The sequence below is a fragment of the Triturus cristatus genome, chromosome 5_1, assembly GCF_964204655.1.
Source record: "Triturus cristatus chromosome 5_1, aTriCri1.1, whole genome shotgun sequence".
In the NCBI taxonomy this organism is placed as follows: Eukaryota; Metazoa; Chordata; class Amphibia; order Caudata; family Salamandridae; genus Triturus; species Triturus cristatus.
Window position 1 is genome coordinate 93188547 of NC_140587.1, and position 935636 is coordinate 94124182.

Genomic DNA, 935636 nt, shown 5'->3' on the forward strand with positions numbered 1-935636 from the left:
ACTGTTAAAAAGGGCCATGAAAAGGGCATGGTGGACCCCTCGAGAAGTCCTACTTGAAAAGAAGAAAAAAACAGCTCTGGAAAGAATTGTTTGTGTTTCAACATTCTGTCCAAATTCTAATGTGTTGAAGAAAGTCATCAATCAAAATTGGCATTTGGTAAAAAACTTAGACCATTCCTTAAACATCAATCCGCATTTTGCTTTTAAAAAAGATCGCAGCATTGCTAATCAAATAGTACGAGCAGCAATGCCACCAACAAAACAGATTTCTGTAAGGCACTTTGTAGGCCTTCCGCCAGTATCTGGCCATCATAAATGTGGAACCTGCATTTGTTGTGCTTCCACAGAAGAGGGTGTGTTGTTTACACACAATTCGATTCATTGGAAACACGAGTCGTTCACCAACTGTAAAACAAAAATGTGATCTATGGGATACGTTGCCCATGTAATTTGTTTTATATTGGAACAACGAACCAAGAGATTAGAATAAGAGTTTCTCAATATAAATCTAGAATCAATAAGAACGTCCAAACTGCGCCATTAGTCAATCATTGGAAATTGAACAACCATTCCGTAAAAGATTTGAAATGGACAGTAATTTCGAAAGTGGAACAAGATGCGAGAGGTGGCGATCTAGAGTTAAAATTATCCAGGAGAAAAGCAATGTTGATAGTGAAATTCAACACACCGATAAATGGGCTAAATGAATTGTCAGAAATGTATAAACTGGGATAAGCCGACTTTCTGAATCAACATAGGACAGGAGCCTGCACAGTTTATCCGTCATAATATTTGAATACAAGAAGCAGAGATGCGACTTTGGCTTTCATTTTAGAGACATTATACATCAACTATGCAATAAAGTTTGATTCATTTTGACAGTGATAAAAAAAAGTCATGCTAGTACATCGATCCTGAAAACACTGACACATCCTAGAAGCGCTGATTTAATACACCAATTATTCTTGGACGATTTCGCTTTCTATCAAAAGAAATAACAGCACTGATGCAGGTTGTTTCATTTAGACGATTACAATGAAAGAAACTACAATTCCTTTTACAAACTACATTTCCCATGCATACGTGAAATCAGGAAATGCGTGGCGTTAAGTCTACGCGCTGGGCAGCGTAATCACAGCCTGAGGTAATCACAGCACGAGACCGCCAAACGAGACTGAGCGGAATTCAAAATCCGTTGGACATGGAGATAAGGTACGATTATACATAAGCGCAATGAGAGGGAAAAGAAAGCGCTAATTTTCTGTGTATACTAATTAGTTCAAGTTGAATTTTATTTCATTGTTACCGCTGGTGAAATGAAAAATTAACGTCCTCCAACAAAAAAACGGTCCCCCAAACAAACTATGAGACATGAACGGAGATCACACCCATGATGTGTTCAAGTGAGTCAGTTGTCACTTTCATGTATTTTTTCAAAAAACCCTGCAAACTAGGTTTTGAATGTAGTAATAATACCAAGGTGTTTCCGGTCTCTTTAGGAATTGGAGTACTGGACACATCATTAAATTAGAAAAAAAAAGCCAGATAACTTACAAAGTAAGCGAGATGCGAATGTGTTGATTCAATGTCGTTTGATGATATGACTATGAATTGGTATTGATTTTGGTCCCTTTTTGATTGTTGTCTCCTCATATAGATTTGTTCCTTACTCTAGATCGGCTGATCTAGTTTTTGACAGAGGTAAGCCAAATCGTGAACAGAGGTTTAGTATGCATAAAGAGGTCGTTGGGCATTTATTTTCACTAAAAAAGTTCTCTGTTTTTAGCTTACAGGTCCTGATGAGAACCCCAGGATGGAGGGGGTTTGAAACGCGTAGACCTATTCTATTTGGGCCATAAGAATTGTAAACTAATTGAATTATTAGATTCAGTATATACTTTGTCTAGCATACTTCTATGGCTTGTATAGATTAAATTTTTAGCGATTGCAAACAATGTACTTTAGATGGGAGAGGATGTATGATTGAGCTTATGGATGATGGTGCTAGTGAATGAGAATGTTTGGATATGTATGATGAGAGTGATTTGGGTGTGAAAAGAGTGTCAGATTATTCTATTGAAGTAGGAGGTAGTAGTAGTGTTGTATACAGGCTTTTGAATAACAAAAAACGATTGGTAATGGATTGTGTAAAATAAATAAAAGAAATTCATTGATTAATCAGACGGAAAAAGAGGTCTATGGTCCATGTTGTTTTGTTCAATGTGCTCCCTCGTAATTAAATGCGAGTAAAATAAGTATCAGTATTGGCATTATTGTTGTTATTTGGTCTAATGGAGGCTTGGCCCTACTGATCTGAGCCCAAACCCAGTTTTAGTATTGGTTAGTAGTAATCCCAGCACATTGAACATATGTGGGGGCAGAAGGTAGCAGTCTGTGCACCAACGCTGCTGGCATAGAAGAGGGTGTCTGAGCGATTTCATGAACTGGGGTCTTGAAAAGAGCGCAGCAGAGTGGTAGAGTGGCATTGCAGCTGAACACCACCACCATATGACCTCGTTACCACTCGTTCGGTTCCTACTTGTTTGAGGCAATGCTAAGCCTCACAGTATGATGACACTGTACTTTCTTTATGTCCTCTATAAACTACATGCAGTCCACTTTCTGGGGAGAGCTAAAGTTTGCCCATGTCAGGAAATGCTCTTCCTCTCTGTGGCTCTCTTCCATCTCCTTTTATTGTTGATGTGCTGTGTGTGCCTTTAGTGACTGTTACTGTAATATGACATAGGCATAGACCGACAGGTGCTAAACTTGTGGGTGGAACTGTCTCTTCGGTGGAAGGCAGCAGGCACAGTTAACTATAGTCAGCTGGTAGCAATAGTGAAGCACAACATAGAGGCAGATTTAGAGGTTACATATGAGGAGTCTATTTACATTAGCTCTGGGGTGAGGATGGGTAAACAGGTCATGGTTGAGACTTCTCGGTGTACAGTAGGATATATGCCTTACCAGCTTCCGAGGACCCCGTGCCATGCTAAGAAAGTACACGACGATCGGGGCTATTATTCTCATCAATGAATGGTGGTCAATGAATGTAATGCTTGCCCTTGGTGAAATATTTATCATTATAAAATACAATAAAACCTGCAATCCACTTCTATGTGATGGGAATGAGAGATGTGGAGTGGTGCCCAACATTCCAAACTTCTTTACCAAATGCCATGGTAGATCTTTAACAGTCTGTTCTTTTATGGGATCCTGGAAGCAATAAAAATAATTAATAAAGGTGGTGTTTGCTGACCTTGAAAGAGCACCTTCTCGCTAAGAGGAGCATGCCTTGCATTTAACAAGCATTTGCAATGCAATAGGTCTCGCATTAATAAAAGTTTTATCTATTGGCGTTGCACATTATAATGCAAGGCCAATACCTCAAGCTTTCAGTAATGCGAGACCTATTGCATTGCAAATGCTTGTTTTTCATCTGACTTTGACCCAGAACAAGAGGGAAAATTGCAGGAAGGGGAGAAAGAATAAGGAAAATAAAGGTGGGAAATAAGTGACAGAAAAAAGTTGAAAAGGAACTTGCAAGAATCAGGTGGTGTAGGGTGCTGGAAGAAAGAGGCATGTTGTGGTATCAAGACTACACAGACCTGGTGCTCTTGAGACAAAGAGGCAGTAAGGTTCGGGTAAGGGCAGAAGGAGGCATGAGGTGGAATCTGGACCAGGCAGCCTGCGGATTCATGAGATAAAGAGACTGTAAGTGAGGGTGAGAGAAGAAAGAGTCCTGAGGAAGAATCAGAACCAGGCAGCCTGGGGATTCGGCAACAACCATCAAAAGCTTCTTAGAAAAAGAAACTTGACTCCCAGACCCCAATTGATTTTTCAACAAACTAAGCACTGGTTAAGACACAATCAACTGGATGACCCTTAGAAGGGGTACATGTGCATTTTTAAGTGATACGAATGTGTGTGTCTGCCTTGGTTACAACTGTTTAGTACCTGGCTGTGCTGCGACCAGGGCCGGACAGGCCGTAGCGGTCACCAGGCGTTTTCCCCGTGGGCCGCCAGGATGAGGGTCGGTTTTGGGCCCCTGTGGGCCGTTTTTGTTACTGAGGGCCGGCAATATTGGCCCCCTATCACAAAATCATCCGAAACCGGCCATAGCAAACAGCTCGGCCACACCCCCGTCATCTCCTCGGGGGGAAGCTGGTCGAGCACTTTGCCAGGGCTGGTTTCGGTTCCCAGTCCGGCCCTGGCTGCTGCGATTGTCACTGACATTACCCTAATAACATAGCATGTATCTGTACAGTACACATTCACTCAAGGGTATCTTGACACTGAATAACAGATCTTTATTGTCCCCCAACTCAATGGTACTCATTTTATCGACCTCAGAAGGAAGAAAAACTGAGTGGACCTGCCAGGATTTGAATCTGTGACCATGAGGTCAAACACAGGCGCCTACAGTGGACCCTTAAGTCCACTAAGCCACAAGACCCGGTTAATAGCTTTGAAACTAAACTGCATTTCTGGTTTACTTTACTAATAAAAGACTGCATTTCAAGAGAGCTTTGAAGGTTAATGCTCCTTATGCTGGGATCTATGGCCTCATTTATGAAAAGTGTTGTGTGGCTGTGTGAAAACAGCGATGCAACACTTTTTAGGGCACCCTCCTTGCGATACCATGGATGTGCCATATTTACTGTACGGTGCTCCATATTGCAAGGACTTACAGATACGTCAGTATTCCTGACGTATCTGTAGGTGCAAAAGTGGCGCATCGCTGGGGTGTGTCTGAAAACAGATGCAACTCCAGCAATGTGTCCTTTCTCAAGCCTCATGTGAAAGGACCTGCATCAGTCTTACGCCTGCTATGAGGCAGGCGTAAGATTTTGATGCAGTGGCGTCCTAGCGCTATCGCAGTGAAACCTGATAGAATTCACTGCGCCACTTCTACAAGGCTTTTTTGTGGGGGAATGCCCACCCTGCATACATTATTCCTGTCACAGATATAATGTAGCGCAGGGCTTTACAAAGTGACGCATCTGCTTAGATACCGCATTTTGTAAATATGGCACAATGTGGTGCATTTTTTAAGCCGCCGCAACATCACAAAAAGTGATGCAACGGCAGTGCAAAGAGCTCATAAATAAGCCCCTACATGTTTGCAGGAAGTCTACGTTTATAATAATACTAAGATAGCTCAGTCGGTTGATGCATTGATGGTAGATAATGCATATAATTTGCTAGTCACTGGTTCAAAACAGCATCATAAAAGCTTAGATGGTTAAAGCACGTGTGAGAGCTGGATGCCTGCTGCTTTCAGCTGCGGGGCACAGAGGAGGAACAGACAGGACAGCAGCTCACCTGCTGCAGCAGGGGCATCGTGACTCCCCCCCTCCCCTGCCCGCTTTTGCAGTTTAAGCAGGGGTGGAGTTCCCAATGGGCCTCTTCTGTCTGCAGCTCGTCAGACAAACGCTCTTAAATAATGTGAAAGGAGATTGATTGGTTGTGTGAGTGAAAGGCCTGATGGATAGGTGTTTGAGTGAAAGGGTGGGTTGATGAATGAGTGAAGAGATGGATGTAAGGATGGATGAGTGAAAAAAATGAAAGGATAAGTGAGTAAATGTGGATGAATGGATGCACGTGTGAATAGCTGGATGAGTGAAAGAATGGGAATGAAAGGGTGGATGGATACATGAATGAAAGGGAGGATGGACAGATGGACGGAGTGAAAGGGTAGATGGATGAATGGAGTGAAAGGGTGGATGGATGAGCGAAAAGGTTGATGGGTGAGCGAAAGGACTGATGGATGAGTGAAAGGACTGATGGATGAGTGAAAGGACTGATGTATGAGAGAAAGAATGGATGGGTGAGTGAAGGAGAGGGTGGATAGATGAAAGGGTGGATGAGTGAAAGAATTGATGAGTGGAAGGGAGTGTGGATGAATGAAATGGTAGGTGGATGGATGAGTGGAAGCATGTATGAATGAGTGAGTGGGTGGATGTGTGAGTGATAGGGTAAATGGATGGACCAGTGGTTAGGTGGAAGAATGAGTAAAAGGATGGATAATTGGATGGCTGAGTGAAAGGATGGATGAATGAGTGAAAGGGAGGATGGGTGGCGTTGACAGAAGTGTAGGGAGTTTTACTTGACCCCCTATCTTTTAAGTGACTGTTTTATGTATTTTGCTTAAATGCTTTCTATAGGTTGAACTAGGCCCGGGGGTTAGGAACACTCAGCTGAGCTGGGCCCAGTCCAGAGGCTGGGGGCTCCCAGATTTAGAGCCCCCCAGGGGGCTGCACAGCTGCAGCGGGGATTACTTTGGAGGTGGGGTGGGGGGGGGGGGTACGTGCCGGAGGAAGCCGAGAGGGGACATAAATCTGGCGCGTTTCGTTACCTTTTTAATGGCGGGAGGGGGCGGGTAGCTGGCAGTGCAAAGAGGCTACTGGAAAAATAACAGCATCCCGCGTACTTAACTGCTCGGAACAGCGCCGGGCCAGGGGGTTTCGTTACTGCTGGGAGCCGGGCCAGGCGGGGGGAGGGGCACGGGGGCTGCTGAGGACAAAATAGGAGCCGCGGCCAGAAACGGTGGAAAAACTGCTCTGAGTGACTCCTGGAAGGATGTGGGTCTGAGCAGCTTTCATCTCACGCGGCACTTCGGGATCATTACACGAATAACCACGAGGACTCTCTGTGTAGAGCTCCTCGGTGCAAAGTAGCGGGGGGAGGGGGAGGGGGCGCCCTTATACACTGCACGACATCCCTCACTGCTGCCCCAGGAGAACACGTTTAGGGAAGAATCTAGCATTTTTTAGCTGCCCCCCCCCCCCCCCCCCCACTATACCCGTGAAAGAAGGTGTAAATCACGTGTCAGGCAAGGTGCACTCGGGGCTCAATAAGTCACGTGCCAGGCGAACCTGGGAAAGGTAAATTACGGGGTAAATCACGTGTCAAACCAGGTGAACTTCGGAAAGAGTAAATCATGTGATAGGCTAGGCGAACCTGCGGCGGAGTAAACCATATGTCACGCGTCGCTAGGTGAACTGTCAGACTAGGTGAACCTGGGCAGAGTAATTTACATGTCAGGTCAGGTGAACCTGGGCAGAGTAAATTACATGTCAGGCCAGGCGAACCTGAGCAGAGTAAATTACATGTCAGGTCAGGAGAACCTGGGCCGAGTAAATTACATGTCAGACCAGGTAAACCTGGGCCGAGTAAATTACATGTCAGACCAGGTAAACCTGGGTAGAGTAAATCACGTCAGGCCAGGTGAGCCTGGGCAGAGTAAATTACGTCAGGCCAGGTGAACCAAGATAGAGTAAATTACATGTCAGACCAGGTGAACCTGGGAAGAGTAAATTACATGTCAGACCAGGTAAACCTGGGTAGAGTAAATCACGTCAGGCCAGGTGAACCTGCGCAGAGTAAATTACGTGTCAGGCCAGATGAACCTAGGCAGAGTACATTTAAATTACACGTCAGGCCAAGTGAACCTGGGCAGACTAAATCACTGTCAGGCCAGGCAACTCTGCAACGGAGTAAATCAGTCACTGGTAGTTACACGGGGCTACATCCTAAGCCAGCGTAATTTTGAACACCATGCCATCTCAGTTTGAACCCAGCCATATGCTAATCAGCCTTGACCCTGCTCTTCATGGGAAGAGTCCAGTCTGAACTGCCCGGCCCGGTCCTCTCTGAAGCAGAACACAAGCAACCCAGGACCAGTTTCGCCCTAGTTATGAGTTCATCAGCCTGGTACAGCTTAGCTCCAGTGACACAGTGTGCACGGGACCCACGTCTGGGCATACTCATCCCAATTAAGGTGACATAATACGTATACAAAAAAAGTGATGGATAGAATGCTTGAATGAATCTCAGTCACTGGTAATTACTCAAGGCCGCATTACAGTCCATCGTTATTTTGCCCACCATGCCACCTTAATTTGGACCCAGCCATATGCAAATCAGTCTTGACCCTGCTCCAATGAGAAAATGACTTTTTTGTATACTGGAGCAAGCCACGTGTCAGGCTAGGGAAATCTGGCCAGAGTAAGGCACATGTCAGCATATCCACCCCTATGCGGAGTAAATTACATTTCAGGCTAGGTGAACCTCGGACAGAGCAAACCTCAGGTCTGGTTAGGCAAACATTGGCAGAGTAAGTCATGTGTTAGGATAGCCAAACCTAGGCAGAGTAAGGCATGTGTTAGGATAGCCAAACCTAGGCAGAGTAAGTCATGTGTTAGTTAGGGTAGGTGAACCTGAGCGGACTAATTACGTGTCAGGCTAGGCAAAACTGCAGTGGAGTAAATCATGTGTCAGGCTAAGCAAAACTGGGTCGAGAAAATCCTGTGTCACACTAGGTGAGCCTGGGCAGAGTAACTCTGGTTAGGAAACCTGTGCCACTTATATCATGTGTTAGGATAGATGAACCTGGGCAGAATAAGTAACTTTTCTGGTTAAGCAAACCTGGGCAGAATGCGACAGAGTAAATCACATGTCAGGCTAAATGAACCTGCAGTGTAGTAAGTCATGCGTCAGGCTACGTGAACCCAGAGAGAGTAAATCACAAGTCTAGTAAAAACGAACCTAGGCCGAGTAAATCACGTCAGGATAGCCAAACTTGGCAGGGTAAATTACGTGTCTGGCTCAGTGAACCGGGGCAGAGTAAATTACGTGTCTGATGTGAAGTAGAGTAAATTGCATCTCTTCTTAGATGTACCCGGGGCAGAGTAAATCATGTGTCACGCTAGGCTAGCCTGCGACAGATTAAATCCCCCGTCATGCTAAGTGTACCAGCAGTATCCCCACCTGCCCCTACATCCTTTTGTGTCCCCAGTTATTCTCCCACACACACCTTTACTCACTTCCCTCCTATTTCCAAGGATAACTTTCTCTCACTCCTACACAACGTCTCTTCTGGCTCTCCCAGCGATTGTTGCCTCCCCTCGGTCCTTCGAGAAGTTTTTACCGCCTGTCCTGACCCCCCCCTTGCCCTCTTGAACAACTCTCTAGCCATAGGGGAGGTTCCGGGACCCTTCAAACAGGCCGAGGTGGTTGCCATCCTCAAAAAACCTTCGGCAGACCCTTCCATCATGAGCAACTTTCGCCCTATCTCTCTTCTTCCCTATCTTAGCAAAGTTCTAGAGTCGCACGCCACTCACGCTCTCAGCTCCTTTGTGGAAGAATCTGGTGTACTGGACCCCCAGCAGGCTGGATTCAGACCTGCGCACTCAACAGAAGCCGTCATCCTTTCTGTTATGGAGGAACTGCGCAGGGGCGCGGACGTGAACATCTGCCAGGCCTTGGTCCTCCTGGACTTGTCGGCCGCCTTTGACACGGTCGACCATCAAATTTTGGTCGATCGTGTCAGGGAGGCAGGCATCCAGGGCACCGCTCTGGCCTGGGTCCGATCCTTTCTGACCCAACGCCATCAAGCTGTCAGACTATCCCAGTTTACTGCCTCCCAGGTCAAACTGTCCTGTGGTGTCCCACAAGGCTCTTCCCTCTCCCCCCTCCTTTTTAATTTGTATCTTTCCCCACTTATCCGCGCCCTCCGTCAGTTCAATGTCACAGCATTCAATTATGCTGATGACATACAACTAATTTTTAACATCAACTCCTCTGCTGACTCTATTGCCACCTTTCAAAATACCCTGTGCTTTATCAGCAACTGGATGAGCTCAAACCATCTGAAGCTCAACCCCGACAAGACCGAACTCGTTCTTGTCGGGGGTCCCCTCAACCCTTGGGATTCTTCTTTTTGGCCTCTCAGCCTTGGCAGTCCACCTAGCCCCGCCAACTGTGTTAAAAGTCTGGGAGTCGTCATCAGTAGTAATCTCTCCATGACGCCCCAGATTAGCGCGGTAGTCTCCTCCAGCCATTTCCAATTAAGGAAAATTAAGAAAATCTCCCGGCTACTTACTTCCGAGGCTCTTACCTTGGCCCTGATGGCGCTTGTAATATCGAGGTTAGACTACGCCAACGCGCTCTATGTAGGCATCCCAGCCTACCAACTCAGGCGGCTTCAGCTGATCCAGAATCAGGCTGCCCGCCTGATCCACTGCCTCCCTAGAGATCATCATGTCCGTCCCCTCCTAAAGAGCCTTCATTGGCTCCCTGTAGCCGCCCGCTGTAAGTTCAAGCTGGGTTGTATCATTTACAAATCTCTAGCCGGCCAGGGCCCCCTCTTTATTTCTTCCCTTCTTCAATCCTACGTCCCTTCCCGCACTCTCCGGTCTTCCCAAATGGTCTTGCTTTCCATCCCTAGATATAAGAGGAAGAAACACGGCGGGCTCAAGTTCTCCTTCCTGGCTCCCACTTTTTGGAACTCCCTCCCCTTGTCCCTGAGATTGACCACTTCGTACCCCAGCTTCAGATCTGCCCTTAAAACTTTTCTTTTCACAGAATCTTATCAATAAACGGCCTTTGCGCTATCTTCTGCTCTCTTTACTTTGGCGCCAAGAAACCTAATGGTGTTAGTTGCGCCCCTATAAATTTATTTAACATAACATAACATCAGGCTAGGTGATCCTGGACAGTGTAAAATCACGTCTGGTTAACCGAACATGGGCCGAGTAAATTACATATTAGGTGAGCAAACCTGGGCAGAATAAATTACATGTCAAGCTAGGTGAATGTGTAACAGAGTAAATTGCATGCTTGGTTAGGCAAACCGCAGCAAGGTAAATCATGTGTCAGGTGAGCCAAACTGGAGCGAAGTAAATCGAGTCGGGGTAGGTGAACCTGGGCAGAGTAAATTACGTGTCAAGCTAGGTGAACCTGGGCAGAATGAATCACATATCAGGTTAGGAAAAAGCGCAACAGAGTAAATTGTGCTAGGCTAAGCATACCTGGGTTGAGTAAATCATGTGTAGGTCATCGGTCTCCAACAAGTAGCGTGGGAGCTACTATTAGTTTGCCAACACCCTTGGAGTAGCTCTCCAAAGTGAAGCGCAGACCTGTACAGCATTCAGATGGTTTATGCCTTTAAAGAAGACAGTGCTGCTCATCCAAAGACCATCCTAGTGGCAGTCAGACAAAGCAATGACAGGGCCTCGCGCTAACCCACAGACTCACACCGAGCTTGTCTAGGAGGCCCTCAACGTGGCCACCTGTGCAGACTCTCAATCTCTCAGACACATGGAGATAGGACATGTTGTAGGCCCACTCTCAGTCACTCTATGTGTGTGAACAATGAGCCAGGACAGAAGAGTACCAGCAGTGCCCAGAGCAGGAGCCACAGTGAAGTCACTAAACTGTGGACCGGCCGGAGCCAGAGAGTGAGTGTGTGAGTGGGGTGCATAAGGAGCCCAAGAGCTGCGCAGAGCAGAGGCTACATCCAGAGTGGAGATCCACTCCCGAGCCCCTCTGTGCATACATCTTTGCGTGTGTATTCACGTGTGCATATTTATGTGTGTGTCTACCTTCGTGAGTGTTTGGCATCGCGTGTCTCCCTGACAAACATATAGTTCCCTGGAAGCCATTCTTGGTATCAAGGACAACAATAAGTATGTGTCCAACATCATACAGGTTCATCTCTGGCACAATTGTGTCTGTTCCGGGCATAATAATGGCCCTTGCATAATAATTATGGCTCCCTGTTTTCATTTTTTACTGATGTTTACAGATAAATACAGACAGAAACCCATCCTGTCTGTATTTATTTTTCAATGTGAATAAAAACAGAACTTGGGTTGTTTTTTGAGTGATTCTAAATGCTGTCATTCATGGCTGGCAAACATATAGCTGTGTGGACTGACAGGCAAGGGTGCTAAAAAAAGAAGAATTTTAATAAAGTTGCTAAAACAGCAGCAGATATGCACAAGATTGATACTGATATGCATATGTTTTCATATAAGTGCATTGATTTATTGTCGCTGGGTTTTGATACCATCGAAATCTCTCAGGCATTTAAGCATGAGTGAACATTTATCGGAAATATACTAGTTACAGCTCATTTTTTTCACAAAACCCAACATAAATATGGATAAATACAGATAAAATTAGCAAAAAAATAAATATGGATAAATGCAGACGAAAAAGGCAAAAAAATAAATACCATAAAACCGGGAGCCCTAATTATAATTGCCACCCTAGGCATATTAAAACATTCTTGGTCTAGTTGTTCATACTGGCAGCCGTTACTGACATACTGTGAGTATCCTGGCCATTACGGAGCCCAGCCTTGGCACAGTGGTGCCACTGGTATAAGGGTGAGCATTGTTGTCATACTGGAGGCATCCATGGCAAGCGCCCAAAGTGTGTGATCGTAAAGCATGTAAATTTGAAGCGGATTCTCTGTGAATCATTTGTACGTGCGAGTACGTGACGAAAATGTCTAGTTGATGTTTGAAGATTGCGTATTTATAAAATATGAAAACTGGTAATTTGAAGGGAAAAAAATAAGTTTCTTTCAGACAAGAAATGTAGGGAAATTGAGTCTGTTTGCCCGTAATGGAAGAAGTATCTGATATAAAAATATGATTATTTTCAGAAACTGATATGCTCATGAAGACAAAATAGTTACATTTCCAAAACAAATTTTAAACAGATAAGTAAATGGTAATTCAAGCTGAGTTGGGAAGACTAACTGCTGTGGGTATGTTCTTTGTGCCAGAGGGTGCATGCTCGGCGTGGCCACGGGTAGAAATGGATGAGTGTGACCCTCTAACTTGTATTCATATCACCAGCAATAATATTACAGGAAGTGACATCACAGTCTTATGGATGACCTAATGAAAGATGCAGCGGAAACGCCAATAGGTCTGGTCTTTGGGGTTACTGGCTTTGCCAATTACTGCTGATGGTGCAGTTCAGCGCTGGCACGCTGTACAGCACCAAAAAAGTGCTGCACTTTTTTTTTTTAAATATCGCAATTACGGTTGCGTCATGCCACTGATGTGTGCATGCATTGCAGGCACCATTAGCTCAAATTTTTTATTTACTCATCCAAGGTGGCAGAAGTAATTTGGATCATTAAATACAGATTTTTTTTGTGTGCAAAAGCACCAGTTAAAACCCAAAGGACCGTGGGTATTGGAGGCATGGAGGGTAATGGAGGGGCGGGCTGGGGCAGGAACTGGAAAAGCAACACACAAAGGGCAGGGGGAGAAGCACACGAGGGAGAGAACATCAGAGGGGTGGGAAGAGAAGCACATGGACGAGAGAGAGCAGCGCATGGGGAATGAAAGATCATGGATGACAGAGTAACACAGAGCAGGAGGGGGAAGAAAAGCAAACGAGGGAGACTTCTGGAACCCACATGCACGTGTGTAGTGGTTGAGCAAAAAGAAACGGGAGAAAAGCACCCGAAGGAGAGAGAGCAACACAGGGGGAGAGCAAGGCACAAAGAAGACAGCTGGAAAAGACAGGCAGAAAAAAAGTGGTTCTGTAAAAGTAAGCAGTGGAAGGATGCAAGTAAAGAGAGTATGTGCCAGGCGTAGGATGAAAACAAGATGGACAAGGCAAGCTATTGGATAAGAAGCAAGAAAAAAAGAATGATAATGAAGCCAACCAATGCTGAGCATTGGGCGGGGTTTAGGCTCACCGTAAGCTCTTGTAAGACAATAGGTCTATTGCACCCATTGTCTTCTACTCTTGCAACCACACCGCTCAGGCATGACCTAAGAGGAGCCCTGGATGGAGGGCCAATCACTGCCCTCATTGCCTGGGGCCATTGATAATGGTGGAGACGCGTTTGACTCTTCACGGCGTCCAGATAGTGGCGCTGCAGCCCCCCCATAAAACGAGGAAGAGGCTAGCTAAAGAATAAGCGACAAATTGGCTTTAAAATATTTATCTTCTGGCAGAATTTGCAGTTTTTTTCATGGGCAGGCTGCTCACTTATACCCCATGCCTCTAGGGAGGGGATGTTATTAGCCAGCATTCGACTGTACTAACTGAGCCTCAATGCGTCCAGATGGAGAGCGCGGTAAGTTAGAGACCAAATCACAAGTCACGAGGGAAGTGAAGTGGCCACTGACCGGCAGGTGATCAGATCCATAACCTTGGCCCCCCTGTGCCCAACAGATCCAGTATCTCGCTCACCGCTTCCCCACCAGACTGTGGTTACCAACCGCCATGTTGAGGGCACAGTAGGTCACCCCGGATAAGCTGGGAGAGGTGATAATGATGGATGCAAACACTTGTTACTTGTTGCTCGGAAAAACACCCTAAATGTCCACCCAGAGCTTCCTTAGTTTGGAAAAAGCCAGGTCTTTACTTGCTTCTTGAAATTCAGTTGGTCTTGAATGAATGTTTGTGGTATTTGCTGGGAGTGATATGCACAGTTTACCACTTGCACAGTGGACGTGCACTCCTCGTTTTCTTCTTTTTGTAGGAGTGGGTCGGTGGGTGTGCGAGGTGCTGGTTTTAGAGCGGGGTTCTTTATTCTGTGAGGCTCTTTGGAATTTCACTTGAGTGAACAAATTAGCTTTACCATGGATGGCCGTGTGGACGATGTATAGTGCCATTAAGGCAGTGTCCCTGGCATCAGGGAGCCAATGTAGTGCCTGGAGCACTGGTGTTGTACAGTGTTGCGGACCTCTTGCAGTGTACACAGTGTGGCAAGACACACCCTTAGAAACAAACCATTTGCATACTCTACACAGACCATAACAAGGGTCGCAATGCCTGTAGTTTTGGGAGATATCCCAGGGGAAGAGTGAAACATCTCTTTGTTCCCGTTGTCTAGAAGGCACTTCTTGTGATGTGATTCACTTGAGGGACCAGTGAGAGGTTAGAATCCATAATCAATCCGAGGATTCTTACGTCCCTTGATGTCAACAGTGGGTACTCTAGTTCCTTGGTCCTTGGACACTGGTCCCATCTTCAAGATTCTGGGTCGACCAGCTTTTCCACCTGTAGAATAATCTCAGTGTAATTTGCGTGGTCGTAGAAAGTTAGGTTGTACGAACTGATCAGCTGCAGTGGTGGAGTTAGGTAGAGGTTGGATAGGAGCGCAGAGATTATCTAACACTGGGGAACTTAAGGTAGCAAGACAATGCTGTGCCTCCCTTGTAGGTAGTTGATGCGGCTCCAGTCTCAGTTGTAGAGTCTGGCAGTGAAGAGTGACAACAGCAGATGATAGTTCCTACAATAGTAGTGCTGCCCTTCCGTGTCTGTCCTCCTTCATTTTCAGGTCATTCCAAAGATGGAGGTAGATTCAGCGCCTCTGCCTGATGGAAACATGTTTTGTGGTCAGAGAGAAGGCTGCCCCCATCTATGAAGACGGCTATCTGGGTGAACTTAGGTTTCCTAGGAATGGGCCACTGGAGATCAGTCACTACTCACACGGGTTTGATGGCTCGAGATTCAGTTTTTTTGATGAACAGCCTGATGAAAGAGGCCATGAGTTCCCAGGGTAATGTTCTTGTCATTAGGGAGTTGTTGAGGATGCATCTTGCCGCCACTGATGTGTTATGTAGGATGTCTTTGGAGATGCCAGGCAGGAGTGTGGCCAAAATCCAGATGACCATCTTATATTGAGCAGTGTTTTGAGTTCTGCTTCTGACAGCTCTTTGAAAGAAGTGATAGACGACTATCTGTAGATCTGTTTGCTGTCGCTATTTGCTCCTCTTTTGTCATTGCGGTCCTCCAGGTTCATCAACGTCTAGTGGAGCTCGCAGCCTGTTGCGTGCATTAGAACCAAATAGAAAAATTGTCCCAGCGACTGTAAATCAAATCATTTTATATCCTTGGCCTGCTCCTTTTACACTCTTAGGTGGACCCATTGACGCAAGAGACATGATTGTAGGAAGCTGGCTCTGTGTATACTATACCAAAATGAGGTATAGTGTGCACAGGGTCCAGGGGATCCCAAAGGTAGGCAGAGGTAAAAGTAGATAGCACCTTACTCTCTATTTGTGGTAGTGTGGCCGAGCAGCAAGGCTTTATCAGAGGGTAGTGTTAAAGCATTTGTTGTACACACTCAGGCAGCAAATGATGTCACACACTCAAAGACTGAACTCAGAGCAATTTGTTTTTCTAACAAATATTAAGTTATTTTATTTCTTAGAACCAAGCCAGGCCTGGTGCAGGTAAGTGAAATAAATACTTTGCAAAATCTTATGCAATGTTTTACAATTGAATGCAGGTTCAAATGCAGTTGATTGAATTACAGGTAAGTCAATGTTTCGAAATTACTTTTCAGTTACTTTTCAGATTACTATGTACGTTGCTTTTTAGATTACTTTTCAGATTACTTTTGCTAATCAGTGTGATATGCCAAGATATCACACTGGGACATTTCCTAGACAAAAGGTAGGTAATTCACTTTTAATACATAGGCAGTTTTTCAATGTTCCATACAAACCAACTCCACACAGAACAATTTTCAAGGAAAAACATTCAATGTATTCCTATAGAGACAAAATGAAGTTAACAGTTTGCAGGTAAGTACCAGTTTGTGGGAGTTGGTATTCTGGGGTTAGAACCAGGGTTCCCCCAGGGTCAAGGATGCACTCTCAAAGCATTAGGGCGGCCGGGTGCAGAGTACTGAGGCCCAATGTTATCCAATGGGGGATAGCGGGCCTCCGGTTCTTGGCTGCTCACCAGCAGGTCACAAGGATGTGGGAGCAAAGCTCCTGGTGTTAGGCTCAGGACAAAGGGGGATCTGAGTTAGCACCCAAGGTACACCCACAGCGGCACATGGGCGGATGGGTGCAATGTGCTCTTTTGGCGTCGGGTGCCCTGTTGTTTTCAATGGGGATTCTCCAGTTGCAACAAAGACTGCAGGCTCAAGTACGAAGATCTTCTGGAGGTGACCACTGGTTGGAGAAGTAAGTTGGGATGCCTGGGGATACAGGGACATTGTCAGTTGGGCCACCCAAGCCGTGGGACGTTGGGTGCAGGGGTGTCTTTAGGCGTCGGGTTTTCTTACCAGCTCTGGTTGCGATCTGGGGGATCCTCCAGAAAGGGGCTGCAGGCTTTGCTTGGAGATTCAAGGCAGGGCAGAGATCACCATATCTTAGGTCAGGATCGCTGGGGAGACCTCCTCGTGGTGTTAGGCAACTCGAACTCGGGCCGTAGGTGTCGGGTGCAGACTCACGGTTTTGGCTGGGGCCAGAGTCTGTGGGTGAGTAAATCCGGTGCTCACGGGAGACAAAGTCTTGGGTTTGGAAGGCAGGGCAGGTCCCTCGAGGTCTTGAGGCTGCTGGCTGTAGGACACACCGGGATTTCACTGGAGCAGGTGGGAGGTGGGAACAGGCCGATAGGGCTGAGGCCAAGTCAGAGGGCGTCCTCCTCTTCTTAGTTTCAGCACAGCTTTTTTGGTCCTTCTTCTTTTCTTCTGGTCGGTTCTTGTCTGAGGACGGAAGGTTCATGGGTGCTTGTAAATACTAGATTTAGGGGCGTTACAGATGGGTAAAGGTTGAGACCAATGGTTCCCTTCCTTGGGGAGGGTACACCCTCTGTTATGCCACCCTCCAGTGGGAGGGGGGCATATTCCTCAATGTGGTTAGCTGGGCCCCCCATCTTCAAAATGACACGTACTGGGAGTTGTGTTTCACCTCGCCTCTCCCACCTGAGGGGTGGGGTTGGCAGAGGTGGGCACACCTTCCTTCCTCACTTGGTTTTCCTGCTGATTCTCCCACCAAAAGTGGTGGTCAGAACCGGTGGGGGCCAGTTGCTGGAAGCAGCAAATGCCTGGGGTAGCTCACAAAGGCGGCATGCCTTTGAAGCTTCCCCTTCGTGGACCCTGCCCATCCTGAGGGAGGAGACTTGGCACCTCGTCCCGGATGTGCATTGTTCCAGACCCCCAAGAGCAGCAGGCTTTCGACCCAGGGGTCCAGAAACATGTCTAGTGGTGGCAGCTGGTGAGCAGTCACTTAGCCTGGACACTAGTGTTAGGTTGTTTTTCAGGGGGCATCTCTAAGAAGTCCTCTGTGTGCATTTTTCATTAAATTATATACTGGCATCAGTGTGGGTTTAATGTGCTGAGAAGTTTGATACCAAACTTCCCAGTCTTCAGTAAAGTCATTATGGTGCTGTGGAGTTCGTAATGACAAACTCCTAGTACCATGTACTCTTAATGGCATTACTGCACTTATAATGTCTCAGAATTGACTTAGACACTGTAGGGATACAGGGCCCATGCACCTGTTCCCTCACCACTGGTATAGTGCACCAGCTAGAAGGGTGGCTGACCTATGCCAGGATAGTGGGTTGTAGGCATGGCACACAGGGATGTGTGCTATGTCGACTTCACTTTGTTCTGCACCAAAACACACAACCTGCAATGGCAGTGTGTGTGTGTAAAGGTACAAGACCTCTAAGGGTGGCACAATAAGTACTGCAGCCCTTAGAGGCTTTCCCTGGCCACTGTACCCTTGGTACCTATGGTACCATTTACAAGGGACTGACCTGTGGCCAATGAGTGCCACTTGGGTTTTGTTTTCAATGCAGTTTAGTGAAAGAACATAGGCCCTGTCTACCTGTTTAGCAGGAACCCAGGGCACAATCAGTCAAAGTATATCAGCAGTTTGGCAAAAAGTGGGGGCAATCATGCAAGAAGAGGGCAGTTTCTTACACAGCTGCAACAAGAACAGGACACGTTTTTCCTACAGTGACTGATGCAACAACAAGAACAGGACACGTATCTCCTACAGTGACTGATGCAACAAGAACAGGACACGTATCTCCTACAGTGACCAGTGTTCCAAGAACAGGACACGTGTCGCCTACAGTGACCAGTGTCGGCTCCTCCGCTAAGGCGGAGGAGCATTGCCCCACTGCTTTGAGAGCAGTGAAGAGGAAAAATAAAATGATAATAACTGAACGTTATTATCATTTTATTTTTCCATTCTTGGGTGCCGGAAGGGGCGGGGCTGGCCAGAGCAGGGGCCAGGGGGAGGAGTGGTTTACACTCACAAAGTGCCATTAACTGTTGGGCCGGCCAAACAGTCATGCACACTTTGCATCTTACCCACCAGGCTGTAATGCACAGCCTGGTGAGGAACATGCACAGGCTCCCTGTCACAATCTGAGCATCGAACCACAGCGCTCAGACTAATCACAACGCTGCTTGCAGCGTTGTGATTGGCTTAGGAGAGCCCAGGTGCTTCTTGAGACAGAGGAGAGGCGGCGCTACGAAGCGACCACAGGTAAGTTTCCTTTCTTTTTTCTTTTTAACCCCCACATACCACCACCCCCATTCCCTATCAGCCGCCACTGACCGTGACCGATGCTTCAAGAACAGGATATGTATTTCCTACACTGATCGATGAAGCAAGAATAGGACACATATCTGATACAGTGACCGATACAGCTAGAACAGAGCACGTATCTCCTGTCTAGCAATAGTAACACTGGATCCCTGCGACGGCCAAACTTGAAATTAATTCTTTCAAAGCTAACAATGTGCAAAACTCTCTCTTTATAAAATACACAAGCTTCTTTTCAAAATCTTCCTACCTTCGTAAATTTCTGTGGAAGTTGAAAAGTTTAGTTTGCGGGAAATAAACCTGAAAAGTAGGTTTTGCAGGGGGGAAAAACTCTTCAAAAAACAACTTTCAGTATTAAGAATATATTGCAAGAAAAGCTTAACTAGGACAAACTTCTCAAAACTTTGTCTGCGGTTGAAAATTCCTGCAAAAAAGAGTTTAGTGAAATACTAAACTCTTTTTTGCAGGAATTTTCAACCGCAGACAAAGTTTTGAGAAGTTTGTCAACTTTAGAAAACGTTGGGGGGAAATGTAAGTTTGCACACAGGTGTACAGGCCCTGCGCGGTGAAGGGAGTTTATGTAGGAGCAGAGCTGTCCTCACAACCTCAGGTCAGTGCTTGAAGGACGAGAGTCGCCCGACCCACAAAGAACACACAGCATTACAGCTTTCTTCCTCCCTGGACCATTGAGTAGGGTCACAACATACACCTGTTATTCAGTGCTTTACAAAGACACTTTGTTTCCAACGCTCACATCGAAACTAGTCTTAAACCTAATCCTCACAGACTCCAACCCTAAACAATATCCTAACCATAAATGTAACTCTTACTCACCCCCTCATTTATCTCCCAGCCATTAACTTCAATCGTACAATGGGTACATCCCTAACCATACCTTGTCATTTAACCATAACACAACAGCTAATTTTAACCCATACCCTGATCCTTACCCTAACCATACCTTTCATGCACTGTCATCTAAACTCCAATCTTGGCCCTTCCCTTACCTGTAATGCCAACCATAACTTAAATATTAGACACTATCCATATCCCAACCTTAACTGAAACCCAACCCTAACCACTACTGGAACAATCCAGATTGTAACACTTAGATTTACAGTTCCATCAACACTAACATTAAACCCTCCCAATAACACACATTTACTATCACTATTATTGTCGGCATCTATCTTTCTGATTCCCAACCCTTAAATTTCCATCCGTGCGAATTTCTGCATTAAAAATTCTTCATAACCACAAAAAACACGACTTAAACAACGAACAAGCCATGTGAATAATAACTCTTTAACTTACATCCGTTTGTCGTCCTGTCTCCAAAAGACCAGGTGCAGCTCCCTAGGCACATCAATGGACCGAAACGTTTGGCGTTGTGAACATACCCGCATGCTCCTGGTTTTCTTATGACTCGAGTCATGACTCTGCTCCCAAGTACTCCATGTGATTTGGCATGCAGGTCACCCACAGGGCAGGCATCTTACCATATATGTGACTCCTTTTCACATGGGTAGTTTACATCCCCCTGACCAAGCAATACCAAAACTCACGGTGGGCAGAGACTAATCCATCCTTGTAGTGGGTTACAGGCCTTTTCAGCTCCTCTATAGTGTGGAGACTGCCTACCGGCTCATCTTTGCAAGTCTGTGCAGTGTGTCATGACTGGGACTCCATGCATGAGCAAGCCTGGGTACCTGAGACGTAGAGTACCTGTAGGCGTGGGTCACCACTGTGTGCATGTATCCCCTGGGAGTGTGGGGTCCTTCGAGGAGCACAGCTGTAGTAATGGCTTCTGTGTTCTTGTCTTTGTAAAGCCAGCGCAACTGTATAATGGGTCCATAAATCTTATTAAGGATTAATGACAGCGTATCACTGTCATTAAGTAAAGCCATATACCTAAAGTAAAGCCACATACCTTTTCTCTTAAAACAAATATCAATGCTTGGCTATTATATTTATTGTGAGTGATACTTGTGCTACCTGAACTAGACCTTCAACCCCACACCACTCTTCAAGAGTGGACTTTGAGTGTTTGAACTGGTCCCCCTGAAAGTCAAACCGAGCCAGAGTATTGGTAACTCAGCGAGCTTGCAGCAGTGCGTGGTTCCTGTGCTTCCGAGAACAGAGGGAATATGTTCTACTAGGATTGACCACTTCACTCAAGTCACACAGGCCGGGAGGGGAGGCTCAATGGACACTGTCCATCCATGCCTTCTATCTCAGGCAAAGAGCTGCCAGTGTGATGCTGATACAGGTACATCCTGAGTCCATGGCAGGGGCTAGATAAGCAGGTCTACGTGCAGGAAAGGAGTCAAAGCTCCCAGACCAAGGGTTCAGCAAGTAGTTCTTGGGTATAGAAATAAGAAGGACAAGATGGGCACCATGAGTTAAGCGGCTAACGAGGAGGGATTGAAACATAAGAGCATTATGAGGACGGTGCACTTACGGCAGGAGTATACATCTCTGAGGATCAGCCGACAGAATACAACCGGGGGCAGTAAAGCTCGGGAGACTAAGACACAAGAGTGGCCTCACCTCCCAATGATGCCGCCACACAAATGACTGTGGGCTCGCATAATCTTATTGAAAGCAGGTGTAATTACCCTCTCCCGCATAATCCTCAATTTCTGAGGGTTCCTATCTCCTACCACACTGACCCTATATAAATGCAAAAAGAACAGAGGTTGGGTGGAATGCTGAATAAATCAAACATTCACCCCCAGTCACACATCTGGGTTAAATCCATTGTTTCTTTGCATGCCACGCCATTCAGTTTAGACCCAGCCATTTTCAAATCAGTTCTGACCCTGCTCCCCATGGGAACAGTCCAGCGTGAACTGACTGGCCAGGTCCACCCTGGACCAGAAACCAGCATTCTGGGACTGGTTTTGGGGTTTCAACCCTCATCAGCTAGGCTAGCTCTGATCTAGTGCATAGTGAGCACAGGAGCCACGTCTGGGCATGCTCTTCCCACTTAGGGCAAAACATGCTCTGTTTTATCCTCCTCCTATTTCACTTCATGTCCAGTCGTCGAGGCAGGAAGTGGTTTCCATAGTCCTGGCTGTGCCTGTGGGAGTATCCAGTCCTGCTGGGTCCTGCTCAAAGGGTTCTTCTTGCGGCATGACGTCTAGTGGTGAGGGTAAGAATGCAGAAAGAGATGGTCCGCGACTGAGACGCGGCTGCATGGCTGGGCTGAGGCTATCCACTGAAGCTTGTACCCGAAAGAGGAGAAGTTGGCGCTGCTTTGGAAGGCTGCAGTGGGAGGCTGACCTAAGAAACGCACAGTGGTTACAGCAGCCAGAGGACCATGGTTCCATAAGAGTACAAAGGGATAATGGAATTCACAGGCAAGGCTACAGAGTTTAGGATTTCGGATTACAAAGGCGCAGAGGTAAAGAGAACGTTCCGGGACCCGTGGTCCTTGAGGAAGGAACGGAAGCTGGAATGGAAGTCGGAGCAACCTTCTGGGGGAGTTCTTGGAACTGACTTGGGACACAGGCCCATCAGCTGCCAAACATCTGCTAAATCACTACCCTCTGAATTAATGTGAGCCCCTAGTGAGAGGCGAGATCCTTCGCTGCCCCCGTAACAGGAAATCTACTTAGAGGTATTAGCTCATTGACTGCAGAGGTCACAACCTCAAAAAGACATTGTTCTAAGGAGGGTGAGACAACTCCTCGTCAGCTTCTCCAACTCTACTTTCAACTCTATATGGCCATTCCCCCTGAGACCAAAACCCAGGATACATGGACTACTAATGTCCCCATCAGCCATGTTGAGTCTTCTCAAGGTGCAGTCCATGCATCTGAGGGGTGCACGCCAGTCCAATGTATTTGCAGAACTCCCTCTGACCGCCTCTGCATAGGTTTTTTCACATGTGCCGTGGCACAGAATGGCATCCCTGAGCTGGGGCATGTTAGGATAGAGCTCTGCTTTACTCGGAGTAGAAGTCCAGGGGCTGTTGACCTGCATTTGCCCAGCTCTTTGGGCTTCAATTACATTCTGGGTTATGGCCAACCCCGTTGGCTGCTGCGGACCTGCATATAGAGCCACACATTCAAAGATACACACGACAAAGACCTCAGTAACCTTTCCAGCCCATAGTGGAGCCAGAGTGACTTCTCAACACCCCAAGTAGACACCACCAAGCCACTCTCTGCTGTCTTTTTTGCAGTGCTGGATAAAAGTCTGAGACTTCTGTTGTGCACCAAACACCATTGTCACCTGGAAGATTGTAGGGTAAGGTTATTTCTGAAACCACTTCAACCCTCCTAGACCACCACGATCTCCCGCCATGTCACCATGGTCTCCCACAATCATGCCATGCAAGGGACACAGGAGAAGATACTCCCATCGCACCGCAGCTCTAGAAACCTCGAAGCAGCCACCCCTTCCCATCAACGTTCGGCCAAGATCTGCCCCAAACCCAATGACCCCTTAGGGCAAGCCTCCCCACCCCAACTCTTCCAGGCCAACCCCCAACAAGCAAAGATAATTGTTTTACCATTAGCATTGCATCCAATGCAGAGCCCTCGAACACCGACCTTTACGGTAACCTTGGGTGGTCATGTGCGAGCAGTGATGGGTAAGTACTATGCAGTGCACAACTCAAGGAAAAATAGAAATATGTATCATTAGAAATCAGTATGCAATTTGAGTAAACAAAGTAGAAATTACTTTAGAATGATATGGATTTTTAATACGTTGTTCCATCGCTAAAGTTCTGTGGTAATCCACTCCAATCTGCTTCCATCCTCTGAAGGAAACGAAACTGGGGTACGGCCTTCACCTAGCTGGACAGACAGACGGCTCCAGCTTCTGGAAGGAGAAGCCAAGCCAAGTTTTTATCAGGGTTTGCTTGACGTGAGGTTTCAGAGGGAGTAACACAGCTGGCTGTACGTTGTCACTGTGGGCAGATTTATCATTCGTTCCCGTAGCGCAACGCAGTATGCCACCGTACTGCGCTGTGTGAAAGGGAAAGGGCAGGAAGTGCCGTATTTAGCATTACACGGCGCATTCCTGTCCTTTCGTTGCACTGGCACACTTTTGGCTGCCTAGCGCCAACGCAGGCACCCTTGCGTCAAGGTGCACGCGTTTTTATGCACAAAGGCACACCTTCCTGCACAAAAACAATCCTGAGAGGCAGTTTCTTCCTATGTGTGCTGCAGAATGCAGCACACAGACGTGAGGCGATGCGAGGGGCTCTTTCTTTGGAGGTTTCTTAGTAGGTGAGGTGCTCTAGCGAGGGCTTAGAAGGAATTGTTGGGGGGACAGTCTTGGCAAAAGGTGCAGTACTTTTTGAATATGGTTAGAGGTTTTTGGCATTAGTTGTGGTTGATTATTGATAGTTTGTAGAAAGCCTTCAATCCCCTTCGTAGAAATTCTTGAGCCGTATCTTTCTACATCATCTTTATCTGTAGCCCCGTCTTCCCCCTGTTCCACGTCTCTTGCTATACTTTTCACTTTACGTCTCAGTCTCCTAAACTGTGCCCATCCCATTGCACTTATTCTACTCAGCAGGGCCCCAGGTGAGTGTCTGGTTAGATAAGTGCACACACATAAGAGGAGAATAAGGACAAGGCCAGAAGATTGTTTGAAAAAATTATTGGATTCTAATCAATGGGATGGTGAAAATCTTCAGAACAGTGCTCTGATTTTCAGTGTTTCAGTAAGAGCACCGGAAGTGAAGTGGGGTGCACTTATGATTACAAATATTCAGTAACGAAACCTATAATTTAAAGCACTATGTGAATGTGCCTTATTTTAACATTATGCACAAGTTCACTAAACATCTGACAAGTCACACTCAGCATATTTCTTCCTACAATGAGAGGAACAAGCTGGCTAGATACTGAGAGCCCGATTCACAAAGAGCCTCCACACTTGTGGCAGGGGCCCCGCAGTGGTGGTGGGGGCCCGCACTCATGGCAGGGCCTCCGCATTTCAACTTCTCGATGCGGAGGTACTGCAAGAGGTTCAGGCCCCATGAGTGCGCACACCAGCAGCCCCAATAGGTCGGGCATGCACTAGTGAGCGCACCATCAGCCCCAGTAGGTTGGACATGCACTAGTGAGTGCACTAGCAGCACCTGCAGGTCGGGCATGCACTGGTGAGCGCACCAGCAGTCCCTGCCGGCCAGGCATGTACTAGTGAGAGCACCATCAGCCCCAGTAGGTCGGGCATGCACTAGTTAGCACAGCGGCAGCCCCAGTAGGTCAGGCATGCACTAGTGAGCGCACCAGCAGCCCCAATAGGTCGGGCATGCACTAGTGAGCGCACCATCAGCCCCAGTAGGTCAGGCATGCACTAGTGAGCGCACCAGCAGCCCCAGTAGGTTGGACATGCACTAGTGAGCGCACCAGCAGCCTCTGCAGGTCGGGCATGCACTAGTGAGCGCACCAGCAGCCCCTGCAGGTCGGGCATGCACTAGTGAGCGCACCATCAGCCCCAGTAGGTTGGACATGCACTAGTGAGCGCACCAGCAGCCTCTGCAGGTCGGGCATGCACTAGTGAGCGCACCAGCAGCCCCTGCAGGTCGGGCATGCACTAGTGAGCGCACCAGCATCCCCTGCAGGTCGGGCATGCACTAGTGAGTGCACCAGCATCCCCTGCAGGTCGGGCATGCACTAGTGAGCGCACCAGCAGCCCGTTCAGATCAGGCATGCACTTGTGAGCGCCAGGCCTGGTTCTAAAGGATGGGCCAGGTGGGCCAGGCCCACCCAAGACAGACCCTGGCCCACCCAAGGCCATCCAGAAATGGAAAAGCATTACCACATACGTGGGCCAACTTTCCTTCTGGCGCACGACCCGAAAGGCTGCTACAGCTTTGCAGTGACTCTCAGCAAGTCACAGAGCCAGGCCGGTCCTTTCTCATGGGCAGAATGACGATGGGGCAGCAGAAGAGGCACAGCACGGTGCATCTCCTCCCATCCCAGGCCTCAGGAGAGGACGCAGAGTCCTTGGGGAGCTGCTGGTGCTGGAGCAGCACCATTAACAAGACTTAGGCGGGGGACGTTCCCTTTGGCTTGCAGCAGACCGCAACAATCGGGTAGTCAAGCTACGGGATGGAGGGAAGCTTTCTTGGGTTAAAAACGGTGCAGTGACACTGCACACCAGATGAAGGTTGAAGTTTCATCCTGTGCACAACGAAGAGTGCTGGAACTTCAGAAATAAAACAATAAGGACTGAAATAACGTTACCTATGACTAGAAATTGGTAAAAGGAACATTTGATTTTGACAAAGTTGCACAAGTGGCAAAGATACAGTGAAAAAAGAATGCACCCTCTATGTTGGGGCAAAAGGAGAGATGAGAGTAGTGCAGAGATAAAGAGAGAGACAGAGTCAACAGAACAGAAGAGACAAAAAGAGGGGGAGAAGAAAGACGCTAGAGGAGAGGGAAATAATTATAGATAAGCACATCGAGGGAGTGAGACAGGGAGAAAGGAGAGAGGGAAACAGCCATGGAAACGATGAAGTGAGGACAGACTAGGTGGGGAGAAGAGTAGAACAAGAGATTGATAGAAAGAAGGAAGGGTAGACACAAAAGTGGGGAGAAGGGTGATGGAAAGCAATAAAAAAAAACAGTGAATGACAGAGTGAAGGCTGGATGTGGAAGAGGATGTTAGTAGTTTCCTGCCCAGTAATAAAAAAAGATGGACACAGCCTCACACACACTTCTTAGTTCTGACGCCCAGCAGGCCACTGCTTGATTTAGAGATTGGCGGTACCTAGAGGAAGTGCCATACATGGAGTGCACCCCAAGAAAGGCATAGTATGGTCAAAGAAATGCCACCTGTGCATTCTCCCCCGTTTCTAACAATTACTCCAGAAATAGGTGGATTTTCCCTTACTACTCAACAATAAAACCCACTTGTGGTCTAATATCGACTAAAGGTAGAACAAGCCCTCCACTGTCCTGAAACACATTTGGGAGAGGCAGACCTGAAAGCACTCACAAGGACAGGAATCTGTGTAATGCCTCCAGAGAATGGTCTTCTGCAAACGCCCAGGGTTGATAAAGCAGGTGGCTACTGACAGCAGCAACTCAGTAAAGTGGACACAGCGAAATATAACATTAGGTGTAGGACACAAACACGCTCATGGGCACAGGGAAAGGAAGGGAATTGGCATGAGGAAACACAATAGAAGAAAGGGAGGATTTGTAAGACAGGAAAAAGAACTGAAGTAAAAATCAAAGAGGCGATGTTGAGAGAATGGGGAATAAGGACATGGGAGAAAGAAAAGAATGAAGAAGAGAGTGTATGTGGGAGAAAGAGGAGTGAGAAAGAGGGGAGTTTACAGATGAAGAGAGAGGGAGGGAAATGGTGCAGGAGCGATGGAATTGGGCAAAATCAGGGCTACTATGGAGAGAGAGACAGGAAAAATAGATGGAAAACAAGAGAGGCAGAATAATAGGAGGGAGAATGATATAGGAGGGGATTAAAATAGAGGGATTTGTAGAATGAGAGAGAGACAGAGAGGGAGGGAGACCGAATGAAAAGTTGGTATGACATATGGACAAACATACAGAAACCTAGAAAATCCAATAGATGTGGTATGTGAGAACATGAGAGGGCTGTTGAAATGAGAGGGTAAAGAAAAGGAAGCGAGGGATAACAACTAGAAGGAGGAGTAAAGGGCTGTTCATACGTGTGGGGGAGCGAAAGAGAGAGCAAGGCCACAGGTAATGTATAGAAAATGAAAAGAACATCTGTAGTTGAAGGGATTTCCTCCAGCATGTCAAGCAGAGTCAGATCATGTCTCTTCCCACAGTATCAATGTCCCCAAGTACCAGGCTGAGTTACGCCCCCTAAGACATCACACTCGGAGAGACTTCTGTGCGGAAATCAAAAAGGTCCATGAAAGACTTGGATGTGTGCAGCCACTGAAGCCTGGAGCTTAGCAGTGAGTTTTCTGAGATATCAGAAGACCTCAGGGTGACCAGGAAAGTCAGTGATCTGAAGGGAAACAATATCTTCTGCTATGTGAAATTGAGAAGCAGGCACAGCAACTTGAGGACGCCATGTGCCCCAGGGGCCTAAGGTGGACCGAAGCTCCAATCATTAATGTCCCTGAGAAGGAACCTCTGGGCACTTGAGCGTGGCCAGGAGCCACAGGTAAATGACACTGAGCAGGAGCCTCAGCGCCCCCATGGTGAGAAGGGGACAAGCAGGAGCCTTGAAAACCTTGGAGTGAGCAGGATTTCGGGCAACTTGGGGTGAGCATAAACCTCAGGACACTGACAGTGAGCTTGAGGCACATGGACCTGAACTGAGCAATGCCCCTAAGGTATGTGTTCACTCCCAATGCCCACTGTGAGGATTGAGGGTGAGCAGGAGCTTCAGCGGTCTGGCGGTGACAGCGCACCTCATGCCCGTAGGGTGAGCAAAACATCAAGGAAGCTATTCAGCTATGTAAGGTTTGCGGAATCTCATGGTAAACCAGGGAAATGAGGACGTCCCAGAGCTTTCAGGTAAAAGTGAATAAGAGCTACAGGGTCTGATGGTGAAGAGGAAAATCAGGCGACCAGATGATGAGCTGGAATCCAAAGGCACCTGAGAGGGAGCTGGAACCTTAGGTATCTGAGCAGGACTCTCAGGGGACCAGATGATGAGCCGGAATCCAAAGGCACCTGAGAGGGAGCTGGAACCTTAGGTATCTGAGCAGAAGTCTCAGGGGACCAGATGATGAGCTGGAATCCAAAGGCACCTGAGAGGGAGCTGGAACCTTAGGTATCTGAGCAGGACTCTCAGAGGACCAGATGATGAGCTGGAATCCAAAGGCACCTGAGAGGGAGCTGGAACCTTAGGTATCTGAGCAGGACTCTCAGAGGACCGGATGATGAGCTGGAATCCAAAGGCACCTGAGAGGGAGCTGGAACCTTAGGTATCTGAGCAGAAGTCTCAGGGGACCAGATGATGAGCTGGAATCCAAAGGCACCTGAGAGGGAGCTGGAACCTTAGGTATCTGAGCAGGACTCTCAGAGGACCAGATGATGAGCTGGAATCCAAAGGCACCTGAGAGGGAGCTGGAACCTTAGGTATCTGAGCAGGACTCTCAGAGGACCGGATGATGAGCTGGAATCCAAAGGCACCTGAGAGGGAGCTGGAACCTTAGGTATCTGAGCAGGACTCTCAGAGGACCAGATGATGAGCTGGAATCCAAAGGCACCTGAGAGGGAGCTGGAACCTTAGGTATCTGAGCAGGACTCTCAGAGGACCAGATGATGAGCTGGAATCCAAAGGCACCTGAGAGGGAGCTGGAACCTTAGGTATCTGAGCAGGAGTCTCAGGGGACCGGATGATGAGCTGGAATCCAAAGGCACCTGAGAGTGAGCTGGAACCTTAGGTATCTGAGCAGGAGTCTCAGGGGACCAGATGATGAGCTGGAATCCAAAGGCACCTGAGAGGGAGCTGGAACCTTAGGTATTTGAGCAGGAGTCTCAGGGGACCAGATGATGAGCTGGAATCCAAAGGCACCTGAGAGGGAGCTGGAACCTTAGGTATCTGAGCAGGACTCTCAGGGGACCAGATGATGAGCTGGAATCCAAAGGCACCTGAGAGGGAGCTGGAACCTTAGGTATCTGAGCAGGACTCTCAGGGGACCAGATGATGAGCCGGAATCCAAAGGCACCTGAGAGGGAGCTGGAACCTTAGGTATCTGAGCAGGAGTCTCAGGGGACCAGATGATGAGCTGGAATCCAAAGGCACCTGAGAGGGAGCTGGAACCTTAGGTATCTGAGCAGGACTCTCAGAGGACCAGATGATGAGCTGGAATCCAAAGGCACCTGAGAGGGAGCTGGAACCTTAGGTATCTGAGCAGGACTCTCAGAGGACCGGATGATGAGCTGGAATCCAAAGGCACCTGAGAGGGAGCTGGAACCTTAGGTATCTGAGCAGGACTCTCAGAGGACCAGATGATGAGCTGGAATCCAAAGGCACCTGAGAGGGAGCTGGAACCTTAGGTATCTGAGCAGGAGTCTCAGGGGACCGGATGATGAGCTGGAATCCAAAGGCACCTGAGAGTGAGCTGGAACCTTAGGTATCTGAGCAGGAGTCTCAGGGGACCAGATGATGAGCTGGAATCCAAAGGCACCTGAGAGGGAGCTGGAACCTTAGGTATCTGAGCAGGAGTCTCAGGGGACCAGATGATGAGCTGGAATCCAAAGGCACCTGAGAGGGAGCTGGAACCTTAGGTATCTGAGCAGGACTCTCAGAGGACCAGATGATGAGCTGGAATCCAAAGGCACCTGAGAGGGAGCTGGAACCTTAGGTATCTGAGCAGGAGTCTCAGGGACCAGATGATGAGCTGGAATCCAAAGGCACCTGAGAGGGAGCTGGAACCTTAGGTATCTGAGCAGGAGTCTCAGGGGACCGGATGATGAGCTGGAATCCAAAGGCACCTGAGAGGGAGCTGGAACCTTAGGTATCTGAGCAGGAGTCTCAGGGGACCAGATGATGAGCTGGAATCCAAAGGCACCTGAGAGGGAGCTGGAACCTTAGGTATCTGAGCAGGAGTCTCAGGGGACCGGATGATGAGCTGGAATCCAAAGGCACCTGAGAGGGAGCTGGAACCTTAGGTATCTGAGCAGGACTCTCAGAGGACCGGATGATGAGCTGGAATCCAAAGGCACCTGAGAGGGAGCTGGAACCTTAGGTATCTGAGCAGGAGTCTCAGGGGACCAGATGATGAGCTGGAATCCAAAGGCACCTGAGAGGGAGCTGGAACCTTAGGTATCTGAGCAGGACTCTCAGAGGACCGGAGGGTGGAAATTAGCTTTGGGTTCCTTCTAATAAGTGGATGGTTAGGAGACCAACTGATGGTGAACAAGAGTCTGGATGCCTTAGGATGAGCGGCACCCATAGAATAATTAGTATGAATAGAATCCTACAGACAAGAGGGTACGCATGGGCTTCTGGGGTCATGTTGGGCAGGGCCAGGCAAGAATCCATAAGAATGACAGGAGTTTTAGGGCCTGATTGCCGAGAGAGGATTCAGAGATTGGAGGGTGAGTAGGGGCTTAGAAGATCAAGGAGTGAGCAACTGATTCAGGAACATATTCGTTGGAAGACGTTCGAGTGTGCTGCCGAGCAATAATAGTGTTTCCAGCATTAGATAATGTTAATGGTCCTAGGACATTTGAAAAATTTAATTTATCACAAATACCTCCCCAAATGAGTTCCCTTATACTAACCAAGCAATGTTTCATGAACGATTATGATCTACAAAGGTGGGCCACTTGCTTTTGGGTGCCTGGGCCAATTTTTGGCCCTGATTCACCCCTGGACATAGGCTATGTTCAGGCCTGGGGTGTGGTGTTAGCAGGGATGGTGGCTGCTGCATGTGAAATGAACAGCACAGATATCCTGAAAACTCTTACTCATTTTTACAGATGAGGCAGAGGTTCCAATTTCATCGATTTGGCATCACAGCACTATGATTGTTTTCCAAAGCCCCTTTCCTGATGTGCTTCAGGGCCTTACAGAGAGGTGTCTTAAGGTTCATAGTGCACAGCCTTAACTACTGTGGACGTCTTTTGTATTACATGAGTGGCTAAGCAGAGGTCTGTAGTGCGCAGTATAGTGTCGTCTATTCTGAGCAGGTTTGTTTAGTATCGGGCACTGCAGTAGTGGTATCCTGAGTAAAGCTTATTTTATTACTTGTTACACGTGAATGACCATTTACACATCCAAAACCAATACACGCTACAAACAACCCGACCACTCAATGCCGGCACTCCAAGATGTTACTTCTTCCATTAAGGGGGGGATGTGAATGCTGGAAGTATGATCATAACAGGGAAGACTTCTGGAGGGCACAAGGGGCAAAAAAGCAACATCTAAAAAAAAACTTGTATGGGACCGAACCAAATGGGAGAAGGACCCGGGCCCCGTTGAGTTGGTTTTGCACGTTTGTCAAACACCATGACACAGTCTTAACTGTGTATTTGTGTAATGAGCGCGCGCATAGACAGGGATGGTGAAGTCCGCATTATTGTATAGGTAGGGGTGTGCGACGTTGTCGGAGGGCTTCCTGCGCCATGTTTTTAAACTTCAATGCTTTACGAGATGCAAAGCGATAGGTGGCAGCAGGAAGGTTTCTGCGCATGACCAGGACAGGCTGCAGTCCATCTGCAGACTGCATCTCTCCCTTTCAACACAGGAGGAAAGTAGGTACCTCGGTGATTGGTTGTTATGGTGCTTATGTCAAAGGTCGACAGTGTCTGTACCTAAATTATCAGATCTCTGCAATACTCTTTACCACTGCCCATTCTCATCTTTGCGGCTCACCCAATCTTGTTCATGGGCCTCCCTGAGCAAGAATCCTAGAGCCGGGCCTGGTGAGCGCACCAGCAGCCCCTGCAAGTCGCGCATGCACTAGTGAATGCACCAGCAGCCCCAGTCCGTCAGGCTTGCACTAGTGAGAGCGCCAGCAGCCCCAGTAGGGCAGGCATGCACTAGTGAGCGTCCCAGAAGCCTTGTATGTCGGGCATGCACTGGTGAGCACACCAGCAGCCACAGTAGGTTGGGCCTGTAGTAGTGAGTGCACCAGCAGCCACAATAGGTCGGGCATGCAGTGGGGAGCGCACCAGCAGCCCCAGTCCGTCAGGCATGCACTAGTGAGAGCGCCAGCAGCCCCAGTAGGGCAGGCATGCACTAGTGAGCGTACCAGAAGCCTTGTATGTCGGGCATGCACTGGTGAGAGCACCAGCAGCCCCTGCAGGTTGGGCCTGTAGTAGTGAGTGCACCAGCAGCCACAATAGGTCGGGCATACAGTGGGGAGCGCACCAGCAGCCTCTGCAGGTTGGGCATGCACTAGTGAGTGCACCATCAGCCCCTGCAGGTCGGGCATGCACTAGTGAGCATACCAGAAGCCTTGTATGTCGGGCATGCACTGGTGAGCACACCATCAGCCACAGTAGGTTGGGCATGCACTATTGAGCGCACCAGCAGCGCCTGCAAGTCAGGCATGCACTAGTGAGCGCACCAGCAGCCCCTGTAGATCAGGCATGCACCAGTGAGCACACCGGCAGCCCCTGCAAGTCGGACATGCCCTAGTGAGTGCACCAGTAGCCCCAGTAGGTCAGACATGCACTAGTGAGCGCACGGGCAGCCTCTGCAGGTCGGGCATGCACTAGTGAGCGTACCAGCAGCCCCTGCAGGTCGAGCATGCACTAGTGAGCGCACCAGCAGCTCCTGTAGGTCGGACATGCACTAGTGAGTGCAGCAGCAGCCCTGCAGGTCGGGAATGCACCAGTGAGCGTACCAGAAGTCTTGTATGTTGGGCACGCACTGGTGAGCGCACCGGCAGCCTCAGTAGGTCGGACATGCACTAGTGAGAGCACCAGCAGCCCCTTCAGGTCAGGCATGCACTAGTGAGCGCACCAGCAGCTCCTGTAGGTCGGGCATGCACTAGTGAGTGCACCAGCAGCCCTGCAGCTTGGGCGTGCACTAGTGAGTGCACCAGAGGCCCCAGCAGGTCGGGCATGCCCTAGTGAGCACATCAGCAGCCCCAGTAGGTCGGACATGCAGTAGTGAGCGCACCAGCAGCCCCTGCATGTCGTGCATGCACAAATTAGTGCACCAGAAGCCCCTGCAGGTCGGGCCTGTACTAGTGAGTGCACCAGCAGCCACAATAGGTCAGGCATGCAGTGGGGAGCGCACCAGCAGCTCCTGCAGGTCGGGCATGCACTAGTGAGAGCACCAGCAGCCCCTGCATGTCGGGCATGCACAAGTGAGTGCACCAGCAGACCCTGCAAGTTGGGCATGAAGTAGTGAGCGCACCAGTCCAGCAGCCCCTGCATGTCGGGCACGCACTAGTGAGCGCACCACCAGCCCCAGTAGGTCGGGCATGCAGTAGTGAGCGCTCCAGCAGCTCCTGCATGTCGAAGACGCACGAGTGAGTGCACCAGCAGCCCCAGTAGGTCGGGCATGGAGGAGTGACCGCACCAGCAGCCCCTGCATGTCGGACAGACACTAGTGAGTACACCAGCAGTCCCTGCAGGTCGGGCACGCACTAGTGAGTACACCAGCAGCCCCTGCAGGTCGGGCATGCATTAGTGAGTGCACCAGCCCCTGCAGGCCGAGCATACACCAGTCCTTTCAGGTCGGTCGTTTACTAGTGAGTGCACCAGCGGCCCCTGCAGGTCGGCCATGCACTAGTGAGTGCACCAGCCCCTGCAGGCCGAGTATACACCAGTCCCTTCAGGTCGGTCGTTTACTAGTGAGTGCACCAGCAGCCCCTGCAGGTCGGCCATGCACTAGTGAGTGCACCAGCCCCTGCAGGCCGAGTATACACCAGTCCCTTCAGGTTGGTCGTTTACTAGTGAGTGCACCAGCAGCCCCTGTAGGTCGGGCATGCACTAGTGAGCGCACCAGCCCCTGCAGGCCGAGTGTACACCAGTCCTTTCAGGTCGGTCGTTTACTAGTGAGTGCACCAGCAGGCCCTGTAGGTCGGGCATGCACTGGTGAGCGCACCAGCCCCTGCAGGCCGAGCATACACCAGTTCCCTTCAGGTCGGTCGTTTACTAGTGAGCGCACCAGCCCCTGCAGGCCGAGCATACACCAGTCCCTTCAGGTTGGTCGTTTACTAGTGAGTGCACCAGCGGCCCCTGCAGGTCGGCCATGCACTAGTGAGCGCACCAGCCCCTGCAGGCCGAGCATACACCAGTCCCTTCAGGTTGGTCGTTTACTAGTGAGTACACCAGCAGCCCCTGTAGGTCGGGCATGCACTAGTGAGCGCACCAGCCCCTGCAGGCCGAGCATACACCAGTCCTTTCAGGTTGGTCGTTTACTAGTGAGTGCACCAGCGGCCCCTGCAGGTCGGCCATGCACTAGTGAGTGCACCAGCCCCTGCAGGCCGAGTATACACCAGTCCCTTCAGGTTGGTCGTTTACTAGTGAGTGCACCAGCAGCCCCTGTAGGTCGGGCATGCACTAGTGAGCGCACCAGCCCCTGCAGGCCGAGTGTACACCAGTCCTTTCAGGTCGGTCGTTTACTAGTGAGTGCACCAGCAGGCCCTGTAGGTCGGGCATGCACTGGTGAGCGCACCAGCCCCTGCAGGCCGAGCATACACCAGTTCCCTTCAGGTCGGTCGTTTACTAGTGAGCGCACCAGCCCCTGCAGGCCGAGCATACACCAGTCCCTTCAGGTTGGTCGTTTACTAGTGAGTGCACCAGCGGCCCCTGCAGGTCGGCCATGCACTAGTGAGCGCACCAGCCCCTGCAGGCCGAGCATACACCAGTCCCTTCAGGTTGGTCGTTTACTAGTGAGTACACCAGCAGCCCCTGTAGGTCGGGCATACACTAGTGAGCGCACCAGCCCCTGCAGGCCGAGCATACACCAGTCCTTTCAGGTTGGTCGTTTACTAGTGAGTGCACCAGCGGCCCCTGCAGGTCGGCCATGCACTAGTGAGTGCACCAGCCCCTGCAGGCCGAGTATACACCAGTCCCTTCAGGTTGGTCGTTTACTAGTGAGTGCACCAGCAGCCCCTGTAGGTCGGGCATGCACTAGTGAGCGCACCAGCCCCTGCAGGCCGAGTGTACACCAGTCCTTTCAGGTCGGTCGTTTACTAGTGAGTGCACCAGCAGGCCCTGTAGGTCGGGCATGCACTGGTGAGCGCACCAGCCCCTGCAGGCCGAGCATACACCAGTCCTTTCAGGTTGGTCGTTTACTAGTGAGTGCACCAGCGGCCCCTGCAGGTCGGCCATGCACTAGTGAGTGCACCAGCCCCTGCAGGCCGAGTATACACCAGTCCCTTCAGGTTGGTCGTTTACTAGTGAGTGCACCAGCAGCCCCTGTAGGTCGGGCATGCACTAGTGAGCGCACCAGCCCCTGCAGGCCGAGTGTACACCAGTCCTTTCAGGTCGGTCGTTTACTAGTGAGTGCACCAGCAGGCCCTGTAGGTCGGGCATGCACTGGTGAGCGCACCAGCCCCTGCAGGCCGAGCATACACCAGTTCCCTTCAGGTCGGTCGTTTACTAGTGAGCGCACCAGCCCCTGCAGGCCGAGCATACACCAGTCCCTTCAGGTTGGTCGTTTACTAGTGAGTGCACCAGCGGCCCCTGCAGGTCGGCCATGCACTAGTGAGCGCACCAGCCCCTGCAGGCCGAGCATACACCAGTCCCTTCAGGTTGGTCGTTTACTAGTGAGTACACCAGCAGCCCCTGTAGGTCGGGCATGCACTAGTGAGCGCACCAGCCCCTGCAGGCCGAGCATACACCAGTCCTTTCAGGTTGGTCGTTTACTAGTGAGTGCACCAGCGGCCCCTGCAGGTCGGCCATGCACTAGTGAGTGCACCAGCCCCTGCAGGCCGAGTATACACCAGTCCCTTCAGGTTGGTCGTTTACTAGTGAGTGCACCAGCAGCCCCTGTAGGTCGGGCATGCACTAGTGAGCGCACCAGCCCCTGCAGGCCGAGTGTACACCAGTCCTTTCAGGTCGGTCGTTTACTAGTGAGTGCACCAGCGGCGCCTGCAGGTTGCTCTTCCAGAACCCGGTTCCCTCCTCCCACTCACGGAAGAGCCGGCTCTGCTTTTCCCATTAAAGAGCGGAAAGTGCAGCTTAACTCGGGGAAGGAGGTGGGCAGGAGTCAGAGCACCCCCCCCCCCCCCCCCACCCCCACCCCCAAACCACAGCCCCCAATCAAAGGCTGCAGGTGCAGAGAGAGCCTGCACAGGAAGGAAGCCGGAGAGAAGAAGGGGGAGAAGAGGGGAGAGGGGACCACAAGAGAAGAAGGCAGAGGGAACTAAGAGAGCAAGAAATGAGAGACGGCAAGAGCATGGAAGAAGCAAGTGAGCATGGGTGGAAGAGAGGAAGCCAAATGTAAATCAAAGTAGAAGCGCCGAGGAGAAGGAGGGGAGGGGAGAAGGGAATGGAAGAAAATAAAAAGAGAGAGTGCAATAAAAGGGTTGAGGAGAGAGGACTGGCAAGAGAATAAAGGAGAAGAGGAGAGAGACACTGGAAGGATGACAGACGAAAGGGTGAAAAGTGACAAAGACAATAGAATAAGAGGAGAACATAAAATACTAGATTAAGGGGACAATAAAAGAGCATCGATTAAGGGGAGAAAATATGGAGATAAGAACAGAAGAGGACAGATCAATGGGGGAGAAGAACGGTATACAATAAAGGGAGAATAAAAGAAGATGGACTAAGGAAAGGAACAGGTTAAAAGCAGAATACAAGAGGACTGATTAAGGGGAGAATAGAACAGAATAGATTAGGAAGGAATAGCAAATTATAGATTCAGGGGAGACTGGACGAGAATAGATCCAAAGGAGAAGAGACGAAGATTCAAGGACAACAGAGGACGCTTGGTTAATAGGAGAATGGAAGAGGATAGAGTAGGTGGAGAATGAAGTAAGAGGAGGATAGATTGAGATAAATACAAAAGAAGATAGGTTAAGGGTTGAATAGCTAAAGAGGAGGACTGAAGGTTGTACAAAATAGAATAAGGTGAGAATAGATAAAAGAAGAGAGTGAATGAAGAGGAGAATAGAAGATAATAAATGGGAGGGCAGAAGGGGAGAGAATAAGGGTTGAATAAATTGGTAGTCGAATGTTAAAGGGAAAACACATAAATACAGATTATAAAGAGAATAAAATAGAACTAATTAAAGAGAGAATTGGAGAAGATAGATTAAGAGGAGAATAGAAATGGTTCGGTTTAGGGAAGCATGGAAGACGTTAAAGGGGAAAATAGATTAAGATTTGAAAAGATTAAGAGAAGAATACAAATAATAGATTAATGGGAGATTAGAGGATACATTTAGAGGAAAGTAGAATAATGTAGATTAAGTGAAGAATAGAAGAGGATAGATGAAGCGGAGACTAGTGTAAGAGGAACATAGAAGATTATAGATTAAGGGGAGAAATAGTAAAAGTAGAATAGAAAAGGGTAGAACAGGGGAAAATCAGGGGATGATAGATTAAGGAGAGAATAAAAATGATAAATGTGGAGAAGAATAGATTAAGGGGAGATATGAGGCTAGAAGAAGGGGATAATAAAGACGATAGATTGAGATAAAAAATTGGAAAGAATAGAATATGATGGAAAAGAAGGAATTGCAAATGTTAAAAGAGGAGAAAGTAAAGAATAAAAACGAAGGAATTGACAACGGAATGGGGCCACTCGTATCTCATGATCAGGGTTGGTATACAGCATCAGAAATGGATTGTCTGGTTACTGTTTGTCCCTTTGACTCTTCAGGGGCATCAAAAGCGAGCAGGTGGTAGTACTGTGTAAGTAATTAAAAACTCACGGGCTGTTCAAAAACGTAATTTACTCTTGTCGGTAATTTACACGTGTAGTTTACTCTTAACACTTTTCAGTAACTTTGCTTCTTTTGCTATTCGCTAAATTCATGTTTAAAGTTACTCAAAAGTGTAGACTTTCACACCTCCACCCCCTCAAAAATGGGATGGAGTCAAATTTACGAGTGTAAGTTACTACTGGCAAAAAAAAATAACAGTAGTAAGACCAACCCAGCACACACATGGCCCACCACAGACACTTCAACACCCTCCCATTCCATAGAAAATAATAAAGTTAGGGGCTAAAATAAAACCGCAAAGGAAATTATCTTAACTTAAATTAAATTATTTTAAATAGTTAATGCTAATATACATATATTTAACATTTATTATTTCATTATAATATATTTAACAACCTTGTTTGAATTTGAAAACTAACGCATCGTTAATTTTGTTAAAATATAATTCACTCACTTTTGATTCGTTCTGTACATCAGTTTGAATAATTAATCGTTCTGTTAGATAATTGACGTCTCTCATCCCCTTTTTATTTATTTATTTTCCTTTCGTTAGTTGTGGTTCAAATGTTGTAAGCAAAGATATCTTGTAATGCATTGAGATGGTAACTGTTTATCGCCCATGCACCAACGTTTACTGTGATTTTAAAGCAGCATTACGTATAAAGAGGTAGATGGACCCTGCCCCCCTGATAGAAGGTGACAGTCCGAATGAGATGCAGACTCCCACACCAACCGGTACATTTATGTTGACTCTTGCGCCACAGACACTAAATGTGCCATGGCTGTTAGATGGCAAATGCTCGGAACAGTATTAATAATGGCATAGCGAAAATGATTCTGTTACAGAATAAAGAAAAGAGGGGGAAAAAAAAACAGCGGTAAAAAGTGGAAAATGTAACACTGTTTAGCTTGGCTGTATTAGGAAAATTGAAAAATGTAATAAAGATATTTAAAAAAAAAAACAGTTTGAATAATTAATTATTAACGCATGATAAAAATGTTTACTATAGGTGGGAATTTATTTATTAATTTAAACTTCAGAAATATAATTGTAATGTGTTTAACATGTTTAAATTAGTTAAATATTTAATTCAATATTAAGGGAATAGCGCAGCAGGATTTGTTTGTCTTTTGTTCTACATGTATAACATCAAATCATTTTAATTGCTTTTTCCAAATGTGATAAACTTTACCTTTTCACTATACTTTACCATAAGGAGATCCCAACGGCAGAGTCTCCCTATGGGAAGTATAGGGAAAAGGGCCCCCATTGAGCACTTACCAAGGTTGAAGCCCCTTCATGACTTGACATTCAGTTACTGGATTGTTGTGCTGCACTGTGCCTAACTCTTTTCACCCTGTGAAATCCTTTTCATACATGCTTAAAGTATTATCAAAGCCTTTACAATATTGCACATTACCACACATTTTAAATGTGCCGCCATCTTGTATTTTGGTGTTGTACACTGCACATTTACTCTGGCTGCTAGGGAAAACGTCGCCTTGTTTTTAAGCTGGCAGAGACAAGCGGAAAACTGCATGTGTTACTTGCCCAAGGCATCCTCCCATTCTTCCCACAAGAGGCCGGCGCCTGCTCGGTCAGAGGGCGTCGTGAGTTCTGCACTGCACTGCGCGTTCTATCGTCTGCAAGCTGTACTATAAAGAAGTGCAAAATAGAGTCAAAAGTAAAGTGAATTTAGCATTGTTCGCTCTAAAGGTCAGATGGCGACACTGGTCTGTTGAAATTGTGAATTCGCGCGTACAGTATTTTTGCTGCTTGCTGTGTTGTTGCATTAAACATGCATTAGATTTCAGTGAGCTCTCAGGCTGTTTTGTTTTCTCCGCACCCCCTTGATTAAGCCTTAGACTGCTCTGCCTCTTTACCACTGAGAGGGGAGCACTTGATAATTCAGTCCGGTGTCCGAGAGTACTGTGGGCTCAGGACACCGGGGCTCAGCAACTCGAATTGTCACAAATTGAGCCCAGTAATTCCTGATAGTTGTGGGAGTCACAGAAACCAGATCTAAGAGGTTTACTGCAGACTTTGTTTTCTATTGTCAGTGTCTCAGAAGTGCCATTCAAGATTCTGCAAAGGACCTAGTTGGCCATGGTACGTGTCCATGACCCACCACCTGAAATGATCAAGGGTTCATACAATCACTAGGTGCTGCATTATAGGGTCAAAAACCGAAGGAAATGATGGACGGAGTGTTGAACATTGCAAGCACTCACCCCCAGTCAACTGATCTGGGTTTAATCCATCACCGTTCTTTAGCCCACTCTGCCACCCCAGTTCAGACATGGCCATATGCAAATCAGTCTGACCCTGTGCCTCATGGGAACAGTCCAGCCCGAACTGCCAAGCCATGTCTTCCCTGGACCGGAAACAAGCTACCTAGGACAGGTTTCTGGCATTTCAGCCGTCTTCAGCCAGGCTTGCTTGAATCCAGTGGCAAAGTGAGCAAGGGACTCACGTCTGAGCATACCCTGCCAACTTATGGCGAACAAAGCAAAAACCAAAGGAAATGATGGACGGAGTGTTGAACATTGCAAGCACTCACCCCCAGTCAACTGATCTGGGTTTAATCCATCACCGTTCTTTAGCCCACTCTGCCACCCCAGTTCAGACATGACCATATGCAAATCAGTCTGACCCTGTGCCTCATGGGAACAGTCCAGCCCGAACTGCCATGCCATGTCTTACCTGGACCGGAACCAAGCTACCTAGCACCGGTTTCTGGCATTTCAGCCGTCTTCAGCCAGGCTTGCTTGAATCCAGTGGCAAAGTGAGCAAGGGACTCACGTCTGAGCATACCCTGCCAACTTATGGCGAACAAAGCAAAAACCAAAGGAAATGATGGACGGAGTGTTGAACATTGCAAGCACTCACCCCCAGTCAACTGATCTGGGTTTAATCCATCACCGTTCTTTAGCCCACTCTGCCACCCCAGTTCAGACATGACCATATGCAAATCAGTCTGACCCTGTGCCTCATGGGAACAGTCCAGCCCGAACTGCCATGCCATGTCTTACCTGGACCGGAACCAAGCTACCTAGCACCGGTTTCTGGCATTTCAGCCGTCTTCAGCCAGGCTTGCTTGAATCCAGTGGCAAAGTGAGCAAGGGACTCACGTCTGAGCATACCCTGCCAACTTATGGCGAACAAAGCAAAAACCAAAGGAAATGATGGACAGAGTGTTGAACATTGCAAGCACTCACCCCCAGTCAACTGATCTGGGTTTAATCCATCACTGTTCTTTAGCCCACTCTGCCACCCCAGTTCAGACATGGCCATATGCAAATCAGTCTGACCCTGTGCCTCATGGGAACAGTCCAGCCCGAACTGCCATGCCATGTCTTACCTGGACCGGAACCAAGCTACCTAGCACCGGTTTCTGGCATTTCAGCCGTCTTCAGCCAGGCTTGCTTGAATCCAGTGGCAAAGTGAGCAAGGGACTCACGTCTGAGCATAACCTGCCAACTTATGGCGAACAAAGCAAAAACCAAAGGAAATGATGGACAGAGTGTTGAACATTGCAAGCACTCACCCCCAGTCAACTGATCTGGGTTTAATCCATCACCGTTCTTTAGCCCACTCTGCCACCCTAGTTCAGACATGGCCATATGCAAATCAGTCTGACCCTGTGCCTCATGGGAACAGTCCAGCCCGAACTGCCAAGCCATGTCTTCCCTGGACCGGAAACAAGCTACCTAGCAACATATAGTACTGTTATTGGCCTAGTACTCATAATAGACCCCTCATGGGTTCAAGAATCTTCAAGTTCCCATATGACGATGGACAGTCCTGTATTTGTTTCAATGTATGATAACTTCAGGGTCATACAGGCCAAACAGATAATTCCGAAGATTCTGGGATCCTTAAAATCCGCCTCAGCCAATGTCACACTCTTTATGTTCTAAGGTTAAGAGGAAAATGCTCCTAATGGGTTGGAAGAGAACAAGTGCAGGTTCAGACATCAAGGATGGAACAGCTAAGAGTGGGTGATGAAACGTTGGCACACTTGCAGCCCTGCAAGGTTCTCTGCATGACCCCAGCCTCCTGATAGTTCAAGCAGTATGTTGGTACAGCTTTGGCTAACTGGACTGCAAGATCCTAGAGGTTCCTAGGCAGCTCACTTCTTCAAAATGACCCCCAGACAGGATTCTGTCTTTTGAGTCCAGTTATTCGTCCTTCTGGGTAGGGGACTGCCCCTCTCCACACAGTGGGCAGTACGACGTATGCTTCTTTCTAAGACAGATGACAGCAGCAGGGCTTCTCACAGACTCCAAACTGGCCCGAACCCTACTCTTTGTAAGAATTGAAGTCACTGAAAGGAACCTTTTTTCAAAGCATGCCGTGAATAGGTTGGCTAGCTGGGGAGCGGAAGCACACCCCATCGCCGCTCTCTTAATTTGTAGACAGAAGTGAAAAAGATTGTAGAGAGGGTGATATAGGTTAAATGGATTGGGAAGTCTGTAGGGATGTTTTGCATGTATTTCCTATTCTGCAGGGATTCCCATGTGTCCTCCAATGCCTTGTGTTGAGCAATATTAGTGTATAGAGTTTCCACATTTTCATGACATTTCAAATGCTTGTCACTAACAGCTTGATTATTGGCTTCCCTACCATATGAGTGTGTAGTACAATCATAAGTGTTCACCACTTAAATGGTAATATGTCCTCCCCAATAAGTTTGCGTAAATATCATCATCATCAAAGTTACTTTATTTCGAATTTAGAATGTAAATTCATAAAAAGTCACAAACAGGCACAGGTTTAAATACACATCCAAGATAAAAAGATCAAGTCCCATCGATATATTTAACAATCCATGTCCATTCTGGATTTCAAGGTAGATTTTAAAAAACGTAATATGCGTAAATATCTTTTTAGATCACAGATATGAAAGAGTATGTACACATTTCGTCCTCATAAGGCCTTTTTTTGCGGTTTTCAGGCCAAAACGTGTTGACACATTTGGGAGGTTCACTCACCATAATAATGTGGGTTAAATTTATGGACTTGCCCTATGGTGGGATTAAAGCTTAGACAAATCATTCTATCCCATGGAACCCCTAGCTTCACCTCATCAAATCAGCTCTAACAAAGAGCATGGGCTTTTTTGAAAGACTACTTCAATTCTCTTCTTCTCTTTCACTAGTCATTTTTTTAATTAATCAATGTACAACGATATGTACCATTTTCTTCTCATGTAGTTTTGTTTAAATAAATTGACATAGATGTATGAGTCATGTGACATATTTCATCTATGATGTGCTGTATACTTAACTCATGAATTCATTTCTTTCTTGTGATTTCTTCTCCCTCTGTATTGTCACTAACAAACCATCCACCGTCAAATACCCTTAGTATTTCCCCGTGGCTGGTGGGTTGGCTCCGAACAGGTAGAAAGGAGTCTCCATCAGACAGCATTACTTTGGCAAAGTAAAGAGCAGGAAAGAACCAGGGACACCGTTCTAGGAGAGGTTGCAGGGCGGAGAAATGAAGGGGCCACAAATTGCAATATTTCTTACCTGTTAGGAAGGCAGAGACCTGACCAGGAAGTCATAACACCAATCACTCCACTGGGAAAAGGCCAGCAACTCTGTGACTCTGCCAGAAGGAAGGTCCATGGGTTTTATAGGGGGTGGAGCTTAGGGATTCAGGACCCTTTAAGAACAAAGAGAGGAGGCAAGGAGGTGAGCAGGGGCTATGGTGACAAACGGATACCTGGAAAGAGGAAATGGGGAAGAAGGGGGAGAGACAATTCCTATAAAAGCCAACGAGGCCTCAGTTATAATTCTTACCCGGGAAACCACTGTGTTTCAAGTGAAGAGATTCCCTGTCCACTTCGAGCGAAGGAGAGACCAAGAGTAACAACTGGGTGTAAATGAACTAATGGAAAGACAGACCAGAGACTTAAATGGGGAGCATGAACCCTTGGAGGCTGGTGATATAACCCTTAAGGACTGGAACAACCTTTGCGACCGGACTCTATTTTCAATACGTAGACTTTAATAGTGAACCCCTTTCTCAGTGTTGGCTTACTCCGAGATGAGAGTTGGATTGATATCACTTGACTTATAGAAAAAATAAAATTCAAGCTGAAAAGACATTGTGCACCGCATGATTCCTTACATTAACATTAATGAAGAAATCGTGGTCCTGTTAGCTAAATTCGAATGTTGTTACAGTTGGCGTTCTGGTTCATGTGCCACCACACTTCTCACTGAACACAGGCCTTGTTGCTTGTGCTAAGCTTCCACACAAACCTGTTTTTACTTCCAGATGTTAGAAGGTTTGAATTGTGTTGGAGCTCAGTCATAGGTCATTTCAAGCCTCGCTCTCCCATATTCTAACAATCCAGCTTTAGGCCCCTTGCTGTGCCACTGAGTGCACTGGTCTGGGAGCATTGAATAGAGCTGCAACTGTACAAGCCTGAAAGCATGCGGAGGCTGGCATCAAACCAGTGTATGCTGCTGGTGTGAGACCGGCCTCGTGGCGTGGGCCCTCCCGACCAGCAAGCCACCCTGCAACCGCACCGATCCCCGATGTCACAGACTTCCGGCCACCATGGCCCAACATCCCGATGGCCGGCCAGACCCCAACACGCATGCCCGGCCGAGGGAGAGAGAAACCCCCCAAGCCAGACCGGGAGGCGCCGTCCCTGTCACACCTCTGGTCTCTTCCCCAAGGAAGGTTCGATCGGCCACCAGGCCCCCGGTGAGCGGGCGCCTCGCCTGCTGGGTGTCTGGAGTCCCTCCCGGACCCACCTGAACAGATCAAAGGGCCGAGCGACAGGAAGTCTAGACACACCGCCCCCAGGCACCAAGACCCCTCTCGGCGAGGACTCCGGACTTCAAAGAGGAGGGGGAGTATAACAAGGGGTGCTGAAGGGACGGGAGGCAGAGAAGACCTGGACTGATGAGAGCCTGCTGACCTGGTCGAGGCTCGATCGCTCCCCGAACCGAAGAACGCTCCCCGAACTCTGAACCATCTGAGCCCTGCTAACGCTGTCGTGGCTCCCCGAACTCTGAACCATCTGAGCCCTGCTGACACTGTCGCGGCACCCCGAACTCTGAACCATCTGAGCCCTGCGGACGCTGTCGCGGCTCCCCGAACTTTGAACCATCTGAGCCCTGCTGACGCTGTCGCGGCTCCCCGAACTCTGAACCATCTGAGCCCTGCTGACGCTGTCGCGGCTCCCCGAACTCCGAACCACCTGTGCCTGCTGAGTGACTCGCGGCACTCTCCTCCAAGGGAATCGGCAGAGATTGCCGAGAGAAGCAACATCCCCCCAGCTCGAGGATTGAGAGCTGTGCGCAGGCTACTCCGCAGAGACACTGACTCAAAAGACTGTCCCGCTACCCCCATACCCCCATCACGAGATCGCCGCTGATTGTGGCACTGTACCTACATTTCGGATCATAAAGATCCCTTACATCTACGATAAAGTATACGGTCTTACGAAGAACTGCTGTGTGGTGTCCCTCTGTCAGAGAGTGCAAGCGCAGTGTGTGCGATCCTAGGTACGAAACCCTTCCAGAAAGGGCCTCCCCGCCCTTGCTCGGCCTAACTCTGGGAGAGGTGGGTCAAAGGGTGGTCAGGAACGTATTCCGAAGCCCCCCGGAGAACGCCTTTCCAACATTTGGTGGCAGACGACAGGATCCGAGCCGACACCTAGAGATCGTGCAGTAAACAACTAACGCACTACCGGAAAGAAATGGAAGGAGAAACCTCCCTAGGTGCCGCAGGTACCAACACAAGCATGACATTCCGAGAGGACCAGTTGGAATATTATACGCAGCGAGAACTAAAACAATTCTGCAAAGACCTTGGAATCGCTACCACTGGATTAAGCACGAAAGAGGATTTCCAGGGAGCCTTGAAGACCTGGGTCGAGGCCGGAGCTTCCCGAGCACAAACAGAAGGAGAGCCGCCAAACGAACCACGAAGCATCCCGGGGAGGAGCAGCGCCCCAGAGGGGGGCCTATCCCCGGAGGAGCTAGCGGACCGAGAAAGGGGCCGCAACCACGAACTAGAGCTGGCAAAACTGAAAATCGAGGGAGAACTAAAACTGGCCGAGAAGAAACTGGCAGTAGAACAATTACGCCTACAAGGAGAACTCGAGGAGAAGAAGCGACAGAGAGAGCACGAAGAAAGGAAACTCCAACTAGAACACGAACGCAGCCTGAAGGAGATCGAGCTCAAGGCTAAAAGTGAGGAGGCCAGATCCTCGGGAACTCAACCCCTCTCCTCCGTCGTGGAAACAAAGGTCCACATCCCCAAGGATGTGGTGAAAGAATATTACAAGAACGACGACATCCAGCAATGGTTCAAGGCCTACGAAGTTGCCATGACCTCCCACCGAGTCCCGCAGAAAGACTGGGGGGCTGGGTTGTGGGGCCGGTTCCTGAGCGAGGGGAGAGATACCCTGCTAGACCTGCCCTCCACGGTACTGAACTCCTACAGTCACATGAAAGAGGCCCTAGTAGCCAGATATGGGCTCACCCCCGAAATGTACCGGCAACGGTTTCGAGACTGCAAAAAGATACCCGGTACCACATGGGTGGAGTACGTGAACTTTTACAGCCGGGCCTTCGACGGGTGGATCAAGGGCAGCAAGGTCTCCACCTTTGAGGAGCTGTTCGACCTAATCGCGTGGGAACACTTGTCCGCCAATTGCTTTGTGGAGTTACGCCAGCACCTCCTGGACAGCAAGCTCACTGACCCTCGAAAACTGGCCGTCGAGGCTGACCGATGGGTGAACACCCGGGCCTCACGGGGTCCCGTGGGAGACTACGGTCGCAACAGTCAGGGACCCCCCCGCCAGAGGGGCGGAGGGTATCAAGGCCGACCAAGAGAATTCCCGGGGGGCTCCCAGCACAGTCCCCCCAGAGGACAACCTCCGCACTTTCCAGCCCCACCTCCGACCAGCACCGGGCCACCGGGGAGGTCGGGGCCCCGAGTGAGGATCACCTGTTTCTGCTGCCAACAGACCGGACACTATGCCAGTGACCCTCAGTGTCCCATGTACCAACGACCCGCCACGACAACCTCTCCGGCCCGACAAATGGCCTCCGTAGCCCTGGGAGAAGAGATGGAAGACCCCGAAGAATGGGAGCCAGCCGCCATGGCCCTGGTCTCCCTAGGGGACCGGGAGATGGTCCCCGGAACACCCCTGCCCGCCAACACGAAGAAGTACCGACAGCAGGTGACGGTCAACGGTCACCGCGTCGAGGGCCTCCGCGACACTGGGGCGAGTGTCACAGCGGTCCACTGCCACCTGGTCTCCAAAGACCAGATCCTGCCCGACGCCTTTTGTCCAGTCATATCGTCGGACAATTCCGAGAGCCTATGCCGGATGGCCCTGGTCCCCTTCGAATGGGGGGGGAGTCACCGGCAAGTTGAGGGTGGCAGTCCGAACCTCCCAGCCCGTAGACTGCCTCCTGGGCAACGACCTTGAGAGTTCCCCGTGGGGACAAGTGGAACGAAGAGCCCATCTAGAAATGTTGGGCCTACCCGAATGGCCCAACATATGACTCTCAGATTGCCTTCCTCCGAGGGAGGTGAGGCCATCCCGCTGAACACAGTCGCCGTCCCCGAGGTCCGGGACGCACTACCCGAGCCCGACGACCCTCTTCCGGAAGAAGCAACCATTCCCGATGACGGGTCGGTGCATCCAGATCCCGAACCACTGACCGAGCTCGGGGACCTGCCCGAGATGGCCCAGTGGCACTGCGAGGGAGGTCCCTCCTGAGAAGAATTCTGCCAGGAACAAGCCACCTGCCCTTCCCTCATTGGACCCTGACAGCAGGCCGAGGCCCAAGCAGCAGGCGACCAGTCCGGAACCCACTGGGTATACTGGGAAAACGGCCTCCTGTACAGCGAACAGAAGTCGGCCGAGTTGGGATCGGCCCGAGTACTGGTGGTACCCCTGCGCTTCCGAAGTCTCCTCCTGGGCCTGGCCCATGATGTACCCCTGGCCGGACACTTAGGCCAAGATAAGACCTACCAGCGACTCGTTACCCACTTCTATTGGCCCAAGATGCGAGCAAATGTGGAGGCCCACTGCAAGTCATGCCTCACGTGCCAGGCCAGCGGAAAGAGTGGGGGGAAGCGCAAGGCTCCGCTACAACCCTTCCCCGTTGTTAGTACCCCTTTTGAGCGGGTGGGAATCGACATCGTGGGACCCCTGGATCCCAAGACCGCCCAGGGCCACCGGTTCATCTTCGTCCTGGTGGACCATGCCACCCGCTACCCCGGAGCCATTCCCCTCCGCACCGTGACGGCCCCCGTGGTAGGCCGGGCCTTGATGGGGATCTTCTCCCGCGTGGGGTTCCCTCGCGAAGTCGTGAGTGATCGTGGCACGAACTTCATCTCCAAATCCATGAGGTCCCTATGGCAGCAGTGCGGGGTATCATACAAGTTCACCACCCCCTACCACCCCCAAGGGAATGGCCTAGTCGAGCGATTTAACAGGACCCTGAAAGGGATGATCATGGGCCTCAAAGAACCCCTACGCCGGAGATGGGACGTCCTCCTCCCTTGCCTCCTGTTCACCTACCGAGAGGTTCCCCAAAAATCTCCGGGGTTCAGCCCGTTCGAACTACTGTACGGACACCCCGTCCGGGGACCCCTGAGCCTGGTCAAGGAGGGTTGGGAAACGACTCTCCAGGGGACCCCTCTTGATGTGTTCCGATACATCCTGGCGCTCCGCAACCAGACCCGGAAATTCCGAGAACTCGCAGAGACAAACCTCGAGGCTAGCCAGGAAGAGATGAAGCGCTGGTATGACCAGAATGCCACGCTGGTCGAGTTTCAGCCGGGCCAACAAGTCTGGGTCATGGCCCCGGTAAACCCTGCGCCCTCCAAGACAAATGGACTGGTCCCTTCAAGGTGGTCGAGCGGAAGAGCCAAGTCACCTATCTAGTCGATGTGCAGTCCCCGCCGAACCCCCTCCGGGTCCTCCACGTGAACAGCCTCAAACCCCACTTTGTGAGGACGGAGTTGAGTCTGCTCCTGGTTACCGACGATGGGACTGAAGAAGAAACCGAGCCCCTTCCAGACCCCCTGGGTGCTAAAGAGACCGATGGCTCCGTGGAGGGGGTGAGACTGTCAACCACCCTCACCTCCCAACAGTCCGACGACTGCCGCCGGCTACTAAGGCAGTTCACGGACCTCTTCTCCCTAACCCCTGGGGTCACCGACTGGTGTGTCCACGACGTAAACACCGGCGACAGCCCGCCAGTGAGACACCGAGCCTACCGGGTCCCTGATCGGGTCCGAACCTGCATCCAGACCGAGGTAGCTAAGATGTTGGCCCTCGGGGTGATTGAAACCTCCGACAGCCCCTGGTCCAGCCCGGTAGTCCTGGTCCCGAAAGCGGTGGCCCCTGGTGTCGCCCACGAGCTGAGATTTTGTGTGGACTACCGAGGACTCAATGCGGTCACCCGAGCGGACGCTCACCCTATCCCCCGCGCCGACGAGCTCATCGACCGCCTCGGGGCCGCTCGCTACCTCAGCACCTTCGACCTAACCTGCGGATACTGGCAGATTGTACTCACTGAGGGAGCCAAGGAGCGCTCCGCCTTCTCCACCCCGGATGGGCACTACCGCTTTAGGGTGATGCCGTTTGGAATGAAGAATGCCCCGGCCACCTTCCAGCGACTGGTGAACAGGGTCCTGTCCGGACTAGAGTGGTTCAGCGCAGCGTACCTCGACGATATAGCAGTATTCAGCTCCCAATGGACCGAGCACCTCCAGCACCTCCGACAAGTCCTGCTGGCTCTGCGCCAGGCCGGCCTCACCATCAAAGCCAGCAAATGTCAAATTGGACAAGGCTCCATAATCTATCTGGGGCACCAGGTGGGAAGCGGGCAGGTCGCCCCCCTCCAGCCGAAGATCGACGCCATCCTGTCCTGGGAACCCCCAACGACCCAAACGGAAGTCCGGGCCTTCCTGGGCCTCACCGGTTACTACCGGAGGTTTATTAAGAACTATGGCAGCATCGCAGGCCCCCTCACAGAGCTAACCTCCAAGAAACACCCGAAGAAAATACAATGGACTCCCCCATGCCAAGAAGCGTTCGACGCCTTGAAAGCCGCTATATGTACTGCTCCGGTACTCAAGGCCCCCGACTACTCTCAGGAGTTTGTGGTCCAGACGGACGCCTCGGAACACGGCATCGGGGCAGTCCTCTCACAGTTCAACGACAAGGGCGTAGATCAGCCCATAGCCTTCATCAGCCGAAGGTTGGTACCTCGAGAACAGCGGTGGAGCACCATTGAAAGAGAGACCTTCGCAGTAGTCTGGGCCCTCAAAAAGCTACGGCCCTACTTGTTCGGAACACACTTCCGAGTTCAAACAGTCACCGACCCTTGCGGTGGTTGATGCAGATGCGAGGAGAAAACCCCAAGCTGCTACGCTGGTCAATCTCCCTCCAGGGGATGGATTTCACTGTGGAGCATCGCCCCGGGACGGACCACGCCAACGCGGACGGCCTGTCCCGATTCTTCCGCTTCAGCGGGGAGAACCCCCAAGTGGATGGGTAGTTCTCCCCGCCTTTCAGCTGGGGGGGCATGTGTGAGACCGGCCTCGTGGCGTGGGCCCTCCCGACCAGCAAGCCACCCTGCAACCGCACCGATCCCCGATGTCACAGACTTCCGGCCACCATGGCCCAACATCCCGATGGCCGGCCAGACCCCAACACGCATGCCCGGCCGAGGGAGAGAGAAACCCCCCAAGCCAGACCGGGAGGCGCCGTCCCTGTCACACCTCTGGTCTCTTCCCCAAGGAAGGTTCGATCGGCCACCAGGCCCCCGGTGAGCGGGCGCCTCACCTGCTGGGTGTCTGGAGTCCCTCCCGGACCCACCTGAACAGATCAAAGGGCTGAGCGACAGGAAGTCCCGACACACCGCCCCCAAGCACCAAGACCCCTCTCGGCGAGGACTCCGGACTTCAAAGAGGAGGGGGAGTATAACAAGGGGTGCTGAAGGGACGGGAGGCAGAGAAGACCTGGACTGACGAGAGCCTGCTGACCTGGTCGCGGCTCGATCGCTCCCCGAACCGAAGAACGCTTCCCGAACTCTGAACCATCTGAGCCCTGCTGACGCTGTCGCGGCTCCCCGAACTCTGAACCATCTGAGCCCTGCTGACGCTGTCGCGGCTCCCGAACTCTGAACCATCTGAGCCCTGCTGACGCTGTCGCGGCTCCCCGAACTCTGAACCATCTGAGCCCTGCTGACGCTGTCGCGGCTCCCCGAACTCCGAACCACCTGTGCCTGCTGAGTGACTCGCGGCACTCTCCTCCAGGGGAATCGGCAGAGATTGCCGAGAGAAGCAACATCCCCCCAGCTCGAGGATTGAGAGCTGTGCGCAGGCTACTCTGCAGAGACACTGACTCAAAAGACTGTACCGCTAACCCCATACCCCCATCACGAGATCGCCGCTGATTGTGGCACTGTACCTACATTTCGGATCATAAAGATCCCTTACGTCTACGATAAAGTATACGGTCTTACGAAGAACTACTGTGTGGTGTCCCTCTGTCAGAGAGTGCAAGCGCAGTGTGTGCGATCCTAGGTACGAGACCCTTCCAGGAAGGGCCACCCCGCCCTTGCTCGGCCTAACTCTGGGAGAGGTGGGTCAAAGGGTGGTCAGGAACGTATTCCGAAGCCCCCCGGAGAACGCCTTTCCAACAGCTGGTTTTCCCTCCCTGGTGCAGGGACACAGACCCCCTTCCTTGCACGTTTGCCAACCCAAGAGCAGTCTTGGATGAAATATGGTAAATCAGGGGACAGGCCTTCGATGACTGTAGTTTATACTAGCCTGTGCAATGAGTAGTGGAAGCCGGCTCTCCTGCGTCTCGTGGCGGGTGAGGCCCTATCACTGTAAGTTCATTAAGCAGATTTGAATTTGGGTTTGCACACCCCGGGATGTATCAACATTAATCAAATTTGAAATTGTTTTCTAAAATACAGATTGATTGTAATGTTGTAGAACATTTTATTATTTGCTTTTTTCTGGAAACAATCTTGAGGTGGAATTATACACATTTAAGCCAGCAAGTGTTTCACCCTATACGGCGTGCCTGCTTAGAGCTTCCCCAAGGCTAAAAGTACCACAGTATGCAGGGTGAATACACGAGCAATGTAAATGTACTCTAGATAACAAGGGCGAGCAGAACAAAACCATGCAGGGAAAACTGTAGCCTGTGCATAAAAAGAGCAGTGTCTCAAAAATGATTTTTTGTGTAGGTTATGTATTAGTACCATTGATCCAAGCTGTAAGGGCTGTCATCTCTAAACACACAACCCCCAATGTCCGCAAATGTTTAAAATTGCCACTTGTTCAGGTCTATCTGGCACCAGGCTTGTGAAGGAGTGCAAGGCTAGAGCTAGTGTCCTGTTACTGCTGGGCAGTAAGGGGAGAGGGTCTATGCAGGTTCAAAGTTCAACGAGAATTGCGATCATCCTTGAAAAACCTCATGGACATCTTCAATAAATTACAAAACATCACATGGCAAGAAGAATGTGCCTCAGCCACAGCTGACGTGGTTAACCTGTACACCACAATCAAGAACAAAGAAAGCTTGGTAGCCATAGGGAGGACCCTGGCGATTAGATCAGCGCAATGGCTAATCAAATCATCCAGGAAAGTGTCACCACGCTATCGATGAAGGCCACTGCAGAAACCACAAACAAGACCCATCAGGCAAGTGTCACCGCACTATCAATGGAGGCCACTGCAGAAACCACGAACAGGAACCATCAGGCAAGTGTCACCGCACTATCAATGGAGGAGCCTGCAGAAACCACAAACAGGAACCATCAGGCATGTGTCACCGCACTATCAATGGAGGCCACTGCAGAAACCACAAACAGGACCCATCAGACAAGTGTCACTGCACTATCAATGGAGGCCACTGCAGAAACCACAAACAGGAACCATGGAAGGAGGTCACTACAGAAACCATAAACAGGACCCATCAGGCAAGTGTCACCGCACTATCAATGGAGGCCACTGCCGAAACCACAAACAGGAACCACCAGGCAAGTGTCACCGCACTATCAATGGAGGCCACTGCAGAAACCACAAACAGGAACCATCAGGCATGTGTCACCGCACTATCAATGGAGGCCACTGCAGAAACCACAAACAGGAACCATTAGGCAAGTGTCACCGCACTATCAATGGAGGCCGCTGCAGAAACCACAAACAGGAACCATCGAAGGAGGTAACTACAGAAACCATAAACAGGACCCATCAGGCAAGTGTCACCGCACTATCAATGGAGGCCACTGCCGAAACCACAAACAGGAACCACCAGGCAAGTGTCACCGCACTATCAATGGAGGCCACTGCAGAAACCACAAACAGGAACCATCGAAGGAGGTCACTACAGAAATCATAAACAGGACCCATCAGGCAAGTGTCACCGCACTATCAATGGAGGCCACTGCAGAAACCACAAACAGGAACCATCAGGCAAGTGTCACCGCAATATCAATGGAGGTCACTGCAGAAACCACAAACAGGAACCATCAGGCAAGTGTCACCACACTATCAATGGAGATCACTGCAGAAACCACAAACAGGAACCATCAGGCAAGTGTCACCGCAATATAAATGGAGGCCACTGCAGAAACCACAAACAGGAACCATCAGGCAAGTCACCACACTATCAATGGAGGTCACTGCAGAAACCACAAACAGGAACCATCAGGCAAGTGTCACCGCACTATCAATGGAGGCCACTGCCGAAACCACAAACAGGAACCACCAGGCAAGTGTCACCGCACTATCAATGGAGGCCACTGCAGAAACCACAAACAGGAACCATCGAAGGAGGTCACTACAGAAATCATAAACAGGACCCATCAGGCAAGTGTCACCGCACTATCAATGGAGGCCACTGCAGAAACCACAAACAGGAACCATCAGGCAAGTGTCACTGCACTAACAATGGAGGTCACTGCAGAAACCACAAACAGGAACCATCAGGCAAGTGTCACCGCAATATCAATGGAGGCCACTGCAGAAACCACAAACAGGAACCATCAGGCAAGTGTCACCACACTATCAATGGAGGTCACTGCAGAAACCACAAACAGGAACCATCAGGCAAGTGTCACCGCAATATCAATGGAGGCCACTGCAGAAACCACAAACAGGAACCATCAGGCAAGTGTCACCGCAATATCAATGGAGGCCACTGCAGGAACCACAAACCGGAACCATCAGGCAAGTGTCACCACACTATCAATGGAGGCCACTGCAGAAACCACAAACAGGAACCAACAGGCAAGTGTCACCGCACTATCAATGGAGGCTACTGCAGAAACCACAAACAGGAACCATCAGGCAAGGGTCACCCCGCTATCGATGGAGGCCACTGCAGAAACCATAAACACGAACCATTTAAGGAGGTCACTACAGAAACCATAAACAGGACCTATCAGGCAAGTGTCACCGCACTATAAATTGTGGTCACTGCAGAAACCACAAACAAGACCCAACAACCAAGTGTCACCGCACTATCAATGGAGGTCGCTGCAGAAACCGTAAACAGGAACCATCAGGCAAGTGTCCCTGCACAATCAATGGAGGTCAATGCAGAAATCACAAACAGGAACCATTGAAGGAGGTCACTACAGAAATCATAAACAGGACCCATCAGGCAAGTGTCCCTGCACTATCAATTGAGGTCACTGCGGAAGCCACAAATAGGACCCATCAGACAAGTGTCATCCCGCTATCGATAGAGGCCACTGCAGAAACCACAAACAGGAACCATCAGGCAAGTGTCACCGCACTATCGAAGGAGGTCACTACAGAAACCATAAACAGGACCCATCAGACAAGTGTCAGTGAACTATCGAAGGAGGCCACTGCAGAAACCACAAAAAGGACCCATCAGACAAGTTTCACCGCACTATCAATGGAGGTCACTGCAGAAACCACAAACAGGACCCATCAGACAAGTGTCACCGAACTATCAAAGGAGGCCACTGCTGAAACCACAAACAAGACCCATCAGGCAAGTGTCACCGCACTATCGAAGACCACCACTGCAGAAACCACAAACAAGACCCTTCATGCAAGTGTTACTGCACTATCGAAGGAGGCCACTGCAGAAACCACAAACCAGACCCGTGAAGCAAATGTCACTGCACTATCAATGGAGGCCACTGCAGAAACTACAAACAGGAACCATCAGGCAAGTGTCATCGTGCTATCAAAGGAGGCCACTCCAGAAACCCAAAACAGTACCCATCAGGCAAGTGTTACCGCGCTATCAATGAAGGCCACTGCAGAAGCTACATCCAAGACCCATCAGACAAGTGTCACCGCGTGTTAGACCTGGTCTCTTTTGGCGTGTTTCCCCCAATCTTTTTGCTTTCTGACCTCTCGGTTTTGACTCCGATTATGCTGGTTTTAGGTCTCTACGCATTTTCTCACTGCTGTTCAGTGTTAAAGTGCAAGTGCTCCTGTTGTAAATTATGTTATGGATTGGTGTTTCCATGATAGAGATATTTGTTCACTAGTAAGTCCCTAGTAAAGTGCACTAGGAGTGCCAGGGCCTGTAATTCAAATGATGCTAGTGGGCATGCAGCACTGATTGTGTCACCCACCCAAGCAGCCCTGAAAAGGGGCCGCAGACCTGCCACTGCAATGTCTGCATGCGGTTTTTATCGCCTTGTTGACTTGGCAAGTGCACCCATTTGGTAGGCCCTAATTTTCCTTTTCTTACTTGCAAGTCACCCCTAAGGTAGGCCCAAGGTACCACTGTGGGCAGGCTGCTGTGGATGGTGAAGGTAGGAAATGTACTGGTGTGTGTGAGATGTCCTGGTGGTGAATTACAGTGCATTTTGTTTTTCACCACTGCACGGCTATCTGTCCCATAGTAAAGAATGGGAGTTTTTCTTATAACATCTTATAAGCATAACTTCCCATTGGTACAAGATAGGGAAATTGAGTTTAAAGTATGCCTGATGTCTGTCTGTGTCTGCCTGGCTTGGGCTGGGGTTGTGCATTCTCTTCAGACAGCCACTGGTGGGGCGGTCGAGGTGTGTCCTGCCTTTCTTCCCTGGATAAGTCAGGCTGGGCGGGCTGAATTGACCTGGGCTGCATTTAGAGAAGTGGGAGAAGACTCCCTTGCACCTGAATGGGCCTGGTGTGCTTTAGACAATGCTGTCTCCACCTCCTGCTTGGATGCTGGGCCAGAGAGGAACAAACTGGTTTGGACTAAGCACAGACACTGAGGTTCTGGACTTTTAAGAGTCCAGAGGTGTCAGGGAAACAACACCCGAAGACCCCTGAGTTCCCCCTGTCCCGGTGCACAAATAAACAGAGACACGGGCTTCTCGATGGCGGCGTCAAAGACCAAGGTTTATTTACTGCAGGGACACAGAAATCATAGGAACCACACAGAGGCAGAATCTAGGAGACTGTTCGAATTGCATTAAGTGGGTTGTTTCTTAAATACAAGAAAAATGTCTTGGGGCAACATTACACGAATATTTCTCATGCCCAACCCGGTATCCCAAACAGATAATAAATAAATATCAAACAACGATTAGTTGTAGGTTTTCGGTATTCGATCAGGCTCTCTTGTCAGTTCTTCATTCTCTACTTGATCCTCCCCGTCATAAAAATCGTAACCTCCCCATTGTAAAAGCCCAGAAAGAAAAGAGCAGAGCCAGGTGCAAAGGATTGAAATGTATGATAAGAGGTGTTTATGGATCATAAACGGGCAGGGCAATCGTCTTCGGCCTTTCAGTCAGGACAACGGACACGAGAACCAGTATAGCAGGACTGGCCTCAGGCAAGGGAGGCAGCTTGATTCTGCCTAGTCATGTAGCGTCAGCCTTTCTCGGGGCTCGAGCTTACGTGTCCTTAACAAGGTGATCCTGCCGGGGTCATCGTCCGTTCATTGACTATGTGAGGGCAAGAAACAAAATGGATGCCGTAACTAAAATGGGTGCCATGACTTTAGTGACAGAATGCCCTATTTTCCAGTGAATTCATGCTAGTTGTGCAGCGAAAACACTGTCATGTATATAATGGATCATTTGCGGTTCATTGGTACCAAAATCGTGTCAGTACTACGATACCGAATTCACGGGTTCGGATCGCTACAGAACCTCAGACCGTCCTTTTGCCCTTACATAGGCAATAACTCACTCTATGTCAGAGTCCATTTCTATGTTCATTAGGTCACTGATATGTTGTTGTAGCATTACTTTATCTCGTGGTGCATCTCCGAAAACAGGTGGTCTTCTTATGCACGATGAAACACAAACGCTACATAAGGCAGGGCCACACTGAATAATGAGACAGCACGAAAATAAAAATACCAACGTAACACCAATGACCATTAGAACCTTCCACCCCCATGCAGATAACAGATTCCAGAACCATCCCATTAGTGACCAGTCACCTTCCTCTACGTGAATGGAGTCGGAGATTTTGTGTAACTTAGAGATGGCCTTGTATACTGTTGGCGCATTATCTGGGATAAAACCGCAGCAACTTGATTGGATCATCTTGCATACCCCACCTCGATCTGCAAGTAACACGTCAAGAGCCATACGGTTCTGTAACGTCATGAGGCGATCCGCTTGAAGCTCAGCTGTCAGGTTACTAAGGGCACCTGTAGTTTCGATAATGGTGGATTCAACTACTCGTGTTAGTTGACGCAGGTTTCTACTGTTGACCATAGGCCCCCAGAACGGGAGGAAACCTTTGAAAAAGTCTCCTGCTTCTTGGCCAGCAGTATCCTCTTTACTGAATACACCTCTCACAACTCTCGTTTTGTGATAGTCCGGTGCAGCAGTGTATGTCGGAGGTAACAGTTGAGCGATATAACATGAGCCTGAGAAGTCAGCGGGCAGCCATGTATATGCTCTGTCTTGACAAACAAAATAGGTACCCTTAGCGGCTAAGAATGCAGGGGAAGATTGTGACGGGAACACGTATGTTTCAATACAGTCACTCTTCCCTAGTCGAGCTTTCGGATTCCTCCCATTTCCTTGCAAACAGACCTGACCTTGGTGGGGTACGACCCAGATCGGAGTTGAGCTCTTACGTTTGTTCTCACCCAGAGTAATGCTGTATTCTGTAATATTCCAACCCATGTAAACTCGCAACTCATCCTTGGGAATGTACGGAGTATTATTGACATCTCTCACCATATCAGTGATTCCTTTTACCAAGGCTCTATTAGCAGAGTTATACCGGGTGGAACGCGGAGGTCGTGGAGGGTAGGTCTCTAGAGCATAGGCGAACATGGTCTGAAATGCCCAGAATGATCCATTATAACTGAAAGGCAGAACCAAATAAGGGATGCCCTTGTCCATGGTATGTGGTATCAGGCCACATACCCAGCAGTTTGTTGTGTTAACCACTAGTTGATGTTGGTGCAAGAGCTGAATGAAGGTGTTATTTATAAACTCAGAGCGTCGAGCTTGCTCGTGGGCAGGAAAAGGATGAAAAGAATGAATAGAACCAATAGTCGGAGAAACAGAAATATGGGGAGATACTGTAGACGTAACAGGTGCAAAGATCAATTGAATACCAAAAATAATTCCGCCTACCAGAGTTATAAAAACAATCAGAAGTGTCAGGGCACATTGCATTAGGAAACATTTACTATACAATATGTCATATAATTTTGTCTTGTGCACATTTATGACTTTAACCCGTCGTAATTCAGGAAGCTCCATCTTCTACAACCGTTCGCAACGGATGGTTTGTACCTGTTAAAAAACTTACCTCTGTTTATTCCTGGGAGTTCCCAAGACAAACAGAAGAAACCGACCTAATGTCTGATTCCCTGTAAATTAAAACAAGGCACACGTTACGACCCTACGGTAACCCAGACGGCAAGGTAAGAGGATAGCAAAAATAAAAGCAAACTTCCTGACTGTACGGGATGCAATACGATCAAAACAGTTTTACAGTTATCAAACAGAAATGTAATAATGCAATGTCATCAGTTCATCACATGAGAACGTAGATTATATCTGTGCTTTCCAGGTCTTGTTTGGTCTTGAAATAGCTGGTCCACAGGTGCAGAAATGTTCGATTCCACAGGCGACAAGTGTTCACTTTGTACAATACTCGGTTCAGGATTTAAAGGAGCTGTTTCTGCTGAGGTGTCAAAGTTCTGCGTTTTAGTTCGTGGATGGTCCGTTAGGTACTCTGCATCACTGAAAGGGATGTGCCTAGGAACAGGTTCTGTCTCGGGTACACCAATTCCCTGTCTAACCCAGTTGTCATAGGGGAGTGGGAGAGGGACACGCTTCGTGTGGCTGGCGTGCACCCAATTTTTCCTGCCAGCTAGGCGTACTGCAGTTCTGGTTACGAGGAGGACCTGGAACGGGCCCACAAATCTTGGCTGAAGGTTTCGAGTACGTTCAAAGTTCCGCACTACAACCTGGTCGCCGGGTTTCAACGTATGACCTGGACTCTCCGGCAGTTTAGGCAAGGATTCGAATACCTGTTGATGAATAAGGCTCAGTTTAGCAGTCAGATCATGAAGGTAATCAATCAACATTGGGTATTCTATCTGTTTGAATTCCTTTGGCCTAGGGACTCCCCAAACATTAGCAGGGCGGCCGAACACAATCTCATATGGGCTAATCCCTACTCGAGAGTGTACAGTCGCTCTGGTGGACAGTAAAGCTAGGGGCAGTGCGTCTGGCCAAGAGAGACCAGTGGAAGCTTGAATTTTCGCAAGCTTCAGCTTCAGGGTGCCATTGTACCCTTCCACCAAACCTGCTGACTGTGGATGATTCGCACTGTGGAATTTTTGTACGATTCCTAGACCTGCACACACACTCTTCATAACTTTCCCTACAAACTCACTTCCGTTGTCTGACCAAACAATCCGTGGCATACCATACCTAGGGAAGTATTCTTTGAGGAGGATTTTGGCAGTGGACATGGCAGTGTTATCCTTTAATGGGTATGCCTCAATCCATCTTGAAAATGCACATACTACCACTAGGACATACTTAAGATTGTTACACCTGTCCATGTGGATATAATCCAATTGAATCACTTCAAAGGGACAAGAAGGGGGAGCAAAATGACCGGTTGGGGTTCCCTTGCCAGGATTATGCATCAGGCATACCATGCAGTTTTTCACCACTCTTTCCGCACACTTAGTAATTCCATCATTCTTCCATACTGGAGCTAACATTTTACAGATCCCTTTCGAACTGATGTGCGCCGCTCCATGCGCCATCGTGACTACGGCAAGTACATACGCATCAGGTAACATCCAACGTTGCTGCTCAGACAGATCAATCCAACATCCACTTGGATCCATTTTACCCGTTTTCTCCTTCCATTCATTCTTCTCATTTTCAGTTGCCTCATTTTGGATTGCTTTCACACTGTCAATCGTATTCTCACACATTCCTGATTCAGCAATCCATCTTGCAGACGTTGCAACATACATTCGGCTCGTCATGTTCTTGGCCGTTTCTTTAGCGACCTCATCAGCAAACGCATTCCCTCGGCCAACATCATCCGTAATCTTTCGATGTTTACTACACTTCACAATCGCAACTTCATTTGGTAGGGTCAGGGATTCTAATAGATCGTTGACTAACTGTCCATGTTGGATCTTAGTTCCATGGGACGTGAGAAAACCTCTTTCTTTCCAGAGACGCCCAAAATTGTGTGCGACGCCAAAGGCGTACTGGCTATCAGTAAACACATTCACTCTCTTTCCCTCAGCTAAAACACACGCTCTTGTCAATGCAATTAATTCTGCTGCTTGGGCAGAATTCTGACTCACTCTTGCAGTCTCAACAATCGTACTCAAAGTCGTAACTGCATACGCGGCCGTCACATCACCATTCTGTAGTTTAAAACAGGACCCATCGACATATAACGTGCCGTCTGGGTCTGATAACGGAGTATCTTTTAAATCAATTCTACCTTTTGTCTCTTCCTCAGTTCTGAAACAACAATCATGGGGCTCTGAATCACTCGACTCCTGAGTAGTCGGCAACAGTGTTGCTGGATTCAATATGTTACATCGCTTGATCTGAATGTGACTTGCCAAAAGCGTCAGCTCATAGCCTGATAATCTAGCACTGGTGAGGTGCTGAGTTTTCGTTCGATTCATGAGTGTATCCACAGCATGTGGAACCATGACTACTAACATGTTGTTCATGACTAGTCCAGCAGACTGTCGAATAGACACTGCGGCTGCTGCCGTGGCTCTTAAACAACTTGGCAATGCTCTGGCTACCGGATCTAATGTGGATGAAAAGTACGCACAAGGCCGCTGTTTGTCGCCAAATTGTTGTGTTAATACACTTAATGCACAACCTTCTCTTTCATGGACATATAGTGTAAACGGCTTACTGTAGTCAGGAGTACCCAACACAGGAGCTGAACACAGCGCATCACGTAAGTCGGAGAAGCTCTGTTGACATTCATCAGACCATGGCAAAGGGCTCGGAACACCTTTTCCAGTCAGGGCTACCAATGGTTTCGCCATGAGAGAAAAATTTGGGATCCATTGCCTGCAGTATGACGTAATACCCAAAAACGCACGCACTTCTCTTTGTGGGCTTGGTACAGTCATCTGTGAAATTGCTTTGATTCTCTCTGGGGTCAACCTTCTTCCCTCCTTTGACAAAAGATGACCTAAGTAGGTCACTTCTTGGCAACAATATTGCAGTTTAGAAGGTGACACCTTGTGATGTAAGTCTGACAAAGGACGCAATAAAGAAATTGTAGCTGCTTTGCAAGTTTCCTTGTCATCAGCAGCCAGTAAAAGATCGTCTACGTATTGGATCAGAGCAACACCATGAGGAAGTACAAGAGCGTCTAATTGACTTTTTAATGCTTGGCTATAAATTGAAGGGCTTTCACAATAACCTTGTGGAGCGCGTTTGAATCTGAAACTGCGTCCTCCTAAGGAGAAACCAAAAATGTCTACTTTCTTCTGCTATGGGAATGCTGAAAAATGCATTTTTCAAGTCGATCACCGTAAACCATGATGCCGATGCAGGAATCAACGTCAATAATGCAGTGATATCTGGTACCACTGGGAACTGTGGAATCACAATTTTATTTACCTCTCTGAGGTCAATCACAAATCTGTAAATTGGAGGTTTGGAAGGGTCAGTACGTTTCAGTATCGGCAGAACAGGACTATTGCAGACGTTTCCTCTAGTTTCCTCTATCACATCTTTCTGTATCAAGTCTTTTACAATCAGCAAGAGTGCTTGTTCACCTTCGTTTGAAATCCGATACTGTGGGATTCGTGGAAATTTAACATTCGCTTTTAGACTTACCACGTAAGGGGGAATTTCCAAGAGGCCTACATCGTTGGGACCAGTTGCCCAAAGAGTATCAGGGAGAGAACGCAGCTCCGGTGGGAGCTTGTCCATCGACATGTACATCGGGGAGATGACTCCTTTACCTAATGTGAGCTGTACTCCCGAAGGAGAACAGTACAACGTCGCATGCAGGCGTTTCAACAGGTCTAAACCAAGCAGATTCTCATTACAACCGGTTGTTAAAATGAGGGGTGCTTCTAGCTCGCATGGCCCAACAGTGATAGATAAAGGACTGGACACAGGATTGTGAACAGGGGTGCCTGAGAAACCTACTGAAGTGTTCGTTAAGCCGGACAAAGGTGCGCCAGGGAGTTTTGCGCGCATGATTGAACTTTTTGCCGCACCAGTATCCAACAGAAACGGTTCGACCACGCCTGAGGTAACTACTGTGACATAAGGTCCACTCTGATCAACTGGAACTGATACTACTCCCTCACTCTGCCTGCGGCTGTCCTATTGTTCGCTTCTTTGAATCTCTTCATTCTGATCATAGTAATCTTCAACATGATACTGTGGAGATCTACCTGGCTGCGTAGGTTGTATATTTCGCTGGTCGAAATAATTCGATTGGCGATCAGCCTGTGGTGTCATCGTACCACGCCCTCTACCTCTAGGAGCTTGCATAAATCCAACATTACCTCTCTAAGCTGGGACACCACTAGTTTGTGGGTGCAGTACTGGACACTCATTCTTATAATGACCCTCCTTTTTACAATAGGCACACTGATTCCATGCTAACTGTTGTCGGGGAAAACTATAATTAAATCTCTGGGCCGTCCCTTGCTGGAATTGTGGCTGCTGCTGAAACTGGGGTCGCTGCTGTGAATCTGACTGATTCGAACGAGGCGGATATGCCTGTTGCAAAAGAACTTTGGTTTTTAAATCTTTTGTTTTCTTTTCTGACTTTTCCTTCTCTTCTTTCTCTCTATTCTCGTAATACTGAGCAGTTGCAAGTATCTGTGCTGTCGTCGACACTGCCCATGCACTTTCAGAATCCTTTAACTTGTTACTAAGCTCAGGTAGTAAATTAAACACAAACTTATCAACAAACAATCTCTGACCTCCCTCGGTACTCATATCTTGCCCACTGTGATCTACGAAGGTCTCTTCAAATCTAGTGAAGAAGTCAGAGACGCTTTCGTCCTTCTTTTGTTTGCATGCTGATAGTTTATCCCAATTTACTCGTAACGCTGGCATCAGCGTTTTCATCAGATTAATTATTCTGCCAGGTAAGTCAGCAATCAGAGGTTCAGGTTTAGCTCCACCAACCTGCTGTGCGTCTGCCGCTACGATAGCTGGCCAATCACCTCCTAAGGCGACTGGGTGGTTCTCTTGCTGAATCTTGGCCCATATAGGCTGTGGCACTACATTACCAAATAGCATTTCAATGTCTGCCAAATTCATAATACACGCTTGGACTGTCTGTGTTAATTCTTTGTAATAACCAGCAGGATTTTTACGAGGGTCTGGTAATGCTTGTTTTACTGCTAATTCTTCAGCCCGTTTCCAAGGAATGTGTATCCACACTCTCTGGAATTGTGCTGGAGCAGCTGCAATACCCAAGTTCCCATCAGCGGCAACTGCTTCGCGCCATATTGGCGGAACTTCTCTCATCGGATACTGACCTCGTCTTTTCCTAGTTATCGGTGTACCATCAGGGTCTCTTGTCGCCCGAAAAGGGGACTCATCCCTATAAGCTAAAATTAATTCTATCGCTCTCCCTACTTCTGAACCTATCACCATTCCTGCGGCAAATTTCTGCTGAATATTTATTAAATCAGAGGGGACGGAATCTAAGTCATCATCTTCCCATTCCTCACGCACAAGAGAACACATCACGTCAAAAACATAACGTTGAGTTGGTTCATTCCACTGCATAAATGTGTCTAACACTCTTCGTGCATCATACTTCGCAGCTTTCGACATCCACCTAAGAGCTGTCGAATCTAACGTCTCTCGTTCCTCGGGACCAGGAAGCTGGCTACGTCTCTGTATAGAGTCAGAAACGGGGGTCCCAATTAAGGACCTGTAAAGAGGGGTTAAGATATTAGTTACAGAGTCGGTTATTTTCTGACGAACGGAAAGCGGAGTCAGAATGACAGGGCTTGGGGACAGGGCAGCTGGAGCAGATGATATAGTAAGGGTAGGAGTAGTAGGTAAAGCAGTTTGCGAAACGACAGGCAAAGGCGGAATAGGCGACCCAGGAAGAGGGGGTGCCGTAGGATCATTGATCACGGGAAAGACAGGAGCTGGATTCAAAGGAAGTGGAGCACCTATCCCAGGCTGACCAGCAGCTGGCTGTACAACAGGTGGTAACTGTGGTACTGTAATACCCTGTGCATACGGTGGAGGTGAACTCAACAGGTAAGACAACAGAGGATCCTTTTCATGATCCTCCATCGGCTTAGCAGGACAAGATGGCAATACAGGGTAACATTTATCAATTGCCAAATTATATTTTCTATTCGCCATCTCCATTGCTTTCTCGGTCTCGTTGACATGCAGCTGCCTAGCAGACTCCATTAAAGTCAACCCTTTCTCTTTCTGTTCTTTCTTTGTCTTCCTAATTTCTCTCTGTTTGGCTTCTTTGCGCCATACGCGAAAAGAATCAAACATCGCCGGCCGGGCTTTTCTCTTAAACAACTTCATTTCTAAATTATCTAGGATTTCCGTTTCGAAACTACCATGCGGTGGCCAACTAAGGACACCATCTTTCTTGGTATAACGGACCCATACTTCATTATACGTAATAGGACCCACACCATGTTTACAATAGAGCTCATATGTAGGAGTCCCAATCGGAGGAACCGAACACGAATCCTCCAACCGTGAATCCCCGTTGCAACGTAACCAGGACAAAAAACAATTGTTACCCTTAGTCATGACAACAAAGACAAATTCCAACCAAAATGCGCAGAGAACTTAGGCCTACCAAAATGAACCAATACCAAATACAAAGATTATCTTAACAAGAGCAACCAATGATAATCTACAGATCCAAAACAAACGTATCCAAATAACCAAACTGAGCACAACCCACTTAATACTTAACTGAAATGTGGAAGACGTCACCAAGGAGAACCCGTCTACGTCTCGCCGTACTAAGGTCTGCACCTCGGGTCCAAGACAAGGCGACAGTCAAGGCAGCGGTCCTCTGTAGCCGTCTGGGAACGGGAACCCTCGTGGAAGAGATCGTCGGGCCACTTTTACGACATGCAGGGATCGATGAAGCGGGGTACCTCCCTCCGGAATCTTCACACGAAACTTCTCGAACTTTTCAGGCTTTGGACCGGTACCGGATGACGTCGCCCCACATTGGGCGCCAATTTGAGGTTCTGGACTTTTAAGAGTCCAGAGGTGTCAGGGAAACAACACCCGAAGACCCCTGAGTTCCCCCTGTCCCGGTGCACAAATAAACAGAGACACAGGCTTCTCGATGGCGGCGTCAAAGACCTAGGTTTATTTACTGCAGGGACACAGAAATCATAGGAACCACACAGAGGCAGAATCTAGGAGACTGTTCAAATTGCATTAAGTGGGTTGTTTCTTAAATACAAGAAAAATGTCTTGGGGCAACATTACACGAATATTTCTCATGCCCAACCCGGTATCCCAAACAGATAATAAATAAATATCAAACAATGATTAGTTGTAGGTTTTCGGTATTCGATCAGGCTCTCTTGTCAGTTCTTCATTCTCTACTTGATCCTCCCCGTCATAAAAATCGGAACCTCCCCATTGTAAAAGCCCAGAAAGAAAAGAGCAGAGCCAGGTGCAAAGGATTGAAATGCAGGATAAGAGGTGTTTATGGATCATAAACGTGCAGGGCAATCGTCTTCGGCCTTTCAGTCAGGACAACGGACACGAGAACCAGTATAGCAGGACTGGCCTCAGGCAAGGGAGGCAGCTTGATTCTGCCTAGTCATGTAGCGTCAGCCTTTCTCGGGGCTCGAGCTTACGTGTCCTTAACAAGGTGATCCTGCCGGGGTCATCGTCCGTTCATTGACTATGTGAGGGCAAGAAACAAAATGGATGCCGTAACTAAAATGGGTGCCATGACTTCCAGTGAATTCATGCTAGTTGCGCAGCGAAAACACTGTCATGTATATAATGGATCATTTGCGGTTCATTGGTACCAAAATCGTGTCAGTACTACGATACCGAATTCACGGGTTCGGATCGCTACAGAACCTCAACACTCTCTGCCTAAGAGAACAAAGACATTTTGAGAAGAAATATTAGGGCCCAGACCCCAGGACTTTAGAACTCGCTGGAATCAAGGAAGCTGCCAAGACAAAGAGCTGGAAGAACTGCCAGGAGGAGTATTGCCCCTTTGCTGTGTCGTTGCTTTGCTGGGTTGGGCTGCAGTTGCTGCTTCTGCCTTGTGCAGTGAAAGGACTGGACTGAACTTGCTTTACTTTTGCTGAGGATCTCCAAGGGCTTGAAGTAGAGACTGCTTCCTGTTCTGAAGTCTCAGGGACCGCAAAGACTTCACCGACCTCTGGGTACCGCCTCTGGAACCTTGGTTTCAATTGCCACAGAGGGCAAAAAGCAAGCGACTGTCGCTGGCTCTCTGTCCTGAAGGCACCGCAGATGGCACCGTCTGCATCTCGCACCGCAACCCTGGACTCACCGACGACGACAACTGATGCTGCTGCCACTGAGCCACTGCTTGCACCATGACCTGTGGGCACCACACTCCGCATTGCCTCCCTTCACTTCGCCATCCTGGATTCACCGACACCATCGCTGCACACTGACCACGACTTCCGTGACCACATCATGGATTGGGGACATTGTTTGTAAGTCTCACGACGCACCGCCCAGTCACACACCGCAGTCCAGACTGACCGACGCCAGCTCCCCGCAACCGAATCGGTCGCCTGCACCGTGAACTAGCACTGCCTTCTCTCCGCACCGCAGCCCTGGCCTCACTGAGGCAGTTGGATGACCGTCACCAAGCCACCGCCTGCACTACGACTTGAGGGCACTGCACCGCTATATTTCACATCGCAACCGCGACGGTTTCCACGACTGGCCCTCACCGACGTGTCGGCCGCAACACAAAAGATGCTGTTTACAAATCTTTCAACACCCCTGACCAACGTGGTCAGACGGAACTATTGGATACTGTTGTTTACAGCACCGGACGGAGCTACCGACTTCAAGGAACTGTGTTTTTAAAGTATTCTTGCAAAGTGCATATTTTGTAAAGTATTGTATGTTGGATTTTTGTTGTTTTGATCTTGTTTTGGATATATCAAATTTTGATATTTTTCTAAACTGGTGTGGTGTCCTTTTGTAGTGTTTTCACTGTATTACTGTTGGTTATATGCAAATGCTTTACACACTGCCTCCGAGATAAGCCTGACTACTCGTGCCAAGCTACCAAGGGGGTGAGCAGGGGTTATTTCAGTAGTGTATCCCCCTTATCCTGACTAGACCCTACTTGGACAAAGGTGCAAACCATTGCCAACTAGAGACCCCCATTTCTAACACCACGCTATCGATGGAGGTCACTTGAGAAACCACAAACAGGACCCGTCAGGCAAATGTCACACACTGTCATCAACGGATAACACTGCAGAAACCACAAACAGACCCAGCAGGCAAGCATAAGCTTCGCTATCAATGGAGGCCACTGCAGAAACTACAAACCAGACCCATCATGCAAATGTTACGCATTGTCACTGAAGGTCAGTGCAGAAATCAGAAACAAGACTCACCAGGCACGTGTCACTGCGCTTTCAAAGGAAGCCACTGCAGAAGCTACAAACAGGACCCGTCAGGCAAGTGTCATTGCACTATCAATGAAGGCACCAGCAGAAACCACAAACAACCTCATAACAAGCTTCACCACAACATCAACTGAGAACTCGGCAGAAACCACAAATGACCCACCAGGTTAATGTGACCACACCATTGAGAAAGTACAAAACAGAAACCACAAACAAGATCAAACATGTAAGTGTCACTGCATTGTTAATGGAGGCATTGCAAAACCACAAAGAAAACCCACCAAGTTAGCATCCCAATCAAAACAGGCCACTGATGAAACCACAAAAAAGACATGCCAGATAATCATCACTGGACTGGCAACGGAGGCTAATGAAACAGGCATTGGCAAAATCAATAACTCTTTTGTATGCAAGAACTATTGGCTTTGCCAAAGTGTTTTAGCCATGTTGTACACTAGTGTGACTGCTGTTAAGCATGGCTAACAGGGGTGTAGCGAAAGTGGCTTGGAGTGGAGTGTCCTAGAGTGGCGTGGTGAAGAGTGGAGTAGTGTGGAGAAGAGTGGAGGCGCATAGAGAGAAGTGTTGTAAAGTGGAGTAGCATAGAGTGGTGTACAATACAGTGGCATACTGTGAGGAAAGTGGCAGAAAGTAGAGTGAAGTAAAGTGGAGTGATGTGGTATTGAATGGAGTGGTGATGAGTAAAGTGTTGCAGAGTGGAGGGGCATCGAGCGTAAAGCCATAGAGTGGAGTGTCAGAGTGGATGTCAGAGTGGAGTAAAGTGGCATACATGGAACTGAGTGGAGTACAGTGGAGTAGAGTGGCATACAGTGGAGTGGAGTGTTGTAGAGTGGAGAGGCGAACAGTGGAGTGGCATAGAGTGGAGTGGCATACTTTGGAATTGCAGAGTAGTGTAGAGGGTTGTACAATGTAGTGCAGTGTCGTAGAGATGAGTGTCAAAGAGTGGAGGGGCGCAGAGTGAAGGGTCGCAGAGTGAAGGATCGTAGAGTGGAGGGTCGTAGAGTAGGGTGACCAACCGTCCATAAATTTCACGGACCGTTCGTAAATTGGACCTCACGTCCGTTGTCCATGACGATCCCTTTTACGGACGCCTTTTGGCCGTAATTTTGACCTTGCAGGGAGCAGAGCTGTTCCCCTGCGAGAGGCATCAGCTCCCTGAAGTGGCCACCTCGCACTTATGCTCCAGCACAAGATCGTCCCACCCCGCCCATTGTCATTCTGTATGGGGCTGATTGACACATATAGAATGACAATGGGCCAGTTTGGGCTGCTAACATAGCCTTCCATTCCTGCTGAGTTCAAAGCTGTCCGCAGGATTTTAAAGTCCACCAATGTCTTCTTATTATCATGAAAGTTAAACAGAGAGTGGGGCTGCTGGCCCATTTGAAGCATTTAGAAACAAACAAACATAGGCATTTGCACTTCTGAAAAGGCCGTGAGTGGGCTTGAGGGCTCTCCTGCCCCTCCCACTCTTCGAACTCGGCCTACTTATGAACATGAGAAATCAGGGGTTTTCAAAAGCGCTTTTAAACCGTTAAGTAAATGAAACCCAGGAGTGCTCAATTGTAAAATAAAACCAAAAAAAACAGTTCCAGTGCTCTCTTCAGGAGGCGTCTGCAGCTTACACCCCCACATTCCCACCCCCCCCCCCCCTCCCAGCGCCTTGAGACCCTTGATGGGTGAGTAGCGCGCTTTATAAATGCGATTGATTGATTGATTGATTGATTGCCCCTGCCATGCTGCCGCTGATAATAACAACGCATCTACTACCCATCACACTTATACAACTGAGAATTTGAATATTTTAAGCCCCCAAAGTTACAAGAATGACTTGAGCTGCAGGTAATGGCCGTTTTTAATGTATATTGAATTAATAATTGACTGTTGAGGTAATCTCCAGATTAACCAGACAGCACCACCTTGTGGTAGACTGACACAAAGCGCTGGTGTTGACAAGTGCAGCGCCCAGCACTGACTGGAAACCACAGGATCAAATTAAGCACTACGTCAAGTACACTGACGGTTTCTTTAATAATCAATAATAGTGTTCCTGTTGCAGATACTTGGTCCAAAGTAGCACTGGTTTAGAGGGTTAGGGTAGTTCATCAATCTCTCAAGATTCGCTGTGAGACCCCAATCCAAACAAGGAGACCTCCACCCCTTTACAACCCTTTTAGGGGGGAAGTGCATTGAGCACATTGGGCCTGATAACAAATCACTCAGAGAGTTATCGTGGGGGTTTGGAGGGAGGGATTGTCATTGCCCAATCACCAGCTATGTCTTATATTAAAGCTTCAGCGGTTCACCGGAGACCCTGAATGTGCTAGAAGAAGTTTATCACTACCTGGACACAGGGAACACGTCTTCTTCTTCTGAGCCTCTTTTCGTTCTTCGATCCGATCATTTTGCATTGATGTGTTGACATGGAGGTTTCATATTGATATAGTATTATTGATTGTTTTCTAGTCTATACCAACTGGTGAGAATGGATGCATCTAAATAATTTCACTCAATATGACCTTTTATGTACCCCAATTTTCGATCCTATCTGTAATTCTTGTTATTTGATGTTGTTTCAAATTTCAGGACCTTATCCCTGACAAATGCTGTAAGCTTTTTCATTGTATGTATAGATCAGACCCTGCACCACCATTTTGTATCGAAGGTGTGGTTGAGGGTGGTAAGTTATAGTCCGTCTGGAGGCTAGAAGCAAATGGGTGATGAGCTTTCCGCCCAGTGAGGTCAAAGGGTATTCAGAATAGGGTGACCAATCGTCCGTAAATTTCACGGACCGTCCGTAATTTGGACCTCACATCCGTTGTCCATGAAGATCCCACCCCACCCATTGTCATTCTGTCTGTGGCTGATTGCCCCATACAGAATGACAATGGGACAGTCTGGGCTCTTACAGCATGTGGTGGGCCTCCTCCTGCCTCGGTCTAGGGCAGGACATTCTGTCAGATAGAAGAAATGTACAAAACAAATGTACAAAAACGCCCATGCTGCTATGTGCCAGTTCATGAAAAGAAGCTGGAGAAAGAAGTTAAAGAAGAGGTTGTAGTTCTTACACAGTCTCATCATTTCAGAGCTGAAGCATTTTTAATATTATATACAACGAAGCCATAGTTGCTGCTTTTTTGTTTCTTTTATGCAACTAACACCCATTGACAAAGCCAATAGTCGTGGCTTGTTGTAGGTCTATTATTAGTGGATGCAATGATATAAACAGCAAAATACCAGTCGCGCGTCACCTTATGCTCAGCACATATTTTTAGCTTGGGTGTTTTAAGCCACGCTCCTAATTACATCAGACACGCCCCTTGGAGAGACCCCAGTTTTTTCATCCCACTTAAAGCACTGGAAACAACCCCATGTCACAGTCGCCTCACGTCCTGACACTGTGCCTCATGCATGACTCATGAGTTCCAAGTTTTCAGATTGCTTATGTGCAGGGGCATAGTGAACCCACCCACTCCAATCCCACCGCACCTCTTGCTTTGGGAACTACTGCAGGGGTGACGTTCTTGATGGGCCTCTTCTGTCTTCAACTCTGCAGACAAAGGCACAGCTCATAATTAATGTGAAAAGGTGGGTGAGTAAGTGAAGGAATTGGTAAATGGCTAGATTGATTAGTGAAATGAGTGAAAGGGAGAATGGATGGATAATGAGAGAGGATGGGTGGATGAGTGAGTGGGAGGATGGGGGTAAATAGATGGATGTATGGGTGGAAGGGTAGATGGATGGTTAAAAGGATGGATGGATGAGTGAAAGGATGTATAATGGGTGAGTGGATGGTTGAGAGAAATGATGGATGGATTGATGAATTGATCAATCAATCACCAAAATTTGTATAGCGCGCTACTCACCCGTGAGGGTCTCAAGGCGCTGAGGGGGGGGGGGGGGGGGATCGCTACTGCTCGAACAGCCAGGTCTTGAGTTGTTTCCTGAAGGATAGATGGTCCTGGGTCAGTCGTAGGTGAGTGGGGAGGGAGTTCCATGTCTTGGCTGCCAGGTAGAAGGATCTTCCTCTGACGGTGGATTTCCGAAATCGTGGGACGGAGGCGAGGGTGAGGCTGGCGGATCGGAGCTGGCGGGTGGGTGTGTGGAAAGTGAGGCGGCTGTTGAGGTACTTCGGACCCATGTCGTGGAGAGCCTTGTGTGCATGGGTGAGGAGTCTGAACGTGATCCTCTTGTTGACGGGGAGCCAGTGAAGGTCTTTCAGGTGGGCAGAGATGTGGCTGCGGCGAGGGATGCCCAGGATGAGTCGTGCTGAGGCGTTCTGAATGTGCTGGAGTCTTTTCTGGAGTTTGGCTGTGGTTCCAGCGTAGAGGGTGGTTACAGCGTAGAGTGTGTTTCCGTAGTCCAGACGGCTGGTGACGAGGGCCTGGGTGACCGTCTTCCTGGTTCCGGTAGGGATCCATCGGAAGATCTTTCGGAGCATGTGCAGGGTGTTGAAACAGGATGATGAGACGGCGTTCACTTGCTTGGTCATCGTGAGGGAGGAGTCCAGGATGAAGCCCAGGTTGCGTGCGTGGTCCGTTGGTTTGGGTGCGATGCCCAGGGCGGGGGGCCACCAGGAGTCATCCCAGGCGGAGGGAGATGGTCCGAGGATGAGGACTTCCGTCTTGTCTGAGTTCAGTTTCAGATGGCTGATCTTCATCCATTCTGCGACGTCTCTCATTCCTTCCTGGAGGTTGGCTTTGGCGGTGGCAGGGTCGTTGGTGAGGGAAAGGATCAGCTGGGTGTCGTCGGAGATGATGTTGAGGTTGTGTTGGCGGGCGATGGCTGCGAGAGGGCTCATGTAGATGTTGAAGAGGGTGGGGCTGAGTGAGGATCCTTGCGGGACGCCGCAGATGACTTCGGTGGCCGCGGATCGGAACGGGGGGAGGCGGACTCTCTGGGTTCTTCCGGAGAGGAACGAGATGATCCACTCCAGTGCCACTCCTTGGATTCCGGTGTTGCTGAGGCGTTGTATCAGGGTGCGGTGGCATACGGTGTCGAAGGCTGCTGAGAGGTCCAGGAGGATGAGGGCAGCTGTTTCCCCGTTGTCGAGCAGGGTCCTGATGTCTCGGTGGCTGCGATGAGGGCGGTCTCGGTGGTGTGGTTTGCTCGGAAGCCGGACTGTGAGGGGGTCGAGGGATCCGTTGGTCTCGAGGAAGGCGGAGAGTTGTCTGTTGACGGTCTTCTCGATGACTTTGGCTGGAAAGGGGAGGAGCGAGATGGGGCGGAAGTTCTTGGGATCCGTGGGGTCCACGGTCGGTTTCTTCAGGAGGGCGCTCAGCTTGGCATGTTTCCAGCTCTCTGGGAAGGTGGCGGATGCGAAGGAGCTGTTGATGATGTTCCGGAGTTGGGGTGCGATGATGGAGTCGGCTTTGTTGAAGATGTGGTGTGGGCAGGGGTCGGTAGGGGAGCCGGAGTGGATGGTGTTCATCATGCGGGTGGTGTTTTCGGTGCTGATAGGGGTCCAGGTGCAGAGGGTGGTGGTGGGGGGCGCTGGTTCGGTGGTTGGGTGCATGGTCGGCGCGCCGAAGCTGTTGTGTATGTCGGCGATCTTGCGGTGGAAGAACGAGGCGAGAGAGTCGCAGAGGTCTTGCGAGGGGGTGATGTCAGTGTTGCAGGCACTGGGGTTGGAGAGCTCTTTAACGATGCTGAAAAGCTCCTTGCTGTTGTGGGTGTTGTTGTCCAGTCGTTCTTTGAATGCTGTCTTCTTGGTGGTGCGGATCAGCTGGTGGTGTTTGCGGGTGGCGTTCTTGAGGGCGGTCATGCGCTCTGCTGTCTGGTCGTGGCGCCAGGCTTTCTCGAGGGTGCGGCAGGTTTTCTTGGAGTTTTTGAGATCGTTGGTAAACCACGAGGCTTTCCTGCTGCCGGGTCTGTTGGGAGGGTTCTTCAGTGTGTGAGGTTGCTGGCTGCTTCGTCAGGGTCCGTCGTGTTGGTGGGCGGGTTCTGGCTGAGGGAGGTGGTGAGCTGGTGCTCGGCTTGGCGGGTACCGGGCAGGTCCTGAGGCAGGTGAATTGGCAGGCTTGGCAGGTGAAGGGTCCGTGTGTGCGCCTCGGGTGGCTTGGTAGCAGGCGGTGTTTCAGCCGGCGTTGAGTGTGTGGAGGGTGGCAGTGTCGTAAGTTCATCAGGTGCGCTGGCATCGTCTTGGACCAGGGGTCCTGGCGCTGGGCGCGGTCCAGGCGCGGACGGGCGTAGACGGGCTTGATAAGTGAAAGGATGGTTGGATGGATGAGTGAAGGGTGGATATAAGGATGGATGAGTGAGTAAAAGGGAGGGTAGATGGACACAAGGATGGATAGATGATTGAAAGGGTGGATGGATGAGAGAAAGGATGGATGGATGAGTGATGGGGTCAATGGATGGATTCATGAGTGGATGAATAAATGAAAGTGTGTGGATGGGTGAAGGGTGGATGGAAGGATGGGTGGCTAAGTGAAAAGGGAATGGAGAGAGAATGGGAGAATGGATGGATGGATGGATGGATGAGTAAATTCATTGGTGAATGATTGGGAGAATGGATGGGGGAATGGGTGCATGGATGAGTGAAAAGCAGAAAGTAAAGATGGAAGAGTGAAAGAATGCACACATGATGGAAAGGGAGGGTGAAGAGCTTAAAGAAAGGATGGATGAGTGACTGCGTGGATGGATGAGAAAGTGAAAGGATGACTGAATGGATGAAAGGGTAAATGGTTGGATGGATGAGTGAATGGATGGATGGGTGGAAGAGTGGATGGATGAGTGAAAGGATGGCTTGGGTGAAAGGGTAAATGGCTGGATGGATGAGTGAATGGATGGATGCTTCGAAGAGTGGATGGATGAGTGAAAGGATGGATTCTGTGAAAGGGTGGATGGATGATGGATGGATGGATGAGTGAAGGGGTGGATATAGGGACCGATGAGTGAAATGATGGATGGAAGGATAGATGATGGATAGGTTTGCAAATGGTTGAAAAGGTTTGATATGGATGGGCACACAGACGGAAGGACAGAATAGAGACTGAATGATGGATGAAAGAATTAATAGATGACAGAATGTACATTTGAAATGGTGGATATCAAGGGTTTGATGGAAGGATGAATGGCTAGATCCTTGGACAGGAGAGCTCTTCTGGGGAGGGTTGCTTTCTTGGTGCCGTAAGAGCTTTATTTCAAAGTGGGAGGTATTTACATTTTCTGGCTAATCCCTTTCCTATGTATTCCTATTCTGGATTTGCTGTGTGCTTACTTGTGGGATCTATACATCATGCATATGACATTTTGAGTGGCACCCAACTGCTACCTGAATGTTACACTCGTAATTGTAAATGTTTGCATGTTTTGTTTTAGGTGTAAGGTTTTAGAGAGAGCCTCATAGTGCCATGAGCTGTGCTTCAGATGTATATTGTGTTTGTAGCAATGGGCAAGGCGTCAAAAATAAACTATGTGATAGTGTATTGTAGGAGAGTGGCATCGACTGCATAGTTGCCCCCAACTTTTTGCTGATGTTTTGACTGTTTTTATGACTTTAGCCAGGCTGTGGCCCTGCTATCCAGGACCCCAGCCTATCTGCTTCCTCTGTTAAATGATGTGAGTACCCTAGGTACAAACCAATTGGATGCTGAGGGTGCCCTGACAGTCCCTTGTAGATGGTACCCTAGGTACCCAGGGCATGGGTCCCTCAGTAGGCCTACCAGGGCTGCAGCACTTATTGTGCCACCCTGGGACAGCCATACAAACTGACACCACCAGACCACTACTTTAGTCTGGGTAAGGTGGTGCTAGCACCCCTTACAGGGATATAGGTACCCTATATCCCACCCCATTACAACACATGTACTCTCATAGGTCACCCCTATAGCAGGCCTTGCTAATCCTACAGGGCAGGGTGCTGAGATATGTGTGAGGGGGGACCCATACCTGAGTAGGGCCTCTCTGCAACCCTCGTAAAATCATTGCTGGGTTGTTTGTAGTGTAGCCATACCATATACTCTTAACCGCATTATAAATCTATCGCGATAGCGTGATAACTTGAGAATGGCTACACAGAACCATATCGTGTTTGGTGTCAAACATGTAGGAATCCTACCCCCAGTCCAGCCATGGGCATGAGGGCACGATTCCCCCCTGCTAGAGGGGCGATATGGGAAAAGCGGCGGAATTCGGACACCAATTTAAAAGTGCACATGTAGTACAAAATGGCTACTACCCGCCACCCACACGACTCTGGCTGGCAGTTGCTGTGAAAAACCCCAGCCTCGCCAGCTGGACAATAGGGCTCCTGTGGCAGGGAGGTGCTAGCATCTCCCCAGACAGGATATGTGGATTGGAACGGGGTGGGTGCACCAAAGATGCCTTTCAGAGTTGCACGTAGGCAGCTACAGCGCCTACATTCTGCATACACCGCCTGGAACCGGTTAAGGGGCATCCTTCCCATCGCCCAGGCGGGAAACACACAAAGGGGAGAGGGTGTAGCCAGCCTTTCCCGCCTCACCTCTCATTGGTGGACACTACTCTGGACACTCCCCTAATCTTGGGGATAAAGGTGAATAACGTGGCCCCAGAGCCTCAGATTAATCTTGGACTTTACAGACTTGACCTTCGACAAGCTGCTGCCCAGCAGACTGAAGAAATCTCCCTTGGGATAAAGGCGTTATCCCCCTGCTTGGCAGGCACCTGAAACACTGCAAGTGACCCGGTTGGAACTTTGCTGCTCTCACAAACTTTGTCGACTTCCAGCACCCTTAAAGTGGGTTTCCTAAACATCCCAGAGGCCAGTGAGTGTGCCCAGCAAACCTGAGCACCGTGGATTGCGTGGGTGCCGAGATTCCCAATACCCCAGGACACCGGACACCTCTTGCGTAGCACACGACCCTGACCAGTGGGGAAGTTGTGCTTTGGTCCATTTTTGAGCCAATCACCAAGCAGCATTTGTGCCAAAGATCAGCGCCCTAGCCCCCTCCGGTGGCCCGTGGACTCCCTTTTACGCACTCCATTTTGCTGCCTTCCGTGGTCCTTTGTCTCTCGACTTGTGGGCCCGAGCGGAGGACAATCTCGACATCTAAGTGTTCCTCTGGTTGCTCCAGGCCTGCTCTACAGTCTCTCCAAAGGAGACCTCTCACAGACTTCGTGGGTCTGCACCAGTAGCTGATTTGTTTATCTTGCATGGGTTGCGGTTGCCAAGGCTTAGTGGATCCAATCCGGACAATAATACCGTAGCAACCCTCATCCAATGTGGTGCAGTCGCCCTCCTGAAGCTGGCCTTTCTTGAAGCCTCCCGGAGCCCGTGGCTGCAGATCCAAGCTACACCTCTTTCCACTTGAAGCACCCAACATTGAAGGGCTCTTTGCTTTGAGCTCCCTGGACACTGTGCCGTGACCCAGACTCTATCCCCTCTGCTTTCAGGTTCTTCTCTACAAGATCTACAACTTCAATCTTCACGGCATCATCAACGCTTTTGGCTAGCAGCACTTTTGAACATTTTCCCAAAGAAAATCAGCCGGCGACCCGACTTCGAAAACGACCTATGCACCCGGCTTTCCTGGGGCAGGTAACAGTGGTACCTCGGTACTCTCTTGGTAGTGGGCTCTTCAAAAGCTTAACTCTAAAGTTTTAACTTTGTACTCCTGCTAGAAGTGACTTTAATCTGTTTAAATCAAACCGCGACATTCTCCATAGGCTTTAATAGAGATCCCGATAGCAGCTATTTCCACTGCATGCGCCTCCCGTGGGTCCCCTTCCTCATAACCTGGGGTGGACTCTTAAGGGGCCAGCGATCCAAAATGCCCTAGGCATTGTCTGTAGAATTGTCGTGGTTCTTATACCACTTTTTTAATATATGGTTTGGTCCCCCCCTGGGGCCCTATGATTCCAGTGCTATTTTATCGTATCTATCAATGCTTGTTTGAACTGTAACTTTGCCTCAGCCTCATAAAGAGACTTGTGGGATTCTGTTTAGAATAAATACATATATTTTATATATATATACCTGTGTGGGCTACTCTTTCATTTGGTCATTCAAGAGGTTATCTATGGTAAAACAATAAGCTTAACACTCCTTCAAGACTTAGCCTGAAGGCTGCTCTCCACAGCTACCACTAGGATAGCTTTCTTTAAAGGTTGTCTTAAACCTATCATCAATAGGAGTCGAATTGGACTGGTGCAAGGTGTCCACTATAACTAGGAGACAGCATATGCCAGGCCAACTTCTCACATGTATCGACAGCACCTTCTTTAAGAAAGCTGCAGGTAAAAGCACTTTTGTGACATCCGTCAGCTAGTGCAACTCTCTGCAAATCTCCCATAAGCAAAATCAGATTCCATATTTTAAGTTCCTCTTGCTAAAACACCCATAATGCGTTCCCTATAGTGGGTTCATCACAGCAATCCTCCCTTTAGTTCACCTATGCAAGCCGCTTTACATCAAACAAAGGCAGGCAGATATGAGATGCTAGTAACAAAGTCCATCCGAGCAGATCTTCCTGACCGCTTCTCTCACCAAAGATGCCTGCGTAGGACCAGGAATTGTAAACAAAATATCAAACTGGACAACCCAGTGCAGTAACCATAGAAATAGATTAATATCATATGAAATACCCCAAAAAGACCTGCACAGTTGCTCAAAACTGCCCACATACCAAAAACCCAGGAAGTGCCCTATTGTCTCAACTTAATATAATCTTTTTTTGACGTGTACTTAAGTGGTTGTCTATTTACACACTTTTATACTATCGTGCAACTTCCTCTGTCTGTAAAGCTTGTCTTTTGTCCCGAAGTTTTGTTCTGAATTTTGAACTTCTGTCCTGAATTTTTGTCCTGAATTTTGACCCTTTGTCCTGAATTTTTACACTTACCGTCCTGAATTTGTACCCATGCCAGTTGGTCACCCTATCATAGAGTGGAGGGGCATAGAGTGGAGGGTCATAGAGTGGAAGGGCGCAGAGAGGAGGGGTGCAGGGAGGAGGGGTGCAGGGAGGAGGGGCGCAGAGAGGAGGGGGCGCAGAGAGGAGGGGCGCAGAGTGGAGGGGGCGCGGAGTGGAGGGGTGCAGAGCGGAGGGGTGCAGAGCGGAGGGGTGCAGAGCGGAGTGGCACAGTGTGGAGGGGCACAGAGTTGAATGTGTGTTTTAGTGTGGAGTGGCAGAGAGTGTCATAGGGTGGAGTACAGTGTTGTATTGCAGAGTTGCATAGAGTGTGGAGTAGTTGATTAAAGTGGAGTAGATTGTTGTAGAGTTAGGTGGCATGGACTGGAGTAGAGTGTTGTGGAGTGTGGTAGAGTGGAGTGGTATAGAGTGGAGTGGTATAGAGTGGCATGGAGTGGCATCGAGCGAATAGAGTGGAGTGGAGTGGAGCAGAGTGTTGCAGAGTGGACTGGCGAAGAGTAGAGTAGTTTCGTGGAGTAGAGTGGAGTTAAAAGGAGGGACATAGGATGAAGGGGAGTAGTGTGGAGTAAAGTGAGTAGAGTGTCGTAGAATGAAGTAGCATAGAGAGGTATACAGTAGAGTGGCATAGAATGGAGTAGAGTGTCGTAGTGTGGAGTGGCATAGTGTGGAGTGGCATAGAGTGGCGTGGCATAGAGTGGTGGGGCAAAGAGTGAAATGGAGTGTCATTGATTGGAGTTGAATAAAGTGGGGTGGTATAAAGTAGAGTGGTGTAGAGTGTAGTAAAGTGATGTAGAGTGGAGAGGCATAGAGTGAGTATCAGAGTGGAGTACAATGGAGTGGCGTGGAGTGGCGTAAAGTGGCGTGGAGTGAGGCATAAGGAATTGAGTGAAGTAGAGTGTTGTAGAGTGAAGAGGTGCAGAGTTAGGTGCAGGGTTGTGTGTAATGTGCTTGAGTGGAGGGGCTTAGAGTGTCAGAGTGTCCTACAGTGGAGTAGGGCATAGAGTGGTGTAGAGTAGAATAGAGTGTTGTAGAGTGGAGTGGTGTAGAGTAAAGTGGCATGGATTGGGATAGATTGAATTGAGTAGAGTTTCTCAGAGAAGAGTTGTGTAGAGTGGAGTGCCATAGAATGTCATTGAGTGGAGGGTCATAGAGTGGAAAGACGCAGAGCAGCACAGAGTGTTATAGAGTGAGGTATTGTGTAGTGTAGGGCTGAGTTAAGTGTAGTGGAGTGGCATAGAGTAGAGTAAGGTTGCGTAGAGTAGAGAGTCAGAGTGGAGTGTTGTTGAGTTGAGTGGAGTGGCGTCGAGTGGTGTAGAGTGGCGCGGAGGGGTTCAGAGTGGCCTAGAGTGAAGTGGCATACAGTGCCATAGAGAGGCGTAGAGAGACATAAATTGGAGTTGAGAGGCATAGAGTGGAATGACATATATTTGGGTAGAATGGAGTGTTGCAGCGTCAAGTGTTGTTTGGTGGCATAGAGCGGAGTAGAGTCAGAGTGGAGCGGCGTAGAGTAGCCGATGGAGGAGTGTCATAGAGTGGAGGGAAAACAGTCTTTACAACGCAGACTTTACAACAAAATGCCTTTACCAGAAATAGTAAGTATATACAAGGGGAGTGGGGGGGGGGGGGGGGGTGTGTGTGTGTATATTTATTTTTATATATATATATATAAAGGGTGGATAAGGGTATTGAGGATAAGTGAGTTTGTAAGGTTAGAGGTTGGTAGTGGTATAAGTAGTAAGGGTGTTTTTAGGGTTATCGGTTGGGTAAGGATATTGGGTGGAAAGTGTGTTTTACCAGTTTGGGGGTGGGTAAGAGTATAGAGCTGTAAGGGTGTTTTGGGGGTTTAGGAGTGGGCAAGGGTATTGGGTGGTAAGGGTGTTTCTCGGGTTTGGGGGTTAGTAGGGGTATAGGGTGGTAATGATGTTTTTAGGGGTGGGTATGGGTGCAGTTTGATAAGGGTGTTTTAGCGTTTAGGGTCAGGTAATGATATTGTGTGGTAACGGTGCTTTTAGGGATTTAGGGGGGAAGGGTGTTTTTAGGTTTTTGGGATGGGTAAGGGTATACGGTGGTAAGGGTGTTTGGGGGTTTCAGTGTAGGTAAGGGAATAGGTTGGTAAGGTTACAAAAAAGGTGGGGTGGGGTGGAGTGGGGGGTTTCGGCCTGAAAAAAAAAAACTTATTTTCAGAATAATTTTTTTAATTGGGGAGGGCGGCTGTGATGGGTGTGCCTCAATAACAAAAATAATATATAACAATATTTACAGATGGCAGTGGTGGTCTAGTTGGTAGCACATCTATTCTTAAAGTGCATTCAATCTATTTGTCCAAATAATGGTGCCCATCGAGGTTCAGCTAGCTGCACCCCACTACCAAAGGTGTAAAAACACTGAAGCCCCACCGGACCCAGTGTGGATATGAAATCAATATGTCAACCTCTGCACTCTAGTACAATTATATTATCAATTCATATGATTCTTAAAATTCTAAAAAATATTTTCCCCATATTGGGGTTTCTCTCTATATACACTTTAAACAGCTTTTTCCTGTTTCCGTTTGGATTTAGATGATCATTAGATATGAACAATGAAAACTGTGTCTTTTCCTTTCTTATGGCATCATTTGTAGCCTTGAAAAAGTTTCCAAGAAACGAAACACGTGTCGGCTGCCTTTTCAACGTTCAAAAGAGAAGAACTGTCAAATGAAGCTGTCTATTACTAACCAAATTGATATTGTGTTTTATATTCAAAATTTGTGATTTACAAACTGGTGATATATTCCTAATAAATTGGTGCCGTAAGAACTGAATCTTTGTCCTGCTGATACTTGGAATGTGCTTATGCTTTAAGAATCATATGAATTGATAATATAATTGTACTAGAGTGCCGAGGTTGACATATTGAATATATATATATATATATATATATATATATATATATATATATATATATATATTCCACCAGAAAACACGTACTGTTTGGTAACGTAATGCAGGCCACACCGACAGTGCTTCATGAAGTTGTTTTATTTTCAGGCAAACAGAAGGCATAACGCGTTTCAACTCATGCGAGTCTTTGTCAAATGCACACAATCATTGGGTCAGTTCATTGGTTTCTTTTAAATATTCAACAGCTGTGGACATTGAGAAGGGACTAATCGCCCACACATAATTTAAAGCAGCAGTGGATTAATTTTGTGATTATATTTCAAATAACTTAGGCATAGATGGAAAGTGTTCACAGTTTATAAGTTCATGCTTTGTAAATATAGTATTCATAATTTACCATCCTTGTGTGCCTCACATTTTATGATTTTGCAGTCACCTCGACTACATGTCCCATAATGCTCTATTCCTGCTGCTCGTACTTGTTCATAGTTCTCAATTACAAAAGTAAGCTCGTTTTCAGATCGTGCCTTACGATTTCATCGAATATTCATGGATTCAATTCCAAATACAGGCTGAACCGCTCCAACTCAGATCTTTCCATATTCATACTCGCCTTAAAAATAATGTTCCTGGAAGCGCTGCGTGCAACTGGCTTTCCGAAATACTGGCCGATAAATTGTCCACCTTTCAAAATAGAAGCGAGCCTCCTCTCAGTGGCCCTGCCGTCAATATTTTGTCACTGTTCAAATTTCCAGCCAGCACACAGGAGTTCAGTCGCAAACCCTTGGCCAGGGTTTGCGTTCTGAGTTGGAGCGGTTCAGCCTGTATTTGGAATCGAATCCATGAATATTCGATGAAATCGTAAGGCACGATCTGAAAACGAGCTTACTTTTGTAATTGAGAACTATGAACAAGTACGAGCAGCAGGAATAGAGCATTATGGGACATGTAGTCGAGGTGACTGCAAAATCATAAAATGTGAGGCACACAAGGATGGTAAATTATGAATACTATATTTACAAAGCATGAACTTATAAACTGCGAACACTTTCCATCTATGCCTAAGTTATTTGAAATATAATCACAAAATTAATCCACTGCTGCTTTAAATTATGTGTGGGCGATTAGTCCCTTCTCAATGTCCATAGCTGTTGAATATTAAAAAGAAACCAATGAACTGACCCAATGATTGTGTGCATTTGACAAAGACTCGCATGAGTTGAAACGCGTTATGCCTTCTGTTTGCCTGAAAATAAAACAACTTCATGAAGCACTGTCGGTGTGGCCTGCATCACGTTACCAAACAGTACGTGTTTTCTGGTGGAATTTTCAAAGGTGTCTGGCGCACCCTGACAGGCCCCGACCCGAGAGGCTGTGGCGCTCCTTTCGTCAGGAGTTTGTTTGGAATATATATATATATATATATATATATATATATATATATATATAAAAAAACTGACCTACTGGCAGCCACCAGTAGGTACTTATGGTTAGGATGCAGTTTCCACAGGAAGGGCATTTTCTGATTTAGTAATAACTTTGACGAATCTTCGCAAAATTTTCAAAGCTATTGGGGCAGTCACTTCAGCTGCTGTCTTGATAATTTCAGGGTGCTCTGTCAAGTGGGGGTGAAGAAAAAGGGGGGTCCCAAAATGCTTTTTCTCCATGTTAATTTCCACGGCTACAGCCCGAACTGCTGAACGGAATGACACCAAATTTTGCAGAAAGCTAGCTCTTGTTCCAGAAATCACTCTTTTAATTAAATGAGTGACAGAAACATTGTTCAGTAGTTTCTGAGCAAAGTAAAGATTTCTGAGATATACAACTGTGGCCGCAATGGATCCGCGACCCCTCTCAATCTCGTATCTGGGATGTGATTGGCCGCCAACACTTCTTTAAACCGAGTCACAAGAAAAAAGTTTTAAGACAAGGGGCAGGTCAGAAACACTCTGACCCCACCCCCCCCACCCCGCAGGCCTGTTCAGGGACCCCCAGGGCCAAAAAAAGCATTAAAAAAAAAAAAGAATTCTGTGAGAGTTGCAGTGGATCCGCGAATCCGGCTGAAAGTTTTTTTTAAAATGAAGCGGGGGCTCCCATGATTCGTTCAATTTATGCCCTCAGGTGGACCAAGTCCCCGGGGCAATAACATATAATGATGGGGCCCCATGCAGGCCCCCGCAGCCCCTGGGACCACCACCTCCCTGGGGCTATTTTAAAACATAATGCAGGGGTGGTTTCAACCCCCCATGTAGCCCCAGAGACTAATTCACTTAAATGCAGGAGGCCGCTTGGCTGCCACCTCCCCATGGCTATATTTATGAATAATGCATGGGGGCTCCAGCCCCCCCACGCACCCCTAGGGACCACCACATCCCCGGCGCAACTGTATCTTAACATAGACACGTGGCCACGCAGCCCCCGCAGCCCCGGGGTTCACCACCTCCCCGGGCTTTTTTTTGTTGAATTAAGACACGCATCCCCCCTTGTGGAGCCATAAATGGACCTGGGGACGCCCCTCCCTGGGGGCCGGCTCCAGCAATGCCCACCCCCGGTACATTGCAGTTTGCTACTGCTTGGCAGGAGCACTGCTCCCGCCAAGCAATAGCAAACTCTGCTCCGGATCATGGAAGCGAGAGCAGTAAAAATGCTCTCGCTTCTATGAAGCGGAGCAGAATTGCTTTTTGACAGAGAGAGCTGCATGTGTGCAGATCCCTTTGTGCAAAAGCAATGCTGGCTCCCGCAGGAGGCAGGGAGTTGGCAGGGACTGCGGGGGCCTTGATGCTTCCCCACGGTCCCCAATGAGCTGGCCATGCCAAGGGTATGGAGTCCCTGAAATAATATCGGCCCCGGGAGGGAGGCCGCACTGGCCCCCTTCCCAATTAAAAAAAAAAGATTAAGGCCTGGCCCCAGGAGATGGGGTCCCCAGGGCCAGTAAAGGCCTACGGTGGGGTCCGCGCAGACCCCCTCCCATTAAAAATTTAAATATAGGCAGGCCCCAGGAATGGGGTCCCCGGGGCGAAAATTGGCATAGGGAAGGTGGGCCACGCAGTCCCCCTTCCTATATGTTTACATTTTTTTTATAAAAAAGTTAAAAGCCATCCCCAGGGGTGGCACCGGGAGATGGGGTCTCCGGGGCCGAAATCGTCAGAGGGGAGGGGGGCTACGCAGCCCCCCTTCCCTAAAAATAAATGTTTCATATAAAAAACCTTCTGCAAGGTGCCGGAGGCCACGCCCCCTTCACAACCACCCTGCAAACGCGCCTCCTAGTGCAATGGTGGTTGGGGAATTAAATCCCCTTCAATGCCGAGGGACTTTGGTGCTCAGCAAGCCCTCTTGTTACCTCCAGTAAGTCCCAGAGAGGGGGACTGATGAGAGGACTTAAAGGTACGCCCCCTTTCTCCACCACTCTGTAAACGCACCTCCTGGCGCACTTCAGGTTGGGAAGTTAATTCCCCTTTACTCCTGAGAGCCTCAGGACTGAAATGGACTACTTCCCCCACCCAGTAGTGCATCCAGAGGTGCGTTTGGAGAGTGGTGGAGAAAGGGGGCATGGCCTCTGACAACCACTCAGCAACCCAGCTTTGTGGGAGTTACTAGAAGCCGCAGGAGCAGTAGTTGGCCCCCAAGGACCCTCAAGAGCTAAGGGGACTTCATCTACCAACTAGTAGCGCAACAGGAGGTGAGTTTGCAGAGTGGTGGAGAAAGAGGGATGTGGCTTTGGACGACCTCTTAGCAATCACTCTGTGTGGGACTTACTGGAGTTAACAGGAGGGTAGTTGTCCCCAAGGGTCCTCTGAAGCCAAGGGGACTTCATCCCCATACTAATAGTGTGCCAGAAACCATGTTTGCACAGTGGTGGAGAAAGGGAGTGAGGCCTCCAACAACTTCTCAGGAACCCTGCTGTGTGGGATTTACTGGAGGTAACAGGAGGGGTAGTTGACCCCCAAGGACGTTTTTGAGGGCCAACTACCCCTCATGTTACCTCCAGTAAGTCCAACACAGCAGACTTGCTAAGAGGTGTTTGGAGGCCACGCTCCCTTTCTCCACCACTCTGTAAACGCGGCTCCGCTCGTGCCGTCCGCTTTACTCATGAGGGACCTTAGGGGCCAAGAAGCCCTCCTACTACATCCTGTCAGTCCTACTCAGTGGGATTCCTGAGAGCTGGTCGGAGGCCCAGCCCCCTTTCTTCACCACTCTGCAAATGTGATTACTAGTTTAAAAAACCATAGAAATTCACTGGGAAAAAACCAAGGTTACAGGGAAGTTATAGTTAGGAATTAGCTTTTAAAAAACCTTAGAAATTCACTGAAGAAACTAAAGGTTACATGGACGTTATAGTTAGGGTCAGATTTCATTCATACAAAACCAGAGAAATTTAGCAGTTATAGTTAGCTGAGCTAACTATAACTTACGCCCCCGCAATGCACTACTTGTGACTTCACATATTACATCACTCATGACATGGTCAGTCACATCACTAATGACATCTCAAATGATATCACTGATGCCATCACTGATGACATCATCCTCAAAACCACTCGCCCACCTACACACCCCCATAAATATCACTAAATTATGCAAAAAAGTAGCAGAGAACTCAGGGTAGTTCTCAAGTTCAGGTGGAAGGCAGCTCCTGCAAAGAGCACCCTCAACACCAGCGACACTCTAGATCTGCTCACCTCAAATGTCTACTTTTCTATCAAAGTCTTTAAGCATAGGACTAGAACAGTGCTGTCCATGCCGAGCTGCAAAATGACAAAAGCCATTTACCACTCCAGGCACAGTATTGCAGCTTTGAATTTGTTAAATACCAATGAAGCCAACCTGGAATGAGTAAAAGCAACCCCTGACACAGTGTTTCACTCTCATTAGACTTATACTGGGTGCTCCCTTGTGTCTGTACAAAGCTATACCCCACTGAAGAGCTCTAATGTCCCATATTAAGAGGCGATCATGCTATTTGTCATATTATACAATTATAGATCTCCTCACTATGTCCCATTTGGGACTTCAGCATCTATGTTAACATTTCCTGGAGTTCTTCATGAGTCCTCCTATTAACTGTATAATAGTGAAGATATCACAATAGGGCTACTTAAAACCAGTACCTCCTTTCACATGTCTTTTTCTTTATTTGTAACACATATTATTTTCTCTTTCATGTGACTTAGCACTTTATCCTTACAAAGTGTACCATTAATTACATTGATTATTCTTATGTATATGTGAGCTGTACGTATGAGGATGTTACGCATTGATAATTAATTTGTAATTTTGAAATTATTCAACTCTAATGCATATCGTGCCATAAAATAGAATGAGGTCAGTGATTTTAGTGGTACCATTAGCATCACGGGAAATAGGCAATCGAATGTGGAGAGAGACGTATTCCTGCATCTTGCATATTAATTTTGTACGCACTTGCCATAGATTCTGTGTGTTATACAACACGTTTTCGAAGTTTTATAGATTATTCCTTGCAGGATACATTATGTAGATTGTATTTTTGTTAGAGACATGTTTATCAAACAGAAACGATCATAACTTCATTTAAATTATTATTTTCATGGTTCTTCGTTAATTTTGCATATTATCAATCATGTGTACAATTCTTAAAATTTGCGTACTTGTATTGTGTATTACAGCACTGAGAATATTAACGATAAACTTTGCTTGCCTGTGTAACTTTCTATTTCCATGAATATGTACGCCGTAGGACGGGCAGCTTAGATCGTATCCCGGCAAGTTTTGAATAGAATTAATTATATTTAATGTTCTCGTTTTCTAATTTGTCTCCAACGCATTTTAAAGAATGCCAATTATTTATTATGAAATTGAAATATACCTTGTTGCTTCGCTACGTATCCATGCACGTATGTGCATAGTAACTCTTCTATGTCTATTATGACGTATAATGTTTACAAATATCTGCCTGGTAACACTTTGGCAACTTGACAAAGGCCGTCTCACAGCTGAAACGCGTTGTTGGTGAGCGATTAAACAAACACCTATATCACCAGGACGGTGTGCCGCCTCATTCCTGTGGGTTTGAACTTTCTTCATATATTGTGGTTACCAGTACCACGGCAGGCACCGGCATCTTGGGCAGGAGTGCGGCGTTCAGCGGACACTTCTTTGGGAATATACATATCTCTATATATTTATATTTTAGCAGGTATTTCACTTGCCTTACACATACTTACCTTCTGTTGTAAAGTCATGGGGCAAAAGGTACAAAGGTATCACAGGGTAAAGGCAATGTGCGATAAAGATATTGCATGGTAAAGGCATGCATTGTAAACACATTCATTGAAATGTCATACAACCAAGTGGAGTGCTATTGAGTGGCATAAAGTGGAGTAGAATGTTGTAGAGTGGAGTAGTGTCAGAGTTGAGCGGCGTAGAGTGTAGTGGCGTAGTGTTTAGTGTTGTAGGGTTGAGTGGCGTAGCATAGAGTGTCATAGAGAGGAGTAGGGTGTAGTACTGTAGAGTGAAGGAAAGTGTCCTAGAGTGTAGTGGCATAGTGAAAAGTGGTGCGTATAAGCAACAGACTACAACAGAAAAGAGATCAGTCAAAACCAGGAGGGGAGGGAGGAGGTCAAAGGGGAGGTACAAAAGGAGGGATAACCGGCAAGGCAAATGTGGGGACGAGGTCCAAAAAGGTCTAAATAACATGATATGTGATGTTAATAATCCCAATGTTTTGCTAAATGATAATCATGATTTGAAAATTGTCAACTTGTTGAATAAAATTCTTGATGATGAAGAAATCAAACTGTTAAGCATGGGTTTAAATTTCTGCCCCACACAAAGTGGGGATTTCACAAATATACATGTAGATCTTTATAAGTTTACAAGAGCACTTGAACTTAAGGACTATTTTTCAAATAGGGTTTTGGAGCCGAGGGGAGCCCCTGTTATCAAGAGTACTGTAACACATACTTTTGCTGATGTTTGTAATGTACAGCGTTTGTTGTCATTAAGTGAGGAGGGGGTGTACGACATTACATCCTTATTGAAAGATTTTAACATCCCCCAGGACTGGATACTGACAGTGGACTTCGACCAAAGTCTAAATTTGTTCAAAGCAGTGCCTTCCATCATAATATCGATGTCTTCTACAATAAGGTATCGGAAGATCTTTATAAACTGGAAACACCTAGTAAGTTCGCACCCAGGATCCACCAGAACATCTCACCCTCTGAGAGACAGGCCCTTAACAGACTCAGTAGAGATCCTAGTATTGTGATCAGAGAGGCAGATAAGGGCGGAAACGTTGTGAAAATGAACCATCAAGACTATATGCGAGAAATCAATCGACAACTGAGTAATGATCTCTGTTACAGGGAGATTGTTGGCAATCCCATTCTCAGCTTCGCAAGTATGATCAACGCGAGGCTGAATGAATGGAAGGATACATGTTTACTTACTGAGGATGAATTCAGATACCTGCGGGTGGACTGCCCCACTTTCCCTTGTACATATATTTTACCAAAAATTCACAAGGGTGGGCCGTTCCCCCCAGGTAGACCTTTAATCTCAGAGGTGGGCTCACCCACTGAAAAACTATCCTAATTTGTGGACCTTAGATTACTGAAACATGTCCATTAGTTCTTCTGACCACTTTCAGTGGTCAGAAGAACTAATGTTTCTCAGCTTCGATGTAGAGAGCCTATACACTTGTATTGAGAAAAAGTATGGGCTCGTGGCTGTGCAATCCTTCCTGGATAGGGAGGTTGTGGAGTTATATGAGTATAACAAGATGGTTGTTGAGATGATGGACATCATCATTTTGACAAATAATTACTTCCTCTACGACAACCGTTGGTTCCAACAAATACAGGGGACCGCGATGGGCTCCAGGTTTGCTCCCTTTTATGCCTGCCTCTTTATGGGGTGGTATGAGAGGGAGCATGCCTGGAGCAAAGGTGCCTCCCCCTGGACGGAATTTATTGTGTTCTGGGGAGGTACAGAGACAATGTCATTTGTCTATCGTCGGGCTCCGAGGAACAGCTGCAACAATACTTCTCTTTCCTAAATAACAATGCCTTTAATGTCAAACTCACTATGTCCTGTCACAAGGAGAACATCAACTTTCTAGATATCCAATTTTACATAAAGCATGGTACTATACATAGTATATTGTATAGAAAGGAGACAGTGTGCAATGGAGTTTTGCATGCTTCCAGTGCCCATTCCAGCTCAGTCATTAATAACATTGTGTTTGGAGAGATGACACGCATCAGGCGAAATTGTAGTGAGGAAGGTAATTTTCAGTCTAACATCCTTGAGTCAAAGAGAAGATTCCTAAAAAGAGGCTATGATCGTAAGATCTTGGATAAAGCGGAATCCAGAATATCTCAGGCTGAAAGGGAAGACACACTCAGGGACAAACCTAGAACCAAGAGGGATGTGATAGCTAGTGGTAAACTCAGGTGTGTCACTCAATATACCATGCACAGCAATAGGATTTTCAATATCTTCAGAAAAAATGGCACCTCCTTACAGAAATCCCTGGCCTGAAGAATTGTATTAATAACAAACCAGCGATTACATACAGGAGGGGGGTATCACTGAGGAATCACTATGCTCGAGCTATGTTATTACGCACACGAGCAGGAAAACCTGGTTGCTGCCCAAACCGAAAGTTTTTTTCACTTGTACATGCAATGTTTGCCCATGGAGTAGGAATAAAACAAAGACCTTTTCACATAACTCACTAAAGCAATACATGGTTGGACACTTCATAAATTGTAATATCACCTATGCAGTGTACATACTCGGATGCAAATGTGGAATTATATACATACGCATCACAATTCGCTTCATTAAATCTCTTATACAGGAGCATCGCAGGGCACTAAAGAATACGGATGACAGATACCCCATGACTAGCCATTATAACAGTCAACATCCTGATGATGTTACCTTCTGGTTCCATGGAATTGACCATGTCCCTATAAATAAAAGAAGAGGTAATAGTGAGCTATGACTACGGCAAACAGAGTCAAAATTGATCTGTCGTTTGAAGGCTACGCTTTTGGGCATAATACTGATGGGGAAATGCATTCTTTTGTGTAAGAAAACTAATATGTAATTTGATTAGGTTACCTTCTGGATTGCTATTATATGCAATCTTACAGTACATGGGTACTTAGATCATGAAGAGGTTGGTGTTTCTGTATCTCATTTCTTTCTATCCTTTCACCACTCATTCCCTGTTTATTTTATGATTCCCATGATGAGGTTATGTACAACCTCTGTTACTCAATCCACTTACGACATTCTCTTTGCAAGGGTTATTGGCACCTCAAATGCCAGTGGGGTGCCCTGGTCATTCCCTATATACTTTCTAGCCTGGAACTATGGATTCTATTATCGGTATAGATGTAATTTGGATGTCAGTATATGAACTCTTTGGTACAGCTACTCCTCTGTACAGGGACTTACAGATGGGGCACTGACTGACATATTATGTTGGTTCTATTATTTTGGTGATTCCCTTTCCTCCTTTTTTTAACCAGTTGCCCCTTTTACATTTTGGGCTTGGAAATTGTGTGCTAATATCTCTAGCCACGGACAGCATGGTATATTTTTTTTCTATGGCCCTTACATGACCACTAGTCAGTTGTGTTTACAGAATGGCCCTTGGGGGTTTATCACATTTACATAATATTTTAGGATTCTCACAATCTTGTATTGCCTCATCGTGTAATGTATTTAGAACTGTCTCTTGGAGGCTTATCACACATACATGATGCTTTGGGATGCTTACATTTTTGTATCCTATTTCGCTGCGTATGTTTTGGAGCTGTCACTTTGAGCACCCTTCGAACACCCTTGTTAAACATAATTTGCGGGACTGTGATTATATTGTATTCTCCTATGGCACTGTGGCCGTATTATGGAATGCTACCGCCACACAACAGGTTAGAGACTGGTACTTATTCTTATTGGTCTTGTCATATGATTGATATGCATTCGCATTGTGTAACACGGGTGACTCTATATTTAAATATGGCGGCTATTCATGCGCAAGTGACTCAGGTAATAGAGAAGAGTGCGCACAATGACTTATATCATGATGCTGATTGCAATTTACGCCGTAAATGTTTTATATGCATTTCGGCATTGGGTGTTACCTTATGTTTTCAATGCATTTATTCTTTAGGGCTTGGGTGTGACTATAACTATGATGGTCATCCATGCGCTAACATCTACAATGGTAGGGAATGTCGGGTTGACTCCTCGAACCTCAAGACGCGGTATTCCATAAAGTGGACAACATTTCAAATGCATAATGGCATTTGGTTTTATCTCATGCTTGAACTATCTTTATATCATATGGCATGGATGGTCTAGCAGTTTAAATATGGCGGTCATCCGCGTGTCAGTATTTCAGATATTAGGGAACGCTCTTACAAGCAGTAATGTCATTACGTCAAATTTTGTCACGCCATATCAATTAAACATTTGTACATACCCGTGAGGGTCTCAAGGCGCTGGGAGGGGGGGGGGCGCTAATGATCGAACAGCCAGGTCTTGAGTAGCCTCCTGAAGGTCAGCAGGTCTTGGGTCTGTCGTAGGCTCAGTGGGAGGGTGTTCCAGGTCTTGGCGGCGAGGTGGGAGAAGGATCTTCCACCAGTGGTTGTTCTTCGGATGCGTGGGACGGTGGCAAGTGTGAGGTAGGCGGAGCGGAGCTGGCGCTTGGGGATGTAGAAGGAAAGTCGTCTGTTGAGGTAGGCTGGGCCGGTCTTGTGGAGTGCCTTGTGTGCGTGGATGAGGAGCTTGAAGGATATCCTCTTGTTGACGGGGAGCCAGTGCAGGTTTCTCAGGTGGGGGGGTGATGTGGCCGTGGTACGTCGAGGATCAGTCGTGCCGAGGCGTTTTGGATGCGTTGCAGTTGTTTGATGAGCTTGGTCGGGGCTCCCGCGTAGAGGGCGTTTCCGTAGTCGAGTCTGCTGCTGACGAGGGCCTGGGTGACTGTTCTTCTTGTATCTGTCGGGGTCCACCTGTAGCTCTTGCGGAGCATGCGGAGGGTGTTGAAGCAGGAGGAGGAGACGGCATTGACTTGCTTGGTCATGAAGAGCGTTGAGTCGAGGATGATTCCCAGGTTGCGTGCATGGTCGGTGGGTGTCAGGGCTGCCCCCAGTGCCGTCGGCCACCAGGAGTCGTACCAGGCTGAAGGGTTGGAGCCGAGGATGAGGACCTCCATTTTGTCCGTGTTCAGCTTCAGTCGGCTGATCTTCATCCAGTCGGCGACAGCCTTCATTTCTTCGTGGAAGTTGGCTTTGGCGGTGATGGGGTCCTTGGTGAGGGAGAGGATCAGTTGAGTGTCGTCGGCGTAGGAGATTATGTTGAGGTTGTGCTGTCAGGCGACGTGTGCGAGCGGGGCCATGTAAATGTTGAACAGTGTCGGGCTGAGAGAAGATACCTGGGGTACGCCGCAGATGATCTCGGAGGCTTCGGATTGGAATGGGGGGAGGCAGATGCTCTGGGTTCTGCCGGAGAGGAAGGAGGTGGTCCATTCCAGAGCCTGGTCTCGGATCCCTACGGCATGGAGGCGTGCGCGTAGTGTGCGGTGGCAGACGGTGTCGAATGTCGGCGGAGATGTCCAGGAGGATGAGGGCTGCGGTCTCACCGTTGTCCAGCAGGGTCCTGATGTCGTCGGTGGTGGCGATGAGGGCGGTCTCGGTGCTGTGGTTGCTGCAGAACCCTGACTGGGAGGGGTCCAGGATTCTGTCTCCTTAAATGCGTACTGGCTTGGCGCGTGGTTTAAATCCTGAATTCAGACCTACTTGTGTGTATACATCTTATCAATGTGAGGATATTGGCCATATAGTTACGTTGTGTTCTGTTGACATTTGTCAGTGTAATATTACCTCTCAGAGCGCTCTGCCATGGCGGGTTCCCTATATACAATATGTGGTGTATTTTTATTACATCAACCTTATACGATTGAACCTCTATTGCGGTTTATATACCGTGTCGAGTACTTTGGGGGTTACTTGACTCGGATACGGCACATGGCATCTATGAGTTACAGGGTGCACTATATAGATGTCACATTTTAAGCTACTAAGCTCTTATATGGGGCCTGGTATTTAACTCCCACCTGGCGCTTCTTACATATGTTAATCTATTGAGCTTCCACATGGGGCACTGTACGAACACCGTTTCTGGTGAATGCATAAGCAAGTTTTTTGGGGGGAACTTTGTTTTTACCTTTACTGAGGTATGCTCATATTCTTAACCTGGCGTGCTGTGTTGTGCATGAGATACACGTTTTTATCAAGTCTGGCACAAGACTTTATATTGAGCATATAAGAATGATGTATTTGATATGTATCAGTCTATCTCTTTCTTTATGTTGGATAATATGGTGGTTTGTCTTCATATTGCAAGATTATACGGGATACTGTTAATCCTTATTGTGGGGGACTCTCCCATTTCGCTACGTGTGTGTGCAGAGACATACCCATTTACCTGATATTTGAAATTGAGAATTGACCTATAGTCCTATGATGATTCTGTACGATGGGACTTTTCCGCGCATTATTTTCTCAATTTATTATGGTTGTGCTATTAATGCTTGTTCATGTTACTCTTGCGATGGATTCCTTTGTCCAACCTGGCACATTTATTAAGGTTCCTCTAATGAGCTGTATAGGATGGCAACACTTGACATGTACTTTTCCATCATCTCACTCACCTATCATGGCTGATATGGTGCTATTCATTTATATTAGGAGACTGGACGGGATACTGTTGACCCTCACTGAGGGTTTTTCTCCAGAGTTACTTCATATGATTGCAAATACGTAATCCTTCACCTGATAATTGATGGTGAGATCTGACCTACAGCCTTCTGATGATTCCCTGTGTTGGGACGACTTGGTCCCTTATTCTCTTAATATATGGCTTTTTGCTTCTCCCTTTTCTTTCTCTTTCTCTTTCTGTTTCTTCTCTACTTTGTCTTAACACTCATTTTTAGGTCTCGCGCCTAGTGTTGCAGTGCGTACCACTGCTCGCGCAGCGTGAGACCCCCTGTACGGGCTTCACAAAGCTGACCACACGCGTGTGATTTTTTTCTGTAGACTGCAATTGGCTTGTGCGTTTTTTTTTTTACAAAAGACAGCACGCAATTGGGCAAAGGCGGGCGCATATCCCGCCTTTGCCCCGCCCATTCCCGCCGGTGTCTAGCATGCGCATCAGCACGGCTCAGCGACAGGCTCCCTCGCCCCAGCTCCTCTGTGGTGCGCGCGCACCACTGGTTTCGATTCCCGCTCCTCTGTGGTGCGCGCGCACCACTGGGTTCGATTCCGTGCCTTACACCATGGCAGCTTCAGGTGAAATCTCGAACCGCAAGGGCACCTGGATTCCATCCCTGTGAGTTTCAGGAAGGAATGTCCTTTGGCGCCGACAATCAGTTCATTGCCCGTACAGATGCTGCTCTGTAGACTACCTGTAAATGTGTTTGCTCATCCGTACCATTTGCTTATAGTTAATTGACCGCCTTTCTTATAACTCCATACAAAGCAAGTTTGCAAAAGAAAGTTCCGTCATATATGAACAGGCGGGTGACTGCGGAGTTTACGCAAGGCAGGAGAGGCGCAAGACGTGAATCAGAAAGAACCGTCCATACTAATGTATTTTGGTGCCAGTGTGAGGTCTATGCGGATGTGCCGAATAGATGCAGAAGAAAGGCCACGTGCGCACAAGCCCCCTGCGCAGAACAATAAAAACAAACGACATCAAGGCAGGTTTGAACCAAGAGGCTAGGGCCATAAATCGATAATTCTACTTCACTATCAGTGAGGTTGGAGTCCTCTACAAACATCAATCACCCTGCTATGTCTGGTTGCAGGAAACGTCACAATGGCCCTTTCTTTGAAAACAGTGAATGATAAAGATGTTGAACCTATTCCGCGATGCAGGGCCTCCCAGCTCCCACCCTGTTTTGATTTCGGTGTTTACTGCTCATGCAAATGAGGCAGAGTGTCCAGTGATCTTCATTGGGCATACACCACCTATCTACATCACAGAGGCATCTGGCAGCTGTTACCAGCAATGAATGCACTGACTAAGACAATAAGATGCTCCCTGCCTCCGAGGACTGAATGCGCCACTCCCGAGTCTTCTTTTTACAAATCATTGTTTGCTGGTGTGAACTTGCAATTAGTTATTTGCTCGCGAACTAAGACATCAACTTCCAGAATGCATTTGGTATTTGAAGACCCTGTGACATAAAGTGCTGTCTCGGAACATCTACTAATGCAACACTACGTGCAGGACATAAGTGATTGTGACGTCGCACATAGGGGCCTGCGTCCCCTGTGCGCTGTCACTTGCGGGTCTTTCCAGACCAGGGAGGTAGAGGAAGAGGTTGCCGCCCGTGCGGCTGCCCAGGTATTTTCTTAATATGCTATTATGGCTGACACATCAGGACAGCTCCCCGAGCTCTTGCCTGGCTTGTCCAGGGCAGTGAGGCTGGTGAGTGAGGTGAAGAGAGCCATTTACAACAACAAAAAAGTCCCGCAGTAAGTCTCCCACCCGCACCCACCTCTCCCCAGTAGCCTGGTGAAGTGAAGTCTAGATTCGCATGGTCAGTGACTGGCTACCGCCCCCCCCCCCCCCTTTATGACCTCACCACCCAGGAGACAAGAACATAAGCATGGTATCTTTGGAAGGCGGGAGGTCGCAAGACCCCCCGGCCGTATTTATTAAGTTATAAAACAATAAAATGTTTATAATTGCATGATAAACCGTTATACAAAAATCAGCAGGACATTAGATACATTATTGTCAACAAGTGTGAATGACTATCCTTAAAGACTCTAATACAGATTGTTTCCTAACCGAGTCTAACATCCTCCTCTGCATTTTTGTATACTAACATTTCTGGGCCAAATGGCAAGGTCGCTAACCGGTGTCAGGTCCTACTAGCTGCGCCTCAGATGTGCGCATGCGCAGCCCGGCCGGTAATTACCCGGTCCACGCCGTGAACTTCATTTACCCACTAAAGGAGGGCCCTTACTCTGCGCCATCCGGTGACGTCATGAGTATGCGCGCGCGGGGTGGCTACCAGCCTAAGGAAAGCGTGACTCCCCAACCCGCGCCCCTTTGAAGCACCAGTTACCTTGCCCCTGAAGTTCTAGGAGGGGCCAATGGCCCCTCCCCCTGGGCGGGAACCTCCATAGGATGATGCCCGCCCCCTCAGACCTTAAAATAGTTGCTCACCGGTCATGACCTTACCGCATGCCCCATACCTAATAAATACGACGACCTATGGGAAAAAATTCTAAAGTACAACTACACTGACTAAAACAAAAACATACATCATGTATAACACCGTAGGGCTACAAGGGAAAAAAGGGCCTAGACACAATTGTACCAGTGACACATAATACACTACCATTCACTACATTGGGAGAAAAAAGGCCTACGAGAAAGCATCATCAGCAACATATCTTCGCAATACAATATTGATCACTACAATGGGAGAGAAAGTCCTAAAAGAAAAACCTCATCAGAAAACCAACATTTCATACCCAGTTTACCGTGCCTGAGAAAGTAAGTTAACCACAACCTAGCAATTTACACCCTGATCGGACTAGTAACGCAATTAACCGCGTCCTACAGGGATGGTGGGTGGGAAAATCACGAGGCCCCGAGCGCGGGGCACGTCCGGTGTGGGGGAGCGTCCAGGCAACAAGGGGGTCACCTGGGCGCTCCCCGCCTCTTTATCTCCCAGCGGCCCACCCCCCCCTTACCCCCCCGACCCGGATGTCGATTAACGCCATCCGGGTCAAGGGTGGAGTGGAAACCAATCGGTGGCAGGGCGCGCCCCAGTGGACACGCCCCACCACCGAGAGGTCCAGAGGGCAAGGGGAGGGGTCGCCGCACCGCCATGCGGGCGGGGGGGCCAAGAGCCCCCCCTTTTCAATTTCGTTGTTCTTGACGCCCCTGGGGACCACTTAGCAGAAAATAACTCCTTTGTTTATTATATTTTCCAGATACCGTTGTGTGTTCTCCTCCCACCTGACAGGTGCTGAGTAGGGATATCTTAAGTATTGTTGGTGCCCTGGGCCAAACGTATTTTGGGGCCCCTGTTCGGATCAGTTTTCAGTTTATGATCTATTTTCAACTCTCGTGCCCTCTTTGACCAGGTCACTGACAGTGCACGTGCACACTCATCCACATTCTAAATGTGTTTACATTTTATATTCAGGGATAGTGACGTGTGTTTTCAATATTGTAACACGACAGCAGCTCACTAATATTGCTGCAAATAATCTCCGAGACACCCTCCCATTTCTCATATGCGAGGTGCTGTTTTGATGTAAAAGAAACTTTTTTAAAAATAGATTTTGCGTGAAACAAGCAAAACATTTTTCTGCAAAATGTTAGTAGTAGACTCTCACCGTGGCTACGCGCTATTACATTGGGTTGCTATGGCAACATCTTCACACAATCTACGTGCAGCTTGGGAGTAAAGTAAGGGGGAAGAAAAAGCGAAAGCGCACATACGGGACATACCAGTGCCAATACCTACACAGCAACCTACGGGTCTCGTCGTTTCTTTTTTTATATATATTCCTTTTCGTTACAGATGCTGTTTCAACCTTTCCACACCTTGCAGTTGTCCTATTTGGAGTGTTACTGGTTCAATATTTATAGCATTTACATTTCTCCGCATCCCGTCCAATGACTTGGACAGGGGCTGTTAGATCTCATGCCACTTTTAATTTTGCGATATGCAGCGGTTTAGTTTGCCTTTGTGTCTCCCTAATGTAAGTTTCTACTTTGCCATACCACATTTACTAAGCAAGCTGCGGCGTTGCGTTGCTAATATAGGAGTTCTTAACTTTAAACATTTTTCTGTTACCAGACTGTAGCGTCTCTATAGCACAAGCATTAGATTTTTATTCTTTTATATGTGCCTTCAATATTTGTGTGCAAGCCTTGGCGTTTCATTTTTAACCATAATCCTTCTTAGATGTAAATGTTGTTTTCCATTTCACACACCTTGTAATTCAATTCTTTAATATATTGCTTCTTCAATATTTGTGATACTTGCAGTTTACCTCATTTCCCCCAATAGCTTTTTAGTGGCAGGCTGTTGCATTTTATGCCGCTTTTACTTTGCCAACTCATAAGAACATTACAGTTCGCAATCACACTACAATACATGTAACTATTTATATATACAAAAATTCACTACACTGCAAACACAGTCGTACAGCTCACATAATTTTTACAATGCCAATAACTCAAACTCTAACAAATGCGAGACCTATTGCATTGCAAATGCTTGTTACATTTTTGGCTTGCAGTCTAGCCATGTTTATTGACAATGATTGGGTATACTTTTATAGATACGAGGCCTTTCCCACCCTTGTATCGTCGATGGAAGTGATGGAAAAAACAGAAACAAGATCCCCATTAAAGTGCATCCGCACCGTCGGTGGAAGTGATGGAAAAAATAGATACTAGATACCCCAGGTAAGTAAAGCACACCATCGATGGAAATTATGGGTAAAATAGAAACAAGAACCCCAGCTAAGTGCAACCTCACCATCGATGGAAGTGATGGAAAAAATAGAAACTAGATACCCCGGGAAAGTTATCTGCACCATCGATGGAAATTATGGGTAAAATAGAAACAAGAACCCCAGCTAAGTGCAACCTCACCATCGATGGAAGTGATGGAAAAAATAGAAACTAGATACCCCGGGTAAGTTTATCTGCACCATTGATGGAAGTGATGGAAAAAATAGAAACTAGATACCCCGGGTAAGTTTACCTGCACCATCGATGGAAGTGATGGAAAAAATAGAAACTAGATACCCCGGGTAAGTTTATCTGCACCATCGATGGAAGTGATGGAAAAAATAGAAACTAGATACCCCGGGTAAGTTTATATGCACCATCGATGGAAATTATGGGTAAAATAGAAACAAAACCCCAGCTAAGTGCAACCTCACCATCGATGGAAGTGATGGAAAAAATAGAAACTAGATACCCCGGGTAAGTTTATCTGCACCATCGATGGAAATTATGGGTAAAATAGAAACAAGAACCCCAGCTAAGTGCAACCTCACCATCGATGGAAGTGATGGAAAAAATAGAAACTAGATACCCCGGGAAAGTTATCTGCACCATCGATGGAAATTATGGGTAAAATAGAAACAAGAACCCCAGCTAAGTGCAACCTCACCATCGATGGAAGTGATGGAAAAAATAGAAACTAGATACCCCGGGTAAGTTTATCTGCACCATCGATGGAAATTATGGGTAAAATAGAAACAAGAACCCCAGCTAAGTGCAACCTCACCATCGATGGAAGTGATGGAAAAAATAGAAACTAGATACCCCGGGTAAGTTTATCTGCACCATCGATGGAAATTATGGGTAAAATAGAAACAAGAACCCCAGCTAAGTGCAACCTCACCATCGATGGAAGTGATGGAAAAAATAGAAACTAGATACCCCGGGTAAGTTTATCTGCACCATCGATGGAAATTATGGGTAAAATAGAAACAAGAACCCCAGCTAAGTGCAACCTCACCATCGATGGAAGTGATGGAAAAAATAGAAACTAGATACCCCGGGTAAGTTTATCTGCACCATCGATGGAAGTGATGGAAAAAATAGAAACTAGATACCCCGGGTAAGTTTATCTGCACCATTGATGGAAGTGATGGAAAAAATAGAAACTAGATACCCCGGGTAAGTTTATCTGCACCATCGATGGAAGTGATGGAAAAAATAGAAACTAGATACCCCGGGTAAGTTTATCTGCACCATCGATGGAAGTGATGGAAAAAATAGAAACTAGATACCCCGGGTAAGTTTATCTGCACCATTGATGGAAGTGATGGAAAAAATAGAAACTAGATACCCCGGGTAAGTTTATCTGCACCATCGATGGAAGTGATGGAAAAAATAGAAACTAGATACCCCGGGTAAGTTTATCTGCACCGTCGGTGGAAGTGATGGAAAAAATAGATACTAGATACCCCAGGTAAGTAAAGCACACCATCGATGGAAATTATGGGTAAAATAGAAACAAGAACCCCAGCTAAGTGCAACCTCACCATCGATGGAAGTGATGGAAAAAATAGAAACTAGATACCCCGGGTAAGTAAAGCACACCATCGATGGAAATTATGGGTAAAATAGAAACAAGAACCCCAGCTAAGTGCAACCTCACCATCGATGGAAGTGATGGAAAAAATAGAAACTAGATACCCCGGGAAAGTTATCTGCACCATCGATGGAAATTATGGGTAAAATAGAAACAAGAACCCCAGCTAAGTGCAACCTCACCATCGATGGAAGTGATGGAAAAAATAGAAACTAGATACCCCGGGTAAGTTTATCTGCACCATCGATGGAAATTATGGGTAAAATAGAAACAAGAACCCCAGCTAAGTGCAACCTCACCATCGATGGAAGTGATGGAAAAAATAGAAACTAGATACCCCGGGTAAGTTTATCTGCACCATCGATGGAAATTATGGGTAAAATAGAAACAAGAACCCCAGCTAAGTGCAACCTCACCATCGATGGAAGTGATGGAAAAAATAGAAACTAGATACCCCGGGTAAGTTTATCTGCACCATCGATGGAAATTATGGGTAAAATAGAAACAAGAACCCCAGCTAAGTGCAACCTCACCATCGATGGAAGTGATGGAAAAAATAGAAACTAGATACCCCGGGTAAGTTTATCTGCACCATCGATGGAAGTGATGGAAAAAATAGAAACTAGATACCCCGGGTAAGTTTATCTGCACCATTGATGGAAGTGATGGAAAAAATAGAAACTAGATACCCCGGGTAAGTTTATCTGCACCATCGATGGAAGTGATGGAAAAAATAGAAACTAGATACCCCGGGTAAGTTTATCTGCACCATCGATGGAAGTGATGGAAAAAATAGAAACTAGATACCCCGGGTAAGTTTATCTGCACCATTGATGGAAGTGATGGAAAAAATAGAAACTAGATACCCCGGGTAAGTTTATCTGCACCATCGATGGAAGTGATGGAAAAAATAGAAACTAGATACCCCGGGTAAGTAATCTGCACCATCGATGGAAGTGATGGAAAAAATAGAAACTAGATACCCCGGGTAAGTTTATCTGCACCGTCGGTGGAAGTGATGGAAAAAATAGATACTAGATACCCCAGGTAAGTAAAGCACACCATCGATGGAAATTATGGGTAAAATAGAAACAAGAACCCCAGCTAAGTGCAACCTCACCATCGATGGAAGTGATGGAAAAAATAGAAACTAGATACCCCGGGTAAGTAAAGCACACCATCGATGGAAATTATGGGTAAAATAGAAACAAGAACCCCAGCTAAGTGCAACCTCACCATCGATGGAAGTGATGGAAAAAATAGAAACTAGATACCCCGGGTAAGTTTATCTGCACCATCGATGGAAATTATGGGTAAAATAGAAACAAGAACCCCAGCTAAGTGCAACCTCACCATCGATGGAAGTGATGGAAAAAATAGAAACTAGATACCCCGGGTAAGTTTATCTGCACCATCGATGGAAATTATGGGTAAAATAGAAACAAGAACCCCAGCTAAGTGCAACCTCACCATCGATGGAAGTGATGGAAAAAATAGAAACTAGATACCCCGGGTAAGTTTATCTGCACCATCGATGGAAATTATGGGTAAAATAGAAACAAGAACCCCAGCTAAGTGCAACCTCACCATCGATGGAAGTGATGGAAAAAATAGAAACTAGATACCCCGGGTAAGTTTATCTGCACCATCGATGGAAATTATGGGTAAAATAGAAACAAGAACCCCAGCTAAGTGCAACCTCACCATCGATGGAAGTGATGGAAAAAATAGAAACTAGATACCCCGGGTAAGTTTATCTGCACCATCGATGGAAGTGATGGAAAAAATAGAAACTAGATACCCCGGGTAAGTTTATCTGCACCATTGATGGAAGTGATGGAAAAAATAGAAACTAGATACCCCGGGTAAGTTTACCTGCACCATCGATGGAAGTGATGGAAAAAATAGAAACTAGATACCCCGGGTAAGTTTATCTGCACCATCGATGGAAGTGATGGAAAAAATAGAAACTAGATACCCCGGGTAAGTTTATCTGCACCATCGATGGAAGTGATGGAAAAAATAGAAACTAGATACCCCGGGTAAGTTTATCTGCACCATCGATGGAAGTGATGGAAAAAATAGAAACTAGATACCCCGGGTAAGTTTATCTGCACCATCGATGGAAGTGATGGAAAAAATAGAAACTAGATACCCCGGGTAAGTTTATCTGCACCATCGATGGAAGTGATGGAAACAATAGAAACTAGATACCCCGGGTAAGTTTATCTGCACCATCGATGGAAGTGATGGAAAAAATAGAAACTAGATACCCCGGGTAAGTTTATCTGCACCATCGATGGAAGTGATGGAAAAAATAGAAACTAGATACCCCGGGTACGTTTATCTGCACCATTGATGGAAGTGATGGAAAAAATAGAAACAAGATCCCCAGGTAAGTGCATCCGCACCATCGATGGAAGAGATGGAAAAGATAGAAAGAAGATCCCCAGGTAAGTGCATCCGCACCATCGATGGAAGAGATGGAAAAGATAGAAAGAAGATCCCCAGGTAAGTGCATCCGCACCATCGATGGAAGAGATGGAAAAAATAGAAACTAGATACCCCAGGTAAGTGCATCTGCACCATCGATGGAAGAGATGGAAAAGATAGAAAGAAGATCCCCAGGTAAGTGCATCCGCACCATCGATGGAAGTGATGGAAAAAGAAGAAACTAGATCCACCAGGTAAGCTTCACCGTACAATCAACTGTGGCAGGAACCACAAAAGATCCACCAGGTGCCACCTTACTACTGTGGAAACCATGGAGAAAACCACAAACAAGAGCTACCGGTAAGTGGACTAACCCACAGACCTGGATGGAGATTCTAGAGGCAGGAGAGCAAGATTCACCCACCTTTGAGGCCAAAGAGAAACGGGGCCGGCAGGATTCTCAGATTCTCTGCATGTAGTGATAGGAACTCTGGGACTACGAAGCACAGGATTCTTGCAGACCTCCACCGAACACCACTGCGTGTCCCAGGATGGACAAGGGCTGCTCCAGTGTTGGGAAGCTCCCAAACACCCCACTGGTAGACCCGCTCCCCCAGAAGTAGAGGACTACTGCATCCGAGAGGAGGAGACTGGTCTCTGCATCACGAAGCCCCCCATCGTTCTCGCGCCCCCTGTGCATTGGAGTAGGGCCCGGTCTCCCATCCTCCGCCTCTTGCCCCCTGTGCACTGGAGTAGAGTCAGGTCTCTTGGCCTCTACCTCTCGCCCCCAGTGCACTGGAGTAGGGTCAGGTCTCCTGGCCTCTACCTGTCGCCCCCTGTGCACTGGAGTAGGGGCAGGTCTCCTGGCCTCTACCTGTCGCCCCCTGTGCACTGGAGTAGGGTCAGGTCTCTTGCCCCCTGTGCACTGGAGTAGTGTCAGGTCTCCTGGCCTCTACCTCTCGCCCCCTGTGCATTGGAGTAGGGTCAGGTCTCCTGGCCTCTACCTGTCACCCCCTGTGCACTGGAGTAGGGTCAGGTCTACTGGCCTCTACTTCTTGCCCCCTTTGCACTGGAGTAGGGTCAGGTCTCCTGGCCTCTACCTCTCACCCCCTGTGCATTGGAGTAGGGTCCACTCTCCCATCCTCCGCCTCTTACACCCTGTGCACTGGAGTAGGGTCAGGTCTCCCATCCTCTGCCTCTTACACCCTGTGTACTGGAGTAGGGTCAGGTCTCCCATCCTCTACCTCTATCCCCCTGTACACTGGAGTAGGGTCAGGTCTCCTGGCCTCTACCTCTCGCCCCCTGTGCACTGGAGTAGGGTCAGGTCTCCTGGCCTCTACCTCTCGCCCCCTGTGCACTGGAGTAGGGTCAGGTCTCCTGGCCTCTACCTGTCACCCCCTGTGCACTGGAGTAGGGTCAGGTCTACTGGCCTCTACATCTTGCCCCCTTTGCACTGGAGTAGGGTCAGGTCTCCTGGCCTCTACCTCTCACCCCCTGTGCATTGGAGTAGGGTCCACTCTCCCATCCTCCGCCTCTTACACCCTGTGCACTGGAGTAGGGTCAGGTTTCCCATCCTCTGCCTCTTACACCCTGTGTACTGGAGTAGGGTCAGGTCTCCCATCCTCTACCTCTATCCCCCTGTACACTGGAGTAGGGTCAGGTCTCCTGGCCTCTACCTCTTGCCCCCTGTGCACTGGAGTAGGGTCAGGTCTCCTGGCCTCTACCTCTTGCCCCCTGTTCATTGGAGTAAGGTCAGCTCTCCCATCCTCCGCCTCTTACACCCTGTGCACTGGAGTAGGGTCAGACCTCCCATCCTCCGCCTCTTACACCCTGTGCACTGGAGTAGGGTCACGTCTCCCATCCTCTACCTCTCTCCCCCTGTGCACTGGAGTAAGGCCCGGTCTCCCATCCTCCGCCTCTTACACCCTGCGCACTGGAGTAGGGTCACATCTCACATCCTCTACCTCTCTCCCCCTGTGCATTGGAGTAGGGTCAGGTCTCCCATCCTCCGCCTCTTAGACCCTGTGCATTGGAATAGGGGCACGTCTCCCATCCTCTACCTCTCTCCCCCTGTGCACTGGAGTAGGGGGAGAGAGGTCTCCTGGCCTCTACCTCTCGCCCCCTGTGCACTGGCGTAGGGTCAGTTCTGCTGGCCTCTACCTCTCGCCCCCTATGCATTGGAGTAAGGTCAGCTCTCCCACCCTCTGCCTCTTACACCCTGTGCACTGGAGTAGGGTCAGACCTCCCATCCTCCGCCTCTTACACCCTGTGCACTGGAGTAGGGTCACGTCTCCCATCCTCTACCTCTCTCCCCCTGTGCTTTGCAGTACGGTCAGGTCTCCTGGTCTCTACCTCTCGCCCCCAGTGTATTGGAGTAGGGCGCGGTCTCCCATCCTCCGCCTCTTAGACCCTGTGCATTGGAGTAGGGTCACGTCTCCCATCCTCCGCCTCTTACACCCTGTGCACGGGAGTAGGGTCAAGTCTCCCATCCGCTACCACTCGCCCCCTGTGCATTGGAGTAGGGTCAGGTCTCCCATCCTCCGCCTCTTACACCCTGTTCACTGGAGTAGGGTCACGTCTCCCATCCTCTACCTCTCTCCCCCTGTGCACTGGAGTAGGGTCTGGTCTCCTGGCCTCTACGTCTCGCCCCCTGTGCATTGGAGTAGGGCCCAGTCTCCCATCATCCGCCTCTTACACCCTGTGCATTGGAGTAGGGTCATGTCTCCCATCCTCCGCCTCTTACACCCTGTGCACTGGAGTAGGGTCAGGTCTACTGGCCTCTACCTCTCGCCCCCTGTGCACTGGAGTAGGGTCAGGTCTCCTGGCCTCTACCTCTTGCCTCCTGTGCATTGGAGTAAGGTCAGACCTCCCATCCTCCGCCTCTTACACCCTGTGCATTGGAGTAGGGTCAGGTCTTCTGGCCTCTACCTCTCGCCCCCTGTGCACTGGAGTAGGGTCAGGTCTTCTGGCCTCTACCTCTCGCCCCGTGTGCATTGGAGTAGGGCCCGGTCTCCCATCCTCCGCCTCTTACACCCGGTGCACTGGAGTAGGGCCTGGTCTCCCATCCTCCGCCTCTTACACCCTTTGCACTGGAGTAGGGTCACATCTCCCATCCTCTACCTCTCTCCCCCTGTACACTGGAGTAGGGTCAGGTCTCCTGGCCTCTACCTCTCACCCCCTGTACACTGTAGTTGGGTCAGGTCTATTGGCCTCTACCTCTCGCCCCTTGTGCACTAGAGTAGGGTCAGGTCTCCTGGCCTCTACCTCTTGCCCCCTGTTCATTGGAGTAAGGTCAGCTCTCCCATCCTCCACCTCTTACACCCTGTGCACTGGAGTAGGGTCAGACCTCCCATCCTCCGCCTCTTACACCCTGTGCACTGGAGTAGGATCACATCTCCCATCCTCTACCTCTCTCCCCCTGTGCACTGGAGTTGGGTCAGGTCTGCTGGCCTCTACCTCTCGCCCCCGGTGCACCGGAGTGAGGCCCGGTCTCCCATCCTCCACCTCTCTCACCGTGTGCATTGGAGTAGGGTCAGGTCTGCTGGCCTCTACCTCTCGCCCCCTGTGCATTGGAGTAGGGTCAGGTCTGCTGGCCTCTACCTCTCGCCCCCAGTGTATTGGAGTAGGGTCAGGTCTGCTGGCCTCTACCTCTCGCCCCCTGTGCACTGGAGTAGGGTCAGGTCTGCTGGCCTCTACCTCTCTCCCCCTGTGCATTGGAGTAGGGTCAGGTCTTCTGGCCTCTACCTCTCGCCCCCTGTGCACTGGAGAAGGGTCAGGTGTCCTGGCCTCTACCTCTTGCCCCCTGTGCATTGGAGTAAGGTCAGACCTCCCATCCTCCGCCTCTTACACCCTGTGCATTGGAGTAGGGTCAGGTCTTCTGGCCTCTACCTCTCGCCCCCTGTGCACTGGAGTAGGGTCAGGTCTCCTGGCCTCTACCTCTTGCCCCCTGTGCATTGGAGTAAGGTCAGACCTCCCATCCTCCGCCTCTTACACCCTGTGCATTGGAGTAGGGTCAGGTCTTCTGGCCTCTACCTCTCGCCCCCTGTGCACTGGAGTAGGGTCAGGTCTTCTGGCCTCTACCTCTCGCCCCGTGTGCATTGGAGTAGGGCCCGGTCTCCCATCCTCCGCCTCTTACACCCTGTGCACTGGAGTAGGGCCTGGTCTCCCATCCTCCGCCTCTTACACCCTGTGCACTGGAGTAGGGTCACATCTCCCATCCTCTACCTCTCTCCCCCTGTACACTGGAGTAGGGTCAGGTCTCCTGGCCTCTACCTCTCGCCCCCTGTACACTGTAGTTGGGTCAGGTCTATTGGCCTCTACCTCTCGCCCCTTGTGCACTAGAGTAGGGTCAGGTCTCCTGGCCTCTACCTCTTGCCCCCTGTGCACTGGAGTAGGGTCAGGTCTCCTGGCCTCTACCTCTTGCCCCCTGTTCATTGGAGTAAGGTCAGCTCTCCCATCCTCCGCCTCTTACACCCTGTGCACTGGAGTAGGGTCAGACCTCCCATCCTCCGCCTCTTACACCCTGTGCACTGGAGTAGGGTCACATCTCCCATCCTCTACCTCTCTCCCCCTGTGCACTGGAGTTGGGTCAGGTCTGCTGGCCTCTACCTCTCTCCCCCTGTGCATTGGAGTAGGGTCAGGTCTGCTGGCCTCTACCTCTCGCCCCCGGTGCACCGGAGTGAGGCCCGGTCTCCCATCCTCCACCTCTCTCACCGTGTGCATTGGAGTAGGGTCAGGTCTGCTGGCCTCTACCTCTCGCCCCCTGTGCATTGGAGTAGGGTCAGGTCTGCTGACCTCTACCTCTCGCCCCCTGTGCACTGGAGTAGGGTCAGGTCTGCTGGCCTCTACCTCTCTACCCCTGTGCATTGGAGTAGGGTCAGTTCTGCTGGCCTCTACCTCTTGCCCCCTGTTCATTGGAGTAAGGTCAGCTCTCCCATCCTCCGCCTCTTACACCCTGTGCACTGGAGTAGGGTCAGACCTCCCATCCTCCGCCTCTTACACCCTATGCACTGGAGTAGGGTCACATCTCCCATTCTCTACCTCTCTCCCCCTGTGCACTGGAGTTGGGTCAGGTCTGCTGGCCTCTACCTCTCTCCCCCGGTGCACCGGAGTGAGGCCCGGTCTCCCATCCTCCACCTCTCTCACCGTGTGCATTGGAGTAGGGTCAGGTCTTCTGGCCTCTACCTCTCTCCCCCTGTGCATTGGAGTAGAGTCAGGTCTGCTGGCCTCTACCTCTCTCCCCCGGTGCACCGGAGTGAGGCCCGGTCTCCCATCCTCCACCTCTCTCACTGTGTGCATTGGAGTAGGGTCAGGTCTGCTGGCCTCTACCTCTCTCCCCCTGTGCACTGGAGTAGGGTCAGGTCTGCTGGCCTCTACCTCTCTCCCCCTGTGCATTGGAGGAGGGTCAGGTCTTCTGGCCTCTACCTCTCTCCCCCTGTGCATTGGAGTAGGGTCAGGTCTTCTGGCCTCTACCTCTCTCCCCCTGTGCATTGGAGTAGGGTCAGGTCTCCTGGCCTCTACCTCTCTCCCCTGTGCATTGGAGTAGGGTCAGGTCTGCTGGCCTCTACCTCTCTCCCCCTGTGCATTGGAGTAGGGTCAGGTCTTCTGGCCTCTACCTCTCTCCCCCTGTGCATTGGAGTAGGGTCAGGTCTCCTGGCCTCTACCTCTCTCCCCTGTGCATTGGAGTAGGGTCAGGTCTGCTGGCCCCTACCTCTCGCCCCCGGTGCATCGGAGTAGAGCCAGTTCCCCCCTCCTCCACTTGTTCTCAGTAGCCTGGTACTATATCAAGGCCTGCTCGCGAGAGGATGTGTACACATCAGCAAATGAGGGAGGAAATGGGCTGCATTAAACCTGCACACATTATCCCAACACATCGTAAAGATGCCCGGAGAACAGATTCCTGCTTACAGTAAATATATGCGCCCCAAGAGAGGCCAGAAATGCTAAGAAATTCAGAATTAAGGGTATAATAATACCTCTCGCGTTATATTTATGAGCCTTGTTTTCTTGTAAAAGCCACCCAGATTGCAGCAGCTACAAGGTAAAAGGAGAACTCCCCCCCCCAAAATCCCCCACCTTTGCCTGACGCTCCACTGTTTTGTAGTTGGGTTATTGCTGTGTACATGCCTTTACACACATGTATCCATACTTGCATTCACACAGACATGCATGCATACACACGCCTTCTCTACATGCACATACACACATGCATATACACCGGCATACACACAAGTATATACACATGCATATATATACACATATGCACATTTATTACCTACTGGCGGTCGCCAGTAGGTAGTTATAGTTAGGACCACGTTTCCATAGGAAATCCACAACATTCTATTTTGAATAACTTTGGTGCCGGTCGATGAATCCTCGCGAATTTCTCAAAATAGGTGGGGCGCTACGCTCCGCTCCTACCCTGAAAGTCTCGGGAGGATTCGTCAAGCGGGGGCTGAGATAAAAGGGGGGTCCCAAAACGCGTTTTTCCCATGCATTTTTCCATAGGACCTTTAGAACGAGCTACAGCCCGAACGGCTGAACAGAATTACTCAAAATTTGGCAGAGAGGTAGTCCCTAGGTCAAGGAAGTGCCTTTTGTAGGTTTGGTGTAAATCTGTTCAGTAGATTCTGAGAAAATAGCGTTTAAATCAATATATATATCTGAGCCCGCTTACGGTACGCTTACCGTACGCTTACCGTAAGCGTACGGTGGCGTGCGCGAGCGCGATTCTGATTGGCTCTTAGATCTTAGTAAACATTCGAATCGGCCGAAACCAGGAAGCGGCGGCCGCCATTTTCTGTGTTTCACTCTGAAAAAAAAAGAGTGAAAACAAGAAAAGGGGGCAAGGAGGAGAGTTACAGACCCCCTAACATTTGTAAGGGGGTCAAAGAAGGACAGAAAAGTACAAAAAAAACATTTATTGATTTTTTAAAAAATCACGGGGTACGCGTACGGTAAGCTTACGGTAAGCGTACGGTTAAAAAAAATAAAAATGAATAAATCGTTGTAGTTACTTTATTCGATATATTAAAAACATATCATAAAAGTTTGGTACAATAAATATAAAAACAGTTTTAAAAACCCACTACAACTATATGCTTTGAACCTTATACAATTAAAAGCAATAAAAGATAGCAATAAATATGCATGTACAGTGTAAACAAAGACCCCCATTTGTCAGTACCTTTGGCAATGATATTCTTTATGGGCAACAGGGATAAGTTTATATCTTAAATTTATTGCACCTTAAGGAATGAATAAATGAAATGACGAATTAAGAGTTTAGAAATTAGGGAGCTCTAAAAAGAGCTGTTGTGTTTATGAAGTCATTTTTTTAGTGGTACCTACAAGTAAGTACCGATGCAGAGTCTAAGGTTCAAGAGGAAGACTCTGTTCCCTTCATCATTGAAGTGCACACCATCTCCTCTATAAATGTCTTGCATGTCATAACGCAAGTTGTTGTGGTAAATGGCACCCATACCATAGTCACGGAGGAAAGCAGAAACAGATTTGTTGACGTGCTTTCTTGCTTTGTCAATCTGCGGACAGAAATGATTGGACCAGTTCCATTTTTGCCTTTGGCATATGTTGGAAAACACAAAGGCAGTTTTAGGGAAAAGTGTAAACAGTTGTGCAAAGGTGTCCTTCATAAGCATTTCCAGACCTACCCCAGTCAAAGTGCCTAGGTCATTGCCACCACAGTGCACTATTATGAGGTCAGGGTGTTGGATTTGAATGAAGGATTTCACCAATGGCATCAATTGGTGCCACTTTAACCCTCTCTGACCAATCCATTTAATGTCTACATTTGGCAAAGCAAGGTCTCTCACCATACCTGTTTTCTCTGCAAACTTTTCACTCCAGAAGACATAGCTGTGCCCTACAATCCACACTGTGAACATCTTCAAAGGAGAACTGGATGCACTCAGGAGGTGTCTTTCAGTAGAATGGCAATATGAAAAGAAAGACAGTTTGGAAATGGAGGCATACATATTTTTAACAAAACAAAAAGAACTGATTTGCTGTTTCATACCATTCTAGAAAAAAACTAGGCTGTATGTGTAAATTAATAGAAGCATGTTTTGTATTGGTACAAAAAAATGTGTAACCAAAGAACAGTACTATGGATTTGCTGTAAGGTTTGAAAAGTCAAGCACTCTTGCTCTGTGGAATTGAAACATTGTGTGGCGAACTTCTGACCTAACTCAACACAGCAGTGTTCCATGAGCTGTTGCTATGGTAGCAGGCAGAAGTCAAGTTGGGGGAAGGGTACTAGGCAGAAGTCAAGTTGGGGGAAGGGTACTTTTGGAAAAGGGTTGGTTTTCAACCAATAGAAATGTGTGATTACATTTGAAAAAAAGGGGGAAGCACTGAGATTTGAAACTTACAAGTATATGTGTGGAAAAATAGAGGGAAAGTTTGCCATTATCTGGTTCTGCTGAGAGGAGAGAGATCCTGGCTCTGATAATCTGCTGTTTGAGTGCCACATTTCTTTCACAACTAACTAATTTTAAAGGTGAGGTTAGAGTTGTAAAATGATGAATGCAATTGCTTTCACAATTTATAGTGAAATGCAATATATTCTGAAAACAGCAAAAATAAGGCAAAAATATTTTTTGGGAAAAAATGTAAATATGTGTACTGTATTATAAAAAGTTTTTTAAATATTAATACTTTTTCCTTTTTTTCCAGATAGATATAGAAAATTTACGAAAACTACAAACATTTTTAAAACTATTTTTTTTAAAAAGAAATGAATAAATATTTTTTCAGTGAGTATGGTAAGTCAATAATAATAATTGTAGTCTCTCAAGGTCAATGTAATGTCATAAATGATTTTTAGTGTTTTTTTTTAAAAATATAAAAAAAAGGTACGCGCACCGTACGCGTACGGTAAAAAAAAAAAAAAAAAGTTTTAAAAAACATATGTAAAAAAAAGATGAAAGATAAGGTTGGCTCTTAAAAGAACCGTTGTGTTCATGCAGGGACAGAGGAAAGAAAGATTGGGAATATTAGACGGTACGACAACTGTGCTGATCTATTTTACTGTTCACCAGGGAAACACTGGTCTCCCTATAAGTAATTAGATCGTGACAAGTGGCGCACCGTACTTCAACCCTCGCAAACCGAGGGTTAATTTCCAGAGGGCCAGCAAAAGGAGATTCTCCCCCCACAGATGAAGGGCTCACCTGACCTGCAGAAGAAGGAGTCAGCCCTGCAGATGATGGTCCAGGCTGAGCTGCTGTGGATGTACTGGCTCGTCTTTCTGAAGAGTTACCTCCAAAAAGATGACCATGTGTCCTTCTGTGTACATCCTGGAGGTGTCTCTTCATGGTGTGATTCCCAAAGGAATACTTCCTGTCAGGATTACCTCTAGAAAGTACACGCTGACACAGCCTGCAAGTAACTAAGGGTGCATTCACCTTTTGCTGGCCTTCAGGAAAAGTAAAATAATCCCAAACATAAGAAGGCTTTTGTTTCCTCGCTCTCTGCCTCAAGACAGTGCTGCTGGTGCTAGCCTCACTCTCAGAAGGGCTCTGCTGTTCTGCCATCGTATCCCAAAGACAAACCAGCTCCTTCTCCCAAGGGATCACAAGCAGAAATGAGGGGAATGGGTGTGGTGTAGGAGAGTTCTAGAACTGAAAGTAGTTTCAACCAATCAAAAGTTGTGTTTCATGATCACATGACCTACCGTACGCTTACGGTACGCTTACGGTACGCTTACGGCAAAAAGTACGCATGCGCGTAAAAAAGACACGCGCTTGCGCGCATGCGCATAACAGTCACTCCCCGACACTTCCGCGTAACGTGCGCGCGTGGCGTAAGCGCGCACGCGTCCCACGCGCAGTACGCGCGGCTACGCAAAGTGCGTAACTATACGCAAGCAGCGTAGAAAGATTACGGACGTTGCGTAAACCGTACGCTTACCGTGAGCTTACGGTACGCGTACTAAAAAAAATAAAAAAATAAAAAAAAACTGGAAATAAATTTTACATGTTTATTTTAAAAAATATATAAAAAAAACATATTAAAGAATTTTAAAAATTTAAGCATAGTCTTTATAAAAGGTAAGAAAATTAAATTAAAAATATGTTAGAAAAAATTGAAGAATAAAAAAAAAAATTAGCATTTTAAAAACCTTGCAAATTCACTGAAAAAACCATGGGTTTCAAACACGTTATAGTTAGGAATTAGCATTTAAAAAACCGTACAAATTCACTGAAAAAACCATGGGTTTCACACACGTTATAGTTAGGAATTAGCATTTAAAAAACCTTAGAAATTCAGTGAAAAAACCATAGGTTTCACACATGTTATAGTTAGCTGGACATTTTACTCGTAAAAAACCAATGAAATTGCCCCGTTATAGTTAGTTCAGCTAACTATAACTCGCGCGCCCGCAATGCACTGCTGATGACGTCACATATTACATCACTCATGACATGGTCAGTGACATCACTCATGACATCACTGATGACATCTCAAATGACATCACTGATGACCTCACTGATGACATCATCCTTGTGATAGAGTGGCAGACCTCCTCTCACCCTAATATAACCTTTGATACACACATTCAAAAATAGAGACTAAAATTTTCAAAACAATGGACATACCAATACCAGTTACAACAACCTATTCAGTAATTCTAAGATCCACATAAACATCCACTCATTCACCAACAGTCCAATACAGTCACTCATACATGTACTCACTCATCATATGTACTCATACACCTATACATCCTGTTACACAATGCCACTCATCCACAGAGTTACTCACACACATAGTCACTCATGCTAATAAAGAATCAAACATACATTTACTAGCATATACAGTTATACACACACCACCACACTTACTTCTACAGAAACTTACACATACTTAGTCTTTTAAACAATCACTTATAGAAACACATACTTATTCATACAGGAACTCTTTCAATCTCTCACATATACTCACATATATACACCAATAGTCACATATACTAGTTTTAAACATATGTAGTTACTCATAAAGACACTATTGAGACAGTCATTCACTCACTAACACACCCATACACACACTCATCCACCCATACAGTCCTGCACACATGCTGTGTTCAACACACACAAAGAGTGAATCATTCATTCATGCACCTATGCACTACATAATACCCCCCACCGAACCATACAGACACTCAGACTGATACTCAAAAAACAACTAATAACCTATATAGACACCCATGTAGCTACTCACCAACCCATGCAACCACTTATACACAAAGTGAGAGACTGATACAGATATTTTCATATTTAAACATTACACAGTAAGCCATGTATTCACTATGATACACTTAATCAGTCAGTTACACAATAAATTTTTCAAAAACAAAGCATCCATTTAGACACTTATATACCGATTTATTCTTCCATTGACCTTGAGATATACATATATAAAACATATTTAATTTTCAGAAAAACACACATTCACTGGATGATGTCATCAGTGAGGTCATCAGTGATGTCATTTGAGATGTCATCAGTGATGTCATGAGTGATGTCACTGACCATGTCATGAGTGATGTAATATGTGACGTCATCAGCAGTGCATTGCGGGCGCGCGAGTTATAGTTAGCTGAACTAACTATAACGGGGCAATTTCATTGGTTTTTTACGAGTAAAATGTCCAGCTAACTATAACATGTGTGAAACCTATGGTTTTTTCACTGAATTTCTAAGGTTTTTTAAATGCTAATTCCTAACTATAACGTGTGTGAAACCCATGGTTTTTTCAGTGAATATATATATACATACATACATTACCTTCAAGCTCCTCACCCACGCTCACAAGGCACTCCACGACACCGGACCAGCATACCTCAACAGACGACTCACCTTCCACACCCCGAACCACCAGCTCTGCTCTGCCAACCGCGCCCTGGCTACCATCCCGCGCATCCGAAGAGCGACCACCTGCGGCAGATCTTTCTCCTTCTCGCTGCCAAAACCTGGAACACCCTCCTGCGTCAGGACCTGGCTCTTCGAGCAGTAGCAGCCAGGGCCGGACTGGCCGTAGCGGGCACCGGGCAATCCCCCGGTGGGTCGCACGGGCTGGGCCGTTTTTGTTACAGAGCCGTTTTTGTAGCATAACTGCATAATCGGCCCTGTAACAAAATCGGCCGAAAACCGGCCCTGGCAAAGAGCTCGGCCGCACCCCCAACCCCCGAGGTGGGGGAGGCCGGCCGAGCACTTTGCCAGGGCCGGTTTTGGTTCCCAGTCCGGCCCTGGTAGCAGCCCCCCCCCTCCCCCCCAGCAACTTGAGACCCTCACGGGTGAGTAGCGCGCTCTACAAATGTATTGATTGATTGCTTTACATACAAACATGCTTATACACACATGCATGCATACATACAAACACGTGTGTGTGTGTATGTATGTGTGTGTGTGTGTGTGTGTGTATATGTATACATGCATGCATGCATAAGAGCGCCTTAAGATGTTCTGTCCTCTTTTAGGTATCTCTAAGCTTACAAACTCACAAGGACTGGCACTACTTTTCCACTATACTTATTTTTATCAGCCTTGTACCCATAGCAGCACAAAAGAGCAGAAAAGGAAGAAAGGAGGAGGGAGACAGAGATAGTGAAACAGTGAAAAAGAGATGGCAGGGATGAAAATGAACCTGCAAGAGTGAAGTAGAGAGATGAAGCGTAGGGTGGTGGAAGAAAGGCGTGAGGTGGAACCAAGACCAGACAGGCTTTGTATTCATGAGATGAAGAGACAGGAAGCATAGGGATGGTGGAAGAAAGACATGAGGTGGAACCAAGACCAGAAAGGCTTTGTATTCATGAGATGAAGCGTAAAGGAGTGGAAGAAAGGCATAAGGTGGAACCAAGACCAGACAGGCTTTGTATTCATGAGATAAAGAGACATGATGCGTAGGGTTGTGGAAGAAAGGCATGAGTTGGAACCAAGACCAGGTAGGCTGTGTATTCATGAGATGAAGAGACAGGAAGCATAGGGTGGTGGAAGAAAGGCATTAGGTGGAACCAACACCAGACAGGTTTTGTATTCATGAAATGAAGCGTAGGGTGGTGGAAGAAAGGCATGAGGTGGAACCAAGACCAAGCAGGATTTGTATTCATGAGATGAAGCGTGGGGTGGTGGAAGAAAGGCATGAGGTGGAACTAAGACCAGGCAGGCTTTGTACTCATGAGATGAAGTGTAGGGTGGTGGAAGAAAGGCATGAGGTGTAACCAAGACCAGACAGGCTTTGTATTCATCATATAAAGAGGCAGGGAGCACGGCGTAGTGGAAGAAAGGCATGAGGTGGAACCAAGAACAAGCAGGCTGCGTATTCATGAGAATAAGAGACAGGAAGCTTAAGGTCCTGGAAGAAAGGCATGAGGTGGAACCAAGGCCAGGCAGGCTGTGTAGTCATGAGATGAAGAGACAGGAAGCGTAGGGTGGTGGAAGAAAGGTATGAGGTGGAACCAAGGCAAGGCAGGCTTTGTTTTCATCATATAAAGAGGCAGGAAGCGTAGGGTGGTGAAAGAAAGGCATGAGGTGGAACCAAGGCCAGGCAGGCTGTGTAGTCATGAGATGAAGAGACAGGAAGCGTGGGGTGGTAGAAGAAAGGCATGAGGTGGAACCAAGACCAGTCAGGCTTTGTACTCATGAGATGAAGTGTAGGGTGGTAGAAGAAAGGCATGAGGTGGAACCAAGACCAGACATGCTTTGTACTCATGAGATGAAGCGTAGGGTGGTGGAAGAAAGGCATGAGATATAACCACGACCTGGCAGGCTGTGTATTCACCATATAAATAGGCAGGAAGCGTAGCGTTGTGGAAGAAAGACAAGAGGTGGGACCAAGACCAGGCAGGCTGTGTAATCATGAGATGAAGAGACAGGAAGCGTAGGGTGGTGGAAGAAAAGCATGAGGTGGCACCAAGGCCAGGCAGGCTGTGTATTCATGAGATGAAGAGACAGGAAGTGTAGGTTGGTGGAAGAAAGAGGCACAAGGTGGAATCAAAGCTAGGCCTTGGGATTCATGAGATAAAGAGACAGGAAGGTGGTGGAAAAAAGGCATGGGATGAAAACAAGTCTAGACATCCATGGAATTCGTGAACTAGGACATGCAGGGTACTGGAAGAAAGAGGCAATTGGTGGTATCAAGACTAGACAGTCTTGGATTCACGAGAGAAAGAAACACAAAGCACAAGGTGGATGGAGCAAGTGGCGTGGGATTCAATCAAGACTGGGCAGCACTGGTGCGCATGAGATGAAGAGCCAGGAAGTGTAAGGTGGTGGGAGAAAGAGGCATGAGAAGGTGCAACAAAGACCAGGCAGCCCTGGTGCTCCTGGGATGAAGAGCCGGGAAGTATAAGGTGGTAAGAGAAAGAGACATGAGGAAATGGAACAAAGACCAGGCAGCCCTGGTGCTCATGAGATGAAGAGCCAGGATGTGTAAGGTGGCGGGAGAAAGAGACATGAGGAGGTGGAACAAAGACCAGGCAGCCCTGGTGCTCATGAGATGAAGAGCCAGGAAGTGTAAGGTGATGGGAGAAAGAGGCAAGAGGAGGTGGAACAAAGACCAAGCAGGCCTGGTGCTCCTGGTATGAAGTGCCAGGAAGTGTAAGGTGGCGGGAGAAAGAGGCATGAGTAGGTGAAACAAAGACCAGGCAGCCCTGGTGCTCCCGGGATGAAGAGCCAGGAAGTTTAAGGTGGTAATAGAAAGACATGATGAGATGGAACAATGACCAGGCAGCCCTGGTGCTCCTGGGATGAAGAGCCAGAAAGTATAGGGTGGTAAGAGAAAGAGATATGAGGAGATGGAACAAAGACCAGGCAGCCCTGGTGCTCCTGGGATGAAGAGCCAGGATGTGTAAGGTGGTAAGAGAAAGAGACAAGAGGAGATGGAACAAAGACCAGGCAGCCCTGGTGCTCCTGGGATGAAGAGCCAGGAAATGTAAGGTGGCGGGAGAAAGAGGCATGAGGAGGTGGAACAAAGACCAGGCAGCCCTGGTGCTCATGAGATGAAGAGCCAGGAAGTGTAAGATGGTGGGAGAAAGAGGCATGGGGAGATGGAACAAAGACCAGGCAGCCCTGGTGCTCCTGGGATGAAGAGCCAGGAAATGTAAGGTGGCGGGAGAAAGAGGCATGAGGAGATGGAACAAAGACCAGGCAGCCCTGGTGCTCATGAGATGAAGAGCCAGGACGTGTAAGGTAGCGGGAGAAAGAGGTATGAGGAGGTGGAACAAAGACCAGGCAGCCCTGCTGCTCATGAGATGAAGAGTCAGGAAGTGTAAGGTGGCGGGAGAAAGAGGCATGAGGAGGTGGAACAAGGACCAGGCAGCCCTGGTGCTCATGAGATGAAGAGCCAGGACGTGTAAGGTGGTGGGAGAAAGAGGCATGAGGAGGTGGAACAAAGACCAGGCAGCCCTGGTGCTCCTGGGATGAAGAGCCAGGAAGTATAGGGTGGTAAGAGAAAGAGATATGAGGAAATGGAACAAAGACCAGGCAGCCCTGGTGCTCCTGGGATGAAGAGCCAGGATGTGTAAGGTGGTAAGAGAAAGAGACAAGAGGAGATGGAACAAAGACCAGGCAGCCCTGGTGCTCCTGGGATGAAGAGCCAGGAAATGTAAGGTGGCGGGAGAAAGAGGCATGAGGAGGTGGAACAAAGACCAGGCAGCCCTGGTGCTCATGAGATGAAGAGCCAGGAAGTGTAAGGTGGTGGGAGAAAGAGGCATGGGGAGATGGAACAAAGACCAGGCAGCCCTGGTGCTCCTGGGATGAAGAGCCAGGAAATGTAAGGTGGCGGGAGAAAGAGGCATGAGGAGATGGAACAAAGACCAGGCAGCCCTGGTGCTCATGAGATGAAGAGCCAGGACGTGTAAGGTAGCGGGAGAAAGAGGTATGAGGAGGTGGAACAAAGACCAGGCAGCCCTGCTGCTCATGAGATGAAGAGTCAGGAAGTGTACGGTGGTGGGAGAAAGAGACATGAGGAGGTGGAACAAAGACCAGGCAGCCCTGGTGCTCCTGGGATGAAGAGCCAGGAAGTGTAAGGTGGTGGGAGAAAGAGACATGAGGAGGTGGAACAAAGACCAGGCAGCCCTGGTGCTCATGAGATGAAGAGCCAGGAAGTGTAAGGTGGTGGGAGAAAGAGGCATGAGGAGATGGAACAAAGACCAGGCAGCCCTGGTGCTACTGGGATGAAGAGCCAGGAAGTGTAAGGTGGCGGGAGAAAGAGGCAAGAGGAGATGGAACAAAGACCAGGCAGCCCTGGTGCTCCTGGGATGAAGAGCCAGGAAGTGTAAGGTGGCGGGAGAAAGAGGCATGAGGAGTAGGAACAAAGACCAGGCAGCCCTGGTGCTTCTGGGATGAAGAGACAGAAAGTGTAAGGTGGTAAGAGAAAGAGACATGAGGAGATGGAACAAAGACCAGGCAGCCCTGGTGCTCCTGGGATGAAGAGCCAGGAAGTGTAAGGTGGTAAGAGAAAGAGACTTGAGGAGATGGAACAAAGACCAGGCAGCCCTGGTGCTCCTGGGATGAAGAGCCAGGAAGTATAGGGTGGTAAGAGAAAGAGACATGAGGAGATGGAACAAAGACCAGGCAGCCCTGGTGCTCCTGGGATGAAGAGCCAGGAAGTGTAAGGTGGCGGGAGAAAGAAGCATGAGGAGGTGGAACAAAGACCAGGCAGCCCTGGTGCTCATGAGATGAAGAGCCAGGAGGTGTAAGGTGGCGGGAGAAAGAGGCATGAGGAGGTGGAACAAAGACCAGGCATCCCTGGTGCTCCTGGGATGAAGAGCCAGGAAGTGTAAGGTGGTGGGAGAAAGAGACATGAGGAGGAGGAACAAAGACCAGGCAGCCCTGGTGCTCCTGGGATGAAGAGCCAGGAAGTGTAAGGTGGCGGGAGAAAGAGGCATGAGGAAGAGGAACAAAGACAAGGCAGCCCTGGTGCTCCTGAGATAAAGAGCCAGGAAGTGTAAGGTGGTAAGAGAAAGAGACATGAGGAGATGGAACAAAGACCAGGCAGCCCTGGTGCTCCTGGGATGAAGAGCCAGGAAGTGTAAGGTGGTGGGAGAAAGAGACATGAGGAGGTGGAACAAAGACCAGGCAGCCCTGGTGCTCATGGGATGAAGAGCCAGGAAGTGTAAGGTGGTGGGAGAAAGAGGCATGGGGAGATGGAACAAAGACCAGGCAGCCCTGGTGCTCCTGGGATGAAGAGCCAGGAAATGTAAGGTGGTGGGAGAAAGAGGCATGAGGAGATGGAACAAAGACCAGGCAGCCCTGGTGCTCCTGGGATGAAGAGCCAGGAAGTATAGGGTGGTAAGAGAAAGAGACATGAGGAGATGGAACAAAGACCAGGCAGCCCTGGTGCTCCTGGGATGAAGAGCCAGGAAGTGTACGGTGGCGGGAGAAAGAGGCATGAGGAGGTGGAACAAAGACCAGGCATCCCTGGTGCTCATGAGATGAAGAGCCAGGAGGTGTGAGGTGGCGGGAGAAAGAGGCAAGAGGAGGTGGAACAAAGACCAGGCAGCCCTGGTGCTCCTGGGATGAAGAGCCAGGAAGTGTAAGGTGGCGGGAGAAAGAGGCATGAGGAGTAGGAACAAAGACCAGGCAGCCCTGGTTCTTCTGGGATGAAGAGCCAGAAAGTGTAAGGTGTAAGAGAAAGAGACTTGAGGAGATGGAACAAAGACTAGGCAGCCCTGGTGCTCCTGGGATGAAGAGCCAGGAAGTATAGGGTGGTAAGAGAAAGAGACATGAGGATGGAACAAAGACCAGGCAGCCCTGGTGCTCCTGGGATGAAGAGCCAGGAAGTGTAAGGTGGCGGGAGAAAGAGGCATGAGGAGGAGGAACAAAGACCATGCAGCCCTGGTGCTCATGAGATGAAGAGCCAGGAGGTGTGAGGTGGCGGGAGAAAGAGGCAAGAGGAGGTGGAACAAAGACCAGGCAGCCCTGGTGCTCCTGGGATGAAGAGCCAGGAAGTGTACGGTGGTGGGAGAAAGAGACATGAGGAGGTGGAACAAAGACCAGGCAGCCCTGGTGCTCATGAGATGAAGAGCCAGGAAGGGTAAGGTGGTGGGAGAAAGAGGCATGAGGAGATGGAACAAATACCAGGCAGCCCTGGTGCTCCTGGGATGAAGAGCCAGGAAGTGTAAGGTGGTGGGAGAAAGAGACTCGAGGAGATGGAACAAAGACCAGGCAGCCCTGGTGCTCCTGGGATGAAGATCCAGGAAGTGTAAGGTGGTAAGAGAAAGAGACTTGAGGAGATGGAACAAAGACTAGGCAGCCCTGGTGCTCCTGGGATGAAGAGCCAGGAAGTATAGGGTGGTAAGAGAAAGAGACATGAGGATGGAACAAAGACCAGGCAGCCCTGGTGCTCCTGGGATGAAGAGCCAGGAAGTGTAAGGTGGCGGGAGAAAGAGGCATGAGGAGGAGGAACAAAGACCATGCAGCCCTGGTGCTCCTGGGATGAAGAGCCAGAAAGTGTAAGGTGGTAAGAGAAAGAGACATGAGGAGATGGAACAAAGACCAGGCAGCCCTTGTGCTCCTGGGATGAAGAGCCAAGAAGTGTAAGGTGGTGGAAGAAAGAGGCATGAGGAGATGGAACAAAGACCAGGCAGCCCTGGTGCTACTGGGATGAAGAGCCAGGAAGTGTAAGGTGGTGGGAGAAAGAGACACAAGGAGGTGGAACAAAGACCAGGCAGCCCTGGTGCTCATGAGATGAAGAGCCAGGAAGTGTAAGGTGGTGGGAGAAAGAGGCATGGGGAGATGGAACAAAGACCAGGCAGCCCTGGTGCTCCTGGGATGAAGAGCCAGGAAATGTAAGGTGGTGGGAGAAAGAGGCAAGAGGAGATGGAACAAAGACCAGGCAGCCCTGGTGCTCCTGGGATGAAGAGCCAGGAAGTATAGGGTGGTAAGAGAAAGAGACATGAGGAGATGGAACAAAGACCAGGCAGCCCTGGTGCTCCTGGGTTGAAGAGCCAGGAAGTGTACGGTGGCGGGAGAAAGAGGCATGAGGAGGTGGAACAAAGACAAGGCAGCCCTGGTGCTCATGAGATGAAGAGCCAGGAGGTGTAAGGTGGCGGGAGAAAGAGGCAAGAGGAGATGGAACAAAGACCAGGCAGCCCTGGTGCTCCTGGGATGAAGAGCCAGGAAGTGTAAGGTGGCGGGAGAAAGAGGCATGAGGAGTAGGAACAAAGACCAGGCAGCCCTGGTGCTTCTGGGATGAAGAGCCAGAAAGTGTAAGGTGGTAAGAGAAAGAGACATGAGGAGATGGAACACAGACCAGGCCGCCCTTGTGCTCCTGGGATGAAGAGCCAGGAAGTGTACGGTGGTGGGAGAAAGAGACATGAGGAGGTGGAACAAAGACCAGGCAGCCCTGGTGCTCATGAGATGAAGAGCCAGGAAGGGTAAGGTGGTGGGAGAAAGAGACATGAGGACATGGAACAAAGACCAGGCAGCCCTGGTGCTCTTGGGTTGAAGAGCCAGGAAGTGTACGGTGGTGGGAGAAAGAGGCATGAGGAGATGGAACAAAGACAAGGCAGCCCTGGTGCTCATGAGATGAAGAGCCAGGAGGTGTAAGGTGGCGGGAGAGAGAGGCAAGAGGAGATGGAACAAAGACCAGGCAGCCCTGGTGCTCCTGGGATGAAGAGCCAGGAAGTGTAAGGTGGCGGGAGAAAGAGGCATGAGGAGTAGGAACAAAGACCAGGCAGCCCTGGTGCTTCTGGGATGAAGAGCCAGAAAGTGTAAGGTGGTAAGAGAAAGAGACATGAGGAGATGGAACACAGACCAGGCCGCCCTTGTGCTCCTGGGTTGAAGAGCCAGGAAGTGTACGGTGGTGGGAGAAAGAGACATGAGGAGGTGGAACAAAGACCAGGCAGCCCTGGTGCTCATGAGATGAAGAGCCAGGAAGGGTAAGGTGGTGGGAGAAAGAGACATGAGGAGATGGAACAAAGACCAGGCCGCCCTTGTGGTCCTGGGATGAAGAGCCAGGAAGTGTACGGTGGTGGGAGAAAGAGACATGAGGAGGTGGAACAAAGACCAGGCAGCCCTGGTGCTCCTGGGATGAAGAGCCAGGAAGTGTAAGGTGGTGGGAGAAAGAGACATGAGGAGGTGGAACAAAGACCAGGCAGTCCTGGTGCTCATGAGATGAAGAGCCAGGAAGTGTAAGGTGGTGGGAGAAAGAGGCATGAGGAGATGGAACAAAGACCAGGCAGCCCGGGTGCTACTGGGATGAAGAGCCAGGAAGTGTAAGGTGGTGGGAGAAAGAGACACAAGGAGGTGGAACAAAGACCAGGCAGCCCTGGTGCTCATGAGATGAAGAGCCAAGAAGTGTAAGGTGGTGGGAGAAAGAGGCATGGGGAGATGGAACAAAGACCATGCAGCCCTGGTGCTTCTGGGATGAAGAGCCAGAAAGTGTAAGGTGGTAAGAGAAAGAGACATGAGGAGATGGAACAAAGACCAGGCCGCCCTGGTGCTCCTGGGATGAAGAGCCAGGAAGTGTAAGGTGGTAAGAGAAAGAGACTTGAGGAGATGGAACAAAGACCAGGCAGCCCTGGTGCTCCTGGGATGAAGAGCCAGGAAGTATAGGGTGGTAAGAGAAAGAGACATGAGGAGATGGAACAAAGACCAGGCAGCCCTGGTGCTCCTGGGATGAAGAGCCAGGAAGAGTAAGGTGGCGGGAGAAAGAGGCATGAGGAGGAGGAACAAAGACCATGCAGCCCTGGTGCTCCTGTGATGAAGAGCCAGAAAGTGTAAGGTGGTAAGAGAAAGAGGCATGAGGAGGTGGAACAAAGACCAGGCAGCCCTGGTGCTCCTGGGATGAAGAGCCAGGAGGTGTAAGGTGGCGGGAGAAAGAGGCATGAGGAGGTGGAACAAAGACCAGGCAGCCCTGGTGCTACTGGGATGAAGAGCCAGGAAGTGTAAGGTGGCGGGAGAAAGAGGCATGAGGAGGAGGAACAAAGACCAGGCAGCCCTGGTGCTCCTGGGATGAAGAGCCAGAAAGTGTAAGGTGCTAAGAGAAAGACACGAGGAGATGGAACAAAGACCAGGCAGCCCTGGTGCTCCTGGGATGAAGAGCCAGGAAGTGTAAGGTGGCGGGAGAAAGAGGCATGAGGAGGAGGAACAAAGTGTGTAAAGAGGTTGAGCAGTTCCTAATTAGCTAAGACTAAGGGGGAAGGGGAGGAAGGATAAGGGGAAGACAGGTCTTTCTTCGTAATGCCCTCACACACCCCAAGGGATGTCATGCTTCATCATTTGGGCATTTGCCCCTCGTCAAGCCGGCGCTGCAATGCCTGACGGGCTCCCGGAACCGGGGCTCTTTGTCGGGGATCTTTTGAAGAAGCCGTAGGGTGCGTGCGGGTGTGAGGGCTGGGTAGTGCACAAGGCGTCAGGTGAATAAAATAGGTATAGAGCAGTCCTAATTAGGTCAAGTGTTTATTATTGAGGTAGCACTAGCCTAGTTTAAAAACTGTGTAGAAGCCTTTGTTTTGGAGTGATGTTCCTAAAGGGCTAATGTAGTGAAAGTGGTCAACATGTTTCGTGCCCAGACTGCCCCCAAGGGGTCAATGGCACTTCGTCAGGACTGATGAGATAATTGTGTATTGAGTGCACTACCGTCTAGCTCAATGAAGTTAAATGTGCTAGCGACGGTAGGGAGTATACTAAGGGACTGGTACTGGGGTATACTATAGACCTGTGGGAGAAGGGAGAGATAAAAACAAGGGACAAACAACCAAGAGTTAAACCAACGAAAAGACATATGAATAATGCACTGAGCTTATTAAGTGCAGATCGTGTGAACACACGTGTTGTAGTTAGTGCCTTCACTGGGGGTGAACTAACCCTCAATTTTGGAGAATGAACAATCAACGAAACACAAAGAAAGTTATTGCAGGTTAATTGCGTTAATGGTAATACATATTGCAATGTAAACATACAGTTGTTACATGTACGTAGTGAATAAATAAACGTGAGGGTGCCTTGAGAATTGTGTAACACCAACAACCCGTAAACAAAGTGCTGGTGGTCGCACTAGATCTCAACACCAACTGGGACTCGCCAACTCCCGTGAGCTTTATCATGAAGTGTGCTAACATCGCTCTCACAGAAAACTTCTTTCAGTTTGAGGATCAGTTGTTTCATCAGACACAGGGTGTTACCCGGGCCGCGTCACTCCTAGTAACGGTGATTCTCGTACATACGAATAGTTCTCGCATGTAATTTTTCAAAGAGATCTACTTGCTCTCATCCGTTAAGGCTTCACTGGAGTTCACCAAGACTCGACTCCTGAGTCATGAGATCTAGCGCGACCACCAGCACTTTGTTTAGGGGTTGTTGGTGTTACACAATTCTCAAGGCACCCTCACGTTTATTTATTCACTACGTACATGTAACAACTGTATGTTTACATTGCAATATGTATTACCGTTAACGCAATTAACCTGCAATAACTTTGTTTGTGTTTCGTTGATTGTTCATGCTCCAAAATTGAGGGTTAGTTCACCCCCAGTGAAGGCACTAAATACAACACGTGTGTTCACACGATCTGCACTTAATAAGCTCAGTGCATTATTCATACGTCTTTTCGTTGGTTTAACTCTTGGTTGTTTTTCCATTGTTTTTATCTCTCCCTTCTCCCACAGGTCTATAGTATACCCCGGTACCAGTCCCTTAGTATACTCCCTACCGTCGCTAGCACATTTGACTTCATTGAGCTAGACGGTAGTGCACTCAATACACAATTATCTCATCGGTCCTGACGAAGTGCCATTGACCCCTTGGGGGCAGTCTGGGCACAAAACATGTTGACCACATTCACTACATTAGCCCTTTAGGAACATCACTCCAAAACAAAGGCTTCTACACAGTTTTTAAACTAGGCTAGAGCTACCTCAATAATAAACACTTGACCTAAGTAGGACTGCTCTATACCTATTTTATTCACCTGACGCCTTGTGCACTACCCAGCCCTCACACCCGCACGCACCCTACGGCTTCTTCAAAAGATCCCCGACAAAGAGCCCCGGTTCCGGGAGCCCGTCAGGCATTGCAGCGCCGGCTTGATGAGGGGCAAATGCCCAAATGATGAAGCATGACATCCCTTGGGGTGTGTGAGGGCATTACGAAGAAAGACCTGTCTTCCCCTTTCCCTTCCTCCCCTTCCCCCTTAGTCTTAGCTAATTAGGAACTGCTCAACCTCTTTACACAGATCTCCCTTTGGAGCCTGTGAGCAGGACCTCATAAACTCGGCTCTGTGTCCCTCCTTTGTTTATAAAGAGGAGGAACAAAGACCAGGCAGCCCTGGTGCACCTGAGATAAAGAGCCAGGAAGTGTAAGGTGGTAAGAGAAAGAGACATGAGGAGATGGAACAAAGACCAGGCAGCCCTTGTGCTCCTGGGATGAAGAGCTAGGAAGTGTAAGGTGGTGGGAGAAAGAGACATGAGGAGGTGGAACAAAGACCAGGCAGCCCTGGTGCTCATGAGATGAAGAGCCAGGAAGTGTAAGGTGGTAAGAGAAAGAGACATGAGGAGATGGAACAAAGACCAGGCAGCCCTGGTGCTCCTGGGATGAAGAGCCAGGAAGTGTAAGGTGGTAAGAGAAAGAGACTTGAGGAGATGGAACAAAGACCAGGCAGCCCTGGTGCTCCTGGGATGAAGAGCCAGGAAGTATAGGGTGGTAAGAGAAAGAGACATGAGGAGATAGAACAAAGACCAGGCAGGCCTGGTGCTCCTGGGATGAAGAGCCAGGAAGTGTAAGGTGGCGGGAGAAAGAGGCATGAGGAGGTGGAACAAAGACCAGGCAGCCCTGGTGCTCATGAGATGAAGAGACAGGAGGTGTAAGGTGGCGGGAGAAAGAGGCATGAGGAGGAGGAACAAAGACCAGGCAGCCCTGGTGCTCATGAGATGAAGAGCCAGGAGGTGTAAGGTGGTGGGAGAAAGAGGCATGAGGAGGTGGAACAAAGACCAGACAGCCCTGGTACTCCTGGGATGAAGAGCCAGGAGGTGTAAGGTGGCGGGAGAAAGAGGCATGAGGAGGTGGAACAAAGATGAGGCAGCCCTGGTGCTCCTGGGATGAAGAGCCAGGAAGTGTAAGGGTGTGGGAGAAAGAGACATGAGGAGGAGGAACAAAGACCAGGCAGCCCTGGTGCACATGAGATGAAGAGCCAGGAAGTGTAAGGTGATAAGAGAAAGAGACTTGAGGAGATGGAACAAAGACCAGGCAGCCCTGGTGCTCCTGGGATGAAGAGCCAGGAAGTATAGGGTGGTAAGAGAAAGAGACATGAGGAGATGGAACAAAGACCAGGCAGCCCTGGTGCTCCTGGGATGAAGAGCCAGGAAGTGTACGGTGGCGGGAGAAAGAGGCATGAGGAGGTGGAACCAAGACAAGGCAGCCCTGGTGCTCATGAGATGAAGAGCCAGGAGGTGTAAGGTGGTGGGAGAAAGAGGCATGAGGAGGTGGAACAAAGACCAGGCAGCCCTGGTACTCCTGGGATGAACAACCAGGAGGTGTAAGGTGGCGGGAGAAAGAGGAATGAGGAGGTGGAACAAAGACCAGGCAGCCCTGGTGCTCCTGGGATGAAGAGCCAGGAAGTGTAAGGTGGCGGGAGAAAGAGGCATGAGGAGGAGGAACAAAGACCATGCAGCCCTGGTGCTCCTGGGATGAAGAGCCAGAAAGAGTAAGGTGGTAAGAGAAAGAGACATGAGGAGATGGAACAAAGACCAGGCAGCCCTTGTGCTCCTGGGATGAAGAGCCAGGAAGTGTAAGGTGGTGGGAGAAAGAGACATGAGAAGGTGGAACAAAGACCAGGCAGCCCTGGTGCTCATGAGATGAAGAGCCAGGAAGTGTAAGGTGGTGGGAGAAAGAGGCATGAGGAGATGGAACAAAGACCAGGCAGCCCTGGTGCTACTGGGATGAAGAGCCAGGAAGTGTAAGGTGGTGGGAGAAAGAGACACAAGGAGGTGGAACAAAGACCAGGCAGCCCTGGTGCTCATGAGATGAAGAGCCAGGAAGTGTAAGGTGGTGGGAGAAAGAGGCATGGGGAGATGGAACAAAGACCAGGCAGCCCTGGTGCTCCTGGGATGAAGAGCCAGGAAATGTAAGGTGGTGGGAGAAAGAGGCATGAGGAGATGGAACAAAGACCAGCCAGCCCTGGTGCTCCTGGGATGAAGAGCCAGGAAGTATAGGGTGGTAAGAGAAAGAGACATGAGGAGATGGAACAAAGACCAGGCAGCCCTGGTGCTCCTGGGTTGAAGAGCCAGGAAGTGTACGGTGGCGGGAGAAAGAGGCATGAGGAGGTGGAACAAAGACAAGGCAGCCCTGGTGCTCATGAGATGAAGAGCCAGGAGGTGTAAGGTGGCGGGAGAAAGAGGCAAGAGGAGATGGAACAAAGACCAGGCAGCCCTGGTGCTCCTGGGATGAAGAGCCAGGAAGTGTAAGGTGGCGGGAGAAAAAGGCATGAGGAGTAGGAACAAAGACCAGGCAGCCCTGGTGCTTCTGGGATGAAGAGCCAGAAAGTGTAAGGTGGTAAGAGAAAGAGACATGAGGAGATGGAACAAAGACCAGGCCGCCCTTGTGCTCCTGGGATGAAGAGCCAGGAAGTGTACGGTGGTGGGAGAAAGAGACATGAGGAGGTGGAACAAAGACCAGGCAGCCCTGGTGCTCATGAGATGAAGAGCCAGGAAGTGTAAGGTGGTGGGAGAAAGAGGCATGAGGAGATGGAACAAAGACCAGGCAGCTCTGGTGCTACTGGGATGAAGAGCCAGGAAGTGTAAGGTGGTGGGAGAAAGAGACACAAGGAGGTGGAACAAAGACCAGGCAGCCCTGGTGCTCATGAGATGAAGAGCCAGGAAGTGTAAGGTGGTGGGAGAAAGAGGCATGGGGAGATGGAACAAAGACCAGGCAGCCCTGGTGCTCCTGGGATGAAGAGCCAGGAAATGTAAGGTGGTGGGAGAAAGAGGCATGAGGAGATGGAACAAAGACCAGGCAGCCCTTGTGCTCCTGGGATGAAGAGCCAGGAAGTATAGGGTGGTAAGAGAAAGAGACATGAGGAGATGGAACAAAGACCAGGCAGCCCTGGTGCTCCTGGGTTGAAGAGCCAGGAAGTGTACGGTGGCGGGAGAAAGAGGCATGAGGAGGTGGAACAAAGACAAGGCAGCCCTGGTGCTCATGAGATGAAGAGCCAGGAGGTGTAAGGTGGCGGGAGAAAGAGGCAAGAGGAGATGGAACAAAGACCAGGCAGCCCTGGTGCTCCTGGGATGAAGAGCCAGGAAGTGTAAGGTGGCGGGAGAAAGAGGCATGAGGAGTAGGAACAAAGACCAGGCAGCCCTGGTGCTTCTGGGATGAAGAGCCAGAAAGTGTAAGGTGGTAAGAGAAAGAGACATGAGGAGATGGAACAAAGACCAGGCCGCCCTTGTGCTCCTGGGATGAAGAGCCAGGAAGTGTACGGTGGTGGGAGAAAGAGACATGAGGAGGTGGAACAAAGACCAGGCAGCCCTGGTGCTCCTGGGATGAAGAGCCAGGAAGTGTAAGGTGGTGGGAGAAAGAGACATGAGAAGGTGGAACAAAGACCAGGCAGCCCTGGTGCTCATGAGATGAAGAGCCAGGAAGTGTAAGGTGGTGGGAGAAAGAGGCATGAGGAGATGGAACAAAGACCAGGCAGCCCTGGTGCTACTGGGATGAAGAGCCAGGAAGTGTAAGGTATTGGGAGAAAGAGACACAAGGAGGTGGAACAAAGACCAGGCAGCCCTGCTGCTCATGAGATGAAGAGCCAGGAAGTGTAAGGTGGTGGGAGAAAGAGGCATGGGGAGATGGAACAAAGACCAGGCAGCCCTGGTGCTTCTGGGATGAAGAGCCAGGAAGTGTAAGGTGGTAAGAGAAAGAGACATGAGGAGATGGAACAAAGACCAGGCAGCCCTGGTGCTCCTGGGATGAAGAGCCAGGAAGTATAGGGTGGTAAGAGAAAGAGACATGAGGAGATAGAACAAAGACCAGGCAGGCCTGGTGCTCCTGGGATGAAGAGCCAGGAAGTGTAAGGTGGCGGGAGAAAGAGGCATGAGGAGGTGGAACAAAGACCAGGCAGCCCTGGTGCTCATGAGATGAAGAGACAGGAGGTGTAAGGTGGCGGGAGAAAGAGGCATGAGGAGGAGGAACAAAGACCAGGCAGCCCTGGTGCTCATGAGATGAAGAGCCAGGAGGTGTAAGGTGGTGGGAGAAAGAGGCATGAGGAGGTGGAACAAAGACCAGAACCAGACAGCCCTGGTACTCCTGGGATGAAGAGCCAGGAGGTGTAAGGTGGCGGGAGAAAGAGGCATGAGGAGGTGGAATAAAGATGAGGCAACCCTGGTGCTCCTGGGATGAAGAGCCAGGAAGTGTAAGGTGGTGGGAGAAAGAGACATGAGGAGGAGGAACAAAGACCAGGCAGCCCTGGTGCACATGAGATGAAGAGCCAGGAAGTGTAAGGTGATAAGAGAAAGAGACTTGAGGAGATGGAACAAAGACCAGGCAGCCCTGGTGCTCCAGGGATGAAGAGCCAGGAAGTATAGGGTGGTAAGAGAAAGAGACATGAGGAGATGGAACAAAGACGAGCCAGCCCTGGTGCTCCTGGGATGAAGAGCCAGGAAGTGTACGGTGGCGGGAGAAAGAGGCATGAGGAGGTGGAACCAAGACAAGGCAGCCCTGGTGCTCATGAGATGAAGAGCCAGGAGGTGTAAGGTGGTGGGAGAAAGAGGCATGAGGAGGTGGAACAAAGACCAGGCAGCCCTGGTACTCCTGGGATGAACAACCAGGAGGTGTAAGGTGGCGGGAGAAAGAGGAATGAGGAGGTGGAACAAAGACCAGGCAGCCCTGGTGCTCCTGGGATGAAGAGTCAGGAAGTGTAAGGTGGCGGGAGAAAGAGGCATGAGGAGGAGGAACAAAGACCATGCAGCCCTGGTGCTCCTGGGATGAAGAGCCAGAAAGAGTAAGGTGGTAAGAGAAAGAGACATGAGGAGATGGAACAAAGACCAGGCAGCCCTTGTGCTCCTGGGATGAAGAGCCAGGAAGTGTAAGGTGGTGGGAGAAAGAGACATGAGAAGGTGGAACAAAGACCAGGCAGCCCTGGTGCTCATGAGATGAAGAGCCAGGAAGTGTAAGGTGGTGGGAGAAAGAGGCATGAGGAGATGGAACAAAGACCAGGCAGCCCTGGTGCTACTGGGATGAAGAGCCAGGAAGTGTAAGGTGGTGGGAGAAAGAGACACAAGGAGGTGGAACAAAGACCAGGCAGCCCTGGTGCTCATGAGATGAAGAGCCAGGAAGTGTAAGGTGGTGGGAGAAAGAGGCATGGGGAGATGGAACAAAGACCAGGCAGCCCTGGTGCTCCTGGGATGAAGAGCCAGGAAATGTAAGGTGGTGGGAGAAAGAGGCATGAGGAGATGGAACAAAGACCAGGCAGCCCTGGTGCTCCTGGGATGAAGAGCCAGGAAGTATAGGGTGGTAAGAGAAAGAGACATGAGGAGATGGAACAAAGACCAGGCAGCCCTGGTGCTCCTGGGTTGAAGAGCCAGGAAGTGTACGGTGGTGGGAGAAAGAGGCATGAGGAGGTGGAACAAAGACAAGGCAGCCCTGGTGCTCATGAGATGAAGAGCCAGGAGGTGTAAGGTGGCGGGAGAAAGAGGCAAGAGGAGATGGAACAAAGACCAGGCAGCCCTGGTGCTCCTGGGATGAAGAGCCAGGAAGTGTAAGGTGGCGGGAGAAAGAGGCATGAGGAGTAGGAACAAAGACCAGGCAGCCCTGGTGCTTCTGGGATGAAGAGCCAGAAAGTGTAAGGTGGTAAGAGAAAGAGACATGAGGAGATGGAACAAAGACCAGGCCGCCCTTGTGCTCCTGGGATGAAGAGCCAGGAAGTGTACGGTGGTGGGAGAAAGAGACATGAGGAGGTGGAACAAAGACCAGGCAGCCCTGGTGCTCCTGGGATGAAGAGCCAGGAAGTGTAAGGTGGTGGGAGAAAGAGACACAAGGAGGTGGAACAAAGACCAGGCAGCCCTGCTGCTCATGAGATGAAGAGCTAGGAAGTGTAAGGTGGTGGGAGAAAGAGGCATGGGGAGATGGAACAAAGACCAGGCAGCCCTGGTGCTTCTGGGATGAAGAGCCAGGAAGTGTAAGGTGGTAAGAGAAAGAGACATGAGGAGATGGAACAAAGACCAGGCAGCCCTGGTGCTCCTGGGATGAAGAGCCAGGAAGTGTAAGGTGGCGGGAGAAAGAGGCATGAGGAGGTGGAACAAAGACCAGGCAGCCCTGGTGCTCATGAGATGAAGAGACAGGAGGTGTAAGGTGGCGGGAGAAAGAGGCATGAGGAGGAGGAACAAAGACCAGGCAGCCCTGGTGCTCCTGGGATGAAGAGCCAGGAAGTGTAAGGTGGTAAGAGAAAGAGACTTGAGGAGATGGAACAAAGACCAGGCAGCCCTGGTGCTCCTGGGATGAAGAGCCAGGAAGTATAGGGTGGTAAGAGAAAGAGACATGAGGAGATGGAACAAAGACCAGGCAGCCCTGGTGCTCCTGGGATGAAGAGCCAGGAAGTGTAAGGTGGCGGGAGAAAGAAGCATGAGGAGGTGGAACAAAGACCAGACAGCCCTGGTACTCCTGGGATGAAGAGCCAGGAGGTGTAAGGTGGCGGGAGAAAGAGGCATGAGGAGGTGGAACAAAGATGAGGCAGCCCTGGTGCTCCTGGGATGAAGAGCCAGGAAGTGTAAGGTGGTGGGAGAAAGAGACATGAGGAGGAGGAACAAAGACCAGGCAGCCCTGGTGCACATGAGATGAAGAGCCAGGAAGTGTAAGGTGATAAGAGAAAGAGACTTGAGGAGATGGAACAAAGACCAGGCAGCCCTGGTGCTCCTGGGATGAAGAGCCAGGAAGTATAGGGTGGTAAGAGAAAGAGACATGAGGAGATGGAACAAAGACCAGGCAGCCCTGGTGCTCCTGGGATGAAGAGCCAGGAAGTGTACGGTGGCGGGAGAAAGAGGAGTGAGGAGGTGGAACCAAGACAAGGCAGCCCTGGTGCTCATGAGATGAAGAGCCAGGAGGTGTAAGGTGGTGGGAGAAAGAGGCATGAGGAGGTGGAACAAAGACCAGGCAGCCCTGGTACTCCTGGGATGAACAACCAGGAGGTGTAAGGTGGCGGGAGAAAGAGGAATGAGGAGGTGGAACAAAGACCAGGCAGCCCTGGTGCTCCTGGGATGAAGAGCCAGGAAGTGTAAGGTGGCGGGAGAAAGAGGCATGAGGAGGAGGAACAAAGACCATGCAGCCCTGGTGCTCCTGAGATGAAGAGCCAGAAAGAGTAAGGTGGTAAGAGAAAGAGACATGAGGAGATGGAACAAAGACCAGGCAGCCCTTGTGCTCCTGGGATGAAGAGCCAGGAAGTGTAAGGTGGTGGGAGAAAGAGACATGAGAAGGTGGAACAAAGACCAGGCAGCCCTGGTGCTCATGAGATGAAGAGCCAGGAAGTGTAAGGTGGTGGGAGAAAGAGGCATGAGGAGATGGAACGAAGACCAGGCAGCCCTGGTGCTACTGGGATGAAGAGCCAGGAAGTGTAAGGTGGTGGGAGAAAGAGACACAAGGAGGTGGAACAAAGACCAGGCAGCCCTGGTGCTCATGAGATGAAGAGCCAGGAAGTGTAAGGTGGTGGGAGAAAGAGGCATGGGGAGATGGAAGAAAGACCAGGCAGCCCTGGTGCTCCTGGGATGAAGAGCCAGGAAATGTAAGGTGGTGGGAGAAAGAGGCATGAGGAGATGGAACAAAGACCAGGCAGCCCTGGTGCTCCTGGGATGAAGAGCCAGGAAGTATAGGGTGGTAAGAGAAAGAGACATGAGGAGATGGAACAAAGACCAGGCAGCCCTGGTGCTCCTGGGTTGAAGAGCCAGGAAGTGTACGGTGGCGGGAGAAAGAGGCATGAGGAGGTGGAACAAAGACAAGGCAGCCCTGGTGCTCATGAGATGAAGAGCCAGGAGGTGTAAGGTGGCGGGAGAAAGAGGCAAGAGGAGATGGAACAAAGACCAGGCAGCCCTGGTGCTCCTGGGATGAAGAGCCAGGAAGTGTAAGGTGGCGGGAGAAAGAGGCATGAGGAGTAGGAACAAAGACCAGGCAGCCCTGGTGCTTCTGGGATGAAGAGCCAGAAAGTGTAAGGTGGTAAGAGAAAGAGACATGAGGAGATGGAACAAAGACCAGGCCGCCCTTGTGCTCCTGGGATGAAGAGCCAGGAAGTGTACGGTGGTGGGAGAAAGAGACATGAGGAGGTGGAACAAAGACCAGGCAGCCCTGGTGCTCATGAGATGAAGAGCCAGGAAGTGTAAGGTGGTGGGAGAAAGAGGCATGAGGAGATGGAACAAAGACCAGGCAGCCCTGGTGCTACTGGGATGAAGAGCCAGGAAGTGTAAGGTGGTGGGAGAAAGAGACACAAGGAGGTGGAACAAAGACCAGGCAGCCCTGGTGCTCATGAGATGAAGAGCCAGGAAGTGTAAGGTGGTGGGAGAAAGAGGCATGGGGAGATGGAACAAAGACCAGGCAGCCCTGGTGCTCCTGGGATGAAGAGCCAGGAAATGTAAGGTGGTGGGAGAAAGAGGCATGAGGAGATGGAACAAAGACCAGGCAGCCCTGGTGCTCCTGGGATGAAGAGCCAGGAAGTGTAAGGTGGTGGGAGAAAGAGACACAAGGAGGTGGAACAAAGACCAGGCAGCCCTGCTGCTCATGAGATGAAGAGCCAGGAAGTGTAAGGTGGTGGGAGAAAGAGGCATGGGGAGATGGAACAAAGACCAGGCAGCCCTGGTGCTTCTGGGATGAAGAGCCAGGAAGTGTAAGGTGGTAAGAGAAAGAGACATGAGGAGATGGAACAAAGACCAGGCAGCCCTGGTGCTCCTGGGATGAAGAGCCAGGAAGTGTAAGGTGGCGGGAGAAAGAGGCATGAGGAGGTGGAACAAAGACCAGGCAGCCCTGGTGCTCATGAGATGAAGAGACAGGAGGTGTAAGGTGGCGGGAGAAAGAGGCATGAGGAGGAGGAACAAAGACCAGGCTGCCCTGGTGCTCCTGGGATGAAGAGCCAGGAAGTGTAAGGTGGTAAGAGAAAGAGACTTGAGGAGATGGAACAAAGACCAGGCAGCCCTGGTGCTCCTGGGATGAAGAGCCAGGAAGTATAGGGTGGTAAGAGAAAGAGACATGAGGAGAAGGAACAAAGACCAGGCAGCCCTGGTGCTCCTGGGATGAAGAGCCAGGAAGTGTAAGGTGGCGGGAGAAAGAAGCATGAGGAGGTGGAACAAAGACCAGACAGCCCTGGTACTCCTGGGATGAAGAGCCAGGAGGTGTAAGGTGGCGGGAGAAAGAGGCATGAGGAGGTGGAACAAAGATGAGGCAGCCCTGGTGCTCCTGGGATGAAGAGCCAGGAAGTGTAAGGTGGTGGGAGAAAGAGACATGAGGAGGAGGAACAAAGACCAGGCAGCCCTGGTGCACATGAGATGAAGAGCCAGGAAGTGTAAGGTGATAAGAGAAAGAGACTTGAGGAGATGGAACAAAGACCAGGCAGCCCTGGTGCTCCTGGGATGAAGAGCCAGGAAGTATAGGGTGGTAAGAGAAAGAGACATGAGGAGATGGAACAAAGACCAGGCAGCCCTGGTGCTCCTGGGATGAAGAGCCAGGAAGTGTACGGTGGCGGGAGAAAGAGGCATGAGGAGGTGGAACCAAGACAAGGCAGCCCTGGTGCTCATGAGATGAAGAGCCAGGAGGTGTAAGGTGGTGGGAGAAAGAGGCATGAGGAGGTGGAACAAAGACCAGGCAGCCCTGGTACTCCTGGGATGAACAACCAGGAGGTGTAAGGTGGCGGGAGAAAGAGGAATGAGGAGGTGGAACAAAGACCAGGCAGCCCTGGTGCTCCTGGGATGAAGAGCCAGGAAGTGTAAGGTGGCGGGAGAAAGAGGCATGAGGAGGAGGAACAAAGACCATGCAGCCCTGGTGCTCCTGGGATGAAGAGCCAGAAAGAGTAAGGTGGTAAGAGAAAGAGACATGAGGAGATGGAACAAAGACCAGGCAGCCCTTGTGCTCCTGGGATGAAGAGCCAGGAAGTGTAAGGTGGTGGGAGAAAGAGACATGAGAAGGTGGAACAAAGACCAGGCAGACATGGATGAGATGAAGAGCCAGGAAGTGTAAGGTGGTGGGAGAAAGAGGCATGAGGAGATGGAACAAAGACCAGGCAGCCCTGGTGCTACTGGGATGAAGAGCCAGGAAGTGTAAGGTGGTGGGAGAAAGAGACACAAGGAGGTGGAACAAAGACCAGGCAGCCCTGGTGCTCATGAAATGAAGAGCCAGGAAGTGTAAGGTGGTGGGAGAAAGAGGCATGGGGAGATGGAACAAAGACCAGGCAGCCCTGGTGCTCCTGGGATGAAGAGCCAGGAAATGTAAGGTGGTGGGAGAAAGAGGCATGAGGAGATGGAACAAAGACCAGGCAGCCCTGGTGCTCCTGGGATGAAGAGCCAGGAAGTATAGGGTGGTAAGAGAAAGAGACATGAGGAGATGGAACAAAGACCAGGCAGCCCTGGTGCTCCTGGGTTGAAGAGCCAGGAAGTGTACGGTGGCGGGAGAAAGAGGCATGAGGAGGTGGAACAAAGACAAGGCAGCCCTGGTGCTCATGAGATGAAGAGCCAGGAGGTGTAAGGTGGCGGGAGAAAGAGGCAAGAGGAGATGGAACAAAGACCAGGCAGCCCTGGTGCTCCTGGGATGAAGAGCCAGGAAGTGTAAGGTGGCGGGAGAAAGAGGCATGAGGAGTAGGAACAAAGACCAGGCAGCCCTGGTGCTTCTGGGATGAAGAGCCAGAAAGTGTAAGGTGGTAAGAGAAAGAGACATGAGGAGATGGAACAAAGACCAGGCCGCCCTTGTGCTCCTGGGATGAAGAGCCAGGAAGTGTACGGTGGTGGGAGAAAGAGACATGAGGAGGTGGAACAAAGACCAGGCAGCCCTGGTGCTTCTGGGATGAAGAGCCAGGAAGTGTAAGGTGGTAAGAGAAAGAGACATGAGGAGATGGAACAAAGACCAGGCAGCCCTGGTGCTACTGGGATGAAGAGCCAGGAAGTGTAAGGTGGCGGGAGAAAGAGGCATGAGGAGGTGGAACAAAGACCAGGCAGCCCTGGTGCTCATGAGATGAAGAGACAGGAGGTGTAAGGTGGCGGGAGAAAGAGGCATGAGGAGGAGGAACAAAGACCAGGCAGCCCTGGTGCTCCTGGGATGAAGAGCCAGGAAGTGTAAGGTGGTAAGAGAAAGAGACTTGAGGAGATGGAACAAAGACCAGGCAGCCCTGGTGCTCCTGGGATGAAGAGCCAGGAAGTATAGGGTGGTAAGAGAAAGAGACATGAGGAGATGGAACAAAGACCAGGCAGCCCTGGTGCTCCTGGGATGAAGAGCCAGGAAGTGTAAGGTGGCGGGAGAAAGAAGCATGAGGAGGTGGAACAAAGACCAGGCAGCCCTGGTGCTCATGAGATGAAGAGCCAGGAGGTGTAAGGTGGCGGGAGAAAGAGGCATGAGGAGGTGGAACAAAGACCAGGCATCCCTGGTGCTCCTGGGATGAAGAGCCAGGAAGTGTAAGGTGGTGGGAGAAAGAGACATGAGGAGGAGGAACAAAGACCAGGCAGCCCTGGTGCTCCTGGGATGAAGAGCCAGGAAGTGTAAGGTGGCGGGAGAAAGAGGCATGAGGAAGAGGAACAAAGACAAGGCAGCCCTGGTGCTCCTGAGATAAAGAGCCAGGAAGTGTAAGGTGGTAAGAGAAAGAGACATGAGGAGATGGAACAAAGACCAGGCAGCCCTGGTGCTCCTGGGATGAAGAGCCAGGAAGTGTAAGGTGGTGGGAGAAAGAGACATGAGGAGGTGGAACAAAGACCAGGCAGCCCTGGTGCTCATGGGATGAAGAGCCAGGAAGTGTAAGGTGGTGGGAGAAAGAGGCATGGGGAGATGGAACAAAGACCAGGCAGCCCTGGTGCTCCTGGGATGAAGAGCCAGGAAATGTAAGGTGGTGGGAGAAAGAGGCATGAGGAGATGGAACAAAGACCAGGCAGCCCTGGTGCTCCTGGGATGAAGAGCCAGGAAGTATAGGGTGGTAAGAGAAAGAGACATGAGGAGATGGAACAAAGACCAGGCAGCCCTGGTGCTCCTGGGATGAAGAGCCAGGAAGTGTACGGTGGCGGGAGAAAGAGGCATGAGGAGGTGGAACAAAGACCAGGCAGCCCTGGTGCTCATGAGATGAAGAGCCAGGAGGTGTGAGGTGGCGGGAGAAAGAGGCAAGAGGAGGTGGAACAAAGACCAGGCAGCCCTGGTGCTCCTGGGATGAAGAGCCAGGAAGTGTAAGGTGGCGGGAGAAAGAGGCATGAGGAGTAGGAACAAAGACCAGGCAGCCCTGGTTCTTCTGGGATGAAGAGCCAGAAAGTGTAAGGTGGTAAGAGAAAGACATGAGGAGATGGAACAAAGACCAGGCCGCCCTTGTGCTCCTGGGATGAAGAGCCAGGAAGTGTACGGTGGTGGGAGAAAGAGACACAAGGAGGTGGAACAAAGACCAGGCAGCCCTGGTGCTCATGAGATGAAGAGACAGGAGGTGTAAGGTGGCGGGAGAAAGAGGCATGAGGAGGAGGAACAAAGACCAGGCAGCCCTGGTGCTCATTAGATGAAGAGACAGGAGGTGTAAGGTGGCGGGAGAAAGAGGCATGAGGAGGAGGAACAAAGACCAGGCAGCCCTGGTGCTCATGAGATGAAGAGCCAGGAGGTGTAAGGTGGTGGGAGAAAGAGACATGAGGAGGTGGAACAAAGACCAGGCAGCCCTGGTGCTCATGAGATGAAGAGCCAGGAAGGGTAAGGTGGTGGGAGAAAGAGGCATGAGGAGATGGAACAAATACCAGGCAGCCCTGGTGCTCCTGGGATGAAGAGCCAGGAAGTGTAAGGTGGTGGGAGAAAGAGACTCGAGGAGATGGAACAAAGACCAGGCAGCCCTGGTGCTCCTGGGATGAAGATCCAGGAAGTGTAAGGTGGTAAGAGAAAGAGACTTGAGGAGATGGAACAAAGACTAGGCAGCCCTGGTGCTCCTGGGATGAAGAGCCAGGAAGTATAGGGTGGTAAGAGAAAGAGACATGAGGATGGAACAAAGACCAGGCAGCCCTGGTGCTCCTGGGATGAAGAGCCAGGAAGTGTAAGGTGGCGGGAGAAAGAGGCATGAGGAGGAGGAACAAAGACCATGCAGCCCTGGTGCTCCTGGGATGAAGAGCCAGAAAGTGTAAGGTGGTAAGAGAAAGAGACATGAGGAGATGGAACAAAGACCAGGCAGCCCTTGTGCTCCTGGGATGAAGAGCCAAGAAGTGTAAGGTGGTGGAAGAAAGAGGCATGAGGAGATGGAACAAAGACCAGGCAGCCCTGGTGCTACTGGGATGAATGGCCAGGAAGTGTAAGGTGGTGGGAGAAAGAGACACAAGGAGGTGGAACACAGACCAGGCAGCCCTGGTGCTCATGAGATGAAGAGCCAGGAAGTGTAAGGTGGTGGGAGAAAGAGGCATGGGGAGATGGAACAAAGACCAGGCAGCCCTGGTGCTCCTGGGATGAAGAGCCAGGAAATGTAAGGTGGTGGGAGAAAGAGGCAGGAGGAGATGGAACAAAGACCAGGCAGCCCTGGTGCTCCTGGGATGAAGAGCCAGGAAGTATAGGGTGGTAAGAGAAAGAGACATGAGGAGATGGAACAAAGACCAGGCAGCCCTGGTGCTCCTGGGTTGAAGAGCCAGGAAGTGTACGGTGGCGGGAGAAAGAGGCATGAGGAGGTGGAACAAAGACAAGGCAGCCCTGGTGCTCATGAGATGAAGAGCCAGGAGGTGTAAGGTGGCGGGAGAAAGAGGCAAGAGGAGATGGAACAAAGACCAGGCAGCCCTGGTGCTCCTGGGATGAAGAGCCAGGAAGTGTAAGGTGGCGGGAGAAAGAGGCATGAGGAGTAGGAACAAAGACCAGGCAGCCCTGGTGCTTCTGGGATGAAGAGCCAGAAAGTGTAAGGTGGTAAGAGAAAGAGACATGAGGAGATGGAACACAGACCAGGCCGCCCTTGTGCTCCTGGGATGAAGAGCCAGGAAGTGTACGGTGGTGGGAGAAAGAGACATGAGGAGGTGGAACAAAGACCAGGCAGCCCTGGTGCTCATGAGATGAAGAGCCAGGAAGGGTAAGGTGGTGGGAGAAAGAGACATGAGGAGATGGAACAAAGACCAGGCAGCCCTGGTGCTCTTGGGTTGAAGAGCCAGGAAGTGTACGGTGGTGGGAGAAAGAGGCATGAGGAGATGGAACAAAGACAAGGCAGCCCTGGTGCTCATGAGATGAAGAGCCAGGAGGTGTAAGGTGGCGGGAGAAAGAGGCAAGAGGAGATGGAACAAAGACCAGGCAGCCCTGGTGCTCCTGGGATGAAGAGCCAGGAAGTGTAAGGTGGCGGGAGAAAGAGGCATGAGGAGTAGGAACAAAGACCAGGCAGCCCTGGTGCTTCTGGGATGAAGAGCCAGAAAGTGTAAGGTGGTAAGAGAAAGAGACATGAGGAGATGGAACACAGACCAGGCCGCCCTTGTGCTCCTGGGTTGAAGAGCCAGGAAGTGTACGGTGGTGGGAGAAAGAGACATGAGGAGGTGGAACAAAGACCAGGCAGCCCTGGTGCTCATGAGATGAAGAGCCAGGAAGGGTAAGGTGGTGGGAGAAAGAGACATGAGGAGATGGAACAAAGACCAGGCCGCCCTTGTGCTCCTGGGATGAAGAGCCAGGAAGTGTACGGTGGTGGGAGAAAGAGACATTAGGAGGTGGAACAAAGACCAGGCAGCCCTGGTGCTCCTGGGATGAAGAGCCAGGAAGTGTAAGGTGGTGGGAGAAAGAGACATGAGGAGGTGGAACAAAGACCAGGCAGCCCTGGTGCTCATGAGATGAAGAGCCAGGAAGTGTAAGGTGGTGGGAGAAAGAGGCATGAGGAGTTGGAACAAAGACCAGGCAGCCCGGGTGCTACTGGGATGAAGAGCCAGGAAGTGTAAGGTGGTGGGAGAAAGAGACACAAGGAGGTGGAACAAAGACCAGGCAGCCCTGGTGCTCATGAGATGAAGAGCCAAGAAGTGTAAGGTGGTGGGAGAAAGAGGCATGGGGAGATGGAACAAAGACCATGCAGCCCTGGTGCTTCTGGGATGAAGAGCCAGAAAGTGTAAGGTGGTAAGAGAAAGAGACATGAGGAGATGGAACAAAGACCAGGCCGCCCTGGTGCTCCTGGGATGAAGAGCCAGGAAGTGTAAGGTGGTAAGAGAAAGAGACTTGAGGAGATGGAACAAAGACCAGGCAGCCCTGGTGCTCCTGGGATGAAGAGCCAGGAAGTATAGGGTGGTAAGAGAAAGAGACATGAGGAGATGGAACAAAGACCAGGCAGCCCTGGTGCTCCTGGGATGAAGAGCCAGGAGGTGTAAGGTGGCGGGAGAAAGAGGCATGAGGAGGTGGAACAAAGACCAGGCAGCCCTGGTGCTACTGGGATGAAGAGCCAGGAAGTGTAAGGTGGCGGGAGAAAGAGGCATGAGGAGGAGGAACAAAGACCAGGCAGCCCTGGTGCTCCTGGGATGAAGAGCCAGAAAGTGTAAGGTGCTAAGAGAAAGACACGAGGAGATGGAACAAAGACCAGGCAGCCCTGGTGCTCCTGGGATGAAGAGCCAGGAAGTGTAAGGTGGCGGGAGAAAGAGGCATGAGGAGGAGGAACAAAGTGTGTAAAGAGGTTGAGCAGTTCCTAATTAGCTAAGACTAAGGGGGAAGGGGAGGAAGGATAAGGGGAAGACAGGTCTTTCTTCGTAATGCCCTCACACACCCCAAGGGATGTCATGCTTCATCATTTGGGCATTTGCCCCTCGTCAAGCCGGCGCTGCAATGCCTGACGGGCTCCCGGAACCGGGGCTTTTTGTCGGGGATCTTTTGAAGAAGCCGTAGGGTGCGTGCGGGTGTGAGGGCTGGGTAGTGCACAAGGCGTCAGGTGAATAAAATAGGTATAGAGCAGTCCTAATTAGGTCAAGTGTTTATTATTGAGGTAGCACTAGCCTAGTTTAAAAACTGTGTAGAAGCCTTTGTTTTGGAGTGATGTTCCTAAAGGGCTAATGTAGTGAAAGTGGTCAACATGTTTCGTGCCCAGACTGCCCCAAAGGGGTCAATGGCACTTCGTCAGGACCGATGAGATAATTGTGTATTGAGTGCACTACCGTCTAGCTCAATGAAGTTAAATGTGCTAGCGACGGTAGGGAGTATACTAAGGGACTGGTACTGGGGTATACTATAGACCTGTGGGAGAAGGGAGAGATAAAAACAAGGGACAAACAACCAAGAGTTAAACCAACGAAGACATATGAATAATGCACTGAGCTTATTAAGTGCAGATCGTGTGAACACACGTGTTGTATTTAGTGCCTTCACTGGGGGTGAACTAACCCTCAATTTTGGAGAATGAACAATCAACGAAACACAAAGAAAGTTATTGCAGGTTAATTGCGTTAATGGGAATACATATTGCAATGTAAACATACAGTTGTTACATGTACGTAGTGAATAAATAAACGTGAGGGTGCCTTGAGAATTGTGTAACACCAACAACCCGTAAACAAAGTGCTGGTGGTCGCACTAGATCTCAACACCAACTGGGACTCGCCAACTCCCGTGAGCTTTATCATGGAGTGTGCTAACATCGCTCTCACAGAAAACTTCTTTCAGTTTGAGGATCAGTTGTTTCATCAGACACAGGGTGTTACCCGGGCCGCGTCACTCCTAGTAACGGTGATTCTCGTACATACGAATAGTTCTCGCATGTAATTTTTCAAAGAGATCTACTTGCTCTCATCCGTTAAGGCTTCACTGGAGTTCACCAAGACTCGACTCCTGAGTCATGAGATCTAGCGCGACCACCAGCACTTTGTTTAGGGGTTGTTGGTGTTACACAATTCTCAAGGCACCCTCACGTTTATTTATTCACTACGTACATGTAACAACTGTATGTTTACATTGCAATATGTATTACCGTTAACGCAATTAACCTGCAATAACTTTGTTTGTGTTTCGTTGATTGTTCATGCTCCAAAATTGAGGGTTAGTTCACCCCCAGTGAAGGCACTAAATACAACACGTGTGTTCACACGATCTGCACTTAATAAGCTCAGTGCATTATTCATACGTCTTTTCGTTGGTTTAACTCTTGGTTGTTTGTCCATTGTTTTTATCTCTCCCTTCTCCCACAGGTCTATAGTATACCCCGGTACCAGTCCCTTAGTATACTCCCTACCGTCGCTAGCACATTTGACTTCATTGAGCTAGACGGTAGTGCACTCAATACACAATTATCTCATCGGTCCTGACGAAGTGCCATTGACCCCTTGGGGGCAGTCTGGGCACAAAACATGTTGACCACATTCACTACATTAGCCCTTTAGGAACATCACTCCAAAACAAAGGCTTCTACACAGTTTTTAAACTAGGCTAGAGCTACCTCAATAATAAACACTTGACCTAAGTAGGACTGCTCTATACCTATTTTATTCACCTGACGCCTTGTGCACTACCCAGCCCTCACACCCGCACGCACCCTACGGCTTCTTCAAAAGATCCCCGACAAAGAGCCCCGGTTCCGGGAGCCCGTCAGGCATTGCAGCGCCGGCATGATGAGGGGCAAATGCCCAAATGATGAAGCATGACATCCCTTGGGGTGTGTGAGGGCATTACGAAGAAAGACCTGTCTTCCCCTTTCCCTTCCTCCCCTTCCCCCTTAGTCTTAGCTAATTAGGAACTGCTCAACCTCTTTACACAGATCTCCCTTTGGAGCCTGTGAGCAGGACCTCATAAACTCGGCTCTGTGTCCCTCCTTTGTTTATAAAGAGGAGGAACAAAGACCAGGCAGCCCTGGTGCACCTGAGATAAAGAGCCAGGAAGTGTAAGGTGGTAAGAGAAAGAGACATGAGGAGATGGAACAAAGACCAGGCAGCCCTTGTGCTCCTGGGATGAAGAGCTAGGAAGTGTAAGGTGGTGGGAGAAAGAGACATGAGGAGGTGGAACAAAGACCAGGCAGCCCTGGTGCTCATGAGATGAAGAGCCAGGAAGTGTAAGGTGGTAAGAGAAAGAGACATGAGGAGATGGAACAAAGACCAGGCAGCCCTGGTGCTCCTGGGATGAAGAGCCAGGAAGTGTAAGGTGGTAAGAGAAAGAGACTTGAGGAGATGGAACAAAGACCAGGCAGCCCTGGTGCTCCTGGGATGAAGAGCCAGGAAGTATAGGGTGGTAAGAGAAAGAGACATGAGGAGATAGAACAAAGACCAGGCAGGCCTGGTGCTCCTGGGATGAAGAGCCAGGAAGTGTAAGGTGGCGGGAGAAAGAGGCATGAGGAGGTGGAACAAAGACCAGGCAGCCCTGGTGCTCATGAGATGAAGAGACAGGAGGTGTAAGGTGGCGGGAGAAAGAGGCATGAGGAGGAGGAACAAAGACCAGGCAGCCCTGGTGCTCATGAGATGAAGAGCCAGGAGGTGTAAGGTGGTGGGAGAAAGAGGCATGAGGAGGTGGAACAAAGACCAGACAGCCCTGGTACTCCTGGGATGAAGAGCCAGGAGGTGTAAGGTGGCGGGAGAAAGAGGCATGAGGAGGTGGAACAAAGATGAGGCAGCCCTGGTGCTCCTGGGATGAAGAGCCAGGAAGTGTAAGGTGGTGGGAGAAAGAGACATGAGGAGGAGGAACAAAGACCAGGCAGCCCTGGTGCACATGAGATGAAGAGCCAGGAAGTGTAAGGTGATAAGAGAAAGAGACTTGAGGAGATGGAACAAAGACCAGGCAGCCCTGGTGCTCCTGGGATGAAGAGCCAGGAAGTATAGGGTGGTAAGAGAAAGAGACATGAGGAGATGGAACAAAGACCAGGCAGCCCTGGTGCTCCTGGGATGAAGAGCCAGGAAGTGTACGGTGGCGGGAGAAAGAGGCATGAGGAGGTGGAACCAAGACAAGGCAGCCCTGGTGCTCATGAGATGAAGAGCCAGGAGGTGTAAGGTGGTGGGAGAAAGAGGCATGAGGAGGTGGAACAAAGACCAGGCAGCCCTGGTACTCCTGGGATGAACAACCAGGAGGTGTAAGGTGGCGGGAGAAAGAGGAATGAGGAGGTGGAACAAAGACCAGGCAGCCCTGGTGCTCCTGGGATGAAGAGCCAGGAAGTGTAAGGTGGCGGGAGAAAGAGGCATGAGGAGGAGGAACAAAGACCATGCAGCCCTGGTGCTCCTGGGATGAAGAGCCAGAAAGAGTAAGGTGGTAAGAGAAAGAGACATGAGGAGATGGAACAAAGACCAGGCAGCCCTTGTGCTCCTGGGATGAAGAGCCAGGAAGTGTAAGGTGGTGGGAGAAAGAGACATGAGAAGGTGGAACAAAGACCAGGCAGCCCTGGTGCTCCTAGGATGAAGAGCCAGGAAGTGTAAGGTGGTGGGAGAAAGAGGCATGAGGAGATGGAACAAAGACCAGGCAGCCCTGGTGCTACTGGGATGAAGAGCCAGGAAGTGTAAGGTGGTGGGAGAAAGAGACACAAGGAGGTGGAACAAAGACCAGGCAGCCCTGGTGCTCATGAGATGAAGAGCCAGGAAGTGTAAGGTGGTGGGAGAAAGAGGCATGGGGAGATGGAACAAAGACCAGGCAGCCCTGGTGCTCCTGGGATGAAGAGCCAGGAAATGTAAGGTGGTGGGAGAAAGAGGCATGAGGAGATGGAACAAAGACCAGGCAGCCCTGGTGCTCCTGTGATGAAGAGCCAGGAAGTATAGGGTGGTAAGAGAAAGAGACATGAGGAGATGGAACAAAGACCAGGCAGCCCTGGTGCTCCTGGGTTGAAGAGCCAGGAAGTGTACGGTGGCGGGAGAAAGAGGCATGAGGAGGTGGAACAAAGACAAGGCAGCCCTGGTGCTCATGAGATGAAGAGCCAGGAGGTGTAAGGTGGCGGGAGAAAGAGGCAAGAGGAGATGGAACAAAGACCAGGCAGCCCTGGTGCTCCTGGGATGAAGAGCCAGGAAGTGTAAGGTGGCGGGAGAAAGAGGCATGAGGAGTAGGAACAAAGACCAGGCAGCCCTGGTGCTTCTGGGATGAAGAGCCAGAAAGTGTAAGGTGGTAAGAGAAAGAGACATGAGGAGATGGAACAAAGACCAGGCCGCCCTTGTGCTCCTGGGATGAAGAGCCAGGAAGTGTACGGTGGTGGGAGAAAGAGACATGAGGAGGTGGAACAAAGACCAGGCAGCCCTGGTGCTCCTGGGAGGAAGAGCCAGGAAGTGTAAGGTGGTGGGAGAAAGAGACATGAGGAGGTGGAACAAAGACCAGGCAGCCCTGGTGCTCATGAGATGAAGAGCCCGGAAGTGTAAGGTGGTGGGAGAAAGAGGCATGAGGAGATGGAACAAAGACCAGGCAGCCCTGGTGCTACTGGGATGAAGAGCCAGGAAGTGTAAGGTATTGGGAGAAAGAGACACAAGGAGGTGGAACAAAGACCAGGCAGCCCTGCTGCTCATGAGATGAAGAGCCAGGAAGTGTAAGGTGGTAAGAGAAAGAGACTTGAGGAGATGGAACAAAGACCAGGCAGCCCTGGTGCTCCTGGGATGAAGAGCCAGAAAGTGTAAGGTGGTAAGAGAAAGACATGAGGAGATGGAACAAAGACCAGGCCGCCCTTGTGCTCCTGGGATGAAGAGCCAGGAAGTGTACGGTGGTGGGAGAAAGAGACATGAGGAGGTGGAACAAAGACCAGGCAGCCCTGGTGCTCATGAGATGAAGAGCCAGGAAGGGTAAGGTGGTGGGAGAAAGAGGCATGAGGAGATGGAACAAATACCAGGCAGCCCTGGTGCTCCTGGGATGAAGAGCCAGGAAGTGTAAGGTGGTGGGAGAAAGAGACTCGAGGAGATGGAACAAAGACCAGGCAGCCCTGGTGCTCCTGGGATGAAGATCCAGGAAGTGTAAGGTGGTAAGAGAAAGAGACTTGAGGAGATGGAACAAAGACTAGGCAGCCCTGGTGCTCCTGGGATGAAGAGCCAGGAAGTATAGGGTGGTAAGAGAAAGAGACATGAGGATGGAACAAAGACCAGGCAGCCCTGGTGCTCCTGGGATGAAGAGCCAGGAAGTGTAAGGTGGCGGGAGAAAGAGGCATGAGGAGGAGGAACAAAGACCATGCAGCCCTGGTGCTCCTGGGATGAAGAGCCAGAAAGTGTAAGGTGGTAAGAGAAAGAGACATGAGGAGATGGAACAAAGACCAGGCAGCCCTTGTGCTCCTGGGATGAAGAGCCAAGAAGTGTAAGGTGGTGGAAGAAAGAGGCATGAGGAGATGGAACAAAGACCAGGCAGCCCTGGTGCTACTGGGATGAAGAGCCAGGAAGTGTAAGGTGGTGGGAGAAAGAGACACAAGGAGGTGGAACACAGACCAGGCAGCCCTGGTGCTCATGAGATGAAGAGCCAGGAAGTGTAAGGTGGTGGGAGAAAGAGGCATGGGGAGATGGAACAAAGACCAGGCAGCCCTGGTGCTCCTGGGATGAAGAGCCAGGAAATGTAAGGTGGTGGGAGAAAGAGGCAAGAGGAGATGGAACAAAGACCAGGCAGCCCTGGTGCTCCTGGGATGAAGAGCCAGGAAGTATAGGGTGGTAAGAGAAAGAGATATGAGGAGATGGAACAAAGACCAGGCAGCCCTGGTGCTCCTGGGTTGAAGAGCCAGGAAGTGTACGGTGGCGGGAGAAAGAGGCATGAGGAGGTGGAACAAAGACAAGGCAGCCCTGGTGCTCATGAGATAAAGAGCCAGGAGGTGTAAGGTGGCAGGAGAAAGAGGCAAGAGGAGATGGAACAAAGACCAGGCAGCCCTGGTGCTCCTGGGATGAAGAGCCAGGAAGTGTAAGGTGGCGGGAGAAAGAGGCATGAGGAGTAGGAACAAAGACCAGGCAGCCCTGGTGCTTCTGGGATGAAGAGCCAGAAAGTGTAAGGTGGTAAGAGAAAGAGACATGAGGAGATGGAACACAGACCAGGCCGCCCTTGTGCTCCTGGGATGAAGAGCCAGGAAGTGTACGGTGGTGGGAGAAAGAGACATGAGGAGGTGGAACAAAGACCAGGCAGCCCTGGTGCTCATGAGATGAAGAGCCAGGAAGGGTAAGGTGGTGGGAGAAAGAGACATGAGGAGATGGAACAAAGACCAGGCAGCCCTGGTGCTCCTGGGATGAAGAGCCAGGAAGTGTACGGTGGTGGGAGAAAGAGACATTAGGAGGTGGAACAAAGACCAGGCAGCCCTGGTGCTCCTGGGATGAAGAGCCAGGAAGTGTAAGGTGGTGGGAGAAAGAGACATGAGGAGGTGGAACAAAGACCAGGCAGCCCTGGTGCTCATGAGATGAAGAGCCAGGAAGTGTAAGGTGGTGGGAGAAAGAGGCATGAGGAGATGGAACAAAGACCAGGCAGCCCGGGTGCTACTGGGATGAAGAGCCAGGAAGTGTAAGGTGGTGGGAGAAAGAGACACAAGGAGGTGGAACAAAGACCAGGCAGCCCTGGTGCTCATGAGATGAAGAGCCAAGAAGTGTAAGGTGGTGGGAGAAAGAGGCATGGGGAGATGGAACAAAGGCATGATAAACCAGCCCCTCAACCAACAGGGAGAAAACAATGGTTTAGACCAACACCCCAGAACTGGACGTTCAGCTCTGGAGAGGAAAGAAGTGACAGTAGCGGCGATGAGGGCCAAGGACCACAATTCCGGAAACCTATGGGCTATCACCATCCGATGATGCAGGGTCCACAACCTCAACCTCCACCCTTCGGGTTTTGGCCACAACCATTTTACCAACCAGGATTTGGTTTTCCACATGGCCAACCGCCTTTTTTGTTCCAGGGCCGTGGCAGAGGGAGAGGGCGCCAAAAACGAAGAAATACGAGGGTCCAGTGGGAAGACCAACCAGAGCCACAGCGTGGTGTAGTAACCAGGAGCAGAGGGAGAGGAGAGATGCCCTCGACGAGCAGGGAGTAACCAACATAGTGAATATCAGTAAATACACACTCTCACAAGACGAAACAACCGTCCTTTCTAAAGGGCTGGGATTCGTTCCCACACCCCGAAATGACCCCTTTGCTCTTCACACGGAATTGGCCCAATTCTTCAGGAAAATCAAACTCCGCGATTATTTCGGAGATGCTGAAGATACTACAGACGAGAATGGGAAGAAATCCACAGGGCTAAGGAGGAAATCCACCTTCCAACCCCCGAACCAGAACATTTCATGTAACATACTTGCTTTCGAACAGGCCGTACTAAAAGATATTGAGAAGATTGACTTCCAGAATACTCGCGGGTTTGATAACCTTACGGGAAAGGAGCGCACGGCCCTCGCGAAACTGAGCAATAATAAAAACCTAACAATAAAACCAGCTGACAAAGGGGGCGCCATTGTGGTCATGGATAGTGATATGTACAGAGAAGAATGCTTGAGACTTCTCTCTGACTCAAACAGCTACACCATACACAGGACTGACCCTACTGGTCCTTTGACGACCAAGATTAAGATCATGGTCACAGAAGCACTCGGCAATGATTGGATAACCAAACAAGAGGCAGACTTCCTCGTGAATGAAGAACCAAGAATGCCTAAATTTTACACACTCCCGAAAATCCACAAAAACAGGACGCCTCCTCCTGGGAGACCAATTGTATCCGGGATAGGGTCAGTATTAGAACCACTGTCACAATTCTGTGACTGGTTCCTTCGTCCTATCGTCCAAAAATCTGCATCCTACCTCAGAGATACGAAGGACGTCCTGTGCCTCCTCAGAGACCTCACGGTAGATTCGACCAACGACTGTAACACTGTAACACCAACAACCCGTAAACAAAGTGCTGGTGGTCGCACTAGATCTCAACACCAACTGGGACTCCCCAACTCCCGTGAGCTTTATCATGGAGTGTGCTAACATCGCTCTCACAGAAAACTTCTTTCAGTTTGAGGATCAGTTGTTTCATCAGACACAGGGTGTTACCCGGGCCGCGTCACTCCTAGTAACGGTGATTCTCGTACATACGAATAGTTCTCGCATGTAATTTTTCAAAGAGATCTACTTGCTCTCATCCGTTAAGGCTTCACTGGAGTTCACCAAGACTCGACTCCTGAGTCATGAGATCTAGCGCGACCACCAGCACTTTGTTTAGGGGTTGTTGGTGTTACACAATTCTCAAGGCACCCTCACGTTTATTTATTCACTACGTACATGTAACAACTGTATGTTTACATTGCAATATGTATTACCGTTAACGCAATTAACCTGCAATAACTTTGTTTGTGTTTCGTTGATTGTTCATGCTCCAAAATTGAGGGTTAGTTCACCCCCAGTGAAGGCACTAAATACAACACGTGTGTTCACACGATCTGCACTTAATAAGCTCAGTGCATTATTCATACGTCTTTTCGTTGGTTTAACTCTTGGTTGTTTGTCCATTGTTTTAATCTCTCCCTTCTCCCACAGGTCTATAGTATACCCCAGTACCAGTCCCTTAGTATACTCCCTACCGTCGCTAGCACATTTGACTTCATTGAGCTAGACGGTAGTGCACTCAATACACAATTATCTCATCGGTCCTGACGAAGTGCCATTGACCCCTTGGGGGCAGTCTGGGCACAAAACATGTTGACCACATTCACTACATTAGCCCTTTAGGAACATCACTCCAAAACAAAGGCTTCTACACAGTTTTTAAACTAGGCTAGAGCTACCTCAATAATAAACACTTGACCTAAGTAGGACTGCTCTATACCTATTTTATTCACCTGACGCCTTGTGCACTACCCAGCCCTCACACCCGCACGCACCCTACGGCTTCTTCAAAAGATCCCCGACAAACAGCCCCGGTTCCGGGAGCCCGTCAGGCATTGCAGCACCGGCTTGATGAGGGGCAAATGCCCAAATGATGAAGCATGACATCCCTTGGGGTGTGTGAGGGCATTACGAAGAAAGACCTGTCTTCCCCTTTCCCTTCCTCCCCTTCCCCCTTAGTCTTAGCTAATTAGGAACTGCTCAACCTCTTTACACAGATCTCCCTTTGGAGCCTGTGAGCAGGACCTCATAAACTCGGCTCTGTGTCCCTCCTTTGTTTATAAAGAGGAGGAACAAAGACCAGGCAGCCCTGGTGCACCTGAGATAAAGAGCCAGGAAGTGTAAGGTGGTAAGAGAAAGAGACATGAGGAGATGGAACAAAGACCAGGCAGCCCTTGTGCTCCTGGGATGAAGAGCTAGGAAGTGTAAGGTGGTGGGAGAAAGAGACATGAGGAGGTGGAACAAAGACCAGGCAGCCCTGGTGCTCATGAGATGAAGAGCCAGGAAGTGTAAGGTGGTAAGAGAAAGAGACATGAGGAGATGGAACAAAGACCAGGCAGCCCTGGTGCTCCTGGGATGAAGAGCCAGGAAGTGTAAGGTGGTAAGAGAAAGAGACTTGAGGAGATGGAACAAAGACCAGGCAGCCCTGGTGCTCCTGGGATGAAGAGCCAGGAAGTATAGGGTGGTAAGAGAAAGAGACATGAGGAGATAGAACAAAGACCAGGCAGGCCTGGTGCTCCTGGGATGAAGAGCCAGGAAGTGTAAGGTGGCGGGAGAAAGAGGCATGAGGAGGTGGAACAAAGACCAGGCAGCCCTGGTGCTCATGAGATGAAGAGACAGGAGGTGTAAGGTGGCGGGAGAAAGAGGCATGAGGAGGAGGAACAAAGACCAGGCAGCCCTGGTGCTCATGAGATGAAGAGCCAGGAGGTGTAAGGTGGTGGGAGAAAGAGGCATGAGGAGGTGGAACAAAGACCAGACAGCCCTGGTACTCCTGGTATGAAGAGCCAGGAGGTGTAAGGTGCCGGGAGAAAGAGGCATGAGGAGGTGGAACAAAGATGAGGCAGCCCTGGTGCTCCTGGGATGAAGAGCCAGGAAGTGTAAGGTGGTGGGAGAAAGAGACATGAGGAGGAGGAACAAAGACCAGGCAGCCCTGGTGCACATGAGATGAAGAGCCAGGAAGTGTAAGGTGATAAGAGAAAGAGACTTGAGGAGATGGAACAAAGACCAGGCAGCCCTGGTGCTCCTGGGATGAAGAGCCAGGAAGTATAGGGTGGTAAGAGAAAGAGACATGAGGAGATGGAACAAAGACCAGGCAGCCCTGGTGCTCCTGGGATGAAGAGCCAGGAAGTGTACGGTGGCGGGAGAAAGAGGCATGAGGAGGTGGAACCAAGACAAGGCAGCCCTGGTGCTCATGAGATGAAGAGCCAGGAGGTGTAAGGTGGTGGGAGAAAGAGGCATGAGGAGGTGGAACAAAGACCAGGCAGCCCTGGTACTCCTGGGATGAACAACCAGGAGGTGTAAGGTGGCGGGAGAAAGAGGAATGAGGAGGTGGAACAAAGACCAGGCAGCCCTGGTGCTCCTGGGATGAAGAGCCAGGAAGTGTAAGGTGGCGGGAGAAAGAGGCATGAGGAGGAGGAACAAAGACCATGCAGCCCTGGTGCTCCTGGGATGAAGAGCCAGAAAGAGTAAGGTGGTAAGAGAAAGAGACATGAGGAGGAGGAACAAAGACCAGGCAGCCCTTGTGCTCCTGGGATGAAGAGCCAGGAAGTGTAAGGTGGTGGGAGAAAGAGACATGAGAAGGTGGAACAAAGACCAGGCAGCCCTGGTGCTCATGAGATGAAGAGCCAGGAAGTGTAAGGTGGTGGGAGAAAGAGGCATGAGGAGATGGAACAAAGACCAGGCAGCCCTGGTGCTACTGGGATGAAGAGCCAGGAAGTGTAAGGTGGTGGGAGAAAGAGACACAAGGAGGTGGAACAAAGACCAGGCAGCCCTGGTGCTCATGAGATGAAGAGCCAGGAAGTGTAAGGTGGTGGGAGAAAGAGGCATGGGGAGATGGAACAAAGACCAGGCAGCCTTGTTGCTCCTGGGATGAAGAGCCAGGAAATGTAAGGTGGTGGGAGAAAGAGGCATGAGGAGATGGAACAAAGACCAGGCAGCCCTGGTGCTCCTGGGATGAAGAGCCAGGAAGTATAGGGTGGTAAGAGAAAGAGACATGAGGAGATGGAACAAAGACCAGGCAGCCCTGGTGCTCCTGGGTTGAAGAGCCAGGAAGTGTACGGTGGCGGGAGAAAGAGGCATGAGGAGGTGGAACAAAGACAAGGCAGCCCTGGTGCTCATGAGATGAAGAGCCAGGAGGTGTAAGGTGGCGGGAGAAAGAGGCAAGAGGAGATGGAACAAAGACCAGGCAGCCCTGGTGCTCCTGGGATGAAGAGCCAGGAAGTGTAAGGTGGCGGGAGAAAGAGGCATGAGGAGTAGGAACAAAGACCAGGCAGCCCTGGTGCTTCTGGGATGAAGAGCCAGAAAGTGTAAGGTGGTAAGAGAAAGAGACATGAGGAGATGGAACAAAGACCAGGCCGCCCTTGTGCTCCTGGGATGAAGAGCCAGGAAGTGTACGGTGGTGGGAGAAAGAGACATGAGGAGGTGGAACAAAGACCAGGCAGCCCTGGTGCTCATGAGATGAAGAGCCAGGAAGTGTAAGGTGGTGGGAGAAAGAGGCATGAGGAGATGGAACAAAGACCAGGCAGCCCTGGTGCTACTGGGATGAAGAGCCAGGAAGTGTAAGGTGGTGGGAGAAAGAGACACAAGGAGGTGGAACAAAGACCAGGCAGCCCTGGTGCTCATGAGATGAAGAGCCAGGAAGTGTAAGGTGGTGGGAGAAAGAGGCATGGGGAGATGGAACAAAGACCAGGCAGCCCTGGTGCTCCTGGGATGAAGAGCCAGGAAATGTAAGGTGGTGGGAGAAAGAGGCATGAGGAGATGGAACAAAGACCAGGCAGCCCTGGTGCTCCTGGGATGAAGAGCCAGGAAGTATAGGGTGGTAAGAGAAAGAGACATGAGGAGATGGAACAAAGACCAGGCAGCCCTGGTGCTCCTGGGTTGAAGAGCCAGGAAGTGTACGGTGGCGGGAGAAAGAGGCATGAGGAGGTGGAACAAAGACAAGGCAGCCCTGGTGCTCATGAGATGAAGAGCCAGGAGGTGTAAGGTGGCGGGAGAAAGAGGCAAGAGGAGATGGAACAAAGACCAGGCAGCCCTGGTGCTCCTGGGATGAAGAGCCAGGAAGTGTAAGGTGGCGGGAGAAAGAGGCATGAGGAGTAGGAACAAAGACCAGGCAGCCCTGGTGCTTCTGGGATGAAGAGCCAGAAAGTGTAAGGTGGTAAGAGAAAGAGACATGAGGAGATGGAACAAAGACCAGGCCGCCCTTGTGCTCCTGGGATGAAGAGCCAGGAAGTGTACGGTGGTGGGAGAAAGAGACATGAGGAGGTGGAACAAAGACCAGGCAGCCCTGGTGCTCCTGGGATGAAGAGCCAGGAAGTGTAAGGTGGTGGGAGAAAGAGACATGAGAAGGTGGAACAAAGACCAGGCAGCCCTGGTGCTCATGAGATGAAGAGCCAGGAAGTGTAAGGTGGTGGGAGAAAGAGGCATGAGGAGATGGAACAAAGACCAGGCAGCCCTGGTGCTACTGGGATGAAGAGCCAGGAAGTGTAAGGTATTGGGAGAAAGAGACACAAGGAGGTGGAACAAAGACCAGGCAGCCCTGCTGCTCATGAGATGAAGAGCCAGGAAGTGTAAGGTGGTGGGAGAAAGAGGCATGGGGAGATGGAACAAAGACCAGGCAGCCCTGGTGCTTCTGGGATGAAGAGCCAGGAAGTGTAAGGTGGTAAGAGAAAGAGACATGAGGAGATGGAACAAAGACCAGGCAGCCCTGGTGCTCCTGGGATGAAGAGCCAGGAAGTATAGGGTGGTAAGAGAAAGAGACATGAGGAGATAGAACAAAGACCAGGCAGGCCTGGTGCTCCTGGGATGAAGAGCCAGGAAGTGTAAGGTGGCGGGAGAAAGAGGCATGAGGAGGTGGAACAAAGACCAGGCAGCCCTGGTGCTCATGAGATGAAGAGACAGGAGGTGTAAGGTGGCGGGAGAAAGAGGCATGAGGAGGAGGAACAAAGACCAGGCAGCCCTGGTGCTCATGAGATGAAGAGCCAGGAGGTGTAAGGTGGTGGGAGAAAGAGGCATGAGGAGGTGGAACAAAGACCAGACAGCCCTGGTACTCCTGGGATGAAGAGCCAGGAGGTGTAAGGTGGCGAGAGAAAGAGGCATGAGGAGGTGGAATAAAGATGAGGCAACCCTGGTGCTCCTGGGATGAAGAGCCAGGAAATGTAAGGTGGTGGGAGAAAGAGACATGAGGAGGAGGAACAAAGACCAGGCAGCCCTGGTGCACATGAGATGAAGAGCCAGGAAGTGTAAGGTGATAAGAGAAAGAGACTTGAGGAGATGGAACAAAGACCAGGCAGCCCTGGTGCTCCTGGGATGAAGAGCCAGGAAGTATAGGGTGGTAAGAGAAAGAGACATGAGGAGATGGAACAAAGACCAGGCAGCCCTGGTGCTCCTGGGATGAAGAGCCAGGAAGTGTACGGTGGCGGGAGAAAGAGGCATGAGGAGGTGGAACCAAGACAAGGCAGCCCTGGTGCTCATGAGATGAAGAGCCAGGAGGTGTAAGGTGGTGGGAGAAAGAGGCATGAGGAGGTGGAACAAAGACCAGGCAGCCCTGGTACTCCTGGGATGAACAACCAGGAGGTGTAAGGTAGCGGGAGAAAGAGGAATGAGGAGGTGGAACAAAGACCAGGCAGCCCTGGTGCTCCTGGGATGAAGAGTCAGGAATTGTAAGGTGGTGGGAGAAAGAGGCATGAGGAGATGGAACAAAGACCAGGCAGCCCTGGTGCTCCTGGGATGAAGAGCCAGGAAGTATAGGGTGGTAAGAGAAAGAGACATGAGGAGATGGAACAAAGACCAGGCAGCCCTGGTGCTCCTGGGTTGAAGAGCCAGGAAGTGTACGGTGGCGGGAGAAAGAGGCATGAGGAGGTGGAACAAAGACAAGGCAGCCCTGGTGCTCATGAGATGAAGAGCCAGGAGGTGTAAGGTGGCGGGAGAAAGAGGCAAGAGGAGATGGAACAAAGACCAGGCAGCCCTGGTGCTCCTGGGATGAAGAGCCAGGAAGTGTAAGGTGGCGGGAGAAAGAGGCATGAGGAGTAGGAACAAAGACCAGGCAGCCCTGGTGCTTCTGGGATGAAAAGCCAGAAAGTGTAAGGTGGTAAGAGAAAGAGACATGAGGAGATGGAACAAAGACCAGGCCGCCCTTGTGCTCCTGGGATGAAGAGCCAGGAAGTGTACGGTGGTGGGAGAAAGAGACATGAGGAGGTGGAACAAAGACCAGGCAGCCCTGGTGCTCCTGGGATGAAGAGCCAGGAAGTGTAAGGTGGTGGGAGAAAGAGACATGAGGAGGTGGAACAAAGACCAGGCAGCCCTGGTGCTCATGAGATGAAGAGCCCGGAAGTGTAAGGTGGTGGGAGAAAGAGGCATGAGGAGATGGAACAAAGACCAGGCAGCCCTGGTGCTACTGGGATGAAGAGCCAGGAAGTGTAAGGTATTGGGAGAAAGAGACACAAGGAGGTGGAACAAAGACCAGGCAGCCCTGCTGCTCATGAGATGAAGAGCCAGGAAGTGTAAGGTGGTGGGAGAAAGAGGCATGGGGAGATGGAACAAAGACCAGGCAGCCCTGGTGCTTCTGGGATGAAGAGCCAGGAAGTGTAAGGTGGTAAGAGAAAGAGACATGAGGAGATGGAACAAAGACCAGGCAGCCCTGGTGTTCCTGGGATGAAGAGCCAGGAAGTGCAAGGTGGCGGGAGAAAGAGGCATGAGGAGGAGGAACAAAGACCATGCAGCCCTGGTGCTCCTGTGATGAAGAGCTAGAAAGTGTAAGGTGGTAAGAGAAAGAGGCATGAGGAGGTGGAACAAAGACCAGGCAGCCCTGGTGCTCCTGGGATGAAGAGCCAGGAGGTGTAAGGTGGCGGGAGAAAGAGGCATGAGGAGGTGGAACAAAGACCAGGAAGCCCTGGTGCTCCTGGGATGAAGAGCCAGGAAGTGTAAGGTGGAGGGAGAAAGAGGCATGAGGAGGAGGAACAAAGACCAGGCAGCCCTGGTGCTCCTGGGATGAAGAGCCAGAAAGTGAAAGGTGCTAAGAGAAAGACATGAGGAGATGGAACAAAGACCAGGCAGCCCTGGTGCTCCTGGGATGAAGAGCCAGGAAGTGTAAGGTGGCGGGAGAAAGAGGCATGAGGAGGAGGAACAAAGTGTGTAAAGAGGTTGAGCAGTTCCTAATTAGCTAAGACTAAGGGGGAAGGGGAGGAAGGGAAAGGGGGAAGACAGGTCTTTCTTCGTAATGCCCTCACACACCCCAAGGGATGTCATGCTTCATCATTTGGGCATTTGCCCCTCGTCAAGCCGGCGCTGCAATGCCTGACGGGCTCCCGGAACCGGGGCTCTTTGTCGGGGATCTTTTGAAGAAGCCGTAGGGTGCGTGCGGGTGTGAGGGCTGGGTAGTGCACAAGGCGTCAGGTGAATAAAATAGGTATAGAGCAGTCCTACTTAGGTCAAGTGTTTATTATTGAGGTAGCTCTAGCCTAGTTTAAAAACTGTGTAGAAGCCTTTGTTTTGGAGTGATGTTCCTAAAGGGCTAATGTAGTGAAAGTGGTCAACATGTTTCGTGCCCAGACTGCCCCCAAGGGGTCAATGGCACTTCGTCAGGACCGATGAGATAATTGTGTATTGAGTGCACTACCGTCTAGCTCAATGAAGTCAAATGTGCTAGCGACGGTAGGGAGTATACTAAGGGACTGGTACTGGGGTATACTATAGACCTGTGGGAGAAGGGAGAGATAAAAACAAGGGACAAACAACCAAGAATTAAACCAACGAAAAGACGTATGAATAATGCACTGAGCTTATTAAGTGCAGATCGTGTGAACACACGTGTTGTATTTAGTGCCTTCACTGGGGGTGAACTAACCCTCAATTTTGGAGAATGAACAATCAACAAAACACAAACAAAGTTATTGCAGGTTAATTGCGTTAATGGTAATACATATTGCAATGTAAACATAAAGTTGTTACATGTACGTAGTGAATAAATAAACGTGAGGGACCACCAGCACTTTGTTTACGGGTTGTTGGTGTTACACAATTCTCAAGGCACCCTCACGTTTATTTATTCACTACGTACATGTAACAACTGTATGTTTACATTGCAATATGTATTACTATTAACCCCTTCGACGCTTGTGACGGAACGGTTCCGTCATGCACGTCGGTTGGGCTGTGCTTATGACGGAACCGTTCCGTCATGGCCCCGCCCGCGCTCAGATCCTTCAGCACTGCGCGGGAATCCGCGCAGCGCTGAAGGGGTTAACGCAATTAACCTGCAATAACTTTGTTTGTGTTTCGTTGATTGTTCATGCTCCAAAATTGAGGGTTAGTTCACCCCCAGTGAAGGCACTAAATACAACACGTGTGTTCACACGGTCTGCACTTAATAAGCTCAGTGCATTATTCATACGTCTTTTCGTTGGTTTAACTCTTGGTTGTTTGTCCATTGTTTTTATGTCTCCCTTCTCCCACAGGTCTATAGTATACCCCGGTACCAGTCCCTTAGTATACTCCCTACCGTCGCTAGCACATTTGACTTCATTGAGCTAGACGGTAGTGCACTCAATACACAATTATCTCGTCGGTCCTGACGAAGTGCCATTGACCCCTTGGGGGCAGTCTGGGCACAAAATGTTGACCACATTCACTACATTAGCCCTTTAGGAACATCACTCCAAAACAAAGGCTTCTACACAGTTTTTAAACTAGGCTAGAGCTACCTCAATAATAAACACTTGACCTAAGTAGGACTGCTCTATACCTATTTTATTCACCTGACGCCTTGTGCACTACCCAGCCCTCACACCCGCACGCACCCTACGGCTTCTTCAAAAGATCCCCGACAAAGAGCCCCGGTTCTGGGAGCCCGTCAGGCATTGCAGCGCCGGCTTGATGAGGGGCAAATGCCCAAATGATGAAGCATGACATCCCTTGGGGTGTGTGAGGGAATTACGAAGAAAGACCTGTCTTCCCCTTTCCCTTCCTCCCCTTCCCCCTTAGTCTTAGCTAATTAGGAACTGCTCAACCTCTTTACACAGATCTCCCTTTGGAGCCTGTGAGCAGGACCTCATAAACTCGGCTCTGTGTCCCTCCTTTGTTTATAAAGAGGAGGAACAAAGACCAGGCAGCCCTGGTGCACCTGAGATAAAGAGCCAGGAAGTGTAAGGTGGTAAGAGAAAGAGACATGAGGAGATGGAACAAAGACCAGGCCGCCCTTGTGCTCCTGGGATGAAGAGCTAGGAAGTGTAAGGTGGTGGGAGAAAGAGACATGAGGAGGTGGAACAAAGACCAGGCAGCCCTGGTGCTCATGAGATGAAGAGCCAGGAAGTGTAAGGTGGTAAGAGAAAGAGACATGAGGAGATGGAACAAAGACCAGGCAGCCCTGGTGCTCCTGGGATGAAGAGCCAGGAAGTGTAAGGTGGTAAGAGAAAGAGACTTGAGGAGATGGAACAAAGACCAGGCAGCCCTGGTGCTCCTGGGATGAAGAGCCAGGAAGTATAGGGTGGTAAGAGAAAGAGACATGAGGAGATAGAACAAAGACCAGGCAGGCCTGGTGCTCCTGGGATGAAGAGCCAGGAAGTGTAAGGTGGCGGGAGAAAGAGGCATGAGGAGGTGGAACAAAGACCAGGCAGCCCTGGTGCTCATGAGATGAAGAGACAGGAGGTGTAAGGTGGCGGGAGAAAGAGGCATGAGGACGAGGAACAAAGACCAGGCAGCCCTGGTGCTCATGAGATGAAGAGCCAGGAAGTGTAAGGTGGTGGGAGAAAGAGACACAAGGAGGTCGAACAAAGACCAGGCAGCCCTGGTGCTCCTGGGATGAAGAGCCAGGAAGTGTAAGGTGGCGGGAGAAAGAGGCATGAGGAGGTGGAACAAAGATGAGGCAGCCCTGGTGCTCCTGGGATGAAGAGCCAGGAAGTGTAAGGTGGTGGGAGAAAGAGACATGAGGAGGAGGAACAAAGACCAGGCAGCCCTGGTGCTCATGAGATGAAGAGCCAGGAAGTGTAAGGTGGTAAGAGAAAGAGACTTGAGGAGATGGAACAAAGACCAGGCAGCCCTGGTGCTCCTGGGACGAAGAGCCAGGAAGTATAGGGTGGTAAGAGAAAGAGACATGAGGAGATGGAACAAAGACCAGGCAGCCCTGGTGCTCCTGGGATGAAAAGCCAGGAAGTGTACGGTGGCGGGAGAAAGAGGCATGAGGAGGTGGAACCAAGACAAGGCAGCCCTGGTGCTCATGAGATGAAGAGCCAGGAGGTGTAAGGTGGTGGGAGAAAGAGGCATGAGGAGGTGGAACCAAGACCAGGCAGCCCTGGTACTCCTGGGATGAAGAACCAGGAGGTGTAAGGTGGCGGGAGAAAGAGGAATGAGGAGGTGGAACAAAGACCAGGCAGCCCTGGTGCTCCTGGGATGAAGAGCCAGGAAGTGTAAGGTGGTAAGAGAAAGAGACTTGAGGAGATGGAACAAAGACCAGGCAGCCCTGGTGCTCCTGGGATGAAGAGGCAGGAAGTATAGGGTGGGAAGAGAAAGAGACATGAGGAGATGGAACAAATACCAGGGAGCCCTGGTGCTATTGGGATGAAGAGCCAGGAAGTGTAAGGTGGTGGGAGAAAAAGACACAATGAGGTCGAACAAAGACCAGGCAGCCCTGGTGCTCCTGGGATGAAGAGCCAGGAAGTGTAAGGTGGTAAGAGAAAGAGACTTGAGGAGATGGAACAAAGACCAGGCAGCCCTGGTGCTCCTGGGATGAAGAGGCAGGAAGTATAGGGTGGGAAGAGAAAGAGACATGAGGAGATGGAACAAAGACCAGGCAGCCCTGGTGCTCCTGGGATGAAGAGCCAGGAAGTGTAAGGTGGCGGGAGAAAGAAGCATGAGGAGGTGGAACAAAGACCAGGCAGCCCTGGTGCTCATGAGATGAAGAGCCAGGAGGTGTAAGGTGGCGGGAGAAAGAGGCATGAGGAGGTGGAACAAAGACCAGGCATCCCTGGTGCTCCTGGGATGAAGAGCCAGGAAGTGTAAGGTGGTGGGAGAAAGAAACATGAGGAGAAGGAACAAAGACCAGGCAGCACTGGTGCTCCTGGGATGAAGAGCCAGGAAGTGTAAGGTGGTGGGAGAAAGAGACATGAGGAGGTGGAACAAAGACCATGCAGCCCTGGTGCTCCTGGGATGAAGAGCCAGAAAGTGTAAGGTGGTAAGAGAAAGAGACATGAGGAGATGGAACAAAGACCAGGCAGCCCTTGTGCTCCTGGGATGAAGAGCCAGGAAGTGTAAGGTGGTGGGAGAAAGAGACATGAGGAGGTGGAACAAAGACCAGGCAGCCCTGGTGCTCATGAGATGAAGATCCAGGAAGTGTAAGGTGGTGGGAGAACGAGGCATGAGGAGATGGAACAAAGACCAGGCAGCCCTGGTGATACTGGGATGAAGAGCCAGGAAGTGTAAGGTGGTGGGAGAAAGAGACACAAGGAGGTGGAACAAAGACCAGGCAGCCCTGGTGCTCCTGGGATGAAGAGCCAGGAAATGTAAGGTGGTGGGAGAAAGAGGCATGAGGAGATGGAACAAAGACCAGGCAGCCCTGGCGCTCCTGGGATGAAGAGCCAGGAAGTATAGGGTGGTAAGAGAAAGTGACATGAGGTGATGGAACAAAGACCAGGCAGCCCTGGTGCTCCTGGGATAAAGAGCCAGGAAGTGTATGGTGGTGGGAGAAAGAGGCATGAGGAGGTGGAACAAAGACCAGGCAGCCCTGGTGCTCATGAGATGAAGAGCCAGGAGGTGTAAGGTGGCGGGAGAAAGAGGCAAGAGGAGATGGAACAAAGACCAGGCAGCCCTGGTGCTCCTGGGATGAAAAGCCAGGAAGTGTAAGGTGGCGGGAGAACGAGGCATGAGGAGTAGGAACAAAGACCAGGAAGCACTGGTGCTTCTGAGATGGAGAGCCAGGAAGTGTAAGGTGGTAAGAGAAAGAGACATGAGGAGATGGAACAAAGACCAGGCAGCCCTGGTGCTCCTGGGATGAAGAGCCAGGAAGTGTAAGATGGTAAGAGAAAGAGACTTGAGGAGAGGGAACAAAGACCAGGCAGCCCTGGTACTCCTGGGATGAAGAGCCAGGAAGTGTAAGATGGTAAGAGAAAGAGACTTGAGGAGGTGGAACAAAGACCAGGCAGCCCTGGTGCTCATGAGATGAAGAGACAGGAGGTGTAAGGTGGCGGGAGAAAGAGGCATGAGGAGGAGGAACAAAGACCAGCCAGCCCTGGTGCTCATGAGATGAAGAGCCAGGAGGTGTAAGGTGGTGGGAGAAAGAGGCATGAGGAGGTGGAACAAAGACCAGACAGCCCTGGTACTCCTGGGATGAAGAGCCAGGAGGTGTAAGGTGGCGGGAGAAAGAGGCATGAGGAGGTGGAACAAAGATGAGGCAGCCCTGGTGCTCCTGGGATGACGAGCCAGGAAGTGTAAGGTGGTGGGAGAAAGAGACATGAGGAGGAGGAACAAAGACCAGGCAGCCCTGGTGCTCATGAGATGAAGAGCCAGGAAGTGTAAGGTGGTAAGAGAAAGAGACTTGAGGAGATGGAACAAAGACCAGGCAGCCCTGGTGCTCCTGGGATGAAGAGCCAGGAAGTATAGGGTGGTAAGAGAAAGAGACATGAGGAGATGGAACAAAGACCAGGCAGCCCTGGTGCTCCTGGGATGAAGAGCCAGAAAGTGTACGGTGGCGGGAGAAAGAGGCATGAGGAGGTGGAACCAAGACAAGGCAGCCCTGGTGCTCATGAGATGAAGAGCCAAAATGTGTAAGGTGGTGGGAGAAAGAGGCATGAGGAGGTGGAACAAAGACCAGGCAGCCCTGGTACTCCTGGGATGAAGAACCAGGAGGTGTAAAGTGGCGGGAGAAAGAGGAATGAGGAGGTGGAACAAAGACCAGGCAGCCCTGGTGCTCCTGGGATGAAGAGCCAGGAAGTGTAAGGTGGCGGGAGAAAGAGGCATGAGGAGGAGGAACAAAGACCATGCAGCCCTGGTGCTCCTGGGATGAAGAGCCAGAAAGTGTAAGGTGGTAAGAGAAAGAGACATGAGGAGATGGAACAAAAACCAGGCAGCCCTTGTGCTCCTGGGATGAAGAGCCAGGAAGTGTAAGGTGGTGGGAGAAAGAGACATGAGGAGGTGGAACAAAGACCAGGCAGCCCTGGTGCTCATGAGATGAAGAGCCAGGAAGTGTAAGGTGGTGGGAGAAAGAGACATGAGGAGGAGGAGGAACAAATACCAGGCAGCCCTGGTGCTCATGAGATGACGAGCCAGGAAGTGTAAGGTGGTGGGAGAAAGAGACATGAGGAGATGGAACAAAGACCAGGCAGCCCTGGTGCTCCTGGGATGAAGAGCCAGGAAGTGTAAGGTGGTAAGAGAAAGAGACTTGAGGAGATGGAACAAAGACCAGGCAGCCCTGGTGCTCCTGGGATGAAGAGCCAGGAAGTATAGGGTGGTAAGAGAAAGAGACATGAGGAGATGGAACAAAGACCAGGCAGCCCTGGTGCTCCTGGGATGAAGAGCCAGGAAGTGTAAGGTGGCGGGAGAGAGAGGCATGAGGAGGAGGAACAAAGACCATGCAGCCCTGGTGCTCCTGGGATAAAGAGCCAGGAAGTGTAAGGTGGTGGGAGAAAGAGGCATGAGGAGATGGAACAAAGACCAGGCAGCCCTGGTGATACTGGGATGAAGAGCCAGGAAGTGTAGGGTGGTAAGAGAAAGAGACATGAGGAGATGGAACAAAGATCAGGCAGCCCTTGTGCTCCTGGGATGAAGAGCCAGGAAGTGTAAGGTGGTGGGAGAAAGAGACATGAGAAGGTGGAACAAAGACCAGGCAGCCCTGGTGCTCATGAGATGCAGAGCCAGGAAGTGTAAGGTGGTGGGAGAAAGAGGCATGAGGAGATGGAACAAAGACCAGGCAGCCCTGGTGCTCCTGGGATGAAGAGCCAGGAAATGTAAGGTGGTGGGAGAAAGAGGCATGAGGAGATGGAACAAAGACCAGGCAGCCCTGGTGCTCCTGGGATGAAGAGCCAGGAAGTATAGGGTGGTAAGAGAAAGAGACATGAGGAGATGGAACAAAGACCAGGCAGCCCTGGTGCTCCTGGGATGAAGAGCCAGGAAGTGTACGGCGGCAGGAGAAAGAGGCATGAGGAGGTGGAACAAAGTCCAGGCAGCCCTGGTGCTCATGAGATGAAGAGCCAGGAAGTGTAAGGTGGTGGGAGAAAGAGGCATGGGGAGATGGAACAAAGACCAGGCAGCCCTGGTCTCCTGGGATGAAGAGCCAGGAAATGTAAGGTGGTGGGAGAAAGAGGCATGAGGAGACGGCACAAAGACCAGGCAGCCCTGGTGCTCCTGGGATGAAGAGCCAGGAAGTATAGGGTGGTAAGAGAAAGAGACATGAGGAGATGGAACAAAGACCAGGCAGCCCTGGTGCTCCTGGGATGAAGAGCCAGGAAGTGTACGGTGGCAGGAGAAAGAGGCATGAGGAGGTGGAACAAAGACCAGGCAGCCCTGGTGCTCATGAGATGAAGAGCCAGGAGGTGTAAGGTGGCGGGAGAAAGAGGCAAGAGGAGATGGAACAAAGACCAGGCAGCCCTGGTGCTCCTGGGATGAAGAGCCAGGAAGTGTAAGGTGGCGGGAGAAAGAGGCATGAGGAGTAGGAACAAAGACCAGGCAGCCCTGGTGCTTCTGGGATGAAGAGCCAGAAAGTGTAAGGTGGTAAGAGAAAGAGACATGAGGAGATGGAACAAAGACCAGGCCGCGCTTGTGCTCCTGGGATGAAGAGCCAGGAAGTGTACGGTGGTGGGAGAAAGAGACATGAGGAGGTGGAACAAAGACCAGGCAGCCCTGGTGCTCATGAGATGAAGAGCCAGGAAGGGTAAGGTGGTGGGACAAAGAGGCATGAGGAGATGGAACAAATACCAGGCAGCCCTGGTGCTCCTGGGATGAAGAGCCAGGAAGTGTAAGGTGGTGGGAGAAAGAGACATGAGGAGGTGGATCAAAGACCAGGCAGCCCTGGTGCTCATGAGATAAAGAGCCAGGAAGTGTAAGGTGGTGGGAGAAAGAGGCATGAGGAGTTGGAACAAAGACCAGGCGCCCTGGTGCTACTGGGATGAAGAGCCAGGAAGTGTAAGGTGGTGGGAGAAAGAGACACAAGGAGGTGGAACAAAGACCAGGCAGCCCTGGTGCTCATGAGATGAAGAGCCAGGAAGTGTAAGGTGGTGGGAGAAAGAGGCATGAGGAGATGGAACAAATACCAGGCAGCCCTGGTGCTCATGAGATGAAGAGCCAGGAAGTGTAAGGTGGTGGGAGAAAGAGGCATGGGGAGATGGAACAAAGACCAGGCAGCCCTGGTGCTTCTGGGATGAAGAGCCAGAAAGTGTAAGGTGGTAAGAGAAAGAGACATGAGGAGATGGAACAAAGACCAGGCCGCCCTGGTGCTCCTGGGATGAAGAGCCAGGAAGTGTAAGGTGGTAAGAGAAAGACTTTAGGAGATGGAACAAAGACCAGGCAGCCCTGGTGCTCCTGGGATGAAGAGCCAGGAAGTATAGGGTGGTAAGAGAAAGAGACATGAGGAGATGGAACAAAGACCAGGCAGCCCTGGTGCTCCTGGGATGAAGAGCCAGGAAGTGTAAGGTGGCGGGAGAAAGAGGCATGAGGAGGAGGAACAAAGACCATGCAGCCCTGGTGCTCCTGTGATGAAGAGCCAGAAAGTGTAAGGTGGTAAGAGAAAGAGACATGAGGAGATGAAACAAAGACCAGGCAGCCCTTGTGCTCCTGGGATGAAGAGCCAGGAAGTGTAAGGTGGTGGGAGAAAGAGACATGAGGAGGTGGAACAAAGACCAGGCAGCTCTGGTGCTCATGAGATGAAGAGCCAGGAAGTGTAAGGTGGTGGTAGAAAGAGGCATGAGGAGATGGAACAAAGACCAGGCAGCCCTGGTGCTACTGGGATGAAGAGCCAGGAAGTGTAAGGTGGTGGGAGAAAGAGACACAAGGAGGTGGAACAAAGACCAGGCAGCCCTGGTGCTCCTGGGATGAACAGCCAGGAAGTGTAAGGTGGTAAGAGAAAGAGACATGAGGAGATGGAACAAAGACCAGGCAGCCCTGGTGCTCCTGGGATGAAGAGCCAGGAAGTGTAAGGTGGTAAGAGAAAGAGACTTGAGGAGATGGAACAAAGACCAGGCAGCCCTGGTGCTCCTGGGATGAAGAGCCAGGAAGTATAGGGTGGTAAGAGAAAGAGACATGAGGAGATGGAACAAAGACCAGGCAGCCCTGGTGCTCATGAGATGAAGAGCCAGGAGGTGTAAGGTGGCGGGAGAAAGAGGCATGAGGAGGTGGAACAAAGACCAGGCAGCCCTGGTGCTACTGGGATGAAGAGCCAGGAAGTGTAAGGTGGCGGGAGAAAGAGGCATGAGGAGGAGGAACAAAGACCAGGCAGCCCTGGTGCTCCTGGGATGAAGAGCCAGAAAGTGTAAGGTGCTAAGAGAAAGACACGAGGAGATGGAACAAAGACCAGGCAGCCCTGGTGCTCCTGGGATGAAGAGCCAGGAAGTGTAAGGTGGCGGGAGAAAGAGGCATGAGGAGGAGGAACAAAGTGTGTAAAGAGGTTGAGCAGTTCCTAATTAGCTAAGACTAAGGGGGAAGGGGAGGAAGGATAAGGGGAAGACAGGTCTTTCTTCGTAATGCCCTCACACACCCCAAGGGATGTCATGCTTCATCATTTGGGCATTTGCCCCTCGTCAAGCCGGCGCTGCAATGCCTGACGGGCTCCCGGAACCGGGGCTTTTTGTCGGGGATCTTTTGAAGAAGCCGTAGGGTGCGTGCGGGTGTGAGGGCTGGGTAGTGCACAAGGCGTCAGGTGAATAAAATAGGTATAGAGCAGTCCTAATTAGGTCAAGTGTTTATTATTGAGGTAGCACTAGCCTAGTTTAAAAACTGTGTAGAAGCCTTTGTTTTGGAGTGATGTTCCTAAAGGGCTAATGTAGTGAAAGTGGTCAACATGTTTCGTGCCCAGACTGCCCCAAAGGGGTCAATGGCACTTCGTCAGGACCGATGAGATAATTGTGTATTGAGTGCACTACCGTCTAGCTCAATGAAGTTAAATGTGCTAGCGACGGTAGGGAGTATACTAAGGGACTGGTACTGGGGTATACTATAGACCTGTGGGAGAAGGGAGAGATAAAAACAAGGGACAAACAACCAAGAGTTAAACCAACGAAAAGACATATGAATAATGCACTGAGCTTATTAAGTGCAGATCGTGTGAACACACGTGTTGTATTTAGTGCCTTCACTGGGGGTGAACTAACCCTCAATTTTGGAGAATGAACAATCAACGAAACACAAAGAAAGTTATTGCAGGTTAATTGCGTTAATGGTAATACATATTGCAATGTAAACATACAGTTGTTACATGTACGTAGTGAATAAATAAACGTGAGGGTGCCTTGAGAATTGTGTAACACCAACAACCCGTAAACAAAGTGCTGGTGGTCGCACTAGATCTCAACACCAACTGGGACTCGCCAACTCCCGTGAGCTTTATCATGGAGTGTGCTAACATCGCTCTCACAGAAAACTTCTTTCAGTTTGAGGATCAGTTGTTTCATCAGACACAGGGTGTTACCCGGGCCGCGTCACTCCTAGTAACGGTGATTCTCGTACATACGAATAGTTCTCGCATGTAATTTTTCAAAGAGATCTACTTGCTCTCATCCGTTAAGGCTTCACTGGAGTTCACCAAGACTCGACTCCTGAGTCATGAGATCTAGCGCGACCACCAGCACTTTGTTTAGGGGTTGTTGGTGTTACACAATTCTCAAGGCACCCTCACGTTTATTTATTCACTACGTACATGTAACAACTGTATGTTTACATTGCAATATGTATTACCGTTAACGCAATTAACCTGCAATAACTTTGTTTGTGTTTCGTTGATTGTTCATGCTCCAAAATTGAGGGTTAGTTCACCCCCAGTGAAGGCACTAAATACAACACGTGTGTTCACACGATCTGCACTTAATAAGCTCAGTGCATTATTCATACGTCTTTTCGTTGGTTTAACTCTTGGTTGTTTGTCCATTGTTTTTATCTCTCCCTTCTCCCACAGGTCTATAGTATACCCCGGTACCAGTCCCTTAGTATACTCCCTACCGTCGCTAGCACATTTGACTTCATTGAGCTAGACGGTAGTGCACTCAATACACAATTATCTCATCGGTCCTGACGAAGTGCCATTGACCCCTTGGGGGCAGTCTGGGCACAAAACATGTTGACCACATTCACTACATTAGCCCTTTAGGAACATCACTCCAAAACAAAGGCTTCTACACAGTTTTTAAACTAGGCTAGAGCTACCTCAATAATAAACACTTGACCTAAGTAGGACTGCTCTATACCTATTTTATTCACCTGACGCCTTGTGCACTACCCAGCCCTCACACCCGCACGCACCCTACGGCTTCTTCAAAAGATCCCCGACAAAGAGCCCCGGTTCCGGGAGCCCGTCAGGCATTGCAGCGCCGGCATGATGAGGGGCAAATGCCCAAATGATGAAGCATGACATCCCTTGGGGTGTGTGAGGGCATTACGAAGAAAGACCTGTCTTCCCCTTTCCCTTCCTCCCCTTCCCCCTTAGTCTTAGCTAATTAGGAACTGCTCAACCTCTTTACACAGATCTCCCTTTGGAGCCTGTGAGCAGGACCTCATAAACTCGGCTCTGTGTCCCTCCTTTGTTTATAAAGAGGAGGAACAAAGACCAGGCAGCCCTGGTGCACCTGAGATAAAGAGCCAGGAAGTGTAAGGTGGTAAGAGAAAGAGACATGAGGAGATGGAACAAAGACCAGGCAGCCCTTGTGCTCCTGGGATGAAGAGCTAGGAAGTGTAAGGTGGTGGGAGAAAGAGACATGAGGAGGTGGAACAAAGACCAGGCAGCCCTGGTGCTCATGAGATGAAGAGCCAGGAAGTGTAAGGTGGTAAGAGAAAGAGACATGAGGAGATGGAACAAAGACCAGGCAGCCCTGGTGCTCCTGGGATGAAGAGCCAGGAAGTGTAAGGTGGTAAGAGAAAGAGACTTGAGGAGATGGAACAAAGACCAGGCAGCCCTGGTGCTCCTGGGATGAAGAGCCAGGAAGTATAGGGTGGTAAGAGAAAGAGACATGAGGAGATAGAACAAAGACCAGGCAGGCCTGGTGCTCCTGGGATGAAGAGCCAGGAAGTGTAAGGTGGCGGGAGAAAGAGGCATGAGGAGGTGGAACAAAGACCAGGCAGCCCTGGTGCTCATGAGATGAAGAGACAGGAGGTGTAAGGTGGCGGGAGAAAGAGGCATGAGGAGGAGGAACAAAGACCAGGCAGCCCTGGTGCTCATGAGATGAAGAGCCAGGAGGTGTAAGGTGGTGGGAGAAAGAGGCATGAGGAGGTGGAACAAAGACCAGACAGCCCTGGTACTCCTGGGATGAAGAGCCAGGAGGTGTAAGGTGGCGGGAGAAAGAGGCATGAGGAGGTGGAACAAAGATGAGGCAGCCCTGGTGCTCCTGGGATGAAGAGCCAGGAAGTGTAAGGTGGTGGGAGAAAGAGACATGAGGAGGAGGAACAAAGACCAGGCAGCCCTGGTGCACATGAGATGAAGAGCCAGGAAGTGTAAGGTGATAAGAGAAAGAGACTTGAGGAGATGGAACAAAGACCAGGCAGCCCTGGTGCTCCTGGGATGAAGAGCCAGGAAGTATAGGGTGGTAAGAGAAAGAGACATGAGGAGATGGAACAAAGACCAGGCAGCCCTGGTGCTCCTGGGATGAAGAGCCAGGAAGTGTACGGTGGCGGGAGAAAGAGGCATGAGGAGGTGGAACCAAGACAAGGCAGCCCTGGTGCTCATGAGATGAAGAGCCAGGAGGTGTAAGGTGGTGGGAGAAAGAGGCATGAGGAGGTGGAACAAAGACCAGGCAGCCCTGGTACTCCTGGGATGAACAACCAGGAGGTGTAAGGTGGCGGGAGAAAGAGGAATGAGGAGGTGGAACAAAGACCAGGCAGCCCTGGTGCTCCTGGGATGAAGAGCCAGGAAGTGTAAGGTGGCGGGAGAAAGAGGCATGAGGAGGAGGAACAAAGACCATGCAGCCCTGGTGCTCCTGGGATGAAGAGCCAGAAAGAGTAAGGTGGTAAGAGAAAGAGACATGAGGAGATGGAACAAAGACCAGGCAGCTCTTGTGCTCCTGGGATGAAGAGCCAGGAAGTGTAAGGTGGTGGGAGAAAGAGACATGAGAAGGTGGAACAAAGACCAGGCAGCCCTGGTGCTCCTAGGATGAAGAGCCAGGAAGTGTAAGGTGGTGGGAGAAAGAGGCATGAGGAGATGGAACAAAGACCAGGCAGCCCTGGTGCTACTGGGATGAAGAGCCAGGAAGTGTAAGGTGGTGGGAGAAAGAGACACAAGGAGGTGGAACAAAGACCAGGCAGCCCTGGTGCTCATGAGATGAAGAGCCAGGAAGTGTAAGGTGGTGGGAGAAAGAGGCATGGGGAGATGGAACAAAGACCAGGCAGCCCTGGTGCTCCTGGGATGAAGAGCCAGGAAATGTAAGGTGGTGGGAGAAAGAGGCATGAGGAGATGGAACAAAGACCAGGCAGCCCTGGTGCTCCTGGGATGAAGAGCCAGGAAGTATAGGGTGGTAAGAGAAAGAGACATGAGGAGATGGAACAAAGACCAGGCAGCCCTGGTGCTCCTGGGTTGAAGAGCCAGGAAGTGTACGGTGGCGGGAGAAAGAGGCATGAGGAGGTGGAACAAAGACAAGGCAGCCCTGGTGCTCATGAGATGAAGAGCCAGGAGGTGTAAGGTGGCGGGAGAAAGAGGCAAGAGGAGATGGAACAAAGACCAGGCAGCCCTGGTGCTCCTGGGATGAAGAGCCAGGAAGTGTAAGGTGGCGGGAGAAAGAGGCATGAGGAGTAGGAACAAAGACCAGGCAGCCCTGGTGCTTCTGGGATGAAGAGCCAGAAAGTGTAAGGTGGTAAGAGAAAGAGACATGAGGAGATGGAACAAAAACCAGGCCGCCCTTGTGCTCCTGGGATGAAGAGCCAGGAAGTGTACGGTGGTGGGAGAAAGAGACATGAGGAGGTGGAACAAAGACCAGGCAGCCCTGGTGCTCCTGGGAGGAAGAGCCAGGAAGTGTAAGGTGGTGGGAGAAAGAGACATGAGGAGGTGGAACAAAGACCAGGCAGCCCTGGTGCTCATGAGATGAAGAGCCCGGAAGTGTAAGGTGGTGGGAGAAAGAGGCATGAGGAGATGGAACAAAGACCAGGCAGCCCTGGTGCTACTGGGATGAAGAGCCAGGAAGTGTAAGGTATTGGGAGAAAGAGACACAAGGAGGTGGAACAAAGACCAGGCAGCCCTGCTGCTCATGAGATGAAGAGCCAGGAAGTGTAAGGTGGTAAGAGAAAGAGACTTGAGGAGATGGAACAAAGACCAGGCAGCCCTGGTGCTCCTGGGATGAAGAGCCAGAAAGTGTAAGGTGGTAAGAGAAAGACATGAGGAGATGGAACAAAGACCAGGCCGCCCTTGTGCTCCTGGGATGAAGAGCCAGGAAGTGTACGGTGGTGGGAGAAAGAGACATGAGGAGGTGGAACAAAGACCAGGCAGCCCTGGTGCTCATGAGATGAAGAGCCAGGAAGGGTAAGGTGGTGGGAGAAAGAGGCATGAGGAGATGGAACAAATACCAGGCAGCCCTGGTGCTCCTGGGATGAAGAGCCAGGAAGTGTAAGGTGGTGGGAGAAAGAGACTCGAGGAGATGGAACAAAGACCAGGCAGCCCTGGTGCTCCTGGGATGAAGATCCAGGAAGTGTAAGGTGGTAAGAGAAAGAGACTTGAGGAGATGGAACAAAGACTAGGCAGCCCTGGTGCTCCTGGGATGAAGAGCCAGGAAGTATAGGGTGGTAAGAGAAAGAGACATGAGGATGGAACAAAGACCAGGCAGCCCTGGTGCTCCTGGGATGAAGAGCCAGGAAGTGTAAGGTGGCGGGAGAAAGAGGCATGAGGAGGAGGAACAAAGACCATGCAGCCCTGGTGCTCCTGGGATGAAGAGCCAGAAAGTGTAAGGTGGTAAGAGAAAGAGACATGAGGAGATGGAACAAAGACCAGGCAGCCCTTGTGCTCCTGGGATGAAGAGCCAAGAAGTGTAAGGTGGTGGAAGAAAGAGGCATGAGGAGATGGAACAAAGACCAGGCAGCCCTGGTGCTACTGGGATGAAGAGCCAGGAAGTGTAAGGTGGTGGGAGAAAGAGACACAAGGAGGTGGAACACAGACCAGGCAGCCCTGGTGCTCATGAGATGAAGAGCCAGGAAGTGTAAGGTGGTGGGAGAAAGAGGCATGGGGAGATGGAACAAAGACCAGGCAGCCCTGGTGCTCCTGGGATGAAGAGCCAGGAAATGTAAGGTGGTGGGAGAAAGAGGCAAGAGGAGATGGAACAAAGACCAGGCAGCCCTGGTGCTCCTGGGATGAAGAGCCAGGAAGTATAGGGTGGTAAGAGAAAGAGACATGAGGAGATGGAACAAAGACCAGGCAGCCCTGGTGCTCCTGGGTTGAAGAGCCAGGAAGTGTACGGTGGCGGGAGAAAGAGGCATGAGGAGGTGGAACAAAGACAAGGCAGCCCTGGTGCTCATGAGATAAAGAGCCAGGAGGTGTAAGGTGGCAGGAGAAAGAGGCAAGAGGAGATGGAACAAAGACCAGGCAGCCCTGGTGCTCCTGGGATGAAGAGCCAGGAAGTGTAAGGTGGCGGGAGAAAGAGGCATGAGGAGTAGGAACAAAGACCAGGCAGCCCTGGTGCTTCTGGGATGAAGAGCCAGAAAGTGTAAGGTGGTAAGAGAAAGAGACATGAGGAGATGGAACACAGACCAGGCCGCCCTTGTGCTCCTGGGATGAAGAGCCAGGAAGTGTACGGTGGTGGGAGAAAGAGACATGAGGAGGTGGAACAAAGACCAGGCAGCCCTGGTGCTCATGAGATGAAGAGCCAGGAAGGGTAAGGTGGTGGGAGAAAGAGACATGAGGAGATGGAACAAAGACCAGGCAGCCCTGGTGCTCTTGGGTTGAAGAGCCAGGAAGTGTACGGTGGTGGGAGAAAGAGGCATGAGGAGATGGAACAAAGACAAGGCAGCCCTGGTGCTCATGAGATGAAGAGCCAGGAGGTGTAAGGTGGCGGGAGAAAGAGGCAAGAGGAGATGGAACAAAGACCAGGCAGCCCTGGTGCTCCTGGGATGAAGAGCCAGGAAGTGTAAGGTGGCGGGAGAAAGAGGCATGAGGAGTAGGAACAAAGACCAGGCAGCCCTGGTGCTTCTGGGATGAAGAGCCAGAAAGTGTAAGGTGGTAAGAGAAAGAGACATGAGGAGATGGAACACAGACCAGGCCGCCCTTGTGCTCCTGGGTTGAAGAGCCAGGAAGTGTACGGTGGTGGGAGAAAGAGACATGAGGAGGTGGAACAAAGACCAGGCAGCCCTGGTGCTCATGAGATGAAGAGCCAGGAAGGGTAAGGTGGTGGGAGAAAGAGACATGAGGAGATGGAACAAAGACCAGGCCGCCCTTGTGCTCCTGGGATGAAGAGCCAGGAAGTGTACGGTGGTGGGAGAAAGAGACATTAGGAGGTGGAACAAAGACCAGGCAGCCCTGGTGCTCCTGGGATGAAGAGCCAGGAAGTGTAAGGTGGTGGGAGAAAGAGACATGAGGAGGTGGAACAAAGACCAGGCAGCCCTGGTGCTCATGAGATGAAGAGCCAGGAAGTGTAAGGTGGTGGGAGAAAGAGGCATGAGGAGATGGAACAAAGACCAGGCAGCCCGGGTGCTACTGGGATGAAGAGCCAGGAAGTGTAAGGTGGTGGGAGAAAGAGACACAAGGAGGTGGAACAAAGACCAGGCAGCCCTGGTGCTCATGAGATGAAGAGCCAAGAAGTGTAAGGTGGTGGGAGAAAGAGGCATGGGGAGATGGAACAAAGACCATGCAGCCCTGGTGCTTCTGGGATGAAGAGCCAGAAAGTGTAAGGTGGTAAGAGAAAGAGACATGAGGAGATGGAACAAAGACCAGGCAGCCCTGGTGCTCCTGGGATGAAGAGCCAGGAAGTATAGGGTGGTAAGAGAAAGAGACATGAGGAGATGGAACAAAGACCAGGCAGCCCTGGTGCTCCTGGGATGAAGAGCCAGGAGGTGTAAGGTGGCGGGAGAAAGAGGCATGAGGAGGTGGAACAAAGACCAGGCAGCCCTGGTGCTACTGGGATGAAGAGCCAGGAAGTGTAAGGTGGCGGGAGAAAGAGGCATGAGGAGGAGGAACAAAGACCAGGCAGCCCTGGTGCTCCTGGGATGAAGAGCCAGAAAGTGTAAGGTGCTAAGAGAAAGACACGAGGAGATGGAACAAAGACCAGGCAGCCCTGGTGCTCCTGGGATGAAGAGCCAGGAAGTGTAAGGTGGCGGGAGAAAGAGGCATGAGGAACAAAGTGTGTAAAGAGGTTGAGCAGTTCCTAATTAGCTAAGACTAAGGGGGAAGGGGAGGAAGGATAAGGGGAAGACAGGTCTTTCTTCGTAATGCCCTCACACACCCCAAGGGATGTCATGCTTCATCATTTGGGCATTTGCCCCTCGTCAAGCCGGCGCTGCAATGCCTGACGGGCTCCCGGAACCGGGGCTCTTTGTCGGGGATCTTTTGAAGAAGCCGTAGGGTGCGTGCGGGTGTGAGGGCTGGGTAGTGCACAAGGCGTCAGGTGAATAAAATAGGTATAGAGCAGTCCTAATTAGGTCAAGTGTTTATTATTGAGGTAGCACTAGCCTAGTTTAAAAACTGTGTAGAAGCCTTTGTTTTGGAGTGATGTTCCTAAAGGGCTAATGTAGTGAAAGTGGTCAACATGTTTCGTGCCCAGACTGCCCCAAAGGGGTCAATGGCACTTCGTCAGGACCGATGAGATAATTGTGTATTGAGTGCACTACCGTCTAGCTCAATGAAGTTAAATGTGCTAGCGACGGTAGGGAGTATACTAAGGGACTGGTACTGGGGTATACTATAGACCTGTGGGAGAAGGGAGAGATAAAAACAAGGGACAAACAACCAAGAGTTAAACCAACGAAAAGACATATGAATAATGCACTGAGCTTATTAAGTGCAGATCGTGTGAACACACGTGTTGTATTTAGTGCCTTCACTGGGGGTGAACTAACCCTCAATTTTGGAGAATGAACAATCAACGAAACACAAAGAAAGTTATTGCAGGTTAATTGCGTTAATGGTAATACATATTGCAATGTAAACATACAGTTGTTACATGTACGTAGTGAATAAATAAACGTGAGGGTGCCTTGAGAATTGTGTAACACCAACAACCCGTAAACAAAGTGCTGGTGGTCGCACTAGATCTCAACACCAACTGGGACTCGCCAACTCCCGTGAGCTTTATCATGGAGTGTGCTAACATCGCTCTCACAGAAAACTTCTTTCAGTTTGAGGATCAGTTGTTTCATCAGACACAGGGTGTTACCCGGGCCGCGTCACTCCTAGTAACGGTGATTCTCGTACATACGAATAGTTCTCGCATGTAATTTTTCAAAGAGATCTACTTGCTCTCATCCGTTAAGGCTTCACTGGAGTTCACCAAGACTCGACTCCTGAGTCATGAGATCTAGCGCGACCACCAGCACTTTGTTTAGGGGTTGTTGGTGTTACACAATTCTCAAGGCACCCTCACGTTTATTTATTCACTACGTACATGTAACAACTGTATGTTTACATTGCAATATGTATTACCGTTAACGCAATTAACCTGCAATAACTTTGTTTGTGTTTCGTTGATTGTTCATGCTCCAAAATTGAGGGTTAGTTCACCCCCAGTGAAGGCACTAAATACAACACGTGTGTTCACACGATCTGCACTTAATAAGCTCAGTGCATTATTCATACGTCTTTTCGTTGGTTTAACTCTTGGTTGTTTGTCCATTGTTTTTATCTCTCCCTTCTCCCACAGGTCTATAGTATACCCCGGTACCAGTCCCTTAGTATACTCCCTACCGTCGCTAGCACATTTGACTTCATTGAGCTAGACGGTAGTGCACTCAATACACAATTATCTCATCGGTCCTGACGAAGTGCCATTGACCCCTTGGGGGCAGTCTGGGCACAAAACATGTTGACCACATTCACTACATTAGCCCTTTAGGAACATCACTCCAAAACAAAGGCTTCTACACAGTTTTTAAACTAGGCTAGAGCTACCTCAATAATAAACACTTGACCTAAGTAGGACTGCTCTATACCTATTTTATTCACCTGACGCCTTGTGCACTACCCAGCCCTCACACCCGCACGCACCCTACGGCTTCTTCAACAGATCCCCGACAAACAGCCCCGGTTCCGGGAGCCCGTCAGGCATTGCAGCACCGGCTTGATGAGGGGCAAATGCCCAAATGATGAAGCATGACATCCCTTGGGGTGTGTGAGGGCATTACGAAGAAAGACCTGTCTTCCCCTTTCCCTTCCTCCCCTTCCCCCTTAGTCTTAGCTAATTAGGAACTGCTCAACCTCTTTACACAGATCTCCCTTTGGAGCCTGTGAGCAGGACCTCATAAACTCGGCTCTGTGTCCCTCCTTTGTTTATAAAGAGGAGGAACAAAGACCAGGCAGCCCTGGTGCACCTGAGATAAAGAGCCAGGAAGTGTAAGGTGGTAAGAGAAAGAGACATGAGGAGATGGAACAAAGACCAGGCAGCCCTTGTGCTCCTGGGATGAAGAGCTAGGAAGTGTAAGGTGGTGGGAGAAAGAGACATGAGGAGGTGGAACAAAGACCAGGCAGCCCTGGTGCTCATGAGATGAAGAGCCAGGAAGTGTAAGGTGGTAAGAGAAAGAGACATGAGGAGATGGAACAAAGACCAGGCAGCCCTGGTGCTCCTGGGATGAAGAGCCAGGAAGTGTAAGGTGGTAAGAGAAAGAGACTTGAGGAGATGGAACAAAGACCAGGCAGCCCTGGTGCTCCTGGGATGAAGAGCCAGGAAGTATAGGGTGGTAAGAGAAAGAGACATGAGGAGATAGAACAAAGACCAGGCAGGCCTGGTGCTCCTGGGATGAAGAGCCAGGAAGTGTAAGGTGGCGGGAGAAAGAGGCATGAGGAGGTGGAACAAAGACCAGGCAGCCCTGGTGCTCATGAGATGAAGAGACAGGAGGTGTAAGGTGGCGGGAGAAAGAGGCATGAGGAGGAGGAACAAAGACCAGGCAGCCCTGGTGCTCATGAGATGAAGAGCCAGGAGGTGTAAGGTGGTGGGAGAAAGAGGCATGAGGAGGTGGAACAAAGACCAGACAGCCCTGGTACTCCTGGTATGAAGAGCCAGGAGGTGTAAGGTGCCGGGAGAAAGAGGCATGAGGAGGTGGAACAAAGATGAGGCAGCCCTGGTGCTCCTGGGATGAAGAGCCAGGAAGTGTAAGGTGGTGGGAGAAAGAGACATGAGGAGGAGGAACAAAGACCAGGCAGCCCTGGTGCACATGAGATGAAGAGCCAGGAAGTGTAAGGTGATAAGAGAAAGAGACTTGAGGAGATGGAACAAAGACCAGGCAGCCCTGGTGCTCCTGGGATGAAGAGCCAGGAAGTATAGGGTGGTAAGAGAAAGAGACATGAGGAGATGGAACAAAGACCAGGCAGCCCTGGTGCTCCTGGGATGAAGAGCCAGGAAGTGTACGGTGGCGGGAGAAAGAGGCATGAGGAGGTGGAACCAAGACAAGGCAGCCCTGGTGCTCATGAGATGAAGAGGCAGGAGGTGTAAGGTGGTGGGAGAAAGAGGCATGAGGAGGTGGAACAAAGACCAGGCAGCCCTGGTACTCCTGGGATGAACAACCAGGAGGTGTAAGGTGGCGGGAGAAAGAGGAATGAGGAGGTGGAACAAAGACCAGGCAGCCCTGGTGCTCCTGGGATGAAGAGCCAGGAAGTGTAAGGTGGCGGGAGAAAGAGGCATGAGGAGGAGGAACAAAGACCATGCAGCCCTGGTGCTCCTGGGATGAAGAGCCAGAAAGAGTAAGGTGGTAAGAGAAAGAGACATGAGGAGGAGGAACAAAGACCAGGCAGCCCTTGTGCTCCTGGGATGAAGAGCCAGGAAGTGTAAGGTGGTGGGAGAAAGAGGCATGAGGAGATGGAACAAAGACCAGGCAGCCCTGGTGCTACTGGGATGAAGAGCCAGGAAGTGTAAGGTGGTGGGAGAAAGAGACACAAGGAGGTGGAACAAAGACCAGGCAGCCCTGGTGCTCATGAGATGAAGAGCCAGGAAGTGTAAGGTGGTGGGAGAAAGAGGCATGGGGAGATGGAACAAAGACCAGGCAGCCTTGTTGCTCCTGGGATGAAGAGCCAGGAAATGTAAGGTGGTGGGAGAAAGAGGCATGAGGAGATGGAACAAAGACCAGGCAGCCCTGGTGCTCCTGGGATGAAGAGCCAGGAAGTATAGGGTGGTAAGAGAAAGAGACATGAGGAGATGGAACAAAGACCAGGCAGCCCTGGTGCTCCTGGGTTGAAGAGCCAGGAAGTGTACGGTGGCGGGAGAAAGAGGCATGAGGAGGTGGAACAAAGACAAGGCAGCCCTGGTGCTCATGAGATGAAGAGCCAGGAGGTGTAAGGTGGCGGGAGAAAGAGGCAAGAGGAGATGGAACAAAGACCAGGCAGCCCTGGTGCTCCTGGGATGAAGAGCCAGGAAGTGTAAGGTGGCGGGAGAAAGAGGCATGAGGAGTAGGAACAAAGACCAGGCAGCCCTGGTGCTTCTGGGATGAAGAGCCAGAAAGTGTAAGGTGGTAAGAGAAAGAGACATGAGGAGATGGAACAAAGACCAGGCCGCCCTTGTGCTCCTGGGATGAAGAGCCAGGAAGTGTATGGTGGTGGGAGAAAGAGACATGAGGAGGTGGAACAAAGACCAGGCAGCCCTGGTGCTCATGAGATGAAGAGCCAGGAAGTGTAAGGTGGTGGGAGAAAGAGGCATGAGGAGATGGAACAAAGACCAGGCAGCCCTGGTGCTACTGGGATGAAGAGCCAGGAAGTGTAAGGTGGTGGGAGAAAGAGACACAAGGAGGTGGAACAAAGACCAGGCAGCCCTGGTGCTCATGAGATGAAGAGCCAGGAAGTGTAAGGTGGTGGGAGAAAGAGGCATGGGGAGATGGAACAAAGACCAGGCAGCCCTGGTGCTCCTGGGATGAAGAGCCAGGAAATGTAAGGTGGTGGGAGAAAGAGGCATGAGGAGATGGAACAAAGACCAGGCAGCCCTGGTGCTCCTGGGATGAAGAGCCAGGAAGTATAGGGTGGTAAGAGAAAGAGACATGAGGAGATGGAACAAAGACCAGGCAGCCCTGGTGCTCCTGGGTTGAAGAGCCAGGAAGTGTACGGTGGCGGGAGAAAGAGGCATGAGGAGGTGGAACAAAGACAAGGCAGCCCTGGTGCTCATGAGATGAAGAGCCAGGAGGTGTAAGGTGGCGGGAGAAAGAGGCAAGAGGAGATGGAACAAAGACCAGGCAGCCCTGGTGCTCCTGGGATGAAGAGCCAGGAAGTGTAAGGTGGCGGGAGAAAGAGGCATGAGGAGTAGGAACAAAGACCAGGCAGCCCTGGTGCTTCTGGGATGAAGAGCCAGAAAGTGTAAGGTGGTAAGAGAAAGAGACATGAGGAGATGGAACAAAGACCAGGCCGCCCTTGTGCTCCTGGGATGAAGAGCCAGGAAGTGTACGGTGGTGGGAGAAAGAGACATGAGGAGGTGGAACAAAGACCAGGCAGCCCTGGTGCTCCTGGGATGAAGAGCCAGGAAGTGTAAGGTGGTGGGAGAAAGAGACATGAGAAGGTGGAACAAAGACCAGGCAGCCCTGGTGCTCATGAGATGAAGAGCCAGGAAGTGTAAGGTGGTGGGAGAAAGAGGCATGAGGAGATGGAACAAAGACCAGGCAGCCCTGGTGCTACTGGGATGAAGAGCCAGGAAGTGTAAGGTATTGGGAGAAAGAGACACAAGGAGGTGGAACAAAGACCAGGCAGCCCTGCTGCTCATGAGATGAAGAGCCAGGAAGTGTAAGGTGGTGGGAGAAAGAGGCATGGGGAGATGGAACAAAGACCAGGCAGCCCTGGTGCTTCTGGGATGAAGAGCCAGGAAGTGTAAGGTGGTAAGAGAAAGAGACATGAGGAGATGGAACAAAGACCAGGCAGCCCTGGTGCTCCTGGGATGAAGAGCCAGGAAGTATAGGGTGGTAAGAGAAAGAGACATGAGGAGATAGAACAAAGACCAGGCAGGCCTGGTGCTCCTGGGATGAAGAGCCAGGAAGTGTAAGGTGGCGGGAGAAAGAGGCATGAGGAGGTGGAACAAAGACCAGGCAGCCCTGGTGCTCATGAGATGAAGAGACAGGAGGTGTAAGGTGGCGGGAGAAAGAGGCATGAGGAGGAGGAACAAAGACCAGGCAGCCCTGGTGCTCATGAGATGAAGAGCCAGGAGGTGTAAGGTGGTGGGAGAAAGAGGCATGAGGAGGTGGAACAAAGACCAGACAGCCCTGGTACTCCTGGGATGAAGAGCCAGGAGGTGTAAGGTGGCGGGAGAAAGAGGCATGAGGAGGTGGAATAAAGATGAGGCAACCCTGGTGCTCCTGGGATGAAGAGCCAGGAAGTGTAAGGTGGTGGGAGAAAGAGACATGAGGAGGAGGAACAAAGACCAGGCAGCCCTGGTGCACATGAGATGAAGAGCCAGGAAGTGTAAGGTGATAAGAGAAAGAGACTTGAGGAGATGGAACAAAGACCAGGCAGCCCTGGTGCTCCTGGGATGAAGAGCCAGGAAGTATAGGGTGGTAAGAGAAAGAGACATGAGGAGATGGAACAAAGACCAGGCAGCCCTGGTGCTCCTGGGATGAAGAGCCAGGAAGTGTACGGTGGCGGGAGAAAGAGGCATGAGGAGGTGGAACCAAGACAAGGCAGCCCTGGTGCTCATGAGATGAAGAGCCAGGAGGTGTAAGGTGGTGGGAGAAAGAGGCATGAGGAGGTGGAACAAAGACCAGGCAGCCCTGGTACTCCTGGGATGAACAACCAGGAGGTGTAAGGTGGCGGGAGAAAGAGGAATGAGGAGGTGGAACAAAGACCAGGCAGCCCTGGTGCTCCTGGGATGAAGAGTCAGGAATTGTAAGGTGGTGGGAGAAAGAGGCATGAGGAGATGGAACAAAGACCAGGCAGCCCTGGTGCTCCTGGGATGAAGAGCCAGGAAGTATAGGGTGGTAAGAGAAAGAGACATGAGGAGATGGAACAAAGACCAGGCAGCCCTGGTGCTCCTGGGTTGAAGAGCCAGGAAGTGTACGGTGGCGGGAGAAAGAGGCATGAGGAGGTGGAACAAAGACAAGGCAGCCCTGGTGCTCATGAGATGAAGAGCCAGGAGGTGTAAGGTGGCGGGAGAAAGAGGCAAGAGGAGATGGAACAAAGACCAGGCAGCCCTGGTGCTCCTGGGATGAAGAGCCAGGAAGTGTAAGGTGGCGGGAGAAAGAGGCATGAGGAGTAGGAACAAAGACCAGGCAGCCCTGGTGCTTCTGGGATGAAGAGCCAGAAAGTGTAAGGTGGTAAGAGAAAGAGACATGAGGAGATGGAACAAAGACCAGGCCGCCCTTGTGCTCCTGGGATGAAGAGCCAGGAAGTGTACGGTGGTGGGAGAAAGAGACATGAGGAGGTGGAACAAAGACCAGGCAGCCCTGGTGCTCCTGGGATGAAGAGCCAGGAAGTGTAAGGTGGTGGGAGAAAGAGACATGAGGAGGTGGAACAAAGACCAGGCAGCCCTGGTGCTCATGAGATGAAGAGCCCGGAAGTGTAAGGTGGTGGGAGAAAGAGGCATGAGGAGATGGAACAAAGACCAGGCAGCCCTGGTGCTACTGGGATGAAGAGCCAGGAAGTGTAAGGTATTGGGAGAAAGAGACACAAGGAGGTGGAACAAAGACCAGGCAGCCCTGCTGCTCATGAGATGAAGAGCCAGGAAGTGTAAGGTGGTGGGAGAAAGAGGCATGGGGAGATGGAACAAAGACCAGGCAGCCCTGGTGCTTCTGGGATGAAGAGCCAGGAAGTGTAAGGTGGTAAGAGAAAGAGACATGAGGAGATGGAACAAAGACCAGGCAGCCCTGGTGTTCCTGGGATGAAGAGCCAGGAAGTGTAAGGTGGCGGGAGAAATAGGCATGAGGAGGAGGAACAAAGACCATGCAGCCCTGGTGCTCCTGTGATGAAGAGCTAGAAAGTGTAAGGTGGTAAGAGAAAGAGGCATGAGGAGGTGGAACAAAGACCAGGCAGCCCTGGTGCTCCTGGGATGAAGAGCCAGGAGGTGTAAGGTGGCGGGAGAAAGAGGCATGGGGAGATGGAACAAAGACCAGGCAGCCCTGGTGCTTCTGGGATGAAGAGACAGGAAGTGTAAGGTGGAGGGAGAAAGAGGCATGAGGAGGAGGAACAAAGACCAGGCAGCCCTGGTGCTCCTGGGATGAAGAGCCAGAAAGTGAAAGGTGCTAAGAGAAAGACATGAGGAGATGGAACAAAGACCAGGCAGCCCTGGTGCTCCTGGGATGAAGAGCCAGGAAGTGTAAGGTGGCGGGAGAAAGAGGCATGAGGAGGAGGAACAAAGTGTGTAAAGAGGTTGAGCAGTTCCTAATTAGCTAAGACTAAGGGGGAAGGGGAGGAAGGGAAAGGGGGAAGACAGGTCTTTCTTCGTAATGCCCTCACACACCCCAAGGGATGTCATGCTTCATCATTTGGGCATTTGCCCCTCGTCAAGCCGGCGCTGCAATGCCTGACGGGCTCCCGGAACCGGGGCTCTTTGTCGGGGATCTTTTGAAGAAGCCGTAGGGTGCGTGCGGGTGTGAGGGCTGGGTAGTGCACAAGGCGTCAGGTGAATAAAATAGGTATAGAGCAGTCCTACTTAGGTCAAGTGTTTATTATTGAGGTAGCTCTAGCCTAGTTTAAAAACTGTGTAGAAGCCTTTGTTTTGGAGTGATGTTCCTAAAGGGCTAATGTAGTGAAAGTGGTCAACATGTTTCGTGCCCAGACTGCCCCCAAGGGGTCAATGGCACTTCGTCAGGACCGATGAGATAATTGTGTATTGAGTGCACTACCGTCTAGCTCAATGAAGTCAAATGTGCTAGCGACGGTAGGGAGTATACTAAGGGACTGGTACTGGGGTATACTATAGACCTGTGGGAGAAGAGAGAGATAAAAACAAGGGACAAACAACCAAGAATTAAACCAACGAAAAGACGTATGAATAATGCACTGAGCTTATTAAGTGCAGATCATGTGAACACACGTGTTGTATTTAGTGCCTTCACTGGGGGTGAACTAACCCTCAATTTTGGAGAATGAACAATCAACAAAACACAAACAAAGTTATTGCAGGTTAATTGCGTTAATGGTAATACATATTGCAATGTAAACATAAAGTTGTTACATGTACGTAGTGAATAAATAAACGTGAGGGTGCCTTGAGAATTGTGTAACACCAACAACCCGTAAACAAAGTGCCGGTGGTCGCGCTAGATCTCAACACCAACTGGGACTCACCAACTCCCGTGAGCTTTATCATGGAGTGTGCTAACATCTCTCTCACAGAAAACTTCTTTCAGTTTGAGGATCAGTTGTTTCATCAGACACATGGTGTTACCCGGGCCGCTTCACTCCTAGTAACGGTGATTCTCGTACATACGAATAGTTCTCGCATGTAATTTTTCAAAGAGATCTACTTGCTCTCATCCGTTAAGGCTTCGCTGGAGTTCACCACGACTCGACTCCTCAGTCATGAGATCTAGCGCGACCACCAGCACTTTGTTTACGGGTTGTTGGTGTTACACAATTCTCAAGGCACCCTCACGTTTATTTATTCACTACGTACATGTAACAACTGTATGTTTACATTGCAATATGTATTACTATTAACCCCTTCGACGCTTGTGACGGAACGGTTCCGTCATGCACGTCGGTTGGGCTGTGCTTATGACGGAACCGTTCCGTCATGGCCCCGCCCGCGCTCAGATCCTTCAGCACTGCGCGGGAATCCGCGCAGCGCTGAAGGGGTTAACGCAATTAACCTGCAATAACTTTGTTTGTGTTTCGTTGATTGTTCATGCTCCAAAATTGAGGGTTAGTTCACCCCCAGTGAAGGCACTAAATACAACACGTGTGTTCACACGGTCTGCACTTAATAAGCTCAGTGCATTATTCATACGTCTTTTCGTTGGTTTAACTCTTGGTTGTTTGTCCATTGTTTTTATGTCTCCCTTCTCCCACAGGTCTATAGTATACCCCGGTACCAGTCCCTTAGTATACTCCCTACCGTCGCTAGCACATTTGACTTCATTGAGCTAGACGGTAGTGCACTCAATACACAATTATCTCGTCGGTCCTGACGAAGTGCCATTGACCCCTTGGGGGCAGTCTGGGCACAAAACATGTTGACCACATTCACTACATTAGCCCTTTAGGAACATCACTCCAAAACAAAGGCTTCTACACAGTTTTTAAACTAGGCTAGAGCTACCTCAATAATAAACACTTGACCTAAGTAGGACTGCTCTATACCTATTTTATTCACCTGACGCCTTGTGCACTACCCAGCCCTCACACCCGCACGCACCCTACGGCTTCTTCAAAAGATGCCCGACAAAGAGCCCCGGTTCTGGGAGCCCGTCAGGCATTGCAGCGCCGGCTTGATGAGGGGCAAATGCCCAAATGATGAAGCATGACATCCCTTGGGGTGTGTGAGGGAATTACGAAGAAAGACCTGTCTTCCCCTTTCCCTTCCTCCCCTTCCCCCTTAGTCTTAGCTAATTAGGAACTGCTCAACCTCTTTACACAGATCTCCCTTTGGAGCCTGTGAGCAGGACCTCATAAACTCGGCTCTGTGTCCCTCCTTTGTTTATAAAGAGGAGGAACAAAGACCAGGCAGCCCTGGTGCACCTGAGATAAAGAGCCAGGAAGTGTAAGGTGGTAAGAGAAAGAGACATGAGGAGATGGAACAAAGACCAGGCCGCCCTTGTGCTCCTGGGATGAAGAGCTAGGAAGTGTAAGGTGGTGGGAGAAAGAGACATGAGGAGGTGGAACAAAGACCAGGCAGCCCTGGTGCTCATGAGATGAAGAGCCAGGAAGTGTAAGGTGGTAAGAGAAAGAGACATGAGGAGATGGAACAAAGACCAGGCAGCCCTGGTGCTCCTGGGATGAAGAGCCAGGAAGTGTAAGGTGGTAAGAGAAAGAGACTTGAGGAGATGGAACAAAGACCAGGCAGCCCTGGTGCTCCTGGGATGAAGAGCCAGGAAGTATAGGGTGGTAAGAGAAAGAGACATGAGGAGATAGAACAAAGACCAGGCAGGCCTGGTGCTCCTGGGATGAAGAGCCAGGAAGTGTAAGGTGGCGGGAGAAAGAGGCATGAGGAGGTGGAACAAAGACCAGGCAGCCCTGGTGCTCATGAGATGAAGAGACAGGAGGTGTAAGGTGGCGGGAGAAAGAGGCATGAGGACGAGGAACAAAGACCAGGCAGCCCTGGTGCTCATGAGATGAAGAGCCAGGAAGTGTAAGGTGGTGGGAGAAAGAGACACAAGGAGGTCGAACAAAGACCAGGCAGCCCTGGTGCTCCTGGGATGAAGAGCCAGGAAGTGTAAGGTGGCGGGAGAAAGAGGCATGAGGAGGTGGAACAAAGATGAGGCAGCCCTGGTGCTCCTGGGATGAAGAGCCAGGAAGTGTAAGGTGGTGGGAGAAAGAGACATGAGGAGGAGGAACAAAGACCAGGCAGCCCTGGTGCTCATGAGATGAAGAGCCAGGAAGTGTAAGGTGGTAAGAGAAAGAGACTTGAGGAGATGGAACAAAGACCAGGCAGCCCTGGTGCTCCTGGGACGAAGAGCCAGGAAGTATAGGGTGGTAAGAGAAAGAGACATGAGGAGATGGAACAAAGACCAGGCAGCCCTGGTGCTCCTGGTATGAAAAGCCAGGAAGTGTACGGTGGCGGGAGAAAGAGGCATGAGGAGGTGGAACCAAGACAAGGCAGCCCTGGTGCTCATGAGATGAAGAGCCAGGAGGTGTAAGGTGGTGGGAGAAAGAGGCATGAGGAGGTGGAACCAAGACCAGGCAGCCCTGGTACTCCTGGGATGAAGAACCAGGAGGTGTAAGGTGGCGGGAGAAAGAGGAATGAGGAGGTGGAACAAAGACCAGGCAGCCCTGGTGCTCCTGGGATGAAGAGCCAGGAAGTGTAAGGTGGTAAGAGAAAGAGACTTGAGGAGATGGAACAAAGACCAGGCAGCCCTGGTGCTCCTGGGATGAAGAGGCAGGAAGTATAGGGTGGGAAGAGAAAGAGACATGAGGAGATGGAACAAATACCAGGGAGCCCTGGTGCTATTGGGATGAAGAGCCAGGAAGTGTAAGGTGGTGGGAGAAAAAGACACAATGAGGTCGAACAAAGACCAGGCAGCCCTGGTGCTCCTGGGATGAAGAGCCAGGAAGTGTAAGGTGGTAAGAGAAAGAGACTTGAGGAGATGGAACAAAGACCAGGCAGCCCTGGTGCTCCTGGGATGAAGAGGCAGGAAGTATAGGGTGGGAAGAGAAAGAGACATGAGGAGATGGAACAAAGACCAGGCAGCCCTGGTGCTCCTGGGATGAAGAGCCAGGAAGTGTAAGGTGGCGGGAGAAAGAAGCATGAGGAGGTGGAACAAAGACCAGGCAGCCCTGGTGCTCATGAGATGAAGAGCCAGGAGGTGTAAGGTGGCGGGAGAAAGAGGCATGAGGAGGTGGAACAAAGACCAGGCATCCCTGGTGCTCCTGGGATGAAGAGCCAGGAAGTGTAAGGTGGTGGGAGAAAGAAACATGAGGAGAAGGAACAAAGACCAGGCAGCACTGGTGCTCCTGGGATGAAGAGCCAGGAAGTGTAAGGTGGTGGGAGAAAGAGACATGAGGAGGTGGAACAAAGACCATGCAGCCCTGGTGCTCCTGGGATGAAGAGCCAGAAAGTGTAAGGTGGTAAGAGAAAGAGACATGAGGAGATGGAACAAAGACCAGGCAGCCCTTGTGCTCCTGGGATGAAGAGCCAGGAAGTGTAAGGTGGTGGGAGAAAGAGACATGAGGAGGTGGAACAAAGACCAGGCAGCCCTGGTGCTCATGAGATGAAGATCCAGGAAGTGTAAGGTGGTGGGAGAACGAGGCATGAGGAGATGGAACAAAGACCAGGCAGCCCTGGTGATACTGGGATGAAGAGCCAGGAAGTGTAAGGTGGTGGGAGAAAGAGACACAAGGAGGTGGAACAAAGACCAGGCAGTCCTGGTGCTCCTGGGATGAAGAGCCAGGAAATGTAAGGTGGTGGGAGAAAGAGGCATGAGGAGATGGAACAAAGACCAGGCAGCCCTGGCGCTCCTGGGATGAAGAGCCAGGAAGTATAGGGTGGTAAGAGAAAGTGACATGAGGTGATGGAACAAAGACCAGGCAGCCCTGGTGCTCCTGGGATAAAGAGCCAGGAGGTGTAAGGTGGCGGGAGAAAGAGGCAAGAGGAGATGGAACAAAGACCAGGCAGCCCTGGTGCTCCTGGGATGAAAAGCCAGGAAGTGTAAGGTGGCGGGAGAACGAGGCATGAGGAGTAGGAACAAAGACCAGGCAGCACTGGTGCTTCTGAGATGGAGAGCCAGGAAGTGTAAGGTGGTAAGAGAAAGAGACATGAGGAGATGGAACAAAGACCAGGCAGCCCTGGTGCTCCTGGGATGAAGAGCCAGGAAGTGTAAGATGGTAAGAGAAAGAGACTTGAGGAGAGGGAACAAAGACCAGGCAGCCCTGGTACTCCTGGGATGAAGAGCCAGGAAGTGTAAGATGGTAAGAGAAAGAGACTTGAGGAGGTGGAACAAAGACCAGGCAGCCCTGGTGCTCATGAGATGAAGAGACAGGAGGTGTAAGGTGGCGGGAGAAAGAGGCATGAGGAGGAGGAACAAAGACCAGCCAGCCCTGGTGCTCATGAGATGAAGAGCCAGGAGGTGTAAGGTGGTGGGAGAAAGAGGCATGAGGAGGTGGAACAAAGACCAGACAGCCCTGGTACTCCTGGGATGAAGAGCCAGGAGGTGTAAGGTGGCGGGAGAAAGAGGCATGAGGAGGTGGAACAAAGATGAGGCAGCCCTGGTGCTCCTGGGATGACGAGCCAGGAAGTGTAAGGTGGTGGGAGAAAGAGACATGAGGAGGAGGAACAAAGACCAGGCAGCCCTGGTGCTCATGAGATGAAGAGCCAGGAAGTGTAAGGTGGTAAGAGAAAGAGACTTGAGGAGATGGAACAAAGACCAGGCAGCCCTGGTGCTCCTGGGATGAAGAGCCAGGAAGTATAGGGTGGTAAGAGAAAGAGACATGAGGAGATGGAACAAAGACCAGGCAGCCCTGGTGCTCCTGGGATGAAGAGCCAGAAAGTGTACGGTGGCGGGAGAAAGAGGCATGAGGAGGTGGAACCAAGACAAGGCAGCCCTGGTGCTCATGAGATGAAGAGCCAAAATGTGTAAGGTGGTGGGAGAAAGAGGCATGAGGAGGTGGAACAAAGACCAGGCAGCCCTGGTACTCCTGGGATGAAGAACCAGGAGGTGTAAAGTGGCGGGAGAAAGAGGAATGAGGAGGTGGAACAAAGACCAGGCAGCCCTGGTGCTCCTGGGATGAAGAGCCAGGAAGTGTAAGGTGGCGGGAGAAAGAGGCATGAGGAGGAGGAACAAAGACCATGCAGCCCTGGTGCTCCTGGGATGAAGAGCCAGAAAGTGTAAGGTGGTAAGAGAAAGAGACATGAGGAGATGGAACAAAGACCAGGCAGCCCTGGTGCTCCTGGGATGAAGAGCCAGGAAGTGTAAGGTGGTAGGAGAAAGAGACATGAGGAGGTGGAACAAAGACCAGGCAGCCCTGGTGCTCATGAGATGAAGAGCCAGGAAGTGTAAGGTGGTGGGAGAAAGAGACATGAGGAGGAGGAGGAACAAATACCAGGCAGCCCTGGTGCTCATGAGATGACGAGCCAGGAAGTGTAAGGTGGTGGGAGAAAGAGACATGAGGAGATGGAACAAAGACCAGGCAGCCCTGGTGCTCCTGGGATGAAGAGCCAGGAACTGTAAGGTGGTAAGAGAAAGAGACTTGAGGAGATGGAACAAAGACCAGGCAGCCCTGGTGCTCCTGGGATGAAGAGCCAGGAAGTATAGGGTGGTAAGAGAAAGAGACATGAGGAGATGGAACAAAGACCAGGCAGCCCTGGTGCTCCTGGGATGAAGAGCCAGGAAGTGTAAGGTGGCGGGAGAGAGAGGCATGAGGAGGAGGAACAAAGACCATGCAGCCCTGGTGCTCCTGGGATAAAGAGCCAGGAAGTGTAAGGTGGTGGGAGAAAGAGGCATGAGGAGATGGAACAAAGACCAGGCAGCCCTGGTGATACTGGGATGAAGAGCCAGGAAGTGTAGGGTGGTAAGAGAAAGAGACATGAGGAGATGGAACAAAGATCAGGCAGCCCTTGTGCTCCTGGGATGAAGAGCCAGGAAGTGTAAGGTGGTGGGAGAAAGAGACATGAGAAGGTGGAACAAAGACCAGGCAGCCCTGGTGCTCATGAGATGCAGAGCCAGGAAGTGTAAGGTGGTGGGAGAAAGAGGCATGAGGAGATGGAACAAAGACCAGGCAGCCCTGGTGCTCATGAGATGAAGAGCCAGGAAGTGTAAGGTGGTGGGAGAAAGAGGCATGGGGAGATGGAACAAAGACCAGGCAGCCCTGGTGCTCCTGGGATGAAGAGCCAGGAAATGTAAGGTGGTGGGAGAAAGAGGCATGAGGAGATGGAACAAAGACCAGGCAGCCCTGGTGCTCCTGGGATGAAGAGCCAGGAAGTATAGGGTGGTAAGAGAAAGAGACATGAGGAGATGGAACAAAGACCAGGCAGCCCTGGTGCTCCTGGGATGAAGAGCCAGGAAGTGTACGGCGGCAGGAGAAAGAGGCATGAGGAGGTGGAACAAAGACCAGGCAGCCCTGGTGCTCATGAGATGAAGAGCCAGGAAGTGTAAGGTGGTGGGAGAAAGAGGCATGGGGAGATGGAACAAAGACCAGGCAGCCCTGGTCTCCTGGGATGAAGAGCCAGGAAATGTAAGGTGGTGGGAGAAAGAGGCATGAAGAGACGGCACAAAGACCAGGCAGCCCTGGTGCTCCTGGGATGAAGAGCCAGGAAGTATAGGGTGGTAAGAGAAAGAGACATGAGGAGATGGAACAAAGACCAGGCAGCCCTGGTGCTCCTGGGATGAAGAGCCAGGAAGTGTACGGTGGCAGGAGAAAGAGGCATGAGGAGGTGGAACAAAGACCAGGCAGCCCTGGTGCTCATGAGATGAAGAGCCAGGAGGTGTAAGGTGGCGGGAGAAAGAGGCAAGAGGAGATGGAACAAAGACCAGGCAGCCCTGGTGCTCCTGGGATGAAGAGCCAGGAAGTGTAAGGTGGCGGGAGAAAGAGGCATGAGGAGTAGGAACAAAGACCAGGCAGCCCTGGTGCTTCTGGGATGAAGAGCCAGAAAGTGTAAGGTGGTAAGAGAAAGAGACATGAGGAGATGGAACAAAGACCAGGCCGCGCTTGTGCTCCTGGGATGAAGAGCCAGGAAGTGTACGGTGGTGGGAGAAAGAGACATGAGGAGGTGGAACAAAGACCAGGCAGCCCTGGTGCTCATGAGATGAAGAGCCAGGAAGGGTAAGGTGGTGGGACAAAGAGGCATGAGGAGATGGAACAAATACCAGGCAGCCCTGGTGCTCCTGGGATGAAGAGCCAGGAAGTGTAAGGTGGTGGGAGAAAGAGACATGAGGAGGTGGATCAAAGACCAGGCAGCCCTGGTGCTCATGAGATAAAGAGCCAGGAAGTGTAAGGTGGTGGGAGAAAGAGGCATGAGGAGATGGAACAAAGACCAGGCAGCCCTGGTGCTACTGGGATGAAGAGCCAGGAAGTGTAAGGTGGTGGGAGAAAGAGACACAAGGAGGTGGAACAAAGACCAGGCAGCCCTGGTGCTCATGAGATGAAGAGCCAGGAAGTGTAAGGTGGTGGGAGAAAGAGGCATGAGGAGATGGAACAAATACCAGGCAGCCCTGGTGCTCATGAGATGAAGAGCCAGGAAGTGTAAGGTGGTGGGAGAAAGAGGCATGGGGAGATGGAACAAAGACCAGGCAGCCCTGGTGCTTCTGGGATGAAGAGCCAGAAAGTGTAAGGTGGTAAGAGAAAGAGACATGAGGAGATGGAACAAAGACCAGGCCGCCCTGGTGCTCCTGGGATGAAGAGCCAGGAAGTGTAAGGTGGTAAGAGAAAGACTTTAGGAGATGGAACAAAGACCAGGCAGCCCTGGTGCTCCTGGGATGAAGAGCCAGGAAGTATAGGGTGGTAAGAGAAAGAGACATGAGGAGATGGAACAAAGACCAGGCAGCCCTGGTGCTCCTGGGATGAAGAGCCAGGAAGTGTAAGGTGGCGGGAGAAAGAGGCATGAGGAGGAGGAACAAAGACCATGCAGCCCTGGTGCTCCTGTGATGAAGAGCCAGAAAGTGTAAGGTGGTAAGAGAAAGAGACATGAGGAGATGGAACAAAGACCAGGCAGCCCTTGTGCTCCTGGGATGAAGAGCCAGGAAGTGTAAGGTGGTGGGAGAAAGAGACATGAGGAGGTGGAACAAAGACCAGGCAGCCCTGGTGCTCATGAGATGAAGAGCCAGGAAGTGTAAGGTGGTGGTAGAAAGAGGCATGAGGAGATGGAACAAAGACCAGGCAGCCCTGGTGCTACTGGGATGAAGAGCCAGGAAGTGTAAGGTGGTGGGAGAAAGAGACACAAGGAGGTGGAACAAAGACCAGGCAGCCCTGGTGCTCCTGGGATGAACAGCCAGGAAGTGTAAGGTGGTAAGAGAAAGAGACATGAGGAGATGGAACAAAGACCAGGCAGCCCTGGTGCTCCTGGGATGAAGAGCCAGGAAGTGTAAGGTGGTAAGAGAAAGAGACTTGAGGAGATGGAACAAAGACCAGGCAGCCCTGGTGCTCCTGGGATGAAGAGCCAGGAAGTATAGGGTGGTAAGAGAAAGAGACATGAGGAGATGGAACAAAGACCAGGCAGCCCTGGTGCTCATGAGATGAAGAGCCAGGAGGTGTAAGGTGGCGGGGGAAAGAGGCGTGAGGAGGTGGAACAAAGACCAGGCATCCCTGGTGCTCCTGAGATGAAGAGCCAGGAAGTGTAAGGTGGTGGGAGAAAGAGACATGAGGAGGAGGAACAGAGACCAGGCAGCCCTGGTGCTACTGGGATGAAGAGCCAGGAAGTGTAAGGTGGCGGGAGAAAGAGGCATGAGGAGGAGGAACAAAGACCAGGCAGCCCTGGTGCTCCTGAGATAAAGAGCCAGGAAGTGTAAGGTGGTAAGAGAAAGAGACATGAGGAGGTGGAACAAAGACCAGGCAGCCCTGGTACTCCTGGGATGAAGAGCCAGGAAGTGTACGGTGGCGGGAGAAAGAGGCATGAGGAGGTGGAACAAAGACCAGGCAGCCCTGGTGCTCATGAGATGAAGAGCCAGGAGGTGTAAGGTGGCGGGAGAAAGAGGCAAGAGGAGATGGAACAAAGACCAGGCAGCCCTGGTGCTCCTGGGATGAAGAACCAGGAAGTGTAAGGTGGCGGGAGAAAGAGGCATGAGGAGTAGGAACAAAGACCAGGCAGCCCTGGTGCTTCTGGGATGAAGAGCCAGAAAGTGTAAGGTGGTAAGAGAAAGAGACATGAGGAGATGGAACAAAGACCAGGCCGCCCTTGTGCTCCTGGGATGAAGAGCCAGGAAGTGTACGGTGGTGGGAGAAAGAGACATGAGGAGGTGGAACAAAGACCAGGCAGCCCTGGTGCTCCTGGGATGAAGAGCCAGGAAGTGTAAGGTGGTAAGAGAAAGAGACACGAGGAGATTGAACAAAGACCAGGCAGCCCTGGTGCTCCTAGGATGAAGAGCCAGGAAGTGTAAGGTGGTGGGAGAAAGAGGCATGAGGAGGAGGAACAAAGACCAGGCAGCCCTGGTGCTCCTGGGATGAAGAGCCAGGAAGTTTAAGGTGGTAAGAGAAAGAGACATGAGGAGATGGAACAAAGACCAGGCAGCCCTGGTGCTCATGAGATGAAGAGCCAGGAGGTGTAAGGTGGCGGGAGAAAGAGGCATGAGGAGGAGGAACAAAGACCAGGCAGCCCTGGTGCTCCTGGGATGAAGAGCCAGGAAGTTTAAGGTGGTAAGAGAAAGACATGAGGAGATGGAACAAAGACCAGGCAGCCCTGGTGCTCATGAGATGAAGAGCCAGGAGGTGTAAGGTGGCGGGAGAAAGAGGCATGAGGAGGAGGAACAAAGACCAGGCAGCCCTGGTGCTCCTGGGATGAAGAGCCAGGAAGTTTAAGGTGGTAAGAGAAAGACATGAGGAGATGGAACAAAGACCAGGCAGCCCTAGTGCTCATGAGATGAAGAGCCAGGAGGTGTAAGGTGGCGGGAGAAAGAGGCAAGAGGAGATGGAACAAAGACCAGGCAGCCCTGGTGCTCCTGGGATGAAGAGCCAGGAAGTGTAAGGTGGCGGGAGAAAGAGGCATGAGGAGTAGGAACAAAGACCAGGCAGCCCTGGTGCTTCTGGGATGAAGAGCCAGAAAGTGTAAGGTGGTAAGAGAAAGAGACATGAGGAGATGGAACAAAGACCAGGCCGCGCTTGTGCTCCTGGGATGAAGAGCCAGGAAGTGTACGGTGGTGGGAGAAAGAGACATGAGGAGGTGGAACAAAGACCAGGCAGCCCTGGTGCTCATGAGATGAAGAGCCAGGAAGGGTAAGGTGGTGGGACAAAGAGGCATGAGGAGATGGAACAAATACCAGGCAGCCCTGGTGCTCCTGGGATGAAGAGCCAGGAAGTGTAAGGTGGTGGGAGAAAGAGACATGAGGAGGTGGATCAAAGACCAGGCAGCCCTGGTGCTCATGAGATAAAGAGCCAGGAAGTGTAAGGTGGTGGGAGAAAGAGGCATGAGGAGATGGAACAAAGACCAGGCAGCCCTGGTGCTACTGGGATGAAGAGCCAGGAAGTGTAAGGTGGTGGGAGAAAGAGACACAAGGAGGTGGAACAAAGACCAGGCAGCCCTGGTGCTCATGAGATGAAGAGCCAGGAAGTGTAAGGTGGTGGGAGAAAGAGGCATGAGGAGATGGAACAAATACCAGGCAGCCCTGGTGCTCATGAGATGAAGAGCCAGGAAGTGTAAGGTGGTGGGAGAAAGAGGCATGGGGAGATGGAACAAAGACCAGGCAGCCCTGGTGCTTCTGGGATGAAGAGCCAGAAAGTGTAAGGTGGTAAGAGAAAGAGACATGAGGAGATGGAACAAAGACCAGGCCGCCCTGGTGCTCCTGGGATGAAGAGCCAGGAAGTGTAAGGTGGTAAGAGAAAGACTTTAGGAGATGGAACAAAGACCAGGCAGCCCTGGTGCTCCTGGGATGAAGAGCCAGGAAGTATAGGGTGGTAAGAGAAAGAGACATGGGGAGATGGAACAAAGACCAGGCAGCCCTGGTGCTCCTGGGATGAAGAGCCAGGAAGTGTAAGGTGGCGGGAGAAAGAGGCATGAGGAGGAGGAACAAAGACCATGCAGCCCTGGTGCTCCTGTGATGAAGAGCCAGAAAGTGTAAGGTGGTAAGAGAAAGAGACATGAGGAGATGGAACAAAGACCAGGCAGCCCTTGTGCTCCTGGGATGAAGAGCCAGGAAGTGTAAGGTGGTGGGAGAAAGAGACATGAGGAGGTGGAACAAAGACCAGGCAGCCCTGGTGCTACTGGGATGAAGAGCCAGGAAGTGTAAGGTGGTGGGAGAAAGAGACACAAGGAGGTGGAACAAAGACCAGGCAGCCCTGGTGCTCCTGGGATGAACAGCCAGGAAGTGTAAGGTGGTAAGAGAAAGAGACATGAGGAGATGGAACAAAGACCAGGCAGCCCTGGTGCTCCTGGGATGAAGAGCCAGGAAGTGTAAGGTGGTAAGAGAAAGAGACTTGAGGAGATGGAACAAAGACCAGGCAGCCCTGGTGCTCCTGGGATGAAGAGCCAGGAAGTATAGGGTGGTAAGAGAAAGAGACATGAGGAGATGGAACAAAGACCAGGCAGCCCTGGTGCTCATGAGATGAAGAGCCAGGAGGTGTAAGGTGGCGGGGGAAAGAGGCGTGAGGAGGTGGAACAAAGACCAGGCATCCCTGGTGCTCCTGGGATGAAGAGCCAGGAAGTGTAAGGTGGTGGGAGAAAGAGACATGAGGAGGAGGAACAGAGACCAGGCAGCCCTGGTGCTACTGGGATGAAGAGCCAGGAAGTGTAAGGTGGCGGGAGAAAGAGGCATGAGGAGGAGGAACAAAGACCAGGCAGCCCTGGTGCTCCTGAGATAAAGAGCCAGGAAGTGTAAGGTGGTAAGAGAAAGAGACATGAGGAGGTGGAACAAAGACCAGGCAGCCCTGGTACTCCTGGGATGAAGAGCCAGGAAGTGTACGGTGGCGGGAGAAAGAGGCATGAGGAGGTGGAACAAAGACCAGGCAGCCCTGGTGCTCATGAGATGAAGAGCCAGGAGGTGTAAGGTGGCGGGAGAAAGAGGCAAGAGGAGATGGAACAAAGACCAGGCAGCCCTGGTGCTCCTGGGATGAAGAACCAGGAAGTGTAAGGTGGCGGGAGAAAGAGGCATGAGGAGTAGGAACAAAGACCAGGCAGCCCTGGTGCTTCTGGGATGAAGAGCCAGAAAGTGTAAGGTGGTAAGAGAAAGAGACATGAGGAGATGGAACAAAGACCAGGCCGCCCTTGTGCTCCTGGGATGAAGAGCCAGGAAGTGTACGGTGGTGGGAGAAAGAGACATGAGGAGGTGGAACAAAGACCAGGCAGCCCTGGTGCTCCTGGGATGAAGAGCCAGGAAGTGTAAGGTGGTAAGAGAAAGAGACACGAGGAGATTGAACAAAGACCAGGCAGCCCTGGTGCTCCTAGGATGAAGAGCCAGGAAGTGTAAGGTGGTGGGAGAAAGAGGCATGAGGAGGAGGAACAAAGACCAGGCAGCCCTGGTGCTCCTGGGATGAAGAGCCAGGAAGTTTAAGGTGGTAAGAGAAAGAGACATGAGGAGATGGAACAAAGACCAGGCAGCCCTGGTGCTCATGAGATGAAGAGCCAGGAGGTGTAAGGTGGCGGGAGAAAGAGGCATGAGGAGGAGGAACAAAGACCAGGCAGCCCTGGTGCTCCTGGGATGAAGAGCCAGGAAGTTTAAGGTGGTAAGAGAAAGACATGAGGAGATGGAACAAAGACCAGGCAGCCCTGGTGCTCATGAGATGAAGAGCCAGGAGGTGTAAGGTGGCGGGAGAAAGAGGCATGAGGAGGAGGAACAAAGACCAGGCAGCCCTGGTGCTCCTGGGATGAAGAGCCAGGAAGTTTAAGGTGGTAAGAGAAAGACATGAGGAGATGGAACAAAGACCAGGCAGCCCTAGTGCTCATGAGATGAAGAGCCAGGAGGTGTAAGGTGGTGGGAGAAAGAGACATGAGGAGGTGGAACAAAGACCAGGCAGCCCTGGTGCTCATGAGATGAAGAGCCAGGAAGTATAGGGTGGTAAGAGAAAGAGACATGACTAGATGGAACAAAGACCAGGCAGCCCTGGTGCTCCTGGGATGAAGAGCCAGGAAGTGTACGGTGGCGGGAGAAAGAGGCATGAGGTGGTGGAACAAAGACCAGGCAGCCCTGGTGCTCATGAGATGAAGAGCCAGGAGGTGTAAGGTGGCGGGAGAAAGAGGCAAGAGGAGATGGAACAAAGACCAGGCAGCCCTGGTGCTCCTGGGATGAAGAACCAGGAAGTGTAAGGTGGCGGGAGAAAGAGGCATGAGGAGTAGGAACAAAGACCAGGCAGCCCTGGTGCTTCTGGGATGAAGAGCCAGAAAGTGTAAGGTGGTAAGAGAAAGAGACATGAGGAGATGGAACAAAGACCAGGCCGCCCTTGAGCTCCTGGGATGAAGAGCCAGGAAGTGTATGGTGGTGGGAGAAAGAGACATGAGGAGGTGGAACAAAGACCAGGCAGCCCTGGTGCTCATGAGATGAAGAGCCAGGAAGGGTAAGGTGGTGGGAGAAAGAGGCATGAGGAGATGGAAAAAATACCAGGCAGCCCTGGTGCTCCTGGGATGAAGAGCCAGGAAGTGTAAGGTGGTGGGAGAAAGAGACATGAGGAGATGGAGCAAAGACCAGGCAGCCCTGGTGCTCCTGGGATGAAGAGCCAGGAAGTGTAAGGTGGTAAGAGAAAGAGGCATGAGGAGATGGAACAAAGACCAGGCAGCCCTGGTGCTCCTAGGATGAAGAGCCAGGAAGTGTAAGGTGGTGGGAGAAAGAGGCATGAGGAGGAGGAACAAAGACCAGGCAGCCCTGGTGCTCCTGGGATGAAGAGCCAGGAAGTTTAAGGTGGTAAGAGAAAGACATGAGGAGATGGAACAAAGACCAGGCAGCCCTGGTGCTCATGAGATGAAGAGCCAGGAGGTGTAAGGTGGTGGGAGAAAGAGGCATGAGGAGGTGGAACAAAAACTAGGCATCCCTGGTGCTCCTGGGATGAAGAGCCAGGAAGTGTAAGGTGGTGGGAGAAAGAGACATGAGGAGGAGGAACAAAGACCAGGCAGCCCTGGTGCCTCTGGGATGAAGAGCCAGGAAGTGTAAGGTGGCGGGAGAAAGAGGCATGAGGAGGAGGAACAAAGACCAGGCAGCCCTGGTGCTCCTGAGATAAAGAGCCAGGAAGTGTAAGGTGGTAAGAGAAAGCGACATGAGGAGATGGAACAAAGACCAGGCAGCCCTGGTGCTCCTGGGATGAAGAGCCAGGAAGTATAGGGTGGTAAGAGAAAGAGACATGAGGTGATGGAACAAAGACCAGGCAGCCCTGGTGCTCCTGGGATGAAGAGCCAGGAAGTGTAAGGTGGTAAGAGAAAGAGACTTGAGGAGATGGAACAAAGACCAGGCAGCCGTGGTGCTCCTGGGATGAAGAGCCAGGAAGTGTAAGGTGGTGGGAGAAAGAGACATGAGGAGGTGGAACAAAGACCAGGCAGCCCTGGTGCTCATGAGATGAAGAGCCAGGAAGTGTAAGGTGGTGGGAGAAAGAGACATGAGGAGGTGGAACAAAGACCAGGCAGCCCTGGTGCTCATGAGATGAAGAGCCAGGAAGTATAGGGTGGTAAGAGAAAGAGACATGACTAGATGGAACAAAGACCAGGCAGCCCTGATACTCCTGGGATGAAGAGCCAGGAAGTGTACGGTGGCGGGAGAAAGAGGCATGAGGAGGTGGAACAAAGACCAGGCAGCCCTGGTGCTCATGAGATGAAGAGCCAGGAGGTGTAAGGTGGCGGGAGAAAGAGGCAAGAGGAGATGGAACAAAGACCAGGCAGCCCTGGTGCTCCTGGGATGAAGAACCAGGAAGTGTAAGGCGGCGGGAGAAAGAGGCATGAGGAGTAGGAACAAAGACCAGGCAGCCCTGGTGCTTCTGGGATGAAGAGCCAGAAAGTGTAAGGTGGTAAGAGAAAGAGACATGAGGAGATGGAACAAAGACCAGGCAGCCCTGGTGCTCCTGGGATGAAGAGCCAGGAAGTGTACGGTGGTGGGAGAAAGAGACATGAGGAGATGGAACAAAGACCAGGCAGCCCTGGTGCTCCTGGGATGAAGAGCCAGGAAGTGTAAGGTGGTAAGAGAAAGAGACATGAGGAGATGGAACAAAGACCAGGCAGCCCTGGTGCTCCTAGGATGAAGAGCCAGGAAGTGTAAGGTGGTGGGAGAAAGAGGCATGAGGAGGAGGAACAAAGACCAGGCAGCCCTGGTGCTCCTGGGATGAAGAGCCAGGAAGTTTAAGGTGGTAAGAGAAAGAGACATGAGGAGATGGAACAAAGACCAGGCAGCCCTGGTGCTCATGAGATGAAGAGCCAGGAGGTGTAAGGTGGCGGGAGAAAGAGGCATGAGGAGGAGGAACAAAGACCAGGCAGCCCTGGTGCTCCTGGGATGAAGAGCCAGGAAGTTTAAGGTGGTAAGAGAAAGACATGAGGAGATGTAACAAAGACCAGGCAGCCCTGGTGCTCATGAGATGAAGAGCCAGGAGGTGTAAGGTGGCGGGAGAAAGAGGCATGAGGAGGAGGAACAAAGACCAGGCAGCCCTGGTGCTCCTGGGATGAAGAGCCAGGAAGTTTAAGGTGGTAAGAGAAAGACATGAGAAGATGGAACAAAGACCAGGCAGCCCTAGTGCTCATGAGATGAAGAGCCAGGAGGTGTAAGGTGGTGGGAGAAAGAGGCATGAGGAGGTGGAACAAAAACTAGGCATCCCTGGTGCTCCTGCGATGAAGAGCCAGGAAGTGTAAGGTGGTGGGAGAGAGAGACATGAGGAGTAGGAACAAAGACCAGGCAGCCCTGGTGCTTCTGGGATGAAGAGCCAGAAAGTGTAAGGTGGTAAGAGAAAGAGACATGAGGAGATGGAACAAAGACTAGGCCGCCCTTGTGCTCCTGGGATGAAGAGCCAGGAAGTGTACGGTGGTGGGAGAAAGAGACATGAGGAGGTGGAACAAAGACCAGGCAGCCCTGGTGCTCATGAGATGAAGAGCCAGGAAGGGTAAGGTGGTGGGAGAAAGAGGCATGAGGAGATGGAACAAATACCAGGCAGCCCTGGTGCTTCTGGGATGAAGAGCCAGGAAGTATAGGGTGGTAAGAGAAAGAGACATGAGGTGATGGAACAAAGACCAGGCAGCCCTGGTGCTCCTGGGATGAAGAGCCAGGAAGTGTAAGGTGGTAAGAGAAAGAGACTTGAGGAGATGGAACAAAGACCAGGCAGCCCTGGTGCTCCTGGGATGAAGAGCCAGGAAGTGTAAGGTGGTGGGAGAAAGAGACATGAGGAGGTGGAACAAAGACCAGGCAGCCCTGGTGCTCATGAGATGAAGAGCCAGGAAGTGTAAGGTGGTGGGAGAAAGAGACATGAGGAGGTGGAACAAAGACCAGGCAGCCCTGGTGCTCATGAGATGAAGAGCCAGGAAGTATAGGGTGGTAAGAGAAAGAGACATGACTAGATGGAACAAAGACCAGGCAGCCCTGGTGCTCCTGGGATGAAGAGCCAGGAAGTGTACGGTGGCGGGAGAAAGAGGCATGAGGAGGTGGAACAAAGACCAGGCAGCCCTGGTGCTCATGAGATGAAGAGCCAGGAGGTGTAAGGTGGCGGGAGAAAGAGGCAAGAGGAGATGGAACAAAGACCAGGCAGCCCTGGTGCTCCTGGGATGAAGAACCAGGAAGTGTAAGGTGGCGGGAGAAAGAGGCATGAGGAGTAGGAACAAAGACCAGGCAGCCCTGGTGCTTCTGGGATGAAGAGCCAGAAAGTGTAAGGTGGTAAGAGAAAGAGACATGAGGAGATGGAACAAAGACCAGGCAGCCCTGGTGCTCCTGGGATGAAGAGCCAGGAAGTGTAAGGTGGTAAGAGAAAGAGACATGAGGAGATGGAACAAAGACCAGGCAGCCCTGGTGCTCCTAGGATGAAGAGCCAGGAAGTGTAAGGTGGTGGGAGAAAGAGGCATGAGGAGGAGGAACAAAGACCAGGCAGCCCTGGTGCTCCTGGGATGAAGAGCCAGGAAGTTTAAGGTGGTAAGAGAAAGAGACATGAGGAGATGGAACAAAGACCAGGCAGCCCTGGTGCTCATGAGATGAAGAGCCAGGAGGTGTAATGTGGCGGGAGAAAGAGGCATGAGGAGGAGGAACAAAGACCAGGCAGCCCTGGTGCTCCTGGGATGAAGAGCCAGGAAGTTTAAGGTGGTAAGAGAAAGACAGGAGGAGATGGAACAAAGACCAAGCAGCCCTGGTGCTCATGAGATGAAGAGCCAGGAGGTGTAATGTGGCGGGAGAAAGAGGCATGAGGAGGAGGAACAAAGACCAGGCAGCCCTGGTGCTCCTGGGATGAAGAGCCAGGAAGTTTAAGGTGGTAAGAGAAAGACAGGAGGAGATGGAACAAAGACCAGGCAGCCCTGGTGCTCCTAGGATGAAGAGCCAGGAAGTGTAAGGTGGTGGGAGAAAGAGGCATGAGGAGGAGGAACAAAGACCAGGCAGCCCTGGTGCTCCTGGGATGAAGAGCCAGGAAGTTTAAGGTGGTAAGAGAAAGAGACATGAGGAGATGGAACAAAGACCAGGCAGCCCTGGTGCTCATGAGATGAAGAGCCAGGAAGGGTAAGGTGGTGGGAGAAAGAGGCAGGAGGAGATGGAACAAAGACCAGGCAGCCCTGGTGCTCCTGGGATGAAGAGCCAGGAAGTGTAAGGTGGTGGGAGAAAGAGACATGAGGAGGAGGAACAAAGACCAGGCAGCCCTGGTGCTCCTGGGATGAAGAGCCAGGAAGTGTAAGGTGGCGGGAGAAAGAGGCATGAGGAGGAGGAACAAAGACCAGGCAGCCCTGGTGCTCCTGAGATAAAGAGTCAGGAAGTGTAAGGTGGTAAGAGAAAGAGACATGAGGAGATGGAACAAAGACCAGGCAGCCCTGGTGCTCCTGGGATGAAGAGCCAGGAAGTATAGGGTGGTAAGAGAAAGAGACATGAGGAGATGTAACAAAGACCAGGCAGCCCTGGTGCTCCTGGGATGAAGAGCCAGCAAGTGTAAGGTGGTGGGAGAAAGAGACATGAGGAGGTGGAACAAAGACCAGGCAGTCTTGGTATTCTTTAACCTGAATTGTTTTTTATTTTTTTATTTGCAAATTGCACCAGGAAGGATGCCTGTGTCTGCCTCACACTCGTGTGTCAGTTGTATGCACTTATCAATACAGACACGGTTTCCTGAAGGAAAGGTAAAAATACTTCTTTACGTTTAAGGATAACACTTTTTTTTTCATTTTATGTTTTGCAGTTTTATACAGCGTGAACTGGGCTCAAGTTTTACAAGAGAACCGGATAGCTTTACACGTGATATTTTTAAGGCACTAGGGGATAAGTGGTTTGCCCAAGATCACAGGATGTCAGCTGCTCTACCTGTTACGCCTCATCTCCTCCACAAGATACAGAAATGTCATTCTACTCTAGAGAAAAATAAAAGCAGCACATAGTTATTCTCTGCCCTTCTGCCCATGCGAGTAAACACTAGTGTAATGTGCACAGAGACCTGCTAACTCACAAGGTGCACCGTGTGTCACACGATTTCTACTCCCTCCAGGCGGTCAACCGGCGAGGAGCCAAAATCACACAGTGGCAAGCAACGATAGAGGTGGGCGAGCCATTGAAAGATCGAGCCAGGCTCGAGCCTCAAGCCTGGCTCACCTCGAAGTCCTTTTGCAACCTCGTGCCCATAACGAGCCGAGCTTTCATGCGGCATTTCCAGACCCTCGCACCGCACCCATCAGCTTTCCAACAACAGCTCTTGGGTGCCGCTTCTTGGCGCTTTATGACCCGCCCTGCCCACGGATTCTCAGACTTTGGCGCTCCTCGAAGGAGATTGGGAAGAGGATGACGAGTGTTGAAAGGAACCTTGTGGTGGGATTGGTCTCCCCCAAAATGCGAGCACATCACGGGCCGGAAGAGTAGTGCATTGTGGGTAAGGTGTCCTTATCACTGTGCACGGCAGAGAGGGTGCGGACGAGGCGAGAGGGGAAGGGCAAGAGCGAACAGCAGGCTGAAGCCGGCAGTGCCTGGCCGGCTGAGGCTGAGCCTCGGTGTGTAATGGCCGCTGCTGGTCTTGTGGGAGTTGTCTGTGCACAAGGTGGTTGTTCTGTTGCCATCTGTGGCCACCTGCCCATACACACAAACACACACAGCTGCTGGTCCTGCTCCTTTGAAGCCGTGTCTGGGCACAGGAGGGCCACGCATCGGAGGCTGTGTGCCAGCCTTCCAGACCAGAACTGGGCCTGGGCACCTGAGTCTATGACCATTGCATATGTCCCATGATGGCTGTCTTGGTGGCATGTCAAGGCAGGGCCTAGTAAATATTAGTCTGACCCTTGTTCTGGGTTTTTGTTTGCGCGATTGTCACTCTCCGTGATGACATCACTGTTAAAGGTGGTTGGCGTCATTTCATTTCGCTGCATGGAGGCGCCATCACCCGGGGCGGTGACTACAAGAGAGTCCTGATCTGTTACTTCAGCATCAAGGGTGTACCAAAATATTCCATGATTCATGACCTACTATGTCCAACAACTGCAGAACACACCTAAAATCTTTGACTACACTTCATCAGGTGCCGGTTGTAATGAACACATTTTTTCACTTTTGTATAGATTCAAGCAGAGAGGCTTACCTCATCCTGCAGAAGGCCACTGACACCTCCGAGGGTTGTATAGGCAGAAACAGGTCGACCTCCATTGGCAGGTAGAATTACCACCCACTTTTCTTTTGCCCATCACTGGGGACTCAATGAAATGCAATAAGTCCACCCAGGTGGTAGTTTCAACTACACAAGATTCCCCTCTGCATATTTCCCTCATGCCTACATTGATCAATGAGTGGCACAGCCAACAGTCCCCCAAAAATAACACCTTCATAAGTTCCCCAATAATTCAGTGGGTAGTAGCTTGCACACTGATCTCCTGGATCAGTGCCACAAGGGGCCCGAGGATGAAGCATGCCACCCATAAGGTGGGTGAGGAACCTCTACGTCCTGTATGTCTTCCTACAAAGAGAGGCAGTCAGTTCTACTGTGATTTCATGATTATCGCACTGACTGTTCCTACAAAGACTCCTCACATATGTGATCATTTCATGTGATGTCATCAAGGTAAAAGATCACGTGATACCACTTCCTATGTTGTCATCAGAAGGTCCAAGGAGGTGGGCAGTCATGCAGGTACACTGGAATTATGCGATTCTTTGGCATTTTAAGCACAAGATCTGCTGCAATTGCCACATAATACATTACTTGCCGCATAATCTGCAGATTATAACAAAAGAAATGTGTTATTATCTCAAAAAGCTCAAAAGTTTGTAAAAACGCAGCTACACCTCTCAGTTGCTTATTGCTCTATTTGGATGTTGAACTAGTAGTAAGTAGGTGAAACATTTGCTCGGACAGCATTAAAATGTCAGAATGACCAAATAATAATGGAATAAAGTGTGCTGCATTACTCCACATAATTTGCCTTTTCTTGACGCATAAATTAACTAATTATTTGGTCCAACCCTGCCACATAACTCCAGTGGCCCTGCACGTAGACCACCTCAACTCAATTTTGGAGATCTGGTGTGAGAGGCTGGCTTAGTATAGGGTGCTCACTTATGTAAGTGGGCACCCTGCACTAATCCAGACAACCCTTGTGGTGACTTTAGTGGTCTTAGACAACCATAGAAAGTTCTCTAAGTGGAAGCTGCGGAGAGCAGCCTTCAGGGTTAGTCCAGAAGGAGTGTAAAGCAGCTTGTTTTACCAGAACTTAATCTTATAGTATAGGTTAAGTGAAAAAGAATCACACAGTGTAGTTAAAAAAATGTATTTTATTACAAACACTCACTAACACATTTGTACTATCTCCTACCCGGACATATAAGCGCAATACACACAATACTTAGGACATAGAGCACGTAAGTAGCACAAATACACAGTGGTCTCCAGGGGGAGACCAAACCATATACTAAAATAGTGGAATGCGAACCACGACTCAAGTCATGAAACAGAGGGATGTTGGTGGGGAAAGCAACAAAGGCAGTGAAGGGAATGGGCGCAGGGTAAATGGACACTAAGCAGCAGCTGTGGAGGGAGGGAGGGTAGGTATGTAGAATCTTCAGGAAGGGAGAGGGGTGAAAGAGCACACTGGCGAGAGAAATGAACGTCGAGTGTGGAGTGGGAAGCCGATGGAGGATAAAGCAACAAGGTGGGAGGGTGGGGGAGAGGACCTCAGGCGAGGGACAACAATGTTTAGTACACAAGGGGATAGCAGAACACGGAAGAGGAAATAACTAAGGTGAGAAGAGAAGAGCACAAAGGAGACAGCTGGGAAACACATGCACATTCATGAACTGCGTCAACATAACAGAATAAATTGTTGCTAAAAAGCAGATACTGGTGGAAGTACAGAAGAAGCCAATCAGAGAGAGGCTCCATGGGAGGGATAAGCACAAGTTGGATGAGCTTAAATAAATAAAGCCAGTGAACAGAAAGCAAGCAAATGTGAGCGACAAAACACAGAGCCAATGGTAAGCAACGACGGGAGGTACTCCCAGGTAAGCTTTCGGTGTGTCTACAATCCGCCTTTGTAACCAGACAGCTGCCCTGACTGGTAGGTTTGGTCTTAATTAGAATGATCATTTTGGCCCTTTCATTGTGGAATGTGGTGGCAGGCAAGTTTCAAAGTAGGATGAGACAACAATCCAACACACGTGTGTTTTACCCTTGTGTGCATGCATGGCTGAAGCCGCTCTGCTTTATTAATAGGCCGCTCTGACAAGCTCCTTTTTATAATCAAGATTGACACATTCTATTTAAGAATATTGGATCAAATGAACCACATTTTTGCAACAAAAAAAAGTAATGTCTACCATCTCATCCGCCTCCTTCCCTCCCACAAACACATATTCCCCGTGTAATGCTTTTTGCCCATTTACTGTACGCGCGCGGTCAGTAACACGTAACACCAGGATTTTCTAGGACCCCTATCATTTTATTGAGTTGATGCCTCTGGCCAGCCCCCCCCCCAGTCAGAAAACTGTTCCAGCCCCACTGCGGCTGAGTGGTGGTGAAGCAACGAGAAGGGGTGTAGGGGGGGGGGGGGGGGAGGTGATGAAAGGGGGAGGAAGGTCTGAGAGTACGAGGAAGGAAAAAGCCGAAGGGTTGAGGATGGTAATACAACTACACTTTTATATAGCGCGGAAAAACGCCATTTTCAAAGCAAAGACTGACTGAACGGAATTGTTGATGATGGGGACGACAGGATGAAGTACTGTGCGCGAAATACGAGGCTCAGAGCCAAGGGTTAATACCCACATCACCCCAACGACGGGTTAAGAGCAGAAAGACTGTGCAGTCCCGTGGGTGGACGCCAGGTGGGGCCAGTGTGATTAAAGGTAGAATGACGGCGCAATCCCGGGGGTGCAAACCAGGTGGTGCCAATGGGATTAAGGGCAGAAAGACGAGGCAGTCGCGGAGGTGGACGCCAGGTAGGGCCAGTGTGATTAAGGGCATAAAGACGGTGAAGTCCCGGGGGTAGACGCCAGATGGGGCCAGTGTGATTAAAGGCTGAAAGACGGTGCAGTCCCGGGGGTGGACGCAAGGTGGGGCCGGTGTGATTAAAGGCAGTAAAACGGTGCAGTCCCGGGGGTGGACGCAAGGTGGGGCCGGTGAGATTAAAGGCAGAAAGACGATGCAGTCCCGGGGGTGGACGCCAGGTGGGACCGGTGTGATTAAAGGCAGAAAGACGGTGCAGTTCCGGGGGTGGACGCCAGGTGGGGCCAGTGTGATTAAAAGTAGAATGACGGCGCAATCCGGGGGTGGAAGCCAGGTGGTGCCAGTGGGATTAAAGGCAGAAAGACGGTGTAGTCCCGGGGGTGGACGCCAGGTGGGGCCGGTGTGATTAAAGGCAGAAAGACGGTGCAGTTCCGGGGGTGGACGCCAGGTGGGGCCAGTGTGACTGCCTAATAGAAATTAGACACAAGAAGCCGCCTGGCCTCAGGAGGACCATGTCTGGTGGAACCAGTGTATTTTCCACATAATTCAGCACACCTGCATGCATTTTCCACAGTAATCGGTTCGCTTGGATATGGAATAAATCTATCGTACTCTGAGATTTAAGGAAATGTGTCCATTCCTATGAGATTACGGTTTTAATTATTTCACTTTAAATAAGTGCACATTTATTCAGTTTCACCAACGCCACTTTCTTTTTTGTCACTTACCTTTGATCTCCTGCTTAAATGTAATTTATTAGAAAGCGTCAGATAGTGTGTAAGGTCACATCCAGTGATGTCACCATCAATATTACCAGCTGCGATTCTGTATCCAAGGCTTGCCACCCTGCCTGTATCGAGCCTTTCCAGACACAAATTAAGCAAGGGTGAAAAAGATTACATGTACATAATTTCAATTACTCATCCGCTCCACAGAAATAATTGTATTCCCAACATTTAAATGAACAGTGAAGCAAAATGCACTAAGTGGATCATTAAATTACGGGAATATACGGATTTAATCATTCATTTGGTGTTTTTGGGCATACAAATGATGATGATGATCAGTTTAGCAGCGGGTACCCAGACTCATGATCTGTCCTGTTCCCGCTCAAAGTCAGATGATATATACAGGGACTTCTATCACTGCTTGACAGCGCGTGCTAAAGGGATCAAAACAAGCAATGGGGTTGCTTTTTGTGGCGTGGACAGTATCTCACCTCTAGAAAGTTAAAGCGTCTCTAGAAAGACTGGTAAACTTTCGATTTTTGCATCCCATGTTTATTTTGAAAGCCCCTCACCTTCCCTTCTACCTTCTGTATGCCTTGTGCCTAGCACCCTACTCTGCATCACATGCCTGTCTTAATCCCTGGAACCCTATCCCTGCAACCGAACAATATCTATTTATAACACATGGGATTCTGTAATATCTTTATAAATGGCAGTCACTCATTTCTTTATAATCGGAGACTTGTGACGCACCCGGCCCCCAGAAAAGATGGCAGAGCTCGACTATTATAAACTATTACAGCCCAGTTCTGACGTCACAATGATGGCTGCCAGACCCAGCAGCCCTGGGGAAAAGCAGGTCAGGACACGGAGCAGAATTTAAAAAAAATATTTACAGCAACGAAAACAGAACTTGATTTTCTTTCTCCTGCTCCATTTTGATAGCTTACAACGACAAGCAGAGAGAATATGGTTATTTTTTTCTTTCCTTAGATAGAGAAAATCGATAATCTTTCTGCATCTCTCCACACATTCTGATTTACTGCAGCTTTTTTATTTAAAAAAACAGACTTGCATTGAACTGTTTCTAATATCCCTTTGCAAAGAAGAAGATCAAACATATTTTTGATATGTTTCCTTTTGCACTAGGTTTTATTTTTGTTCAATCAATCAGGGTTTGTATAGCGCGCTACTCATCCGTGAGGGTCTCAAGGTGTGGGGGGGGGGCGGGACTGCTCCAGATCAGTCGAAAAGCCATGTCTTGAGGTCCTTCCTGAACGCGTGCCGGGTCGGGGAGCGTCTGATGTTCACAGGGAACTCGTTCCAGGTCTTGGCTGCGATGTAGGAGAAGGCTCACCCACCTGTTTTGTTTCTGCGGATGCGGGGGACCTCCGCCAGAGCGAGGCCGGCGGAGTGGAGGTTCCTCTTGGGTATGTGGAAGGATACTCTCTTGTTGAGGTATTTGGGTCTGATGCTGTTGAGAGATTTGTAAGCATGGGTGAGGAGTTTGTAAGTGACCCTCTTCTCGACGGGGAGCCAGTGAAGGCTTCGTATGTGTTGGGTCATGTGTTCGTGACATGGTGTCCAGAGGACGAGTCTGGCTGCGGCGTTCTGGATGGTTTGGAGTTTGCGTAGGAGTTCTGTTGATTCAGGCGTAGAGGGCGTTGCCATAGTCCAGTCTGCTGGTTATGAGCACATGGGTGATGGTCCTACTGCAGTCAGGGAGCATCCATTTGAAGGTCTTACGAAGGATGCGCAGGCAGTTGAAACTGGTGGAGGCGACAGCGTTGATCTGGCGGTTCATAGAGAGGGAGGAGTAAAGGATGATACCAAGGTTTTGTGCTTGGTCTGTAGGGGTGGGTGGGTTCTCAAGGGCAGGGGGCCACCAGTTGTTGTCCCAGGCGGAGGTGCAGGGTCCGAGGATGAGGACCTCGGTCTTCTCGGAGTTGAGCTTCAAGCAGCTATCTTTCATCCAGGCTGCCAAATTCCTCATTCCTTCCTGGAAGCAGAGTCTGGTGTCTTTAGGGTTCTTCATGAGTGAGAGGATAAGCTGGGTGTCGTCGGCGTAGGATACAATGCTGAGCCCGTGCTGTCTGACGATGGCGGCGAGGGGGGCCATGTAGATGTTGAAGAGCGTGGTGCTGAGTGATGATCCTTGGGGTACTCGGCAGTTGATATTGGTGGGTTCGGAGAGGAAAGGAGGGAGTCTGATCCTCTGGGTTCTGCCAGAGAGGAAGGATTGGATCCAGTCGAGGGTGGCTCCCTGTATCCCCGCGTCTTGAAGTCTGGCTGCGAGTGTGCGATGTGAGACTGTCGAAGGCTGCAGAGAGGTCTAGAAGGATGAGGTCTGCAGTGTCTCCTTGGTCGAGTAGCATGCGGATGTCGTCAGTGGCGGCGAGGAGGGCGGTCTTGGTGCTGTGGTTGCTGCGGAATCCAGATTTAAGCGTCCAGGATGGAGTTTTCTTCGATGAAGGCGGTTAGCTGGGCGTATACGAGTCTCTCGGTGACTTTGGCCGGAAGAGGAGGAGAGAGATGGATCAGTAGTTTTTCAGGTCCATTGGGTCAGCAGTTGGTTTCTTGAGTAGAGGTTTAACCACCGCCCTCTTCCAGTCGTCTGGGAAGGTTCCGGATCTAAAGGAGGCATTGATGGTCTGTCCTAGTTCGGGTGCAATGGTGACAGCGGCCCTGTCGAATATGTGCGGTGGGCAGGGGTCCGTTGGGGCCCCTGAGTGGGTTTTCTTCATGGTCGTGGTGATGTGTTAGACGGTGGCGGAATCCCAGGTCCTGATGGTTGGCTTATCGGGGGCAGTGGTTGGGGAGGTGGTGTCCAGTGCTGGTTCCCAGAGGTTGTGGTAGAAGACCTTGATCTTCAGATGGAAGTAGGAGCTGATTTTGTCGCAGAGTTTCTGAGAAGGTGTGACGTCTGTGGCTTCACTGGTGGGTTTTGCGAACTGCTGTAGGACGTTGAACAGTTCGTTGTGTTGGTCGTGTTGGTCTGCACTAGGTCTCTTATGAAGGTCCGTTTGATGTCTCTAATGTGCTGGTGGTATTCCTTCAGGGCGTTCCTGTAGTCGTTCTGTGCTTCCGTGGTTTCCTGATTTCGCCAGGTTTTGTCTAGGTGTCTGCAGGATCGTCTGGCTTCTTGTAATTCTCTGGTGAACCAGGCGGCCTTCAGAGAGCGTTGTTTGGCGGAGTGGAGGAGGGGAGCAAGCTTGTCGGTGCAGCAGGAGATCCAGCGGTGAAATTCTGTGGTTGCGGTGTTGGTGTCCGTAGTGGCACTGGGGTGGGTTTGGAGGAGGGTGGCGTTGAGGTGTTGCTCTGTGACCTTGCTCCAGATTTGTGGTGGCGGGCGATGGGTAGGCTTGGGTGCGGTGGTGGTGTTGAAGGTGAAATGGATGCAGTGGTGGTCTGTCCAGAGGGGCTCAGTGGTATGGCTGAAGCGGATGTTTGTCTCTCCTGTGAAAATGGGGTCGAGTGTGTGTCCAGCTCTGTGGGTGGGCGTGTTGACAAGCTGCTTCAGTCTGAGGTTAGCGAGGTTTTCGAGGAGAGTGGTGGAATCAGGGTCGTTGATGTTGCCGAGGTGGAAGTTCAGGTCTCAGAGTAGAATGTAGTCCGTGGGGGTGATGGCGTGGGGTGAGACGAGCTCGGCAATGGTAGTTACGGGCTGGGTGCGAGGTCCTGGCGGTCTGTAGATGAGGGTGCCGCGTAGCATGGTCCTGGGGCTAGTCAGGATCTGGAAGTGGAGGTGCTCAGTGTTGGAGTGTGGGTCACTTGTGCTGGACGTTGAGAGTCTGAGGGCGTCTTGTGTGCGATTGAGAGTCCTCCTCCTGGGCGGTTGGGGCGGTCCTTTCTCTGGATCTTGTAGCCGTCGGGGATGGCAGTGGCGATTTCAGGGCCGGAGGAGGAGTTGGGCCAGGTTTCCGTGAAGGCGGCGATGTCGGGCGTGAGGGTCTCGATCAGGTCCCAGATTTCTATGGCATGTCGATGCAGGGAGCACACATTGAGGAGGATGCAAGTCAGGGTTTCAGCGGTGCATGCATCAGGCGTGCCCTCGCTGGTTGTGGGAACTTTGTCGATGGTGGAGGATCTGCGGCAGGGTCTGCACGAGAACTGTCCATGGGTGGTGTTCGGCGAGGATCTTGCGCAGTTGGCGTGTCTCCCGGGATTGAGTGTGTGGAGGGTGGTTGAGTCGTAGCGGTGGGGTCTAGCAGAATCAGGGTTCCTGGCGCTGGTCCGGTCGCAGACGGGCGCAGAAGGGATTGCCTTAGGTGTGCCCACTGCGCAGCGGTCACCATTAAGTAGGGGATGGGGGCGGGAGCAGAGGTAGGGAGGCGGGAGCAGGGCTGAGTCAGGGGCGGGGCCGTAGGGCAGCAGCGGCGAGAAGAATATGACCAAGTACAGCAGGGAAAACACAGTAAATAAGTACACAGAAGCAACAAGGAAAAGCAATTAAGGAGCGAAAACAAGGGGGAAATACGACTTAAGCGTAAACGGACTGCAGGCAAAAGGTGAACCTGATGTGCAGAAACGGGCTGCCGGCTCGAACCCTGCTAGGAGAAGGGCCTAGTACAGCGGGGAAAAACACAGTACAGCGGGTACAACACAGTAAAAACGTACACAGAAGCAACAATGAGGAAGCAATTAAGGAGTGAAAACAAAGGGGAAATAGGGCTTGAAACAGAAACGGACTGCAGGCAAAAGGTGAACCTGATGTGTAGGGACGGGCTGCCGGCTCGAACCCTGCTGGGAGAAGGGCTCAGTGCTGAAGTGTTGCGGCTGTAAGGCGGAGCTGCTGGGCAGAGTGCTGGCCTTGGACCAGAGGTCAAGGTTTCAAGGTTGTTCTGCAACTTTGCAAACTACGACTTTTCATATGAAAGAGCTACGTCTGCAGCAGGCGGTAGTCAATACCCCTCAGCTCTAGTTACTGCTCAGGTCTTTGCAGGAGTGCATTCTGCAGCAGGCAGGAGTCATTACCCCTCAGCTCTAGATCCAGTCCTGCTCAGGCCTTGGAAGGAGTGCAGTCTGCAGCAGGCGGGAGTCATTACCCCTCAGCTCTAGTTACTGCTCAGTCCTTGGGAGGAGTGCAGTCTGCAGCAGGCGGGAGTCATTACCCCTCAGCTCTAGTTACTGCTCAGTCCTTGGGAGGAGTGCAGTCTGCAGCAGGCAGGAGTCATTACCCCTCAACTCTAGCTCTAGTTACTGCTGAGGCCTTGGGAGGAGTGCAGTCTGCAGCAGGCAGGAGTCATTACCCCTCATCTATAGCTACTGCTCAGGCCGTGGAGGCATGCAGTCTGCAGCAGGTGGGAGTCATTACCACTCATCTCTAGCTCCTGCTCAGGCCTTGGGAGCAGTGCAGTCTACAGCAGGCGGGAGTCAATAACCCTCAGCTCTAGATCTAGTTACTGCTCAGGCCGTGGGAAGCATGCAGTCTGCAGCAGGCGGGAGTCATGACCCCTCAGCGCTAGATGTAGTCACTACTCAGGCCTTGGAAGGAGTGCAGTCCACAGAAGGCGGGAGTCATGACCCCTCAGCGCTAGATGTAGTCACTACTCAGGCCTTGGAAGGAGTGCAGTCCGCAGAAGGTGGAAGTCGTTACCCCTCAGCTCTAATTACTGCTCAGGCCTTGGGAGGAGTGCAGTCTGCAGCAGGCAGGAGTCATTACCCCTCCGCTCTAGTTACTGCTCCGGCCTTGGGAGGAGTGCAGTCTGCAGCAGGCAGCAGTCATTACCCCTGAGCTCTATTTACTGCTCAGACCTTGGGAGGAGTGCAGTCTGCAGCAGGCGGGAGTCATTACCCCTCAGCTCTAGTTACTGCTCAGTCCTTGGGAGGAGTGCAGTCTGCAGCAGGCAGGAGTCATTACCCCTCAACTCTAGCTCTAGTTACTGCTGAGGCCTTGGGAGGAGTGCAGTCTGCAGCAGGCAGGAGTCATTACCCCTCATCTATAGCTACTGCTCAGGCCGTGGAGGCATGCAGTCTGCAGCAGGTGGGAGTCATTACCACTCATCTCTAGCTCCTGCTCAGGCCTTGGGAGCAGTGCAGTCTACAGCAGGCGGGAGTCAATAACCCTCAGCTCTAGATCTAGTTACTGCTCAGGCCGTGGGAAGCATGCAGTCTGCAGCAGGCGGGAGTCATGACCCCTCAGCGCTAGATGTAGTCACTACTCAGGCCTTGGAAGGAGTGCAGTCCACAGAAGGCGGGAGTCATGACCCCTCAGCGCTAGATGTAGTCACTACTCAGGCCTTGGAAGGAGTGCAGTCCGCAGAAGGTGGAAGTCGTTACCCCTCAGCTCTAATTACTGCTCAGGCCTTGGGAGGAGTGCAGTCTGCAGCAGGCAGGAGTCATTACCCCTCCGCTCTAGTTACTGCTCCGGCCTTGGGAGGAGTGCAGTCTGCAGCAGGCAGCAGTCATTACCCCTCCGCTCTAGTTACTGCTCAGGCCTTGGGAGGAGTGCAGTCTGCAGCAGGCAGGAGTCATTACCCCTCCGCTCTAGTTACTGCTCCGGCCTTGGGAGGAGTGCAGTCTGCAGCAGGCAGCAGTCATTACCCCTCCGCTCTAGTTACTGCTCAGGCCGTGGGAAGCATGCAGTCTGCAGCAGGCGGGAGTCATTACCACTCATCTCCAGCTCTAGTTCCTGCTCCGGCCTTGGGAGGAGTGCAGTCTGCAGCAGGCAGGAGTCATTACCCCTGAGCTCTATTTACTGCTCAGACCTTGGGAGGAGTGCAATCTGCAGCAGGTGGGAGTCAATAGCCCTCAGCTCTAGCTCTAGTTACTGCTCAGGCCTTGGAAGGAGTGCAGTCCACTGACGCCCTGTGTGGCCCACAAAAGGTGAGCAGAAGGGCCGACTGGATATCAGCCATTGTTTTCTTCCTCATCTTGTTTTTCCATGTTTATTGAATGGTTGGGCCCCGGAGGTTTGGGATCGCCATCGGCGTAAATCCTGAGTAAACCCTGGAAATCGAGCCTATCTAACAAAGCTACTTGCTTCATATTGCTAAAATATGATATAATATAATTTCTCCCCCACAGACTATTGTTTTGGGATTTTATCTTTTGCTTTTTGAGGTTTGTGTTTGTTTACCTATCTAATTTGCTCCAATTTTACGCTGTAATCTGTTTCGCTACCTAATCTGCTCTTGATTTTTAATTCCTCCCTTGTTTATCCTACTCCCCTATTCTATCGCGTTTGTTTACCTATTTAATGTGATCCATATTAGCACTGGAATCTGCTTTTACTATCTTATCTGCGCCTGACTGTATTTCCTCGCTTATTTGCCCCCTTGCTTGATTCATCATATCTACCGTGCTTGTTTTACCTTTTCTACCCTACTGAACATCAGTGATTTAATTTGTTTTGCTATCGAATCTGCTCCTGATTTTATTCCTCTCTTGCTTAACACTACCTCCTTATCTTGCCCCCAATTTTTCTATCCCACACTCTCCCAGCACCCCCCTCTCCTCTCCTACCCCAATCTCCTTTAACTTCCTTCTCTTTTCTCGGTCTCCCTCTCACGTCCACCCAACATGCCCCTTCACAGCACTGACCATCACCCTCAGGACCATACCCTCTCTAAACACGGCCCCAACTCCTGGACCATTCTCTACCCCCCAAATCTTTCCAAACACGCACGGGAAAATTTCAAACAAACTCCTCATCCGCAACCCTGAAACACTCATTGTTGATAACTACCTCAGCCTCACCTCCCCCATTATTACCAACTACATCTTCTACTCCAAACGCCCTTCCAAATGGAAGAGCATCTTCCTCCAACACCTCCCTATCTCTAAATCAACCAATATCCCATATGGATTTAAAATATCCACCGCTCCCTGCCCAGCCTTTCATGGTGATATTGATATCTCAATCTTCAAAACAGGTAACATCCTCATACAAGCCTCGCCTTCCCACCTCTCTATCTTTGAACACCACTTTAGCACCATGTCTCTCCTCCTTAACCACTCAGCGCCTAACACTCCTCCTCCCCAAACAAACAGAGCCCCTCAAACCTCTTCCTCCCCCCACTCTACATCCACTCTCAACTTCCAAAAATTGTCCTCACCATCTCCCTCCCTGGACCCCCCCTATTGATAACGACTACCCTCATCCCCAATTACCTACTTCTCTTCCCCCCCACTTATCTCCCTATCTCCCCCTAACCCCCTTAACCCTTACTCCTCTGACCCCTCCTTGAATAACGGTAGCCCCAAACTCCTGTCACCTACTTATCATTCCCTTCCCATGACCCGCCCTCCCCCTGTCCCCCAAACCTCCCTCCCCCTGACCCAACCACTCACTTACCCCACCGTCTTTTCCCCACAACCACCTATCACAACTCCTCACCCCCTACTCCTACCAATCCCATACACACTCTGCTCCTCCCCTTCCTCTCTACCCGCCCCCCTCAGGCTCTACCTACCCAACCCCGCACCTCAACCCCCAATAAACACCCATCTTCCTCACACCCCCTGACCCCAACCCTCAATAATTACACATCCCCATCACACCAATATATTCATTTCTCACTCGCTTCATGCCCTTTTATCCTCTCTGACCACATCACCTGAAGATTTCTGCCCCTTGTATAACCTTACCCCTCCACTCTCACTTAACAGCTCCGCCAGCCATCACTCCATACCTATTACCCTATCTCCCCCTCACACAGTAGGCCTCCATCCGCAACTAATCACGACCACTCCCTATCCCCAGACCATTCTCCTCCTACCTCCTACGCCCCGTCATTCCTTCCCTGTACCCGGAATACCCCGAGCCTACACAACACTGTACTCATCCTACCTACTTTAACTTCCGAACCCCTCACTCCTCCCAGCCCTGTCACTGCTCACCCCACACCATCTACCACATCTCCCCCCTCACACATTAGTCCACCCTCTGCAAATAATTCAGACCACGCACTCCCGATACCTCCCCTCTCCTCAATTGCCCAGATCCTACACAACATTGAATGTGACCTATCTAATTTAACTACTGAATTTGCCCGACTCAGAAAAGACTTCTTCGTCCACAGCACCAGATCCCTCCCTCACCATAAAACCACCATCCTCCCTCCCTCAAACATCCCCAATAACAAACACAACCTTTGGAGATCACTCCCTCTCCGATGCCGTAAGCATAGACCTCTCCGCACCTCGAACCATCTCTCCCCATCCGACCTCGCCGACCTTTGTAACTCCTACCTTCCTAATCTGCCAACCCTCCACTCCCTTATGCCCCCATCCCTGTTGTCATAGGGACAAATCGAACCCCCTTCTCCCCCGCTTCCCCCAGACCACCACCCCAAGTTTCACTGATCCACTCTTGCCCACCCTCCATACCCAACCCCATACCACTGAAATGCATGCTAGGTAACTGTCGCTCCGCGGTCCTACACGCCACGGAAATCTCGGAAACCATCCTGAGTGAATCCATTGATATTGCATTCCTCACTGAAACATGGCTAAATGACCATTCAACAAGCATACTTGACCTTCTCTTCCCCGGGATACTCTATTCTTAGAAAAGACAGACCTAACAGAGTTGGGGGAGGGCTAGCCATTATCTTCAAAAAGGAACTTCAGATTTCCCTTATCACTAACCCAGGCTACTCCTCATGCGAATACCTGGAAGCAGAAATGTTAACTCAAAACTCCCTCCCAATTCGTCTACACAACATCTATCGCCCCCCGTGACCACCACAGCCTTTCATTGAGGACTTATCTGATCTACTGGCGCAATCAGCATTATCCAACTCAAAAAATCTCTTTCTTGGGGATCTCAACCTCCATTGGAATGATACCAATGACCCCACCATCTCCCTCCTCACTACACTTCTTGAAATCAACGAACTCAAACAACTCTGCCAATCTCCAACTCACACTAAAGGATCCATACTTGACGTCATTCTGTCCAACGATGATCTGACCTCCGTTACCAATATCATCCCCACTGACTGGTCCTACCATCACCTTATACTGTTCACCATTGCTACCTCAGCAAACGTCCCCGCCCCTAAAACTACCAGACCTAAGAAATTGACCAGAAACCTAAAAGGCATCCCCCCAGGAGTTCTACAATCGAAACTCCAAGCTCAACTTCTTCTCATTCCCCCCTCCCAAAATGAGAATGAGCTCACTGAACTATTTAACAATACTGTTACAGATATTCTTGACCAACTAGCCCCGCCTAAACTCAAAAACCAAAGAAACACCCCCTCAAACTCTTGGTTTAATACAGAGATAAATAATGTGAGACAGGCACTCAGACCGTCGGAAAGAACCTGGAGACACCATCCCTCACCCTCCCATCTTGCACTTCTCAGATATGCCAGATCCACTTACAAAAAACACATCCTCAAGGAAAAGGCATCCTTCTTCCTCACTCAACTTGACCGTGCCAAAAACAGACCCAGGGAACTCTTCAAAATCATCCGAAACCAAACTTCCCCGCACCTCCTAATATGACAGCCTCATCAGACAGATGTGAAGAAATTGCCCATTTCTTCTCGGAAAAAATTGCCAAAATTGACCAATCCTTCCTTCCCACACAACTATCCTCCAACTTCCAATCCAATCTTGTCCTCACCTCTAATGCCTACTCCACATCCCCCCCTTCCAGACGACACTCTCTCTCCTTTGCCCTCTATCCTACCGTTCCCCAGCGAGCCTCCTCACCCACCCATTTCCATACCCCCCCACCACTCTACATGCCTCTCACCTTCCACATCTCCAGTAACCAACTCCCCTAAATCTCAACCTAAGAACAATGCCTCCTTGCTCAACTTTCTCCCCGTCACTGAGCTTGAAGTCCTCAATATAATTGGCAATCTAAAACCGTCCTCCCACACAGAAGACCCAATACCCTCCAACCTTGTCCCTGCCCTTAAGCACATCATCACCCCATTCTGGACCAAAATCATCAACACCTCTCTCTCCACGGGCTGTGTCCCCTCCTCCCTTCAGCTTGGTCAAATCTCGCCCATAATCAAAAACCCCAATGCTGACCCCAATGACCTAAATAATCTCGGCCCCATCACTAACCTCCCCCTTATCTCAAAGGTACTTGAAAAATGTGTCCTAGTACAACTAGACAAACACATAGAAAATATCAACCTTCTCGACCCCTTTCAATCTGGCTTCAGAAAAGGCTGCAGCACCGAAACAGCAATGCTCAATGTCATAGATGACATCCATCAATCACTTGACAATGGCGAGACCTGCCTTCTTATACTTCTTGATCTCTCCGCAGCATTCGATACAGTCAACCATTCAGCCCTACTTAATGTGCTTAGGACCCGTTTCGGCCTTAATGGCACCGCATACAAATGGTTCATCTCTTATCTACAACAGCGTACTCAGCAAATCAAAATTAAAAACTGTCTCTCTACCCCCACTCCTGTCTCCCTTGGAGTCCCCCAAGGATCTATTCTCTCTCCCTCCCTCTTTAACATCTTTATGGAACCCCTCACCCTCATTCTTAACCAAGCAGGCATAAATTACCACCTCTACGCCGATGACACCCAAATCTTTTATAAGATTAAAACTCATGCTGACGTCTTACACCTGAACAACACTCTTACCAAGATCCAAACCTGGTTCCATTCCAATCATCTCAAACTCAACCCTAACAAAACCGAAATCATTCTCTTCTCCCCCAAAAATAACCCTCTACCCATTCAATCATGGATCCCTGACCTCAATGCACTCAATTGCTCACTCACCCTGTCCAACTCCGTCAAATCTCTTGGCATCACTTTCGACAACACCCTAACCCTTAATGTTCACATCAAAAACTCTGCCAAAGGAGCCCTCTTCACTCTCCGTCACCTCAAGAAAATCAAACCATTCATACCCACCGATGATTTCAAACTCGTAGTACAGTCGCTTGTTCTGTCACATATTGATTATGGTAACGCCATCCTTAATGGAATCCCCAAGGTACACCTAGCTCCAATCAAAGCTGTGCTCAACCTTGCTGCCAGGCTCATCACGGCCTGCAAATGCTTCGATCATATATCCCCGGCTCTCAAATCTCTTAAATGGCTCCCTATCGAAGGCAAATCTGCCTACAAAACCGCCTGCATTACTCATAAAGTCCTCCACCAAAACACTCCGCATTACCTCTCAAAGAAACTCCACACCGAGGCCTCCACTCGACCTCTGAGAAGCACCAACACCCTACTCCTAATCCCACCTCTGCATAAAAAGAAATCTACACAGTCTCGCTCCTTCTCTGGCAGTGTCCCTATTATCTGGAATGCCCTCCCAAAAAACCTGCACTGTAATCCCTCCTATTCTAGTTTAAAAAAGACCTCAAAACCCACCTCCTCAATTATTATTGGGGTTCCTAACCTGTGTCATACTCATGATTTCTTATCTATCATACTATATTTGTTCAGTAATCATCTACCCTGTTCTCCTGTTCACCATTTACCTAAATACTTAAATTTATAGCTCCTGCACCTGTTTATTTATCTGGTTTTGTATAATGCTCATGTTGTTTGTACTTTGTATATTTCAAATTTCTGTTGCACTACCTTTCATATGCTTTTATACCCTATGTGCCTTATACTATCCTTATCTTGTAAAGCGCTCTGATACCTCTGTGTCCTGCCAGCGCTATATAAAACCTTAAAAATGAAAAATAAATAAATTACCCCTCAGTGCTAGATCTAGTTACTGCTCAGGCCTTGGGAGGAGTGCAGTCTGCAGCAGGGGGAGTCATTACCCCTCAGCGCTAGATGTAGTCACTGCTCAGGCCTTGGAAGGAATGCAGTCCACAGAAGGCGGGAGTCAATACCCCTCAGCTCTAGTTACTGCTCAGGCCTTGGAAGGAGGGCAGTCTGCAGCAGGTGGGAGTCAATACCCTTCATCTCTAGCTCTAGTTACTGCTCAGGCCTTGGAAGGAGGGCAGTCTGCAGCAGGTGGGAGTCAATACCCTTCATCTCTAGCTCTAGTTACTGCTCAGGCCTTGGGAGGAGTGCAGTCTGCAGCAGGCGGGAGTCAATACCCCTCATCTCTAGCTCTAGTTACTGCTCAGGCCTTGGGAGGAGTGCAGTCTGCAGCAGGCAGGAGTCATTACCACTCATCTCTAGCTCTAGTTCCTGCTGAGGCCTTGGGAGGAGTACAGTCTGCAGCAGGCGGGAGTCATGACCCCTCAGCTCTAGTTACTGCTCAGGCCTTGGGAGGAGTGCAGTCTGCAGCAGGGGGGAATCAATACTCCTCCGCTCTAGATCTAGTTACTGCTCAGGACCTAAGAGGAGTGCAGTCTGCAGCAGGTGTGAGTCATTACCACTCATCTCTAGATCTAGTTCCTGCTCAGGCTTTGGGAGGAGTAAAGTCCGGAGCAGGCAGGCATTCATACGCCTCTGCTACAGCTTTAGTTACTGTTCAGACCTTGGGAGGAGTGCAGTCTGTAGCAGGCGGGAGTCAATACCCCTCAGCTCTAGGTCTAGTTCCTGCTAAGGCTTTGGGAGGAGTACAGTCCTGAGCCGGCAGGCATTAATACCCCTCAGCTCCAGCTCTAGTTACTGCTCAGTCCTTAGGAGGAGGGCAGTCTGCAGCAGGCGGGAGTCAATACCCCTCAGCTCTAGATCTAGTTACTGCTCAGGCCTTGGAAGAAGTGCAGTCCACAGCAGGCAGGAGTCATTAACCCTCATCTCTAGTTACTGCTCATGCCTTGAAAGAAGTGCAGTCTGCAGCAGGTGGGAGTCAATACCCCTCAACTCTAGGTCTAGTTCCTGCTCAGGCTTTGGGAGCAGTGCAGTCCGGAGCAGGTAGGCATTAATATGCCTCTGCTATAGCTCTTTTTACTGCTCAGGCCTTGGGAGGAGTGCAGTCTGCAGCAGGCAGGAGTCAATACCCCTCAGCTCTAGGTCTACTTCCTGCTCAGGCTTTGGGAGGAGTACAGTCCGGAGCCCGTAAGCATTAATACCAGTTAGAACTGGGGGTCTCTAGTTGGCAGAGGTAGGTACCTTTGACCAAATAGGGACCCTTACTTCTAGTCAGGGTAAGGGGCTACACTTCTAAAATAACCCCTGCTCACCACCTTGGTAGCTTGGCACGAGCAGACATGCTTATCTCAGAGGCAGTGTGTAAAGCATTTGTGAACACATACAGTAATACAGTGAAAACAAAACAAATGGACACTACACCACTTTAGAAAAATAAGTAATCTTTACTAGATTTAACACAAGACCAAACAACAAAAATCCACAATACTGTAATCAAAAATAGACTTTAAAATGGTAGAAAATAGTTTAGTTCAATGAAGATGGTAAATGCAACACTTTGCTCTCAAAGTACCTAGGATGCGTCACACAATACAAACAAAAGGGTTGTAGGGAAGTTGATGCGCCGTTCCTTACACTCAGGGGAGTGGATGCATCGGTTTCTTACTGCTGCGTAGGGGAGTTGAGGCTCGCTTCCTTACTGTGTGGGGAGTTGATGCGTCGTTTCTTACTGCGGCACGGTGACAATGCGACAAGATGGCACCTCAAGGCGATGTGACGATCCGGTGCGATGCGACAAAATGGCGTCTTTGATGCGATGCAACAACGTGGATGTTATGCGTGCACGCCCGATGGCCGTGCTGCGAACTCGGTAACTTCTGAGCCACGGCAGGTCCTGCGACACGCTTCTCTGGTGATGAGATGGCAACCTCTGTGGCGGCGACACGTTTCTCCGATGATGCGACGTGCTTTGTCGATGATGCGACGGCAAACAGCTGCGGCGGCAACAAGCTTTTCATTGTGTCGCACTTCCAGCAACACACAGTCTTCTCAGAGGACCCAAACAACAGTAGGCACCTCTCTGCAAGTAGAATTCCCAGCAAGGAAATTCAGGGGCAGCTGGTGGTGAAGTCTGTGTCCCTGAGACTTCAGAACAGGAGGCAAGCTTAGCTTCAAGCCCTTGGAGATCTTCCTCAAGATAGTAAAAACACACACAAAGTTCCCTTTCTCCTTTCCTTGGCAATAAAGTAACCACTGCAGGCCTACCCCAACAGCACAGCACAGGGGCAGTCTCCTCCTTCAGTTTCCTTGGTTCTTCTCCTTGGCAAAGGTTTGTCTTGATTCCCAGAAGTGATCTAAAGTTCTGGGGTCTGGGCCCCCCTTTTTATACACACAAATCCTTTGTCTCTGAAGGCATAGTGTCTTTACCTTATCCAAACCAGTTCTGGGTGCATTCTGCCAGTGCACAACTTCTTCCTTTGTCAGTGTAGGCCAGGGTCATCAGATGCACCACAGGAGGTGAAGCCAGCATTGTGGAAAGCAGGCACAGCCCTATTCAGGCCCAGGTGCCACTCCTCCCACCACTCCCAATGCAGATAGCCTAGTGCTGACTCACCTAGTCTCCTGGAGCCACCCCAGCCCCTGTCACTCACAAACCAGACATGCAATACACAACCTATCAGCGGCAGGCTGGATGGTTAGGTAAGAAAATACCTACTTTCTAAAAGTGGTATTTTCAAACACAGAATGTTAAAACAAAATTCACTAAAATATGTATTTTATCATTCAGGCATACTAAACTTGAATTTCTACCTTGTTCCCTGGGTCAGTTAGGATTATAAGATGTTATAATCAAACTACCCATTTTGGCCCATGGGAGCAGGTAGCCTTGCAATAGTGAAAAACGAAATTGGCTGTAATTCACTATCAGGACATGCCATACAGATCAGGGCATGTCCTACCTTTTACTTTCAATGCACCCTGCCCATGGGGGTACCTTGGGCCTAATTTAGGGGTGACTAACATGTAGAAAAGGGAAGGTTTAGGGACTGACAAGTGGGTGCACTTGTCAAGCCGACATGGCAGTCACAGACTGCACACAGGCTCTGCAATGGCAGGCCTGAGACACACTTTACAAGCTGCTTCTGTGGGTGGCACAACCAGTGCTGCAAGTCCACCAGCAGCATTTGATATATAGGCCCTGGGCACACATGGTGCACTGTACTAGGGTCTGAGAAGTAAATCAAATAAGTCGATCATGGAGTCACTAATCCATTACAATAATTTACAATAGGGAGCACTTGCACTTTGGTACTGAATAGCAATGGCAAAGTGCACAAAGCATCTAGACCAGCAAAACACATAGCAAAAATACAGGATGCAAAAGAAATGGAAGGGAGATCCACGCCAATGGTGCCAGGTCTAACAATACCCCTCAGCTCTAGTTACTGCCCAGGCCTTGGGAGGAGTGCAGTCTCCAGCAGGCAGGAGTCATTACCCCTATTCTCTAGGTACTGCTCAGGCCTTGGGAGGAGTGCAGTCCACAGCAGGCAGGAGTCATTACCCCTCAGCTCTAGCTCTACATACTGCTCAGGCCTTGGAAGGAGTGTAGTCTGCAGCAGGCGGGAGTCGATACCCCTCAGCTCTAGTTTCTGCTCAGGCCTTGGGAGGAGTGCAGTCTGCAGCAGGCGGGAGTCAATACCCCTCATCTCTAGCTCTAGTTACTGCTCAGGCCTTGGGAGGAGTACAGCCCGGAGCCGGCAGGCATTAATACCCCTCAGCTCTAGTTCCTGCTCAGGCCTTGAGAAAAGCGCAGTCTGGAGTCAATACCCCTCAGCTCTAGGTCTAGTTCCTGCTCAGGCTTTGGGAGGAGTACAGCCCGGAGCAGGCAGGCATTAATACGCCTCTGCTATAGCTCTAGTTACTGCTCAGACTATGGAAGCAGTGCAGTCTGTAGCAGGCGGGAGTCCATACCCCTCAGCTCTAGATCTAGTTACTGCTGAGGCCTTGGGAGGTGTGCAGTCTGCAGCAGGCGGGAGTCATTACCCCTCAGCTCTAGCTCTACATACTGCTCAGGCCTTGGAAGGAGTGTAGTCTGCAGCAGGCGGGAGTCGATACCCCTCAGCTCTAGTTTCTGCTCAGGCCTTGGGAGGAGTGCAGTCTGCAGCAGGCGGGAGTCAATACCCCTCATCTCTAGCTCTACATACTGCTCAGGCCTTGGAAGGAGTGTAGTCTGCAGCAGGCGGGAGTCGATACCCCTCAGCTCTAGTTTCTGCTCAGGCCTTGGGAGGAGTGCAGTCTGCAGCAGGCGGGAGTCAATACCCCTCATCTCTAGCTCTAGTTACTGCTCAGGCCTTGGGAGGAGTACAGCCCGGAGCCGGCAGGCATTAATACCCCTCAGCTCTAGTTCCTGCTCAGGCCTTGAGAAAAGCGCAGTCTGGAGTCAATACCCCTCAGCTCTAGGTCTAGTTCCTGCTCAGGCTTTGGGAGGAGTACAGCCCGGAGCAGGCAGGCATTAATACGCCTCTGCTATAGCTCTAGTTACTGCTCAGACTATGGAAGCAGTGCAGTCTGTAGCAGGCGGGAGTCCATACCCCTCAGCTCTAGATCTAGTTACTGCTGAGGCCTTGGGAGGTGTGCAGTCTGCAGCAGGCGGGAGTCATTACCCCTCATCTCTAGTTACTGCTCAGGCCTTGGAAGGAGTGCAGTCCACAGCAGGCGATAGTCAATACCCCTCAGCTCTAGGTCTAGTTTCTGCTCAGGCTTTGTGAAGAGTGCAGTACCTAGCCGGCAGGCATTAATACCCCTCAGCTACAGCACTAGTTACTGCTCAGCCTTGGGAGGAGTGCAGTCTGCAGCAGGCAGGAGTCATTACCCGTCAGCTCTAGCTCTAGTTACTGCTCAGGTCTTTGCAGGAGTGCAGTCTGGAGGAGGCGGGAGTCATTACCCCTCAGCTCTAGGTCTAGTTCCTGCTCAGGTCTTTGCAGGAGTGCAGTCTGGAACAGGTGGACCTTGAAACCACTCGGGCGCCTGCATGGGAAGTGGAGTTTTGAAAACGCAGGCTTGGTTACCCTCAGGTCTAGGTCTTGCGACCTCTCAGGATCAAGGGCAGGAGATCAGTCCGGGGCGTGCGGCCCTTTATACTACTCACAGGTCCATGGATATGCAGTGTAAGGTGGAGCAGGCAGGCCTTTTTATGGATCAGGGCCAGAGATCATCCTTTGGGATACGAAGCTGAAGCAGACATGTCTTGTCAGTACTCCAGTCTAGACCTTGTTGCCGCTTAAGACCAGGGATGAATGTTGCAGACATGTGTAGACCTGCCTCATAAACTCTAAGGTCTTGGACCCGTTACCACCCAAGCCCAGGGATGAGGGTTGCAGTACCGAAGAGTGATGCCTCGTTACCCCTCACATCCAGATTAATTTGTGCTGAAGCGCAGGGTTGAGGGTTGCAGTCTAAATTAGGCATACAGTGTAACTTATCTGGTATATGCCGCAGTAGAGCCCAAGCGCAGGCCAATGGTTGTAGTCTAGAACAGGTCAGTGTTACCACAAAGGAGAGGGTAAGGGAAGTGCTGTCAGGAGCAAAGGGTCTGGTTGGCACTCGTGGGCAATGGGTTGAGCGTGCAGTCTGGATCAAGCAGACCTCAGTTTTACTCATGCCCATGTGCGCCTGGAGCAGGCAGGCCAGGTTAGGGCTCATAGGCCAAGAGATCTGGACTACAATCTGTAGTAGACAGGACTTGTTATGGCTCAGTCGGGCACAGAAACCCAGGTAGGCAGGCAGGGTTAGGGCTTGTAAGCCACGGGAAGTAAAGAACAGCATGATTCTATCAGGAGTGGTTACGTCCTAGGCCAAGGGTGGAGAAGATCAGTCTGGAGCAAAAGTGGGCGAGCTACTGAAAGCTCGAGTCTGATGAGGTCGAGGACCTCTTGGATCCTCGAGCCGAGCTTTCACAGGAAGTGATGCGTACTAGTGGTTACAAATGATGGCCATGTAACATGGGGAGCCAGGTTCGAATCGCAGCTGCTGCTCAGCAACCTGTAAATCCCAGCAAATCTTTTTGTGATGGAAAAATAAACTTGCATTGTAGTTTGTCTCTGCTGTGAAGCACTCCTATACTATAGTGTTGCTTTAAGTATTGTCAACATATAGGGTAAACATGCTGTGGCATAGCCAGTGCGTCATGGGCCCTAGTGAAGGAAGGAAAAATGTGAATAGTCAGTGTTCAGTGGGGCGTAAGGCCTCTATGCCCCAGTGCGACTGCACCTCCTGCACCGGTGGTAGCCACCCCACTGTACACATGACAAAGAACGATGCTCTTACGTCACTAATCGCACTGTCATCACAGCAGGGCAGGAGTGTTTCTCAGTTTCTGTTTAACAACTATCACTTTTTGTAACGAATTCTCAATGCAGGGATATAATCTGATGTACTAAGGTGAAACGCTTCCTGCTTTTGTGGACTTTGAAGCAGTCACGTTATTATATGATTTACAAGCAAGATGTGTTAGGGCTCGGCTGGTGCCGGGCTCTTGGAGCCAGAACCGACTCGCGGCTCGGTGCTCCCTGTTAAGTTGTTGGCTCGCCCACCTCTGGTCTGCAGTGGACACTTCTTGCTACCACTCATGGTCAGGGTTGGTGCATTGCCGCCTACAGCCAGCAGGCCTCTTTACCGTTCAGGCCGAACGCAATCCTAGCTAGACAAGTCTGCCTGGTTACCTCCGAGGGCCAGTGCTGTGCAGTGCACTTTGTCCCAGGAAGATATGGCTGCAGCTCACAGGCCCATGCCTGAGGAATGAGAATTAAGCAAGCAGCCTTGTTCCTGCTCCCACTCAGCAGCTGGTGTGGCTCATTCGACTATGGTTGCGGAGGTCAGCCTAGAGCAGGCAGGCTATGTTAATCCTCACTATCACAGGCATGGGAAGCTGGGAAATACAGTCTGGAGCAGGCACAGTCAAGCATAAGGAGTGCAGTATGGAGCAGGAAGGTCCTGGTGCCACTAGGGCCCATCGGTTCAGCCTGAGCGGGCAGGTAACACATGGGACTGCTCATAGACCCGGAGATGAGCTATGAAGCCTTGAGCAAGTGGCTTCTAACCGTAGAAACACAGGAACTGGAGGCGCTTACAACCTCGGGAAGGTTGTGAGCAGACAGGCCTAGTTACCACCCCCTGTCCCAGAGCTGGGGGGTGCAGTCTGAAGTGGGCGGCGTCCTTACTATGCAGTCAGCCATGGCTGGGGAGCTCTGCCTATGATAAAGAGGCCTCATTCCCACTCACACATCTAGTAGCCATGGTGTGCAGTCTGGAGCAGCCATGAAGACCTTGTTCGCGTTCACGCCCGGATTTGAGGAGTGTAGCCTGAGGTAAGCTTAGGCATTGGCAATGGCCACTCAGACCCACAGCTAGGAAGGTCTGCCTCTGGCAGGCAGGCCTACCACCGCTCAGTCATAAGCCAAGGAGGCCCGGTGTAGCCTGGAGCAGGCATGGTTCAGGACTCGTTAGCACTCATGCAGCAGGCAGGCCTACCACGCTGAGTCATAAGCCATCCGAGAGAGCAGCTTGGAGTAGGCATGGCTCAGACCTCTTTAACGCTCAGACAGCAGGCAGGCCTACCACTGCCCAGTCATCAGAGTCATAAACCAAGTAGCCCAGTGCTGCACGAAGCAGGCATGGTTCAGACCTCGTTGGCACTCATGCACCCCTAATCCGCTCAGTCATCAGTGTAATAAGCCAAGAAACCCCAGTGCAGCTTGCAGCAGGCATGGCTCAGGCCACGTTAGCGCTTAGGCAGCAGGCAGGCCTAAACCGCTCAGTCATAAGCCAAGGAGCCGCAGTGCAGTCTGGAGCAGGCATGGCTCAGACCTAGGTAGCGCTCAGGCAGCAGTCAGGCCTTCCACAGCTCAGTTATAAGCCAAAGAGTCCCAGTGTAGCCTGGAGCAGGTGTGGTTCACATCTCGTTAGCACTCAGGCAGCAAGCAGGCCTAAACCGCTCAGTCATAAGCCAAGGAGCCCCACTGCAGCCTGGAGTAGGCATGGCTCAGACCTTGTTAGCGCCAGGGCTTTAAGGGTGTTGGGTCTCACCGGCAGTGTTTTTTAAAGGGGGCCTTGAAACGGGTCTCTATCTGGCTCTGTATTGTGCCCTGGCACAGGTGGTCCATTTTTTCCAGACAGCAGTAGGCACATCGATGCGCCCATGCTCATAGTGCCAATATCGGCAAAACTCCCCACCCCTCCCACAGCAATCACTTTGAGAAATAATCAGACAAGACACATTCTTAGTGGAGAAAATTGCTGCAGGTTTATTTGCATAACAGATATACCAACATGGTGGGTTATCTTACGGTCGATCCCAGGCCAGGCAGCCCCTCGCTGCCTGCCCACCTGATGAGCCAAAATACACCGTGGCCCTTGCCAACCGGTGTTTGTTAGATTTGGGGGAGGGGATAGCCCCTCCCACCGGTGGACAACCAGTCCACCCCCTTACTCACGCCCCCCCAGCTAAGGGGGGCGGAGCGTTGCAGGAAACCCCCGGTTGCTCAGGTCCACAACCGCCCGTAGGACTAACGGGGCGCCGTCGCTCCTCCAGGGTCCAACGCGAGGACCTCCCTGAGGATATTTGGCTTTAGCACCCTTACTGTGCTCCTGCAGAGGGTACCCTTCTCTACCTTACAGCCTCTGGATCGCCCTGTAACTCCGCCACAGCACTGGGTGTGGCCACCGTCACCCCAGGGCCCCCCACCAAGGAAGGCATCTTTACCTCTATCCTCCAGATTCCCAGGCCTCTTCCCGGTACAAGGTCCCTGTTCACCCTGAACAGGTGAACCCCTCATAATCAAAACGCACTGTGTAGCTGGCCTGCTAAAATCCATGCCTGATAAAGCTAAACCACATCTGTTCAGTGAAATTTACGCACAGCACTGTTAACTTCATGCACAAGGATTCCTGGACTTCCCTGGCCGGGCTCCTCGCCATACTAAACGAGGGGTTATCCCTGGCCCCTAAAACCCATACGCTCCCCAATTAGCTGCTCATCTTACGCATGGAGGACTTCACATCTTCCAGCAGTGCCTTTCTACCCATTAAAGTCAACTCATGCCTCCCCTATTGTAGGACCAAACTGATGGGAAGGGCGAACACCCACCCCCCCAGACTGTCGCAGCTTCTACTGCAAGATGTTCCAACGCATGCCTGGGACCCCCGCCAAATTATCTCAGTAGTGTGCTGCAGCTTCTACCCCAAGCTGTGCTCGCGCATGCCTGGCCCCCCCAACCCAGTTAAGTAAGTGGTGGAAAAACGCATGCCTCCATTTATTGGATTCCGCCCGTTGCGCCACACACTGGACACATGGCCAGCCCTAGCCCAGACCTTAGATCCTGGCAAAATAAAGAAATGCTTAGTTGCTAGCATCCTATAATGAGCACTGCACACCATATTATACAACTAATCCAGCTTGCACCTAGTTGCACAATAACACTGCACCCCATCACCTCATTCCCCTGCACTGTCACTCCGGCCACTCCCCTGCGTGGCCACTGACAGCTGTACTTATAAAACCTTGGGATTCCCATCATCCCACCTGCATGGTGCGCTCTGCTGCCAGGCCCGCCCAGAACGCTGTGTCTGCTGCCCCTGCTAAAGAAATGACTGCAAAAGCACATGTCAGGGCCCGCACTGGCTGCCATAATAATCATGCCAGGATTACCCGTTCAGCCTGAAACTAGTAAGGGCATGCTGTCCACATGAACCAGAGAGTACCCCTCTCCCGAAGGGCCAGGTAAGCGGCGACCCGACCCACTGGGCCATACAACTATCTTCCAGATGGGTGTAGCAGAATTCCCTTCACCAAACCTGGTTTGCATGTGCCCTTCTCCCTGCTCCTTGTAAGGGGGGCACCACACCCGCCGTCCTCCTAAGCCAAAATTGGGACATTAGTACCCTTGTTGGCTGACCACTCCCAAGGAAATATTGCTTAACAGAAGCAACCAGTATCATGCTGCTGTGGATTGGAGGACCTGGAGTAAACCTATGGTCAGTGTACCTATGCCCTCTGTGGGAGCCGGCCTCGTGGCGTGGTCCTGTTTCCCCGCGCTAAGCCGCACGAGGTCCCATGCACCTCGGGGCTCCTCCATTTTGGACTATACGTCACTCCACGTGACCACCTGCGTGACCCCGCTTCACCCGGCCTCTGTCCCAGCGAGGCCCGACATCGAGGCGCCAACCCCTGGCCCGGGGGATACCACGTGAACCCTTCCCCCTCCCGGTGGAGGGCAGTATCGATGGGACCCCCAACCGTCCTTCCACACCTAGGTGCCATCGCCCCACAGCTCTCTGGGGCCTGGCGCCTCTCCTGCTGGGCGTCTGGCCGCTCCCTACCCGGCTTCTCCGCCCCTCCGGGCGCAAGGGTCCGGACATCAAAGGGCTCCAGTCCTATATCTGGGGCGACCCGACAACAGGACAGTAGTTGTATCCTAGAGTCAAGAGCCCTGCTGATCGGATCGCGGCTGACCCTACGGAGGAAGACTCTGCCTGAAACTACCTGCTGAGCCCTGCTGACGACGTCGCGGCTCCATCGTACTTACAAGACCTTCACGAACCTTTGGGGCCCTGCTGACGCCGTCGCGGCCCGACCTTGTGAACTTGCCATCAGAGCCCAGCTGACCTCGTCGCGGCTCGACCGAAGCGGACCTACCACCGGAGCCCTGCTGACTGTGTCGCGGCTCGACCCAAGCGGAACTACCACCCGAGCCCTGCTGATGCCGTCGCGGCTCTCCACGTCCAAGCCGCTCTGAGACAGCATCCAAGGTCTGGCACAGAGCCCCCTCCCCCGTACCTGGTTGGTACTGAGACTGTCCCGCTACCCTATTCCTTTCGAGACATTGAGACTCTTACTGGATCCCTCGATCCCACTGTAAATATTGAACGTACTACTTTTTGATAAAGAACCAAGTCAAGCAACCGATATTGAGTCCTGTGTGGTGGTGTTACTGGGCCTAGTACGATCATAGGAGAAGGACCTCCCTGCAGGGGCTTCTCAGCGGCGCTCGGCTATACTTGTGCGGTAGGAAGGTGCCCCGGAATAGTCTCCCCGACTCCCCGGTGGTCCTCCCTCCAACATTTGGTGGCCAGCGACGGGATCCGAGCCAGACGCAATCGTACAGGCAAGTAACGCACCCACTACCTGACCAGACGGAAAAAGAAAAAGGGAACCATGGACGGCCAAGAAGCAACCGTGGCCGCAATCTTCCAGCTGTTAAAACTGGAAGAGTACACCCACAAAGAACTCAAACAATTCTGTAAAGACAAAGGGATCGCAACCACAGGATTGGGCACCAAGGAAGAGATGCAGAAAGCCCTGAAAGCCTGGACAGAACCCGAGACCACTCCACCCCGAGCCGAAGGGACCTCGGCCCGGGACGGAAACCTGCCGACCCCAACCCCGACAGATGGGGGGCGAGCCGACCCAGAAACCAGCCTTTCCCCCGAAGAAATGCGAGAACGGGAGAGGGTCCGGACACACGAAATGGACCTCGCCCGACTCCGGCTGGACGGTGAGCTCCTACTGGCGGAGAAGAAGATAGCCTTGGAGCAACTACAGCTGCAAGAGGAAATCGAGGAAAAGAAACGGCATCGGGAACTAGAGGAGAGACGGCTAACCCTCGAGCACGAGAGGAGCCTTAAGGAACTTGAACTCAAAGCTAAAACGGGGGAGACCAGCAACCCCGGAACCCGGGACGCTCTGCCCCTGACCGAGCCAAAGGTTGACATGCCTAAGGATGTCGTCAAAGAGTACTATAAAAATGACGACATCCAGCAATGGTTCCGAGCGTACGAAGTAGCCATGACCTCCCATCGGGTACCCCGGAAGGACTGGGGTGCCGGCCTATGGGGGAGGTTCCTCAGCGAAGGCCGGGATACCCTGCTGCAACTCCCCGACGCGGTGATGACCTCATACGACCACATGAAGGAAGCCCTACTCACACGCTACGGACTATCAGCCGAGATGTACCTGCTGCGCTTCCGGGACTGCAAGAAGCTCCCCGGTACCACATGGGTCGAATACGTGGACTTCTTCAGCCGAGCGTTGGAAGGTTGGATAAAAGGAAGCAAGGTCACCTCATACAATGAACTGTTCGACCTCATTGTCTGGGAGCACCTCGCCAGTAACTGCTTTGTTGAACTAAGGCAACACCTCCTGGACAGTAAACTGACCGAGCCCCGGAAGCTCGCCGCCGAAGCAGACCGATGGGTCAACACCCGGGTCCCCCGGAACCCAGTGGGGGACTATCCACGGAGTACCACGGGACCTCCCCGCCAGCGAGGCGGAGGAGGGGGGTCCCACCGCAGTCGAGAATTCCCGGCCGGGCCGCACAGAAGCCCGCCACGAGGTCAAGCCACCAACCACACTTCCCCGACCCAGGGCCGAAGGGGGACCCCTATCGCACGGCCTGGACCACGACCGACAGTGACCTGCTTCGGCTGTCAGCAGACCGGCCACTATGCGAGCGACCCGGCCTGCCCCGTGAACCGACGGAACGGGACCACTGGGCCCCCTCCCCGACAAATAGCCGCCGCAGCCCTGGGGGAGGGAGAAGACGAGGAGGAAAACCACGACGACGGGTCCCCGAGTGGAAATCAGCTGCCATGTTGCTTGTATGCCTGGGCTCCCGAGAAATGGTGCCCCGAGCCGCCATCCCAGGCAACACCCAGAAGTACCAACAGTGGGTCACCATCAATGGACGACGGGCCGAGGCCCTCCGGGACACTGGGGCCAGTGTGACCGCTGTCCGCTGCCACCTGGTGACCCCCGAACAAATCCTGCCGCATGTCCTCTGCCCTGTCCAGACCGCGGACAACACCAAGAGCATGTGCCGGATGGCCAGGATCCCCTTCGAGTGGGGAGGAGTGTCAGGCACCCTAAAAGTGACTGTCCGCGACGACGCCCCAGTGGACTGCCTCCTGGGGCATGACCTAGAGAGCTCACCCTGGGCCCAGGTAGAACGCCGAGAGCATCTGGGGATGCTAGGACTGCCCGAGTGGGCCTGCGCCACCACCCGGTCCATGACCGCCCAACCAGCCGCTGCCACGGCCCCCGACAAGCCGACGGGCCCCGAACTATCACCCTCCTCCGGCACGGAGGAACCGGACGAGGAGGCCGGGCCATCCGAACTTTCTCCCGACGAGGCCGCCTCCCTCAGCGAGATCCCCGAGCTGGCCCAGTGGCGCCACGACAGGGGCCCCACCCGCGAACAATTCCAGCAAGAGCAGAAGGCCTGCCCGTCCCTCGAGGGCCCGACAGAAGCGGCCGCCCAGGCTGCGGGGGACCCCACGGGAACCCACTGGGTCTATTGGGACAATGACTTATTGTATAGCGAGCAGAAAGTCGCCGAACTAGGGGCCGGCCGGGTGCTGGTGGTCCCCCTCCGATTTCGAGAGTTCCTCCTGAACCTGGCACATGACGTGCCTCTCGCCGGACACCTCGGGCGGGACAAAACTTACAGCCGCTTAGTGACCCATTTCTATTGGCCCCGAATGAGAAGGGACGTGGACCATCACTGCCGGTCCTGCCCGACCTGCCAAGCTAGCGGGAAGACTGGGGGGCGAGTGAAAGCCCCCCTCCAACCATTTCCAGCCGTCCACACCCCGTTCGAACGAGTGGGAATCGACATCGTGGGGCCCCTCGACCCCCGAACCGCCCTGGGGCACCGCTTCATCCTGGTACTGGTCGACCACGCCACCCGATACCCCGAGGCCATCCCACTCCGCACCGTGACAGCTCCAGTGGTGGGCCGGGCCCTGATGGGCATCTTCTCCAGGGTGGGGTTCCCCCGAGAAGTGGTGAGCGACAGGGGTACGAACTTTATTTCGAAGTACATGAGATCCCTCTGGCAACAATGTGGGGTCACCTATAAATTCACTATCCCTTACCACCCCCAGGGGAACGGACTGGTCGAGCGGTTCAACAGAACCCTGAAGGGGATGATCAAGGGCCTGGAAGAGCCCCTGAGGAGGAGATGGGATGTCCTGCTGCCCTGCCTCTTGTTTGCCTATCGGGAGGTACCACAGAAATCCCTGGGCTTCAGCCCCTTCGAACTGTTGTATGGGCACCCCGTCCGAGGGCCCCTCAGCCTGGTCAAGGAGGGCTGGGAGGCGGCCGTCCAAGATGCCCCCCCCGACGTCTACCGGTACCTCCTGACCCTGCGGAACCAGACTCGGAAGTTCCGGGCCCTGGCAGAAGCCAACCTCGAAGCCAGCCAAGAAGACATGAAACGCTGGTATGACGAAAATGCCTCAGCCATCAAGTTCGAGCCGGGCCAGCAAGTCTGGGTCATGTCACCCGTGGACCCCTGCGCCCTGCAGGACAAGTGGACCGGGCCCTTCAAGGTAGTTGAGAGGAAGAGCCCCGTCACATACCTGGTCGACATGGAGTCCCCGAGGAACCCCCTCCGGGTCCTGCACGCCAACCGGCTCAAGCCCCACTTTGCCCGAACTGAACTAAGCCTACTGCTGGCTACCGACGATGGGGGCGAAAGTGACTCCGAGCCCCTACCAGACCTCCTGGGGTCCTCGGGCCAAGACGGCTCGGTGGAGGGCGTCCGCCTCTCCGCCACCCTGACACCAGAACAGCGCCATGACTGCCAGAAGCTGCTGCAACCCTTCGCTGCCCTCTTCTCTCTCACGCCCGGGGTGACCCCCTGGTGCGTCCACGATGTGAACACAGGAGACAGCCCCCCTGTACGACACCGCGCTTACAGAGTACCTGACCGAGTCCGAACCTGCATACAGACCGAGGTCGCCAAGATGCTCGCCCTCGGAGTCATCGAGTCATCGAGCCTTCCGACAGCCCGTGGGCCAGCCCGGTAGTCTTGGTGCCGAAGGCCGCCGCCCCCGGCACGGCCCCCGAACTCAGATTTTGTGTCGACTACCGGGGCCTGAACGCAGTCACCAAGACCGATGCCCACCCCTTGCCACGAGCCGACGAGCTGATCGATCGCCTAGGGGCCGCCCGCTACCTAAGCACCTTTGATCTCACCGCTGGGTACTGGCAGATCAAGCTCACTCCCGGCGCCCAGGAACGATCCGCCTTTTCCACCCCCGATGGGCACTACCACTTTCGGGTCATGCCCTTCGGTATGAAGAACGCCCCAGCGACCTTTCAGAGGCTAGTAAACAAGGTCCTGGCCGGACGAGAAGCCTTCAGCGCGGCCTACCTCGACGACATTGCCGTCTTCAGCGACCACTGGGCCGCGCACTTAGGACACCTTGGGGAAGTCCTGGCCGCTCTCCAAAGAGCCGGGCTCACCATTAAGGCCAGTAAATGCCAGATCGGTCAAGGATCTGTGACCTATCTGGGCCACCAGGTGGGGAGTGGCCAGGTGGCGCCCCTCCAGTTAAAAGTCGACGCCATCCAGGCGTGGGAGCCCCCCGCAACCCAAACCGCTGTCCGGGCCTTCCTAGGCCTCACAGGCTACTACCGACGATTCATCAAGGATTATGGCAGCATTGTGGGCCCCCTTACGGAGCTCACTTCAAAGAAACAGCCCAAGGCGGTGCATTGGACGCCCCGCTGTCAGACCGCTTTTGATGCTCTCAAGGCGGCCATGTGCGCTGCCCCTGTGCTACAGGCCCCTGACTACAGCAAGGAATGTGTAGTCCAGACCGATGCCTCGGAGTACGGAATCGGGGCGGTCCTCTCCCAGGTGGACACCAAGGGCCTCGACCGACCTGTGGCCTTTATCAGCCGCCGACTGCTGCCGCGAGAACAGAGGTGGAGCACCATCGAGCGGGAGGCTTTCGCCGTGGTATGGGCTCTCAAGAAGCTCCGGCCCTACCTGTTCGGCACCCACTTCAAGGTCCAAACTGACCACCGGCCATTGCGGTGGCTCATGCAAATGCGGGGCGAGAACCCCAAGCTGTTGCGCTGGTCCATCTCGCTGCAAGGGATGGACTTCACTGTGGAACACCGGCCCGGCGACGACCACGCCAATGCTGACGGCCTGTCCCGATTCTTCCGCCTCAGCGAGGAGAACCCCCAAGGAGATGGGTGACTCTCCCTGCCTTCAGCTGGGGGGGGGACAAATGTGGGAGCCAGCCTCGTGGCGTGGTCCTGTTTCCCCGCGCTAAGCCGCACGAGGTCCCATGCACCTCGGGGCTCCTCCATTTTGGACTATACGTCACTCCACGTGACCACCTGCGTGACCCCGCTTCACCCGGCCTCTGTCCCAGCGAGGCCCGACATTGAGGCGCCAACCCCTGGCCTGGGGGATACCACGTGAACCCTTCCCACTCCCGGCGGAGGGCAGTATCGATGGGACCCCCAACCGTCCTTCCACACCTAGATGCCATCGTCCCACAGCTCTCTGGGGCCTGGCGCCTCTCCTGCTGGGCGTCTGGCCGCTCCCTACCCGGCTTCTCCGCCCCTCCGGGCGCAAGGGTCCAGACATCAAAGGGCTCCAGTCCTATATCTGGGGCGACCCGACAACAGGACAGTAGTTGTATCCTGGAGTCAAGAGCCCTGCTGATCGGATCGCGGCTGACCCTACGGAGGAAGACTCTGCCTGAAACTACCTGCTGAGCCCTGCTGACGACGTCGTGGCTCCATCGTACTTACAAGACCTTCACGAACCTTTGGGGCCCTGCTGACGCCGTCGCAGCCCGACCTTGTGAACTTGCCATCAGAGCCCAGCTGACCTCATCGCGGCTCGACCGAAGCGGACCTACCACCGGAGCCCTGCTGACTGTGTCGCGGCTCGACCCAAGCGGAACTACCACCCGAGCCCTGCTGACGCCGTCGCGGCTCTCCACGTCCAAGCCGCTCTGAGACAGCATCCAAGGTCTGGCACAGAGCCCCCTCCCCCGTACCTGGTTGGTACTGAGACTGTCCCGCTACCCTATTCCTTTCGAGACATTGAGACTCTTACTGGATCCCTCGATCCCACTGTAAATATTGAACGTACTACTTTTTGATAAAGAACCAAGTCAAGCAACCAATATTGAGTCCTGTGTGGTGGTGTTACTGGGCCTAGTACGATCATAGGAGAAGGACCTCCCTGCAGGGGCTTCTCAGCGGCCCTCGGCTATACTTGTGCGGTAGGAAGGTGCCCCGGAATAGTCTCCCCGACTCCCCGGTGGTCCTCCCTCCAACACCCTCTATACTTAAAAAGGCAAAATGAGCTCTGATAGTAGTCCGACGTTGTGATCCTAACCCTCTATCCCCACCAATTGGGAATGGCGTACTCATACCCCAGCTGACAGGATAGAGCCTATTCGTACCCGGTCAAAAAAGATCCGACCGACACCTCAAACCCTGACAAGAATGAAGCCTGCTAACCTGCCCCCACTCTGTGGAAACAACAACCTGTGCAATATTCGGGAAGGTTGCCACCCAGAAAACCCTCCCCGGCACCCGTGGGTCATGCAGTCGCTCCTTGGCCTGAAATTAACCATGTTCATATATGGATAGACAATGGCTTCCATTGAAACGGCGGTGGCAACAAACCTCCAAGCACCGAAGGCGGTACATCGGAGTACATCTCTAGACTAACCGATGCCCCTTGCATCAGATGTGAAACGTACCACACCTGGCTGAAAGCTGCTCTGTGCTTGAGATGCATCGTCCCTCACTGACCCCCAGCCAGCTCACCCTGATAAAAACAGCTTGTGACTGGGACTTACCAGTGTGCTGGAAGCACAAGACACACTAGCCCGACGTGAACTTCAACCAGGCTCCACCACAAGAGCCCTTCACAAGCTACGTGGCCTCAAACATTCCTCCTATTGGGCAGTTGCAAACGGACTGCAAACAACTCCTAGGCATTCTCTAACCATGTTATAAGTGGAGTTTTCTAGGTAGCTAGGCCGAGCCTTAGGGCTCATCACAGGCAGTGTAAATATAATGTGCCAACACACACCCACCGTAGTAAACTAGGCACACAACAGAGGAGACTGAATACCCCTCTCACCTGGTTACCATCTGTCACAGAAAGCCACCACCATGCCTGCTGGCACCAGTCCTCAGCCTGTCTTCAGCCCATGTTGCGCCTCTCACAGACATGAAGGGACAAGATAATCAAGTAATCAACGTTTCTTCCCGCAATTTATATAACGTAGTTTTAGTCAGGTAACCTTGATGCTGGGTTTAGCAGGTTACGACAGGAGGCCCACGACCCAATGAAGGACAAGGGCCCGTCACAACTTAAGGCCCAAGGGGCCATCCCATCCCAAAACTCACCGCGACAGACACCCCTCATTCGAGACCCCCAGCCCAAACCAGAAACGCGTGCCATGATTTGCCCACGTCGTAAAGGTTTGAAAAAAACCTCAGTCACACTTTTACCAAGTTGCAGTTAACGCCCCATCCCTGAAGGAGCAGCACTGCTCCCTTCCTGCAGGACAAGCCACAATACGCAATCTGCCCGAAAGACAATAAAAGCCCATCTGACCACGGCACCCGCCTCTGCCCGCCTCCAGGACCCCGTCATACGCCCTACCGCAGCCGGGGTAACCAGTCGAACACTGCAAAATCCGACCTCCGCACAACACGAAGCAAGGGCTGGGGGAGGGGAGAACCCCGAGGGGCGCTCACCTCGCCACCCCCCACACTGCAACCACAAGCTAAAAGAACTGCCCTGACTTACTGCACCAAACCAGACTGCGACCTGGAACACGATACAATCCGGCCCCGGAGCCGACCTATACACCGTCGCGACAGCGTGACTAGGAGAACCAAACAGCGTCCAGGCAGAATAAGAAAGTGGGTGATCAGTGGGCGGGAGAGGTATAAGTACTTCTCCCCCCACCCCCTCCTGCCCGGAAGGGACGTGGGCATGGGGGACTCTCGAGGGTCCCAGACACTGGGAGGCCGACTTGTCGTGTGCCATCCTGTGGCACTAAGGGGGGCCGCCCGCTTAGGAGGGCCCCCTGTATGAGCCTGGGGCAGCCCTGCATACTACTCACTTCTCAGTAGTGTAGTAGTTACGGCATGACGTTATACCAGAGCGTTGTAGGGGAAGGGAATTCCTTTAAAGAGTCATTTTCTCTCTGGAATTCCCTTCTCTTTAAGAAACTCTGGAGCAGCAACATTGTCGTGGTGTCACCAGGGTTGAAAGTGGAAGCTTTTTCAATATTAAATACAAACGATAGTTGCTGCTTATTTATCTTATGCAACTAACAACCACTGACAAAGCAAATAGCTCTGACTTGTCGGTATGGTGTTACTTGTTGTATCATATATCTGCATGCAATGACAGAAACAGCAAACTACAAGTCGGGCGGCACACTGTGCTAAACTAGGGTGACCAACCGTCCGTAAATTTCACGGACAGTCCGTAATTTCAGCCGTCTGTACGTTGTCCGTGAAGGATTCTTTAACTGACGCCATTTGTCCGTAATTTTAACCGGGCACCGGTCGCACCACCCTAAAGCCGGCACAGCTTCCAGCCACCTCCCTGCTGGACTCCGATGCTGTTGAGGTCGGGTGTAACAGACACCGATGCAGTACCAAAGCTCAGATACCCAGCAGCATTGGAGAGGCACAGCGGGGTGGCGACCCTCACACCTTCCGCCCTTGATGAGCTGGGAAGAGGTGCTTGAAGGTGACAGAGAGAGGGGGGCTGCAGCTTCAGGAGCAGGGGCATCTATTCAGATGCAAACAGCCCTGAATGAGTCATGTCTCTGCAATTTAGAGGGGCCTCACACATTCCCTTTCTGCCCAGGGCCCCAAAAATCGTAGAACCGGCCATGATTACACCGAGGCAGCACGTGGTTCTCTTCACAGAGCTTAATTACTGTTACTAAATTGTAAGCAAACCTCGGTTCTTCAAACATGACATAATGTAATAAAATAAAGAAATGGCACAATCGCACCCACACTGATTAACAAAGTATGGAGGCCAATCAGTTAAATCAGTTCTCTTGGAGTATCTCCTTCAAGTACTGTACATCACAGTGCGGGATGGCAAAACTAACATTTTAGAAAGAGAGCCTGTTGCCTTGTCCAGGAGGGGGCGAGGAGCCCTACCCCACCCTGGAAGAGACCAAGATGATACTAGAATACTGCATGCCCACCCTGGTGGATCCTGTCTCCCCCCTGGGTGGCTTCTGTCCCAGTCCTGGAATGGCTCCTGCAGCGAGGGTGAAGTTCTTGATGGGCCTCTTCTCAAAAAGCCTCAGCTCAAAATTACTATGAAAAGGTGAGCGAGTAAGTGAAGGGATGGGTGGATGGCTGGATGAATTAGTGAAAGGGTGAATGGATTAATGACAGATTGAATAGATGGATAATGAGAGGATAGATGGATTGATGAGTGAGTGGAAGGATGGATGGATGAGAGAAGGTAAATAGCTGGATGTATGGGTGGAAGGGTAGCTGGATGGGTAAAAGGGTGGATGGATGAGTGAAAGGATGGATGAGTGAAAAGGTGGATGGATGGATAAGTGCAAGGGTGAATGGATGGACGGATGAGTGAAAGGGTGGATGTAAGGATTGATGAGTGAGTGAACGGGAGGGTAGGTGGACAAAAGGATGAATAGGTGAGTGAAGGAGTGAAAGGATAAATGGATGAGAAAGGATGGATGAGTGATAGGGTCAATGGATGGATTCATGAGTGAATGAGTAGATGGGTGGGTGGAAAGAAGGATGGCTAAGTGAAAGGGTTGATGGAGAGAGAAAGGGAGGATGGATGGATGACTGAAAGGGTGGATGGGTAAAAGGTTGAGTGGATGGATGAGTAAGTGAAAGGATGGGTGAAAGGGTAAATGGCTGGATGGATAGAAGAGTGGAAGGATGAGTGTACAGATGGATAGGGTGTATGGATGGATGAGTGAAAGGATGGATGAAGGGATGGAGGAGTGAAATGATAGATGGAAGGATACATGATGTATAGGTTTGCAAATGGTTGAATGTTTAGATATGGCTGGGCTTACTTATACTATTGCGCGACCTCCTCTGATGTGTCTGTAAAACTTACCTATTGTCCTGAAGTTTTGCCCTGAATTTTGACCTCCTGTTCTGAATTTTGACCCTTTGTCCTGAATTTTTACACTCACCGTCCTGAATTTGCACCAATGCCAGTTGGTCACCCTATGCTAAACACAGATGTTTAGCTTACTTGTTTTCAAGCCACGCCCTTAATTACATTGGCAACGCCCCTTTGAGAGACCCTCCCCCCCCAGTTTTTTTTCCCACTAAAAGCCCTGGTTAGCGCTTAGGCAGCCACAGCAGCCTTGGCTCCAGGCCCGGCCCGGCCGCTGGCGCGGCTCTGTCTCACATTTTCAGCATTTGATGAAGGCCCTGTGAGTTATGCGCCGTTTCCGGGTTCACAACCTGTCGCACCTTGTCACGGGGCCGAGACTCCCCAGGCCTCGCTCAGCAGCTAATCAAAACCAAACGGAGGGCGAGGGCCCCGCAGAGAGCAGGCCGGGGGCGGGGGCACCGTCCATGTATGCCCACAGCTGCAGACTCAGCGGGGGCGGTGCAGGTGGCTGGGGCCGTGTGAGGGAGGGGGGGCTCCCACTCAGACACAGACCAAGGACCTTCCCTGAGGTTGCCCAAATACGAGCTCTCTGCCGTCTAGAGTGGGACTCTGCAGGTGGGTCTGGGCCGCCAGTGCCGTCTAGTTGGCACTTTCCACGGAAATTTGAGCCGCGTTTCTCATTTTTCGCTCTACAAATTGGATATTTCTCATTTCATGTCAAAATGCAATACAAGACCAGAAGCGTCACCCAGACATGACTGGCTCAACGCCAGGGCCTTCCTGTGCGGCCTAGAGAGCCCATGCCTGGGCTTGGCCTGATGGCGCCATTTTGGATGCCTATGTGCTTGGGCGCTGCTGGGCCATGGCAGAGCGGGTCAGCTAGCAGCAGCAGTCCTTTCTGAGCAGCGTTGGTTCAATGTCATTTGCTTCGTATTGTCTGGTGATGGCTAAAGAGAGCGTACCTGGCCTGTGCCCACTGGATACATTTTGGAAGTCTGCGGGTGACGAGCCCGCTGCACTTCAGTTGTAGCCGGCTGGTTATCAGACTATTCCTTCCTGAGCCTTAAACCCCTCCTCACTCCTGTCCGATAACATGCGCTACTGCAATAAACAGCAAGGCCACCTTCAGACAGTGGAATAAACAACTCTAAAAGTTTATAACTAACTTTCTGAGGGCTTCGATAGATGCTTCATTCGCTACCATACCATTGACCTATGACCATCTGGCTTAATGAAGACATAGAAAATAAACTGAGCTCCCTGCGTTCCTATGTGTTGGGAAGACATTTAAGAAACACCAGAGCAAAACTCACCTTCAATCGGATCTCCATGGACAAATGCCACACCGAGGAACTTCACAGGCTCCTCAAGGAGTTCAGAAAGCCGGAGTACACCATCCCCAAGAGCCCCCACCTCAAGAGTACAGTAATGCCTTTGTAGACCACCTCATTTCAAAAGCAAAGATGCTGGAACACCGCCTCGGGACCAATGTGACCGCTCTCAGGCCCACTTAGACTGAGACGAAGAAGACTACACTAACAGGCTTTAGACCAGGGCTTCGTCAATCAGCTCTCGAAACCCAGTTCAAGGGATTGGTCAGTGCACATGATCCAACAGGCTCTCTATAAGATCCCTCTCTCATTTAAATGTGCAAGGACATCCTCTTCTCGATGATTGTTGGGACCTCTACAAGGGCTCTCTTCAGCAACGTATTACTTCAGACAGAGAAAAAAAGACCCTCAAAGAGAACGACCAATAAAGAAATTGTAAGACCAAGAAATAGAGGCCCAGAGAGCAGTCGTGGCAGTAGCGGGGAGGAGGTGAATTGGAGGGGAGGGGAAGGGAGGAAAAGAAAAAAAAAGGATCTCTTGCCAGCCGCCACTTTCCAGCTGCTGCCTTTCTTCCGTCCTCTTCCAACAAAGATACTGAGACCCACACTTATTAGAATTTTGCTTGGGCACGTGACCGATGCAAAAGAGAGCGTAAACTGTGTTGGGTCGTGGAAGTGCAAACTTTAGTAAATGTGGGCCTCAGTTCAATGGACAAAGCAATAGTGCTTATGGGCATCAGAGATTTGCATTTGAAAATCAAGTTAATGTTTCAGTAGAGATACCTGAAGCATTTGATCAACAGGTAGGCATGAGAGTAAAAGAAAACATAAAAGGGAACAAGAGAAGGCTGGCAGGAGCATTGGGTGGAATTGGGAATGACTGAATTATAACTAGTTATACTAGGCAGATTAGAGAGGCACCCATTGGGCAGGAGACTGCATGCCCACAACTGAAGAGGGAGGGAGAGACAGCAAAAGTGGGAAGCAGGAAACCTTATCCGAGGATAGACCACATCTTTAACAAAGGCTTAGTGGGTGTGGCTAGAAGAGAGTTCAGTTAGCTGATGAGGGGTGTTACCCCGAAACCGGTCCCAGAATGCTGGTTTCTGGTCCAGGGAAGACCTGGCTTGACAGTGAAGGCTGGACTGTTCCCGTGAGGCACAGGGTCAGACTGATTTGCCTATGGCGGAGTCTGAACTGGGGTGGCGAAGTGAGCTAAAGAACGATGATGGATTCAACCCAGATCTGTGACTGGGGGTGAGTGTCTGAGAAAGTTTCAGTGCTCCGTCCATAATCTCCTTGTGTTTGCCAGTTAGCAGGGATACCAGTGCTTGAAATGTACATACTAAGTGGAAGTATTTCTGGACATGGAGTACCTGCTTCCTGCTGAGTGGAGCCAGTACATTAGCACTGAAAATTAAATGAGGTTGGGAATACGATTGTCAAGCCTTCAATTTTGCATGTTTACCTTCTTGCTGCAAACCGTGGACTCTATGCCCAACTTTCACTCACCCTTACCCTCACACAGTTCCTCGCATTTGTCCAAAACATTTTTTAATTCAATTTCTGATTTAACCCACCCATTCCTGCTTGTAGCCAGTTTCATGCATTTACCTTTCTTTCTACGCAGTTTGTTGTGCGTCTACCGAGCATTCCCTCAAGATAACATAGTCTGACCCCATGCCTGACACAAGCATTCCACGGAAATACACTTATGGCATCTGCACGAATTCCAGACTTACATTTTAACTGAATTGTTCTTCATACACTGTTGCCAAATACTTGCAAAAAGAGCATTGCTATGTAATATTCTGCTGCTACCAATGCTCAAGGGTATGGTGCAGGTTTGGGCATTGATTGGGTCTTGTGTGGCACCTTGGATGATCCTTTGTGCTCAGCTACTGCACACCGTATGTGTTTCTACAGTAGACGTGCGTGTGCTGGCAGAGTGTGCGATTGAAAACTGCACACCCTGGTACAGTATAGAAAAGCTTTGGTGACGAACAGTTGCCAAAGACTGTGTGTTCTAAATGCATGTGAAGAGTTGTGGCGCAGCGGCCAGAGCAGCTTACTCCGGAGCCTGGGGTTCACAGTTCGATCCTGGCGCCGGCTCAGCTCAGCATGGTGTGACTAAATCTCCCCGATGGCCCACAGCGCCTTGAAACCCTTAAGGGAAGGATATGTTTGCGCTTTACAAATACAAATTATTATTATTTATTTACTTGTAGTGGTACAATGCATAGAGGTAAGAGTGCTGGACAATAAGTGTGCTGTGGATGTACACTGAGCAAGTGTGCCTGCAAGGGTGCATTATATGGAGTACCCGAAGGTCCATTTTGGGTAGCCCACATCTGCCTGGCAAAGGCATAAGGGGGAGAGGAATCCCCCAGACAGATGTGTATTGCTGCATTACTGTGAGCTGGGAGTGACACACACTGGAGGAAAGGAGGAAGCGACTCCCTTTACACTTCAAAACACGGCACTATGATTCAGCGATAGATCACAAGAAAGGGGCCTGGACGCATCTCAAGAAAGGAGATGTGGCTGATAAGGGAATCTAGGAGTAAGGCTGGGAGCCTGGTATTATCCTTTTGATGCACATATCACTCTGGCTGGCATCCAGATGTGAACTCTAGCCACTCCCATGAATTGTGTAGTGGGACAATCGGCTTCAGAGTCATGCCTGCTGTGACAGACGGCTGTTCATAAAGAAAGAAGAAAAAGAGAAGTGTCCTCTTCAAATAGAAGCAGAACCCCCACAGAAAGGTGGAGTCCCCAAACATTGTCATTTGCCAAGCAGCAGGATAGTCAGCATGAGATGGGGAAGCTCTGCAAGACTTCTGCCCATGACCAGGACTGGGGCCACGGCCTGCTTGTATCCCGGATTGGTGAGGAGATATCACCTGCCCTGGAGCATGGAGCACCACCCTCTGCCTGCTTGCCAAAACGAGTGTGTCCTGTGTGAAAGAGGAGAGCGCTGGAGGGAGCCAAGTCCAGTGGGGAGGCCTATGGAGAAGACTCCCTGAAAGAGGTGTGAGGATGGCTGCACACTGATCAGATGTTTGCCCGTGTGCAGGAACTCTTCTGGAACCGCTATATGCCAAGAGAATGCCGCTGGGATCTCAGTCATGTGAACAGCACCATGCGGGAAGTGCCAGACCCACAATGCCATGCCGACCCTGTATACCGGGGGGTGGGGGTTGGGGGGGGGGGCGTCATGAAACCTATTTGGGCCAAGAGTTGGAGACTTGTGTCCACCAAGATCAGCGATTGCACCAGAAGGACCAGGAAGAGCTACCGGTGCTCCTGTGGCAAGTGTTCAGGTCGTTGTCCAAACGACGACCCTACTGCTATCGGGTAAAGCCCACCAAGTGTGCCTGACTGCTTCCCCGAGGATCACAGGACACCTCCTAAGACGTCGCACCCTGGTCTGAGCTTCAGTCAGGAGGCAGAAAATCTCACCCAGTTACTGGAAGAGTGCCTTACATAGTGTTGGGCAAATGGGAGCAGCTCTGATCGCTGGACGAGCCGGCAGGGCGGCTCGGAGACAGCCTGCCGGATGCAGCCGAGTGAACTGCACGTGGCCTGTCTTCACCAAACAGGATCTAGTCTCAGTAGCTCGCACCGAGGGCACTCGCTGCACCCTTCCTTACTGACGGAGAAGGTAGGACTGGAACTGGGATGTGGGGCCCGGGGAACTCCCTGCTAACTGCTGAGGCACCATAGGCTTTTTTGACTAATAAGTATAGACTCAAAGGGGAACTCTTGAGTATGGCCTACTAGTACGCATTCTCCGATGTGGACACTACTGAATGGGGGATATCCCTGAACATGTTACAAAGGGGGTGGGACAGGGATTTGCATGACAACTACTAGAGCCCTTTCATCAAGGGAAGTGTGCTATTGCAGAAGTATCATTATTTCTTTGCACGTGTAAATTTAGAAATAATAGAGGAGTTGGCCTAACGGCTAGGGTGCTCTACCTCGAACCTGAGGAACTGGGTTTGAGTCTCGGTAAAGACGCTGAACATCCTGTGATTCTGGGCAAATCACTTAATCTCCCCATGCCTAACAAAAACAAGCATTTGCAATGCAACAGGTCTCGCATTTACATGAGTTTGAGCTATTGGCATTGTAAATGACAAAGCCTTTTATTTATGTTTTGGTTTTTGAAACATAAATAAAACGCATTTTCATTTACAATGTCAATAGTTTAAACTCGCGTAAATGTGAGACCTATTGCATTGCAAATGCTTGTTTTATCTCCCAGTATCCCTGTCTGTTTGTGCCCCTGTCTGCTGCTCACACATTCTGTATCCCCTGTTTCAGTGACTCTGTATGTGTCTTTCTACTTCCATGTTTTCCTTTGTGGGTATGTCCTGCAGTGGATACATCTTTTCATTAGGTTTCTCCTTCTGTCCTTGCCTCCCAGTGGCTTCTCAAGATAATGTCTCCCCTTGGCCTTGTTTCTCAAGGTTTGTCTTCTGTTAGCCATTTCTTTCAGGGTTTTATCATGAGGTGTTTTTGTCTTCTGGAATCCTATCACCAGCTAAATTTCATTGTTTCTTGGCATGAGTTTCTTCCTGTGTGTGTGTGTCTGACTGTGTCCATGCTTACCCAGGTTTGAATTGTCCTGTGTCACTGTGGCTTTTTGTCAGACATTTTCCAAGTCTGTGTCCTTCTGCCCAGGTGCCATGCCTCCGCAATCACAGCTCTTCCCAAGTCTGTGTATAGAAGTCTCCATTTCTGCCTAGAAGCCAGATATTCAAGCTACAGATTACAGGCCAGATCCCAGACACTACCCATATTTAAATCCTTTCACTGTTGATAAAATGAGTGTTGCTGAGTAGGATACCGGCAAAAATCCGTTATGTACTGCACTATAAAAGTGAGAGTGGTAGCAAGAGCTATGTACAAAGCAAGGTATCAGTATTTAAATACAATATCAGGTCATTTGGCATGTGGTATGTATGCTGTCTGGTGATGTCACGTTTGAGGTCTACCTTCGTTTGTACTCCTTCCTACCAATGTGTAGGGTGGCCCTTGTGGACCATTGTAGTGGCTCAGGGATTGTTTTTAGCCTGGACAAGTTGTCTATTTGCAAGATATGAGGTCATTTTTACTCTTTGGAGGCCATATTGCTTGGGAGCAATTCGAAGATGGCCACTATAAATCTTTCCCATCACCATTAAGATGACCAAAACACATTCTCTATCATTTTTTAAACATTACTGGTACCAACCTATGAATCATACCCTTCATGTGAGGTGGTTTCAGGTGCACATATGAAAGACAGTTTAATGCCTATTTGAGCTTTGTAATGCTTCCCGTTTGCTGCATGTAGCTGGTGACTCTTGGCTTTATTTATTTTTTCCTACTCCACTTCAGCTGAATTACAGAATTGATTAGGCCCTCCTTCTGACTGCATTAAATATTCCAATGCAGTCATTTTGCTCCAAATATTACTGATACAATGGTGATAAGTAATTTCTGAATGCAAGTGCCAGAAGTACCCTGCTCAGAATGGAGAACTAGCTGGGAAATCAATGTTAACATACCAGTTATCGTAGGTCATTTCCTATTAGTGTGCCATTCTGAGTGGAAATATTTTGCCAGGATATACGTGACTAAAATGCCTGAGTATTTGTATCGCTCATTCGTGAAGGGATTTTGTTCACCTTTGGTCTTACCCACGCCCTGCCATCTCCTACATCTGCTCAGAACAAACACAGAAAAAGTATCAAAACAGGAAGGTGCTTGCCACTTATTTGATTCCACTCTGCCAAAATTTGTTTTGCATGTTTTCATCGCAATGGGGAGTGCAAAAAACGTAGTGTTCTATTTTCTTTAAGGCTCTGATTTCGGAATTTACGGGATAATTCCTGGCTTCATTGATGAATTAATAAGTGCCAGGGCCCAGAGGTTGGCACAGAAATCTGCCGCCAACGCTGTCTAGTGTCAGTGTGGCGACTACCAAGGCTCTGTAGACTTGATTTTCTCCTTATGCCTTTTTAATAAACCCCCAAATACTCTCTGCCCCTTTAGCTCATTCATGCAAGTTCTTTTTCATCCCTACTTTCTCCCTTTGTCACGTTTTCCCCCCCCTTTCTCTTTCTCTCCTCGTGTGTTTTTCTCTCTCTCGGCCAAAATCTGAAGAGGTTAAAATAAGTGCCAGTCCCCAAACATGAGTACCGCCGGTCCGCACCTGCAACTACCGGCTCAAATTAAGCACTGGATCCTTCAGATCCCTGTACAAACAGGAGTTTTGAGTTGTGACTTTGGTCGGGCCCGATGAGATGCCATAAGGACCGTTTCACCCATTACCCGTGCTAATGATTGCCTAGGTCTGGCGGCCCTTGCTGATAACACATGTTTTGGCGCTGAGATTTGGGCCTATGTAAACTCACTACTTGGAAGGTGAGGTCTTCCCAGGCCGAGGCGCCTTAAGGGCTTTTGCCCACCTCTCCCAATCTTGTAGGACTCTTGAGAGAAGGACAATTCTCAGGCCATCACTCAGGGCGCTGTCACATGCCGCTTAATTGCCGCTCGCCCATCAAACACTTGTCCTCCGTGCTCTGTATGCAATGCAGGTGAACCAACAAAGCAGCCGATAGGTGACAAACAACCCCGCGACACTATTGCATCTCGTTGTAGGTCAGAGCCAAGTGGATTTAGATTAACTGTGTATTTAGTTTGCCTGAGTTTGTGGCTGCATATTGATTTCTCCTTCGCTTGCAGCCGTCCAACTTGACCTCCATCCCAGACCTTGTAGTTTAAGCCTATAAATGGTATCTTTACGTCTGTATAAAGCGGCCAGAATGCTCTAAAAGCCTTTTTATTAGTGCATCTCTGCCTTTATCCCTGTTTTGATGTCACCAACAGAAACCATGTTTAGTGGCCCCGAGATGAGAGGCGGCTGAACATCAGGCTGTGGGTGTCGGAGCGGTTCGATCAATAAAATCAGTGAATAATATTTCGGTCTGCATTATTTGCTAAAGCATGCAGGTGAGCCAGGAAAAAATTATATTTGGTGACATTTATGATTGCGAGTCAGGCAATAGCCAGCACCCGCTTTATCACTACGTAGGGTACTTCGGCACTTTAAACAGCATCATTATGGCATCTTGGGAGGCGCCATGATAGCTTTAGGCAAATGTAACCATAACAAGCGGCAGGGAAAGCGTTCGCTTTCACTTCCGCTTGAAAAAAAACAGAAGCCCGTGAGTGGTGCACGCGCGCGCACCACTGCGAGCCATGGCCTATTGGTGTCTATTACGCGCACCAAGCGCGTAATAGACACCAATAGGCCATGGGCGGAGCAATGCGCTCGCCTTTGGCCAATTGCGTGCAGTCTTTTATAAAAAGACACACGCAAAGGCCAATCGCGTAGCACAAAAGGAATCGCACAGGCACGAACGTGTGCGATTCCAGGGTCCATTTCTGAACCCCGGACTAAAGGACTCTCGCCTGCGCGAGGACTGCTGCGCAGTGCAACGCAGGTCACGAGACCTAAAAATGAATGTGTGTCCTCATGTAAGGTAACTGGTGCTATGTAAAGCGCTCTGATACCTGATTGGATTCAGGTCAAGTTTGCGCTATATAAAACTCTGCAAACACATTTAAATTTTTTTTATTTTTCATAGAAAAAGTATTTGACTGAACATTGATTTATTGTTTGGTCTGTGTGCACTGTGAGCAATGAGTCATGATCACTTACCTGTAGCCACACTACCCCCTTATCGAGGAAGCCTCTGACTGCTCGTCCACAGCTAACACTGAAAGTCAAGTGAAGAAGAGGTACTTCGCCTAGCTGCTCAGGATCCATAGTAGGTCAGGATCCGGGACATCAGGAGTCTCAACCACCACGACTGGGCCCAGTAGCCTCCTGCATGCTCTATGGCCCTCTGAAAGGGGTTTCGACACATGGTAATTGGACTGCACGTATATACCGCCAATTTCTAAGGCCGTTGTGACACAGCTAGTTCAAGAGACACTGGGCGGTTTACCGTTATGCACAGCCCAGTAATTGCACACAGTTAGCCTGGTGCACAAGGGACTCTTTAGAGATAGATGTTGACCTGGGTTAGGGCTTAATGTTAGCGGGCACTCATAGATTTGTTCAGTAGGGTTTAATGGATTATTTGCAGTGTAATTGTATTAAACACATAGGGGGGAAATCTTCCTTAAAACTGCAATTTTTTTTCATGTAGGCCCATATAGCCCAATGCACAGTGTTTGAATATGCAGGTCCCAAGAACCTACATGCACACGTTGAGGTCTCCCAACACAAAAACAAGCCATTAACAGTGCTTCACTCAGCTCCTGAGGAGGGAGGGCTCAGGAGGATAATCTGCATTTAGTAATTAGGTGTCACACTACGGGCCTGGGCTGCCCCAACCCTGGCAATGAACAAGGAGGGAGCCCAGGCAACTGGAGCCAACACTGGAGGGGCTCACCCTTTGATGTTTTGGTAGGAAAGTCCATGGCAGGGATGTTAGCTAGGGGTGGAGCTGAGAATTCTAGAGAAGATGTGCACACAGACCACATGACAGCACCATATTGAATGTCCCAGCATGCTGTGCAAGAGGGTTGGGAGAGTGGTGGAGGGCGATGTGGCATCCCAGGATTAGTCACGGGTGCCTGGCATTTACAACTTTCCACTCACACTTATAAACTCTTGCACAATGGAGAGATGGAGAGTTATATCCTAGACGTGGATGGCAGCACCACCATGGACAGCTAGAAGTACAAGTCCCCTGATGGACAAAGGACCAGGTCTGCAGCTCGGTGTCAATGGACTGCAGGCTGTGGTGTCCTTGCCTTCAACCTGGCATGGGGACAGTGATGCTCCACAGGAGTAACCTATAAAATTAACCCCATGTCTCCCAGATCAAAGGATGCATGGCCTAGGGATGCATTGCCTTTACTTCAAGCGTTCCTAAGGCTGGAACCTGTGTTTTACAGCCTGGGAATGCAGCGATGTCTGCTGGTTGGTCAAATGGCTGCATTGTTTTGTGGCCTAAAGTTGTTAAAGACAGACACAGACATGTTATGTGGACTTTAAATACTTTAACGCCATCAGTGATTCTGATGAACATGCAATGCTTTTTATTAACAAATATGAATGCAATTTAACATGGTTTCTGGGTTCCGTGACAAGATGGTTATTGTTAACATGTGGCTATTGCTCTTTTCATGTGGTGACCCTGACAAAGCCAATAAGCTTGCCTGAAACACTGGTCTGGCGACCCCATGACAAAGTCAATAGGTCTGTGTTTTGAGAGTGACACCTTTATATTGAGATTGGTTTCTGGTATGGGAGTGGGAGGTATTCTGATTTTTGGGGGTTATGACCCATTAGGGCTCAAATTGCAGAATGTTACCGAAGGTATTTCCACCTACATTACATATATATTTCTAAATGTGTGAGTAGTATTTAGCAGTAGTGTGTAATAAATGTACTTTTTCCAAAGAAAAAGCACCAACTAAACAATCATTTATTGAGTTATTATTGCGTGCCAGCGAATTAGGAACACTAGCCCACACCACCTGCCCTGGCTAGGCCTTGGACTGTTCTGCTTCTTTACCATGAGAGAGTGTTAAACGATTCAAGTGCGTGCTTTGTACCCAGTGAGGGGATAATTGTGGACCTATTACTTGTGCAGGTTTCACACTCTGCACAACGAATATCCCAATTTCCTTCAGTGATGGCCCAAACAGATGACCACTGAGAATAGCCAATAGGAATTGAAACTCAGATTTACTATGTACAACCATGTAGCATGTTTTAGGGAGTTTAGACAGGAGTCACCCCAGCCTGACTGCAAAACCATCTTCTGTACTAACATTTCATTTTCAGCTACCACAGTTGTATTATGTGCTCATAAATGTAGTGAGTACAGAACACTCACCAAATAAATGTGCTTGGACACCAACATGTTGTGTCTTGTTATGCCATGACCAATGGTCGTTTGTGTTTCAAAACACAACATGTCACACTTTTTCTAGAAAATTGACATTCCACACTAGGCATTGTTATTGCAATGTAAGTAATTCTGACTAAGCTCAGAAAAAGGTTCTGCATACACTCTTTGAAGTGTTAGCCCCCGCCCCCACCCACCCAGGTTTGGTTCTAGTGGTCTCCTGCTGAAAGGTGTATATATCTTCTGTAATAAAAGTATACCCTTCAAAGACCCTTGTGTGCAAGCACTACTTTAAGAGGAGAGTACCTTCCTTCGAGGTAACACTCATCGATGGCCCATGAGGTGAACAGGAGTACCTTGAGGCAAGCAGAGATTCAGTAGTTAATCGGTGACCCCACCAACTCCTCGTGCCGCTCAAGGAAGAAGCAGGTGTGACTCAAGGTGCATTTCTATTCTTGAGGCCTTGCACCAATAATCATCTCTGTTGGCAGAGTCAGACAGGACTGAAGGACACACCATGAGGCAGAAGCGAAAGACCCGCAGCATCACATGGAACCTGTATGGATGACAGGGGGCAAGCGAGGAAAGCAACATGGCGCATCCCTCAACGGTGTCTTCCCTCAACACGTGATCAGGAACTGCAATGATGACAGGGGCAGGCAAGGCAAGCAACATGACGCATCCCTCAACGGTGTCTTCATCACGTGATCCGGCACTGCAAGGATGACGGGAGCAAGCAACATGGCGCATCACTCAACAGTGACTTACTTCATCACGTGACCCTGTACTGCAAGGATGACAGGGAGAAGGCGTGGCAAGCCACATGACTTTCTTCAGCACATGATCCAGTCGGTGCGTGCCATTTTGAGGACCTGGGGTCTATAGCGCAGGCCTGATAAGTAGCACGTTATAGTCATGCTGGCATGCAGTGCAAGAAACCGGGTGTGCGCCATTTCTGGCCTTAGTTATGAGGTGCAGAGACTGTTTAATGAAGGACCACGGATTTACCAACAAGAGAGGCAGTTGCGCGCCTCGAAGGATTGAAGTAAAATGGACTATGCACAGCTGTAAGTAAAGGTTCAGTCCATTTTCTTAGATAAAATCATCTGCAGAAAGGGTAAACAAGAACAAATGCCCCAGCCACCCACCTCTTTGTATACAAAACTTACCGTCTGGAACACTTCCATGTATTGTAACATACATTTCCTTGGCACTACCCTCACAGCACAAGAGCGTAAACTCAAAAACTAAATGACAAAGCATGTGCCCACCTTCCACCATGAGAGACGGTTTGCCACTGACACAGTTTTCCCATCTCTACCGATCCAGTCGGTTCCTGAACAGCACAGAGACTTTGATAGCCCCTCCTTGAGACCTTGAACTTTCAGACGGCTACAAACATGCATACTCGCACACGGAGGGGATCAGGCAGAGTGCTTGGCTAATTCTAGGTTAAATTCATTGAACAGCTACTCAGATTTCATTACAAGACCAGAGGCTACCATTATGCATTATTATTCCTTTAATTCCGCTCCACACAGCGCTTTAAAGACCTTTTACATCATAAAGAAAACATTCTAGAACAGAACATCCATTACGAATAAGTCCATGCACAGAACAATCTGCCTCTTTTAAATGCTACTCCGAGCAGACAAGTACCTTCATTTGAATTTGTGGTATATTTACTTGTACTATTTCATGTTTATATGATTAAGATCATGTTTATGTAGGTCTGCTGCAGTGTCCAATTTTTGGTACCCAACTGTGTTGTTTAGCTTACATTTAGTTTGTTAGCAGTTGGTTTTATGATCATACTGGGGTAACGCCAGCCTACTTGCAGGTGTAATCAGCCCTGCACCGGTTATCGGTTCCTTCTTTGGAGCAGGCCGACTGCTGCACTGTTCTCGCTTCGTGGGACCCGGAAAACCAAGACTGCCTCCGGGTGCTTCTGGCTACCCCATGGCTGCAGTATGTGTGCTGGCAAACCCGTGCTGTGTCTTTGCTGGCACCCCTGAGTTCACAGAGCTCCTCAGCTCCCCTGGAGCTGCCGCAGAAGCTGCGTTCACCGACACGTCCCCGGGCAACGACGCATCGAGTTGAGATTAAAGGAAAGTTCTGGGCAATGGCCCAGCGCACAGCGTGCCACCATCAGGCGGTTACCAGGGTGAGTACAACTATTTCACCTTCTTTCCAGGTAAGAGTGAGAGGTCGCCTCAGACTTTGTACCCAGGCCTAGGAAGCAATTACACAGGATACTTGGGTGCTAGAGACCGTCCAGGGTTTCAAGATAGATTTCCTGATGAAACCCTTCCAAGCAGTTACTCCAACAGATCTGACCACAGATAAGCAGAGAGTGGTGGAGGAAGAAGTCACATGCATGTTGCAGAAGGGTGCCAACACAGACGTTACCTTAGACCACAAGATTTTCATAAGTATACTCGTGCTGAAGGGCTGTGATAAACCTACGAGATCTGAGCAGGTTCCTTGTATACAAGCATTTTAAGATGGAAGGAATCCATTTCTTAAGGGATATGTTGTGAGACAAAGATTGTCTCGTAAAACTCGACCTGAAAGATGCCTACTTCCAATGGCCAGGAAGTGTCAGAGCCATCTTCAGTTCATCTGACAGGGCTGTCTTTACCAATTCTGAACGCTTCTCTTTGGTCTCTCGTTGGCACTATGGTGCTTTTCCAACGCAATGAGAGCTGTAGCAGACTACCTCAGGGAGCGAGGTGTGCGTATGAATGTCTACTTGGATGATATCCTTATCATGTCCCAATGTCAAACACAGGTTTTGAAGGACTTGGATATGGTCATGTCCCTTCTAGAGAGTTTAATGTTTCATAATAAACAGGGAGAAGTCTATTCTTACTCCCTTCACGTCTCTAGAGTTCTTCGGCTTCACAACAGACACAGTGAATGTGGTTCTACTTCTGCCCTTAAAGACGATCAACAAAATTCAAAAAGCGATAAGGTATATGCTGAAACAGGAGTCTTTAACTCTTAGGAAACTAGCAGACTTTTGGGTCTTCTGTCTTCTACCATTCAGGCAATCTTTTCAGGACCCTTATATTACTGTGCCTCGCAGAGGATAAAAGTGAAAGCTCTTCGGGCAGGATTGTGATACGGAGACAAGGGAACTGTAGATCAGGAAGCAAAGTGGGAGTTGAATTGGTGGCTGTACAATTTGGATGCCTGGAATGGCAGGGTGATCTTTGGATGCTCCTCAGAATTCATTCTGGAGTTCGATGAGAGTTTACACAGTTGGGGTGCACTGGACACCAGGGCATTGTGGTTGCACACTGGCTGTTTTGCTTGGAGCACAAAATAAGCTTGAAGGCAGAGTATTCACCTGGAAAGGCAAATATGTCTGCATACTGGAATTCAAGGCTTTTAAGGGATTTCAGCAACTGGAAATTGAGCGGGCCTATTTCACAAAACTGTATCAGATTGGGGCGCAATAGATTTAGACCTGTTTCAGAGTTGGCGGACATTTGAACTGAAGAGGTACTACAGTTGGATGGCAGACCCGGGTGCTCTAGCAGTGAATGCCATCCTTCAAACCTGGAAGAGGACCAGTGCTTATGCATTCCAGCCGTTCATGATGATTCAGAGAGTTCCGAAGGTGAGGCAGGAGAGATGTTCTCATGTACTGATAACTCCTTGGGTATCACACGTGGGGTTTCCAATGAAATTGGAGCAAGCTTGCGACATTCCCTTTTTACTTCCTGCCATTGAGGGTCTATTGAGAGACCTAGATGGAGAGGAACATCCTCTGTTTCGGACAGTGACTTCGAGCATTCTTGCTTGGAGAATATCAGGAGATCTAGAGAACTGTCAGCCCTTTCAGAAAGAACTGAGGAACTCCCCGAGGAGTCCTGGGCTTCAGGTACATGCTATAGGTATAAAGGAATATTGAAAACGTGGGCACGTTGGTGCTTGGAAAGGGATTTGGATACCATGGAGGCGCCTATCGTTGTGTTGGTCAATTTTCTGGTGAAACAGTTTGATAGGGACCATACCTACAGGACCATACCTACAGGATAATAAACTGCTGTCGGTCCACAGTTTCTGCAGGACACAATCTAGTCAATGGCAGGAGCCTGGGAATTTTATTTCTGCTCTGTAGAGTTCTTAAGAGTATCAGGTTGAGGAGATTGCCCCCCTCCCCCCAGAACTAGGTATGAGACCTGATGGGATTTAAATTTAGTGCTAAGTAGGTTTTCCTCTTGGCCTGGTAATAGATATTTAGACCTGAAAAAACATTCTTTGTAGCGGGCCTCCTTACTTTGCCTAATATCCTGTCGCACATTGTCGTATGCTAAAGCTTTGGAGGTAACAGAATATACAATGCCTTTGGGGAAACTTTTGAGATTAGAAGAACGAAAACAATGTGACACCATATTTTACCAAAAATTTGATTCTTCAAGAAAATGGTGTGGTTTTAATTGCATGAAGGAATATGAATCCAGGGTGAGTGGGTTTCATCCTGATGGTACTGACCAACTTCTGAAGCGGTTATCAGTGCAACTACATTACCCCCTGAGCACAAGAGCACAAACTCAAAGACCAAATGACAAAGCACGTGCCCACCTTCCACCACTGAGACACACTGTGCCACTGCCATGGTCCTCCCATCTCTACAGAACAGTTGGATCCTGAACAGCGCAGAGTCTTTCAACCCTCTCCTGGAGACCTTGAACTTTCAGACGACAACAAACATGCACAAGTAGGGATCAGGCAAAGCGCTTGGCTGACCCTAGGTTATATTCATAGAACTGCAAATCTGATTCCCTGCAAGCATCTCTCATCCACCTGGCACATAAGGTGGTGGGAATGTCTTGAGAAAAATCCCAAGTAACTGTATACTGTACAACTTATTACAGCTACTGTATAGCTTTACTTAATATAGCTAGTTATATTCCTTTTCCTAAAAAGAACACTGCTCAGATATTTTATTGGGACACTTGGATCTCTGAATTAGGTGCTATACCCCCACACTACTCTCCAAGGGTAAGTCGTGACTCTTCCACCCAGCTACCCAACTGAAAATCATTACCTAAAATGGAGGCCCTTGGTATATCAGTGCACCTTAAATACTTTGCCAAACTCTTACACGTTTCACTAAGTCTGTCATCAGCCATGGGGCAGACTTCAGAGGACCTGGGAACAGACAGGAAGGAAGCACGGAGAAGAACAACATTGTAGGACAGAAATGAAAAGAAAGTTTGTTGGTGACAGAACTGTGAGAAGAGATTTCTCACAAAAGAAAGCCGGAAAGAGATCTTGCAGAGAGGTTTGCTGGTGGCAAAGCTGGAAACAGAAAGGTCTTACAAGAGAGCGCCATGGGAGTTAACAGACTGCATAGGGGCGAGAGCTGGAAGAACAGCTGGATTGAATGAAACAGAGAAAGCTGGTGACAGTTGACTTGTAAGTGTGAGAGAGGTGGAAAGAAAGAGGTCTTACAGGAGCACAAAGTTGGAGAGGAGAGAGTCGATAGGATAGATTGCAAGAATGTGTGCAGAAAAAAAGAGAATGCTGGAAGCAGTGGGGCCTACAGGATGAAGAGCTGGAAAGAAGAGGGGGGCTTAGAGGAAACACAGATGCACCAAGAGAAATCCAGATATACAGATAGAATATTCTTTTCCCAGAAAAAGCTGCCCAGGAAAGCAAAACGCTCTAGTACGTGAAGTTGAAATAAATAAGATTTCACGTAAAACAGAGTTTTATTAAAAAATATAAAGCGAGAGTCCTGGTTTACAAAGATTGTTCTGCTTGAAAGTGTGGAGCCAGCGAGAAATCTGGCACATTGTGCCACAAACTACAATCTCAGCTCTTGGTGATGATCCAGTCACAAAAGTTCCACATCTCAGGATCAACATGCATTTGAGGCGCTGCACCCCTCTCTGGGAGCAGGGTATGGGGGTTGGGGATCACGTCACCGGCCGCAGGATCAGGTGAAGAGCCGGATAGTTGCATCAGCACCCGAAGAGAAGAGCCAGGGCTGGGTGGGATGGAAGGTTACGTCGAGAACCCCCAGGTCACGCGTGATCTCGTGCCCCTTCAATACCTTCACAGGAACGATGAGTGGGTTCTGGAGCAGGTCACTGTAAGACAAGACAGAACGAGAAGAGCATTATACATGTGCAGTGTGCTGTTCTAGGCATTAACAACATAGTATAATTAGGCAGAAAAATATATTTCTCTTTCCAGCTTTGATATACGGAAGAGGATAGGTGACAAATCCACCGTTTCTGCCATTTGCCTCCACAGACACAAAGCTATGGTGGAATCTTGGCATTTCAGCTCGCCTGACCCATCAAAGAGTGCACAGTTCAGGATTGAGCACAGACATCAGCTCTGGCTGGCTGTCAAGCGGTCAATGAATACTTCTAAAACAACCTGTTTAACTGCCCGACTACAACTGTACAGTGCACACTGCCTCCAGGGTCCCTAATGCTTACAAATAGGACTCCTGAAACAGTCAAGTCTTTCACTTTCCTCTAAAGCTTGTCAGTCAGGGAGATGGAGAGTTTGGTATCTGATGGTCATGACCTCCAGAGTAGGGAATTGCACAGAGAAGGAATATGCTACTTACCAGTATGCATCTGTTCTTGGCATGTAGAGCTGCAGATCTACACACTTTTGCATAGATCGCCATCTGGTGTTGGGCCTGGATGTTTGCAGTTTGTTTTTCTTCTTGGAAAGTCTTTGGAAGTCACGAGGTCGGTTACTCCTCCTTTGGATGGTATTGCTCATGGGCTTCGGCTCCATCCTCAGATTGTTTTTCGCCAGCAGGGAAAGATGGAGCGTAGTAATAACAGTGAAGAAACCCATGTGTGTATCTAAATAAGATAAACTGGAACCGATACAGGTAGCCGGGGAGGCGGGTGGGTGTGTCTACATGTCAAGAACAGATGCATACTGGTAAGTAGCATATTCCGTTCGAGGCATATGAGCTGCAGATTACACACTTTTGCATAGACTATATAGCAGTTCAGTACAGCCTGGCCCACACTAGCTTGTTGCTTAGTTTGCGCATCTACACAATAGTGTTTGGTGAAAGTGTGCGGTGTTGACCATGTAGCTGCTTTGCAGATATCATCTAATGGGATGTTCCCTAAAAATGCCGTGGAAGCCCCTATTTTTCGTGTAGAATGGGCTTTAGGGGGGAACCGATAGCGTTCGTTTTGCTTTGTGGTAATCTGAATGCATTTTACAATGCACCTAGCTATCCCTGATTTTGAGATGGGGTTGCCCTTATGTGGTGGAGAGAAAGAGACAAACATTTGTTTGGTCTTGCGGAAAGGTTGTGTTCTCTCGATGTAGTAGAGTAAGGCTCGTTTGACATCTAGCGTGTGCAGAGCCCTTTCTGCAACGGTCTGTGGTTGCGAGAAAAATACTGATAGTTCTACAGATTGGTTTAGGGAAGAATTTTGGGTTGGTACGGAGAACAACCTTGTTATGGTGCATTTGAAGAAAAGGTTCTTGTATGTTAAGTGCTTGTATCTCACTGACCCTTCAAAGGGAAGTGATGGCTACAAGGAAAGCTGTTTTCCATGTTAGGAATTGTAGTCCGCATTTGTGCAAAGGTTCGAAGGGAGGCCCCATTAGCCTTGTGAGAACGATATTCAAGTTCCACACAGGTGAGGGTGGTACTCTGGGGGGAATTATTCTTTTTAGGCCTTCCAGGAAGGCTTTAATGGCAGGTACTCTAAAGAGTGATAGATGTTGCCTGTTTTGTAAGTAAGCTGCAATTGCTGCGAATTGTAGTTGAATGGACGTATAGGCTAGATTACACCTTTGTAGGTGGAGTAAGTAGCCTATGATGTGTTGAATGGACACGTCCAGGGGATTAATGGTGTTGTTATGGCAATAAACAACAAATCGTTTCCACTTGGCAGCGTAGCACGCTCTAGTGGTAGGTCGTCTAGCTTCTCTGATGACGTTCATACAGTCAGGGGGAAGATTTAGGTACCCAAATTCTAGGATTTCAGGAGCCAAATCGCAAGGTTGAGCTGAGCTGGGTCCGGGTGTCTGATCTCTCCATGGTTCTGGGTTAGGAGGCATGGTGAGAGGTAGTTTTTGGTGTGGTACTACAGAGAGTTCCAGCAGCGTGGTGTACCACGGTTGTCTGGCCCACGTTGGAGCTACTAGGATTAGTGTGAGGGAGTGTTGTTGTAGTTTGCGCACCACTAATGGAATGAGTGGGAGTGGCGGAAAAGCGTACGCAAATTTGCCTGACCAGTTCATCCATATCGCATTTCCTTTGGACAATGGGTGTGGGTATCTGGCGGCGAAGCTTGGATATTTTGTGTTGTCGTGGGTGGCGAATAGGTCTATGTGTGGATGCCCCCACATTTGAAAGAACGGGTGAAGAACCTGTGGGTGAAGTTCCCATTCGTGAATCTGTTGCGTTTGTCTGCTGAGCAGATCTGCCACGGTGTTTTGGACTCCTGGGACATGTTGAGCTAGGAGAAACATTTTGTGGGGAATTGCCCATCTCCCTAGGCTCTGTGCTAATTGAGAGAGCTGTGGAGAGTGTGTGCCGCCTTGTTTTTGTATACAATACATGGCCGTCATGTTGTCTGTGCGAACGAGGACTGCCTTGCCTGAAATCTGTGTTTGAAAAGATTTTAGGGCTAAAAAGATTGCTAGTAACTCCAGATGGTTGATATGGAGTAACTTTTGTTGAGGCGTCCATGTGCCCTGCACGGTGAGATGTAATGGGTGAGCTCCCCAGCCGGAGAGCGATGCGTCCATTGTTAGTATTATCTGGGGAACCGGGTCAAGGAACGGTCGACCTTTGGAAAGGTTTGTGGTGTTCCACCACTGCAGAGAGCGATGGGTGCGACCGTCTACCAACACCAGATCTGTCAGTTGACCTTGGGCCTGGTTCCACTGGTGCGCTAAGCACTCTTGGAGGGGACGCATCTGGAGTCTTGCGTGGGGCACTATGAAAATGCAAGAGGCCATCATCCCTATTAGTTGCATGAACACTCGTGCTGGAAGGGAGTGTCGAGTTATGAATTTTTGTCATAAAGCCTGAATGCTTGCAATCCTGGCCGGATTGGGGTAGGCTATTGCTTTTGAGGTGTCTATGGTGGCACCGAGGTATTGTTTTATGTGGGATGGTTGTAGCTGGGACTTTTGGTGGTTCACCGCGAAACCTAGTTGAAGTAGTTGGATTGTGGTGGAGATGTGTTGTACACACTGATTGTATGAAGTGGCTTTTATCAGCCAATCGTCTAGGATTGGGAAGACGTGAATGTGCGGTCTTCTCAAGTGTGCCGCCACCACCGCTAGGCACTTGGTGAATACCTGTGGTGCTGTTGTGACTCCGAACGGGAGCACTTTGAATTGGTAGTGTTGGCCGTCCACTACAAATCTGAGGTACTTTGTGAGCATGGTGCACTGGAATGTGGAAGTATGCGTCTTTCAAGTCCAGAGTGGTGAGGAAGTCGTTTTGGGAGAAGAGCGGAAGTACCTGCTGAAGCGTTACCATATTAGGGGCCGGAGATCTAGAATAGGTCGTAGAGTCTCATCCCTTTTTGGTATGAGAAAATATAGGGAGTAGACCCCCATATTTTGTTGATTGACAGGAACGTGTTCTATTGCCTGTTTTTGTAGGAGGGAGATTACCTCCTGCTTTAGTAATTTTAAATGTTCTTGTGACATTGGGCGTTGCCTGGGTGGAATGTTTGGGGGGAGGGGGTAGATGTTAGTTCCAGGCAGTAGCCTGACCGAATTATTTGGGTCACCCATTTGTCTGAGGTGATGGACGCCCAGACATGAAGGAAATTTTGGAGTCTGCCCCCGACCGGAGTGGAATGGAATGGTCTGGGGGAGCGGGGAGAAGTCATTGCGTAGGAGGTGTGGCAGAACGGGCGTTGTTTGTTTTGCCTCTGCCCTTGTTGTTGTTACCCCTGTAGCCGCCTCTTTGGTAACCTTTTGTAAAGGTGATCTGAGTAGGGGATTTATATGATGTGGACGCTGTGTCTGAGGAGTAGCCTCTGGATGTACTCCGAAAGGAGGAGCGACGTAAGGAGCGTCTGGGCGGGTGTGACTGTAAGGCCCCCATGGATTTTGCGGTATCCGTGTCTTTTTTCATTTTTTCTAAGGCCTCATCCACCTTTGGCCCAAATAGATGTTCCTGGTCAAAGTGATGGTTAAGGATGGAGGCTTGTACTTCTGGTTTAAAACCAGATACCCTTAGCCAAGCATGGCGACGGAGAAGGACGCTGGTGTTGATGGCCCTGGAGGCTGTGTCTGCTGCATCTAGGGCACAACGTATGGAGGTATTTGTGATTGTTTTACCCTCTTAAATTAACTTGTTGGCCCTAGCTTTATATTTTTCAGGGAGATGGTGCATTATGCTTTCTAACTCGTCATAATGAGCCCTGTCATATCTGGCCAGTAGTGCCGGAGTGTTTGCTATACTTCATATGTTGGCCGCCTGGGATGCTGTGCGTTTGCCTGATGCATCCAGTAGTTTTGATTCTTTGTCAGGTGGTGGTGCATCACCTGACGCTTGTGAATTTGCCCTTTTACGTGCAGTAGATACTACTAAAGAATCTAGTGGCGCTGGTCCTCTGATGTAGGAGGGATCTGAGGGAGCAGGTTTGTATTTTTTTTTCAATACGTGGGTTAATGACCCTGGCTCTAACTGGGTCCTTAAAAACTTCTGGCGCATGCTTTACCACTCTTTTGAGCATGGGCAGTATGGAGGTGGACTTATGTGCGGTATCAAATGTGTCTAGGAGGAAATCTTCCTCCACGGGGTCGGTATGCAAGTCCACCCTGTGATAATGTGCCGCCCTATGCAGAAGATGGTTAAACCCTAATGAATCTTCTGGTGGAGATGGCCTAGAAGGGTAAAGATCGTCTTGTGGGACGTTGGGGATATCTGGAATATTGTAATCGTCCCATGGGTCTGGGGATCCTGTAGGGGTGGGGTCTTGTGGCACATCCCCTATATCATGATATGGGTCCCCCTGATCATCATCGTCTGGAGACGGGGTCGGAGAACGATGAGGTGGGGGTGGAGAGGGCGGAGGGGGTGGAGGTGGGGAAGGAGGAGGAGGAGGAGGAGGAGGTGGAGGGGGAGGGGAAGGTATTCTGAACAGAGAGGTAGCCGAGTCCTTCCTCTTTGGAGGTGGAGGCAGAGCAGGCTTCTCCAAATGTCTTTTTGGTAGAGAGTGTCAAATGTCCAGTTTTTGTATCCTTGGTGAGAGTTTTTTGCAAGGGATCCGGTGTAAATAGTTCTGGTTAGGTTATTCGGGGACGATGTCTTTTAGGTTTTTCTGTGCCGGTCTGTTGCTAAGAACCTGGCTTGGGAACCTCCGGTCTCTTGGTCGGCGCCGAGCTGGGCTTCGGCTTGGAAGTGTCGGTGCCCTTGTGTGGTTTGGTCGGTACCGAAGATGGCGTCGGTACCGAAGAGCTGGGTTTCGACCCAGAGGGCTGCGGTGCGGAGCTCGGTGTCGAGGTGGAGGCCGGTTCCTTTTTCAGTGCCGAAGTGTGTTTCTCTGCACCGCTGGTAGGCTGGCTAGAGCCCGAGCCGCCGGAAGGCTTACTTGGCTTCTTCACCGGGCCCGAAGATGGGGTGTGTGAAGCAGTGTCTGTGGTCTTGCTTAGGCCCGGAGGCGAAGGCGTGACCGAAGTCTTTATGGGTGTCGGCACGGGTGTGGGGGGGAGCAGAGTGGTACTCACGACCCTCTGCGCCGGAGTGATGTCTTCCACATCCGACTCGTCGGACTCGGAAGCGCTGACGAGGTCCTCTTCGGTGCGATGCTGTCCCGGATCGTCGATGTCGTCTCCGAAGATGTCGACTGGAATGGACGTCGAGGAGTGTGCCATGTTCCTTCTGGCTCTTCGGTCCCGAATAGTCTTTTTGGATCGGAAAGAGTTACAGGCTGGACAGTCTCGAGCCTCGTGTTCAGGGGAGAGGCAAAGGTTACATACCTCATGAAGATTGGTGTGGGGAAATTTGGACCCGCATCGAGGGCACTTTTTAAATGGAGTTCTTTCCATGAGCCGGAACCGGAGCTTGGGTAGGCCCGAAGGCCGCCGTCGTCGACTGGAACCGAAGGTTTGTGCCGATGAGAAGGCGCGTTGATTGAAGATATCGCGATCGAAACAATACCGCGATTTGGGGTGAGGATTGCGCTTCGAACTGGAAGCTGTTCGGAACCGGAGCGCAAAGATTACATCCGAGCCCGATGGCGGAAAAAAACTGAGGATGGAGCCGAAGCCCATGCGAAATACCATCCAAAGGAGGAGTCACCGACCTCCTGACTTCCAAAGACTTTCCAAGAGGAAAAACAAACTGCAAACATCCGGGCCCAACACCAGATGGCGATCTATGCAAAAGTGTGTAATCTGCAGCTCATATGCCTCGAACATAGTGTTCACCGTAAGGAGACCGGATAGTGAAACGTCACTGCACAAGTTGCGAGCTGGCAGATACTACGCAGGCCGGCCACAGTAAGGCACACTGCAGCAGTCCAGGCAAGAGTTAATAGCTGCCCCTACTACAATGGCTTGTTTTTCCTGGACAGAAGAGGAATAGATGGGTCTGGTTTGCTTACCTGACAGCAATACTTTATTAGAAGATTAACAAAGGGTCTGACGGATGCCTCAACATTAAGCACAACTCCCAAGCTATTGACTTTATCAGCCAACTATTGTTAGTTTTGAAGATGTTAAACGGCTTTTGAGAAAACAGCGCGGGTCCACTTTAGAACCAAAAATTAACAACTCTGCTTTGATGCATTTCAGATGAAGAAAGTTGCAGTTCAACCAAGTTTGGATCTCACCAAAATAGAGCACCTGGGCAGAATCAAATGCAAATCGGAGTATCATCGGCAGAAGACCGAACAAACCAGGCATTTTGTTTTTAAAGTTTGTATATAGCACAAACTCGACCCAAAGGTATTACAGAGCTTTAGATGAGCGCCAGTTGCATTACAGACGGACACATTCATTTTTAGGCACGGAGAGATTAAGGGATTTGCCCAGAATCATGGGCTGTTGAGCCAAGGCTGAGAATCCAACCTGGTTCCCCAGCTTCAAATTCGGCCACTCAAGTCGTTACGCCACTTCCTCTGAAAAGTTTGTAGAGAGGGCAAAGATATAGATAACATAAAGTCATGTGGCACTCCACAGTCTGGCCTATAGATTTCAGAAAGGAACCAGGTTTCACCTCTCTGCTAAGTTCTCTTATCACACCAAGATTAGAACCACTTGACCACTCATAAGGAGCTTTCAAGATGATGGCCAAGCACCAAAGTACGAAAGGGGTCCAGCATGTTACCAACCACTGGTAAGTCCAGAATAACCAGCTAACTGACATCACCCCCATCCATCAAGTGTGTAATACGGGTTCCTTTCCTTGTGTCGCTCCGACGCCTGAGTGAAAGAGAGAAAGGCTGAGTTGGGCTTCCATTCGTTGGTGTATCTCTGGATTCACAGCTTTTTCCAGGATTTAGGCAAGCAAAGGCAGGGCGGTAATGAGGCAGGAACTAGCAGCGTTAAATGGGCAAAGATTCTTGAGGAGTAATATAAAACCTTCCTTAAGGTTTTGGGGACCCGTGAGTCCTAGTTAACTGTATAAATTAGACTGTGAATTTAAGTAGCAAAGAGAGGGGAGGACTGTTTTAAAAGGGTCTCTTTGAATCAGTAGGCTTGGGGTCAATCAAGACAGCATTCTCAACCTCCATGGGAAAGACAAGATATAGCTGGCTCTGGAGTGGGCATGGCTATAGGAAGGGAACACGCAGATATCACAATGGGCCAGTTAAATGCCGCAACCAGTACATTCAGCTATTCTGGGTGGCGGAGAGTTATCCAATCAGAGATGGTGCTTGTGCTCAGATCATTCTCTTTGGCAGCCACTCATAGTAGCTACAGTCTTCTGTGCCTCCAAGAACCATTGTGCGGACTAGGCTATTGGAATACAGGTTGTTTCCATTTTAGAGAAATTGATATGCACCTCATTTTTAGAGCAACTACTGAGGGGATTGTGTTGGTTTTTCCAAACAACAATTGCCCCCCAAAAGGACTGAAAAAGAGTTGAATTCACTCTTGTTACATTTTATTATGCAATATAATCCATATGTTATAACAAACCTTCCTTTGATCAACTTTTTTTAGTAATGCAAGTCTCAGGCTGTCAGGCAAGTGTCATGATGCCTTTGCGTAGCACCACCTCTTTCGCACATGCTATCCTCCCTTAGGGAATTTAAATGTCTCACCTATTTGACAACATTTATCCCCCTTGCACAACTTTGCGTATTGGGAAAGGTTAATGCAAAAAAAGTTTGTACAGGACTGGTTTACAGTAAAAATATTTGCTGCTGTGATAATCCGGGCTCACAAAAGGAGGTACTGCATTAGTTCTCAAGCAAAACCTACTTTTTAGGGTTTTTCTTCACCCACAATTTTCTCATTAAAAGAAACATGGTTACCTTTGTGACATCGAAGACTTCCAAAAACCCCGTTTAGTGTTCCCCAAATTAAATAGCCGTCTCCTGTTGCCTTCCTCCGGTGTTTGCACCTCGAGGGGAAATTAAATGCCTCACCCATATATCCCCATTACACTCTTTGTAACTGTGAGATACTAAAATGCTTCTATCATACCTCACCTCTCACTTCTTTACTGTGCTTCCACTTATGGACTATTTAAGCAGCAATTTCAAGTGTCTTTTACTTGTTTCAATGTATGTGGCATGGGAATGCGCCATCGCCTCTCCGAGCGGCTCTTACTGCAGTCATACCTCTGAGATCTTCAAACTCTTCGACCAATGCCCTCATTGGTGTTGTAACTTTGCTTTGCTTTGTTTTTGTAAAGAGCTGTGCCTACACTCTGCTTGCGGAGACTTGTTTTAAGTACATCCATTAAATCTACATGAATGTCTCTGCACCCTTTCTCCATCTTTTCTGCCCTCCTCCTCGTGCCTTCTTAGCTTCTTTTAAATCTTCTGCATGCAACGGTATAAAAGATTTTTTTGAAACCCAGACAAACCACAGTCATCACCTTTATCTGATGCAAGTCCCAAGAGGCACAGCCAATAAAACCTACTCAGCAGGGTGACATCACGTTTGCTGGGTGAAACCATTCTGCCCTGAGCAGACCATTCTATGCTTCAAAACATTTCCTTCATTAGACCCCCTCCATGTGGTCAGGCCCACAGTTGCAGCCACGTCATTGCTTTCACTTGTGTGAAGTGCGCTACACCCCCTTAGCAAATGGTAAAGCCAGGGTGTTGGTCTAGTCTCCTGCTCTCCAGTCCAGGGATGCAGCCCTTCTGCTCATATGTGACACACAAACCTTTAAGCCACTACACTCGCTTCTTTGCGCTTGATTCAGACTCTCTCTGTTACAGTCTTAATTCCTGGCGCTCGCGCCCCTCGATAAGGTACGTACTTGTACACCATGCCATGACACACGATCACAGAGCCGTCGTCTGAGCCAGAGGCGAACAGAGGATAGTGCTTGTGGAACGACACTCCTCTCAGGGCCTTCTTGTGATGCCTGGAAGGAAGAAAGAAGCAGACTGCGTTAGTAAACCTCATATGATGCAGAGGACCCATCTGTACCCACTGCACGAGCATCGAAAGCCACCAAGACTCTCAGCTCAAGCTCTGTTAAGATTCAGCTCTAGCACTGTCACGGAATCGAGGGGATCCCCACATAACCCATTGTAGGCCTTACAAGGGCCCACTTTTCTTTGAGGCACCTAAAGGACAGACTAGATCTTCAGTCACCAATGCCTCATCATATTAAGGCATGCAAACCCTTCACTGCTGGGTCCTGCAAGATACACTTGGAGCTCCCTTGACGCCCACATTGTATGCCACACACACGGATCTACAGCTGGCTCCATTAAGATACACTTAGAGCACCCTATACACACACTGCATATCCCACTTAGAGCACCCTAGATGCCAACATTGCGTACATCACACAAGGATCCACTGCCGGCTCTATTTAGATACACTTAGAGCACCCTACACACCCTCATTGCATATCCCACACACGGATCCACTGCGGCTCTATTAAGATACACTTAGAGCGCCCTACACACCCTCATTGCATATCCCACACCCGGATCCAATGCCGGCTCTATTAAGATACACTGGGAGCGCCCTACAAACCCTCATTGCATATCCCACACACGGATCCACTGCCGGCTCTATTAAGATCCACTTAGAGCGCCCTACACACCCTCACACACACTGCATATCCCACACACTGATCCACTGCCGGTGCTATTTAGATACACTTAGAGCGCCCTACAAACCCTCAATGCATATCCCACACAGAGATCCACTGCGGCTCTATTTAGATACACTTCGAGCTCCCTACACACCCTCATTGCACATCCCACACACAGATCCACTGCCAGTGCTATTTAGATACACTTAGAGCACCCTATACACCCTCACACACACTGCATATCCCACTTAGAGCGCCCAAGATGCCAACATTGCGTACATCACACACAGATCCACTGCCGGCTGTATTAAGATACACTTAGAGCGCCCTACACACCCTCATTGCATATCCCACACACGGATCCACAGCGGCTCTATTAAGATACACTTCGAGAGCTCTACACATGCACATCCTATATACCACCCGGGGACTTACTGCCAGGCAAACTAACATAGTCGCTCTATGCTGTGTTACAACAGAACACTGTGCCACCAAGGCTTGCACTGCCAGCTCTGTTAAAGTGTTCTTTGATAGCTCTGCTAAGTGAATGAGTGGAAACACCAGCACTATAGTGGCAGCATCCTGGGTCACCCAGGTCTTGTTAGGATATTCTTCCGCAACAACTCTCATCTCGCACTCGCAACTGAAAGCTCAAGCACAGCCATCTGCCCATCATTAAAGGCAGGGAACTGTGACTGAGAGGCAGTGACCAGTGGGTGGCAGAACGAGTATGCAGTATTGGCAGTGGGAGGGTCAGGCAGTAGACATGGCAATGTGAGCTGAGTAGGCAGTAGTGAGAGGGCTATGGCAAAAGAAGAGCACAGAGAATGGAGTAAGTGACAGAGACAACCATGGTGGACAGATGAAGCACTAGATGGAGAGAGGCGCAGCCAAGACAGAAGAGAGAGGGATTGTTTGTATCGTCTGTGTAAGGGCAGAGATAGCAGCACAAGCACTTGTGGCAATTAAAGAGAATGGTCTGGCAGAGGTATCAGGAACACAGGATTTGGTTGCAATAAAAGTGGATGGCACCAAGGCGGAGAAAGGCGTGCCAGTGTGTGAAGGGGCAGCAGGAGCAGTCGTGGCAGAGGCTGTGAAAGTAGAGGCAGAGTCAAAGACACAGGGGAAGGAATGGCAGTCTGGTGTTCGAGGCAGTGACCCTGCGGATGAGGGCGGTGCAGCAAAGGCGGAGGTGGCACTTCTGTGGAAGGCAAACTCACCTGAGCACTTTGTAGGGCTTGGTCGAGAGGTCCAGGTCGAACCAGGCCAGCTTGCTGTCATAGCTGCCACAGATCAGGTTATCGCCTGCGATAGAGGAAAGTTTGTTATTGTGAGGGTTGCAAGACTTCTGGTACTCCTACACCAGCATCCATCGCTCGCAGCACACCAACCATTACTTCAGCAACATAATCAAAAGTGCCTGCCACAGTACATACCAGTCTGAGTACTGAGAGGAAAGGCTACTTTTCAGGGGGGCAATTTTGGATAAAACTGTGTGAGGGGGTAGAAACTTTGCAGGATAGGCGATCTCATGTCACAAATTACATGAACTACCCAAGTCTAAAAATGCCCTCTACCAACCAAACACTGTGAAAGTTGGAAACAAGTTGAAGAGAAAAACGATATCATTGCATTAAGGGCTGCAAGGTTAGGGCGCTTGTGAAAGCTCTAGAACAGTTTCTTGGGTTGTATGGTCACCAACACACAATCCCAACTTCCGTCCCAGTGAACTGGATGCTTGATGCATCCATCAGGTTCCCCACCCCTAAGCGAGCCCACCTGTGGACCCGGTCATTGCTTCGCCTCACCTCCAGGGTGGATGGCCATGCTGGACACCCACTTGCAGTTGGTCAACAGCTTCTTGGTCAGCTCCTGCTTGAGCAGGTTGTACACCCGGACGTAGCGCTGGGTGGCCACGAAGAAGAAGGGCCGGATGGGGTGGAAGAGCACACACTGCACCAGACCCTTGCTCTTGCGGAAAGGGTTCTGGCTCCGCCGCTTGGTCACCTGGTGGATGAGCACCTGCATGTTTCCATTGTCAGGGAGCACGCTGGCGAAGTAGTCTCCCTTCCCGTGCCAGGCCACGTGCTTTACTGCCTGGGGACCAGATGAGAGAGGTGTTGGTGCAAGAGGAGAAGAAGAACATTAAAATGCAAAGATGATTCTACCCACAATGAAGTTAATACTGTTAAACTCTTACATCAAATGGGTGCCAAATCCCACCCGCTTCCATGGATACCAGATCCCACTCCTGGGGGTTAATTAGGAACCGCTCCAAGAGGTTCCTGAATTCACATTTTCCAAGGCATATGCATTAGTCTTCCAAAGGTGACCTACTCCAGACAGACAGGCCTCGGTGACATACGGCAATGCTCCTTTACCCAGTGATAGCCACCCTCAGTCTTCACCTAAGGCCTTAACCCAGCAGCAGTGGTGGTAACAGTCTTCACCTAAGGCCTTAACCCAGCAGCAGTGGCCCTCAGTCTTCACCTAAGGCCTTAACCCAGCAGCAGTGTTCCCTCAGTCTTCACCTAAGGCCTTAACCCAGCAGCAGTGGCCCTCAGTCTTCACCTAAGGCCTTAACCCAGCAGCAGTGGCCCTCAGTCTTCACCTAAGGCCTTAACCCAGCAGCAGTTGCCCACAGTCTTCACATAAGGCCTTAACCCAGCAGCAGTGGCCCACAGTCTTCACCTAAGGCCTTAACCCAGCAGCAGTGGCCCTCAGTCTTTACCTAAGGCCTTAACCCAGCAGCAGTGGCCCTCAGTCTTTACCTAAGGCCTTAACCCAGCAGCAGTGGCCCTCAGTCTTCACCTAAGGCCTTAACCCAGCAGCAGTGGCCCACAGTCTTCACCTAAGGCCTTAACCCAGCAGCAGTGGTCCACAGTCTTCACCCAAGGCCTTAACCCAGCAGCAGTGGTGGCCCACAGTCTTCACCTAGATGCTGCAGTCGAGAGCTTCTCTGCTCGTGGCAACAAGCAGAACCCCCCGGTGGCAACAGCGCTATTCCGTCACTGTGGAGTAGCCTTCCTGTCGCCTTCATGCTGTAGGGGCTGAAATCCTTCAGTCGGTCACAACGGTACATCACATCACTCCGGTGCAGGCCAACCCCACAGGAGATTTATTCCTCTCAAACTAAGCAGAGGGCGCCGCAATGGCCACAATGCTACCATATGTTGGGGGCCCTGCGTTTCAACCCTCATCTGGCAACTGCTGTTTGGGCATCAGCACATGCCCTACTGGAGGGGTGTGGTCAAGGTGGCATTGCAATGTTTAGCTTTCACAGGCTGGACCACTAAGTACTAGATATAGGATACATGTGCAGCAGAGGAACAGAAGGACAGGTTGGAAGCAACATGTGAGGCAAGGTTGGGACTTTGGGCCAGTGGCAGAGCGGAAGATAGATCAGCTGAGAAGGTCCAGGAGTGTAGGCTTCGTCAGACTCTGCTGTAGTGAGGAAAGCTATCGGTCCTGCCCTTTACCCACACCACTCACCTTCTCATGTTTGACAGTCAGCCGCACCCCCTTGTCGTAAGCGTCCCCCTCAGCAGCCACCCACTGGACGGGCTGGAGGTACGGCTCCTCGGGCTCCTGGAAGCCAGAGATCTGCTGGTCAGTGGCGCTGTAGAGAAGCTTGTCCCCAAGGGCCGGATTCAGCAGGACGATGGAGCTCTCCCTGCAAGAAGAGACAGTATTAGGAGGAGCAGAAAGAGTGGCACTGGTCCTGCATGTGGCAGAAGAGGCGGAGAGGTGAGCACCCACTCCTTGCATAACATATACTTCATGCAATTATTTCTACTAGATATAACTTACACAAAAGATTGCACGGAACTGTAGGGAACTCTCCTTCGGAGAAGAGAAAGTGTTAGGCGGAGCAGAGATGGTGGTACTGGTCCTGCCCTGGGCAGAGGAGGCAGAGAGGCGAGTACCCACTCAGTGCATAAAAATATATCCTTCATGTCAGTATTTCCACGCAAAAGATGGCAGAGTACTCGAGGGAACTCGCCTCCGAAGAAGAGAAAGTGTTAGGAGTGTTTGAGTAAACAACAATAGGCCTGCAACTAGAAGTAGCAAAGAACTGACTGCCCACTCAGTGCATAGAGGACAGAAGTGCTGTAAATGGAGATCTAGAAGTGCAGGCACTCACTAATTAGAGTACCTGCTTGCTTCTCAGAAGTACCAGTACTTTCCTATAAAATTTACTGCAGCAGTGTTGAAAAGTGCACCGCTGCGGTCTGTGCTGCACTCGACTGTGTGCGCAAACATCCTGCACTGCTGCTGTCTATGCTGCACTCGACAGAGGTGCGGCACAGGCTGAAGCAGTGCAAGCCTCTTCCGCACAATGGAAACCGGTGCAGCACAAGGCGCAGCAGAACAAGCTTTCTTAGTGCACACAGTCAGTGCAGCACAGACAGCAGCTGCAATGAAGTGCGAGCATCTTTCGCGAGCACAGAACAGACAGCACAGAAGGCAGCACGGAAAGCTCTCCTTTTACATTCAGCAGACAGATATAACTGTAGGATGAGCTAACAACAGTCGGTGCCCTTGGATACAGACTTTTCTAGGACGGGAGAGGAGTTAATGGATGGACATATTTTTGTATTAAATATTGGATAGAAGGACCCTAATGTTGGGGGGGCATGGGGTCTCCCTGTTAGAGCTGCATGGGCGCGCTCTATAACAGACGTCCTCTCGCCCAAGTGTGTAAAGCAGCCGCTTGGGAGTCAGAGTACACTCACCGCAAGCACGGATGTTCGGATTTTGAAATCCAGAGTAAAAATCTGCCTCCTCTGCTGTCCCTCCTGCTCGGACTCACTACTTTAGAAGGTGCTGGTGACCCGGGGCCGGAGAGGAGGCACTTTCTGACCCGGGCAGGGGTCTGCAAACTCAGCCAAGGCTCCAAAAGGGGCCATGAGCCTCTTCTGGATTCTATGCTGAACGCTTAATCACGTGAGTAGACTGCATTTGTTGGATTGCTTTTACAAAAAGTTTTCCAAGGAGCATCCATTAGAACAAAAGGCTAGCTTAAGAATCAATCACGTAACCTTCACAAAGGCATTCGTGACTTCTCGCCAACATTCTGTGACCGAGAGGAGGCGGAGTCTGAAGATTCAAAGCCACTAATGGCCATAATGCGGACATCACTATAAACTGCGTCACATGACCGCTGGCTTGATGACATCCCATCCATACTATGGGACCTGGCTTCTGCCCAGCTGGCCTCATGACAAACCAAACCAGTGACCTGATTGCTGCTTGTAGCTCATCTAGAATGATGTCAAGCACCCACCAGACAATCCGAGCAAGACTGAACTCCTCCTGATCACTCACAGCAGCAAAGAGCAGCAAAGAGCCGCAGAGCGCGGCTTGGCTACATGGCATGAACCTAAACTAGGTTGACCAACTGGCATTGGTGCAAATTCAGGACGGTGAGTGTAAAAATTCAGGACACAAATTCAGGACAGGAGGTCAAAATTCAGGACAATAGGTAAGTTTTACAGACACATCAGAGGAGGTCGCGCAATAGTATACAAGTAAGCCCAAACATATTCAACCATTTGCAAACCTATTCATCATGTATCCTTCCATCTATCATTTCACTCATCCATCCCTTCAGCCATCCTTTCACTCATCAATCCATTATCCATCCACCCTTTCACCCTATCCATCTGTACACTCATCCATCCACTCTTCTACCCATCCACCCAGTCACTCATCCTTCCAGCCGTCCACCCTTTCAGTCATCCATCCATCCATCCTCCCTTTCTCTCTCTCCATCGACCCTTTCACTTAGCCATCCTTCCTTCCATCCATCCACCTACTCATCCACTCATGAATCCATCCATTGACCCTATCACTCATCCTTCCTTTTTCTCTCTCATCCATTTATCCTTTCACTCCTTCACTCATCTATTCATCCTTTTGTCCACCTACCCTCCCTTTCACTCACTCATCCATCCTTACATCCACCCTTTCACTCATCCGTCCATCCATTCACCCTTGCACTTATCAATTCATCAATCCATCCATCATTTCACTCATCCATCCACCCTCACTCACTCATCATCATCCACCTTTTCACTCATCCATCCTTCCACTCATCCATCCACCCTTTTACCCATCCAGCTACCCTTCCACCCATACATCCAGCTATTTACCTTTTCTCTCATCCATCCTTCCACTCTCATCAATCCATCCATCCACCCTCTCTCATTATACATCTATTCAATCTTTCATTCATCCATTCACCCTTTCACCCACCCATCCCTTCACTTACTCGCTCACCTTTTCATATTAATTTTGAGCTGAGCCTTTTTGAGAAGAGGCCCATCAAGAACTTCACCCATGCTGCAGGAGCCATTCCAGGACTGGGACAGAAGCCACCCAGGGCGGAGACAGGATCTACCACAGGGGGGGACAGGAGCCATCACAGGTGGGGTGGGGGAGGGGGGGGACAGGAGCCACCACATGGGGGGACAGGAGCCATCACGGGGGGGCAGGAGCCATCACAGGAGGGGGAACAGAATCCACCAGGGTGGGCACAGGGGTGGGCATGCAGTATTCTCGTATCGTCTTGGTCTCTTCCAGGGTGGGGTAGGGCTCCTCACCCCCTCCTGGACAAGACGACAGGCTCTCTTTCTAAAATGTTAGTTTTGCCATCCCCCACTGTGATGTAAAGTACTTAAAGGAGATACTCCAAGAGAACTGATTTAACAGATTGTCCTCCATACTTTGTTAATCAGTGTGGGTGCGATTGTGCCATTTCTTTATTTTATTACATTATAGACTGCATGTTTGAAGAACCTAGGTTTGCTTACAATTTAGTGACAGTAATTAAGCTCTGTGAAGAGAACCAGGTGCTGCCTTGGGGTAATCAGGGCCGGTTCTAGAGTGTTTGGGGCCCTGGGCAGAAAGGGAATGTGTGAGGCCCCTCTAAATTGCAGAGACATGACGCATTCAGGGCTGTTTGCATCTGAATAGATGCCCCTACTCCTGAAACTGCAGCCCTTCCCTCTCAGTCACCTTCAAACACACGGTCCGACGTCATGCTGACTGACATGATTGTCAGTTGGTTCTCCCTCGGCGTCTTTGAATTTAAGTAAACTGATTCAGTTTACTTAAGTTTAGAAACGCCTAGGGAGCTACGGGCAGGGGGGCTACACCCCAACGCCCCCAATGGACGCACCGCCACTGAGTCAGCATGACGTCGGACCGCCCACCCCCTTCAGAGTCTGAAGGGGGTCGGCGGTCCGGCGTCATGTTGACGGACATGATTGTCAGACCAGGGGCAACAGGCAGCAGCACAAGTGCGCATGAGTGGGGAAGGTGAGCGAATTTTCACCTGTGCTAAGTCATTCGCACGTGTTTGCACTGGCTTGCGCATGTCCATTAGGAGCCCCTCGGTCTCCTAATGGGCAGGCGGCGGGCGTAGCGAAGGTGTGCCCTCTGGCGCTGCTGGCAGCGCCAGGATTGGCTGAGAGGGGTTGGCAGGCCCCTCCAGTGCAGTTCGTGAAGGCGGCAAGGCGGCCAGGGGAGCAGAGGTCTAGACTGAGGTGGCGTGGACCGGCTGTCCAAACGAAACCCTCACAGACCGCTCGTCCCAGAGGTGAGTGTATTACTGATCATACGTTCAGTGAGAGGCCAACAAACCTGCAGTATATGTTGGGACGTGTTTTCTTCCAGTAATTGATGTTTTTGTGAAAATGTAGCGCTGTCTAAAACCGTGTCTCAGCACTATCACAACACAAACCACACGTGACAGTATTTTACTGGTATCATACATCAAGCGAAATGTTCCAGTGCTTCCGAAATCTGAATGTGCAGCTTTCCCCGGAGTCTCCGCAACGTTTTCAGAGCTCAATCAGTAAGCTCGTTATAGAACGACACTCACTCACTTGAACACTCAATCACATGAGCACTTACTCACAAACTTGGCTGCAGACTGACTCCCTGACCTGTGATCTGCGGGTCGGATCAGAAAGGAGCTCTCGGTCTGTTCAGCCGGGTCCATGTTGTGTCTGTGCGTTATAATTTGCTTTATTACAGGGTTCACCTGTCGTGAATGAGGGCTTCAGTGGAGCCTCCTCGGCGCCGGAGCTGTGATGTGGGACCTGGGGACGCACACATGGGGACAGTCTGACGCTGTGCCTTCAGGAGCAGCCGACGTGCTAATAATGCGAGAAACACGAACAGGAAGCACAACTCAATTCAGACTCAGGTGGCAGTGTGAGCGAGTCCGGACTCAGGGGACAGTTTGGGCAGTTTGGAGTCAGGTGCCACCATAGCCAGTACGGGCTCAGGTGAGAGTCTGGGTAATCCGGACTCAGGTGCCACTATAGTAATCTGGACTCAGGTGCCAGTCCGGGTAATCTGGACTCAGGTGCCAGTCCGGGTAATCTGGACTCAGGTGCCAGTCCGGGTAATCTGGACTCAGGTGCCAGTCCGGGTAATCTGGACTCAGGTGCCAGACCGGGTAATCCGGACTCAGGTGCCAGACCGGGTAATCTGGACTCAGGTGCCAGTCCGGGTAATCTGGACTCAGGTGCCAGTCCGGGTAATTCGGACTCAGGTGCCAGTCCGGGTAATTCGGACTCGGGTGCCAGTCTGGGAACTCTGGACTCATGTGGCAGTCTGGGTAATCTAGATAGAGGTGACCGTCTGGGTAATCCAGACTCAGGTGGCAGTCTGGGTAATCCTGACTCGATGGCAGTACGAGTGAGTCCAGACTCAGGTGCCAGTCTGGGTAATCCGGACTCAGATACCAGTCTGGGTAATCTGAACTCAGGGGGCAGTCTGGGTAATCCGGACTCAGGCGACAGTTTGGGTAATCCGAATTGAAGCTGCAGTTTGAGCAATCCAAATTGAGGTGGCATTCTGAATCAATCCGGAACCAGGTAACAGTCTGGGTAATATAGACCCGTTTACAGTCTGCTTTAATATGGATTGAAGCGATGGTCTGGGCAATCCGGACTCGGGTGGCAATCTAGTTAATCTGGATTCAAGTGAGTCTGTTAATCTGGATTGAAATGACGGTGTGTGCTGAGCACAATTGGAATTGTCCAAAATGAATACCGCGCTAGTCGAGAAAGATCAAAATACCGCTCTAATAGGACAGGGAGGGCCAAGAGTACTGCTGAGAAAACGCGGCTCCGTGGGGCAGAGGGTCGTGTACTGTTACACCTGCTGATCAGGCCTGGGAGTATTGCAGCAGCGGCTATTTATGAAAAGCCGATATTACTGCAGGTCTGAACGGGCGGGCACGTAGGAGCAGCCCAGTGAGGCAGGAGTATGCAGTGCAAAGGAGGCAGTGAGCAGTAAATATTCAATAACCTTAGGCCCCTAGACAAGAGGTAGGGAAGCCATCAAATTAAGAGCCGAGCCAAGGGTAAGGGTTGGCTGTAAGAGTCAAAACACGAGTCATCAATGTATTTGGCATGTAAATTATGCAACAAACGCCGTATGCAATATAAGAAAGGCACTTAAAATGTGTTTCTTTAAAACATTAGAATTGTTCACTTTAATGACAATTGGAAGTGATAGCTTCTAAAGATGAACTTAGAGACATTCATGAGATATCCTGGCCCTGATGATGAAGCTATTAGTGACCCTAGAAAGAAGTCAGTTGTCCTGTGGCCCCTGCATGCACCCTATGTTGTTGTTCTAGATGGAACAACATTATAATACATTGCATGCATGCATCCACCACCAATCCACCCATCCACAACTGGGAAATTACTGATTTCTGAGCAATGAATGCATAAAACATTAAGGTATTCCATGTCAGTGATATAGATTTTGTTTATGTTTCACATGTTTTACTTAATCTTGCATTCCTTAAGAGTGCCCACTATTTCCAGGATGCTGTATTTCTGTATTTTGTTGTGTAGCATATTTCTTGTACAGTGCATACTTTGAACTGAGTTGCATTCAGGCATTTTTAATGGGCGACCATTGAGAGCTTTAGAGCAAAGGCTGAAGGCTGTGTCAATTTCTCACAGTGCCTGTCAGTGGGTCGAAAAGGTGCTCAGAAAACTTAGCCATCCAACCCCTGGCCTCTCTGCTGAACAATCAAAGCAAAGGTCACTTATTTAAGTTGCGATTTGATTCTGTGCAACTGTGTGGGAAGGAGGTACACAGTTGCCAAAATATTGAGAAGGCAATTGTAAAGGAAAATACAGTGCTTACAAGTGAGTCAGTGCGTTGTGTTTTTGGGGGTTGATTAATGTTGGACTTTGAAATTTTGTGCTGTTTTTGGGGGTTGAAAAGTGAAGTTCTCTGATTATACTGAACAAGGGGCTGGCTACCTACGTCAAATCTCTACTATTGATTTCATAACACTTTCGCAAGTGCTTTATCAACCTTCCTGCATTCTCAAATTTGCTTGAAAATGCTCCATTTATCCACTCTTTTTCTTTTTTTAAACCCCGGTAGGTTTTTCGGGCTCGCTCGCCTCAGTGCAGTACCACGATAACTTTCCGCCTCACCACTTTCAAATGTCACCAGCCGCCACTGAATGAAAGGTGACCTTTCACCCTGGGTGCACTGCAAATGAGAGGGGTGGTGGGGGTGCAAGCATGTGCGTGCTCATCCGGCCCTTTCAAAACTCAGATGAGAGCGTCGGGACAGACCGAGGAAGTCCGCGACGTTTGCTCACCCCGCCTTCTTCATCTCTGCTGCTTCCCAGTAAGGCATCCCCGTGCACACAGCATACTTCAAGAGGACAGGAATATATACGTGTAAAGAGGGTAGCATAGCATGCAATGGACCAGATCTAAGGCCTACTCTCTACGAGACAGTCAAGAGGCACACAGTGTCCCCTGGAGATGTGGCAGCGGAGGCGATGCAGGAGTTTGCACCAGCAGCCTCACCATACAAGATGCCACCCAAGGGTATTCAGCAGTTCGCGCCATCATCAAGGGGATTCAGCAGTTCCCGTCATCATCAAGGGGATTCAGCAGTTCGCGCCATCACGCTGCAGACTTTATTCAGCAGTTCGCTCCATCATCAAGGGGATTCAGCAGTTCGCCCCATCATCAAGGGGATTCAGCAGTTCGCCCCATCATCAAGGGGATTCAGCAGTTCGCCCCATCATCAAGGGGATTCAGCAGTTCGCCCCATCATCAAGGGGATTCAGCAGTTCGCCCCACCATCAAGGGGATTCAGCAGTTCGCCCCATCATCAAGGGGATTCAGCAGTTCGCCCCATCATCAAGGGGATTCAGCAGTTCGCCCCATCATCAAGGGGATTCAGCAGTTCACAACATCATCATGGTGTTGGACTTGGCCCTTTTTACAGGGTCATCCCTAAACTTTTTCCGTTCCTCCTGATACTTTTTCTGACCTGGTGTTGGTGGTTGTAGGACTCTGTGCACTTTATCACGGCTGTCCAGTGTAAAGTGCATGTGCTCTCTATGGTAAAACATATTAAGATTGGTCTGCACCCGTTTGGCTAATTTAATTTACCCGTCAGTCACTTGTAAAGCGGTATTTTTGGTTTCTCACTACTGTGAGGCTGCCCTCTCATAGGATTCCCTGATAAATGTTTGTCATAATTCCTGACCTGAGAGGAGTAGAGTGGTCAAGTTTGGCATGTTTGGAATAGTGGTAATAAATGCTGCGCAATGGCGCTTGCAGATTTATTATCACTATTTTAGAAATGCCACTTTTCAAAGTGGGCATTTCTATGTGCTATGTGTCTTTGTGCCTGCCTGATGTGTATTGCATGTCTGGCTCTGGAGTGACAGGGGCTGGGTGAGTCAGCGCTAGGCTGAATAGGCCAATCTGCATTTGGAGTGGTGGGAGGAGTAGCTCCTGCGACTGAATGGGACTGTGCCAGTCTTCTACAATGCTGGCTCCGCCCCCATGTGGTGTGTCTGAGGCCAAAGCCTACACTAACAAAGGAGGTGGTGGTGCACATTTAGAGAAAGGCGTGAGTGTCCCCAGAACTAGTTTGGACCGGGTGCAGAGACCTGGACCAGGGGGGAGAACAAAGACATTGGGGGTGTAAGTATTGGCGCTGTTGGTTGCTGTGGGTTCTTACTTGGAGCTGACCACACTGCGTGGACTGTAGTGTGCCAGGAGGAACCGCCATTTGGGACCAAGCCCCTGCTGGCTGGGGGGCTGTAGAAGCTGCCCCCCCTTGCTAAGGGGCCCTACCTGCTGGCCTGCCTGTGCCTTGTTTCTTGCCCCTGGGTCTACTCATTGTGGGGCAGCACAGCTAGCTACCCTGCTGCCCTCGATTGTCCAGACAGGAGTGCTTTTACTTGCCCTGCAATCCGGGCTGTGCCGCACTCTCGTGGACAAGACTAAGTGCTCCTTGGAAAGAAGCCAACAACGGGTGGGCGCTCTATGACGGGTAGGGCAGTGCTGTGTGCCTCTGAGCCCCCCTGGCAGAAACACAGCCGATCTCCGGGGCGGGAGCCTACCCCGCACTGCTTCTCCAGAAGGAGTAGTGCTCGTTGCCAGGGCCTGCGGAAGTCAGGCATGACGGCGCCTGGTTGTGGGTAGAGAGCTCAAGAGGAAGCCTAGGAGCTACCGCATGCAGTGCTGCTCGTGTTTGGCATTTGCCCGTGAAGAGCGGGGAGAGCTGAGGCAAGAAGTGTTTCCTCCTCTCTGTTGCCTTCCTGGAATATTGTTGCTGGTTTCCAGCTGCCCTGCTTTTTGAAGGAGCCCCGGCTGGGAAGCGGGACACGGAGCTGCCAGCAGTCAGGCACCGCCAGGTTGACTGTGGGTGGAGCCTCCCCACAAGAGCAGAAGCCAGGCAGAAGCCGAGACTGGTCGTGGGCAGGGCTGAGAGGGACCACACACCCGAGAGAGGAAGAGCCTCGCGGGCTCTCATCTGTGGTGGGCCGCTTGAGGTTAGCAAAAGGGGCAGAGACATCGCTCTGTGGGTTGCCGGCCCGACCAGAGTCTTCTGTTCGCACCAGTGTGGAGACCCGGCTCCGATGGGAGGAGGGTGTCCTCCTCAGGAATCCCGTACCACCGCAATTGCTGATGGAAGTCACCCCGCCCACCCGCGGGACTGCTGGTGGCCACTTCTTTGAAAAAGGGACCTAGTGAGCTTGCCGCTCCCTCGGGGACACCATCGGAGGAGACTGTAGTCACGGGCAGCCACAGCATTTGGCTACAGCGGCTATGCCACAGGTTGCGGGCAGCTACATTTCACTTTTGGAGGCCTCAAGCTGGGGGTTCAAGTTGACCGTAGCAATTCCTATGGGTGAATGCCTGCACAACCAGGAGAGTTCCAGGTAGATTGTGACTGCTCCAGTTTATGACCTCATGCGAGTATGTACGTTGGGCTACGTTGCCCAGGTTTACTCCACCGATGCAGTAATAAGGTTTAGGCCTAATGCTTGCATGTAAGGGCGGTTACATGGTCCAAGTTTGTACACTATATGGTGATCTTATCAGTGTGCGCACACTGCTAGTAATTACTATGATGCAGTACTAATGATGTTTAGGCGTAATGTGCTTATGCTAAGTGTACCTTTACCAGAAGTTCCTGGTTGTTCTCACTAATTGTGATGGTTATGCCTAAGAGAGACCTGATGTAATTATGATGTTCATGCTCATGATTAATGCGTAATGTGTTTATGCAACGTACAGTGCCCTATTGCCAGTAGTTACTTATTGTTCTTACTAATGGTGATATGCTGGTTATGACCGTGGCCTGATTGGCCCTGTGGTGTGTATAATCCCTGTAAAGTAATACCTAGTGCCAGGTGGCACAGCGTATATATGTAATTGGATTCTAATGTGTTCTATGAGTAATAAAAAGGCTATTTTTACATAACCTTGTGTGGAGTTTCTTTTGTGGTGTGCCAAGTGTGTCGCTGCTGTGTGAGTGTGTGGCACAAACGCTTTACACATTGCCTCTGGGATAAGCCTGACTGCTCATGCCAATCGACCAAGGGGGTGAGTAAGGGTGATCTTCAGCGTGCAACTCCCTTGCCCTGACTAGAGAGGTTGTTTCTGCCAGGCTTAGGCGCTTGCCCTAGCCAACCAGAAATCCAATTTCTAACACAAGGGATTCAGCAGTTCGCGCCATCAACAAGGGGATTCAGCAGTTCGCGCCATCATCAAGGGGATTCAGAAGTTTGCGCCATCATCAAGAGGCGCAACGTGTCTCCTTGAGATGTGGCAGCGGAGGCAGTGCAGGAGTTTGCACCAACAGCCTCACCATACAAGATGTCACCCACGTGTGCAGAATGCGAGTGTGTCAGCCACTCAGTGGCATGCTCATCATGCTGCAGACTTGATTCCGCAGTTCGCGCCATCATCAAGGGGTTACCGCAGCTCGCGCCATCAACAAGGGGATTCAGCAGTTCATGTCATCAACAAGGGGATTCAGCAGTCCGCGCCATCAACAAGGGGATTCAGCAGTCCGCGCCATCAACAAGGGGATTCAGCAGTCCGCGCCATCAACAAGGGGATTCAGCAGTCCGCGCCATCAACAAGGGGATTCAGCAGTCCGCGCCATCAACAAGGGGATTCAGCAGTCCGCGCCATCAACAAGGGGATTCAGCAGTCCGCGCCATCGGATTCAGCAGTTCGCACCATCAACAAGGCGATTCAGCAGTTTATGCCATCAAGAGGCACAAAGTGTTCCCTGGAAATGTGGCAGCGGAGGCGATGCAGGAGTGACACGCTCATCATGTTGCAGACTTGATTCAGCAGTTCGCGCCATCATCAAGGGGATTCAGAAGTTGGCGCCATCAAGGGGATTCAGAAGTTGGCGCCATCATCAAGGGGATTTAGCAGTTTGCGCCATCATCAAGATGATTCAACAGTTCGCGCCATCATCAAGGGGATTCAACAGTTCGCGCCATCATCAAGGGGATTCAACAGTTCGCGCCATCATCAAGGGGACTCAGCAAATCGCGCCACCACCAAGGGGACTCAGCAAATCGCGCCACCACCAAGGGGACTCAGCAAATCGCGCCACCACCAAGGGGACTCAGCAGTTCGCGCCACCACCAAGGGGACTCAGCAGTTCGCGCCACCACCAAGGGGACCCAACAGTTCGCGCCACCACCAAGGGGACTCAGCAGTTCGCGCCACCACCAAGGGGACTCAGCAGTTCGCGCCACCACCAAGGGGACTCAGCAGTTCGCGCCACCACCAAGGGGACTCAGCAGTTCGCGCCACCACCAAGGGGACTCAGCAGTTCGCGCCACCACCAAGGGGACTCAGCAGTTCGCGCCACCACCAAGGGGACTCAGCAGTTCGCGCCACCACCAAGGGGACTCAGCAGTTCGCGCCACCACCAAGGGGACTCAGCAGTTCGCGCCACCACCAAGGGGACTCAGCAGTTCGCGCCACCACCAAGGGGACTCAGCAGTTCGCGCCACCACCAAGGGGACTCAGCAGTTCGCGCCACCACCAAGGGGACTCAGCAGTTCGCGCCACCACCAAGGGGACTCAGCAGTTCGCGCCACCACCAAGGGGACTCAGCAGTTCGCGCCACCACCAAGGGGACTCAGCAGTCCGCGCCATCAACAAGGGGATTCAGCAGTCCGCGCCATCAACAAGGGGATTCAGCAGTCCGCGCCAGCAGCCTTACCACAAAAGATTTCACCCACATGTAGAGAGTGTGAGTGGGACAGCTACTCAGACGCTTTTAAGGCAGTGGGGGTGCTCTCAACAATAACATCATACTGAGAGGTGCATAAGCGGCGTCCTAGTGTCCATGGACCACTTCCTCTTTTTTTTCAGGTCAGTAGCTTATACACATGTGCAAACCGCTTCAGAGTTGTGAGCATTTGCACAATGAATTCACAAGACAGGCTCTCAACATATTCACAACAGATATAAAACTTTTTACCTATACCTCTCGTTCGCCAGTTTTGGTATTTTTCATAGATTCATGTGCTTAAATCTTTCCCCGTTGTCGAGGTGGGAGTCCCACGGTACCTTCTAAAGTAGAATACATAGCTTATTGTTGTAAAATACATTAATGGCTTATCTACATAATTTAGAAAGAACAAAACTCCAGCCAATCAGATCATAACACTCCCTGCAGAGACATCTTTCCTTAGATTTTCAAGAACTTATGGAAAATAGTCACCACTAACAAGAAAGAGAGCTTCTATGGGGAGGAGGGTGGGTCACGTGAATCTATGAAAGATACCAGTTCTGTAGAAGAAGAGTTACAGGTAAGTAACAAGTTTTTTCTCCAGTATTGGATCTTTCATAGATTCACATGCTTGAAACAGAATAGTTAGCAGTTACATAACATAATATACACACACATATATATATAATGTAATATTATGCTCATATTTATATACATCACAATTGCATATGGTGGGTACAAATATACATATATCATCGCCCAAGGCTAACCTTATTGGAAAAGATGGCTTAACGCTGCTTGTCCCACAGCTGCATCACTGGGTTGCGACGCTTCCAGGCAATAATGTTGAGTGAACGTGTGCCTATTTTTCCAAGTCGCTGTACGGCATATGCTTTTTAGGTCTCGCCTAGAATTGGAGCGCGCATGCGCTCCTCGCTCTGCAAGGCCTCTTGTAATCGATATATTTCTGTAGTGGGTTTGAAGACACGCCCATCTTTTTGATTGGTTGGCTTCATCCTTTATGCAAAACGCTGGCCTCCGATTGAGAATGAGGCTTCTTTATTACCGCCCTGTCTGCTTTTTGGACGGCCCATCCCGACTGGATCTTTTACTTGCGGCGTTATACTGTTTCCTTCATTACTTGGTGTAGGCACTTTGTTTTTTCATTAAAGTGAAAGCGCAATGGCGACAGCTTGTTAAAAGGAAGCCGGCTCAAGTTTTCATCTTCCTGTTGGGGAAATGGCGTGCGACTTGAGCTGAGCGTCAGGCACAGAGCTAGCAGGGTCTGTGTCTTTCCTTCCCCTCTTCTGGCTGGAATGCCATAGACAGTAATTAAAGAAGCAGGGGGCAGCGAGAGGTCTGCGCGCCTCAGTCAGTGAAAACAGATTTTTTTGCCGTATAGTGCATGAGCTTACCACGGTGGAGAGCTGCAAGAGAGGTGCAGAGCGTGGGACCCCCATACCAGCTGACCCGGCCTGCTAAATGCCTAAGCCGGTAAGTGCAGGATGGCGATGAAGTGTGCATGGGTGAGAACTGAAACAAGTTTACACTGCCAGGACGCAAGAGAAGCCCCCAGAGCCAGGGTAGGGTCTGACCTGCTCTGCCCCGGGTCAGGGTCTGAGCCAAGGCCGGAGGTGCTGCAGTAAGCACGAGTTTGACATCTCACCCTCAGTGTGCTGTGTTTAAGGCGTGATATTGTTGTCCTTCAGACTTTACGTACAAACCTCACCCCCCTAGTTCACTCACACACACACTATTGTTTTCATTCATTCCATGAAGCTCTGCAGAAGCGGGTCAGGTCCCAACGTCATCTCAACATTCTGTGAATCGTAAATCACTTACCCTGCCTGTGCCAAAATTAGAAAGCGAATATGGTCTAACGTAACTAGTGCCCATGTAAAGCAGTCCAATACCTTTGTGTCTAGTTTGAGCTATATAAATCTGTAAAAATATGAATAAAGTAAAAAGTCAGTATTCACGGCATGACTGCGTCATTTCCAGCCACAAACGTCCTCTTTGGCAATGAAAGGTGCCATGGTCCAGAGATGGCAGATGTTAAAATATAAAAATAAAGTAAATTCGCAGTAAATTAGGTTTAATTCGTTCTCCCCAGACCAGAGACAAACCTAGATCAGATAGTACCCTGGGCGGAAAGATATTTGGTTCCCTAGCTGTTAAATACATTGAGATTATCTTTTGTTTTAACAAATCTGTCCCTGGATGATTCCATAACAGCAATGACTGGCTTCTGCATACAAACATTTTTTTTGTTGCTGTTTTATATAGTGTGAACTTGCCCCGGGGGCACTAGAGGGCTTCAACGTCTTGTCAGGAGTTATACAAGCTATAGAAATGCAACTTCATCTCACTATGTGAGCACCAGATTACATTAGCTAAGGTCAGATTTTGTATAAGGGATTTGCCTGGAATCAGAGGGCGTTGAGCTGATGCCAGGACTCAAACCTGGTTCCCCAGTTCCATGGTCAGCAACTATGGCCAATAGAGCCCATCTCTCACTTGGGTCACCCACATCTTGGCTCTGTCATGCGGGTGCCAAGTTGTTAGTTGTAGAGGAGGGGGTCAAGGAAGCAGGCTGGCCTTCAACATGTGCGTGGTAGGCCCACGCCCAGGGCGTACACCTTTAGAGGGACAAAGAAGCTGCCTTCTACTATTGTAGCTGCAAAGAAGATTGCCTTTAAACTCTGTTTCTGGAACCCGCTGGTTCTGCTTTCTCTTGCTCCCCCCACTGTTGTTTCATTAAACTCTATGAAAATAACTGAGCACTTCCCAGTGTGGCCGGTATAATGTATAGGCTGATTTGTTCCCTTTTGATTGTACTTGTCAAATTTAGAATTTTTTTTTATTTTGTGTTCTTGGACTCGCACGCACGATAGATCAGACTGTAAGCCAATTTAGCAGTGTCCAAAACTGTAGTAGCCATCACTGTGTCACTGTGCTGTGATATATATATATATATATAAAAATAAAAAAATAAAAAAATAAATAAATAAATAAATAAATAAATAAATAAAAGGTAGGTCGTGTTCACTTACACACTCAATATGGCTGCTGTATCTAGTGTTCTTCGCTTGCATTCTAAATGTGAACCTGTGGTAATGGTGAGACGTCAGAGTCTCGCGAGCAGGAGCAACAACAGGCTTATAAGTGCATGGTGGTCACGGTCTCTCTCAGATCGCGAACGGCGCTGCAGCTGCCCAGGGAGAGCAATGTGCTTCCCTGTCCAGGAGTCCCTTCTTTATGGGTGACAAGAGCAATAGGTGGAAATGGGAAGTAATGATGTTATATGGCTTAGTGTATTTGAATATCTTTTGAGCGTTCTTGATCTTGATTCTATATCTTTATACTGTATTTCCATTGGGGGCAGTGCCTACTACCACAGCTTACAGACGGTACAAGTTTGGCAAATTAAAGCATGTGTAAATTTCTTGTGTGGCGTATATGAAGTGTTGAGGCAAACTTGGCAGGAGGCTGAGCTGGTCAGAAACGTACTACTTCTGGTGGAGGAGCAGGAGGTTGTCACTTTCCTTAGAGAAATGTATTGCTCATTTGCAACTGTTCAGAGATTGTGAAAGGGCCATAAGCTGTTGTTTTAATGTTTTCATCTTGTATTTTTCACTTTGTATGTGTGTATGTGGTATCTTTTTAGTGCAAACCTAGCCAAAGGAAAGCAGAGTGCTGCCGATGGTCAAAGTCAAGGAGTGATGGAAAGAGTAGCTGGTTTGTGGGCTGTTTATAAGGTGGCGGAGTAGTGCAGCTTACTGTGCTTCTTGTTGGTGGCTTGACATGGAGAGTAATATGTAAGTTGTGTGTTTATGCAGAGTAACTCACTGTGATCACTGTGTGCTCTCACATTGCATGAGCATAACTTGCAACACACACTTTCGATTCTTTGTGAGTGCACCACAACCTCATCACGTGCTCCAGGCTTTCTCTGGAAGGTAGTTGATGATTCTCAGATTGTTTTCATTTAATTATTTTAGGTTGAGCATTTGTAACACTTTGGGTAGTCTGATGATGTGATGCATGGCTAAACACTTATAAGGTCCCAAAGATGAGACCTATTGGCTATGCCAATGCTTGTTAAATAGGCGCTCCAGCAAACAGGGCTGTTGTAGAGACCGCTCTAGTAGAGTGCACCTTAGCCTTTTCTCTCAAACGTCTGCCAGCACTAGAGTGACAGGATTAAATAGCTGTAGATATCGATCGTGCTATGCTTGCCTTGGAAACCGGACCTCCTTTGTTATGGTTTCCATATGTGACTAATATTTGAGCTTTAGTCCGTAATTGCTTTGTACAATGCAAATAGAACTTTAAGCATCTCTTTACATCTAGTATATGCAGAGTTCATTCCGCAGGTGTCTGCTGATTCAGGAAAAATGTCTTAAGTACAACAGGTTCGTTCAGATGAAAATCCATCTGAACTTTTGGAACAAACTTGGGATTAGTTCTTAGAATCCGAGTGTTATCCTTAAACTGTAAGAAAGGTTCCTTTATAGTGAATGCTTGGATCTCACTCACAGACAGATGTCAGAGCTAGAAGTAAAGCTACTTTCCATGCTAGGAATTAAAAAGTTCTGACTTGTAAATAGGTTGGAAAGGGCTCTTCATTAACTGTGACCGTATTGTGTTAAGTTGCCAGGTTGGCGAAGGCGCCTTTATCGGAGGGAATACTCTGAATAATTGTATGTAATTGTGTTATCAGCCTGTTAGACCATAATGAAGGAGATCCAGAAGTCCCTCTGTATCTTGAAATGACCGCTAAGTGTATGTAAATCGAAGAGTGAACCAGGCCTGATCTAGCCAGAGAAAGTAGGCATGGCAAGTTGATAATATAGAGTGAATCTTTGACCTCTGGCGCCATAAGCAGAAGCGCTTCAATTTTAGTCTATATGTTTTGTTAGTGTTATTCGCCCTGGCAAGGATATCTCTGCAGACTTGTGAGATATCCAAATGTTAAAGCTCATGGTATTCAGGAGCCAGACCGATAAGTGCAGAGAAGTCTGGTTCGGATGAAGTACCTACCTGCTTGTGGCTCATCGATGGCAAATCCTTCTGAGGTTCCAGCTGAATGTGATTCTCCTTTGACAGCAGTAGAAGTTCTGTGGACCATTGTTGTCTGCATGACCATTGGGCAATGACTATCATCTGACAGCTTCCTCTCCATCTTTCTGAGAAGCCTGGGTACGCGGGGGATCGTGGGAAGGTTTTAGCAAAGATCCCTGACCATCTGATCGAAAACGCATTCCCCACGACCCTTCGTGAGGTTTCCAGCTTGTGTAAAACTGGAAATTTCCAGTTCTCTTGAGATGCAAAGAGATCTAGTTTTGGTCTGCCTCGCTGGAAGATTGTGTTCAGAATGGGTTGATTTAGTTGCCACTTGTGACAGCTATGACTTGTTCTGCTTAAAGTGTCTGCCAAACTGTTGCTCACTCCTGGCAGATGTTCTGCACGTAGTGTTAATTGATGCTCTAATGCCCATGTCCATATCTCTTGCGCCGCCTGCGACAGGATACGAGATCATGTGCCTTTTTGTTTGTTCAAGTAGCGCATAATGGTGGAGTCGTCCGTTCGTATCAACACTAAAGATCCTTTTTGGTTTTCAGTAAGAAAGCTTGGAGGGCAAGGGAGATTGCTCGGAGCTCCAGGAAGTTTGTGTGTAATTTTGATTGCATTAGAGTCCATTTCCAATTGATTTGGAGATCCTGCAAATGGGCCCCGCAACCTTCTACAGAAGCATCTGTTGTAATGATATTCTGGAATTTGAGACAGGAACGTGAGCCCCGATAAGCATAGCTAGCACTTCCTTCTGGAGTAGCTGGAGATGTGGTAGGTGCCTTTGTTTTGGTGGAGTGGCGGGTGGAATCTGGGTGAACTCTAACGTGTGACCATATGTGATGAGATCCAGAACCCGTTTGTCTGATGGCATTTTCCACCTTTGACGAGAAAATGTTGACATATTTGCTCCCACCGGATGATGTGCTGTAGGGGGCATAACTGACACTATAGCATCATCACAGTTTTCCGCCAGTGTGTCTTGTTTGTGCTGTCTGCCTTCATCTTAGTTCCTGCTTGGAGTAGGCTGCCGCTGACAGTGTCCTAGATGGTTGGTGTTGCTGGTAACTTGGCATTAAGGGCTACTGTGTGGGCTGATAAGTCTGATACCTCTCGTATCCTCCTTGATGCAAATAACTGCCTCTTCCACAGGCCCCTCAAAAGCGTGTTTTTCAAGATTGTAATTTGCCCAAAGATGTTGCGGTGTCAGTGTCTGCCTTGATTGCTTGAAAGGACTCATCAACGTGCTTGCCAAACAGAGCATCACCACCATATGGCATATCAAATATGTTTTTTTGCACCTCAGTGCTAAATGTTGCAGCCTTTACCCAACCTTGTCGTCTAAGGACCGCCGATGCTGCCAGTTGTCGGAATCCTATTACAAATAAATCCACAGCGCAATCTATGATTTCCGACAAGGATCTTTCTCCTTCCGACAGAATCTTTTTTGCCTCTGCCCTTTTGCATTCTGGCAGAAAATCCATTTATGTGACGATGTCGGACCACATCTGGCAGTCATATCTGCCTAGTAATGCCAGCAAATAGGCCGCCCGCACTGTAGTTCCTGACATAGTTGAAAACGTCTTCCCAATGTTATTAAGGCGTCTGCCTCCTTTATCAGACGGGTTGATATGGGTGTAGAAGGGTTCTTTGATCGGCGCTGTGCAACCTGTGTGATGACAGAGTCTGGTTTCAGATGGCCAACCAGACAGGCTGGCGAGTCCTCTGGATCCTTGGTGTGTTTAGGAGTTTGGATTTTTATAAAATATGTAGATAACCTATTAAAGCCAGTGTATTTAATCATTATAAGCTATGTTTACTACTTCTACAGCTTTAAAAGATACAGTGGGACCCCCACCTCGATGGGGACCGATTAAAGCATGTGGATATATGAAAGATCCAATACTGGAGAATGCTGAATTAGGATATTCTGATTTGGATTTTCCGTTTGGTCCTCCTACTGAAGAGATGGCTTCCATGCAGGGATTATGATCAGTGCTTCTGAGACACATAAGTTGACCGGGTAAGGTTGCCGGAGTGTCACAACATCACTAAGGTCTTTGCTTTCTTATTCAGTCCGTGGGCTAGTGTTTGGGTTCCGTGATTTTTAACTCCAGCCCTGAAGGGTTTCTTCATGAAGCGACAGAGTATTCTACATGGTCTGTCACTTGTATCTATGTGGATTGTATCTGCATGTTTCACAAAGTACTGGGCCCGGGGTAGACTGTATTGGTTTTCAGGTTGGAACGCTATTTAAACGAAATATCCCCTGAGCGACTGACTGCTCACAAAGTCAGTTTATCAGCATTTGTTTGGTGCAGTTCTTTCTCATTTGGGCGGATCCTCTTTCCCTCCCTTGCTACTTGGATGGTTCAAAATTGTAATGCAAAGCTGTAGCCAAGAGTGGAAAATAACATTGACAAGGATATGGAATAATTCACTTGAAAATCAGAAACAGCCCAAACCACAAGTATAAAATTAGATTGGCTGTAAGACAAAGTGCACACGGCTAACAATAGTAACTGTTGTAAGGGTTGTCCCAAACCCAGTTATACCCAGGATGACAGGCTTTGACAGAAAATGTATGCCCAGCAAAAAATACATAGAAAATCTGTTGCCAAGGCACATGCACACTATGTGCCACATGTCCAAGGGGTGTCTAGATCTGTAGTCCTCTTCTAACTTTAAGTGACATTAGGCCTCCTTCTAGACGGAGACCGGGGCAGGTTATCTGGACTCTTGAGACTTTAGGCAGGTTACAGGCACTACAATGAGCACCTACAGTGACTGGTAGATCTAAGCCTAGGCCTAGAATACAGATGACTGAGCACCTGACCTGGAGGAACGTATGAGTCACTTCCAAATAATAAGACTTGCATCCATAAATGCTAAAGAGACATGTGGAGGTATGGCCACTAACATCTTAGGAGACATAATTTCCCCTCTTGGAGGCCACAAACATTTCATGCAAGTTCACTGCCCTCTGTATAGAGTCATGTAACTCTCAGAATTAGGGAGGAGCTGCTCCCTCTCTCCCACCATGTTCTGACTCTGTACTGCAATTCGGTCCTCATCTTTAGACCCGAGCATGGACAGAAGACAACATAGATAGGGTGGGGGCTGAAGAAATATGGTGGATGCAAATCCTCTACCTCAACCTGACAGTCATGGGATCCATCAAAACCGGTCTGACGGCTCAGTGAAGTAATGCATCCAGGGCAGGAATCCATATTTGATCTCACAGTCATGGGTTCAAATCCTGGTGGGTTCACGTCGCCTTTCAAGGTCACTGAAACTAGTGCCATTGAGTGGAACAACAAACATCTGCCTTTTAAAGCCAAAATACCCTTGAGGTGACCATGCACTTTATGAATACATGTTTCATTGGTGAGATTGTCACAGTCACATTTATACCACACAAAGTAGAGAGCATCAAAGAGGCCTTCATCAGCAACAGGATAGTCATCAAGGAGAGGTGGATTTGAGAATGAAACAAACGAGCGCCATGGGAAGAACTGACCTGGTTCTACGCATCAGACGCAGGATTGCCAAAGACAAGGTTTCTGTTGCCAAAGATCTGTAATGAGAGAGTTTTCCACGGGTGCAGTCGAGAGTGTCCAGAGTAATAACTCTTTCACCACTTTTCCCTTTTGAAACTTTGAAAGCTGGGAAGACATTTCTGGAGTGAGGGCTATATATCTGTGTCTTACATTAAAAGGACGTGGAAGCCTTACACAATTCCATGGGCTGTATGTTGACGTTAATAAGGTGAAGAATGTGGAGGGCATGTTATTGATTGCTTATCTCGGTCTCATCTATGCCCTCTGCCTCTTATCTCCAGTCTTTGGAATAATATGGAATTTTAAGGCCTGTGCAAAAGGAACTTTTTATTCTAATTGTTTTGAGCAGCGAAATGTTTATGTTTTTGGGTGCTAACACCACTGTTTCAAGGTTGACATCTGATGCCTTCTTTGGGTTTATCGGATTCACAATTCTTATATGGTTCTTTTGAGCTCATTCGCCTGTTTTGAAAGTCAAGTCGCTGCCCTTCTTTAATATATTGTTTGTGTTTTTATTTTTGGTATATCCTCCACTCTTAAGAGTAAAAAGTTTCAGCTTTATTTTTTTCAGTGGTTGAGTATTCTGGAGCTGAAGATAGTCTTGGATCTTCATGTCGAAAGTTCTTGAGCCAAGTCCTGTCACACGAGGCTCCGTCTGTTTAATTTTTCGAACTTCTAGAATTCTTTTGGGGGGCATTTTCAGAGGATAAATAACAGCATCTTTCCATTACTCTTTATTCCATACTGTTTTTAGAGCATACAAAATGAAATGAAAGCTAAACATTCAATTGCATTTACTCGAGCCAGGCAACCATTTTGCTGCTGAGACATATCAGTATGAATGCCAAATAAACCTGGGTAAAAAGTAATACCGATTCATAAGAAAGGCAGAACACACAACTGTTTGGTTACCAGCACTTGACAATACTCTGTTACCAACATCTCTATGAACCCATAGATGGGTTGCTTTTTCTTGTTTCACGTCTCTCTACGTAATCCTCAGTAACATACGTCCTGGTGAAGTCCCCTCTCATTTACAACCTACCACTCCATCATTACCTTACGTCCACCGCCGTACTGGCAGCTGATGTCGCCCTCACAAACTCAGGCTTGCCACCCTTTACTGTCAGTGCTTCCCTAGAGTCTGCAGGAACAACTCAAGGACTGCCAGAAACTACCTACCTGTGATCACTTGCAGAATTACCCTTTGCTCATAGATGAATGAATAGTACTTTTCCTGTGTCGGACTGAGAGCTTTCGTCTCTTTCAAGTTACTGCAGGTGCAGAGGCAAGCTGTGTGAACCATTCAGACAACACTTACACAGAAACGGCCACCAGGCAGACAGCGGGGTTGGGGTTCCACGCCACACTCTTCACAGCTCCCTCCACCTCAATGGTTTTCATACAGCGGGCTGTGCTCACCTCCCAGAACTTCACAGAGCAGTCGTCGGAGCCTAAAAAATAACATATATATGACATATATTTTGGGAATTTGCTGTGCCGAGACCCAAATTCGTGCATGAATCTAAACGCAACAGAGGACCAGTATCATGTCATCACGCTCAGTCTAGTCTTTCAATTAGGATTTTCTCGTAAGGGCGAGTCCAGGGTGACAAATTACAATAAGTCTCCTCAAAACACACAGGAATAAACTTGGGAGAACCTTATCCTGTGGCCACTAGCACTCCTTCAAAGTGGCCCCTACATTCCTACCATGTTGAAGTCAGGAGAGGCAGTAGCATGCATACCATACACTTCATTCGAGCACAAGCTTGAATAACCAGGGCATCACTGAAACCCATGTACAGCACTTTGCTCCACTCCAGCAGGCTGAAGCCCAAGTCCATGGCCCATTGTTTGGAGTTACAACAGAGCGCTCTCCATGACCACCTAAGTGATACATAGGCTTTTAAAAAAACATTATCAAATCAGATCAAGTAACAGCTTACCAGATACAAGCCACTGCCCAGTCGGTGACACACTGATACAACGCACCAGATTGGTGTGTCCGCGGTAGACCTGAGGAAATGAAAGATGCAACGAATGAGAGCCTATGTCACAATACAACCAAAAGGAGATAATCTTGTGGCTTCATTTATCACTCAACATCAGATCATCAAGCAAACTCTTGGGTTAGTGAGCAACAGGTATAAATGTACTAATGGTCGATATAAAGTTCAATTTACCCTTGCCAATACTTGTAGAGGATACCGACAACTATCACTAATGTAAGAGTTTCTTACCTTCGGTAACAATGTATCTGGTAGAGACGTAGTCTAGCCGCAGATTCCTTAACTTAAAATATCCCCAGGGGTCAGACTGGATCCGGAAAAAACTTTGCAGCAGCAACTCTGCGCGCCAGCGCCACATGACCCCGCCCTGACGTCATCCACATACGTGACGTCAGCTAGGTCACACAAGTCCCTCCCGGCGCGCTGACATCAGTTTTCTCCGGAGAAACATTTCCGCGACACAACGTGGAGCCACCAATAAAAAAAACTGTTAAAGTATGGAAACAGTGTGCGATGGATGAAAATTCGTGAATAAAGAAGGAGGATGGTGCAGACACCATCGTAAGGGACAGAGTTAGACACTACCTACCTAAGGTGAAAGAGCTGTGAGAAAGAACCTCGCAAGCTAAGCGAAGACCCTTCCCAGTGTAAGAAGGAAAGAACATCTCAGACAGAGACAGACTGTTAGTGCCACGCAGAATAACAGACAAAAGTAGACTGTTAGTACCGTGCCGAGAGAACAGTCCATCGCAGGAATGAAAAGTCTGGCACTGCCCCTGTAGTAACGGAGGTCTGAAACAGAGGCGAACAGAGTCCCAAAAAAGACCACCGTAGGGGAGCCCAGAACCCTGAGCCAACAAAGAAGGCGGAAGACAGCAGGAGAAGAAGAGGAATCTCCTGGTAAAGGACAATGGAAAAGGCCTCGTTCTACAGATAAGAAACCTGTGAGAGGGAGGCAACGGTAGAATTGTGACAGAAACCCTTGAGAGGGAGTTATTGGTATTATGGCAAGTCTCAAAGGGACGCAATAATGTAAGCACCTATGAGAGAAAAGACCAATGCCAACTGTAACGGGGGACCAGCGGAGAACTCCACTTGGCAAGGCGCTTGCAGAACAGGGAGGCTGGGTGGGCGTTAAGGAGTCTGTGGCTAGACAATGTCTCTACCAGATACATCTGATAGAGACATCTAGCCGCAGATTCCTTAACTTGGAATAGATACCACAGCCATACCCCAAAGGGGAGGTGGGTCTGCAACAGATTAACAGACAGTGCCAAGCTTCCAATCTGGCAACAGAGTGACGGAGAAAGGGGGGAGGCTGTGGCGGAACAGCCCGACAGCAACCCAAGCAGCTTGGAAGAGCAGAAATAACGGGATGATAGATATCCTAAAAATGGCGCTACACCATACCCATATTAAAAAGGGGGAAGGTAGCTTGGCTTGAGCCATATACCAGAGCAAAGAAAGGGAGAAAGAAAGAAAGACCACTCTCCGCTTAATGGCGCACAATCAGGACACCGACTTCAGTTCAATAGAACCAGAAGAGATGCAACCAGAGCCTAACAGAGTAGCCCATAGAAGGAAGGCTGAAGGAGCAGGTGCCAAAAGCAAGAGCTAGAACCTGAGCAAAGTTATTGGAATAGGCGGCGGGACAAGAAACACGCCAAGTGCACATCCTATCCCAAAAAGGGGAATAGGGCCAACTTGCATTAATGTTAAACCCGCTGAAGCAGGTAGAAACACGTTACGGAGACCTCAAAGTGGCTTACACAAAAAGCTGAAGAGTGCCCGACCGGGCAGTATGAAGCCAAAGTGAGAAACAACCCACAATATAGATTTGTATGCAGTAGTCCAGGACCACGGCCATCATTAGAAGAGCTGCCCCCCAGGCGTAGCGTTAACAAATGGAAGGAGCCTTAGAACACTCCAGAAAAGGCACGTACGGTGTGGAACACCAAACGTGGAGCATTTGTCAAAGTGGGAAATCACCCCAGTAAGCAAGAGCAAGGATTACTTTATGGGTAACTGGCAACAAGACAAAAAAGCTCCTCCACACATCGCAGCCCTGAAAAGGAGGTGGCGATGCAGTAAGAGGAATACCAAAGCAACCTGCACGTATACATAAATGTATAAATATATAAATATGTTGAGACAGAACAAGCCAGGAGCATGACTATGTCCATACTGGAGCATACCAAGTACAGTAAGGTAGGAGCCGTTTTTGAAGAGGAGAGCAAGAAAACTTTCAAGGAGGTGGAACGGGCAACAGGCAGGATAACCATGGCGCTAGAATATGGCACTAGGGAAAAACCTAGAACGCCATATAACGGATCACCAAGCAACGCATGAAGCTCGCAGGGTCTCCAGGCCCAGGTGGGATAAGCAAGGCTATATAATAATAGCATACCAGTACCCACATGGAGTATACATACCCCAAACAATGGGGGAAAACCTTTTAGGGCAATAAGCATGGCCAAAAGAGCGCAGTAATGAACCGAACCCGTGAACATGAGTTCCGAGCCGTATGACATTACCGAGCTGAGCCACTTGCTCAACACCACAGTCAGAGGACCAGACACAGCAATCTGTGGAGCACGGACCAACCAGCAGATCAAAGCAGAACGCATCCAAGGGATGCCAATAAAAGGGTAATCACCCTTGACTACAGGAAAAGAAGACGTAAGGCTCACCGCCCATGTAAAACACAGATCGCAGCTAAAGGGTGTGAAATGAAAAAGTATCAGCACGGAAGAAAGGTCTAAGATGACCTAAGTGGGGGGGACGAAAGCCCGCAAGGAGCCGATGAACCGCAGATTCGGCGTGAGCATCAAACAGCAAAACCCCATCAAAGGGTAAGTCAACCAGTCGCTCCCGGATATTTTCGGGGAAGACACTGTCACGAAACCAAGCGTGACGCCTTAAGGCAACAGAGCACGCCATAGCACGTCCCAAAGAATCCACAGTATCTAAAGCGCAGTGGATTGTGAATTCGGCACGGTCGCAGCCATCCCAGAGGAGGCGAAGGAGATCAACCCGAGCACCGTTAGAGGTGGCCGAAAGCAAAGACTCTACTGAGTCCCACAGTGCAGAAGTAGCCTGTGCCAAAACACACATTGTATTCAAGGATCTTAGGGCCGCACTACTGGAGGCAAAGACGTTACTGCCCCATGACTCTAGCCATCAGGACTCCAGAGAGGGAGGAAGCATTAGAGGAGGCAGGGAGGGGAAAGCAGTGTGCAACACAAACCCTTGCACATCTGGGTGTACAAAAAGACAGACCGGATCATGCGGAGCCGGACGGTGGCGGTGCAAAACTGAACGAGCTACCGGATCGCTTGAAGCCAGCCGGGTACCTAAAAGGTAGCAGCGGCTCCACAGTTCCAGACCCCCGATGAAGGACCTCAAGCAAGAGGTCAACAGATAAGGGGGTTGCATGCTCAAAATGCGGGTTGTCAGTGAGACCACTATCAAAAAAGCCACGCCGGCCTCAGTAGCCCTCCGTGGAGGGGACAACAACTCATCAGTGGGGGAGGGTTGCAAACCGACCCTCCCCAGACAGTGAGGGTGCGACCAATGTTCCAGAGAAGGGAGTCCCATTGAAGAATGAGGATCCTGACGTTGTTCCTGGGGAGGCGAAGAGCCTGCCAGATCCGGGGGAGGCGAAGAGCCTGCCGGATCCGGGGGAGGCGAAGAGCCTGCCGGATCTGGGAGCTCCTGAGGAAGCTCAATAAATTCCAAGGGGGGCACCGGCAACAGTCCGTCTGGTGATGTTGGACGAAAAGATGGCGCCAAACTCTCTCCCGCGGCCTCTGGCGAAGAGTCCATAATTCTGCGCCGACATGGCGCCAAAGTGACGCAAGTGGGCGACAACCCCGCGTTATTAGATTCGACTCAGCTACGTCTGGCGTCGACTCGGTACCCTACGGCGCCGAGACTATGATAAGCTCCCCTTCCGAGGAAGGAGTAGGCGCCGGAGCAGGCAAAGCAGACTTTTGGCACCGGCCCAGCGCAGACTCCACCTTATCCATGCCAGGCTCCGACTATGTGGAAAGCAGCGGGGGCGGAGCCGAGGAGGTGAGCCTCCGACGCCGGTACGGCGCCGGCCCTGGCCAGACGGCTGCCTGCCCGGGGTATATGAACAGGCTCAGACTCCGGAGAAAGCACCTCGACTTACCAAGTGGGGAACTGCGACCCCGGAGGCCGGACGGCGGCGGGAGGGACCTGCTGTTGAAGAAGCCAGGGGGCGAGACGACTCCGACCTGGACAACCTCGCAGAGAGAAGCTTCATACAGCGCTCGCGCCGAGACATGGACTATAGGTGTTGGCACGCCTCGCAGTCCGTGGAGTCATGGTGCTCGCCCAGAAAGATGCGGGTCCATCGCGGACATTTGTCGCGTCAAGTTTTAAAGCCCGAAGGCATCGCACACTATTCCCCGACGCGAAGCGTTGACAAGGCCTGAAAACAGTCCAGAGGAACCGCTCACTCCGGATCCGCGTCTCACATGGAAAAGAAGGAAACTGATGTCAGCGCGCCGGGAGGGACTTATATGACCTCGCTGACGTCACGTACGTGGACTACGTCAGGGCGGGGTCGTGTGGCGCTGTCCCCCAGCACGCAGAGGTGCTGCTGCAAAGTTTTTTCCGGATTCAGTCTGACGCCTGGGGATATTCTAAGTTAAGAAATCTGCAGCTAGATGTCTCTATCATATACTACATGCTACTAAAAGCAGCCTGATCCCGAAAGCATCATCCACCAAGCTGTGTGGCATACCATGAGACAGAAAATGTCCCTGAGCATCACTGCTCTAAACAAAGCTCACTGATATCAGAAAGCAATGATCATAAACTTACTGAGAGAGCACTGCAGACCCCAAAGAAAGTCAAACTCTAGAGCAGTAAACCTGCAGCACAATGTTCTTAACCTGCAGCAAGTGGAGAACTAAAACCACACCAATCAGATCAAATATTAGATCATACAGAGATGTGAAGTTATTGTGATCAAAAAGCTAAAATTGTAGGAAGCGTAAACCAAACTTTGAGGAAACCAGAGATCTTGTGGTAGATGGTGAACTGCTTTCCACACTTGCAGGGAACAAATGTCATGGGTGCCTCCTGTGCCTTTGCTCTGGCAGGAATAAAGCTAGCAGGTTTTGGCATGATGAGCATTTGTGGGGAACAGGTTATTCGACTTGCACCTCAGGGCAGGTGTAGTGTACACAAGGGTATAGCGTTCTCCGATGTAAATGAACCACAAAAAAGATAGACTGATCTATAGACCGTATTAGGTGAGATAGCCGCCTTCCAGGCCCCACCCCAACTTGACTGATTTCCCCTCCCCCTGCTCCCACCAACCCTTTGCAGAGGATATTGTTTCTGGGTTGTTGTGCGTCTGGTTTTGATCCATAAACTCTTGCTGGAACAAGGAAGAAATCGGTTTGGGCAGCTTATCGTGTGGCCAGAGACTCTGTGACATCTTGACTAAGAAAGGGGAGCGGAGGACTGGGCACAGGAGCAAAGTTGTTAGGAGTGGACACTAGTGCACCCCCCAGCCCATTACCATGCCCTTGATGAGCTTTGGCAGAAGAAGTCTGAAGCTCAGCAACAGATGCCCGATTGGCTTAAAGACGGAGTCAAATCCACAAGCCAATGTGATGTTATCAGAAGACTACCATAACCATGGGACTAACCTACTGCAAATATTATGGAACGCTTGATACCAAGAGAATAAACTAAACTCTGAGCAAGATGTAACGGAGCCCCACTGGACCTCAACCCAAACAATTAAATGATACACCACATTTAACTGGCTGGTTGTTCATGTCCTGCCACCTTCTCCCTTCCAACTACCTGAGAAAATAGGTTAAAACAAATTATTTACCTTCAACAATGTTCTGTGTTGGCGCAGATTCTAAGACTGGATTTGGAACTTCATTTAAGCAAGAAAGGGTCACTGGCACCAAGCAGCGCTGTGCAACCCCAGTTGTTTCTAAGTCCGGCTCCACAGGAAGTAAAGCAGTGGGTCTAAGATACAGTGGAGAGTGTTAGGGAAATCAGTTCCACCAAGTATTTAAGTGCCTCACAAAGGCGAAAACAGAATATGGTGGAAAAAAGTGAATTTGAGTAGTTGTTTCCACAGGAGTCAGGGGTCGGTGAGGATAGTCTATAGTATCTCAGAAGTACAGCTTTGCCAAACTGCAATTTTGCATAACCGTGAGCATCCCAACATTAGTGCTTCGAGAAGCAATGCAAAGGGAAACCTATAAGTAAAGACAATACAAGGTTAGCTCACTCTGAGGAACCGTGAAAGTCATTGGTGGAAATTGTTTTGAAAGCCTTTTCAAGATCTAGCCGCTATTGTAAGTCTGAGCAAGAAACCATGATCTGCACAATGTAAGTGGGATGAAATCAATGATCTGGAGAATATAAATAGGCTGAAATCAATGATCTGGAGATTATAAGCAGGCTGAAATCAATGATCTGGAGAGTATAAGCAGGCTGAAATCAATGATCTGGAGAATATAAATAGGCTGAAATCAATGATCTGGAGATTATAAGCAGGCTGAAATCAATGATCTGGAGAGTATAAGCAGGCTGAAATCAATGATCTGGAGATTATAAACGCGCTGAAATCAATGATCTGGAGATTTTAAGCAAGCTGAAATCTATGATCTGGAGAGTATAAGCAGGCTGAAATCAATGATCTGGAAATTATAAGCAGGCTGAAATCAATGAAATGGAGATTATAAACGCGCTAAAATCAATGATCTGGAGATTATAAACGCGCTGAAATCAATGATCTGGAGATTTTAAGCAGGCTGAAATCTATGATATGGAGTGTATAAGCAGGCTGAAATCAATGATCTGGAGAGTATAAGCAGGCTGAAATCAATGATCTGGAGATTCTAAACGAGCTGAAATCAATGATGTGGAGATTATAAGCAGGCTGAAATCAATGATCTGGAGATTATAAGAAGGCTGAAATTAATGATCCTGAGATTATACACCAGCTGAAACCAATGATCTGGAGATTATAAGAAGGCTGAAATTAATGATCCTGAGATTATACACCAGCTGAAACCAATGATCTGGAGATTATAAGCAGCCGGAAATTAATGACCTGGAGATTATAAACAGGCAGAAACCAATGATCAGGAGATTATAGGATGGCGGAAACCAATGATCAGGAGATTATAGGGATGGCGGAAATCAATGATCAGGAGATTATAGGATGGCGGAAACCAATCACCAGGAGATTATAAGCAGGTGGAAACCAAGGATCAGGAGATTAGAAGAAGGGTGGAAACCAATGATCAGGAGATTATAGGATGTCTGAAATCAATAATGTAGCGATTATAAGCAGGCGGAAATCAATGACCAGGAAAATATAAGTGGGCTGAAATCCGTGATCAAAGCAATATAAGCAGGCTGATATTTCAGCCAAGTGTCTATGTACCGTACCAATTTTCAGTCCATCCTATACTAGCATAACTGCAAACAAAGACGACAAACGATTTATCATGACACCATTTAGAGTAGCATTTAGAATGGGACACATCACCTTTGTGGAAGGTCTTCAAGCTGAAATAGGAACCTCTACCGCCTCCAAATGCCAAGCACAACTCAATAGAACTAATCTCTTACGTGTTTAATGATTCCTTTACGCAAAATCGGTACTCCTAGGGCAAGCACAGCACTCTAAGGAGCTGCAGTTGCCTGTGAACCAGGGCTTTAGTGACAGTCATTCTAATATTGAACTATTTGTAGCTGTTCATACAGCACCCATAATGCTCCTTCAAAATATGTAAATACATGCAGAGGGAAGCAAGATTGAAGATGCAAAATGTTCACAAAATATATTGGCCACTTAAAAAAAGTATAGTTACCGTTCTGCTAAACAACTTGTGCAATTTTTAGGAGCAACTTTATATACCATCTCACTAATGAAAAATTGAAAAAAAAGATCTTAGATGCGCGAGTATCACACAGATCCACCTCTAACTTAAATTTCTGAAAGATGAAGTCTTTGGTTTCCTGCAGCAACTTCCATTTGTCGTTGCCACCAATAAGGATAGATGATCCCCTCAAATTCAAATGCCTACTAACTTGGTTCTCCTTTGCTGCTAATGCAAAACATTGCTGTTTTGTCCATTAACACCTGCACCTTCTTTCCTTGAAATCGTAGGAGAAAGGCCTCTGATGCGAATAGCAAGATAACTAGACCATAAACCATTGATGACAACCTTCTCCAAGCGAGCTCCTCAGCCTGGGAGATCGATCTACCACTACAGCGAACTGCATCAAAATGGGTCTGAAAGGTTCCAGCTTAACATGCTTCAGGAGAGACTACACCACTGTAATTCTGAAGTCAGTTCTGGTTATAGAAAAATCATATCAAACTTGTTCCTCCACAGGCATATACTCTACAGCAATGGTCCAATCTACAAGGGGAAATGAGCAACCAGAAAGATGCAGAGTTCAGAGAGTCTGACAGCCATAGAATTAAAAGGTGTATTTCTCAGTAAGAGCAATAACAGATGGTGAAGGTGCTACATTTTGTCGGGAGCAGGGACGATAGCTTGAAAGTTTGAGTCCAGAGTTCTCGTATGGTATCAGACAAGCTTTCTTCTTTTCAGTGACGGAAAAACCTAGATGATTCAAATGGTGACAGCAGATCATAAGAACCCAGATCAGAATCCAGTCATCTAGATAAGGACTGATGTGTAGTCCCACACAGTGCAGATATTCAACCACTGTAGACTCCAAACAGGCTTAAAAATAACAGTGGAACCTTCTCACTGCCAGCACCTAACCCACTATTGCTCCCAAATTTCTATCCCTTTTTTTTTTTTTTTTTTTTAATACTTCCAAGGGTATATGCGCACACCGAACAGCACCCACCGTCACAATGCTTGTTCCTACAGGAACTCAATAATTTCAAACAGAAGCACAGGTGCACTATACCACATCAATCAGACCAATTGGGACAGTTAAACAGTCCAAATCCAGGCAATAAGAAGGGGAGAGTTCCTTGATTTTGTCTCTTTATTACAATTTCTTGTTACGTGGTAATAGAAACACAACACAGCAGACGCGTTTAGTCCTGATACAGGACTTCTTCAGGGCGTTAGATACGAGAGTCAAAGAGCCTCCATAGATAGTGAATAGTATAAAAAAAAGATGATGTCCTCAAGGTCATAATCCCATCCAGAAAAATAATTGAGCAGAGATTACAAGGCCGTCCAGTTGTAAATTACCGGCAACTCTAAATTCCACCCTGTGGACCCACAGGTAATACTTCCGAATTCTCCGCCGTCAAATTTTTTGAGCAGACAATATAGTCAGTTCTCCAGAGAGTCAAATACACGTCAAGGTCTCGATGGAATGATCAAGTTCATAGGATGAATATGTATATTATTTAAAAGTAATATTACTGGACCTATAATCCATGTCCAGATAGCCGGAATAATTGGTAATAATAATTTTCAATGAGTCGAATAGGGTAGAACAACCAAGATCGTAATACGATGGTCACGATCGGCACGGGAATACAGCAGCAGGACTTCCTCCGGCCAGACGTATCTAACGCCCTGAAGAAGTCCTACATCAGGACGAAACGCGTCGGCTGTGTTGTGTTTCTATTATCACGTAACAAGAAAATGGAATAAAGAGACAAAATCAAGGAACTCTCTCCTTCTTATTGACTGGATTTGGACTGTAACTGTCCCAATTGGTCTGATTGATGTGGTATGGTGCACCTGTGCTTCTGTTTGAAACCACTATAGACTCCTTTGCAAATACCCGTGGGGTTACACCAAGGCTAAAAGGAAAGACAGTTCTTGCTGCTTAAAAGAGGAATTTCCAATGACCTCCTGATGGAAAAGTGAACTTATGGCTCTAAACTCAAGTGAGATAAACCTGTCCTGCTCCTTCCAATAAAACGTACACAATATGTTGTAACTATACAATCCTCAATTTTTCATCCTTCAAAATCTGTTGAGGAAGCGGAGGGCAAAACTTAGCTGCATACATTCCCCACGACCCTTCTTGGGAATTGGACCGGAGCAACCCTTGTTCATCTCGGATACAGAAACTCAATCTACTGCCCCTCTCCCTTCAAGCACAAAAATGCATTTCTTTCATGATGGTGGTAGTGGATGTGTAGGAGCAAACTGGCGTTCAGGGGCAGGTGAAGGATCTTAAAAAGGGATGGAGTAACCGGAATGTACGATCTCAAGCACTGAGCACTCTGATGTGTTTCCTGAAGTTTAAGATAAGACAACCCAATGCCCTGATGGGAGATTTGCGATTCTGCTCAACAGTGTTGTGGGAGTAGAGGAGGACGAAGGTAGTTGCTCACAATCCCTGCCCTTTGCCTCTGCCCTATAATGTTGAATTTACTCAATGAAGAGGCCCACTCCAGAGCTTTAGCACGGGTGCTTCCTTACTTTAATATTTCAAGAGAATGGTCTGCTTTCTCACTAAATAGGTTTTGGGCATTAAAAAGGGACAAGGAACAGCAGGCATTAGACATCCCTGAAAAGTCTATAAACCTCGCTGACTTGTTGGATGAAAGGACTACCCTGGAGTTACTGTCACAACTGCATAAGTGTCCAAGCCCATCTACAAGGACTGCTTGGTTGCATTAATTCTATCCTGGAGCAGCCCACGGAAGGAACCACATATTGGCTCAGTTATACTGAGAGCAGCATGTGCAGCCATCTCCCACAACGTACTGGTTGCATTACAAGTCAAAGGCACAAAAACATTGCATCCTGCATTACTTATGCTCTTATTCTGGTGGAGCTGTAGGGAAGCAGTTTTCTCCAAACTTGGCAGACGACGACTGCCTGAAGGGCTTTGTCAGCGCTGGTCTATAATTTCTCAAATCATGCCTGGAAACTGTACAGGAGGCTAAGAGTTTTCCTAACCAACTTGAAAGTGCCTCTTACAAAGGCAAGACTACATCCGGGGCCTGTCTGTCAAAATTTCTGTGAACAAATGTGTCTTTGATTGGTCACTGTGGAGCAGAACCCTTAGCGTTTCTGCTTCTTCCTCAACTACAGCGGCAAAGCTAGCCTCCCCCACTGATGTTGTCCCTTCTGGAATATGGAGGTCTAATCCACTGGTATTCTGGAGATCAACATGTAGTCATGAACTCCAATGCTCTGGAGTCAAACATTGTGTCACTGACAGCACCCACATCTGCTTTCAGGTCTGGCTCTGAAAACACAATGTCATACAGGTACTTAGACCAATCATTTTGATAATGTTAAGCATTCCCCTCTCTGCTATCTCATAAGCAGACATCTTTTTTACAGACTGACTCTGGTTGCATATTTTGTGCTCCTCTTTCTAACTTTGAACTATTTTACGTTATCACTATCTTTCGTTGGTGCTCTCTGTGCCGAAGGCAGCACTCTCGGGATACACATTAGTTGTAAACTGAAGCTGCAGTCTGCTGCCAAGTGTGCTTTGTCTGTTTAGCTTTTTTGCTCAAGTGTTTAGTTTCACTGTTCTACTTTAAGCAATAGAGCATGCCTTTCCATCATACTTTGAGGTCTTGAAAAAAATGGAACATTGTCCTTGAGTCAACAGTCTGCAACAGAATACGGTTACTGCCTCCTGCCAGTATGATATCCTTACATAAACAACTGGACTCTCCTTATTGCTGCGGCTTGTGTGGTGAAAGTTTAGGTCATGGTTTTTCTGCCTGAGCCTTTGAAAACATTATTTTTAGATATGTAATCCCTATGATGGACATTAACTGCACAATACTTAGAGTGCAGACATTCGTGGGCCACCCGCTTCAGACTGGAATCGCGCCTACTGCTATCCCCTTCAACAGTTCCCTGGAGCTACTAGAAGGGATCTGTTTGACAATGGACAATACGGAGTGTTCAGGCAACCTGCAAAAAAAACAAGAGGGAAAGGTTTGGTCCTTGCCTTAATAATACTGGAATTTCACTCTCCTACCATCGAAGTTCAGCTCGTCTTTTGGTTCTTTTACACATTGTCCAAGGGCAGCACCACCACACGGTCTGCAATTGTGGTACGCACAAGCGTCTGTCTGTTGAACGCGCTACAAAAAAGGTTTCTGTAGCATTCACATAATACTGTGATATGGATACCATTTCTAGTTTGTGTTGACATCATATGCTGGCGCTGTAGGGGTGTCTTTGTAAAGGCTTTATTTTACCAGAAATTCTTAGAATGTATAAGTGTAAGCATTCCTTAGAATGTTTTAAGCGGAATCCAGCACGGTGCAGAGGGTGAGCTGTTGGGCTTATTGTTGAAAAAATAACTCGATAAAAATCACCCCAGACCGCTCTAGGCACAGCTCCAACTGACAAGTTAACTCTGTATCCAACATTTTAAGGAATGCCTACGCTTAAACATTCTAAAATGGATTTCTGATAAAATACAACAATCATAAACATACCCTCACAGCGTCTGCATAACATGTCAACACGAACTAGAAATGCTACCCATAGCACAGTATTATGCGAATACTACACATCAGGTGATCTACCCATACCATGGAGGCAGTAGTAAGATACATTCGAGACATGTGTAAGAGCTACTGGAGCAACAAGATTTAGGGCAGAACGTAAAAGGTTTCTTCTACTGCATTCGCTTGGATTTGGAGGACGATCCGTATTTCAGCACCTGCCCGACATTCAAATAGTTGAAGGCGAGGAGCCTGATGAGTACCAAGAATCAATTTATAAAAACGGGTCCATAGGTTGGATAGCCCACCTAGCCTAGTAGGGTCAAGGCAGAAATTCTTCAAACGAGAACATAAAGCGAATGAAGATGTAGACATATACATATCTGCATTACATAAATTAGTGGTAGAATGCCAATTTGAAAACTTCAGCGAGCAGCTTATTCAAGACCAGTTTTCTTGTCACTGTATTGATAAAACAATCAAACAAAATGTATTATCAGAATAGCTAAATGTATAGAGCCCTCTTTCGAGGCGGCGAAGAAACGACAGGACAGGACCCTAAAACAAGTGGACCAGATGCGCTGCAGGGAAAAGAAAGGTGTGTTCCCAATTTGCGAAAGCTTGCATTGGTGGCAGGGCCTTCTCAGTAGTAGCAACCAGATTATGGAACTCCCTTCCGGACTGACTTCGGTTTATACCGGCTGAAGGGGAGTTCAGGAAAGCTTTAAAGACATGGCTTTTTAGCCGTTAGCCTGGATCCATTTTCTGTTTGCTATCCTCTTCCTCCCATGTCTTGCTGGATCTCGCTAGCGCCGGGACACCTCTGCTTGAGGTAGCTGTTGCGCTTTATAAATGCCAGTGTATTGTATTGTATTGTATTGTAAAGGGAAAGTGAAGAAATCTCGGTCTTCTAACCTCACCGCACCTAAACCTCATCAGTATAATTTGTGTTTTAAACAATCTAATATTTGCTTTAGGAGTGACAACGCTTCCCATCCACAAGGGAGAACAACATAGCCTAGAAGCAAACAGGAGATTTCTGCAATACACTCGTTCCGCAATGATCCGGCAATACACCCGTCTGCAATGATCCTGCAACACACCCGGTCTGCAATTGCAATTACAATACACTCGGTCTGCAAGGATCCTGCAATACACTCCGTCTGCAAGGATCCTGCAATACACTCCGTCTGCAAGGATCCTGCAATACACTCCGTCTGCAAGGATCCTGCAATACACTCCGTCTGCAAGGATCCTGCAATACACTCCGTCTGCAAGGATCCTGCAATACACTCCGTCTGCAAGGATCCTGCAATACACTCCGTCTGCAAGGATCCTGCAATACACTCCGTCTGCAAGGATCCTGCAATACACTCCGTCTGCAAGGATCCTGCAATACACTCCGTCTGCAAGGATCCTGCAATACACTCCGTCTGCAAGGATCCTGCAATACACTCCGTCTGCAAGGATCCTGCAATACACTCCGTCTGCAAGGATCCTGCAATACACTCCGTCTGCAAGGATCCTGCAATACACTCCGTCTGCAAGGATCCTGCAATACACTCCGTCTGCAAGGATCCTGCAATACACTCCGTCTGCAAGGATCCTGCAATACACTCCGTCTGCAAGGATCCTGCAATACACTCCGTCTGCAAGGATCCTGCAATACACTCCGTCTGCAAGGATCCTGCAATACACTCCGTCTGCAAGGATCCTGCAATACACTCCGTCTGCAAGGATCCTGCAATACACTCCGTCTGCAAGGATCCTGCAATACACTCCGTCTGCAAGGATCCTGCAATACACTCCGTCTGCAAGGATCCTGCAATACACTCCGTCTGCAAGGATCCTGCAATACACTCCGTCTGCAAGGATCCTGCAATACACTCCGTCTGCAAGGATCCTGCAATACACTCCGTCTGCAAGGATCCTGCAATACACTCCGTCTGCAAGGATCCTGCAATACACTCCGTCTGCAAGGATCCTGCAATACACTCCGTCTGCAAGGATCCTGCAATACACTCCGTCTGCAAGGATCCTGCAATACACTCCGTCTGCAAGGATCCTGCAATACACTCCGTCTGCAAGGATCCTGCAATACACTCCGTCTGCAAGGATCCTGCAATACACTCCGTCTGCAAGGATCCTGCAATACACTCCGTCTGCAAGGATCCTGCAATACACTCGGTCTGCAAGGATCCTGAAGCCTCATGGCGGACACTGAGGCCATCAGGGGCAGCGTGGGGCTTTACTGGAACTAGCTGGTTCTATTTCAGGCTGTCTCTTGTTCCAGAACGCGAGCAGGAGGAGTCATGCTCCCATGCTTCTCTTACTCCCATGCTTCTCTTACTCACATCCTTCAAGTTGGTCAAAGTCAGATGCTGAGAACTGCTTTTTTGCTGCTGGCTGCGATACTGCGATGTCAATTGCTCATTCTGCGGCTTTCGCTGCTTTTTACACACCCATGTTTTCTATGGACCAGTCACCGCTGAGCTTCGATAACACACCCGGCTGATTAAATGGAGGCGTGGGAGGACTTTCTTGGAATACTGGACTTTTGCGAAACTTTGCTTAACAGGAAAGAAGCTGCAAGTGCACTGTAAATATACTAAGAGTCTATAAACCCAATATACACAGTGCTTTTAGGTCATGCTATAGACCGCTTCACCGGTTCCCTGCTAGAGCTCATGTCACCAATCTATCAAAAATAGAACAAAGTGTGGAGAAATAAATAAATAAATAGATAGATAGATAGATATATATATATATATCTATCTATCTATCTGTTGGCTGTAGAGTCTTTCCTTTTTCATGCTTGCTTATTGGCTTGAGGGGCGACTTCAGGGCGAAGGGCAGGTTAGGGCATTCATTTCGCCGATTGTTACAGCCCGCTTTACTTAAGATAAAAAAAGGTTCTAGGCTGCGTGGGAATGCCTATGCCCGCATGTCACACGTGTACCCTCGGGATATTTCAATGAAGGGCACCGGTCTCTAGGGAAGTTCTACATTTACTGTGCCCTTGGTTCGTTTCTAGATGAAAATGCAAACCGATGGCTGTTGACTCCAAGTTTGTAATTTGTTTTGCGCACAAGGGACTATTTCCATGCGCGCCGGTACATTTCACCAAACTGAGAGCGAGTGCGGACACAGGCTGCACACAGGATGTTACCTTTCACCCTATAGCCCAGCGGTTCCCAAACTGTGCGCCGCGGCACCCCGGTGCGCCGTAATGAGGAGCCAGGGGCGCCGCGACCACAATGTTGAAAAATTAAGCGAAAAGCGAGCTGAAGGCAAAAGCTGTCCCACCTGCAAAAACTGGGGACATGGTCTGTTCCTGGAGGCGTACGTGCGTGCGTACGTACGTATACGCGTCGTACGCGCATTCTCAGGCGTCGGAGGTAGTCTCCATTACTGGCATACGCATGCCATACGTACGCAGCTCTGGCGTTAGTGGGGAGTTACTGCTGCGTCTTTTGCCGCCCGCCGCTTTCTACCGCCGGCCGTCTTCTGCCGTTGCCAAGGTAAGACAGTGAAGTAAAGTTGATTACACAGTGAGACAATAATGTTCAGCCGTCGGACTGGCTGTCATGCGACCCAGAAGTACTTGAATTACGACAAATATTCTGTAAAAAATTAATAAGAGACAACGAACGCTAGGCTGAATTTACGGACGTTCTTTGAGGTAGTAGTGGTAGTCACTTGTATTGCCTCTCACATTTATTGCTGTGTAGACATGGACCGTAGTACATGTGTAATACTTTGCCATTTTATTTTTTTACGTTGACTACATGGAACGTACTCGACAAAGCAGTAAGGCCACATTTAGAAAGACTCACTAGAAACAAAAAGCGTAAAGCTCAGTTGGTAGAGCGGAGGACTGTAGTGGAGTGTCTGTTATCCTTAGGTCGCTGGTTCAAATCGGCTCGAAGGACATTTTTTTTCCCAGAATGTATTTTGGTTCTCAGTCAAAGGATAAACTGCACATTAAATGTATTGAAAAACTACCATGTCGTTCCCGTTCTACTGGTACCTTGAATTTGTGAGTCGCCCAATGTGAGTAGGAGGCTAGGAGAGTCAGTATCAGTTACTAGTGAGACGAGAGTATTTTACGGCTGATATATAAATCGGGCGATATTGAATGAAACAGCTTAATAAGCGCGCTCCAAACATGAACCGATTTATAGTGTTGAAACTGCCAAAACCGCATACTGTGCTTATAGAGGAGAAATATGCTGCTTCTTGGCGGTTTCTTCTTGTTAACAGAAATACTAACTTGATTTAATATTTTTCGCTCCAGCGAATACTTAATTACAACGAAAAGACCCGTTCTGTCTAAGCAAGGGTGTACATTCACTTTAGAGGCAAATACCAACCTGTTAACTTTCTATGCATGGTCGCTACAGCGTGGTACAATACACGTGTGTGCACGTGACACGACACATCTGCAAGTGAACGCATGGCTGACGTCTTGGAACGCTAACAATTTCACGATGGTCATTGTGTGGACATACGCAAGCATATATGATGCACGCCGAGCACTTTGGCTTTTTATTTTTACTTTTACTTTGCAGTTCAGATCAGCTGAATAAGCGCTATACGATTTCCTTTTATCAAGAAAGCAATCCAAGGCCTAATAGTAAATAAATAAAATAAAAATCAAAGTGTGAGATCTAAAGTTTTTCTTAGGAGCCTAGTGCTGGCATATTGTGGGGGCTGATGAATACCAAGGTTGCCTACTCTTGATTCCCACGCATGCATCTTTCTTCCAGCACTCCTCACTTAGTCTTTCACTCTTGCGCGTTATTTTTCAGCCACACTTTTTTCCTGCGTTACTGTTTTCCAAGCTTTGCCTACTTCCAAACTACATTATTTTCTGGAAGAGGTTAGGAAACTGGGCATTATCAGTGTTTAGTTCAGACTCTACTGACCACGAGTACTTCACTACTACTCACACCGATGGAAACAAACCTTGACAGAAATTATACTTGAAGCTTCATGAAGGCAAAGTTAGTTATACCAAACGTCCCAACCGTGGCAAACATCAAGGATGGAATGCAAGGTTCAAAAAAGTGAATAAAGAAATTAGACAGTGTTAATGTGCCTGCTGCAAAGAATGTGTATCATGCACATCACACAGTGAAGCTAGTTTAAATAGGTCAGTGCCTTTGTCAGATCTTTTGCTTAAAAGTAGTGTAGAATGTTAAAATCCTAACATGTGCTAATAACTGTCATTCAAGAGCTGCATGCAAACAGTATGGATTATTAGAGCACTATGATGTTTTCCTCCATCTTTCATTATAATCTGTTTCAAAAAGGGTTCATTTCAGTAACAAACACTCCTAATTATTAAATGGAACCCCCACTACCCTTTAAATTCTGAGTCTGTGCCTCTCCAGACTAAGCACACTTACTGTCTGCCACCAGTATGGATGACATGTGACTTACCTTGTAGTCCTCTGGCTTATGAAACATTTCCTATACACTAATTTACACACATATGATTGATTGTCTCTGTGTAATGTGTGTGTGATAAGTGCCCTGACAACTTACACTGGTATAGGTGGCACTATATAACTGATTCAATATATTTGAGAGAGAGTGGTCATGGAGACTTGAGGGGGGCACTGCTAAAGGGTGGTAGTGATGGAATCTGTGGGGCGCAAACATTGTCGCACTGGGCACCACCAGTTCTAAAGCCGCGTACTGATTTATAAATTTCTGAGCCTGCAAAATGGTTCTGCAAACTAACAGAAATAATAGATCCATCATTAGGCAGAGAATAACTTTAGTTCTATTTATACTTGTCTTACCTGGATGTTTTGTACTTCAGGCTTATTATTCCGTGGAGACTGTGGATGACACCTGGAAGAAACCTGGAAATACTTCAGCAAAGGAAAAGAAACGACGACCAGGGACTTTACAGATAGAAAGACGAGAGGAACTGATTCCCATCTTTGTGATTGACAATGAAGAGATTTCTAATGCCAAGTTCAAGTTCGTCTGAGCAAAGTGAAGTTGCAGGTTCTTCTGACAAAAAAGACGACGGGAAACGAAAGGCCAAGTATAGAAAGTACGATGACAGGTATTTGGATTATGGTTTCACGTGTGTCCGGGTTAATAACGAGGACCGTCCTCAATGTGCAATCTGTTTAAAAGTTTTGGCTCTGGAATCCATGCTTCCAAGTAAACTTAAGCGGCATCTTGAAAGTCTTCACCCAAATGTGGTCGGAAAGCCAAGGGATTTTTTTGAAAGAAAAGTTGCAGAAGCCAAACTACAAAAGTCCACTTTCTCAAAACAAACCAAAACTAATAGTAACGCCCTCCTGTCTTCATATAAAGTGGCCTATCTAGTTGCACAGAGTAAAAAACCCCACACAATTGCAGAAGAGCTGATTTTGCCTGCTGCTGTTGAGATGGTAACAATCATGATCGGCGAAGATGCGGGTAAACAGCTGCTGAAAGTGCCTCTTTCTAATAATACTATCAGCCGGAGGATAAATGATATGGCTGAAGATATTAACGATCAGCTCATCTGTAATCTAAGAGGCAAAGACTTTGCACTCCAGTTGGATGAGGCAACAGACAACCACAAAGACACCCATCTTATTTGCTATGTCAGGTTTCTATACGAAAAACAAATTGTTGAGGATTTGTTGTTTTGTAAAGAAATCAAAGGTGGAACCACAGGTCAAGACTTGTATGCGGTTGTGGATGATTTCATGCAACAGAATCAAATTGACTGGGAGAGATGTGTTGGAGTTTGTACAGATGGGGGCCGTTCAATGGCAGGATGCTACCAAGGACTTCAAGCTCGCATACGATCTAAAGCTCCTAATGCTGTTTGGACACACTGCATCATTCACAGAGAAGCACTGGCAGCAGGAAACCTCAGTGAAGAACTGCATGGTATTCTGAAAATTGTCATCAAAGTGGTAAATTATATTAAAACAAGACCATTGAAAGCAAGATTTTTTGCTAAACTGTGTGAGGACATGGGTGCGGAACACTCATGTCTCTTGTTCTATAGTAGTTCTCGGTGGCTGTCTCTAGGTAACTCCCTGCTTAGGGTGTATGAACTGAGGAATGAAATATACTCATATCTACATGGTGATGAACATTGTTTTGCTGACAAGTTTATTGATGCAGACTTTCTAATACAAATGGCTTTTCTTTCTGATCTATTTGAAAAACTGAATGCACTGAACAAGTCCTTGCAAGGCAATAATACTAACATCTTGCAACTGTCAGACAAAGTTTCAGGCTTTAAGAAGAAAGTGATCCTTTGGAAAAGCAGTCTAAGCAAAGGTGACTATAAATGTTTTCCTTCATTGGACCAATTCCTGCAGGAGAATGAGATGGCGTTAAAGGAGGAACTGAGGACAGTTTTTGTTCTGTATTTGTCTCAACTGCGTTTCTACCTTGATAAATATTTTCCAGAGGATGAAGTGGAGCCAATAAAATGGGTGAGAGACCCCTTCAACGCTGAGATACCTCAGCATTTCAACAATGAGGAAGCAGAACAGCTTATTGATGTTTCAAGTGACTCAACATTGAAAGTAAGGTTCCAGTCTCAGTCACTGCTTGAGTTCTGGTGCCAAGCTGGAGATGAATATCCAATGATTAGCAAGAGAGCCCTGCATGTTTTGATCCCTTTTGCTACTTCGTACCTTTGTGAAGCAGGCTTTTCAGCAGTTGCAGTGATAAAGTCTAAATATAGGGCAAAAATTCACCTTGAAAAAGAAATGCGTGTTGCAATCTCAAAAATAACTCCAAGATTTCAGGAGTTATGTAAGGAAAAACAAGCACATCCATCTCACTAGGATTTGTAAGGTAAATTTCGGACTCTGTTTTACCTGTTCATTGAAAAGATATTTATATAGAAATTTGTGAACTATTGTTGTGTGGTTAATAAATGCTGCATGGAAACATATGGCTATTAATCTTGTATCGTTTCACACTTAACAAAGTTTTATTAAACAGCTGTTATCTTCGTATTTTGTTACAAATATGATTATACTACCTTCATTGCATCCCAATTAATTTAAGGAAGACAACAGGAAGTACTCCCGAGGTCGAGCTTACATCCCCCCCCCCCCCCACCCGCCCACCCATAAAAAAATGTTGGGGAGCCACGGCCAACTGCCAATTAGGGCAAGGGAGCCATGGGTCCAAAAAGTTTGGGAACCACTGCTATAGCCCCTTCCGTCTCATCAACGCCTCTCTTCCCCGCTACATGACACCCGGCTTTCTTTAGGGGAGAGGGGAGGAGGAGGGGAATAGTCTTTTTACAGAACTATAAGAAATACTTTGTTTTTTCCAACAATTGACATTCCGATGTTTTCCTTCACAAGGGTCACCACTTCTTTGAGCCCAGAAGTGCTGCCTGGAGAGGAACAACGTCACAGCTGTGTACAATAATGTATAATGAGTGCACATGCAGCCCAAACACAAGGCGCGGTATGTGTTCGTCTCGTAAAGCAGCACACAGCACAGACGTTCACAGCAGGAAGAGTGTGCTTGCTGGACAGTGCTGGGCTACTGGGAGACGCGGCCAGGGGAGCGAACGCAGTGACGTGGGCTCTCGGGGCGGACAGCAGCAGCGGAAAGTGATGTCCCTGGAGGTCTGCAAGTATTTATATGCAAATAAAACCTGGGTTTGAGGCTCACAAGTCGGACGCCTTATCCGGAAAGAATGCAGTCACAGCGGAATGTGGCCAAGTGCAGGCAGTGCACCCCAAATGCTGCCTTTACTTTACTACACTACAGTCCACCCTCCTCTGTAGGGCGATGCTGGTTTACTGGCGCACTTGGCACTTTGGGATTACTTTTCTCTTATACAAGCAACAGAAGCGCAGTCTGGTGGGAAATGAGACGCTTCCAAAATTGTGTTAAGAGGAACTTGGAAGCCAGCATTAGTGGTGATGCGCATGGAATCCGCTGTCGAGACCCTTCTCTTGTCATTATCCAGCTCAAAGGTGCAGAAATATCCGTTTTTATTGGAAACTTGTAAATATTTACAGCAGTGATTAGTAATCAGTTTATTTCTTCGAGTACATCAAATGGAAGCTAGACACGGCCTACCACTGCCATCCTTCCATGGTCCGCTGGCGGGCTCCTTCCTCGCGCCCCGAATCGTCAGCGTTGCGGCTCTTCGTGATGTCCAACCCCAAGCCCTGCGGCCCTGGTGGTGGGTCCATCCTTGGTTCACACATGCCCACTCCTCTATTCCCAGAGTCTCCTTCACATGAACTCTTCTTCCCTTGAGTCAACCGACTGATGGCTTCCCCCGTCACGCCCCTTCAGCACAGCCTCAATGCCCAGCTTCCTGGATGACTTCACCAACCTCTGCGCCTCTCGCATTCAAGCCGCTCTCCACTTCAGGCGGCTTTTTGGTATGCCTCACCTTCTTTCACATCGAAGACGATAATGGATGGTCTTCATAATGCAGAGCTCAGGTTGTATTGTGAAAGTCCATACCTTCACAATACAACATTAGACATGAATCCATTGAATGTCTGTCCCTTATAGATCGCCAGGCGTGTTAAGGTCGACGCTCCCTGATTCTATGCGTCATCTTCTGTGTCACTCTGAGAATGTTAGAGTACAAACCAATCACTGGACACAAAAATGACACAAAGTGTCATCTTGCTGCTGCTAATGCCTTGAGCTCATTCGCCTGTGGCTCTGCACGTCCCAATGTCCACGCCACTGGTCTGTCACTCAAAGACTTTCCTGGATTGGTGCCGACTTCCCATGGGCGTATGAGTTCTCCAATAATACCCTGTATCACAGCTGTGTTCATAAGCACAGCTCTGCTCCCTTTTGTCAATCAACCATCTGGCGTGATCATGTCTCTACTTACTGCCGTATCACTGTTATGTTATGTTATATAATTTTATATCGCACTCAGCTACTCTGCACAGTGTCCCGGCGCGTGCAAAGGTAAAGGAAAAGTGTACCAGAGGGGAGACTAAAAAAGGAAGGTTTTAAGCTTTTTCTTGAAGATCACATGATCCTGAATGCTCCGCAACGCCTAGGGCAAAGCATTCCAAGACAGGCTGACTTTCCTGACAAGTGAACATCCGCCCAGCCTTTGACGATAGAATCTGGGGGTCTGCAGTAGAAGTTGCGAAGAGGAGCGCAACTGTCTCACTGGATTGTAAAAGACAAATCTCTTCTGAAGATAACTGGGGCCCCTGCCATAGTGGGCCCTGTGGGCGATGCAAAGAATTTTTAATTGAATTCGGGCCTCAACAGGAAGCTAGAGAAGAGAGTGCAAATGGATGCGCACACTGCACCTGTTGGACAAGCCTAGCAGAAGTCTGGCCGCAGAGTTTTGGACTACCTGCAGTTTTCTTAAGAGGTAGCCAGGAATGCCCACATAAAGGGCATTAGCGTTATCGAGACGAGATAAAATCAAGGCACGAACCACCGTTTCTTTAGCAGGTCCTGGAAGAAAGGGAGGAAACGTTCTCAGTGCTTTCAAGGTGCAGAAACACGTCCCAACGAGCTTCTTAACTTGTGTGGAGAAATTCAGATTCTCAGAGAACCAAATCCCTAGATTTTTTGCAGTATTATTCTCTGCGCTGGGCAAAGGGAAGCCAGGGGGCCACAACTTTGCTCTGAAATTGACCGGAAAGGTCCCGTACAAGAGAAACTCTGACTTCCCTTCGTTGCACTTCAGCCGAGCCTGGGCCAGCCAGTGGAAGACGGAGGTTAGACAGTGTTGCGCAGACTGAACTGATTCATAATCTCTTCCACAGGAACAAGAGCTGGGTGTCATCAGCGTAGGCCATCACCTTAGCCCCAAATGATTCCGCTGGCTAAACCAGCGGTGTAACAGTTGTTAAATAAGAGGGGACTATGGGATGACCCATGCGGGACACCAGTAGCCATCTGCTGAGGCACATAGATACACGGAGGAAGCCAAACCTGCTGCGTTCAAGCCTTGAGAAAGGACCTAATCCAGCCCGAGACAGAACCAGCAACGCCAATCTCCGAAAGGCGATTAAGGAGCAGGGAATGAGGCACTGTGTCGAATGCCGCCGAGAGGTCTAGCATGACCAAAGCTGCCCTCCCGTCGGCATCCAAACACTCTCGAATTGCCTCTGCCACCTCTACCAGAGCGGATTCTGTACTGTAGGCTGCTCGGAAGCCAGATTGAGCTGGATGCAGCAGGCCGGATACCTCCACAAAGTTAGTGAGCTGATTAGTGACTACTTTCTCGCAAACCTTAGCTAGACTTGGCAGGAGCGAGATTGGCCTGTAGTTCACGGGAACTGAAGGATCGAGAGACGGGGTCTTAAGAAGGAGGAGGAGAATCAGTGCCTGCTTCAGAGAAATTGGGACCGTGGCCTCTCGAAGGGACATGATGATTTGGTTAACTTCGGGATTAATAATGTCAGCAGCAGTGGCCAGGAGTCTGGCGGCACAAGGGTAGTTGGGAGAGCCAGCCTTCAAAGCTTTCAGAATTTTTAACGTATCAGATAAATCTACAGGAGCAAAAGTTGACAGCGTATTAGACATATCAGCCGTCGGAGGGCCAGACAAGGAAGCTGTACGCCCTCCAACAGAGGCAGAGAAGGTAGCTTGGATGCTGCAAATTTTATCCACAAAAAACTTGGAGAGAGTGTTGCACCAGGAGTCTGATACTGGCATTGCTCGCACCAGTGCACTAGGGGACATAACATTTTGAACAATTGTGAAGATTTCCTTCATATTATTATTAGCCAGGGCAATACGTGAGGCATAATAGTGGCTTTTGGCGGCTGTAATGGCAGCGTAATCATTTTTTTGTTTGGCCCCAAGTGCAAGTTTGGATACAGGACCATATCCACTGGAACGCCACGCCCTCTCCAAAACCTTGCATTCATGTTTAAGGTCTTTCAACTCATGTGAGAATCATGGTTTAAAGGGCGAGTCTCTTGCCAACTTAGACCGACAGAGCATGGCAAGAGCAGACACAGAGTCCGAGATCCAAGTTTTAAACCCATTCACATACCCCTCCAGACAGTCTTTGGGGTGGGGAAGGAGGCCTGAAGCAGCCAAGGAGCTAATAAACTGGGGAGGGTCAATTTTGCTGTAAGCCGGTGGGCGATGACAGGCAGCCGAATGAGCTGGCCGCAAGGATTCCCAGGAAAAAAAAGATCGGGAAATGGTCCGTCCAAGAGACAGGCAAGGGTTTATTGACCTGAATCGAGAAATTCGAGCAAATGTGGTCTAATGTATGACCCCCTTGATGAGTGGGATACATGACCCTTTGGCTTAGTTGGACCGATTGTAGGGAGTCAAGGAAAGCCGCAGACTCACGAGACTCCTGTTGATCCAAATGAAGGTTGACATCCCCAAGAATCAAGTAATGTGAGAATCGCACTGCTCGTTCGACCATAGCGTCTCCACATGATTTAATAAAGACACACTGTGTACCTGGAGGACGGTAAATAAGCGACCCACCCAACGTTAAGTGGGCTGAAAGCTTCACGCTAAAGTCCAAGGCTTCACACTCACCCCAGAGGCTTGAGATTTCGCTATGAAGAGCCCAATTAGCTCTATACATAATAACAAGGCCACCTCCCTTGCCTACTTGGCGATCAGCACGATGTAATTTGTAGCCAGCAGGGGAAGCCAGCGTAACAATGGGGTTGGATGATACATCTAACCAACTTTCAGTAATAAAAAGAAAATCTAATGAGTGGTCAGAGACCAGATCGAAAATATCCGCATAATGTTTCCTCACTGATCTGGCATTGATCTGGCATTAATCTAGGCAGCGGCTTAGGTGATTTTTTTTAGACATGGTGCTCAAGAAAGGCTCGCGTATAGGCATAAAGCCACAATCAGGACAAATAAAAGTCACATTTGAGTGCGGCGAATAGCTGCAATGTGATGGGCATCCTCTCTTCCGTTGTAGAGCGCTCTCGTCATGGACGCGAACCTCTTTACTGTTGTAAAATAAAATGTCCCTAAAATACACCTCTTTACAAGTCTGCTGTATTCTGAGCCCACATTGCAGCCTTAACTGAATACATATCACTGCTTGGCAGTGGTTCTTTTTAAGCATTCCATCTTTCATGTGCCCGGAAGCTCTCATTTGACCAACAAATGGAACTGTAAAAAGGCATCTCTGATGTCTTACTGTATCAGATATTGGGAGAGCCACACATAGAAAAGAGGAACAGAAGTCACCAGACACGATTAAAGTTGGGGTGAAAGCCTACCCCGATTGCAAAGAACAAGGGTTAGTTTTAGGAGTTCGGGACTCACCAGGGCCTGGGTGGTGGGGAACGGTTGAAGGTCCCTCGGCTTTGGGAGCTTTGGAATCAGGTCCTCTGGATCCACATTCACCTGGAAGAGAAGAGAGACGGGTGAAGACTAGAGGAACGCCAGAGAGGCCATCTTCACAGACAATAGTAAGACCCCCCCCCACCCGATCGCTAGTGGTCTTTTCTTCATGAACGTTTATGACTTCATACTCACAGACCACCATCTGGAGACCTCCTTGATAAATCTGTTGATGGCACCATGACCTGTAGACCTCCACATCTGCTTAGGACTGTGGAGCCAAAACCTAAAATTCTTTACTTTACTGTCTCATGATGATACCCCATCCCATGGTCTTCTAGAGCTGTTTAAGTATACCACCTTTCTCAAAAATGCACCTCTACCAACCAGTAGAAACACTAGACACCTCTGTCGGTATGTACCTAAAATACAACCACAATCTAGAAGCTCCTAAAACAGTCTATCTATTCCACTTAACAAAGAATATCCTTGACTACCTGATGATGTGACTATGCACACTTCTCCACATTTGCATATCAGTCATAAAGCCACAAGAACTTCCCCCAACATCCTGTTCTCTAGAATCAATGAAGCCCTGAGTCCAGATGGGACGCCCAACCCAAGAAGTTCATATGCTTGCTTACGGATTAACAAACCTGTTTCTATCAAATAATACAATAACATACCCTAGGAATAATTCAAGTAGAGGGGAATTATGTTAACAGCTCTCTACAAACTAATATGACAATAGTTTCCAAAACACACATTTTGTTGCTGTGTTTTTCTGAGAACTTTAAATTGAGAACAACCCAAAGTATTTATTTTTTTAGGGAGGGGAGCAGATTGCTTATATACTCCACATCCCAGAAGTATCATGCAGACCAGTGCCCCCGAAGAAAGTAACACAATACCTGCAATATTTCTGTTAGCAGCTCATCAGGCTTCTCACCCAACGCTGGCACTAATGTTGTAAGACAGAGCTGCCTGCACCCAGAGCTCTGGACCAGCATGCATGAGCACTTGTACTGTGCAACCTCTCCTTGGCCATCAATGCAGCAATCCTATGGCAACACCGCCTTAATGAATCTAAGCATATCGAAGGTACCATGCTAACGTGGTGAGCAACCTTTGTCTTGAACCGACCCGCAAGGTTAACTACCACATCATGCTCGGAAGCTTCACTTCTGGAGCTCCTCAGGAACCAAACTAATCGCCGATCCTCTTTAAAGCCTATACAGTGTCCTTGACTCAAATCCTCTACTTTTGAAAATGTAGGTTGCACATGTATGGTCAAGATACCAAACTTCAGCTCAAACTTCAGGAGGACAGCAGATGCCCTTAGGACACTGCAAACTCTTCACGTAATCAGGCATGGATGAAGGCCCGCCGCCTCGGACTAAAGAGATTTAATCCCGATTTCTTGCTCCTGATAAACCCAAGAATGTCCACTTTGAATCATTTTCTGTTAAGGGCTCAGAAAAGGCAGACGCATGAAGGGAAGCGGGAGGCACTGCTAGTGCATTTATGTACTGCTCGCAGCCATTGATAGAGTCCTTAATCACAGGAAGTGTGCATTGAGGTTGTTGGTCGGGGAGGACTCTTTGCGGGAGGGGTATCTTGGATGGTGAAGACTGTGATGTGAATGTACTCTTGGAGATGTGCAGGGGCTGCTGCATTTGGATGATATAGGGTGTGCACAGGATATGCTGGTCTGTGCTATAGAGCTTTGTGGAGCATGTCTGTGTCCGTCCGTCCGTCTGAAGATCTTCTACAACAGTAGCAAAGTGAGCAAGGATTTATTACGTCACTGCAAGTACACAATCAGCCAAGTTTGTATGTCAGTGTGTTCTTTGCCAAGACTTAATGAATGACTCATTAAAGAGCAACCAACAGTCTAGTGATTACTCTCCTCACCAGAACCTTTATAATGTGCCAGTCGGCCGGACATCGAAGGTCGTGTGTCTCAACAAAACTAAGTGGGAGGCCAAAATACGAATGGGTTTGTGGACCAGCCTTAAAAGTCCCGTTCGATGCTGCGGCACAGCAGAAGAGACTTCCTAAGATCCCCCTGTTTGGTGTAGACTGTGGGTTCATGGCCAGCAAACCAGTCTATCAGATGCTTACGGCATCCAATCCTCTCCCTGCCCAACACCCCGGATATTCATAGCACTTAGGACACTCTGAAGCAAAAGGGATTTAAAAAAATCCATAACAAAAGAATTAAAAAGAAATGAGGTTTTACTCCTAAATCTTCTCACAGACAAGGATGCAGTTTGTTGATCAGCAGGAACTAGGTGCCTAAAAGCGGTTTTCCAATTCGAGTTTGCCAAATTTCCACTCCCTCCGTACCTCTGGTGTCTTAAGAACCAGTTGCAGGAGCATAGTATCAAAGGGCAAGTCTCTGCCTCTGTATATTGTCACCTGAATATTTAATTGCTCAATTTACATGTATTGCTCATTAATTTACAAACCACCCTATAACCCGGTCGACTTCGGAAAACCTCCCGGACCACTTTAGGTCTGCCTAGAAATTATTTATTCTTCTCCAATCCATTTGGAACCAATAAGTGTTGCTAAATGCAAACAGCAATAATCTTGAGGTTTCTCCACCAGATTAGATCTAGGTCTAGAAGATGGATAACCCAATCCTGGAGCCGGTGCACACGTCTCCACACACCAGATCCTGGTGTAGACCACAGATATCCAATGTAGAACTGGAAGAGACAGACCTATTCCAGGATTTCAGGATAACCACAGATCATGAAAATAATTTCTATCTAGACTTGCTGGACCAAAACTAAACTACTAAAGCAAAACCTAATCACAGGGCAACCACCTGGATGCCGGCCCCAACCTCTGAAAGATTCCCAGATCTCACTGCCTGACCCTCTGTGTAAGCCTCATTCCAGCACCCTCCCTTCTTCCCTGTAGATCACTTCCAGTGATGCTGGAGCCCTGCGCTCCTCCTCAACTCCTCAGGCAAAGCGGTCAGTCGCTAGCTTTGGGCTATGGAAATTACATACATACGTAGGACAGCATGAGAGGGTGAGATCGCCTTCTGTCCCCAGGGACATGCCGTGTTTAAGGGTCTAACCAACTATTAATGATAGAAAAGAGCTCCCACTGCTACGTTACAAGCACCTGATGTAACTAATGAGACACCTGAACTCATCATGGATGGATCGCTGTCACCATCAGCACCTCGTCATACCATGAATGCATAAACCTCAAATGATCCCTAGCCAGGCTCCACAGGAACTTGAAAATATGCGACAACACCCCTCCATGCCATAGTCGTTCCAGCGATTCATGGTACATCAATGAAACCGGTCCATAGTTGGGTGCACTACGCACATGGCCCTCGAAAGTAGAGTCAGGTCTACCTTCAGAAATGATCCCCTCGTATGTGCCCTCCGGGGACCACAGAATCTAAACACAAAGTACAAACGAGGCCGTGAGACTAGAGAAGAAAACAAACATGGGAAAGAACATTCCACGTCCTTCGCTGGTCTCTTGGTACCAAACAAGGTACGCGAGTCCAAAATACACCTGTATACCAGCCTTGAACACTGCCAGGTCAGAACTTGACAGGCACCTGCGCAAGACCCTCCAAAACTCAAAGCCTGTTTTTGTTTTATCAAAACGAAAATGTATTTACAGAACCCAGAAACCCTCCTGTGGTGTCACTATCATGATGACATCATCCTCCTGGCGGAAGCAACCAACACATTTAAAGTAGCAGTAACTCGCGTTACGCTACCAACCACACAGCACTTTCAAGTGAGTGAAATGTGAGTCGGTCTTCGGAGGGTCCTCCGGGGTGGGTTTTACTTTTCTTTCTCTGACTGCAAAGTGAGGCGTTATTAAAGTGAATTATATTACACTATTAGGATGTTATTTTATTGCAACACACAACAAAACGTGAATACCTGTAAACAAACTGTATGCATTCATAATAGTTATGACAGTACATTTTTTTAAGCCTGAAGTGGGCAGCAAACAGGTTTTAATAGGATTTAAACCACTAATGCCACTTTAATTGATAATGTACAAATAACAAATATTCACAGAAACCTATTTCCATACATTATCATTTGTGTGCAATATAGTGTTCTCAGTAAAACTGCATGGATATGCAAGTAGGGGGCCATTTAATGGAAAATGTGCTGTCTGCAAATGACAGTGCACTAACAAACAATGCTTTAGTTCCGTACTTTTTTTTTTTTTAATCATTCTTCATGTCCATTAAAGTGAGTGCTTGTTGTTCTAAAAAGTGGGTCGTGGTTCTAACCAATCTGGGAACCAGTGCTCTAAATAAATGAAGAAGCAAACCTACCCTCATCTTTCTCTGCCGGGGGCACAGGTAGAGATCCAGGCACCTCTCGAAGCGCTCATGGATGAAGCGGGGGAATGCCGGGACAGCGCGCAGGCATTTGTACGCCTGGGGCAGGAAGTTGAGTTTGCGCTCCTCGGGCTCTTGCTGCTCCCAGGCCAACCTCTGGAAGGGACAAATCACAGGTCAGAGGCAGAGAAGAGAGAATTACCATTTCATAGAACTATTAGCAGCAAATACGCTATTCATTGTAGGGAGTCCCAGTGAAAAGAGGCGTGGCATTAAAATGTGTGCACCAATCAGTGGCCTGGCTTCCAGGACTGGCTTGCAGCCATTACCTCTTCCTCGCTGAGGAGGTACTCTGGCGGAGGGTTGTAGGACTCCTCGTGCCCCGGGAGTTTCATCTTGGGTGCAGGCACGTGCATCTTGTGTCGCCCCAGGATAGCATTGGGGTCTTCCTTGGCCCACAAGTCGTAATACTGGGGGCCATCTTCTTTCGGCTTGCGGGGCTTGATCCAGCCCATCTTAATGGCGTGCACAAGCCTGGAAACCTGCAGGGGAGAATCAGAAATCAGAGCGCCTCCTGTGGGTGGAGCTGTAAGAAACACCATGCTCTGGATTCCAGAGCCCCACCCCAAAACAACCTTCAGATGCAGCAGTAGTTCCTGCACCTGGCACACACACCATCAATCCCCAACCTCCCTCTGCACCTCAGGACATTATGCCTGTCGCGCACACCCGGCCAGAAAGCCTCTGGATCCCAAATTCACTTCCCGCATGAAATACCTGTATGTGCGAAGCATGTTCTGCACAAGGGGCGACAGGTGCCATTTATGTGAAAGAAGTCACCAGGATTCAGCTAGGATTGAAAGGCCCTGGAAGGACTGTGCAGAATCTCCTGAATCCCTTCACTGATGCAGATTTAATAACAATGAATGGGAGTCCATACCTTCCCCAGTCCTTACAAGGAGATGCGATTCATTTGAATACATCCGGTGAGACAATTTTTTTTTAAATCAGTAGGCTCACTCATTTACAAACAGATGCATTTCCCTGGCCAATGCCGCAGTCATACTAGAGAAGACCCCAGAGTCCGGGTCAGGCTATGACCTGTTCAACAGACTCTCTCATACCACATCGAAACCACATTCAGGAAGGTACCATGCGGGTCTTACCTTCTCCTTCTCAATCAGGGATGGGATGAAGCTCCGCTTGTCAGCGGGGCGATTAGTGACCGGGTGAATCATGATCTCATGAGTAAAGAAATCCACTGCAGGCTGTGGGGGAAACAAGGCAGGTTTTACTTCATTGACTGTTGCGTATCGATCTCGATACCGCATTTATTGCCGCTGAGAAGCGAGCACCTTTATTGGATCCTTGCACTTGGAAGAAATTCACAGAACAAGCTCAATCAAATCAATCAATTCTTTATTCGAATGTCAAAGACTATCATAAAAGACTCCTACAAAATCCCCATCCAACTGAAATTCCATATAAATGAGATAAAACACACAAAAAATTGAAAACCCAACATTTGCGATGAGACCCAGATCGTTTAAGAAAACTACCCAATGTAAAACATACGTCAGCATTGGGTAACAATTGTAAGAAACTAAGGGCAACTCAACATTGATTAAAACTGTGCATCCTTACAAGAGGTCCTAATAATTGTAATCTAAAAGTTCTATAAAGTTTATAGAATGATGTAAAGTGCAGTAGAAGGAGTTGAAATGAAAAAAGAAATTCCCATTCAGATCACCATAATATCCCAGTGGAAAGCACAACAAATAAGACAATGTGTGCTCTAAAACTCAACAGAGGTCTCTCCCAATTATTACATACGTAAAACCAATACGGCTCTAGACCAATGATAGTTCTTAGGACGTCATAGTTCCTCACTAAGGGCTTTCGTAGTTCCAAGCTTTCCCTTAGTCCATAAACAGACGTTTCACAGAATTTTTTAAATCATTTTTACGTTTAGTCAGAGGGTTGTCAAATAAGGAGGATTTTCATAGATCTTCAAAAGTTTGCTGAACATATTCAAGCCAGGGAATGTTCAAGGGCCGCTCACATCGAATACAATCATCAATTATGTTTTGGCTAAGAGTGACCCGAGGGTTGATCCGCACTGAAAGCCATTACAAAAGGGGGCCTATTTTAAGATCCGCAAAATAAGGCAGGGCAAGTTTTTCATGGCAAAAGTAGATTGAAGAGGATACAACTGCAACATCGATTCTCCTCCACTCGCAATGCCCAGCAGTCTGCAAAATCCTATACCCCACGACCAAAACTAGCAGTAGGCACACATTATTTGGTATACAAGTCTAAAAGAGAAGAGATCGGCTTGCCTCCCACGGCCTAACAAACACTAAAAAGTTAACATACGGTTTGTGTAAACTTGACGTTTCTGTACTTCACATTTTCCGCCCATGATCCATTAGAATCAAACACGAGTCCTAGATATGGAAATCTGTACACACTCTCCTAGCTATTCCCAATGATACAGAGAGTGTGTAACAAATAGTGCTTAGGGCCACAAGCCACGGTGTGAGAGTAAAATTAGTTGACAGGTCAAGATAAGACAAATTGTGAAAAAGCACGTACCCAGCAACGCAAGGCTTCCGGAATCAGACAAGAAGCACAGCATTACCAGAATATAAAAGAACAGGTATAGGAGCGGAATTGGCATAGGGACATCTTGAGTTACGGTATTCAGAGACATTGAGTTGATTAATCTATAAAATAAACAATACAGGGGACAGCACACCCTCTTGTCTCACTCCACCGAACAGGCTCATTCTATTGCACTTTCAGTAATATTGACTTCTACTTTACCTTTACCAGCAGCCCAATGGAGGCTATTTAAAAAAAAGTATAGCCCAGCAGACTTACAAATCTATGGACTGTTGCAGAAACTAACTTTACCTTTTCCCAAGCCCACTCCCATAATTCTCATCCTGATGCAGGACTACATGAAGCACACTGTGCCGAAACATTATCTGAAGTCCCTGTATTAATGGATTGTTTTATTGAGAATTCAGCTTACCTCATAAGGGTTGTAGTTAACATCTCCAAACTGGCCTTTCTGAAGACGATGAACTAGGTCGACCTGTTCGTCTGTCAGTTTGATATCAGCTCCAGTCATCTTGTCATGAACTGTCCGCCTGTATGGATGATTCACATTATAAGACAGGGGTTCATGGTAAGTCATGAACAATGCAAGTCAAAACTAAAAAGGAAAGAGGAATCGGGTGTCAGAAGAAAATGGGTAGATAGGAGGAAAATGGAGAGGGAAAAAGGATACAGGTTTTAGGAGATGCACTGGAATAAAGTGAGCAATTTGGAGGAAGGAACAAGCAGACAGTGGAGCCAGAAAGATTGAGAGAGGAAGAGGGAGCGCTATAGGCGAGAAAGATGCCAGAGGAGATTGAAATGCAGCCTGATTCAAGTGAGACCTGAACATGGTGACGGTAATACCCAGAGATGGTAGAGAGAGATTAAAGACAGAGGATACAGAGTAAAAAAACTGCTGCAAGCAGATAAGATGGAGCGAGATACAGAATTAACTAGGAAACAGAGGATGGGGAGACAAAATGAACTTTAAATGTCTCCTAGCTTTGACACTAGTGTCAGGCTATTTGTGATGCAATCACACCTTGAAAACAGCTTTTGTTTGAAACAATGGACCTGATCTCAAAGGTATTTTGGGTTATGCAAAGTAGTAGCAACAGGGAGTTTGACGTTACAGGGCTGATTCCCGGAGGCCTGTAAAGGAATGCTACTGTAGCACGGTTTCCTGTACCCATAAATGCTTTTGTGAATCCGCCTACATTATATGTGTGGCACATGGGCTAGAGGATTATAATACATCTATAATAGATCTTGTGGTGTAGGTGTGTGAATACTATACTGCCAAACACTTCCTGCACAACTTTGAACGCTGGGTTGAATGTAGCCCACCACATCATGAATGCAGGGGTGGGAGGAGGGTGAAGGTAGACTGAATTACCCTGCTGGAGCTGACTGGCCTACAGCACTGGTAGAAGGTCCCTAGAAAAGTATAAACATAGCCGGGCGGTCGCCTACCTCTATGGAGTTGGGCCCTGGACTCTCAGCCATTTTCTGAAATCCAACTAAACTACTACTAACGTCCCTAAAAAGTAACCTATAAAATAAACGTAAAATGTACAAACATGTGTATCAGACAGAGCACCTGGACAGGTTTCAGGGAGTTTTAAAACTGTTTCCAAATAGTTTTGAAAATCCATTCGCCGAACGGCTTCAGTAAAGTACACCCCCAGAGTCATCACTGCCTGGTTTCTAGTGCAGTATTTATTAAGGAGCCTTCATATCTCGAAAAGAGGAGAGAAGCTGCCCTAGAAAGCATCAATGACCGATGGGTGGTAACAAATCCTAGGTTAAGAGCTCCTAGTGAGAATCACTGGCACGGTTTTGGGAGCGTAACCAGCGGTTGCAGGCATATAACGAAATGCAAAAATAATAACCAAAAAGACTAAGAGAATGGAAAGTACTTCTATACAATGTTTGAAGGCTACAATGGTCGGAAAATGCCTGCTACGGATAGGAGCCATTTTACACTCACGGAATCCAGTAGGGGACCCAGTAGGGAGAAGGAGCAAAATCTAGATCTCGAAGGGTGCTGTGGGGATGGGACTACAAAGTTCTGATTGACCATTTCCATAACCTACTGTATGTCACAGTGGGTCAGGGTGGCACAAAGGCTGTAAGGTGATAAGTCATAAACACCTTTAAATAGAAGGGCCAATAGCTGCCGGAGGGTCTTCCTCTTCGCCGAGTGCCAGCCAGGCTGGTGGCAACTGGATGAGGTGTGAGCATGCCTAGGGAGGGTACTGGAGGCAAATTCTAAGACACTGTCCAGTGCAGTGAAGACATGCTGAGGGAGGGGGGGGGGGGTACAGAGAGGCTGCTACGATATAGCATTATAGCCCACTGCCGAAGGCTATACCGGTTGTTAAAGGCCCTGAACCAGAGTTATAGGCCTGAGACGCAGGCGGTTAAGCCCTAGGCAATGGGCGAGGATAACTGAGTAACACAATGAAGAACGAGTGGCCTGATGGCTTGAAGGCGGAGCGGGTGAGGGTCCAGGAAGAATAGTAGACGAGGATGATACACCATCTCCAACACGGCGGCAGAGAGATTGAGGGGTACGAAGATGGATTAGGATAGGCCGAAGCGATGAAGCTGGTTGCATGCATGAGTGTTGTTTCTGCAGAGTGGATGATATGAGCGCGTGCTAGAAGGGGGTAATCGGTTATAAGAGGAATATGGCGTTTTCCAGCATTTGGGAGAAGAAAGAGCTGCAGCCCTGGGCAGTATCACTACAGATCTGAAGCACTGCGCAAGAATACGGAGTGGAGTAAGTGATGTAAAAGAGGTAAGAGAGGCGGACTAAAGAGCACATAGCTAGAGGTTTGACGATTGGTGACATGAAAGGATCCGACTGAGATCAGAGGGCCAGAGAGCAGACAGGGGCCAAAGGGCCACAACCGAGGCGGTGTGCTGCCGCCTATCAACCGATGGGCCATGTACACAGCTTCTGCACTGGACTCTCAGGGTAGCCAGGCTGAAAAGGCAAATGCTTCTGAGGGAGGTAATGAGGGTTGGTAGACACTCCGAACCCAAGCAGCCAAACAACAGACACAATACGTCACTCCTCAGCCCAGTGCTGGTCTTACTTACAAAAGCAAGGCACAGTCTTCCAGGTTCCATATTCAGGCCTCGTGGTCCCTGCTGCTTGGATGCACTCTGGCACACGAGTAGCTGGCGGACTCTTTACGGTTGCATGCAGGCCTCAGGCAGCTGGCACAGCATGGTGGGCAGAGGCCCTGCTCTCGGATCCTCAGGCTGGATGCACGGCGGCATGGCAGACTCCTCCAGCCGCCCCTCGGCTTCAGCAGTGGCAGCCTGCAGGCCGGTGGGGTCCTCCCCAGCTGCGGTAGGGTTCGGTCTCACAGAGCTGGCAGCCACTGAAGGACATGGGAAACTGGTCCCTCTGGTCATCTCGTGGAGACGCCGGGTGGCGTGGTGTCACTTCCGGTTGCTGATGCTTCATGTGTGCCACATGCACCACACACGGAGGCCGGGAGACTTCTCATGGCTCCAATCAGTATGGATTACTCTCCTGTGAGCGAGTCTGCTCCTCTGGACGTGTCACTCCAGGAACACTGAGCTTCTCCTCCTGGAAGCCTCTCCTTCTGTAGGGCCAGGCACACTCCGTCCTTCTCGGAGCAGGCGCGCAGGCTTTTAGGGAGTCCGACAGCCCTCCTGCAGGGTGAGCAGACTTCAGGGGAGGCTCCCTCATCTCTGGGACACTAGCTGTAAACAGGCATGAGCCCTGGATCCCACTGGCTCTTCGAGTGCTCTTCCTTGGTCAACACACACTTGGAACTGGCACAAAATGGGATGGTTTAGGTGCCACCATTACACGGATTCTTCAAGCAAGAGTAATATGGCAGGGCTTCCTGTATGGTGGTAATTGTGGACGAGCAGTAAGAGCAACAGCTGCGACAGGCGTGTGTGAAATCTAGACGGCGTGGTTGGTAGCCCCCCCACACGCCACTTGCACTGGCTCAGGGAGGCGACGAGGCTTTGGAAGTAGCCAGGTTTGGCTCCTCTAGGCCTGCGTTGGTCCAGTGGTCCTTCGTAGTCCGCGGAGAGGTGCTCTCACGTTGGTCTTTAAGGAGCGGATGGTATGTAAATAGAAGGTGCACAGTTCCCTGCTCCCCAGGAGATTTAACAGAATGATCGCCGCAGGTTTGTCCGCCTTTCTATTAGTTTCCTGTTGACATTTCGCTGTTTTTTACCAACGAATGTGAACAGACTCGAATCAGGACTGCAACAGGCCTCAGAATGAGGAAAGAACAGATAGTTATTGGGGCACTTTTTATCCATCCGGAGGAGCGGGGCGGGGAGATACCAGAATAGTTAATATGTAAGCACCACGGTGAAAAAGGATGAGGAGGTTTAAATGGAAATGGGAAGATTAGAGAGATGAAGAAAGAAAACTGATGCTGGAGAAAGGGCATAGGGGTGAAGGGGTAGGAGCAATGGTAGGAAAGAGACAAAAAAGCAAAGAAGTAGAAGCCGCGGTACAAAAGGGTCAAGGAAGAAAAGGCGATGACAGAAGAGCTCAAAAGAGAAAAGTGATGCAAGCGAAAGGACCAATGGATTAAAAAGCGAAATGGTAGAAAAGGTCAGAGAGAAGCTTAAGGAAGAGTAAAGAAAGAGGTGAGAAGGGAAGAGCAAGAGTAGGAGAAGAGGTGAGGAGCGGAGCAAAAGCGATGCAAGAGATCAGAGGAAGAAAGAGCAATGCTGAGAAGGGATGCAGCGGTGATGAAGGAAAATCTATGGAAGAGGAGAAGTAGGAAGGGTGATAGTAAAGAAAGGGGGGGGTGTTACAACAGATGCTGGAAGAAGCATGGCAAAATAGAGGCTTGGAGGACACCGAACCGAGAAGGAACTGCAGTGGCAGAGGACGGGTGAAGAGGTGGAGGTGAGATAAAGTGAGATGGAACATATTTTCCACCAACTTTCATGCCTCTTAACAGCCTTTACTGCACCTCTTTATCTGCTCCCTACATTCCAAATTCCTCCTCATATCGACTTGGTCATCTTTCCTTTCCTACTGGTCCATTTCACCCTCACCCCAACTCCATCACCCCTTCTGCACTATCCATGGAGCTTCTCACCTCACACTGTTCTTTTCACTGCTTCACAACCCTGCCACCCTCTCTAGCAGCTCTCCTTCTGGTCTCCATCACCCCTTCTGCACTATCCATGGAGCTTCTCACCTCACACTGTTCTTTTCACTGCTTCACAATCCTGCCACCCTCTCTAGCAGCTCTCCTTCTGGTCTCCATCACCCCTTCTGCACTATCCATGGAGCTTCTCACCTCACACTGTTCTTTTCACTGCTTCACAATCCTGCCACCCTCTCTAGCAGCTCTCCTTCTGGTCTCCATCACCCCTTCTGCACTATCCATGGAGCTTCTCACCTCACACTGTTCTTTTCACTGCTTCACAATCCTGCCACCCTCTCTAGCAGCTCTCCTTCTGGTCTCCATCACCCCTTCTGCACTATCCATGGAGCTTCTCACCTCACACTGTTCTTTTCACTGCTTCACAATCCTGCCACCCTCTCTAGCAGCTCTCCTTCTTCTGGTCTCCACCACCCCTCATCGCTTCGGCAAGGAGCAGAAGCTGAAAACAGGGTTGTGCGCGATGCTGCCCATTGCCTGGAGTCTACAGGGGTTGGCAATGCAATGGGAGAGATTATCTCAGAACCAGAAAGTGAACTAGTGGCATTAGAGTCCAGCTGGGGAAGACGCGGACTCGCGGTGGTGATTCCCAGGGCCAGGGAGTGTAGACATGGAAGGCAGAGGGATTGAAAGCTCTTCCCTGTGAAGTGAAGTCTAGCAGTAGGGGGCAGAGAGACCTGTGAGGCGTTTCGGTCTAGAAGTGGAGGGAACAGGTACACAGGAGATGCTCTTGGGCATCGGAGTACAGCAGGTGCCTCAGAGTTGAGGCTACACGGGAAGGTCTTGCATGTGCTGCAGAGCCAGGCAGAGGAGACGTGTTTAACAGATGAAGGGCTCCAGGCCCAGCGGCTCTTACCAGTGGTCCGGGTTCTCCTTACTAGTAGTCGGGGCTCTCCTTACCAGTAGTCGGGGCTCTCCTTACCAGTAGTCGGGGCTCTCCTTACCAGTAGTCGGGGCTCTGCTTACCAGTAGTCGGGGCTCTGCTTACCAGTAGTCGGGGCTCTCCTTACCAGTAGTCGGGGCTCTCCTTACCAGTAGTCGGGGCTCTCCTTACCAGTAGTCGGGGCTCTCCTTACCAGTAGTCGGGGCTCTCCTTACCAGTAGTCGGGGCTCTCCTTACCAGTAGTCGGGGCTCTCCTTACCAGTAGTCGGGGCTCTCCTTACCAGTAGTCGGGGCTCTCCTTACCAGTAGTCGGGGCTCTCCTTACCAGTAGTCGGGGCTCTCCTTACCAGTAGTCGGGGCTCTCCTTACCAGTAGTCGGGGCTCTGCTTACCAGTAGTCGGGGCTCTGCTTACCAGTAGTCGGGGCTCTGCTTACCAGTAGTCGGGGCTCTGCTTACCAGTAGTCGGGGCTCTGCTTACCAGTAGTCGGGGCTCTGCTTACCAGTAGTCGGGGCTCTGCTTACCAGTAGTCGGGGCTCTGCTTACCAGTAGTCGGGGCTCTGCTTACCAGTAGTCGGGGTTCTCCATCTTGTCCAAAAACTCGTCCAGTTCGTCCTTGTTGCGGATTGGTTTGTAGATTTTCCTCCCCTCCAGGTCGTATCCGACGTGGGGGTAATCCTGGTACCATTCCATGGGGATGTTACCCACGGTATTGCGGACATCCTGAGTGGAAGAGAAAGCACAGAGAAGCGGGACTTAGAGGCAGGCAAAAAACATGCCTCAAGCAGGTTGGTGCTTTTACGTGCATCGATAACACAACACTGTGAAACCTAAAAACAACACCCTTGAAGGCCATCAACGTTTACTGACAATCACAATGCAAAGCTCCTGTCTTCCTATAATGGGGACCTGGGCAGAGCTCTCCCCAACATGCAGGTCATGGGTAAGAAAATACTGCACATCACCACCGACAAAACTTTAGGTCTGGGGAACCAGGAGATAATAGCTGTATCAGACAATTAACACAAATTAAAATTACAAATAAAACCTACACGACGGTATTTGTTCCACCTTCAATAATATTTATCTAAAACCTGACAAACGTCGGCAGGTATACTGCAAGGGGGGGGGGGGAAGCATAAAACAGAGAAAGTAAAGAGAAAGGAGCGGGATGAGAACGGCAAGAGCAGAAGAAGAGAATAAGCATAGGCAAAGCCAAGACATCTGACAACTTTAAAAGTGAAACTGCTTCATAGCCTATTCACAAGTTTCTGCCCGTGTTTGGGTGAATACGAGAACGTGTGAATAACTGGTTGGATGTGAGCCGATGCGTAAGGGCATTAGAGCATTGATGAATGTGTTAATAAAAGTGCATGGATGTGAGGATGGATGAGTGAGTGAGTAAAAGAATGAATCGATGCAATGAAGCAGCAGGTTACCCCATCTTACAAGATAAGGCCTCAGGCAACAGCATGGATAATATTAGAACACAAATATTACGAATTACCAATATTCTGCAGAGTGAAGCATTACGCAGGGCGTGTGGAAATGTAAATGTGTGGCTGCTAACTTCAAATCCTACTCTTGTGGACTTTAAAATATTACTTTCCATTTTGGGAAACAAGAGGCAAGTAGAGCAAGGTTAAAAGCTGGGCTCAGTGAGAACCCCGCCAGCGCTCGAACCCGAACCTGGTCTTACCCCAGGATAAGCATGCATGTCAACCGGGGGGAGAATCGGGATATTTTGAAGCCGAAGATGGATTTCTTGTAGCCGTTTCCTACCTAAAACTGCCTCGCCTTCCAGCATACGTCAATGGGAGAAATGAAGGCCCCTGATATTTTTTTCAATATCTCTTGTTTCAAAAGGTTGGCCTGTTCGGGTAAGCAGACTCGAGGCGGCCGAGTGCGGACCCCGCCGCCAGTAGGCTCATCTTTTAACTGATAGTGGCGGACTCACAGCGGAGTTCACGAAGGCCCCTGGTTCATCCCTAGTCTGAGAGTGGCGGACTCACAGCGGAGTTCAGTAAGGCCCCTGGTTCATCCCCAGTCTGAGTGTGGCGGACTCACAGCAGAGTTCAGTAAGGCCCCTGGTGACCTAGTTGTAGGACACCCCCGCGCCGCACGGCCACCAGCTGCCGCGTGTGCCTCCCTGCCTAACTGCCTCGCTGCCTGGCTGCCGCGTGACCACGCCCCCTCCTTCGAGCGGCGTGGTCCGTGCTCGCCGCTTCTCTCCCTGGTGTCTTCGTTGGTAGATTTACTGTAATTGTTGTACATTGTGCTTTTTTCTTCTGTATTGCCTGCTTTCTGTTGCGGTCTTTGTACCTGCCCTCCGTCTTCCCTCCCCGCTTCCCGCCACCACCGCTGACCCCGCCCCTTTTTTCCTTCTGTACCCTCCCCGCTCCCGCCTCCCAGCTGCTCCGCCCCCCCGCGCACTTGGCCATATATGGCGACCGTGCGACGCAGGTGAGTGTGACCTAGTTGTAGGACACCCCCGCGCCGCACGGCCACCAGCTGCCGCGTGTGCCTCCCTGCCTAACTGCCTCGCTGCCCGGCTGCCGCGTGACCACGCCCCCTCCTTCGAGCGGCGTGGTCCGTGCTCGCCGCTTCTCTCCCTGGTGTCTTCGTTGGTAGATTTACTGTAATTGTTGTACATTGTGCTTTCTTCTTCTGTATTGCCTGCTTTCTGTTGCGGTCTTTGTACCTGCCCTCCGTCTTCCCTCCCCGCTTCCCGCCACCACCGCTGACCCCGCCCCTTTTTTCCTTCTGTACCCTCCACGCTCCCGCCTCCCAGCTGCTCCACCCCCCCGCGCACTTCGCCATATATGGCGACCGTGCGAACGCGCAGCGGGCGCGCCGATTATGCGCCGAACGTGCGCCAAAGGTAAGCCCGTCTGCGCCCGTCCGTGCCTGGCCCGCGCCCAGCGCCCGAACCCCTGGCCCCCGAGGACCCCAGCCCACCCGCCAGACGTACGACGCCGCCACCCTCATCGCACTCAACACCGGCCGAACCCCGGGATGCCACCAAGCCACCCCGAGACGCACCCACGGACCCTTCAGCTGCCTCACCTGCATCCGGACCTGCCCGCCACCAGCACCTGGCAAGCCGAACACCAGCAGCAACCACCTCAAGGTGCATCCTCCTCAACACCCGCTCCGTCCACAGACACGCCATCGAACTCTGGAACCTCCTCGACACCACAGCCCCGGACGTTGCCTTCCTCACGGAGACCTGGATGAACGCCTCCTCAGCGCCCGCCATCGCCATCCCTGAGGGCTACAAGATCACCCGGAGGGACCGCACCGCCAACCAGATGGGAGGAGGCATCGCCATCATCCACAGGAACACCATCCATATCACGACCAGCACCGACAACTCCCTAACCACCGCCGAACACCTGCACTTCCAGATCCACACCGACCCCAAGACCACCCTCAGAGGCACCCTGATCTACCGACCCCCGGGACCACGCACCCAATTCAGCAAGGACATCGCCGACTTCGTCAGCCCGCATGCCCTCCCCTCCGCTGACTAAATCCTCCTGGGGGACCTCAACTTCCACCTGGAGAACAACAACGACCGCAACACCAGCACCCTGCTCGACAACCTCGCCAACCTTGGTCTCAAGCAGCTGGTGTCCACCCCCACCCACCTCGCCGGACACACACTCGACGCCGTCTTCTCATCCAGCACAGACATCGCCTTCAGCCACGCCACAGAACTTCACTGGACGGACCACAGCTGTGTCCACTTCACCTTCAAAAGAACGGCGATCCACCACCACCAGCCTCAGGTTGCCCGTAGAAGCTGGAACAAGATCACAGCCGACCAGCTCGCCGCCTCCCTGAGCCAGCACCCTCCTGCCAGCTCAGCGAACCCCAGCCAGGCCGCCGAAATCCTCACGAAGTGGATCAGCAACTGCGCGGACGAACTCGCCCCTCTGAGGACCCCGCCCAGCAGACCTGGCAGCAAGAAGGTCCCATGGTTCACCGACGAACTCAAGAGCTCCAAAAAGAACTGCCGAGCCCTCGAGAAAGGCTGGAGAAGGGAACCAACACCGGACAACATGACCACCCTCAAGCTCGCCACCCGGAAGCACCACCAACTGATCCGCGCCGCCAAGAAAACTGCATTCAAGGACCGGCTGGACAACAACGCACACAACTGCAAAGAACTCTTCAACATTGTGCAAGAGCTCTCCAACCCCAGCGCAGGAAACAACGACATCACCCCATCGCAAGACCTCTGCAACTCCCTCGCCTCCTACTTCCACAACAAGATCGCAGACATACACAACAGCTTCAGCATTCATCCGACGCACGCCACGACCACAGCAACGCCGCCCACCACCACCCTCCGCGCCTGGACTCCGATCAGCACCGAAGACACCGTCCGCATGATGAATTCCGTCCACTCCGGATCTCCGACCGACCCCTGCCCTCACCACGTCTTCAACAAGGCAGACGCTGTCATCGCACCCCACCTGCGGGACATTATCAACACCTCCTTCGACACCGCCACCTTCCCCGAGAGCTGGAAGCACGCAGAACTCAGCGCTCTACTCAAGAAACCCACTGCGGACCCCACCGAACTCAAGAATTACCGCCCCATCTCGCTCCTCCCGTTTCCAGCCAAAGTCATCGAGAAGACCGTCAACAAGCAGCTGGCCGCCTTCCTCGAGACAAATGGATCCCTCGACCCCTCACAGTCTGGCTTCCGAGCCAACCACAGCACCGAGACCGCCCTCATCGCTGCCACCGACGACATCAGAGCCCTGATGGACAACGGAGACACAGCGGCCCTCATCCTCCTAGACCTCTCCGCGGCATTCGACACGGTCTGCCACCGCACCCTAGTACAGCGCCTCAGCAACGTCGGAATCCAGGAGAAGGCACTGGATTGGATCATCTCCTTCCTCGACGGAAGGACACAGAGAGTCCGCCTACCACCATACAAGTCAGAGGCCACCAAAGTCATCTGCGGCGTCCCTCAAGGATCCTCGCTGAGCCCCACCCTCTTCAACGTCTACATGAGCCCCCTCGCGGCCATCGCACGCCAACACAACCTCAGCATAATCTCCTACGCCGACGACACCCAGCTGATCCTCTCCCTGACCAACGACCCCGCCGCCGCCAGAGCCGATCTGCACGAAGGGATGAAAGATGTAGCCGAATGGATGACGACCAGCCGCCTGAAACTGAACTCAGACAAGACGGAGGTCCTCATCCTGGGCCCCTCGCCCTCCGCCTGGGACGACTCCTGGTGGCCCCCCGCCCTGGGCACCGCACCCAAACCGTCGGACCACGCACGCAACCTGGGCTTCATCCTGGACTCCTCCCTCTCCATGACCAGGCAAGTCAACGCCGTATCCTCGGCATGCTTCAACATCCTACGCATGCTACGGAAGATCTTCTGGTGGATCCCCACCGAGACCAGGAAGACCGTCACCCAGGCCCTCGTCACCAGCCGACTAGATTACGCCAACGCCCTCTACGCCGGTACCACCGTCAAGCTCCAGAAGAGACTCCAGCGGATCCAGAACGCCTCAGCCAGACTCATCCTCGACATCCCACGTAACTGCCACATCTCCGGACACCTAAGAGACCTGCATTGGCTCCCCGTCAACAAAAGAATCACCTTCCGTCTCCTCACCCACGCACACAAAGCCCTCCACGACCAAGGCCCGATCTACCTCAACAACCGAATCAACTTCTACGCTCCCAAACGCCACCTCCGATCAACCAGCCACGCCCTCGTCGCCGTCCCGCGCATCCGAAGAGCGACAACAGGAGGGAGGTCCTTCTCCTACCTGGCCGCCAAGACCTGGAACTCCCTCCCGACCGACCTGCGACTGACCAAGGACCACCTCTCCTTCAGGAAGAAGCTGAAGACCTGGCTGTTCGAGCAGTAACGGCCCCCCCCCCCCCTAAGCGCCTTGAGACCCTACGGGTGAGTAGTGCGCTCTACAAATGCTTAGACTGGGGATGAACCAATCAATCAATCAATCAGAGTGTAGCGGACCTCTACAGCACTCGGCCTCCACGGTCGACTCAATGGCTGGCTGGGAGGTAGCCATCCCTACTCTGCCAAAACAGCTGGGAGGGTTATGCGAACAGTTATCCGAAGAGGCGCTCCGGGGCTCAGCTGCAGTTAACCTGGCCCGTTCCGGCGCGTGTGGCCTCTTCTTCGCAGCTCTGTCATGTGGCACCACCAGCGCCAACACAGATCAGGTATTGGGGAAACTGGGTACCTTAATGAAATGGCAAGCCCACAGGCTCACAGCCAGCGCTGGCGGCGCCCAGTGCTACAATCCTTTTTGGAGCCCTCACCCCCATGACCGCCTCCGATGCTTGCACTACCACCCGGCAAAAGTGAAGCTCAGAAGTTATTTCTAAACACAGCGCACCCCCTGAGGTCAGTGCCCTCCTCCACAGGTCGGCGCCCCGTGCGACCGCACCAGGTGCAATGTCCTAAAGACGGCCCTGCTCACAGCAGAGCAAATGGATAAAGAAATCAGTAAACCATAAAATAACCTACATAGGCTCACAAAGGAAAAGGAGAGTACATAAGTGGCAACCTAAAACACAGCGTCATAGCCGAGGAGGAGCCCAAAAACAAATACTACTGAAGTGGCACATGCCCAGGTTCATAAAAAAGACCAGATAACATTCATACTGAACACATGGTCGAATTAAGAATGTGTCTGTTCTCATTGAAAGATGGCGCCGTGCTTAAACAGCAAGTACCCTGCTCGAGAGAGGAACGAACAGCAAGGGTATCGGTTTCAAGTACAAGCACACAACAGTTTCACCATGAAAGGCATCACAAGCCTCAGAAAATAACTCAAGAAAAACGTACTTGATGTACTATCTAAATAGGTATACTCACTGGAATTGTCTTTTTTTGTATTTTTTAAGTAGTGCTTTTAGCACAAACATTTTATTTAAAAATAACACTTCGCTATCATACGCATTTGCAGAATTATTTACACCATGCTAGTAAGGTTGCTTCATTTTCAAGGTGGTTTTCATAATCCCCAATTGATCTGTTCCAGCTGCTGCTGCTGATCCTAAAATGGAACCACCTCTGCTCTGCATTGGAAAAAACGCCTATTGCCCCCGGTGCAAAATAAACTGGCAACTGCAGCCCCATCTATGTGTTATTGGGAAAAAATGAAAACATTATGACGCAGGTAAAGCGGTCTGTAGCCAGACCTAAAAATAAAAGGTTCAGAGGTGAGGCGAGGGGAGTCAGAAACCTTGCTCATAAATTACACCCTAACAGGCAACCAACACTGCAGGCGCAGACTGAAATACCCCGCACATCGTCGGCACAACTGACTTCCAAGCACCACACTTACTGATCTAGAAAGGAAGCGCCTGCGTCATCAACAAAACTACACCCCACAGACCCTCAGTCACCCTACAGATTTCAGGGAAGTTGTGGGTCGAGCGAGCCTACAGATTCCCAAGTCCACCTACAGTTTTCGGGGAACGTTGTAGGTTGAACATACAGATCCTCGGAGTCACCCTGCAGCTTCGGGGAGATTGCGGGTTGAACCTACGGGTTCACCCGTCGCCCTACAGCTTCAGAGTGGTTGTGGGTCGAGGCCTCAAGGGGAAGGGGGTCACTCCAATCCTCTGCACCTGCAGTATCCCTCGAGTGCGTTTTAGGTTTGCGCTCAACTCAGGTGTTAAACGGCAATCCCAGCTAAAAGACAAAGCATCCCTGGCTCTGAAAATCCACGCGTGGGTGGTGATGCCAACATGCAGAGCTCTAAAACCCCAACCATATCTGTTGGAACATTTTTCAAGACAACAAAGTTGAACCGGATTTCATTGAGTCGGGAGCTTATCCATTTAAAGACCTTACCCCAAAATGGAAACGGTCGTGGCCCACTACGGAATGCCGCCTTTGTGGGCATGGAAACGAGTCACTTCTTCACCTTTATGTATCTGTCCGGCACTATTAAATATTGGGAAACCCCTTTTACGGCCAATACCGAAGCGAGAACAAATAAGGGGTGCGGAGCTGCCGCCATAACGCGCGTAGGAGGCGCGACAGCCCAACCGGCATGCAAGGCGGGAACGTTTCTGAGCCCAGCGGCAAACGCATTACAGAAGAGTGATCGATGAAGCGAACAGGTCTTCTCAGAATCACCTTGTTTACTCAAGTCAAGTTCTTTATTTCGGTTCAAGATAAAACCATAAAAGATACACATACAATTGTTTAATACAAATGCAACGATTTCATATATGGATAATAATAGGGGCTAATAGTCTAAAAAAATAGTAATACAATTACCGTACCACAAGAATACTATTAAAATATTTAATTATATTAAAAGCTAGACATAGAGTTGTAAAAGAATTTATACTGATTGCATAAATCATATTCATTATTTTAGTGCAGGCATATGCACCATTATTTAGTAATCTCAATAGTATTTCCACAGTCATTCCAAATCAAATACTTTACAGTACAATGGTAACTTCATAATTTAGTATCACAAGCCATAAAGTGCATGTGCATAAATCTAAACCTCGCAGCTCACATGACTATAGCAGCAACACTTTATTTTACAAATGATGAAACTAGGTTAGCCTGCGTTCAGTTTAACCCGAATACATTAGAAGCCTGTTTTCTCTAGTAGGGCCGGACATCATAAGCCCATATGCAATGAACTAAAATTGTTTTGAACATTACTTTTCGAATATTATTTAACACGTATAACACAATGTCATATTCAAATTCCTCCGACCGGATTGCTTGCCCCTCCCCCAGGTGTACGGGGGCTACAAACACCTCTCGCACTTCCCGCTTCGCGCTGCTGTTGGGGTGTGCCTAGTAAAGAACTCTGCGCCCAGTATTGTCAGCCCAGGTTAGTGAAGAAAACTGGTTTGTGTTTTAGAATAGCATTTTTAATCATCCAGGGGGGGAATTTAGTTTGTGTCATAGAGCAGCAGCCCTTGGTCCAAACCTTCCCCTAAATATTACAACTGATGAGGTAGTTACTGCCATCCAAACCAGCAAGGGAGGAAAGGCCCCAGGGCCTGATGGGGTGCCGATAGACCTCTACAAGGCTGACACTTTTTTGTGGGGCCCCCTTTTGAGCAAAGTTTTTAACGCAGCAGTTATGGTAAGCACCCCTCTTACATGGGGTGAATCAATCATTATACCAATCTACAAGAAGAGCGTTAGGAGCGAGGCAAAGAACTACCGCCCTATCTCCCTTCTGGACTCCTCCCTAAAAATAATGAGTAGGGTGCTCCTACAGCGTCTGGAGGAATGGGCAGAGGTCATGGTATCCTGGCTGACTCCCAATTTGGGTTCCGTAGGGGCCTTGGTACCGTTGAGCAGTGTGTTAACTTGGATCTTATTATTGGTAAATACACCCGAGCCAAACAGGGCTCCTTATTCCTCTGCTTTGCCGATTTGTCCAGCGCTTTTGATTTGGTGAACCATGTCCTTCTGTGGACCATGTTATTAAATATGGGCGCTCCACCCACAATTATTTATTTTCTGGCCAGATTATATAGTAAACTATCGGCCAGGATTCGTTATGGCCAAGCGGGTGAATGCACTGATGATATCGAGGTCAAATCTGGTATCAGACAAGGCTGCGTCCTTGCCCCACTGCTCTTTTCTCTTTTTATTAATGACATGGATTCAGAATTGAGATTGGTCTCCGCTGATGCACCTCAAGCCGAGGGCCAAGCCATTCCTGTATTGCTCTACGCAGACGATACTGTTTTATTATCTAGAACTCCAGTGGGTCTGCAGAGACTAATGGATAGTTTTTTCAGTTTTATCCAGGGGAGGAAATTAAAAATCAACAACTCCAAGACGTTTATTATGGCTTGTGGCAAGAAAATAAAAAACCTGAGATCTTTCCAGTTTGTGGACCAAAAGATACAAGTGGTGGATACATTTTGCTATTTAGGCATCACTTTTAGTAGTAATGGCATGTGGGCACAGGAGATTCGTAACATTAAGGCCAAGATGGGCAAAGTCATTTCTGGTGTTTTTAAATTTGCCTCAAAATTAGGAAGCAGGCGTCCTTGTGATATGTTGCACATTTGCCGCCTTAGATGAGTTTCTGTGGCCCTCTATGGATCAGGGGTTTGGGGTCATTGTCGCCATGGAGACCTCCAGGTGGAGGAAAATAGCTTTTTAAAGAGGCTTCTTTGTCTCCCAACGTCAGCCTCTACTGGACTGTCCCACCTTGAGGTTGGGCTGGAATATCTGACTGACCTTACGGAGTTAGGCCCACTAATGACCTAGAGATCGATTTGGGCTAAGGAGGAAACTGGTTTCACTAGAAAAATTATCCAAGATTGCCTCAGTTTGGATAAATATAACCAGATCCCATGGCTTAATTACGTGAGCTTATCCTATAGAGAGATATTCGATATGAATGTTTTGGTGGACCCTGCCAGGGCTGTAGATTCCTCAAAAAAGGAGCTAAAACTTATTTACTTGGGGATTAAATCCAAAGTGCGTAGAGACATAACTTGCACGTTGGCTACTCACCAATTTTATTATTCCCTTAACAAGGCAAGTTTAGGTTTCGCCAAGTACCTAAAAGTGGTCAACAAACAATCTCATCAGTTTGTCCTTACCAGACTACGTCTAGGTATTGCCCACATTTTAGTGGCCTTTCCGTTGATTAATAATTACACGGTAATGCCCTGTCCTTGTGATGGGACATCGAAGCAGAGCACTGAGCACTTTCTGCTTCTTTGCCCCCTGTATCTATATCTCCGAATTGCCTATCTTAAACCTCTCTTTAAAAAATATTCAGTGTTTAATATCAGATCTGCGATGAGCCTTCTTTTTGCACTTGACGAACCGGATGTATGCTTTTTTACAGCGACCTTTATTTTGCAATCTGTGTCCGTCAGGAAAAGTATGATCTACTGAAATTACATGTGAAATGATACTTGCAGATGTTGTCCATTTGACTCACCCCCCCTTTCTGCCCCATTTTCTTATTGTTAACTGAATGTATTGCTATTTTATCATTTTATGTATTGTATTGTATTATTGATGCCATGTGCTTTTATGACTGTCTTTAAACAATCGAATAAAGTTTCGGAATGGAACTCTGCGCCCAAGGACCCAGCGCCGACCGGATTGCTTGCCCCTACCCCAGGTGAACGGAGGCTACAAACACCTCTCGCGCTTCGCGGGAAACGCATCGCGCCGCTGTTGGGGTGTGCCTAGTAAAGAACTCTGCGCCCAAGGACCCAGCACCGACCGGATTGCTTGCTCCTCCCCCGGGTGAACAAGGGCTACAAACACCTCTCGCTCTTCCTGCTTCGTGGGAAACGCATCGCGCTGCTGTTGGGGTGTGCCTAGTAAAGAACTCTGCGCCCAAGGACCCAGCGCCGACCGGATTGCTTGCCCCTCCCCCAGGTGAACGGAAGTACTTAATTGACCGGTTCGGCGGGCGCCGGGCTTAGCCCGGGCAAAGGGCGGGCCGTCTGTGGCCATCAGGGGCCAGAAGAGGCCGGGCCGGGCCTACCCCCAAGCCTGGACAACATAGGGATTGAGGTGGTCGAATTGAACATATGAACTCTGGTAATGTTTTAACTAGTCAGTCAATTATTATTTCTGTGATAACTTATTTGTTGACTCATAGTACGTCTACATGCTTTTCTCATTAGTATTCTAAGTAGTTTTAAATCAAACTTTGTAGTACTTTTCTTTACATTTGGTGTGAACCTTTTGATCGGAATTATGGGCAAAACCATTCCCCCATCCACACGTCCTATTACACGCCAAACAGCCGTTTCAACAACACCACTCCCAAGTCTAACTGCAAGAGACAAAATGCTTCAAAAGACTATTGGGGCGGTAGCTTCGGCCATAGAAAACACTGAAAGGCGTCTCTCGTTGACACCTACTATACTACCTAATACGCCACCTGGGAATGTTTCTTTAGCCACAGCTAACTCTCCTGACTCGCTGTAAGCAACCTCCTTTGCGGACCTTCCGTGCGCTCGGATAGAGTCAGAGGTAGGCTTTAGTAGTATTCTTCCTCCCCCTCTGGCTCGTCAGGTAGTTAACAAGCCATCTAAGAACTGCCCTAGAAAAAAGAAGCCTAAACCACAAAATAAAGCGGCTAGGCCCACCACACCTGCCTCTGACTCTCCACAGCCAGATGCAGGGCCCTCTTTTTCCACTCTAGCTCCTCCTCTGTGGGCTACCCACTTAATAATTGATTTTAAAGCTCATATGGAACAACTTATCAAATCTCAGTTTAAAACCCTGATGAGTAGAATTGATAAAGTTGTGTCCATGATAAATACAAAAAGTGGCGTAGCCCCCCAGCTAAAATCGCCGAATAGGAATATTTTTCCGACTCCGGACATAGGCAATGCCGAACAGACAATCCAAGACCAAAGTAAAGGTGTAGGACCTCGACCAGATAACCGGGAACAAGGGCCAGGTCCATCGTCTATGACCAATTGTCCTACTGGACCTACCAATTTCTGCCCGCCATTCTCTCTAGCGGACACTCAAGTATAGCGGGTCTTTGCACCAGTATCCCGACACCAACCTCAACGGGGATGAATAAACAGCTGCCAATACGAGGAATGGTACCACACAAGTCTACACCTAAACTGCCAGCCAATACCCCCAAACAATTACTACCCTCTATCCAGCTACCTCCAGAGACCTCACCCTACGTGGTGGTACTATCTGGAGTTCCGCCATTGGCAGAAGAGCGAGGCGAAACGTTCACCGAGCTAAAGAATAAAATCATATTCTGGTTGAACAAATGCAGGCCAATAACAAATTCAGGTCAAGGGGAAAAGTTAGTTGGATAGGGAATAATACTAAAGATATTGGTGGGGATTGTGTGATCATTAATTTTAGAGATCCTGGCGTGGTTAATCATATACTAGAATGGGGCGGACCCGGTCATCAAGGTTCGATTACCCCCCCTTCACTTAGGGTATATTTCCCACAGGAAAGGTTCCCTGGTGGTTTTGGAGCATCCTACTATCATAAGGACGGTGAGAGGTCTAAATATAATATACCTGTGGAAAAAAGATTTAGTGCTTTGAATAATGTGGATTGACTAGCCTCCTCCCCTTGGCACAATGATATAGATCGTATTCCAGCCGAGTGCCCGGAGGTGAAGGCGGGTGAGAGGCAAGGGGAGGAGCTCCCTCAGACCGCAGGGGGGGGCAGTACTAGTGGATCCACTGCCGCCTCTACTAATTGTTAATCTTAAAGCTCGGGGCCAAGGAGATGGAAGCGGGACAACCATTCAAGAAGGAATCCCTTGTATTTGTTTGCCACTGCCCGCCATAGCCAATTCCACAAGGCCACAGCTACGTAGCTCATTTATAGGAACTTGGAATGTAGCGGGTTTAGGCTCCAAGTTATCGAACCCAGATTGGGGGGAGTTGGTGGATCAATATGACATGTGTCTGTTCCAAGAGACCTGGATGACATCCGTCGCCCTCAGGGTGGGCTACGCATGCAACCACATTCCAGCTGCACAGGCATTGAGGGGTAGACCATTGGGGGGCTTGTGCACATGGGTAGCTACTCATCTGGGGTGTTCAGTGACAGTGATCGATACACACTCCCCGGATCTTCTGTGCATTGCCCTTAAATATCTGGATGGCACGTCAGTAGTGATATTCAACATCTACCTGCGCCCCACTCCCCACTCCAGGGGGTCTCCCCTGATTGAGGTTATTGAGGTTATTGACGAACTCCTCGCACTGTACCCCACTCCTATACATAGAATATTGGGTGGTGATTTTAATTGTCATTTTGAACCATTGCTGGGGATCCCTTCTGTAACTGCAGAGGAGGATTCTATCTGGCATATTCAGGAGTGCTCATTGTATCCAGCTAAGCGCCTGACTCCATTGGCGCTGCAGATAAATAAGCTTTTAGTCTCCCATTCCCTTCGAGCTTGCAATGGCAGACTTCCTGCCGACTCCCCAGGGAAGCCCACTTACAATAGAGCGGGGAAAACTACGACCATTGACTATATTATGGTCATTGAGGTCCCAAATTAAGACCTTCACGGTAATTGAGAGAGCGGATAGTGACCACAATCTCCTGTCTCTAGAACTTCATTCAGCATTGGGCAGTAAACTTGGAGGAGGGGGGGGGCAGGGCGAGGGGGGAGGAGGAGAGGGGGGGGGGGTGAAGAGTAAGATCCTTAGCCAAACCCCAATTTAATCACTGTGGCAGGAGGCAGACGTATTAAATGGGCTAAGTTTGCATTGGCATCGGATAAAGTATCTGAGCCCTACCAACTAGTTGCCTCGTCCTTTGTAGAGGCTTCCTTTTTGCCGGTCACTTATGATTGCTCCTACTTTCGGGCGTTTGAGCTCATCCACTCTAATTTATTCACCTCCCTAGCTGATTATTTCTATATCCCAGCTAACGGAAGGGTCCGGCCAAGAATCCAGGAGCAGTGGTTTAACAAATCCTGTAGGGAGGCAAAACACGCCCTTGTTAGAGAGGTTAAAACTGGCACAGTTGAGAGTCTAAGAGGGGCTAGAATCGCTTACAAAAGCATTACAGTGGAGTCCAAATCAGAATGGGAGGCCCGTAGATGGGATAACATAAAAGATGCCTAGATGGACGTGATTACAGGGCATTTTGGAACCTGGTTAGATCAGGTTCGTCCGAGGGGTCGAGTGCTATTACACCTAATTTGAGTGAAGATGTGTGGATAGCGCACTTTAAACCCCTCTTCGCGCATACTAATACTGTGACCCCAACAGACTCAGTCACACCTGCTCCGGATACAAAGGTCACTACTGACCCGGACTACTATCCAGTAACCCTGCAGGAAACACAGGGAGCCCTTAAAAGTCTGGCCACAGGGAAAGCCCCCGGACTGGACCGCATACCGGGAGACCTGCTTGAGTGAGCAGAAGGTTTGGGTCCCTTACATGTACCTATATTTTAACGCCATACTCCTGGGTATGGAAATACCTCTAACTTGGCTGGGCGCGGAGATTATTCCCATCCATAAAAAGGCATCCCCCTGGACCCGGTCAACTACCGCCCATCAGTATTATTGACGTCTTCCAGAAATTAATGGCCCGCATTCTTCTATCAAGGTTGCAGTGTTGGATGGACGATCATCACATCCTGACCTCCCTACAAGCAGGTTTTCATGCCAAAGTTTCCACTATCGACCAACTGTTTAGATTACAGATGGTATTCTGGAAGACAGTGACTTTGGGGGCTGGCAGTGTGTATTTGATCTTTGTAGATCTTCGATCTGCATTTGACCTGGTCCAGAGGGAGAAGCTATGGGCCATTTTGTTGGAGATGGGTGTTCCAGCCTATTTGTGCCAATTATTTAAACGTCTACACCAGGGCACTTTTGCAAGAGTGAGGTACGGGAGGAATGGGGAGCTTTCGGCCGCCTTTCCGGTGGAAAAGGGAGTGAGGCAGGGGTGCGTGTTGGCCCCCACGCTCTTATCGCTTTTTCTTAATGGGTTGATCAAACATCTTTGGGACAGGCGGGATTTAGATTCTCCCAGCTTGGCAGCCCGAAAGATACCAGGCCTGATGTTTGCCGACGATACCCTTTTGTTATCAAAATCTTCAACGGGTATTCAGCGAACACTGGAGGCTTTCTGCTCCTTTTGCAGACTAAGAAACCTGGAGATCAACCTGTCCAAAACCAAATTTATGGTTTTTAACTCTAAATGGCCCAACTGTCCCCTTCCCCACATGGATGGCACGGTCCTCGAAAGAGTCTCTACTTTTGAATATTTAGGGGTAACACTGAATGACAAGATGGAATGGGGGACCCACATAGCCAAGGCAAATATGAAGCTGGCCCAAGCAGCGGGAGGTATTCTAAAGGTACATAATGAGTGCACATCAAAAACTGTGGGACCTCCAGTAGAAATCTATAAAGCACAAGCAAGAGGTGGGGCGCTCTACGGTGTAGAGCTATGGGGCCACGACAATGCCTCCTCGCACTTTATCTCTGGGAATAGTTTCATAAGGCGTCTGCTGAGACTCCCACAGAGCACACCGCTGATCCCGCTACGCTTTGACTTGGGTCTGGTCCCCATACATGAAGTTATCCCTAACTGTCCTCTATTGTACTGGAGGAGACTCTGGTCCACATCCGAGCTCTTAAGTTATCAGGAGGAACTTAGTCATCTATTGACGCTAAGGGGTGTGGGAAAAATCCCTTGGTTAAAGCATGTGTGAGACCGGCCTCACGGCGTTGCCCTCTCCATCACCCAGCCAACCTGCAACCACCCTCAAGACACGACATCTCCGACTCCGGCCGCCCCAGCCACCCCCGATCCGCGGGCCGGCCAGAGGCCTGACAGACTCAACACCCTACCACGCATGTCCAACTGAGGGAGCGGGAACCCTCGAGCCAGAGGCGCCAGCCCAGTCACACCTCGGGTCGCCTTCCCCGGGAGGACTTGATCGGCCACCAGGCCCCTGGGGAGCAGGCGCCTCCCCTGCCGAGCGTCTGGGGTCCCTCCCAGACCCACCTGAAAAGACCAAAGAAGTGAGCGGCAGGAAATCCCGCCGAACCCCCTCCGTCACCCCAGTCCCCCCTCTGCGAGCACTCCGGACTTCAAAGAACCAGCGGAGTATAACAAGGGGTGCCGGAGAAACGAGTGCAGAGAAGACCTGGAACCATCCGAGCCTGCAGACGCTGTCGCGGCTCCTGACTGCTGAAGTTACCTGGGCCTGCTGAGTGACTCGCGGCCTCTTGCTATTGAACCATCTGAGCCCTGCGGACGAGGTCGCTGCTCCCGAACACTGAACCACCTAGGCCTGCTGAGTGACTCGCGGCCCCCAGCTACTGAACCATCGAGGCCTGCTGAGTGACTCGCGGCCCCCAGCTATTGAACCATCTGAGCCTGCTGACAGAATCGCGGCTCCCGAACTCCGACCACCTGTGCCTGCTGAGAGACTCGCGGTGCCCCCCCTTGAGAATGACTCGGTAAGAGATCGCCCAGAGACACGACACCCTCCAGCTCGAGGATTGTGAGCTTTCCGCAGGGTATTTCGCAGAGACACTATCTTGAAAGACTGTCCCGCTACCCCCATTCCCCCCCGACCGATTTGTGGTACGTTGTGCCACTGCTGTACTGCTTGCATCTTGGATCATAAAGATCCCTTGAAATCATCGATAAAAGAACCTATCGTCCTACAAAGAACACGTGTGGTGTCACTCTGTTCGTAGTGTATCTCAGGGTGTGCGCGCCTGGTTCGGCCTACTTGGGAGAGGTGGGTCAAAGGGGTGGGCAGGACGTGTATCGAACCCCCCCTCCGGCGAACGCCTTTCCAACAGCATGTTAAAGATCTATGCCTGGCCCTGGGGAAGGGAGATCTGTGGCTTGCCCCCGCACTCTCCTCTGTTACGACTCCCAAGAGGGCGCTGGTCAAAGCACTCAACTATTTCCGATTGGAACAGATGGCACTAAGACCATCGTTGGGTAGGTTGTCCAGTAGCTTTCTCGAAGTCAAGGACAGGTACCAATTTGAGAAACTCTTGGACGACATTCAGCCCCCACTGGCGAAGAAATTGTATGTCCAATTCAGACATGGATCTCTCCCAGTGAGGGCAGTAACAAACAAGTGGTCAATGGCTCATTATGCATCTAGCCTATGTCCGGGGTGTGAATACGCCGAAGAGACAGATCTGCATGTTGTGCTCTTCTGCCCCCCCATACTCCACGGCTAGAGCCAAATGGGTCTTACAGTTATGCAAGTCCAGGGGCTTCAGGGATTACAGGGTTGTGTTTAGATTGCTGAAATAGGACTCTACCCCGGTGACTGTGTTTGCGACCTCCAGATTCCAGATTCTTGTTCTCTATGTGGTGCTCTAGGGGAGCCAAACTTAAGGAGAAAGCTGCACTAACTGTTTAACTGTCAGTACCCTTCTGCATTTACTAGGGAATTTTAATACCACTCTGAGTGGCCTGTTTTTATCTGTTATTATTTTAAATACTATTTATTGTTCTAGGTCTATTGTTTAATCGTGTACACTTTGTATTGCTGCTCATTGGTGATCAATTGGTTGTCTTATGTAATTATGTATTCTTCGCTTGTATGGTTTTTAACCGATAATAAAGCTTTTTGACTGACAAATCATTTTCACGTATTTTGTGGGTAAATTGTATCGTCTTTATGATTCTAAATGAAATCGAATATAAGTATTTTTTCCTCAGGTGTTACTGAATGCTAAAAAGTCACTCTTTATCAGGGGACATTTAAGTTATTAACTTGAATAAATAAAAAGGCTTCCCTGCCACTGCCTCAAATTAAGGCCCCATGTCATGTAACAGGATGACTTTGGGCCTCACCATCAGGCTTGAGTTCACGGGGTGCCATTTTTAGGGGTACCGTGCTAATCGGTGGTTCTAACCCCGAAGTCTCCTACCTCTCTTTTGGTGACAGCGTGCTGTCGAGGACGGAGCCTTCACACGAATCTGTGAGCCCACGCCACCAGTGCCTCCAATCTGCTAATGTGCAATGAGTGCCAGGCTGCAGACACCATGGCATCAGGGCACAGGCATGGAGATGTGTGAGGGGACGAGCATGGCATCAGGACTCAGACTAGCTGCAGAGAGATGTGTGTGTAAGAGACAGTGTGACACCAGGACCCAAAAACGGTAGCTGCATAGATGTGTGCGAGGGAGATCTGTGTGCAGGAGACCGCGAGACACCGGAACCCACACACTAGCTGCAGAGTGATGTGTGCGAGGGAGATCTGTGTGCAGGAGACCGCGAGACACACTAGAACCCACACAGTGGCTGCAGAGTGATGTGTGCGAGGGAGATCTGTGTGCAGGAGACCGCGAGACACCGGAACCCACACACTAGCTGCAGAGTGATGCGTGCGAGGGAGATCTGTGTGCAGGAGACCGCGAGACACACTAGAACCCACACACTGGCTGCAGAGTGATGTGTGCGAGGGAGATCTGTGTGCAGGAGACCGCGAGACACCGGAACCCACACACTAGCTGCAGAGTGATGCGTGCGAGGGAGATCTGTGTGCAGGAGACCGCGAGACACCAGAACCCACAAACTAGCTGCAGAGTGATGTGTGCGAGGGAGATCTGTGTGCAGGAGACCGCGAGACACCGGAACCCACACACTAGCTGCAGAGTGATGCGTGCGAGGGAGATCTGTGTGCAGGAGACCGCGAGACACCAGAACCCACAAACTAGCTGCAGAGTGATGTGTGCGAGGGAGATGTGTATGCAGGAGACCGCGAGACACCAGAACCCACACACTAGCTGCAGAGTGATGTGTGCGAGGGAGATGTGTGCGAGGGAGATGTGTGTGCAGGAGACCGCGAGACACCAGAACCCACACACTAGCTGCAGAGTGATGTGTGCGAGGGAGATCTGTGTGCAGGAGACCGCGGGACACCGGAACCCACACACTAGCTGCAGAGTGATGCGTGCGAGGGAGATCTGTGTGCAGGAGACCGCGAGACACCAGAACCCACACACTAGCTGCAGAGTGATGTGTGCGAGGGAGATCTGTGTGCAGGAGACCGCGAGACACCAGAACCCACACACTAGCTGCAGAGGGATGTGCGCGAGGGAGATCTGTGCGCAGGAGACCGTGAGACACCAGAACCCACATGCGTGCGAGGGAGACGAGTGTAGGAGACCGCGAGACACCGGAACCCACACACTAGCTGCAGAGTGATGTGGGCGAGGGAGATCTGTGTGCAGGAGACCGCGAGACACCAGAACCCACACACTAGCTGCAGAGGGATGTGCGCGAGGGAGATCTGTGTGCAGGAGACCGTGGGACACCAGAACCCACACACTAGCTGCAGAGTGATGCGTGCGAGGGAGACGAGTGTAGGAGACAGGGAATGTAACACCAGGACAGGACTCACTAACTACCTGCAGAGAGGTGTGTGAGGGAGATGTGTGTAAAACAGTGCGACACCAGGAGCCACAAACGCTAGCTGCAGCGATGTGTGTGAGGGTCACAGACTATACACATTTAATAAGCTTGTGCTCTAAACATTCAAGAGTGTTAGACATACAATGAGTGCAAGCTGGTTTATTGTTTTTATTTTTAAAATTTTTGGTCTAAGATACACTGAGATAACTCATTTTCGCTGTCACCTCTGTGGATTTTTTCCTCCTTAAAAGCAGAAATGTGAAAACATTACCGCAGGTTGTGACATTTCATGCGTTGTACTCGAGACACATTTATTTAGATGCCCAGCCAAGTTACTTTTAGCCGAGCCTCCTCGGACCCTGGCTGCAGATCCTTTCCTGGTCACACAGTTCCCATCCTTAAGATGCTTGCACACGTCATGTGGTACTTCACTAGCAGAGATGATGCAGCCCGTGGCGAGCTTGTGTGACAAGTGATGCTCTGCAGCATCCACGTGTAGCGCTTTCATGACCAGTCTTTCGAGCCGCTTTCTAACGAAGCCCTTTAATGAGTTCTGTTAATCCTTACAGCAATTTCACTGACTTTGTTAATCTTAAGGAATCCTTACTTGCTGTACACCCGTAGTGTTCCCACAGCACCCGTTTCTCTATCCACGGGTGCAATTTTGTTCTAGATATGCAGGTCACCAGCACAGCGCCTGCTTGTGCAAGAGATGACCGTGCACAGAACGGAACCTCTGGGAGAGCTTGGCGCATTGCCAACACATCAGTACTGCCATCCCTCGCCGCCTGCTGGCGCACGTGACTGCACACCACCAGAAGTGAGGCTACTAGTGAAAGGGGCGCTGTGCAGCCTCACCACGGGTCCGGGCCGTGGTGCCGGTCGGGGTGATGGACTCTCGGGGGCAGGGGAGCAATCACACAAACTGTGTGTAACCAGAGCCACACCACCGAAGATACTCACACACCAGGACCCGAAGGAGGGGGCGTGAGTAACCGCTTCAGATAATCCATAGTTTCCTCCTTAGAGCAGAACCAGCTCTGGAACACGTGAATCATCCCTGACCACACAGCAGGCGTGAAACGCATCCCAGACACGGCCTGCTCCCATTATACGTGAAATTAGCGCGGCACTGACCCGAGCGGAGACCAGCAGGGCCCCCGGGACAGTCCAAAGGAGGAGGGCCTGGCCCCAGCACAGGGGGCGCCTGACCCAGGCGGGGACCGGCATGGCTCCCGGGACTGTCCAAAGAAGGGTGTCCTTGCCCCAGCACAGGGGCGACACTCACCCTAGAGGCAGCCAGCATAGCCCCCCGGGACTGTCCAAAGAAGGGGGTCCTTGCTCCAGCACAGGGGGCGGCAATCACCCTAGAGGCAGCCAGCATGGCCCCTGGGACTGTTCAAAGGGGGGCCTGGCCCCAGTAAAGGGGGAGTCACTCACCCGAGAGGGGACCAGCATGGCCCCCGGGACTGTCAAAAGGAGGGGGGCTGGCCCCAGCACAGGGGGCGTCGTTGACAAGAGAGGGGGCCAGCAGGACACCGGGACTGTCCAAAGGAGGGGGGCCTGGCCCCAGCATGGAGGGCGTCGCTGACCCGAAAGGGGACCAGCATGGCCCTTGGGACTGTCCAAAGGAGTTGGGGGGAGGGGGTCACTGAACAGGGCGAGGGACACCATGGGCCCGGGGATTATCCGAAAGGAGGGGGGCCGAGCCCCAGGATAATCCGAAGGGGGGTGGGCTGGCCCCCAACACAGGGGAAGTCACTGACCCGGGCAAGGGACACCAGGGTCCCTGGGACTGGGTGGCACCAACCCGAACGAGGACCAGCATGGGCCCCAGGATCATTCAAGGGAGGGGGGCCTGCCCCAGCACAGGGGGTACACTGACCCGAGCAGGGATCAGCATGGGCCCCAGGACTGTCCAAAGGAGGGAAGCCTGGCCCCAGCACACTGTGCCCAATGCAGGGCCACCGTTCCTTACATTGTGTCGGGTGCCCGACATCACATCCTCACTTCTTGCCTGTTAGACATGGCATATTTGGCTGTTTTTTTCCCCTGTCCTTTTGCTTCTGACCTCCTGTTTTGACTGTGTGCTGCATTTCGTTTTTGCTGGACACTACCACTGCTTACCAGTGCTCCCTGTCTAAATTGCAGTTGTGATTGGTTATCCAGGAGTGGCATATTTGCTTAATTAGTAAGTCCCTAGTAAAGTGTACTGTGTGTGTCCAGGGCCTGTAATTCAAATGCTACTTGTGGACCTGCAGCACTTATTTTGCCATCCACATGAATAGCCCTGTAACCATGTCTCAGGCCTGTCGCTGCAGTGTCTGTGTGGGCAGTTTTGAACTGCCATGTCGACCTGGCAAGTGTACCCACTTGCCAGGTCCAAACCTTCATTTTTATTACCTGTAAGGCACCCCTAAGGTAGGCCCAAGGTAGCCCCATGTGCAGGGAGAATGGTATTTAAAAAGGTAGGACATGTACTGGTGTGTTTTAAATATCCAGATAGTGAAATACTGCCAATTTCATTTTCACTATTGCAAGGACTATCGCTCCTATAGGTTATCATTAGAGCTGCCTTGTAACACATTACAAGTGCAACATTCAACTGGGAATAGATGGAGATTTGGCGTTTGGGTTCCCTAAACTCACAATTTAAAAATACATATTTTAGTGAAGTTGGTTTTTAAATTGTGTGTTTGAAAATGCCACTTTTAGAAAGTGGACATTTTCTTGCCTTACAATTCTGTGCCTCTGCCCGCCTGTGTAATACTCATCTGGTTTAGTTTGACAATTGGGCTGTTTGCGCGTTCACTGTAGTCAGTCACACAAAGGGAGCTGAGGTGTGCCCTGCATTGGGCCATCCTGAGCTAGAGTGGTGGGAGGAGTGTTCACGGACACCTGAATAGGGCTGTGCCTGTCCTCACACAAAGCTGTTTCCACCCCCTGTAGTGTGTCTTGAGCCAGGTCAGGGAAAGGCTAGGTCTTGTGCTTTACAAAGACTTTCCTTTGAGGTTTGCCTACCTCAAAGGCAGAAACTGGTATAAATTCTGGAGCTGTGACACCATAACTCAAGAACACTTCTGGACCAAGAGGAGATTCTGCCAAGAAGAGCTGAAGAAGCTGTAGGAGGGGAATGTTATACACAGTGGGAACACGCTGTAGAACCTGATTGTACGCAAGCTCACAAACTCTCAAGACTTTGAAATTTTTTGGACTTGCAGATATGAGTTTTCCAACAGCTGAGTCCTACACAAAAGCTGGAAACTACTTTGCACAAAGATTTGTTGCATGGACTGGAAAGCTTGAGTCCATGAAATAGTGACTCCTAGGAATATGGATGCTCTATTAAATGAAGGACATCATATTATTGTAATAAGAAATATCCATACATAAAGCCCTGAAGAAGTCTGTAGTGATGAAATGTGTTGGCTACATTTGCAGTAAAAAAATGAGAAGACACTTTATTTTAAAGAAAACAATATAAAAAAAGAATACGAATAAGGAAGTGTCTTCCAAACAAATTCAATAGATTTTTGTGAATTATATACATGTGTGCTGAGGAAATACAACATTTGTGCAGATTTGCCATAAAGTCTGATATATATTATTTGAATTGTGGTACTGAGCCATTTGAAGTTGTTAATGTTAAGGATGTCTTTCCTTATTTGAAGTTGAAAAGGGCTGAGCTTCCGGTTCCTTGCACCACTCAAGTTATTTTTGACCTTTGCCACTGAGGTGTTAGGTGTGATAGTGTATTGCCTCAGCCCTTCTTGTGTAGGATTGTCCCCTGTAAGCTGTAGAAGGGAAACTGCCACTCTGCCTGCTGCTGTGTTGTGCTGGCCTGCTGCTTGCTGCTTCTGTCTTTGACATGACTGGACTGCGCTTTTGTATCCTGCTTGCCAAGGTTCTCCAAGGGCTTGTGTGTGCATGCTTCCTGTTAAGAAGTCTCAGGGCTATCAAAGACTTCACCAGCAGCCCCTGAATTCCTCTGCTGAGAGTTCTGCTCTGCCAAGTGGTGCCAATTCCAGTTCTGGGCCATTGGTGGTGGCGTTGCTGCAAAGAGGAGAAGTAAAGCCACTCATCGCTCTTCAGTGCCTGTTTTTCCTGATGCAGCACAGTCAGGTGGAACAAAAAACCACGCATCGCCACAGTGCAGACGAAGAATCGATACAGACTGCCGTGTGGCTGAAAGATCACCAAAGCCCAAATGAACATGTCCCAGTCATCTGAGGCACCCGTACCGACGCAGGCCCTGCTGTGTGACTGAAGAAATCGACACATCACCTGCCACACGGCTGGAAAAAATCAGCGCAGCACCTGTTCGGTGCCACACCAAACCAGCGCGTCCAGATTTTCTACTCATCACACCTGACCGCCAAGTTCTTCCTCAATGTTGCCCAGCAGTAAGAAACCAAGGCCGCGTGTCCGGAATTTGACGCATCATCTCCTCTCGCAGTAAGGAATCAACACATCACCTCCCTTGGCAGCAAGGAACAGACTCATCACCTTCCATGCGAGTAAGGAATAGACGCATTGCTTTGTTTTCTGGCGCCTCATCTCCCCTGCACCTGTTTTCGTCTTTCATTTTGATGCATCCCAGGTACTTTGCCATAAACGTGTCGCATCCATAGTTTCCTATGGAATGAAGTATTTAAAACGGTTTAAATTTGATATTTTTACTAGTGTATGTTGTATTTTTGCTGTTCTGGTCTTGTTTTAATCAGATAAAGACTGGTTATTTTTCTAAACTGGTATGGTGTCCACTTGTAGAGTTTTCACTGTTACTGTATCTTTTCTGTACAAATGCTTCACACATTACCTCTGAGATAGGCCTGACTGCTCGTGCCAAGCTAGCCAGGGGATGAGCAGGGTTTATCTTAGCTGTGTAATCCCCTTATCCTGACTAGAAGGAAGGGCCCCTACTTGGACAGGGTGCAAGCCACTGCCAACTAGGTACCCCAATTTTTAACAGTACCTAATACCTGGCTTCAGCTCATCCCTGCCCCTTTCTCAGTGCAATACATCTGGCAGCAGAGCAACATCCAATGCAGTGTGTTTGACAACGCATCACGATCATCCCCGACACATACTGGGCCATTACCCATGCAGCAACTGCAGTGTGCGTCACTTAACCAGAGCTACCAAAACAGTAACCTACAACAATGGGATGACATGGAATCTTCGATCTTTCACCAATTGCAATACGACAGGTGTGGTATATCTTATCACCTGCATTTGCAACCTTCATTATGTGGGGATGACCACAAGAAAGGTGAACACAAGAATAATCGAACACCGAAGTAATTTTAGGTGTAAACGTAACAACACGAAAATGACCACTCATTTTTTAGAACAACAACATACACCTAATGACCTCAGCTGGGTCATACTTGAACATGTAAACAAACACCCTAACATCGAGAAAAAACTGCACGAGAAAGAACAACGTTGGGTGTTTATGCTACGGTCTGACACCAAAGGTCTAAAATGATGATATACCGTGGGGACAATTTACATGAAACTAAGGTTAATGCACTAGCCATAGTCTAATAACCTTGTTATCATCTAGGGTTATTCTGAGTTTTTTCCTGAATTCCATCGTGCCTCTTGTCTTTCAACTAACTTTATTGAAAGTTGTGTTAAAACTCATACCCTCTGGCCCCCACCTGATAAGTTAAACACACCAGTGATTAAACGGAATACCTCTTTTTCTCCCCCACCGGTATAAGCACGAAATACACAGTTGATTTAGTGTATATCGTGATCACGACATTGAGTTTCATCAAGAATCTCTATTCCGAACAGGCCTTATCCATCATGGCCTCACCATTGAGACTATGATTTGTGAGCTCTCCTATGATACATCGTATGAGGCATGAAAAAAAACTGCCTTCCGAAGGTTTCATGCCTCCTCTTATACATTTCTTTCATTTTTTAATCCCATTGATAACATTTTCATGCATGATCCTTATATGGAAGGAAGGGCTACTCTAACGCGAGTACACCAACTCGTAATAATATCCCAATCCAAAATGGCCACAACTGAAAGGGATTCCGACGGCGAGTCCTCCCTCGCTTTCTATGCGGAAACACCCATTGATAACAGGCCCCTCACTCGGGACACTTCAGTATGCGGTCCGTGAGGTTTGGCTCCATTAGGTGTTCAAGAGTGTGGTTGTCCACGTACAAGTAAGTGGGGACGCTTTTGGGTAGATCAGCACGCCCATTTAAATCCCGGAGATCGATTCCTTTCTTCCGTTCCTTTCCTTTAGGGCCAGCCTCAGATAAGGAGCCCGACACCATTTAACGACCTCATTTACCATTTTTCTAGGTGTACGAGATCTCCACACCCCCTCCGTTGACCATGAGGCACATTGTTGCTTCCTAAAATGTATGTAATGTCTTGCAATTGTTAGTCTTGTATGTGTTTTATGTTGTGTCAGACGCATGAGGTTTTTATGTATATTTTGCGCATTCATTGAATTTCAAATCACTTCTCAGCACAGCGCCTGCATGGAGAATGTTCTTTGTTTAACGTCTTCTTTTGAACCACATAGCGGCACATTAGAGGAAAGAGTGTACCAACACTTGTGTGTAGTGTGATCACAATTGTTTTGACAACAGTGCCAATGATCTTTTGTTCCTTTAATATATGTACTTTATATATCCTACAGAGTTTGCCTGACGTATATCTACGTATGTATTAATTATAACGCATGCCTAATAGTTGCAGCGTCTCACTTTTGCACCTCAATCCGGTCGACTAGGAGTGGTGCTTTCACACTGGGCTGGTCCCGGTGGAGTCCTGAAGAAGAGCTGGGGGAAGCTCGAAACTAGTTGACTATATGCTAGGTACACCTATCACGTATAGTTAGGGCCTTTAGCATATTACCCTGTTTTTCAACCAATTAGCTAGGAGCAATAATAAAATATATTTGGCCCACTAGTTGATCATTTTAATTCAATTTATCCCACTCCACTACACTTTCACTACACATAACCTGAATCTTTTTAGTGCTCCTACGTAATCCGCAAGTCGCAGCACGCCTCAGCCCGTAGAGGACTGAGAGGACCCCTATGATGAAGCATGTCACCGTGGGGAAACCCTGGTGAGTGAGGGGACTCAAGAAAGAAAAAATCTTTTTCTTTCTCTCTTGTTGGTGGACATCAGAATCCAAAAGATTTCTGACACCTTTCTCTCTTTTTAGTTTAGGTTCTTTTACCTGATTAATTCAGGTTGTTTATGATATATGTACTGTTGGAGGGTGAACCTAACCATAAACCTCTAATTCCCCCCATTTTTTTATAAGCATTGTTGTTCTACCTTGACTGCACAAAAAGAGTTCTGTGGACGACCAACTCTTCGTGTGATATGTCGGGCCCAGAAAGGTATAGTGGTATAGATACAGACCATCTCCCAATAGATCATGATCTGTTTCAAAATCTGCTACACACTGGCCAAGAAGAAACACCCTGAGGGCTTGCGTGCTCATTCCACCAGAGCAGAGGCTGCGACCACTGCGTTAGCATGAGGAGTCCCGGTCCTGGACATCTGTCAGGAATCAACGTGGGCCTCACTGCACACATTAACCAAGCACCACTGCCTGGACAGTCAGGTCTGTAGGGATGTGCACTTTGCCCGTATGGTCCTGCAGGACTTTAGTGTGAAATGTTTTCGCAAGCCCTCCTCCGGGGTGGTATTGCTTGGGTATCTATTCTAAGGTAAGAAATCTGAAACTAGAAATCTCTACGAGATGAACAAGTTACTTACCTTTGGTAACACCTTATCTGGTAAAGGCTATATCAAGCCGCAAATTCCTTACTGACACACCCATTGTCCCTGCTCTGTCAATGGATTTACAGACCTAGCGCTGTATCCCCTTCAGGGCCCTAGTTTTTACACACCAGTGGTCAGTACACTTCGTTGACCTGCACTTCTGATGCGCAAAGTCGCAAAAAGAAACTGATGTCGGCAGCCTGGGTGGCGCCTATATAGGCACTGTACCCAATGCCACCTACCGGCACACAGGAGTCCTGCTTACAAAAAAATGTTAGGTTCCTGTCTCGCACCTGGGGATAATTCTAAGGTAAAGAATTTGCAGCTAGAAGGCTCTATCAGATTAAGGGCATTACTAGTGGCAGCATGACTGGAGAGCTGAAGCTATGCTCTACCTCTGGCAGTGTGACGGGTAGCACGGAGGCTGGCAGCAGTCCAGAGTTGACGTAGTGCTCCATCTCTAGCAGTCTGACGTGTCATTATTGCTGGTAGGGGGGTGCCTGTCTTAATGTGACTGGTGGCATTAATGCCGAATGAGCCGGTCTAGAGCAGACACCAAGCTGTATTCCTTGCAGTCTGAATGGACAAGCACGCTGAGAGAATTAATGCCACCAGAGGGGTTACCACATTCAGTGCAAAGCAGACCCTGCTGACTATGTAGCTCGCTCCAAATCTCTTCCTCGAGTCCAAGGACAGGCGTGCATCAATAGTTCACAGTTCACAACAGTGGGTACCACACTGAGTGCTTGAGATCGAGACAGCTCAAACTGACCCCACAATGACCGGAGGTCACATACGAAGGTGGCACTCACACAGCGCCTTGAAGCAGTGTACTTTAATACAAGGAGTATCCTGAACTCACTGAGAACTGGTCCACCCTGGCTTACATCAGGTCACCACAGACCACTATAACATCATGCAGACTATGCACTCTTTAAACACCACAAGTCACTTCCATCGGACAGCTGAAGATGGAGGGAAGCTCTGCTCAAGACCAGCTATGCCTTTAAAGCGTCTTACTTAGCAAAACGGTACTCCTAGTATACCAAACACCTCAAAGATGCATAGACTAGTTAAATAGGGATGGTAATCAAGTCCCTTACTACAGACTTCGAAGTGGTTCCTTCCATTACAGACAGAAATCAAGGAGGACACCTAAGCATCAACCCTCTACTGACATGGTTCAACGTTGACCACTGCGGCACTCACCACGACAGCTTCCACCTCATGCCTTGTGCTCCAAAAGGTCGCCATGGTCTGTACAAAGAGATGGGGCAGTCCCACACGAAGGACACAAGTAAACCACTTTTAGGTCTGGCGTGAGAGTACAGCTGTCTGCATATGGTATATGTCAATAAAGAGCACTCTAACAAATCAGAGAGAGGGGCGTTGGCTCCGACCAGAAGTTGGTTCTCCAATGTACAAGATTTGAAAGTGTCGAAGTTGTGTGCTTCCACTGAAGCGATTGTTTGTATTGCCGTTTTTGGCTTGTGGTAAAGTGGATAGGACAGAGCTGGTTATGGCGGTGACAATCATCATGGCTGTAGGCCTAATCTATTTACTCTAGAAGGTAACGAAAAAGGCGGCAGGCCTGGCCTATTTATTGTGAAAAGCATATGTTAACATCAATCCGTTTAAGGGTGGATTGTGAATACCCTGCACGAAAGCCTGCAGACAAGGGTTTTGTTGTTGGTTACCCCTCTGACAAACTGTTGCTAGAGATCTTGTAAGAGATTGGATTAACTGGGGTGTGTGGCTACCAACTTCAAAGAATAACCACAACTCTTGACAGTGTGATCCCTTAAGGTCACCAAATTAACCCGAGCTCAACTCCCTGGTAGCTACGACACAGAACGGACAGGATTAGCTTAGGGCAGTCTGTAAAGTACCAAAAAAGTTTTCCACAGATTTGTAATTGCATTACAGACTACCTGATGGTTGCCTTGTGGAAAAGCACACGCCCAACACAGAACAGCGGAGCCGATTAGGGTGACAAGCCGGTAGTAGGCCTGTTATATTGCTTTTCAAAAGCAAATATTGTCAGTAGCATTTACAGGTGGATTGTTATTACACTGTATTAATGACAACATATTGGTATTTTGTTACACTGAATCTCATAGATGAGCATTGTTTCTCAAGTTGTCGCTCCACTGGTTATATCCCTTAAAATCCTGCATGAAAATAGGACGTTAAATTTGTTTTTCCCTACATGATTTATTATTAATATACCTCTGCCTCCCTTCTACATGTCTCTTCCTCCAGATTTTGGAGTTAGACCTCTGATAACCAAAAGGAAACCTAATTCTTTGGAAGGCCTGAAAAGCCTAGCTCTTTGGATGGATGGATGGATGGATGGATGGATATATATATATATATATATATATATATATATATATATATATATACATTCACAGAAAAAAACAGGTTTCAGGCACGTTATAGTTAGGAATTAGCATTTAAAAAACCTCAGAAATTCACTGAAAAAACCATAGGTTTTAGGGGTGTTCTAGTTAGCTGGAGTTTTCACTTGTACAAAACCATTGAAAGTCCCCCGTTATAGTTAGTTCAGCTAACTATAACTCGCGCGCCCGCAATGCACTGCTGATGACGTCACATATTACATCACTCATGACATGGTCAGAGACATCACTCATGACATCACTGATGACATCTCAAATGACATCACTGATGACATCATCCAGTGAATGTGTGTTTTTCTGAAAATTAAATATGTTTTATATATGTATATCTCAAGGTCGATGGAAGAATAAATGGGTATATAAGTGTCTAAATGGATGATTTGTTTTTGAAAAATTGATTGTGTAACTGACTGATTAAGTGTATCATAGTGAATACATGGCTTAGTGAGTAATGTTTAAATATGTAAATATCTGTATCAGTCTCTCACTTTGTGTATAAGTGGCTGCATGGGTTGGTGAGTAGCTACATGGGTGTCTATATAGGTTATTAGTTGGTTTTTTGAGTATCAGTCTGAGTGTCTGCATGGTTCGGTGGGGGGTATTACGTAGTGCATAGGTGCATGAATGAGTGACTCTCTGTTTGTATGTGTTGAAGACAGCATGTGTGCAGGACTGTATGGGTGGATGAGTGTGTGTATGGGTGTGTTAGTGAGTGAATGACTATCTCAATAGTGTCTTTATGAGTAACTACATATGTTTTAAACTAGTATATGTGACTATTGGTGTATAAAAGTGTGTATATGTGAGAGTGAGAGATTGAAAGAATTCCTGTATGAATAAGTATGTGTTTCTATAAGTGATTGTTTAAAAGACTAAGTATGTGTAAGTTTCCGTAGAAGTAAGTGTGGTGGTGTGTGTATAACTGTATATGCAAGTAAATGTATGTTTGATTCTTTATTAGCATGAGTGACTATGTGTGTGAGTAACTCTATGGATGAGTGGCATTGTGTAACAGGATGTATAGGTGTATGAGTACATATGATGAGTGAGTACATGTATGAGTGACTGTATAGGACTGTTGGTGAATGAGTGGATGTGTATGTGGATCTTAGAATTACTGAAGAGGGTGTTGTAACTGGTATTGGTATGTCCATTGTTTTGAAAAGTTTAGTCTCTATTTTTGAATGTGTGTATCAAAGGTTATATTAGGGGAAGAGGAGGTCTGCCACTCTATCACAAGGATGATGTCATCAGTGATGTCATCAGTGATGTCATTTGAGATGTCATCAGTGATGTCATTTGAGATGTCATCAGTGATGTCATGAGTGATGTCACTGACCATGTCATGAGTGATGTAATATGTGACGTCATCAGCAGTGCATTGCGGGCGCGCGAGTTATAGTTAGCTGAACTAACTATAACGGGGGAATTTCAATGGTTTTGTACAAGTGAAAAGTCCAGCTAACTAGAACACCCCTGAAACCTATGGTTTTTTCAGTGAATTTCTGAGGTTTTTTAAATGCTAATTCCTAACTATAACGTGCCTGAAACCTATGGTTTTTTCTGTGAATTTCAAAGGTTTTTTAAATGGTAATTTCTAACTATGCCTACAGAGATAGGACATGTGAAGAAAGAAGAAAAAATGCACAGAAAGAAAAAAAAAGAAGTGCAGAAAGAAGCAACAGAAGTCCTCAAAGACTAAGAAAAGTGCAGGAAGAAGGATAACGTGCAGAAAGAACAAAGAGAAGAGCAGAAAGAAGCCTTGTTGCAAAATCATCCTGTACCCTCAACTTTTTCAGACGGATACTGGTGGTAACTGAGTCTGACTAACCAGTCCTAGAGCCAGTGCTATGTTAAAAGACACTTAGAATACAGTGAAAACACCTACATACACTAGGGAACAGTATGCGTTGGGGCCCCCCTGTGAATAGCATGACCTCCTCTGTAAGCCCCTAGTATATAATAGGGCATGGGGATTAAAACTACCTCTTAAAACAGGCCACAGGGCGTTTTTGCACACGTTAACTCAGGCCCCGTCCCCTCCCTTCACCACTGTGTAAACACGCCCTGTGTCCGTTTTTAGTTGGGAGATTAAGTTCATTTGAATCCTGAGGGTCCCTAGGGTCCAACTAGCCCACTAGGTACCTCCAGTAAGTGTCACAGAGCTGCGTTGCAGAGAGGTGTAAAAAGTGGCACGGCCTGGACCACCTCTCTGCAATGCAGCTCAGTGGCGCTTACTGGAAGCACTTGGTGGGCTAGTTAGCCCCCAGGGGCCCTCAGTATTGAAGGGAAATTATATCCCCAATTTAAAACGTGCCATAGTGCGTGTTTGCACACGTCACCTCAGGCCCAGTCCCCTCCCTTCACCACTGTGCAAACGCGCCCTGTGGCTGTTCTAAGTTGAGAGATTAAGTCCCCTTGAATCCTAAGGTTCCCTAGGGTCAAACTAGACCACTAGGTACCTCCAGTAAGCGCCACAGAGCTGCGTTGCAGAGAGGTGTAAAAAGGGGCTTGGCCTCAGAACACCTGTCTGCAGCGCAGCTTCCTGGCGCATACTGGAGATGCCTGTTGGGCTAGTTGGCCCTCAGGGACCCTCAGTATTGAAGAGGAATTAATTCTCCAACTTACAACTCGCCAGGGGGCGCGTTTGCAGAGTGCTGCAAGGAGGGGGCGTGGCCTCCGACACGATGCCAGTCTTTTATTTATTTTAATTTTTTAAGAAGGGGGGCTGTGTGGTTCCCCTTCTTATTCTAATTTATTGGCCCTGATGACCCCATCCCCCAGGGCCTGTCTCCTAATTATATTTTTTTGACCCCAATCCCCAGGGCCGGCCACTATTTTTTATTATTTTTAAAAAAATATATATTTATAGACACACCTAGAACATGCTGAACAAACCGTACGTACCTATCACCATGACGATTTGCGTGATATTCATTAAAAGGCGACTATGCATACAATGAATCCACGTGGAATGTATTTACACCACTAGTGAAGCTCTGACATGTCTGATGCCCTACCGTGCCTAATCCCGGTAGACAACCTTGTCGTTTATTTGTACAAACATGGGTAGCTATTGACGGGCACATTTAATACACATGCACACCAAGCCATTCAAAGGGGATTCGATAAAAATTCGACCAAAACTTTGCAAGAAACCCCCCTCACGGTTAATAAAACACACATCCACTGCCGGATGTGTAATACTTTTTATTTTACTCTCTGGAAAGGGGACGAACATCACTTGAGAGTCACAGCGCGCTCCTGGCAGAGCCCAATGCTGTGTTACACCCACCATTGCCTGCTGAGTGCCACACACCTCTGTGTTGTATTCCACTAGCTAGTGCATATGCTATGACACTCTAGCCCATGTGCACTGTAACACCACCCCGTGAATATATCATGCCAAACTTGCCTTCGCACGGGTTATATTGCCCCATCTAACGTGCCTTCCTCGATGCCTATGTTATAACTCACAGTGCTATGCCATACATATTACAATCTGGGATCCATATCTTTGTCACAGTGCATATGCAACGTTACACTCCCCAGCACATATTTTATATGACAACTTTAGAGACTAGTTAGGTTACACAACACTGCCCTGTGCATATTACACTCCAAGGCGCATATCGCATAGCACGCGCTAGTGCCTGTGCTATCTCGCGCTCTCCAATGAATCTGTCATTGCGCACAATGTATTGCATATTATATTTCACGACCGGTTCATCTTATATCACACTTTTTGGTGCATAGTTTATACCAGACACTATATCTAGTTTTCATTTTCAATTGTGCTCTCAGGACTATGTTCTATATAACACTGTGTTCACCTACCCTTTTCACGGGCATTACATTTTACGATGGGGGTTGGAGGGTCAGGGGGTGTTTCTGCCAAGTGAGCCCGGAGTCACAGTCACAAACGTCCTCTTCTTCCTGAATAAAAGTGAGATTATGCTGCATACTTGTTCATAATTTAAGTAGTTCGTACAGACACACGTTTTAAAAACAATAAAGTTCCTAATATTCGCCTTCTCTGAACAGTTAGCTTGATGCCCCATCCCCCTCCTCCCTATCCTCTGTTGTGTGAATCCATGGACTAGCCTCCTCCCTCCTGCCATGCATGGTCTGATGTGCTGCCACTGCCCTCCATTTAGCATGATGTACCAGGTCACTCCTCCTGCCCTCCATTGCCCAATTCTATGCCCCATCATTGACCTCCTGCTTAAACTCTGTGCTTAGCTTGCTGCCCCTATTCTCCTTCCCCCTGCCCTCCGATGTCTTTGTGCATGCCCCTGCTCCATCCTTTTTGCCCACGATGTTCCATGGACCTGCCACTCCTATCTACTCTGAGTGTTCTGTTGAGCTGCCACTCCCCTCCCACCTGCCTAGCATTGTCAGATGACTGTAACATGTCCCTGTCACCTCCACCCTGCCTGTCCACATGCCATGCCCCTATCCTCTTCCTCCTGTCCTACATGGTCCATTGTACTGCCACACCCTTCTGCCCTCCCTGGTCTGTTGTGCTGCAACTGCTCCTCCTGCCTGCCCCGTGCGGTCTGTTGTGAGGCCCCTTCCCCTGAAATTTCTTGTCTGTGCACAGGTCCTGACCCTCCCTTCTATCCTCCATCGTCCTTTGTGCATGCCCCTGCACCCTCCTTCTTGCCCATCATAGCCATTGTGCTGCCACTAACCCTCCCACTTGCCATGCATGGTCTTCTGTGCTGCCATGGCCCCTCCCACCTTCCCTGTGTGGTCAGTTAGCTGCCCCTGAACCCCTCCCACCTTCCCTCCATGGTCTGTGTGTATGCCATCACAGTCTCACTGTTGCTCTTCATGGTGTGTCTTGCTTCTAGTGCCCATCCTGCCTGACCTCCATGGCTATCTTGCTGCTCCTGCCCTGCCCCCTTGCCCCCAGCCCTCTCTTTACATGTGCAGACCCCTACTCCCTCCCTCCTGGCTTGTCTGTTCCATTGTAATGCCCCTGATCCCTCCCTCCTGCCCTTTATGGTCTGTTATGCTGCAGCTTTCTCTCCTGTCTGTCCACTATGGTCAGCTAGCTACCATTGCCTCTTGCCCCTCTGTTGTCCATGTGCATGGTCCTGTCCCCTCCCTCTTGCTTTCTATGGATTGTTGTGCTGCACTCCCGTCCCGCATGCCCTGTGTGGTGTATTGTGCTGCTGCAAACCCTGATGCCTGCCCTGCAGGGTCAGTTTGGTGCACCTCTCCATGTCCCTCCTGTCCATGTCCCTACCCCATTTCCTTCCATGATCCAATGTACCATACTTGCGAACATTTTGAACTTGGTAAGAGGGAGATTTTGAAAAAAAACTGGGGTATTGATTTTCCCCTTTGAGTTACATTGAAAAAGAGGAGATTGTAGACAGGAGACAGATCAAATAAAGCCCATTTGAGCTTAAAAACATTGGATGTTTCCTGGCTGAATCGGGTCTGTAGGCATGTATGGTTGTACTACCATTGCCTCTTCCTTCTGCCCACAATGGTCTATTACATTGCCACAGCCTCTCTTGCAAGTCCTGTATTGTTGGTTTGTTGCCCCTGCCCCCCTTTCCACTGCCCTCCATAGTCTGTTGTGCTGCCACGGCCCTTCCTGCCTGCTCAGTGTGGTTAAATTGTTGCCTTTGCACCCTCCTACCTGCCTTCAATTTTCAGAGTCCGTGCCCCTGGCCTCTGCCTCTCAACAGTATCCTAATGAACAACTAGATTGCTAACATTCTATATTTATTACAAAAGTGTGGAACGCCTGACGTCATCTTGATGTAATCAAAACTGTAATACCTAGAGCATTTCCTTTAGAAATTACATATATGAGAGGGTCTTATTGGCATCAAAATTATGGTTAATGCTCTAGAAGACTAAAATAAGGACATATTTTCTGAGTTTTCAAATAGCGACAAAGCACTTTTAAATTATTTGTTATCTTTATGTTTTTTTATCCAGTTGACCACTTGATTAAATGTTGCACTTAGGGGAGAGGATGTGGTGTTACTTCCAGAACTGCAGACTTTGCAACTGGGGAACCAGGTTGGAGTTTCTGCTTCAGCTCGACATTCTGTGATTCTGGTCAAATCACTTAATCTCCCCATGTCTACAACCAAAATGAATTTGATCTTGTGTGATGTAACCAATGCTCATGTAAAGCACTCCAATACCCGACAAGTCTGCACTATGTAACACTGCAAAAACACAAATTAATAAGTGTTTTGCACACTTCTGTCATTGGGCTATATTTGGGCTACATCTGGGTGATTTTGGGCTACATTTGGGCTCTTTTGTTTCTGGTGGCCATCTTGGGAGATTTATTTGTTATGAAGTTTCCTAATTTCCTCATGTACTGCAGTCTCCTCAGTAGGAAATGCTTTCAGTTTTTTACTTTGATTCCATCATGAAGGTATTCAGATATGTCACACATTTGCCAAAAATTCTGAAAGTTAGCACTCTAGTTGCTCATTAGATCACTGTAGTAAAACTACTGTTCACCATGGAAGTCTGCTCCTGGTATTAAAAGTGCATGTTTCAGTCTGCATGTCAGAATTTTTTTATGAAATAGAAGAGGATTTGAGAAGTCACTCAAAATGTGCCCTCATTTTCTTTCTTCAGCATTAATCATAATTTCTATGGCAAAATGAACCCCCTCATTGTGTTCCTTTTTAAATTAAATGTTTTAAGTGTTACCAGTTTATTCCAATCAAGATGGCTTCAGGTGTGCCATACTTTTGTCATAATGAAGACAGTAAGCGCTCTACTTGTTTTTAAGAACACTCTGGGACATTCTGTCATTGGGCTATACTTGGGCTACATCTGGGTGATATTTGGGCTACATTTGGGCTCTTTTGTCTCTGGTGGCCATCTTGGGAGACTTATTTGTTATGAAGTTTCCTAATTTACTGCAGTCTCCTCTTTTTTACTTTGATTCCATCAAGAAGGCATTCAGATGTGTCACACATTTGCCATAAATTCAGAATGTTAGCACTCTTTTTGCTCATTAGATCACTGTAGTAAAGCTACTGCTCACCAGGGAAAACTGCTGCTGGTATTGAAAGTGCATGTTTCAGTCTGCATGTCAGAATTTTTTAATGAAATAGAAGAGGATTTTTGAAGTCACTCAAAATGTGCCCTAATTTTTCTTTCTGCAGCACTAATCATACTTTTTATGGAAAAATGAACCCCCTCATTTTGTTCCTTTTTAAATTAAATGTTTTAAGAGTTACCACTTTAATCCAAGCAAGATGGCTTCAGGTGTGCCATACGTTTATCATAAGTAGGACTGTTAGCGCTCTAGTTGTTCTTTGGAACACTCTGGGAAGCTGCAGTAGAACACAAAGGAATCAACTGACAGTCTCTGCCCTGGTTGGATGTACATGTTTTACTGAGAATGTCAGACTTCATTCTCACATGACTGAGAAAGATAATGTGAATTTACAGAAAATAAGCTCTCAGTTTAGCTTATAGATCACCTTCCAAACCTCTGTGGGAAAGGCATGAGAAAATATTTTTCTCTCAATCATGATATCCCAGCAGAAGGCTTTTTCACATGGTGAAATCACCTTGGAACATACCACAATTCCTAAAATGAGTATGGTACCATCAACAAATGATTTATAATGTAACTAAAGTCTTAAAACCTTCTATTAACTGCAATGCTTTTTAATGAGGTGCTATCATGTATATTGGTCCCAAGATGGCTGCCAACACTTCTTGGATGAAGTGCTGACAGCCAATCAGATCTCAGGATGAGATGTGTGGTTAGGCTCCGCCCACATATATATATGATTTTACTTTTGATTTTCTCAGGAACTACTGAACAGATTGACACCAGACCTGCAAAAGGCACTTCCCTGACCTGAGGACTACCTCTCTGCCAAATTTCAAGTAATTCTGTTCAGCCGTTCGGGCTGTACCTTGGACTAAAGGTCCCTATGGAAAATTGCATGGGAAAAACGTGTTTTGGGACCCCCCTTTTTTCTCAGCCCCCCCCTTGACGAATCCCCCCCAAGACTTACAGGGTAGGAGCGGAGCGCCCCACCTATTTTGAAAATGTTGCGAGGATTCGTCAACCGGCGCCAAAGTTATTCCAAATAGAATGTTGCGGATTTCCTATGGAAACACGGTCCTAACTATAACTATCTACTGGCGACTGGCAGTAGATTATATATATATATATTTTTTTTTAATAACAGATCCATAAATGCCCATTAATATATATATATTTATATAGACAGAGAGCCTTTGAGTCGGCTCTCTTCTGCCACTGGTGTTTCTGGATGTAATTTACTCTCCGTTTCCATCCATGATCGCATACTGCATAAGGTAATGGCTCAGTCCACATCAGTCATTGGCTCTCTTGCCTTGTGAATGATTGCATTTTCTCATCACACGTGCAAATCCCCGTGAAAATAAATGTGCTTTAGTATTGGAGGTGTTTAGACAGTCCCCTCCGGTCAGTGCTAAAAAGCTGCTTGTGTGCGGCTCACTGCAAATGCAGTTTGCTGCATCCAGAGAGGCCACTTTCTCGAACCCAGGTGACCATTACCGAAGGTTGTTGTCCATAGTGTATCACTGTTTCACCATTAAAAGATTACCAACAAGCTGGTTCTAAACATGGCGGCTATGCTTGAACTTTGAGACAGCAATGGACTGTCAACAATTCCACTGCAAGATGGACATCTGTTGCTAGGTTTAGCTTATTTGTAGCAAATACATGCCCACCATGCTTAGACTGTACAATGGATTTTTTCTACTTCTATTCTTTCGATTTGTCTTGCATATGCTATGTTTTATTATGCTTGTGTCAGAGGGAGAGTACAAGAATGAGTCAGTGGATGGCTTAAAGGATGCATGAGTGCAAAGATGAGATTGTGCATAAAATAGGACTTACTGAGTGTCTAAACCAATCAATGGTTTCATTCATAAGCCAGACTCACTGGAGTTGCCAATGCTTACTCCTGGGGTAATTAAACAAGGACCTCCATAGACCTTTCAAAAGAAAATTGAGTTCATCGAAATGTTCACTAGAAAGAAGAGAGATCTAGTTCACAAGGACAGCAAACATCATAAGATTTTAAAATGAAAGTAGCCTAGACAGACTCCTTTATGAGCTCACATCCACCTCATTGTCTGGGGGAAGAGGAGCCGTTAAACACCATCCACCACCCTCTCTGCGACAAGCGGACTCTTTTACAGAACCACCCATTATCTCGTCTGAGACAAGTTCAGCCTTGGACTGACAGCCATGACCTAGCCTAGAACAAAAGGAGCAGATCCATTCATGACATGACATATTTCAGGACAACAGAAGCCTAGGACAGACCTGTTCACAACGTTGTCTAGAACAGAGGAGCCTTGGACAGATCCATTCATGACCTAGTGAAGGACAAGTAGAGCTTGGGGTGACCCATCATGAACTCGCCTGGGAAGAGTAGAGCCTTGGGGCAACCCACACACGAGCTCGCCAACGACGAGAAGACCCTTGGGGCGACCCATCATGAGCTCGCCTGGGACGAGTAGAGCCTTGGAGTGACCCACACATGAGCTCACCTTGGACGAATATAGCCTTGGGGCGACCCATCATGAGCTCGCCTTGGACGAATAGAGCCATTGGGCAATCTATCCTGAGATCGCCTTGGGGCGAACCATCATGAGCTCGCATGGGACGAGTAGAGCCTTGGGGTGACCATCAGTATCTCTCCTGGGACGAGTAGAGCCTTGGACAGACCCATGCATTACCTTTCCTGGTATAAAGCTTTGAACAGACCGATTGAAAACTGTCTGGGTTATGTGGAATGTTGTACAAAGCCATCAATGACCTTATCTTGGTCTAGAGGAGTCTGGGTAATCAAAGTCGTACAAGGACAGGAAGAGCGAGCGCAAGCCATCTCCAGCGCAAAGATCCAACTTGTAAGTAATGTACAAAAGTCCCAGTGCTGCTTCTGGCAGTCACAACCAGTAGGGGGTGATAAAGTGAGCATGTTTCTTGCTGCCCAACACCTTGTGTAGTTTCGCAAGGAGCCTCTAATGTTTATAACTTTACATCAATGAAAGGGCTCTGTTGGACTTGGGCCGCTTTTTTGCAGGGTCATCCCTGAACGTTTTGCCTTCTTCCTAGTATTTTTTCTGACCTGGTGTTGGTGGTTTTAGGACTCTGGGCGCTTCATCACTGCTGTCCAGTGTAAAGTGCATGGGCTCTCTATGGTAAAGCATGGTAAGATTGGACTACACATGTTTGGCTAATTTAATTTACCCATCAGTCCCCAGTAATGTAGTATCTCACATACCCAGGGCCATTAAATTAAATGCTACAGGTGGGCTTGCAACGCTGATTGCGCCACCCACCAAAGTAGCCTTTCAAACCGGTCTCAGGCCTCTGCCATTGCAGGGCCTGCGCGCACAGTTTACTGCCGCTGTGACATAGCACATAAAATGGGTGCCACATCTGTGACTCCCCTTTTACTGCATGTCAGTCACCCCTAAGGTAGGCCCTAGCTAGCCCTATGGGTAGGGGGCATTGTAGGTAAAAAAGTAGGACATATACCTTTATTTGTGTGACATATCCTGGTAGTGACAAACAGCCATTTTGGTTTAACACGACTGTGAGGCTGCCCTCTCATAGGAATGCATTGGGGATTCCCTGATAAATGTTTCAGTGGTAATTCCTGATGTGAGAGGAGAAGAGTGGTCAAATTTGGTATGTTTGGAATAGTGCTAAAAAATGCTGCGCAATGGTATTCGCAGATTTATTATCACTATTTTAGAAATGCCAGTTTTAGAAGTGCAAAAACTGCAAAAACAGTTGATGGACAGAACGCAGAACAATGTCATACATTCACCCCAGTACAGAGATCTGGGCCTAAATCCATCGTTTTTTTGCTCACCATGCTGTTCCAGTTTGAACCCAGCCATATGCAAATCAGTCTTGAACCTGTGCCTCATGGGAACAGTCCAGCACAAACTGCCAAGCCAGGTCCTCCCTGGACTAGAAACAAGCATCCTAGGACCGGTTTCGGGGGTTTCACCCCTCTTCAGCCAAGATAGCTTGATTCCAGTGACATGGAGAGCACGGGACCCACGTCTGGGCATACCTGTTTCCAGTCCAGGGAAGACCTGGCCTGGCAGTTCGGGCTGGACTGTTCCCATGGGGCATTTCTGTGTGCTATGTGTCTTTGTGCCTGCATGATGTGTATTGCTGGTCTGGCTCTGGAGTGACAGGGGCTGGGTGAGTCAGCGCTAGGCTGAATAAGCCCACCTGTAATTGGAGTGGTGGGAGGAGTAGCCCCTGAGACTGAATGGGACTGTGCCTGCCTTACACAGTGCTGGCCCCGCCCCCCCTGTGCTGTGTCTGGGGCCAGAGCCTACACTGACAAAGGAGGTGGAGGTGGTGGTGGTGGTGGTGGTGGTGGTGCACCTTTAGAGAAAGGTGTGATTGCCCCCAGAACTGGTTTGGACCAGGCGCAGAGCCCTGGGCCAGGGGGAGAAAAGAGACGTTTGGGGTATAAGTATTGGGGCTGTGACCCCATGAAAATGGGCTTCTGTGTGCTTACTTAGGACATGCTGGGGGCTAAGACACTGCGTGAACTGCAGTGTGCGAGTAGGAACCGCCACATGGACTGACCTGCTGTCTGCTGGGGGAGCTGGAAGGATTCCCCCCCGAATACTGGAAAGCCCGGTGTGCTGGCCTGCCTTGAGGGTCCCTGGAGACTTGGGACCTGGCCTGGGAACACTACAGAAGTCCTCTAGGTTGAGCACAGTCTTGGGCCCGTGTCGCAGCAGCGTGTGGTGAGAGCTGTGTGGCTTACTGCGTGTCCCCATGCGGTGGTGGGGCCCCAGTGAGGGCTCTGGTCAGCCTGAGTGCTCTGGAGGTTGACAGTGCGTGCAACACTGTCCCGTTTACAGAATTTACCTCTGGCACCTGGCTTCGCCAAGGAGAACACGCTAGGAGGAGGACCGAGGATTAAGAGCCCCGGAGACTTCGCTCTGTATTCTCGGGTTAAGTAATCACCAGGAAGTCAGGCAGCGAGCGCCTGACTGTGGGCGGGGCTCCCGAACATAAGGGGATAACCCAGCATGTCTGCTGGGCCTGTTGTCGATGGGGCTGATGGCCAGAGTAAAGCGGAGAATTGCAGGTTCACAGGGCCGCTATAAGTTGGACAAGAGCCTCACGGGCTCCATGCTGCAGCCTCCCGCCTCTCCTCCCTGTCCGAGGAGAGAACCAGTAACGCGGAAGAACCAGAAGTCAGGTAAGTCTACACCTGATTGAGGGCGGGCCTCCCCTGTGAAGAGAGACTACAGGAAGCCAGGCGGAGGTGCAGCCTAGTTGTGGGCGGGGCTCCCTTGTCCACGAGGAGCCCCGCATGCTGCCCAAACCGCCGGAGAGCAAGACCGGTCCACGCGCCTTTTGGCAGCAAAGGAGCAATGGAGACTGGGATTGTTGCAAGCGCAGGGTGAGCGCTTTTCCTGGTTGTACTTGGTCGAGGAGAGGGGGCAGCGGGAGCAACGGAGGCTTCGCTCCGGGGATCGGCGAGGCAGGAAGCCGGGCACCCGACACCTGACTGTGGGCAGGGCTCCCGTACGGAGAGTGAGAGCCCCGCGTGGTTGCTGCAGCAGTGGTGAGTCTCAGGGTAGCCCCTTTCCATGGAGCAGGCAGTACTATTTTAAGGCCCCTAGGGGCCATTATATGTTGTCCCTCGAGTGCTGTCCTAGCACCAACGTAATTCCCTCATCTATTTACACCATCACAGCTGCGTCACATGGTCGCGGGCAGCTGCGTGCTGATCGGAGGTTGGGGGCATTTTGGAGTGGCATCACGGGGAAAGCCCAGTAGGGGCCCCGGATTCAGAGTTGCCACACATGCCCTGGCTGCACCTGGGGAGCTAGGGTTGAGACTTGCATGCCTCATGACCAGGGAAATACGCTTCTGTCATTTGAAAGCTACTGTGCTATATACATAGTACGAAGGGGTAGTATTGCTAGACCCGCCTGACGTATTGGTGTGTCACTGGGTGCAGTTCATGTCCTGTAGTGCTACTGGAAGCCTGCAGGCTAATGTGCATGTGATGGGTACCTGGTGCACTGTAGGCATGACGTGGTGGTAAAGTGTGCACCTAAGGAATGAGGTTAGGAGGTACACTGTTGCTCAAGAATTATGCATAATTTGTTTTTGCTCAATGTTTATGCATAAGGTGTTTATGCCTAATGTGGTTTAAGCATAAGTGCTATTGCCAGTAATTACTGGTTGTTTTGATTCCCCTAATGTGGCGATCTGATGGTTCGTACAGTGGCCCGATCGGCCCTGTCCTGTATTTAATCCCCTGTAAGGTAATACCTAGGTGCCAGTTGGCACAGTGTATATTTGTGATTATACATTCTAATGTGTTTTAGGAGTAACACAAAAGCTATTTTTTTTTTTATAAAACCTTGTGTGGAGTTTCTTTAGTGGTGTGCCTAGTGTGTCGCTGCTGTGTGTTGGGCAAACGCTTTACACATTGCCTCTGGGATAAGCCTGACTGTTCGTGCCAAGCTACCAAGGTGAGCAGGGGTTATCTTCAGCGTGTAACTCCCTTGTCCTGACTAGAGTGGTGGTATCTGCCTAGCTGAGGCGCAAGCCATAGTTAACTAGAAATCCCATTTCCAACAGGCTCTTTGCCATAAAACTCACAGGTTCATAATTATCCTACCCAAAGGGGTGCCGGGTCAGCATCGAGCTATGCCTGGATGACAAGATCCTTATCACCTAGTGCCTTAGGGCCGAAGTGACAGGCCGCTGTACTCTAGCGTGCGTCAGAGGAGAGAGACACCACCACCCATAGAGGACTGAGTACAAGACAGCCCTGGGATGTAAGGGCGCGGCTTGTGGTGCTGCGAAGTGCGTGACTTTACGAAACCAGAGTGATTGAGGTCCATTAGTCAGAACAGCCACATACACAGTTTCTATGTATCAATCAATCAGGGGTTTGTAAAGCGCACTACTAATCAGTTAGGGCCTCAAGGCGCTGGGGAGTGGTGTATGCAGCTTCATTGGCGTTGCACCCGCCAAAGGGTTCAGTGCTGCCTCGGCCCCCTCTTACACCACTTGCTACCTCACTCTGCAAACAGCCAAGATCAGATACGGTGTGGACAGCACGGGTGGGTGGGCGGTAGAGAAGGGCCCAGAGCGGGAGAGGACTTGGCCATGGCACTACCCTTAGGCTGCAAGGTGTATGAAGAGGAAGGGCAGCCAAGGAGGTGGGCAGGAGAGGAGGATGGAGAGCAGAGGTGGAACACCGGACAGCCGGAGAGGGGGTGGACAGCAGAGGAGGTGAGGGTGGGAAAAGAGGTGAGCCGGAGAGGAGGTGAGCCGGAGAGGAGGTGAACAGGAGAGAAGGTGAACAGGAGAGAAGGTGAACAGGAGAGGAGGTGGCCAGGAGAGGAGGTGGCCAGGAGAGGAGGTGGCCAGGAGAGGAGGTGGCCAGGAGAGGAGGTGGCCAGGAGAGGAGGTGGCCAGGAGAGGAGGTGGCCAGGAGAGGAGGTGGCCAGGAGAGGAGGTGGCCAGGAGAGGAGGTGGCCAGGAGAGGAGGTGGCCAGGAGAGGAGGTGGCCAGGAGAGGAGGTGGCCAGGCGAGGAGGTGGAACACCAGACAGAGGGAGAGGGGAAATGAGGAGGTAGGCAGGTGAGGAGGTGGGCAGGAGAGTAGGTTAACGGGACAGGAGGTGGGCAGGAGAGGAGGTGGAACACCAGACAGAGGGAGAGGGGGTGGACAGCAGAGGAAATGAGGAGGTAGGCAGGTGAGGAGGTGGGCAGGAGTGGAGGTGGGCAGGAGTGGAGGTGGGCAGGAGCGGAGGTGGGCAGGAGCGGAGGTGGGCAGGAGAGGAGGTTGGAGAGCAGAGGTGGAACACCTGATAGCAGGAGAGGGGGTGGACAGAAGATGAAATGAGGGTGGGAGAGGAGGTTAGCAGGAGAGGAGGGTTGGCAGGAGAGAAGGTGGGCAGAAGAAGAGGGGGGCAGGAGAAGAGGGGGGGCAGGAGAAGAGGGGGGGTAGGAGAAGAGGGGGGGTAGGAGAAGAGGGGGGTAGGAGAAGAGGGGGGGTAGGAGAAGAGGGGGGGTGGGACACCGGACAGCAGGAGAGGGGGTGGACAGCAGAGGAAATGAGGAGGTTAGCAGGAGAGGTGGCCAGGAGAGGAGGCGGGCAGGAGAGGAGGGTGGAGAGCAGAAGTGAAACACCCGATAGCGAGAGAGGGGGTGGACAGCAGAGGAAATTAGGGTGGGAGAGGAGGCTAGGAGGAGAGGATGTTAGCAGGAGAGGAGGTGAGGGGGGAGAAGGTGAGCAGCAGAGGAGGTGGGCAAGAGAGGAGGTTAGAGAGCAGAGGTGGAACACCGGACAGCAGGAGAGGGGGTGGACAGCAGAGGAAATGAGGAGGTTAGCAGGAGAGGGGGTGGCCAGGAGAGGGGGTGGCCAGGAGAGGAGGCAGGCAGGAGAGGAGGGTGGAGAGCAGAAGTGGAACACCTGATAGCAAGAGAGGGGGTGAACAGCAGAGGAGGTGAGGGTGGGAGAGGTGGTTAGTGGGAGAGGTGGTTAGCAGGAGAGGTGGCGGGCAGGAGAGGAGGGTGGAGAGCAGAAGTGGAACACCTGGTAGTAGGAGAGGGGGGTGGACAGCAGAGGAAATTAGGGTGGGAGAGGAGGCTAGGAGGAGAGGATGTTAGCAGGAGAGGAGGTGAGGGGGGAGAAGGTGAGCAGCAGAGGAGGTGGGCAAGAGAGGAGGTTAGAGAGCAGAGGTGGAACACCGGACTGCGGGAGAGGGGTTGGACAGCAGAGGAGGGGGGTGAGCAGTGGAGGGTGGGCACAAGGCTTGAGGTGGACGAGAGGGCAAGTGGAGAGCGTGAGAGCTGTTGGACAGTGCAAGAGGGTGGTAGAGAGCAGGGGCAGCTGGAAAGCAGGGAAAGGTGTGGAGAAAGTGCAGAGAGGAGGGAAATGTGACAAGTGGGGCATAGAGAGCAGGGAATGGAAATGGTGATCGGGGTGTGGAGAGGATGGATGGGAGTATATAAGCGGTATAGGAGGTGGAGAGCAGCAACGAGAGGTGGAGGGCATTGGGGTGTTAGAGAGGGGGGTAGTAGGTGGAGGGGGGATAGGAATTCGAGTGCAAGGAAGGGAGGCAGAGACCCTGCGGTGGAGAGCATGGGGTGTTGGACGTAGGATATACAGTGGAGAGGTGAGGTGGTTAAAGGATATGATGTAGAGAGCAGGGGAGGGAGGGAGAGAACTGGAGGTGGAGTGAATGTAGGTGTTGGATGTAAGATAGGTGGTGGGGAGGTGGAATAGTAGGTGAAGGGAGGCAGAGAGGAGAGAAGGGAGGCAGAGAGGAGGGAAAAGAGGCAGAGAGGAGGGAAAAGAGGCAGAGAGGAGGGAAAAGAGGCAGAGAGGAGGGAAAAGAGGCAGAGAGGAGGGAAAAGAGGCAGAGAGGAGGGAAAAGAGGCAGAGAGGAGGGAAAAGAGGCAGAGAGGAGGGAAAAGAGGCAGAGAGGAGGGAAAAGAGGCAGAGAGGAGGGAAAAAGAGGCAGAAAGGAGGGAAAAAGAGGTAGAGAGGAGGGAAAAAGAGGTAGAGAGGAGGGGAAAAGAGGTAGAGAGGAGGGGAAAAGAGGTAGAGAGGAGGGGAAAAGAGGCAGAGAGGAGGGCAGAGAGCAGGGGAGGGGGGGCAGAGAGGAGGGGGGGGCAGAGAGGAGGGGGGGGCAGAGAGGAGGGGGGGGCAGAGGGGAGGGGGGGAGGGCCAGAGAGCAGGGATGGGAGGAGGGCCAGAGAGCAGGGATGGGAGGAGGGCCAGAGAGCAGGGATGGGAGGAGGGCCAGAGAGCAGGGATGGGAGGAGGGCCAGAGAGCAGGGATGGGAGGAGGGCCAGAGAGCAGGGATGGGAGGAGGGCCAGAGAGCAGGGATGGGAGGAGGGCCAGAGAGCAGGGATGGGAGGAGGGCCAGAGAGCAGGGATGGGAGGAGGGCCAGAGAGCAGGGATGGGAGGAGGGCCAGAGAGCAGGGATGGGAGGAGGGCCAGAGAGCAGGGATGGGAGGAGGGCCAGAGAGCAGGGATGGGAGGAGGGCCAGAGAGCAGGGATGGGAGGAGGGCCAGAGAGCAGGGATGGGAGGAGGGCCAGAGAGCAGGGATGGAAGGGGGGGCAGAGAGCAGGGAAGGGGGGGGGCAGAGAGCAGGGAAGGGGGGGGGCAGAGAGCAGGGAAGGGGGGGGGCAGAGAGCAGGGAAGGGGGGGGGCAGAGAGCAGGGAAGGGGGGGGCAGAGAGCAGGGAAGGGGGGGGGCAGAGAGCAGGGAAGGGGGGGGGCAGAGAGCAGGGAAGGGGGGGGCAGAGAGCAGGGAAGGGGGGGCCAGAGAGCAGGGGAAGGGGGGGCCAGAGAGCAGGGGAAGGGGGGGCCAGAGAGCAGGGGAAGGGGGGGCCAGAGAGCAGGGGAAGGGGGGGCCAGAGAGCAGGGGAAGGGGGGGCCAGAGAGCAGGGGAAGGGGGGGCCAGAGAGCAGGGGAAGGGGGGGCCAGAGAGCAGGGGAAGGGGGGGCCAGAGAGCAGGGAAGGGGGGGCCAGAGAGCAGGGGAAGGGGGGGCCAGAGAGCAGGGAAGGGGGGGCCAGAGAGCAGGGAGGGGGGCAGCGAGCGAGCAGGGAGGGGGGGCAGCGAGCGAGCAGGGAGGGGGGGCAGCGAGCGAGCAGGGAGGGGGGGCAGCGAGCGAGCAGGGAGGGGGGCAGCGAGCGAGCAGGGAGGGGGGGCAGCGAGCGAGCAGGGAGGGGGGGCAGCGAGCAGGGAAGGGGGGCAGCGAGCAGGGAAGGGGGGCAGCGAGCGAGCAGGGAAGGGGGGCAGCGAGCGAGCAGGGAAGGGGGCAGCGAGCGAGCAGGGAAGGGGGGCAGCGAGCGAGCAGGGAAGGGGGGCAGCGAGCGAGCAGGGAAGGGGGCAGCGAGAGAGGAGGGAAAAGAGGCAGAGTGGAGGGAAAAGAGGCAGAGTGGAGGGAAAAGAGGCAGAGTGGAGGGAAAAGAGGCAGAGTGGAGGGAAAAGAGGCAGAGTGGAGGGAAAAGAGGCAGAGTGGAGGGAAAAGAGGCAGAGTGGAGGGAAAAGAGGCAGAGTGGAGGGAAAAGAGGCAGAGTGGAGGGAAAAGAGGCAGAGTGGAGGGAAAAGAGGCAGAGAGCAGGGAAAGGAGGAAGAGAGCAGGGAAAGGAGGAAGAGAGCAGGGAAAGGAGGAAGAGAGCAGGGAAAGGAGGAAGAGAGCAGGGAAAGGAGGAAGAGAGCAGGGAAAGGAGGAAGAGAGCAGGGAAAGGAGGAAGAGAGGAGGGAGGCAGGTAAGGGAGGCAGCGAGCAGGTAAGGGAGGCAGGGAGCAGGTAAGGGAGGCAGGGAGCAGGGCAGGGAGGCAGAAAGCAGGGCAGGGAGGCAGAAAGCAGGGCAGGGAGGCAGAAAGCAGGGAAGGGGGGCAGGGAAGGGGGGCAGGGAAGGGGGGCAGGGAGGTGGGGGAGGAGGAGCGCAGCGGGTGGAACGGAGTACAGAAGTGGTCTGGGCCGCAGCGCCGCCGCTGGGCACTGAATCTGAGCCGCTGTCCTCCATCCGGGAGCGTGCCTCAGATTTTCCACTGCACGGCGGCCAGACTGGTCGTGTGTCAGCAGAGCCCGAGATGAGGGCTGCCGAGGGGCTCTGCGCCAACTCAGCATGACCTCATAGGGGCTCTTAAATTGTGTACACTGAGGTGAGGGCTGGCGGGAGGCCTGGGCCAGCTCCACCACACCATTACCTCATAGGGGCCCCTAATCTGGGTTCACTGAGGGGAGAGCTGCCTGGGGGCACTGGGCCAGCTTCACCGCACCGTGACCTCATGGGGGATCCCCAACACCTATGTATGTATGCAGAGGGGAGGGCTGCAGGCGGAGGTGGGGGCTCGGAGCCAGCTCAGCGTGACCTCATAAAGGCTCCTAAACGGTGTACACCGATGGTGCCTGAGGGGCCCCAGGTCAGTGTTACCTCATAAGGGCTCTCAGACTGTACTCTGATAGCAGGACTACCTGAGGGGGTCGGCACCAGCTCCAGCGCACCAGGACATCGCAGGGGCTCATTACCCTGCCCAATGTGCAGAGCATAATCCAGTCCAGATTTTCAGGATATCCGCAGAGCACGCAAATGTGTCACATTGTGTATTCCAAGACCCACTGCCTGTAGACAGGTCTTAGGCTGCACAAACATCTCACCAACAACCTGTAGACGGGTTCCGACTCCAACACCCACTGAAGCATGACCCACAGACCCGTCTCAGCTGTCACAAGTCAATCTCACGCACTCTCGCACACCCACCTCAGATAGTGCCAGCACCCACTCTGCAGATAGGTCTCCGGCTGGTCCAGCAACCACTCGCCCACGCCACCTAAATAGGGGGCAATGGGAGATTACCACGCACACACCCCAGATTATTTATACCTATTGCCCTCTTCTCCGCCATGGATGACATACGCACGACTCTAAGCAGACGAGACACACTGGCCCTCATCCTCCAGGACATCTCCGCAGCATTTTACAGCCTCCCACCCCTTCATCGAACACCTCCAGGGCATCGCAATCCAGGGACGCGACTCCTTCCTGCATGGAAGAACCCAGTCAGCCTGGTACCTTACACCTCGTGTGCCCGCGACCTTATCTACGGTGTTCCGCCAGCATCCTACTGAGCCGTACCCTATTCTACGCATAAAAGAGCCTTCTAGCAAGCACCATCGGCTCTCGTGACATAGTCCTCTCCTACACCGACGAGACACAACTCATTCTCTCCCTCACAGACTAGAGTTAACAGTACCTGCATCAAGTTCAATTCCTGCATGCCCACTGGATGAAGACCAGCGCTCCGTCCATCATCTCCTTGTGTTTGCGTTGTTCGCCCTAAGTGGGCAGGGTATGCCCAGACGTGGGTCTCTTGCTCACTTTGCCAATAGATTCAAGCTAGCCTGGCTGATGAGGGGTGTGAGCCCGAAACCGCTCCCAGGATGCTTCTTTCCAGGTCAAGGGAAGATCTGGCTTGGCAGTTCGGGCTGCACTGTTCCGATGAGGCACAGGGACGAGACTGATTTGCAGATAGCTGGGTCTAACTGAGGTGGCTAAGTAAACTAAAGAACGATGATGGATTCAACCCCGATCGGTGACTGAGGGTGAGTGTCTGAAAAGCTGCAGCGCCCCGTCGATCTCCTTGTGAAGACCAAATGCCTCAAGATGAACACTGACAGGGCCGGAATCGTATTCTTCGGGAAGAGCACATCACCCTGGGACTCCAACTGGTGGCTAACAGAAGAAGGACTGGCACCCACCCCACCACCCATGCCAACAACCTCTGGATCATCAACTGTAAACTCAACATGACCACCCAAGTCATTGCCGTCACAGCCTCATGATTCCATACCCTGAAGATGCGGAGGAAGATTTTCGAATGTCTTAAAAAGGTCGCGGACGTCCTGGTCACAAGCAAGCTGGACTACACAAACGCAGTCTATGCTAGGATCAACCAAAACCTCACTAGAAGGCTGCAGACCATTCAGAACTCAGTGGCCAGAATCACTCCCATCACACCAAAAAACAACTGAAGGAGCTTCCCATTTACAAACGAGTTGAACTTAAACTCCTCACCCACACCTTCAAGGTACTACATAACCCTGGCCCAACATACCACAACAATGGCATCTACTTTCACAAACCTTCCAGACCCATCCGCTAGTTTGGACTCCTACTTGCACAATTCCCATGCATACGGAAAACCAGATCCTGTGGTTTAGCCTTCTCCTACATCGCTCAACGCGTGTTGAGACCTGCCGATACATATTAGAGCCTCCTCCCCTCTTCTTGAATCTTGTATAAGCTTAAGACGTGGCTTTTGAGTAGCACCACTAGGGCTTGGGTGCGGCTAGACTCACACCTGCTCAGCACCAGCATAGCCACCCGGAGGATAGCGCACTCTATTAATCTGCATAGCATAACAGACGCCTCAGACTGCCCGAAGTGCGAAACCGCACACCAACACAACCCACTCAAGCACACAAAGATCTTGTGCTTTCTGACACCCACACACCCACACCCCATAGGCATGTCTCAGACTGTCCCAAAATACACAAGCACACCTCGAAGGCAAGTATACACCCACTCCCCACAGAGACATCACACTGTCCTGGGTGCCAAGCCGCACACCAACACCACACACGTGCACCCCGCAGAAAGATCTCCGGTTTTCCCCAACACCCACTAAAGCACACCCCAAATGCAGGTCTCCGGCTGTCCCAACACATGTACATACAGGTCTCAGGATGTCCCAACACACATGTATATACATAATTTAGACTGTCCAAACACACAGACTGGGTATATACAGGTCTCGGGCATTCCCAACGCACACCCCGTAGTCAGGTCTTAGGCAGCCCTGTGTGCACTGCAGCATCGAGAGACCGGACTCTGCCTACATAGGCCCTATGCGCCGGTCTGCCTTCACAGGCCCTATGCGCCGGTCTGCCTTCACAGGCCCTATGCGCCGGTCTGCCTTCACCGGCCCTATGCGCCGGTCTGCCTTCACCAGCCCTACGCGCCGGCCTGCCTTCACCAGCCCTACGCGCCGGCCTGCCTTCACCAGCCCTACGCGCCGGCCTGCCTTCACCAGCCCTACGCGCCGGCCTGCCTTCACCAGCCCTACGCGCCGGCCTGCCTTCACCAGCCCTACGCGCCGGTCTGCCTTCACCAGCCCTACGCGCCGGTCTGCCTTCACCAGCCCTACGCGCCGGTCTGCCTTCACCAGCCCTACGCGCCGGTCTGCCTGCACCAGCCCTACGCGCCGGTCTGCCTTCACCAGCCCTACGCGCCGGTCTGCCTTCACCAGCCCTACGCGCCGGCCTGCCTTCACCCGCCCTACGCGCCGGCCTGCCTTCACCCGCCCTATGCGCCGGCCTGCCTTCACCCGCCCTACGCGCCGGTCTGCCTTCACCAGCCCTACGCGCCGGTCTGCCTTCACCAGCCCTACGCGCCGGCCTGCCTTCACCCGCCCTACGCGCCGGCCTGCCTTCACCCGCCCTACGCGCCGGCCTGCCTTCACCCGCCCTATGCGCCGGCCTGCCTTCACCCGCCCTATGCGCCGGCCTGCCTTCACCCGCCCTACGCGCCGGTCTGCCTTCACCAGCCCTACGCGCCGGTCTGCCTTCACCAGCCCTACGCGCCGGTCTGCCTTCACCAGCCCTACGCGCCGGTCTGCCTTCACCCGCCCTACGCGCCGGCCTGCCTTCACCCGCCCTACGCGCCGGCCTGCCTTCACCAGCCCTACGCGCCGGCCTGCCTTCACCAGCCCTACGCGCCGGCCTGCCTTCACCAGCCCTACGCGCCGGCCTGCCTTCACCAGCCCTACGCGCCGGTCTGCCTTCACCAGCCCTACGCGCCGGTCTGCCTTCACCAGCCCTACGCGCCGGTCTGCCTTCACCAGCCCTACGCGCCGGTCTTCCTTCACCAGCCCTACGCGCCGGCCTGCCTTCACCCGCCCTACGCGCCGGCCTGCCTTCACCCGCCCTACGCGCCGGCCTGCCTTCACCCGCCCTACGCGCCGGCCTGCCTTCACCCGCCCTATGCGCCGGCCTGCCTTCACCAGCCCTACGCGCCGGCCTGCCTTCACCAGCCCTACGCGCCGGTCTGCCTTCACCAGCCCTACGCGCCGGTCTGCCTTCACCCGCCCTACGCGCCGGCCTGCCTTCACCCGCCCTATGCGCCGGTCTGCCTTCACAAGCCCTACGCGCCGGTCTGCCTTCACCAGCCCTACGCGCCGGCCTGCCTTCACCCGCCCTATGCGCCGGCCTGCCTTCACCCGCCCTATGCGCCGGCCTGCCTTCACCCGCCCTATGCGCCGGCCTGCCTTCACCAGCCCTATGCGCCGGTCTAAGACTTGTGAATAAACCAGCAGTGCCCTTCCGGCCTCACCCCCTGGCTGCCTCACAGCTGCACCTGCAGCTAATGGGAGCCAGGGCCGCCTGCAAGCAGACGCTTCCTCCGCCGGGAGGGGCAAAGTGAAAGGAAGTGGAGCCGGCCCCACGAGCGCGAGGAGAGAGGCTGTTATTAATGCCGGGTGAGATTTCATGTGACCCGCACCAGCAGAAATGATGGACTCGAACACGGGAGGACGGAGCGTTCAGCAACACAGTGAAATAATGCACCCGGACACTCGCGCCTCGAGTGCGGAGGACCAGAGACCAGCACGTGCACACCGGACGAGAACGTGCACTTATCCAGCACTCGGGAACACCGGCGAACACTAGCACTCTCAGGAGAAAGGGCACTCCGTGTGCTAGCGCAAGTCTGTGTTGACAAAGAGAACGTACACTCAGGAACAACCTACATGCACTAGTACACCAGGGAGCACGCGCACTCATCCGCCACTCGGGAACACAGGAACGCACGAACACGCCAAGAGAAAGTGCACTCGGGAACACGGGCATGCACTAGGGCCCCACGAAACAAGAGCATTCAGGGCCAACGATACACAACAATCTGAAGCGCACGTGCGCTCACCCAGCACTCACATCATCAGGATGACTGGGCCTGGCGCTCTCGAACAGTAGCACGCACTAGCACTCTCAGGAGCACGCACTAGTACTCAGTGGCACGCACTAGCGCCCTCAGGAGCACGCACTAGTACTCAGTGGCACGCACTAGCGCCCTCAGGAGCACGCACTAGTACTCTGTGGCACGCACTAGCACCCTCAGGAGCACGCACTAGTACTCTCAGTGGCACGCACTAGCACCCTCAGGAGCACGCACTAGCACCCTCAGGAGCACGCACTAGCACCCTCAGGAGCACGGACACGCACTAGCACTCTCAGGAGCACGCACTTGTACTCTCAGTGGCACGCACTAGCACCCTCAGGAGCACGCACTAGTACTCTCAGTGGCACGCACTAGCACCCTCAGGAGCACGCACTAGCACCCTCAGGAGCACGCACTAGCACCCTCAGGAGCACGGACACGCACTAGCACTCTCAGGAGCACGCACTTGTACTCTCAGTGGCACGCACTAGCACCCTCAGGAGCACGGGCACGCACTAGCACTCTCAGGAGCACGCGCACGCACGCACGCACTAGTACTCAGTGGCACGCACTAGCACCCTCAGGAGCACGGACACGCAGTTGCACTCTCAGGAGGACACGCACTAGCACTCCCAGGAGCACGCGCACGCCCTAGCACTCCCAGGAGCACGCACACGCACTCTCAGGAGCACGCACTCAGGGGCACACAAGCTCTCGCGGACAGTTTTTGGTCACAGTAGAGCATGGCTTTTCACGACGGTGACCGTAATCTCAGATTTAAGCACTCTGACACCTGGGACCACGGGACCCTGCGGGTGATACACACAGACAAGTCAGGCGGCGGGCCATCAGGGCCACTAAAGGTGGGCTCCTGCTCGCTGGTAGTACCCCCACCTTGGCACGAGGCTCGTGGTGAGCCTGGTGACGTATGGACTGCCCATTCGGTAGGCGCTCGGACTTACTACTAACCTTTACTGCGGGCGGGTTTAGGGCGTGACGTCGGATAGGGCTGTGCGCTCATTTGACGGTAGTTCGTTTTAGGAGGCCTGCAGTTGGCTTTCATGGATGGTTTGTTACTAACTTACCCTCCGCACGTGCCTTTCACAAGTGGTCTGGGTGAACTAAGCATGGTGCAAGGATTGGCACAGATGCTCAGATGGCCTGGATTGTGCAGTTCACGACATGACAGATGACGCGCGGGGGGTTTGCTGAGACGCACCCACGGGGCGTTTCCAGTCATTCGGGACGTCTATCCGGGGCATTGCGCCGGGACCTTGTGAGCGCCGGTATGGCGAGCAGGCCACTCCCTTCAAGTTGCACCTATTTTCCTATAACGTCAAAAGAGAGATTGACAAATAATTTATTTTCATATACGGCATTGTTAAAATGATTTTATTCTTTGTACAACACGTTGTTGCTTTTCATCTAATGTGGAGTGAATGAGCGAGGTATGGATAATACCTCAGGATCACGCAGAGGTATTTCATTGAATGAGTCTCAGGGGACATCTGTTACTTCACAGCACGAGTTGGAGGCCACACGAGGCAAAGGGGCGTCTTACATTTGATATGGTGGCGGCCTGCACGAGACACACAGACATGCCTGCGCGAGAGACAAAGAGGCCAAATGAGGTAAGGAGAGGGCGTGCATGAGGTAAAGAGGGGTCAGAGGGGTCTTGCTCGAGGCAGAGAGGGGTCAGAGGCAAAGAGGGGGGGGTCTTGCTCGAGGCAACGAGGGGTCAGAGGCAAAGAGGGGGGGGGGTCTTGCTCGAGGCAACGAGGGGTCAGAGGCAAAGAGGGGGGGGGTCTTGCTCGAGGCAACGAGGGGTCAGAGGCAAAGAGGGGGGGGGTCTTGCTCGAGGCAACGAGGGGTCAGAGGCAAAGAGGGGGGGGGGTCTTGCTCGAGGCAACGAGGGGTCAGAGGCAAAGAGGGGGGGGGTCTTGCTCGAGGCAACGAGGGGTCAGAGGCAAAGAGGGGGGGGTCTTGCTCGAGGCAACGAGGGGTCAGAGGCAAAGAGGGGGGGGTCTTGCTCGAGGCAACGAGGGGTCAGAGGCAAAGAGGGGGGGGTCTTGCTCGAGGCAACGAGGGGTCAGAGGCAAAGAGGGGGGGGTCTTGCTCGAGGCAACGAGGGGTCAGAGGCAAAGAGGGGGGGGTCTTGCTCGAGGCAACGAGGGGTCAGAGGCAAAGGGGGGGGGTCTTGCTCGAGGCAACGAGGGGTCAGAGGCAAAGAGGGGGGGGTCTTGCTCGAGGCAACGAGGGGTCAGAGGCAAAGAGGGGGGGGTCTTGCTCGAGGGGTCAGAGGCAAAGAGGGGGGGTCTTGCTCGAGGGGTCAGAGGCAAAGAGGGGGGTCTTGCTCGAGGCAACGAGGGGTCAGAGGCAAAGAGGGGGGGTCTTGCTCGAGGCAACGAGGGGTCAGAGGCAAAGAGGGGGGGTCTTGCACGAGGCAACGAGGGGGTCTTGCACGAGGCAACGAGGGGGTCTTGCACGAGGCAACGAGGGGGTCTTGCACGAGGCAACGAGGGGGTCTTGCACGAGGCAACGAGGGGGTCTTGCACGAGGCAACGAGGGGGTCTTGCACGAGGCAACGAGGGGGTCTTGCACGAGGCAACGAGGGGGTCTTGCACGAGGCAACGAGGGGGTCTTGCACGAGGCAACGAGGGGGTCTTGCACGAGGCAACGAGGGGGTCAGAGGGGGTCTTGCACGAGGCAACGAGGGGTCAGAGGGGGTCTTGCACGAGGCAACGAGGGGTCAGAGGGGGTCTTGCACGAGGCAACGAGGGGTCAGAGGGGGTCTTGCACGAGGCAAAGAGGGGTCAGAGGGGGTCTTGCACGAGGCAAAGAGGGGTCAGAGGGGGTCTTGCACGAGGCAAAGAGGGGTCAGAGGGGGTCTTGCACGAGGCAAAGAGGGGTCAGAGGGGGTCTTGCACGAGGCAAAGAGGGGTCAGAGGGGGTCTTGCACGAGGCAAAGAGGGGTCAGAGGGGGTCTTGCACGAGGCAAAGAGGGGTCAGAGGGGGTCTTGCATGAGGCAACGAGGGGGTCTTGCATGAGGCAACGAGGGTTCAGAGGGGGTCTTGCATGAGGCAACGAGGGTTCAGAGGGGGTCTTGCATGAGGCAACGAGGGTTCAGAGGGGGTCTTGCATGAGGCAACGAGGGGTCAGAGGAGGTCTTGGTGGCAAAGAGGGGGGTCTTGGTGGCAAAGAGGGGGGTCTTGGTGGCAAAGAGGGGGGTCTTGGTGGCAAAGAGGGGGGTCTTGGTGGCAAAGAGGGGGGTCTTGGTGGCAAAGAGGGGGGTCTTGGTGGCAAAGAGGGGGGTCTTGGTGGCAAAGAGGGGGGTCTTGGTGGCAAAGAGGGGGGTCTTGGTGGCAAAGAGGGGGGTCTTGGTGGCAAAGAGGGGGGTCTTGGTGGCAAAGAGGGGGGTCTTGCATGAGGCAAAGAGGGGGGTCTTGCATGAGGCAAAGAGGGGGGTCTTGCATGAGGCAAAGAGGGGGGTCTTGCATGAGGCAAAGAGGGGGGTCTTGCATGAGGCAAAGAGGGGGTTCTCCTGCCCATCCTAAAAAAAGGGAATGCGGATCCTGCAATTACGAGCAACTATAGACCTATTTCGCTCTTACCTGCCCCTGCAAAGGTCTTAGAAAAACTAGTGTATCAGCAATTGGCCGGATTTATTGAGACCAATGTTCTTCTTCATGACTCAATCTGGCTTTCGCTCAGGCTACAGCACGGAATCAGCATTGATTGAAATGGCCAATTCAATATGCTGGGCAGTAGATGGAGGATGCAAGGCGGTGTTGGTGCTGCTAGATTTATCTGCAGCATTTGACACTGTTTCCCACTCTATCCTCTTGAATCGACTCCGGGATATAGGTATCCAGGGAACAGTGCTGAACTGGTTATCTTTTTTATCTGACCGCAAACAGGTCCAGAACCACCCTTTCATTTCCCCTGTCAAACCCCTTAAGCGGGGTGTGCCTCAGGGCTCGGCCCTGAGCCCGCTTCTTTTCAATGTTTACTTGACCCCTCTGGCAGAACTGATCTCGAAAAGTGGAATCAAAATAATACCTTATGCGGATGATACTCAGTGATTGTTCACCTTTCGGGATGTGTCCGCCTCCACTTTTGAGCCGCTTAAAGAGTGCCTTAAGATTACAGCGGCCTGGATGGACCGTAACTTCTTGAAACTCAACGCGGATAAGACTGAGATCCTATTTTTTAACTAGCCGCCCCCCCTTTCTTTGAATCTGTGGTGGCCTGCTGAATTAGGCTCTGCACCCCTACCTAAGGACTGGATTAAGAATCTAGACGTTAGATGGGACAAACATTTGTCCCTGTCTACGCAGGTCCTAACGGTTTCAGCCACCTGCTTTGGTAAAATTAAAACCATCAGAAAATTCATTAATTATCTGCCCAATGCAACCGGTAAAACGGTGGTCCGTGCGCTGATAACCTCCCATCGGGATTATGCTAATGGATTATATTTGGGTCTTTCATTAGGCCTGCTCCGTAGACTCCAGACTGTACAAAATGCTGCGGCACGCCTGATCTGCAGGGTCCCGCTTCGTCACCACATCTCCCCCTACTTAAGACAACTTCACTGGCTGCCCATTGCTAAGCGAATAGAATTTAAGGCTTTGACCTTAGCCTTTCGGGCATATCAAGGAAAAGGGCCCCTCTATCTAAGGAGGAGACTCCGCCCCCATCATCAAGCCAGACTCTTACGGTCTAATAATAAACATCTTCTTGTCACCCCTCGGTTCTTAAAAGCTAGAATGGGAGGCAAATCCTTTGAGGTGGGCGCCACTCAATGTTGGAATAATTTACCTCCACCTACGCCTGATTCAGTCAGATCTTGAGTTCCGCAAGTCCCTTAAAATCTGGCTATTCAGCCGAATCGACTAATCTTGCATTTCATTTGCCCGGATCTGTCTGCTCCAGCGCCGGGACACCCCGTTGGGGGTAGCTGTGCGTTTATTAACATTATTTTATTTTCCTTGAGGCAAAGAGGGGGTCTTGCTTGAGGCAAAGAGGGGTGTCTTGCTTGAGGCAAAGAGGGATCCTGCATGAGGCAAAGAGGGGGGTCCTGCATGAGGCAAAGAGGGGGGTCCTGCATGAGGCAAAGAGGGCTGCATGGGGCACCCTCACTGGAAGACCATCAGAGGCAGCCTTTTAATGCCTTGAAGCATCAGTAATGCCTGAAGGCCATCCCAGGGGGAAGGGGTGAGGAGAACCCAAGGCCTCGACCAATCGCCAGAGGGTGAGGTTAGAGCACTGTGCTGGGTGGTGCAGTATCATAACCAGGTGTCTGGGCAGCCACACACTGCATGGCTCCAGGGCCCCTCAGAGAGTGCAGGGCCAGCAAGAGAGCTGTGAAAAGAGACTCCTCCTAGTGGGCTAGTGTCAGGGTTTACTACCAGCCCCGCCCCCCCCCCACCGAGTCCCCCTTTCCCTCTTCCTCCTCACCTGCTGCATTCCACAGACCCCCCCCCCCCCTTTCCGCCCCCCAGGCTGAGACAATATTTTCTTACTTAAGTGGTCTGAGAAGATTTATTCGTTTCTTCCTCTTTGCTGCACTCCCCCAAATGATACTTCCTGTCCTCAACACCCTGCACGCGACCCCCCCCCCCCCCCCATCCCCCAAGCGCAGCTCCTGCTCCATCGAAACCGCGCAGACTCCTGACTGAGGGCCGAACCTACAGCTCAGTCCTTGCTACCCCCAGGTGAAACACACTGCCTGCAGCTCAGTCCTTCCTATCCATCGGTGAGACACTGCCAGCGGCTCAGTCCATCCTATCCATGGGTGAGGGACATTATTATTACTACATTATTATTATTATTACAACGCAGTCCTTCCTATCCATCGGTGAAGGAAACTGCCTGCGGCTCAGTCCATCCTTTCGTGGGTGAGGGACACTACCTGCAGCTCAGTCCATCCTATCCATGGCGGAGGGACACTGCCTGCGGCTTAGTCCATCCTATCCGTGGGTGAGGGACACTACCTGCAGCTCAGTCCATCCTATCCATGGGGGAGGGACACAGCCTGCAGCTCCGTCCATCCTATCCATGGGGGACGGACACTACCTGCATCTCAGTCCATCCTATCCAGGGGTGAGGGATGCTGCCTGCAGCTCAGTCCTCGTTATCCAGAGGTGAGGGACACTACATGGAGTTCAGTCCATCCTATCCATGGGGGAGGGACACTACCTGCAGCTCAGTCCATCCTATCCATAGGTGAGACACTTGCTGCAGCTCAGTCCGTCCCATCCATCGGTGAGGAACACTGCCTGCACCCAGGTCCATCCTTCCGTGGGTTAGGGATACTGCCTGTAGCTCAGTCCATCCTATCCATGGGTGAGGGACACTGCCTGCAGCTCAGCCCATCCTATCCATAGGTGAGGGACGCTACATGGAGCTTAGTCCTGGTTATCTAGAGGTGAGACACTGCCTGCGGCTCAGTCCATCCTATCCGTGGGTGAGGGACACTGCCTGCAGCTCAGTCCTCGTTATTCAGAGGTGACGGACACTACATGGAGCTTAGGCTTCTTTATCCAGAGATGAGGGACAGAACCTGCAGCTCAGTCTGTCCTATCCATGGGTGAGGGACACTGCCTGCGGCTCAGTCCATCCTATCCATCGGTGAGGAACACAGCCTGCAGCTCAGTCCATCCTATCCATGGGTGAGGGACACTCGCTGCAGCTCAGTCCATCCTATAAATGGGGGAGGGACACTAGCTGCAGCTCAGTCCATCCTATAAATGGGGGAGGGACACTGCCTGCAGCTCCGTCCATCCTATCCATGGGCGATACACTGCCTGCAGCTCAGTCGATCCAATCCATGGGTGAGGGACACAGCCTGCAGCTCAGTCCATCCTATCCATGGGTGACGGACACTGCCTGCTGCTCAGTTCATACTATCCATGGTTGAGACACTACCTGCAGCTCAGTCCATCTTATCCATGGGTGAGGGATGCTGCCTGCAGATCAGTCCTCGTTATCCGGAGGTGAGGGACACTACATGGAGCTCAGTCTTCTTTATCCAGAGATGAGGGACACTACATGGAGCTCAGTTCTCTTTATCCAGAGATGAGGGACACTTAATGGAGCTCAGTCCTCGTTATCCAGAGATGAGGGACACTACATGGAGCTCAGTCCTCGTTATCCAGAGATGAGGGACACTACATGGAGCTCAGTCTTCTTTATCCAGAGATGAGGGACACTACATGGAGCTCAGCCCTCTTTATCCAGAGATGAGGGACACTACATGGAGCTCAGTCCTCTTTATCCAGAGATGAGGGACACTACATGGAGCTCAGTCCTCTTTATCCAGAGATGAGGGACACTACATGGAGCTCAGTCTTCGTTATCCAGAGATGAGGGACACTACACGGAGCTCAGTCCTCTTTATCCAGAGATGAGGGACACTACATGGAGCTCAGTCTTCGTTATCCAGAGGTGAGGCACACTGCCTGCAGCCTAGTCCTTGCTACACATAGGTGGAAAAAAAACTTATGCTACAGGAGCAAACCTTAAACCCGGATAACTTGGGCACATGACAGTTCTTATAAAAAGATGTTCCGCATTGAGCAGCGCCCACTGGCATCACCGATTAACGATGTGAAACATGCAGCGCCTGCGGCCCCGCGGGAGGGGGCACTGGCTGTAGCCATGAGCAAAATGGGCGCTGTGGTGCGCGCTGCACCTGGGGCTGTGAGCAGCAGCCATGCGCACAGTGTGCTCTGCGGCACACGCCGTCGTGTAGATAGGCGGGGGAGTCCCTACTCAAGCCATACGCACAGGTAAAGTCTGAGACTCGCACAGTGTGCTCTGCGGCACATGCCGTCGTGTCGATGGGCGGAGGAGTCACTACTCAAGCCATGCGCAAGTCTGATACACACACAGCCATGCGCACATTGTGCTCTGCGGCACAAGCATGGTCTGTGGACCCTCAGAAGTCCCTAACTGAAGCATAGTGAAGGCTTGGGCCATGAGCTGCAGGCAATCATGCGGAAAGTGCGCTCTGCGGCACATGCAGGGGCTAGGGGCTCTGAGGAAGAGGCCTCTGGCTGAAGCCATGAGCACAGTGTGCTCTTCGGCAAATGCAGTGGGCCCTGGTACCATGATGAGACTGGGCGCTGTGGCACTTGCCGAGGGCCTGCTCTTCTCTCCGAGGCACTCGCCGTGCGCGAGGGGCCTGAGGAGAGGACGCAGGGTCCTCGCTGCCTTCAGTAAATAAACGGAATACACGGGGAAGAGCCCGAGGTGACCAGCCTCAGACGGCACCGCAGAAGAGCAGAGCTAAAGGGTTAACGTCCCCCATCCCTTTCCCAAGCCCGTGATCCCCAGCAGCTGGGCTGGGTTGGTCATGCTACTGACACTGCCAGGGGGCAAAGGGGAGCGGGGCACGGAGGTCAGGCTTTAAAGTCACTTTATTACTTCATTTCAATGTAAACCGACCCTTGGAGGGGGCTTGTTCCGAGGAGCGGCTCCTGTTGCAGGGCTCGTGAGACCCGTCCCAGGGGCTAGATAGACCCCGTCGCAGGGGCTAGATAGACCCCGTCGCAGGGGCTAGAGAGACCCCGTCCCAGGGGCTAGAGAGACCCCGTCCCAGGGGCCAGTTCCTGGGGGCCGGAGATTGGAGATACCCCAGTCCCGGGGGCCTGTTGAGAACACAGTCCAGGGGCCCGTTGAGAACACAGTCCAGGGGCCCGTTGAGAACACAGTCCAGGGGCCCGTTGAGAACACAGTCCAGGGGCCCGTTGAGAACACAGTCCAGGGGCCCGTTGAGAACACAGGGTAAAATTGTTTTGGTTCAATAGTAATGCTTTAAAGAATTTCTTTAGGTTTTCACAATCCACACTTGGAAACTTTTCCAGGAAAAACAGTCAAAGTTATCCTATGGAGGAAAACAGTGTTATCAGTTTTGAGGTAAGTATTTGGTAGTGGGAGTTGAGGTTCTGGGGGTAGACTCAGGGGTCCCCCAGGGTCAAGGATGCACTCTAGTTACACCCTCAGCGGCACTAGGGCAGCCGGGTGCGGAGGCCCAATGTTATCGAATGGGGGAATAGGGGGCCTTCGGTTGCTGGCTGCTGCCAAGCAGGCCACCTGGTTTTGGGAGCAAAGCTCCTGGACTTTAGTTCAGGGCAAATGGGGAAACAAAGTAGGATCAAAGGTACACGCTCCGCGGCACTAGGGCGGCCGGGTGCAGGGTGCTGTTTCGACGTTGGGCGCCTTGTTGTTTGCAATGGGGAACCTCCAGTTTGCAAAGGCACTGCAGGCTTGGTGAGGAAGGTCTTCTGGATGTGACCACCACTTCGAGAGGTAAGTTGGGAAGTTAAGGGTTGGTTAGGCACCGTCTGTTTGGCCACCCAAGGCCGTGGGGCGTAGGGTGCAGGGGTGTCTTTTGGGGTCTGATCTTACCAGCTCCTGGTTGCGGTTGGGGGGACCTTCTGGATTTCAGCTGGAGGTCAGGGGTCACCGGATCTCAGGTTAGGATCGCCGGTGGGACCTCCTCATGGTGTTTGCCCACTCGAGCTCAGGCCATGGACGGCAGGTGCAGATTTGGGCGGATCCGCAGTGTCCAGCCGGAACCAGAGGTTACAGATGAACAAATCCGGTGTTCACGGGAGACACAGTCTTTGAGGTTGAAGGCAGGCAGGTCCTTCGGTGTTTGAGGCTGCTGGGTGCAGGGCACACCGAGGTTTTGCAGAAGCAGGTTCGAGGTGGAGACCTGCCGGTAGGGCTGGGGCAAAGTCAGTGGGCGTCTTCCTCTCGTTAGCTTCTGCACAGCTGTTCAGTCCTTCTCTTGTAGTTTCTTCTTGTCTGAGGAAGCAAGGTTCAGGTGTGCCCCTAAATACTAGATTTAAGGGCGTTACAGGTAGGTAAAAAGTTTGGGACCAATGGGCCCCTTACCTGGGGTAGGTACACCCCCTATTATGCCACCCTCCAGTAGGTGGGTGCATAATCCTTTCCCTGGTTGGCTGAGTCCCCCCATCTGCAAGATGGTGGGCACAGAGTTGTGCTTCACCTCGCCTCCCCCACCTGAGGGGTAGAGTTGGCAGAGGTGGGCACACCTCATTCACTTTTTTTTCCCGCTGGTTCTCCCGCCCAAAGTGAGGGTCAGAACCAGAAGGGGACCAGTTGCTGAAAGCAGCAAGAGGCCTGGGGAAGCTCACAAAGGCGGCAAGCCTTTGAAGCTTCCCCTTCGTGAACCCTACCCATCCTGGGGGAGGAGGCTTGGCACCTCATCCCAGGATGTGCATTGCTTCAGGCCCCAGAGAGCAGCAGGTTCTCGACCCAGGGGCACAGAAACATGTCTGGTGGTGGCAGCTGAAAGCAGCCAATCAGCCTGGACACTAGTGGTAGGTTAGTTTTCAGGGGGCATCTCCAAGATCCCCTCTGTGTGCATTTTTCATTAAATCCCACACTGGCATCAGTGTGGGTTTAATGTGCTGAGAAATTTGATACCAAACTTCTCAGTTTTCAGAGTAGCCATTATGGTGCTGCGGAGTTCGTAATGACAAACTCCCAACACCATATACTCTTAATTGCAGCACTGCACTTACAATGTCTAAGAATGGACTTGGACACTGTAGGGGTACAGGGCTCATGCACCTGTACCCTCACCACTGGTATAGTGTACCCAGCTATAGGGGTGACTGATCTATGCCAGGGCAGAGGGTGGTAGTCATGGCACACACAGATGTATGCCATGTCGACTATTCACTTTGTTCTGCACCAAAACACGCAGCCTGCAAAGGCAGTGTGCGAGTGAAATGGTACAGGCCTAAGGGTGGCACAATAGGTGCTGCAGCCCTTAGAGGCCGTCTCTGGTCACAGTGCCCTGGGTACCTGTGGTACCATTTACCAGGGGCTGACCTGTGGCCAGAGATGCTAATTGGGTTTAGGCTTCAATGCAGTTTTAGGGAAAGAACATAGGCCCTGGGTACCTGATTAGCAGGAGCCCAGGGCACAATCAGTCAAAGCACATCAGCAATTCAGCAAAAAGTGGGGGCAACCATGCAGAAAGAGGACACTTTTTCACACTCATTGAATCCGCCTTCACACATCCTATCCACCTTCACATCGGGACCCTTGCATCATCACACCTTTACATCCTATGCACCTTTACACTGCGAGCCTTGCATCATCACACCCTCATATCCTATCCACCTTCACACTGCGAGCCTTGCATCATTACACCCTCATATCCTATCCACCTTCACACAGCGAGACTTGCACCGGTGCGACAGGCATCCGCTCCCTGCTCGGCAGAGACTGTGGCGCTTATCCTTCTGGACCGCTCCGCTGCCTTCGACACAGTCTCACATTGTACCCAAGCCTGCAGAATCCACGACACAGGAATCCGGAACAAGGCCCTCGACTGGATCTGCTCATTCCTCTCCGGCAGAACGCAGCGGGTCAGACCCCCTCTTTCCTCTCGGAACCCACACTGACCACCTGCAGAGTCCCCCAAGGATCCTCCATCAGCCCCACCCTGTTCAACGTCTACATGGCCCCGCTCACATCCATCGTCAGATCACATGGACTAAACATCATATCGTACGCAGATGACACCAAACTCATCCTCTCCCGATCAGAGAACCCAACATCTCCAAACAAAATTTTCAAGAAGGAACGGAAGCAGTCGCCAGGTGGATGACAAAAAACTGCCTTTAACTCAACACGGACAAAACCGAAGTACTCATGAGCCCACACCCAGATGCCTGGAACGACACCTGGTGGCCCACCGCCCTTGGGAACCTCCCTTCCCCCATGGACCACGCACGCAACCTTGGAATTATCCTAGACTATAAACTCAAAATGGACTGCCAGATCAACCCTGTCACCTCTTCCTGCTACCACACCCTCTGCCTATTCCGAAAGATCTTCAACTGGATCCCCCTCTTACACAGGAAAACCATCACCCATGCCCTCATCAACAGCAGACTGGACTACGGCAACGCACTCTACGCAGGGATCAACAAGAACCTCACCTGCAAACTCCAGAACGTCCAGAATGCCGCCGCCAGACTAGTCCTCAACCTACCGCGCCACTGCCACATCGGCCAACACCTACGGACACTACACTGGCTCCCCGTCGAGAAGACAATCACCTTCAATCTACTCACCCAAGCAACACAAGACCCTTCACAACACAACCCGCCTACTTGAACCACTGCCTCTCATTCCACGCACCCCAAAGATCTATCCGCTCAGCCTAGCTTTCCCTTGCAACGGTACCACGCATCAAGAAGACCAGAACAGGAGGACGCTCCTTCTCCCTCCTCGCGGCCAAGGCATGGAACTCCCTCCCTCTCCACCTCCAACAGATACCAATACTCTCCAAGTTCTTGTAGGACCTGAAGACCTGGCTCTTCGACGAATCACAGTGAACATCCAGGCGCTGTGAACCCCCCCAACCCCCCCCCCCCCAGCGCCTTGCAACCCTTTTGGGTGAGTAGCTACGCTTCACTATGCACTGATTGATTGATTGCATCATTACATCTACATATCCTATCCACCTTCACACCAAGACCTGTGCATCATTACACCCTCAGATCCTATCCACCTTCACACCGTGAGCCTTGCATCATTACTCCTTCAGATGCTATCCACCTTCACACCAAGACCTGTGCATCATTACACCTACTTATCCTATCCACCTTCACACCACGAGGCGAGGCTTGCATCATTACTCCTTCAGATCCTAGTCACCTACACATCCGGACCAATGCATCATTATACAATCACATTCCATCCACTTTCACACCGGGACCAAAGCATCATTATACCATTACGGTCCATCACCCTCACACCTGGAACCATGCATAGTTAGACCATCTCGCCCCCATCCATTTTCACAACGGGCCAATGCATCATTAGAACCATCACGCCCCATCCAGCTTCACACTGGAACCCATGCATCAACAGACCATAATGTCCCATCCACCTTGCACTGGAAACTATGCTGCATTAGACAATTACGCCCCATATATGAATGAATGGATTTTATGGTAGGGGCGGTTTCTTCTGGGGTGATGACGGACTATGTGGTTTACACTGGCTCTTTAGATTAGATCGGGGGGTGTTTGGCAGGGTGTCTCAAGTCCAAGTGCGGATTGAAGTTGCTATAAGTTGCCCTAACACTCCTTCACATTCTGTCTTCACCCTCACCAGCGGGTCGCTGCAGTGTGGCTCTCTGGATAAGTTGACACTAGGGGAAGCTGGGTCGATTGCTGGAGACTCAAGCTGAACTTAGTATAGAGGTGTGAATTGCACCCATCACACTCTCACATCCTCCTTCACCCGGGGCCCTAGCACTCCTTCACTTTGTCTTCACCCTCACCAGCGGCCTGTCAGTGCGGTCCAGCAGATAACTGGACACCAAGTGAAGTTAATATGACTGCTGGAAACACAGGCTGGAACTAAGTCACACTCACATCGTGCCCCACCCCAGACCCTCGACCTCCTTCACATCTGCCCTCACCTTAACGGGACTCAGTTGGAGGGAGAGCACCATAATCCTGTAGTGTGGTGTGGTAAACACCTGGTGGTCTCACGTAAAACCGCTCTCTCCAAAAACTGCCTTTTAGGGGGGGCCAGGCGGTGTACCCCCCCCCCCCTTCTTCACCCTCCTCAGGAGGGAGATTTAGTTTACACTGGACCACTGTTTAGAACCAGTAAAGCCCAGCAGGTCCCAGAGATTGGGGGACACATCGCTGACCACCCCTGCACCTCAGATGTCCATGGTCACTTGAGCCCCCTAGAACGGCCAGTGCATAGGATGGAGAGGAAGAGACATCGGCAACAACGCTAGAACCGCAGATGTCCATGGTCACTGGAGTCCTCTAGAGCGGCCAACAGTGTTGAGAGAAAGAGGGCTTTAGTTCACACTGTTCACAATGTAGAGCCCCGGAATATCTCAGATCTTGGAGGAAACATCTCTGGCCAACCTCGAATCACAGATAGTTTCAGATGACGGTCGTCACTAAAGTCCTCGATAACAGCCAGCACAAGGGAGGTACAGAGGTCTTTAGTCCAAGATAAATAAACAAAGACGAGGGGGCGGAGCTTGCCCGGCTGGAAGATGGCTGCGCTTCCCTAGAGCTCCACTTATCACCGCTGCTATTCGTTCACAATCCGGTCATAATTCCGCCGTAACCGCATCATAACAACCGGTATCGGCTGCCCGATTGCCCGTGAACATGGTGGGGTACTTAAGCTCGCAGGAGACATTGTCATTCTTGCACACTTCGGGAGCCCGGAGTCCACGATGGAGTGTGGCCTGTGATCCCCGGCCTAGAGTTTAGTGACAGCCGGTCCTCCTGATACTCTGGCAGACTACTGCTGGTGTGGCACCAGCTACTTCGCGCCGGACCTGCGCCCGCCGCTACTGCGACGAGGGCCTGGGGTCCTGACTTTCTTTGAGGACGCTTCGGGCTCACCTGTGGCTGCCTGCGGTGATAATGCGCGGCCTTGAGCCCTGCCTGCTGTGGCCCCCCTGTGGACGCCTGGTGCTGCTGTGTTGTAAGGCTGACTGGGTCCGACGTCCATCTTCTCCCTTGGCTTGACGGGGGCCCTGGTGAGTGCGTGGCGCCTGGAGCTGCTGCGGAGTGCCGCCCCTAGTAGCCACATCCTCGGATCTCTCTGCCTGCCTCACCCCCTGGGTCCGGAGAGCCCGGGGACACTCCTGCTGGTGAGCACCCGACCTCTGTGCCTGCTGCTTCCTTGGGCTGAGTCTGCCTACCTCCGGTGACACATCTAATTAGTTGGCCCTGGGGTCTCCCCAAGAGACATTCCTCCTGCTGGGACGACACTGGCTGCCGTGCGCTGGTGAGTTTGGCCTCCTTCCTCTGCTTTGCACCTACCTGTTCTATCTACCGCCATTATGGGGAAAGTTGACTGTAACCAACCCAAATTACAATTCGAACAGCGCAAATCCCGTCGCATTGAGCAGGGGGCTGAGGGTGCCGACGGGTCCTCCCCTGGGTCTGATGCCCCAACCGACGACCCTGTGGTGTATATCAAACCGATCATTGCGTCCATGCAGCGGGGCCTCACTGCCATAGACACTAAGATCGACGCGCTGACCTACAGAATGGACCGGGTTTCTGAGCGGGTTAATAAATATTCTGAGCGCCTGGATGCGGCGGAGCGCCGAATCGCTGAGGTTGAGGAGTCCCAGACTGATGCAGGAGGTGCGCGGAAGCAGATGGAGCGCACTCTTGTGGCCCTACACGACAAGACGGAGGACTTGGAGGCCCAGTCGCGCCGTTGCAATCTGCGCATAACTGGCCTGGTGGAGTCCACAGCGACAGGACACATGGAGCAGTTTGTGGAGCGCCTGCTGACCTCTCTTCTGGGCGCTGACACTTTTTCTCACCTATTCGTCGTCGAGAAGGCGCACCGCTCCCTCGGCCCCAACCTGACGCCCCTCCCCGGCCCATCATTGCTAAACTTTTGAATTATCGGGACAGGGACGCTGCATTGCGCAGAGCACATGAACTGGGATCCTTGCGGTGCGGGGGTTCGGACATCTCCCTATTCCCGATTTCATTTTAAAAGAGCAGGGGGCACGGCGGTAGTTCGCTCCACTGAAACGCAAACCGCGTGACCACCACATTGAATATGCCATGCTATATCCAGCACGCCTGAAAGTCCTCTTTGATGGAAAGCCCAGGATTTACACCGACCCACACTCCCTGCAAAAAGCTGTCCGAGACTGGGAAAAAGGCAACAAACATTCGAACAGTCAGCAGGCCCCGTACTCACAGTCTGCCGCTACTGTGTCTCTAGATGATGACAGAGAACTGTGGTACCTTATTTGTGTGCACTATATGCCTTACTTTAGTACTGCTAATGATGTTACCACATGTTAACCTGTTTCCTGCTGGCCCGCAGTTGACCCTGCTATACGAATGTTACTCTTAGTAATGCTCTGCTGGTGCGCAAAATTCATTCCCTTGCGGGGGTTTTGCCTCCTTTTTTGCCTCCATGGCTTCCCGGTGTACATGGCCGGTTTACCACACTACCCCTCACTGTGGATTGGCTCAGTTTGTGTGGCTGGGCAACATCCGCCCTCCTGCGTTAACCGCTGATTTACTCCCAATGGGTTGGGGATCTCAAGAGGTGGCGGGTGGGTTTGCCTCTTATTTGGGTTGTCTCATTATGTTGTTCGGGTGGGTTGTAGCTTGCCTTCGCAGAGTTGGGATTTGCGAGGCATGGGTGGGGGCGGCAAGTGTTTGTGGGTTTTTCTTTTTTTCTCCTTTTGGTCTGCTCGGATCCCCAATTTTCTTAATTTGAATGCGGTAGATATACATGTCCTTCTTTTTCCCATTGATTTATGGAGTGCGGGCATGCAGGATGTCTTTATGACCAATAGTGAACGTGATGCGGTGATGGTGGTGATTCCTCCTGTTGACGTCTGTGCTCAATATGACTGAACATCGAACTAGGTCCCCATCATCTGCTAGTCTGTCCCTTGTAATGTGGAATGTTCGCGGTCTAAACGACCAGCGCAAAGTGAGGAAGATTATAGCCTACTTAAAGCGCAAGGAGGTAGATGTGGCGTTGCTACAGGAGACACCTGCCCCCGGGCGCTGTGCTCCTTGCTAGCAAACTAGTTAACGGGTCTTTCACATGCTGCTTGCTTTACCTCCCATGCTAGGGGTGTTTTAACCTGGCTTAACTCAAACTAGCACCTTTACACACAGATTCTGCGGGTAGGTTTGTCATTTCCCACTGCCACACACACCCCTCACTGGGAGTTCCTTGTAGTTAACTCCTACGGTCCTAATTATGATGACCCTGGGTTTTATCAATCCCTTTTTGATTTAATTAAACCACACTGTGCTTTGACGATCTTCGGGGGGGGGGGGGGGGGAAACGACTTCAATTGTGTAATGGACAGGACATTGGATCGCTCCAGAGGCCCCGCCCGCTCGATCTCGGCGAGGGCGGTGCAAGATATTGCCCTGCAACTTCAATTGGCAGATGTCTGGCGTTCTCGCTCTGCGACTAGAGGGGGGTACACTCATAACTCGGCACGGTATGACATCCACACGCGCATTGACTACTGGTTTATCTCACAATCCTTATTGCCTAAGGTACTACATTGCACAGTTTTAGCTCGCTCTTTCTCTGATCACTCCCCGATTATGGTTACGGTGGCAGTCCCTCCCCGTACTCCACCTCCGTTCTTGTGGCGATTCCCACCCTATTCATTACTGGACTCTGTTTTTCAGTCTCAGCTGCATGAGGCTATCTCTGGCTTCTTCGAGACAAATGTGGGGTCGGTCGAGTCCTTTATGACAGTGTGGGAAACATTTAAGGTTTTCATTAGGGGCTTTGCAATTAGTAAACATGCGGGAGTGCTTCGTGCTATTCACGATCGGATTACACTGCTAGAGGCTCGGCTCTCCGATATTGAGTCACGCCTGCTTCTCTCTAATGACCCCGAGTTGCGAGACCTGCTTAAGACCAAGTTGGCTGAATTCCATGAGGCCGCTGATAGCGTGGTCAAGCACATGGGCAAATATGCCTCCGCTAGAGCTTATGATGAGGCTGACCAGCCTGGCTCTGTTCTGGCGGCAATGGCCCGCCGACGACTGGACACGCGTGATGCTATTGAGGTGGAGGGTGAAGATGGGTCGATCCAGACGCAACCCACTGACATCAATATGCAATTCCTCTCTTACTATCAGGAATTGTATAGCTCCAAACTCTCCCCAAGTGACGACGACATCACTAATTACTTGGAATATATAGAGCTTTCCTGGCTCCAAAATTGACACAGGGAGTTTTTGATGCAGCCTATTGAAGCGGTGGAGATTCGTCTTGCCCTGGGGTCGATGCGTGAGGGCAGTGCACCTGGCCTTGACGGGCTCACAGTCTCCTTTTATAAAGCTTTCAGTGATCTCCTCATCCCACATCTAATAACTTTGTTCCACGAAATGGCTGTGAATGGCATTATGCCCCCATCTATGCGCGAGGCATTAATTAGTACTCTTTTGAAGCCCAACAAGGACCCCCGTAGATGCCCATCTTACCGGCCACTCTCCCTGATCAATGTGGATACTAAACTCTACACGAAGGTCCTTGCTAACCGGCTAGCTCCGCTCCTCCCACAACTAATTGGCCCTGAACAGGCTTGGTTCATCCCAAGTCGCACGCTCACAAAAAATCTCCGCACAGTTTTCGGTGCGCTACAGCATATTCGCCCGGAGGTCAAAGCCACCGCGCTAATCCTCGATGCCGAAAAAGCTTTTGAATCCATCGAATGGAAGTTCATGTATCCGGTGTTGCGGCGCATTGGGGTCGGAGTGGAATTCCTACAAATGGTGTTATACAACTCCCCCATGGCTCGGGATCGCACTGGTGATGTGGTTTCCGCCCCTTTCTCAATCCGTTGTGGCATGAGGCAAGGCTGCCTGCTGTCCCCGCTGCTGTATGAGATAGCTGTTGAGCCGCTGCTTCGGGGACTGCGCGAATACCATCATAGAGGGCTTCGCCTTTCACATTATAACCTTATTGTCTCGGCATAAGCGGATGACACTGTTCTATATTATAGACCCGGATACTCACCTATCCCCTGTGATACGGGAGGTGTTACGCTTTGGGGGGTTATCCGGCCTAAGGATCAATTGGGAAAAGTCCATTTTGTTCCCCTGGACGCCTACCACGGTCCGATTTCCTCTGGAGTTTCCACTCCAGTGGACCACTGAACTGGTGCGATACCTGGGTATCCAAGTTCATTCTGATGCAGAAGAGGTACTTTGGGCCAATTATGGTACATTAATAGGGAAGATAGGAGACGACGCAGATCGATTGATACGTCTCCCATTGTCTTTGACTGGCATAGTATCTTTGATGAAAATGGTTGTCCTGCCCCGCCTACTTTTCTTGTTTCTGAATATACCAATCATGGGCCCTTCACAGTTGTTTCACGAACTGCAGTCCCTGATGATCAAACTGGCGTGGGCCGGTAAAACCCCGCGAGTTGCCTTTGACACGCTTATGCTTCCGTATGCCGCTGGCGGCCTGAATGCCCCGAACTTCGAATTGTACTAGGCCTCTCATGCCCATAGTTGGGTGCATGGTCCTCAGGATCTGCCCCATCTTCACATCGAAAAGGTAGTCGCTGCCCCCTACTGCTTGCCTATTAACGCAGGACCCCATTCGACGGAGTGGTGTTTTAGACTCCATCAATTCTGTAGTCCACGTGTGGGACGCGCTTCTACGACTATATGAGGGGGTGCAATTATACTCGCCCCGTATGCATATTGATTGGTGCCAGTGGTTTGTGCTTAGCTCGGATAAGGGTACCCTGGATTCCCTTCACAAAATGCATATACATCAAATGGGCGAATTATTTCATCATGGACGATTGGGCTCCTGGGACGAGTTGGTAGGTACAGACAGCATTCACTCAGCCCTCACCAAGTTTCATTTTTTTCACATGTAGCACGCTTTAAGGGCAGTGTTAGGGGATGGCTTACAGGAACCCTTGGCAATCCCCCCTCTGACAGCGTTATTAAGCGCATCGTCCCCGTGCAAGATCATCTCCAAGCTTTACACTCTTACTCAAAGCGAGAGAGCGTCTTCCTTCTGCAACGTACGGCAAGCTTGGCAGTCTGACATAGGAGCTTCCATTACTGACACCTGGTTTTACTGTTGCGAGGTCACTCGTAAGATAACCCTAAACGGCCGACACCGCATTGCTAATTTTAAACAGTTTATTATTCCCCTTCACGACTCTTTAGGTATGGTCTGAGGGATACTGACAATTGCGAGAGATGTTATGCCCCACACGCAGATTTCTTCCACCTAGCGTGGCAATGCCCGTCAGTGTTTCATTACTGGGAATTAATTTTCCAGAAGCTTAACGATATTTTAGGGCTATCCCTTGTTCCAGATCCCGTTAGCGCTTCTGGGCTACACCAAACCCCTTAAGAAAGCAGCCCGCAAATTGGTGGCAATGGGTCTCCTACTTGCAAAGCGTCGACTGGCCATGCGATGTTGAGGGGCCCGGTACCTACTGTTGTGGAGTGGGAGCGAGACATGGTGTATTGTAACACTCAATCTGATGTATACAACGAATTGCTCCCCCCTTGCAACCGACCAAAGAGTTTTTGGGGTCTGTTTGCGCAATATCAAGGTGCCCGTCCGTCTACACCTGAGGCTCCTGGGGATTAAGGGGCGACTGTATATATTCTTAATATCTTTTTCAATGGATAGTTTTGCATATGCACTCATCCTGGTTCTCTGACGCATGACCTCCACTTCACCCGCAGCTCTTGGAGTTCATCTGGCCCTGCCAGATTACCTCACTATTGATGTACTGTTAACGTATTTCATATACTGTATGCACCGTCACTGCCACTACATTTATGTCCCCGTGCTCTATATTGCAACCACTGACATATTTGTTTTATGCTTTTAGCGATCCATGTTATTGTCTTCATTGTTTTATTTTGCATTCTTTCTTTTGTTTTTTTGTATGATTGCTTTATTTTTCTGTATATGTATTAAAAGATTAAATACAATAACAAATTTAAAAAAACAAACAAAGACAAACTGTAACTTAATATACACAACAAATGTCTAATATTGTACAGATCGTGTAATAGCATATAATCCATCCTGAGTGGATTAAAGTGAATACCTTGCTATTAGAAGGACAGGCCGGATTGTGTGGTGGCTCATGCACCAATGATAATGCAGAGCCGGGTTCCTTGAACACAGACTACGTGACCTCTCACTGAAGCAGGAGCACCCAGATGTAGAGGAGCTTCAGTTATGTTTCTTGTGCATCTTCTTGGACTTCGGCTCACCTGATTACGGCGATCTGGACCAGAAAGGACCTCACTCCTTGTGCTAGTTTTAGCAGAGTATGGCTTCTCACTCCCGGATAGCTTTCAGGTGACTCAGGCAGAACTTGTGGCGAACGAATAGTCAGGCCAAAGCACAATAGACAGACTCATGCAAGTCCGTCACCAATATTGGTTTTCGCCACTTGTGACAGCTTGAATCCGGCCATCTTCGATTCAACATCCCTGAACACTGCCAGGTTTGAGAACTGGGGAAAAAATTTCAGTGGGAAACCAAAATATTTGCTGGTGCTGGGGGGTGGGGGGAGGGCACTTCAGTGGATATGCACCCAAATGCACAGAAAAAGAGGAACTGATGTCATGTGCAGGAGTACAACCTATATGTGGCACTCATCTTGTCCAGAAGCCAACAGCAATAGCTACTGGTGCAAAAGAGCTATTGCAAGACTTTTCAGATCTAGCCTGTGCCTTGGAAGATTCACAAGTTGAGAAATCTGCGGCTAGAAGTATTCATCACTCCATATATTAGAATGTACAAAAGACACTGCTGTTGAATATAAGTATAACCTAAGGGACCTTGGATTTCCATTACGTTTCTCTATATGGCCATGGAACTATTCAATAACATACAATATCTGTTCAATGTACATCATGGGGACAATATCCCACATAGAATCATTTCTGGGTACCCATGCCTTCATCCACTAATCGCTTGTACATTTTACCTTTATTGTTCTGTGTTTATTCGCATTGGTGGCTCAATACATTATTGCAGAGGAAGAAATTGGGTTTTTGATTGGGGGGGTGAAAACCCTTCTTAAGCACCCTTGTCATGGTGAACCATAAAAGTTACTAAATTAACCTGTGATTAAGCCTCAGGTAGCTTGGCACAAAAGCGGCCAGGCTTAAATTGGAGTCACTGTGTTAAGTAGTTATGCAGCAAACAAACAATATATAAAGTGAAAGCACAACACAAGAACTAACCCTCACCAATTTTGAAAAATAGAGTAACATTAAATAAATAAAATGAGACAGAACAACAAAACTCCTACCAGTAGAACCGAAGATATGCGATTTTGAGGATTTATGTAAAAAATAGCGCCAAGAAGCAAAAGGCGCTAACTGTGGGTATCTGGTCACGCTAGACTGGGACAAAGTCACAAGTTCAGGCCAACCACGATGGAGGATGGGCCGGATTGAGGGACCAGACTAGTCCTGCTGAAAAAGTTATTTTCACTAAGTCTGATGCGCTGTCAGCTGATGGCAGCCAAGGGTAAAAGACCTGGGGAGGCACTTCTTGGGATCAGAAACTCACTCCAGAAGAGGCCAGCAGGGCTTAGGCAGGTCCAGTTGCAGCAGTTCAGATGGGCAGTTGCAGGGAGGCCTCTTGAGCTTGTTGTGTCCCTGAAGCTTAAAACAGGAGGTCAGCCAACAGACCCTCGGAGTCACTCAGATTAGCCAAGGATAAAGGAAGCAGGTCCATTCTTCCTTCACAGAGAGCAGGGTGGGCCTCAAGCAGCAGGGAAGCCCTCTGAAAAAGAAGGCAGGTCTCAAGCAGTCAGGCAGCACTCTGGTGAACAAGCAGTCCTTCTGTAACGTCCACAGGTCCATGGGTGTATTGATGAGTGGTTTAGGAGGGATAATATTTATACCTGGCGTCTCCCTTTGAAGTAGGGGGGACCTCTAGTCCACCCCCACATCTGGTTTTGGACAGTTTCTTCCCATGCCCAGGCTCCTAGAGGTCTGGGGTGACAACGGGCAGGTATCAAGCTCCTTTGTGAGTGTGCTGGAGGCAGCCCTTTGAAATGTAAGTGGGACAGGAAACGGCTCTGCCTCCCCGATCCTGGCAGGATGGCCCTCTCCCATCTACACCTATGTCTTATTGTTCACTGTCTGGGCCCAATATGCATTCCTGAGCAAGAAGAAATGAACACACTGAGGCAGCTGGAAACTCCTAGAAGGCCTTCAAGTATAGGACAGCAAAATCACAGCTTTCTAAAAAGTGTCATTTTCAAAATTGTAATCTAAAATCTGACTTTGACTATAAATAGGATTTTAAAATACAATTCATTTGAGACCAAATAAGTCTATTTCTATTGGCTACCAATCAACAGTTAGCACTTATTAAATGTAATAAAGTAACCTACTGTTATCCCATGAAAGAGGTAGGCCTTACTGTAGTGAAAAACAAAATAATGTATTTTCCACTACCAGGAGATGTAAAACTTGAAAAATAAGTCTTACTTTTTAAATACATTTAACCCCTATGGGTGTTTAAGGCTTACCATGGGATGACTTGTATTAACAAGCATTTGCAAGGCAATATTGCATTGCAAATGGTAGGCATCACTGGCAACGGGAGGGAGGGCGGGGAGGGGAAAAGAAGGCATGAAAACAGGAGGGAGGGAGAGGGGAGTAAAGAAGGCACCAAAGCATGTCGTCCCTTCAGTAGGAGAACCTCATTAAAGAAAATAGTGCTCACAGTCTAATACGTACTGTGTAACAACCGAAGTAAAGGGGCCAGTCGCCATAGGCGGTACTAAGGAGGGACTAACAAGCCTATTGAGAATCAGAAGCCAGCATTTAGGACGGACAACGACAGAAGCCAATGGCAAATGTGGGCAGAGAGTGGGTGGGGCTTCTATTCCCTACGCCTCTACAATTAGTCTTGCAGAACAGCGCATGCGCACTGGCTCTAGGCGTCACCTGAAAAGGGAGGTTTAGGCCTCGCAAAAGGTTTATTTTGTCAAGTCCAATTAGCAATTTAAAACTGCACACAGGCTGCAATGGCAGGCCCGAGACATGGTTTTAAAGGGCTACTTAAATGGTTGACACCACTAGGTTCTGCAGGCTCACAATTCGCATTTAATTTGCAGGCCCTGGGAACATGTAGTACCACTTTAATAGGGACTTACGAGTAACCTGAATGTGCCAATTGGTGGAGGCCAATTTTACCATTTTTAAAACAGAGCACACAAGCATACATATAACACTTGTTCGCAGTGGTGACGTGCACATAGTCCTAATGCCAACAAAAACTATTTTTGTGAGCAGGAGGGGTGAGAGCAAAATGGTTAGGGGTGACCCTACAGAGAGGATCAAGTCCAACATGCAGTAACCAAGTGCTCCAAGAGAAAAGCCTTACAAACTGAACCCGTGCACAAGAGGACTGCGGAACCACCAGCAGCACAAGGAAGGCCTCAAAGCAATGGTGTTAATACGTGGAGTGCCAGGGAGAGACTGCAGAAATGCCCAGGTCACACATCTGGGAGTGATCACACAGGGAGAGTACAGCCGGAACCGGAGACGGAGCAGTCTGTGGTGAGACTGCAGGCAGAGATGGGCACTAGTGACAGTACATGGGAAGCGGAGACGGGGCAGTCTGTGTGAGACTGCAGGCAGAGACGGGCATGCGTGACAGTACAGGTCGAACCGGAGGCTGCAGTCTGATGAGACTGTAGGCAGAGACGGGCACTAGTGACAGTACAGGCCGAACCGGAGACTGCAGGCAGAGACGGGCCCTCGATAGCTGTGTGATACCCCCTCATGAGCCGCGGTCTAACACTTAACCCCGTCCCACCAGCCCCACTCCAGCCTCCATCAGCCTCAACGCACGCGCAAGGGCAGCATCACAAGCCCCAGCTCGAGCCTAAATCCACTGCCTCATTCGAGAATTCCAAACAGCCTCTGCCTCGTTCCACAAACCCAGCAGCCCCGCTGCCTCACACCGCAACTGTGCGCTCCTGCGCCTCTGAGCTGGATCACCCTCAGGGCTGCACACCTCCCTCCCCCTTCCCTCACACTCATCCCTTCCCGGGTCTCCGAGGGCTGCCGCTGCTCAGACTCAGACAGGCAGGAGGGAGCGAGGGAGGGGCCCGGCTGACCACTACGCGAGGCTATAAAACTGCCGGCTGAGGCAGAACTCAGCATCTCCAGGCGCACGTGAGAGGAGGGGAGGGAAGGCTGCAGTCTGGGCTGGGGTACCCGAAGAGAGTGCACGGAGGGGACTGGAACACACTGAACCCCCTGCAAGCAGAGAGCGCCCCAGAGCCCGGGGAGGGCAAAGACAGCTCCGGAACCCAGAGGGGGCAAAGGCCCCAGAAAGGCAGAGGCTGTGCGGAGCCGTGGTACAGTCTGAACTAGGTCACCAGAACCTTAAACTGCAAGCAGAGACCGCTCCAGAGGCCAAGGGGAGGCAGAGACACACAGCAGGCCTAAAGGGACTGACCTCGGGTACCTTAAGAGAGCTCAAGGATAGGACTGATAGCACTTTAAACCACCTGCAAGAGGGCCTAGGAGCGCAAAGATAAGCAGAGACCACTACACAACCCAGTGGAAGAAGGGACTGTCCCCAGAGGCCAAGAAGAAGCAGAGCTGAGGCTGCACCAACTTCACCCTAGTGAGAGAGCGCCAGGAGTGGGCACGAGACCGCTGTAAAATTACCTGAAGGCAAGAGTTCCCGTATCAGGGGAAAGGGGGAGTCTGCGGGGAGGGGCACCGAAGCTGAACCCAAGTATCTGCAGAGACCAGGAAGAGACAGCCGGCGCTGCTCTAGAAACCACCCGAGACCCGAGGCTCCAGAACTCTGTGAGAAGAGACTGCTGCAAGGCTCCAGAACTCTGGGTGAAGAGACCGCTTTAAGACCAGAGTAGGAACCCCAGGGAAAGTTTAAAGTATCCGCAGCACAGGCCCAGGGCCCGCTCCCGTCGCTGCCCCATTTCTACCGTGAGTGGGCGCCGGGCCTGGTGTGCAGTCACGGCGTCGGCACTGCCCTTGCCCCTCTGCCCCCTTCCCCGCCCGGACATGTCCTTCGCCATGCTGCGCACGCCCCCCAGCCGCTACCTGTACCCCGAGATCAGCATGCTGTCCGAGGACGAGGAGAGCTGTACCGACAGCTCGGGCTCCGACGACAAGGGCTTCCACCTCGACGCCGACGGCTTCCCCGTCAAGGGCGGCAAGCGGCGCTCGGGCAAGAAGGGGCACCGGCTGAACCGGGAGCCGCGCCAGCGCCACACGGCCAACGCGCGGGAGCGGGACCGCACCAACAGCGTCAACACGGCCTTCACCGCCCTCCGGACCCTCATTCCCACCGAGCCCGCCGACCGCAAGCTCTCCAAGATCGAGACGCTGCGGCTGGCCTCCAGCTACATCTCCCACCTGGGCAACGTGCTGCTGGTGGGCGAGGCCTGCGGCGACGGGCAGCCGTGCCACACCACCACCTTCTACCACCACCACCACCAGGGCAGCAGCCCGGCCCGGGAGAGCGAGAACTCACAGCCCAAGCAGATCTGCACCTTCTGCCTCAGCAACCAGCGCAAGCAGGTAAGGGGGCCAGCTCCGGGGGCCACGCGCAAAGGGTGGAGGAGGCGGGGAGGGGCCAGCCTCCAAGGGGCTCAACTCCAGGGGCCACGCGCAAAGGGTGGAACCACTCTCCAAGGAGCCCAACTCAGGAGGGTCCAGTGGTACACAACAAGATGGGTGAAGGAGTGGAAGAGGTATACTGTGGGGTCTCTATGCAAGAGCCAGACTCCAGAGGGGCCAGTAAGCTGGAGGTGTACAATGGGACCACAAACCAAGGAACCCAACTGAAGCAGGTCCAGTGGTCACCAGATGGAAGGGATGTGGTATACTCATGGGCACCTGTCCAAGTAACCAGACTGAGGAGGGTACAGAGGGCCGCAATCTGGGCAAGGGGTGAAAGAGTGACACTGAGGCCTCTATCTAGGGAACCCAGAGGGGGAAGGGACCAGGCTCCAGCAGGCCATGGGATAGTGAGAGGGATGGATGAGGTAGAGTGTGGGGCCTCTAGTTGGGTTAGACAACTCAAGAGGGTCCAGGAGGCCACAAGCTGGGCTGATGGTGAATGAGATGGACAGCGGAGCCTCTGTCCAAGGAACCCAGATGAAGAGGGCCAGTGCCTCAAGAGCACAGAGAAGGGTGGACGAGATGCATGGGGCCTCCATCCAAGGAACCTAAATGATGAGGGAACACTGTCTCATGAGCAGAGGCAACGAGCGGTATAGGGCCTGCTCTTCAAGGAACCGGGCTCAACAGGTACCAGTGTGCTGTGAGCAGGGACAAGGGAGAAGAGAGATCCGAGAGGCCTACGTCCATGGAGGTCATGGAACCAATAATGCCACATGTACGGAAGAAGGGTAAAAGAGACTTAAGGGACCAAGGGTCAAATGACCATCACCAGCTAGGAAACGTAAAAGGTGAAAGAAATACCAGGGTCCTCCAACCAAGAAATCCAAGAGATGAGGGGTGAGTGGTTCACTAAGATATGTATGTGGCCGCCAACGAGCAAGCCAAAAAGGTCAGTCTGGAGAAGGCACAGAGCTATAGTAACTGGGGCCAAGATGCCCTACGGATGAGACGCGTCCCCATCGAGACAGGCGAGAAACATGGTTAGGAGTAAGATCTGCACTGGTGCGAAGAGGCCGAGGCGGCTGCTGTGGTGACTGCTCTGGTCCAGACCGGTGAATAGCAGCAGCCGAGACACGGCAGTGCCAGGCTGCCCTTCCCCAAACAAGCCCACTGCCTGCTGCGGACAGGCCTCAGCCCGAGGGCAGGTTCACTTCGAACCCATGAACGGTGACCCTTCTAAGTCAGAAGCTGCCTGACAGGCATGAGACTGAGCTAGGGCACCGTTCGCCCCAGGTTTGGGAGCTTTTTACAACGACAGATTCTCGATCAGCACCAGACTGATGCCACAAAGGCCCAGCGGACAGGGGCATGTGCAGGCTGGACCAGCCTGGACGCCCACGTCCTGCTGTAGTGTGCGACAATCTTTGCTATAAAAACGCATCTACACCAGCAAACGAGCCCTGCACCCTCAGTAGTAGTCAGAATGGAAGAAACCGCTTTAAACACCCGTTACTAAAAATTAACGTAAGGTAGGACAAAAGCAACAACTCAAAAGCAGATTTCTAATTCGTAAGTAATAACTTCAGATTTAATAACTAATGGGATCGCTTGTACTTTTAGTAATAACCCCTTCCTAGAAGCACGTACTTTTTGCTGGGTGCGTAGACAGGTGAAACCAGTATACTTTGTTATCAAAGGGTACCCCTGGTAAAGACTGACTGAAGGAATGAGCTGGTACAACAAAGAGGTGGGATCGAGAGTCTGATGTACCCCCTTAACACTGCTACACATTTAGAGCATTCCAGAAATTATACACTTCGAGTATTCCAGAAATCGGGGTTCAGCAACTTTGAGGTCTGAGGGGCGCACAGAGGCACCTGCAGCAGGTCAGCCCTGCACAAGCCACAGAAAGCACAGGAGAGGGGCGCACAAAGGCACCTGCAGCAGGGCTGGGGACCCATCACAAGCCACAGAGAGCACAGGCGAGGGGCGCACAGAAGTTCAGGCGAGGGGCGCACAGAAGCACCTGCAGCAGGGCTGGGGGGCCATCACAAGCCACAGAAGCACAGGTGAGGAGCGCACAGAAGCACAGGTGAGGGGCGCACAGAGGCACCTGCAGCAGGGCTGGGGGGCCATCACAAGCCACAAAGAGCACAGGCGAGGGGCGCACAGAAGCACAGGCGAGGGGCGCACAGAAGTACCTGCAGCAGGGCTGGGTGGGCATCACAAGCCACAGAGCACAGGCAAGGGGCGCACAGAAGTTCAGGCGAGGGGCGCACAGAAGCACCTGCAGCAGGGCTGGGGGGCCATCACAAGCCACAGAAGCACAGGTGAGGAGCGCACAGAAGCACAGGCGAGGAGCGCACAGAGGCACCTGCAGCAGGGCTGGGGGGCCATCACAAGCCACAAAGAGCACAGGCGAGGGGCGCACAGAAGCACAGGCGAGGGGCGCACAGAAGTACCTGCAGCAGGGCTGGGGTGGGCATCACAAGCCACAGAGCACAGGCAAGGGGCGCACAGAAGCACAGGTGAGGGGCGCACAGAGGCGCCGGCAGCAGGGCTGGGGGGGCCATCACAAGCCACAGAGAGCACAGGCAAGGGGCGCACAGCGGCACCTGCAGCAGGGCTGGGGGGGGGGGCATCAAAAGCCACAGAAACCACAGGCGAGGGGCGCACAGAGGCACCTGCAGCAGGGCTGGGCTGCCCATCACAAGCCACAGAAAGCACAGGTGAGGGGCGCACAGAGGCACCTGCAGCAGGGCTGGGGGGGCCATCAAAAGCCACAGAAAGCACAGGCGAGGGGCGCACAGAGGCACCTGCAGCAGGGCTGGGGGGGCCATCAAAAGCCACAGAAAGCACAGGCGAGGGGCGCACAGAGGCACCTGCAGCAGGGCTGGGGCGGCCCATCACAAGCCACAGAAAGCACAGGTGAGGGGCGCACAGAGGCACCTGCAGCAGAGCTGGGGACCCATCACAAGCCACAGAAAGCACAGGTGAGGGGTGCACAGAGGCACCTGCAGCAGGGCTGGGGCATCAAAAGCCACAGAAACCACAGGCGAGGGGCGCACAGAGGCAGCTGCAGCAGGGCTGGGGGGGCCATCAAAAGCCACAGAAAGCACAGGCGAGGGGCGCACAGAGGCACCTGCAGCAGGGCTGGGGCGGCCCATCACAAGCCACAGAAAGAACAGGTGAGGGGCGCACAGAGGCACCTGCAGCAGGGCTGGGGCGGCCCATCACAAGCCACAGAGCACAGGCGAGGGGCGCGCAGAGGTACCTGCAGCAGGGCTGGGGGGGCCATCACAAGCCACAGAGAGCACAGGTGAGGGGCACACAGAGGTGCCTGCAGCAGGGCTGGGGGTGGGCATCACAAGCCACAGAGCACAGGTGAGGGGCGCACAGAGGCACCTGCAGCAGAGCTGGGGACCCATCACAAGCCACAGAAAGCACAGGTGAGGGGTGCACAGAGGCACCTGCAGCAGAGCTGGGGGGGCCAGAGCAAGTCACAGAGAGCACAGGCAAGGGGTGCACAGAAGCACAGGCGAGGGGCGTACAGAGGCACCTGCAGCAGGGCTGGGGGGCCAGAGCAAGCCACAGAGAGCACAGGTGAGGGGCACACAGAGGTGCCTGCAGCAGGGATGGGGGGGGGGGGGGCATCACACAAAGCATAGGCGAGGGGAGGATAGAGGTGCCTGTAGCAGGGCTTGGGGGCCCATCACAAGCCACAGAGAGCACAGGAGCGCACAGAGGCACCTGCAGCAGTCCTGGGGGCCATCACAAGCCACAGAAAGCACAGCTGAGGGGCGCACAGAGGCACCTGCAGCAGGGCTGGGGGGCCATCACAAGCCACAGAAAGCACAGGTGAGGGGCGCAGAGGCACCTGCAGCAGGGCTGGAGGCCATCACAAGCCACAGAGAGCACAGGTGAGGGGCGCACAGAGGCACCTGCAGCAGGGCTGGGGGGCCATCACAAGCCACAGAAAGCACAGGTGAGGGGCGCAGAGGCACCTGCAGCAGGGCTGGAGGCCATCACAAGCCACAGAGAGCACAGGTGAGGGGCGCACAGAGGCACCTGCAGCAGGGCTGGGGGGCCATCACAAGCCACAGAAAGCACAGGTGAGGGGCGCAGAGGCACCTGCAGCAGGGCTGGAGGCCATCACAAGCCACAGAGAGCACAGGTGAGGGGCGCACAGAGGCACCTGCAGCAGGGCTGGGGACCCATCACAAGCCACAGAAAGCCCAGGTGAGGGGCGCACAGGTGAGGGGCGCACAGAGGCACCTGCAGCAGGGCTGGGGGGCCATCACACAAAGCACAGGAGAGGGGCGCACAGGAGGCACCTGCAGCAGGGCTGGGGGGCCATCACACAAAGCACAGGAGAGGGGCGCACAGGAGGCACCTGCAGCAGGGCTGGGGGGCCATCACACAAAGCACAGGAGAGGGGCGCACAGGGGCACCTGCAGCAGGGCTGGGGGGCCATCACACAAAGCACAGGAGAGGGGCGCACAGAGGCACCTGCAGCAGGGCTGGGGGGCCATCACACAAAGCACAGGAGAGGGGCGCACAGAGGCACCTGCAGCAGGGCTGGGGGGCCATCACACAAAGCACAGGAGAGGGGCGCACAGAGGCACCTGCAGCAGGGCTGGGGGGCCATCACACAAAGCACAGGAGAGGGGCGCACAGAGGCACCTGCAGCAGGGCTGGGGGGCCATCACACAAAGCACAGGAGAGGGGCGCACAGAGGCACCTGCAGCAGGGCTGGGGGGCCATCACACAAAGCACAGGAGAGGGGCGCACAGAGGCACCTGCAGCAGGGCTGGGTGGCCCATCACAAGCCACAGAAAGCACAGGAGAGGGGCGCACAGAGGCACCTGCAGCAGGGCTGGGGGGGCCATCACAAGCCACAGAAAGCACAGGTGAGGGGTGCACAGAGGCACCTGCAGCAGGGCTGGGTGGCCCATCACAAGCCACAGAAAGCACAGGTGAGGGGCGCACAGGGGCACCTGCAGCAGGGCTGGGGGGCCATCACACAAAGCACAGGAGAGGGGCGCACAGAGGCACCTGCAGCAGGGCTGGGGGGCATCACACAAAGCACAGGAGAGGGGCGCACAGAGGCACCTGCAGCAGGGCTGGGGGGGCATCACACAAAGCACAGGAGAGGGGCGCACAGAGGCACCTGCAGCAGGGCTGGGGGGGCATCACACAAAGCACAGGAGAGGGGCGCACAGAGGCACCTGCAGCAGGGCTGGGTGGCCCATCACAAGCCACAGAAAGCACAGGAGAGGGGCGCACAGAGGCACCTGCAGCAGGGCTGGGCTGCCCATCACAAGCCACAGAAAGCCCAGGCACTTGCACGAGGTCAGGTTCTAGTTCTGCACGCTTACCTCCTTTCACGTGCATCCCTTGGCCCCTTCATCACACTTCATTACTGCCCCCAGCTGCATCCGCCCCGCCAGCAGCACGCTGGCCAGCTTTCGGGATTCCTATTGAGCGGCGCCCTCAGGTCAGCACACCAGTCAATGAAAAATGACCACTTTTTCATCAGTTCTTAAAATAGTTGGGGTCTTTTTTTTTTTTTTTTAACTTTGCACAAAATAATGAAAGGACTGGAGCCTTCAAAGAACAGGTGGGGTCAGTCTGACTGTATACACTGCTTTAACTACGAAAAAGGGGGCTGAGCTTTAAAGGGACAGTACAGGCCCTCTATGCCAGGCACGGACAGTATGTGGTTTCATATCAGGGCTGCTAGACTAAGGGACAACACTGGCACTTTGTATCGGGGCTTCTAGGCACTTCATTGGGCAGTACCTGCACTTCATATCAGAGTTACTAAATTACAAACGGATAGTTCCTGAACTTAACATCAGGGTTAATAAAGGTTCAGTGGGACAGTTCCGCACTGCACATCATGGATGAATCAGGCTGTACACTCAGACGACTGGCAAGAAGAATGAGGATATTTGCTCCGGAGACCTTACCTTCTTACGCTACGGGGAATCGCGGCGATTATATATTAATCAAGAAGGATTTTTTCTGATAAGATTCAACTGCCTATCAATAACGAAGCACTCCATTCTTGGAAATTCTCATCTCAACCGAAGAATCGATGCTTTAATTTGGGTGATTGATAGCACGCTACGGGGGTTTCACAACACGAAATATAACTTTTCTCCATCGGAAGGCACGTTCCATTGGTATTGATACCACATCGTATTTTAACCCTGCTGAAATCCTTTTAGTACGCATCGTGTTGGCTGGGCTGATGCATTATTCATTCTTCTAATTGTGAAAATAAAAGCAACAAAACTGAATTCAAGAACTATCAAGACTCCCGTCTACATATGTTTCGTTGATGCCATGATTGAAAAGATGATATTGTACTTGACATTTGAATTGCTTTAGTTATTAGTGTGCTTCTTGATACTATCTTCGCTATTCGAAGAGAAATTGATTTTCTCCGATATTTGAAAGCTCAGTCGTGGGATCAAGTCAATTGTGAGCACCTTTGTGCTATATCCGATTTTGAGGACTTATTTACTGGTGCAGCCCATAGAGCCCACACTACTGTTCGTTACCTTGTGTACTGCTAAAGTGCCCAGAGTAAAGAGACTGACTCAGTGACCGGGGCGAGTCTTCTGACTTTTCCCAACCCCCGCCGCTCAGAGTGACCTCACGGCTGGGCGCAAGAGCGGGAAAACACGACACGGACAGTTGTCACCCAGCACTGCCTGAAGCTCAGAGTTCAGGCTCAACCTCAGGACTGGCCTAGAGCGAACAGTGAATGCCTTGGGAGCCCGTGCGGGACAACAGACGCCCTGTGTCCGCACACATCACCCCTCCCCCAGGGATTGGGAGAGTAGGCTAAGGCCCTAGTACTCATGGGGTGCCATGAAAGGCCTTAAAAATAAGAGAGTCAGAGACTGTGGTGAGGGGAATCCAGGCAAAGAAGGGATACACTCAACACCGAGGAGACCAAGAGGCTGGGGGCCACAACATTGCCAAGTAATTCCTCAAGGTCACACCCCATGTTTGCAAAGGGGGTGGGGGGGGTCTTACCTGGCATAGCTCTGCATTCCCGGAGGCGCACAGACCTCGAGGGTCACCCTAACAAAGAGTGTGGGACATCAAAGAGCAAACACTGCTGCCCTATTCCGAATATGGCTCTATTGTGCTACTTGAAAGACGTCGATCAAATAAGCAGCCATCCAAGAGTCTGGAGAGCAAGGACTTCCCCGGGTACCATTTACGTATAATGAGAGATGGCACGGCACGCTGTGCTTAACTCGGGCCTGACACTATTCTGGGTTCCGTCTCATGCTCTAGTGTGTGGAGGTCAGCCGAAGCACAAAGGGGGTCTCCAAGAGGATCCCTCCTGTCTGTAGGGCTTGGAACGGCCCTAACAGATGCCATAGGAGCACCTCACACCTCTATGGCATCCCAGGGCATGCATTCTTCTCTTAAGGGCCTGCTATTAGGCTAAGTGGTAGTCAAGGGACGGTCTCGGACCCTGACAGCATCTCCGATCCTCTCTCTTTAGTGTTAGAGGCTGCGCTAGCGGAGCTGTAGCGACTAGATCATGGCCGGGCTGTATCTTGGGTCCTCCCTCTGCCTAGTGTTAGGAGCGATGCTAACAAAAGCCCTAATAACAGCATCAGACCCTGGCATCTCAAATACTCCCTGTTTTTAATGTTATCAGATGCACTAAGAAAAGGTTTAGGGAGCGTCTCCCGGACAGTATCTCTGAACTTCCCTCTGTCTTTAGTATCAGTATCAGCGCTAACAAGAGCCCTAGAGAGCGTCTCATACCCGGACAGAGGCTCTGCTCTTCCCTCTGTCTTCAGTAGCTGCGCTAACAAGAGCCCTAGAGAGCGTCTCATACCCAGACAGAGGCTCTGCTCTTCCGTAGCTGCGCTAACAAGAGCCCTAGAGAGCGTCTCATACCCGGACAGAGGCTCTGCTCTGCCCTCTGTCTTCGGTATCTGTAGCTGCGCTAACAAGAGCCCTAGAGAGCGTCTCATACCTGGACAGAGGCTCTGCTCTTCCCTCTGTCTTCGGTACCAGTAGCTGCGCTAACAAGAGCCCTAGAGAGCGTCTCATACCCGGACAGTGGCTCTGCTCTTCCCTCTGTCTTCAGTATCAGTAGCTGCGCTAACAAGAGCCCTAGAGAGCGTCTCATACCCGGACAGTGGCTCTGCTCTTCCCTCTGTCTTCAGTATCAGTATCAGCGCTAACAAGAGCCCTAGAGAGCGTCTCATACCCGGACAGTGGCTCTGCTCTTCCCTCGGTCTTCAGTATCAGTATCAGCGCTAACAAGAGCCCTAGAGAGCGTCTCATACCCGGACAGAGGCTCTGCTCTTCCCTCGGTCTTCAGTATCAGTATCAGCGCTAACAAGAGCCCTAGAGAGCGTCTCATACCCGGACAGAGGCTCTGCTCTTCTCTGTCTTCAGTATCAGTAGCTGCGCTAACAAGAGCCCTAGAGAGCGTCTCATACCCGGACAGAGGCTCTGCTCTGCCCTCTGTCTTCAGTATCAGTAGCTGCGCTAACAAGAGCCCTAGAGAGCGTCTCTTACCCTGACAGAGGCTCTGCTCTTCCCTCTGTCTTCGGTACCAGTAGCTGCGCTAACAAGAGCCCTAGAGAGCGTCTCTTACCCTGACAGAGGCTCTGCTCTGCCCTCTGTCTTCGGTACCAGTAGCTGCGCTAACAAGAGCCCTAGAGAGCGTCTCATATGTAGCGTGGCGGAATCACACGAATCCAAACAGCATACTACATACCCCCCCCCCCATAATAACAAAACAAAACTAAATGAAAGCTAACAAAGAAACAGCAACACAGTTAATATAAAACATAATCTTTCAATTTTACAGGTGGCCCACAAACCCGATGATTACGTGCACTCAGATCAGGTGTTGGAGAAACAGCATCTGAAACTGGTGAGGAATCTACGTATGAACTAGAATCTACATACGAACTTGCAGTAACAGGAACATTTCCACAATCAGGACCAAAAGAGAAATCAGAGTTGTCATCAACATTTCTGTTAGCATACACCTTGTTGAAAATATTGACTTGAGGTTCAGAAATTTTGACCACACTATTCTTACTCCACCACCCTCCATTCTCTAAGAACAGTGACGGTTTGCTAACTTTAATAACTCTAACAGGCAAAGTAAATTTTGACTGTCACTTGTAAACTCTAAACGGTTTTTTAATTAAAACCCAATCACCAGGTTTAAAATCAAGTTGCAACCTTGAAGTTTTATCGTGACACTCTTTTTGTACCAGTTGTTTCCTAGATACAGTTTCTCTAGTTACGTGATAATCAACTGGCATGTTTCTTCTTTTCTCCAAATCAGATCCAGCAGCCAAATTGTTAAACCAATTAGGCATTAAATTAGACTTTGCTTCTCTACCTCTGAGGGCTTTGAACGGGGTGACCTTGGTAGTGGAATGAGGTGTGTTAAGATATGCCCAAACTTTGTTTTGTATGAAAACGCCTACATCAACATTAGAAGCCAAAGCAGTTTGTACACCTTCTTTTATGAACCGGTTAGCCCTCTCAACAAGGCCATTCGAAGCCGGGCAATACAAAGCAACTTTGAGATGTTGTATGTCATTGCTATGTAAAAATTCAGTAACCTGATTTGAAAGAAAATGTTGGCCATTATCAGTAACTACGTAATTTGGATTGCCTTCAATCTTAAAAATATTCTTTAAAAACAAAATAACCGAATTTGAATTTTGGGCATCCACAAAGGAATAATAAATCCATTTAGAGTGATAATCAATTGCAACAATACAGTACCTTTTCTCTGCGGGAAGTAAAGAAAAAGGACCTGAAAAATCAATGGCAATTTTATCCCAGGGGAGATTTGGAAATGGGACAGGAAATAAAGGCTTCCTATGCATTTTCCAGTGTTTGTCCGAAACAACACAAACCGGACAGTTCTCAATAAATGACCTTACTTGTGTGTCTAAACTAGGCCACCAATAAATACTCCTGAGTTTCTTACATGTCGCTGAAATGCCCAAGTGGCCCTCATGAGCGATATTTATGAGTTTATCACGTAAATCCATTGGAGGAATGAAAAGCCCATTCCTAAGACAAACTCCATTATCAAATGAAAGTTCATCACTGACTTGTGCATAAGACTTAAGCTCAATGTCTAACTTCTTAAGGTTTGGCCAACTAGTTTTAATGAAAGTTCCAACTTTCTCCAAAGATTTATCCTTAGACATAGCAGAAATCCATTCATCCTGTGAGATTTTGTTGGAGCAAGTAGCAACAGCATCAACTAAACCAACTACACAATCTTTAGAGCAATTGTTCTCACCTTCGCTTGCATCAGGAAGGGGAATGCGAGATAAACAATCTGCCCGTACATTTTTCCCACCTTGGATGTATTTAACAATGAGGTTATACTCTTGAAGTTTGGAAAGTAATCTAACCAATCTGGCAGACGACTTACCTAAACCATTACCAGATAACAAAGAAACTAATGGTTTATGGTCTGTAAAAATTTCACACGATATACCCCAAATATATGTTTTAAACTTTTCAGTGGCCCACACTATAGCTAGTGCTTCCCGCTCTGCTCTTCCCTCTGTCTTCAGTATCAGTAGCTGCGCTAACAAGAGCCCTAGAGAGCGTCTCATACCTGGACAGAGGCTCTGCTCTTCCCTCTGTCTTCAGTATCAGTAGCTGCGCTAACAAGAGCCCTAGAGAGCGTCTCATACCCGGACAGAGGCTCTGCTCTTCCCTCTGTCTTCAGTATCAGTAGCTGCGCTAACAAGAGCCCTAGAGAGCGTCTCATACCCGGACAGAGGATCTGCTCTTCCCTCTGTCTTCGGTACCAGTAGCTGCGCTAACAAGAGCCCTAGAGAGCGTCTCATACCCGGACAGAGGCTCTGCTCTGCCCTCTGTCTTCGGTATCTGTAGCTGCGCTAACAAGAGCCCTAGAGAGCGTCTCATACCCGGACAGAGGATCTGCTCTTCCCTCTGTCTTCAGTATCAGTAGCTGCGCTAACAAGAGCCCTAGAGAGCGTCTCATACCCGGACAGTGGCCTCTGCTCTTCCCTCGGTCTTCAGTATCAGTAGCTGCGCTAACAAGAGCCCTAGAGAGCGTCTCATACCCGGACAGAGGATCTGCTCTTCCCTCGGTCTTCAGTATCAGTAGCTGCGCTAACAAGAGCCCTAGAGAGCGTCTCATACCCGGACAGTGGCCTCTGCTCTTCCCTCGGTCTTCAGTATCAGTAGCTGCGCTAACAAGAGCCCTAGAGAGCGTCTCATACCCGGACAGAGGATCTGCTCTTCCCTCTGTCTTCAGTATCAGTAGCTGCGCTAACAAGAGCCCTAGAGAGCGTCTCATACCCGGACAGAGGATCTGCTCTTCCCTCTGTCTTCAGTATCAGTAGCTGCGCTAACAAGAGCCCTAGAGAGCGTCTCATACCCGGACAGTGGCCTCTGCTCTTCCCTCGGTCTTCAGTATCAGTAGCTGCGCTAACAAGAGCCCTAGAGAGCGTCTCATACCCGGACAGTGGCCTCTGCTCTTCCCTCGGTGTTCAGTATCAGTAGCTGCGCTAACAAGAGCGTCTCATACCCGGACAGTGGCTCTGCTCTTCCCTCGGTCCTTAGTACCATATCATACCCTGACAGCTCCCTGTGGGGTTTGACGCTGTGCTCACAGGCGCCCTTGGGACCACTTCAGACCCGACAGTGTCTCGGATTCTCCGAGATACTTAATGTTAGTAGCTGCGCTAACAGGAGCCCTGAGGACAGTCTGAAAGTATTTCAAACCTCGGAGCTTGGTATGGCGCTGAGCTTACAGGTGCCACTGACCAGGTCCTGGCAGGCCCTCGAGCCTTCCCTCTCTTTCGGGTCTGAGTTGCGCGCTCTAACAGGTTCCCCGAGGGACCCTCTCGGATCCCGAAAGCAGCCCCATCCCCCCTCTCTCGCAGAGGCGCTCGGTTTTAATGAAAAGCAGCTCGGCACACCATGAATCCGTGAAAACATAAACCCGTTTACTTAGGGAAGACATTACCGCTTCCCCTCAGCCACTGGAGCAGCGAGCAGGAAACCGGGCCCGATGCCCACACTAACACACAGAGGAGCGACGGTGGCCCCTGGCGAGGGCCCGTCTGGATCAGCTTAGTACCTCCGCTTGACGGGGCTGGGTATGGCCAAGAGCCCCTTTCTAGGCCCGGAAGCAAGCGCAACCATGCGACAACGCAGTTCCATGCAACAACTTTGTGCGGACACGAAAAATAGTTTTAACAAGCCTAAGCAAATGCCAAGAAAAGGTAACAATATAAGGCAAAATGACTACTGCTTACAACATTGCTCATCCTCAAAAATGCACCGAAACTATAAAGTGATGTGCGCCACCACAAAATAAACGCATGGCATACGGGGGCAAAAATAAGCATGGAAGCCCTGCTTTGGGTCTCACCTCCTCCGCTGCTTGGAGGGCGCATACTGCGGCATAAGATCCGATCTACCCATGCGGAAGGTTCGTAATTTAAGCGCAGAGTGGTTAATCGTCCCGAGGGTGGGGTCTGAGGAGGCCCCGCAGGGATGGGGTGCGCGGCTCGCAGGCCCAGTACAATATGACTGGCCCTGGTCCATTACCATCTCCCACCGCTAGACGTTCACGCGTGCACCGCACTCTACCTACACCGGTGATAGGAGGGCGTGCATAGGCCCCGAGGGGCGCTCTCTGGCAGGGGGCAGCCGCACCACGCAGTGCCGTGCCCCGTTTACCGAAGGCGTGCCCACTAGACCCACCCAGGGAGCCGGGAAACGACGAATGCGCGTCAAGGGCCCCCCAGCACTGGAGCCAGCGCGGCTCTGAAAGCATCGGCAGGAACGAGAGTTCTCGTTCAAGGAAAAAGATTCGTAGTTTGTGGCCACCACACACCACCGATCCGCTGCCGTGAGCGACGCGCACTCAAGGCCACTCGGATTACATACCACGGCAACCTATCACCTGACCACCCTCGACTCGACACCGCACTCACAGGCAGCCCTGGCGCACGCACAGACGGCCTCGTTTGTCTAGACTAGAGTACACGCATGATGCAGGACTACACAGACAGCCCTTAGGGGTCCATAGCACACGCATGATGCGGGACTGCACAGACAGACCTTGGGGTCCACAGCACACGCATGATGCGGGACTGCACAGACAGCCCTTAGGGGTCCACAGCACACGCATGACAGCCCTCGTGGTCCACAGCACTCCCGTGACGCAGGACTACACCGACAGAGGTCGATACTTTGTGCAGGACCAGAGAGCTCACACAGGGCCCCTGGGCTCTAGAGCAGTCGCAGATACACTCAAAAGGCCTCTGGGGTCAGAGCAGACCCTGCAAACCATGCGGGCGGGTGCCTTGCTGGAGTACAGGGCATGCACGAGGGTGGGGTGGAGAACCCACGAACGCACAATGGGCAGTCCCTGCGGAAAGAAGCGTGCTCACAACCTGCTGCAGACCCAGAGAACCCCCATACATATTTCTCCTGCAGACTCAGGCTCTCACCTGCCATCTTTCCCTAGCCCTGCATTTCTGCCGGGCCGGAGTTGGACATTTGGCCTTCTGGTTGTACTAACTCCCTGCGCAGCCCGAGCTCTGGAATGTGTTGGAAGCGCTGCTGTGCCTTAGGTCTCACGCCCCAGGGGAGACATTATTAGTCCCATAAAAACTTAACAGCCCGGCCCCAGGAGCCCTGAAGATGGAGCCGCTTCCCACAGGGGACCTATGGCACGGGTGCAGCTGCCAGCTGCCGCAAACCGCAGGAGTGAGGCCGCACCTGGGATTAGAGACTGCGGGGCCCGACAGAGAAAGGGGCAGACGTGAGGCTCCAGAAGAGAGGCCCCAAACGAGAATCGGGAAGACGGAGAGAGCCTTAGGGCTAGAGCGGTCGACCTCGAGGCTGGGGAACCCGGTTCAAGTCTCGGCAACGACGCTCAACATCCTGTGATTCTGAGCAAATCGCTTAACCTCCCCGTGCCTAACGAAAATGAATGTGTCCTTATGTAACGAAACTGGTGCTCATGTAAAGCGCTCTGATAAAACTCCTCCCCACAAAAAAAAGAGTAGGGAAGACGTGAGGCCACAAAAGAGAATCGGGGCAGGCCCGAGAACCCATCAGGAAAAAAGGCAAACGTGAGGCCCCTAAAGTGAAATATGTTAGACGATACCCAAAAGACTATCTGGAAGACATGAGGCCGCAACATAGAACCGGGGCAAGCCAGGCCCCACAGAGAATCGGGGCAGGCCCGAGGACCCAACAGCGAAAAAGGCAAACATTAGGCCCCACAGAGAATCGGGGCAGGCCCGAGGACCCAACAGCGAAAAAGGCAAACATTAGGCCCCAACAGAGAATCAGGGCAGGCCCGAGGACCCAACAGCGAAAAAGGCAAACATTAGGCCCCAACAGAGAATCGGGGCAGGCCCGAGGACCCAACAGCGAAAAAGGCAAACATTAGGCCCCAACAGAGAATCGGGGCAGGCCCGAGGACACACGTGAGGTATCAACGGAGACTTGGAGTAGGCCTGGGAACCTACCAGAAAACTAGAGCAGGCCTGGGCCCAATCAGAACTCTGCGGCAGGCACGAGGAGTCCATGGATAACCAGGGCAGGCACGAGGAGTCCATGGATAACCAGGGCAGGCACGAGGAGTCCATGGATAACCAGGGCAGGCACGAGGAGTCCATGGATAACCAGGGCAGGCACGAGGAGTCCATGGATAACCAGGGCAGGCACGAGGAGTCTATGGGTAACCAGGGCAGGCACGAGGAGTCTATGGGTAACCAGGGCAGGCACGAGGAGTCCATGGATAACCAGGGCAGGCACGAGGACTCCATGGATAACCAGGGCAGGCACGAGGACTCCATGGATAACCAGGGCAGGCACGAGGACTCCATGGATAACCAGGGCAGGCACGAGGACTCCATGGATAACCAGGGCAGGCACGAGGACTCCATGGATAACCAGGGCAGGCACGAGGAGTGGCACGAGGACTCCATGGATAACCAGGGCAGGCACGAGGAGTGGCACGAGGACTCCATGGATAACCAGGGCAGGCACGAGGAGTCTATGGGTAACCAGGGCAGGCACGAGGAGTCCATGGATAACCAGGGCAGGCACGAGGAGTCCATGGATAACCAGGGCAGGCACGAGGAGTCCATGGATAACCAGGGCAGGCACGAGGAGTGGCACGAGGACTCCATGGATAACCAGGGCAGGCACGAGGAGTCCATGGATAACCAGGGCAGGCACGAGGACTCCATGGATAACCAGGGCAGGCACGAGGACTCCATGGATAACCAGGGCAGGCACGAGGACTCCATGGATAACCAGGGCAGGCACGAGGAGTCCATGGATAACCAGGGCAGGCACGAGGAGTCCATGGATAACCAGGGCAGGCACGAGGACTCCATGGATAACCAGGGCAGGCATGAGGAGTCCATGGATAACCAGGGCAGGCACGAGGAGTCCATGGATAACCAGGGCAGGCACGAGGAGTCCATGGATAACCAGGGCAGGCACGAGGAGTGGCACGAGGACTCCATGGATAACCAGGGCAGGCACGAGGAGTCTATGGGTAACCAGGGCAGGCACGAGGCTCTGACAGAGAACCAGGCCAGGAGTTCGGCTCCAACACAGAAAAGGGACAGAAGTGATTCTCTAGCAAAGAAATGAGCCAGGCACGAGGCCCCCAAGTGGCATCCAAGACAAAGTGAGAGTCCAGAGAATGAGGACAGAGATTTTAGAGATGAGCACAATAACAGATGTTTATTAATTCAGTATAAATTAAAAACTACTAACACCAGCCGCCCAAGTCATTATAATAGCTTTGGGGCCCTCGACCATCTGAACTGTCGCCCTCCAAGCAGGGTGAGGATTAGCAGTTGTGTCGGTGCTGTCCTCGATGCAGGGTGAGGATTAGCAGTTGTCGGTACTGTCCTCGATGCAGGGTGAGGATTAGCAGTTGTGTCGGTACTGTCCTCGATGCAGGGTGAGGATTAGCAGTTGTGTCGGTGCTGTCCTCGATGCAGGGTGAGGATTAGCAGTTGTGTCGGTACTGTCCTCGGTGCACGGTGAGGATTAGCAGTTGTGTCGATGCTGTCTTCGATGCAGGGTGAGGATTAGCAGTTGTCGGTACTGTCCTCGATGCAGGGTGAGGATTAGCAGTTGTAGGTGCTGTCACTGGCAGTCGCAATGGGTAGTGCAAGCTGTTCTAGCCACCTGACGAGGGCAGTGGCATGCATTTATTTTTGCAAATTACGCACTGGTAGTCATCAAACAAGAGCTTTAAGAAGCAATACCGAGAGGAGGGCCGAGGCTGCGCCCACATGGATCTTCCGCTCTAGAAACCTTTATTTGATTGGGCAGAAGGTGTGCGCTTCGCCCGAAATGGGTGTCGATATTGCAGTTTTAGCCTTGTTGGATTCCTTATGCTCAATGCAGTAGACCTTACTGTGTTTTGGTGACAAGCCAATGATCAAGGCTTACCTGTTTATTAGGCAATGTTACGACAAAGGCAGTAGGTCAAACTTGTACTGAATTTCACAGATGCTTTTCACACTTTGCCTTTAGCGTGGCTTGCTCTTACACTAGTCCGCAGACTAGTAATTCATTACAGAGACTCTCAGATTACCACTGTAGGCAAGGGTCTTGATGTGGATTACCACCTCTGACAGACCCTGGGGCAGACCTCCACTGGAATAATCTTTGCGGATACTGCACATTGTTCTTCTAACTGTGATGTTGTACATATTTGCAATTGTATGACTGTCTGGTGGCGGCTTTGTGGGAAAGCTTATGTTCTATACAGTGAAAAGTGGAGTGAGTGGTGAAACCGCTGCACCTGAAGTCAGGAACGGAGGGCTTCCCAGAGCATGGTTAGGAGACCGTGACCAAGAGCAGTGGCTAGTGAGGGATGGCGAGGCTAGTAAGGCACAGCTCGGCGCAATGGGAGACAATGAAGGCAGATACAAAACTAGCCTGTGTCAAGTGCGAGCGGGCGGGGATGGGCAGGAGGAATCAGCTATGGTTAGGGGAGCATAGTGGGAGCTAGGGACAGACAGCTGTAGCTGGTTTTAACAAGCAAAGGCCAGCAAGACGGGGTAGTTGCAAGTGAGAGACAACAACGGTCAGTGGGTGCCGGATGGAGAGAGATAGCGGGGGACTGCGGCAATCAGACGCATCGGGGGTTAGTGGAGGCCAGTCAAACTGCCAGACTTGGAGTCACAGACCCAGAAGCCAACCAGGTCTAATTGGGGAGGCGGGGTCAGTAGGAGCAAATGAACGGTGTGAGCCACTGAGGGACAACAGATCCTCAGCAACACCCTTGGGTAATCTGAGAAGGCACGCTCTCTCGTGTGCCCATTGTGTAAACTAGCCCTGGACACACACGACCTCCATGGGTGAACCTACGCCCCAAGTGTTAAGGGACCTGTGTAAGGCAGGAATCTTGGAAGAAATGACGCAGTGTTACTCGGGACGCAAGGAGGATCTCCAAGGGCCTCCATCTGTAAACATGCAAGTCAAACCCTCACTCGGCACCACCTCAAAACTAACAGTTCTAATGCCAACCTCTAGCCCAGGTATTCATTGTGCGGCCTCCTTTTACTACCCTACTTGTAGCACTCAAAATGATACAGTGAGCTGGAAGCTGGCTTTTGTGCCTTCCTATTCCTGTTGAAAGACCTTAAAACCTTAAGAGTGCAATAATACTTTGGATGCAAGACATTCACAAGTAGAAAGGATAATCTATGAAGTCCTTTGCTCTCCACCTGCAATTAAAAAACATGCTACAGGTAGTATAGCTTTAGAGCATCGAGACTACAGCAAGCGCCTCGAAGCCACATGAATGCCATGCAGCTCAAGAATGAGGCACAAGAACTCTGTGTGCTGAACTTGTGGCAGCTGCAGCTCAAGGATGAGGCGCTTGGCCGTGAAGACCAAGCATTGGGAACATTAGCAGGGCCGTGAGATAAACAGCAACGCAGCTCTATCAAGGGAGACGCTGTGCTCCATGGGGACTCGAGTGTCACCAAAGCCAGTTGTGCTGTAGATCAGGAAGCAGGGACATTGACAGAGCTGTGTGTGGTAACTAGATAGAAGAACCGCAGGCCCGGACAGAGGCACGGCTGGGGTGGCTCTCTGTCTGCCCCTTAAGAGTTTAGGGCCACTGAATTCTTGAGGCCTTGCAATCAAAGGTCAGCTGCTTCTGCGCAATCTCTCGAACCGGGACCCTGCCACACCTTGCATTGCATCAAGAGCTACAGCAAACCCCCTTCCTAAGAAGATGAGAGGATTCTGTCAAAGCCTCCACCCCCCCCCCATGAATTATCCACCCAGCACACCATGCTACAATTCCAGAAGGTGGCAGCGCTCTAGAGTTCACTCGGTACTATCGCCAGGTCCTCTCTTTAGTCTTCCTCGTCATATCCGTTTTACCTCTGGCAGATCACTGTGGTTCAAAGATGGAGCCATGAAGGATCCGTCTGTGAAAAGTGGCTAGAGTACACCAATACAAACACCGTGAGATCATCTGTTAAAAATACATGGTCTACGCTTGTGCCACGTGCAGCATCCCCAGCTTTATACTTTAACATCTGCTGTAAACATACTTGCAGCGTGCGTATTCAAGGCATCATTTTTACTTCACAAGCTTTGGGTTGCCCAGATTTTTCTCAGGAAGATGTTTGACAGCAGCTATTGCTCAGCATGGTCAGTGAAGCAATGTGGCACAGACAGCAGTGGGACAATCAGAGAATGGTGGGGACTAGGGACCTGCCATGGGGCTAGACTTTCACAGCTACGACAGTCCACCAGGAGCCGGAAGGGGAGAATTTTCTTTAACTATAGTAAGAAACTGCTACAGACCATTCCAACCCCCTCCTGTCAGCAGCAAGCACGGCTTAACTTGTAGAAGAGCTACAGACCACAGCACTTAACCTATCTATCGATGGCACCCCCCCCCACCCCCCCCTTTATGCAAGGGGCTTTATCCTAGGTATCCAGAAAAATTATATTTTATTGTGTCTGTGAAGTGAACGTAGAGTAATGCTCTGCCACGTGGCACAATCTAAATGTAGACTGGCCAAGCAGACAGACGTCAGCTACTAAGGCTTGTGTACAGATTTTTATCCTAGCACCGCCTCTCTAGCCAGACAGCCTTGTGTGGGTGTCGCAAAGTAAAGGAACCGGATCCGGACAACTGGGGGCGGGGTTGGGGGGAGATGGCACATGTAGCAAAAGCTGGTGGAACACTCAAGGGTCCCAGGACTCTGCCGGCAACGGAAGATCTGCAATACACATTATATCTGAACTCAAAGACAAAAACAGTCTTTCAAAGAGTCCAACTCATCTTTGGATGCGTGTCCACAGAGAGCAAACGTGGCCACCATTCCAAGATATTTTCTCCACTTATCTAGTATCCTCTGCCTGCAGAGGCAACCAGAGTTATCCTAGATGATCCAGTGCTTGCCTATTGGCCTTCACCAACGCACTACACCGTCAATATTCTAGAACACCAAATAGATCTTTGATTAAGGACAATTCCACGAATTGCAATTTCCGTCAGTCCTTCCCAAGCCATACAAAGTCCTCTCATATCAACCCTACCAAACCTATTGAATCCCACACCTCGAACCAATGCACAACTTCAAGCTGCTCCATACCACATCATATGTAGTCAATCCTCTCTCTGGTTTAAGTCGGAGAGAGATGACTGCACCAAACACAACTTCCCATAAACTAGTCACGCCACTCCACCCCACCCCACCCCAAACTCCTTATTACCTTCAATGGCATCAGTGTTCTGCCTCCCAACCCCACAGCCTCCTACTATGTTACATAGACACACGACAATACATGCTTTCCTTTGACAGAAACCATGTAAACAGCTTTCACCCTAACAAACATGAGAAACAGTGGTTCAGGGAAGCTGGCAACAAAAAATATTCAACCAAGAGTCCCAAAATAATACAGAAGGGCTAGGAAAGGAAGGCTACTTGTACAAAACAAGTGAAACTGGATCACAGAGATGGAATTAATGACAGGCTGAACCCCAGTACGCACTGCAGGTAGAAGGGTCCTTTGCTGAGGTTTGTACAAGAGCATCTGAAACATCTATGGCAAGAGATAGTCTTTGTGAATGTGTTTTAGCCATGTTGTCTCCTCTTTCAATATATCCTCTACCTCCACTCTGACTCATCCCAACCCTCATTCTACTACTATGAGCTTCAAAATAACCCTTTCTAGACTCTTCCCTCCTCTATCCCTCCTTTGATCACCCCAAACCCAATTTTAATACTTTGATCTCCCCAACAACCCATCTAAATTCAAACCTCACCTATCCCTCCTTTGACTCATCCGAAAACTCATATTACAACTTTGATCTACCTAATCCACTTCTACAGATTCTTCACCCCTCCATCTTTCCTAATACTCATACCAAACCTGATCGTATTACGATGATCTCCCAATACACACTTTGACTCCTCCCTCTTCTATCCGCCCATTTTCTTTTTTAATCCACCTAGCAGCCTTTCATGTTCACCGCTCAAATTAACTCAAATTTCACTAAACTAATCCACCACTAATCATGTTTTGGTTCTGGCGCAAATGCTATCAGCCAAAAAGTGCTTTGATGCCTCGTAAGGGGTAGCAAGCGCTATATAAATACAATTACAATACAGACAATCCTGGGACATGTTCCAGTGCCCCCCCCTTAGCTGTGTAACAGACTATTTAAAAGAGCTCATTTTGTAGAACGAGTACAATTACATTTTGTGGCGCTGTAAAGAATAAGTGTTATTATAGGTCAATCTAATAGTACGACCTGCCAGGATCACATATTAGCACTAAGCATGCACGGACCCATCTCTCCACTGAATGCACAGCTATTCACCTAAAGTGTCTCAGCATAGAGAGCTCAACTGGCTACTACCTCTGTAATAACGCTTTCTATTTTACTCCCTTCTCCAGAGCAAAGACAGAGACAGGAAATCAGCTATTCGAAACTAGAGAAAAGATTCAAGGACTTAGTTCGTGAAAGAGAAGCGGAAAGAGGGGGTTGACGAAGACCCCCACACGGCTGGCTCCGTGGTCTACACCCACCTGTCCAGGGGGAGACGATTCCAGCTGTTTTCATCTCAGAAGAAAAATAAATGAGAAAAATGAAACTGATAGAAAAGACCACAAAGGTAAAAACAGCACGCTGGGTTTCCAAGAAGTCTTCCTCCAGGTTCTCCGTTGGATCCACATCAGAAGTGTAGATGGAAGGAGAAGAGACAGCACTCCTAAAACATGCTCGCCTTCTAAGAGGAAAGCTACGGGAGAGGGCATCCAAGAGAGCCAAGGTCTCACCAGAGAGAGCAAGCCACGGGGTGGAGCGTGCTGAAAACACAGTGTAGTCCAAAGAACCCATCACCAAGCATGGACTGCGGTCTCACTACCTGCATGGTTCTGTTGTTGCTTGTCCTGGAAGTTGCATGTGACGCTCCTCATCTATCCCAAGTGGCAGTACCAGAACTATACTTTGCCAAGTCCATTTGGTGCTGTTGTGGCAACGAAGGAAGACGCGACCTTCTTTTTAACACAGATGATGCGCTCGGATCACAAAGGCGCCCACTATCTCGGAGGCATCACCACAGCAATGTGAGTATAAAGAGCCATCCTCAGACCTCAAGACTGCTTTACCTAAAAATTTAGGACAATAAATTGGCTCTACCGTTCCGTGAACTCTGTTCAACTATTATTACTAAGGGACATGTTGATAGTGCTTCATGCTATTGGACAATAATATAAAACCCTTATTATTTAGATAAGAATAAATAAAATATTGTGCAAACTCTTGTGAACATTGTGCGTTTTTGGAACAAGCCAGTCGTGAGTGAGAAGGAAAGCCGGTCTCACAAAGACGGATTGACTCGGGAGCCCCAAATAAAGGGTACAGTCGGCCAAGCAGTATATTAGAACTAAAAGTCCCCATGTAGTGGGAGACCGGGTAACGGAGGTATGGCTTTTGCGCAACATCAGACTAGGATTCGAGTTCACTCAAGGTTCGGGGAGCGGTCTCAACAAAAGAGGGAAAATTGAAGGCAGAGACTGCCAAAGCTCCACAAGATCCATACCAAAGTGTTATCCGATTCTAAATCTAACTCGTGTGGAGAAAGATTGCACAAAGTTTGTGCCAACCCCGTACTGCATGAAGATAATGCTGGATATTAAGAAATGTGTACAAATCATTTTGTATACAATTTTGTTGCCAAAAACCCCAACTTCCTTGCAAGGCCGGACTGGATATCGGGCGTTTCCACAGGAAGCTGAAGGTCAGGGGGTGGTTAGGTTAGAAGGGGCCGGATTTGTAGCTGGTGCATCAGTTTTAAAAGCACTGCACAGTTCCTTGTAGATTCGGCAGATTTCAGGCAACAGTAAGTGTCAAAATAACTCTGGTGATTAATGAACCCGCTTGAGAGAGATTGGAGTTTCGTCTAGTGGCAGTTTTGACGCCTTTAAAGTAGCGCAGATGGTTAATATGCCTGCTGCAAAGAACGTGTACCATGCATTAAAAAAAAGTATTTTAGGAGCATAGCTCAGTGGGTTACTGCTTTTGTCACAGAGATTCTGTTGCTACTGTGCAGTTCATAAGTTACAATCATAATCTAGCACAGTGAGCTATGAAGTGTCAAAGAGCTGCTTGCAAACTGCATTGTACAGCTTAGAAAGTTAAGCTTTTTTACCCAGTCTTTCATTATCCTGATGTTGCTAAAAAAGGTTTGTTTGGGTAGAAATAAATTATTTTTATTTAAGTCAACCGTAATCACTGTGTTATGTTCTGAATCCGGAGTTTGTGCTTCTCCACACCAAGCACTCTTAAAAAAGTGCCTTCTACTATGGATGACATGAATCCTACACCTTGTAGTCAGTCTCCGTTGCCTTATGTAACATTTTCTATAAACTGATTTACACATGTATGAGGCATTGTCTCTGTGTGCGATGTAAAGAGCTCCAACACCCTAAACTGGTATGAGAGGGGCTATAAAACAAATGAAATGCATGTGAGAGAGGAGCTATGGAGAGATGAGAGGCACCTTTGGAGGGCGATAGTGAGGGAATCATTGGAGAGCGCCAACAAAGATGGTTGTATCCTGTTGCACAGTAAGGTCATCGTTTACTATGCTTTAAAAGCTAGCACAGCCGAATATGTAATTAAAGAGGTGTTGTAGAATGCACATTTTCCCCCAAACTTTTCTTGGGTGGGAGAACTTCCCCCTCAAATCCACCCTTTGTAGTGGTCAGGATCACTCGCTATGCACCGTACAATGGCTGGTCGGAGAAGAATTTGCCTGGGCTGCTTTGGGCTCCCAGGCCGGCCCTCCTTCCTTGTGTGCCAACTTTATCACTCTAGCTGTACATAGTTACTGTGTGTACCAGATATTCTGCAATCATTTATGCTCCAGCATTCCTGCTAAAAGCCATTACCATTACTTTGCCACACTTTGTGAACTGTCCTTTTCGCCATTTGAGACGATCATTTCTCGGAGTGCCACAATGCCACACTACAGTGAGTCGCACGCAATACAAGTGGCAAGTAACATAGCATGAAATGGTCCCTTAGTGTGAAATCTCCCTCGCAACTGGGAAACAGTCTCCTTCGGGTCCTTTTTACTAGCATGCGCAGTAGATCATGCATTACACCATTCACCCACCCATGCTCCAGTACAGTCTATTTACATCTCTGATTCCCACTATCTCATCACTGGATGTCTGGATCACTTTTTCCCACAGTCTCTAATCTGGCCCTGTGTCTACGGAGATATTGCCTTCAGAACTTAGATGCAACAATGGGTATTGTAATATATTTGGCGTGGTGAACTATTGCCAACCACTGCTCATGCCACCATAATCCACTAACTCATCACACCAGCCACTTCAAGGGGATTGGGTATGACAAGCTCAGGTTTCACGTGTGTTGGCAGGTGCTAAGCATATCAAACCAAGTCACATTTACGTTATTTTAGAGCCACCATAGAGACAACTGTAACTTTCTCAAATCGTTCCGCACTTCAAACATATTGCAACCTATCAGTTGCAACTGATTCCATTAACACCATCACCTCAGAGAAAGGCAGCTGTCTTTAAGAAGGGAAAGGGCTGCAAGTAGCTCCCCAGCCATACCTTTGGAACCCTGTTACTTTGGAGGGGAACATAGCGGTGTACCTCTATACATCCTAGAGCAGGCTTCTTGCACGCTTAGGTTTTGTGTTTTGGAACATGAGCGAAGGAGTGCTGAAGTGCCACGGCTTAGAGTCTGGTGCTAATCGGCTGTTACTTCTATCCCAGATACGTTTTGTATAGCCTTCCTTCAGCGGAGCCCGCATCTCCTCATCCGCTGCTCTTTTGTAACTAATGTCCGGGACTTTCATGGTAGAGGTCCTGAGCTTAACTTCTGGCGTTTACATGCTAGGTCATGGTTTGTTCACTTTTCCAATTAGAGAAGAGAAAATTATGAGATAGTTGGCTTATGCAAGCATGACCTCAATAAAGCATAAAACCCATGCCTCACTCCTGAACTTTCTAAGCGACGAAAATAAATAAAATATCCGCTGTGCTCCACTCTGTATATTTTGTCAGTCGACCACCAGAATTCAATTCAATTCAAATAGACTTTATTCGGATTTCAAAAACCATCCATAAAAGCACAAAGTTAATTTTTAAAAATACACATATAATACCACAATTTTGGGCCACAACTTATTATTTACAAATATAATTTATAAAAACAGCAATGAAAACTCAAATGGCCTTTATACTATACAATGCATAGAACCACCTTAGATACAATATATAGCAGTGTATAGCAAATGATAAATATAGTTATCATGAAAACAAGACAAATGCGTTATAACAGATTAGGTTAGTGCAAATCACGTTTTAAAGTGCAAAGTGCATATCTTGGTGTAGAATTAATCGATTCTCAAGGACCTGCGTGAGCATACAATAGCATTAAGAAAATTGCTAACTCTAAAGATTAATTCATCAGATCCCAACATTAAAAAATGTCTATAAGCGTGATTGAGGTCGGTCAAATCATGTTTTCTACAATAGGGGATTAAATAATGCCTTGTAAACTTCATGTAAAAACCACAGCCAAAAATAAAGTGTAACATACTCTGGGTTCCACCATGGTCACATGGGCAATTTAATTTTTCCAGATTTTTAATGTACCCCAATGGAAAACAAATTAGGTTAATAATACTCCGGTCCCTGAATCTGAAGAGTAGGGTCCTCTTCCATCTGCCCAATTTTTTGCATAAATAGGGCTGAGGTGACATCGGAAGTTCAGGGGATAATTCCTGGATTTGTAGATAATTGATAGTAGATGGTTTCACAGAATCTACTCTATCCCTCTCTATGTGATAATACTGATAGAGTGCCCTTCTCACTAAATTTTTGTGGGAGCCATCAATCTGGTCAGGGTTTGTAAAGAGATGACCATATTTAACACTCGTGAGGCTCTTTTCTACTGCATTAATCCAGGGAATTAAGTTGACATTCTCGCAATTTAGACAGTCCATAATGATCTCACGGGACAGGGAAGCTGCCGGGTTTTTCCAGACCCTTAGCCAGAACAGTGCGGGTCTGGCTCTTATAAAATCCTCAACATAATGTAGTTTTAATTCATTATGGCATACAGTGGTTGGTGCACAAATGACTCCCCCCAAAATTTTCCGGCAAAATCTGTTCTCTTCTCTCTGTAGTTCGGAACAGTTCGAAAACCCCCAAATTTCAGCCCGTATGTGCCAGTTGGGAGACATTGGCTCCGATAAATTTGTAATAGGCTGGGAACCACGTCCGCCTGGCGCGGTTGGCGGAGAGAGATAACAGAGTTAATCGATTTTGAGAGTTTATTTCTCCCCATTGCAACGTGGGGTTGCCACGAGCCACTATTAGAAAATAGAAGGCCCAAATATGGGAAAGTGCAAGTGCTTTTTAAAGAGTTTTGACCTATCACGATCTTTGGGATTTTATAGTTTTTAGGACCACAGGTCATTATAAAAGATTTGCTGAAATTAGTGCACAAACCTAAGTCAAACATATAGTCAACGAATCCCGAAATTAAAATGCGTAAGGCGTTCGGGGTGCGGCCTATGAGTACCGCATCATCCGCGTAAAGTAACGCCGGGATTGGTTTCTTATTAATCATAGGAGCGTCTTTTGTCAGGTTGCATAAAGAATGGGTTAATTCATTGATGTATAATATAAAAAGCAAGGGGGCCAGAACGCAGCCCTGCCTGACCCCCTTGCCTATTAAAATTTCGTTTGAGACCTCGCCTTCATTATTTATTCGGACGCAGGCCTTCAGGTTGCAGTGGAGGTTGGCCAAAAAATGGACTAGTGGTTCATCTAAGCCGTATTTTAAGAGAATGGACCACAAGCGGGAGCGGTTTACAAAATCAAATGCTGAGCTTAGGTCCATAAACCCAAAATACAGAGGGGATTGTTTAGCTCTTGTGTATTTGGCCATTATAAGATTGAGGTTCAGGCATTGTTCCACCGTGCCAAGTTTGCTCCTAAAGCCTAACTGGCAGCGGTGGATGATGGAGTTGTCATCTGCCCATGTGCTAATTCTATCAAATAAGACCCTGCCAAGGACCTTCAGGGTATTATCGATCAACGATATTGGTCGATAACACCCCGGGTCCAACCTATTTCCCTTTTTGAAAATAGGTACAATAGTACTACTGGACCAAGTCGGGGGGATAGATTTCTTACTCAAGTTGTTAAAAAGATTACAGAGTAAGGGGGCCCAGAAGCTTATATTGGATTTAATTTGGTCAATAGACAGGCCATCCGGGCCTGGTGCCTTATTACCGGCACTATTTCCAATAGCTTCCTCTACCTCCTCTAGTGTTATAACAATGGTGCTATCTGGGAAATTATCCTCGGTATGATCTCCGTCTTTCGCATATAATTTCGAAAAGTGAGTGACCCATGAGTCTCCTGTGATATTGCAGTTGATTGGGGTGATGTTACTTCCCAGGGCTCTCAGGCTCTTTACGTTTCTCCAAAACCCGGTTGAGTCTTTTAGGGCAGCAGATTTCGTTAGATTATCCCAGTGACTTGTTAAAAGCTCCTCAGTTCTGACTTTTAGTGCGTGTTTATATTTAACACGCAGTGAACTGACAAGGGGCACATCACGGGGTTTAACTGCCAAGGCCTTTCTGAGTTCTCTATTGGCCCTCGAGCAATTGGTGTCAAACCATCTTTGATCGGTTACGTTATGTTCTTTTGATGGTCTAGATATTGCCCTTTTTATAGCTATGCATAAATCACAAAAAGACTTAATTATGTCGGGGCCATCGAATGCTAAACATTTGGAGATCAGCAGAGGATTATTCCTGATCACAGTAGATAGGATCTCATGGTTGTCGACCCCTCTCCAGACAATCCTAAGCCTGTCTGTAGAGACAGTGATATTTTGGGCTCCTGTCTCACAAGGGCCTGTAGGTTTATTGATAGATTTAAGTTGGATTACTATAGGCAGATGATCGCTATATGGGCTATTAACAACCTCAGAGCTAAATAACACTTCACTAAGGAGGGAAGAGGTAAACATGTAATCAATCGTAGTTGAACTACCACGGCCAATGTAAGTAGGGGCCGGCTCAATTCCCTCGGGGGATCCACATAGGCTCATTACATCATCTAAATCCCTGCTATGTAGCAAATCCAATAATTCAATACCTCGTCTACAGGGCAATGATGTTTGGTGAATGTGGGCATTAAAGTCTCCACCAACACAAATGCCATCAAATTGGCCAAACTTTTCCCCATTTGCAACTTCATCAATAAAATTAAACAGTTCCAAAAAAGTAGGATTTGGATGGTTAATAAAATCATTATTATAAAAGTTTATAAGACAAATTCTTAACCTTGCAACATATTTCACAGCTATCAGATGTTTACTGACCACATGTAAAGGCTCAATTTTCACGTCTTTAGAAACTTTTGCCCAGATGGATAAACCACCACTTGGTCGCCCCAAAACAGAGGGCAAAGCAGTAAGGTTATGAGCAAAAAAACCCTCTAGTAATTGGGGACATGTGCACCATGTTTCCTGCAACATTACCACGTCAAAATGACTTATCCATGTAACCCATTCTTTAATTTTCATCTTGCTTGGGAGGCCAGCAATATTCCAACTAATGATACTGAGAGTATCAATTGGTGGATTAGTAATGCGAGAAGGCTGGGCAATGGGAAGATAGGGGCGTGCTACAAGGGGTGAAATTAATCCATCTGGACAGGACTCAGAAGTGTTTAAAAATTTTGCTCTTTCCAAAGGCATTGTACTAGTAGCCTTATCCGGTATAGTGGGGAAAGTTAATAGTGGTCAATCTAGGCTACCTAATTCAGATAGGGCGGAAAATCTGTTGGATAAAGGAATTGTGTTAGGGGCCGTTTGGAATATTCTGTGTGGAGGCCTATAAAAATGGCCCAGTGGGTGAAGAGTTATTGCAGTCGATGTATTTGCATAGGTATTATGTGTGTCTAAAAAGAATCTTACTGAACTCGGGTGTCGGAAGTTAATCACTATGCAGTCCCCACTGATATTTTTGTGTTGTGGGCCCACCCAGCTTACCCGACGGGTTGATATAATCTCATTAGATATGTTCCATCTTGCCCCTTTATGTTTAGTCAGCCAATCAGTGCATTTATTGTGCAATTGTTGCCATGACTCACTTTGGTTTTCTTTAAGGGCTGGTACACCAGCTAGCACAAGAACATATGGGCAGGCTTCTGGGGGTAAGTGAAGTGGCGGTCCTAAATTATTAGTGGTGCTATTTCTTACTGTCGCACCTCTACTTGCGCTTACACTCTCCGGTTTATTGCTTGTACTATCGTTTCGGGTTACTGATGAAATGATAGTAGGATTAGCGTCCGAGCTCACAGTATTAGTAATAGCTCTTCCTGCTGCTCCAAAAGAATCATAATTTGGGCCCTTAGTCAGTGCGGATTGGATATTGGTTGAAATACTGCTAGAAGGAACGGCTTTGGCCGTTGTTAAGCTTTTAGTGTTACTATGGCCGTTAGTAATGGTCAATCCTCCCTCCCTCAGATCATTGCATAATGATTCTAATTTGTTCATAATTTTTTCGCCCCGGGCGACATCCACACTCATAGTGCCTTTCCTTTTAATTTCCTCTTTTTTTACAAGGGTTTCAATTTTGTCCAGTCTTTTAAAAACGAGATTAAATTGCTTAGCTATTTGAATTTCAACTTGCTTAAAAATGGTATCAACGATAGTTTCAACCAGGTTACCATTGACTTTGGGTTGGATATTACGCTCAGTATGCTCAGTCTGGGTACTGACCGAATTGTCAATCTCATCGCATAGTCTGACGACCTCACATGTACCCTTATCCCGGGCAGGGGACTCTGGACTGCAGGCAGGAACGGTAGATCTTCCCGTTCCTTCATCCGATGGTAAAAGTTGCGAAGATAAATCCTCAATGGAGCCTGATAACACTATTTCACAGTCATTTCCTTTATTTTTGTTCCATAAACTTTGTGGGGTGGGTTGGTTTCTACTGTGACTTGGTTGTTTCCTTTTGTTTATGGTACATTTCACTGGGCCTCTCTTACGTTTCTCCCTTGTTGTTGTGACGGGACGTGTTGTTTTGTCTGGTGCGGATTCCGCTAGTTGAACAGTTACAGGTGCAGTCACCAAGCTGGTTGTATCAGTAATGGAAGTTACGATATCAGATTGTGCTGGTGTTTTGATGATTGTTACTGTAGGGGAGAGGGGGAGACCCAAAGTAGGAGATTCGTTGAGGGACTGGGAGTTTAACAAGGTAGTAGTAGGAAGTCCAAAGGACATCCTACGTTCGGTGTCCGCAATCTCGTTGGTAACCATGGTGAGGGCGTTAGCCAGTAATACATCAATCGATGTGGGCAGTTCGATAGGGGTAGCTGTATTAGCAGGTATAGATTTCGTGCGTTTCACCATAATTTATGTAAATACCTATACGGCTTTGGCGAAGCAAGGGGGGGCCCAGCCCAGCCCAGCCTCGTCCTGCCCCGGACGGCCACAGACGGCCCGCCCTCTGCCCGGGCTCAGCCCGGCGACGCCCGCGCGCGTCCCGCGACGCGGAGGGAGCCTTGCTCTAAATAGCGCCTCCGTGCGCGATGTCCGGCGGATGTGGGCGTGGCTGGGAGGGATGCCGGATCCTGTAGTTGTCGCCCTGCTCCCAACTGCGGCCTCGGGTGTTAGAAGGAGGCGGCGGGAGTGCTGGCGTCCGAGAGAGTATGCGGGCTGCTCACATGAGCCCAGGTAGGAGCTGCGCTGTCTTTCCGTGTGGTTGGTTTGCTCCGCGTTGACCCCCCGCTCCACCGAGGGAGCCTTGCTCTAAATAGCGCCTCCGTGCGCGATGTCCGGCGGATGTGGGCGTGGCTGGGAGGGATGCCGGATCCTGTAGTTGTCGCCCTGCTCCCAACTGCGGCCTCGGGTGTTAGAAGGAGGCGGCGGGAGTGCTGGCGTCCGAGAGAGTATGCGGGCTGCTCACATGAGCCCAGGTAGGAGCTGCGCTGTCTTTCCGTGTGGTTGGTTTGCTCCGCGTTGACCCCCCGCTCCACCGAGGGAGCCTTGCTCTAAATAGCGCCTCCGTGCGCGATGTCCGGCGGATGTGGGCGTGGCTGGGAGGGATGCCGGATCCTGTAGTTGTCGCCCTGCTCCCAACTGCGGCCTCGGGTGTTAGAAGGAGGCGGCGGGAGTGCTGGCGTCCGAGAGAGTATGCGGGCTGCTCACATGAGCCCAGGTAGGAGCTGCGCTGTCTTTCCGTGTGGTTGGTTTGCTCCGCGTTGACCCCCAGAAAAGTGCACTTGTATGATATTAACTGCCAAAAAAACAAGAAATTCACCAGGGAAAACAATGAGGTCATTTTTCTAAGCTGTTTATTCTAACTCTCCGGGGCGTGTGTTGATGCTGGTGATGACATATTCCATCCCTCCTGGTGTTTTTCTAAAGTGGGTCTTCCTTGCTCTCTTGCGGCTGGTCTATGTCCTTCCAATCGCTGCACTGCAGGGCAGACTAAACATCTCGTCGGTCCAGAGAAGGGAGGTTGGACATTTGGTCTCCCCGGCACATCCGTGTGCGGGAGCAGAGTACAGGCGCGCACAGATAAAAGGAGGTAGTACTTCTGGCTCCAGGTAAAGAGGAGGCCACCTACCCTCTCCGTTAAATAAATTACCCGCAGAGTAGGGTCACTGCTAAGGAGGACTGGGATTAGATTTAACACGCACCCAAGCATGAACTCCATAACCCACCTGTTTTTGTATTTGGCTTGGAGGTCGCAGCCTTGAAGTTCCATTGCACTGGAACTGGGGAACTATCGGGGTGACATTCAGCAAAGGCAGATTTCCGACAGTATTATCTAAATCCATGTTCGCCCTTTATCATTCTATGGTTGATAAAAAAGGAGTCTTCCTCTGGGATTCACGGTACAAAGAATATGAAGTTGGTCCATTAACTCATACAGCATGACTCTCAGTGCAACACTAGGATTTGTAAGCAATTGAAGCATTCACGGTAATATATTTACAAACTCCCCAAAAATAATATTACAACAATCTCCCTTTCCGTGAAACAGCAGCATGGAGGAAGCGTCTGTACATCTCTGTGCCGGAGGGGTGCTTTGAGCGCCAATCCCCGGATGCCCCAGGGCGGCCGGATGCGTGAGGGCGCCCTGTCTTGAGTGACAGGTTGGGCAGGGGTCTGTACGTGCCAAGGCCATACCTACAAGTGTCTGAGCCGGCACGGCTGCTCGCCTCCACTTCCGTGTGCCCCCGTCCGTATGGCGAGCTCCCCGGCAAAGCTTGCAATCCATCTTTCCCCCTAGCCCGTCGTGCTGGTATTAGCTAGTATTTCGGGGTCTTTCCAATAACTACTAAAAGACATCGGAGGACGTTTGGACTGCGACAAGGCATTTCGTTTATTAATTGTTGTGCCCTACAGCGTGGACTCAGGTGGCACAGAAGGGGCCTGTACTGACAGATGGCTACCTACACTGTGCTGAGGGAGGGAACGCGGGGGCAGCTGCCAGGAGCCCTCTACCATGAAAGTCCAGTAGCCGGGTTCAGTGTCTAGCCCGTCGGTCATGGATCTGCTGTGAATTAATAAAGCGAGCCACCGGGAGCAACCCGAGCCGCTGCGTACAGCGCCCACGCCCGGCATTGTCTGCTTCTGGGGGCTGAGGCATGACGAGCCTGGCACGGCGCCCGCCGATCGAACGCAGCTTTCATTCTTTTACTTAATACGAGGCAGCACAGACGGCTACAACCGATCCGGACTGCACTCAGCAACAATAGCAGTTTGAATTTTAAACAAGCATTGGCAGAGCCAATAGGTCTCGCTTTTGGGACCTTATAAGTATTTAGTTATGCAACTGTTGCATGGCTAAACACTTCTAAGGTCCCAAAGGTGAGACCTATTGGCTACGCCATGTAACATGTGCGAGGGACAGTGTAAAATGTATAAGAGGAGAGAGGGAAACAAGGAGGTGAAGTGAGACGAAACTGTGAGTGGAGGTTCCCCAGAGAGAGAAGGGGAGGATGGAGCAGAGAAAGGGGGAGGAAAACGTATGGATGAAATGAGGAGAGGATGGGCATGGGGAGAGAAAGGATGGAACAGCTGGAGAGGGAACAGGTGGAGAGTGGGATCATCTAAGAAGGAGAGAGTGCAGGAAGAGAAGAGAACTGAAACATCAGAAAAGAGAATGTGAGATGTAGGAAAGAAGGTGATGTTATTAGAGAGGGGGTATAGCGAAAGCGAGGGCTCCCAAGGGAGAGAAGTAAATGCAAGGGTGGCAAGAGCTTAAACATCGCCCATGTCATGTGTGAAACTTTCAGCCAGTCCTGTCTTTCAGGCGGCAGTGCATTGCATTCTGGGACTTGTAGTTTCGCTTTTCCCACCACATTATGGACTCACGAATGCTGGAAAGGGAAAGCCAGAGTGGGTGGAGGCGTCACACATGGTGGAGGGGGGGGGCACTTGCTAGTTATGCGTGAAATGGGTGGAGGAGGGAGCGAGAGGGCCAAGAGGATGAGAGGAAAGTGAGAAGAGACTGGGAGAAGGAAACAAGGAAGGCCTGTGAGGCTGGGGTAGCACAGACTGTGGGGGCGGAACAGAGGAGGATGAGTCAAGAAACAGGAAGCCGGAAGTGAGGAAGACCGAATGGGAGAAAAAGGAGCGCATGGGAGTCAACGAGAGAAGAGTGGTGGGGAGATGGAGGGAGGGGGTGCGCGGGACATGGAAGGGGGGGGCGGGAGGGAGCCGCATTGAAATAGCGTTCATCGGAGAACTGAACAAACCAAAGGTGGGGTGAGGCGGTCCCCGTGGGGGGTGTGGAGGGGGGGGTGGGGAAGAGGGGGCGGGGGAAGAGGGGGCATGGAGCAGTGGGAGAGACCTGGTGTGGGTGCTGGGCAGGCAGCGGGGGGAGGGTGAACATCTAGGACAGTCCAACAAGCATTGGCCGCGCGGCAGTAAAAGTAACGCGGCGCGGCTGTAAAAGCGAAAGTCATTGTGATCGCGATCACTCTGAAAGCGAAAGTGATCGCGATGACGCGCTAAAGCACGCTAGGGATGCGCGCGTAGCAGCGGGTGGAGGGGCGGAGATGGTGCTGAAGGCTGGCGCAGGAAAGGCAGATGACTGGGCGAGAAGGGAGGGTGAATGCGGGGAGCAGCTGTGCGCATGCATGCCATCGTGCACTCAAGCTTGTGGGTAGCACTTTCAAAACCCACCTACTAAATGTCTCGCAGCGCATGCGCCGGCTCAGGCGAGACCTAAAAAGGTCACAATAATCAACACGGCCTATTGAACCTTGGTCTTAGCTCTACCCATCGTTTAGTCGTGTCAGCGAGCCATTCACACAGGATTTAAACGGCAGCTTCAGGTACATTGTTGTTAATAACTGTTTAACCCGAAGCGAGCCCTGAAGTAACTCGTGCGGCCGCAGGCTCCGTTATGAACAGGCTGACGACCACATCGGCGGAGCCTACACCACTCACAGAAGGGGTGCCGGCAACGGCGGGGTGACGGAGCACTCACCATCCCAGGCGCCCCCATCAACGGACCTACAGCATCCGAAGGAGGTGCACACATGTACACAAGGGTCGACGTAAAATGATTCCAGTCCGGTGTCGAATGAAAAATGCATGTCCGTTTATTTCTAGAAACGTCCTCCAGCTCTGAAACCAAGAGATGCATTGGTTGACAGGATCTACTCTCACCAGAGGCTGCAGCGGAAGCCCCTCCCGAGGTGCAGTTAACTTTCCGAAATGCATTTGACATCTTTTTCAGGGATTACTTTGTAATTATATAGAAGTGAATTTAGTTCAGAAAACTATCAATCTGAAAACCAAAGTAGCTGTAAACTCAAAGAATCAACCAGCCCCAGTCCCTTGAAACTGGTCCTACCAAAGATCATGGTGTCTTGGTTTCATTCGCCTTTCAAGTGTTAGTTGTTGCTCAAGACCACCAGGCCTCCTCTGCAGACCAGCTGCACTCTACCTGCGTAGTACAACCACCATGCCCCTACCAACCCCCCCCCATTCGCTTCCCCCCCAAGTATAAGGGCCTTTGAGTCTTTAATATTCGTACCGACATCACCCCTTCTACTCACTGGCAGTCTTGCCACCCAGCAGGAGGACACTAAATGGAGGGGTCAAAAATGACAGACCTTCAATATAGATTTTTGTTTTTACTCAAGATATTAATGGATAATTTGTTTATACCCTGGGCATTACAACATTTAGTCCTCCTAAAAACGGAGGGGACTGTATTCACAGTGCCCACAAATACAGCAGGTTCAAAATATATGGAACTCAATTTGGAGTTTGCAAATTTGCTGGTACAGTACTATTGCAAAAACAACAGTTGATGGACAGAATGCAGAACGAGGTCATACATTCACCCCAGTACAGAGATCTGGGCCTAAATCCAACTGGGGTGGCATGGTGAGCAAAAGAATGATGGATTGAACCCAGATCTCTTGACTGGGGGTGAAGGTTTTGATTTGTTCTGCATTCCGTCCATCAATTGTGTGTCTTTGGTACAGTACAATGACAACACAAACAGCCAACCGCGTCACACCAAATATATGAAGTAGAATTTTATCACTCACTACCCGATCAACAAAAGAGGCAAGATCCTAAAATGCTTTTGGAGAATGAATAAAATGCATATAAAAAGCTTTCTAACTTTACAAATATGTTGTAAAGCTTAATCACATTTACAGTTGTTAACTGTCCAGTACATAACACTTCTACATGAGCATCTCATCTATTTACTGTCTTTAGTCTCCTCACGTATGTGCTTGTGAAGAATGTCATCATGAAATCAATCAGGACTTCTGCCCGTAAGTGAGTGTACTCAGAAACTACAGAAAACAAACAAAAATGAACATGAACTCCTGGAGCAGAAAACTACAATATTTGTTCCAAGAATTAAAAAAGGTAATCAAGTCATGGCCATTTAACGGATCTTCAAGTATTTGCACAGTGGTAATTCTTTTATTTGAAATGCACATAGAATAAGCAACCATAAAATGGTCAGGGAGTTCTTAACCAAATAGTCTAGCTTCTTTACCCGCGTAATGAAAGTAACATTTACCCCAAAAAGTACACAATAAAACAGCTGTTCCAAGTATTCTTACTTTCACAACTATTGATTATGCTATGCTTGTTTCCAGCATTTATAGATACAGCTTCAACAGAAATATTATTCAGAGTTTTGATAAATCGAATGTATTGATACTTCCCATTTAAAAGTAATATAAGCAGTAGTTAGAAAATACATCAATAGTAACTTCAGTAGAGCAAGTTAAAAACGTTGACTAAATCAGCCATTTAGATGTTTACGATAGTGCTACTCAGTAAATCTTAACACAATACAGCTGTCCTATCAAGTATCTTGAGGTGGGAAGCTTGATCCCGAAAGTTCCATACCAGCAGGCTAACTTGTGGGCACACGCAAGACTACTTCCAGTTCTGGGGCATTTGCACCGAAGCCAGACCAGGTAATGAAATCACCTAAATATTAGATCAACTCAACTTGGACTTACTGTAATTCACTCAACGTTGCAAACCTTCTAGTGCCAGTGATAAAATGTGGTTTGATATTAACACAGTCTTATGGAATCATGTCACTCATGAACCAGCTACAGAATGCTAGCTAGTCCGTAATCAGTAAATTTGTATTTGATCCAGACCTCAACTGAGAACAAATACAGTATTAAAATTATTATTAATACTCTTAAAAATGATTAAGATAAAAAGCTTTTGCTTTTAAAACACACTATAAGATGCTACAGTAGCAATATTCTACCGCCTACCCATACAACATTCGATAGAGATAAGATAAGAATCTTCTGATTGTGCTTATAACTTAGAACAGCATCAGAAAGCTTTTAAAAAACTTAAACAAGTTAAGGAAAACAAACTCATTAACCGGAGAGCTACACAATGTAATTAGATCTTGGGCCAAGAATGCATTATCCTTTAATTGGATTGGAATTATATAACGTTGTCGTGCCGCTACTATACTCGCATTGGGACATATTAGTAAAACGTGGAGCAAATCTTTTTAGCCACCTTTGCATAATTCACATAAGCCTTTGGGATTATTGTACCTTCCCAGCTAGCTAAAAATGTTGCTAAAGGGAGTATACCCAAACGTAAGAGTAGGATACAACGCCTTACTCCATGCTCTAGTTGAAAACGCAAATAGGGAGCAGAAGTTTTAAATTCTGTTCTGCAAACACTTTATAATGCTTCAATTGAATGCAATGTTCTTTATCAGATTCATAACTGATTCTAGGGACCAGATGTTTTAAAAACAATTTCAAGTGTGCAGGGGACCACTTCTGTAAAAGTGCAACCGTGCATTGAGAAACCTCGAAGGCTTTTGCCATATTCCTATTAAAGGTAAACCCAGACGCTTCCTTCTCTAAAAGTCTCCAATTCTAACAGATGTCTTAAGGTGTCTGGCGCTGCATGTAATAAATTGTACGGCCACCTAATAATATTCGAAATCACTCTGGCTGAGATTCCCGTTACCGATCGCTCAAGACATGGGGCTTGAACTGGTACCGACTTCGACACTTAACAATTTTCGGAGTATGGTCCCTTCCTTTACTCTTATAGATTGCCAGGTCTTAATTTGTGTGTATTCCATGGCATATGATAAAATCTGAGGGATTTTCATGCCGTAAACCTCCAACATTGGTATAAAGTGTCTATTTCCCGTGGAGAGGTACATTCTCTGTAAAGCCCCAATGTGATTCTGCCTTCCGACTCAAGTGTTGGAGGTAGGCTGTATCTAGCAGATCAGAATTAAAATACGACCCAAATAAACATACTCTCTTACTTTCTCTATCGGTTCGTCTCCTAAAGACCAACTATAAGGGAAGGGCTTCCTTCTGCCACTGAAGGAGAGTGCTTTCGTTTAAGTAATATTTAGCACCAGAAAATTTTCAGTTGCATACAGATTTAATTCATTCAGGATTCTTTGTAGGCCTATCGGGTTCTGATCGAGTATAACGATATTATCGGCATACATTAAACAGAGTATATCAACTTGACCTAGTTTAGGAGGGAAATTTTGAATTTGAGAAAGGCGCCCCGGGAGATCGCTAATGTAGATGGAGAATAATAGTGGAGCTAATAAACATCCCTGTTTCAGCCCGTTCTGCGAAGCGATGGGTTTGGTTAGGCCTTTTTCTCCCCCCATTGGGACTCCGCACCATGTTGATGTGTGAAGGGAGATTATTATTGTTAAGAGACCTTTGGGAATCCACATATTAGCCGATTTTCTCCATAGTGTCAATCTACACTATCGAACGCAGTCGAAAAATCAATAAAAGCACAATATATAATTTGGGCATTTAACTTAAACAAATCAAGCACTGTTTGGAACACAACAATATTGTCCAATGTAGAAAGCTTTGGACGAAACCCAGCCTGATACATGGGGATCACTTTTCTCGAAAAAGCCCAGTCTTTTAGGTGTTACAAAAGGCAAGCAGCAAACATCTTGCCGGTGGCGTAGAGAAGAGCTATTTGTCTGTAATTTGCAGGATTCGTTCTTGCTCCTTTTTTTAGGAGGGGAACCACCACACTCCCTCGCCAAGAATCTGGAATGTCTCCGCTTTTCAGACAATGTTGGAAGAGTGGGGCTAAGAATTTACCCCAATCATCAGTGTTTTTTTGTAAAACTAATTGGGATCTTGTCTGGTCCCATCGATGCTGAAGACCTGGCGGAGGATATCAGGATAGAGATTTGTGCGGCTGAAATATTCAAATGATTCCTGATCAGGTTGGTTATTCAGTGCTTGATCCAGTCCAGGGTAAAGGAGGTGATGATGATTAGATTTATAGAGCTTTAGAATATACTTTTCCCCGTCAGATGATGATACAGGTGTCGCTTGAGCAGATTTTCATATCCATCTGTGCAGAGATTGTTTCAGAAGGATTTGTTTTTGTGTTTTACCGCTAATTGGATGTCGACCCAGACACTATCTCTTAGAGCTCGTCTTTCTTTCTCCTTTTTCCGTTGGTGGAGTTTTTGCAGTTTCCTTATTTCTCCTTGTCTTAGCACACAGAAAGGACGGAATTGAATTCTAGTCAATTTATTTAATTGTCGAGAATTATTATCCACAAATTTTCCCATATGACATGTTTTAACGAATTCTCGTCTTGAGGTATTTCCTTGGAGAGAGGCAACTACCGATTGTAGAGTAGCTTCATATCGGTTTATTGGATTACCGATTATACTCGTAGTTGTTCGCAGATCTTGGGATATTATATGGTTTATTTTACTGATTGCTTTGGAGTTCCAATGTATCCTTCCTGTTTTGTGATCTACAACTGCCTGTCCTTCAAAAGAACGGAGCGACCACGGGGGACTATACGGAGTATAGACATCAATTTCTACAGAGAGTAATGCATGAACACTTTCATGAGAATATGGAGTAGAAAGCGATAGGACCTTCGGAAATAGATCTAAACTACAGATAAAAGAATCTATGATTGAGGACTTAGTTGGACCCAGTCAGGTATATGGAATATCGCCATCTTTTCTCCCATTTATTATAACGCCATTAATTGCTTCAATAGATGACAAAAGCATTTTCCCCCTTTTATCAGCTTTTATTTTATCAGGGAAGACGGGAGTTGGTATTAAACAGGCTTCTTCCTGTGGAGATTTCCCCCTACTATTGATTAGTGATCTTTCCATTGAAGTCCCCAGCCATTATCATCATAGGATATCCCCTTACTTCTTGAATTGCTTCGATTTTCTTGAATGCTTTGGTCAAGTTTTGATCTTTTGAAGTTCCTGGTGGAAGATATATATTAAAAAGTAAGAGGTTAGATGGAGTCTCCTTTGTTTTTTCCGGCACTTGATGTTAATGCATTAGACATTTGGGAGCGAAAGCTCAATTTCCTCCGCGTCCCAGTTTATCTCTTCTCTCAATAGGATTGCTATGCCTCCTTTTGCGTGACCTCTTCTAGAAGCCTCTGCTGATTTAAACACAAAGTAATCTGTTTGTCATGGACCATGTTTCTTGCAGTAACACAATCGACGGTGAATGTTCCAGAATAAAAAGCATTTTGTCAGTTGTCTTTCCCGCGCTGTTCCATGACACTATTGCATGCCTATCTCTAAAAAGGCAATTACAAGTCCTTGCCCCACTTATTCCTGTTCAGAGATCCCGCTATCCAAGCCCAGGAATTTTCATCCAAATGCGGCTTTTGCGATGGGTCCAATCCATTCCAGAATTGCCGGACTCTTTTATAGAGATCTGCAGAGGGAGGTCTTGGGCGTGTCCTTCCTTTATCTCCCGTGCTCTGCTGATTAAAGTTATTGTTAGAGATGTCTTTTATTTCTTTAGCATCCCTCGTCGGGAAAAGAGACTCATTTTAATTCTCCTGTAGTTAACGATTGGAGCGGACTAATCTTATGTAACAGTTTGATTATTCTCCCTCGGTTTAATGGACAATAACCACTAGGGAATATGTCTGTAAATTCTAACAGGTTTGAGATTGAGCTTTCGGAATCATCCTGGAAATCTTGATAGATGCGTTTATCTTCTGTTATATGTTCTTTTGATTTTGAGCAATTTGATGAGAAATTAGGAGCTAGCGGATTTAAGACTTTTCTGTCTTTTAGTTCCATTAGAGGTATTTTTGGAGGGGACTGCTGACAAATAGAGTGATCCGTTACTACTCTTCTCGATGTGGTTGGTTTCTTACCCATCTTCTTCTATTGGGCTTACTTGGAGAAATTTGACTTTTCGCAAAGCTCTTTTCGATATTCTCCGTTTTGCTCTTTTCTTTGTCAGCTTTGTCTTATTCTTTTTCCCAGACTTGTATTTCTCTTTATGAGGCGTTCTTACGGGTTCCAGTTGAAATGATTTGTTCCGGGTTGGGGCTTCCCCTGAGCCTCTCCTTTCAATTATTCGAGAAGGCTAGAGACCAGTTTTTTGTTTTTTTACTAGAAAAATTGTAAATAAAGATATGGGGTTCTGAATGGCTTTCCCCTGATCTCTTCCTGGTCCAGGGTCTTTGAATAGTTTTCGAAGAGAGTACATTTCGTCACCATTTAGGGGATTCGTTGTTTGATTTTTTTGTATTTGATTTTTTTCCATTTGAATTCCCTTCTGCTTTGCCCCATTTTCTTGCGATGGGGAAATGCTGGAGACTGAGATATTTACGAGACGCTTCTCTTTTCTACCAGCGTCATACTGTAGAATAAGAGATTGCGCGTGTGTCGCTTGAACAGGTTCATTTAATTGAGTCAATTGTTTTTTCCTTTTTTTTTTTTATCTACGAGATATTGGTGAATTCCAGTTTGAGTTTCCAGAATCTGATCTGAGTTTTCCAAATTGTTTTCCAAGAGTGTTAATATAGAATCCATAATTTTCTGTAGTGACAGAATGGTGTTTGATACAGGATCTTGACAATTTGCTGATTGCGGCATGATAAACAACGGGAACTCAAAAGATTGAGAGAAATTTTGATCTGGCTCTAGCAAATTGCTCGGAGTGCTAGATAATATGCGGACTGGTTGTTTTTGAGCATCTTTAGAAACAAGATGAGTAGGTGAAATAAAATTAAAATCCGGAAGAGTGAAATCTGTTGTTGCAATTTGTCCCAGGCCCTCCTGGATTTCCGTTTAAAAAAATAATCCCTGGGAGGTCTTTCGTAGACAAGAGATTCTCAGTCTCTAGGTTCCTGGGACGTTGTAAAGTCATGAGTTTTCGAAGGATCCAACAATTGAGCATTTTGAAAAGCTACATCCTTGAGAGGAAGGGCTTTGAAAGCCAAGCCCTCTGTTATAACGCCAGCTTTTTCCTTTAACTGTGGTTGCGAATTGCTCGGTCTGGTCCTCTTGAGGAGAATTCTTAGGGGTATCTGTAGTTATTGTACTTATTGATGTCGTTGTAGGCGAGAAGAAATTTGTTATTAAAGATTTCTCTATCGGTACCGATGCTCCATGTTGAGACATTATACAGGTACTCTTGTAGTTGACCAATGCTCGTGCTGTGCCCACTTTTTTCATATGTATGGTGCGGGTCCGTAGTCTTATATAGACAATACTGCTTTGTCGATAAGTGGAGACCAAAGTTAAGATCAGCTAAGAGTCCCCCCCCCCCCCCTCCCCCTGTTCAGCGTTAAGAGAGGATAGATAAACAGAAGGGGAAAGAAAGCAGATTGAGCCTTCTCTTAATATGTTATATTTCCATGGTGCGGATATAGTTTTTTTTACTAATGCGATGATCCAGAGGCCCACAGGGGATTCAGAGGGTTAAAAGAATCTTTGTGGGAGCGCAGGGGCCAGAATACGAGGGCTCTGAAACACCATGGCCGAGATGACTCCCAGCTGCCCTCTACAGCTGTGGATGCACTAGCACACCCAGCCACCTACAGCCTCTTTCTTGCTTTCATGCCTTCATATCTTCATGCCCACCTGCTTACTGTCTTGACTGGGTCACCCTTAGGCCTATTTCGGGCTCCTTTCAGATCACCTCCTCTCCCCTTAATCACCAGGCAACTCTGAGCACTCTGGGCAATTATCTGGGATCAAATTAAGCCCCCTCAGTCACCCGATACGATACCAGTTTTCAGTGCCCACAGGGTAGACTCACCTTTAGCCGTGTTCGCCAGGGATGTAAATTTGTTGTCTTAGGCTGGCTGGCTGGCGCGGTAGGTCACAAGAGAGCAGAGTGTTTTTTTGGAGGAATGTTGCTGAAAGCTGCCAAATACTGCCAAACATTGCCAGGAACTGACGTAGATTTAGAACTTTGATACTGGTGACCGGCGGCTCACAGCAATTTTACCAGCAGCTCTCGGCGGTTTGCGGCACTCGCCGTGATCAGAGAATGCCAGATGAGAAGCGTTTGACCGCAGTCGTGGTCGCAGCCGCCGCCCAACGGCAATCGGTCTGCCGATCTGCCGCGTTATTGTTGATTTCCGTTGTTTTCTATCTGCAGGGGTGCAGGTGTGATTAGCAGGAGCCGCCAGCAGCCGTTAGCAGTATCTGAGCATTTTTCCGCGTCCACTGCTCCTGCGTCTACTCCCGCTCCGCTGCTGAGTTCGGGGGCGTGACCTCTATCCAGAAGCTGAACCCACCTCTCTCCTCTCCTGGCAGTCCTGTCATGCTAACTACAATAGAGGATGCCTGCATTATGTTACACAGCACCGGTCAAAACCATCACTGGGTTAGCAAATCAGGACAGTCTCTAGATGTAGGATTGTCAAATATTTTAAAAATTAATAAAATTGAACTTATCTTTCATGTTTCTTGAAAAAGCAACATTTGGAAGTGAACTAGGAAACAAAAAACCCCACAAAAATAGGAACTTAAATGTTGGTTAATGCCACCAACGTTTTAGGTTAAGAAGTTCCAGTCATGTAGGGTATTAGCACCATTTGCACAGTCATGGTGCACATGTAATTGTTATTTAATTCCAGATTGCTCACATCTCATCAATTACATTCAAATCTATATTATGCCCACTAATAAAACATAAATGTAGTCACGAACACCCCAAGGTTCCCAGGCTACCCTGGATACAGAGTCCAATTTGGAAGTTCTTCAAAAGTTCCCTCTGGTCAGTAAATCCCACGCATACATCTTAGTATAAACCCTCTCAAAACAGGGAGCGCTGCAAAACCCTCAAGAAGAAACATCAGGCAAAAAAGCAATCAGCCCCCAAGGTAAGTAGGGCAGAACTGCACAATCCCTCTCCAAGACCAAGTAGATTGCACTGCACGACCACTTTTGGAGAAAGTTACCAGATCTGGAGGAGTCCACAGCCAAGTGCCATTCTTCAGTATCGAAGTTTAGGTCAATCAGGCACCATACGACTAGACATTATTAAAGAAGCATTTGCAATGCAGAAGGTCTCGCATTACTAAACGTTTGAGTTATTGGTGTTGCATAATTATTTGCAAAGCCAATAGCGCAAACTTTCAGAAATGCAAGACTTATTGCATTGCAAATGCTTTAACTTTGGTATAAATCGCGGCACCCGCGCTTTACTTATAACATCAAAAGTGAAGCGCGGGTGCCGTGCTTATACCAAAAGTAAAGAAAAACAAGTGGCGCGCGCGTCACGCCTGTGTCTGGGCACGATCATAGCTCCTCCCATGGCCTATTGGTGTCTATTACGCGCTTGGTGCGCGTAATAGACACCAATAGGCCATGGGAGGAGCTATGCGCGTGCCTTGGGCCAATTGCATGCAGTCTTTTAGAATAAGACGCACGCAAAGGCCAATGGGGGAGCTGAAAAGCAAACTCACACGCGTGTGCGATTCCTAGGTCAGCTTGATTTCCCCGTTTTTCACCTACTAAAGGTCTCGTGACCTGCGCGAGCTCTGCTGTGCAGTGCAACGCAGGTCGCGAGACCTAAAAACTGTCCAATTCTGAATGGAAGTTGCAAAATGTAATAACACAGGTTTGCATTTATTACCCAGTATGTCCAACAGTTCGAAAATAAACTGCTGCTCAGCAGAGTAAACATTTCGGGGCCACAGTTTGCTGTCCACTAGTGGCTTTGTCAAACTGATAACCTGCACTAAGTTTTGGCAGTCTATGTTAGCAACCAGTGCAGGATACGCATGTCTCCACAGAATCATCTCTACTTCTAATTCCCTGTCTCAGTATGGTAACAATGTTCCCTGCACTGGTGCTTCCTGTCCTACTCCTAGCATAGACTCGTCCAGTCTAATCGCACCCAGTCAGACGCGCGCACCAGTGAACCTGGTGCATCTACACTATCAATGCGATGATTATGGCTTCTAATGTCACCAACCACAGGTATGGAAAGACTGGAGTCAACACCAACGGCTTAATTGATGCAGAAGCTAGAAATAACTAGACAATCACGGTCAACTCATAACAGAAACAACCAGACTTCGAGTGGCACCAGGAATATTATGAATGATACAAGTCAAGTAAATTCTCTACTGAACTGCACAAAGAGAAAGCACCCAGAACTGCTCCTTGAATTCACAATGCTTCTGGAACATTAAAAACAAGCATACTGGATATCGCGGAGGTGGTTCTGAGGTACTGCCATACATTACACCAGGCCAACTATACAGCCGAACTTGGGCAGTAGTCCTGGCTAATACGAGACCTTCGGCTTCAAGGGCCATCATTGAGGCTAGAGCTAAAGCTCCAGCTCACACTCGCTGAGCTCTCTGGTGAAATGCAGTCTGGTAAAGTTCCTGGCTGAAGCAGGATTCCGTTCAAATGCTTCAAACGCTACATCTCTTGGATTTCACCCCAAATGTAAACATGCTTGAAGACGTTAGGTCAACAGGGCCTCCACCCGAGGCAACCCACCATATTTATGCCCCTCTTATATACAGATATCACTAATAAATATTAAAGCTAATGTCCTTGGTAAGGAATTGGTGATAGACTGAAGTGCCAATAGGCTCGAAAATACACCGGGATTAAATTGGAATCATGAAGGGTAGGGGAACTAGACACTCCATTAGCCAAGTACAGATAGCGTTAGTATGCATTGAGTAATTCTCTGGTCCACGAGTGTTGATTTTGAGATACTCTCTCCCTTTAAGATTGCGAGAGGAACAAGGCAGGGATGTCCCTTATCCCCCCTTTTCTTTGCAATTTCCATCATGCCGCTGGTGACGAGCATGCAGATTACCGGTGCAGTGTTTCCTTGGGATGGACACATCTTAGCCCATATATCCCTATATGCCAAAGCTTTCCTCCTCTACATGCAGTACCTCAAATTGACAGGGCAGAGACTGATGAACATGATTTACCCATATGTCCAAGCCTCCAGAATCGAATGGTCAACGGTGGCCCAGTAAAAAGAGATCCCACTGCGTACCAATGGCACAATAAATAGCCATTAATAAGTCAAATTTGAATACCTTGAAATACATTTGCCACCAGATCCCGCACGATGCTGGGAATTAAGCCTGGCACAATTATGGGAAGGATGAGGGGGCGCTAGAGGTCGTGCGGACAAGATGGCCGCACTGTAGTGACGCTCCGTCCGCCCCTGAGATAAAATCCAATAAATATCCTTATCCTGTGGGGCCATCTCTTGCTACGAACCCCCCTGGCAAGTGGTGGAGACAGCAGCGTCGGCACAGCCCTTCAAAACAGTGCGGTTTGCCAGGAGACCCTAGATTGGTAGCCGAGCCGGAGTGCAGCCTGCGAGGCGGGGAGCGGCCAGCTGGGCCATTTGCGGAAAAACCTGCTTCAGTGACCGCGAGCTGTGCCCACTTCTCCTGATGGGCTATATCATTGCTGCGGGACACATGAGCAAAGCCAGAGCACAGTCTGAAGGCGAAGCGGGGGCACTGTGGAGCGGCAGAACTGCACGGCGGCTCCGGCGAGCTGGACCCACTAACTGCCCTGGGGGCGCTCGTACTGAGGAGCTGCTCACGCGAGGCCGTGGTCTCGGGTCGTCTCACGAGGCACACAGCCTGGCTGCACTTGGGCAGGGTACCGGCACCCAGGGCCCGCTTTGCGGAGTTGTCGCCCACTGGAGACTGCACAGACTGCAGGGAAGAGCCGGCGTGAGGGCGGCGCTGGGTGAAGAGACGGAGGGAACGCGTCCAGCGGTGCAGGTGTGCTGGTGCCACACCCTAAAAAGACCTCGGTGTTACGCGGAGAACACAAGATCACCTATCACCCCCCGCAGCGATCGCGACCCCGCACTTCCTGGTCCTAGATGCCCCAATTCTGCTGCACTTCGGAAGGCCATGCTGGGGACCCCAGCGGGGCAGACCTCCTATGATACCCGAGCTGCTGCTATGCCCGCCATGGTTGAGTAAGTCAGGGCCTACGTGTAGAGAGATACACCACCGGACCAGTGGGAAGGGAGCACCCGTTACACGCTGCACTGAAGCTCTGTTTGGGATCCCTCGGACGCACGGCGGGAGACCGAGGGGCGAACAGTGGCGTTTGCTTGGGCCCCTTATCGCTGCTGGCTAACGACTCGTTCTGGAGCAAGATTGACCCCAGAGACTGCGGCTCTGGGAGTGTGGTGGTCTTGGGCCTCTTAGGTCCTGCGCGGTTTTCCTCGCTACCTGAGGTGTGAGCACTATGGGAGGGCCTGGGGAAACCTCTCAGAGCGCTGCATGAACATTGAGCCGGATTGTCACTTGAGGGCTCGCCCAGAAGGGGCCCCCATTGTGTCTGGACACCCTATGAGGTCTGAGGGGGAGCGTCTGACGAGTGACACGGCCCTGTCCCCCCTCATACTAACAGGGATGCGGGTCTGCCGGGGATCAGGGCTAAGGAACTGCCTCGCACCTGCGATCCGCATGAGGCCTGGGAGCGACAAACCTGGTTAGGCCCTCGATGCGCTTCACGGCACACACCAAGTGCCCCTCCCAGGAACGGTGGGCTCATCGGAGCGACCCCATACTCCCAGGCGGTCGGCGAAGGACTACAGCCTTTCAGGTGCTTGACCCGGACCCCGGGGTTGCTGAGGTGGATACAGGACAGGAGCACCGCCGGGCCCCTGCTGGCTGCCATGTATAATGCTACCATGGGGAAGCCGGACAGCAGGCAGCCCAAGCTCACGTTTGACGGTCGCAGAGCGACCCGGGGACAGCCACCTGACACGGAGCATGACTGAGCCAGTCAGGCGGAACAAGACACTGGCGAAGTGGATATGAAGATGCTGCTCACCACTATGAAAGCCAGGATCACCTCAATAGAAGGCAAAATGGACTCCATGTGCGCCAGGATGGACCAGCTCACCTAGAAGATTGAAAGGCAAGATGGTCGGATAAAAGAGGCCGAAACGCGAATCTCCACCCTCGAAGATGACCAGGCGCACGCGACCGGGCAACTATCAGACATTGACAAGCTACTAAAGGTGATAGCGTCCGAGAACTAGGATGTTGAAGCCTGCCCACGGTGGAACAATAGCCGCATTACTGGTGTCCCGGAGACAACCAATACAGGACGACTGGAAGACTACGTGGAAAGGCTGCTCGTCACGTGTTTCGGACAGAATACCTTCTCAAAAATACTTATTGTGGAACGGGCACACCGAACACTGGCTCCAAGGCCCCCACCGGGTGCACTGCCCATGCCCATAGTAGCGGGATCGCTCAATTATCGTGACCGCGATGCAGCCCTGCGTAAAGCGAGGGAGCTACAAGAAGTAATTTTTGAGAATAAGGCTTTGTCATTGTACTCAGACTTCACTTTGAAAGTCCAAGAAGCGCGGATGAAGTTAGTGTCCATTAAAAAGAAGCTGCGACAAGAGGGAGTGGAGTATGCAATGCTCTACCCCGCACATCTCCGGATTACACACGAGGGCAAACACTGCATCTGTCACACCACAACAAGCGGCAGATTTCCTCAATACGACAGTGCGAGCTGCCAAGAAAACGGGGAGCTCCCCATTAGGCGGCAGAGCTGGCCCAGTACACCAAGATGAAGACTGAGGATGCTCGTTTGCAATCTTCACGCCATCCCCGACAGGTTTGAAAATAGATGCTATGATGTTGGCCGCAGTCCTTAAGAACCAGGTGATGCTGCATGCAGATAGTGTGGGGTCGCCTGATCTGTTAGCAGACCCAAACCATTATGGGAAAGATTCTAAGGGACACACAGAACTGGAATAAACTACCTCTTAATTTACTGGGGAGAGTTGTGCTATTCAAAATAAACATTCTTCCCCAAATCTCGAAGCAGTTCATTGATTGAAATAGAACAGTTCCCTCTGGGCAATTAGACCCCCACAGCACGGCATTTAAAAAAGGTGTCACCCCAATTTATGAAAGGGGGCAATGGCAGACATGTACAGGTACTACTGGGCCTCTTAGATGACCTTCATGAATGATTGGCTGTTTGTAGATTGGAGAGGATTCAGTGCTTGGTACTGAAATGGCTCTCATACGGGATGTGGGTACTCTTGGGGCTTCTCTAAGGGTTCAAAAAACACCGCCCCCACATATTAAATATTATTACAGTGCTGGCAGAAGACCTGTTGGGCGCAGTGGAAGGGCACTACAAATACCACTCTGGCACAGGACAAAACTGACGCACACAACAGGACTGGAAAGATTAAAGCCCTGGGATAACACTGGCATATTCCAACTGAACGATGTGTGGAACGATTCCAGTATGGAGCCCTGAACTAACCTAAAAGCGGAATTAAAACGTCAAAAAATACTAGATCTCTTCAATTTTGACATGCACTAGAAGCCTAACGTCTTACGGTTTTAGCACTGCCAGGATAGAGTCCTATAGAGTCCTCTTAAAGCTCCATTAACTATAGAAAACAAATAATAAAGGGGGGGGGGGGGGAATCTCGAAAAGAAATAACTCTTTGCTAACGCAACAACGGGATTGTCAGCACTGAGCTTAATGGGAGCAACACCTAGGCACATTGGAGGGATGCTCATCGGCATCCACAGAATTAGCCATATCAGCCTAAGTGCAAATGAAATAAATACCTGGATAGAGCTTAATTAATTCCCAGGCGACGCTGAAAAATGGACAGGGCATGCACCCCAAACTGGACCAGGTAGCAGGAAGATACAGGTGACTGGTTTCAGACGACACAGGCATGCCGCAGGACACAGTCTTTCTGGAGAAAATTGATCAATACGGTGACTGAGGTGCTAAGAAGACACACTGATTTTTCACCCAAGGTGATTTTATTCGGCACTGTGGAAAACAATGGTGACCCAAGAGGCGAAAGAACCTTGGTAGGATTGGACACTTGTAAAAACAGACATTGCTAAATATTTGACGTTTATTTTTGGTTTGGCTGAGGAGCAAGGACCAGTGTTAGAAGCTGAAAAAGACCATTTATTTGGCAGGGGGATGCGCTAATAAGCATAAGAAGAGTTGGAGACTTTGATGGGATCATTTCCAGTCGGGCACAATGGGACTTTGATGGGCCTTGGCGATAAAGTGAACAAGTGGGAAATACCAAAAGACAGATGCTCTGTATTAATGAAACTGCTTAAAATAACTTGAGTCACATTTGCCAGCTTTTTTTTGCTTTGTTGCTTCTCTTGGTTATGCAGAAAACATGATAGAAAGTCTGGTTAAATTTTTTTTTTTTTTTTTTAAAAGACACTGGTTTAATGTACAGAGAGGACTGCAGTCAAGACTCCCCTAAACAAGAGAACTGAAGACAAGACAAAGCAAGGGTTCTATGCTTATGGAGGTGGTGGCTACCTTAAAAGTGCTTACCACCTTGCCTCTCCACCCAAATGTAGGTTCCTTAATAGGGCAGTCACTCTTCCTGGACACAGAGACCAAGAGGAAAGCAGCCAGATTTAAAATAAAGGAAAGCCGCCACTAGATAATTTACTACATTACATCTTACTGGTCCCAATAAATAGCGTGCATACCATTAGGAATACATCCTCAGAAAACAAAGTGGAATGAACCGTACACGGAACCAATTACATCCTGCAGAGCCCACAGACAAACTAATGATATCTTGGGCACCCAGTTTTGACATACCCACTCCTTAGTTGTGGTGAGGCGGCGCGTAAAAGGTAGACAGAGTGATGGACTAGCCTTCCTCGAAAGGAGTTACTATAATCAGTAAGAAGGATGCTTAAGTTCGAAGATCAGTTTGTCTCGTAGAAGGTAAGGAAGGGAGGATTTGCAGACAGTGCCTGTAACTCGCTGATCCTCCAGGCAGATGTTATTGCCACTAGAAAGGCCGTCTTGATGGTTAGAAGTCTGAGTGGGTAGTTGTGGAGCAGCTCAATGGGAGTGCACATCAGGAATGTGGCATCAGGTCCCACTGGGGCATAATAAAAGGTGCGGGTGGAAACATATGCTGAAATCTTTCAGGAACCTATATACAATCTGGCAACCGTAGAAATGCCAAAATGGCAGAAAGATTACCTTTTAACACGACAAAGCAGCGGCCTGCTGGGCCAAAGAAAGAATGAACAGAAAAACTTAAGAAAGGGGTGAAGACAGAGGATTAGCAAGTTTATCTTTACACCATGTCACAAATTTGTTCCAACAGCAGGCTTTTATAGTCTTGGTGGAGGGACGCCTGGCTGCCAAAATATCATTGAAGACTTCAGGTGGAGGGTTAACCCCTACGATGCTCATGACGAGCTGGACTCGTCATGGCACACAGTGGGCGTGTGAGAAATCCCTCTGGTGCTGGAACCAGAGGGATTCCCCTTTAACCTAAAATAGCCTCGGGAGCTGGGGGAAGAGCTTCCCCAGCTCCCAAGGCCTCCCCTTTCCAATGGTACCCCTCCCTAGTGGATCCCTGCTTGGGGATCGCCCCAGGAGGGCGATCCCCAAGCAGGGGTACACACACTAGGCACCCAGGAGGGGGGGAGCGGCCCCTTGGGCAAGGGCCTTTGCTCCCCCATACATATTTTGGACACCATTAATCTTTCTGCCCCCCCCCCCGGGGGTAGATGGGGGCAGTAGCCCCCAATCTGCCCCCCCAGGGGGTAGAAAGCCCACTGGACACCAGGGATTTTATAATAATTCATTAGGGGCGGGGGCTGCCCAAAACAGGCATGCCGATGCCCCCACCACCTCAGACACAAAATTAGTCTTTCTGCCCTCCTGGGGGGCAGATGGGGCATGAGCACGCAATCTGCCCCCCCCTGACGCCAGGGATTTTGTTTTTGCCCCAATGTTTGGGGGATGGGGGCTGCCCGAAACGGGCACGCCAATGCCCCCACCCCCACCACAGCCTTTCTGCCCCCTCGGGGGGTAGATGGGGGCAGTAGCCCCCAATCTGCCCCACCGGGGGGGTAGAAAGCCCACTAGACACCAGGGATTTTCTTATGGGTATTAATTAGGGGTGGGGGCTGCCCAAAACGGGCATGCCGATGCCCCCACCACCCCTGCCACAAAATTAGTCTTTCTGCCCCTCCTGGGGGGCAGTAGCTACCAATCTGCCCCCCCCGGGGGTAAAAAGCCCACTAGACACCAGGGTTAGTTTGGGGCAAATTTGAATTAGGGTGGGGGCTGTCAAAAACGGGCACCCACCCCCTCCCCCGCAAAAATTACAGCCTTCCTGCCCCCCACGGGGGGCAGTAGCCCCCAAACTGCCCCCCAGGGGGTGGGGGGAGGCAAAAAGCCCACTAGATGCCAGGGATTTTTTGGGGAAAATTTTTATTAGGGTGGGGGCATTCCTGTTTTGGGCAGCCCCCACCCTAATTAAAATTTGCCCAAAAAACATTCTGGCGTCTAGTGGACTTTTAGCCCCCCCCCCTGGGGGGCAGATGGGGGCATTAGCCCCCAATCTGCCTCGCCGGAGGGGGGCATAAAGCCCTCTAATGCCAGGGTATCTTTAGCGGCAAATTTGAATTAGAATGGGGCAGCCCAAAATGGGCATGCCCATGCCCCCACCCCCGCAAAAATTACAGTCTTCCAGCCCCCCCCCCCGGGAGGCAGATGGGGCAGTAGCCCACTAGACGCCAGGGATTTTTTTGGGCAAATTTTTATTAGGGTGGGGGCATTGGAATGCCCGTTTTTGGCAATCCCCACCCTAATTAAAATTTGTCAAAAAAAAATCCCTGCCGTCTAGTAGGCTTTCTGCTCCCCCCGGGGTGCAGATGGGGGCATTAGCCGCCAATCTGCCCCCCCGGTGGGGAAAAAAGCCCAGTAGACGCCAAGGATTTTTTGGGCAAATTTTAATTAGGGTGGGGGCATTGACATGCCTGTTTTGGCAAGCCCCCACCTTATTTAAAATTAGCCCAAAAAACTTCCTGGCATCTACTGGACTTTCAGCCCCCCCCCCTCCGGGAGGCAGATGGGGGCATTAGCCCCCAATGTGCCCCACCTGGGGGGGGGGGGGGCAAAAAGCCCACTAGACGCCAGGGTTTTTTTGGGGGCAAATTTGAATTAGAGTGGGGCTGCCCAAAACGTGCATGGCCATGCCCCCACCCCCTAAACAAATAGCCACAGTGTTTCTGCCCCCCTTGGGGGCACATCAGGGCAACCCCTCCCCAATATTGCCTCCCCCCCCCACCAGGGCGGCAGAAAGCAGACTAGGCACGGATTTATTTTTAGCAATATGCCTACCTGTCGATTTTGGGCCCTAGCGCAGCCGGCACATAGGGAAACCTAGCAAACCTGTACATTTTTAAAAACTAGACACCCAGGGGAATCCAGGATGGGGTGACTTGACTGCCTCCCACCAGGTTCTGCTACCCAGAATCCCTTGCAAACCTTAAATTGTCTAAAAAAACACATTTTCCCCGCATTTCTCTCGTGGAAAGTTCTGGAATCTGCGTGGATCCACAAAATTCCATCCACCCCACGTTCCCCAAAGCCTTCCGATAAAAATGGTGCCTCACTTGTGTTGGAGGCCCAACTACCTGCGACAGGCAAGGGCCCAAAACGCTGTGAGGCGACATCTACATTGCCCATCAAAAAATGTTTTGTGCCCTTGCCTGTCGCGGGTACTTGGGCCTCCTACACAAGTGAGGCACCATTTTTATCGGGAGACCTGGGGGGAACGCTGGGTGGTGGCAAATTTGTGAGAGCCCGGTGATGCCACAACTTTCCCACACAAAAATGTGTGAAAAAAGTGATTTTTTTCAGCTAAAATTGAGGTTTGCAGGGGATTCTGGGTAAGGAAACGTTGGGGGATCCATGCAAGCCATACCTCCCTGGAAGCCCACGGGTGTCTAGTTTACAGAAATATGTGGGTATGGTAGGTTTCCCTAGGTGCCGGCAGAGCTAGGGTTCACAAACTACAGCTAGGCACTTAGTCAAGATAAGGGTCAAAGGGTCATTTTTCACTGCGAAAGAGGTGTGACCACGTTGCATTTTGCGCCGTTTCCTGTCGCGGGCACTAGGCCGACCCGCACAAGTGAGGTACCATTTTTCTCGTAAGACTTTGGGGAACGCGGGTGGGTGTAAATTTGTGGATCCACGCAGATTCCAGAACTTTCCACCACAGAAATGTGGGGAAATGTGCTTTGACAATTTTTTTAGATTTGCGAGGGATTCTGGGTAACAGACCCTGGTGGGAGGCAGTCAATTCAACCCATCCTGGATTCCCCTGGGTGTCTAGTTTTCAAAAATGTATAGGTTTGCTAGGTTTCCCTACGTACCGGCAGACCTATGGTTCAAAAACGACAGCTAGGCACTTTGCCAAAAAAGGCCATTTTTCACTGCGAAATTGAGGTGTGTCCATCTTGCGTTTTGCACCGTTTCCTGTCACGGGCACTAGGCCGACCCACACAAGTGAGGTACCATTTTTATCGGGAGACTTAGGGTAATTCAGATTTGTAAAGCAACTGTTATTACCTATTGATTTTTGATGCATTTCTGCCTTCCAAATGAAAGATAGTGTAAAAAATAAGTCAATTTGAAAAATGACCGATAATTCTCATGCTAGTACGAGTACTCCCAATTTCGAAAAAGTGCAAATATGTACTGTTTCTAAACTCTATAATTTGTTGCCATTTCAGAAATACATAGGTGTCTTTCACATTTTTCCATGTATACATTTTCCCACACTAATTGCTATATACCCGGAACATAATAAAAAACCATTGCAAATTGCTGCTCAGTTTTTTTACTCTGGGTTCGTCGGGTTCTTGGTGTACAAGTCCTATATATCCCCACAACCAGGAAGGTCCAGCGGATGTAATGGTATATTGCTTTCAAAGAGCTGTCATAATTAGAAGAAGTTACAGGTGAAGACGTTGGCACAAAAGGCTGTTTTTTCAACTAATGTTCAATTTTTCCTATATTTAACTGTTAGTTTCTATAAAGAAACCTTGATGGATCTACACAAATGACCCCTTGCTGAATTCAGAATTTTATCTACTTTTCTAAAATGTATAGCTTTCCAGGATCCATCATTGTTTTCACACCCATTTCTACCATTAACTGGAAGGAGGTTGAAAGCACAAAAAATAGCAAAACTAGGCTATGTCCCAGAAAAATGACAAAACTTTAAAAAATGTTTGTTGTCTGACATTCCCTAAAAGCTAGGAAAGTGGTGATTTCAGCCCCACAAACCCTTTTTTGATACCATTTGCAGAGAAAAACCCAGACCCTTTCATTTGCAGCCTGTGTTTCCCATTTTTCCCCCAAAAAACAAAATGTTGCTGTATTTTGGCTAATTTCTGGGACCCCTCCAGGGGAATCCACAAACCCTGGGTACCTTTACAATCCCCATGATGTTGTAAGAAAAGGACGCAAATTTGGCGTGGATACCTTATGTGGTCAAAAAGTTACAGGAGCCTAAGCACACACTACTCCAAATAGCCAAAAAGAGGCTTAGTACAGGAGAGGAGGGGGGGGGGGGGGGGGGGGGGAGGCCTAGCAGCAAAGGGGTTAAAAGCAGACAACTCTCGTAGATAAATCTCCACACAAAACATTTTCAGGTTCAGATGAAGATCCCTGCCCTGTTGCTGTAACAGAAAATCCTCCCAAAGAGGCAGCCTGATCGGAGGACTGATGCTCATGCTCAACAGCTCCGGATACCAGACTCTCCGTGCCCAATCTGGAGCCGCAAAAATGACTCTGGCCCAGTCGTTCTTGATCTTCTTGAGAACTATGGGCAAAGTGGTATTGGCGTAAACGCATTCAGGAGGCCAGAGTACCACTAGACACAAAAAGCATCTCAGAGTAAGAGCTGCTTCAAACTTTAGCCTGCAAAACTGCTGACAATGCGCATTTTCAGCAGTGGCAAACAGATCTAGCCACGGTTCTCCCACTATTGAAAGAGGACTTGCACCATCTCCGCATGGAAACGCCATTTGTGATCCGCTAGGCATCGACAGCTGAGTTAACCTACTCTAGCGTTCGAGTCCAACTGCTGTTGAACCACCAGGGAAATGCATGGACATTCCAGCTATGTTTGACACATGGTACACAATCCAACCCCACATTTGTAGTACAACATGGAGGGGGTGTTGTATGTGAACAACTGCACCAGCCTTCCCTTGGTTGAAGTTAGAAAGGCATTTAACACCAAACGGATCGACTTAAGTACCAACAGATTGATGTGGAGTTTGGATTCCACCGAAGACCAGAGTTCTCTGATCTCCACCTCTAACAAATTGCCGCCCCAGCACAGGAGTGACGCACCGGTCACTACAGTTCGGTCTGGTTGGGTCAGTGGCAGACATCTCTCCCTTCCATAATCTCGGTGCACCAGCCACCACTGCAGATCTTTTGCAATTCCCTTCGACATCTGGACAATGTTCATGTGCCCACTGGAAACACATGTACCATTGCAGAGCCCACATATGCAAATGGGAATGCGTCAGAAGCAGGATGCAGAAGGCCATGAGGCCCAGCAGCCTCAGAGTCAGTCACATCTAAATCCAGGATAAAGGCCTAAACATCTATCTCATAGCCTGAATATCCTGAACTCAGTGCAGTTTCTGGCCTATCCTCTTGAGCATCATGTCCCGAACAGCTCTGATGAAGCTAAACGTCTGAGGAGTCGGTGTGACTTTGGCACATTGAAAGTAAACCCCAGTAAGTGCACAAGGTTTGCCGTAGTCTGGAGGTGGGAGACGACTGCCTGAGGCAAGCTTGCGTTCAACAGCCAATCATCTAGATAGGGGAAGACCGGCACCATTATCTTTGCAGACGTGCTGCACCCGCCACCATCACCTTGGTGAACAGCAGAAGGGTGCTGGCAAGGAGAAAAGGGAGCACGGCAAACAGGAAGTTCTCTTGGCCTAGTGTGAACTGAAGGCAGCATTTGTGGGTAGGCAGGACGGGGATGTAAAATATGCGTTCTGCAAGGCCAACGGTACTACCCAGTCTCCTGATCAGAAACAACTCGAGTGAACATGAGCATTTTGAATTTCTCCTTCTTGAGGAAGAGATTGAAAAGGCACAGGTCTAGTATAGGAATAAGGCCTTCATTCTTCTTTGGCACTAGAAAGTAGTGGGAATAGAAACCACAATCATTTTCGGATGTTGGCACTCTCTCTATGGATACCTTGGCCAAGAGAGCCGACATTTCCTGACAGAGTCAGAAGAGGTGGTCCTCGGTCAGATTGTCGTATGTGGGTGACATGGGTGGAGGGATGGTCACAAAGGAGACAGAGTAATCCCTTTGGTTGAGCTGCAAAACCCAACAGTCTGATGTTACGGATCACCAGAGGTGCAGGTGATGGGTATCCTGCCCCACACTGGATGCCCATGATGGTTGAAGGACAAACTAATTGCATTTGTATGCTGCCAAGAGGGTGGACTGGATCAACTTCTGGCTGTCACGCGTGGTCTGATGGAACCACGTCCTCAGCCACAAAAAGGTAGGGCAACGTGCTGGCAGTGGTGCCTGGGATGGTAAAGGAACGTTTGAAAGCACCTTTCATAGCCGCGGAAGGCAGACGGGGGTTGGTGTGGGACCATGGAGAGGCCGAAGGACCTGGCTATATCCCTGCTGTTTTTAAAGCAAGACAGCGCTGAGTCCGCCTTCTCTCCAAACAAGCAGGAGCCATCAAAGGGCATGTTCATGAGCGAGGCTTGGACATCCCCCAAAAAGCCAATGGTTCTAAATAAAGATTGGCGCCGAAGGATGATAACATCGCTCTGCCCAGCACGTCTTTTGTATCCAGCCCACACTGTACGGCGAACCTGGCTGCGTCCCTTCCATCAGCAATTGATTGAGAGAGTACGGCTAGGGCCTCCAAGAGACCATAGGCAGCACTTGCCCAACCGAGTCCCAGATTAAAACGTGCACTGAACCGACAGGCTGATTTTGTTTTTTCCATAGGAGCCCGTGTTAGCACCTGCTCTCGTTCCCAACTGATGGACTGGTCACACATTTTCTCCAGTTTTCTTTTATCATTTTTTTCTAAAAGCTTTTGTAATAAACAGCAAGTAATGTCTTTCCTTACATAAACTTTTAGACCTCCATGCTTTTTAATTGCTGAACCTTCAACAGGCACATCATAAGAGTAAGACTTGCACTCAAACCCACACTACTTACTATAGCAGGAAACCAGAATAGGAAATACCTATTGAAAGCCTCTTCGAAGTCCTTTTAGCAAGGTTCATAAGGAAGCTTAGTCGTAATAGCTCATGAAAACCTCTTCAACCATAAAACCTGTGTCAAAAACGTCTGCAGCTATCATATGAAGACAACACAACATCATGGGTGAGTGTAACCACCGATCATGATGAGACAAAGGGCCCCAGTAAAGGGAAGGATGGTGAACTGAGCTTGATAAAAGTGAGAAGTTACGTGAAGCATGTTTCGGCACATTTTAAGTGCAAACGACGTTTGACAGCTGATAAAACTGACAATACAATCAGAAACCCAAAAGCTCCTCAGCCTCTTCCAATGAGCCGTGCAAAACAGATTTCAAAATATACTGAAGCTTTCTTCAAAATATCGCCTAACAGCAGCTGGTGTCCACTCACCCCTCACTAAACAATGCACATGGGTTAAAATCCTTCTTTTAAAGCTTACATTAAACAAACGGGGTACAGCTTTCTGGGCAAATTTCAGGTACACCCTGTAATGACAACTGTCAGAACATTTTGCCGAGTCGTTCTCAGCGGCAGTGCCAGAAAGCAGGGTAGAGTTACTCAGATGGCACGGCTGAATGGCAATAACTTGGTAAGCCGATACATAGGGGTGGAAATGTACATGGATGCTTTACAAGTATGTTTAAAAGCCCCGACTGTGAGCCAGTGAAGGTATTTCATAGCATTTGAGGCACAATATCATTTGTTCATGATAAGCAGGACCACTGAAATCAGGCGGCAGGGGGGACACCAAATTATGTGGCATGAAAAGGCTTATCATGCAGCACAATGCAGCACTTTTTTTTAAAATAATGGTACTTCTATATTATGTAATTTTTACACATGGAAGTACTACCTGGGAAAATACTTGATCATAATAGCAGTTTAACAACCAAATACAGAAAGAAGTAACTGAATGAAGACCAATTAAACAGCCTTTCACTGCTCGCAAAGCACATCGCAGTGTGTTTAGTTTTGATCCCTTTGAGCCATAAAGATTTTTTTGTTAAAACTTGTAGATTATGCAGTAGATGATAACTTATGTGGCAAATGCATAATTATGGGGGAGAAAAAAGCTGTGGCAGCAATCAATTTAAAGCTTTTATTCGATTTGTACATACAAATCATACAAGCAAAAGAATACATAGTTAAAAATGTGTAAAATCGCCATATGACCACTTATAAGAAACAATGAGAAGACGTTGTACAAAAGGCTAAAGTGCAACAATTAAGGAGTAATCTTGCCAGTTTGGGTCAACGTACTGTTATAGAAGCAAAACGTACATGAATGAACAATCAGGTGATCAGTGGGAATTACTCAATAGGCCTATCCTGGCAGCTGTAATTCCAGTGGCCCTGATTATAGGCAAGTTTGACTGCAGGCTAGTGGCAGAATGTGCATTACTGCGAGTCTCATCTTAACTGAATAAAGTATAAAGAATGATTCTTGGCTATACTGGAGCCACATAATTAGAATTTACGATGGCATTTGTCCTGGACCTTGCAGTGAGATTTGAAAGTAAGATTATGGCGGTGGAGTGGGAATGCGAAAATTCACCCAGTACAGGGTTTTCTGTATTGTTAAAGCAAAGTCTCACTTTCTCTAGGTTCCAGCTACCCATGTCAGCATGCTATGGAGTAGACAACATTTTTGCTTGGAAAAGAAAAAAAAAAAAGTCTGAAAGAAAAAAAAAGTCCAGGAACAAGTTAAGCTATCGAACCAGGTATAAGGACTCAGCAAAAGACCCTCGTTCAAAGCTAGAATATGAACGTATTTATAAGTGGCTGAAAATATGGAGGTTCCTGGCCACTGATGGAAAAAAATGATACACTGAAACAGGAGAGGCTGAAGCTTTTGTGGAAATAACCAACACAGTGGAGTTCGGGAAGAAGACAATTCCAGACTGGCGCCTCGCTAAGCATGTAATCGAGGGTGCAACAGCATTTTAATACCGGACACATAGTTGAGGCAGATCCTGCCGGAGACTGGGATGCAGTTTAGTTATCTATTAGCTTTAGAGATACAATAGCAATTTTTCAGGTCAGGGGCAAGTTTAAGTGGCTAGGTTCGCACTACAGAAATGCCACAAATACATACTCATGCCATTAAAAAAAAATATCAGCATTTTACATGGTCGGGTAGAAGTAGAAACTAGAAATCACACCCACAACCGGCTTTTTATCATTTAAAAGTAGTCAGATTTTCAAAGTATGCTTCTGAAACGAGATGTAATTGCTCAGCACCCTTCTTAACTGCCGACACAGGGACTTGCACATGGTCTTAGCAGTTCCCATGGTCTTTTACTGCGACGGTAGCACTTGAAAGATATGACCATAGGGAGCTGGAGTTTCATATAGACGTGGACCACTGTTATGGAGACCAAGCTGAACCAACTCTATTCTTACTCTGCTCAGCTGCAGCCAATCCTGGATGTGTCTGCTCGAGCAGACAAGAGGTTCGGTAAAGATGGGCTCAAATAAAATCTTTGCACAAATCGATGCATCATTTGATTAAGTATAAGCTAGTAAAGAACGACGGACTAAGCAAATCATAAACGGGAACAAGTGGAGAGCAACAAGTCAATTGAGCACCAGATGACAAAAAAAAAATGCAAGATCTGTTGTTGAAGGCTATGAGAAGACTGTAACCAATAAAACAGCATTAAACTTCATTCACCCTTTTAATGGCATCCGTCAGCTCAAGGATACTACTGCGGGTGATAGTGTGCTTTGAAAATACACAAATTAACCAGGATAATATTGTGGCTCTGGCACACCTATTTGACCAGGCCACCCACGCAAGACAGCGCACTCTGTTTCGTGGATTATACTGCGCCGTTTGACTGTGTCAACAGAAACTTACTCTGGTCGATACTACAAAATTGGGGGATTCCAAGCATGTTGCTGAACGCAATTATTGCTATCTACAGTAAAACCTGGGTATGTGTCAAACTCACGCAGAGCACTGCGACAAAAAAGGTGTTTACAGACCAAGGCACAAGGCTGTGTTTTGGCGCCCCTACTTTTTAATTTATATACTGACGATCTAGTTAATTTTTTATCATACGCTAACTTGTTCGTCCCAGAAATCGGGCGGACTAGATAGTTTTTAATGCAGTATGCAGATGACATGGTCCTAATGGACCACACAAGGATGGGACTGCAGAAAGCACTTGCTGCATTAAGTATCTACAATGATGCAAATGAATTAGTGGCCAATGCCAATAAAACAAAGTTTCGCTAACAAACTTAAGCAATGTTGGAGGTTGAGCAACTTGAAAATCAGCACCACCTCCAAGTATAACTACCTAGGGGTTTGGTTCATGAGTAATGGTAAGCCCAACTAATACATCGCCTCCATAGAAGCCAAGGCAGTGGCATACGCCACAGGTTAACTTAACGCTAAAATGTACAGTCCAGGAAAATTTGCATGACAACTACAAAGGTTACTAAGTGAAAGACAAGCCCAGGGCCAAGACAATAGTAATTAAATCTGTTGTTTGAAGGTGAAATACATACTCCGTTTTAATAGCTTGATTTTTTTCTTAATTGTATGAACATGAAACTAATTAAATTAAATGATATGTGCTGTGCTATTTTGAGGGAAGAAAAGAGTCTCCCCATTACTGCGTCTCTGTAAAAAGAAAAAACAAGCATTAAAAGAATTTTGTGAGTGTGCTGAGATACTTGGAGGAAAGAAAAGAGTTTCCCCAGTACTGCGTCTCTGTAAAAAGAATAGAATACTACATGAATTAATACAGATTGATGGGTCAATCTATTTGTGTGCGACTCCATAGTAAGACGGTGGTGAGGCAACACGAGGAGGCAAGGATCCCTTGATCATTCACCACTATACTACATAACGTCCGCCATATAAAAGAGATTCCATGGGAGAATATAATATTTGTCCTGAAGAAGGTGGTCGTTTATCTCTTGATTTCCACCGAAACGCGTCGACGCAAGTCTAGGAGGGAGACTATAGATTGTATTGACATCTAATTTCCGAATCATTTAATGTTGAGAGAAACAACTAGGAAAATAGCTGATCTTGATCCTATGCCTCCCTTTTCCTGCTGATAAGAAAACATCTTTTTCTTACTGTTTCTCCCTACATATTTTTTGTAAAAAAAAATTGTGTATATATTGTGTGTATTATTGAGCATTCATCACTATGAACAGTCTCAGATGTTTTTAAAGGTTTTATTTTGTGCTGTAGGAAATTTTGATCCTGTGATGTTACATGATTACTATTTTTAATAAAATACATCGATTCTTTCCATATGAAAACTTGACTGGGGATAGTCTTTGGTGTCTTATCCTGATGACAGATTGATTATAGGTGTGACTGTGTGGATAGAAGTTCATTTGTGCGAAAAGGGGAACTTTCTCTTTGACTGATGTTTTAGTGACATCAAGCAAGGTTTTGAAAGGATAAACAGTAAGTTTTTTGTAACAATGTTTATTAATTGAAACAAATAAATGCATTACTACTAAAAATCTTAAACAGGAAATCAAAAAATACAATTAGTACACACCTTCCATAATCACTCTTACAACCTAAATCAGAATCCAGCTGCGATGGCAACCTCAGGCCTACATGAAGCGATAATGGACCTGTCTCTAGCACTGCAAGGCCAGTCCAAAAGCATGACCACATAATATGCTACTTGATCTTGACCATAATCAGAGGAGCAGTATAAAGACAATAAGTGATAAATGTCCACCATGAAAGAAACCAGGTCTCTTAAGAGCCTCCCACAAAAATAGGATTCATTAATCCCAAAAATGTAGGGGTGTGGGGTCTTTTAAACACCATACTAGGGCATACCCTTAGAGGCAAACAAACTAGACACAGAGGAGAGGGTATCACAAATAATATGGGGGACAAAGGTGAGAAAGCAAAACTCCTGATCATCATTATGTATGCTAACTAGAAAATTCCAACTGGTTCACCACATTTACCAAAGGCTGCAGCTTGACAGTCATAGTGACTCCTTGTCAGATTGTCAAGATTATACTTAATAGTATAATTTTAGATATTGATTTTATTCCATAGATTTTTAGATAAATGGAGGAGTACCAAACGATGGCTTTGGAAGAAACCACTTGTGAGAGTGCAAAGGCTTAGTTTTGTTTTAGGAAACGTGTCTCTTTTCAAAAGTTGTATTTGGCTAGCATGATATTTTTTAAATATACTTATCAACTGTGACTAAGAATTTGATCTCGCAGTATGATGCGGTCTACATCTTACCTCGACCTGAGGGGCCAGCCAACTTCATTCATTTGAAAGTGTCATTATACCATGGAGCAAAGATCAAAGTTAATGAACAGCAAAAAAAAAAAAAAACCCTCTGAAAAATCCTTGCGCTCGGCCAAGAGGGGAAGCAAAATGATAAATGCAGTTTTCCCTAACAGGTAACACAGGTGAGAGTGGGTGTGGCTGTGCAGGACAGGAAATATCGATGATTCAACAGCCTACCTGGCCTCAGTAATGGGGAATCCTATTAAGCAGCACAAAGGGTCGGAACCCTCAAGTGCCAACAAGGAAAAAAACAAAGAACGACACAAGGTTCTTCAAAAGAATGAAAGGCATAAGCAGCATGTTGTATTTTATAATAACAGTTTTATAGAAAAATAACTTATTTAGGCAAAACCTTTAAAAACAACATCTGAAATAAAGCAAGATTTTATAAAATGCTAAACACGTTTCAAAGCACATAAACGTGTGCTTATTTGATAAGAAATATCTACAAAACTTAATAGCAATTCCAGTGCACTAAATTGTAGCAGCTCTAAATAGCAAAAGGTGCCGCTCGTAGGCTTGGACAACTGGTCTGTGGAATCTTAGTTCCTGGTATGCTGTAGCTGATTGGGGCGAATCCTTCAGTGTGAGAGGAGTGACTCAGCGCTGCAACTATCCTCGGGACTGCGAGGTCCAGCGGGCTTTGCGCAAGAGCAATTGCCAGCAGCTGGGGGCCTCTTCCCAATCCCTCTCCCTGACTATTTAACATACGCCCAGTACCGCGCGAGCGGGACGAAGACCGGGGCGAATGCCCTTACTAATGTTCTGAAGGGATTCTTCGACCCCCTGATGGCCAGATTTGATATTATTGATGCTAGGCTAAAAGATATAGAAACAGCTACCGGGGCAATCGAGAATTACATGAGGACTAATGGTATGACCCAAAGTGTGGCTCCAATGAATATGGCTGAACCCCTGCTGTTAACTTCTACTTCTACTAATTCTGCAGGCTTGTTAAAACCTGTAACAGCAACCCAACCGATTCCAACAGGAGTACCCCTACTTTTTTCCAATCTTCCACCTCCCACTACCGCCACGTCGCCACTCCCACAGGTTCAACCATCTTCCCCTGTAAGGTCTTCCAACCTGTCACCTAAACTAAATTTAACCAAACCAGGGAAGACTTCCAATGAGATCGGCGGCACCATTAACCAAGATTTGGGTAGTTTAAGATGGAAAAACGTAGTGAATCTCCCCCCAGAGGCAGCTCCCTATGTAATAATCCTAAGTGGTGTCCCAGAGCTTATTAATTCTGCCTTAGAAACTTATGATTCTTTAAAAAATAAAGTGTTCAGTTGGCTGAATATCCACAGGCCCCTCCCTCCGAATATGAGAGGTGATGTCCTGATGGTCAGGAGGGTCACCTGGCTGGGAAATACTATGAAGAAAACTAAGGGTGACTGCATTCTGGTGAATTTTAGAAACCCACAGATTGTGTCATATTTGTAATTGGATGGGTAATATGGGAGGCTCATCTATTCAACCCCTCCCATTGTCCTTTTTCTATCCACCACGAAATACCCATACCCACTCAGGGAATTCTGAAGAATGGACAAGGGTGGGATCCAGCCCTCAAAGCAGAAGACATAGGCACATTCGGTATAATGCGCCCACTTTCTTGCTTCAATAGGTATAGCTGCCTCGAGGAGGTTGACTGACTGTCGGGAGAAGGGTATAAGGGGGGACGTAGGAGGGCTTCCTCACTTTGTACACCCGCAGCCGGTGGTTTCTGCCCCTGACAGTGGGCATTCAATACAAATGGTGAATCTAATTAATGAAGATCCCTGTAAAAATCCGTTACTTTTAACGGCCCATCCCTATTAAAAAAATTTTCCTGGAATATAGCTGGTCTTCCTAATAAGCTTATTTGTCCTGAATGGGGCTCATTTATAGACCTTCATGATATATGCTGCTTCCAGGAAACATGGGCAAGGGAAGAGCAACTTCGTTCGGGGTTTGCTTCATTTTCAGTCCCAGCCAGGTGGGGAGGAAGGGGCCGACCGTCAGGGGGTCTAACAATCTGGGTCGCTACCCATTTGGGTTGCAGTGTCAGTGTTTTAGATACAGGGTCTGACGATGTTCAGTGTGTGTTCTTGGACTGGCGGACTGGCTCTGGATTAGCTGTGATTAATGTTTACTCCAGACCTATGAGTCTCTCCGCCGAGTCAAGAGTTATTGAAGAGCTATCTACTGTTCTGACTATGATTCCTGAGGGTACTACGTTTGTGGTGGGAGGAGATTTTAATTCTCACTTTGAACCACTTGAGGGGTTGCTGGATGCCATAAATCAGGAGGAGGATGATTTATGGAAAATCCCACCTGTGGTAGGCCCAACAGTAAGATCTTGGGCACCTTTGGCTGTCCAAATTACATCCCTGGCATTGGCTCATTCGATTAGGGCATGCAATGGTCGAGCAAAATCTGACAACCCCTCTAGGCCTACTTTTAACAAGCCAGGGAGGGAGGCTCGACTGGATTATATTTTTGTCCAATGTAAGGAGTGGAATAGAGTCCAAGATTTCAGGGTGGTATCTAGGGGCGAGAGTGACCATAATCGCCTGATCCTGGATTTTTCATTACCAGGCTTGCGCAAGGGCGAACCTTTATTGCAATCTGATAAATCCAATAGGGCTATCCTGTCTAATAATAGACTTAGGGTAAGATGGGACAAATTGGCTAATAACCCAGAGGAACTATCTGAAGTATACGCTAGGGTTAGTCCAGTATTGGATGACATGGCCGCTCCTATTGGGCAACAAGCTTTGTCTGATTTTTATGAAAAACTGGGCGAACTCAATAAAGCATTATTCCTTAGTCTAACAGATATTTTAAATCCCCAAGCCCCTTGTGGGAGAAGGGCACGAAGAAAGCAGCCCTGGTATAATAGGGCATGCAGACTGGCGAAGAGCGAACTGTTGGATGCATTAAAAGATAATGTAAACAGGGATGTTATCCAACATAGGAGACTAGTATATCGACGGTTAATCCACCACGCCAAGCTTGAGTGGGGGAATGAGAATTGGGCTAGGTTAACAACTGCCTTAGCGGGTAGGGATGCGAGGAAGTTTTGGCAGATTGTGACCACTGGTTCAGCTGAACCTGATCCAGCAGTGAACCCGAACATTGCTCCAGAAGTATGGGAAGACCATTTCAGCTCCCTGTATAAGGGGGACTATTCCTGTATGGAAGTCCCATCGGGCGAATTGTTAAGTGACGCTGTTGGTACAGTGGTGATTAGTTTTACACTGGGTGAGGTTCAGACTGCTATATCCATGCTTCCTGGGGGTAAAGCTCCAGGGTTGGATAGGGTTCCCGGAGACCTTTATAAACATGAACCTAGAGTGTGGGCACCCTATCTTTTAACAATATTTAATGCAATCTCTGGGGGTATGCTGGTCCCTTCTACTTGGCTGGGAGTAGAGGTAGTCCCTATTTTCAAGAAGAGGTCGCCCCTGCTCCCAGTCAACTATAGGCCTATTAGCCTAAGAGATGTAGCCCAGAAACTTTTTGCAAGGTTGATCCTAGACCGCCTCTTGGATTGGATGGAGGAATTTGAGATTCTGAGCCACTATCAAGCGGGTTTTAGAAAGAGTGTATCGACTACTGATCAGATTTTTAGATTGAGTATGCTCTTCTGGAAGACGGCTAAGGTTGAGGGCGGCTCCCTATACACTGTCTTTGTAGATCTGGGTGCGGCCTTTGACTTGGTCCCACGTAGGAAGCTTTGGATTGTTCTACGGGATTTAGGAATGCCACCCCCCTTTTTGGATATTATAATACGACTTCACACTCATAATTTTGCAAGGGTCAGGTGTGGGAGAGAAGGTAACTTGTCATCTAGCTTCCCCGTTGATAGGGGGGTCAGGCAGGGTTGTGTCCTGGCACCAACCCTGTTCTGCCTCTATGTAAATGGAGTCATCTCCCATTTGAATGCGGTCCCCAACAGAGACGCACCAAAGCTTGGTGGTATAGGGCTATCTGCGATTATGTTCGCTGATGACACCTTGCCACTCGCTAAGACTCCAATGGGTATCCAGCGAGTTTTGGATGGTTTTGTCTTTTTGTTATGATCGGGGGCTGGAAATAAACGCGGCCAAAACAAAGTTCATGATTTTTAATCCTCCAAAGACATCTCGCCCAAATCCGGTTATAGATGGTGTCAGCCTGGAAAGAGTTCAGACGTTCGAGTATTTGGGATTGACCCTAAATGAAAATCTGGCTTGGGTTCAACACCAGATCAAATCCCAATTAAAGCGAACGCAAAAGGCAGGGGGGGATTATTAAATTATGGAATAAATCTCAGACAAAACCCATTGGACCGCCACTCGAGATTTACAAAATGCAGGCACGTGGGGCAGTACTCTATGGCGGTGAATTGTGGGGACACAACTGTGCCCCTGCAATCATTGCCACGGAAAACAAGTTTTAGGAATTTACTCTCCCTACCTACTAGCTCTCCCCTTCTTCCTCTCAGGCTTGACTTGGGAATAAGATCTATAAAGGAGGAACTAGGCTTAAAGCCCTTAACTTTTTGGAGGCGGCTTTGGGTAACCCCTGAACTCTACATTTACAGGCAAGAATTTGGGGAATTATTAAAATATCCAAATATACGGACACTCCCATGGTTAAAATATATAAGGATGAGTTTGAGAGGCTGGGTTGCTCTCTTCTGTGGACAAATCCGGAAGAGGCTTGTAGAAATATATCCCGCAAAGACCTGGTCAGCATGTACTATGATTGTAACCTGTCTGCTTGGTTATTGAGTGACAAAATGGGGTCAATGTCGAGTACATTTCTAATAATGAAAGATCACTATAAGATGGAGACTGTTCTGGATGATATTAACCCCATCGGTCTCAGAAAATTATTTCTCCAATGGAGACAACTCCTTACCAATTAGAGCCCTTACGAGTAGATGGTACCCACCAACCACTAAAAATTGTCCTGCCTGTACTGAGGAGTTGGAGAATGATAGTCATGTAATGTTTTTCTGACCTTCTGATATGAAGCCTAGGAAAAAGTGGGTTGTTCCCTTTTGCAGAAAATGGGGGTTTAGGCAGCATTTGCATGCCTACCGAATATTAAAATCTGATCTATCCCCATTAACTGTTTTTGCTGTAAGTAAATTCTTAGCTGCAATGTGGAATATTAGAAGACGTTTAGTGGTAAAATGAGACTTTGTCCACCGTACATGACTATTCAAATGATGACCGAGACCCTCTGTTGATATTTTCTACAGGCAATTTAGATGTTTTTTATGATTCATATTTCTATGTGAAGATGTATTTTTTACACTGGAAATTTATACTATATTCTGTAATGATCTGTTTTATATTGTACTGACTTACAGTCGAAATAAAGTTAATGAAATGAAACAAGTTACTTACATTTGGTAACACTCTTTCTAGTAGCGACTATCTAACCACAGATTCACACCTATTGAATATTGCCCAGGCGTTACATTGGATCCGGAAACCTTTGAACAGTACCTCTGTATGTCAGTGGGTGGCAGCTCAGCACTGACACCACTCCACTCCAGAAATGACATGCTGAGCCAATATAAGCACCACTCCCATGTGCTATCAGTTGCTTACAAGGCTGTTTGCACCCCCAGATGCAGGGCCCAAACAGCAAATTGGCTTTGACCAGCATACAGATTCCTAGACTTGGGAGCTTATTAATTAAGAGTCCAATTCTCAGATTGAGGAGGTTAGGTGAGGAATATGCTTTTAGAAAGAGCGTATCCGAAAGAGCGTTACGAGTTCTTCTGACAGACTACTAATTGCAAATTTCTTACCTTTAAAAGACATCAAACAGTACCGTAAAACAGACAAAAGAGCCAAAAGGTACCTTTAACTGTGCCCAAAGCAAAGTCTTGGCGGATGAAGGACAAAACCAAGAACAAAATGTCAGATCATTTAGCCTGGAGGGGGTCAATTTGCTATGCACTGCACCAACCCACATATTTGTCTCAACAGGAGTATACTGTCTTGGTCGAGATATGCCTGGCTGCCAAGATGGCATCAACCATCTCCAGAGGAAGGTTGAATGTGTTTAGCTGTCCAAGCTCAATTTCCACGCATGAGGTGGAGACTAAGACGACCCGGGTGCGGAAGCCTGGCCCCGTTGTTGCAACAGCAGAGCGTCTCAAGAGGGGCAGCCTAATCGAAGGACAGACTATCAGGCCGAAGAGTTCTGGATACCCCACTCTCCATACCCAGCCTGGGGCCACTAGGAAGACTTGTCCCAGTCGATACGGACATTCTGCAGAACTGGAGGCAGAAGAGGTTTTGGTAGGAAGAAATTCAGTCCAGAGTTGACGGAGTGTTCTCAGATGTGGTGGATAGATCAAGCCAAGGTTCTACCCGTTCGTGAAAGAACTTTGCCCCACCTTCAGGATTAATGGCCACTCAGGATCTGTGAGGTGTAAATGGCTGAGCTGGTCTGCTTTTGCATTCAAATATCCTGTCAAGGAGCTTGCCACCAGGAAAATTCCTTGAATGCCCAACCATTTCCACCCGCCCTGTTTGTTGCAATACCAAAAGTGATCCTGTGGAACTGGGCCAAGAAGTCTGATCTCCACCTCTCTCAGGTGGCTGCCCCCACCAAGAAGTGACACATCAGTCACCATTGTCAGGTCTGGGTGGTGTAGGGAGAGGGTTCTGTAGTTGATCCAATTGTGGCCCAGTAACCACCACTGCAGATCTTTTAAGGTCTTTACCGAAACCTGAATGCTGTTGGAGAAGTCCCCTTGACTTTGGACCCACAGACTTCAGATATCATTGCAGAGCATGCATAGGTCACCTGAAGTGCTAGATGGACATCAGTCTCAGCAGCCTCAGTCAACCTTACTGAAATCCAGTGCAAATGCTGAAAAATTAAGATCATAGCCTGAATATCCAGGACTCCCCTTTCCAGGATAAAAGGACAAACCTGAACCGTCTCCACAAAGCTAAGATGAATGGAGCATCTGATAACTCAGGTGTGACTTCAATATGTCAATAGTGAACCCCAAAGATGACAGGAGGTTCATTTTAGGCTGGAAGTGGCCAACAACTGCCTGTGACGAGCCCGCCTCCAACAGCAGTCACATCAAGGTTGGGAGGCTTTGGACCCCCTGGCCTCTGAAGGTGTGCTGCTACCACAATTGCTTTCGTGAACACCAGAAAGGCTCTGGTGAGACCAAAGGGGAGCACAGCAAACTTACAATGCTGCTGTCCCACCATTAATCGCAGGTAGTGCTGATGGGCCTGCAGAAGGGGTACAGAGAAATAGACATCCTGCAGGTCCACCGCCACTATACAGTCTCCAGGACTGGAAGGAAGACCAGACATTGGCCAAGTTGACCATTTTGAATTTGTTCTTCCGGAGGAAGCCATTGCGAGTTAGCAGGTCTAAAACAGAATGAAAGCCTAAGTCCTTCTACGGCATCAGAAAATACCAGGAATAACAGCCTCAGCTGACTTTGGCAGAGGCACACTCTTGACAGCCCCTTTGGCCAAAAGGGCTGGCACTCCCGGCCACAAGACTGACAGCGGGTCCTTTGTCAGTCGTTCCAGGGATATTGCAAGGAGCAGCCATGAAGGGTAGGGCGTGCCCATTTTGGACTGTTTGCAGGACTCACCGGTCCGCCAACATGGTAGAAAACGCAGTATCACGATTCCAACCATCTGGCTGTGCTCCACTAAGGGTATGCTAAAGGGGTTAGAAGATGGGGCCGCATTTGGGGGCAGTGGACAGACTGCTCTGCTGTGCCATCTCAGACTGCGAGGTTGGGGGGGGAGGGGGGGGGCAGGGGGAGCCATCGCCACGAAATGGGTCGGCACCTTGCTAAGGCTGAAGAGGTGGTCTATGTGGTATACTTCTACCTAAGCCACAAATAGAAAGGAGAAATGTATGTGGTTGTGGAGTAGAGCGGCTCAAGGAGCACACTTTGACCCGGCTTTCTTTGACTATGCTCCAGAACAGGATCTGCTTTGTTCCAAAAGAGGTGGCTCTTATCAGGGCATGTCCATAAGTGACGACTGGACATCACCTGAAAACCTGCTGACATTAACCAGGCATGGCGACAAATAGCTACACTAGTGCCAATGGCTCGCACAATAGAATCTGTGATATCAAGGTCACAGCAGATTGTAAACTTGGCAGTAGCACTGCCATCCTGTATGGCCAGAGTCAGCACACGGCATAGGTCTTCCTGGACACCTATGGAAACTAGAGCAAGAGAATCCCACAGAGTGTGGGAATAGTGGCCCAGCAAGCAACTGGCATTGAATCGACCGGACGGTCAAACTAATGGAAGAAAATATTCTTCTCAAAAGGTACACACTCTTGCACTCCCTACTCAGGGAAGTGGTCAGGGAAACTATTGGGATTTGTCAGAATTGTGGAAACCTGCACTACACCAAACTCTCAGGAGAGAAGTCTGAGACAAAAAAGGGGTGGGCGGAGTCAGCTGATTGGTGCTGCTTAATTTGGTAGTTTGCTGGGGCATAATAGCAAGGTTTGACCTAGGCCCCTAAGAGGATGCCAGGTCAGTGTCTCACTGAAGGGAAGCAGGTGCACAGTATTGGTTTGCCCTGGCTGGAGGACTTAAGTCAGGCCATTAGTTTTGACCTCTAAGGTGGGTAGCTAGAGGCTTAGAATTTTGGCTGCCCTCCGCTTGAGCAACGCAAAGGAGGCACTTACTTCAGTGGCAGAACCTGAAGGTAAATCAGCATCAGGAGAGGTTTCAAGACCACTGGTATCCTGGAGGTCATCATACCAGTTTCCTTTGTGGTAGGTTTGGGCAACTTCATCTCCTGCATCGTATTCATTAGTGGAGTCCGTCCCAGACAAAAAAATGTGTATGGCGCCTGCCCTTGGTAGGTGAGACGCTAAGCAGCTCAGGTGGAGAAGGGTGTGGTTCAGTAAGTAATGAGGGCGGCCTCGGTTGAGGTCAGAGCAGCGCAGGCTCCGAGCACAATGGGTTGTGCCTCATCTTCCAGTGTCCATGGGAGTCTACATCGGCATTGACGTCCCAGGAACCAGCGTGGAGCCGGAGGTGGGGGGTCGAAATGGCTCCAGTGGAGCAGCAATCAAGCAAGAGGATCCAACTGGCATGGAGGGAAAACCTTCCCACTATATCAATCAATCAGAAAAACTTTATTCAGTTTTTGCTTTCAAACCATAAATGTTGCATTGACAAATTAATTTAAATAAAATGCATAAGTTAAGATAACAACTGATACAGCATTTGAAATTACATGAAATAAATACAAAAAAAAAGCCAGAGGAAACACTCTTTACACATCCATATAACTCCTAGATTTAACAGTGGCTTTTAAAAACCCTTCAATAATTGCAGGTACACAAGTGCCGGACGAGCCTGCCTAGAATTCATTCTTTTTAAATAGGAACCAGAAAGCGTTTACGAGGAATTTCATATAATTTACATGAAAACAGGAAGTGCCGCGTATCCTGCGGAGACTGTCCATCGCAGCCGCAGGGTGGTAGCTCTTGACCTCTATTAAAACCCTTGGGTCTGGCGAGCAAAAGGTGAAAGGTTCAACCGCAACCTGGTTAACAGAAATTTCTCATGTGTGGACAAAGACCCCATGAGGTAGGGTTCCGTCGTGGGGGTTGTTTTAAGCATTATATAGGTCCGCATGCTAGATTTCAACACCTCCTTGGCTTCCCTTTCCATATTACTTAGTGACAAAGAGGCAAATTTGGTCGAATCCACATCCTTCTTTGTATCCCATATGGAAGCCCTCTCGGCTATGTAGAGCTCACAGGTGCACTAGAGGGAGCTGGAAGGGTTCCGAAGAGTCAGAATATGGCCTACGTGTTGCAGATAGCCATAGAAACTAGGATTGCGTTGGAACCAGCTACAGAATGGGCTACAAAGCCAAGAGACTTCGGGGGGGAGGGGGGGGAGAGAGAAAGAGAGAGAGAATTAAAGAGCGAGAAAGAGAGAATGAGAGAAATAGAGGAGAAAGAGAGAAAGAAAAAGACAAAAGGAGAGAAAGAAAAAGAGAAAAAAGGAGAGAAAGAAAAAGAGAAAGAGGCATGGCGTTGCACTCCTGTCTAAGGTGTAGGAGAGTGGCAGCAAGAGTCCTGCTTGGATTGTTTTTTTTCTTTCACCTAATTTAGAAATTGATGAAGATCAACCTCGGGATTGACTTCTGGATCAGGAACGGGACCAAAAGGGACACCTGGCCCAGTCAGAGCGTGTAGTCTTCGGATGCTTGGCGACATTTACGGGTTGCGGTCACGCATGTCCTTCGGGTACATCGAAATGCAATCGCTGCAGGCCTTAGAGTTGTGACTTGACCGCAGGCAAACCAAGACTATGTCAGACATTCGTTCGTGATAGTACTCAAAAAGTTTAAACCTGGTTTTCTTGCGAGTTGGTAAGTACCGTGCACAATGTGCAAATTTGAGGAAAACGGTGCTCAAAAGAGACCAGAGGTAGTTCTGGATTCATGTCTGGTGGTGTGGAAAGTAAGGATCTGACCTCCGTGCGTAAGAATGGTACCTATAATGGCTCCACACATTTCTGGAGCAGAATAGCCTCTGCGTGGAGCCGCATGCTGTCACATATAGTGACCAAAGATGATGCTCAAAAGTTTCCACATCTAGTCTGATGTGTGTCAAATAATCAAAAGACAAGTTATCTGCTATGAGAGGTCTCCATCAGAAACAATGTTCCCAGATGGCATCTTCTTGGACTTGAAAATACTTGACAATTAACAGGTGTCATCTGAGAGCCTGTTACCATAGCAAAATGTGTTTCCCTTCATTCGTTCCCATTTGTCCAAACTACCCATCATTAATCATTCAAATCTGAACATAAACAGAGCACGTCTGACATGGGGTTCTGGGATTAGACATAGGTTGTTATACATATCTGCATCATGACGTAAACAGTCTCTGGTCAATAAGGTTTACGGGAAAACATCTTGTATCGGGGGGGGGGGGGGGGGAGCGGCTACTGCTCGAACAGCCAGGTCTTGAGAAGTCTCCTGAAGGTCAGCAGGTCCTGGGTCTATCACAGGTGGTTGGGGAGGGTGTTCCAAGTCTTGGCGGCAAGGTGGGAGAAGATCTGCAGCCGGTGGTCGTTCGGTGTATGCGTGGGACAGTGGCGAGGTCAGCTGAGCAAAGCTGGCGGTTGGGAGTGTAGAAGGTGAGTCGTTTGTTGAGGAATGTAGGTCCGGCGTCTGGGAGTGCTTCGTGAACATGGGTGAGGAGATTGAAGGTGATCCTTTTGTTGCCGGGGAGCCAGCGCAGGTCTCTCAGGTGGGCAGTGATGTGGCTGTGGCGGGGGATATCGACGAGGCGTGCCAAGGCGTTCTGTATGCGTTGCCGTTGTCCAACCTGCTGGTGAAGAGGGCCTGGGTGACCGTCCTTCTGGTTCCGGTGGGGGATCGATTTGTAGATCTTGCGAAGCATGCGGAGGGTGTTGAAGCAGGAGGAGGAGACGGCGTTGACTTGCTTTGAGCTGATGTCAGTGATGGAGTCGCTGAACTGTGGCTGGGGTCCGGGGGGTCTGTAGACTAGGGTTCCTCTGAGGGTGGTGTAGGGATCGATGTGGATCTGGAAGTGTAGGTGTTCGGTGGTGCTGAGGGCGTCTTCGGTGCTGGTCCAGATTCTGAGGGTATTCTTGTGGACGATGGAGATACCTGCGACACATTGATAACACCACAAATGGACACCACACTGATTTAATAAAAATAGCGGTATTTTTATAAAAAGAAATACGATGAGACCAAACAGAAATCCAACATATGCGTATTCGTAATATTTCACTTTGCCGGTATTAGGCCAACAATCACTTATAGGTTCCTGCGGTATTAATGAGCAGTTCACGATGACCTAATGCAGTCCTAATGCTATGCAGTTCGTAATGTAGAAATAAGACAGTTCTTAATGCAAGTACTAATGCAGTTCTTAATGCAATTACTAATGCAGTTCTTAATGCAAGTACTTATGCAGTTCGTAATTCAAGTACTAATGCAGTTCGTAATGCAAGTACTAATGCAGTTCGTAATGCAAGTACAATGCAGTTCGTAATGCAAGTACAAGGCAGTTCGTAATGCAAGCATAAGGCAGTTCGTAATGCAAGCATAAGGCAGGTCTTAATGCAAGCATAAGGCAGGTCTTAATGCAAGCATAAGGCAGGTCTTAATGCAAGCATAAGGCAGGTCTTAATGCAAGCATAAGGCAGGTCTTAATGCAAGCATAAGGCAGGTCTTAATGCAAGCATAAGGCAGGTCTTAATGCAAGGAATAATGCTATAAGCCAATCTGCGCAGTCAGCTCGGGCACCACTAGGCCCCAACAACAAAGACAACGGTCTTAAACTTTAAGAAGCGGCCCTGGTACTGCTGGGCAGGTACAGGCCGCTCGGGGACTCCGCGCGTCTAACGTGGTGCAGCGGGAGAGAGATCGGAGAACTCCTGTACACCTCCAGCACGGCTCCCCAGGCCACACACGCTTGCGGATCCCGACCCGAGTCCAAGCCTTACCAGGGGGGTGCGCTGCCTCGCTCTCTCAAACCCCACCCCCCCGCTCGTCTGAGGTCCTGCTGGGAGGTCCCGATGACGTTGCAGCTCCGTTACTAGGCGATGCTGTAGCCGGACTGCCTTCTCCTTCGTTGATGATCTTGGGCAGATTCCTCTTGGCGAACAACGATCATGATCACCTTGCAGCTTCCTTATCTTCAAGAAATCCATCAGCACGTTGCGGCTCGGGCCGGCGATCCTTACTCACAGCTTCAGTTACGATGACGGCTCGGGCCACAAACGGCAATGCTGCAACGTGGACTATGTTCCACGCTGCGGGGGCAATTCAGTCAAGGGGCACCTCGTAAACAGCACCACAGACCACACAGCAGTCTCAGGGGAGCAAAAGCACACGCACCAAGCGTTGCTGAGACACAGTTGGAAACTTTGATGTTCCAGAGTTTCCACAACAGGGGACCAGCTCTCCTCGGGCCCTTGGAGACAAGTTACTTCAGGACACACAGCAAAGTCCTTTCAAGCATGTGGACACAGCACACAGCAAAGTCCCTTGTCCTCTCCTTAGCCAAATCAGCAAACTGCAGGCCAGCCCCAGAACACTCAGCAAGGGCAGTCCTCCTCTTCAGCTGTTCTTCTTTGGCAGAGGTTCCTCTTGATCACAAAGTTCAGGGGTTTCAGCTCTCATATTTATACCCCTAAATGCCTTTGAAGTCTTTGTGTTCAGGGGGCTCTGAGCACGGTCCAAACCAGTTCTGGGTGTCTTCCTGCCAGTGCACACCCTTTTCATTTGATAGTAAGGGTCTGGGCCTCAGACGCTCCGCAGGAGGTGGAGCCATCATTTTGTGGCAGCAGCACAGCCCTCTTCACATCAAGGGGACTATTCCTCCCACCACACCAAATGCAAGCCAGCCTGTTGCTGTCTCACCTACTCCTCCTGGTGTCAGGACACCTCCCCAGACCCCGTCACATCCAAACCCAGATAGTCAATACACAATCAGGCAGAGGCACGCAGGATGGTTAGGACAAGAAACCAGCCACTTCTAAAAGCGTGGTTTCTAAACACACAATTTAAAAACCATCTTCACAAAAAGATGTGTTATTAAATTCTGAGTACAGGCACACTAAAGTCCATCTCTCCATCTTATGCCGTTGGGAAGATATGCTGGAAACATGTTACACAGCATTCCCATTTTGTCCTATGGGCAAGATGGCCTTGCAACAGTGAAAACCGAAATTGGCAGTATTTCACTGTCAGGAGGACTTGGTACACACCTCAGTACATGTCCAACCTTTCACATACACTGCAGCCTGCCCAGAGGTACCTTGGTCCTACTATAGGGGTGTCTGAAGTGCATAAAAAAGGGAAGGGTAATGTAGGAGAGTGGCATCGACTGCATAATTGCCCCCAACTTTTTGCTGATGTTTTGACTGTTTTTACTCTAGCCAGGCTGTGGCCCTGCTATCCAGGACCCCAGCCTATCTGCTTCCTCTCAAAACTGATACGAGTACCCTAGGTACATCCCATTTGGATACAGAGGACACCCTGTCAGCCCCTTGTAGATGGTACCCTAGGTACCCAGGGCATGGGTCCCTCAGAAGCCTACCAGGGACTGCAGCACTTATTGTGCCACCCCTGGGGCAGCCATACAAACTGGCACCACCAGACCACTACTGTAGTCTGGGTAAGGTGGTGCTTGCACCCCTTACAGGGATATAGGTATCCTGTATCCCACTAAATACAACACATATATCCTCATAGGTCACCCCTAAGGCAGGCCTAGCTAATCCTACAAGGCAGGGTGCTGAGATGTGTGAGGGAGGAACCCCTACCTGAGTAGGGCCCCTCTGCAACCTTCGTAGAACTATTGCTGGGTTGTTTGTAGTGCAGCCATACCATATACTCTTAACCGCATTATAAGTAATCGCGATAGCGTGATAACTTGAGTGGCTGTACAGAACCATGTTGTGTTTCGTGTCAAACATGTAGGAATCATACCCCCAATCCAACCATGGGAGTGAGGGCATGATTCCCCCCTGCTAGAGGGGCGATATGGTAAAAGCGGCAGATTTTAGACACCAATTTAAAAGTGCACACGTAGTGCAAAATGGATGCTACCTGCCACCCACACGACTCTGGCTGCCTGTTGCTGGGCAGAACTCCAGCCACGGCAGCTGGACAATAGGGATCTTGTTGCAGGGAGGTGCTCCCACCAGCCCCAAACAGACTATGTGGATTGGAACTGGGTGGGTGCACCATAGGATGTCTTTCAGACTTGCACGTAGGCTTCTCCAGTGCCTACTTCTGCATACACCGCCTCAAACCGGTTCAGGGGCATCCTGTCCCCTGCCCAGGCGGGAAAACACACAAAGGGGAGAGGATGTAGCCACCCTTTCCCGCCTGAACTCTCATTGGTGGGCTCTGATCTGGACACTCCCCTAATCCTTGGATAAAAGGTGAATACAGGGTCCCCAAAGCCTCAGATTATTCTTGGACTTTACAGACTTGCACTTCGACTTGCTGCCGCACAGCTGAATGAAGAAATCTCCCTTGGGGTAAAAGAGTTACCCCCCTGCTTGGCAGGCACCTGTAACACTGCAAGTGACCCGGTTGGAACTTCGCTGCTCCTACGGACATCGACGACTCCTACCTACCTTGAGGTGGGTTTCCAAGCATCCCAGAGGCCAGTGAGTGTGCACAAAAAAGCTCAGCACCGTGGACCCCGTGGGTGCCGAGATCCCCAATACCCCAGGACACTGGCCACCTCTTGCACAGCACACGACCCCAACGAGTGGGGAAGTTGTGCTTTGGCCCATTATTGAGCCAACCTCTCAGCATCATCTGTGCCAAAGATCGACGCCCTAGCCCGCTCCGACGACCCGTGGGCGCATCTTTACGCACGCCAAATTGCTGCCTCCCGCGGTCCCTTGTCTCTCGACTGGTGGACCCTGGCGGAGGTCAATCTTCACTTCCAAGAGTTCCGCTGGTTGCTCCAGGCCTGCTCTTCAGTGTCCTCGCTGGAGACTTCGATCAGACCTTGTGGGTCTGCACCAGTAGCCGTTTTGTGATTCTTGCGTCTGTTGCGGTTGCCAAGGCTTAGTGGATCCAATCCGGACACTAACACCGCAGCGACCCTCATCCTTCGTGGGATAGTCACCCTCCAGAAGCTGGCCTTCCTTGAAGCCTCCTGAACCCCGTGGCTGACGATCCAAGCTACCCATCTTCCACCTGGAAGCACCCGACATTGGAGGGCTCTTTCTCCTGAGCCCCCTGGTCACGGTGCCGTGACCCAGACTCTGTCCCCTCTGCTTTCAGGTCCTTCTCTTCAAGATCTACATCTTCAATCTTCACAACATCGACGACGCTTCTTGCTAGCAGCAGTTCTTCACGTTTTGCCATTTAAAATTAGCCCGCGACCCGACATCGAAAACTACCTATGCACCCGGCTTCCCTGGGGCAGGTAACAGTGGTACCTCGATACTCTCATGGGTGTGGGCCCTTCAAAAGCTTAACTCTAAACTCTTGAACTTGAACTCCTGCTAGAAGTGTTTTTAATCTTGTAAAATTCAACCGCGACATTCCCCATAGGCTTTAATAGAGATCCCGACAGTTGCTTATACCACTGCACGCGTCTCTCGTGGGTCCCCTTCCTCACTACCATGGGTGGTTTCACAAGGGGCCAGTGACCCTAAATGCCCTAGGCATTGTCTGTAGAATTTTTGTGGTTCATATACCATTTTTTTATATATGGTTTCAGGGCTCGGAAAAATCCGAAAAATGGTACTAGTCCTGCAGGTCTAGTCCCTTGGAAAATCCCCTCTACCTCACTGCAACCTACTTGGCCTCCGTCTCTGAAAACGGAGCAAAAGTGACAAGATAACAAGATTTAAAGGCATCTTTATTGCTCATTCCCTTTGTGAGCAATAAAAATGCCTTTAAATCTTATCTTGTCACTTTGGTTCCATTTTCAAAGACAGAGGACAAAAGTTGGTTTGTCTTCCTACTCGCCAGAAAGGGCGAGTAGGACCTAAAAATAGCTCGTCCTCATCAATTCTCCCTCGCAAATGCGAGCGGGCGAGTGGATTTGTCGAGCCCTGGGTTTGGTCCCCCCCTGGGGCCCTATGATTCCAGTGCTATTTATTGTAACTATCAATGCTTGTTTGAATTGTATCTTTACCTCCAGCCTCATAAAGAGACTATTGGGATTATTCTTAGAATAAATACATATATTTTATATATATACCTGTGTGGACTACTCTTTCATTTGGTTATTCAAGAGGTTATCTATGGTAAAACAATAAGCTTAACACTCCTTCAAGACTTAGCCTGAAGGCTGCTCTCCACAGCTACCACTAGGATAGCTTTCTTTAAAGGTTGTCTTTTAACCTATCACCATAAGAGTCGAATTGGACTGGTGCAAAGTGTCCCCTATAACTAGTGGACAGCATATTCCAGGCCAACTTCTCACAGTTAAGGCGTGGCAAGTGGGGGCACTTGTCAGCACAACAAGGCAGTTAAACTGCACGCAGGCACTGCAGTGGCAGGCCTGAGATCTCTTTTGAGGGCTACTTTGGTGGGTGGCACAATTAGTTGCATTCCCAGCCCTGGCACACAGTGCACTTTACTAGAGACTTTACTAGTAAGACAAACATACCAATTATGGACAACCAATTACCAGAACACTTTATACAGGGAACACTTGCTCTTTGACACTGATCAGCAGTGGCAAAGTGCCCAAAGCATCTAAGTCAGCAACACCATGTAAGAAAAAGGTCTAGGAGGAAGGCAAAAAGTTTAAGGAACTTTAGCCAAAAAGGGCCAAGTCCAACAGATACGTTCTCAGAATTTAGCCCACCCTGGGGAAAAAAACAATTTAAATCCACAAATTTCAAGGGTGCACCCCAGGTCACACACAATACCAGGAATGGGTACACACAGGAATATATAACTTTTCAGCAGCACTGTGCGCCAAGGCCGCACGGGTAAAACCAATGTTAAAAAAAAGTATTTGTTAGGTAATGAAACAAACAAGTAATACAACACTGATGCGTAGTCCAACTATTAGTAGGCTGTTCTCATGTAGCACACTGACTCACAGTACCGTTTGGCGGTGCAAATGATATTGGCAAGTCCGTAATAATCACACTCGCGCACAAACTCAATCTGCACCATAATGAGGAGCAAATGATATCCGGCAGGTCAGCTGATATGAATGCAGGCCCCGTGGCACAATCTCTACCACACCTCTCAGTTACCCCTACGCCCCACTACTCTGCAAACAGGTTAGAGTTAAAACAAATATATATACACTACCCCTTATTATACCGGTTTTTAGGCAGAGTCAAACTTAGTCAGGGGCCATGGGGAGAAGGCTGGAGTAACTAATGGGGTAACCAGGCCACAGTCGACAAATGGAGGTTGGTTACCACTCTGGAAGTTCACACACTTAATGTGGAGCAGAAACAGACAAGAGGCTGTCCCAGTTCAATAAAGAGGTCCCTCAATTCGCCTTCCGGCACCAGCCCAGTTCTGTGAATCACAGCACCCTATAGGTCTCGGAAGTGTTCCTCAGCCCACTAACTCACTCTCATCGCCCAGGCCCAATCCGAGCGAGACTATCTGGCAACACAAAGTCGTCGAGACGGGTGAGTAGATGGCAGTTGATTCGCTGTACTTAAGGCAAGAAGGAACACTGTGAATGTGGGGTGCAGCTGTCCCCGCACCTCATGGGATGTAATACAAAACGTCTGGTGCGCATTGATCAGAGTCACACCAGACAATCTGGTCACAATTAACCAAAAGTTGGGTTTGCCGTACCTCCCAGTAAATGAGGCGCAATGCCTGGTGCGTGATAATCCGAGTTGCACCAGACAATCCTGTCGCACACACAATCGCAAGTTCAGTAGTATCGCACAGGGTAGAATGAGGCACTACTACAAATGTACCCCCTCCCCCACCCGAGGGTCGCAAACTGTGAATCGGATACCGCATGTTCGTGAGTCGCCCGAGAGATGCAGCACAGCCCACTTTCTATAAGTGGTATTTCTAAGCTATTATTGACAAATCTGCTAGTAACACAAGGAGGATTTGTCAATGTGATTCCAATGATAGTAAACAGTATTAAGATGCTCTACTGTAAGCCACCACTGCCGCCTAAAGTATTCTCAGTCATTCCCCCATGTTAACCTATGGGGCCAGCACGTCAGCAGTAGCGAAAATATGTATGGGGGTTCTTCACCACCTGAGCAGGAAACACACGTGTACCTGCCCTTCACCTTTCACTTGCTCCACCCACTTCCCAAGGTATCACCCTAGGGGTGCTCTGGTGTTGGTGAAAGGCACCCTCAGCATTGGCCAATGATTTAGAAAGACCAACATGAGCACAAGTTCAAATGCACACACCAAGGCCTGCAATGGCAGGCTTGAAACATGTTTGAAAAGCTATTCTTGTGTGTGGCACAATCAGTGCTATATCCCACTAGTAGCCAGTGAAGTACCTTCCCTAAGAATGGGGTATACCTCTTTACAGGGTACTCACAGGTACTGCACCTAAACCAATCAGGTAAGCATCACTTCTTAGCACGAGTGCGTGTTCACACTGCATTACAGTGGCAAAGCACCTAGAGCCCCAAGGCCACGAAAAGAGACTCCGCAAAAGCCACGAGGAAAAAAACAAACGTTTACGGAACTACTACCTCTACAGTATCTAGTCTAACAGCTTTCTTCTAGAATCATGGAGGGTTAAGGCTGCATCAGTGTCCAAAAAATGAGATTAAAATTAGCTCAGACATAGGCCCAGCAACGTGCACATCTCTAGTCCCTCTCTGCGTGGATGTGCTCCGAGACCTTTTTGCTCAGCACTTTCAGTAGATGTTCGATAAATTCTCTACTTAATAAGGAGACCTTGCAAGAAAGAGTGCCAGCGAACCAGTGATGGCCATCTCAGCATGGCTGTTTGTCTCATTCACACACACATCCATGCAACCAGAGCAGCCATATTCAATAAAGTGTATTTCTCACACCTCCTTGAGTAGATTTGCCTCATGAAATAAATATATTTTACTGACCCCTATAGCCTACAATGAATGGCGCAGAGTGAAAACTACCTGGCATGCGGGGCAATAAAAAAAAAATCTTCCTACCAAATATTCAGGTCACTTTTCACACATTATCAATGAAAAATGTTCTTGGCCAGAAGTGGCTGGAATGCACTATTGCAAATTAAGGACTAAATCTTTCATTGAAGTACAACCCAAAGCCACTATAAATGCTACAGCTCAGAGTCCGAACCAACAGTGGAAACTCACCACTACTTTTGTGGAAGTTACAGAATGGGGTTAAGTTCTGGTGCTTACTTCTATCTGCATCACACTAAACCCAAAGGAATGTGGCGAACCAGCCTGGCGAATGACCGCCACAGCTGTCCTTTTCCCCTTGGTCCCTAACAATACCCAAAAATAACAGCCACCCCAAAACAGAAACTACAAATTGCTACTTGCAAGAAACACATACTCAATGTCGCAGGTATAAAAACATAAATGTGTCACCCAAAGATGCCTGCACATTTCTCCCTCAACATTGGCCTACTCAAGTAAGCGACAATGGGCAGTTAGGCCAACCCACTGTTTCATAAAGCTTCATCCTACCTGTGCAATCAGAACTCTGATAAAAACAATGCCTCTTCACTAACATTTACAATTTTCTTCTAATCAATTCTGTTGAGTAAAGAGACATCACATTTGAAAAGTAAATCAATGATGTTCAGGTCATCTACTTCAGAACAAAAAGCTGAGTCAATGCTCTTGAACTCAAACCTCTGCGGGTTTCGCTCTAGTTAATGCAGCAGATGAGTTCATACAGCCATCAACTGCCCAGTGTATAAATTACAGTGAACTTGGGGTGTTGTAATATCACATTATTTCACCGCCCAATCAGTCTTACCTATAGGCAGTAGCATGAACAGGAGTTAATTACAAATAAAGTCTATATAACATATTGGGAAAAGAAATGCAGCGGTTTCTCTTTTCAGTCTCTACAGCATAAAAGATCCATCCAGAGGAAGCAGTTGTGGATGAAGTTCTGATTGAAAAATGCTGATAACACTTCAGTAAAAGTAACGGAGGTGTTCGCGTGAGATCTGTGGACGAATTATCATCAGGGAGGAAGGCCTGGATGCAGTCCTTTTGATAAACATGTGGCCACAGCAGAGAAAGGGCCTCAGCACACGACTGCTGAACATTTTATTCTTTTCATATTTCAGGGCAACTTGCCATTTCTATACGAGACGCAGCCAGAATTAAGTGTTCCCAGAAGCCCTGAACAAATGACTAGTTGCACTCCTGGTGTATGTGCGGAATTATTGGGAAAATGCTAGCTCCTGTGAAAGACGGGCCTGGTGCCGAAGTGCTGAGCCAGTGCCATTTACAAAGCTGAACTTCTGCCGGCGTACAGCCCAGATACACACTCCTATTTTCCACTGCATGTGTCACTCCTGTTCCAGTGTGATCTAAAAGCAACGCATGGCACTGAGTGCGAGCTTCATTATGGAACATACGTGTAGAGTAGCGCAACTCAGTAACATCCATAATGGTAATGAAAATGCCCCATACTTCTTAAACATCCTTCCCTGGTCAGAGTGTAGTACACTCCATGGTTTCATTAGGTGATTGTTAGAACTGGCGATTTCAGGTTGGCTAAGGCTTGCGCCAAAGTCAGGCAGAAACCAACACTCTAGTCAGGGCAAGGAAGTTACACGCCAAAGATAACCCCTGCTCACCCCCTTGGTAGCTTGGCACGAGCAGACAGGCTTATCCCTGAGGCGATGTGTAAAGCGTTTGCACGCGCACCCAGCAACAACACCCAAGGCCCACCACAAAGGAAACTCCACACAAGGTATTCTATAAAAATAGCCTTTGTATTATACACAACGCATTAGATAAAAAGACACACTTTACAATGTGCCAACAGGCACGGGCAGAATTTACAAGGGATATGTACAAGACAGGGCCACCTGGACCACTGTCAGGAATTAGCACTTTTAGAACTTAGCACATAAAATATATAAAATTACGGTAGCACAAAAATAATATGTATAGCACACAACCAGTACTTACTGGTATCAGGTAAGTACCACCTACGCAACCCTAACTACCTTAGGAAACTGTCACGCAGGGAACTAGAACCTCACTAGCACCACCTGTACTAGGAGACAGCAAACAACCACCTAAGTATCACAATACCTGTAGGGGTAATAGAACGTTACACATGATGCATCACATTCAGAGGTGTAGGGAAGGAAAACACATGATGCATAAAAACACATTCAGAGGTGTAAAGCAATGGCACATGACACATAAAAACACATTCAGAGGTGCAGGAAAGGAACAATTGCGCACGAACTCATATGCCACCACCTGTGGCAGTCCCTAGGCCAACTGGCCTTGTCCAGGCTAGGACGCTCTGTCCCAGTAAAGCGGCGCCAGCCAAAATGTAAATTATCCCCAACCTAAACGTGGCAGCTGCCCACTAAGTGCTGGGCAGCTGTGGAACGAAACTCAGGCACCGACGTGCCTCTGGAGCCCTCTCTGGGCTCTGGCCGAACAAAATGCCCCCTCGAGCCTCGCAGGCTCCAAACAAGAACGCTCCCCTTCGTTGGAGCGCTCCGGGCGCTCTGGGCAACTAATGCGGGCCTCGTAGGAGCCTCTCGGGGCTCGGAAACACTGCCCCCGTGTTCGGAGTCACACTGGACTCTGGGGAAATATCATGCCCCTCGTTGGAGCCTCACTCGGGCTCTAGAACTAGTGTCTGTCCCCTCACACGCTGCCGCTGCCCACTGTCAGGTGGGGCAGCGGGAAGGAGGACCGAGCACGGCGCCCGCAGTGCCCGGACGCTGCAAAGGGGGGGGGGGGGGGGGGTGGGGGGGGGGGGGTGGTGGCACTGAGAAACGTGCCCTGTCACACCCCCAGCCACCCAACAGCTGAGCCCAACTCACCAGGGTGAAGGCTCCGGTCCCGGTATGGTGGAGTCCCGCTCTGGGACTGAGGAATCCTCCCAGCGCCAGCACCACTCCTGGGATCACGCTGGCTTCCTCTGGGCGACGCGGGGCTCTCCTCTCCTCATACGAGGGCACCGGCGCGCAGGGTTGGCTCCTGCCTGCTCCGGGGCCCAAATGCAGCCGCGAGTCTCAGGAAGGAGGCGGGGTAGGCTCCCGCCCTCCTAATCTCGCTTCCGGTTGTCCTAGAGTCCCGCCCTCGGCCTGCCTGACTTCCTGCAAGCCCGGCCGCGGCGGTGATCTCCAAACTCGGTCCACAGAGGGGTAGGCTCCCTCGGTAGAGGTGATATACGGCGGGGTGGGCACCCGCCGTAAGTATAATCAAATAAGCGGGGTGGGCACCCGCAAGCACACCACAATGCGGGGTGGGCACCCGCTATCAGGATCAAAAAGCGCTCACAGCGCTATACAGCAACACAGCGCTCCCAGCGCTCTAAAGCCCATAAAGCGCTCCCAGGCGCTGCGAGTCAAAAGAATGTCCAGCAGAGAGTCCTTAAAGAGCAGGGGGCAAAGGCTGGGCCCAGAGCCAGCTCACAGGGCCCTCCAGCAGGGAGGCAGTCCCCAGTGGCGGTCTCTCCTGGCGCCCAGCAGCAGCAGGCCCCCTCCAGAAGATCCTGCAAGAGAACACACACTGTAAGGGGACACAGCCCCTTTTTATACAGTAAATTCTTTGTCTAAAGGTGCAGGGAAGGGGCGAACCAGTTCCAACAGGTTCCTGAGCACTTTGTTTTGCTCAGCCCCTCTCCCTATTCACTGGCAGGGCTAGGGTCATTAGACGCACCACAGGGGCCGGCGCCAGCATTGTGTGGGGAAAGCCCTGTCCTATTCAGGACCCAGGTATACTCCTCCCCAGCCATCAGCATGCTAACTCCCCATTCACCACTGGGTGACTCCTCCTGACTCTGGGGATTTCCCCAGTCCGTCACATGACCTCCACCAGCCAATCGCCAGACAAGCCATACATTTCACACTGCACACTGAAGTGCCCACTTCTAGAAGTGGCACTTCCACACTAGGTACATGCACGCCGCACACATCATCGCGCAGCATTCACTCACACGAGTCCGCACATACCAAACTCGGGCCTGCACACCCCACGCATCCGGAACTACCAGGACACATACATTCCCCCCATGCATTCCTATGGGAGGGCAGGCCAACCTCACAACACGCACCCACTTTACCCTGGGACACAGCGGTAAAGTGCGCAGAAGTCAATAAAATCACTAAACCAAGTCACAATATTAAGCAAAAAGTTTCGGGGTGAACCGGCCAGAAGGGCCAAGTCCAACAGTGATACTATAATGTAGTCTGTGTTATGTACAGGGCACCCGAGTGTCGATTACTGCGCAGTGCACCTAAAACTTCTCTACAATTAGGTCTCATTTCCCAACATACCCATAACGTACAGCGTTTTTGTGCCCTATGTGTTTGTGCTACATAAATATGTATACTCAGTACCCCACTTCGCTATACAAAATATCTTAGGATGTCACCCCTGCAGCTTCCATACCAGGTCTCTAAAGCCAAGCTGATTAAACATTATTAAAGAGACCAACGCAAAATGTTTCCTTCAGGGTCTGTTAGAGAAAAACAACAGTAATCACAAAGCGTATTGCCAAGTCATTGCTAAAATCCCTTGGTACTTGTCTGCAAGTCTCCATCTGTGTACTGCCATTCCAGGAGTAGGTGAAGTAATAGTAAAGGCTCACTCAAGGGGAACTGGTAAACTGGGGTACATTGTAATCACATATAAACGTGGATGTATACTACTTACAAGAAGAAAACAAATGTACACCTTCGTTGACACTGGCAAATGGTTGTAAAGTTAAAAAAAAATGCAGATAAAAACAAAGATCTAAGCACAATAGAGGGCCATGAAAGATGTTTAAGTACGTTTATGCCAGCCAGGAAAATCACGAGGACACCTATTCAGTCTTTGAGATTGATATTTTCCAAAGGACAGTAATTAGGAGCACTTCGAAAGTTTTCAGCTCTTGTTGAATCCTCAAAGGAACCAGAAGATTCGAGGAATACTAACTATTTCGGTAATTCAGACACCAGTGAAGATGCCTGGACTAGATACATAAAAGGCAAATATGTAATTGAACAATACAGGTCAGCAGATCGTGCTAATAATGAAGAAGTCTAAACAAAACATACTTGAATGATTGAATGGGTGCCCTGGATCGAGTTTCCGGTAAAAGTTACGTTGATTTTTTTTCCTGGTAATTTGTGGCCTCAAGGGTCCATCACCTTGTAGTCGGTACTGCCTGGGGAACATGGACCAGTTAACTTGTGCCAAACTGTTAAGGCTGATAGTTCCAGTTGTCATCAAGATACCAGGTGGAAATGGTACCACAGCTTGCATGCAAGTAACCAGCTCAAATCTCAACTGTGAACATTAAGTCACATAGGATTCGAAAGGACATGAGCCGTGCACAGAGACGGGGCATAATAGGTTAGAGATCATGGTGGCAAATACTTGACAGGCTGTAAGACATCTTCAGTGAACTTGCAAGGCTTGAATTTAACAGTGCAGGAATTGGGACACACTGGAAAAACAAATAGACAACACTTAAGGACCTGGGATGAGGGCCAACTTTGAGTTCCACAACAGCAGACAAATGGAACCAACAGTAAGTTACTGGGTTTAGGTTTACCAAACCCTTATGGAGTTGGCAGGGATCAAATTGGGTGAAGTGCCAGTCTTAATATACTCTACTATCCAAGGATAGTGAGCCAAGGAATCGGTACCGTTCTGGGCAGAGTAAGTGCAGAGTCTGCACAAACTAAGTGCAATGGAAACAAGCTTTCAAGACAGACTCCCAATTCGGGAGGATAATCTATATGCCCTAGTCTGTCTTCATCCTTCTCGGCGAGGTCCAAAATCTTTGTCTTTTTGCTGGCACTATGGAGTCAGCTACTACAAGGGTCAGTTGCACTAGTTAGTGTCCTCGTACAAACACAGCTCCTGGCCCAGATTCTCTTACTTGACAGCTGCTCCAAGCTGCAACTACCTCTCTGCTGCAATTGCTCAATTCACTGCCCTCGGTGGGCCAGCATTGCCACATAGTGCCGCAAGCGCAGATCATGCCCATTTCAAATCAAGTCAAAGGCACTTTTATAGCGCAGAACATATCACTCCGAAGAGTCTCATGGCGCTTGCAACGACTCTGGTCGAGACGAAAGGAAGTGTTACTGATCAAACCACCATGTCTTCAGATTATTCCGGAAACAGATGTGAACAGGAATGGATCGTAGATATACAGGCATTTTATTCCAGGAGGACGACGCTAGATATGAGAAAGATCTACCACCTGGTCTAATTGTATTTATTCTGAAAGGGGTGAGCAGTGACATGGTACCCTGAATCAGTGGTTTTCTAGCATCTAAGGGAATCCATTAAAAAACTTTCCGCAAAGTAGGCATTATTCCAAAGCATGAACTGACAATATGATTTATTTGGGCTTTCATGGACAATTGATTGTCCATGTGAAAACCCAAATTGCGGACCACCTCTTTGGGTGCAGGACAGGTGCAAAGGTCGGATGGCCACCAGTCGGGCGACCAGTGCTCAGACGCTTTCCCAAAGAGCATAATCTCAGATTTAGTACCGTTCAATTGAAGATGGTTACTTTTCATCCACCTATCGACTTGGGACATACAGTTTTTAAAGCGTACCATGGTTTCAAGCGGATCGGGACCCAGTGTGACTATGATCTGAGTGTCATCGCCATACGATATGACATCAAATCCATAATTCCTAATCACTGGGGCCAGTGGAGTCATGTACAGATTAAAAAGGAGTAGGACTCAAGATGGAACCTTGTGGTACTCCCATCGTAACAGATCTTGCGGAGGAAATACTGAGTGCCATCTGGACAATTGTTTTTCGGTCCAATAGATCGCTTCTGAACCATTTCAAGGCCTTGCCTCTGACACCAATCTCCCACAGCCCATTTCAGGGCCGAGATCAAACATTTCATTTTGATCTCTCAGAGATAACCAGTTCACAGTACTCTGGGTCACACAGCTGTCACTTGCCGTTTCAGCTTGTAGATTGAGTTAGCGTCTGCAGCGTGAACCCCACCTCCAGTTGTAGAGTTTATAATTATGGCTTCAGCACTAAATCACAGCTTCTCAGAATGGACAATCTACTGAAATCAACTTTGAATGGGCCTAGTCTACATAATCATCTATACATTCTTCTAAACTCTCCCACTCGCCTCTGTAGATCGTGCTGGTTTCTGGCAACTACGCCCAGCGTTAAATGTTCAGTTCAAAGCAGTGATCATGGCCCTCAATGTGCTGGCACAGGTTACTGGCTCCCAAGATGTAAATTGTGCCTTATTCAGGACCCACTGGGCCACTGAGTTAAGACTTCAGCTGTAAATCGGGTCAGGCTCAGATTCCTAAGGACTCTGTATAGTCACTTGGCTCTTAGCTTATGATGATCCTCATTCCTCTTGAAGATGTTTAACTCATGACCTCAGCATTTGCCTGTGGCCCTGTAGTCGTAATTCTGTGCTGTACCCAAATATAGAGTAAAGTAAAACAGCTGAAGATAGGGTTTGGTACGCGTATCCTCAGGGGTGTCCTATGCAGAGTTCCTGCTCCATCACTAGCCTGAGTTGCAAACATCTCCACAAAACTCTCCCTGCACTTTCACTAGCTTCTCGGCTGTATATTGAGCCGAGTTCAGGGCTTTGGGGTACCGTTAGCTGGAGACAAAGTCGCAAGGTCCTAGACCCATTTCAGCTGTACATACGGCCAGGTTCAAGACCCCAGGTGTCAGCAGTTCCATGTGTCCGGTTCCAACACCATCCTTGACCCTTCAGCTGTAGATAATTTTCTGCTCAGGGTCCCAGCATGGTCACTGTCCACTGTTCCCAGAGCTGTATACTGTAGAGGGGGCCCTGCACCAACACTAGCCTCTTGGGTGTAGATAGGCCAGTCCAGGGGACTGTTGTGGCAATCTGGGCCCTATTATCAGCACTGGCCCCCTCAGCTGTACCTCGTGAGCTCTCAGCCATTACTTCTCCGACAACTTTAGTGTTCTGCCTAGTGTCCCTGAGCTGTTAGCTGTGCCTGCCTCCTACTGCTCCCTTGCACTGCCCCCCTCAGGTATAGCCAGTATCGGATACAGGCCACACTCTTCTCTAGGGGGCCCAGCACAATCACTGGCCTCCTCAGTTGTAGATAGTGTTGAGGAAACCTGGAGTCCCCAGCCTCTTCACTGACCTTACACGCCCCTAGTTTTGATAGTGTGGGTCTTAAAGGCCCCTCAGCAGTACCCTATGCAGGATCCCGACTTCCGCACCTGTCTATCAGATGAACCCTGCGCCGAACACACGGGCCCGACTCTGGTGTTCTCTGGGAAGGATGGGGGGGCCCAGCTGTCCCTAAACAATGTGTTCCCTTTGCCGTCTTTAGGCTCGCGGACAAAGGTGTCACTCAGTGGTAAAATGCTTCGCGTCGAGACTAAACGAGCCCCGGGGACACCTCAAAGTGCCACGTGCCGGATAGAGGTCCCCGGCGCCCACCTGTCCTCCTTGCTCGCCCCCTCAGCAGTACACCGCCTCCCGCATAGGGATGCACAAGGCAGACACGGTCACTTCCGACAGGCGGCTTATTGGTTTTCGACGCCGATGACGGCGCCCCCGCTCTAAAGCGGCTCCAGCTGTGGCAGGTAGGCCTGGCCCAGTCAGCTCCCCAGTGTCCGTCTGCCGGGGCGGAAGCCAGGCCACCTCTGGAATCCCTCACTCGCTCCTCATTGCCGCTCGGCGGCTCTTCCTGGCCCGCTCAGGTTACAATGCCGGCAGTGTTCCCACCCCGAACCTCGCGGGGCCTTCGGAGCTTCCCCCGTCTCTGGAGCCGCGCCAGGCCTTCCCGATGTCGGGCCGTCATCACCTGGAGCCATTCCTTGAGTTGACCTTGGAGGAGGAACGTAATGAATCCCCCGCGGGGCCGTAGCGCCCTGCCCTACAGCGGGGTCGGATCTTCCTTAAGGACGCTCATATCGCTCAGAGGTCTAATTATCTGGACACTACCTTGGCGTGCAACCCGTGACCCGACCATAAACGCTGGAGTTTCTATGATCTGAAGGAATCCACCCGACAGGGCCGTCTGCTGAAGCTCGGGAGCAGTTTCTAGACTACTGAGGGATACAGCCGACAGCTTCCGCTATAGAAGCGCGAGAGAGCCTGAAGTAGTTTCTCGATTGCTGCGCACGCTGCCCTCGTGCCACCTCAGAGGAGGGCTTTGAGTGACGGCTGCAGCCAGCCAGTGAGCGACTTGACCTTGAACCTGTGCGACTGACGTCACTCCCGCTCGCCGAACGTGTAAGCGCTGTCGTTATGTAGCGCCGCAGCAGCCGTCGAGTGGTGGAGGAGACGTTGAAGCCGCAGCAGCACTAGCGTTAAATTAGTGGGTACCATCAGGTATTCGATACCTGCACTTACTTTAGAGGGGATAGTACCAACAGTTTCCAGAACTGATTTTAACTAGAGACGACCGACACTTTTAGCAGCAAACATATAGATATCTGGGTCAAGGAGCACTTTCACTTCTATATTTCAATTTGAAGTACGGCGCCCCACCATCCACTTGATTACCCCCTGCTGGACCTTCAAATAAATTGTGGAACATGGTTTAACTAAACCTGCATTACATCTTGTTATGTTGTGTAAGTAACTTTGTCTTTGGCACGCTTGGTGTCTTCGCGTTCCATAGAACATGGAACGCGAAGCCGTGAGCAGCTCTTGGATCATAGTGATCAGCCGACGGCCTGCTGACCGGTTGTGCTGCTGTACCTGCCTGTTTATCTTTGGAAATAAAGATACCTCCAACTTGAATTGTCTGTGGACTCTAACTTAACAATTGGCGACGAACGGGATATCAACGAATTTTGAAATTTTTGGATGGTAAGAAAATTGCAGGCAGAGTTGACGCGACGCATTGGGAAGAGTTCACTCTAATCTGCTACGTGTTGAAACTCATGCCGCCGAGGAGCACAAACCTTCGCATTGGTGAGCGATCTGTTTGCTATTTCACTCATTTTAGACATTGAACGTACGCTGGCTTGCTTCTCACCGTTATTTCGTTTTGAAATCCAACGGCATTTCAAGCCACCCGACTGTTCTCTGCTCGCGACCTCCTCCTCAAGCGGCGAGTCATTGAAGTGAACTTTGCGCGCGTCACACGTTCTCCTACTGAACGTGGTGTGTCACATGACACGTAGCGGCCATCTTGGATTGGGAAGGCCTTCTAAAGTTAAGAAGAGCGTTTGTTATTACAAGACGCATTTTCAAGTGATTTCTACTCTCCGATTGTCCTTCTCTACCATTTCCGCACATTTTGGTGAATAATTTCAACCTTCACTGGTAAAAAAAAAAAAATACATTTGAACAGCATTGTATTCTTGTGTGGAACTTCGACTCTGGAAATAAATTTATCCTTATCTGCTTATGTGGTGAAGAATGGACAGTGTGTGGTTTTAGTTTTCACTGAACAATTCCACTGCAGTTGGGCTGATATTCACGATTTAAAAAAAAATATATATATATTTATATATATATAAATAAAACTTTATCCATTTTTTTTTTTTTTTGTTTTTTTTTTGCAACTTTAGCAACATGAGCCAACAGACATTTTCATTAAGTCACCCTGAACCTTTTTGGTCTTCTGGTTCAGAACCAACTTTAAAATGGACCGAATGGAAAGAATATTTTCTGAACTATATCGAGACTGTGGATTCGGACGGCAAGATGTCAGCTGATCAGAAAAAACGCATTTTGTTACACTCTTTAGGCCCACAAGGACTGTTGTCATACAATCAAATGAATAAACCCATAGTAGGGAGTGGGGATAGCAATGTCTTCACGGTTGCCTTGTCCAATTTAGATAAATACTATGCTCCTAGAGTGTGTATTGGTATCACCCGATACAAATTCTTCCAAAGGAAACAACAGAAGAATGAATCCGTTGATGATTATGTAAGCGAGTTAAAAAAATTGGCAACGGATTGTGCGTTTGGTGGATTATTAGAGGATTTTGTTCGTGATCAAGTAGTAATGCATGCCAGTAATCCTGCAATTCAGGAACGCCTATGGATGAATGGTGATGCCAGCCTTGATGACATTCTTGCAGTGGTCCGTAAAGCAGAAACATCCAGTAGATGTGCGAATGCCTTAAAGAATGAGAGTGTTGCTAAAGATCTGGTTGCCAAAGTAAATTTTAATGCAAAAAAAAGCTATAACAGTAAAACAAAATCTGATGGATGGAGTAAATCCAAATCGTACAGTGAACAGCCTAAATGCTATAGATGTGGAAGTTCGGAGCACTTAGCGTTTGCTAAATCTTGTCCCGCGAGAAAGACTAAATGTGGTGCGTGTGGTATATATGGGCATTACACCAAAGCATGTAGAAGGAGAAACAAAGCTGTGAAGTGTGTCCAGGTAGATACAGATTCTGAAGGTGATGCGAGCAGTAGTGATGAACAGGTCTCTGAATGTTCTGGGGCTGTAAAGAAAAAACTTCTTCTCAATATTAGGGACGGATGCTTGTTGATTGATAATAAGCCCGAATGTTGGATCCACATAGGGGGAGTGCGTGTGAAAATATACGCTGACTCAGGTTCACCCTATTCCATAGTAAATGAAGAGGTATGGAAAAAAAACTTCATCGATAAGGTTGGTCCAAAACTTTTTCCTTCGGACATTGATCCTGAAGGTTATGGGGGTGAGAAAATCGATATTATCGGTTTTCGGTGGTTCAAATTTGAATTTAAAAATCGGCAATCCTATGGTAAATTATATATTTCCAAAAAGGGCCCATCAGTTTTGGGATGGAAAGACCAGGGAAATTTACATGTAATTCTTGACCCCAATTCAGCTGAGAAAGTACTGGTAATGGACGAGGGTACAAAGGTTGGTGAAAAACTTTTAAAGAAGTTTCCTTCTGTTTTTAAAAAAAATATTGGTATGTTAAGAGATTTTGAACACAAAATAATTCTCAAAGATGACGCAGTACCAAAAATCCATAAAGTCAGGAGTGTTCCAATTATCCTAAGGAATGATGTTGCTGCAGAATTAGATAGATTAGTCTCTTCAGACATAATTGAACCCATCGAAGCTTCATCTTGGGTTTCTCCCTTGGTCGTGGTTAAACGTAGTAATGGGAAATTGAGGCTGTGTGTTGATTTGCGTCACTTAAATGAAAATATTGTGGTTGATCAATTTCCTTTGCCGAAAATTAATGAAATGTTGGCTTTGTTAGAAGGTGCCAAGTGGTTCACCACGATTGATTTATCAGCCGCATATCACCAGATCCCACTTTCCAAAAGTAGCAAGAAACTCACTGCCTTTATCACTCCACAAGGATGTTTCCAGTTCAAAAGGATGCCTTTTGGCTTGGCATCTGCTGCGGCCGTTTTTCAACGCCTTATGCATAAACTGTTTGCCAATGTAAAGAATACCAAGTTTTTTCAAGACGACATTCTCATTTTTGGTAAAAAAAAAGTAGATCACGATAAAACTTTAGAGACAGTCCTATCTATATTGGAATCTAAAGGTTTGACCATTGAGTATTCCAAGTGTACCTTTGCCAGTGATCACGTCACCTATTTGGGCCATGTCATTGATAGTGAAGGAATTAGACCTAAGCCAAATCTAGTTGATGCTATAAAATGTGCGCCTGCTCCTAATTGTAAGGATGATGTCAGATCTTTTATTGGTCTTGCCGAATTTTGCTCAAAGTATATTCCAAACTTTGCTGCTAGAACCTATAACATTAGGCAACTCTTAAAGAACAAAGTTAAATTTGATTGGTCACCTGAGTGTGAACAGGATTTTATAGATATTAAGAGTTGTATCACCAAAATTGCGTCCCTGAAGAGTTTTGACCCTGATGTTCAGTCTATAATCACAACCGATGCGAGCATAAAAGGTTTAGGAGCTGTTCTTGCTCAGTTAGATCACAATGGCACAGAACGTATTGTGGCTTATGCCTCCAGATCCCTGTCACCCACTGAAGAGAAGTACTCAACTATAGAGAAAGAGACTTTAGCGTGTGTTTGGGCTGTTGATCATTTTCGTGCTTTTGTTTGGGGTAAGCAGTTCATTTTGCGTAGTGATCACAGACCTTTACTTAAAGTCTTGACCACTGAAGGAACCATAAACACTTCACCTAGGGTGGCTAGATTAGCAATTAGATTACAAGATTATTGTTACATAATGGAGTATCTTCCTGGAAAAAAAAATTGCATTGCAGACTTTCTGTCGAGAATGCCCAAACAATTAGATGCGTGCGAAGATGATATCTGGAATTCATTTCAAATTGCTTATGTACAGGATTTGGGGAATTCTGGCATTATGAAAGACAAATGGGAAAGTGAATATTCCAACGATGATGAATTATCACAGGTAAAATTACACCTTACACAATCTTGGCCAAGGAAAATAGCCAGTAATTTTCCTTTAAAACCTTTCTGGGAAGTTAGGTTCGATCTTAGTGTTCAAGATGGAAGCATTTGGCGTGGTGAAAGAGTCATTCCCCCCAAAAGCTTACGTACATCTATAATAGCGTTGTGTCATGAAGGACATTTCGGTATTGTCCGTTCCAAACGCACTGTCAAGACTTCGTTTTGGTGGCCTGGCATGGACTCTGAAATTGAAACATTTGTAAGGGAGTGTAAATCATGTAAAGCCGCGGATAAATCTTTGCTCACTTTCAAACCTCCGTTAGGTACAATGACCAGACCCAGTTCACCTTGGGAACATATTGCAATAGATATCATGGGTCCAATTGGTTTGGAACACAAGTATGTTTTGGTTTTAATGGATTTATATTCTAGATGGCCTTTTGTCAAAATTGTAAGTAAAGCTGACACCGATACTGTCCTTCATTTTCTTGATCAATCGTTTATAATGGAAGGTATTCCTTCCGTCTTATTAAGTGACAATGGTGTTCAGTTTTTGTCTAATAAGGCCAAAGAATATTTCAATAAGCTAGGAATTAAACACAAAACTACTTCTTTGTACAATCCGAATAGTAATGGTATGGTTGAGCGCTTCAACCGTGTTATTAAAAATACTATTCAGATGTCTGGTAAATGTGATGATTGGGAAACTCAAGTGCAAAAAATGGTTTGGTCTTACAGAGTTTCTATTTGTGATGCAACGGGATATCCGCCTTTTGTCCTTATGCGCGGAAGGAATCCCAGAACTAAATTTACACCTGGTTGGCTATTTAAATCCAATGTTGTACATTGGTCTGAGGATTTAGTAAAAGAAAAAGCTGATGCTGCTCATATCAAGAGTAAAGTGTGGTATGATTCAAAACATAGTACTAAATTTGTCAACATTGACATCGGACAATGGGTTAGAGTAAAAAAACCTGGTAAAACTTCTAAAGAAGACAGTAGTTTTTATGAACCTATGCAAATTATTGAAATCATGAACAATGCTGTACGTCTCACTGATGGCAAAGTGTGGAATCTTAAGAGGGTAGCAAAATGTTCTCCACCTTCAATTTCTTCTGAGAAAGCTCCTTGCTGGTTTGATTTTGATGATTTGTTAGGTAATGACAATTCTGACACTGTCTCAGGTGCAAGTTCTCCTGTGGTCAATGACAACACTGTAACTGTTTCTCCTGTTCCAGATTCGCCTGTTTTAGGAACTGAATCAGGTAGTTCAAATGTTACTGTGCAAGATGATCCTAATTTGAATTCTAGGTTTTCAAAGCGTGAAAAAAGACCACCTGTCTGGTTAGGTGATTATATTTCTGAAAATTTTCCTTTGTAACGTTTTTTGTTGTTGTTCCTGTTTTAATTTAATTTGTGCTTTATCACTCTGTTAATTCTTTTTCAACAGGAAGGGGATGCCATATATGCTGTCTTTATTCTTTTTCGTTTCATTTTATTTCTTTGTTGTTCAAGAGGGGATGTGTTATGTTGTGTAAGTAACTTTGTCTTTGGCACGCTTGGTGTCTTCGCGTTCCATAGAACATGGAACGCGAAGCCGTGAGCAGCTCTTGGGTCATAGTGATCAGCCGACGGCCTGCTGACCGGTTGTGCTGCTGTACCTGCCTGTTTATCTTTGGAAATAAAGATACCTCCAACTTGAATTGTCTGTGGACTCTAACTTAACACATCTCTTAATATAACGTGAAAGGGAAACAATAGAAACATGTAACGTAGTCTGATCACTCAGCAAAATCTCATCTGTAATCCGCTACACCCATCCTTGGGCGCTTCCGCCATCTCTGAAAGGCGTGGAGGCCTCACCAAAGACGGGCGGGGGGAGGGGGATAAGCAGTCAACCATTACTCTAGACTCGAGGGTGGTATGGGTTAGAGACGGAGATTCATTGGGACTAGATAACCTAACATCAATGACCAATCAGCGCTTTACTTGGAAAAATATAAATTAGGTAATTAGCAAGCAGCGAAAAGAGAATATTTTAATAGCAAGACACAAATGAAACAAGGTTTTAGCGCTTTCTAGCACTGAGATGTAACTCCAGGCATTACAGTTACTTAACATTGGCCCATGGCCAGTGATACCATATGGGGCTTGGTTATGGTATGTGGGTTACACTCTGGTACAAGGGAGTGGAATAAAACATGTAAACCCCAAAACTGTACAAAAACAGAATAAAAGGTGATACTCCCAAAAATGTTGAAACCCCCAACCGCCCAAACAAGCATGATCCCACCTGTCAGTCTTCAGCATTCCTGACAACAGATGTCATGTGCTGACCAGGCCCAAGTGCTCTGACCCTTAATGTATGTGTGCAATTAGCTAGTTCCCGATTGGCATATTTAACTTACCTACAAGTCCCTAGTATCTGGTACAAAATGTACCCGGGGCTAGTAAGTTAAAACATCACTAGTGACTGACATCACTTATTCTGCCACCATTGCAGTGACAAAGTGAAAACATGGCTCTTGGTCGGCTATCACAGTTAAACCCATCATAGTTAAACCCTTACGTCAGAGCATTCCTTTTCAATATTTATAGGAAGCCCCTACAGAAGACCGTAGATTTAGATACTAAATATTAAAAAGGAGGAGGACGTAGCTGGACCTTGTATGATGGCAGTTACACTCTAAATGTGCTCCCAGTCATCACGACCATCCAAAGGCATCTGACCTACTGTAAGCAGTGCTCCTGCAGGGTGGCCACCACAGTGTCTTGCGGATATTGTTGGCTGCCCGTGAGCCCGTCTCTGCCTGCCCAAACGACTGCACCCTAGGCCTTGCGGCCAATGATTAGGTGCTGGGCATAGGAGTGGGCAGTGACTTGAAACAGGGCTTGGGCTGAAGTGGAGCCCTCTTTCTGTGCCCCTTCTCTACTCTCTCTGCTGAGGACCAGAATTCAGAGCGGTGAGGCACCCCCTGGGCAGGTCGTATGCCTACGGGTGGCAGATTAGTGGCAGCACATGTCTGGTGTGTCCTGGACGCACCATCAAGCAGACAGAGGACGCACTGTGGATGTAGGAGTGACTCTGCGGGCCGCCTTTTCCTCGAGGACTGTGTGGTCCTGGATCTTGGTGGGTCCCCTACAGACTTTTGCTCTGGCCTTGGTTCCGCCTGTCCGTATGCCCAGGGACGGGGGCCCGCCTTAGTCCCTCTTTTGAGGCCTCTAGGACTCCGTGTTGTCCAGCTGCTCCATCCCGATGGACAAGACCCTCAGAACATGGCCCATAGGGTAACCGCAGCAGAGGAAAGGATCTCCACGGTGGAAGATTATGTGTCTTCGCTCAAAACTAAAGTGGCCAAGTTAATGTCCCTCACAGTGACCTTGGAAAAACATACTGAAGATGCGCTGCGACCTGTTCTTGGCAACAACCTCCACCAGTTGAGGTTCCCTGAGGGTTCAAAGTCCTCCGACCCTGTGGATTTGACCCTGCACAGTGGCTACACTGCTGGCTGCCCAAAGATGCTGTCTCAGTGGTTTGTGATGGAGGGCCCAAAGGTCGTGGGCCCAGTGTTCACCACCCGGGGCGCTCCGTGCCCATTGATCGCTCAAATACTCAGTTACCAGGATACAGACTCCATCCTGCCCGGAGGGTGGGTGTCCCGGACGTTCCAGACCTCACAGATTATGATTTTCCCGGACTACACCCATAAAACTCAGCCGCAATGTCGGTCCTTTGATGAGATGAAACAGAAGCTGAGAGCCCTCCTCCGCCAATGCATGCTTTTTTTCCCCGGCACAGCTCAAGTTCGGTTTGAAGGTCGATCCTATTTCTTGGATACCCTAGAGGAGGCTTGGGAGTGGGTGGTGGAGCGGCCACCCTTTGGTTGTCCTCAGGCCCCTCCCAAGACCAAGACACCTGCCCAGCCTCAGCCCCCCGGGAAAGTGGCATGCTAGGTCCCAGCAGGTGCATGGTCGCTTGGTGGCCTCCACTGCTTCCGGTGGGGAAACACGGGCGCTTATCCCTCAGGGAATTCTGATTGCCTCACAGGGAGCGTCATCTGAGGGAGGAGCAGATGGCGAGAGGGACAGACTGCTCAGTGACCCCCCCTGGATGGGGTACTGGGCGACCCGGAGTGAGTACTGTACACCGCTAGGTCTTTGAGCAGCTCCAAAGGTATAAGTACCCAGACATCACAGGGTGGCCGCCATGAAAGACACCACAGAGACTACCACTCTTCTTTTTGAGTTGACCATTCAGTTTGGGGGTTGTTGGGCGACAGATACTTCAGGGGAGCAAGTGAGGGGGGTTGGGGAGAGTGTGGTGCTTTATTTAGTTTGTTTGGCCCCATTGCCGACCACGATCCCATTACTGCGTGTCCGACCATGCCCTGTGCTCATTCCCTATTTAGGACCCTTACCTGTGCCTAGGCTCTTTTTTTGGGGAGGGGGTGGGGGTTTATATAGCGCAAACTAGACCTGAGAAATCGGTTATCAGAGCGCTTTACATAGCACCAGTTTCGTTAAACAAGGACAAATTAATTTTTCTTAGGCACAGGGAGATTAAGTGATTTGCCCAGGATGTTAAGCGTCGTTGCAGGGACACGAACCCGGCTCCCCAGCTTAGACGTCGACTGCTCTAGCAGTAAGGCTACAACCAGACCTTTTTTAGGTGGGTAGGGTCATATTTACTATCTTGTTTAAATAGCAGCCTACAAAGCACTCTCATGGAATGTTAATGGTCTCCAGAACAGCAATAAAAAAACTACAGTACTTTGCTATGCTTTGCACCTCCACCCATCGATTCCGCTGCTCCAGGATACCCACCTTCTGGGCTCGTACTGCCCTTTCCTGAAGCGGTTCGGCTATAACAGTATATTTCACGCTAGGTTCACCAGTGGCTCCAGGGCGGTGGAGATTAGTTTGCAAAAATCTTATTGCTGATCCATTTGGTAGGTACGTGGGAGTGGAGGGACACCCCTACAACATCCTTGGCATTTACGTCTCACCTGCCCACCCCAACCGCTGAGGCTCTTACAGGCCTCCTGCCGACTTTTCCGGTGGGCCTTCCAATTATACGAGCAGACTTCAATGTGGCCCTCGATCCCTCACTTGATATCAATGGCGCTTTCACCTCCCATAGGGCCTCACACTCCTGGCATCTCCGCAGGTAGATGGAGTGGAGTCCCTGGGCATCTGTGACGTATGGCAGATTTGGCACCCCCAGGATAGGACTTACACTCACACTTCTGCATCTCATAAGACGCTCTCATACATGGATCTCCCTTTGGTCCCCGCAACTGAAATGCAGTTTGCTCCCAGAGAGGATATTCTTTCTCGGGTTGTTTCCAACCACTCTCCCATAGAACTATTCCTGGGCCCTGGCCCTATGGCATAGCCTACCTGGCGCCTGAACAGCTGGTATCTCCAGGATGATAGTTGTACAAACTAGTACCTTGCTGCTGAGCTGCAGGCCTATTTCGAGGCTAATGCTGGCTCGGTGGACTCCGCAGGCATTCTCTGGGCTGCTTGGAAGACCACTATAAGGGGGGTTTTGCTAGGGGCTATTGTGCAGCGGGTTGAGAGTGCCAAGAGGCAGATCATCATGGACCTGGAAACCTATATCTGTCCACTGAACGACAATACACAGCTAGCCCTACTGAGCCTGTGCGCAGTCTGCTTGTCTTAACTAGATCCATCAATAGGCAGACAGCCCTGGATGAGGCCAGACGGTGTTGGAGGGTGACAACATGGTGAGTGTTCGAGTTTGGGGAGAAGCCCAGTAAGCTCCTTTAGAGGCTGGTCACTATTGATGCAGCCTCCAGGATTGTGCCAGAGGTCTGGGATCCCTTCAGGCCAGCTTGGTTGTCATCGCAGCAATGCTTGCTAAGTACTACAGCGAACCTTACACTCAGCGTCCACGCCCTCCCTTGGAATGCGCTCAGCCTCTTTGTGTGATATACCACTCCCACAGCTGTCACCCAGTGAGCGGGCAGCCCTAGATGGCCCTCTCACGAAGGAGGAGATATGTCACGCCATTTCCGAGCCGTCTTGCAGGACCAGATGGGTACCCATCCGAATGCTACCGGAAGTTTCGCAACAGCCTTACGTCCCACCTGCTCAAGCTTTACGCGGAAGTAGTCGCGAAAGGCAAGGTGCTCTCTGAACTTGACACAGCGACTATTGTGGGGATTCCGAAATCTGTCCGACTCTCACCACAGTGCAGTTCCTATCATGATCCCTTTTACCTCATCAACAATGAGATGAAGATTTTACGTAAATTGTTGCATCTAGGGTCTGGCAGGTGATCTCCAGCTTGGTCCACCCTGATCACTACTGGTTCATGCCTAACCGGAGCACTCGTTACTGCATACGTTGCTTACGGTCGCCTTGCCGCAAAGCAGCAAGTTGCCAGACTCCTGCAACCTCCTATTGACTTTGAGAAGGCTTTTGGTTTGGTGGATTGGGGCTCTCTGAGGACTGCGCTGACCCAAATGGGCTTCAGTCCCTAAAACAATCGCTGCATTCTCACCCTATGGCACGGGTCCTGGTTAATGGTGTCAGACTCCTTCCCTATTGGCAGGGGCACCCTGCAGAGGTGTCCCCTGTCACCCCTTTGTTTGCCCTGGCGATTGAGCACCTCCCCCAGCTGGGGCATTGTGATGCTCAAGTGTGGATACAGCTGGGGGGCAGGTGGGAGAGGGAGAGGCTCGAGGAAGATAGGATTGTGTTATACACAGATGATTTTCTCTTGTACCTGGCTGACACGGACTATTTGGGTCTGTGATACCTACGCATCCTTGAGCTTTTTGAAGAGGCCTGCGGGTCAACCCGGACAAGTCACTGTTAGTGCAAATTCTGGGCGACAACGCAGTGGCAGACCTGCATACTTAGTATCTGGGGAGCCATATTTACCTGGTTCTTGAATTGAGATGGAACCTTAATCTTCCACCTCTCCTCTCCCAGGCGAGGGCAGACCTGTAGTGATCGGTGTGTCTCCCACTAAATCATCTGGGCTGCGTGCCCGTTTAAAGATGATGGTCCTCCCGTGCTGCCTAAACATCTTCCAAAACATCCCCCCGCTTATCTCGGACCTTTGGTTTAGAGACTACATCCCCCCGCTTATCTCGGACCTTTGGTTTAGAGACTAACGGCTGTAGTCCGTGCCTTCCTATGGGCGAACCACCCACCTCGTATTGCTTGGACAAAATGTCAGCTGGCAGTATATGATGGAGGGGTGGTTGTGGGGGGACCTCCAAATGTACTATCTGGCCACCCAACTCCTGGTGATCAAGGGCGGGAGGACTGTGCAGATCAGGCCGAGCTTGCCCTAATACGTCTGGATGGGGTTATGGGATTGCTCTACTGCATGGGAACTCAAACATTTCCCCAGGGGTCAAAATGTTTGATCTGTAAGCTAAATATATATATATATATATATATATGCAAAAATAACAATTAATGGATGGAATGCTTAACAATGATGCATCATTGTTCAGCATTCCATCCATCAAATGTTTTTTGTGTTTGTGTATGTATGTGTATGTGTAAATATATAATATATATATTTGAGGACCAGAAATCCAAAAATAAAGATTGCTCGAGCCCACACAATCAAGGTGGCAGGAAATTTATTTGCACAGATGCAGACAAGGATATATATCTTGTAGCTGAACTGCACAGTGTGAAACCAGAAAACCTGGGATTAATCCCAGCTTCCACACTTTACCAAATTCTGTGATCCTAGGCAATGCTTTTATTCCAATTTCCTTCCTTTTTTCTTCAATATTACATTCAAGAGGACCTCGAAATACAGGACTTCAGGATGTGCGCTTCTCCTGTGTTTGATTTAATAAACTATAATGTTGTTCAAAGTAAGAACAACCCTGGCCACCTACAAGGTGCTTGTAACAACCGACTTGCCTCTTAGTTCACTACTGGCATTGTTGTCAGGGTGGGTGAAAGAATGAATCTTTCTGAATTCATGTTTGAAAACTATAACTTTAAAAAAAAAAATACTCCTCAATGCACAGATGTAATCTCATATACTAAGGAGAAATGGTTCTGCAGGTTAATGAAATACCCTTTACGAATTTTAAAAATGCATCATATTTTTACAGATTTCTTGCAAGAGGTCTTCATTTTAACTTTTAATAAATGCTCGTCTGTTTAACATTGTTTTTCATGTTAGTGTTGAGTCGAGTGAACTGTAGCCCAAGAGAGCTGTTGACCAAGCAGCTGCATGTGGCCCAGGCCGTACTTTTTGTATCACTGCTCTACAGGGACCCTGTTCCCCACCACCTTCCCGAAGTGACTTGCGCCATTTTCCAGGCCTGGCAAGCGGAGTTATGTGCAATAGGTTGGCATACCAGACTCACCAGGCAGATACCCCTGCGGCGTGGAGACCGGATTCGCCACGTTTCCAACCTCCAAAGTTTCCAGGCGTGGGACCTCATTGGTATTACAACCTTAGGCGACATTCAGGACCTGAAGGTACAATCCGCCCTTCCTAGAACCCAATTCCATCACTATCTACAAGTTAGGCATGCACTTGCAGTATATAGTGGGACTTTGGTACGCTCTTTGTGTATAGCCCATTGGAAGCAGTGTTTCTTATGGGTGAGCGGGTGGGTGGAAGGGAAGGGGGGGGGGGGGGGGAGGAAGAGTATTTTGTTTTTATAGATACTTGAACAATAACGCCAGACTCACTTGTCCCTCTCCGGGTGAAATGGTGGCCTGGTTTGGTCTGCTGGACGAAGCGTATTGGCGGGCGGCTTGTTTGCGCCCTGGTAAATGGAGATGTCCTTGCGCCGGAGTCTTATTCAGCTGAATTACTTCACTGCACCTATTACACCCTTGAAGCTGTGGTAGGCACAAAAACGATCTCCCAACACTTTTTTTTTTTCGCTGCCCGTACCCATATGCAGATTTTCACATGGATTGGCAGTGTCTGATTGTGGAATACTGGGAGAAAATAGCCCAGTCTTAGTACCGGGTTACACTCCAATGCGGACACCGAAAGAGGCCCTACTGGGGTGCTGGACAATCTTGGTAACATTGGGGGTTGGGGGGGGGGGGGAGGGGTTTACTTCATTGGACCGGCCATGGTGGTGGCGAAAAGGGACATTGCTCATGGGTGGAAATTGGCCACTGCCCCCACCGTGGTGGAATGGAGGCGGGGAATAGACTGGTGTGTGGCCCAGGAGAAATCTGTGTACATGGTATTGGGGTGTCCTTGTAAGTTTGACCGTATTTGGGGGTTGTTGTTATGACACCGGGTATATTGTTGGGCAGCTGGTCGGCGAGGAAGGTTTGTCTCTGTATTTTATTGTGTTGGAAATTAATAAAATTGGTTATAATTTTTTTATTTTAAATGAAAGAGACGCTTCTTTTATGTTGGATATGTTGTGAAAGTGAAAATTCCAAATTGCTGTTTTCTCTGTAGCAAGACTGGTGGATCGATTGGCTAACCTGGAGTTACACTAGCTCAGACACTAAGTGCTAAGTTCCATTTGCGATCAGCAATCTTAGTACTCCCAGGTATCAAATTAATCCTTACATTACACTCCATTTGATACGGAGGTCAGATTTAAAGTACTTTTACGTTGATGGCCACAGATGGCCCAACTTCAAAAGGGCTACAGGGGTGTGGAATTCATATAGACAAACTCGGAGGACATATTTTTTTTGGGTAAAGGACAACAAGTTTTCATGTTTATTTTATTCGTGGGACAAGTAGGCCCAACCCCCTGCAGCACAAACCCTTTGACTGCCAGTTTACATTACCACATTATGGAACAGGGAAGGGCACTGCAGTTAAGGTAATATTTGTGTCCATATGAGAATGCTTTCCGAACTTGTATTTATGGTTCATTAATACAAAGCGTTTCTTATTAGGTGAGCGCTCTAAGAAAAAGTTGTAAGCTCGGACTGCACTACTCACAGTGGTTCCAGTGTAAAAATGTGTACACACATTTGAAAAGTTTAACAATTTGGGGCTACGTACAATGCTGCCAGAATGCTCTCTAATTAGATGCAAATATCTGCAGAAGCTTACAAGCAAGAGTGATAATCCTTTACTTTCAAAATAAAATGTTCACAAATAAAATGCAACTGGGAAAAAATGTTTTGCTAAACCTCTGTTAAATTGAAGCTAAGATTTCTTTGTAGCATTATTTACTAAAATGTGTTGATGAATGCTATTATTCCCCAAAAATATTCCTAATGGCAAGTAAGTGCAACAAAATAATGGGAAACAAAATAAACAAGCATTGGCAAAGCTAATAAGTCTAATATTGGTTGTCAAGCCTTTTGGTTTTGTCAATGTGTGTCTTCTTTGGATATGCTTTTTGTAAAACTTTGTGGGAGCGGTCAGGCCCTCTCTCCATTATAACAAACATCGGCTAAAAAATAATAATATTTTTGGTCTCAAAAAGTACACACGTAGTCCCTGGCACTGAACAAAACAACTGCATGCCGATATGCTCCTTGTGAAACAGCGGAAGGATAGATAGATAGATAATTTTAATAAAAACAAAAGGTCTCAATTAACTCCAGACCTAATTAGGTGCCCATTTCTTAAAGAAAGTCACAATATTGCACCCATGGAATATGTCCTTGCATTATTGCAGATTTACGGCTTTCATGAATTCACAAGAATTTACAGAAGTAGGCCAGGAAATTGTACTCCTAGAAAATATTTGTGAACTGCTTTTTCGCACGAGTAAATATGAAGGTGTAAATTTGCTCATGCGGAGATCTGTTTAACGTTTATACAAGTTCACTTATCCCTCCAACCAATTATTCCCCAACCCTGGAAGAAGTTTTACTTATGCCATTGTCAGGTGTAAATTTCCAACTTTACTCAGTATGGGGAAATTTAGAGAAGAGCTGGTGAAAATTCATAAAACATGCAATTTAGTAGGTTTACAAAGACTCAAATGGGCATTCCAACCCTGGAACTATTGCCTAATGCTACCTCCAGCCCCAGTATGTAGACCTACAGAAAGGTGGCAAAATAAGGAAATTGCTATAGTTCAAACACTACTATAATAGGAGCCTTGGCATAACCAGAAAAGCCAATATCAGAGCTTTTATATGAGATTGCTGCCAAAATGTGTCGCTGCACTACGTGGCACCAAAGGGACAAGTGGATTTTTATTTTTTTTACAGGACAAATTGATTTTTGGAGCAACCTGTCCCATGGACAAGTAGATCTTTTACTAAATTCCACACCCCTGCGTTGCCACCTGAGAGGTAAATGGTCATCACACCTTAGCGTGCCTGCTGCTTTGTGTAGCTTGACAGCCTGGCATCTCTTCCAAGGGGAAAAACCTGTTGCAAAACCAGTTTTCCCGGAGGGCTGGCAAATTATGGGAATGTGCCCATAGCTCTGACTCAGGGAAGAAGGGTCTCAACATTTTGGATTTGGACAGAGGTGCACTGTTCTATTGTTTAGTGCCAACCCTACAGGAAATGATGAGGTCGGTAGGGTTGTCCCATGGGAATGGAGACCTCACCACTCACAAACTGTAAATCTGCTTACAGTTGGCATCCCTGGACTAGGACAGAACAGGACTGCAATTCTTCAGAAAGAGAAGGGCTACTCATACTGTCTACTTGCTGGCAAGAAATCCTAAAGACTGACCAGTGAGTGCACTCCAAGGGCTAGTACGCTAGCTTCAGGGACGCTAAAGATCCCTGCCCCTGCAGAGTGCCCTGCTGACCAGTAGCCACTGGACTTGCCCTGCACTCTGCTGGTGTAGCATGTGAGATAGAGTCCTAGACCCTGAACGGTGCTTCCCAGGCCCTGGATACTTGGTTGGTGCTAGAGGGTACTTTCACCTCTAGAACTGCACCTTGCAAGCCAAAGGAAAAAGATAAGTTTGTGGGCACAGAGTCCAAAGCTCATAGCACAGCGTTGAGAGCCAAGACTTCACCTGTCTATTGACGTCAAACCCAACACTGCCTTGAGTAGCAGAGGACTCTGCCGACCTCACCATCAACAAGAAAAAAGTACCAGAAATGTTCCTAAGTGGGAAGGTAAAATCTTGGCTGGGACCATAGTGGCGCCCGCATTCCTGTGCTTAATGTGGTGGTTTCCGGTTCTTGGCACCGGCACTTAATTGTCAGAACCGGCATTTATTACAATCTGCCATATGGTGGCGCTCTTAGTCTAATTTAGAAAGGAGCACAACATTGATTATTAATTCAACATACTTTAACAATGACTGTATTATACCTGCTGCCCAAGACATTCTTCTAGCTTTGGAGGCCTGGAATATCCTAAACGGTCACACTTGGACGAGTATGATGGCTAGTAGTTGTGTTAGTGCGGTCATCCGCAACACTGGCAGAGGCAATACGTGGTGCAAGCAGCGATGACTAGGGCCCTGGCATTTTTTTTTTTTACAAATTAAGCAGTCGCATTCGACCAAGACTTCCATTGCAGTCTGTCTGAAACTTTTTAGAGTTAACAGCAGTGATTTATGAAAATCCTTTAAAAATCATAAGTCCGGTTTCCTTCATCCGATTTGTCATTTGGGACTCCATTTAAAGATTAAAACATATACTATTTTTATAAATTGGTGTGGGATTTTTATTGTTTAGTAGTCCTTAATGACTGTTGTGGTGCCGATAAATGCTTTACACTCGTTTTCCTTTAAGTTAAGTCTGACTGTCTACAGTTTGATTTAAAGAACCCTAACTGGACCGGTCACAGAATAAAAACATAATTTTACTTTGTGAGATTTCACCACGCAAACTAATAATTCATTTTTCTCAGAGAGGGCTGGCTTCCACCTTCGAGTCCCAAAACAAACCTTTTCCTTTTGTGGCATGTCATTCGGGATCTACAAGTTACCATCAAGAATTTCAGAGGACAGAGACCGCCAAGGTACTGGAGCAACCACTGAAGTCTATAGTAGCACCAGTCGCAACTAGGGACTAGTCATGTAAGGCCAGATAATAATGCAACTTAAAATGAATGTCTCCTTAACCATAAAATGTTAGAAAGAAGGCTCAAATGGTTCCAGATTCAGGATAACATCAAGCCTCGAGAAATCTACTCGCCTGCTCACTATGACAAGCCAGTTTTTCTGGGGCAAGACCGTTTTTTTAGGTCGCCAATTACTGCCTCGTGAGTTAGCACCAGAAACCTTAACTGTACTAAACACGGTCGCCCTACGAAAGCTCACTTAATAGTGATCCCTGTGGCTGCACCAAAGCGTAGGTAGTGCAAACCACGCTGTTCTGGAAAAAAAGCCTGCTTACACTGCTTCATTCAGAGTATACGCTGTCAATCAAGCGGTGTTCTGAATCAAGGTGCGTTTGCCTGCCGCTTCAGAAGGCAAGCTGCACACCGTTGCTAGAGGGCTATGTTCTGCTGCTGCCTAGGTTTATTTGTGCAGTACTCAGCGACATCCCTCACCCCTCCTCTGTACCTCTAACTGAGCCAGTCCTGTAGCATTTCATAGAGTGAGGGTGTGTGTGTTAGAGTGAGGGTGTGTGTGTTAGAGTGAGGGTGTGTGTGTTAGAGTGAGGGTGTGTGTGTTAGAGTGAGGGTGTGTGTGTTAGAGTGAGGGTGTGTGTGTTAGAGTGAGGGTGTGTGTGTTAGAGTGAGGGTGTGTGTGTTAGAGTGAGGGTGTGTGTGTTAGAGTGAGGGTGTGTGTGAGAGTGAGGGTGTGTGTGAGAGTGAGAGTGTGTGTGAGAGTGAGAGTGTGTGTGAGTGTGTGTGAGAGTGAGAGAGTGTGAGAGAGAGTGAGAGAGAGTGTGAGAGAGAGTGTGAGAGAGTGTGAGAGAGAGTGAGAGAGAGAGTGAGAGAGAGTGAGAGAGAGTGTGAGAGAGAGTGAGAATGTGCGCGCGAGAGAGAGAGAGTGTGTGCGCGTGTGTGCACGCGTGCGAGAGATCGCGCGTGCGTGAGAGTGCGTGTAAGTGTGTGTGTGAGAGAGTGCGTGTGTGTGTGTGTGTGTGTGTGTGTGTGTGTGTGTGTGTGTGTATGTATGTATGTATGTATGTATGTATGTATGTACACACAGAGTCTACAGCCTTGTTACCCAACCTAAGCTCACTTGTTAGCGGGCCAGCGACCTGACTGTGCAGCATCTTAACAATCAGGAGAACCAGGCAGAGCAGCACGTACACTGTGGTGCAGCCTACCTGAACATCTGTGTCAACACCAGCAATTACAGCAGTCGCAACAGATAGAGAAATACAGGAAGTTGCAGTTTATTTTGTGAGGTGTTAATTTGCAGAATATTTTTCAATTCATTCTTAATTGGTCATGAGTAGCTGTAATCAACAGTACAGAGGGGAAAAAGTTCCTGTTAATTTGTGCCAATGATTGGGACAAGTGTTATAGTTAATGTACAAGTGTTACACTGAAGAAGGAAAGAGAACACAACGGTCATGCTCATAAAAACTGTTCATTGGTTACAATAGAGGGATGTGAAAATCCTTTAAGAACTGAACACGTTCCGAGAAGTCCATTTTAAACGTTCAACTTTTTTAGGTAACCAGTGGAATATCGGGGCAAACCTCCTCGACTTCAATAGAAACAGTATTACAAATATATGTCAGACGCAATGGAAATTTTTATTGGGAGGTAAACAGCTGAGAGAACCTATTACCTAAGGGGTCTCTAAACAGGAGCAAAAATTGTTCCTAATCTTGATATAAATATTTGAAAGTCACTAAGTATAACATGTTTGTTGTACACATGCATACAAACCCCCAAAGTTTTCTACAATTTTCTTCTTAGACATGTCAATCTTAGGTTGGTCATCCCCAAAACTTTTTGCCTGCTCCCGTCCTATTTTTTTTAAATTTGTTGTTGGCCTTAGGACTCTGCACTTTACCACTGTTAACCAGTAGTAAAGTGCTTGTGCAAACTCCCTAAAAGATCGTAAAATTGGCTTACACCTGATTGACATATTTAATTTACCTTCAAGTCCCTAGCAAAGTGGTACACTCCAGGACTGGTAAATTACTTGCCAGTAGTTGGCCAGCAGGACTTATTGTGCCACCCACTTAAGTAGCCCCTTAAAACATGCCTCAGGCCTGCCATTGCAGCCTGTTGGCAGTTTTACGTTGCCAATACAAGTTGCCAAAATAATCCCCTTACCAAGCCTAAAATTCCCTTTTTAAAAAGTTGCACACGTACTTTTAAGTTTTACATGCATTGGAAGTGAAAAACTCACAAATGCGTTTTTCCGCTACTGTGAGGCCTACCTCTCCCATAGGTTAACGTTGGATTGCCTTATTACATTTAATTAGGAGCATGTAGGAAAGTCATGTTTGGAGTTGTCCGAGAAATTGTAATTTAAAATCCTCTTTCAAGATTAAGTCAGATTATAAAAGTCACAATTCTGAAAATGCCACTTTTAGAAAGTTGGTATTTTCTGGTCATAACAAGTTGGTGGCTGCAGCCTATTCCTGGGTCACATAACTAGGTGCAGGTTGCCTTTGTGTATTCCTTCCAGACAGCTACACAAAAGAGGGACTAAGTGTTGCCTGGATCGGCCATCTCAGGCAAGATGGGAGGGGATGGAGCTGTGCACAGCCCTACTTCCACTTCAAAAGACTGTGCCTCAGCTCTCACAGAAATAACTACACACTGGCCTATTATGCCTGCAGACAGGCTAGGGCCAGGTCAGGGATGCAGGTATTGTCAGACACTTCTGGGAAAGGGGGGGGGGGTCTTTGACTCCAAACCTTTCTTCCACTTCAAGGGGGGCACCAGGTATACAAATAGGATCCTCAGATCCACTCTTCAGTTAACTCCTGACCATGGGGAAGGACTCTGAGGATTGCCTGCTCCCTGTGACATGCTGTGTACTTCAGAGGACTGCCTTGCTGCACCACAAAGGACTGCCCTCCTGCCTGAAGCTTGCTCTGTGCCATCAGAACACAGCCCTGCTTTTCTACTTGAATCGAGGACTTCAAGAATGATTTCAAGGGCTAGTTGGCTGGCCTCCTGATCAGTCTCTCAGGGATAGAAAAGGCTGCAACAACACATCTGGACACAGCCTGAGTAAATCCTGACCCTCGAAGTGGTGCCCCTCCAGCCCAGGACTCTTGGAAGTGGTGCTAATGGTGCCCAACTAGCCCAAATCCAAAATTTGGGACTAGGAATATTTTCTACCAAAAAGTGCTCCAAAAACTGAAAGGAGACTCTCGGCAGTTCCTGCTACGTACATCTATGCAACAACAAATCCTGTTCAGCGGCTCCACGCAGAAGGAGTAACCAGCCTTGTGGATCCCTCATCAGCTACAGCTTGCAGCTTCATCCCGCTGGAGATTCTCGACTTCCAAATAAGAGACTATGTCCGAACTTAAAAATCTTTACTTCGTCCAGCGGCTCCTCAATGAGCATAGTGCCTCCTCCTTGGACACCGCCGGTTTCCTTGCAGTGCTGAACTCTTACCTTCTCAGACATTTTCCTTAAAAATGTCTTCCAAGTCTGAAGGTAAGTAGAGGCCAGGCATAATCCACTACGTAAATTTGACCCAAACTCCATCGCGGTCGGCCTTAACTATCGGCTTTGCCCCGGTCTTGAACGACTAGATGTCCACAGTTGGTGCTTTGATCTTTTAGGTGCGATTTCACACTTCAAACTTTAAAAAATCGTAACTCTGGCTCTACTGCTTGGATTTGTGGTTGTTTTAGTGTCAGTTTATTAAAATGTACTCTATTTTTCTAAATTGGTGTGGGGTTTTTACTTTATTACAGTTTAGGTACCTCATAAATAATTTACAGATTATCCCCAAGTTAAGCCTGACTGCTTTTGTGCCAAGCTACCAGAGGATTAAGCACAGGTTACCTTAGTGACTTTTTGTGGTTCACCCGGACATGGATTGTGGCTACTGCTTGAGCAGGGCTCATACTCCCTCAACCAACAACCCAATCTCACAATTCTCCTCTTCCATTGAAACCTCCAGTTGACACGTATTTCATCTACTGAATTATCACCCTACAACTACATCATGGCTAGAAGAGACGGTATAACAAAGCACCTCAAGTGCCCCTCACTAACAGAATACACATTTTCATATAGCATCAAAGATAAAACTTTACGCTGAGACTATAAACAAAAAAAAAGATTTCAAAACACTACGATACCCAAACAATATTTAAGTACCTGTTGCCCACATTCTATTAGTAGTCCTGTATCAAATATTATGCCATTAAGCAGACTCTCTTGATAGTCAAATATAGTACGCTGTGGTATCTTATTTTTTTTACATTTATCACGCTTACATTGGCCCATATGATCAGAATTAGTGTACATTTAAATACGGGCCACAGTTACTGTTTGAGACTATTGCTCAAATTGCATCCATTCACCACTTAACAAAACTAGATGTTTCCAATATTTACGCAAGTCAGTATTCTTATTGCTTCTCCTTTTGGAACAACTAGTCCATGTAGTACATATCTAAAACATACCGGACTAATATGTTAAACTACATTAGGTAAATGTTAACTTTTTGTATAAATCAACATAAAGTAAGAAACTGGTGCTGATTCACTAATGAATGAAAGTAGTGGCTTTTATGGCAGATAATGCATGGCTGAAATGTTGTACAATGCTAAATGGTTAAAGTTTGTGTCAATATGTGGAATACAATATTTAATTATTTAGCAAGGGATTTTATTAGGATTATGATAGAAGAAAGCTTTGCACAAAAGTGCTTATAATAGCACCTACGCTGTTAGCAGACAATCCGTGTCTAAGTGGCAGAAAGGCGTTATACCCACAAGAGATGCATAAAAGCTTTACTCTTTCAAGAATATTCTCAAAAGATTTGATCTGCATAGAATTGTTTAAGGGAGGTTAGATATACATGTGTTACTCTAGAGGTGAGCAGATAAATCAAGTCATTAAACCTAGTTCTGGCAACATTTTACAAATATTGAAGCAGCTGAGAAGCTGGCGAGAGGGTCTAGGGATAAGAAGAACAGCGAGTATGTGGAGGGGAAGGTAGAGATCTGAGGGAGGGGGAGGAGGAAGGAGTAAACAGGATACACAGCATTAAAAACACATTCAAGAAAAAAACCAAAGAATCAAAGTTATCCAAACAAAAGTATGGTAAAGCAGCTGTGCGACAGGGGAGGGACAAACACAAGTAGAGGAAGGAAATCCATAGACTTGGAAGCAAACGGATCGACACAAAAGCCAACCAATGATAAGCAGTAGGTTGTCCAACAATAGACAGAAAGCTGCCTGTAGGATAGACCGCAAAATGAAAATACTTCTGCATAAATGTGGCAGGCATATACTGGCAATATATATATTTTTTAAGTAAACATTAAATGTACCTGCTGGTGCCCATCTTGTAATTGTATTGTGCATAATTTATCATTGTTGTATTGTTTGAACATGGCTGCCATGTTTAGAAGCAACATGTTGACCATAGTTGAATGGTAAAATAAGGATACACTATGCACAATAAATACCACTCCAAGAAGTCAGGTCAGTAAACATTGTAATGTGTGGCCACCTTAGAATGATATTGTGCACACTGTAAAAATAATTGTACCAATTCAAAACGGCCAACATGTCCCATTCTAAATGGCCAGCTTGAAACAGTAAGACAATGACATACTATGTCCAGTAATATTGCAAGATGGTCCTAGGAATGCTGAACGTATAATCAGCGGCAGTAAGCTGCCAACAGCTATGTCTTTGGAGCTGCAAGGCACTCATGAGAACTAAAAGAATTAAAAGGGCACGTTATAGAAATTAAAAGGAGAAAACACAAAACCAAAGAACTGGCTCACCACCCATGGCACAGGCGTGCACTCATTTCTGGGGGATGTGCTCATTTGATACAGCAAAATGCAAGGCAACAGTCCAAGGATTAAGTGAGGTAACCCACACTGCCACACGCAATGTGTTGTCAGTGGTGGAAGCAGAATGTGCCTGGCACAAACATAGCAGTGACTGAAGCGGCTGACTGAAAGTGAGAGAGAACGTGAGTGTGTGTGACATAAAATATATTATCTACTGGCGGTCGCCAGTAGATAGTTATAGTTAGGACCTTGTTTCCATAGGAAATCCGCAACATTCTGTTTGGAATAACTTTGGCGCCGATTGATGAATCCTCGTGAATTTTTCAAAATAGGTGGGGCGCTCCGCTCCGCTCCTACCCTACCCTGAAAGTCTCGGGGGGGATTCGTCAAGCGGGGGCTGAGAAAAAAGGGGGGTCCCAAAACGCGTTTTTCCCACGCAATTTTCCATAGGGACCTTTAGTCCAAGGTACAGCCCAAACGGCTGAACAGAAGTACTTGAAATTTGGCAGAGAGGTAGTCCTCAGGTCAGGGATGTGCCTTTTGCATATCTGGAGTCAATCTGTTCATTAGGTCCTGAGAAAATTGCAGTTAAAAGTACATATATATCTATAGGCGCGCACCGTGCGCGCACGGTAACGTGCGCGAGCACAATTCTGATTGGTTGTTAGATGTCAGTAAACATTCGAATCGGTCGAAATCAGGAAGTGTCGGCCGCCATTTTGTCTCTCGCAGTCTGAGGCAGTGAAAAACAAAGGTGGAGAACGTGAAAAGGGGGCAGGGTGGACAGTTCCCGACCCCCTAGCCTTTGTCAGGGGGTCACTGAAGGACCCCCAAGGGTGAAAAAAACTTTAAAAAAAAAAAATTTTTGTCGAAAATGCGCGGGGTGCGCGCACTGCATCGACAACGCATCGTGGGTGCTCGGTGCGCGAAGCGCACCTAGCGCCCACAGAGCGCGCACGGTGCACGCATGGTGAAAAACCTGAAAAAAAAATAATAAATACATAACTCAGCATTTAAAAAACAGTACAAATTCACTTAAAAAACCATAGGTTTCCCACACGTTATAGTTAGCTGGACATTTCCCTCGTAAAAAAACAATGAAATTCCCCCGTTATAGTTAGTGCAGGCAACTATAACTCACGCAACCGCAATCCTCTGCTGATGACGTCAGATATTACATCACTGATGACATATGTGTCTTTCTGAAAAATAAATATTTGTAATATATGTATAGCTAAAGATTAATGGAAGAAGACATGGGTAAATAAGTGTCTAAATACAGTGATGTAATATCTGACGTCATCAGCAGAGGATTGCGGTCGCGTGAGTTATAGTTGCCTGCACGAACTATAACGGGGGAATTGTCCAGCTAACTATAACATGTGTGAAACCTATGGTTTTTTAAGTGAATATGATATATATATACACACAAGTAGAGCCTGGCATACAGCTACAGCTGTTAGGCCTGACCTATCAAGTTCAGATTATGGAGAAGTCAACAACTTTTCATAGACCTGCGATTATTAATCGAAACAGAGCGTGTGGTAAGGGACAAGTTGACACTCTGACCAGGTAAACAAAGTACAAAAAGAAATGTGTTACAAGATAACATACTCTTTTTATATAATGAAGAGTTCTCGCCTTCCAATGACTTTTATTTTTACTTTGTCACTTATTGGGAGTTAACAGATTATAAACATAGCCAATACACAATTTTACTTGGGCCATTAGGTTGCTCTCAAGCTTTTTCATGTTATTGGTTAGCAGTTTCTGAGCCACAATGACGACTTTAAAGACATGAGGACATATGGCACTCCGGTAATAAAAATAACAAGCATTGGCATAGCCAATAGGTCTCGCTTTTGGGACTTTATAAGTATTTAGTTATGCAGCACAATATCCTTGGTGCAAAAACATCAACTGTTGCATGGCTAAACACTTATAAGGTCCCAAAGGCGAGACCTATTGGCTATGCCAATGCTTTGTTTTTTTTTTGCGCGCGTATCGTTGAACAGAGAACAGGCGAGGGGACATAAGCTCTTGAAAACAGTACTGGGCCTTACATGACATGGAGCCGTACCTTGCTCTGGTACATGATATGAGGGACAGATTTTTCTTGGCTAGGTTCAATAACTTGCTGAACCATCTCTTGGCATCACCGAGTGGGTGGGCTCACTCTTGCTCCATGTTGCATTGCTGTTGGGACAATAGGTACCCGCAGGACACTTTACATATTATGTTGTGCAAATAATTGAGTGTGCCAAGAAGGCAGTTTGTTTTTCTGCTAAGCACCTTGACTTTTATTCAAGTACTTCCTGCTCTTATGTATTTGAAGTTGCTCCCTAATTACCATGTACTATATGCTATCACCTCTTTTTTTTACAAGCCACATTGAGGTCTAGTCTTTGTAGACCGAATGATATACATTGCTGCTAACGGGAGTTTTTTTTATCTTGTCCTATTGATGTTTGGTAATTAAATTTTATTTAAATGTTACGCATGTTTTTTATATTTGCACTGTAACTTTTGCTGTGTTATCTTGTTCTTTAATGGTTGTTTTTACATGCCGAATAAAGATTTTATGATGAATCTTCACTGGATTTACCTTACTGAATTAAAATTTACACCGACAAAAAACCCATTATTATTTAAATCTGTTAGCATTAAAGGCATATATCAACTGAATTTTAATTTTTTCAGGCAGCTCTAACAATACATGAACTGGAGAGAACTAACTGTAGTTGGCCTATTGGTACCAATGGCTTGTTTTTATGTAGAGCTTCATTGTGCACTTCTGTTGTTAAGTACTTTAACAACATTTTACTATTACTCAATATGATGGGATTTCGGTAAACGCACTTCTAAATGACTGCAATTCGCATTGCTCGGATGCAAGCCCATAGAACGCAAATCGCCAAAGATGTCAGCAGAGAGCGTTTAAATCAGTGCGCCTTCTTACCTACCGCCTTTCATTTGACTGCTCATTGCCAAGAAAAGTCACCCTCGCTTCTTGTTTACCTAGAATGCCCTTTCAGTTGTGCATGCTAATATAATATGAGCCGCTCCCCGCGAGGGCCACCAGCGCTGATGTGTATTCCACCCCAAGCCAGACTGGAGAAAACAACTCATTACACGCTTGGCAGTTCCCCACTGAAGGTCAGCTGCGGGTGCAGGAGATAAGTAATGACCAGCAGATCCGTGTTGTGAATCCGGGTCTCCTTGTAAACTCCACGAGCTGGTAGCTCAGTGTGTTATCGCACCTGCTGCTGAGATCTCATGTGATGTGTCCGTGCCTCCAACCTCATTCCCCGGGTGCTGAGTGCAACCGCCGCAGCCCTCCACCTACCGCTTCAGGGCTGTTGCCAGACCCCAGGCAGGAAGGAAGGCGGGTCTGAGAGTGTGGGGTGTTGTGGTTAGGGGGTGTAGAGGGTCAGCGGTATAGTTGTTGGGCTGGGTGGAGCTAGGTGGGCGAGAGGAAGAGGAGAAGCGAGGACAGGACGAGGGCAGATAGAGTAGGGACAGGGAAGGTGATGGATGCAGCTGAATAAAGTTAGAAGAATAACGAGTCCTGGTGTCCGTCGTTATTGCTGCTGGATATCACAGCTGGCGACGAGGATGGGTGGTACAGCTCCGTACCCCCACGATCTAAAAAAAACGTGCCCCTGTCCCTTGGTGTGGCCGCTAATGTAAAAGAGAAGAAAAACGCACCCTGAGTCGAGCGCTGAGCCGCGCTACATCAAGCGCCACCAGAGGACGTGAGAGCGGGAGCAGGAGTCCACCCCGACTGCTGCTGGCGGCTCCTGTACTGGAGCGGGAAACCACGTGGCTGAACGAGCGCTGCTACGCGCTAAATGACGATCTCACGCCGGATGCGTGAGAAACGGCACGTGTGAGGACGAAGGACGTCGGGTGCTCACCCCGAGCGCGCTGTGCCAGGTAATGAAGCCTGAAGTGCATGTGATGCACTAGAAGAGTGTTGTGGCTGCGGGAGCACTGCAAATAGTGCAGCAAGCTGGCTGAGAGTGGCAGACAAGACCTCGTGGGAGTGAGCAACCCTGAGCGGCGGCCATCTTGGAGTCAGGCAGTCCTTAGTGGGACATCCCCATAGAAGTATAGGGGCGGCCATCTTTAAGTCAGGCCAGAACTTAAATAAGCACCTGACGAGCCAAGAGAAAGAAGGAAAGTGACCAAACATCAGCCAAAGGCAAGCTGAGAATAAGTGTGCACGTGGGAGGACTGGACGAGTTAGGCACGTGCTGTCAGGATGTCGAATAATAACTCGCCGCAACGGGCTGAAACCACGCCGATCGTGACAAGCGTGTCGCACCTGCGCCCAGCAGAGCTGCTACCATTGACGGTTGGGGAGAGTATGGGCCCCAGATGGCAAGAATGGCTCGAAGATTTTGAGGATTACATTAAAGGGTCAAAGGTGACCGAAGATGAGGACAAAGTGATTGCGCTGCGCAATCTGGTCGGCAAAGAGATTAGCAAGATCATCAAAGAACTACCTCGTGCGGACACCGGAACTTATGATAAAGTGCGTGAGGCACTCAACAGAAAGTTTCTGCCGAAACGAAATGTGGATTATGAGAGGTACACCTTTCATCAAGCTCGTCAAGGGAAAGAAAAGGTGATGAGTTCGTTCATAACACGACTGCGTCGATTGTCCCGATATTGCAACTTTGATGCTTTCTCAACAGATGATGCCATCCGGTCGCAGATCATTGACGGGTGTCAGTCGGAGACACTGAGGAGAAGGCTGCTAAGGAAAAGTCACAACCTAGAGGAAATAGAAGAGATGACTCGAGTGTATGACCAGGCGGAGGAGCAAGCCAGGAGCATGGAAGCCGGGCGCCCTGAAAGACGGGAGCAAGCATGCCGGGTGCAAGACAGTCACCGACGTAGACACTCGAAGGAGCGCCGGTACCACTCTAGGCCCTCCTCGCGCCAGAGGTACCCTGAGCACAGAAGACACGGATCGAGGAGGAAAGACAAGAGACAGGAAGGGGGAAAGAAGTGCTACCGATGTGGATATGACTTCCCGCACCGAGAAGCGTGTCCAACCATGGGGCAGCAATGCCGGAAGTGTGGGCGAACTAATCACTCTGAGGCGACTTGTGGTGAATATCGCAGGGAGAGGAAGGCTGACGCGATGAGGCCGACTCGTTCGGACACCATGCGACACCACGTGAAAGCAGTACAAGACCGGCCAAAGTCGTCCTCCAGCTCATCTCATTCCAGCCGGGAATCGAGGAGATCTCGCTGGGCAAGAAGGTCACCATCTGTGGACTCTCGATCAGGGTCGTGCGAATCCGAGTACACAGTCTAGTATGCCAGTATGGTTGCCGATCCAGATCAATTGAAGACCTACCCCAGACTGGACATCAGTGTGGGCACTCATGACACACAGTTTGTCCTGGACAGTGGGGCATCACTGAATTACATCCCGGTGACGGAGTACAAAAAGATGAAGCCACCACCACCGTTGTGCCCGGCATACGTCCGAGTTTTCACCTGGATGTCCAAGAAACCACTCCCCTGTCTAGGGAAATTCCAAACCACTCTTCGACACCAGAACAAGTCGATATCTGCTGTAGTACACGTAATTGATGGCCCGGAAGCTGATTGCCTCCTCAGCTTACCGACGGCCGAGAGACTTCGTCTGGTTGAGATCTTATACCATATTAGTGGGGATCAGGATATACTACACAAATTCCCCAAGCTGTTCACGGGGTTGGGAAGGCTGAATAAATGTCAAGTCCGGCTCCACATCAATGAGCAGGTCCGACCTGTTGCTCAACAACCCGACGGGTACCATACCACCTTCAGCAGGCTGTGGAGGATGAGCTGCAAGAACTGCTCGCGTCAGACATCATTGAAAGGACTGATGGCCCCACCCCATGGGTGTCACCAGTAGTCATCGTCCCCAAGAAGGGCACTTCTGGAAAAGTGAGACTGTGTGTGGACATGCGGCTTCCCAACACCGCGATTGAGCGTGAACGACATCCTGGGCCTCATTTGAGTGATATGATCGCTGCGTTGAATGGGGCCAGAGTGTTCTCAAAACTGGACTTAAACAAAGGCTACCACCAGCTGGAACTACATGAACGGTCCAGGTACAGAACGACGTTCGCGACCCACCTGGGTCTGTATCGTTATAAACGATTAAGCTTTGGCATTTCTTCTGCTCCGGAAATCTTTCAGGAAGCAATACGCCAAACCATATGTCACATACCTAACACGCTAAACTATAGAGATGACATTCTTGTGTATGGGTCCAACGTCCAAGAGCATGACAAGGCCCTTGATAGAGTATGCCAAGCTCTCTTGGACGCCAACCTGACATTGAACAAAGAGAAGTGTGAGTTCCATCGGTCCACGCTCAAGTTCTTTGGGCATGTGTTTTCTGGAGCAGGGATGAAGCCTGACCCTGAGAAAGTGCTGGCTTTAAATGACACCAAGAGCCCTCAAGATGTTAGTGATGTCCGTTCCTTTCTGGGCATGGCCAGTTATTGTGCGAGGTACATTAAGGACTATGCTACCATCAGTCATCCACTTCGCCCTCTCACCAAGCAGGGACAACTGTTCGACTGGACCCGTCAGTGTGAGCAGGCCTTTCAGGACATCAAACGGGCCGTTGAGACAGCTGACAACTTGGCATACTTTGACCCCAAACGGAAGACAGAAATAACCGTGGACGCCAGCCCGGTGGGCCTAGGGGCGATCCTGGCTCAGTATGACCGCGAGGAGGATCAGAGACATATCGTAGCGTATGCAAGTCGCAGCTTGTCTGACACCGAAAAGGCCTACTCTCAGCCAGAGAAAGAGAGTCTGGCGGTCGTCTGGGCCTGCGAACACTTCCATGTGTTCATCTACGGCAAGCACTTTACGATGGTGACAGATCACCAGGCGCTCGTCGCCATATTTGGAAATCCACGGTTGAAGATGCCACCTCGGATAGAGCGGTGGGTCTTGCGTTGCAAGAGTACACCTACACCATATTGCACAAGCCGGGCAAGTCAGCCAACCTGGCCGACTACATGTCTCACCACCCGAGACCTGCGCCGGCACCCAAGGCATCAATTGCGGAGGAATATGTCCACTTTGTCGTGGGCCAGGCTCAACCGCCGGCAGTTCCCCTGGAGGCCATTTTGGAAGCGACTGCGCAAGATGTCATTCTTCAGAAGGTACTCAGTCGCCTGCAGACCAACAAGTGGAGAGCTGATGATGATGAGGACCCGGAAGATCTAGCTAGCAACCAAGAGCTGCAGGCATTCAGACACGTGAGTGAGGAGCTGATTGCCACCTCGGAAGGGCTTCTGCTAAGGGATCACAGGATTGTTATCCCGACGCGACTACGACAAGGGATTGTCAATCTAGCTCACGAAGGTCATTGTGGGGTGGTTGCAACGAAGCGGGCCCTGAGAGAGCGAGTGTGGTTCCCGTTATTAGATCAGATGGTGGAACGTACTCTCAAAGACTGTCTGCAGTGTCAGCTTGTTAGCCAAGGAAGTCCCCCGGCTCCCTTGCGAATGACTGAATTACCCAGTGGCGTGTGTCAGGAACTTGCAATGGACTTCTACGGACCCCTTCAGTCAGGGAAATGCGTCCTGGCAATTATGGACGAGTATTCGCGGTTCCCGATAGCCCAGTTTGTATCATCCACCAATGCGGCCAGCACTATCGCGGTACTGGATGAAGTGTTCGCGGCATGGGGTATTCCAAAGGTGCTCAAAATGGACAATGGCCCCCCCGTTCAACGGACATGAGTTTAGTGATTTTGCACGGCACATGAACTTCACGCATCGAAAAAGAACGCCCTTATGGCCACAGGCAAATGGCACCATTGAAAGATGTATGGCCACTCTGAAGAAAACGTTTCAACAAGCGACTTGTGAGAGAAGGGACCTCCAGGTGGCTCTCAATGAGGTTCTCCGGGCCTATAGGACAACTCCCCATGCCACCACGGGTAAATGTCCTGCCACCCTAATGCTAGGAAGACCGATCCGGAATAGGATCCCCACAAGGGAAGGCGCTCTACGAGCAGTCTCACCGGTTCGCATGCATCAAGAGGTTGTGTCCGCAGATCGTCGTGGGAAAGAGAATGAAATCGTATGCAGACGCCAGAAGGGGAGCACGATCACCTTCCTTCCATGAAGGAGACTGTGTTCTTGTCAAGCAGGAGCAACACCGGAAAACAGACTGCAGGTTCCGAGCTGAACCATTGACAATCACTCAGACGAAGGGTACCATGGTGACCGCAGAATCGGACAGTCGAAGAGTCACCCGAAATGCGTCTTGCTTTCAGAAATGCACGCCTGGTATGAAGGAGTCGCTTCAAAGACTGAGTGGGCAACCAGAGAGTGAGGCTCAAGGGCAACATGCTGGAGCTGCCGAGAGTCCGTGCCCTGGGCCTGAAGGAGATTCAGAGGTTGTGACAGGAACTATGTCACTGAGACCGATACAGGACATTCGCAGGCCGCGACGACTGATATAAGAACTATAAACAAGTCCGTCATTTCTTTTCGTTTGTTAAAAAGGGGGAAGATGTAGAGGGTCAGCGGTATAGTTGTTGGGCTGGGTGGAGCTAGGTGGGCGAGAGGAAGAGGAGGAGCGAGGACAGGACGAGGGCAGATAGAGTAGGGACAGGGAAGGTGATGGATGCAGCTGAATAAAGTTAGAAGTATAACGAGTCCTGGTGTCCATCGTTATTGCTGCTGGACATCACAGGGGGGCAGGGGGTGGGAGCATGGGCTAGGAGAGGCTGATAAAAATGCTGCTGCAGACACGTGGTCCATCCTCAGCAGTATAAGACGAGTCAAAGCCGGGGGTCCAGCTGCCCAGGAGAAGAGAGGAGACAGTGGCTGCGCTGCCTCGGAGAGAGTGTCAGTGCTTATTGACGCCTCTAAAAAAAAGGGAGGACGCATTGGCAATGCCAAAAGGTCTCGCATTTGTGAGTGTTAGAACTAGTGGCTTTGTAAATGAGTAGAATTATGTGAATTGGAATTATTAGTTTTGGAATTGTGTGGAGTGGATGTTTGTAGTGGAATTATGTGGCACGGTGCGCAGAGAAATTATGTGGATAGTAATTGTGTTGTTATGAGTGTACTGGAATTATGTGGAGTGGGATTGTGTCATGGATTGTCATTATGTGGAATGGTATTTTGAGTTTTGGAGTGGTATATTGTGGAGTTTAATTATTTGGTGTGCTGTTGAATTTTGTGGTATGCTGTGGTATTCTATGGTGTGGATTGGATGTATGTGGTGTGTTGTGTAAATGTGTTATTGAGTTGGTGTGGAATGGAAATGTGTGGAGTGGAATTGTGTTGCAAAAATTTCTTATCAAACTAATTTGTATAAAGCAGATCCACCGTGCTCCAATTTTAAACATAAAGTCGTGCTTGCACAGCTACACAAAATGTCCCTCAAAGGGTGTAAGTCGTTAAAGCTTGGTGCAGTGTACACCCCTTAATTACAGCTAATTTTTAAGTTAATAAATCAAAATTCAAACAACCCAGAAACCACTGAATGCCCACGTGTCTTTGTAACAAAGAAATATGCAATTAAATAAAGTTACTGGTGACCATGTGACGCGCTCCAAAGCTCTCTGGTTGTTTGTGCATCTACTGCTGTGATCAGGTGATAGCCACGTGTAAACAGAGCCCACACTCTTTAATAAAATGACAGCATAACACTCACGATCTAGGTGTGCTTCAAAAAAGACACACCTAGATATACATTGCACCAGCAGTGAGCGAGGTAGCTCAGTGTGTAGAGTGCCTGCTGCTGGGAGTGCCATAAATGAAAGAAATATACCAAGCCGCACCATAAATGTTGTACAGATAAATATTAATGTAAAGGCTTGTAAGTTATGAAGTTTCACAACATTCTCAATCACTTAGTGAGATAGCTGAAAGGTTGTGCGCGTGCCGCTGTAAGCAGGCCAAAGTCTAGTATAAAGAGGGCCCAAACTGTTTATTAAAACAAGAGTATAACGCCCACAATCTTAACGGAAAAATATGCTTTAGAAAAAGATAAACATATATAAGTATTGCACCACCAGTGAGCGAGGTAGCTCAGTGTGCTGCCTGCTGCTGAGAGTGTGCTATGAATGAAATACATATTCTAAGCGCAGTACTGAGGAGTGCCATACATGTTGTAGAGATAAACATTAATTTAGAGGTTTGTAAGTTGTAAAGTCTCACTGCATACGGTACCACTGAGTGACATCGCTGAATGGTTGTGCATTTGCTGCTATCTGCCATGTATAAACAGGGCTCAACCTCTTAAATAAAACAAGTAACTACTTTCAACAAGAGGATGGATGGTTTGTGTGGCATGTATCGACTCAGCTAATCGGCCTACATGGGCATTGAGAATGAGAGACAGTCATTCAGTACCATGCCTCATCCTGATCTACACGTGCAATGTACATCTGATTGATTGCATAAGTAGTGTTATGGGTAATTTTTGTCAGACAATGCAACAAGAAGGGATGCTCAGCTCCTGAACATGCTACGTCTGCAATCGATTGTAAATAGGCGAGCAAGTCTGTATTTTAAAACTCAGTGGAACCGACCAGGTCTGCTGACTTGATCTACTGAGTGAATCGATGTGACTGTCCAAACACCCCTACACTCTCAAATCAAGGGGCTTTTGAGTGGTGGTTGTAGCATGCGTGGCGGATTACACGTACCTGTGTATCTCGAAAGTCTCTGAATACACAGGACTGGATTTTTCTATTTGTAATGTATGTAAACTGTATGACACACATGAGATAAGGCTGAAACATGTCGACCTATTTTCTGGACACATAACTATTTTAGTGCAATAGACCCTAATTAGTCTATTCTGTGCACGTCAAGATTTTTTAACCTAACTCGAATTCATTAAAATTTAACAGAACTGGACCCTTCGAGTCTTTTAAACCTTTTTTCACTCACCATATAGCACTTCACAACACACCTAACACGGTTCTCTGATCACAACTGAAAAAACCAGAGGAATTAACCTCCGGGTGGAGGAAGCATTCATTAACCCGATGATGATGCTGTCACGTTGTCAAATAAATAGCGGATAATCGAACATACCGCTAGAATTCCACCTGTGAATGCACACGTGATTGAGGGTTTCTTAGGAGTACCTAGTACTACTGCTAATAACCCTGGTTCTTTCAGGACCTGTGATCCACTCTCTATTGATATTTAAATGACACATATGACAGACATAATAATGTTCAGTCGTGTTCAGCGCAGTTGCATGTTGTTTTCTGCTTTTCTCTTGACGGCAGTTTCTCATATCGCCACAGCATAAGCCTTGGTTAGAGTGGTAATTGGGGACCCTTGGACATACGTGCATAGGCAGAAGCACACACACCAAAAAAATCAATTGCCAAGCAATGCTGAACATGAAAAGCTAGACTGTTTATGCTGTAGTGGAGCGCTCCCTACGAGGTGTCCCAAACCTCTGATTTCTCACAGCCATGGCCTATCACTGGAACAGGAAGTACATCGCAGTTAATACTCTCAAGGAACAAGTCCCCATGACTCGCACCCCATTTGAAAGTTTGGCTATGAGGAAAAAGACGTCCCACTCAGTGCAGCGAAAGAACAAATATCACTAGGAAAAAACACGAATATTTTCACAGCATTTCAGACGCTTGGATGAACCAGTATTGACATGCAGCTCACATATTCCTCAAGGTGACTGCAAAAAACACGCCGCTCACCCCAGAAGAAGGGCAGTCGCAAAAGGAGGCCCGGACAACGGTCACTAAAAAACAAAACAAGCCCAGCAGACGGGATACGGAGCTAGCTAGCAGAATTTAGCTCAGACAGCCTGAAATGCCTCATGGGAATGCTACTTCAAAGGGGAAACGAAATGGGCAGCTGTGGCAACAACAATCATAAACAAGCATTTACAATGCAATGGTCTCGGCATTGGTAAAGTTAGAGCTATTGGCATTGCTCATGACATTATTTTTGTTTATGTTTTTGTTTTTAAAACATTTAAAGAAACGGCATTGTCATGAGCAATGCCAATAGCTCTAACTTTACCAATGCCGAGACCGTTGCATTGTAAATGCTTGTTTCTACTCTCTCCTGAAAGCAGATGCGCGCTTCTCCTTGACTTCACCCCCCGTCCCCAAACAAACAGCGTACCCACTCACCTATTAGCGCCGCATTTTCTTTTACTTTCCTTTATCAGTATTTTGACAACAGTATGCCTCCTTCACATACACTTGCACATAATCAAAAGTGCAATTAGAAAACATAATCACTGCGCTGTGCGCTCTACAGAAGCGCCAAGGTCTGGAAGACCATCTATTCCGACTACCTTTCTGAACCACTGAAAACCTCGCACTGACCCCTTGAACTTCAACTCCAGAGTCTCAATCGTGGCCCGCTGTAAACACATACAGGCGACTCAATAAAAGTTTGCGTTATACAAGAGCAATATCCTACACCCAAAAAATAGAAACATCAAAACTTGAAATAGCAAACATGCGGAGAGAATGCAAATTTAAGATTAAGTAAAAAACGTGAAGAAAACTAGAATTAAATCGCTGTCACTGATTACTTTAAATTTTTTCACATTCATTGTTCAAAAATCGCTTGTTGTTTTGCATGCACTGTGACATTGGGGAGCGAGGAGGTAAAGGGGAAAGGTCTGCACCGTGCAGAGCAAAAACGGCCAAAGTGGCCATGTCATGGACCACGGTAGGGAGCTCAGGAACAGGGTCTGAAAAGTAAAAGGGTGACAGCGGCTGAGTTTGATTTAAGATGATGTTAAATACCTCCCCGAAGATGCTGAGCAAGGAGGACACCTGTGCCTCGCGACATATAACCGCCTCCTCCAATGTTCGGAGCTCGGCCTCGGAGTATCCCTGATGTTGAAATGCCATGGCTCTTATGTCTTGCACAGGGAAGGTTCAGGCACCAAACTCATACCGCATCAACACACGTGAAAACTCAACGCCGGTGCGTCCTTTCAAAGCCAGGCGGGCTGACAGCTCCGGAAGCCACGCGAGACTTCAAGACCAATCTACCCCCCCACCTCCTACCCTACTTCCTCGCATCACGTGCCATCCATGGGCTGTGCGAATCTCCGTGCGATTGAAATTAAGGAGTGACTTGAGTAAGTAGTCGTGCCTTTCCTACGGTGGTACCAACATCAAACGTTGCTACCGCAAGAGCTGTCCGACGTCGAGTTATGTCATTCCTACTCATTAGAAGTCTACTGACGAAGAAAAGCTCTTAAATTTAACAGGAGAATAATCCGAAATAGACATAGAATTGAGACCGAGCTTCACATGATCAGTTCCAAGATAGAAAGGGAAAAGGGACGAATTACTTAACTTTTGTCTGGTCGTAACAGCCATCTTGAAGTGGTCAGTAAAGAAGCTTTTCTGGGTAGCGTGAGTAGAGGAACAGCAAACATTGCCAAAGTTTCAGATCGCTTATGTGTGACATTCTCATAATTTCAGTGTAATTATGAGTGTCATTCAATTACTATCAGTGGCACTTTCTCGAGAGCAAAATCAAGCGAAGGCGAGAAAAACGTACATTTCAAAAATTACACCCATTTGACCTAACGAGAAACAGTAAGATCTTGAAACTGTTGCAGAGCATCTAAATGGAAGGACCCTAACCTAGTGCCCTTATAAACTGATCATACCGTAAAACAATTGTGTAACTGTGATATTAAACAGTAAACATGTCTTTCAGAGGCAGTACTTTATTAACGTTTTTTGCACATATTCAAACACACGCAATTAAATACAAACAAGTAAACAGGAACAGGGCACCGGAAGACACCACCGCCTTTCTCCGAGGCACAGCAGAAATGCCTCGGAGAAAGGGAGCGTCCTTTTCGGATTCGGGGGGCGTGTTTTGCTGTTGTCTCCTCCCTGAGACTTTTCGCAAAAAACACGCCCCCCGATCCGAAAAGGACGGGGCATGATTGGAGTGACGGGACCTCTTCTCCAATGGCTGGCCAGCATTTACTAGGCCAGCCAATGGAAAACAGGGGAGAAGAGGGGCGGGTTCAAGCCCCTCTTCTCCCAAGTCATTATCTCTCGCGAGCGAGACTGCGCAAGCGCAGCCATCGCTAGCCGAGACCTAAACATGAACCGAAGCAAATGAAAACAAGCCCGGGGGAGCGTGGAGCGCGCGCTTGGCGGGGGAGCGGACCCTTTGAAGAAGGATGCCAAACTGATTGCATGGCGGCACGATGCGCGTGATTGTGCGCGTGCGAGCCATGCAATCCGCTTTTTGGGAGCACTTTTAAAACCCCCTTACAATAGTCTTGCTTTGCGATTGCTTACGCGATAGCAAGGCGAGACCTAAAAAGACACCTATGGTTAAAACATTCCTTAAAGGCACAATGAAGTCACAACTGCCACAAGAATTCCTTGTGAATGGAGGACGGGAGGGAGGAGCCTAGCGCGCAACCAAGATGGCCGCGTAGGTGCGAGGCTCCCGAGGACCTCCGCGACCTCCTGCATAAATCCTGACAGAATCCTGTCCCAGATGAGGGGACTGTATTTGTGAGCCCGAGCAGAGGTGACGCCCGTTTTCCGTTTTTAAATCGGACCTCGGACACCGTCAGGAGCATCGATTGCGGTTTGCGGCCTTCTCCACACCGGCCCCCCGTACTGGAGTTGTGGGGCGATCCGGATACAAAGTGAACAACAGCGGCGGGCAAGGCTGGGTGACTCGCGTACCCTGCACTTTCACTTTCGCTTTTCCGCCCTCCTTGCTGCCAGGCGAGGTTGGGTTGCGGGGCGGTGTGCGGTGGTGTGGTCTCGCTGGGGTGCCCTGCCGGTCCGCCAGCTGCGGTCCGTCCTGCGGAGCGGTGGTCGCTCTCCCCTGGACCCCTTGAACTGGATTGTCGGCCCCCCGTTTCTTGAGGAGATTGACTCGTCTTGGGGATTGAAACCATGTCCACAAAACAAGATGGCGATCGGGCTAAGATAAAATCGACCCGCCGTGGCGCGGCCCAGCAATCCAACAGTATGGACCGCTACACCCTCCAGAAGGGATCCCCAGAGGCACCGCGTAGGTCCCCCACGGGCCCGACTGATGCTTCCGCTCTGCCCACGGACCTGACCCTCCGAGACGTCATGGGTGCCATCGCCGAGATGAAGGCCTCTGTGGACCAGCGCTTCGACACTCTGGCGCAGAAGATTGACTCGGTCCTCGTGGATGTGGGCCTCGTGAGGGCTGATTTGTCTAAAACCAACGACCGGGTCGACTCTTTGGCCCACTCTACCACGGGCCTCATAACGGACGTAGCGGCCCTCCAACAGGAGGTGCGCAGGCTTGGCCAGGCGAGCGCCCTGATGAATCGTCGGCTGGAGGATTCCGAGGGTCGGGCCCGGAGGAACAACGTCCGCATTATCGGGGTGCCGGAGGGACGCGAGGCGGAGGCAGCGGATCTATTTGTTGAGGACCTGGTTCTCACCCATCTCCAGCCTCGGGGGCTGAGTAAATTCTTTGCGGTGGAGCGTGCCCACAGGGTCCCCGGGGGTAGGCCTAAGGTTGGAGCCCCTCCGAGGCCTCTCATCGCCCGGATCTTCAATTTTCGGGACAGAGACGCTATCCTACAGACTTCCAGGCTACAAGGGCCGGTCAAACTTGACAATATGGACATCAATTTCTATCCTGACTTCACTCCGGCAGTCCAAAAGCAGAGACTGAGCTTTCTCGGTGTTAAACGTCGCTTAAGGGACCTGAATCTCAAATATGCGATGCTTTTTCCCGCTAAGCTGAGAGTGGAGGTGGATGGCCACACGCACTTTTTTGATCGACCCGATGTGGCCGGGGACTGGCTAGACACTTTGCCCGGAGATCGGGACCGGGGGGGTGGGGGGGGTGCGGTTGGTGGGGAGGGCCCGCCGGATCAGGACTGAGGGACTAATGGTGGGCCTTGCTCTGGACTGCGTTGTTGTCACTATTGACTGTTAGGGTAAGTTCCCCTCCTGTGGAGGTCGTGTGGGGTCTCTTGGGGGATCTCCCTCCTCCTCTGGGGGACTAGTTAGTTTTCTTATCTATGGGGCGACAGGCACACTGCACTTTGGGGGGGCTGTTTGGGCTCATGCAGGGGTGCAGGGTGGGGGGAGTTCTGTTGGGTTGGGTGGGTTGGGGTGGGGTGTGGTTCGTTTCTACCGCAAGGCAAACCCGTTATTGTACTGTTGTTTTTGAGATGCTCTGGGGGGGACAAATGATGGCTTCGTTATGTGATGGGGGTAGGGATTTGACTTTGTTGTCCTGGAATGTTAACGGACTGGGTGATAGGATCAAGCGGGGTGTGGTCCTGCAGTATTTGAAACGGATTTCGCCTGATGTGGTCTTTCTGCAGGAGACACACCTTATTGGTAACTCCTTTTGTGCCATGAATCGCCGTGGCTTTCGCTTGGTGGCCCACTCGGGCTTCACATCAGGCTCGAGGGGGGTGGGCATCATGATCAAGACCTCGCTCCCGCTAGAAATAGACGAGGTGCGCCATGATGAGAGGGGACGCTACACTGTCTTGGTGGGGAGGATGGAGGGCAGGGTAGTTGTCTTTGTCTCTGTGTACGTCCCACCGGGGCTACAGTCCACCACCTTTGCAGATCTGGGACGCCTCCTTCTTGACCTCCCGGGGGGGCTTCTGGTGGTTGGGGGGGATTTCAATGCGGTGGCCTCTGGGACTATGGATCGTCATCCCCCTAGGGACCTCCCCCGGGCACAGGCGTGGTTAGCGGGCCTTTTGGACACACTGGGATTGGTGGACTGCTGGCGTTTAAAGCATCCCACCCAGCTGCAGTACACCTTCCATTCGGGTGCCCATGGTAGCCTCTCGCGGCTTGATTATGTCCTTGTCCCTGCGGCCTATGCTGGGAGGGTGGGAGAGGTGCGCCATCTGGCGCGGGGTATTTCAGATCATTCCCCGCTCCTGTTGCACTTGGGTGTCTTCCCGAGGGGAGAGGGCAGGGTAGCCCCAATCAATGCTTGGTACTTGCGTGACCCCACTATTCGCGCTGACCTGATTAAATCATTGCAACGGTATTTTGAGGAGAATGTGGGGTCCGTTCCGTCGGCTATCTCCCTGTGGGAAGCCTTTAAAATAGTTCTCAGAGGGGAGGCCCTCTCCTTTATCTCCCATGCCCGCAGACGCGCACAGGAGGAGGTGACCCGGGTGGAGGCCGAAATTACTGAATTGGAGGGGGATCTGGGGAGTGGGGTGACTGACGCGGCGCTGCATGTTCTACACCTTAAACAGGCGGCCTATAGGGCCCTCGTCACGGAGGCGGCCAGGGGCCTTAGCAGAGAGCAACAGGGGCGACTGTATGATGTGGGTGATAAGGCTGGCAAACTGATTGCGTGGTTGGATAAGAAGGAGAGAGCTAGTCGTGTGGTCCCGCTGATTGAGAGGATGGATGGTGTACGAATTACTGAGCCGGAAGGCATTGTTTCTTGCTTCGCGGATTATTTCCGCGAGGTATATTCTCCGGTCTCTCCCTGCTCGGAGGAGGACTCCCATGCCCTGCTGCGGGACATCGCGCTGCCCTCGCTTTCAGTGGGGGACAGGGATTCGTTGGATGCCGCTCCCACCTCGGATGAAATCGCCCTCGCCATAAGCTCGGTCGCCTCGGGCAAGGCCATGGGCCCGAATGGCCTTCCTATCGAATTGTATAAGCTGCGACCGGATGTACTGGCACCTCACCTCCGTGCGATGTTCCTTGCGGCCCACTCGCGGGGCTCCCTCCCGCCGGACCAACGTCTAGCTACCATCGTGGTTATCCACAAGGAGGGGAGACCGCGAGACCGTGTTACATCCTATCGGCCGATCTCGCTCTTGAATGCGGAGCCTAAAATCCTCGCCAAGGTGCTTGCCAACCGGCTGGTCGGCGTGGTGGGCGATCTGGTCCACCAAGACCAGTCCGGCTTCATTCCCCATCGCAACACGGCTCTTAACTTGCGGCGCTTGCACGGGGTGCTCGCGCGTGTTCCATTCGTGCGGGAGCCGGCCATCTTGGCGTCCTTGGACGCCACCATGGCGTTCGACACGCTCGAGTGGCCGTACATCTGGGCGATGTTGGCGAAATTTGGATTTGGCCCGGGATTCATCAGCTGGGTCAAATTGTTGTACTCCGACCCATTGGCGCAGGTGGTGGTGAATGGTCGAGTCTCGGCCCCATTCGTGCTGGGACGGGGCACGCGACAGGGTTGCCCCCTGTCGCCGCTCCTGTTTGCACTGGCCTTGGAACCCCTGGCGGAGTGGCTGCGGTGGCACCCTTCTATCCGTGGTCTCCGTTGGACCCCTGAGTATGAGGACCGCGTGTCCCTCTACGCCGACGACATCCTGTTGTACTTAGCCTCCCCGCGTAAATCACTGATTGTCCTGGTCGATGTTCTGCGCTCCTTCGGCCGTAACTCAGGTCTTGTCATCAACTGGGCTAAATCCTGTGTCTATGTGCTTTCCGGGGAGGCTCCTGTTCTCCCGCGGGGCTGCTCGATCCAGATTGCCTCGCAGGGGTTTCGTTACCTGGGCGTCTATATTACGCTGGACCCGGTGGCCCGCTATGAGCGGAATTTGCTTCCCCCCCTCCAGCGCCTGAAGGAGGACGTCGCGCGCTGGCGGCGCTTGCCGCTTTCACCGCTCGGCCGGGCGGCATTGTTCAAGATGATGTCCTTGCCGCGCTTTTTGTATGCTCTCCAGAACTCGATGGATCTGGTCCCGGCGCGTTACTTCCGTGAGGTGGAGAGTTTGCAGCGCCGCCTGTTCTGGGACGGGAGGCCGCGTATAGCCCTGGCAAAGTTGACGCTCCCGTGGTATGACGGAGGGATTGCCCTCCCGGATATTAAGCGGTATTACTGGGCCTCCCAATTAGCTGCAATTAATCATGGCCTTTACGGGCCCGCCTTAAACCCGGCATTTGAAATGGACAAGATGCTCCTGCCCGGTGGCGATTATAATCGAGCGCTCTACACTAGCGTGCCCGATTCCCGCCTTACGGGACCCACGCGTGTCATGGTGCGAGTATGGCACGCGGCCAATGCAGCTATGGGATGGAAGGACCGTTTGACCCGGGCGTCACCGTTGTATGCGTCTGAGAGGTTGGGCTCCCTATGGACCTCGAAGGGCTTCGATAGGTGGGACACGATGGGCATTAGTACAGTGGGGGACCTCTGGACGAGGGGAGGATTCAAAACATTTGAGACACTGCAGGCGGAGTTTCAGCTGCAGGGCAGTGAATACTTTCGATACCTGCAGGTCCGTCACGCTCTGGGTTCAGTCTTCCCAGACGTGGCCGCCATCCCGGAGTCCTCCCCATTGGAGGATAGAGTGCTAGATGGCCACGTTCCGGACAGCACGATCTCCCTCATCTACAAGAAGTTGATTAATGACCGCTCGGGCTTACTGACTGGGCTCCGCGAGGCTTGGGTTGCCGATGGGTTGGAGCTGGACGACGAGGACTGGATTTCCGCGGTGGCCTCCCCGAAGGAGGTGGCCATCCCGGCTCGCCTTCGCTTCGTCCAGCTTAAGATACTTCACCGGGTGTACATGACGGGGCCAGGGCTTCTGCGTATGGGCTATGCCGAGGATGGACTGTGTAGGCGTGGGTGCGGTGCATTGGCGACTTTTTTACATATTCTGTGGGAATGTCCGAGGGTGGAGCGATTCTGGCGTGGTGTGCATGGGGTCCTGCGAGCGGTTACGCATGTCGTGCTGGTGCCTGAAGCAAGGAGATGCCTGCTGAATGTGTGGGAACCAACCGACTACTCGGTTTCACAGACGCGATGGGTGACGCTGGGTTATATGATCGCTAAACGTGACATCGCTCAACTGTGGGGATCCCAGAGGCCCCCGGCAGTGTCGGCCTGGAAAGAACACATGGATTGGTGCATGTTCCGAGAGAAGGTTGTGTATGTGGCGCGGGGTAAGCCTGGGGCGTGGCTGAAGGTGTGGGGCCCCTGGAACGTCTACCGCGGGGGTATTTGCGAGCCGCCATTGTTGCCTCCCGCTTCACCAGCTCCGTCCCCCTAGATGACCCCCTCCCCCAAGCCCGGGCACAGTGTTTTCCCAGTCCCGGACCTATTTCCCTTCCCCTCCTTCGATTTTAGTATATGGTTGGGGTCCCCCCATTTGAGGAGCATATGTTGTCACTCTTGCTCTCGGGTTGCCTTGCGGGTGTGGTTTTATGTTGTTAGTGTTGTATAAAACGAAACCGTATTGTGGGATCAGAGTCATGTGGCCCACGTTGTTGATACATCCTGCTTTAGCGTCTCTGTAACGCCAAGTGCCTTATTGTATATATGTCACTAATTGCTGTCACTTTAGCGGCCGGCCGGAAGGTTGTAGGCCCATACCTGTATATATTCGAGATTGTAATAAACGGTTTCAAAAAAAAAAAAAAAAAAAAAAAAGAGAATGGAGGACGGATACAATCAACAAAGAAGGCTGGAGGTCAGAGAGAAAATTACAGACCAAATGAGACCATAACAACCGAGTAAAAATACAGTAACAGAGGCCCATGCAGGTCAGAGAAGTAATAACAAAAAATTATTTACAGACAAAGGCGCCTCGTTACCAGAGCCAAAACAGCCTTCGTTAGAGAAAATAGAGTAAATAAATAAAAAACAGAAGGCAGAACGAATAGATACAGCCCCAAAATCTGCGTCAAGCAGATGACTTCTACTGTCAGAGATGGCCTGTAAAACAAGCATTTACAATGCAATGGTCTCGGCATTGTTAAAGTTAGAGCTATTGGCATTGCTCATGACATTTTTGTTTAAAAACATTTTAAAGAAACGGCATTGTTATTTACAATGCCAATAGCTTAATCACTCTCAAATGCGAGACCTTTTGCATTTGCACCCACACACAGAGCCACCTACACACAGTTACCCACACACAGAGCCACCACGCATAGAGCCACCTACAAAAAAAGCCACACAGAGCCACCACGCATAGAGCCACCTACAAAAAAAGCCACACACACAGCCACAGAGCCTCCCACACACACACACACACACAGAGCCTCCCACACACACACACACACACACAGAGCCTCCCACACACACACACAGAGCCTCCCACACACACACACACACACACACACAGAGCCTCCCACACACACACACACACACACAGCCTCACACACACACACACACAGCCTCCCACACACACACACACACACAGCCTCCCACACACACAGCCTCCCACACACACACACAGCCTCCCACACACACACACACAGCCTCCCACACACACACACAGCCTCCCACACACACACACAGCCTCCCACACACACACACACACAGCCTCCCACACACACACACACACAGCCTCCCACACACACACACACACACACAGCCTCCCACACACACACACACAGCCTCCCCCACACACACACACACACACACACACGCACACACACACACACACACACACAGCCTCCCCCACACACACACACACACGCACACACACACACACACACACACACACACACAGAGTTGCCAGATTACTCAGTGTCAGAATGACAAAGTTTCCGGCCCTGATTTTTAATCATAAAATCAATGGATTATACAAACCAAGTCATACACTGTTTTTAAATGTATAGCCCAATACTGTAGTGCTTGTGTACAGTCAACATGGAGCGACCGGACATTCGTGAACTTTATTGGGCTGATTTCTTACAGGTGTGCATTTCGTCACGAGTAAGGATAGTAATTACTAGACGACGGCGTTAAGCTGCACTGGCCATGCTGTGTGGGGTTGACAGCAGCGGAATAAGAAGGCAGGCTGCAGAGCAGGGTTGAGGGACATTCTCAGCTGTGTGTGGGCCCCACATACTGGGAAAGTAAAGGTAGCTTTATGGCAGGGTTGAGGTGCATTATCAGAGCTGCTGCCTATTGGAATAGGAAAGGGGCTGAAGGTCAGGAGTGGGGTGCCCTATCAGAGCTGAAATATGATGTCCCAATATTGGAGTGAGAGAGTGTGAGGGAAAGCAGGGTTGAGGTGCCCTTGCAGAGCTGTATGTAATAGAAGGTAAAGCTGCGGGGAAGGGTGGACGGGTAACAGCAGAGCAGGGCAGGCCCCAGACAAGGAAACACAGAAGGAGTTGTCGGGTAGGAGACGAGACGTGCACACGCAGAAGAGCGGACCCCTCACTGGGTTTGACAAGCCCGTGCTACCTACCTACCTACCTACCTACCCACCTACCAACACCTACCCACCCACACCTACCCACCCACACCTACCCACCTACCCACCCACACCTACCCACCTACCCACACACCTACACACACACCTACACCTACACACACACACACACCTACACCCACACCCACACCCACACCCACACCCACACCTACACCTACACCTACACCTACACCTACACACACCTACACCTACACCTACACACACACCTACACCTACACACACACCTACACACACACCTACACACACACCTACACACACACCTACACACACACACACACCCCTACACACACACACACACCCCTACACACACACACACCCACACACCCCTACACACACACACACACACCCCTACACACACCCACACCTACACACACCCACACCCACACCTACACACACCCCTACACACACACCCCTACACACACACACACACCCCTACACACACACCCCTACACACACACACACACCCCTACACACACACACACACCCCTACACACACACACACACCCCTACACACACACACACACCCCTACACACACACACACACACCTACACACACACACACACACCTACACACACACACACACACACCTACACACACACACACCCCTACACACACACACACACCCCTACACACACACACACCTACACACACACACACACCTACACACACACACACACCTACACACACACACACACACCTACACACACACACACACACCTACACCTACACACACACGCCCACACCTACACACACACACCTACACCTACACACACACACCTACACACACACACCTACACACACACACCTACACACACACACCTACACACACACACCTACACACACACACACACCTACACACACCTACACACCCCTACACACACACACACCTACACACACACACCTACACACACACACCTACACACACACCTACACACACACCTACACACACACACCTACACACCTACACACACACCTACACCTACACACACACCTACACCTACCCACACCTACACCTACCCACACCTACACCTACCCACACCTACACACACCCACACCTACACACACCCACACCTACACACACCCACACCTACACACACCCACACCTACACACACCCACACCTACACACACCCACACCTACACACACCCACACCCCTACACACACACACACACACACCCCTACACACACACACACACACCCCTACACACACACACACACCCCTACACACACCCACACCTACACACACCCACACCCACACCCACACCTACACACACCCACACCCACACCCACACCTACACACACCCCTACACACACACCCCTACACACACACACACACCCCTACACACACACACCCCTACACACACACACACACACACCCCTACACACACACACACACCCCTACACACACACACACACACCTACACACACACACACCCCTACACACACACACACCTACACACACACACACACCCCTACACACACACACACACCTACACACACACACACCTACACACACACACACCTACACACACACACACACACCTACACACACACACACACACCTACACACACACACACACACCCACACCCCCACACCTACACACACACACCTACACCTACACACACACACCTACACACACACACCTACACACACACACCTACACACACACACCTACACACACACACCTACACACCCCTACACACACACCTACACCTACACACCTACACACACACACCTACACACACACACCTACACACCCCTACACACACACACACCTACACACACCTACACACACACACCTACACACACACCTACACACACACACCTACACACACACCTACACACACACACCTACACACACACCTACACACACACACCTACACACACACCTACACACACACCTACACACCTACACACACACCCACACCTACACACACACCTACACACACACACACACACCTACCCACACCTACACACACCCACACCTACACACACCCACACCCACACACACCCACACCTACACACACCCACACCTACACACACCCACACCTACACACACCCACACCTACACACACCCACACCTACACACACCCACACCTACACACACCCACACCTACACACACCCACACCTACACACACCCACACCTACACACACCCACACCTACACACACCCACACCTACACACACCCACACCTACACACTCCTACACCTACACACTCCTACACCTACACACTCCTACACCTACACACTCCTACACCTACACACTCCTACACCTACACACTCCTACACCTACACACTCCTACACCTACACACTCCTACACCTACACACTCCTACACCTACACCTACACACACCCACACCTACACACACCCACACCTACACACACCCACACCTACACACACACCTACACACACACACCTACACACACCTACACACCCCTACACACACACACACCTACACACCCCTACACACACACACACACCTCTACACACACACACACACACACACACCTACACACACACACACACCTACCCACACCTACACACCTACCCACACCTACCCACACCTACACACCTACCCACACCTACCCACACCTACACACACCTACACACACCCACACACACCCACACCTACACACACCCACACACACCCACACCTACACACACCCACACACACCCACACCTACACACACCCACACCTACACACACCCACACCTACACACACCTACACACTCCTACACCTACACACACCCACACCTACACACACCCACACCTACACACCTACACACACACCTACACACACCCACACACACACACACACACCTACACACCTACACACACACCTACACACCTACACACACCTACACACACACCTACACACCTACACACCTACACACACCTAGACACCTACACATACCTACACATACCTACACATACCTACACACCTACACACACACACACCCACACCTACATACACCCACACCTACACACCCACACCTACCTACACACACACACACACACCTACACACACACACCCACACCTACACACACACACACACCTACACACCTACACACACACCTACACACACACCTACACACCTACACATACCTACACACCTACACACACACACACCTACACACACCTACACACCTACACACACCTACACACACCTACACACACCTACACACACCTACACACCTACACACCTACACACACCTACACACACCTACACACACCTACACACACACACCTACACACACACACACACACCTACACACACCCACACCTACACACACCCACACCTACACACTCACCTACACACACCCACACCCACACCTACACACACCCACACCCACACACACCTACACACACCTACACACACCTACACACACCTACACACACCTACACACACCTACACACACACACACATCCACACCTACACACACCCACACATCTACACACACACCTACACACACACACACCTACACACACACACCTACACACCTACACACACACACAGAGCGGCCTCTTACCGGAAGCCATGGCGGGGCGGATACCAATGTCCGTCACGCGGAATGTTCCGGATCGCCGTGATTATCAACGGATCCTGTGATCTGCCTTTGGCGGAAGGAGAGATCACAAGCTCCCTGTGGTCTTTAATCCTCGGACGGGACTGCCTGAATGAACCTTGATAGGGATGTCTTCAACAAATCAGTACTAATGAGCATTGGCAAAGCCTATAGGTCTTGCCAGTGCTTGTTGGCGAAGCCAGATGCTATCGGCCGAAAGGAAACGACGCTTGTTGCCAGTGCTGTTCACCAGCGCAAAAGCGCAATGACTATCCAATAGCGGGGAAATCTTCAGAAACATTTCGGGCCTCCTTACACTGTTGTGGGCCAATGTGTAATAAGACAATGTAGACAGTTCGTGTTGAATTGTGTGTTCTACAACACAGGCCCAGTGAATGATTTCTGCGAGTCTACAGTGTGTCTTGCTCATGCTACCTGCACGCGCCAGTAGGCTCTCCGATTGATTGACAAGGTCCACCAATCACAGTGCTTATTTGGTAGTTGCCAACCAATTAGAGAGCCGACTGGCGCGTGTAGGCAGCGTGAGCAAGACATGCCGTACACTCGCTGTCTTATGGGCGTGTTAAAAAAAAGAGAAAGAATCGAAAAAACACGCCCACGAATCCGAAAGAGACGGGGCTTGTTTGGAGAGACAAAGCTCTTCTCCAATGGCTGACCAGCATTTAAGAGGCCAGCCAATGGAGAAGAGGAGAGAAGAGGGGCGGATTGAAGCCCAACTTCTCAAAGTCATTAAATCTCGCGAGCGAGACTGCACAAGCGCAGCCTTCGCTAGCCGAGACCTAAAGAGGGCAGCTAGTCGCAAAGAAGACTTGAAGATATAAAGGACAATACCCTGAAAGAGGAGGAAATGCAAGATTCAGCGGTTAGGGTTTATAAAACATAATGAATCAAGGCTACAAGGGTAGCTGATTCCACGTCAGAAATTTGTCAAAGGTGCGCCAGGGCCTTTGTACTGTGCTTTTTTGACAGTCTGACACAAGTGTATTGCATGCACAAAGGGGGTTGCAAAAGCCCACACACTTAGCTATCTCGTTCTCCTCGCTGTAGACCTCATTTTGCTTCCAGCCTTCTTCACTTAAGTACTTTCCTTTTTTGTTGTCCAAGATTTCTTGGGTTTTGGCTCCTGATTTTGAAAACCTGCAGTTCTATTTGGCAGATTTCTGGATTTCTGAGACAGCAATTTGGCCTCTGTTAAAGCAGCATTTACTCCCTTGCTCCACTAAGGACTTGCAGACTAAGCCAATACAGTAGTCTTCCCTCCTCACAAGGGAGTTCAACACCTGGATGATCAGTTTTGTGGAACCATTAAAATATTGAGCGCAAAAAAAATAAAGTTTGTCCTCCACTGAAGCACAGTTTTAAATTAAAACACTGAGGGAGACGACCTGGAGTCTTAATAGATGCTAGAGGGATACAGATATGCATGCTACCAAAATGAGTCTACAGGGAATCAGACAGGCCGGGAACCAACAGGACTCCAGAGTCTACAGAGATTCAGACATCCGGCTTATCAGTCAGGGCCCAGAGTAGTCTACAGAGAGAGACAGATATGCAGGACATCTGCAGGAAGCATAAAGATAATCAACTATGACCAAGATTGTGGTTACCAATAAGAAGCACAATAATTCTATGGAGACAGATATGCAGGTCACATGCAGAAAGTTCAAAGACTACAACAGAAACTGGGTAGTGAATCAATAAGAGTCTTCAGGTAGACCACTCAAGGAGTATGCAACAGATAACACACAGGGAAGGAGAATGGTCATTGTAAGCCCTTTCATTCCTCAACTTATCTACTTTTTTTTGGCTGTGGCTCACCAACAGTACTACCACTCTACTAGGTTTTAGGATTCACCAAAAGCTTACACCTTTTAGCATGCGCAACTTGCGTCCTCATGAACAGACCATGACTTGACTAACAGTTGGTGGCAGCTGATTAAAAGTCGTTCCATAAACATGCCTTCGTATTTTTACAATAGTATGGCGATTGCCTTCCTTGCGCGTCCTTAGCAAGTCCCTGCAGTGTGACAGGTCTGTCCCCACTGACTACATGTAGACTGCATTAAAGTGCCTGGGTACGCAAAAGGTGGCATACCCATTTTGTAGTCCCTGTGTTATGTACACTGTGTTTGTAGAATGTTCCTTGGGGTTTGCTGGTTGCAGAGCTGCAGTCGTCTCTTCCCGTACTGTCCCGCACCAATTTAGGATCAAATCTTTTTTATTGGCAAACCAGAAAACAAATCACACACAGCAAGCCGCCTACAACCCGGGCCGGCCGCAAAGTTCAGTTGCTTACCAATGTGCAGGTCCAAACACGTCAATTTAGTAACCACAAAGGGGGTGTGGTAATACACAGCATGTTGCCTACAACCCAGAATGGGCCAGCCGAATATGGGAAACATGATACCTTATTTTAAAAAAAAAAAAAATGCGTAGGTCATTATAATCAACGTTGTATGATCATGGTCTTAGTACAGTATCGCTGAATGTGGTAGAATACTTTGCATGTCAAGAGAAAGACAAAAAAAACTCAAAATTTGAACAAGCCCAACCCATCCCCACACCCTTTCCGACTCAACTTAACAGGATTTGTGAAATGTCTAAATTGGTCTGCCCAAGTTCAGAGTCCTCGAGTTCATGAGGTCCTGACCTCCCCCTGATTGTGAGGCAAAAGTCTAAGGATACGCAAGTATGATGGGCATGCCAGTTTCCTGAACTCTTTGGACAGGATATTGATGAATGGGGGCTATATTTTCGCATATGCTGTAGGGTCAAAACTGGCAGCCATCAACAATCTCTCCATGCCCATCAAGAACCAGAGCTGATGGAGCCATGGTCTGAGGTCCGGGATTTTGTCTGAGCCCCAGTTTGCCAAGAGGAACCTGTACGCTGCGTTAAAGGCCAGAGCAATCTGTCGGCCTCTAGTGGACCACAGTGGGTAAGTAAGGGCATTAGGGAGCCTAAGGAGAATGAATGCAGGGAATTTCTGTTTTAAAGGCGCTATCAATGGGGTCGAGGACCATCCCCCAAATTCTCGTGAGCTTGGGACAGTTCCACAGAAGGTGTATCAAAGTCTCAGGGTTGCCGCAGCCTCGCCAGCACTGACCATTGCATTACGCGTTCCATTTCTGAATGCGTACAGGGGTATAGTCCCAATATGAGCTAATTTTGTATGCGTTTTCGGTGTGCCGTGTGGTGCGCCCTATAGAATAGGTCTTCCCATTCTTTGCCTGTGAGACTGCACCCAAGTTCCGTCTCCCAGCGGATCTGACCTGGAGTCTTATGGTTGGGTGTTATTTTCATCAAGTGGCAATAGATTTCTGATATAAGTTTCTTGTCATCCCTTTTGAGGAACAGCCATTTCTCAAAGGGGGTCACAGGTATGCTAGCTTTAGGGGGTGTCTCTGGGTTGAGCAACCAATGAGTCAGCCGAGTGTGGGTGAATCTGTCTTGTTCAAGCATGGAATATCCATCAAATGGAATGAGACCCTTGTGATTAAAGAGGCAGCCAATTCGCTTGCAGCCATCCGCCAGCCAACGCTTAGCAATGCCCAGAGACATACCAGGGGGGGAAACTCCGGGTTCACAAACAGAGGAGTTCATGGGAGAAGGGAAGGACAAAATCCCGGCCCTCTCCACTACCCTATCCCATATTTTCAGTGTAGGGCTGGTGACTGGGATGAGTACAGACCACAGGATCTGTGGGCACGGGGGAGCCAGACCTTTCTCCAAATATGTTAAGCTGCTACCGTTCGGTCCATAAAGACCCGGTGCTTTTCCATTGCTCGGCAGTTCCACTCTATCAGGTATCTCAGCTGCACAGCTTGGTAGTACTGCAAAACATTAGGCACTCCCAAGCCCCTTGCCCCCTTGCTTAGTTTGTTGCAGCAATTGCTTTTGTAATATGGGTTTTGTCTTACCTCAGATAAAGCGATCGATCTCTTTTTGGAGGTTGCCTATCACTGCAGCAGGGGAGAGCGGGGGGCAGTGTCTGGAAATTGAAGAGGGCCCGGGGTAGGACGTTCATCTTCACCGCGGCTATTCTGGCCAACCGTGAGAGAGATAAGCGTTGCCATTGAACTAGGTCATTACGAATTGAAAGGTCTGGAGTAGTTAGCCTGCACAGTTTTAGTGAGACTCCGAGCCAGTACTAATCCGAGGTAGGGGAGATCAGCCTCCAGCCATTGGAAATCATAATGCAAACACACATATTGCTCTGTGCCTGGGTTGACTGAGGGTTTAGTATTTGTGATTTCAGCGAATTGACTTTGACGCCTGAAAAGGCGCAGAAAGCACTTCGCTCCGATATAATGTCTAGGAGCGAGGACAGGGGTCGGGTAATAGAGAATATGAGGTTGTCCGCGTAGAGACTACTGATGTGATTATCGTCCCCAAACAGAATGCCCTATGCCCTGGGGTCATCTCGATGCTTCTATGCAAAGGGCTCCATATATAAAGCGAAGAGGAGTGGGGAGAGCAGGCAGCCCTGCCTCGTACCTCTCCCAACCATGAATTTGCTGGAGCTCGCACCACCGCACTAGGTGTACTGTGTAGGCTTTTAATCCACCGCTCAAATCTCTCCCCCACCCACAGTGCCTGAGGGTTGCGAACAAATGGGGCCAGTGCACTCGATCGAACACCACCTCTGCGTCGATGGCCAATAAGTGGGCCTCTTTCCTTGAACGCTGGAGGATGTAGCCTTACGGCTAGAGCGATCGACGTCGAAGCTGGGAAACCGGGTTCAAGTCTCGACAACGACGCGCAACATCCTGTGATTCTGGGCAAATCACTTCATCTCCCCATGCCTAACAAAGAATGTGTCCTCATGTAATGAAATTGGTGCTATGTAAAGCGCTCCGATACCCGATATCTTCGGGTCTCGTTCGCGCTATATAAAACTATATATATATATAAAACTCTATATATATGTATATTCACTGAAAAAACCATAGGTTTCAGGGGTGTTATAGTTAACTGGACTTTTCACTTGTACAAAACCATTGAAATTCCCCCGTTATAGTTAGTTCAGCTAACTATAACTCGCGCGCCCGCAATGCACTGCTGATGACGTCACATATTACATCACTCATGACATGGTCAGTGACATCACTCATGACATCACTGATGACATCTCAAATGACATCACTGATGACATCACTGATGACATCATCCAGTGAATGTGTGTTATTCTGAAAATTAAATATGTTTTATATATGTATATCTCAAGGTCGATGGAAGAATAAATGGGTATATAAGTGTCTAAATGGATGATTTGTTTTTGAAAAATTGATTGTGTAACTGACTGATTAAGTGTATCATAGTGAATACATGGCTTAGTGAGTAATGTTTAAATATGTAAATATCTGTATCAGTCTCTCACTTTGTGTATAAGTGGCTGCATGGGTTGGTGAGTAGCTACATGGGTGTCTATATAGGTTATTAGTTGGTTTTTTGAGTATCAGTCTGAGTGTCTGCATGGTTCGGTGGGGGGTATTACGTAGTGCAGAGGTGCATGAATGAGTGACTCACTGTTTGTATGTGTTGAACACAGTATGTGTGCAGGACTGTATGGGTGGATGAGTGTGTGCATGGGTGTGTTAGTGAGTGATACTCTGTCTCAATAGTGTCTTTATGAGTAACTACATATGTTTTAAACTAGTATATGTGACTATTGGTGTATATATGTGAGTATATGTGAGAGTGAGAGATTGAAAGAGTTCCTGTATGAATAAGTATGTGTTTCTATAAGTGATTGTTTAAAAGACTAAGTATGTGTAAGTTTCCGTAGAAGTAAGTGTGGTGGTGTGTGTATAACTGTATATGCAAGTAAATGTATGTTTGATTCTTTATTAGCATGAGTGACTATGTGTGTGAGTAACTCTATGGATGAGTGGCATTGTGTAACAGGATGCATAGGTGTATGAGTACATATGATGAGTGAGTACATGTATGAGTGACTGTATTGGACTGTTGGTGAATGAGTGGATGTGTATGTGGATCTTAGAATTACTGAAGAGGTTGTTGTAACTGGTATTGGTATGTCCATTGTTTTGAACATTTTAGTCTCTATTTTTGAATGTGTGTATCAAAGGTTATATTAGGGTGAGAGGAGGTCTGCCACTCTATCACAAGGATGATGTCATCAGTGATGTCATCAGTGATGTCATTTGAGATGTCATCAGTGATGTCATGAGTGATGTCACTGACCATGTCATGAGTGATGTAATATGTGACGTCATCAGCAGTGCATTGCGGGCGAGCGAGTTATAGTTAGCTGAACTAACTATAACGGGGGAATTTCAATGGTTTTGTACAAGTGAAAAGTCCAGCTAACTATAACACCCCTGAAACCTATGGTTTTTTTAGTGAATTTCTGAGGTTTTTTAAATGCTAATTCCTAACTATAACGTGCCTGAAACCTATGGTTTTTTCTGTTAATTTCAAAGGTTTTTTAAATGCTAATTTCTAACTATGCCTACAGAGATAGGACATGTGAAGAAAGAAGAAAAAATGCACAGAAAGAAACAAAAGAAGTGCAGAAAGAAGCAACAGAAGTCCTCAAAGACGAAGAAAAGTGCAGAAAGAAGGATAACGTGCAGAAAGAACAAAAAGAAGAGCAGAAAGAAGCCTTGTTGCAAAATCATCCTGTACCCTCAACTTTTTCAGACGGATACTGGTGGTAACTGAGTCTGACTAACCAGTCCTAGAGCCAGTGCTATGTTAAAAGACACTTAGAATACAGTGAAAACACCTACATACACTAGGGAACATTATGCGTTGGGGTCCCCCTGTGATTAGCCTTACCTCCTCTATAAGCCCCTAGTATATAATAGGGCATGGGGATTAAAACTACCTCTTAAAACAGGCCACAGGGCGTTTTTGCACACGTTAACTCAGGCCCCGTCCCCTCCTTTCACCATTGTGTAAACACGCCCTGTGTCCGTTTTTAGTTGGGAGATTAAGTTCATTTGAGTCCTGAGGGTCCCTAGGGTCCAACTAGCCCACTAGGTACCTCCAGTAAGTGCCACAGAGCTGCGTTGCAGAGAGGTGTAAAAAGTGGCATGGCCTGGACCACCTCTCTGCAATGCAGCTCAGTGGCGCTTACTGGAAGCACTTGGTGGGCTAGTTAGCCCCCATGGGCCCTCAGTATTGAAGGGAAATTATATCCCCAATTTAAAACGTGCCATGGTGCGTGTTTGCACACGTCACCTCAGGCCCCGTCCCCTCCCTTCACCACTGTGTAAACGCGCCCTGTGGCTGTTCTAAGTTGAGAGATTAAGTCCCCTTGAATCCTAAGGGTCCCTAGGGTCACACTAGACCACTAGGTACCTCCAGTAAGCGCCACAGAGCTGCGTTGCAGAAAGGTGTAAAAAGGGGCTTGGCCTCAGAACACCTGTCTGCAGCGCAGCTCCCTGGCGCATACTGGAGATGCCTGTTGGGGGCGCGTTTGCAGAGTGCTGCATGGAGGGGGCATGGCCTCCGGGACGATGCCAGTCTTTTATTTATTTTATTTTTTTAAGAAGGGGGGCTGTGTGGTTCCCCTTCTTATTCTAATTTATTGGCCCTGATGACCCCAATCCCCAGGGCCGGCCACTGTTTTTTATTATTTTTAAAAAATATATATTTATAGACACACCTAGGACATGCTGGACAAACCGTACGTACCTATCACCATGACGATTTGCGTGATATTCATTAAAAGGCGACTATGCATGCAATGAATCCACGTGGAATGTATTTACACCACTAGTGAAGCTCTGACATGTCTGATGCTCTACCGTGCCTAATCCCGGTAGACACCCTTGTTGTTTATTTATACAAACATGGGTAGCTATTGACGGGCACATTTAATACACATGCACACCAAGCCATTCAAAGGGGATTCGACAAAAATTCGACCAAAACTATGCAAGAAACCCCCCTCACAGTTAATAAAACACACATCCACTGCCGGATGTGTAATACTTTTTATTTTACTCTCTGGAAAGGGGACGAACATCACTTGCGAGTCACAGCGCGCTCCTGGCAGAGCCCAATGCTGTGTTACACCCACCATTGCCTGCCGAGTGCCACACACCTCTGTATTGTATTCCACTAGCTAGTGCATATGCTATGACACTCTCTAGCCCATGTGCACTGTAACACCACCCCGTGAAAATGTCATGCCACACTTGTCTTCGCACGGGTTATATTGCCCCATCTAACGTGCCTTCCTCGATGCCTATGTTATAACGCACAGTGCTATGCCATACATATTACAATTTGGGATCCATATCTTTGTCACAGTGCATATGCAACGTTACACTCCCCAGCACATATTTTATATTACAACTTTAGAGACTAGTTGGGTTACACAACACTGCCCTGTGCATATTACACTCCAAGGCGCATATCGCATAGCACGCGCTAGTGCCTGTGCTATCTCGCGCTCTCCAATGAATCTGTCATTGCGCACAATGTATTGCATATTATATTTCACGCCTGGTTCATCTTATATCACACTTTTTGGTGCATAGTTTATACCATACAATATATCTAGTTTTCATTTTCAATCGTGCTCTCAGGACTATGTTCTATATAACACTGTGTTCACCTACCCTTTTCACGGGCATTACATTTTGCGATAGGGGGTGGAGGGTCAGGGGGTGTTTTTGCCAAGTGAGCCCGGAGTCACAGTCACTAACGTCTTCTTCTTCCTGAATAAAAGTGAGATTATGCTGCATACTTGTTCATATTTTAAGTAGTTTGCACAGACAAAATGTTTTAAAAACAATAAAGTTTCTAATACCCGCCTTCTCTGAACAGTTAGCTTGCTGCCCAATCCCCCTCCTCCCTATCCTCTGTTGTGTGAATCCATGGACTAGCCTCCTCCCTCCTGCCATGCATGGTCTGATGTGCTGCCACTGCCCTCAATTTAGTATGATGTACCAGTCCACTCCTCCTGCCCTCCATTGCCCAATTATATGCCCCATCATTGACCTCCTGCTTAAACTCTGTGCTTAGCTTGCTGCCCCTATTCTCCTTCCCCCTGCCCTCCGATGTCTTTGTGCATGCCCCTGCTCCATCCTTTTTGCCCACCATGTCCCATGGACCTGCCACTCCTATCTACTCTGAGTGTTCTGTTGAGCTGCCACTCCCCTCCCACCTGCCTAGCATTGTCAGATGACTGTAACCTGTCCCTGCCACCTCCACCCTGCCTGTCCACATGCCATGCCTCTATCCTCTTCCTCCTGTCCTACATGGTCCATTGTACTGCCACACCCTTCTGCCCTCCCTGGTCTGTTGTGCTGCAACTGCTCCTCCTGCCTGCCCCGTGTGGTCTGTTGTGAGGCCCCTTCCCCTGAACTTTCTTGTCTGTGCACAGGTCCTGACCCTCCCTTCTATCCTCCATCGTCCTTTGTGCATGCCCCTGCACCCTCCTTCTTGCCCATCATAGCCATTGTGCTGCCACTAACCCTCCCACTTGCCATGCATGGTCTTCTGTGCTGCCATGGCCCCTCCCACCTTCCCTCCATGGTCTGTGTGTATGCCATCACAGTCTCACTGTTGCTCTTCATGTTGTGTCTTGCTTCTAGTGCCCATCCTGCCTGACCTCCATGGCTATCTTGCTGCTCCTGCCCTGCCCCCTTTCCCCCAGCCCTCTGTTTACATGTGCAGACCCCTACTCCCTCCCTCCTGGCTTGTCTGTTCCATTGTAATGCCCCTGATCCGTCCCTCCTGCCCTTTATGGTCTGTTATGCTGCAGCCTTCTCTCCTGTCTGTCCATTATGGTCAGCTAGCTACCATTGCCTCTTGCCCCTCTGTTCTCTGTTGTCCATGTGCATGGTCCTGTCCCCTCCCTCTTGCTTTCTATGGATTGTTGTGCTGCACTCCCGTCCTGCATGCCCTGTGTGGTGTATTGTGCTGCTGCAAACCCTGATGCCTGCCCTGCAGGGTCAGTTTGGTGCACCTCTCCATGTCTCTCCTGTCCTCTGTTATCCAAGTCCATGTCCCTATCCAATTTCCTTTCATGATCCAATGTACCATACTTGCGAACATTTTGAACTTGGTAAGAGGGAGATTTTGAAAAAAAACTGGGGTATTGATTTTCCCCTTTGAGTTACATTGAACAAGAGGATATTGTAGACAGGAGACAGATCAAATAAAGCCCATTTGAGCTTAAAAACATTGGACGTTTCCTGGCTGTATCGGGTCTGTTGGCATGTATGGTTGTACTACCATTGCCTCTTCCTTCTGCCCACAATGGTCTATTACATTGCCACAGCCTTGAAGGAGGGTAGATTTTGTATCACAGGGGGCCCCTGGCCCGTTCTGTCCACACCTGAAGTATGAGACCCTTGTCCTTGCCCTGCCAGCGGCATTTGTAGGCCGTATTAAATTGACCAGCGGGTCCTGTGTTGCTATATAATTATCCTGAGACATCCTTACCACTCAGCCAGCATAAAACCCCTGTGTAGGCCCTTCTGTTCAATATGTAGGCCTCTTTGTTAAATTGACCATAGCTCTGCAATTTTAGTGTATAGCAGTCTGAAGGCAGGTCTGCGAGGCCTTCTGCTCCAAACTAGTAGCCCCCACCCTACCCGAGTGCTCCGTGCTCGGTATCAAAGTTCAACATCCCCCTGAAGCTGTCGACATACAGTAGGCTGCATCCTGGACTGGTACTTGCTTCCTGGGCAGGTTTCCCGCTTTTAAGGAAGTGGCAACCGCAGAGCGTCAAGTTAGGAGAACTGAGGAGATTTTATACATGAATATATTGAATTCCTGTAGAATACCCATTATTTTCTGCTTGCTCTATGGAACTTACGATAAGCGATTGGCCTGAGAGACTGACCTTTTCACCCAGTCCATTGTCAGCATTAAGTGGGTAAATGACGAAATGTCTGGTAAAATCTGCAGACGAAGCTTTTGGGTAGCATACGTAGGTAGATGTAGCGTGCAAAGGAGCCCACAAAATGATATAAAAAGGGAGCACCCACAGATATCGACGGACAACCTCGTCGTCTGTATGTAGGTTAACAGGCTGTGCAGGTTTTCCCCAAGAACTGGGAGCTCTTGTCTTCCTCTGCTTAAAATGTCTTGCTCTGCTTGAAGTATCTTATTCTATTTTACCTATATGAAATGTCATGTTATTTTTTAACCATTGTTCTCTTTACTTTTGCATTTAAAAGATGTTGTATTGTAATTGCAGGAATGCTTGCTCTAAGAGTAAATGTGAGTGTCCCTAGGTAACATTTTCCTTGGTGTAACTTGTTTCTCATGATGCATTTATAGATGTGTTTTCTCTCTCTCTCTGTCAGTCCATTAATTGAGATACAGAGAATATCATGACAGCTGTATGATTATCTGGATTCTGTATTTTGTACTTTATGTCTCTATTCTGCGGTTTCTTTGAAGTTGCATCTTCTCATTAAACTGCCATTGTATTCTGCCTCCAATTCCATGTCTCATATGTCTGTTTTCTTCATTTTTGGAGCAAGCGTTCCTAGGCACCCCGGCTCAAATTAAGGTGCCCCTTTTGTCCCTGACTCACTCTCCTGCTCAGTTCTGTGGTGGCTCCCGGGGCTCTGGGGACCGCCCCTAGCTTCCTTGACCCGTAATAGATCTTCCCTCCAACAGCCTCTCTTGCAAGTCCTGTATTGTTGGTTTGTTGCCCCTGCCCCCCTTTCCACTGCCCTCCATAGTCTGTTGTGCTTCCACGGCCCTTCCTGCCTGCTCAGTGTGGTTAAATTGTTGCCTTTGCACCCTCCTACCTGCCTTCAATTTTCAGAGTCCGTGCCCCTGGCCTCTGCCTCTCAACAGTATCCTAATGAACAACTAGATTGCTAACATTCTATATTTATTACAAAAGTGTGGAACGCCTGACATCATCTTGATGTAATCAAAACTGTAATACCTAGAGCATTCCTTTAGAAATTACATATATGAGAGGGTCTTATTGGCTTCAAAATTATGGTTAGTGCTCTAAAAGACTAAAATAAGGACATATTTTCTGAGTTTTCAAATAGCGACAAAGCACTTTTAAATTATTTGTTATCTTTATGTTTTTTTATCTAGTTGACAACTTGATTAAATGTTGCACTTAGGGGAGAGGATGTGGTGTTACTTCCAGAACTGCAGACTTTGCAACTGGGGAACCAGGTTGAAGTTTCTGCTTCAGCTCGACATTCTGTGATTCTGGTCAAATCACTTAGTCTCCCCATGTCTACAACCAAAATGAATTTGTTCTTGTGTGATGTAACCAATGCTCATGTAAAGCACTCCAATACCTGACAAGTCTGCACTATATAACACTGCAAAAACACAAAATAATAAGTGTTTTGCACACTTCTGTCATTGGGCTATATTTGGGCTATATCTGGGTGATTTTGGGCTACATTTGGGCTCTTTTGTCTCCGGTGGCCATCTTGGGAGATTTATTTGTTATGAAGTTTCCTAATTTCCTCATGTACTGCAGTCTCCTCAGTCGGAAATGCTTTCAGTTTTTTACTTTGATTCCATCATGAAGGTATTCAGATATGTCACACATTTGCCATAAATTCTGAATGTTAGCACTCTAGTTGCTCATTAGATCACTGTAGTAAAACTACTGTTCACCATGGAAGTCTGCTCCTGGTATTAAAAGTGCATGTTTCAGTCTGCATGTCAGAATTTTTTAATGAAATAGAAGAGGATTTGAGAAGTCACTCAAAATGTGCCCTAATTTTTCTTTCTGCAGCACTAATCATAGTTTTTATGGAAAAATGAACCCCCTCATTTTGTTCCTTTTTAAATTAAATGTTTTAAGAGTTACCACTTTAATCCAAGCAAGATGGCTTCAGGTGTGCCATACATTTATCATAAGTAGGACGGTTAGCGCTCTAGTAGTTCTTTGGAACACTCTGGAAAGCTGCAGTAGAACACAAAGGAATCAACTGACAGTCTCTGCCCTTGTTGGATGTACATGTTTTACTGAGAATGTCAGACTTCATTCTCACATGACTGAGAAAGATAATGTGAATTTACAGAAAATAAGCTCTCAGTTTAGCTTATAGATCACCTTCCAAACCTCTGTGGTAAAAGCATGAGAAAATATTTTTCTCTCAATCATGATAACCCAGCAGAAGGCTTTTTCACATGGTGAAATCACCTTAGAACATACCACATTTCCTAAAATGAGTATGGTACCATCAACAAATGATTTATAATGTAACTAAAGTCTTAAAACCTTCTATTAACTGCAATGCTTTTTAATGAGGTGCTATCATGTATATTGGTCCCAAGATGGCTGCCAACACTTCTTGGATGAAGTGCTGACAGCCAATCAGATCTCAGGATGAGATGTGTGGTTAGGCTCCGCCCACATATATATATTGATTTAAATGCTATTTTCTCAGGAACTACTGAACAGATTTACACCAGACCTACAAAAGGCACTTCCTTGACCTGAGGACTACCTCTCTGCCAACTTTCAAGTAACTCTGTTTAGCCGTTCGGGCTGTAGCTGTGTCTAAAGGTCCTATGGAAAAATGCATGGGAAAAACGCGTTTTGGGACCCCCTTTCTCAGCCCCCGCTTGACGAATCCCCCCCGAGACTTTCAGGGTAGGAGCGGAGCGTAGCGCCCCACCTATTTTGAAAATTTCGCGAGGATTCATCGACCGGCGCCAAAGTTATTCCAAATAGAATGTTGCGGATTTCCTATGGAAACAGGGTCCTAACTATAACTATCTACTGGCGACCGCCAGTAGATTATATATATATATATATATATATAATAGTTATTCTATTTTGAATAACTTTGGCGCCGGTCGACGAATCCTCGCGAATTTCTCAAAATAGGTGGGGCGCTACGCTCCGCTCCTACCCTGAAAGTCTCGGGGGGATTCGTCAAGCGGGGGCTGAGATAAAAGGGGGGTCCCAAAACGCATTTTTCCCATGCATTTTTCCATAGGACCTTTAGACAAGGCTACAGCCCGAACGGCTGAACAGAATTACTAGAAATTTGGCAGAGAGGTAGTCCTCAGGTCAAGGAAGTGCCTTTTGTAGGTTTGGTGTAAATCTGTTCAGTAGATTCTGAGAAAATAGCTTTTAAATCAATATATATATCTGAGCCAGCTTACGGTACGCTTACCGTAAGCTTACCGTACGCGTACGGTGGCGTGCGCGATTCTGATTGGCTGTTACATCTAAGTAAACATTCGAATCGGTCGAAACCAGGAAGCGGCGGCCGCCATTTTCTCTCTCGCACTCTGAGGGGGGGGCTGTAAATAAAGGCAAAAAACATATAAAGGGGCTGTTTAGACAGCGCCCATGCACATAGCCATGTTAGTTGAGTCCTCAAAGGCCAAAAACGGTAAATTTTTATTTTTTGAAAATTTCGCCGATTACGCTTACCGTACGCGTACGGTGCGCTTACGCTAAAAATTGTAATAAAAAAAAAAAAACACTCTGTGCATGGCATATTATTGTCATCACTTACAAATTAAATTTAACAGATTACCTATCACAAGGAAGCGCATAATATGTCCTCCATGTGCGCACGGTGCGTAACGTGGGCACGCGGTGCGCGTAGCGCACTGCGTGCCCACCTTGCGTGTATGGCACTAACTGCGTAAAGTGGGCGCGCGGTGCGCGAAGCGCACCGCGTGCTCACCGTGCGCGCACGGTGCGCGAAGCGCACCGTGCGCGCACGGAACGAACTGCGTTAAGTGGGCGTGCACGCCACGAATGGCGTAAAGTAACTTAGCATTTAAAAAACCGTACAAATTCACTGAAAAAACCATAGGTTTCACACACGTTATAGTTAGGAATTAGCATTTAAAAAACCTTGCAAATTCACTGAAAAAACCATAGGTTTCAGACATGTTATAGTTAGCGGAAATTTTACTGATAAAAAACCAATGAAATTCCCCCGTTATAGTTAGTGCAGGCAACTATAACTCACGCGACCGTAATCCTCTGCTGATGACATATGTGTCTTTATGAAAAAAAAATATTTCTAATATATGTATAGCTAAAAATGTATGGAAGAAGACATGGCCAAATAAGTGTCTAAATACAGTATTAGCATCAGCAGAAGATTGCGGTCGCGTGAGTTATAGTTGCCTGCACTAACTATAACGGGGGAATTTCATTGGTTTTTTATCAGTAAAATTTCCGCTAACTATAACATGTCTGAAACCTATGGTTTTTTCAGTGAATTTGCAAGGTTTTTTAAATGCTAATTCCTAACTATAACGTGTGTGAAACCTATGGTTTTTTCAGTGAATTATATATATATATATATATATATGATTAATAAGGAGAGGAGCAAGGGAGACAAGAAGGATATTTCATCACCTCTTGCCATGATGAAAAGTGACTATTTGCTAAGGTATTGTGGCAACATGAACAATGCAGTTATTGACTTTGTGAGATAAGGCACTTGGCCTGTACGAGTATTTTACCGCAACATTGCATTTTGGGATTCTGAGTATTTTACTTAACTGCGGAGAAATGTCTATGATTAAAGCTACCAAAGCTGAAACGCGTCAGACTAATGATGTAATGTTGCCGCCCACTTGCACAATAAATGGCCGCCATTCATCCTACCAGTGCTTCGGCTATCTTTGTGAATATTGCTGGCTGCAACTTAACGGGATGCTTCGTTCCTGTTACCTGCCGAAGCTGCCCTGTTGGGTCATGGGCTCCCGCTCACGAAGAGATTTTGGTGATATATATATATTACCTACTGGCGGTCGCCAGTAGGTAGTTATAGTTAGAATGTTGCGGATTTCCTATGGAAACGTGGTCCTATTTTGAATAACTTTTGCGCCGGTCGACGAATCCTCGTGAATTTTTCAAAATAGGTGGGGCGCTACGCTCCGCTCCTACCCTGAAAGTCTCGGGGGGATTCATCAAGCGGGGGCTGAGATAAAAGGGGGGTCCCAAAACGCGTTTTTCCCATGCATTTTTCCATAGGACCTTTAGACAGGGCTACAGCCCGAACGGCTGAACAGAATTACTTGAAATTTGGCAGAGAGGTAGTCCTCAGGTCAAGGAAGTGCCTTTTGTAGGTTTGGTGTAAATCTGTTCAGTAGATTCTGAGAAAATAGCCTTTAAATCAATATATATATCTGAGCCAGCTTACGGTGCGCTTACGGTGCGCTTACCGTACGCTTACGGTGGCGTGCGCGAGCGCGATTCTGATTGGCTCTTAGATCTTAGTAAACATTCGAATCGGCCGAAACCAGGAAGCGGCGGCCGCCATTTTCTCTCTCGCACTCAGAGTGGGGCAGCATAAATGAAGCCCAAAAATGTGTAAAGGGGCAGTATATTGAGATAATAATCACCCAGCAGTGATATACGGGCCCCCAAACAAAAAAATCGCCGATTACGCTTACCGTACGCGTACGGTAAATTTTTTTTTTTTTTTTTTAAATTATCCACACTTTCCACACCCCATGTGCAAATGGTGCCCTAAGGGCTCCATTTGTGCATGGCATATCAAATAAATGAAAATAATAAACAAAACATTTAACAACGATGCGCATATGTCCCCCATGTGCGCACGGAACGAACTGCGTTAATTGGGCGCGCACGCCACGAATGGCGTAAAGTAAGTTCGCATTTAAAAAACCGTACAAATTCACTGAAAAAAACATAGGTTTCACACACGTTATAGTTAGGAATTAGCATTTAAAAAACCTTGCAAATTCACAGAAAAAACCATAGGTTTCACACATGTTATAGTTAGCTGTACATTTTACTGATAAAAAACCAATGAAATTCCCCCGTTATAGTTACTGTAGGCAACTATAACTCACGCGACCGTAATCCTCTGCTGATGACATATGTGTCTTTATGAAAAAAAAATATTTGTGATATATGTATAGCTTAAATTTAATGGAAGAAGACATGGGCAAATAAGTGTCTAAATACAGTATTAGCATCAGCTGAGGATTGCGGTCGCGTGAGTTATAGTTGCCTACAGTAACTATAACGGGGGAATTTCATTGGTTTTTTATCAGTAAAATGTACAGCTAACTATAACATGTGAGAAACCTATGGTTTTTTCAGTGAATGTGAATATATATATATATATATATATATATATATATATATATATATATATATTTTTTTTTTTAAAAGGTGACACTTGTTTGGTATTATCCCCGCATTGTATTGAGCAAATAAAGCCAGCCTGGGCTGGGTCTACGAGGCCAGGCATCAGGGGGTCAAGGCGATGAGCCAGGATGCTAGCAAACAACTTTGCATCAATATTAAGCAAGGAAATCTGGCAGTACGAGCTGCATAGCTTAGGATCTTCCCCCGAGTTTTTGGATCACTGAAATAGAAGCCTGCAGCATAGTATCAGTTAACGTGCCTGTGTCAGCGAAGGAATTGAAAAGGCGAGTCAGAAGAGGAGCCAATTCCCTACAATATGTCTTGAAAAAGATAGCGCTAAGCCCGTCCGGGCCTGGCGATTTTATCGGCTTCAGCCTTGCAATCGCCAAGATCACTTCGTCAGTTCTAATAGGTTGGTTAAGGAGCTCTGATTCCGCGGATGGGAGAGGTGTGACCGCTGCCAACTGTATGTAAGCCTGGGGGTACGAAACTATCGTGGAGTCCCCGCATATGGATTGGGATAGAATGTCCGGAATTCGGCTGCAATAGCTGAGGCTTCAGATGCCGCTGTACCCGTGCGCGTGCGCGTTTGAATGGTCTTGACTGTATTCACGTGTTTAGTGTGCCAGCACCCGCCCCCCTTTATTGGTTCCTATATAAAATTTGTGTTTATGGTGGGGCATCGCGTATTCGGCTCTATCGGAGTCAAGGCGCTTTAATTGCAATCTCTCCTGTTCTAATTTACGCCATATTCTGAGTGCGCTTGTGTGTGGACTCCAGTTCCAATATGGACTTCTCCAGCTCCTCCTTTTATCTCTCCGGGCCTTATTGTCGTGTGCCGCTTTTGCTATGAAAGCTCCTCGGGCTACAAATTTGAGAGCTTCCCAGACCAAGGAGAGGGGGGACATCACCCGTGTCGTTATGGGCCAGATAATCAGTGATCGTCTGCCTGATTGATGAGACCACTTCCAGGGACTGCAACAGCGTTTCATGTAGGCGCCTTGGTGGGGGCTGGGTAGGGGGCGCATTAGCTGTTAAGGTGACAGTGATAGCAGCGTGGTCTGACAGTGAGCTGGGCTCAATAGAAAGAGTCGTTATCTGATTTCATGCCACGGGGAGGCTAAGAAGTGGACTAGGCGAGCGTGGGTTTTATGCACTGCTGTATAAAAGGTATAGTCCCATTCATCGGGGTGTTGCAGACGCCAAACATCGTGTAACCAAAGTCAGCTAACCAGGCCAGCTCTTCTGGGGAAAAGGTCCCAGGATGCCCAGTCCTTTGCCCAGAGCGATCCAGTATAGCATCCATAACTATATTGAGGTCTCCACCCACCAAAATTGCCTGGTCAGGGGACTGAAGGACCTTAGCTAATGCATCAATTATAAAGTCCTCCTGTCATTTGTTTGGGGCGTAGAGGGAGGCTATCGTGAAATGAAATGTGCCTACTTGCACCCGAATGGCCAGCAGACGACCGCTGATCTCAGAGCAAGTACCTAAGACCACCACGTTGAAGCGTTTGGATCGACACCCTACCCTCCTCCCTCCCCCCCCCCCCCCCCCCTTCCCGATGACCAGAATTGCTGGGGGAATCTCTTGGTATGCATACTATGTGTGTCTTGGGAGAGCAAATGAGTTTCTTGAAGCAGGAATATGTCCCTTTGCGAATGTTCTAGAAAGGAAAGTATTGCTGACTTCTTAGTATGGTTGTTAAGGCCTTGCACATTAAGACAAAATATTTGTGTCTTCATTGTCTAGGATAAAGAGGGCTAAGCAGACGTAGACAATACAATGCACGAGGCCGATTATGAGGTGCTGGGCACTCGGGGGGAGGTCATAGTGATCCAGTGATGGGTCAACCCACACAGCTGCAAACAGTCGGAAGGGGAACCCCGAAACTAAACTCCTAAAACCTAACAGAAGAGAAAGAACTAGAGTAAACAAGAACTCCAACAAGTTCTTCATGACTTGGAAGTTCAAATCCGTGGGGTCATCCAGGGCACAGTAAGCCAGCAAGAAACAGTAAGATTTGGCACCCCCGTCCCCAACCTGAGAATAACTTTCCCTGTACAGATGCACAGTACCTCAAATGGGGGGGTGGGGAGGGAGATCAGTTTTCCTGTTGCTGGAGAGGGAAAGCAGTACCTCTGAACTTTCTTTAGCCATGGTGGCCAGATCAGAGCGGCAAAGCTCCGGGAGCAAACCCCTCCTGGAACCACGATTGATCTTGCCTTGGATTTTCTCGTTAGTCTAGAGGCGTTGCGAAGCTTGATCGGGAAGTTCTAAACTGAGAATCTTACAGGCCTCCATCAGGGAGCGCAGTTGGTAAGTTTTACCAGTCATTTGGAAAATGAGGCGAAACGGGTGGCTCCAGGAATAGGCGATGCCCTGGGAGCAGAGATGGCTGGTGACTGGACGAAACTCTTTACTCTTCTGCAAGGTGGAGTCCTGAAATAATTGGAGTGTGTGACCTTTGAATTGAGTTTTCTGATAACATCTGACAGCCCAGAGGATCACCTCTTTTTCTTTGAAATTGTGGACGCAGACCAGTATGTCAGCTGGTGGACGAGGAGAGGTGCGGGGGGGACCCGACTATGGCATTGGTCTAGCTTGGTGCAGTTCAGCGCATTGTCCACAATGATGCTGCTAAATAGGGCCTGGACATAGCCCTTGAGGTCCGCAGCTTCTGTGGGGAACCCCCGGATGTGTATGCGATTCCTTCTCGATCTGTTTTCCAGGTATTCGGTATGAGCCTGGAGGTCAATGTGCTGTTCTTGCAATTGAATGATCTCCTGCTGAAGGACTTCAATTTCTGCCTTTCTGGTCAGAGAGCTTTCCTCAAGGGCCACCGCTCTCTCCCACCTCATCGATGTCTCAAAGCACTTCCCTGAGGAGAAAATTCTGCTCCCTCTAGTGCCCATGTAGTGATTTCTGTTCCTCTGAGAAACACACTCCGGACCTCCGCCCGTTAGGGCCATCAAAAAGGAGCATGTGGTGTCAGCAGTGGCAGCTTTATGCAGGTTTACTTTTGTGGGGACCAGCCAAGGTGTACAGACTGTGGTGAACCAAACAATATTAAATAGGTAGACCTTTAAGGTCCTTTAGGAACTGGCGTCAGAGAGTGAGTTTCCTTGTTGGGCGGAAAACTTTGCAGCAGAGGAGCCAGGAGGGCTATATGGTTTACTCCTCTCCAATCTCATCGGTGCTGGAAGTCCTAAGAGCATTCTTAGCCAGATGCCCAAGAACAATTAAGCAGGAACAACTCAAACCTCTCGAGCCTTTAACAAGTTTGCCTGCATGGATAAGACATTTTGTGCTCCTGGTTTGTATCTTTGCATATTTACATTTAAGACTCATAGCTTTGAAAGAGGGAGTGGTGTCCATCTTGAGGTGTAGGATCTACATGGCCAAGAGGAAGAAGATTGATACCAAAGAAGAATTTAATTCAAGGTTTCCTCTTCCCATGAGAGTCAAAGGGACCCTGCTCAGGGTTTCAGACTTGAGAAGAGGTGGTGTTTTCTTCTGCTGAGAATGCTATTCTTGCTTTTAGGTCTTGCAAAGGCTGGAACTCCAAAACTGGGAACGTTTCTACAGTATTCAGACTATGGAGAAAAAGAAGAGGGGCGTAGAGGGAGAATGTCCAGTATTGAGACAAGCACCTTGAACCTACTCTGTTGGAGGCTGGCTTAGTGTATGGTGTAAAAGACACACAATTGATGGACAGAATGCAGAACAAATCAAAACATTCTCTCCCAGTCAAGAGATCTGGGTTAAATCCATAATTCTTTTGCTCACCATGCCACCCCAGTTTAGACCTGGCCATATGCAAATCAGTCTTGACCCTGTGCCTCATGGGAACAGTTCGGCCCGAACTGCCAAGCCAGGTCCTCCCTGGACCGGAAACAAGCATCCTAGGACCAGTTTTGGGGTTTCACCCCTCTTCAGCCAGGATAGCTTGATTTCAGTGGCACAGTGAGCCCGGGATCTACGTCTAGGCATACCCGGCACACTTAGGGCGGGTAAGCAAAAGACAGGGCGAGAAAGCAAAGACAGAGCGAGTGGGACGGGTATGCTCAGACGGGAGTCCCGTGCTCTCCATGCCACTGGAATCAAGCTATCCTGGCTGAAGAGGGGTGAAACCCCGAAACCGGTACTAGGATGCTTGGTTCCAGTCCAGGGAAGACCTGGCTTGGCAGTTCGGTCTGGACTGTTCCCATGAGGCACAGGGGCAAGACTGATTTGCATATGACTGGGTTCAAACTGGAATGGCATGGTGAGCAAAAAAACGATGGATTTAGGCCCAGATGTCTGTACTGGGGTGAATGTATGTCATTGTTCTGCATTCTGTCCATCAACTGTTGTTTTTGCATTAGTGTATGGTGTACACTCTGGAGCAATGCACCTTGCACTAATCCAGGCAACCCTTATGGTGATTTTAGTGGTCTTTGATAACCATAGAAAGCTCTCAAAGTGGTAGCTGTGGACAGTACCCTTCAGGTTTATCTTGAAGGTGTGTAAAGCAGCTTGTTTTACCACATTTAATCAACAGTGTACATTAGATGAAAAAAAAAAAACACACCATGTTTTATAAAACTAAGTCCGTTTATTACAGAACACTAACACATCTCCTTAGCGGAGATATCAACAATACACACAAGAATACTTCAAAATAATCAGGTAAGTAGCACAAATATACTCTGGTCTCCAGGGGAAGGCCAAACCAAATACTAAGAAAGTGGAATCCGAACTGCAAAGGAGAACCAGGAGACTCGGAGCTGGAATCCCCCATGGTAAGTACCCATGAACCCCACAGAGGCTGTGTGCAGAGTTGGACACACAGCTGCATGACTAATTGGTCTGTGGAGAATCCACAGTTTCAATTTCAAAGAAGGACTCTTACCAGAGGACCCCCCAAAGAAACCCTTTGGAAGACAGAAGGTTGGAGAGCCACCCCACCCGTAGATGACCCAGGAACCAGGTTAGCTGCATCAGGGAAGCCGGGTGCATAGGTTTAAAGTGACGACGGAACCTGCCATAGATAACAATGGAAGACTTTGAAAAAGATGACTCTGGAGAAGCCTGTGAAGGATTTGTGAAGAGGAGGTCCTGCAAGCAGAGGGGACAGAGTCTATGCCACTCTGGGGTGACCAGGAGGACCGAAAGCACTATGCCCACCAATGTCGAGAGGTTCAGGAGTGAAGACTGACCTTGGCGCCGCAGTTGTGAGGACAAGGTGATGCGGAGGAAGACCAGGAGCCATGAACGAGCTGTCCCACATCAGGTGCCTGGCCGGAGCACCAACAAGCCCTGGTAGCCGCAACTGGTGTGGAAAGCGAAAGGATGCAAACATTGGGACCAGCAAGTGCAGGTGAGTTAGAGCATTCCCCGAGGAAGCAGGGGAAACCACTGAATCAAAGTTAAAGCCTCGAGGGGACCCACAGGCAAAAGCCACAGGAGTCGCAAGAGGACCTCAAGCAGCTCAACCAAGATGGAAGCCCACGGTGCAGAGGATGTGGTGAGGACGCTGATCTTCGAGGGATGAGATGCTGGAGCTTCTTGTAGCCTGAAGATCTATGGAGTGCAGAGCCAACAAGCCTTAGCAAAGACAAGTCTACTCTGCTTTCCGATTGGTTTTAACAAAAATTTGGAGGAGACATTCTGCCCATGTGGCGATGGTTGTAAACAAACATTGCCACACTTTTTGTTCTCTTGCAAATTTTATGTAAAGTACACAAAACAATACCTAATCCCGTACTTTAAGGCAAACGAGATGACCGACCATATCTCGGCGTATCAAGAAATATTGCAACTGGGTTGCGAGGACATGATCCACCGTGTAAGCTCTTTTTGACGACCAGCGGTTAGATCACAAGCCTCTATGAACGCCTCTTGAAACACGTTATTAATTTGCAATGCTTTTTATCTGATTACGTCCATTTATGATGTGTCTATTTTGTACAAAGTCGGATGTCATAAATTGTCTATTTGCACTATTATCAATGTTTACATTTCTGTGATTCTTGCACAGTAATGCTGGCGGCACTTGTATGGTCTAAAAAAGGCAACTTATCGCTCATTTGCACTTTATCATCATAGCTATATACTGGGCTTATGCTATTTTATAGATTGGAATACATGTGACAAGCCTGTTTTCCACATAGTTGGATGTTTACAAATTGTTTATTTTGCACAGTGTTTAAAGTTTACATCTTGCGTTTCTGTACGAATTATTGGTTAATTTGCACTTACAACTTGCATGTTGGCTTTATGATATTCAATTTTTTTTACAAGTTTATCGACTGATCTTATTTTTAACTATTTTTATATTTGAGAGAAGATTGTATGCCACATGTATATTAGCAGTGATGTTGTACTTTTATTGATATATATTATATCCGAATAAAGAGGATTGACTGACTGACAAGTCGAAGCAGTGCACAGGGGTTTAGTCCAAGCTGCTCCGACGAGGGATACTGTCCTCAAAATTGCGAAGAAGACAGTTCAGGCCTCTAGGGAGCTGCAGAACCACCACCTGTGTTGCTGGGCTTTGGGAAGTCCATAGGACGACAGGAGCAACAGACCAGCCGGCTTTGTTGCGGGGCCTGCAGATGCAGGAGTGTGACTCCTTCACTCCAAGGGAGATTACTTCGGATGTCTTTGATGCACACAGGCTTTCTGGAGAACCTGAATGAAGCACAGACATAGACGACGCATAATACTTGAAAAAGAGCAAGACAAGGAGCAGCAGGAGTCTTCCTTGATGCAGTCTCTGTGCCAGTCGAAGTCAAACTAAGTCCAAGTGTCCAGACAGTCTAAGAGTATATTGGTTTCAGAGGCGAGTCTTTTTCCACGACCAATAGGAGGACCCGCCCATAGGGGAGCCCTTAAGTACCCTAGGAAAAGGGTTGGAACAACTCCGGGATCCCTCCCAAAAGAGGGTCTGGACGGAAGGGAGGATACTCCCCTGTCCTTTGTCTGGTTTTGTGCCAGAACGGGAACCAAGGGTTGCTGAACTGGCTCAAACCAGAGTATGTAAGGAGGGCAACAAATGTGCCCCTCAAAGCAGTCTGGAGGCACTGTAAAGTGCAGCCAGCCCAATATACTAAGTCCTGTCTGTGACAAGAAATCGGTTCTACCTTCCCCTGCTCAAGCTCAGCTCAGCTCAGCAGGACCAGGGGAGACTTGGGTCTGTGGTCGGCAGCAGTACTAGTTTACTGACAGACTCTGAAAGGCTGTTACCGGGAGTACAGGGGGTGGGGGGTCCCCTAAGGTGCCTCCCAGTAAATGGGACCTACTTCCAACACTGGAATCGGTGTTGGGGTATGATTCCAACAATGTTGATACCAAACATGACCAGGTTTGGTGTAGCCATCATACAGTTAGACATCTTGTAATGACGGATGTCCACCATGCATCTTAAAATGGCTGAACACACTTACAAAGCCTGCAGAATCAATGCAGGGGCACCTTCACACTTATAAACAAGCACCCTGCCCTCAGGATTGAAGAGGCTGCCATAGGGGTGACATCGGTGTTAAGTGCAGTGAGCTCAGATATAAGGAAACGTAGATCTGTTGTGAGGGGTGCAAGCAGCATATCACACAGTCTGTAATGGCAGGCCTGTAGTCACTGTAAGTGGACTCCCGTGGGTGGCACAATACATGCTGCAGCCTATGGGAGACCCCTGGTATATCTATGCCCTGGGTACCCCAGTATCATAATAGGGACTTATAAGGGTACAGCCAATTGTGGAAGTACCAAAGTACTTAACTAAACCTGATTAGCAGGAACCCAGCAAACGAAGTCAAAAACACACGGACGCCAGGCAAAAAGTGAGGGTAACCATACTACATACTCCATCAGGGTATTCAGGAAATTTTAAACTGCAGCAGTGTTCAGAGTGTTGCCATTGGATGCTACGGCCAAAATCCTTGATAACTTGTGTAAAGAGGCCCAGCTAAGAGTGTGAAGGCTTCCAGCAAAGATTTGAGCATCTAGCTTGCAGGGTGAAATAGAGTGTGAAAGCAGTCCTTGACAGTGGAGCCTGGAAGCACAGTGGCATCCTGACTATATTGGCTCACCAAGAGACTATATAAATCTGGAGAATCAACAAAAATATAATGGTGGTTTTGAAATTACCAAATTAGAGACAATGTGTCCTCATGGAGGTCATAAGATAGAAAGAAATACACTGTGGTGAGGAAAGGGATTGTCAGCTGACCTATACTTGAACAATGTGTCCATGAAGGAGTTGGACATGCTGGGGGCTAGGGCCACAGTTCAGTTCCTTGCAAGACTTAAAGTGGCTATCAGGGTGAAAAGTTTGTTTTCACGAGGAAAGAAGCTGCCAAGATGTTTCTATAACCGTTTACAAGGACTGGGCTAGTCTGCGACAACAATGATTAGCAATCAGCCGCGGTCGGTAGTAGGAGTAACTGCAGGGCGGTGACATGGGGAGGGGGAGGGGCAGGGTGGGGGGTACTAAACTATGGATTACGGAAGTTTACAGGTAAGTTAACATATAAATTAATAAAACAAATTTCGTTGCGTGCAATGCATCGCATTTGGGGATGCAGTGGACGCAACTAAATTCGTTTTATTAATTTATATGTTAACTTACCTGTAAACCTCCGTAATCCATAGTATTCTACACCCCACCCTGCCCCTGCCCACGTCACCGCCCTGCAGTTACTCCTACTACCGACCGCGGCTGTTAGCAATGATCTTAATGGTTTGTCGATATGACTCTGCCTTAGTTAACCCCTTGTATGCTCATGACGAGCTGGGCTTGTCATGAGCATACAGTCGCCGTGTGCTCATGACGAGCCCAGCTCGTCATGGCACCCACCCACAGGGGAAGCGCTGGCGCTCCCCCCGTGGGTGATCGATCGGCTTATTTGTTCTGGGGAAGGCAGGGGAAGACTTCCCCTGCCTCCCCCCGCGTCATCAATGACGTCAGCGCGCAAGGCGCGCGGACGTCATTGAGGATTCCCTAGGGTCACCAACGCGCAGGAAGCCATTTGCTTCCTGTGAGTCGGTGAACTCAGAGGTGAGTTTTGGGGCTGGGGATGGGGGGGGGGGGGGGGGGGGGGGGATTTTGCTAAAAAAGAGACATCGGGGGAAAGGAAAGGGTCTTCCTTTCCCTCGATGCCTCTTTTGTGCATTCCTGCTGCACGTTTGTGCAGCAGGAATGCCCACTAGGCGCCAGGGATTTTTTTTTTCTTTTTTAAATGGCACCATGTTTTTCTGTGATGGGGGAGCGACCCCTTAGGCAAGGGACACTCCCCCTTTTGGGGGGCAATATTTACTTACTTTGTCTTCCCCCCCCCCCCTTGGAGGAGGAGGCAATTTTTATTTAATTCAAATCGGCTATAATTGTAATGTAGTGGGGGCCATTTTTTTTTTTTTTTAAAGTTTATTTTATTATTTCAAAAGTCTTATATAGCGCTAGCTTGACCCGTAGGTAGGTATAGCACTTTACATATATACTGTAAAGAAAAACAGACTGCAATTGCATTACATAGCAGGCAGGCAGTAAGGAAGGAAGCAAAACCAGGGATAAAAAAAGTTTGATCAACAGAGGATACCTGAATCACTTCAGTATTCTCTAGTTTTCAGTCCATAGAAATTGTCTTCCACGAGCACCCATAGACAATAATATTCTTTTTAAATCTTGTATTTTCAGTGATATGACCACCAAAGGCCCAGATTTTATATTAAAAACAGAGCTTTGGACTAAACCATTTCCCGCTGAAAGGCAATATTTCTCCCCGTGTGTTCCAATACTTGGCGTGTCACGCAGTTTGGTGCTTGCTTTTCCTCCATGTCAAACAACAGCAGATGTTTTAGTGCACAGGCTAATGTGCTGCATAGCTAAGTACATAAAAGGTCCCAAATGTGAGACCGATTGCATTGCAAATGCTTGTTTAATGTAGAGCCCACTAGGCCACCAGGGAGTTATTTGTGGAGAGTGGCCCCTTGGGCAAGGGTCACTCTCCTTTGGGGTCAATATTTGTGGCTGTGTCTGCCAGATCGCCATGTTTTAAAAAACAAATTGGGCCCACTAGGCGACCAGGGATCATTTTGTGGGGCGTGGCCCCTTGGGCACGGGTTGCTCCCATTTGGTAAGCATTAATTTAGCTGTTTCTGCCACCCTGAGGGGCAGATCGGCTGATTTGTTTTTTTGTAGGTCCACTAGGCCACCCAGGTTTTTTTTTTTATGTTGGGGAGCGGCCCCTTGGACATGGTCGCTCCCCTTTATGGGAGGATGATTGTGGTCATTTCTGCCCTCTTTGGGTGGCAGAATAGCAGTATGTTTTTAGGCCCATCTGCCATCTAGGGGAGCAGAAGCCACTAGACACCTGTTTTTTAAATAAAAAATTGTGTTTGGCAGTGGCCTCAAGGGCAAAGGTTGCTCCCCTTTTACGGGGGTGAATATTTTATTTATACTCTTAGGCCCACCTACCCCTTAGCTTGTCTGGTGGATTGTGTGTGGACTGGTGCATTATTTGCATATGTGATTGTAATGTTTTATTCTCCTTTTCATTCTAGTGTAAAGCTTTTGATTCCTGTTTACGATTTCGACAGTGGTGTTCTGCAGTTATTTTTGGTAAGAAAAACATTTTTGTTGTATTTTCTCCAAATGAGTATTTTTGTCATGTATGGATGAATTTTTTTGTAGGTGGTGTCATAATGGCAGCTTATTTAGTTAGTGTTTTGTGCATGGAATTCTTTGCAATGTGTTTTGCATTGTCTTATGTGTAATTTTCGTTTCTCTTTCTTTTTTAGTGGGATTTTGTTGATCCATACTGTGTCTGTGCAGAGTAGGTGGTGGTGAATTTATCTGCTTCTGGCAAGTGAGTGGTATCGTTTTGGAGTATTAGGTATTTCTGATAAAGGTGCATTTTGTTCATTGCTTATTTTACAAAATGTTTGTTGTTGTTGACTTGTTTGACAAGTTACTGTTATTAGTAAGCAGTATGGCTAGCCGTAGAATGACTTCTCAGCAGGTGGTTGGTATGCTTCTTGAATCTTCCCCTGAGCAGGATTATGAGACTGACAGTGCATCTGAGGGAGAGGAGGGAGGGGAAGAGTCAGGCAGTGAGTTTGCTCTCCACATGGAATCATTAGATGATGAAGGTACTCTCAGTGCATATTAAGCTACTCTCAGTGCGGATGAAGTGCCTGTTTTAGAGGAGGATACTGCTGTGCCGATGGTGCAAGAGGCATCTGGATTGCAGCCTGAGGCTGCTAGGCTTCCTACTGGAAGTGCTGGACTCTGGGTTGTTCCAAACATGGTGCAGCCGGTGTTGCCTGCCTTTAGTGGTGATGCAGGGTGTAGAGTGGATTGTGAACATTTTTTGCCTATACAGTTTTTTCAGTTGTTTATGGATGATGTATTTTTGGGTGAGATTTTTGAGCAGACTAATTTGTATGCTGAACAGTTTTTGAGGGACAACAGTGACAAACTTAGGCCCCACTCTAGAGCTACCCGTTGGACTCCCACAAATTTGGAAGAGATGAAGAAGTTTTTGGGTTTGACTTCATTGATGGGTTTGATAAGGAAGCCGTCCATGGCACCCTTGATGGCAACGGCCATATTTCCTGCAGTTATGATTCGTGATCGGTATTTGCTTTTGCTACGGATGCTGCATTTTGTTGATAATTCTTTGGCGTTGCCACGAGATCACCCTGACTGTGACCGTCTTTTTAAGATTCGGCCTGTTCTTGATCACTTTGTAGATCGATTTTCAGAGATCTATACTCCAGGAAAAGAAATATCTATTGATGAGTCTTTGGTCTTGTTCAAGGGCCGTTTGGTTTTTAGGCAGTACATCCCTAGCAAGAGGGCACGCTATGGAATTAAGCTGTATATGTTGTCTGAGAGTAGGACAGAATATGTTTTTAATTTCAGTGTGTACACTGGTAGAGATTCCACTATTGACCCCCCTGGTTGTCCGTCCACTTTTGGAGTTTGAGAAAATTGTGTGGGATCTTGCTAGAGGACTGTTTAACAGAGGTACCTTGATAAACAATTGCACAGCAGTGTAGAAGTTAAGGAATTGTTCAAAGTGGACACTTTTGCTTGTGGCACAATCCGCTCGAACCGTAAAGGTTATCCAAAAGAGCTTGTTTGCAGAAAACTTCAGAGGGGACAGTGCAGTTCCTTGCGTAGTGATGAACTACTAGCTGTGGACAGGAGGGATGTGTACATGCTGACTACCATCCATGAGTACTTCACCTGTGGCTGTTTGGGGTCCGATTTCTGAAGTGCGCAAACCTTTGTGCATTTTAGACTACAATAAGCACATGGGTGGTGTTGATGGAGTAGATCAGAGGTTGGAACCTTACACTGCTATTCGTAAGGCTTATGTTTGGTATAAGAAGTTAGCCATCCATCTCTTTAATTTAGCAACTTTCAATGCTTTTGTTGTGTTCAAGGAGTGTTCTCCTGCATCAAAGTGGACTTTTGTTTAGTTTCAGCAATCTGTGATAGGCAGCCTGGTTGTTGTGGAACAGGCAAGTGTTCCTAGAGTTGGAGTGGTGGAGGATGTGGCCCGATTGAAAGATGGCCACTTTCCCGATTTCATTCCTCCCACATCCTCAAAACACTTTTCCACTAGGAGATTTAGATTCTGTTGGCGAAGAGGTACGCGGAAGGAGACTCGTATGTACCGCCATGAGTGTCCTTCTAACCCTGGGCTGTGTGTCCCTGCTTGTTTTAGAGCGTACCACACGCAAAATCATTTTTGGGAGCATCCATGAGTGGTAAAGTGAACTGCCTGGTCTGTATTCTTTAAAAAATTTGATTCTGTTTCAAGGTTGGCATTACTGCAATGTATTTTGTTTCAGATTTTGTGTTAGTAGATTTGTATCTATTTGCAATTTGTTTGTGTTTTTATGTTTGTCTAAAAAAAATCCTAAATGTGATGGCGGTGTGTGTGGACTGGCGCTTGGCTGGCGGTGTGCGTGGACTGGTGCTTGGCTGGTGGTGTGCCGTGGACTGGCGCTTGACTGGTGGTGTGCCTGGACTGGCCCTCCGCTGGCGGTGTGCCTGGACTGGCGCTCCGCTGGCGGTGTGTGAGTAGTGACTTGCTGCTGGTTGCTACACAGACTTTGTGTAAAAAAAGAAGTCATTTTGAAAAATGACCGATAATTCTCATGCTAGTATGAGTATTCCCAATTTCAGAAATGTGCAAATATGTACTGTTTTTAAACTCTATAATTTGTTCCCATTTCAGAAATACATAGGTGTCTCAGACCGATTTTTTCATGTATACATTTTCCCACAATAATTGCTATATACCCGGAACAGAATAAAAAAAACCATTGCAAATTGCTGCTCAGTTTTTGACTCTGGGTTTGTCGGGTTCTTGGTGAACCTACAAGTCCTATATATCCCCACAACCAGGACGGTCCAGCGGACGTAACGGTATATTGCTTTCAAAGAGCGGTCATAATTAGAAGAAGTTACAGGTAAAAACGTTGACACAAAAGGCTATTTTTTTCAACTAATTTCCAATCCCTAAAAATAGCTTGTCCTCATTAATTCTACCTCGCATATGCGAGCGGGCGAGTGGATTTGTCGAGCCCTGTTTCTATAAAGAAACCTTGATGGATCTACAAAAATGACCCCTTGCTGAAATTATCTACTTTTCCAAAATGCATAGCTTTCCTGGATCCATTATTGCTTTCACACCCATTTCTACCATTAACTGGAAGGAGGTTGAAAGCACAAAAAATAGCAAAAATGGGCTATGTCCCAGAAAAATGCCAAAACTGTGTAAAAAATGTTGGTTTTCTGACTAAAGTCGGTCATTCCCTAAAAGCTGGGAAAATGGTGATTTCACCCCCACAAACCCTCTTTTGATACCATTTGCAGAGAAAAACCCAGACGTTTTCAATTGCAGCCCGTAATTCACTGGTGTTGACTATTTATTTGCACACCTGTGTAAATGAAAGCTCAAACTAAAAGCAGAAACTTGAACTATCTCCCCTTAAATGGTAGAGAATATTTCTGAAGACAGAATAAGATAATGTGTTGCTGCCACCCTAGTAAGTGAAAAAGTTAGATCTGATAGAGATCTAGCTGCAGATTCATTAACTTTTGAATTCTACCCAGGCGCCAGTCTGGATCCGGGCATTTTTCAGCAGTACCTCGGCATGCCGACGGACGGCGTTGTACAGCTCCGTGATCACGTCGACTCCGGTCAAGACATCAATGGAGGCATAGAAGTCCCCACCGGCGCGCAGACGTCAGTTTCTTCTTTTCAGTGCTGTAACACAGATCCGGAGATGTGGTTCCTCGGGTCGAATTTTTTTGTACCCGTTTCTACACTGTCAGTGGAAAAGTGTGCCTTTGTCTAGAGGTCTACAGGTTTCAAACCTTGTGGGTCTTGTAGCAGGCATATGTCGGTGATGGACCCACATACAATTTATATGTGGTGTTTAGGCAAGCACCAAGACGGCGAAGATTGTGGCTCCTGCCAGAAACTAAAACTGAAATCGTTAAAGGAGCGACATATAAAGCTGATGGCGGCGCTTGTGTCACAATCGTCTGAGGCTTCGCAGCCTCAGTCTTCATTGTCTCTGGGAAAGCGGGGTCTATATAGGAGCCAAAGCCGGTCTGGAGGACATTGTTCTCTAGGAAAGGGCGGTTGAAGTCGCGGCATTCTTGGACTGCCCCACGTGGAGAGACTGTCTCCCCTGGCTACTCCCGCTCGACAGTTGACAAGACTGTACGTTACTCCGCACTGCGTCTTCCTGTGTTTCCGGGAGTCAGTGCGTCGATGGCTCATATGAGGGATATTATAATTCCTTGCACTGATCTTTGGGACCCCATCTCCCTATAGAGCACCTTTAGGCCCTAAGGAGGTGAGTGGGGTGCCGGAGGGTTGGCCTCAGTGACGGTTTAGCCGTTGGAGTCGAGGGGTCAGAGCCGGTCAAAGCAGCTGGTGCTGTTTGACACAGGTCCACAGTCCTTCGGGATCTCGACCTATGATGGCGGACTTAGATACGTACGGCTGCGCTCGAAGTTGCTTCTTCTCCACCGTGTAGGCGTTGTACGACATCGGATGCGGACGACTATTCAGAATGAGGGGGATAGACAGGTTTTGATTCCTTCTCAGGAAGAGGTTGTGAAAAGACAACCTGTGTCAATTAGGGCAGGGCCCTTTCACCCCATTTCGGAGACTTGTGTGCCTCAGATGGAGGCAAGCTGGTGGTCTGCTCTGGGAGAGGCTAGTGGCCTGGATTCTTCTCCAGCTTCAGGGTTGCTTTCTCCCCCTGGCCTTGCTATGGAGAGTGGCTACAGTTTTAAACTTGTAACTTTCTACGGTGCAAAGGTCTACAGACCCTTTGATCGAGGTCCTTTTGCAGGGACAGACTGAGGAAGAACCTGTTCTTCCGTTTGGGGAAGCCATTTTTGGTGTTTTATTAGGTGCCTGGGCCAAGTCTGAGTCGGGGGCCTCAGTAGACCGAGATATTGCACGTAGAGACACCTGCCTGCACCTGTGGACTCAGTTTGTCTTCATAGACACCCTTCCACCTGTAGCTTGGTGACTCAGGTTTTGACTTCTTCGCAGGATGTAGATTCTGTTCCTTAGACTCCAGTGGGTAAGGAGTCTAGGACTTGATGCATGTGGTAAACACATCTTGTAACTTGTCTTTATACTTGAAATGTAGGCTTTTCTTTCTAAGCGAGTAAGCTTTGTTAGGGCATTTTACACGTCCCTTGTTGGTTTGACCACTTGGTATCCTGCGAGAGAAGAGGTTTTATTTTTAGAACCACTTTTACCTTTTTTAGGCTGGTATTGATTTAGCTGACCGAGGGAGGATTCCCTTTGTCCCTTGGCCTCCGAGGATGGGCTTTGTGCTCAAGAGGTTATTGTCAAGAGACGCATCTTCATGCCTGGAAGATTTTCTGACGCAAGCTAATTTGGAGCAGCTCAGCATGCTAAAATGTGCATGGTTTTGACCTTCCGTGGTCTCTCATAGGGACATGTTGGTATGGCAGTGAAAAGTCTGGTATATAGGGACGCTCTGGTTTTTACTCGTTATAAGTATTCAGCGTATTATGTCCTCACTACTCTTGTGGTGTGCATATTTATTATGGCGATGATGGATTCAGGCCTACATTTTGTATTCTTTTGAATACATGTTTTTGTGGTTCACCCTTCATTAAAGTCCGCTTGGACTACGTGTTATTATTGTGTAGGTTGTTTTCTCCTGAGCAGATTACATATCTACATTTTTCTTATATGTGCTTCACTGTTTGGAAAATTGTGAGAGTAAACTCAGTCTAAGGTGTATTCTTTGGAAGACAACTTAGTTGCCTTCTCCTCTTTGGAGGGGATAGGTAATTAATGTGTTCATTCTCAGAACATTATAGGTGAACTCTGTATCTTATGCTGCGAGATAGGTAGCGTCGGAAACAATCTGATGGAGACTTCTAGCTGCAGTTTCATTCCTGTTTTCGGTCATAAAATTTATAGTTGGACTTTTTAGGCTTTATAAGAAGCTCTTCATGTTATTATCCCACAATGCTTTTTACATCTGTCTGGAAGTTATATTCTACCTGTCTTTTTGGGTATGTATCTATTTTCACTGTGTTTTACAAGTCCTTGGGAAATCATGGCTGTTACTTCTTGAGGCGGACTCATGATCAAATTGTGTTTCGTATCACAAGTGTTGTTGCATGCGCTTGTTGATAACAAGGATCCATTGTATATATTTCCTTTTAATGTTTCATTTTCTTCTTATTTAATGTTTTGATACTGCACTAATAGGTGTGTTCCTTGTTCTGCTTTCGTTTGCCTTTGTACTTTGAGCTTGCCCTCAGTTCTGTGTCATGTCCAGCCTTGCGGACCTTGACACTGAAGGCCATGCAGGCACAGGCTTTGTAGGTTCCTGCGGTCCTACAGTAAATGTGGCCCAGCGATGCTCTATGTGTTGTCAGACCACTCTGAGTCTTTTGTGGCACAATTTTATATATATGTCCAGGTGATACACCTTGGTGGGAATTTGGTTTACAACTGGTATTATTGATAAATATCAATATTAAATTCAAACTTATTAGGGTCATTTTAGTCTCTTTACAGTGCATTATGTAATCTTTGAGTAGTTACATTGTTCAAACTAAATTCTCAATATTATGGAGGTATTATTGTTCATCTTTCTTTTGGTGTCCATTCATCTTCGTATAATGTAATGAGTTCTGAAGGTCCTTCTTTTGAATCAGGACAGTTCTTTCTCGAATATTTCTTTATTGTTGTGAAGAATGCGGATTACATGGCTTTTGTCTTGCACTCAGCCCTTTTGGTCAACGAGTTCTTTCCCCTTAGGTGATAGAGGATACTGTCAGATAACTGACAGATGGCTCTTTAGTTGTTTTTTTTCCACTTTAAGGGCCGATTCTCTCAGGTTGTTTATTATTTATATGTTCTGTGACAGTGATCATGGATTCGATTAAGAGCCAAGCTCTTGTTCTGCTATTCCTACGAACATTTGGTCAGTTGATAGTTTTGACCGGCTGGTTCTCTGAGAACTTTCGTAGGATTAGTTTGCAGACCCTCCCTCAGGAGGGTATAGCTATAGTATTTAATTCAAAAGTTAAGGAATCTGTAGCTAGATGTCTCTATTAGATGTAAAACGTACTTACCTTCGGTAACATCATATGGTTGAAATACAGTCTAGCTGCAGATTCAACAACTCCCTGCCCATACTCCCCACTCTGCGAATGACCTATGAGGCAAGGGTTATACCCTTTTTCAGTACTGGTTTTATATACAAGTGATCACTATCTCAACTTATGTTGGAACTCAACAGACCACTTGACCTGGCCACATAGGTTTTGTTGTGATGTTGCCATACTGTCCATTTCCAAATGTGTGTGATCAGTAAGTTGGGGTATGTTTTCTATTTCAGTCTGGATTGGGCACCAGTGGGCAATATTGATTTTTGTTCTTTCTTTGAAAGTCTTTGTTTGGTATCATCATACCTTGTATTGGCACTATCAATAGGTCACGAAAAGGTGTGTTTCAAGAAACAGCTTGGTGGTTTTTATAGGGTATGTATTGCTATTATCATGCCACTCATTACCATTGATTAGTGGGCTAGAGAGGGTATGGTTTTCTTCACTTACATGAGGGTTATTTACCAAGGCACAGGGTTTCAAAGATTTTTGATGAATGACCGAGTATAAGGTTTTCTTCCCAGGGTTTCATATAGCCCTGTGATTCTTTTTGGTTTTTTCTTTAAAATCCATGTTGGGTATTAGCATACCATTTGATGTTTCTCCTTTATTAATGTTTAAAAGATTTTTTATCTTTTTGGCACACTATTTCCACAACCAATTTCTATAGTGGCTCCGCGTTCTGGCATGGAAGGTTTCACAGAAGAAACTGATGTCCGCGCGCCAGAGTGGACTTATATGGCTCCACTGACATGACTGGAGTCGATGTCATCTCGGAGCTGTACGACACCGTCTTCCGGCGCGCAGAGGTATTGCTGAAAAATTTCCGGGTCCAGACTGACGTCTGAGGAGAATTCAGAAGTTTATTTTTATTTTTTAACTTTATTCATTCAATTTTTCACATCACAACTGAGCGGCCATACACGTTTTCCAAGATAATACCATTCAACTTATTTCCATTATACATCCTAATCCTGTACACATTTCCCAATTATTTGATACATTTATGGCACAACAGTATACTTAGCGTCCTACATAGTTAGGGTATTGCCCAAATACCAATTTTTACATGTTACTGCTGCTGTCAGATCCAGTATACGGCTCTCTTCCAGTTCCCGTTGGGTTTAGTAATTCCCTGCATAACTCTCTCCAGATTACAATGTCCTCCTCTAGCTTCTCATCCTTACAACAGGACTTGATATGCAGTTCTTCTGCAAAGGACCACTTTAACACATCCCTTATCCAGTTTTCGAATGTTGGGGCCCGTTCACCCTCCGTTTAGCCAACACCAGTGTCAACTGTTAGCTTATTGGCCGTTTTCAGTTTTTTGCGTTGCGGGACCAGCCCCAGGAGACACTGGTCTGGTATAGCCTCCAACAAGATTTCCCCCCCTTTTACAAATTCGCACCACTACATTAAACCAATATGGCTGTATTTCTGGGCATTCCCACGCCAGGTGCAGAAACCGTGAATGGGTCCTGTTGCATCGAGAAGTCAAAAGTTAATGAATCTGCGGCTTGACTGTCTGGACCAGATATAACCTTACCGAAGGTAAGTAACTTTTACATTACTTCACATGTAAAGAATCTGTCTTTCTCCAGACCAGAGTATAGCAACCAACGCACTATCATGATTAAATTCGGTATGGCAGAGACCAAATGCATGCGAGTGCTGTAACACTTAAAAAGGCTTAAGAAACTGCCACCCTAGGATGAGGGCTCATGTGCTTCCCACACATCACTGCAGCTTTCAGTAAAACTCAGCTCCTGTGGTCCCAAGAGCAATGGCAGTTCGAGTCAAAGATTGCCCAAATGCCAGATATATCCGGTCAGTCCCACAAGCAGCAGCAGCCATCCTTTCCAAATGGATGGATCTTTGTCTCACATGTAGTACACGAAGACTGGTTCTGAGAATGACTTGTTCCCAAATTAATGTTGCGTACCTCAGGGATTCCTTTTTTCACGCACCGTGTCTTTTTTTCCCCCATCTAACCCATTATCACAAAATCTTAGGCTTAGGAAGTAGTGGGACTGGGGACCTTGTTCTATAGGAAATTATGGCATTTCTCCTAGAAGGCTTTATGAGTGGTGCACACAGACTTGAATCTTGTTCTTTGTTTCACCAGGCACCAGAATGTACCTTGAAAATGTATTTTGGGAGTGGGTGTCAGTTTAAGGATGAAGCACAAAATGGCAACTCTGTTGTATATTCTCTACATTTTAAATGATCTGCTTTTCTTGTTGCAGCAGCACAACTGTAGTAGTATCAAGGCCGATTGTATCCTTGTAATGGAACAAGATGGCAGGCCAAACCCGGTGCTTCAGGTCTCTTAAGACACTACATGTCAAGCCTCATGCATTCCAGGTCATGCAAGAAATGGAAGGTCAAGCAATGTGCTCATAGTTTCATGATCTAGATGACAGGTTGAATCTCATCCTTACCGACCTTGGAAAAGGCAGCACGCGGTGTCCTGTCCTGCCAGTCACTGTGAGAATATGACAGGCCAAACCTCGAGATGACCTCTTGAAGGAGACTGCAGACAGAACCCTATGCCTTCTGTCCCAAGGAAGAATAGCAGATAAAACCTTGTGGTCTCAAGTCTCTAGGTAGTGATGACACACCGAAACTCGTGCTAGTCTCCTGAAAAAAATGGCACAGAAAGCCCTGTCCTTATCGTCTCTGAAGAAATGGCAGGCAGGGCCGCGTGCTTCCAGTACGCTGAAGGAGAGAGCAGAATTAGTCTGTGGTTCCTGTTTCTTACAAGAGCAGGCATGTCGAACCTCTTGCTTGCGGTCACTTGAAAGAGATGGCATGGCCTGCCTGGTCATCTCCTGGACAGAAAGCTGATCCTAGGGATACCAGCCTCACAGAAATATAGCAGACCATGGCTTACAGAAGAGTTAAAAGACCAAGCTTTGGGAGTCCTGTCTCTCTGAGGAGATGCGGGCCAAGCTTTGCAGTTCCTGTTTCATAGGAAGTACAAAGCACAGTTTAATATCTCTTCCAAGAGAAGAGAAATACAAAGCTCAACATACTAACTCCCATTTTTTGCTGCTCGTCTCTCGGAAACAAATGGCAGAACAAGTCTCATGGTTCCGTTCTAGTGGAAGAGGAGGTGGCAGACCACATCTTGTTCTTCCCTTTACATAGAAGAGATTTCATAGCATGCGTTGAGTTTGCAGGCTGATGCAAGAGAGGACTGGTTGAACCTCACGCTCCCAGTCTCGGAAACAAATGGCAGAACAAGTCTCATGGTTCCGTTCTAGTGGAAGAGGCGGTGGCAGACCACATCTTGTTCTTCCCTTTACATAGAAGAGATTTCATAGCATGTGTTGAGTTTGCAGGCTGATGCAAGAGAGGACTGGTTGAACCTCACGCTCCCAGTCTCTCGGAAACAAATGGCAGAACAAGTCTCATGGTTCCGTTCTAGTGGAAGAGGAGGTGGCAGACCACATCTTGTTCTTCCCTTTACATAGAAGAGATTTCATAGCATGCGTTGAGTTTGCAGGCGGATGCAAGAGAGGACTGGTTGAACCTCACGCTCCCAGTCTCTCGGAAACAAATGGCAGAACAAGTCTCATGGTTCCGTTCTAGTGGAAGAGGAGGTGGCAGACCACATCTTGTTCTTCCCTTTACATAGAAGAGATTTCATAGCATGCGTTGAGTTTGCAGGCGGATGCACGAGAGGACTGGTTGAACCTCACGCTCCCAGTCTCTTGGAACAGATGGCAGGCAGTACCTCATGCTTCTGTCTATGCAAGAGAAGTGAAGCTTGAGAGTTGCGTCTCGTTAAACACATACTATATATATATACTTCTCTCCCTCATATTCCCCAGATGGACGGGGCAGCGGTTGATGGAGATTTATAATGTATTTACAGGTCCAAACAAATGACTAGTACATGGTTGTGCATGTCGCAATAAACTCCCAGCTGGTTTGGAACTTCAATTTGGTTCCTATGCTAGAGTGAGTGAGGAAAAAACCTACAGATTTGGATAACACCTCACAAGCCTTGGAAGATCAGCATGAATTAAAATGGTTGCATTCTAGAGGCTGTCCTACACATTACAAAACGACCAATATCCACCGGGATTCTGCATCCCTGTCCAGATCCGGCACTTCACTTGTACAGGCATACAGCCTAGGATCTCATACGACAAGCGTGTACAGTTTGTACTGGGTGGGGGTACACGGACTGGGGTAGTTCTAGGCAGTCCAGCTCATCACAGTTAATGGTTTTCTGACAAAAGCGGCAACCCAGCTCATAGGTTTGAACTAGACCGCCTCAGGGACTTGGCCCTGTTGAGGTTCATGTGCGGCTGTTACTAGAGTCACCCCGGAGAGCTGGCAGCGCAGGCACAACAAGCACCTCACGCGAGAGACCCCACTCTGGCAAGGTTCATTACTGGCTTCAATGCATGGCCTCTGACTGAGATCTCCAAGCTAGATGATGTGCAGGATGAACTATCTGAAATCCTCGGAGGATCTGAAAGAGAAACATGCTCTTCACAAGGCCCACTTCTTCCAATATTTCCAAATGGTTGTAACTAAATGGCTACCACTTCTTCGCCTATAGCTTAACTGGAGAAGCTCGCCATTGTACCCTGGCAGGGAGTGCGGCAACATATAAAACAACATCGCCTTCTCCCACCGCAGCTCGTGTAAGCATGACGCCTGGAAACCTGGTTTAGGCGCTATACTAACACCATACTACCCGTCTAGGAAATGCCCATGGCACTCTACCCCCTGGCCCTCATAGCCAGGCACCACTCCAGCCTCCCCCACCCAGAAACGCAGCACCGAGTCCTACTCAGACACCGCTTCCTGTAGGATTTCCTCTGCTTAGGTGGATTTTTCCAGCCTCCTGCACTAAATCAGCAGCTCGTGTAAAGTCCAGTTGGTTTCAATCAGGCCCGCAGCCCAGGGGACACGTTCCCTGCCGGCTGGGAGCAGATCTTGCGCCGAATGAAAGGAAGCTTAGAAAAACACATTCAGACACCAGCCGCGCCGCGGCGTGACAGGTGGCTGGTCCAGCAGATGCCGCAGCAGACGGTACCTGTCTCCAGCCCCGCGTCTCTGCCTCCCCAAGCACGCGATGGGTGGAAGGCCAGGCCAAGGAACCTGCCAAGGAAGGCCCAGGAGTCCTCTGGGTCAACAATCTCCCGGCTTAAGAAAACACGGCCTTCCTCTGGCAGGAGCCTATTAAAGAGACATTTCCCGCCCCTCGGGGCCCCGCTGCCTGCTCCACCGCCGTCGGCCGGATGGCGCAGTGCAGGTTAAAAAAGTGACGGGCTGCTCTCTGCAGGTGGTGCAAGGCCCAACTCCTAAACAGTGACGTTATCACGTGAAAGGGACGGGCCGTGTCTCACGTGATAACGTCACTGTTTCGGAAAGTGACTGGTTGGTCTCCGCAGGTTGTCGAAGGCCAAACTCAAGTTTGACAGCCATCAATATACAGGTTGACGACGCCACGGTTTACGAAATTAGACCAGTGACAAGCTGCTCTCTGCTGGCATCTAGGTCGAAACAGATTCTGTGCACAGTTAAGGAAAGGGCCAAGTTGATCTCTGCGGGCGCTCAATGGCTGGACTGAAGACAAGAGAGACATCGATACACTGGCTTAATGCAGGTTTATTTTTTAATTTTACTTCTAGATCATCACCACATACAAACAAAAAATCATTGCTAGCATGGAAAGATTGTTGGGACATGGCAATGGCATGCGTACCCATTCGTGTTCACCAGATGCAAGCATGATGCTGTTAATTTTGAGAGTCCAGAAAGCATAGTGTCCCGATATCCATATAGCAGAGTATCACCCCCACACGATTTCCGGGGTGCAATAGCAACAGAAGAATGAAAGGGGGAAAGGGGGCGGGGGTGTCTGGCCACTACTAAGAGAATTGTGTATCTCGGCGCGTATAGCGCCCTCACAGAGGATTCCTACAATCCCCGCTCAGTCGAGAGGATGGTAAGTCGAGAGGATGGTAAGTTAAGGCAAGTTTATTATGCTTGATTAATTAAAACCATTGCATACATAGTCATTAAAATCAAACAGGTTGTGTTGGTACAAAAGTTACACAATAATAAATAAACTTTCCACTTTGTTTTTGTACATAAAACTATTAAGATTGTAACATAAAAAGTAATTTCCTCAACAACTGATGCTAAGTCTAAAAAGTAGTTTGGTAAAAATTGTCTTTTTAAGTTCATTCCGCCAAATTATTTTGCAAAACTTTGACTCTATATTATCTAGCTTATCCTTAAAGTGCGCTAATCTTTAAAGATGGTCCCAAGCTTCAAACAGTTACTGATTGTGCCCGTTTTTGGCGTCATAGTGCTGTTGAAGAGGTTCTCGAAGTTATCTTGATGAACCATCTTGTGGAGATGTTACGTTTTTCAATCTCAATGTAGTGAGATCTAAAAAATGTGTGAGGCAGTAGTTTAGCTGTACCAAGGTTGGACTGAAGCACAGCATTACCGCCTGCCTACATGACCCGACTCCGTGCTGGTTAAAAGATTGTTTTAGTAGGGTACGCCTTATGTCCTTTAGTTTGCTGCAAATGCAAATAATGTGAATAATGTTTTCCGTGCCACAGGCGGCATGGTCGGTCTCCTCCTCTTTCCCAGGGCAGCAAAAACGGGGCGATGGAGCAGACTCCCAATTTAATTTTTTTTCCTTTGTCGCCAGCTTAGTTCCTGCCAGGTAGGGTTGTGGTTTAAGGATGTTAAAACTGTTTAGCACAGCCCAACCATGGGCTCTCTTTGATGAGGTTTGCTTGTCCTCCATGGTTGATATTAGTCTTGTTGTCTTTGTAACAATATTTTTAAAGACAGAATAAGCCGTTGGGCAATTCCAAAGTTCTGTCAGGCCTAAGAACTTGATGGATTCCTGGAGATATTGGTTTGCTGGCGATTTTCTAGTACGAGACAACTCTGCCCAGGTGATTATTCAAAGTCTCCTCTTTGGCTGTTTTGATCTTGTGCCAGCATTTAACGTAGGCTCCCCTTCGTTCCATCGCCTGGTTTTGAAGCCCAAATTCCAACCTTATTTGGGCTGGAGAGACGTATTTAGGGAGCTGAAAGATCGCTCAATAGGAGGTCACTATTATACTAGCTAGAGTTGTTGCGTCTATCCCTCTTAATGATTCACTCCCATAGGTGATTGTGGGCTGTAATTCTGATGGATACATCTGCCAGTGGATTCCTCACCTTGTGAATTTCCCCTGCGCCAGCATTCTATGGAATTTTTCCCCAGCTCTCTACGCCGACGTGGACGACGACATAATGCATCGGCTCCGCTCGTGACTCCGTATGACGTCACCGGAGCCATAAGAGAGCCACGTCGGCGTGATGACGTCAGTTCCCTTTTTTCTGCGCCGTCGGCGTGCACCGGTTTTTCCAGTACTCTCCTGCTACTTTGTAGTGGTTAGGTGTTACTGTTGGATAACATCTGTAATGTCTTCGACGAGGAAGTCGGGTTTAAGCCCTGTAGGGAATGTGGGGGCCACATGTCTATGACGGACCCCCATGATGATTGTTTGTGTGCCTTTCATCTGACCACGATATCGAGGAGTGTTCAAGCTGCAGGAGGATGAATCTGAAGGCGTTAAAGGAGAGGAAGGCAAAGCTTTTTATGGCCAAGGTCGGAAAGGAGAAGAGAGGTAGAAAGAAGAGCAGGTCGAGGCCGGAGTCGTCGACTTCGAGGTCGAAGTCGAAAAAACATCATAAAAAAAGGAAGCATTCCTCTCGGCGCCGGTCTTCTAAGAACAAGGCGTCGAGATCGGCTTCGCCTCGACGACGTCGAAGTAAGGATTTGTCTCCTTCTCCTAAGTCTCTGGAAGGATCTCCTTCGCCGAAGCGGACTCCAGCGCGGTCACCGGCACAGTCCCCGGCGCAGTCACCAGCGCCTTCACCGGCGTAGTCTCCGGTTCCAGTGGGGTCGTCTGTTTCTGGTGATGAGCAGGAACAAAGGAAGGAGCCTTCTCCAGGGCCTGAGGATCCTTCGGCTCCGGTAGAGGACACTGCGGCGCCGTTGCCAGGTACTCTGCAGATGGATACAGGATCGGTTCCTTATCCGCAGTTCCCGGCTCCAGGTACTGATTCTTCGCATTTTTTAAATGCCATGTATGGAATCTTCAATCGGGCTGCCTTCCCATCTGGTGCACCGACTGGTCCCGTGGGTCCTATGGCGTATGCTCTAGGGGTACCGCAGCAGTATGCACAGGCCCCGTTTATGCCTTTTCTGCCGATGGCGCCTTCGTGGCAGTTTCCTGCGCCATCTGATCCATCGCCACTCCGGCGACTTCCTCAACGCCGTTGCCGACTCCATCGGCGCCGCGTCCGGCGCTGCCGACTCAGTCTTTGGCGCCGCCGACTCCTACACCTCAGGTTCCACCGACGCCGCGTACGGCGCCGGCTCCACGGATTCGGTCGAGAAGGGAGGCCCAAAGAGCCTTGGATGAGGAAAGGTATAGAGTGGAGGTAGAGGAAGGTGAAGTGGACACGTCCTCTGATGAGTTTGGAGGGATACAAGAGGCTAGTGGCCTGGATACGACTCCTGAGTGGGAGCATACATCTAGGTCTTCTCCACCTCAGGAATTGATTCCTTATCATATGGTTATAAAGAAGGCGGCAGAGTTGTTGGATTTACAGTTGCCCTCTGCGGAGTATAAATCTAATCTGCTGACAGAGGTGTTGCATTCACCTACTTCGACTTCTGAGCCTTTACTGCCTTTTAATGAGGCTATTTTGAAGCTTGTTTTGGAGGTATGGCGAAAACCACTTTCTTCTCCGGCGGTTTCCAGGCAGGTGGCGAGAAGATACAGGGTGGCACCTGGGGATCCAGATTTTCTTTATACGCACCCGTCTCCAGAGAGCCTGGTTGTGCAGGCGTCCTGCTCTAAGCATGCTTCGTGAGCGTTCCCTCAGTCTCCTGCGGACAGGGAGTCCAAAAAGGTTGACCAGGCGGCTAAGAAAACTTTTTCTTCAGGAAGTATGGCACTTAAGTCTACCAATGCCACGTGCTTGCTGGGTCGTTATGTGCATGCCTTAATGGACTCAATGAAGTCTTTAGCCCCTAAGCTGCCTGAGGGTGATAAGGCGTCCTTCATGGAGGTGGTCGCAGATACTCAAGCTGCTGCTAGACAAGTGATTCAATCGGGGCTTGATACAGCAGATTCAGTGGCGAGAATAATGGGCTCGTCTATAGCCACAAGAAGGCAGGCATGGCTCCGTTCATCTGGCTTCTCCACGGACGCTCAGGCCACATTGGTGGATTTGCCGTTTGATGGACAGAAATTGTTTGGAGAAAAAGCTGACTCCGCCCTACAAAGATTTAAGGACTGCAGGGTAACAGCTAAATCTTTGGGTCTGCAAGCTCCTGCTAAAGGATTTGGTTTTAAAAAGTTTAGGGGTTTCGGAAGGTCTTCATTTCGCTCCTTCCGACAGCCTCAGCAGCAGCAGCAACAACAGCAGAATCCCCTCTATAGGTCCTATAGAGGGAGACAAAGGGGTCGGAGAGGGTCTGGACGCAACCCCTCTTCTTCCTCCTCCTCTGCTCCCAATGAGGCTTCAGGGAAGCAGCCCTAGACCCCCCCCCATCCTGGATCATGTAGGAACTGTGGGGGGGTCGGATGTCCTAGTTTCTGCGGGGTTGGAAATCTGTTGCGACAGACCTTTGGGTTTTGAACCTCGTGGAGACTGGGTACACCCTTCCCTTTCGGGAGTTTCCTCACCCTTACCCTCCTTGCCAAGGTTTCTGCTCAGAGGACCATCTGCTTCTTCTGCAGAAGGAGGTTCTGGCTTTGCTTTAAAAAGGGGCGATAGAGGTGGTTCCGGAGCAGGAAAGGGGTCAGGGATGCTACTCCCGGTATTTCCTGATTCCCAAAAAGGACGGCAAATTGTGTCCGATACTGGACCTCAGAATCTTTAACTTTTACCTGAAACAGGAGAAATTCAAGATGCTGACCCTTGCGCAGGTTCTTCAGGCGTTACAGCAAGGAGACAGTTGGATGGTGTCGCTCGACTTGCAGGACGCGTACTTTCATGTCCCGATCCTGAAGTCGCACAGGAAGTATCTCCGTTTTACGGTTGGGTCGCAACATTACCAGTTTGCGGTCCTCCCGTTTGGTCTTACTACCGCACCTAGAGTCTTCACGAAGGTGATGGCAGTGGTGGCTGCTCATCTCAGGAGGTCCGGGATTCCAGTTTTCCCCTACCTGGACGACTGGCTTCTGAAGGCAGGGTCCCCAGAGATGGTGCAGTGTCATCTGCAGGTAACATCTCAGCTGTTATTCGACTTGGGTTTTTCGATCAATATACCCAAATCTCACCTGGTGCCCTCTCAATGCAACCTGTTTATAGGGGCGGTACTGGACACTACTGTGTGTCGAGCATTTCCTCCTCCTCAAAGAATTCTCGACATTCAGGAGATGGTCCCTTTATTCCACAATGGAGCAGTTGTTCCAGTTCTGAAGGTCCTTCGCCTGCTCGGTCTGTTCGCTTCCTGCATTCTGTTGGTCAGCCATGCACGCTGGCACATGAGGGCGCTCCAGTGGTGCCTCCGCAAGCAGTGGTATCAGCACAACGGAGATCTCAGGGAGTCGATCAGGATCTCCAGAGAAGCTGCAGCGGATCTGTCTTGGTGGAGAGTGGAGGGCAACCTGTCTCAAGAAAAGCCCTTTCATCTTCCTCCATCGGTGGCCACTGTGTTATCGGATGCCTCTACCCTAGGGTGGGGTGCTCATCTGGGGGATCTGGAGATCAAGGGTCTTTGGTCTCCAGAGGAAAGGTTGCTTCACATCAACCTTCTGGAATTGCGGGCGATTCGTTTAGCGCTCAAGGCCTTCCTCCCTTCCCTTCGCAGTCAGTCGATTCAAGTCCTGGCAGACAACACTACCGCGATGTGGTATGTCAACAAACAGGGAGGAGTGGGATCTCTTTGTCTTTGCAGAGAGGCCTTACGTCTATGGTCCTGGGCTCAGGACCATCGGATTTGTCTGATGGCAAATCTGGCCGGGGTGCTGAACGTACGTGCGGACCGTCTGTCGGCAGTTCTCCGCCGATCACGAGTGGAGGCTCCATCCGGAGGTGGTTCGTCACGTCTTTCAGGCGTGGGGGACACCTCAGGTGGACCTGTTTGCCACCCGCGAGATCGCGCACTGCCCGTCATTCTGCAGTCTCCAGTTTCCGATGCAGGGGGCGTTGGGGGGACGCGTTTCAGTTGAGTTGGGGTTCACAACTCCTTTACGCGTTTCCTCCCATACCCTTGATTCCTCTGGTTCTGAGGAAGATTCGCCAAGACCAGGCTCAAGTCATATTGATCGCCCCGGATTGGCCAAGAAGGGTGTGGTATACAGATCTTCTCCACCTCTCCTCGTGCCCTCCGCTCCGTCTCCCTCTGAGGGCAGACCTCATCTCGCAATCGGAGGGGCAGGTTCTACACCCCCACCTCCAGAGCTTACACCTTAATGCCTGGATATTGAACGGGGTAACCCGAGTTCATTCTCTCTCCCGCCTGATGTGGTGGATGTTATTTTATCGGCCAGGCAACACTCCAAGTCCATTTACTCCTACAGGTGGTCGAGATTTGTTAAATAGTGTGGAGAGAGATCCATTGACCCTTTAAAAGCCCATCTTTCTAATGTGCTTCAGTTTGCTCTTTCCTTGGCTCAGCAGGGCTGTGCTGTGGCCACGGTTAAGGGCCATCTTTCTGCCTTATCGGCTTTTCTTTGTCTTCCTGATCAACCGTCACTATTTAAATCTCCGGTTGTACTGAGGTTTATCAAGGGTCTTACAAACATGTTTCCTCCTACTCCCGTTGTAATGCCACAGTGGGACCTTAATCTTGTCTTGACTTTTCTGATGGGGTCCCCGTTTGAGCCTCTTCATAGCTGTCCTTTGAGGTTGTTGTCCTTTAAGGTGGTCTTTCTTGTGGCCATAACCTCGGCAAGGAGGGTGAGTGAGCTTCAAGCTCTTAGTTCTAAACCCCCTTTTTTGACATTACATGCTGAAAGGATGGTACTCAGGAACAGGGCTGCTTTTCTGCCTAAAGTAGTTACTCCTTTTCATTTGGGGCAGTCTATTACTCTCCCTGTTTTTATCCACCTCCTCATCCCTCCAAAGAGGAGGAAATACTCCATCGCCTGGATCCAAAGAGGGCTGTGAGTTTTTATTTGGACACAACGAAAGACTTTCGTCTGGACGATCAGCTCTTCGTGGGGTATGTTGGTCATTCGAAAGGAAGAGCGGTGCACAAGCGCACTTTATCGAAATGGATTATCCTTGCCATCAAGATCTGCTACGACCTGGCTGGTAAGACTCCTCCTGAGGGTATTAGAGCTCATTCAACTAGAGCAAAATCGTCTACATCTGCTTTGGCCAGGGGTGTTCCTGTGGCAGATATTTGTAAAGCCGCGACTTGGGCCTCCCTCCATACTTTCGCAAAGCATTATTGCTTGGACTCTGAGATGAGGAGGGAGGGCCACTTCGCGCACTCTGTCTTGCAAGGCCTTTTTGGTATAGGAAGGTGGACACCCTCCTCCGGGAGTGGGGACTGCTGTGGGATTCTATTCACAAGGTGAGGAATCCACTGGCAGATGTATCCATCAGAAGAACAAGTTACTTACCTCCGGTAACGCTTTTTCTGGTGGATACAGTATCTGCCTGTCGATTCCTCACTGGCCCACCTGCCTCCCCGTTGTCCACCTTTGTATACCTTCACAGTTGTCTTGCTTGAGATGTTGTTATACTTGTATATTGGTAGGAAATGCTGATTTTATTGAGCTTTGCTTTTCCTTGTATACTTTGTGTATATGATTGTATACTGTGTATACTTTGTATCTGTCGTTGGTCCACCTGTGCGCCTCGGAGGCACGGAAAAAATGGGTGGAACTGACGTCATCACGCCGACGTGGCTCTCTTATGGCTCCGGTGACGTCATACGGAGTCGCGAGCGGAGCCGATGCATTAGGACGTCGTCCACGTCGGCGTAGAGAGCTGGGGAAAAAAGTTCTGTGGAATGCTGGCGCAGGGGATATTCACAAGGTGAAGAATCCACAGGCAGATACTGTATCCACCAGAAAAAGCGTTACCGAAGGTAAGTAACTTGTTCTTTAGCTTGCAGGACCTTTAAAAAAGGAACTAACGTTCGGTCAGGCAGCAGCTTCTTCAGAGGTACGAGTGCTCGGTAGGTCATAATTCCCTTCCTTCGTAGGGATTCCATTTGTGACTTGAAGGAATTGTGTTGATCTAAAAGGATGCCCAAGTAGTTGTAGCTTGTTACACAATTTAGTTGGTTACTTTCCAGGTTCCAACTGGGATTTGTCTTCTTATGATGATTTACTATCATGATTTTAGTTTTTTTTGAAAGTTTGTCAAATAGTTTCATTCAGAACATTTTTGAGTTATGTCCAGGAGGCGCTGAAGGCTGATGGGTGTCCGATTAAATCAGGACTAGATTATCAGAGTATTACAGGTTACTTAGTGTCATATTACCTAGCTTTGGCGCGTGTGATGAACAGTTATCCAATTCCGTGGGTAGATCCGCCAAAAAGAGTTTAAATTGTAGCGGAGCTAGAACGCATCCTTGTTTTAAGCCCTTGTTGGTGGGGATTCTTTGTGTGCGTCCCTGCACCTAGCTTTATTCTTATCCACGTATTGGTGTGCAAAAGCCTAAGTTGATCTAGGAGGATGGGTGGTATCCCCCCGCTGTCCAGTTTATGCCAGAGCTTATTGCGGTCTATGTGATCAAAAGCTGCAGAGTAATCTATGAAGCAAAGATGTAAGGGGTACTTTCCCTGCTTCGCAGTGTCTATAAGCATGGTTAGGCCCATGATGTTTGTAATGGTACCTTGCCCTTTTTTTTTTTTTTTTTTATTAATCCATGAACGTTATCACGAGTTACAATATTTTATAAAAACGATGGTTAGAGATATAATAATAATATCTTTAAAAAAATACACAAATTTCATAATACATAGGAAATAATAGTGGTACTAAATACAGGGTACTTTAAAGTGCGAGTGCAGATATTTAAGCACAAATATATATCTCCTCTAGCTATGCCATCAATCATTCATATAGGACACCACTGGGCCCCATATCTCCATGCCCAATTTCTTTTTCCGGATGCCTTTAATTTCATATAGACTATATTCTATGTTAAATATAGACAGGAATCGAGCCCTCCAAAGTTCAAAAGAGGGCACATCTTTCTGGAGCCACATTGAAGCAGTGCATAGCCGAACCACAGCTTTTGCAAGAAAAATCAAATACCTATACCTATAGGCCAGTTGATTTGGGTCCTCTCTCTGTTACCCCCAACAATACCTGAGCGGATGACAAGCTTACTTGGCCCCCCCACAATTACCGTAAAAAATTTCTCTATGTGTACAAACAGAGTCGTTAAGTGTCTACATGCATAAAAAATATGTACAATATCAGCAGTCAAATCCACATCGGAAACATTTGCCATCATTTGTCCACGCCCCCCCCCCCCCCATTTAAAAAGCTTGGCTGGGGTGTAATAAAGATTAAATAAAGTCTTGTAATGCTGTGCATGGAGGTTCGCAGAAATAAACAATTTACCAGCTAATTCAATAGATTTTTCTATCCGCATACCCGTACATCCCAGCCTGTCATCCCATTTGGTATTGTGAGACTATATCGCTACCCTTCGTGTCCAGCAGTATATTATACAGTATCCCAATACGTGCCTTTCTCCTTACAGCTTCCACAACAGGGTTTACTCCTAATTTCACTTGATGTTTCCCTAAAAAATCCTGAATCTGTAGATATTAAAAAAATTCAGACCTGCTAAGATAAAAATTTGTCTGATAACATTTCAAAAGACATTAAGCTGCCGTTAGCATATAGGTCCCCTAAATAATAGATCCCTTTAGCTCGCCATCTGTCTACAGTCCTATCCCAAAATATCGATGGAAGTGTCGTAGCTGTAATGGGGGTATACTGAGAAAACCTCTCTAACCCATACTGCCTTCGCACTGCTTTCCACACTTTGTAAGCTGTGTTCACAACCTTGAACCTGGTTTTCTTGTAGTAGCTTGGATCTACGTTGATAAACAATCGATTTTTGGCCTCACTCCCATGTAGCATTTGATAAATTGATGGGGCTTCCGCAACACTAATTGGATTGTCACCAAGTAATAAAATATTCATATGTTGCAGGATGCAGACATAATGATAAAATCTGGTACGGCCCAACCTCCTTTCTCATGAGGGAGAGCCATATAACGCATAGCTCTACGAGATTTACCTTGGGCCCATAGGAATCTAGCACATACTGACTGTAATATTGCAAGTTGATTACGGGGGATTTCAAGCGGTACTGATCTAAAAAAATATAGGATCTTGGGCAATATCAACATTTTCAAGACATTACAGCGTCCCACAAGTGAAAGATGTAAACACTCACATCGATCCAGTTGCCTCCGTACACTGTTTAGTATGCTGCCCCAGTTAACCTCAACCAATAATTTTAAACACGCCCTTAACTTGACACCTAAATATGTCACCTCACTCACAACTCGTGGATCTTGGAATACAATATTAGAGCATACGATCTGTGTTTTTGCCAAGTTAAGTTTATATCCCGAGGCAGCCCCAAACTCTCGAGCCAATCGTTCAATTTCTGGCATGGCCATACTGGGATTCGGTGTTACTACTGCGACATCGTCTGCATAAGCAAACACACGATAATGCTCCTGTTTCCATATTATCGACTCTATCCCTGCACTTTGTTCTAACATTTTTCAAAACGGGTCTATATAGAGTGAAAACAACAGCAGGGAGAACAGGGGCATCCCTGCCTAGTTCCCCGCGAGATATATAGTGGGTTTGATTTGAGACCCATAATGCAAACCTTGGCTGATGGAGAGCGATATAATGCTTGTATGGAGGTAATGAAGTTCTGTTTAAAACCTACACGGTGCAACACGGCCCATAAAAATTCCCATGCGACCCGGTCGAATGCCTTTTCAGCGTCTAATAGTATCAGGCTAAATGCACTCCCCGCTACGTTAGCTATGTCTAGCATGGTTACAACTCTATTAATATGATTGGTTGTCCCCCTCCCAGGGATAAAGCCATGTTGTCTCACTGATACTAAAGGTGTCTTTACTTCAGCCAACCGGGTCGCTAGGAACTTAGCGTAGATTTTGCCATCTACATTTAAAAGCATTTTTGAGTTATGTCCAGGAGGTGCTGAAGGCCGATGGGTGTCTGACTAATCAGGACTAGATTATCAGCGTTTAACAGGTTTGTTAGTGTCATATTACCTAGCTTTGATGCGTGTGATGAACAGTTATCCAATTCCGTGGGTAGATCCGCCAAAAAGAGTTTACATTGTAGCGGAGCTAGAACGCATCCTTGTTTTAAGCCCTTGTTGGTGGGGATTCTTTGTGCGTCCCTGCACCTAGCTTTATTCTTATCCACGTATTGGTGTGCAAAAGCCTAAATTGATCTAGGAGGATGGGTGGTATCCCCCAGCTGTCCAGTTTACGCCAGAGCTTATTGCGGTCTATGTGATCAAAAGCTGCAAGAGTAATCTATGAAGCAGAGATGCAAGGGGTACTTTACCTGCTTCGCAGTGTCTATAAGCATGGTTAGGCCCATGATGTTTGTAATGGTACCTTGCCCTTTGCGGAAACCTGTTTGCGTTGCTGGGATGATACCGTTCGTGGAGGCCCAACAGGTCAGTTCATTTAAGATGATCCCACATAGTACTTTGCCTCGGTGTTTGAGGGCTATTAATCAATAGTTGTTTGGATCAGACCTGTTTATATATTGGGCTGATAATTAAGCCTAGCCAAGACTCTGTAATGGTGGTAGTCCCTAGAGTGTGTCTAAAGACTGGGACTAATGCTTTGCTCCAGAATTCGGGGTTGGATTTATACAGTATTGGAGGGATGCCATTAGGGCCGGGGGGGCCCTGCCCGTCTGCCTCTCGCTATTTGTTTTCGTATTGCCGATACTGCTGGACCGTTCTGCTCTTCTGCTGCAGTTAATGGGCAATTTAGGGCTGATAACAAATGCGCCTCCTTCTGCGTCAACATTCATTTTCAGCTAGCCTCTTCATGTAGACAATATTGATTCAGCGCTTCCGTTGTAAGGTTGTTAAGACAGATTTTTTCTTGATGGAACGGGCCAGGGCTAGCGGATTTTTGTTACATGTTAAAATGTTTGAGGAGATAATCAGCCCATGAAGCTTCTGCAATATTGGAGTCTATGCCGTGGTGGTTGGGTCGCTGTAATTTATTGACACTCTGCCAAGAGGATGGGCTCCAAGGTAGCTCTGCAGCGGTTCCCATATATTCTGGGGGCGCGCCTGTGCAGGCATTAATTCCCAAAATTCAGATAACTGGTTATGGCAGAATGCCGCATCTTTGAGCCATTCATTCACACATGGCTTTCGCCTGCGGCCCCAGCAGATTGCTACTCGCCTTCTAGCCAACAATAACAGCATGGCTACTAGCTTCCTATTCTCCGCTGGCACCTTACGTACGTATCCAAGTAGGGCAGTTAGCGGGGAGCATTCAAATTGTATTTTTTCATTGCCTCCAACATATCAAAGATGCCTCCCCGATATCTCACAACATCGGGGCATTCCCAAACCAAGTGCAGGAAGGAAGGAAGCCTTTGGCGTCCCACATCATGCATCCACACTAAAACCAGCTCAATGCAGCCACACAGGGGTCCTATACAGCCTGTGAATAAACTTAAAATGGAGCAGTCTCAATCTATAGTTGGGTGACCGCTCCCTGGCCTACGCACAGCAATATGATCATGTTCCCTCCTCAAAGGGGGCTCCCAGGCTTTTTTCCCCATTCGCGCCGAGCTGGGGGGATACTTATCGGTGACTCACGCTGCATGCTGGAATAGAAGCGGGTAATGAGTTTGCAACGTGAGGGGTTAGCCAAAAACTCTTCCGAAACGTTGGTGGCGCTACCGGGAATGAGTCAGAGTGCATGCAGTACTGCTCCTAGCTGAAAATATGTCAGTCTATCCAGCAGTCCCGTATGTTCGTCCCCAAGCGCCGCGTCCATACAAATGAAGACACCGTCCGGGAACGCCCGCCCCATCGTGTGAAGCTGCAGCTTTCGCAAATCGCTGGTAGGCCCCGTCTCCGCAGTAAAGGGTAATGCTAGGTGTCTTGTGAGTGGCACGGAGGGTGCAAATAATGTGTCCAAGCAAGGTCTGCGCCAAAGTTCCTGCCACGCCTATACTGTACAGCCAACCGGTTTGACCTCAGCCTGTGGACAGCTCTGTGGTCTGTACAGTGCCATATGCAGCAGTTTGAAGTGCGCCTGGTGACTTTCAGGGTCAGTATGAACCATGAATTGGGTTGGGTATATCCAATGAAACCCAAACTGAGCCTGTGCACAATTATAGTACAGCTCCATGTCCGGAGCACCCAGGCCCGCTTGTTGATAGGGGAGTGTTAGGATCTCTCACGCAAATCTAGGCTGCCCACCCGCCCATACAAGAGATCAAATTTGAACAAAGCATCCTCTTGAATTCCGCAGTGAGGGGGAGCGGGAGGTTGACTAAAAGGTATAAAATCTTGGAGAGTATCACCATTTTGGCAATAGCAATCCGGCCCTCCAGAGACAACTGGAGCGACTTCCAGCATTTCAGTTGGCTCTCCAGCCCCCTCATGAGTTTGCCGTAATTGTAAAGCCACTACTCTTCGAAGTCCTGACTAAGCCAGATACCCACACATATCATTGGGGATTCTGACCATTTGAGTGGAAGTTCAGACTGGAACGTGTCAATGGCGGGAGCGAGCGGGAAGATCGTGGACTTTCCCCAATTTATTGTTATGCCCGACAGGCCCCAAAACCTTATAATTTTGTGAATGAGGGGATCCAGATTTGTCACTGGGTGTTTAACGTACAAGGTCACATCGTCTGCGTACATGGACACCAGGATCAGCCGGGAGGGGGGGGTAAAGACGAGGCCACGTTGTGTGTGGGGCTGCTGCAGTCTGGCTGCCAGCGGCTACATAGCTATAGTAAAGAGGAAGGGAGAAAGCGGGCACCCCTGCCTCGTGCCGCAAGCCACCTTGACAAGAGGGGGGGGGGGGGGGGGCACCAATCCATTTATCCGTAACTTTGCCATCAAGGCAGAGTATAGCAAAGCGATTAAAAAAAAAAAAGAAGAAAAGGGACTCAAACCGATGTAGGGGAGAAGTGTATAAAGGTACGGCCATTCCAAGGTATTGAATGCCTTGGTGGCATCCAAAAAAACGGCGGCGGCAGGGACAGAGGGATCGAGTGCTTGCATAGTCGCAAAAAGGGGTGCGGAGGTTATGAGATGTGCCCCTGCCAGGGACGAAGCCACACTGATCAGATCTAAGCACCATGGGGAGCAGAGGGAGCAGTCGGGTGGCCAACAGCTTTGCGAGAATTTTATTATCAAGGTTGATCATCAATAGTGGTCTATAGGAATCACACAGCTGCGGGTCCTTTTCTGGTTTAAGAACGGTTACGATTAGCGCCTCTCGGAGAGGGGGGAGCTCCCCGCTCCAGTGATTCCTCATATACGTTGAGGAGATGGGGTGCGAGAAGGGCGCAAACTCCTTGTAAAACACGGACACGAGTCCAACCCCAGGGCTTTGTCGCCGGGCATGACTCGGATCACTCCGATCACCTCCTCCTCGGAGAGCGGCTCGTCCAGGTATCTACGATGGCCGCCAATTAGCCACACCAACTCAATCGAGTCATGGAAGGGAATTAAATCGGGATGTGCTACTGACTATCGCGCGGCATATAGGGAGGCGTAGAAGGCAAGCATTTCTGCTTGTACAGCCTCCTGTCCAACAACTAGTCCATCATCACCGATGCGTAGCTCACTAATGTATTTGTTTGCCCATGGCTTTTTGAGGTGTCCCACCAGTGTTTTCCCAGCTCGATATCCTTCGCCATACTGGCAAGCTTGTGCCTCCTTCCCCAGATAGTGTCTCTCTTTGTATGCTACCTCCTCAAATTCTATCGCCTTTTCCTTGATTCGTCCTAGGATCGCTAACTGGCTGGACGTGAAATACTCTGATTCAAGCGCCCGTATCTCACCTTCAAGGCACCTAAGGTCTCCTCTAAATGAGCGCAGGCCTCCTGCCTGCTTAGCGATGCACTTGCCTCTAATAACGGTTTTAAATGCCTCCCACAACGTGGATGGAGAGTCCACCGAGTCACTATTTATCTCAAAATATTAAATTATTATAGTCCTAATCTCCTCCCGGAAAACCTGATCAAGAAGGGCTCCAGCAGGAAGCCTCTAGCTGAAAGCCCTGTCCGGTGCATCGGGCAGCGAGAATTCAAGCAAAACCGGAGCAGGATCTGAGAGGGTACGGGCAAGATAAGCGCTAGTGTGGATCCAGGTGTCTACAACTCGCAATGTTAACCGATAGTCAATTCTAGATCAGATGGAGCCCGCTGTGGATATACATGTTCCCTCCTTGGCTTAATGCAGGTTGATGACATCACAGTGAGCCACCAATACACTGGCTTGATGAAGGCGGATGACGTCACAGTTTAAGAAAGCAACTAGTATATCTCCCCTGTTCAATTTAAGGCCCTACTCAACACAGAGCCATCAATGCAAAGGCTCGATGTAGGTTGCTGTCACAGTTTACTAAAGGGACACGTTGGTGTCTGCATGTGCTGAATGGCCACTCTGAAGACTAACAGCTGTCAGTACATCAGCACATTAGCAGCTGATCTCACAGTTTGGGAGACTAACTAGTTGGTTGCTGCAGGAACTCGGTAGCCAAATTGAAGAGGGAGAATTGGTCTTTGTAGGCGCCTAATGACTGAGCTCAAGAAGGAGTCAGCAGGCCGGGGTGAAAAAAGACAACCATCAGAACATCTGTTAATAGTTGTGGCAGTGTCTGGTCTTAGGACTTTGGCTACCATCCAGCAGGGTTAGCCTAGTAGGGCTGATGAGCATGTCTTCTACCATGACTATGGAGGAGGGAGCGTCATAAGCTGTGGTGTTGCGTAGGGCGGCCGAGGCTCTCAACCTCGAGCTTCCTACGGTGGCTGTCACGACTAACCTCCTGACTGAGGTGCTTCAACCGGCGGCGAGCTCTTTGGAGCCCCTGCTTCCGTTCAATGAGGCCCTCACTGACGTCCTTTTGGGCACGTGGTCCAGGCCCAACACGGGGACTCCCGTCGACAGGATGATCGCCCGAACCCACTGCCTGGCTCCAGGCGACCCCACTTTCCTCTCCCAACACCCCACCCCGGAGAGCTTGGTGGTCCAAGCCTCAACCTCCAAAAGCACCTTCCCTACCGCTCCGCCAGAAAGGGAATCTAAGAAGCGGGACCATCTTGGCAAGATAAGGTTTACTTCCACTAGCTTAGGACTGCGGTCCGTAAACACCGCATGTCTCTTGGACCGTTATTCGCACTCTGTGTGGGATACGGTGGCGCAAGTGCTGCGTCTGTGTCCGCAGGAGGCCCAGCAGTGCTCTCCTAGGCTATTGCCGCAGGGAGAGACACAGCTAAGTTTACAATCCGTTGTGGACTGGACACCACCGACTCTCTAAGCAGGACCATTTCAACGTTGGTAGCACTCAAACGCTATGCCTGTATGAGGTCTACTGGCTTTTCAGGGGATGTCCAGAACACCTTGATGGGCATCGCCTCTTCGGCGACAAAGCAGACAACGCCCTAGAGCACTTCAAGGACTCACGGGCTATGGCCAAGTCCTTGGGCCCCTATTCCGGTCCGGCGCAGTCTGCTTTTCGCCCCTTTCAAGGCTACGGAAGGGGTACCACGCTACGTCTTATCCAGGGCCACAGGCCGCAGCAAGTTACCCCAACCTTCATGTGGCTGGGGACGTGGGAACCAACGTCGTGGTTCAGGGAGCCAGCGGGCGGGCCAGTCCACCAAAACACCCCTCCCCCCCCCCGCAGCAGCCTCCAAACCCTCCTAGTCTGTCCTTTCAGGCCCATCAAACACCAATGAGCGGCACGATTCGCCATCACCTCCCCCACTGGCGCACCATCACTTCAGACAGGTGGGTTTTGCAAATAGTCTGAAAGGGCTACTCCCTCCCCTTCGAGACTACCCCGCCAGCCATGCCACCACGATACCACCGCATGTCAGAGGATCATCTGGCCCTTCTCCTGCAGGAAGATACGGCCCTCTTGTTCAAGGGTGCCATCGAGCGCGTTCCTAGCCCAGAAGTAGGTCGCTCCCACTACTTTCTGGTTCCCAAGAAGGACAAGGGCCTGCTTCCTATTTTGGACCTCCTGAAGGTTAATCGCTTCCTCCTGAAGGAGAAGTTCAAAATGTTGACACTTGCTCAGCTCTTGTCTGCCCTCGACCCATAAGACTGGATGGTAGCGTTGGACTTCGATATTTCCACATCCCCGTCCTGCCGGCCCACCGACGTTACCGGAGGTTCACAGTAGGCCATGAACATTTCCAGTTTACTGTGCTCCCCATTGGCCTTACCAGCGCCACTCGGGTGTTCTCTAAGGTGATGGTACTGGTCGCAGTTCATCTGCGCACATCTGGGGTCTCAGTCTTCCCTTATCTCAAAGACTGGTTGTTGAAGGCGGGATCGCCCCAGGCAGTCTTCTCCCACCTCCAGACTACAGCCGACCTCCTGCATTTGCTGGGGTTCTCCATCAATGTGCCTAAGTCACACCCTATTCCCTCTCAGGAGCTCTTCATCGGAGCGGTTCTGGACATGACCCAGTTTCGGGTCTATCCCCTCCGGGTTAGGTTTCCGATCTTTAAGTCCTTGTCCCGAGTTTCGGTCAGAATGACCCTGAGGCTGCTGGGTCTCATGGCCTCCTGCTCATCAATCATGCCAGATGGCATATGCGGCTCTGCAGTGGAACCTGAAGTTCCAGTGGGCGCAGCATCAGGGGAATCTGTCCGATTACATACAGATCACGAAGGGCACTGCTCAACAACTGCAGTGGTGGCTCACGAACCAGGATTGGGCCAGTGGCAGGTCCCTCTCCCTTCCCCAACCAGAATTCACAGTGGTGACAGATGCCTCCCTTCTGGGATGGGGCCGCCACATGGGAGAGGCGGCGATCAGAGGCCTCTGGTCTCCAGCAGAGTCCAGGCTCCACATCAACCTTCTGGAGCTTCGGGCGATATGTCTTGGACTGAAGGCATTCCTTCCTTCTGTCTGGGGAAGAGTAGTGCAGGTGTTCACGGACAACACCACAGCCATGTGGTATTGCAACAAACAGGGCGGGGTGGGGTCGTGGACCCTATGTCAGCAGGCCCTCCGTCTCTGGACATGGCTGCAACGTCAAGGCACTTCCTCGGTGGTTCAACACCTGGCAGGTTCTCTGAACGTCAGGGCGGACAAACTCAACCGCAGGTGCATGATGGATCACGAATGGAGTCTTCACTCTGAGGTGGTGCAAGGTCTCTTTCAACAGTGGGGAGAGCCTTGGTTAGATTTATTCGCCACCAAAGAGAATGCACAATGTCAGCAATTCTGCGCGTTGGAATTTCCAAGGAGGCACTCGCTCGGCTACGCTTTTCGTCGCGAGTGGAGTTGCTGTCTGTTGTACGCCTTTCCACCTATACCACTTCTGCCCATAGTGCTGAAGGAGATCAGGCGCGACTGGGCCCAAGTCATTCAGGTGGCTCTGGATTGGGCACGAAGAGTCTGGTATCCCGAGCTGCTCAACATGGCCATCGATCCTCCGATCAGATTGCCTCTTCGGGAGGATCTTCTGTCGCAGCAGCAGGGGACGGTCCTCCACCCGAACTTGTCCAGTCTCCACCTCCTTGCGTGGAGATTGAGCGGCGGCAGTTGACGTCTTTCGACTTGCCTCCTGAAGTTTGTGATGTAATCTTGGCAGCCAGGCGTCCTTCCACAAAAGTGGTATATGCCTGCAGGTGTAACACATTTGTGGCATGGTGCACAGAAAAGTCTGTGGATCCCCTTTCTGCCCCTCTTTCTGAAGTACTCCTGTTCATTCTCGCTTTAGCCCAGCAGGGCTCTGCTCTGGGCACTATCAAGCGTTACCTTTCTGCCATCTCTGCTTTCCTTCGACTGCCAGATCAGCCTTCTCTTTTCAAGTCCACGGTAGTTAACAGTTTCTTGAAAGGCTTAACACATCTTTTTCCTCCAATTCCATTTGTTATGCCTCAGTGGGACTTGACTGAGCCGCTTCATAATTGTCCTTTACGTCTTCTAACTCTTAAGACTGCTTTCCTGTTAGCCATCACTTGTGCTAGAAGAGTGAGTGAGCTCCAGGCTCTTTCCTCAAAACCTCCTTTCCCGTCTGTCCATCTGGACAAGGTGGTTCTCCGGACCCGTCCATCCTTTCTTACCAAGGTGGTCACTGCCTTCCACTACAGGCAGACCATTACTTTGCCCACCTTCTTTCCGCCTCCGCATCCTTCGAAGGAAGAAGAGAGGCTCCACCGTCGGGACCCAAAAAATATGCTCTCCTATCTGGATCGCACAAAACAGTTCCGGGTGGATGATCAACTGCTTGTTGGCTACATGGGTGCAAAGAACGGCCGGGCCGTACACAAACGCACCATTTCTCGATGGGTCGTGTTGTGTTACTCTCTAGCTAAAAAGGAGCCTCAAGTGGGGCTGCGCGCTCACTCCACCAGGGCGACGGCAGCCACTACTGCCTTGGGAAGAGGAGTGCCCCTAAATGACATCTGTCAAGCGACCACGTGGGCATCACTGCACACGTTCACCAAACACTACTGCCTAGACAGCCAAGTCTGGAGAGACGGCTTCTTTGGCCGTTCTGTTCTACAGGACTTTCTGGTGTGATCTTGGTTCGCAGACCCACCACCAGGGTTGGTATTGCTAGGGTATCTATTCTAAGGTATGGAATCTATAACTAACGTGTTTCGTTCAGATGCACAAGTTACTTACCTTCGGTAACGATATATCTGTAAGAAACATTAGTCAGTTATAGATTCCTTACCGCCTCACCCCTCCTCCCCGTTCTGCGAACTGATTACTATGGTTAAGGACATCCTTTCAGGCCCTAGTTTTGTGAACCAGTGGTCAGTGTTTTGCATGGCTCTGCGTCTCTGGCGCGGAAAGTAGTGTACAGAACGGAGGTCAGCGCGCGAGGGCGGCGTCTAAGTAGCTTCCGCGACGTCATCCCCGCAACGACAACGAACGAGGAGCCGACCAATCCCACCTTCCGACGCGCAGAGGTACTGCGGACGAAAAATCTTTCCGGATCCAGTCTGACGCCTGGGGGCAATTCTAAGGTAAGGAATCTATAACTAACTAATGTTTCTAACAGATATATCGTTACCGAAGGTAAGTAACTTGGGCATTAGGTTTTATAATTTTCTCTACCAAAACCACTTTAGTAAAGTGGTAATAGGTGGGGAAAAAGAAGAAGTTTCTATATATTTATTAAAAATATATTAGAGTGCTGCAGTACTACCCAGGAAGTACCATAGTACTTAAAAAAAAATATATGAAAAAATAAATATTCTAAAAAATTTAAAAACACTAATTCACAAATATAGTCTACTACAGTGTATTTACAATTTTTTACATATTTAATTCCGGAAAAAACGTGTACAGAGTACCGCAAAACTACAACGCAACTTTAAAAAAAAAGTTTAAAAAAATATATATATTTCCTAAAAAATGTGGTACTTTCCAGTTATTAGCACATTACTCTGTAAACACATTTCAAAATATGTAAATCAGATAAATACATTTCCCTACCCAACACTTTAACCGCTTCGGTGCTCATGACGAGCCCAGCTCGTCATGAGGCACAGTGGAGCTGGGCTCGTCATAACCGTCGCGGCCCGCCCATGTGCGATTGATTCCCCGCCTGTGCTGGAGAATCAATCAGTGGGCGGGGTCGTGACGAGCTCAGCTTGTCATGAGCACAGCTCCACTGTGCCTCATGACTTGCTGGGCTCGTCACGAGCATAGCGCCGCCGCACTCCCGCGGGGGAATTACGCCCGCATGGAAGGGGTTAATAAAGTGGTGCTAGGCAGGGAACTACAATAACCTGTACTAATTAACTAGAACTACGGCTCCAACACAGAACACAGCCAAAGTGTACTGAAAACAATATGGCTTTCTTTTCACTTTCTAAAAACAGTTACCCAATCATACTGGCTTTTCATCGCCAAGCACCATGGTATACCGCAAAGTTACCGCGGTATACCAAGGCCAAAATTATAACTAAGGGATAGCAGTTTTATTGTATTGCAATACCCTTGCGTCACGCATGGTGTCACACAATATGGCCAACATAATACAGAAGTCAGATTTACATAACAACGCAAGGCCACCATATATGGCCCTACGCTGATTGGTAAATCTGGAGAAACGCAAGGCGGCATAATTCTCTGTTTTGTGTTACTCTGCACACTATACTCTACACTGCTGCAAAATTTCACACACATCCGTACGCCACTCCTACTGTACGCCTTTACAGCACTCCACTCCCATGATATTCCAGTATACGCCATTACAGTGTGAACCACTGCACTGTACGCCTTACCACTATGCGTATACCACTTCACTCTAAGCTATTACACTGAATGCAACTCCACTATACACCACTACACTCTACACACTGTGCGCACCTCCACTCTATGCCACTCCACTCTAAACCACTCCACAACATTCCACTGTACGCTATTCCACTGAATGCCACTCCACTGCACACTATTCGACTCTACACCTCTCCAGTGTATGGCACTCCTCTCTATGCTATTCCATTGAACACCACTCCACTGTTTGCTATTACACTCTACCCCACTCCAGTGTACGCCACTCCACTGTACTACATTCCACACCATGCCAAACCCCTTCACGCTACGCCACTCGAATCTATACAACTCTAGTGTACCCTCCTCCACTCTATACAATTCCACTCTACAAAACTTTAATACACTCTATGCCAGTCTACTAGACTCGACTCTACTCCACTCTATTCCCGTGCACTCCACTGTCCAAATTTGTACTCTACTCTCTACCCATACCCTCTATTTGCAATACTATACTCCACTCTACCGCAGTTTCCAACACTGTACACCACAGCACTCCACTCTACTCTACTTTAGGAGACTCCACTTCAATTTATAACAGTTTCCTCTTCTCTATGCTACGCCACTTCAATGTTAGGTTACTCCACTCTAAGCTATACCAAACTCTACTCTATGCCACTCCACTTTACATCACTCCATTCTATGCTATTCCACTCAACTGTACAGGATTCCACTGTATGGCAATCCGCTCTACACCACTACAGTGCACCCCACTCCACTCTACGCCTTTCCACTATACAACACTCTCCTCCACTCTATAAAACTTCACTAAATAAAAAGTAGACTACACCTTATGGCACTCAATGACAAGCTACTCCACTCTAAGCCCACACACTCCATTGTACAGCACTCTATTCCACTATGACACTTGTCTATACTCTACGCCACAGCACTCCACTCTACACGACCCCACTCCAGTTTATAACAGTTTACTAGCTACGCTATGCCACTACATTCCACTCCACTTTGCAACATACCAATACACTCCATTATACTTTATGCCACTCGACTCTATAAGACTTTATCTCACTCCAAGCTGCTGTACAACAATCTACTCTACGCAGCTCCACTGCTTGACACCCTGCTGTACTCTATTCAGATCCACTCTACTACACTTTATGCCACTCGCAGACACTTTACTCCGGTCTATACTCCTACACTCCACTGTACAATCCTGTATACCACTGTACAACGCTACTCCACTCTATGCCTCTTTACAATACTCTACTCCAATATACAACAGTGTACTAATCTCTTTGTATGCCACTGCGCTCCACTTTACTCAACTCTGACACAGTACTTCACTCTATTCCACTGCACGGCACTCTTCGCCACTATGCCATTGTACTCTAACACTGTATGCCAATCCACCCTACAACACTGTACTGTACACCACTCCACTCTACAAAACTTAACTAGACTGTATGCCTTTTCTGCTCTATGGTTGTCTACAACACTTTTCAATATGGTACGCCACAACACTCTACTGTCCAACATGGCACTCCAATTTATGACACTTTATTCGACTGTATGCCACACCACTCCACAACACAATAGTCTATGACACTTTACTCCACTGTACACTACCCTATTCCAGTGAACTCCACTATACTACACTCTACTCCACTTTATTCCACTCTACACCATCGTACCGTACTCTGCTCTGTGCTGCTCCACTGTCCGACACTCTACTGTACTCAACTGTTCTCATCCAGGGGATACTCATCAATAGTCATAATCTATGAATAATCCCCGCCCATGTGCAGGATCCCGGAGCATATAGAATATACATATATATATGCATATGTGAAAACAGAAATGCAGCCTAAAATGTTTCAAACATGGCAAAAATGCTGAAATTACATAGGTTTGCATTGTAGTACCCCTAACCCATATGGAAAAAAGGAAGCATTAAACAATTATCATACAATAATGCTTTCTTGCCATAAAGCAAACTTGTAATTGGAGGCATTTGCCTGTAGGCTGCAGCAGGGTAGGGGTACCGTGCCTTTAAGATCTGCAGGAGACCCCTTGCTCCCATGATGCAACACAGGTGGCAGTTAGGTCAGTTCTTTTTTCCGGCTCCTTCTATGAGGATCCTGGAGCTTTAGCTCTTCAGTTTTTTGACTGCAAGGGATTTATTTGATATTTTCTCAGTAAATTCAACATTTTCTGACTCCTTAAGGCTTATTCTACTGATTTTTTGGTCTATCACTATTTTTTTCCAGTCAGAATGCCTGCCTTATTCAGGAAATACCCTTCATGTGGCAAGAAGATGGCACTGGCAGATCCACACTCTGTGTGTATTGTGTCTTCCATCCTCACACAATCCTGACCAGTGTCCCCAGGCAGACTCTGCGTGACAGAGCGCACCATAAAACTTCATGCCCAGCTGGAGAAGGACAGAAGCCATCATGGAGGGGACCATGGAGTCTTCAAACCACCTTCTTCAAGCAAACAACACCGAAAACGGCGACATACCACCTCTCCTGAGTCTACAAAGAAGAAGGTAACAGGAGATTCGCCGTTGACGTCGAAATCGCCGTCAAAGAGACCCAGACACTCTTTAGCATCGAGGGACGAATCACCATCTCGACGTCGAGATTCTCCGCCGCATGCAAGTAAGTCGGCGTTGAGGCACAGCACTTCGGGCTCAAAGGCTGTGGGTCCTGAGAGACCTGAAAAGTCTCCGTCGACATGGAGGCTTCCGTTCTAGCATTCTAACAAGCAAACTGAATTAGAGACCTCAAAGCCAAACTGATGGAGGAGAAAACTCTCTTGACAAAGACATCAATGCAATTCAATTGCCTGTCAGGAAGAGCATTAGGGAAGGCATTCCAAAGTGGAAGGGCCAGGCTCCAAGATTTCTAAAAACAGATTAGCTCCATAACAGGTAACAGCATTTCCAGCACCTCTACATACTATTCTGGCAATAGAAACGTTTTTTCGTTCATGGGCCTTAATGAGGCGTTTCAGGAGATGTTTCAAAGCCACTGGCATTCTGAAGGTCGAGATACAGAGCAGCATCAAAATAGTGAGGAGGTAGCAAGTTGTCGGCTTATAGGTATGTGGAGCTTTCTGAAAGCCTTGAATTGCATCAGAATTAACACAAAAGTGACCTCAACCCATCAGAACTACTGGCTATGACACAAAGGTGCGGAATACTCCCACATCAAGGGCTGTGCCTTAGTAATATCATAGCAAGGCAGCAACAGACATCTAGCCAAACTTCTGCTTGTAATTCGAAACGGACATCGGGATTGGCTCTGGAACCAGCACCTCTTAAGTCGAGGTTGGCACCAAACCATTCTTAACCAGCTTGGTCTTAGGTAAAGGTATGGAGGTGTGGCCTGATGCTGGAATGGAGCCAGCAGAAGCCCAACAGGGTCAGGTAGCACCAGGGCAGGCCTACCCAGCAGAATTTCGACTGAGTGCTCGGATATACCTAGTTCCAGAGGGATCCAGAATCCTCCAAAAAAGCGGCAGCATAGCCTCACTGAAGCCTTTGACCTGCAATGGAGTACAAAATGGCCCGGGTGCATCAGATCAATCTGTGGAACAGGGTCAGAGTCGAATGACTGTTGTAGAGTCAGGCACTCTGAGTGACGACTGTGCGATGTCTCACAGGAGCAGCGTAGGAAGGATTCCCAAATGGACTGATTCTGCCTGCACCAAGGCATGTCTTTCTACTTCAACTTGGACTTATCAGAGGACAGCAACCTGCATCAGAAAAGGATCGGAAGTTTGTCCAAGAATGGGAGCAGAGTTTCGAATCCAGGTAAAAGGGAATGGAAGAAAAGAAATGGATGTCAGCGCTGGCGCAAATGTACGGCTACAGGCCGTCGCTTCTGGAGGTGGGAGGAGGCCACCGCAGAGTCCTAGGCCACCACCTACTGCGTCATAGGAGCAACTTATGGGGAAAAGTTCTGGATCCAGGCTGGCTGTGTTTTCTGGGGAGGGAGTGAGGGAGGGCAATGGAGCGAAATTCTAAAAGGTGAAGAATTTGTAGCTAGATGTAGCCATTAAAAATTGCAAAATGTTCTCCTCAGAAAATTGAATCAGACGGCCACCCCAAACTCATAAGTGCTTTGAAAAGCCTGTAACTGTGTGGCCTTACGGGCTGCTGGGCAGCTAGCACAACGCCATATCGGTAATGGGACTACTGCACAAGGCTGACCCATAGTAGCATTGTGCTCGTCTCTCCTGAAAACACCAACTCCACAATAGAGGACTGCATTTTACACAAGCTAGTCAAATTGCATGGCACCACAATAGGATAAAGTTATAATCTCAGGGCATAACATGCCTTCTCTGTGTCAGGTGGGCAGCCATAACGTTTCAGAAACATATCTGCTCCGATGGGCCCCAGACAAGTTATAGATTTAGAACATTGAATTTCTACCTTGTTAAATCGGGTACGTTTGTTTTAAACGGCTGTATGGCATTTTTTCTATTGAATAACACATTAGGAAGACTTGTTAGCTATAAGCAGCCTAGGCCATGTATATGGACGTTTGCAAAGTAAATGAAGCTAAACCTATACTTAAGGGTGTGTCAAACAAGGGCATGGGAAGTAGCCTCCTTTTCGGTGCAGGAATTCACAGTGCTCACACTTGTGCAAACAAAAATAAGGAAGTACGGAAAAATCTAATACATCTCAACTAATGGTAACGACAACAAAGTCTAGAATTAGCTTAAGGATCAATTAGGAAATGAGAGCTGGGAGAACATGGGGCTGTCTAGACTCAAGAGATTATATTTTTTTAACACGTCTGTACTTGATTTGGAAAATTGAATGGCGCACGCTGGGGCAAACAGGCTAAAATTAGCCCCAGCAGTGAAGAGGAAAAGGTATTTGTATCAATCGGTTTGCAGCTTATAATGTTCAAGATTCACGTGTTGTTACCTGTTCTGCATTCTGCTGTTAAATTGGGAAAATTACTATGTGGTTTTCTTTGGAAGTACTTGATTTCGGTTTTAGTCGTGTGTCGAATGACTCGTGCCCATGTCACCGGAATCGCACTATGCACAGGGACACAGACTGATCACCACTGTGCAGCAAAATCCAGCGAGGCAAGAATCTTGAGCCAGTAAAGTTACTCACCAGTCAGGGACCTAGCTACAATTAGTGTACCACATGTAGTGTCAAAGGGGCCTAGGAGTGAGAGGGGATTACTGCACCCAACTACGGCGGCGTTTACTCCCCAAGCGGGAGAGTCCCTAGTCCGGGGCATGCAGCACCCTTGCAAAACCAACACCACCACCTGTCCTGTGCACCTGCACTTTCTGCTCTGAGCTCCCTTAATACAGTTGGGAGGCTGTTACAGCCATCACAGTGAGGCCACCACTACTCTGAAGCGTCCAGTGCCCGCCGCCATATCTCCACAATGCACCGCCTGCATGATTTCACTGCAGTTCCTTTTAAGCCGCAGCTGTGTCAGTAGAGGGATGGAAGGAGCGCAAATGGAATAATATTGGAAGAGGTGAAAGGGTTACTAAACAGCAGATTAGTGTCCTTCTAGAAGCGCTAGACCTGCTCATCACTGACTATCCTGCCATCTTCAGACTGATGGACTCATGCATCTGTACTCAAATACCAAAAAATGACCACCCTACTTAAAACACCCCTTTGAGCCTTAAAACAACTAAGACTCTATGGTCTATCTAGAACAAAACTACTTCATGGCAAAGTAGCTTTTACCCTAAAGGGGGATTGGAGACCGCCATCATAAGCATCTCAGACAAACCAACATCTTACTAGCCTTCCATGCTGTTCGCCTGTATACAGCATCGGGCACAATAGGCCATGCAAGTTTATCGAGCACTGCATTAAATCCCCCACATAGTACCACACCCTTGGTTCCAATGCTTCCTTCGCACCTTGCCAACCTAGAAAAATGATACTGCAGCCAACAGAGCTTAGACACCACCTTTCAAGGATATCATAGCAAGGTTGTGGTGAAAACCAATAGCCTAGGCGTGACCCATCGAGTAGTACCGAAGAACGAAAAGGTTACTTACTAGTAGGAGTAGTAATGAAGCTTGAAGAATTTTCAGGATTCGCATGATGTGCATTATTCCACCATCTAGTGGTTGGGCCCGGAAATTTGTTTTTTCCCCCCCCATTGTGGTCGTTACCAACCACTATTTGGTGGTAAGTCCATCCCTTGTATGATGTCAGACAGCACCCCGCAAGTTCCTGGAGCCATATTACACCATACTACTACATTTATCTCATGCTAGAACTAGCTGGCCATAATCACATAAGGAGAAGCAGTGATTCAAACACCATTCGGAACTGGTTGTCTGTCCGATTACTTACTAACACTGTATTTATGTATATGATCACACACACACACACACACACACCACCCCCCCCCCCCACCTTAATCTCATTTGGGCTGGAGGCGTTCGCTTTAGACGGTAACTTGAGACAATGGGAAAATAGTAAATTACTTGAAGTGGTTAGGCCTTCTAAAAGGACAGCAAGGTAGGTAGAGGACTGAGAAGAGGTGGTTGGTGCCAAAGCCTGGAGGCTACGTTTGGAAAATTGAAAGAATAGTGTTTTTCAGGATTCATAAAGGGGAGACCATGTGACTTGCCTACAGGTCACAGGAACCGAACCTAATTTTAAAAGCCTTAGATGAAGCCTTTGCCTAAAGTGGAAAAAACACAAACACAAATGACTTCCAGGAAGTATAAAGTGTTACAATATCTACGAAAATTGTAGGCTTAAACACAGCAAGTGATTTTGCCTTCTTATATAGGCCTCACAGCAGACCAATTTGCTTTTTCAAGCCCATCTCCTTTACCACTAAAGCCTGATTTAGGGTTGAAGCCATGGTGAGTAATTAAGTGAAAACAACATGATTGTTTGGCAAGAACCTGTCCCGAAGGTCACATGTAGTTTTCTCTGGTATTGAGGCCCTAAGAGGGTACTCTTTTTATGTAGCACTACTGCCAACCAACAGTGGGTGCACAGTACTGTACAAAATGAAATGGTCCAAATACAACCATGGACAACCCAATAGGTCAGTGACCTGTGACGGCAATTGTCATGGCTTCAGCGGTGCAACCCTCGTGAAATTTGACCAAAGGTGAAGTAACCTCAGTGTGGGATACGACAACTATTAAAACTGGATCTCTGTGACATGAATTTGCCACAACTCTACCAGCCCAACGTGGACCACGAGTTACGGCATTAGAAGGCAGTCTGATCACAATGTGAGGCGGGTAATGAGGTGGAATCTCCAGCTCTTCATGTAGGACTGCTTTAGAAGAATTCTGCCACTGATCCCTTTCTGGTGCTATTACACACGTTATCAATGAAAGAAGGAGATGCAAGAACGAGAAGGCAAAGGCGAATCTGGGAACGCATCTTCTCATTTGTCCATCATATTCACCTTACAGAACATTAGCAGTTTCTCTCAGCAGGTCTGTTCACCCCAACCCCATGCCACAGTTACAGCATACCTTTACCTCCCTGGCCTGAGTGTTGCACACTAAAAGTAGGAACCGTAAACTGGGGGAGAGAGGGCGTCAAGGTAAACAGTTCAAGAAGGTGACAGAGCTGGTTCACCTCCGAATGGACGTGTTTCGTCCACAAAATAAGGTGCCCAAGACTATGGTCCAGTCACATGGTAGCTCTCCATCAGGGTCAAAGATATGGATAAAAAGTCAGACGATGCCCCAGGCCAAGGGAGCACTGACAGCCCCATGTAAAGAGCAAGACAAAGTATAGAGTAACAAAGGAGGGGACACAAACTCAAGGAGGAGCCAGACAAATGCACGAGTATCAAAGAAGCACGAACAGCCACAAAGAGTAGTCAAAGAGAATGCTAGAACAAAGAAGGCACAGACCATTTCAATACGTGTGACTAGGACATGAGTTCCAAAGAATAATTGAGAACCCCAAAGAGGAGTCAGAAGAGACCCAAGTATCAAGAAAGAATAAACAGCCCCAATCAGTACAGAGTACCAATAAAGAGCAGACATCTTAAAGAAGGAGTCATATGAAGGCATTATTATCAAGGAAACATGGGCAGCTCCGAGTATGAGTGATACAAGGACATGAATACCAAGCAAGCATGGATAGCCTCAAGGAGGAGTTGGACAAGGATGGGAGAACCAGGGAAGAATAAAGAATGCCAAAGAGAATTCAGGCAAGCACTTAACAGATAGGCTGAAGGGGGAGTTGGACAAGGATGGGAGAACCAGGGAAGAATAAACCATGCCAAAGAGAATTCAGACAAGGACTGCACAGATAGGCTGAAGGGGGAGTTGGACAAGGATGGAAGAACCGGCATTGTATGCATCACCAGTAGATGCTCTGTTGAGTCACACTCTGTGTGCAGGAGATGCAGGTCAAAGAAACTGTACTAGGCCTTTCAAGGAATAGTTCCTAGGAGGAAAACCCCATTGTCAAGTATTATAAATACTTTTTGGAAAGCACTTACGATCAGCCTAAAGCGGAGTCACTTTGAAAGGATATGCCACGCTCAGGGTCAAAAATCCTTTTGGTATAACTCTGCACTTTATAAATAGCATTTTTCATTCATTCATTCAGTCATTGCTGAGATAGCTCAAGAGTGAAACTCTGCACCCAAGTGTATCATGAATGTGTGCCATTTGTTCTAGATTGTTTCTAGATCTATTTTCATACCAGTCAATACTGATCAGTTCTGAAATGCAGCTTCTCGCTTCTAACCTGACCTGCAGACAGAATATGCAGATATATTATTTGCCAGCAGCAAGCTATTAAGTTGCCAATTTCTCCATACAAGTTCAAGGAATCTCTCAGCATCCGTGACAAATGAATCATATACCTTTAAAGTCACATCTTGAGGAAGCATGTGCCTAGTCATTAAAGAGTGGAAAAGCGTGGACTACTTTTCTTCAATTACAAGACACTGTTGTGCATTATAATATAAATATTTAAAACAACTCCACCATAATTTTATACTGCTGTATTGAGTGAGTAGAAAGTTGATCTTGCCTCAGAAAACTCTTTGGATACCACTTGTGATTTGAGAGCGGTTTTCTGTCTACGTCATACTGTACACATGTACAAGCATCAAGGACAATACAAAAGGTGGAAGACTGAGGACATGGCCATAAGCACTGCCAGATTTCCACACCGAGGCATTTACTTCTAGATAAGTTATGCCCTAGACTTATGGGTATACAAGGGTTCCTACACTGTTGGAAAGGTGCAAGGTTCCATTCCACACAGTGAATCCGACTTGATGCATCAGGAAATGGTGCCTTTTAGACGCAGACAAAGCAGTGAGATGTGTAGCTAAAACAAAGCCCTGGAAGCGAGCCATGGGAACCCCTAGCTCATCCGTAGTCCACCCCCACCCCAGACAGTGATTTTGTAAATGTCACTCAAATGCAAAGTTCATACAAATAATGCTTAAGAGATCGGATTACTTGCGCCTATATGACCAGCTCGGGGGAGTTCAACCCAGTTCAAATTCAAGAAGGAAACGTTTAAGTGTAATATACTTTTTGGAAGAGGATGTATCAACAGACAAATACAACCTGAAAAAGACAGCAGTGAGCAAACTCGAGCCCCGTTTATGGGTTTGCACAGACTCTAGGTGCCCGATTTTAGAAAAATGTAATTAAGAGTGGAGACAAAATAGCACGTGCTTCAGTTCTGCACTCACTCCCACTGCTAGTTTTTACTGACAGTTCAATGGGAAAAACTTAACACTGTGCAAGTTGAGGCCAAAAAATGGGTGCCGGTTCTTCTCCAAGCGATTGCCCGTAACAGAATATTGGGGGGGGGCCTAGCTTTGAAGCAAGATGGCCGCGTAAGTCTTTGGCACCATCAGAACCTCCTCCCCGGTATGTGTCCTGTAAACTATCCTGACCTTCGACTCTCGATTCGGACTGCTGAGAGTGTGCGGAGTCTGTCCGTGTTTCTCCGAGCTCCTACGCTGGCTGCAAAGTGCTGAAACAGGTCCCGTCATTTTGGGCCCTGGGTGCGTCTCTTAAGCCTGGGGCTGTATTCATCCTGCAGGCCGGCACTGTGCGTGGTTGGAGCGGCCGCCTCGGACCGGAAGTCGCCTCTTCTTGACCCCCCCCCCCCCGCCTGGGCACTTAATTATCGGTGAGTCTGGTGCGGACTTCATCGGGACCCGTCCGTGAGCTGCGCTGCCTGCTCGGCTGTGCGTGCCCCGCCGAACCTCCCGGCAATATCAGCCATCGAGCTGCGGGGCTCCACTGGGGGACTGTGATTGTTTACGGCAGCTCCCTGTGACGGGCATTGGCGTAAGCCCACTGTTTTGCAGCTGCAGAGGGGGAGCGCATACCGGTTACCATCGGGGCACCCTGTGTCCTCTACTTTTGCGAAGCAGTGCTTTAATGATTGTGGACCCAGATGCAGGGGCCCGTTGACTATATGGGGTGTGAGCAGCGTGTGGCTGATATTGGACGTCTTGTTCGGCCCTGCCTCGGCCGCACTGCTGGTTGTGATCACGAGGGTTTGCGCAGCACTGACAACACGCAGCTCATCGTGCTGAGGACCATCCGGGCCTTCAGGCTTGCGGCCAAAGAGATGACGCAGTAAGGACTTGCTGACCCATCGCCACCCGGGAGTGCGTTCCACACGAGCCCGGTGCATCCAAGGGGCCGGTCCTGGCCTACTAGGGCTGTGTTGCCACCTGGGGGTGCCGTTGGTGGCACGGGGCGGTCTGTGTGGCCGGGCTGCTGAGCAGAGGATATTGGACCTCTACTTGACAACGCACTCCTAAAGGGGTCCGATCCGTTAACTCCAGGGGCCATCGCCGATGGTGGGGGTGCCCTGCTGTTCGGTGAAGTGACCACTCAACATTCACAGTAGGAGGCCTCGGGGGCCGCGGCTGGTCCCCGGCTGGACTGCGACCCTCGAGACAGCCCTCGGATGCCCTAGTGCCCGGAGTGTAGAGCGCTGGAGGGCACGCGCCCGGATACAACACAGCAGACTGATAGACTAGGGTGCAGTGAGGGACCCACACACACGCCTCCTGGGCCCGAGTTGCCCGATGACGGTTTTTCTGGACCTGGGGTTACGGAGTGGAGGGCCCCCAGGGAGGCTCTTGACCTGCACGAACTGGAAATGGGGAAAGAGACCCCTTAGAGGAGCACAAGCGAACAAAATCATGCAATATACAGTACCGAGCCCAACGTCGGCGGAGCGCACCAGACCGAACCCTGAGCAGGGACCGCCGCAGGGATCGGCGGCACAAGATAAGGCAGATATCCTGGAGGCCATTAGAGACTCGTGGGCGGCGTTGGAGTCCAAGATGGATGGTATGGCCATGGACATTAATCACCTGCGCCTGGACCTACGAAAGCTGGCGGATCGGGTCACTACTACGGAGGGGGACTTGACCTCCTTGCAAGCGGAGGTCCAACACTTGCAAGCGACGGTGTCTGCATTGAAGGAGCACACCTCTCATCTTGAAGACAGGGCGGAAGACGCGGAGGGGCGCTCGAGGAGAAACAACCTCCGTTTTTTGGGCTTTCCGGAAATGGTGGAGGGGCCGGCAGCGGACCTATTTCTGGAGGAGTGGATAGGATCCTACAATTCATCCGCAAGAATGGTCCCCCCCCGGTTTGAGAACCAAGAGATCCATATCTACCCGGACTACATGAAAAAGGTGCAAAACTTGCGAAACGACTATCTGAGGGTCAAGGGAAGGTTGAGAGATCTCAATATAAAATACAGCCTAATGTTTCCAGCCCGGCTCAGAGTACAGTATGCAGACAGGGTCCACTTTAACGATCCACAGGAGTCCACAGACTGGATGGATTCGATGGGCCTGGAGGGGCAAGATCAACATCAAGGATGGCAGGAACGGAAGAGACGGAGCGGTCGACAGCGTACTCAGCCTGGTCGCACTGGAGGACAGCGGTCCGCGCCACAGGGGACACCGGACGGAGGTCGCATCATGGTGGGGCCGGATGGCACCCTGAAAGAGAAGAGTTGGGGGGCATACAGATGCAAAATTAGTTTTCCCCATTATGCCTCGTCCAAGAAACTCAATCGGAAACGGAAGGCACTGCTGACCCACTAGCTGGTGGCTCGTGAGCCACATATTTGCAAGTATGGGAACTGCCAATTGGGGGGACGGTGGTCGGCGGGGCTGCACTAGATGCTGTAAGTAAGGACCTCATCGCTACTGTAACCTAACTACTTTGGAGCGCATGTGGGGGGGGGTCCTCAATTTCAGGGACTATAGGGGGGGTGGGAGCGTAGCTGGGGGGGGGGGGGGAGCGCTGTTCCGCCACACTGCAGTCTAGGTATCCCAGCTGTGGTGTGCTGTGCCAGCTCGGCTAGGCCGCTGGTTGGGCGGGGCTGCGCGGCACCGGGCAGTTTGGTTGTACAACAAGGACTGGGATTCTTCCTTTTGTAGATTGTCATTGGTGTTTACACTGTTGCGGGGGGTTTTCAGGGGAGGGTGGTGGTTATGGGGCGGAGTCCTGAATTCTCAGACCTAGGTTGGGTTGTGCGAATGAGGTTCACATTGTTTTGTTTTATTGTTCTTTGAGGGGAATGTTCTATGCCGGGTCACCAGAGGTCATGAGAGCCTTCGGAGGGGACGGAGGGTTTCCAATTACTAATCATTGTGGTTCTTACCACTTCTGCATCAGGTATTGCGGTCAAACGAAACTCTCTATTTATGGCAGGCGATCAGCTGACCTATAAATTTATAACGTGTTATGTTAGGGGGCTCAACAATAGGGTCAAACTGATTCGGATAGCAACATACCTTAGGCGATATAAGGTAAGTGAGGCCTTTCTACAAGAGACGCACCTCTGGGGGGACTGCCTGAAGTATGTCCAACGGCGGTGGAGGGGCCAGTTTTTCGCGACCTCCTACTCGGGGTTTGCCAGGGGGCCACTTATATGGGTGGCGCCTGGAGTCCCCTTTAAGGTTTTAAAATGTAGTCCTGACGCCGATGGGAGATACGTGGTGGTGAAAGGGACACTGGATGGGAGACATGTGTTTAGTGAACGTTTATGCTCCAAACACCGACGATGGGGAATTTTAGGCTAAGGTCCTGGGTAAGTTAGACCTGACTCCTGACATGGAACTCATAATAGCAGGAGACTTTAATTGTGCTTTGGATGGGGAACGGGATAGGCACCCTCCAAAGATAGATGCTAAACCCAAGACACGGGAATCCATACGCCAGATGATTAACAATTATCACTTACTAGATATATGGCAGCACAGTAACCCCGATAGTCAGGTATACTCCCGTTCTACTCCGGCAGCTAATACGCATAGCAGGCTGGACTATTGTTTTATTCAGGAAACAGCGGCTGGTCGGATTCTCGAGACACAGTACTTGGCCCAATATCTGTCCGATCACTCCCCCCTGCTGGTGGCCTACACTTTGGGCCGCCCACGTTCCAAAGTACCGTTACGGAGATTGGGTCCGTCAATGCCTCAGTATTCAGTTTACAAGGAGGCGATCGCGACCGGGTTGGAAGGCCATTTCAAGATGAATTGGAATACGGCTAGCTCCAGGGCGTTCGAATGGGATGCAATGAAAGTGGTGTTGAGGGGGATATGTATGTCCACGGAGGTGGGGGTGAGGAGAGTGTTAGAGCGGGACATAAAACAGGAGAAACGCTTACAGACCCTAGAGGTAGAACTTCACACAGACCCAGAGGGGCCGGCCAAATGGACGGAGCAGCGACAAATGATAGGGGATCTATGGGAGTCACTGGGCAAGTACAATAGGACCACGAGTAGGCGTCGATGGTACACTGAGGGTGATAAAGCCGGGCGCCTCTTGGCGCGCTTGATCAGGGTGGAGCCTCAGCCTCTCCCGATACTGGCCCTTAAAGCTGGTCAGGGCAGAATGGTTTATACCCAGTATGAGATTAATGCTGTATTCACCTCACACCTCCAAAGAAGATATTCCGAGCCCAAATCCAAGGTCGCCCCACAGGCTTTGGAAGCCTACCTTGCTGAGATGGATCTACCTTGCCTTGACCCAGACAGTCAGGAATCCCTGGGGGCACCCTTCAGAGGGGAGGAGGTGAGAGCCGCGATCGCCCATTTGAAGACAGCTAAGTCCCCCGGAATAAAGAACAATCCTGTGCACACATACAATTATACAGTCATTGGTCGATACAGGTCAAAGCAATACAACAAAGAAAACGTTCATAAAGGATTAGAAATTTCCCTTTAATGACCATAACCAGCCGACACGTGTTTCATCGTGGGGAGTGTGAACCACGAATCTTCAGGGCTGGAAAAAATATACAAAACGGTTTGTGCTTAGACAAGTGCCAAGGACAAGGCGACACTGCATAATAATGGTTATTACAAACAATATATAAAATCAGTGCGGAAATGAACAGCAAGAAAAACACCACAACTCCAAAAAGGTGCTGAAGTAGTAATAAGAAAGATATATCAAGAAATAATGACTAAAACTCCAAAAGAGTGAAGTCAAAAAGGAAAAAGGAAGAAAGGAAAAAGCAATTAGAAATCACCCTGCACCCGAAAGTGTGAAGCGACTCAAAACATTGAGTCCCTTAGTCTTAAAGGAGTACCAAGCAAAATACCACAAAAATCATACCTGAAGCTAATGCCGAACTAACAGTGGATGCTGTAAGGTGAAACAATACAAACAGCAAATAAACAAGAGGTCTCAGAATAACTAGACAATGGAAAGCGAGGCGTGAGGCACATAATAAAGGCGAAATCTTACCCCACTACCGGTGATAATTCCAACCCGGTAGGGTCAATGAAGGGTCTGTCGGACTGCACAGAAAAATATTGTCTCTCTGTAAAAAAATAATAAAATGCCTAATGTAGACATGAAGTAGAAGCATAGACGAGTAATTATGGGTCAAAAAGTTCACCGTTGAAAAAACCCAACAACAAAACATACCTTCCAATTAAAACAGCCAAGTATCAAAGAGTAACCTCGTACCGCCAGTCGCGTGAAAATCCAAGGTGTATAGGAATTAAGTCTTTATGGGAGAGAATCCCGTTATTAGCAGTTTCTCAACGTGTTTGGCAAGGCAAATGAGTAAATTCCATAATCTACAATATAAATCACAACGGCAAACGCGTTAGGCGAACTAGTATATTACCAATTGTATATACTAGAAAGTAATGGCAATGTGAAAAGTAATTTCTCAAGTCCTATGTGCAACGCATAATTAAATTAAACTGGCTCAACGTATGCGTCAAGGCAAATAAGTTAAAAAAACCATTATCTACAATATATATCACAACGGCAAACCGCGTTAGGCGAACTCGTAAATTATCCATTGTATATACACGAAGATAATAACCGTAAGAAAAGTAATCTCCAAAGTCCTATGTATAACGCATAATTACATCAACTGACTACATACTTACAGTGGAAACGAAGCGTCCGATCGGCCTGGCGGCAGCAATATCGTGTCTAGGTGTGTCACAGATTCCCGACCCGGAAGTGCTTAAAAAGCCGGAAAATACCGGAGCACTAGAACGTCAACGTACAGAGAAAAGTGCCCAAAAGAAGAGAGACTTCGCAGCGATCACGACGAAGTCCCATGATTGAAAGTACATACAGAAAGAGTCTTAAACATACAAAGTCGAAAAGTCCTCGCTAAAAAAAGGAATCCAATGTCAAAATATCATCCATGCCCGTCTATGAAAGACGCGAGTAATGCGTGTCGCTACCTAACGCTACCATGGTGTACTTGACTAATTAATCAGTGCAAATGGCACTCTAACAAGTAAATGAATCACAATATAAGTGTGAATCCCCTAAATAAGGTGTATATGGTAGAGCAATATGAGTATAGATCCCCTAAATAAGGTGTAAATGGTAGAGCGACAGGGAGAAAGAAGAAGGAGCGACAGCGTAAAAGGAAGAAGGGGGGTGGGACAGTAAATACACGTGACCTTACTGATATCGGGTCAATCCATACATGCAACATAGTGGAGTTTGACACATTGGTTCAGAAAATGTTGGAAATGTCCAATAGTCCTCCTAATATAAGGCGGATAACCGTATATTAATATACATAAGTATGATTCATATTATTGATGTATATAGCACATTTGATCAGATAAAGCTGAGGAACGGAAGCAGTTACAAAATTAGATAGTACAAAAATGTAAACATCACGTTACAAGCTCTGAACGAGTTAGACCGCCAACACGGAAAATGTGTACTGTAAACAGAGCACTAAAGAATTCGACATACGTAATTGTGAAGAATCATCGCAATACATAATAATAACAAATGATATTCAAAGAATACATTGTTCGCAGTAACATGCATGAGGGTTCAACTTTTCAGACTCTAAGCCAAACGGAAAAAGCAAGAATAGTGAAGAGGGGACCGGACAAAATATGAATACAGTACTCGTCCCGAACACCAACTAGCAGTAATATAAAAAGCCAGTAGGCATGATCCAACCCACACCAGTATGACATTTGATATAACCTAATTCATTATTCTGTGACAACATCATAATTCGTGTGACACAGGATATCAAAAAAGCATGTAAGGCACTGGCTCAGAGAGCAAAATGAAACATCAACAGAATAAATCACTGATATATCAAAATACGAAACCTATAAATATCAACCCAAGAAATATTGCATTTCTGAGTCGTAATTGAGCCCATGCTCAACCGTTTGTAAGCGCATAATCCACATGGCCTCACACTGTCTTAGACGGAGTTCTCTGTTGCCCCCTCGTGCCCCCACATCAATGGTTTCTATCCCAAAGAATTCAAAAGCTACTCGGCTGTCCTGAGCAGAGCAGCTAGCAGTGTGGAGTGCTACTGGGTATCTGGCATCCATTTGATGAATTGCCCTGGTGTGTTCTCCAATTCTCTCCTTGAGTGCTCTGATGGTGCTACCCACATATTGTTTACCACACCTACACTCTATAATGTATACCACAAATTTAGTAGTGCAATTAATGTTGGATTTGATGGTGTAAGTGACGCCATTGTGTCCAGAGAAAGTTGTGGTCTTATGTTTCGCCCATCTACAAACTCCACAACAGCCACATTTATGAAAACCCAATGTCAGTGGTGTAAACCAGGACTGTCTCCTTTGTGTTTTTGGGACCGTAGGACTAAGTCTACTACGAAGATTGAAGCCTCGTCTATACGTAATCTGAGGGTAGCTGGTCAAAAATTCCCGAAGGGAGGAGTCTGTATGGAGAATACCCCAGTGTTTATTGAGGCTCTTCCTCATGACTGGACTTAATGCATTATATTCGGTAATCATGCGTGTGTTGCGCTCTGTAGTGGTCTTGTTAGAGGTCTGAGGAAGTAAAGTGTTGGCACGTTTTACCCTGGCTATTCTATTCTCTGATTTCTTGAGAATAGATGGTGGATAGCCTCTTTTTTGGAATCTATGTTTCATATCCTTGATGCAGTTAGTAAGCTCCAAATCATCACTACAGTTACGTCGTGATTTGGAGTTTACTAACTGTAGGTGTGGTAAACAATATGTGGGTAGCACCATCAGAGCACTCAAGGAGAGAATTGGAGAACACACCAGGGCAATTCATCAAATGGATGCCAGATACCCAGTAGCACTCCACACTGCTAGCTGCTCTGCTCAGGACAGCCGAGTAGCTTTTGAATTCTTTGGGATAGAAACCATTGATGTGGGGGCACGAGGGGGCAACAGAGAACTCCGTCTAAGACAGTGTGAGGCCATGTGGATTATGCGCTTACAAACGGTTGAGCATGGGCTCAATTACGACTCAGAAATGCAATATTTCTTGGGTTGATATTTATAGGTTTCGTATTTTGATATATCAGTGATTTATTCTGTTGATGTTTCATTTTGCTCTCTGAGCCAGTGCCTTACATGCTTTTTTGATATCCTGTGTCACACGAATTATGATGTTGTCACAGAATAATGAATTAGGTTATATCAAATGTCATACTGGTGTGGGTTGGATCATGCCTACTGGCTTTTTATATTACTGCTAGTTGGTGTTCGGGACGAGTACTGTATTCATATTTTGTCCGGTCCCCTCTTCACTATTCTTGCTTTTTCCGTTTGGCTTAGAGTCTGAAAAGTTGAACCCTCATGCATGTTACTGCGAACAATGTATTCTTTGAATATCATTTGTTATTATTATGTATTGCGATGATTCTTCACAATTACGTATGTCGAATTCTTTAGTGCTCTGTTTACAGTACACATTTTCCGTGTTGGCGGTCTAACTCGTTCAGAGCTTGTAACGTGATGTTTACATTTTTGTACTATCTAATTTTGTAACTGCTTCCGTTCCTCAGCTTTATCTGATCAAATGTGCTATATACATCAATAATATGAATCATACTTATGTATATTAATATACGGTTATCCGCCTTATATTAGGAGGACTATTGGACATTTCCAACATTTTCTGAACCAATGTGTCAAACTCCACTATGTTGCATGTATGGATTGACCCGATATCAGTAAGGTCACGTGTATTTACTGTCCCACCCCCCTTCTTCCTTTTACGCTGTCGCTCCTTCTTCTTTCTCCCTGTCGCTCTACCATTTACACCTTATTTAGGGGATCTATACTCATATTGCTCTACCATATACACCTTATTTAGGGGATTCACACTTATATTGTGATTCATTTACTTGTTAGAGTGCCATTTGCACTGATTAATTAGTCAAGTACACCATGGTAGCGTTAGGTAGCGACACGCATTACTCGCGTCTTTCATAGACGGGCATGGATGATATTTTGACATTGGATTCCTTTTTTTAGCGAGGACTTTTCGACTTTGTATGTTTAAGACTCTTTCTGTATGTACTTTCAATCATGGGACTTCGTCGTGATCGCTGCGAAGTCTCTCTTCTTTTGGGCACTTTTCTCTGTACGTTGACGTTCTAGTGCTCCGGTATTTTCCGGCTTTTTAAGCACTTCCGGGTCGGGAATCTGTGACACACCTAGACACGATATTGCTGCCGCCAGGCCGATCGGACGCTTCGTTTCCACTGTAAGTATGTAGTCAGTTGATGTAATTATGCGTTATACATAGGACTTTGGAGATTACTTTTCTTACGGTTATTATCTTCGTGTATATACAATGGATAATTTACGAGTTCGCCTAACGCGGTTTGCCGTTGTGATATATATTGTAGATAATGGTTTTTTTAACTTATTTGCCTTGACGCATACGTTGAGCCAGTTTAATTTAATTATGCGTTGCACATAGGACTTGAGAAATTACTTTTCACATTGCCATTACTTTCTAGTATATACAATTGGTAATATACTAGTTCGCCTAACGCGTTTGCCGTTGTGATTTATATTGTAGATTATGGAATTTACTCATTTGCCTTGCCAAACACGTTGAGAAACTGCTAATAACGGGATTCTCTCCCATAAAGACTTAATTCCTATACACCTTGGATTTTCACGCGACTGGCGGTACGAGGTTACTCTTTGATACTTGGCTGTTTTAATTGGAAGGTATGTTTTGTTGTTGGGTTTTTTCAACGGTGAACTTTTTGACCCATAATTACTCGTCTATGCTTCTACTTCATGTCTACATTAGGCATTTTATTATTTTTTTACAGAGAGACAATATTTTTCTGTGCAGTCCGACAGACCCTTCATTGACCCTACCGGGTTGGAATTATCACCGGTAGTGGGGTAAGATTTCGCCTTTATTATGTGCCTCACGCCTCGCTTTCCATTGTCTAGTTATTCTGAGACCTCTTGTTTATTTGCTGTTTGTATTGTTTCACCTTACAGCATCCACTGTTAGTTCGGCATTAGCTTCAGGTATGATTTTTGTGGTATTTTGCTTGGTACTCCTTTAAGACTAAGGGACTCAATGTTTTGAGTCGCTTCACACTTTCGGGTGCAGGGTGATTTCTAATTGCTTTTTCCTTTCTTCCTTTTTCCTTTTTGACTTCACTCTTTTGGAGTTTTAGTCATTATTTCTTGATATATCTTTCTTATTACTACTTCAGCACCTTTTTGGAGTTGTGGTGTTTTTCTTGCTGTTCATTTCCGCACTGATTTTATATATTGTTTGTAATAACCATTATTATGCAGTGTCGCCTTGTCCTTGGCACTTGTCTAAGCACAAACCGTTTTGTATATTTTTTCCAGCCCTGAAGATTCGTGGTTCACACTCCCCACGATGAAACACGTGTCGGCTGGTTATGGTCATTAAAGGGAAATTTCTAATCCTTTATGAACGTTTTCTTTGTTGTATTGCTTTGACCTGTATCGACCAATGACTGTATAATTGTATGTGTGCACAGGATTGTTCTTTGCTCAGTTTGAGGTCAAAATTGTTTGGCCTTTACATTTTGAGGGGTTTAGGGGTTTCCCCTCCCTGCTTTGCACCATACGGATACTATAACTTAAGATACTTACGTTTACCAGCAGAGCGCCATTACTTCCTAACATCTGAATACCCTGTTCTTTGAATTTTGCAAGTCCCCCGGAATGGATGGTATGGCCGCAGAGCTATACAAGGAGTTTGGGGGAGTCCTGGACCCTAGGCTCCTGGACATTGTTTTGGAGGCCGGTGAGACTGGCGTATTGCCTGTCTCCATGCATGAGGCGCTGATTGTGATGATCCCCAAGCGAGGGAAGGACTCCTTACTTTATATCACGGAGGAGAGAGAAACAAGACAGTTGCAATCTCCCAAATATCGTATTACCACAAAAGCAACTGTTATTCTCGACTTTCACCGGTAGTCAAATCGATTATTAGGAACAATTCCAGAATGTGTTCCCCATATATCCTATTTAACAGGTGTTGTCCTGCCTCATAACCAATGTGCATGCTAGGGGTATCCAAAGATATTGGAGAAGACGCCTCACTCAGTAGATAGGGACATGCTTCATCATAGGCGTCTTTCCACACCCAGGTAAGATGGTACTACCTGGGCAGACTCAACCACAAGATGTTATGGGAGTTCTTATATAATTTTTTTCTGGTTATGCAGGGAACCAGTTCAAAAGAGATTTAAAAATACCTACAGGTGTCCCCAAATCTTTAACTTTATTCGTGGGGTGCCTGGGGTATCAGATCAAATCTTAATTAATCGGGTTATTTTGAGTTGGTTTCAAATATACCCTCTTGTAATTGCCAACATGTTTTGGTCCACACTACGAATCCTAACCGGATCTGGGACCTTCTTCAGGGCTATGCTATCTGTTCCATGGTTTCCCTGACTGTAGTGTTACATCTAAACTTTAGTTCGGCTGAGGCTTCTTGCACTCACCTATACCCCAGGCACCACACGAATAAAGTTAAAGATTTGGGATATATGGGGAACAAATTCTGGAATTGTTCCTAATAATCGATTTGAAGGACCCCTTACTCCCCGCCTCTTACAGGCCAATCTCAATGCTCAGTGTAGATCTTAAGATCATTAGTCAGGTATTGGCCAAAAGATTACTTCCGTATCTCAGGCGATTGGTACACGACGACCAGTCCGGTTTTATTCCAGGAAGGAACGCGCTGCGGAATATCTGCCGTCTCGCCCATGTCATGCAATCACTATAGGGCAGGGCCGAACAGAACACCCTGGTATTCCTAGATATCGAACAGGCGTTCGACTCGCTCAGGTGGGACTATCTATGGCAGGTGCTCCTAAAAATGGGGATTGGTGAGGGGTTTGTGAATTGGGTGAGACTTCTCTATACTCAGCCGGTGGCGAGGGTCCGTACGGGACGCTATGTCTCAGATGCGTTATCACTAGCCAGGGGGACACGACAGGGGTGTCCGCTCTCCCCCTTGCTGTTCGCCGTGGCAATGGAGCTATTAGCGTGCAATCTCCGTAGGGTCCTACAGAGGCAGGGTATCCAAATTGGGGCCATGGAACATATCGTATCACTGTATGCAGATGATGCACTGGTGTATCTACGGGAGCCAACGCACTAGATTCCGATACTGCTGGCGACTCTGGGTCAGTTTGCCGAGGCCTCTGGACTCTATGTCAATAACACTAAATCACAATTATATCCGGTTGGGTCGTAGGCTGTGAGGAGCGGGGTTCCACTCCCAGAGCTGGGGCTTCCATGGGTGTCAGATAGGGACAGAGAAGTTTTTTACCAACATAATATGGGAAGGATTCTTCAAGGTCTCCGAGGCAGCATTGCCTTCTGGAACACTCAGTCTCTCGCTGATGGGGAAGATTGTCTTGACTAAAATGGTGGTGTTGCCTCAATGTCTCTTCACAATGCAGGGCTCCTTCTTTGAACTACCACACCAGGTCTTCAGGGATCTCGATGCAATGCTTATACAACTATTGTGGAATGGAAAACGTTATCGGGTGAGCCTAGAAGTCATGAAACGTACTTGGGGTAGGGGCAGTTTAGAAATCCCGGACCTTGAACTTTATTATTTTGTGTCCTAATTACAGCACGCAGTGGCCTGGCTCTATACAGACCCATCATGGGAACGATCGCTCCTAGCGAACACATATGGGGATCGACAGCTGGGTGCGCTTCTCTGGCAGACGAAAATGCGACGGGAACGATGTCCTCCACTAGGCAGATTGTTGGTTGCCATCTGGGCCAGGGTGGTTCGACGTCTTATACAGGTGCGACCGTTTGCCCCAGAGGCAGACTTTTGGCTGATGCCGCCTTTTGCGCACATTGACTGGGTCATGTCTACTGACAAATGGAAGGCGGGAGGGTGTTGTATGCTGTCAGACCTCTACCCTGACCAACGGTTCATAACATACCAAGATGCCGTGGACTCTTGAGCTGGGTCCGGGGCAATACTTGCAATACGCCAAAATAGCGGCAACAGCACGACATCTATGGCCTACATTCCCAGAAGCCCCGGAACACACGCATACTCTGGTCAAGATGATAGCCATGGCGGGAGGGCGGAAACTTGTCACTCACCTGTACAGGGTGTTACGGGAAGACAGAAAATGTGCACCTCTAAAAATAGAAGGTAGATGGCAGGAAGTGAGCCCACAGGAGATCACACCACGGGAGTGGGAAAAAATTCACGAGGGTGTATGTAAGGTGGCGGTGTCCAATAGATTTAAGCAGATACAATACAATATGGTTCACATGACATACCTCTCACCCAAGCGCCTACACAATGTTCCAGGAGATAGGGAGGAGCTCCCCGAATTCTACACAGACAGTGTTGACAGATGTTAGTCATATGGGGATTGAATCCCCCAGGCAGGGGGAGAGACGGGAGGATACCCTGAGTGAGAGGTTGTTAGATGAACCTCTAGGTGGGTGGGCCCGGCGAGGGGGGCGCGGGGGGGGTGAGGGTGGGAGGATGTTCAGTTACAAGTTCATATGATTGTCAATGACAGTGTTCATGCTTATTGCTGGTTCGGTACACACCTCAGAGGCAACCCTAATTTGACTAACTGTTGCTGGATAGAGACTGTGAGGCTTCTAATTCGGAATTTTTTGAAAAATAGTACTGTTTTACTATGTGCCATGAACCTTAAAACCGCAATAAAGAAATTAATAATAAAATAAAAAAACAGTATATCTGGAGTAAAAGGATACCAAAACAGCACAAGAGTTCTCTTGCCAGCAAGCTTCTGAACTCCATCTCATCACAGATCTTTACAGAAGACCATAGGTGTTTGATACAAGCCTCTGGAGGACGCAGAGCATCTGGATATTATTATTTTAGAGTTTTATATTGGTAAAGATTGCACAACTGTCTATCCACACAGCAAACCGCAACCAGTCAAGACCAATAATTAACAAACTTTGCTTACCCCATATGAAAAAAAAAATCGTTGGGCCCACAAAATGACAAACCTCTTCTCACATTTGCCCAATAAAATGCAATAAATACGGACATCTAGCTGCAGAATACCAGTGGGGCTTGAAGGGAAACCCTCTAACAAATGTGGGTACACCTTTTATGCAGTAACTAGAAGCTCAACACCCATTCAAATGAGGCCAAGATTAACAGGTGTAGGCAAACGGAAGGACAAGTGGCTATTAACCTCTTAAGCAAAATTCGGTCTCAAAATTCTATTTCAAGTCAAGGTTAGTTAACTTGCAGGCTCACGATCAGACCCTGCGCACCAGAAACACCCAAGAAAATGCTATTTTAAAACTCATCATCAGACACCCTTCCCCTTCGACTACAAGATAACCTACATAACCACTCATCAAGAGGAATCTGGAACTAGCAGAATTGGTCACCCAGAGGCTAATCACAAGTAGTCCACTCCTTGGGAAACTGAAAAGAGCAGCGTTCACTCCGATCTGGGACTTCCTTAAAGACAACAACTTGCTCTCAAACAAACTGGATTTCAGCCTTGAAGAGGCTCTGATGTACATACGAGATGACATGAAGACCAAAGTGGATAGGAATGGAATCACTGCACTTCTAATACTAGACCTAGCTGCTGTATTTAACAAAGTCTTCCTCACTTTTGGTCAGACTAAAACAATGGTCTTCTAACTTTTTAATGCTGCTCTCCTCGCGATTAAAATTATTACATCGGGGTCCTCCAAGATGACAAACATTTTCTCACATTTACTCCACAGTTTAAAAAAAATGTGTTTATTGAGCAGCTTGCATATAAACACAATTGGTCCTCGTACAGGAGGCAAATGCACTTATAGAATCAGCGATATTACAAGCATTTGTTTTAGATCATAAAGCAATACCGTAACCCCAAACTCACCCCACCACCCTTCAACGTGTTAACCCCAGGGCACAGAGAGAATAATCATGTCCTCAACAGAGCATCTCATCAAGTACGACAGCATTGCAGTAAATAACAGTCCCAAAAATACCAATCTTTAGGGCGGGAAGTTTCAGGCAATTCCTCGGCGTAGGCTTCTAGTTGTTCCTTACAGTAAAGCAGGTCCGGGACCCATCCCTTCAAGTGGGAGGGAGCCTAGACCCCCAGCACTGTGCAACCTTTCGTTTTGCTAATAAGGTCGAGACCGCTACCAGTCTGTGATTGCAGGGCTTTAGATTTTTCACCCATCCCAGTAGACAGACCTCAGGGGTAGATTGCACTGTTTCCAACACCACTATCGTTTGTAAACTCCCCCCAGAATTTATGAATACCGTGGCAATCCCACGCAAGATGCAAGAAGCCCGCCACCCCGCCGTCCACAGCGAATGCAGCAGGAGCTGTCCCGCAAACCATACCGCAACAATTGCAGTGGAGTGTAATATAGCTGGTGCAGGAATTTAAAATGTTTGATGCGGAGGTTGCAGTTTGCCGGCCAGTGAGGACACAGCACCACTTCCACATCTCTGGCGTGAATGAAGCCCCCAGTAGTAACATCCAGTGATTGTAGGATGGGGAATCCAATTGTTCCAATTCCCTGAGAGAGGCATCGTACAATTTCGTGATCAGGCCTTTGCGCTCTGCCCCCTCCAGTACTGCCTGCAATGCTAACAGTGGCCGAGGCTCCGCTGGGTAATCGGGATAAACAGAGCGCATAGCCTGCCGCACGCGCACATAAGTGAACCCCAGCATAAACCCATGGTCCCTGTATGTCGGAGAGAGATTTGAACTGGCCTTGGCTGTAAAGGTCCCCCAAATGAATGATCCCCACCGCGCTCAATGCTTTAAGAGCAGCCGGCTCCTTCGCGGCAGAAATTCCTGGGTGCGTGGAAAGCGGTAGCCTTGGGGCGTAGATGTGCTGCAATTGTGCCCGCTTCGCGAGCGCCTTCCAAGCCCATGCCGTACAAAGAGCAGGGTTTATCTCTGTTCTCGGTCCACCACACCCACCCAACAAGGTGGTCGCGACAAGGGTCATCGGGCGGACTGCGTCAGCCTCAATGGCTACATGCGGCTGGAATCGTTGTGGGTAGTACCAGTAATGCGCATACTGGGCCTGTGCACAGAGATAGTAGAGGCGCAGATTAGGGGCTTCAAAGCCACCCCTCTCAAATGGCAATGTCAACACCTCCCAGCTGCAGCGAGCCTTCTTGCCACCCCAAACGAAGGAGAGTAGAACAGACTGGAATGAGTTAAATCGCGCAAGATTGAGCTGAATGGGGATATTGATAAGTAAATAAAGGAGTTTGGGCTAAAGTGACATTTTGACTACCGCAATGCGATCCGCTAAGGAAAGCGGTAATTTGGCCCATCGCGTTGCACGTTCTGTGATTTGGACCAGAGCCCGGCCATAGTTTTCCGAGATAACTACCTCAGGGTCCCTATGAAGCCATACCCCTAAATATTTCACTGGGTCAGTCGATCATGCTAATGGGAAGTCTAGTTCAATACGTCGCGTAACCGCCGTGAGAGGAAATACCGTTGATTTTGCCCAATTTATGCCAAGTCCCGAGAAGCGTTCATATTTTATGTATTCACGAATGAGTTCTGGAACTTTTCAGGTTCCCGGACATACAAGAGCATATCATCAGCATACATTGAGACTACTAATGGGCGCTGCCTGAAACGCAATGCTGCTGGTGCATGCTGTTGACGAAGCTTGCAGGCCAGCGGTTCTAGGGCCAACGCGAAAAGCATGGACGACAGAGGACAGCCCTGCCACGTGCCACGTCTAATAGGAAACGCTTTAGATACCCAGCCATTGACCTGGACTCGCGCCACTGGCGCCTCATATAAAAGATGTATCCATTTCAGAAAGAAGGGAGGTAGCCCCATTCTGAGCAATACCGTGAACATAAATTCCCATTGCAGGAAATCAAACGCTTTTACAGCGTCTAACACAGGGACCGCCTGAAAATCAGCTTTAAAATAATGGAGGGTAGAGAAAATGGTTTGTAAATTGTGCGCTGTGGAACGGGCAGGGACAAACCCCGACTGATCCGGGAGGACCAGATCAGGGATGAGTGGTTGAAACCAGCTGGCAATCATTTTTGCCAAGATCTTAGCATCTATGTTAATGATGGAGAGCGGGCGGTAGGAATCACAGCGGTTGGCAGGCTTATCAGGTTTAAGGAGTACCACCAGGAGGGCTTCCTTCAACGAAGGGGGGGAGAGTACCACTGTCGTACACCTCCGCAAAGACAGCCAGGAGCCTAGGTGCCAGGTCGTCAGCGTATGTTTTATAAAACTCGCTGGGGAGCCCGTCCAGCCCCGCAGCTGTGCTCGTAGGTAACAATGTAATAGCCTTTTTGACATCTTCCACGTCGAACGGTTGGGTAATATACTCACGTTGATTAATAGGAAGCAAGTCCAGCGCAACGTCATCCAAGTACTCGTTAATATCTGCAGCCGACACATGCCCCTGTGTACCATATAGGGTGGAGTAAAAATCCATCACCACCTCGCCAATTTCAGCGGAAGTATAGTGCGCTGTTCCCCCAGAGTCTAGCATTTCTGTGATGAAATCATGAGCCCGTGGCGCAGCCAGTCTCTGAGCCAGCGAACGACTGGGTCGGCCCCCCTCTCCGTAATAACGCGCCATGCATCGTCTCGACCTATGTGCTATCTCCTGATCTGCCGTGTCATTATATTCCGATACCAACTCTCGTATATTGGATAGTATAGAGGGGGCCAGGTTTTGGACATATTCACGTTCCAAGGCCGAGATATTGTCTGCCAGATTCTGCATGCGACGTCGGAGATCTTTTAGTACCCCAGCCTGAGGCCCCATGCAAATTCCACGGATAGTAACTTTAAATGCCTCCCACAAGACCCCAGAACTGTCCACTGAGCCGGTGTGGTCTTTAAGAAAAAAATCACCGATGGCCGCACCTACTGAACACCTAAACACCTGGTCCCCAAGCGAGGTGGGCTGCAATGACCACTGGAACGGGGGACGCTCACAGGTAGGTACACACACCTATAAATCACAGGAGAATGGTCAGATAAGGTTTTTGCTAAGTGCCGGACATCCACCACCCATGTACATGCAATCTCTGACAAAAGCCAGTAATCCAGACAGGACCATGTGCCACGCACCATAGAAATGAATGTGTTTTCACGGGCCCCCGGGTGTCGCAAACTCCATATATCTTGTATAGCCAATAACTCCAAGAATCCCAACAGCGCCGCAGACGCCTGGCTGAGTCGTAGCGCACTACTGCCCTGCCTATCAATTTGCGGATCCAGACAAACATTAAAGTCGCCACCCCAGAACAGTTCAACCGAGGAAAATTTAGAGACGCAGCGCCAAACATCCGTGAAGACGGCGTGGTCAACATTTAGGCCATATACATTGACGAGCAGGACATCCTCCCCCCCCCCCCCCCCCCCAAGTTGCCCACGGATTAACGCCACCATGCCTTGTGTATCAGTTTCTGTGTGTAAAATGGACCCCTTCTTTCACTAATATAATCACCCCCCGAGCAGAAGAAGAATAGGAAGAGGATACCTGCAGCACCGTCCAGCGAGCACCCACTGTCTTTTCCGATTGCTGTGTTAGATGCGTCTCTTGCAAGAACGCCACTTGGAAGCTTAGCCTGTCTAGGTGTGCCAAAACGGTTCTTATCTTCCTAGGGCTATTGAGGCCACGTACATTTCATGTGAGGAACTTTATCGTACTACCCATGTATGATACAGTCAGATACAGTCAGTTGTGCAACATTGAGTGATGAAACCTGCTTAGTGAGGTACAGTGAGAGAATAAGAAAAAAGTGCCCATCGCCCCCCCACCCACTTTAGCAACCCCAACTTGCTAAAGCCATCCCGTCCCACCGTGAACAGCCCACAACATGAACAGCAGTTATACAACTGGATTTGGGGGAACACCCATAGAGGGGCGGACCAGAGTGCTACTAACCTCCTGCAGAGCAGGAGGGGGCTGAGCGTGTAAAGAAAATATGCAAAAAGATAAGCAAGCGTCAATGAGTATTGCATCATATGTTAAAACTGAAGTGCAGAGCCATCCCCCTTGGGTAGTGACAGATACTGAGCAGTAGGCACATTATCAGTGGACAACTAAATACTCCCAAATGGAACAACAGTGAGAAAGGCTAATCCTGAACTCATAAGGCCAACATGTGTAATCAGATACCCAGGAAGGTAGAAGAGGGCAGGTGCCACCCCCTGGTCACAAGCGGCAAGATCAGAAGTGGAAGAAGCAGACCAGCAATCAGGAATCCGGGCCCCAACCACTATCGGGCCGAAGGATAGGGTCAAGTCCTTCCACCCCCTCGGAAGCAAGACCCATACAAGATAGGGGTACACCCTAACCCTACCAGTTGTGCATAAGAAAGTAACAGCTGAGGGGTATATGGCAAGACATTGCAACAGAGCGAGTGGAGAGACAGACATGACAGATTAAGTATATCACAGGATCTCAGTGTCCCAACATCAGAACAGGCCAAGCCCATCTTCATTGTTCCTCATAATCATGTGCCGCCACCGTCTCAGAGCGTCTACGTTTCTGCTTCTTGACGTAATCCACTGCCGCCATAGGAGAAGTGAAAATGTTGCCGTCTCCCTCTGGGCCCAACCGCAGGCGCGCGAGGTAAAGCATGGCGTAGGGAATACCCTCAGTCTGGAGGAACTTCTTCACGGTACCAAATTGCCTACGCGCCGCCTTAACAGCCACCGTAAAATCAGTAAAAAAAGACAAGGTATTGCCTTGGTAAGTAATGGTGCCTTTATCTCTAGCAAGCCGCAGAATAGTATCACGGTCCCTGTAGTTTAGCATGTGAGCTATTATAGGGTGCGGCGGGGCCCCCGGCACCGGTCTCACTGCCAGAGAGCGGTGGACCCGCTCCACAATAAACATCGATGATAGATTTTCAGTGTCAAAAATGTCTCCGACCAAGGTCTCGATGTAGGTCTCCATTCTGCCAATATTGGTGAACTCCGGCAGGCCCGTGACGCAAATATTATTGCGGCGGGACCTGGCCTCCAAATCTTCATTTTTTGCTTGAATAAGTGCCAATACCTTCTCCATTTGAAGAGACTTGCCCGCCATTTCACTTAGACCGTCATCATTGGTGGAGACGCGCTGTTTAATTTCACCCATTTTCACATTTTGTTTATCAAGTTGGGAGGACATATGGTCAAGTCTGTGGTTAACTGCTGCCATGGTCCCTTCGATAGACTGGAGGCTCTTCTGCATGGCAAGTAAGGTGGATTCCAATGTGAAAGGGCTTTCCCCAGGGGCGTCCGCCTCCGAGTCCGAGGCTGCACGCTGCTGTGGTTCGATAGATTTACGTGCCTCAAACGGGAGGAAAGTCTGTGACTTGTCAGTGCGTCCCATAGCAAGTGAGAACCAGGCGTAAGTGGGTGAACCTCTCCACAATCAGGGCCCAAGGTCCGCCCATCACGAGGCAAAGGTCCCCCACGGCGAGTCTGGCCCAAACGCACACAGTCACCTCCCCTGATCTTCCAAAGATATGAAAGCACACTGCACCAGGTACAAGCAAACGTGCACTGGTCGGATATCAGCCCCCGCTAGTGTTGTCAGGCAAGCGTAGAAAGCGGGTGAACAGGGCAGGCCCAGGCCCAGGAGCCCCCAACCCTCAGGCCGGTCACGGCCAGACAGCCAAGTTGTGTTGCTATGCACTGCAGCTGCCTCTAGAAGTTATATAGCAGTGGTTCAGCAGCCCAGGCGCAGTCCAGTTGGTAGAGGCAGTCACAGGATTCGAGGGGCTTCCACAGCTGATCACACCACTCGCACAGCACCCCCACGCCGCTCACATAGGCCGCAGCTCACAGAGCGCAACCAGACCCTCTGGCCCCCACCCACCTCTGTGGCTAAAGGCCAGGAGCCCAGTCGCACCGCTGACCGCGCTGTCAGCGCGTGGTCCCCTGCCGCTGGAGATCAGCTTGTTCTCGGTCTGGTTCAGGATCAGCACCAGCGTAAGCCACAGAGACAGTCCACTCCCTGCGGCCCAGAGTGCTCCAGCAACGGCCAGACGCCGCTTCCTTCAGGCAGTACACTTCCCGCTAAGCAAATCGTGGTGGGCCACGCAAACATGGGAGCGAAAGCCGCAACTCCCCACGGCCGACTCCTGGCGATTAAACTAAGGCGATTTGACTGCGATCCTACACACCAGGCGGCTCCGAGGGTTCAGGCGCCACTCACTCCCTGCAGACGGTGCGTCTCCATTAGGTCCGCACACCACACAGGAAGGTCAGGCAGCGGGGATCACATCAGGCAGGTCAAGCCTCCGCAGAAAAGATGTCGTTCCTGCGTTTGCGAGTGCCGCAGGATATAAACAGCTCACCTCCCCCTCCTCGGCATGAGCTTCCACTTCAGGGCAGACAGCGACAGGCTCCGATGCAAGAATAATGAGCGGATATTACACGGATAAGAGCTCAGCCGGGCGGAGCAGCACTAATGTGCGGCCATTTTGCCTGGCGCCCTCTAGTGCCCCCCATTTACTCCAGTTTGTTGTACACTGAAAGCACACCCAAGAATGAAAGTGGGGTTTGAGAGGACTACCTCAAACAAGTATAGCGACAACCTTTGTGCAGATGTGTTTTTTAATTCACAATTGTGCCCTCTAAGAGAACAAGCTAGCTAAACATTTCATATAGCTGTGCTGGTTAGAGCTGAATTTTGGAATAACAGCCAACAAGCAATGTACTGCGTTTTCTTGTTTTTTTACAAATACATCCTACTCGTGAAACTAAACATATATTTTAAGAAAAAACTCAAATGTGTGAGGCCGTCCGAGAAACGTTGAAAAAACCTGTTGCTCATGTTTGCCTTTTATACGTTCACATTACCATATTCAACTGTAATCTAGCTCCATGTCTTAAATGACACCTCCAGAATCCTGGCATTTTAACCAAAAGCACTTTCCATGCGAGGATTGTTCAACCCATACGCACAAAGGTAAATACACACCGACAAGTCCCAAAATGCAAGGATTTATAAGCTGAAACACTAAGACCAGCTGAAGGTTCATGAGTCATGGGATCACTTGATAGACATGGACGTATTTCACATTATGAACCCTTTTGTTATGTTAAGTTGGCTCATTTAAAAGCAAGTTCAAATATGCCTGCCTGCCTAAAATGCCCAATGAGTGGGCACGGTATCAAAACTGAGGGGGTGAGGTGTTAGGGGTAATTTGTGACCCTCCACTGACAGCCACTTACAGCCAGGAGGTGGCCGACAAAAGACATTACTGACTGCCCTTCATGGACTGGCTCATATCACACTGGTGTTTTCAGCATGATCTTTGCCTGAATCCTTCAGGGTGCGAGTAAGGGCCCTCTTGGGCAGAGCCCAGTGCACCCTCAGGGTGGTGTAAAAGAAACCGTCTGAAGACCACCAGTCTAGACCGAAGACATCCTCCCAAAAGACGCAGCTTTCATCATGGGAGGGAGTGTGCAGCTGCTTCGAGGCACAGAGGCTGCAGCCACATCTCTGCCTAGACGATGACTTACCAAGATGGAGAACTGTAATCACGTTTTTTTGTGAAGATAAGAAACCTGCTTGGGAGTCTGGAAAAGATGCTTTAACTGCCAAAAGGTCAGAATTGTGAGCGATTCAGAGGCCGGCAGGGACCCAGAGGCAGACATTGGCCCAACTCTTCCGGCAGATGTCCTTTCAGTAGCCAGAAGGACCCATTAACAAGTTTTGGCACGTGTGCTGTAGGGGTGAGCGATCCCTGGACACAGTAAGATGCGCAAAGCCGCAATAAACGAGCTTATAGACGCACGTGGGAAGTCATGCAGCACGCATGTGGGAAGCCATGCAGCACGCACATCGAGTAGAGAAGAACACGTCACTTAACTTCTAGAACGCTCTTTCTGGTGGATACTCAATCCAAATGCAGATCCCTCACCTTGCAAATATCTGCAGGTTCCAGACTGGCTCCAGAAACTCAAAAGCAGTGCTCCTGCACGCCCGGAACGTGCCTTGTGCGGCTCAACGTCGACATTGTTATGCTAAGCTAGTGATAAACAGAGCCAGATAGAAGGGCCATCCAAGGGCGCGGATATCAGTTTCTTTCATAAGCTTTACGTACCCTTATAAACTGAAACCATCTGCAAATTGGAAGGATTACTTTAGATTGACAAGGAGGCCACTCCACAGAATGAGGACGGGGAACACAGAGGAATCTATGATTAGAATCTCCACCAAAAAGAGTAACCAAAAGGTAAGTAACTTGTTCTTCTGATAGATACTTCTAACGTCAGATTCTCAACCATGTGAACTGATACCAATGCAGTACCGACCAATTTAGTGGGGTTGTGATATGGCTCAGATCAAAAAGTCCTGCAGGACAGAGCAGGTAAAACTTTGTCCTGGCGATCCAAACTGTCAAGGCAATAGTGTTTGGCAAATGTGTGCACGGATGCCCACGTGGCAGCCTGACAGATATCCAAGATAGGCACTCGACAAGCAAACACAGTGGTAGCAACCTTGGCTCTGGTGGAATGACCTCTCATGCCTTATGGAATGCTTCTTAGCCAATGCGTAGCAAATCTTACTCCAAAGGACTATCCACCCAGATACGGTCCGCTTCTGCACTCCCTTGCCCTTTGCTCCAGAGAACCCCAAAATTTCTTGGTATGATCGATATAAAAGCTCAGTTCTCTTTTGATCCAAATGATTAATATATCTTCCTCTTCCAGGAATGAAGCAGAGCAAAGAATGCAGGAAAAGCGATAGCTTGTCTGACAGGAAAAGGAGTCACAACCTTCAGCAGAAATGTAGCAAACATTCTTAACATCAGTTTGTTTGGAAATAAAAGTAGTATAAGGTGGCTGGACACACCGGGCCCAAGGCCCACTCACGGGACATGCTGTTATTGCGACCAGAAAGACAGTTTAAGGTTAAGAAAAATAATGGGCAACTGTGCATTGCATTAAGAAAAGAACCACCAAATCTAAGCCCCACTGTGGCATCCCAAAGGGCTTTGGCAGAGACATAAGTTGCAAACCTTTAAGAAATCTCATTCCAACAGTTGATTTGAACAAGGAAGGTTGGTCTGGCAAAGATAAAATGACCAAGAAGGCCAAAAATGTACCTTTAACAGTACCCACTGCAAGCCCTTGCTGCGCGCAAGGCAGAATAAACAACAAGACATCCAACAGTTTGGCTTGCAAAGGGTCCATCTAGTGGCTGCACACGAAGCTACAGACTTATTACAGCACCATCTGTATACTGAATTTGTGAATGGGCACCTGGCCACCAAGATCACATCAACTACTTCAGAAAAGAGATTAACTGCTGCTGCTCAATCTCAACACATGGAGGTGCAGTTTACGCAGACAGGAGTGCCAGATGCTGCCTGTGGCTCAGACACCAGGTCCCCCTCGAAGCGGTAGCCTAATAAGAGGACAGATGCTCAAGCCGAGAACATCTGGGTACCAGACTCACCTAGTCCAATCCAGAGCCACTATGATGACTTGGGCCTAGTAGTTTCTTCGGGGTAGGAGAGTTAGGAAAGGGAAGGTTTTAGAAGTCCTGTGCTCCACTATAGGCATGAGTCTAGGGAACTCTAATGTGCGAACGTGTTCACACTGCATGTTCTCGGCAGTGGCGAAGAAATTGAGACCGGGTTCTCGCCATTGCTGGAAGTCACCCCTCGCCAATGCTCAGTGCAATTCATGAACGGCCAGGCTGAGTTTGTTAACCCTGGCTTTCAAAGATCCCGCCAGGTGATTCACGACCAGGTAGATGCTCTAACAACCCAGCCAGTTCCAAAGGCACAGAGTCTCTTGGCACAGAACCCAGGGTCCACCTACGCTGCTTGTTGCAGTACCACATGGCGGTGCTGTTGTCTGTGAGTACCTGAACTGTTCTTCCTTTGATGGCTCACAGGAAGGCTTTCTAAGCGAAGCAAATCACCTGTATCTCCACCAAATTGATGTAGATATGATCTCTGCCGTAGACCAGAGTTCTCTGATCTCTACCTGTCCCAGATGACCTTCGAAGCCCAGTAGTGATGCATCCATCACCCGCCATCAACTCTGGGTGGGAGAAGGAGAGGATTATGTTGCTGGTGCAATAGCGGTTAAGCAGTAACTACTGCAAATCTTAGTCTCTTCCGAAACCCGGATGCAATCATACAAGTTCCCTTGGTGCTGGGTCCATTGAAACTGAGAACCTACTGCAGAGCTTGCATGTGCCATCTTGTATGGTCGGAAAGAAGGATGCAGGAGGCCAGTAGACCAAGAAGCCTCAGTGCCTTCCTCACGGAGACTCAGAACAGAGGCTGAAACATCAATATCATAGCCCAAGTGTCTGACTTATTGATCCAGAGAGACACTCCGAAAGTGCACCGTATCCACAATAAAGAAAGATTCCGCAAAGCATTCAGGTGTGTTCATTCGGCAAGCTGACTGAGAACCCCAGCAACGGAAGGAGATTTCCAGTGGTCCACAACAGACTCTGGCAAAGCCCGCCTTAAACAGCCAGTAATAGAGGTAAGGGAAAAATTATACCGCTGATCTCCCAAGATGGGCAGCGACCACCGCTTTCACCTTTGGGAACACCAGAGGGGTACCGGTGAGGTCGAAATGGAGCATGGCAAAATGTATCTGCTCATGACACACCTTGAACCGCACATAACCTCTGTGGGCCTGCAGGACAAGGACATGAAAATAGGCATCCTGCAGGTCCAACTCCACCACCCACTCTGCTCTTTGTTCTTTCGCAGGAAGGGGTTGAGATAGCGAAGATTCAAATTAAGATGAAATCCTCAGTCTTCCTTGTGCCGAAGAAAGTAGCAGGAATAACATCCAGTCCCTAGACTGGTACCCTCTATATGGCTCCCTTAACCAAAAGAGTCTGCCTCCTGGTGCAAAACTGACAGATGAACCTCCGAATGCTGCTCTAAAGTGTGTGTGTGTGTGTGGGGGGGGGGGGGGGGGGGGGGAGAGCATGGCAGGCCAAAAAGGAATGTCCGGGCGTATGATTTGAAGAACCTACCTGTCAGACATGATGCTCTGCCAACTTTAGAGGAAATAGCAGACCTTCCCTCCTGCAGGTTGGCTGCATGCCACTAAGGGCCCACTACAGAGGTTTTTAGGTTGTTGCCAGAGGGGGAAGGGAGCACTGAGACTAACCTCATGCCTAATGGCCTGGATATTGTTGGGGCCACAGCACAGACCTCGAAAGAACTTTGAAGCATGGTGTGTGGGCAACAAGCCCTGTGCTACCAATACGCCAAACCCCTGGCATATTCTAGAAAAGGGAAACAGTGTTGGGGGTATGGCTGAACTGGTGTCAGAAGACCAAAAAGCACACAGTGGCTTGGCTTGCTCTAAAACGCTACATGGAGGAGTCTGTTTTTTCACTGAACAAGTAGGTGCCGTCAAATGGCATGTCCATTAGTGATGCCTGTACATCCCCAGAGAAGCGTGTGGGTTTCATACACACGATGCTGAAGCGCCACACTTGTTCTAAGTTCTAGTCCTGGACACTCAGTGGTGTCTAGGCCTGGTTGAATGACAAACGTATCTGCATCTGTCCATCCTGAATGGTTTGGGCCAAGGAGGCCTGTAAGTCTTCTGAGACTGACTGAAAGATCACCAACTATGTCCCAGGGTATAACATCCCACGAGGTAGCTGGCGTTAAACGACCTCAAGGGAAGTAAGGCAGATAAAAACATTCTCTTAACAAATGTTTTCATACCTTTGGACTCCGTTTGGAGGAGTTGTCAAAGGCATTAGGGTTCATTATGCTGGTAGACACTTGCTCCACCACACTCTCAGAGGTTGGATGCAAGGTTAAAAAATAAATTCAGAGTCATTTGGGGATAGTTTTTTGCAACGTACCACTTGACGATTAACCAGTGTGGCAGAGCATGGTTTAGCCCAAGAGCATAGTCTTATTGAAGGGTGAAGAGGTACAGTTGGTGATTGGCCAAGCTAGCAGACCTCAGTGAGGATATTTGTGTTTTTACCTCCATAGTGGAGAGTTGGAGGTCAAGGACTTCAGAAGCTTGCCTAATGACTGAGGCAATTGAATTTACTTTCCTTCATTGCGGGTCCTTGGGGCCCAAAAGTGCACCAGAGGGACCGCAAGGGTGATGAAGATGTGCACCATGGCCTCCTTAAAGGTTTCGATATGCTGCGTTGCAGACAGAGTCAGGGAGCGTCAGGTCCAAGTTTGGAATCTGCTCCTCAGTGGAACAGGAGCAAGACTTGAAGGCAAGGCGACACCTTTACAGCTTCTCTGGAGATCGAGACTTACTGGAATACTTCGCCCATGATGAAAAACTGTTGCAGAAAAAACTCTTGGAGTGGGACCGACTCCACATGCTCTGCTTCGACCAGAAGCAGAACCTGCCTGGAATCTTGCTGTGTTTTGCCAAATAGAGCTTTGCGCCATGCTCTTGGATGACTTTTGGGATCATCTGGGGGCAGCCGTTGCAGGCTTAGGCAAAATCAGAGGCACACCTCGTGGGGAACTGTCACAGACATCTGTTTCGACAGTCCCTACTAGGTTTACCTCCTGCACACATATATATATATATATATATATATATATATATATATATATATATATATATATATATATATTACCTACTGGCGGTCGCCAGTAGGTAGTTATAGTTAGGACCCTGTTTCCATAGGAAATCCGCAACATTCTATTTTGAATAACTTTGGCGCCGGTCGACGAATCCTCGCGAATTTCTCAAAATAGGTGGGGCGCTACGCTCCGCTCCTACCCTGAAAGTCTCGGGGGGATTCGTCAAGCGGGGGCTGAGATAAAAGGGGGGTCCCAAGACGCGTTTCTCCCATGCATTTTTCCATAGGACCTTTAGACAGGGCTACAGTCCGAACGGCTGAACAGAATTACTAGAAATTTGGCAGAGAGGTAGTCCTCAGGTCAAGGAAGTGCCTTTTGTAGGTTTGGTGTAAATCTGTTCAGTAGATTCTGAGAAAATAGCTTTTAAATCAATATATATATATATCTGAGCCAGCTTACGGTACGCTTACCGTACGCGTACGGTGGCGTGTGCGATTCTGATTGGCTCTTAGATCTTAGTAAACATTCGAATCGGCCGAAACCAGAAAGCGGCGGCCGCCATTTTCTCTCGCACTCTGAGGGGGGGGGGGCTGTAAACAAAGGCAAAAAACATATAAAGGGGCTGTTTAGACAGCGCCCATGCACATAGCCATGTTAGTTGAGTCCTCAAAGATCCCCCAAGGCCAAAAACGGTAAATTTTTATTTTTTGAAAATTTCGCCGATTACGCTTACCGTACGCGTACGGTGCGCTTACGCTAAAAATTTTAATAAAAAAAAAAAAACTGTGCATGGCATATTATTGTCATCACTTACAAATTAAATTTAACAGATTACCTATCACAAGGAAGCGCATAATATGTCCTCCATGTGCGCACGGTGCGTAACGTGGGCACGCGGTGCGCGTAGCGCACTGCGTGCCCACCTTGCGTGTACGGCACTAACTGCGTAAAGTGGGCGCGCGGTGCGCAAAGCGCACCGCGTGCTCACGGAACGAACTGCGTTAAGTGGGCGTGCACGCCACGAATGGCGTAAAGTAACTTAGCATTTAAAAAACCGTACAAATTCACTGAAAAAACCATAGGTTTCACACACGTTATAGTTAGGAATTAGCATTTAAAAAACCTTGCTAATTCAATGAAAAAACCATAGGTTTCACACATGTTATAGTTAGCTGGAAATTTTACTGATAAAAAACCAATGAAATTCCCCCGTTATAGTTACTGTAGGCAACTATAACTCACGCGACCGTAATCCTCTGGTGATGACATATGTGTCTTTATGAAAAAAAAAAATTTGTAAAATATGTATAGCTAAAATTTAATGGAAGAAGACATGGGCAAATAAGTGTCTAAATACAGTATTAGCATCAGCAGAGGATTGCGGTCGCGTGAGTTATAGTTGCCTACAGTAACTATAACGGGGGAATTTCATTGGTTTTTTATCAGTAAAATTTCCAGCTAACCCTATGGTTTTTTCATTGAATATATATATATATATATATATATATATATATATATATCTCCTACTGGCGGTCGCCAGTAGGTAGTTATAGTTAGGACCCTGTTTCCATAGGAAATCCGCAACATTCTATTTTGAATAACTTTGGCGCCGGTCGACGAATCCTCGCGAATTTCTCAAAATAGGTGGGGCGCTACGCTCCGCTCCTACCCTGAAAGTCTCGGGGGGATTCGTCAAGCGGGGGCTGAGATAAAAGGGGGGTCCCAAAACGCGTTTTTCCCATGCATTTTTCCATAGGACCTTTAGACAGGGCTACAGCCCGAACGGCTGAACAGAATTACTAGAAATTTGGCAGAGAGGTAGTCCTCAGGTCAAGGAAGTGCCTTTTGTAGGTTTGGTGTAAATCTGTTCAGTAGATTCTGAGAAAATAGCCTTTAAATCAATATATTTATCTGAGCCAGCTTACGGTACGCTTACCGTAAGCTTACCGTACGCGTACGGTGGCGTGCGCGAGCGCGATTCTGATTGGCTGTTAGATCTTAGTAAACATTCGAATCGGCCGAAACCAGGAAGCGGCGGCCGCCATTTTGTGTATTTCACTCCGGTAAAAGAGAGTGATATCTTGAAAAGGGGGCAAGGGAGAGAGTTACAGACCCCCTAACATTTGTAAGGGAGTCAAAGAAGGACAGAAAAGTACAAAGAAAACATTTATTGATTTTTAAAAAAATCACGGGGTACGCGTACGGTAAGCTTACGGTAAGCGTACGGTAAAAAAAAAAAAAAAAGAAATGAAATTCAGATTTAAGTGTTTAGATATTAGGGGGCTCTAAAAAGAGCCGTTGTGTTTATTAAGTGATTTTTTAGTGGTACCTACAAGTAAGTACCGATGCAGAGTCTAAGGTTCAAGAGGAAGACTCTGTTCCCTTCATCAGTGAAGTGTACACCATCTCCTCTATAAATGTCTTGCATGTCATAACGCAAGTTGTTGTGGTAAATGGCACCCATACCATAGTCACGGAGGAAAGCAGAAACAGATTTGTTGACGTGCTTTCTTGCTTTGTCAATCTGCGGACAGAAATGATTGGACCAGTTCCATTTTTGCCTTTGGCGTATGTTAGAAAACACAAAGGCAGTTTTAGGGAAAAGTGAAAACAGTTGTGCAAAGGTGTCCTTCATAAGCATTTCCAGACCTACCCCAGTCAAAGTGCCTAGGTCATTGCCACCACAGTGCACTATTATGAGGTCAGGGTGTTGGATTTGCATGAAGGATTTCACCAATGGCATCAATTGGTGCCACTTTAACCCTCTCTGACCAATCCATTTAATGTCTACATTTGGCAAAGCAAGGTCTCTCACCATACCTGTTTTCTCTGCAAACTTTTCACTCCAGAAGACATAGCTGTGCCCTACAATCCACACTGTGAACATCTTCAAAGGAGAACTGGATGCACTCAGGAGGTGTCTTTCAGTAGAATGGCAATATGAAAAGAAAGACAGTTTGGAAATGGAGGCATACATATTTTTTTCAACAAAAAAAAAAGAACTGATTGGCTGTTTCATACCATTCTAGAATAAAAACTAGGCTGTATGTGTAAATTAATAGAAGCATGTTTTGTATTGGTAAAGAAAAATGTGTTACCAAAGAACAGTACTATGGATTTGCTGTTAGGTTTGAAAAGTCAAGCACTCTTGCTCTGTGGAATTGAAACATTGTTTGGCGAACTTCTGACCTGACTCCACACAGCAGTGTTCCATGAGCTGTTGCTATGGTAGCAGGCAGAAGTCAAGTTGGGGGAAGGGTACTAGGCAGAAGTCAAGTTGGGGGAAGGGTACTTTTGGAAAAGGGTTGGTTTTCAACCAATAGAAATGTGTGATTACATTTGAAAAAAAGGGGGAAGCACTGAGATTTGAAACTTACATGTATATGTGTGGAAAAATAGAGGGAAACTTTGCCATTATCTGGTTCTGCTGAGAGGAGAGAGGTGTAGAGAACAGAGATCCTGGCTCTGATAATCTGCTGTTTGAGTGCCACATTTCTTTCACAACTAACTAATTTTAAAGGTGAGGTTAGAGTTTGAGAGGAGATGTATATGGTAAATTAAGAAATGAATAATAGAAATGTAATTCTTTTTGTTGAAGTTGCGTTTATTATTTTCTGTTTTGGGAGAAATTTAAATGTGAGGAACATGTAAAATAATATGGACTAGGTTTTCACGATAAATTAAGGTGTATTGATATAAAAAATGAATAGTTTAAGGGTTTGAGGTTGGACTCAGTAATGCAAATACATTCAGCATCACTAAGGCTGGTTGCCCTTGGTGGAATGTAGGCAGTCACCCAGGTTACACATGTTGGGAAATATAGGCAGAGATTTATTGTGTACAACTCTGGTAATTTTAAATTTGCATTAGTAGGAAAAAGGGGGAGCGATTTTTTGGTGCAGAAGCAGACTCTTAGCACACACCCAGCTCCTTTCCATGTATAATCATGCACAGTATTTACAAGCGAGTGGGGTTTGAGGTTTCAGTCTGTAATGCAAATACATTCAGCATCACTAAGGCTGGTTGCCCTTGCTGGAGTGTAGGCAGTCACCCAGGATACACATGGTGGTGGTCTGAAAAAGCAGTCTGGACATGTGCATTTAAAAAAATCTGAAAAGTGGATTTATAATGTGTCAGTCTGTAAAAGTGATTATCACTTGCCAAAAAAAGAGTAATAAGTGTGTTTTCAAATTGGCAAAGAAATTACGTTTTGTGACTATTGTGAAAAGAAATGTAGTAATATATTTAAATAAAATAAAGGAATTTTTTTTTAGTTTTTTTCAGGTATTGCTGAAGAGCAGTGAACAAAATTTAAGATGCCTACAAAATCCAGAGTTCAAAAAACTCACAAAAAAAACCTATATTTGAAGACAACTGGAGGACCAAAGTTAGTAGAAGATGCTCATGTTGGGAAAAAGAAAAAATCTTCTGGTAAGCAGAAAAAACAATTTCTAAAAAATATATTCAAAAGAATGAAAAATGTACAAAATGTCTGTACTGGAAAGAATGTTTTGAAAAGAAAAGGACAGGAAAAAATTGAGAATTTAGTTAATGCAAATATACCTTCTGCAACTGAAAAGATTTACATAAATAGAAAAACAGCGTTTAAAGAGATACGTAGAAAAATGTTTCAGAGAAGAGTTATGTCCAATTTGATAAAGGATGTGAAGAAATATAAGCAAAAGACTAAGTTTTATAAAAGAAAAAAAAGAAATTGAAGCCATTGCAGCAAAGGCATTAGAATTAAAAAGGAAACTATTCATTTTAATTTTGAATAGGATGCGTACATTAGATAAAATGGTTAATGTACTGAAATCACATAGCAAAAGGAAAAGAGTAGTGAACAGAACAAACTTTTGTAAAGTGTTTTTAGGAGAATGGATGCATAGTTCAAGTAGTGAACCTTTTTTTAATGAAGAGAGCTATTTTCAAAGTAATAGTTTGCTGCATGCAGTTGACACCAGAGGTCGTGCTTACGAAGTAAAAAATGGTTGCATAATGGAGAAGGAGATAATGGTTCCAAGAGATGAGGTACAAGTGATGGCAGATGAGGCTATGGGGAGACGTCCTAAAGCCCCAGTGTACACTTGGAATTGTAGTAGTATTTGCACTGTGCGTCAGGAATCTATTGACAAATTTCGTGAGTTTCTAAGAGAATATAGTAAAAAAAGTATAAAACAGAAGATTAAGGTGCTTCAAAGTCTGGATCCATGCAGAGTGAGAGAGAATACTGGTTTGCAGGGTCATTCTCTGGCTTGTCTATCTAGAAAAGTGTGTAATAGTGTTTTCCATCATTTTAGGATGCTGGCTGTTCATCATACTGAAATGAGAAAGTTTGTGAGACGGTTGTATTTTGCCAAAAGTCCAGCAATAAAGTTAAATGAATTGAATAGGGCTCTGTTCCGAGGAACGGTATCAGATGTAGAGAAGGTTGTTGATGAACTTCAGTTTTGTTACTTTGGTCCTGAACAAAACAGTGCAGAGAAGGACACAGTAAATGAGGAAGAAGTGGAAGAGAATGTAGAACCCTCTGTATGTAACACATTTAATGATCACATAACAAAATTTGCAATAATCTCAAATGAAAGACCAAATTTTACTTGTATTTGTTGCCGCAGAACTCATTATAGAAAACAAACTAGGAATGTTGATCTCTACAGAAAGAGTGAAAATAAAGATAATTATAAGTGGAAGGATTCTGCCACATATATATTTCTTGAAAATTGTTTTGATTTGGGTGAAGATCAGCGTATTTGTAAATACTGTTACAACAAGTTAGAGGAAAATAGAATGCCGACCAGAGCTGTACATAATAATTTAGAATTGGATGCTATTCCTGCTGAACTTTCTGAATTAAATACATATGAGTCTATACTCAATGTGTTCATCCGTTCCAGACCATAGTACGTATGGAGCCCAAAACTGGTAAATTACCTCCTTCCGATTTACTGAGAGGTTTAAAAGGTAGAGTGGTGTATTTGCCCTTGGATTTGAAAAAAAATATGGAAACTATTGATGCGGATACTTTGGAAACTGAACCATTAATTATTCTGGTTAATGGTGTACCTACAAAGAATAAGAAGATTTGGCAGGAGCTGGTAGATGTGCGGAAAGTACAAAGAGCAAATTTGTATTTGAAAAGGAACAACAAATGGTATGAATCAATTTATATAGAAGAAGAAGAAGAAGAAGATTTACAAGAAGACACAGAAACACCAACTGGACAAATTGAAAAAGTGGACAAGTCAAAGGAAGAAGAAATTTATGAACATTTTAGCATAAATCCTCTTCATTCAAAAGAAGTTATGGGAGACAATATTGATCTCTTTCAGATGAAGAAAGCAAAAGGAACTCCCGTGAGTGTATGGGAGGAGAGCTTGGAAGCGCGATGTTTTCCCCAGCTGTTTCCTAAAGGAAAAGGAGGACGATACGATGAACGTCCGGAACAGATTCCAGCTTCTGAGTATCGGACTACAAGACTATATGCTGAAGATCCCAGATTTCGACAAAGTATTCCTTATTTGTTCCATCTTTTATTTGAAAGCGACTTGTCTGCACTGTCTTATGCAGTAAATCACATTTTAAAAAGTGGAGTACATTTACAAAATGTGTCTGCTAAGGATTTTATGGAGAAAGTGCAGCACCGAGATGATCATTTGGAAACACAACTGATCAATCTGATGGCGTGTCAGCGTGGGACAAATGAATATTGGTACCGACGCCATGGTGAATTAAAATGCATGTTACGGAATTTAGGAACACCAACATCGTTCGTTACACTAAGCTGTAACGAGTACGCTTGGGATGATTTACTGGATTTTCTACGAGAGGCCAATTCAAACATTAAAAACATCGAATACAAGACAGCAGGAGAACTGTGCTCATTGGATCCGGTTAATGTTTGCAGATATTTCAATCATAGATTTGAGGCTATGATGTCCTTCATCTGCAATAAAAAAAATCCACCTCTTGGAGAAGTAGTAGATTTCTTTTGGAGAAAAGAGTACCAGGCAAGAGGTGCTCCTCATATTCATATGCTGTTGTGGATCAAGGATGCCCCAAAGTTTGGAACAGATACTGATTAAGCAGTGTTATCTTACATTGAAGAATATGCAACATGTGCTATACCAAAAAGCACAGAAGAGAAAAAGTTAAAGGAGCAAGTTTTACGTTTCCAAAGTCATCGGTGTGGAAAATACTGTCGACGGAAATACAAGAGCAAAGATAAATACTACACTAAATGTCGATTTGGATTTCCTAGACCTGTTCTTTCAAATGGAAGAGTAAACAGTTTTATGTCAGCTGTGAGACATACTATCACAAGAAAATCACCCAAGAATACCTACAACCTTAAAAGAAAAGAAGAATCAAAAAATATAAATGACTACAACCCAGTCATTTTATCCATGTGGAACGCTAACATGGATATACAGTATGTAGCTGACCATTCCATTGCTGTTGCTCGATATGTAACGTCATACATTACGAAATCAGAAAAAACAGAATTGAAGGAAATGTGGGAAGAGATTTCTCACGAGAAGACTGTCAGTAAGAAGCTGTACAGTTTCAGTTTGAAGATGTTATCGCATCGAGAAATTGGATCCTACGAATGTTCAGATAGGTTATGTTCTGCAAGTCTCTACTCGAAGTCAAGAAGAATAATTTGGGCAAGTTTAGGCCTTGCAGCAATGAGAAATCGGGTACTAAAATCTGTTGGAGAAATTGAATATTTGGCCGAGAATGACCCAGAAAGTACAGATATTTTGAAATCAAACATGTTGGACACATATTATCCCAAGAGAAGTCAACATCTGGAGAACATGTGTCTCTATGAAGTGCTGCAGAACTACATTTATTCACGGAAAGCCGCAGAAGACATCAACAATGGAAAATATAAAGTCATTGGTGAGGAAGGATGTTTGGTGAAGCAAACAAAAGGAAGTTTGATAAATCACAGGAAGCTGAGTTGCGACACTACTGACAAGAAGGAATTTTACTACTTGGCTCTTTTACAGTTGTTTAAACCATGGCGTACAGAGGATGAACTACTGGGAGAATTTCAAAGCTATGAAGATTCTTTTAATGCTTGCAAAGACAGCATACAATGCAATACATTCACAACTTATCTGCAAATGTTAAATGAAGAAATTGAACAGGAAACTACAATTGCAGCAGAAATAGCTAGAGACAGTTCTCAGGACAGCCAAAGTTCAGAAACACTCAGTCAAGATCCCCTAGGACAACCAATCGTTGAAAATGAAGCATCAATAGCCATGAATGACGTGGAAACGGCTATGAATCAAGCTCAAGAAGAATTTATAGACTTACAAAATTTGGAAAGACAACTGAACGAAGAGCAGCAACAAATTTATGAAGAGATCAGAAACAAAATTGATCACGGATTTCTACATGAAAAAAAAGAGTGCTCATGCACATCATTTCATCCAATCAGGATGTATGTAAGCGGACAAGCTGGAACTGGAAAAAGTTTCCTAATTAAAGTCATCAGAAGCTACCTACAGCAAAAAACGGATTCTACTTTGTCTTGTGTGGTTACTGCTCCAACTGGGTTAGCAGCATATAACATAAAAGGAATCACTTTACATCGTTTGCTAATGTTACCAGTGGAGCATGAGAACAAAATACAATACAACAAGCTAACTGGAGAAGCATCCTTGGAAGTTTCAAGAGTCTTGAAGAAGATGCAAGTTCTCATTATTGATGAGGTGAGCATGGTTTCAAACTTAATGCTTGCCTTTGTGCATTTAAGAATGCAGCAAATTCTGAAGACAGACTATGACATGTTATTTGGTGGAAAACACGTCATAGTTTTTGGAGATCTTTTGCAACTTACTCCAGTTAAAGGACAACCAGTGTTTAATACTGTCACACATGAAGACACGAAGAAGTCATTGGGAAGCATCGGAAATACAAATATTTGGTCCTTCTTTGAGTACAAGGAACTTACTACTAATATGAGGCAAGCAAGCGATGAAGAATATGGAAGTATTCTAAAAGATATCAGAATTGGACTACTCACAGAAGTTGGCAAAAAAGCATTACAGAGTCGGCTGCTACATAATTTATTTCCAAAGGAAGAAATAGTTGCAGAGAAGATATACAAGAACATTGCAGAAAACAAAAGTGTCATCTGCTTAATGCCAACTCTACGTGAATGCTCAATATTCAATGAGGAGCTTTTGAAATTGGAAAAGGAAGAGATCAGGAAATTAGAAGCAGTGGACAAAATTGAGGATGGAAGAATTACTGTCACAGTAACAGGCACACTGAAAAATAAATTGGATTCACTAGAGAAGAACATTTCCAAAACAGCTGGATTAGAAAAAAATCTATATGTTTGCATGAACTGTAGAGTATTTTTAAGGAGAAATTTGGATGTTGAAAAAGGTTTAGTTAATGGAGCTATGGGAAGAGTTGTGGGTTTTATTAATTATCAGAAAAAAGATGGAATTGAATGTTTAAAAATAAAATTTGATCAGATAGAAGAAGTTAAAAACATTTGTCGTTGTACAGTTCGTTTCATGCTTGTGAAAGACATATGTACGTAGGAAGCAGTTTCCGTTTTCGCTAGCATATGCTGTAACTATTCACAAGTCTCAACGATTGACTGTAGATTGTGCATTTGTGAACATTGGTTCAACTGTGTTCAAAGAAGGTATGGCATATGTTGCTTTGTCACGAGTGAAAACATTATCAGGTTTATTCATGATAGACTTTGATGACTCAAAAGTTAGTGCTGATACAAATTGTGTAAAGGAGTATAATAGATTAAGAAGAAGCTATGCTCCTCATTTAGGTCAGTATCCTGTGTTGGAGAAACGTGTAGTTTCTCGTAAAAGGAGAAATGAGAATATCTGTGATGAAGATGTACAGAGGAGGAAAAAAAAGAGGAGTGATGTAATTGCAAGCAAAAAGAGTAAGGAAAAAGAAGAACAGGTTGTAGGATGTCATTTTGAAAATAGCTCTGGTGTCAACTGCTACGCAAATGTAGTGCTGAATGTTGCATTTTATCTGGAAAGTTTGCAAGAGCAGATAATAGTAAATCAGGGAAAAAGATTCTGTTCAGAGCTGAGTCTCCTTTTTCAAAAGCTGAGTATTGATAAAACTAAAATAGAAAGTGTTACTGAAATTAGAAAACTTTTAGATGTATGTTCAGGACGAACACAGTTTTCTCAAAATTAACAGCAAGATGCACACGAATTTTTGATGTTTTTTCTTCAGGTACTGGAAGAAGAAGAAGTTGCAATTGATAATTTATTTGGTCTCTCTTATAAATGGGAACATAGTTGTGAAAACTGTTATAATATATGTGGCTCTAATGTTGATAATGAAAGGTTTATTTTTTTGACATTGCCAGAGAGTAAAACAGTCACTTTTGCTAAATTAGTTAAAGATGCTAATCATAGCATGCAATGCGGTGAGTGTCAATCTGACATGTTTTCAACATTAATTTTAAAGGAATACGGACAGTATGTAATTTTAATGATGCAACGATGTAGAGCTGATGGTTCAAAATTGGATACTTTAATAAAGAAGTTTACAGGACAGCAATTATCAATTTCAGGAAAAACTTTTGTAACTGTTGCAATAATTTTCCATGAAGGACCTACTGTTACTTCTGGACATTACACAGTTTATCTTAAATGTGAAAAAGGCTGGACACTGTGTAATGATTCCCAATTGGTTTTTAAGCAACGTTTGCCTTTTGATTTAGCAAATTCCTATCTAATCTTCCTGAAACCTAAATTTTAGAGAGACTTGGCAAGATCTGGACAAAACAATTTTACCATTTTATTGGATTACCATTGGAATTTTCAAAAATAAAGATTTTTTAAATTATCATTTGGCCTAATGGAAAGATAACCAATTGTAATGTGGACTTTTTTAATTTTTAATGAAACTTTCGAAAACCAAAAATTTAGAGAAAATCGGTAACATCTGCTCAATTTAAATTTTGGAATGTTATTGGAGTGCCATTGGAAATTTTTTCAAAAAAGATTTTTTAAATTACTATCTGGCCATGTGGAAAGGTAAACAATTCTATTGTGGACTTAATAAATTATTAATAAATATTTAGGGAACCAATATGTTAGAGAATCGGTGAGATCTGTACAAATAAAACTTTAGAATTTTATTGGATTACCATTGGAAATTTAATCAAAAAAGAATTTTAAAATTACTATTTGGCCTAAAGGAAATGGAACCAGATGTAATGTGGAGTTATTTGAGATATAATATTGTGATTATACTTCTGAAACAAACATATCAGACGGTATTTTAAAGAAATAAGTATCGATATTAGATGATATTTTTTTAGAATATTATGCATTTCTATAATGTTAAGTTTAAGTAAAAAGAGATTCTGGGCTTTTTTAATACAATCTTTGAGATTGTTATTTTTTTGCCCGCTGTAAAATGATGAATGCAATTGCTTTCACAATTTATAGTGAAATGCAATATATTCTGAAAACAGCAAAAATAAGGCAAAAATATTTTTTGATAAATATGTAAATATGTGTACTGTATTATAAAATGTTTTAAAAATATTAATACTTTTTTCTTTTTTTTCAGATTGATATAGAAAATTTTCGAAAACTAGAACCATTTTTAAAGCAATTTTTAAAAAAAACAAATGAATAAATATTTTTTTGAGTGGGTATGGTAAGTCAATAATAATAATTGTAGTCTCTCAAAGACCTTGTAATGTGATAATTGATATTTAGTGTTTTTAAAAAAAAAACCAAAAAAAAATACGCGCACCGTACGCGTACGGTAAAAAAAAAAAAAAAAAAAGTTTTTAAAAACATATATAAAAAAAAGATGAAAGATAAGGTTGGCTCTTAAAAGAGCCGTTGTGTTCATGCAGGGACAGAGGAAAGAAAGATTGGGAAAATTAGTCTCTGCGACAAGTGTGCTGATCTATTTTGAGGTTCACTAGGGAAACACTGGTCTCCCTATGACAAATTAGATCATGACAAGAGGCGCATCGAATATCAACCCTCAGAAAACGAGGGTTAATTTCCAGAGGGCCAGCAAAAGGAGATGCTCCCCCCACAGATGAAGGGCTCACCTGACCTGCAGAAGAAGGACTCAGCCCTGCAGATGATGGTCCAGGCTGAGCTGCTGTGGATGTGCTTGGTTGACTTACTGAAGGGTTACCTCCAGTAAGTCGAGCATGTGTCCTTTTGTGTACATCCTTGAGGTGCCTCATCATGGTATGATTCCCAAAGGAATACTTCCTGTCAGGATTACCTCTTGAAAGTACACGCTGACACAGCTTGCAAGTCACTAAGGGTGCATTTACCTTTTGCTGGCCTTCAGGAAAAGTAAAATAATCCCATACATAAGAGGTCTTTTGTTTCCTCGCTCTCTGCCTCAAGGTAGTGCTGCTAGTGCTAGCCTCACTCTCAGAAGGGCTCTGCTGTTCTGCCATCGTATCACAAAGACAACCCAGCTCCTTCTCCTAAGGGATCACAAGCAGAAATGAGGGGAATGGGTGTGGTGTAGTAGAGTTCTAGAACTGAAAGTAGTTTCAACCAATCAAAAGTTGTGTTTCATGATCACATGACCTACCGTACGCTTACGGTACGCTTACGGTACGCTTACGGCAAAAGTACGCATGCGCGTAAAAAAGACACGCGCTTGCGCGCATGCGCATAACAGTCACTACCCGACACTTCCGCGTAACGTGCGCGTGTAGCGTACACGCGTACGCGTCCCACGCGGAGTACGCGCGGCTACGCAAATTGCTAACTATACGCAAACAGCGTAGATAAATTACTGACATTGCGTAAACCGTACGCTTACCGTAAGCTTACGGTACGCGTACTAAAAAAAAAATTAAAAAAAAAGGAAAAAATGTATTGCTAATACATTTTACCTGTTTATTTTATAAAATATTTTAAAAAAACATATTATAGAATTTTAAAAATTTAACCATAGTCTTAAAAAAAGGATAGAAAATTAAAAAAAATATATATGTTTAAAAAATAGAAGAAAATAAAAAAATTAGCATTTAAAAAACCTTGCAAATTCACTGAAAAAAACATGGGTTTCACACACGTTATAGTTAGGAATTAGCATTTAAAAAACCTTAGAAATTCAATGAAAAAACCAAAGGTTTCACACATGTTATAGTTAGCTGGACATTTCACTCGTAAAAAACCAATGAAATTCCCCCGTTATAGTTAGTTCAGCTAACTATAACTCGCGCGCCCGCAATGCACTGCTGATGACGTCACATATTACATCACTCATGACATGGTCAGTGACATCACTCATGACATCACTGATGACATCTCAAATGACATCACTGATGACATCACTGATGACATCATCCTTGTGATAGAGTGGCAGACCACCTCTGCCCCTAATATAACCTTTGATACACACATTCAAAAATAGAAATTAAAATTTTAAAAACAATGGACATACCAATACCAGTTACAACAACCTATTCAGTAATTCTAAGATCCACATACACATCCACTCATTCACCAACAGTCCTGTACAGTCACTCATACATGTACTCACTCATCATATGTACTCATACACGTATACATCCTGTTACACAATGCCACTCATCCATAGAGGTACTCACACACATAGTCACTCATGCTAATAAAGAATCAAACATACATTTACTTGCATATACAGTTATACACACACCGCCACACTTACTTCTACAGAAACTTACACATACTTAGTCTTTTAAACAATCACTTATAGAAACACATACTTCTTCATACAGGAACTCTTCCAATCTCTCACTCTCACATATACTCGCTTATATACACCAATTGTCACATATACTAGTTTAAAACATATGTAGTTACTCATAGAGACACTATTGAGACAGTCATTCACTCACTAACACACCCATGCACACACTCATTCACCCATAGAGTCCTGCACACATGCTGTCTTCAACACATACAAAGAGTGAGTCACTCATTCATGCACCTATGCACTACGTAATACCCCCCACCGAACCATACAGACATCAGACACTGATACTCAAAAAACCAACTAATAACCTATATAGACACCCATGTAGCTACTCACCAACCCATGCAGCCACTTATACACAAAGTGAGAGACTGATACAGATATTTACATATTTAAACATTACTCACTAAGCCATGTATTCACTATGATACACTTAATCAGTCAGTTACACAATCAATTTTTCAAAAACAATTCATCCATTTAGACACTTATATACCCATTTATTCTTCAATCGACCTTGAGATATACATATATAAAACATATGTAATTTTCTGAAAAACACACATTCTCTGAATGATGTCATCAGTGATGTCATTTGAGATGTCATCAGTGATGTCATGAGTGATGTCACTGACCATGTCATGAGTGATGTAATATGTGACGTCATCAGCAGTGCATTGCGGGCGCGCGAGTTATAGTTAGCTGAACTAACTATAACGGGGGAATTTCATTGGTTTTTTACGAGTGAAATGTCCAGCTAACTATAACATGTGTGAAACCTTTGGTTTTTTCATTGAATTTCTAAGGTTTTTTAAATGCTAATTCCTAACTATAACGTGTGTGAAACCCATGGTTTTTTCAGTGAATATATATATAGATAGATATATCTATATCTATCTATCTATCCATCTATCTATCTATATATTTTAGTTTCTTCCTAAAGGAGAGCAAATCAGGTTTTTTTTAACTCCATTGGCAACTCATTCCACCATCTGGATGCGACACATATGAAGCTTTTACCACCCCATCTAAGCAGGCCGACCTTGGGTTCTTTCACAAGCTTCAGTGAGGCAGACTGAAGTGTGCGTGCTGGCAAATCCCATTGGAAGCGGTCTGCTAAGTAGACAGGACGTAGGCTATGCAGAGCTTTGTGGGCGATGCTGAGCGCCTTAAACTTTATTTGCTTCGCCACAGACAACCAATGCAAGGTGTCGAGAGCCTGTCTGGCTGATGAAAATTTGGCTAGGCCAAAGAGCAGCCGGGCTGCGGAGTTTTGGAGTACCTGCAGTTTTGTCACTACCGATTTGTTTGCTTCAACCAATATCCCATTACAGTAATCAAGTTTTGATAAAACTAGAGCTGCTACTGTTTTCTGTAATGCCGGTGGGATAAATGGAAGAATTTTCCTCAGGATTTTCAAAGTGAGAGATTGACAAGGAGAGCATCTTTGCATGATGTGAAAAGGATAAGGAGGTGTCAATAATGACCCTCAGAGTTTTTGCCTTGGTGACTGGAGAAGGAGGGATCCCCAGCTCCAAGGGCCACCATTCTGGAGACCAATACGATAGGTCTCTGCCGAAGAGTAGAACCTCCGTTTTATTTTAGTTCAGTTTAAGGCAATTATCTGCCATCCAGTCACCTACATCTCTAATGCATTCTTTGAAGTTGTGGGCTGTGTCGTGATTTTTTCTCGCGATGGAACCAATAATCTGGGTATCATCTGCGTATGATACTAAGTCGAAGCCATCGGCTTTAATCAAGGGGGCCAGGGGTGTAACGTAGATATTAAACAGGGTAGGGCTCAAAGAAGAGACCTGTGGTACCCCACATTGAAGCTTGAAACATTGAGATTTAAAGGCTTCTACTTCGACAAACTGTTTTTGATCTAACAGAAAGGAACTGAGGAGAGCAAGAGCTGGGCCTACTATCCCAGCCTCTTGAAGCCGCTCTAATAGGGTACCATGATCTACCATATCAAAGGCGGCTGACAAATCTAATAATATCAATGCTGCCGAATCTCCATGGTCAACCGCGTCTTATTTCCTCAGTTGCTGTAATTAAGGCCATTTGGGTATTGTGCTTAATTCTAAAGCCATATTGAGTGGTCTAAAACATGATTGATCTCAATGAAGTGTGCTAGTTCTTGATTCATGTGTTTCTACAAAATGTTTACTGGCAGAGGTAGGCGGAGATTGGGCAGTAGTTCCCTTGGTGCGATTTATCTAGACTGGGCTTTTTTTTAGCAGGGGTAGAATGGATGTTTTTTCCCCCACCTTTTAGGAATTATCCCCGATTCAATGGTAGTGTTAAGTACCTCCAGGAGTGGGCCTGCAACTGTCTCCACTATCATGTGGATTACTTTGGGAGGAAAGGATCCAACGGGGTCATGATCTACCATATCAAAGGCGGCTGACAAATCTAATAATATCAATGCTGCCGAATCTCCATGGTCAACCGCGTCTTATTTCCTCAGTTGCTGTAATTAAGGCCATTTGGGTATTGTGCTTAATTCTAAAGCCATATTGAGTGGTCTAAAACATGATTGATCTCAATGAAGTGTGCTAGTTCTGGATTCATGTGTTTCTACAAAATGTTTACTGGCAGAGGTAGGCGGAGATTGGGCAGTAGTTCCCTTGGTGCGATTTATCTAGACTGGGCTTTTTTTAGCAGGGGTAGAATGGATGTTTTTTCCCCCACCTTTTAGGAATCATCCCCGATTCAATGGTAGTGTTAAGTACCTCCAGGAGTGGGCCTGCAACTGTCTCCACTATCATGTGGATTACTTTGGGAGGAAAGGATCCAACGGGGAGCCTGATTTAGTTGCCAAGAGAAGTTTTACAATTTGCTCATATGAAATGTGAGAATTTGGAAAATTGGGCTGGGTCAGATTCTGAATATGAATATGAATTGTGCAGTGGTGCAGCTGTGATTAAGATATCTGTCCGTGCCTGCGGGCTCTGATTGGTAGCCGAACTTGAGGCAAAGGTATTATAGATAACAGACACTATCGCAAATAGAGGACGCTAGACTATCGCAAAATACTTGATCTATAGTACTCTGATTGGCGTCCTGCCGGCGGCTTAATTTCAGCACCGTCTCAAATAGCTCTTTCGAGCTATTCTTTGCTCCTTCATTTTTTGCTGAGAAGTAACTGGTTTTAGTATTTTGAATTATTTCTTGTATTGGGCTAGTTTTTTTTATATAGTTCTTTCTCCCTTGGATCAAAGTGTTGACGCCAACACCTTTCTTGACGGTGGCAAAGCCTTCTTAATAATCTAAGTTCCTCAGAGAACCAAGGTTCGGTGAGTGCGGTTCTGCTGATTTTCCCTGCTCTCTGGGGGATGGTGGCTTGTACCGCTGCGGTGATCCAATCGTGATACTTTGATAAAGCTGCCTCTGAATCAAGGGAAAGGCAGGATTTATTCTGATTCAAATGTGAAGAGAACACTGTTTTATCTATACGCTGCCATAAATATTTTTTTTGATTTCTAGCTACGTAATGCTTAGGACCTGTTGAGGGAGGAAGACTAAGATTTAGCGTCACTGCTAGGTGGTCAGACCAATGAAGTTGTAAATTGTTCTTATGTTTTAAGAAAGGACAGTCCGTAAAGACTGCATCCAAAAGGTGTCCAGCTCTGTGAGTGGGTCCTTTCACAATCTGCTCTAGTCCTGCGCTAGCTGCAAGGTCTATGAGGGCCAAGGAATCATTAGAACAATTATCTAGGTGAAATTTTAAATCGCCTAGAATCGTGTAGTCTTGAGTATTCACCATGTGTTCAAGGAACTGGCCCATTGATTGCAAAAAATGTGTTCTGGGTACTGGAGGGCGGTACACTAGTAAACCGTTAAAGGAATATACACGAGTGACTAATTTTGAGTGAAAGCGCCTCTGGTTCTGCATCTGTGGAAATGTTTTTAAAAGAAGCTTTTAAGTGGTCTCTATAAATTATTGCCAAACCTCAACTTTTTTTTCTGCACCTGATCCTTCGTGGCTATTGAGAAACCTGGTGGGATAGCTATCACTAGGTCAGGCCCTGAGCTTTCATCTGCCAATGTTTCCACAACAAAGATCAGGACAAGGGCATGCGAGTCCACAAACTGTCCAAATTCATGTTTATGCTTAATTAAAGATCATGCATTTAGTAAAGCACGACAATTCTCTGACATTCTCTTTTCTTTGCAGTAAACTGATCCTCCCTTGTTCTTACGGGGGGGCTCTATCGGTATTATTCCTGACGATATCAGAATAGATCTTGCTTTTTATATCTGAAAATCTGTTTGCAATTTAGATATACCTGTGGCCCAATATCATTACAACCTCCCAAGAGTGGCCCTGGACATTTATAAACTACTGTGGGCAGTCAAAGGAGCTCACCTCTGGTGTATTTAAACAAGGCACCTAGATGGATCCAAAAACCGGCAGCGTGGCTGGCGCTGAGCCGAGCGGGTGCAGATGGGCGCAGACGGGCTTGCCTTAGGCACGCCAGTGGCGCGCTCGCTGCGCGTCCGCAACATGGGTGCTTTAAGTACCCTCCCCTTGTGTTAACCGAAACCTAGAGCGCAAACCGCTCCAGAATGGAGGCCGTCAAGCACTCAGCCTGGACTACTGCCTGACTCTCTACACTCAATCGGCTATGTCGGGAGCCGTGGTGGACCGGATAGCAGCAGCCAGCAGTCGAATAGGTGGGGATCTGTCACAAACATCTGCTCCTGACAGTCCCCTACAAGGTTTACACCCTGCACTCTCAGCTGACGACATGTTCGTTTACACACTGGCAAAATGGAGAGAAAAGTCATTAAAAAAAATCTTTTCAAAGTGTGAAGAAAAGGAGTTGAGCTCTGGATCCATGTCTGAAGGCGCGGTAAGAAAGGAAGTGACGCCAGCATGCATGGTTGTTGATTATACGTGGCTCCATTTTTCACTTCCAGAGCAGAAAAAAAGTCAACAAGGAGCAGCAGGATGCCACCCACCAGCGCGCAGTAGTATTGCTTTTTGAGTTTCTGTATACAGACTGGAGCTGGGGATATTCACAAGGTGAGACCTCTTTTTCATCATCAGAATCTGAACCAGAGTAAGACAGACAAAGCCAAGAAAGGGAGAAGAAAGGAGGGAGAGAAAGATAGGAAAACCGTGGTAAAATGAGAAAGCAGGGATATCTCCAAGAGAACTAGAGAGAAAGTAAGTGTAGGATGGTTGAAAAGACAGAAGGTGGAACCAATGCCAGGCAGCCTTGAAATTTGGCAACTCCTGCAGCGGGCCCCCGAAAAAAAAAAACCCTCTAGGTCCCTGCACTTTTTAAGCAAATTAAGCACTGGCTACCTTCATTCTCACCGCGATATATTACAGACATAAGTACTGTGAAGTGTTGGCTAGCCTCTGGTAGGGGCCTTGGAGCGAATCCGCCTGGACACGTACAAATAGAGAAATATTTTAAGCACTGCCCTCCTCTTAGAGGGTACCAGCTGTAAGGAGGAGCCCACCATCCTAGGCAGACGGCATTCCACCACAGTGCCAACACCACTGTACATAAGCACTAACGCCATGTACTTTCCACTGCCAGGTGCCAGCCGCCCTGTCTAGCCAGACACCCAGGTCTGCTATAGGAGGCATTCATGTGTCCTGGCCAGTGCCCGCAGACTACAAGTGAAGAAAGCGTATTGTGTAAAGCACATGCTAGAATGTCTCTCCAACTTCCTCCTCCCGCGTCCTCAATGATCAAAGCCTTCCTAAGCACCCACAACATCACCCCTCCCAGATACCCACAGGTATCGTTGCCCTCCCGAGTACACAATCACCACACTCACTCCCCGATACCCACAAGTATCACTGCCCTCCCGAGTACACAGTCACCACACTCACTCCCGATACCCACAGGTATCACTGCCCTCCCGAGTACACAGTCACCACACTCACTCCCAGATACCCACAAGTATCACTGCCCTCCCGAGTACACAGTCACCACACTCACTCCCCGATACCCACAAGTATCACTACCCTCCCGAGTACACACTGCCCTCCGGAGTACACAATCTCCACACTCACTCCCGATACCCACAGGTATCACTGCCCTCCCGAGTACACAGTCACCACACTCACTCCCCGATACCCACAAGTATCACTGCCCTCCCGAGTACACACTGCCCTCCCGAGTACACAATCACCACACTCACTCCCGATACCCAGAGATATCACTGCCCTCCCGAGTACACACTGCCCTCCCGAGTACACAATCACCACACTTCTACACATTCACATCACCCCTCCCCAATACCCACAGGTATCACTGCCCTCCCGAGTACACAATCACCACACTCACTCCCGATACCCACAGGTATCACTGCCCTCCCGAGTACACAATCCCCACACTTCTACACATTCACATCACCCCCTCCCCGATACCCACAGGTATCACTGCCCTCCCGAGTACACACTGCCCTCCCGAGTACACAATCCCCACACTCACTCCCGATACCCACAGGTATCACTACCCTCCCGAGTACACACTGCCCTCCCGAGTACACAATCCCCACACTCACTCCCGATACCCACAGGTATCACTGCCCTCCCGAGTACACAGTCACCACACTCACTCCCGATACTCCCGAGTACACAATCACCACACTCACTCCCGATACCCACAGGTATCACTGCCCTCCCGAGTACACACTGCCCTCCCGAGTACACAATCACCACACTCACTCCGATACCCACAGGTATCACTGCCCTCCCGAGTACACACTGCCCTCCCGAGTACACAATCACCACACTTCTACACATTCACATCACCCCTCCCCAATACCCACAGGTATCACTGCCCTCCCGAGTACACAATCACCACACTCACTCCCGATACCCACAGGTATCACTGCCCTCCCGAGTACACAATCCCCACACTTCTACACATTCACATCACCCCCTCCCCGATACCCACAGGTATCACTGCCCTCCCGAGTACACAATCGCCACACTCACTCCCCGATACCCACAGGTAGCACTGCCCTCCCGAGTACACAATCACCACACTCACTCCCGATACCCACAGGTATCACTGCCCTCCCGAGTACACAATCACCACATTTCTACACATTCACATCACTCACTCCCCAATACCCACAGGTATCACTGCCCTCCCGAGTACACAATCACCACACTTCTACACATTCACATCACCCCCTCCCCGATACCCACAGGTATCACGGCCTCCTGAAAATTGCAGAATCTATGTGGGCCGTTGGTGGAAAGAGGGTGGTTCCCCAACAATGGGTGACCTTTTCGAAAACAATACATGACACGAGAAAGTGCGGAGGCCACCTTTGAATCCTGCACTATAGGAAGATCTCCCAGGGGGCTCGGGATAATGGTCTTCATTTCCGGGGGAGCCCCCCATTGTAAATGTGCTCCACGTCATGCTGCACATGGCTCAGGGACGCGGTCTCATTTCTCACCTGTACTGGGCAATCCGGGATGATAGGATGCACAAGACCCTCCCAATTGAAACTCGGTGGGAGGCAGCTATGAGGTTCCCCTGCAGCGCAGGACTGGGTCCAAATACATGAAGGGGTTAAACCAGCGAGCTCGAATACACGGTTTAAACTGGTGCAACATAACTTTGTGCATCAGACTTACCCAATCACTCAGGGCATTGCCCCCGCTATAATGAGGTCGATGCAGACTTCGTACACATGGACTGGCCCTGCTCAGCTCTGGCCCGGTATTGGACTGATACTTTAACCTCGCTGAAAGAAGCTACGGGGTGGGAAGTTCCCAGCGAGATCCTACGGTGCTGCTGGGTCTATTGCCCAACGCCAAGAATAAACAAGCATTGGCATAGCCAATAGGTCTCGCCTTTGGGACCTTATAAGTGTTTAGCCATGCAACAGTTGCATAACTAAATACTTATAAGGTCCCAAAAGCGAGACCTATTGGCTACGCAAAACGGCCGTGCAGCCACGAAAGTGAAAGTGATCGCGGTAAAGCGCGGCGCGCGCGCCCGCGCACATGCACTGTAGGTCTAGGCTGGCCTGGTAGCACTTTTTGGAGCCCTCTCAAAAAGTCTCACCAGACCAGCGCATGCGCTGGGTCAGGCGAGACCTAAAAACTCAGTAGGAAATGTGTGATGCTTGGACTTGCAAACGGCCGAATAGCCACACTCCGCCGAGGACAAATGGTGTGGGTAGGGGATGGCTGTGAATGGGCAGAGGCAGTCCGACTGAAACGGCTTAGGCGCCATGAAAAAGTAGAGGATGATTCAAGAGCCTGGGAGACGATAAGGGATATGAACACCCCACAGATGGCAGGGTAGAGACGATTACTAACAAGACATTCATTGATAAGAGATGGGCACGATACTCGAATCGTGAAGAGCTGTAGCGCTGGCATGACAGAAGATGGTGGGAAGGGATGGGGTACAACGGGAGGTGACAAGAATCTTTTGGCAATGGCTGCACTGTTTGAGAATAGTACAACATATATACACCCATCAATGCCCTCCCTGATAGAAAAACATCAATGCCCTCCATGATCTATGCACACACAGCAATGCCCTTCCCGATATATCCACATCAGAGCCCTTCCCCCGATACTCGCAATCCGGGCCCTCTTTATTAGCCACAATATCACGCTCCCCCTCGATACCCAAAATTCACTGCTCTTCAAACTAACCAGTCGTCACTGTCCTCCATCATACCCACAAGTTTCACTGCCCTGCCTGATACCAGCAACAATCACTGCCCGACCAGGTAGCCACATCATTACCCTCCCCGCTACTCTCCTGAGTGCTCACAATCATCAATGCCCTTCACGACATCCACAAATATCACTGGCTGCCCCGACTCGCACAGGCATCACTGCCCTCCTTCATATGCATATTATATAGACAATGGGGCGACCCTGTGTCCCTCAGAACCTAGGTATAAATGAAATGAAATACAGTGGTTCTGTCGGGTATGACCAGACAATTGCTTTGTTTTTTGTTATGAATTAATCACAAAAAAAGGGGAACCTAAGTACATTATTTCAGATAGAAGAAAATTCTAAGAATAATTGCATTAACAGGACCACATAAAGCAACAATAATGTACAAATCACAATAAAATCAGATTTGCAGGGTGGTAAAACGTTCTTTTATATATAAATTGCCTCATTTATATCAACACCCATAACATTCTTTTTTTGCAAAGTATGGCTGCCAAAGTTATAAAAATTAAAGTGAATTGGTGAATCAGTGACAAGGTGACCAAAGTGACAAAATTGGTGTACAATATATACAAAGTGAATACAAAAGTTTTTATGTACAAGGTAAAAGTCGGCCAGTATTTGAAAGAGCACAATGACGCAGTTTTCCCGGGAATTTACGATTCTATAGGAAAACGAGTCTTGAACTGGTCCTAGGTACTGTCGACGTTTCGACCCTATATATGCGATCTTAAATCGTCATGCGGGTCTTCATCAGGACTTAAATATTGGCAGTGGCAACCTACAAAAGCAAGTAAGGCACGTGTCAAGGGCTGGTCCTAAATAGTCACAAGCGTATGGTCCCAAATAAGCCAGAAATGGCCAAGACTCACCTAGCCGTAGGTCTAGGATGACCTAGTGTTCAAATTTACTAGGACCGGTATGTTCATCCAGCGGAGTTTCTAAAAATTAATTCAAAGCAAAGGTAAATGGATGACATGCAATCATCAACCCATCACCATTGATTCAAGAGCTTAATCCACGATTCTGGGATTTATGAGACTGTCATAATCATTGCACACGCATCACATCTCAGCGTGGTAGAAATTCTATACATGGTAGCATAATTATAAAGCCAATTTGGAGATACCTCAAGGGTTACTTTGAACCTCTTATCATAATCGGGAAGTGCGTGTCGATACAGATATTGAAACCCGATTATACGGATGAAATTGGCAATTTAATGCAGATCAATTAAAACAGGGGACCACTCATAGAATTGGTCCGGAAACAGAATTACGCAACACGCCCGGTTGCGAAACATCACCAACAGGGGGCTAACTGGGACAGGATCATTCCTTAGGTTTTGAATTTACATAGAGTAAGCCAAAACATAGTTATCCCTGTTTAGGTAAGGACGGTACGCTCCCCTGAAGACTGACTTGTAAGTCAAAATACTTAATGAAGCGAAAGCCGTCAAATCCAATCTGAAGCAGGAGCAATTGGAAGACTGACTGCGTCTATACGGTAAATAACAAGCGCAGGCTTAGTTATAACCAAGGCAAGACAAAGAGGGAAGGGAATTATTTAAACGCGCTGATCATAGACTTACTTTGGGGAAGAGCAAAAAACTTTTTTATCTTCCGAGCGGTCTTGATTCCCGCGTCTGTTCCACCTTTCGTTATTGTGGGAAACCCGCGAAAGGCAGACCAGCTGATATATGAAAGCAACCAGGTCCCTCCCTGTATGACGTAAAACGTCCAAAAACGCCAAGACGGTTGCTACGCAACTCAGTCAGCGTCACTGGAAATCGCTAATGGGACGCGGTTGCTATTCGCCCGTGACACTTTCTACACTAACATCACATGTTTTGGACGTTTTACGTCATACAGGGAGGGACCTGGTTGCTTTCATATATCAGCTGGTCTGCCTTTCGCGGGTTTCCCACAATAACGAAAGGTGGAACAGACGCGGGAATCAAGACCGCTCGGAAGATAAAAAAGTTTTTTGCTCTTCCCCAAAGTAAGTCTATGATCAGCGCGTTTAAATAATTCCCTTCCCTCTTTGTCTTGCCTTGGTTATAACTAAGCCTGCGCTTATTATTTACCGTATAGACGCAGTCAGTCTTCCAATTGCTCCTGCTTCAGATTGGATTTGACGGCTTTCGCTTCATTAAGTATTTTGACTTACAAGTCAGTCTTCAGGTGAGCGTACCGTCCTTACCTAAACAGGGATAACTATGTTTTGGCTTACTCTATGTAAATTCGAAACCTAAGGAATGAGCCTGTCCCAGTTAGCCCCCTGTTGGTGATGTTTCGCAACCGGGCGTGTTGCGTAATTCTGTTTCCGGACCAATTCTATGAGTGGTCCCCTGTTTTAATTGATCTGCATTAAATTGCCAATTTCATCCGTATAATCGGGTTTCAATAGCTGTATCGACACGCACTTCCCGATTATGATAAGAGGCTCAAAGTAACCCTTGAGTTATCTCCAAATTGGCTTTATAATTATGCTACCATGTATAGAATTTCTACCACGCTGAGATGTGATGCGTGTGCAATGATTATGACAGTCTCATAAATCCCAGAATCGTGGATTAAGCTCTTGAATCAATGGTGATGGGTTGATGATTGCATGTCATCCATTTACCTTTGCTTTGAATTAATTTTTAGAAACTCCGCTGGATGAACATACCGGTCCTACTAAATTTGAACACTAGGTCATCCTAGACCTACGGCTAGGTGAGTCTTGGGACCATACGCTTGTGACTATTTAGGACCAGCCCTTGACACGTGCCTTACTTGCTTTTGTAGGTTGCCACTGCCAATATTTAAGTCCTGATGAAGACCCGCATGACGATTTAAGATCGCATATATAGGGTCGAAACGTCGACAGTACCTAGGACCAGTTCAAGACTCGTTTTCCTATAGAATCGGAAATTCCCGGGAAAACTGCGTCATTGTGCTCTTTCAAATACTGGCCGACTTTTACCTTGTACATAAAAACTTTTGTATTCACTTTGTATATATTGTACACCAATTTTGTCACTTTGGTCACCTTGTCACTGATTCACCAATTCACTTTAATTTTTGTAACTTTGGCAGCCATACTTTGCAAAAAAAGAATGTTATGGGTGTTGATATAAATGAGGCAATTTATATAAAAAGAACGTTTTACCACCCTGCAAATCTGATTTTATTGTGATTTGTACATTATTGTTGCTTTATGTGGTCCGGTTAATGCAATTATTCTTAGAATTTTCTTCTATCTGAAATAATGTACTTAGGTTCCCCTTTTTTTGTGATTCATTCATAACAAAAAACAAAGCAATTGTCTGGTCATACCCGACAGAACCACTGTATCTCCTTCATATGAAGTCATCAATGCCCTCTTGCATACCCCTCAGATCATTGCTGAACTCATCCACCAACAAGTTCAATGTATGGAATTTTATTATGAGGCTTCACAGCTGCAACATGTGGTACATTGGCTGGACGGTGACAAAAATTGGAAGAAGGCCCTACTGGCGGGGACCTTTGGAGGCAGGACCCAACCTGAATTATTAATGCTGGGAGCACAGACACCCTTGACAAGCCCTTATATTGTTCAACATGTGGCGGAGATTAGGGAACAGGTGGTCCGTAAAGTGCTCAGGAGTCCCTTTCGCCCCCCAAAATGCCCCTGTGTGTTCGACCCTTCCACCAGATTTTTGCATCTAGGTCTGTGCACAAATGGCAAGAGGAGGGGTGTCGGACCATGGGGGACTTATGTGACAAACAGTAGGTCACACGCGAGCAGGCGCTGGAAACATTTGCGTTGTGCCCAGGACAGTTCCTACAATATGAAAAAATAGCCCTGGTAGCTAGAGAGCTGTGGCCCATGTTCCCTGAAGAACCCCCTATCTCGAATTCGTTATAGACTCTGATCATGATGGCCAAGGGATGCAGATTAATTTTACACTTAGACTGGGCAATACGGCCTTCAAGGTACTACCAATCCAGGCAAAGTGGGAGGTACTGACGGATGACCCCCATCTCAGAGACGGACTGGACTAGAATTCATGAAGGGGTTAAGCAGGTAAGCTCAAATACAAGATTCAAGCTGATTCTGTTTAATTACGTCCACCAGACATACCCGTAACCCAAGATGTTACACCGGATTTATCCGGAGCGCTCAGGGCACTGCCCTAAATGCGGAGAAGCGGAGGCTACACTTCTCCACATGGTCTGGCTCTCTCCAGAACTTCAATCATACTGGACTGATGTCTTGAACACATTACAGGAAGTGACGGGGTGGGAGATACTAAGGGAAATTCGGGTGGTGTTGCTGGGTCTATTGCCGCGACCTAAGAATAAGTATTTGAGTAGGAAATTTATCCTTCTGGAATTGGGATTGGCAAAACGCCGGATACCATTTCGTAGCTCAGCCGCAGACTGCCCAAAATGTTGCAATGGATGCAAGACATGAAAGAATGGGCGACAGCCGAAGTGATTCTAATGCAACAAACCAGACGCAATGAAAGGTTTGAAGACGACCTACAGGAGTGGAGAGCGATGTTAGGAAAGGTGATAAATGATGGGGCAGATAATGAAACACGAGAGGGAGTTGCAGGGAACGCAATGACTGGTAGGGGGCCAGAAGATAACTAGGAGTAGGGCAAGACCGTTTGTCATGATGCAGTAGATAGTGCACCAATGTGGACCATCTGGGTAGGGATGGGGGATTACAGCTTAGAGACGTACACCAGACATGGCAAGGAGGGTATGTTTTAGTTGTGGGCGGGGAAGTTGTGATTTTTGATATAGGTTTGCTCTCAAAGTCTTGGAGATATAGGCCAAGGTATACAATCCCTTGGGGGTGAAGTGCGGTAAAAGAAGAATCCACGAGGGAGGGACTAAGTTTGTACTAACGAGCTAATACATGTGCATAAAATGTACCTCGTCCGCTTAATCCTGTGCTCATAAGATCTGACGCTCCTAATTGTATGAACCAGAGACTATACATATTGGTTTTGTAATGTCTATTTCAAATGTCAATAGAGATATATATATATATATTTTAAAATCGTCCACCAACGAGATGCACAAGGGGAGCAGTAGTCACACTCCCACCCTTTAACCCCACGCAGGACCAGCACCTGTACCAGAAGGTAAAAGGAAACTGCCAAGAGAAGATTAAATACAGAGGAGAGACCCATGCAAGCATCCTATCTCCATCACAGAAGCAGTATTGCTACCCTTGGTGAGGGTGGAGGAAGAACCATGGAGGAGGGATCACTTCTTAGAAAAGGAGGGACGCAGGGAGAAATACGTTACAACACCTTGGACCTATCCAAGGGCTCAACACACCACACTCCTTGGATTGTGGAATAGCCAAAGAAACTTAAAGTGCACAAATGTGACAAGCGAAAACGCTGGAATCAGTCTGAACTACAGACATTCCATTCCTTTGTTTTTAGCTCAATATCATATCGGAGGTTGTTGTCCTGTGTGGATGGAATATGGTCTAGCAGTTTGACATGGGCTGTCCCTGCACCCGGGAAAGACTTGCTAATATGCAGTCGCGAGGGAAAGCAGGTTAACAAGCCCAAAAGGATATTTTCTCCAAGTAAGTGGTTTCTCTTACAAGAACGGACCGGGCAGCCAACGGAGACCACCACAGCTCGCCCACCTCGTTTTTTTCTTAGAAACGAAGTATTCAACAACGCTTTGGTTTTCTCCCTCCATAGCTTTCGAGATCGAACCTCTCAGGTCCCTCAGAGACCATGATGCACAATTTTGCCATTTAACCAGTATGTTATTTGTCTCCTTTTATGTGGTTTGTTCGTCGTGTGGTCTGTTTATCGCGCATTTCAAGAGGCATGTACAACCGTACCTCATTGAATGTTTGTTTCGTCGTGTTATTCGTATTGCATAACCACTGGCATTTTCTACTGGTGATCACACATTATAAGAGGCATTTTCATACTTATGGGTGTCACTAAGATGGTTAGACCGGACCCTTGCGTCTCTGCTAGTGATCGCACATTGCAAGAGGCATATACAAGCATTTTTCAGAATTATGGGTATCACTAAGATGGTTAGCCGCACATGGGAACGTTATTAACTTAATACACCTGTGGCGAGTTAGTCAAATTTCTTACGGGTAATGTCACGTGGTGACTCTCTTTTTTCATTTTGTAACTTGTACCAGGCATTTGATGACGATGACAGTGTCACAATTCTTGGGCTCAACTATGAGTGTGTATGGTTTTGAAGCTAGTCTTACAAAGCATGTGAAGGCTTTAGAGGATACACACCCACATTGGATGAGTGAACTGTTACATTGCGTTTAAGAAATTAACCTACACCACAGGGAATAGGTTGTACATGATAATTGTGTCTTCATTTCTATTTACAGATACTACGTGATCAGTGCATCGTATGTATTAATCTTGCTTGCTTAATTTTTGCAGTGCTATTATTTTTTCCTTACTTTAGGTCACTTTAGGAGTGGAACACGCAGGGCTGGACCCTGTTTGTCCTGAAGAAGAGCACCAGGGAAGCTCGAAACTAGTTGACGTCCACTAGGGACCCCTGACCCATTGCAGACAGGAACCCTAGAGACTACCCCGTTTTTAACATATCGACTAGGAGCCAGAATAAAGTTAATTCGCCCAATAGTTCAATATTTTTAACCCACCCACTCCACCCAGGTCACCGCACTACACAGCCACTCACGAAATAGTGCTCCTACGTAGTGTCGCAAGTCATAGCACGCCTCAACCCGCTGCGGGTTGGGATGTCCCCTATGATGAAGCATGTCACCGTGGGGAAACCCTGGTGAGTGAGGGGACTCAAGAAAGGACATTTTTCCTTCCTTGGCATTTGTCCTGACTCTGACTGAGCGGGAATCCTTTTTTCCAGCTAGGTCCTTTATCCGAGAATTGGGATTTTGTGTTTTTTCCAGTTTAAAGGGGCCAAGGCTGGTCATGGGTTGTAAAAGGAAAGGAGCTAAAAACAATGAACTGGAATGATCCACAGTAATTACTGATGTTTCAGCATTCATCACTTGCATGCTGTCTAAGTAATTACAGAAGACAGAAAGCCAAGACACAGGAAACATTTCATCTTCCTTCTAAACCCACATCTGTCTTCCTCTTCAGCTTGCCTCCTGGAGGCCACCTTCTATCCTCTAGCCAGGATACGCATCAAAACCTGGGACAGTTCTCTGCATCACCTTGGCTTTTCGCCCGCTTCCATCCCTGGAGGTTGGATGCACACTTTTGGTTAATAAACACAGCTTCGCTTTTAGAATCATCCTGCCTGATGGGAAGGACCAGAGGCTAATGGTCTTTCACTCCATGCCGGAGTAGTGAAGGACTCCGTGCTGTGGACGTGTCCCAGACGCAGAATCTATGCATGGGACCCTTGCCTCAGAGCCTATTCCAGAACGCTACGGATCGAGGTCTGAGGCCAAGGAGACTGTGCCAGGTCTGTTCCTTCCCATTCCACCCAGTGTCCAACTGTCCTCTCCGGGCGACAATATACAGTACTCTGCAGCCAGGTTTGTGCTATGAAAATGTCAGCAGTGCATGCATGCATGGCTGGGGAGCGGACACGTGCCACCTACATGAAAGGCCAGAACTGAAAGTAAAAAGGTTTTTTTCCTTTTGGAACTGACCCTAGATAAAATAATTCAAACACTCCGTCACAGTCAAAATCCCAATATCGGGTTTAAACCATTCACTCCCACTGATGGAACACTAACACACAAAAAAACAACTATATCAGAGCAAGCTGTTTATTTGCATCAAAAAATATTTTCATAGAGATATGATCAATATAAAATATACATTTCACTTTTGTTAAAAAATAAAGGCCATTAAAAACATTTTAACATATGGCCTTTATTTTTTAACAAAAGTGAAATGTATATTTTATATTGAACATATCTCTATGAAAATATTTTTTGATGCAAATAAACAGCTTGCTCTGATATAGTTGGTTTTTTGTCAAGTCAAGTCAAAAGCTTTTATTCGATATGCAAGATATCTTGTAAGCACATAAAAAATACAATAGACACATAAAAATCACAATTACAAGAAGCCAGTATGAAAAGCATAAGAATATAAAAAGGGGCATAAATTTCCCATAATAAATTACCTAAAAAGAGAATTAAACAGCTACTGACAATCTCTTGCAGCGAATAAGCCAGGACCACTTTAAAAATTTCGCAATTCCACACACAAAGAGAGGGGAAGTGTCCGTAGTTAAAATACGCAGGGCTTCAAGGTGACTACGTGTACCCATATTGCGACAGAGTGGTTTCAACCAGACACCCCTGGGCCTTGCATAATCCGGGCAAACAAATAAGACATGTGCAATAGTCTCAGCCTTGCTAGGGCAACACGTACAATTGGGAGAAATGCGGGGCACAGGTGACCAACTCGAAACCAATGCACCTAGGGGGAGGCATCCAACTCTAAATTTGAAATAAAGGGCTCGGTCATAAGGGAGAGTTATCAAGTCCAGGTAGGGTTCAAAAGCCACAGTGTCTTTAATTTGCAAAAAGGCGACAGTCGACTTGCAGTGGTTAGAGGTTGTGTTTAACCGCTCCGCACACCAGTTCCAATAAAGCGCCTTGACAACTTCTTTTGTGGGGGCTGAACGTGATGACCAGCAGCCTCCTAGACCGACATTCTCCAAAAGCTTTTTGGTATCTCTAAGCCACTTTATTTTTGCCCAACCCCCCAAACTCATAATTTCTCCCAAGGCATCAGCATAAGATTTCAATTCTTCACCCCTCCAGATTCTTGCCCATAACAAGAGCGGGCGAAGCTGGGCCTGGTCTTTAATATTTTTGCAGCCCATGTCCAGCCGGACAGGTACGGATGGAGTACTCAGGGGGACGGAGATAAGGGATTTCAGTAACTTGCTCTCCGCTGTCTCTAGATCTTTCAAAGAACAGTGGCCCCACAATTCTGCCCCATACAAGGCTGATGACACTACTTTAGCCTTGTAAATGTCAACTACTGGGGTGAGAGATCTTCTTGGAGAGGCCCTGAACTCCCTCATAAGGGCACCTCCCACTCTCCTGTGGCTGAGGACCATTTTGTCAATATGACTAGCCCAGGACATCCTATCCGTAATCCGGATGCCGAGGTAGTCAAATTCGGCTACTTTCTCTAGGGGGGTCGAATTTAGAGTCGGAGGGCGACCCAATTTCTTAGGAGGATTTAGGACTAAATATTTTGTTTTATCCACATTTATTGTTAATCCTCTTACATCACAGAACTCCTGAAATCGTGTTAATAATTTCTGGAGATCTTGAGGGGTCTTCGAAATCAGGAGCGTGTCGTCCGCAAATAGCAGGGTGGGGATCCGGACTCCACCGAGACAGGGGGCGTCGGCTGGTTCTTGCTGGAGATGTTTTACCACCCCATTCACATAAAGTGAAAACAGGGTTGGTGCCAAGACGCAGCCCTGCCTTACGCCCCTAGAGACTGGAATCTTCTCGGTAAGTTCACCATTTTTACCCCAGCGGACCTGGGCAAAGGTATGGGCGTGAAGGCTGATAAGAAGTGACAAGATGTAAGGGGGTAAGCCCAGCTCGAGAAGTACCCTCCAAAGATCTTCACGGGGGACTAGGTCAAAGGCAGTCTTCAGGTCAATAAAGGCCAGATAAAGGCTGCCCTTGCCCAGTTCCACCACCTTCCACCCCAGTAATACCAGCCTAAACACCTGCTCAATTGTCCCCATTCCGACCCGAAAACCTGCCTGAAAGTCTGAAAGAATTTTATTCTCCTCCACCCAATGGAGAATCCTTCCAAGGATAGCTTTACCTGCTATCTTTTGGGTGGAGTCGATCAGACTTATGGGTCGGTAGTTACCTGGAGTTTCCCTGCACCCTTTTTTATAAACTGGGACCACCACCGCCCCTTTCCAGGATTCAGGTACTGCCCCTCCCATCATGATGTCATTAAGTAGCGCTGCTATGACCCGTGCCCATTCCGCTGGGTATGCCCTCATAAGGTCTCCCGGGAGGCCATCGGGACCCGCAGCCTTTCGTGGGGCTACCCACCCTATAACCCCCTCAAGTTCTAGCGGGGTAAAGAGGTCGTAGGCATGAGGTTCAATTATATGCGTAAGAGCCATCCCCGCATTACAAACCCCATCTGGAGGGAGGTATAAAGACCCAAAGTGCTTTACCCAGCTTTGTGGCGGAATGTTACAGGGTCTCATAATTGCATCGGGGTTTTTCCGTGCACTTATAAGTTTCCAAAATGCCCTTGGGTCTCTACTTTTGCTGGCCTGGAGCAGGTCATCCCAATATTTATCTTCCCACTCCCTCCTGGCTAGTTTAAGAGAGTTATTGTAGGCCCTCCTTGCTTCCTGTATCTCTAGGCGGGACTTAACTTTGATCGCCTCAACTAACTTAGCCTTAAGGACCCTACATGGTTGGGAATACCAACCAACGGGGGGTTTTTTAGAGAGTTTATTACCCAATTTATTATGATGAAGAGTAAAGACATTAGTCAAGGCATCTGTCAGGGAGACAAAGAGCCCACTCGCTCTGCCCACACCTTCCGAGGATGTTCCAAGGTTTAATACTGTATGGTTTAGGAGAGATTTTATTTCTTCTACCTTCCCCTCTGACAAAACCAGATTGGCCCATTTAATTCGCCTACCACAAGGGGAGACTTCCGATACCTCAGGAGGTGCTGCTACTTGGTTTATAGAGTCCTTACTTAAGTGGCGCCACCACTGAGCCATACTTAAAGAAAGCAGGTTGTGGTCGCTTTCAACCGAGGGGACCACCTGCATGTCCCTTACATGGGGCCAAAGACACACGTCTACTAAAAGATAATCTAACCTAGAGGTATGTCCAGGCCTATTATACGTGTGTGCGCCCAGCCTATCCGAGGGTGTCCTCCCATTAGCAGCCCTTAGATTGAATTCAAGGCTCAGGGAGTATAACTGAAGCGCCACTTCTGACCACCTCTTGATCGGTGGGATTTCCAGAGCCGGAATCCCCCACCTAGTGTCCTCCTCCTCTTGGTCGAGGGAGACATCCGAACCCAAAGGCTCGAACGTACAGTTCATATCACCTGCAACCAAAGTACAAGACTTATATGGGGTGTTGTTTAACAAAGTCTCGAGTAAAGATATTACAGGAGACTTTCTCCCGCCCACGGTTCCCCGGGCATAAACATTATAAACGTTTAAAACAACTCTCCCCCTTTGGTCTATTAAAGTTATGTTTTGAATATCAGGAGAACCTGTGGGGAAATCCATAATTCTGCAATCAAGAGATGCCGCAGCCCAGATAAGGAGGCCACCGGCTGGGCGCCCCCTCCCTGAAGTCGAGACTTGCGCAGGGGAGAAATAGGAGGAAAAACCCACCCTGTGGACCGGTACACAACTCCATGTCTCTTGAAAGAGGCACAGAGAGTGCTCGTCAACCTGCGTAGTAAAGTCAGCCAGGGGCAGCTTTCCTGCGATCCCCGCGACATTCCAGCTGAAAACCTTAAAGGCAAGGTCCGTCACAGCCGGAGTGCTGCAGGGCACCGGAATGTCCCTACCTGTAGAGTTCCTCGGGAAACCGTGAGGACAGCAAGGGTCTTGCAAAGAGGGTATAAGGTCACCTGTCCCACTTATAGGCTTACTTTTGCTAGGGGATAATATTTCCACAGAATCTACTCTCTGCCCAACTTCCAGTCAAATGGGTCCTGCTGAACACAAATGTTTCTCCCTGGTGTCCCTTGAAACCCCATTCCTATTCTGGTCAAGAACAGGGGGACTTAAGCCTCGACCGGTGGCGTCAATGATTTGCCTGGGGTAGAAGAAGGAAAGATCTACCACTTTAACCCCCGGGACCCCCATATTAGGGACAGGGGTACAAATCGATGGTACCACTCTTGGGTCTTGGAAATTTACAATTATACAGTCCCCCTCCTGAGTTTTTCCTCCGTGTCCAACCCAGTCCACTCGACGGACACTCAGTATAATGCCGTCCACACCTATCGGGATTGGCTTATTTGCCTTTAGCCAGTGGATACACTTATTCTCAAGTGATTGGTAATTTTCCCACTGGCCGTCCTTTAAAGGAGGCACATTAACCATGACTGCCGCAAAGGGTTGGCAGTCTGGTGGAAGGTTTACTGGGGGAATTAGTCGTACTTGTTTACTAGAAACAGGTGAAAGGGTTGATCTAGTGGTAGGGTGGGGGACGGACCTAAGGGATTTCTCTAAGGCTAACCTGCTAGAGTTGGTACAAGCCCCTTGTTTTTTAGGAATTTCCATTATCCCACTCACTACCTGTGGCTGCTTCTGTCGGGGAGACTTAGGGTTGGTTTTTTGTGTGTAAGTGTTCCATCAGTGGGAGTGAATGGTTTAAACCAGATATTGGGATTTTGACTGTGACGGAGTGTTTGAATTATTTTATCTAGGGTCAGTTCCAAAAGGAAAAAAACCTTTTTACTTTGCAGTTACTGGGTGCTCTATTTCCTTTTGGTTGATATTGAGCCCCTATCTCTTTCTCGTTTTAAAAAAAAACAGAACTGAAAGTGGCAGTAGGCTACGTAAACCCTAGATCTGGAACCCTGGGTACTTCACTGTTTTACTGAAAAGCGGTTCCTTTTCATGGACGGCATTTACAACACCGACACCTTAAATCTCTATTTTTTTCAAAATATTTCAGCATAGAACTAGTTCAAAGTAAAAAAAAAAAATGTATTAGGCCTTTATAGACTATAAAAGAATAAAAACGAAAATACAGTAACAAATCAATCAATCCATCCATTGATACATGATTCCTGTGGATGACGTAAAGTACGCTTTCAGAAAAAATAACACTGGTCAGGAGAAGTAAAGCTTGGCAAGCGGGGAGGCCAAGTCATTTATAAACCTTCATACGTTTAATATCTGCCTAAAACTACGATTTTAATAAGCATGTGTATAAAGCAATAAGAATTATTGTGAAGTAAACTAAGCATTAACAAAGCCAGTGGTTAGTTAAATACATACAGCAGACATACTAGAAATAGTTCATATGCTACCCACCCAAGCAGGCATAGTAACAAAGGTTCATTCGTCAGCAGAGTCCTTCAGCTCAGGACTGGGTGGTGCTAGCTGAGCCGAACACCATTACAAAGACCTTCCACCCATCCAGGCACAGTATTTTAGACTAAACTTCTCGTTTACCCGCGGTTCAGCAGGCGTTTGTGGGGTGATTCGTCTCATGGCGTGCAGATACTCTCCATTTAAAGGGCTCATCTCGCCTGTTGCCTCATGGAATCCGAAGACACGCGCGCATACACAGAGGGGCCTGGGGCCAGCCCTCTCCAGCCACTGCTCTAGGGGTCATTCACCACCACCCCGTAGTCTAGCATGGGGTCGGTCAGCTCTGTGGGACCCGCCTCAAACAGAACTGCACTCCAGACGCTGGCGGGCCAACACTTACGCTTGCAAATACCTTTTTCTTTCGATTATTTATCCTTCTTTCGGTTTCTAAACGGTGTTTTCAGCAATTCAAAGCCAATAGTCCATTATATTTGCAACAATAAGAATCATTTTCCTCTGATGTACACTGAACGTGTTATCTATACATGTTCTGTGTACACTTATGTGCTTTGAACCACCTGAACTGTTATATTAAAAACAATAATTTACTTTAATCTCTATGGGAAGCATACGGTTGGCACTTTTAGGTGGCGGCATGTTTTAGGTTTGTTGCCAAGGCTTGCAAATATTTTCTTTTAATAAATCACTGAACAGCTTTTTAAGTGAAATCCTTCACACGTGCCTTTTTATCAATGTATATATATATATATATATACTTTTAAAAAAAAAAAAAATTAACATTCTAGTCACTTTGTATTCCCTAAAATGTTAGCAGTTACATATTTGTTTGGGCAAACTCTAGTTCAAAATTATAAAGTGTATGGTATAGGTTCAATGTTTCAAATACCACAAGCTTCTTTTACCTACAGGGGTTGTATGTCTGATGGCAGTAAAGACACTTTACATTATTCGGAGTAATTTGGCACTTACTTTAATAGCTCTAATTGCATACCCGTTTATAGAGCAATGTGCACAAAAAAATCAATTGGATGAGGTCATCAATTACGTCATTTGAGAGGTAATTAGTGATTTCATAGGTGTGGTCATAAGCAGTGCATGGTGGGCACAATTTATAGCTAGTGTTGCTAACTATAACTGGTGGATTTCTGTGTTTTTTTTCTTTAATAGTTCAAAAAGTTAATGTCACTGAAAAATTCATCTAACTATATAACCTTACTTTAACCTTTGTTTTTTTTAGTGAATTTCTAAGGTGTTTTTTTTTTCTTTTAAACATATCTCTATCACACCCAACTATAACGTTACTTTAACCTTTGATTTTTTCAGTAAATTTCTAGTTTTTTTTGTTCTAAACTAATATGTGATTGCCATACATAACTGCAAGCCACTGCTGTGCAGCTCAGAGGTTGCAGGGCCTGCATTTAACCCCGCCCCCCCACACATACACATACAGCCAACTCCACGCTGCGCACGACCAAGGGTTGGCCACATGGTCTGGCCAAAGGCCAGGCTCTGAGGCCAACCCACGTAAAGATAACCAACCCCTCACTGCGGAGGGCCTTCTGTCGTACAAGTCAGGGGCTGACCACAGACCCTGATCTGTGGCCAACCACCCGCATACGGCCAACCCCACGAGGCACACCGCCTTCGGCGGTGTACAATAGGGGATTGGCCATAGAACCTGGCCCTAGGGAGCCATCACCCAGGGGCCATGTGAGGGCACAGGGGCGCTGCTCGGTTAGTGGAGCCTGGTCCCGCCAGGCGTCTCTGGTTCCAAGCTGCCTGTCAGTCCATGTGAGCACTCACTGGCCAGCTTGGATCTCCATGGAGTGCTGGCTGGTACCTCTGGCTTTTCTCGCTGCCAGGATGCCCTGACTGGATTGCACCCGCCCCTAAGGGTCAAGGGTGGCTGTGCAGGCTTCTGACCTGAGGCCACTGGAGTTGGCATCAAGGCCATCTTTCAAAACCCTCTTCGTTGCAGAGAGCGAGTCTACAATCGTCCTGACTGCCCCTGTTGTAGTTACTTTATTTCTGGCCACCTAGGTTTCTCTCCACCCGTTTCTCTCCTTCCTTTCTTACACTTGCTGTACTTTCGAAGCTTTACATTTGTATTGGCCAGTTCACTATGATGTTTGTACAACTCTTCAGTTTAAAGCGCTATGGCCGCGGATACCAATAGATTCAACTATGGAGGATCTGTGCTGAATGAATAAATAAAACATAATACACCGAGAGATCGAAATCCCCTAAGGCACGAAAACCGAGGCCGCGAAACAAAGGGATTTGCCGAATATCACACATTTTGGTAAAGACGTCAGCCGGCAGTAGGTAGGTCTCCCCTCCAGGAGGGACAGGACAGGGGAGGGGAGCAAGCCCTCTTGAAGTGTCATCGGCCAGGCTCACAACGCATCTTCATTAACCACAACATGTGGAAGAGTCATTGTGGCAGGAAAGGGAAGCAACAGGTCGTACTGAGCTCCCCCCGAGGGAGGGAGAAGAGAAAAGGGAAAGCCAGACGCAGAGAGATCAGGGGGAGAAGTGGGCAGAAGGTGAAGCGGGGAGAGGAGCCAGGAGAGTGATAATGACGGGGAGAAGAGAAAACGGAGGCGGAAACAAAAGACAGCTCGGGGGAAGGTGGTGGAACCATTGAAGAGAGGGGGAAGGGGAAGAACATGAGAACGAAAGCGAAAAAGGGAGCAAGAAAACAAGGAGCAAAAAAGGGAAAGAGAGAAAAGAAGAGCCTAGAAGCACTTCTGTTTTTGCAATGCGCAACCGAAAAAACTGCATCAAAGAATTCCCGTGGAACTAAGGGGGGGGGGGGAATAGAGATAGAGAAGGGGAGTAATAAGCAAAGTGGGGAAGAGAAGCTGAGAAGACAGGTTCAGACAAGTGTGTGAGAGAGAAGAAAAAAAGGAGACCAAGAAAATAAAAAGGGAAAACGTGAGACAAAGGAGAGTAAGAGGCAACGAAAAAGCGGAGAGAAAAGCGGAAGAAGACAAAAAGAGGAGAGAGAAAAGGACGAGGCAAGTTGGAGGAGTAAGAAATGAGGAAAGGAGAGAAAATAAGAGCGCTAGCAAAACGAAGAGGTAGAGAATTAGGGAAAGAGCAAACAGTGGAAAGTAGCAACAGGAAGAAGGGAAGAAAAGCAAGTGGGTGTCTAGGAAAAGTGTCCGTGGAAGAGTAAGGGGGAGACAAAGAAATTGAAGCGAGAGAAAAGTGAGCGAGGAGAGGAAATTAGAGCGGCGATTAGAAACGCGAGCCTGACGGAGATGCGAGGAGGAAAGGATAAAAGGGACGTTAGGAAGGAGAAAGAGCAGGTAGTGTTGAGACAACAAGGGGAAGAGGAGAGGAGAAAAGAAAGAGGAGGAGGAGGAGGAAAGGGAGGAACGAGAAAGCTGTAGCGCGCCGAGAAAAGGGAGAGGAAAAAAAGTGAGCTACGAAACCAGAGGGGAGTAATTTAACAAGTAAGAGCGGGGAGGGTGAGAGGAAATGGAAAGAAAAGCCATAAAGCAGTTCAGTTTCAAACTATGCCATACAAAGAAAGCATCATATGAAACCAGAGCGATAACGTGGGTGACAAAAAAAAAGTAGGGAAAAGAGAGGAAAATGGGGAAAGCGAGCATGAAAAGTGGAAGAAAGAACGAGAACTAAAATGGGGTGAATAGAGCAAGTGGTGAAAATGCGAAGAGCAAGTGATAAAAAGTGGAGACTGGGAAAAGGGACGAGAAGGACGAGTAGGAAAAGATACAAAATAGACACTAGGCTAACTAAGATAAAGAGAGAAAGGGGGACACTGCAGATGAAGGAAAGAGTAATAAACCATAAAAAAAAATTCTTAAAAGCGAATGTTGAGGGAGAAAAGTCAGATTACAGAAAAAGGGAAGAGGAAGAAAAGGGGAGGGGAGAAAGATGAAAAAACAGAAAAGTGGCGGAGAAAGGCAAAGAACAGGAAAAACGAGATAAATAATGTGTGTGTACGGTGCACAAGAACATGTAATACGCAAATGCAATAAAAGTACTAGAGGTATGCTGCTCAATCCTTGAACTATTCTCAAATCTTAACAAAATGTAACTAAAAAAGAATTTTTTAAAAGATGCCACTCTGGAGCAAAAAAAAATATATAACAGGGAAGCCAAGAGTAAGAGAGAAAATGTAGAAGTGAACTGGAGTTGCAGAGCACAGGATAATAGGGAGAGAGAAAACTCATCAAGATATGTAAATTAAAAAAGGAGTGAGGAATAGGGGGTGGCAATGAAGAAACGAACGGATGCGGGAAGTTCGAAAGAGATTAGAGGGAGTAAAAAAAAAAAATAAGCAAAAGTTACCAGAGAAAGCGAGGAATTAAATGACACCTGGAAACAGAGAAAAATAAATGAAAAGTAAGACGTGTAAAGAGAAACAGGGGGTGCAATATGTAAAGAGAAACTTGGAAAAAAGGAATAGGAAAGGCCGGAAAGTTTAAGGAAAATAGGACACAACCAGGTGAAGTGAGTAGATGGAAGACGGGAAAGGAAGACGAAGAACACCAAGAGATAAATGGTTAAAACGAGGGATAGAGAAGGAGAGGAAGTGGTAGACTATGAAAAGAGAAACCGTGGAACTGAGTTAAGGAAGAGAAAATGGTGACCAGGACGAGGGACACGAAAACGTAAAAGGAAGGTAAGATGATAAAGGGAGGAAAAGAGGGAACCTAGACACAAGGAGGAGGGAGAAAAAGAGGAAGGAGAGAAGTTAAAGGAAACTATGAGAATATGAAGACGAAATAAAGTACTTGACAGAATTTGTTAGAGAAAAAAAGGACAGCATGTGGACAGAAAAAGGGGGAGAAAAAAAGTTGAGGTAGCAGGGGAATGAAAAATTAAAGCAAAGTGAGAAGGACAATGGAAAAGAAAAGAAAGGGGGAGACTAGTAAAAATGAAGGAAAAATACTGGGTGAGAACGGGGAAGGAGAAAGGACAGATTAATAAAGTAAAAATGAGAGCAATGGAAAACTCAGTAGAACTGGGAAGTATAGAGATGTGGGTATTGGTAAAAGCTAGATAGAAATAAATAAACAGTGAAGTAGGTAAGATTAGAAGAAAGGGTAGAGAACGGTAAGAGGAGACAGAAAAGTTAAAGAAAAGTAGGCGAATGGGCACGGAGAAAGATGAGAAAAATTGAGAGGAGAAGAAAATGAAGGTAAAAAATTGAGAGAGTCTAGAAGAAAAAACACCAGTGAAATAAGGTGAGGCTAAAAAGGGTCGATTTGAGGAAATAAAGCTGAGGGGAAAAAAGAGATACCGTGGACAAGAGAGCAGAGAAAGGAAGCGGAAAAGGGAAATTGGGGAAAATATAAAGTGTACAGAACGGGAGAAAAAGAGAACAAGATAGTTAGAGATAACAAGGGAAGAAAAAAGGGAGCAAGAGTAGAGATAACAGGCTAGACCGAAAGTGAAAATATATAATGCACAAAATTCATCAATTAAAAACGCGATGTTAATTGGAAGTGAGAAGAGAGTTTTGAAAACAGAGGACGAAAAAAATCCGGGTTTTTATAGCAAGAAGGACGGAACCCACAGTATGCAGTGGGCGGGCAAAGTATAATTCTATCAGCAAAACCCCAAAGATTATGGATTTATGAGAACTTCAGCAACGGGCGGAATTACCCGCATAATTTTTGTTTTTATTCACCATTTTTCAGGAAGAGCTTTTTTTGATGCCACGATTACTTCAGCAGAAAGAATATTCTGCTGCTGTTTCTTTTCGAGAAAAACCTATGTTAACCATATTTGACATCACTTTTTCCTTAAATTTCAGCAAATTCATGAGTTGCCTACATGAAAATAAAGTAAAAAGCAGAAAACAAAATTCAAATTGGGCGATAGATAATCTGCAACCAACTGGTTTGAAGCGTCTGCCATCCCAACTTACACCGACACCGCAGCTCCTGTGCGAGACTCGTCTGGCCTTGTATAGCGCTTTGAGCCTATTTCTACTAATGGACGGATGCTCCCTAGACAAGCACCTGTAGACTGGTCCTACCAATGGACTGATGGTCCCTAGACAAGCACCTGTAGCCTGATTCTACCAAAGGACGGATTCTCCCTAGACTAGCGCCTACAGCCTGGATCTACCAATGGACAGATGCTCCCTACACAAGCGCCTGCAGCCTGCTTCTACTAACAGACGGATGCTCCCTAGACAAGCGCCTATAACCTGGGTCTCCCAATGAACGGATGCTCCCTAGACAAGTGCCTGTAGCCTTGTTCTACCAGTGGACGGATGCTCCCTAGACAAGCACCTATAGCCTGGTTCTACCAATGGACGGTTGCTCCAGATGCAATCGCCTATACCATGATGCAACCTGCCTATGACGTCACCTCGTCGAGCTCACCCTGTTCTTCATGCAACCCCTGGGTAATAGCATACTTACACTATGACCGAATCGAGAAGGGCATTGGCGGGGCAGGGAGGGGGAGAATGGAATGGGGGGTGGGGGGTGGGGAATGGGGGGGGGGGGGAGGGGGAGGACGCAGTTAACAATTAAAGGCATTTACGTGATTAGAAAGGTGAATCAGCCCCCTTTACTTTTACGGGCAGCTCTTCCACGCAAGTACGAATTTAAGTGTAAAAAGTTGGGCTGATTGAAAGAGCAGATGAGACAGTGTTGAAGCAGAGTTTTCCGAGTTCTGCTGGGTCAAACTGATGTACGCAGGACGAGTCTTACACACTACCAGTAGTGAAAAAAATGCCCCCAAAATATGGTTGAGAGGTTGGTGCTGAAGGTAGGAGGACTGCGATAAGCACATTTGTTCTGATGTCAGAGGGAAGTGGTAACTCTAGTATCTCCACTGCTTGCTCATCACAGTAGGAAAGGACACAACCTTAAGAGTGGGAGGCCCCGAAGGGAGCTGCATAGCCACCTCAGGCTAGGTACCCAAGACACTGGCCGAAGTAATGCCTGTAAATGCTACCGCTGTATCAAGAGGAGCTTGTTCCAGTCCGTCCAAGTTTCATAAAAATGCAGGGGAATCTTAATCCAAACCTAAGAGCTGATGGAGAGTTTGGCCATAGGAGAGGGCTGTTCCCTGTTGGTACACCTTCTCCTCCAAGAGCCTTAGGGCCTCTCTCCTAGATCTGTGTTCGGCTACAGAGGGAGGTGGTGTTGGACTCACTGCTGGTGGAGTGGAGGACGCTTGGGGATGCAGCAGTGGTGGCCACAGGGTCATGCCTAGCATCAACAGCAGAAGGTCTGCCGTGTACCTCTGAGTGAAGTACACAAAAAAGTGATTGATAGAATGCTTGAATGAATCTCAGCCACCGGTATTCACTTGGGCTGCATCCCAATCTATCATTTTACGCCCACCACACCACCTCAATTTGGACCCAGCCAAATGCAGATCAGTCTTGACCCTGCCCCTAGGGGAACAGTCCATCCCGAACTGCCCTGTCAGGTCCTCCAGGAACCAGAAAACAAACAACCTAAGACTGGATTATTTGGTCGGGTGTAGCTTGGTTCAAGTGGTACAGTGAGCACCAGACCCATATCTGGGCATACCCACCGCATCTATGGCATCGCAGTTTAGTAAACAAAAAAAGTGATGGATGGAATGCTTGAGTGAATCTCAGCCACTGGTACTTAACTCTGTGCTGCATCCCAGCCCATTGCGTTTTTGCCCACCATGCCACCTCAAACAATTCATGATCTGTCACTTTGTATGCCTTCCGGTTTGGCAGTATAGGTGACGGGGGCCATGTGCACATGTTCCACTTTGAGTCACAGGCCACTGATTCCATTCATCCGTCCCTCTGACCCTAAGATCTCGGGGTCTTTTGTTCATTCTCTCCACAGGCTGCAAGGACTTCACTAAACTGAGTCTATAGCAGTTGTGGGCAGGGCTCTGTGCCACTCTCTCACGAACTATCGATGATCCTCCTAAGCCCAGATGCCATCTTTGGACTCAACGATGCAAGCCAGATGCAGCTCAGGGGGGGGTGAGGAACTGTGGGAGCGTCACTGAGAGCTGTGACTCCATGGCAAGGGCAGTAATGTTTCCAAGAACTACTTCTCAATGCAGAGTTATCATCTGGTGTACTTCAGTAAAACCTGCCTGCATTCTAAATAAATACACTTTTGGGATTTTGAAAGCACCATATCCAATTCGAACATGATCGTTGTTGCAAGCTTTCCATGCCACGTGCATGGGCTCGTGCACTGGTTCTTGGGAATCCGAGACTTCCCTTAGCTCGGCCTTCCATGTTTATTTGTTAGCTTGCCCACTTCTAGGAGAACCTGAGCAAGGCAGGGGCTGAGAGAGAAGAGACGGCTGCCTGAGAGGGGCAGAGTGTTTCAAAGACTCAGAAGCAACCAGGGTCTTTGATAGGTGGGAGCCCACCAGGCGCAAGGACCGGTTAGGACACTTCAGGGGGCGCAGGTCTCTAGGCGCTGCGCCCTTTCCTGTCCCCGGCAGCCAGTGGCGGCTGCTGTAGAACGGGGGCAGATGAAAAATAAATATCACTTACTTGTTCACGCCGCATGGTTGTCGTCTTCGGCTATTCCTCGCTCACAGAACCAGAAAGCACCCAGGCTCCCCTAAGCCAATCACAAGGCTGCTGTCACCATGACAGCAGCATCGAGATTGGTCTGAGCGCCTTTGTTCGGCACCCAGACGGCGACTGCAAGACTGTGCATGATCCCCAGCCAGGCAATGCATTACAGCCCAGCGGAGAACATGCTAGGTGTGCATGACTGTTTGGCTGGCCCAAGCCAGCCGGCCAAACCGTCATGCGCACTTAAGGTGCATATACCACTATTCATCCTGCACTGTGACAGAAGTATAGCCCTACGCCGCCCAACCTGGCTCCGTAGAGAAAAATAAAATTATAAAAACATCATGGTATTATGATTTAATTTTTTCTTTTGTTGCACGTTACCCCCCCACCCCCTCCACTCTGAGGCAGGGTGTCCTCACAAGACCGCAGGTGCCCCGACGCAGGGTCTGGGCCGCAGGCGCACCCCTGCAGGGTCTGGGCCGCAGGCGCACCCCTGCAGGGTCTGGGCCGCAGGCGCACCCCTGCAGGGTCTGGGCCGCAGGCGCACCCCTGCAGGGTCTGGGCCGCAGGCGCACCCCTGCAGGGTCTGGGCCGCAGGCGCACCCCTGCGGCATCTGGGCTGCAGGCGCACCCCTGCGGCATCTGGGCCGCAGGCGCACCCCTGCGGCATCTGGGCTGCAGGTGCACCCCTGCGGCGGTCTGGGCTGCAGGAGCCCCCCTGCAGGGGTCTGGGCCGCAGGAGCCCCCCTGCAGGGGTCTGGGCCGCAGGAGCCCCCTGCGGGGCCAGTCTTCCAGGCATCCTCCCCTGCGGGGTCTGAGCTACAGACACCTTGTGTCCTGACGCCAGGCCTGGGTTACAAAAACATTTATGCTCTGTATGTCCCGTACCCCCCCCCCCCCCCCCAGTGATCGATAATAATACTTTTATTTGATTTGTTAAAATCATAAAAAAGGGTGGAACTTAACACCATAATATAAAAAACATAACATGTCCCCCCCAGTGTGCCCCGATACTGTGTCTGGGCCACAGACACCCCAATGTTGAATATGTCTCCCATGTGCCCTGATGCAGGGTCTGGGTTACAGACGCACTGGTGCTGTGTGCATCTCCCGTGTCCCGATGCAGTGTCTGGCCTACAGACGCCCCGATGCAGGGTCTGGGTTACAGACGCACTGGTGCTGTGTGCATCTCCCGTGTGTCCTGATGCGGTGTCTGGCCTACACGACGCCCCGACGCGGTGTCTGGCTGGCCTACACGACGCCCCGACGCGGTGTCTGGCTGGCCTACACGACGCCCCGACGCGGTGTCTGGCTGGCCTACACGACGCCCCGACGCGGTGTCTGGCTGGCCTACACGACGCCCCGACGCGGTGTCTGGCTGGCCTACACGACGCCCCGACGCGGTGTCTGGCTGGCCTACCAGACGCCCCGACGCGGTGTCTGGCTGGCCTACCAGACGCCCCGACGCGGTGTCTGGCTGGCCTACCAGACGCCCCGACGCGGTGTCTGGCTGGCCTACCAGACGCCCCGACGCGGTGTCTGGCTGGCCTACCAGACGCCCCGACGCGGTGTCTGGCTGGCCTACCAGACGCCCCGACGCGGTGTCTGGCTGGCCTACCAGACGCCCCGACGCGGTGTCTGGCTGGCCTACCAGACGCCCCGACGCGGTGTCTGGCTGGCCTACAGACGCACCGACGCGGTGTCTGGCTGGCCTACAGACGCCCCGACGCGGTGTCTGGCCTACAGACGCCCCGACGCGGTGTCTGGCCTACAGACGCCCCGACGCGGTGTCTGGCCTACAGACGCCCCGACGCGGTGTCTGGCCTACAGACGCCCCGACGCGGTGTCTGGCCTACAGACGCCCCAATGCGGTGATGCTGTGTCTGGCCTACAGACGCCCCAATGCGGTGATGCTGTGTCTGGCCTACAGACGCCCCGATGCTGTGTGTATATCCCATGCGCCTCGATACTGTGTCTGGACTACAGAAGCCCTGATGCGGTGTCTGGGCCACAGACACAGTGATGCTGTGTATGTACCCTATGCGCGCCTTCCGTGTGCCCAGATGCCAGGCCTCAGTTACAACCACACTGATGCGGTGCGTCTCCCGGGAGTCCCGATACTGAGTCTGGGCCGCAGACACAAAGATGCCGTGCCTCAAAGACACGAATACTCCCGAAGCGGCGGGGCTGCTGTGCCCCTGACCTGTGGGTACCACACTGGCTGGGATTACTTAGCTCACTGCTGTGCGGTTTCATAAAAAATAGAACAGTAGGAAAAAATCCAGCCATATAAAATTACAGGAGACGGCAGAGAAGGGGACGGGAGGAGGCCCGGAAGGGCTGACGGTCCAAGCAATAACCCAGGAACAATCAGGCCGGCCTGGGCTTTCAATCCATGATCTCATAGCACAACCGTCTCACTTGTTATTTCTTTCACCCAAAAATAGCCGCCAGAACTGAAAGGGAAGAGCCGGGGCAGCGAACTGCAGAGTGCGAACTGTGGCTGCGGGCCAAAAGCGTCCCCTGGCGAGCGGGCGGACAGGCAGCCACGCGCGCTTCTGTGCCGCCCTGCGCGTGCGGGCTGGGCCCCCACACGGAATAACGCACTCTGAGCATAGGCGTGCACGAGCCATCACCCTGCGCATGAACACAGGCAGTCACACCCGCATCCTTAGAAGGGCCACCCGTGAGCCATCACCCTGCACACGGGTCCTCACACCCGCATCCTTAGAAGGGCCACCCGTGAGCCATCACCCTGCACACGGGTCCTCACACCCGCATCCTTAGAAGGACCACCCGTGAGCCATCACCCTACACACGGGTCCTCACACCCGCATCCTTAGAAGGGCCACCCGTGAGCCATCACCCTGCACACGGGTCCTCACACCCACATCCTTAGGACCACCCGTGAGCCATCACCCTACACACGGGTCCTCACACCCACATCCTTAGAAGGGCCACCCATGAGCCATCACCCTGCACACGGGCCCTCACACTTACATCTTTAGCAGGACCACCCATGAGCCATCACCCTGCACACGGGTCCTCGCACCCACATCCTGAGCAAGGCCAACTATCGGCCATCACCCTGCACACGGGCCCTCACATCCACATCCTGAGCAGAGCCACCCATGGGCCATCACCCTGCACACGGGTCCTCGCACCCACATCCTGAGCAGAGCCACCCATGGGCCATCACCCTGCACACGGGCCCTCGCACCCACATCCTGAGCAGAGCCACCCATAGGACATCACCCTGCACACGGGCCCTCGCACCCACATCCTGAGCAGAGCCACCCATGGGCCATCACCCTGCACACGGGCCCTCGCACCCACATCCTGAGCAGAGCCACCCATAGGACATCACCCTGCACACGGGGCTTCACACCCACACCCTGAGCAGAGCCACCCATGGGCCATCACCCTGCACACGGGCCCTCGCACCCACACCCTGAGCAGAGCCACCCATGGGCCATCACCCTGCACACGAGCCCTCGCACCCACACCCTGAGCAGAGCCACCCATGGGCCATCACCCTGCACACGGGCCCTCGCACCCACATCCTGAGCAGAGCCACCCATGGGCCATCACCCTGCACACGGGCCCTCGCACCCACATCCTGAGCAGAGCCACCCATAGGACATCACCCTGCACACGGGCCCTCGCACCCACATCCTGAGCAGAGCCACCCATGGGCCATCACCCTGCACACGAGCCCTCGCACCCACACCCTGAGCAGAGCCACCCATGGGCCATCACCCTGCACACGAGCCCTCGCACCCACACCCTGAGCAGAGCCACCCATGGGCCATCACCCTGCACACGGGCCCTCGCACCCACATCCTGAGCAGAGCCACCCATGGGCCATCACCCTGCACACGGGCCCTCGCACCCACATCCTGAGCAGAGCCACCCATAGGACATCACCCTGCACACGGGCCCTCCCACCCACATCCTGAGCAGAGCCACCCATAGGACATCACCCTGCACACGGGGCTTCACACCCACATTCTGAACTGAGCCACCAACGAGCCATCACCCTGCACACGGGCCCTCGCACCCACATCCTGAGCAGAGCCACCCATAGGACATCACCTTGCACACGGGCCCTCACACCCACATCCTGAGCAGAGCCACCCATAGGACATCACCCTGCACACGGGCCCTCCCACCCACATCCTGAGCAGAGCCACCCATAGGACATCACCCTGCACACGGGCCCTCGCACCCACATCCTGAGCAGAGCCACCCATAGGACATCACCCTGCACACGGGGCTTCACACCCACATTCTGAACTGAGCCACCCACGAGCCAACACCCTGCACACGGGCCCTCACACACACATCCTTAGCAGGACCACCCATGAGCCATCACCCTGCACACGGGTCCTCGCACTCACATCCTGAGCAAGGCCAACTATCGGCCATCACCCTGCACACGGGCCCTCACATCCACATCCTGAGCAGAGCCACCCATGGGCCATCACCCTGCACACGGGTTCTCGCACCCACATCCTGAGCAGAGCCACCCATGGGCCATCACCCTGCACACGGGCCCTCGCACCCACATCCTGAGCAGAGCCACCCATAGGACATCACCCTGCACACGGGCCCTCGCACCCACATCCTGAGCAGAGCCACCCATGGGCCATCACCCTGCACACGAGCCCTCGCACCCACACCCTGAGCAGAGCCACCCATGGGCCATCACCCTGCACACGGGCCCTCGCACCCACATCCTGAGCAGAGCCACCCATGGGCCATCACCCTGCACACGGGCCCTCGCACCCACATCCTGAGCAGAGCCACCCATAGGACATCACCCTGCACACGGGCCCTCCCACCCACATCCTGAGCAGAGCCACCCATAGGACATCACCCTGCACACGGGGCTTCACACCCACATTCTGAACTGAGCCACCAACGAGCCATCACCCTGCACACGGGCCCTCGCACCCACATCCTGAGCAGATCCACCCATAGGACATCACCCTGCACACGGGCCCTCACACCCACATCCTGAGCAGAGCCACCCATAGGACATCACCCTGCACACGGGCCCTCACACCCACATCCTGAGCAGAGCCACCCATAGGACATCACCCTGCACACGGGCCCTCCCACCCACATCCTGAGCAGAGCCACCCATAGGACATCACCCTGCACACGGGCCCTCGCACCCACATCCTGAGCAGAGCCACCCATAGGACATCACCCTGCACACGGGGCTTCACACCCACATTCTGAACTGAGCCACCCACGAGCCAACACCCTGCACACGGGCCCTCCCACCCACATCCTGAGCAGAGCCACCCATAGGACATCACCCTGCACACGGGCCCTCGCACCCACATCCTGAGCAGAGCCACCCATAGGACATCACCCTGCACACGGGGCTTCACACCCACATTCTGAACTGAGCCACCCACGAGCCAACACCCTGCACACGGGCCCTCACACACACATCCTTAGCAGGACCACCCATGGGCCATCACCTTGCACACTGGCAGTCACACCCACGACCTTAGAAGGGCCACCCAGGAGCACCCGCATTCTAAGCAAGGGTAGTCATGAGCCATAACCCTGCACACGGGCAATCACACGCCAATTCTGGGCACGGCAGTAATAACCCTCACTCTGCACAAGGGAGGTCCTGCCCCTATTCTGAATATAAGCAGATATAAACACACCCCGCTCACCCCAACGGGTAGCCATGAGCCATCACCCTCCATATGGACAGCACACCCACATTCTGAGCACGGGCAGCTACGAGCCATCACCTTGCACACAGGCTGTCACACTCCAGTTTTACAGATGGACAGCCACGCCCCAGTTCAGAATATAAGCAGACACGGGCCCTCACACTGCCCATGGGCAGTCCTACCCAGTGTAGAAAATGTGCTTTTTCGCATGGGTGAAAACATTTTTCTCTGCTAGACACTACTGGTACTTTGACTCCCAGCATTGAGAAACCACAAACTCAGCACATGCGTTTCCTTTACGCTATACAAGTTCGTTCTACTTATTTTCTCAGATGCATGAGCAGACCTGGCTGCAACTCGTCTGCCTGTGCTTTGCATAAGAGGACTGCAGAATGGCCAATTGCCTTTGCACGACCTAAAGGGGTCTGCAGTCTAATTCTGGAGGAGGGGGAGACAGCACCTTCCTATTAAGCCTCGAGGTGTCCCAGACATCCTACCTACATGTTTGGAGGACAGGCGAGCCAACGTTGATCCATCAGGTGTGGATGGACCGGGCCAGTCTTGGGAGTGCCGTCCAGCAACTGACCGCTACGCTCTACCAGATGAAGCTGCATTCCTTCCCTATGCAGCTTGCCATGGAGGGCACCAACAGGCATGAGATCTGCAGCCCCCAAGCCTCTGGGGTCACCAGCTGTCAGGGAGAGGCAAAGAAAGCTAAACGAGGGATCAGCAACTCCTTGCTCCATGTAAGCTGGTCAGCCAAGCAGGTGGTGGGGAGAAGTGGGGATCCCAAGCACTCTTCCGGTCTCCCTCAAGCACCGCTGTACGTCAGTCACTGCCCTCTTTACAGTAGATGTGATTACCCCACCACCAGCACAACGGATCACTTCTTTCACCAACTCAATGCTACCTTGGACTCATGTGTAACTTCCAACCCAATCATCACCCATTGCTTTACTTCAGCACCCACACATCCCTTTTTTTCACAGCGCCTGTCAGACTACTATCTAACAGTCACCTCTTGCCAACACAGACCCAATAAAAACCAGAGGACATCATTCTTGTATCAAACACTCGATCCTGCTCTAGACCCACTATTACACCCAACCCAATCTGATCTGATCACAACCTAATACATATGTTAGTCAACTTACTACCCAACCAAACTCCCAAGGCACAGCTAAATCTTCATACGATTAACACGCTGAGGCATCGAGCGGCACTTATCAAGGTGGCCTAAGCTTTTCATATGATGATGAGGAGTCAAAGAATTCGCCCTCAACATTTGGGGTCTTATTGAATAGGATCTAATCACGAGTATTGCAATTCCATGCTTTTTATACATACACCTTGAAGGACTATTCAAGCCCTGATGAGGTTCACATGAAGTAAACGAAACGCGTTGGCTGTCCTGCTTCCTTTGCAAGAAAAATAAAGAACATTTTGAATAATACAAGACGGAATAGGATTGATATTTGCGAATAACTGTGCGGAGCACTTCACATACATTGGTTGAACTTTACGGACCCTTTTAGGGGTCGCACCACTTGTAACAGCTGGAGCAGTGATTGTGCACGCAATATTTCTTCTACTATTTAAATTGGATTCCAAATGAATTGGGACACTGAGGAGCAGTATATTTTTACCCCGCCGATGTCCCTCTGAAAAGAAAAAAAAAAAAAAACACACCTCACCATCTTTGAGAGGGATGAGTGTAGTAGGCGTGAACATAGGCAAACCCATGGTTTTCAGACACACCCTGGCAAGAGCCACGACTTCGCCCCAATGAACATGTGTCCAAGCCACAGAGCAGGTTCTGGCTTGGACTATCCCACCCTGTTCAAGTAGACGCTGGCAAGACCCACTCCTCGCCCCAACAAACATGTTCTCACAGCTGGCATTTGCAAAAATGGTACTATACAATTTCATAACTGGACCCTTTAAAGCACAGCCTGATATAGAGCCAATGTCACCGAATGGAGGTGCTTCAAGCAGAACAGAGTTGTGGAGGGAGTTGGAGAGGAAGCAGAAGAGCTATTGGAGGCCAGCGCTGGAGGTACGATTGATGTTAAGGGTTTCGGATGCTTCCCAGTCTCCCCCAGGAGCAGTGAAATGAGAGCAGCTGTGGGGAGAGGGCTCTACTTCCCGCATGCAGCCTGTTCTTTATGTTTTGGTTAATGTTTGAGACATTATACAGGGGTAGGTTTTCTATACTTGTGTATCTCACAACGGCACAAATCTGTATTCCAGACCCAGCTGAAAAGAAGAGGGTGGGGTAGTTTCTTCAGTAGTCAAGCAAGCTAAGATCTTAATGTCAAACAGAGGCAAGAAACAATCCCACACACAGGAGGGGAGGCTGGATAACATATTGAGAACAGTCAATGATGATACAGAAACACAACACCAGGCAATGGAATTACCGCACTGACATTTAAACATTAAACCTCAAACTAAAGCCATTTGGAATGAAGCACAGAGAGTCCCCCACGGCTTCACCCATTTTGTAGTGTTCTCTATAGCTACACCCCCCCCCAATTCGGTAGGGCTCCCCACAGCTGCCCTCCGTCTTGTAGTACACTCAGATGGGTCCCCCATCTGGCACTGCTCTCCACCGCTTCTCCCACCCGGAGCTCCCAACAACTCTTCTCATCTTCCATCTTGTGCTGCTCTCGGTTTCTCCCCATCTTGTACCACTCCCAGGAGTTTCTTCTCCGGCTCCCTACAGATTTTCTCCATTTTGCACTGCTCACAATAGCTCCTCCCCATCTTATAATGCTCCCTAGGGTTTTCCATCATCCTCGACCACATCTCACAGTTTCACATGTACACTAGGAAAACCCAAAATATCTGTGCACCAAGAGTACTGGCATACAGAAAGACCATCACAGAGCCCTACACACAGTCTCATACAACACGCATGCAGTCAGACAACATACAAGCTGGCTTATACAGTTGCAAAGGGAAACAAATGTACAGACTGAGAAACGGACAGGCAAGTGCATGCTTCACGCACCCTTAATCTATACCTCTTCCATGGATGACGTACTTCAAGATTGAGAAAACCACTGTAAAAGTTCATTCGATCTTTGTCCTACTTCAGTCTACGTTCCCATTCAGGTTCGAAATGTAAAAAACAAAAAAAGTAGTGACACTGTCAGAAAACGTCAAGTTAGTAAGGCTGTGGCATGAGGGCGGGTCTACCTGACAGCATTTGTGTTGACTGGCAATTCGTTACTCAATTAGAGCCTCTGTCTCAAGCACACAGGGATTATTACCAAGTGAAGGCAGGACCCAAATCTGAGAATGCTCTGAGAAGATCACAGTCATGACTTTCAAATCTTATCGTGGCCCGATTACTACTAAGGGTTGCATAGGTTTTCCCTCCACTTGGGACCATGTATGGTCCATGTGCCATTAACAGGTCGAAACTGAGTGACTAAGGACTTAAACACCCATCTTTGGTCACATTATGTACGTTGAGGATTAATTACACCCTTTGCATGCCCTTGGCAGCCCCGACATCTACTCCTACATAAGTAAATAGGTGACTAGACTACAGGACTGGACAGAAGATGGGCTATCAGCTGAGTTCTTAGGTGGTGCTCAGAGGATTCATCATCAGTGAACAGCCCCTCTGTGAAGAAAATCATGTTTTTGTTGCAAAAAGCAGTGATTTGTCAAGAAATCGCTTTCATGATGCAGAACTTTAGTCTAAGTGTCCATCCAATCTGTATCCTTTGAAGTAATCACTCCACAGATAAAATGCAGGGCACTCTATACCCATTCAATCCAAGGCCTCCTTACACATGTAGGTATACGACTCAGTGCATTTCTATCATATTAACAAATGTCTAGTTTAGACAGCTACCACATAGCATATATCCACACATCACAATATAAACAAGCATTGGCATATCCAATAGGTCTCGCTTTTGGGACCTTATGCGTTTAGCCATGCAACACATGATGTTGTTTAATCAAGGATGTTGTGCTGGGGGGAGGAGCCAAGATGGCGACCGGGACGGCAGCGTAGACTCCCGGCTCCGTGAACCTCCGCAACCCGCACGGATATCCTGCCTGAGATCCTCAACCTGTGCTACGTGGTCGTGTTTCTGAAGGAGAGGGGCTCCCGACTGTGTGACTCCGAGGTTTCTAGCAGTGCTATCGCCGGAGAAAACTGCATCTGAACCTTGCGGCCTGTGCGGCCCTGGAGCCGGGACATCGAGTGGACGCCGTGGCCGGGTGGCAGTGCGACAACAGCGGCTGGTGGTGACTGGGTGGAGTCGGCCCACCGGAGCGGTGCCAAACTCGGCCCACATTTCGGCGTGGTCACTTCTACTCCCCAGTGTAGCTGACCGAGTGCATGACCGGGGGTGCAAATCTTAGATCCTCCGGTGACTGCCCCTGCCTTGCTGGTGAGCTGCCCGGCCGCCGTCCGTATCCTGCCCCGATCATTGCGGGCCGCCCCCGGATTTCTACGGGAGCTGGTCCGCGGTGGGGACGACTGTTGCCCGTGACCACGGATAGTTTTTTGCCTGCCCCCGGAACCCGGTCACCCGCGACGTGGACATCGCGACGCTTGTCCCGGGGTCCCGGCCCCGGTGAGGGTCGGGCATACTTGGCGGCCATCTTGGGTCGATGAAGCCTACCATCCTGTCCGCTGGGCCGCAGCGGGCCTGTGAGCGTACGATTTTTGGGAGTGTGGCGGCGAGATCACAGAGAGCTGAGCTGGGGTACGGCGACCTCCTCGAGGCTCTTGGTACTCTTCACTCCTCCTTGGTTCATGGTTTCGTGATCTTGGGGAGTAAGCTCGATGGTGTGGCGTCGGAGTTGGGGCAGTGGCGGCCCGCCTGTCCGCACGAACACAGAGTCTACCCACACTGCGCGCAGGAGGACGCTGTGGCGGCCACCCCTGAGGTTAGTACACGACTGGACGCCCCGGCCAGTATGCTACAGTGTGTTCGACCTTCTGAGGGCCTGATCTGTCCCGGAGGCGTCGGACCTGAGTGGGATGTGGTGGCCTCATCCCGTGCATGCCTTCCTGCGACCCAGAGACAACTCCAGCAACTAATGTCTGCTTTGGCTGCTTCTGCCTTCCTGAACCTTGCGTGCAGAGCAGATCCTAGGGCAGCACTGGGAAGCCTGTTTCCTCAAGCGGCGGAATGTGTTGATGCTCAGAGACTTCCACCCCACCTGTGTGCGTCGCTTCTCTGTTGTTGTTGGACATTCCTCTGCCTAGGAACATTGGGTATGGTGCTGGGTCGAGGGGTTGGCATGGGCAGAATTCCAAAGAGTGGTCAGGGATGAGGCTGGCCCCTCGGGGGTGGTCGCCTAGTGGACGGGCGGGCTTGGGGTGGTGTGCTCTCCTGACATGGCTACTGGCACAATAGGTGCATAATGCTCCCCATCGTGGTTTGAGAAGATTGTTTTTGTGCTGTTCCTTGTTCACTTTAGGGGAACCTTACCGTGCGGGAGGGAGAAGCCGGGGGTCTGTTATGAAGGCCCTCCTCCAGTTTATAAATACTTTCTCCACCCCCCCCGTCTGGTGGGGGTCCTTTCCTACTTCTTTTTCCCTATTCTCCTACATTTCGGGTCTGGTTCCAGGGCGACAGGCACACTGCTGGGGGGAGGGGCCGTACTCATCTGCAGAGGTGCAGGGTGGGGGGTTGGGGGAGGGGATTCTGTATTCTTTCATCCCTTTTTTCCATGGCCTCCTTTTTCTTCTCCGATTCTTTTTGTTTCCTTTTCTGGGATCAGCGTGATACACCTCCTTTTGCTATGCCTCGTTGCCGTTCCATGTGTTCACAACTTCCGGGGTGCTCTTGGGGAGTTCTGGCGGGTGACTGCGGGCGCAACTGTATACTATGTGTTTCCCCATCCTGATGTTCTTGTGTTTGCGCCATTGACCGAATAGATTGCTGTAAATCGCTAACGTTCATTACTCCGCCTATCCGTGATCGTTGTTTTTAAAATTGCTTGTCACCTGATCCTTCTGCCTTGTTTCATCATAAAATGAAAACCTCTTTCTCCTGGTGCCCTACTTACGCTGGTCACAGTATTAGCAGGACGATTTTGCTCCCCGAAGTGCTGCCTGTGTTTATACTTGTTGTTATTGCTCCGATTGCTTAGCGGCCGGCCCTGGGGGGTTGTAGGCCCATACTTGTTCTTATTGAACTGTCAATAAAGGTTTAAAAAAAAAAAAAAATGTTGTGCTGGATAACTAAACACTTATAATGTCCTAAAGACATAGAACAGAGTGCTTGCATGCAAGGACACCACGCTTCTGAGGTTCAAGGTAACACTGCAGCGCCTCATTATTAGACAAACAATAACCTCTCAATAGTTCTACAATTCGATGTCCTTACACAACAAACACTCTGCAGTGATCAAATTCTCATAGTTCCCACAATGTATTGTTTGAGAAAAGCTTACCTTAAATAATCCCCAAATGCCTTCACACTGCCACCACTGAAGCCAAAGGTTTGAGCTAGTGAATGCAACATGTTCGAGGTTTTTACCGCTAGTTTATAGTGATTTGTTTGTATGTGATGAGATCATTAAATGAAGAGTTATCGTTTTGGAAATAAGACGCAGCTGGCTGCACGACAGCGAGGGCAGGGTAGGGAGGTTGGTTTTGTTTTTAGTTTTTTGTTTTAGTGTTGTAACTATTATTGTTGTCATCCAGCGATCTTGCTTACTTGTTCGTGTTAGGCCACATCCTGTAAAACATGTTCCTTGTCCGATTATTTACAATGTGCCAAATCCCCATGCGAGTAACATGTGATTCACCTGTACTGCATTTGAAATTCCTGTCTATATCTGTTTACAGAAACTTATCAGTGGCATTTGACACTATGTACTGAATAAACGGAGACTCGTACACCACACTAGCTATGTAACTCTGCCCAAAAATCAATAAAGCTTCTTGAAGAAAAAAAAAAAAGCAGCTGGCATGAATTCTATGCCGAATCCACAGCGTGCCTTGGTTCATCCCATCTTTGGACCTCCCATTACCTAACTCCTCTGGTCAGTGCTGGGCTGTGCGCCTTCTATTTGCGCATACAGACAAAAGCTGAACAAGGCACAAAGCACCTCCTTGCAACAGACAAGTCTACTTTACCCTTACCTACCTGCTAATCCACACTGCCCCCAGCTACCCACACGCAACAACGTTCATCCTATGAAATAAACAAATATGTTTTGACATCTGAATCTCTACAGGAATCAAAGCCCAAACTATCTAAGCACTCAGTCCCTATGAAAGTGTGTTATCTGGCGCATGCGAGGTCATACTAGAATGGGAAGTTTGCTGCACCTTCTTAAAGTGTCCAGGCGCTGCCCACAACTGATCATCAAGACTACGAGGAAAACCGTAGACCTCCCAGTCGTCTTATTCAGGTGACTGAGTGTGATATGCAGTGAATACATTCCAGGCTTGTAGAGCTGGGTGTGGTTATTAAGTAGGGGGTGAAGTTCCTCTGAAGTGATTTATATAAATTTAAGCAGCATGTTACTCAGGCTTTGATAAAATCGCGGAGTAGTGTTTACCAGAGAGGAGCTTTGTGTAGATATCACAACGTTACCAAAATAGCAACAACCTAACAAATCAGATCATGCGAAACACTTGTGAACAATTGAATATCAAAGTGAACAAGCATTGGCCGCGCGGCCGTAAAAGTAATGACGCACGGCCGTGAAGGCGAAAGTCATCGCAATGATGCGCTCTGTGTTAAGCACGATGAGGGATGAGCGCGCAGCAGTGATTGGAGAGGCGGAGCGAGGCGCGCGCTTGTGCGTTTAACCGCAAGCTGGTGGCCGGCAAAAGCCTTTGGTAGCACTTCGAAAAGCCACTGACTAAATATCTCGCAGAGCAACACATGCGCTGGCTCCGGCGAGACCTAAAGTCTATATGCAAAGAGACCCCTGTGCAGCATAATATGCTGTGCGACATGGCAAACTACGTGGACTGGGCAATCATTCAAATAGGTCGGTTTATGCGTTAACATGTTTGATCAAAGAATCACCACAGGGCTGTCACTCAACACATCATCGTGCATACGACTACATTCAGTATTTACAACATCAGTCAAACTCTTGGTAATCCGAGAGGCTGAGCTCACACACTTCAGACAACGCTTTGGCTGTCATCTGTCATAGGACGGCTAGACCGGCGTTCAACCTCATTGCTCTCTCACACAACTCGACAGGCAATCTTGTTTCTACACCTTCAAAAACTTCATGTAAATCTAAAGACTTCCTAGACAAATGTACACTATCAGACACATCATCACTAGCTTCAACACTCCCTTTGTAGCTGGCCACACCTCTTTGGCTTGACCATGAGCCATTCTGACCCTTCACAGATCTCTTACTTTCTCAATAAGTGCAGCTAAAATACATTTGGACTGCCACTTGTCAACCACAAAAGGGTTCATGAATCTTTACCCAATCCATCATTTTGAAATCATCAACCATGGCATGAGGCACACTGTCATACCTTCCACACTGCACGAAAACCACTCTGTCTTTGACGCCTTGCATATCTACCTTACTTTTTTTTTTAAATTCACCCATACTAAAATATAACTTAGTACCAACTTAAACACTTGATCCTTCAAATAGACAGGACTCACACTGGTAATCCAGTGTGGAGTTATAAGAGTGTTCCAAAACCTCTGTTAAAGTCCTGGTAACATCCACATTGAACTACTTGCAAAATCAATGGCACTCTTCACTGCTCTATTAACTCTATCCACCATCCCATTGTTTTACACACTCTATAGAGCAACAGTGTAGTGTTTAATGGCAGCATTGGACAAATAATCTTTCATCTCTTATGACACAAATTGCACACTATTGCCAAAACCAGAATTTTTGCCTAATTTTCTATTGCAAGAAAATTAAGAATGATACGGGCGAAATTACACTTCTATAATTCTAATTCTAGAGAATTGCACCAATGTTGGCGATGCAAAGCATCAAAGGCTTGTGATCTGGTCCCACAAGAACCTCATGCCCCACACATAGGTTCTGAAGTGTTCCGTCAACCAAACACAAGCGGACACTTCTCACTCTAGTGATGCAGTGCATCTCAGCATCTCCGAGACAACTGGGTGAAAACGTTACTCTGTATTCCTTACATTTAACAGAAAAAGGCACGAAAGACAATGGGACTAGCATACACTGTAGGTACATACAACTTGCCTTCTGTGAGAAGTTGGCCCGGCATATGCTGGTCACTAGTTATAGTGGCCACCTTGCACGAGTCCAATTCGACTCTTATGGTAGATAGGTTTAAGACAACCTTTTAAAGAAAGCTATCCTAGTGGTAGCTGTAGAGAGCAGCCTTCGGGCTAAGTCTCTGAGGAATGTAAAGCAGCTTGTTTTACCTTATAATCTCTTGAATTACCAAATGAAAGGACATCACACAGGTATATATATATCAAATATATATGTATTTATTTCTAGACACACCCTACTAATCTCTTTATGAGATTAGAAGTCAGGAACATGTGCACAAATCAAGGTTTCACAACAAATTAAGCACTTATATGGCTGGGGCCCTAGGGGCGTACCAGACCATATACTAAAAAAGAGGTATAAGAAGGACTATTTGAGAAGGGAGAAGGCCTAAGGTCTTCAGAAGCGCTGGGGCCTCACTAATCCACCCAAGGGAGGTAAGTAAAGGACCCACGGGAGACGCATGCAGTGTGAGAACACAGCCGCGGATCCCAATAGACTTCAATGGAGCAAGTCACGGTTGGAATTTTAAAGTTTTAGGGTGCTTCGGGAGAGTCTACAAGCAAGTCACTTACAGCGTAAGTAGTTCTAGAGCCAACACACACAGGAGCACTGGAGTGCACGAGTTACCTCACCCAGGGAAGCCGGGTGCATAGGTGTCTTTTGGTGTCGGATCACGGCGTCGTCTTCAATGGGAGCCAAAGAAGACTTGCTGCTTGTGAGGACTGGAGAAGTGTCCGGTGGAATCCAAGGATGGATTCTGAATAAAGAAGACCTGAAAGCAGAGGAGACAGTGTTCAAAGTCACTTGCCAGTGACCCGGGCCCAGGAAGATGGATGCCCACAGTCGTCGGGTGATTTCAGGTGATCACAGGTGTCTTGACTCTTCAGCCACGAGGTCCAGGACGCGTCGACGACAACCAGGAGCTGGATTCGGAGTGTCCCACAATGTCTGCAGTTTACTGAGGTGTCGGAAACCGGACTGGAGCCAACAAGCCTTGGCAACAGCAAGCCTCGTGGAAAGTGAAGAAAGTCAGCGGTGCAGACCAGCAAGGTCTGAGGGACTCACCCAGCAAGGGTAAGTCAGGGCAGGCCTGGAGCAACCAGGGGAGCCCTTTGGTTCGATGAGAAAGTCTTCAGGGGACCCACAAGCCAATGGGCAAGGGATGGCGAAGACTCCTCGTGAGGATTCACTTCACAGGAACCCACAGTCACTCGGGACGAGGTAGGCCTCTGATAGTCGGTGGAAATCCTGCTGGAGGCTTGGGCCACACGTGAAGGGATTGCACTCGAAAATAGTGCACGGTACCCGGGTATTGCTGTTCCTAGTCACTCGTGGGGGTCCACTCTCCTCAGCTCTGCTGGGGACTCACGATGGCCGTCGAGAAGTCAGGAAATCCACTTCCGGGGCTGCAGGGACTTCAGACTCCGGCAGGAGCGGGAACATTTGCGACCGTTGATTCAAAGTTTTGGTGCCTGCCAAGCAGGGGAGTCACTCCTTGACTCCAAGGGCGATTCTTCAGTCTTCCAAAGGTAGTGGAACGTCGAAGGTCCAGGATTCTTCTTGTAGAGCGTCGTCCAGGGATATCTAGTTTGCAATGGCAAGGGTTCCCTATCTTATACTAAAAGAAAGGGAGGAACTAGCTCTATGACCACACCTCTGGGAGGGTCAGGGGAGTGGGTGGTTACACCCATTCCCTTTGTCCAGTTTTGCGCCAGAGCAGGGGCAGGTAGCCCCTTAACCGGTTTGAGCTGGCATATGCACAGAGGAGCCTACTGCTCCCCCAGTGCAGGACTTCAAAGCACTCTAGGAGTGCACCCACCCAGCCCCAATACACTAAATCCTGTCTGGAAGGTGGTGACACCTCCCTGTGACAGGATGCCTATTGATGGGCCTCCTCCACTGCGAGTTTCGGTCAGCAGCAGGAGGGCAGCCCAGTGTCTGTGCTGGTGGCATCCATTTTGTGATGCCAGGGCTCTTTCAGGATTCTACCGTGTTTCCACAGTAGGTACATGTCTACCCCTCTAGAAGGGTGGGATCATACTCCCACACCAGTTACTGGTGTGGGGGTATGATTCCAAGTTGTTTGACACCAAACACAACATATTTTGATGCAGTCATTCCAAAGTTAGCATTTACCGGTAGGTTATAATGCACTTAAGAGTATATGGTTTAACCGCATCCACAAACAGCCACAGAGAATAGACTCTGCCAGCTGCAGAGGGGTCCTGCTCAGGCAGAGGCACCCCCTCACATGTAATCCAAGCACCCTGCCCTCAGGATTGATAGGGCCTTAGGGGTGACTGACAGGGTTATATGTGTGTGTAAGGTGAGATATAGGGAACCTATATCTCAGTGAGGAGTGCTAACACTACCTCACCCATGCTGCAGTAGCAGGCCTGTGGTGTCAGATTTAGTCTGCTTCCCAGGGGGTGGCATAATACATGCTTCAGCCCCTGGTAGGCCTGTGAAGTACCTATGCCCTTGGTACCCAAGGTACCATATACTTGGGACTCATAAGGTACCACAGTATCCAGTCACTAGTGCATCTAATATGCACTCCAAGTTGTTTAGAGAGAACAGAGAAACTGGGGCACTGATTAGCAGGGACCCAGCCAGACTATAGCCAGAAAACAGTGTTAACATCAGAAAAAAAGCGGGGGCAACATAAGTGCAGATCCTACTCTCCTACACCTTCTTCGTAGGATTTCAGAGGAAGTGCATCGCGATTAGTATTTTTAAACAGCAAGTCCATGTTTACATGAAATGTAGAACACCCCATCTACAACGAAACTGTGTTCCTCTCGGCAAACATCAATTAGGACTTTGCTGGTAAAGTCTGAAAGAAGGCTGTGAGCTTTTGCTGGACATCTGGCTGTGTCTTATCACGCAGGGGTGCTTAGATGTGGATTGAGAAGATTCTGAAAGAACCGATCCCACTAGAAGACAAATGTATCCTTCTGGGGAATCCCAATGACATTGGCCTACCAAGGGCAAAGCTTTCGTTTTATGGCCTAGACCAGGTAGTGGCGAAGAGGGACATAGCCTGGTACTGGTGAGAGCCCGACACTATGGGAGTAGAGGCATGGCATGACGTATATGTTGGCCAAAAAAGTTGCATACGCCAGCAGGGGATGCCCCCGTACATTTAATAAGATATGGGCTGGATGGATAACCTACTACTCCCTAGAGTTAACAGAAGATGGTGGGGAACAGAGCCAGGAAAAGCCATAATGGATACATGTGTGCGTTCTTATGAAATGTTGCGAGGGACTTTGTGTTTTCCTTTCGCTATGCATTGGTACCGCAGACATATGTCTTGGATGGGGGGGTGGAGGGAGGGGAATGTGTATTTGACGTTCAAGTTAGTCAGTGTTAACAACTTCCCTGTGTTGGAGATGTACCTCTGATATTCTATGCGGTGTTTTGCTGTGTTATTGCTGCCCTCAGGGAAGCCTGGAGGCGGGGTTGCAGCCATCATCCACCACAAACTCAGATTTACCGCAACTGAAGTCGCTGGCATACCCTCAGTTGACAGCCTCATTTTAAAATTGGATACTCCTCATTCCCCTTTTACCTGCGCTCTCTTTTACAGACCCTCCCCCCCCTCCCCCCCCCCCCCCAACCACATGCTCTCTTTTCCTCAACTGTTAGGCGAAATGATCTCCCAACTAGTTATCAATAATGCCAAAATCATGATCATAGGAGACTTTAATTACTGGCCCACCGACGTAAAGGAGAGCACCAGTTTGTTAGAATTTACCGACCTCCTGTCTGGGCTAAACTGCACCCTGCATGTGCACGTCGCCACCCACATTAAGGGACATATCTTGGACCAAGTCTGGACCTCCAACTTGGAAATAACACAACCCCTAATCTCCCCATGCCCATGGTCAGACCATCACATTTTCCATGGACTACACCCCCCTAACAAAACCTCCACTTCTGGGCAATCACCTGGCTAGAAACTGGAACCGGGCTAACATCGGCAAGTTCTGCACTTTATTAAAAGCCTCCCCCCTGACGAACAGGACTCCTTAAGCAATCAGGCTACAGGCATCAAGCGCTGGCTTGAGTCAGCCAGCAACATCGTCGCCCCTTTTAAAAAATCCAAACTTAAACGTCCTCACGACGCTCAACGCTGGTTCTCCGGCGAGCTGAAAACAAAGAAATAAGTACTCCGGCAAGCAGAGTGTAGTTGGAGACGAGACTATGTCCTGGAAAAAAGCCACCTATATTAATTATCCTGTTAAAAGACTATAAAAATTCCATTCTCCAGACCAAGACAACGTACTTCTCCCTGAAAATCACTAACTCAGCTACTAAGACTAAGGAAATGTTTTCCATAGTCGACGAACTATCACAACCGGACAGAGTAATTGCTAAACCGGTCCCCTCCCAATCACTATGACTGCCTAAAAGCGTATTTTAGGGAGAAAATTGCCACCATTAAAAGCAGCATCCCCCCTCCCGCCCTTTCAACAACCCTGCCGACTACGTTAAAAAAATACCAGGTGCTAGATCAAATACCTCTGATCTCTAAAGAGGAATTCCTTGTCCTACTAAAAAAGTTGGATCAGGCTCCCCTACAGATTGCTGTCCCCCACACATTCTACGAGAAGCTTTTTCTACCTGCCCAGACCCCCCACTTGCGCTTCCTAATAACTCTCAGACAAGGCAGGGTCCCCGATACCTTCAAAATTGCCGAAATTGTCCCCATCCTTAAGAAACCCAACGCTGATCCCTTGATACTCAGCAACTTCCGCCCCATCTCGTTACTCCCCTACCTCAGTAAGATTTTAGAAGCTCATGTAGCTAACTGCCATAGCTTTTTTTTTATCAAACACTCACAGTTCCTCGACCGCCAGCAGGCAGGATTTAGACCAGCACACTCTACGGAGTTAGTCATCCTAGCAGTTATGGACGAGCTTAGGAAGGGGGCCGATCAAAACATCACCCAGGCCCCGGTACTTTTGGACCGGTCGGCGGCCTTTGACACGGTCGATCACGATCTCCTGATCGACCGTGTCAGTAATGCTGGTGTCCAGGGACTGGCCCTGAGGTGGATCTCCTCCTTCCTAAACAATCGATTCCAGGCAGTCCGCCTAGCCAGCTTCTCAGCTGAGAAAGTTAGGCTGACCTGTGGGGTTCCTCAGGAGTCTTCTTTTTCACCCCTTCTTTTTAACCTATACATGTCACCCCTGATACGCTCCTTACGCAACAGTGAAGTTGCTGCTTTCAACTACGCTGACTACCTTCAGCTGGTGTTCAAAATGGACTTCTCTGCCACCTCAGCCTCCAACTTTCAGTCCACCATGAACCTCATTAGTAACTGGATGTACGCCAATCAATTGAAGCTCAATCCTGACAAGACCGAGCTGATCTTGACGGGCAGCATCTCCAATCCTTGGAACTTTAACTTCTGGCCTCCTCTCCAAGGTAACCCTCCTCACCCAGCAGAATCTGTAAAAAGCCTAGGGGTCATAATAAGCAAAGATCTGTCAATGAAATCCCAGATAGGCGCGATGGTATCATCCTGCTTCTTCCACTTACGAAGAATCCGGAAATTTTTCAGATTCCTAACCACCAAGGCTCTAACTCTAGTTCTCCTGTCTCTGGTCATCTCCCGTATTTACTACGCCAACTCACTCTATGTTGGCATCCCAGCTTACCAGCTCCATCGCCTACAAATGGTTCAGAACCAAGCAGCTAGGCTCATCTTCCATCAACCCAGACATCAACATGTCCGCCCCTTGATAATGAGCCTCCACTGGCTCCCGGTGGCCAAACGCTGCACATTCATATTGGGTTGCACCATCTTCAAAGCCCTGACTGGTCAAGGCCCGGCGTTTATCACCTCTGATACATCGCTATACTACTCACTTGAACTTCGCTCCTCCCACTTGAACTTGCTCACTATCCCCTCCTCCAAGTGGAAAAAACACGGTGGTCTTCGATTCTCACTCCTGGCCCCTCAATTCTGGAACTCCCTTCCCACGGAGTTCAGATCAGTAACCTCATATACCCGATTTAGAACACTCCTTAAAACCCTTTTCTTTTCTCAGGCATACGAGTAAGCGTCTGTCACTACACTACTGCCGCATCCAGTCCTCAGCGCCATGAAACCGCTTGGTGTGAGCGCGCTCTACAAATAACTATAGCATAACACTATACACTATCAAAATAAAAGAAAATATTTTTTTTAAAAAGAAAAGAATCTGGATTGAGGGAAGACTGGTTGGCATAGGGCCATCTGGGGTATGTATTGATCAACTGGGTAATCTGAGTGCCGGCAGAAGACATCCAAGAGCCTGCTAACAGAATCTTAAAGGTGAACACATCTGAAGGCAGGTTAGGAGTCTCTGTGGGACATCTCGTCTGATCTAATCATTCGCTGGGGGTGTTTGACTTTGACTTGAGGGCTAAATGGCTGACAGAGGACAACCTGGGTTATATATTAATCAACTGGGTTGTTGGAATGCCAGGTGAAAACACTGGACGGCCTCAAGGTATGCTGAGAGATGACTGGTTATGCCTAATCACTAGCTGCGGATTTTTATTATCTAATCACCAAATTTGAATGTCTGAAAGTCTGCTGAGCCTTAGTGTCTTTGACGGCATACAGGGATCTACAAGAGCTAGGTCAAGAGTGGCCAAGGTTTAACCTTCCTCACACTTAAGCAATTATTTGGTTTACCTGCTTCATTCCACTCTAAATATATTCTCCTTAAAAAGGCTGTGCTAGAGGCATATGCTCAATTCGCCAATACATCCACCAACACACCTATCCACCCTACTACATACCTTGCCCAAAGCATCCACTATTTATAACTTTTTACAATGCACAGACAACGTTAGACACAATCTAAAACAGAGACTGCTTGGGAGCAAGATTTTAATGCATGTTGGTCAATCTCTGTGGAACAAGATCTGGTCTAAGATACGAAAGTCTTCGAGAGCAGCTAACAGAACACACACATTGTTTTTTGTATAAACAGGCTTTTATTAATCCTGAGTAATACAAGTAAGCGATTTTCCACTGCATCGGATACTTGTTGGAAATGTTCGTCCCCAATTGCTGATTTGTTTCATAGGTTATTCTCATGTTCACATGTGCATAGTTTTTGGAAACGCGTATGGTCTCAGATCAACTTAAAATTTGACATCAAATGTTCTTTTTCATTCACTCATATTTTTGGGTAGTCTTTCGCCTATATGGAGCAACCGTACACTCAATGTCAAAATTATTGACCTCTTATTAGCAGTTGCTTTTCAGCAAATTACTAGGAATTGGAAAGACTTCACAAAAATGTCTTATAAGGCATGGTGGTATGCTATTTGCATAATCATAGGTTAGATACTTCCTTTGTTTATCCTCTACATATGGCTATGAAACGCAATCTATGGTGGTCATCTGTTACTTCTTTTGACACAAGTGCTAAGCAATTTACCTCACTGCAGCCTTCTCAACAAGAAGTACTCAAGCCACCATGAACGTTCCAGAGGTTCATCTATGATTTACTTCAACTTTTTCCATATGCCTTCTTTCCCCATTTTCTTCTCATGATTTGCATTCCTCAATCCAATTCATTTATTTTTGTTGGAGTAAATATGTAACGTAATAAATAACGATTAATGTTATATATTGTATATTGACACCCTTATTCTTTCAATAAAACCTTTTCAGAACTTAAAGAGTGGCCAAGGTTGTCTCAGGGGTGGCTGGAGGTTGCTGTACTGTGGTGTCTGAAGGTAGACAAAAGTGTCTCTAAGGCAGGCTTCGCCAAATAGTAGTTTGTGAGCTATGGTAGCTCTCCAGATACCCGTGAGTAGCCTTCCAGTGTGCAGCCAAGCCTGCTGAATTAGACGCTGTTACTTGCTGAATATATTGAAACCAAAATTGAAAAGTGTGTCTTAGAGATAAAAAGGTGTGTATTGTCAGAACTCATATGATCATGTTTGGAGAAAAATGCCTGAATTTCCGAAAAATTGCTAAAGCAAATATTTGAATGATAAATCATGTGACATTGGAAAGGCTAATTACCAATATTATTTCCTTGGTGCCACGAGAATGCAGCTACACTCTTTATGTATCACATAAGAAGTGGAATTTCGGTGTAAGTAGCGGACAGAGGTTAGCCACCTTACTTGCACCGATTCATTGCTCCCTCGCTTTGAATTCATGCTGAAGAAAAGAAAGGAAGGGCCTTCCTCCGTGGCTTCGGATGTGCCAGGAGACTTATTGCTGGAATTTTTCTATATTGTTTATCGATCGAAGTACGTGGTTGAGGACCGCATCTTGACGGAGGGGGTGGGCGAGCTGAAGCGACATTCGTTTCCATGGACAACACGTCCATTATCACCCAGGTCACTAACCCCAAAGAGGAGGAAATCATATCCTGTACGCAGGATAAAGTTTCTCAATGTAATATAAGCTTGAAGAAGCAGAGGCATCGAAGCATCTTTGGTTCCTTGTTCTGCTGTTTTCGCAGCTACAATGTGGAACCGCCATCCTCGAATAACAGCACCAGTCCGCTCCCTCCACTGGTGGAGGAGAATGGGGGCATTCAGAAGCCACCAGCTAAATACCTCCTTCCAGAACTGAAAGTATCAGACTACGGGAAGAAGTGCGTGGTGATTGATTTAGACGAGACATTGGTGCACAGTTCATTCAAGCCCATCAATAATGCTGACTTCATTGTTCCTGTTGAAATAGATGGAACCATACACCAGGTTTATGTTCTGAAGCGGCCGCACGTGGACGAGTTTCTTCAGAAGATGGGAGACCTCTTTGAATGTGTGCTCTTCACAGCCAGCCTAGCGGAGTACGCAGATCCAGTAGCAGACCTGTTGGATCGTTGGGGCGTCTTCAAGGCAAGACTCTTCAGAGAATCATGTGTTTTTCACAGAGGAAATTATGTAAAGGATCTTAGTCGACTGGGAAGAGAGCTGAGCAAAGTTATAATAGTGGACAACTCACCCGCTTCTTACATCTTACATCCTGAAAATGCAGTGCCTGTGCAGTCCTGGTTTGATGACATGACGGACACAGAGCTGCTGGATCTTATACCCTTCTTTGAGGGACTCAGCAGAGAGGAAGAGGTTTATAGTATGCTTCATAACCTTTGTAACAGGTAGCCTTCAAGGTTGCCCGTTAGCCAGCTACTGGTGCATTGCTACAAACTTCGATTCAGTCTACCCATTTTAGACCTGGCATGACTCCTTCAAAACGCAAAGCTATGGGGAACTTCTCATCCAGGCGAGAAGACCTTCTCTTATAGGACTTGAGCGATGATACAGTTCTACGGTTCGAGTCAGCTGAAAGACGGAGGTTGTGACCTGACCAGATAACTTTTATAAAAAGAAAGACAACATATTTTAAATGAAACTCTTAACTAATTTCATATATGGATGGAATTTTTTCTGGATTTTTTTTCTTCTTGAAACAAACCAAAAAACTGAACTTGATGTGTTACCAGAGTTGAACTTTGACACCCCCACCCTCCTGCCTATCTCTGCACCCCACTATGCAGACACTAAGCCCCTGTTCTGGAACAGTTCAACTGATTCTAGTGTTTTTTTTCCTACAGAATGAAGTGCCTTTTCAAATGTTCATTTTAACAACGAACAACAAAACACCTTTTGTACTCCGCATATTTAAAGACAACTTTAGTCTTTTATTGTCTAGATGCTTTGACAAGGGGGTTGCAATCTTTCTACAGCACTGTAATTTATGCTCGATAAACAATGTTGGACTGGATGCAGGGTGCATGTCTCCATAAACTCATTAACTATTACAGATTGAACATATCCAGACACATTGTGTTTTATATCCAAAAGGTTTTGAACGTTGTTTTTTAGCGTTTCCTATTTAAGATTCCTTTTGTCACTCTTAGTTTTTGACATTGTTTGGAAATATCTGCAGTTCTGCAAGTTGAACGTAACTTAGAAACGCTGAAACGCCAAACATATGAGGTGGCAGGTCAATCTGGATACCGAATATTAAAGTGAAATGTCTGTTCTCCTGCATCTGATTCGCACAACTGCTGTTCCTGATTTGTTTCTAAAGAACTAAAGCAAATTTGTATATCCCACTGAAAAAAAAAAAAAAAAAAAAGTGGAATTTCAAATTGACAAAGCCTTTTTTACATTAATACAGCAACTTTGCCTGATGCACCGAGGTGAATATTCCTGGCAATCTTGCATTGTGGACCCACTAATGTAATCTTGTCTGATGTGGTCAATATTACAGCGCTCATACTAGTAGCTCGGGATATTTTGCATTGCACACAAGTAGCTCTTGTTACAGAAAAGGGTTTGGAGACCCCCTGCTCCAGGGCATGGTTAAGGGATATCCAGTAGGCTCGGAGACAGCTGGCATGTACTTCAACACTGCTTAGTTTGCCCTAAGTTGGTAGGGTATGCCCAGACGTGGGACCCGTGCTCACTTTGCCACTGTATTCAAGCTAGCCTGGCTGATGAGGGCTGTGACCCCGAAACCGTTCCCAGGATGCTTGTTTCCGGTCCAGGGAAGGCTTGGCTTGGCAGTTCGGGCTGGACTGTCCCCATGAGGCACAGGGTCAGACTGATTTGCATATGGCTGGGTCTGAAATGGGGTGGTGAAGTGAGCTAAAGAACGATGATGGATTCAACCCAGATGAGGGGTGAGTGTCTGATGGATTCAACCCAGATGGGGGTGAGTGTCTGAAAAGTTTCAGCGCTCCGTCCATCATCTCCTTGTGTTTGCTATGTACTTCAACACTCCCTGAAGGCTAAGTGCCATGGAAGGTTGGAGGAACAGCAGTGTGTGATAGTAAAGGACCCTTGAGGGTAAGATGACTAAGCAGTCACTGCCCTTCACACTTCTTTAGTGCAGACTCGCAGTTTAAGGATCAGCTGGGGTGTCCGAAGAAAGCAGTTACAAGGGTCGACAGCCAGATCGCTTTTGCACAGGCTTGGAGCCTGTGATGGCCCTGTGTCTGCGATTCATTTCCACATTCTAAAAGGCAACAAGACGTTAAAAATAACAGTAAGCTTTCCTTTCTCCTGGGGAAGCCCGCAAGAAATGTGTCAAAAAACACAAATGTTGCTGGGCTCTGTTAAAGCCTGGGCACTTTCAGTTGCCACACAGAGTTGTAAGCGGGCACCTAGCGCCCAGAAGCTCCACAGCTACTCCAGAGATCGGTTTGCGGTTCTCCATTATATACACAAATTCAGAAGTTTGTTAAATAATGTGTAATTTAATGTTTTAACAAAACAATATTTCAATGGGGTCAAAGAGAGTGAATCTTAAAATCAGTGGTATATTTCAATTTAGATGTCTTGTGTACAATTTAAAACCGTTCTAGTGCAACCATTTATCTTTTATTTCCATGATTAATTATAAATCTTTTTTTCCTGGTGCTGACTTTAGTGCTCATCACATGTGACAACAATCTCAATCTAGTAGGGAGCCTATCCATTGTTCAATCTAAGAAGCATGTCATTTTACCTTTCTCCCTCTTAAAACTTCCTCCAGTCCAATGCAACTTTACGGAGAATTCAATTCCAGACATTTTATTCGATTATTTCCCTTAATTGGTACGTATATAAGAGCTTTATACTCTAGTGATTATATGACCGGTTTTGATTCAAGTTAAACATCTGTTGGACTGTTTAAAAACGAACACACACAAAATAAGTGCTTCGGGGCATGATGGTTCTTGCAGAGTGGCAACAGTCCACATGCAACACTTTCAGCCAGTCCGGACATATTTCTAAAGCCAAAAGCACTTTGCACGCTGTGATGGTTTACGCTATACTTGCAATGTTAACAGTGAAATGAAAATTTCCGGAATGCACATGCAGATGCCTATCAAGCCAAGATTAGGTCCTTTACAATTGGGGTTTACAGGATTTTCTCTGCAGACCTCCTTCAGAACTGGAGATACAGGAGTTTGCATTTTGTGTGCTGCGCTTTGCCATTCTGGTGGGATGTTATCTTTCCGCTGTCCTCTGTATCATGAGAATAAACCTGGTTGTGCAGTCTGAGACAGTAAGAGAACCAGAGCGAGGCTTGTGTTGCATTCTGGTGGATCAGTGCTTAATTTGCATTACGTATGTGCCAGAGTTACCATTTTTAAATAAACACTGCGCTGATAAATTCAGCTGAAGAATGGACACACAGCGCCCCCAAGTGGTGTGATCCCATAACAGGCACTTGTGTTTAGAAGAAGTGCCGAGCACCGGAAAACACCGGCATAAATTAAGCACTGGCTGGGATTTTTATCTGTCAGCTGTCCTCTGTATAATGGGTTACAAAACAAGCATTTGCAATGCAATAGGTCTCACATTTACTCGAGTTTAAGCTATTGGCATTATAAATGACAATGTGTTTTATTTATGTTCCAAAACCAAAACATAAATAAAAGGCATTGTCATTTACAATGCCAACAGCTCAAACTCACGTAAATGCGAGACCTGTTGCATTGCAATCAGAAAAATGAAAAAATGAAATTTCAAATTATAAAATAACAATACAACTGTAGAAACGTGGAGTTAAAAGTTTAATCTTCTCGCCACGTAAAAAAGTTAATTAGATTTCACATCGGGTAAGACAGATCTACAAAGGCAAGCTAATAGTGCTGTAAACCTACTGTATTTTCTTTCACGCTGTGCGGATTGTCAACATACGTGGTCATAATAGGCACTTTAAAGATGGTGGACGAAGAGCCATACACTTGTAGTACTGAATCAATAAAAGGGATCTCATTTTGAATAAATCACACTAAACACTGTGAAGGCTTACGCCAAGTTTTTCAAAGATTTGTAAACAGGGCAGAGGAGAATCTGTACAGGGAACACTTTGGGCATGCACACCCTGCCTCCTAGGCAACAACTCCTCTCAGACGTCATCCAGTGGGATATATAGTTTTCCTGTATACAAGTGCTTTAACACGTCATCGTGCTTTCAGAGGCGTGATATACTGAGGGCACTCATGGTCACAAAAACACTGACTGATAAGACCTTACAAAAGTGCATATTGTGAAAGCTGGCCTATAACTTGTTACCTCATCTCGTCAACCAAGATTATCCCAGTTTCTCGTATAGTCCATGGGCCTAATTCGCCCTCCCTGTCAAATCATTATTTTTTGTATGCAATTTTATATAACGCAAACACGACCCAAAGGGGTTCTAGGGCTTTACATGAGCACCGGCTACATTACACAAGGTCATATTAGTCTCTTTTATACACTGAATTGTGCAGGATCACAGAATGTTAAGCCAATGCTGCTGAGACTCAAACATGGTTCACCAGTTTCAAAGTTGGTAACTCTGGCCCTAGCGCATTCCAAGTCAACAGCAATTTAAAGCCTGGATTTATCTACTACATGGGACATATTTCATTATCTTTACAAAGCATAAAGGTTTAAAACCTTTAAGATTGGCATTTCTGGGGCCCTGAAGCTCTGTGATCACCAAGGGTGAATATAAGTTTTTCAAAGACAGATCAATGTGAACGAGGTAAGGTCCCGATCCCACAGAGCCGGGACCAGTCTTCCAAGTTGATCTCGTGGGAGAATTCCTTTGGGCTCATCCATTTGTGTGTGTATATTTCTTCCCTCACATGAATTAGCCACATTGACAAACTAGCAGCATCTTTCCAAAAAAGTAAACAGATCCAGGGCAGACTTCAATACGCACATTAGGCGCACCAACAACAGCTTACAACAGGAGAATGTCTAGTAATGAGGGTAAACAATTTGTGACAAACAGAAGAATTAATTAGAAATATATATGTGATGAAGGCAGCTGTAGAGAGCCCTCCATGCAATATATAAAAAGTGGGATTTAAAAAAAAAAAGTGCCAGAGCCTAATCCAATTCACATGTAGCTAATACCATTTTCCCAAAAAATGATAGGGACACGATAACTATCTGTTTGGATCCCACATTGTTTTTTTAATTTGATTATAATGATTAGTACCATTTATAGTGCACTTTAGTGTCCAGAGCATGTACTCACCTTTCGCGCAGATGAAGAGTGAAGTTATTTCTGCACTGTAAATGCATAATTTGGGAGGCTCGTACATTGTGTTTGGAGAAACTAAATGGGAAACTGATGCAAGTAGCTGTCGCCACGGATATAACTTAGCCAACATCTGTTTTCGTAGCTTGAATTATTAAGATTTGCTTTGGTGCACAGATAGCGGAATACGGGTTACTTTGATCCCATTGTAGCTAGGACGGAATTCACTTGTGTAATATGCCAAAACATGTCTTAGAAAACAGATGGTCAACTGTCGAACATTCTGAAGAAAACGTGCCATTTGGACGTGTCAGGTTCGTTCATGAAAGGTTCTCGCCTCCATAAAATAGATGACATTCACTCGAGGGGAACGTCCAGGTACTGCATAAATTAGATGGTTGCATTACATTAATCCAAATTCTTCTCGTTTATGTGTCTCTCAAAAATATACAGCTGACTGTAAAACGGGGCGCATTTAATTGGTTCGATTCGGCTTCAGGCTGCGTCTCAGGGGGTAATTTTTGTTGGGGCAGAGTTGCTTGTGTGTGCTGCACTGCGTGCTCAATTCATCACCTCTGCAGCCTCTGGCTAAACTTACAGTCTGAGGTAACCCTCGCCCCCCCTAACTCCAGTCCTCTCCCCTCCCGGCCCCAGGAGCCCCCGGCGCGGTCATTAATGGCTGCAGGGACAGCCTTGCCGAAGAATTCAAGCAGAGGCTGGGGCAGCTGCTGACAGGCAGCAGAGGGGGAGAGGCAAAGAGGAGACAAGTTAGGACTATCGGCTTTGTCAATCGTTGTTAGTTGCATAAGATAAATTAGCAGTAACTGTGGCTTGTATATAATATTGAAAAAGCATCCACTTGAAGCCCTAGTGACACCACGACAATGTTACTGCTCCTGAGTTTCAAAAAGAGGCACAAGAATCCAGAGCAGACATGGCGAGTAAGTTGGCTGAAGAGGTGGGGGTGGCAAATGGTGTTCACGGGCGCTTTGATGTCCTCAGTGGCCTCGCGGCTCACTGAAAACATCAAAGCGCCCGCGAAATGTAAGTGATCGCAATCGCGATCACACTTCAAAGCGCGGCTGTGTGACAGGCGAAAGTGAAAGACAACGAGTGCTTTCAGGCTGCCAAATGGTGCGCGCGCCCGGCACACATGCACAGTAGTTGGCGGCCTGAAAGCACTCGTTTGCACTTCCAAAAGTGCTTACTATAAGTCTCGCCAGAACAGCGCTAAAGCGCTGTCTCAGGCGAGACCTAAAAACCACCTTGTACAGCAGCAGCAGTGTTTGCAGTAGTAAGAGCCACAGCGAGGCTTGTGCGTTGCGTTCTCCTTTAAGTTTCAGCTCGGTTTTATAATTTCTTGTCATTGGACAAAGTGATAATGTTACATATTGTCACCTCATTTGAAAATGTGCGTCTAACCTTGATAATCAGATTTAACACATTATGGGGACCGCATTATGTTAAATGGCATCAGCTCGCTGGATAAACCCAAGTAAAACAAGGGAACAATATTTGAATTGTTGGTGTTGACACCCAGTAAGTAAAACACACAAGATGATGAACGGAATGTTGCACATTGGCCAAACATTCACCCTCAGTCACAGATCTGGGTTTAATCCATCGTTATTTTGCTCACCACGCCACCCCAGTTCAGACATGGCCATATGCAAATCAGTCTTGACCCTGTGCCTCATGGGAACAGTCCAGCCCAAACTGCCAAGCCATGTCTTCCCTGGACCGGAATCAAGCATCCTAGGACCGGTTTCAGGGTTTCACCCCTCTTCAGCCAGGATAGCTTGACTCCAGAGGCGTAGTGAGCATGGGACCCACGTCTGGGTATAGCCTTCCCACATAGGGCGAACAGCAAAACACACAAGATGATGGATGGAATGTTGCACATTGTCCAAACATTTACCCTCAGTCACAGATCTGGGTTTAATCCATCGGTAATTTGCTCACTACACCACCCCAGTTCAGACATGGCCATATGCAAATCAGTCTTGACCCTGTGCCTCATGGGAACAGTCCAGCCCGAACTGCCAAGCCATGTCTTCCTTGGACCGGAATCAAGCATCCTAGGACCGGTTTCGGGGTTCCACCCCTCTTCAGCCAGTTCTTTTTCCATTTGTCACCCCGAGTGGGACGGGTGTGCTAAGACGTGAGTCCCGTGCTCTCCATGCCACTGGAATCAAGCTATCCTGGCTGAAGAGGGGTGAAACCCCGAAACCGGTCCTAGGATGCTTTTTTCCAGTCCAGGGAGGACCTGGCTTGGCAGTTCGGGCTGGACTGTTCCCATGAGGCACAGGGTCAAGACTGATTTGCATATGGCTGGGTTCAAGCTGGAACGGCATGGTGAGCATAAAAACGATGGATTTAGGCCCAGATCTCTGTACTGGGGTGAATGTATGTCATTGTTCTGCATTCTGTCCATCAACAGTTCTTTTTGCATTTGTTGCCCAGTAAAATCTGTCGGCATCAAATTACAAGAAAACAACTAAAAAATGCTGTTTTTTCTTAGGGGGAGCTCCGGCAACAGGACACCATTTTTCCTGGATGCCCGTGCACCATTGCTGGCGCGGAGCACCGATCTGTGCATTATAATCTGCTATCTCTCTCATCAATCACAGACACAGATAGCCGTGGCCACATTAAATGGTCTTTAGAATAGGACGGCCAGGTTACTTTAGAAGGTAGGTGGACAGTTAGGTCCTTGTTACTGATACTTGTAAATGCACTGACACATCTGCATTCCTCTAGTGCCATTAGAGACTCAAAGTAAGATTTCTCACACCACAGTTTGTCAGACTAACACGAAGAATGCTGTGCCACAGTGAAGCTTTTTAGGTACTAACAGATGACCACAATTAGAGCGGAGGCTTCCCAGGCTGTTTCAGTGCTTTTATTCTTCAAATTTTATCATATTCTTTTAACTAAATGAACATGCAAACATATACTTAAATATAGAAAAACTTTAAAAAGACTTTTAGACAACACTTTAGTGTTGTAATCTCACTGTGTAGTCTTCATTGGCCTTTATAATAGCATGAACTGGAAAGAAGGCAAAACGGATTAAGGAAAAATCTTTGTGCACCCATTTAACCAGAAGTGTCATTAGGAAGAGATTAGGACTCGTGGAGCACAAGCGCAGCGGCTCTACTAGAAAAAGATAAAGAGAAGGGATGGGAAAACAAACAATCTATACTTCAACCTAAGGCTGGAGACAAAACCGAGCAACCAAACACCATTTGTAGTACGACTACCACATCAATGCACCGTAAAGCTGAGGGTTCTCAAAACGAGCAGCTTGGAGGGTAATTGAAAATGTGCTCCAAACCGCGTGAAGCGAATAGCACAACAAAATGGAAACCAATGGATTTAGTTAGTCCGAGCAAGCATCGGATAATTCTTGTATTTATACCATGTACGGTGTGGTTGCACTCTTTTTCTCAAGCGAACAGTGAATTCCAAATAAAGTAAATATGTTGAGTTATTCAATGAATTGTAAAGATAGTTTGTACTGAATTTATTGAAGGATAGTGTAGTCTTACTGTCGATTAAAGTTTAAGCATATTTGAAAGCTTATATGGTTAGGTTTTTAAACACAAACAAAACAATAATATAACTTTTACAAACACTAGAACAAAACCCCACAATCTGATAATGTTGAAACTGGACTACAGACCCATGCTGTTTACTGTGCCACGATTGTTCAAATACATCATTTGAAATATTCCAAGATCTCCACTTGTTTCAAAACAAACAGCACTTTTTAAGTTTGCTTCCGTGTGTGTGGTATATTCTCTAAAAATGCTTTATCCTATAGCCCAATAGTCATTGTAAAGGCAAAACCCAATGAATTAACCATAATTTTCTATTGTGTTTTACCAGTGTACTGTGCTTACATATATGCTAAATGTCACTATATTTTATCCAATTACCCTTAACTAGGTCTGCCAGCCACCTTGACCACCCATCGGCCAAAGAGCACAATAATTTTTTTATATTTTTTGTCCAACCCCATCTGCACGGGTGGCTATACTCCCAAGAGGAGGACCATTCAGATGCATGCTAGACACTGCAACAGCACCATGGCCAACCAACAATCAGAGTGCATCCTTACCTCCTCGTCGGACGTGTCTTCTTCATACTCATTGGCTGCAGTGCTTGCAGGGGTCTCTCCAGATTTCAGGGTGGTCTCAGTCTCTACCTTCTTACGGACTTTCTTTACCTTCTTCTGTGCAGTCTAAATGAAGAGCATGACGAAAACGAGAAGCATGAGCCACTTATGACAATCTTCTGCAGCCAACACGCGGTTAAGGAAACCCAACTAAAATATAAATAGAGGGTCCACTCTTATCACTGCCATCAGCACAGGGACCCTACTGACCGCCTCCCGCATATCGTTATGAAGTGGGCCATCCTAAGAACAAATCCTCATCAGAGCGGGGCCCATCCTAAACAGCATCAGCAGAACCACTCGACACATCATGATCCCCAACAACCAGAATGTCACTATACAGCCCAGTAACAAAAAAGTGGGAAACCCAATACACCCTTGGACGCTTGGGAAGTATAACTATTGGTAGGTAAATGCGCCCACAAGGGATTTGATTCAAAAGACTAAATTAACATGAATTGACTGGATAACTCTGTTGTCAAGCATCTAAAGGTGGCTAACATTTGAAAAATCCATACTTAAATTAGCTCATTTATATCACGATAAACCTACAATTAACGTTTTAAACACGGGTGTATATGTTTTCAAAATATAAACATAATTAATGTTAAACAAAAAGGGTACAAAAAAATATAACACACAATGACCGAGGTTGGTAAATGATGTAGAAAAGTGGAGACCTCAGAGTCATGTGAACATCTATTCCAGAATGCTTTTAAAACGGAAAATTAATCGGATAATAAAAAACAATTCCTAAGGAAATCAAATCACTGGGGAAGCAGATGAGCTGATCGACGTTTCGGTCTTGATGGCAAAAATGTCTGTTAGGCCATCTTCAGGACGATGAATAAAGAGTTATGATTGACCCCTGCACAAACATAATATGTTGTTATTGGTCTAACACTCGATGTTTGCTGCTTACATCGTACGCAGCAGTACTGCTAGCAGCAGGGTACAGTTTGGATGTGTACCACTGGATACTAAAAAGACTGATGAAGTGAGTGCGATCGCTTGTGTTGATACAGCTGTTAAAGCTAAAACGTAACCCTTATTCCATGTGGAACAATTTAATTCAGGGACGAGTCTCACCTGCAACTAGAATATGCAGGAATCTGTTGTAGGTTTAGTTCAACTAGGAAGGGGTTTACATAAACTCTTAATAGGTGGAATCAGAGGACTATCGAGAATTCTGGTTTGAAATCCCAGAAAAAAATTCTAAATATTTCCAGGATTAGTCCCGAGAAAGGGGGAGGCTTTCTATTAGAGATATGTAGGTTGACAACTTGAACTAAATAACATACATTCAGGTGCAAGAATAAAGATGGTAGAGATACAATTCCACCTCACTGGGCACACAATAAACCTGTGAGAGGCATGTGCACTTCAGTTTTGAGTTTGTTTTGCTTTAAAAACCAGCTGGTTCACTGGTATGGCACGTTCTCAGATAGCTGGTGACAATCAAGAGTAAGATAAAGGAGTCATGAATATTATTTATCGGCAGCTGCCATTATGCTATATGTCTTTCCACTCCCTCCCACCTCCATGAAGCAGCCAGCTTTGTAAATAGGAGCTATTTTACCAGGAAAGAGAAACAGGAAGTTCCTTGGTTGTTTTAGATCCCTCAAGCAGGCTACTCTGAAGTAATGGCTAAATCGTGTTAAACTGAAAATAATGTCCTAATGCCGAATTCCACAAATGACAACAACTGAGCCCTTTTTAGGTCTCGTGCCTAGCAATGCAATCTGCAACACTGCTCGCGTAGCTAGAGTCCTTTTGTGGAGGGTTCCAAAACGGAGCCTGGAATCACACACCCTCATGCATGTGCGATTCCTTTTGGTCCACGGTATTGGCGTTTGCGGTCGTCTTTTTTTAGAAAGACAACACGCAATAGGCCAAAGGCGGTCGATTTGCTTCGCCCATGGCCTATTGGTGTCTGTTACCCGCACGCCGACAGTGGTTTTCAATTATTGTGCCCAAGACACGGGCGCGATAATTGAAAAAAGATCGCTCGCTGTGGCGCGCGCACCACTCACGAGCTTGTTCTGGTTGTAATGGGGGTCGTTTTCGTTTTTTTTATTTTATGGAAATACTTTAAACCGAGGGTGCATTTTGTCACCTTTTTAGAAAGGTGCACTTTTCGTAATTTAGGAAGAGCAGTTTGTATGCTGGACTTTAACAGATTTGGTATTTAATATGCCTTGCTTTGTTTTTAGGCTAACACGAGCGCGTGACTGCACTGCACGCAAAGAGTGATATTTATAGCAGCGCACCTTTCCCCCCAATGCCTTTTACAATGGCAGCCACCTCATTTATATAGCGCAGCTGAAGCATATCCTTTCTTAGTTGTTTTTATTACATTTATTTTTATACAGCGCATAAGGTGGCCGTGCTTCTTTATTATCTCGTGCACCACTAAAATGCGCTTCTTTTAAAGTGTATCTGCTTTTATAAAGTGCGTCACGCCAAGCTTTGTATTCATGGCGGCCGCACACCAATCTCTCGCTTTAGTGTTTGCAGGATTTCTTTCCATCTACCCCGGTTACAGCTGATACGGAGGAGGGAACAGCGAGAAACACCAACTGCCTATTCTATTGAAAACAAAGGCCCCCTACCTACCAATGTTTTGCTCCCAGCAACTATGTGACCATTGTTTACAACGTTGCTAGGAGCGATCCCCGCACCATGCCGCCGACATTATGTGAACACGTGGAGAGCAGCAGGGGGCATAAGCAGTGGCAAACCTAGCTGCTGGAGGAAGCAGCAGGGCAGGGACAGCACACAGGCACAGCAGCAGCCAGGCCAGCTCCCTGATGCCAATGCTTCCCCCGACTTCCACACTGCCACGCCAGCCGCGCTATGCCCCAGGGCTGCTTCCCTCTTGCTGTCCCGCTCTTGATACGCAACGGCTTCTCAGCAGCATGGCAGAATCAATCGATCTAATCGCAGCTTCAAAATGTATTTAAGGTGAGGCGTTTCCAAACATAAACGCGTATCACAGCCCAATGCGTTCTACCCACAACTTGTTAGCCAATTACGTTTTCAATGTGCAACTTTAACAAAAAAACTATTTTGGTTTCTGATTGCTTTTATTTTTCGTCTTTCTTAAAATAAGAATAACAAAACCGGGAGGAGTAACAGCCTCTTATATTGTACATTTTACGTTTATGATCTGTGGAAGGGTGTTAAAGGATCGCTGAACAACATGGAAAGTACAAGGGGGAAAAACAAGCAATGGCATAGCCAATAGGTCTCGCCTTTGGGACCTTATAAGTGTTTAGCCATGCAACAGTTGCATAACTAAATACTTAAAAAGGTCCCAAAAGCGAGACCTATTGGCTATGCAAAGCGGCCGTGCAAGTAAAAGTGATGGCGATCACGGTCAAACATCAAAAGCGGCCGTGCGGCCGCTAAAGTGAAAGTAATCGCGGTAAAGCGTGGCGCGCGCGCCCGCGCACATGCTCTATAGCTCTTGGCTGGCCTGGTAGCACTTTTTGGAGCCCTCTCAATAAGTCTCGCCAGACCAGCGCATGCGCTGGGTCAGGCGAGACCTAAAAAGGAGTGTTACACGTTATGTAGTGAATCCCCAAACCACATTCTCTTCTCTGCACTTTCCACGTTGTTCAGCAATCCATCAACACCCCACAACAGGAAGCGCTTAGTCACACATAATACCTGAACTAATTCACCCAGGATGTAGATGTACAAGAACAACCGCCCCTCATATACTGCCCTGGGGAACAGCCTGACTTTACAGGTGCCAAAGGTCCGAGTGTGCACCCAGGGTACGTGACGGGCACATCTTTTAGGACTTGGGCCCTGGTACCCACCCTCTTGGTTGCATCACTGTCTTCTCAAGTGTCAGGGCCCAGGCATACAGAACTCACGTGCAATCATCCGAGAGTCCATCTTCTATCCCTCTTCTAACTTGGTAAGTTACTACGTGCTCAAAGCATTGCATTTTGGGGTTAATGGAGTGGGTGACCCCAGAGGCACCCTGCCACAACTGGTCCGGGTGCACAAACCAGGGATAGCACTGCATCTCCGATTATGGTCAAAGGCATATTTTGTAATTTGGAGTCTGTACACCTGGCCTGGTGTGAAACGAATGAACATCAGGTGTGTGCCGTAATGACACCATGGAGGCGGGGAATGGGGCACAAGGTACAGCGAACCCAGTGCACTGGGGTGGAACACAACTGCACACGCATTGGCATCCAGTCTCTGTAAAACTTAAGGAGGGGACCTACTGTCGATATCACAGAAAACAAACTGCAGTACGGAAGAACCAAGAAAGTGGTTTGTGAAACCAAATACAGCTTGTATTGTTTTAATATCACTTTAATTCAGTAACAACGGTTTTAATGAAGGAATACTGAGCCATACATTATAGAGAATGCATTAACTTAAATAAAAAATAAAAAAACTGCATCTTGCATAAAATTTGAACTAAACATTTTTGCATCCTAATAAAAAAAAAATTGTCTGAAATTTGAGATACGTGGATTGCATTCACTTACGACACTACAACAAAATAGAGTGAAATCAGTGTGTGCCATGTGTGTCGCGGTGCAAGTACCTTTTGAAACATGTCCTTGAAAGAAGCAGCAAACACGTGCGAATAGATTAGCAGTCTTTGATCTTAGCGCACAATTATTTCAGGTTTGGTATGCAATAGTATTTAAGGTAGCCTTCTTTGGGCCTTTGGGCTGTGTGGACAGCGCAGCATTTCAATTTCATCTGGAGTAAAGGGGTGGGGGCGAAGGTTGTTTGTTTGAGAAGAAGCTCAACATACTGTGATTCTAGGCAAATCACCTAATCTCCCCGTCTATAATGAGCTCATGTAAAGCACTTGACCTTTGTGTCGAGTTCTATAGTGGAGAGGATGTGACATAACAGCCAGAGATGTCGACTTTGGAACTAGGGAACCAAGTTAGAGTCTCGGCGCCAGCTCAACATCCTGTGATTCTAGGCAAATCGCTTCATCTCCCCATGCCTACCAAAATGAATGGTTCCTTGAGTAATGCAATTGGTGCTCACGTACAGTGCTCCAATGTCTTCGAATGGAGTTTGCGCTATATAAAATTGTATACATGTACACTGTACAAACAAAAAATGGGTCAGGACATGTTTTACATTCCGGTCAGACACTGTATAGGTCTCATTGACAGGACAACGTCCTTGGTATTAAATTAACAAGCATTTGCAATGCAATAAGTCTCGCATTATTAAAGTTAGCGCTATTGGCATTGCTAAATAATGCGAAACCTATTGCATTGCATTGCAAATGCTTGTTGAATAAAGCAAGTATTTTCTCACTGCCACGATCAACATGAAATTGATAGGTCTTCGATGCAGATCATCTTGCCAACAGACCAGGTCAGCTTGGAAGGGCCTAGGAGAGAAAAGGCTTTGTGGTGTGGTGTGGTTCTGCCACACATCTTCATACACTATGGTATTATTGAACTCCAAGACTTCTGAAATTATCACCGCTGGGCAACCCGTGCAATGCCCCGTCCCTCTGTCCGCGCAGTTCTTCAAAGCCATACAGGCCTCTAAACTTGCAATCCCTTGAGTCTCACTGTGGAGCTCAGTCTCACTCACTTCAGCAGGGCTTCGAGTGAGCCACTCTTGGAAAGCAAACTGTAAGACCACAGTGAAGAGCCTGGAGTGGTCTGCTGCCGGAGAACTGGACATGGAGCACAAGGCAGATGTGAGGCATAGAATCCATTCATGGAATTATTTTTTCTTTGTTGGTGGCCCTTCATGAAATTTACCCTTCAATCATAAATCAGTCTCTGCATGAGGAGTTCACATTAATACAGATTTTGAACAGCTCTTACAAGATAAATCAAATCATCTTAGCTTTGCTTGAAAAAGAATTCTCAATTTTGTCTACAGGAATATCCTTAACAAAAGGATGAATATACCACAAGTGGGCAATATGCATCCCAGGAACACCCTTTAAAGCTACCAAGGAAAGAGGGAGTCCAGCATGGTGCATGCCTTGTTTACAAGACACTTTGGGTGTGCCTTTCTGGCTATTCCTGCTGGGGTCCAAAGGGTGGCTTGTACCACTTCACTAGCAAATCATTGGCACTGGCAGCTGGGAATGGGCAGCTTTCTGCTCGTTCTCTGAGGGGGATGGGATAAGCAATTGGAAGAGGACTTGAGATATGAAAGAACTAATCCCAAAAGCATCAGTCCGCCCACCTTGTTGGATTAACTCTGCGCAAAAGCCAAAACGCAGCATCCGCTGTTAAAGTGCCACTGGATAGTTGCCTGTGTAACAGGTTTGCCCCCTAGAACTACACCTGTCAGGACAGTCATTTAACTGCCATTGCCAGGCCACCGTTCTTCACAACTACCCAGGAACTTAGAAGAGGTTCCAACTCAAAATATGGACCCCAGGACTGCTTCAGGTATACTCCTTCCCTTGCACACCACAGGATGGCAGCTCATGAAATACCATCAGAAGCTGTAAGCTTAAAGCTCAATGTCAGTAGGCATGGGCAGGAAAGATCAGCCCTCTGTACTTCAGCCCCCACCACTGGATAAGTTACACAACCTCTCCCTAATGCCATGACCTCCTTGGGTCAAGATTTCTGCACCTTAGGAGACTTGTTCTTCAACTTTCCATGTCAGTATACCAAAGCAGAGTGAAATTAAGAGAATTTCAAATTTCACAGGAGACCAAAATCAGAGACAAAGGAGGGACATGAAGGATGGAAAATAAACAGGAGAGAAAGTGACGGTAGCATGTGCTCGAGTTAGATTCTCACTCCCCACACACTCCCCTGGTGCTCTTTTGTCTCTGTAGCTTAAAAATACAGAGGGGCGAATGAAATGTACAAACAAGGAGCAACATGAGAGGGAGCAGAGAAACAGACTATGGAGAGAATTATTACAGAGAAGTACAGAGGGCATGAAACTGAGGAAATGAGAAGGAGTGAATAAAAATACAGGTATTGAAAAGGAGAAGCATACTTAAAAGCCAGAAAGAGGGAGGGTACGTCCTGCTATATTTAGACTGACAAAGAAACAAGAGATGGAGGAAAGAATTAAAGGAGAAAGATGAGAGCAGGAGAATATGTGAAAGGAGATAAGGGCCAAGTAAAGCTACGAAAGATGGCAAAACAAAGAAAAGGAGATGGGGTGAGAGAAGCAGATAAGATAGCATAGGAGGAACAAACAAGAACAGGTAAAGGGAGAAGGCAGAAAGGCGTCCCAATGAAGCAAAGCATCAAAGGACCCATGAAAATAAATAGCAAGATGCACAGAATTACGGTTGAGGGATGGGTCTAAAGAGGCCTAGGACCATCAGATGCTGAATCCATTTTGTACTGGGTTCCATTTTGCAACACGTCATTTAAAGCTAGCAAAACATACGAGGTCTTGATGACCTGTGCTAAGCACGCAGTAGTCGTAAGGCCTTGAGAAATGACCACAATCATGAGTTGTATGTGCGTGCGTCATTCTGCTGCTTTGCTACGGTTGCACATTTCAGAAGATCATGACTAAATATAGGTAAATGTCTGTTGTTAATAAATGATTGGATAAATGCCTGGAAAACCCCATCACTACACGCCCCTCGATTGGCTGTGTACCTTGAGCAAGATATGTTAAAACTTATAAATACGAACGTGAAACATTGCGGTTCAAGTTAGTTCCTAGAGAGGCCATGCTCCACTCTGCTCCATTACGTAAACCATTCTACTTTGACTACCTTCGTTTTATTGATTTTTTTGTTTAAATCTTTTTTATTGACATTTTCATACAACATCAACAGTGCATCGGCACCCTGTGTGGCAATGACAAAGTTATGGAGTTCAGCATGCAGGCCATCTTATTAACAGGTTAGCTCGCGAACGAATCACTGGTAATAGTTCCTGGAACAGTTTTTCATGCAATGACTGAGGCAGAACCATGTTAGGCATTGTGGTGTAATGCATCTTAGCCATATTAGTCACGGTGCGTTACTTAATCAAGGCCTCCTCCCAATGTTGCTTCAGGGGAGTCAGGTCAATTTCTGTGTGTTGGCGTAGTGAGGACGCAAACCAACGAGTCAAGTGCCCCCCCATTTCCCATTACATGTAGGTACTGTATCGTATGGTGCGTGGGTGGTTCCTGAGCAAGATTACCCCCACTTAGAAGCCAGCGAGGCTATAATCGCCCGATGTAATAAAAACTATCCCGGGTACATGTTCTCCTCCGACATGAGTTTGTGGTATCGAATGAGTAAGCCATCCCGATAAAGGTCTCCCATATCTGGAACACCTTCTGTGTCCCAGTGACGCAGTTCAGTTACTGTGGTGCATATGTCACCTCGTGGGTACCCAGCAATGGGATAGCGGGGGCGTTTGGTGTGAGAGTCTGTTGTGTTGTGTACTTAACCTCCTCCCCCCCCCTTAGCCAATAGCTTCTCCCCGCGCGCCCCTTCCCTCCTGCGCGTGGCAGCTACCAGCTGGAATGTTGACAGCTGGAGATTCTTATGTTGACAGTCGAGACGGTTGGTTACCTTCAGTGATTCATTACGCACTGTGCCTCCGGGTTGAGTGCGTTGTCCATTAGAGAATAAATAACTTACAAGCCTTACCTTGAGTAGTCATCTTTACAGAGTCCTGGTGAGGAAGAGGCACCTACGGAAACACTGAATAGCTATGGTGGGTAGAAGCACACCAATGGGTCTGGGCTTTGTGCATGGGTGGAAGATATTTAGTAAAGGATGACGTGGAATTGGGGGTTGCAGTGAAGCCGAATCTGCCAAATATCGGGATGATAGCCAGCGGGCAATCCACTGGAGCTGGGAGGCCAGGTAGTAATGTTCAAAGTTGGGCACCGTCAACCCCCCTGTTCTGCAGATAGAGTTTCCCTATAGATACTTTTTGTCTGGCCGTTCCCCATACAAAGTCCCTTATTATCCCTTCTCATTTGCGAAAGAAGGGAGGGGAAATAGTAATAGGTAAGGTAGTGAAATAGTAGAGGAGGCGAGGGAGAACTACCGCTTTTACAAGGGCTACCCTACCCGAAACTGCCAATGCTCGTTTTTATTGATTATAAGGCTTGCACAAGGTCAAGAGGCCAATTCTGGAAGAATGGGTGGAGAAGGAAAACAATTGTAAACAGGAGCATCCCATTTACATCTTTTTGAGTTGAAACTTTCAAAAAGGCTCCAAACTGACAACACCCGGGGTAGATCAATACTTAAGTGAAGTCCTGGCATCAAATTATAGCTGGTTTTGGAATAAAGAATGACAACAAGGACATCCGCCCACCTCAGCAAAGGCTGAGGTATCACGGTACTGAAAGTTCGAGAAGTAGAGCATGTCTCCAGTCTTCATGTGTGTGGAGACTGCCAGCCTATCCATGTGCAGGACCATAACTGGACACACAGGGAGGGAGAGAGAGCATCGAGGAAAAGAGAAAAAGGGGAGGGAAGGAAAGGGAGAGAATTTTAGCGAACCTAGCAAAATAGAATTTTCCCAACTGGACAACGCCTATTACACCGAAAATAGGCTGTTTGCTGTTTTTCGGTCATTATGCAAAAAACTGACTTCAGTCCTAGGCAGAAGACTGCAACCTCGACTCGGTGGAGCTTGAGAGTAGCTGCAGTAAAGGATGGTGACGCATACGAGCGCTGTTTAGTTCTTGCGCATGGACATGTAGTCTGGATGTGTTCAGTGAGGAGCCTGATAGATCAGCTAGTTAAGGTGATGCCAGGGGCTCCGTGGATAGTCGCAATACCTCGGTGGATTAAGAAAGTATTACAGCAGCTGATCTGCATTCAGCATCATTATTTAATATAGTGCAGACTCTACCTGATACTTCAGAATATCAAGGGGGTGGGGGTGCGTGTCTGTCCTCACGGTGAAGCACCAAACAGTTTACAGAATCATCTGCAGTGCTCTTGCTGGAGCAGGATTTTCTGATGAAAATCTATTGGGTTTTTAAGCTCTGGTTTGTCTATTTGTCATAATTAAATTACTAATTAATAATCACTAATTATTTGTTTTGTGTATATGTTTAAACTTATCAACGTACTAATGAGAAGAAAACCGACACAAGGGAATGCTTTCGTATTGCTATTTAATAAATGTGCATGTTTTATTAAATAAACGTTGCTGAGTGCTGTTTATTTTAAAGCACGAAACGCTTTTTGAACTAATGCTTTTCTGTGTTGCAAAAGCTAGATAATTACATACACATAAGGGTATTAGTGGGGTTAACACTGTTTAATCATTATGCTGTGGTAACGTTGTTTTTGTCTCTTTTAATTAAGATGGTCCATTTTGGCCTAACAATAAATGTCCGCCGTTTGCAGCCTGGCCTCGAGTGAAAGATTTGTGATGAGAGGGCCTTGCTGAATATGATTGAATCATCTGACCACAGTCTTCGCTTGGTTAAAACTTTCCGTGAGGACAGTAGCAGTGCTGGGCAAATCTCCAAGAACCAAGAAATGTTTGAGTAACCTTGGAGGACAAAGGAGCCATAAAGATTGAGCTGAATGGACTCTGAAGTCATCGTGTTTAGCACTGAGGAAATGTGGATGTTGAAGGATACAATTTTTTAGTTCCTGTTCTGTCTTTTTATTTTTGTGATTTTTTCCTGAGCGGAGATTTTTCCAAATGTAGCGATGCTACATCCTTTCCTGCTCGCTCTGCTCAGCGGTTCGGCGGACGTGTAGAACATTTAATGTTTCTTTAATATTGCAAGTTTCATTATAAATATTGTTAGCCTAGAGAGGGTGGGAGGCCACTTTGCCACTTCTTCCCAAACCTGCGTTGGTGAGGATCGATGCTGTGAGGACGGTGACTCGGGAGATTTCTACTGAGAGACTTGTCCTGATGACCCATTCTGACATTTAGCTAGAATAGGTAATTATGAGAAAATGATTTATTCTGATTAATTTCTTTTGACTAATTTTAGATAAAGAATCATAATTTTAAATACAGTGTTGGTGATTATTTCTTGTCGATTATTGAGTACTCTATTTGATTATTGTTGTATAGATTGTTTAGATTATGACAATTACAATAACTAGGTCTTATCGACCTCAGTGTAGATGTGGGGTGTTTAGGAGTTTTCTTTCCACAGGTTCAATGCTGGTGGAGTATTTGAGTGTATGTTAGTGAAATGGGCCCTAGTGTATGGTGAGTGTATGTGCGTGTAATTGTGAAATTACTCTATCCGTGGAAGTAGGGAGATTTTGTACACCCCAATCTGCATCAAGTTCCTGGTAGCAGAGTGAGGATGGTTATTGATGATTGTCTTGATCTGATTAGATTGCTTGTACATTAGCTTATTGATTATTGATTGATGTTGGTATATGTACTAATACTATATGTTGAAGTCGTCATGTTGAGTTATATGTAGTGCTTCTGGAACTTGGGAGCTAGTAGCAGTTCCGTAGTAGGGCAGAGGGAAGTATATGCTGCTCTCGGGAAAGACGGGATTGTTGGTCCTGTATGTATGCAGGAAAAAGAAAACGTGTGACAATCGAAGTTGCGCGTCACATTGTCTGGATTCGGAATCAGTGACATTGTTGTATGTCACTATTAGAGATATTTCTGGTATATAAGGAGTGCGTATGGTAGTGAAGGTTATCTGTGAAACTCTGGTTTTAAGTCCCAGGGATCCATAAGGTTCGCCGTTAAAGCTTATTGCGGGAGAAGTAATAGGTATTCTCTGAGCTTGTTTGAGAAACTGGGTAGAAGTAAGCTGCTTGTTCGCTGTTCTCGGGAAAAGCAGGATTCTGTGTGTATGTACTATATTTTCTTGTATGAATGTGCGTGAATGTTCATATATTTAGTTGATTGTAAGACTCTTTGGACAAGTCCTAGAGGAAACAATTAATGAATGTATGTTAGAAGGGCAGAGTAGAGGGATGTGCTACTGTGTCAACGGGATTCTTGTGAAATAGATTTTCTTTACTATTCTGTGGGTAGCGAAGCAGACAATGGAGATGTTTATATGTTGTAACTAATAGATTTTGTAGAAATTTGACACGGAGTCTACTGAGAAATTTTGTAAAGGAGGGGTAGACGAGTGACAAGAGACAGGAGACCGAAGCGACTGCAGCGACTGCTGACGTCAAACAGACCGCGCTCTGATTGGATATTAGATCAGAATAGTGCTCGCGCTGAGATTGGTGCGTTGGTGTGAGCCGCGCAAGGATTGGAAGAGCTATTCTAGTGAGGTAAACATTCCAGGATTGGTGCGTTAGTGTGAGTCGCGCTGTTATTGGTTGGAAAAAATCATATTGTGCAGTTGTATTACGGAAGGGATTAGAAAGTTTCGGTAAGCGTTAAAATGTATTACCAAGAAGAGAAAAAGAAAAAATCTTTATTCAGAAAGATTAAAAATTGGTTCGACAAGGATAAAGATGTTAAAACGAGAAAGGGTGAATTGTTACCTCCATCAAAAACGCCTGCATCCTTCATGGCTGCGAGATATGGGTATCATACCTGTATATGGTTGGAAAATTGGGTTAGGTATACCAAGGAAGATGGAGTTTTAGCATTTCCAGAACATGGTTCATTTAATCTGGCCGTGTTGAAAAATTTACGGGAAAAGATGTTATGTCTTGACCCAAGACCAAGGCCGACACAGTTCGAGGCTTTAGTGGAATGGGAAGAGGAAGTGCATGAGCGAGAGAAACAGAGGTCTGGAGGCAACTATAGGTATATGTTCGGGAGGAGACATGGTCGTGAAACTCATCATGATCGAATGACAAGATGGCGAGATGCTAGTATGTCAGAGGGATTATATCCTATGAGAACAGTTGAAGAAGGAACAGAAAGGGTTCCTGAGGCAGAAGTGAGAAGATATGGAGTTAATGAATATGAGGATGAGGTTTTGAATGACATGATTTACAAAAGACCACCTCCATATAGACCGGAACCAGAAGAGAGTACACCAGTTGTTTCTCCGATAAGAGATACAGTGCGTATCATTGAGACAGAAAATGTGACACCTGAGTTAAGAAGTGGTAATCCTTTCAGGGAAAGAGAGAATAGAAGCAGTGGCGAAAATACGAGCGAATTAGCCAGAACTACATCGGAATTGACTGAAAAGATCAAAGAACTGACAAAGAATCTAGACGCTGTTACGGTACCCGTAACCATAGGTCCGGTTATGCCTGTTTTTGATAAGCAGAGGACGGGTGAGAATGGTTTGGTTATTCCATATGTTGGGAATAGATTGACAAGTTTGGCTGGTCCTTCAGGAGATTCAAGAAAAGGGCAGGAAAATTTAGACATGACACATGTAGTGAAGGATTAGAGGTACAGTCTAATTCAGGACTGGATGCTGGTGAAGCTAGTTGTTCAGGGATGCCAATTTTAGAACCGCAGAAGAAAGTGGTTCCAGTGAGAAAATCTACTGAAATAACAGCTGAAGATTTGAATGAATGGATGAAAGTTCTTCAAAAGAGGGATAAAGATTCACAAGCAATTGATGTTGCTAGGTTACGTGTAGAATTAGAAGAGCTTGTTGCAGGGACAGTTCCAACAGAAATTCTAAAAAATCATCATGATGGTGAATTATTGTTTATGTGTAAAAATATCACCTGGAGAGCGAGAAATACACATGACAGATTAAGAGCAATAGCAAATGAATATGGAGTTGACATTGATAAAGTGAAAGTTTTGCAGAAGTCTTACAGGATGGATTTCACAGATAAAGATATTGAAAATTTGAATGGTACTGGTAGAACAGGACAGATTAAAGAGATGATCGCTTTATTGCGAAAATGGGGTGATGTTGAGAAGTGGAAGGATAGGTGGTACAAATAGAGAGAAGAATCAGGGGATAGGACTTATTCAGCATTTCCTGTGAGAGAAAAGAAAAAACAGTGGATACTTATCCTATGAGAGAAATACCTGGAGGAGGATATGTACATGTTCCATGGACCAGACAGGATATTTTATCATTTACGAATGATTTCCCTCGATTGAGAGAAAAGCCCGTCGAGTGGTATAGGCAGGTTTGTGAAATTGTCAAAAGTGCTGTGGATTGACCTGAATAGTCTGTTTGATATAATTGTTCCAGCAGACTTGTGGGCTGAGTGTAAAATAGTTGTGAGTTGGCCTACTGAGGAATATCCAAGAGATCAGAGAACAGGAGCACCAGATCCAGAAGTAATGAGAAAATATGAGCAGGTGATTGTATACCTGAAAAATAAAGTACCTCCAAAAGAAACAGACTGGGTTAAAATAGATCGAACACATCAGGAAGCAAAAGAATCAGTTCATGCTTTTTACGAGAGGCTGATACTGGCATTTAAACAATTTAGTGGAGATGAACACCTGGGTGACAAGGATTTGAGTCATTTTGTATACAGATTTGTATATGGCCTGAGATTAGTGAAAGAATTCGTGAGCATACTGTGGATTGGCAGAGTAAGAAAATAGATGAAATTCTGAGACATGCAAAATACTTCAGTGATGAAATTGAAGCAAAACAGAGAAAGCTGAAAGAGAAAGCAATGTGGGCACAAGTGAAAGTTGCAGAAAGACAGGAAGCACAGTTGGTGGAACAGGCGAATAATGCAGGAAATAATGCAGGGAATAGACCTAGGTATGCAGGGAAAGGAAAGGGGAATCTTGAAGAAGCTAAAAAAAAGTTCCCATGTCACAACTGTGGCCAACTGGGACATTGGAGATCTGAGTGTATCAATCCACCATTAGTGAATAATGAGGGAAAATCCTTAAATCAACAGGTGCAGAACGAGGGGAATAATCAACAGCAGCAACAGCAGAAAGTTGTGAGACAGCAGAGTCAAGAGCCAAAACCGCCCTTGCCGCAGAATAGAGGATCACAAAAGTATAATCCGGATTCGGGATTCTACAATGATGAGCAGGTAAACAAACCAAGGCGTTCTAACCAGGTACAACAGTACTTGTTAAAGAATGAAGGGAGTGAATCTGAGGGTGATTATTGACGGTGCCGAAGAGAGGAGGAAGAGTGCATACTTGGTGCAACTCTAGAAATAGACCAGGGGGGCGTGGCCAAGATGGCGGGGTGAGCGGACGCTTCCTCCCGTAGCTCCTCCGGCCCGGCCAAGCTTGAGCCCTTTTCTTACGCTTTTCTCCCCCTGCTGAGGCTCAGCGCGGGAGAGGAGAGTGGCGGAGCATCAGGGGTGCATATTGGTGCTGTTTTGGTTCGGATCGCCTCGGGGGAAGAACCCCCCCCAAAAGTTCGATCGAGTTCAAGAGACGACGGCGAGCCCGAGGGGCGGAGCGCATTGGAGTGCTATCCGGACACCTCGGTTGGGCCTGGTGCTGAAAGTTGCGATTTGGAGGGGATCTGGCCCGCCGCTCGACGGAGATCGAAGGAGCCTTGCGGGAGAGGACCCGACGGGGCGGAGGGCTTGAGACGGGCGCCCCGGCACTCGGACTTGTGACGGCGACGCCTCGCACTGCGGGGGCCCCTAACCCCTAGCCGAGGTACAGCGGACTCCCTGACGGGGTTGGACCATCTGGGCCCTGTGCGTGACGGACTGGGGCCGGTGGTGGAACTTATTTGACTGTGGGGTGCTTCAGGGGCCCCGGTGGTGTCGTCGGGCCTGGTCATTTTGGCCTGCTCCGCCCTGCCGCCATTTTGTCCCCGAAGGAACAGTGGTGGCAGCCTTCGCCGGAGTCCTGGCTGCAAGTGACCCCCGCTGCTGCTGGGCTGACTCTCGGAGGGATGTGCTGATGAGACCCCCCCACTGCGGCCCCCTTGGTTGTCTCGCACGGGCTCCCGCGGCTGACGGTGACCGGACTGGGCCGCCATTTTGTCACCTGTGACGCAGCGACTTCGCTCGTGGGGGATACCCACGTCGAGTGCTTACCGGCGGCTGAGCACCCCTGGGGCGCCTGGATCTGTGCTCTACTGCGGAGCTAGCGATGTCTGGAAGAGGCGGCCCGAAGAAAGGGGACCGTACCCTGCCGGACATGCTTGGCAGGGCCCAGCAATTGCGGGACAGGACGCAGCCCTCACCGGGGTCCTCCCGGGCTCCGGCGGATGTGACTGGGGGGGAGCCACCCGTCACGAGGGCCTTTATGGAGGAACTGTTTAGCTCCCTCAGGGAGGACTTCCAGACACTGAAGCGGGAGGTGGCCAGCGAGGTCCGAGAAGTGCGCAGGGAGGTGGAGGGCCTTGGCGAACGTGTTGAAGCGGTGGAGACGGAGGGCCAACATCGAGCGGAGGAGATAGTCCACCTACAGCAGGACGTTCTCCGCCTCCGGGAGCAGTGTGTGGAGCTCCAGGCCCACTCTGAGGACCTTGAGAACAGATCTCGGAGGAACAACATCAGAGTGCGTGGTGTGCCGACTGCGGATGAGGGGTCCGATCTGAGGGGCTACCTGCAGGCCCTGTTCCGAGAGATCCTGGGGGAAGCTGCGGACTTTCCCATCAGCATTGATAGGGCGCATAGGGTCGGCCGGCAGCGCCAGTCATCGGCACCTCCACCGGACATTCTGGCCTTCCTGCCCGACTTTCCACTGAAGGAGCGCATCATGGCTGAGGCCCGCAGGAAACAGCCCCTGACTTTCCGGGATCGGCCGATGGCGCTTTACCAGGACCTCTCCGCCATCACGCTGCAGAAACGCAGGTCCTTTAGGATTGCCACTGACTTTTTGCGCGAACACGAGACGCAGTACTCTTGGGGTCACCCCTTCCGCCTGATTTTTCGGTGGAATGGGGTGTTACACCAGCTACGTTCCTTGCAAGACATTTGTGGTGTCCTGGGGCTCACGGCGGCGGAGGAAGAAGGAGCTACGCCGTCGTGGAGGTCCTCGGAGAGACGGAACCGGCGGAGGTCAACGAGGCGGCGCTCAGCGGCCAGCGTGGGGCGTCCGGACTCCCCTACCATCAGGGCGGACATGGCCGACGCTCTGAGGGCGGCGGCCGGGGACTCGACCGGCTCCTCTGGCGTGGCCTTGACGGCCTAACACACACTCCGGGGGGAGATTTCTTTAGCTTCTTTACATGCTTGGTACGGGGCGGGGGGGGTTGGGGGGGAGCGGATGGAGGTGAGTGGCTGGACGTCCACTTCGTTCTTTTCTACGGACTTGCCCGTCTTGGGGCTTGACTGAGACAATGGGGTGTTTGAGTTTGTGGGTGGCTAGTTGCCAGGGTTGTGTTTGGGGTGGGGGAGGGGGTTGTTTTGGGGTTGGGAAGGTCCCGTCCGATGTTGTCTGTGCCCGCTTTGTTTTGGCTTGTCCTGCGCGGCGGCCCCGCGCGCCCCACCCGCTGATTCCCTGCCCATTGCATGGCGCTCCCGATCCCCGCGAGGAATGCCGGGCCTAAAGGTAGTGACCCTTAATGTTCAGGGTCTGAATAACCCGGTGAAGCGCAGAGCGATCCTATCGTTGCTGGAGGGGACGCAGGCGACCATTTGCCTTTTGCAGGAGACACACTTATTGCCCCGAGATTGCCACAGGATGCGTTCTGCCAAGTTCCCTACCCAGTTCTTTTCCTCGGCAGCGAACAAGACGGCGGGGGTAGCCATTCTCCTAGCGAGCTCCTTTCGGGGGGAGGTTTTGCATAAGTGTGCTGAACAGAAGGGGAGGCTCCTTGCGTATCGCATGCGCCTGGGAGGCATAGCATTTACGGTCGGCTCCGTTTATAGCCCAAACGATCACCAAGAGCGCTTCCTAGACTCCGCGCTGGTGGATGTCACTGCTTCCCCCGACCGCCACATTATCCTGGGGGGGGACCTTAACATTGTCTTCGATTCTGTGATGGACAGATCGGCGCAGCGCTTCCCGCAGACGGGGGAACTGTCCCAGGCTGGGAGGGCCCGGATTGCGGAAATGGACTTGCACGACCTCTGGCGCTCCATGCACCCCACGGATAGGGACTACTCTTATTTCTCGCACGCACACCGAACCTACTCACGGCTGGACTACCTCCTGGTGAGTGGACCGATGCGTGCCGCTGCCACGGCGGCGGACATCGGGGTCCTGACCCTGTCTGACCACTCCCCAGTCACCGGCGTTTTCCAGTGGCCGGCGGCCTCCCCCTCTCGGGGGGTGTGGCGCCTCCGGGATACCCTTCTACACAAGAAGTCGGTGGTGCAACGCATCGGGGAGGTCATACGGGACTATCTCACCCACAATAGCAACACTGACACCTCGCAGGCGACACAGTGGGCGGCATTGAAGGCAGTCCTCCGGGGGGAATTTATCTCTATCTCTGCAGCTGAAAATAAGGAGCGGCAACTGAAGAGGGATGAGCTGACAGCTCAGGTCCGGGAGCTTGAGCAGGTCCACCGCCGCACGGGGGCGCCGAGGGTGTGGAGGCAGTTGAAGGCAGCGAGGAAGCTCCTGTCGGCCCTGGATCTTGACAGGGCGGAGTATGCCGCCCTACGCTTGAAACATGCCTACTACACTGGGGGGGACAGATGTGGCAAGCTCCTAGCACACCGGCTCCGGGTCGCGCAACAGCGTAGCGTTGTGAAAGAATTGGTGGGCACGGACGGGGGGGTTGTCTCCGGGGACGCGGAGGTAGCGGAATCTTTCCGCGGCTTCTACGAGGCGCTGTATGCTGAGGAGCCCTCCTCGCCACGGGATGCCGACGGCTATTTGGAGTCGGTGACCCTTCCCTGGATCCGGCTCAGGCGGACCACCTGGAGCGGGACATCCATGTTGAGGAAGTGATTTCCGCTATCGCGCGGCTGAAACATGGCAAGGCCCCGGGCCCGGACGGGTACACGTCGCTATTTTACAAGACTTTTTGCACGGTTGTGGCCCCTGTCCTTACTCGGCTATTTAACTCTTTCTCCGAACCGGGAGCCATCCCTCCGGATCTCCTGAGGGCGACGGTCGCGGTAATCCCGAAACCTGGGAAGGACCGGGCCCTCTGCGGCTCGTACCGACCCATCTCGCTTTTAAATGTCGACCTAAAGTTGTACACGGGGATTCTCGCGTCCAGGCTGAGTCCACACCTCCCCGGTCTGGTGGAGGCGGACCAGGCTGGTTTTGTGCCCGGCAGACAGACGGTTGACAACACCAAGCGGGTGACGCATGTTCTGGAGAAGGCCTCGAGGATCTCGGGGGAGCGGATGTTGCTGTCTGTCGATGCGGAGAAGGCCTTCGACAGAGTCCACTGGCCGTATCTTGAGCTGGTCCTCAAGAAATTGGGAATCGGCGATAAGTTCCGCACCATGGTATTTAACTGCTATAAGCATCCTTCAGCGTCGGTGCGGGTCAATGGGTGTAGCTCCGGTGGCTTTGCCATCGAGCGCGGCACGCGGCAGGGCTGCCCTCTTTCGCCGCTCTTGTTTGCCCTCTACATGGAGCCGTTTGCTCAGAGGATTCGTAATAATCCGGATGCTGTCGGGGTCCGGATGGGCCAGTACGTCCACACCGTCAGTCTCTACGCGGATGATGTCCTGTTGACCTTGGACGACCCTAGGAGGTCGCTGCCTGCTTGCCTCCGGGAGCTGGACGCCTTTGCGGGGGTGGCCGGCTTCAAAATGAATATGAGCAAGTCGATGGCGTTAGACGTGTCCCTGGCTGCGGATACCAGGAGGGATCTTCAGCGGCTCTTCCCCATGCAGTGGTCCTCGTCCACGGTGCCGTACCTGGGGATCCTACTGGCGCCTACATTACCGGAGATGGTTACGGCCAATTATGCCTCCCTCAGCAGGAAGATCAAGGATGAGCTTGGCCGCTGGAACAAAGGCCTGCTGTCCTGGCTGGGGCGAATCGCGGCGGTCAAGATGACGGTGTTGCCCCAGATACTATATCTTTTCCGGGCCCTCCCGCTCCAGCCCCCGGTGGGCTGGATACGACAAATGCAGGCTGACATCTCCCGCTTTGTCTGGCAGGGCCGCAGGCCACGCATGAAGAGGGTCCTCTCCACGCTTGCTCCGGAGGCGGGGGGTCTCGGTATTCCAGACCTCCGTAAGTACTTTCAGGCGGCACAGCTACGCTATCTGGTGGAGTGGAGCAGGTGGGAGTCCGACAAACATTGGCTCTTCCAAGACCAGGCAGTGGCGGGCCGCACCTTACAAGAGGTTCCATTCCTGCGCCGCGCGCATCGCCCCCCTAATCTTTACGCTTCCTTTGTTACGCGGGTCCCCCTGCGTGTGTGGGACGCGGTCTGTGAGGCCCGGGGCCTTACCACCTTCCCTTCGCCGCTCACGCCCATTGTGGGCAACCCGGACTTCTCCCCAGGGATGGAGCCGGGGGTTTTCTCCCACTGGGTGCAGGCGGGCTGCAGGGCACTCTTCCAGATCTATGGCCCGGAAGGAGTGGTTCCTTTTCAGCAACTCCGCCAGGAGTTCGGCCTGACGGAGCTGGACAGATTGCGCTACATGCAGGTTCGGCATTGGGCCCTCCAGCCCCAGGTGCGTGCCACCGCCGCCCGTCCAATTACACCGTATGAGAGGTGGTTGGCTACTCGGACCTCCGACGCTAAGCTAATTACCGATCTGTACAAATACCTACAACCCCCGCCGTTTCACTATTACAACCCGGGGAGGGAGCGCTGGCACAGGGAATTGGGTAGGACACTCAGCCACAAGGAATGGGACAAAATTGCGTATCGGGCGCGGCACTCTGCATATCACACGGGCCTTACGGAGACCTTTACTAAGGTGTCCACATACTGGTACTACACCCCGGAGAGACTGTATGAAATGCATAAGCACACTGACAGGGGGTGCTGGCGGAGCTGCGGGCAGGAAGGTACCCTTTCACACATTCTTTGGGATTGCCCAGTGCTGACCGCCTACTGGAAGGAAGTTCTGGACAGAGGTGGATAAGCACTTTGGGATAGAGCTGCCGCGACTCCCGGCGTATGTCCTGTTGGGCCTCCCCAATGACCTAATGTACCCACTGAAGTCCCGTAGGGGTAGGCAGATCGCAATTGCGCTGGGGTCTGCAGTTCAGAACATTCTAATCCACTGGCGCACAGCCACCGTCCCCTCCATCACCGGTTGGTTGCATAGGCTTTGGCATGTGCTGGGGATGGAGAAGCTGTCGCTTACGGTTGCGGGGGAGATAGACCAATTTGAAGAGCTGTGGCAACCCTTTCTAGCGCTGCTGTCCACTGAATTCCGGGAGCTCACCTGCCCGAGGTATCTTAGGCTTCTCAGGCTGACGCCGCCGGTGACCCCGGCGGACTAGTTTACATGTGAGGCGGGGACCTCCCAGGGAGGGGGGGGGGGGTGCGGGGCTTCCTGGTGAGGATTACTCTGGTGCGGGACCATAGGACGGGGGGGGGGGGGGTGTGGGTTTTTTTTTCGTTACTGGGAGGATGGGGGATGGGGGGGGGGGGGATTGTGTTCTGTTGAGTTGCTGATGGCTTTCATTGCTTAGATTTGGGGTGTCGGATGCGCGGGCGGAGATTCCATAGCTTGTATTTCTAGCCTTCATTTACTGTGTTTTTCCCCCTGACTTACTGCGCTACCTATTGCCAACCCTCTGGAGTTGCACCCTTTTTCTTTGACTGTATTCCATGTATCCTGACCTCCTATTCCCCCTCCCCCATGGTTTGTTTTTGTTTCAATAAAAACGTTTTAAACATAGAAATAGACCAGGCAGGACCATTTGTGGATGGAAAAATAAATGAAGAAGGTGTTACTTCTTTAGTAGACACAGGTGCGACAAGATCAACTGTCAGGTCAACAGATATTAGAAATCTTCCTCTCTCGGATGAAGCAATCCAAGTAGTTGGTGTAGCGAATACACAAATCAGAACACGTCTTACTGAACCAGTAAGAGTACAAATGGGGAAATTTTCAGACATGCACAGATTTATCGTCTGTGACACAAGTCCAGTGAACCTGTTAGGTAGGGATTTACTTTGTAAAATGAATTGTACAATCTTTTGTACACCAGATGGAATAGCTTTTGAAACACCAGATGAGGATGTTTTGTACCGAATGACTCTAGAAAATAGAGAGTGAGTTAATTGGTGCATATGCTGTGTTTGATCCGGAGGATTTGCCTCAAGAACTGAGAGACACAGTGAAAAGGACAGTTTGGGATTTTACTGGAGAGGATGTGGGATTGATGAATAATGTAGATCCTGTGAAAATTTCAGTGAAAGAGGGAATTACTTATCCTAACATTCCTCAGTACAAAATGACACCAGAAATAATTGAGGGAATAACTCCTATAATTGAGAAAATGATTCAGCAGGGAGTTCTGAGAGAACTACTGAGTAGTCCGTGTAATTCACCGATAATGGGGCTAAAGAAGCCTAATGGGAAGTTCAGGATTGTACAGGATTTGAGAAAAGTTAATCAAATTGTGGTGGCATGTTGTCCTATTGTACCAAATCCATCAGTGATTTTGTATCAGATTCCACATGATGCTGAGTGGTGTACAGTGATTGATTTGTGTCATGCTTTCTTTTCAATTCCATTGCATCATGACAGCCAGCCGATTTTTGCATTTAGATTTGGCCAGCGTATTTTAGCATGGTGTCGTATCCCACAGGGGTATACAGAGAGTCCTTCAATATTCAATCAGTTATTGAAAAAGTCATTGGAGAGTTTGATCATGCCTGAAAACTCAGTATTAGTGCAGTATATTGATGACCTACTTGTGGCATCAAAGACACGTGAAGCTTGTGAAGTAGATACTATAGCTTTACTGAATCATCTGGCAGATGGAGGGTTAAAAGTATCTACAGCCAAATTGCAATTCTGCAAGAAAGAGGTGCATTATCTTGGACACAATATTGAGAAAGGTCTGAGAAAAGTGACTGATGACAGGATCAAAATTATCAGGGAAATGAAGTCCCCAAAGACCCAGAGAGAGGTGAGAATGTTCCTGGGAATGGTGGGTTATTGTCGTCAGTGGATAATTAATTTTTCGCTGATAGCAAAGCCACTGATTAAGCTGACAAAAAGTGAGATGACAGACCCATTGGAACTAGATGGAGAACAAATGGCAGCATTTGAAGAGTTAAAAAGCAGAATGTGTGAAGCCCCTGCTTTGGGTATGCCAGATTATGAAAAGGAATTTGAATTGTACTGTAGTGAGAGAAATGGATGTGCACTTTCAGTGTTAATTCAGAAGCATGGATTACTGAGAAGGCCTATTGCGTACTTCTCATCGACACTTGACCCTGTAGCTGTGGGTTTACCAGGTTGTCTGAAATCTGTGGCTGCAACATGCAGAAGCCTAGAACAGAGTGAGGGAATCATAATGGGATATCCTGTAAGGGTATTCGTACCTCATAATGTGGCAATTCTTTTGACAAGAAGCAGAACTCAATACATGTCACATAGTCGGTTGACTAAATATGAGAAAGTCATTCTGGGAGCATCAAATGTGACACTCGAGAGATGTGTGAATGTGAATCCAGCGACATTGTTGCCGGATATTGAAAATGTGGGTGTGAAAACAGAAGATGATCACAATTGTTTGGATGTGCTTGATTACTGTACAAAACCGAGACCAGACATAAGGGATCTTCCCTTGCATGAGAGTGATCATGTGTTTGTGGATGGATCATGCTTGAGGAATGATGAGGGTGTGCTATGTGTAGCATATGCAGTGTGTAAGGTTTCAGAAGTAATGGAAGCATCATCATTGAAAGGAGTGAAATCTGCGCAAGTTGCTGAATTAGTGGCATTGACAAAAGCTTGTGAAATTGGGAAAGATTTGAGAACGACTGTGATGACTGATAGTCAGTATGGATTTGGAGTTGTGCATGACTTTGGCCAACTTTGGCTACAAAGAGGTTTCTTGACGTCGAGTGGGACTCCAATAAAGAATGCTGAAGTGATTGGGAAATTACTTGAGGCGATACAGCTGCCTAAAGAATTAGCAGTTGTAAAATGTGCTGGTCATGGACAAGGAGATGATTTTGTGACAGTGGGCAACCGTTATGCAAATGACATTGCTCAATATTGCGCCAAGAATAACCAGTCCATTAATCGGGAACGAGAAGGTGAAATGTCTTTTTGTTCTGTGATGTTTACTAATGTCTTAGAGACGTGGGATGAAGTGAAACAGTTGCAGGATGAGGCAGAGGAGGAAGAAAAGAAAGATTGGATTAAGGCAGGTTGTGCCCCAAGAGAGACAGACCATGTTTGGGTCTATAGAGATGGCCGACCAGTAATGCCGAACTCCATGCTGTCAGCAATGGCAAGGATGTATCATGGCCAGGGACATTTGGGAAGGGATTCGATGATTAGCTCTTTTAAGCAAACCTGGTACAATGCAAATTTCAGGACAATTGCAGAAAGTATCTGTCAAAGATGTTTGATTTGCCAGCAATTTAACACTGGGAAAAAGACAGTGGTGAGTCTGGGAACAATAGGCAGAGAAGGAGGTCCTTTTACAAGAATGCAGATTGATTTCATTGAAATGCCCCAAGTGAACAGACTGAGGTATGTACTAGTGGTAGTCTGTTTGTTTTCAAGATGGGTTGAGGCCTATCCGACTAGGAGAAATGATGGAGTAACAGTGGCAAAGTTACTGTTAAGAGAGTTAATTCCTAGGTACGGATTTCCGGTAACGATTGAGTCTGATAGAGGTGGACACTTCTATAATGAACTCATGAGTTTGATTTGTGAAGCATTAAGCATACAGCAGAAGCTACATTGTGCATACAGACCAGAGGCTTCTGGTGTTGTTGAGCAGATAAATGGCACAATCAAGAACAGGATTGGTAAGATGTGTTTAGCCACTGGTATGAAATGGCCGGATGTCTTGCCTCTAGTGCTAATGACTATTAGGTCTACTCCAGATAAAACTATTGGTTTAAGTCCGCATGAAATCATAATGGGACGTGCAATGCGACATGCATATGTACCTGTCAATAAGTTGATGACAATAACTGATGACATGATTTTGGATTACTGTAAAGGCCTGGCTGACGCAGTTCATTCTATGTTTCACCAGATTGGAGAAGAAGCTACCACACTTGAGAAGAAGCAAGCTCATGATCTGAGTCCAGGAGACTGAGTGAGGATTAAAGTTCACAGAAGAAGAAATTGCTTGGTTCCGAGGTGGGGAAGACCAAGACAAGTCATTCTAACTACGACGACTGCAGTGAAGTGTGCTGGTGTGAAGAACTGGGTGCATGTGAGTCATACTCTGGGAGTTCCAAACCCAAAGGATGGGACTGGTAGAGAGTATTTTGAAGAGTCAGATTCCAGTGATGATGAAGACCCAGAACCAGTGAGAAAAAATCAAAGTTCAGGAAAAGAAGCAGAAAAGGCTTCAAGAGAACCATTGAGAATCTCAGAAAGGAAATCAGATTCTGAAAGAGAGCCCGAAGTTTCAAAAAGCAGTGGAGGAAAAAGAAAAGAAAAGAGCAGTTCCACAGAAATTACTCCTGAATCAGAAGAGGAGGAGATTGAAGAACCACTTGAGATTATACCTGAAGAAGTAGGGTCAGAGGAAGATAGAGAGGGACAGATTGCGGAAGACCCCCAAGGAGGTGTAGGGAACACTTCTAATGAGCTAGGTGAAGGGACAAGTAGACAGCAATAAGATTGCGTGTCGGAGACCCGAGAAGGGACAGAAATAGGGAAGTCTCAAATAGTGGTGAAAAAGACTGTGGAGCGAAAGAAAACTGCTGAAGAACAAGAGGCATTTGAAACAGAATCGGATGAAAGTGAGAATGGAAAATCAGAGGGTCGAGTTCTGAGAAAGAGAACTTGGATTGGAGAAAGAAATAAGACCGAAAAAGGTCGTAAGAGGAGATTTTTGGCCTAACAACAGAGTAAAGAGGCTGAGATACAGACTGATAAGAGGGAATACATCGAAAGCTGAACAAGTGAATGAAGTGTCGAGTCAAAACGAAGTAAAAAGGAAGGAGCAAAAGGAGTCAAGAGAACCTGAGGAAATAAAGAGAATTAGAAGACCCAACCAAAAGTACAGATCACCGGAATGGTCTTATGTGGCACTGTCTGAAGAAGGAGAAGAAGAAACAGTGAATCGAGATAATCCGGAGGGGATCTTGAGAAAAGTGGTTGAGGAAAAGGAAGAATCTGTTGGAATCTTAAAAGTTATCCTGACTGACATTGGAGAAGAGTCAGATGCACAGGATGTTGTTGATGATCTGATACAATTTGATGTTGCTGAAGGAGTGAAAAGTGATGAATATCCAAATTGAGTGAACTGAAGAAATCACTTGGAGAAAGTGAAAAGGAGAAAGTCTGAAATTCAGCTGTCTGAAGTAATCCAAAGTTTGAGAAATTACAGTAGTGGAGTAGTAGAGGCTAAGTCAAAAGACAAGGTCAAAGTAGTAAAATGGCTAACATAGAGAATAATCAAAGTAGATGTGCCTTCTTAACCCCTTCGGTGCTCATGACGGAACGGTTCCGTCATGAGCGTCGGTTGAGCTGTGCTCATGACGGAACCGTTCCGTCATGACCACGCCCGCGCAAGAAACCGTCAGCACAGCGGCGGAATTCGCGCAGCATGGAAGGGGTTAAGAAGATGGTGTAGAATGTGCTGCTGCTGTACTGGATTATTAATGCTACTATGGGGTGTTTTAGCTTTATTAGTTACATTTAGAGTTTCAATAGGTACATTTAAAATACATACTGAGAATGAGACAAATGTAGAAAAGAATTCGCAAAAAGTAGTTCCAACTAGAATTAGTAATACTTACATGCATAAACATAGGTCAATTAATGATTTTTCTAGTAATGTTTTTTCAAAATTGCTATACGAATATGTGAAAACAATGGAAGTAAGGGACTGCTACGTTTGTATGCAATTACCTGCATCCGTTTCAGAGGGTGTTACTTATCACCATTTACCAGCTACGTATGGAATTTCTTGTAGTGTATTAAGTAGTGTTTTTTATCTGTTAGGGAAAATAGATTATAAGATGTCTAACAAATAGTATTTTTGGGCACTTGCCAATGAACAAAGAGCTGAATACAGCTAAAGAAGCTAACATTTTTGGTGAGATTTTTATTGAGAAAGAAGAATTAACATTAGATTACATTTTTAAGAATAATTTAACTTGTAGTTTGGAAGAAGAGGAGAAAGCTTTCCTAAACATGGTGGAGGAAAGGAGATTGAGTATGCATGAAAAGGCAGGGAAATATAAAGTGAGTGAGACAATTTGGGACATTGAGATGGGAAAAGAATTGAGAAATGGAGCTAGTCCAACTTTAGCTTTAGATGCACCACAGAAGGGTAAGCTGTGCATTACAAGAGGGAAATCCCAATATGATACATATTTTGTTGGGACTAGTGAATGTCATGATACATACTTCATTGCAACAGGATGGGGTTTCAGAGGTGGAGAAGATACAATTTTTCCAGGAGTGTATTATGTTTGTGGGAACAAGGCTTATTACAAGTTGCCTGACCATTGGTATGGCACGTGTTATGTGGGCCTGGTTTTTCCAAAGATTTTTCATATAGATAGAATAGAAGATGTAGAACATATTAATTTACTAATGCGCTTCAAGAGGGAAACTTTGTCTGAAATAGTGGGTGACATTTTTGGAGCTTTAATTCCAGCAGTGGGAATTTCTTTAAATGCTTATGGGATTCGGAAACTGTCAACAGTGGTGGATCGCTTATCGACAAATACCGCTGGAGGGTTTCTTTTGGTGAATACGGAACTAATTGCCGTACGTGCCATGTCTATGCAAAATAGACTTGCTCTTGATATTCTATTGGTGGAGTTTGTGGAATGCTGAAAGTTCAACATTGTTGCACTTACATTCCAGACGAAAGCAAAGACCTGAAGGTTTATATAAAAAATATTACTGATTTGCATGAAGAATTAGTACCACTTGAAGCTGAAAGTATTTGGACTAAAATAGCTAATAAAATAGTTGCTGTTAAGAGTTTTATTGCAAAAATAGGTAGTACTATTATAGGTAAGATATTGTTTCCTTTAACTTGTATAATTGTTGCTTTATTGATATTGAGATTGGTGTGTTTGTGTTGTAAAAACAGGGGAGGGAAAAAGAAATTAATTAAAAGAAATAATGAAAAGAGAAATAAAAGGTTGAAAAGAGAACCACAAGAAATTGAATTAGAAGAATTAAGGGAGAGTGTCTATTTAGAAACAAAGAGGGATGATGAAAGGGTGTCTGGTGTGTAGTGTTGTGTAAGGAGGAAAAAGACATTTCCAATTTCTCCTAAAATGGGACTAAATTTCACTAATTTTTTTTTTTTTGGGGGTTATTTGGTGATAAAATCACCAAAGGGGGGATTGCTGGAGCAGGATTTTCTGATGAAAATCTATTGGGTTTTTAAGCTCTGGTTTGTCTATTTGTCATAATTAAATTACTAATTAATAATCACTAATTATTTGTTTTGTGTATATGTTTAAACTTATCAACGTACTAATGAGAAGAAAACCGACACGAGGGAATGCTTTCGTATTGCTATTTAATAAATGTGCATGTTTTATTAAATAAACGTTGCTGAGTGCTGTTTATTTTAAAGCACGAAACGCTTTCTGAACTAATGCTTTTCTGTGTTGCAAAAGCTAGATAATTACATACACATAAGGGTATTAGTGGGGTTAACACTGTTTAATCATTATGCTGTGGTAACGTTGTTTTTGTCTCTTTTAATTAAGATGGTCCATTGTGGCCTAACAATAAACGTCCGCCGTTTGCAGCCTGGCCTCGAGTGAAAGATTTGTGATGAGAGGGCCTTGCTGAATATGATTGAATCATCTGACCACAGTCTTCGCTTGGTTAAAACTTTCCGTGAGGACAGTAGCAGTGCTGGGCAAATCTCCAAGAACCAAGAAATGTTTGAGTAACCTTAGAGGACAAAGGAGCCATAAAGATTGAGCTGAATGGACTCTGAAGTCATCGTGTTTAGCACTGAGGAAATGTGGATGTTGAAGGATACAATTTTTTAGTTCCCGTTCTGTTTTTTTATTTTTGTGATTTTTTCCTGAGCGGAGATTTTTCCAAATGTAGCGATGCTACATCCTTTCCTGCTCGCTCTGCTACATCCTTTCCTGCTCGCTCTGCTCAGCGGTTCGGCGGACGTGTAGAACATTTAATGTTTCTTTAATATTGCAAGTTTCATTATAAATATTGTTAGCCTAGAGAGGGTGGGAGGCCACTTTGCCACTTCTTCCCAAACCTGCGTTGGTGAGGATCGATGCTGTGAGGACGGTGACTCGGGAGATTTCTACTGAGAGACTTGTCCTGATGACCCATTCTGACATTTAGCTAGAATAGGTAATTATGAGAAAATGATTTATTCTGATTAATTTCTTTTGACTAATTTTAGATAAAGAATCATAATTTTAAATACAGTGTTGGTGATTATTTCTTGTCGATTATTGAGTACTCTATTTGATTATTGTTGTATAGATTGTTTAGATTATGACAATTACAATAACTAGGTCTTATCGACCTCAGTGTAGATGTGGGGTGTTTAGGAGTTTTCTTTCCACAGGTTCAATGCTGGTGGAGTATTTGAGTGTATGTTAGTGAAATGGGCCCTAGTGTATGGTGAGTATGTGCGTGTAACTGTGAAATTACTCTATCCGTGGAAGTAGGGAGATTTTGTACACCCCAATCTGCATCACTCTGGCCGAGAGCGGAGTATCTTAGCTCTGTAATAAGAGTGTTGTTCACAGGCCCAGCCCTGGTATAATGCTGTCCTTGGCATAACAGCCCTAATGTTGGCATTCTTATCAGTCCATGTGGAGCCTGGCATTGTGATGATCACACTTACAATGATGTGGTAGTCTCTGGTTGGAGTATGCCAATGCGAGAATGGTGACCATCCCTTACACGGAGCGCTTGGATGCCAGAGCGCCACAGGCATCTTACAAATCGATTGATGATGAAATATTGTGGGCGTGCAAGCCATGACTGTGCCACGACCAGGCATCCTGCTGGCACAAACTCCTGGCAGTCACACTGCTTCCTTGGTATTTAATGACTATACATGGGCATGTAAATCACAGTCCTTCCATGTGTGCCACAGTGCATGCCAACACTTGGTGGAAAGGACAAGCTGGTGTTTTGTGACTAACCATGTTAGCATTAGAAATGAAACACCAGTAGATTAAAACATAAATGCCGTTTTGTCATGAAACCACAAACATTTGTTTGACAGCACAATCATTCAATTATTAGAAAATGACAAGCTGATATTTTGAGACAAAATTATCACATTAACGAAATATTGAAAACTGATACTTAACCACAATTTCGAGCTCAGTTTAGCAGAAATCTTGCCGATGTTTACTCAGTGGTGCAAGGAGGCACAGGCCTGCATGGCTGCTTTATAAATCATGTGGAGACATTTCCTCCTCTGTGTTAATGCTGTTTATTGTATCAGGTTGCTGTCTGACACTTGGACATGTTATGCTGGTGTAACCAGCGTGATGCCTAAACGTGTGAGGTTTCTGCAACCTGAATGGTAGCGCCCTTGGGAGAGCTAATACAATCCGTTTCTAGTCAGAAATTGTGAGCTCGGGGCACAGTTTTTACAATGTTCCCTTCCAAATAGCTTCATATTCATAATCCAATACTGAGAATCTACTTTGAAATTGCTGGACAGAAAAATGAAATACAAAAGTAATGATATGACCCCAGTGAAGCGCCACCCTCACAAGAATGTAATCGGGTCCTAATGGTCCCAGCCAATGTCAGATGTAAAGTATAAGCAATAGAATTCTCAAGTGCCTGTCCTCTTGCTCTTCTTTCACCCCTTGCTTTTATCCTCCTTTCTACTTTCCTGTCCTTCTAGACTGTTATGACTGGTAGGGAATGCATAGATTTATATAGACTAAAAGCGAGGGGACGAATCGTTGCAAACCCTGTAACAGAATTGCTAATGTGTTCTTGTATTGTATAAAATTTAATAAAACGTTGAAATAAAAATAAAAATGTATTCAATATACATTTACAAAAAAGAAAGGATGATGTCAAATTGCAAATCAAATTTATTTTTATTTTTAATTGACATTAATACATGGTTTTATGGACATTGTGCCATTTTGGGGAAAGCAATCCCCAGCCCCTCAGGGAGAAGCAGGGTTGAGTGGAAATTATGAAAGTACTGGCATATTTTATTTGTACCCTTTCCAAACCCATGGGTTTTTATTTGAATCTGTTTTTCAGGAGATTATCACTTCAGAGGGGCTTCGAGCCCTCTTGCTCGAATAAAGTTGAAGTGGGTATTTGCGCCTCACCATTTTCAAAGTCCTTTAGCCACCACGGTACTCACTCACTATATGCAGCAGGGAGGCTAGTGTGTCAACGTTTACCAGGGCTGGGTGTGTTGCATACTCCGGGACTATATGCGTGGATTGTCGGATGCAACTATCAGTTTGAATACTTTCTCGACAACCATTTGTCAGGTTTTTTTTTGTTAAAAGTTACAATTTTAACCGGTTTAGAACAAGACCCTAGATGCAACTCTTATTACCATTTGTAACTCTTGATCCAATTGCGATAATTTTTTGCAGCTTAACAGGGATTAAAGATGAATTTTTATTTAAGCTTGGCTTGTACTCTAAGTAGTTGTTTGTTTTTGAATGAATTATTGTGTTAATTTAGACACACACCCACATCAACACCAACAGCCTCATAGACACTTTCCTCTAGAGTACAGCACTGCTGCTCGCGCCACATGGTCTACGGCAAGCCAAGGCTACAGCGAGAGAAACCAGTTTACCTATGTGCGCAAGACTGTGGGGGTACAGACCAACAGACTTTAGAAGAAGACCCTGGAATCATCCCCTCCTGGAGATGCAGGTCTCCTAAAACTCACCTTGGTTACTGACTGCAGAATACACTTTGACACAAAGATGATGATTGCAAAAACAGCAGAAGGAAAGTCTGTATATCAAACACCCTGGGGGCTCATGACAAACCGCTTACACTCCGGATCCACTTCTGCTTTCCGCCCCCTGACATTGCACTAAAGTAGAATCCCAAGCTTTGTAATCCCAGCATGCATAAAACACAGAATTGGCAGCCGCCAAAAGCTCCCATTACCAAAGAATAAAAGTGTGATTTAATGAAAGTATGCCTTGAGGATGCAGAAGGAAACGGCTACAAAAGAGGCAGACACCGCCTTCAAGAAGCAATAGACAAGAGTGAGTGCACCCAGACCATCAGAGCCAGCTCCGAGCAAGAACAAAATCTTGCAAGTGAACCAACAGGCAAGGAAGCAGCTTCAAGACAGTTCTGTGGATGCACCAACACCTTTCCCAATGACAACTGACCACACCATTGAGAAATACAGATCTTTGATAAACTCAGCTCACTGGACTGGGAATATACATCTACACCACCATGCACCAGAAGTCTCAGAGTAGGCAATTCTTCCACTTAATTAGGACCCCGACAGGACTAGTGTAGAGCCACAGCCTTTTCATCTTTTCCACTAACCGCATCAACACATATGTTAAGGTATAAAATCAGGTTACTCAAATATTCAAAAGTCATAACATCTTCGAAAAGGGAGGCGAAAGAAGCGAACGAAAGCTCTGCTAACCGCCAGATGGCTTACTGATGGATTAATGACAAGTTCTATTACGCTCAACCATCAAGTCATATGCCATGGCTTGGCCAACAACCTAGGAGAACCAGTGGTTGCCACCAGAGTGTGCCCAAACAAGTAAGCACACTAACCAAATGAGCATTTTCTAAACCCCAAAAACCAAGACTAGATACTGCCAGATCCCCAGATCAGGACAGTGTGTACAATAGTCCATGCCAAACCTTGCTATACCACCACTCTACGTCAAGTGCCTGGGATACAGACCAAACAGATTGCAATTGTGGAAATGCCACAGCAAATCTAGCAACCAACCAAATGAGTAGAAGCCCTTGTCTGTCAATTACGTAATTGTCTCCTCGTAAGTTACATTTGGTCTCTTTCAGCCTCACCTACAAGTGTATAGCACAAAAAGCACACCTTACACCTGAACTAAAATTACACTCTGAATTCTCCAAAGACCCTTCTGCTTCCTGCCCTCCATACAGCTACATAGTCATGCAAGATAAACGCTTTGTTCTTCAACTCGTACATACTTGAAATGTCTTATATTACAAATCAGCTCCATTCCTACACTGCCCTCCTTCACAGAGATCCTCAAAACCTTACCCATCTGTCAATGACCGGTGATAATGAGTGATCTTAGACTACAATGTACTGGACAGCCACGCATTACCAGAAAAGCTCATTTATGTACTGAAAGAATGAAGCAATATAGTTCAGTCCAGATCAAATCTCATCATCTGCCAGAAGGATTGGAAGGGCATCACCATGTGATCGAGGCTGTGGTGGGGCACAGGTCCCGCTTGAGTCTCGGTGGCATATTCTTGGTGTCACGGGAGAGATCACGTGGCCAATGTTATGGTTGACATTGGTGGGGGAGGTGGGGGGTGGACCGCAAAAAGGAACATTGCACGCGCCTGGGGGGGCTGTGGAACTGACCGTGGCCGCTTGGATCTGCGATTTGGACTGGTGTTATGGGGCGGAGCAGGTGGTGTACCAAAGCCACGGATGTCCCCACAAATGGGAAAAAGATATGGGGGCCGTGGGCATTATACAGTGGTCTGTGATGGGTCCCAAGAGGGGCTTTAAATGGGTTTCCTGGGAGGGTTCAGAGACGCACTCCTGTGGGTTGCGGGCGGCATTGCCTACAATTTATGTGTACACTGCGTTTTATACGACGTGGCATGGCAAGGACTGGCAACTGCTTTGTATGTATATCCTTGATCTGCTTATATCTGAAGCTTGTGTCAGAGGTATCACCATACATTTGTGGATAATTACACATATGACTCCACAGCCAAGAGCTCCCAGAACTAAATGTGTTTTTTGTGCCTGGTGAAATAATGGACTCCAGAGTTACTGTCACAGTTTCATGTCACCGTGAGCAAACATTCAAATGGCTTCCATGTTAACCCTGTGAACACTGCTAAAACAATATTAAAGCCCCAAACTGGTGGTGGGAGAAGGGAATATGCAAGAGCCATGATAAGTAAAGAGAGAAATCATTGTAAAACGGACATCAGCTTAGCAGAAACAGAAGCCAGATTGCAGTAAGACAAGACACTGGGTTCCTCAAAGTGACCGCCATCCGAAAACTTACACTCACGGAAAGATTTGTGACAAGCATCTGTGTCCAGGAGCACAATTTCAGCACTGTGCAATTAGCCACTCATGTCGACTCATCAGGTAGTTAATCCACATAAAAACAGATGGCCAACCAGGATAGTAAGAGCCATCATCATGGAATCACAGTGGGTTGGGGTGCTATGTGGCCTTGTCAAGAGTAGCATAATGGGCAGTAAAGCACAGTATAGGCATATATACCGTTGGGATGAATACCCAACAAAACTGCATAAATATCAGCCACTGATGAACCACCTTTGTTAAATAGGTTGCAAAGAGCAAGGAAATGTGGGCTAAAAAAGCAGCAGTGATGAAAACATAAAACAAATATCGAGCTACCAAATTCCAAACAGTATGGCTAGGACCCCCTGAACGCTTAGAATATCAATCTCGGCAGAGAAGATCCCGGAGTGGAATGGTTTAGTATTGACAATAGTCACACCAGAGGCTTATTGGAAAAAGAAAAAGATACCCAGCCCACTGGCAGGCTTGATTGTTGAGGATAACTTTCACAAAATACGAGCAAACACCATTAAAACTTTAATTCAGTGTGACGGTCCCCATTTTGCGTACCAACAGGTGTGTCTTCCACCGACAAGATGCCCACAAAGAGTGAGGTCACTCAATATATTTTCCTACTAACCCTGGGTGAGGGGCACTCAAGCCCATAAAGATAATGCCCTACTTAGTGGTTCAAACTCCAAAACCATCTCACCCCATAGAGATCAATCCCGCGACATACACTAAAGGAGTACTCGAGCGTGAAACCAGACAAACGATCTGTGGCATCCATGGAGAAGTTAAAGGGAGGGAAGGGAATGGGTTTGGTTTCCTTTGTACATCATCTTTCTCCATTTCCACAGACATCCACTCTAGACACATGCTGTAAGAAACTATGGACTGGTTAGGTGCATCTGATGTGAGCAAGATGCTGAACTAGACATAGCTAACAGGTCATACAAATATAATGTGGTCTTGTTACTCTTTGTTCTATTAATTTTGCACTTTTTTTTTTAACAAAAGACAGAAATCAGTATAGCCAAACAGGGATCATTAGGTCAGGATTGTGAAGGAAGGGCGTTGTTGAAGTTGGTGGAAAAGTTTGAGCGTTAAAGGAGTGGAAAGAAAATGTAAATTCGTTTTTCAGAACCAAGGAATGATTAATACATTTCCCAGAAAGGACTTTCCTATACCGGATACATAATACTGGAACATGACTTTGTACAAGGAGAAAACAGAACGAGCCGTGCTGACTAACCATAATATACATTCACTGCCAGGTCAGTATGTGCAGCAGTCATGGGGCATGGAGTGATCTGGACAGGGAGTCCACTGTAGATTCGGACCTTCAGTCATAACAGTCAAATGCCCCAAATCACCTCTCTGTGAGAAGAGGAACGAAAGATGTAATTGCTATTACCCTGCATATTTATAAATTGTGTGCGACTGAAACAAATCTTATAGGGCCATGAGCATTGCTTCGAGCTACAAGTGGACAGGACTCAGGGTGAACATTAACCTTAGGCCGTAAAACTTGAAGAGTCCCATGATCACTCTGTAGCAGTATTCCGATGGATCCTGTATCAGGGAAGGCTCCAGACCTTGAAGGCTAAGTGGAACCCAATGATTAATAACAAGCATTGGTAAATGCATTTGGTTTTGTCTATGTGATTAATAATAAACTTTTGTTGCAAGTTGTAGCTTGCCAAGTAGTTGTACAATATAAGCTACTGAAAGTCTGTTAAAGTGTTACGACTTGTTTATGTACAAAAAAGCAATATAGTGTGCTGTTACTAGTGTTAAAGTTTGGGGAGGTAATAGCAACATTTTGAAAAATGAAATGAGGGAAATAGGATTAATTGATATAAGAGCAATATTATATGTTTAGAGGAGTTCTGACAACTTTTGACACCAGAGCCACTGCACCTGCTGCACTATTGAAATCATGCCCCTGGTGGCTGCAAGATAACTGCACTTGTAACTGTTTGTTTAGTAGTAAAATCTACCAATATTTGGCGTTTAGTGCAGTGCTGAGAGCTTTTGGCTCCAATGCTGCTGCACCATTGAAATCATGAACCTAGACCCTGCTCGATAACTACACTTATGACTGCCTTTTCAGCAGTAAAATATAGAACTATTTGGTGTTTTGAGCAGTTATGACACCTTTTGGCCCTGGTGCCACTGCACCTGCTGCACCATTCAAATCATGGCCCGGTTATATGCAAGGTTATTGAACTTGTCACTGCCTGTTTAGTTTAAAATTTTAGCAATAATATGGGTTTAGTGAGGTCCCTACAGATTTTGGCCCTGGTGCCACTGCACCTGTTGCACCATTCAAATCAAGTCCTTTTTAACTGTAAGGTAACCGCAATTGTGACTGCCTGTTTAGTAGCCAAATATAGCAATATTATATGTTTAGAGGAGTTCTGACATTCTAGGTCCCAATGCTATTGCACCTGCTGCACCATTTAAATGCTTAACCCTGGGCGGGTAACTACGCTCCGCCAGCAGAGTTTGCGGAAATTTGCCTACTCCGCACTCTCTGGCGAACGCAGAGTAGGCAAAACCTCTGCGTACATGGTGGAGCGTTGTTAGCCGCTCCCTCCCCCCTCTCAAAGTCTTAAAAAATGTAAAAGAAGCCACTTACCTGTTGTCTGCCGTCTCCCCTGCCTGGCCGCTCTCCGTCCTGCTCCTCGCGTTTCTTCTGTAATTAAAAAAACACTACGTTGTACATCCGACGCGCATTTATGTCAGACGTACAACGTAGTTTTTTAAAAAAAATTTATTACAGACGGACGCGAGGAGCAGGACGGAGAATGGCCAGGCAGGGGAGGCGGCAGACAACAGGTAAGTGGCTTCCTTTACATTTTTCAAGACTTTTGGAGGGGGGAGGGAGCGTAGCGTATTTCCACTGAATTTTTTTTAAACTCAGTGGAAATATGTGTAGAGGCACTACGCCCAGGGTTACAAATCATGACTTTATTATCTGCAAGGTGACTGCATTTGCAGCTACCCGTTTATTTGAAATTTTAGCTATAATCTGGGTTTAGTGGGGTCCCCAGAGCTTGTGGCCCCGGTGCCACTGTACCTGGTACACAATTCAAATTAAGTCTCTTAACTGCAAGGTAACTGCAATTGTAACTGCCTGTTTAGTCATCAAATATAGCTATATTATGTGTTTAGAGGAGTTCTGACAACTTTTGGTCCCGGTTCTAGTGCATCTGCTGCACCATTTAAATCATGACCCTGTTTTCTGTAAGGTAACAGCACTTGTTGTTGCCTGTTTAGTAGTAAAATATAGCATAGCTCTTGTATATTAACTTTATTTTTACCGTGCAATGTTTATTACAACATTTAGAATTTGATCATTATAATATAAAGTTGATAGAAATCAATCCGATAATGCCTACAAAGTGCAAAGAAAGGTACTGAGGCATGAATAGAAAATCCCACCAACGTTCCTAGGCTAGAGTATCTACCTTTCACAACTAAGTAATAAAAAGCAAGCATTCCAGCATACTGTCAAAAGCGGTCTGCCTTTCCCCTAGGAAGAGATCTTATCTTGACAGTGAATAGGACTTCAACAGTGTGTGAACAGCTTCAGTAGTAGCATCGTAAATGTGTGAAGCCAGGGTAAGTTAACAAAACAAAAAACAAACAAGCATTGGCATAGCCAATAGGTCTCGCTTTTGGGACCTTCTAAGTATATAGTTATGCAGCACAATATCCTTGGTGCAACAACATCAACTGTTGCATGGCTAAACACTTATAAAGGTCCCAAAGGCGACACCTATTGGCTATGCCAATGCTTGTTTTCTTTTTAGTTACAGATCAAATCTGTATTAGTAACTTAACATAAAATGCACAACAACTTTATTTTGCTTTAAAAGCCGGATGGGGAGTGGACATTAGAGGGGATGGTTAGAAGCAATACAGAGTAGGGCAAGGGGACACCTAACCTACACAGAACTTGTAATTAAGACCGGGAGGGAAAGTGACACAGAAGCAACACAAGTGAGAGCGGGAAGGAGTTGAGGCAACACAGGGGGCCGGGATGGGGGACAAGCACACAGATGACAGAACAAGATCTGGTGGCTTAGCCGACTAATGCGTCCACTGGCGGGGCCTAGTTGTCCTGAAGATCACAGGTTCAAATACCAGCTGGTTCACACAGCCTTTCATCCTTCGAAAGTTGATTAAATGAGCACCATTGAGTTGGGTAACAATAAACACTTGCTATTCAGTGCCAAGCTACCCTTCTGGGTGAAAGTGCGCTTTACAAATACAAGTTATGTTATGTCACAGAGCAACACAAAGTGCAGGGGGAGAGAAGTTCAAGAGAGATGGCTCAAAAACATGCACTCTCGTGGAGTACTTAACATACAAGTAAAAAGTAGTGCCTGAAAGGGAAGCAGAGAGGACAGCTATCAAAGATGGTAAAGAGGCAATGCTGCATGAATTAGACACCCAAAATTGACAAGCTGGTGGTACACGAATAAGAAGCCAGCCAATGATAAGAAATGGGCAGATTCCAAGCCCCTTTAAGTTCTTAGTAAGCCAGAATGGCTCACAGGAGACTATGCACTGCCAACTAGGGTCGACCTAACCATGGAACACGAGTAAGCCTACTGCAGATTCTAATAGTCTTTCATTTTTAGGGCTTAGTCTTTCATTTTTAGAGCTTGCCTACAAAAAACTTTAAATGTCTGGGGAAAGCTTATACCACATTTCACACCACAAACACAACCAGATACAGAGAGGAATTTTTCGAAGGCCCCTTTCAAGGTAACTGCTGTGGTTCAGACTTTTGGACAAACAATAGTCTGGTGAGCCAGCTCAAAGGTCAGAGCTAAAAATTACTTTCACCAAGAAGTTAAATCTTATGTGAAAAATTTGCTATTTCACCATCTAGGACTGGATGGAGGCCTCCTCGTAAAAGCAAAGCATCTGTATGACCATGGAAACACATTTTCTTTGTTATAATTACCTTTTTTTAACTGCACTCTTTAAACAAGCATTGGCATAGCCAATAGGTCTCGCTTTTGGGACCTTATAAGTATTTAGTTACGCACCACAATATCCTTGACGCAACAACATTAACTGTTGCATGGTTAAACACTTATAAGGCCCCAAAGGCGAGACCTATTGGCTATGCCAATGCTTGTTCAGTGTTGGCAAGTTGACAGTGCGCAGGCCTTTACTGCAAAATACTTGAATGGATGAAAACAAGAGTTTCCTGGCGCGAGACCGCATGTTTTGGGGCGCAGCTCTCTACCGAGAGCTCCAGAACACCAGCATCCCGCGAGCGCAATTTAAGTACCATGCTGCCCAATGCAACCAAAGAAAAGGGTACCACTTGCCCACCATATGGGTACTAAAATTCAGCACGAACGGGTCAACAGCGGGCGCCGCTAACCACCTGGCGTTTGTGCCACTGCACCTGCTGCACTAGTGATAGCAACAACACTCGCTGCTGGGCATGAAAGGGAAGGACTGTGGACTCGGGTACGAGGAAGAAGCAGTAACTCTTCAAACAAACTGATGCTGGGCAAGAGACCTGGGATTCGGTCCATTCATAGGGAAGAATTTGGCATTTTTAGCGCACTTGCAGGCTTATTAAGAAGCAGTATTTGAGCTGGTGCCCCATGCTGTTATATTGAATAAAAAAGTGGACCGGGACATAAAACGGGTGTGATCTTTTAAGACAGAGCAGGTGTGTTAAGGATCTCTTCTACGTCAACGAGATGATTGATTTTAAATGCAAGTAGAAGTGCGTGGGATGTTAGGACACAACGACACAGCAGAGGAAACTGCTGTATGTTCTCTGTATATCGTTTTTTTTTTATTCCAGTTTCTAAAAACGGTATACTTAAACAGGGGATGGGGTGAAAGACCGCAAGAAAAAAAGTAAAAGGGTGAGATGCTGAAAGATAGGAGGATTAGAAAAAAATGAGAACGGGAGACAATAAAAATAGAAGAAAAAGTAAAACAGCGGATGGATAATAGAAAAGGAGGATAATACAAAATATATATATTAAAAAGGATAATGAGACAGTAACATGGCTAACAGAAAACTCGGGAAAATGGCTAAATGATTAAGGAGAACAGAAAGGGAAAGACTGGAGGAAATGTGTTGGAAGACAAAAAAAATAGGTAAAGTAGGGTATAAGAAAGCACGGACATGTAATATTTAACATAATGAAAGGAAAGACCGGCGTAAAAGAAATTCAGAAAAACAAAGTTAGTTGAGAAATAATGAAAGAACGTGATACGCTGTAAAAATTATGGTAAAGAAAAGGGGTTAAAGGGAGTAGTAATGAAAGAGTGGAGAAAGACGAAGCAAATTGTGAGGGGGCGGGGTATTAGTATTTGAAGAAAATGAAAAAAGTAAGGAGGAAAAGAAAGTAAGCGACGGAACAATGGTGAAGAGATAATGAAAATAAGTTTGACATAGACAGGGGATGGTTTAACTAGAGACAATGAGCAAAAGGGGGGACAATTAAAATAAATGCAGAACAGCGAAGCACGTAGGAAGACAGGAGAAAAAAAAGAGAAAGAAAAAAAAAGGGAAATGAGATAAGAGAAGGTAAAACCAGCATTGGCCGCGCGGCCGTGAAAGTGACACGGACGCGCGGCCCACGGAAGTGAAAGTGATCGCGATCAAGAGAAGCGGGAGTTGTGTGACGGAGGAAAGACAGATGGCGGGTGCATGCAAGCTTTAGGCCACCAAAAGCCTGTGGCAGCACTTTGAAAACCCGTACACTAAATGTCTCTCAGCGCATGCGCTGGCTCAGCGAGATCTAAAACACATAGTTGCTAAGCTGTCGACTGACTAGCAGGATCGGAAAACCTGAAAAGCACCTGTGTGTTTTCTTGCACACTTCAGTCTATAGAGGCGGTTCGTGTAAATCAATAAAAATAACACCTCAAAACTTCACGCGAGTTTAAGAAAGACATGCTACCAAAGGAAAGACACGAACGAACAAAGAACGTTATTTTGCTGGAAAAAACACAACGCCGACCTAAGGAAATTGGTAAACAAACAGGAGGCACAGCCCTGTGGGGAATACTCCGGATTGGAGGAGAATGCGAAGGGGAAGTCTTTGTTTGGTCCAGGAGCTGAACCGACCTTTGCTTCGATAACGCTGTGGCAAAACTAAATGTTATCCTCTCTCTCACTCGTCTTTGTCTGTGTGCTAAAACTTTTGAGGGATAAGTCAAGGCAGGTAGGTTAAGGGCACCCACGTGAAGAAAACCAAACCTAAAGAGAACACGGTAACCAGCAGCCTTCCCAAAAAGTATTTAAGCTCTTTGGCACTAGGTCGAAGAGAGAATATGGCAGGCAGTTCCTGCGCCCCTCTTAAGGACAGCGCCCTGGGCGTGGGCCTGGCTCGCCCATAACAAAGGCCGGCCCTGCCCAGGAGAATGGCACTCGGCGAGTGGCCTGAGCTCACCAGTTGGCGGAAGGTGCTGGGGGAGCCTCGTCCGTCAGTCTTTCCTATCCTAGGACCTCTTGTCAGGTTGGTTTATGTTGGGGTTGGGGAGGGGGGCAGGTTTATAAATGAACGACATTTGTGCAGTGGGGCTGATGTCATGACCCGACCTGCTCCCCTGGAAGTCTGGTTCGGCACCTGGAGGCTGTAAAGTCCAAGAATCACACTCTTAACTGCTCAGGTCAGTTAGGGCACAATTCAACACTGATGTTAATAAGGGCACTGACCTGCATGTGTGTGTATTTAAGAGACATAATTTGTATCTGTCAGTCACACCTCAGGTCAGAGGTTGGAAGGTTCACGCTGGGAAAGGTAAACAATCGCTGCAGGCCCCGTTTGAGCATCAACGGGGTTACACAGCCCCTGATAGCAAAGCCTCTCGATGTAAATAGTTCTCCGTGACTAAAATCGCACCTTACTCTATGAATATCTTACTCTATGGTACCGAACCCGCAGCATTACGAGGGATTATCACAATGTAATGAGCAGTTCTCTCTGCATTTGTCCAAGTGGAAATCTGTTTCAGATGCCACTAGTTAAATCCAGAGGATAACTATAGGAATATTGAGGTGGAGTATGTAAAGTCCATAGCTGTAGATTGGAATATTGAACTATAGTGTGGTAAAACCACTGCACCATCACGGGAATACTCTACGAATAGGACGGCTGTTTATATAGCGCGCTCTTAACCCGCATTGGGTCTCAGCATTCAAGTAATGTTTATTATAACTTGAGGAACACTAGAAAGGTGCGTTTCAAATCTACAGCACCTCAAAAGGAAGAGTGATCTAAAAACGTCAAAGCAAAGCATTTCTACAGTAACGCTGTCTCGTGTTGACCCTACAAACAAGACAAGCATTGGCCACGATTGTCATCGCGATCACGATCGCTGTGAAAGCGAAAGTGATCGCGATGATGCGCTAAAACGTGCAAGGGATGCACGCGTGCTTGTTGCGCGTTCTAGCAAGCTGGCTAAAAAGCTCGGGGGGGGGAAATGCTACCGCCGGCCACAGCTTGCGCGTGCCCACACACATGCACTGCAAGCTGTAGCCGGCTGTAGCATTTTTTGAAGCCCTCACTTACTAAAGTCTCTCCGAGCAGCGCATGCGCGCTGACTCAGCGAGACCTAAAGAAGGGAATTTCTTTTATGGTCATAGCATCGTGAAAAATTAGCGGTAGGGGCAACATACAACTCGTGTGGTTTATGCAAACGTCCGGTATGCAGGAACTCCAAACACACTGTAACGGAGTCAACAGGAAGTTCAAATGCAACAGTCAGAATGATAGGTTTTTGAAAAGAGGATCATCTATCTGTGGTTAGTATACCCCTACAAGGGCTTCCCGAAAAGAATTGGTTCCCTTTAAAACAACATGCCTAACTTAAAATGCCTTTGATCCTCGAATGGCCTGCTTTACCACTGAATTCAAAAGAGACAAATATTGGACCCTTCCGGTCTACTAAGGCAGAAACCTGTCGACCTGATCCTAATGAGGAATATCCATATTCCCATTTTCACGGAGCTTTTTTTTTTTTTTTTTTTTTTTTTAACCTATCCACTGGGGACACCAATAAAGATGAATCTTGCCCACCAGGAGATCGTTTTAACTCACATTTAACTATTTGTTTGCACTCTACCCCTCACTCCGCCTTACATTGGATGATATAAAACACCTCACGCTCCTCTCCTACGGGAGAATTGTAGCCCACACTGGGTACCTTGTGGTCCCAGTGTGTAAGAGGGAACCCAGTGATGAAGCATGTCACCCTAGGGTGAGTGAGGGTTCTCACCTTAATACATGTGCGTCTGTCCCTCCCTCCCTTTGCCTTTCTAGTGAGTTGTTTGGATACACCATCCAGTTACCTTTTGCGAGTCTATAATGTCTCAGGGAATGCCTAGAACACACATTCAAACAGACAGAAGAAGGCTTTCTTTGTTGAAAAGAAAAGAATCACAAATAGCTATGTTTTCCTGGGATGGTCAAACGACGCAGTGCTTCCTAATTTGCCCTACAAATAGCTCTCTTAAAGCAAATACTTTGCGATAATAGCCGATACAGCATGCTTCATAAAATAATGTAGTCATGAGTCAACTCACAGTTGTCTTAACTTCGAAAAATCCTCTCACTGATACAGCCTACCCCCTAGACAGAGCTAATATGGGTCCTCGTTATGAGTAGGCTATTGCATTATAGGTTACCCTGCACCGCCAAATTCACAGGCAGATTATAAAGACTTCAAAAATCACACTGACAAACACTTGCAAAAGAACCATGGGCCACATTCAAAATGTTGGTGCAGAAAAGAAACTCAGGCCTAAAACAATATCCCTAACTGGCAACATGACTGGTCTGGCAAGCTTCCTGTGAGGTTGCACCGTTAATATTTGAAAATATCTGTTAAAATAGATGGTACAGAGGTAATACCTGCCTTGCACACCAGTTTTCAACACCTAGCAATTACAAAAACGGAAGCCAGGATTTCAGTCAAACACACCATCGCTATGTGAACCTCCTGGAAGACCTTTCCCAGACCTCCTCTTGACGGAAACCTGGCTCACCCAGATGTTGTCCCCTGACATCGCTAAGGCTATCCTTCCCAAACCCACCCAATCTCCCTACCACCCGACTTAAAGATAACCCAGACGGAAGCAAGTTGGTACACCAAAGTTCTCAGACTCCCCAAGCAACATTGAAAGCAGTTGGAATACACGTGGAGACATACACATGACCACAACAACAGAAGAACCTTTGAATCAGCCCCCTGACAACACCACCAGCAAATCAAGGACAACATGCACTCCTCACTGACTGACCAAATCATGAACAGTGCCAACACCACCAAAGAAATCTTCCTAATTGTGAAAGACTTCATCTTCCTTGCTGCCAGTTCCAGATCCAACACTCCTTTTTAGGACCTCTGCAGCCAGCTCTCCCACTTAATTCCATGACAAAATAAGTAATATCCACAACTTGTATCAGCCAACTGGACCCGTTCACCCTTGCCGCCCTCCTACCCGATGAGACGACCCACCCAGGAATCACACCGACTTGCTGGCCCATGATCTCTGCAACACAAATGGCCTCAACCATGTGATCCATCCACTCAGGAGCCCTTAATCTTCAACAGAGGACTGAACCCCATCTGCTCTACAGTCAACCCGATCCTCAACATCTCCTTCACCTCTGACACCTTCACAGAACCCTAGAGGCACGCCATCATTCTTCCCTCCTGAAGACCCGGTCTATCTACCGACCTATTTCCCTGCATCCCAACCCAGCACAAAGCCTATAAAAACTCACGACTACTTTCGGCCCATCTCAATGACAACCACCTCCTTGACTCCACTCAATTGGGCTTCAGAGCCAACCACAACATCAAAACTGCTCTCATTGCTGCCACGAATGATATTCACATGATCATGGACAAAGGAGACACAGCAGCACTCAACCTGCTCGACCTTTCTGCTGGTTTTGACACAATCTCGTACCCCACCCTCACCCAACGCCTCCACAAATCTGGAATAAGAGGGCCTGTACTCTGATGTATCTGCTTCTTCTTCACAGCATTATCAGTCAGTCAGTCAACCTGGCAACTCACACCTCTATAGCCACCAATTTGATCTGTGGAGTCCCTCAGGGATCCTTGCTCTATCCTACACTCTCCTCATCAAGATCATAAGAGTCGTCATCATCATCTCATACACAGACAACAGTTAACTCATCCTCTACCTCTCTGACAACACGCCCAACACTGGGACCACCTTTGCCACCTGCTTGTCTGAGTTATCAACTGCATAAAGGACAATTACCTTAAACTCAACTCCGAAAAAACAGAAGTGGCATTTTTCGGAAAAGAACACACGCTTTGTACTCCGGCCAGGTGGCCAGACAAACTTGGATAAGCACCAAAACCTGTTAGTTTAGCCAGGAACCTCACCGCATTAGTGGTCAAACAACTCTCGATAGCCAACCAAGTCAATACTGTAGCATCATCCAGCTTACATCCCGTTAAGTCCTCAAAAGTATCTTCAAGTGGCTCTAATTCGACATCCGGAGAAAAGTCACCCAGCCCCCCCCTAACCAGCAAACTAGACTATTGCAATGCTCTCTACCTGGGCATCTTCACCCACCTCACTAAACCTCTCCAGATCATCCAGAACGAAGCAGCCAGACTTATGCACCAACTTTACCACCCTCAGACCATCCCCTGTATTTACAGTACTGTGACGATGTCAGGGGGAGCCACGGCCCACACCTTAGTTGGTCACCCCTTTCTTCTCTCTCCCCCAACAGCCCCACGGGAACCTGTCTCCCACGCAGAGTTGGAAAGCCGAGTCGGAAGAACAAAAAGGTGACTGCTTCTTTAATTGGGCGGAGTTCGGAGATCCCGGACCCGGCCCCCTGCGTGACATGGACAGCCCGGAACCAGAAATAGCGAGACTGGAGAACAGGACTGGGTGTGTTACACCCGGAGAGGAGAAGCGTGGAGTGGAGCGAAGCGAACGGGAGAGCGGAGCGGAACAGGCGAGGAGAGAGAGAGAGGAGGAGAGCAGAAGATCGGAGGAAGTAGAGTCGACCGAGCGAGTGGAAGAGTCGGAGGAGAACCGGAGAACGAAGGAGGAGGAGATCAGGCGCGAGGAGGAAGCGGAGGAAGAGACGGGAACATCGCGGACGTCCAGAGGGCTGAGCCAGGAGGCCACCGTACCGGCGAATCCCCGTGCCACACTTCAAGGGAAGTGTGGCTACAACAGGTACGGGGCCGCATCAAAGCCTGGGTGGGAGGAAAGGGTTTTAAACCTCCTTGATCCATACGTATACAGCTGGCCTTGGGCGCCCTAACCCTGAGCACTGTTTTTTTCACTCACTGTCTGGGTCGTTATAAGGAGAGCACTGCGTGATCCCCCACTCCCTTCCCTATAAAAGGAGCGTATCTTCCCTGAACCCGACTCTCCCCCATATCTTCTTTTCTTTCTTCCCTGGGTGAACCACCCCTCCGGAGACTAACTGGAGAAGAGTCGCCACACGAGGGAGAGGAGAGGCCGTGCCAGTCCGGAGCCAAGCGTCCCAGATCTTCCCCTGCCATACTATAGGAGTACCCGCCTGCACAAACGCTCCGTAAAAGCAATAAAAACAGTTATAAGCACATCACCAGTGCCTGTGTCTCCTTGCGACCCGCTACAAGTACAAACCACCCAAAAAACAAATATATATAGCACCGACTACCAGTTCACAAACACGTTTGCTTTAAACTTCTCACTCTCCCACACAAAGCACTAGACAATCTTGTACCCCACCCACCTGAGCAGCTAAATCGGCTTCGCCACACCTAGAACACTCAGCTCAGCCAGCCTCTTGCTCCTACTAGCTCACACCCTCTGACACATTTGGAGAACTAGAGCCGGTGGTGAAGCTTTCTCAAATCTGGCATAGCAGTCAAATTCACTTTCATGTTTTTTGCCTGCATTGACAGATGCTGAACATCTCATTACTGTCCTAGAATAATACTAAAGTGCCCAGTTCTTTCGTACCATGTTAAGAATCTGGATAACACTGACAGTCTTGCCTGCAGTTAGAAGCACTCCGTGTTGTGCACCCAATTCAGCTACATTAGCCACTGGGACAGAACAGCTCTGTGTTGCATACACTCAATCTCCATACAAACACATAAGACCAAAAACATATGACAAAGCATTTTACACAAAACACAGCCCTCTGCATACACTAGAGGGAGCCCAAAATATGTATGTCCAGGTGGATTTATTAGTTCAAGGAAGGAGTACTACAGGGAGGTCGGTGTAACAGTCTGTCAACCGTTTGGGTCGGTGTGTTTTCCAAAATTGAGGCCATGACTCCACACTGATGGGAGCAGCAATGAACTGTGAAGCAGTGAAGAAAGATTAAGAGGGTGCATAGAATATAAAAATATTTTTAAAAAAATAAAATAAAAAATCCTGCCTGCAATTCTAAGACATCAACAAAAAGAGGGGGGGACCGGGAGCATAATTAGAAAATAGGTCCCGTACCCACGCTCCCTCAAAATCACGTATTTATATTGAGAGGGTAGCTGTTCCTAAAAAAAGATAGAAAGATCTGCTGTGTGTGCTCTGAGCTTGGTTGGGTCAGAATGAGTGTGGGGAATTTCTCCTTTGAATTATAGTGCCCTCACACACCCTTTCAGGTGTCCTGCTTCATCATAGGGCGTTGCTCCTCGTGGGGGTGGCGCTGCAGTCCCCCACGGGCCCCGCAAGAGGGCTCTTTGTCGGAGTTCTTTTTTAGGAGACGCCGCAGTTGTGCATGGGGGTGTGTGGGTATGTCTATGAGGGATGTGAGTGGTGCGTTAAAAATACTAGGTAGAGACCAAGACCTTTATTCACGGCTCTATCTAGCATAGATTAAAAAAGATCCTGGAGGCAATTCCAAGACCCCACAATGCATTTTACTGAATCTTGCACCTTAGACCTTTGCCCTTGTTAAACACGTTGTTTCAGATTCTTGTTCTGAGACGGCAAGGTGCCTGGGTCATGAGACTTTTAGAAGCAAGTCAGATGAGAAGAGCATGAAATTCGATTGAAAGTAGTAAATGTTTTAACAACTATATTGGTCACTTCCCATTCAGGTCTGTTTCCATTGCACACTTCCTGATTATGCATATTTTTTCCTACTGCCTCTACAAAACTTGACACAGATGAAACGTGTTGTTTGGAGACAAATAAGATCACCTGTTCATCCTCCCAGGAGTGCATATGGGGGGGGGGGGGGGGGACTGGGAATCCCTATGGCACGGAGTCCAGCAAACCAGAGGAAAGCCACCAGAGAGGAGACTTCAATGAGGGCAAAGCTGTGCTGACTAAAGTCTACACCACAATTACAAGAATAACAGAAGCTAATTAACATCATACCCAAAAAAATATGGCAAACAAACGTACAAAGCTGAGTGATATACTGTGGGACAGAATTTCCAAGAATGCAATGCCATGCAACAGCTGTCCTCCTGCAGCCTAGGTTGGTACATTTGTTTAAGGCAACAGTGTTTCGTAGGGAGGCTCCTTAGGAAACGTGGTTGTACATTAAATGCATCTGTCGGTTGGGTTAACTGACAGAGCGGGTAGAAGCCACCGCAAGGCCTTATCCATCTTTAACACAAGTCATAGCTTAACATTTTTTAAAGTGTTACCAAGGCAATTTTTACAAAAAAGGCAAGCGCTGCAGGACTATCTCAAATGGAAGTGAAGCATGGGCGGAGGAGAGTGGCCGGGGAACTTTATACAAGCAAGAAGGTAAGTCACTAGAGGGGGGGGGGGCATGGCTAGCGAGCCACAATGGCGGACGCGATCTTGTAGAGCTCCGCTACCTCTTCCCCGAATTATCCTGTAATCGGCGATCCTGAGGTGCTGCCTTTGTCCCAAATACCGGCGGCAAGGTGCTGTGGGGCGACGGGGGTGCCGGTGAAGCTCCGAAGAGCCGTGGCGACGGAGAACGGGCTGCGAAGCATCAGAGTCGCCTGGACCGGAGAGCAGTGAGTGGCGGTGGACCGGGAGGGCCGCGGGGCTCGCCCTCGGAGATTTGGCGGCCGGAGATAGCCGCGGAGCGGCGGCAGCTGCTGTGAGAGGGCGAGCGGCTGGCAGGGGAGATCTCCCCCCGGATACGAACGCCGCGGCGTGGATGTGGTGGAGAAGGCTGCGGGCGCACTGACATTGAGGCGCTGGGCAGCGCCCTGTGACAAACTGCCGCTGTAGGGGGCGCCCCGGTGCCGGGAGACCTGAGGACCAGCCCCTGAGAGCGGTGCATTTGGGCGCTGTGCCCTGCGGTGGTGATTGGTGACATACGCCCGCTGGGGGCTGAAAAACTCTGTGCAGCAGCAGACTGCCGGGGTGACCCAGTTCTGGGACACCCCCGCGCCGCACGGCCACCAGCTGCTGCGTGTGCCTTCCCGCCCTGTGCCTCGCCTGCCCCGTCTCAGCCGCGAGACCACGCCCCCTGCCACCGAGCGGCGTGGTCTGCACTCGATTCCTGCCCTGTGACCCTTTATTTGTTTTTGCCTTGATTTTGGTGTCCCTGTATTTGTTTTGCCTCGTTATCGGTCCACTTTTATTGTAATTGTATTGCTGTTGTTGCACTAATTGTTTTTCTCTCCTCCGTTGTTTCCCTGGTTTGCCCCCCTCGGCCACCCCCGTCTCATCCCTCCCCGCTTCCCGCCACCACCGGTAACCCCGCCCCTTTTCTTTCTGTACCCTCCCCGCTCCCGCCTCCCAGCTGCTCCGCCCACCCGCGCACTTGGCCATATATGGCGACCGTGCGACGCAGGTGAGTGCGACCCAGTTCTGGGACACCCCCGCGCCGCACGGCCACCAGCTGCTGCGTGTGCCTTCCCGCCCTGTGCCTCGCCTGCCCCGTCTCAGCCGCGAGACCACGCCCCCTGCCACCGAGCGGCGTGGTCTGCACTCGATTCCTGCCCTGTGACCCTTTATTTGTTTTTGCCTTGATTTTGGTGTCCCTGTATTTGTTTTGCCTCGTTATCGGTCCGTTTTTATTGTAATTGTATTGCTGTTGTTGCACTAATTGTTTTTCTGTCCTCCGTTGTTTCCCTGGTTTGCCCCCCTCGGCCACCCCCGTCTCATCCCTCCCCGCTCCCCGCTTCCCGCCACCACCGGTAACCCCGCCCCTTTTCTTTCTGTACCCTCCCCGCTCCCGCCTCCCAGCTGCTCCGCCCACCCGCGCACTTAACCATATATGGCGACCGTGCGAACGCGCAGCGGTCACGCCGATTGTGCGCCGAAGGCGCGCCAAAGGCAAGCCCGTCTACGCCCGTCCGCGCCTGGACCGCGCCCAGTGCCAGGACCCCTGGACCCCACCGACGGAATACGACCCGACAGTCCTACGACGCCACAACACTCATCGCACTCAACACCGGCAGGACCCAGGGATGCTACCGAGCTACTCCGAAGCACACCCACGGACCCTTCAGCTGCCGCGCCTGCCAGTTCACCTGCATCCGGACCTGCCCGGCACCAGCACCTGCCAAGCCGAACACCAGCAGCAACCACCTCAAGTGCATCCTGCTCAACACCCGCTCCGTCCACAGACACGCCATCGAACTCTGGAACCTCCTAGACGCCACAGCCCCTGACGTTGCCTTCATCACGGAGACCTGGATGAACGCCTCCTCAGCGCCCGACATCGCCATCGCCATCCCAGAGGGCTACAAGATCACCCGGAGGGACCGCAACGCCAACCAGGTGGGAGGAGGCATCGCCATCATCCACAGGAACACCATCCGCATCACGACCAGCACCGACAACACCCCACCCTCCGCCGAACACCTGCATTTCCAGATCCACACCGACCCGAAGACCACCCTCAGAGGCACCCTGATCTACCGACCTCCGGGACCACGCACCCAATTCAGCGAGGACATCGCCGACTTCGTCAGCCCGCATGCCCTCCCCTCCGCTGACTACATCCTCCTGGGGGACTTCAACTTCCACCTGGAGAACAATAACGACCGCAACACCACCACCCTGCTCGACAACCTCGCCAACCTTGGACTCAAGCAACTGGTGAGCACCCCCACCCACCTCGCCGGACACACACTCGACGCCATCTTCTCATCCAGCAAAGACGTCGATTTCAGCCACGCCACAGAACTCCACTGGACGGACCACAGATGCATCCACTTCACCTTCAGGAGAACGACGATCCACCAGCAACAGGTTGCACGAAGAAGCTGGAACAAGATCACAGCCGACCAGCTCGCCGCTTCCCTGAGCCAGCACCCTCCGGCCAGCTCAGCGAACCCCAGCCAGGCCGCCGACAACCTCACAAAGTGGATCAGCAACTGCGCGGACGAACTCGCCCCTCTGAGGACCCCGCCCAGCAGACCCGGCAGTAAGAAATCTCCATGGTTCACCGACGAACTCAAGAGCTCCAAGAAGAACTGCCGAGCCCTCGAGAAAGTCTGGAGAAAGGAACCCACACCGGACAACAGGTCCACCCTCAAGCTCGCCACCCGGAAGCACCACCAATTGATCCGCACTGCCAAGAAAACGGCTTTCAAGAACCGACTGGCTAACAACGCACACAACTGCAAGGAACTCTTCAACATCGTGAAAGAGCTCTTCAACCCCAACGCCGGAAACAACGACATCACCCCTTCGCAAGACCTCTGCAACTCCCTCGCCTCCTACTTCCACAACAAGATCGCGGACATACACAACAGCTTCAGCACCCATCCGACCCACGCCACGTCCACAGCAACGCCACCCACCACCACCCTCCAAGCCTGGACCCCGATCGGCACCGAAGACACCATCCGCATGATGAACTCCGTCCACTCCGGATCTCCGACCGACCCCTGCCCTCACCACGTCTTCAACAAAGCAGACGCTGTCATCGCACCCCACCTGCGGGACATTATCAACCCCTCACTCGACACCGCCACCTTCCCCGAGAGCTGGAAGCACGCCGAACTCAGCGCTCTACTCAAGAAACCTACGGCAGACCCCACCGAACTCAAGAATTACCGCCCCATCTCTCTACTCCCGTTTCCAGCCAAAGTCATCGAGAAGACCGTCAACAAGCAGCTGGCCGCCTTCCTCGAGACGAACGGATCCCTCGACCCCTCGCAGTCCGGATTCCGTGCCAACCACAGCACCGAGACCGCCCTCATCGCCGCCACCGACGACATCCGAGCCCTGATGGACAACGGAGAAACAGCGGCCCTCATCCTCCTAGACCTCTCCGCGGCTTTCGACACGGTCTGCCACCGCACCCTAGTGCAGCGCCTCTGCAGCGTCGGAATCCAGGAGAAGGCACTGGAGTGGATCATCTCCTTCCTCGAGGGAAGAACACAGAGAGTCCGCCTACCACCGTACAAGTCAGAGGCCACCGAAGTCATCTGCGGCGTCCCCCAAGGATCATCTCTGAGCCCCACCCTCTTCAACGTCTACATGAGCCCCCTCGCGGCCATCGCACGCCAACACAACCTCAACATAATCTCCTACGCCGACGACACCCAGCTGATCCTCTCCCTGACCAACGACCCCGCCGCCGCCAGAGCCAACCTGCACGAAGGGATGAAAGAGGTAGCCGAGTGGATGACGACGAGCCACCTGAAACTGAACTCAGACAAGACGGAGGTCCTCATCCTGGGCTCCTCGCCCTCCGCCTGGGACGACTCCTGGTGGCCCCCCGCCCTGGGCACCGCACCCAAACCGACGAACCACGCACGCAATCTGGGCTTCATCCTGGACTCCTCCCTCTCCATGACCAGGCAAGTCAACGCCGTGTCCTCGTCGTGCTTCAACATCCTGCGCATGCTTCGGAAGATCTTCTGGTGGATCCCCACGGAGACCAGGAAGACCGCCACCCAGGCCCTCGTCACCAGCCGACTGGACTACGGCAACGCCCTCTACGCCGGAACCACCGACAAGCTCCAGAAGAGACTCCAGCGGATCCAGAACGCCTCAGCCAGACTCATCCTCGACATCCCACGGAACAGCCACATCTCCGGACACCTGAGAGACGTGCACTGGCTCCCCGTCAACAAAAGAATCACCTTCCGGCTCCTCACCCACGCACACAAAGCCCTTCACGATCAAGGCCCGAGCTACCTTAACAACCGAATCAACTTCTACGCTCCCAAACGCCACCTCCGATCTGCCAGCCACGCCCTCGCCGCCGTCCCACGCATCCGTAGAGCCACAACAGGAGGAAGGTCCTTCTCCTACCTGGCCGCCAAGACCTGGAACTCCCTCCCGGCCGACCTGCGCCTGACCCAAGACCACCTCTCCTTCAGGAAGAAGCTCAAGACCTGGCTGTTCGAGCAGTAACGGCACCCCCCCCCCCCTTCCTCTAAGCGCCTTGAGACCCTACGGGTAGGTAGTGCGCTCTATAAATGTCTTTGATTGATTGATTGAGCCGGATACATCGGACTGGCGCTGGGAGCAGCAGGGAGACGCGGGACCCGGGCGACGGCGGCCATCTTGCGACCTGCCCGCTGAGATTGCACACAAGGCGACACGGACTGGGACGATCCGGAGGCGCTTGCATCGTGGCGGGGTGGAGGCGGTGGATGGCCCCCCTTTGGCGCGAGAGAAGGAACGGGTGGAGGTGACCCCCTGCGGGTGCCCGGCACTGCCAGCTCAGTGCGGTGTAGACAGTGGGGCTGAGTCGGGGGCGCGTGGGCCTCCGACATCGTGGGACATATAAAGAGGTGGGCCCGCCGCCACTGCGCCTCAGGTTGGAGGAGGGAGTCAGCGAGGAGCGCAGGGGAGCGACTGCTGTTGTCCCGGTGCAACGCTGTGGGTGCTGGGCCCGTGACGGGAGCTGCTGGCTGTGCTGCTGCGGGAGGTTGAGGGACCGGCGCCAGCGGTGAAGAGAAGTCAGCGGAGGGCGAGAATATACTTGGAGATCCGCCCCGTGGGGGGGTGCCATTGCCTCTGACTGTGGAGTTCCTGCCTGGCCGCTGCCTGCCGCCCTGGGGTGCGGTTGCCTTTTGTGTACTGAGGTGTGCTGCCCCGCCTGGCTCCTACCGGGTGCCATACTGTGGACGACAGGCAGGGGGACTGGATCGTGGTCCCCGAACGAGGAAGCAGAGTCGGGGGGCACAGGTGAGGGCTGGCCAGTTTCTAGAACCTGTCGCAGACTCTACTGGCGAGCTCTGCCTGCGGCTGGACGCGTGTGGCAATTCCTGTGAAGACGGACCTGGCGGGCCTTCACTGGGGGCGCTGGCTAAGCAAACACCAACTACAGTCCGACGGCTGCTGTCCTGGGGCGGTTGGTAGGAGGACGTTGCGGGTGCACCTAGTCTTCTGGCGATTGGTGGCGGATGCCCACGGCGCAGCAACTACTGATGGGCCGTATGCGCGCAGGCTGCAGCAGGGCCCGCAGCAGGCATCGACTTCTGATCGCGCCCGCCATCAAGAAGGGATGGAGGAGGGACCAACATCGTCCGCGGCGCTGGCGGCCAAGATGGACTCTGTGCTGGCCGCAGTGGAGAGAATAGGGACAACTCTGGAGCATACCAGGATGTCACTGGAGAATCGCGTCGATAAAGTCACTTCCGACTTTACGCTTCTTCATGCGGACCACCGTAGATTGGCGGACACAGTTGCCACCCAAGGGCAAAAACTGACGGAGCTGCAGCCGGTCACTCGCAATCACGCTGCTGCTCTACAAGACATGTTAGATCGTATCCATGCCCTAGAGGACAGGGCGGAAGATGCAGAAGGGCACTCCCGTCGCAATAATGTTCGCGCCGTGGGCCTGCCGGAGGGAGAAGAAGTGCGAAACCCAGAGCAATACGTGGAGGACTGGCTACGCGCAGTCATGCCGCCTGGGAAGCTGTCAACCCACTTTGCGGTGGAAAGAGCTCATCGTGTGCCTGCCCAAAAGCCGCTACCGGGAGCCCGGCCGCGCCCATTCCTGTTCAAGCTGCTGAACTACAGAGACAGGGACGCCATTCTCAGGGAGGTGCGTACTATGAATGGTCTTTCCGTGAGCGGCAGTCAAGTGATGCTTTTCCCGGACTACACCGCGCTGGTGCTGCGCCGCAGAAATAATTACATGGCAGTGAAACGCCAACTTCGCGAGCTGGCGCTGCCGTACTCACTGCTGTTCCCTGCTAAGTTGCGTGTGGTGGATAAAGGGAAGACTCATTATTTTGACTCCCCAGTGGAGGTCTGGAACTGGCTAGAGGAGAAGGGACTATGGACGGGGCCGAGGCCGGCTGACCGAGCCCGCCCCAGTAGGAGAGATGGGCGTCGTAAACCATGTAGAATACGCAAGATGCCGGCGTGGTCAGCGGCTCCAACGCCGGAGAAAATGCGGCAGGAGCGTCAAAATGTACTGCAGGCGGTCACAACACTGGCCAGTCCGAGTCAGGCAGACTCATCGGATCAAGAGGAGCGGCCGGAGGTGCTGGTGAGCGGGTCAACGTCACCCTCCCACTCTGAAGCTTTCGGTGGGCCGGTGGTTACCCCACAGACTGCGGATGGTATCCTGGACTGAGAGATGGCCTGGGACTATTGCTCGTGCAAGTATCTCGAAGTTGGTTGATGTACATGGGTGGGGAAGAGGGGGAGTCTGGGCCCTGGAACTAGCCTAGTGGACCTACCGATCTGGGAGGGGGAACTGTTGTGATCACAGCTGCTCGTTCATGTTGGGTCTTCCTGGGGGGGAATAGTAGATGGGAGCGGTTCCCGGGGACTTTGCCTGTACCTCACTAGTCGCACCGCTCACCACTGGGTAACACTCCTTAGCGGCGCACCACACTTGGACGACACACGGGGACAGCGACGGCGAGATTTCATCCACACGCTACTTCCCCCAGGTCACACCCTGACCTAGTTTTCACCCGCGTAGGGTTACGTAAGTTTGGACGGACACACTTGTGCGATTCGCCCCAGCCGTTAAGTAATTGTTATTGTTATGTTGATATTGTTACCTCAGATCACAGCTCCCTTCCTTCACTACAGCGCAAGCCGGCTGTCACCAGCCCCAAGCCCGGTCTCCCCCGCCACAACACAGCCGCGCCATGACACGTGTTAACATTCTTACGTGGAACATACGAGGCATGCACACTCCCACGCAGCGGTATTCCATTTTCACCTACCTACAGCAACACTCAGCCGGCATCGCACTATTACAAGAGACGCACATGACACAGCCAGAGTTAGAGAAGTTGTGAAGGCGCTGGAGAGGCCAAGTGTACGGCACAGTGTACTCGGCACACGCCAGGGGCACCCTTGTGTGGGTGTTCAGTTTGTTAGCGAAGACGTGTCTGTGGACACTGAGGGTAGGTACACACTGGTACGGGGAACGCTGAATGGCCAATCTATACTACTGGCTTCGATCTATGCCCCGAACGTCGACCAAATACCCTTCCTCGCACGACTGTCACTGGCTTGACGCCGCACGCCGCACTCCCCTGGCTGATCGGAGGGGACTTTAACTCTGTCCTAGATGTGCATCTGGACAGGTCGTTCCGTCCGCTCCGTGCGACTTCCGCGGCCCGCGCGTTGGTCGACTGGCTTTCACAGTGGGGGTTGCTGGATTTCTGGCGTGCCCTGTGCCCTGCAGATCGAATTTATTCATATTACTCCACTACACACGACCTACACGTGCGGTTAGATAGGATAGTGGGATCCCCGGTGCTGCTGCCGCTAGTGGCAAACTCAGAATACTTGGGGCACACGCACTCTGATCATAACCCCCTGCGGCTTCAACTTAGCTGGGAGGCGGGTCGTCCTCCCATAACCACGTGGCGACTCCAACCTACGGCGCTGGAGGATCCGGAATTTCGCTCTTCAGTGGAAAACGCGCTCCTCTCCTATTACGAACTCAATGAGGACACAGCGAGGGACGCGCTTAAAGTAGTGATTCGAGGTAATTGTTTAGGAACCACATGGAATATGCGGAGACAGCTAGCGGGGTCGCTTACCCGTCTCGAAGCCCGGCTGCTGCAGCACGAGCGGGAAGGGGAGGGGGGCGGTGAACGAGCACAGCAGTTGGCAGATCTGCGCGCCAATCATGCTGAGCTGCTGGAGCGCCTGAGGTGTCTGAATTACGCGGCACACACGGCCCGCACGCACGCATCGGCTGACAGGGCAGGTCGGCTGCTTGCCTGGCTCTTAAAACAGGAGACCACCAGAACCCCGGTCGCGGCGATACGCACGCCGGAGGGAGAGCTTAGGTGCACCCAACGGGAAATTTATAGGGTCATGGCAGACCACTATACACAGCTGTATCGTGCGCGAGGTTACTGCTCGGGAGATGATCTTGAGCGGTTTATTGTACAGGCGCAACTGTCTGCGGTCACTGCAGAACAGGTGGAGGCCCTCAACTGTCCTCTTACATTGCAAGAGATAGGGGACGCCATATCCTCCATGGCATCAGGGAAAACTCCGGGCCCAGACGGGCTGCCTACGGAGTTCTATAAAACCTACCGAGACCATCTAGTGCCGCACCTCCTCAAGGTGTATAGGGTGGCGGTTGAGGTGGGCGCACTACCTCCCTCGATGCGCGAGGCCTATTTGGTGTCTCTACCCAAGCCGGATCGGGACCCTACGGACCTAGGCTCTTACCGCCCGCTAGCGCTCCTTAACACGGACTGCAAGATCCTAGCTAAGGTATTGGCAGAGCGTTTGGCGCCAGTGGTTTCGCACTTAGTCCACACAGACCAGAATGGGTTTGTGCCAAAGCGCAGTACGTCCTTGAACCGGAGGAGATTTTTTAGGGTGGCGGCAGACAGTACACGAGAGTGGCCCAGGGCAGGCTGCCTAATACTAGATCTGGAAAAGGCATTCGATTGCCTGGAAGGGCGGTATCTCTCGGCGCTTCTGCTGAGATGCGACCTTGGCTTGGGGTTTCTGCAAATGGTGGGTCTCCTCTATAAAGATACTACGGTGCGGGTGCGACTGGGATCGTATATATCCGACGCCATACCGATCTGTAGGGGAACCCGACAGGGATGCCCACTGTCGCCACTCCTGTTCGCTCTGGCGATGGAGCTCCTGGCAGCGACTATACGAGAACAGATGGGGGCTGGCATACCACTGGCGGATGCCGTTCATCAGGTGTCACTCTATGCAGATGACCTGTTGGTGTACGTACGGGACGTCGATGACATTCCACCTCAGCTGGCCCACATTCTGCGTGATTTTACTGCCCTCTCGGGACTTCGGGTGAACGCCAGCAAATCTTGCCTCTACGCGTTCGGCGAGGGGCGACAGGACCCTGGATACATCTTAAATGGCACCAGAGTACAGTGGAGGGGTGACACCTTCCGATATCTGGGACTCCGCATTTACCGTCAACCGGCGGACCTACTAGATGGCAATCTGGGCAGGGCCTTCACGGCCATTAAATCCCAGGTACGCTTCTGGAACACGGTCACGGGTAGAGTGGCGCTGTCCAAATTGGTGATCCTCCCGCAGCTTCTATACTATTTCGCTAACCTACCACTTTACATCCCAGCAGCCTTCTTCACTAAGTTGTCGCAACTCCTTCGGGACCTCATCTGGGGGAATAGCCGACACAGGATGTCCCTTAAGAAACTCTACCTCCCTACGGACCAGGGAGGTTTGGCTGTACCCTGTTTTGAGCATTATTACCTAGCAGCCCAGCTGCAGTGGATAGCGCGCTGGTTCGCGGATAGGGGTCGCGAGGACACTGCGTCCATAGGCCCGCCGTACACACTTGAGCAGTTGTTGGTGCTCTTCCACCCAGCCTCAAGAAGTGCAGTCCCAGCCCCGCTCCTCCTTGCGGTGGCGTATCGCTGTTTCCGCAGGAGCCTATTCCTTACTCGGCACGTGCTCCCGTATGCGCCAGCGCTGCCATTGGAAGGCACCCCCAGTGGGATGGGACCGCTAACCTCCCTTGCACTCACACAGTGGCGAGAGGCAGATATTCAGACTCTAGGAGATCTGTTCCGGGACGGAGCGCTCCTTTCGTGTGACTTGCTTGTGGAGGAGGGAGGACTACCGCCCGGACAATTCCTGACTTATCACTCCTTAGTTAGGACTTTGGTTGCTAGGTGGGGAGACATGGCCGTGGAGCCCAGCCAGCACCTTACTATACAGTACTTGCACGTCATGGGACGGGGCTGCCGCATGATTCGGTGGTTTGCGGCATCATTGAGGACGCACACTGCGATTACCCTAGAGCCGCTTAGGCACAAATGGGAAGTGGACCTGGGGAGGCAGCCGACAGATAAGACTGGGAACGCATACTGAAAGGCCCGGTGCGTATACCTAGAAACATGCGCCTCCGACAGATACAATTATTCTTCATACATAGGGCATATCTCACTCCCGCGGTTCTTAACAGTTACTCCCGCCACACGGACGCAAGGTGTCCTAGATGTGCTGAATCGGGGGCCGATCTCATACACATGCTGTGGGGCTGCTGCAAATTACATTCCTACTGGCGTACAATTCATGACTCCTTGCACACTATAACGGGACGGGATACATCATTTGACTGGGTGGTCTACCTACTGCATCACTTTCGCAGGACACAGGCAACTAAGGTGATGTCTAGGTTTCTGGATTTAGGGCTCGCGGTCGCAAAGCGCCTCATAACCAGGAGGTGGAAGGCGCAGGACCCGCCTCATCCACAGGCGTGGAGGCACTCGCTTGCTGCATGGGCCGGAGTGGAGGGAACTGCCATCAGACAGGAGGAGACACTAGGGTTGAGGAAGATGCCCATAGCCGCGCAGTGGGAAGAGCTACTTCAGGCGCTCAGGCATGCTGAGGAGGGAGATGGGAGGGATGAGCAGGTGGGGGGAGGGGTCGACGCCACGATGGGCAACAGGAGATCCGTCAGAGTGATCTCGTAGGGTTCCACGCACAACTTACACCTCAATTGAGCGATGTGGGAATACGCATCTAAACGCAAGATTATGTGCCGCATGTTACTCACTACACACCATCAGGGAAGTGGGGGACTACACGGGGGGCAGGGACGGTGATAGGAACAACGGAGCTGGTCTACTTTTGAGGTGGTTGAGGTTTTCTATGTTTGTTTCATTATTGTTTTTGGAAAGTAGCTATGGATTCGGCTGAGGGACTCAACGGGGTATCCTGACGTGCTCCTGTGGGGGAATGAAGGGCTGCACTTATCAAAGTTTAAGATTTGTGCCCCATTAGGGGATCAGTACACCTGGGTAGAGTTTCCATGCTGCGACCCAACTATGTTCCTATCAGTGAACCGAATTTTTGTATTTGTGTTGGGAAAAATTAATAAAAACAGATGATAAAAAAAAAAAGAAGGTAAGTCACTAGAGAAGGTGTGTCGAGATCTTAAGCAGCATGGATGTGAGGACAAGATATCCCTCTGTCCCTTATCCCCAACATTTCTCCTGGCTAAAAGCAAGCCACAGGAACAAAAAGGAGGGGGGGAAATGATATCATGAACACTTGCATCCAGCGAAGCTGAGAGTGTGGAGTAAGGGCACATACAGCCCTTGGTGGAAGACTCGAGAACAGCCCGAGTTTGAGCAGGGCTGACCCGGAGCTCCAATGTGCCCCGGGGACGCAAGGTCAGTGGACAGCCCTCGTTTCAATGAGAAAGGACACTGGGGGAGGAGGCTATATAGGTGGAAATATGAAGGGGCTACATGTGTATCACGAACCTCCCCTTACACAGAGCCACGTCAAGGGGCAGTTCATGACGGACGAGAGAGCAAGAAGCTACCAACACCTTTCTAATGTTTAAATAGCGTCATTTGAGGTGGACAATTTTTTCACCGTGATTTTTCTCTCAGATTGAAGTACATCTGGAAATGTAACAATTAGGTCAAACAAACCAGACAAGTAAAAGGCTCCGTTTGCTAAAGGTTGATGGACAGTTGATACCTACAGAGGGATTGTAGCGCAGTTGTCTTCTACCTCATAATGCAAATGTTACAAATGGAAATTCCTGCCCCACAAGTCAGCTGGCATCTGTCGCGGAGTGCAGCTCACATCAGGCAAGCACTAGGAGCTCTGCTCAGCGGGGGTCACACACCATACACAAACACAAACGTAGCATTTTCTCTTCAGAGTTTATTGGCTCCAACTTGGGTAGGACTCAAAAGGGGTTTGTGCACAACACAATGTAAGGCACAAGACAAATATTTACAGAATATTAAGTGCATCCATGTTTTTGTTTAAAAAAAGCTCATTTTGGGAGGTCTGGTCTACTTAAGGTCTCGGTGCTGCCCCACCTACGTATAAAAGGTAACCCAAAGAGTGCTCTTCTGTCCTCTTACTTGGCATCTGATGTCCCTCGAGTGTCCCTCAGGCAAGGAAGCCCCAAGTGGTGAAACAGCACTGCAGCCGAGGTGAGAGCGCTACACCTTGCGGCTAGAACCGGGACCAGCAGGTGGCGCTCGGACACCTGCCACAGATGCACCGTGGGACTGTACTCCAGTTGGGTTGGAGACCCTGCAGAGAACTGGGCGGTGGCATGGACTGGCCTGTTGCTTCTTTCAGTGAGAGCAGCCTGGACTTCAACAGAAACGCAGTGAGTTAGATGAACGTTTTGGAGGCCCACATCAGGAAGGGTCTCAATCCGGTAAAGAAACCAGAATGTATCGTCCAAACAAGGATCTAATGAAATCTTGTAACATGAACAAGGCTACGAGTTACTTAGGACCAGCAATTACCAAATGCACACAGTGTGGAAAAAAAGTTTGAGTTCCAAGACGTAGAAATACAAGGTATTTGCCTCGAACACCAGTTCTGAAATGTATTAGCTTTCCCAGAGTAACATTCTTGCATCTCCTGCCACCTTGTGGCTAACTCTGGAACAGGTATTTAAAAAAACAAAATGGAAAAACTTCTGGGCATCTTCAGTGGAATGTTCTGTAATTAGACCATGATGACTTGTACAGGAACCCAGTAATTCACATAGATTCAAGGCATTTGTTTTTGTGTTTTTCTGGCTGTAGATTTCTCGTCAGGGGAGAGGGTTAATTGTTTGGGCCCTTGGTAGAGCGGATCTCGGATTCAAGTCTCCCCACCCACACCTGACACGATGTTTTTTTATACTGAGTTGTAAGGTCCCCAATCCATGGCAGAACAGCCCGGGGCTGCTCCGCTTCCCATTTCATCGATTCTGCTAGATTCTAGGTCTCCCTTGTCTGGAGACTCGTGCCCGCAGTCCACGGATATGTGCCTCACCATGACTGTGCACGCTGCTCTCCAGCAGACTGCTGGACTCCCCTGGAGATGGCGGTCCCCACCATGGCTTCTCCTTTGAGCATCGGCGACTGCCCAGTCATGGCATGGCTTCGGTTTGGAGGCAGCGAATGGTGGTTTTACTAGTACAAGTCTTTGTCCTCCCAGCCTACAGGAGACGCTGTTCTCAGTTCACGTTCTGTCCTCAGGAGCAGAACAACACATGCTCCCACCTCTAGCCTCTTAACCCACCCAGGAGGTGATGGAGAACACAGAGGAAAGTTTGAGAAGAGACTGTTCTGTGTTGGGATTCTCCAACCCCGACTGCACAGCTCATGGTCTATAGCCCACTATTCAACCAATGCAAAGCCATCAATCAGGCATAGGAGGAGGAGATCATCTTGGGAACAGCCCCCCATCGACAACACGGCAGGGACATTCACCACACCACCCTATGTCCCCACAGCTCCACCCTTAAATGGACAACATCCAGCCCCTTCTGACTGGCTGGACAATTAGATGTTAAGGAGTATTAACAGGGTCGCTGCAATTATGTACTTTTCGCATAATCATGGGTCTGCTGTTTTGCCACATAATCCATCATCTGAAGATTTTAAGAAGCAAAAAATTTGCTTCTAGCTGTAACGGTTCAAAAGTTACTAAAAATCGCAGCAACACGTGTTGCCGTGCAGTCAAACGGCCTTTGCTAAGGAGGACTTATCACCTTCCTATTGCTTATTGCTATATTTGGGTGTTAAACTGAGGTTCAACAGGTGTAAAAAAAAATGACAAAACAATGAAGTAAGACTACCAGACAACGTGCCGTATTACGCCGCATTTAATTTCCTTTTCTGGTCTCATAAATTAACCCTGCCGCATAATTTGGCCCTCTTATCATCACATAATTCCAGTGGCCCTGGGTATCGAGTTGTGTCTTATTTAACTCAGACTGATTAACTCTCATCGCCTCCTTGAGCGAGCCTTCAGCTGCTTGGTCTCGTTACCACAGAGTCAAGATCTAACAAGGGTCCCTTGGTTATGTCAGTTTGGGGATTAATTGTATTGCGGCCCCAGAGCAGTGCGGTCAACAAATACATTTGAAGCCGGATAACCATGTCTTACCAACATTTTGTTGGAGAGCCCTTCTTTTGTTGCTTAACTAAGCTCGTGTTTAAAAAGGCCCTTCTGCCACAGTCCAATCTAATCGGCTCCTTGGAAAGCCTCGACTGTCGTGCAGAGTGGGCTACAGGTGGGGTCTCTGAATGCTGCCCTGTTTTTCATCGTTTCCATTCTTCTGTAAAGCTTCCTGTATGCACGGGCAGTGACCACAGAGGTTCCCCAGGGATCCCACTTTCTATCTTTTTTCAAATTTATTTTTTAATTAATTTATACTAGTCTTTTAAGGGAAACACATATTACTCTCAAGAGGGAGTGCGACACAGACCCATGTTACAATTATAAAATGCCCCAATGCAAAAAATAAATGAAAATATTTAAAAAAGAGCAATCTTTATTATCTTTAATTTCTAGTCAAACAAACCATAACATTTCTCTAATCCTAGAATACAGCCCCCTTTCCCTTCTTGTATCATCCCAGTCACTTTCTAGTAGGTTCTTCTGCCAATGTTCCAAAATTCAAAAGGCAAGAAGCAGCCTGTGGGGGGTTGGGACTCGAAGTGATGGTTTTCCACCATTGGTTACACTCAATCTCGCTAGGAGGCAGATTCCAGTCCAAGCTCATCTCCAGAAATGATGGCTTTCTAGGCTTTGGTTAATGTTTCCACTGTCATCATGCACTTCACGAATTCACACGTTCGGTTAAGTGACGTTTGGTGCATCAAAATAAAAAAACAATAGGGGTTAACAAATTGATACACATTTCCTTGCTTTTCTCTACAGAGCCAAAATGTCACCGATAAAGTGCTGCACAATGCTCGCATACGTGTACACGGAAAGGAGTTCACGATTGACAGTTGCAGCAAAAACATCAGGAGAGCAAAAAAAAAAAAAAAGGATTATGTGCATTTAGTTGCCCGCTATCCAACCTCTTGCAGAGTTGAAGAACCCCGCTGAGTTCAGCTTTACCTGCATTTCCCTTAAATTTCACCATTATATATCTAGATACATATATATATATACACACACACACAAAGAGAAAAACACTAGGCCAAGCTGAAGAAAGAGCTTGTGCCCCAGCTTACCCCTATACCTTTCTTTCAGTACACTGCAATGAGGCCAAAGGCTCATAGTAGGACATGGCAGCCCTGGGGTTGGTTCAGTAAGTGGTCTATAGATTCTACCCACCACTCTACCAGTCGCCGCTGCTGTGCCCTCCTTAAGTTTTTTGAGGTCCAGTGATCCTTGCACAGTCATAAATGTATTTAAATGGCACCACATTGACAGCAATTAATAGTCACAGGTACCATCATATACAAAGCACTCCCCTGGTCTTCCTATCCGACTTTGATAGAACTGGGGCCGTTTAGACCTGCTTGCGTGTCGGCCTAAAAAGGCTTTCTTAACCTCAACAATGAAATCATAAGCGAGATGATGTGTGAATACAGACACTCCACGCAACCCACGATGTTCTGCCGATGAAGGAGTTAACTCGCCCAACACTTACCCGCAGCTTCGGCAAACTGGGAGAGGCTTTCCCCTTCTCCCCCTCTCTCTCAACCCCACTGTCCTCATCTTCAGGTGGAAAGGAACCATCAATCTTAGAGTCGCTTTCGCCATCTTCAGCATCACTGCTGTCACTGCCAGAGTCCTGGAGGCCGGAATAGACACTCTCCTCGCTGTCACTCAGATCACTCTGAGAGTCGCTCCCGCCAGGGTGCACAGGGCTGAAGAGAGGCAGCTGAAAGAGACAGGGGAGTCCACGTCATGATCGAGATACTCAAGTGAGAGCCTTCTTGCAAGTGTGCGACAGAGCCATGCAATTACAGGTAATGAAGGAGCAGACCACTCTGGATTGTACCAGTCTATCCCTCATCACAGCTGGGGTCATCCGCCTTCTCTCAATTGCATTTGGCAAAGATTATGCTCCAACAAAATGGAAAGTTAAGTAGCTCTGCTCCTTACTCAGCAGAAACTAAATGAGCAAAAAGCCACCAAACATTCTCTCCGTCTGCGACAACCTCCCCTGGAAGAGATGTCACTCTAGCAGTGGGAGAGTCAACAAACGTGGAGCTATGGAATTAGATTTGAAGGCATCACCGCTTAAGCAGCACAGATTTGACAAAACCTCAGATGATTTGATAGCATAAATGCAAAACAACAATCCATGCAAGAGATTCCCAGAAACTAAAAGAGCATCAGGGATAAGCTTATTCCAGATGAATATATACATTTTCTGTAGTAGGACACCATTGAGGATTGAGGCGTCTGTGCCAGACGACGAATAGGAGAGCACCTTTCAGTCTGAAACGCAACCAGAATCGAAGGTTCCTGGAGATGCCATTCTCTGCAATTTTAAAGTCAAAGGCTTGAAGACAGGAGGAAAATAAAATCACTTCCTGGCTCACTATTTTTTAAGTGAAAACATAGCCAAGAGATTGCAGTGCCTTTATCAGCACTTACCAACACCACAGTCCACCCTTCGGCAAGGAGGAACCCAAGCAGCATTGTTACACTAAATAAATAACTGCGTGAGAGTGGCCAAGTCTGGTGGACACAAGCAATGCTTTCCATATCACTGGAAATCTAAAGAAACACAGTGGCTCCAAAAGGAGATGTAAATTAGTGGTAGGGATCCTCCCACAGATACGTATACACTCTAATCTCAGTATACAAAAGCCACAAGATCTTCCGATTCACAACTCAATATTATTTTGGCATATGGGGTTTATAGACAGAAAATGGTGCAGATGGCACAGTGCATTGTGAACAAGTTCTAAACCCTACAAATGCGAGTAGAAAGAAGCTGCAAAAGTGTGGCCAAAAAGGGTAGCACTGACAACAAGCGATGAGGATTAACCTAATCTGCAAAGTACTTATAAGTATATATGATGAACGGCTCAATAGGTTTCCTACGGAAATGGTAAATACAACTATAATGTAATTAGGTACATAAACCTCTTAGTGAGAGTTGACGGGCAAGTTCAAGAATACCCGTCAATCTTAAGTGAAATTAATAGTAGAAATCCGATCTGAATAAATCACAACATGTATCGGCAAAACTGACAATCAGTTGAAATTAGTTTTTTCACAATATGTGTTAAGGAATTCCAAATAATCCAACAATGGTTTCAAAATTTGTTGTCATACCTTTGCAAATAGTGAATTATGTGGATTTAATTTTTTAAAGAGTGGAAAAGACACATATCAATGAGAAGTATAGGAGGTACATATAAATTAGATCTGCATCATGGGGATGAATGACAATCTCTCGTGTTAAGGTCAACAGTTTTGAAGGCCAAGGACAAATCAAGTACAGTAACAAAACGGTCATTTCAATATTTACACCAAACATTCTGAGGACATTCTCATCCACCTGTCATTTCTGTACCGTAATCCGTGCAGAAACCTCATCAGTATTCACACAGGAGACTGTTTGCCTCCAGGTAGTCATCCAGGTGGGAGGCTGCACAATTTACCATGTCTTTAGATACAATTGGGGAGGGGGGTGGGGTTGGGGTTCTGTAAAAAAATAGGACCGGTATTTTCTGGTTGGTTTATATCATCTAAATATAATTGTATCAGGAAACCGGCTTGATTAATTTTTTGAAAGTTGGAAGCCCACTGCATTTTCAAGTATGCAATATATAGCCTGATGGTTCCTTGTGAAAAATCTGGTTTTGGAACCAGTCTTGAAATATGACCAAACAGGAGAGATGGTGAGTTAATAGGAGTCGGTTAGAAGGGAAAGTGTTTTGCTTAATAACGTTGAATTTGGAGTAAAAGATCTCAGTAATGTTGATACAAACTTCTTAGTGTATGTCTAGATGGTTTCCCTTTATACACATATGAAATATTTCTCATTCTAAGAAGTTCCTTGGATCCATCTTTTCCCACACTCATCTGGGACTTAAATGATGGTAGATACTTAAATCTTTTTAAAAGCGGGTCCGATTTCAGTTTTGGTTGGTTTTTTACCCCACAGGTATTAAGTCCCAAAAGCAAGGCTATCTGTAACAAAGCTGGGTCCCGCAGATAGAGGGGTATTCATTTACACCAACACAAAGAACAATTTTTCAGCTAAAACTCTGTCAGAAAGAAGAAATTGGATAATTTAACTTAAGACTAAAGTCATGTTTGGAGTCTGTTAAAGCAGAAGAGCACTAAATGGTTAATAAAAAATTGAGAATTAAGTTTCAGTTGTCGATTAAGCATAGTGAAGAGAGAGCTAAAGTCTCAATGGGCTGTACAGCTAGGCTCTCCGATAGGCCTTGGAGACCCTTAGGTAATCTCTCAACTCTAAGCCACGAGGGAGAGACCTGTCAATGTATGTAGATCTGAAATTCGGAATCCCACATTCAATGGACCGGAAACGACAGTAAGGTTTATAGTGTCTCATGTCTGTCCCATTACGGCAATCAGACTCAAGCAGAATTTGTCTCATTGTTTGCAAAGAAAGCAACTGTCAGGCGCAACTGGTTTGCAAATGGCGTTTTGACAAAAAGAACATCTAGGATAGAATCCATTTGTGAAGAGGTGTAACAGAATGTATTAATGGTTTTAATAGCTTTACATAAATAAAACGTTGGTGGAATTAAAAACTTAACACAGGTGCAGGCACATCATATATACATTTGATCAGCTGAACTTCTCAGAAGCACACATAGCCATGTTAAACCAGGTATCATTGTGACTCACTAGAAACAAACAGATTGCATGGGGTTTCATCCAGCCTGGTCGTCTGAATGTCCCTCCATGTTTGATGTCAAGTCTTTCACTTTGGCACTTCTTAGCATCTACTCAATATTTTCCTCCTCCACACAAGTACAAAAAGAATTAACACTGAACCCAGCTCTAAACTGAAGCCGGAGGGGCTCTGACCCGACGCAGAAGTAACACCAGCAGTTCACATCACCACAGCTCAAAATGCTCCAACGAGCCCGCATTCTGAAGCTTGAAGCAAGAAGCCTACATCAGTGCAGAAGTGCTCGAATCAAGTATGTGTGACAGCAAAGGCATTTAGTACCCTCTATGCACCCATCCTTGTACCTCAGTGGGACGCACTACGCTACTTGGGTCATTGCAGAGAGTTTTCCATCAAGTTCGCCCAGTACCCATATCAAAGGTGATCATCGACTGCACCAGTGAATAGTGTAGTGAAACTGATGCCCCCATTATCAGAAATGATATAGTCCCAAGTGTTGGATGTCCCAAAGGCTTTCAGAAACAGCAAAAATAATTGATGGACAGAATGCAGAACAATTTCATACATTCACACCAGTACAGAGATCTGGGCCTAAATCCATCGTTTTTTTTGCTCCTCATAAAATTAAAGTTTGAACCCAGCCATATGCAAATCAGTCTTGACCGTGCTCCCTAAGGGAACAGTCCAGACCGAACTGCCAGGTCAGGTCTTCCATGGACTGGAAACAAGCATCATCTGTGCGCTGGGTATGCCCAGACGTGGGTCCAGGGCCCACTGTGCCACTGGATTCAAGCTAGCCTGGCTATGGTGATGCCCCGAAACTGGTCCCAGGATGCTTGTTTCTGGTCCAGGGAGGACATGGAAAGGCAGTGATGGAGCGGGTAAAATATTTTCTTTTTATATACCCAATCCATTTATATATGTTTTTATTAAAATGATTAACGATTAATTATAATAATTAATAATTGATGTGAAAGAACTAAACCAACCTTATTAACAGAAAGAATACACGTGGGAATGCATTTGCATGGCTAAAATAATAGGTGAACTAAGTTTGTATGCATATTAAAAAACGATAAATGTTGCTTGAGTAATGTTATTGTGATTTGCACTTTAATAAACCAGCATTAACGGCTTTGAATGTTGCATATGGCTAGATAAATGCATACACATAAGGGTATTAGCAAGGGAATAACACTGTTTTAATCATTTCTATGCATTAATTACGATTTTGTGTTTCTTTGCTTAAAGTTGACCATTCTGGCCTACCAAAAGATGGCCGCCGACTGAAACCTAACTAAAGTACATTACATCACCATTTGAACAATGGAGAAAGGCGCCTGCACTGACTACGTTCGTGTCCCTTGGGTGACCTGTCAGACCATGCCCATGAAGACTACCCTGGTCGAGGTGCCAATGCCCCTGAACGTGAAGAAAATGTTACAATTGGGAATATGAACTGTCGAACCCGACCTAGTTTGAACGAACTGATACATTTAGAACCACGGATTATTCTTTCCCATACATTTGCTTTGAGACTCCTTCCGCATGGGAAAATTTGAAAAGGTTTCCTAATGTACTGAGATGTATTTGAATTCAGCCAATCGTATTCCTGGGAAATGAGAAAATGTAACTTTGATATGTAAATTTTAGTATAAATATTAGTAGACTAGAGAGGGAATATGTCACGCCATTTATTCAGAAGCTACTGACGGAGAATCGATGATCAGAGATCCTTATGCTGACGGAGAGGACGGTGACTTTATATGATAAACGAGAACTGACGAATTTGCCGAGGACCAGTTCTGACTTAGAAAACGACAATTAGCCAGAATAGGTAAATATGACAAAAGATGATATTGCATTATTAGGATTTAACCTGCATTTAAATTAGATAAAAGAAAGAAAATCATTATTTGAATTACTGTGTCGGGTGATTATTTCATTGAAATGTTTATTGATTAGTTTGAGAGTTAAAGTATCATTGAACTAAATAACAACTAAATGATTCGATCGACCTATTGATGGAGGAATTGTTAGGGTGATTCAGGAGAAGGGGTTTTCCTCTATCAAGGAAACAGTTGTGGTTCGGAATTGATGTCCCTTTGTAGGCACGGATAGATTGAGAGAATGAATGTTGGTGTTATGGGCCCCACCAGCGTATGATGTGTGTATGTGCGTGTGACTGAGAAATCATTCTGTCCGTGGAAGTAAGGGGAAAGTGAATAACCCGAACTGCACCAGTATTTCTGGTAGCTAGAGATGGTTTTTATTGTTTTGGTTTAATGATTTGGCATGTATATAGCTTATCGATTATTGATTGGTATTGATATATGTACTAACACTATATGTTGAAGTCATATTGAGTTTTATGTTGTCTGTACGGCTTCTGGGATGTAGGAAGTCGGGAATTGGTAACAGTTCCGTAACAGAGCAGAGGTAAGTGCTGCTCTGGGGAAAGACGAGATTGTGGTTGCCCGTAGGTACACAGGAGAAACGTGTGACTATTGAAGTTGCACGACGCATTGTCTGGGTTCGATTCGGTAGCATCGCCGGGTGTTACCATTAGTGATATTTTCTGTGTGAGAAAGGTGTGAATGATAGCATAGGGTTACCTGTGAAATTTTGGTCTTAGGTACCAGGAAACCAATTGGCATACCGATAACGCTTATCACTGAAAAGGTAGCAGGTGTTCTCTGAGCTTGTTAGAAGGACAAAGTAGAGGTAAGCGCTGCTTTGTTAACGTATGTCAAAATTCTGTAGTAGGACAGACTGTTCGCTGTTCTCGGAAAAGACAGGATTCTGTGTGAATGAACTACATTTTCTTGAGTGAAAGTGCGTGAATGAAATAGCATTCGGGTTAATTGCGAAACTCTGGGTTTATTTCTCAGGAGCATTGCGTTTCCAACCATGTGTTTTAAATCTGGAGAAACAGTTAATTGATACTTGATAGAAGGGTGAAGTAGAGGGATGTGCTACTTTATCAACGGAAGTAACGATTCTGTAGTAGGGCAGAGGTAAGCGATTCTCGTGGGAAAGGTCTTTTGCTATTCTGTGGTTAGCGAAGCAGACAATGGAGATGTTTGTATGTTGTAACTAACAGTATTGTAAAATTGAAACAAAGTCTACTGAGTAGTTTTGTAAAGGAGGGGTAGACTGAAGACAGGAGTCGGGAGCAGGAGCTGCTGCAGCGACTGCTGACGTCAGAAAGACCGCGCTGGGATTGGACAGCCAGTCAGAGGTGTAAAACGCTCTGGATTGGTACGTCAGTGTAAAACCGCGCTAGGATTGGAGAAGCAGAGGGTGACGTAGACGCTCCAGGATTGGTGCGTTAGTGTGAGTCGCGCAGGGATTGGAGATTGTGACAGTGACGTAGACGCGCCAGGATTGGTGCGTGAGTGAGAGTCGCGTTGCTATTGGACTAAAGATCGTACAGTTGCAGAAAAGACTAAAGGGTTTACGAGAGAAAAGAGGATGTATTATCATTCACCCGAGAAAAAGAAGAAATCCTTGTTTAGTAAAATAAAAGGATGGTTTGTGAAAGACAAAGAGATGGTGACTAGGGAAGAACAGTTACTTCCGCCGACGAAAACACCCGCATCCTTCATGGTTGCGAAATATAGGTACCATACTTTCATTTGGTTAGATAATTGGGCGAAGTATACAAAGGACGACGGAGTTTTAGCGTTTCCAGAAAATGGTTCCTTTAATTTGGCAATATGAAGTAATTTACGGGAGGGGATGATGAGCTTAGATACTCGACCTAGACCTACGCAATTCGAGGCTTTGACAGAGTGGGAAGATGAGATGCATGAGCGAGAAAAACAGAGAAATGGCAGTAGATTATAGATATATGTTCGGACGGCCAAATGATCCTGAAACTCAATGTGATCGAATGAGAAGGTGGCGAGACGCAAGTATGACTGAAGGACTGTTTCCCGTAAGAACTGCAGGGGAAAGTGAGGGAAGGAAATGCATAGAGAACAAGCGTAATGTAGAACCCAGAAGGTATGGAGCAAATGAAATAGAAGATGATGTCCTAGATGATATGTTTTACGAAAGTCCACCCCCGTACAGGCAGGAATCAGAAACTCCAACCGCAGGTACACCAGTGAGGGAAACTCTGCGAATCATTAAGACAGAAGTTACGACTCCAGAGGTAAAGAGAAGGAATTCTCTTAGGGAACGAGAGATGGAAAATAAGGTAGAGAGTGAAAATTCGAGGGAACTAGCGAAAACCACGTTAGAACTGACAGAGAAAATAAGAGAATTGACTAAAAATCTAGAAGCAGTTATGCCCATTTTTGAGAAGCAGAAAGATAGTGAGCATGGTCTAACAGTTCCGTATGTGAACAATAGACAAGCGGAACAGCCCCTGATGAGAGCAAAAGAGAATCCTTGGAGACACACCATGAGTGAAGGTGAACTACATGTGTCAAATAACCCATTTTATAATCCTGATACTGTAGAAAGAAGCAGAATGGTAGGGGGACCAATATTAGAACCACAGAGACTGACAGAACCAGGGAATGTAGAAAAGTCAGTGGGTAGAACTACAGACGAATTGAGCGAATGGCTGAAGGGCTTGCAAGGTGAAAAGAAGGAATCCCAAACCATTGATGTGGCAAAATTATGCATGGTGTTAGAAGAATTAATAGTTGGGACAATTGCCACAGAAAAGCTGAAAAATTACCAGGATGAGGAATTGTTATTCCTGTGTAAAAGTATCACTTGGAGAGCCAAGAATTTACATGACAGACTAGCAGAAATACCAAGTGAAATGGGAATTGACATGGACAAGGTAAAAGCTTTACAGAAGCATTACCGAGTGGATTTCACGGAAAAGGATATTGAAAATCTGAACACTGCAGGACGAATAGGGCAGATTAAGGACATGATCACAGTGTTGAGGAAATGGGGAGATGTGGACAAATGGAAAAGCAGGTGGTATAGGAAACGGGATGATACCTCAGACAGAACTTTTCCAGCATTTCCTGTGAGAGAAAAGGAAAAGGTAAAGGTAGTGACAGAATTTCCCATGAGAGAGATTCCAGGAGGGGGATATGTGCATGTCCCATGGACAAGAAAGGACATTTTGTCATTTACAAATGACTTCCCTCGTTTGCGAGAAAAGCCAGTCGAGTGGTACAGACAGGTAGACAGATTTGTTAAGTTGTCGAAGGTACTGTGGATTGATCTAAATAGCCTATTTGACATAATAGTGCCAGCAGACTTATGGGCAGAATGCAAAATAGTCATAGATTGGCCAACTAAAGAGTACCCTAGAGATCCCAAAACAGGAGCACCAGACCCTGAGGTAATGAAGAAATATGAACAAGTTATGGTGTTTTTGAAAAACAAAGTGCCTCCCAAAGAAACAGACTGGGTTAAAATAGATCGAACACATCAAGAAGCGAAAGAATCAGTTCATGCTTACTATGAAAGGCTAATATTAGCTTTCAAACAGTTTAGTGGAGATGACAATCTGAGAGAAAAGGATCCAAGTCATTTTGTGTACAGATTTGTGTATGGTTTGCGTCCCGAAATTGGGGAAATGATAAAGCAGCATACAGTAGACTGGCAAAGCAAGAAAATAGATGAGATCCTAAGGCATGCTAAATACTTTAGTGATGAGATTGAGGCAAAGCAGCGAAAACTAAACGAAAAGGCAATGTGGGCTCAAGTGAAAGTCGCAGAGAGACAGGAAGCTCAGCTGGTTGAACAAGCCAATAACCCAGGCAATAAACCGAGATTTGGCCCAGGAAAAGGAAAGGGTAATATAGAAGAAGCTAAAAAGAAGTTTCCATGCCACAATTGCGGAAGGTTAGAGCATTGGAAATCAGAGTGTAAATATCCACCAAGTACTAAAGTACTAATAATGAAAATCCATCATTGAATCCACAGGTGCAGTGTGAGGTGAGTGGCCCACCGCAGCAACAGCAGAAGGCTGTTAATCCACAGAATCAGGTGCCAAAACCGCCATTATCGCAAAGCAGGAACACCCAAAGATATAGCAAAGAAGCGGGATTCTACAATGAAGAACAGGTAAACAAACCGCAACGCGCGAGCGCTGTGTCACAATATTGGCTGCGAAATGACGAGAGTGAGTCAGAGGAGACTTGTTGACTGTGCCGAAGAGAGGAAGAAGGGTGCGTACTTGGCGCAACTCTAAAAATAGATCAGACAGGACCATTTGTGGATTGGAAAGTTAATGATTAAAACATTCTTTTCTAGTAGACACTGGAGCTACGCGATCTACTGTCAGGTCAGCAGATGTGAAAAATCTTCCTCTCTCGGATGAAACAATCCAAGTAGTTGGTGTGTCAAACACCCAGATAAGGACCTACCTTACCAAACCGGTAAAGGTTCAAATAGGGAAATTCATAGACATGCACCGATTCGTGGTGTGCGATACTAGTCCTGTGAATCTGTTAGGAAGGGACCTTCTGTGCAAAATGAATTGCACCATATTCTGTACTCTAGATGGAATAGCATTTGAGACACCAGATGAGGATGTACTGTGTAAGATTACAATAGCTAATCAAGAAAATGGAATTACAGAAACTTATGCAGTATTTAACCCAGATGAGTTACCCAAAGAATTGAAGCAGTCAGTGAAGGCAGGAGTCTGGGATTTTACTGGAGAAGATGTAGGCCTTATGAGAAATATAGATCCAGTAAAGATTACAGTAAAACATTCCCCAATATAGACTGACACCTGAAATTATTGAAGGGGTGACACCTTTAATTGAGAAAATGATTCAACAAGGAGTGTTGAGAGAAATAATGAGCAGTCCATGTAACTCACCTATAATGGTACTGAAAAAGCCCAATAGGAAGTTCAGGATTGTGCAAGATTTGAGAAGGATTAACAAAATCATTGTGTCATGTTGTCCTATTGTTCCAAATCCATCAGTGATTTTGTATCAGATTCCCCATGATGCAGAATGGTACACAGTAATTGATTTGTGTCATGTTTTCTTTTCCATTCCGTTGCATCATGACAGCCAGCTGATTTTTGCATTTCGGTTTGGAGAGCGTATTTTGGCATGGTGCCGAATCCCACAGGGGTACACAGAGAGCCCCTCAATTTTCAATCAGTTGCTATAGAAATCTCTGGAAAGCCTAACCATGCCTGTAAATTCAGTTTTGGTTCAATATATTGACGACCTATTGGTGGCGTCAAAAACACGCGAAGCTTGTGAAACGGACACAATAGCTTTGCTGAATCATTTGGCAGATGGAGGACTAAAGGTATCTCCGACAAAATTGCAAGTCTGTAAAAAAGAAGTACAATATTTGTGGCATACCATTGAAAAAGGGCTGAGAAAAGTAACCATAGACAGGATCAGAATTATTAGAGGAATGAGAGCTCCAATGACCCAAAGGGAGGGGAGTATGTTCCTAGGGATGGTTGGTTACTGTCGTCAGTGGATAAGTAACTTTTCCCTGATTGCCAAACCATTGGTAAAATTGACGAAAAGTGAGGTTAAAGACCCCCTTGAATTGAACAAAGAAGAATTGGCAGCATTCAGACAGTTAAAAAACAACCTTTGCGAAGCCCCAGCGCTGGGAATGCCAAACTACGAGAAAGAATTTGAATTATACTGCAGTGAGAGAAATGGATGTGCACTCTGTGTTAATACAGAAACACGGAAGACAAAGGAGACCAGTTGCATATTTTTCGTCAATGTTAGATCCAGTGGCGGTAGGTTTGCCTGGATGTCTGAAAGCAGTAGCTGCTACATGCCGAAGCCTAGAGCAGAGTGAGGGAATCGTGATGTGGTATCCAGTAAGAGTGTTTGTACCTCATAATGTGGCGATCCTTTTAACGAGGAGCCGAACACAGTTCATGTCACATAGTCGGCTGACTAAGTATGAGAAGGTCATTCTAGGTGCAACCAATGTGGAGTCTGGAAAGATGTGTGAATGTGAATCCAGCTACACTTTTGCCTGATGCAGAGAGAGTGGAGGTAAGAGATGATGTTGATCATGATTGCTTGGATGTGCTTGACTTTTGCACAAAACCTCGACCAGACATAAAAGATTTACCATTGCCAGAAAGTGATTATGTGTTGTTTGTGGATGGATCATGTTTGAGAACAGATGAATGATTGTTGAGTGCGGCCTATGCTATATGCACAGTTGCTGCAGTCATAGAAGCATCACACTTGAAAGGAGTTAAATCCGCTAAAGTAGCAGAACTAGTGGCATTGACAAGGGCATGCAAAATTGGGAAGAATGTGAGAGTGACTGTGATAACAGACAGCCAGAACGGCTTTGGAGTTCTCCATGATTTTGGCCAATTTTGGCTGCAGAGAGGTTTCCTGACCTCAAATGGAACTCCTATAAAGAATGCAGAAGTGGTGGGAACATTGCTTGAAGCAATACAGTTGCCAAAGGAACTGTCAGTGGTAAAACGTGCTGCTCATTGTCAAGGTAGTGATTATATCACTACGGGGAAATCGCTATGCCAATGACATGGCTCAGTACTGTGCCCGAAATCAGTATTCAATCAATAGGGCCAAGGAGAAGGAAATGTTTTCTTGCTCCATAATGTTTACTAATGTTGTGGGAACATGGGAAGAAGTGAGGCAGTTGCAGGAATGAAGCAGTGGGTAAAAGCAGGTTGTGCACCAAGGGAAAAAGATCATGTGTGGGTCTATCGGGATGGAAGACCAGTAATGCCCGATAGCAGGATGTCAACCATGGCACGGATGTATCATGGCCAAGGACATCTGGGAAGAGATGCCATGATAAGGGCTTTTAAGCAGACCTGGTACAATGCAAAATTCAGGTTGATAGCAGAGAGTCTCTATCAAAGATGCCTTATATGTCAGCAGTACAATCCTGGAAGGAGAACAGTGGTGAGCCTAGGTACAATAGGCCTAGAGGGAGGACCCTTCACCAGAATGCAAATAGATTTCATTGAAATGCCCCCTTATAACAAGTTGAGGTATGTTCTGGTGGTAGTTTGTCTATTCTCAAGGTGGGTGGAGGCATACCCAACCAGAAGAAATGATGGAATCACAGTGGCCAAGCTCTTGTTGAGGGAATTCATCCCAAGATACGGGTTCCCAGTGACCATAGAATCAGACAGAGGAATACACTTTTACAATGAGATCATGGCATTGATTTGTGAAGCGTTGGGTGTACAACAAACACTGCATTGTGCCCATCGACCAGAGGCTTCTGGTGTGGTTGAGCAAATGAATGGTACGATCAAAAACAGAATAGGGAAAATGTGTTTAGCCACAGGGATGAAATGGCCTGATGTCTTGCCTCTTGTCTTGATGACAATCAGATCTACTCCAGACAGAACTACAGGTTTGAGTCCCCATGAAATTATCATGGGACGAGCCATGAGACACGTATTTGTTCCAGTCAACAAATTGATGACAATAACTGATGACATGATTTTGGATTACTGTAAAGGCCTGGCTGACGCAGTCCATTCTGTGTTTCACCAGGATGGAGCGGACGCAACCACCCTTGAGAGAAAACCAGCCCATGACCTGAGCCCAGGTGACTGGGTGAGAATAAAAGTCCACAGAAGAAGGAATTGCTTGGTTCCAAGGTGGGGAAGGCCAAGGCAAGTTATCCTGACCACAACAACTGCTGTGAAGTGTGCTGGACTGAAAAATTGGATACATGCAAGTCACACTTTGAGAGTTCCAAATCCAGCAGATAGCATTGGAAAAGAATATTTCGATGATTCAGAATCGAGTGATGATTCAGGCAATGAGAAGGCGAAGTCAAAAGAAAATCCTGAAAGGGGGGAAAAGGAGCCAAGACTAGTTCCGACTCCAAGAGAAGAAATTCTGAGGAAGAGATTACAGATTCTGGAGACGAGCAAAACGCCAGTGGCAAGCACAGAAAGAAGAAGAGAAAAGAAAAGAATGTCCAGTCAGAAGTAACATTTACACCAGACGAAAGAGTAGAAGAAGTTCCACCTGAGAAGATTCTTGAAAGAGAAGAAGGGACCGAAATAGAGAGAGAGGGACAGATTGCTGCGGAAGACCCCCGAGGAGGTGTAGGGACAACCAACACTGAGTTAGGTGAAGGGACAATCAGCAAACAGAAAGATTGCGTTTCGGAGATCCGAGGAGGGACAGAAGTAGGGCCGACTCAAGAGGTGGAAAAAGTAGCTGGTGGAAAAGAAAAATCAAATGAGACAGAATTTGAGGTCAGTGAACCAGATGGTCGAATTCTAAGGAAAAGAACTTGGATCGAGGAAAGAAACAGTAAAGACGGCAAAACAAGAAGGAATGCTAAAGGAGATCTTTGGCCTAACAAAATAAAGAGACTGAGATATCGATTGACACAAGTCAAACCCTCAGAAGCTGAACAAGTGAATGAAGTAACAAGTCAGCACAGAGAAAAAGAGGGAGAGACAGAAGTGTCTGAAGGAAATAAAAGATCGAAAAAACCAAACCAGAAGTATAAGTCACCTGAATGGACGTACGTGGCACTGCCTGAACAAGGAGAAGAGGTAGATAGTCAAGGAAATCCAGAGGAGACTTTACTGAAAGTGGTGAAGGAAGAAGAAACAGCGGAAATCCTGAGAGTTATCCTATCCGATATCAGAGAAGAAGCGGAAGATCAGGAAATTCTGTATGTGGATGATGAGAAGGAGGTGAAAAACGATGAGAGGCCAAGCTGAGTGATTTCAAGAAGGTCCTTGTAGAAAATATAAAGGAGTGAATAAGAAACTAAAGAATTTTTTGATAATCTGATAAGGGTCTAGCTCTTGCAGGGAAAATAGGCGGAGTAGAAGAGGCTAAGTCAAAAGACACGGTTAATTTTAACAAGACGGCTAACATAGATGATAACAAGAGTAGATGTACCTTTATGAGAAGATGGTGCAAGGCATGTTGTTGTTGTACAGGACTATTAATGCTTCTTTGGAGCGTACTCGCTCTTTTGATCTCTTTGAAAGTAACTTTAGATACACTAGAAGGGCATACCGAGAATATGATTAACATAGTGAAGAGTTCACAAAAGGTAGTTCCATTTAAAACAAGCACTGAGCATATGCACAAAGATAGGTCTATAACTGATTTTTCTAGCAATGTTTTTTCAAAATTATTGTATGAATATGTAAGAACAATGGACGTAAGGGATTGCTACGTATGTATGCAATTACCTGCCTCTGTTTCAGAAGGAGTGACTTACCATCACCTTCCAGCAACTTATGGAATAACATGTAGCGTTTTAACCAGTATATTTTATCAAGTAGGGAAATTAGAATATAATCTGTCTAATATAGATAACATTCTTGGACAATTGCCCATGAATAATGAATTGAATCCAGCTAAAACTGCTAATGTACTAGGTGAGATTTTTATAGAGACTAAAGAACTAACTTTAGAATATATTTTTAGAAACAATTTAACTTGCAGTTTGAAGGCAGAAGAGAAATTTCTTTTTAGATATGGCAGAAGAAAGGAGATTGAAAATACATAAAAATGCAGAAGGACATAAGGAGGGAGAAAACATTTAGGAAATAGATGGGAAAAAGGAGACAAAGGGTGATGCTAGACCAACAATAGCTATAGATTCACCACAGAAAGGCAAATTATGCATTATAAGGGAAAGATCCCAATATGATTATTATTATATAGGGACAAGTGAGTGTCATGATACATATTTTATTGCATCTGGATGGGGATTTAGAGGAGGAGAAGATCCAGTTTTTCCTGGACTGTATTATATTTGTGGGAACAAGGCTTATTACAGGTTGCCAGACCATTGGTATGGCACATGTTATGTTGGCCTGGTCTATCCAAAAATCTTTCACATGGATAGAGTAGAAAATAGTGGACCACATAACCTACTTATGCGTAGTAGAAGAGAAACTTGGTTAGAAATTGTAGGTGATATTTTTGGAGGCTTGATACCAGCAGTGGGAATATCTTTGAATGCAAATAATATTCGAAAATTGTCAGCCATAGTGGATCGCTTGTCAACAAGCACCGCTGGAGGATTTCTTTTGGTGAACACTGAGATGGTTGCCATGCGTGCTATGATTATGCAAAATCGACTTGCCCTTGATATCCTATTGGCAAAAGAAGGTGGAGTCTGTGGAATGCTGAAAGTTCAACATTGTTGCACTTACATTCCTGATGAAAGCAAAGGTCTAAAAGTATATATTAAAAATATTACAGAACTGCATGATGAAATAAAACCACTGGAGGTTGAAAGTATCTGGACTAGAATTAGTAATAAGATGGCTGCTTTTAAAACTTTCTTAGGTAAATTAGGTTGTACAATATTAGGGAAAATATTATTTCCATTAACGGGTGTGATTTTCATATTATTAAAACTTAGATTAGGATGTATGTGTTGCAGACATAGAAGAAATAAAAAGAAAGTTAGACGAGAAATTATCAAAAAGGAAAAGAAACAGAAAAGAGATTTTAACTAAATAGAATTGGAAGAATGGAAGGAGTGTATGTATGACAAAACGAAAAGAGAAGATGAAGGAGAAACAGAATTTTAATTGAGCAAGAAAACATTTCGAATTTCCATAAAAGGGGAAAATAAATTGATTTTTTTGAGGGTTTTATTTGTGGTGATAAAATCACCAAAGGGGGGAATTGATGGAGCGGGTAAAATATTTTCTTTTTATATACCCAATCCATTTATATATGTTTATATTAAAATGATTAACGATTAATTATAATAATTAATAATTGATGTGAAAGAACTAAACCAACCTTATTAACAGAAAGAATACACGTGGGAATGCATTTGCATGGCTAAAATAATAGGTGAACTAAGTTTGTATGCATATTAAAAACGATAAATGTTGCTTGAGTAATGTTATTGTGATTTGCGCTTTAATAAACCAGCATTAACGGCTTTGAATGTTGCATATTGCTAGATAAATGCATACACATAAGGGTATTAGCAAGGGAATAAAACTGTTTTAATCATTTCTATGTATTAATTACGATTTTGTGTTTCTTTGCTTAAAGTTGACCATTCTGGCCTACCAAAAGATGGCCGCCGACTGAAACCTAACTAAAGTACATTACATCACCATTTGAACAATGGAGAAAGGCGCCTGCACTGACTACGTTCGTGTCCCTTGGGTGACCTGTCAGACCATGCCCATGAAGACTACCCTGGGCGAGGTGCCAATGCCCCTGAACGTGAAGAAAATGTTACAATTGGGAATATGAACTGTCGAACCCGACCTGGTTTCAACAAACTGATACATTTAGAACCACGGATTATTCTTTCCCATACATTTGCTTTGAGACTTCTTCCGCATGGGAAAATTTGAAAATGTTTCCTAATGTACTGAGATGTATTTGAAATCAGCCAATCGTATTCCTGGGAAATGAGAAAATGTAACTTTGATATGTAAATTTTAGTATAAATATTAGTAGACTAGAGAGGGAATATGTCACGCCATTTATTCAGAAGCTACTGACGGAAAATCGATGATCAGAGATCCTTATGCTGCCGGAGAGGACGGTGACTTTATATGATAAACGAGAACTCTGACGAATTTGCTGAGGACCAGTTCTGACTTAGAAAACGACAATTAGCCAGAATAGGTGTGTGGAGTTTCTATTCAATGCTGTAGAACTCAGTGATGTCATTAGAATGACATCACTGAGAGACTCTGTGAATGCTGCCAGTTGATGAAGCTGGAGGTTACTCTATGGATGAGTACTTATCATCTTAAAGAAATAAAGGACTTAACCACTAACCACTGCCTTTGTGGTTACTACATTTTCATGGCGATGAGGATGGGATTCGAACCCACGCGTGCAAAGCACAATGGATTAGCATTAAACAAATTCTTTTGTCGTGTGCAAGCACATGATGAGGATATAATGACTTATGTGGCATCATTACGCGGACTAGCTGTAACATGCGAATTTCAAATGCTGACAGAATCTTTGATTCGCGACCAGATTGTGAGATGCACCAACAATAGAAAAATAAAAGAAAGACTTCTATCGCTAGATCCTACCTTAGATGAAGCGGTACAGATTGCTAGAAGCTTAGAACACACTGATGTGTGGATGAAAGAAATTGACATTGGGAAATTAAATATGAAATCTTCAGAAAAGGAAGTAGTTAATCTTGATGTGGAAGAAGTAGGTCTGAAAAAAAAGTGACTAAACCAGAAGTTTCACATTCTCATTCATCTAATTTTAAAAATGAAAAAAATACTAATATGCTCAATACCTCTAATGCAGCGAGTGGAACTTTTAGAAAAAGAATTACATGTTACAGGTGTGGGTGTCCTGGACACATTGCGTCTAGCCTAGCATGTGGTGCTAGGAGCGTAACGTGTAGGTTGTGTGGAAGAAAAGGTCATTTAGCGAAAATGTGTAGGACTAGAGGTCAAACTTCCAGTGTGAAAATGGTGGAAAATTTGGGGGAAGTAAGAGAGGAATTAATGCTTTCCGTTGATGAATGTGATGTATCAGAACGTAAAGAAAGTATTAGTGTGGTTAGTAATAATAACATAAAAATGGAAAGTACTGAAAAATTAGAAAAACCCCATTGTGACATTATTTTAGAAAAGACGGAAGTCTAAGTGTTAGCAGACTCAGGTAGTTTGTTTACACTAATTTCAAGGGAAGTTTACTTAAATGAGTTAAAGAAAAATTTGGCTGAATTACAAAATTCGGATAGAAGTGCTGTGGGGTATGGTGGAAAGAGAATAAACATCATAGGGATGTTGTGGATGGATATCTTTTTCAAAGGTAACAGCGTTCATGGTAGGATATACATAACTGAAGACGGGTCGAATCTTTTAGGGTGGCGACACCAAAAAGATCTCAATATAATTCTGGATCCCAATGCCAAGGAACCAGTCATGATAGTTGAACCTGCTCATGAATGTAGCTTGCCTGTTTCCGATGGTAATTCTGAGTGGGGGAGAAAATTAATGTTGTCATTTCCACAAGTTTTTACTGATGATTTGGGCATGGTCAAAAATTTTAGTCACCGGATTATTTTGAAGAAAAATGCCCGCCCAGTGGTGCATAAAGTCAGGTCCATACCTTTACTAATGAGGGAACCCTTACAGAAGGAACTTGATAAACTCTTGGAATGTAAAATTATTGAACCTATTGAGTCATCGGAGTGGCTTTCTCCGATTGTTGTCGCACCGAAGGATGGAAACAAAATTCGGCTGTGTATTGATTTGAGAGATTTGAATCAAAATATATGGGTGGATCGACAACCATTGCCAAATATAACAGAAATGCTAAGTGTGATGGGGGGTGGAAAGGTATTTAGTGTCTTAGACATGTCAGCTGCCTACCACCAGATAAATCTGCATCCTGAGTCACGAGCTTTAACCTCTTTTGTTACACCGCTGGGGGCGTTCCGCTATCGACGTATGCCTTTCGGTTTAGCCTCAGCCTCTGCGGTGTTCCAAAGAATCATGCAAGATATTTTCAAGGGGATGGATGGTGTGTTGTGCTTTCAGGATGACATCATGGTTGTGGGGAGATCTTTTAGGGACCATGATGAATTGTTAAATGATGTTTTGAAAAAGATTGCTAGTCATGGGTTGACCATCAAGAAAGAAAAAGGTCAGATAAGAAAAGAAAAAGTGGACTATTTGGGGCATGAGATATCTGCTGAGGGAATTAGACCTAAGAAAAGCATAATAAAGGCAATTGTAGATGCTCCACAACCAACTGATAAGGATTTATTGAAATCATTCCTTGGGTTAGCTGAGTATTGCTCAAAATTTATATCAGGGTTCTCAGAGATTGTCGAACCTATGAGGATGTTGTTAAAAAAAGGAGAAACATTTGATTGGAATGTTTCATGTGAAGTAGCGTTTGAAAAGATTAAATCGTCATTGGTTAGTGCTCCTACTCTAGCCCATTTTGATGTGACTAAGAAAACAATTTTGACGACTGATGCAAGCAATATAGGATTGGGTGCTGTATTAACTCAAAAATCGATGGAGGGTGAGAGTGTGATTGGGTTTGCATCTAGACGTTTGCAGGGAGCAGAGAAATCTTACTCTGCCATTGAGAAGGAAGCATTGGGTTGTTGTTGGGCAATAAACCATTTTAAATTTTATTTGTGGGGTTTGCCATTTGTTCTTAAAACAGATCACAAACCATTGGTACACATATTTAAAGGTGGAAAAGGGCTTGAAGGTGGTGTGACTCAAAGGATATCCCGGTGGCTTTTATCTATTTTGGATTACAATTTCTCTATTGAGTTTGTAAGAGGGAGAAAAAATATTGTTGCTGATTGTTTGTCGCGTATGCCAGTTGAGGGACAGGAGGAAGATGCTTTCTTGGTATATGAAGTAGAATCTATGTGCGACGTTAATGATTTGACTTTGGCATTGAAACAGGAAGAATGGAATGAAGCTTTAGACAAGGAGGAGGAATACATGATGCTTAAAAAGGTTATACGTGATGGTTGGAATAGTGAAGTTAATCTAAATGAAGAGTTGAAAAAGTATTTAAAAGTTAAGGACCAGTTAAGAATTCAAAAGAACAGGGTTTTGAGGTGCAACCGAGTGGTTCCTCCTAAAATGTTGAGAGGAAAGTTACTGAAATTGGTACACGAAGGACACTTAGGGAGAAGTATGTGTAAAAGAAGGTTAAGGCAGAGTTTTTGGTGGCCTGAAATGGACAGATGTGGAAGCAATGGTAAAAGAATGTCAGCCATGTTGCAATAGCGACAAATGCAGAGTAATTAGTCAACCTCCTCTGGGATCCCTTGATGTTCCTGATCGGCCATGGGAGAAAGTGGCAATGGATTTTTTGGGTCCTATTAACAGGCTGGGTATGAGAAGTAGATTCTTAATAGTTCTAGTTGATTACCATAGCAAGTGGTTTATGATAAAGCCTGTAGAACACATTACATCTGAGGTGGTTATTGATTTTTTAAAGAATGCATTTTTGGAAGAGGGAATACCTAAATGCTTAGTTACGGATAATGGAGTGCAACTTGTTTCCACGATGATGGCAAGGTTTCTTTCAAATCTTGGTATCAGGCATGAAAGGGTGGCGGTATTCAGGCCTCAAGCCAACGGATTGGTTGAGCGAGTTAATCGCATTATAATGGACAATATTCAATTGTCATTAAGTAATGGATTGAGATGGAGAGAAGAGTTAAATAAAATGGTGTGGGCACACAGAGTAACTCCGCACTCTGTCACAGGTGTATCCCCTTTTGTGGCTTTAAAAGGGAGAGAACCAGCAACGAAAGAGTCCCCTGTATGGTTACAAAAGAAAAATCAGGTGTGGGTAGATCGAGAGAGAATTGCAGAAAGAGTTAGAGAATCTCAAGAAAGAAATAAAGATGATTACAACAAGAGAAAAGGAGTGAAGGATATAAAAATTGCAGTTGGTGACTGGGTGATCACTAAAAGAATGGGTTTGGTTAGAAAAGGGGAAAGTAAGTTTTCCAAACCTCAAAAAGTGGTAAAGGTAATGAATTATGTGGTAACTCTTGCTGATGGAAAAATATGGAGTATGGGAAACTTGTGCAAGATTGATGTTCCAAATTCTTTTGAATGATTATATTTTTGTATCTCTTGTGATTTAGGAATGTTTTGTTATCACTAAGAATATTAACCTGTTTAGTTGTTGTTTTTGGATCATTTTATTGTAAACTCTTTGTAAGGGGGGAGATGTGTGGAGTTTCTATTCAATGCTGTAGAACTCAGTGATGTCATTAGAATGACATCACTGAGAGACTCTGTGAATGCTGCCAGTTGATGAAGCTGGAGGTTACTCTATGGATGTGTACTTATCATCTTAAAGAAATAAAGGACTTAACCACTAACCACTGCCTTTGTGGTTACTACAAGGTAAATATGACAAAAGAGGATATTGCATTATTAGGATTTAACCTGCATTTAAGTTAGATAAAAGAAAATCATTATTTGAATTACTGTGTCGGGTGATTATTTCATTGAAATGTTTATTGATTAGTTTGAGAGTTAAAGTATCATTGAACTAAATAACAACTAAATGATTTGATCGACCTATTGATGGAGGAATTGTTAGGGTGATTCAGGAGAAGGGGTTTTCCTCTATCAAGGAAACAGTTGTGGTTCGGAATTGATGTCCCTTTGTAGGCACGGATAGATTGAGAGAATGAATGTTGGTGTTATGGGCCCCACCAGCGTATGATGTGTGTATGTGCGTGTGACTGAGAAATCATTCTGTCCGTCGAAGTAAGGGGAAAATGAGTAACCCGAACTGCAGTTCAGGCTGGACTGTTCCCATGAGGCACAGGGTCAAGACTGATTTGCATATGGCTGGGTCTAAACTGGGGCGGCATGGTGAGCAAACGATTGCTGGATTTAACCCAGATCTATTGGCGGGGGTGAATGTCTCATTTGCTCTACATTCATTCCATCATCTAGTTTTTTTTTGGCCTTCAGAAACACAGCATCATGATTGCCTTTTAAGACTGGAACATGGCCACAGAGGAGGTGTCCCCCAACTCCATGATTTTATAAAGCGTGATAACTTTTTATGGGGTCCTATTCGGATAGATTTCCTTGACACCCCTCACCCCCCATCCCCACCACCCCCCAAAGAAAAATACCACATCTGCAAAGAAAACCACTCCAACCTCTCGGCTGTGCTTAAAGGAGTGATGCAGCGCTTAGAATCAGAGAAAAAGTGTCAGAGAAGCTTTTCCACATAGAGGGGAAAGATAAGAGGACCTTACTCTGAAACAGTGCACACACAAACTTTAGTATTTTATGAGGATTAGCATTTATTATCTGCTGCTCTTCTGCAAACCATTTAGGAATTTCCATGAAAATAATCAACACTTGGGCAATTAGAAATATTATTAGAGCCACCATAAACATTGCTGGCCACACGTGCCTAACCAATTAGTCTAAGACACTCTAGTTACGCAACAGCTTTATACTATGACTGTATACATTTCTTCTATGCCACATAATACACCCACATGCCTGCAGACTAGGACTTCAATTTGGTGCCCAGAATGATAGCATTCCTCGCAGCAACTGGTTTCTCTCTGTCCCTTACAAATTAAGGAGCGTTTTGTGTCTTTCATTGCTTACATTGCTTGCTGTACCTCAGGGGCTTGCTTACAAGTTTGAAGCCCCGTTTGGCAAAAATCAAGCTGGAAGTTATGATTTCATCTGCAGAAATATTAATTTGTGCCTTCGCACCCCACCAGCCACACAAGCTGAAACCTGTTAGGATGTCATCCTGCAGAACTCAGCGGCAGACACTTCTAATATCCACCAAATAAACAAAAAATCTCCCCTTTAACTGAAATAACAGGATGGGGCCATTTTGCACACAAAACATTCCTTCAGCTTGCACAAAATAAAGAAAATGGTGGTATGTATAATGCACGTTTGCTAAATGACCCAACACAAAATACGCCTTTAAATGCACGTACGCGGACTACATTAACGTGCATCAAGGCCTGTAATGCGTTTCACACGAAAGAGTGCTATACATAATACAAACAATTCGTAAACATGTTTTATGCTGTGTCCATGGTAAGAGGAAAATGAGGTCTCTATGTAAATTTTCATTGCATTGGATTTGATAGTCTCTAAATAAAGTATATTACAACAAAAAAAAACAATTCGTAAACATGTCACGCAGCAGCTAAGAACCCCGTCACCAAATGCTGCAGTTTAAAGTATTTTCAAACGAGACGACTGCAGGAAGGTGGAATTTGACTATATGGTTGCCCCCACTTTTTGCCTGGTGTTTTGCTGGTTTATGACTTACTTGAACTGGGACACTGTTAATCAGGACCCCAGCCTAGCTGCTTCCTCTCTAAAAAGGTTTCCATGTGCATTAGGTACATCTCTAATTGGATTCTGGAGTGCCTTATAAGTCCCTAGTATATGGTATACTATGTACCCAGGGCATAGGTACCTCAGAGGCCTACCAGGGGCTGAAGCATGTATTATGCCACCTCTGGGAAGCACTCCAAAATGGCACCACAGGTCTGCTACTGCAGCCTGGGTAAGGTGGTGCTTGCACCCCTTACGGTGGTATAGGCTACTTATATCACTACCATTGCACACACATATAAAACCTATAAGTCACTCCTATGGCAGGCCTTAACAATCCTGAAGGCAGAGTGCTTGGTTTTTATGTGAGAGGGTGCCCCTGCAAGAGCAGAGCCCCTTTGCAGCGTTCGGAGTACCTCCTCTGATGCTGTTTGTGGTGCAGCCTGACCATATACTCTTAAGTGCATTATAACCTAGCGGTAAATGCTAACTTTGGGATGGCTGCACGGAAGCATGTCATGTTTGGTGTCAAACGCTTTGGAATACTACCCCCGCCCCCCGGCCAGTTCGGGGGGGGGGGGGGGGGTACCATTCCACCCTTCTAGAGGGAGAGACATGTTCACACTGGTCTAACCCGGTAGGAATTTCTACAGCCCTGGCATCACAAAATGGATGCCTCTGCCACAGACACGGCCTCCTGCTGTTGACCGAAACTCCAGCAGGGGAGGCCTGGACAATAGGTTTCCTGTCCCAGGGAGGTGTAACCACCTCCCCAGACAGGCAGATGTGTATTGGGGTTGGGCGGGAGCACTCTCTGGTGCTTTGAAGTCCTGCACTGGGGGAACACTTGGTGTCCCTGTGCATAGTCCAGTTCAAACCGGTTGCAGGGGCTACCTGCCCCTGCTCTGGTGCAAAACTGGACAAAGGAAATGGCTGTAACCACCCCTCTTTCCAAAACCTCCCATAGGTGGGTCCCTAGAGTATGTCCAACCCCCAAACTTTGTATAAATATGGGAACCCAGTCCTTGCGACTTTAGATTACCCTGGACGAAACTCTGCAATATATATCCTGGACCTTCGATGTTCTACTTTGCTTAAAAGACTGAAGAAATCTCCCTTCGGGGTCAAGGAGCGACTCCCCTGCTTGGCAGGCACCAAAGAATCAACTGACCGGTCTGCATCACTGAAGCTCCCGCCGGACGCCGAAGTCTTTGCATCACCAGAGGTGGATTTCCAGACTTCCCCGAGGCTACCCTGAGTTCACAGCAAAGCTGAGGTCCGTGGCTATCGTGGGTGACGTGGAACCGTGACCCCTGGACACCATGAACTTTTGTAGCAACATCATCTTCCTGGTCTTCCTCGAAGTTATGCTTTGGGCTCCGAGTAGCCCCAGCCTTGAGCACCTCCTGCACCGAAGATTGCTGGCCTCCACTCCACGAGTGACCCGTGGGCCAGTTTCAAGTGCGACCGCTCGAGGATCCTTCGCGATCGCTAGCCCGTTGGCTAGTGGGTCCCCAGCGAAGGCAGCTCTTCTTCTGATTGGGCTTTCCTGGTTGCTCCAGACGTGCCCCGACTTACCCTCGCTGGGTTAGTCCCCCAGACCTTGCTGGTCTGCACCGCTGTCCTTACTCTGATTCCAAGTGACTTGCCGTCGCCGACACCGCAGCACTCAACTGACTTCGTGGGACAGCCCTAATTCAGCTCCTGGTCGTCATCGGCACCTCCTGGACCTCGTGGCTGAAGAGTCAAGGCACCCTTCAACTCACCTGAAGCACCCGACATCTGTGGGCATTGGTCCATCCTGCCCTTGGTCACTGGTAAGTGACCCAGACTCTGTCCCCTCTGCTTTCAGGTTCCTTCAATCCTAGATCCAGGCTTGGATCGCTTTGGACACTTCTCTTCACGGCAGCAGCACTTCTTCGCCAGCTTCCACTGAAATCGACGACGCGACCCAACATCAAAAGACACCTATGAACCCGGCTTCCCTGGGTGAGGTAACACGAGTACTCCGGTGCTCCTGTGGGTGCTAGCCCTATAACTTCCCAAGTCCAAAAGGGTTTGGTCCTGACTCATTTTTAAGTGTCCCTAATCTTTAAATTTCCAACCGCGACATTGCCCATAGAAGCTAACGGGAACCCGCGGTTGTATTTACACACAGCACATGGCCCCCGTGAGTCCCCTGTGTCACTACCTTGGGTGGTTCCTTGGGGTCCCAGCGATTCTACAGGCTCTAGGCCTTGTGTCTAGTTCAGTCGTGGTTCTTATACCACTTTTTTGCTATATCGTTTGGTACGCCCCTAGTGCCCAAAACGTGTATTTGTGCTATTACTGTTGATAAGTGACTTGTAAATTAAGTACTTCGAACTCCAGTCTCAGAGACTAGAGGGGTGTGTTTTATCTTAAATAACTTATATTTTGAATATATACCTGGTGTGGTTGTCCTTTCATTTGGTCATTCAAGAGATTATAGACTGGTAAAACAAGCTGCTTAACATTCCTTCAAGACTTAGCCTGAAGGCTGCTCTCCATAGCTACCACTAGGATAATTTTCAATAAAGGCGGTCTTTAACCTATTCACCATAAGGGGTTGTTTGGACTGATACAGGGTGCCCACTATAATTAGTGGACAGCATATATCAGGTCAACTTCTCACAACAACGACAGACACAGAACTGCTCAACAACCAGAGAGAAAGTAAGGAACAAGAATCACAGCCTAATGACCCATCAAGTCTTCTCAACGGTGCAGTCCTCAAGTCTTAAACAAATGTCTGTTTCCAGCAAGGGTCACAGCTGACATGGGAAAGAATAAGTCTCTAAGGAGAACCAGGGCTGTTACCAAAGCACAAAGTCAACTGAACCTGCAGATCAAACAGTTTTAAGACAGGGACTCTGGCTAAGGACCTCTGGAATTAGGGGCACTCAAGCCCCCCCACAGCATGGTAGGGTGCGCACCACTCTGGATACGTTATGAAGCGCAACCTTAAGCACAAGACGAACCATCCCATTAGGGACACAAGCTATATTCTCAATGTTGGTAAAGAGCTCACCTAGCAGCCAGAGATGAGTTTTCAAAGTGCATCTTGATATTCCCTCTCACATGATTCAACTTCCAAGTATCTTATAGATTCCAGCATCTTTCTTAAAAATGTACAGTCACAGGGCCTGGTGGCACGGTTTAATAATGGGAGAAGTCATACTTTCCCAGCTTAGAGGATGACCAAAATTAAATTGCAGCAGCTGTGAAGCTGCTCATATTCTATAAAAGGGAGCTCAAGAGGGAAAATAAACCAGGGCGCCATCCATTCAATGATGTCAACATACAAAAACCTGGTTACATATTACACATATAAGTCCAAACTGTGAGGGAGAGTTGCACCATTTCTTTCTGGATGGGACATGGTTTGCTATCTAGTCATATACCCTCGATAGTTGTCTTTTTTGTAAAAAACCCAATCAAAGCAGTTCAGTTACCCACAAAACTTGGACCAATGGACAGGTCTTAAAAAAAAAAAAATTTTAAAAAAGTGAGGCGAGTCAAGGAAGTGCCTCACGTAAGCAACACTGGCGGAGCTGCTGGTAGGTACTCACCAGTTAGCTCACTGTGTCATCATAGGCACTTTCCTGACACAAAAAGGGAAAAAAACCTGACTCCCAATTATGTGTAGCTGAAGAGAAGCAATGTGTCAAAATTAAAGTGATATTAATCCAAAAACTGAAGAACTCGTTACATACAGGAGGCCAATTGGGCTACTCCTGTAAGGTTAAAATTGAGTTACAGAAACACATAACACCGGTCTTTAATTTTCATTGTGTCCGTACTCATTTAAAACAACAATGTCATGTTTAGACCATTTTAACCTGAACGGCCGACATGTTTCATTGCCAATGACTTTGTGGTAATTTCATCAGGGCACAGTTCCACCTCAAGGATGCACCGGAGGAGGAGCCTAGCGCGCAACCAAGATGGCCGCGTAGGTGCGAGGCTCCCGAGGACCTCCGCAACCTCCTACGTTTATCCTGTCTTCATCCTGAATCGGTTGAGGGGACTGTGTCGGTGAGCTTGAGCCGAGGTGGTACCCGTTTTCGAATTGTACCCCGGGTGCCGGAGTGAGCACCGACTGAAGTTTGCGGCCTACTTCTCTCCTGACCCCGGATTCGAGTTTGGGGGCGACCCAGTGGCGAAGTGAACAACAACGGCGGGCTGGGTCTTGCGAGTCGCGTACCCCATACTTTCACTTTCGCTTTTGAGTCCCCTTGCCATTATCGCAAGTGGGATCACAGCGCTTCTTTGTGTTGGGGTGGCCTCGCTGGGAGACCCTGCCTGCCTGCCTGCGGTGGCCCGCTCTGCCGTCCTGGGGTGGCCCCCGAGGCTCTTGGCCTTGATTGCCTGCTCTCCACTGCGTGGCTGGTGCGGGTGCGAGATACACGACGATGGCCACGAAGCAGGATGGGGATCGGTTGAAGGCCAAGTCGACCCGGCGTGGCACCGCACATCAGGCCAACGTCATGGACCGCTACACCCTCCCGAAGGGATCTCCCGGCGGATCGCACAAGTCCTCCGAGTGCCCCCCGGATGCCCCGGATTTGCCTACGGATCTGACTTTGCAAGACGTCATGGGCGCCATTGCTGAGATGAAGACCTCGGTGGGCCAGCAATTCGACACTTTGGCACATAAACTCGATGCGGTCCTCATTGATGTCAACCTTGCGAGAGCTGATCTCTCCAAGACGAATGACCGGGTCGACTCCTTGGCCCACACCGCGTCGGGCCTCACGACTGAGGTAGCGGCCCTTCAAACGGAGGTGCACCGGCTCCGTCAGGCAAGTGCGCTCATGGATCGGCGCCTGGAGGACTCCGAGAGCCGGGCCCGGAGGAATAATATCCGTATCATCGGAGTACCCGAGGGACGGGAGGAGTCGGCGGCGGATCTCTTTGTGGAGGACCTGATCTCTACCCATCTCCAGCCTCGAGGACTGAGTAAATTCTTTGCTGTGGAGAGGGCCCATAGAGTTCCCGGAGGCAGACCGAAGGTCGGAGCCCCTCCGCGGCCTCTTATTGCCCGTATTTTCAACTTTCGGGACAGGGATGCGATTTTGCAAGCTTCCAGACTGCAAGGGCCGATTAAGCTGGAGAACATGGAAGTGAACTTTTATCCTGATTTCACGCAGGCGGTCCAGAAGCAGAGACTGAGTTTCCTGGGCGTCAAGCGGCGGCTTCGAGGCATGAACTTAAAATACGCCATGCTCTTCCCGGCCAGGCTGCGGGTGGAGGCGGATGGTCGCACTCACTTTATTGATCGTCCTGAAATGGCCGGGGACTGGCTGGACACTTAGTCTGGGGGTCATGGTCGGGATGGGAAGGGGGGGGGGGGGGGGGGGGAACGGGAAGGGAGTGCCCACCGGACCGGGTCTGAGGTACTGACACGGGGGCTCACTCCGGATGCTGCCACTTTCGGCCAAGCTTAGGGTCTTTTGTCTGTTGTGTCTTGTCTCCCCTCCATTAGAGGAGATGCTGGGTCTCGAGGGGGTTCTCCTTCCTCCTCTAGGGGGTCTTAGTAGTTCAAATCACATAGGGGCGACAGGCACACTGCAAGTTGGGGGGGCTGTTTGGGCTCATGCAGGGGTGCAGGGAGGGGGGAGTTTTGTTGGGGTTGTTGGGTTGGGGTTGGGTATTGTTTATTTGTACCACAAGGCAGAAGTATTGTTGTGCTATTTCTAAAGTGCTCTCTGGGGGGCGATTGATCGACTTCGGCTATGATGGGGGGTAGGGGACTGAGTCTTTTGTCCTGGAATGTTAATGGACTGGGGGACAGGATAAAACAGGGGGTGGTCCTGCAGTTCCTAAAACGAATTTCACCAGATATAGTCTTTCTGCAGGAAACACACCTCATTGGAAACTCCTTTCGTGCCATGAACAGACGGGGCTATCGCCTTATGGCCCACTCGGGCTTCACGTCTGGTTCGAGGGGTGTGGGCATTATGGCTAAGACCTCGCTCCCGTTGGAAGTTGATGAGGTGCTCCATGATGACAGGGGACGATACACGGTTCTGGTGGGTAGATTGGAGGGTAGAGTGATTGTTTTCGTTTGTTTATGTCCCGCCAGGGTTGCAAACGACTACTTTTGCGGATCTGGGGCGCCTCCTCCTTGGCCTTCCGGAGGGGATTCTAGTGGTTGGGGGGGGGATTTTAACGCTGTGGTTTCCAGGACTGAGGATCGTCACCCTCCTAGGGATCTCCCCCGTGCCCAAGCGTGGTTGTCTGGCCTCTTGGATACCTTGGGGCTGGTGGATTGTTGGCGGTTGAAACATCCTACGCAGATACAATACACCTTTCATTCCGGGGCTCATGGCAGTCTTTCGAGACTTGATTATGTCCTGATGCCAGCGGTACAGGCGGGGCGGGTTGGGGAGGTACGACATTTGGCGCGGGGTATTTCAGACCACTCCCCGCTCCTGTTGCACTTCGACATTGTCCCGAGGGGGGAGGGGAGGGTGGCCCCGATTAATCCCTGGTACCTGCGTGACCCCACAATTCGCGCAGATTTGGTTAAATCTCTTAAGCGATATTTTGAAGACAATGTGGGGTCTGTGTCGTCCGCGGTTTCTCTGTGGGAGGCGTTTAAGACGGTACTCCGGGGGGAGGCCCTGTCCCTTATTTCCCATTCCCGGAGGCGCGAGCGGGAGGAGGTGACCCGTATTGAAACTGAGATAACCGAGTTGGAGGGTGATTTGGAGTGTGGGGTGACGGACGACAAATTGCATGCTCTCCGACTCAAGCAGGCGGACTACAAGGCCCTCGTCACGGAGGCAGCCAGGGGCCTCAGTAGAGAGCAACAGGGGAGACTGTATGATGTGGGTGATAAGGCTGGTAAACTGATTGCGTGGCTGGATAAAAAGGAGAGAGCGAGTCGAGTTGTCCCGTCGATTGAGAAATTGGATGGTGTGTGTGTCACTGAACCAGGAGAAATTGTTGATTGCTTTGCAGAATATTTCCGTGGGGTGTATTCCCCGGTATCTTCCCGCTCGGAAGAGGATTCCCATGCCCTGCTTAAAGACATTGCGCTGCCTTCCCTTTCGGAGGAGGATAAAGTGCTGTTGGACGCGACCCCAACATCTGAGGAGATTGCCCTCGCCATACGTTCGGTCGCCTCCGGCAAGGCAATGGGTCCTAATGGCCTTCCCATCGAATTGTACAAACTACGACCGGATACGCTGGCGCCGCATCTCCGTGCTATGTTCCTCGCGGCCCGCTCGGCGGGTTCCCTCCCGCTGGACCAGCGTCTGGCCACTATCGTGGTTATTCATAAGGAGGGGAGGCCGCGGGATCGGGTCACGTCTTACAGGCCCATTTCGCTGTTGAATGCGGAACCCAAAATTCTCGCCAAGGTGCTGGCTAATCGGCTGGTTGGCGTGGTGTGCGATCTGATTCACCAGGACCAGTCCGGCTTTATCCCTCATCGCAGCACCGCGCTCAACCTGCGGCGTTTGCATGGGGTGCTCGCGCGGGTCCCGTTCATACGAGAGCCGGCCATTTTGGCGTCCCTGGACGCCACTATGGCGTTCGACACGCTTGAGTGGCCATATATTTGGGAGACGCTGGCTAAGTTTGGTTTTGGCCCGGGATTTATTGGTTGGGTGAAATTGTTGTACTCCAGCCCGCTGGCGCAGGTGGCGGTGAACGGTAGAGTGTCGGCGCCGTTTGAGCTGGGCAGGGGCACGCGGCAGGGCTGCCCGCTATCGCCACTCCTCTTCGCGCTTGCTTTGGAGCCCCTGGCGGAGTGGCTGCGGTGGCACCCTTCTATCCGTGGTCTCCGATGGACCCCCCCCCCCCCCGAGTAGGAGGATCGCGTATCCCTTTACGCTGATGATATTCTCTTATACCTTGCTTCCCCGCGTAAATCGCTGATTGTACTTGTGGATGTTTTGCATTCATTTGGCCGCAACTCCGGCTTAGTCATCAACTGGGCTAAATCCTGTGTGTATGTCCTTTCCGGGGAGGCTCCTATCCTTCCACGGGGTTGTCCTATCCAGATCGCTCCGCAGGGATTTAAGTACCTGGGTATCTTCATTACCCTGGACGCTGAGGCCCGATATAAGCAGAACTTGCTCCCCCCCCTCCAGCGCCTGAAGGAGGACGTGGCGCGTTGGAGGCGCTTGCCGCTCTCACCACTCGGCCGTGCGGCATTGTTTAAGATGATGTCGCCGCCACGTTTCCTATACGCTTTACAGAATACGATGGACGTTGTCCCGGCGCGCTACTTTCGCGAGGTGGAGAGTCTGCAGCGACGCCTGTTCTGGGAGGGTAGGTCGCGTATCGCCCTTGCGAAGCTGACGCTCCCGTGGTACGACGGGGGGGTCGCCCTCCCAGACATCAAACGATATTACTGGGCCTCCCAGCTGGCTGCTATAAACCACGGCCTTTATGGGCCCGCTCTTAACCCGGCCTTTGAAATGGATAAACTATTACTGCCGGGGGGCGACTATAATCGGGCGCTTTATTCTAGATCGCTCGACGCACGTCTTACGGGCCCTACGCGGGTCGAGGTACGGGTGTGGCACGCGGCAAACTCGGCGATGGGGTGGAATGATCGGTTGACCCGGGCGACGCCGCTGTATGCATCTGAGCGGCTGGGCTCTCTGTGGATCTCGAAGGGCTTTGAGAAGTGGGACATGATAGGCATCAGCAAGGTGGGCGATCTCTGGACGAGAGGGGGATTCAAAACGTTCGATGTGCTGCAGACTGAATTCCAGTTGCAGGACAGGGAGTACTTTCGATATATCCAGGTCCGTCACGCGCTGTGCTCCGTATTCCCGGATGTTGCCTCCATCCCGGAGTATTCCCCTCTGGAAGATAGAATGCTAGATGGGCATGTACCGGACGGCACGATTTCATTGATTTACAAAAAGAGGCGGCCATACCGGCTCGCCTTCGCTTCGTCCAGCTCAAGATACTCCATAGGGTCTATGTTACGGGGCCGGGTCTGATGCGTATGGGATATGCCGTGGATGGGTTGTGTAAGCGTGGGTGTGGTTCTTTAGGGACCTTCCTCCATATTTTGTGGGAATGCCCGGAGGTGGCGCAATTCTGGCGTGATGTGCACGCGGTGTTGCAGGCGGTCACGCATGTGACGCTGCTTCCCGAGGGGAGGAGATGTCTGCTGAATGTGTGGGAGCCGACTGACTACTCAGTGCCGCAGACGTGGTGGGTGACTCTGGGATATATGGTGGCCAAGCGTGACATTGCGCAATTGTGGGGTTCCCAGAGGTTGCCAACGGTCTCGGCGTGGAAGGACAACATGGATTGGTGTATGTTTCGGGAAAAGGTAGTGTATGTTGCGAGAGGTAAGCCTGGGAAATGGGTGAAAGTGTGGGGCCCCTGGAACACCTACCGTGGCGGAATTTGTACCCCGCCGCTGACGCCTGATCTGGCACTGGCCCCGTCTCCTTAGTCTGCTTGTCGCCTTGGTTCTGGGCTTTGAGTCCACTTTGTCTCCTATCCCCCCCCCGCTATTCCTGTGGATCGGTAGGGTCCTCCCCAGGGGAGCTCATACTGTTGCTTTGACTTTTGGCTGCCTTGTGGATTTGTTTGTCGTTTCTTATATAAACATGGAACCGCCATGTGGGGGGTCCGGACGGTGTGGCCGCTAACGCTTCTTTCAGCTCCTGTGACCTCTCTCACGCTACAGCGACTGTTTACTGACTGTATTCTATGCTCATACTGTTTACTAGCGGCCGGCCCGAAGGTTGTAGGCCCATCTTTGTATATCGTTTGAATTCTGTAATAAAGGTTTCAAAAAATTTTTTTTTTAAAATAAAAAAAATAAAAAGGATGCACCGGACCTGCAGAGTTTTAATTAAACAGTAGAAAACAGCAAGTGACATAGGTTATATATGTATATCATTAGGTTCAGCCCAAGGAACTTATGTTTTCCAATACTTTATGTAAGGTATATTTACCAGGCAGTTGCCAGGTGGAGTCCTACCAGCAAGCCACCAATAAAGGTCACAGAAGACCAACAACCCCAAAGAAACATGTTGGCCGTTCAGGAAAGTGCCAATGAGGACACAGTGAGCTAACTGATGAGTACCTACCAGCAGCTCCCCTATCCAAATACAGGGGGATTCTGCCTACCACAACGTCAATTAACAGACAGTACTAGCACTATGCAGGGAGCTACATACATACCTCGAAAACACTGAACGAACAGTGCAAGCACTACACAGCGGGTAGCGCCCTGCCTGCCATAGAGCACTGAACAAACAGTAACGCTACTTACCAGCCCCTATCTAGTCGATTTTTAAAGCAGACGGTACTGGCACTATACAAGGAACACCTTCCTTATCTCGAAATCATTGCAGGAACAGTATCCCCACAGTACACGGGGCGGAATTCCGGCCTCAAGAGCGCTTAAACAACACCATCACTAAAAAGCAGCAGCCCTTAGCCTTGCTTAGTGCGGTGCAGCCGACCGGTATTCACACCCCATCACTTCCAGACATCACCATATGTCACTAGCCCCGCCGCCCATAACTGAAATAAACTGATGTTTTGTTCACTAGTATTAGGTCCCCAGCTTCCTTTGCTCAGGAGGTTATTTCCTTTCGTTTCCCTCCCTTGCTCTAATGCCCGGTCCATATCTTTCCTTGCACAGCAGTAGTCTGTCCAATTTTCCATTGTTCTTCAGTGTTTTTTACCAGCTCTCCAGTATCATGTCACTCTCTCTCCTTGCTTTCTAGTGCTGTAGTAATGTGTCCCTCACTTGCCTTGCTTTCCAATGGTGTCTCACACTTAATTTGCTTTCTAATAGTATACTACTCGCTTCCTAGTGCTAAGATCCTCGCTTCCCTTGCTTTTTAGCGCTAAGATCCTCACTTCCCTTGCTTTCTAGTGGCATGTTCCTCGCTTCCCTTGCTTTCTAGTGGCATGATCCTCGCTTCCCTTGCTTTCTAGTGGCATGATCCTCGCTTCCCTTGCTTTCTAGTGGCATGATCCTCGCTTCCCTTGCTTTCTAGTGGCATGATCCTCACTTCCCTTGCTTTCTAGTGGCATGATCCTCGCTTCCCTTGCTTTCTAGTAACATGATCCTCACTTACCTTACTTTCAAGTGACATGATCCTCACTTACCTTACTTTCAAGTGACATGATCCTCACTTCCCTTACTTTCAAGTGACATGATCCTCACTTCCCTTGCTTTCAAGTGACATGATCCTCACTTCCCTTACTTTCTAGTGACATGATCCTCACTTACCTTACTTTCAAGTGACATGATCCTCACTTACCTTACTTTCAAGTGACATGATCCTCACTTACCTTACTTTCAAGTGACATGATCCTCACTTCCCTTGCTTTCAAGTGACATGATCCTCACTTCCCTTGCTATCTACTGGCAAGATCCTCACTTCCCTTGCTTTCTACTGGCATGATCTTCACTTCCCCTGCTTTCTAGTGGCATGATCTGCTCTTACATTTCACCCTAGCCATGTGCCCCTCGCCTCCTTTGCTCTGCAGTAGTCTCTCTACTTTTCTTTTTATTTAAAAAGATATTTTTATTGTCAATATGGGAAAACTCTTTTGTAAAAACACGGGATAGCAGGAAGCAGTAATAGTGACAATAATAATACATACATTCCTTCTATATCATGCCAAGTCATAGCATAAACAGGTTTAGAATATGTAAGAGTATTACTAGTACTAATGGTCCCTGTTCTAATAGATAGTCCCGGTTGACGTGACACTCTAAATGTCTTCAATACAACCCCATATGGAGTCAAATTTCTGCAGGGATTGGATTCCCCTTGCTCTAGCCAGGGCCTTCTCCCTTTCCGAAGTTGCTCTTACAATTGCTCAACATTCAGCTTACTGAGGGAGGTTAAGATGAAATTCAGGCCCTGGCTATAGCAAGTCGAGCTGCCACCAACATTATTGAGATAATAAATCTATGACCAGGACTATCCTCTTTGCGGCCCAGCATGATTTCGGCCACCGATGGAGTATAGTCGACCCCTAATCTAAACTTCATAGCATAGGTTATCTTCTGCCAGAATGTTTTTAGGTCAGTGCAAGTAGCGAACATATGAACGATGTTGGCTGCATGCAAGCAGCATTAGTGGCATTTACAGTGGTCCCCTCCTTGCCCCTCGCCTTGTCTCCCCCTCCTCGAGCCCATGTAATATAATGTGCAAATCGTGCAGAACTGCTGCAATCTTAAACAGAGTGTACTGATAGCTCTATGGCTCCAAACGCCGCCTTAATTACTTCAGAGTTGACATTTACCCCCAGAGTCTCACTCCACTTTGCAGCTAGTTTTTCACAACCATTTACTCTAAACTGGCACAAGCATCGGTACATTATGCTAATTGCGGACCTCCGACTCTGCCCATACAGACACTCCCATACCGCAGAGCTCGATACGGTTAGTAATGCATGGTGTCTCATAAAATAATGCCTGAGCTGGAGGTATTTGAATAACATCTGCCGAGGAATATCAAATGCGAGGTGCAGGCTTTCAAATGACCGAAAGCCATTAGGTCTCTCGACTTACCTTTCACTGCTCTTCAGTACTATGCCTGCCTTCCCTTGCTCTCCAGTAGTATGTCCGTCTCCTTCCTTGCCCACTCGGACCATTCTGTCCAGGAGCAACAACTCCCTCCCTGGATTTCTACCGGTATGACCGTCACTTCCCTTTGACAGTCGAGTGGGCACTCTTCTTTCTCTCAAGTGATGTTCTCTTTTTACTTATTAATGAGATGTTCCCGGTTTCTATAGCCCAGCAGAAGCCTGTCCCTTTCTTTCCTCGCTCTATAGTGATAAGTCACAGACACAAGTATAGCGCACAGAAGGGGGTACAGTGTCAAAGACAGATATAAAGTTAACGTTTGACTGAACTTCAGCTCTTTTCTAAGAGCAAAGTTGGACTACTTCTCCATGTAGAGTAGTTTAAAGGTGTATATTTAAAGCAATTTCCTAACTTGCATCAGGATTTAGGCAGTCGTGATGGATCTCTGCTCTTCATATGTAATGCTCTGCCTCCCTTTCTTTACTCTCCAGTGGTCTATTTGTCTCATTTCTTCCAATGCAATGCCCTGCACCCCCTTTCCTCGATCCCCTGTAGCACATTCGACTCACTTCTTCCAATGCAATGTCCTGCACCCTCTTTCCTTGCTCTCCAGTGACAGGACCCTCCAAATATTGTTAAGCTCCTGACTGACAATCAGCATCATCTACCCCTCCTTCCCTTGCTCTCCAGTGGCATGTCTTTCTCCCAGCAGTTGTTCGGCTCTTAGTTTTCTCCACAAACACCCTTCTCACCTGCTCCCCGCCGGTCTCCCCCTGCTCTCCTGCCTCCGCTGGCTGTTTCCTCTTGGCAGCGCCTGGTGTCTTCATGCTTCCTCTGCTCTGACTGCACTCTGCAGCTTGTACTGGTACTCCAGCTTCGAACACGTGTGGAACCGGCGGGGTCAGAGGTCAAGAGTCACAACACAACAAAACTAGAGAAAGACGTAAAAAAACGAACAATACACCTATGGATGCTTCTTTCTGGAAGGCTGCTCGGTGAGGGGAAAAAAAGGAAAGAAAAAAATACGTGCACTTCTTATTGCTGGAAAAGGTCAGCGGTAGGTGTCATAGACACGATACATGCGAAATCGGCGGCCATCTTGGAAGGGAGTATAGGGAGGAGTTCTTAATTGGTGGTGGAACTGTTGCCGGAAACGTGTGAAAGAATTGGGTTGCAAATAAAGTTGAGGTGATTCAAGTATTGACCTATAGTAGTTATTTGTCCTGAGGACCATTAAGCTAATGACAATATGAAACCAGTCTGTTAATTATCCACAAGTAGCATCGCGTTATCTTCTTTATGTTCACCTCCTTTGCATACTGAGACAAACAAGAAGATTCCGGGTGACAGCTCAATGTGAATATCCCCGGTCCATTTGGGACCAATCAAAGTGGCGACCGGCTATTTGGAACCGGGCAGAAGACTTTCTATCCAACTCCCCGTGTTGGATTCATCGTGCGGCCATTTTGGAATGGTCTCTTCCCTCTCTCATTGCATCCTTGTTTCCATATTTGATGCAGTTCAACTGGGAGAATAAAAACAAGCACTGGCAAAGCCAATAAGTCTGGCCTAATGGAAATTATTGGTTTTTTTTCATGGTTTTTGCAAAACCTTATTATGTAGGTATATGCCGGGCCCTCATCAATAAAAAAAAATATATATATATTGCTACAGGCAAAAAAAGTTTTTTTGATCTAAAAAAACCCCCACACCTTTCCATAGTACTCTCTGGCTCTGAAGGGAATAACTTTGTGTGGATGTGTTCCTTGTGAGAGGGAGTCATTCCATAACTGGTAGTAGGAGTCAGCCAATTGCTGAAGAGGTCTGATACTTATTGTCCCTGTCAGAATAGATTGCTTTAAATTCGAAATTGCAGTACTTAGTGCTTAAGAATTATTGTATTTTATAACTTAGGACAACTTAGGCCTTGTTGTCGATCTTTGTGACATTGCTGTCTAAACACGTGACTTGAATGATTTTTTATTCTGTATCATAATAAAGACGCGTAGACTTCACAAGTTGAGAAAATAATCCTTATAGCTGTTTGGGCAGAGTGTACCTTCCCAAGGACAGAGTAACTGTTGTAGACTGAATCATATAAAATGTAACAATTCACGAGGTGAGACCAGATGTCGTGAACATTAGAGATCCATGCATTAGAATTAGTAAGAAAATCTTCAAATGTATTCCGTTATAACTGTTGCTCTTTGCCTGCTTTCTATTGGTTATGAGTATGTAAATCATGCACTAATGTAGTAAATGTATGAAGCTTTTGTCTAAAACACTATATAAGAGCATGACTTCTCCATGGAAGGAAGAGACCTTTCCTCTCTTCTGAGAAGGCAGATCTATGCTGGATTTGCTCCGGAACTTTACCAAGTTCCTTGCTGTATTATATGTTTGTTTGTATGCTTAGTGACTTTACGATTGTGGGCTCAGCTTATGCATTTATGTACATTAATTAATTGAGTAAATCTTAAATCTTAGATCCTTGTTTGTTGTCCTTTGTCAGCTGCCTTTCATGCCTTCTGTATATTCTTTATTTCAGTTACTAAGAGAGACAGGTCCAGTGGGGAGCACCAAAGTCCGGTAGGGACTACACCGATCTGATGTCAGTGAAAAAGAGATTTAATGTATGGGGTTGCAAGCTGACACCCCTTAAAGCATGCTGGGGTGGAAAGAAGAAAAATGTGAATGGCACCTACCACAGACTAATGGATAAAGTCTGGCTAAAACACTCATATAAGTATCTATGTTATACATATAATTTTAGTAAAATTAAAAGGTCTTGACTGTCACAAAGTTAAAAAAGAAAGGAGGAAAGAGAAGGTAAGAAACAAGGGAAAATAAAGAAAGAGAAAAAGAAGGACAGAGAGATAGATATTAGAGATGGAAAGATGCAGGTAGGAAAGAGAAGGAAAGAGGATAGGAGTGCAAGTAGGAAAGAGAAGGAAAGAAAGAGAAAGAAATAAGGAAAGAGAATGAAATAAAGAAGGAAAGCGAGAGAGAGAGAAAGAAAAATAAGAACCAAGAGAAGGCGAGATGGAAAGAATAAATGAAAAGGCAAGAGAAAGAAAGAAAGATTGAGAAAAAGGACAAGAGAAGGAAATGAGAAATGAAAAAAGGAAAACGGAAAGAAAAAAGGAGAGAAAGGAGGCTACAATGAAAGAAGGCAAGAAAGAAAGTATGTTGTGAAATAGCAGTCAGAAAAGCAAAATACTCCAAAAGGAATTTACAACTGCATAACTGTTGTATTGTTTACCTCTCCCTATTGCTCCGCCTCTAGCGTTGGCTTGCGCAGAGGCGTCAGCAGCAGGCCTATGATGAAGCATGCCACAACTTGTTGTGGGTGAGGGCAGTTTTTACAAAGTAAGTGTGCTCTCTTAATCCACTACATTTGTAAACATATATATGACGACCATTGTTTGCTCTACCTCCTTGTTTGTGTTTACATATCATTTCTGAGGAGGATGAGGTAGGGCTTCTTCCTTCTCCCCCTTTTCATTGTGTGTATTATGTGTAGCACGGCCCCTGAGCCGTAGGGGTTTAGTTTTGGATGACCTTTTGGTACATCATATTGGACATTCACTTTTTGGGAGAGCGTGCTGTTTCGTTTGGATTCCTCCACAGTCAAACATGGCACTTGAACAGGGATTAGCCTTTGACGAGGAATTAGTCCAAGGAATCTTAGATGGACCCTCATTACTGGGAGAGACAACTATAAATCAGGTCTTGACCCAGGGTGAAGGATGGGACACTTTAATAGAGCTTAGGAAAACACATGTGAAGGCCATTTTACATGGAGCAGTACTCACTGAATATCTGAGGGCTAATGCTGCACCTAGAGGCTTATTAGTAACCAATGAACCCCTTATCTTCCTGGAAGATCCGTCTTTCCGGAAGGATTGGGCTTTAATTGCATGGAAATGCACGAGAGATGAGTTAGTCCTTATGATAACAACAGCTAAAAGATACACTGCTCATACAGATACACAACAGTGAAAAGGGACTCAGGGCTAGTGTGGTGTTGGCCACATACAAGAGAAAATTAGAGGAAACTAATATAGAAATAGGAGACTACAAGGACTACCTATTACAATCTAAGATTTCTAAATTACAGAAGGACTTGAAAAAATGTATCCATACACAACAGAAGAATATGTTCAGAGGAAATTGGAAGAAGCTAAGAAAGGACAGCAGGGAGACCGCAGGAGTTCAGATTCCATGATCTCAAACAGTGATGGGAGTGAATTTGACAACAGACCAACGAGGAGGGGGCGTGGTAGAGGTAGAGGACAGTACCAAGGTCAGGGATTTAATTTCAACCCTATGTACCAGAACTACCCAGGCCAAGGATTTGGTTGGCCTCCAATGTATCAACCCTACCCTCCCATGCAGGGCCCTAATAATATCCAGAATTTCCCACAGTTAACTGGTTCCCCTTTTTTAGGCAGAGGCAGGGGCCGGGGCAGGGGGAAACAAAGAGGCACCATGGGGGTCCAGTGGGAGGATCTCAATCAGAGAGTAACTCGGAGCATGGCACGGGATCCAATGCCAAGCACCAGCAGGGAGGCAACCTAGTGATGAATCTCACAGATCTCCCTTTGACATCAGCCCAAACAACGGTGTTAAACAAAGGATTGGGCTTTGTCCCTACTAACACCATGGACAGTTTTAGGGTACGCCAGGAACTCTCAGATTTTTTCAGAACAGTGAGACTGAATGTCTTCTTCAAAGACCCAGAAGATAGAACTGAAAAGAAAGGGGATACTGATTTCCGTCCCAAATCTACCTTCACTCCTATGAACTCGGTATTACCACAGGAAGTTGTTACTTTCGAGAGAGCAGTGGTTCATGATATAGAGAAACTAGGAAAAAATTAAAGGTATCCCTATAGGAATATTACAAGAGAGGAAAGGGAAGCCCTAGAAGAATTAAAAAACAATCAAAATGTAACTTTAAAGCCCACCGATAAGGGTGGAGCTATAGTTTTTCAAACTAAAGAAGTGTATGAACAGGAGTGTAAGAGATTGTTGAGTAACTTGAGGAATTATAAGATCCTCCAAACCGATCCTACGCCAGGATTAAAAAGAGAAATTGGCATTATCATAGAGGAAGCCCTGAGTAATGACTGGATAACAGAACATGAGGCCGGTTTTTAACTAAAGAAAGATCCCGTTACACCAGCGTTCTACACGCTACCAAAAGTACATAAAGTAACCAGACCACCCCCAGGGAGATCTATCGTGGCTGGTATAGGCTCCATACTTGAGCCCTTGTCACAATTTTGTGACTTTTTCTTTAAACCTTTGGTTCAGAGTAGGATACCTTAAGGATACAACTGAAGTCCTTAATCTCCTCAGTGACATGGTTTTTAACCCTGACGAGGAATTTTTGGTGGGATTGGATATAGAATCCTTGTATACCAATATTCCGCAGCTAGAAACTCTGAGGATGGTAGAGGAGCTCCTGTTTGAACTGGACTGGCAATATCAGACCCCTAGACCATTTATTTTACATTTGGCTGAATTAGCATTGACAAGGAACTTCTTTGAGAACAAGGGAGTTCTCTAATTGCAGACCCATGGTACATCAACGGGCAGTGCATTTGCACCGTGTCTAGCGGGCCTTTATGTATCCACCTTTGAGCAAAAACATATCTTTGGCTCGGGAAATCCATGGACACATAATATACGGGTTTGTAAATGGTTTAGAGATGACGTCCTCCTCATTTGAAGGGGTAATGAGGCATCTATAAATGATTTCATGCAATGGTTGAATGTACAAAACCCTTTCTTGCATTTTACTACCACTATCACCAAGGATAGTCTCCCCTTTTTGGATTTAGTTATTTTTCCAAAGGAGGGCAAACTGTCAACAAGAGTCCACCATAAACCCACGGATAAGAATGGTCTCATTCACTTTGGGAGCTTCCATCCTAGATCTTTGAGGGAGAATATCCCTGTGGGTCAGTTCCTGCGGCTTCGCAGGAACTGTTCAGAACCTGATGAATTTAGGGCAGAGGCTACCTGTCTAGCAAGAAAATTAGATGATAGAGGTTACCCTAACCAAATAATCAGGAAGGCACGCAAGCGAGCATGGAATTGCCCCAGAGGGGCGTTACTGGATAAAGTTGAGAGACCGACAAAAAAAACCACTATCTGTGTCCCCACATTTAATACATGTTCTACGGCCATTAAACGGATCATTCTTAAACACTGGCGTATTTTGAATTTCAGTGGCCTAAGACTTGAGAAACCCCTCTTCTCATTTAGGAGAGGTCAAAACATCAAGGACCAAATGGTACATTCCCGTTCACATAACAACGCCCGAGGGGCTCCTCGTGTGGCTGGGCATCTGACACCTGTCACCGGGCACACACGGTGTGGTTCATGTGATGTATGCTCATTGACGAAGAATACAAAAGAGGTAGATGTGGGCCTGAAATATCCTTGGCAACAGCGAATACATACAAACTGTAATTCTTCTAACGTTATCTACATGATCAAGTGTCCTTGTGACTTGATTTATGTCGGGATGACTTGTAGAAAGGTGAAAATGAGGATAATGGAGCATAGGAGTAATATCCGATGTGCCAGGGCAAACACACGCCTCATACTACACTTTTCTGAAAAAGGGCACACAGTACAGGACATATATTGGACTATACTTGATAAACCCTCGTTTGCACCATCTACGAGGAAGTTATCACAAGCCCTCTTCATTCGGGAGCAGAAGTGGGTGTACCGCATTAGGAGCCATGTAACAGGGCTTAACGATGAAATACCGTGGTCAGCCCTGGGCAGAAAATGAATTTGACTTCACTATGTAGGTCTCCCTCCAATGAACATCAATACACTTGTTTCTATAGGGATTGGATTCAGAAGGGTATTGGGAGCTATGTTATCAACTAGGAACATTCTCAAATCTACTGAGTGTGAGTGCTCATGAGTATTATAAAATGAGTACTCAATTGACTTTTAATATACCTAGTAGCATTCATGAGACTGGGGATGACAGCCAGAACAAGCTTCTGATATATACATGGTTTTGGTTTTGTCTCTGTTTTTATATTCGACTGAAATAATAAGAAAAATTTGTTTGTTGCCACTAGTGACCTTCAGTATTTATGTCATAACATTTAACCACCCCTTTTGGCTTTGTTTTGGAGTATGTATCCAGATTATCAGTCTATAATTTGCACGTAATGTGTGCCTTGGTCTTTATTCGATTTCCGGTTGAGTGTACGCTTAACCTCTGGATTTTGTGGGTCAGCGGTTTAGATTTTGACGCGGTGTGCGCTTCGTCCGATGCACGCACCTCATGATGGGAAGCGGAAGTAATATTAATTGGAAGACGGACATCCGAGGTACCTACACGGCACCGCGAGAGACGAATTCCGGTTGTGACGCACCACTCTTGATGAAGTAAGGAGGAGGGGCACATCAGAACTCAATTTGGCTATATGTTTGGGGATAATATACCTATAACACACCTTATCTGGAGGCGATACGTTAGACGTTTGAATCGAAGGATGATACATTGACCGAGGAAATGGCTTCTACTTGGGTTTGAGTATGTTACCTCGCGCTGCTTACGGACATACTCCATATGGTTCTCCGTATTTAGATTTATGGTGCAGATGTGTGCAGCATACCGTCCCTCTATGCCCTTATCAGGTGATACGTGTTGAGGGGAGAAACACCCCGATAAATATCTTAAACAAGAAGGGTTGAGTGGTTGGAGATGTGTGTGGAATTGGATATTATTTTCACCAGAAATCTAACAAAGGAGTGAATATTCTGAGCATATTGAACTGATTTTCCCCACAGTGTGTGACTACAGAGGGTCGCCCTCTACTCCAGTGCCGTTTTTAGCCTTCTACTTAATAAACTCGGTAGGATGTGCGGAGTGCTGTACATTGTGAGACCGAGATTTATTGCACTTATAATTTAGACCTATGAGTCTGATAAGGTGCCTCTATATCTTTTATATTATGTTTGATGGTGTGGAGGTTTTCTTTCTTTTTTCAGCACGTTGTATCTTATTGGAAAAGCATTCCATTAGTATACATGGATATGGTTCACAGACTGTGTGAGATATATACCATTGGAAGGGCCACTGATTGCCCGAAAAGTTATAATGGTGAAATATGTACCATTTATGAGACACCCTGGTCGCACCAATTGGGTTGTTTGCGAATGTACGAGATTTATTGAGAGCACACAACAATAATATTTCTTTGTATTTTATTGATGTTTTGGAAACAGTTTGTTGTTACTGTTTTGTTTTTTATCTTTCAGTTCCAATTGGAAGAGTAAAGTTACAAATCACTCCAGACTCACAGGTGGAGTATAGCCCATCATAGTGGGCAGTGAGGGTTTTTTGGAATAGTAGCATAGGGATCCAACTTGTCCTGATGAATGCCGGATAATAAGTTTTGAACCAGCAGAAACATGTTGACCACTATACAGAACGGAGGGGTGGTGAGCACCTAATTTACTCACACCACCTTTCTCCGATAGGTATATTTTATATACCTTTTTAACTTTGACTAGGGAATCTAGGAATAAAATTGTTATAGAGATATCCCATAGCTAGTTTAACCCTTTCGCTGCCAGGCCTTTTCCCCCTCCTGTGCCTGGCGTTTCCCCCGTGGGTGGGTGTCATGACGAGATAGTCTCGTCATGGGCACAGCGCGACTGTGCTCCATGACGAGACTATCTCGTCATGGGCACAGAAGAGGTTAAACTCACAATTTATCTGCACTATAGGATCCTGTCTTTTCCTTTTGTCTTTATCACTGTTGTATTGTTTACCCCTCCCTATTGCTCCGCCTCTAGCGTTGGCTTGCGCAGAGGCGTCAGTAGCAGCCCTATGATGAAGCATGCCACAACTTGTTGTGGGTGAGGGCAGTTTTTACAAAGTAAGTGTGCTCTCTTAATCCACTACATTTGCAAACATATATAGGACGACCATTGTTTGCTCTACCTCCTTGTTTGGGTTTACATACTTCCAGGTACACCCTTACTCCCTCAGGTTGAGATCATTGATGCAAAGTGCTGATTTATTGTACTGGGCGGCACCCTGGAGAGGAAGGACATTGCACTGCTCAACATATATTCCCCAAATGTAGCTCAACAGGCCTTTCTGACATTGTTGTCCCCTCATACATCTACAATACTACATTTCCCACTGGGTTTAGGGGGACTTTAACTGCATAGCAGATATAACCCTGGATAGATCAAACCCACCATTGCCCGCCTCCCTGATTCGATCTGCGGCTAAATTTAGCTGCCGGTTGCTCGGGTGGGGCTTGATTGACGCTTGCAAAGAGCGCAATCCAGCACTTAACGAATATTCCTAATACTCTGGAAAGCACAATCTCCATGTATGCTTACATAAATTGCTTTGTAATGGTACAGTATGCAGTAGAATACTTTATGCGGAGTATCTAGCCAAGACACACTCAGACCACAATCCATTCCTATTGACACTGGATTGGCAGTCCTTGAGGCCTCCAATTCCTTCCTGGAAAATTAATGTTGACACCCTAGAGGTCCCTGTCTTCAAAGATTCCTAGAAAAAACTCTCTGCAACTCTCTAGCTGAGAACGAGGACATGAAGTCCTCATTACTAACAGAAAGTGAGGCGCTAAAGGTGGTAGTCAAGGGCACTGTATAGCCACCACATCGAGGGTCCACGCACACTTACACCATGGGATCACTCAACAAGAGCAATTTCTTGATATCTTGGAGAGGGCTGGACCCCATGTCCCTCTTTCACACCTTAGGGCATCGTCAAACGGAGAGAAATTACTTCAGTTGTTATAGTGACTGAGTAGCAATGACTACCGCCAGTACATCACCAAGGCGATTAATCAAGGGGACAAGACCGGGCATCTGCTTACATGGCTTATCAAACCTACTAGGCACCAATCCCAGATATTACCCAAATTGGACCCATGTGGGACATACACTATTCACACAGTTCGAAATCAACACAATGATTCAGGACTACTAAACCCGACTCTAAGCTGACCAGAAACAAAATACAGGAGTGGACCCGTTAACCCAGTAGTGACCGGGTAAGTAGTATATCAAAACAATAATGTCTCAACCAGTAATCATTTAAATAGATCGTTAAAGAAAGTGCTTCAGTCTTATCAGGGGACGGGAAAACAAAAGGAGGGAGACCAAAAGATTTAGAAAAAGCGGTTTGTTATTTGCAGGTAGTTAAACAGAACTAAATTACAAATAGATTGAGATAACCAAAATAACCAAATGTGCACTGGGCGTGCTAGTGACAGTGAACGGCGCAGTGACACAAGTGATATGGACAGCGTGGGACGGCGAAAAACAATGAAACACAAATATTTATAAGGGGTCAAAAGATATATACAATTGGGATAAATGTAAATACAATTTCAATATTAGTTGCAAATGACCCTGTAGAGGCCACGATTAACGCTGTTAAGTCGACGGCGTTTCAACCAGTCTAAGTTGTGGTCATCATCAGGACTTTGGTTACAAATTTCTTAAGTAGTGCTGTGTGAGAAGAAGGGAGAAAAAAAAGAGGTGAGGTAAAAATGTGGAAAGCCCAAAATAGATGAGAGGGAAGGCGCCAGGCTGGTAACTAGGAAGGAATTACCTGGTAACGCAAAGTGAAGTAATCGCTGTTCAGGGATGCGACAAGTAGAAATCAAATTAGCGGTCGCTGGGGAAGAAAGGAAAAACTGGGTCAGGAAGCGGTGAAGAGGGGCTGAGCAGTGTGTGAGCCCAAAAAGAAAAGAAGGGCAAGATTGAGTACCTGTGTATTGTACTGGAAAGATAAACGAATTCCGACTTGGTCGAGGAGTAGAAGGAGGCGCATTGGACCTAAAGGATAAAAAGGAGAGGGCAGGGGACCAGTTAGGTGAACCGGTGGGAGGGGGGCATGAACAGAGTGGAACAAGGGACATAAATCATGAGCCCTTACCTGGGCGTTAGCAATTGTCGAGGAACAAGTGGCGGCGGTTTATAGTAAATAACGAAGCGCAGTGTGCCGAGAAAGGACGAGGCAGTCGGTGGATTTAATCGGGCTGCGGATAAGAGTAAATCAGGAGCGACGAGTAAAACGTCTGCAGGGGTTGCAGGAGGTGCCGGGTGTTATTATCACCACGGTAAACTGGCACGTGGCGTGAGCAATCTCAACTGCTGGAGCGTGTTAAGCCTCAGTGGAAGGTCCCCCTGGGGGACAATGAAGAGTAAGAGGCGCCTGTAGCAAGATGGAGGCCGGTAAAGACACCCAAAGGTTGTGACAAGTCTTGTGGCAATTAAAACATTAACGGATACAACATATAGCGAACTTACAATTGTAGAAAGTAAACATAAATAGCCAAATTGGTAGTCATGACATAAAGAAAATGGTGCCATGTCATACAACATCAGTAGTAAAACATTTGACATTGAAAAGTCTAAGCAACAAATGTGGAGGACGTGATTGAGAATTGGCATGTAACTTGGGAACAATAACATTAGTGTAAGTGGCAATGCGAATTAGGTCAAAAATTTGCATTGAAACAAAATTATATTGGCAGTGACTATGACATGTCCATTATTTTTTTTTTTTTATAATTATTTTTTATTAACAGTAGGAATCGAGTTCACAAGGCAAGAATACAATACGGTCAGGTTGCTTATTTGGACATGGTTCTCATACTTTTTAAAATACACAATATGTTGGTTACAGGTGATTTGTGCAATTACTATAATGATTCATCTTGAGCTGGTAATAGTGGCAGGGTGCATATAATCCCTCTATATTCATTCCAATCATTCCAAATGCGGGACCACTTTTTAGGACATCCCCTGGCTACATAAACATATTTTTCCCGAAGCATGCACCAGTCCATGTCTTTCTTCCATGCACACACTGCTGGCGCCTGCGATGCCCCCCATTTCTGAGCTATGTTACGTTTCGCTATCATCAGCCCCAATGTAACCCAGTTTATGCGTGTGTTGTTTAGGTCAGTGGGCTCCCACACATTCAGGAGACACCTCTTAGCCTCCAATGGGAGAGTATGGTTTAACACTTCTCCCAATACCTCATGTATTTTCTTTCAGTACCTCTGGACCAGGGGGCATTCCCATAATATGTGCAGGAAGGTGCCTTCATGTCCGCAGCCCCTTCTACACTTGCCATCTGGTGCTCTACCCATTCGTACCATCCCAGCTCCCATGATATAGACCCAGTGTAAAATTTTGAGATGCATCAGCCTCAGGCTACCTCCCGTGGTGAAGATAGTGCTGCCACCCAATCCTCCTCGTCTAGTATTATGCCACCCCCTTCCCACTTCTCTCGCAGTATCATTAGAGGGTCTCCAGAATGGTTAACTAACTTTTTATATGTGAGCGAGATGGCCTTTGCTGGAAGATAGCCATCCAGGAGTCTGTCTTCAAGGGGTGTGGCTTCAGGGGGGGTCTCCCCCTTTTGGAGACAGGAGTCTAAGGCGTGGCGGACTTGAAGGTATCTGAAGTATTCTGTAGGAGCAAGATCAAATTCATGTTGCAGGGTGGAAAATGACTTGACCTCGCCCTTTACCCACAGGTCGCCCACTTTTGAGATGCCTATGTGGTCCCATTTGTCAAAACCTTTAGTGGACCAGAGGTTCCCAAGCTGTTCCAAATCCCATAGTTGCGTAGCCAGGGTTATCTTATGTTCCCATCCCATGCCCCTGGTGGCTGCCCTCCAGACCTGCACCGATTGTTTGGTTCGTCCGGTCAGTTGGCGTCTCCCGGCGTTCGATTAGAGCGCTCGGTTGTAGTTCCCGCCAGGCAGTAGCCATCGATCCATCGTGTAGCCCGGGTCGCCTGCTTGTCTATAGGTGCCATGGTTAATGGCTGTCAAATGTGCTGCCCAATAGTATTTTTGAAGATCAGGGAGGGCGATCCCCCCGTCATACCAGGAGAGGTCCAGTTTGGGCAATGCTATACGTGGTTTACCATTCCATAGGAGGCGGCGTTGTAGGGTCTCAATCTCTTTTAAATAGCTAGTGGGAACTAGGTCTAGCAAGTTTTGTAGGATGTAGAGGAACCGGAGCAGGGACATCATCTTGAACAGGGAGGCTCTGCCCAGCAGCGAAAGCGGGAGTTTCATCCAGTGCTCGGAGTCTCTTTTCAGTCTCTGCAGGGGAGGGAGCAGGTTTTGAGCGAATCTGTCTGCAGAGTTAGTGGTTATGTAAATGCCAAGGTATTTGAAGCCCTGTGTGGTGATCTGTATCGGGCAGCACCCAGGGAGGCCTGTGAAGGGTTCCCTGAGGACATACAATACTGATTTAAGCCAATTTATGGTATACCCCGAGTATCTGCCAAAGATGGCAAAGATATCAAGCACTGCTGTTAGCGAGGCCTTCGGGGAGGCTAGAAACAACAAAATGTCATCCGCATACAGTGAGATGCGGTCCTCCCAGGATTCAGTCCACCTAAGACCACTGATCACTGGATCCTTCCTTATCCAAGATGCCAGGGGTTCCAAGGCTAAGGCGAATAGGAGGGGGGCGAGTGGGCACCCCTGCCTCGTACCCCTACCCAGCTCAAACACTTAAGATTTTTTATTGTTTACCACTATCTGAGCTAGTGGCTTCGAGTAGAGGAGTCGCACCCATCGGGTGAATTGGGGCCCAAAACCCATTTTCTCAAGAACTGCAAATAGGTATTGCCATTCCAGCCTGTCGAACGCCATAGAGGCGTCCAGGGATACCAAGACCGCCTCCTTCTGTATTGTGTTCGCCCTCCCCACCACTCCGTGTATTCTGCGCAGGTTTAGCGCCGTGTTCCGCTGAGGCATGAAGCCGGATTGATCCGGATGTACAAGGTTATTGATGACCTTAATTAGTCGATTAGTGAGTAGTTTGGCTAGGATTTTTGGCTCGGCGTTCAATAAGGAGATCGGTCTATAGGAGGAGCAATCTGTCCGTCTTTTACCTTCTTTGTGGATCATCACTAAGGTCGCGATTCTTTGATCCTGAGGTAGCTCCCCAATCTCCCGACTCTCCTTGAACATACTACACAGGTGGGGGGCAAGAATGTCCGTCCCTAGTTTATAAAGTTCTATCGATAGGCCGTTGGGTCCCGATGCCTTCCGCGAGTTGAGTCCTCTGATTGCCAGTGCCACCTCATCTGGCGTGAGGGCCCCCTCCAGATACGCAAACTCTGACTCCGAAAGTTTGGGCAGTGTTATGTCACTGAGAAGGTCGATAGATTCTTGTGTCGTGTAGGGGTTCTGGGAAGCATAGACCTGCTGGAAGTGGTGGGCAAATGTGTTTGCGATGTCCTGGGGGTCTGTGATTATGTGAGCGTCTTTATCGATTAGTTCTGGTACTGATCTATTTGCTAGTTTTTGTTTGTCTAGCCATTCGATTAACTTACCAGCTTTATCCCCATGATCATAGATTCTACCCAACGTCTCCCTTCCCAGTTCTTTGGCCCTATCTGTCACGAGGGCCTTATAGTTATCTTGTTTTAACAGTAAAGTGTGTAGGGTATCTGGGTTAGGTTGCTCCACCATCTCCTTTTCTAGACGGAGGATATCCATCTCTAGCGCTTCCTCCTCCTTGACCTTTTCTTTCGTCACCCTCGCTATTTGTGAGAGGGCTTGGCCCCTGACCACCGTCTTAAAGGCTTCCCATAGTATTTGGTGTGAGCTCACCGATCCCTCATTTTCTAGGAAGTAGTGTTCAATGGTGGCATGAACTGCTTTGTGGACTACCGGGTTGCGAAGCTACCAGGGGTTGATGGGGGCCACCCTTCCCACTCTGTGATGGCCCACCACTAGGTGCATCCACAACGGGGAATGATCAGATATACCTCTTGCCATGTGCCTGACCTCTCTTACGTATTGCAATTGGTCAGGAGGGACTATTATGTAGTCTATTCTGGATTGGGTGTTGTGGGCACCCGAGTAGAAGGTGTATTAGGAGGTGCCTGGGTGTAATGAGCGCCATGTATCCTGCAACCCCAAAGCCCCCAGAAAATTTGGTAACCAACTGTTGGATGGGCGAAGTTGTCTTGGCGGGCTTCTGTCGCATGCACCATCAACTACTGCGTTCAGGTCCCCTCCCACTATTAAGAGTTCCTCTGGGATTGTCATCAGGACGGATCCCAGGTCCTTAAAGGCTAAGTCCTGGAGGGCTGGCGGTACATAAACCGACATGAGGGTCAGTACTTTTTCCTTCCCATTGGCCTGAGATGCCCACTTATCGCCCCACGGCATCCACCCATGTAGATTTGACTGTTAGGGGAAAGGAGTTTCTCAGTAATATTCCTGTTCCTCTCGATCCCGAGGTAAAGCCAGAATGTGCTACCAAACTGTATCCCCACCTGTTGAGAGCTTTGCAGGAATTCCCCACCAGATGCGTCTCCTGTAGGAGTATCGCGTCAGGGGAGTGTCTCTTAATATACTGTAGCACCACAGTCCTCTTAACTTTGTCCCCCAGCCCATTAACATTCCAGCTCATCAACTTGAACCCTTTATCCCATTGCATATTAATTGACATTCACGTATCACCTATGTGTCTGCGCCGCCGGATCATGATGCCTTGACGATTCCTAGAAAACATAAAACTAAACTTAATCCCCTCCCAACTTCCCCCCTCCCTGCTCCCCTACACTCTGGGCCCAGAACTGCCCATGATTACAACTATGCAGAGTGCCTGTAGCCCGTTAAGCTAGACTAAATGAAGAAAATTGGGGGAATACTCTCCCCTCCCTCCCTGTAATGATTGTAAAAGAAACACCCGGTGACAGTCGGCTACCTAGTAGTACAGTAAGTCCCATATCTCGTGTACAACATATCTGAGAGATAACCTGAATAGGGGGCTCAGCCGGCCTCCAGAAAACCCCAAAAGTCAGTTGGTAGAATCGCGGTGCCTCCTATTCTCGTTGGGAGCCGTGTTCCACTGGGTTTCTCCATCCGTCCAGCCACTCGGCGGCATCCTCCGGAGTCTCAAAGAACCTGGTCTTTCCCCCGGCCTCCACCCTGAGCTGCGCCGGGAACAACATGGCGTACTTGAGGCCTTTGTCTCTCAGACGTTTTTTGACCCCCAGGAATGATCTACGCTGTTTTTGAACTACTTGGGTGAAGTCCGGAAAGAAGCTGATTTCCGAGTTTTCCAATCGTATTGGAGGTGCTACTCTGGCTGTTTGCAATATTAGGTCCCTGTCCCTATAGTTCAGGAGTCTGGCCAGTATGGGGCGGGGTGGAGCCCCCGGCTTCAGTCGTCCCCCCGGTACCCGATGGGCTCTCTCAACGACGAAGAGGTTAGACAGGCCTTTGGGTGGAGGTGCTTGGTAATCAGGCTTTCCACGAAGAGGTCCGTTGCTTGTCCCTCCGCCCGTTCCGGAACACCAAGGATGCGCACGTTATTGCGCCTAGTGCGGCCTTCGTAATCATTCAGCTTTCCTTCTGCAAATTTCCGAAATGCTTGGAGTTCACGTATCTCTATCTGAAGTTGGTTGGTACCGTCTACAAGGCTTGCCGTACTAATCTCCAATTGCTGAACTTTCTCCCTGTTCGTGGCCAAATCCGCCCTGATTAGCATGACTTCCGAGGAGATCACGTCCATTCTCTGCTCCAGTGATGTGCGGATCCCTCCGATGACGTCCAGCACATCCTTTAAGGTGTGTTCCGGGGTTCCTGCTTCAGGGTCCTCTCCCGCTTTAGGTGGTTGATGCGTGGCCATGGCCGACCTGGGACAGGTGTATTTGTCCAATTTATTACTCTGGGTGGTCTTCGGGCCCCTTGAGCCTGACATGGCTATCAGACGGGTAGCTGCCCTTGGGTGTGGGGGAGGTGTACTTCGATTCCCCGGTGCTGATGGGTCCGCCTGCACGATCCTCTCCAGGACTTTGGTGCACCCCCCGCTGTGTCTTGAGGTCTTTCAGTGGGCGTTTTCCTTCCCTGCTTTCTTGGGGTGCCCGGTAGCAGCGCACTGGCCCATGCGGTAGTCCGATAGCGGCTGTGTGATGGATACATGGCCCAGGACAATACCACTCCGCCAGAGGGCCTCAGCCACCACTTGTACAGGAGGGCACAAGAGATAGCCCATGCCGGGGGGGGGGGGCCTCGCATCGAAGGGCCAAGTTCTTGATCAGGGCTTTCGCACTCTGCCCTTTATCCGCTGCTCTGCTGCCCCCGATTGAGCCACCGCTTTCACCAGTGGGTCTGCGCTATTGCTCCCTGTGGGTAGTCTTTGGGGGCTCTCTGGGGTCGCGCTCCCTCTGACTGCGCTTCCCCGCACCACCCGGCCCTCAGCACACAGCACCGGCCGAGGCCGCCGTGCTGCTCGAGTTGCGTCCGCCTCCTCTAGATCTCCGGCCACCTCACACGGGCCAACTGTTCCCGGGGCCCCCGGACGCCAAACAGCCACGTCCACTCCCCGCAGATTGCGCACATGCAGGGCTCCCCTCGTCTCTAATGATGGGCCCAGTTGAGTCTGGCTGCTTCTTCTGGTTTCCCCCAGGGGCCTCTGGGTTTTCTGCTGAGATGAAGGCTGGGGGCCGAATGCCCCGAACCCAACCAGAAGAGGAGAGGGGGCAGGTGGAGGGGGGGCCCCGGTATCGTAGATGGGCTGCCCCCACAATGCGCCCGTTCGCGCCCCCGGATGTTCCCCGGGAGCCGCCGCCGGCCGAGACCCACTCAGCGAGGCGTCCGCCCGGGGCACTTGAGCACGTCAGGTCCCGGCTCTCGGTGTGCCCGTATCTTCGGCTCCACAGGTCTGATTCCGCTGGAAGAGGGCTCGATTGGTCACGCTGAGCCTTCGGCGGCCGTCGCTGACACCGGGGTGCGGATTAGTGGGACGGATGTATGCGGGGGAGAGGGTGAGTGTCGGTGAGTCGCTAATGCGCGGCCATTTTGCTTCGCCGCTAGGCCACGCCCCCGATATGTCCATTATTAAGGATGCAATTATTAAGCAAACGAGCATGCAGAGAAGAACTCATTTGTTGATACCACATGGAGGATAACAAAACAAATTATGCAGCATAGGAATGGTAGTAACTGTACATGTAAAATAGTGATGGTGACAACGCATGCAACAATCATTCAGTACAGACAGAAATTCAGCATATATGTAAATAAGTTCTAGATGATAGAAAATTCTAGGGGGTTTCAATAAGTGTATTCCACTCATCAAGGGAATTGAGCCCATTGATCACGGAGTGTCACGGGACACCGCAGCTCCAGTCGCGCTGGCAGGCGCTGACTGGAAACTACAGTTCCCGGCAGCCTGACGCACGGGGGGACGTGGGATGTCTCCAACGCGCGTCCCACGTGATGCGGAAGCTGCCGCTTAAGACGAGGCAGCCGGAAGAAAACGCTGCCGATTATTCCGTGGATGACAGGCTCTCTGCACTTCGTTTCTTCTCCGGAGGTCGGGTAAGGGTGTCAGTGACACCAGACAATCGGTAATTTCCATGGTTCTTGGAGAGAGAATTTCGTACTTTTGGCTTGGCTTCACGCGAGGAGTGACGCGTGCTAAGCCAGGTGGATTCTTGCCCGTATACCTTCTCTTTCGCATTCAGCTTCCTGGTTATTAGAGTGCGGCGATATTTCCCTTCGTTGGTGAACTCTCCCCCTGAATCCAAAATCAGAGTTCATGCGAGGGAAAAACCACGGCACTTTCTGTTTAAGAGGGGACGCCCTCTGTGCGTAACTTTTGTGTTCCTTAACATCCCCATTAGTATGAGTGACGTAACTCTACTGGATATGATATATGCAGAGTGATTAAAGTGGGCCACTAAGTACAGAGTGTGCTGTGACGCATTGCGCACCTGAAAGCGCCACATCCGTATGAGGCATAACATTACTAGAGACGGTGAATACCGTGGATTATTAGATAATTGTTTTTGGCAACCGGTGTGTGGGCAGGCTGTAACCTAGACTTGTGGGTGCGTTGGAAAGGTACCTACTATTTTCAAACCCGCGATGACTACCATCTGTGTTTGTACTATTCTCCCATTTCCCCCAGGGGGTGCTTAGCAGAGCTACAGCTTCCAGCGTCTCCTTATCATACCTTGGGCACCATAAGGTTTACTCTAAACCCCTGTTGGTTGACTCGTCATTCTTTTTCTTTACAGGTTAGTGGGGTAAGGACACGGGAGGAGGTAGATTGGGACTGCAGGAGAGTGGGAGGGGTGGTTCAGGTACTAACCCGTGTTACTCTTTGTGTCTCCTACAGGTCTCCCTCCCTGCTGTCCCCTTCCTTTCCTTCCCCCGCTTAACCACCTTTTAGTCTGCGTTAAATTGATGTCCAGACTTGGGGAGGTTGAGAGGTGGACCCTTTAGAGCATCACTTCGATTCCGAGGATACGTTCAGGCCTGGGACATGGAGTTACAACATGCAATCCACCTACACTCGCATTGAATCAGCAGAAGTAGTAGATTACCACCTCGAATAGGCAATTCGGGGTGGTCAGTGACCTGCCATGTCATATCAGTTTCAGAATGATTGTATTCTTTGAAATGTGTCACTAGTGGTGCAGTTTAAACGTTGCATCTAATGCCGCTTTTGTGCTGAGCAATGCGCTGTTTAACCATTTGGGTGGTTTGGCCTATATATAGCAGGTCACAGGGGCAGCATATCGCCTGGGTCAGAGCACTTCAGCAGACCCACATCTGAACCCCACATGCTCGTGAGCTCGTGCTCATTTTGCAACCTCAGGGAGATTGGGGAGGGGGGGTCTGTGGGAGTGAGAGAGGGGATCTGAGCTTGATTGGGGGGTTCTTTGAGAATAATGTGCTTAGGGAGTTTCAGGACCTCAGTGGCGACTATGACCCTCGGCGTCATCGTTTCTTGCCACGCGGAGCCGCACGGGCCAAATTCAAGACAAATGGAAGACTGCTTTCTCCGAGCCCCGTTGCATGGTGGCCTGTGATTTATTTGTGAGACTGCTGGGAGGAACCAGGCGAACACACTGCTATGTAGAGCATTGCTACCGCAGGCCAAGATTGACCTGCAAGGGCAGCGAGAACGCTGGGTGGAGGATATTGGCACTCAAATCTCTGGCAAAGATTGTGGCACCATCCTTGACATCAACCCACCATTTAAACTACAGTATTATTCCTGCGCCAGGTCTATATTCCTCCCAAGAGGATCAACATCGTGTTGCCTGCAGCACATGCGTCCCCCCGCAGTATGTGGGGCGCAGCGGGGGTGGACTTCTGTCACATGGTGTGGGATTGCCCTTCGCTCCTCTCTTATTGGGACCCTTTCACATATGTTACATTCGAAGCCACTGGTCGATACATCCTAAACCTCCAGCTTTCTGCCTGCTTGGACTCCTCCAGAGACACAGTCAAGTCCAGAATCACAGAATTAGTGCTAGTGTTGGCATGCCGCCGACTGGCTATATCTAGAACGTTTGATGTGGCAGAAAAGAAATGATTACATTGGCAGAATGTGAAGGGGCTGTATCGCAGGGGGAGGCATGGTGGAGCATGAGGGGACTGGCGTTTGCGCAAGCATGTGATGCCATCCTACAGGTTTGCCCCTCGATGGACAACTCAGACAATCTTCTTGCTGCCCCGAGCAGCTACCAGGGAGACGATACCTGAACACGCGCCTCGAGACCTCAGCCACGGACATCCACTTGGCCTTGCTGTGCAGACCCTGCACAGATCTCGCCACGCGGCTGGCGCGGGAGGGACGCGGCGGAGGACACGCGCCTCGAGACATCAGCCACGGACATCCACTTGGCCTTGCTGAGCAGACCCTGCACAGATCTCGCCACGCGGCTGGCGCGGGAGGGACGCGGCGGAGGACACGCGCCTCGAGACCTCAGCCACGGGCATCCACTTGGCCTTGCTGTGCAGACCCTGCACAGATCTAGCCACGCGGCTGGCGCGGGAGGCACGCGGCGGAGGCTTTGCCGCAGTCTCACCAGCTTCTGAAGCGTCATGCGCCCCCTCCAGTGGGGTGATTTCCCCTCTCAGTCACTGACACCCACTCCCTGCATCCCCTTTACAGACAGTATCAGTGCACTGGCTCTGCTGTTTCTTTGGTATTTGCCGCTCTATTCATTGCTCCCCCAGCTTCCGTCGAATGATACCTCTGGTCGTGTATTGTACCCCTAAATGCTGGTACGGAAGGGTCTGCTGAGACACATGCTGCTGATGGAAATGACACCCTGCTTATAGAAAATCAATACCATTGTGCTAAAAAAAGAGATACTCTCTGCACATGGCCTCCCACCAGAGATGTGGGCAGACAATGACTGGCCACCAGCTGAAGGAAGTGACTTCACAACTTACCTCCAGGGCGTGAAAATTACACACAGAACAGGGGCCTAAACAAAGTCATGCACAAAATGAGCACCACCCATTTCCTTAAGGAATGCTTGGAAGGTGTGGTTTTACACACACCGTAGGCACAGAATTATATGTAGAGCTGCAAGGCCTTGGAAACTCTGAGAACAGGTCTATGAAACCTGAAAGCACACAAACACTAGAGCTTACAGCACAGTTTCGCTTGCATAGACTCACTTCCTGGTCAAGGGTGCACTTCCAGGTGAGACTAGGCAGAGCCAGTGAAGCCAGATCAAGAGGGAGCAGACCCGTGGTAGTGTGTCCTTTGGTTCTTGTGGCTCTCCCCTTTGCTTAGCTCGCATCCAATTATTGCGTTCCCCCATGTTTGTTGTTTTTGTCTATTAGGTTCCTTTACAATTAGGGGTTTCCCTCAGAGACTCTTCTCTGCTGCTGTTTGTTTTGTCAAGGTCGAGAAGCCTTGGCCGTCCCTTAAATCCTCCCATTTTACCCTCTTTACTGGCTCTCTCAGCCCGGCTATTCCAGGTCCTTTCTTTTACATATGTTCATTTTTATGTCAACTTTGTAGGGATAAACAATGTCATTTTAAATATATTTATTTTGATTGTTTCCATAATTAATGTTTCTATTTTTAATATCATCTAAATTAAAGTCATAGCAAGTAATTAGAAGTAGAATGAAATTAAGAACACCTCTTGCAGAACAGATAGTAAATAAAAGAACAGTCCAATCTGCTGAACCTATCAGAGGCCAGGCAACAGCTTCTGAGGAGAAGCTACTCTGTTGACTTAGTAAGACTTGGGTTCCTGTGGTTTGCGTAAGTACCCCATTCATTCCTTGTGCATGTTTCGCATGTAATGGACCCTGCCTGTAGGAACCTTGATTTGTCAGCTTTAGATGGGTGACCTGGGCACGGCTGAGCATGGCAGGGGTCTAAAGCCTGGCTCTGGAGCCAGACCTGGTCTATTGGGGCTGGAGCGCCATTTTGAAGATGAGTGAAGCATCTCGGGCACTGCCTCTTGCCTTCACAGATATACCGTGCATCTGTACGAATATCTTCCATGGCACCGAGCTGCTCTTTGCACCCGGGTCCCACTGGAGGCCTGAGAGCGAGCTCTGTGGTATACAACGTTTACAACGCAACTTTTACACCGCACTACCATTACAACGAAACTGTAACAACGCGAAATCTGTTACAACGCATGCCATTACAACGCATGCCATTACAACGAAATGCACTAGATGGCGTGCTAACATTAGAAATAGTGTAGTTTTACTATCCAAACACCTTCCCTACTGCAACGTGGACTGGAGTTAGAATAGTAAATTATACATTTCTAATGTCAGCACTCCATCTAGTGTATGTCGTTGTAAAAGCATGCGTTGTAAAGGCTTGCGTTGTAACAGATCTTGCGGTGTAAAAAATGCGTTGTAACGGCATGCGGTGTAAAAGCATGCGTTGTAACGTCATACATCCGAGCTCTGTGGGCCTGCCCTGCGCGCTTTGTTTGCCTGGTGTCTACATCGGGGTGTTGGGATTCTCCCTAAATCATGTTGTTTATCAGGTCAGTTCGGGACAGTGATAATAATATATAGTACCTCATGCTAAACCGTATAACATGAAACAGCACATGCATATTATCAATCCATGTGGCTTACTTCATCCATTCTTGAGCTTCTGTCCCTTTTGGGACTAAACCCTATCAGACTTGTTTCTAGAGAGACTTCTTGCACAGCGCACGGTGGATCTAACAAGTAATAGGTCTGCTTTAAAGTCAGCTCTATTTAAACCTAGTTCCTGAAAAGCATGATCTGAAAATGTCTTTATTGATTTGATCTTAATCCACAAAACATCAGCCACGCCCGACAGATTAATTGTAATCCCCTCCATGTCTGCATTCCAATGCCCTTCCAGATACCACGTCCCTTCATAGGAGTGCCCCCATATATGTCTCTTCTCGCTCTCTCAAACCCACACTGGGAGATCCTGGAACCCCATGTGTTATCGTTGCTTGTGGAGGCAGCCTGGAGCCTGTGCACCGCCATCTAAACCAATGCACATCTGTCCATCCCAAGCCACCATTCCTTCATCAGTGGGGTTCTGGGCGACAACCAGTGCTGGGCAATGTCCCGGGTTGCCACCACAAGGAATTGTTAACTGGTACTAAACTGCAGAAAGAAGGCAACGACGTCCTTGAACTGCAGAGGGTGTCACCAGGCAATGGCCTCAAAGCCCAGTTCCCTGCTTGACCAAATGTGTGATCTGTCAGATGTATGAGCTAAGCATCTCAGGCACTGGAAATCAAGTCCAACACAGAACGTCAGTCATACATGCTGCTACTCCAAATGCAATATCAATATTGCCATAGTCCTAATTAAAAGGTATTGTTTGATTAATTAAAATCATACCATGCACAATATTGGGGGAGAGGAGTTGGCCTAACGGCTAGAGCCTCGACCTCGTGTCTGGGGGACTGACTGGGCTCGAGTCTCGGTAATGACGCTGAATCCGATGATTCTGGGCAAATCACGTAATCTCCCCGTGCCCAACAAAAAAATGAACGTGTGTCCTCGTGTAACGTAACTGGTGCTATGTAAAGCGCTCTGATACCTGATTGGATTCGGGTCAAGTTCATGCTATATAAAACTCAGCAAAAAAAAAAGGAAAGGAAACTATGGGGAGATGAGAAGCTTCATTAACAGAAACTAAAATTAAAGTTATGACCATTTTCCCAAAATGCATGTTTTCAAACATCCTGCACTTGTTCTGAAATATAAACCTCTTGATTCACAAATCTGCTAACAGGCTGTTGCCAGTTTGGCAATATTTGGAACTCGTTGCCACATAGCAGATAGACAGATGAACCCAGCTTTAATTGGTGGTTTTATCAGGCAAACCTCCTTCCTGCACTTTCTGCAAATGGAAAGGAGACACAGATGTTCAGCGACAGCCACAAGAACGACACTTTCCAGGGACACCTTTAGAACTCTACCAAGTGCTGCCAAACTTATTTCAGTAAAACCCTAATATGAGGAGCTTTTGAAGGAAGGTCTTGAACGTTTGGGGTCTTGTAAGTCTCGGTTGTATGCAAATAAAATCTCCCCATGACCGACGGTTCCAGGCTCAAACAATGACCAATGCATCTAAGGCGGCTCTTCACCATCGACGTCATCGCATTGGAAGACGCCGCTCGGCGCCAGCTCGTTTCCAGCTCACGATCAGTGAACGGCTTCGGCGCAATGTTTGTAATGGCGCCGGGGCATATTAGTTTGCAATTAGCATAATATATATAGAAGCATTGAGATCAGAGATAGCGAACGAACATTTGAAGTAAGATGTTGTGAGTATAGGGGGTTCGAAATAAACATGAGAGAAAGGGAGAGGGAGTTAGTATGAGCGGCGAGTAATTGAATATAAAGAATTATACCCAGAGGAAGGTTAAAGAGTTATAGAGAAAGAGTAGTAAGAGAGAGAATGAGTTTGAAATTATGTATGTGCTTGAGTGAGAGATAGAGGAAGTGAGAGAGAATGACAGATTCAGGGGGGAATAGATAGTGTGTGTTATGATAATAGCGACTTTATGAGGTAGTAAAATAATGATAGTATTAGTGATTGTAACAGAGAGAGGAGGCACAAAGAGGCAGACAGTAAACTGATTTAAGAGCACAAAAAGACAGTATGCAGAAAGACACACATAGAGGTACAGGGGCATGAAGACATAGGGCCGTAGAGAAAGGGGCCATAAACATGTAGGCTAAAGGGACAGCAGTTATAGAGAATTAGATAAGGAATGCAGAAAAAGATGCTTGGAGCATAGATAAGTGAACAGAAACGTAAAGGGAACAGAGGGCTGTGCAGCATAGAGAGGATATATTGAGTGAGATGGGATACAGAGAGCGTGAGAGACACATGGAGATAATTGTGCTTTGAGAGGCAGAGCGAAAAGTGAGAGGCAAGGTATCAAAATAGAGTAAGAGATTAGTAATAGAAACAGGTAGAGACACATGGTGAGAGAACTTAGAGGCATAGTGATTAGAGAGATAAGGTACAAAGGGAGAGAGATGAGTTATAGAAGCGATAGCCTAAATATTTTGAGAGAAAAATATGTTTTGGCAATATCAAGGAGGGCAGGTGACCTTGTCTACTATCACGCAAAATGCGTGTTAACAATTAACTTGGCAATGTTTTGTGTTTCTGTTAAATCCAGACGTGTGTTCTCTTTCATAAGGTTGAGCTCCGAGCGCCTGCGTCTTTTATATGCATCACAACACCAGCTTTGAATCGTCAGCTGCGAGTGACAGTTACTTCATCAAAGCCACTAATGTAGAGTTTTGAGACTTTTCTCCAGATCCACAAATATCCCTTCCTTAAAATAAACAAAAAAATAATTCATAACGAATATTCTGTTTCTGTGTAAGCTAATGAATGCATCACAATTCAGCCCTTCATTTCTTTTAGCACTTGCGTATTCCGACTGCTCCCACTAGATGGTGCTGTGTGCAGGTTTCTCTTCAGGAGCCTTCCGTGAACGTGATAAATTACAGTCAGTAATAAAAGTACAACCAACATCAGGAGGCAAATATCATTATTTGACATCAGGTGCTATAAATCATAAAAATAGATTTCCCCAATTGTGCTTCAAAGAACGTGCAAACATATTTCACAGCATGGGGACGAGCAGCCATGTCCAGGAAGGCAACCGAGATTGGGAGCATAAAAGATAAATACGGCGAGCCGCATCTAAAACAAGCATTTGCAATGCAATAGGTCTCGCATTAGGAAAGTTTGAGTTTTTTGTATTGTAAATTGACTAATTTTTTATTTATGTGTTGGTATTGAAAATATAGAAATGACTAGCTTTCTCATGTACAATGTCAATAGTTTTAACTGTTGCAAATGTGACACCTATAGCATTTGTAATGCAATATGTGTTGTATTTACGTGACTTAGATGTATTGATATTACAAAGGCTTTTAACTTTTGCGATAGATAGAATATAATTATGTGGCGCTGAGTGGTTTTGTGTGGAGTGTATGTTGATTTTAGTGGCGTGTAATTATGTGGTATTGAGTGTATCTTGCATTGTAATTATGTGGCACAGAGTGTTATTTGGAGTGTATGTTACATTTAGTGCAGTGTAATTATGTGGTGTGTAATTATGTGGCACTGAGTGTGATTTGCAGTGTATATTGGATTGAGTGCAGTGTAATTACGTTGTGTCTAATTATGTGGCTGAGTGGTATTTGGAGTGTATGTTGCATTGAGCACAGTGTAATTATGTGGAACTGAGTGCTATTTGGATTGTATGTTGCATTGAGTGTAGGGTAATTAGGTCACATGTAAGTAGGTGGCATTTACTGGTATTAAGAGTGTATCTTGCAATTAGTGCAGTGTAATTTTGTGATGTGTAATTATATGGCATTGAGTGTTATTGTATTGTGGGTTTGTCGTATTGTGTGCATTGTAATTATGTAGCATATAAATATGTGGTGCTGAGTGGTATTGTGTGTTGCATTTAGTGCAGTGTAAATCTGTGGCGTGCAATTGTGTTGCATTTTGTGGTATATGTAGTGTATGTTTTATATAGTGCAGTGTACGGGAGCAGAGAGGAGTGGATGTAGTGGCAGGTAAGAGTATTCGGTGTGTTTCTAGTGATGTAATATGTATCCCTTTGAAAAATAAAAATAACATTTTATTTTCCTGTAAGGTGTTGTTCCGAATATGTAAAAAATATAAATGAATCTTAAATTCAATATTTCCTGTTTTCTTTAATGTTGTGGCTGTTTTTTATGCTGTGTAATAAAAAGTGTGCTGAAAGGCAAAGAGAACACGGGCATGAAAGTGAAAGCGAAGATGAAAATGGAATAAATGTGGCAGGATGTTAGTTAAATGGTGGTTACAGGGAAGCTGAGTGCTGAAAGGCAAAGAGAACACGGGCCAAAGCTGGAAGAAAACACGAGATGCGAGAGGCATGTGTGTGGCAAACACTGGTGGGGCTCAGAGCATTCTGTTGCTGCCTTGATGCCTGTGTGTGTGAGCAGTGGGGCTGTGTGTGTGTGTGTGTGTGTGTGTGTGAAGTGCTTAAAGTTGCAAGAAAACATATGGTTATTTAAATCCTTAGACACAGAATTAATGGAGCTAATGTTATCGACCTTAGAAGGATGAAAAGGGAATGAGCGCGGCATATGTTAACTTTGTAAGCGCAGAAAGCGTGCAGGGCAAACTTATTATTTTGGTTGTTTGAGACTCAGATCTGGGCAAAGCTGCAAGAAAACACGGAGGGGGAGGGCGGGGAAGAGATAGGCGAGAGGCATGTGTGTGTGGCAAACACTGGTGGGGCTCAGAGCGTTCTGTTGCTGCCTTGCCTTGTATTTCTATGGTTCCTTAAACCCTTAGAGGCAATTCTTTTATTTTAACTAAAAGGATGGTAGTTAAATGGTGGCTACGGAGAAGCTGTGTGCTTGAAAGGCAAAGAGAACACGGGCATGAAAGTGAAAGCGAGAATGAAAATGGAATGAGTGTGGCAGGATGTTAGTTAAATGGTGGTTACGGGGAAGCTGAGTGCTGAAAGGCAAAGAGAAAACGGGCCAAAGCTGGAAGAAAACACGAGATGCGAGAGGCATGTGTGTGTGGCAAACACTGGTGGAGCTCAGAGCATTCTGTTGCTGCCTTGATGCCTGTGTGTGTGAGCAGTGGGGCTGTGTGTGTGTGTGTGTGTGTGTGAAGTGCCTAAAGTTGCAAGAAAACATATGGTTATTTAAATCCATAAAAAAAAAAGGTACCACAACGATGAGGGTCCCGCACCCATGCGCACAGGGAGTCACTTCCTCAAAATATTTAAATTACCAGTGCTCACTTAACGAATGGTCACCGTTAAGCCATCCCTACATTGAAATAATTTCACACTTGTAAGGAGCACTACAAATATACACAATATTTCCAAACAAATATCTTTGATTCAAAAACATTTATTCTCAAATCTCATATTTTTTAACATTGAGAATGTCCAATTGTTCATGTACCAATGTGTTATTGCTTTGATGCCTCGGTTAGTCCTTTATCCATTAATAAATGTTCTTGCCCAAAAAATGTTTTCCTTTTAATCCATCCAAATTTCTCTTTTAATCCATCAATCGTTGTTACCAATTTTTTATGATCCAATCACTTTATCATCCTTTTGATCCATCCATCGTTACTTTCCAATTTTATAATGTATTGTATGATCCAATCATTAGATTGAGAGGTTATACTTCCATTCCTAATGTCCAATACTCTCAACAGCCGACGCGTTTCATCCCCTCCCGGGACATCATCAGGGCTGTGAAATAAATGAGAATATGCCATCATAATCAAGATTTTCCTGTCCATATATTCACACATTCAAATCAAATCCTGCCTATATAACATGCTCCAAAGTAAATCAGAATAGTAAACAAGTTGTTCTAATTTATTCCTACCTATATAACAGGCTCCAAAGTTAATCAGGATGTTAAACCAGTAGTTCTAGTTTATAACAGACATCTCTATCAGTCAAAAACGACTGAATTGGTGATATAATAAACCCCATGGGTAATATTAATAGCACTCATTGCAAAAAAACAACATTTTTTGTTCCAAAAACAAAATCCTTCTATAGAACCCTCTTCATATGCATCATTCTGTCCCTGTTCTCTCCTTGGTCTCAATTCCTATATTCCTGATCGAAATCTGCCCCTTTTATGACCCTACTTCTGTTGTCTCTATCCTGTACTCAAAGTCCTAAGAACCAATCATCTATAACATCCTTAATTCTCAGCTACATTTCTATATTCCCAGATCAAGTACAATTGAACCGGTCTCACCTTTATCCAGTAATATTGGTGAGTGCATCCAAGACACATTATTTCTAATGCAGTCTGTCCAATTCGACTAACACAAATATTATCTGTATCAGAGAAAAAACTTTCTATAACCTTTCCCCAACATAAAAAGTAACCTAAATGTTCCAATAACCTATTTCCCAAACTCTCTGTCCAAGTACCTGTGAAAATTCAGAAGTCTTCACCATCCTCTACACATCCCCTCGCGAATTCTCAGAAACTCACGCACCGTATTTTGAACAGTCTGCTCCTCTGGTTTATAAAGGCAAAGTAGCCAATCACTAAGCCTCCTTTCTAATTGTTAACCCTGTTCCCTCTCTGGTCCGCTCATTCGGTGAGCCAATCACTAAGCGGCATTTCAAAACCGCACTCCCCTGGTCACAAGGCAAAGTAACCAATCACTAAGCCTCCTTTCTAATTGTTAACCCTGTTCCCTCTCTGGTCCGCTCATTCAGTGAGCCAATCACTAAGCGGCATTTCAAAACCATACTTCCCCACGATTTCTCGTCTACTTGCACTTCGTATTCTAACAATTCCGCTCCTCTAATTCGACCAGGCAAAGTAGCCAATCGCTAAGCCTCCTTTCTAATTCCTGACCCTGTTCCCTCTCTGGTCCGCACATTCGGCGAGCCAATCACTAAGCGGCATTTCAAAACCGTACTTCCCTGGTCTCAAGGCAAAGTAACCAATCACTGAGCCTCCTTTCTAATTATTGACCCTGTTCCCTCTCTGGTCCGCTCATTCGGCAAGCCAATCACTAAGCGGCATTTCAAAACCTTACTTCCCCACAATTTCTGGAGCTAACGTTATCGACCTTAGAAGGATGAAAAGGGAATGAGCGCGACATATGTTAACTTTGTAAGCGCAGAAAGCGTAGAGGGCAAACATATTATTTTGGTTGTTTGAGACTCAGATCTGGGCAAAGCTACAAGAAAACACGTAGGGGGAGGGCGGGCTGTGTGCTGAAAGGCAAAGAGAACACGGGCATGAAAGTGAAATAGATGGATGGCAATGCGTCCGTGAGACTAGCCCTGTGGTGGGGGAGGGACAGTTGTGAGAGGCGCCATGAGGAAACAATCTCTCGGCATGCTGTGGCGGGGGGGAGAGGCATTCCAGGCGGGGGAGCGGACCCTTTGAAGTATGATGCCGAGGCTGTGGCTACACGTGCACGCGCCAGTGGGCTGAAGCGCTTCCCCAAACGGATTGCATGGCGGCACGATGCACGTGATTGTGCGCGTGCTCGCCATGCAATCCACTTTTGGGAGCACTTTGAAATGCCCCTCTTACTAGAGTCTCGCATAGCAATTGCGTAAACGCAATAGCTAGGCGAGACCTAAAAAATAAATATGGATAAATACAGACGGAAATGGCAAAAAAAAAATACCATAAAACCGGGAGCCCTAATTATAATTCTTACGGTTCTATTGTATTTATTATTTTTTGTGTGAAACGCCTTCACAGGTCGAAGCAATTAAACTCTGACTAGCAGCCTGGACAGGGTCAAAGCGTGCATAAAAGAGCCAGAGACTGGCATTGGGCGATAACGGCAACGCATACGTGAAGTTAGAAAAGCTATTCCCTTCTAAAGACCAGGTGGTAAAGCTCAGTAGTGGGGTCTTGGCTCAGAGAACATCAGATTTGACTATTTTATTTTTCTTTCCAAAAGCTTTAAAACGAACATTTCAAGGTAAACTTTACTTGCGAGTACGCAATCACTGGAAAACTGAGGTGGCCAAAGGCGAGAGGACCAACGGTGTGTGTATAATATGAAAGTTATATGCAGGTATTGCTAGATTTTTATCCTTCCCTGCTGCACAGCGCGAGGCAGCAATAATAATAGTCTGTTTCGTATATAGCGCTTTCATCCAAAGCGCTGTACATATACCAACTGGGTTATGCAATTTGTGTCCATTTGAAACTGGTGCTCATTTGACTGACCTCGGAACGATGAAGGGCTGAGTCAGGGTTGCTGTAAATCGAACCTGCCAATCACACACTGTCATCAGCAGAACAACATAAATAAATACATTTGTACACGGAAATCTTTATTTACCTGCAACAAGACTTTTGAAGCTTGGGGATATTCCAGATTGACAGGCTGTGTGGCACCCTGCCATCCAATCCCATAAAAAGAAATCCTATTTGCATATCTGAGGTTTGGGGTTTTCACCACAGGCGGAGTCAGTATGACTCACAACACGCGCCCGACCCGTGCACCACAATGCCTTACACGTTTGAAATGCCAGATGTTTTTTTCCTGCCATTGGGTGTGGCTGTTAAAATACATATCTATAATTAAACGAGACGTCTACAAACAGACACGCTTTAAAGTCAGTGGTAATGACAGGGGCAAAGACTAAAAAGTCATCAAGGTGGGCTTTGTGTACACTGTGAAATGCACTGTGGATTAAGGGAAAATCATTTTTTGTGTTTCTTTGCGATTGTTTAGGACACTCCTTTTAAACACCAATGTTGTAGAGACTGAGGTTGTGCGTTTAACACAGAAGCATAGAACAGTGTTTTGGATAAATGTGCCAAAAATATTTTTTAACTTTACCGATGCCAGTAGTTTTAAAAGACTGTTTGCGTCCGTGAGACTAGCCCTGTGGTGGGGGAGGGACAGTTGTGAGAGGCGCCATGAGGAAACAATCTCTCGGCATGCTGTGGTGGGGGCGGGGAAGCGCATTCCAGGCTAGGGAGCCGACCCTTTTTAGTATGATGCCGAGGCTGTGGCTACACGTGCCAGTGGGCTGAAGCGCTTCCCCAAATGGATTGCATGGCGGCACGATGCACGTGATTGTGCGCGTGCTCGCCATGCAATCCACTTTTGGGAGCACTTTGAAATGCCCCTCTTACTAGAGTCTCGCATGGCGATTGCGTAAACGCAATAGCTAGGCGAGACCTAAAAAGAAGCGCGCTCGCCAGGAAACTGAAAGCGCCAGTTAAAACAAGCATTGGCATAGCCAATAGGTCTCGCCTTTGGGACCTTATAAGTGTTTAGCTATCCATCACAATATACTTGGTGCAACAACATCAACTCTTGCATGGCTAAACACTTATAAGTTCCCGAAGGCGAGACCTATTGGCTATGCCAATGCTTGTTTATTTTGTTGAGCCTTGAATGAGCTTGATTACTTTTGGTACATTGTTGTATTAGAAAGGCAGTTTGTCATGCATTTATAAGTACCGGTAATTTACATCTGGTATTCATTTCTTGACTTGCATAGTTATGACACTGTATTCACATTTCTGAGTCTATCCTTTAGTGCAGGCAATAACATAGCTAGATATAATTACAAAAGTGTTAACTTAACAACCACTCCCACCCTCCCAATCTGGCTCTTCCCCGGTTTAAATTGCTGACGTGCTGTTCTACCTCAGTTACCTTGGTGTAGATGTATGGGCTTAGATTGCGTGTGCCATAGTATTGTGCGTCTGTCCTGTTCCTGGGCCGGGCCCTGCTATGTGGTGACGAGTTGCGAGGCCTCTCCTATGTGTCGTGTGCAGTGGGAAAGGGTGCGGGTTTGAGGGCTTGGAATGCCTCTAGCATAAGGTCCCAGTCTACAGAGAGCATATTCTTCCGTAATCCCTGGGCTTCCTCCCGCCCGATGCCTGCACTCTCAGCTCCTCCCCAGCGAACCACCTCCCCATGCCAGATGTGGACCGCTGGGGGCCTGACCGATTGCCATCTCATTGTTATAGAGCGTTTAGCTATGAGTAGGGCAAGGTCAGTGGAACTAAGCTGCAATTTTAGGTTTCATACATAGCTGCAAAGCGTTACAGGAGCAGGTCACGGTGCATGCATTTCGATTTTTGGTGGTAACACTATATTTCATTCACCAAGTTTATTAATAGATTCTTCAGATAACATAATGCACAGTCTCAATTCAGAATAAATGACCTGCCTATCCTGATGCCTGGTAGACATTCCCTGTTCAAAATTCACTAAAGCAACATTGTATCTACAAAATGTCCACGTCACAATGAAAGACCATATCTAGTGGCGAAAACGACGCAGATATGAATAAAAAACAAATTCAAAACACAACTGTACATTGTGCTCTCTTGATAGAGATCAGGGTATCTAAAATATGCCCACTACCACGGATAGAGTAATCACACAGTTACACGCACATACATTCATCATACGCTAGGGCCCATTTCACTAACATTCGCTCAAATACTCTACCAGCAATAAACCTGTGGAAAGAAAACACCTAAACACCCTGCATCAATATCAGGTCGATCAGATCTGGTTTAGTGACTGTCCTAATCAATAACATAATCTACACAACATATACAATAATGATCAAAAATATAAACCCAATAATTGACAAGAAAGAAGATTCAACACCATGCTTAAAATTATATTGCTTTATCTAAAATTAGTCAAAGTAAATCAATCAGAATAAATCATTTCTCATAGTTACCTATTCTAACTAAGTGTCAGAACGGGTCAGGACAAGTCTCTCGGTAAAGTCTTTCAAGACGAAGTCCTCAGCACGATCCTCGGCAACGCAATCTCCCGCAGCAAAGGTAAAATGGCAAGTGGCAAAGCCCTCCCTAGGCTAACAATTTTTATAGTAAAAATTACAATGGAAACACTCATCAAGTTTGCAAAATTCACTGAATCACTGAGCAGAGCGAGAAGGAAAGGATGCAACATTGCAACATTTGTGAACCTCCGCTCAGGAAAAATACACATAGCGAAGACTACGGAACAGGAACCAAGAAAATAAAACATGTATCACATTTAATCCTGCTTCTCCTCGGCCATCGAGCCACAGTTCAGAGTTTCCCTCTAAGGCTCCTTTGTCTTTCGAGATTGCCAAGGACACTTTCACTTTTCTTGGAGAACTCCCAAAAACTGCTGCTGTCCTCATGGAAAGTTTCATAGAAGGACCATGGTCAGTCAACTTCAAGGCCATTTCCAGCAGGGGTCTCCCTCGTCACGTCTTTCACATATTCACTCGAGGCCAGGCTTCAAAACTCAGCCATCTTAATACAGGCCTCCATAAGCCACAATAGACCATCTTTAATTAAAGAGACAAAATAAACGTTACTACAGCATAATGATTAAACAGTGTTAACCCCACTAATACCCTTATGTGTATGCATTTATCTAGCTTTTGCGACATAAAAAGCATTAATTCAGACAGCGTTTTGTGCTCAAAATAAACAGCACACAGCAACGTTTAAACATGAAAACTTGCACGTTATTTTTTAGGAAACAGAAACAGCACACACATGCTAACCCTCGTGTAACTTTCTCTTATGTTAAGACAAACGAATTGATTAATAAAAACATACTTGCACAAAACAAATAATTAATTGTTATTTATTAATATTTAATAAAACGCATAGACATACTAGAGCTTCAAAAGCCCCTGAATTTTCTAAATGAAAACTCTGCTCCAGCAATCCCCCCTTTGGTGATTTTATCACCAAATAAACCCAAAAAAAAAATTAGTGAAAATTTAGTCCCATTTTAGGAGAAATCAGAAATGTCTTTTCCCCTTACGCAACATTAAACACCAGTCACTCTTTCATCATCTCTCTTTGTCTCTAAATAAACACTCTCCCTCAATTCTTCTAGTTCAATTTCTTGAGGTTCTCTTTTCAACCTTTTGTTTTTCTTTTCCTTATTCAATTTCTTTTTCCCTCCCCTGTTTTTACAACACACACACACCAATCTTATTATTAATAAAGCCACAATTATACAAGACAAGGGAAACAATATTCTACCTATAATAGTACTACCTATCTTTGCAATAAAATCCTTAACAACTATCATTTTATTAGCTATTTTAGTCCACAAACTCCCAGCTTCAAGTGGTACTAATTCCTCATGCAAATCAGTAATATTTCTGATATAGACCTTCAGGTCTTTACTTTCGTCTGGAATGTAAGTGCAACAATGTTGAACTTTCAATATTCCACAAACTCCACCCTCCTTGGCCAATAGAATATCAAGGGCAAGTCGATTTTGCATAGACATGGCACGTACGGCACTTAATTCCGTATTCACCAAAAGAAACCCTCCTGCGGTATTTGTCGATAAGCGATCAACCACTGTGGACAGTTTCCGAATTCCATAAGCATTTAAAGAAATTCCCACTGCTGGAATCAAAACCCCAAAAATATCACCCACAATTTCAGACCAAGTTTCTCTCTTAAAACGTGTTAATAAGTTAATATCTTCTACATCTCTTATTTTATCTGTATGAAAAATCTTAGGAAAAACCAGGCCCACATAACACGTGCCATACCAATGGTCCGGCAACTTGTAATAAGCCTTGTTCCCACAAACATAGTACACTCCTGGAAAAATCGTATCTTCTCCACCTCTGAAACCCCAACCTGTCGCAATGAAGTATGTATCATGGCACTCACTAGTTCCCACAAAATATGTATCATATTGGGATTTCCTTCTTGTAATGCAAAGTTTACCCTTCTGTGGTGCATCTAGAGCTAATGTTGGACTAGCCCCATTTCTCAACTCTTTTCCCATCTCAATGTCCCAAATTGTCTCACTCACTTCATATTTCCCTGCTTTCTCATGCCTGTTCAATCTCCTTTCTTCTACCATATCCAGGAAAGCTTTCTCCTCTTTTTTCAAACTGCAAGTTAAATTATTCTTAAAAATGTAATCTAATGTTAATCCTTTTTCTTCAATAAAAATCTCACCAAAAGTGTTAGCTTCTTTAGCTGGATTCAGCTCTTTGTTCATTGGCAAGTGCCCAAAAATACTATCTCTGTTAGACATCTTATAATCTATTTTCCCTAACAAATAAAAAACACTACTTAAAATACTACAGGAAATACCATATGAAGCTGGTAAATGGTGATAAGTAACACCCTCTGAAACGGATGCAGGTAATTGCATACAGACGTAGCAATCCCTTACTTCCATTGTCTTCACATATTCATATAACAGTTTAGAAAAAACATTACTAGAAAAATTATTAATTGACCTATCTTTGTGTATGTAACTACTACTTCTAATTGGAACTACTTTTTGTGAATTCTTCTCTACATTTGTCACATTCTCTATATTCATTCCAAACTCTACTCTAAAAGTAACTAATAAAACTAAAACACCCCATAGAAGCATTAATAATCCAGTACAACAGCAGCACATTCTACACCACCTCTTAAAGAAGGCACATCTATTTCTATTATCCTCTATGTTAGCCATTTTAGTTTAGCCTCTACTACTCCACTACTGTTTGAACTTCTTCAATTCTTCAGCAATTCTTCAGCTTTCAGTTTATCCAAATGATCTCTTCGTTCACTTGATCCAAGTGAATCCTTCTTTCACTCAGTTTGGATACTTGTCATTCTTTACTTCAATTTCTTCAACATCAAATTGTATCAGATCTCCAACATCAAGATCCTCAGTACTCGACTCTTCTCCAATGTCAGTCAAGAGTACTCTCAGAATTTCACCAGTATCTTCCTCAACCACTTCTCTCAAGACCACTTCCGGATTAACTTGAGTCACTGTTTCTTCTTCTCCTCCTTCAGACAGTGCCACATAAGACCATTCCGGTGATCTGTACTTTTGGTTGGGTCTTCTTACTCTTTTTATTTCCACTGGTTCGTTTGACTCCTTTGATTCTTCTCCTTCAGCTTTTGAACTTTGACTTGAAACTTCATTCACTTGTTCAGCTTTTGATGAATTTGCTCTTATTACTCTGTATCTCAGCCTCTTAACTCTGTTATTAGGCCAACGATCTCCTCTTAACACCTTTTTTGGTTTTGTTTCTTTATTACTCTTTTCTCCAATCCAAGTTCTCTTTCTCAGAACTCGACCCTCTGTTTGTTCATCCTCATCATCTGTTTCAAGTGCCTCTTGTTTCCGTTTTCCAGCAGTTTTCTTCTTTTCCACAGATTTTTTCACCACTGTTTGAGACTTCCCTACTCCTGTCCCTCCTCGGATCTCCGACACGCAATCTTCTTGCTGTCTACTTGTCCCTTCACCTAGCTCCTCATGAATGTTCCCTACACCTCCTCGGGGGTCTTCCGCAATCTGTCCCTCTCTATCTTCTTCTGACCCTACTTCTTCAAGAATAATCTCAAGTGGTTCCTCAATCTCCTCCTCTTCTGATTCAGGAGTAGTTTCTGCGTCAGCCAGGCCTTTACAGTAATCCAAAATCATGTCATCAGTTATTGTCACCAACTTATTGACAGGCACGAATGCATGGCGCATAGCACGTCCCATGATTATTTCATGCGGGCTCAAACCAGTAGTTCTATCTGGAGTAGATCTCATTGTCATCAGAACTAAAGGCAAAACATCTGGCCATTTCATGCCAGTGGCTAAGCACATTTTTCCAATCCTATTCTTGATCGTGCCATTAATCTGCTCAACCACACCAGAAGCCTCTGGTCGGTATGCACAATGTAGCTTCTGCTGTATTTTCAATGCTTCACAAATCAAACCCATGAGCTCATTCTGAAAGTGTCTACCTCTATCAGACTCAACTGTAACTGGAAATCCGTACCTAGGAATCAACTCCCTCAACAGTAACTTTGCCACTGTTAATCCATCATTTCTTCTAGTCGGGTAAGCTTCCACCCACCTTGAAAACAAACAGACTATCACTAGAACATACCTCAGTCTGTTCACTTGGGGCATCTCAATGAAATCAATCTGCATTCTTGTAAAAGGACCTCCTTCTCTGCCTATTGTTCCTAGACTCACCACTGTCTTTTTCCCAGTGTTAAATTGCTGACAAACTAAACACCTCTGACAGATGCTCTCTGCAATTGTCCTGAACTTTGCATTGTACCAGGTCTGCTTAAACGACCTAACCATCGCGTCTCTCCCCAAATGTCCCTGGCCATGATACATCCTTGCCATTGACGACAAGATAGAGTTAGGCATCACTGGTCTGCCATCTCTGTAGACCCAAACATGGTCTGTTTCTCTTGGAGCACATCCTGCCTTAATCCAATCTTGTTTCTCTTCATCTCCTGCCTCATCTTGTAACTGCTTCACTTCATCCCAGGTCTCTAGGACATTAGTAAACATCACAGAAAGAAAAGACATTTCCCTTTCTCTTTCCCTGTTAATGGACTGATTTGTCTTGGCACAGTACTGCGCAACATCATTGGCGTACCTGTTTCCAATCGTTATAAAATCCTCCCCCTGACCATGGGCAGCACATTTTACAACTGCTAACTCCTTAGGCAGCTGTATCGCCTCAAGCAATTTTCCAATCATTTCAGCATTCTTTATTGGAGTTCCACTCGATGTCAAGAAACCTCTTTGTAGCCAAAGTTGGCCAAAATCATGCACAACTCCAAATCCATACTGACTATCAGTCAACACAGTTGTCCTCAAATCTTTCCCAATCTCACAAGCTTTTGTCAATGCTATTAATTCAGCAACTTGCGCAGATTTCACTCCTCTCAATGGTGATGCTTCCATGACCTCTGAAACTTTACACACCGCATATGCTGCACATAGCACACCATCATCATTCCTCAAGCATGATCCATCTACAAACAACACATGGTCATTCTCAGGTAAGGGAATATCCCTTATGTCTGGTCTCGGTTTCGTACAGTACTCAAGCACATCCAGACAATCATGATCATCTTCCATTTTTACACCCACATTTTCAATATCCGGCAAGAGTGTCGCTGGATTCACATTCACACATCTCTCAAGAGTCACATTTGATGCACCCAGTATCACTTTTTCATACTTAGTCAACCGACTATGTGACATGTACTGAGTTCTGCTTCTTGTCAAAAGAATTGCCACATTGTGAGGTACGAATACCCTTACAGGATATCCCATTATGATTCCCTCACTCTGTTCCAGACTCCTGCATGTTGCAGCCACAGATTTCAGACAACCTGGTAAACCCACAGCTACAGGGTCAAGTGTTGATGAGAAGTACGCAATAGGTCTTCTCAATTGTCCATGTTTCTGGATTAACACTGAAAGTGCACATCCATTTCTCTCACTGCAGTACAGCTCGAATTCTTTTTCATAGTCAGGCATACCCAAAGCTGGAGCCTCACACATTTTACTTTTGAGCTCTTCAAATGCTGCCAATTGTTCTGCATCCAGATCTAATGGATCTGTCATTTCACTTTTTGTCAATTTAATCAGTGGCTTTGCTATCAGAGAAAAATTAATTATCCACTGACGACAATAACCCACCATACCCAGGAACATTCTCACTTCTCTCTGGGTCTTTGGAGCTTTCATTTCTCTGATTATTCTGATCCTGTCAGTAGTCACTTTTCTCAGACCTTTTTCAATATTGTGTCCAAGATAATGCACCTCTTTCTTGCAAAATTGCAATTTGGCTGGAGATACCTTTAACCCTCCATCTGCCAGATGATTCAGTAAAGCTATGGTATCCACTTCACAAGCTTCACGTGTCTTTGATGCCACCAGTAGGTCATCAATGTACTGCACTAACACTGAGTTTTCGGGCATAATCAAACTTTCCAACGATTTCTTCAATAACTGATTGAATATCGAAGGACTCTCTGTATATCCCTGTGGGATTCGACACCATGCTAAGATACGCTGGCCAAACCTAAATGCAAAAATCGGCTGGCTGTCATGATGCAATGGAATTGAAAAGAACGCATGACACAAATCAATCACTGTATACCACTCAGCATCATGTGGAATTTGATACAGAATCACTGATGGATTTGGCACAATAGGACAACATGCCACCACAATTTGATTAACTTTTCTCAGATCTTGCACGATCCTAAATTTACCATTGGGCTTTTTCAGTCCCATTATCGGTGAATTACACGGACTACTCAGTAATTCTCTCAAAACTCCTTGCTGAATCATTTTCTCAATTATAGGAGTTATCCCTTCAATTATTTCTGGTGTCATTTTGTACTGAGGAATGTTAGGATATGTAATTCCCTCTTTCACTGCAATTTTCACTGGATCTACATTATTCATCAATCCCACATCCTCTCCTGTAAAATCCCAAACTGCTCTTTTCACTGTGTCTCTCAGCTCTTGAGGCAAATCCTCCGGATTAAACACAGCAAATGCACCAATTAACTCACTCTCTCTATTTTCTAGAGTCATTCGGTAGAAAACATCATCATCTGGTGTCTCAAAAGCTATTCCATCTGGTGTACAAAAGATTGTGCAGTTCATCTTACACAATAAGTCCCTACCTAACAGGTTCACTGGACTCGTATCACAGACAATAAATCTGTGCATGTCTGAAAATTTCCCTATCTGTACTCTTACTGGTTCAGTAAGACGTGTTCTGATTTGTGTATTTGCTACACCAACTACTTGGATTGCTTCATCCGAGAGAGGAAGATTTTTAACATCTGTTGACCTGACAGTTGATCTTGTCGCACCTGTGTCTACCAAAAAAGTAACACTCTCCTCATTTATTTTCCCATCCACAAATGGTCCTGCCTGGTCTATTTCTAGAGTTGCACCAAGTATGCACTCTTCCTCCTCTCTTCGGCACCGTCAATAATCACCCTCAGACTCACTCCCTTCACTCTTTAACAAGTACTGCTGTACTTTGTTAGAACGTCTTGGTTTGTTTACCTGCTCATCATTGAAGAATCCTGAATCCTGATTGTACTTTTGTACCCCTCTATTCTGCGGCAAGGGCGGTTTTGGCTCTTGACTCTGCTGTCTCACAACTTTCTGTTGTTGCTGTTGATTATTCCCTTCATTCTGGTTCTGCACCTGTTGATTTAAAGGTTTATTCTCATTACTCACTAATGGTGGATTAGGACATTCAGATCTCCAATGTCCCAGCTGGCCACAGTTGTGACAAGGGAACTTTTTCTTTGCTTCCTCAAGACTTCCTCTCCCTTTTCCTGCATATCTGGGTCTATTTCCTGCATTATTTCCTGGATTATTCGCCTGTTCCACTAACTGTGCTTCCTGTCTCTCTGCAACTTTCACTTGTGCCCACATTGCTTTCTCTTTCAGCTTTCTTTGTTTTGCTTCAATTTCATCACTAAAGTATTTTGCATGTCTCAGGATCTCATCTACTTTTTTACTCTGCCAATCCACTGTGTGCTCACGAATTCTCTCACCAATTTCAGGTCTTAGACCATATACAAATCTGTATACAAAGTGACTCAAATCTTTGTCACCCAGGTGTTCATCTCCACTGAATTGTTTAAAAGCCAGTATCAGCCTCTCGTAAAAAGCATGAACTGATTCTTTTGCTTCCTGTTGTGTTCGATCTATCTTAACCCAGTCTGTCTCTTTTGGAGGAACTTTACTCTTCAGGTATACCATCACCTGATCATACTTTCTCATTACTTCTGGATCTGGTGCCCCTGTTCTTGGATCTCTTGGATATTCCTCAGTAGGCCAACTCACAACTATTTTACACTCAGTCCACAAGTCTGCTGGAACAATTATATCAAACAGACTATTCAGATCAACCCACAACACTTTTGACAATTTCACAAACCTGTCTACCTGCCTATACCACTCGACGGGCTTTTCTCTCAATCGAGGGAAATCATTCGTAAATGATAAAATATCCTGTCTGGTCCATGGAACATGTACATATCCTCCTCCAGGTATTTCTCTCATAGGATAATTATCCACTGGTTTCTCCTTTTCTCTTACTGGAAATGCCGAATAAGTTGTTCTATCTACAGATTCCTCTCTTTTCTTATACCACCTATCCTTCCACTTTTCAACATCACCCCATCTTCGCAATAATGCCACCATTTCTTTAATCTGTCCTGTTCTACCAGAAGCGTTCAAATTTTCAATGTCCTTCTCAGTAAAATCCATCCTGTAAGTTCTCTGTAAAGCTTTCACTTTATCAATGTCAACTTCTTGTTCATTTGCTATTGCTCTTAGCCTGTCATGTGTATTCCTTGCTCTCCAGGTAACACTTTTGCACATAAACAACAGCTCACCATCATGATGACTCTTCAGGATTTCTATTGGAACTGTTCCTGTCACAAGCTCTTCTAATTCTATACGTAACCTAGCCACATCAATAACTTGTGAATCCTTATCCTTTTTCTGAAGAACCTTCATCCAATCATTCAAATCATCAACTGTTATTTCAGCAGTTTTTCTCACTGGAACCACTCTCTTCTGCGGTTCTAAAATTGGCATCCCTGAACAACCAGGTTCACTAGTATCCAATAGTTCACTACATGTGTCATGTCTTGTTTGTCTCAGGTCACTTCTTTCTGCTCTTTTATCTGAATCTCCTGAAGGACCAACTGAATTTGTCAGATTATTCCCAACATATGGAATCACTAGTCCATTCTCACCTGCTCTCTGTTTGTCAAACACAGGCATAACTGGACCTATTGTTACAGGCACCGTAACAGCTTCCAGATTCTTCGTTAACTCCCTAATTTTCTCAGTCAGTTCTGTTGTCGTTTTTGCTAATTTTCTGGCATTTTCCTCACTACTTCGATTCTCTCTCTCCCTGAAAGAATTACTACTTCTTGATTCAGGTGTCACTTTTTCTTTCTCAATAATACAGACTGTATCTCTTATCGGAGAAACAACTGGTGTACTCTCATCTGGTTCTGGTCTATATGGAGGTGGTCTCTTGTAAATCATGTCATTTAAGACCTCATCATCATACTCATTAACTCCAACTGCTCCCTCTTCAATTGTTCTCATAGGATATAATCCCTCTGACATATTAACATCTCGCCATCTTTTCATCCGATCATGATGTGTTTCACGATCATGTCTCCTCCCAAACATATTCCTGTAATACCCTCCAGACCTTTGCTTTTCTCGCTCATGAACTTCCTCTTCCCATTCCACTAAAGCCTCGAACTGTGTAGGTCTCGGCTTCGGGTCCAGACGTACCATCTTTTCCCGTAAATTTCTCAACACGGCCAAATTAAATGAACCATGTTCTGGAAATGCTAGAACACCATCTTCTTTAGTATACCTAACCCAATTCTGCAACCATATACAGGTATGTAATCCATATTTCGCAACCATGAAGGATGCAGGTGTTTTCGCTGGAGGTAGCAACTCACCCTCTCTCGTTTTAACCTCTTTATCCTTGGTAAACCACTTTTTAACTTTCCCAAAGAACGTTTTTTTCTTTTTCTCCTCTTGATAATACATTTTAGCGCTTACCAAAACTCTCTACTCTTTCCGTATTATAAATATACAATACGAACTTTTCAACCAATAGCAGCGCGACTCACACTAACGCACCAATCCTGGAGCGTTTACGTCACTAAACAGCTCTTCCAATCCCTGCGCGACTCACACTAACGCACCAATCCTAGCGCGAACCCTATTCTGATCCACTATCCAATCAGAGCGCGGACTTTCTGACGTCAACAGTCGCTGCAGTTTGTCTCTGTCTTCTGTCACTCGTCTACCCCTCCTTTACAAAATCTCTCAGTAGACTTCGTGTCAAGATTTCTACAAAATCTATTAGTTACAACATAAAAACATCTCCATTGTCTGCTTCGCTAACCACAGAATAGTAAAAGAGAGTCTAATTTTCAAGAGTCAACAAACTTTCATACATCTCATAACTGTTTCCTCTAGGACTTATCCAAAGAGTCTTACAATCAATAAATGTATATACATTCACGCACATTCATGCAAGAAAAATATAGTACATACGCACAGAATCCTGCTTCCCGAGAACAGCGCACAATCTGCTCCACTACAGAATTATAACATACATTAACTAAGCAACTTCGCCCAGTTCTTCAAACAAGCTCAGAGAATACCTATTACTCCTCCCGCGATAAGCTTTAACGGAAATCCTTACGGATCCCTGGGACTTAAGACCAGAGTTTCAAAGATAACCTTCACTATGATACACACTCCTTACATACCAGAAATATCTAATAGTAACATACGACAATGTCACTGATTCCGAACCCAGACAATGTGAACGCGCAACTTCAATTGTCACACGTTATTCTTTACAATCCCGTCTTTCCCGAGAGCAGCATATACTTCCCTCTGCCCTACTACGGAACTGCTACAACAGCTTCCAAGTTCCAGAAGCACTACATATAACTCAACATGACGACTTCAACATATAATATTAGTACATATACCAATATTGACAAAATAAAATCAATAATCAATAAGCTAATGTACAAGCAATCTTATCAGATCAAGACAACCATCTAAAACCATCCTCTGCTACCAGGAAATTGATAGAGATCAGGGTATCTAAAATATGCCCACTACCACGGATAGAGTAATCACACAGTTACACGCACATACATTCATCATACGCTAGGGCCCATTTCACTAACATTCGCTCAAATACTCTACCAGCAATAAACCTGTGGAAAGAAAACACCTAAACACCCTGCATCAATATCAGGTCGATCAGATCTGGTTTAGTGACTGTCCTAATCAATAACATAATCTACACAACATATACAATAATGATCAAAAATATAAACCCAATAATTGACAAGAAAGAAGATTCAACACCATGCTTAAAATTATATTGCTTTATCTAAAATTAGTCAAAGTAAATCAATCAGAATAAATCATTTCTCATAGTTACCTATTCTAACTAAGTGTCAGAACGGGTCAGGACAAGTCTCTCGGTAAAGTCTTTCAAGACGAAGTCCTCAGCACGATCCTCGGCAACGCAATCTCCCGCAGCAAAGGTAAAATGGCAAGTGGCAAAGCCCTCCCTAGGCTAACAATTTTTATAGTAAAAATTACAATGGAAACACTCATCAAGTTTGCAAAATTCACTGAATCACTGAGCAGAGCGAGAAGGAAAGGATGCAACATTGCAACATTTGTGAACCTCCGCTCAGGAAAAATACACATAGCGAAGACTACGGAACAGGAACCAAGAAAATAAAACATGTATCACATTTAATCCTGCTTCTCCTCGGCCATCGAGCCACAGTTCAGAGTTTCCCTCTAAGGCTCCTTTGTCTTTCGAGATTGCCAAGGACACTTTCACTTTTCTTGGAGAACTCCCAAAAACTGCTGCTGTCCTCATGGAAAGTTTCATAGAAGGACCATGGTCAGTCAACTTCAAGACCATTTCCAGCAGGGGTCTCCCTCGTCACGTCTTTCACATATTCACTCGAGGCCAGGCTTCAAAACTCAGCCATCTTAATACAGGCCTCCATAAGCCACAATAGACCATCTTTAATTAAAGAGACAAAATAAACGTTACTACAGCATAATGATTAAACAGTGTTAACCCCACTAATACCCTTATGTGTATGCATTTATCTAGCTTTTGCGACATAAAAAGCATTAATTCAGACAGCGTTTTGTGCTCAAAATAAACAGCACACAGCAACGTTTAAACATGAAAACTTGCACGTTATTTTTTAGGAAACAGAAACAGCACACACATGCTAACCCTCGTGTAACTTTCTCTTATGTTAAGACAAACGAATTGATTAATAAAAACATACTTGCACAAAACAAATAATTAATTGTTATTTATTAATATTTAATAAAACGCATAGACATACTAGAGCTTCAAAAGCCCCTGAATTTTCTAAATGAAAACTCTGCTCCAGCACTCTCATAGGGCCTTAAATACAGAAGTCGATGCACTCAAAAACATATTGTATTCTACCGTGGAGGGCAACCTGTTTCTCTTTTTTAAAACCGCTCACTGGGGCTCCAAAGTTCAAGCTTGAAAAACTGAACATTTCAAAGGCCCAGTATTGCACATCTGGAAAACACTCGGTGGATCACTCATTTCACGAGCCTTGTAGCGATGAGATCAACAACCTACCACAGGAAGCTACGCTGCTAGTTTACGGATCTAACGCGAACACTAAATTCCATTCAGCAGACGAAGGTAAGTATGCTTAGAGTTTGGTTAACAGTGTATAATTCTGTCTACTTCCTTTTGTTGAGCTGAACTTCCATTCTGAGAGATTGTCAAACTAAGCAAGTGTCAGGGTTGGGTTTAAAACATTTATTGTAAAAGCCTCATACAAAATAGAAACTATTTTTACAACACAAAGAAAAGACGGTAGTCGTTCACAGGTTCCTAAACAAAACAAGCAGGAAGTGGGATAAGGGAGGGGGTAGGGGAGAGAGGCACGCAGGCTGGCAAATGGTGAGCACTTTCGCGGCCACTTTGATGTTCTCAGTGGCCGCGCGGCTCACTGTGAACATCAAAGTGGCCGCGAAATGATCACGCAGGCTGCCAAATGGTGCGCGCGCCCGGCGCACATGCAATGTATTTGGAGGCCTGAAAGCACTAGTTTGCACTTCCAAATCCCCTGTTTACTAAAGCTCTCGCCAGAGCAGCGTTAAAGCGCTGGCTCAGGCGAGAACTAAAAACAAGCCAAATCAAGCACTCGTGCTTGTGCTGGCATCCACGAGAGCAACCAGCGGCGCGCAAACAATCTGTTTTCAATTCGCACGCGCGCCGCTGCTCGCTCCCGCAAGGTGGATGCCAGCACGAGTGCAAAGAGCTGACCAATTTCTGAAGGTCTTCTCCTAGGCGAGACCTAAAATCTAAGCACAGTCAAAGCTTGCTTCAGCAAAAAGATTACAGAATAGAATCCGTGAGGCAGTAATCAGGATTTTCTCAAAACTGTGGCGATAACATATCTGCACGGTAGTGGTAACAGAATAAATCTGTTTATTAGTACACATCTCCCCATATAATATCTTTTGTTATAGCACTCTGCAAAGAGGTCGGAGGAAGTGGGAGAAGCTGTGGGTCATTGGTAAAGACTGTCAGCTAGTTAAGAGTCCACCAACAAAACAAGGGGTGCAGTTCGAGGGAGTCCATAATGGGTAGAGAAAGGCAGGGTAGCTGACAATCACCAGTGCACCATCGGCTTAACAAAGGCAAGGAGGATAAACAGTGTTGCATCGCAGGCGGGGAAGGGGGCACAGGAGTTGCTACACTGGTTCCAAGAATAGCAAAACAAATCCGTAGGAAAGTCAAGTAATGTTTTATGCAGCGTGCCATTTGACATTTCCCTCCATTGTAGCCACTTTATGTTTTGAGTGTGAATCCATAAAAAGCTTGCTTTCTTCATTTCCATTCGTTAGAATAAGTAAATATGTACTACTACAGTAACGAGTGCTCGAGATCCCATGAGCAGACTGGGTTTCTTAATTACAGCACTGAAAGGCAACATAAATGTGTATCGAAACATACAAAAAATACCACGATAAAGACCACTGGCCCCAAATGTGACATCTTATGGAGTACTAAAAAGGTCTGTTGATAAATTACACAAGATATCTATTTTCAGGATGTGCAAAAGAGAGCAAAGGCTGTGTTCCATTATCAAAAAACTAATAAAGCAGCTCTCTGCAGGGCAAAGCTCTTCAGTTGCCAATAATATAGCACAAGGTACTTCCTGGAAGATGCAAGAACCACAAACTCCTGGAAAGACTTCTTATGGAGAACCTGCCGCAGAATCGAGCATTTTGGAAGATAACGCAGAATCACGGTCAGCAATACAGTATATTTTAAGCACCCTTGCCTCTTCCAAAAACAGTCTGTGTGGTCGCATACGTAGCACTTCCCTATGCATCCTTTATATAGTGCTTCATACCCCGGACAGTCACAAAGCTGTCTGATTTACACCGAGATCCTGGGCGCACGCCTGACTGCATGGCTAAAAAGATGATGGTTGCAGTTTTTTCTATATCTGAGGTCAAGTGAGGTGTATGAGGTTTGAACTTCCGGTATAAAATGGTGGACTAATTTCGCTGCAACTAAACATGGGCTGGGGGTGTTGCTGAGTGAGAGAACAGATGCTGATGCGCCTGCAGATGCCTACCATCTTTAAGATCGAACGTTATCGTAAGTAGAGGCGACCAATGCTAATCAGCTGCATTCAAAAGGTCGACAGTATGAGGAGTACACCAAGGAGCGGCCAATGACCAACCCACCCAAGACACTATTAACCAGCCGGAAAGTAGTTAAGTATTACACCTAAGAGCAACAGAGGGCAAACTCCACTAGGGCGCTGTTAAGCATTGATTATAGAGTCACCAAGGAGCAGTAGGACCAACTCCACTGGAGGAATTGGTAAGGCACTGAGGCAGTACTATAAAGGAGTCTGACCTAGGAGAGCAAGCTTAAGTTCACTGCTGGAACATTTGAGCAATTATTATATGGCGATCCATAGAGAACCTACCGCACATGGGCAATTAGGCTATTAGGAATTACTGTATGAAGTCTATCCAGGATCGGTAAAGGATCAACGCCACAGGAGAGAATGCGTAGGGTATCTGACTGCAGTAAATAGTTTAGGAACCCACATGGGAGAGTTAAAGGCTAAACTCAGGGTAACAAACACCAGACTCTGCAGTCCAGTATTAGTGGACAACATGCAGTACACTAGAGTGGGTTTTAGCAGAAGACTGTCTCAGTTGAATGCTCCTTAGATATCTGGAAGAAGAAACAGCGAGGAAATTTCAAGGAAGGATAGGAGTGAGGAGAACACCAACCAGCCTTACCAGAGAAGACACCACAGGGAGACCACCCTTAACCTTGTCGACCTCTACCTGGAAACTCTAACGGATGCATTTATGAGGGGCCCAAGGGGACAAAAGGCAGTGCAACAGTCCCAAACTGGAATGCCCGGGGCCAAGGCCAAAACAAAAGGGGGGACCAAATGACACCAGAGTCCATTAATTTGGAGGTAGTAACAATCCAGCCAGTCTCATGTGCAAATACAAACAAGAAGTTAATCAGGTGCAGTAAAATCTCAGCATAAGTTTTTAAAAGCTACACAATAAGTCAAATAAATGTACCTTTATGGGCTGATCGAACAAGAGAACCATTGAAGCTCAAACTCTTGAGAGAAAAGAAGACCTTTGGTGAAAGAGATTTACAAGCAGCACCAATACAGGGATCGTTACAACACTTTTCGGCCTGCAATGCTGGTATTCTACTTGGAAAGTAGTGGCTTCACCTTTGGGGGCAAGTTATATTTACCTTTTATTTTTAATGGGGTGTTATATAGCGCAAACGTGACCCGAAGGTATCAGAGCGCTTTACACAAGCACCAGTTGCGTTACATGAGGATACATTCATTTTTTGTTAGGCACGGGGAGATTAAGTGATTTGCCCAGAATCACAGGATGTTGTGCCTCCTTGCAGAGACTTGATCCCGGTTCCCCAGATTTTAGGTCAACCGCCCTAGCCAGTAGGCCAACTCCTCTCCCCAACCATACAGAGATACAGCCACGGGGGCAATTCGTCCCCACCGATGCCAACTTGTTTATTGGCTGGTGGGAGCAAACAATAGAATACAACTAATAAATGGAACATGTGATAACGTATGTCAGATTTACAGATGACCCAGTTAGCCAACAGGCTGTGAATGCACATATAAACAAGACTACTGACAAACTAGATTCAATACAACCGCGGCACAGCTTTTTAATGAGCCACTCAATGCCTCCAATTGATCCGTGAACCAATCGAATAGGAAATAAGCTTGGAATAAACCAGACCTTGCAAGCATTAAACATTTCGGTGAAGCAGGCCCTCTATCACTATAAGTCCAACATTTCCCACTTAACGTTACATATGAATTTTTGCTCTAACAGAGAGCAAAATACACTGAACAGATTGACAACAAACTTATCAAAAAAGTTTGAACAACTTAGTTTTGTTAATTGACAGGGAGTCAATTGATCACTATTCTGTAAAGTTGAAATAGTACAATATATACGGATATCTGCTCTGTACAACTGTAAAATGTTTTGACTCGAAGAATGTAATGACTTTTTTTTTTTTTAAAACAACCTGATTGACTGACGATTTCCCATTTGGCCAGTTCCAGGTTTACTCACCAGCTTTGAAGCAACTCAGCCATGTTCATGTCCTTACACATGTCACAGGTGATCACAATCATCTACCCCATCAATGTCTTGGCTCCTTCAGGTATAATGGGATGGATGAAGCATGCCTGTCAGAAGCAGGATGTTACTGTAACGTATATGCAGAGAAGGAGGTCTTGATTTAGAGCCCTTTGGAAGCAGCCTATATCTTTGTTCTGTGGCTGTGACCAGTGGGCATTTAAAACAACCCGTTGCCATGAAACAGAGGTGGGAAAGTGCAATCATGTGCAGCATCAAACAAATGAGCCATGTCAGTGGTGCTGCGATATCTAATGTCACACGTATGTATAACGTCTGCGAAACTCCACCAATACACATCGGACATTAAAATGAGATGGAAGGTTGCACTACCACAACATATACATGTCCCAGCAATGGTTACTCTATTAAACAGCTATATTTCCACTGTCAGAAAACATGAAGAAAAGAGAAATCATTTGTGATTTTAGTGATATCATCAAATACATGTATAGAGATTTAATTTCATCACTAAGATCATCTGTGACCATGTGCGAGGCCTTGGGCAGTGCTCTGGACATAGGATGCCACTAGAGCTGGCAAATGCTCGCCTGTTTCAGGTTTTGAGTGAAAACAGTAGTAGCCCATCAACCAACATTTGTTTCATCTCTACCACCCACACAAAACATCTGGAAAAGGTTGTCAACCAACATTTGTTTCATCACTACCACCCAAGCAAAACATCTGGAAAAGGTTGTCAACCAACATTTGTTTCATCACTACCACCCACGCAAAACATCTGGAAAAGGTTGTCAACGAGCATTTTCTTCCTCTAATAAAGATTGTTATACATCAATGGTGCATAGCGAGCGGGCGCAGCTTAGACACTAAACATGTCAAATAGATAGGGGCTGGACAAAACTGACAGGCCTGTCAGCCAGAAAAGTCTTTGCAGAGGCTTATAACGAAATACAATCACAGCAACCCCTGCATTTAAAGACTGATCGATACAAAGGACCAAGGGGAAGGGTATTGTCAAGAATTCCTGTCATGCGAGGGGAGGAAAACGGTAACCAGCGAAAATGGACTACATCTCCCAGGATGCTTAGCGGTTGAGAGGTTATGTAAACAGGAGAGCTGTTACATAACTCAAGGAAAACACGCCCTTATGTAAACAGGAGAGCTGTTACATAACTCAAGGAAAACACGCCCTTATGTAAACAGGAGAGCTGTTACATAACTCAAGGAAAACACGCCCTATAAAGGGAGGAACCGGGAGGTACAACGCTGTCGGATATTGTGTTTACACCGACGTACCTGCTTAGTGAAGAGCAGTGTTCCGGAGTGGTGCTCCAGTAAGGCAAGAACGGAGGTAGGTCGAGTCGTTACTCCCTGGGCCGTGTCTTGCCCCATCGTCACCTGTGAAGGACCCGGAAGCTCTACCGGATAACCATTGAGCTTCGCTTTTTGACTCGGCTGAGTCAAAGCACAGTGGCGCTTTTGCTGGTTGGAGGCGTAACTCCCAGCCCGACCAGAGATACAGGGACTGCCAGCTGTAACGCACACCAGGAGGTGGTTGCCGCGTTACAGACTCGGAAGTCCACGGGATCGATCGAGCGGCTGCTCTCGGTTCAGTCTTCTTTGCTTGTGATTGGGGTATCGGTGACGCATCACCAGGAGGTGACTCCGCGTCCCGGTGCAGTCTGAGGAAGAGGTTGAGCGGCTGCTCCCTTCAGGTAGAGACCCCGGCTGGGTGTTTCCCTGACTCCTCGATTCACCCCAACACTCTTCGTGCCCCTCACAGCCTACCGATTGGCATTGTCGGCCATTTCATTTCTGCCCTCTGTTGGCATACGCCGGGATCGGCGTATATGCAGAGGACGGTTAGGACCATCCGTGCTGTGGGCTGGTAACGTACTTAGCCTGGAGGATTCCAGTGACTATAACCTTTGTTTATTCCTTGTATTATTTTTGCCTTCATTAAAATAACTAAACCTTCACAAGTGGTTGCGTTCTCATTATCGTGTCTGTTAAACGATCCTGAGACGTTCAGGGCGTTACAGGTATCAATGACGTGTCCTATAAATAGGGCTCCCGGTTTTCCGTTTAAACAGATTTTTACATATAAATACAGATGGAAAACAAGTTTTCCTGTGTCTGTATTTATATTTAAAAACGGGAAAATACTAGCACATTTTGCTGCGCTGCTGTGCTCCAGCAGAGAGTTGCAAAACAGGATGGTATGGTAATTGTCTCACAGAGTAAGTATTGCCTCTGGTGTTCTCGGTATTTATGGGGTGAGAAAAAGACATTCAAAATAATGAGTCATTTAGTATAGTCAAGTGCAGCTTCTAGTTGATGTCAGAGGCGCAACTAGAGACAAATTTAGGGGGTGGGGGGAGCTGATAAAAATTTCTGGGGGAGGGCTAATTCTTCTATAAATATACTCCTTGCGTGTCAAACTAAACAGGGTCTGATGGACAGAAAATATACATGTGTAATACAATCTCTGTGTATACCAGAGTCACTAACCAGCATGTATGAAACGCATTGTGGAAAGTTACAGTATTTGCATAAAACTTCTTAAAGCTAAAAAATGAAGAGAAATGGAAAGCATTTCAAATGCACGTATGAAAGCGCTATATACAGTGAATGGGGGATGAAAGACACTGTGGCAAGTTAGAGAATTTATTTAGAGGTCAGAAATGGAAGGCAAGGTGAATGCATTTACCACTTATTCACAGCGTGATATTAAAATGAATGGTAGATGAAACACACAGTGGCAAAGTTCCATTAAGGGTTTAGAGCTGAGAAATGGAAACGCATGGTCAAGACATGCATCACAGCGCTATATTCCTGTGAGTGGAGGGGGGGGTGGAACACACTATGGCAACCAATCAATGAGGACATTGGAATAAGAAGTTTAGAGCTCAGAAATGGAAAGCGTTGTGAAAGCACTATCACAGCGCAATATTTCTGTGAGTGCAGAAACGACTGTATAGCTTGTTGTACTAAGTATGTTTCTCTTCATGCCTGTTGTTGTTAGTGAGCAGATCCACATTACTTGATTACAGAGGTGCAACCAGAGCCAAAATTCGGGGAGAGGTTGGGGGGGCTGATAAAAATTTCGGGGTGGGGGCTAATTCTTCCAGCAATAGGCAGGGTGGAGAGGCAGGGGCTCTAAGAAGGGGTGAAAAAACAACAGAGCCTCGTTAGCAAGAGAATGGTCTTTTAAAGACCTGTGAAGTACTCGGGTGCGGCTGGCAGTTCAAAAACTGTCTGTGTCTGTGCCCGGGAAGCTGTCTCAGCCCGGGCTGACAGACACGACTGTTGAGCCCTGTGGGCGTTGCATGCCTGATGGATGTTCTCTCAAAAATAGACACAAAACGCCCTTAATTCTGCACATTTCCAATTTTGATGGGCGGTTTCCTGATCTTCTGGACTCAGAGGTAGGGAACTGACAAGAAAATATAGTAAGCACAGCTGAGCGAATGCAATGTTGATATTTTGGGTGCACAAACTGATCATTATGCGTATAGAAGCAAACACTGCTCACGAAATGCACCCTTGATATTTAACCTTCTCTTACACACCTGCTTTTTTTGTCCCTGGTAAATTATGATGATTAAATATTCAGCATCTTTGGATTGTTTTTCGACCCTGCCTTCTACATCCCAGCTTCTCCTCAAAGACTGTGGAATCTCAACCTGGTAGATGGCATTACACTTAAAACAAAACATTCATATTTTAGGCAAGAGACCTCTAGTATAGTATAGTTTATTACACTTAATTTAATTCTAAATGCTAAAACGTTATTCGCCTTAAATAATTAGATGGAAACAGCAGTGATTTCACTAGTAAATCTAAATCACCTCAGAGGGTGTCAATACAGCCAAACAGCAAGAGTACTTATGCTTGTGCTGAGATTAGACTTACTGCTAAATTTGATTAGAGCCCCTAGTCCATATGTACCTAATACTTTGAATTGCTGTTAATGTAGAGGCTTCCTTGGGTCCTGAAAGAACCTCTCAATCTCTGAGATACCAGTCTAACTAGGTGCATTTTCATGTCAAGTTAACAAACGAAAATTACCTAATGTGTTTCTCCCTGTTCCTTTTTTGGGAATTTTGTTTTTTTATACTCTACTGTGAATAGGATTCAGTCAAACCTGTACTGTTAAAATGGTGTTTCTTTATTCTCTTAGTGCATCCCTTGCCCCTGTGTGTCTGGCCAGAATTGCTGTCAGGATCTCAAGCTGACAGTGGCAAAAACGAAAACATTATTAACCATGGAATTATAAGGAAACAGTAAAGTGCAAGCCACCCTCTCTGTGCAATCTGTGCTAGTCAGGGCATGGAAAATTCCGATATTTTTCCCAATTCAAAAACGATAACATGCAGTTTACAATAGCAGTGCTGGGCACAGACAAAAATGCTTTTTCAGGCAGCATATTACTCCTGTCTAGTGCATAATCTGAATTGAGTTGCTTCCAGGTGCTTATAGTGGGGCACAATTGGGTTGTAGCTGAAGGCAGTGTGAGTTTCTCTCAGTGGGACAGTATGGTGTTCAGTGTGGGAGAGAATGTGGCACTCTGTGCAGATGACAGAAACTGCAAGGCTCTGAGAAACGGCTTTTGATAGCACTTTTAGGCATATTTGGGACATTCTGCAAAATGGCAAAGATTTCAGATGAATATATTGTGTTGACCAATAACAAACGAGTGCATGTATGCATTGTCAATTTAAATAAATGTGGAAAAATACTAGCTGCAGCGTCGTCTTTTACTTGTGGGAAAAATAAATGTGGATAAATACAGATAAAATGCCCAAAAAATAAATATGGATAAATACAGACGGAAATGGCAAAAAAATAAATACCATAAAACTGGGAGCCCTACCTATAAATTAAGATTCAGTGGTGTCAACTAATACACGTTGTCCTCCTTATGAGACTTACATTGAGAAAGAATGGCATCTGTCTGGCGGAAATTATCACAAATTTGCAACATTCGCACCATTTCTCATCTAGACAGACTGTACATGCGTACACTAACTAAATGGATAAGTGTTAACTCAGAAAAGACACCACTGCCCAAAATAGACAAAAACACCACACCTAGAAGGGAAGTATTTCACACACAAAAACACCTTCGCTCTCAATGCATTACCATTTAAATAGTAAAAATAGTTTAACATGTCCTTCACGTGGCATGTGCAATATATACAACTGTAGAGGTCTCAAAGAATGGACGAATTCCGTACTGAAAAAAAAAATCCCATTCCTAACAATTACATCTGTCCCTGGAAAGATTTTCACATTCAGTGACTTACGTCAGATCAAAAAGGATAAGAAAACCAAAACAGTAGACGTATCAAATGTGGAGTTTATCGCCCATGCCATGCACAAATTCCACATGTGGCGTATTGGCATTTTTATTTTACCCTAGAAATCCTATATGTTTATCAAAACGGGCAAAGGGAATCTGAGAAGGGGGTCTATGTTTTAATAACTCAAGTTTCTCCTACTTGTAATACCTTAAGGCGAACAGCAGATTAAATTGTTTACAATGTTAAGGTCTGAGTACTATGGACGTGTATTGTCAAAGGTACCTTTAAAAACGGTATTACACAAACGGGGTCAATCAAGAGATAGAAAGGCAGAGAGTCCAACCCTGGTCATGTTAAACAACACAAATGATATGCTTCCTAACAAAGGTAGTGATAATGCTTCAAAGAGGAACACTGCAAATCTATTTTAAAAAAATCACATTAAGAAAAAAAGGCACGGCGGTGCGAGGGAGCACCTAAGCGAGTAAATGTGTGAATGCAACGGATAACTGGATGTTCAGGTTCACAGAAAATATTCTGGAATCTCACAGTACCGTCAACTGTTATGCTCATGAAGGTTTTCAGCTCTGGTTCACAGATTTAGGTGTGTAGAGTAAATATACACAGGCCCCAAATGTTTTTTTTCTGGAGTAAGGCCCCAAATGCTCTTTTTTATTATTACTCATACTGACGCTGTACGGCAAGGATGCAATATGTGTGACTGGACAACATTTGAAGAATTTGATTATTGCTGAAAAAACATTTTTACTCAAATGCCAAAGTAACCATTGAGAATTGTCATGGGCCGTTAGCTTAGAGCACCTGTTTCTCAAGCACGACCATTTACATACAGTACTTATGGCATCGGTAGCGCAATGATTCATCGATGGGCGTGACTATGGGGGTGACGTTAGCAGCGTTCCCAGAAGGAATAAACATTCTCAACTTTCTGAAAGGAGTGTACAATAATTGTATATCTTATAGCCTTTCCAGCAACAACAAAAACAAGCATTGGCCGCGCGCGCGAGAACAAGCATCGCGGCACCGGCGCTTTACTTTGAACATTAAAAGTAAAGCGAGGGTGCCGCGATTATAGCAAAGTAAAGAAATAGATGTTTTTTTCTATTTCTTTACTTTTGCGAAAGTGAAAGTCATCACAGTTCTAATGACCCATGAAAGTGAGATGGCGGCCGGCTGCACGCGTGCACGCTCGCGTGATCGCAAGCTTGTCGCCAGCCAGCAGCACTCTGAAAAGTCACCTACTAAATGTCTCTCCGAGCAGCGCATGCGCGCTGACTCAGCAAGACCTGAAAAAGGGTTAGTTTTGAAAGAAACATTTTAATCTGTCCGTGTTGTGTTTTCGGCCTTTTCCTACTGTGCGCTAGGCCCAACCACAGAAGTGCGTACCATTGTTATTGACAGATGTGTCGAAACATTGGGTGGGTGGAGTTTTGTGAACCTACACAAATTCTGCAGCTTTCTCTCACAAAAATGTGAGGAAAATGTATGTTTAAGACAAAGGTTGATGTTTGACGGGCTTCTGGGTAAAAAAAGCTCATGAGATTCATGCAAGTTACACCACTCTGGACTCCCCTGGGACCCCAGTTTTCAGAAATATCTTGGTTTGGTAGGTTTCCCAGGTTGGCGGCCAAACCCAGGCTCAAAATCCACAGCTACCCACATTGCAAAAAAGGGATGTTTTTGAGTGGACAAAATGTGATCTGTTCATGTTGTCTTTTGGGCCCTTTCCTGTTGTGTGAGCTAGGCCCCCTCACATAAGCAACATACTGTTTTTATGAGAAGACGTGGGAGCACTAGGTAGTAGCCAATTTGTGAATTCCTGCAGATTCTGGAACTTTCCTTCACATAAATGCAAGGAAAATGTGTGCTTTTAGCCAAGGTTTGAGGTTTGTGAGGGTTTCTGGGTAAAAAGGTCTCATGAGACCTCCACAAATTAGAGGCCCGAGGTCTCTAGTTTCCAGAAACGCCTAGGTTTGGTTGGTTTCCCTGGATTGCAGCTAAGCCCAGGCCCAAAATCCACACCTAACCACATTACATTATAAAGAAAAGGTTCAGTTTTGGGTGAAAGATTTTAATTTGTTCTTGTTGTGCTTTGGACCTTTTCTATCCCAGGTGCTAGGGCCATCCACACAGGTGAGGTACCATTTTTATCGGGAGACATGCGGGAACACAGAATAGTGGAACATTTGATATTAACAATTAGATTTCTCTGCATTTGTGGCTTCCAAATGTAAGCCAGTGTGCAAGAAAGAAGACATTTTGCAGAATGCCTTCTGAACCACGTGATAGTATGTGTAACTCTAAATTCAGTGCTGTACAAATGAATGTATGATGATACAACGCGTACCATCACAACGCGGTATGTTACATCGTGGTCTTGACAACTCAAGTCGTTACATCGACTTGCGTTCGAGAGCGCTGGATTGAGGAATAGTGTCAATTACTATTCCAGTCTACGTACAGTAGGGAAGGTGTTGGAATAGTAATTCACACTATTCCTTAGTCTAGAGCACCCTGCAGTGCAAATTGGTGTAACGACTTGCGTTGTCAAAACCACGATGTAACCATACCATGTTGTAATGGTTGCGTGGTAAAGGATGTTTCTCGTACAAATGACTGCTGTTTCTAAACTCAGTATCTCGAGTACATTTCAGAAACACATAGGTTTCCTTCACACCCATTTCTCATTTCTTAGATATCTTTTTTTATAACCAACTTTATTTAGGTTTTACGGCATGACAGCTTATCACACAGTGTAAAATACGAGCAAACTACATGAGTGACATTGTGGCGGGTTTGGGTACAGGAGACATACAACATTATCACTTCAAATCGACAGGCCATAATAAGCACACCATTTTACCAATATCCGCGCATGCTTCTGGGGGCAGCCACGCACCTCAAAGACAGGCTTTTCTTGATGCAGGCACCAGTCCACCCCTGCCCTCCAGCTCCCAATTGTTGGTGGCTTCTCCCACTTCCATGCGCATGCCACATACAAATGACAACCAAACAGGCTACCCTCAGGAATGAACATTCAGCTCTGGAGCCCCCCACTTCATCCAGCAGCCCAAGCAAAGCCACGCGAGGGTTGAACTCCAGAGAGCGGTCTAGGACATCAGAGAGTATACGACACACCTCTTCCCAAAATGGTTGCAGTACCGGACATTCCCAGGCAACATGAGAGAAGTCTGCACACATGCCGCATGTGTCCCTTGCTCACTGTGCCACTGGATTCAAGCTAGCCTGGCTGAAGAAGGGTGACATACCCTGAAACCGGTCCCAGGATGCTTGTTTCCGGTCCAGGGAGGACCTGGCCTGGCAGTTCGGTCTGGACTGTTCCCATGGGGCACAGGGTCAAGACTGATTTGCATATGGCTGGGTCCAAACTGGGGTGGTGTAGTGGGCAAAAGAACGATGGATTTAACCCAGATATTTTGACTGGGGGAGAATGTTTGCACTGTCAGCATTCCGTCCATCATTTGTTTGCTGTAACACTTTTTGCCCTAAGTGGAATGGGTATGCCCAGACGTCGGTCCCTTGCTCACCGTGCCACTGGATTTAAGCAAGCCTGGCTGAAGAAGGGTGACATACCCTGAAACTGGGTCCCAGGATGCTTGTTTCCGGTCCGGGGAGGACCTGGCCTGGCAGTTCGGGCTGGACTGTTCCCATGGGGCACAGGGTCAAGACTGATTTGCATATGGCTGGGTCCAAACTGGGGTGGCGTAGTGGGCAAAAGAACAATGGATTTAACCCAGATCTTTTGACTGGGGGAGAATGTTTGCATTGTCAGCATTCCGTCCATCATTTGTTTGCTGTAACACTTTTCGCCCTAAGTGAGATGGGTATGCCCAGACATGGGTCCCTTGCTCACTGTGCCATTGGATTCAAGCTAGCCTGGCTGAAGAAGGGTGACATACCCTGAAACCGGTTGTAACGCCCTGAACGTCTCAGGATCGTTTAACAGACACGATAATGAGAACGCCACCACTTGTGAAGGTTTAGTTATTTTAATGAAGGCAAAAATAATACAAGGAATAAACAAAGGTTATAGTCACTGGAATCCTCCAGGCTAAGTACGTTACCAGCCCACAGCACGGATGGTCCTAACCGTCCTCTGCATATACGCCGATCCCGGCGTATGCCAACAGAGGGCAGAAATGAAATGGCCGACAATGCCAATCGGTAGGCTGTGAGGGGCACGAAGAGTGTTGGGGAGAATCGAGGAGTCAGGGAAACACCCAGCCGAGGTCTCTACCTGAAGGGAGCAGCCGCTCAACCTCTTCCTCAGACTGCACCGGGACGCGGAGTCACCTCCTGGTGATGCGTCACCGATACCCCAATCACAAGCAAAGAAGACTGAACCGAGAGCAGCCGCTCGATCGATCCTGTGGACTTCCGAGTCTGTAACGCGGCAAACACCTCCTGGTGTGCGTTACAGCTGGCAGTCCCTGTATCTCTGGTCGGGCTGGGAGTTACGACTCCAACCAGCAAAAGCGCCACTGCGCTTTGACTCAGCCGAGTCAAAAAGCGAAGCTCAATGGTTATCCGGTAGAGCTTCCGGGTCCTTCACAGGTGACGATGGGGCAAGACACGGCCCAGGGAGTAACGACTCGACCTACCTCCGTTCTTGCCTTACTGGAGCACCACTCCGGAACACTGCTCTTCACTAAGCAGGTACGTCGGTGTAAACACAATATCCGACAGCGTTGTACCTCCCGGTTCCTCCCTTTATAGGGCGTGTTTTCCTTGAGTTATGTAACAGCTCTCCTGTTTACATAAGGGCGTGTTTTCCTTGAGTTATGTAACAGCTCTCCTGTTTACATAAGGGCGTGTTTTCCTTGAGTTATGTAACAGCTCTCCTGTTTACATAAGGGCGTGTTTTCCTTGAGTTATGTAACAGCTCTCCTGTTTACATAACCTCTCAACCGCTAAGCATCCTGGGAGATGTAGTCCGTTTTCGCTGGTTACCGTTTTCCTCCCCTCGCATGACAGGAATTCTTGACAGTACATCCTCCCTCTCAGCGGCTCCCCACGGGTCCAGCGCTGGCAGGAAAACGCCGATGGAACAAGGAGACCAAGCGCGGAGCATGAACCCCTTCAGCCGGTTCCCATGACTGCTCCTCCGGGCCATAGCCTTTCCTTTTCTCCCATGATCCCCCTTTCTTTCACTTAGCCTATGTTCCAGCCGTAATACCAGGTTGATAAGGCCCTCACATGTCTTGGGTTGTGGGTCAATATGAGCCACGGCGTCCTTGAGCTCATCGCACAGCCCGTGATGGAAGAGCGCCGTATGTTTAGCAACAGGCCACTTGGTTTCCGCAACCAGCCTTCGGAACGCGTTGAGATACTGCACCAGGTCGTTGGATCCCTGTCTCAACTCAAGCATTTCACGGTCCGCCGTGTACGAGTCAGCCCTTCTGTCGAAGACTTTCAGGAATTCCTCGCGAAAAGCACCCCAATCACATAAGATGGGGTCGTCCCTGCTCACCAGAGGTACGGCCCATTGTGCCGCGTTTCCAGCCAAATAGGATATAAGGAAAGCCACACGAGCCTGACTCGTGGGGAACGCCCTTGGTTTGCACGATAAATGTAGCGCCACTTGTGTGAGGAATACCTGCACTGTGTTAGGATCCCCACTGTACCTCTCTGGTGTTGCCAAGGGGACGGCTACCGGCATTTCCACTACTACCGCAGGGGTCTGGTTCGTGAGGGAGGTGCTGGGCGAGAGCGGGTCCAATTGGATAGCATCCAGTCTGGCTTTTACATCGGCTGTTTCTTGCCTGGAGGCAGCCAATTCAATTTGCACGGTCGCTAAAGCAGCCAGCACATCATCAAGTGTTGCCATGTCTGTTATCGACCGGGAGACAGTTAGTGTTATTACGGTCGGATATTTTGTAACGCCCTGAACGTCTCAGGATCGTTTAACAGACACGATAATGAGAACGCCACCACTTGTGAAGGTTTAGTTATTTTAATGAAGGCAAAAATAATACAAGGAATAAACAAAGGTTATAGTCACTGGAATCCTCCAGGCTAAGTACGTTACCAGCCCACAGCACGGATGGTCCTAACCGTCCTCTGCATATACGCCGATCCCGGCGTATGCCAACAGAGGGCAGAAATGAAATGGCCGACAATGCCAATCGGTAGGCTGTGAGGGGCACGAAGAGTGTTGGGGAGAATCGAGGAGTCAGGGAAACACCCAGCCGAGGTCTCTACCTGAAGGGAGCAGCCGCTCAACCTCTTCCTCAGACTGCACCGGGACGCGGAGTCACCTCCTGGTGATGCGTCACCGATACCCCAATCACAAGCAAAGAAGACTGAACCGAGAGCAGCCGCTCGATCGATCCTGTGGACTTCCGAGTCTGTAACGCGGCAAACACCTCCTGGTGTGCGTTACAGCTGGCAGTCCCTGTATCTCTGGTCGGGCTGGGAGTTACGACTCCAACCAGCAAAAGCGCCACTGCGCTTTGACTCAGCCGAGTCAAAAAGCGAAGCTCAATGGTTATCCGGTAGAGCTTCCGGGTCCTTCACAGGTGACGATGGGGCAAGACACGGCCCAGGGAGTAACGACTCGACCTACCTCCGTTCTTGCCTTACTGGAGCACCACTCCGGAACACTGCTCTTCACTAAGCAGGTACGCCGGTGTAAACACAATATCCGACAGCGTTGTACCTCCCGGTTCCTCCCTTTATAGGGCGTGTTTTCCTTGAGTTATGTAACAGCTCTCCTGTTTACATAAGGGCGTGTTTTCCTTGAGTTATGTAACAGCTCTCCTGTTTACATAAGGGCGTGTTTTCCTTGAGTTATGTAACAGCTCTCCTGTTTACATAACCTCTCAACCGCTAAGCATCCTGGGAGATGTAGTCCGTTTTCGCTGGTTACCGTTTTCCTCCCCTCGCATGACAGGAATTCTTGACACCGGTCCCGGGATGCTTGTTTCTGGTCCAGGGAGTACCTGGTCTGGCAGTTCGGTCTGGACTGTTCCCATGGGCCACAGGGTCAAGACTGATGTGCATGTTGCTGGGTCCAAACTGGGGTGGCGTAGTGGGCAAAAGAATAATGGATTTAACCCAGATCTTTTGACTGGGGGAGAATGTTTGCATCGTCAGCATTCCGTCCATCATTTGTTTGCTGTAACACTTTTCGCCCTAAGTGGGATGGGTATGCCCAGACATGGGTCGCTTGCTCACTGTGCCACTGGATTCAAGCTAGCCTTGCTGAAGAAGGGTGACATACCCTGAAACTGGTCCCAGGATGCTTGTTTCTGGTCCAGGCAGGACCTGGCCTGGCAGTTCGGTCTGGACTGTTCCCATGGGGCACAGGGTCAACACTGATTTGCATATGGCTGGGTCCAAACTAGGTGGCGTAGTGGGCAAAAGAACTATAGATTTAACCCAGATCTTTTGTCTGGGGGAGAATGTTTGCATTGTCAGGATTCCGTCCATCATTTGTTTGCTGTAACACGCATGTGCACCCAAAGGCATGCGCACAACAGTTTTGGCATGAGATATGTTGCATGCAAATAGTTAAACTGGATCATATGCAGCCACGTTGAGATCGCCAATTCCCTATATGCCATACAAGCCTCCGTCCAGTCTTCTTCGTCTAGCACTCCCACTCAGGCTTCCCATCACTGCCAAAGTTTATAAAACCATCAGGAGCATGAATCGGCAGCAATAGATAAATCACAGAAATTGCCTCTTTACCCAAATTCCCTTGAAAGATCTTGCCTCCAATGGACTGTACTCAGGTAAAGAGTCCTCCGGAAGGTCATGGGCTAACAGAGCGTGGCATAGCAGAAGGTACTGGAAAAACTGTGAGTTATACAAACAATACTTGCGTTTTAGCCAGCTGCTGAAAGGATATAATGTTTCCCCCTAATAAACATCCCCAAGATAGGAAATCCCAAGGCGGTCCCAAGATAGGAAGCCCTCTAGAGCCGACAACTGACTTAGCCACATTCCCTGCCACAAAGGAGAAATCCCATTGAGGCTGCGATACCAACCAGTAGGCGAAGAGCCGCCCTCCAACAGGTGAGGGACATCCGTGTACAGGAAGAAAAAGTGTTCTATATGCGTGCTCCATATAGGAGATCAAGCATGCCATCCATCCCCAGCGTATGTATCTCCTACCGATACGCCAGGTCGTCCTACCCCCCCATAAACGAATCATTGACCGGTACCAGATGCACCGTCAAGTTATATAAGTAAATATCTGAGAGGCCCAGTCAAACGAAGACTTACATAGTGAATGGAAAGCTACTCTATGTCTGCCCCCGACCCACACAAATCTGGTAATTTTCACAGCTAAGGATTGAACCCATTTGCGAGGGATGAAGTATGGATAGTTGCTCAGCATGTACAAGTAGCGTGGCAGGCACACCATTTTAAAGATGGCCGTGCACCCCACGGGGTTCAGTAGGAGTGTGGCCAAACAACTGTAGTCCTGAACGAGCTGTAGGTCCAGACCTTGAAAGTTAAGGGCCCAGGTCCGGCATGGGGGAAACGTAGACCCCTAAAGTTATGCCGAGAGGGAATGTTAGGGCACCAAACTCACTGAGAGCATCACCCCTATTCTCTACCAGGCAAGATTTGCCTTCATTTACCCAAAGCCTGGACGCCTCATTGTTGAGCTGGAGAATTTTAAGGCACCTGTGGCCAGAGCGCTGTGGGTCACTCAAGAACAATCAATCATAGCATTTATAGAGCGCACTACATACCCGTGAGGGTCTCAAGGTGCTGGGGGGGGGGGGAGCTGCTACTGTTCGAATAGCCAGGTCTTGAGAAGTCTCTTGAAGGTTAGAAGGTCTTCGGTCTGCTGAAAGCGGATGGGGAGGGTGTGCCATGTCTTGGCGGCGAGGTGGGAGAATAATCTGCCGCCGGCGGTCACTCTTCGAATGCGGGGGACGGTGACGAGGGCGCGGTCTGCGGAGCAGAGCTGGCGGGTGGGGGTGTAGAGTCGGCTGTTGAGGTACGCTGGTCCGGTGTTGTGGAGTGCCTTGTGTGCGTGGGTGAGGATTTTGAAGGTTATCCTCTTGTTGATAGGAAGCCAGTGCCAGAACAAGAGCATATAGTCGGCTTATTATGATACGCGATCCTCATGACTAGCTCCCGACTGCCAGCCCCACACCTGAGCAACACTCCGTAGGAGCCGCACCAGAGGCTCCATCACTAGGGCAAATAGAGGGGACAAGGGGCACCCCTGGCACGTGCCGCTTTCAGTGGAGAATACTGGAGACAGAACTCCGTTCACCCTGACTTGAGGAGTCGGGGAGTGGTGGAGGAGCCGAACCCATATGGCGAAACCCCTCCCCCAGACCAGCCCAACAAAGAATCCCATCCAGGAAGTCCTACAACACTGTATGAAACGCCTTAGTGAAGTCTATCAGCAGGAGAGTCAGAGTGCCATCGAGGTCTGCCATGCAGGACAGTGCCCCCTGGACCCTCCTAATACAATGGCGCGTGCTACGGCCCAGCATAAATCCGCACTGATCGGGGTGGGCTAGATAGGGCAAGGCTTTGCCCAGCCGCGCGGCCAGTACTTTGGCATAGATCTTGATGTAAGCGAGATCAACCGGTGAGAGGAACACTGATCTATAGGGAGCCCTTCCTTGGGTAGGACCACAATTGTAGCACTATCTAGTTCCAGCGGGAAAAAAAACCCTGCTGCAAAGCCACAACATAGAGATTCAGAAAATGGGGCAGAGGTCGTCGCCTCATTTCTTATATTTTACCATATGAATTGCTGTCCACACCGTACACAGTGAAAAATCATTGTAAGGTGTAGCTCAGTTATAGCCTCTGGGTATTGTGTGGTTTTTGAGAACTACAAACCCTACACACCCCACAAACAAAAAGGTCTATCGGATTTACAAATTACAGATAAAAACGCAGTCACAAATGGCTTTTTTTGTACTAATTTTAATTCTTTTTTTGATATTTTTTATTTGAATCTGGCTTTTAACCAAGACCACTTAGCAAAACACTGCAAGAGTGTTTCAACTTCCACCTGGAGATTAACAATGACAGAAACACCACCACCCTGCTGGACACCCTCGCCAACCTCGGACTCAAGCAACTGGTGAACACCCCCACCCACTACGCCGGCCACACACTTGACCCCGTCTTCTCATCCAGCAAGCACATCTCCTTCAGCCACTCCACCGGACTCCACTGGACTGACCACAGCTGCGTCCACTTCAGCTTCAGAAGAACCACGACCCACCACCACCCGCAACAGGCTCCCAGCAGGAACTGGAACAAGATCACCACCGAGCAGCTCACCGCCTCCCTCAGCCACAACCCTCCCACCAGCACAACGGACCCCAACGAAGCAGCCAGCAACCTCACCAAGTGGCTGACCGCCTGCGCCGACGACCACGCACCACTAAAGAACCCTCCCAGCAGACCCGGCAGCAAGAAAACCCCCTGGTTCACCGACAAACTCAAGGACTCCAAGAAGAACTGCCGCACCCTCGAGAAAGCCTGGCGCCTCGACCAGACCACAGACAACAGGACCGCCCTCAAGCACGCCACCTGCAAACACCATCAGCTGATCCGCACCACCAAGAAGACAGCACTCAAAGAACGACTAGACAACAACGCCCACAACAGCAAGGAACTCTTCAGCATCATCAAAGAGTTCTCCAACCCCAGCGCCGGAAACAACAACATCACTCCCTCGCAAGACCTCTGCAACTCACTCGCCTCGTTCTTCCACCGCAAGATCGCCGACATACACAACAGCTTCGACGCACAGACCACGCACCCTACCACCGAACCAACGCCCGCCACCACCACCCTCTGCAACTGGACCCCGATCAGCACCGAAGACACCACCCGCGCGATGAACACCATCCACTCCGGATCCCCCACCGACCCCTGCCCCCACCACGTCTTCAACAAGGCCGACGCCATCATCGCACCCCATCTCCGGGACACCATCAACGCCTCCTTCCACACCGCCACCTTCCCGGAGAGCTGGAAGCACGCCGAGCTTAGCGCCCTCCTGAAGAAACCAACGGCGGACCCCACCGACCTCAAGAACTACCGTCCCATCTCGCTCCTTCCTTTCCCTGCCAAAGTCATCGAGAAGACCGTCAACAGACAGCTCGCCGCCTTCCTCTAGACGAACGGATCCCTCGACCCCTCGCAGTCCGGGTTTCGGTCCAACCACAGCACCGAGACCGCCCTGATCGCAGCCACCGATGACATCAGATCCCTGATCGACAACGGGGAAACAGCGGCCCTCATCCTCCTGGACCTCTCTGCTGCGTTCGACACTGTCTGCCACCGCACCCTAGTGCAGCGCCTCAGCAACATCGGAATCCAAGAGAAGGCACTGGAGTGGATCATCTCGTTCCTCGCCGGAAGAACCCAGAGAGTCCGCCTCCCCCCGTTCAGATCCGAGGCCACCGAAGTCATCTGCGGCGTACCTCAAGGATCATCACTCAGCCCAACCCTCTTCAAATTCTACATGAGCCCCCTCGCAGCCATTGCACGCCAACACAACCTCAACATCATCTCCTACGCCGACGACACCCAACTGATCCTCTCCCGCACCAACGACCCCACCACCGCCAGAGCCAGCATACTCGAAGGGATGAAAGACATCGCCGAGTGGATGAAGAACAGCCGCCTGAAACTGAACTCAGACAAGACGGAAGTCCTCATCCTGGGATCATCCCCCTCCGCCTGGGACGATTCCTGGTGGCCCCCTGCCCTGGGCACCACTCCCAAACCAACGGACCATGCGCGCAACCTGGGCTTCATCCTGGACTCCTCCCTCTCGATGACCAGACAAGTCAACGCCGTCTCCTCATCATGCTTCAACACCCTGCGCATGCTCCGCAAGAACTTCAGATGGATCCCCACAGAAACCAGGAAGACCGTTACCCAGGCACTCGTCACCAGCCGACTGGACTACAGGAACACCCTCTACGTCGGAACCACAGCCAAACTTAAAAAAAAAAAAACAACGCATCCAGAACGCCTCCGCACGACTCATCCTGGACATCCCCCGACAAAGCCACATCACCGGACACCTGAGAGACCTGCACTGGCTCCCCGTCAGCAAGAGAATCACGTTCAGACTCCTCACCCACGCACACAAGGCTCTCCACGACCTGGGCCCCAAGTACCTCAACGACCGCATGACCTTCTACACACCCACCCGCCAGCTACGATCGACCAGCCACGCCCTCGCCACCGTACCACGCATCCGCAAAGCCACCGCCGGAGGAAGATCCTTCTCCTACCTGGCAGCCAAGACTTGGAACTCCCTCCCCATCCACCTTCGGCTAACCCAAGACCATCTCTCCTTCAGGAAGCAGCTCAAGACCTGGATGTTCGAGCAGTAACGTACCCCTCCCCCCCAGCGCCTTGAGACCCTTCCGGGTGAGTAGCGAGCTTTACAAATGTCATGATTGATTGATTGATTGATTATGCCAATTTATATACTATTAGACAGCAAAAAATGTGGTAATATCTGACTTCCCTGCTTTGTTTTACTTTAAATACAGTGCCACACATAGCACATTGAAATATCACACATAAGCCCATTTGTAAAGTAACTGAAAGACTCTACAGCTATGTTTCTGGATCACCTATGGGTTTCACATCTGTTTCTACTACAAAGTGAAACCAAGTTTGCGCTGTATGGAAGTGTATACAAAAATTAGTCTAAATCATAAAGAATAAGTCCTTTTTTCAGTGCTTTAAATGGGGGAGGTACTGTCCTCATACATGCCAACAGACCCAATTCAGGCTCCTGATTCTTTTTTTTAATCTCCTACTTTGCTCTTCCAAAATGTTGGCATATATGTGTCCAGGACTGAGTACCTGCACTTTTTAATTTGAAATGGAGAGTAATTGTACTTGTAAATTCATTTATATAGCGCTCACTACCCCTGATGAGGCATTGAAGCGATATCCGCCGGGCACCACCTGACGGGAACCCAAGGTTAGTGGTTAATCCAGTGTCATTGGTTATTGTTGGTTATAGGGTTTACTCTTGTGCATTCAAGTAAACCATTTCATGCATTTACTCCAGTTTTTCTGCAGTCTAATAAATTAACAGGAATTAGGCATGATCATTAGTGGGGCGGAGAGGTAATGTTAGTTTATAGGGATGGTTTGTGGGTTTAATAGATGCGCTAAAGGAGATTAGGTATTGTTAGGTTGTAAGGGCATAACTTTCAACAAAGGATAGTTTGTGACATTTGAAATGGGTCGTGGGCAGTGAGCAAAAATACATTAATAAAGATTAAGGCAGACATGCAAGGCGACAATCAGGAGTTTTGAGTTATGGTCAGTTTTCATGTGAGATTTTTAACATATGAAGAATTATTTTTGAGATAGCATGCAGTTTGAGGATGCAAGACTGTAGAAAGAAGCAGCATTATTTGCAGTTGAATACAGTGCTATTAGACACTTTCTATAGGCACCTGGCTCTTGTGTGCACTTAAATGTCCTGTAGCACACCATCCCATGAAAAACAACTTGATGCTATCTTTATTTGTAAATCTTTTAGTGGTGGTGAAAGGCTTCCGAAAGTGGTGCTCAACTATCCACTGTTCTGTGTCAAGGCGTACAGTCTTCCCATAACTAGAGTGCCATTAGACCATTGTTTCAGCAAGGAGAGCGAATTGGGTCATGGGCTGAAAGCGTAAAGTAAAGGCCGGGCACAAATAAAGGGAAATCTTGAGATCTTTAGGCTGCGCTCAAATGCAGCAGTAACATCAAGATCATAGTAATGTGAGAAGAACAGGTGTATAACTAATGCAAACACTGAAAAGGTGCCTGGCATCTGGCAAGGAGTCAGAAACAACAGTACCTTGGAAATCCAAGTCTATGGACGATGCACGGTGTTGTGGAGGTGAGGCATCAGTGCTGAGGTTGAAGCTGATTCCCTTGTTGCCACGGGGGAGGCGAGAAGTCATGTCCGCGAGGAGGCGACATGTCGAGTCCAGGCCAGGAGAGGACTGCGGTGTTGGTTCCGATGAGGAGATGCAAAGTCGAAGAGTTCGTGAAGTCACCCTCATCGGTTATCGGATCCGCAATAACAGGATGCTGGTGGTGACGGCATTGGTGCGAGCGCTGGCGTTGAGAAGGCCGATAACTGCAGGCATCGAAGGGCGTCTCAGCCGCAGCGCAGGCGGGACCGTGCGTCGTGCACTGCAGGAGCGGTGCCCCTGGCCTTGGTACAGGTCGAGGCGTCACTGGCATCATTGCTGAAGACATCACAGTCGTCTTTTTTGCTTTCTTTAAGTTTCTTCCAGCTCCCAACAACAGGAACAACCTACAGAGGCCCAAAACTGTAGTAGGCACCTCCTGGCAGGTCATCCAGCAGTGGAGTTCAGGGGAGCTAATAGTGAAGTATTTGTGTTCCTGAGACTTCAGAACAGGAGGCCAGCACACACAAACCCTTGGAGAATCTTCTTCTAGCAGGTTCACAGCAAAGTTCCAGTCTTTTTCCTCTTCCTTGGCAGAAGCAGCAACCCAGCAAAGCACATACCAAGGGGGCAGTACTCCTCCTTACAGCTCTCCAGCTTGTCTCCTTGGCAAAAGGTCCTCTTTAGTTAAGAATTGATCTAATTCTTTGGGGTTTAAGGTCCACTACTTATATCCCCATATTTTCTTTGTTCTCTTTGTGGCAAGGGCCTCTGAGCCCAGTCCAAATCAGTTCTGTCTTCTCTAGTGCAGCATCACTACAGGAGGTGGCGACAGTGGTGCAGTTCAGAACACAAAATCTCCTCCTACTTCCACGGACGGAATGATTCCACAGTCACACACACATACACACATCACACGCTGGTGGGGCCCATAACACCAACATTCATTCTCATCAATCTATCCATGCCTACAGAGGGATCCTCAAATATCCCGAACTACAGTTCTGTTTCCTTGGATGGAGGGAAAACCATATCTATTAAATTTTACCCTAACAATTCCTCCATCCGGAGGTCAATCGGATCATTTAGTTGTTCTAGAAATTTGATGACAAACACTTCAAATCTTATATTAATCAAATAAACATTTCAAGAAATAACCACCCGACACAGTTCTTCAAACAATAATTTTTCTTTATCTAATTAAAGTTCAGGTTAAACTCCTAACAAATGCAATAGTATCTTTTGTCATAATTACCTATTCTGGCTAATGGTCGTTCTCTAAGTCAGAAACTGGTCCTCAGAAATTCATCAGAGATTCTACCGTCCCGTCCTCTGCTGTCAGCGTGGTGAATCGCATAGAGTAGCATCGATCAGGGTGCGTCTCGAGCTCATTGAGTGGTAACCTAATTTTCCCTCTCTGGACTACTAATATTTATACTGAAATTTACATATAACAGTTACATTTCATAATTTCCAGGCTATTCATTGGCTGAATACAGCCCGTCTCAAATTTTAAGAAACAATTTCAGAACTTCTCATACGGATGATGTATAAACTAGGCGCATGGGAAAGTCGTTCCCAGGTCAGGAAAGTATCAGTCTATTGTGAATAGGTGGCTTTTGGTTCCTAGTTTGCAACATTTCTTCCGTGTTCAGGGACAATGGCATCTCGCCCAGAGCAGTCTTCATGGACCTGGTTCAGGGGTTCAAGGAGAGAACGCTACGTAGTCAGTGCAGACGCCTTTCTCCATTGTCAATTGCATGAAGTCATGTACTTTAGTGAGGATTCAGTCGGCAGCCATCTTTTAGTAGGCCGAAATAGTCAACTTAAGGTAAAAGAAACACAAAACGTAATTAATACATAGGAATGACTAAACAATGTTATACCCTCACTAATACCCTTATGTGTATGCATTTATCTAGCCATATGCGGCATTTAAAGCCGTTAATGCTAATTTATTTAAGCGCAAAACACATTAACATTGCTTAAGCTAAACATATAAATTTAATATGCGTTCAAACTTAGTTCACTTATTATTTTAGCCATGCAAATGCATTCCCACGTATATTCTCTTGGTTAATAAGGTTGATTAATTCAATTACCACACATTATTATTCATTAGAATTAGTTCTTTAGTCATTTTAATAAACTTATATAAATGGATTGGGTATACCAAAATATTTTATTTTACCCGCTCCATCAACAGCATTGTGCAGAGAAGACGCTGCCTATTCAGGTATAAGTGAAAGTCCCACCACTCTAAATGTAGCCATGGTCTATTCCGCTCAGCTCTGAGTCACCCAGGAAAGGCAGGACACACCTCAGTCCCCCTTGTGGCAGTATACAGTGAATGCACATCCCCAGCCTCTGTCACTTTAAAACCAGACATTCAATACACAAAATAGCAGAGGCACACAGAATGATTAAATAAGAAAATGCCTACTTTCTAAAAGTAATGAAGAAAAAGCAGCGATAATGCACTCTATTTGTAAATGTTAAACAAATTATATTATTGTATATACACAATTATCAACATCGGTGTGCGCCTGTTGTGGTGGTTTCACCGTACCACCAATTCACAGTGAACAGAATAAATAAGACTGAAGTCTTGAACAATAGGCGCACTACCCTACAACTCAGAATGAGTGTATTAGGTTCAAATTACAAAACAATATTCAAACATTAAACAAGGAAAGCTTTTACATTGTTAAACCCCATTAATCCATGAGTCCATAGATGTATCTCTTGAAATCAAAAATCATGCGGATTGTCTTCAAGTCCATATTCACGATGCTTTATTCAGCAACTTCAACATGATTGTGACAATTCTTAAAATGAAAGCTGTTCCCATACAAGGAAATTCATCACCCCCAATGCATTTCGGGCGAACATACACCCTTCGTCAGGGGAAATCTACAAACAAATACATATGTGTCAAATAAACTTTGTCATTAAATTCTATGCACAAAGTAATCTTAAACTATGGTTGAACCATCCAGGATTGTCACAGTCTCTTTTAGGAACAACAGTTAATATGCCTGTAATATGATCTCGATTTCGATTCGATTTCATAGTCTTTATTCAAATTTTATCAAATCTATAAAAGCAGTCACATATATACAATCCCAATAATTAATTATAATTCAAAATACATATTAAAAACAACACATATTACAAAATCACATATTATTTAGCAGCAGAGATTATTTCAGGGGTTTTCCATTGTTTTGCGTGCGTAGGTAGTAACTCTCAAAAAAGTGCTAACGCGAAAAATCAGTTCATCAGTGTGCAGGGTAAGCAACATCAAATAAGACTGCTCCAGGGAAAGTGGTCTTTGTTTCTTAAAATATGGAAGTAAAAACCATTTAATATATTTTAGATAACATTTACAAGTAAAGAAAAAGTGTAGGTCATTTTGCAAACTCACTCCATCACATGGGCATAACATATGTTCAGATTTCGATGAAAAATAACCTAATGGGAAGCATAATAAGAATCTGACAGTACCTGCCCTTAGTTTAAACAGCAATGATCTTTCCCAATTTGTCATTGGTAAGGTGAGATACAGAGGAATTGGTTGTCTATACAAGTTTTTATTCACATAGGCCTGGACAGTTGTTTTAGTTAATTCCACTTCCAGTCTTTCTTTGCTATAAAGTGCGTACAGTGCAAACTTAGTTTCATTTTTGTCTGTGGGCTCAATCTTGGTAGGATCGATAAATAAATGACCTTTACCCACGCTGCTTAATTTCTTAAAAACTCCAGCAAGCCACGGGATCATCATCCCTTTCTCATAATTGAGACAATCTCTTATAATTTCATGGGTTAGAGAGGCCGCTGTATTCCTCCAAATGGCCAGCCAAAACAAGGCTGGTCTTGTTGCTATAATATCTGATATGTAGTGCAAATTTAGTTCACAATGACAAATATACTCTGAGGTAGAAATAGGGGCTCCAAGGAATTTCCTGCAGAAACGATTTTCCTCGGTTTGAATACTAAGGGCCTCATGTAGGTAAATAAATTTTACCGGTTCTAAAATACCGAGCCGTACCGAATCGGTAAATTAGAATCGGTAAGTTATATGTAGGTAAAAATTCGGTAACAGTTACCGATTCGGTAACATTCGGTAATCACGAATCGGAATTCACCGAATCGGTAAATACCGAGGTGGTATTTACCGAATCGGAAAATACCGAGGTGGAAGTTACCGAATCGCAAAATACCGAGGTGGTAGTTACCGATTCGGAAAATACCGATTCGGTATGTACGGAGTCGGTAAAGAAAATCACATGACTTGACGAAACAGCGAATCCAGTGCAACGACAGCCCACCCAACCTGGAACTGCCCACACCCAGGCAGGTGTACTCAATTAGCCGAAGTGGCCACACCCAGGCAGGTGGACATAATTAGCCGACCCTGGAGAGGCTTGGAGTGCAGAGGAGAGGCAGGGAGCAGTTGCATGTGCGAGCGGGTAAACGAACAGCATGTCCAGCCAGAGAACACAGAAAGACGGAGGGGAAAGGAGGAGGAAGCTGAAATTTAGCCCCAAGGAACTCCAGGTGCTGGTGGAGGAGGTCGTGAAGCAGCACCAGAAGCTGTTCGGCAGGCAATCCCTGCAAGTGCCTGAGGTGGAAAAGCGCAACATATGGCTGGCCATCCAGGCGCAGGTCAATGCTGTGGGAGTGACCCACAGGGACATTGAGGTCCTCAAAAAGCGCTGGTATGACCTGAGGATTGTAACCAAGAGGAAGATGGGCGACATCCAGAAGGAGGCCAGCCAGACCGGAGGTGGAACCAACAGGGCACCTGCCCTCACCGAACTGGAGGAGCTGGTGGCGGCCACAATCGAGCAAGAGAGCGTCGTGGGTCTTGGGGACGCCGACAGCTCTGCCAGAGCCGCAACACACCAAGGTAAGACGAAAGCACAGCAATGTATCCCCCCCTACCCCATCCCACATCCCCCAAATGTGAAACGAGAATCACACTGCAGTCCACACGTGTCAGTGCAGACAGGCAATGCATTTCGGGAGATGTAGTCAGGGCAACACTAACCATGACGTAAATGTTACAGGGCAACAAGGCATGTCACGCACTCGAGGCACAAGGAGACAGGGGACATGTTGGAATGTGAAATTATTTATTGTGCCGCTTGCAATGCAGCCCTTCGGGGACACTGAGCCAATGTTGTATTTCTGTCCACAGATGTGACATCATGCAGGACAGGGCATGCTGCAGGAGAGACGGCACCACGGCAACATCAAACACCTCCAGCCAGCACAAGTACAGACCGGGGAGCAGGCCCACTGGCAGCCGCACCACCAACACAGCCAGCATCGCCGCACACAGAGCCAGCATCACCTCACCGTGAGCCAGCATCACCACCACCAGAGCCAGCCTCGCCACTCATGTTCGATTCACCGGCCACATCTCCGCTTGCATGCGTGAGACAGAGGAGGCGTCCAGCAGCCAGGCTACGAGCCTTGGACACCTCGTCAGACGACAGCATGGGCCCTGAAGACCGCACCGGGCCCCAGGAAGGGAGCCATGCCACTGTGCCCCACACCTCACAGGCAGCACAGACGGAAACAAGAGGGCGCCGCAGGTCGCGTGTCCAGAGTCCACCAGCACCCACTGACGGCCATGGTGTCTTCTTGGGGCTCGAGGGCCAAATGTTAAAGCAACAGCGCCTGCAATCAAAGGCAGTCATGTCAGTCCAGAGGCACATGCGGGTGATGAAGACAAGCATAGTCAACATGGACACAAACATTGGCGGCATGGCTGCGGGCATTCGGGACATGTCCCAGTCTATCCAGCAGTTGTGCAGCAAATTAGATGCTGACATCGAAGCACGGCGCCGGGAACGCCAGAGAAGGGACACTACCAGCAGGGCACTCAACCGTCTGGCAACTGCCACTTCCCTACTGTGCCGGCGCTCTGTGACGATGCAGGAGGGCCTAACACAGTGCTGCAGCGACCTGTCTCGGGGGATGGTGCAGGTGACAAGTGCACTAGGGGTGCTATTGACGAGTCAGGCGTCGACAACTGCTGCAGGGGATCCTGCGGAGAGCATCGACACCACCAGCAGCATCACACCCCCCGTCCCAGAAACACGCAGGAGCAGCAGGCGGCTTGGGGTTGGCTCTAGTGAGGATGCACAGGCCGTGCAATCCACCACTGCAGCGCGTATGCGCAAACATTGATGTCGCCCTGCCTAGCCACTTCACAATGGGTGACGTAACCCTGGACATACTCCTTGTATAGATGATATATTGCCAGATTGGCCTGATCATGTGTTCATGGCGTGGTGCCACATTAAACTACGTCATGACTGCTCACAACTCGCTGTGTCCCCTTACTTACTCAGAAATAGTTGGATGTGATCTCTGCCCGTCTCTCTCTCCCATCGATTGCAGTTGGCACTCTAGCTGCGTTGCCCTCTGGCTGGCCTGACTCATCCTCGTTGTCCTCAAAATATGTTAGTTCCACATCTGTACCTTTTTTCGTGGCAAGGTTGTGCAGCATTGCACAAGTGGCAATGATCTTGCAGCAGGTGATGGGTTTGTACTGGCGTGCGCCTCCGCTCTTGTGCAGGCAGCGGAACCTGCTCTTCAGTAGTCCAAACGTGCGCTCCACCACATTGCGTGTTGTTTTGTGTGCCACGTTGTATCGTCTCTCACTCTGGGTAGCTGGGTGTAGGTAGGGAGTGAGGATGAATGACCGGCATGCATATGCACTGTCGCCTGGATGGGTGAAAGGGAACCATCAGTAACATGCCTCTATACACTATGTTTGCATGTTTCAAGGGGCGTCACTGTTACTTACCTAGCAGGTATCCCTCTCCGAATTCTCCGGCACTCAGTCGTGTGTAAATCCCACTATTCTGGAAGATGTAAGAGTCGTGGGTGCTCCCAGGAAACTTTGCAACAATATCTGTGATGATGTTCCCTGCATCACAGATCACCTGCATGTTGATGGAGTGGGTGGACTTCCTGTTCCTGTAGATGTGCTCTGTATCTGCTGGTGGACAGATTGGGATGTGGGTACCATCAATACAGCCGAGGACATGGGGGAACTGTGCCATGTGATAAAAGTCAGTTTTTGTTTTCTGCAGTGCAGCCTGTGAGTTCGGGAAGCTTATGTAGTGGTGCATTCTCTGCATCATGGCATCCAGGAACTTCCTGAAGAAACGGGACAGGCAACTTTGGGATACCCCACCCACCGCAGCTATCACCACCTGATAACTGCCGGATGCCAACAGATGTAGGCTGCAGAGCACCTGCACATGTGGGGGTATGGCGTGCGCCCTTCTAACTGGCTGGTCCAGGAGTGGGTGTAGGTCCCTGATTAAGTCCATGATGGTTTCGGGGTGTAGCCTGTACCTCTCATGTATCTCTGCATCAGTCAGCTGGAATAGTGTGATGCGCTGTCTGTAGATTTTTTCCTCCCGTCGCCACACCCTCAGTCCTGCTGCCTGTAGACGTAGGCGCCTTGCAATGACGTACATAGCGGCCATGTTGTCCACGCTGTTGAATTTTGGGTTTGCTTTTATCCATTGTTGATGGTTACCACCTGCTTTTAGTCCGTGTTAATTACCGACTCTTAATTACCGATTTTAATGGATTTCTTAATTACCGACTGCTCCTACATGTCATTTTAAATTTTTACCACTTCATATTTACCACTTCATGTTTACCGATTCGTTAATTCTGTATTCGGTAAGTATGAATCGGTATTTTAGAATTCGGTAACTATGAATCGGTATTTAGCGCCTCATATTTACCGAAAAGTGGTTTTTGGACTCCTACATCTCGCTTGTCTGTATACCGGTCGGTAACGGCATATTTACCGAAAATCGGCCGTTACCGACCGGTATTTCGCTACCTACATGAGGCCCTAAGTGTCTTACCCAAACCTCATATCTCAGCCCCATATGTTGCTACCGGTACGCACTGCGATTTAAAAAAAAATTAAATTGCTTTAGTTGCACCTATTTTTTTAGGCCGTGGGAGACTTAAGATAGAATTAATGGCTTTTGAGAACTTGCTCGTGGCGTGGACCAAATGTCCACTCCACGAGCCGTTCGCAGCAAAAACCATTCTTAAATACGGAAAAGTATTTGTGGAATATAGCTTATCAGTTCCCAACGAAATAGCACTAAGCTGTCTTTTCCCTGGCCCACACGACATAATAAAAGATTTTTTTAAATTTACTTTGAAGTCTAGTTTATCCATATACTGTGCAAAACTGTTAACCAGGGTGCGTAGGGCGTTCGGTGTGAGACCCATATGAACTGCATCATCTGCGTAAAGCAATGTCGGTAACAACCCCCCCTTATTTTCGGGACATCCATGGTTGCCAATTTTAGGGAGTTGTTTAGCCCATTAATATAAATAACAAACAACAGGGGTGCTAAAACGCACCCCTGCCTAACTCCTCTTTCCACTCTTTTAGCCCCTGAAATTTCCCCCGCCATCCCGATCCTTACATGGGCTTTTGTATCGGTGTGCAGATAGGCCCAAAAAATGTACAAGGGGGGCATCTAGGCCATAATTTAGAAGAATAGACCATAGTTTAGACCTATTTACAAAGTCGAATGCGGAAGATAAGTCCATAAAGGCAAAAAATTGGTGACGACCTGGCGATGTTATATTTGCCAATTACTAAATTTAAGTTCAGGCACTGCTCTGTCGTCCCAACCCTACTTCGAAAGCCCATTTGACACGGGTCCAAAACACCCGATTCCTCTGCCCAAGTATTTACTCTATTATATAAGACTCGTCCCAGGATTTTCAAAGTGTTGTCTAGGAGTGAAATAGGTCTGTAATTCACTGGATCTGTTCTCTCCCCCTTCTTATATATTGGCACTATTATACTTGTGGACCATGTGTCGGGCATAGGTGCTAGGGGTAGGCTGTTAAAAACATTCGTTAAGATAGGTGCACAAAATTCAGGTTTCCATTTAATTATATCTATTGGAAAACCGTCTGGCCCAGGGGCCTTATTACCAAGGCTCTGTTTAATAGCCACAGTCACCTCACCTAAGCTAATCTGTATAGAAGACAGTTGGCCAAATGTATAGTCATCATTAATATTTGGGGGTGTGGCATATACTTTGGAGAAGTGATCTTCCCACCGATCACTCGGGATGATGCAGCTAATTGTTGATAGTTGATTTCCCATATTACGCATCTTTTTCACTACAGGCCAGAAAGTCGTTCCGTTCTTCCCTGCTGCGGAATCAGATCGCTCCTCCCAGTGCTCTATCAGAATCGCTGCCTTGCGTTCCTCTATGGTGGATTTATACTTCTTTCTTGCCTCCCTAACCTCCAGGTGACACCTCGGTTTTGCGCTCAATGCCTTGCGTAAGGCCCTGTTAGCAACTGAGCAATTTCTATCAAACCACCTGGGATCCCTATCTATCCTTTGATTAGGGGCAGGTAGGAGTGACTTGATAACTGTACATAGACTAGTGAAATCTTTAATTACCCTTAAATTATTCCTGTCTGAGAGTATACATGAGTCAATCAGATGCTGATGCTTGTTTATAACAAGCTCGACTATCCTTCCACTGTCGACCCCCCTCCATTTCAACCTCAGATTATTTGTGACGGGGGTAATATCTCTTGCACCTAATATACGTGCGAATACTGGGGAGGGACCCAAGCTAATTTTCGCCACTAATGCATTATGATCCCCAAAAGCGGTTTCTAAGACCTTAGCCATTATAAGGCGATCAATTAACTCAGGTGACATAAAAATATAATCAATAATTGAGGAGTGGTCTCTACCTCTGAATGTTGGAATGTGATTAGTTGTAAAGATATGGTTTACGTCCATCATGTTCGTTAAAACATGCTCACGAATAGAGCAATCCAATTCTATGCCCCGTTTAACCGCACGATCAATTTGGATATTTCCTTTGTTTAATTCAAAATTAGGAATCTTTGCATTAAAATCCCCGGCTAGGATGATCCTATTACCCCTGCTTTTATCTAATGGTTCAATCACATCAGATATACATTTAAAAAGTTCTATAAAATTTTTGTTTGGGACTGAATAGAAATCGTTATTGTAAAAATTGATCACGTAAATAGGGGCATTTCTTTTATATTCAATAACCTGAATATTAGGGCTTTTGGTTGGCATTATCTTTATACTTCCACCTGCCGTTATCCTAATACCAATCAGTAATCTGCCCACGGGGCGGCCAAAGTCAGGCTTGGTTGCAGTTACACTATTACAATGAAAGCCCTCTATATGGAGATCAGTAGTAGCCCAAGTCTCCTGAAACATAATTATATCTTTATCAAGTAGTGTTTTTAGCCAATCGGGGTCCGATAATCTAGGCTCCAGCCCTGCGACATTCCAGCTAAGGATACTAAGGTCAGTTTTAGTCGACTTATTTAAACAGGGTTTTTCAGTTTTCCCATTTGTAATCACCTTGTTTAAAGGCCTGTGTTTGGGTGATGCACTGTCTTCACCACCCCCAGGCATTTCCATTACAACAATCTCCATATTATTTGTCCCTATGGCTAGTGGGCACTGTGTAGTAAATGCTACAACTTCATCTACACCTACATCCCTGTTCACAGGGGTTGGTTTTAGGTGGCTATTATCCGTCTGGTTGACTCTACCGTTATTCTTTCTAGACCCCTTTCGAACTTTGTTGGGGGACCCGGTAGTTACTGTGAGTCAATCTACCGACTCCAGACAGCTATACCTGTTGGAAGTCGGGATCCCTCTACAGGTTTCCATAAATTCTCCATGCCTACAGGGGTACCCTCCCCACTCTCCCCGATCTCCTCCCCAATCCCGGTGGCCTATTCTACTCCAGTTTTCATCATAGCTTGGCCCAGATCGATTCCTGGGGGGATAAAAAAAGGCGAGTCTTTGCGTTTCAATGCATACATTATGCCCTTGATTTCTCCATGAGCATATGTAATCTACTGTGTGTGGGGCCTTGGATTTTTTTCCTCTCTTGTCCCACCTAGGGCACTCTGCGCACCATTAAAATCCTACTTGACCGATGGGGAGGTAGCGGGCGATTAATGTTAAGCCAATGTTGGACTTTGTTCTTTAATGACCAACTGGATTCATCTATATGATCCGCCACCTCTGGAACCCCAGTCATAACCACCACAAAGGGGCTAGCTTCTGGGGGGAGATTAACTTTAAGACTGCCCTCTTTCACTTCCATGTCCCAAGCCCTTTTGGGGAGTGTGGTGGGGACCTTAGGTATATTATTATTCTGTCTAGTAGGCACAGTAGAAATTGCCGGTTTATCTGCCATTTTCTTATCTGGAGCCAGTGGGGTGTTTAACTTTACATTTGGAATTACCACTGGTGCATGTTTTTTTTTTCCTAAAGTGCCTAATGATTTAAAATTACTAGGTTTAATTCCCCCGGTTGTTAAAGCCCCGTGGTTGGGAGGGTTTTTGGGGAGAGCACTCAATTCGGCCAGTTGCTTTTCTATATGTAAGAGTCTAGTCTCTATTGGGGACAAATAGATGTTGAAAAGCTCCCCAATTCTTGCCAGCAATTGATTATTTGCTTCACAGTTGTTGCATAATCCACCCAAAGTATCCAAGGCCTCTACACTTTCTGTATCTAAAACTACATTTGGCACATCTGAGTGTGTATTCCTATTGCCGTTATTTCCATGGTGGTTTTTCTTCGTCATACAAGACTTTTTGACCTTTGGCACAATAGTCTGTTTTGCTTGTTTCCGTATAGCACCCTCCCTCCTCCCCCTTGACCGCCTCATGCTTGTCTCGTCTGGTGTAGGATTAATGAGCAGTTCCGGAGACCTTTCTAATGCCAAGCTTAGTTGTGAGTCTGTTAGAAGTTGTGATGCTGACAAATCAACCTCATTCGGCATACGGTGCACGTCTGCGCGGACATCTACTGTGGGGCCAATATCCTTAACCTGCACTGGAGTTCTGGCTAACGCTAGAGGTCCCAAGGAGGATCGTTTGGCTAAAGCTAAATCTTGGGATACTCTGCGTTCCAGAAGGATAATGCCTTGATCTACGGCTTAATTTGCCCTTAAAATAAAATTATCTAATGGGCCTATCCCCTGCACACCACCCACAGCCGTTTTACTTCTGCTACCCCTTGTGGACATGATGTTAGATAATGATGATATTAATAAACGTTTTCACAGAACTTCTGTTTAAAGGAGCAAAGCAAGCATACATACAAATACATGTGAGCAGGGATGATGGAGGATAAAGAAAGGGGGGGGGGGGGGCGGTCCAATCTTGATCGGTCTTTAAAGATCGGGCTGACGTTTTAAGTACCACCAGGCACAAAGGGGGCGTGTCCTGTGAAGTTCTTTGCAGTGGCTTCTGGGCCTGGTAGTCTCCCCACACAGCGGCCGCACCTGTTTAGTAGGTAGCGGCGGCGGGGGAGACAGCAGGCAGCACGCGGAGCACCAAGCAATGGGGCAGCGAATATCCCCGAAATGCAACAGACTGGGATACGGAACCTTCCTTTTATTTGCCAGATGTATGTTCCCACTCACATCCCCCAGCCTCATGGGAATAATGAAATAATAAATCAGTCTGATCGGGGTAGTTTAAGTGATCGGGGTAGTTTAAGTAGGACTGTCAATCGGTGCAGGGTGACGGAAGTGATGGTATTGGTACGGCCCGCAATGGTCTATGAGCCCGATAGACGGATAGGCAATAGACAAGATAGATAAGTTTGATTAACAGGCTCGGTTCAGCTTGCCTTAGTTAGTTAGTTGGTTTGTTGATTACAGTGAGGCCTGCAGAATGTGAGCAGAATGTAAAACAACTACACATCAACAGGCTTGAGGCTTGAGACTTGAGGAGACCAGCTGGTTTTTCCAGGGAAGGGTCTGCTAGTTGCTCAATAGCGCCGCCACACAGCAGAAGAGTGGAGGCACAGCAGACAGGCGAGTAAAATTAAACAAAGCATGGGCCGGAACCCCCCGGAACCCCCCGGGCTAACTGTGGCACCTTGGCCCCTCCTTGACCCTTCCTTGAGTCGTCTCCAGTTCTCTCTTCCTGGGAGCTCATTCAATGTAACCTTCCTTTCACTCAGCTTAAATCGGGGAAAGATGTAGTGTAACGTGACAGACCCAACCACCAACTGGTGTCGCAAACCTACAAAAACCATACAGTGATGTTGACAAGAAAACACCTGTGTCAGTTATAATCAGAATTTAAAAATAAAAAGAAAAAGAAAGCAAAAAGAGTAACAAACAACTAGATCACTTGGATTACCTCCAGTCTCTGGTATAAGGTCAAAAACAATCATCTGAACCACTATGCGTGTGCTACTCCTATGCTGTGTACCTGTAATATACCAAAATATGAGGGTATGTAGCAAAACGTCAGTGCATACTTATATGTGAAAAAGTGGCATTTTCTAACACACGATTTAAAATCATCTCCCTAAAAAGGTGTGTTATTAAATGCTGAGCTCAGAGAGCCTAAACTCCACTTTACATCTTGTCCCAATGGAAAGTTATAGTTGCAAGATGTTACAAAGTAACTCCCATGTTAGCCTATGGGACTGATAGCCTTTCAATAGTGAAAAACGAAATTTAGGTCACTAATCAACCGCATCACAATTGGTCCCTGAAGAACCGTGAGTGCAAACATTTCAGAGCCTATGTGGGCCTTATACCTTATGGCTAAGTTCTCCACACAATCGACACGTCCATTGCCTCCCAGCACATTGCCAAGAAAACCATGCTCAAATCAGAAATTAAGCTACCTGACGCTCCAATTTCTGTCATGATCAACATCAGCATGGAAGAGCGTTGCACCAGCAAACTAAGATGAGTACGAATAGACGGTGCCCCTGGCCCCAATGGGCCTCCCACAGCTCTGTTTGCCTATGAGCCTAAACTATGGTGCAAGATACTAACTCCACTGTCCAAATACTGCCTAACAGCTAACACCATTCCGGACTCATGGAGAGGCTCCATTATTCAACCAATTTTGAAAGGAGGCTCCAAATCAGATCCCCGTAAATACCGGTGAATTGCACTAATACATAACAATGCCAAGATATGTTCAAGCCTGCTCCTCGACGACCTAAGATTATGGGTGAAAAACAGGGGATTGTCCCCGAAAATCAATGCAGCTTTAGAGACAGCTGCGGGACCACTATGAATCTAATGGAACTTGCCCTAATGTGTGACAATTTATCAGACAGAAAGGAACACTCCTCACCTGCTTTGTGGACTTTAAGGCCACGTTTCATAGCATCTCTAGAAGTCGGCTGTGGTGCAAGTTATGGGACTGGGCCTTGCCGGACATCTTGCTGAGGGCAATAATAGACCTATACTTGAGCACCTGGGTGCAGATCACGCTGGGGGATGGCTGCTGTGTGTCAAGGAGGATTTGAACAAACTCTGGTCTAAAACAAGGCTGTGTGTTGGCACCCTTGCTCTTCAACCTTTATATAGCAGACATGTCCAACCACCTCAACAAAGCAAATTGCCACCTCCCCAAGCTCGAAGGGAAAAGAATGACCTATCCGATATATGTAGACGACTTAGTGATCCTCAGCCAGACAAAGCTAGGTCTACAATGATATGTATCAACGCTTCAGGACTACACAGCGGCAAACATGCTTGGCATCAACAAATCTAAAACCAAAACGGTAGCCTTTAGCCTAAAATCTAGCTTGATGAACAGGTGGTATCTTAATGGCAACATCCTAGAACATAGCAAAGGCTACAAGTACTTGAGAGTTTTCAGAGTCAGCAGGTGGTCTTTCACCCGCCACGTTCTTTTAACCAACACTAAGGGCTCTAGCCTACTGTTCGCCTTCACGTCTATTGCCCAGAAGCTACAAGGCCCTTGTCTCGACCGCTGCTTAAGGTAATGAAGGCAAACATTAGCCCGACTCTAACTTATGGCATTGAAGTTGCTAAAGGGAAAGAAATCGGGCCTGTTGACAAACTACTCACAAGAATCTATAAATCAGCCCTGCGCCTGCCAAAAAGTGCATCTCCAACCCAAGTGAGAATAAAATTCGCCATCACCAAGTAGTCCTGGGTATCCAGTAGTTGCATTTCAACTTCGAACGACATATAAGATCCAACTAGACAACCTTCTGAGGGACTTCTCATTAATAGAAGCCTGGAGAAAATGCTTTTCCCGACAAGCATTTGAAAAAATGACTTCTGCCATGGCCCAAAAAATATCGACATTGGAGGACAAGGCAGCTTTGTGTAAACGTGCACATGCGTAGTCACTGATGAACTCGTATTCCACACAAAAAACACAACAGAGCTATAACAAGCATTGGCATAGCCAATAGGTCTCGTTTTTGGGACCTTCTAAGTATTTAGTTAAGCAGCACAATATCCTTGGTGCAACCAAATCAACTGTTGCGTGGCTAAACACTTATAAGGTCCCAAAGGCGAGACCTATTGGCTATACCAATGCTTGGTGTGGTTGTGTGTGGTTGTGTGCGTGTGTGTGGTTGTGTGTGTGTGTGGTTGTGTGTGTGTATGTGGTTGTGTGTGTGTGGTTGTGTGTGTGTGTGTGGTTGTGTGTGTGTGTGTGTGTGGTTGTGTGTGTGTGTGGTTGTGTGTGTGTATGTGGTTGTGTGTGTGTGTGGTTGTGTGTGTGTGGTTGTGTGTGTGGTTGTGTGTGTGGGTGTGGTTGTGGGTGAGGTTGTGGGTGGGTGGTTGTGTGGGTGGTTGTGTGGGTGGTTGTGTGTATGTGGTTGTGTGTGTAGTTGTGTGTGTGTGGTTGTATGTGTGGTTGTATGTGCGGTTGTGTGTGTGGTTGTGTGTGTGGTTGTGTGTGTGTGGTTCTGTGTGTGTGTGGGTGTGTGTGTGGTTGTGTGTGTGTGTGTGGTTGTGTGTGTGTGTGGTTGTGTGTGTGGTTGTGTGTGTGGTTGTGGTTGTGTGTGTGGTTGTGTGTGTGGTTGTGTGTGTGTGTGGTTGTGTGTGTGTGGTTGTGGTTGTGTGTGTGTGTGGTTGTGGGTGTGGTTGGGTGTGGTTGTGGTTGTGTGTGTGTGGTTGTGGATGTGGTTGTGGGTGTGTTTGTGGGTGTGGTTGTGTGTGGTTGTTTGTGTGGTTTTGTGTGTGTGGTTGTGTGTGGTTGTGTGCGTTTATGTGTGTTTGTGTGTGTGGTTGGGTGGGGTTGTGTGTGGTTGTGTGTGTGGTTTTGTGTGTGTGGTTGAGTGTGGTTGTGGTTGTGTGTGTGGTTGTGTGTGTGGTTGTGTGTGTGGTCGGGGTTGTGTGTGTGTGTGCGTGGTTGTGTGTGTGTGGTTGTGGGTGTGGTTGTGGGTGTGGTTGTGGGTGTGGTTGTGTGGTTGTACGTGTGTGTGTGTGTGGTTGTGTGTGTGTGGTTGTGGGTTTGGTTGTGGGTGTGGTTGTGGGTGTGGTTGTGTGGTTGTACGTGTGTGTGTGGTTGTGTGTGTGTGGTTGTGTGTGTGGTTGTGTGGTTGTTGTGTGGTTGTTGTGTGTGTGTGGTTGTGGGTGTGGTTGGGTGTGTGTGTGTGTGTTTGCCTGGCAAAGACGAAAAACACCTAGAATAAGTGGTGAACAGTATACATTTGTGAGTGGAAATAGTGAGGTAGCATCCAGCACTGATGGAAACAATAAGATTTTGTAAAATTCCGATTTGGCAATTTGTCTTTGTAAACTGGGCTTTTCTGCCGAAGCGCTGTATGAAAGTACTGTGGGGGAATAAATCATTAGTTGTACCAGTAATAAGGAAATTTATTTAGAAGTAGGAATAGGGCTGGAACTGATTTTATATTAGCTTTTTAGCTAATGTTAGCCTTTTAAGGTTTGGAACCAGGCTCTGTTATATTGTAGCAATGCAGAGCAATCAAATGAAAGCAACCTTTTCCACACCAGCTGGCATCTGTCATTGATTGAACTCTTTTTTGCACTAGTATGCTTTTAGTAAAGGACTATGGTTCATGTGCTTCAACGCACTTGCCCATAAACAAATGGATAAAACAATCCCAAAAATATTCTTTGTGGTGTGACTATTGGCAACATCTTAAATGTAAATGGCTGCTGCAGTGATGGCATCGGCTAGGAATGTTATGCTAATGCAGTAACTCCAGTGGCCTCATGAAACTTTAAAAAAAAAAGTTTATTGTTATTATGGGAAAAATACCGGTGCAGAAAATAAGTCTGCTGTGGAATCAGGACAAAGCAGTAGTTTGAATGTGTGCCTTTCATTAGTTATGCCATTATTTTTACCAATAACCGTGCACGCCACTTTGGGGAAAATTGTTAAGTCCAAAAAGTTAAAACACAACTCTGAGCTAAACGAATGCGGTAATCGAAGCAAAATAGCAGTGCGGAGTAGCTACGCCGAATCCGGTTTATCGCTGGACTTGCCCTAAGAAAGTTAGCGTTTACACTCATACATAGTTATAGCCCTAAAAAACTCTATTAATTTGTATAAGAAATAAAAAGAAAACCTTACTGAAGGTTACAAGAAGCAAGAACATGTAAAACAAGCAAAGTGAACAGATGCAAAGAGCGATCAGGAAGAAAGGCAGTCACAAGCCCAGGCGAGGAAGAAAAGGCGGGGGGGACCACACGGAAGGGGAGAGAAAAAGACGCGGAGTCTGCCAAGCCAGATAAACAAGCACTAACGAGCATTGAAGATCAAAGCGAAAGACGTGTGGCCGAGTGGCGCTAATGACCCGTGATAGACAAATGGCGGCCGCTCGCGTGAACGCAAGCGCTAAGCCAGCCAGCAGCACTTTGAAAACTGACCTCCAAAATGTCTATCCGAGCCAGCGCATGCGCTGGGGTCAGCGAGACCTAAAAACAATACTTATCCACTATGGATCAAATACAGGCTGATGGCACTAAAAATGGGGGAGCAGAATTTCTTGGACCACCGTCCGGCCTGGCGCCGCTCTTCCAACCATAATACTAGCTGCCGCCTATGTGGACTTGTAAAAGAAACCCCAATCAACGTCCTATGCATCTGCTACCACCTTTCCTAGAAGGGAGAGAGTGTTTGAGGTGTGGGAGTCAATACCATCTAGCTGATTCTAAGAGATGTTTTGCTGTTGACCAAGTGTGCAAGAAATGTGGTCGGTAAGGACATTATGCACGAGTATGAAGACAAGGTGATGGTGTTGACCGATACAAACCCAAAGTTAATGTTGTACAATTGGGTTCTGATATTAAGCAAAGTACAGACAGAATATTAGTAGTTGAAGGAACTAGTGAAACTAATATTTCAGAAGTGTGTGAGGATGCCAACAGATTGACCAGGCCTGAGGCTGTGCTTGTTATATGTGGTCAACAAGTTAGTCTGATGGTAGATTCAGGATCTATGTTCACAATTATTCCTGAAGCTTTATTCAAGTCATTGTGGGCAAATGTTATGTTGAATGACAAAGACATCAATCCTGTGGGCTATCGAGGTCAAACCATTGATATCTTAGGATAGATACATGCTGGGTATCATCCGTTTTGGCACCAGGAGCACTGAAGGCAAAGTTTATGTTGCCGAAGAAGGTCCTCTTTTCCTTGGTTGGATGCACCAATATGACCTACATATTGTGATAGACCCCAGATCGCCCAACTTAGTTATGGCTGTGGATGATGGAGTGCAAATTGAAGATATCTTACATCAGGTTAGCAAAGTATTTGAGGACAGGTTAGGATGTGTCAAGGGGTATTCTCACAAAATCATTCTTAAACCGCGTGCTTCACCTATCCAGCACAAACTTAGGAGAGTACCGTTATCTCTTAGACATGGACTCAAGGAATTACTACATGATTTACTGAATGGAGGGATCATTGAGCCAGTAGAAGCATCGGCATGGGTTTCTCCAGTAGTCATTACACAAAAAGCTGATGGCCGCTTGAGGTTTTGCATAGACTTGAGGTCCCTTAACAGGGATATCGTCACAGACATGTTTCCTTTGCCGAATATCAACGAGTTACTGCAATCTGTTGGTGGTGGGAAGTGTCAGGCTCCATGATATCAAGGCAGCCGTTATGGAGATTACGAACGAATACGCCGCTATCTGGCGTATAAAACGAGTAAAAACTACATTTCCCAGAGGCAGGAGCGGCAAGACGATGGCAGCGCGCAGAAGCGGAAGGCTTCAAAGAGAGCTTCCGCCCGCACTGCAGAGCCGATTATTCTGTGTACGCATCGGTACACGAGAAGGGAGAGTCGGGTGCATTCCGGCTTTGAATATTCATGAACCGCACCACGGATCTTTGCAGACCTTGGCCCTTGCATTCTTTTGGTGAGGTGGGAGCGGGAACTTCAGATTCCGGTGGCCTTAGGTACTCCTTACTGTAAGGGGGCAGTGCACTCGGTGTTCCTCCTCGTTGGAGAGCCACACGTTTGTCGGCTCATGCGAGTCGACGGAATACCAGTGCCCATTTCTAGGAAACGATATCTGGTGATTGCTGTGTGAACCTTTGTGTGAGACAATTACGTAACCAGCAACTCGGAAAGAGTGTGTGAAAATTGAGGGCTTTAGGAAAAGCGCCTCGTTCAAAACCAGCTATTTTGTTTTGGTCAATGAGCATTCCTTATCATTGGGGAGCCACACGTTTGTCGGCTCGTGCGAGAAAGGAGACCAGTGCTCATGCTTGTGAATCTTTATATGTTTGTTGCTGTCTAAAAAACATCACGATAAAAAAAACGAACTTTGCTGAGTATAAACCCAGACTGATTGTGTGTTCTGCTAGTGTGGTACAATAACCAAGGGACATAGTCCCGGTTCATTTACAAGGATGAGTGACACATAAACCTAATTTTTGTTATGCTTATTTAACAGAGGATTGTGGATGAGATGACGTAATCTCATACAACCCCTGTGATGTAAGGTCCAACATAAGCCAGGGTAGGTTTGACAAAGAAGCACGGGGCACACAGGGTGCCAGAGTTAAGCAATTACAAACCTGGTATTAACGCTGTTTCTTTTCACCTTAGAACTCTATGTATGCAGTGATATTCTAGAGGCCTGGTTTACTCACAAACTTTCTCTCGGGGGCCAAATTTACAGTGTGGTTTGTGGCCGAGGGCTGCACCGGTGGGGGCGGGGGCAGTGGGGGAGGGGGCGGGGCTAGAGCAACAAAAAAAAACTGTGACCATGAGGTTGAACACAGGACCCTGCAGCAGACGCCTTCGTCCACTGAGCCACCAGACCCGGCATTCACACATCTCTATCTATCTATCTATCTATCTATCTATCTATCTATCTATCTATCTATCTATCTATCTATCTATCTATCTATCTATCTATCTATCTATCTATCTATCTATCTATCTATCTATCTATCTATCTATCTATCTATCTAGCTCTGTCTCCCTCCCTCCCTCTATCACTCTCCCTCTATCACTCTCCCTCTCTCTGTCTCCCTCTCTATCTATTTCTCTCTCTCTCTCTCTCCCTCTGTCTCCCTTTCTCTCTCTCTCCCTCCCTCAGTCTCTGTCTCCCTCTGTCTCACTCACTCTGTCTCCCTCCCTCTCTTTGTCTCAGTCCCTCCCTCCATCCCTCCCTCTCCCTCCCTCTTGTCTCCCTCCCTCTTGTCTCCCTCCCTCTATCTCCCTTGCTATGTCTCCCTCCCTCTGTGTCTCCCTCTCTCTCTGTCTCCCTCCCTCTGTCTCCCTCTCTCCCTCTGTCTCCCTCTCTCTCCCTCCCTATCCCTGTCTCCCTCCCTCTCCCTGTCTCCCTCCCTCTCCCTCTCTCTCTTCCTCTATCTCTCTCTCTCTCCCTCTGCCTCACTCACTGTGTTTGTCTCCCTCCCTCTCTGTCTCCCTCCCTGTCTCCCTCCCTGTCTCCCTCCCTCCCCCTGTCTCCCTCCTTCCAGCTCTCTCTCTCCCTTCCTCTCTGTCTCCCTCCCTCTCTCTCCCTCCCTCTCCCTCTCTCTCCTTCCCTCTCTCTCTCCCTGTCTCCCTCCCTCTCTCTATCTCTCTCAATCAGTTTGTCTCCCTTTCTCTCTGTCTCCGTCCCTCTCAGTCTCCCTCCCTCTCCATCTGTTCTCCCTCTGTCCCCCTCCCTCACTCTGTCTCCCTCCCTCTCCCAACTTGTCTGTCTCTCTCTCTCGCTGTCTCTCCCTCCCTTTCTCCTGCTCTGTCTTCCCCCTCTCCCTCTCTCCCTCCCTCTGTCGCACTCTGTCTAACTCCCGCTTTAAACTCACCGGCTGCTCTCACTAGCTGCTGCCCCCCCCCGTCCGTCACCTCAACCGGCGCTGAGTCAGCTTCCCTGTTACACAAACAGCCGCCACACCCAAGTACTTCACAGGTCTTTTAAAGGCCAAGTCACTTGTTAATGAGGCTTTGTTGTATTTCATCTCTTCTTAGCGCCCCTGCATCTCCACTCATTCAGAGGGGAGATGCAGGGGCGCTAAGAAGAGGTGAAATACAACAAAGCCTCATTAACAAGTGACTTCGCTTTTAAAAGAATCGCCCGCCCGGTCCGCGCTGCTGCAACCGGCGGTGCTTGCACAGGTACGATGTCTGCAAGGTCCGCGGGCCGCCCAAGGGCTGTACTATGAGTACCCCTGATCTACAAGGATGAGTGACACATAAACCTAATTTTTGTTATGCTTATTTAACAGAGGATTGTGGATGAGATGACGTAATCTCATACAACCCTTGTGATGTAAGGTCCAACATAAGCCAGGGTAGGTTTGACAAAGAAGCACGGGGCACACAGGGGGCCAGAGTTAAGCAATTACAAACCTGGTATTAACGCTGTTTCTTTTCACCTTAGAACTCTATGTATGCAGTGACATTCTAGAGGCCTGGTTTACTCGGTCTCAGGTTCTAGGGCAGAGAGTGAGAGCCGTGCCCATGGGCCACACTGACCCTTCTTTTTCTTTACAGGTAATTACCTTCAAACACAAATATAGTCCTTCTGGAGTAGGATAGAAAGAGCGTAAAGGGGGTGCGAGGATTATAACATTGTTGTTCTCTTGTGTCTTTTCAGGTCTCCCTCCCCGCTGTTCCCTTCCTTTCCTTCCCTCGCTCGATCACTTCACTGATCTGCGCTATAATAGCTCACAGACTTGAAGCGATCGAGAGGTGGACCAAATTGAGCATCGATCCGATCCCGAGGAGTGGAGGAGCACGACAGAATAATCGGCCCGGGGGTTTTACTCCTCCTGATCGAATACTCAGCTCTAGGATGGCTACCCTCGAGGAAGTGGTGGCTGCTTTACAGATAGTGCAGCAAGAGCTGGCAGCCTCCAGATTAGAAACCGCGAATCTACATGCTAAGGTAGATCGGATACAAAGGAATCCGTTTGATGCGGGAGGGACCTCTTTGTTTCAATCACATCCCATTACAGTTGAGGTACCACGCCTATTCCATTAGCTCCCCCTGAAAGATACTATGGTGATGCTAATAAAATACAGGTCTTCTTAACACAAGTTATGTTACACTTTAATTGCAAATCAAAGGCGTTTACCACCAATCAAGCACGAGTGGCATTCCTTATTTCATACTTAGCAGGTGATGCGGCACTATGCGCCGTTCCATTAGTGCAGAGAGATGACCCACTCCTTTACGATTGGACTTCGTTTAGGGAAGAATTCGAAAACATTTTTGACCGTAGATCGCATACCCTCTCAGCAGATCGAGAATTGCTCGAACTACGACAAGGGAACAAAGAACTGGTAACCTATCACACCACCTTCAGATGTTTAGTGGCAGAAACCAATTGGGCGGAAGAAAAACAATTTGCCATTTATTATCAAGGACTAAGGGACGATTTAAATGATATCATCGCTCAAATTGACCCCCAACCCACTTCCTGCACAGAGCTAATCAATCTGACTTTAAGATTAGAACACCGTTTGAGTGACAGGAAGAGTGATACTCGAAAGAAGGAAAAAATCACCCCTCGAACAGAGCGATTCAACTCCAGGGAGTCTCTCAGGAATTACCCGGAACCTATGGAAATAGGGACAGTACGGGCTCCTCTCACTACGGAAGAAAGAAACTCACGACGGAAGAATGGGCTATGTCTTTATTGCGGGAAAAGCGGACATTTCGTTAGAGACTACTTACAAAAACCTCAGAAACCTCGGGAAAGGAGACTGGAAGCCAATAGTTACAGTAAGAAAACTCCGGAAAACTAGAAGGCTCAGGAGACGTTGGAGGGAAGCTCTCGAGCAGAACATACCTTCCCTCATTAAGTGCTGAAGTCTTGGATCGATTCTTTTATATCCAAATACACACCTGAATTGGAGAAGACTGGAGAGCAGTCCAGGCCCTGGTGGACTCAGGAGCAACGGGGATATTTATGGATAAATCCGTAGCCCATACATTGGGGGTTCGGCTATTGAAAAAGACTATACCAGAAATAGTGATCGCGGTAGATGGAAGGGTGTTGGAATCCGGACCCGCACAGTACATCACAGAGAAGGTGGAGATCAGATGCAACTTACACCATGAAGAAGCGATGAAATTCAACATAATAGTATCCCCACAACATGGAATCATCCTGGGCCTCCCTTGGCTACAAAAACACGACCCACGGATTAGTTGGGTACATAAAACGCTTAGCTTTGACTCAGAGTACTGTTCCAAACATTGCTTCATCAACGGGATACCACCAACACGAGTACAACCTAACACTCACTGGGTAGCAACAGCAGCCGAAAAGGACATCACCCTACCCGAACAATACGCAAGTTTCCAGGACTTGTTCAACGACGAACACGCAGAAACCCTGCCACCTCATAGGCAGTACGACTGTCAGATCGATTTTGTTGCCGGCGCAGTGGTACCCTGTGGACGAATCTACGCCCTTACGGAAAAGGAGAATGAACATTTGAGAAATTATCTGGACAAATATTTAGCCTTAGGATTTATACGCCCTTCTAAATCCCCTGCAGCTTCCCCTTTGTTTTTTTTCCGAAACCAACGGAGAGCTCCGCACTTGCATAGATTTCAGGGCGTTAAACGACATTACGATTAAAAACCGATACCCTCTTCCTTTAATCCCAGTGTTATTGGAACAGTTCAAAAAGGCGGTGATTTACACCAAATTAGATCTCAAAAACCACCTAGTGAGGATGCGAGCCGGAGATGAATGGAAAACTGCCTTCAAAACAAGATACGGGCTGTACGAGTATCTGGTGATGCCCTTCAGTCTCTGCAACGCCCCTGCTGCCTTTCAGTTTTTCCTTAATGAAGTGCTACGCGACTTCATGGACAAATACGTCGTCGTGTATATCAACGACATTTTGATTTATTCCTCGTCCATACATCAGCACTTACTACACGTCAGCTCCGTATTACAGGCGTTGCGCAACAACCAGTTGTTCTGTAAATTAAGTAAGTGTGAATTTCATGTGGACATCGCCGAATTCCTGGGGGTTATGCTTACACCTCGAGGGCAGATAATGGCGGAAAGAAAGGTACAAGCAGTGAAAGCCTGGCCAGAACCTCAGAACGTGCGGGACGTACAGTGCTTCTTGGGATTCGCCAACTTTTACAGAAGATTCATCGACCAGTTCTCCAAAATAGTGACTCCAATTTATTATGGAAAAACACAAAGTTTCAATGGTCCAATGAAGCCCAAACAGCCTTTGAGGAGCTAAAAACTGCGTTTATAACGGCTCCAGTATTGGCACATCCCAAACCTGAGAAACCCTATATTGTGGAAGCAGACGCGTCGGAAGTGGCTATTGGTGCAGTGTTGTCCCAAAGGCACGAGGCTACTGGACAACTCCACCCTATTGCATACCTATCCCGAAAGCTGAACGAGGCGGAGATCAACTATACCATAGCCGAGAAGGAATTATTGGCGATAAAGGAAGCTTTCACCGAGTGGCGTCACCTCCTGTTAGGAGCCCAAGAAAAAGTAACGGTGTACACTGACCACCGAAATTTACAGTTCATGAGATCCGCCAGGCATCTAACACCGAGACAGCTTCGTTGGATGCTCTTCTTTGAGGAATTTGACTTCATCGTAACTTGCAGGCCCGGTAAGGAGAACCGAAAGGCGGACGCCCTCACACTGCAGGAATCCATTAGGGAAACCGATGAACGGGTGGAACACGCCATCATCCCCCCGCACAAGGTTTTGTGTGCACTACAAACCAGTGATTTTCTACGAAAAGTGGTTAAAGGCAAGCAAACGTGCACATGGAGAACATGGCTGAGATTCCACCGAGAGTGGAAAGGAAAACAAGGCATATATCTAAAAGGACACATGATGTTGATACCCACGAAAACCCTGCAGAAACAAGTGCTTGATTGGTGTCATAATATACCAAGTTCAGGACACAATGGAGTTTACAAGACCTTACAGCGGATTGAACGGCAATTCTGCTGGCCTAGCGTACGAAAGGATGTTACGCATTGGATCAAAGAATGTGCAACGTGTTCCAGAATGAAGACAGACCACATGCGGCCTCAGGGATTGCTCCAACCCCTACCCACACCCAAGTCTCCCTGGGAACACATCTCCATCGATTTTATCGTAGGACTTCCTAAAGACCATGGCTATGATACAATAATGGTAGTGGTGGATTATCTTACAAAAATGGGTCACTTTATTGCTTGTCACCAGGTACCCTCAGCAGGACTATTAGCAAAACTACTATTGCTTCACATTGTTAGACTACATGGCCTTCCCCGTCGCATTGTCTCCGATAGAGAAGCGCAATTCACAGCTCGGTTCTGGGGGTTGTGGTGTAAGGCCCTACAGATTCAGATGGGTCTCTCTTCGAGCTTCCATCCACAGACCGATGGGCAGACCGAAAGGGTCAATCAGACCCTTAAACAATACCTAAGGTGCTATGTAGATTCCACAACAGAGGCCTGGGTGGATCTATTATGGTTGGCAGAAGTGGCGTATAACAGCGCCATTCACAGTTCCACTAAGACCGCACCCTTTTATAACACATACGGGTTTCATCCCAGGTTTCTTCCTTTATTACACCCAGGAGAGGATACCACCCTGCCGGAGGTACATAAGAGAGTGAAACACATTCAGGACACACTTCAGAGAACTCAAACACATCTGCAGGTAGCCAAACAAAAATATAAACAGGGGGCTGACAAACATCGTAGAGCCCCACCTACCGATCAGGTGATATGGTGTGGTTATCCACAAAGCATATCCACTTTAAACATCCCTCGATGTTCAAGCCTAAGTTCATCGTACCTTATAAAGTGGTTAGAATGATCAATCCAGTGGCCGTAAAGCTAGCCCTGCCGCCCTCCATGCGCATACACCCAGTGTTTCATGTATCACTCGTGAAACCCTTGGTTACACCCATTAAAAAGAAACCACACCCTGTGTGGATAAATGACGAGAAAGAATACGAAGTCGCTAAAATCATAGACACTAAAACCAGGGGCCGCAACAGGTGGTATCTCGGTTCTTGGAAAGGGTACGGACCAGAAGACAATTCTTGGGAACCGGCCAGTGCCATCCATGCCCCTAGATTACTTGCAGCGTTCCATAAAAAACATCCCCTACCCCAGAAGGGACGGCATCTCGCGTAAAGAGGGATGTACTGTCAGGCTCCATGATATCATGGCAGCCGTTATGGAGATTACGAACGAATACGCCGCTATCTGGCGTATAAAACGAGTAAAAACTAAATTTCCCAGAGGCAGGAGCGGCAAGACGATGGCAGCGCGCAGAAGCGGAAGGCTTCAAAGAGAGCTTCCGCCCGCACTGCCGAGCCGATTATTCTGTGTACGCATCGGTACACGAGAAGGGAGAGTCGGGTGCATTCCGGCTTTGAATATTCATGAACCGCACCACGGATCTTTGCAGACCTTGGCCCTTGCAGACTTTTGGTGAGGTGGGAGCGGGAACTTCAGATTCCGGTGGCCTTAGGTACTCCTTACTGTAAGGGGGCAGTGCACTCGGTGTTCCTCCTCGTTGGAGAGCCACACGTTTGTCGGCTCATGCGAGTCGACGGAATACCAGTGCCCATTTCTAGGAAACGATATCTGGTGATTGCTGTGTGAACCTTTGTGTGAGACAATTACGTAACCAGCAACTCGGAAAGAGTGTGTGAAAATTGAGGGCTTTAGGAAAAGCGCCTCGTTCAAAACCAGCTATTTTGTTTTGGTCAATGAGCATTCCTTATCGTTGGGGAGCCACACGGTTGTCGGCTCGTGCGAGAGAGGAGACCAGTGCTCATGCTTGTGAATCTTTATATGTTTGTTGCTGTCTAAAAAACATCACGATAAAAAAAACGAACTTTGCTGAGTATAAACTCAGACTGATTGTGTGTTCTGCTAGTGTGGTACAATAACCAAGGGACATAGTCCCGGTTCATTTACAAGGATGAGTGACACATAAACCTAATTTTTGTTATGCTTATTTAACAGAGGATTGTGGATGAGATGACGTAATCTCATACAACCCCTGTGATGTAAGGTCCAACATAAGCCAGGGTAGGTTTGACAAAGAAGCACGGGTCACACAGGGGGCCAGAGTTAAGCAATTACAAACCTGGTATTAACGCTGTTTCTTTTCACCTTAGAACTCTATGTATGCAGTGACATTCTAGAGGTCTGGTTTACTCGGTCTCAGGTTCTAGGGCAGAGAGTGAGAGCCGTGCCCAGGGGCCACACTGACCCTTCTTTTTCTTTACAGGTAATTACCTTCAAACACAAATATAGTCCTTCTGGAGTAGGATAGAAAGAGCGTAAAGGGGGTGCGAGGATTATAACATTGTTGTTCTCTTGTGTCTTTTCAGGTCTCCCTCCCCGCTGTCCCCTTCCTTTCCTTCCCTCGCTCGATCACTTCACTGATCTGCGCTATAATAGCTCACAGACTTGAAGCGATCGAGAGGTGGACCAAATTGAGCATCGATCCGATCCCGAGGAGTGGAGGAGCACGACAGGAAGTACTTCTCCAAGATCGATCTGAGAAGTGCATTACATCAGATCAAGTTACATCCTGAGTCTAAATCAATAATGGCATTCATCACCACCGAGGGCACCTTCCAGTTCACTCGCATGCTATTCAGTCTAGCATTGGCGGCGAGTTTTTTCCAAAGATTAATGAATAGTATATTTGAAGGTGTGAGCGGTGTAGTTTATTTCCAGGATGATATTTTGATTTCTGAGACGACTGAGGAGCAACACAATGCCATTCTGCAACAAGTGCTGTGGAAATTGGAGGAGGTGGGAATGACTGTCAACAAGGAAAAATGTAAGTTTTTAACGGAGCAAGTAGAATATTTGGGTTACACCATTTCTAGTGGAGGTATTGCACCCAAATGTACCTTGTTGGAAGCAATCAAACTTGCACCATGCCCAAAGAATAAAGATCAGCTTAGGTCCTTTTTAGGGCTAGCAGAGTATTACTCTAAATTTGTGAAAGGGTTTGCCAACATAACAGAATCCCTAAGGAGTCTTCTTCGCAAGGGTAGTAAATATATATGGGAGGAACAACAGCAAAAATCTTTTTAAAAAGTCAAGACTGAAATTTGTAATGCTGGTATATTAGCTACAGTTAAGATGACATGTAAATCTTTTCTTACAGTGGATGTCAGTATAACTGGCATTAGTGTGGTGTTTTCTCAACTCCAGCATGGTATAGAAAAAACAATAGCCTTTGCTTCCTGTACCCTCGCCCAAGCTGAGAAGAACTACTCAGTAATTGATGGGGTAGGGAGTATTTCAGAGTGTATTTGCGGGGAAACAGATTTGTGTTAAGGACGGATCACAAACCACTTATCAAAATTGTATCTGCTGGGGGTGCTGGCAAGGGATCTGCATGATTAGCTAGGTTTGCTGCCAGGCTACAAGAGTACTTGTATGATGTAGAATTCATTCAGGGTTGGAGGAATTCCCAAGCGGATTGCCTTTCCCGTATGTCCTTGGATTGGGAACATGTTGACAAGAATGTTGTGGAGAAGTTTTAGTCTGAAGAGGCTGTGGCCTCTATTTGTTATATACATGACCTTAATTTTGGTGGGTTTTCCAGACTGCAATGGCAAGATGGTATGCGGTCAGACTTTGTTCTTAAGGAAGTGATTAGCATGATTAAGTTGGGTGTGCGCAGAGAGAGCTCTGTGTCTGTTTCTGTTAGACCATTTTGCAAAATATTTGATGAATTGTCTCTGTGTGGGTCTGATGTAGTCATGAGAGGGGATCGCTTTGTTCCTCCTGCCGATTTAAGACTTAACATCTTCAGACTCACTCACGAAGGACATTTAGGACAAGGCTTGACCATTAGGAGAGTGAAGGAGATGGGTGGCAGAATGTTCCTTGTGTAAAGACAGCGAAATGAGATTGAAGGTTGGATGATGTCAAAGCAGTATGGGACAAATTACGGACCCTGGAAAATCTTGGAGCATGGTTTGTTTGGATTTTATAGGTCCAGTGTCTGAAGTCCCTGTTGAGTTGCAGTTCGCTGTGGTGATGGTAGATGTTCACTCCAGGTGGTTGATTGTTACATTCTTTAGAGATATTACCACATCTTCCACCATTAGTCTTGAAGGAAGTATTTTTGGAGGAAGGAGTGCCTCATACTTTGCTTACGGATAATGGCACGCAATTAGTTTCTAGTGAGATGCGTTGTTTCTTGGAGAAATGTGGAGTTAAGCATTTGTGTACCTCTCTCTACAATCCAATGAGCAATGGCAAGGTTGAAAGGGCCAACAGATTAGTAAAAGACACCATTCAATTGTCTCCATCTGCTGGTCATTCTCTCAAGCGGTAATGGATGAAATGTTATGGGCCTATCACTCTACAGTTCACTGTGTCACTCACAAGTCTCCTTTTGTACTTATTCGAGGACGTTTGCATGGTTCCAGGTTGGTACCTTCTTGGTTGCAGGATTGGATGGTTGGTGGTGGAGTGCAAGTTCATAAGGAAGTGTCCTCCAAGTTTGAAATTGGAGATTGGGTCAAAGTGAGATCTGGTAGGCTGAGAAGTGGTTTGAGCAAATTTTTAGGGCCTTTTCGTGTGGTGAGGGTTGGAAAAATGTTTGTGGTTCTTGAAGAAGGTGACAGATGGATGTTTCGCAGAGTAGCTTTGTATCAGAAAGGCATCAAATGTGTGAAACAAGTTAACGTTGATACTGGTTGCTCTGGAGCTATGTTTATGCCAGATTTTGATGATTCCTGTAATGCACAAAGTAATCATCCTAATGTTGAATCTGAATCCATTGTGGATGAACATCGTGACAATATTTCTGGTAATTCCAGTGTGGGGAGGGGTATGAGTGAGAGAGTTTGTGAACCTCCCTCTTATTTACAGGATTATATCAGAAGGTAGTTGTTTTCCTTCTTGTTATTGTGTTTCTTTTTTTTCTTTTTTGCTTCTTTTGCTTTTCTTTTGTTTTCTTTGTTTATTTCTCTGCAAAGTAGAAGGATGTGTTATGATGATGAAACTTACCTGGAATGTCCAGGGTGACTCTAGAATGTCAGGCTGACGGCACTCGATGTTTGACAGTTGCAGCTGTCTTCTCGAGGTGGTCGGATGCCAGGTTGTGTCTCCGACTAAAATACTTTCTTCATCTCACCTGTGTCTCTGTTCTCATTCCGCCGCTCCATCATAACACAATCATGATAACAATTTACATATGGAGCACTTGCACTTTGACACTGATCAGCTGTGGCAAAGTGCCCAAAGCATCTAAGCTAGCAAAAACGAAATCCAGCACAGCATCAAAAATACAGGGGGTAGAGGCAAAAGGTCAGGGGAAACCATTCCACGGATGCCAAATCTAACACATGCGATCATGAATTCATGTTCCCACACACTGCCAATTATAAGACTGCTGTTAGCGCTTGCAAGCTATCACCCTGTCACTGTCATTATTTCAGTGCCTCTGAGTGTGAAGCATAATGCCCTGCAACATTTGAGTTGTTCAGTTTAATATTAGTTACAGTCTCATGTTGGCTCAACATCCTTTGATTGTGGGTAAATCACTTAATCTCTGTGTCTGGAAAAAATGAATGTGGTCTAGTGTAATGTAACTATTGCTCATTTAAAGCGCTCCAATATATTCAGGTGAAGTTCACACTATATGAAACTGCAAAAAGTAAATAACGTAAATCAGGGTAGCACACAGTCAGTGGGTCTGGCACACATACCCTCCTTTAATTGCTTTACAAGTTGACTTTTGTATCCATTTCAGAGGTAAGGCTGGGGTGGATAAGGGAAGAGGGAGGGTGTTGTGTTCCTTAAATACTAATTCCATTTAAGGCTTTCCTGATCACTTCATGACAGCAAAGCGCAATGTTCAACTTCCTAGTCATGTAATTACTTCACAGTAACTTGCATAGTAATTTGAGATACCTTGTTCATGAAGTATAGTTTACAAGTGTAATCTTTTTTCTGATTTATGCTTGGCCTGTTGTTACACCGTAGTGTTGCAGAGAGAGGCTCCTGTTTTTGAGAAACATTGGGTACTTGAGAGCAGCTGACACCTAGAGAAAAGAAATGACTTGACTGCCAAATGTGTTTATGAGAATACGTATTTTACTTGAACCTACATTTGAAATGTCATGCACCGGCTCAAATAGTTACCCTTTGTTAAAATATGGCAAATAAAGCTGCCAAACCTTCATGTATCGTATTTTTTTTTTTTTACAGAAACTAGACTTCATTGCCTTTTATGAATGTTCACAAGTAATTGCAATCTGTGCAGTTTGTTTACGTCTGCCTATCACCAAGCTGCTTTATTTTGACGCTATAAAAGGGTCGAGCAGATAATTAAAAGTTACTCAGCATGCAGGTATGGTAATATTTTTAAGGCTTTTCAAGGCCTGCTAGAGTATGGTAAATTCGCTCTCCTTGTGTAATAACCTTCTATTTCAGGCGTTTTACATTAGTTTCAAAGCTTTTCATAGTTTTCGGTTTCTCAAAAATGGGTAATTTGTGATATTTATTTCTTTATATGGGTGTCAATGCTTGGTTTGATCTGTGAAGTTTCACTGGAAGAGTCACACATTTGTCAGTGGAATTTCACTCATATGCACGGTTAAATGGTGGATATGTCACACATAACCAATCTGAAAACTTTACTTACTCTCAGCTTCTAAGCCCAGAAAGCCTGCCGTGAGGGAAACGGCCCTGTGGGGAGTATCGCCCTGCCAGCTGACCACCGGGACTCCTCCCGCACCGCCGTGAGGTGAACGGCCCAAAGACCACAAGACCCAGCAGTCTATGCTCCGGGCGCCTGCCGCTGACGGCATCAGGCAGCGCCCGGGCTCCTCTTAAGTCCCGCAGGCTCCACGCAGCGCGGGACGCGCTTTACTTACTCTCAGCTTCTAAGCCCAGAAAGCCTGCCGTGAGGGAATCGGCCCTGTGGGGAGTATCGCCCTGCCAGCTGACCACCGGGACTCCTCCCGCACCGCCGTGAGGTGAACGGCCCAAAGACCACAAGACCCAGCAGTCTATGCTCCGGGCGCCTGCCGCTGACGGAATCAGGCAGCGCCCGGGCTCCTCTTAAGTCCCGCAGGCTCCACGCAGCGCGGGACGCGCTTTACTTACTCTCAGCTTCTAAGCCCAGAAAGCCTGCCGTGAGGGAAACGGCCCTGCGGGGAGTATCACCATGCCAGCTGACCACCGGGACTCCTCCCGCACCGCCGTGAGGTGAACGGCCCAAAGACCACAAGACCCAGCAGTCTATGCTCCGGGCGCCTGCCGCTGACGGCATCAGGCAGCGCCCGGGTTCCTCTTAAGTCCTGCAGGCTCCATGCAGCGCGGGACGCGCGCGGGCAGCGCCCGTCCTTGCCCGTCAGGGACCGTTAGAGGCCGGGCAGGGCCACCCCACTGACGTCCCCGCAGTCGGATATAGCAACAAGCAAGGTACTGTGTTACAAGCCTGATACGCATTTCAACTCCTTGGCTCACCATATGTGTTTGAACCCATTGACATTTTGAACTATAAGATTAATAGCATCCCCCCTCATAGCCCTGTGTTATTTAACATCCAAGGGAAGTATTGTAATTATTTGCGCGATTGTGTGCTTCTTACACTTCGTCTGTAACCATGAAACGAAATGGTAAAAACCCTAGTCTATCTACCTCCCGGCCAACAACTAGACAACAGACTACAACAACGCAACCCCTTCCAAGTCTGACAGCTATTGACAAAATGCTGCAGCAAACAATTGGAGCTGTGGCTTCAGCCATAGAAAATACAGAGCGGCGTTTATCAATTACTCCTGTAATTCCCCCCTTTTCCCAAGTAGTGGAGGATGTATCAATTGCTACAACCAACGCCCCTGATTTTAATTCTTCCTTTATCTGTTCCTTCGCTGACCTCCCTTGTGCACAGCCCACTACCAGTGATACGCACGTCTTCCAGGTTCCTAACTCCCCACCCCATCTTCTACCTAACAAGGCTTCTGTGACTCGTACTGTAGTCAAGAAACCTAGGGCCGGGAAGAGTAAAACACTAAGCAAAAACAAGCCTCTAACCAATTCTTCCATACCGATTGACACTCCCTCTACCTTGTCCCCTACGCAGGCTCCTCTCTGGGCCACCCATATGATATTAGATCTCCAGGTCCATATTGGACAACTACTTGGCTCTCATTTTAAATCCCTGCTGTCTAGACTGGATAGACTGGTTTCCACTATTAACAATGCAGGCTTTGGTAAAACCAAGCCGACCACTGTTTCCACAAATCCTCCCTCTTGTTCTGCTCCTACCCATGATAATGCCCCCGGCGCCTCTGAGACCTTGCCTGTTCCCTCCCAATTGGCTGGCATGATTGCCCCCGTTACAACTATTCCTTTGACTAGGGACACAGACTCAGAAAGTTCCAGAGTACAGAGGGAGGTTACCAATGTGGGGGAAAAATGTTTAGATAACCAAGCAAAAGAGAACAGAAACACTTCTATTGAGGGCCTTAACACCGCATTACCTTGCATAGATTTGCCGCCTGAGTCTCTTCCATATGTCGTTGTGCTTGCTGGTGTTCCTCCCCTACTTCAAGGGAAGAACGAGGATTTTCTGGAATAGAAAAACAAATGTATGCACTGGTTCAATTCAAACAGCCCCCTCCCTTATAACATCTCTGGAGAAATTTTGGGTGTTCGGAGATTAGATTGGATTGGGCCTACTCCTAAATCCATCATAGGAAACTGTGTCATTGTCAACTTTAGGCACCCGCTTGCTGTAGATTATATCTGCAGTAGGACACCCCTTAGGGCTAATACCCAAATCATCCCATTGCATTTGTCATATTTTTATCCAGCACCACAGCACAGAGTAGGGCAGAGTTGGGTTGGGGGGCAAAACAAATTGTATGCTAGACCAGCAGAAGAAACCCAGAATATTCCCCTACTGTCACTTTTCGCTCAAAAAAATAGATTCAGTATGTTGGAGGATGTGGATTGACCAGTCGTGATCCAGAGCCCTGTACTCCAACCTGACAAAACTATGGGCACCCAAATAGCTGTAGATAAGGGTAGATGTGAGAGTGGTACCCTAGAATTTGCTTTAGCATCCCCTTCCTTGAGCATAGGACCGGAAACAAGACAAACTATGCACAATGATTTGGCTGTTCCCCCCGATGATTTTTTTTTCGGTGTTAACCTTGCGGACACCACATTAGCAATCATCCCTCAAATACCAGAAGTCTGCCCAAATCCTACGGCTGGCGACCTATTAGATAGGAACAGAGCACCAGACGGGGGAATAAAAATATTGTCATGAACGTGGCAGGGATAAAAAACAAGTTATCTAACTTGGAGTGGAGTAATTTTATAGGTACTCATGACATCTGCTTCATGCAAGAAACCTGGACCACGGAGGAAAATCCGAGGATCGGCTACGCCACTTTTGACATTTTGGCAACCTCAAATGGTAGAGGGAGACCTTCGGGTGGTCTTTCAATATGGGTGGGGACACATTTGGGCGCTCAGGCAACCGAGATCCCAACTAATTCCCTGGACGTTCAATGTGTTCTCTTAACCCTAAAAGACAATCCATCGGTTGCTTTAATAAACGTCTACTCTAGACCAGTTAAGAATGGCCAAGATTCTGGTGCCATTGATGCATTAAAGCATTTTATACTGTCCCTAGACCCCCCACCACAATTAATAGTAGGAGGTGACTTCAACTGCCAATTTGAACCCCTCGAGTCTCCTGATACGGGCGAACCGGACAAAGAAGACCAGTTCTGGCACGTTTGTGAACCACAAATCTCTCCTGTCAGAGCTTGGACTCCTCTCGTCCTTCAAATTAAATCCTTATCCCTTGCACTGTCTTTAAGGGCCTGTAATGGGAGACTGAAACCCGATCGCCCAGGCCTTCCAACGTTCAACAGACCAGGCCAAAACTCTAATATTGATTATATATTAATGGAAATAAGACATTGGGACAACCTATTAGAGTTTGAAATTCACCCTAAGCAAGACAGTGACCATAATGCCCTTGTTTTAATCCTGAAACCGGGCAGTTTTGGTCTAACAAACCCTCCTCCCAACTCAAATAGCCCAACGCCCCCAGTACTCCTTTCTAACAATAGGAGGAGGATAAAATGGCCCTATTTTCTGAAATCCCCTGCTAAACTTGCGGAAATATATCAGATAGCCTTGCCATCTCTTTCCGCAATGGGGGATGTAAGTGTAGATAACTTAAGTGATCCCATCAAGATTCATATTCACCTAGTTGACAACTTGAGGGGCCTATTTAATCCTGTGGGAAACAAACAACAGCCCAGGACTCACCCCTGGTATAAGGAACCCTGCAGAAAAGCAAAAAAGGACTTGCTTTTGGCAATAAAAGGCAATGACAGGGCTAACATAAAGAAACTTCGCCTAGACTATAAGAAGGCTATCACCAGGGGGAAGAGGGATTGGGAGGAGCAAAGATGGGAGGAGCTAAGACTAACCCTCTCATGTAGAGACCCTAAGGCGTTCTGGGCCATTGTGAACTTGGACGAGAGTAGGGCAGCTTTGCCCCCCACTGCAAACATAGCTCCACAAGTGTGGGAAACCAATTTTGGGGAACTGTACGGGGACTCGGACGACCTCCTTCCTACTGACACATCTCTCGAGTGCAGCCCGATGAGAGGAAGTGACCCTACTACACGTGATATTGAGACTCGTCCCCCCTTCCCTATTCCAGCGCCCCTACATGTGCGCCAGTTGTGTCCTTCTTTGGTGGGTGCGGCCACTCCTATGCCAGAACTCCCTGTGGCTATCACTCTCAAAGAAGTAGAGACCGCAATATTAAGGCTCCTGTCTAACAAAGCCCCTGGTCTAGATAAAATGCCACCGGACTTATTCCGCTCCCAACCAAAAATTTGGGCCCCGTACTTGGTGGTATTATTCAACTCTATTCTCAAGGGGGCTGTCTTGCCAGACACTTGGTTGGGCGCGGAGATAGTCCCCATATTTAAGAAAGGCTGTCCGTTAAAGCCGGCTAATTACAGACCAATCAGCCTTATTGAC

The 935636-nt window shown here is 48.1% G+C and overlaps 2 protein-coding genes and 1 pseudogene across 2 annotated transcripts; 2 read left to right on the plus strand and 1 right to left on the minus strand.

The window, feature by feature from the left end:
* Positions 1-258275: 258275 nt before the first annotated feature.
* BOP1 (BOP1 ribosomal biogenesis factor) lies at positions 258276-831037 on the minus strand. Its single transcript, XM_085604482.1, has 16 exons — positions 830843-831037; positions 794581-794814; positions 729708-729830; positions 334311-334465; positions 328108-328225; positions 326237-326338; positions 325400-325612; positions 325065-325226; positions 320711-320791; positions 294937-295006; positions 294309-294441; positions 272277-272457; positions 270593-270881; positions 270005-270089; positions 267993-268100; positions 258276-258675 (listed from the first exon to the last, which is right to left on the minus strand). Exons 1-16 carry the CDS (start codon positions 830915-830917, stop codon positions 258522-258524), a joined length of 2283 nt encoding a protein of 760 aa, XP_085460608.1. The 5' UTR covers positions 830918-831037; the 3' UTR covers positions 258276-258521.
* Positions 411946-435433, plus strand: SCX (scleraxis bHLH transcription factor). The gene is made up of 2 exons (XM_085604481.1): positions 411946-413532; positions 434572-435433. The coding sequence occupies exons 1-2, from the start codon at positions 413014-413016 to the stop codon at positions 434608-434610; spliced, it is 558 nt and encodes a 185-aa protein (XP_085460607.1). The 5' UTR covers positions 411946-413013; the 3' UTR covers positions 434611-435433.
* Positions 719698-720883, plus strand: LOC146830293 (CTD small phosphatase-like protein pseudogene; annotated as a pseudogene).
* Positions 831038-935636: the final 104599 nt, after the last annotated feature.

What these genes read in the sequence shown, in the direction of transcription:
- SCX (XM_085604481.1), top strand. Translation starts at nt 413,014, where the DNA reads ATGTCCTTCGCCATGCTGCGCACGCCCCCCAGCCGCTACCTGTACCCC. An exon ending in TCAGCAACCAGCGCAAGCAG is followed by an intron (nt 413,533 to 434,571) that starts GTAAGGGGGCCA and finishes TCCCTTCTCCAG; the next exon opens with AGCAAAGACAGAGACAGGAA.
- BOP1 (XM_085604482.1), bottom strand. Translation starts at nt 830,917, where the DNA reads ATGAAGACACCAGGCGCTGCCAAGAGGAAACAGCCAGCGGAGGCAGGA. An exon ending in TTAACTACAACCCTTATGAG is followed by an intron (nt 326,339 to 328,107) that starts GTAAGCTGAATT and finishes TTTCCCCCACAG; the next exon opens with CCTGCAGTGGATTTCTTTAC. An exon ending in TGGGCAGTGGCTTGTATCTG is followed by an intron (nt 294,442 to 294,936) that starts GTAAGCTGTTAC and finishes GTTATTTTTTAG; the next exon opens with GCTCCGACGACTGCTCTGTG.